General features: G+C 42.4%; 4 protein-coding genes and 1 non-coding gene across 9 annotated transcripts; 2 read left to right on the top strand and 3 right to left on the bottom strand.

Moving 5' to 3' along the window:
* Window positions 1-44,255: 44,255 nt before the first annotated feature.
* LOC124544707 (gastrula zinc finger protein XlCGF48.2-like) lies at window positions 44,256-133,964 on the bottom strand. Its single transcript, XM_047123352.1, has 4 exons — window positions 133,039-133,964; window positions 109,187-109,431; window positions 76,018-76,284; window positions 44,256-44,704 (listed from the first exon to the last, which is right to left on the bottom strand). Exons 1-4 carry the CDS (start codon window positions 133,592-133,594, stop codon window positions 44,372-44,374), a joined length of 1,401 nt encoding a protein of 466 aa, XP_046979308.1. The 5' UTR covers window positions 133,595-133,964; the 3' UTR covers window positions 44,256-44,371.
* Window positions 133,965-134,243: 279 nt separating this feature from the next.
* On the top strand, window positions 134,244-214,226 carry LOC124544885. 2 transcript variants are annotated; one of them, XM_047123615.1, is made up of 4 exons: window positions 134,244-134,352; window positions 186,058-186,922; window positions 187,059-187,221; window positions 213,111-214,226. In XM_047123615.1, exons 1-4 carry the CDS (start codon window positions 134,288-134,290, stop codon window positions 213,941-213,943), a joined length of 1,926 nt encoding a protein of 641 aa, XP_046979571.1. In that variant the 5' UTR covers window positions 134,244-134,287; the 3' UTR covers window positions 213,944-214,226. The 2 variants fall into 2 exon arrangements, with proteins under 2 accessions (XP_046979571.1, XP_046979570.1); XM_047123614.1 differs by having other exon boundaries at window positions 134,247-134,427.
* Window positions 214,227-292,970: 78,744 nt separating this feature from the next.
* On the bottom strand, window positions 292,971-791,407 carry LOC124544634 (putative fatty acyl-CoA reductase CG5065). 3 transcript variants are annotated; one of them, XM_047123241.1, is made up of 11 exons: window positions 791,238-791,407; window positions 529,679-529,715; window positions 362,058-362,195; window positions 341,733-342,033; window positions 337,411-337,659; window positions 332,432-332,577; window positions 312,876-312,985; window positions 308,341-308,533; window positions 307,838-308,077; window positions 301,653-301,910; window positions 292,971-296,161 (listed from the first exon to the last, which is right to left on the bottom strand). In XM_047123241.1, the coding sequence occupies exons 4-11, from the start codon at window positions 342,018-342,020 to the stop codon at window positions 296,014-296,016; spliced, it is 1,632 nt and encodes a 543-aa protein (XP_046979197.1). In that variant the 5' UTR covers window positions 342,021-342,033; window positions 362,058-362,195; window positions 529,679-529,715; window positions 791,238-791,407; the 3' UTR covers window positions 292,971-296,013. The 3 variants fall into 3 exon arrangements, with proteins under 3 accessions (XP_046979197.1, XP_046979199.1, XP_046979198.1); XM_047123243.1 differs by lacking the exon at window positions 529,679-529,715; XM_047123242.1 differs by lacking the exons at window positions 529,679-529,715; window positions 791,238-791,407 and adding an exon at window positions 429,031-429,277.
* On the top strand, window positions 619,384-619,458 carry Trnat-ugu. Its single transcript has one exon. It is a non-coding gene; the product is annotated as a tRNA-Thr (tRNA).
* Window positions 791,408-823,054: 31,647 nt separating the features above from the next.
* LOC124544760 (putative fatty acyl-CoA reductase CG5065) lies at window positions 823,055-1,025,317 on the bottom strand. Of its 2 annotated transcripts, none has more exons than XM_047123436.1 (9): window positions 1,025,248-1,025,317; window positions 900,720-900,930; window positions 897,862-898,110; window positions 893,741-893,886; window positions 886,422-886,531; window positions 878,288-878,480; window positions 868,001-868,240; window positions 856,693-856,950; window positions 823,055-824,781 (listed from the first exon to the last, which is right to left on the bottom strand). In XM_047123436.1, exons 2-9 carry the CDS (start codon window positions 900,918-900,920, stop codon window positions 824,622-824,624), a joined length of 1,557 nt encoding a protein of 518 aa, XP_046979392.1. In that variant the 5' UTR covers window positions 900,921-900,930; window positions 1,025,248-1,025,317; the 3' UTR covers window positions 823,055-824,621. The 2 variants fall into 2 exon arrangements, with proteins under 2 accessions (XP_046979392.1, XP_046979391.1); XM_047123435.1 differs by lacking the exon at window positions 1,025,248-1,025,317 and adding an exon at window positions 919,850-919,884.
* Between the last annotated feature and the right edge of the window lie 128,116 nt (window positions 1,025,318-1,153,433).

Consider the following 1,153,433-nt stretch of genomic DNA (forward strand, 5'->3'; position numbering starts at 1 on the left):
GACTTTCTGGACACTGAAGGGTTTGAAAAAAGGCATTGGTCAGATGATTGCCATAGATCTGGAGACAATTATTCGGATATTCAAAAAGATGGGTTCTTTTGATGTGCAACCTGGTAGAGGGAGGAACTGAATTGATTTGATGTCAGTGGAAGCAGTGGCCACAGCAATGCAGGAGATGTGTGGCTGTGTGCAAACATGTAGTGCACAGATAATTGCCCAAAAATTGGACATAACCCATGAGCATGGTGCGTAAAATCCTACGAAACATCCATTCAAAATTACCCATATGCACGATTTGCTTCCTGTTGACCTGCCATCAAGAGAGACCTTTGCTTTAGATTTTCTTGCTCGCTTGGAAGTGGACAATGATTGGCCGTGAAAGATTTTGTGGACAGACGAAGCCCACTTCCACTGACAGGATGTCAGTACACAGAATTGTCGAATGTGGGCAATGGAAAATCCACACGCAAATCAACCAGTACCATTTCATCCTGAAAAGGTCAGTGTGTGGTGCGGGTTTATGGCATCGTTTATCATAGGGCCATGTTTTTTCGAAGAAACAGGTGCTTCCAGTCCTGTTACCTGTACCGTCACTGGTAAGTGCTATGAGTGCCTATTGCACAACCACGTCATTCCAGCTCTCCAACAGCATGGATGTGTGGATGGGATTATTTTTATGCAAGATGACGCACCTCTGCACGTTTCAAATCCAGTTAAGCAGCTGCTGAAGTGAAATGCTATTGCAGAAATGCTAGCAATATCAGCCACCATTTCCCTACAGCTTGGTCATCCCAATCACCTGATCTTAATCCGTGTGACTTCTGGCTGTGGGGCTATCTGGAAGATGATGTGTGCAGTGTCCCAATTGCAAACTTAGCTGCACTGAAGGCACGCATTACACAACACATTCTGAATGTGACCCCGGAAACACTTCGATGAGTTGTGAAACATGCTGTTTCTTGATTTCAAGTTTTTGCAGAAAACGGTGGGCAGCATATTGAACATGTTTTGCACCAGTCACACGGAAATTAATAATCCGACTTGATTTTGATTGATGCTTTTCATGCGGTTTTTGGCCTCTTCAATGAAGATTAGGTAATGAAATTCATTTGGAATACGGTACAGAAAATGTATAGGAGTAATTGTGGGAAGTGACACATGGTAGATAATGATATTACAATTAAAAACCAACATGATTGATGCTTTTTATGTGGTTTTTGGCCTCACGACAATTAAAAACTGATGAGAGTGATGATTTTTATGTGGTTTTTGGCCTCAGGACAATTACAAACAGATTTTTCCCATCTGATGTGATATGACCTTGCCGTGGTGGATGGGCTTATGTAACTAACAGTATAACACCTGTACACCTATGCACACAGAGTAGTACAGTTTAACATCAAACGTACACCTTAGGCATTGTTGTATGATTCATTTGTCATTTGTAGTTGACCACTATTAAACTATGATGCTTACAGTGCCATCTGTTCCTACATTTTGTAACTATTTATTTTTCTTCTGCTATACATTTTCCCCCTTCTCCGATAATATTCTGCTGCAATTTGATGTCATTCTGACCAGTGGTGTTATTTCTACAGCAGTTTGAAAATTTAATTATAATCACCCTGTATTTTCAACGACAAATGGCCAAGGTAGATTATAGAGCAACTACAAATGACAATTTTTAGATCTGGCAGTCTGAATTGTTAAACAAGTGGTGTGTCCTAACAGAGCAGTCATACAATAACTGTGAAACATCCATCCCCTTCAGTGAAGATTAGGTAATGAAATTCATTTAGAGTACAGTACAGAAAATGTATGGGAGTAATTGTGGGAAGTGACACATGGTAGATAATGATCTTACAAAATACTTTGCTGTTAAGTATATGCCTACAGGAGTTTGACAGTTTTTCTTATTCAAGTGATTGATAATTCAAACAAAAATGATAAGAAATAGTTGTTAACATCAAATGTAATATTGCAGGAAAAGAGAAATGTGCTTAATTCAGGGATAAGTTGTTATAAGTTCTGGAACTGAAACTGTAACTAGTAAGTCCAGGAATCAAATGCATATAATATGCACAAAATTAAAACCAGAAAACAATGAAGCAAAAATAATCTCGTATATTATTAATTATTAAACAAAATCTATGACACAAAATGAGATGGAGTTACATGAATTTGGCTGAGAGAACTATGATAACGAAAGCTTTGTGTACAAATTTCGGTGAACTGTTTGTAGCATTGATAGAAAGCACAGGGATTAAAAATAAACAGTTTTGATTAAAATTCACTGGGTCTTCTCAGGCAGGCACCACAGGCATAGGTTTTTTCAAAGTATCAAGCAGAGGATTATAAAGAACGTTTTTTTTAAATAATTATAATTCTTGTGTTTATGAGGCTACCTAAGAGGGTATTTAACTTATTTGATAACTTCACAAGACCCATTTTGAGCTATCTTGGCAGTCAGTCAATGACTTTAGGGGAGTTATCAATAAAAGCTGCAACTCATTTGTGGCCCAGTTTGAAACTATTAAATGTGTCTCAGGTCTCATATGACCTGTCACTTCATTGGCAACTAGTTCTGTCTATTGTCTGGGTTTCAATTCCTGTTTTGGTATTAATAAAACAAATGACGGCATGTGGAAGTGAGAATTCTCAGTTTCTTGAGCTACCTCATTTTGTTCCAAAGGGGAATGGTAAGTTGTATGTTAAAGCAGTGTTGGTAAATAGTGTTTCTTTCACAAACAAGAAAATTTTACAAATTATGCAGGGATTTTTAAGCTAAAAGTAATAAATAATTGTATAGATACATATAAACACATGAAATGGTTTAGTGATAGTGTCCTCAGTGAACAACAGCCACAAGAAATGGTGCCATAAGTGTTGAACAGAAGAAAATATTATCTTCTGACAATCAGGAGATCCTGGTGGTTCAGTGCTGTGTTGCAGGGGTCATTGGTATTTCTTGGCAATAATAGCAAGATGAAAACAGTACTGTCAGATAGTATAAAATTTCCTACCATTACTGGTGCACTTAAAATGGTCTAGAGAAAATGTCAAAATTTTTAATATGGCTGACTGCAGCAATTGTATGTAGATTTTCAGTACACAGTCAACTGTTTGCATAAGTTTAATGTAAAAAACCTGGAAAAGGTTTCAATACTACTATGGATATCTTCTTCAGAAGGAAAGTCACCTACTTTAAACAGATTTTATATGTTTATTTAATAAATGTGTAAAACACTTAATATTTGACAACACTGAAAAGAAGTACTTGGAATAAAACTGGTACTTAACATGATGAGCTAAGAGCTAAAGTCAGACAGTAGAAAATATGGAATAAAGTTGTCCGTGGAAACAATAAAAATTGTTACACAGGTAGAGCTTCTTAAAGAGCAAAATGCTATACATTTCCTAATGGTATGAATGCAGTTGGTTATATATGAAAATGTAGGCAGAGGAAAAATACATCACCAGAAAAACACCTACCAGTACTTAACACACAAGCGACTTCCAACTCAGTGCAGTGGTTAACTAGTATTACTGTAAACCTGCCAAGAATGATGTATGATCAAAGGGTATGGAGAAATCTATACATATATGGACTTAACGGCCAGCAGTAGTGCAAATCTTGCTCATGGATTTGCATTATGACTTGTCTGAATACTGATTTGTTGCAGTTCTCCATGTTGTCGTAGACAAGTCTCGTAGCCTCTACGTAACTACTGCAACCTACATCAATATGAACCTGCATACTATAGTCGATCTTTGCCCCTCTCCCCAACAAGCTTCCCTCCATCACCAAATTGAGTGCTCCTTGGTGCCACAGGATGGTCTTAAGAATTGAAACCTCCTTTTAGCAAGTTGTACCCTGAATATCTTTCCTCTCCAACTCAGTTCAGCACCTCTTCATTGATTGTCCTGTATACTCATTTTTTAACAGTATTCTTCTGTAACACTAGATTTCAAAAGCGTCTATAGTCTTCTTGTCCATATCATTTATCATCCATGTTTCACTTCCTTAAAAGGTTAACCTGTAAATACTTTAAGAAAAGTGCTCTGCATTTTATATCCTCTCTACTTGTGTCATCTTCTGTTGGTCTGCTCCTCAAATAGCAAACCTTGTTTACTACCTTTAGTGTAAATTTCCTAAGCTAATTTCCTCAGCATCACCTTATTCACCTACATTCCATTACCCTTATTTTATTTTTGTTCATGCTCATCATGTAGTATCTTTTTAGACCCACTAGGCATTATATTCATCTGTTCTTAAAAGTCCTTTGCTACCTCAGAGAGGATTACATTGTCATTAGCAAACATCTAGGTTAAAAAGGAAGAGCAGGTCACTTAGCAAACATCTAGATTAAAAAGGAAGAGCAGGTCACTCAGACTCCAGGATGAGACAGACTTACCTGTACTGAGGTTGAGATTGTTCTACCCTCATCCTCATGACAGATGGAACTTCCTCAACCTGGGGTTTCAATGACCTGCCCTACCCTCTTTTTAACCTTCCCCTTCTGGCCAGCAATTGTTTCATGATTTATTACGTAATGCAGTCTCTGTTTATGTGGGAGAGTACCCATTTGTAATACATCCACATCTACATCGATACTCCACGATCTGCACTGTGGCGTGTGGTGGAAGGTACCCCATACCTCTACTAGTCATCTCCTTTCCAGTTCCACTTGCAAATAGAAGAAGGGAAAAATGATTGTCTATATGCCTCCATATGAGCCCTGATTTCTTTTATCTTCGTGGTCTTTACGCACAATGTACATTAGTGGCAGCAGAATGATTCTGCAATCAGCTTCAAATGATGGTTCTCTAAAATTTCCCAGCAGTTTCCCTACAAAAGAATGTTGCTTTCCTTCCAGGGATTCCCATTTGAGTTCCTAAATCATCTTCATAACACTTGTGTGTTGTTTAAACCTATAAATCTAGCAGCCTGCTAATTGCTTAAATGTTTTTCTTTAATCCGACCTGATACGGACACCAAACACTCAAACAGCGCTCAAGAGTAGGTCACACCAGTGTGCTACGTGTGGTCTCCTGTACAGGTAGAATTCTCCCAATAAACCAAAGCCGATCATTCACCTTTCCTACCACAATCCTCACATGCTTGTTCTATTTCATATCATTTTGCAATGTTACACTCAGATATTTAAACGACATGACTGTGTGAAGCAGGACACTACTAATCCTGTATCCGAATATTGCGGGTTTGTATTTCCCACTCAGCTGCATTAACTTACATTTTTCTACATTTAGAGCTAACTGCTATTCATCACACCAACTAGAAATTTTGTCTAAGTCATCTTGTACCCTCCTACAATCACTCAACTTCAACACCCTACTGTTAGCGGTGCAGATTTAATAAGAGTGAAAAGCTAAGTGCACTTTAAGTAATGAGGTGGGATGGGGGACAGTAAAAAGTAGACAAGTCAGAAAATGAAAGATGTAGAAAACTGAAGTGAAGTGAAGAAAGTAGTAGTTACTGTGAATAAATGCTGAAATGGAAGGAATCAACATAAATTAAGGCCAGGTGGGTGGTAAGAACTAAGGACATGTTGCAGTGCTAGTTCCCACCTGCGGAGTTGTGAGAAACTGGTGTCTGGGGGAAGAACCCAGATGGCGCATGTGGTGGAACAGGCACTGAGGTCTTGACTGTCTTGTTGTATAGTGTGTTCTGCAACAGGATATTGTGTGTTGCCTGTATACACCGTCTGCCGATGACCATTCATCCCGAGTGATAACCAAGCAGTAGTCACGCCAATGTAAAAGGCTGAACAGTGTTTACGTAAAAGCTGGTAAACAATATATGCCATTTCACAGGTGGCTCTCCCTTTGTTAGTATATGTTTTGCCAGTTGCAGGGCTGGAATAGGTGGTGGTAGGAGGGTGCATAGGACAAGTCTTGCACCAGGGATGATCACAGCGGTAGGAGCCATAGGGCAGGGAGATGGATGCAGAAGGAGCATATGGTCTGACAAGGAAATAGTGGAGATTGGTAGGGTGACAAAAAGTTATTCTAGGTGGTGGCCAAAATCTCAGACAGAATGGATCTCATTTCAGGGTATGATTTTAGGAAGTCATGGGGCCTTGTCAAAGTAGCTGATTGATATATTCAAGACCAAGATAACACTGGGCGACAAGTGGTGTGCTCCAAAGTTGTCTTTTTTTTAAAAAAAAGGCATTGGCAGTGCCAGGAATGGATGTGACGGACTGGGAAATCTGCTTTTGAAGTAGGTTGTTGGAATAACTGCATCCAGTGAAGGGTGAAGTGAGACTGGTGGTGTATTGCTGTAAAGAGTCTGCATCCAAACAAATATGTTGCTTTGAATGCCAAGGCTGTATGGGAGGGAACATTTGACATGAAAAGGATGGCAGCTGTCTAAAAGTAAGTACTGTCGGTTGTTAGTGGGTTTGATGTGGATGGAGGTGTGTAATTAGCCTTCAATTAGGATGAGATCAACATCAACGGAACTGGCATGGGATTTGGAATAGGAGCATGTGAAATTTAATTGGGAGAAGATATTTAGATATTGCACGAATTTTAACAGGTTAGCCTCACCGTGATTCGATAAAGTCATAAATGTGTCTAAACCAAACCAAGGGCCAAAGACATGGATCCCAGGAAAGCCCTCTCCAATTGACCATGAAAAGGTTGGAATAGGAAGGAGCCATCCTTGTTCCCATGACCTTACCCCTGATCTGTTTGTATGTCTGTCCCTCAAAGGTGAAGTAATTGTTGGTAAGTATAAAGTTGATTAAGGTGAGCAAGAAGAATGTCATAGACTTGGAATCAGGTGAGCGTTGACTGAGGAAATGCTCAGCACCGTATAGACAATGTACTGTGTGTGGGGGATGTTGGTATAGAGGTAGATGGTGTCAATGGTGACAAGCAAGGTGTGTGGTGAGAATGGGATGGGCATAGATTTCAGATGATCTAGGAAATGGTAGGCATCTTTAATACACGAGGGAAGTCTTTGTACTATGGGTTGCAGGTATTGATCAACTAAGGCAGATATACATTCAGTGGCTGCTTTGAAGCCAGCAACTATAGAAGGACCATGATGATTGGGTTTGTAGATCTTAGGAAGAAGGTAAAAGGTGGAGGTTCTTGGTTTGGGCAGGGTAAGAAATTCTGGGGATTGAGATGTAAGTCCTTGTGAGGGGCCTGAGGCTTTTAGGAGGGACTGCAGGTCAGTTTAAATCACAGGGATGGGATCTTGGTGGCAGATGTTATATGTAGACCTGTCGAACAGCTAGTGTAGACCTTCACTAACATAATCCTGGTGGTCAAGTACCACAGTGGTAGCTTCTTTGTTTGCTGGGAGGATAATAATGGCATCATCAGCTTTTTGGGAACATAGAGCCTGGAGTTCTGCAGAGGACAGATTAGGGTCATGTTGTAGGGACCTGAGGAAAGGCTGTGAAGTAATTTTGGATGTGAGGAATTCTTGGAAGGCTTCTAAGGGATGATTTTGAGGTAGTGGCAGTGGATCGAGTTGGGATCATAGAACTGTTCAAGGGAGGGTTCAATGTCAGGTTTGCTGTTGGAAAGGTTTTGGGACTGGGTTGCAAAGTGATATTTCCAGTTCACATTACGTGTAAAGGAAAGTAGGTCCTTCACCAAAGCACAGTTAAATGCAAGTTTAGGGCTGAAAGTGAGACCCTTGGATAATTCAGGGAGGAGATTGTTTTGGGCGGGAGGTTGAGAACACTGTACTATTGTGACTGGTTCTTGTGATTATGAGTTATTACTGGTCTGGGAGGAAGTGGTGCAGGCTGAAGGATGTTAAGGAGGTTGGTGATGTTCAGTTTGTAGGAGAGGAGTGGTGGTTGATAAGGTGGTTATTTGAGGAACTGTAGAGGTACAGGAAGAGAAACATCACTGTTGAAGTAGTTTAGGAAAATGTGGAATAGCTTTTTGAGGTGAAGTCTGGCATATTGTTGTTGTCAGAGGTTGGCTTGTGATATCATCCAGGGAAATATGAGAGGCAGATAATCCGCAGGATCTTGAAGAAGGAGAGCAGTCCGGTGGGGTAGAAATTGCCAGATGAGGCATATACTAGGGTTGTTTTTTAAGTAAGGGCCGTTCGCGCGTATAGTCCCGTAGTTCGCACGGACGCCGCAACAAGCCACCGCGCCACTTGCCGGCATCCTTCCCGTTCACACTGGTGCAAGTTGCAGCTCTGTAGCTGACGTGTACGCATCGCTGTGCTACTTTATAATGTTTATGATTACTGAATCGCCCGTCGCGTGTGAGATACGGCCAGTGATACGTTTTTTGACCGCAAGAAGCCTATCAGCTGTAGAAATTCATCGTCAATTAACAGAAGTTTATGGCTTGAATGCAATGAGTGAAGGTAAAGTGCATCAATGGGTTAGAGAGTTTAAAAATGTCCGTCAAAATGTCCATGGCGAAGAACGCTCAGGCCGGCCCTCTGTGATCACTGATGATTTGGTGGCTGCAGTTGAAACAAAGATTCGTGAGGACAGACAATTCACAATCCACAAGTTTCAAGATCGGTTTTGTACAAAATTGTGTCTGAAAACCTAAACTTTAAGAAACTTTGTTCTCGGTGGGTACCCAGAGTCCTCACAGAGTGACCACAAAGGGAAGAGATTTGCCACTTCATTGGACTTTTTGATTTGTTACGAGGAAGAAGGGGATGACATGTTGAGTCAAATTGTCACTGGAGATGAAACTTGGGTATCCCATATCACTCCCGAAAGCAAGCGACAATCGATGGAATGGCGACACACAACCTCACCCTTCAAGGTCAAAGCCAAACAGACGCTGTCAAAGCGCAAGATTATGGCAACTGTGTTCTGGGACCGGCGCGGTGTTTTGCTAGTGGACTTTATGCCACGAGGAACGACAATCAACTCAGATACCTACTGTGCAACTCTGAAGAAGCTCCGCAGAGCAATTCAAAACAAAAGGCGCGGCATGCTGACAAAAGGAGTTTTGCTCCTGCACGATAACGCTAGGCCTCACAGCTCTCGAAAGACTCGGGATTTGATTGGTTCTTTTGGCTGGGAAGTTTTGGACCATGCGCCATGCAGCCCCGACCTTGCTCCAAGCGATTTTCACCTTTTCTGGTACCTGAAACACCATCTTGGCGGGCAGCGCTTCAATGACGACGATGAAGTGAAAGCGGCCGTGAACTCTTGGCTGTCGGAGCAGGCGGCCGAATTCTTTGAAGAGGGAATTAAAAACTTAGTTGTACGGTATGACAAGTGCTTAAATAAACAAGGCAACTATATAGAAAAATAGGTAAAAGCGTGTAGAATCAGAAAATAAAAGTTTTTTTTACAAAAGTATTTGTATCTTTTTCTTAAAATAAAAACGGCCCTTACTTAAAAAACAACCCTCGTAGGTCACAGATTAGTCGGGTAAGTGTAAGAGATTGCCCCTTTGATTCATGGAATCTCTAAATACCTTCTCCAAATTAAATGTCACATGGTGCTATTCCGAATCCCATGCCAGTTCCCTTGCTGTTGATCACATCCTCACCGAAAGCCAGCTATACATTTCCATCCACACCAGATCCACTAACAAACAACAGTACTTACATTTTGAAAGTTGCCATCCCTTCCATGTCAAATGTTCCCTCCCATACAGCCTTGGCATTTGAAGCAAACGTATTTGTTTGGATGCAGACTCTTTACAGCAATACACCACCAGTCTCACTTCACCCTTCACTAGGTGCAATTATCCCAACAGCCTAGTCCAAAAGTAGATTTCCCAGGACATCATATCCAATCCTGGTACTGTTGATCCCTCAAAAAAACAACTTCAGAGAACACCACTTGTCACCCTGTATTATCCTGGTCTTGAATGTATCAATCAGCTACTTTGACAAGGCCACGATTTCTTAAAATCCTGCCCTGAAATATGATCCATTCTGTCTGAGATTTTGCCCACCATATCTAGAATAACCCTTTGTCACCCTTCCAATCTCTGCAATATCTTTGTCAAATCCTATGGCTCCTAACCCTGTGACAGTCCCCCATGCAAGACTTGCACTATGCACTCTCCTGCCACCACCTGTTCTAGCCCTGTAACTGGCAAAACACTTATCAGAGGGAGAGCCACTTGTGAAACGACACATGTTGTATACCAGCTGGTATGTAAACACTGTTCAGCGTTTTACATCCGCATGACTACCACCCATTTATCACTCAGGATGAATGGGCATATGCAGAGAGTGTATACAGACAACACACAATATTCTGTTGCAGAACACGCTATAGAACATGACAGTCATGACCTCGTTGCCTGTTTCACCACACTTGCCATCTGGATTCCTCCCCCAGACACCAATTTCTCAGAACTCAGGTAAGCTGCCAGGTTTTCAAATCTTGTCAGGTGCAGTCCCCATCAATGTCTTTCCTTCTCATCAATGTCTTCCCTTCTCATCATCTAACCCGGGGTGACTTTTCTAAACTGTACCCCTTTCCCTAAACCTCTTCAGTCCTTTTCCTTCAACCCTCTTCCTTCCCTTTCAACTCTTCCGCCAGAAGGAGCCACAGGCTGCAAAAACTTGTGAAAGTTAAATCATTTTGTGTGTGTGTTTCCCTGCTGCCACTTGGTGAGTAGATCTTTTTTATCTGTCCATTTACATTATATTATCAATATCTGATTATTTTCATTAGTGTATCTGTATTGTTGGTGATGATCTTAGAACAATTAAAATCGCAAGTGTTCTAAGACACTTAAAAAAAATCATATTGTTGAACTTCTGTGACTTAATTTTCGTCATATTTCTGAGCTTTGTAAATGTAATATAATGTTACAGGATGTCCATCAGACAAAATTTTTTTACAATGAATGCATGCCCTTTTTTGTCTTGGACAGACTTGACATATTCCACTGGGTTCTTCAGTCTCTGAAACTTCAGTTTCATTGGTAAATAGTTATAACTTGCTGTTGAGGATAAAGCAGATTTTGCATTGTACTCCTACACACAATTTGTGACCTTATTAGCTTCAGGGCTAGCATTTTCAGGTATTGTCTCCTAATAATAATCACATTTGTATTTACTTTTGATATTATTTGACTATTTATGCCAGTAATATTTAAAATAAAAAAAAATAATCTCAGTGGCCAACTGTATTCTACTCACGCCACAGAATATTCTTCTTTCAGATGACGCACGACATCAACACCTCGTTTTGTTAATATGTGATGATTTCAGGTTTTGCGTGTTTCCCAGTAGCTGGACAAATCTGGTCATTGTCGTGGAGCATACTAATTAAAACCATAACTTTCTTTCTTTTCTTTCTGTGATATATAGAAAACCAGAACCTTGTCTACATGAAAACCGAAGAGACTATTGGGTTTTGGTCTTTTTCTAATATCTAGGAACAATGGAGGGATTTCTTTTTTATTCTTGCTGAGAGTAAAAAATAAAGTTGTTCGTTTGTTCCTCAATTCGTCAACCAGTGGAATGGAGTTAAATAATTATCAGTCTTTATATTTCTACCAGTACACAATACATCTTGAGACAAATGATTGATGACAACAGATGCAGTGTTATCGGATTTGTATCAGCCATTTGGCTGCTTCTGATTACTGTTCCATTTTGGTTGTGGCCGCCATGTTAACTGTCTGTGTAACTTTCAATATTATTGGCTCTAACAGATGCTACTTCAGCATATTCTAGTCATCTTCGTCCAGCCAAACCAAAATTCTTTCTTCTTGTCCATCCATCTATAAAAAATAGTTTACTCATTTCATATGTACTTGTTGTTGTTGTAGTTGTTGTGGTCTTCAGTCCAAAGACTCGTCTAATGCAGCTCTCCATGCTACTCTACCCTGTGCAAGCCTCATCATCTCCGAGCAACTATTTCTGAATCTGCTTAGTGTCTTCATCTCTTGGTCTCCCTCTATGATTTTTATCCCCCACGTTTCCCTCCAGTACTAAATTTGTGATCCGTTGATGCCTCAGAACGTGTCCTACCAACCAACCCCACCTCCTAGTCAGGTTGTCCCACAAAATTCTTTTTTCTCCAATTCTGTTCAGTACCATGTGATCTACCCATGTAATCTTCTGCATTCTTCTGTAGCAACACATTTCAAAAGCTTCTATTATCTTCTTGTCTAAACTGTTTATTGTCCATGTTTCACTTCCATACATGGCTACACTCCATACAAATACTTTCAGAAAATACTTCATGACACTTAAATCTATACCCATTGTTAACAAATTTCTCTTCTTTAGAAATGCTTTTCTTATCATTGCCGGTCTACATTTTATATCTTGTCTACTTCAACCATCATCAGTTACTTTATCCAAGTAGCAAACCTCATCTACTACTTTGTGTCTCATTTCCTAATCTAATTCCCTCAGCGTCACCTGATTTAAGTCAACTACATTCCAGTATTCTCATTTTGCTTTTGTTAATGTTCATCTTATATCCTCCTTTCACGCCACTGTCCATTCCGTTCAACTGCTCTTCCAAGTCCTTTGCTGTCTCTGACAGAGTTACAGTGTCGTCGGCACAGTTCAAAGATTTTATTTTTTCTCCCTGGTTTTTAATTCCTACTCCAAATTTTCTTTTGTTCCCTTTACTGCTTGCTCAATATACAGATTGAACAATGTCGGAGATAGTCTACAACCCTGTCTCACTCCCTTCTCAACCACTGCTTCCCTTTTGTATCCCATTACTCTTATAACTGCCATCTAATTTCTGTAAAAATTGTGAATAGCCTTTCGTTTCATGTATTTTACCCTTGCCACCTCCAGAATTAGAGAGAGAGTATTCCAGTCAACATTGTCAAAAGCTTTCTCTAAGTCTACAAATGCTGTAAATGTAGTTTGCCTATCCTTAACCTATCCTCTAAGATAAGTCATAGTATCAGTAATGTCTCGCATGTTCCTACATTTCTGTGGAATCCAAGCTGATCTTCCCCAAGGTCAGCTTCTACCAGCTTTCCTATTCATCTGTAAAGAATTTTTGTTAGTATTTTTCAATTGTGACTTATTAAATTGACTTAGCCATCATAAATAATTAAAAAACCACAAAAAACAAGAGCAGTACACACAAAATGACATTTAAAAAATATGACCTGCGAAATATTTACTTAGGTCGACACCTGTGCGATTAACTATGAGGGCTTTCCAGAAAGTAACAGACATTGTGAAATAAAAAATTAACAATATGGAAAAATCAAATTTTGTTTTATACATTTTCAAGGCACACTCCTAAGCTATTTTCCTAAATAATAGCCATTGAATATGAAGCACTTATCATACTGCAGCACAAATTTCTCAATACCATCTCTGTAGGAATTTGCTGCCTGCAGTTGCAAATGCTGGTTATACTGGCATGCAGTTTAGTGTCAATATCAAAGTGTTGTGTAGCAAGCCATGCCTTCATTGCTGTGAAGAGATGGTAGTTGCTCAACACCAAATCTGGGCTGTTTGGTGGGTGATCAAACACCTCCCATTCAAAACACCATAGGTGCTGTTCGGTACAATTGGACAGACATTTTCGTGGAAAAACAAAACTTTTGAGCTAATTTTTTCCTCAACATTTGTTTTATGTCGCCTACCTTAACTTTGTCAATGTTTAACAATACCTCTTTAAGTTTACTGTTCTGCCATGTTCAAGGAAATCAATGAGAATCACTTCCAAATCAATGAGAATCACTCCCTTAGGAGTCCCTTAACATAGTAGCCTTGATCTTTCTTGTTGACAATGTTTGCAATCTCTTCCTTGGTTTCTGGGGAGAATTTGTATGTCCCCATTCCATCGACTGCTCTTTCGTTCACAACTTCCATGCTTCCCACCAAGTCTCATACCCAGTTATGATATGATTGATAACTTTGTTGCCATTTTCCTAATGATCTTCAAGGAAGGTCAGTGCTGCAGCCTGTCTTTGTTTTTTTGTGGTCTTCCTTTAGCATTTTGGGAACCCATCTATCACAAAATTTGTAATAACCAAGCTTCTCCACCACAATCTCATACACCAAACTCCATGAAATCTGGGGAAAATATTGTGAGAGTTCCATTACCATGAAATGACGATTTTCATGAATTTTGTCATTGATTTTCATCACCAGTTTTTCAGTTACAAGGCTAAGTCTACTACTCCAGTCCTCATCGTGAAAATGTTTGTACAGCAATTTTTTTAAATCAGTGCACCATTGCCTCACTCGGCAATATTTCGTTATTCCTTTTTGATACACACCACAAATTTCAGTTGGTTTGCACTTTTCTGCCAACAAAAACTTAATCGCAGAATACACTTCACAAGTGGTAGGATTTTCTGTTGCATATCACATTTTAACACATCACAGAAAGCAAAGTAGCAGAGACACAGACCACATGCTGCAACCACTGTGTACAGTACATAGAAACATTATGGCATCAAGATGGTAGCTGTAGCCCCGCCCACTGTCACGATGACTGGCCCATGAGGTGACGTATAATACAAGCTACTGAGTGAACAAGAAGCATGTAGGCATTGTTGACAAAATGCCAACTGTTTTAAAATTTCTGTGAGCAAAATGCTCACAGCACGAGTGCTCATGGGTTAATGCTTTGTCCTGTATCAAGACATCAGTCAGTAGCAGCTGGCTGACCACACTAATGTGACATCTATGTTCATTGTATCAGTCTTGCACAGTGTGACACATCTGGACAGTGTACAGTTTGGCCTCAGTGAGTTTACCCTTTGTGCAATGCTTGTGGCAGTACACTACTTAACTGATAAAAATGATTTTGATAACTTCCCAAATGTAACAAAACTGACATTGTAATGAAATAAATATTATCGCAGAAAAATAACAAAGACTGTAATCAATTAATATGATCTGCAAATGTAATTGCAATCTCTGTTCCTTTTACAAAAGGATCGCTCTCTCTTCCCTTTTGTTTCTGCCTAGTATAAGAAGCCATTTTGTGATGAGGCATGAAAACGTATAAGTTTCGTGTAATATTTAGCTTAAATATAATCAAATATTACTTTAAAGTATTGCTAATGTTTTACTGTAACAGATCCTACATTCATGAAGTGAGTGACTTAAATGCTTTATGCAAATTTTATAGGGGAACATTGGTGCAAAGGTCAGCGCCATTGTTCTAAATGATGATGGCCCAGAGTTGTAATAAATATATTAGTATTCACTATTGTTGACAAATACAAATAAATGTAAATGTAGGAGATTACTCTTGATTAGTGGTTCTTCCTTTGAAACAGTAAAAGTAATCAGTTTTTCCAATATTGAATCATAATTGAGTAAAGTGACATTAAGTAAATTTTTTTGATCCCAGCTTAACAAAATTGCGAAAATCTCCTTAGCGTTGCATTTTCATAAAAGTAATTAAATGATTATCAAAGGTTAATTTCTGTAACAAACTATATTTCGAATTTTGTGTGTTGGTGGCCCCTTTCAATATGAAAACATCATGTTGGCCAACTAACTGCGAGAAGTACCACAACTGAGTCACTGACGTAAATAATTTTCCAGTTGTGAAGCAGCCAGAATAACACTGACTCCAACTTCTCATAACATATAAATACCAATACACAAAAAGCAGAAAGGTGGAAGGAGTATATAGAGGGTCTATACAAGGGCGATGTACTTGAGGACAATATTATGGAAATGGAAGAGGATGTAGATGAAGATGAAATGGGAGATACGATACTGCGTGAAGAGTTTGACAGAGCACTGAAAGACCTGAGTCGAAACAAGGCCCCCGGAGTAGACAACATTCCATTGGAACTACTGACGGCCTTGGGAGAGCCAGTCCTGACAAAACTGTACCATCTGGTGAGCAAGATGTACGAGACAGGCGAAATGCCCTCAGACTTCAAGAAGAATATAATAATTCCAATCCCAAAGAAAGCAGGTGTTGACAGATGTGAATTACCGAACTATCAGTTTAATAAGTCACAGCTGCAAAATACTAACACGAATTATTTACAGACGAATGGAAAAACTGGTAGAAGCCGACCTCGGGGAAGATCAGTTTGGATTCTGTAGAAAAGTTGGAACACGCGAGGCAATACTGACCTTACGACTTATCTTAGAAGAAAGATTAAGGAAAGGCAAACCTATGTTTCTAGCATTTGTAGACATAGAGAAAGCCTTTTACAATGTTGACTGGAATACTCTCTTTCAAATTCTAAAGGTGGCGGGGGTAAAATACAGGGAGCGAAAGGCTATTTACAATTTGTACAGAAACCAGATGGCAGTTATAAGAGTCGAGGGCCATGAAAGGGAAGCAGTGGTTGGGAAGGGAGTGAGACAGGGTTGTAGCCTCTCCCCAATGTTATTCAATCTGTATATTGAGCAAGCAGTAAAGGAAACAAAAGAAAAATTTGGAGTAGGTATTAAAATCCTGGGAGAAGAAATAAAAACTTTGAGGTTCGCCGATGACATTGTAATTCTGTCAGGGACAGCAAAGGACTTGGAAGAGCAGTTGAACGGAATGGACAGTGTCTTGAAAGGAGGATATAAGTTGAACGTCAACAAAAGCAAAACAAGGATAATGGAATGTAGTCGAATTAAGTCGGGTGATGTTGAGGGAATTAGATTAGGAAATGAGACACTTAAAGTAGTAAATGAGTTTTGCTACTTGGGGAGCAAAATAACCGATGATGGTCGAAGTAGAGAGGATATAAAATGTAGACTGGCAATGGCAAGGAAAGCGTTTTTGAAGAAGAGAAATTTGTTAACATCGAGTATAGATTTAAGTGTCAGGAAGCCGTTTCTGAAAGTATTTGCATGGAGTGTAGCCATGTATGGAAGTGAAACATGGACAATAAATAGTTTGGACAAGAAGAGAATAGAAGCTTTCGAAATGTGGTGCTACAGAAGAATGTTGAAGATTAGGTGGGTAGATCACGTAACTAATGAGAAGGTATTGAATAGGATTGGGGAGAAGAGAAGTTTGTGGCACAACTTGGCTAGAAGAAGGGATCGGTTGGTAGGACATGTCCTGAGGCATCAAGGGATCACAAATTTAGCATTGGAGGGCAGTGTGGAGGGTAAAAATCGTAGAGGGAGGCCAAGAGATGAATACACTAAGCAGATTCAGAAGGATGCAGGTTGCAGTAGGTACTGGGAGATTAAGGAGCTTGCACATGATAGATTAGCATGGAGAGCTGCATCAAACCAGTCTCAGGACTGAAGACCACAACAACAACACATAAAAAGAATCACTACATTCTGTCAGAAACAGCCATGAGGTAGCTCCGTATTAGGACTGCTAAGAAGAGAGAAGCAGTGAGGGGAGGTAAGCATTGTCTCTTCCCCACAGTACTGGCATTGTAGCCGTATTTTGTGCTGATACAAAAGTGAGGGTGACAAACTTGGAAATACTGTCTGCTTAAATGATATGTGTATCAGAAAGGAAATCACTTTGTTTCTTGACATATTCAAGGAAGATAATTTTACCTATAAATTATGTGTTATTCATTTATTGAAAACAATGAAAAATGGAAGTAGGTTATCCATTACAATCAATGAATTTAATGAAATGTATTGAGAATATGCTGGCCAGTTGCTCACGTCCTTCATTAAAGCACACCCTCTTGGCTTCTCTGCGTTCGCAGTTACTTTTATCTACAAAAATGAATTCAAAACAAAAGAAAGATCATGGATATTAGAATGCAGTGAAATGTACAAAAATCATTATTAACACTGTGGCATGTTAGTATAGGTGAATTTAAAAATTGGAAAAGTAAGACGATTCTGCTGCTCACCAAAAACATAAAAAAGATATTATAATTATTAATCTCATTCAACCTCAATTTTCTCAATGCATTTCGTGAGTGAATTTTTGATGCTCATTATACCACTTTTTCATTCATCTTTTTTCCTTCTGCAAGAAAGAAAATATATGAATTCCCATGGCATCAGCATCTTGATCATTCAAAATTCTAATCAGACTTAATATTTCACATTTTTATTGAGCAGTCAAGAATATTACTGTACAGTAATATTGCCAATATTACTGTACAGTAATATTGCCAATGCTCAGAGATGAATATATTTCAACTAGTGTCGAATTTCTTTGCTACTGTCAGGACCATGATGGACAAACTGTGTTATTTCCCACACTGACATGGAAACTCTGGTACCAAGTGCTGCGGGTTTCGAATCTGTGCCAGACGACATGGACTTCGATTACCACTAGAGGTCTCTGCAGCCAACATGGCATAAGCCGCGGCTGCGCGTGCTGCAGGCCCGCGTATAATGTGAGGGCGCCACAATGGAGCACGTGGTCCCAGCGGCCAGTAGCGACGTACCCTATCATGTATTTATTCGCATGAGTCTATTGACATCTTTCCTACAGACAGCGCATTTACTTTGCTTGTTTCCGTGTATGAGTGGATGTTGTTGATTCGTAAGGTTTTTCGCTTGTGACCCTGTTGCTTCTTGCGTGTTGTTGTTCGTAGGGTCTTGCTCGGTCGTCAGTCGTTGTTCGTGTCCATCCTTTCCCGTTGTCCATTTTGTTTAATCGCGGGCCGCTCATGTTCGGTCCCGCCACACTTTCGTTCTCGGTAACAGGACCTTGTATATACAACAGAACCTTGTATATACAGGTAGTACTGGTCTTCTTAGACCTAGATTATCCTTTACAGAACTTAACATAATTTACATTCTTGACAGACGATGGAAGACACATTGTATTCAGTATTTTTTGAAGAGCCAGCTAATCTTGAAGTATACTCTGACAAAATCTAAATCCACACAAATACTCTGCAAGCCACCATGTGGTGCATGGTGGAGGATACCATGTGCCATTACTAGTCATTTACTTCCCTTTTACATTCGCAAATAGAGCGAGGGAAAAGTGACTCTCTGTACGAGTCCTAAATTCTCCTATCTTAGTTGTCCTTATGTGAAATGTACATTGGTGGCGGTAGAATCATTCTGCAGTCAGCTAATGCCAGTTGTCTAAATTTTCTTAATAGTGTTCCACAAGAAGAATGTCACCTTCCCTCCAGGGGTTCCTATTTGAGTTCATGAAGCACCTTCGTAATACTTGCATATTGACTGATAAAAAAATGTAGCGCAGTGCTTCTGAATTGTGAATTGTTTCAATGTCTTCCTTTAATCTGATCTCAAGGGGATCCCTAACACTCAAGCAGTAACCAAGAATGGGTCACACTAGTGTTCTATACATGGTCTCCTTAACAGAACCACCACACGTTCCTAAAATTCTCCCAATAAACTGAAGTCAACCATTCACCTTCCCTACTACCATCCTGAACAGCTTGTTCCATTTCATATTGCTTAGCAACTTACTATTTAATTGACGTGACTATCGTGAGCAGTATGCTACTAATGCTGTATTCAAGCATTATGAAGTCGTTTTTCCTACCCACCAGCATTAACATGAATTTTTCTGCAGTTAGAGCAAGCTGCCATTTGATACACAAACTAGAAATTTTGTCTAAGTCATCTTGTATTCTCGTAGTCACTCAACAATGATACCTTCTTGTGAACTACAGTGTCATCAGCAAACAGCTGCAGGTTGCTGCTCACTCTGTCGGATCGCTTATGTATATAAAGGATAAGAACAGTCCTGTCACACTTTCCTGGGGCACTTCTGACAATACACTTATCTCTGATGAACACTCACAATCAAAGACAATATACAGGGTTTCATTACCTGAGAAGTATTCAAGCCACTCACATATCTGGGAACCTATTCCGTATGCTCATACCTTCATTATCAGTCTGCAGTGGGGCAACATGTCACATGTTTTTCAGATATCTAGGAATGTGGAATCTGCCTGTTGTCCTTCGTCTATGGTTTGTAGGTTATCATGAGAAAAGGGCAAGATGAATTTCGCATATGCCGTGCTTTCTACTTATGTCTCAAGGAGATTTATAAGAAGGTGGGAAAATCATGCTAGTGGACTTCTCCCTGTCTCCTGGCTAGTATTGAGGTTTAATGCCTGCTAGTCGAAATGCTTGGCAAATCTACTTATTGGAGTCACTTTGGCAGCACTAAAGTATTGTCAAACACAGACAAACAAATTCAACTAGATCACACCAATGGGATATTGACGCCAGGATGACAAAGCTGGGCTCCAACACTTTGTCTATTTGCATAAACTGGGGTCTGAGGCTTGCAGTGGGTTTTCCTGTGATGTGCATGTAGCGTCTGGAATGTTTCTTCAGCATGTGACATTGGATATCAATGTCCCCTACAATGGCATTATAGCCTTGTATCTTGGCACTTGGGTTTTCAAGCAAACCAACTTATAAATTGGTGAGCCAAAACAACTAGCCACAGTCACACCTTAAGATGAGAAACAGTCACTCTGTAGAAACATTGTGCAGTTTCTAACACCACCATCTGGCACAACGCCTGAGAGCCTTCCGCTTGGTGTAACCAACCCCCACCACTCCTTCTGGGTTTAGAGCTATCAGTCAGATATCACTTACTTGCATTCTCCAAGTCTATTCTTTCAAAGAAATTGCTATTGGCTAGTTAGTGGTGTTCAAGACACTCAGTCGTGTGTGACATATAGCTACTGAAAAAACTGACGTTTCACAACTGCCGTGCCACAGAGCTTGATATAATCTATGGCAATTTCTGTAAGTAATAGGTATAAATGTAGCATAGCCTATTGTTTAGCAGAAAAAATTGATACCACCATTAAAGGTGATATTTCCCAAGTCCTTTATGCTGTTTTGTGAAATATTGAGTTATTTGGCCACTGACATGTATCAAAATTATCTGTTCTATGTATTAAACTCAGTTCCAGAGAAAACACACTCCCATCCACCCTCTGCTTCATTCATCCCTTATGTAACAGTTATTTCACCAGGAAACAGATAAACAATATATGTTTCATTTGACAGTAGTTCATAATTGTAGTTTAATTCTTTACAAGCGCCCCCATTCATAAATTTTCAACACTTGCAGACAAGTGCTTGTTTAATTCTTTACAAGTGTCCTCATTCACAAATTTTCAACACTTGCAAACAAGCACTGCAACAAGTACTATAAATATTACTGATTTTTTGACCAACATATAGTGTGAACACATTAATTTACAGGATTAGTGACATACTCAGAGAAACAATGTGCCATGGCCACATGTATTGTGAAACACTGTGTAGTAGTATTGTGACCCAATCTGAATCACACTATTAGGCTATAGTAGGTTAGAAATAGCTAGTGCACTATACAGGATGTACATGAAGTCCAGAAACACTTTCAATTATTTATTGCACAAGAACTAAACATTGTACAGATGGTATACATATTGCATTTTGAAGAGAAACTCTGAAAGGCTTTTTTTGCAAACATTTGGTATGCGAACCATGAGTGACCCAGCAGACGTCAATATGGTAATCGAATTCTTGCCATTACCAGTCCCACCATGGCATCATCGACTGTGGCAGTCGCTTCCCATATTCTCTCCCCGAGCTCTGCTACATCACGTGGTAGAGGCAGTACATACACCAGATCATTAAAGTGTCCCCACAGAAAAAAATCACACGGAGTGAGATCTGGTGATTGGGGAGGCCATTTCATGAAACAGCTGTCCACCTCTGTAGCACAGATGATCCATCGATGCAGCAGCTCTGTGTTCAGGTACCACAAACTTCTCTATCAAAATTGGGTGGAGCCCCATCCTGCTGAGAGATGAATGGAGAGTCCGATTGCATTTGAGGTATCGGCCATTGCTGCAACATGTCCCAGTAGGAATATCCAGTGACAGTGCTCTCGGTGAAGAAGAATGGCCCGAACAGTTTTCAACGTGACAAAGCACAAAACACATTTACCATTCGGGAATCACGCTCAAATTCATTGCATTCGTATGGATGCTTTGTATCCCAGATTCGACAATTAAGCCTGTTCACTTTCCCAATAGTATGAAAAGTGGCTTCGTCACTAAAAATTAAGCAATCAACAATGCCATCCCCATCCTCATTCAATTGTTGCAACTGTTGCTTGTCTTTGTCGTTGTCATTGAGCTTCTGCACTAGCTCCAATTTGAATGGCTTCATCGACAGCTTCTGTCGCAGGACTTTCCACACTGTCATTGGAGCCATTTTGAGTTCATAGGATGCATGACACACTGATTTCTTTGTGCTCCTTATGAATGTCTCTTGTATGTACTCCACGTTCACTTCACTCGCACTGGGACATCCACTTCTCTTTGCCCTGCACAAGCAACCCATCGTAACGAATTTGTTGTGCCAGTGGTATAACAAATTTGTTGTGCCAGTGGTAAATGGCCTTGCTTGTTGGTGGCTTCTTAAAGTACTGGGTTTTAAACATCTGTTGAAGAGGTGTAGCACACTTGATTTTGTCTAACTCCAATACACAGAAAGCTCGCTCCACACCTGAACTCACTATGTTAGCGACTAGAACTGACTATCGGCAAATTACCAAACTACTCTGTGGCAGTATACATGAAAAAAACTTTCAGGTTTTCTCGTCAAAATGACACATGTTTGATATCTGTACAATGTTTGGTTCTTGTGCAATAAGTAATTGAAAGTGTTCCCAGACTTTATGTACACCCTGTATATCAGTTCATGCTTAAAATTTGGAACTGAGGATATTTTTTGTCATGGTATTTACATTGATTGATTTATTCTTTAACAAGCAAAATTACATTGGAGAACAGTCAGGTCTTAAATTACATAATGAAATAAAATGCGGGTATTATGTATTCTTCTTAAAATGACCTCGAGGACAGGTGTCAGACATTATTCAAAATGATAACCTTGAACTTGCTTACATTCATTACACTGTTTTAGTAGTGATTGTTGGAATCTTTGAAATACTCAAGTTTCATGTGAAATTTGTTAAAATAACGTAATTCTGATTAGAATCTATTTGATGTTAAGTAGATTACTGTACATAACACTTTACCCACCAAAGTAGAGAAAGAAATTTAGGTGCCTGGCATCAGGTGATAAGACTAATGAAGCAACAGGTTAATCTTTCCTGAATGAATCTTTCACTCTACAGCACAGTGAAAGGTTCATTCCGGAAACTAATGCCTGGCTGTGGCAGAGCTATTTTCCATAATTTCCTTTTTCTTAGGAGTGCTAGTATAGGAAGGTATGCATATCTTCTGTAGGATTAGGAAAGAAGAGAAGAGATGCTGACATGATTGTAGTGGGGAGACTGCTTATGGGTTAGGCTCAGAAAGCTCAGTTGTAAAAGCTTTGCCCATGATAAGTTAAGGAATGTATTTGAGTACAGGAGTGTAAGTTTCTGGTCCTACTTTCCTTAGACACCACTTACCACTGATGCTGTTCAGAAGTGTGAATTGGGAATGAAAGTAAAATATGTTGTCAGTTTGTTTAATGTTAACAATGTACACTCCTGGAAATTGAAATAAGAACACCGTGAATTCATTGTCCCAGGAAGGGGAAACTTTATTGACACATTCCTGGGGTCAGATACATCACATGATCACACTGACAGAACCACAGGCACATAGACACAGGCAACAGAGCATGCACAATGTCGGCACTAGTACAGTGTATATCCACCTTTCGCAGCAATGCAGGCTGCTATTCTCCCATGGAGACGATCGTAGAGATGCTGGATGTAGTCCTGTGGAACGGCTTGCCATGCCATTTCCACCTGGCGCCTCAGTTGGACCAGCGTTCGTGCTGGACGTGCAGACCGCGTGAGACGACGCTTCATCCAGTCCCAAACATGCTCAATGGGGGACAGATCCGGAGATCTTGCTGGCCAGGGTAGTTGACTTACACCTTCTAGAGCACGTTGGGTGGCACGGGATACATGCGGACGTGCATTGTCCTGTTGGAACAGCAAGTTCCCTTGCCGGTCTAGGAATGGTAGAACGATGGGTTCGATGACGGTTTGGATGTACCGTGCACTATTCAGTGTCCCCTCGACAATCACCAGTGGTGTACGGCCAGTGTAGGAGATCGCTCCCCACACTATGATGCCGGGTGTTGGCCCTGTGTGCCTCGGTCGTATGCAGTCCTGATTGTGGCGCTCACCTGCACGGCGCCAAACATGCATACGACCATCATTGGCACCAAGGCAGAAGCGACTCTCATCGCTGAAGACAACACGTCTCCATTCGTCCCTCCATTCACGCCTGTCGCGACACCACTGGAGGCGGGCTGCACGATGTTGGGGCGTGAGCGGAAGACGGCCTAACTGTGTGCGGGACCGTAGCCCAGCTTCATGGAGACGGTTGCGAATGGTCCTCGCCGATACCCCAGGAGCAACAGTGTCCCTAATTTGCTGGGAAGTGGCGGTGCGGTCCCCTACGGCACTGCGTAGGATCCTACGGTCTTGGCGTGCATCCGTGCGTCGCTGCGGTCCGGTCCCAGGTCGACGGGCACGTGCACCTTCCGCCGACCACTGGCGACAACATCGATGTACTGTGGAGACCTCACGCCCCACGTGTTGAGCAATTCGGCGGTACGTCCACCCGGCCTCCCGCATGCCCACTATACGCCCTCGCTCAAAGTCCGTCAACTGCACATACGGTTCACGTCCACGCTGTCGCGGCATGCTACCAGTGTTAAAGACTGCGATGGAGCTCCGTATGCCATGGCAAACTGGCTGACACTGACGGCGGCGGTGCACAAATGCTGCGCAGCTAGCGCCATTCGACGGCCAACACCGCGGTTCCCGGTGTGTCCGCTGTGCCGTGCGTGTGATCATTGCTTGTACAGCCCTCTCGCAGTGTCCGGAGCAAGTATGGTGGGTCTGACACACCGGTGTCAATGTGTTCTTTTTTCCATTTCCAGGAGTGTATAAAAGAATCAACAGAAAAAGTATATTAACAATTTCATTGACAGTAATCCAAACAGAAGTGACATATTTCTTATATCTTTAGCTTTTTTAATCTTGATAAAAAATTCTTTCATCATTGAAATGAAAAGGTGGTAAACAGCCATAAAAAATTCTTTCATCATTGAAATGAAAAGGTAGTAAACAGTCATTGGAAAGGTCAATTTGTGAAGGAAGCCACTACAAATCTTACAGAGAAAAACTTCAAAGAATTTGCTGAGCATAAATTGGTCCTGTAGTATTTCATATACTGAAGATCGTCACAAATATCCCATTTTAGTTTTCCTATTTTGGCCCAGGTGAAATACATATAATACTGAAGACTGATTTTTCTCGTGTATTTTATGAATTTGTTTTGCACGTATTTTTATGTAATTTATGCATTTTCACATGTTTTTATCAACCACCACGTATCCTTGCTCCTTCAGTCTGCACCAATACAGAAGAGCTGCCTTATCTCTTGCCACAATCAAGTCCCACATTCTGTTCCTGCATTGTTGCCTAGCTCGTAGAATTCCCCCAAATGGCATGCCATCCAATTACCCATCTTTGGCTGCAACCCCTCTTTCCACAATGACCTCTATTTGATCAAATTCCACCAGTCCATAGCCCTCACCAACCTAGCCCTAAAACACCACATAAATCAGGCCCAAACCTTCTTGCAATACCTCTTCTTTATTCGTAAAATTCTCCTGTTCTGCAATCCAAAATTTCTGCATCCCATTTCTCATACTAAAACACTTACCATCCAGGAACTAGAGCAGCACACACAATGCCACCTCAAAAAACTCCAAACTGTTAAGCTCCTACTCTCACCTTTGACTATCACTGTTCATCACCTCTACAACAGCCTCCATAATCCACATTTCCTCATAGCCAAAAAATCTTGGCTCACAGACTACTACATTTGTCACGTATCCGAGAACTCCTTCTCACTACCATTCAGATTCCCGAGCCCAAAGAGACCCAAAACATTATTGTGAACCTTTCCTCCAAAAGCCTTAGTCCCATAAAAGTATCATTCCTTTCCAAAGGCCTTACATTCTGTCCCACTCCCAAATTCAATCATGCTGGAGTTGTTAACAATCTTCTCTCCTTCTCCAGGTCCCTACAGTGGAAACACTTTTTTGCCACCAACGCTGTCAATCAGACTCAACACAAAACTAATATTGTACCCTGCCTGTTGCAGTTCATTCCTCCATCCAACTGTGATCCATCCCCACTGCCACGAAATCACTCTACAGTAACATTCCATGGGTCCTAACCTCAGACCTTGCTTCATCATCATTTCCCCAATTCCTCAAAATGGAAACTAACCTTACATATGCAGAAAGAACCGCCACCACTTAAAAAATAATCCTGACCTTATAAGCCTACCTGTCCACAGACTCCACTGCTGTGGTCTCGAACCAAAGTGATTACCTGGCTGAGGGACTCGGCCAGCTTTCAGATTTGTCTGCCTACAAGTCATGCCACAGTGACCCCATTCCAGAAATCCATCAGGATCCCCAGTCTCTCCTTAGGTCCATCACAGAACCTCTCTCTCTCTCTCTCTCTCTCTCTCTCTCTCTCTCTCTCTCTCTCTCTCTCTCCCTCCCCCCCCCCCCCCTCCCCCTCCCCCTTGGCACTCCCTGCAATCCTCCCTTCTACATTCTTCCTAAAACCCATAAACCTAATTTCCTTCACAGACTATCCATAGTTCCTGTTCCTTTCCCTATGTAATCACCCACAATTACTTCACCATTGAAGGCATCACCTACAAACAAATTTGTGGTACAGCAATGGGCACCTGCATGACACCACCCTATTCATGTGCTACCTAGAGGAATCCTACCTAACCACCCAGAGTGCTTAACACCTCAACTGGTTCAAATTCGTTGATGACATCTTCATGATCTGGACTGAGGGAGAGAGCACCTTGTCTACATATCTCCAGAACCTTGACATCTCCTCCATTTGCTTGACCTGGTCATCCTCAACCCAAAAAGCCACTTTCCTCGACGTTGTTCTTCATCTCGGAGATGGCCACATCAGTACCTCTGTCCACATCAAACCTACCAACCACCAGCAATTACCTCCACTTCGATGGCTGCCACCAATTCCATACAAAAAGTCCCTTCCATACAGCCTTGCCACACATGGCTGTTGCATATGTATTGGTGAACAGTCCCTCTCCAAATATACAGACTGAAATTACCCTTCCAACTTTGTACAGAAACAGATTTCCTGTGCTTTGTCTCTCCAGTCCCCCACCACCTCCCACATTCTCACCATCCAGCCGGGAAGGAACATTCCCCTCATGATTCTGTACCACCCATGACTGAAGCTACTGATCACATTCTGCACCAGGGTTTTGACAGCCCCTCCTCTTGTCCTGGTATGAGGAATATTCTATCCACTTTCCTCCTCACCCTTCCTACAGTGGTATTTCACCACCCACCAAAGCTACACATTATTCTTGTCCTCCCTACTCCACCCCTGCTTCCAAACCCTTGCCTCATTGCTATATCTGTGCAATAGACATTGATGCAAGACCTGTCCCATACATCCTCCTACCAACACCTACTCTAGTCCAGTCACAGGCATCCCGTATCCCATCAAAGGCAGGGCTACCTGTGAAAGCAGCCATGTGACCCACAAGTTCACCTTAACCACTGTGCTGCTTTCTACATGGGCATGAAAACTAACAAACTACCTGTCTGTATAAATGGCTGCCAACAAAATGTGACAAAAGACGGCTGGTCCACTCAGTTGCTGAACATGCTGACTGACACTATGTGCTTCACAGCCTGCACCATCTGGATTCTTCCTACCAACATCAGCTTTTCTGAATTGGACAGGTAAGAACTCTCCCAACATTGTACCCTACGTTCCCATAACCCTTCTGGTCTCAACCTTCGCTACTCACTGCCCTCCACTAACCTATCCGCTTCCCTGCTCCCACTCTAGCACTTCACATCCTTCTATTCTGCCAATGTGGCCACTAGTATTTTCCCCTTTGTCTCCTCTTCCTTACTTCACCTAGCAGGCCTGCCCTGTTCCCGACACAACCCTGCATGCACCCATTAGCAGCACTACACACTCCCCCACTCTTGCTGTGCTATCTCACCCTCTCCCCACCCCATTCCTCCTACTCATTGACCCCACCACCCATAATAGATTGATGCCCAACAGTGGCCGTATACAGTGATCATGCTTATGTGAGTTGTGAATGTGTGTGTACTCAATTCACAAAGAGGGCCATTTTGCTGAAAGCTTAAATGTGTAGTAGCCTTTTTTGTGCTGTCTGTGACTTTTTTCCTCTATATGGTGAATAGCAATTTATCCTTTTCATATTATTGTTGTTATTCCATCCTAGACTTCCCTTGTTTGATTAAACCTAGAAAATAGATGTATTGATCAAGTACCTCACTTGCAATATCTTGACTGTGACATAATATATGACATTCATGTCGAACTTGGTGAAAAACTGAAAAAGCACCAGGCCATTTGTGCAACAGTCTAGACATTGTTATCTACGAAAACCAGAAAAAAAACAGAGATTTTATAAAGTGATGTGTTTGCTATCTTCGTTTTACAGCTCGGAGACATGGGGGATGAGTGCTAAACTTATCAATATGATGTAGATATCAGAAATGAGGGCCTGAGATCAGTGAAAAGCTGAACAAGGTGGGATGGACTTAAAAATGGCAATATGTGGAGAAAACCTAATATTTTTGAAACTACAGATAGAGTCTAAAAAAAGAAAAAAAAAAAAAGAAAAAAAAAAAAAGAGGAAGGAAAGATGGCTCTCAACAACTGAATGAAGGAAGACCACAAAAAGTTTTATCATAGACTGAATGGCAAAAGAGACATTGGAAGAGCAAGGAAATGTTTGCAATAACTTCCTCTGTGACCTGAACATAAGAATCGTCTACTCTGTCCCCCCCCCCCCCCCCCCCCCCCCCAATGGCCACTGTTGTTTATTCACTTAAAACATATAATAACTGACATTTCAACATTATTGCTTGATTTGATTTGAAAAGACCAGTTATCCAATTAACTGCAGTTCGTGTGACTAAGAAGTTCATTATAGAGAATTTGAGTTGCAGGCAGGCACATCAAAAAGACCATCAAATAATTAAGCTTTTGACAAAGAGGCCTCCTCCAAGTTAGCAACATAAAACTCTCTCTCTCTCTCTCTCTCTCTCTCTCTCTCTCTCTCTCTCTCTCTGACTGTCAAGGCCAGACAGTGGTCGTGTGTGAACTGTAGTTGCGTCTCTCTCTCTCTCTCTCTCTCTCTCTCTCTCTCTCTCTCCCTCTCCATCTCTGTCATTATTCCATCCTGGATTTCTGATTATTTCATTATAGAAAAGGTACATTCCATTTACAAATGACAAAATATTCATTCATTGTGGGAATAGACTAAAGTTTGATTACAGGTATCATTAACATAAAATTATTACGCAATTTGCACTTTTTTAAAAAAGTTTTTTTATATAGAGACAGACGAAACTATTTAGCATGTTGACTCTGCTGCACCGCTGCTGGCCACATGGCAGTCAATGTGTTAGACACTAGCAAAACTATTTCCAATCAGTCACGTTAATTTGGAAACACTGACATGACCAAACAAGGAAACTATAATTTATTTTTAACATGTACAGAAAAACAAAACTAACTATATGATTTACTCAGATGCTGACTGAGGAAAAAATTACTATCATAATTACAGAGAGCATTGAAGCCTGTTCTGTGATCTACATTGTTAAAAAAAATATATTTTTTATGTTTAGGCTACAAACTACATCATCTACCTAGAACTACTGCAGATATGACGAAAGCAAAAAGATGAACTGTCGATTTCTTCTAAGTGTGACTAACAGTTATGCACAAGATGCGACGAGAATTTTAGCTCGTGAAAATAAGAATTACTATGACGATCCTACCTCTAATGTGCTAAGTGTTTCAAACTGTATTTCAGTGCTAATTAGAACAATTCTGAATAGGTTTCTGTTTAAAGTGAAATACACAGAACTCAATATATTCACAGTTTTCAGATAGCTCTGTCCCAGACCATGGGCATAGGATGTAATTTGCTATTTCATGGCTACAGCAACCAATATACACATTTATGTCTTTTATTACATGGTAGGTGCTGTTTCACAACAAGAAACAGACTTTATTAAAATCAGCTCTTTTCTGGGCAACACACATTCTTGTTGGATTTAGTGCTTCCCCCCCCCACCCCTCCCCCCCCCACCCCCCCTCCCCCAAATTATATTCCTTTGGCACATAGTAGAAGTTGTATATAACATTGCATACTTATTGCTCTGTTAATTGTATTGCTGTTGTTTTTATCTTTTCGTGTTATGGGTGTTTCTTATTGTTTGATCTTATATAGCGTACGCTGAGGTAGACAAAAGTCATGGTATAGAAGGAAACATTCCATGTGGGAAAAATATATCTAAAAACAAAGATGATGTAACTTACCAAACGAAAGCGTTGGTATGTTGATAGACACACACAAACAAACACAAACACACACACAAAATTCAAGTTTTCGCAACCCACGGCTGCTTCATCAGGAAAGAGGGAAGGAGAGGGAAAGACAAAAGGATGTGGGTTTTAAGGGAGAGGGTAAGGAGTCATTCCAATCCCTGGAGCGGAAAGACTTACCTTAGGGGGAAAAAAGGACAGGTATACACTCGCACACACAAACATATCCATCCCCACATATACAGACACAAGCAGACATATCATGCTTGTGTCTGTATATATATATATCAGTAGTACTATGTGCACAAGGTATTAAAAGGGCAGTGCATTGGCGGAACTGTCATTTGTACTCAGCTATCATTTTCACATAAATCACCTGAGTCCAAATGACATGGCCACATGATGGGAATTAACAGACTTTGAATGCAGAATGGTAGTTGGAGCTAGACGCTTGGGACACTCCATTTCAGAAATTGTTAGGGAATTCAGTATTCCAAGATTCACTGTGTCAAGAGTCTGCTGAGAATGCCAAATTTCATGCATTACCTCTCACAACTTCTTACAGCACAACATCGTCTCTCCTGGGCTCATGACCACATTGGTCGGACCCTAGACGACTGGAAAACCGTGACTTGGTCAGATGAGTCCCAGTTGCAGTTGGTAAGAGCTGATGATAGGGCTAGAGTGTGTCACAGACCTCAAGAAGACATGGACCCAAGTAGTCAATGAGGCACTGTCCAAGCTATTGGTAGCTCCATAATGGTGTGGACTGTGTTTACATCGAATGGACTGGGTCCTCTGGTCCAACTGAATTGATTGTTGACTGGAAATGGTTATGTTCAGCTACTTGGAGACCATTTGCAGCTATTCGTTGGACTTCATTTTCCCAAACAGTGATGGAATTTTTATGAATCATAATGTGTATGTTACTGGGCCACAATTGTTCATGATTGGTTCAAAGAACATTTTGGACAATTCGAGCAAATGGTTTGGCTATCGAGACTGCCTGACATGAATCCCCAAGAACATTTATGAGACATAACCAAGAGGTCAGTTCATGCACAAAATCCTGCATCGGCAACACTTTCGCAATTATGGACGGCTGTAGAGGCAGCATAGCTCAGTATTTCTGCAGGGGACTTCCAACGACTTGAGTCCATACCACGTTGAGTTAGTGCACTATGCTGGGTAAAAGATCATCTGACATGATATTAGGTGGTATCCTATGACTTTCACCACCTCGGTGTATGCTCAAGAACGGTTTTCTATGTGAGTGGGATTGAGGTGCATGGCTACAACATTGTGCTATAACTTATTCACATTTATTTAGACCAGGCTTTGTTTTGCTTTTTACTATGCTTAGTTAGCCTTATGAATGCAGATGCTCAAGAACGGTTTTCTATGTGAGTGGGATTGAGGTGCATGGCTACAACATTGTGCTATAACTTATTCACATTTATTTAGACCAGGCTTTGTTTTGCTTTTTACTATGCTTAGTTAGCCTTATGAATGCAGAAGTGTCGTAACCATATAATTAATAGGGTATATTGCCAAAAATATGGATTGTGGCTTGGAATACTTTGTGCATCACCTCTGACTTGCGTAGTGGCCTGTGTATCACCAGTCACACTCAGTATTTTTTCCAGAGAGCCAGGTGCAACTAAAGTTTCTAGTGACATGTAGTGATGTTATTTAGCTTGGGTTTAGCATGTAGTTTGTTGTGCTCATACTGCTGTCATCAGGCATATAATATATATGTGTGTGTGTCAATATTGTTGACAGTATTGAAGTAGGTGGTGTTCTGAGCCATAGAACTGTATTATGAGAAAAATTTGGTTTTAGAAACATATGTTGACATCAGTTAATGGCTTGTGAAATGTATGAGATTGGTCTCTTGTGTGTTCTACCCCATGGCTCTTAAAGTTCTGTCAATGTTCTGGCTGTTCACGTGACAGCCAAAAAATACTGTCTTCTGGATAGTGTTTCTGAATAATATTTAATGCAAGTTATGGCTGTTGTGCTGTTTTTATACAAAGTAAAATTCAAATTTGTAAGAATTATTTGAGAAAAACACAGGTTTTAAAACTAATGCAATCTCATTTATTTGCAGCATTAATGCAATGGCTACAAAGACTTAAATAATATTCATATATTAGTCATATTTTTCACCTTCCATAATTCATTTCTTGTGTATTGCCCTGAAACGAATTTTGGTGGTCCACAAGGACAATACATACACACAATTCTTAATATCACTACTACTAATCATATTTTAAAATATAGCTTTCACACAATGCATAAAAATAAATAGTTTCAGTACATTATTTTTTCTAATTCAAGTACACATTTCCATAAAGGCACGACATTCTGCAGAGGCCTGCGTAGGACTTAAGATGTAAACAATAGTTAGGAAAGTAGAGCCACATCTGCACCACAATACAAAAAACTGTTCACAGTCTGAGGAGATACACACACACACACACACACACACACACACACACACCTGTATGTGTGTATGTTCTTACATATATGCACATAAATACATACTTATGCATTATATGAATCATAGGACACACACACACCTGTATGTGTGTATGCTCTTACATATATGCACATAAATACATACTTATGCATTATATGAATCATAGGATTCTTTCAAGCTTCATTTTGACAGCTGTTTGTCCGAAATCAACAATGAAATAATAGGACTGTCAAAGGAGCAAAAATCAAAGAAAGGTACATAAATTTATGCTGCTACAACAGCATCACACTTCACTTTGGACTAGTACTCTAGCAATAACCAATGGACCGTTACGTTTTGGTACATGCAATATCACAGACAAAATTCCTGCATTCATATGAATAAAAACATAATTTTGAGTTTTTATTTAGACAAAGCAGCCAATGCAAATTATGAGTGGATACATGAAAAGCAGAAACAATGCTGAACCTCACACACCCATAAATACATATAAATAAAAAATTACTTGTATGTACAAATATTTTAAGTTTCAAAAATATTATCTAGAGTAAGATGTTTGGTTAATTTTTTAAAAACTATACTGCTTATTTTTGCCCAGCAGTACATCGTCACTAAGATGCACAGACTGAAAATGTTGAAGCATCCAATGTGCAGATGAAGCTACAATAAGTTTCTGATACAGTTTCTGTGCAAAAATAAATGTAATTCATTTTGTTTTTATTTAGGTTAGGTAATGTACATGAAAGAGCTTTGCCAGCCTATTCTGACCTCACTTTTAGTGATGTTGATAATTGGTTAACATAATGGCTCCCATCGCCAATTTGTCCAAGGTGTGCGCAATGATTTTAAAAATATACAAAAGTTAACTGTTATCCGTATCACGCTCAGAATTCTTAAAAATTGTCTGGGTTAAAGTCAGACTGGCACCCAGGTTAATGCCTAGTTCCAGAAGGCTTTTGACACAGTCGTGTACTTTTTCCAAAGGGAAAAAATACAAGTTTACAGAATATCAGATGAGCTGTGTGACTGGACTGATGAGTTCCTAGCAAACAGAAAACAGTGTGCCATTCTTGAAGGAGAGAAATCTTTGAATTAAACATAGTTTTGGGTACATGACATCGGAAAGATATAGGATCATTAATTTTCATAGTACCTAATGGATAAAATTCTATGAGACTTTTTATGAATGGTGCTGTTTTATACAAAAAAGTCACAGTGCTAGAAAACTGTCACAAAATATAGGAAGACCTGCAGAGGATCAACACTTGGTGCAGGTATTGGCAGTTGACCCCAATATAAACAAGTGTAATGTATTGTGCATAAATATGCAGAGAGGCCTATCATTTTATGCAGAACAATTACTGAAAGCAGTCACATTGATAAAATATCTAGGAGTATGTATACAGAGTGACTTAAAAGTGGAGTGACCACATAAAACTGATTGCAGGTAAGGCAGATTGCTAGATTGAGATTCACTGGAAGACTCATCTGGACATGTAGTCGAGCACCTATAAAGGAGGAAGCTCACAAAGCCCTCATCTGAAGGAACTTTAACACCTCTCATCAGTCGGAGATCTGTACTGGATAGGACTGGAAAAGAAAGTAAAGAAGATCCAGTAAAGAGTTTAGTTACAGGGTTGTTTAGTAAGCAGAAAAGCATCATTGAGATGCTCGGGCAACTCCAAGAGAGGCATTGTGCATCACGGTGTAGTTTGATGTTAACATCCTGTGATCGTACATTCTTGGAAGAGTCAACCAATATATTGCTTCATCCTACAAGTATCTTATGAAAAGACCATAAAGGTAAAATTTTAGGGATTTAAGCTCACGCAGAGAGTTACTAAAAATTGTCCTTTCAGTGGAACCATTTGCGACTGGAAAATGAAAGAGAGAAGGATAGTGATACTTTGTATCATCCACTGCCCACCAGAAGACGGATTGTGGAGCACAGATGTAGAAGTATATGTAGACACAGTTCATACAGACTAGGAATACTACCTTAAACACAAAATGACTGTCTCGTAAATTTTTTTCATTATACATTTCAAACCCAGGGCACACAAGTGATATCACTATCAAGCTTGCATTAATATCAAGTCGTCATTAGAGGATCTGTTTAAAAGGAAGGAAAAGGGGGGTAGTAACATACTAGGGATCATAAGCTGCAAATCCCTACATATAAAAACACATATTGTAATACGCTGTACAGTAACTTGACCACTGAAAAGGTCTGGAAAAGCGCTCTCTACGTAAATATACCTTCTCTCCAATTGTTGTAACTCGATGCTGAAGTTGGCTGTGGAAGAATATAGAGCTGGTAACTCTTGCACTGCCAACGTAAGATTAAGAATACTTACACTGTAAAATACAATGTGTGATAAAGACCACTTGAAATGAAAACTTGTAAAAAAATTACTTAACTAATGGTGTTACATAAACCAGACACACATTCTCGCCTGTGGGTGCAATTAGTAAACTAGTATCTGGCAGCTGCAAGTGCATGATAAACAACTGGTATGAAAGAACTGATAAAACAAGCTACCATTAGACAGATGTGAGCTGGCAGAAAACAAGGAGAAGAGGCATCATCGACACACAAGAAAATACTTCGAAAAAGGCTTTGTTACAGTAATAGTTTCGTTCATTAAATAAGTGATGTGGGTACTTTTTATAAAATTAGTAAAAACTTCAAGCTCTTGAAATTTATGCAAATGGCATTTCTAAACATATCATCTGATGACTTGATAATAAGTCAAAACAGCAATAATACTAATTGTATGAATCAAGTCTGAAATATATAATAAAAAATGTAATTCAGCTCTGAGTTTATCAATACTTCCTTTCATTGCTACATTTAAATGTCTAGAAATGTAAAACTGTGCACTTCACAAAATGAAAAAATGTAGTATCCTATGACTATAATATCAATGAGCCACTGCTGGATTTGGCCAGCTCATACAAATACCTGGGTGCAAGATTTTGTAGGGATGATCACATAGGCTCAGTTGTGGTTGAAGGATGTTGCAGATTTTAGTTTATTGGCAGAATATTGGGGGAAGTGCAAGCAGTTCACAAAGGAGATTGCTTACAAATCACTCATGTGACCCATTCTAGACTATTGCTCATGTGTTTGGGACCTGTACCAAATATGATTAACAGGGAATACTGAATGTATACAGAGAAGGACAGCATGATTGGCCACAGGTTTGTTTGATCCATGGGAGAGTATCAAGGTAATGCTGAAGAAACTGAACTGAGAGACTCTTGAAGACAGACATATGATTAGAAAGTCTACTATTGGGATGGGATGAAGAGGTTTGTATGGGCACATGATGGCAAGGTCTTCAGCACCCGTATTTTTTATTATGTGGAAAGAAATACTATATGGATAAAAACTACCAACCTCCCACTGGTGTGGAGGTGGGGGTGACAATGGTGCGATGGATAGGGAAGGTGAGTTGGAGATCGATAGAGGGAGGGAGGGAAAGAAGAAGCGGGGAAGAAAAGATGAAGTGAGACAGAGGAGACAGAGGGAGAGAAGGAGGCAGAGGGAAAGGGTGAGGGGCGGGGGGGGGGGGGGGGGGGGGGGGAGAAGATGGACGGAGACATGGGGTATGGATACAGGGTTGAGTAGGAGATGGTTAGAGAGAGGGGAGAATAGAACATAAAGAGGAGGGAGGAGATGGACTAATAGAAGACTGGAATAAATAAATATCAGGGAAAAGCTGGTTTTGTTAACTAGTTGCAAATAAAAATACCTGGGAAGATGGAAAACCAATAAGAGTCCTTGGTTTTGATGAGAAAATGATGATGGTCCATTTTTCTTTCTTTTCTTAGAATAGAATCTTTTAGCTATGGATTGTGTGACTGGTTGGTGATTTTCCTTTGTTTTATTATTGAATTCAATGAAAGGTCTGTTGATTTGATAATTGTTAGTGAAGCTGTGTTACTAACATCTGTAGTCACAATGTGTGAAGATTGCTGTAAAAATGGATTAAGATACAAGTCCATAACTGGCTCAGAATGCTAAGAAGAAGCAAAAGCACAATAAATTATCGGCCATAAAAAAAAAAGAATTATGGGACAAACACATGAAACAGGTGAGGACTATAGAGTCCAATGCCTCACCTGAATGTGATGCACAGAGGATATATTTAAGTGGTTTTGTTGAAATGAAACTTATACAGAGAAGGCATCCTTGAAAAAGTCCTAGCAAAGCTCTTCTTCATGATCATACATACACACACAAAGGAAGAATGAAGAAAGATAATACTATGAGGGAAATTCCTGTTTGTTATAAAGCTTCCCTGGCACTTCATGGGATATTGCCTAGAATTTTGTAGACTATCCACGAAAAGTTAAAAGAATGTTTCAGAGTTGTATCATACGGAAGGGCAAGCACAAAAATCGGCCTCTTGCTTTGAGCAATGACATAAGAAATACAACTGATGAGCACATTCAGTCACTCCAAGGCTGCAGTTGTACTATTCTTTGAAACTTACCTTCCAGAAGATCTCAATAGAAAGAAGCTCCAATCATATGCACATAGATAAATACCCCAACAGTCAGGTGTCTTATGACACATATTTGTGAATTTTTTAATGTGCAATAAAATATTTCATTTGGGTATCCCCAATCAATCAGTGTGATACCATGAATGCATAAGGGGTTCAAATACAAGAACGACTGGCTTGTTTAGAAACAATATGAATGATCCCGTATTTAAAGAATAACTGACTAAGAAATTGAAAAGGCTCAAAGCAGACAAGGAACTTCATTTAAGGACAGCCCACATGTTTAATGATAAGAAATGTCTCCACAGGCGACAATGTGCTAAAAGCAAAGAAGAAGATGCTATTGCAATGTATTTTCAAAGGAATGTGCCAGTCCCAAATATAGCAAGTAACACGGTATACAACAAACATCAGCTGATGGTACATTTGTTTAGCTGATGGTACATTTGTTTAACATCCACGTTTTAGCATCGGGGAGTCAACATTTTATTGTTATGATGAGACTGTAGCAAAGAAAGGTGCAGATGAAGTTGTATCGATACTTCACCATTTTATATTTCATATTCTTTCACCTGATGTAAAACAACTGTACATATTCTGCGATTCATGTGCTGGACAAAATAAGAACTTTCCTGTTTTCAGATACATTCATTACATTGTGACAATTTGCCAGTGCCTTGAAAAAGTTATGATGATATTTCCAGAAAGAGGGCACTCCTACCTAGAGTGTGACAAAAATATGGGGTTCACATCAAAAACTGCTCACACGGAGTTACTATAAGACAGGTGTGACATCATACGTCACAGTTGCTTAAAACCACATCCATTTCAAGTTGTGGAATGCGATCAGTCACTGTTTCTACAGTGGACATCATTCTTTTTATTTAACAGATTGTACAAAAGGAGATCACCTGTACCTTCGAGACCACTTAAGGAAGTAAAGGTAGAGGCTAATCAGCCATGCATTATGTCACTGAGGTCTGAAACAGTTTGTGGGATACAGTGATAATCATAAAGGTGCACAAGAAGAGTTCATCAAATCTCTCAGAACAAAATTTCTCACTACTGGGAACAGTCCACTTGATGGACTTGCCCATTCTGCTCCTAAAATGGAAAGATTTGCAGGTATGTCTAATGAATATTTTATAGACTTTTAGTAACTACTGCTACTACTACTACTACTACTACTAATGCAACGATAAACTCTACAAACTTTCTTTGTAATGGCTTTCAGGAACTGTCCGCACTTCTCGCAAAAGAAGAATCAAGTCCTTTATAAGAAGTTTCAGCACTAGGGGTGAATGAGAGACTTAAATTGTGGTGTTATGTGTCAGTGTTAAATTGAGGTCCTGTGTTTTAAAGACGTATGAGTTCAGTGGTGTTAACTGGAGTAAAATGTGAAAGTTACGTGTAAACGAATTGGAGTAGATTCATCATTCTTCCTGCTTTGGTTGGTCACTGACATCACATTGTCGCATTTTCTCCATTGTTATGGGTCAGACATTCCTGAAACTTTTTCACAACATTGTTAGAACCCTGAGGTTTGCTTACTGCTAATACTGCCTTCTTATTATGTCGATCATGGGTAACAAAGCATTTCAAACTTAAAAATTCAAATATCTCACTAATATTAAAATGTGACATTCATCATTATTCCCCCCAGGTCTTTCATATCCAAATCTCTAAAAATCACTTGAAGGAAATTGCTAAACGATTTTTAACACAACTCTTATGGGCTACTAAATTTTTCCTTGCTGTTTTACTTTTCGATGTACTTTCCTATGAATCCAAGTTTGTAAATAAGTATGCTAATGCTTGTATGGTGAAATGAAATATTTCCTCATTGAAGTAGTGAAGTTGGCTTAGTCAGGGCGATACAATATTGTCAGAGAGTGCAGTGAACTGGCAACTGCATTATCTGGAAGTGCAAGTGTGCCAGCAGTTGAGTACAGTGCAGAGGAGAAAGCAGAGTCTTGAGAGACAGTTGAGTCAACCGAGGCTCTTCTGTTGAGAAATGGTTGTAACACAGTGGTGCCGAAGTATGTAATGGTTCGGTGACTAATTTGGTGTGGACAGGTGAAGTATATGGCATTAAATGGGCACAGTATAATTGCTGCAAGAGGATGCAAATCAACATGAAGAGTATTGTGGGCCCAATTTCATTTGTTAAGGAGTTACAAGATGAAGAGCCTGTGTCACACATTGTCAACAAACCATGACTTACATTGCACTGACATCATCTTAACCTGAAATGAGATCCAGATAATTACTTGGTCGGACTTGTATATGGCTAGCCAGCATCAAAGTTCATTTTGTGTTTGAATAATACTGAATTATACAAAAGTGTTGACCTTCAATTTTAACTAAGACAAAATACATAAGCAGGATCCATCCTATCCATTGTTGATGATGCGAGAGTCCTGATGACTACCGCAGTGTTTTATGAAAGAAATAATAGCAATTAAAATTTCAATTATTTGCAAAAACTACAATAAACTGAAGCGCTCAGGTCTAGTAAACAGTAATTTTAAAGACAGCACTTAACAGAGCAAGATTCAGTAAAAGACATTTTTTGTGTATTTTTCATGGATAAATAAGTTTTCTGTCTTATGCAACTGCAATTAGACAGGAATGCTTGTGGAAGTCATGAGCAAATAATAGTAGTAATTGCACAAAAGATTAGCAATAATTGTTAATGAATAGTAATAGTAACAAAAGTAAGAGTTGCATGAAACCAATAGGTCAGTTACATCATATCACAAACTTAGCCATTCTTTTAAAACTGAAATTCTGACTTCGCAAATTATGTAACAGTAACTCACAGGTAAGTGATTATTGAATGACATTATATCATAACAATAATTTTCAAGTTAAATAACAGCATTCAGTAATGAATAAACATAAATAATGTTTGAGTAAAATTAGACAGTAAGCAATACAGTGAGTGACATCACAAAATTTTTGCATTTACGTAACCATTTTCTACTGATGGGATTCTGTTGTTCTTTGATTATTACTAATTAATTTATGTCTACCTCGATAGCTGAGTGGTCAACGCGGTAGTCTGTCACGCCAAGGGGCCCAGGTTTGATTCCTGGTTGGGTCGGATATTTTCTTCGCTCAGGGACTGGGTTTTGTGTTGTCCTCATTGTCACTCCATCATCATCAGTAGAAGGCAATGGGAAACCACCACTGGAATCATTTTCCTAGACGCTCATGCGGTGGACCTCTCTGACAAGACTTCCCCCATGATAAGACCTGCCGTAAGGCAGTGTGGGGAAAAAATTCATTTACATGAGTTGCTAATTAACTGAAAGGTATTTGTTCACTGTGACATATTGATTTGAAATCACGCTAGAGCAATACTTATCAATTTTGTGCTATTTTCGCCTTGCAACAAAACCAGTATTCTTATGTAAGCTTCTAAGTATTAACAAACAGTATTTTTTAAAAAAAACTAATTTTAGCAACATAGTGAGCTGGCAACCATTAATTGTCACTGATTCATTAATTAAATTTATAATATTTTCAAAATTTAATTCCATCCAGCCCAGTTTTATACTCATTTACTTTAACAGAGTTTTACTTTCTTGTTGCCATTGTTGGGAGTACTGAGCATTGGCAATTCAGTTATAATTGCACCTACATTTCGTTTATTCTTTTGAGTAGATGCCTTTCCTGCACAACAGGGAACTTTAGGTACATGTTTCATTTAAGTCCTAACTAACTGGAAGAGTAGGGGGAGGCTATAATTTTCTGAATGAAGATAAGGAAATTTGTATTTCAGTATATGCCAAAACTGAATGAGTGCAATGCTTGTAAGGACTTAACTACTGATATGACAAAAAATGCTAATGAGACAAAAGTACACCACGGAAGGGTAGGGACATGTGTATGCAGCTTAGTGAGTCACCATTTCATCACTCCTGTAATGTCACATCTAATAACCATATTCCTAAACCGTATAATTTGCTAGAACTCATGTTCTACCTTCATGGATATAAATCAAAATGAAGACAGAAGCTTATTGTACTAATATCTGCACAGTGGAAAAAATTGTTCAATCCAAAATACAATTAGGACGTCAACATACCATCGCAGGATGTACACTTTCGATAATCTTCAACTTATAATAACTTTTGTTCACATGGGATGCACATCTTACAACTACAATGACAGTAATGATAGGAATGAAATGTTTGTACTACCGTTCATGCTTAGGACCATGACTAATATAATCTTCCTGATTAGTGATGATTTTCCCTAAATTGTCCTATACATTGTCATCTGCCTCTTTATATTACATCAATTGTTTCTCTGCACACCCACCTGCTCTGCTGGACATAATTCTCATCATGATGATCCTATATTACCGCCAGATGAACACAGACTTATATTACATGATACTACTAAAAATGTCATTTTAGATTATGCAAAAGCTTTAGAGGCTTTTTGTATGTGCAGCAGCTTACTGCAAATATTTTAATCATAAACATTTCACAAATACTAAAATATCTAAAACAATGGTTCAGCCTACAATGAATACAACTAGTGTGTCATTCTGCACATACATAGACTCAAATTTCATATTAGCATAAATACTATATATATTCTTTCAAATATAAAATGGCTGCATATTACACACAGTACTATTTGTAAGTTGCAGGACATACTGTTTGAATATAATTTCTGCCTATAAAAATAATTTTCTCATTTTGATTCTCAAGAGAGCAAATCGGCTAACATTTTATTTTGAGTCACCTTTGTGCCATTATATTATTAGTTGATATGCAACACATGGCTATGGTTTTCTCCTTTCTAACTTGGGAATAATTGTACAAGATTTATGTTTTCTTAAACATTTCATTAAGTTACACAAAAAATTATGTTAGAACCAATACAGTAACAAAACAAATAATCTCCCTGCTGCCTTTTAATTATGTCAGTTATTTTCATGACTGTAGTGGCACTACGGCTCCCTCATACCTAAATTTATTCTTACACACCAGAATATGTCAATTCTACCATTCAAACACATCTGCTGCTTTTTGATTCAAAATGTGGTCTAACAATGAAATCTAATACAAATTTTAAGAAAGGCTAGAGGTATAAAAGATAAACTATGGGCAAGTAATGACAGAATAGTTAATAATACAATTTAAAAGAAATAATCAGCATTAATTATTACATTCTTCAATGTACTACAATACACTTAAATCCAACCTGACATTAGGTGTGCACTACCGTATTTTTTGTACTTTTGCTCCCTGGGGATTTCCAAACCCATCATTGAGGAATTTTGCCCTGTAAGTATCAAATAAATAGAGAAACACTCACGTTAAAAACTACCAATATGAAACTTTCGATATATAAAGGTAAAGAAAAATGGCCCATATTGGTTGGTTGTAACAATATACAGCCATAAAATCGGGTCTATAACATAACTGCAGCAATGTGCTAACATTGTGTGCAGTTTTCCTTGATGCTTGTGCTCTCTAATTCTGAACTGGTACAAACAGGAAAAATTTTGTATTTATTTTTATGTCAGTGCCAACTTTAGAAATCAAATAATACTGTGTATGATCCACTGTAGTAACCACTTTTGAATACTGTGTTTTATTAAGTTGATAAGTAATTAGTGGCAAGAAGTATAATCACTACTTTATTTGTGAATGTACGTGGCGGTATGCCATACCAATATCTCCGATGAAAAAATGGCATTAAAATAACATTTTAAAATGTTTAAATTAAACAAAAACTCCCCTCCCCCAGAAGGTCGCAGTAATAGTTTTTTTTAAAAAAAAAAAAAAAAACAAACCAAGCACTGAGTACAATTAATAAACATGCCATTACATTCAACAATGCCAGGAGTGTGGGTCGGGGATGTTTGTTTCCTCTTAAACTATTTCTTTCCTCACAGCAGTCTGATCCTCTGTATCACCAAGCAGGGCTTCTATCACCTAAAATCAACCAAGAAAAACTATGCACACTGTCTTATTAGTTACCTGCATCTTGTATAAATTAGATAGCTTCTCTTTGAAAAGTTACACCTTCCAACTCTGAATGGTAACTTTATCTCCAATATTCCTATACCCCATCCCCCATAATTTATTTGTATGCTTTTGACAACCATTCTACCCAGGTCATAGCTCATTTGCCATACACCTCCGTCCACCGTCACAAAACCTAACAGGTATCCCTAACCAAATTTTTCCTACTGTGGCATGCTATTTTAATTCATTTAATTTCCTGCATATACCTCCCACTCAAATTCTGCCTCCTTTATAATCTCTCGTTCTATCCTACTTCTTTATACACTTATAAGTGATTCCAGCTTGGTCCTTCCTGGTGGTTAACTAACAACAGCTACTTTCTGGTCAAGTTATCATATCTACTCCAATTATTATTTAGTGCCTATTACATCACCTGTCATGTTTGATTCTATCTCCTGTAAAGGAAAGTGTCTTAAGACATACTTTTCTCACTAACAACTTCTAAAGCTCTTCACATTCAACCAGTTCACCATATATCCCAAACAGCTAATATTAGGTCCAAAATCAAGTCTTCAGGGCATAGGAACACATACTTCTGTGTAGTAGATTACAATTTTTACTACTGATGACTAAAAGCATTCAAGCTAATTGCATTTAGCTCTGAAACTGTTATTTACAGGTTTCTCAATTATGTTTTACAGAAATGTTGTAACGTATGAAATATGATTTAAAACACATTTTCTGCAAATTACAAATAAAAATATTGTGGTGCATACAACCTGTTTTTGTCATATGGAAAGCGCCATACTTGGCCACAGATCAAGAAATCACAATGATACTGCATCTTCTGTGCTCATATTTTCAAATTAAAAAAAAAAAATAATAAAAGGCTAATTCGGTTTAAAATTACGATCCACTAAATGACTACCTAATAAGGAATGACAATAAACATCCCCTTCTCTGTAAAGTAGAAAATGTAAAGCATCAGTGTGTGTCTTTTATATGCTATAAATTACTGTTGGGTTGAGGAAACAATGAGAGTCCCACCAACAGAGATGATGTCAGTTAAAATGATTAGATGGTGACAAATAAATGTGCAAAAAAACAAGCACATTAATGTGGAACAGGACCCACTGCTTCTACAACACCACTTCCACTGGTCGAATGATTTCGCATACGACGAGCTATATGTGTTTGTGCATGTTTATGTAGGTGATCCTTACGACTGAAACGCTTTCCACATTCAGAACACGCATGCTCTTTGTCCCCAGAATGAATGACAATATGTCGTGTGAGATGCTCATTTCTCTTGAAACCTTTAAGACAAATGCTACATACAAATGGTCGCTCATCACTGTGACCTCTTTTATGCTGGTCCAAGTGTTCTTTGCGTTTTAGGCATGCTCCACACACATTGCAAACAAAGCGTCGCTCAGCACGGTGACCCTGTATTAGAAAGATACACATTAGCATGACTGCCAAGACAAATATTCTTTCACAGTTCTTATTTCATCAAAAATTAAAATACTGCTCAAAGAGGTTACAATAATTTTACATCATTATTTAATCGAACTCAAAAGAAACCATATAACTTCTTGCATACAAAAGTTAAAATAATTTTATGTATAATGACAACCTTAATTATATACAAATTTTTTTCAAAGTTTAGCACAAATTGTCTAAAGTAAATACATAATTCTGCTAATTTCTTTTATCTACTGAGCCTTAAGATCGTCCTTGTTAATTAAAAACGTAGGTCAACACATATTTCACTTGTATCCGATGTAGTTCTCTTTAAATGTAAGCCCTATTCTGGCCCTCTAATTTCTAAGTCTCCACTTTTTTCTAGTCCATTCCTTTCATGCATAATTTCCTTGTGATAAACGCCAGAAGCCATATTTGTATAAACTACCATTATCATTGATGTTTCATTAACAGATAACTGCTCTGTGAAAAGGGTTACTAATGGTTTATCATATTGTCGCAGAAGAAGCTGAGTAACACAGTGGTGTAGTGGTTCTGATACTAAACTGTTGCACGGAGGGTCGTGAGTTCAAAGCTCACCCGGACTGTACAATTTTAATTTCTATATTCGGTTCGAGTCCATTCTAGAAGTATCCAAAAATGTCAAGAATCATTGTGCTGGAATGTTCTATAGCTGTATCTATACTGTATGTGTTCTGGTCGGAGGCAGTTCGCTCTGCGCTCTTGTATGTTCAAGTGCTGGATAAACCTTTGTTTAAGTGAAGTTAGTATTTGTCATCCATCTAGTTACACCTCCTTCTATGTGACATTATTCTGGTGGAGGCACCGGGTATTGGAATTTGTGATAGCACACATTATCAATGACACCGTGGCTCCCATCAGACCAAGACAGAGCTGACATTTACGTGGGGAGAAGGCCGAGTTTGAGCCATATTCAACAGATAGCAATCTATAGGAGACAGAAGAGGAAGAGGCCATTACGATGACAGCAACGGTGTGCCACCACATGAGACATCCTTCTGGGTTCTCTGGTGACGATGGCCAAGATCCAAACAAGTGCCTGAAGGTATACAAGTGTATAGCCAAATTTAACAAATGGGATGACACCGTGTGTTTGGCTAATGTATTTTTCTACTTGGAGAGCACTGCCAAGCAATAGTATGCGAACAACGAGGAGAAGTTCACAAGCTGGGAAGTATTCCAGGTGGAACTGCGCAAGTATTACGGCGACACACAACACAAGTGCAAGGCTGCAGATAAATTAAAGCGCAGGGCACAGCGTCCAGGAGAAACTACAGCATCCTACATTCAGGATGTCTTGGAGCTGTGTAAAATAGTGGATCCTAAAATGAAGGAGGAAGATAAGGTTGCACATCGCATGAAGGGTGTTGCTGAGGATATGTATCAAGCCCTACTCCTGAAGGAGGTTTCAACACCAGACGGCTTCATAAAATGGTGCCAGTATGTCGAGATAATGCATCAAAAAAGAATTACATGCAAGAAGTTTGAACGGCTTCCAAATGTCATATTGATGTCTGTGATGGAGGAAGAAACTGATTTCACAAGTGTTCTTCATCAGATAGTGAGAGAGGAAGTTCAGAAGGCACTTGGATTGCATGGCATGCAAAAAACTGAGACGCTCCAAGAGGTCATACGGGGGGAAGTGGAACAGACATTGAACCCAATCTCTCGGCCTTCATTTCCCTTTAGAAAGGTGAAAAAGTCGCGACCCAGGCGGAGTTACGTTCCTACAATGCCACATGAGGAACCTGTATGGGCATTAAGGACGACTGACATATGAAGGACCCAGGATAACCAACCAGTATGTTTCCACAGTGGACGACTGGGACATGTGGTGCGCTATTGTTGAGAAAGGCAGTGGATATTTGATGACGCCCGCCAACTCCAGGATGACAAAGATGAACAAGAAGATGTGGGTGGAGAACAACGTAGGTCACCATCGCCGCAAGCTAGCCACTGGAGAGGACACTCCCCAACACACCGATCAAGGTCTCCATTGCTGTTTAGAAGCTCCAGCTGATCACCTAGCTGCCGCAACCTAGAAAACTAAAGGAGGTGAGGCCGCCGAAGAGAAAAATCCTCCGCCGTCAATCACTACAAAAATGATAGGAAACTATGTCGATATCCTCATGGATGGCTGACCAGCCCAAGCTCTTGTGAACTCTGGACCATCATATTCAGTCATTTCAGAGAAGTACTGTCACCAGTTGCAGAAAACCGTATTTGTCGACAACAAAACATCTCTGCTGAAGGTGGCTAATGGGAAATATGTAAAACCTACAGGAAGATGTACCACTCATGTGCGTATATGTGGCCATACACAGCCCTTAGAATTCATCATCTTACAAGAGTGTAGTCATGATGTCATTCTCGGATGGGACTTTTTGAAAGCTTCTCAGGCAATTATAGATTGTGGTCACTTGAAGATTATGCTAGATGAGATGAGACACAGTGAACAGGAAGATGCGCATCCGAGTGTGTGGAGATTATGTGTGCTGGATGAAGTGATCATTCCTGCTGTCAGCACTAGAAAGATAACTGTCACGGGCCATCCCAGCATCAATCCATGGATCTTGTAGTGGAATGTAAGAGAAGCATACCACTGAAGAATAATTTGGTCATCCTGGCCTCTGTCATCTCGTTTGAAAACGGATTCAGTGAACTGTGGATAGTTAACTGCCACCGAGAACCGCAGATTCTTCCAGGACGCATGTGTCTAGCTAACGCTGAGCCGTTAATTGAAGAACAGAAACCTCCCATACTGAGTCTGTGGGCGAAATTAGCGCTACCACTAGAAGACAAGATCTTCTAGCTCAACTATCACCAGACCTCACTAAGGAACAAGAGAAGAAGCTACTTGCCATTCTTCAAGAGTTTTCTGAATGCTTCAATCCACAGGTAAAGAGCAAATTAGACAAATTGACGGTGAAGCAGCGGATTAGCACTGGAGACCATCAACCAATAAGCCAGTGAGCGTACCATGCGTCAGCAACGGAACGTCGAGTAATACGTGACAAGGTAGAGAAAATGATGAAGAATGACATCACTCAGCCTTCGCAGAGCCCATGGACGTCACCAGTGGTCCTCATCAGGAAGAAGGATGGCAGTTGGCACTTTTGTGTTGATTACAGGAAGCTTAATAAGACAATTAAAAAGGACATTTACCCCCTTCCACAAATTGACAATATACTAGATTGTCTGAAGGGGGCTAAGTTTTTCTCAACCATGGACATGTACTCGGGATACTGGCAAATCGAAGTAGATGAGGCTGATTGTGAGAAAACTGCATTCATCACCCCTGAGGGCCTGCATGAGTTTAAGGTAATGCCGTTGGGTTTGTGTAATGTACCAGCAACTTTTGAATGGATGATGGATAATTTTCTACGTCACCTGAAGTGGGGAATGTGTCTTTGTTATTTAGACGACATTATAGTGTTCTCAGAGATGTTTGATGAACATATAAAAAGACTGAGGGCCATTCTTAAGTGTCTTCAACAAGGCAGACTGAAACTTAATCCAAGAAAGTGTCTCTTTGGAGCAAAAGAAATCAAAATACTTGGTCACCTTGTGTCAAAAAACGGTGTGTGGCCACACCCAGAAAAGGTGAGACCTACAACGGAATTTCCTATTCCTAAAAGTATTAGAAATGTGAGAATCTTCCTTGGATTATGTTCTTATTATCGTCGTTTTATCAAATACTTTTGTATTAAAGCCAGGCCACTCCAGAAGTTGTTAAAGGCCGATGCTAAATTTATCTGGGGTGGTGCTCAACAAGATTCTTTTGATGTGCTGTGAAAAGCTCTGATGACTGACCCTGACTTGGTCTTTATGATGAGAGAGCACCTACAGAACTACACACAGATGCCAGTGGGCATGGGATCAGTGCTGTTCTGATGCAAATTTCAGATGGAAACGAGAAGGTTAACGCCATGCTTTTGGACACTTACAAAGGCTGAGAGAAACTACTCAACTATAGAAACAGAGTGTCTTGCTGTGATCTCGGCCATGTGCAAATTTCGACAGAATCTCTATGGAAGGCCATTCACAGTTGTTACAGACCATCATTCACTTTGTTGGTTGACAGGTCTTAAGGATCCAACAGGACGACTTGCCAGGTGGGCACTACGTCTTCAAGAGTATGACATTACCATAGTATACAAAAGTGGAAGAAAACACTAAGGTGCCGACTGTCTCTCAAGAAACCCTGTGCAAGACCATCAAGACTTTGATGAAGATAGTGACTGTCTCGCTGCACTCTAGGATCTCTCTGCTGAGCAGAAGAAGGATGCCAAGATATCTCAAATTATGCGTGCCTTAAATCGGTCAGAGGATGTGAAAGGACAATTTAAGGTAGTTAATGGATTACTTTACAAGAAAAACTTTGATCCATTTGAAAAGAGGTGGCTACCAGTGATTCCTAAACACATGCGCTTAGATGTTCTACAGAAATTCCATGACACACCTGAGGCCAGACATTTAGGATTTATTAAGACATACAATAGGATCTGCAAGAGATTTTTCTGGCCAGGTTTATTTAGAGTATCACATTTGGGGAAGTGGAAAAAATGGTCAATAGATTGCAGTGCAATAAAGCGGCTGGGGTGGATGAAATTAAGTCGGAACTCATCAAATACAGTGGAATGTCAGGTCTTAAATGGCTACACAGGATAATTGAAATGGCCTGGGAGTCGGGACAGGTTCCATCAGGCTGGACAAAAGCAGTAATCACACCAATCTTTAAACATGGAAACAGAAAAGATTGTAACAACTACAGAGGTATCTCTTTAATCAGCGTTGTGGGTAAAATCTTCTCAGGTATTGTTGAAAGGATAGTGCGAGTATTAGTTGAGGACCAATTGGATGAAAATCAGTGTGGGTTTAGGCCTCTTAGAGGTTGTCAGGACCAGATCTTTAGCTTACGGCAAATAATGGAGAAGTGTTATGAGTGGAACAGGGAATTGTATCTATGCTTTATAGATCTAGAAAAGGCATATGACCGGGTTCCTAGGAGGAAGTTATTGTCTGTTCTACAAGATTATGGAATAGGAGGCAAACTTTTGCAAGCAATTAAAGGTCTTTACATGGATAGTCAGGCAGCAGTTAGAGTTGACAGTAAATTGAGTTCATGGTTCAGAGTAGTTTCAGGGGTAAGACAAGGCTGCAACCTGTCTCCACTGTTGTTCATATTATTTATGGATCATATGTTGAAAACAATAGACTGGCTGGGTGAGATTAAGATATGTGAACACAAAATAAGCAGTCTTGCATATGCGGATGACTTAGTTGTGATGGCAGATTCGATTGAAAGTTTGCAAAGTAATATTTCAGAGCTAGATCAGAAATGTAAGGACTATGGTATGAAGATTAGCATCTCCAAAACGAAAGTAATGTCAGTGGGAAAGAAATATAAATGGATTGAGTGCCAAATAGGAGGAACAAAGTTAGAACAGGTGGACGGTTTCAAGCACTTAGGATGCATATTCTCACAGGATGGCAACATAGTGAAAGAACTGGAAGCGAGGTGTAGCAAAGCTAATGCAGTGAGCGCTCAGCTACGATCTACTCTCTTCTGCAAGAAGGAAGTCAGTACCAAGACTAAGTTATCTGTGCACCGTTCAATCTTTCGACCAACTTTGTTGTACGGGAGCGAAAGCTGGGTGGATTTAGGTTACCTTATCAACAAGGTTGAGGTTACGGATATGAAAGTAGCTAGGATGATTGCAGGTACTAGTAGATGGGAACAATGGCAGGAGGGTGTCCACAATGAGGAAATCAAAGAAAAACTAGGAATGAACTCTATAGATGTAGCAGTCAGGGCGAACAGGCTTAGATGGTGGGGTCATGTTGCACACATGGGAGAAGCAAGGTTACCCAAGAGACTCATGGATTCAGCAGTAGAGGGTAGGAGGAGTCAGGGCAGACCGAGGAGAAGGTACCTGGATTCGGTTAAGAATGATTTTGAAGTAATAGGTTTAACATCAGAAGAGGCTCCAATGTTAGCACTGAATAGGGGATCATGGAGGAACTGTATAAGGGGGGCTATGCTCCAGACTGAACGCTGAACGGCATAATCAGTCTTAAATGATGATGATGATGATGATGATGATGATGATGGTTTATTTAGGAGTGTCCGTCACTATGTGTCGCACTGTCGAGAGTGCCAGAGGAGAAAAGTAGTTCCTCAAAAATCACCTGGCCAACTCATACCAATTCCACCAGCCGAAATGCCTTTCCAGCATGTTGGGATTGACTTCCTCGGACGATTTTCAACGTCTGCTAGTGGCAATAGATGGATTACTGTTTGCACTGATTATCTGAAACGATATGCCATTACAAAAGCCGTGAAAACAGCCAAAGCATTCGAGGTAGCCAAATTCATCGTAGAAGACATTGTATTAAAACACGGTGACCTGAGGTTGTTAATTATGGATCGAGGGAAAGTTTTTCAATTGAATTTTGTGACAGAGATAAACCGTCGGTGCAACATTACCTATCACATGACGAGTGCCTACCATCCGCAAACTAACGGGCTTACTGAGTGCCTTAATAACACCTTGGCTGACATGCTATCAATGTTCGTCAACTTTGAGCAGAGCAACTGGGTCACCTTTCGTGACGTTTGCCTACAACACCGCCAAACAAGACACCACAGGATTTATGCCATTTTTCCTGGTGCATGGGCGTGAGGCGACTGTGACGATGGACACTGTGTTTAGTTACATCCTGATGATGTGGACGATGACTACATCAGCCAGGTGTTAACCAGAACTGAGGAAGCTTGGCAGTTAGCTCAACTCCGCAAGCTGCAGACTCAAGTAAATGATCACTGAAGGTATGATGCGAGCCACCGCCCTGTTGTCTACCAGCCTGGTGACCTTGTCTGGATCTTCACTCCTGCTTGGAAGGTTCGTCTCTCTGAAAAGCTCCTCAGGCGCTACTTTGGACCTTATAAGGTTGTAAGACAGTTGTTTGATGCTACTTATGAAGCTGAAGATTTCGACCCAGAAACAACATGATGAAAGATCAGAGATACGGTCCACGTCCTTTGAATGAATCCCTGTAAGGATCCTGCAACCCAGGGTAAATTCGAAGCTCCAGCGACAGGCAACAACCAAAAAGGCGATGAAGGGCATAGCGGCAAAAGAAGTTCTAAGAAGATCACCGCCAGCGCGAGCATCAGTCATCGGGAGTTGAAGTATGCAGGACCGATGACTCGTTTCTGGACTAGGAGGATGTAACACCGAGATGCTGTTCTCTTAAGGAGAGAGCAATGTCGCAGAAAAAGCTGAGTAACACAGTGGTGTAGTGGTTATGATACTAAACTGTTGCATGGAGGGTCATGAATTCAAAACTCACCTGCACTGTACAATTTTAATTTCTATATTCAGTTCTATATTCAGTTCTACAAGTATCCACAAATGTCAAGAATCAGTGTACTGGAATGTTCTGTAGCTGTATACATACTGTATGTGCCCTGGCCGGAGGCAGTTTGCTCTGCACTATTGTATGTGCAAGTGATGAATAAACCTTTTGTAGGGAAGCAGCCTACTCACGCTGTAGTAAATTCACATCAGTTTCCATTGTGTGCCAGCCAGTCTGCTGTAACTCTGTAACTAGCTCTGACGTCATAAATATTGCGCAATACCTTAAAAATCAAGCAAATGACCTAAAACTTTTCTAGCATGTCAGAAATAATACTAAATTAATGTGTGTTGAATATCATTTCGATAACTTCAGTCATTTTCGAAATTTGGACGTTTTTCTGAAAAAATCATTGGCGCAACAGAAAAGAGCTAGAGACTTCAAAATTTATATTTAGATTCATCTTTCATAATGATTTAATAAAAACAGTACTTTGGATTTCACATATTAAGATTTTAGTGGAAATTCATGATTTTGTGGTTTTCGTCTCAAAACTGAAGGAAGCAAGATAGATTAAGTAGGCTAGTACATAAGGCTAGGATGTTTAGATTTAAATAGGTTGGAGGTCCGCTATGACTATGAGGATGTGAAAAGTTTCTTTTGAATACCTATAAAATTATAGCGATAGCGGATCTCAAAAGGGCCAGTTCAGAGCTCATCTACTGCGTACAGTGTAATTTAATTAATTCTCTCGCCCAGAATATTTAACTTAGCCACGTCAAAATTTTATTATCAATACTTACCTGCGTGCTGAATGCACGTTTAAATTAAGAGCTTCTTCGGCCATCAGCAAAAGAAGCTATAAATTATTATGTAACTTGAAGTGGTGCGTTACTAGCCCAGCGGCTAGTCGAGAGAGCCGAAAAGATCAGGCGTTCCCTTCGCCGTCCGCACCGCGGCTTTATATATAGGGACGCTACGCGAGAAAGGAAGGCCCCAGTTCTCTCCAGACGCTGAATGACACACCATCTGTGTCGGGAGCCGCGTCGGATCAGTGTCACTGCTACAAACAGCCTCGGGTGCCGTATTAAGTTACTAGAGATACGCGGAACCATGAAAACATTTTATGTGAAGTGTTAATTCTGGAATGATTTTCATTATCTAGCTTCAGTTTGCGTATTGTCGTATTTTCACGTGCCGTCGCGGGACAGACATTCTACCAAATATTTAGCGTGGCGTTTGATGAAACATTTTCATCAAATTATGGCGAGCATTCTTTTTAACATTTAATTCGGACATTTATAGTTGCATCAGCGCATTAGACTCTGAATTGCTCTGTTAATTAGGTTGTAGGGATACTTGTGTTTTTTATCAGTGAATTTCAGAATATACTCAACTATTTTGGAAAACCATTTTTGATTAGAAATCCCGGACAATCTCCTAATTCCTCAGAGCTTTAAGTTGCAGCTATAATTGTATCTCAAATGAAGTGGGCACTAGGATCTCTATTACTGGTTCCATGTTTTATTAAATCACTTTCTGGGTGCCAAAAAGTAAATAGAGAGCCAGTGTTGAGAACGGCGAAAGACAGCATTAACAACATTCTAAAAGCCAGAAACTGATTCAACTTGCAAGCATTTATACAGTAAAAGATTATTCAACAAACTCACTCGCCGCCCCACACTTTGTTAAGTGAAGTTAAGTGTTCGTCATTCATCTAGTTACACCTTCTTCTACGTGAAAATATCATGTTTTCATTTGCAAGTATGTTTCAAAACATTGTACACTCTACTACAAATCATTGTACACACTACTACAGAGGGAAAGACTCCTTGTCACCATTTGTCACCATGGAAGATGGGAGCCACACCCGGGTCGCCTGGACACGGGCGTCTGACACCAGAGAGCCAACATAGCAAGAAGAAGGAGTGTGCCACTGATGTCAGAGTCTTCACCTACTGACGGGCCACCCGCTTGCTGCCAAGGACTGATGTCTGCATCACTGGCAGCTGACGCAAGTACCGCCCTGCTGGTTCGTAGACCAACTGCCGCTGACCGTTGCCAACCAGCAATGCTGGAGTGGGGTATGTCTGCCTCTTACAGACAACAGAGAAATGTTGTAATTAAAAGTAATAAATTGTTTTCTCAACCACCAGTCTGTCAGTGGATCTACTGGTCCACCACTCAGCCTCAGCCTTGAACAGCCAGGTACTACAGAGTGGTGCGTCCCCCGACAGAGTGGTGTCAGGAGAACTGACATAGTGGCCAACAGACATCAGAAGGTGTTCCAACCCCCGCAGCAAGATGTCCATGCTGCAGTCTACAGTACCTTCATTGTGGGGTGAACAAAACTGTTGTTTGTGTTTTATGACGTGTGGGATTGAGAATTGAGGGTCATCGTAACTTCAATGTTATTTTTGTGTGGCCAGAAGAACTTGTGGATGTTTCTCAATTCAGGGGTAATTGTAGGGGTCAGTGGTTAGAACATGTGGTATGTACACCATGTAAATAATTTTCTTGGGCATTCTGCCCCTTGTGCTGGGTCTGTGGCAGATGTCTGTTTTATGTGTGATAGTTATGGCCATATAGTGAGACAATGCAGGGAGTCCAAGTGGCTCATGAATAGACATAAAATATAAGTACTGTAGTGTTGATGATTACAGATTCTTTTGTTGTTATTATTGGGTTTATAAAATCTCAGTAGAGGTAGTGCAATGGTGGAATCTGTTGTGGAAGCTGTACAATTGCTAGTTAATGAAGTAGCACAATTCAGAGCACAAAATAAGTTTGTAAATAATGAGTTTACAGTGATGAATGAGGAGTTGGGATTACTAAGATCACACGAGTTTAGAATTAAATTCAGCTGCTGCAAACCTTGTCATTCCTTTTTATGGTAGGGCATCCGAGAATATATATTGTCATTTGCTGATAGAGGAGGTTTATTGGGTGAGTGGTTGTTGCGGGTAATGAGGCTGCACCTTTCAGGAGAAGCAAACTCCTTTGTGTGATGCATGAAGCAGTAGATAAGACAGAAAGTTTTGAGCAACTAAAACAAGGATTAATATGAAGGCACAAGAAGTAAGACAGCATGCAGTTTCTTCATGAGACCCCTGCCGTTGGTGGGGAGGCTTGCGTGCCTCAGCGACACAAATAGCCATACCATAGATGCAACCACAATGGAGGCATATTTGTTGAGAGGCCAGACAAATGTGTGGTTCCTGAAGAGGGGCAGCAGCCTTTTGAGTAGTTGCAGAGGCAACAGTCTGGTTGATTGACTGATCTGGCCCTGTAACATCAACCAAAACAGCCTTGCTGTGCTGGTACTATGAATGGCTGAAAGCAAGGGGAAACTACAGTTGTAATTTTTCCCAAAGTCATGGAGATCTACTGTATGGTTACATAATGATGGCACCCCCTTGGATAAAATATTCCAGAGGTAAACTAGACCCCCATTCAGATCTTTGGGCAGGGACTATGAATGTCGTTATCCAGAGAAACAAAATTCGGGTTCTATGGTTCGGAGTGTGGAATGTCAGATCCCTTACCTGGGCATGTAGGTTAGAAAATTTAATAAGGAAAATGGATAGGTTAAAGTTAGATATAGTTCAGTGGCAGGAGGAACAAGACTTATGGTCAGCTGAATACAGGGTTATATAAACAAAATCAAATAGGGATAATGCAGGAGTAGGTTCAATAATGAATAAGAAAATAAGACCACAGATAAGCTACTTTGAACAGCATAGTGAACAGATTAGTGTAGCCAAGATAGACACAAAGCCCACACCCACCACAATAGCACAAATTTATATGCCAACTAGCTTTGCATATGATTAAGAGATTGAAGAAATGTATATGAGATAAAAAAAATTATTCAGATCGTTAAGAGAGATGAAAATTCAATGGTCATGGGGAGTGGAATCCAAATTCTCAGGCCCTAGAGCTTCGTTTCAATTTAGCTGTTTTGCAATGCCATTGACACTGTAATTTGTATCACTCATCTTTGTAATGGTGCAAAAAGTATATTGTACTTCTGTATCTTTGTCAGTACAGGAACATTTGAAATAGGAGTTCAGTATATCTGCTTTTGCTTTTCACTCTCAATTTCACTTCCGTGAGTGACTGGACACTAACTTCCATGCTACTGATAACTTTTACATGTGAGCAGAATTTCTTTGGGTTTTGTGAGAGATTTTCCACAAGTTCTGCTTCAGCAGTCATTGGAAGCTTTACACGTTGCCATCTCGACAGCCAAATATTTTTCATTCAGCATCTCTCTATCTATGGCTATACGCTTTGTTTTACATCTATTATGCAGAAGTCACGATTTCTTTCAAAGTTTCTTTACAGTGGCTATATACCATGGAGAGTATCTCTGATCATGAACTGTTCTGTTAAGTAAAGATCTATCCAGTGTATGGTCAAATATTTTTTTAAACTTGAGCCACAGTTCTTCAACATGCTCCTGCATTAAGGTAAATATTTTGACATCCTCTCTGAGATGTATCATGACTGCCTCTTTATCTAGTTTACTCAACATTTAAATCTTTCTACTTGTCATAGCAGCCCTCTGTACTTTATTTAATCATACTTATTACAACTGCTTTACAACCACTGATGCCAGTTTCAATGTAGGCATTCTCAAAGAGTTTAGATCTAGTTGTTGCCATTAGGTCTAATATATCTCCAGCATCATGAGTGGGTTTCCGAACTACCAGTTCTCGGTAGTTTTCAGGGAATGCATTTCATAATGTTTCACGAGATGTCCTGTCACACCAACCACTTAATAGCTGTAATTTTCCCAAGTGATTGTTGGATGGTTAATGTCTCCTCCTATAATGACAGTATGACGGGGGAAAATACATACAAGAGAACTGAGGTTTTCTCTAAAGTTTTTCTTTATATCCGGGGGTGAGTCTGGTAGTCTACAGGAAAATTTAATTGTAAGTTTAATGACAATATTATGAAAAGGATACAATCCTACTCACCACATAGACACAGACACAACAAAAAGACTGCTAAACAAGTAAGCTTTTGGCCAGAAGGCCTTCATCTGAAGCAGATAACACACACACACACACACACACACACACACACACACACACACACACGTGCGCGTGGGGGGAGAGGAGTGGAAAAGGAAAGACATAAAAAAGACTGTGAGTGTATTGGTGGAACAGAAGGCTCTGTAATGCTGGAGTGGGAACAGGGGAGGGGATAGGCGGGTCAAGGACAGTGACTAACATAAGGTTGAGGCCAGGTGGTTTAAGGGAGCATAGGACATATTTCAGGGAGAGATCCTACCTTCACAATTTAGAAAAGCTGCTGTTGGTAGGAGGGATCCAGATGGCACTGTCGGTGAAAAAGTCACTGAAGTGAAGAACATTTTGTTGGGCAATGCAATCAGCAACTGTGTGGTCCAGCTATTACTTGGCCACAGTTTGTTGGTTGGGCATTCACGTCGACAGACAAATTGTTGGTTTTCATGTCCACATAGAATGCAGCACAGTGGTTTCAGCTAAGCTTGTAGATCACATGACTGGTTTCATAGGTAGCCCTGCCTATGATGAGATGGGTGATGCTTGTGACTGAACTGGAGTAGGTGGTGGTGGGAGGGTGTGTGGGACAGATCTTGCATCTAAGTCTGTTACAGCAATATGACCCATGAGGCAATGGGTTAGGAGCAGAGGTGGAGCAGGGATGGACGAGGATATTGTGTGGGTTCAGCAGGCAATGGGATACCACTATGAGAGGGGTGGGAAGGACAGGGCACAACAAGAGATAGTCAAAACCCTGGTGGATATTGCAATTACAAATTTATGCTCACCCTTGATACTGAGTCTTGCCTCCACCTTTGTAACTCTTCAACAGTTGGCAGCATTGGTACGAGGCATGTACTGGCTTGTTCCATAGCCTCTTCTCTACAGCTTCAGTTGGTGGGAAGCCTTAGCTTTGAATGGTTGTGTTGTTACAGTGTAACATATGGAACCCTGCGCAGACATTCAGTCAATGCAATTTAAGCAACGTGCAGTCACTGAACTCTTGACAGCAGAAGGTGTCACCCCAAAGGAGATTCATCAGAGAGTGAAAGCAGTTTATGGTTATTGTGTTGATGTGAGTACTGTACTTCATTGGGTGAGTAAGTTTAAAGATGTTGAGGCGGGAACATCTGACCCAGGTCACAAACAAAGAGTTGGACGTCCTGTGACAGCAACCTCCAAGTTTCACAAGCAAAATGTTGACAGACTGATTCAGGATGATCGTCGTATCACTTAGAGAGAAACTGCAAGAACAATCAACATATCACAAGAACATGTGGGTCAGATTATTGCTTTGCTTGGCTATTGTAAGATCTGTGTACGATGGGTACCCCAGATGCTGACTCCTGAAATGAAAGCTTGCTGACTTGAAATTTGCCAGGAACTCCTCTTGTGTTACAAGAATGAAGGGGACACTTTTCTCCATTCAATTGTGACAGGAGATGAAACATAGGTACACCATTACAATCCGGTGATGAAATGTTAGTCTATGGAATATCGACAAAAAGACTCACCTCAGAAAAAGTAATTCAAGACGCAGCCCTCAGCTGGAAAAATCATGGCCACAGTGTTCTGGGACACAGATGGTGTTATCCATGTTGATTTCCTTGATCATGGAAAACAATAAATTCAGAGTGTTACATCACAATGCTGTGAACTCTGGAACGATGGCTAACAAGGGTCCAAAAGGAAAAGGGAAATGTTTTCCTGCAGCATGACATTGCCAAACCACACACTTCACATGGCACCACAGCAGAACTTCAGAGACTGAATCTCACCACCACACGGCATCCTCCATACAGTCCAGATTTAGCACCGTTTGACTTCCAGATGTTCCTGATAATGAAAGACAATCTGCGAGAACATCATTATGCTTCTGATGAAGACGCTGAGAGAACTGTGAGACTGTGGTTGCAGAAATAGAGTGTCAACTTCTTCCTTGATGGCTTTAGAACCTGCATTCCCCATTTGCCTATCTTACCAAGGTCGCTTAGATTGACAGGCTGTCAATTTCAAGTTTTAGCTTCAATGTGCAAGTTGCTTAAGTTGCATCAAAAAGATGTGCACTAGGCATCCGAACAACCCCAGAATGAATCTCCTGGCCAGTAATTCTACATGAACATCTAATTTTTTTTCAAGTTTTAACCACCTAGTATGATATGAACTCCACTGATTTTTAGGACTGATGCAAACACCTGGAGTTTGTTGTGAACACTAAGATTTTAATCATTTCAACAGTGGGCACCATCTTTGAATTCTATGCTAATATTTCAGCATCTCTTGCAGCTATCATTAATTGGAATGGATGGAGAGTCATCTAATTTAAAATAAATTGTACTTTGTTCCCTCAGTGGCTGTCAGAATAGCCTGTTCAACATGTCGAATGGGATCTCAATGCACCCATGCAGAGTGCACACTATGAACTGCCGATGATTGACAGACTCCTATCTTTTGCATTTGCTTCCCCTTCATATGTGACACAGCAGATTTCTCAACAGATGAATTGTGTCTCATAGGCTCAGGTTCAGTTTCAGTGGAGAACAGCACATCAGACTCACTGGTTAGGAGGATGGGTGTCTTCAACATTCGAACAGGCCCTGAAGGTCCAATGGTACCGATCAGCCACCATGTCATCCTCAGTCCTTAGGTGTCACCGAGTTCTCCTTGGTCCCTGCTTCCTCTGTACAGGATCTCTAGACATACCAATAACATGCCATTCACAGTCAAGTGGACTGGTGGTGATAGATCCTGTACTTCCTGCAGATGAGACAGTATCCATTGGAAATTGTGGTACTTGAGTTACCTTCAGTATCTCTGGTGCAAATCTCTTGGTATTTCCCCCAACATGCCCTTTCGAAGCAGCTTGAAAGTCGCCAGAGTAACTTCCAGCTGCTTACAAACAGCAACAAACTAATACTGTGCCCAGGAACAGCAATCACAGTGGGGCTTCATTCTTAATGGTGCAATGTTTATCTGAGCACTAAATAATGCAATGAAAAGAAAAGATGGCTACTCACCATAAAGATGACACACTGGGTTGCAGACAGATATGATGGAGAGAATGTTACATATAAGCTTTCCATCAAGTCCTTCTTCAGAAAAGAGAAACGCACTAACATTCACACAAGCAAGCACACCTCTAATGCAGTGTGTGTTTCTCTTTTCTGAAGCCTTTGGCCAAAAGCTTATATGTAACAGTCTTTTCATTGTGCCCATCTGCAACTCAATGTGTTGATACTATTTCAATTTAAAAATTTCTTATGCAACAAGTATTGCAAGTTCTCTTTTAGATCTGAAGCTACAACAGCCAAGAAATTGGTTTGTGTAATTAATGAAAGGAAAACTTGGGGTAAAATTTACAGATTTTTCAAAGAGTCAATAAGATTCCAGGCCAAAGATGTGTGGAGATCTCTCCCCAATTGACAACATCTGGAGCATTATGGGCAGGCCACTACTACCAGCTACTCTTCAGGAGGTCATCCAACAGCTGTATCAATCAATGCCAAACCAAATAATTGCAGGGATAAGGGCTAGAGGTGCATCAATGTGTTACAGACTTGCTCTCAAGCAAATCCTCCAATTTTTCTGGAATCATAATCATTTTGTTTCTCTCTACAAGTACATCACACCTACTGATTTCCATCCCACTTGGATAATTCCTTCATTGTGCATAATTTTTTCGTCTTAAGAGTGTTAGTTTGTGGGGTGAACTATTGCCGATAAGTCCCTGTGTGGACTTGGAAACACTCTAACTTTATCCGCATGGTCTTTTTGTGAGATATACATAGAATGAAGGATATACTGGTTGACTCTTCTAGGACCGTACACTCTTGGAATTTTAGCAGTAGACCATACTGTGATGCAGAATGCCTCTCTTATAGCATCTGCATGATGCTTTCATACTTACTGAATCAACCTTTAATGAAATGTGCTGCTATTCTTTTTTGAATCTTCACTATTTCCTCTCTTAATCCTGTCTCATGAGGATCGCAAACTGACGAGTACACTCAAGTGTTGATTGAACAAGTGTTTTGTAAGCCACTGCCTTTGTTGGTGGACTACATTTACTGAGGATGCTTCCAATGAATCTCGCACTCTGGCATATACCTGACCTGAGAATAATTTTATGTGGTCATTCAACTTTAAATCACTGAGTATGTGAACTCCCAAGATATTTTATGGATGTAACTGCTTCCGGTGATTTCTCTGCAAATGTATAATCATACAATGAAGGTTTTTTTTATCTATTTATTTGCAATAAATTACATTTTTTTTATGTTGAAGGTCAATTTCCACTCGCCGCACTGAGTGTCGATCATCTGCATCTCTTTCTGCATTTTATTACAATTTTCTAGCATTGTGACTTCTCTGTATAAGACAGCATCATCCATGAAGAGCATCAGGGAACTTGGAACTTCCAATGTTATCATTAGGTCAAACATAAACACACACACACACACACACACACACACACACACACACACACACACACACCGATGGGATACCTCCTAACATTGTGTCGGACTTCCTTTTGCCTGGTGTAGTGCAGCAACTCATGTGTCATTGACCCAACAAGATGTTGGAAGTCCACTGCAGAAATATTGAGCCATGCTGCTTTTATAACTGCCCATAACTGCAAAAGCGTTGCTGGTACAGGATTTTGTGCACAAGCTGATCTCTCGATTATGTCCCATAAATGTTCAATGGGATTCATGTTGAGCGATCTGGGAGGCCAAACCATTCACTGAAATTGTCCACAATGTTCATCACACCTAACATGAACAACTGTGGCCTGGTGGCATCCAAAAAAATTCAATCATTGCTTGGTAACATGAAGTCCATGAGTGGGTGCAAATGGTCTCCAAGTAGCCAAATATAAGATTGGTTCAGTTGGACCAGACGACCCAGGCCATTCCATGTAAACACAGCCCACACCATTATGGAGCCACCGCCAGCTTGCACAATGCCTTGTTGACAACTTGGGTCCATGGCTTCATGGGATCTGTGCCACACTCAAACCCTACCATCAGCTCTTACCAACTCATGACTCATCAGACCAGGCCACAGTTTTCCAGTCGTCTAGCATCCAACCGATATGGTCACAAGCCTAGGACAGGCTCTGCAGTCGATGTCGTGCTGTTAGCACTTGCGATGGACGACTGCCGCCATGGCCCATTAATGCCAAATTTCGTCACACTGTCATAACAGATACATCACACACACACACACACACACACACACATTTGTCTTACTACTACCTTCCTTACATGCTGATTCCATTTCATACTGCATTGCAACATTACCCCTTGATATTTAATTGACATGACTGTATCAAGCATCATAGGATTGTTTTTCCTACCTACCTGCATTAACTTAAATTTTTATACATTTACAGCAAGCTGCCACTCGTCACACCAAGTATAAATTCTGTTTAAGTCATTTCTACAGTCAGTCAACAATAACACTTCCTTGTACATTACACTGTCATCAGTTAACAGTTGCAAATTGCTGCTCACCTGATACATCAGATCACTGATGTATACCGAGAAGAAGAGTGGTCCTATCATACTTCCCTGGGGCGCTACTGACAATAGCCTTGTCTCTGATGAGCACTCGCCGTCAGGACAACACACTAGGTTTTATTATTTAAGAAGTCCGAGGCACTTTCATATCTGGGAACCTATTTCGTATGCTTGTACTTTCATTACCAGTGCAGTGAGACCCTGTGTCAAATGCTTTCCGGAAACTTAGGAATATGGAATCTGCCTCTTGCCCTTCATTCATGGTTTGCAGGGTATTGTGTGAGAAAAGGACAAGCTGAGTGGCATGAGCAATGTTTCCTAAATCTGTGCTGATTTGTGTGCTGAATCTTTTCTGCTTTATTATATTCAAACTTAATATCTTCAAGAATTCTACAGTATACTGATGTTACAGATATTGCCCTGAAATTTTGCAGGTCCTTTCTTTTACTCTTCTCTTATATGCAAGAACCACCTTTTCCAGTTGCTTGGGAATTTGCACTGGATGAAAGATTCACAATAAATGCAAGCTAACTAAGGGGCCAATGCTCTAGAGTGCTCCTTGTAAAACCGAACTGGAATTCTGTCTGGACCTGGCAATTTATTTGTTTCAACTCATTAAGTTGCTTCTTCCATACAGGAGTCTGTGTGACAGTCAAATAATGATATGTCTGTATGATCCTCTGCAAGAATAATTTTTAAACATGAAGTTTAAAACCTCAGCTTTCCTTTTGCTGTCTTCTATTGCTGCACCAAACTGGTCAATGACTAACTGGACAGAAGCCTTCAGCTTGCTAAGCGGTTTTATGTAGGACCAGAATTTTGTTAGGTTCTCAGTAAGATCCTTTACTACATTAATGTACGGTTTACAAATTGATCTTTTTACAGACACATGAATTTCTACTAACTTTTCCTTCTCGACATTTCAAAGTTCTTTTTTGACCCATGACAGCAAAAATCTCTGCTTCCTCAACATTTTCTGAATTCTGTTGTACAACCATGGTAGATTTTTTCCACCTTAATCCATTTACCGAGAATGTTATTTCTCCAGAGTATGATTTACAATCACTTTAACCTTTGCCCGTAATTCCCCTATGTTCATCATACTGGAAGTAAATGATGTTCCTTCACTGTCTAAGTAGGATGTGAACAACTGTTTATCTGTTCTTTCCAGTATAAATACACTCCTAGCCTTCTTGATGAATTTATTAACTATAAAAATAACCAACATCAGTATGATGATGTCACAATCACTAAACCCTGTCTCTATACTGATCCTGTCAGCAAGGTCAAGTCTGTCTTTAGATACACGGTCTAACATATTTCCATTTCATGTGGGTTGTTGAAATAGCTACTCAAGACAATTTTCGGAAAACAGGTTCAGAACTGCTTCTCAAGACTGTTCTGTCCATGTCACCTACAAAGAATCGATAGACGTCCCAGTCTATGCTTAGACAGTTTGAAGTTACCACCAACTAATATTGCATGGCTAGGATGTTTCTTCACTAAGAAGTTAGGCTTTCTTTGTATGATTCTATAAGTGTTACAGAGGAATTAGGTGGCTGGTAAAAATATTAAATGATTGACTTAAGTTCACCTAAGCCAGTTAATTGTGACCAGATAACTTCACCATTACACTCAATTGCAATCTCAATAGAGACAATATTTTTGTTGGCCACAATGAACAATATACTTCTGCTTTATACAAGACAAATATCTTGTGAGATAATTTCTTTTCATTACTTCTGAAGCACGCTCATACACTAGTCTTCCCCATTCTCTATACAGCCTTTGTTTGTCCCATATTTTATTTCCATTCTGTGTTATCACTCTCTCTGCACTCCATTCGATGGTTGTGTCCCTAATTCAGGAAACTTGTTACAAAATTAATATTAATAGCTGTTAGGGAGTGACTAAAGAGTTCTAGGCATTCAGACAATTGGATTTTTGGTTTACAGCTTATTTGGAGTGGATCACGGAAGATTTAAGGGAAAGGGGTTGTAGGATACCAAGTGAATAGAGTTGAAACAGAAATCACTGATAGTTCTCATAAGAAAAATCTGCAGTTATTGTCACACCAGTAGTGATGTTTCACAGTGGCTCTTACAAAATATGAAAATACAAAATAAAGAGACTGTGACACAAAAATATATCAATGTTTTTATTAGTGAGGTGACTGACTTCTAATCTGTGACCAGATTGAAGGAAATGCAGATTATGATCGGAGAAACGAAATACTATTATATCCACTGAAGAAGACGAAATGTGTCTGGAACATATAGTTTGCAACAAGGTTTCTTGATTCATAAGACAAATATTTTATTTTTGATTTCCTTGTTTCATGTTTCCCCTTTTATTTCCTTCACAGACAACCCACACTTTTTTTCCCCCCCCCCCCCCTCCAATTATCTGCCTTTATTTTCTATTTGTTTTCCTTTTTTTAGCACCATCTGTAGCATATTTATTACCAACAGCTCATTATCTATAGTACTTTGGGATCTTAATCTAAATTTTTTGGTTACTGTTATTACTGAATTCTCTGAACTTTATCTCTCTCCAGCTTTAGAAAGTGGAGAAAGATTCATTTCCTTACAACCATTACACCAACTTGTGGTGACTACATTCCAGTTGGGACAGTTTCGCACCAATGGTCAGGGAGCTTAGGAGATGCAGTTCAATGTGTTACGAGTGGCCAAAGGTGATAGTTGAGGTAGAGTTTAGAGGCAGAAAAAGTTAATATTGTTGATGTTATGTGAACTATTGTGAATACAGGATGTGTTTGTGCACATATGGGGGAAGGTTTGTGAATTTGTAAGTGAAGAATCAAAAATTGTAAGTAAGAAAGAAAAAAAACTCCGGAGTAATATGAGAGTGGCAGGCAGTGATGCTGCATGGTAACTTGGAAATTGTGAGGCATGTTGTCGACATAATAGGATACCGGAAGAAGTCATATAACTTACTGATGGAGCTAGAGCAACAGTTAAATCTTTCTGAAAGTAAATTACATGGTGAACCTTTTCATTGTGGCTAGACAGAATGAGTGATGTGAGACTGATTGGGGGCCACATACTTGTTCCAAGAACAAAAAGCTGTGTTAAAACTGAGTGTCTTTTATCATTCTAGTATTGTTGTTGAGCATGGTTCCCTATGTATGTAGGAAGCTGTGCATTGGTCAGTAAAACTCAACAGTCACCAATGCATGTAATGTAAACACCTCTCCTTTCTTTTGTCCGATTACTGCTAAAAAACTGAGTGAACTGTCATTAAGAGAATAAATTTAACAATAAATAAGAGGGGGTTTATATGTGGCGCATGTGAAAAGGTTGTAATCTTTAGTGAAGAAGTAATCATGGACAATGAATAAAGACAAATATGCCACAAAAGTGAACTGGAACAATATACGAGGTATGTTCAAAAAATTCCCGAACTTTGTCCACAAAATTTTTCTGTGCCTATCTTTTACTTAATGTGCATGGTTTCCCTCAAAATATTCTACTCCATAATTGATACACAGCTCCCAGTGTCATTTCAACTTCCGGAAACAGTCTTAGTACGTCTCTTGCCAGATTGCACGAAGTGCTGCCTGCGAATTTACTTTTCTCTCTTCTATCATTACAAATCCTCATCCTTTCAATGTGGTTTTCAACTTTAGAAACAAGGAAAAAAAGTCTGCAGGGGCCAGGTCAGGAGATTACAGAGGATGAGGCAGTACAGTGATTTCATTTTCTGTGCTGTAGCCATGCACCATCAGGGATGAATGTGTGGGTGCATTATTGTCATGTAAGAGCTATGAATTGCCTTGCCACATTTCAGACCATTTCCTTCTCACATTTTCTTGCAGGCATCACAACATGTCCAGATAATACCATCAGTTATCAGTTTGTCCCTGTGGCATGAATTCATGAAGAACTATTCCTTCAAAGTCAAAGAAAAGTATCAGCATGGCTTTGACATGTGACCTGACCTGATGAGTTTTTCTAGGTCTTTGAGAACATTTCCCGACCCATTGTGTAGATTGAACCTTAGTCTCAACATCATAACCATAGACCCACGTCTCATCACCAGCTGTGATTCTCTTAAGGAACAACTCGTTCTCATTTGCACGATCCAAAAGCTCTTCACAGATTGCAAGGTGAAGGTCCTGGCAGCAACATGATGCATTCCATTATGCTATGTCAGGATTTCGACATGATCCAACTGACATGCTGCATTCTTCTGCAATATCTTGGACAGTCAGTCTTTGACTGGCATGCTCGATTTCATTGATGTAACTGACATGAGCACCATTGGTAGACATCAAGGGGCATACTAAACAAGGGTCAGCTTTAACTTCTGTCCAGCCATTTTTAAATCATGTGAACCATTTGTAACACTGAGCACAGCTTAATCACTTATCGCCATAGGTTTCCTGCATCATTTGGTGTGTCTCTGTGCATCGAAATTTGCAAATTGTGTGACACATCTTTCTACTCACACACCACTGAACAATAACTAACAGACAATACAACAGTGAAACTTCCAGCAGTTACACCTTAAACACAGGTATGTGCAGGGATGCCAACTGATTTCGCTCCAACACACCACTGGTGCAAAATTACAAACGTTCCGTTTTTTTTATTTTAACAGACCTCAAACATGAACAGTATAACTGTAAATACGTGAGGAGTATTTTCACAGCATTTGGATGTATGCAAGAATGAACAGTTGCAGAACGTTCACATCTGCAATATTATGCAACCATGGCCGTAACAAGGTAAGTGTGGCATATGATTAGGTCAATGTTGTAGTATTCCATGGCACTGTATTGATGCTAATAGTGCGAACAACGTAGTGCAAGTATCAAAAACAATATTGTGTGGCTAATCTATTGCGCTGTGTTAGGATTATTTTTTATGTTGTGTCGTAAAAAATACAAGATGGATGACAAACATAAGGTGGCTAATATGACAAGCATAGACATAGCGTAAGTAGAGGATACAAAGGAAAATATGTTGGTAGATTCAGATTACATGGAATATAGCAAAACTGATGTAATTCTAAAGCCTAAACAGGAAACAGAAAGGGACCAACCACTGGCAGTAGATTTTCCTAGTGTGATGTGATTACTTTCACAGAATCCAAACATTTGCACGAAGTAATAAAAAAGCATAGAGAAGGGTCAAGGTAATCTTGCTAATAAATCTAAAAATATCAAGAAGATTTTGTTGTTAGACCCAAAGAAAGTAAAAATAGTACAGATGGACAGTTAAAGGAAATGCAGAATAAAATAATTTAGCAGATCAAAGGGGAAAGGCAAGTTCTTACTCAACGTTATGAAGGCGTAGTTAATAAAGCCCCTGGAAAAAAATAAAAATAAAAAAAAATCTCAGACCCATCTGGGAATTAAATTAGGCCTCTGTGGTTAGCAATTTTCCATGCTGACCACACAGCTGCCGAGGTGGACATCCCAATTCTTGATTTGAACGGGCAGGAAAGTGGTCATGAAATGAGGAAAGCTTTTGATGCTGGTGACCGAAATTACTGAGCTGATGAGAAAAGCAGCTGAGGTGTGACCTTCAGCAAAAGCAGCACGCTGAGCCAGACTAGTCAACTCAGATGCAACCTGAAAGGGTATGAAGGTTACCTCCTTAAACAAATACATGTATCAGCCCGCCGTGGGTGTGCAGCTGTGACATAAGCAATGGTGGGCAAATGTAGATGTGTTTCCCTCATAGCATGCTGTTAAACAGATTCAAACCTAAGGAGATGTACCCTGCAACATTCATTACAACTTTTAGAGGTGTCTTGCCACCGGCATGCACCAAAGCTGAGAATATCTCGTATGTTGTTAAACACTTGAATGGAGATGCATATGACAGGGGAATCCAACAAGATAAAAGAAAAATGATGTGTGCTGAATTTGAAGCAAGCTTTTCCACAAAGTACTGGTTGAAGCACACAGGCTTTCATTATAGATGGGTTGTACAATAAAATAAGGTCACAAGAAGCTGATGGAACACTAACAGAATTCTTGGGAAAGGAAGTAGGTAAGAACTGGCACTTAGATAAACCCCATGAAGAGTAGGATGTCATCAATTAGGTTGTAAGGCATCTTCTTTCTGAGATACAATAGCACGTAGCAGAAAATTTTATCGAAACAGCTGATCAGAAGGCAAATTTGCAGAGAGACAGAGAATGAACATAGAAGAGAAAACTACAGAACTTTTAGAGATTCACTGCAGCAAGTTAACAATAATAGTGAGCCAGAACGAAATTGGCATAGAGATAACAACATACTGATGTAAAGGAAGACACAAAGACTGCAATGGAATCATCAACCACTATTTCAAGGAAGAAGATTCAATGACAGTCAGTATGGTTTTTTTTTTCTTTTTCTTCAGTGGAGAGAAAATAACTTATCAAATTTGGAGCATGAACTATTTGATGAACGAAGGCCCCCAAACCAACAGAAACAAGAAATACATGAAGTGTCAGAAAATGAGCTGTAGTTTGCAACAGGACTCTGTTCAGAACTTTGCAAAAAGGGTCATTGTTTTCAAACAGCTACAACACTGCAAATTATTCAACAGAGACTGGAGACAACAACAGAAATGAGTCACTGTGATTAAAGCAGAAGGTCTAAGTGATGAAAAGGAAGAATTACTTTATGAAGAAGAAAGAACAGTTAAGCAGGAAGCCATTACCCATATTGTTGAAGAAAATGTGTGTGGAAAAGAAACTTGTATTCTTTGGATTATAGAAGTCAAGTGATAGCAGTTTGAAAGAATTTCTATGATAAATCTTTGAAGAAAGACACAGACATTCCTGACTTACCAGATGGTGGAGTCAAGACTGTGGGAGCTACAGAAGGGCAAAGTAAGCCTCTCAAGAAGAAAACATTACTGGAAGCTGAAGCTGGAGAGTCTACATATAATGTTAATGTGAAAGCGAATCTGCAGCTTTGTGAGTATTAGAGCCGCCAATTTGATGTCAGAGCATGTAGTAAGTTTGAATATTGGTAGTGAAGCCATGAAAATAAATAATGAAACTACTAAAGAGACAATCCTGTTTAATAGAAAGATGAGTACTATGAAAGATGCTAACTTTGCCACAATATGTGAAGTAAGGATAGATGAGCTGCAAATTACTGACAAGACAAAATATGTGAAGGGATCAGAGTACAAAATCATTCAGATGATGTTTTGTTAAATAAGACAATAAATTGTTAACAAAATCAGTAGGAGATGATGTAAAAGATAAATTATGTAATATGCTGTTCAAGTATGAAAATCTGTTTTTCGATGTCACTGGGCAATATTAAAGGACCACCATATAGGATAAAGATCAGATCACATAAAACTTCTTTCTATTGCTGTCCATACCCTACACCACAAGTAAAGAAAGCTGTAGAAAAGGAACAGCAGGAGATGTTGTCTGTAGGTATAATAGAATGGATGATCAGTGCAGTAGCTGCGACAAAAACAGTGACAATGATTAATGTTTGTTTTGTAGTGAACTGATTCATGAATGCTAACCACAACAATATCGCACTCTAAAATTATTGTGTTTAGTTTTAAGTAGCAATACCTAGGCCAAGTGTCAAAAAAATGGCTTTATGCCTAATAGTGGCTCTGAGCACTATGGGACTTTACATCTATGGTCATCAGTCCCCTAGAACTTAGAACTACTTAAACCTAACTAACCTAAGGACATCACACAACACCCAGTCATCACGAGGCAGAGAAAATCCCTGACCCCGCCGGGAATCGAACCTGGGAACCTGGGCGCGGGAAGCGAGAACGCTACCGCACGACCACGAGCTGCGGACGCCTAATAGTGGCTGATAACAATAATGGGTGTAACACTTTTGTCTGACTAACTTTCCCCTGAGTGAGCTGTATGGTGAGAATCAATGCTGAGGCCAGACCCAATTGTTGCATGTATGGCGACAAATGACTTCATTTATGAGAGTAGTTGACCAGAGCTGTAACGGCTATGGCGCACATGCAGCGAAGTGTACGAGACCAATGACCAGTGGGGAACAATGTCATTGCACTGAGGAAGCCAGCTGGTGAGACAACAGCCGAGCATTTGCAGGAGAGATACTCAGGTTTGATGCAACAATTAGCAAAAGTGTTTGTGCTGTGCTTTTAAAAGCTCACTTAAGAGACTAAAAGACAAAATATCGTATTAAGTGAGAGTTCATAGAGTCACTTATATGTAGACGTGTGTTTCCTTTCAGCAAACACTCAAAAAATTGCTGTATCGAATAAATTTTTCTCTCTTGCAATTATGATGTTCTGTTTTGGATTATTACTTCATCATCAAACAGTTTAGAGACTAGCCAACAAAAGAAATGGTTACTATAAAGAATAAATTTCATACATTTTGTTTCGTACAGGGTGGTTATAATTAAATTTTTGCTATTTGAGAGGGCCACCATGAAAAATGAGTGACTGTATGGCAATGAAATTTTGTGGAAGTATTTGTAAGGACATGCTGAAAAGAAATAATAAACAAACCATTGAAAAAAACACATTTTAATTCCCAATGAGAGTGTGCATTTGTTAAATGCACACCATGTTTACATTCCAGGTTACAAACATTGCTCAATGTGGTGACAACTTGCATCCACGACAGCCTGGAATCCCACTAGAGATTCCATTTCACAATCATTTGCAGCACTTTTTGAACAGTGGACAATAGATTGTTCAGCTGTCATGACACAGCTTGTTCACAGCTTGAAGATCACACATTGTATACAGCATTCTCAGTCACTGCAACAACAATGTCTTCAAAAATTTGTGGTGCAACAGGCCATCAGCCTTTCACAGGAACAGTTTCCAAATCACCAGTTAATTCAAACTTCTGAATCAAGTTCTTCAAACACAGTGCAGAAGAGAGACCTCTCTAACGCAAATCCTGTAGTGCACAATCTGAACATCATTCCTACAAATTTACAAATCTTTAAGATAATGCAGCGGGTCAGCAACCGTATATGTATAGAAAATAAACAAATTTTTCAGCCTTCAGGTGCAAGGTAATTTTTACTCGTTTACCTAGGTTTCGATTCCAATAATGGAATCTTCTTCAGAACCTGGCCGGCGTAGCTCCGTCTACGTTCGCCTTAATGGTTTTAATCTTGACAGACATAATCTTATGATTATGCGTCTTTATTGTTTTAATTTTTAATCTGTGACATGACCAGTGTTTGGCTCTCAAAATAATTTAATTTTTTGTAAGTATCGCGATTTCTTTATTATTCAATCATTAGACTGATGATGCATTTCAGTGAGTAATATATGTCCGTATGTGGTTTAATTTATAGGTTCTGAAGAAGATTCCATTACTGGAATTGAAACCTAGGTAAACGAGTAAAAATTAACTTGCAACTGAAGGCTGAAAAAATTGTTTATTTTCCATTCCTACAAAGCTTGGTACTCATAGAGTAACTAGTTTTCTGTCTACACCGGCTCATGTAGCAAAAGTTTAATTATAATCACCCTGTATATAAATGCCAAGGTTCTACCGAATTAGCATAGTTTATTTGATGTCTGATTCGAAAAAGGGGTTCTTAGAGGGATACGTTTTCATTATTATTCAAATTGCTAATTCAAAGGTTCTGAAAAAGGATTTTCACTTAAGGGGGAACTTATTTAAAATTTTTAAATGTCATATTTGTCTACTTGTGTCTTGTGTATCTTGTCAATATTAATACAAGTGTTGGTATATCTACATTTTGTGGAATGTAACTACGATTTTGTAACATTCATACAGGGGCGATTGCAAGGAGAGGGGAGAGGGGGGGCGCGGTGGCCTTGTGGGCTATAGCCCCCCTCCCCCCCCCCCCCCAGTTGGAGTATCGTATTACACTGGATAAAATGACTTTAGAAATCAACGAATATATTACTCCAACAGATTCAATCTTTTTTTTATAATTATGTAGTAATATAGGTTGCAATGTATTTCAAACACATTTTAACAAAAGAATAAGAGTGTCAAATAACTTACAGTCTAACCTAATAAATATCATTTATCTTAAAATGGGTGTCTAATTATTTATTAATACACATTTTTTACCCTGAACTCCAAAACAGTTACCACAAACTACTTAAAGCAACACCAAATTTTACCAATTTGTCGGTGGAGGACCCCAACTCTCCTTTCACTAAGTGATATTCCTTTCCCCAACCCCCTTCTCCCCCCTCTCCCCCCCATTAGCCCCCACCTTGACCGACTTCTAGAATTGCCCCTGCATTCATGGACATTTCATATTTTAACAACTTAGTGATTTACATGTGAACCTTTTGATGAATGAATCTGTTTTTGCTTGAGTATAGAAAGTACCTAACTAGACATACTTAAATCAGTACCGTGCTTAAATTTGACTGGTATTGTGTTTTGATGGCTTATTGTTTGCTTCTATAAAAAAGTAATTCAAGCCAAACTATTTAATATTTATATAAAATACTGTAGTATGAAAGAGCTGGAGTGCACTGTTGCTGAAAAGATTGTGATAGTTTAAAGCCATGAGTGAGGGTTTAGCCAGAAATTTTAGGTTGAGGGGATGGATTTTCTGAGGATTTAAGTTTTATTATTTTGTCAAAAATTTACAATTTTGTGAAAAAATGAAGGTTTGGGGTGAAAGGGTATCATTATTGATGGCAGTACTAATAACTGATAATAATGATCTACCTCTGGTGACTACTATATATTTGGCTTTCTAGAAGACTCCAGATGGGCAGTTTCGAGACAATGGTCAGTGAGTATCCTATTAGACTGTGTGCACTTGGGAGATACTGGAGAGGCAGTTCAGTGGGTTATGAGTGGCCAAAGTTGAGGAGCAAGGTGTGGTGAAAAAATTAGTATCATTGGGGAAATACTAGTTTGACTGAAATTATTGTGAATATAGGATGTATTTACGTACATGTGGATGCAGTTTTATTAATATATAAGTCAAGCATCAAAAGTTATAAGTACTAAAAGAGGAGAACAGAATAATACTTGAGTGACAGTCATTGATGCTGCATGGAAACTTGAATACTGGAAAGATGAGCATCAACGAAATTGGATATAAGTGATATAACACCGAGGCAGTACAGGAACAGTTAAATCTATCTGAATGTAAATTATACAGTGAATATTTCCATTGCAGCTAGACAAAATGGGTGATGTGAGGACTAGAGACCACATTTTTTTTTTTCAACGATAAAGAAGCTGTGTTAAAATAGAGTGACTTATCATTCTAGAACTGTTGTTAAGCATAGATCCCTACATACACAGCAGCTGCACATATGTCAGTTTTCGTACACAGTAAAATTCAACAGCCACCTAGGTATTTGATGTAAACAAATTCAATTGCTGCTAAAAATTGAGCTACCTGTTATTAACAGAATAAATATAAGAACAGATTCTGGGGGGTTTACATACTGCTAACACATTTCTGACAGTATTCCTGAGTGCACGTGTTCTGAGCTGTGACTACCACACTACCTGCAGAATAAAGATAGTTTCCCTACAGCATAAATTCTGGTTTGAACTGAAAACAGTCATGAGAATGTGTGACAACATAGGTAAATAGATGAGTACATGTGGTGATCACATACTCCAAGATCTAAAAATCTCACTCTCACCTAAGAAAGTGTTGTAGTGTTCAAACCAACATCTACGCTTTTTCCTGCTTTACTGATAAAGGTCTATCGTCAATACTAACTGCAGTTACTGTTGTATGGAATAGTGATTTATAAAAGCTGTTTCATTTGTTCAAGTAAGTGATGATTTGTTTCTCTACTTCACTTATGCTCTTCCTTGTGGGGGTATTGAACTCCAAAGTGTGTGTGGTTGAACGAATGAGCAGTGTTGCTGCAACCAGTCCACCTTCTATTGCCTTTAAAGCTGAGTATTGGGATAGAGGATTCTGTCATGAAACTGCATAGCCCTCAAATTACCCACAATAGCAATAAGAAGCAACGAACATCCAGCCCAAAAAATGGCTGACCAACCTTTAAGTTAAACATGTGGAACTACATGACAGAGACATGCACTGGTACGTGAATGTCTCCATATTCTTCTATGATGATCATCAGGTTACAGACAAATCCTGCACTCACTGGTGAAGAGGACCTGACACCATTAATCAAGGATCCATTTCAGGGGTTCCTTGCCAAACTGCTTTGCACACAATTGTGCTAGAGGATTTGTTCTGTTGTTTGTAATTGATGTCTAGGTGTCAAATTGATTATGTAAAGAGAGATGCACACTGTCTTTGTCAACAGTAGTCCCTTTGTTACCTCCACAAATGAAATGCAGACACTGGTTGGAGTTGTTGACCACAGGCAACAACTACAAGGTAGGTTTTCAAAAAATCTCATAACAGCAGCCAAATGTTCAAAAGACGTCGCTGAGGTGTACAACAGTTCAGAGGGAAAGTTCCCATGCTGGCAATATTCCTTATCATAAAGTGACAATGCGTACGTGGTGTAAGCTTAGAACGACTCTTAAGACATAATGACAAACTGAATGTGTACACAAGCAACTATGTCCCATTCATTGTTGGAGACAATGCATGCTCTTCTGAAGGGTATTGAGAATGCAGGACTACTTTTATCTTCATTACACAGGTGGATGCTTATGCAAGTAGCAATAGTGGAAATATGCCACTATATTTTCTACAAAGAAACATTTAACAAAGTGATGATCATGATATTCTCATTCCAATAATTACTTTCTTGCACATCAATCAGTCTTAGTTTTGTAATGAAATTAAGAGTTGAAAGCTGCGAACCATAAGAAAAGTTTAAAAAGCTATGGTTGTCAAAACCAGAAGTTTTATTTGAGACAACCTCATACAAAAATGAAATTTAATAAATAACATCACTGTACAACTTTTTAACATGGAAGTTGTAATTTGTTAAAGTAATGTTTATGAGTACTAATTGCAAAAATATAAAGATGATCATTTCTTTGTTAAAAGTCCATTTAGATTTCTTCAGATATCAGAATGAGAAATATGTACTAAAAAGGCCCAGGATTCTGTACCACACAAGCTGTGAATAACCCAGATCTCTAAGTGGTGAACTTCAAAGATGTAAATCAAAATATCAACATTATTCCACAGTTTTTGTTCCTGATATATGAGTAAAATTTTTCAACGATGATTAGAGTGAGAATTACATCAGAACTTATAAGTCTATTAACTCCAGTTTTGAACATAAGCCCTACTGATTATGTTTTCCAACTTTATAACATTCTTAACTAATAGAAACATGGGCATTTACATAAAAAACTTACATTCTTGCCTCATGAAGGAGCAAGAAATCAACGAGCATAATGGAATTATTAATATCCATTACTTTACCTGCATATGAACATCAAGTTGGTTCCGATCAGGGAGGACAGTCTGGCATTCTGGGCAAGAGAAGAGTGTCGATCCATCTGCAGCTGTGATAAGCCGTACTTCTCCTAGGCGCCCTCTAGACCGCTTACTGTTTCCATTATTAACAGCACTGGGTGACGTCCCATTTTCCATGACTTCATCAGTTTGGTAACTCAGGAAGTGCTGAAATGGCATTGCTAAAGGCTGCAATGGTTGCAACCTTGACAAATAATCCGCCATTGCAGTACCCTGAAATGTGAACGATATTTTAAAAAGCACGAGCATATGTATGTAGCTATGTACACAAATCCTGCTCTTTTGTTACAGCTAGAAAATGGTTTCTACTTAAAAGTTATTCCTTGATTTGGAAAATGAGAAAACAAACTCTTTACAAGTGCTACATTCTAATCAGTAAGAATATTGCAGTCAGTGCTATGTACTTTTTTGAGACATAAGAGTTTAGGAAACTTGAACAAATTATGGATAAAGTGATGTAAAATTTAAGTAGCAGTGAATAGGAGCAAGAGAAGGATGTTTAAGAACATAAAACCTTTAACAGGAGAAGCAGAATGGCTAATATGTATAAGAAAAATAGTCAACTTGTTGGTTCATAGACAGGAGGTTATTAAAACCATCATGGTTGAAGGGCTTATGGAAGAAGAAACCAGGCAGCAAAATGAAAAGTCTGCTTTTTAGCATAAGGCTAACAATTTCATGAAGTCCATGATAACAAATGTTATTACTGATGCTGTTTACAACAAAATAATGGCAAGGCAACAGTTAGTGATGCAGAATTTAAAGCAGAGAGTTTGAATCCAGTTAAAGAGACCAGCTGTTTAAGATTTTCACTGATACAACTTGTACAGCAAGACTGAAAAGTTTGTGGAATGAGTTAAATAATGGCCTTCTATCCAGGAATTAAGATGTCATGTTGATATAGCTTCTTTGGCTAGTAATCAAAATGACCAGGGGTTTGGGTTTGATTCTCAATACTGCTTATATGTTGAACAAAAATCATCAGCAATGGTGGCCAAAGACTTCTGGTGTACGGCGTCACCCTCAATCCACAAATGGCCTTGTTAAAGATGGCACAGGAATGGACAGAGGTCTGGGAGCACCACCTTTCCCCTGAGGATGGAAACTGATCCCAAGAAAAAGCAAATCAGCGATGATCAGTGACATGTGGATGCAGATATGTGTGGCCTGTAACCAGGGGAAAAAAGAGGCATGACTATCCTTCCATTGACAAAAGATTCCAAATTACTCTCTGGTTTGGATCTCTGGAAGGGAACTGCCAAGGGAAAGGTGACAATGAGAAAAAGGCTAAACAACAACAAAAGGGTAACATCCTATGACTCATATGTGGAATATCAGAAGTCAGGATGTGGTAGGGAAGTGGGAAAATATGAAAAAGGAAATGCAAATCCTCAGCTTAGATATAATGGAGGTCAGTGACGTGAAATGGAAAGAAAGTAATGGTTTCAATCACTATGGAAATAAGTGGGATACCCAGGTACAGAGTAATGGTGATATGTGTTTAAAGCTCTTTAAGGCTGTAGATACTACACTACTGAAAACCAAAGTAGTTCAATTGAAGATGAATGGACATGTGTCTCACGGAAAAGTCCCCAGGTGTGGGTTGACTTTTTGAATCAAAATGTCAGTATAAATTCGAAAACTGAATAAATCACGGAATAATGTAGATAGAGAGGTACAAACTGACACACATGCTTGGAATGATATGGGGTTTTATTAGAACCAAAAAAATACAAACATTCAAAAAATGTCCGACAGGTGGCGCTTCATCTGATCAGAATAGCAATAATTAGCATAACAAAGTAAGACAAAGCAAAGATGATGTTCTTTACAGGAACTGCTCAATATGTCCACCATCATTCCTCAACAATAGCTGTAGTCGAGGAATAATGTTGTGAACAGCACTGTAAAGCATGTCCGGAGTTATGGTGAGGCATTGGCGTCGGATGTTGTCTTTCAGCATCCCTAGAGATGTCGGTCGATCACGATACACTTGCGACTTCAGGTAAACCCAAAGCCAATAATCGCACGGACTGAGGTCTGGGGACCTTGGGAGGCCAAGCATGATGATGAAAGTGGCGGCTGAGCACACGATCATCACCAAACGACGCGTACAAGAGATATTTTTTTTTTGTTTTGTTCTAATACAACCCCATGTCATTCCAAGCATGTGTGTCAATTTTTACCTCTCTATCTACATTATTCCATGGTTTATTAAGTTATCAAATTTATCCTGACTCCTTGATCACCCGGTACAATGATATATGTTAAGATAGCATGTATCACACCCTGCAGCCATTTGTGAGTAATAGAATGAAAGGAAAAAAAAATGTTCCTGAATATCATGTCATGCTCTAGGCTTTAAAATAGTAATGTTACACAAACTGGTCATGTAGCCTAATGGTTACAGTATGATTCTCACATGCAAAAGGTGTGAATTCGAAGTCATTTTTAAACCCTTATTGAAATGACTTAGATTTTTAGTTTTATTCTTGTAATTGGTTGAAATGTGATTTTTTCTATTTGTATTTCTTTGCCACATCACTTTAATCACAGCACTAATTTTTTCAACTGCTCTCTTTTTCTCCATATCATTCTTTTTACACTCAGAATCTTTGTGAATGTGAATTTATTTGTTTATCTAACATTATCGCATTCTGGTCAGAGCTCCCAGTGGTAGTAGTCACGTGTGCATGACGTGCACTTATTGTGTGAATGTGTGTGTGTGTGTGTGTGTGTGTGTGTGTGTGTGTGTTTTCTTTGCTGAAGAAGACATTGGCCAAAAGCTATAATGGTAACAGTCTTTTTGTTGCGCCTGTCAGCAACTCAGCAAGTCTATCCTTTTCCTAAAATTGTTGTTATCATTATGTTCAAATACCTGGAAATGTTGAAAAGCAAAAGATGAAATTTCATTATACTGACTGTGCAATGGTGTCAAGACTGTATTTTTCATTACAAGACGTACATACAACCATTTAAAACATAAATTGTAATTGCACTATGGACACAATCCTGCAGGAGAAGATTTAAACAAAAGAAGGAATTATAGGTGAAACATAATTCAAGCAAAATGAGGAACAGAACTAATGAATGCAATATCATGGATGAAAATATAGGATGATAAAAATGGAAGAAATTAAATTAAAGTTAATACATAAAGATAATTAAAATCACATGAACAAAGAATCCAAGTGGGAAAAGATTTATAGGAAGAATAATGAGAGCAAATGAAAAGTTAATATAAAGATTAAAATGACATGATAAAAAATATTAGATTTAAAGCAGTTAACTGAATAAAAATCATGATCAAAGTCATTTCAATAAAAATTTAAAAATAAAAAATTTCAGAGCAGCTGGCCAATTTCAAACCCACAGCCTTTTGCATGCGAGGTCTGTACTTCAACCATTACACTATGCAAACAGTCCATGTAACATTCCTTTTTGAAAATGTTAGACCATCGCACAAAATTCTTTTTGTCAGAGGCCACCAGGATGAATGGCAGCAGGGCATGAAGCCTGGGATGTTAGCCTACATCATGGTAAAAATGGTTTCAAAAAGTTGACAGCACTGTCGGGGGCCCCACCCTGAAATGGGCAATTACAGAAGTTGGACAGACAGATATAGAAACAAGGAACGTAACTGCAAAGAAACCTGGGTAACAGAAGAAATACTTCAATTCAAAGGCACTCTAGACCTGGGGGTACGGAGTACTATTAACATTTTGGAAGACAAATTGTGACTTGCAAGTAGTCATAAAAAAGTTCCAGCTCCAACCCTGTTAAAAACCTGCATAATACCGACTTTAAATCAACCACCTGATTACACTATGTTACTTCCTTTCGCTGAGAGCTGGTGGGAAGTGGGAGAAGGGTGGTGTGGTCCCCAGGCACCTGGGTTTGGGCACCCATGCTTCAATTGATCAATGGAAGGAAGTACAAAAATTCTCAGACAAAGACAGGAATATGTAACTATCAGTCACTCAGGAGTTAAATAAATAGGAAGTGCAGAAAAGCTAAATTGAAATGGTTGCAGGATAAATGTTGAAAAAATAAATAAAAAGGGTCCTTGGGAGGGCAAACTCAGCATATAGAAAAGTCAAATCAGCCCTCAGTGAAATTACAAGCAAAGGAGTCAAGATTAAGAGTGCAAGAGGAAATTCACTGACAAATGCAGAGGAAAGAGTGGATAGGTGGAAAGAGTACACTAAAGGCCTCTACAAGGGGAAGGAACTGTCCAATAATGTGATAGAAAAAGGGAAAATGGGAGATCAAATGATGTAAAAGACACAGATAACATTCCTTCACTATTAAAGTTGGTTTGCAATATCCGTGGGACTGGTGATACACAACCAGACTTTTGCAAAAATATCATCCCCACAATCCCAAAGATAGCAAGGACAAATAAGAGCGAAAACTATCTTACAATCAGCTTAACAATTCAGGCATCAAATTTGCTGATAAGTGTGATACATACAAAAATGAAAAAGAAAGTTGATGATCTGTTATGTGACAGTCAGTTTGCCAATAAAAAGGTAAAAGCACTAGAAAAGCAGTTTTCGCATTTTAATTGATAATGGAATCAAATCTTTGGCAAATAAGACATTTTCATAGGACTTGTCAACCCAGAAACCCGTCTGACAACGTAAAATGGTGCAAAATGTTCATAATTCTCAGGAAAACACATGTACGCTAAAGGAAAAGAGAGGTAATACGTAATATACACATGAACCAAATAGCAGCAATAAGAATTAAAGATCATGAACAAACTGCTCACATTAAAAAAGGTATAAGACAGGGCAGTCTTTCATCCTTACTGTTCAAAATATACATCAAAGAAGCAATGACAGAAAGAAAGGAAAGGTTCAGGAGTGGGATTAAAACTCATGGTGAAAGGATAATAATGATAAGATTTGTTGATGACACAGCTATCCTCAGCAAAAGTGGAGCAGAATTACAGAACCTGTTGAATTAAATACTGACTGAGGATAAACTAAAGAAAGATAAAAGTAATGATGAGTATCAGAAATGGGGTTAGTGATAAATTTAAATTCAAAATTAGTGGCCATGAAGTAGATGAAGTCAAGAATTCTGCTGCCTTGAAAGCAAAACAAAATATGATGGACTACGTGACGACATAAAAAGCTGACTAACACAGGCAAAAAGGGCATTCCTGGACAAAATAAGTCTACCAGTATCAAACATCAGTCACAATTTCTCAGACTGTTGTACGAAAGTGAATCATGACCTGTGGGAAAACTGGAAAAGAAGAGAATTGAAGCATTAGAGGTGTGGTGCTATGTTGTAAATTAGGTAGACTTATAAGAAAAGAGGAGGTTCTCTGCAGAATCTGTGAGGAAAGGAACATACGGAGAACAATGACATAAAGAAGGGACAAGATGATAGGACATGTGTTAAGACATCAGGAAATCCTTTCCATGGTAGTAGACAGAGCCATAAAAAACTGTACGGGAAGACAAAGTTTGAAATATATTCAACAAATAATTGAGGCTGCTGGGTTAAGTGCTACTTTGAAATGAAGAGGTCGGCACAAGAGAAGAAGTTGTGATGGGTTGCCAGAAAATCAAGAGAGAGAGGGGAAAAAAAGTAGGAATGAAAATTCTTTCCCCCAGCTTATACTAATTAGCAAAGTGTAACATATTTTGCAAAGCATATTTGAAACTTTACAGTCTAGATGGGGTTATTAACTAAAAATGACAGTAATACATTTCATGAATTAACTACTGAACTATAGCCGACTGCTGTGTGAAACACAGACACAATGAACAGAATATAGCTTTTACGCAAGCCTTCAAGCTCTTACTCTTTCTCTACCACACACTCACACACAACTACACAGACACCCAACACTCACCCGTACAGGTGCTAGCATATCTGTGTCTGTGTGGTTGTATGCATGCATGTGCATGTGAATGTGTGTACTTTTGCTTGAGCAACAACTCAAACACTAGTGTAAAGATGTATTGTATTCTGTTGAGTGTTTCTATGAACTACACATTAGTCAGCTATAGGCGAGTGGTTGCCTTTCCTTTATTTTATTTATTATTCCATCCAAGAATTTCTGTTGTTGTTATCTGTTCAACTACGTATGCTTGACAGAAACTTTGTCAGGAACACAAAACAGGAACCCTTAATGGCATTAGAAAATGCTTTATTTGAATACTGTCATCAATAACTGGCAAAGAAATAAGATTAGTGGACATTTGGCATGTTCCACTAGAATGTAGAAATTTGTTTTCAGTGCTGAACACTCAAGATAGGAATTACAATAGTTATTTCAAGTAATCAGTAAAAGTGTAGTAGCTTAGAATCAATAATGAAATAACACTACATGGAACATGTGGAACACTGTAGAAAGCAAACCTAGAACCAATTCAATCAAATGGAATCATTGACATAAATGTCAGTGATACTCCCTCATTACTACATCTGTATAACAAGAAACAAGATAACTGCAAAATTAATTAAGTGTGCAAGCTCTTTCGAAAAATGAAATATGTGAGAACCTTATTTACGGAAAAGCATAGAGAAAGAACAGCCAATCCATGTAAATAGATGCCAACTGATGTTTGTGGAATTTCTGATAAATCCTTTTAGAAGAAAGTACAGTTACTTGCCTTTAAAGACAGTTTCATGAAATTCCATTAATGTTATCTCACGAGGGAAAAGTCAGAAGATAAAGTTATGTTGAAAAATGTTCTTTAACATTCAGAAGCATTTATACATGTTGTGGTCTTCAGTCCAGAGACTGGTTTGATGCAGCTCTCAATGCTACTCCATCCTGTGCAAGCTTCTTCATCTCCAAATAACAACTGCAACCTACATCCTTCTGAATCTGCTTAGTGTATTCATCTCTTGATCTCCCTCTACGATTTTTATCCTCCACGCTTCCCTCCATCACTAAATTGGTGATCCCTTGATGCTGCAGAACTTGTCCTACTAATCGATCCCTTCTTCTAGTCAAGTTGTGCCACAAATTCCTCTTCTCCACATTTCTATTCAGTACCCCGTCATTAGTTACGTGATCTACCCATATAATTTAGACATACAACTAAAGTAATGCTCAGTGACAATAGCAATAAATTTGACAATTAAGAGGGTTACAAAATACTAAACAAAGAAATATATAACACCAAACATGATCAATTATTGACAATATAATGTAAATGTGTTCTAAGCAAAGAAGGGAAAGCAGAAAGGTGGAAGGAGTATATACAGGGTCTATACAAGGGCGATGTACTTGAGGACAATATTATGGAAATGGAAGAGGATGTAGATGAAGATGAAATGGGAGATATGATACTGCGTGAAGAGTTTGACAGAGCACTGAAAGACCTGAGTCGAAACAAGGCCCCCGGAGTAGACAACATTCCATTGGAACTACGGACGGTCTTGGGAGAGCCAGTCCTGACAAAACTCTACCATCTGCTGAGCAAGATGTATGAAACAGGTGAAATACCCGCAGACTTCAAGAAGAATATAATAATTCCAATCCCAAAGAAAGCAGGTGTTGACAGATGTGAAAATTACCGAACTATCAATTTAATAAGTCACAGCTGCAAAATACTAACACGAATTCTTTACAGACGAATGGAAAAACTAGTAGAAGCCAACCTCGGGGAAGATCAGTTTGGATTCCGAAGAAACACAGGAACACGTGAGGCAATACTCACCTTATGACTAATCTTAGAAGAAAGATTAAGGAAAGGCAAACCTACGTTTCTAGCGTTTGTAGACTTAGAGAAAGCTTTTGACAATGTTGACTGGAATACTCTCTATCAAATTCTAAAGGTGGCAGGGGTAAAATACAGGGAGCGAAAGGCTATTTACAATTTGTACAGAAACCAGATGGCAGTTATAAGAGTCGAGGGACATGAAAGGGGAGCAGTGGTTGGGAAGGGAGTAAGACAGGGTTGTAGCCTCTCCCCGACATTGTTCAATCTGTATATTGAGCAAGCAGTAAAGGAAACAAAAGAAAAATTTGGAGTAGGTATTAAAATTCATGGAGAAGAAATAAAAACTTTGAGGTTCGCCGATGACATTGTAATTCTGTCAGAGACAGCAAAGGACTTGGAAGAGCAGTTGAATGGAATGGACAGTGTCTTGAAAGGAGGATATAAGATGAACATCAACAAAAGCAAAACAAGGATAATGGAATGTAATCTAATTAAGTCGGGTGATGCTGAGGGAATTAGATTAGGAAATGAGACACTTAAAGTAGTAAAGAAGTATTGCTATTTGGGGAGCAAAATAACTGATGATGGTCGAAGTAGAGAGGATATAAAATGAAGACTGGCAATGGCAAGGAAGGCGCTTCTGAAGAAGAGAAATTTGTTAACATCGAGTATAGATTTAAGTGTCAGGAAGTCATTTCTGAAAGTATTTGTATGGAGTGTAGCCATGTATGGAAGTGAAACATGGACGATAAATAGTTTGGACAAGAAGAGAATAGAAGCTTTTGAAATGTGGTGCTACAGAAGAATGCTGAAGATTAGATGGGTAGATCACATAACTAATGAGGAAGTATTGAATAGGATTGGGGAGAAGAGAAGTTTGTGGCACAACTTGACTAGAAGAAGGGATTGGTTGGTAGGACATGTTCTGAGGCATCAAGGGATCACCAATTTAGTATTGGAGGACAGCGTGGGGGGTAAAAATCGTAGAGGAAGACCAAGAGATGAATACACTAAGCAGATTCAGAAGGATGTAGGTTGCAGTAGGTACTGGGAGATGAAGGAGCTTGCACAGGATAGAGTAGCATGGAGAGCTGCATCAAACCAGTCTCAGAACTGAAGACCACAACAACAACAACAATGTAAATGTATTAAAAAAAGATGCTGTGACTTACCAAACGGGAAAGTGCTGGTAGACAGACACAATAAAAAACACACAAACACACACACAAATATCAAGCTTTCGTAACCCACGGTTGCTTCATCAGGAAAGAGGGAAGGAGAGGGAAAAACGAAAGGATGTGGGTTATAAGGGAGAGGGTAAGGAGTCATTCCAATCCCGGAAGCAGAAAGACTTACCTTAGGGGGAAAAAGGGACAGGTATACACTCACGCACACGCACACACACACACACACACACACACACACACACACACACACACATATCCATCTGCACATATACAGACATAAGCAGACATATGTAAAGGCAAAGAGTTTGGGCAGAAATGTCAGTCGAGGTGGAAGTACAGAGGCAAAGATGTTGTTGAGTGACAAGTGATGTACAAGGGGTGGCAACTTGAAATTAGCGGAGGTTGAGGCCAAGTGGGTAACGGGAAGAGAGGATATATTGATGGGCAAGTCCCCATCTCCGGAGTTCTGATAGGTTGGTGTCAGTGGGAAGTATCCAGATAACCCGGACGGTGTAACACTGTGCTGGCCATGCACTAAGGCATGTTTAGCCACAGGGAGATCCTCATTACCAACAAACACTGTCTGCCTGTGTCCATTCATGCGAATTTATTCACTCAGGCATGTCTGGCATTTGGCATTACCCCCAAAGGCCTCACACTTAAAGTTCTCTAAATTCTAGTCAACACAATCTGAAACCACAACACCCCAATTCAGGTAGATAACCTTTCCTCCAAACCTCTCTCCCAATCTGATACCTCCGTCCTATCCAAAGGCCTCACCTTCAGCCCCACTCCCAGATTCAACCAAACAGCCCTCATCAAAGATTTACTGGCCTACACTCGTAGTCTCTGCTGGAAATATCACTTAGCCATGAAGAAAAATAATCCTAATCCTACTCCCAATGCTCCAACTCCCCAAGACACTATCCAAATTGAACCCTGCCTGGAACAGTTCCGTCCTCCATCACAGTGGGTCCCACCTCCTCTTCCTCAAAATCGCCCTCTCCAAACCTTCCAGGAATTTCTCACTTCCAGCCTTGCCTCTCAATCTTTCTTGAAAAATCTTAATCCTACTCCCAACATCAACACAGCTGAAGCCCAGGCTACCCGTGATCTGAAATCTGACCGATCCATCGTTATTCTTCTGGCTGACAAGGGTTCCACAACCATGGTACTTGATCATCAGGAGTATGTGGCTGAGGGACTGTGTCAGCGTTCAGACAACACTACATACAAAGTTTGCCAAGGTAATCCCATTCCTGATGTCTAGGCGGAGCTTCAAGGAATCCTCAGAACCTTAGGGCCCTACAAAACCTTTCACCTGACTTCATCAACCTCCTGACCCCCACTGACACCCCGCACCCCTACCTTCTACCTACTTCCTAAAATTCACAAACCCAAACATCCCGGTCGCCCCATTGTAGCTGGCTACCAAGCCCCCACAGAACGTATCTCTGCCTATGTAGATCAACACCTTCAACCCATTACAGGCAGTTTCCCATCCTTCATCAAAGACACCAACCACTTTCTCGAAAGCCTGGAATCCTTACCCAATCTGTTACCCCCGGAAAACATCCTTGTAGCCATTGATGCCACTTCCCTATACACAAATATCCCGCACGTCCAGGACCTCACTGCGATGGAGCACTTCCTTTCACGCCGATCACCTGCCACCCTACCTAAAACCTCTTTCCTCATTACCTTAGCCAGCTTCATCCTAACTCACAACTTCTTCGCTTTTGAAGGTCAGACATACCAACAATTAAAGGGAACAGCCATGGGTACCAGGGTGGCCCCCTCGTAAGCCAACCTATTTATGAGTCACTTAGAGGAAGCCTTCTTGGTTACCCAGGCCTGCCAACCCAAAGTTTGGTACAGTTTTATTGATAACATCTTCATGATCTGGACTCACAGTGAAGAATACCTCCAGAATTTCCTCTCCAACCTCAACTCCTTTGGTTCCTTCAGATTCACCTGGTCCTACTCCAAATCCCATGTCACTTTCCTCAACGTTGACCTCCATCTGTCCAATGGCCAGCTTCACACATCCGTCCACATCAAACCCACCAACAAGCAACAGTACCTCCATTAAGACAGCTGCCATCCATTCCATATCAAACAGTCCCTTCCCTACAGCTTAAGTCTTCGTGGCAAACGAATCAGCTCCATTCCTGAATCCCTGAACCATTACACCAACAACCTGAAAACAGCTTTCACATCCCGCAACTACTCTCCCGACATGGTACAGAAGCAAATAGCAAGAGCCACTTCCTCATCCCCTCAAACCCAGAACCTCTCACAGAAGAACCCCAAAAGTGCCCCACTTGTGACCGGATACTTTCCAGGACTGGATCAGACTCTGAATGTGGCTCTCCAGCAGGGATACGACTTCCTCAAATCCTGCTCTGAAATGAGATACATCCTTCATGAAATCCTCCCCACCTCACTAACAGTGTCTTTCCGCCGTCCACCTAACCTTCGTAACCTCTTGGTTCATCCCTATTAAATCCCCAAACCACCTTCCCTACCTTCTGGCTCCTACCCTTGTAACCGCCCCCAGTGTAAAACCTGTCCCATGCATCCTCCCACCATCACCTACTCCAGTCCTGTGACCCGGAAGGTGTCACGATCACAGGCAGAGCCATGTGTGAAAGCACCCACGTGATTTACCAACTGACCTGCCTACACTGTGACGCTTTCTATGTGGGAATGACCAGCAACAAACTGTCCATTCGCGTGAATGGACACAGGCAGACAGTGTTTGTTGGTAATGAGGATCAGCCTGTAGCTCAACATGCCTTGGTGCACGGCCAGCACATCTTGGCACGGTGTTACACCGTCCGGGTTATCTGGATACTTCCCACTGACACCAACCTATCAGAACTCTGGAGATAGGAACTTGCCCTTCAATATATTCTCTCTTCCCGTTACCCACCAGGCCTCAATCTCCACTAATTTCAAGTTGCCACCGCTCGTACCTCACCTGTCATTCAACAACATCTTTGCCTCTGTACTTCCACCTCGACTGACATCTCTGCCCAACCTCTTTGTATTTACATACGTCTGCCCGTGTCTGTATATATATGTGTGTGTGTGTGGGGGGGGGGGGGGGGGGGGGGGGGGGCGCGCGCGCGCGCGCGCCTGTGTATAGCTGTCCCTTTTTCCCCCTAAGGTAAGTCTTTTCGCTCGCGGGATTGGAATGACTCCTTACCCTCTCCCTTAAAACCCACATCCTTTCGTCTTTCTCTCTCCTTCCCTCTTTCCAGATGAACCAACCGTGGGTTGCGAAAGCTTGATATTTGTGTGTGTGTTTGTGTGTTTTTTATTGTGTCTATCTACCAGCATTTTCTCATTTGGTAAGTCACAGCATCTTTTTTTAATATATTTTTCACATGTAGAATGTTTCTTTCTATTATATTCATATTATGTAAATGGATAGATAAAAAATCTACTCACCAAGCGGTGGCAGAGGAACGCACACACACATAAGGGTTTAGCTTTCACAAGCTTTTGAAGCCAGTGGCTTTCACTTCTGCACGAGAGTTGATAGGGAACAAAGAGGGGAGGAAAAGGACTGGGGAGGTATGGGAAAAGGGGTACAGTTCAGAAAAGTCACACAGAATCCTGAGTCAGGGGAGACTTAGAGGATGAGATAAGCAGGAAAGACTGATTGTTGGGGGCTGCACCAGACGAGATTTGAAAACATGAGCTTAAAGATGAGAGATAGGGTAATATGCAAGACAGAGATTACTACTAAAACATCATGCACAAGTTAATAAGAGGGAAAAGCTAAGTGCATTGTATGTAACAGAGGTGGGAGGGGGAATGGTGAAAAATAGACAGGTCAGAAAATGAAAGATGCAGAAAACTAATTGTTGTTGTTGTGGTCTTCAGTCCTGAGACTGGTTTGATGCAGCCCTCCATGCTACTCTATCCTGTGCAAGCTTCTTCATCTCCCAGTACTTACCGCAGCCCACATCCTTCTGAATCTGCTTAGTGTACTCATCTCTTGGTCTCCCTCTACGATTTTTACCTTCCATGCTGCCCTGCAGTACTAAATTGGTGATCCCTTGATGCCTCAGAACATGTCCTACCAACTGATCCCTTCTTCTAGTCAAGTTGTGCCACAAACTCCTCTTCTCCCCAATTCTATTCAATACCTCCTCATTAGTTATGTGATCTACCCATCTAATCTTCAGCATTCTTCTGTAGCACCACATTTCGAAAGCTTCCATTCTCTTCTTGTCTAAACTATTTATCGTCCATGTTTCACTTCCATACATGGCTACACTCCATAAAAATACTTTCAGAAACGACTTCCTAGCATTTAAATCAATACTCGATGTTAACAAATTTCTCTTCTTCAGAAACGCTTTCCTTGCCATTGCCAGTCTACATTTTATATCCTCTCTACTTCGACCATCATCAGTTATTTTGCTCCCCAAATAGCAAAACTCCTTTACTACTTTAAGTGTCTCATTTCCTAATCTAATTCCTTCAGCATCACCCGACTTAATTCGACTACATTCCATTATCCTTGGTTTGCTTTTGTTGATGTTCATCTTATATCCTCCTTCCAAGACACTGTCCATTCCTTTCAACTGCTCTTCCAAGTCCTCTGCTGTTTCTGACAGAATTACAATGTCATCGGCAAACCTCAAAGTTTTTATTACTTCTCCATGGATTTTAATACCTACTCCGAACTTTTCTTTCGTTTCCTTTACTGCTTGCTCAATATACAGATTGAATAGCATCGGGGAGAGGCTACAACCCTGTCTCACTCCCTTCCCAACCACTGCTTCCCTTTCATGTCCCTCGACTCTTATAACTGCCATCTGCTTTCTGTACAAATTGTAAATAGCTTTTCGCTCCCTATATGGAGCGGAATATGGAGTGGAAAATGGTAGTCACTGTGAAGAAATGCTGAGAGAGAAAAAATTAACATAAATTAAGGGCAAGTGAGTGGTGAGAAGCAAGGACATGTTGTAGTGCTAATTCCCACCCGTGGAATTCTGAGAAACTGGTGTCTGAGGGAAGAACCCAGATGGCATGTGTGGTGAAACAGGCACTGAGGTCAAGATTGTCATGTTGTACAACATGCTCTGCAACAAGATATTGTATGTTGCCTGTATACATCCTCTGCCTGTGTCCACTCATTCTGACTGGTAGACATGCCAATGTAAAAGGCCGAACAGTGTTTACATAACAGCTGGTACATGACGTATCATTTCACAGGTGGCTCTTTCTTTGATAAATATGTTTTGCCAGTTACTGGGCTGGAATAGGTGGTGGTAGAAGAGTGCACGGGACAAGTCTTGCAGTGGGGTTGGTGACACGGTAGGGAGATGGGTGCAGAAGGAGCACAGATAGGGTCTGACAAGGATATTGTAGTAACTGGGAGGGTGACCAAAAAACTATTCTACACTACTGGCCATTAAAATTGCTACGCCATGAAGATGACGTGCTACAGACGCGAAATTTAACCGACAGGAAGAAGATGCTGTGCTATGCAAATGATTAGCTTTTCAGAGCATTCACACAAGGTTGGCACCGGTGGCGACACCTACAACGTGCTGACATGAGGAAAGTTTCCAACCGATTTCTCATACACAAACAGCAGTTGACCGGCGTTGCCTGGTGAAACGTTGTTGTGATGCCTCGTGTAAGGAGGAGAAATGCGTACCATCATGTTTCCGACTTTGATAATGGTGGATTTGTAGCCTATCATGATTGAGGTTTATCGTATCGTGACATTGCTGCTTGCGTTAGTTGAGATCCATTGACTGTTAGCAGAATATGTAACCAGTGGGTTCAGGAGGGTAATACGGAACGCCGTGCTGGATCCCAAAGGCCTCGTATCACTAGCTGTCGAGATGACACGCATCTTATCCACATGGCTGTAATGGATCATGCAGCCATGTCTCACTCCCTGAGTCAACAGATGGGGTCATTTGCAAGGCAACAACCATCTGCATGAACAGTTCGATGACATTTGCAGCAGCATGGACTATCAGCTCGGAGACCATGGCTGCGGTTACTCTTGACGCTGCATCACAGACAGGAGCGCCTGCGACGGTGTACTCAATGACGAACCTGGGTACACGAATGGCAAAACGTAATTTTTTCGGATGAATCCAGGTTCTGTTTACAGCATCATGATGGTTGCATCCGTGTTTGGTGACATCGCGGTGAACACACATTGGAAGCGTGTATTCGTCATTGCCATACTGGCGTATCATCCGGTGTGATGGTATGGAGTGCCCTTGGTTACACGTCTCGGTCACATCTTGTTCCCATTGACTGCACTTTGAACAGTGGACATTACATTTCAGATGTGTTACGACCTGTGGCTCTACCCTTCATTCGGTCCCTGCGAAACCCTACATTTCAGCAGGATAATGCATGACCACATGTTGCAGGTCCTGTACAGACCTTTCTGGATACAGAAAATGTTCGACTGCTGCCTTGGCCAGCACATTCTCCAGATCTCTCACCAATTGAAAATGTCTGGTCAATGGTGGGCGAGCAACTGGCTCGTCACAATAGGCCAGTCACTACTCGTGATGAACTGTGGTATCATGTTGAAGCTGCATGGGCAGATGTACCTGTACACGCCATCCAAGCTCTGTTTGACTCAATGCCCAGGCGTATCAAGGCCGTTGTTACGGCCAGAGTTGGTTGTTCTGGGTACTGACTTCTCAGAATCTATGCACCCAAATTGCATGAAAATTAATCACATGTCAGTTCTAGTATAATATGTTTGTCCAATGAATACCCATTTATCATCTGCATATCTTCTTGTTGTAGCAATTTTAATGGCCAGTAGTGTAGGTCTGGTGGGCAAAATCTCAGACAGAATCTCATTTTAGGGGATGATTTTAGGAAGTCATGGCACTAACGAAGTAGCTGATTAATACATTCAAGACCAGGATAATACTGGGTGACAAGTGGTGTGGACTGAAGTTGTTTTTTGGAGGGATCAGAAGTACCGGGATTGGATGTGGTGGCCCGGGAAATCTGCTTTTGAACTAGGTTGTTGGGATAATTACGTCCAGTGACGGGTGAAGTGAGAGTGTGGTGTATTGCTATAAAGAGTCTGCATCTGAACAAATACATTTGCTTCAACTGACAAGGTTGTATGAGAGGGAACGTTTAACATGAAAGGGATGGCAACTGTCAAAATGTAAGTACTGTTGTTTTTTAGAGATGTTTGATGTGGACGAAAGTGTGTGGCTGGCCTTCAGTGAAGATGAGATCAACATCAAGGAAAGTTGCATGGGATTCGGAATAGGACCATATGAAATTTAATTGAGAGAAGGTATTTAGTGATTCCAGGAATTTTAACAGATCAGCCTCACCATGTGTATATACGGCAAAGATGTCATCAATGTAGCTAAACCAAACCACGGGCTGAAGGCTTTTGGATCCCAGGAAAGCCCCTCCAAGCAACCCATGAAAATGCTGGAACAGGAAGGAGCCATCCTGGTTCCCATGGCTGTACCCCTGATCTGTTTGTATGTCTGCCTCTCAAAAGGGAAGTAATTGGAATGTATAAAGTTGATTAAGGTGAGCAAGAAGGATGTCATAGGTTTGGAATAAGGTGGGTATTGACTGAGGAAATGTCCAGTAGCACACAGACCATGTACATGGGGGATGTTGGTACAGGGGGAGAAACAAAACAAAGGTAGAATAATCCAAAGACTGAAAATTCACACTTTGACAGAAAGGCAGCAGCGGGCATGTGAAATGTGTAAAATAATTACAATGCCTAGAAATTTCAAATATTCAAAGAAAGAAGTCAATTTCTCAGAAGCAATGTGGGCAAAACTGGTAGTAGTTTCAGTATATAGTGAATCAAACTGACAAATTGTCTGTTGAAAATGATAGTCCAAATTAACTTTATAGGCAAGGAACAAGAACAAGAATAAGACATATATTACAGGATCTATGTGATATACCATAGTTATATTTCAGTTAAAAGGTGTAGTAAAATGGAGAAAAAGACAGTCAAAGGATATTTAGTAGAGTACAATCGAGATGAAAACTATAAAATATGAATAAAAGAAGAAAGTAAAATCATTCTTTGCAGAGATGTAACCTTTTAGGAAACAAGGTAAATATGATGATTACGTGGGATTGCCATTATATGATGCCAAGCACAAAAATCTCAGAACATTTTCAAAATAGGGAGAGGAAGAAACTTTTGAAGACTTTTCTTAAACCACTTTATGGGCAACTAAGAGATTCTCAAGATTAAAGAAACCATTACAGCTAAATGATTTTACCATGCTGCTAAAAATGTGTTAAACATAGGATTTTGAACACTAACACAAATTCAGTATCAACTGGAAAAAGCCTGTGGACATTGAAATGAAGTCACTGAAAGAAAATCAGACTTGAGAGTTGATTGGTTTACCAAATGGAGCAAAAGCCACACCTTGTGAATGAGTTTTTTTGAACAAATTTTAAATTAGGCGGTAGTGCTGGGAAGTATAAGGCATCTCTTGTCATTAAAGGACGTACTCAGTGTCATGGCACTGAATACACAAGACATTTAGTGTAGCAGCTAATTAATGCACTTTTCACTCAATGTTCAGTGCTGGTGCAGCTGAGAAAATGTGCATGCAGTCTGATGTATCTACTGCATTTCTGTACAGGATACTACAAGAAATGCTGAGTCACAGAAACACACAACAAAAAGACTGTCAGAAAATTAGCTTTCAGCCAACAAGGCCTCTGTCAAAAATAGACAACACACATACACACACACACACACACACACACACACACACACACACAAAGGTAATTCACACACACATGACCACATCCAGACAGCTGGAGCCGGATTTTTGACAAAGGCCTTGTTGGCCGAAAGCTAAGTTTCTGACAGCCTTTTTGTTGTGCCTTTCTGCGACTCAGCGTCTCCGCTATATGGTGAGTAGCAACTATTCTTTTCATAATACTGTTACTTTGTCTGCAGTCTCAAACAAAGTTTGTCCAAACAAGCTCCAAAACATTGCAGCATTTCATGTTTTTCTGTTATCAACAGTGTTTACAGCATGTGAATCAGAACCATTCTTGCACATTAATAACATTTATGAGAGAAAGCTTATTGTTACTCTTATGTTGATGATGGACTAGTTATCTATAGATCAACAAGATGATAAAAAAGTTAATTTTGAGGCAATTTCAAAGACAGCATCATACTATTCCAGTTTTGAAACTCAACTTTTTGAGGATGGTGCAATAAAAATAAGTCAGAAAGCATATGCAATAAATTTACTGAAATGGAAGTCTTGAGGAATGCAAACTTGTTGTGTCACATATGTTAAAAGAACCAGATTTAGAAAAAAAAAGTCATTGGAACAGATAAAAGTGATCCCCCTTATCACCATGAAGTAGGAGCTAAGATATATCTGATGACTGGAACAAGACTAATTTTGCCTGTAGTGTAATTTTTCAGGATTGCATGAGTCTGATTAATAATTAATGGTCCAAATACTAGCAGTAAAATATTAAGGTGCTATAGTAAGCAGACCCCCCCCCCCACCCCATGAACCATGGACCTTGCCGTTGGTGGAGAGGCTTGCAAGCCTCCGCAATACAGATAGCCACACTGTAGGTGCAACCACAACGGAGGGGTATCTGTTGAGAGGCCAGACAAACGTGTGGTTCCTGAAGAGGGGCAGCAGCCTTTTCAGTAGTTGCAAGGGCAACAGTCTGGATGATTGACTGATCTGGCCTTGTAACAATAACCAAAACGGCCTTGCTGTGCTGGTACTGCGAACGGCTGAAAGCAAGGGGAAATTACAGCCGTAATTTTTCCCGAGGGCATGCAGCTTTACTGTATGATTAAATGATGATGGCGTCCTCTTGGGTAAAATATTCCGGAGGTAAAATAGTCCCCAATTCGGATCTCCGGGCGGGGACTACTCAAGAGGATGTCGTTATCAGGAGAAAGAAAACTGGCGTTCTACGGATCGGAGCGTGGAATGTCAGATCCCTTAATCGGGCAGGTAGGTTAGAAAATTTAAAAAGGGAAATGGATAGGTTAAAATTAGATATAGCGGGAATTAGTGCAGTTCGGTGGCAGGAGGAACAAGACTTCTGGTCAGGTGAATACAGGGTTATAAACACAAAATCAAATAGGGGTAATGCAGGAGTAGGTTTAATAATGAATAGGAAAATAGGAATGCGGGTAAGCTACTACAAACAGCATAGTGAACGCTTTATTGTGGCCAAGATAGATACGAAGCCCACACCTATCACAGTAGTACAAGTTTATATGCCAACTAGCTCTGCAGATGACGAAGAAATTGAAGAAATGTATGATGAAATAAAAGAAATTACTCAGATAGTGAAGGGAGACGAAAATTTAATAGTCATGGGTGACTGGAATTCGAGTGTAGGAAAAGGGAGAGAAGGAAACGTAGTAGGTGAATATGGATTGAGGCTAAGAAATGAAAGAGGAAGCCACCTGGTAGAATTTTGCACAGAGCACAACATAATCTTAGCTAACACTTGGTTTAAGAATCATGAAAGAAGGTTGTATACATGGAAGAATCCTGGAGATACTAAAAGGTATCAGATAGATTATATAATGGTAAGACAGAGATCTAGGAACCAGGTTTTAAATTGTAAGATATTTCCAGGGGCAGATGTGGACTCTGACCACAATCTATTGGTTATGAACTGTAGATTAAAACTGAAGAAATTGCAAAAAGGTGGGAATTTAAGGAGATGGGACCTGGATAAACTGACTAAACCAGAGGTTGTACAGAGTTTCAGGGAGAGCATAAGGGAACAATTGACAGGAATGGGGGTAAGAAATACAGTAGAAGAAGAATGGGTAGCTTTGAGGGATGAAGTAGTGAAGGCAGCAGAGGATCAAGTAGGTAAAAAGACGAGGGCTAGTAGAAATATTGAATTTAATTGATGAAAGGAGAAAATATAAAAATGCAGTAAATGAAGCAGGCAAAAAGGAATACAAACGTCTCAAAAATGAGATTGACAGGAAGTGCAAAATGGCTAAGCAGCGATGGCTAGAGGACAAATGTAAGGATGTAGAGGCTTATCTCACTAGGGGTAAGATAGATACTGCCTACAAGAAAATTAAAGAGACCTTTGGAGATAAGAGAATGACTTGTATGAATATCAAGAGCTCAGATGGAAACCCAGTTCTAAGCAAAGAAGGGAAAGCAGAAAGGTGGAAGGAGTATATAGAGGGTCTATACAAGGGCGATGTACTTGAGGACAATATTATGGAAATGGAAGAGGATGTAGATGAAGATGAAATGGGAGATACGATACTGCGTGAAGACTTTGACAGAGCACTGAAAGACCTGAGTCGAAACAAGGCTCCCGGAGTAGACAACATTCCATTGGAACTACTGACGGCCTTGGGAGAGCCAGTCCTGACAAAACTCTACCATCTAGTGAGCAAGATATATGAAACAGGTGAAATACCCTCAGACTTCAAGAAGAATATAATAATTCCAATCCCAAAGAAAGCAGATGTTGACAGATGTGAAAATTACCGAACTATCAGTTTAATAAGTCACAGCTGCAAAATACTAACACGAATTCTTTACAGACGAATGGAAAAACTAGTAGAAGCCAACCTCGGGGAAGATCAGTTTGGATTCCGTAGAAACACTGGAACATGTGAGGCAATACTGACCTTACGACTTATCTTAGAAGAAAGATTAAGGAAAGGCAAACTTATGTTTTTAGCATTTGTAGACTTGGAGAAAGCTTTTGACAATGTTGACTGGAATACTCTCAACCAAATTCTAATGGTGGCAGGGGTAAAATACAGGGAGCAAAAGGCTATTTACAATTTGTACAGAAACCAGATGGCAGTTATAAGAGTCGAGGGACATGAAAGGGGAGCAGTGGTTGGGAAGGGAGTAAGACAGGGTTGTAGCCTCTCCCCGATGTTGTTCAATCTGTATATTGAGCAAGCAGTAAAGGAAACAAAAGAAAAATTCGGAGTAGGTATTAAAATCCATGGAGAAGAAATAAAAACTTTGAGGTTCGCCGATGACATTGTAATTCTATCAGAGACAGCAAAGGACTTGGAAGAGCAGTTGAATGGAATGGACAGTGTCTTGAAAGGAGGATATAAGATGAACATCAACAAAAGCAAAACAAGGATAATGGAATGTAGTCGAATTAAGTCGGGTGATGCTGAGGGAATTAGATTAGGAAATGAGACACTTAAAGTAGTTAAGGAGTTTTGCTATTTGGGGAGCAAAATAACTGATGATGGTCGAAGTAGAGAGGATATAAAATGTAGACTGGCAATGGCAAGGAAAGCGTTTCTGAAGAAGAGAAATTTGTTAACATCGAGTATAGATTTAAGTGTCAGGAAGTCATTTCTGAAAGTATTTGTATGGAGTGTAGCCATGTATGGAAGTGAAACACGGACGATAAATAGTTTGGACAAGAAGAGAATAGAAGCTTTCGAAATGTGGTGCTACAGAAGAATGCTGAAGATTAGATGGGTAGATCACATAACTAATGAGGAAGTATTGAATAGGACTGGGGAGAAGAGAAGTTTGTGGCACAACTTGACCAGAAGAAGGGATCGGTTGGTAGGACATGTCCTGAGGCATCAAGGGATCACCAATTTAGTATTGGAGGGCAGCATGGAGGGTAAAAATCGTAGAGGGAGACCAAGAGATGAATACACTAAGCAGATTCAGAAGGGTGTAGGTTGCAGTAGGTACTGGGAGATGAAGAAGCTTGCACAGGATAGAGTAGCATGGAGAGCTGCATCAAACCAGTCTCAGGACTGAAGACCACAACAACAACAGTAAGCAGATGACAACTATATTATGAAAACATATTACGAAAAAAATAGACTAATGCTCACCACATAGTGGAGGCATTGGGTCAAAGACAGGTAGAACTGAATAGACTGCTGTACATTTAGCTTTTGGACAAAAAAAAAATACTTCTTAGAAAACACCAATCTTAAATGTTTTGCAGTCTTTCCATTGGGCCTGTCAGTGACTCCTCTATGTGGTGAGTAGGTGGTAAGTTCCTATGGGACCAAACTGCTGAGGTCATTGGTCCCTGGTGACTAGCAAACTATACCTCTTGATAATATAATGTAACTGGATGGATAAAAAGTCTACTCACCAAGTGGCAGCAGGTGAACACACATATAAAAAATGTTTTACGTATGCAAGTTTTCAGAGCCAGTGGCTCCTCTTCTGGCAGTATGGTTGAAGGGGAAGGATTAGGGGTGAAGGAAAAGGACTGCAGTGGTTTAGAAAAAGTGGTAGAGTTTGGAAAAGTCACCCGGAACTCCAGGTCAGGGGAGAATTACTGGAATGGCGCTATTCCATCCCGAACTTTGGTGTACAATGACTGGCCACTCAACACCAGGAATTGTCACTGCACATACTGGTAGCATTATTTCATGGCGAAGTATATCTAAACCCGAAGAAAAGGGCACTGAACGTTCAATAAATTTCAACACAGGATCAATTACTGGCCATCATGACACAATATCTGACAAGACTAACCAAGAGAGTAAGTATAGTAGTAAAGTAAAGTAGAATGTAAGTACACACACACACACACACACACACACACACACACACACACACACACACACAAACACACACCTACCTGTGCCCTACATTGTGCCAGCTCCAATTCACCAACTGTGTGTCCAGCTGACACAATGTAGGGCCACAGATGTGCCTGTGCATGTGTGTGTTTTGTGTGTAACTCATACTGTAGCTCCACAAGGGATTTATTCCAAAAGCTAGCAAGTTTTCTTTCTATTTTACAAGTGCCTTTCAATGACTCAACACTTCTGCTATACAGTGAATGGTCTCATTTACTCCTTAACTATTTACACGAGACCAAGAGTTATTTTTAAGTGGTAAAATTGGACTTAGTTAAAGGAACGATTTAATTTCACTTTAAATAAATAAAGGAAAGTGTTAGAGTTATACTGGCTTTCTAATTTAAAAAAATTACTCCTTGCTTTGACAAAAACTCTTTACAAGTAGTATGATTTAATACTCTCTGAAGTTAGTAGAAGTAGTGCAATTGTTTATGCAATTCTTATAACAGTGCTGCCTTATTTGCTCAAATAAAATTCTTTAAAGGAACTTTATCATCTTTACGAATTATAAGAACTCGTATCTACAAGGTCAGCAAAAATTCTGTTGGATCAAGCCACAAATAAAACTAGTGCAACCACATATATATAAATCATAATTTCTCCGCCTTGTCAATGCATATTATACACCAGGCCTGTTCACCGATCTGCTTGTGAGAGCTGGTTCGTACTCACATGTCAGTAGTCAGCAACTGTCTGGCTCATCGTGAGTAACAGTTGAGGAAAGGTGGGTACGGGAGTAGGAATCAGAACAAAAAGCTCATCAAGAAAAACTATTGCCAATGAGTCTATTCTACAGCAGCTTATGTTAGCTCTACGAAGATTACATTGATACAAAATGACAATAAAATTAAACTTACATTTCATTTTATTGACGAGACAAAAAATATGGGGCCTCTAAGTATGAACGTGGTATTTCTTATGACTTATGCAGCCACACGATGAACGTCATTTTTGGGTGAAGTTTAAATTGACAACTTGTATTTTGTGACTATTTTATTCACACATTAAATAAACATATAAACACAGGATGTCAATTAACATTACTTATTTTACTTTTCATTAAAACAGTGATGTCTGGTGCCAGTTTCTGAGCACTGCTAATCTCGGGATAAGATTTTAAATTGCAGTCTGTGAGTTAGCTTCTGTAGATTTCATTCTCTTCACTGCAGGCAAAAAACTGCTTGCACAAGTATGTAGGTCTAAACATCAATGTAATCATAGCTGCGTATTTGTGAAGTCATGGAAATTTATGTTGAGGAATATTTTTATACGAGTTTACAAGAATTACTTTCTTATGAAATTCAGCACCATGCAACTAACTGTCACACTATATGTTTATAATTGCTAACTGTAGCTAGATATTCTGCTCTGATGTCTTTTAAATTGATGTTGGTGTGTCTGACTTATGCTTTGCAGTTCCTAACACAGTCGTAATGCTGCCTTTCATTGATTTAAAAAGAGCTACTCTCCACTTTTAAGCACAGGGGCCATTAAACATATAAGCTTGTGCCTAAGACACAGTGAATTTAACACATGGTCATTCCTCCAAAGACACTGCACATTTTGCACTTCCCCTGCACTACATAATGATGCACGACAGCTCCATTTTACTGCACATGTTCACTATTCAGGAGGCAAGCAAGCATGAATATTTGTGTTAGTCTAGATGTCCTCTTAACAGACTTGTTATACGTGATCCTTTCTTTTAAAACCAAGTACACACTAAATATACAGAAACTGCCAATAATGACCATACAAATGCACCTGGATGAATACAGGAACGGGAATTTCTTATCTTTCTGTTACTGCACTAGGCTTATATGGTGCCACTGAGATGTATTACAAGTATGAAAAATTCCCACATTCTTGCTATTGCCTTCAGCTCTTAATAGCAAAATTGGGAGAGGCAGGGCTATTGAACAGAAACTTATAAATGAAAACCACATAAAGGTAAAAATTGTATAGTACAGAATACAGAGCGCAAAGCTTTCTAACAGATTAAATCAGAGTGCCACACTAGGGAAGACATTAAGATCTCTGTCTCTCCTGACTGGGCATAACGTTTTACCCTGTCAAAACAGTTCATTGTAGCATACATTTCACTGCTGAATAAATATTTCTTTCTCGTAGAAATGATTGTAGAATATTCACATTTTTGTGCTTTAAGATATAAATGAACTGAAGGTTGGCTCCCAGCTACAGCTGTGAAACAGTGAAATAAGTTGACACGCAATGTCTCCTAAATATGTGTGTGTGTGTGTGTGTGTGTGTTTTCATGAAATGTTTGTATAGTGTGAAAAACATCCCCTTACCTTATGAGAACTTCTGCGTGCATGGTGAAAAGCAGCAACTTGCTTTGAAGTTGGAGGTGTTTTTGAGGTGCACTACATTTAATAATTAAAAGTTATTCAGTTTCACAAATTTGTTCATATCCTACATTTTTTAAAGTAGTCTGCACTTTTTCTTTTACTACTTCACCTTCTCTTCCTGAGACTTAATTTAGAGATGGTGGCTTGTAACACAGTAAAGCACAAGAAGTATCTGGTCATTTATTTCATATTCTGGTTGCCATTACATCTATGGAGACGTAGCTAAATCAGCTATTCTGACTGCCATTAGTTTTAGGAAGATGTAGATAAATCATCTATATCTCTCTAGAGGTAATGACAGACAGAATATGAGGTAAATGAACAGATATATAGAAAAGTTTCATATCTACTACCGTGTTTTTGTACACAACTTAGACAAAGCTCTTCGAGGCAGTACTTTGTGATCAAGTGTATTTACAAAGCATCTAAAACAACTTCATTATGGTTTTATTGAGTCATTAATTTTTTCCTTCCCTTCTTATACAGTAATGAAAGTGTTATTGTTCACTCATAACACATTTCCACTTTACAGTTATGTAACTACTGATGTCACCGAACTGTGATTACCAACTTACATAATGTGTGATTTTATTGGTAGTGTGGTATATATTGTCACTGATTACGATAATTTTGGATAGCGTCTCATGATGATGCTAGCATGAGGCTGAAAATAGCAAAAATAAAGAACATTTAATTAAAATTGCAATTAGGACTCATTATACTGTATATTAAGTTAAGAAACTGAGCCCATAAACATGCAGACAGAATGGTCCCTTTAATAACTGGCAGAGTTCAGAAACTGAATTATTCCTTTCAAATGGGTGCTACAGACAAGGTCTACTAGTCTGTTGGTATTAGGATATAACAGTTATGTGGAAAGGATGACAGACTAAATCTTGTATATGATCTTGCAAGGAAAGAAGGTTAATTTTTTATGTTCCTCATTTTAACAAAGCAGTTTAGCACACATTACATAACTTGTTTTCACCATGATTTTCATTACCTTTTAATGCTTATGAATGGTTTTTATTTTACCTCTCTTCTCATCACATATTTACTGCGTAGGTATCTCACCAGTTTTCCATTCCATATTCAACTCTATATACTTGCTCACTAATTAAGTACATAAGTGCAGCAAAACATCTTCTAAGTTGGTGGCAGTGATCATGAGGGAAGAGTGTGGGTGAAAACTGGTGCTGACACATAGCCTACTCCTCACGAACAGCACCAAGGAGGCTAACAATCTTAACTTTCCCATCTGACAGACAGATCACCATCAACAGTGTCACATGCCATCACTTCATGAGACACTGAGGAGAGGTTAGATATTTAAATCAGCACACTGGCACAGAGTCTGGTGATCAGGAACTTTACATTACCATCTCTTCTCCCTTTTGCTGGCAAAATACTGGCATTGAAAATTTTTTCCATTACCAGAATTTCAACCGGCTCACCCTTGGGTCAAGCACCACCACACAAGAATGCATTAGCGACATTGCCACACAGGTGGGTACATAGTTTTGATTGTGTCCATAAATAAAAATCTTTTAACAATCACAGCAAACACAGTCATCTCCATATGATGTGGTGTACTTTATGAAACTACAGATAACCTTTGCTTTATGAACAAAGTCAAGAATTATAAGGCTCTCATTTTAAAACAGAATTTCAGTAAATTGTACCTACAGTTGTATAAACAGTGAATCAGTGTAGATCCAAGTATAGAATGGATAATTGCTAAGATACATATGTAGTAAATGTGTGATGAAGGGAGGTAAAAATGAACAGGAAATATCTCTATGGGCAAGGTTAATAGGCTATTAAAGCATTTGTACAGTTATTGGTGCATTGGTTAAGATATTCACTGTCTGAGGAATTTTTCTGTCAATTAAGCATTACCTACAGAAAGTGGACATGTTGATGCTAGGGGAACCACATATGTCAAAAAGACAGAGATTAACTTTGTGGAGGTTTACTTAAGGTCTGTGTAATGACCAAGATCAAGAGGTATTCTTCTGGAAGATGTAAACAGCTCCTCCTCAAATGTGAGTGCAGAGGAAACTATGTCCAAAATGAGCCAGTTCTGATATTCCAAAATATTTTTCCATGTACTCAATAACATATTAACATATAACCAAGTTACCTCATTATCTGATTTACCTACATGTTTAATTGAGAAATTCAGAACTTGGGACATAAATGATATGAGTTATGATGAGGAGTGGTAACAGAGGTTATGGATAGACTTTCATCAGGGTATTAAGAAGTTTAAGATTAGATTAGATTAATACTTGTTCCATAGATCATGAATACGACACTTTGTAATGATGTGGAACATGTCAGGTTAATAAAAGATGTCTGTACAAGATAATACATTACACAAAATATTGCATGACACTAATGTTTAAGTTGTTGTTGTTGCTGTTTCCCCCCCCCCCCCCCCCCCCCCTTAATTCTGCCAATGAGTAGAAGGAGTTGTCATCGAGAAATTCTTTTAATTTATTTTTAAATGTTAGTTGGCTATCTGTCAGGCTTTTGATGCTGTTTGGTAGGTGACCAAAGACTTTTGTGGCAGCATAATTTACCCCTTTCTGTGCCAAAGTCAGATTTAACCCTGCATAGTGAAGATCAACCTTTCTCCTGGTGTTATAGCTATGCACACTGCTATTACTTTTGAACTGGGTTGGATTATTAACAACAAATTTCATAAGTGAATATATATACTGTGAGGTTACTGTGAGGATCCCTAGATCCTTAAATAGATGTCTGCAGGATGACCGTGGGTGGGCTCCAGCAATTATTCTGATTACACATTTTTGAGCAATGAATACTTTTCTACTCAATGATGAATTACCCCAGAATATGATGCCATACAAAAGCAGTGATTGAAAGTAGGCATAGTAAGCTAATTTACTGAGATTCTTATCACCAAAATTTGCAATAACCCTAATAGCATACGTAGCTGAACGCAGACCTTTCAGCAGACCATCAATGTGTTGCTTCCAGTTTAACCTCTCATCAATGGACACACCTAAAAATTTTGAAAATTCTACCTTAGCTACAGACTTCTGTTCAAAGTCTATATTTATTACTGGAGTTGTGCCATATACTGTACGGAACTGTATATACTGTGTTTTATCAAAATTTAAAGAGAGTCCGTTTGCTGAGAACCACTTAATAATTTTGTGAAAAACATCATTTACAATTACATCACTTAGTTCTTGGTTTTTGGATGTTACTACTATACTTGTATCATCAGCAAAAAGAACTAACTTTGCATCTTTATCAATGTGGAATGGTAAGTCATTAATGTATATCAAGAACAGTAAAGGACCTAAGACCGAACCCTGTGGGACCCTGTACCTGATAGAGCCCCCCCCCAGTTTGAGGAATCAGCTGACTGTGTGGCAATATGTACTGAAACATGGAACAAAGGTTGAAAGTGTTATTTCTCCTGTATCATCTGGACCCTCCTATCCACAGGGACATCACTACATTTAAAAATAAAGACTTCTCTCAAAATGTATGCTATCATCTCATACCATACCTGTCTTCCAAGTGCCCATCTTCCATCTCAGTCTCCTATAACCATTGTTTTAACCTACCACCAGGAGGTTTATGCTGTTTCTCTACTCCTTCCATGCATATCCCTCTACTTCTTTGCTCCTCCTCTCCTTTTCCTGACAAAATATGTTATTTTTTCTCTTACTCCTTATACATCTTGAACTTTCAGTCCATCTCATTGCCACAGGCCCACTCTAGTTCTATTTTAAATACACAAATAGTTTCTCCTCCTTTTCCTTAAATCTGCCCCCTTTGTTCTTTCTTGTCATATTTTGTGTAATGTCTTGACTCTCAACCCCGCCCCCACCCTCAAAAAAACACCATTGTCCTTCTCCTCCATTCAGCCTTCTCATCTGACCTATAATGTCTCTTCTTCCTCGTTTTGACCCCTTTGTTAACACAGTTTCCCCTAACACAAACCTATGCATTTCCATTAGGCCTTAATTATAGAAATTTCAATAATCATCACTGGTATTACCATGTTTCCATAAATTCTCAAAGTTCCCTCATCAAGTTCTTTGTATTCTGTCCAGAAGTAGAAGTGGAAGTAGAAGTTTGTCTCATAACATACAATTTCAAGCCATTGACTTAAGGTACAGAAGACTCATCAAAACACCAAAAACTGGTTTACAATTTTCCTTATAATACCAGTAATATAATATACAGTTCTGAATAATTACTTAACTAAGCAGTTAATAATTTTCCTTAAAAAGTAACAGACTTTTAACATTAACAGTGCTAAGTGCTTGCTCTCTCCTGCTCAAATTTTCAGGTTGTCATTTATGAATTCTTCTACTGAATAGTAACTTTTCTGCACTAGTTTTTCATATAAGGATTTATTCAGTGTTTCTAAATTTATGCTGAGCAATTCTCTTCCTTTCACTTTTTTATAAATTTTCATACCCATATAATGTGGAGTTTGAGCATAAAGTTTCAAACGGTGGGTGGCCAGCATAAAATTATTTTGCTTTCTGGTATTGTAATCATGTTGAAAATGATTTGCTACAAATAAATCAGGGTTACTGAGTACAAAGATAATCAGCTCATATATGTATAGTGAGGGAACACTTAATATCAACAGGAGTGGGCGACATGATTTTCTTCGCCCTACATTGTGCATATTTCTAATGATGGTTTTCTTAAGTTTTAGTGTTCGACACATATGATTCGAGTTACCCCAAAATACAATTCCATCCCTTATTACTGACTCAAAGCAGATGTAATATACTACTTTTCTTATGCCCATATTGGTAGCATTGTACAATATTCTCATTGCAACTACTAGGCTATTTAATTTATTTGGAAGGTACTGTATACGTGATCCCCATGATAGATTTTTATCTAGTTGCATTCCTAGGAATTTCACACAGCTAGCTTCCTGCAAATCCTGGTTTCTGTGTCTGACCTGAATATAATTTAATTTTGCTTGTTTTGTTTTAAACTGCATTAACTGAGTCTTTTCCATGTTTAACTTTAACCCATTTAAATCAAACCAGGTATCTAATTTTTCTAAAGTATTTAGAGCAGTTTGTGGAATTTGATCAGTACTGTTACTTTCAATGATTAAAGATGTGTCACTTGCAAATAAAACTGTGACACCCAATATTAAGTGGCAGGTAATTTATGTGAAACAAAAACAGTATGGGACGCAAGACAGAACCTTGGGGTACTCCATGTGAAATGGTTTTCCATTTCAAAGTATAAGTTCCTCTCTCTCATGTTATAACCACTCTTTGTCTTCAGCTGGTTAGATAGGACTTAAACCATTCTAATACTGTGCCCCTAATTCCATACTTTTCCAGTTTACAGTGTAGCAGGGAGTGATTCACACTATCAAAGGCTTTTTATAGGATACAAAAAATTCCTGTGGCATGCAGTGAGTTGTCTAGAGATGAACTAATTTTATCAACAAAATTATTTACAGCAGATACTGTGGTTTTGCCTGATTGAAACCCATACTGATTTTTTGAGATTATTTTAAATTTTTCTACGAAATTTTGAATTTGTATGGTGACTACCTTTTCACATATTTTTGATAGTGATGGAAGAAGAGAGACTGGGCGACAGTTTCCCATATGTTCTTTTGTGCCTTTTTTGAATAGTGGCTTAACTACTGCGTACTTCAGTGTGTTTGGAAAATAACCTTCTTGAAGGGACTGGTTAACTGTTGTAGCTAGTGGCTGTGCAATTATTTTAGGGACTGTTTTTAACACTTTTGTTGGTATCCCATCCCATCCTGCTGATGTTTTACATTTTAGTGATAGGATCACATTTTCTATATCTTTTACAGTATTTTTGGAAAAGTACTGAAAAATTCACCATCAAACTGCTCACTGTTGAAGAAATTTACTTTGTCTGGGTACTCTGCTACATTGACATTAGATTTGTTTAAATTTATAAAAAATTCATTAAATAATTCAAAAATCTGAGCAGGTTTTACAATAGTTTTATCCTCTATATTGATTTCAGAAATATCATGGCCTCTATCTGTGGCACCTGTTTCAGCTTTGATCACTGACCATAATGCTTGTGATTTGTTTTCACTATCCAATATAAATCTATTATTTGCCAGTTCTTTAGCTGCCTTTACAACATTTTTAAACATATTTTTGTAATCTTTTACATGGGCAACAAAATCAGGACATTTGCTATGTTTTAGTTCCCTATGTAGCTGTCTTTTTCTTGCACTTGAAATTTTTATTCCTTCAGTAATCCACTTTACTTTATTTCCTACATTTTTATGATGTACAGTAAGGGGAAAAGTTACATTAAAAACGTGTAGGCCAAGAAAGTAGCACAATTTTCAGAGCATGAAATACTATGATCTATAGCCCACTCCACCTTGTTTAATCTATGATAGAATAAGTTCATATTTTCTTTGCTGAACTGGCATTTGGTGTAGGTTTTTTTTCGAGCAAGGTTCTATTGTTTCTGGCAACTCCATAAACAGAGCACAAGGATCAGAAAATTCTAAATTTGAATCATATCAATGAATTTTGTTGAGTTATTGGCTTCACTTGCTAGATCTATGTTGAAATCAGTAGTTATTATGACTATTTTCTTGGTTTCTTTTTGAAGTTTTTGCAATAGACAGTGGAATTTCAAAAAAAGGTTTTATTATTTCTGTGCCTGGAATTCTATACACAGATAAGATTACAATATTTTGCCCTAACTCCAAGCAGCAGCTTTCAAATATACATTCTTCATTAAGGGAACTGAAATCGAGTCTTGCTATATATTCCACTGATCTTTCCACAAGTATGCACGATCCTCCTCAAGTTAAATTATTCCTACAAAAGCTGCTGGTAACATAAAAATTATCAATGTTATTTAAGATTTTGATACTATTCTTTGTAAGCCAGTGTTCATTCAAGCATACAACCTTGATATTTGGTATTTCTGACAAAATGATTTTCAAGTCATTAAGTTTTGTTTCTCTGCCATTTGTGTAGTTTGAACTTAACCCATTTATGTTCAATTGCATTACGAACGTGTTGTTACTTTTTTGAATATTCCAAATGGCATCTGTTTTGAAATGCTGTTTGTGTATTTTCGTTTCAACTTCATTATCACTTTTTACACTCCCATCTCAGCATACTAGTTTCCCTTATTAAGTATGATCTTACTGATACCACTATACATATTGCACAATGTTGCCGACCCTAACCTGTTTAGATGCAGTCCATCTTGTCCTACACATTAATCATTGATAAATTTATTCGAATCCACGATTTATGTCTCTGTGATTAATTAGTTTCATACGAAGTGTAAATCTATCAGTGCAACTTAGACTTTTTGCTCTCTTGAGCAACTTCTCTGACACATCCTTCTGTTTGTTTAAACTTTCTTTCCATCCTTCATGTGGCGCACTTCTCTTGATAAGTAATCTGACTAAACAGTCATTCTTTCCCCATTCCCTTGCAATTGAAGTATTTTTGTGGTGAAAACTTTAAATACAGCATCACTTGTATGCTTGACTAGATTTAATGAGTGCACTCTTTCTTTCTATCTACAATGACAATCCCACATTTATTGCAAGTTATGGAGCTTTCACTGGGGGATAAAAAATAAAAACAGTTCAAGGTGTTTCACAACAACTATAAATATAATGGAAATTTTTAGCAGGCAAGTTCACTCACAGGCTTTACCATTTAACCAAAGTTGTAACAATAATGATACTACATTAATTTGTGCTGACAATTCTAGAAGGAAAGGTATACAAATGTAGTCACTGGGCTAGTTCCTAAAGTGAAACATCTCTTTTGTTTCTAATGTATACTCTTATATATTTCCAATGTAAACTCATATATTTCCAATAGACAAAACATGGGAAAATACAGTCCAATTGCTTCTACATGCACTAAGATTCCCATACTTGATGAATACCCACATAGGAACTTGTAAATGTGACATCTATCACAAATTTCTAGGGCCAACTATTGTTAATGCTCTCATGATAGCCAACATTGTAAAGAAAACAGGTGAATTAATTCATGTAAAATTAGTCATAAAACCAACTAATTATAAGAAATTTTCTAAATTACTAGAGTTCAATCAATGTCAAAACAGTTTCGAGAACTCTTTCAAATGGCAAAAAATAGTTATAATGACCTATCAATACGTTAGTCACTCCATCCTATGCAGTAGGATACTAACCTGTTGTTCCAGGTGCATTTGCTGGCACTCTGCTAACATTTCTTTGTGTAAATCAGATTTGCTATCATCTGTGTCACCACTGTCTTCTTCTTCTTCATCATCATCTTCTTCTTCTTCATCAACATCATCGTCAACACCACCATTGATTTGATGTCTATTTCCTTTTACTGATTCTACTGCTGTACCTTTTATTTGTCCATTTTGGGGTTCAGCACATGTATGATTGCCGAGTTCCTTCGACTTGTCTGAAAAAGTAAATAAAAAGCCTGCATTTTTGTGACAGCAAAATGTCAGAGAGTACTGTAACTTTATTTTGAAAGTCAAATTTAATATTATAATTGGACTTTGAGCTAGGCATTGAGTCCAAAAAAATTGCTAATACATCTAAAGGGGCAATATGGGTTGTGCTTTATAGATAATGGAATAGGTATAAAGTCACATCGAACTTGGTTTGCTATTCTTTGCACAAATGAAATTATAATGATACCTCACCCAATACATTTCCCAACATCTTCACATGTTCCTGTCACATCCAATTGCCTCTGCCTCTGCAAAGTCTCCCAGCAATTTCTAATCTTACATCATCTTGTTTCCACCATTATATTCTTTTGCAAACAAGGAAATCTAATTTGATACTTCATTCCTTCATTACCAGTTTTGTCTGCTGATAAAAGACCCAACTACCTGTATTGTAAACAGTGATAATTACTCAAGATCCATCTTCTGGCACATATTTAATTTCCTATCAACAGCATTAACTTTAGTGGCATCCAAAGACTCAGGCTGGTCTCCCAACTATCATTCAAAATACCATGCTAATGTCTGGGATATCATGTACAACTACCTTAGAACAGTTCTTCCTTTTGGAAAGCTGTCTTCCATATTCTATTTCCACTGGAATTATCTGTTACCAATATCTTTAACATCTACAGAGCCTGTTTATATAGCTTAATGCACAGCAAGCTATCTTGCAAGACAATAAGAAAGACAGACCCGGATTGAATTCGAACTGAAGATTAGCAACCATTGGCATGATACACAATCTAGCCTTAGTGTAGATTTTAGACAGTTTCCCACACTAGTTTTGACAGAATCTAGGCTGGTATACAACCTTGACTCAGAAAATAGTTCCCTCCCCTAGCTGAGAACTGTACTGACTGGATAGGCATTGTGCCACAAGGTTAGACTAAATACAAAATGTAGAACTGTGTGAGGTATCCCTGGACAATTCGGCTGCAGTGAACCACATTCAGCCTTCCTGTGACTGTCTCACCACGACTTGACCACCAGTAAATAAACGCTAGAGACTAAAATCAAATAAAAATGAAGCACATCCAAATTCAGAGATGGTATTGGCAGTTTGAAGAAATAAGATATTCATTCAAAGGGAACAGTGCCAGCTGGCCATATGCATCAGCATAAAAAGTTGAAAGAATCCATGTTTTGTTTGAACATAGTCCAACGAAATCAATGTACAAAGACAGTATTGGGCTAGATGTGCCACAGTGATTTAGTGTGTCCTCAAAAGGATGCTTAGAATGGATCCATGCATACAATGGCGCCCATACCTATGGTTAAGGGAACGCCACCCCCCTCCCCCTTAGTTCTCTGGGAAAGGAAAAAATATATTATATTAAGGTGTTTTTCTTTCAAGAAAACAATTTAAAAGTCAGTATCACATAGTTCTAACATGGTAAGATCTGAAAAAAAAAATTTATAGCTCCCGTCCCCCCGCCCAGAAACTATCATATGGGCACCCTTGCACACACAATTCAAATTTTACTATGTCAAATATATTGATTATGCTATAGCAATGGTGAAAGCAATGGAGAAAGAAATATCTGTTGCATGCTTAATTTTTAGCAATGAGGCAACATTACACCAAGTAGCAAGGTTAACAAGCATGAAATTCGAAAATATGGCAAAGAAAAATCTTTGCCTATAACTCAATGTCTAGATGACTCACTGGAAGGTAATGTAATCTGTGTGACATCAGCACAAAAATTGTGTGATCCATTTTTCTTCTTTGAGCTAAGGGTTTCAAAAATCAGTTACCTGCCTGCCACAGCTTGATATGGGTTCTACAGATTACATCTGTCAACAAGATGGGGCACACCCATATTCTTCCAAACAGTTGGATCGGTCATACTGGACATGATGATGCTGTGTACTGATCTCAGTCAGTTAGATCTCTTGACACCCGTCAGTTTCTTTTTATAGAGTTGTATAAAAGACTTTATGTATGTACCTCTCTTGCTGAAAACAATTCCATAACTCAAAATGCAAATTTCTAAATGAACTGGCATCAAAGAGTTTGCGTGTGCTTCAAAATATACGGAGTGAAATGAAGTAAGGCTTAAAAATTGTCTACCTGACCAAGGAGAGTCGTACTGGAACCTTAAAACTGCAGAATTTTTAAAAAAATTTCTTGTACGTTCTCTGTGATTCTTATTGAAGTATCACACCACATTACAAGTTTTATCCATTTGAAACTGCTATATTCCTTCGAATTGCCCTGTATTTTCAATGGCAGTTTGTGGCAGACAAATTTAATCTGCAAAGAATTCAAACTTGGAAAAAACCACCAAACTGAACAAAAATTAGTTGAGTTCAGGCTATTCTTCCCACTAGTATCACTGCTACCCTCACATCAGAATACGAAAATATCACAGTAACTGACAGTCATCATTCCCTTTAAGAGAATGTAAACTGCATTACACAGCAAACACAATAATGATGTCTCCCACAACAGAGTTTGAACAAAGGAGGACAATACAGAAATTAAAAAATAAGAAGCCAGACAGGCATAGATGCAGCACTCTCTGTTCTCGAAGTGTGCACAGACAGCATACAAACCCATTAACAAACATAATAACTGAGTCCTTTTGTTCATCACAAATGAAAGAAAGGTACAATCCTTTTAGCCATGTAAAATTTGGTATTTAAAGTAGGAGAAGTACAATATTGGCAAATACAGTGTTTGCAAAAGTGGTGCTTTAAGCTATTGACAAGGACGACTGTGTCACAGATATATTCTTAGACTTGTCCCAAGCTTTTGATGCTGCTGACCATAAAATAATACTAAAATAAAACTAAACAAACTAGAAGCACTAGCATAATGGAATTTTAAGCTCTGTTCTCATAATTGTAGAAAAAAATAACGAATTAATGAGAGTCTGTCTTTTTGCAAAAACATAATTTTTATTCTGTTAAATACCCAGAAGCAGTAGCTGTAAGACAAATAGGAAAAATAGTGGTTCCTATCGTACCTGGAATATGGTGTCAAAAATCAGAGATAGTTCACAAGTCTGATGATCATAAATTTATAGTAAAACAATTGTCAGACAGAAACATACAAACATAGTCATTCCTCGGGGTAGTATATCGGGTACAAATCTGTTCCCAATACATATCATTGACTTTCCTGCCAGTATTATGAAAAGTATAGATTGCTACTCACCACGTGCTGGAGATGTTGAGATGCAGATAGGCACAACAAAAAGATTGTTAAACAAAACCGAAAATTTACGTTCCTAGCTTTCGGAACAAATGTTCCTTCATCAGGGAGGAGAGAGGGGAAAGAAAGGGAAGAAGGGAAATTAGATTCAGTTACTCACAACCCAGGTTATGAAGCAACAGGGAAAGGAAAACAGGGAGGGTAGCAAGGATGGAGGCATGGTTGTCAGAGGGAAGCCAAAGATACTCTACTGTAAGTACTGTGCCAGCTTCAAACCAAAGAGGATGCATACAGAAGTAAAGAGGTGTATAGTATAAAGATAAACACAACTATGTAAGATGAAAAGATGTGTGAATGGCTAAAGAGGAAAGGGAAAGAGGTGAAGACTGAAGAGTAAATGGGAGTGAGGTTGTTTAACGTAGGTTCAGTCCCGGGGGATGGCGGGATGAAAGGATGTGTTGGAGTGCAAGTTCCCATCTCCGCAGTTCAGAGGGATTGGTGTTGGGTGGGAGAAGCCAAATGGCACACACATACAGTGTAGCAGGTTCCTAGGTCCCTAGAATTATGCTGGAGGGCATGCTCGGCTACTGGGTATTGGACATCTCCTAGGCGGACAGTTCGTCTGTGTCCGTTCATGCACTCAGCCAGTTTATTTGTTGTCATACCGATGTAAAGGGCTGTGCAGTGCAGGCATGTCAGTTGATAAATGACGTGTAGTTTCACATGTGGCCCTGCCTTGAGTTGTGTATGTTTTACCAGTAACGGGGCTGGAGTAGGTGGTTGTGGGGGGATGCATGGGGCAGGTTTTGCAGCGGGGTCGGTTACAGGGGTAGGAACCGCTGGGAAGAGAAGGTAGTCTGGGAATATTGTAGGGTTTAACAAGGATGTTACGGAGGTTAGGGGGGCGACGATAGGCAACTCTGGGTGGTGTGGGGAGAATTTTGTCAAGGGATGATCTCATTTCGGGGGTTGACTTGAGAAAGTCATACTCCACACGGTCAAGTACGACAGTTGTGGAGCCTTTATCCGCCGGGAGGATGACAATAGAGCGGTCTATTTTCAGCTCTTTAATGGCACGGGATTCAGCTGGGGTGATGTTGGGGGTTGTCAGGATGTTCTTCAAGAAGGACTGGGAGGCAACACTGGATGTGAGGAATTCCTGAAATGTCTGCAAGGGATGGTTTTGGGGGAGGGTAGGAGGATCCCTTTGAGAACGCGGTCGGAACTGTTCTAGACAGGTTTCAACACTGGGTCTAGTATTTGGGGGCTGTGTTTGGGTAGTGAAGTGATATTTCCAGTTGAGGTTCCGGGTGAATGAGAGGAGATCTTTAACCAGGGCAGTGTGGTTAAATTTAGGTGTGGGGCTAAAGGTTAAGCCTTTTGATAGAACAGATGTCTCTGGAGGAGAGAGGGATCTGGATGAGAGGTTTAGAACTGAATTGGGACTGGTGATATGTGGCATTTGACTGTGGTTATAGTTGAGATTTGGTCTGTGTGGGGTATGTGCTGGGATGGGGAGATTGAGTAGGGTGGCTAGGCTAGGTTTGTTGCTATGAGGCTTATCACACTTACCAACTTCATCCTCACCCATAATTACTTCACTTTTGAAGGCCAGACCTGCAAACAAATCAGGGGAACGGCCATGGGAACCAGGATGGCTCCGTCCTATGCCAACCTCTTCATGGGCCGCATGGAGGAGGCTTTCCTGAAGACCCAATAGCTGCTTCCCCTGGCCTGGTATAGGTTTATAGATGACATCTTTGTGGCCTGGACTCATGGTGAAGAAACACTCCTTAATTTCCCCATAACCTCAACTCCTTTTCGAATCTGAATTTCACCTGGTCCTTCTCCAAAACCCAAGCCACCTTCCTGGATGTTGACCTTCATCTTGTTGAAGCTCACATCCACACTTCTGTCCATATCAAACCCACAAACAAACAACAGTACCTTCACTTTGATAGCTGCCATCCATTCCACATCAAACGCTCCCTTCCCTACAGCCTAGGTTTCGTGGCAAACGTATCTGCTCCAGTGACGAATCCCTCAACAATTACACCAATAACCTAACCAGTGCTTTCCTCTCCCGCAACTATCCTGCAGACCTTGTCCACAAACAGATCTCCCGAGCAATACATTCCTCCCCGTCCAACAACAATGTTCCTATCCCCAGACCACACAGAAGCATCCCCCTTGTCACCCAATATTATCCTGGCCTCGAAAACATCAACAAATTACTCCGCCAGGGATATGACTTTCTCAAGTCAACCCCCGAAATGAGATCATCCCTTGACAAAATTCTCCCCACACCACCCAGAGTTGCCTTTCGTCGCCCCCCCCCCCCCCCCCCCTAACCTCCGTAACATCCTTGTTACCCTACAATATTCCCAGACTACCTTCTCTACCCAGCAGTTCCTACCCCTGTAACGGACCCCGCTGCAAAACCTGCCCCATGCATCCCCCCACAACCACCTACTCCAGCCCCGCTACTGGTAAAACATAACAACTCAAGGCAGGGCCACGTGTGAAACTACACATGTCATTTATCAACTGACATGCCTGCACTGCACAGCCTTTTACATCGGTATGACAACAACTAAACTGGCTGAGTGCATGAACGGACACAGACGAACTGTCCGCCTAGGAGATGTCCAATACCCAGTAGCAGAGCATGCCCTCCAGCATAATTCTAGGGACCTAGGAACCTGCTACACTGTATGTGCCATTTGGCTTCTCCCACCCAACACCAGTCCCTCTGAACTGCGGAGATGGGACCTTGCACTCCAACACATCCTTTCATCCCGCCATCCCCCTGGACTGAACCTACGTTAAACAACCTCACTCCCATTTACTCTTCAGTCTTCTCCTCTTTCCCTTTCCTCTTTAGCCATTCATGCATCTTTTCATCCTACATAGTTGTGTTTATCTTTATACTATATACCTCTTTACTTCTGTATGCATCCTCTTTGGTTTGAAGCTGGCACAGTACTTACAGTAGAATATCTTTGGCTTCCCTCTGACAACCATGCCTCCATCCTTGCTACCCTCCCTGTTTTCCTTTCCCTGTTGCTTCATAACCTGGGTTGTGAGTAACTGAATCTACTTTCCCTTCTTCCCTTTCTTTCCCCTCTCTCCTCCCTGATGAAGGAACATTTGTTCCGAAAGCTAGGAACGTAAATTTTTGGTTCTGTTTTTTGTGTATCTATTGGCTGTACTGAGCTGAGGTAAGTACTGGCCAGCCCCTCTATCTCTTTGTTAGTATTTGTTTCACATCTTTATATGAGATTTTCCATTGATCATTTAGATTGTTAAACAAGTAAGATATCAGCCAAAAGGCATTTTTCCAAATTAGACAACACACACACACACACACACACACACACACACACACACACACACACACACACACACCCTTATATTCATGCATGTTGTCTGGAAGCTTACTTGTTTAACAGTCTTTTTGTTGTGCCTATCTGCAACTCAACATCTCCACTATATGATGAGTAGCATTCTATCCTTTTCATAATATTCATGCATGTTGTCTGGAAGCTTACTTGTTTAAAAGTCTTTTTGTTGTGCCTATCTGCAACTCAACATCTCCACTATATGATGAGTAGCTTTCTATCCTTTTCATAATATTGTCATTATTCCATCCTAGATTTTCCATTGCTTCACTTTCCTGACAGTATTTGACATTAAGTAAAAGTTCTGGTGACAGCAACATTAGAGTCACTGATAGTACACCAGAACTCCTAAAACAGGAGGAAAATTAAACCTTCATGTATTTTTACAATTGTGCAGAATGTAATACATTAACAGGGAACATAAAGAAAAAATATAGCGTGCACTTCAGCAGGGAAAAAAAATTCTGTCGTCACATTAAGTATAGATGATAAACCTATAAATAGTGTAACAAACACAAAGTTTTTAGAGATGAACGCTTACTGTCAGTTAACATAAAATGAACACACAAAGATACTAGCAGAAAGAATGGGAGCATGTTATACTGTTACGACTCTATAATCGGTTCATAAGAGTTATTTCTTGTGCTAACTATACTATTCCTACATATGTTCAATTAAATGTCTACATCTACATCCATAACCCACAAATCACAGTTAAGAACATGGCAGGGGGTATTTCCTCTATAACAGTTATTATGGCTTCTTTTTTGTCCATTTACATATAGAGTACAAGAAGAATGATTGCTTAATGGTCTCTGTGCGCACCATAATTAGTCTAATCTTGTCCTCATGATTCCTACAGGAGCTGTACATTGCTTGAAACTGGCAATGGAAATTTTGTAAATAGGCTTTCTTGGGATAGTTTGGGTTTATCTTCAAGCTTTTGTCATTTCAGTTTCTTCAGAATTTCCATGTCATTCTCTCATGGATCATACACCTGTGAATATTCATGCTGCTGTTCTCTCTATGCATTCAATTATTCCTGTATGACAAGGGTCCCACACACTTGAACGATACTCCACACACAGTGGCCCACGTGTTTTGCAAGCAATCTTCTTTGCAGATTGATTGCATCCCCTAGTATTCTAAAAATTAGCTAAAGTCTATCAATTTAATAAGTCACAGCTGCAAAATACTAATGTAAATTCTTTGCAAACGAATGGAAAAACTGGTAGAAGTCGAACTTGGGGAAGATAAGTTTGGATTCCGTAGAAATGTTGGAACACGTTTGGCAATAATGACACTATGACTTATCTTAGAAGAAAGATTAAGGAAAGGCAAACCTATGTTTCTAGCATTTGTAAACTTAGAGAAAGCTTTTGACAATGTTGACTGGAATACTCTTTTTTAAATTCTGAAGGTGGCAGGAGTAAAATACAGGGAGCGAAAAGCTATTTACAATTTGTACAGAAAGCAGATGGCAGTTACAAGAGTTGAGGGGCATGAAAGAAGGGAAGTAGTGGTTGGGAAGGGAGTGAGACAGGGTTGTAGCCTCTCCCTGATGCTATTCAATCTGTATATTGAGCAACCAGTAAAGGAAACAAAAGAAAAGTTCGAAGTAGGTATTAAAATCCATGGAGAAGAAATAAAAACTTTGAGGTTCGCAGATGACATTGTAATTCTGTCAGAGACAGCGATGGACTTGGAAGAGCAGTTGAACAGAATGGACAGTGTCTTGAAAGGAGGGTCTAAGATGAACATCAACAAAAGCAAACGAGGATAATGGAATGTAGTCGAATTAAGTCGGGTGATGCTGAGGGAATTAGATTAGGAAATGAGACACTTAAAGTAGTAAAGGAGTTTTGCTATTTGGGGAGCAAAATAACTGATGGTGGTCGAAGTAGAGAGGGTATAAAAAGTAGACTGGCAATGGCAAGGAAAGTGTTTCTGAAGAAGAGAAATTTATTAACATCGAGTATTGATTTAAGTGTCAGGAAGTCGTTTCTGAAAGTATTTGTATGGAGTGTAGTCATGTAGGGCAGTGAAACATGGACGATAAATAGTTTAGACAAGAAGAGAATAGAAGCTTTCGAAATGTGGTGCTACAGAAGAATGCTGAAGATTAGATGGGTAGATCACATAACTAATGAGGAGGTATTGAATAGAATTGGGGAAAAGAGGAGTTTGTGGCACAACTTGACTAGAAGAAGGAATCGGTCTGTAGGACATGTTCTGAGGCATCAAGGGAACACCAATTTAGTACTGGAGGGCAGTGTGAAGGGTAAAAATCATAGAGGGAGACCAAGAGATGAATACACTAAGCAGATTCAGAAGGATGTAGGTTGCAGTAGGTACTGGGAGATGAAGAAGATTGCACAGGACAGAGTAGCATGAAGAGCTGCATCAAACCAGTCTCAGGACTGAAGGCCACAACAACAACAACAACAACAACAAGCAGATGAGAAACATTTATACATTACATCTATTCGAGAAGGTGGCTAAAACATACTTCATCAGTGATGCTTACTAAAAATTAAAGATTACTTAGAGAACTTGGAAAAGCAGTTAATAGGAAAAGCGGTCAACTACAACACCCTGTCACATTACGATACATGTTATATTGTTGTCGTTGTGGTCTTCAGTCCTGAGACTGGTTTGATGCAGCTCTCCACGCTACTCTATCCTGTGCAAGCTTCTTCATCTCCCAGTACCTACTGCAACCTACATCCTTCTGAATCTGTTTAGTGTATTCATCTCTTGGTCTCCCTCTATGATTTTTACCTTCCATGCTGCCCTCCAATGCTGAATTGGTGTTCCCTTGATGCCTCAGAACATGTCCTACCAACCGAACCCTTCTTCTAGTCAAGTTGTGCCACAAACTCCTCTTCTCCCCAATTCTATTCAATACCTCCTCATTAGTTATGTGATCTACCCATCTAATCTTCAGCATTCTTCTGTAGCACCACATTTCGAAAGCTTCTATTCTCTTCTTGTCCAAACTATTTATCGTCCATGTTTCACTTCCATACATGGCTACACTCCATACAAATACTTTCAGAAATGGCTTCCTGACACTTAAATCTATACTCGATGTTAACAAATTTCTCTTCTTCAGAAACGCTTTCCTTCCCATTGCGTCTACATTTTATATCCCCTCTACTTTGACCATCATCAGTTATTTTGCTCACCAAATACCAAAACCCATTTACTACTTTAAGCATCTCATTTCCTAATCTAATTCCCACAGCATCACTCAATTTCGTTCGACTACATTCCATTATCCTCGTTTTGCTTTTCTTGATGTTCATCTTATATTCTGCTTTCAAGACACTGTCCATTCTGTTCAGCTGCTATTCCAAGTGCTTTGCTGTCTCTGACAGAAGTACAACGTCATCGGCGAACCTCAAAGTTTTTATTTCTTATCTATGGATTTTAATTCCTACTACAAATTTTTCTTTTGTTTCCTTTACTGCTTGCTCAATATACAGATTGAATAACATCGGGGAGAGGCTACAACCCAGTCTCACTCCCTTCCCAACCACTGCTTCCCTTTCATGCCCCTCGACTCATATAACTGCCATCTGGTTTCTGTACAAATTGTAAATAGCCTTTCGCTCCCTGTATTTTAACCCTGCCACCTTTAGAATTTGCCTTTCCTTAATCTATTTTCTAAGATAGGTCGTACGGTCAGTATTGCTTCACATGTTTCAACATTTCTATGGAATCCAAACTGATCTTCCCCGAGGTCGGCTTCTATCAGTTTTTCCATTCGTCTGTAAAGAATTCGTGTTAGCATTTTGCAGCCGTGGCTTATTAAACTGATAGTTCGGTAATTCACATCTGTCAATACCTGCTTTCTTTGGGATTGGAATTATAATATTCTTCTTGAAGTCTGAGGGAATTTCGCCTGTCTCACACACCTTGCTCACCAGATGGTAGAGTTCTGTCAGGACTGGCTCTCCCAAGGCTGTCAGTAGCTCTAATGGAATGTTGTCTACTCCAGGGGCCTTGTTTCGACTTACGTCTTTCAGTGCTCTGTCAAAATCTTCACACATTATAATATCTCCCATTTCATCTTCATCTACATCCTCTTCCATTTCCATAAGATTGTCCTCAAGAACATCGCCCCTGTATAGACCCTCTATATACTCTTCCCACCTTTCTGGTTTCCCTTCTTTGCTTAGAACTGAGTTTCCATCTGAGCTCTTGATATTCATGCAAGTGGTTCTCTTATCTCCAAAGGTCTCTCTAATTTTCTTGTAGGCAGTATCTATCTTACCCCTAGTGAGATAAGCCTCTACATCCTTACATTTGTCCTCTAGCCATCGCTGCTTAGCCATTTTGCACTTCCTTTCGATCTCATTTTTGAGACATTTGGATTCCTTTTTGCCTGCTTCACTTACTGCATTTTTTTTATTTCTCCTTTCAGCAATTAAATTCAGTATCTCTTCTGTTACCCAAGGATTTCTACTAGCCCTCGTCTTTTTACCTACTTGATCCTCTGCTGCCTTCACTATTTCATTCCTCAAAGCTACCCATTCTTCTTCTACTGTATTTCTTTCCCCCATTCCTGCCAATTGTTCCCCTATGCTCTCCCTGAAACACTGTACAACCTCTGGTTTTTTCGGTTTATCCAGGTCCCATCTCCTTAAATTCCCACCTTTTTGCAGTTTCTTCAGTTTTCATCTACAGTTCATAACCAATAAATTGTGGTCAGAGTCCACATCTGCCCCTAGAAATGTCTTACAATTTAAAACCTGGTTACTAAAGCTCTGTCTTACCATTATATAATCTATCTGAGCCCTTCCAGTATCTCCAGGCTTCTTCCATGCATACAACCTTCTTTTATGATTCTCGAACCAAGTCTTAGCTATGAGTAAGTTATGCTCTGTGCAAAATTCTACCAGGCGGCTTCCTCTTTCATTTCTTAGCCCCAATCCATATTCACCTACTACGTTTCATTCTCTTCCTTTTCCTACTGTTGAGTTCCAGTCACCCGTGACTATTAAATTTTCGTCTCCCTTCACTATCTGAATAATTTCTTTTATCTCATCATACATTTCATCAATCTCTTCGTCATCTGCGGAGCTAGTTGGCATTTAAACTTGTACTACTGTGGTAGGCTGTGGAATCTGTAGCTGTGATACACATTATGTAAACTATTTAATTGGATAGACAAAAAACCTACTGACCAAGTGGTGGCAGAACAGACACATAAAAGATGGTTGTAATTGGCAAGCTTTTGGAGCCAGTGACTCCTTCATGTAGAAGGGCTGTAGTGGAAGGAAGAAGGGTGAAGGAAAAGGACTGGAGATGTCTAGGAAAATGAGCAGATTTCAGGGAAGTCGCCCAGAGCTGCAGGTCAGGGGAGACTTATCGTAGGGGATGAGAAGGAAAGATTGATTGTTGGGGACTGCATCGGACGAGATTTGAAAACCTGAGAGCTTAAAGGTGGAAGGCAGGGTAATATGCAGACATAGATTACCTTTTAAACAGCATGAGTTAATAAGAGTGAAAAGCTAAGTGAACTGTACATAACAGAGATGGGAGAGGGGCGGTGGAAAATAGACGGAAAAGACAATGAAACATGTAGAAAACTAAAACGGAGTGAAGAAAGGAGTAGTTACAGTGAAGAAATGTTGAGACCTAAGAAATTAATGTAAATTAAGGCCAGGTGGGTGGCGAGGACAAAGGACATGTTGTAGTGCTAGTTCCCACCTGCGGAGTTCTGAGAAACTGGTGTCTGGGGGAAGAATGCAGATGGTGCATGTGGTGAAACAGTTGCGAGGTCACGTTTGTCACATTGTAAAGCATGCTCTGCAACAGGATATTGCGAGTTGCCAGTATACACTCTCTTCCTATGCCCATTCATCCTAACTGATAATTTGGTGCTAGTATTTAAACACTTGTAGTATGCAAGCACTTCTACATCAGCACAATTATCAGCGAATTATCAATTAGGATGAATGGGAATAGGCAGAGATGTATACTGGCAACCGGCAATATCCAATGTCCTGGCAAATGAAGCCACAGGTAAATAAAATGGGAATAAGTGCCGAAAAATTATACATGTAAAAATGGTTTCTTCTACTGTATTTCTTTCCCTCATTCTTGACAATCGTTCTCTAATGCTCTCCCTGAAGCCCTCTACAACCTCTGGTTCTTTCAGTGCTAGTTCCCAACTGCGGAGTTCTGAGAAACTGGTGTCTGGGGGAAGAATCCAGATGGTGAATGTGGTGAAACAGGTGCGAGGTGGGGAGGAGGAGGATATTAGTGTTTAACGTCCCGTCGACAACGAGGTCATTAGAGACGGAGCGCAAGCTCGTGTTAGGGAAGGATGGGGAAGGAAATCGGCCGTGCACTTTTAAAGGAACCATCCCGGCATTTGCCTGAAGCGATTTAGGGAAATCACGGAAAACCTAAATCAGGATGGCCGGAGACGGGATTGAACCGTCGTCCTCCCGAATGCGAGTCCAGTGTGCTAACCACTGCGCCACCTCGCTCGGTAGGTGCGAGGTCACAAATGTCATGCTGTAAAGCATTCTCTGCAACAGGATATTGAGAGTTGCCAGTATACACCTTCTTCCTATGCCCATTCATCCTAACTGATAATTTGGTGGCAGTATGTAAACACTGGTAGTATGCGAGCACTGTTCAGCCTTCTACATCAAGACAAAATGGACAAATATACAAAAGTTTAATGCAAAATTAATAAGAGACATACAAGGCAGTAACACAGGGTATGGAAAAATGTATAACACACTGTCTGTGGGGATTGCACAGACAAAAAGCTACACATCTAGTATACTCTGGCAAAAACAGAAACCAGCTTGGTTATCAATTAACATCTGAAGCATGCATCCATGAGATAAAAAGTAATGTGAACAAAAATAAAGGAGTGAAGAATAAAATAGATATTGCATATATAGGATAACAATTAACTGATAACAATAAAACCCTTGGCATCCTCCACCTACAACCTAAAGGACATATCCTCAACCTTCTAGAAGAAAGAGATATCCCTTACGGTCTTAATCATAATCCTGACTCTACATTAAATGAGTAAACCACACTCAAACACACAACTATTCTAAGTAATTATGAGTTACTTAATCAACATAATGATGCACTCATGCCTATGTCTTTCAAGCTTCCGTAATCTCCAGTATTATAGAAGTAGTTACGACAATGATACTTCCGCTCTTTACACATTTATATTTTAACCCAATGCCTCTTGTTCCTCTGTTATCTCTAATGTACCGGAATCTTATTTTATCATGCAATATGTAAAAGAAATTTTTTTTATTAGGTTTGTATTTGTATCTAATCTCGGTTGTCTTAGTTTGTTCCCTGTTTTATTTATTTGCCACCTGCTCATGCACTTTTCTGTTTTGTGCTTATTTTATGATCCTGCAAGGGTGATATCTATAATTTTTGTTCACATTGTGTTTTATCTGCTGAACACAGGCTTCAGATGTTTTGCCACTCTCCACCAGATGCGTATCTTTTTGGCTACACAGTCAATACAAAGTTTTCCTTATTTTCTCATGTATTTAGATCTTACATAGGTCTGCTATGCTCAGCTGGTAAGCCATCAAGCTGCATCATTTAATTTCTTGTCTGTCGTATTTACGCATAAATGTGCATGCTCATCTTATTTATTTTCTATGTTGTATTTTATTTGTGTCCCTCCCCATACCTTACATTTCTGTTACACTCCCATGTGTCGCATGGACATGATTTTGATCCCACGTGATTGACTGGTCCACCCACCAGATTTCCACGACTTAACAAATTAAGTGAGTAGTGCCATTAATCACAGCTTTACCTGTGTTGTCATGTAACTCTGGACTAGTTGTACAATGAAGACATTATTTACAAATGAAGCAGATTTTTAATTCAGTTAATAAGATCCTCAGTTGCAGATGTGAACAAATACTTCATTTCTGTTGCTTACAGCTTGAGGTTATCAGGTTCAGTGAACAGTGCAATAGAATATCTGAAACTAGTCTTTAAAAATACCTTCAGTAAAATGGAAATGACACTCATGTCTCCCAAAGAAGTAGCGTCCATAATAAAATCCTTAAAATCTAAGTATTCTAGTTGGTATGATAACATATCAATGAAGTTAATCAAAGAGTGCTCATGCTAGTTGAGTTCTGTCTTAAGTTATTTTTGTAATCAATCTCTTGTCAGCAGAACATTTCCAGACTGGCTAAAGCCCCTTTATAAGAAGGGGGATAAAGACATACCATCAAACTATCGACCAATTTCACTTTTGACGGTTTTTTCAAAAATATTTGAAAATGTTCAATTCAGGCATCTCCTTAATCATCTGACTGCAAATCTACATCTACATCTACATTTATACTCCACAAGCCACCCATCGGTGTGTGGCGGAGGGCACTTTACGTGCCACTGTCATTACCTCCCTTTCCTGTTCCAGTTTCGTATGGTTCGCGGGAAGAACGACTGTCTGAAAGCCTCCGTGCACATTCGAATCTCTCTAATTCTACATTCGTGATCTCCTCGGGAGGTATAAGTAGGAGGAAGCAATATATTTGATACCTCATCCAGAAACGCACCCGCTCGAAACCTGGCGAGCAAGCTACACTGCGATGCAGAGCGCCTCTCTTGCAGAGTCTGCCATTTGAGTTTGCTAAACATCTCCGTAATGCTATCATGGTTACCAAATAACCCTGTGACGAAATGCGTCACTCTTCTTTGGATCTTTATCTCCTCCGTCGACCCGATCTGGTACGGATCCCACACTGATGAGCAATACTGAAGTATAGATCGAATGAGTGTTTTATAAGCCACCTCCTTTGTTGATGGACTACATTTTCTAAGGACTCTCCCAATGAATCTCAACCTGGTACCCGCCTTACCAACAATTAATTTTATGTGATCATTCCACTTCAAATCGTTCCGCATGCATACTCCCAGATATTTTACAGAAGTAACTGCTACCAGTGTTTGTTCCGCTATCATATAATCATACAATAAAGGATTCTTCTTTTTATGTATTCGCAATACATTACATTTATCTATGTTAAGGGTCAGTTGCCACTCCCTGCACCAAGTGCCTATCCGCTGCAGATCTTCCTGCATTTCGCTACAATTTTCTAATGCTGCAACTTCTCTATATACTAAAGCATCATCCGCGAAAAGCCGCATGGAACTTCCGACACTATATAATATATTGTTCAAGTCTAACTGCAAATAATATATTATTCAAGGCACAGTTTGGGTTTCTTAAGGGTTCTGATATAGAGAAAACTATTTACACTTACAGTGAGTATGTGCTTAATTTGTTACGTAATAAATTAGAGGCTACTGGCATTTTCTGTGACCTGTCAAAAAGCCTTTGACTGTATGAACCACAGCATTCTCTTAAGTAAATTTCCGAAACCCAAAATCATATTCTCCAAAGTCATTTTAAGTTGTTCTATTCTTCTCTAAAAAATTTGTGTCAGTATTTTGCAAGTATGAGTTATTTAACTGATCGTTCAAAAATATTCACACCTTTCAGCACCTGTCTACATCTACATCTGTATCTACATAGACACTCTGCAAGCCGGTGCATGGTGCATGGTGAAGGGTGCAAACAGAGTGAGGGAAAAAACAACTGTCTGTATGCCTCAGTATGAGCCCAATTTCTCATATCTTGTCTTCAGGGTCCTTGCATGTGATATATGTTGGTGGCAGTAGAATCGTTCAGTGGTCAGCTTCTCTGAATTTTCTCAATAGTGTTTCTCAAAAAGATGCTGCCCTCTCACCAGGGGTTCCCATTTGAGTTCCCAAAGCATCTCTGTAACACTTACATGTTGTTCGAACCTAACAGTAACAAATCTGGCAGCCCACTTCTGAACTGCTGCGATGTCTTCCTTCAATCTGACCTGGTACAGACTCGAAACACTCAAGCATTACTCAAGAATAGATCGCACTAGTGTCCTATATACGTAATTATTTGCAGGTGAACCACTCTTTTCTAAAATTCTCCCAATAAACCAAAGTTGACCATTTGCCTTCCCTACCAGTTTTCACATGCTTGTTCCACCTAATATTGCTTTGCAATGTTATGCCCAGATATTTAAACGACTTGACTGTGTCAAGTAGGACACTAGTAATACTGTATCAGAGCATTGCAGGTCTGTTCTTCCTCCTCATCCACATTAACTTATATTTTTCCACGTTTATGGCTAGCTACCATTCATCACACCAATTGGAAATTTTGTCTAAGTCGTCTTGTACCTTCTATCTTCTTCATAAATTAGATTACTACAATGTTCTTAATGTTTGAGGGTATTTTGTTTATCTCGTATATCTTATACACCTGTTGGAATGGTTCTACATCTACATGAATGTTCAGCAACTCTCTGTGAAGCACATGGCACGTTTCTTCAGCACCTTGTGACACTCTCCCATGGTTAAACAAACTTGTGACCAACAAAATTCTCTCGGGATTCCAGCCACATTATGTGGTTCAAAATCAACAAGCTTTCGGCCGAGTGTTCCTTAGCCACTGTCAAGAGGTGACAGCTGAAGGATTGCTGTTGCCATCCTTGTATGGTCGCACTGCCTTCAGTGACATCACTGGTGCTCGATCCAGTGCCACATATGGTAAAGTTTTCATTAACCAAACAATGGAACATCCAGGATGGAATGTAACAATATTTTTATTACAAATTTGCAGCGCTCAGTTCAACCTTCAAATGGCCAGGTTCCAAGTAGTGCTTAACTGGAGGCCCCCATCTTTATTGAGGATGTTTTCAGAAATTTTTATCTTGATCACTTCTTTTATGATGTTCTGCCAAAAACCATTAGTCTACAAAATATCAGATGTCTAAGCAAATGCAATACAGAGTATGTTTTCTAGAGTATCTTCCGCTAGTGCTCATTTCTCAGGATACCTGAGGCAAAAACACCTCTCATGTTCTATATGGCACAGTTCAATAGTACATACAGTCTGTCTGACATAAAACTGTCCACACCCACACAGTATCTTATATACTCCTGGTGTTTTTAGACAATTTTGTGTGGATAATTATATGTTGGACAGACTATACTTACTACTGAACAATGCTATCCAGAAAACAAGAGATGTTTTTGCTCATGGTATCCTGCGACATCAGTAGTAGTGGAACATGCTGAAGAAAACAGGCACTGTATTGCATTTGCCAAGACATCTGTTAATACACAGACTATTAGTTTATGGGACAGCATTATAAAAAAAGTGACTGAGATAAAAATTCCTGATAACATCCTTAATAAAGATGGTGGACTGCAGCTAAGCACAGTTTGGAACCCAGCCATCGGAACGTAGAAGTGGGGGCGGCATGTGTGAAACAACATTACCATTTATGGCTTTGGAGCAAACACCAGTGATGTCACTGAAGGTAGCGTGGCTGTATAAGGGTGACATGAGCAACTGTTCAACAGTCACCACTTCACAGTGGCCGAGGAGTGCTCGGCCAAACGCTCGTGGATTTCAAACCATTTGATGCAGTTCAAAGCCCAAGTGAATTTTATCATTATACATCACTGTGAAACTATGTATTTGTATAACCTTTGACTATTTGTACTGTACTTCAGTGTATAGGTTCAATATTGTCTTTTAGTCCTACTTGGTAAGGGACTCATCTACTTGAGCAATGTTCTAAGATGGGTGGCACAAGTCACTTGTAAGCAATCTCTCATGTAGAATGGCTGCAATTCCCTAATATTCTATCATCAAACTGAAGTCTGCCACCTGCTTTACCCATGTCAGAGCCTATGTAATAGTTCCATTTCACAACCGTACAAACTGGTACATACAGGTATATGAACGAGTTGACTGTTTCCAGCTGTGACTCACTGATACTGCAGTCAGAAGATAAAATTTTTTTTTCCATTTTATGAAGTGTGCAATTTTACATTTTTTAACATACAGGGTATGTTTGCTATTTTTTTTCATTTTATGAAGTGTACAATTTTACATTTTTGAACATACGGTTTGCAATCTTTGTCCCACTTTTAAATCTTGTTCAGATCTGATTAAATATTTATGTAGCTTTTTTCACAATAAGTCATTACAGATAACTACATCTCTGACTAATGTTTAAGGTTGCCGTTTTTGTCTGCCAGGTCATGGTCATTAATATACAACATGAACAGCAAGGGTCCCACCTAACATCCCTGGGGCACACCCAAAGTTACTTCTACGTCTGTTACTGACTCTTCATGCTATGCTACTGGCCATTAAAATTGCTACACCACAAAGATGACGTGCTACAGATGTGAAATTTAACCAACAGGAAGAAGATGCTGTGATATGCAAATGATTAGCTTTTCAGAGCATTCACACAAGGTTGGTGCTGGTGGCGACACCTACAACGTGCTGACATGAGGAAAATTTCCAACCGATTTCTCATATACAAACAGCAGTTGACCGGCATTGCCTGGTGAAACACTGTTGTGATGCCTCATGTAAGGAGGAGAAATGGGTACCATCACGTTTCCGACTTTGATAAAGGTCAGATTGCAGCCTATCGTGATTGCAGTTTATCGTATCGCGACATTGCTACTCGCGTTGGTCGAGATCCAATGACTGTTAGCAGAATATGGAATCGGTGGGTTCAGGAGGGTAATACGGAACGCCGTGCTGGATCCCGACGGCCTCGTAACACTAGCAGTCAAGATCGTGCAGCCACGTCTCGATCCCTGAGTCAACAGATGGGGACATTTGCAAGACAACAATCATCTGCACGAACAGTTCGATGACATTTGGAGAAGCATGGACTATCAGCTCAGAGACCATGGCTGCGGTTACCCTTGACGCTGCAACACAGACAGGAGTGCCTGCCATGTTGTACTCAATGATGAACCTGGGTGCATGAATGGCAAAACGTCATTTTTTTTTTTTTTTTTTTCGTTTGAATCCAGGTTCTGTTTACAGCATCATGATAGTCGCACCTGTGTTTGGCGACATTCGTCATCGCCATACTGGGGTATCACCCGGCATGATGGCATGGGGTGCCATTGGTTACACGTCTCGGTCACCTCTTATTCCCATTGACAGCACTTTGAACAGTGGACATTACATTTCAGATGTGTTATGACCTGTGGCTCTACCCTTCATTCGGTCCCTGTGAAACCCTACATTTCAGCAGGATAATGCATGACCGCATGTTGCAGGTCCTGTACAGACCTCTCTGGATACAGAAAATGTTCGACTGCTGCCGTGGCCAGCACATTCTCCAGATCTCTCACCAGCTGAAAATGTCTGGTCAATGGTGGCCGAGCAACTGACTCGTCACAATACGCCAGTCACTACTCTTGATGAACTGTGGTATCATGTTGAAGCTGCATGGGCAGCTGTACCTGTACACGCCATCCAAACTCTGTTTGACTCAATGCCCAGGCGTATCAAGGCCATTATTATGGCCAGAGGTGGTTGTTCTGGGTACTGATTTCTCACGATCTATGCACCCAAATTGAGTGAAAATGTTATCACATGTCAGTTCTAGTATAATATATTTGTCCAATGAATACCCGTTTATCATCTGCATTTCTTCTTGGTGTAGCAATTTTAATGGCCAGTAGTGTAGATAACATGCTTTGTTCTACATACCGAAAAGTCCTGAATCCAGACACAAATATCAGTTGATATGCCATACAACTGTACTTTTGATAATAAGTGAAGATGTGATACTGAGTCAAATGCTTTTTGGAAATTGAGACATGCTGCATCTACCTCTTCATCTTGCTCGAAAGGTTTCAGAATGCCATGGGTGATACGTATGAGATGGATTTCAAGAGATCAATGTTATTGGAATCCATGCTGTTTGGCATGGAGGAGGCCATTCTGTTAGACATACCTTATAATGTCTGAGATCTGAATAAGTTCCAAGATTATATGACAAATAGTTGTCTGCTACCATTTTAATTAGTTTAGATTAAATTTAGTTTTGTTCCATAGATCCAAGAATCAGATGATTCTCATGGCTGTGGAACATGTCAGAAAGCATAACATAAAAAACATAGAATGTTTGAATGTAATACTCATTTCCCTGGCCATTTTTCAGGAGACTGTCCAGAAGGAGACTGTCAAGATATGTGAATGCATTACAGTAAAATGGAACTTCTACTATTTACAAAATGAATACATTGTCAGAATGAAACATAGTTATGCACTTTTAATAACTTTATCATACACAAAGTATGTAATCTTGACTGTTGTGACCAAGTGCTGTCAAAACTGAAAACTAACAGGCATTTTTACTTAAGCTGTTATAACATTCCCTGTTAAGATCCATCTAGAGAGTAGAAGGAGCTGTCCACCAAAAGGTCTTTCAAATTCTGACTAAACTGTGCTTTATCTGAAACCAAGTTTTTAATGGTTGCTGGCAATTTATTGAAAATGTGTGTTCCCGAATACTGGACCCCTTTTCAGACCAGGTAAGTGACTTCTGGTCTTTATGTACATTGATCTTAATCCTCGTATTGATACTATGTATTGAGCTATTAGTTGGAAACAGAGACATATTATCTGCAACAAATTTCATTAAGGAATAAATATACTGAGAAGCCATGGTTAGATTACCAAATTCCTTGTCTTTGCACTATAAAAACTTTTGCTAAGTTTGACGAGTTATCTGAAAATATGATCCCATATGACACAATAGAATGAAAGTAAGAAAAGTATGCAAGTGTATTTTTATTTATAACGCCCACATCCGACATCAGTGGTATTGCAAATACAGAATTGTTTAGGAGCCTCAGCAGTTCTATGACATGCCCTCCCCCAACTGACATAGTTGTTGAGGTGTAATCTCTTCCTGTAGACGGGTGTGACCTGTTTTTCCTTTCAACTACTGGCCATGATTTTCTGTTTGGGGGATCAACTGTAGATTGTGGTTAAAAGAGAGGCCAACTCAGCCACAAGTTCAGTATAGAATCTAACAGGGATTCCATTGCACCCTGGAATTTTGTTGAGTTTTAGTAATTTCAGCTGCTTATCAAAACCACTGACACTAATATTTATATCAATTAATTTAACATTGGTGAGAGAATTAAATCTGGGCAAAATACCTGGATTTTCATTTGTAAATGAAAATTTTAAAACAGAGTTCAGCATTACTGCTTTTGCTTTACTAAAGTAAATTTCAGTAATTTTGTCACAGTTGGCTCTCCCAAGGACCTCAGTAATTTTGAGGGAACATGGTGTACTCTAGCAGCCTTGTTCCAACTTAGATCTCCCATTCTGTCAAATTCTTCTCACAGTCTCATATCTCCCAACTCATCTCTGTTTCTTTAGTATTGTCTTGACGTTCAAGGGAAACGAGGCTAAGACTTGGAAGGATGAAGGACTAACGTTCTTTATATGATTACATTTTCTGTTTTCGTTTGTAACTGTTTTCACTGTGCTATTACAATTCCGGCTTATGTGACACTGTAAATTATAAGATTCAATGTCATATTACAGCATGTCCATGTAGACCTGTGTCACCCATAGTAAGGTCTGCTGTTCTACTGCATTGGCCAGTGTAAGTGCGAGTTTTAGGAATGTAAGCACATGGTGAAGCGCTTCTCTTTCTCCAGCTCAGAAACAAAACATACACACTGTTAGAATTACATTATTGGCAGACAGATATTGTATACTCCCCTGCCTCCCACCTGCAGGTGAACAGCATCTATCCAGTCACTTGCTGCTCTGTCTGGTGTAGCAATAAAAGATAGTCCCTCGTTAACTGAAAGCTGAAGTTTTAATTTTCATGTTTAAAAGTCATTCATGCAAGATGATCACACAGACAAAGCCTACCACCATTTGACCACTGCACAGACTCCCATATGGAGAACATAAAAATGGGCATCACTGGCATAGGCAAGCAACTAAAAGGGTTAAAAACCAATAAGTCACCATGTTCAGATGGAATCACAATTCGGGTTTACAGAGAGTACTCTACAGCATTGGCCCTTATTTAGCTCAAATTTATTGCAGATCTCTCACGCAACACAAATTCCCAGAGACTGAAAAAAAAGTGCAGCTAACTCCTGGATATAAGAAAGGTAAAAGAATGGCCCCGCAAAATTACTGATCCATATCCTTAACATCCATATGCTGCAGTATCCTTGAACATTGTCTAAGTGTGAATACAATAACTTTGCTCAACACAGTAAGGCTTCTGTGGACAAATCGGCACACATTTAGAAAGTATCACTCATGCCGAACTCAGCTTTCCTTTTCTCATGACATCCTGCAAACCATGAATGAAGGGCAATAGTTAAACTCTATATTCCTAGATTAAAGGAAAGTGTTTGACATTATGCCCCACTGCAGGCTTTTAACCAAGATCCAAGCAAATGCAATTGCTTCCCAGCTATGTGAGTCGCTCAAAGACTTCTTTAGTAACAGAACCCAATATTTTGTCCTCCACAGCTTGTGTTCATCAGGGACAAGGGTGCTGTTAGGAGTCCCCAGGGAAGTGTGTAGGAAAGAACAATCTGATGGATAGTGTGAGTAGCAGTTTACTGATAACTTAGATACAATTTCTATTCGATGTGTTGAGTGCAGAAAAATGAAAGTTATTGCAGATTGGTAGGAAAAGCAATCATGTAATGGTGTGCTGCTTAAACAATCATGTCGACTAAATATCTAGGTGCAACACAGCAAAGCAATATGAAATGGGATGAGCGTGTAAGGATGATTGTAGGGAAGGCTTCAGTTTATTAGGAGAGATTTAGAATGGTGTAGCTCACCTACAAAGAATATCACATATAAGTTACAACACTTATGCAACCCACTCTTGGGTACTGCTTGAGTGTTTGGGATCCACACCAGGTAGGACTAAAAGCAGGCATTGAAGCAATTCAGAGGCGTACAGCTAGATTTGTTACCAATAGTTTCAATCAACATGTGGGGGTAAAATCTATTTATGTCGCCCAAACCAAGCCGACTTTCACCAAAGGAGTTTTGTAGCAATTCACGTAGACCTTGAACAGTAATTACTCACCTGGAACATGAACTGGTCCTATTTTCGGCATTGCTTGTAGCTCTGACTCCTCTGTCATTGTTGAGGCATTCTGCATGATCTTGACTGGCCAAACTCCAGTTGCTGGAGCTGCCACAAATGTTCGCCCTGCAGGTTGAAATGTCAAAAGTGTTGTTGGTGCCCCACTTGTTACTGCCGCTGGGTATGGGATGTTGATTGCTGCAAGAGCTCCTCTATCACCCAGTTGTTGCTGCATTACAGTCGGGATGTCCCCCATATTCACAAGTGCAGTACCACCGTTGCTGTATTTCTGTGATGGCAACAGATGCTCTGAGTGGTTGGACTCAGAACACATTCCTGGTGGCTGCTGAATGTTCGCTGCACCTGCAGGCATTGACTCAACTGATGTACTAGAACTCCCTCCATAAGACAAACTTGATCCGTTTGTGGGATGAATAAAAACAGGCTCAACTTGAGGGTTAGAGACGTGCATGGCTGCATTGCAGTGGAGCTGTTCAGTCTCGAGTTTGGGTTGCTGCTGTATCACAGGCTGAGTAGTAAAACTTGAAATACTCATTTCGAAATGTGTGGAATAGATGGTTAAAAATCGTCGAATTTGTTAGTTGGTCACAAGAAATAGAATGCGCAAAAACGTTAATGTTAATAAATTGTTTTGAAGATGGGAAACTCGTACACCGGTTCACATTAGTCTTGAGAAAGTTTATGTTTTCTGTTAGAGCGTCTAATGTGATCTTTTTTCGTTTGCTATACATTCAGGAACAAAGACTGATCCAGTTCTCGAATATATGTATTTTTAAGCTTAACATTAATTTCGATAATATTGATTGAAAAATATAGGTATGAGTCCGCTTCTAATGCTGGTGAAAATAGAACCTCTGCACTGGAACTTCTTAGAATAAATCACACACTTCGCAAGTTTGTAAACACTTTCCACAATAAACACAGCATTTCCGATAGCGTATTGTTTCTTTTTGCAATGGCGGATTATCCATGGTTACCAATAGGATCGCATGTAAAATTCGTCTTCAAAAATTCTTTATAGAAAATATACACTGTCGATTAAATATACAGTCAGTTTGTATTTCAATAAATATTTTCTGCATAATTTACTGTGAGCTATGTTTATTTGAATAGAGAAGTTTCACTTGTAACTCGTTTGTGTGATGTATGCTCAGTGGCTGCATGTTACCTAATCTGTGTGCGTTCCGAGATTTTAAAAACCGAATCGGACAGCCACCAGGAACTGTGAATGAATTGTAAAGTTATGAAGTATAATATTAGCCCACGCATGGAGCATTTGCGAAGGAAGAATCGGTACTTACTGCAGCAATTAGAAACTAATTCGGAATTGCTAGAAAAACGATTAAAAGCTCTTCGCCAGGAAGCAAGGTTCGGGAAAGATAGTTGTCAGTTTTTCTGTTTTAACTTAATTGTGTCATTAACTTTGAGCAACGATTTATAATAATTTTGATCTGTGTGATGTCTATGCCGTTGTTGTTGTATCGTTAAAAAGAAAACACTTATTTTTGTCTTCGCCAACTCCTTTTAAAGCTCTCCCAGTATAAGGGGAGTATACTTTCTTCACGATTAACTTGAGATCTTATCGTCCTTTTCAATAGCGCCATCTACTTTCGGCGATGGAATTTTGAAATGTAGCAGTATAATTTTGCTTTCACAAATTTCATTAGATACACCATATGATTGTACTTATGACAAGCGTTGGTGAGATACTGAGTCAAATGCTTTTCGGAAATCAAGAAACAGTACATCTACCTGGTTGTCTTGATCCAATGTTTTCAGTATGTCATGTGAAAAGAGTGCAAGTTGGGTTTCATGTGATTGATGTTTACGAAAACCATGCCGGTTGGCATTTAGGAGATCATTCTGTTAAAGATATTTGAGCTCAGAATTATGTTCTAATATTCTACAATGTCAAGGATATTGGACAGTATTTTGTGGATCAGTTTTACTACCCTTCTTGTAGATGGGTGTGACTTGTGCCTTTTTCCAAGAACTGGGCATGGATTTTTGTTCGAGGGATCTATGATAGATTATAGTGAGAAGAGGAGATAACTCAGTCACAAATTCAGTATAGAATATGACAGGGATTCCATCAGGGCAGTTCTCCTGGGGTTTTCTTTGTAAAGGAACATTTGAAAATCATAACAAAGATTTTGAGTGGGGATGTGTATCACTCTTGGCCAACTGTAGGATCCCACTTATATCTTCCAACCAAATCTTAACCTTGAGCTAACAGTCTGTACTAGAAACTGGTTTGGGCCTCATTTCAATACTGGAGGTGCACATATTGTCAAAATGCAGACAGTTTATACTTTTTCCCCCTCGTCTAGAATTCTAATTGGTGTTATGTACTGCAGAGTGATGATATTATTTTATGTGCTTCCATTTTAGTTAAGATGGCAAATCCTATCCAGTCTGGGGCATTACTCTTCTGTAGAGTTTAGTGATGCACGAGCTACCACTACACTCCATAAGAATCTCAACATCTACATCTATATGTACATAGATACTCCGCAAGTCACCATACGGTTCATGGTGGACGGTACAGCGAAGAACGACTGCCTATATACATCCACATGAGCCCTAATTTCTCATATCTTTGTGATCCTTATGCACAGTACATGTTGATGGCAGTAGAATCACTTGGTAGTCAACTTCAAAAGTCCATTCTCGAAATTGTCTCAATAGTGTTTCTTGAAAAGAACATCATCTTCCACCCAGGGATTCCCATTTGAACTCCCAAAGCATCTCCATTACAATTACATGTTGTTCAAACCTAATGGTTACAAATCTAGCAGCCTGCCTCAGAATTCCTTCAATCTCTTCCCTCAATCCTATGCGGCACGTATCCCAAACACTTGAGCGGTACTCGAGAACTGATCGCACCAGCATCCTGTATGTGGTCACCTTTACAGGTGAACCACTCTTTCCTAAGTTTCTCGTAATGTAACCATTCGCTTTCCCTATCACAGTTCTCACATGCCCATTCCACTTCATATCACTTTGCAATGTTATGCCCAGATATTTAAGTGACTTGACTTTTTCAAGCAGGACACTAGTAATACTGTATCCGAACATTACAGATATGTTCTTCCTACTCATCCACATTAATTTACATTTTTCCACATTTAGGGCTAGCTGCCATTCATCACACCAACTGGAAATTTTGTCTAAGTCATCTTGTATCTTCCTACAGTCACTCAACCTTGACACCTTACCACACACCACAGCATCATCAGCAAATAACCGCAGATTGCTGCCCACCCTGTCCACCAAATCATTTTTGTGTATAGAGAACAACACCTTCCCTGGGGCACTCCAGGTGGTTCCCTTGTCTCTGATTAACTCTCGCTGTTGAGGACAGCGTACTGGGTTCTATCACCTAAGAAGTCTTCGAGCCACCCACATATCTGTGAACTTGTTCCATATGCTCATACCTTCGTTAACAACGTGCAATTGGACATCGTGTCAAGTGCTTTCTATAACTCTAGAAATATGGAATCTCCCTGTTGCCATTCATCCATAGTTCTCAGTATGTCCTGTGAGAAAAGGGCAGGCTGAGTTTTGCATGACCGATACCTTCTAAAACCATGCTGATTCGTGGGCATAAGCTTCTCTGTCTCAAGAAAGTTTATTATATTCAAACTGAGCATATGTTCAAGGATTCTGCAGCAAACAGAATTTAGGGACACTGATCTGTAATTTTGTGGGTCTGTTCGGTTACTCTTCTGGCATATTGGCGTTACATGCCCTTTCTTCCATTTGCTCAGGACTTTATTCTGGTGGGAGATTCACAATAAATGCAAGCTAGGTAAGGGCCATGCCATAGAGCACTTTTTGTTAGGCTAAATTGAACTGGGATTCCATCTGGACCTGGTGATTTATTTGCTTTCAAATCTTTCAGCTATTTCTATGTACCAGGTATGCTTATTAGTATGTCATCCGTACAGGCGTCTGTCAGATTGTCAAATGATTGTATGTTTGTACGATTCTCCTGTGTGAATGGTTTCTCGACTGTCGAATTTATAACGTTTGGCTTTTGTTTTAATATCTTCAACTCCCACATCAGACTGGTCAACAAGGGACTGAAGCCTGACCTGCTTAGTGATTTTACGTAAGACCAGAATTTTCTTGGGTTCTTTGACAGATCTTTTGCTCAGATGTGACGGTGGTAGTATTTGCATACTCATGCATAGATCTTTTCACAGACGGATAATCTCTAGTAACCTTCACTTTTTGTCATTTGTGTGTTCGCAACAGCCTCTGTTTCTTCAGCATCTGCCAAATTTCATTATTAAACCATGGTGGGTCTTTTCCATCCTTTATGTGCTTACCTAACTCTCCAGACCATAATTTACAATCTGCTTAAACTTTGCCCATAGTTCCTCTTCATCCATCTTACTGTAACTAAGTGGTGCCAGCTCACTGTCTGAGATGCTAATAACTACTTATCAGCTGTATGTAGCAGACACTCTCTTGTAGCCTTCTTGACTAATTTATTAACTTTAACAATCATAGTTGCCATACCAGCATCATGATCACTAATCTGTTTCTATACTAACATTGTTGATAAGGTCCAGCCCCTATGAAGCTACATGGTCTAAGATATTTCCATTGTGTGTGGGCTGCTGAGCTAGCTGCTCAAGACAATGTCCAGAAAATGTGTTGAAAAGTATTTTGCACATCTGTCTGTCAGTACCCCTGTGATGAATCTATAGACATCCCAGTCTGTACTTGGCAAGTTAGTCGCCTCCAACTAATATTTCATGACCTTGGTATTTAAGTGCTACTGACTGTAGACTTTCTTTGAATGACTTCAGAACTGTCACAGCAGAATCGGCTGGCCAGTAAAAACATTCAACAATTAATTTGGTTTCAGCTACACCTGTCATACATGACCATATGACTTCACTCAACTTCAACCTCAATAGAGAGAATATTTTTGCCAACTGCAATGAACACTCCCCCTCATATGGCCTCTAATGTCTTTCCGATATATGTTCCATTACTCGTTAAATATCTCAGAGCGTTCCACTTTTGGTTTCACCTATCTCTTGGTTCCAAGAATAAATTGAGTGTGAGAACTTTCCAGGAGGGCAGTAAATTCAGGAGCTTTATTATGAATACTTCAACAGTTTACTGATAAAATGGTGCAGTCCAAGTCTCTTTATTCTGATCACTGTTTGTCTTACCCTGCTGCATATCCACTGGTGAGTGTTCATCAGAGCACCTCAAACTACTGCTTAGCCTCAAAAACCTTCATGTGCACTCCACAGGTACTCTGCTACCTGAATAGCTGCTTATTTTGTGTAGTGCACATGGTGATCTATCTGGGGGAATCCTACAAATCACCACACAATAACACATGTCTAGAAATCTGCAGCCAAGACTGTCACAGAGTTGACAAAGCTTTTGGTTGAGACTCTCCGCTTGGCTCCAAACCAAAGGACCGTGATCAACTCTGGGAACGATGGTGCAAATTGCAAGCATGCCATGCACAAGGCCAGCAGTCTTCACCACCTCTGCCAGTCGCCTATACAAACTGATAATCACCTCAGAACCAATGTGAAAGGCTTCGTTGGTGCCAACATGAGTCACAACATGCAGATGACTGTACCCTGCATGCCCGATAATGACAGGCAAGGCCGCCTCCACATCTTGGATGAGGCCCTCTGGCAGACTTACTGAGTAGACGTTGGCTTTCTGTTGAGGCCTGAACACTATCCCCCTAAGGGCCTTCAGAACATGTCTAACATTGGAGTTCCCAGCTCCATGTCACTTGTAAACCCCTCCCTCTGCGTGCCTGCTTGGACACTGCTGAAGGAGCAGCCACCTGTCCACTCACAGGTGAATGGTGAATGGGTGAGGCCAGGTGGCCAGTCTCCACATTGGCCCTCTGCCTCGAGTGCTACACACCCTGCTGTGAGGGCAGATACACCGCATCAGGTTCACTAGAAGGTGCCTCGGAAGCAGAGCCCATGTGCAAAACAAATAATATCTGAGGTATCCCATGCGAAGCGCCAGATTCTTTGCCACTGCTGCACCCCGAGGCAGCAGCCTGAGGGTGACTGACCATAGCCAAAACTGTCTTCAGCTGTTTGCGAATTGTGGCCAGTGTCTCCTGCATATATACACAGCATGCACACATTCTAGCCATCCTAACAAGAGTAACTGCTGAAGTGAACTATGAAAGCAGACAATTCTAGATAAGCAACTTACTACCCTCCTGATGTGTCACCAGTGGATGCTGATGCATTAATGAGCTACATACCTGGCAGTTCAGTAACTATTGCACTATGGACTGAATGAATTTACACTTACAAAAACACGATATTAAACTCCTTGAACAGAAAAACACGCATAACATTTAATAAATACACTATGAGGAAAACACAAAAAAAGATAAAAACTCAACTTGCTGCTCTGTAGTTGTGCTCATATTCATATATCGACCAAGAGCTGAAGCCTGACTGGTACAGAGATTAATTTTTCACTGGGACCTAATATTGCAAACAGGTGAGAGGCAAGGGATCCACTTCACACGTGCTATATATTGAGGCAACCAGATAACAAGGTAGACACTGGCACATTCATCCTCACTTTTGAGAGGGATTCACTTATGGATAAGGTCAGAATTATGTATTGTTGCTGCAGTGTGAAGCAGTATTTCCCATCCCTGATGCCATGTTTTAAATGGCAGTGTTTTGGTTCTATGCCATCCTGGTGTACATACAATCTGATTTTTAGAGATTGTGGCCAGCCCCTTCATGAAAATTAACGGTGTACACTACCACCTCTCTTTGTAAATTTCAGGAACAGACACCCTTACTGATCCCCGAAATGTGCTAAACTACTCAAGCAAAGCAAAATCCAGGAATTGAAGGTCACAGATATTTCCCCATATTTTGAAACTTGGAAAAATATGATCATTTGTAAACAGTGATAATGATATGATTTCCCTCTCTCCCTCCTCCCCCCCCCCCCCCTTTCCAATATCAACATCTGGTACTCGCACAGATAAATTCGTTCATGGGGGTGATAGGCCCTCCCCTCTCGCTCCTGTGGCACAATCTTTGGGAACCACTTCCCTTCCCCAGACAGACAAGCAGCTTCCTCATCTGATGTATACCAATGATAAAGCTCCCTCTTTGGAACTCTCTCCCAGGAAATGCGCAAATCAGAGCCCAGCATCAGCCAGTGGTTGAAGGAGCAGTGGGCTATGAGACCCAGAGCTGCCAACTCTTCTTCCATTCCTACAGCCCTCACAGGAATCTTGACTGCAAAAGATTGTGAAAGAGAAGAAGAAATCTCCAGAGAAGGCTTATATGAAGGTTACAGATATCTCCTCATTGTCAGTCTTGGAACCAATTTTCATTGATGTGTTTCCATCCCACCAGTGACTGACATTGATCCTGGGGCATGACCTGTCCTCCTGATCCCTCCACGCCTAACCAGGACACCCTCAGCATGATAATCCAATGAAACTGCAATAGATATTACTGTCACCTGCCGGAACAACAACTAATTTTGTCTTGTTTTATAATTTGTGTTGCTTTCCAAAAACACACTTCACTCCCAACCATTCAAGGTTACTGCATGATCTGTCTGAATTGTACTGGCCCTGGGAGAGCATGTGGGGGTGTCTGTACATCGGTTCACACAGATGGCATCAGCAAGTTGATTCCCCTCCATACCACGTTGGAAACATGTGAGTGCAAAAGATCATCAGCGATCACAATTTGTAATATTTATTTGCCTATAGGCAGGGTATTTATTGCCTTGCATGACCATCTTGACTCAACACCTCTTCCGCTTTTCACCTACTTGAGAATTTCAGAGTGCAAACTCCTTTTCGAGAATCAACAATTTGTCTGGCACAGGCTTTCTGATTTACCAGCTTCTTTCAGATCTTGGTATGTCTCTCTCTCCAATGACAGAACTGCTACCCAGCTCAGTGCCACCCATGGCACTTTCTCAGCTATCCACCAAGGTTGAGAAAACCTGGGTAATTCTTAAAAACCCACCCCTATGGGTTAAATTGTGTTTTTATGGGTTTTATGGTTTTTGTAATTTTTTCAGTGTGACAGTTAAGTAGTTAGATTTAAATTCATATGATTAATTTATTCATAATGCTAATCAATTCTTGCAATTAATTACTTTATTCTAAAGATGTAGAAATTGCAACAGAGTATTTTGAAGAAAGCCTGGCTAATGTTAGCAAAACTGTTGATAATACTATAATTTATGATGTCACTCATCTGCTCTGACAGTTATCAGAATTTTGTAGAGTCCTTGACCTCCTTGAGACAGACAGCACAAATATTGCATAAGTTGTCGAACTATGGAATTATGTTGTAGAAAGTCCTGATATGGGACTTACAAGAACATAATAAAAACACAAAAGGAACAATCATTAGAACCCTTTCACTACCTTACTAATGTTAGACTGAAGATTCAGAGGGAGAAAATTAAATGCTGGAAAAGAAGAAAGTGCAAAAAACTGGCTCGTACAGAGTGGACTGCAAGCTTTATGTCTTTTAGGATTGTTGATTCTGGTTATTTTCCTGCTGCTATATTTTCTGATGTGATTGTAATGCAGTTATATCCACACACATGGTGAAAGTTAATGGAGCTGAAAATATCAAAAAAGGAAACTTATCCAGCTGGATTTATTACTTTTGTGAAAAGCCTCATTTCTTGCCCTGTCAGTACTGCATCAACTGAGGGAGCAGACTAGTTAGTGTAGATCTATAAATTTCTGTTTGCTTCCAAAAACATCAAAATTGTAGTTTACAGTCAGTAAGATCCTACATTAAGTTAAAGCTTTTTTTGGATGTTAAATGTCATTTAACTGTCTTTATTATATTGTAATAAAAGTTCAACCACAATATTAATTAAATTTTTATCATTAAATGTAATTGGGTTTTACTGAGTTTTTTTCCCATCAGTTTAAATTACAACCACTGTGCTATCAGCTTTACAGTTGCTTCCCCTATCTTGTGGCTTCACAACTATAGTACTACACAATTATCTCTGCCAGTGACCACTTTCTGGAGATCCTGTCACTTACATTTCACTGCCTGACAGACCAGTTAATGCTTTGGACTCTTCAGACCCAATGATGGTTATATACCTCTATTGTCAACTTCACCCCCTCTCTGTCAGATGGCATCTGTGGGGAAAGGTGTGGGAGACCCATCACTGGTACTGTAGTTCTCTTTTGTATGGGCATCCACTGCTGCCGGCTGATGCCATAGTGGACCAAAGATATTGCAACAGCTATTTAGGATTGTTGAAGGCCCCTACAATGTCTCAAGTACAATCCTTCTTGTACCATCCTCATCACTTCTAAATGGCTTCACTCTAAGGCTCACAATCTAATTACACACAGTGAGAAGGAATTATGGGAGTGTTAAGGCAGCTCCTTGAAAACATACGCCTCATCATCTCAAGTGTTGGATAAGCTCCTTAACCTTATAAGTCACCAAAGATCAAAACTGTTCTGGATACCTTCGTTCAGAGTTGTGTTTGTACCAAATTGTCGTTTTTTGTGGAACACCTTCCAACTTTTGTTAGTGTCCCCTCTTTCAAGTGTATAAATGACAAAGACATCTCCATATCCTTCAATCCCTGCTATGCCAAATTATATAATGAACCTTCCACGAACAGGAAACTCCTTCAGGCTCTTGATTCATCACGATTCGGCCTCAGGCTCTGATTTGGTTCATAATCAGATGATTCAATGTCTGACTGCTACTCAAAGACTGCATCTCTTCAGGGTCTTCAGCCACATTTGGGTAGAAGGTGTTTTTCGATTACAGTTAGGGGATAGTGTCATTGTCTCAGTCCTTAGCCACACAAACCCAGTGACTATTGACAGCTACCAGTTATTGGAAACAGCAACCCTATAGGCTCCTTCTTAAACACCAGCACAGCATTGCAATTTTTTTTCCCTCCTACATAAGGCACACTTCACCACTTGGTGCCAAACATTTTACTTCCTCTCCATGACTGGAACTTTTGAGGCTTCCTATGGATTTTTGTCAGTTTTCATTCCACCAGCAGATCCATCCCCTCCTGACTATTAGGCCACTGCAGCCTGCCATTAGTGGGCTAGCCTGCAAACCCTCTGCAGTCTGTCAGCCCATCGTGACACAGGGCTGGCCCGGCCACACTGTAGCTTGCTGGCCTTGACCAGATACAGCCCGCAACATTCAGCCCCGTGTGCCATGTTTGCAACTGCACTGCAGCACTCATTGTATGTTGAAGTGTCAGAAAAGTTTCATATAACCTACCCAAACATCTAGGATAAACTAAAGTTGCAAGAGCCATTTTGCTATAGTGTAAGAAGTACTCATATTCTCATATTTTCATATGAGAGATTTAATGATTTAAAGCAAAAAATATATCAATTGAAAACATAGCTATCACAGAATACATCATGTAGGTAACAGTCTTAAGAAGCAGGAAGCTTTTGTTTGTTGTAAGCTCTCTATATCAGATTCAGGCTGAAAATTCAAATAAAGAAATAAAAATAAATAATATTTATTCATCCTGTACTTAAATTTTTGGTGAGAACCGTACCAAATAAGTGTGACCACTAAAACTGACAATGGCCTGGAGAGCAGTGTGCTGACCACATGCCCCTCTATATCTGCAATCCATTGACGTCTGTTGGCCGAGGATGATACGCCAGTCGGTCAGTACCACTGAGCCTGCTTCAGACACCTGTTCGGATGGAAAGTTACCAAACAATAGTGTATAAGTAGAATGTCATTCACTTTTTAAGCACTTATTGTACATCAATTAAATATCTAGGCATAATGTTGCAGAGACATTAAATGTGATGATCATGTAAGGATTGTAGTAGAAAAGTGAATGGTCAACTTCAGTTTATTGGGAGAATTTTAGGAAAATGTGGTTGATCTCTAAAGGAGATCACGTATAGCATATAAGTGCAACTCATTCTTGAGTATGGCTCGTAAGTTTGGGATCCTGACCAGGTTGAATTAAAAGAAGACATTGAAGCAATTCAGAGGCAAGCTGCTAGATTTGTTACCTGTAGTTTCAATCAACATGCAGATATTACAGAGCTGCTTCAGGAACTGAAATTGGAACCACCTCAAGGGAAGACATTCTTTTTTAGGAACACTATTGAGCAAATTTAGAGAACCAGGATTTGAAGCTGACTACAGAATGATTCTGCAACCACCTATGTACATTTCTGTTAAGGACCATAAAGATAAGATCAGAGAAATTATGGTGGCGTATAGACAATTACGTTCCCTGCACTCTGTTTGCGAGTGAACAGGAAAGGGAATGACTAGTAGTGGTACAAGGAACCCTCTGCCATGTACCATATGAGGTGTGTTCAAAAAGAAACCAAACTTCTGCTGAATCAGCTTTATTGCTTATTGTACAACATTTTAAGCACTGTCCCCTTTAAAATAGTCCCCTCTACTGGCAGTACACCGCTCCCATCATTTCATCCCGTATTGGAACGCCTTCTGGAACACATTTTGTGGAACGGTCTTCAGGATTCACTTCACATTGTCCTGTATCTCCTCTATGCTTTGGAAGGAGGTTCTGCTTACCAAACAGCACAGCAGACATAGCCCTTTAACACGTGGCGTCCTCCTCCAGTGGGAGGATCCACCACTTGTGAAGTTTGTGCTGTGCCACTTTCAGTTCAGCATATTGTGGCAACATATGTCCTATATACTGATATTAGGGCAGCACTCAGTCTCGCTGGAGATCTGCCCACCATCCTCGCAGATACCGTGGGGTGTATTTTTCCCTCTTTTCCTGCTGACGTATATTTTGTAGGGTTTGTGGTTGGCCTTATACCAGCACTAGCAGGAAGTTGGGTCCCTGGCCGATATAACTGGGCAATATTTTGCCGACCCTAACACATCACCAGATGAAAGTAGTATTACCTTTATCCTCTCTTCTCAGAGCAGCTGTTTGGTGGTCTGGATCCTTCCATGCCACCTCCCTATTGATCCAACTTCAGTGAAGATTCCTGGAATGCTTCCGCAAGTTCTCTCTGCTGCACTACTAAATAAATAGCCACACTTGTCACAAACAGGGGCATATTTTGCCCAACATTTTCACTATTTCCTTTAACAACACAATAAACTATTGCTACGGTAATACCACTCTTGAGTACATTCAAAAACGTCCATACATGCATACTTTAGGACCTGAGAGAGCAACCCAGATAAACAACTACTGCTGTTCAATTGTGCATTATGCACTTGTTGGTGTGTTGTTTACTCCATGGCTCGGACTCAGGCACTTGCTGTACCATGACACAAATGACTCCCAGATGATCAGTGGTTGTAATACCAATTTTACTGATCCCCTTCTCGCCGGCTTCACCACTGCTCCACATTCACTGCATACAAGAAAGGAAATTTATTCCATTTATTCACGAGCATCTCTTGTCGATGGCTTTCCAGTGGTGTGTTGGGATGTTTGCAAATATCCCGAAACACTACATATCCCACCACTCAGACAAGAGATCTCGTGCTTAAGTCTATAGTTAAATATACATTTTTACTAACAGTTCTGTTATTATTATTATTATTATTATTATTATTATCATCATCATCATCATTATTATATTATCATCCAACTCTTAAATCTTAAAGCTGCCTTTACGTAATCTCTCCAACATAACTTTTTATAATCGTTAATTATCAATCATGACTAAGTTCACTTAATTACTTAACTACGTTGTTCCTGTTTGGCAGATTCATTCATTTTCTTGATACTTGTAATATTATTTCTCATATATTATTACTTTCTGTAATACTATGGCTAGCTGTTCTAGATCACCCGAAGTATCTGAGGACATGCATAGTGATACAAACATATTACTTGTCATTAATTTTGTTCTTAAGTTCCTTTTAATTTGTGATCCTCTTGACCTCGTAACCATTTAACCATTTTCGTTTTTGATTTAAGACAATTTTACGATCTATCTACTGGATACTTGTGAGGCATTTATTCTGATATGCTTAGACATCATAATATTATTCGTCTTTAAATAGGTAAAGGAATATTAACCTTCTTTGCATATGTAGCTCATCTTTCATAATTTTACTTATTATAAACTTTCTGAGTTTCCATTGTATTGACATCTAAGTCTTCTCTTTTTAGAGAACTTAACTTCTTTAATATCCCACCTTCCAAGAGTGTGGACTTGTATTGCAAAGCCTTTGTGCGCAATAATGTGGAGGTGTAAATTCTCTCCACTACTGCACTCAGTTCTTTTCACCTCTTTGCTATAAACCATTTGGAAAAACCTTTTATTATTCATTACCAATTTTAAGAATAATCTATGGATTATCCTTTTAGCAAAACTTATTCCCCCTTCCACCAAAGACCACTTTTGCATCTTAGTACAGTAAAATATATCTATTTTATTCAGTGTGGTAGTGCCTGCACAGTATAGGCCAGCCTATTTCAGATACATTTATATCTTTCATTGCTTTTTCTTGTACTTTATCCCATATTACTCTGAAGTTCCCTTTTGATTTCCATGTCTGCACTCTATTTCAGGTGTTAAGTCTTTTGCTTACTACCTTCTCCATATCTTAGCTCATCTATTGACACTACATGCCTAAGTATTCTTAACACTTTGCCATCCGGCAACACCACAGTGGTGTCGTGTGCGAAATAGTGGTCAATGGCCGGTGACACCACAGTGGTGTCAAGTGCATAGTATCGCTCAGCGGCCGGCGACACCTCAGTGGTGTCATAAACATAGTATCGCGCAGTGGCCGGTGACAGCATTTTAGTATCTTTTTCATTCTGTTGGTGTTTTGTTTAGGTAACAATAAGTTACACACGTCAACAAGTTTTTTGTTTTTATAAGTACTTGTGCACTTCCATCATGGCAGACAAAAGGAACAATCCAAAAGTGAATCAGAATCGTCGGAAGATAGTGAAATACGTCCAAGAAGAATCCAGCAAGCGCTACAGTTGCCAACTAATTTGGATGAATCAGACAAAGAAGACAGACTATGGTTTCCTGAGGACCAATAATAAATTTGGAGGATCTCCGGGTCCACACATATTTCCCAAAGATGCACAGAGCGTCATGGATATCGTAGAATTATATAATGGAAACAATCTATTTGAATATATCGGCAACAAAACCCACAAGTATTACAGTCGAAATTGCAATAGAAGGAAACTGGATAAAAAAAAATGCCAAATTTGTCGACATTACGGGACCTGAACTTAGGAGATGATTTGGACTTGCTATCCTTATGGGAATTGTAAAAAAAAAAAAAGCAAGGATCGATGATTGCTGGTCAACAAATCCATTGATAGACACACCGATATTTTGCAAAACGAAGTCCCGCAACCGATTCAGACAAATATTATAATTTTTACATTTTTCCGACAATTGCAATAAACCCGATAATGCCGACCACCTTTTCAAAGTGCAATTCGTAATTGATTATTTTTCCAAAATGTTTAAAGAAATGTTTAATCTAAATCAAAACATCTCAGTTGATGAAGGAATGATACTGTGATGTGGAAAGTTAAATTTTATAGTTTACAATCTGTCAAAAATTACGAAATACGGCAAACTCATTCGGATGCTGTGTGATTCGAGTGCAGGATACATTTCCTCATTCAAGATATATTCCAGCACTCAACAACCTTTAGCAAAAACAGTGATGGAACTATTGACACCTTCTTATGGAAAGTGGCATCACCTCTATATGGGTAATTATTATAACAGTGTAAAACTTGCAGAGAGTTTACTTGAAGAGGAAATGAGAGTTTGTGGAATGATATGGCAAAATAGAGGATTTCCGGAAAAAATAAAGCGCGCAAAAGTCAATGTGTTTGTAACTTGTCATCAACAGAAAGGTGACAAGCAGCCGGTGACAAGCCAAGACCCTTTCTGTCTGCACTGTGCTGTCGTCGATTCAGATGCGCACCACCTGACATGTGCTTTGATAGGTAGATACTGGGATCTTGTACACATGCTGGTGCTCCTATTGCGATGACAGCCAGAGTCTGTCATGCTGGACGAACTCCTACACCCACATACCACTTACTTTCCCACTACAAGAACGAACACTATCAACTGGCTGAAGGACATGGTGCTGTATTACATTTGCAAGCCGCTCCCGAAAATGCTGTGGACTTGTGGGTCCACCTGACGACGACTCATGAGGCGTTCCGCACCCATTGTACCGCACACGACTATCGAACTATTTAGGCGCATTATTCGAGGATCCTCCTGCCATTGGGGCATTCCGAGTACTAGAAGTATCAAACCCCTTTCCTTTCCTTGGCGCTGGGAGAGCGAGAACGGGATATTGAGGAAAAAATAGTAATCCAAATTAGTGCTGCCGGCGCCAAGCGAATAAATTTGTATGAGAAGCGCTGACGGCAAACTGTTAATTGCACTCTATTACGAAATACGGCAAACTCATTCGGATGCTGTGTGATTCGAGTACAGGATACATTTCCTCATTCAAGGTATATTCCAGCACTCAACAACCTTTAGCAAAAACAGTGATGGAACTATTGACACCTTCTTATGGAAAGTGGCATCACCTCTACATGGGTAATTATTATAACAGTGTAAAACTTTTCTTAAAACGCAAGCTCCAGCTAGATTACCAATTTAAAAAATTACTGTTTCTACTGCCATCTTCTATTAATCCATTTTCTGTGCCTGTACCCTTTCATTCTATTTGTCATCCTATTGTTATAGTCACATCAAATACTGTTTGGTATTTGGTTGCCTGTCTTCTCTCCCCCTCCTAACACACACACACACACACACACACACACACACACACACACACAAAATAAATATTTATATTCAAGTGTGTGTGTGTGTGTGTGTGTGTGTGTGTGTGTGTGTGTGTGTGTGTGTGTGTGTGTATATATATATATATATATATCAATATAATGGAAGGAAACATTCCACGTGGGAAAAATTATATATAAAAAAAAGATGAGGTGACTTACCGAACAAAAGCGCTGGCAGGTCGATAGACACACAAACAAACACAAACACACACACAAAATTCAAGCTTTCGCAACAAACTGTTGCCTCATCAGGAAAGAGGGAAGGAGAGGGGAAGACGAAAGGAAGTGGGTTTTAAGGGAGAGGGTAAGGAGTCATTCCAACCCCGGGAGCGGAAAGACTTACCTTAGGGGGAAAAAAGGACAGGTATACACTCGCACACACGCACATATCCATCCACACATACAGTTAAAATGGTAAAACTTTATCATATGTTTTATACATGTCCTTATTCTAAAATAGCCATAACCTTTATGTATAAACCAAATTAAATCATTTTGTGCACACTCAGGTATACACAATTTCCAGTATGATGTATTTGTATTCTCTCTCCAAAACAACACTTGATCACTGTCCAAAGTTTGTCCTCTGTGGGCAGTAACTCATTTTTCTCATACTTTTACATTTTAAGATTTAACTCTTCTTCGTCTTTCATCCCTTGCCTGATTTTATTAGCTAACACGAGTACTTTGCCTTTCGTATAGCTTATTTTCATAAAATTTATATTAAAAATCGTTCCTGGTCCAGTAGTTCTCTGATAATTACTCATTCCAAATGGCAATTGTGATAAAGCATCTGGTATGCAATTTAATGTTTCCTTGATGGATACTATTTGTATCTGAAACTGTTGTAAAAACAATATCCACCTCATGAGCCTCCTATGTAATAAACGACTTTCCATTAAGAATGTCAGTGCTTGGTGATCTTTATAAATAATTATATGTTAACCCCAAATCAGTGTTTCAAATTTCTTTAAGCTCCATACCACAGCAAGTAATTCTTTCTCCGTTGCTGTATAATTCAGCTCATGTATGTCTAGGCTGTGACTAGTGAAAGCAATGGTTTTATGTTCTCCCTCTTCTGGGTCCCATTTCCCTTGAAATACTTCTGCTGCTATACCATATTCTGATGCATCTGTTGCGATGCCAAATGGTTCATGGAGACTTGGATGGTTTAAAATAGGAGCACTGACTAGGGTATCCTTTACTTCCTGGAATGCCTTTTCTGCATTTTCATCCCATATCCATTTCACCTATTGCTTTAATAGCAATAGTAGGTGTTTATTATTCATGACTTGTCCTTGTATATACCGTCTATAATATCCCACTAATCCTAAAAAGGAACGTAACTGTTTCACATTCTGTGGATGTGGACAGTCTTTAATCGCTCTAATGTGTTATAGATCTGGCTTAATTCCTCTTATTCCTACGAGATGTCCAAAGAATTCCAGTTCCTCTCACCCAAAATTTGATTTAGCAAGCTTAATAGCTATTCCATTGGTATAGAATTTCTCTAGTGCTCTTGCAAGTAAATCACAATGTTCCTCCCAGGTTTCTGAGACAATCAGTATATCATCTACACACATAAATGCATCTTGTAACGAATTTCTCCCTAATGTTTGATCTAATGCTCTTGTAAACACTGATACTGATGTGTTTAACTGGTAAGACTTTACGTCATATAGGAATGCAGTGTAAGGTCTAGATTCTTTAGCTAATTTCACCTGCCAGTACCCACTGTCGGATCCATGGAACTAAAATAATTTGCTTTTGCAAAATGAGCAAGTGGTTCGTCTATGCATATGGGACGATTCAAGGTTCTCGCGTCTAGTACTAGATGCACACCTCCTGTTGTCATTCTGACAACTAACACTGGATTGTTGTATAGCTTGTACTTCTTTCTATAACATTATTATCTAGCGTTTTATCTGTTTCTTCCTGTACTTCCTGTTTTACGTTGATAGGTACAGGGTAAGGTCTATAGAAAAAAAGGTTCCTTGCTTTTGATTTTAAAACTACGCACACAATCTCCTATATTCCCTGGTTTGTCTCAAAATACATCTGAATATGTGCATAATATTCCATATAGCTCTTCCTTTTGAGTAAGGGTTAACAGTTCAGATTTGTAAGCCTTTGCGTACAAATCAGCTTTATTTGCAGTTTGTTGCAGATTATTATATCCATCTCCATTGAACTCATATTCGCTATTAACCGTAAATTATTAGTCCCATTTAGTCCTTGACATCGATCTATCTTAAACAAGATCTCTTTATTATTGTTGTCTAGATTGCACATAAAAGAACCACTTTGAAAGTCTATTACCACTGCATATTTCATTAACCAATCTACTACTTATAATACTTGCATATTAATTTTAGGGACAATTGACATGGTTTGTTCAAACACCAGTTGATCTATTTCAGATGTAATCCTTGTTTCCCATTTCACTACATTGCTCTTAGTACCTGTAATACCTACAATAAGTACTCCCGTAACAGGTAACTTAGGAAATTCCTTTATTCTTCCACTTAATAGCCATTCCTCTGAAATTATTCTTACTATGCTTCCTGAATCAATCTAAATTTCCACTCCTTTATTTCCTACTCTTCCAATTACAGTTGGTCTGCCTTGCACTTTTTCTAGATTTTCTTCTTCCGCTAATAACCAATCGTTAATAGGTGATATTTTACTATAAACGATCATTTTACTTATATGTGGGCCGAGTATTGTTCTGTGACATCCTGGATTCTGGCTCTTGACCCAGGATTGTTCTCGTTTTCCGTCACTAAGACCGGATACAGGTTGGAACTTACTTCAACAGTATTCTGATTTGCCCCTGTGTCATTATTTCATTGTATATTTATTTGTTGGTTTTGAGGTGTAAACACCTGAGAGTTGTGTTATCAGTCTGAATTCTTCCCCTCTAGGGTTATTGTGATTTAGACCATTATCCCTGCTGTGAACAGTTTCATTACTGCTTACTCTACAATAATTGGATTCCTTCGTCTGTGGTAAGGAGTTTGGAAATGATTTGTTATTCCTGTATTTCGGTCATTCACTGAATAATTTTCATTTCTTTCATTATTCAGTGTGTGTAAACCTTCAATAAACGTTAATAACTCATTCACAGTTTTCCGCCCTCTACACAATATTCCTTCTCTAGCGTGGTATGGTAAACGTCTAATGAGTGCTTTTACTAAGAGCATTTCATCTATTGGATCATCTAAGTTCTTTGATTTTGTCAAATGCCATTCTATGTACTTCTTATACGTGCCCCATGAATCATTGTATGGAGTAGGTACTAATAACTTTAAGATTAATTTTTCCCGAGTTCTTGAATACCAGTACTTCCCCTTAAAGCTCTCCTCAAAATCTTTCCAAGACACAAATTCTTCTGCATGAGCATTTCCCCATTATGCCATGTCTCTCATCAAATATCCTAATGTGAAATCTGTTTTCTTTAAGTCATCCAAATTTTTAGGTAAAGATCTGGCAAAAACTTGTAAAAAAATAAATTGGGTGTACATCACGATCTGGTTTATACTTTGGAAATTGCTTTGCTAAATTAAACCCGTTACCTATAGATATACCCTCTATTACATCTTTAGTTACGCCTGTCATCGTTTCAGGTTTACTATTTTCTAATTTCTGTTTACTATCGTCTATTTCTTTCCATATTCTATCAAGTTCTTGTTTACTGTTAATTGTACCTTCCCTAGAAGTGATTTTGTCATTATTTATTTCTATTTTGTCTTTTACTACTTTTTCTGTGAATAATTGTTAATGTTTTTCCAAATGTTTTATAGCATCAGGTGTTCCTGTTACAGCATTTTCCTCTGTGGATGTGATATGCTTATTTGTGTCTGAAATACTAGCTCGTACCGCTTGGAATTGGGAATTCACATTAACAACCCAACTGTGGACAGGCTATGTAGATAATCAATGTACACTTTCCTGTAAATGATCTGTTAACACTTGTTTAGCTACTTGTTGTACCTCTATTGGCACTGATTCTCATAATTCATTAACTCTATAATTTATTTCCATTATTTTAATGTTTTGATCATTAATTTGTGTGTTAAAGTTAGATTCTAAGTTGGCTTTAACCTCTTGTATTTTGTGATTGAGTATGTCATAGACTGATTCAGTAACTTGTTCCTTAATGGACTCAACTGTTCTGCTCTCCATCCTTCCCTATCCTTCTCTGCTTGTTCTTTAATTATACCTTCTAGTATCGCCTTATCCTTCTCTGATTGTTCTGTAATTATACCTTTTAGCGTTAATCTTAACTCCTCGTTTTGCATTGCCATCTGTCTTGTGATCGGCATACACTATTTTTTACCAATTGAAAATATTAATATTGAACCCTATACTCACAGAAATGTGTCTACTTTTTTAAATGTTCATGGCACGCCCTTCTGCGGAACTGTGAATTGCTGCTGGTTGTAGAACAGTCGAAGCCAGCACTGAAGTTGAAGCTGACGTCTGCTCTCATGCTGCGCATTGCTGCTGACTGGACAATACAGCACCCCGTACTCGTGTAACTTCTCGCCGCTCTGCGTTGATAGCTCCCACTGGATCGACATCTGCAGTATGCGTTATCCCATTGAAAGGATTTTGTTAAGTTTTGAACTAATTCCATGCACTCACTGCTTGTAATATTGGTGCACTTTCTGCTGCCACTGTCTTCTTTTTTTCTGCTTCAGATATCCAACAGTAAATTATAGTTTCCATTCATTATGTATTTACTAATCTTTCTCAGACAATTCATTCAAAAGAAGCTCTGAATTATTTTTGATTTCTAGTTACATGCATTGTAAGGCACTGTTGTTGTTCGCTGGTTGCCAGGGGCAACTTCTCTTGTCTTCTATTCTTTGGAGTCATAATTCTGACTCGAATCAATTTTCTGCACTTACTTGCTGGTGCATTGTCTGTTTGCATTTTCCAGGGTCACCACATGGCGTATATTTTTCCCTCTTCTCCTGCTGATGTATGTTTTGTAGGGTTTGTGGTGGGTCTGATACCAGCGCTAGTGGGAAGTTGCGTCGCTGGCCAATATAACTGGGTTGTAATACCATTTTTACTGATCCCCTTCTCGCCGGCTCTTCCACTGCTCCACATTCACTGCATAAAAGAAAGGAAAACACACAGTTTCCTTTTCCCACTACATTTGTCCTTATTGAATTTATTCACAAGCATCTCTTGTCGATGGCTTTTCAATGGCGTGTTGGAATGTTTACAAATATTCCGAAACACTACAACCAACTCCAATGTTACAAGAGTGGTGAAATTTTGTGAACTGTCAGGCCTCATTCCTAAATTGGTGGAGAAGGAAGGCAAACTTAAATACATTATAAATGGCTCTGCATGTGGGGACAGGCTTTGTCCTCACCCATGACATTAGCTTGCTGACTTTTCGTCTGGGCACTGATGACCTTGATGTCGAGTGCCCCTCACCTCAAATAATAATAATAATAATAATAATCTATGGTTTGAAACGATGTCCTTTCAACATGTTTTTCAGTTTGGGAAACAGGAAAAAGGCTGCTGGTGGTAGGTCTGGAGAACACAGTGGATGGGGCACAATGAGAATGTGACGCGTGAGTTGGTGCATTGCCATGATGCAACATCCAAGTCTGGTTTTCCCACACTTCAGGCCTCTTCCTGCACACAGCATTCCTCATGTGCATTAGGATTACCATCTGACCACGTTTCACAAATTTGTGATGGATTTTTTGCAGTCAAAAAACACAATCACCACCACCTTGATCTTTGACCAAATCATGCTTGCTTTTTTTGGATGACGTGACCACTTTGCCCATCCATTGTGATGACTGCATCTTCGTTTCAGCATCATAGCCGTGCACCCATGTCTCATCGCTGGTTATGATGTTTTTAAGGAAGTTTTCACTGTCAATAGCAGGAAGCAGCTCCTCATACATTTCAACACAGGTCTGTTTCTGATCTTCAGTCGACAAACGTGGTATGAATTTTGCACTGATACAGTGCATCTCACGTTTTTCACTCAAAATTTGCCCGGACAGTTGAACGGCGATTTTCGTGAATCGAAGCACGAACACATGCACATGGCCATCATCTGTTGATGTTGAAGGATGTCCAGACTGGGAATAGTCACAGACTGACGTTCTACCCTGTTGGAAATGTGTAAACCACTTGTAGCACTGTGTGCGACTCATACAGTCCTCCCCGTATGCTTGGCTAAGCATTTGAAATGTCTCTGTGAAAGTTTTGCCAAGTTTGTAGCAGAATTAAACACACACACACACACACACACGCATTGTTCTTCAAGCTCCTTCATTGTACTAATCTGACGAGTAGGTTGTACATGTGCTTACTTCAGTGGCTGTGGTTTGCTTGCTAATTTTCTAAGTGACATGAGGCAAATGGGAGTTTGTTGTCTAAACCTGCCACTAGGTGTGCTCAGCAGTCACAGTGCACTCTCTCTGCTGATTTGCACACTATTTCAAAAGTTCGGTTTCTTTTTGAACACACCTCGTATGGTGACTCGCAAAGTATGTATGTAGATGTAAATGTTGAAGAGCTGAACATGATTTCCTGAAAGTTAAATGTTTTTTCTACCTTCCCAAGAAGTCAGTAAAGTGCTGTTTCGCATGATTTGCCTGATTGAGTTTCATGTTGGTTTTTGTGTAGAGGAAAATCGGTTAACCTCCTTTCCCTAACATGCACGTTAACCACTCATTGAAATGTCTTTGAAAGAAATGGACTGATTGGCCTTATATCCTTAGCCACAGCATGATCAATTCTCCCTGGCTTTGGAATGAAAACCACCTCCACTGTCCACACATTAGGAATGACTCCAGCAGTGAAATTGGAGTCCGATTAACCGTTGTTCTGCTTGTTGCAGCAGAGCCAAAAAGATGCCATCTGGACCTGGTGATTTGAACGATTGAAACTTTTCCATCACCCACTGAATTTTCTTAAAATCCACACAGTTCGTGACAGATTCCAAGGTCCCCCATTGGTTAACTGTGCCTCATGAGGGCTGAATCTCTGTCTATATCTTCTGCCAGAGTGCATTGGGGTAGTGAGTCTTGTGAGGCACTTCTAGCATCTCATGCACTGACCTAATATAATCGCCATCATCCCTCCATAGTCTGCCTCCTGGAATTCCCCAGCAGTTACACGTTCCACCTGTTCACAGATTATCTTCTAGAATGATTATTTGACTTGCTTAAAAGGAATATTGTAGACATCTTGAGGTGTTGGATATCAGTGCCATCCGTCCACAATATTTCGAGAACATGATTCACTATCTTCAGGTGCTATCTGTGACTGCTAGTTGAGTGAGTATCTACAACAACTGACTTCCCCCATCCAATGTTGGTTCTGGATGTTCTGTCTGTGGTCTGTTCCAACTAGAAGTGTCCTGAGACATTTCATCTTTGGTTTGCTGCACCTGGCCAGAAGCTGATGTTCTGTCTTTGGTCCAGTGCACATGACAGCGAATTGGGGTTCCGTTCTTGGAACAGCGCACCTGGTGCTGTGTCTGGGGTTTGTTCCCCTGTCTACATTCTCAGTTCTTCTTTTTGTTGGATTCTGCTACTGCCAACTTTGTTTTCAGCAGCGGCAATGGAGGTCCCAGTCTTTTCTGATTTGGTACCCAGTGTCACAATTTGAGGTTTTCCACCACCTTTACCTCTATTGACTCTATCATAAAATGTTATGTTTCTGTGCGAGAACCATTGTTTTTTCACATGTCATGGAGTGATTACTGGGATATGTGAAAGTGCCTGGGCTTATGAAAACCAGGAATTTGATATATGCAGGGTGATTATAATTGACGTTTCAGTTTCAAAATGCTGAAAAAAAGAACCACTGCTCCAAGTGATGTCAAATTTGAACAGAATATTACGTAAGGAGGGGAAATATTGTGGATAAAAAAGACTTTAATAAAAATTTTCCCACTGGGTGATGCTGTAAGTGTTGTAATGTAAATGGATTTGGCTACAAATGACAGAAGAATCACAATATGATGGCTGTGGTGTGAGTTGCACATGAAACAAAACAGTACTTTGCATTGTGCATGACCACACAAGTTTGGCACTCGACTGTTGGGGCACTGTTAGTTAGGTAAGCCCGCCCACCACAGTAAAGTTGTACTACATCAGATGGGGAAAACTGGTTAATTGTCCTGAGGCTGAAAACCACATAACAAGCAACAGTGATATCAGATTTTAATTGCTCTGAGGCCAAAAACTGTAAAAAAAAGACAACAATGAAGTCGATATTTAGTTGTCCTGAGGCCAAAAGCTGCATGAAAAGCAACAATGAAATCAATGAGATTGGTACAAGACATGTTCAGTATGCTATCCACCATTTTCTGCAACAAATTGAAATCAAGAAATAGCATGTTCCACAGCAGATCAAAGTGCCTCAGGGGTCACATTCAGAATGTATTGCACAGTCCAATTCATTGCAAGCATGAAATTCTAGAGCAAACATTTGTCTTACTGGCAGGTCAGCATGAAGCAACTCCAGAACATGGCTAATTCTGTATGGATAGAAGTGCATGATGTTTCTTAGACTTTTATGCACAGTGCTCACAGGCATGTCCAAAATTCGGAAAATTCCCTGTGCACTGCATGTTTGCACACCATCCCTAGACCCATTCTGCAATGCTGTGGCCACATCTGCTGCTGATATTGAATCAGGTGTTCTCCACCCTCTGGCTTATTGCACTTCAAAAGAAACTGCCTTTTGAAGTTTAGTAATCATTTTCTCCAGATCCTTGGAAGACATTGGACCAACACTGTTTTTCATACCGTTGAGTGTCCGGTACTTCTGCAGAGATAGTGGCACACAGTCACTGTTCCTGTGGCAGAGCTTTACCAGCAGTGTGCAATTCTGCATTGAGACACTCGGGTGGAGTGTCTCCGATGTGAACTGAAGAACAGCCGTGTACTCCGCATTTTTTTTTTCTTTGCATGTTCTGCCACTAATAGTGTCCTATAGTGGTTAGATTTTCGTTAAATTTTTTGGTTCCATAACATTTCCCCATTCTTTGATAATATCTGGTCAAATTTGATGTCATTCTGAACAGTGCTTTTTTTACAGCATTTTTAAACTAGAACCTTAATTGTAATCACCCTGCATTTTGCCACTTTGGCATGTCATAAATTGGCCAGCTTGGACTGTAGACATCAGATGCCAAGAACATTGGAAACATGCCCAGGTAGACAGACAACTAGATCAGCCGTCACCAAGCACTGTCTGGAACTTAAACATTCCGTTAACTGTAAAAAAAAAAGTGAGGATTCTGGCACATACACATTTTAATGTGAATGAGATGGCCCAAGTGAGAGTACTTATCCTTTTCATCTTTGGAGATACCTACTTTTTCATGGGGTTAATCTCCACAAACAAAAGCAAAGCTCTCATAGGGGTCCTGTGTATTGGTAGGACCTGTACAACTTTCCAGTCTTTAGGTATTAATCTTTCATAGAGTGAGTGGTTGTTAATGATTGCTAAAAATGGAGATATTTCATCTATGTGTGCTGAAAGGAACCTAATTGTTATACAGTCTGGATGGGAAGAGGTGCCATTATTAAGTGACCTAAGTTGCTTCATTACGCTGACAGTATCTACCTCCAAATTACTCATGTTGCCAGCTGTTCTTGATTTGAATTCTGAAACACTTACTTTGTTGTTGAAGGAATTTTGGAAAATTGCGTTTAATAACTCTGCTTTATAGTTGCACCATAGTTGATAACACCACCACTGTCATCACACAATGACATACTGATTGTACTGTGCCACTGGTTTACTTAACAAACAACCAGAACCTTTGTGGATTTTCTGCCAGATTTCAGGACAAGAGTGACATTGTGGAAGCTAGTAAAAGCATCTCGCATTGAAATCTGCACTATGTTTCATGCATCCGATAACTGTTGCCAATATTGGAGATTTTATGTTCTTTTAAATTGGGCAATCCCCTGTGGGTCTGGGGGTTAAAATAGGCCCGAGGTATTCCTGCCTGTTGTAAGAGGCGACTAAAAGGAGTCTCACATGTTTCGGCCTTAATGCGATGGTCTCCTGTCGGGTTTGACCTCCATTCTTCCAGATTTTTCCTAAGGGCGAGCCAATTGGGGAAGGGTGCCTTGCATGGTGCATCATGTCAATCATGCCTTGAGATCTTAAGCCCACTTTCTCGTCGTGGCATTGCAATCCCACTCATCATCTTCCATCTCTTAGGCGAGAGCACCTTCCTGGGTTTTCTCCATCCACTATGCAGTGTCGTTTTCTGCGCCGTCAATGAGAATGGACTTCTTCGCACCTCATATCCAGTGTGGTAGCCCATCTGGGGCCGCCATTTACCCACTTGGTTGTAGCCCCCTGACCACACAGGGATCGCTCTGCCGATGCCTGCGCAATTAACTCCCCATATATGGCAAGGAGTAGATGCCCATCACCATGGAGCATTGGCCTGCCAGTTGGCCTTTGCTGCGGCTGGATGGCGCCCATGGGGCCCCTGGTCGGAGTGGGTGGGATCGGGGCAGATGACACGCAATGAAGCGTACCACGTCATCACTTGCTGGTGATCAAACACTAGCGTCACTAAGCGTTCCAAGTCTCACTACAATTCAAGGAAGTAAGACCCTAAATTATTGCCCTCCCACACCATGGGAGGAACGCCAGACAAAGGATGGCAGTGTACCTTATTCGCCCCGGTACCTCATATGTACGAGTGCTAATGGGGACTCCTTTGTTTCAATGAAGCCTCAGTTTTTTGTAGAGCATTTAGAAAACAAGTTTGGGGAGGTGGAAGGCTTGTCCAAAATGCGCTCTGGGTCAGTTTTGATGAAAACAGCATCCTCTGCACAGTCACGGGCATTACTCACTTGTGGCAAATTTGGGGATGTTTCTGTTACCATCACACCCCATAAGAGCTTAAATATGGTCCAGGGTATTATATTACACAGGGACCTTCCTTTCCAGTCTGATGACAATCTGCGTGTCAAATTTAGAGTGGTGAGGTGTTCATTTTGTCCGGCGCATCCAATGGGGCTCAAGGGATAATCAGGTTGCCACTGGTACCTTCATCTTGGCCTTCGAGGGTGACACGTTGCCCGAGAAGGTCAAGGTGATGGTTTACCACTGTGATGGTGAGCCATATATCCCTCCTCCCATGCGATGCTTTAAGTGCTGGGAGTTCGGCCATATGTCTTCCCACTGTACTTCCAGCCCCAACTGTCGAGATTGTGGACGTCCATCGCATCCCAATACTCCATGCGCCCCGTCTACCATCTATGTCAACTGCAGGATTTTTCAGAAAGAGAGGAAAATCATGGAATATAAGACCCTGGACTGAATGACCTACACTGAAGCTATGAGGAAAATTGAGCACCTACATCCTGTGACTGAGACCACCTCATAAGCCGCCGCTATGAGAATAGTTGTTGCCCCATCAGCTCCTCGAATTCCTGTTGCCTCTCAGAACAATGAGACTACACCTGCCCCCTTGATGGTGGGGGGGGGGGGAGGGGGTGGTACTTCCCTCCCTGTTGCTCCCACACCACCTACTTCGGGAGCAACACTCCCCCTTCAGTCCCCACTTCTGAGCCAGAGAAGCGTAAGTCTTCTTCAGCTCCTCTCACTAGGAAGGGGTCCCTTGGGTCACTCCCTTCCCAGGTTTCTGCTAGTGGGAAAGATGACACCCGCCAGTGGCTGAAGAGCCCAAAAGCAGCAGGTCATAGGGCTTCACGCCCATCCTGAGTCCCGGAGACTAATTCAGTGAAGTCCTCCCAGCCAGGGAAACCCGAGGAACAGCACAAAAAATCAAAAAAGAAAACCCTCAAGAACAAGGAACTTGTGGTGGCATCCACACCACCGCTACCTACAAGCTCTGCGTCTGAAGATGGGTTGGAGATTCTGGCATCTGCTGAGGACCGGGATCTCGCTGGACCCTCGGACACAATGGATATAGACTGCTCAGGCAATAAGTTGTTGGCAGCAGGTGACTGAGGTGTAAACTGCTTCATTGAATGTTCCATGCCTTCCCAGTCTCACGATGATGTCATCCTTCAGTGGAATTGAGGCATTTTTTCCACTGCCTGGCTGAGCTACTGCAACTGTTAAGCTTTACACCTGCTTTCTGCATTGCCCTCCAGGAAACCTGGTTCCCGGCAATGCAGCCCCTGCCCTCCACAGTTATAAGGGATATTACAGGAACTGTAGCGACTATAATCAAGTGTCTGTTGGAGTTTGCACTTATGTCCTAAACTCAGTCTGTAGTGAAACTGTGCCCCTTCAAACCCGTCTTGAAGCTGTGGGTTTCAGAATAAGTACGATGCAGGAAATAACTGTCTTCAATGTATATCTCCCTCCAGATAGTGCAGCACCCCTGAATGTGTTAGCTGCACTGATTGCACTTTCCTACTTTTGGGAGATTTTAATGCCCATAACCCCTTGTGGGGTGAAACAGTGCTTACCGGACGAGGCAGATATGTCGAAACTTTACTGTCTCAGTTCGACCTCTGCCTCTTAAATGCTGGGTCCGCTACACATTTCATTGTGGCTCGAGGTACTTACTCGTCCATTGATTTATCAATTTGCAGCCCAGGACTTCTCCCATCTATCCACTGGAGAGCGCATGATGGCCTGTGTGGTAGTGATCACTTCCCCATCCTCCTGTCAGTGCCCTGTTAGGCCCGCGGATGCTTGCCCAGATGGGCTTTAAACAAGGTGCACTGGTAAACTTTCACCTTTGCTGTCACCATTGACTCTCCCCCACATGGTAACATCAATGTGCTGGTTGAGCAGGTGACTACCACAATCGTTTCTGCGGCAGAAAGTGCAGTCCCACACTCTTTAGGGTGCCCTTGGCAAAAGACAATCCCTTGGTGGTCGCCGGAAGTCGCTGAGGCAATTGCAGAGCGTCGGTGAGCTCTACAGCGACATAAGCAGCACCCTTCCCTAGAGCATCTGATAGCCTTTAAGTGGCTCTGTGCCCTTGTACACCAGCTTATAAAATGACAGAAACAGGAGTGTTGGGTGAGGTATATTCGACCATTGGGTGCCATACGTCACCTTCCCAAGTCTCGACGAAGATCAGACATCTTTTTGGGTACCAAACCCCAACAGGTGTCCCTGGTGTTACCATCAATGGTGTGCTATGTACCAACACAAACGCCATTGTCGAGCACTTTGCTGAGCACTATGCTCGAGCCTCTGCATTGGAGAACTACCCCCAGCCTTTCGCACCCTCAAACGGTGGATGGAAAGGAAAGTCCTGTCGTTCACTACATGCCCCGCTTATGGAGTGGGAGCTCCTCAGTGCACTTGCACATTGCTCCTGGTCTGGATTGGATCCACGGTCAGATGATTAAACATCTTTCATCTGGATACAAGTGCCATCTCCTCATCCTTTTCATCCAGATCTGGTGCAATGGCGTCTTTTCATCGCAATGGCGGGAGAGCACCATTGTTCTGAAGCTCAAACCGGGTTAAAACCTGCTTCATGTGGATAGCTATCGGCCCATCAGCCTCATCAACGTTTTTTATAAGCTGCAGGAGCGTATGGTGTGTCGGCAGTTGGGTTGGGTCTTGGAGTCACGTGGCCTACTGGCTCCATGTCAGGGCAGATTCCGCCAGGGGCGCTCTACCACTGATAATTTTGTGTCCCTTGAGTCTGCCTCTGAACAGCCTTTTCCAGATGCCAACACCTTGTTGCCATCCACGCAAAGCATATGATACCACCTGGCAATATCAAATCCTTGCCACATTATACAGGTGGGGTCTCGGAAGCCTATTCTCGATTTTTATCCAGAATTTCCTATTGCTCCGTACTTTCTGTGTCCAAGTTGGTGCCTCCCATAGTTCCCACCCATATTCAGGAGAAGAGGGTCCCGCAGGGCTCTGTATTGAGTGTATCAATGTTTTTAGTGGCTGTTAACGGTCTAGCAACAGCTGTAGGGCTGTACGTCTCTGTATGCAGACGACTTCTGCATTTTGTACTACTCCACCAGTACTGGTGTTACTGAGCGGCGCCTACTGGGAGCCATCCACAAGGCGAAGTCATGGGCTCTCGCCCATGGCTTCCAGTTTTCAGCCAATTGAGTCGTGTGTCATGCACTTCTGTCAGCATCGTACTGTTAATCCAGAACCAGAACTTTACCGTCATGACGATCCACTCACTGTAGTGGCGACATATCAATTCTTAGAACTTGTTTTCAATGCCCGATTGGCTTGGCTTCCTCACCTCCGCCAGTTTAAGTGGAAGTGCTGGCAGCACCTCACTGCCCTCTGCTGCTTGAGCAACACTAACTGGGATGCAAATTGCTCTAAGCTGCTGCAGCTCTACAATGCCCTTGTTCAAGCCTGCCTTGACTATGGGAGTCTGGTTTATGGTTTGGCGGCGCCCTCAGCATTGCATGTACTCGATCCAGTTCACCACTGCAGCGTTCACCTAGCGATGCGAGCTTTTAGATGGAGTCTGGTTACCAGTGTCCTGATGGAGGCTGGAGTCCCTCTATTGCAGATCCACTGTGCAGAACAGCTCACCATTTACGTTGCACACATTCATAGTTCTGAGCATCCCAATTATCAACTCCTTTTTCCACCTGTGACAGTTCATTCCGACATCGGCAGCCTAGGTCAGGGCTAACGATTGCGGTTCGCATGTGATCCCTTCTGTCTGAACTGGAGTTCTTCCCTTTACCACCTCCCATCCAGGTCCGTCCACATACACCTCCATTGTGTACACCTAGGCTGCAGATTTGTCTAGACTTTTCGCATGACCCTAAGGACTTAGTTACTCCTGCCACCCTGTGCTGTCACTTCCTCTTGATTCTTGATGTGCTCCAGGGCTCTGAAGTGTTTTGCTCGATGGCTGATGGTCAAGCTGGCTTCGCCTATGTCTGCAGACGCCATTTTGAATGGCAGTCCTTGCCCAATGGCTGCAGTGTATTACAGCAGAGCTGTGGCCATCTCTCACGCACTTCAGTATATCCGTTCCTGCCCCGGGGAATTGTTTTTTCTGTGTACTGACTCCTTGAGCAGCCTACAAGCTATCGACCAGTGCTACCCTCGCCATCCTTTGGTAGCATCCATCCAGGAGTCCATCTATGCCCTGGACCGGTCTCGTCGTTCAGTGGTGTTTGTGTGGACCCCAGAACAGGTCGGCATCCCAGGTAACGAACTTGCCAACAGGCTGGCCAAACAGGCTACGCGGAAACCGATTCTGGAGATGGGCATCTATGAACCTGACCTGCGTTCTGACTTACGCCATAGGGTTTTTCGGCTTAGGGAGACGGAATGGCGTAACAGTACACACAGCAAACTACGTGTTAAGGAGACTATGAATGTGTGGAAGTCTTCCATGCGGGCATCTCGCAGGGAATCAGTTGCCCTCTGCCGTCTCCACATTGGCCACGTTTGGGTGACCCATGGTGACCTCCTGCGCAATGAAGACCCACCTGAATGCTGGTGCGGCGTTCAGTTGACAGTTGCCCATATTCTGGTGTACTGTCCCACTTTGACTGCCCAGTGACGAAATCTTGGGTTACCAGACTCATTGCTGCTAATTTTATCTTACAATGCCTCATCGGCTGATTTAGTTTTACGTTTTATTCATGAGGGTGGGTTTTATCATTTGATCTAAGTTTTAATGCATGTCCTTTGTCCCTCTGTGTCCTCCACCCTAGTGCTTTTAAGGTGGAGACTTTAATGTGTTGCAGAGTGGCTGGCTTCTCCTTTTTATTCTCATGGTCAGCCAGCCATTGTAATCTGTTTTGTTGTTTTAATCTCTTCATCACATTTCTGTGGTTTTATTGACCCTTTTTGTCCATTTACATGTATGTTGCCCTTCATCGTTCTTCTGGTTTTTCCTTTCATTCTGTTTTGAGTTGTCAGTCTCATTTGTTTTATTCTCACCCTTGTGGCATTGTTTTATTCGGAACAAGGGACTGATGACCTCATAGTTTGGTCCCTTTCCCCCTCTTTTAATCCAGCCAGTCCGACCAAAATGGCTAATGTGAATATTTGTGAGCGAATAATTGCTCTCTTTGAAGATGGTGTTAGTGCATCTGAGGCAGGACATCATTATGGTCTTGATGTTTCCACAGCAAGGAGATGGATTAGACAGTTTGGAGATAATGGTGAGGTAGTGAGACATCCAATAGCCTGGAAGACCACGAGTCTCTACACGGAGACAAGAAGAAGAATCGGGCAGGATGGCCCAGAGTGCTCCTTCGTCATTCATCCGGAAACTATAGAGAGTTTCACATTTGCTGGGCTTGTCAAGAACTGCTCTCAGGAGATTAAAGGACCAGGGAATCAAGTCCAGTCATGATCTTATCAAAGAACTGTTATTTGACAAACACGCTATGGATAGACTAGCAATTGTGAGTTCCTGAGAAGATGTCAAGTGGAGGAAAGTTATTTTCTCCAAAAAGTGCACAATTGAATCCATGAGCAGAAGTCCCACTCTTGTTTACCGCACAGATGGGCAACGATATGACATGCACTTCGTGGCCACAGGGCCAGAGGCGGATGCATAAGTGTGAAATGTTGAGGCTGGATGTCTTACATGGGTCCAGGAACTCTGGAATATATCCAGGGTGAGTTCAGTTCAGCGTTCTATGAACAATTCCTTGAAAATGTAATCATCCCTGTGAAAATGTAATCATCCTTAGAGCTCGACTTTGGTATCACGAAGGATGTCTTGCTTAGCTACATGATAATCATCCATCACGCATCAACGTAAGGATTCAGAGCTGGTTTCAAACGAGGGAGAATATTATTCAATGCCTTCTGTGGCCTCCAAATTCACCTGACCTCAATCCCATCTCATGTTAAAAAGACTCTGCGGGACACCTGGGCCAACCCTCCTCCGGGTACTGTGAAAGCGCTATGGGATTTGGTCCATCCTTCATGGGAGAGAAATATCATCTATGAGGACTTATTCCATAGATTTGTCAGTTCTATGCCTTGAAGCATCCAAGCTGTTCTTGATGCCAATGGCATGTGGACAAAATACGGAAGCTATACGTAGCCTACCCTTCATTTTATTTTATTTCATTTTTCTCTAAAAGACCTACATAGTTATTAGGTCAACAGTATTAATTTCAAAGTACAAATCTACTTGTTAGTGTATTATTTGTATTTTTATGAGAGTACAGGTGAATATCATTCTCCAAGGATGATTTTTATTTTTATGAGAGGTCAAGTGAATATCACCCTTAAAGGATAATTATTTTTATTGTTATGGGAGGTCAGTTAAATATTACCTTCCAAGGAAGATCTTTTTAGACATCAAATCACAAACCATAATCAGTTACTCACTGACGAGAATATTGAAAAAAGAAAATACAATAAAGTAAATAAAGCATGAAACAGTTGCAGTGTGATAAAAAAAAGGCTGTGGTGAGATTTCACCAGTCACATACTACAGCTGCCAATAGAATATGCTGACACACTGCCAAGGAACTACCAATCTCCTTTTCTTTTTAGGGTAACAGTTGAATAGGCCTACTGCAGTTGAAGAGTGAATATTAAACTGATAACAGCAGATAATGGAAGGCACATTTACTTGCTCATGTAAAGCATGTGTAAGGACTTAGAAAAATATACCAGTCACTGATATGTTTCTCTTAGTTGAAAACTATGGACACACCAGGTGGAGGTCAAAGTAACTACAAATAAATACATCCATTTTCAATATTTTTTTTCTATGACCATTTGTCTGTTTGTTTAATGATAAGATTATTATCACAAGGAATCTTTTGAAAGAATGTGACACCTGTAAAAGCCTGCAACTGCACAATGTGTAGCGAATTAAGGTTTAAAATATTACTTGCAATGTTCTGGGGGGAAAAAAATAATAATAAAAAAAAACAGTAGATAAATGAATGTATCAGCTAAGCACTTATTTTCACTCATCTCAATCAAGGCATAACCTTTTTTCTCAGCGGAATGTATTTTGTGCTCATATTTTTGTCATTTAGAATATGTTTATGGTACTTCTTGCATCTTTGAGGTGTTGACATATGTGTCATTGTGTCAATTTTGGCTGACTTGGTCCCACTTGGACTTCTACAGATATGTTGACTCTGCTGTCATTTGCAAAATTTTTGCAAGGAACTGTGTCCATTGCAGTCTGCAAGTCCCAAGAAAAATTTATGGGATTCATTTTTCTGTTTTTGATATTTGCTTTGGTCAAGTTGTTTTATAACATCTCGCGATGCACAATCTTCTATTTTTATAAATAACTGTTTTTTTCCATAAAAAAAGTCAGATAGTCTTACTGTTTGTTGGTTTTCTCCATGAACATTCTCTTTTTTTGGCTCTTCTTCATACTCTATTTTACTGTCAAATTCATGATCAGGTATTTCTGTTTCATCGTCTTGTCACCAATCTTGGCCGCATCTTGAAAAGAATCTGATGTATCCAATAAGTCAGCAGTCTTCACTCACTAGTAATAACTCCAAAACTTATCATTCAAACTTCACTCCATTCTGTCTAAAGCAATTTGTGATGACAAATAAGAAAAGTAATAACTTTTTGGCGTAGATTTCAACGTCATCTGGCACGTGTCTGTGTAGTCACTGGTTAGTGTGCGCCTGTGCAGTACAAAAGCTCAGCTGGTATTAATATTGCATAGAAGCAGAGTGGCAACTATTGTGACTGACAATTCACAATTTTTCACAAACACAACTTTTATTGATGTAAGTTATAAGGTTGATGACTGAACAACAAACGAAAGGTAACAATAATGATGCCAGTAAAAGCCTCCTAAGTGAGGCAAACAAAAGTTAACTTCTGATTTTCCACAAAGGTTCGTGGTAACACACACACACACACACACACACACACACACACTATAGAGTCCAATTCAGAGACGAAGATGTAATCTTCAGCGGTCGAAGTACACAAGGTCAGGTTTTGGCGCAGTGATACTTCCTGCAGGCCATGGCTCGAGCTCCCCATGCAGGAAGTAGTGCTCGGAATGTCTGTTTCCATTATCTTGTATGTAAATAGCCAGTGTTTACCATGGTGCCTTTGGTATGCCTTAGGCATAGACAACCTCGTCCTCTGTGGTGTAATATGGGTTGCTGGCCCTCGGGGGCAACCTTGGCTCTGGCATAACAGTAACGTTTCAGTACGAATGGAATTGTAAACAAAAGTGTAATGCATCGGGTAATAAACTACCCCACAAATGTAGTTAAGGGTTAAGACTTGTTAGCCCTCCGGTATTTTGAGTTACAAGCATGTTCACAGTGTTCATACATTACCATTCAGTGACTGCTGTAGCTCCTGTTAGATTGTGTCCACATTAAACCAGACCAGCTGAAACAATACCAACTGAAAGAACACTATGAATGTTGGTTCTGTTTGTTTAGTGGTATTACATAAACAACTGTAACGATAGTTGTCACTTTATCAACAAGATTCTTTATCCGACATGGATAAAAACTCTGTGGGTGTACTGTTTCTGTATAACTCGAAGCATACCATTTCCATCAACTTTGTAGGCTTGTCAATGGACTCTGCTATCATATTGGACCAAGCCACACAGTTCCAGCTGACAAGTTCGAGATGTCCTGCTTCCTATTTCCTTCACCCAAAACTGCACCATCTCTCACACCATGCAAATCATGCTTATGACAGTTATTAGTGTATTTTCCCAAAGGTTAATTTGGATAACTTTAACAGTTATACACACATCAAAAAAAAGTTTTGCATCACCCTGGTTCCCAGAAATCCTAAAGATAGACATTGACTATTGGTATTGTATCACAGACACAGATCCTTTGACTGTTCTGAGATGTCACTAAATCCTCCCAAAGATGTAAACAGCCACATATGAGCAGTGCCGATTAGACAGAGGGGGTCCGACAGCCAAACAGTTCCAGTCATTCCACCAGGAAGGAGGTACACTGCTTATGCTCATGTTGTCTGTAGTTCAAGCATGCCTAGACAGTCAATACCGCAGTTTGATTGCGTCTGCATTGTTACTTTGTGCCAGGAAGGGCTCTCTACAAGGGAAGTGTCCAGGAGTCTTGGAGTGCACATGGAGGAGATACAGAGAGACGGGAACAGTCAATGACATGCCTCGCTCAGGCCACCCAAGGGCTATTACTGCAATGGATGACCGCTACCTACGGAGAATGGCTCGGAGGAACCCTGACAGCAATGCCACCATGATGACTAATGCTTTTCGTGCAGCCACAGGACATCGTGTTAAGACTCAAACCTGTGCGCAACAGGCTGCATGATGCGCAACTTCACTCCCAACAACCATGGTGAGATCCAGTTTTGCAACCACGACACCATGCAGCGTAGTGCAGATGGGCCTAATAACATGCCAAATGGACCACTCGGGACTGGCATCACATTCTCTTCACCAATGAGTGTCACATATGCCTTCAACCAGACAATCGTCGGAGACTTGTTTGGAGGCAACCCAGTCCAGCTGAATGCCTTAGACACACTGTCCAGTGAGTGCAGCAAGGTGGAGGTTCCCTCCTGTTTTGGAGTGGCATTATGTGGGGCTGACGTATGCCACTGGTGGTCATGGAAGGCGCTGTAACGGTTATATGATACAGGAATGCCATCCTCCGACTGATAGTGCAACCGTATCGGCAGCACATTGGCGAGGCATTTGTCTTCATGGACGACAGTTTGCAACCCCATCATACACATCTTGTATGACTTCCTTCAGAATAATGCTTAGCTAGAGTAAGCAGCATGTTCTCCATGCATGCACCCTATCGAATATGCCTGGTGCAGCAGCCACCAGAAAGATTGCGGGAGGCGCACATCGGCACGGTGCGTCACAGACAGTAGTTGCTGCAAGTCAGTCCCGTCCACCAGAGGGCACGCGAGAATTCAGCCGCGCCCTCTGCCGGCGGAACAACAACAACTCAGGCAGCACGGGGCATGCCCAGTCAGTTTTACATCGGGCATGCCTAGCAGACAGTTCCCGGTCTACACTATGTGAAGTGCGACGGACAACGTGAATTGTGTTAATACACCTGGGATTGATTGAAAAGGGCTGTTTATGGACGACGTGACTCACCAACCACTCTGAGGGATCTACGCCGAATCACCGTTGATGTGTGGGATAATCCGGACCAACAGTGTCTTGATGAACTTGTGGATAGTATGCCATGGCAAATACAGGCATGCATCAATGCAGGAGGACGTGCTATTGGGTATTTGAGGTACCAGTGTGTACAGCAATCTGGACCTCCACCTCTGAAGGTCTCGCTGTATAGTGGTACAACATGCAGTGTATGGTTTTCATGAGCAATCAAAAGGGCGGAAATCATGTTTATGTTGTTCTCTATTCCAATTTTCTGTACAGGTTCCGGAACTGAGGTGATGCAAAACTTTGTTTGATGTGTGTATTTCACAGACAGTTACATATTGTGCTACATGCAAGTGCTTCACATAGAGACAACAAATAAAATGAAATATTCATTGGATCATCACAACTTATTTCTGATACAGAATGCCAAACAAACATGTGATAACAGTTTATTATAAGAAAACCAAAGAAAATGCCTAATTTTTGATGATCAGTAATTTGAATTTCTTCTTAATATTGTCCAAGACAGTGACACTGTGAGCCAGCTTAAACTCCATTTCAGAATGATGGGTGAGTCGCAGATAGGAACAACAAAAAGACTGTCACCCCCCTGGGGGTTCGGGGATTAGAATAGGCCCGAGGTATTCCTGCCTGTCGTAAGAGGCAACTAAAAGGAGTCCTTCCCCCTCATGGGGGTAGTTAGCGCCTGCGTCCAGAGACGGACGGTTCCACGACCTATATTTGCGGTCATTTTGGTTTTTCACTTCTTCTCGTTTCTTCCTTCCTTTGGTTGGTTCCTGTCTTTGTTCTTCTCCATCTCACTGTCTTCCGTACTCTTTCCCTTGCCTTCTTGTCCTTGCCTTCTTGTCCTTGCCTTCTTGTCCTTGCCTTCTTGTCCTTGCCTTCTTGTCCTTGCCTTCTTGTCCTTGCCTTCTGTGGTCTCCGCCTCGGCGTTTGAGACAGTCTGTCCCCTCTCTCCCTCCTTTTTCCTCTTCTTCCTTCCTCCCTGTGCGCGCCTGAAGGCCGACCCACACGTTCGCACGCGTAGCCGGTGACGGGGTAACGCGTAATTCCCCACCCTGGGTAGACAAGTAAGGCACGCACGTACCCCCTGGTAAAGGCCAGGCCTGGGGAGGGGTGATTGCCTGAGCTGATACCTTCTGACCATGCCGATTGGTCCCTCCGTCTGTTTCTTGGGAGGTGTGACCTGAGGTGTAAACATTCACCTAAGGCGGGAGTGCCCTCTGAGAGGGTCCCCACAAGGAAGGAGCGCACCATCAGAGACGCTGGCAATCATGGGGGATTCCTCCGCAATGGATTTCTCTTCTTCTTCTCTCTTGACGTCTGCCCATAAACGGAAACTTGACCAGCCACCAGTGACAAAAGTACTACCGCCTGCCCCACAGTTCCTCGTAGTTTCTCGATCTGAGGACGGCAAGGATTTTTCCTCTGTCAACCCTTTCGTTATCCAGAAGGGTGTAGATGCCATAGCCGGCTCTGTCAAGTTGTGTACCAGGTTGCGTAATGGTACCTTGTTACTAGAAACTGAGAGCGCCTTTCAGGCACAAAAACTGCTTCGGGCCACACTCCTGTACACATTCCCTGTCCGGGTGGAGGCTCACCGCACTTTGAATTTGTCTCGTGGTGTGGTATACACTCGATCACTTGACGGATTGACTGACGAAGAGATTCAGTCTTTCCTCGCTGAGCAGGGCGTGATGGCTGTCCATAGGGTCATGAAAAAGGTCAACAATGACCTTGTACCAACCCGGACACTTTTCTTGACCTTTGATAATGTTCAGCTGCAGTCGCGTATCAAAGCGGGCTGCGAGGTTATTTCTGTTCGCCCCTATGTCCCGACACCTACGCGACACCATGCAGCATCCTCCCGCGACTGTCCTATCTACAAGGAAGAACGCTGTATCCAAGAAATTCGGGTCAAAGAGAAAGTGTCCACCTCGGCTGCTCGGAAGCTATTTGCTAGTAGGAAGCCCACGCTGCTCCCAGCGGGAAAATACAGTACTGTCCTCGCCTCTCCTCGGACTACCAGGGAGGTGGCGACGCAGACATGCGATCTGACCTTCAGCACCATGGTCGTCCGTTCAGCCAGTGCTAAGATCGCACGGTCGATGTCTCCTCTTCCTCCCGTCACACCTCAGACACAAGCACCTTCTTCAGCTTCTGCCAAGACGAAGACCCAGAAGTCAGATGCACGGGCCTTCAAGAAGGAACCATCCCGTGCAGACTTCCTACGTACCTCGAACTCCCAGCCGTCGACCAGTACTTCCACTAAACGACCTTCCAAGAAGGCTCATAGGAAGCACAGTTCTCCTTCTCCGCCACGGCGCATTTCTTCTCCTGCGCCACTCAGCGGTTGCCGCCCCAGGCCGTCATCCGTTTCGCCTGGCTGCACCGCTGGTAGCCGAACATCTGGCTGTTCACCTGCAGAGGAAGCTCCCCCTCCCGGCCATCTTAACAAGATGGCCGATGAACCTATAGATCCAATGGACGATGACTGTCCGGCTACTGATAGCGGCGGCAGTGCTCGCTCAAAGCCAGTCCCTCAGCGGCCTTCGAGGTGACCCCTTCTTTCCTCTTCCTTTTCTTCTCACGATGGCACTTATTCACTGGAATATTCGCAGCATTCACTCCAACCGAGAGGACTTGAAGTTGCTGCTCCGCTTGCATCGTCCGCTCGTTGTAGCCCTCCAGGAAACGAAGCTACACCCATGCGATCAAATTGCCTTGGCACGCTACACCTCTGTGCGTTTTGATCTACCCCCTGTGGTAGGTATTCCGGCTCATGGAGGGGTTATGTTGCTGGTCCGGGATGATATTTACTACGATCCCATCACATTGCACACCGGCCTGCAGGCAGTTGCCGTCCGAATTACTCTCCCCACTTTTACATTTTCCATTTGTACCGTTTACACTCCATCGTCATCTGCCGTTACCAGGGCAGACATGATGCAAATTATTGCTCAGCTACCTGCACCATTTTTGTTAACTGGAGACTTCAATGCCCACCATCCCCTTTGGGGCTCTCCAGCATCCTGCCCGAGGGGCTCCCTGTTAGCAGACCTTTTCAACCAGCTCAATCTTTTCTGCCTCAATACTGGCGCCACCACTTTTCTTTCGGACACATTTCACACCTATTCCCATTTAGACCTCTCTATATGTACTACCCAACTTGCACGCCGGTTTGAGTGGATGCACTTTCTGATACATATTCGAGCGACCACTTCCCATGTGTTATCCATCTCCTGCATCATACCCCCTCTCTGTGCTCAACTAGTTGGAACATCTCCAAAGCAGACTGGGGGCTCTTCTCTTCCAGGATCAAACCTTCACAAGCTGTGATAGTCAGGTAGCACACCTCACGGAAGTCATTCTCACTGCTGCTGAATATTCCATCCCTCACACAACTTCTTCTCCACGTTGCGTACCGGTCCCCTGGTGGACCGCAGCATGTAGAGACGCTTTACGTGCTCGTCGACGTGCTTTACGCACCTTTAAACGCCACCCTACAGTGTCGAATTGTATCAATTATAAACGATTACGTGCGCAGTGCCGTCGTATTATTAAAGAAAGCAAGAAAGCCAGCTGGGCTGCTTTCACAAGCACCTTCAACAGTTTTACTCCTTCTTCTGTTGTCTGGGGTAGCCTGCGCCGGCTATCTGGCACTGAGGTCCACTCACCAGTTTCTGGCTTGACGGTCGCGAATGACGTCCTTGTGGCCCCTGAGGATATCTCCAATGCCTTCGGCCGCTTTTTCGCAGAGGTTTCGAGTTCCGCTCATTAACACCCTGCCTTCCTCCCCCAAAAACAGGCAGAGGAGGCTAGGCCACCTAACTTCCGCTCCTCGAATCGTGAAAGTTATAATGCCCCTTTCACCATGCGGGAACTCGAAAATGCACTTGCCCGGTCATGGTCCTCCGCTCCAGGGCCTGATTCTATTCATATTCAGATGCTGAAGACCCTTTCTCCTGCGGGTAAAGGTTTCCTTCTTCGTACTTATAATCGCATCTGGATTGAGGGACATGTTCCCGCATGCTGGCGTGAGTCTATTGTTGTACCGATTCCTAAGCCGGGGAAGGACAAGCACTTGCCTTCCAGTTATCGACCCATCTCGCTTACCAGCTGTGTCTGTAAGGTGATGGAGCGAATGGTTAACTCTCGTTTGGTTTGGCTGCTCGAATCTCGACGCCTACTTACCAATGTACAATGTGGATTTTGTAGGCGCCGCTCTGCTGTTGACCATCTGGTTACCTTGTCGACCTTCATTATGAAAAACTTCTTCCGGAAGCGCCCGACCGCGGCTGTGTTTTTTGATTTGGAGAAGGGTTACGACACCTGTTGGAGGGCGGGTATTCTCCGCACCATGCATACATGGGGCCTTTGCGGTCGCCTCCCTTTTTTTATTCATTCCTTTTTAATGGATTGACAGTTCAGGGTACGTGTGGGTTCTGTCCTGTCAGACACCTTTCGCCTGGAGAATGGGGTGCCACAGGGCTCAGTTTTGAGCGTCGCTCTCTTCGCCATAGCGATCAATCCAATAATGGATTGCCTCCCAGCTGATGTATCAGGCTCCCTTTTCGTGGACGATTTTACCATCTGTTGCAGCGCGCAGCGTACATGTTTCCTGGAGCGCTGTCTTCAGCGTTCTCTTGACCATCTTTACTCCTGGAGTGTCACCAATGGCTTCCGTTTTTCTGCCAAGAAGACGGTCTGTATTAACTTCTGGCGCTACAAAGAGTTTCTCTCACCGTCCTGACGACTCGGTCCCGTTGCTCTCCCATCCGTGGAGACGACAAAATTTTTAGGTCTTACATTTGACAGGAAACTTAGCTGGTCTCCACATGTGTCTTATTTGGCTGCCCGTTGTACCCGTTCTCTAAATGTCCTCCGTGTTCTCAGTGGTATGTTGTGGGGAGCGGATCGAACCATCCTACTTCGCCTATATCGGTCGATCGTCTGCTCCAAGCTGGATTATGGGAGCTTCGTATACTCCTCTGCACGGCCGTCCATCTTACGCCACCTCAACTCCATACAACATAGGGGTTTACGTCTTGCGATCAGAGCGTTTTATACTAGTCCCATCGAGAGTCTTCATGCTGAAGCCGGTGAATTGCCACTCACCTACCGGCGCGATATACTGCTTTTTCGGTATGCCTGTTGGCTACTGTCAATGGCCGACCACCCGTCTTATCGTTCCTTTTTTGACGACTCTCTCGACTGTCAATACGGGTTGTATGTTTCTGCTCTGCTACCCCCTGGAGTTCGCTTTTGTCGCCTCCTTCAACACCTTGATTTTTCACTCCCTGCAACCTTTCGAGTGGGCGAGAGCCACACGCCACCTTGGCTCCAGGCTCAGGTTCACGTTCACCTTGACCTCAGCTCGCTCCCAAAGGAGGTCACCCCCGGTTCGGTATACCACTCCCGTTTTGTCGAACTTCGTTCGAAGTTCATTAATATGACCTTCATTTATACAGCTGGCTCTAAGACCAATGACAGGGTCGCGTGTTCTTGTATTGTCGGGGCACAAAGTTTCAAATACTGGCTCCATGGCCATTGTTCGGTCTTCACAGCTGAGCTCTTTGCCCTCTACCAGGCTGTTCTTTACATCTGCCGCCACCGACATTCTGCTATGTCATCTGCTCCGATTCCCTGAGCGCCATCCAGAGCCTCAGTGCTCCGTATCCGGTTCACCCTTTCGTGCACAGGATCCAACGCTCTCTTCAGCAGCTGGTGGACGACGGTTCTCTGGTTAGCTTTATGTGGGTTCCTGGCCATGTCGGTATCCCTGGGAACGAAGCTGCAGATGCCGCGGCCAAGACTGCGGTCCTCCAGCCTCAGACAGCTTCTTGTTGTGTCCCTTCATCAGATTGTAGCAGGGTCATTTGTCGGCACTTTTTATCGCTGTGGCATGCCGATTTGGCTGCACTTACGGACAACAAGCTTCGGGCCTTGAAACCTCTTCCCGCGGCTTGGACGTCCTCTTCACGCCCTTCTCGGCGGGAGGAGGTAGTTTTGGCCTGGTTGCGAATTGGACACTGCCGGTTCAGCCATCGCCATCTGCTGACGGCTGTGCTGGCGCTGTTCTGCCCATGTGGGCAATTGCTGACGGTCCGCCACATTTTAACATCCTGTCCGGATTTTAATACACTGCGTCTTGATCTTGGCCTGCCATGTACTCTAGATGCCATTTTAGCGGATGACCCAGGAGCAGCTGCTTGCGTTCTTCGTTTTATCAACTTGACAAACCTGTCTAAGATGGACAAAGTGTGCCGTACACACACACACACACACACACACACACACACACACACGCACACACAGAGGGCTCGCGACTCTTTGGTGGGTTTGTGCTTGGCTGCCACAGGGCCCCAGCCTTTGCAGCATTTTTCCCTTCTGTGCTGCATGTCTGTCGTAGCCTTTTGCTATTCTTTTTCCCCTCCATTGGGTAACATGTCTGGGGTGTTATTGGGAATGCATTGTCTGTCTATGATGTAAGAACACTCTCACCATTGTTTTTCGCTCCCATTTCCTTACTTTGTTTCCCTTCCCCTCTCGTTCCTCTGCTTTGGCATTTGAGGTTCCTCTTTCTCTTCTTCTTCCTCCCTTTGCACTCCTGAAGGCCAGCCTACACGTCTGATGTGTAACAGGTGACTGCGTAACCCAGCCCCGGGTCGACAGGTAGGGTTCGCATGTACCCCGTTACAGGCCAAGCCCAGGGAGGGGCAATTGCCTGAGTTACAACATTCCCATATTGCCGATTGGTCCTTCTGTCAGGTGTTGTGAACAATCACCTAAGGCGGGTGCGCCCCCTTGTGAAAGGGGCCCCCAGTTGGAAGGAGTGTGCTATCGAAGACACTGGCAATCATGGGGTACTCTCTCGCAAGGAGTCAATCATCTTCACAATTAGTGTCTACGAAATGTAAATGTAATAAGACCAATGATTCAGAGACCCTTCCTGCTGCACCACAGTTCCTTGTGGTCTCACACACTGAAGATGGTCATTCCTTCGCCACAGTAAATCTATTTATTATTCAGAAAGATGTTGATGCAATTGCTGGCCCTGTGAAATCCTGCTCTCGTTTACAGAATGGCACTCTGCTTTTGGAGACTACTTCTGATTCTCAAGCACAGCTACTGCTTGTCAATGGCTACCCTGTTCATGTCGAGGCCCATAGAACTCTGAATTCTTTCCATGGTGTTGTTTGCACAAGGCTGCTCGACTGTGTAACCAAGGCTGAAATCCAGTATTACCTCTCTGATCAGGGTGTCATTGCCGTCCACTGGGTAATGAAAATGGTAGATTCCTCCTTAGTGCCCACCCGCACTCTTTTTCACACCTTTGATAGAGTGGTGCTTCCGTCCAAGATCAAAGCAGGCAATGAAATTATCACAGTCCGGCCGTACATTCCGAACCCGATGCGCTGCTACAAGTGTCATCATTTCAACCACACTAGAACGTCTTGTTGATATGTGACGTTCGCCTGCTCTATTTCTTTGCTTGTTGTCCTCAATGTCGACGTACTGCATTGCTATACTAGCTGAAAAATGGGGGATGGAAGTCGAACACGGACTACTTTAAAAGATTTAGCCAACAGGTGCACATTTGCGTTTCGCTGTTGTTTACTTTAACTGTTCACAAGCCTCCATATACACATTTAATATGGCCTGTGCACTATTGTTTAACTTTTGACAAGCGTCGTTAATAGTTTGCAGGTGAACATCCACATACTGCTACACTAGTTAACTATTGAACATCTACGAGCAGTAAAAACCTAACCACACAGTTCACAAGTCCTGCAGAATATTGCGGTACATGTTGAACAAACACTGTCATTGTTTTAACACATGGGATAGCAAAAAAGCTAGCTGGGTTTCATGCACTAGTTCTTTTAACAGTTCCACCTCTTCCTCTTTCGTGTGGGCCAGCTTCTGACAGCTCTCTGGGACCAAGATCCATTCGCCAGTTTCCGGCCTGACAGTAGCAGACGATTTTATCGTGGACCCTATTGCTATTTCCAACATCTTGGGCTGCCATTTTGTGGAAGTTTCGAGATCTTTCCACTATCACCCTACCTTCCTCCATCAGAAACGAGTGGAGGAGGCTCAGATGATACTATTCTCTTCTCAAAATTGTGAGTGCTACAGTGCTGCCTTTACTATGAGGGAGCAGGTCATGCTCTCAGTTCATCCCGATCCTCCACCCCACGGCCAGATGCTGTCCACATTCAGATGTTCCAGCACCTTTCTCTTGCAGGCAAGCACTTTCTGATTAACATGTACAACTGCATCAGGGCAGAGGGCACATTTCCCAGACTTTGGTGTGAAACCACCATCATACCCATACCTAAGCCTGGTAAGGATACAAACCTTCCTTCTAGTTATGGCCCCATCTCTCTCACCAACTGCATTTACAAAGTGATAAAATGTATGATTCATGCCCGGCTGGTCTGGTGACTCGAGTGACGCAATTTACTAACGAATGCACAATGTGGATTCCGAGCACGGCGTTCAGCAGTTGACCACCTAATTATTTAGTCCACCCATGTCATGAATGGTTTTCTGTGGAAATCCCAGATTGTGGTCATGTTTTTCGATTTGTAGAAGGCCTACGACAACTGCTGGAGGACTGGTATCCTTCATGCTCTCTACACGTGTGGCTTCCGTGGCCACCTACCCTGTTTTCTTGAGGAATTGTTAAAGGACAGAGTTTTCAAGGTGCATGTAGGTGCTGCCTTGTCGGACACCTTTATCCAGGAATACGATGTGTCTCAGGGTTCCATTTTGAGCGTCACCCTCTTTGCTGTCGCCATTAACCCTATAATGGCCTGTCTCCTGCTGGGCATTTCCAGCTCCCTTTTTGTTGACGATTTTGTCACCTATTGCAGTTCTCCACGGACCTGTCTCACTGAGTGGTGTCTTTAGCGTTGTCTTGACCGTCTTTACTCTTGGAGCGTCGACAGTGGCTTTCGTTTTTCCACTGACAAAACTGTCTGTATGAATTTCTCGCAGTGCAAATGGTTTCTCCCACCTTCTATTCATCTTGGGCCTGTTGCCCTACTGTTCATTGAAACTACAAAATTCCTGGGGCTCATGCTTGATAGGAAACACTTTTGGTCCTCCCACGTGTCTTACCTGGCAACCCGCTGTACGCAGTTCTTCAGTGTCCTACATGTCGTCAATGGTACGTCCTGGGGTGCTGATCGAACCACCCTCCTCCATTTGTACAGGTCCCTTGTCCACTCGAAACTGAACTATGGGTGCTTTGTTTATGCATCCCTCTTATGCTGTCTCAACACTATCCACCATCTTAGCATCCATTTGCCACTAGTGCCTTTGACACTAGCCCAGTTGAGAGTCTGTATGCTGAAGCTGCTGGACTACCACTTTCCTACTGCCGTGACTTTCTCCTCAGCAGGTATGCATGCCATTTGTCTGCCATGCATGGCCACCTATCCTATGCCTCCTTCGTTGATGATTCCCTTGATTGCCAATATGGGGTGCTTCCCTCTTCTCTGTTACCTCCTGGAGTCCGCTTTTGGCACTTGCTATGGCGGCTTAACTTCACACTTCCTGCAACTTTCCCAATGGGTGTGAATTGTTCACCACCTTGGCGTCCTGAAGCAACCCATGTTAACCTTCGCCTTCATTCGCTTCCTAAGGACACTACTCCAGCCTCGCTCTATCGTATTCAGTTTCACGACCTTCGCATGGAACTTCACAATAGTACCTTTGTGTACACTGATGGCTCTTGGACTGACCGTGGGGTTGGGTGTGCCTTCGTCATTGGCACCTGTGTTTTTTGATATCGGCTTCCGGCACACTGCTCAGTATTTACAGCCAAGCTCTTCGCCCTGTATCAAGCCACGGAGTGCATTCTGCAAAACACAGATTTTTCAGTTGTGTCCTCTGCTCGGACTCTCTCAGCACCCTTCAAAGTCTATGTGCACTGTACACCGCCCATCTCTTAGTGCAGCAGCTCCAGGAAAACTGTCACTTGCTCAGTCTTGGTGGAGCCACTGTGATGTTTATCTGGGTTCCTGATCATGTTGGTCTGCCAGGAAACAAGGCTGCTGATGCTGCTGCCAAGGCTGCAGTCCTCGTACCTCAGCCCACTAGTTCTTATATTCCCTCTGACGATCTCTGTGTTTCTGTCTGTCAAGAGGTGTCCCTTTGACATCGCCAATGGTCCTTCCTTCAAGGGAATAAGCTCTGGCTTATTAAGCCTCTCCCAGCGGCTTGGACGGCCTCCTCTCAGCCCTGGCGGGAGGAGGTCATTTTAACTGGGCTGCGTATTGGGCACTGCCTTTTTAGCTATCATCAATTGATGAGTGGCACTACTGCACCACTTTGTGCACCATTTTTTAACCGTTTACGTTCCCGCTTGGGTTTGCCGTCTTGAGTTATCGGCCATTTTAGCAAATGAAACGCGGGTTGTTGACCACATTTTACTTTTTATCCGCCAAACCAATATGACAAAGGCCATTTAATATTTAATTTTGGACCTCCATTTCTGTATGGTGTCGCTTTTAGCCCTTTCTCCATGTCCCTGTTTTTAGCTGTCTTCTCTAATGTCACTTGGGACTGATGTTTTAACTCTTCTGTCTTCGTGTTCTATACTTTTGACTTTAATATAATAGAGGGAAACATTCCTTTAGATACGTACTTTTGACTTTGACGTGTATGACCCCAGTTGTTTTTTGTGCCCTAAAGCAGAACAAAATCTCTCTCTCTCTCTCTCTCTCTCTCTCTCTCTCTCTCTCTCATGCACACACACACACACACACACACACACACAGACACACACACAGACACACACACACACGTGTGGGAGTGTACAGGGGTGAGGTGGAGAGAAGGTAGGGCAGCTAGTTGCACATGGGAGATTCGACGGATGGGAGGGGAAGGGGGGGGGGGGAGGTTAGTGGAAAAGGAAAAAAGCTGAGGGTGTGTTGGTGAAATAGAGGGCTGTGTAGTGCTGGAATGGGAACAGGAAAGGGACTAGATGGGTAAGGACAATGACTAATAAAGCTTGAGACTAGGAGTGTTACGTGAACGTAGGATATATTGCAGGGAGAGTTTCCATCTCACAAATCTGGAAAGCTAATGTTGGTGGGAAGGATCCAGATGGCACAGGCTGTGAAGCACTTATTGAAATGAAGAATGTTGTGTTGGACGGCATTCTCAGCAATGGGGTCGGCGGCTATTCATGTGGACAGATGGCTTGTTGGTTATCATGCCCACACTGAATGCAGCACAGTGGTTACAGCGTAGCTTGCAGATCACATACTGGTTTCACAGGTAGCTCTGCCTTTGATGGGATAGGTGATGTTAGTGACGGACTGCAGTAGGTGGTGTTGGGATGATGTATGGAACAGATCTTGCATCTGGGTCTATTACAGGCGGCCGAATCCTGAAGGGGATATCCCGGCCAATAAATGCCATATGATCATTTCATTTTACATGGATATGAGCCATGAGGCAAGGAGTTGGGAAAGGGGTTTTTGTAGGGATGGACAAGGATATTGTGTAGGTTCGGTGGGTGGTGGAATACCACTGTGGGAGGATTTAGTACATTTAGAGGGGGACTACTTGTCACTACAGAGGTGATGGCCATGGGTGGCTAGGATCTATGGAAGGGACTTCTAAGTATGGAATGAGTGGCGACTTTCGAAGTGGAAGTATTGCTAGAGGTTGGTAGATTTGATATGGACAGAGGTACTGATGTAGCCATCTTTAAGGTGGAGGTCAGCATTGAGGAAGGGTGGCTTGTTGGGTTGAGTAGGACGAGGTAAAGTGAATGGGGGAGAAGGTGTTGTGGTTTGGGAGGAATGTGGATGTCTATTTTCGACAGTCCTTGTTGGTCGAAAGCTCACTTTCCAATAGTCTTTTTGTTGTGCCTATCTGCAACTCAACACACACACTATATGGTGAACAAATATCCTTTTCATAATATTGTGACATTTCATCCTGGATTTTCCATTGTTTGATTTAATGTGGAAGGAAAAAAAAACAAACAAAAAACCAGATAGGTGAAATGACAGTATACAGGAAAGATTTGATGATGCCAGCGGTGTTGATTTGTTGCCAAACAAAGGTGTAGGGACTGTTACAGACAATTAAAACTTCACTTTCTGTGAAATTACCCTATTATGACTCTCCTGACTAGAAGACATAGCTTACTCTGTCACATAATTGGATTTGTGGGAGGGGGGACCAGATCGCCAGACACTAGTTTTGGGAGACCGCTCATCAGCTGTGATCTAGAGACTAGCTGACAGCACATTTATCTATACTTCTCCTTAAATAATTTTTCAACTCTGGCATCAATACTGCTTTCAGTGTCTCAGTTTTACCACTCCTACATAATTTCATAATACGATCAAATTTCTGGCAGATGTCACTAACTTCAGATGAGCTGCTTATTGAGTGATGACATTACTGTTTAATCCCTCAGTGCTCAACCAGCCTACCAACTCACACTTAAATGTTGAAATTATGCATGTTGACACTGTTCCTACTTAACAGGTGGTGCAGGCAGAGGCTAAAAATGCCCCACCTTCTAGTATCCTTACTGCCATACCTAGGTACCCCTAAAACCATCATCCAGTGGAACTGTATTGGTCATTTTCACCACCTAGCAGAACTCTGACACCTACTTTACTTTTACCAACAATATCTATAGCCCTCAAGGAAACTTGATTCTTTGCAACATATAGCTTTACCTTATGTAATCTCAGTGCCTACTTCAAAAATACAGTTGGCTCTGAATGAGCTTCAGGTGGTGTCTTCACATTGGTGCTTGTGGAGACCTTTATTGGTCAAGTTCTGCTCAGTATAGTGCTGCAGGCTGTATCTGTTCACATACAGGCTGACAACTATTGAACTATATGAAGAAAAACATACAATAGTTACAAACCATGACATGTACACACTTTATTCAACATGTAAATGTCACTACAGATATTCAGATTTTGGTTATGATATGTTCAATGTGCCTGCCATCATTGGCGATGATGTGCTGCAGACAAATAGCGAAATTCTGTGTGACGTGTTGAAGTGTCGGAATGTCGATGCTGTCGATGACCTCCTTGAATGGCTGTTTTCAGCTCAGCACTGATTTTAGGGTTATTGCTGTACACCTTGTCTTTAATATAGCCCCACAGAAAGGAGTTGCATATGTTCAGATCCAGAGAATATGGTGGTCAATTGAGGTCCATGCCAGTGGCCTCTTGGTACCCCAAAGCCAGAATGTGGTCCCCAAAGAGCTCCTCCAGGACATCAAACACTCTCATGTTTCGATGGTGTTGAGCTCCATCTTGCATGAACCACATCTTGTCGAATTCAGGGTCACTTTGGATAATAGGGGTGAAATCATCTTCCAAAACCTTCATGTACCATTCAGTAGTCACTGTGCCATCAAGGAATATCGCACCAATTATTCTGTGACTGGACGTTTCACACCACACAGTCACCTATTGAGAGACTTCTAAATCGCAAAATGCATATTCTTAGTCCCCCAAATGCACCAATTTTGTTTATGATGAGCCCATCCAAATGAAAGTGGGCTTTGTCGTGAAACCAAACTGTACTGCGCATACTAATTCCCATCATGCCACGTGGGCAACCATGCATTTTGAACATCCTAACGCAGAAATTATGACAATTTTACTTCATACAGTTCAATAATTGTCACCCTGTACATACAACTATGGATTTTACTCTCTGAGACGCCTATCTCCCTCTGGACAGGGAACCGACAGCAGAGATAACTAACATGATCCATCAGCTACCTTTACTTTTTCTCCTCGTGAGTGGTTTCAAGGCCCACAACCCATTGTGAGAAAGAGTCATAAGACACTAAATTGAGGTGCCCTAATTGAACAATTAATCAAAGACCTTGACCTATGTTTGCTAAACAGCGACACCCCATCTCATTTTGGTGTGGTACATGGAACATATACAGCCACAATTCTCTTGATTTGTACCCCCAGCTGCCTCTCCTCAATCAGATGGTGGAAACAGTATGATCTGCAACCATTCTTATTTGCTGTAACCCTCCCACATTGATACCCAACCAAACACCATCAGTAATGGGTCTTCGAGAGAGCTGATGGGCATATTTTCAATGCCACCCTGTCATCCAAAGCTGTTCTACAAGGGGATATCACAGACTTAATACAGGATATAGGACACAGGACACAGCTACTTTAGTATTAAAAGCACTGACTAGGTAATTCCCCTTTTCTCGGGAACATCTCATTGGAAACTATTTAGATGATGGAAACATGAAATTGCTTAGGCAAACAAACATCAAAGTTGGGTGCTCCAACATGAGAATCGTCGTCAGTGGGAAAACTTCTTTACCTTTAAAAGGCTGTACACGTGGCTCACTGCCTTATGACCCACCAAAAGTAAGGAGGTTGGGAAAGGTATGCTGCTATCATAAGGAGCCATACCTCTTTTTCACAGATGTGGACCAATATTATCTGTTGTCACCAGCTAACAACAGTATTTCCAGTTTCCTCGAAGATGGCAACATCCATTCTGACTGTACTGTTATCATAGAATACTATGCAGCACACTACCCTTAAGCATCTGCATCCGGCAACTACCCTTCATCGTTCCATAAAGGCGACAGATTGGTATAAGATAAGAACCTGCCTTTCACTACGCAATGTTCGGAACCATTTAACACTCATTTCAGTGAAAAAGAACTCCTCAACACTCTACTTTATGTAGCAATAAGATCCACAATTTGTCTAATTTCACTCTTTCTTCTTTTCTGTTATAATTGTTTTTCGGCTTTTGGATTTCTACGACCTCTCTGCAAAACCTAGCATAGCAACAATTGGATCTTGATAAAATCGTAGTATTCGATGAAAATAAGTGTCCTTGCTTTATTTGCTACTACTGATTTATCTCTGTTTCTCAGGCAATAATTGTGCTAGTGTTCCTTAAGCCAAATATTTATACATTATTTTATAGTTCTTATGTACACATGACCATGTGCCTTAGACCATAGGCAGTTTCAAGGCCCAAAACCCGTTGTGAGAAGGTGGTACGACATCTGAAGTGCTCTGAGTGAATAATCACAGATCTTGACCTATGTTTATTAAACAATGGCACTCCAACTAATTCTAGAGTGTAGAACATAACACAGCCATCATTCTCCAAATTCTACCCAGCCACCTCCCCTCAATCCAGTGGTGCTTACACAATAATTGCTTTGTGTGTGTGTGTGTGTGTGTGTGTGTGTGTGTGTGTGTGTGTGTTTTTTTTACTGTCCGGAAATAGTACTGTCAGATGAGAGCGATTTTGAAAACCATAGCTGTTATGTCAGAAACATTGTTACTCATAAATGTTCACAAAAGCTGCCAATGTAAACTACCACATTCCAGTAAATTGGGGGGAGGCTGAAATTAAGGCTTAGATTATCAAAGGGAAAAAAGGGTCTTATGACCTCAAAGGTTCAGTCTCTTTCAATCCCCGTCCCCCTTTCTACTGCATCCACTTTCAACATTTAAAAAAAAATCGTCATAACACACTTTGGATTTGCAGACTCACCACCATGTTATCAATTTAATTTAAGCATCTACAATAACAAAATTATATATAATGTGGAGCACAAAAAGGGTTGCTATGTGTAAAATATGGCAACAGTGCAAGCGACATTAAACTTATGGTTCAGTAGCAATTGGAAATTATTGTTAAAGATCAAAAGAAGATTTCTTTGTTTGCAGATAAGAGTGTTTTTTTAAGTTTCTGTGGAAACTGCTTGCTTGCTTTGCTTGGTATGTGGGGAGGGGCAGGGGTGATGCTTGCATTCCCAACCATTTATCAAGAAACATACAATTTAATGTGGAAACTAAACCAAGGAACAACGGAATAATACATTTTAAAGAGAAATAATATAAATAATTTGTGTGTATTGTAATGTTATGCCTATATTAAAAAAAATAGTTCTTCCAGTACTCCCAGAAAAGTATAGTCACTCATATTTATTTTCATATGTATTGCTTAGTTTTCCTATTATTCTTCTTAAATTATTTCTTATCAACTTACAGAACACCTAGACCATTGGAGAGGGTAAAACATTTATCAAGTGCCTCTCCCAATAGGCGGAAATATGATGCATGGAAAACTAGAAATAACTCAAAAAATATTGCTTGTGTCCTTGGTATGTCCAGAGAGCAACACACTGAAGGAAGTTCAGATGAAGATTTTACTCATGTAAGAAAGCAGGGAGCAAACAAGTCACATGTTGCCAAATATGCAACACCACCATCAGCTAAGAAAATTAGGCGACCTGTGCTTATTGTCTCATCATATAAGAAAAAGAAATTATGTCAGTCACATGGGCGAAGCCCCAAAAAACACAAGAAACAGTCAGGCAGTGCCAAGAAAAGAGTGTTTAAACCTTGTCCTGAGTGTTACTGTCCAGGAATAGTTCTGTCAGATGAGAGTGATTCTGAAAACCATAACTGTTACATCAGAAACATTTTTACTCATAAATGTTCTAAAAGCTGTCGATGTAAAATACCACATTCCAGTAGATTAGAGGCAACGAATGTTGGAATGAACCACCCCAAGAAATCCTATGGGAGAAGAGTCCAAAAAGGCAAATCAGTTACAGATAAAGATCTTCAGTCATTGTTAAGTGCTAGAGATATGATAAATTATTCTCCTCAATCAATTTTCCTACGTAGGCTGCGGCGTCAATCACAGTCTATTAGAAATGTGCTGTTTAAAGACACTGCAACCCAAACAAAGAAAGGTGGCATTGTACACAGTGCAGAAACTTCAGATGAGGATGGAAGTAGTTCTCAAGAGAATATAATTAAACACGATGTTAAATTAAAGAAATGCAAGTGCAGGAATAAATCTGAACAGTTGAGTGCTGGTTGTGGATTAGAAACACCCTTAAGAAAGGTAAGTGATTTGCAAATATTTTATATTTCAGTAGTTTCCATGGAAGTTAGTGAGTCATTTGACTGTAACTGGTAAATGATACAGCTATATGTTCAAGGAATTAAAATTAATTTTTTCATTCAAATAATGTTTGCAGGAGCATCCAGATACTGTTAGTAAAAGGGTAAAAGTTCATAATTATGGGGACCAGCTACGCATTAAAGATCTTGGCAAGTATCGCCGGATGCATTGGTTTGACTGCCATGCAGAAACCCCTGATTTTTATGCACGAAATCCACGATTGGCCTTCAATCATAATTGTGAGTGTGGTAATTATGTATTTTTTAAAATAAGAACTAGTGGTTTTTTTAAAAAATAAGATCTGTTACTTTCCACAGCATTGTAATACAGTATTTCCACATTTGCCCTCAAAATATTATGTTTCATTTCCTGACAGTCCTTTAAGGCATTACATCTTAACCAATGAAAACACTGGTGTAAAACTTTAGAGACTTGAGAGGCACATCAAGGTGTCATCTGCAGAAGAGTCCACAACTTGCTTCTTCATTTGAACCTTGAACGTGCAGACAACCTGTTCCGCCTCGCCATTAGATTGGGAGTGGAGCAGCAGTCGTGTAACGAATGTCTTGATGGGCACAGAAATCACGGAAGGTCTGAGAGACAAACTGTGGACATTAATCTGCCACAATCATGTAAGAAAATCGTTAAATTAAATAAAAATTTCTCTCTTTTTGGAGAGGGCCTGAATTGTAAACACAGTTGATGTGGAAGGACAATGGATAACGTACAGAAATGTTGAGGAAGCATAGACAACCAACAACCAGTAAGAATTTAGGAAGAGACTCAAAAAATCAACAGACACACACCCACAGATGCTGTGGTGCAGGTCACAGACTGCGTGTGTTGTTCGCAGTGCTGCTTATTGTGTAGCACACTCACAAGGGGAGGCCGCCAGTTGTGAAATTCAGATTCGATTCATACTGCGCATAATAAAACCTCATGGCCAGAGGTGTAATGTGGCAATGCACCAAGATGCACTTCTCAGCCGTTGTCGAGAAAATCGACAGTTAAAAGCAACCATTGCGGTGAAATACTCTCTACGATTAATAATTTTCTACAGCGTCGTGGCGCAGCGGTAAGCGCTCGGGTTTGTAATCCGAAGGTCGCCGGATCGAATCTCACGCCATGCAACCTTTTCTTTTAGTATTTGTTTTTTGTAATTCAAATGTGTGTGTGTATAAAAACAAAGATGATGTGACTTACCCTGGCAGGTTGATAGATACACAAACATACACACAAAATTCATCATCTTTGTTTTTAGATATATTTTTCCCACGTGGAATGTTTCCCTCTATTGTGCGTGTGCGCGTGCCCGTGCCCGTGCGTGTTTGTTGAAACTGTAACTTAAGATTAACACGGGCTTGATGGTGTTTTTGTATCCAGAAAGTAACAATGTTGAAGTTTTCAATCGCGCACTATCTATCCTCTAATATAGCACTTAAACTAAAACCAAAACCTTCAAGGCAACCTGTAGAAACGTGTAATGTACTGGTTCTACTACAGCTCTCCAGCAGAGAAACATTGGGTTCTAACAGGGCAGATGTGTGGACTGGACTACAGAAGAAGAACTGGTTTCTGTGGGAGGAACAGATAACCGCAGCATCATATGCCAAATTAAGATTTTCGTAAATCACTTAATGGCAGATGGTGGGATGGTTCATTTGAAAGGGCACCGAGCAAGGTGGTGCAGTGGTTAGCACACTGAACTCGTGTTAAGGAGAATGACGATTCAAACCACGTCTGACCATCCAGGTTTAGATTTCCCGTGATTTCCCTAAATTGCTCGAGGCAAATGCGAGAATGGTGCCTGTGAAAGGGCATGGCCGATTTCCTTCCACATCCTTGACACAACCTGAGCTTGTGCTTGTCTTTAGTTACCTCAATGTTGACAGGACATTAAACCCAATCTTCCTCCATTTTCTTGGAAAGGGCACAGTCAGTCATCTTCCCCCATCCTTCCCCACCCTGAGCTTGTGCTTCATCTCTAATGACTTCGGCAGCATTAGGGCCTAATTTCCTTTCGTTTCTCCTCCTCTGCCTCCTTGGTTGAAGAAAATAAAAAAAGCTTCAGATAATTGTAATTCATGTCTGTTGTTAAGTGTTAACCACACCCTGAATCCCGAAGACCCAGCCAAATGTAAATAAATTTAGTTACTGTTGTTATTTATCAATGCTTATACTAAGTTGCCTCTAATTTAAGTAGTAAACAACACACACAGAGTTAATTGTCAACTAAGTGCATGGCACCCTCCATGGATGCCACCCACACTACAACAGTCAACTCCTCAGCAGACTTTTTATTAATGCCTAGAAGAAACAGTAGATCCCTCAGTTGTAAGATCAAAAACCTCCAAGGCAATGCCACAGCATGAGCACTCTGAGGGAGTTATGCAAGAGTGTTCCTACTAACGGACTGGGTTACAGTCAGACCATTTGTCAGGTGTTGCAGCAATGCCAACTGCTTGATGTTCATGACAGTGATGATGTGCTAGGTGAGTTCAGTGGTGGCAGCTCCAGACATGGACTAGAGGCAAGTTGGAAATGAGTGTCAGTGTCCATCAAAGTCTCTAATCGAGGTGGTGTACTGCAGTGGTAAGGAACTGGCCTCACATTTGGGAGTGCTGGAGTTCAAATCCCCATCCAGCCAGTCAGTTTTGAGTTTTCAGTGGTTTCCTTAAATCACTTAAAGAAAATGCCGGGATTGTTCCTTTGAGAAGGATATGAGTTAATTCCTTCCTCATCTTCCTCTAATCTGAGCTAGTGCCCTGTCTCTACTGACCACATAATTCAATAGGACATTAGAGTTTAATCTACCTTCAATTTTCTCATCTGGGTCCACCGCTATCGAATCATCTGTTTAGCCCATTCCGATGGCTGTGATCGGGCTGATTAAGGACAAAGCTCCTACTGCTGCTGTTGAGTTTCTGGCAGCGGCAGTTGCATAGAGAAAATTGGGGAGGCAGAGGAGCTACGGTACCAGACGGTCATCTTAGGGTAGCAAGACTGCAGCTATTTTTTACCTTGAGTAATACAGCCATGACGGCAAACATGTCGCTGCTGACAAGTGCTCAGTGCCTACAGTCCATCTTGCACGTGAAGAAGGTATGCAGTGAGACTAGGTTGCTCTTGCGAAAGAGAGGCTGCTGCAGTGGCAGATCCCGTGGATGTGCCTGCAGCAAGTCAAGGAGTGTGTAATGTCAGTGATCTAAAACATCTGAGCTCATCGGAGCTGTAACATGGAACAGACAGTGTCCAGTAACACACTAATCAGGCTTCTTCTAATGTTGCACATTGTGTAATTTGTGTATCTGAGGCTTAAAAAGATTATTAGTGTCTAATCTACTGCTCAATTTTCTACAGGATGAAATGGAATAGTAATCAGATGGACGTGTGTACTGCACTTGCATGAAGAGGTAAACGAGTCTTCTTTGAACTGAGAACTGTTGTTTTGCATAAGGTTGTAGAATGCTCCTTTAGTGACAAATAGTGCTACTTCCATAGCTAATGCAAAGGGAAGCTTGATAAAGTGTTGATGGCTGCAAGCCACCAGCAGTTCAAGAATAGACTTAAATACCCAATATAAATACAGTCCAAAGGATGCTTCTGTGGTACAGGCTGAGAAATGCTGAGAGGACATGACCTGATCTTGTCCACATGCCAGTCGTGCACCAGCTGCTCTGTCAGCATCTATCTGGATCAAATGACCAACACCTTCATTCTGTTCATCTGCATAAGAATTGAGCAGTTGCAGCATTGAAGGGGTTCTGAAATGACTGTTGATAAGCTGCAGATTTCTTAGTGAGGAGAAGAATGCTGCACAAAGTATAAGGTGGTGATAATGAGAGAAGGTAAACTCCTGTGCCTCTGGAGTGTAGATTTGAAGACAATCAAGGTAGATGTGCTGATGTATTTGTCAAATGTGTAGAAGACGGCATATTGTTTCATTGCCTGGGTGATCTTATGAAAGGTAGGTGTGACTTTCTACAGTGTTGAGCAAAATCTCATAAGTCTGGAATGGACAGTTTTGTGTTCATTGCTTAAAAGGTCAGGGTTGACACTACATACAGAATGTGACTAGACAGATAGCAGGAGCTGTGCGAAGGGGTTGGGTGCTTCTTTAGTTTAGAGGCTCTTTGGGAAACTACACTCTAAAAGTGCACAGGACACACACATGAAGGTAGATCTAGAAACAATTTGTGTTGTAGTTGTAAATCGTCGTAGCTGTGTTGGGAAAGAACCAGAATTCCAAGTGCTAATAGAAAACACTGAATCTCAAATTGTCATCAGCACAGAAAGCTGGTTAAAGCCGGAAATAAACTCAACGAAAATTTTTATGAAGGACTTAACTCTTTTTCAGAAACGATAGATTAAATACAGTTGTTAGTGGAGTGTTTATTGCTGTCGGAAGTAGTTTACCTTTTACATAAATTGAAGTAGGTAGTCCCTGTGAGTTAGCATTGGTAGAAGTTATAGTTGACAACTGGAATAAGTAATGTTTTATTTCACAAAACCCCTGACTCAGATGGTACATTTGTTGAGCAGTTAAAAGAAAACTTGAGTCTTATTTCGAATACGTACCCCACTACAATTATAGTTGGTGACAACTTCAATCTTCCTTCGACATGTTGGGAAAAATGTGTGTTAAAGGCCAGTAGTAGGCACAAAAGTCACTCAAAATTGTACTGAATGCTTTCTCAGAAAATTGTTTTGAACATTTAGTTCAGGAGCCCACTTGAAGTGTAAACAGTTGCAAAAATATACAAATAATCCTTAAGAAATTGGGAACATCATGATGAATACAGGGACTAGTGACCACAGGGTTGTTGTAGAGACCGAATACTATAACATTAAAATCAAACAATTATAAATGCAAACTACATCTGTATAGCCGGCCGCGGTGGTCTAGCGGTTCTAGGCGCTCAGTCCGGAGCCGCGCGACGGCTACGGTCGCAGGTTCAAATCCTGCCTCGGGCATGGATGTGTGTGATGCCCTTAGGTTAGTTAGGTTTAAGTAGTTCTAAGTTCTAGGGGACTGATGACCATAGATGTTTAGTCCCATAGTGCTCAGAGCCATTTGAACCATTTGTATAAAAAAGAAGATATAAATTTGCTTGATGCTTTTCTAAAAGGTGATCTCCACTCCTTCCTATTTGACTGTGTAAGCATAAAGGAGATGTGGTTTGAATTCAAAAAAGTATATCAGTGGCAGTTGAGAGATATGCACCATATAAATTAATAAGTGATGATACTGATCCCCCGTTGTGCACAAAACAGGTTAGAAAACTGTTGCAGAAGCAATGGAAAAAGAATGCCAGATTTAAGAGAATGCAAAATCCCCAAGACTGGCGAAGTTTTACAGAAGCTCAAAATTTAGCCTGAGCTCAAGTGTGAGATGCTTTTAATATATTCCACAATGGAACCCTGTCTTATTATCTGGCAGAAAATCCAGACAGATTCTGGTCATATATAAAGTGCAAGGTCTGTTCAAAAAATTCTGGAACTTTGTCCATAAAATAATTCTGTGTATTCCATTTACTTATTGTGCATGATCTCCTTCGAGATTATTGTGTTTTGCCTACTTTCCGAATATGGGGTGCCTAGGAAACCTTCTTTCTCAGGTTGCTAGACAACAATTCAAGCAATTGGTATTGATGAATTTTTATTACAGAAAGATAATGACAATACTTAACTTTGAGAATTTAAAATGGTGTGTCATAAGCAATAGGCGACAGACAAAATAAGAAAATCTCTTCTGTATACACAACTCCTAATACAAGCAAAACAATGCAGTTCCTAAGTCACTGCTATAGAGCTCGTATAACAGCTAGTCTTCAACTGTGCCACATCTAGGTGGCGCAGTGCTTATGTTCTTTTCACCTAGAGGCCACTGCTGTCTTGGTGTTGTCCTAGAGAAGGGTCGGTCAGTGTACTATTGGCTGACATCTTCTTCACAGCCCTCTCTGCTCTACCATTCCTGACCATCATGCCTGCACTTGACTATTACGCGAGAACAGAAATATTCTCCTCCACAACTGATAAATCGCTCCCAATGCAGATTCCACTTCCGGAAGCTGTCTTGGTATGCCTCTTGCTGGATGGTACGAAGTGCCATCTGTGGATTGTCTTTTATCTCATCTATCATTGGAAATCTTTGTCCTTTCAATGGGCCAGGTCTGGAGAGTATGGAAGATGAGGCAGCACAGTAATTACTTTTTTTTATTTGCATTACTCAAGCACAACAGGGACAAGTTATTGTGATTCGAGAGCGATGAATTGTCTCCCCACATTTCAGGCCATTTTCTTCTCACATTTTCTTGCAGGCATCACAACACGTCCTGATAGTACCATTGATTAACAGTTTGCCCCTGTGGCACAAATTCATGAAGAACAATTCCTTCAAAGTCAAAAAAAAAACTATCAACATCTCTTTGACATTTGACCTGACCTTGAAATGTGGCAAGGTGCTGTGCACGAATGACCACGCTTCAGATAAGCAATAATTTTAAGAACTTCATTTGATAGCTAAGAATATGAGGTGGCTTCAGAAAGAAACCCGGTTGTTGTATGGGCAATGAAACTAAAGGTGTAGCCTTTTTAATTGAGTGAGTGCTGCTTAGACTGCAGCGGTATAGCAGAGAGGCGGATGGCCAGAGCGGAGGTAGCATGCCGGAGGGTTATGATAAGAGCCGAGTCAGGCGTGGTAGGCCAGCACAGTGAATTGTGAGAACATGAAGGCAGAAGGACACAGAAAAGCCAGGAGTAGCTTAGAAATATGACACAGTATCCACAGGTGAACACCCCTTGGGATGGAGAAGGTGGCCTGGTCTGACCAGAGGCTGCTGAAGGGTAAAAAAGTAGTTCATTTGAAAAAAAAACTTTAAATTAGAGCAGAGGCCCGAGTAAAATTTGCAGAAGAGTGTAAATCAAAAGTGCATATCTGCAGAAAGCGACAGGGGAAGTATAAGGTAAAATGTGTCTATTTTAAGGGAAAAGATGGTGGCTGATGTCACATGTTGTTTAGTGGGGGAGAAGGGCGCACAGCACGCCACTGTTGGGGACTCACTGTTCGACTGGGGAGCAGCACAGATGGCCAGCAGCTGCGCTCACGCAGGATTACAAACTAAGCTTTGCTTTTTGGCTAAGTCTGAATAAGATGGTGGCAAAGTAATGTTCGCATGGGTGGTGAAGTTATTTAGACCGTGAATGAATGTTTATCTTAATATGTGACAATTACTGAGGCATAGATGCAAATAGTTAATTGAGCAAAGCTTATTGCATTCGACAACATGAACACGGTAAGTCAGCTGCTGTGCTCACTCCTGCTATTGCAATTGTTTTCTGCCAATGATCATTATTACCAATTGGTTATGATCCTGTTTATTTTTGTGTGGGGTATCAAGTGTAAGTAAAGACTGAGTTCTGTGGCATCCAGTAATACAAGATCCTGGCCCGATGCATTAAAAGACCCTCATGGCAGCTGAGTGAATTGTATTAATATGATCACAATTGGGATTAAATTGATTGAGACAGCAACCAAATGCAATCGGTTTCCAACAGTGGTCTTGAACCCACTTAGAGGGGCATATCTGTCTGACCTATAAGTGGCAGGATTCTGGTGTGTAAACTATGATTTTGCAATTTGTTTGTAATAAATTGTATCAAAGGATTTTGAGGCCAACATGTCTCTAGAATGTAATTGCTTTTAGAAGATCTGTGTTGCAATATTTAGTAGCACCAAAATTCCTCTCCAAAACCTTAGTTCTACATACAGGGTGTTTCAAAGATGACCGGTATATTTGAAACGGCAATAAAAACTAAACGAGCAGCGATAGAAATACACCGTTTGTTGCAATATGCTTGGGACAACAGTACATTTTCAGGCGGACAAACTTTCGAAATTACAGTAGTTACAATTTTCAACAACAGATGGCGCTGCAAGTGATGTGAAAGATATAGAAGACAACGCAGTCTGTGGGTGCGCCATTCTGTACATCGTCTTTCTGCTGTAAGCGTGTGCTGTTCACAACGTGCAAGTGTGCTGTAGACAACATGGTTTATTCCTTAGAACAGAGGAGTTTTCTGGTGTTGGAATTCCACCGGCTAGAACACAGTGTTGTTGCAACAAGACGAAGTTTTCAACGGAGGTTTAATGTAACCAAAGGACCGAAAAGCGATACAATAAAGGATCTGTTTGAAAAATTTCAATGGACTGGGAACGTGATGGATGAACGTGCTGGAAAGGTAGGGCGACCGCGTATTGCAACCACAGAGGGCAACGCGCAGCTAGTGTAGCAGGTGATCCAACAGCGGCCTCGGGTTTCCGTTCGTCGTGTTGCAGCTGCGGTGCAAATGACGCCAACGTCCACGTATCGTCTCATGCACCAGAGTTTACACCTCTATCCATACAAAATTCAAACGCGGCAACCCCTCAGCGCCGCTACCATTGCTGCACGAGAGACATTCGTTAACGATATAGTGCACAGGATTGATGACGGCGATATGCATGTGGGCAGCATTTGGTTTACTGACGAAGCTTATTTTTACCTGGACGGCTTCGTCAATAAACAGAACTGGCGCATATGGGGAACCGAAAAGCCTGGTCTGGGCCGCCATTTCTTCCAAAGGAATCATTGGCCCATTTTTCAGATCCGAAACGATTACTGCATCACGCTATCTGGACATTCTTCGTGAATTTGTGGCGGTACAAACTGCCTTAGATGACACTGCGAACACCTCGTGGTTTATGCAAGATGGTGCCCGGCCACATCGCACAGCCGACGTCTTTAATTTCCTGAATGAATATTTCGATGATCGTGTGATTGCTTTGGGCTATCCGAAACATACAGGAGGCGGCGTGGATTGGCCTCCCTATTCGCCAGACATGAACCCCTGTGACTTCTTACTGTGGGGACACTTGAAAGACCTGGTGTACCGCCAGAATCCAGAAACAATTGAACAGCTGAAGCAGTACATCTGATCTGCATGTGAAGCCATTCCGCCAGACACGTTGTCAAAGGTTTCGGGTAATTTCATTCAGAGGCTACGCCATATTATTGCTACGCATGGTGGATATGTGGAAAATATCGTACTATAGTTTCCCAGACCGCAGCGCCATCTGTTGTTGAAAATTGTAACTACTGTAATTTTGAAAGTTTGTCTGCCTGAAAATGTACTGTTGTCCCAAGCATATTGCAACAAACGGTGTATTTCTATCGCTGCTCGTTTAGTTTTTATTGCCGTTTCAAATATACCGGTCATTTTTGAAACACCCTGTATTTGCTAAGTCCACAACCCACAGGGTGCCAAATGACGTACGAGCAGCTGAACTGCAGTTAAGGGCAGGTAAGATTACAGGTTAAGAAAGTGCGGAGGCTGACTACACTGCTGCCACACAGGTAAGGCACAAAGAGGACCTGCCACGCACCCCTGTAAATCTACCACTTACTGTACCAGACAGTTCAAAGGGCCCATAAGTTATAAGTTTGGGTTTGTCATTCTGCAGAGGGGATGTTACAAAGCGGTAAATCATCCTAGAGGAGGTTGCAATCTGACGAGCTTCTTTGGTCTTGGAGAACCTTTCCCGACCCACTGTGAAGATTGAACCTTGGTCTCAGCAGCATATCCATGTCCCATTCATCACCAGTTATGAATCTCTTAAGGAACATGTTGTTCTCATTTGTGCGATCCAAAAGCTCTTCACAGATTGCAAGGTGAAAGTCTTTCTGGTCTTGACTTGTGAGCCGTGGGACGAACTTTGCAGCAACACGATGCACTCAAAGTTGCTGTGTCAGGGTTTCGTGACATGAAATGTTACATTCTTCGGTAGTCTCTCAGATAGTCAGTCTTCGATTGGCACGTACAATTGTGTTGATGTTCTTGACATGAGCACCGTTGGTAGACGTCAAAGGGTATACTGAATGTGGGTCATCTTTAACTTCCATCCGGCCATTTTTAAACTGTGTGAACCATTCATAACTCAGAGTATGGCTTAAGCACTTACCACCGTAGGCTTCCTGCATCATTTTGTTTGTCTCTGTAAAGGTTTTCTTGAGCTTCATGCAAAATTTAATGCAGATGCGTTGCTCCTCTAATTCTGCCATCTCAAAATTTGCAAACTGTGTGACACAACGTTCTACTCAGTACAGCACTGTACAGTAACTAAATAACATACAACAATGCAATTTCCAGTAGTTACTCATTAAGCACAGGATGCGCAGGGATGCCAGCAGCATTTTGCTCCAACACACCACTGGCATGAAATTACGAATGTTCCAGAATTTTTTGAACAGACCTCGTACATCAGCAGCTTCACTGTGAGGGAACAATGGTGATGTCACTGACTACATTGCCACTAAAGCAAAGTTACTAAACAATGTTTTCTAAAACTCCTTCTACAAAGAAGACAAAGTAAATATTCGAGACTGTGAACCTAGACCAACTGCCAACATGAGTAACTTAGAAGTAGATATCCTCAGTGTAGGAAAGCAGCTTAAATCACTCACTGAAACAAGGCCTCTGTATTAGATTTTATACCAGTCAGGTTCCTCTCAGACTATGCTGATACAATAGCTCCATACTTAGCAATCATATAAACTGCTCTCTCGTCAAAAGATCTATACCTAAAGACTGGAAAGTTTCACAAGTCATGCCAATACCCAAGAAAGGAAATAGGTTTAATCCAGTGAATTACAGACCCATATCACTAACGCCAGTTTGTAGTAAGATTTTGAAATATATAATGTGTTCAAACATTATGAATTACCTCAAAGAAAATGATTTATTGACAAATAGTTAGCACAGATACAGAAAATATCATTCTTGTGAAACACAACTAGCTCTTTATTCTCATGAAGTAATGAGTGCTATCAAGAGGGGGTGTCAGATTGATTCCATATTTTTAAATATCCAGAAGGCTTCCAACACTGTTCCTCATGATTTACTTCGAATCAAATTGCACGTGTGACCGGATTATGAGTTCCTGTCAGGAAGGTCTCAGTTTTTAGTAATTTGTGTAAAGTCGCCGAGTGAAGCAGAAGTAATATCAGGTGTTCCCCAAGGAAGTGTTATATGGCCTCTGCTGTTCCTGATCTACATAAATGATTTAGGAGGTAATCTGAGCAGCCCTATTGTATTGTTTGCAGATGATGCTGTCATTTACCATCTGGTAAAGTCATCAGATGATTTAGAAAAGATATTCATATAGTGTGCAAAGTGACAGTTGACTCTAAATAATAAAAAGTGTGATGTCATCCACATGGATACTAAAAGAAATCCACTAGGTTTCGGTTACTTGGTAAACCACATAAGTCTAAAAGCTGTGAATTATACTGAATGCTTAGCAATTATTTTGAATAACTTAAGCTGGAATGATCACATAGATACTCTTTTGGGGAAGGCAAACCAAATACTGTGATTTATTGGCAGAACACTTAGAAAGTGCAACATGTCTACTAGAGAGACTGTTTACACCATGATTGTCTGTCCTCTTCTGGAGTTTTGCTGTGCAGTGTGGGATCCGCATCATGTGGAACTGATGGAAGTCATCGAAAAAGTTCAAAGAGGGGCAGCTCGTTTTGTATTATTGCAAAATAGGGGAGAGTGTGCCAAGGCATCATACATTAATTGGGGTGGCAGTCATTAAAACAAAGGCATTTTTTGTTGTGGCAGGATCTTCTCTTGAAATTTTAACCACTAACTTTCTCTTCTGATTCTGAAAATATTCTGTGGACGCCCATATATAAAGGGAGACATGATCATCATGATAAAATAAGAGAAATTAGACCTCTCATGGAAAGAGTGAAGGCTTGTTTTTTTCCTGCGCATCGTTTGAGAGTGAAACAGTAGAGAAATAACTTGGTGGTGGTTCACTGAACCCTGTGTCAGCCGTTTAATTTTGAATTGCAGAGTAATCATGTAGATGTCGATGGAGATGTAGATATAAATGTAAATGTTCGGGGATGGTGGCAATGGACAGGCAAATAGAAAATTAAGGACATAGTAATAGGCCAAGGAGAAACAACCAAAGAGTGTTAAAAATTTTAAAATGAGACAAATGTAAAGTCGCTTGACTGTGGGAATGTAAATGCCACCTATAGGGGGAAAAAAGGGGGAGGAGATGTTTGAACTTAAACAGTTCTGGTGGAAAACCAGTACTGATTAAGGAGAGAAAGACAGAAAAGTGGAAATAAAATGTAGAATGGCTATGTAAAGGAAATAAAATTTGACATTATTGTGAAAAAGGAAGAGAAAGTTGAAGATAAGATGGGATGTGCTACTGTTATAAGAAGAGCATAATAAGATTGTTTTTACCTGCACAGCTATTTCTAACCCTTCAAATAGGTGTGTTAATACTGCAGACATAAAACAAGTCAGAAAACTGAAACTGAAAGAGCTAAGTAAAATAAAAGGCACCTAGGGTTGTGACCACATTTAAAATTATTGAAATCCTTCGGAGAACTGTGACAAAACTGTTCCACATCGAATGTGGATATATGAAGCATGTGAAAAGTCATACTTCAAGAAGCATATAATAAACTCAGTAACAAACAATACAAATGTAACTACTGAACCATCAGTTTAAAAATTCGTGATTGCAAAGTACTGACACTGATTAGTTACAAAAGGATGAAATGATTGCTAGACGATGACCTGAGGGAAGGGCATTTTAGTTTCTGCAGAAATATAGGGATAAGGAAAGCAATACTGAAGCTCTATCTTATCTTAGAAAACAGACAACTCCACATCAGCATTTGTAGATTTAGAAAGAAACAGTTGAGAATAATGACTGGAATACACTCTTTGGTATTGCAAAGTTATCAGTGACAAAATACAGGACATGAAAGTAAAGCAGTAATTGAAAAGGAAGTGAAATGGAGCAGTAGATCTCTATATCTATCTCTATTTACTGTACACTGAGGAAACAGTAAAGGCAAACAAGAGAAGTCTGGTAAAGAAATAAAAATTCAGGGAGAAGGAAAAAAGCTTTGACATCTTGAGATTTGCCAGTGACATTGTAATTGTGTCTGAAATGGTAAGACACAGGATCAGTTTGAATAAAATGATAGTGTCTCAAAAACTGATTATAAGATGAACGTCGTCAAAGATAAGATAAGAATAATGGTGAGTGTAGGCAAACTAAATCAGGTGTTGTTGAAGGAATCAGGCAGTGAAACACTAAAGTTAGTTGATGAGTTTTGCTATTTGAGAGCAGAAAATTATGAATGACTGAAGTAAAGAGGATATAAAATTTAGACTGGTATAAGCAAGAAAAACTTTTCTGAAAAAGAGAAATATTTTGACTTCTAATAGAAACTGAAGTGTTAGGAAGCCATTTATGAAAGTATTTGTCTGGGCTATAGCTTTACTTGGTAGTGAAACACCAAGGATAAACAATACTGATAAGAAGAGAAAAGAAGTTTCTGAAAATTAATGCCACTTAAGATTAACTGGGTAGATAGAGTAAGAGATATTGGATCAGATTGGAGAGAAGAGAGATTTATGGGACAATTTGACTAGAAGAAGGGATAGATAGAAGGCTGATAGGACACATTCTGAGGCAGCAAGAATAGTTAATTTAGCTATGGAGAGAAGTGTGAGATGGCTGATAAAATTTTTTCAGGCGAATCAGGCAGGTTTAAGTGGATGTAGGTTGCAGTAGCTATGCAGAGATGAAGGTATTTGCACAGGAAAGACTAGTACAGAGAATGGAATCATATTGGAGACCACAATGCAGCTTGTTCATAATTATCAATATTTTGTTTTTAGTTCTTAATTAAAAACTTTTCTTAAGTCACTCTTCGCTCTCCTCAAGAATCTCTTCTCTGCTGCTTGTATTTTACTGTCGTCATTGTTTTTATGTATCCAACTTTCACTACAACACAACAGCAATTAATCACCATAGTTTATAATATTTGATTTTGTAACTTTTCAGGTTTTGTGGGTGATAGTTCTTTTTGTTATTCCCCACATTGCTAGAAATGTACACTAATGAGCCGAAACATTATGACTATCTGCTTAATAGCTTGTGTGTCAATTGTTGAAATGAAATACATCACTGATTGTGCATATCAGGGATCCGATAGTTTGTTGGTAGGTTTGTGGAGGTGTGTGGAATTAGATGTCTATGCACAGGTCATGTAATTCATGTAAATGATGGGCAGCTGATATGCGTATGCAGCAATGACACCCAATAGTGACCCAAATAGATTTCATAGGATTCACATCAGGCGAATTAGGTCACTGAAACATCAACAAGAGTTCACTATAATGCTTCTCAGAACAGTGTAGCATGGTTATGGCTCTGAAACACAGACAATTATACTGCTGAAAGACGACATCACCATCAGGGAAGACATATAAAGAATGAAGGGATCCAGGTGGTTCACAGCTGTCAGCGTGTCTTTGAATACTACCACCGGTCCCATGCAAGCACAGGAGAATGTCTCCCACAGGATAATACTGCTCCCACCAGCCTGTGTCCATGATGTGCTGCATGTTTTTAGTTGCCATTTACTTCGATGACAGCATTTGTGGAGAGGAACAGCGACCTAGTATTAAAAAAAATGTGATTCACCTGAAGAGCCAACATATTTCCACTGATCGACAGTAGAATTCCAATGGTCCCATGCCCACTGCAATCGTAATTGACAGTGTCATTGAGTCAACATGTGAATGTGTAGAGGTGGTCTGCTGCGGAGCTCCATAATCAACAATGTACGATGAACGGTGTGCTCCAAAACATTTGTGCATGCACCAGCATAGAGGCCACAGATCACCATCTGTCCTACTTTACAGAGCAGACAAGCCTCCAAACCCCACATTCTGTGAAAAGGCCTGGACACCCAGCCATTTAGTGCCTAGTGGTAGTTTCACAGTACTTCTACCTCTTTTCATAGATGCAGTTTTGAAATACTCATTCACAATCTCTGCATAATAATAATCTGCTCTTTGTCAAAGTCACTTATCTCGGTGGATTTCCCTGTTTGCAGCCCGTATCTTTGCTAGGGTGATCCCATGTCCGTTTCTGCCCCATTTATATACTTTTGTTACTGCATCACATGCCCGCAGTACCACCAAGCAGCATCCAGGGTCACGGTGGGCAGAGGTCATAATGTTTTGGTTTATCAGCGAATGCAGTTTTGCATCTCTTTCATTATGATAGTTCTGACAGTTGGCTGACTCTAAAACTACATGTTGAGTACATCAGCAAGAGTTTGGGTTTAAGTTTAAATACTAACACTTTCACTTCAAATATGGTACCAAACAAACAATAATGTTCAGAATTAAAGATTCAGCTTTTAGGTCTCCTCAGTCAGGATTAGAGCTAGTGAAATCAACAAACATGACTCTTCCTTTTGAGACAGTGACCCACGCACCATAATAATGTGTGTGTAATTTGTAGCTCTGCAAAAATTGCAGCTGTGCAGAAACTGCATAATTGGGTGTGCTAAAATGTTGCAAAATGTGTCACAGATTACATCATGATAGGTCACTGATATTGGCAAATAACCTCAGCTTCTACACAAATTAATATTAATGAGAACAACAAAACACTTTCATTGTAACTGATGTTCAAGATTATAAATTGCCTGGAAGTAAGATAACCCGATTATTGTGTACCTGATTGAATTGCAGGAATGACTGTAGTGTCCACAACAATGCTGCAGTAACAATACTGATCGTTTTTGTTATTGTGTCTAAAAAAGTTTATGGCCTATCAATGTCACTTAAGTGAATCTTCATTGCAACTCAAACATATAGAATAGTGTTCAGTCCCATTGTGGGATGTGCACGCTACAATGAATAAATGTGCCGCCCAGGTATCCCCCCCCCCCCCCCCCCCCCCCAAAAGTAGGATTTTATTACATGGTACCGTAAACAAGTACAACAGAAAACAGTTTCTGAGGTAATACTACTAAAGACTGTCCTGATCTGATAAGGATTGACACCAAGCACAATGATAGTTTCTTGAATGTACAAGCCACACCTTAATGCTAGTGTAGCAAATGAGTTAAGAACACTGTCCGCCTGCACAAAGACTCAGCAGTTTGGACATGGTATGCAAGGTTGTACCCTCAGACTGGTCTGCACTGCACTCTGACTAATTGAATTGTGATTGTGGGACCACTTGTGCAGTCAGGCAAGGGGAGTGTCATGTATGAGAATGCATCCATGATGACCAACAAGGAGTGTGGTGGTAATGGAACAGGAACTGTGGAAAGGCAATGAAGGAAGTGAACAGTGTCTTGAATGTTGGATGACAGGTAATGGGCAATAGTTCGGAGGTTTGCTCAACAAAGACAGTGGTTCATTCTGTGGGAGTATTGTACACAGCCAGAAGGGGGATGAGCAGTAGGGTTGGGTTTGTGGTGTTGACCTAAGTCTTTGAGGTGCTGCTGGAGGTCCAGTTCAGCAGCTTCTGTTAGACTTCTGGGGTGGGATCATGGTTGTAAGGTTTAATTAATGAGCAGCATTCTATGTGCATGACAAGTAACTAACTGTCTGTTCACATGAATGACCACTGTCAACTGTGGCAAGCTACAGTCTTCAGCGTCCAGTTAGCAAAACATGGTGTGCACCACAACACGAATGATTTCAACAACTGCTTCACTACACATGCCATTTGGATACTCCTTTCCAGCACAAGTTTCTCTGAACTATGCAAGTAAAAATGGAAATGTCGTGTGGCTAGGGCCTCCCGTCGGGTAGACCGTTCGCCTGGTGCAGGTCTTTCGATTTGACGCCACTTCGGCGACCTGCGCGTCGATGGGGATGAAATGATGATGATTAGGACAACACAACACCCAGTCCCTGAGCGGAGAAAATTTCCGACCCAGCCGGGAATCGAACCCGGGCCCTTAGGATTGACAGTCTGTCACGCTGACCACTCAGCTACCGGGGCGGACAAACTATGCAAGTGAGTTGCTATTGCGTGTTTCTAAGTATCACACATCAGACAGCTATAGGCGAGTAGTTACCTTTCCTTTCCTTTCCTTTCCTTTCCTTTCCTTTCCTTTATTTTACTTATTATGCAATCTGGGAATTTTCATTGTTAACTAAGATGTTTCATAGTCAGCTGAGATTTTTCTTCTTTGAAATAATTTGCATCACTCAGTCTTGAGAATTATTTTAGCAGATTGTCTGGTCCGAGATCCGGAATTTAGCTTTTTGGTGCACAGAGTTGTGACAGGTCGGTATTACATACCTATTAACAGTAAACAAGTACATTATTTAAAGACAAGTGTCGCACTTGTGTTGAAATTCCAATTCCAATACCAATACTGCCAAAATACACAAAAGTGGTATTTACCACCTTCATCACTTTGATAAGTCGTGGTTGCAAAATACTAATGGAAAGAGTTGTAGAAGCCATCCTTGAGGAAGATCAGTTTGCATTCTGGAGAAATGAAGAATGTGCAAGGCAATATTGATACTAAGACTTAAAAGCTAATTTGATAAAGGCGAACCTACATTTATAAACGTAAAGAAAACATATGCCAATGTTGACTGGAATACTCTTTTTGAAATTCTGAAGTTATTAGGAATGTTCATAAAAAAGGCACTGCAAAGAAATCAACAACTTAAACAGAAACCAGAATGCAGCTCCAGCATACGAAGGGCATTCAATTGAGTAATACAGCATTTATTTTAATCCATACATTGAATAAGCTGTAAAAGAAACCAAGTAGAAATTTGCAAAAATAATTAAAGTTCAGAGAGAAAAAATAAACACTTTAAGGTTTGGTGGTGGTGGCGTTGTAATTCTGTCAGAGATAGCAAAGAACTTGGTAGAACCGTTGAACAGAATGGATTGCGTCTCAAAATGAGGTTCTAAGATGAATATCAAAAAAGTTAAAACTATGTAATCATAAGCAGTTGAATTAAATCAGGCAATGCTGAGGGAATTGGATTAGGAAATGGTAATGTGCTTCTCTCCTGCACAAAATATATTAGCAAGCTATACAAATTGCTCGATGATCCAGCGTACAGTAAATTAAAAAGTGATCTGAAGGGTAGGATCCAGAGAAAGACTTTGGAACTCATTAGGAAGAGCTCGATTCCAGTGCAAATCACTAATGGTTTGTGTCAATTGGCTGCAGTTCCTCCTAGAATATATGACCTACCCAAGATCCATAAGAGTTGGGTGCCTCTCCGTCCCATTGTAAATAACATAGGATAACTTACTTATTTTGTTGCCAAATATCTGACATAACTATTGAGACCACTCATGGGCAAATGTGACCATCATATTTGAAATGCTTAAGATTTCATAGGTCGCCTGAAAACTCTTAGCAATTGTGGGATCTCTTACTAAGTTTTGATTTCTCTCTCTCTCTCTCTCTCTCTCTCTCTCTCTCTCTCTCTCTCTCTCTCTCTCTTCCCCCCCCCCCCCCCCCCCATCTCTCTCTCTCTCTCTCTCTCTCTCTCTCTCTCTCTCTTCCCCCCCCCCCCCCCCAATCTCTCTCTCTCTCTCTCTCTCTCTCTCCTCAGTCCCTTCTCTTTTTTTTTTTTACAAAGGTGCCCTTGTAGTGCTCTTTATAGCTCATTAGCAACAAGTTTGTGGAGGACATGGTGGCATTATTTAAACACATGCTTACTTCAACGTACTTACTGGTTATTTCATGACCAATATTTTGAACAAGTGGACAGAGTCACCATGGGAAGCCCTCTGTCTCCTGTGGTGGCCAATTATTTTATGGAGGACTTCAAAGAAAAAGCACGACTATCAGCCACTCTGACTCTCTCGCTCTCTCGTTTTCTGCGGTATGTCGATGATACATTTGTGATGTGGCTACATGGACTTGATACTCTACGTACGTTTCTTCAGCATTTAAATTCACCCCATCTGAATATAAACTTCACAGTGGAAGTGCAAAAAGCTGGTACTTCATCTTTTCTTGATGTTTTAGTACGAAGGAAAGCAGATGGAACCTTGGAACACAGTGTCTGCTGCAAGTCAACACATACAGAATCTATATTTGCAGGCCACAAGCTGCCATCGTCCTGCACAATGCTGTAGTGAATTACTTCAGTCTTTTAAAGAATTTGAATGTTATCCAAAAACTTCCTAATACACTGTCAAGAAACTACGAGGGCTTTTGACGGCTTTAAAATTACTTACTAGTGTTGGCAAAGATGTCTCCATGATAAGAGTAAAGGAATTGGATCCTACATGAAGGCGATGAGCTACGTCAGGGTATTTCAACTTGAGTGGGCAAGGATGGGCTAACTGATGCACAGGCAGTCCTACAGCTGGTCCATAGCATACTTGATTCTAGTGCACTGGCAGAACGCACATGATTGTACTACACTGGCAGAGCACATGTGAGCAGGGTTGGCTTAGCAGCTTCCTCATGCACAGAATGTATGCAGTAGGCAGGTAGCATATTGTTCGTCCATGTCAAGTTGACATTTTGCATCGTGGCTGTCGGGAATGGCAGGAGGTGGGATTAGGACTGCTGAGGGGGGAGAGGTGAAGTGAATGCAACATTGGCTGCTTGCTGCACTGCTGGTGCCATTATCCTTAACAATGTGTACAATAATACTTTGCATCTAGGTGCAGATTAATGGTGGCAGCGCTCTGAGATAGATATCTTTCAGCTAGTGCTGATTTTCTCCACTTCTGGTAGCTCCTGTAACATTGTCACATTATTGTGGACAAGCATAACTTGGCAACAAAACATGGTGGGCACACAGGATGTTCCTTCATTGGAATTGCCTCCACTTTCCCAACTGCAATCCAGGCTCATGCTCAATTTGAACATCAGCTTGCAGTAACATAGCTAGAAAAAAGAAAAATTTTGCACTTACTGCATAGACACTGACATACGATGCAGCAATTAGTCATACCAGCATGAGAGTGAGTTACGTTGTCTGAAGTAGATTGACTGGGAACAGGAGATACTCTCTCTACAGACGGTAAAATGAGGTGATTCTTCACTACATGTACATTAGCAGTGCCAACATGAATGTTCTTACTATTTGCATCTTGTTTAAATATGAAAGTTGTTTGCAATTTGAAATGTATTATGTTCATAAATAGAAAGAAACATTCCACATGGGAAAAATATATTAAAAAACAAAGATGCTGTGACTTACCAAACGAGAAAGCGCTGGTAGATACACACACACACACACACACACACACACACACACACACACACACACGAATTTCTAGCTTTCGCAACCCACGGTTGCTTCATCAGGAAAGAGGGAAGGAGAGGGAAAGGCGAAAGGATATATAAAAAAATAAAGAGGTTGTGACTTCCAGGCGGGCGGGCGCTGGCGGATGGACACAATGAGGGGGGGCGAACGCGCGCACACACACACACACACACACACACACACACACACACACACACACACACGTACGTCGGCCCACGGTTGCTTCATCGGGGGGGGGGGGAGTCGTTCCATTCCCGGGGGCGGGGGGCCTGCCATGGGGAGGGGGAGGGACGGGTATACACACGCGTGCGTGTCCATCTGCACATGTGCAGACACAGGCGGACATATGTAAGGGCAAGGCCTTTACATATGTCTGCCTGTGTCTGTATATGTGCGGATGGATATGTGTGTTCGTGCGAGTGTATACCTGTCCCTTTTTCCCCCCTAAGGTAAGTCTTACCGCTCCCGGGATTGGAATGACTCCTTACCCTCTCCCTTAAAACCCACAACCTTTCGTCTTTCCCTCTCCTTCACTCTTTCCTGATGAAGCAACCGTGGGTTGCGAAAGCTTGAAATTTGTGTGTGTGTTTGTGTGTTTTTTATTGTGTCTATCTACCAGCGCTTTCTCGTTTGGTAAGTCACAGCATATCTTCCTTTCCATATATTGTACTCTAATGAATTGTAAACATAAGAGGAATCGTATCGTTATGCTGAGTGGTCTGTTAAATCCACACTTATTTACAATATAGGGTAATTTTAATATTGGTTAAGAATTTTAGACTTGTATGATAACACCCATAAAAGTGACGGATATTTTCCACCATTTTATATTATCATTTTTTGTATTGCATTAGGCTTTTTGAGGTAGTTTCCTCCGAAACATGCACCAGTAGGGCTCAGACTTGCTGGACAAGATTGATATGTTTTTCTGTTTAGTCATAAAATGTACCTGACCAGAGAGTTTGTTAACTGTACACAACCAACTTACTCCATTTTATGGTATATTATATGACGATGCTATACAAGCCCAATGTTTTTAACTTGTGGCTCTTGGCTGCTTAATGTAAGTTGAATCTGTGATTTTATTTCATTTTAACATGGTATAAGATATAGTATTTCCATAGATCTGAAAATACTTGTGTTAATCAAGTGGAACATGTCAAAATAAAGGAGAGTTACATGTGACTTAAGGCTGCTCTACAGTTTTAATTTTCAGCAGTTTCTGTACCTCGTGCAAGGCAATGCCTGTGCTCACTAAATAAAATTATATTCTGATTAAAATTAGTTGTGTAGTGCTGCAGCTTGCATATTATACAGATGTTCAGTACAAGCTGCTACTTAAATTTTGCAGTTTGCTAAGTTATGTATGTGAATCTAAGTTGTACTCATTAACCTGGAGCACGAGAACTCGTATAGATAATGCAAAAACAACGATTGTTGTGGCACCATTTTTATATGATATTTTTAATTTTGTTATGTAAATTGTGCTTGGCTACTTGACATTATTTTACAGGCTTGTATATGGACCCAATGATAAAGTAAACAGAGCTTTCATGGTATGATAAACAGAGCTTTCATGGTATGATAAACAGAGCTTTTATTAAAAGTTCTTACATGTGTCTTTCTGATCACTGTCAGATTGTAATCACAATTTCCTGAACAGCACTTTATTCATTTATCAAAGTATTATTATTTCTTTCCTTTCTCAGACGTTATGTCTGGTTAAAAATGGAAAGTGACGCAGACCTTGATCAAGTGTGACTTCCTTTTAACTGTACGGTATATGTTACACTGCATTTAGGAACTTTCGGGTAATTGAACATGTATCAATAATTACAGATTTCTGTAGTTGTATATATACGTTTGGATGTAGCTGTATTGCGTTGATGTACTGGTGGATATTGTGTGGTATGACTCCTGTAGTTGATAGTATAATTGGTATAATGTCAACTTTATCCTGATGCCACATGTCCTTGACTTCCTCAGCCAGTTGGATGTATTTTTCAATTTTTTCTCCTGTTTTCTTCTGTATATTTGTCGTATTGGGTATGGATATTTTGATTAGTTGTGTTAATTTCTTCTTTTTATTGGTGAGTGTGATGTCAGATTTGTTATGTGGTGTTGTTTTATCTGTTATAATGGTTCTGTTCCAGTATAATTTGTATTCATCATTCTCCAGTACATTTTGTGGTGCATACTTGTATGTGGGAACGTGTTGTTTTATTAGTTTATGTTGTATGGCAAGTTGTTGATGTATTATTTTTGCTACATTGTCATGTCTTCTGGTGTATTCTGTATTTGCTAGTATTGTACATCCGCTTGTGATGTGATCTACTGTTTCTATTTGTTGTTTGCAAAGTCTGCATTTATCTGTTGTGGTATTGGGATCTTTAATAATATGCTTGCTGTAATATCTGGTGTTTAATGTTTGATCCTGTATTGCAATCATGAATCCTTCCGTCTCACTGTATATATTGCCTTTTCTTAGCCATGTGTTGGATGCGTCTTGATCGATGTGTGGCTGTGTTAGATGATACGTGTGCTTGCCATGTAGTGTTTTCTTTTTCCAATTTAGTTTCTTTGTATCTGTTGATGTTATGTGATCTAAAGGGTTGTAGAAGTGGTTATGAAATTGCAATGGTGTAGCCGATGTATTTATATGAGTGAGTGCGTTGTGTATTTTGCTAGTTTCTGCTCGTTCTATAAAGAATTTTCTTAAATTGTCTACCTGGCCATAATGTAGGTTTTTATGTCGATAAATCCCCTTCCTCCTTCCTTTCTGCTTAATGTGAATCTTTCTGTTGCTGAATGTATGTGATGTATACTATATTTGTGGCATTGTGATCGTGTGAGTGTATTGAGTGCTTCTAGGTCTGTGTTACTCCATTTCACTACTCCAAATGAGTAGGTCAATATTGGTATAGCATAAGTATTTATAGCTTTTGTCTTGTTTCTTGCTGTCAATTCTGTTTTCAGTGTTTTTGTTAGTCTTTGTCTATATTTTTCTTTTAGTTCTTCTTTAATATTTGTGTTATCTATTCCTATTTTTTGCCAGTATCCTAGATATTTATAGGCATCTGTTTTTTCCATTGCTTCTATGCAGTCGCTATTGTTATCCAATATGTAATCTTCTTGTTTAGTGTGTTTTCCCTTGACTATGCTATTTTTCTTACATTTGTCTGTTCCGAAAGCCATATTTATATCATTGCTGAATACTTCTGTTACCTTTAGTAATTGGTTGAGTTGTTGATTTGTTGCTGCCAGTAGTTTTAGATCGTCCATGTATAGCAAATGTGTGATTTTGTGTTGGTATGTTCCAGTAATATTATATCCATAATTTGTATTATTTAGCATGTTGGATAGTGGGTTCAGAGCAAGACAGAACCAGAAAAGACTTAATGAGTCTCCTTGGTATATTCCACACTTAATCCATATTGCCTGTGATGTGATATTATTTGAACTTGTTTGGATATTAAGTGTGGTTTTCCAATTTTTCATTACTATGTTTAGGAACTGTATCAATTTAGGATCTACTTTGTATATTTCCAATATCTGTAGTAACCGTGAGTGGGGTACACTATCAAAAGCTTTTTGGTAATCAATGTATGCATAGTGTAGCGACCTTTGTTTAGTTTTAGCTTGATTATTCACCTCTGCATCTATTATCAGTTGCTCGTTACATCCTCGTGCTCCTTTGCAGCAGCCTTTTTGTTCTTCATTTATAATTTTGTTCTGTGTTGTATGTGTCATTAATTTCTGTGTAATGACTGAAGTCAATACTTTGTATATTGTTGGTAGGCACGTTATGGGGCGATATTTTGCTGGGTTTGCTGTGTCTGCTTGATCTTTAGGTTTCAGATAAGTTATTCCATGTGTAAGTGTGTCAGGGACTGTGTATGGGTCTGCAATGTAACTGTTAAATAATTTAGTTAGATGTGAATGTGTTGAGGTGAACTTCTTTAGCCAGAAATTTGCTATTTTATCTTTTCCAGGGGCTTTCCAATTGTGCGTAGAATTAATTGCTCGGTTGACTTCATGTTGCAAAATTGTCACTTCAGGCATAGGTCTGTTTCTGCTTGTATCCACCGTGCATGTCTGTTATGTAGTACCGGGTTTGACCATATGTTGCTCCAGAAGTGTTCCATGTCTGTTACGTTTGGTGGATTGTCTGTTTTAATGTGTGTGTTATCTATTGTCTGGTAAAATTTCTTTTGGTTTGTGTTGAATGTTTGGTTTTGTTTCCTTTTATTTTCACTTTTTTTGCATCTTCTAAGTCATTTGGCCAATGCTTGTAATTTCTGCTTCTTTTCATCTAATTGCTCTATCACTTCTTGTTGTGAGATTTTACCTAAACTTTTTCGTTTTTTGTCTGATATTTCATTTCTTATAAATTGTGTTAGCTGTCCGATGTCTTTTCTCAGTTTTTCTATTCTTATCTGTAGCCTGTGTTGCCATGCTGGTTTTGTGTGTTTCTTCTGTGTGTTTCTTCTGTGTGTTTCTTCTGTGTGTTTCTTCTGTGTGTTTTTTCTGTGTGTGTGTTGGTTCTGATCTCTGCCTAGTGTGTATATTTAGTGTAGTGAGTGCTCCTATATAAACCAGTAGTTGTTACTCTTCTATAGTTGTATTTTCATTTATTTTGTTGTGTATGATTGTGTTGATAGTTGTTACTCTTCTATAGTTGTATTTTCATTTATTTTGTTGTGTATGATTGTGTTGATAGTTGTTACTCTTCTATAGTTGTATTTTCATTTATTTTGTTGTGTATGATTGTGTTGATAGTTGTTATTGTTGCTTCGACGTGGGGGTTATTTGGGGGTACATGCAAGAATGGTCTAATGTCTGTATTTGTGTCTTTGTATTCTATATATGTCAGCTGAAATTTTTCTTCTATATGTAATGTGTGTGTCACTTCGCGTTCTATTTGTGCTTGTTCTGGTGGCTGTCTTAAGTTTTCGTTTTCCTCTGATTGTTTAATTGATGTGTGTTGTTCTTTGTTTGTTTGCTCTGGGATGTTTGAGTCCGTTACTGCATTTTCTTCTTCTTCTGATTGCACATTATTTTGTTCCAGTATTTGTTGTACTTGTTGTTTGATGTTTTCTAATTCTGACTGGGGTATCCTGTTATTTTTGATTACTACACGGATCTGATCAGCTAGTCGTTGTTCTGTTAAAAATTTTAATTCTGGGTATCTGGTAGTAAGTGTTGTGTATACTTGTGATCTGTATCCTGTTGTGTTGGTTCCTAAGTTTGTTGCTTGGTAATAACAGAACAAGAGGTGCTGGTTAACTTCATCTGAGCATCTCATCCTCTGTCTTTGTTTTCCTTCTAGGGTGGTTGCGGGAAGCATATCCTGCAAAACACCTCTATTTGGATTTAAATCATTTTCCGTGTGGCTAGCAGTGTCGTTACCATTGTGGACGGGCATAGGGATCAAATATCGTCCCCGACCATGACAGCGCTTGTCCGAGGCTTCATTAGTTCTGTCCTGAGCCAACTAATTACACTAAAAGGGGGGTTAGCCCTATTAGTGGTTTGTTCTTTTCATCGCCTTTTACGACTGGCAGAACATACCGAAGGCCTATTCTTTTCCCCGAGACTCCACGGGGTTTATTATTATTATTATTATTATTTGCACTCACCTTTTTATTTTGTATTTTTTGTAGATTCTCTGTAACATAGCTTTCCCATGCTGCTGCTGCTACTTTATTCTTGAGGCAGCTGTTTTGTCTGTTGTATCAAAGTTTTGAGTTTGATTGTCAAGTGAGATCTTCTCTAAATCAGAAATCAAAGTTTATTAACAGATGACTGTGTTAATCGCGTACTTTAAAATATGTTGTTGATGTTGGCACAGAACATGTTTGCTTAAGAAGAGTATATTAAGAACTAAGAGAAAATGTTATATTTTCTTTAAAATAATCATTGAACTTAATTCTTCGGTTCACTAAATAATTTTCTTTTTATACAGGTGTTCATCGCTTTGTTGTGAACAGCCGCTACAGGGCAAAGCCAGTCCTAGAAGATCATGAAGGTCACAGTAGATGTGAAATATGCTTGCTATCAGAGCCACCCCAACCACCAGCTGCAGAGGACTTTTTCAGTTATAAAAAACCAATTATTACATCACCTGTCCTATTTACAGAAAGTAATAGCTGTGGTTTTACATCACGCCAAAATAATGACAAAGAAGGTGAGAAAGACTATGGGGAAGTGGATTACATCACGCCAAGCAACTTGTATAGTGAAGCATATGGGGGAGAAAATAAAATAAATAGTGCTAAGGAAGAGACAGAACAGACAAAAAACGCAGGCCAGGGGAATGAGTCTCGACTTCGTGGTGGAATGGACATGGATATTGCTAGTGGACAAGTGGATGTAAATTTTGCAAGGAGGAAAAAGATGCCCAGCCATTCTAAATCTGCAAAAGGTGTTGGAGACTGTGACAAATCTCTTAAAACTCTGTTGGGGAGTGTCAGTGCTGGTAAAACTAGTTCTAAATGTGCATCATTTTTTAACAGGCCAGTTGAAAAAAATTGTATGCATGCTTCTCACAAAGAGCAGAAGTGTCCTATGGTTAGGTTGGACAAAGTGCAATCACAAGAACCAAAATTAAATAAGTCCATAGTTTCTGTGACTGTACCACTTACCAATGCTGGGAGTAAACGTTTAGGTCCATTTCCTCCAAAATCAAGGGTTTTTGCAGATCCAGTAACAATTGGTTCAGGACCACCAGTACATGTTGTGAGGCCACCTGCACCAGTTAACTCATTGGCACTTAGATATCAGAAAGGAGTGTGCTGAGATATGTGCTGCTGCTGTGTATAATAGTATTTGATATAGTATAACAGACATTATAAATCTTTCTTATTAAGTGTATTGGCACTAACTAAATAGGCCATTTTTATTATACAAATCAAATTTTTGTGCAAACATTTTACATCGTCAAGAAATTATGATAAGTCAGGAAAGTGTATTTTGTCTGTAAAATTTTTTAAAGAAATTGTACTCTTCATTTGTATTATATTTCAGCCATTAGTGCAATGGCATTCTACTAATTGTGGATAAATATTACATATTATTTAAATAATGTAATTACTTGTCAAAATGTTTTTCAAACATTCAATTTTCTATACTATGGACGTAAGCAGTACTGCAAAACATTGAAAAATTCATCCAATACAACAGTCTTCTATATACTTTGACTGTTATTCACTAATTTACTAAAGATTTTGCAGCAGTTTCAGTTTTTAATAAAACAGCATTATTATTTCCATTGTAACAATGTTGACATTGTTCCACCGTAGCTGTTGTAGAATAATTCAAACAAAATGCAACATAAGTAGTGCAGAAGTGCCACAATCAAGCAGTGTTAACTGGAAGCAAATTAACCTATTGAGTGTAGATGGGGATTTCTATGGATTCATTGCAGATGGTAAGGACAGACAGTCTTGTGAAACAGTTCTGAACACATTTTCTGAAAACTGTCTTTTGAATAGAGACACACAATGGAAATATTTTAGACCTAATAGCTACAAACAGGCCTGACCTTACCGGCAGTGTCAGTATAAAGATGGTTTAATGATCATGATATCGCCATAACAATAGTTCTTTTATCACCATAATTGTTTTTTTACTCCAGTTTCCTGGGTGTGGTGTAAAAGTGCTTGCCATCTCCTTCTGTCTTTATCCATCTTCTGTTACAGTACAGCTTCCCATTTGTGTCCTTTCTCCTCCATATCTGATCTTACAGTCTGTATCCAGCCTTTCCTTGGTCTTCCCAATGGTCTTTTCCTGCAAGGTTCAGGTTGAAATACTTTTTGGCAGGTCTTTTGCTATGTCTTTTGCTATTCATTCTCATTATGTGCCCATACCTCTGAAGCCTGCATTTTTTTTTTATGACACAGGTAACAGGATCTTCAGTACCTGTTATTCCATTCACCACATTCCTGATTTTGTCCTTTCTAGTTATTTGATTCATAGTTCTAATGAATCTCATTTCTGCTGCCTGAATTCTGCTGAAGGCTTTGTTTAGTAGGATCTGTGTATCTAAACCATATGTAGGCATTGGTACAAAATGAATGTGGTACACGGTCACTTTTGCTTTTTGTGGCATTTGATCATCCCAGAGAAGATTTCTGATTAGACTGAAAATTGGATGCTTTCTGTATCCTGCTGAGTACTTCCTGGTGATGGCTTTTGTGATCGAAATGCGAAAAAGATTCTACGTTGACTCCTCCTAGATATGTATTTGAGGTTGTTCCTTGTCTGTTGATGCTCATTTTTACTATCTTTGTTTTGTTTATTTGTAGTCCGAAATTTTTTAATGTGGTGTTCCAGTCATTAAGTTGCTTCTGCACTTCAGCTTCTCTCTCCCCAAGCTATCAAATCATCAGCAAAAACGAGTGCATTTGGTTCGCTGTCTATTTCTTGATAACTTTTATGATCTTGTCCATTACTACTATAAACAGGAGGGGCGATAGACACTTCCTTGTTGGACACCTCTTTGTTTCAGACCATTCTGATCATTTGTTGCATATCTGGACACAGCTGTAACACTTTGGGTATAGCATCTTGACTTAATCAGTTAGGTACCTTGGCACCTTTAGGTCGTTCAGACATTCCCATATCTCATGTCAACTAATACAATCACAGGATTTCTTCCATATTCCCAGTACTTCTCTGTCAGCATTCATACTGCAAAAATAAGATCCATAGTGCCTTGGTCTTTCCTGAATCCATGTTGTTCATCCTCAAGCAAAGGTTCTATTATCTTTCCAAGTCTCATTTCTACGATCTTTTCTGACTGCTTTAGGGTATGTGACAGCAGCATGATGCCTCTGTAATTTCCAAATTTTTGTCTGTTGCCCTTTTTGAGCAGAGGGGGAATGATCTCCTTTACTCCAAACTTGTGGGTGTTTGTTTTCTTCACAAATCACTCTGTATAGCCAATTTAAGCATATATTCCAGCTTCCTTGTTCATATCTGATCTGAGATCATCAAACCTTGTCGACTTTACACTACACAAATGCTCTTTAATGCTGTTTCTACCTCATACCATATTAACAGGTGTCTGTTGATTTGGACTTCATTAATTACTCTATAGTTGTTGATGGTTGTGGTGTTACCATCTCCATTTAACAGCATGTTGAAGTACTTTTTCATTTCAACCCCAACCTCTTCATTTGTTCATATTAAGTTATTGTCATCTGTTTCCAGTGCAAGGATGTTTACAGATTCATTTCGTTAACCCTTTAGTACGTTGTATAGTAATTTCCTACTTCCCCGACAGTCTTCCTCTATCCTTGTAGTAAAGTCCTCCCAGCACTTTTCCTTTTCTTTCTGGATCAGTCTTTTTACAACTAGTTTCTTTCTCTGGTATTCCTGTGCATGATGCTTATTCATTTTGGCTGTCATCTGTTTTTGTTTCTCATGATCTAATTTTCTTTCAGTATGTTCCTATCTTTTTCTGTTGTCTTCACCTGATCTTTCCCTAAGATGTTTCCTTCTCTTATGATGTGGCACTCATTTTTTCCGTCTACTCCACCTTTCTCAGTTTTGGGTAATTTGGCTGTTATTCTTGCTTCATAGGTTCTTTTCTTTTCCATGCCTTCAACAGCCAAGTCTTAATCCTTGGCATTCTGTTTTGTTTAAATTTTGGCATTTGAACATTTTAGGTCAGCAATTAATAGCCAGTGGTCGCCATCTAGGCCTCACTGAGTATGACTTTAACATCTTTAACGTACGACCACTTTTTCTATCTGTAATGATGAAGTCCATTTTAGCCTGTAACTCGCCCTTCCAGCTATATCCCATTACAGGTAAGTTGTTTTGCACACAGAAATCAATTAGGTTATCTCCTTCTCTGTTATTTTTTCTTAAAGTTCATTAAGAAAAATGCTCTTTCTGCTCCATGGTACATCCTGTCTGTGATGCATATACTTGCAAAACAGCACGCTGTTTATTACCAGCCCTTAGTCTCATCTGAATGATCCTGTCACTCACGTATTTGACATATGTCTGTATTTCTATATCTTTATGGAGGGTGAGGCTGGCTCCATGTTTTAAGTCACTGTTGTTACTACTCCAGTACAGCAGACATCTGTTTCTCAGTGATTTCTTCCCACAGTTTTATTACTAGTTCTTCACATTTGTTGGTGAGAATGAGGATATTGAGTGTACCAATTTTCAGTCATTTCTTTTTGGGAGGGTTTTGGGTCTTTCGGTATCTTCAATGAGCAACAGGCATTTTTTCCTCATTAGTTCAAGTAGTATTAGAAGAACTGTCACGTATTTTGTTTAATTCATTCTTCCATCTGAGGCTTGGTTTAGGTATGAAAGCGGTATATATTTGCTCAGCAGTTGACAAAGCCTAACACAGATGAGGATTTTCTTTCAGGGTTTATTCCCTTAGGCTTTGAAGGCCCCTCTTCTCCACGAGGCAGTAGTGTCCTCTTCTAATTATCCCCAGGGAGTATGGGTTGCCTCATCAGCCATTCTGAAAGTCTCCTCTGCCAAAGGTGCCATTAAGGTTTTCGCCCATAACCATGGGCATGGCTTCCACATTATGCCCCTTGACACTGGGACCCTGCCTGAACTTAGACATCATTTCACACCGGCCTACTCATGTGGATGATGCCCAACACTGCAGTGTGGATGCACTACACAAGAATTACCCTAGTGGATGATTGGGAAGGTGGTCCTATCTTCCTTGAGCTGCATTAATGGTTCTGTAGAATGCCACCAACCTAAGGTTGTGGTTACTGAAATTAATAAATCCATCAAGAAGACTAGGAGAGATTTTATTCAGGAAAGAGCAAATTAGCAGCCGTTCGCATTGTTCTTAATTCCAGTATGATGGCCATAGAAAAAGTATGGGCAATGTTTAAACTGATTTTAAAACCTTCTGTGGAGAAATATGTGCCAAATAAGTGGATTAGTGGAAAAGATCCAACATGGTTTCAGAACAAAATTCAGACAATACTGAAGAATGAGAGATTGTTGCATTCTAGGTTCAAAAAATAACGCAGAAATGTCATCAGGGGAAAGTTGGTAAACATTTGTGTGTCTATAAAAAGACTGATTCGCGAAGCAGACAACTTCCACCGCATATACTAGGGAAGGATCTCATTGAGAAACCAAGAAAATTAAGGACCTAAGTAAAATTTTCTCAGTGGATTTGAAGGTTTCAATTCAGTCACTCATTGACCAGTCTGGTTTGGCAACAGAATATACCCAAAGTAAATTTGGAGTTTTAATTTTCACATTCAAAATATCATCCACGTAGGAGGAGCATTAATTTTCACATTGAAAATATCATTCATGCAGGAGGATCGTACGTACATGCTACCATTGGACTATTATACAGACTCTTGTATGGAAGAGACAGAAATAGGCATTGCTGCCATTGAGAAGCAACTGAATGAAAGAGTTGAAAACAAATAAGTAACGAGGTCAGGATGGAATTTAAGTTTGGTTTTATAAAGATTATTCTTCGCCATGGGCCACTTACGTAGCTTGCACTTGCACAAATCTTACGCCAAGTGCAAAGTCCCAACTGACTGGAAGAAAAGCAAAGGTGCCTCATGTATATAACAAGGATAAAAGAACTATCTGACAAAATTAGAGACTAATATCCTTAACATCCATTTGCTGCAGAATCCTTGAACACATTCTCATTTTGAATATAAAGCATTTCCTTGAGTCAGAAACGCTTCTGTCCACAAATAAGCGTAGTTTTAGAAAGCATTAGTCATACAGAACTCAGCTTGATCTTTTCTCACAGGAGATCCTGCTGCAAACCATGGATGACGGGCAACAGGAGGCAGATTCCATATTGCTAGATTTCCAAAAAGCGTATGACATGATGCCCCACTGCAAACTTAAGGAAGGTATGAGAATATAGAATAGGTTCCCAGATATGTGAGTGACTTGAAGACTTCCTAAGTAATAGAAACCGGTACATTTGCTTCGACCGTGGGCGGTCGTCGGAGATAAGGGTACTGTTAGGAGTGGCCAGGGAAGAGTGATAGGACCACTTTTATTGTCTGCATACATAAATGGCCTGGAGGGAAGGATGAGCACCAATTTATAGCTCTTTGCTGATGAAACTGCGGTCTATGGAAAGGTGTCATCGGTGAATGGCTCTAGGAGTATAAAAATGTTTTCGACAAAATTTCTAGTCGGTGCGATGAGTGGTAGCTTGCCCTAAATGTAGAAAAATGGGAGTTAATGCAGGTGAGTAGGAAAAAGAACCCTCTAATGTTTGGATATAGCATGAGGAGGGTGCAGTTTAACTCAGTCACATCGATTAAATCTATGCGCAATGTTGCAAAGTGATATGAAATGGAATGAGCACATCAGATTGTTAGTAGGTAAGGTGAATGCTCAGCTTTGTTTTATTGGGAGAATTTTGGGAAAATGTAGCTCATACATCAAGGAGGCAGCATTATAGAATGGTAGTATAACCCATTCTTGAGTACTGTTAGTGCTTGGGTTCACCACCAGGTCGAATTAAAGGAAAACATCAGAATGATTCTGTGATGTGCTGCTTGATTTGTTATCGGTAGGTTCAATCAGCACACACATATAATGGAGACACTTCATGAACTCAAATGGGAGTTCCTGGAGAAAGATGATGCTCTTTCGGCAAGGCACTGTTGTGGAAATTTAGAGAAACAGCATTTGAGACCAGCTGCAGAACGATTCTACTGCTGCCAATAAATGTTTTGTGTAAAGTCCATGAGGATAAAAATTGAGAAATTGAGGCTTGTACGGAGGCTTCTCATCAATCATTTACCCTCGCTCTATTTGCGAGAGGAACAGGAAAGGAAATAACTAGTAATGCTACAAGGTATCCTCTGCCATGCACTGTATGATGGTTTGTGGAGCATGTATGCATGTGCAGATGAAGATATTTTTAAGGTAAAAGTTAGCACACCTAACAACTGGATGACAGATCATGCATGGAGTGGAACACTTCATAACAAAACCCACTTGGTTCACTTCAAACAGTTGGATGCCTGTCCACAGTCCTCACCATTAGTGCTTTGTTTTACTAAATCTCACTATTAAAAGACAGTACTTTGCACACATTCAAATTTGCATTTGCATTATCACTTTGGTCAAATGATTTTACAATTTGAAGAGCATAACTGTGCATTTCCTTGTTTGTGTTAAATTAATTTTGTAATGTATAAAGACACTGTGAAACAAAATTATGAGCAGTTTCTCACAAATAAGTACAATTTAGAAACAACAATGGCTAACCTGAACAAAATAAGAAGCCTTCATTCCTACTCCTACTTCTAACTCGTAAGTGTTGAAGAAGAGCAGGAGTGATTGCGTGACTCTTGTTGTGCCGAAGCAGTCCTTGTTCCTTTACGAGCTGCTTTATTCACAAATAGTTTTCATCAAGAAGAATAAATAAAAGAACCCTAAAATCCTTCTTATAATTGTAACAGTGGCTTCCTCAGTTGCACAGGTGCTGCAGAACCATATGTTTGCCACCCAAAGCCATCAAACAGTGCAGGAAATTCCAGCTCAGTTCAAAATCTCCCACTACGTTCAACCATCCCTGTCTATAATTTGGAGGCTGTTGTTAAACTTAAAAGAAACTCAAAAACAAAACTAAAGACTTCAGACAAAAAAAAAAATCTATCCCCACCACACCCAAAAAAAAGGCTGCCATGCACTAACAAAAACATACTACTGAAAATGGAAAGAAATGTGTTATCCCGTAAGTGCTTCCATTCCATATTCCTCTACAGTGTTAAATATTCAAATATTCTTGGACTCTTGACTGTAAGATTTAAACATCAAATAAGTGTTTTGCTTTTCAGAGAAAGACACATTCAGCAGTCAACAACTTGGCTTGATATAGTTTTCCAGAGATTTGAACAGAACTTGGATTGTGATAGATTTTTATACTTGAACTATAACTTCAAACTGAGGTAACTATTCCCATAGCAAGAATTCAAAGTGTCAGAGCTAATCTTGTCGCTAGTGGTATAGTGTCTTTGTATTTTTCTTTACTATCAGTGGTCCAAAAGAATGAAGTATTGCCTTGAAATCATGAACGAATACAATTATGAAACAGAATACTCCTTGCCATCATTCTGTCTCACAGGGTTCACACGTGTTTCACAAAAGGTATTAATTAGCCCAGTGTTGCACTTCTTTCTGTGATTTCATCCTTGCTTCAAAATATACTGCTGTGGTGACAGTTGCTTCTAGCAATGTGGACAGCTTGATCACTGGAACAGTGAGTGTAGTTCTATCTACGTGTAAATGAAGTGACACATATTGAACAATACGGATGGAGCTACACACATGCCTGGCAAACTAGGACATGGCAAACAAGTGCAAGGCACACAAGTGTAAATGCATATTTAGGAGAGTAAACCATGATAGGACTATTCTACCTGGTTTGGAAGATAAATGTGACAGGTAAACTCTCTCCTACTTCAAGAAGAATGTAATAATTCCAGTTACAAAGAAGCATGTGTAATTATTACCATACCATCATTTTAGTAATTCAAGGTGGTAAAATGGCATGAGTTATTTGCAAATTAATGGAGAATTTTGTGGAAGATAACCTTTGGGAAGTTCAGTTTGGATTTCCAGAGAAATGTAGAAATATGCAAGGCAATACTGACCGTAAGACTGGACTTAGAAAATGAGTTAAAGAAAGGCAATTTTACATTTAAAGCATTTGTAGATCTCAAATGAGTGACAATGTTGACTGGAACACACTCTTTGAAATTATGAAGATAGCAAGGATAAAATACAAGGAGCCAAAGTGATCTACCACTTCTACAGGAACCAGACTGTAGTTGTAAGAGCCAAAGATTATGAAAAGGAGACCGTTGAGAAGGGACTGAGGCAAGTCTGTTGTCTCTTCTTGATGTTATTCAATGTGTACATGAGCAAGCAATAATGAAAGCCAAGAAGCAGCTTGGAAAAGGAATTAAAGTCCAGGGAGAAGAAACAAAAACTTAGAATGTTTGCTGACAAACAACACTGTAATTCTGTCATAGGTGCAGTTGTGGGGAGTGGATAGTGTCTTAAAAATATGTTTTAAGGAGCACATCAACAAGAGTAAAACAAGGCTAAAGTAATGCAGTTGAATTAAATCGGGGATGCTAAGGAAATTGGATACGGAAATGAAACACAAAAAGTAGCAGATTAATTTTACTATTTTGGCAGCAAAATAATTGATGAAGTGGTGAAGGTATAGGGGGAAAAAATACATCAAATTTATGTGACTATGTAGACTTTCCCAGCGTATTTATATATAAAATTCTTGTCGGGTTTCCAGCCAGATCAAACTGCCATCTGAGCACAATATTTCAGCGGTCCACCTGGCCGCTATCATCAGGTGAGAAAAGCTATGCTGCTCTCGGCAATAACTGTTTCCATTCACAAATGACTGCACCTTTATATGCATCGGAAGTACAAACATGCCTGTGGTAGATACAGTACGCATGCGCTCCATCATTCCTGCTGCCTCCTGGTGCAAAAAGAGTTGCAGTGCCTCCGGTGGTGAATGCTTAAATGTTAAACTGTAGAGCCTCCTATAACTGGCTGGATAAGTCAGATCAAAAGTTGGAGGAAAGCAAGGTCATCCCACTTCCAATACAATACTTATAAATGCTCAGTCATGTTAAGACTTGTGGCTGAGGAGAGCATTTAAACTTAGATTGAGTATTCACAAATATTTCATACCAATTTACAAATTGTTAATTACTGATGAACTTTCAAGGAACTGTGTGGCGGATATCGATCTTGGTGAAGTGTATTCTCTCTGATTTTCAGAGATCTTTGGACCAGTCAGATGTTAACTTGTCTTTTAAGTCATGTTTCTCTTGTACCAATTTTGTGTACACTGTCTTTTGTCATAGACATAATTAACCACAGTGGTGACCCTGACATGATTTGAAAACACAACCTGGATCACTCATTTTGGGTGCCTCGCTTCTCTCAGGACTGATCAGGGCTGCCAGTTTGAGTCTCAGTTATTTACTTGCCTCTGTGCCTCATGCAGTGTGGCCAAATTTCACCACTGCTTATGATGCACAAAGCAATTGCCTCACCAAATGATGGCACAGAACACTGAAAATGGCTTTAATGTCCCATGGTGGCCTCTGGTCCAAGGTTTTACGATGTGTCTTTCTGAGCATCCGTTCAGTCCACTAAGACAATTTTGATGCCTCTTTTGCTGAACTACTTATATGATGAGCCTGTGGTCATCTCAGCTGAGTTCATCAAGGATACCCCCTCCCCCCTTTCATCTGACAACCTACCTGCTCCTGTTAAGCATGTTCATTCTCACATAGGCAATCTTTGCACTCCTCCCCCAAGGCCCCACACTCAACCTAGCTTGTTCATCCATTGACTATATTCAAATTTATGATGCTCATGATGGCACAGTCCAAACAGCACTCTGACTGCCTTATATGGGCACATGTGAGGTCCTCAGCAGTTGTGGTCTAAATGTGATAGGGGTACTCCTGAATGGCAAACTTCAGACAGTATCTCTGCAGATGAGACACTGCTTGCAGATGTCATTCCATGTCTAGCAGGGTCTGTCAAATAACGCTCTTCACCCATGTCCACCGCCCCTTAGTCTAACCCTTCATCAATGTGTCTTCAAGATGACCTTTCCCCCAGCTTCCTGCCTCCTGTTACTTGCACCAATCATCAGCTGTTCCTTCCGACCTGGCACTATATCATCTTGCACTTATCTGCTGTCCCTCGAGCAATGACTCACCTCCCCTTCATTTGTCCGCTGCGCTCCCCATTCCAAGAGGAGGGGGGAAAGGCTCTGTGGTGGATATTGACCTCAGTGAAGTGTGCGCTCTCTGACTTTCCAGAGTCTTTGGACCAGTCGCTTTGTTAACTCGTCTGTGAACTCATGTTTCTTCCTTATTTACTGATTTTGTGCATAGCGTTTAGTATTAAAAATTAATCATATATGATTACAAGACATGTTTTCAGTGTTTATCCAGTGGTGTGTGTTTGTGTGTGTGTGTGTGTGTGTGTGTGTGTGTGTGTGTGTGTGTGTGTGCAAGAAAGTAAAATCGCGCCCTTTTTTTGTTGTTGTTTGCAGTATCATAATGAAGGAACAAGCTGATGTTGAGAGTAGATGTAGCACAGTGGGCCATTTGCATGTTGAATGATATGATGAAATAGAGCAATGAATGTAAACCACCACTTTTCCTAGAAGTCATATTTTTTCAAATGCTGTTGATTTTGATTTCAACTAATTTTTTATCAACAGACCAGAAGAAACAAGGCATTGAATCAATCTTTGATAGTATATTGCAGCTTATATACATAAATAATACAGCTCTTTGATTAGTTAGTTACATGTTCTGTTGATCATTTGCACAATTTTTAACAAAATGATGTCTACTGAGTCAGTTTACAGGCTACATGTTTATGTAAGCTACATGCTGTCCATGTACAGGTTACTCTGTTGCAATCTGGTTTAAATTTAATTAGAACAAACACATTAGTCTTTAATATTACTCTCATGTGGATATTGATATGCTTGACTTTATTATTATTATTATTATTATTATTATTATTAATTCTCGTATGCTATCAATCTGCAACAGATGTATGTATTTATAATGTAGGAAAAGACAGATTGCTACTCAGTCACACACACACACACACACACACACACACACACACACAGGCATCCCGGCCCGAGATTCTGGAGTTGGCAGTCGTGTGTATGAGGTGTGCTTGCTTGTGTGTGTGTCTCTCTTAATGATGAAGGCTGTAGCGAAAAGCTATATGTGAGTGCCTTTTAATTGTTTCTGTCTGCAACTTGATGTGTCTTCTTTATGGTAAGTAGCAATCTGTCTTTTCGTACATTGTTAATGTCCCTACTTGGAGTTTCCACTGTTTGATAGATGCCTATATTTGGAATGGATATAATTGTCTAGAACAAATGTTTTTAGGATTTAAATTTGCTTTGCTATCTGTCAGACATCTTACACTGCCTGGCATCTTACACTGTTGGGCAAATGATCAAAGATTTTTGTGGCTTCATTTGAATTTCTTCTTGGGTCACTGACATCTTTAGTAATGAGTAACGCACATAATTTTTTCTTCCAGTCATGTTGCTGTAGACATCACTGTTCTCAAATTTTGATGAACTATCTTTGTCATCATCTGGGATTAGGCATTTGCATGTTCTGTAAAATTCATGTACATTATTAAACGTTGACCTGTTGCTGTTCCTATTCAGATTGGAGTTCAGAATTTTCTTGAGTAGTATTCTATTCATGTTTCCTCCAACACTATTCAGTTGTTTCCTCATTCTTTTCCATCAGTCTCCTGACTGACTTTATGCGGCCCATCACAAATTCCTGTCCTGTGTCAGCCTTTTCATTTCAGAGTAGCAATTGCAACCTGTGTCCACAATCATTTGCTAGATGTATTCCAATCTCTGTCTTCCTTTACAGTTTTTAGCCCCTATAGCTTCCTCTAGTACCGTGGAAGTTATTTCCTGTTGTCTTAACGTACGTCCTATTGACCCGTCTCTTCTTTTCAGCATTTTCCACACATTCCTTTTCTCTCTGATTCTGTGGAGAACTTCTGTGTTACTTACCTTATTAGTCCACATGATTTTGAACATTCAAATGCTTCAGTTCTCTTCTGTTTCAGTTTTCCTACAGTCCATGTTTCACTACCATGCAATGCTGTGCTCCAAACATATACTCTCAGAAATTTCTCCCTCGAATTAAGGCCTCTGTTTGATACTAGTAGACTTCTCTTGTCAAGGAATGTCCTTTTTTCCAATGCTAGTCTGCTTTCTGTGTCCTTCTTGCCCTACCCATCATGGGTTGTTTTGCTGTCTACGTAGCAGAATTCCTTAACTTCATCTAATTTGTAATCCCCAATTCTGATGTTAAATTTCTCACTGTTCTGATTTCTGCAGCTTCTCATTACATTTGTCTTTCTTTGATTTACTGTCAGTCAGTGTTTTGTACTCATTAAACTGTTCATTCCATTCAACAGATCCTGTAATTCTTCTTCACTTTCACTGAGAGTAGCAATGTTGTCATCGATATCCCTTCACGTCATATTTTAATCCCACTCTTGAACCTTTCTTTTATTTCCATCATTGCTTCTTTGATGTATAGATTGAACAGTAGGCACAAGAGATACATCCTTGTCTTATACTCTTTTTTTTAAATCCAAGCACTTCATTCTTGGTCTTCCAATCTTATTGCTCCCTTTTAGTTCTTGTACAAATTGTATATTACCCATTCATTCCCTACAGCTTATCTCTATATTTCCCAGAATTTTGAACATCCTGTACCATTTAACATTGTCGAATACTTTTTCCAGGTTGACAATTCCAATAAATGTCTTTGGATTTTTGTTCAGTCATGCTCCCATTATCAACCACAACATCAGGACTGCCTCTCTGGTGCCTTTACCTTTCCTGAAGCTGAACTGATTGTTATTTTACAGATCCTCAATTTTCTTTTCCATTCTTCTGTATATTATTCTTGCCAGCAACTTGTATGCCTGAGCTACCAGCTGATTGTGCAATAATTATCACACTTGTTGGCTCTTGCTATCTTGAGAATTGTGTGGATGATGGTTTTCTGAAATTCTGATCATATATCACCAGTCATATATTCTAGACACCAATGTGGATAGTCATTTTGTTGCCATTTCCTCCAATGATTTTAGAAAGTCCAATAAAATGTACCTATTCCTTATCTCTTATTTGCTCTTAAGTCATTCAAAGCTCTTTTAAACTCTGATTCTAATACAGGGTCCCTGAGCTCTTCCCTGTTGACTCTCATTTCTTCTTCTATCATATCATCAAATAAGTCCTCCCTATCATAGGACCTTCAGCGTATTCTTTCCACCTATCTGATCTCTCCTCAGCATTTTTCTACGTATCCGATCTCTTCTCTGTTTTTAACAGTGAAATTCCCATTGCACTCTTTAAAGTTACTCTCCTTGCTTTTAATTTCATCAGGGTTTTTTTTTTTTTTTTTACTTTTCTGTATGCTGAGTCAGGCCTTTCTTATTAACAGCACATATACTCAACTCATTCTGAACATTTCCATTTTTAATGAAATCCTTCATTGTGCAGCCGTTCACTTTCCTCAAGAATCCCATATTTGCTGTTTGTATTTTACTTTCATACTTTTTATTTCTCAAACTCTTGCTTCCATACAATAGTAACGGTATCACTACAGTTCTTTAAAATTTAATTTTTGTATATTTTCAAGTTTTGTAGTTAACTGTTGCACTTGTAAATGAAAAGCTGCACAGATTTCAGGTAATATCATAATCACAGTCATAATCATTACATATCTCGCAGCCCAGATATATAAAATCTGACTCCTTTTCAATTATGTTGTTGTTAGTCATTATTTTTGACCTTACTTTATGTTTATATTGAAAGTTCTTAACGTTACTTACATAATGAAATTTTAATATTGGATGTTTCATTGCTAGGCTCTCTCAGGCCAGGGCAGGCCACAGTTTCAGGTATGAGGCTCTGCTGTGGCTGTCAACACACTGAGCATGTAACTACTCCTGGATCAAAATAACATAGTGACTGACAACTAGGTGTTTATTGGATAGCTATCACAGCAATAACTAATCAGAGCACTAATTTAGTCACTCTTCTGGCTCTTTTCACAGTTGATGTATCGATCTGTGTCTCGGTCACCAGTGTGCTGCACACAACAAATACAGTCTGTAACATTTGACACACAGTTCAAATCTGTGAAACTTATTCCACTGCAAAGAATGCTTTAGTTGTCATGTAATGAAATTGAAAAATATTTTATTGTCATTCATGGCACCTTTACAGCACAATGGTTCACTGATGGTATTCTACTCCATGTTTTATTGCCCTTCACTGTAAGCCACCCTCGGCTTATGTTTCAGCAAGGTAATGCCTTCCCACACATGATGAGAGTTTCTACTGCCTGTCTTTATGCTTGCCAAACCATACTTTGGCTGGCAGGGTCGCTGGATCTTTCCCCAATTGAGAACATGTCGAGCATTATGGGCAGGACCCTCCAGCCAGCTAAGGATTTTGATGTTCTAACACGCGATTTGGACAGAATTTAGCATGATATCCCTCAGGAGGATGTTCAACAACTTTGTCAATTAATGTCAAGCTGAATAACTGCTTGCACAAGGGCTATAGGTGTACCAACACATTACTAACTTGCTCAATTTGTGAACCTCTTTCTCTTGAATAAATCATCCAGTTGTTCTGAAATTGTAATCATTTGTTTTTCTTTACATGTACATCACATCTACCAATTTCCATGCCATTTGAATAATTGCTTCATGGTGCATTGTGTTTTGAGTGTATTTTCAGCTGAATTGGTTAACACAGTTTATAATATGCCTGTTGCTGTCATGCAAAAGATATTCACATAATGACTTCAATGAGTGAACTACGTATTATGTACTCTTAATCTATTTAAAAATATTCAAAATAATTATTTTTACTCAATCTTTCATTTAGTAGTTTAAATTTTTTTCAGATGATGTGTTGTCACATTCAAACTGTAGCAGTTTTCAGTTGTAGAAGCAATGATATAAAAATTATTTTTTGTTCCTTTTCTAGCAGGACTTACTTTGATTTAGGGAAAATTTATTTATTTCTTGGGCAGAGTCTTTAATTTTAATGTTGTTTTGCCTCAGATTTGGACAATATGCGTAGTTCAGTGATATTTACAATGGAAGGCAGTTACCGATCATCATTTGGAACTATTTATCTTTGCATAAAATGGAATGTTGATATATGCCTTCAAGTTTTGCTACAAGAACGCTGTTTTACTGTGAAATGTCATATTCATAATATCCTTGGAACAGTGAGTCCAACCGTCACATCTCTAATGTACCTGTAAATAAATGACAATATATGTTGCATATTGTAGAGGAGTTTATTAGCACCAAAGACTGTATTTTAATTCTTTTGGTAATAGAGTTAAGTTATCATATTGCCAAATGGAGAAATATTTGTGTGTTTGAGTATTTCTCATATATATATATATATATATATATATATATATATATATATATATATATATATATATATATATTTGTTTTCAGAATAAATGAAATTCATGAGTCTTTTTAAGGTCCTCTTTAACAAATCAGACCACCCTCTCCCACCTTTTATACAATCTCACACACACACACACACACACACACACACACACACACACAGAGAGAGAGAGAGAGAGAGAGAGAGAGAGAGAGAGAGAGAGAGAGAGAGAGAGAGAGACTGTGACTGCTATCTCTCGCACCTCTGACCAGAATGCAAATCTCACATGGAATGAAAGCAGCAATCAGAATTAACATGGGGAAGAGGTAGCAGGGCACAGGGAGGGATGGGGGCGGGGAGGGGGGGGGGGGTGAGGAGAAAGGGAGAGAAAAACACTGTCTGGTGGTGGAGCATGGAGCACTGAACAGATAAACTCCTTTTTGCAAACTGTCCGAGACGTAGGCTGCGCTTGCGCTTGGCCAGATGATTTCCTGGTGAATGTACGTTGCCTTAAATTGTCAGGTGACGCCCATACCTATATTGAATTAGTGCACACTCCTAGGGACACTATCTCTTTTGCCACATTAGATGCTGAGTTGAAAGAAAGGTTTTTGGAATGATGCGACGCGCGCTATTACAGGGATAAGTTATCCGCCAGAAACAAGGAGAGGACGTAGAAGCATTTGCTGACCAAATCTGCACTGTGGCTTGCCACACTTGCATGCTGGGTTCTGGTCTCGCATGTAACGAAGTGTTAATTGAGTAAGCAGAAGCCCATTCGATTGATGAATTTATACATACGACCCGTACGTGGGAGGGGAGGTCAAAATAGCGTCACCTGCCTCATTGCGTGATGCCACTTGCAATGATGCGAGAGGAGGTAGCACATTTTGTTGCTAGTTCGGCGTGCCTGGACAAACAGCCGCATCCAGTTTTCAAATACGAGCAGGCATGCCAACGATGTCAAAAGGCAGGTCATGCTGCCACACAGTGCCATGCACCTTATTGCTCTGTGTGGAATCATATGGCACATGAGTGAAAACTGCCTGCAGAACTCAGGAAACAGGTGCCCCTCGTATAACCAGCAGAGGGAACAATTCACCAACAATCAAACCCAACCCCGAAGACAATCGGGAAACTGTCGAGGGGCAAGTCACGCCTCCAGACTGTGCCCCCTGTAAAATTTATGCATCCAGTCCGCTACAGTGTCGTAAATGAGGTGGCGAGTATCCTCCTCCAGGGTAAAATTAGAGGAAAGAGGGTAAGAGTACTTATTGACATGGGAGCACAAATGAGGGCATGGGGATAAACAAGTGTTAAAACCAACCCGTCACCACATTAATGGTCTGAGTGATGAGATAATCGTACCCGCTGGGTATCGTCAAGTTAAGCTGAAATCGTAGCCAGCTACTACCCTTTTGACATAGGTGTACTTTGGAAATGAAGGCAAGATTTCAATGTCATCCTGGGGAGTGATTTTCTTCACCACTACCAGAGTGTAGTCGATTACAGAATGCAAGCCGTCCGTGTCGGTGAGGAAACCCACCATTTTGGCGGCTCCCATGTCAATCTGTCACAATGAATTTGTGAAACACGGCCGCTTCCACAGGTTCCTTCCACATGAACATGGGCGTTACGTACAACTACCTCTGTTAGAATCAGTGGTGGCACGGGACAAATTCTTTGGCTTGGGGTCAAATCCTGCAAACTGCCAAGAATAGCTGTATTGGTGGATCCTCTCTGTCAAAACGATGTCCTCAACAGATTACAAGTCCATGTTAAATACAGTTTAACAATAGCAGAAATCCAGGGGAAGAAATTTTATGTTCCTGTCTGTTTGGAGAATTTTGAAAGAAAGGAGGTAGAGAATCCTAGTGGTACCATTATAGCTAACGGCCACGAGATTGAAAAAGACTACCCTGTACAAGAGAAGCCAAAATCTAACCAAAAACACTGGCTCCCGGGACGTAACATATGTCATATCACTCCCGTGCTCAAAGACAAATTTAAGGATAAGTTAGCTCATCTGCCTGTGGCTGACCAAAATAAATTGTACTCAGTCTGGGAAGAACACTCCTGTTTATTTGAGGAAAGGCATTATCTGCTGACTACTGACCTCGTTTACCATGAAATTCCCACCGGAGATGCAAGGCCCATTGCACAGAAACTGTATAGAATTCTGTACCACCTCCAGCCTGTTGTGGAAAAAACTATCCAACAACAGCTAGAAGCAGGGATAATACAACCCTCCGCCAGTCCCTGGTCATCCCCAATCATTGTGGTCCCCATCAATGGGGAGATGATGTACCATCTTTGCATCGATATGAGAGCAGTAAATAAGGTAACGACTCCAGATATTTACCCTCTCCCCCGTATCGACAAGACACTAGACAGGTTAGGAATTTGTAAATACTTCACTACCCTGGATAGGAAGAGTGGGTACCACCAAATACCGATTACACCACAGGACAGGCGAAAAACAGCGTCTGTAGTTCCTTCTGGTCTATATGAATTTCTGAGAATGCCATTCGGGTTGCGCGACATGCCAGCTGCTTTCCAAAGGTTTGCCAACCTATTAGTTAGAGGACTGAAACCCACAATGTGCCTAGTCTATCTAGATGATATTCTTGTTTTTTCCAGGACCATAGATGAGCATGTTACCCAGTTAAGAAATGTCTAGACTAAGAAGTGCCAATTTAAGCTTAAAAATAGAAAAAAATGTTTCTTTGCTGAGAGTTAAGTGCAGTACCTTGGGCACATTATTAGTGCTGATGGAGTAAAACCCGACCCCCGAGTAAAACCCGACCCCCGTCTAATTGAAGCAGTTAGAACCTTCCCTTCCCCTAAGAATGTAAAAGAATTGCAAAGCTTTCTGGGACTCGGCAATTACTATAGGCGTTTTGTAAAGGACTATGCCACAATAGCTAAACCTCTTACCCACCTGTTGAAAAAAAAAAAAGGTACCCTATCAATGGACCACTGAGTGCGAATCTGCCGTGCAGCATCTTAGAGATGTTCTAACCAGTTCCCCCTTGTTGATCTATCCCAGTTTCGAAAAACCATTCATTCTCTCATGTGATGCATCCAACTTTGCTGTAGGAGCTGTTCTGAGTCAAATTATTGACGGTGAGGAAAGACCAATTGATTACGCATCCCGTCAACTGAACCAGGCAGAAATTAACTACAATACGACAGAGAAAGAATTACTGGCACTAATGTTCGGAGGTAACTACCTTAGGTGCTACCTTTATGGGAGAAAATTTACAATAGTAACAGATCATGCAGCACTGCAATGGCTATTAAATTTAAAAAATCCTAGCAGTCGTCTCACTCACTGAGACCTGAAATTGAGTGAGTATGATTACCAAGTACAACACAAAGCTGGAAGATTGCACCAGAATGCTGACGCACTTAGTAGAAAGGTGAGAGTAGCTCAAATAGGCGATGTACTAGTTGATGAATTAAGACTCCCCAGAAAATGATGCAAAATGTTGCCAGTATCGCACCCATCCAGATTTTGTTACAGAGGGCGGAATTTTATATCGTAAGACCCCCTGGATAAACGTGTAGTAATACCAAAGGATTTGCAATCAAGAATTATTGCCCAGTGCCATAAGAGCATCCAAGCTTGCCACAGTGGACGATGAGCCATAAACGGCCGCATTTCCGCGAAATATTGGTGGGACAACAACAGATGGCGAAATGTTGCTAAGTACATAAAAAATTGCCTACCATGTGCCCAAAGAGCATCACCCCCACGAATCAAAATTCTCATACAATCTCTTCCCGAGGCATCAAAACCTTTTCAGTTCGTTGCTTTATTTCCTATTCTTTTCTACTCACTACTATCTTTTACTCACGACTACAGTATGGGGGCAGCAAGGAACACTCTTGCTCCCATTTCTAGCTTAAGCATAGTATTCCCCAGGAGGTTGCTGCTCGGGGCCAACAGGAGGGGTCGACCCAAGTCGCGCAAAAAGTCCTTTTCTAAATGCTACCCATAGCGATAAACCAATAAAGATAATTACTAAAGGGGTACACACGGAACTAGGAATAACTACACGACTGAGATACTGGTGGTGGTACCAATCCGTGATGTGCGCAGTGGCACAATCTAGCGTAATCTGCCCCAACTCTTTGTTTACCAGGTCGGTTAAAGACTGGACCAGCTGGGAATGTGAGTGAGTGGGGAGAGATGGCCAATTGTCAGGTGACGGTAGTACCATCGTTTGCTCTGGTAAATACCACAGAAGAGGAGGGAGTCGCACATCTTGGGCATAGGATAAGTGTGCAAACACTTCCTCGGTGGGGGTACTGATATCGCAGTGAGAGCTATTAAATAGTAAACTGCTACCCTTAAGTAGCACACGGTAGGGCTGAGTTTCTCGAAGGTATTCGTAACATATGATCATGATTGTTACGGAGTAGGGTACAGTGTATGGAATGCTACCCAAAAGGAAAGGTACGGCTCTCCTTTAGATGTAAGCAACAAAATATGTGTGTGAAGTGCTCCACCAGTGTTAACCCCTTCCCCCACCCCCTTGTGATTTGTGCATCGCCCCTTCTGGAACCCCCACTTATATGCTTCGGCAGGAGTTGCAGTGTGTCACAGCGCGCTGCTGCCTGCCATGGTCGGTGACCTCCGCTGCTGCTACCGCCAACAGCTGATCGCCAGAACCAGAACGCTACTCGCAGCATCCCACACCACCACTGCACCATCCGCCGTCGTCCAAATTTTGTCAAGCAAGCATTAATCACCTAATTATTGTCATTTTTTAATACAAATCTAACACGAATAATCAAGATGTATTGTTAAAATTATGTAAGGCCGTCTTTTGCAGGAGCCTCTTAGTAACTGTCAATCTACCATCCCCCCATGCCTCACTCCTGTGGAGGGGAGAAGGATGTACAGTGAGGGCTGATACTGAATGGATTTATTAGTGTAAAGTTTGATTTTTATTATTTCACTTGATGTCTGCCTGTGCCTTCTGCCTGGCGGAAAGTTGCAGCATCTCAGTCACGTTGCCCCGAACTATAAACATCCTGCCACTCTTGTTCATTAATGATGATTAAAAAACTCTCTGTTGCAATTGGATTAGCATTTGTAATTATATATAACATTTGTTTGAGTACAAAAACCTTTTAGTGTTAACGTACGTGTATCATGGTCTGATAGCCCATTTACCCTTTTACTAACAGAATATCCATGTAGTAATGAAAATGTAGTCCAAGCTTTGCACCCACATGTGAGAGATGGTATAACAGTAGCCTGGTAGAGGTAGAGCTTGGTCTTAATGCTCATGTTATTGTTATCAAAGACCCTTACCCATAGACGACCAAAAGCTGTGCTGGCACATTTGGGGCGATATTGTATTTCAGCATTAATATTTGCATTTGCTGAAAAACGGCTGCCAAGGTATGGAAAGTATCCTCTGTTTTGCAGAACTTTGCCTTGGGCTGTGATTTTTTTTATTTATTTATGTTTTTTTATTTATTTATTTATTTTTATTTTGGGGTGTGGGCAGGGGCTAAGGCAATAGAGTTGGGTGCAAATTGAGGTAGGATGTGTGCCATCTGGTTGTTAAGACTTAGACCAATACTCATATATACTTTATCAAATATGTTTAAGATAGCTTGCAGAACTTCTTCTGAATTGGAAAGGACGACATTATCATCTCCATATTGCAGTTCAATGATGACTGTAGTGAATACTTTAGTCTTGATCCATAGTCTACTGAGACTGAACAAACCACTAACAGCTCTGTATTCTATTTCTATGCCCTTTGGCAGCTTCCCATTGACAAGATGAAGTATAGTTCCAACAAATACTGAAAATGAAGTGGGAGCTATCGCACAACTTTGCTTCACAACCATAGTGATTTTGAAATTATCTCCAGGGTCATTGTTGACAAGAACTACGCCATTCATGTTATCATGCAGTAGTCTAAGAATGTCAATGCACTTCACAGGACAGCCTATTTTAACTAAGATCTTCCATAAAGGTATCTCCCTTGACTGAGTCAAAAGCCTTGAAGAGATCTATGAATGCATTGTACAGAGGATGTTGTTCTGTACATTTCTGATGCATTTGTCTGGCACAGAAAATCATATCTGTGGTACTGCAATTAGATTAAAATCCACACTGTGATTCAAGTAAACAAACTTCAGTGAGAGGTGTCAGGCAGTTGGACAGAATTTGAACAAATCTTTTTCCAGCAGCAGATAGAAGGGGTGTGCACAGTAGTTACCATAGTCGGTTCAGTCGCCTTTTTTTGGAGATGGTGACTATCAATGCATCTCTGAAATGAGGAGGAATGGCTTTACTGCTCCATATTTTGATAAGGAGAATTAGTATACTTTCAGTGACGACATGTCCACCTTTCTTGAAAAATTCAGCAGTGTTTCTTTCTGATCCAGCAGCTTTGTCATTTTTGAGTTGTTTTTTAAATAGCTACCTCAACTTCTTGTAGTGAAGGGACTTCACCAAGATGAGGTTTTGTAGGTTATTGCAGAACTATGGCAAATATTGTTTCATTGATATCTGGGTCTTTATTCAAGAGTTCTTGGAAATGGTCCCTCCATATTGTGTTAAAGGAGTTGTCCTTCAGGAAGGTAGAGCTATCCCTAGATTCAAGTGGGTTTAGACCTTGAGTTAAGGGGTCATATATAGCTTCTGTCATGCTGAAAGAAGTTGGAGTGTTGTTAGTTTCTGCTAGATGTTTGCATTTCTTGAGATATCATCATCCACCATTTGCTTTTCAGAGAATGAGTTTTCTCTGCACTTCTACCTTTGCTTCTTGATAGTCTCTTTTTTTGGTGATTGGCTTAGGATTGCTCTCCCAAGCCTGGTGTGCCTTTCTCTTTTTGTTTAGTAGTGCCTGAATTTCTTGGTCATTTTTGTCAAATCAGTCTTGGTATTTGATCTTGCAGTACCCAACTGATTCTTCAGCAGCTGACATTATTGCAGCATTCAGTGCTCCCCCTCCCCCCCCCCCCCCCCCCCCCAAATGTTCTTCAGTGCTTTCAGGATGTTTACCCAGTAGCCTTTCCTTTAAGAGTTTCTGGAATTTTTCTTTATTGCTACTATCCTTAAAATGGTCCACATTCAATTTAGATCTTGCAGGGTTTCTTTGTTTCCTTCATTGTGAGTAAATGTGAAGGATCATCACATACTATCAGTCAGTGGTCCATTCAGCAGTCATCAGAACTTGTCATTGATTTTGTGATAATGACATCACATTGGTCTCCGTGTGCACAATTACGTAAAAATTTATGTGGCAGTATTTTGACTGTGTATGTTCCCATAAGGTTTAAAACTTATCCTTCTGCATGAAGATGTTATTAGTGATAACTAAGTTGTGTGCTGAGCATTTTATGAGCATAAGAGTTCCATTAGAATTGCAGTTCCATACCCCCTCTTTTCCAGTTACCTTTGGTCATAGTGTTGAGTCGCTGCCAGCTTGTACACTGAAGCCTCCCAAGAGACTGATCTTGTCAGTTTGGGTTATTCTTGTTAGAAGCATTTCAAGTTGGTAGTAGAAGGCTTCCTTCTCATTTTCACAAGTAAGGGTCAGAATGTATGCACTGGTAACTGTAATGCACAGGTTATTGGTGAGTTTGAGGCATAAGCTCAAGAGTCTTTCACTTATGCCAGAAGATAATTCATCAAGGTGAGCAATAAGTTTGTTTGTGATAGCAAAGTCAACACTATGAATTTCTTTCCATATATATTTTGATATTCCAAACATGCTGCAGCCTTCATCCATCTTTCCAACCAGAGAGGAAAGTTTGGTTGTCCCTGTGTCTGGTCTGCTGTTGAGGGCTTCAGGACCCCCTATCAGCTCATCTGCCTTCCTAGGAACCCATTGGTGTAGTAGAGGGGCTCTTTATACCAAGAGTATATCAAGAATTTTCTGTCAGGGTTTACTCCTTTAGCCTTCAAGGATCCTTCCTCATCCTAAAAGACAATGGGTTCCATCCATATTAGCCCAAGAAAGATAGGTTGCCTCTTCTGCAAGCTCTGCAGTTCTGAATTCCACATTCCCTGTGTTTGCTGCCATTGAAGTCTTCACCATATCCTGGCAAGGGACCGTCATGAGGTACTATCACCCAGGCCAAGTGAACCAAGGTTTTTTTAATGAGGTGTTACTCCTTCCTCTCCTCCTTTCTCAGCTGTCTATGCTCCATCATTTGCAAATGGGCATTAAAAGTTTGTTCCATGGGTTGTCAAGCTATGCATGTTTCGCAGGTCGCTATGGGTACTAAATAAATTTTATGGGCTATTTCACTGTACATCAAGGAATAGTCAAACTGATAAAGGAGGGAAGTGTGGGGGGAGGAGGGGGGGGGGGGGGGCACAGCTGTTTAGATGTAGCTTGCAGTAGTTTTCAGAAATGAAGAGGCCTTGTAAAGGATAGACTCACATTGAGAGCTGTGTTGACCCAGTATTTGCACTGAGGATAACGACTACTACTACTACAGCGTGTTGACTTTAAGGCAGCAGAGTGTAGAGGGAGCAGCAGTGTGTGGGGGTTTCCAGATAGGCTGAAGCGGGTCGAGGAACTGTACGGAGAGGAGGGGGGAGGGGGGGCAAGCCATGCCTGGCCTGTGCAGTGCTGGCACCATAAACTGCACATTATGCTTCTGCAACAGCAGAAGTCTCACATACGAGTAAAAATCACTTTAAATGTTGTTTGTAAATGAACATCATTAAAAAACATTCTAACTGCAGCAATTAAGATAATTTATCAAAAGGAAGGGGAACAGTATGAAATAGAAATAAAATATACAACACACTGAGTGGCAGTTTTTCATGTTTATTTCAAACCATTTGCTCATTTGCTTCCACTGTCATGATATTCCCTTTATGTCTTTGATTCTCCCTCACTTCTGATGTGGCTGTATTAAAGATAATTTCATCAACAATGGGACTGTACTGTAATATCAGTGTATTTTGAAATAATATAGTAACCAGCTGTGTTTTCATATGAAGCAATATGGCAGTAATGATAGGTACAATACAAAGCACTTTGGACAAAATAAAGGGCTTCTTCAAAGTGATATCTAACAAAAGATCTAAAATTGAGACTCATCTTTTCTTAAGAGGCATTTCCAGCGATTCGCCAGGATGATTTTTTGTAATTGTTTGAACCTCCCAATGCTTTGCATGCTTTGTCCTGTGTATGCCTATATGGCAGTTCTCACAGAAGATCTGTAAATGGATTGGATCAATTCTTACCAGCAATTTGCCAGGATGATTTTTAGTAACTGTTTGAACCTCCCAATGTTTTGCATGCTTTGTCCTGTGTAGGTCCATGTAGCATTTCTCACAGAAGATTTGTAAATGGATTGGATCAATTTTTTCCACTCCCTTTCCATTTTGCAGCATCTAATTGCATTCAATACAATTTTGTGAGCATCACTATATAGCACTGATTTATTATGGGTGACTCCTGAGATGGCCAGGAATTGTCTTATCACTTGTTTTGATAACATACTGCAAATAAAAAAGACTCAAAAAATTAAATGCAAAACAATAACAAAAACAGGCAACAATAAGTACCACACACAATACGGTCAGCTACCTAATGTTGGCTGCAGACAAAAAAAAAACAAATGACTGCCGACTGGACCCTTCTGACATCTGCCAACTTCTACTGATTCTGGACTAGGGAGCAGTCTGCCAACTGAAAGTTAACAAACTGTACAACAACAACAACATTTCACTGTTAATGTTGGAAGGTGGTAGCTCATCACACATAGCTGCAGGTGAGGCTGGATATTTAAGCCTTTGTGACAGAATGAGTCCCTCTTGGTGTACAGCATCAGAGGCTTGTAGATGAGACAACCAAGCAGACCTGTATATCTTGCAGTCACGATCATGTTGGGACCATACAAGGGTTATATGAAACTGAAACAGACTTCTTGGCTGCTCCCAAAGTCTTTTGATGGACATGCTGTGGTCGCTTTGAGCAACTGTGTTTTTAACAAGTTGACTGCTGCACATGTAGTGATGTATGTTTCATCAGCATGCCAAGCAAGGCCATGACATCAAGAATAAAAGCTTTGTAGGCGGCAGCACCTGGCAGTCAATGTGCTAAGCTGTTTCAGCTGTAGCAACCATTTAAAGTTATTGTTAAAAACTGTGTCCACACCTCTTGTGGCTATCATTCCAAACCAGGAAGCTTAACAAAACAATACAACACACTACACAATAATACCACACAAAACACACACAATACACAGAACACACACAACAAAAACCCACATACATTCATTTTTCAGAGATAAGTGTGAAACTATTGTTTTCAGTCTCTCAATTATTAATTAAAACTGTTAATTGGTTTCAGGGAGGAAATGAGGAGCATAAAACAAAATCATCATCCAGCATTCCTGGAAACCAAATACACGGAGCTGCATGAGAATTATGATGCCTTCTGCCTCCAAGTAGTATTGCATCCTTTCTTAAGACTGAATAAAATGCCCGTTATGTCATACACCGGGAAACCATTCATACAGCCACTTACAGCTTGATCAGGTTACCGACAGTGAAATGGTGTTTCCTTAATCAAAGTGGCTGACTGGATTCTAAGGGCCAGCCAAGACAGTGGTTAGTAACCCATTGCGATGTCTTTCCCAGGCAGCTAGTGGGTGAAATACTACAAAAGTTACTCTGAGATTCCAGATTTGAGGAGGAGACTTAAAATACTTTCTTCATGAAGTAGGAAATCATCCTTTTCATGTATAAAGTTAAAAAGAATGTGGAGGATTTCCATAGAATTTTTATTGTGACACCACATGCTGTAGTGTTTTTTTTTTCTGACTTCCCATGTGCTGCAGACCAGTGCAAATCCAATTGTCACATTAAGAAAGCCAGTTGTAGACATTTTGTCTGCTTGTGTCTGTGTATGTGTGGATGGATATGTGTGTGTGTGTGAGTGTATACCTGTCCTTTTTTCCCCCTAAGGTAAGTCTTTCCGCTCCCGGGATTGGAATGACTCCTTACCCTCTCCCTTAAAACCCATATCCTTTTGTCTTTCCTTCTCCTTCCCTCTTTCCTGACGAGGCAACCATTGGTTGCGAAAGCTAGAATTTTGTGTGTATGTTTGTGTTTGTTTGTGTGTCTATCGACCTGCCAGCGCTTTTGTTTGGTAAGTTTCATCATCTTTCTTTTTAGATATATTTTTCCCACGTGGAATGTTTCCCTCTATTATATTCATAATAGAAAACAAAGTGTGTCATTACGTAACACTTCAGTGGTAGGGCGTCAGACATCATCTGACTGGGAAGAAATTACATGTGGTGTTCCCCCAAGGTTCCATCCTAGGTCCACTGCTCTTTCTTGTGTATATCAATGACCTTTCATCTTTTACATTTCCAAATGCCAAGTTTGTCTTATTTGCAGATAATACAAACATTGCAATAAATAGTAAATCAAACATCAATTTAGAAAGGGCAGCTAATCAAATTTTTATCGACATTAATAAGTGGTTCATAGCCAGTTCACTGTCATTTTTCCAAGAGGTTAGCATAGTATTCTCCAGAAATTGTTTTGCCCAGTGGTGAGATAATCATAAAACAGAATCCCCTTTGCGTCCCAAAACACTGATGCTATGATCTTTCCTGCCGAAGGAATTGTCTTTGCTTTCTTTGGTGGTGGAGAATCAGTGTGTTTCAACTGCTTTGACTTTTGTTTTGTCTCTGGGGTATAGTAGTGCACCCAAGTTTCATCTGTGGTCACAAACCAGCACAAAAAATATTGTTCGTTTCTCCTAAAACAGGCCAAACATTGTTCCGATATGTCCGTTCTCATGCATTTTTGATCCAGCACCAAGAGTTGCAGCACCCATCTTTCAGATAATTTTGTCATTTGTAATTCTTCAGTTGAAATGTGATATACTCTTTTAGATGACATTTGGCAAGCATGAGCAATTTCATACACTTTCAATAGGCAATCCTCCATGACCATGTTGTGCACTTTTGCAATGATTTATGGAGTAGTGACATATCTTGGCCGACCACTGCACGGATCATCATCTAAGCTCTCCCAACCAAATTTAAATTCATTTGTCCACTTGGAAACAGTTGAATATGAAGGAGCAGAGGCCCCCAGTGTACTCTGGAAATCGGCATGAATGTCCTTTGCTTTCATACCTTTCTTTACAAAGTACTTAGCCACCGCTCGAATCTTGATTTTTTTTTTTTTTTTTCCATCTATGGAAATCACTACATTGGAAAACAACAGAGCCATGTCACTGCCACAGCTCTCTTCCAAGAACACTGATGTGGCATGTGTTTACAGGCAACAGTTCAATGAATATTCTGTGAGCAACTCGTTGCACTAGCCCTGACTTCTCGTGGTGATTCTGAGAACTTTTCGAACCACCCTCGTACTAGCAAATTCCACCAACTTGAGTATGAGAAAAATTGCGTATCATAGTTATTTTGAATCTGTCAGTAGATATGGGATAATTCACTTGGGAAGTTCAAGTAGCGTATCTTGAATACTGAAACTGCAAAAGAAAATCGTCTGATACATGTGTACTGCACAGCAAACAGACTCTTGCCACCAATTATTTCGGAAACTGCAAATCCTAACTATTCTCTCTATGTACATGTATGACATAATCTTCCTACACAGCAGAGAAAAATTATTTGATGAGAATCGTTTTAACCGTACATATAACACAAGAAATAAAAATAATTTTATGCTACCAACACACCAGTTGGCATTATAGGCACGGACTCCACAGTATATAGGGCTGACAATATACTACAAGTTAATGAGCAAAAACATATTTAATAAGAAGCCAGAAATTTTAAAAATGAGGCTACAGCAGATTCTGTGGGAGAAATGCTACTATTCAACAGAAGAATTCATAGGGGATGAAATGATCATTTGAGCAAGGGGTAATTAATTGTTATATTTTATTGTATGTATGTATGTATAACAAAGTGTATTATTATTATTATTATTATTATTATTATTATTATTATTATTATGCTGTCTGTTAACATCAGCTGTTCTTTGTATGTGGTGTAATTTTACCACAATTTGACGTGTCTCCTGTACCTGAATCAAATGATTTAGATTAAGTACATTATGAGACAAATAAACTACAGTTCACAAAAAAAAAATCACAATAAGCCTTTTATTGGTTATATAGTGGCATCTCTTGCCTCTTTAGCTGCCTGGAAAACTTCAGCACAATGTGTCAGTAGTGTGGTGGATCATATAGCTGAAGTTATCCACCTGATCCAGGACTCTGTCTCTAAATTCAAACACAGCTTAGTTTGCTTGAAAGTGTCCAGTCTGACTTGTTGAACCACCTTCTGAGCAGCTTTCTTACTACTGGCATAGGCGATATATTAATCATATACGGTTGATGTTCCTGAGGCATGTTGAGTCTTGCCTTTATCTACGGTGATGATACAGGCTGGAGGAATGAATTAATTTGAGAGCTTCAACAAAACTTATGCGAGTTTAGAATGGGGAACAGCAATGGGCTGAGGCGTGGATTGGAATCTGTATCAGGTAGGGAGATCTGTTAGGGCAGTTCGTGCAGCTGTGGTAGCTGAAGTGCCAGTGTGGTGCAAAGATTAGTGCATCTGCCAAGTAGGCAGCAGACCTGGGTTCGAAGCCTGGCACTGGTACAAATTTAATTCATTGCTTCAGCCTACACCATTATCGTTACTTACTGCCATTGCATTGTGCCAAATCAGGAAGCTGTCATTGGAGTACAGATTAGCAATCACTTCTTGTTGATCAGAATATCTGAGAGCAAGAGATGGTGACAACATCAACAACAGAGACAAACCTGTAGCTGATACTTACCTGCTTTGCTTCATGTTTGGAAGACCTAAATTTTATGTCAACAAGAGACTCAACAGCTCTACCCCTGATGCTGCAGAACACAATAGCATGTGGTATTCAATAGAGAGAAGGAAGATGTGATTTAACATCCTGTCAACAAGGTCATTAGAGATGGAGTATAAGCTTGCATAAAACAAGGAAAGGAAATAAAATCACCAGTGTTCTATACAAAGAAACTATTCCAGACACCTTAGAAGCCACATAAAACTTAAATCTGCATAATTAGAATTAGATATATATTAAAATCACCACATATTGATTTGTTCATGAGTGTACAAAAGGATGATAATACAGTTATCTTCTTAGGAGCTTATGCTGTTGTAGCCATTACTAGCAGGCTAGTGGTTGCAGTTAGAGCTAGTGGAATGATATGCATCATCTACAAAATGGCTATATCTCCTTCAGCCCTCTTTCCACTAACAGTGTCTTTACCTTGGAGTCCAAGCATAAGTACAAAGGTTTATCCTGTGTTAGAAATCCAATGTCTTTAACTTGCAACTTGAACCTTTTTTATATGTTCCACTATAAAATCGGATTCATATTACCAATGAGATTATGTTATGTCTTTCCCAAGATCTTTCCACCAGAGTGGCGATAATGTGATGGTTGTGGAACGTACTGGCTCAGTCAGGCAGACTTTGATGTTTCAATATCAGCATTCAGATCAATCTCCGGTCTGTCACTCAGGCATTTGCAACAGGGTCTCATGGTTTTTGACGCCTTCTCCTTGCAGTTTTCTGTATCACCAGTTTCTCCTTCAATGGAAATGGTGTCAATTTGGTTACTGGATAGAACTTTTGATGATGCTCAGACTGTCTGAAGGGATGGACTTTGAACTAGTCTGCATTGGGCAATCATATGTGAGGTTTCTCTTTTTTGAGATTTTGAATTTCAAGAAATACATTCATTTTCTGTAGAAGATGTGGATATTTTTCTCCTCACACACATAAGAGATGCAAATGACATTAGATGTCTTTCCATTATAAACTGAATATGAATTGAAAGAAGGAAAAACTAATTGTATGTCTTTTTTTTGCATATTTAAAATGTCTGATACAGATGGAAAGGAAAAGTGAAAGACACACCAATTAATCATTTGCTTAGCAGCAAAATGATGACAACACTACCCAACCACAGTGGACTGGTAAAGGAAGAGATCAAAGATTAATTTTAGTGCATGTTTCGAAATGGCATGCAGTTACAATTAGCATGTAAAAAATTAAGATCTTAGATTCAGAATAATATCTATGATGAAATGTATTTAGGGATCATTAACATTCCAGTTTCCCCCTTTTTTGTTGGAAGAGCTCAATAGCTAATGACATGCACGTCTTGTTAGAGGAAATATTTATTGTTGAAGATTAATGTTAATTGTAATGTCAGAGCGGCTCTGCACAGTTTAATAAAACTATGTCATAAAAATAATGTAATTAATATTACACTGCAATTGTTTTACATAGTTTGTTTTTAATAATCTTCTGCTTGCATTATGCATGGTCCAGACACATTAATGTGACCGCTGATTATGTTTGACATCAATGCGCAATAACTACTCACAGATTTCAGCTGACAGCACTAGTAGTGGAGAGTATATAAAGCTGTAACGTAGCAAGTTATTACGAAATAACAATCGATGCAGTAAGGCACGCAGCTATGTAGCATGGTGGCTTCAGCATGGCTATGTTTTTTCTTCCCTCTGACTCACAGTGCAGCTGACATTACCAGCTGTGAGAACGGCCTCAAGTAACATTCAGTCAGTACACAAATTCATACCCCCTATGAATCTAAATAAACTATAGTAATTATCATCCAATTTTGTTCAAACTTGGTATGCAAACTTTTGTTATTAAGGAAGGGATCCTTTCAAAATTTCAGATATTTATCTATTATAGTTAGAGATATTGAGAAAATTACTTAAATACACTAAAACCAACAATTATGTTTCAAAACTCAGTTAGGAACAATAACTAAATGTCTTTTATTATCATCTGAAGTCATAACGAAGCTTGCAGTATATAAAATCACTTAATTGGAATTTTCTTTTCAAAACTTTACTTACTCTACATTATGTAGTATAAAAATCATTCAAAATTATAATTTGCTTATTATTTTCTGGTGTGAATACATGGGAATGAATGAGAGACTGTATGCAGGACATAGGTTAAAACTTAAGTCATTTTATGTAAAACCTTATAAAATTGAACCGTGGGAAAATTGCGTTGCAACCACAATGCTGATGACATATGTCGATGTGTGCTTGCTTTTGTAAGAGAGCAGTCCAGAATAAAAGTCTGAAGTGTAAAAAGTTCCTATATTAATTTAAAAAATATCTTGCATTTTGTTCTATTTTATTAAACAATATATTAGAAATTGAAATTGTAATGACATAAATGACATAAATGACTATCTGATTAGCGGTTGGCTAAGACAATTTTTGTTGTGAGAATGATCTGGAAGGATCATTCTGATTGGTCATTCAGATCAATAGCCAATCAGAACTAAGCAGTTCCTGCATGCAGATAGTTAGATAGGCAGAGAGGAGACGAGCATCGAGAGAGTCGCTCGCCAACCTGCTTTGGGGTAACCCCATGCTAGATGTCTCCGTGAAATAGAACAAGGGTAACAATATGTAAAATGAAGAACTAGAGAGTTCATAAAGTTTAGAACCTGTCATGACTAAAACGGCTTAAGTTACGAACATTTTGATGAAAGTGTGATATTTCTGAATTAATTACTTGAAGTTTTATGAGTGTGTGAAATTTTTGGTCATAGTGGCAATTCTGAGTGGCATATTCTGTGTTCTTTATGGAATACTTTGGCGAGCACATCTAACACAGAAGACCACTGAAACAACCAAATGTTCAACTTTCTAATAGTGGTGGGTGTTAGATAGGAAAATTAATCGAGTCGGACTTGCAGGAATTCTGGCTGCTTTTTCATGTGAAATATGTTGTAGAGACGGTCAACTTGGAATGAATACAGAATTTGCATTATTAAATACAGACTCGATAGCCATTTCATGTGCTTTCTTATGAATAAAAAGACATTAATAGAATTTTCAAATGCTTACTACAATTAAAAGTGCATTCTCGTACTGCCCAAAATTTGTGAAAATTAACTTACAGGAACTGATTTGGAACTTGAGTTACGTGGCCTCTGTGTGGTAGGTATTAGGTAGTGGTTTTATCAATGCTGCTTTACACTGCCTAGCGTGTATCTACTACTGCAGAGTGAGAGGACTTTAGAAGGAAGAAATATAGAGGTAGGTGAACAGTTCAATGAAAATGACAGAGAGAGTAAGGAGACGAAAGAATGAACGACTGAACCCGTGCCACTGCAAAGCATGTTGGGGGATGTGGAAAACAGTGCAGTCGTCATCATAATGTGGAAGAGAGTGATTTATTTGACATCCAAAAGGGCATGAGCCACGCGTTATCAAAATGTTGTATATTGTTTGCATGCCAGCATGGCTAAAGTATAACATGAATGGCAAAATGGTGCTATCCAAAACTGGCACCAAGGCAATTGTAGTGCATCACATACTGTAAATTATAGGAGTGTATGACGGCTATGGAGATCTATACTGGCTAATAAACATGCAACTGTTGAGCAACTGACCATCCATATGAGCCAAGGATCTACAAATAGTGTCTCCTCAATGACCATTTAGTGAATGTTGATGTGTAAAGGCCTCCACACCAATGCCTGGCTCATGCATCCATGCTGACTGCTGTTCATCAGTGACCAAGCCTGGGATTTGCATGACAAGAACACAAACAAGAACATCCACTGAGGCAACAGATGGCCTTTCAGATAAATCATATTTTATGCCCCATCGGACAGATGGCCATTGGTGTGAAATGACTGAAAGTAAAACCTCTGTAACCAGGAGGGAGTATTATGCCCTGCACAATGTTTTGGTGGCATTTTATGGGTGATATCATCATTCTGGAGGTCACAATGGATAAACACAAGTATACATCTATACCTGGGGGCCACGTCCACATCTACATACAGTTCACAGTGTATGTGCATTGTTCAAAGAGCACCAGGATCCATTTATCAAACTCCCCTGGTGCCCACCAACCCCTCCCCCCCCCCCCCCCAACCCCTCCAGATTTAAACCCAATTTAGAATCTGTGGGACCACCTTGACCTGGCTGTTCGCACCATGGATCATCAGCCATGTAACTTAGTGTAGCTGGCCACGACACTGGAGTTCGTATGACTCTACACCCCATCGGTACCTCCCAGAACCTCACTAGCTCTCTTTGTGCAGGTCCGCACTGGAAAAGGTGGTTATGCATGCTTTTGATAGGTGGTCATATTAATGTGGCTGGATCATGTATTTTTTTGAATGTACAAATGATGAGGGCTTAGTTTTCCCTCTGCCTCATAATTAGAAAAATTACTACTTGCTTCTTCATTATGTCACAGTGGTAGTCATATTTTATATGATGACTTTTTTCAGGACTGAGATTATAGTTCTTTCTGGTGGAAGTGTGAAGAAGTGTCCAATCTGCAGGCTCATTAGAACTTCATATTCCAATATAGTGAGAGTTCAACGCCATATGTAGCACTTTTTTTTTTTAAATTATTGAGTCATGGCAGTGTACATTGAGACATTGCAGCGTCACATCGCAGGCTAGTGCACATGATGACAATTATCACTTACAGGGATTGGTCTACCTTTTTCCAGCAACAAGTAAGTTGAATGTTAAGTGCTAATGAAAGGAACAGAATTAGTCACACTGGAATATGGCTCGTGGAAGTGGTGGTTGAAATACACAGTTATTGAAGTTGGATACTTACTGGATGTGTTCTTGTCTTAAGCAGAACATTCCCTAATCTGTACACAGCGAAACTCCTATTTTGCCATTTCGTGAAGTCCAGACTTAAAAAACGCAAAACTGAGGAAAATGCAGAATTGAGGAAAATATTAAAACTCCCAAAAAAACAAGCAAAAACACATGTAATTGGCATATATGATTAAAAATTGCAATCCTCTCCATTACTTTGTATAAAATCTTTCTAAGTGAAGTAAATTAAATGTACAATACAATGTTTATACAATAATTTGCAGTAATAAATTTCATCATTTCTTAAAAAATGGCAGATGTGTAACAGCAAGTAAAAATTAATCAAAGAACTGCAGTCGGTATCTGGGTACAAGGTAATCAAGCCATTTTCCAGCATGCTACAATCACAAATTATATGTCTAAAACATGCGTTTGTGAGAGCTCATCCTTTGTGCTCACCCAGAAAAAAGTAAAATTTGATGAACATGTTGAATTAAACCAAAAACACAGCAGCTAAGTGGTTAAACTATAAGCATAAATGCAGACAACTGCTTAATGACAAACTTTGTAACCATTGCTATTATTGTATAATACTTTTCTTAAAAGATGCACTTCGTATACTCACCACCATTAAATGTGTTATTTTAAGCTTGACGAGAGAAACAGAGACATGAAAAAATGAGTTTACTTCCCTAACTGATGTTACAAGATGATTAGAAGTCTGCTCTCTGAATTTCTGTACACTGTATAAAATGTAAATCTGTAAGAAAGCTCAGGTGCTACAGTTTCACTTCATGCCCTTTATCACTGCTACCAATATTTACACCGAGCGAGGTGGCTCAGTGGTTAGACACTGGACTCGCATTCAGGAGGACGACTGTTCAATCCCGCGTCCGGCCATCCTGATTTAGGTTTTCCGTGATTTCCCTAAATCACTCCAGGCAAATGCCGGGATGGTTCCTCTGAAAGGGCATGGCCGACTTCCTTCCCCATCCTTCCCTAATCCGATGAGACCGATGACCACGCTGTCTGGTCTCCTTCCCCAAAAACAACCAACCAACAACCAACCAATCTTTACAATCTACATTGTGTGGTGTATGTGGTGCAAAGCATATACGTGAGTGGTATATGTAGTAGTTACAACTGTATTGTGTTAGATTTGAAAATGAAAGTCTTTAAAATGTGCCATCACAAAACCCTTGTTCTATTTCCATGTGACATCTCTGTCACAGCACATCATCTGCACAAAAAGTGTATTTTCAGCACTTCAGAAAATGATTTCACCCCTACCTGCACTCCCATCTTTGAAGGAACATGCCCCTTCTCCACACATCCAGTAGGCCAGCTCATTTTATGTATGCTAATGTGGTGTGGTGGCTGCACTGGCTAGTGGGTGACTTAACAAGTCACCAGCCAATAAGAGTTCACTATCCAAAACTGGGCAACATTTCCTTGATTACGACTGAGCATATTCTTCAAGATTCAGTGTCTGAATTTAAAAGGTTGATGATTGACACTGTTACTGAATACAGTACATTGGAAATACATGCAAAAAGAAACTGACAAAGGCTGTGGCCAAAAGCTTTATGTGAGTGTCTTTTGATCATGTCCGTTTGTGACTTGACGTGTATTCTTTATGGTAAATAACAATCTGTCTTTCCCTTTATTGTTGATATTCCTACCTGGCGTTTCCTTTGTTTGATTCGATAGACTGAGTTATAAGTGCCACAAGAAAAGGTGGGGCTGGTCCCCTTCATCAAGTATTGGCTCGGTCATGAACACTTCATGTCGACTCTTGTTTTTCCATCACTGCTGCAACCTAGAAGTAGTTGTACCATTAGTGTATGGTGAAGCTAAATGTTGTGAGTTTTGTTGGTAACACCAATTGTGGATCACATCAGCATTTCCTCTTTCATGTCTCTCCTCTCCACAATGACCTAAAATACTCCCTTAACTCCACCACCACCTGTGGTGCGAACCATCTGCCTTTTGTGCCACTTATAACTCATTCAGTCACATCAAATGTCAATAGGAATAAAATGAGAAGAAGTCAAGTGGACATTGAGTAAGATTTAGAATTGAGGTAAATCTTATTAGGAAGAAATGTAAAATTGGGGAATCTTTAGCATTGATCTTATGGACTTTTTACAGGGCTTACAAATTTATGATGCAGAATCATGAAAAATGTAAAATCAGAGAATGTAAAATCGAAGTTCCACTGTATTTCTTTAAAAGCATAATGGTTATTTGCATAGACAATACTATACTAAATGTGCAAAGAGCAGTTTGGTAGACATTTAAAAGCCACCACGTAAAAAGCCACTTAACTAAAAATTTTGTTTTATGCCTCATTCAGGATGTGTGTGTGCAAATACAGATTAGTTGTATCACTTAAAATAACATCCGCTTCATTGAATGTTTATCATATCTTTCACATTCTATCATAAAGATTTCTTTTATTTGCTTTACAGGTCAGTGTATCTGGATGACAGGTTTTTGGAATCCAATTGTTATTCATGTAAACTCATAAAATTACAATTCACAGCCAAGCCTGGGAACACAGAGTAAGCTATTGTGGATGAGCATTTACAAGCAGTGCATTGGATGGATAATTTAGAGCCCTTGCTCCATACAACAAAGAGACCCTATTGTTACATGACTCAACAGTGGCAGAGAATTGAACACCAATATGAGTGCAGGTATCTCATCGAGCTCCCTTTTAAGTCTGTTACTCTTTCAGCTTCCTCTGCAGCTTACTCATTACATCACTGCAGAAGGAAACACTATTGTAAGAAATGAGGATTTGTGCAGTTCTTTCATTAATGCATTATAAGGCTTTATTTTTATAAAATAGTGGCACCTTTTGAAATGATCATCGTGTCTTTCGAGTATTATTATTATTATTATTATTATTATTATTACTATTATAATTATTATTCTAAAGTCCTCTTTGCTAACTGAATGTTCTGTTCCCATGTAGTACACCCATCTCATTGGGAGCAATAACAGTTTATGAATTAAGAAATGTTGTACTGAAACACCATGTTCAAAAATTACATTAAAGATACTGCAAAAACTGTGAATCAAGAAGGTGAGATTGCTCATAATGCTGACCATTGTAATAAGGTGTTGGGATAGGTGCTGCATTTTGTTGAACTGCAGCATCCTGTCAATACAATGAGGACAAAATGTGTTCTACTGTTAGCCAGTTTTACATTACTATGAGAACATATACCAGGCAAGATGCTTTACTCGGATGCACACACTCTGCTAACCTGTTACCTGCAACCTGCCTCAAGTCTCTTGGCCAGCACATGGGAGTGAGTAGATGGAAACACCTTTGCAGCCAATGCTGTGTGCAGAAAGCTGCTGCAATACAATGCGGTGCACCAAGTTCCAGTAACTACCTGTGTATCATCTGCAGAATGTCAGTAATCACAATTCGAAGACCATTGCCAATTTGACAGAAAATGAACTGGGTGAAGTGATAACATAGGCACTGTCAAAAATTCAAAACTTTGTCCAAGTTAAAATATAATTATCTAAATGTGAGATGATCGGTGCCTCCAAGCGAGCAATTCATAGGGTCCCCTATAATACCACTGAAGGAATAAGGTGACAAATATGTAGAGTTTTTAATAAAATTAAATGTGAAGACATACATTGGTAAAGGGGGGTTGAAAAACTGTGCACGGCTTTAGCCCCTTTGGTTTGGAATTGAAACACGAATTTGGTACCAGATGATAGCTTGATATTTTGTTATGAAACTGTGCGCATATCACACATTCCCTACGGTTTTATCTATTTTTAATCTCAGGTAGACTATGAGGTAGCAGAAGCGTGACCAGGTTTCATATCTGTGAAGTTATGTGCCGACAGGATGTAATTTTTGTTTCTCCAGCAAGTCTATGAAATGACATCTACTTCTATACTCTGCAAACCACTGTGAGGTTGTAATGTTCCCCCAAGTGTTAGTGGATTTCGTGACTGTGTTTTCACACAGTAGTGCTGAGATGATTTAATCACTGTGTAGTGTCCCTTTTGCAATATTCACCCTTATTGAGGTGAAACATAATAAAAATGACTGTATGTGACTCAAAATGAGCTGCAAACATCGATTTATCTGCGAAAGATAATAACACTAACTGTAAAAATATACAATATAGATCGATAGATGCAAAAAAGACATAATTTTTAGTGTATGAGATTATAATGTGTAAGTAATTAAAAGAAGTATTATTATCTTTGTAAGAGTATAAAATACAATGCAATGCTCATTCTTCTGTCTAGTCTGTTTTGTTCTGTTCGTTCTGGTGTTAGCTGGAATAAGGTACGAGAGCTATTGTGCTGCACTAGCATTTGTTTCTGTCGTAAGGTAATTGCAAATATTTAATGGTGTAAACTGTGTCCTAGTAAGAATATATTAGTATAAAGTGATCTCCGTGTGTTATTTCAAGAACCTACGCCACATTTATCTTATGAAAAGAATATTTAATGAAAATTATTTAGCGTGTTTCCAGCTGCTGCAGAGCGAGTAACAGTGATCTCTGACTGTTAACAATTAGCCGCCATTAGGCGGTGCATTTAAAAATATTTTTTCACAGCACAATGTCTGATAGCTGGAGCAGAGGAAATTATGTTAAAATATTTAGTGAGATTAATTGAAGGAATCCAGTGAAATAATTTTATTCAAACTTGTCTATTTTCTGTGATAGTAATAATTTCAGAGCTCAGTAATACTACGCTATTGCATTTACAGTAATTTGTAGGGAGCCTGGCGCTCGGTAAAACCAGATACAATACATAATTGGCAACCTATGAAATTCATTATTTTGCTTATTATATCTCTTTTGTATTTTTTTTTTTTTTTTAAGCTAAACGTAAAAACTAACTTCACTAAAAATCAGTAACAGATCATGGTAAATCAAAGGACAAACAAATTTACTAGGAGAGTGTTTCCTCTAAATAAATAGTTACATTATTTTTTAAGAGATATAATAACTGCTTAACAGGCTCTGTGATTACAATGAAGTTAATATCTCTGTAATTGTATTATCTATGTAATTTTAAGTGAACAAGGACCGGCAAGGTTTTGTTCTCTCTCTTCATGGTCAGCCGTTGTCTGATATGGTCGATAAAAATTATTGCTTGCTCAATGTTATCTAGAGGTTTTGTTATTTGTGCTCATTTTGCATAATAATAGCTATTTAATTTCATTGTGTTTGTTATTACGACTAATCATACCTTTCTTCCTCAGCTTTTTTAGTGAATTTGATAATCAGATGTGGCTTACTTTGTATGGGGATGCCTGTTAGTGAATGATTGCATATTAATGGCACCAATCAGTGCAATACATTTTATTTGCTTTCAGAATAGAACCTGAATCTCAAGTTTCACGTTTCACAAAGCAAAGTCCGATAGCTTTTAGGCATAAATCATGTCCCAAAATTACATTTGCCTACAGACAATCCCAGTAGAGGACCCTAGCTGAGAATAAAAAAAAGAAGCATGATGCTGGTATTTAAATTCCAATTTCAATATTTAAAAAATACTTTTACATTATTTTTCAAGTACGTAATTTTTCTTGCACCCCCCCATGAACCATGGACCTTGCTGTTGGTGGGGAGGCTTGCATGCCTCAGCGACACAGATAGCCATACCATAGGTGCAAGCACAACGGAGGGGTATCTGTTGAGAGGCCAGACAAACATGTGGTTCCTGAAGAGGAGCAGCAGCCTTTTCAGTAGTTGCAGGGGCAACAGTCTGGATGATTGACTGATCTGGCCCTGTAACACTAACCAAAACGGCCTTGCTGTTGTGGTACTGCAAACTGCCGAAAGCAGTCATTTTTCCCGAGGGCATGCAGCTTTACTGTATGATTAAATGATGATGGCGTCCTCTTTGGTAAAATATTCCGGAGGTAAAATAGTCCCCCAATTGGATCTCCGGGTGAGGACTACTCAGGAGGATATTGTTATCAGGAGAAAGAAAACTGGCGTTCTACGGATCGGAGCGTGGAATGTCAGATCCCTTAATCGAGCAGGTAGGTTAGAAAATTTAAAAAGGGAAATGGATAGGTTACAGTTATATGTAGTGGGAATTAGTGAAGTTCGGTGGCAGGAGGAACAAGACTTCTGGTCTGATGACTCCAGGGTTATAATTACAAAATCAAATAGGGGTAATGCAGGTGTAGGTTTAATATTGAATTAAAAAAATGGGAGTGTGGGTAAACTACTACAAACAGCTTAGTGAATGCATTATTGTGGCCAAGATAGACATGAAGCCCACGCCTACTACAGTAGTACAAGTTTATATACCAACTAACTCTGTAGATGATGAAGAAATTGATGAAATGTATGATGAGATAAAAGAAATTACTCGGGTAGTGAAGGGAGATGAAAATTTAATAGTCATGGGTGACTGGAATTCGACAGTAGGAAAAGGAAGAGAAGGAAACGTAGTAGGTGAATATGGATTGGGGCTAAGAAATGAAAGAGGGAGCTGCCTGGTAGAATTTTGCACAGAGCATAACTTGATCATAGCTAACACTTGGTTCAAGAATCATGAAAGAAGGTTGTATACATGGTAGAACCCTGGAGATACTAGAAGGTTTCAGATAGATTATATAATGGTAAGACAGAGATTTAGGAACCAGGTTTTAAATTGGAACACATTTCCAGGGGCAGATGTGGACTCTGACCACAATCTATTGGTTATGACCTGTAGATTAAAGCTGAAGAAACTGCAAAATGCTGGGAATTTAAGGAGATGGGACGTGGATAAACTGAAAGAACCAGAGGTTGTACAGAGTTTCAGGGAGAGCATAAGGGAACAATTGACAGGAATGGAGAAAATAAATACAGTAGAAGAAGAATGGGTAGCTTTGAGGAATGAAATAGTGAAGGCAGCAGAGGATCAAGTAGGTAAAAAGACGAGGGCTAGTAGAAATCCTTGGGTAACAGAAGGTATACTGAATTTAATTGATGAAAGGAGAAAATATAAAAATGCAGTAAATGAAGCAGGCAAAAAGGAATACAAACGTCTTAAAAATGAGATCGACAGGAAGTGCTAAATGGCTAAGCAGGGATGGCTAGAGGACAAATGTAAGGATGTAGAGGCTTATCTCACGAGGGGTAAGATAGATACTGCCTACAGGAAAATTAAAGAGACCTTTGGAGAAAAGAGAACCACTTGCACGAATATCAGAAGCTCAGATGGAAACCCAGTTCTAAGCAAAGAAGGGAAACCAGAAGGGTGGAAGGGGTATATAGAGGGTCAATACAGAGCTGATGTTCTTGAGGACAATATTATGGAAATGGAAGAGGATGTAGACGAAGATGAAATGGGATATATGATACTGCGTGAAGAGTTTGACAGAGAACTGAAAGACCTAAGTCGAAACAAGGCCCCTGGAGTAGACAACATTCCATTAGAACTACTGACAGCCTTGGGAGAGCCAGTCCTGACAAAACTCTACCAACAGGTGAGCAAGATGTATGAGACAGGTGAAATTCCCTCAGGCTTCAAGAAGAATATAATAATTACAATCCCAAAGAAAGCAAGTGTTGACAAATGTCAAAATTACCGAACTATCAGTTTAATAAGCCACAGCTGCAAAATACTTACACGAATTCTTTACAGACGAATGGAAAAACTGGTAGAAGCCGACCTCCAGGAAGATCAGTTTGGATGTTGGAACACCTGAGGCAATACTGACCCTACGACTTATCTTAGAAGAAAGATTAAGGAAAAGCAAACCTATGTTTCTAGCATTTGTAGACTTAGAGAAAGCTTTTGACAATGTTGACTGGAATACTCTCTTTCAAATTCTGAAGGTGGCATGGGTAAAATACAATTAGCGAAAGGCTATTTACAATTTGTACAGAAAGCAGATGGCAGTTATAAGAGTCGAGGGACATGAAAGTGAAGCAGTGGTTCTGAAGGGAGTGAGACAGGGTTGTAGCCTCTCCCCGATGCTATTCAATCTGTATATTGAGCAAGCAGTAAAGGAAACAAAAGAAAAGTTCGGAGTAGGTATTATAATCCATGGAGCATAAATAAAAACTTTGAGGTTCGCCGATGACATTGTAATTCTGTCAGAGACAGCAAGCGACTTGAAAGAGCAGTTGAACATCAACAAAAGCAAAACGAGGATAATGGAATGTAGTCGAATTAAGTCGGGTGATGCTGAGGGAATTAGATTAGGAAATAAGACACTTAAAGTAGTAAAGGAGTTTTGCTATTTGGGGAGCAAAATAACTGATGATGGTCGAAGTAGAGAGGATATAAAATGTAGACTGGCAATGGCAAGGTAAGCATTTCTGAAGAAGAGAAATTTTTTAACATCGAGAATAGATTTAAGTGTCAGGAAATCGTTTCTGAAAGTATTTGTATGGAGTGTAGCCATGTATGGAAGTGAAACATGGACGATAAATAGTTTAGACAAGAAGAGAATAGAAGCTTTCGAAATGTGGTGCTACAGAAGAATGCTGAAGATTAGATGGGTAGATCACGTAACTAATGAGGAGGTATTGAATAGAATTGGGGAGAAGAGGAGTTTGTGGCACAAATTGACTAGAAGAAGGGATCAGTTGGTAGGACATGTTCTGAGGCATCAAGGGATCACCAGTTTAGTACTGGAGGGCAGCATGAAGGGTAAAAATCGTAGTGGGAGACCAAGAGATGAATACGCTAAGCAGATTCAGAAGGATGTAGGCTGCGGTAGGTACTGGGAGATGAAGAAGCTTGCACAGGATAGAGTAGCATGAAGAGCTGCTTCAAACCAGTCTCAGGACTGAAGACCACAACAACAACAACAACAACAATTTTTCTTTATTTAATTGAAGATTCAGTTAGCCAAAGCCAGAATAACATAAAATTAAATAATAATTTGAAAACCGAATAATAAAAAATAAATAATTATTTTAAAATCACCATTAAAAATGGCAGTCACGATAGGACCTATTTATGTATGTACATTTGTATGTATATGTATTACTGTAATTTTGGTATAAAAAAAATTGTATATTTCTGTTACATGAAAAACCACTGTAACGAGATACGAGACAATTTCTACAAGCCAGGTAATATGAGATTGGAGCATGATCCTTAAAAGAAGAAACCACGACTCGAGACGTTGCTGAAGCGCAGTAAGGAAGGAGGTAAGGACATTACTGTTTTCCTTTGACTTGGTGTGTAAAGTCAGTTAAGGAATGTTAAATTCCAGGGGAAAGAAAAGTTGCTCACAAAGCTTGCAAATTTTTTGTCAAATTTTGCAAAATGAAATGTCAGCAAGTTGGCCGCTTTCTAGAATGACTGAGAATCGTCGCTAGAGTGTTTTATCATAAATTGCTACACATATTTATTAAATTCAGTGAGACATATTTTTTAAATTCATAGGCAAAGTTGGAATAAACTTTAAAATGGCTACACTGCCCGGAGTAGAGTCAGACGTAGACAGCGACGAGCAAAATATGGCAAGTCACAAAACTCAGAGTAACGAATTAATGGCGGGTGAAAATGCACCTATGGCTGAACATACTGAAGAACCCACCCAGAGTGAATCAGTACCTACTAAGTTCACAGAACTGTTCACAGTTTTCAAAGAACAGATGCAAGATTTACATTGCGTTGTTCATGAACAAAATGCACACTTAATAGATGTTCAGAAAAATGTAATAGACAGTTTAGATGTGAAACTAAAAAATGTGACTAACAGTTTAGACACAAAACTTCAAAATCAGACTGACAGTTTAAATAGAAAATTTCAAACTGTGGCCACTGAAATTAAAAATAATATAACCACATTAGCGAATGAAAATTTGAATGCCATAGCCCATCAGATACAAGAAAATGTTGCCACACATATTCATGACGACCTTAATAGAAAATTCAGTAAAATTGAAACTAACTTCAAAAATATTAGTGATGAATTTAACGAAATGCGAAAAACATACAAGCTCTTGACCGAAGCTGTCAATGATGTAACCAAGCAGGTCGCACAAGTTAATGCAGCACAAAGTACATTAGAAAATTATGTGTAGCAAATAGTTACACAGGTACAGAAGTACTGAACAAGAGAAATCTGTAGAAGTGAAGTTTGTAGAGAAAGGCAATCAGTTTACTCTTGACTTTGTAAACTGGTTGAACATTAAGGATAACCAATTTCAAGAATGTTTATGGAATGAACTGCCTGTAACTGTAAAGAAAGCGACACATGAAACTTTGTCTGCAGCAAACATGTTAGGTGAAAACACTGAACAGGTATCTGAATGGAAACAGACACTTACACAAGAAGTAGACACATTAAAGAAGGAGCTTGCAGCAATTAAAAAAACGCAGCAGGTGAGTCTGATTGGCTTGTCAATAAGTTGCCAGAGATGCAGACCGTGACATCTCGAGCAGCGACATCAATCAGCTTTCGGCAACAATGCCTAGTCTGCAACCTGTTCACATAGCTTGTGAACAGGGGGTGGCCAGTGCTCTTTCTAACATACTTGTGGAAGAGAGTTTACTAAAATACAGACAATTCCAAAGTTTTACACCAGATCGCAAAATACCACACCCTGTTATTTTTATCAATAGCTTACTTGGTATACTACCAAAATCATGGAATGATAAACAGAAAATACAGTTTGTTACTACCTATATTCAAGGTGATGAAGCCTTATGGGCAAGTGAAGTAATTAATTATTGCCATACTTATGAGGAATTCAAGAAAGCTTTTCCAAATAAGTATTGGTCAGCAAAAACACAAGAACATTTAAGGTGTGAGGTGTATAATCCCGAGATGTATGATAGTGAAGCAGGTACATTGAATAAATATTTTGAGAAGTATATAAATAAGACGAAATATTGGGATGAACCAATGCCCAAACAAGAAGTCATATGGCTTTTAAAATTAAAATTACCAGTCTGAATAAAAGAAAAACTACTTCATGTGCCAGATTCAGATGTAGAACTTTTCATGTCAATGCTTGATTGTATTGACCTGTTGCATGAAGAAGTGAAACTGAGTGGGGGCAGTAATGCTCAAGTATCAAACAACAACAGTAATAACTATTTCCAATATCACAATAAAACTGGTAATGGTCACTAAAATGGGAATAGTTCGCCTCAGTCTTACAATGGTAATAATAACCTAGGACAAAGGGATGGAAGAAATTCTCCTCCTTTTAATAAGAGACATAGGCAATTCAACAGATATCATCCAGGGTACAGTAATTACAATAGTAATAACAATAATCAGCCAAACCACTGGCAACCAATACTGCAGCAGTCAAACAGTAATCGGCATCCTATTACAGGAACCAATACACAATCAGCTGGTGCTTCTGCACCATCGAACAATACCACTGAATACAATAGTTCTGGACAAACCTGGAGACAACAGCCACCAGTAAGAATTGTAAAAGTGGTGGGCAACACTACGCCCAGCACTTCAGCGGCGTTAAACTAAATGCGAGCTCATACAGCCCTCTTATGGCAGTCGCAGAAGAAAGGGGGAGCAAATGTTGTGAGAACTTGTATTTAATAACATATAATCAGGGCAAAAATCTGAATGATGAACTTTCCAAAGAAAACCATTTGTGTAAACTAACCAAAAAGGAAACAATCCAAGCTGCATTTCACACAGTAATAGGTGGAATACCAACCACAGTTACTGTCGACACTGCTGCTGCTACAAATTGTATGGTTTTAGAATTCTATAATAAGATTTGTGAACTTCAGACACCATATACGCTGCCTGCACACAATTGTAGGATCATTGGTGTGTTTGGAAATAAATCAAACGGAGTACGTATGCAGACTCATGTATTAGTTGAGGCAGGTAACGGAGCTATAGAGAGCACATTCCTGGTTTGTGAAGGTTTATCAGTGAGCTGCATATGGGGAGTAGATTTCTTTCAAGAAAGATATGCAGTAATTGACCTTTCTTGTGGCAAATGTGTATTAAAAGTGAATGGGAAGGGGATAGCCCTACCACTCATTAAAAGTAAGCTGGTTCACAGTAAGTTATGTCAAGGAGTCCGAATCAAATACATAAAACCAAGTGTAATTATATGTGACAATCTATTTCCTATGCAGCCAGATCAATCACAGCCCAGTCAACAGCAATATGATGTACAGTCTTGCTGACAAGAAATACAAAGCAAAGTCTATGAATCAGTTTATTTAAACACTGTACAACAAAACGGACTGACTGACCTTTTAAACAAATATATATCTGTTTTTGATGAAAAGCCCAGTATAATTAAAGGATATGTGGATACAATGCAAGTGAAGCCTCACGAAACATTTTGCCAATCTACCTGTTCTGTCCCATGAGCCAACAGAGGAGCTGTATCAAATGAAATCCATCACATGTTACAACAAGATATAAAGAAATATTTTACTGAGTGAAAATTTCCTAGAGTGGATGGACCTATGTAAATATTATATGAATTTGTAAATGTGTTAGTATGTAAGACATTTCACAGTGTACATAGTAGTCTTAAGACAAATTTATTTTCTTCTTGTGCATAAGTAGATCTTAAGTAAACCTTTTGCTGAACAACAATCTTTCACATTAGTAGTAGAAGTTCAGGAATAATCTTTTAAGTAAAGTCATTTCATTAATACTATGAAGAGAAAAGTAACAAGAAACTTATTTTGTTGTTATCTTAGTAATATTTGCATGGACGCAATTATTCCATTTCTTTTGCTATGCGATTCTAAGTAAAGAAACAAAGGCAGGAGTCATACAGGTGATAAAGTTTTTCTATCAGTAGATTTTAAATTTTCTACAATTGCAATGATTTGTAGTATAAAATAATTTTCTGTTTATGCCTAACATGTAGTTTGCAAACATAAACAGCAGGCTACTGTGGATTGTGTTTTTAAAGTGAAGTGAAGTGATAAAACTATTGAGATTTTACTGTGATAGTAGTGAAATGGCAACATTATGCCATAAGTAGATTCGTATTCTGCAGTAAGTCTCATGACTAATTTCAATGGTACACACCAGTTTGTGAGAGGTAAAAACAGTCAGTGATGTCCTTAGCTCCAGTAGTAATGACTAAATTTGCATTACATACTGAAGAAACACTGTAAAGCTAGGCTTCACTACCACAAACAGCCACACAACAAAATTAATGTTGCGAAGAATTATAAGGCAAAAAGTTAGAAAGCTATAGAACATAAACACTATGTAAATCATACAGTTAGTACCTACAACATAGTACATAAACTGTGGGATTTTTCTTTGACCACATTTGTAAGTAACATGACACATACCAACAGGAGAAAATGGTAAGTTGTCAATGGAAAACAGAATTTTTCTTGATTTAATTGAAGATTCAATTAGCCAAAGCCAGAATAATATAAAATTAAATAATAATTTCAAAACCAAATAATAAAAAAATAAAATAAATAATAATTTAAAATCACCATTAAAAGGTGCATGGCAGAGGGTACATCCCATTGGCTGGTTATATTAAATTCCTCTGTTAGTCCTATGGTGCGAGTCCCACACACCATATTCTAGAACTGGACACATGCGTGATTTGTCAGCAATCTCCTTTGTAGACTGACTGCACTTCCTCAGAATTCTACCAATAAACCAAAGTCTGCCACCTGCTTTACCCATGACTGAACCTATGTGATCATTTCATTTCATGTCCCTACAAAGTGTTACACTCAGATGTTTATATGAGTTGGCTGATTCCAACAGTGACTCACTGATTTTATAGTCATAGGATACTATGTTTTTTTCATTTAGTGATGTGCAAAATTTTACATTTCTGAACATATAGAGCAAATTGCATATCTCTGCACCACACTGAAACCTTATCAAGATCTGACTGATATTTATGCAGCTTCTTTCAGGTAATACTTCATCATCGATAGCTCATCATCTGCAGAAAGCCCAATTTTACCGTTTATATTGTCTGCAGGGTCATTAATATATTATACAGACCGCAAAGATCCCATCACAGTTCCCAGTGGCACACCCAAAGCTACTTCTACATCTGATGATGACTCTTCATCCAAGATAACATTCTGTGTCCTCCCTACCAAAAAGTCCTCAATCCAGTCACAAATTTCACTTAGTAATCCATATGAACATACTTTTGACGATAAGCGTAGGTGTGGTACGGAATCAAATGCCTTTCAGAAATCAAGAAATACTGCAGCTACCTGGTTGCCTTGTTCCAAAGCTTTTAGTATGTCATGTGAGAAAAGTGCAAGTCGGATTTCACATGATTGATGATTTTGAAATCCATGTTGGTTGCCATTGAGGAGATAATTGTGTTCAAGATACCTCATTATGCTTGAGCTGAGAATATTTTCTAAGATTCTACAACAAAGCGATGTCAAAGATATTGACGGTAGTTTTGTGGATTACTTCGACTGCCCTTTTTGTAGGCCGGTGTGTCCTGTGCTTTTCTCCAAGAACTGGGTACAGTTTTTTATTTGAGGGATCTACATTTGACTATACTTAGAAAAGGGGCTAACTCAGCTGAAAATTCAGTATAGAATCTGACAAGGACTTCATCAGGGCGTGGAGCTTTGTTCAATTTTAGCAATTTCAGCTGTTTCTCAACACCACTGACCCTAATACTTATTTCACTCATCTTTTCAGTGGTAAGAGGATTAAATTGCAGAAATTCTCCTGGGTTTTCCTTTGTAAAGGAACATTTGAAAATTAAGTTAAGCATTTCATCTTTTGCTTTGATACCGTCAATTTCAGTTCTTGTCTCATTTGCTAGGGACTGGACACTAGCATTGGTGCCACTAACAGCCTTTAAAATATGTACAACCACGATATCTTTGGGTTCTGTGGAAGACTGTTTGACTGTATCATGCTATGGTAGTCATTGAAGGCATCTTGCATTGCTCTCTTGACTGCGAAATATATTTCATTCAGCGTCTCTCTATCTATAGCCCTACGCTTTGTTTTACACCCATTATGCAGTAATCTCTCTTTCTTTAGAAGTTTCTTTAAAGTGACTGTGTTGCTTGCTTAGCTGGGTGGTAAAGTGCATGCCTCCCATGTAAGCAGGCCCGGGTTTGAATCCTGACCATCTTAGAGATTTTTTCCACTCATATGGAAGGTGTTGTATTGTCCTCATCATCATTTCATCCTCATCACTGGCGTGCAAGTTGTCCAATGTGGCATTGAATAAAATAAGACTTGCACTTGGCGGCCAAACTTCCCTGAATGGGGCCTCCTGACCAACAATGCCATACACTCATTTCATTCCCATTTATAGTGACTGTATACCATGGAGGTTCCCTCCCACTATGAGCTGTTCTACTGGATAGATATCTATCCAGTGCATAATCAACTATTCTTTTAAACCTGAGCCAGAGTTCCTCCTGATGCTCCTGCCCTATGGTCAAAGTTTCAAGCTCCTCATTGAGATTTGACACTACTGATTTTTTATCTAGTTTACTGAACATATATATCTTTCTGCTTGTTTTAGTTGTACTTTGTAGTATGGTAATCACTGTTGCCACAAACGCATCATGGTCACTTATACTAGTTTTGATGTGAACATCCTCATAGACATCAGGTCTATTTGTTTGCCATTAGATCCAATATATTTCCATCATGAGCAGGGTTCCTAACTATATGTTCTAAGTAGTTTTCAGAGAAGGCATTTATTAATGATCCATATAAATGACATAGGAGACCATGTGAACAGCCTTCTTAGATTGTTTGCAGATGATGCTGTCATTTACAGTCATTTAAACTCATCAGAAGATCAAAACAAATTTCAAAATGACTTAGATATCTGTATGGTGTGAAAAGCTGCAATTGATTACAGATAATGGAAAGTGTGAGTGTGTGTGTGTGTGTGTCTGTAATCCATTAAATTTTCGCTATGCTACACATCATGTGAATCTAAAGGCTCAATTCCACTAAGTATCTAATGACAACTTGAACTGGAACCAACACACAGAAATTGTTGTGGGGAAGGTAAATGGAAATGAGCGTTTGGTGTCATTGGTCGGGAGGCCCCTTGAGGGGCAGGTCCGACTGCCGTGGTGCAGGTCTTATTAAATTTGATGCCACATTGGGTGACCTGCATGCTGGATGGGGATGAAATGATGATGAAGACAACACAACACCCAGTCCCTGAGCAGAGAAAATTCCCCGACCCAGCCAGGAATTGAACCCGGGCCCGTAGGACGGCAATCCGTCACGCTGACCACTCAGCTATCGGAGCGGTTTGTGGGGAAGGTGAAACAAAGACTGTGTTTCATTGGCAGAATGTTTAGAAGATGCAACAAATCTACTAAATGGACTGTCTACACTCCACATCTATCCTCTCCTACAATACTGCTGAGCAGTATGGAGGTCTTAGGTTGGTTGGTTGTTTGGGGGAAGGAGACCAGACAGCGAGGTCATCGGTCTCATCGGATTAGGGAAGGAAGTAGGCCGTGTCCTTTGAAAGGAACCATCCTGGCATTTGCCTTTAGCGATTTAGGGAAATCACGGAAAACCTAAATCAGGATGGCCGGACATGGGATTGAACCGTCGTCCTCCCGAATGCGAGTCCAGTGTCTAACCACTGTGCCACCTCGCTCGGTATGGAGGTCTTACCAGACAGGATTGACAGAGTACATCAAAGAAGGGAAGCTCATTTTGTGTTATTGTGAAATACGGGAGAGTGTGTCATGGGTATATAATATGCAAGTTTAGGTGGCATTCATTAAAACAAAGACATTTATGGCAGGATCTTTTCAAAAAATTTCAATCACCAGCTTTCACATCTGACTGTGAAAATATTTTGTAGACTCTCACCTACGTGGGGAAAAATTACTATCATAATAAAATAACAAAAATCAGACCTCACACTGAAAGATTTAAGCGTTCATTTTTCTTATGTGTTATTTGAGAGTGGAATAGTCAAGAAATAGTTTTAAAGTGATCAGTGAACCTTCCTCCAAGCACTTGGATATGAATTTCAGAGTAGTGATGTAAATGTAGATGTATGAAAGGTAGCCTGGAGGAAAAAGGAGCAGCAACAGCATGCACCTGGGTGGAATTTGTGAAGGTTTTTCAGTGCTATGACCAACCTTGGCTTAACACAACTTTTGACTGTGTTAAAGGACTGAGTGGATTGCTTTTGACTGTAAACAAGTCTCATATCTGTGCTGTACTTATTGCTGCAATTTGGAGGTGAGGATACATAAATCATGGTATGCACCTGAATAGGTGGGGGAGAAACAGTGAGGGGGGGCAGGCACACAGGCAGAATCCCTGTGATTAGCAGAGTCAGAGGGTGCATTTTTTAATTTAGTGTCAGGTTATACAGACAGAATTTAAAGAAATTAGAACAGAACAGGACCATAACAAAAGTAACTGTTTCCAGACAAGTAAAACTAGTTTGTTTCATCAACACATAAGGGGGCTGAAAAACAAGTCGGATGAGCTTCTTCTAGAAGATGTGGAATATTCTGAAGTGATGGATGTTCTGTCCCTCACTGTACACCATGTAACCACAGATATAGAAAAGTTAGGTATCATGTATCATAGACTTGTGTCATTACAACATGAGTAAAAATTTGATACACACAAAAAACATTGAAAGAGGCTGTTTTAGCCCAGATCAGAAACTAGAAGCATGTAATTTTGAGCTGTTACTGCAGTAAAGTTCTCATATAATTATAATAGCCTACAGATACCCTCCAGGAAACTGTCAAATGTTTATGAGAAATCTGGATGCTTTGGTGAGCTACCTGCCAGACATGAAGAAACAATTATAAGTTTGTAGAGGTTTCAGTGTATATTCCTTTGAGATACTGACAGAAAAAATGAATTGGTATCAGTATTTGGGTGTTTCATTCTGATTTCAGTAAGTAATTTTCCAACATGCTTGTAGCAAGATAGCTGGACCAGATTGATAACATTTTTATAGACTGTGCTCCGTCCAAAACAATTAATGTTTACCCAGCTGTTAATGGACTATTTTAACATGATGATCAATTAATAAAAGTAAACTTTGGAGTGCCTTAGACCTCAGAGATATGTACATATAAAGCCCTGAGCTTTATTCATGAGAAGAGACTACAGTTTTTTAAAAATAAGTTAGAAGAGGTGGTATGGAATGAAGTATATATAGAAAGACTTGCTAATGTGAAATTCATTATATTCCATAGTAAACTTATTTCAATATTTGAAAGCAGCTTTCCTAGAAAGTAATCCAGAAAGTCCATTTAAAAAGAAAAGTAGGTCATGTGTTGGTAAAGGGACTGAAACCACAAGTAAGGGGACAGCAGTTTACATAAAGGCTACAGTAAGTCAAGATCCAATGTTACCTGTGTTAAAAAAAATACTGTAATATTTTAAATAAAGTCTTTAAAGTGTTGAGAAATATGCACATCCTAACAAATTAATAATTCTGATAATAAGATTAAAACTATATGAGATATTGTGAAACAAGACATAGGACAATCAGTCAGTGTACAAGATACTTTAACAGTTAAACTAGATGACGATTTTGTGAACGATAATTCATACGCTGTGGGTATTTTTGACAAACACTTTCTACATGCAGCAGCAAATACATTATTAAATGGTTCAGTTTTAGCAGCAAGATAATCGGGGGTGCCCACAGAGGTGGTCCAGATTGGATAGTTGCCCCTTGTAAGAAATCATTTAGTTTATGAGTATGAAAATGAGCCTGTGATCACTAAAATACCTTGAATATATAGATAATTTTATGTAAAAATGATATGAGACATTTGTGAAGTCAATTATGAAATGAACTAGAGCAATAAAAAATTAACTAATTAAATTGTTAAAAAAGTTAATTAATCTAAAATACCAATGTTCTTCTTCAAGAAATGTCATTCTTTAAAAATGTACCAAGTTGTTCTATAATGATTTTGGAGCTGTTGCAGCATATGACAGTCAGCATGCAGAGAGTCTCAGAAAATATTTTTCAGAAATAAAGAAATTCAGCCTTCAGTTGGGCAAGGTAAAATTTTATTAGTTTACCTAGGTTTTGATGCCAATAATGGTATATTCTTCATAACCTATAAATTTACTCATACGGTCATATGTTACACAATGAAATACATCATCAATCTAATGATTTCGTAATAAAGAAAATTGTGGTAATTACAAAAATTAAATTATTTTGAGGGCCAAACATTGGCCACATCACAGTATAAAATTAAAACAGAATAAGGATGCATAATCAAAAGATTATGTCTGTCAAACTAAAAACATTAAAAACAAATATAGATGGAGCTACACTGGCCAGAAATAAGTGTCACACGTAAGCAACAAGAAAACTAGGTGTCGCGAACCGTTCCGGAGTGAGGCTCAGCCAGCGGCCAAGCGCATGCATGAGCGCAAGCACTAGAGACAAGCTGTCTCAGAATTACTTAGAGCAAATGTAAATTATAAACAAATTGTGATGGGAAGCAGTCCTACAAATGGATAAACCTACCTATTGGTACAGCACATTAAACAATTTACCTGAGAACTAGCAACAAAGTCAGGGCATGAAAATTTACATTCAAATATTATAATAAGAGGGCGAAGCCCCACTACAGTAACTAATAAATTAGTATGGGACACACGAGCATGTGAAGCATAAAATATCATGAATATAAAACAGTCAAATTAAGAAAAACCTTAGCAACTAGGTGTCATTACCAGTATAATAGAAAATACATAGAGACCCAATGTACAAGCGCACTATAATAAAGGGACAAAGCAGATAGGAAACAGCATCAGCCATTCGAAGCAGACTGTGGGTCAACTCCACTGGAGTAAATGTTGAAATCCTTAGAAATAATTTCTATTTTTTAGTTGCAGCTGATCATTAAGTAAATTTTCTCTATCAATAATAAGACGTTAAAAAAAAACTCCGTCAAAAATTCAGTATACCTGGCCAACAAACTCAAAACTTTAGCTTGTTCTGACATCACAAAACTAGTATCATTTAATATTAAAAGTTTGTATACTAATGTACCTGTTCAGCAGACAATGGACGTTATAGAAACCAATTTGTGATACCATAAAAAATTATCTGTCCCCGAGATTGATGAACTAATGGTTCTGTTACGCACCACCCTCAAATACAATTACTTCTCTTTTAATAAAAAATTATATTCACAACCCTGTATTTGTATGGGCAGCCCGTTAGCTGGTATCATGTCAGAGATTTTTATAAACTCAATGGAGCAGATGTTTTTTCAGAATTATCCAGACTTGGCAAATAATGTAGTTTTCTATGCGAGATATGCAGATGACTTGCTGTTTGTGTTTGAAGGTCGCCATGAAGACCTAGAACTGTTATTTACCACTTTCAATAACCTCCATGAAAAAATCAGCTTCACACAAGAAAATGAGACAGTTGATAGAACCTTAGACTATCTTGATCTGAACATCCATTATTGGCACAACTGATTCCACCCATCCTCAGGCCCATAAAATGGCCTTCTTTCACTCAAGTATTCATCGAGCCCTTTCCATTCAGCTTTCGCCAGTCAATTTACAGAACGAATTAAAGGTCCTCGAAAACATCGCTCAGAATAATGGTTATAATCCCAGTACAGTGAGACAGTTGTTTAACAAAAAAACACGAAAGAAAAATACCACCCTTTCCAGTTCAGGTACGCACAATCAAGACCAGGCAACGAAATACATATCAGTTCTCTTTATAGGTAATGTATCCTATAAGGTAGGTCGTGTATTAAAAAAGCTAGGGTGTAAAGTTTCATACTCTACCATGAACCACCTTAAAAAGAATTTAGTCCATTCTCTTCATAAAGATACTGAGATAAATCATCTCTGTTAGGTGTGTATAAGATCACTTGTGCTGAATGTCCCTGTTATTACATTGGGCAGACAGGAAGGGCTCTGTCTGTTGGGTTTAATGAGCATCTGCCAACTAAAATTGGTGATGGAACATGAGGATCTACATTTGCTGAACATCTTGTCCAAATGCCCCATGCTCCCAAGCCTCTAAAAGATGCAGAACTTCTGCATAATGAAGTCAAAGGATGTAAATTAGACAGCCTTGAAGAATTTCAAATTTTTGAACCTCTTATTATTCATAGAGAAAATGTACTTAATTATCAGCTGCAACTAAAAAATAGAAATTATTTCTAAGGATTTCAACATTTACTCCAATGGAGTTGACCCATAGTCTGCTTTGAAAGGCCGATGCTGTTTCCTATCTGCTTTGTCTCTTTATTATAGTGCAATTGTACATTGTGTGTCTATGTATTTTGTATTATACTGGTAATGATACCTAGTTGCTAAGGTTTTTCTTAATTTGCCTATTTTATGTTCAAGATACTTTATGCTTTGCATTCTTGTGTGTCCCATACTAATTTATTAGCTACTGTAGTGGGGCTTTGACCTCTTATTATAATATTTGAATGTAAATTTTCATGCCCTGACTTTGTAGCTAGTTCTCAGGTAAATTGTTTAATGTACTGTACCAATATGTAGGTTTGTCCATTTGTAGGACTGCTTCCCATCACAATTTGTTTATAATTTACATTTGCTTTAAGTAATTTTGAGACAGCTTGTCTCGAGCACTTGTACTTGTGCTTGTGCTTGCACTTGTGCATGCACTTGGCCGCTGGGTGAGCCTCGCCGTGGAACTGCTCGCGACGCCTAGTTTCCTTGTTGCTTATGTGTGACTCTTATTCCTGGCTGGTGTAGCTCTGTCTACGTTTCTTTTTAATGTTTTTAGGTTTGACAGACATACTCTTATGACTATGCGTCTTTATTGTTTTAATTTTACTCTGTGACGTGGCCAACGTTTGGCGCTCAAAATAATTTAAATTTTGTAAGTACCACGATTTTCTTTATTACAAAATCATTAGACTGATGATGTATTTCAATGTGTAAAATATGTCCATATGGATCAATTTATAGGTTCTAAAGAAGATATCATTACTGGCATCGAAACCTGGGTAAACTAAAAAAAATTTACCTTGCAACTGAAGGCTGCATTTCTTAATTTCTGGACAATTCACGGTTGCTGAAGTGATGCACTATGTTAAAGATTTATAAATATTTTTCAACCAACTTTGATTCCAACAGGAACCATTGTGCACAGCAACCGTAGATTGAAAGGAAGAAGAGGTGCACAGCAGTCAGCTGCAATTCTGTTAGCTTTTATTAGGCATGCAAATTTAGATTTCAGCTATAAATAGGCATCTTCAGTGCTAAAGTACAAAGAAAAATTACAGGATCAAAATAAATTTACTTTACATAGAACAATAAGAAACACCATGTTATCCAATAGCAGCTACCCACTCTTGTCAACATACCATTTTCATTACAATTCAACAGATTCACAGCAGTTTACATCACCATATGTTCTTACAGGTGTATAGGCAGGACACTGATCTGGTTGTTTACAGCAAGTACGACACCCTTAATTTACACAACATAGTATATGTAATGCCCTCTATGTTAGAAATTAACAAACAGAGTTTTGTTCCAATACAGTAGTTTAAAAAGCCTTTTTATATAATATCTAAAATCAAAAAGCCTGTTCGCATTTCATTCTGAAATATTCAACAAAAGCCAAATTACAACTTACTCTCTTGTATCTTACTGGTTCAGCAATTCAACAAAATCTATGCAAAGGATCGTTAATCGGTTCACATACTATCTTATACAAAATTATTATACCACTTTAGAAATAAAAAACAAATTAAAAAGATCTGAACCTCATCTTGATAAAATACTGTTACATACAAACTGAAATTCATCAGAAGCTAAAGCCTAGCACAGTCACTCATATCATAGTGGTTATGTGATTCACTAAATATTTAATATGAAAGAAATAAAGTCCTAACAAACAATTTTTATGAAGGCCTGTTAATATCATAGCAAAATAATCAAGATAAAAATTACAAGGCTGATTTAACCAGACACATTTAATAAAACATACAAATGACCTCTATTGACAAAAAAGTTCATACATAAATGTATTGTCTTAGTTGCAACTGCTTTGCACTGTTTGCAGAACGATGAGCTAACAAACTGCCATTATAGCTATCCTTCAGATTAAAACTGAATAGTAATTTACTTGTTTCATGGTAAAATAGACATCACATTGGATAGTACCAACAAAGTGGAAGAAAACATGGTCCTCTAATACTAATAAATTATGTTTTCACATACTATCATGCCAAGTGTTGTCTTTTCAAAGGCATGCTGAAATTCCCATATCAGCTCCCTCCTGGGTCACGACATCTCTTCCCACAAAGCAGAAAATCATCGAGGAGCTCCCAAAATTGGCTGCTCCTTACCAATGCCTGCTAATCAAGCAAGTCGATCCCAGATGATCTCAAATGGCAGTATATCTCCGTCTCCTCTAGAAAGTCCATGAACCTGCCTTTCTCAGCCTTGTGCAATAACTTGATATCTAACCTCAGAGTGGGTAGGGTGTGTCCCCTCTCAACCAGGTGGGTAGCGAAGTTTGATCTCTCAACTATATTCCACCTATCCAAAGCTACATGCTCACCAAACCTGATCTCAAGTCTTCTACCTGTCTGTCCCACATAACAGGCGTCACAGTTTGGACATTAGATTCTGTACACACTCGATTTGTTGTGTATGTTTCTTGTATCAACAACATTAAGCCGAAATATGCACAATACTGTTTGTAGTTGAGAAGGAAACCTTTATGTTTTGTTTTTTGAAAACCAATGCCATTTTAGAACTAAAAGTGCCAAAGTACAGCAAGCAAATGTATTTGTTATCTGCATCTTCCACTTTGTTGCTATTTCTCTTACATTTTGGTATTTTTTTACAATCTTTTTGTAAATTTTATCTTTGTATTGATGGGGTATTTGTTTGCCCTGTCAACATGTTGAATAGTGCCTAATTCTTTTTCATGTTCAGCTGGAGAGAGTGGGATCTTAAGAAGACATTTAATATAAAAGGAAAGAAAGCATTCTTATGTTGATTCAGGAGATTTGAATGGTAGTCAGTAATAATATTAGTATAAGTATTTTTTCTGTAAATTCTGAATCCATCCTTCCCATCATCGTTTCTGATGTTTAAGTTCAAGGAGTTAATGGAACCACTGGTTTCCATTTTGCAGGTGAATTTCATTTTTTGATGTAACCCATTGAACCTTTAGTACTAAAATAGAACCAGTTTTCAAAAAACAAAAAAAATGAAGGTTTTCTGTTCAACCACAAATGGCCTTGGAGATATTTTGGCTAATGGGGTTGATAAAAGAAACATACACCATGAATAGAATGTGTACAGAATAGAATTTGCAGACTGTGATGCCTGTTATATGGGACAGATAGGTAGAAGAATTGAGGTCAGGTTTGGTGAGCATGTAGCTTTGGATAGGTGGGATATAGTTGAGAGATCAAAATTTGCTGCTCACCTGGTTGCGAGTGGACACACCCCACCTTCTCTGAGGTTGGATATCAAGTTATTGCACAAGGCTGAGAAAGGCAGATTCATGGACTTCCTAGAGGAGATGAAGATATACTGCCATCTGAGATCATCTGTGATCGACTAGCTGAATGAGCAGGTATTGATGAAGAGCAGCTAATTTTGGGAGCTCTTCAACGATCTTCTGCTTCATGGCAAGAAAAGTTGCGACCCAGGAGGGAGTTGATATGGGAATTTCAGCATGCCTTTAAAAAGACAACACCTGGCATGATAGTATGTGAAAACATAATTTATTAGTATTAGAGGATCATGTTTTCTTCCACTTTGTTGGTACTATCCAATGTGATGTCTATTTTACTGTGAAACAAGTAAATTACTATTCAGTTTTAGTCTGAAGGATAGGTATAATGGCAGTTTGAGAGATCATCTTTCTGCAAACAGTGCAAAGTAGTTGCAACTAAGACAGTACATTTATGTATGAACTTTTTTGTCAATAGAGGTCATTTGTATGTTTTATTAAATGTGTTTGGTTAAATCAGCCTTGTCATTTGTATCTTCTTATTTTACTATGATGTTAACAGGTCTTCATAAAAATTGTTTGTTAGGACTTTATTTCTTTCATATTAAATATTTAGTGAATCACATAAAAACTATGATATGAGTGATTGTACTAGGTTTTAGTTTCTGATGAATTTCGGTTTCTATGTAACAGTATTTTATCAAGATGATCTTCAACACATCTTTTTAATTTGTTAATTTTTATTTCTAAAGTGATGTAATAATTTTGTACAACATAGTTATGTGACCCCATAATGATCCTTTGCATAGGTTTGGATGGATTGCTCCACCAGTAAGACATAATAAAGTACATTGGAATTCAGCATTTCTTGAATGTTTCAAAGTGAGATGCAAATATACTTTTTGATTTTTAGATATTATATAAAAAAGCTTTTTGAACCACTGTGTTGGAACAAAACTCAGTTAGTTAATTTGTGACATAGAGGGCGTTACTTATACTACATGACGTAAACAACCGCCTCGGTGTCTTTCTGCCTATACACTGTAAGAAGTGCCATGACTGTTGATTTGTAACAAAAATGGTACGTTTACAAGAGGGTAGCTGCTATTGGATAACATGGTGTTTACTTATTATTCTGTGTAAAGTAAATTAATTTTGATCTTGTAATTTTTCCTTGTATTTTAGCACTGAAGATGGATATTTATAGCCCAAGTCTAGATTTCTAAAACACAATAAAAAATATGTTTCATCATTTACTGAAACAACTGACATACACTCATTAATATTTTCTTATAGTTTTAAAAACGAATCCAAATAACGAAACATGAATATCTTTATTTCACAAATGGATCTTACATTTGATACAATATCTATATTTTTTTAATACCCGTAACTGGTACAAATTAACAACACTAAGTGATGCGATAATGATAGTAAGCAGATAAACCATCAATTTATTTTCAGCATGTAGCAGTGAATTCTTAAGCAACATTGTAGCATTTTACTTTGAGGTATGAGCACTGTTCATTCTTGAAAACATTAAAAGAATGAATTGTTGTGTTATAAAGGGACATGAAACATAAACATTTAAATATTCAGTAAAATCTTAAAAACTGAACTCCAGAAAACCGTACTATGTTGATCTACCGCTGTGTCATACTCTGGCACGGTCATGTTATGAATATGCCGTATGGTGGGGCATGCAGTCAGCATGTCACTCTTCCAGCTATTTTAATTTTTTCAGATCTTATAGCTGCTAATGCTCACACTCACTTCGCATCATGAGGTTGAGTGTACCCTGTAACAGTTTTCACACCAAAGAAAAATCACTGGTACACATCAGGGTTTGATGCTCTGACCAATCAGCTACAGAGGCAGGCCAAGTGTTGCATCATTCTTGAAAACTCAAGTACAGTGGATTACCTGTATGGCAAAAAGTGCAAACTTATATTTACATTTCTGTAGCCAGAATGGTCTACCTCTACAGCTGAGGTCCCTAACGCATGATTGTGCAGTGGTGCTTGACTCTGAGGTAAACAAACTGGCACAAATACTGGTGGTAGAAAATTTCCACGGCTGGTCTATGGCTGAAAGGGGGAACAGAGGTGGTGGCATAAGGTTTCTGACCACCAGTCTTTGTGCCAGTGTCCTGGATTAAATTCGAAACTTCTCTGCTGTATCTTATAAAGTGAGAGCATGTGACAGTGTCGATGGTGACCTGTCCGTCAAATGGGTCGATAAGGTTGGTAGCCCCCTTGGCTCTCTCCGTGAGGAGTAAGCTATTTGTAGGAACCGAGTTTCAGCCTCTCCCTTCCTTTCAGCCACAAGAACACAAACCAAAAACTATACTGAAAAAGCAATCATCACAGCCACCAGCATGATACAGATGCATTCCTGGCACTTCATGAGTTTGAGGAAAGCGATGGCAAACCACCTGCACTAGGACATTGCTTAGAACAGCAATGGGTTTGTGCACCTTGTCCACTATGCTCTGCCCATGAATACTGGACTATTTTGACTCTGATAGACATAATATTCAGGATTTTAGTATTTGTGAACAATGTTGTAACTCATAAATACAGAATGGCAACATGTCAACAAACTCTGAGCATTACTAATAAGCTATAATAAAATGAAATGAAGCTGCCAGGCACATGAGTGACAAAACTACTACAACTGTACATTGTCCAATTATGTAGAATGTCCGTGATTATTATTATTATTTTCGATTATTCCCATTTAACAGAGCGTTTGAACTTGAATTCCTTTATGATTGTTTATGTTTTTCTGAGCCCAAATTTTCTTCATGTGTTCACTGTGTTGTTTCTTTCGCTCAGCTGTCCATTTGCATCCTGGTCTCTTCTGTGCTGTGGTGTCAAATTTATGTTTTTTGATGATGTTCCTGAATTCAGTTCTATTTTCTGCATCGTTTACTGTTATGTGTGCTTGTCTGAGGTCCTCTTCAACTTCTTTTATCCATTTTGTTTTTCCCCTGCCTGAGTTGATGACTTTAAGAATTCGCTTTGAAATTCTGTTTTCATTCATCCTCTGGATATGTCCATAGAACTGCATTCTTCTTTTCCTTATTGTATCCGTAATCTTGTCTGTGTATTTATATAATTCTGATGTTGCTCTCTTCTTCCAGATTCCTTGCTCTTGTATCGGGCCGAGAATTTTCCTTTCTTGTTTCTCTATTTCTTTGATTTTAGTTTGCCCACCTATTTGTGTTGTTTCAGATGCCTACAGTGCCTCCGGAAGTACGACACTGTTGTAGTGCCTCAATTTTGCGTTGATGGATATGGACTTTTTGTTGTAATAGTTCCACGTGAGTTTATATGCTTTCTGTAGTTTTTTTATTCTTTCCTCATTGGCCTTTAGGTTGATCCCTGATGGCTGGATGATTTCTCCCAGGTACTTAAAATGTGGTACTTGTACGATTTTCCCATGGGTTGTCACAATAGGCAATTTCTCTTGTGGCACTCTTTCTATGTACTGGGTTTTCTCATATGAGATTTGCAGGCCTGTTCTTTGTGCAATTTCGTGTAACTTGTCTATGGCGTTAGTGGCTTCTTTTCTATTATTTGTGAGGATTGCAAGGTCATCTGCAAAAGCTAAACACTTCACATTGAATCTATTATCTTTTCTAATGCCAATTTGGATTCCTTTGACTTCTTTTTCCCATGTCCTGATAATTTTTTCAAGAATGATATTAAAGAGTAATGGTGAAAGTCCGTCACCCTGTCGCACTCCAGTTTGGATTTTAAATGGTTCCGAGATATCCCCCATAAATTTAACCTTGGAGACTGTGTCAGTTAATGTTTCCCGAATGATTGCTCTTGTCTTTCTGTCAATGCTGAATTCTTCCAGCGTCTTGCAGAGCACTACTCTGTCTATTGAGTCGTAGGCCTTTTTAAAAAGTAACCACTGTGTTTCGGGTGTTTCTCATCTGGAGAATCATTTTCAGATTCCAGATCTGCTCTATGCACGATTGTCCCTTGCGAAAACCAGCCTGGTATTCTCCTATTTGTGGGTCAGCTTGTTCTTCTAATCTATTCATGAGAACTTTCGATAGGATTTTATGTGTGACCGGTATGAGTGAGATACCCCTGTAATTATTTGGTTCAGTTTTGTCCCCTTTTTTGTGGAGTGGATGGATGAGTGCGCATTTCCATTCAGAAGGGATTGGTTCTGTTTCCCAAATGTTTAATATGATTTTGTGAATTTTTCCTGTTAATCTTTCATCATTTAGTTTCCATAGTTCTGCAATAATTCCATCGTCTCCTGGGGCTCTATTGTTTTTCAGTGTCTTGATAATTTCTACTATTTCGTTGATGGTTGGCAGTTTAGCGTCAGGATTTGGTGTAGACGTCTCGTAGTGAATATCCTCTGTAGGTCTTTCGCAGTTGAGAAGTTTGTTGAAATAGTCTGCAAGGATTTGGCAGTTATTCTTCGTGTTAGTTTCTAGTGAACCATCCGGTTTCTTGAAACTAAGATTGGGTGGCTGGTATCCTGCAATACGTTCTTTAAACGTCTTATAAAAATTCCTGGTGTTGTTCTTCTTAAAGTCTTGTTCTATCTCATCTAGTCACCGTTTGTCATAATTTCTTTTTTCCCTCCGAATAGTTTTCGATGTTTGTTTTCGGATTACTAGAAATTGTTGCCATTTTTCTGATGTTTTTTGACTATTGAAGTTTTTCCAGGCATTGGTCCTTTGTTCTATTGCTTGGTCACATATTATATTCCACCACCTGTGTTTTCTCCTTCTCGGAGGTTGACCCAATTTCATCGTTGATTTGAGGACGTCCACAAGTTCTGTCCAGTTTGTGGTGTTTGTCTGACTAATTTCCTGTAAGATGTTTTCCTTGTTGAGTTTTATGTATTCGGGGTCTGGTCTCAGCACTTTGTTTAGTTTTGGCTTTTTTCTATTGGGTTGTAATCTGGTCTTTATCTGTAGAAGATGGTGGTCTGAGTCAAAAAATCCTCTTCTCGTTTTCACATTCAGAATTTCTGCTGTGTTACTCTTGGAGATGGCCACATGGTCTATCCGGAATTCACCCAACATTGTGTTGGGCGACTTCCAAGTATACAGTTTCTTGTTGGGTTTTTTGAGTTGTGTTGACATAATAACGAGGCCGAAATTTTTGCACAAGCTTATCAATCTTTCCCCATTCTTGCTAGTTCTCTTGTGAGAATGTCCGTGATGATATTTGTCTTGGAAATTTTGCTGTCCTAGGGATAAAGAAATTACCCTCCCAATTCCCCCGTGACTAGATGCGTAAATTTTGGTAACTCTCATGTGGTTATCAGTGTAACAAAACAGCTGGACAACAAAATACTCTCACCTAAGCATACTCCTTCAGAATATAATATATATATATATATCTCTTGGTTCATCCCTATGAAATCCCCAAACCACCTTCCCTACCCTCTGGCTCCTACCCTTGTAACAGCCCCCGGTGTAAGACCTGTCCCATGCACCCCCCACCAACACCTACTCCAGTCCTGTAAACCGGAAGGTGTACACGATCAAAGGCAGAGCCATGTGTGAAAGCACCCACACGATTTACCAACTGACATGCCTACACTGTGAAGCCTTCTATGTGGGAATGACCAGCAACAAACTGTTCATTCACATGAACGGACACATGCAGACAGTGTTTGTTGGTAATGAGGATCACCCTGTGGCTAAACATGCCTTGGTGCACGGCCAGCACATCTTGGCACAGTGTTACACCGTCCAGGTTATCTGGATACTTCCCACTGACACCAACCCATCAGAACTCTGGAGATGGGAACTTGCCCTTCAATATATTCTCTCTTCCCGTTACCCACCAGGCCTCAACCTCCGCTAATTTCAAGTTGCCGCCGCTCGTACCTCACCTGTCATTCAACAACATCTTCGCTTCTGTACTTCCGCCTTGACTGACATCTCTGCCCAACCTCTTTGGATTTTCATATGTCTGCCTGTGTGTGTGTGTGTGTGTGTGTGTGTGTGTGTGTGTGTGTGTGGGTAAGTCTTTCCGCTCCCGGGATTGGAATGACTCCTTACCCTCTCCCTTAAAACCCACATCCTTTCGTCTTTCCCTCTCCTTCCCTCTTTCCAGATGAAGCAACCTTGGGTTACGAAAGCTTGAAATTTGTGTGTGTGTTTTTTATTGTCTCTATCAACATACCAACGCTTTTTTTTGGTAAGTTACAGCATCTTTGATAATATATATATTTCATGGAGATGAGATGCTCCAGCCAGGTTAAGGCAGTGTAACTCAAGGCACCAGTAGAGAGAGAGACACGAGCTGTATGAGGGGAGTTGGGGTTCTGCGCGGAATGGAATGGAGGGTGCTGCCTGACGTAAGAAGACAATGCTTGGTTTCCATGGCTATGGTGGATATGTTTATTTTGGGCCATGGCTGGAGATATCAGAACTGTGGCAGCCATGACTGAGGCTAGTGCATATCATTACAGTAGCTACCATTCGAAATGGCTGAACACTGAACCATTAGTAGGACACTGCCGTAGCTGTCACCGATTGACATTAACAGTGAGCAACTTTATATATGAAGACAGTAACTGTTCTCGAAAGAACAGAATACTTTTGATGACCGTGCAGCTTTTCCCTGGAATAAATGACGACTAACTGAAACCCTCAGCTGCCGACAGGTGTTGTTGATATACCTCAATGTGGACAGCTGAAAATGTGTGCCCCGACCGGGACTCAAACCCGGGATCTCCTGCTTACATGGCAGTCGCTCTATCCACCTGAACCACTGAGGACACAGATGAATAGCGTGACTGCAGGGACTTATCCCTTGCACGCTTCTCTTGGTGAACTTCAAGTGTTTATGTGGATTGTAACTTACTACCATGGGTGCCTAGTGCCTAATTGTGGGATGGTGACTAGATTGTTAGCTTTAGCAAACACCTTACCTTAACACAGCTGTCAGTATATGTTATTCATTAAACAATGTAAAGCAGTTAGCAGCCAAAAGTTTAGTTGCTTTGGTGTTTGCAATTTATCTGCTTGCTAGCGTCATGTGACCTGCCTTCTTTCGAACTTTTGCTTTGACTCATTAAGCTGTTTATTGCCAACAGTTATGTATTATTTGATCTATGAATTATATAATTACAATTTGCAAATTTTGGGTCATTACTAAGCTAATTTTTATAGTGTAAAAGAAAGTGTAATTAAATTCTGCATTTGATTGGTAATGTGGAACAGAGTTGTCCCTGGCCATTGAAACTATAAGCTTTAAAATTTCTGTCTTCAAGATTGGTTGATAAGCTTGAAGGCAACACATGTCATCCATGCACTGCATTCTAATATTGATTTATCTTACAGGTTAAAACATCATTGCTCTTTCTGTCAATTAATTGTTATCTCTATCACTTATTTCAGTTAAGACAACTTGTTTGTGTGTCTAGTCTCACCGTTCATTTATTGAGTTTTTGTCTAGTGGTTAATGTGCTTATTTCATGACGGATTCGTGCCATTGATGGCGACCACTATTGATTCAAATTGAGGCATCTTTACTCAACTATGCTTATTATCAAAAGTTTGATCACATGGGGTATAAAGTGAAATTTGTGATTGGATTGAGAGGACTTCTTGGTAGGGAGAACACCGTGTGTTATCTTGAATGGAGAGTCATTGTCAGATATAGAAGTAACTTCGGGTGTACCCCAGGGAAATGTGTTGGGACCCCTGCTGTTCACCTTGTATATTAATGTTCTTACAGATGTTAATAACAAAATCAGGCTTTTTGCAGATGATGCAGTATCTATAATGAAGCACTGCCTGAAAAAAGCTGCACAAATATTCAGTCAGCTCTTGATAAGATTTAAAGTGGGGCAGAGGCTGGCAATTTGCTTTCAATGTTCAGAAATGTAAATCTGTGCACTTCACAAAATGAAAAAAAAAAAAAAAAAAAACAACATAGTATCTTATGAGTACAATACAATGAGTCACTGTTGGAATAGACCAACTCATACAAATACCTGGGAGTAAAGCTCCATAGGGACATGAACTGGAATGATCACATAGGCTCAGTCTTGGGAAAAACAGGTTTATTGGTAGAATACTGGGAAAGTGCAATCCATGTCTTAAAAGGAGATTGCTTACAAATCACTTGTGCAACCCATCCTAGAATATTGCTCAAGTGTATGGGATCCATACCACATAAAACTAAAAGGGTTTATTGAACGTATACACAGGAGGGAAGCATGATACCCTCTGCCATGTAACACATGGTGGTTTGTATAGTACTGATGTAGATGTAATGTAAAACTATCTTTCATTTATCTGCTTTTGCTATACCTGAGTTAGGTTAATTTTTATCTTTTGGTCACGAAGCATAAGCGTTATTTTCTTCTTCTACTGCTTCGAAAAGTTTCTGTAGGTACTGATGTGTGTGACAGTTTATTCTGGCACCACTAGTAGTAGTGTGTGTGTTCTTTGAGGTGAAGGTTAATGGCCTTCCACTTTTTCACTGCTGCCTGGCACAGTATTCTCATGTAACTGTTCTTGTTAAAGGCCAACTTGTCTGAACTTACTCATGAATTCTAGTAATTGCTTCAAATTGCTTGTGTGTTTGGTGACAGTTGGACAGCTGTAATAAATTCTCAATTGATTCAAACAGTTGTGTATGTCTTGTAATGTCTATATTGCCAAAGTTTTGGTTGATTAAATTGCGTTATCATTTTGGTAAATGCCTCAATAAAATTTTATTATTTACATCTTGTGAAAGTTACCTATTGGGTTTTTGGAAATAAAGTTTGTTTAACTTGATTAAGACTTTACTGGCCCAGCACCTTACCACTCTCCCACCCTGTCCCTACTGCTTCAAATGGTTAGCAACTGTTAGGTGCTGATTCAAAGTAGCATAATGTGTTATATTTCTTTTCATTTGCTGAAGGGGTGTTAACTTTTAGTGTGTGGCCGTTGATCGGCATGTGCCAGTAAAGTAGGTCATTGTCATTGGAACTACTAGCAACCTTAGTGAGCTAACAGTGGGTGGTGCTCGTTGAGTAAGTGTTGTACAACGGCCTTCATTTCATTAATTTCATAGCATGAACGTGTCTTTACTGCAAAGTAGCAATCTATCTTTTCCTACATTGTTAATTTCAGGAGTGAAGTAGATGATTAAAGAGAACATTTCAATGGGACTGATTGTCAATAGATCCATCAGTTTATTCTAAAGCAGCTGAAGGTGCACTTTATACATTGTGTGCTTTCCCACCCACGTATCACGCAGGGCAAACAAAAATCATGGTGCAAACATAAGTCGTCTTTTCACCATGTCAGGAAGTTTCAGGAAGCTGAAAAAATGTGTATGAATTCCAAAAGGCACAAAGATGCAGCAGAAAAGTCAATTTTGTTAACAGTATGAAAAATGAAAACCAGAGTGTAGATTGTACACTGTGGAAGAATTCAACGAGAATCCTGCAAAATTCATACAAATGAATCACTAAGCTGAAATCAGTTGTTTCTTGCACACTGCTTTGGGAATTACACAACTTCCCTTTAAGAGGAAACACAAATTCAAATACAGTTCTTGATAATTTATTACAGTTTAAAGAGTCAGATGGCAATACACTGCAGAAACATTTTGAAAGTGCCCCTCAAAAATGCCACTTAGTTTTCTCACATACCCCAAATAATTTAGATTCTGAAACAAACTGCACAGCCTTGTGTCATGCATTATCTTGGAGGTTGTACACAAGTGGGAACATGATGTAACTTCCACATAAATTGATTTTAAAAGCAATGTTACAGCATGTGGTAGTGGTTCAAAAGTGCAAAATGTTGAAGATGTTATCCATCTGAAAATTGTAATGGAAGGAAAATAATTAATTGAGAGAAAGGGCTTACAACAGCATCAACAGGAAATGACAAATGGGAGGAAAACACAAAATCTGGGGATGTAAAAACAAGCATTACTATGAGGGGCATTCAATAATTAATGTAAAATATTTTTCTCTGAAAACAGGTTGGTTTTATTCAGGATTCAAGTACACCATATTATCCCTCACTCTTTTGGCTACAAAACCCTATTCAAGGCTACGGCCTTAGCCACCTTACTGGTAGGGTCTGAGTCTCAATGGTACCACTACTGTACTGGTCGACATTGGAGCCAACATCTTTCTGCATCAATAACCTCCCCATCATTCCAGTACTGCTTATAAAGGAGTGCTGCCTTCATTGGGCCAGATAGATTAAGTCTGAAGGTGCGAGATCCAGGTTATAGGGCGGATGGGGAAGAAGAGTCCAAAGAAGTTATGTGAGCTCCCCTGTGGTGTGCAGAATTGCGCAAGACCTTGCATTGTCATTTACATTTTTGTGGTAATGAACACACTGAAGTCATTTCTTCAATTTCCTGAGGATAGCACAAAATGTTCAGAGTTGATTGTTGTATTATGCAGGAGGTCGTCAAAAAGAATTGTTCCTTCAGAATCCCAAATGATTATCACCATGACGTTACTGGCTGAGGATTGTAAAGGGACACCCTCCTCTACCATTACTTTTCTTCAACAGAAATTATCAATACCAAAAATACTTTCTACCTTTTAAACAGGTTAATATTATCTCGGCTGTTCAACTAAAATAATTTCATATGATTTTTACAAGATGTAGTATATTTCAAGCTGTAGTCCATAAAATGAAACCACTTTATTTGCGTTGAATATACAGTTAAAATTACTTTTCTTTTAGAAACATTTGAAAATTATGAAATATTCAGCACATTTAAAATTCCTATTATTAACTGTGCAATCTGACAATATTTGTTATGTTTACTTCTGGATTCATTTATAAAATAATAATATAAACTGGTGAAGATTCATTTGTCAAGAAAATTTGTAAACTCTTTGCAGTATTGTTAGTACCGCAGAACAGTAGTAGTGGGTGTGCCTCTGATGTGATTAGATGCGTTTTTATGTTTGCCAATAACAATGTGATTTTAGATTTTGACGTGGAAATTGGAAAGAGGGTGATATAGAAAAATGTGGAAGAATAAAAATTACAGAAACAGAAATTACTTCACAGGCAATTCTTTCAAAAGTTATTGTGTCAATTAGAAACATGAGAACCCATAATATCAAAAAATTTCAGCTTCAAGAATCAACCCCTAGACGCGAAGAACTGGAGACAACTACGAGAAAAGAAGATAAGTTCAAAAGTTTACCATACCATAAATCTTACTCCTCTTGAAGCTTATTAAAAGTGTTTATTATGAAGTCAGTGACAATCAACAAATGAGGGAGGGGCAGATTATGGAGTGCAGCTTTGAACTTTTTCTCAGAGGAAAGGTGGTGTGCCACCACTCCATGCATTGATGTTTTGTTTCCGGTTTGAAATAATGAACCCATTCTTCATACCTGTGATGATGATAGACAAAAAATTGTAACTAACAGCCTTGTAATATGCAAGCAATTCTCCACAGTTGGTCCTCTGTTGCTCTTAATGGTCTTCTGTTAGGTGGCGAGGATCCCAGCTGGCACGCATCTTTGAGTACCCCAATTGGTGGACAAGTGTGTCAGCACTACCAACAGAGGCGTCCACTTGAGCAAGGTGTTTGTTTGTGATCCATTGATCACTTCAAATGAATGTGTCTGCACATCCCAACATTGCAGGAGTCACAACTGTATATGGCTCGTCAGCACATGGGAAATTGGTCAGGTTTGCTGACGTGGTTGCAATGATGATAGACATCTCATCAAAAGACTCGTCATGCTTTTGTTCACTGCCAAGTCTCTGTAGACATTCTGCAAGTGCCTAAGAACATCTGTGATGCTTTAGTTTTCTGCCAAAAGAAACTCAATGACAACACTCTGCTTGGAATGTATCTCCATTCCAGACACCTTTTTGAATCCTATGTATAGTGCTGCCACCTATCGGAGCTTCAAGAAACTGTAAGGGCTGAAGCGAGAAATTGCACAATTGAACTGACCAAGGGGAAAAAAAAGTATCACATTACTTATTGAATGCCCCTCGTACAATTACACTGTTAGCTTGTTTATGTATATAACATTGACCAGATCCACCGTAGTGACCAATAGCAGAAAATAAAGAAAAGATAACAATGTCCTAAAAATTTCTAAATCACATGTAGGCATAAATGGTTTTGCCCTACCGACTTGACATCTCTGGAGCGCCCATGAAGAGAATATATTAAAAATGCCGTTCCAAGAAACTTTATGCAACTAAAAGGAGCAACACATTATTAAAATTAATAGAATTATGGAAATTCTAAGGAACAAAAGCCTTTATCATTATGATTGAATTTCCATGTTTTGAAGAAGTTGTTCTAACTTAATAAGTAATGCTCTTACTGATATATTTAACACATCACTGGCACAGCGAACTTTTCCATATTAAAATATGGAATTGTTAAACTGCTTTAGAAGAAAGGTGACAAGATATACTTAAATAATCATGGATAATTTTCCTTGCTGACATCTTTTTCCAAATATTTGATAAACAATGTATTTAAGGGTAGCCTTACATTTAAACAGAAACAATTATATTACTGTTTAGATTAAAGAAGGGTTGCATTTATGCATTCTCTTACTAAGTATTACAATATTTAAATAATAAAATATTGACATCTGGTATTTTTTTTATCTTTCCAAGGTATCTGATTGTGTAGATCATACAAAAACAGGATGCAATAATAGGAGACATGAACATAGACTCCAATTTCCTTAATGTAAATTATCTTATGTATTTCAACTTGTTACATTGCTGTAACCACATCCAAGTTAAATTCGTTACCAGCCAGAATAACACCTGACTCACAATCTTGCATTGACGTTGTTGTTAAAAATTTAAATAGGGAATAGTCAGCGGTAAGAACCACTGAAAACTATGTCTAGGACCATACTGCTCTCTCCATAGAGATTAATATACACCACAAAATAGTTCTGCATAGTGACTCTTTCAGTTGAAAAAGTGAAACTGACCATAATAAACTTACGGAGTACCTTGTACACAGAGATAGCAGAATATGTACAAATCTGATGATAATAATGAAAACTGAGGCCATTTACATGAAATATTTAAATACAGTTTTAATTGGTCATATTCAATATTAAAAAAAAGAGGAAATCTAACTACACAAAGAATATTAAAATTCCCCAAAAATCCACAAATTAAAGAAAAATATGGAATACCTATATGTGCTGTTCGGAGATACAAAATTGCAGAACTCCCTACAGAAGTAAAAAAGCACCAGAAAAATACACGGAAGTCCTAGAGACTCTAAAAGTACACTATTATGTTGAACAGATCCAGTAAAGTTAGTAAAACAGTTTGGAATACAATAGACAAAGAATGTGAACATAACGAGAATCCAAGTTGTTGTAATATGGCACTAGAAGAAAATGGAATGTTGGTGAGTGATCCGAAAACAGCAAGTGAGGCCTTCATAAAACAGTTTAGTAAGCATACAAATAAAAAATTGAACAAATACTAAAAAAACTTATTTAAAATGAGCAACTCGTTTTTCCTAATGAGTGTAATAGAACATGAGACCCTAAAAATAATCTCAAAATAAAAACCATCTACTGGCTTGGGTGACATATCCTCTATATTACTTAAGGAATGCAAAAATGAATTAATAAAACCAATAACACATTTACTAAACAATTCGACTGGACAGGGAACCATTCCTGGTCTTTTAAAAATTGCTGAGATATGACCAGCGTATAAAATGGGAGCAATCACCGACATGAATAATTACGAGCCAAATTCATTAACTTCAACACTTGTCAGGTTTTTCTTGTATGGAAAAAGACCTAGAGGGCACCCAAGAACACTCTGGAAAATGGGAGTGAGAATATCTGTGGAAAGGAGAGGTGTGACCTGGCACTAAATGGAGGAAGAAAAGTGGTGGGAGGACAGCCAATTGGAGAGGACTCGTCAGCACCCAGACCCAGCAGTAGCTAGAGCGGGATCCAGATACAACAACAAAAACAGCTTTTAAGGTGGTTTGAAAGAGTAATTCTAGATGAAATTGAATATTTCTTCTGTAAATACACCCTATTAAACAACTTGCAGCATGGGTTCTAAAAGGGTGATCCACAATAACAGAAGTAGCACCTTCTTTCCATGAACTGCTAAACAGACTCAATCAAGGAAACAATGTCATTGGAACTTTTCTAGATTTGTCTAAGGCCTTTGATTCTGTGCATTCAGTAATATTAGATGAATTAAAAACTTACAGTACAAGAGGAAAAGCACTAAACTTTGTAAGTTGGTATCTCCGAAATAGAAGATAGTGTACTAAATTATGTTATAAGAATAAAAGTAAAATCCTAGCAGTAAAATCAACTACAAAACTACCTGTGAAGTCCCCAGGGAAGTATTTGTGGGGGCAATCTTGTTTCTTGTATATATTAGTGACATAACACAGATGCAAAACTCGAAGCTAGTGAACTATGCTGATGATACATTACTAGCTGGGGACACACTGAACCACTAGTATTACATAGGAGTAAGGCAAACTCTGACCAATCACAGAATATCTAACAATAAATAAACTTACTCTGAATAAGGACAAGCCTGTTGTCATGAGGTTCTCCTTAAATTATATCCAGTCTCATACTGAACCAATGTCTACATTTGAAAAAATTGATAAAAATAAGTTTTTAGGCACTGTGATTGATCAACATCTTACATGGAAAGAGCATACCAGTTACACCTGTAAAAATATTAGCTGCAACATTTACTTACTGAAATATCTCTCAAATGTGACAACTCCTCCTGCCCTTAAATAAGTGTACTACAGATTAATCCACTCACATCTGCAATAAGGGACTGAAATTTGAGATGGTACACTCAGTCTACATGGGTAGGATATCCAGGCTTCAAAAGAGAGCAGTTACGATAATTGCTAATACAAGCAAACACGAGTCATGTAGGGACTACTTCAAAAATTATAATTTACTGACTGTGTATTTATTTTATGCCCTTAAAAATATTGTTGTTGTTGTTGTCTTCAATCTTGAGACTGGTTTGATGTAGCTCTCCATGCTACTCTATCCTGTGCAAGCTGCTTCATCTCCCAGTACTTACTGCAACCTACATCCTTCTGAATTTGCTTAGTGTATTCATCTCTTGGTCTCCCTCTACGATTTTTACTCTCCACGCTGCCCTCCAATGCTAAATTTGTGATCCCTTGATGCCTCAGAACATGTCCTACCAACCGGTCCCTTCTTCTTGTCAATTCCTCTTCTCCCCAATTCTATCCAATACCTCCTCATTAGTTATGTGATCTACCCATCTAATCTTCAACATTCTTCTGTAGCACCACATTTCGAAATCTTCTATTCTCTTCTTGTCCAGATTATTTATCGTCCATGTTTCACTTTCATACATGGTTACACTCCATACAAATACTTTCAGAAATGACTTCCTGACACTTAAATCTATACTCGATGTTAACAAATTTCTCTTTTTCAGCAACGCTTTCCTTACCATTGCCATTCTACATTTTATATCTCTTCTACTTCGACCACCATCAGTTATTTTGCTCCCCAAATAGCAAAACTCCTTTACTAGATAAGTGTCTCATTTCCTAATCTAATTCCTTCAGCATCACCCGACTTAATTCGACTACATTCCATTATCCTCGTTTTGCTTTTGTTGATGTTCATCTTACACCCTCCTTTCGAGACACTGCCCATTCCATTCAGCTGCTCCTCCAGGTCCTTTGCTGTCTCTGACAGAATTACAATGTCATCGGCGAACCTCAAAGTTTTTATTTCTTCTCCATGGATTTTAATACCTACTCCAAATTTTTCTTTTGTTTCCTTTACTGCTTGCTCAATATACAGATTGAATAACATCGGGGAGAGGCTACAACCCTGTCTCACTCCCTTCCCAACCACTGCTTCCCTTTCATGCCCCTCGACTCTCATAACTGCCATCTGGTTTCTGTACAAATTGTAAATAGCCTTTCGCTCCCTGTATTTTACCCCTGCCACCTTCAGAATTTGAAAGAGAGTATTCCAGTCAACATTGTCAAAAGCTTTCTCTAAGTCTACAGATGCTAGAAACGTAGGTTTGCCTTTCCTTAATCTTTCTTCTAAGATAAGTCATAAGATTAGTATTGCCTCACGTGTTCCAACATTTCTACAGAATCCAAACTGATCTTCCCCGAGGTCGGCTTCTACCAGTTTTTCCATTCGTCTGTAAAGAATTCGCGTTAGTATTTTGCAGCTATGACTTATTAAACTGATTGTTCAGTAATTTTCACATCTGTCAATACCTGCTTTCTTTGGGATTGGAATTATGATATTCTTCTTGAAGTCTGAGGGTATTTCGCCTGTCTCATACATCTTGCTCACCAGATGGTAGAGTTTTGTCAGGACTGGCTCTCCCAAGGCCGTCAGTAGTCCTAATGGAATGTTGTCTACTCCCGGGGCCTTGTTTCGACTCAGGTCTTTCAGTGCTCTGTCAAACTCTTCATGCAGTATCGTATCTCCCATTTCATCTTCATCTACAGCCTCTTCCATTTCCATAATATTGTCCTCAAGTACATCGCCCTTGTATAGACCCTCTATATACTCCTTCCATCTTTCTGTTTTCCCTTCTTTGCTTAGAACTGGGTTTCCATCTGAGCTCTTGATATTCATACAAGTCGTTCTCTTATCTCCAAAGGTCTCTTTAATTTTCTTGTAGGCAGTATCTATCTTACCCCTAGTGAGATAAGCCTCTACATCCTTACATTTGTCCTCTAGCCATCGCTGCTTAACCATTTTGCACTTCCTGTCAATCTCATTTTTGAGACGTTTGTATTCCTTTTTGCCTGCTTCATTTACTGCATTTTTGTATTTTCTCCTTTCATCAATTGAATTCAGCAGCTCTTCTGTTACCCAAGGATTTCTATTATCCCTCATCTTTTTACCTACTTGATCGTCTGCTGCCTTCACTACTTCAGTTTTAATCTACAGTTCATAACCAATAGATTGTGGTCAGAGTCCACATCTGCCCCTGGAAATGTCTTACAATTTAAAACCTGGTTCCTAAATCTCTGTCTTACCATTATGTAATCTATCGGACACCTTCTAGTATGTCCGGGATTCTTCTATGTATACAACTTAAAAATATTATGTTTGTAAAAAGAGACTGGTGAACTAGGCATACTGGAAAGAGACATTCACAATTACAACACACAACCCAGATGTGATTATCGTAGGATACTAACTGGTGAGAGGGCTACAGATCATAGTCCAACTGAAACTGGATGAAAATGCTATAATATTTTGCCAAATGATATTATGCAACCAAGCAAAAGTCTTTTTAAGAGAGAAACTGAAACAGTTGTTAATTGAAGGATGTCTATGCTCAAAAATTTCTGAGCTCCATTATTGACAGTTCTACTTTTGTACACTGCATTATACCAATGGTGGTGGAAGTTTATGTAATAACATGTGATGTGCTACTTATTGTATATACATATTCATTATATGTATGGCATGATGAAGATGACGATGATGTAAATGTACCAAAAATGGCAGTGTCCAAGATCAGAATTACTGTGGACAAATAATATTATTATTGTTACATTCTTAGAAAAACTTATTTTTCTGGCTTTACACACAACTGGCTTGAATCATACTAAATGCACAGACCTAACAGCTGTACTGCATAATTCAAACAATGTGGAAGAAGAGAAAATTATAGTGGCTGGGGAGAGATTACAAAGGGAGTCTCATGGTGTTCAATTTTGGATCCACTCCCATCCCTTGTATATGTAAATGATGTACCACATAACATTGAACACATACTTTTTGTAGACAATACCAGTGTAATAATAAGTCCCATCAGAAAGAAAGCAACAGAAGAGATTGTTAACAATGTTTTTTTAAAGAATTATTATGTGGTTCTCTAAAAATGGACACTCTTTAAATTTTTAGAAAACATGCTACATTCAGTTCTGTACATCAAAGAATGACATACCAACAATTGACATAACACATCAACAGTAGTCTGTAAACAGGGCAGAATACTCCAAACTTTTGGTTTACATATTGATGACAGCTGTAACTGGAAGCAGCAGCATTTTACTGAGCTGTTCAAACAATTAAGTTCAGCTGCTTTTGCTCTTAGTAACATTGCTTGTCTTGAGAACAAACAGCTCAAGCTCCTGACTTATTTTCCGTATTTCCACTCAGTAATATTGGATGGAATAACTTTCTTTGGTAGCTCATCACTTAGAAAGTTTTGATTAAGTAAGAATAATGTGTGGTGTTCACTCATATCTCTCGTGTAGGCACTTCTTCAAGGAGCTGGGGACTTTAACTGCACTATCACAATACGTATGTTCATTAATGAAGTTCATTGTAAATAGGGACATCCATACCTACAACACTATAGAAAAAAAACCTTTATTACCCATTGTTAAGGCTGTCTGTGGCCCAGAAAGGGGTTCAATATGCAGCAACAAAAAAATTTTTGATCACTTTCTCAATAATGCAAAATGTGTGGCAGATAGCTAAAACAAGTTTTAAGTCTAAACTAAAATAATTTGTCCTCGAGAACTACTCCTATTCCATGGATGAATTTTTATTTAAAAACTAGTAAACTGAAAAAAAGGACCCCAGCTTTCAAATGTAGTTGCATAAGCAGGACTAAAAATATGTACATTAATGTAACAACTATCATGTACACACATCATGTGAACTGATTCATTCCACATCATTTCTATAGGAGAATTGGTCAAATGCGTATGCAAGATGTAACAAACTAAAAATACTGCTGGATATTGTTTAGCTATGGGACAAGGTCCTTCATCAGAAGGTGCGCACGTGCACACACACACACACACACACACACGCACACACACACACACACACACCGCGCTCGGAGGTGACAGTGGGCATGTGCAAGTTAAATAATATCCAACTGTCTACTTTAAATGTTCCCATCTGCAGATCAACCCCTTCTCTACACAGTAAGTAGTAATCTATTCTAATGTTGATAAATTCTACGAACAAACTGACTGACTGCTATGTCATCTCCTGTAACTTCATGAATCATTAACCTGTATATTTAGCACTTTAAGGAAAGAGTTCTCCGGAAACTGTGCATCTGATATCAGAATTTACCAACAGGTATGTGGGGAACTGTCATGGTTTGGTCACATGATAAAGAAAATCTGTAGAAATTTCTGCATCACCTCAGGAGGTTTATAGGGCACCTTCAGGTATATCATGGATGTAAAATAAAATGGATGTCTACTTCTCCCTGAAATCTTGATAATGACAGAAACCAGATGGTACACTGGGAAATTCCACCTACAAGAAGAAAACATACATAGGTCTAGATCTAAGTGCTGCAAGTTCCTGCCATCCAGTTAAGTGCAATACTGTGCTCACCACCTTTGTACAAAGTATTTGAGTCATTTGCAACAAGAAAAGCCTGCTTGCCAAGTTACAACATTCAGAGAAAACCTTCTGTAAGAAGAGTTACTCTGAAAAGCAAATACATGTGTTTTCCAGATTAATAATAATAATAATAATAATAATATAGAAAAGAAGAAGAAACCAGAACAAAAAAAGTGTCTGACATTTCTTCCGCACGCAGAACTGCACACTGCCAAAATGAGATGCCAGAGAAATGGTACAAAATTCGTATTCCTTTCACTCAATATGCCACACACTGAACACACAATGGGCACCATCAGAAATTAGCTGGAGATATGAATGCCTGGAATTTACAGAACTGAATGCCAGTGCAGCATGTAACCCACTGGCCATATATAGTACCATATGTCACAGTGCTGTGTGGAGCACTTAACAAGTATTCACCTCTGATAAGACTAGTCTTCAGGGCACTGCACAGTATAAACTAAGGAGATATGTTGCATTTTGAATGGTCATAGTTTTCGTGCCATGTCAGTGGACTCTGGGAGTCTCTTCGAAGAAGCAGTGGAAGTACGAGTGCGTAATGATATCAACTGGATACAGTTTTCAATTAAGTTCTGCATGGGACAGTATGTTAGTGTGAATTCATCAAGAATGCTTCAGTTAGAGCTGTGAAGGCAGTATAGGCAACACCCAGACCCTCCAACTCAGGTTAGGATATACCCTGCTGAGGAAACTGTGGTCCAGCAGTTTAAAAAAGAAAAAAAAATCAAACTCCCATGAGAACACAAACACTTCCCCTGAAGAATGACTAGTAGGAACCTTGTTGAAGGATTGTTTTAATATGACACTGCCACTTGTCTGATCTCTTGAGAAGACTTTATCAATGAGCACATGATATTTTGTAACAAAACACTTCTGCATGAAACAGTAACGGCAATGGCAATGGAAGGAGCTGGAGGGGCGAGGTGGGTCGAGAGGGAGCAATAGAAGGGCTGGAGGGGTGTGGGGGGGGGGGGGGGGCAGAGAGCAATAGAAGGGGTGGGGGGTGGGGGGTAGAGAGAGAGAGAGAGAGAGAGATTTGCAGCTATATTTTTAACTGCTGCAATAATTTCCACAGTTTTATCTTTTGTGGTGTATGTTGGAGACAATGTAAATGAAAACAGGATAAAAAACAGAATTTGTGAAGTCCTAGTTAATGAGGCCACAAACATAGCATTCTGTTATCAGTACTGATACATACATGAATTCTGTCACCACTAGCATTACAACTCCTGGATGCTGTTATACAATATCTACAATGAAGAAACATTTATGGGTTTGGATAAAGCAAACAATTTCGTGTTCTGCAAATTAGACACAAATTTATTGTTCCCAGGTTTACATGACATGAGTCTGTGGGTGACAGCTCTTGATCACTCATTAGCAGATCACAGACTGTAGGCCTAATGCATAATACCCTGACCAGCACACTACTTAAAAAATCTTTCTTGCTGAGGAGATTTGAATTTGCTCATATATTCTCAGTATTCAGATCTGTCACCACACTAGTAAAATTACAATTACAGAAGCAATGACATTTCATAATGTTCTACAATCCTGTGTCATAGTGTTCAGTTAATAAAAAGTAAATCTAATTGCAAGAGATTTGGGCTGTACACATATAAAGGATTTTTTCACTGTAAAAGAAAAACAGACCTTCTAAGAAAGGGCTGCTTTGTGTTCTTTGCTCTGTTGACAGTTTTACTGTCTGACCTGAGGACTGTCATTTCAGGGTGGAAAAATTATCAGAGTAAAATTAAAATCTGCAGATTCAAAAATGTCATGCAATAATTCACATTAAATAAGTTAAATGCTTTTGAAATATTACAGCACGAGATGCACTGACCTTACATCATTTACAGCTGCACTAGAAAAAATATGGAATTCACCTACATGCTGGAAGTATATGTCAATAAAATGAAGGAAAATATAAAATTATGAATGCATTTCCTTGAGGTATGAAAACCACAGAAATGGCCCAATAATAAAATATACAACTTATTAACTATCCTGTATAAAATTGGCAATTATATTAAAAGTTGATTTTAAATGAATAAATACAAATTGTGCAATAACACTGATTTATTCAGGTTTCTGACCAAATAGTAGAATAGTTCAGAAACAAGCCAACTCTCACACAATTTTAAGAAAAGTTTTTGTTTTAATTGGTTCCTAACAAAGTAAATATTTGGCTGCCGAAGGAAAAATTTCATATATTAGCTATTTATCTCAAGATATTCTTCCTTCAGTGTTCTCTGTTCATTCATAATTAGTGCAGCAGAATGTTTTTATGTAATGTATTAAATGCATCAACCTGTTATTTTTGGAACTGTGCACTAATGAGGGCTGTTCTCCAAAAATAAACTACCTTGACAACAGAAATAACGGTGCAAGTAAAAAAAAATGTATTAAAAATTTACTGCACTTGTTCCTTCTTAATGAAAAATGAAATAAGCATTGCAATGAGTCTCTCTTTTATTCTTTATGAAGCAGATATAGCAATCACACGTTCAAGTGCCCATCTTCAGCTACATACCATTCACTGTAAAATAAGAATGCTACAATATATTACTAATTATCAAATTAAAGTTTATTTGAGCCACTGTTATTGAGGCTGCATAATATATGCTGGAACATAATAAACATGAGCAATATTCAATGGTATGGACAAAACAGACATATCATGTCACCATATTGTAACTTTCACATTTTAATTTTTAAGCAACATCTCTATATTTGCATTTCTGTTTACCAAGAGTTTTACATATTACAACATATGACTGCAACATACTTTTAACAAAGAACACCACCAATTTGATCCATAAACACTATCGTTTTATGAAATTTACACTTTGTTCAGCAGCAAGTATGAAGTAGCTTTGAAATCCAAAAGTTAGCGTAGCACAGCTTTCTTAGAACTTTACAGGCTTCCTTGTGATTCCATTACTATCCCACACAATACACTGTTTGGGTGCAAGTAATATTCAAGAGCATTACAAAAGATTTTAAAGTTTACGGGTACACATGTTTATTGAGTTTCACTCACCATCTGGGATATTGCACAAATTAGGAAACAATGGCTCAATATTAATAAGGCAGATTAGAGAAACTGTGTGCAAATTTAAGTATACACACTATGACTCCAGTGATGACTTAAAAAAAAAAAGGCATGCATGTGTAGACCTACTGCTTCACCTAGCATACAATGCTTATTACAGCGGTAGGTTCTGGGAACTTTTGATTATACACACTGTGTGTGTGTGTGTGTGTGTGTGTGAGAGAGAGAGAGAGAGAGAGAGAGAGAGAGAGAGAGAGAGAGTTGAGTTGTGTTGTGTTCGCAGACAGAAAAAAAAATCTACCAGAGCCAAATGGCATATAAAGAGAGAACTAAAAAAACGGGGGAAATAAACGTACTTCTAGTAAATTCAGCATAAATGCACTGTTAAATTTGCAACAGAAAAAACATGTTTAAAATCCATCTTAAAATGACACATAATTTGCTTACTATAAACAAGTGACTCAGCCATAACTTATTCCCACAATTAAATTACAATACAAAAATACAGTGCAGTTTTTATCACAGAGTAGAGTAATAACCTGCATATCATCTTCTTGCACTCCATCTTTATTTACAAACAGTGGGCAAAAAAATGGACACAAATTCTTCACTTTATTGGGAACTGCCTTTAAACATTTTTCTGCTTATTAATAAGCTGTAAACAAAGACTAGTTTCCATTATATAAAAAACTTCAGAAACTATACAGGAAAGACATTGTTGATATAAATATCTTATTCAAACTGCCCTCAACATACTAGTTTAAGATACACTAAGCTGGTTATTCTGTATTCAGTATGTCCAAAATCAACTCTTTCACAGAACAGCACAGCAAGTCTCCAAACATCTTGCACGGCTCAGAAACGTGAAGTAGACAACTGCAAAGCACTGCTTTTCACTCACACAAAACAGCACAAAATTGTGTAATGTAATAACCAAAGTGACAAGCAACTAAAAGAAGGACCAATGAGTTTTCAGAGACAATACTACAATTAGAGGTAAACCGAGCTGTGCAAAATGAGTTTCCAATCTTTGAGATAACTTCACTTGTCTGTGGTAGTAGTCCATCATCACACCATTTTCATAATGCACAAAAAAAAAACTTTAACAGTAACAACCACGGGCCAAAGTAGCAGTAGCCAGAAAGAACACAGTTTCACAATGACGTGGTGCTGCCTATCCATAACTGGCAGTTTCCTCACTCCAGAAGCCCAAAATGGAAATGAAATGAGCATTCTCTTTCCATTGATTAACAAATTCACAGGCAAGTTCTGTCCAAACCTCATACATATGGTACCATGCGAGACAGGCGCAGAATGAAGTCGAGAATGAAGAACCATGCACGACGAGCTGTCTGGGATCGCATCATCAACATCCTCCATATCACCAGTACTGCCAAAAGCTGTGTCACTCGATGAATCCAGAACATCCTGTAAACATGAGAGTTGGTTAACTACTTGACATAAGTCTAACGAAGGGAAGGGCGAAACTAACTAGAATTCAGTTCCTGTCTGTTGAAGTGCATTACTTAAGGTGCCTCCATTACACACTATTTTTGATCTATTGACCTACCTCATTTATGGGGAAGTGCCAATCAAGTTGAAGTTTTTTTTTTTTTTTTTTTTTTTTTTTTTGTTTTTTTTTGTAAAAACTGTTTCACATGTTCAGGGATTTTGCAGTTTTGGACACAACAGAATGTGCTAACAAAGTTTTGATCACAAAATCACTATGAGCAATGAGACATGATATATAACTGAAATTCTTACACCAAGAAGTAAATAAACCAGTTGGAGACAAGATCACCACTATATACAAGTAAGAACCAATATGAAATAAATGTTTCATATTCATGAAGGCGTTAGTCCATAATGAATTTGTTACCCCTGGGTAACACAGTTAATCAGCATTCCTACCTTCATATGCTGAAAGACTGAACAAGACACTGAGAAAAAACAGACGATGTTGTTACTGACTAAAGACTAGATCCTTCACCGTAACAGCACTAAACATCAAATAATACTGAATGTGGGGCAGTTTTGTTTTGCAGCCTTCCTACTCAATGCTTTAACCCCCTTCTCTAAAATTAACTGATGTATAAGACAAGTGCTTCCAGAATATACAACATGTGAAGCAAAAGTGGCCAACATAACAGCATTTAAAAACACAAATACTTCAGTCTATTTGATGCTTCTGCATCAATGATAGTTGGTCAACTGATTCAAAGGAGTGTTTAGGAGAAGCACCTAGTAGGAGATTGCATCACTAATACCCCCATTGAAAGTAATGATAACATCAGACACTTCAGTGGTTAGTAAAGAAAGGAATAGACAGGAACTGTAAAATTACAAGAAAGAAGATTCTACAAAGTAATGGAAGAAAGTGCTTTTTGGTGTATCATTTTTCTTCATTAAAATGTAATTATTTGTATGTACAAGTTTATCTACAGCCCACCTAACATGCATGCCTGGTCACTTCAGCAGAACAATGCTGTGTTGAACTTCAGAGGAACTCAAGAAAATGAAGACTGGGACACACAACTAAGATTTACAATCCAATCATCATCATCATCATCATCATCTCTAGAGAAGGAACACAACTGAATAACATACAAAGTCATATAACACAAAGTGATATACACAGTATACAATTTTAATTCATTAATTCATTCATCTGTTTTCACTCCATATGTATCTTGTCAGTACTTAATGTAGAACCAAAATCAGAGTTTTCAGATATTTAAGAGATTGGATTCTTTTGTTGCTACCCAAGAGTATTTCTGTATCATTAAAGCTCTCTTCATTATATATGTGAAAATATAATTCACACATTATTTGCAATCACACAAGTATTCACAAGAAAGCATACCTCACACACATGATCACTATCTCCATCTTCTCCACCCAGAATGCAGCTATTGTGTTGAATAAATGCTGCAATGTGGAATGGGGCAGGGAAGGGGGAAGGATAGCAGGGTACGGGTGGCGGAGAGAGGACTGCTCTCTGGCAGACTCGGTGACTAGAGGACTAGATGATGACTAGAGGACTAGATGATGGCAGAACAAGGCTGCCAGACACAGCTTCAGCTTCTGGAAAGCTGTGAGGGAAAGGGGGGGGGGGAGGAGCAGAAAAGAAAAGGTGCAGAGAACAGGAATGGGTTGATGAGTGTGAAGGGCTGATGAGTGCGCTGGCCGAGAGGGGTGCACAATGAGGGTGAGGGGACAAGAATCAAGGGGAAGTGATTGGATAGATAGAGCGGAAACTGTTGGGTGGATGTTGACGCCAGGATAATTTTGAGAGCACAGAATGTGTTTTAAGGCTAACTCCCATCTGTACAGTTCAGAAACAATGGTGATGGAGGGGAGGCTCCAGATGGCCCACATTGTCAAGCAGCATGTTCCCCTGCATGTTGTGCTGTAGGGCAGTCTGCTTTGCTCTCAGCCACAGCTTGGCAGTGGCCATTCATCCTGGTGGACAATTGGTCAGTATTCATACCAATATAAAGAGTTGTGCAATGATTTCAGCATAGCTGGTATATGGCATTCCTGCCTCTGATGTGACAGGATAAGCTTGTGAGAAGACTGGGATAGGAAATGCTCCATAACATGTTAGTCCATCCTCCTGTCACTCCCAATCCAAGCCCCTTGCCACAGGAATCATATTCCTGTGGACAACTCGGGCACTAGACCTGCCCAATACACCAAGTCACAGTCCAGTCACAGGTTTATCCATTAGAGGCTGGGCCACCAATGGGAGCAGCCACATCATATGCCAGCTCTGCTGCAGTCATTGCACAGCTTGTTATACAGGGTGTTACAAAAAGATACGGCCAAACTTTCAGGAAACATTCCTCACACACAAAGAAAGAAAATATGTTATGTGGACATATGTCCAAAAAACGCTTACTTTCTATGTTAGAGCTCATTTTATTACTTCTCTTCAAATCACATTAATCATGGAATGGAAACACACAGCAACAGAACGTACCAGCGTGACTTCAAACACTTTGTTACAGGAAATGTTCAAAATGTCCTCCGTTAGCGAGGATACATGCACCCACCCTCCATCGCATGGAATCCCTGATGCGCTGATGCAGCCCTGGAGAATGGCGTACTGTATCACAGCCGTCCACAACACGAGCACGAAGAGTCTCTACATTTCGTACCGGGGTTGCGTAGAAAAGAGCTTTCAAATGCCCCCATAAATGAAAGTCAAGAGGGTTCAGGTCAGGAGAGCGTGGAGGCCATGGAATTGGTCCGCCTCTACCAATCCATCGGTCACCGAATCTGTTGTTGAGAAGCGTACGAACACTTTGACTGAAATGTACAGGAGCTCCATCGTGCATGAACCACATGTTGTGTCGTACTTGTAAAGGCACATGTTCTAGCAGCACAGGTAGAGTGTCCTGTATGAAATCATGATAACGTGCTCCATTGAGCATAGGTGGAAGAACATGGGGCCCAATCAAGACATCGCCAACAATGCCTGCCCAAACGTTCACAGAAAATCTGTGTTGATGACGTGATTGCACAATTGCGTGCGGATTCTCATCAGCCCACACATGTTGATTGTGAAAATTTACAATTTGATCACGTTGGAATGAAGCCTCATCCATAAAGAGAACATTTGCACTGAAATGAGGATTGACACATTGTTGGATGAACCATTCGCAGAAGTGTACCCGTGGAGGCCAATCAGCTGCTGATAGTGCCTGCACACGCTGTACATGGTACGGAAACAACTGGTTCTCCCGTAGCACTCTCCATACAGTGACGTGGTCAACATTACCTTGTACAGCAGCAACTTCTCTGACGCTGACATTAGGGTTATCGTCAACTGCACGAAGAATTGCCTCATCCATTGCAGGTGTCCTCGTCGTTCTAGGTCTTCCCCAGTCGCGATTCATAGGCTGGAATGTTCCGTGCTCCCTAAGAAGCCGATCAATTGCTTCGAACGTCTTCCTGTCGGGACACCTTCATTCTGGAAATCTGTCTCAATACAAACATACCGCGCCACGGCTATTGCCCCGTGCTAATCCATACATCAAATGGGCATCTGCCAACTCCGCATTTGTAAACATTGCACTGACTGCAAAACCACTTTCGTGATTAACACTAACCTGTTGATGCTACGTACTGATGTGCTTGATGCTAGTACTGTAGAGCAATGAATCGCATGTCAACACAAGCACTGAAGTCAACATTACCTTCCTTCAATTGGGCCAACTGGCGGTGAATCGAGGAAGTACAGTACATACTGACGAAACTAAAATGAGCTCTAACATGGAAATTAAGCATTTCCAGACACGTGTCCACATAACATCTTTTCTTTGTTTGTGTGTGAGGAATGTTTCCTGAAAGTTTGGCCGTACCTTTTTGTAACACCCTGTAATATTATGATGACCAACCAGATGTCCTCAGGATGAAAGGCCACCACGGTCCAAGCTGTGGCCAAGAGCAGAGTAGACCACCCTGTGGCGCAACATGTAGCTGTTCATGACATGCTTGATATCAATGATTGCTTCACAACCCGGGCCACATGGATCCTCCCCCCCACCACCAGCTTTTCTGACCTGTGCAGATGGGAATTATCCCTGTAACACATTCACTGGTACCAAAATTATCCTGGTCTCAACCTAAGGCAACATACTGTGCCCACACCCTCCCTCCACCCAACAGCTTCTGTCCCCTCAGTATGATTACCTCCTCCCACTTCACATCCCCTCACTTTCCTTGTTCACTGCTCTCTGTCAATGCATCCACCAGTCTTCTTCCCTTCACTGCTCCTCTCCTTTTCTGCTCCCCATCTCTCCTCCCCTCCCTCCCCCAAAGCCTCCCCATGCAGTGCCTGACAGCATTATCCTGTTGTCGTCTAGTTTGTGCATGCTCCATCAGATAGTGCCAACTTCTCTGCAACCCCCTGTCGCCCATCCCTCCTATCCATACCCTGCACATTGCCAAAGCCTGTTTTCACTTGCTACTTCTTCTAAAATACTAAGCAAGAAATTAATATTTTGAAAGCAAAGGCAGTATCATTTCAACTTTCCTTCTTCTAAATGACGGAACTGGCTGTATGTACTGTTAATACCACTTTACATTGTTCACATAATGTTGCATTATGATTTGTAGGTGTTCAAAATGGCATAATGCCAAAATTGCAATAGTAAAATAAAACGCTAACATCTGAAAGCAAGACAGCATCATTTACAAAATTTGTAGAAGCTGTGGATCCATATTACAAGAAAGTAGTTTTACTTCTGTTTAGAGCATATAATCTCTCCTGTATAAAACATGCAAATAGTACATTAACTTCACAAGGTATATCTTTAAGGCTGGCGTTCAGTGTGCCATTTGAGAATGTGAGGATATGCTTTAATCAAACAATGGAAAATCCAGGATGGAATGTAACAATATTATCAGAAGGAAAGTTGCTATTCACCATACAGTGAAGATGCCGAGTCGCAGATAGGCACAACAAAAAGGGCGCAAGCGTGCGCCTTCGTCAAGTGTGTGTGTGTGTGTGTGTGTGTGTGTGTGTGTGTGTGTGTGTGTTGTTGTTGTTGTCGTCTTGTTGACAAAGGCCCACGGCCGAAAGCTTTAATTCTGAGAGTCTTTTTGTTGTGCCTATCTGTGACTCAGCATGTCCGCTGTATGGAGAGTAGGAACTTTCCTTCTCATAATATTGTTACATTCCATTGAGGATATACTTTCATACACATTATGAACTACAACATATAATGAATACAGAACACACAAAATGAGCAACTATTGGATGAAAAAATAAAAAAATGTAATAATAATAATAATAATAATAATAATAATAATGATGATGATGATGATGATGAATCAAGAGGGGAGGATATGTGTTAAAATATCACTGTAATACAAGTTTCTAAAATTAGCAAGTGCACAAATTAGCATTCACCTTTGGAGTTTCCTTCGTGCTGAAGGCAGGTCATCAGGGCGTTCCTTGAAGATGAAGTGGCGTATGCCAAGCACATAACTTTCAACATATGATGACCAGTCAATCTGCTGCACATCAAATGGAAATATCTTTCGGTCCTCAGCACTTAAAACACTGAAAAGCTGACGAACATTATCATCCTTGAACTGCCACTGCTGGGTTGAGAAGTATTCTAAGCAACATGCTGCCTTGTCTAGCTTTTCTTGGGTTCGTACCATTCTGAAAAGAGGAAGATCAGAAATTTGTACCATGCTTTGCTGATCACAAAGTACAGACCAATAGATACTGTACTACGCAACATTCGACAACATAGTCTGATGTATATAGTTTACCACTAATTACATGATTATAGCAAATACTCTGAGCAAAGGCATCCAGTCACAATCCTGTGACAGTGTTCATCATCAAACATCATTTTCTATTAACGTATGACTAACTACAGCAGATGCACAAAGAATTAAAATAAAAGTAGGAATGGTTTTATTTTTATGGTGGATACAAGTTTATTAACCTATTCCCAAATATTGCAATGTTGAGCCAGAATAAAAATATTCTAAATGAGCTAACACAGCATGTGGTCAGTCAGTTCAGTTATGCATATGATCAGTTTGACTGGGGAAGGGGAGATGCATTGGATGGTTAGAAAAGGTATCCAAACAGAGGGTGGATAAAGGGAGGGGCAGAGGGGACAGGGGGAAGTAGACGAGGTATCAACGGAAGGGAGAGAGGAAAGTAGACGAGGTACCGATGGAAGGGAGACAGGAGGGATTGACAAGACAGGGGGAGGGGAGGGAAGAGTACACAAGTGACCGACGGGAGGACCAACGCCGCCACGGCTGACGAGAGGACCAATGCCGCCGCGGCCGACGGAAGGTGGGGTGTTTAGAGTGAGGACGGACCTGACATGGAGGGAGGGAAGAGAGTAAAGAGGGAAACAACAGGTGGATGGATAATGTAAGGAAGGAAGCAAGAGGTGGAGTGATGGAGTAAACAGGTCTTCCAGAATTTGGACATACCTCCATTTTGATATAAATTCCTTTATCAGGCTATATGGATTCATTTATTCTTTTATAGTACACACATATATTCACAAAGTACATGGCTGTTGATAAAACAATGAAATGATAATTAAATGGACATCCTAGCTGCAAACAGGCGTTGATACACTTCATTGGGGACATGTTGAAAATGTGTGCCCTGACCGGGATTCGAACCCGGGATCTCCTGCTTACATGGCACACGCTCTATCCATCTGAGCCACCGAGGTCACAGAGGATAGTGCACCTGCAGGGCCTTATCCCTTGCATGCTCCCCGTGAGATTCACATTCCCAAAATGTCCACACCACTACATTCGTAGTGCGCCTAATATTTGTTTGCCCATCATACTCATTACTCATGGCAGATTAATCTACCAAGTACCGTATGAGTTTGGGCATAGCGTGTGCGTTCGCACAAGAAGGTCAATGGCTGGGAAGCCATATTTTAACTATATAGGAAGGTAGAATCTGAAGCATATCAATGCCTGTTTGCAGCTAGGGTGCCCATTTAATTATCATCTCATTCTAACAAAAGCTGCACAGTCATCAATGGTAACTGTTCTTTCCGGAACAGATACTACCTTACTTTATAGTTGTTAAAACACTTGCTAAGCTGTAAAATATAAAACTTGGGAGACAGCTTTTTCTTTTTAAAGGAAACATATGACGAGTACAGCTAATAAGTTAATTATTCAATCAGACCAACTTTAATGTCAGTTGGTAGTGTGCACGAGTGCAACGCATCCTAAATTTTTCAACTTTCAGACCATGAAAGCACATGCTGCAGAAGTCAAACACTTATACCTACATCTACAATTTTAAAATTGTGTTCTGCTTTTCTCATTGTATGCAGTTTGTAAAAGCAGTACATTTCTACCTGAATATGCATGTACACCCCCCTCACCCCCCCCCCCATGAACCATGGACCTTGCCGTTGGTGGGGAGGCTTGCGTGCCTCAGTGATACAGATAGCCGTACCGTAGGTGCAACCACAACGGAGGGGTATCTATTGAGAGACCAGACAAACGCGTGGTTCCTGAAGAGGGGCAGCAGCCGTTTCAGTAGTTGCAGGGGCAACAGTCTGGATGATTGACTGATCTGGCCTTGTAACACTAACCAAAATGGCCTTGCCGTGCTGGTGCTATGAACGGTTGAAAGCAAGGGGAAGCTACAGCCGTAATTTTTCCCAAGGGCATGCAGCTTTACTGTATGGTCAAATGATGATGGCATCCTCTTGGGTAAAATATTGCGGAGGTAAAATAGTCCCCCATTCGGATCTCTGGGCAGGGACTACTCAGGAGGACGTCGTTATCAGGAGAAAGGAAACTGGCGTTCTGCGGATCGGAGCGTGGAATGTCAGATCCCTTAATCGAGCAGGTAGGTTAGAAAATTTAAAAAAGGAAATGGATGGGTTAAAGTTAGATGTAGTGGGAATTAGTGAAGATTACGAAATGAGACACTTAAAGTAGTAAAGGAGTTTTGCTATTTGGGGAGCAAAAAGCTGATGATGGTCAAAGCAGAGAGGATATAAAGTGTAGACTGGCAATGGCAAGGAAAGCGTTTCTGAAGAAGAGAAATTTGTTAACATCGAGTATAGAGTTAAATGTCATGAAGTCGTTTCGGAACATATTTATATGGAGTGTAGCCATGTATGGATGTGAAACATGGACGATAAATAGTTTAGACAAGAAGAGAATAGAAGGTTTCGAAATGTGGTGCTACAGAAGAATACTGAAGATTAGATGGGTAGATCGCATAACTAATGAGGAGGTATTGAATAGAATTGGGGAGAAGACGAGCTCGAGGCACAACTTGACTAGAAGAAGGGATCTGTTGGTAGGACATGTTCTGAGACATCGAGGGATCACCAATTTAGTATTGGAGGGCAGAGTGGAGGGTAAAAATCGTAGAGGGAGACCAAGAGATGAATACATTAAACAGATTCAGAAGGATGTAGGCTGCAGTAGGTACTGGGAGATGAAGAAGCTTGCACAGGATAGAGTAGCATGGAGAGCTGCATCAAACCAGTCTCAGGACTGAATGCCACAACAACAACAACAACAACAACAGTGAAGTTCGGTGGCAGGAGGAACAAGACTTTTGGTCAGGTGAATACAGGGTTATAAATACAAAATCAAATAAGGGTAATGCAGGAATAGGTTTAATAGTGAATAGGAAAATAGGAATGTGGGTAAGCTACTATAAACAGCATAGTGAACGCATTATTGTGGCCAAGATAGACACGAAGCCCACGCCTACTACAGTAGTACAAGTTTATATGCCAACTAGCTCCGCAGACGATGAAGAAATTGATGAAATGTATGATGAGATAAAAGAAATTATTCTGATAGTGAAGGGAGACGAAAATTTAATAGTCATGGGTGACTGGAATTCGAGTGTAGGAAAAGGGAGAGAAGGAAACATAGTAGGTGAATATGGATTGGGGGACAGAAATGAAAGAGGAAGCCGCCTGGTAGAATTTTGCACAGAGCACAACATAATCATAACTAACACTTGGTTTAAGAATCATGAAAGAAGGTTGTATACATGGAAGAACCCTGGAGATACTAAAAGGTATCAGATAGATTATATAATGGTAAGACAGAGCTTTAGTAACCAGGTTTTAAATTGTAAGACATTTCTAGGGGCAGATGTGGACTCTGACCACAATCTATTGGTCATGAACTGTAGATGAAAACTGAAGAAACTGCAAAAAGGTGGGAATTTAAGGAGATGGGACCTGGATAAACCGAAAGAATCAGAGGTTGTACAGAGTTTCAGGGAGAGTGTAAGGGAACAATTGACAGGAATGGGGGAAATAAATACAGTAGAAGAAGAATGGGTAGCTTTGAGAGATGAAATGGTGAAGGTAGCAGAGGATCAAGTAGGTAAAAAGACGAGGGCTATTAGAAATCCTTGGGTAACAGAAGAGATATTGAATTTAATTGATGAAAGGGGAAAGTAAAAAATGCAGTATATGAAACAGGTAAAAAGGAATACAAATGTCTCAAAAATGAGATCGACAGGAAGTGCAAAATGGCTAAGCAGGGATGGCTAGTGCACAAATGTAAGGATGTAGAGATGCATATCACTAGGGGGTAAGATAGATACTGCCTACAGGAAAATTATGGAGACCTTTGGAGAAAAGAGAACCACTTGTATGAATATCAAGAGCTCAGGTGGAAACCCAGTTCTAAGGAAAGAAGGGAAGGCAGAAAGGTGGAAGGAGTATATAGAGGGTCTATACAAGGGCGATGTTCTTGAGGACAATATTATGGAAATGGAGGAGGATGTTGATGACGATGAAATGGGAGATATGATACTGCGTGAAGAGTTTGACAGAGAACTGAAAGACCTAAGTCGAAACAAGGCCCCGGGAATAGACAACATTCCATTAGAAATACTGACAGCCTTGGGAGAGCCAGGCCTCACGAAACTTTACCATCCCAAAGAAAGGAGGTGTTGACAGATGTGAAAATTACCTAACTATCAGTTTAATAAGCCACGGCTGTAAAATACTAACATGAATTCTTTACAGATGAATGGAAAAACTGGTAGAAGCCGACCTCCAGGAAGATCAGTTCGGATTCCGTAGAAATGGTGGAACACGTGAGGCAATACTGACTCTACGACTTGTCTTAGAAAATAGATTAAGGAAAGGCAAACCTACATTTCTAGCATCTGTAGACTTAGAGAAAGCTTTTGACAATGTTGACTGGAATACTCTCTTTCAAATTCTGAAGGTGGCAGGGATAAAATACAGGGACCAAAGGCTATATACAATTAGTACAGAAACCATATGGCAGTTATAAGAGTCGAGGGGCATGAAAGGGAAGCAGTGGTTGGGAAGGGAGTGAGACAGGGTTGTAGCCTCTCCCCGATGTTGTTCAATCTGTATATTCAGCAAGCAGTAAAGGAAACAAAAGAAAAATTCAGAGTAGGAATTAAAATCCACAGAGAAGAAATAAAAACTTTGAGGTTCGCCGGTGACATTGTAATTCTGTCAGAGACAGCAAAGGACTTGGAAGAGCAGTTGAACAGAATGGACAGTGTCTTGAAAGGAAGATATAAGACGAACATCAACAAAAGCAAAACAAGGATAATGGAATGTAGTCGAATTATGTCGGGTGATGCTGAAGGAATTAGATTAGGAAATGAGACACTTAAAGTAGTAAAGGAGTTTTGCTATTTGGGGAGCAAAATAACTGATGACGGTCGAAATAGAGAGGATATAAAATGTAGACTGGCAATGGCAAGGAAAGCGTTTCTGAAGAAGAGAAATGTATTAACATTGAGTATAGATTTAAGTGTCAGGAAGTCATTTCTGAAAGTATTTGTATGGAGTGTAGCCATGTATGAAGGGAAACATGGACAATAACTAGTTTGGACAAGAAGAGAATAGAAGCTTTCGAAATGTGGTGCTACAGGAGAACGCTGAAGATTAGATGGGTTGATCACATAACTAATGAGGAGGTGTTGAATAGAATTAGAGAGAAGAGGAGTTTGTGGCACAACTTTACTACAAGAAGGGATCGGTTGGTAGGGCACATTCTGAGACATCAAGGGATCACCAATTTAGTATTGGAGGGCGGCGTGGAAGTTAAAAATTGTAGCGGGAGATCAAGAGATGAATACACTAAACAGATTCAGAAGGATGTAGGTTGAAGTAGGTATTAGGAGATGAAGAAGTTTGCACAGGATAGAGTAGCATGGAGAGCTGCATCAAACCAGTCTCTGGACTGAAGACCACAACAACAGCATGTGTGTATCTGTATTTAGCTGTCAGCTTTTGAGTTACTGTACTAAAATTCAGCCTGATACTTAAAATGAAAAAGCCAATAGATGAGAGTTTTTTCAAAATTAAAATCGCATGAACTGACATGACATACAAATAAAAATTGATTCTCAAAAGGAAGGAAACTCAGTTTAATGTTCCTGCATAGGAGTCACAGTAGCTTCTGGTGATAGGATGCAACAGAAATGCTGTACAAGTAGTAACCTATTGAAGCAAAACTCTGTACTTTGTATTAACGTAAAACACTTTCATTAGAGTATTCTTTTCTAAATAAAATCAACAAAATTTTAAATTTAATAACAAGAAAACTTACAATGGCTTCTTTCCAGATACCCGTCTAGCAAAATCCATGGCATATGCAGGTAACACATGAAGTGTCCAACGAAAAATGGCATTAACAACATGATGCGTATGGCAGGTGCCATCTGGATACCACAAGACATCATTCACAGGATGTGAACGCATGTACAGGAAGCACAAGTCAACAAAGCGTTTCCATGTAATTGGCTGTTTCTGCCCAGTGCAGCAGTTGTATACAGCAATGCCATCAGGCCTGAAAAATTATAGTTGAACATCGTTACATTTCAACTCTTCAAATGTTACAGTTAGTTCCACATGTATGCCTACAAAAATCATGTTCTAAGATGAGGTTTACATACATCTGGCTCAGTGATCTCCAGTTTAAAACATTTGTGTCTCACTTACATTTCTTTTTGACAAAGATCTATAATATAACAGAATATAATCAGAATTTTTGAAAATTTGGAAGTTGTGAAATGAATAGATTTTAATAAAGCAAAGGAGAACTACTTTTACCTTACAGATGCTGTCCTCCATGCTGCGCATATCATCAAATTAATAACGACATCCACAGGTACCAAGTCAGCAACTTTGTCATTGGAACACATCATTGTGCGGAAGAAACCTTTACCAGCAGCAGCTATTAATCCTGTAGGTCCATTCAAGTTATCCACCCAACCTGCTAGCGGCTCACGCAGAGCTGACAGCACTATGGAAAAGACGAAAAAATGTGTCTCCTATCACTCATGAACTGACTGCTAGTGAATATGTTTGCCACTGCTATAATTAATATGAAACAAAAACTGTAATTTACTGGAAACTACAGTAAATTCCGATTAATGTTTCTTGTTCTTTAGAGGATATTTTGAACATGTGACGTGAACAAGTGTACCATCTCTCATGATTAAAATACACTTTTAGATCAGTATAAACAAATGGTCATTCACTAATCCTTGAACTAACTAGAAACCTACAGATGATACACCTGAATTTAGTATATGAATGACAAAAAAGAGAAAGGATAAGTAATTCCTATAAATGACCAAGATTTCCCACAAACCAGAATTATTACTTTGCCAGTATAGGTTAGAACTGCTTCTTGCCCACAATATGCATATCATTCAAAGTTTACAAAAAGTAATTCTGAAAATCCACAGTGTCTCAGTAATGTTCAAAATGTCACCATGAGTGATGGGTAGTCCCCTGCTGAAGACAACAATTTTCAAAAATGTCTTTTTTGCTAAGCCAAATAATTTTGTTGTGTTATTTTGGTGCTTAGGCAATCATTCCAACACACACAAATAATCACTGCAAACTAGCACACAACAGGACCAATTTTCAAATCCCCACTCTTGACAATAATATAAAGATGGACCCATTTATTATGGAGCCAGAAATAGCAAAAATTTTTGGAGGATTGTGACATTCCATTTTATGAGAGCCTAAGTACCATAGTCCTACCAGAAATGATGATTTGGCAGTTAAATTAATAGTGGCAGAGTTCATTCTTGCCTACATGAGATCGGTACAAAACAGAAAAAATGAAAATGTTTAGATTCTTGACTGGATGAAGATAAGACGTCAGTTCTGGTGTTCATAAACCTTGTTGAAACAAACTGTTGGGCAAGAGCCTTTAAGCTACATCAACTGCCTAAGAATGATGTCACAAGAACTCATCAGTCTTCTTAACAGAGTTCAAAATGCACTCAAAAATTAAAATACGGAATGTGAGAATCATTATCTTCAACACTGAAACTGCAGATCACATTGCATTTATTTTGGCACGTGTCTATTCTCATTTGCCTCTTAGAATATCCATATCACACTGCAAACTCCACAGCCTAAGTTCGTTCCAGATACTTGTGATGCTTCCGTATTTTTCCAATTTTTGCACATGAAAGTTTTTTACTTCATAACATATTAAATTCTGGACTTTCACCATTAACTCCACATTTTATTCTTTGGCTAACTTCTGTATTTGCAAAGCTGTGCTTTTAACAAAGCTGGCTATTTGGTCAGTATCTTCAGTGGCTTCATACTGATGTAAGAGCACTTTCTACAGACAGGGATCTTCATTGATGTTGGATGTCTTCTTATTTCTTCCTGAATGTATTTTGGTCAATAAATATGACACTGTCAATCCACCAACATTCGTATCACTAAGAACTGTCTCAACTGCAATACTGCATCACACTTTCTTCTTGTAATACTTACTTTACCTTACTTTTTTGTGTCCGGAGATTTGTTTCAAAGCCTTTCAGCCCAATGTTGGGCCAAGTCCAGTGTTTCTCTCTTCTCAAGCCATAGTTTGTCAAGGGTTCACCTTGTGGGGCAGATGGAACACTGTATTTCTGGTCTTATTGCCCCTTCTTTCTTGTAATAAATATCATTAATGTCCCACAAACCCCATGCATACCGTAACTACCCAGAAGCCAACTATGTTCTGTTTCCCTCTTCATGCTGCATTTCTTAAATCGGTGCCAAACCAGTAATCACATACAGCTGACAGCTGTGTGTTCTAAAAGTTGGAAAGTTATAACTTTCAAAACTGCGCACTGTGCATTCACAGTGGCTACCAGTACCATTTTGAAACTTAGTTTCGTAATGTAGTGTCTCCATGTAAAAGGACCTTAGAGGTGCAATGGTGGCTGCTGTCAAGGACTCTTCCAAACCTATGCAAAGTTCTTTCCAGGAAATGGACTGACTTAACAGAGCTCTCATATCAGCTCACAGAGAGCATGCCTTGTCACTACTAAGCATGTTAGTTTTGTTGTTGCATGAGAGACTTTCTAGTTTTGCTTTTGCAATATACATTCTCATTTTGAGAAGTTCCCTGATTAGTTGTTCAGGACACTGTTTTACTTCAAACTTCTTGTGATTAAGAGTTACATTGATCCTTAACACTCTTAACATCCTGTAGAAGTAATGTGCTCTTGTTTTTTGATTATGCTCAACTTTCAAACACTGGTGCAAAAACAGTTTTCATAATCTGCATATTCTTGTAATATCGCAAATATTTTACTCTTAAGTCTAGATGCTAAATAATGAGCATAAACATATCATGTGTGGTTTCATGGGTAAGTAAGTAAGCAAGCAAGCAAGCACCTGACTACAAATAAAAAGATCTGGGTTTAATCTGCAGGCAATTTTAGCTTTTTTCTGTTGCTTATTGTTTATTTCACCTCTAGCTGTAATTCAGTAATGTGAAAACTGTCAGGTTATGCCATGACTGCCGGCCGAAGTGGCCGTGCGGTTAAAGGCGCTGCAGTCTGGAACCGCAAGGCCGCTACGGTCGCAGGTTCGAATCCTGCCTCGGGCATGGATGTTTGTGATGTCCTTAGGTTAGTTAGGTTTAACTAGTTCTAAGTTCTAGGGGACTAATGACCTCAGCAGTTGAGTCCCATAGTGCTCAGAGCCATTTGAACCATTATGCCATGACTCAGAGTGAACACTGAATTGTACATTCCCCTATGACTACTTATGTAAGTCAGTTCAAAGATCAAAAGAATGTAAGGGCATACAATCCCTAATGCCATGCCCAGCACAGCACTTTGGTACTGAAAGCAACCTTTGAGTCTAGGACTCCTTTACCTTAACCCTTTCATACAGGATGGCACATACTAGTTCCTTCCTCCTTTTACAGTGTGTCCCTCTGCTGGAGCACAGGAAACACTCTGGCTGTGGTAATTCAACATATCCCCACCACAGATGGCAGTTAAAGACAGACTGATGTACCCCTGTGTTGTTTATTATGTCATTAAAGTTTGCAAGTCCTACTGATGTGAAAGGACACTTATGGGGGATTTTGAGTGTCATAATCTATTTCCACAAATGCTCCTAAGTAATTCACCTGAACAGATATGATGATTATATCCCGACAGGGCCCAAAGTCACACTCATGTTTTGCACATAAATATATGTATGACAACGCATGACCTTGTTTTTAGTTGTTTGGTAACATTCTCCCTAAATTTGAAATCTTTTGGTATAGCATTTCACAGTTTTTCTTTAAAATGCTTATAATCATGTAAAATATTGTTTAACAATTTTAAGTTTATATGTATAGCATTTTTTATAACACCGACTACTTATTATTCCTAGTTTCATAATTTTAAATTGCAGGTTTGTACTGTAATTCCGAGTCTCTGTTCACAGACATGAGATAGAAAACCAATGGGTTATAAACGTAAAATCCAAATCCAAGTAGCGTACCAATTCAAACTAAACCATACAGAATAGTGACATTGTACACTGCACACTGGTCTGACTGATTGCTGTTTCATCCCTGACCATGGTCCCACTTAATGGAAAGTACAGAAATGACAGGTAGTTAAAACAATGTTCTTTTGACTCAGAACTTACTTCATGCAACATCTGAACTATTACTAATACTACTACTACTACTACTACTACTACTAGACTGAGTGGACCTCATTATAATGAAAAATCCATATTTTTCACTAGAAATCTACACCAAACCCTCTGTGGGTGTTCAACAACACAACAGATACAACACAAGGTGTGTGTATAATATAAAACAAACTCTATGAAGCATTTTTGTAACTTGTTTACTTCACAAAAATTGTGTACACTGATGCTACAATGGTGTAGGGAAAATTTCAAATGAGGATGTAGCACTATTCTTTATTAACCAACAAAATTTATGGAAAAAATTTCTAACTTTGCAATCTCTAAAAAATCACCCTGTTAAGGTGAATTGTTACTTGCTTGATATCAGAAAAAGAGAAGGACAAAATTTGGTTTTGAAAAAACTCAACTTTATACACATTTATGCCTTACAATAATTTCATGGCAAAATGTAGAGGGTATTGACTAGTGGGCCATATTTCACGTGCTAACATACGAAGAGAGGATAGAAAGCTGTGAGAAAGTCAAATACATATACAAAACAAATAAATGGTGCTGTCACCCAAGAACATAATCAATGGTTAATTTTAGAATACAGCTGGGCAGAAATCATTTTGGAATATCAAATTTTAAAGAAATATGTCATGCCGAAACTTATTTATAGAGAACAGAAGTGAACTCACCAATGGAAGGTCTAACTATGGCCACAGGAAGATTCCCACATTCTGTAAGTAACATACTTTCTGCAAGAGCCTTTGTAAAAGTGTATGTGTTTGGACGGTTGCCTATCAGTCTGAAAAATTGGAAAAAAAGCCATATTGTTAAAGATGTCACTGCATGTTCATATTAACTACACAACAGTTAAGAAAGTCTATCTGATGTACTGACAAAGACCACTTCTTTTACAAATTGTACCTTGTATCATTAAGAAATTTTTGCTCTTCTGTGCTATTAAGTGAATAGCCTGGTCTTTGCTATTGAGATGCTGGTGCTGAAAAAGATTCTAAACATAAGTAAAGATATCAATACAAATAAGGAAAATTGTGGGACTGTCATATCTCACAGCACTTTCCTCCTAGGTTTTCTTGCTTCCGTTTTATGATATGGAAAAAAAAAAATATTACACCACTGCCTCAGATACATCGGAGAGAAGTCAACGACTCTTCCGTATTTAGTATGCCTGCTTTTATGAAGAGTCTTATTCGATGTTTTCACATTTTTGTGGCCTCTGTAGAGTGATTAATGAAATTCAAGGACACTAGTTTTTCCCCTTCAATACTGAATGCCGCTTGGTGCCATGCTGCTGGTCTGCACCTGAGCTGCTACACTGCCATTTACCTATCCCTGTTTGCAGTGTATGTAATATGGTTGGTCTCTTTATACAGTATAAGATGAGGACTTTGATGTGGAATAATCAGCAGTATTACCAATAACAGTGATGCAGTCAGCCACTTCTTTGATGCTGCATTTCTGTGAAAATACTGCTAATTTCTTACACAGCATTCAGTTTGGGCTTTTCAATGCCTGTGATTTCTAATGTTTTGAATGAGCCCTTTTTAGGGTACTTTTTCTGTAATACCAGGTTGTGGAATAACAGAGCAGAAATAATTTATAGGAAAGAACTCCATCCTGGAAAGCACAGATTGTAAAAAAATTAAGATACCAGTACTTTTAGATCCTTTAACCAACAGTTAAAAAGCATCACAAACAGCAAATATACGAGCTCATATTACTGCAAGAAACTGAATAGGTATTTCCACAGATGTGTTATATATAAGAGACCATCATTTGGAAGTCACACAAACTGATCAGATACTTTATACCACATATACACAAAAACAAAGTTTCAGTTCTTCTTCTTCTTCTTCTTCTTCTTCTTCTTCTTCAGTCCAGAGACTGTTTTGCTGCCACTCTCCATGCTACTCTATCCTGTGAAAGCTGCTTCATCTCTGAGTAACTACTGCAACCTACATCCTTCTGAATCCGCTTGGTGTATTCATCTCTTGGTTTCACTCTACGATTTTTATCCTCCACCCTTCCCTCCAGTACTAAACTGATGATCCCTTGATAACTCAGAATATGTCCTAACAACCAATCTCTTCTTCTAGTCAAATTTTGTTATTAGTTCCTCTTCTCCCCAATCTATTCAGTACCTCCTCATTAGTTATGTGATCTATCCATCTAATGTTCAGCACTCTTCTGTAGCACCACATTTCAAAATTTCTATTCTCTTCTTGTCTAAACTATTTATTGTCCATGTTTCATTTACAGAAATGGCTACACTCAATACAAATACTTCTAGAAAAGACTTCTTTCCTGACACTTTTTTTTTAACTATGGGACTTAACTTCTAAGGTCATCAGTCCCCTAGAACTTAGAACTACTTAAACCTAACTAACCTAAGGACATCACACACATCCATGCCCGAGGCAGGATTCGAACCTGCGACTGTAGCAGTCACGCGGTTCCAGATTGTAGCGCCTTTAACCGCTTGGCCACACCGGCCAGCTCCTGACACTTAAATCTATACTCGACATAAAGAAATTTCTGTTCTTCAGAAATTTTTTCCTTGCCATAGCCATTCTACATTTTATATCGTCTCTGTTTTGACCATCATCAGTTATTTTTCTCCCCAAATAACAAAACTCCTCTACTACTGTAAGTGTCACAGTCCCTAATCTAATTCCCTCAGCTTCACCCGATTTAATTCAATCACATTCCATTATCCTCATTTTGCTTTTGTTGATGTTCACCTTATATCCTCCTCGCAAGACACTGTCCATTCCATTCAACTGCTCTTTCAGGTGCTTTGCTGTCTCTGACAGAATTACAATGTCATCAGCAAACCTCAAAGTTTTTATTTCTTCTCCATAGATTTTAATTCCTACTCCAAATTTTTCTTTTGTTTCCTTTACTGCTTGCTCAGTATACAGATTGAATAACATCTGGGATAGACTACATCCCTGTATCACTCCCTTTTCAACCACTGCTTCCCTTTCATGCCCCTCAACTCTTACAACTGCCATATGGTTTCCATACAAATTGTAAATAGCCTTTTGCTCCCTGCATTTTACCCCTGCCATCTTCAGAATTTTAAAGAGAATATTCCAGTCAAGATTGTCAAAAGCTTTCTCTATGTCTACAACGCTAGAAATGTAGGTTTGCCTTTCCTCATCCCATATTCTAAGATAAGTCGTACGGTCAGTATTGCCTCACGTGTTTCAACATTTCTACAGAATTCAAACTTATCTTCCCCAAGTTAAGCTCCTACCAGTTTTTCCATTTGTCTGTAAAGAATTTGTGTTAGTATTTTGCAACCGTGACTTATTAAGATGATAGTTCAGTAATACTCACACATGTCAGCACCTGATTTCTTTGGGACTGGAATTATTATATTCTTCTTGAAGTCTGAAGGTATTTTGCCTGTTCCTTGCTCACCACATGGTAGAGTTTTGTCATGGTTGGCTCTTCCAAGACTATCAGTAGTTCTAATGGAATGTTGTCGATTCGTGGGGCCTTATTTCGACTTGGATCTTTCAGAGCTCTGTAAAATTTTTCATGCAGTATCGTATTTCCCATTTCATCTTCATCTACGTCCTCTTCCATTTCCATAATATTGCTCTCAAGTACATCTCCCTTGCACAGAACCTCCACATACTCCTTCCACCTTTCTGCTTTCCCTTCTTTGCTTAGAACTGGGTTTCCATCTGTGCTCTTGATATTCATACAAGTGGTTCCCTTTTCTGCAAAGGTCTCTCTAATTTTCCTGTAGATAGTGTCTTTCTTACCCCTAGTGATACATGCCTCTACATCCTTACATTTGTCCTCTAGCCATCCCTGCTTAGCCATTTTCCTGTCGATCCCATTTTTGATACATTTGTATTCCTTTTGCCTGCTTCATTTACTGCATTTTTATATTTTCTCCGTTCATAATTAAACCCAGTATTTCTTCTGTTACCCAAGGATTTCTACTAGCCCTCATCTTTTTACCTACTTGATCCTCTGCTGCCTTCACTATTTCATCTACCAAAGCTACCCATTCTTCTTTTATTGTACTTCTTTCCCCTGTTCTTGTCAATCATTCCCTAATGCTCTCTCTGAAACTCTCTACCACCTCTGGTTCTTTCAGTTTATCAAGGTCCCATCTCCTTAAATTAGTACCTTTTTGCTGTTTATTTAGTTTTAATCTACAGTTCATAACCAATAAATTGTGGTCAGAGTCCACATCTGCTCCTGGAAATGTCTTACAGTTTAAAACCTGGTTCCTGAACCTCTGTCTTACCATTATATAATCTATCTGAAACCTCCCAATGTCTCCAGGCCTCTTCCATGTATAAAACCTTCTTTCATGATTCTTAAATCAAGTGTTCGCTATGATTAGGTTATGCTCTGTGCAAAATTCTAGCAGTCGGCTTCCCCTATCATACCCGGCCCGATTGCTGAGTGGTCAGTGTGACGGAGTGCCGTCCTATGGGCCGGGGTTGGATTCCCGGCTGGGTCAGGGATTTTCTCTGCTCAGGGACTGGGTGTTGTGTTGTCTTCATCATCATTTCATCCCCACCCGGCACACAGGCTGCCCTTTGTGGTGTTGAATGTAATAAGACCTGCACCAACGTGGCCGGACCTGCCCCGTAAGGGGCCTCCCAGCCAATGACGCCAAACACTCATTTCCATTCCCCTATCACTCCTTACCCCCCAGTTCATATTCATCTACTACTTTTCCTTCTCTTCCTTTTTATACACCAGTCCCCTGTGACTATCAAATTTTTGTCTCCCTTAACTATCTGAATAATTTCTTTTATCACATCATAAGTTTCTTCAATCTCTTCATCATCTGCAAAGCTTGTTGGCACATAAGCTTCTACCTGTGGTAGGTGTGGGCTTTGTGTCTATCATGGCTACAATAATGCATTCACTATGCTGAATACTATATTTCCGTAATATATCTAGAGATATAAAAGCACAGAACAACTTGATAACACCTTTTGAGGTACCTTTGTTATCAGTCAATGAGTCAAGATATATTTCATGAAACATTGGAATATACTCACCATAATGATGACCTGTTGAGTTGCAGACAGGCACATAGAAAAGATTCTTACACATTATAGCTTTAGGCCAAAGCCTAAAGCAGCTTTGACTGGTTGGAGCTACCGGTGGTAGCAGACGTTCATGTTTGTGTGAATGTGTGTGTGTTTTCTTTGCTGAAGAAGGCACTGGCCAAGCTATAATATGTGAAAGTCTTTTTTGTTGTGTGTGTGTGCAACTCAGTGGGTCATCTTTACAGAGAGTAGCTATCTATCCTTTTCCTAATATTGTTGATATTCCAACCTGGATTTTCCATTGTTAGATTAGAATGTACAGTAGCAATACTCATTTATAAATGTGGAGATATGCAAGTTACCTTTAATTATAATCCTATTCCTCTCCTTTCTGAACTCTCTCTCTCTCTCTCTCTCTCTCTCTCTCTCTCTCTCTCTCTCTCTCTTTTTGAGAAGCTAACTTACAACAGCTCACTTTGACTTCTGTTGAGAATTTTCTACAAAGAAAGCAATTTATGATCTAATGAACACTACACTGTGTTGTTTGCTGATAATACAAGTATAGTGATAAATACCCAACCACATCCGTACCAGGCACTGCCTGAAGAACATTTGAATAGCCATACAACTGGTTTGCAGTAAACTACTGAAATCTTGACATTACAAAAACCAACTACACAATTCCAGACAAATAGAAAACGGATTGCAGGTAGCAAAAAAAAAGACATCAATGGGCACACACTAAATGACAATGTGTGTAAAATTCCTTAATATCCTAATGTATAACAAACTGAGGCAATACCAGCACACTGATAAATTAGGCTGAAGTTTAGTTCAACCTGTTTTGTATTTACAAAAGGTTTCTAGTTGTGTAGACCTACAAATGGTTTTACTGCGATTCTTTCACTCAAAACTCCTATAGCACAATCTTCTGGGCCAATGCACCTGATGTCAAGAAAGTATTTATTCCACAGAACTAAGGAATTTCATAATGGACAATCTGCAGAAACTTGGCACACTTATGCCAATACCTTCACTTTCTAATTTCACATTTTGAAAATAATGTGGGTGAATTTATAACCAACTGTAAAATTCACAATCAACAGCTACGAAGAAAACAAAATTCCATACGGATTATGCATACCTGTATAGCGCCTAGAAAAAGACTCATATTTGGTACTGAATTTTGTAACATACTGCTGACAAACATCTGATAGGAGATTGAAAATTCCAGGTGTTGGGTGGAGGGAGGGGGTGTTGGGGGGAGGGGGAGGGGGGAGGAAAGAGAGTAGAAGAGTACCTTATTGTACGGAGACATAACTGTCTAGCCAGTGTGAACCTACAGGAGACCAAAGTCTTAGTACTGCCTATAGAAACACTTAGAGCATAAAATATAAATACTAACCTACACATCACTTACTTTTCTTCTATAACATGAGCTTCCCCCTCCAAATTTCTCTTGTTTTATTGCAAGCACTTATATTTGAGTTGATATGTAAAATAATTTTCTGTTCTCATATCCCATCCTTATTTACCTTACACTTCTGGAAATGTCACATAATTTTACATTATTGTGAAAGGTTTTCTTTAAGCCTGCAAAATGTCAGAACATATTTGGTTTCTTTTCTTGTGCATCTTCTTTTTGTTGTTATGTGTATGGTCAGAACTATTTCTAGCCTTTCTTTACATTTACTGAGGCAGTTGGTCTAAATAGCTTACTAGGATAAGAAGTGTGAGATAACAGGTATATCACATCATATCTTTAACTTTTGTCTGCTTGTATTAACTTGGGAAATATGAAGATAAAGCTTTTCTGAAAATTTCACAGCACGTCATGATTACGGCAGGGACTTATAAGAGTTGGAGGTGATCCTGTAGCTCACATATTGTATAATGGAAACAACACTGCTGCTAGTGTTTTTGGAATGTCATAAATAGCTTCAAAATAAGAAAGGATAATTTCATTAATGACTTCATAATAAACCACAATGCCAGTATAGAATGCCAACAGCATGTACTCTTACATCACCTCAACTGGTAGAAATGAAATAAAAAGCATAGTAGATACATCATTTCTGATATACATAGACCATTCAAGAAGTTGCGAGACTTATTTTATTTCTGGTGTCAGCAAAGTAACTATGGTGGCAGTTTGAAATAACAACTGCAAACAACAAATGGGCATTCAACGAATCAGTTGGAAAAGACAGAGTTAAGTTGCACAATAAGTTAAACATTGTCGTCTTACAAATTGCAACATCTCTAAATCGAGTGTTCAAGGCATCCAGAGTGATTTCAAGGACAGAAAAGTGTGTGCATTTTTTTTTTCTCTGATTCACTTGACTCCCAAATAAAAACAGTGACATGTGGACTCTTGCAATGACTTGATAAAAATTTGAAATGTGGACAATTCCTTTTTGGAAAAAAAGCATAAAGGGGAAATAGTCTTGGTGTTACAAATAAGGACCTACAACAAAATGGTAAGCTGCAGAAATTAATGCTTTGATGACATACCCAACATTCAAGCCAATGCGATGTGCAAATTGGACAACATCCAAAAGAATACTTTTCTGATGGTTTCATATGGTTGTAAGAATGATGTTTGTGTGGTTCTCAAGAAGAGTGTGGGGGGGGGGGGGGGGTGGACGATGATGGCTATGTAGAACAATTTTGAAGCTTTTTGAACTGATGGGATATATTTCCACTGCAATTAACAGTATATTAATGTCAGGAAGTTTTTCAGACACATTGGAAATAACCTAGGTAACTCCAGTTTTCAAGAAAGATTAGGGTTGGTCAGGGGGGGGGGGGGGGAGGGGAGGGGGAAGAAACCTGACAACAAGGTCATCAGTCCTTCCATCCAGGAATGGTGCATAGAAAGAGAAGAGACATCCACGAATGTTTTCTAATCTAGTCATGAGCTTCATAACAGTGACACAGAGAAGTAGAAATCATCATGGACATCTTTTGTGGTGTCAATTACAAAAGTAAGACGAAGGGGATAGGGGAGTCAGCAGGAGAGCATCCTCAGGGCTCTGCATCAGGGAATGTCCCATCTGCAGCTGCCCCACCACCCCTGATCCATTACAGCCAAGAGCATCCACTATTCAAAAGAGTATGATACCCAGAACAGAAAATTGGGTGTAGCAGAAAGGAGACTGACTGAATCTAAAAGTGATTAAAACAGAGTAAAAGAGGGTTGAAAGAGTGGCCTGGTCAAAGAGGTAGAGTCAGGGATTGTTCAAACCTAGTACACAGGGTATAAGGGGTCCGTAGGCCCTTACTATAAGTTTTGCGACAGCACAGGTCGACAGGACAAACAATCGATAGTGTGTGTAGGGTTGCGAGAGCGAGAGCGAGTGTTGAGAGAGATAGTAGAGTGGGACCCGGGCTGCGGGCCGGGCCGTGGGGCGGCCGGTGGCTGTAATGCAAGGCCGTACCGACAAAGGGGGTGGCCATCGCCGCGGTTTAACCCCTTTTGTGTTAGAAATATACGGGAAAGTGGAAAAGTATAATTAATAGAGTGATCAGTGATATTTTTGTGCCGATATTTGTAATTACGCGTCTACCGCGCCGGCATCATTGGATAGCAGTGTTGGATTATAGTGTTGGATTACAATGGTTGAAATTGCGTGTGACGATAATGATTAACAAAAGGGCCTGTGCTGAGATTAGCCGTTATTAATTCTGTACGACGAAGGCAGTGGCTGTCTCCTTACTTTGTGTTTCTGTGATGAAATACAGGTCGTTGATTAATGAAGCTGTGTTGTTGTTGTTCTTGCCGCCAGACATTTTATTATTACAGCATTCGAGAAGGACAAAATGGAATGTAACAACTCCGTAGCAGTCCAATCCGATTGCCAGCCCCATTAGGTACACGGTCACATTAGTTATTATCTATTTGGGCTGCTATCAGATCCCGATCGAGCGGGATAAGTCAGTAAGATTAAACCGGAGAGTTACAAGTTGGAGACGCCCCATCCCCAATTACACTGGCCCTGCTCCAGAGGTACACTGAAATCTTAAACCAGTTCCATGGAAAACTGTAAGCCAGTTCAACAATCCACGAATCATCCAATAATAATACATCTGCCAATATTAGAGGCAATGAATCTGGAAGTGCATACTTAGCACAGAGGACCAAAAGGAGGAGGAATCCCACCAAGATATAAGTAACTGTTTGTAAGACTCCACAACCACAATGTGGGTGTGGCGTGTTACACAAAAGGAAACCATCGGTTAACCTGGTAACATCGATGTGGAGACAACATAGGACTACGGATTCCCTCTGGTGGAAATGGAAGGAAGCATACCATGCTGCAGTAGTCTCCTTGATTGTGTGGTGATTATTACGTGGGGCAATAGCCTACCAGACGTCGTTCCATTTCCTAGAGAGAACTTTGATGCCATGGCTAATAATGAGATATAATTTTTTTCTTTTCTTTTACTACCTTGTACTCCATGGACATATTGCCGATGACGTAGAATATTTTTCATTTGGTTATACAGTGTAGAACATGAAGTGTGTGTTTATTTTATTTTTATTTATTTATATACTTGTTCCATAGATCTGTACATGTGAGCAAGTCACTCAGATGTGGAACGTGTCAATATACACAATAAAATATATAGAATAAAGACATTGTTATAGTATTAATATCAGTGCACAAAAGTCATACTTATTAGCTTAAAAACTAGTCAACATAAATGTGAAGATAGCAGTTTCATATTTAGGGCATTATTGCATTTATTTTAACCTTGAACAGTAATCAAAACTTCCCACTTTGGGTTTAAAAGTGACCCAAAAATGGAAATGAGAAGAACAGGAATTTTTACATTAGGGCATTATTACATTAGTTTAACAGTAAACAGTGTCAAAAAATTTAAAAACCTCTTTCCAATCTGGGTTTTACTTATTTCTCTGAAAGAATTCCTCTAGTGAATAAAGTGAGGTCTCAAGTAAATAATTTTTCAAGCTACGTTTAAATACTGATGTACTACTCCTTATACTTTTGATGCTGTTGGGTAGGGAACTGAAAATTTTCGTTCCAGCGTACTTTACCCCTTTCTGAATAAGTGTCAAGTTCTTTAACTCACAGTGGAAATCCTCTTTTCTTCTGGTGTTATGTTCATGATGTAGGCAATTCGTTTCATACAGAGTGGGGTTATTTATTATGAAGCACATCAGTGAAGATATGTACTGAGATGTTGCTGTCAGTATTTCAAGTCGTTTAAAAAGATTTTGACATGAGGTTTGTGGGGGTACACCACAAATGATTCTTATTGCTCTTTTTTGTGCTGTGAGGATTTTCTTTGCGGCAGGTGTATTGCCCCAGAAGATGATGCCATAACACATGACTGAATGAAAATAGCCAAAGTAAGCTGACTTTGAGATGGTAATGTCATTGAAGCGTGACAAAATTCGTAAAGCAAATGTTGCCGACGTCAGCCGTTTTAGTGTTTGTAGAACGTGATGTTCCCAGTTCAGCCTACTGTAAACATATACGCCTAGGAATTTTGATAAGTACACTTGCTTTATCATCTGATCATTCTGTGTGATAACTATTTCTTTTGGGTTTTTGTGGGTTGTCTGGAACTGGATAAAATTGGTTTTTTTCAGGTTTATTGAAAGGGAGTTAATACTAAACCAACCCATAACTTCTTTAAGGATATCATTGACCTCGGATCCTAAGTCAGTAGTTGACACATTATCCACCACAATGCTCGTATCACCAGCGAACATTGTAAATTTACACTGCTTATTGATGGATAAAGGCAGGTCATTAACATATATGAGGAACAGCAAGGGCCCAAGCACTGATCCCTGTGGCACTCCATGCTGCACAATTCCCCGCTCAGAGTCCACTATATATTGTGATACACTATCTGAAACATCTAGAATAATCTTCTGCTTCCTATTTTCGAGGTACGATTTTAACCAGTTCCCTACAGGTCCTGTAATTCCATAATGACAGGCCTTCTTGAAGAGTATCTGGTGATCTACACAGTCGAATGCCTTTGATAAGTCGCATAAGACACCAATTGGCAGCCTCTTGCTGTTTATAGACTCTAGAACATCATTTGTGAATGAGAAAATTGCGTTATCTATTGAAACTCCCTTTTGAAAACCAAACTGCTGACTGTTAATGATGTTCAGGTCACCAAGGTGTGCCACAATCCTGTTGTACATAGCTTTTTCTAGGACTTTTGAAAATGTTGTTAATAGAGAGATAGGGCGATAGTTTGACACATTTGTAGCATCCCCTGCTTTGTACAGGGGCCTGACAACAGAGTATTTCATTCTGTCTGGAAATACTCCTTGTTGCATGGATGTGTTGCAGATGTGAGACAAAACTTTGGCCACTTCACTACAGCAAGCCTTCAACAGCTTGCTTGAAATATCGTCGATACCAGCAGAATGTATGATTTTTTTGATTTCATTGGCAGTAATGGGAAGCAGACTTATTTGACTGAAAGGTTCTGGAAAATTATTTTTCATTATACAGGCAGCTTTATCTACAGAACCATGGCAACCTATCTGTGTTGGGACAGTTAAAAAATGTTGGTTAAAGATTTCAGCAATTTCCTCACTATTAGTTATCTCTGAGTTGTCAACAGTTAAAACAATATTTTTGTCTTTGGTGTAGTTTACAGTCCCTGTTTCTCTCTTTATCACATTCCAGATTGTTTTAATTTTATTTTCAGAATTAGTAATTTCAGATGCTATACTCATACTTTTAGAGTTTTTAATTACTTTGGCAAGAATTTTACAGTAGAGTTTATAATGTTTTAGCTGGGCAGGGTTGTTAGAAGTCTTTGATGCCCTTAGTGAGCCATGGTTTTTTTGCAGACCTAGCAGGATGGACTCTGTATGACTTTTTTGGAAATACACTTTCAAAGGTACCTGCTATCTCATTTGTGAATAAATTGTGTTTTGAATTAGCAGTTTCTGCTAGATAAACAGGTGTACAGTCAGTATGCTGAATACATGATCTGAACATTTGAATAGCTTCCTCACTTATTTTCCTTACTGTTTTCCATCTAAGTGAGGTGTCACTCCGAGGAATTCCCAAGCTGTTGAAAGTAACTCGTTGTCCGTCATGGTCAGACAGACCATTTATAACCATTTCAATATTAATATGGTTGACTTTACTCTGATCAACAAAAACGTTATCAATAAGAGTACTGGAGGAGGTTGTGGTTCTGGTGGGCGAGCTAACCACGGTAACAAGGTTGTACGTGCCCATGAGATTTTCAAACTCCACCTTGCAGGGAGAATTAACCAAGAAATCTATGTTAAAATCCCCAACAACTACCATGCCCCTATTTTTTCTACTTAAGTACAACAAAAGAGTATCTAATTGTTTAACAAACACTTTAAAATTACCAGATGGTGCCCTGTAAACTGCCACAACTGTTAATCTGGAGACAGTGTCTGGCACCTCTATAGCACATACTTCAAAATGTAGCTCAAAGCAGAATCTTTGTACATCTATTGCCGTGAACAAGACATTGTTTTTTACATATACAGCTACTCCTCCTTTGTCCATATAGTTCCTGCAATAAGACGTTGCCAAAACATAGTTGGGAATAGGGACCACTTCAATACCAGCAGTGATGTGGTGTTCTGTTAGACACAGAATGTGGGCACTGTTTATACCTTTTGTGTCTTCTATATTTGCTGTGAACTGATCCAGCTTGCAGTATAGGCCTGATGAAACACTGTTAACTTTTGTTTGTCTTTAATTGTATTGCTGTTTGAGTGAACTTTCGTTTGTGTATTAATTACTTGTTGCAGATTTTTGTTACTGGACCAAATCCTGCTAGAGTTGGCCCAGCTCACTAGTTTCCCTCGTTAGTTAGGGCTATGACTGGTCTGCTTTCATGGTCGTTATTGTTTAGGCCTATTATTTCATGAAAAGCTTTTCCAATGTCTGCTGCTAGTTTATTTTTGCCAAACTGATTTAGATGTAGTCCATGCTTTGTGAAGCAGTGTCTCTCATACCTGTCAGTATCCAGCAGTGTCACATTCGTAAACTTAGTGCAAAAGTGTTTCAGTTTACTATTCGTTAGGCGAATTTCTCTGTTCACACAAGACCAGTCTGCCAGGTCATATCTCGTGGGCACAGTTGTTAGTATTATGTTTGTATGCTGTAATAACTGCAGCAATACGAGAAGCTTTTTAATGAAAGTGCTGGCCTCGTTGCAATAAACATCGTTTGCTCCTGCAATTATCGCAACACAGTCTTTTTCCGTGAATTTAGCACATTCTGTGTGTATGTCTTCTACCACATTCACGAATTTTGCTCCTGGTTTAACAATTGCTGATATACACGAACCATCTTGAGCAGAGTTCGACATGCATGTCAAAATTTTGCGAGCATGACTGTCTCCAAATATTTTTACGTTATTTTTGCATTGTGTTTGTTTACGTAGGCGATTGGAACTTTTTCTTACGCAACCACGAGTATTTTGTGTACACGTGTTGCCGTCTACTACAATTTTAGGTGCACTGTTTTTGTTATTTGAATTATCACTGTTTATCAAGCACTGAACTTTGTCCACTGTTGAGGCTTCTTTATTCACTTGTGGGTTTCCTTTTTTGTATATAAATGTGGCGTCGTCGACGGTTACGTTTTCACGACGTACATAACACCGATCTACACACACTGTCGAAGCACATTGCTGTGCTATTTTCTGTACGAGTTCCTTATGTAAAGACTTGGATTTTGTTTCTGGGGATCTTTCAAATAGCTTTATTAAATGTATTGTGTGAAACAGAAAGCAATAGGCAGAAGTGTTTTAAGAACTGTGGAGCGAGAGAGGTATCGGCAGTTGTCGGGTCGAACAGTGTGGAACAGACCAGAGGGTTGGTGTGAAAGCATGGTGATATGGAAGCAAGTACTGACTACTGTGTGTAGCAATGGTGTGTGTTTAATGCAATATTAATACCTGACGTGTTTGTGCTGGACCGGTTAGGAATTTAACTTTATGATGGATATTCTAAAAGGACATTGTATTACGCAAACGCTGTTGGTATTTGCAGAATGATGCCTGTGGTGGTGACAAGGCACTCGTGAACAGACAGTATTGTCATCGTTTTAGAACTGAACTGCATTACATAAACTGAATTTAATATTGCTCGTTTTCTTGACTACGATATATGATGTGTGCTAAAACACTAACTGCCAATGTGGAAACTGAACTGTGTTGCTACGTAAGTGACTGTATTCGCAGGAATAGTATTATTGTGAACCATGAATATTAATAGTAGATGGACTGTCTAGCTTCACAATTGGTGAAGTATAATTTAAACACATCATGTGGACCGTGCCCAACTGTCGTGTGTGAAAGTTGCAGTTGCATTAATACGACCTTCAGGTGCTGCATAAGCAGTTACTTTCTTCTGGCCTACGACAAATGGATGCTACGCCACTTATTACCACTGACAGCCCAAACAAGATGTAAGGAAAGAGGACAGTTTAATGCCAAGGACACGACTGGATAAACTTCATTCATATCAGCAACTTCAAACTGCTTCTACCGCCATCACCACTTTACCCAGGCACAGAACAGCTAACACCTAAAAACATTCCACTCTTCGAGAAACACAATTGTAACCAATTTTATTCCTTTATGCTTCGTAATAGACTATCTCTCAATATTTCTCTCTATAAATAAAAGTAGTGTATTGTAAAGACTGTTCACCTTCCTTCAGTGATTGCTGACCCCACCCTAACAGTAGTTATTGCCATCATTTATTTGTTTCTGTTCTTCATAGTATTTGCATTAGTCGTTGCATGCGTTGTATGCGTCTTTTGGAAGGGCCTGCTTTGATGTGTATCTGCAGTAATTTAGACAGGAGAATTTGTGTGTTGCACTGCAAAACGTGGCTAAACATGTGATTTGAAGCATCTGCCATTGACATTATTTACACCAACCAATTACAAAGAACTAGCTTATTCACCATTGATTCAACTTAGCATATTGGAGGGAATTTTGAATCTGACAGTTGTTAAAGTACACAATCTTTGTTTACATGCCACTTAATGTCATATTCCCATTAATTCATGTTTAGGTGCAAATTTATCTGGGTTAGTTACTTTTAAGCAAAATTACAGTACACTGTATCATTATTTATCAAATTAGCTTCAGATTGTTTTACTGTTTTCCGCTATCAAAGGATTTTATTATCAGGAGTTTAACAGGATTCGGAAACTCCTCATATAGAGGTGTGCTTTTGACATTTCCGGAAGTAAAACAGGTTCGTGGGGTTTACACAATATTAATTTTCTTCCTGCAGTTTTTCTTTAAACATTTTCTGATTACAAATTCATGGTCACAGTAACTCTCCAGGAACTGTTTTCTTCACAGAACACATCTCATCTGCACCTTCAAATCCACACCTGGTGTCAGCAAAGCAAACAGGCAAACAGAGAGCAAGTAGGTGCTCCTCTAGCCAAACGATTGGCCAGTTCCTCCCCAGGATACCCACATGACTTGAGACCCAGAGAAAGACAACTGAGCAGGCAGTATAATGAAGGCCAGTGAGAAGATCATGAATAGCAGAGACCGAAAGGTGGCAAGAATAGCAACGGTCAATAGACGGGAGATTGCCCACTGAGTCAGCACATATTAAAAAATGGTCAGGGGAAGTCTGTTTACTAAAATGTAGACGCTGTTAATAGCTGTCAGCTCTGCTGTAAGTACAATGCCATAGTTTTATGGCCTTTGATGTAAAAGATGGGACCATACTGGAACTCTAAGAAATGGACCTAACAGATACCTAGAGGTCATGGCAATGACCAAGACTTTACGACCTGGAAGAGATCGGCCCTAATCTGTGGCCTAGGAACCATTCAAGGATGAGTGTCTGAGAAAACATGGTGAGCACAATTCAGGAAGGGGAGATGGAGATCTTGGCAGAGGGAAGGGAGGCACATTCCAACTGCTAGTTTCACCGGAGGTATCAGGAAAACACCCCTCATGTGTAGAGAGAATAGGAAACACTGTATGATCAGAGAATTGTTGAATTTTGATTGTATACATGACCAAGAGCTTGTACTGTTGAATCTGAAGGGGCAGGATCCCCACTTCAACAAGAACACTGTCTACAGGACTAGTCTGAACGGCTCCAATGGCCAGATGCACTCTTGATGGGGGACTGGGCCTAACAGTTTTCAAGTTGAAGGTGCCACCAAGTCATAAACCTGGGAATTATAGTCCAGTCAGGTTGAAACCAGGACCTGGTAAGTACAGATAAGAGTAGCATGATCTGCACCTCAAGCTGGGTGAGCAAAGATATGGAGAGCAGCTTCTGCATGAAGATAGCCTTCAGGAAATGAATGTGGGCACCATTTAACCAAAAAGGAGGCCAGAGAAATGGGACTATGCTACAATATTCAGGTGCTGCATACCTAACTAGAGTTCCTGGTCAAGATGGACCATGGTACGATGGCAGAAATGCATGGCATGTGTTTTTGTAGGAGAGAACTGGAAACTGTGTGGAAGAGTGCATGCGGAAGCCTGCCGAATGGTACCTTAGGTCTACCATTCAGCACAGACCCGAGAGTGGGGGCTGTACCAAATGCAAAACTCATCAACATGCAACCCAGTGGTGACCAGCAGCCCAATAGAGGTCACTAACCCATAATGGCGATGAGGAAGACAGAGGCCTGTGGGACGACTTTCTCTTGGACTCATGGGGAGACTGAAGTGCTGAGTAACTCTGAACAACCAGTGGGATAAAAACTGATGAATAAAAATTTGTAGCGGACCTAAAAAGCCGTAGTCATGGAGAGTGAGTAAAAAGTGATGGCTCCAAGCAGTGTTATACAGCTTGTACAGTCGAAAAATATTGTGACAAGGTATTGGCATTTATAAAAAACATGTCAGATTGTCGTTTCCAATCTAAGCAGATAGTTGGCTGTGGATGTCCCTCCCGGAAACCACAATGACAGGGGGATAAAAGGTCCTAAGATTCAAGAAACCAGCATAATCTGTGGACAGCCAACCTTTCAAGCAGTGCATAGGGTACGTTGGTTGGGCTAATCAACTGGCTGCTGTGGAGACATGTCAGGTTCTTGCCTGCTTAAGAATTCAATAACTGTGCTTTCTCTCCACTGCAAGGGGAAGGCACCTTTAAGCCAGTGGTGGATGAAGACCCTGAGGACATGTTGCCTTTGGTGAACATTCAGGTGCTGCATCATACGACTGAACTGAATCAGGGCCTGGGGATGTATCATCGGCAGAGGCAAGAATCTGAAGTGAAAGGTTTGTTATAGGATTCAGCTTGGTGGGGAGTGAAACATAAGGAGATGGCTTCAACTTGTTACTTTTGTAGTAGAAAGGTAGCTGGATAGGAAGAGGATACTATTACCGTTACAAAGTGCGTCACAAGGTGTTCCACAAGAACCAATAAATCAGTACAAAGACCAATATGTGGGACAAGACCCAGAACAACTTTGAATGTTGGTGGCCTGTAAGACCATGGAGCTTGATCTACACCCAAGAGTAAGAGGCACACATCCACAGAGAGGAGATGTAGTGCTCCCAGCATTAGTTCTTACTGCATTAGATTGAAAAGTTACCCCTAATGTGCAGTCTCTTTAAAGTGATAAGGTTGGTTTAGGAAGGATGTCATTTGAATCAATGTGGGGCTCAGCGGTTATCCTAGAACAGCTATTGCATTGTCTTTGGTCTACCATGGCATTCGTCAACTGTGAGGGAGAGAATTAGAAAGGGGAGTAGCAGTTCCAGTGGTGTGGATCATCATGTCTGAAATGCCTTGCACAACCTCATGAAGATAATCCAACATAGAGATGGCAAATGTGACAACAAAGATATAAAAGGCCAGTTGGCTTGGTGAAGTGCCCAATGTTGTATTTGGTCAGTCTGGCAGTAGTAAGGAAATGACAGAACAACCAGAAAGTGATCACTGTCCCAATGTCACTGTGTAATGACCACTGTAGAGAAGCTACAAGATTACGGGAAGAGATCATCAATTAGAAGGCCCCTACCATATGAAGCAGCACTCACCCACATGGAGTGGTGTGTGCTGAAGTCCCCAAACAGGAAAAAAGGGGGAAAAGTTGTTAGATTAATGTGGTCAACTCACTGTAAGTATATGGTCTGCCTGAAGGTAGGTGAACATTGCAAATTATAATTGCTGAGCTTGTTTGCACCCACACCCCTATTGCCTCCAATGAGATACGAATGAGAATCCATTCACCGACGACATCTGTACGAACCAGAGTACAGATCCCTCCAGATGACTTCTCGGGACCAGCAGACTTGTGACAGAACACTCGATAACTGTGGAGCATTAGAAAAAATGGCCACCAATGGAGTGCATTTACTGTAGAGCAATACAAATCACAGAAGAGGAGACAATAAGGTGTTGTGGTTCTGGCAGGTGACAGCAGTGCCATTACAGTTCCTCTGAATGGCCATGTGGCTAGTGTCCAAGCTAGGCATGAAGTCGCCAGGAGGGCTGGACACGGTGCAGGATCAATGCTTGTCACCAGTGAGGATGGAACCACAACCACAAACATCTGCTCAGAATCCAACTGCATGGAGGGAGGGGGATATGGCACCTCCAGGAGCAATGGAGGAGCCTTTTCCCAGTTCTTCTTCTTCTTCTTCTCCTTCTCTTCCTTCATACCCTTTGGTGGGTACAGTTTGTTTAAGGGGCTATTCATACTGAGCGCAAGGACAGATGAAGAGTGGACTGCCCTGGGATTGTTTGATGTCAGGCCTTTGACTGGTGGTTGCCTCCTGAGAGGGAGCCCTGCCAAAGGTAGATGCCAAAGAAGAATACTTCTACGGTCGTGTGCGGGAATTGTTTCCCGGAGAAGCTGCTGTGGGAATCATGGGTGTGGAGATTGGTGGGAGATGGGAGATATGGTTTGAGGAAGACCAAGATGGGGGTGGGGGGAGGGGTCAGAGTCATGATGATAGTGTAATTAATTGTCAAATCCAACAGGATGTAGGTGTTAATATTTCTTCTGTGCCTCAGTATATGATTGAAAATCAATAGATTTCTGTTACTGGAGCATCTGATCTTTTTTGAAAACTGGTGAACATGGATGGTGATGTTCTGCACAGTTGCCACATAAATGTGGATGTTCACAAGGACATCTTCATGGCATGATTGTTGACAGCTGCCATATTTTGGACCCGCAGTGCATGGGATAACGTATGCCTGAGGCCCAAACATCTGAAGAACTTCATAGGTGGTGGGATGCATAGTTTTGCAACATACCTGTACACCATGATCTTAACCTTCTCTGAGAGGACACTCCCTCCAAAGGTTAAGATAAAGGTATCTGTATCCATACAATTATCCTTGGGCTCTTTTTGTACACAGCTGGTAAAATGTATGCCTCACCTCTGGAGATTAGACCACAGTTTCTGATCTGTTTGGAGTGCAAGATCTTTGAGGAAGATGAGTCCTTGGATCATGTTCAAAGTTTTGTGTGGGGTGATGGTCACAAGTGTGTCACCTAGATGATCACTTCCCTGCTGAGCTGTAGACTGGGCAGCAGAGGAAGATTTAATTAATAATAACCCATTTTGCATTTTCCTCAGTCTCCACTTCCTCAAGTTTGTCTTCAATGTTTTTGACAAAAAATAATGGTTTCATTGCAGTAAAAGTATCCCCTTCAGTCATGGTACAGACCAAGTATTGGGCGACATATTTTGCTCTTAGACATATGGCTTGTCCCTCTTCCCAAAGAGTGGCTGGAGGGAGGGGGGGGGGGGGGGGGGGACATCATGGGGCCATATTTCTCTGCAATATAATAATCTTGCTCAACTGAAGAAACTGCTCGGACCTTGTGGCTGTCAGCGGGAGAGAGTTTAATTTGCTTCATGTGTAAACCTTCCACTATGGCACCACCCAGTCCAAATGAGGGCTCTTTCCACAGGTACTACCCAGCCACATTTGGCCAGTAAATTGTTGTCTGGAACCCCTTCCAGCTCATGCACTAACAGTGCGATTCCCATGTGGTCAGGAGGGCTTCCACCACACAGGTACTTAAACAAATGGCACCTGCAGTATTCTGTACATTCAGCAGTCATAACAAAAATATTTTAAATAAAGTGACTTTTCAGCTGAGCTACTATTCTCTCTTAACTAAATGGTTTTAAGATTGATATCTGCATATTATTAATAGAAAATAGTGCCAAAGTCTTACTTTGGTGTTAGGGCATCAATGAGATCATCATCCATCCATTCCATGCATTGGATTATCTTGTCAGGATCGTAGGGTGGAGGATATATCACTTCATTCACTTCCTCTCTATCACAATTGCAATACGCTGTTGACACATGGATTAGTGCCTGAAAAAAGGAAAATTTATTATATTAAGAGGTTACTTAAACATTTGAAATTCAACGTAATTTCAAGAACTAGTCAAAACAGTACATATAAATGTAACATAACAAATACCCACTATAACAAGAGAAGAAGTTTTATTTCCCATAAAATGGATCAGTTCCCTAACTGTTACAGATAATCATGGCAAACACACTTATTTCTGACTGAAGTAATTGTTGGTTACAACTTGGTCTTTTCTTTTGTTTTAAGGTTATTACAAAATACAAGAATCAAACTGAGAAATAGACTAAACTCAAAAATTTAATATTATGCCTTGCAATTTATTTTTATAAATTTAATGACTTCAGCTACAAAAACATCTACCATCCATAGTTTACAAGCATCTGTACAGTGTGTTTACTGGAGAGGGGGAAGATTGAATGTGTGAAAAGCTTCAATTATCTGCGTAGCACCGTATCACACGATGGAAGTTCCAAACTAGAAGTCTTAAATACAATAACAAAAGGATCTAGCTTCTTCCATCAAGTACGAAATCTAATCTGGGACAAGGAAGTCCCCCAAAGAGCCAAACAGACCATGTATAAAACTTATCTCCTGCGAATCATGATGTATAGTCTAGAGGCCTGCGTCATAAATTAGAAGAGAATCAAATACAAGCATGTGAAATGAAATTCCTTAGGTCAGCACTACAAAAAACTAGGAGAGAGAGAGTCAGGAATGATTATGTAAGGAGAGACCTGCAGGTGCCATCAACTATAGAGGAGAGAATGAGTGCATTGAGATTGAAGTGGTTCAGTCATGTGAAGCGAATGCACCTGACTCAAACTTCACGCTAGTATTTGGAGATGGAGGTACCAGGAAGATGACCAATTGGGTGGCCTAGAAAGAGATGGACAGGCCAGGTTAAGGAAGATCTCAAAAGGAGAGGAGTAACATGGGACGTAGTGGACAGGGAAAAGCTATACCAGGGCACAAACCAATGGAGACATATTGTTCACAAAGTTCCTACCCGGCTCGCCAGAAGGAAATGATGATGATGATGATGATGATGATGATGTACAGTGTGTTTACCATGGTGCACCAGAATCATTTTGTCCCTCTGCGAATTGTGTGTGGGAAGGAAGACTGCTGGTAATCTCTGTATATGCCCTAAATTCTTTAATTCTGTCCTCACAGTCATTACATGAATTACATCTACATCTACCACATGACCGCTCTGAAATTTACAATTAAATGCCTAGCAGGGGGTTTATTGAACTAGATTCAAGCTAATTTTGTACCATTTCACTCTCAATCAGCTAGAAGAAAAAAAACTTAAATCTTTATGTGTGATACAGATCCCACACCACATACCAATACCCCAGGAGAGGGCAGACAAGCATAGTGTAAGCAGCTTCTTTAATACACCTGTTACATTTTCTAAGTGTTCTGCCAATAAATTGCAGTCTTTGGTTTACTTTCCCTACAATGTTACCTATATGATCGTTCCAATTTAAGTTATTCATAACTGTAATACCTAAGTATTTAATTGGATTTAAAGCCTTTAGATTTGTGTGGTTTATCCTGTACCTGAAATTTAGTGGATTCCTTTTGCTACTCATATGTATGGTTTTGCACTTTTCATTATTTAGAGTCAATTGCCACTTTCTGAATCATAAAATATCTTATCTAAATCATTTTGCAATTGGTTATACTCATATGATGAGTCCACAAGATGGTAAATGACAGTATCATTTGCAAACAAACTAAGAGAGCACCTCAGATTATCTCTTAAATTGTTTTTGTATATCAGGAACAGGAGAGGGTCTGTAACACTTCCTTGGGCAACGCCAGATATTACTTCTGTTTCACTCAAAGACTTTCCATCAGCTATTTTGTACTGTGACTTTTCTGACAGGAAATCACAAATCCAGTTTCACAACTGAGACAGTACTCCAGAGGCACACAGTTTGATTAGAAGTTGCTTGTCAGGAATTGTGTCAAAAGCCTTCTGGAAATCTAAAAGTTATTCTGAAGTCAGTAAAAGTTACTCATGTTGCAACTGTTCTCAATTTCAATCCTGGAATATTTACTTCATCTTCTTTTGTGAAGGAATTTTGGAAAACTGTGTTTAGTAACTCTGTTTTATTGAGGCTGTCATCAATAACATCACCATTGTTATTGTGCAGTGAAGGCATTGACTGCATCATGACACTGGTGTACTTTACATACGACCAGAATCTCTTTGGGCCTTTTGTCAGATTTCGAATGAGTGTTTCCTTGTGGAAATTATTAAGAGCATCTTGCATTTAACTTCATGATAAATTAGACTGGTACAGTGTTTTAACACTCTTTTCCTGGAATGTCACGTCACAAGGTACGAGCGCCCCTCTGATTGTTACAAATCTTTGACCACATCTTGCCTATGCTGCATTCTGGCAGTCAAATCAACAGAAGGTGCTGATTATTTGCTTAAGTCCGTTTTCATTCATTTGGGTTGTTTCCTTTTTTATTTTATCATTTTTATATTCTGTGATCTACGTAAACTTGCTTTTATGTATATAATTATATTTTTAAGCAAAATTCACCACAAGAACGCATCAGGATTATTGTCACTTAACTACACTGAAACACCAAAGAAACTGGTATAGACATAAGTATTCAAATATGGAGATATGTAAACAGGCAGAATGCAGTGCTATTGTTGGCAATGCCTATATAAGACAACAAGCGTCTGGCACAGTTGTTAGATCGGTTACTGCTGCTACAATGGCAGGTTATCAACATTGAAGCGAGTTTGAACATGGTGTTATAGTTGGTGCACGATCAACGGGTTACAGCATCTCCAAGGTAGCGATGAAGTGGGAATTTTCCCATGTGACCATTTCACAAGAGTATCGTGAATATCAGGTATCTGGTAAAACATCAAATCTCTGACATCGTTGCGGCTGGAAAAAGATCATGCAAGAATGGGACCAACGACGGCTGAAGAGAATTGTTCAACATGACAGAAGTGCAACCCTTCTGCAAATTGCTCCAGATTTCAGTGCTGGGCCATCAACAAGAATCAGCATGCGAACCATTCAACGAAACATCATGGATATGGGTGGTCGGAGTGCAATGGCCACTTGTGTACCCTTGATGACTGCACAACACAAAGCTTTATGCCTCACCTTGGCCCGTCATTGGACTGTTGATGATTGGAAACATTTTGCCTGGTGAGACGAGTCTCATTTCAAACTGTATCAAGTGGATGGACATGTTTGGGTATGGAGACACCTTCATGAATCCATGGAACCTGCATGTCAGCAGGGGACTCTCAAAGCTGGTGGAGGTTCTGTAATGGTGTGGGACATGTGCAGTTGGATTGATGTGGGACCCCTGATATATCTAGATATGACCCCGACAGGTGACAAGTACGTAAGCATCACCTGCATCCATTCATGTTCATTGTGCATTCCGACGGACTTGGGCAATTCCAGCAGGACAATGCGACACCTCAGAATTGCTACAGAGTGGCTCCAGGAACACTTCCCAGACATGAATATTATTGAGCATATCTGGGGTGCCTTGCAATGTGCTGTTCAGAACAGACCTCCACCCATCCACACTCTTATGGGTTTATGGACAGCCCTGCAGCATTCATGTGTCAATTCCCTCCAGCACTACTTCAGACATTAGTCAAGTCCAAGCCACATAATGTTGCGGCACTTCTGCATGCTCACAGGGGCTCTACACGATGTTAGGCAGGTGTACCAGTTCCTTTGGCTTTTCATTGTTTTTTCTTTTTAGCAATTTATTGTATTTTATTAATTTTGTTGACTTATACACCTGGTAAGCCACTACAGACTTTAACAAGTGTATTTTTCTTTTTATTCTATATCATACAACATTTTATACATGTGTAATGATGTTAAGCTAATTGTGCATTTATCTTCTAACAGTGCCACTATGTCTCCATTACATTAGGACATGTTTTCAAAACAGGTAGGTGCATAATTTTCACATGTATGTCAGTAATACTTTTCTTTATGGCCTATTTTATTACCTTAAGCTTTACCACTCATTGTATTTGTGTGTTTCCCATGTCTGCTGCAGATCTGAATATGGTCACTGCTGACCAAAACCGATAGTTCGAGTACCCGACAAGTTTATGATAATAGATGGAAATAAATAAATTTTCTTCACTTTTTGGATCGCTGTTCTACTTGCAACCATGCCACAGCTTCTGTACTCTGAAGTATTTGGCCAGTGCTGCTCCTGAGGAGCAGGATAATAAGGAGTACCTATGAGGAGCATCTAATGACAATGTTTGATGTACCTTTTACACTTATTGTTACCCAAATTATTTTGGATTCAGAACCTGTAAAAAGCTCACTAGACATTATTGTGTAATTTACAATTATAAAACATGCCACCACCACCACCACCACCACCACATACAAACTTCCTTGTTTCATAATTAACAAAATCACACATACACTTAATATCACAATGTATTGATTTAGTAACTTTCTTTTTCTCCAAGAAAATACATGGATATGTAGTACAAGTAAAAGTTTAATGTCCAGAAAATGAAAAATCTTTTAGAGCTATGTGGACAAAGAAGACATAAAGGCTATAACAAACTCCATTTCATAACAGTATATGACAATTAAAATATTGGTTACTCATAATAAAATTTAACACTGCCAAACTGGAGCTGAAGTAATGGCTTTATTAGCAATGGATTGTGTGTGCTCCTCAATTATATGTACCAATTATATCAATTAAAAAAAACACACACACACACACACACACACACACACACACACACACACACACACACACACTTCACTGTGAATGATAATTTTTACCTCAAGGCCCAGCATACGATGACACAGCTCGACAAGGCGCTTTGTGCCTAGCATGTTAATAGTAACAGAGAGCTTCAGGGCTTCATCAAACTTCACTGTAGCGGCTGAATGGAAGACAACAGAAACAGTGCGGATCAGCAGGTTCTGGTCAGACTGGCTAATTCCTAGTTCAGGTTCTGTAACATCCCCTTGAATTGGCACAATTTTGTTCAGCTCTTGCGGACGCTCTTTCCTCAGGCGATCGAATAGCTGAAATTATTAACAGATATCATTAGCTACAAATGTAAATATCATTCTCTCTCTCTCTCTCTCTCTCTCTCTCTCTCTCTCTCTCTCTCTCTAAAAATGACAATTTTTTAAAATATAAACAGTTTGTATAATTCCTGCACATTCAGGTACGAATTCTGGTGGGAGACAACTTCTGTCATTTACATTTCAACTACAAGTCCTGGCAGCATCATTCTACCTCCAAAATTATGAGATGTTTAAGACATTTGTTAGTCATATAAGGTTAGATATTTGTATGAAATTTACACACTGCCATTTTATAGTCTAAAGTGAAATACACTATGAAAGTAGTAAAAGTTTTACACAGAATGCCACGATTAACAGTTTCAGCTGCAGTTTTATGCACACTGAATGTGTAAGTTACATTCAACTTAGCGGAGACCTAGAGTTTGCAGAATGCTACAAACTGACACATTTCATCACTTTTGCTGATGGAAGGATGCTAATGCATCTCAGATGCGCAGAATCAACCAACTGTTTTTCCATGTGAAACTTTGATGATCTGGAAGTGTCAGCATTTGGTACCACAGAATTAGATGGTCAGAAAGATGAGGGGGAACTGGAAGAATCTTCAACATTAGACATAAAGACCAAACACAATGAACAATGGCCAATAACTCCACAATTGGTTTACAATTTAAAGCGCTTGAGTCACACTGGGATAAATATTTACAATAATTTAGACAATCACCATGAGGTTAAAAAGAGAAACCTAATGAATCAGTATCTTTATATGTTCTGCTTTCTGCTGTGTTAATTGTAGCTGTCGTTAAACATGATGACAACATTGAACTGTTGAAATGTGACAAGGAATGCAATAATAATAGTAACTCATAGTGTCTTACTTTTTACAACAAAATACTCTACAGCACGGAAACAGCTGGGAGCACAAAAACCCATGTAAAGATAATAAATCTATCACTTCCCTCTAAATATCAATGATATTTTGGGTTGAGTTTCACTCTGCATTCCAAAGTCATCCACACTTGCTTATTTGTTGCAGATACAGATTGTGAAGTGGATGCTTACCATCTTCCTACGACATCGAACACGTGTAGCACTTTCAGTCACATTTCCTACTGGTTATGGGCTTTAATGTTTGTTACAACAAATATTCAATTGAGTCAGTTGTCAAGACCTTAGGTGGCATGCCATTTACATCAATTACAAAAGTTTTGTCATTAGATTAAACCACTGTCTTTGGTTCATCCACATTGCAGTGGTTTTTGGATATCATCATGGCATTTGAAAACTTACTCGAACAATTGGAGTTTCAGAGAAACAAGAAGAATTGAACATGCAGTTCTCTTTCTAGTAGTGTGCATAATAACTCGCCTCACAGATATTGCACTAAATTTGGCACTTTAGTGACAGAGCTCATTGTATTGGCAAGGGATTCAATGGGAAATTCATTGTTTGACTGTAGACTGCTTTGGCCATTGTTAAGCTGAGGTCCTCCCTAAATGCTATTCCCAAATCCACTAAACCAACAGGTTATGTCCTAACCCAGTTTTCACATGGATGACTTTCAAGATGTAGTGTAGATGCCTGTGTAGTTGTTACATCAGTCTGTCTGATGCAAGATGATTGGCAGTTGTACATACCAGGTATTCAACTTCAATGCTGCCTTGGGTGGAACATCCTTTGAATAAATATAACTAGTTGCTTTTATGTGGGTAAGTAATTTGGGTAGCACAAGAAATGATTGTTTTCTGTCATGAAATATATATCTTATTTGACAGTGGACTCATATAGGAACAAATGTACCAGCTTTATGTTGGCAGGGAATGCGCAGATGAACAAAATTCTTGCAACCATCTTACATATTCGGCCAGAAAAAAGGTTTTTTAACCAATTACATTACTCACTTTTACAATTGTGAAGTGATGGGGTGCCACGCTGGCAGAAGCCCGCTATTATGAATGGACGTATGCGCAACACTGAACGGTTGTAACATAGCTTTTTATTTGACTGTTGTACTTTAAAGCATTATAGTAATACATCTGCTGAATTGATAATGCATGCCTTCAGCTCATTATTTTGCTCCTGAAAATGAACAAGAGCTCGTAATAGATCTTTGACACTACTGGATTAATATAGGAGAGTAAATCCAGTGGTACAGTCTGCTTGCCATCACAATGGTTCTTGTTGCTTGTGAACTGTGCAGTACAATACTAATTCTGTAAGCTGATGTGCTGAGCACTGCCAGGCCTTTGACAGAAAATTAATTTCACTGTGGTCCTGTGACGAATTCGAACTGCCAGCCTTCAGGCATATGCAAGAAACGTTTATTGGCTGTGTAAGAAGAGGTTAGTTTGCGAGTGTACGTAGGCCAAATCACTTGAGTGAGTGCCACCTGTTGGATAAAAAATTCCAAAGGCATCCACATTGTGGTGAGTGCAATTAGTAGTGTGGCTCCTGCAGCAGTTGCGGAACTGTCGTCCATTACAGCAAGGGACTCTCTGAGATGGGGACATCATTTTTCAACCTAGAGGAAGTAGTGTTTGCTGCATCTATTCATTGCAATAAATATACAGATTTTGGGCATTTTAAAAAGTCGCTAATTGACACTGGCAATACTAGGTAGTCAGGGACCAATCTGCACTGGAAGTTTGTTAATCTTAAAACCCAATGCAACTTGTGACATGTACAAATCTGCAAGGAACTTCCACTCTTTCCTTTGGTGGTAGTATTCCTTGTGCATTCACGACTCTCAGGAATTGCATCTGTGTACCTCAAATTGGCAATACAAGGTATGTGTTGTCAAAAACTGTTGAGTATCTGCTGTAGGTGACTAAGGTACCAGACATCCATAGCTGACACATGTGGATCATTAATGCGTAGACAGCAGAAATCGAATTCTTGACTGATTTTGTCAATGATCCACTGGAGTGTTTGTATGGCACAGCACAGCCCAAATGGCATTCCCAGAAACAGGATGCTTCCTCTGCTCATCGGGTTCCTGGGGCGTGGAACCACAATCAGTGCACAGCGCTACGAAAACATTCCGCAGAAATTGCAAAGTGCCCTGCGTCAAAACGCCCAGGAATGCTGTCAGAGGTAATCATCCTGTTGCACGATAATGCCTGCCCCCTCGCCGACAATCGGACAAAGGCTACGCTTCAGCAATTTGGTTGGGAACACTGCAACGTCCTCCGTACAGCCAAAATCCTAAACCTCTTTCACGACCTGCAGAAAGGCACACGTGGACGTCAGTTTCAGTCTAACGAGGAAGTGCAAGAGTGGATGAGGTTGTGGATCTTCTTGATGGAATAATTTTCCCTCAGCCGTATGTATTGTAGAAGTTTATTTTATTTTATGAACTTCTATGTGCTACCAGTTTCGGCATTACATTGAGGCATCTTCAGGCCCCACTCGTCATAGTCGTAAAATCGCTATACACGGAAGGAGCCATCTAACTGGATCCGTGAATCAAATCGTCCTGCAACAGCTCTTGGTGGCCAGGCGACACAGACTGACACTGCCTGAATATGGCATCAATGTAATGCCGAAACTGGTAGCACATAGAAGTTCATAAAATAAAATAAACTTCTACAATACATATGGCTGTTGGTAAATTATTGCATCAAGAAGTTCATGCCAGCCGTTGTCCCACGATCCATAATGGATCAACGAAGAAGGTTGTGGATCAGTCAGCAGCCGATCACATTCTACTTAATAGGAATTGAGTGTCTTATGTCCCAGTGGGATAAGTGTCTGAATGTTTGTTGTGATTACTTGTGAACAGAACCATTCCATGATCCCTTGCTACACTGAATACCAAACACACATTAGATTCCATGATCCATTTGACTGCCTCTCAGATACTGAATAATCCGTTGCAGTTTTTCGGGTTTAAATATCGCAGCTTGTCACTGTAAGTAAATTTACGCTTATAGTTACGACCCGCATGTTGTTGTGCATTTTGTTTTTGCCGCTACAGTACGCCACGTTCGGCAACATGGTTACTGGGGACCGCGAATTGCCAACAAATCGTATGACAACTGTAATATAGGAGAGATGGTAATACTCACCGGTCCGCTGAGGAGCTCTGCGATCCGCGCCTGCACGTCATGGCCGCGCTTGGGCCGGACCAGCAGGTAGATGGTCTTGATGCCGGGACACGCCCACAGCAGTTTCTCAACGAGCACCTTGCCCATAAAACCCGTGCCGCCTGTGACCAGCACCGACCGCTCGCTGAAGAACTGCGACACCGACACTGACGTCGACGCCGACGCCGGCGTCGGCAGCGCAACACTGACACCCCCGCTGCTGCCGCTGCCGCCGCCGCCGCCCCCGCCTCCTCCGCCCCCGTCCGCCATCTCGCCTGCTACACTGAATACCAAACACACATTAGACCTTCCAAGTTTTTGGAAGAAGTTGATCACATTCTTTCAACAGCTACATCTACGTTTGGGACTGGCAAATTTTTAAAAATATCGGTATATGTTGCACGTAAATTGAAGACGATGAGGAGGGAAGGGATGGGAAGGGATTACTGATGTCAGCTGGATCGGGACATTATGCGGAATCAACGGCAACGAGCGAAAATGTGTACCTGACTAGGATTCGAACCTGGGATCTCCTACTTGCTAGGCAGATGCGTTAACCACTGAGCCATCTGGGGACACAGTGTTGTCGCAACTGCGCGGACTGTCTCGGCACGCCTCATGATCGACCCACACTCCCATCGAGAGCCACCAATCCCCAGTCCTTGTCCATTTTCTTCATGTTCGCTACTCAGATTTCCACAGGAGGTCGCACGTACTAAGCATCTACACTAAAGATCATATATGTTGTATCGATATTTTTAAAAGGTGTCGATATTATCGAGCCAAAAATACTTTTCAAATAGCGATATTTTTGGCCCATTCCCAGGTTTGAGAAGTCTCGGGACCATACAAACTTCACACAACAGGAACGTATTTTCCATTAAATACCAGTGCAGTAATGCGTGTGATTTTGTGCCAAGTCTACTTCAGTTTTACAGTGCGTCTATCAGACGCATGGCTGATGACATACGGAAGTTTGGGCCTGGCCATCAGTCGTGGACGAATAACCAAATGCGCTCGCGATACGTGGGAAATCCGGTTCGTGTCCCGGTACGCCACAAATTTTAACTATCGTCATTCCATTCTACAGCTGTTGGAAGCCCTTATTCCCAATTGCGAATTCATTTGCTGTGTTTCGTAACGGCTGTGGTTGCCGCAGTGCCTGTTCCGTAGGACTGGCATACATGCCCAAAGGAACTTTGCATCGTGATCAGAATAAGACAGGCACTCCAATATCGTATCGTATCTTTTCTTGATCCAGAAACTTGGGACGTACGGAGAGCGCACACTCTGCCTCATAGTTGGGAGCAGCGAGTAGTAATTTCCACCATTCTCAATACAATGCTGCCACCAAACGTGTTCATTTTGCACCTCGTTGCTAACATTTGCAGTGGTAGAAATGACACACGGAAGTTGCAAACTTTCATGAATATGCAGTGTAGATACATTCATGTTGATCATTTGTAATACTGAATATGAAATTAAATTGAGCCCATTGTAAGACACTTACAGTAAGAGTAGCTAGAATGGGAAAGAAGTCTGCCAGTGAGAACTACAGCGCCGATGAGTCAAGACAAGATAGACAATAAAGATTATTACTTTCGATGCTGAATATTTAACACCCATTAATCGAATGTCGATCATTTAGGCGCAGGAGATATATATATCGATATAATCACGAAAAAACATGTATATTTTATCATATGGTTATTTTTTTGCTCGTCCCTAATCTACATCTGCAAATACACTGTGTAGTGTACAGCAGAAGGGTACTTGGCGTGCCACCACATGTTAAGATTTCTTCACGTTGAAATCGCGTATGGAGCGCAGGAAGAATTACTGCTTAAATAATGCTTCCGTAATTAGTCTAATCCCACCTGCATGGGCTCTGCGGGAACGATATGCAGGGTGCCGAGGACTATTTCTAGATTTTTGGCTTAATATTGGGTTTTGAAATTTTGTAAATAGGCTTTCGCGAGATTACTGGCATCTATACTTCAGAGCCAAGCAATTTAGTCCCCCCCCCCCCGCCCAAACAATTTCCGTGACACACTCCCATGAGAAACATACATCTGTGGCAATTCGTACCGCCCTTCTTTGTCTGTGTTCAGTTTTCCCGGTCAGTTTTATTTGGTTTGGGTCCTACACATTTGAGTAATGTCCTTGGATGGGACGGAGCCTGTGCGATCATTCCATTTACATCCATACAAACTTTTAGTTTTTGATTCATGAATTCCAGGATGAATGTGAGAAACGCAGAAGTTGGGAGAGGTCGTTCTGTTTGAGCTACGGTGCGAAAGGTGGCAACTGATCCTCAATAATGAGTGTGAGGTCATCCACATGAGACTAATAGGTATCTTGTAAATTTCGGTTACTCAATGAATCACACAAATCCAAATGTTGCCAATTCAAGTAAATACCTATGGATAACAATTACAAACAACTTAAATTGGAATGATCACGTAGATAATGTTGTGGAGAAGGTGAACCAAAGACTACGTTTTATTGCCAGAATGTTTAAAAGACGCAACAAATCTATTTAAGAGACTCGCTACATTAGGCTTGTCCTTAATCTGCTACAGTATTGCTGTGCAGCATGGGATCCGTACCAGATAAGATTGACGAAGGACATCTAGGAAGTTAAAAGAAGGGCAGCTCGTTTTGTATTACGCCAAGTAGGGGAGAACTTGTCGCGAATATGATATGCGAATTTGGGTGGCAATCCTTGAAACAAAGGCTCTTTTTGTTTCGGCGACATCTTTTCACGAAATTTTAATCTCCAGCTTTCTCCCCCAAACTCGAAAATATTTTATTAATACCCACCAACACAGGGAGAAATGATAATTGTAATAAAGTAAGAGAAATAAGAGCTCGCATGGGAATTTTTAAGTGTCCGTTCCTCCCACGCAACGTTCGAGACTGGAACGATAGAGGAAAAGAATGAAAGTGGTTCGATGAACCGTCTGCCAGACACTTAAGTGACAACCGCAGAGTAATCATGTAGATCAAGATACAGACCTCATTACGTTTGAGCTCATAATATACTTTAGGATTCTACAACAGAGAGACGTTAATAAATTTTGGGAGGGGGTATTTTTGCGAATAGTTTCTGCTACCCTTCTTGCAGACGGGAGTATCTGGGCTTTCTTCGAATCACTAGGCACAGTATTTTGTTCAAGCTAGCTACCGTATTTTCATCTAGCAGTGTAGCAAGAACTAACTACGCGGGAGTTTGTAATATTGTAACATCGCTACTGAATCCAAATTCGGAAAATGTATAAAACAGTGTACCATTAAAAAGCGATACAGACTGGAGAGAGATGGTCTATGCATAAGCTGAGCGACGCATTGTCTTCTCTGACCAGAGAAGTCAGTGGTATGACAAGACAGACAGTGAAGTGGGAACGTGAACGAATGTACTGGGGTGTCTCCTCCACGTGAAAGGGTACAATATCAGCATGTGTGATCGAAGCTATATTCCGCAAGACACCATACAGTATGGGGCTGAGTGTGCTAATGATAACCCCCTCCTCCTCCTCCTGCCCCCGCCCCCGCGAATGTTAAGTGGCAACAATGACTGTGACTAAGTCTCCGAATGAGCACGAATTTCTCTCGTTTTCCCCCTGCTGGTATTTCGTGGGATGTATGTGGGAGGATTATAACATGTCACCCGACTTTTCTTAGAACAAACGCTCTCGGATTTTAAACGACAAACTTCTCCGTAATCCAAAGGGTCTCTTGCAGCGTCCGCCACTGACCCACTCGATGAAGCCGTCGCGCTTACTCACCGATCCCATGACGAAACGTACATCTCCTCATTCGACCTTCCCTATCTCGTCCTTTAATCTAACCTGGTAAATATTCCAGACTGATGAGCAACAATGAAGACTCAGTCGACGAATGTTTCATAAGCCATTTCTTTCGTGGATCAATTACCGGTTCCGGCAGTTACTGGCTTTATTCTTAGCTTTCCAGATGGTTATAATGTCAACTTCCGCCGTATGCAGCAGCCCCTGCATTAAAATACATTATTTGAATGTTGAGGCAGCTACTCACATCGATGCAGTTAACGCTTTATGAAAAATATCTGAAGATGGGCGATGACTGCCGGATACAGAGAGTGTAATACAAGGAGTGTTTTTAAAGGAAGTTATTTTTAGAAATTCCTCCACTGCAGCGACGTGATCGCCATTTTGTGCATGCCCGCTGCGTGCCGCACTCCGTTGGCAAGCCACAGAGTCATTCGCCGTATTGACGTTTATTTGGGAGTATTTGAAATGCCTCCTCCGATTGAGAATCCAACCGAATGTGAAATACGCGCTTTGATTCGTTTTCTTAGTGCTAAAGGAGTGAAAACGGCTAATAGGTGCTGAATCTTTTTACAGAAACATGCCTACCCTTATATTCTACGTTAAGGTTGCTGCGAACGGTTATTTCTAGGTTTTTTTTTTTTTTTTTTGCTGTAACTGCTCTCGGTGATTTATCGCTAATAGCGTAATCGAGCATTAGTGGATTCTTCACCTAGTTATGGGTTGTACGTTACATTTATTTACGTCCAGGGTAAAATGCCACTCCCTGCTCCAATCGTCGATTCGTCCACGAATAGCCTTACACAGACATCGACTGTTTATCAATTCCATTTTATTTTTATTCGGTTTACTACGACGTCTTTGGCTGTGGAGCCGTCTCAGGTAAAATGTTTAAGCCGCAGCTACCTACGTTTTGGATTATACTGATTTTCAAGGTTGGGCTTGAAAGCTGTAGCCATGATTTCCGTTCATTACAAACAGTACTACACAGCCAAACCACTCACTCTTGTGAGGGAAATAAAAATAAAATGGATATGATAAACATCCGATACCGGTAACATATTTCTTTCAAGAAGTTTATTGGGCCATGAACCTCGTTGCAACTAGATTATTTCAAGGACGTAACGTGGATGTAAGATTTTGGTGACTCGGCTTTAGGCTTGACAAAAACGCACGATCCGCGCACGCATATCGAATATGAACTAACGTCGATTGATGACTAATTCGGAACGTCGGTTAACTGTTGTTGTCAAACAAAATGTCATAGAAGAAAGATTTCCGACACATATTAGATGCCTGTTTAACAGTTCGGGACTATGCTATAGTATATGCTAACGAGATTTGACAAATCTGAACGTCAGAAGGATTGCGTCTAAGTTCATATCATATCACCACTTGCTGTTCAGGAAAATGAAGCACCGCCGCTTGTAAGCCTGCACGGATTCATAAAAACACCTTTTGGAGAATACACCCATTTTTCGAAGCTTGTCACTGATGATTAAAGTCGCATTATCGTTATACTCCCAAACTAGGCAGTTCTCGCCTTCTATACGGCAGAAAAAAAATCTTTACAAATGAAGATCATTAGGTCATTGCTGATTGGCTTCTTAGATACTGCCATAATTTTTCACAAGGATTTCGTTTCTCTTGGTCACTCAACAAATAGAGTTAATCAGCGAAGGAATTTCAGGGAGGACTTTAATTGTGACTGGAGAAAGGAGTACGGCATGACTGACTGGAATGCTTCACCGAGTCAAGAAATAATGTCATGTGTACCACTTCCCTCCTTTTCTTGCGATGTTTCTTGCTAAAAGTACGACTTCATAATTTGATAAAGGATATCTTGCTGTACACTATGAGCGGCGCTTCTGAGGTATTTATTTGCTGGATTAGTATTCAGACATACTGCCCATCATCAGTGGTTTCTGTACAGAGAACAAACAGACAAATTCGTGCATATAGCTGTTTGTAGCACAAGAACATTTTGTATACACTACAGTAGAAGCAGAGTATTGCATACATGCTGTGCACGGCTACACCAAGTTCGTGTCTGTCTGGTAAAAAATTGTAATGATCGTTAAGAATGTGGATCTAGAAGATATGGAGCCACGTAAATACTTGAAATCTAATACCCCTGCAAGTAATCATGACTGAGGCCCACCCGGTTAGCCGTGTGGTCTAATGCACTGCTTTCCGGGCGGGAAGGGGTGCCGGTCCTCGGCACGATTCCTCCCGGAGGATTAATGTGGAGGTCCGGTGTGCCGGCCAGTCTGTGGATGGTTTTTAAGGCGGTTTTCCATCTGCCTCGGCGAATGCGGACTGGTTCCCCTTATTCCGCCTCAGTTACACTATGTCGGCAATTGCTGCCCAAACACTGTCTCCACGCACGCGTACGCCATAATTACTCTACCACGCAAACATTGGGGTTACACTCGTCTGGTGAGAGACGTTCCCGGCGGGGTCCACTGGGGGCCGAACCGCACAATAACCCTGAGTTCGGTGCTGGGCGGCGGTGGGGTGAGTGGACTGCTGTAGCCTGATGCGGGGTTGTGTACCACTGCAGGCTACGGCGGGAACGAGGCCTCTGCGTCGTTTCTAGGTCTCCAGTTCCATACAATACAACCATGCCTGCAAGTCCACGACGATGTCCATTATGAACCTTACCTTTCCAGTATGCAGGTCGTCGTATCTACATGTCGTGATTGATCCACTAGCTGTAGTGTTTCGATTATATTTTAAATATTCGCGGGTTTCTACTTTTCGCTGGCCGGTGTGGCCGAGCGGTTATAGGCGCTTCAGTCTGGAACCGCGCGACCGCTACGGTCGCAGGTTCGAATCCTGCCTCGGGCATGGATGTGTGTGATGTCATTAGGTTAGTTAGGTTTAGGTAGTTTGTTATTCAATCTGTATATTGAGCAAGCAGTAAAGGAAACAAAAGAAAAATTCGGAGTAGGTATAAAAATTCATGGAGAAGAAGTAAAAACTTTGAGGTTTGCCGATGACATTGTAATTCTGTCAGAGACAGCAAAGGACTTGGAAGAGCAGTTGAACGGAATGGACAGTGTCTTGAAAGGAGGATATAAGATGAACATCAACAAAAGCAAAACGAGGATAATGGAATGTAGTCAAATTAAATCGGGTGATGCTGAGGGGATTAGGTTAGGAAATGAGACACTTAAAGTAGTAAAGGAGTTTTGCTATTTAGGGAGTAAAATAACTGATGATGGTCGAAGTAGAGAGGATATAAAATGTAGACTGGCAATGGCAAGGAAATCGTTTCTGAAGAAGAGAAATTTTTTAAAATCGAGTATAGATTTAAGTGTCAGGAAGTCGTTTCTGAAAGTATTTGTATGGAGTGTAGCCATGTATGGAAGTGAAACATGGACGATAACCAGTTTGGACAAGAAGAGAATAGAAGCTTTCGAAATGTGGTGCTACAGAAGAATGCTGAAGATAAGGTGGGTAGATCACGTAACTAATGAGGAGGTATTGAATAGGATTGGGGAGAAGAGAAGTTTGTGGCACAACTTGACTAGAAGAAGGGATCGGTTGGTAGGACATGTTTTGAGGCATCAAGGGATCACAAATTTAGCATTGGAGGGCAGCGTGGAGGGTAAAAATCGTAGAGGGAGACCAAGAGATGAATACACTAAGCAGATTCAGAAGGATGTAGGTTGCAGTAGGTACTGGGAGATGAAGAAGCTTGCACAGGATAGAGTAGCATGGAGAGCTGCATCAAACCAGTCTCAGGACTGAAGACCACAACAACAACAACAACAACAACAACAAGTTCTAGGGGACTGATGACCTCAGATGTTAAGTCCCATAGTGATCAGAGCCATTTTTTTCTACGTTTTCAAGAGTAATGTCATTTTTAACAACCATAAAGATTTTATACTTGATAGACAAGTAGTCTAGTGTAGACGTCCACAGTGTGCATGTAACATTATGTTCTTCTTTAGTGCAGGCGTATACAGAATGTTCCTGTGTTATTGACTTCGATATGCAGGCGTTTGTCTGTCCTCTGTATCAAATGCCACTGGTGATGTGCTGTATGTCCGAACACAATTGAAGTGCAGTTTATGATGTGCAATAGTGTCCATCAAATACATACAAGTTGCGGAACACCAAACATACAAGATTTTCACAAGACGTCCGTAGTTTCTAGTCCACCATTTACGAGAGCGCAAATTTTAGGAGCTAAGATTTGAGAGTGTTTAGGAGATTGAAGCAAGATGCTTAACACGCTGTGTGTGTGTGTGTGTGTGTGCGAGAGAGAGAGAGAGAGAGAGAGAGAGAGAGAGAGAGAGAGAGAGATGGATGGATGGATGGATGGATGGATGGATGATGATGATGATATTAATTTAAAAATGAGTTGCTGAAAGGTCACGCGAAAGGTTGTCCGACCTGAAGCTGACCCTTGTACGCCCCCTGAATGATGCGACGTTTGGCGTGAATGTAGACACGGTATTTGAGCAGCCCTTCACAGAGAGGTGTGCTATGAACGCTGCAGCACGTCGCACGCTTATTTACGAGGGTTGTCCTGAAAGTAAGTTCCGATCGGTCGCGAAATGCAAATCACCGGGAAAATCCGATAAAGCTTTGCACAAATGTGTTGGGCAGTGTCTCTAGTATGCCCGTTGATCGTGTCGCGTCGCTCTTATCAGTTTTGAGTGAACAGTGAGTACGTAAATATGCATAGGGAACAGCGTCTCCCGCCAAGTATGAGGGCCTGGTTCGAGATTTCGCCTGTGTCATGCAGCCCACATAACACAACTGTCGAGCAGTTCCTTCTTCATGCCAATTCTCGGACGCACACTGCAGGGACAATAAGACGCTGCTGCAGCGTTTCCGATGAGAAGTGTTTGATCACCGACAATACAGTCCGTAATTGGCTCCCCCCGTGTCTCATCCCTGCCCACAGGAATCGCTGGCTATGAAAACAAAATTTTTCCACAGACAACGAGCTGCAGACCGGTGCAGATAACTGGCCGAAAGCACAGGCGGCTGCTTTCTATGACGCGGATGTTGGGAAGTTGCTACAACACTACGACAACACTCGAAGTTGGTTCAAATGGTTCTGAGCACTATGGGACTCAACTGCTGAGGTCATTAGTCCCCTAGAACTTAGAACTAGTTAAACCTAACTAACCTAAGGACATCACAAACATCCATGCCCGAGGCAGGATTCGAACCTGCGACCGTAGCGGTCTTGCGGTTCCAGACTGCAGCGCCTTTAACCGCACGGCCACTTCGGCCGGCCTCGAAGTTGGAGCGGCGACTATGTAGAGAAGTAGGTGGAAGTTGTACCTAATTGTTGCATATAAAACGTTTCTGGTTTTCAGTGTGGTTTACATTTCGCGACCGATCGGAACTTACTTTCTGGACAACCCTCGTATTTTGTATTTTGAACGTGGGATGATAACCAGTGGAAACTCATCAAAGTGTATCTGGGATGAAATAAGAATTGAGGTTTCGGAGGTCAATAGTGTCTAGGGTAGATCTTCAATACAGGAGAGACAAGGTTTCAACACGCGTAGGCCGCGAACAGGACGATAAGTGTTTGACGAACAGACTTCCACAGAGCCTAAGTGGGCGATCGACGGTTTACTGGGAATCAGATAGCTGGCGAATTGAAAGTGGGTCGTTGTCATGAACTCTTTTCTAGCAGGACTGTGCCTAAACAAATGCACCGGACAGGCTTCAGCATTCGACGAGCAACTCTTGTCTCTTTGCTGGCATCTAGACATAGAGCACCACGACTTGGCATGGGCCCGTGCTACCGTCGCTGGAATATGGAACAGTGGTGGCGCGTAGAAAAGGCCGATGAAACCCAATTTCAATAGTAATCGAGCTGATGGGAATGTAGAGTGCGTATGCCTGACGAAGCTGCCAAGGTTATGTCCAGGCTCAGTTATGGCTTGGGCTGTCTCATTCGCAATCACTCCCCATTGTCCGGCCGCCGAGATCCATCATTATGTGCACGTTACGTGAACATTCTTGTGCACCATCGGCATTCCTTTCTGGCATTAGAGCACCTCAATGAAAATGTAATGTTTCAAAAGGAAGCGTGATGTGTCATCGCTCTTTGGTTGCATAAACTGCAACCAATAAGATTTCTTTACGAAGGCATCTTCTTATGCGTACTCCACATGTCCTTGTTGGTCTTTTCTTCGTTGTGATTGGAAAAAATTCTGGTAAATGCCCGGCTATTTGCTACTCGCTTTTGGTGTTCGAGGTAGGTGTCCAAATGATGACCCTTATTGTAAAGAGAATACGGCCATTGCTCTGCTGGACTAATCACCCTGTCCTACTGGTAGCTGTGCAACTGGCAATCGCTCCTATCTCTTCATATTCTTGTTTTAATCCATGACAACATGATTTTTCGAAGTGCTATTCCTTCTTAAAACGTATCGTCGCAGAAAGCGCTGGCCATCGCGTCCCTCCTGGGCAGTCTGTTTCACCATCTGCTGATTTCTGTATGCCTTTACGCGTTAGCCTTGTTTCAGTTTTTCATTTTTCTTGTATTCTGGGAACACCTCTGTTTCGGCGCCTTGTGCCGACAAGGTCTGTGTTCTCATTCGTTAGTTTGTCCTAAATTTGGACTACTGTACCAGTTGTCGATGTAAATACAATAATCCTTTCGAGGCAAATCATGAGCAAGCTCCAAAACAAATCGAGTTTTTTTTTGTTTTGTTTTTGAGGAAATGCAGTTCCAACAGGCTGTATTTTTAATTTATACTTTATTAAACACTATTAATTTCGAGCGTGGCTCATTCTCAGGGGCATCTAAAAACATTACACGCCGTAACTGAGTGAAAGTTAAAATACAAAAGCCTCGACAAATGCATTTACGAGACCATAAATAGTTGTTTGGTAGGTGTGCTCTGTGGTTATATAGCGTGAGGTTTTGTCTTCTCGTTTTTATAGGTTATACTGTGGCTTTTGAACTGTGTTATTGCTGTAGTTCTTACAACCATTGCTACGCTGTGCATTTTATATTTCACATCGTGCACTCGGACGACTCTCCTAGTCATGACTTAGACGCACAGTCTAATACTTTCTGTCTGATGAGTATGATACATCGACGTCTGTGGTCGGTAATCACTGTTTTTGAGAAAAAACTGAATGCCATGCAGTAGTATAGGCTTTTATGTTTTGACTTCATTCAATTAGGCTTTGTTACGTTTTTAAATACAGCTGAGAATGCATCGTGCTGGAAGCTAGTAGTGCTCCATAAAGCACAGTTTTAAAATAAAGCCTGGTACAACCATTACTTTCTTAAGATTTATAGAGGCTGCGGTGCCCAGCCAGGAGAATTTGAAGTTAGTTCCTCTTCGGGATAATAACTGCCGTAATTTGTGTCCCTTCCAGCACAGCCAACGAAACACTTGAAACTGGCTGAGAATACATTAACTTGAATGATGGGAGATGCTATCTAGTGGTGGTAGGATTAACCAGGACCGAAACTTCTCATGCTGCGGACGTATACGGACGTACATACACGTCGAACCCACTGAGAACGCACAGGCCATTGACGGATATATCCGTCATGCCCACATGAAGGAATAAGTAGCACATTTTCCTTATCAAAAATTAATCAATTATTTGTGACCCAAATTTCCTCGAAGTTTGTTAGTGATGTTTTGGAGTGCATCAGATTTTGATTCACTTTCATTTCATTTTATGGCAGTTTAATTCAGGATTTAAACTTAATCATGAGACTTTTCGCGAAGACGCAAGAACTAAGGAAAACATTCTTTTCAGGGGGAAAACAAGAGTTTAGCGTTGCCAGGGATACGGTGCCCTGCCGCTCTATTGCACCCGTCGCGGTCAATAAGAACGCAGGCAGCCAGCATGTGGCCAATATAGGGATCCAGGTTGCTGTGCTTCCTCACCGTGACGTCGGCAGCAAACGTGTCCTAGACGCGACACCGAGGACGATAAAAAGTGCGGTAACTTCGGCGAGTTTCGCTTTGGCGTTCAAATACAGACAAATACACATTGCTCCCAGAGCTTAACACTAGACGAAGTGATTTCATTTAGGGGGTTGGCGGTAATGTTTTCGCAATATTAGAAACTGAAGTTCCTCTTATTTTGATCCGTCATCAAACGTGCAAAACTTTACCTAGCTCTGATGGAACACAGATTTTGGTTAGATGGAACACAACCAAAGAGACTTCCTTTTTCATGAATTACAGAACCTCTTATTGCAACGATAAGGGGGCATATATAATGTTTTCAGTTTGTTCGTCAGGAGCGTAAGCAAACTTAGCGGCGTGCTGCTCGTCATCAAGCCAGATAATAGGCTATGGCCTTTACAAAAAAATTGGCTCTGAGCACTATGGGACTAAACTTCTGAGGTCATCAGTCCTCTAGAACTTAGAACTACTTAAACTTAACTAACCTAAGGACATCACACACATCCTCGCCCGAGGCAGGATTCGAACTTGCGACCGTAGCGGTCGCGCGGTTCCAGACTGTAGCGCCTAGAACCGCTCGGCCACACGGGCCGGCTATGGCCTTTACACCTCCCACAGAAGCTGTCATGGTCTTTAAAGTGGTTATTCTCATTGTAATCCGATTTTTAACTAAATGTTCCGTAGATCTTAATGTAGATTCACCATTCTTGATCCTCCCTTCCTGCGTCGACCTTCCGCATACAACACTCTCTCCCCCAAAGTTTTCCTTGCCCTAGTTTTCGAGGCTCAAATACGTTCCTGTTGTGAACGAAACTCCATTTTCTCAGTTATTTCTGACACCCGGATAGATTCTCGTCTTTAGCTGGACGATTTTTCAGAGCAATAGGTCTACTCTGTTTTCTTCGGTGGAATCTGGAGCAGCAAGAATTATGCTTTGCTATTGAATAAGTCGTTAACACTGTTTTGAAATGTCTTATACCATTCTGAAATGCTTTAATTTGTTATGAAGTGTAAACTAAGCGAAAAGTCGTATAAAATTCGTAAGAAATGTTGTGAAATCTCTGAAAAATCCCTTTTCATTGTTTTCGGAATATTCGCTGAAACTTTTAGAAAGAGCAATTTTTATGCGCTCTGTTTTTTGGTTGTTTCCGGCGCCAAGAGTACCTTTAGAAGTTTTATACAGTTACAAAGAATAAACGAGCACGTCATTGTGTTTTGCGAGGGAATTTGGAAAGAGGGGTAGTTTCTACCTTTTGATCAGATGTAGACAGTAGTAATTTTTCTCTTATTTTGATCAACAAGTGTGCATATTTCATCAAAATCGGAATAAAAACGTGGATATCCTATAAAACAATAAACCCGCAGATGCTCTTTATATACGCAACAAATGGGCTACCTAAGTACCAGACAGTTCAACTGAAAACTGACGAACTAAATCTTTCATATAATCGAAACAGTAACTATTATTAACACAGCAACTAGACTTCCTGACAGTTATACAGGATATTTATCGTAACGAAAACGTGCACAGTTGCGAGAAAGACAAGCCTAAGGACACCTCGCCAAGCTGATCAGCTTTTTCATCCTCTTCGCTAAGGCGTCGTTTTAAGGCTGTGCACATTTGGTCGGCACATCGTATCCAAGTGTTAATGCCAGCATGTAAACCGAATTCGCCAGTTCCTCTTTAAACACCTACTTAATTTTTCTCTCGACGCTACGAAGGTCGCAGTCCAGTACTGCTACCGAAAGGGTTGAAAACGAAGATTTTTGTGGCTGGGGACTGGTCATCCTGGAGATGGGATTGGTGCGGCGTGTGACATAACACACTGCGGGCAGTCAGCTACAGAAGCAGATACTACTTTACTAATGTAGGAGACTACGGTACAGGGATGTCGAGTGTGACACATGGAACTTTTCTGAGTCGGTCTTGCAGGCGTGCACGTATAACCTAAGAAAGCGGGACATAAGAGTTCGAGTCCCGGTCCGGTACAAATTTTCATGTCACTGACAGACAGAAAATCTACACCTAATACGGCTAGCTGATGCAAGCCATTCGCATTCAGCGAATTTATTTCCATCTAATTTCTAATATACACACATGGTGTGTCCCATTTATATGAGGGTAATCCCAAAAGTAAGGTCTCCTATTTTTTTATAAGCACATAGACGAGGTGAAAGAAGAGGTTCATAACTTTCTAAACAGCATGGCGGCGAGCTGGTATGACATGGGCAGGCAAAAACTGACACAGCGTCTACAAAAATGCGTGACAGAAATGGTGATTATGTCGAAAAATAGCTAAATGTTCAAGCTGTAAACTGATGTAAACCATTGTAGAAATAAACAGGTCTATGTACTTATAAAAAAATAGGAGACCTTACTTTTGTGATTACCCTCCTAATATAGGAAACGTATAACGCAAATGCTGACTAATGCAATTTATTTAGCGACCGGTTTCAGTCAGGACCATGTTCACGGAAGTCAAATATGCAATTATAAACCCACCTTACATATCTTACATTATACATACATCATTCGAATCATACATTATTGGTAATTCTTTACATATTTACTTCAGACTTTCGCACGATACTGTAATAAAATATGGACTAGCCACAGACTACATACTTTTCAAATATATGGAGTATGTAATATAAGATACAATAGGCAAACGTTGTTAGCAAACAAATTTTTGCACAATACTCTAACAAACATTCAGACGGACATAGGCTATATGTTTCTTTAAACAACAATGTAAGATTTTCTGTTAAAACTTACAGTGAGAATACACAACAATGTGCTCTTTCGTTTTATTCCCTACAGTCGGTTTTAACAGAAAACAGGAAAGTTGCGTATATGGCTTACCAGCTTATGATTAGAATACTACTATGGAAATTAATCATCCGAAACTTTGTAATCCTACATGTTTGCGGATTAAAAGTATGCGGAATACTGTCGTTGAAGCTACTATCCTCAAATCCAGCAGCTAGAGAGGTTTCTCTCATATACCATACACCAATGACCCCAACAGATTTACCTGTTCATTTTGATGGACTTAATTTCCAATCAAGGTTTCCTTTGCTACACCAATGAACAAGGCTCAATGACAGAAATAAGGGGAGGAAGGAGGAGAACGACACGGGGGATGAGGGGGTGGGCAAGAACGACAGAGAGGGGGGGGGGGGGCGAGAACGACAGAGAGAGGGGGGGGGGGGGGGAGATGGAGAAAGGGAGAGGGAGGAGGAGATGGACAGAGAGGGAGAGGACACAGATTAAGATGTACATTCAGTTCCCATACATATTTAGCAATTGCAAAGCACTGCCGAGTTCGCAAGGACAATGTATAGCTGAAATCAAATTTTGATGGATCGTGTTAGTTGACGCCGTTGTTCTAGGAAGACAATGTTCATTTAACACCTTGCTATGCTCTGAACAGACCACTTCATGAAATTCAATACATTTGTTATAAGCTCAGTGTTTTCATGCTCCGGACTTTGTTCATACTCCGCCCATATCCAACAATTTGAACCACCCTATAATTGCCCTCACTATAGGTGCCAGGTGCATATAAGCTGTTTCCATGTTACATCTTTAGAGACGTTCCTTTACTGTTTTCCAATGTATATAATTAATCCATATAGTAGTCCAATGAAATACCACTAACACTGTACGAAAAACCACAAAATACCGTGGTGTGTGAGCCGACAATTGTTATCAAGCTCCCGTATCTGTTTCCTCCTCAAATATGTACGAAGGGTTCACTGAGCGCGGCACGCAGCTGCTGGCAATTTGCCGCTTGCGGCGCGTTTGGCCAGGTGCCCGACGCATTCCGTTTGCTTCAACGGGGCCGCCGTGACACTTTACGACTAAGGACGCGATGACCAGCCGGTTAGCAACCAAGGTCGTTCTCCTTAGACTGTCCAGAAGTTCGAGGTCCTTGCCAGATGCAAACTGCCTTGAATAAATCTGGGGATGACACGGGCGAACAGAATGACGCGTATGTAAATGAGTTTCCTGTTCATTATATTCCCATGAACCTTAATCAGGCATTACACGAGTGAACTGTTTGGAAACAATGGCCGATCGTATCTCTGAAGCCTGTGCCATTTTAGCGTTGGAGTTTGCACGCATGTGCTGATGCACTTCAACTGTTTTAATACTACGTGTGTACTTTCTCTTGAGCATTCGACGCCTTGGCTCTCAATCGCCGCTGGGATTCAGTCCCCAGTTTGTCAACCTTGTCGATCAAACGATACAGTTTTGCAGTCATCGTAGGGAATAGCGATTAGTGCTAGGGGTGTCTTTGTGGCGGTGAGTGATAAGCCATCTTGTCGGCGCCATCAGAGTTCCCTCATAAAAATAAGGTTGATATTTGCCGTGAGGCAAGGGAAACGCTCGTACAAGTGTAATTATGCAAGCTGATTTCATATTTTTAGATTTCGAGAAAGCTTCTGACATCGTTCCTCACCATCGACTTCTAATTGTGTGTCTACACAGCCTGTCAGATAGGTCACAGTTCGCAGTAATCGACGGAAAGTCACCGAGTAAACTAAAAATGATATATGGCCTTTCCCAAGGAAATGATTAAGGTTCAAATGGCTCTGAGCACTATGGGACTTAACTTCTGAGGTCATCAGTCCCCTAGAACTTAGAACTATTTAAACCTAACTAACCTAAGAACATCACACACATCCATGCCCGGGGCAGGATTCGAACCTGCGACCGTAGCGGTCGCGCGGTTCCAGACCGAAGCGCCTAGAACCGCTCGGCCACACCGGCCGGCGAAATGATTAAGTCCCTCTGCTGTACCTAATCTATATAAACGATTTAGGCGGCCATCTGAGCACCCCTCTTTGATTATTTGCAGACAATTCTGTCCTTTAACGTTTAGTAAATTCATCAGATCAAAACTACACGCAAAATGATGTAGACAAGATATCTGTATGATGCGAAAAGTGGTTACACGATAAATCACACAAATCTAAAAGATATCAATTCAACTAAATACCTAGGAATTACAATTACGCAAAACTTTAAATGGAGAGATCACATAGATAATGTTGTGGAGGAGGCAAACCAAAGATCGTTTTACTGACAGAACACTCAGAAGATGTAACAGGTCTACTACAGAAACTGCTTGCACTACGCTTGTCCCTCCCCTTCTGGTGCATTGCTGCGTGATATATGATTCGTACCAGACAGGACGGAGAACATCGAAAAAGCTCAAAGAAGGGCACCTCGTTTTGTGTGATCGCGAAATAGGAGAGAGGGTGCCGTGAATATGATACATTATTTGGGGTGGCAAGCGTTGAAACAAAGGCGTTCTTCGTTGTGACGAGATATTATCACGAAATTTCAATCTCCAACGTCCTCCTCGAATGCGAAAAAATTTTTTTACACCCACTGACATAGGGAGAAATGATCACCGTGATAAAATAAGAGAAATCAGAGCTCGTACGGAAAGATTCAAGTGTTAAATTTTTCCCATGTGGCGTTCGAGAATGGGACGGTAGAGAAATAGTGTAAAGGTGCTTCGATGAACACACTGCCAGGCCAGTAAATGTAAACTGCCGAGCAGTCATGTAAGTGCAAGTGTAAATCACAATAGTTGGGCCGCTGCATGAGGGTAATTGTTCTAGCTCCAGAATGAGATCTTCACTCTGCAGCGGAGTGTGTGCTGATATGAAACTTCCTGGCAGATTAAAACTGTGTGCCGGACCGAGACTCGAACTCGGGACCTTTGCCTTTCGCGGGCAAGTGCTCTACCAATTAAGCTACCCAAGCACGACTCACACCCCGTCCACACAGCTTGCTCGCGAAAGGCAAAGGTCCCGAGTTCGAGTCTCGGTCCGGCACACAGTTTTAATCTGCCAGGAAGTTTCTATTGTTCAAGCAATTCTCTCGACATCGGCGCTACAGAAAAATATCGCCCACAGTGGACTTCTTCAATAGCACCAATTTGTAGTTTGGACTACATGTAGGCAACACAATCTACTGTTACACTTGCGGTTGGATAGCTGGTGTGACCGCTCCTACCGCATGTGCAGCGCGTCCCACTTAAACCTCGTCCACTGGAGAAACCAAACCTGCGTGGAACGGGAAAAGGAAGGAAGATCTGTGGCGACGAGTTTATCACAAAACTGATCACAAACTCAGACTGTAAAATGGCACTGAAATAATTCAGCCGTGACCTTTTAAAAGGAATCATCCTATCATTGACCTTAAGTGAGTTAGAGAAATCACGGTAGCCATAAAACTGGACAGCCTACGGGAATTTAAATTCCGCTGCCACCAACAGGAATCCAGTGCGTTTAACACTGTGCCACTTCGCTCCGTTCCGTAAAACGAAATACAAACTGCGATCAAGTCAGACGTTTGTGGTGACGATGGAACAAGTGTCACTCGCAACTCAGCTATAAGGAAGCCAGAGGAGCTTCTATCGGAGCGCGAAAGACTGACTGAAAAGTGGGATACCAGCTGCCTTATTCTGTCTTCCTCAGCTTCTTCAAAAACTTTCGCAGAAATATTGGCACCGGAGCATATTTGCGCTCTTTTTAACATGCACCTCATCTCTGACCCCCACTAGCTACCCCATCTGTAACTCATTCACACATGTTAGTCCATCGCTCTCAGTCGCTCACACCCATCCACTCCTACTTGCCCATTCTCTCTCGCTTATTCGGCTCAACTCATTGACATTATATCTTTGTCGCTCTTCAACTATCACTGTCTCCTGTCTCAAAGCCACAGCCGCGTTCGTTCTGTCCTACTATTACTGTATCTTCTCACTGTCACTGTCTCCCTCTTGCTCTCTCTTACTGCTACTATCTCATTCATTCCCTCACTCTGCTGCCGTTTTTTCTCACTGTCATTATCTCTCTCTTCCTCGCTGTCATCGTCATAGACTCTCTCTCTCTCTCTCTCTCTCTCTCTCTCTCTCTCTCTCTCTCTCTCTCTCATTTTCACTGGCTCCCACCCACCTTCATTTTCACTTTCTCCTGCTCTTTATCCCTCTCCCATTGGTACTGTCTCCTTCACTCTTTTCCTAGCACTTTTCTGTCACTATCAGCTATGTTACACTGCCACTGTGTCCCACTCTTCTTCACACTCCAATTGTCTCCTTTGTTATTTCTGTAACACAACCGCCATCTACTGCCTTCCAGTATTTATTACTTCTCCGTCTCCTCCTCTCCCAGCACAAAAATGCGTGGCTATGTTCAAATGCCAAAAATTTTGTGAAAATTTTACAGGTGCTGAGGAAGGCACAATGAGGCAGCTGGTATCCCATATTTTTAGTCAGTGCCTTTCAATTTTAGGTGTATACGTAGGGTAAGTTTGAACCTCTGTATGTGGGAAAGGGATAAAGATATCCAGAAAATTTTCAAGGCTGTGCGAGATCGGCATCTTAGGAATATATAGTAAAAATTTCAGTCAGTTTCTGTGCATGGTCGTCTTGGAATCCGCACCTGGGATTTGGTCTGCCACTGACGGCAAAAATTGCGAGAAACGCTTTTTTGTTTTCTTAGGAACCGCCCACAAACTAATTCCGCCTTCGTAAGTCCCATCAAGCCCACTGTAGACTACATCAAACGCAAAAAGAACCAACCGATTTGTTCCATTTGCCTAAGAGAAGGAAGTGTGTAATATTAATATTGTTCAAATGGCCCTGCGCACTATGGGACTTAACATCTGAGGTCATCAGTCCCCTAGAACTTAGAACTACTAAAAGCTAACTAACCTAAGGACATCACACACATCCATGCCCGAGGCAGGATTCGAACCTGCGACCGTAGCGGTCGCGCGGTTCCAGACTGAAGCGCCTAGAACCGCTCGGCCGCACCGACCGGTGTTGTCGAAACTGTGAAGATGTTAAGCTCTTATATACTGAAGGCGGTAATCCTGTCCACTTTTTTGATGTATAATGAACAGTTGCTGCCAGGTTCAAGTGGCCTCCCGGCCAATGACGCCAAACGCTCATTTCCATTTTTTTCTAGGCTGACATGTCACAAAAATGACGCTTATATCGTCAAGTAAAAAGAATTGGTAATTTTGAACAGGCCAGTCCAGTAAATCCGTCAGATTTTCCCTAATCAAGATCCACTGAACCCTGCTTTAAATAGGCGATCAAATATCAAACCGTTACCATTGATACAGAAGTAGGTCATTGAAACAATAGGTTTGTATAGTCATTTATAGAATGCCTTACCATTTAGTGGTAATAATTCCTTAGCTCTAAACGGGAGTTAGCGGTTTTAAATGCTTCCCACATGTCAGCTTGAAATGGCGTCGTAAATGGTCGACAGAGGATCCCTGGAACTCTTACGAAATATTTCTGGCAGAGTTACCGAACTTGTGGAACCCTAAAGCCATCTCCCTCAGTTCTCTCCGTTGACAGATTCTGGCAGAAAACACGCAGTGGAGTTGTCGCGTTGTGCCTGTACTCACAGACTCTCCCACGCACAGTCTGCACCGCTCGCGCTTTCGTCGTGACGCCAGTGCCTGGACGTTTTGAGCTACAGCGCACCTAATTACGGGCCCTTCTTCCTGCCTGTCACGTTGGCGAGTAGCGCGCGCATACCTGTTGCGTTGCTCGGGGTGAAGTCGCGTTGTCGCAGTTGTGGCATTAGCTGCGCGTTCGTCGCAGCTGTTCCGGGCTCGCTGCCTCCTGCTATATATCACTTCCGAGCGGCTGTTTGTACTTCATGATTCCCCCAACCTGCAACAAGACAATATGCGCTATGTGAAGTTACTGCTTACTCGAACTATAAAATACCCCAGAGGGCACAAGCTAAGCCACAGTGCGAGCATTTAGTTGGGTTGGGTTGTTTTTGGGGAAGGAGACCAGACAGTGAGGTAATCGGTCTCATCGGATTAGGGAAGGACGGGGAAGGATGTCGGCCGTGCCCTTTCAAAGGAACCATCCCGGCATATGCCTGGAGCGATTTAGGGAAATCACGGAAAACCTAAATCAGGATGGCCGGACGCGGGATTGAACCGTCGTCCTCCCGAATGCGAGTCCAGTGTCTACCCACTGCGCCACCTCGCTCGGTGCGAGCATTTAGTAAGAAGCTCCATAGATAACGTGAGCCACGCTTTCGGTACTTTTCAAGCCTAAGGATATGCGTAGCAGTGAGAATCGGGCGAGTTCTGTATAAAGCATATTATTTATTACAATATTTTCAACATTTCTAGCAGGACAAGTCACACTATCTTTCAGCTCGTGTTTGGGCGCTGCCATACAGCCATCCATCCATCCATCACAATAGGCCCTTTCATATTTTTAGACCTGTCTATAAATACACTCCAGCCAGGACGTCACCCTAACCTAAACTAAACTGAACTCCGTGCGAACAGGTCTAGAAAGGGCCAACAGTATTGATCGACTTCCTTGTCATCCTCAACCGATAAGCATCACTTGATGCGGATATGGAGGAGCACATGTGGGCAGAACACTGCTTTCCCGGCCAGTGTCAGGTTTCGTGATCCGAGCCGCTACTCCTCAATCAAGTAGCTCCTCAACCGGCCTCACAGGGGCAGAGTGCACCCCGCTTGCCAACAGCGGCCGGCAGACCAGGACGGTCACCCATCCAAGTGATAGCTAGCCAAGCCCAACAGCGTTTAACTTCGGGTGATCTGACAGGAATCGGTGTCCCCCTGCGACATGGCCGTTGGCTAAGACCTCACCCTCCTCCTATCAATTCTGACATAGTTGATTATCGCTTAGTATCCAGATGCGTCACATTTTAAGAAAGACGAGAGGCATCTACTGCCCCGCACCCCCACCCCCGGCCCTCCAACCTCTCAACGAAAATACTGTTGTTTCTGTCTACAAACTTACAAGGTAACACGTGTCTATGCTCGCTGTGTGTGGGTTTGTCCACCATCTTAATCTTGGTGTCGTCTCGTCTAGTTCCTAGACACAATAGGATGACATTAGAACAAATAAGCCCTCGGTCACAAATATTAAGTCAAAATTGACCAGGTTTCGACGCTACTATGAGCGTCGTCTTCAGAATTAAACTAACTGTTCTAAAACATAATAGGTATATAAGACATTAATAAACTAAAGTGTGTACTGACTGGAAAGAGGTGCAGTACTTACAAGTCACATTCTAAAAAAAATCTAAGCCGGAAAGGCGACGTCATGAAAAGTTGTGAATAAGATAAGATGGCGAGCCGCTAAGGGCTGCTCGTACCTGAGTGAACACGGGTTGCAACAAAACTCGTAGTAGCGTCGAAACCTAGTCAATTTTGGCTTAATATTTGTGACCGAGGGCTTATTTGTTCTAATATAATTCTGACACGGCCACTGAACCTTAGCAGCTATGTTCAAAGTTTTACAATAGGATGATTTCCGCTTCACCGCGGATGCGTGTCTAAACTTGGAAAATTTTCACTTACATGAAGCCTGGCTAAAGATGAAAATCAAATTTAACGACAGTATAAGATTTCTCAACAGACGGCCCGTGTTTGAAGCTTTACATTCTAAACTGACGTCTAGCACTTTTAATCCGCAAAGTCAAACAGAAATCTATTCAGAAAATATTATGTACGTGGACTGCGGAATAATTAATCACATGCTTTCCGCAAGTACAGTTACAATGAAAGGCGAGCATTTTTTATTAATAATACTACCTAATTACCAAGCGTTCGCCATTCATCAAAATTTTGTAGAACACAAAGGAATGGGAAAAATAGTTGTTGCAATTCTAGTCATCGTAGACGGTTTAACAAGAGTTCTAAGTCAAAGTTTAGTGAAATAGAAGAAAGATATCTCGTTAGGGTTACTAAATCAGCCCAGCGACCAAAATACCGTCCATTTTCGGTTATTTTTACACGATACTGACTTCCTACACCGGATCGGATAGCCAGGCTTGTCAGCACGCCGCCGACGGCATTCATGCAGGCGCGCGGCCTCTGATCGAATTTGCCAGGTGGATTAACGGCGACAGCAGGCGAATCCGGCAGCCAGGATGTGGTTTTTAGAACGTTTCCCCACATCTGTTTAGATGAACACCGGGCTGGTACCCACGCCTCGCTTCAGATACGCGATACACTAACAGTTAGAAAATTTTCGAATGTATCATACTACCAGCGGACAGCTGGGGAGAGGGAGAGGAGAGAGAAAGGGGGTAAAAGGGTGGCGAAAGGAAGGGCGCACACTGACATTAACGATGTCAAGTCTGGTAATAACCATGCCGACTCGATGTAGAAAGAACAAGAGAAGATACTGATTTCCCATTCCTCCCTGAACCTGGGAGTGCATGGAGGAAAGATGGTTCACGTTCGCCGTCCCGTCTTCGTCGATGTCATCAGGGGACTGAACAGAAAATCAGACGGGGTCGGGTAAGGGAAACCATGGTAGCACCCAACAAACGATTTGGCAAAGCCTAAATGAGGATATTACGTTATTAACGTTACATTACATCTGTCTGTTTAGAACAGAATAAAACCAATTACTTCATGTCATACATATTTTGCCTTTATTCTTTGAACGGCACCATGAGTGCACTGGAGTATGAACATACAAGTTTCAGCTGAAAAGTGCGGTGAATGGTCTCCGAAACTAAAGGAAACAAAAGTTACACATAAAATACCTTTACTGGTCTTCAATGTAATCAGCATTAGCTACAACACATTTGTGGCATCCGTTGTGAAGTTGTTGGAAACGGTCAGCAAACGCTTCTGTTGGAATCGCACTAAGTACCGTGGTCACGCGCGGTCGAATACCCGCAACGTCTGTGAATGCACGTGAACAATAGTGCTCACACTGTCTTATCTTCGATCCCTTTGCTCTCATTCTAATGTCACCTGCCAAGATTCAGCAAGCATTCGTTGCATTCTTTCGTTGTTGCTGAGGTTGTACGTGTTGCCTCGAACGTGACTCATCCTCGACACCGTCCTTCCCGTATTAAGGCGTTTAAACCACCCAAACACACACATTTTGCTCACTGCTTCAACATCGTACCCTTGCACTAACATTCGATGAGTCTCCCTAAATTCAAGTGAAACAGGTTAACGCATTGCTCCATTTTGTGCTCTGTTTCGCAATGACACGAGTTCGATGGATGCTTGAGGCTATCTTTGCGAATGAGAGCAGAAGAGTTGAAGATAAGCAAAGACAGTGTAAGCATCCTTGTTCACGAACATTAGCAGACGTTGCGGATATCCAACAACGCGTGGCCGAGGAGCTTCGAACGATTCCACAAGAAGTGTTTGCTGACAGGCCACTAGAGGTATTTACTTTTCAATTCTTGTTTCCATTATTTGGGTTTGACCATTCACCGAACTTTGCAGACGCTCGCTATAGTTATGTGTATACTATTTTGTTTTACGTACTAGGAGAGTAGATTGACAAGTCCACTCAGTTTTCATGCACGAATGGAACATTTTTGCTGTACCTTCATGGTTGGTAAGCTTGTTAACTCCAAGGATCATATAATGAATTTCAACAATGTTGACTGCTATCTGCACTGGTCAGTGTGTCGACTGTGTTTTAAAACGAAGGAAACCGAGTTTCGTGCAGTTATTAAACATTTTCATTTGATGGGTAGCACTGCCGCAAAAATCGAAAATGAATTGGATGAAGTTCATGCGGACTCTGCACCACCATTAAAGACCATTTATTTTTCGATTAATGAATTTAAACGTGGTCGGACAAGAACCGAAGACGAAGGGCGCTAAAGGCGTCCAACTGAGGTCACCACTAAGGAAACCATTGACAAAATCCATGGTATGGTAAAGCAAGACCGCTGAATAAAAATGCGTGAGTTTGCCGAGGCTGTAGACAGATCAACCGAGTGAGTGCTTAATATCCCTCACGCAGTACCGGCTATGAAGAAGCAGTGATCGAGGTTGGTGCCGCGATTGCTTAGTCGATCAAAAGCGCATCCTCCATAACATTTCAACACAATCTCTAGCGATGTTTAATCGCAATCTGCAAGACGTTTTGCGTCGAATTGTGACTTTTGATGAAACCTGGATCCATCATTACACGCCAAAGTGAAAACGGCAGTCAAATCAGTGGACAAAGGCAGGTGAAAGTGCACCGAAGAAAGCAATGACCATTTTGTCAGCATCTAAGGTAACGACACTGTTTTTTTTTTGGGATTCCCACGAAATAATCGTCATAGATTACTTGAAAAAAGGCAGAACCGTAACTCGACTCTATTATGCTTCATTGCTGGATCGTTTGAAACTTGCATTGGCTGAAAAAAAAAAAGACTAAAGTTGGCACGCAAAAAATTGCTCTTTCACCAGGATAATGCACCATCCCACACATCAGCGATAACAATGGCGAAAGTGTATGAAATGGGCGCTCATCCACCGTATTATTCAGACTTAGCGCCAAGAGACTTCTTCCTGATCCCTAACTTGAAACTTTGGCTTTCTGGGAAGAAATTTTCATCAAATGAGGAAGTTATAGTCGCACTCAACGAATATTTTGCAGTTTGACAGAACCTATTTTTTCAATGGGATGAAAAAGGTGGAGGATCGCTGAACCAAGTGTATATCCATCAAAGGAAACTATGTCGAAAAGTAAGGTGAGTTGTATACGAAACAAACACTGTTTCTTTCTTTTTTTCCCACACTAACTAAACCATCTTCGTACATACTGTATTACAGCGGTCCTCGATCGACTGGATTAGGCAGGCAGTATTGTTGGAGAGCGTTGTCTTAGCATACTGTGTTCGTAAAACATTTTATACTCGGTAACTACAAATCTTTACTTTGAATTAGGGCGTACAGTAATTGTCCTCCGACAAGGCAACCAATGTGGGCTGATTTCAAGGAAACTACAGTACCTATCTCGCGGTTTTAAAAGCAAAATCGACGGTAAGAGCATATAGCTAAGAGATCCGTTCACAGGCACAGCAGAGGACAGCTGGTGAATGAACCGCAGCGGCTGGCCTCCGCGCCGCCCTTTGTGAGCTTATGTAATCGGTTCTTTGGCGCCACGCGCTGAGTCTCTTCCACTATCTCCAGGTCTGGCAGTGGTGTCTCTGTGCTGACGTGTGTGAATGAAACATAACACGTAGGCGCTGTTCGAAGTCAAAGTCAAGTTCCTTCTTGTAGAATCAACGATCCTCGATTGTTTTACAGTGGAGGAAAGTGATTCTGGTTTCCATCAAGAAAGCATTTTAAGAGATCTTCGATTCGTGATTATTGGGGGGGGGGGGGGTAGGGGGGGGAGGGTCAAAAAGAAGGAGAATGTCTAGGAGTTACGAATTTACACCAGCTTATCAACTGTGCACATTCGCCAATGGTTCCCAGTCGATTCAGCTGTTGATTGGATGTGAGACTACCAATACAAAGGTTCGTGTTTCAGCCTCATTTCCAGTACACTGTCAGGTAGCGTGGGTTGAAACACTTTCATTGTTTTGTGCATGGAAGATACATAGCGCCGCATGACATGCTGAGTGAGGCAGGTCGGAGGAGAGAAAGGAACATCACTTCTGATTAAATCATTTACTTTCTTGGTCCAGCATGTTTATAGTCTGCTTTCTAGAACTACGATAGATGTCATTACGGACTACTATTAATGTAAAGAACATAGTGCAACTTTATACAATTATGCCACGATTCATAGTCTGATTAATTGTCTCATGTGTAAATTCGATAAAACACACACCTACATAAGAACTTTTTATCATATATTTCAACCACAGGTCACTCATATGGTACCATTACTGGTTTCGACATATTACCAAATTATCAACAGATCTGTAAAGAAAAAAAAAAGAAAAATTATAAACCAAACTAACTCTTATACCCAACTGTACACACTTGAATGAGTTACAAAATAACTCGCCAAATCTACATTGAAGTACGAACAGTTATTTATAGAGATTAGTCTGAATTGTAATTTAGTTTCCTAGTCTTTTACTATCGCCCTTTTTCTTTTTTGAAAGAGATATTTCCATGGTGACATGGTAATAAATAGTGATATCGTTTGATTCACCTGAAGCTGAAATATATAATAATAAAATTTTACATGACGGTCACGGAGTTTTCCTCATGCAGTACGGATGTAGTCTGTGTATGTAAGAACTGTTGGAGAAACAACAAAACCTAATATGTTTCAAACCCCTGCACATAAAAACGGGATTTTCCGTTGCTCATTCTCCGGGTGCTGTAGGTAATAAAAACGCAGGGTCGTGTGTTCCGGATAGCCCTTAGTCTAGGCTCAAATGGCTCTGGGCACTATGGGACTTAACATCTGTGGTCATCAGTCCCCTAGAACTTAGAACTACTTAAACCTAACTAACCTAAGGACATCACACACATCCATGCCTGAGGCAGGATTCGAACCTGCGACCGTAGCAGTCGCGCGGTTCCGGACTGAGCGCCTAGAACCACGAGACCACCGCGGCCGGCCCTTGGTCTAGGGACCACTTGCATACCCAACAGAAGGCTCGCTTCAGTGTCACTGTCCTACAGTACTAGGTCGAAGTATGAATATTACACTCTTCTTCCTGCTTAGCCAAATAGAGTAAATCGGCTCGTTCTTTTTGCATTTGATATAAGCGGAGAGCTTGACAGGACTTATGGAGGCACCATTGGTTCATGGGCGGTTCCTCGGAAAACCCATAAAAAAGGGTTTTTTACTATATTTTGGCCATCACCAGCGGACCAAAACCCAGCCGACGATTCCGAGATGGCTAGGCACAACAAATGATTGAATTTTTTTTACGATGTATTTTTAAGATCCTGATTCCGAAGAACCTTGAAAATATTCTTGGTATCTTTAACCAGATACAGAGGTTCAAAGTCACCGTACTTTTGACGTGAAATTACGCACGAAAAATTGACTGACTAAAATGTGGGACACCAGTGCCTCATTCTGCCTTACTCAGCACTTCCAAAAAGTTTCGTAGAAGTATTGTCATGTGAACATATTCGCGCTTTTTTATGCTATAGAGAAGGAGACAGAGGTAGTGGCAAAGAGATGGAAAAGTAATAAATACTGGAAGATGGCGGACAGTGGTTGTGTTATAGAAAGAACGAAGAAGAGCATGGTAGTGTGTGTGTGTGTGTGTGTGTGTGTGTGTGAGAGAGAGAGAGAGAGAGAGAGAGAGAGAGAGAGAGAGAGAGACAGTGACCGTAGAACATAGTTGATAGTGACAGAACAGTGCTAGGAAAAGAGTGAAGGAGACAGTGCCCGGGGCCCGAGGGGGGGGGGGGGGGGGGAGGAAGACAAAGGCAAGGAAAAAGTGGAAGAGGGTGAAAGACAATTATAATAAGAGACAGAGTATATTACGATGAAAACGAACAAGAGAGAGAGAGAGAGAGAGAGGATATAGCAGCAGTAGGAAGGAAGGAAGGAATAAGATGCTAGCAGCAAGAGGCAGACAACGAAAGTGAGAGGAGACTGTAATAGCAGGGCAGAACGAAGGGTACTGTTGCTGTGACACAGGAGACAATGGCAGAGAGACACAAAGAGAGAATGACAGTGAATTGGGCTAACAGAGTGTGAGATTGGGCAACTGGGAGTGGTTAAGTATGAGGGACTAGTGGATACGAGTTACAGTAAGGGAGCTTGTGGAAGTGAGGGGAGATTTGCATGTTAGAAAGAGTGCGAATATGTTTGCATGTCAAAAATTTTTAGAGGTGCTGAGGAAGGTAGAATGAGCATGCTGGTACCCAACTTTCCAGTCAGTCTTTTACATAAGCAGCAACATAATCTCTTTTCTTTTTGCTCCGGTAGGTGCATTTTTCCGCTGATTACTAAACACTCCATAAAAATGAAAACGAAAGAAAACATAGAAGAGGTTTAATAGCGCAAAATAAACAACGGCAGTATTTGTGGCAGAGCTACGAATTGATAATTTCTTGTCGGTCTAGCTACGCAACAGGTACGTGACACACATACTGTAGTTGCCTGATTTATTAATAACGTCTCTTCTGGTATTTAGCCAAGTTAACGATCCCTGTTTCTCACACTATTTCGAGACTCAAGTGTCGCTTTCTCGAGAGCTGAGACACTAGCGTGGTTTTATGTCTGCTCAACTGCCTGCTTACAAGCATCGAACACCAATGCTCAACAGACTACGTAAAACTGTACGCAAAAATCTATTGTCATTTCTGCTGGGAATTACACACATTGACCAACATGGATACCAATATAGCGTTCGTTATGAGATCTTCATTATCGTAAAGGACAACTTCCTGTATTGGTCCGTAGCTGAAACAGCATTCATTTTGGAAACAGCAGTTCCACAGCCGCATCTCTCTTTATTATTGCATATTTCGCAACAGATTAGTGCTGCGACTTCTAAACTAACAGGGAAGAAAGAAATAGTAGCAAAAAAATGTAACTATGAAACTTATTTCCAGAAATATACTTCATATATTTATTTCAGGTTGATAGCGCATCTCATTTTGCAACGTACTCACAGAATAAGGGAAACAGGCGTCTTTTATAACGTTCACCAGTATAAAAAGGCAATGCATAGTCAGACAGGTAAAACGTGCTTTAGGTCCCGTTTGCCACAATATCTAATCGGTGCAGAGTTACGAAGTCACAGAATTATGAGATTATTCTGCTAGAACCGTGCCTACGGAAATCCTGTGCCTGTTGATAAGTGCTGTCCTCTTACCTGAATAGCAATATTGATCGTGACTCATTGTATCTAAAGCTCGTTAATCTAAGATTATTAAATACTGAAAACGATAAGGAAACATTTCTGCCTAAGTCTTCGTAATTTTACGAGTAGTTCTATCTGTTTCACATGGAGATACATACGTAAGCATGTTTTTCCCACACGTCTTCTGAGCCCATTTCCCGTAGCAATCTACGGAGATGTAGTGTAAAGTAAGAAATTCAAATACAATAATGCTGCTTTCTTTAAAAAATTAAAGAAGTTACACACTACCAATTTAAATACACTCCTGGAAATGGAAAAAAGAACACATTGACACCGGTGTGTCAGACCCACCATACTTGCTCCGGACACTGCGAGAGGGCTGTACAAGCAATGATCACACGCACGGGACAGCGGACACACCAGGAACCGCGGTGTTGGCCGTCGAATGGCGCTAGCTGCGCACCATTTGTGCACCGCCGTCGTCAGTGTCAGCCAGTTTGCCGTGGCATACGGAGCTCCATCGCAGTCTTTAACACTGGTAGCATGCCGCGACAGCGTGGACGTGAACCGTATGTGCAGTTGACGGACTTTGAGGACGTATAGTGGGCATGCGGGAGGCCGGGTGGACGTACCACCGAATTGCTCAACACGTGGGGCGTGAGGTCTCCACAGTACATCGATGTTGTCGCCAGTGGTCGGCGGAAGGTGCACGTGCCCGTCGACCTGGGACCGGACCGCAGTGACGCACGGATGCACGCCAAGACCGTAGGATCCTACGCAGTGCCGTAGGGGTCCGCACCGCCACTTCCCAGCAAATTAGGGACACTGTTGCTCCTGGGGTATCGGCGAGGACCATTCGCAACCGTCTCCATGAAGCTGGGCTACGGTCCCGCACACCGTTAGGCCGTCTTCCGCTCACGCCCCAACATCGTGCAGCCCGCCTCCAGTGGTGTCGCGACAGGCGTGAATGGAGGGACGAATGGAGACGTGTCGTCTTCAGCGATGAGAGTCGCTTCTGCCTTGGTGCCAATGATGGTCGTATGCGTGTTTGGCGCCGTGTAGGTGAGCGCCACAATCAGGACTGCATACGACCGAGGCACACAGGGCCAACACCCGGCATCATGGTGTGGGGAGCGATCTCCTACACTGGCCGTACACCACTGGTGATCGTCGAGGGGACACTGAATAGTGCACAGTACATCCAAACCGTCATCGAACCCATCGTTCTACCATTCCTAGACCGGCAAGGGAACTTGCTGTTCCAACAGGACAATGCACGTCCGCATGTATCCCGTGCCACCCAACGTGCTCTAGACGGTGTAACTCAACTACCCTGGCCAGCAAGATCTCCGGATCTGTCCCCCATTGAGCATGTTTGGGACTGGATGAAGCGTCGTCTCACGCGGTCTGCACGTCCAGCACGAACGCTGGTCCAACTGAGGCGCCAGGTGGAAATGGCATGGCAAGCCGTTCCACAGGACTACATCCAGCATCTCTACGATCGTCTCCATGGGAGAATAGCAGCCTGCATTGCTGCGAAAGGTGGATATACACTGTACTAGTGCCGACACTGTGCATGCTCTGTTGCCTGTGTCTATGTGCCTGTGGTTCTGTCAGTGTGATCATGTGATGTATCTGACCCCAGGAATGTGTCAATAAAGTTTCCCCTTCCTGGGACAATGAATTCACGGTGTTCTTATTTCAATTTCCAGGAGTGTATATACAAATGTTTCTCTTATTAACTTATATTCCAGGAACAACAAAAAAATTCGCTCGAAACAGTTGCTCCGAATACCATCTTCACCACAGGAAAACGTGTGAACCATCATATAGCCTCAATTTTTTTTATAATGATTCTAACTGTGCTATCGACAGTTTTGATTCTTTACCTGCCCGTCTTAAAAAGTAAGATTACGTAATATCAATCACATAGACCAGGTTAACTTGTTGGTTGACAAATGTGAGCAAGTTTTCATTAGCTGCCCTTCTGCCTTTCGATTAAAGCGTGACTATACAGAAGTGGGTTTGTAGTGTTGCTCGGTATGAAAAATCAAGGCTGCGCGCACTCCTGTGTGTGTGTGAGAGAGAGAGAGAGAGAGAGAGAGAGAGAGAGAGAGAGAGAGAGAGAGACTCATAAAAAAACGAGAATTAATCTAGTGCCGTTAAGCAAAGCGGAAGAAAAAACATATCTATTACATAGTCAGTGCCCGCGACCGCGAAGTGCTACACGCAACACCCACTCCAAATGTGCCGCTGAGGAGCTAATCGAGAATTTATCGTCAAATGGAAACTAGCACTTTCCTTCACATCCTAGAAGTCTATCACATTCGCTGCAGCTGTATTGCTTCATGCAATTATGTGAAGAAACGATAGTGTTTTCGAGGAACAGGCTTGCTTTCTCTCAGTTGCTTCGATGCAAACCTCTATTTTTGTTGTACCCAAGCTGCTCCTTCGTATGCGAACCTCGCAGTTTGATATGCGTAGACACTAAGGAAATTTGTCAACTGCACTCCCACTAGGTAAATATAAAACGCTTTTAATTTCTCATATGTGAGTGATAATGGCGAGCCATTAACTGTTAACAAACAGACTGCATTCGGAATCAAGAGACGACTAAAAGATTTTAACTGATTTTTGTTTCCCCCTAATTGCTGCGTTCCCGTCTTCATACAGCAAAATATCACTGAGACGTCTTGTGTCAGTTATAAGATTGAGGCTAACTTTTTCACTTTGTACCTGCCCGTGCAACTAATAACTTAGTTGCCCCAGGTTAACAGCTACTGGCCTAGTACAGGAATAAACGCGATTCATGAACACCATCGTCTTTATCTCAGATGGACGTGATGGTATGGCATCAAGAAATGTCAAATCTAGCGTGAACGAGTTAGCAAACTTGCGTGAAAAACGAAAATAGCGGCGGGGTGTGGAGTAAGGGAGAGGGGAAATTCGTAATCATTAAATACCACCACATGAATATTCAGGTCACTCGCGCAGCAAAACTTCAGCACAACATTTTAATTTATTACTTCTTTACTAAAGACTCTATATGCAACACATTTTGCAGATAGTGTCCGGTTATTATACCACTGAATATACCTGCAAAATTGTATCACTGTATGACACACAGTTCAGGAGATACGTCACAAAAAGAAATTGAGATGCGTGAAAAACTAGCTTTTGCTTATCTTGGCGTATGACACCGTAACGTTGCTAGATTTCAGACCACAACCCATTATTCAGACTTTACCTTAACACTTTTCTTTCGAGAGTACAGTGTGACATTATAGAGATTACTTAAGCGTCGTGAATGCGGAGTACTGGCAGAAACCTAAAATTTTCTATTCATTTATTGATCATTCGACACCTCTAATTCGTGTTGTTCCGACATTTTTTTCTTTTTCAATCACTGTAGCGCACACGTCAGTGATACGGTCAACAAGTGAAGAGGTAATCACATTAGGACACACCCATCTCGGCAAACATTCGCTATCTTACGCCGCACGGGAGATTAGAAAGTTCCAAAGACTACATTTCGGCGAAATTCTATCATAAAAAATAAGAGACGACACTTTTCACATGTGTTGTATGGCAGCTTCTCAGTGCATTTTTCAGTTAGTGGAACCAGCGAGATAGTTCTATTCACCAGATTATTACGTTCGCGAAGGGCTAAAAACTAAAATTAACTGCATCTAGTTGGGTGGCAGAGGTGACCAGAGATAGACAACGCGTTATTGAAATTTGCAATTTGTGAAGCTCCTTCTCTTGAATAAATCATCCAATTTTTCCCAAAATTGTTGTCATTTGTTTGTCCGTACATGTACATCACATCCACCTATTTCCGTCCCATTCGGATAATTCCTTCGTAATGCGTCTTTTTGTTTATCTTAGAGAGTTATAAAAATAACTTACTTGAATGTGAGGCAGAACGAGCCGAAACGTTTAGCCAGTTTTATCATATTCATAATTCTTTAGGCCGATATTCTTTAGCAAAATGGCTTCCTTTCATTATAACTGTAAGACAAATGTACACTTAGCACTAAAATCAATCTGATTTCAGATCTCGTGACGTATAAAAATCATGTACGTGTTACTTGTACAATAATTTTTTGACTGGAGAAAAGTTCACCATCGACTTTGAGGCTTGAAATAACTTGCTTTGGTTGGAATGCAGATGTAACTAGAATTGAAAGTTCAGGTAAGTACGTTGACGCAAGCAAAAAAATTAGTGACGCAGCATGCTCCTCGAATTGTATAGGTTTTTTGTCTTTTGTTAAAAGTAAAATGGCACACATCGATTTTTAAATTTGCGTACTGTTAGTAGGTCTTATATGTAACTAAAATACCTCCCAAATATTATATTTGATTTGTTCCAATACTACAAATCACGAGTGGCAGTATATCTCTAGGAATGTGACAATGAAGGCGTTAAGACTGCAACTCTCTGTCTTTTGAATATTAGAAATCATCATAAAAAATACACACACGCACGCACCCCCCCCCCCCCCCCCACACACACACACACACACAAACAAACACAAATATGCATAATATTCACACTATTTTGACCTGGTAAAATGGAAGTTTGTGGAAATAAATGTTCTAACAGGTGTTGCAATTCAGAAATACATTAATATTTATCCCTTCAATATATTTCAGTTCGGCTCAGTGGCAGGCATCGCAAGGTCTAGACAGAAGTGGAATATACGAATCCTGATGGCGGTAGAAAGTTTTAGCTAATTAACATTTGGCTGGCCGGCGAGTAGGAGCTGTGTGTTACAACTATTGATCAACGAACTATATATGAATGTATTTGGTTATTTTGTGTGCCTCTCCACAATATCTAACAGGAACATTAACTTTTAACGGTGATCCGACTCTTTGGTGAAGACTTCAAATTCGGATGTTTCGCCCGCATCTCGTGGTCGTGCGGTAGCGTTCTCGCTTCCCACGCCCGGGTTCCCGGGTTCGATTCCCGGCGGGGTCAGGGATTTTCTCTGCCTCGTGATGGCTGGGTGTTGTGTGATGTCCTTAGGTTAGTTAGGTTTAAGTAGTTCTAAGTTCTAGGGGACTGATGACCATAGATGTTAAGTTCCATAGTGCTCAGAGCCATTTTTTTCGGATGTTTCCTTGAAGTTATCGAGAGGAATGAAATATGTGTAGGCACCGGGGTTTCACTTTATTCCTCTGTTACCAACACGGCGATCACTGAACTCTCCACGAACTCATTGCAACCACGAAGAATTCAACAATGAAGAGGTACATTTATACACATAAAATTCTCACTTTACGAAGAAGAGGAGCCAGAGACCTGAACCATCCTTGTGAATACTTTATAAAATGTCAACTGGGCATCTACTGGATGAAAGTAATTAGAATTCGTTCGTTATTCACCAGTAAGTTTCAAGGATGAAGTTCTACGAAGAATAAAATGGGTTTCGTAAAGTTCAAACTACTTTCTTTGTGCGTGCACTCCTAGAAATTACGACATGAACGTGACCAAACAGATTGCTCGTTTCCTAGGAGCAAAAGATTCTCTACTTGCGTTTACACTTTCGCGTCGGGCGGAGATTTCACAAACGGGGACGGAGCAGAAACTCTGTCGCGAAACAGAGCCATTGATAGGGCGAGAAGCAGTGCACCTGCGTTATCTGGCATGCGATAACAACAGAGGTAACGCCAGTTACATCACTGCGGCACAGATTATTTATCTGTACACCGTGTCTCCGGTGCCGGGGACGCACGCTTTTACAGCCAGCTAGCGGCTAAATCCTCCGACCCGCGGCACTTTATGGGCAGCACAGGAGTAGTGATACTTCAGAATATAGCTTTCTAATTGCACTTAACTTAGTGAAGAGCATATACTTTCTGTCCATCATTATTTCGGGTACACCGTGAAAATACTGCACTAATAAATTTGAGTATCTCTGTCGACGACAGCGAATACGTATAATGATGAAGAAAAAAACATGTCCAGTTGTATAAAAAAGATTGATATTAAATAACCAAGATTTTTGGTTTCAGGGCTAGAGGATAACGAGTATAAGAAACTTGGTTTTTGTTCGTAGTATAACCAAGTAATTTAGGCTTTCCGGGATATTTTGTCCTCCTCCTCTAGACTGTTGCTAGTACTTACGTAGGTCTGAAGTCAACTTTGAGCTAGTCTCCAAGGGTAGTAAGCTATTGCAGTGGGTACTTGATGCCGCGAATTAAGACTTCTGAAGTGTACTTGTCTTGTTATCTTTGACCTTCGCTGTATTTACACTGCGTTCGTATGACATAACGGTTGCACCTGGTAACCATTTATTTTTCAATTTGCTTCTTTCCTTTCTGCTGAGATGTCCTGAGCTACAAATGTTAGTTTTATAGTGCATATTTTTTAATTGACTTCCTTAATAGTCCAAGCTTAACGCATATTCGATCACTGAAGAATGTTCTAAATTCGGTTATCTGTATCATCTCACATTTAGCAAAACGGTTTAAAAAAAAAAGCCCCGTAATTCTGACGGCATTTTTCCCGCTTGATACCGAACCAGCGACCACCTCCCCCTCCCCCCCCCCCCCCCCCAATTCTTTAAACAATCTAACTTACAGTATGAAACAGCTTCAAACGTCTGATTACAAATGAACTGATGTGTTAAATATTTGACGTTGAACATGAAACGAGAGAAAATTTAGAAAGGTTTCAAATTACGTTAAAACTTTGTTGGATTCGCTAATTGTTCTCATTAAGAAAATTCTGGATGAAATAGTCTGGGTAATTTGCGCTCTGTTTCAAGCAAAAGCTAATTTTTCAAACATCTCCATGTTTATAACATCATCCCCCTGAAATGTGTGTCGTACAACGATATAATTTTGCAGGTACATTCAGTGGTATAAGTGGATACTGTCTGCACAATGTGTTGCGAGTAGAGTCAACAGTAAGGAAGCAATAAATTACAACGTCGTGCTGAAGTTTTACTGCGCGGGTGGGCAACCGGTGGCCCGCGACCTGATCCAGCCCGTGTTTGGTTTCAATCCGGCTCGCGGAAGAAATTCGTCGGCGAGCGAGATAGGCGCTGCAGAATTTTGCAACTATTGTAAACGTCGTAAGGAAACAATGTGCATGACGCGTAAATAAATGTACACATCTGAAGATGGTCTGAACATAAAACGTATGTACTCACAAAAACGTGTGTTTTGAGGCATCATTTCTTGGCGTGGGGTGTGGGGAAAGGGGTGCCATTAAAACAGATGTGTTAACTCATAAAAATTTAACATCAGAACGCTGTAGTTTTGGTTTCATGCGCTAAGAGCGTTGATGTCGCTCCACCTGACGTTGTGGCGCGTGAGGGTTGGGTTGGGTTGTTTGGGGGAAGAGACCAAACTGCGAGGTCATCGGTCTCATCGGATTAGGGAAGGACGGGGAAGGAAGCCGGCCGTGCCCTTTCAGAGGAACCATCCCGGCATTTGCCTGGAGCGATATAGGGAAATCACGGAAAACCTAAATCAGGATGGCCGGACGCGGGATTGAACCGTCGTCCTCCCGAATGCGAGTCCAGTGTGCTAACCACTGCGCCACCTCGCTCGGTGTGGCACGTGAGATTCAGTATGTGAATCGTACCCACGGGTAATCAAATGTTGCTTATGCCTATTTTACTGCATGAACAACGAAGTTGTGATAAGCGATAAACTTACTTTCCTTCATCATTTTGTGGTGGGTGGAAGTCAGCGAGAAAAAGTTTCGTAAAGGTTTGAAATTGTGTGTTAACTTCGGGGAAAGTCGTTACGTGCTCTAATTCTCAACTACTGCAGGAATACAATTTGTAACACTTGTCTTACCGTTTGGAACCTTTAACGTAAGATCATAGCTCTTAATTTTGGTCAGTAATTATATGAAATACTGAAAATAAAATTATTACCCCATAAACCCATTACGTAGACAACCTGCAACTTGGACCGAGTGACCGTGCACCACGTTAGTCGTTTGGTAATATAAGAGGGGCATTCTATAGGTAATCCAAGGCTTTTTTTTTTTTTTTGGGAAGGTTGGTTTTATTCAGGATTACAGTACACATTATTCCCCGCTGTCTTGGCTACAAACCCTTACTTTTCAACGTAATCTCTGTTCAATGCGATGGCCTAACGCCACCCTACTGGAAGGGCCTGCATGCCAACATGGTATCACTCTACTGGTCGAAGACGGAGACAGCATCTTGCTGTATCAAGAACCTCCCTACCAACGCATTGCTTCCCGCCGAGTGTATCCTTCATTGGGCCAAGTAGATGGAAGTTGGTAGGTGCGAGATTCAGGCTGTAGGGTGGATGAGGAAGAACAGCCCAGTGAAGTTTTGGAAGCTTCTCTCCGGTGCGCAATCTGGTGTGAGGCCTAGTGTTGTCATGGAGAAGTTCGTTTGCATTTTAGTGGCGACGAAGACGCTGAAGTCGTTTCTTCACGCTCCAGAGTTGCCGGTGTCACAGCTTTGTGCACCTTGCCAGCACACGGGGAATCTGACAGGTTTGCGGACCTTGTTGCAATGATGACAGTCGCCACTGTCAGCGCCTATGAATATCTCCGATGCTCTGGTTTTCCGCCATAAGATACTAAATGACAGCTCTCTGCTTGGACGCACCTCTGTTACAGACGCCATTTTCATGCCTACCTGCACCGCTGTCACCGACCGCAACTTCATGAAAGTATAGAGTCTGAAGCGTAAGTAATCGACGACGTCCCGTAATAAATTCCTCATTTTTCAGCCGAAACTGACCGAGAACAAAATGTGTTGCATTACTTATTGAAGGTACCTCGTAGATACGATCCAGACGACGTATGCGATTTTTGCCTTTCGCAAGCAAGACGGTGCACACTGGGTTTTCGTTTGCCATGGCCAATGTTCAAACACTTGTCCGATCATACTGTTTTCGATTTCCCGGGATTTCATTGAATCACTCCAGGCGAATTCAAGGGTAGTTCCGTTGATGGATGTACTCCCTTTTTCCTATCCGCTTAATAGGTCAGGAGTCCACTAGACACAGGAGGCGGCTACACGGGTAGTGGGGGCTGTGCGGAAAGGACTGGGCGGTTTTTTTGGTTAGATGGTCTCAGGGAACCACAGAAAGGGCGCCCGTCTAAAATGGGGCAGGTAAAACACAGTAAGGTAGTTTTAGAAAATCGGTATTGTAGTAGTAAATTGTCGTAGCTGTGTTGGGAAAGAACCACAGCTCCAAGCTCCAATAGAAAGCACTGACACTCAAATAGTTATAGGTACAGAAAGCTGGCTAAAGCCGAAAATAAGTTCAGCCGAATTTTTTTTCAAACGCTCTAACAGTGTTCAGAAAGGATAGATTAAATACAGTTGGTGGTGGAGTATTTATTGCTATCAGAAGTAGTTTACCTTTTAGTGAAATTGAATTAGATAGTTCCTGCGAAATAGTATGGGTAGAGGTTATACCTGTCAATCGGACTAAACTATTAATTGGATAATTTTGCCGACCCATCGACTCAGAAGTTTTAGGTGCTGAACAGTTCAAAGAAAAATTGAGTCTCATTTCAAATAGGTACCCCTCTCATACAATTAGGGTCGGTGGCGGGTTCAATTTACCCTCGATATGCTGGAAAAATTATACGATTAAAGCCGGCAGCTGGCATAAAACGTCATCAGAAATTGTACTGAATGCTTTCTTAGAAAATTATTTTCAACAATTAATTCATGAGCACTCGAAGAGCAAATCGTTGCGAAAGCATACTTGACCTCTTAGCAACACACAATCCTAGACAAATAGTGAGTATCGTGACGAATACAGGGATTAACGACCAAAAGACAGTTGCTGCTAGGCTGAATACCGTAATACATACAACCATCAAAAAGAAACGCGAACTACATCTATTTAAAAAAATCTGATAAAAACGCTCTTACCGTCTTTTTAAAAGACGGTCTTCACTCCTTCCGATCTGATCACATAAGCGTAGGAAAGTTGTGGAATGATTTCAAAGAGATAGTATCGACAGCAATTGAGAGATATATACCACATAAATTAAAAAGTAATGGTACTGATCCCCCACGGTACACAAAACGGGTCGCTGTTGTAGAAGCAGCGAAAAAGCATGCTAAATTTAAAAGAACGCAAAATCCCAAAGACTGGCAAAGTTTTGCAGAAGTTCGAAATATAGCGCGTACTTCAATGCGAGATGCTTTTAATAATTTCCACAACGAAACTGTCTCTGAATCTGGCAGAAAACCCAAAGACATTCTGGTCATACATGAAGCACACCAGTGGTAAGACGTAATCAATAACTTCACTGCGCGATAACAACGGTGAAGTCACTGATGACAGTGCCACTAAAGCAGAGTAATTAAACACGGATTTCCGAAACTCTTTCACCAAAGAAGACGAAAAAAATATTCCCGAAGTCCAATCAAGAACAACTGCCAAGATGAGGAACATAGAAGCAGATATCCTCTATGTAACAAAGCAGCTTGAATCAATAAAGCCAAGACCACCGGTCCAAACTGTATACCGGTCAGGTACCTTTCAGAGTATGCTGATGCGATAGCTCCATATTTAGCAATCAACCGCTCCTCACAGAAAGATCAGTACCTGAAGACTGAAAAATTACTCAAGCCACACCAATACTCAAAAAGGGTAATAGGAGTAATCCGCTGAATTACAGGCCCATATCACTAACGTCGATTGCAGTAGGGTTTTGGAACATGTACTATGTTCGAACATTATGTATTACCTTCAAGAAAACTACTTATCGACTCAGCGCGGATTCAGAAAATATCGTTCTTGTGAAACACAATTAGCTCTTTATACTCATGAAGTAATGAGTGCTATCGACAGGGGATTTCAAATTGATCCCATATTTTTAGATTTACAGAATACTTTCGACAGTGTTCCTCACAAGCGTTTTCTAACCAAACTGTCTGCCTATGGAATATCGCCTCAGTTGTGCGACTGGAGTCGTGATTTCCTGTCAGAATGGTCCCGGTTGTAGTAAAAGAGGGGAAGTCATTGAGTAAAAACAGAAGTAATATCCCACGTTCCCCAAGTAAATGTTTTGGCCATCTATTGTTCCTGATCTATATTAACGACATAGGAGACAATCTGAGTAGCGGTCTTAGATTCTTTGCAGATGATGCTGTCATTTAGCATCTTGTAAAGTAATCTAAATCGATGTGCAATTCGTTTTGGTCATCTGATAAGATATCTGTATGGCTGGAAAAGTGGCAATTGACCCTGAATAAAGTAAAGTGTGAAGTTATTCACATGAGTACTAAATGAAATCCACTAAATTCCGATTACACCATAAGACACACAAATCTGAAGGCTGTAAATTCATCTAAATACTTATGGATTACAATTACAAACATCATAAATTGGAACGATCACACAGATAATGTTGTGGGTAGAGCAAACCAAGACTGCGATTCATATGCAGAACACTTAGAAGGTGCAACAGGTCTACTAAAGAGACTGCTTAGACAACGCTTGTCCGTCCTATTCTGGAGTATTGTTGTGCGGTGTGGGATCCGCATCAGATGGGACTGACGGATGACATCGAAAAAGTACAAAGAAGGTCAGCTCGTTTTGTATTATTGCTAAGTAGGGGATATAGTGCCACTGACATGATACGTGAATTGGAGTGGCAATCATTAAAACAGGATTTTTCATTGTGACGGGATCTTCTCATGAAATTTAAATCACCAGTTTTCTCCTCCAATTGCGAACACATTCTGTTGGCACCCACCTACATAGGGAGAAATGATCATCACGATAAAATAAGAGAAATTGGGGCTCGCACGGAAAAATTTAAGTGCTCGTTTTTCCCATGTGCCGTTCGAGAATGGAACAGTAGAGACAACTTGAATGTGTTTCATTGAACCCTCTGCCAGTCACTTTATTGTGAATAGCAGAGCAATCACGTAGGTGTAGATGCAAACAAGGTACTGCCATTAATGAAACGTATAGTAAAACATGTCACGAGAATGTACCATGTAGGGGTTGCCGATGGAAGCCTAGCTATGGGCAACACTAACTTAAAAATGTAAGAATATATGCTCCGCAGTTTTAAGAATTCATAAGTTTTTATAGGTTGTCTGGTCCGTAACGTCTCGTCGATTCTACCTACCGGATAACTACTTGAGAGAATGGCCGTATCTGAGTTACTAGTTTGTTTTAACGTGCTGTGTTTAACTTCAAGGGCAAAAGCTTACGTACACACGTGAAGACGGTATTGTGTTGTGCGAGACATCACGAGCTGCAAGTCGCGTAAAATTTATCACGGTTACGGCCGAGTGAGTAGCACGTGGTTAACGCAATACGGTCGCACTCGCGAAAAGTGATGTTGAAAACTCGCCCGGCCATCCTCATTTTGCTTTTCCGTGCTTTTCCTAAATCTATTAGGGCAAATGGTGGCAGGGGCCGGCCGTTGTGGCCGAGCCGTTCTAGGCGCTTCAGTCCGGAATCGCGCTGCTACTACGGTCGCAGGTTCGAATCCTGCCTCGGGCATGGATGTGTGTGATGTCCTTAGGTTGGTTAGGTTTAAGTAGTTCTAAGTCTAGGGTACTTATGACCTCAGATGTTAAGTCCCATAGTGCTTAGAGCCATTTGAACCATTTGGTGGCAGGGGGGGGGGGGGGGTTACTTTGAAAAGGACATGGCCAACTTTGTCCCCCATTTTCTCCAATAGGAGCCCATACTTAGTCTCTAATAACCTGTTATCGACGTGACAAACTAATTTTTTTCTTCCATATTACGCTTACGGACGAGACACGCACTAGCCTGTCCCCTACGTCAGCAGAGACTCGCGGGAGAAGTGATGATTTTTCGCTGTGCGATCTCACTGAAACTTCCTGTCAGATTAACATTTTGTGCCGGTCGGGGACTCGAGCACGAAACTTTACATTTTGTGGGAAATGCTCTTACTAACCGAGATAGCCAGGCACGACCCACGACCTTCCTTCACAGTCTCTTTTCTATTGGTACCTATCCCCTAAGTTTCAATATTTGGACGTTCCCCTGTATTTTATTTAATTTGGTGGCGGTTAGTGTTTAACGTCCCGTCGACAACGAGGTCATTAGAGACGGAGCGCATGCTCGGGTTAGGGAAGGATTGGGAAGGAAATCGGCCGTGCCCTTTCAAAGGAACCATCCCGGCATTTGCCTGAAACGATTTAGGGAAATCACGGAAAACCTAAATCAGGATGGCTGGAGACGGGATTGAACCGTCGTCCTCCCGAATACGAGTCCAGTGTGCTAACCACTGCGCCACCTCGCTCGGTTTTATTTAATTTATTTAAGGTATATACAGTGAGGTCAGGTCACATTACCGCGACCCTTTGCGAGGGTAGCCATTTTTGTCCTTAATGAGTTTGCCGCCGTCCGGTAAGTTTTTGATGTTAGAAAGTTTGAAACATAATACTGTGCCACACCGAACTGAAGTAGCGTTTCATTAAAACGGATTAGGCTATACCTGAAAATATTTACCTTTTATCGTACGTGTTACCAAAACTGTAATGAACAATGTTTCAGAAAAAATAATTGCACTAAATATTCGCACCAAAATTTTAGTTTGTTCAGTGTGAACCTTTAGACTGTATTTCCCATCTATATGACATTTCAAAAACTGGTTTGAACTGGAACTGAATGTTGTGTTTCAGGCAATGGAATATCATGCCATCTATTCTGTGTCACTTTGAAATAAGCTCACAGATCCAGTAATCTATCTGGAAAAAAATTAGATATATATTTCTTCTTTTGAAGGATTTAATAAACTCAGTCCCATTAGTAGGAAGACTTTGGGCAATAGTTCACAATCACAAGTTCGCAGGTGCGAGTCTTTGATTCTTGCCTTACTTCATGTGGTAGCCACCCGTGTGTCATTGTGTAGAATGATTTGTAAGTGTTCTAAAGACCCTTGAGGGAAATGACAGGACTTATGAACGCGACCTCACAGCTTCAATATGTTGGTAGCTGTCTACTGATTTACGAACTTTTCAGCATCCTGTGCTGGAGCAGCAAACCTAGGAGAAACGCTACGGCGGGCAATAGCTTGAGCATCGCCTAAGAAAGGCTACGATACGAGTTCGAGTCCTGATCCCACCAGGAAGTTTCCCACTAACGAAAACTCAGCTCCACAATCAAAGACTCGGTTTGGGATTTTGATAGTACGCTTCAACGACTTAACACAGTTGTATTTCTGTATCTTTCTATATGGGTAGTCAAGCCGATCCCATAGCACAGAAGTCGGAGTTACATCAGGCAGAAGATCCAGACAGAGCTGGTTAATTCAAGAAACGTCACGCGTGTCAGCGGCAGACAGCAGGCGATAGCAGCGCAAAAGATTTGTTAACGATATCTCTTGCAGGTGCGTCACGTTTCCTGTGTTCTCTCTTCATAATCCACTGTCTGCCGACGTCACTGATAACGTTCTTCTGCAAATCCCCTACGAAACTGTTACACCTTCGTGGCTTCAGTGTGATATTTTTGGCGGTGTAAAAGACTCTTTAGCTCACTTATACTATCTGTATTTAATGTCAGCTTATAAAAGAGTCAGCTTTAACTTCTACGTAGTTTTATCCCTGTACTTCATTGTACCATTTTCACAAAATTGTAGCTGTCAGGTACTACTGACAGTTTTGTTCAAACGACTACTAATAATTGTCCTTTCACAGCGCGAGTAAACCCTAAATAATAACCATTTCGTCTCACATTCGAAAGATTTACCTGTTACAACATACGTGGCAGGACCTGGATCTTAACCCTTTCGTGGGCAAAATTATTGAGCAGTTTTTTTTAATGAATGGAGAGCAGATAGTAGCTAACAGATAGGTATATTTATCATACAGAATATCAAATTTGCTCCAACTGTGAAAGTGAGGTCACACAACAAGGTGGGAAGTATTCTTCCCACTGCCCTTCCTTGGAGTTAAATGACAAAAACAACTTTTTCAGTATATGTCATATTTATTTGATAAATTTACTTCTCTTGTTACAATGATTGTACACAGTTACGTGCCATGAAATTTTCTGAAACATGGGTCTATGCAATATGTACAAACACAGCGAGTGCTCTTTTCCGCAGCTTTGGTACTACAATGACGGCACATCCAGTAGGTTTCTCCTAAAATGGGTTGATGCTCCCCTACAACCACATGACGAAAATCATCAGGTACTTTACCCCTTTTTGCCAGAGAGACAGGTTTTTGTCCACGCCTTTTTTGGGATGAGAAGCCAGCGATCAATTGTATGGCTAGATGGATCCTGTATGTGAGCTGATCATGCTGTCCACTATCTCTTTTACTTCTTTTCCACAGGATAAAACTGTTCACTGCAGCACCGACCACCAGGAAATAAAATATTCTGTGCCACCATTTTACAGAACGTCTGCCAATAGCATATCTTTCTCGTAACTGATCAAAGTTATCGACACCACCCATTATTTTCTTGTATTCTGCCACAATTTCAGGACAAGAAATCTCTGTACTAGTGCCATCCATATGTTTTTCCTTTTCACCGTGTCTGTTTCTCATGGGTCATGAACTGAGGACAGGAAAGTGACTGGACGGTTATCCATCCATTTTACTGCAGAAATGGCTCCTTTTGTTTCAAAGTGGAATTCTCCTCGTTCCAATTTTACGTTTTTCTTCATAAATTGGGAAATCAAAAGTATTTACCTTGAGGAAAAAATCACAAAATGTCACGCAAAGAGCACTGAAAGGTTGAAGAGCAACACTCAGCTATACAATGCCTCTGCGCGAAGGTACAGCAAAAACGGCGGGAACTTCCGATTGGAATGAATGGTTCAAATGGCTCTGAGCACTATGAGACTTAACTTCTGTGGTCATCAGTCCCCTAGAACTTAGAACTACTTAAACCTAACTAACCTAAGGACATCACACACATCCATGCCCGAGGCAGGATTTGAACCTGCGACCGTAGCAGTCGCGCGGTTCCAGACTGAGCGCCTAGAACCGCTAGACCACCGCGGCCGGCTTCCGATTGGAAGTAGTACCCTACACTGTTCACTAGGTGGTAACACCGTACAGAGGTGGGAACTGTGAATCCCACGGGACTAGGAGCGAGTTCACTGTAGTGGGAAGCATGTTTCCCATGGCTCACGAAAGGGTTAAAGCTGTTGATTCACTTGGATATAATAGTAATACTTTCCGCGACTGTTAAAGGCTGTATAATCTTCAACGTTAATTTCATTGCAAATGTCTATCTTTTAGACGACATATCACCATGTTGTTACGTGTCGTGAAAGTAGCCCTACTTTCACCGCCTTTCCGAGAGTATACTACTACACTGACGAAAAAAGAAAAATGGCGTCACCGAGATGGAGTTGTGCGACATAGACGAAAGTTGGTAGGCATGTTTCTACATCTGAAAGATGACGTATATTCAGATTTCGCGGCACTCTTTTAAGAGTGTCGCTAGTAGCGCCACTATGAGGATCCAAATCAGATTTGCTTTAAATACAACACGCTGTAACTTTCGTTACGTTAGTTACCTTGGAGATTGGACGTGGTGATTTGAAATTAGTCAAGAATACCTTCAGGGCGGCAAAGACGCCATTATCAAGGCCCCACTGAATTTGAACGAGGTCATATAATAAGGACTACGAGGGACTGGATGTTCCTTCCGCGAAATTGCAGAAAGATTTGGTAGCAATTGTAGCCACTGTACAAGATTGCTGGCAGCGGTGGTCAGGAGACTGTTCGGTCGCAAGATGACCGGCTTATAGACGGCCACGTGGTACTACAGAGGGAGAATACCATCGTGTTCGGCGTATGGGTCTTGCGCACCGTACTGCATCTACAGCAGCAATTTGAGAAGCAGTCGACACCACAGTGACGCAAAGAACTGTTACAAACCAGTTACTTCAAGGACAACACCGAGCCAGCTGCCCTATAGAGTTTATTCCACCGCCACTTGCGACTTCAGTGGCGTCAAGCTGGAGTTCATTGGAGGGCAAGGTGGAGGTTTGTTCTGTTTTTTGATGAAACTGGTTCTGCCTCACGTGTTGGTTAGGAGGCGGCCAGGTGAGCTCCTGCATCCGACCTGTCTGCGGTCTAGACACACTGGACCTGCGACTGGAGTTATAGTCTGGAGTGCGTTTACTTGTGACAGCAAAAGTACTCTCGTGGTTACCAAACGCACCATGACTGGTAATTTGTTAGCAAATCTGGTGATTCGACCTGTTGTGCTGCCATTCATGAACGGCATCCCAAGGGGTGTTTTACAACAGGATTACACTCGCCCACATACCGCTGTTGCAACCCAGCATGCCCTACAGGGTGTCGACATGTTGCCCTGGCCTCCTCAATCACCAGATCTGTGTCCAGTGGAGCACATATGGAACATCATCGGACGGCAACTCCACCGTCATCCACAACCAGCATTAACCACCCCTATATTGACCAATCAAGTGCAACAGGCATGGAACACGATCTCACAAACTGACATCCGGCACCTGCATAATGCAATGAATTCAAGTTTGCTTATCTGCATTCAAGATTCTGGGCATTACGCCGGTTATTGACGTTAACACCATTTCACATTTACAATGGCTTGTCTCGCGCGTTCAATAACCTGTGATCCTGCAATGTTAATCACTTAAATATGTAATCCAGCCAAATGTATTCCCGAAATTTCATTACCCTACATCAATTGTTTCTTGTTATCGGGATCTCTCTCTCCGTCAGTGTATAAGACTCTTCGAGTGCGTACAAATAAGTGAGTAACAGGTAATGCACAGAGTATTATTTTAATAAAGAACTGACAAAGACCCAATATGTAGTAGTTCTAGCTCTCGAATAACCAGATTTTCGCTGGATAACTGGCGTCTTAACTTCAGTGTTTACTAGTTCATGTCTATCAACATTTCTGTGACGTTCTCCCGTGAGTCAAACAAACCTGTAAACATTGCGATGGGTCGGTAAAAATGGTAGCCCCACAACTGAAGGATGATGCTTTTATATTCGAGGATTGACTGAACTTGTACTTTACAAAGACTGTGGAAGCGCACCTTCTCCGTGTGAAGAACTAAGTGCTTGCCCTGGTGCTAAAAAAAAAAAAAAAAAAAAAAAAAAAAAAAAAAAAAAAAAAAAAAAAAAAAAAAAAAAAAAAAGTTCAAATGGCTCTGAGCACTACGGGACTTAACTGCTATGGTCATCAGTCCCATAGAACTTAGAACTACTTAAACCTAACCAACCTAAGGACATCACACACATCCATGCCCGAGGCAGGATTCGAACCTGCGACCGTAGCGGTCACGCGGCTCCAGACTGTAGCGCCTAGAACCGCTCGGCCACTCCGGCCGGCTGGTGCTAGAAGACATGCACACCACAATCGAGGAGGTTGTGTATAAAAAGTGAAAACTCAGTTGTGAATTAGCTTTCACTTTCCGCTACATTTTGAACATGACGAACATCGTCGTCCACTGTGTTCCACGACTGCTCACACACATGTACCAAGCACGCCGAAACGAGGGAGCAGCGGACATGTTTGCAGCTGTGCAGCCCATCCCAGATTGTTCATACAGCCGCGTAATCACCATAGACGAGTGCATTACTATGAGGCCGAGACAAAGAAACAAAGCAACCAGTGCAAATGTGTGGATTTAACCGCCGAAAAAGAAAATCCAAGTATCATCGGGCAAGAAGATGATGAGTGCTTTTTACGTTTGCCATGGTGTGATACTAACAGATTCTGTTCGTAAGTGGGCAAATCCCCACAGGAGCATACCATCGGAATTTCACGATGAGGTTGCACGAGGATGTCAAAGAAGCGTCTCGAGGCGTCGTCCAAGAGGACTTTTTGCTTTTGTACAACGCTCCAGTTGATTTATCACAGGAAACAGATACGCAACTTATTTCTTTGGGCTCTCAAATTTTGCTCTACCCTTGTACTCGGTTGACATGGCACCCAGTGCCTCCCGCTTTCTCTTCTCACGAGGAGAACACGGCAAGTCCCATTATCCGATTTCCCAGAAAGTTCGTTCGGTGGAGGAGGAGTCAAAGTAAACGAACAAATGTCTCGGCTTATCCGAAAATACTTGACAGTTTCTGAGGAAACGATAGTGAAAGTTTTCGACGTAATTTAGATACCATTCAGCACGCGTTAATCTTAGCCGGTATGGTGGTGCAGTAGATAGCGTCACGGCCTCTTACTTTTGCGCCCCGTGTTCGAAACCGTATTATTTATTTATTTTCGTTTATCTACACATGTCCGTAAAAGGTTACTGCAGGGATGTTTCTTATTAAGATAGGGGATACAAGGCCGTTATATCAACTGTAAAATTACAGTTGGGTTTCGCAAGGACTGTCACATTTATTATGTAATACATGTGTACATGGTATTTTTAAATTCTCAGATTCTTATATTTCTTTCTTAAATCAATTCCTATATTTATATGTATATTTTATTGCTATGTTTACTCTTTAGGAATATTTGGAGGATTCCCTTGGCAGATACCGATCGTAGGAACATTCGAGACAGAGAAATTCGGATCAGCACAACACTCGTTCGAAGGCAGGTTAGCCACCGTGACAGTTCTTCGTATGAATCTCACTCGGAAAAGAGAGGTCGTTAACAATGCTGAAGATTTCACGCATTGGCAATAATTTCACGGCAAACCACACATAACGGATCACTTTACCAAATGTGCGCTTGCAATTAATTATGAATCACGACACACTACGGGAATTTCACAGATAACAACTTTAAAAAAAAGTCATTTACTTTTCTAAAAATTCACTCACGAGATTTGCATTAGTAGATCAATAACAAAAACGTTATTTCAATACACAATGCAAAACAATCTTGTAGTAATCTTTTACGGACATGGGCAGATTGACGAAAAACAATAATAGCAATAATCCGAGCCGCACGGGATTGGCCGAGCGGTCTGAGTCGCTGCAGCCATGGACTGTGCGGCTGGTCCCGGCGGAGGTTCGAGTCCTCCCTCGGGCACGGGTGTGTGTGTGTTTGTCCTTAGGTTATGTAGCGTGTAAGCTTAGGGACTGATGACCTTAGCAGTTAAGTCCCATAAGATTAAAAAAAAAAAATCCTATCTCGAGCACGGGCCGCAAAATTGTGAATCCGCGACGCTGGTCACTGTGCTATCGCTGAGGATGGACTATTTACACGCTAAATAGCAAAAAGTACCTCCACATTATGACGGTCGTTTCCTCTGAAACAATCGAGTACCTACGGATAAAACGAGACACGTGTTAGTTTATTTTGACTCCTCTACCACTGGGGAAATCTCCTGGAAATCAGTTTACGGCACTTGCCATGTTCGCCTCGCAGGATGAAGAAGCAATTGCGTGGCAGGCATTTACAGAATGACGAGATTATTTTCGAGGTGAAACGTTTACTCGTCAGCCAATATGCTCACTTCTACAACCAAAGTCTACGCCGAGTCATCCGTCGTCGGGAAAAACGTGTTGCACTGAATAGTGAATACGTAGAGAGGAACAACACCACCACCAAGTTTCGTGGTCGCAGCCTGATATTTTCAAGATGATAAATAAAAGACCTTACGACAATCTCTCGTATTGTCACGAAGTATCCTTTGTGATGCAATGTTATCACGGATGGTACTTTGTAGCAATGCTAGGGATGGTCATAAAGCTTCACTATCACCTGAAGAAGAAGAAAAAAGTAAATAAATAAATAAATCAAGCTGCAACCACGAAACTTGGTGGTGGTGGTGTCATTCCTCTCTACATATTTGCGAAGAATGTATTATGTAGATGTAAGTGTTTTTGTATCAGCAATTCGTGAAGGTTTGTAGCCTCTGTGGCTAGCTTGTGGGAGAACTGAGCGGCAGCGAGCGAGCACCAATGTATGCGCGCCTCTGAGGCTAGTGGACGCGGCGGCACGCGCTTCCGGCGACAGTGGAGAAGCTGGCCGCGTGACCCGGTCACTGCCACTGGCAGTGGCCCACTTCTGCGGCTAGCGGTACCGCAGCTTCACGGGCCTGCCTTGGCCGTGGCCAACTTTCACAACGACCCCACCGTTCAACATCTTCCCGTTGGCTGCGCACTGTACCGCCTCGGGTTCGAAGTGATTGCACTAGGACGTCTACAATGCGCTGCTTACAGCTCTCAGCGGTACGAAATTGCATAGTCAAACAGACATCTACATCTATATTTATACTCCGCAAGCCACCCGGCGGGGTGGCGGAGGGCACTTTACGTGCCACTGTCATTACCTCCCTTTCCTGTTCCAGACGCGTATGGTTCGCGGGAAGAACGACTGCCGGAAAGCCTCCGTGCGCGCTCGAATCTCTCTAATTTTACATTCGTGACCTCCTCGGGAGGTATAAGTAGGGGGGAAGCAATATATTCGATACCTCATCCAGAAACGCTCCCTCTCGAAACCTGGACAGCAAGCTACACGGCGATGCAGAGCGCCTCTCTTACAGAGTCTGCCACTTGAGTTTGCTAAACATGTCCGTAATGCTATCACGCTTACCAAATACCCCTGTGACGAAACGTGCCGCTCTTCTTTGGATCCTCTATCTCCTCTGTCAACCCGACCTGATACGGATCCCACACTTATGAGCAATACTCAAGTATAGGTCGAACGAATGTTTTGTAAGCCACCTCCTTTGTTGATGGACTACATTTTCTAAGGACTCTCTCAATCAATCTCAACCTGGCACCCGCCTTACCAACAATTAATTTTATATGATCATTCCACTTCAAATCGTTCCGTACGCATACTCCCAGATATTTTACAGAAGCAACTGCTACCAGTGTTTGTTCTGCTATCATATAATCACACAATAAAGGATCCTTCTTTCTATGTATTCGCAATGCATTACATTTGTCTATGTTAAGGGTCAGTTGCCACTCTCTGCACCAAGTGCCTATCTGCTGCAGATCTTCCTGCACTTCGCTGCAATTTTCTAATGCTGCAACTTCTCTGTATCCTACAATCTTCCGCGAAAAGCCGCATGGAACTTCCGACATTACCTACTAGGTCATTTGCCGCGCGGGATTGGCCGAGCGGGCTAAGGTGCTGCAGTCATGGACTGTGCGGCTGGTCCCGGTGGTGGTTCGAGTCCTCCCTCGGGCATGGGTGTGTGTGTGTTTGTCCTTACGATAATTTAGGTTAAGTAGTGTGTAAGCTTAGGGACTGATGACCTTAGCAGTTAAGTCCCACAAGATTTAAAAAAAAAAAAAAAAAAAAAAAAAAACCTATCTCGAGCACGGGCCGCGACGCTGGTCACTGTGCTATCGCACACATTTGAACATTTTTTTACTAGGTCATTTATATTTATTGCGAAAAGCAATGGTCTCATAACACTCCCCTGTGGCACGCCAGAGGTTACTTCAACGCCTGTATACGCCTCTCCATTGAGAACAACATGCTGTGTTTTGTTTGCTAAAAACTCTTCAATCCAGCCACACAGCTGGTCTGATATTCCGTAGGCTCTTACTTTGTTTATCAGGCGACAGAGCGGAACTGTATCGAACGCCTTCCGGAAGCCTCAAAAATAAATGTTTTTCTTTGTTTATCCTACACCATCAGTGGGCTTCACTTTTATTCTGCTCTTGAATGTAAGTAAATTTTGTAAGAAACTAATGGCAAGTTGATGTAGTTTCGTAATGCAGTCAACTGAAGGAAAGAAGAAATTGCTTAAGGCGGAATCTTCGAAGTACATTTTTGTCCTGGGACACACGCATGACAATACGAGCTCTGTTAAAGAAAATCAACGCAAGAAATACAGAAACAGAAAAAAGCAATGCACTCCTCCAATTTGAATGAAACTGTTTCATCAATAAATGGAACATTTACAAACGTTCAAGTATCTGACAGTTCGGTGCTAAATACATACCACCTTGTGTCACAAAAGTAGTCTTATTTCACATATTAGGTATTCTGCCTTAAGGTAAACTAATTTTGTTGGCGTGTTAAACAGAGGTCAAAAAATGGCGTCATAGCCGGTTTAAATGTCTAAGCAAATCATCAGATGATCTGAATATGTTCAACAGTGCTGAAGTGCTTCAGGTTGGCTTGACCTGCGTGGTGGCTTGTTATACACGCATCAAAAAAAGTTTTGCATCATCTCGGTTCCGAGAGTTCCGAAACCTGTACAGAAAATTGGAATAAAGATCAACATAAACATCATTTCCGCCCTTTTTATTGCTCATGAAAACCACACATTGCATATTGTATCACCATGCAGCGAGACTTTCAGAGGTGGTGGTCAATATTGCTGTACACACCAGTACCTCTAATACCCAGTAGCACGTCCTCTTGCACTGATGCATGCCTGTATTCGTCGTGGCATCCTCTTACATTGATGCATGCCTGTCTTCGTCGTGGCATACTATCCACAAGTTCATCAAGGCACTATTGGTCCAGATTGTCCCACTCTTCAACGATGATTCGGCGTAGATACCTCACAGTGGTTGGTGGGTCACGTAGTCCATTAACAGCCATTTTCAATCCATCTGGATAACATGCTGGCCACTCTAGTCGAGCGATGTCGTTTGTCCTGAAGGAAGTCATTCACAAGATGTGCACGACGTAGGCACATGAGGACTAATAGGCGCTGCTCACGCATGCTTGTTTACATCTTTGGGCGGGTTTACTGGCATCTCTAAACAGTCAAAGAGACTGTGTCTGTGATACAGTATGTATCCATGAGGACTAATGTCTTGCCAATATGGTTGCACTATCTGTCGAAGAATGGCGTTCACATATCGTACAGCCGTCGGTCCCACATAATGCCACCCCAAAACAGCAGGGAACCTCCACCTTGTTACACACGCTGGACAGTGTGTCTAAGGTGTTCAGCCTGACGCTTGCCTGCAAACACGTCTCCGACGATTGTCTGGTTGAAGGCATATGCGACATTCATCGGTGAAGAGAACGTGATGTCTATCCTGAGCGGTGCGTTCGGCATGTTGCTGGACCCGTCTGTACCGCACTGAATGATGTCGTGGTTGCAAAGATGGACTTTGCCATGGACGTCGGGAGTGAAGTTGCCGATCATGCAGCCTATGGCGCACAGTTTGAGTCGTAACACGGCGTACTGAGGCTGCACGAAAAGCATTATTAAACATGGTGGCGTCGCTGTCAGGGTTCCTCCAAGCCATCATCCTAGGTAGCGGTCTCCACTTCAGTAGTAGCTCCTGGGCGGCCTGAGCGAGGCATCTCATCAACAGTTCCTGTCTCTCCGTACTTCCTCCTTGTCCGAACAACATCGTTTTGGTTTACTTCGAGACGCCTGGACACTTCCCTTGTTGAGAGCCCTTCCTGGAACAAGTAACAATGCGAAGCGATCGAACCGCGCTATTGACCGTCTAGGCATGGTTGAACTACAGACAACACGAGCCGTGTACCTCCTTCCTGGTGGAATGACTGGTACTGATCGGCTGTCGGACCCTCTCCGTCTAATAGGCGCTGCTCACGCATGCTTGTTTACATCTTTGGGCGGGTTTACTGGCATCTCTGAACAGTCAAAGAGACTGTGTCTGTGATACAGTATCCACAGTCAAAGCCTATGTTCAGGAGTTCTGGGAACTGGGGTGATGCAAAACTTTTTTTGATGTGTGTACTTCACCTCATGCACCAAAACACTAAAATAGGTTGCCATCTGAAAAATACTTAATGTTGCTTACTGAATATTCGGTCGCCGATAAGTAGTATTAATCAGGGTCCAGCTAGTCTGTGCCCTGAATCTGTGTGCCTTCTTCCTCCAACTTGGCTCAGACTTCACCTCCTTACAGGTTGCACATAAAGCTCCTGAAAACTAACTTCTCGTTCTCATTCACTCCATCCAATAAGTGAGATTCAATTCACCTTCTTACATTACCATCAAAATTACAACTCAATAGCCGACCGGAGTGGCCGAGCGGTTCTAGGCGCTGCAGTCTGGAACCGCGCGACTGCTACGATCGCAGGTTCGAATCCTACCTCGGGCATGGATGTGTGTGATGTCCTTAGGTTAGTTAGGTTTAACTAGTTCTAAGTTCTAGGGGACTGATGACCTCAGAAGTTAAGTCCCATAGTGCTCAGAGCCATTTGAACAACTCAATACATGGTAAATAAGGATCGCTCTTTTCACACATCACGTGCTCAGCCCTGTACCTGGTACATCGTCTATTCGGAGAAATCCATGTCCACCATCGTCAACTGCCTTGCGCAACAACGTGTTGATAAACGGTGTCGCCGTCGACCACTGCGAATTTTAACAGTGGCTCATCGGCCGCAGTGAAGCAGATCTCTAGTCAGTTCAGCGCTGAACAACAACAATAGTGGTCATCAGCAACAACCACCTCTATTTAGGGTATAGGAGTCTCCGTCCCAGAAGTGTAATTCTGTTCACGGCAAGCCAAGAGACAAATATGTTACTGCGAGCGCAAGAACATTGCCATTGGGCGCTTGAAGTGTAGGAAAAAGGCACGCCGACGGCAAATTACAAGTACGTCGAAAACGACATGAATCTCAGGATCCCGCTTGCAAATAGCGTACTGGACAGGCAGGTGACAGAAGTCTTCTCGTGTGACGAATGCTTAGAATGGACGAAGTGAGGCGATATAAGCCGATGTGCTTCACAATCGAACGAGACAGTAACCTACAGTCGGAGTGTATACTTTCGTCGATTTCTCCTGCAGCACACCAAACGGGACTTAACAGCTGAGAAAAATTAAACAAGACCATCGATTACAAACTGCGCGAGAATGGTACGAGGAACAGTCCACGAAGATGCTGACTGCTGGCTTGCTAGTTTCCCGACTGCTTATGGCTTTCGTCCCTCGTTCTCAATAAAGCATGAGCAACGGAGTTCTTTGTGAATTATGGGCCGTCATCAGTTGATATTCCGCAGTGTATCATTCTCCGCTCTTTTACTCTCACAGAACTGTGTTAATTTTCCAAGGAGGAAGTAGTAAACTATCTTCTATAAAGCCACTAGTAGGTGTGTGAGGGTTCCTAAGGGACTAGCCTCCGACGAGAGGGCTGCACAATCCGTGACATGGCACCTCTAACCGCGCGACCACTCCGCGCGGCCCGCTAGAAGGATTGACCTCTGAAGCAAAACGAAAATTATACTGTATTGACCGACCAAGTGCAGCAGGAAAGGAACTCCATCCCACAAACTGACATTCAACACCTGTAAAACACAGTGCCTGCACGTTTGCATGCTTGCATTCAACATCCTGGCGGTTACAATGGTTATTAATGTACCAGCATTTCACATTTGCAATGGCTTATCTAGAGCTTATATTAACCTGTGATCTTGCAAAATTGTTCACTTAAATGTTAGATAGACGAATGAACTCTCGAAATTTCGTTACTCTACAGTGATTACTTTTTGGTGCTGCGAGTTTTTTCCGTCACTGTATTTTCCAGAGAAACAATGACTAAACAATATACAACATACACAACGTAACTCAAAAAAAGTTTTATCCACTGAAGACACAACACTTAACATTGTTCCAGAATGAGATTTTCACTCTGCAGCGGAGTGTGCGCTGATATGAAACTTCCTGGCAGATTAAAACTGTGTGCCCGACCGAGACTCGAACTCGGGACCTTTGCCTTTCGCGGGCAAGTGCTCTACCAACTGAGCTACCGAAGCACGACTCACGCCCGGTCCTCACAGCTTTACTTCTGCCAGTATCTCGTCTCCTACCTTCCAAACTTTACAGAAGCTCTCATGCGAATCTTGCAAGAAAGGCAAAGGTCCCGAGTTCGAGTCTCGGTCGGGCACACAGTTTTAATCTTCCAGGAAGTTTCTTAACATTGTTGTCGGAATACTTGTATGCAGCAAGCGGAATATCGAGCTTGCAGGTTACCGGTGCTGCTTCTTCGAACAAAAAAAATTATATATATATATATATATATATATATATATATATATATATATATAAAAAAAATCACAATATTCTATACTACGTTTAAGATAAAAAAATAAAAAATTAAATCACAATATTTTGCATTATGTTTATGATAAGAATTTCTGGTTGTGAAGACGTAGATGAAAATATCGGAGAGTGGTTCAATAGCGATGTCTGTGGAAAAGGATTTGAGCAGCTAAGTGACGGGACTATCATTAACAACGTGTTTTTGGTAGACGAAGAAAGCGAAAGGATTGTGGAACCCGGCACTCAATTACCATTATCTCTTATTGGTCTATGAAGGACAAAATTTGTTTGCCTATACTGATATTTTGACTGTGTAAAAACGAGAACAGTCGTCAGGGAATAAATCAACGAACAATAGAAACAAAAAATATCGGGCCGTTATTTTCCGAAAGTGAACTGAAAGCAAGTAATACTAAATACAGTATGCTTAAAGCATAATTTTGCATATACTTTTTGTTTCCAACGAATAACGCGTAAGTAGAACAGCGGATGGAGGGAAGTGACATGTACCACGATTTTATATACAGTATATCGCAGTTACCGATAAAAACATGTACTTAGGATTATCCGTGTTTGTCGGTTATTCGGGCTCTCTCGAGCTTGTATTGAAGACAGATAAACGGGACCTTGGAGTATGTAATTTCTGTTCGATGTCTCTTACTCCAGCGAGAAATCAGAAAGCTGGCCGCTGGCATGTGCCACGCATGCTAGCCGGTGCAGGATGTGACAGCCGACAGCTCCGTCACCTGTCCTAGCGACACGGTTTCATCGAGCCAACAGAAAGCGATATGCTACGTGTCATGTTAATAACATGACACAGTATTTAACACAAGCATGCAGTGAACCGTTTGAAATACCCTGAGGTGAGGTGACAAAAGTCGGCCTAGCGCAGCAACTCTACGTGCGTGACTCAAAGTTCCTGCAGAAATACTGAGCCAACCTGTCTGCTTCTATAGTCGTCCATAATTATGAAAGTGTTGCCGGTGCAGGATTTTGTGCAAAAACTGGCCACTCAATTACGTCCCGTAAATGTTCGAAGGGATTCATGTCGGGCGACCTGCGTGGCAAAATCAGTCGCTCGATTTATCCACAATGCTCTTCGAACAAAACGCGAACAGTTGTGGCCCTGTGACACGGCGCAGTGTCATGCATAAAAATCCCGTCGTTGTTTGAGAAAATTACGTCCATGACTGGCTGCAAATGGTCTCCAAATAGCCGAACATAGACGTTTCCAATCAATGATTGGTTCATTTGGACCAGAGGACCTAGATCGTTCCATGTAAATAGAGCCCACACCTTTATGGAGCTACTAACAGCTTGCACAGTGCCTAGTTGACAACTTGGTTCCATGGCTCCGTGAGGTTTGCGCCGCACTCTAACATTACCATCAGCTCGTAACAACTGAAACGTGAAACCGGGACACGGTTTTCCAATTGCCTAAGGTCCAACCTATATGATTACAAGCCCAGGAGAGGGCTCTTTAATGCCAAATTTCGCCGCACTGTCCTAAAAGAAACGTTCGTCGTATGTCTGACAGTGATTTCTGCGGTTATTTCACGCAATGTTGCTTGTATGTTAGTACTTACGTCTCTACGAAAAGCCGCTGCTCTCGGTCGTTATGGCTGTCGGCCACTACGTTGTCCGTGGTAATGGGTAATGCCTGGAATGTGATATTCTCGGCACACTCTTGATACTGGATCGGGGAATACTGTATCCAGTAACGATTTCCGAAATGGAATGTCCCTTGCGTGTTGCTCGAACTACCATTCCGCGTTCAAAGTCTGCCAATTGCCGTCTTGCGGCCATAATCGCCTTTTCACATGAACCATCTGAGTACAAATGACAGATTCGCTAACGCATTTTGTACGCGATACTGCCGCTATCTGCATATGTGCATATCGTTATCCCATGACTTTCGCCGTCTCAGTATATCAGTTACAAGCATCTTATTCTCTGCATGACTACCGCAACCTTCATCCACTGAAGCCTACTTACTGTACAGTCAAGTTTAGTCCGCCCCCGGGTTCGATTCCCGGCGGGGTCAGGGATTTTCTCTGCCTCGTGATGACTGGGTGTTGTGTGCTGTCCTTAGGTTAGTTAGGTTTAAGTAGTTTTAAGTTCTAGGGGACTGATGACCATAGATGTTAACTCCCATAGTGCTCAGAGCCATTTGAACCATTTAGTCCGCCCCACTTCCATTTAATTACTGAATTAATATTTATTTGCGGCTCTGGATGTGCACTATCAAACTATCCCTCCTTTTATTCGAGTTGTTTCATAAATTCTTTCTCCCCATTTCGATGCAGTGCCTCTTGGTGAGTAACTATTTACTCACCCATTCTCTGACATTCTTCTGTACCATCAGATTAAAGTATCCCCCGTGTGCAAAGTAACGGAGGTCATTTTATAATCTTTCAGCGGGAACGGTAATTTCAGAGTTTTTTTTCCTTCAATTAAGTACGCAAAGTAGTACTTAAGGGGTCCGCCGGATCTTTCTAGGGGGTCCGCGGACACCTTTCACCAAATCGTGTAAAATAATGAGTGAAATTATTGAATAAAAATGGGAAAATCAAATTCATCACTATTTTTTTTCGTGTGAAAAACGTGTGTACTTCACGTCGTATCCCCAAGCAGCCTTTGCGGTTCCTAAGTAAGAACGTATACATAGTTTAGTGTCGGAGAATGCGGCTTCTCTAATCGACTGTTTAGCAACAATAGGGGGTCGTTTGTGCGCTGGCTCACGGCGCTAGATGCGCTGAAACATACGCATGCGCGGAGCGAACTTCGTCGACCAATCACATCTCTCGCTGGCACGTATGCGGCCCCAGGCATCATTAAATGTTAAACTTGACTTGTCAGTGCACTACCTGTTTCATAAGTCGATTTTTGACCAGTTTATTACTTCTAACATGGATCGGTGCCTGAAGTCAGGATCATTGAAGAAGGCTGCAGTTTCTCCATCGTCTTCACAACAAGGGAAGTTTCCAGTTGAAATGAATGAGGAGGGAGGACGACCAAAGGAAGACTTTACATACATTTGAACATTTTTCTTCGGATTTCACGAAAAAGCACACACACACACACAGACACACACACACACACACACACACACACACACACACACACACACACACACACACGACTGTTACGAAATATGCATGCTACTTACACAACATTAGCCAAACAGTCGAGGTGAACAGACCATAAGCGGCAGCTTGTCAACAGCGAACACTTTGGACGTGACGTTGATTGCTCTTGGAGGAAGAAAGCTCCATCGTGTGAAATTTCAATTACCAAGTAATTTCAATCAGGCTATAGTGTGTTGAACAAAGAGTAGATCCACTAGTAAGTGTCTGTATACCGTGGGAATTCAAATTGGATCGTTAATTTCAAATTGTTTTCATTCATCTCTAAACCAAAGACTATTGATACATCGGGGGGGGGGGTCATTGGGAACATGGCACCTCTCTTAAGCTATCCATTTTAGAGCTCGTATTTGCTGGCATTTTTCTTGTTATTGTCCATATTACCTCCTCCAAAAATACAGAAAACATTAAGCTTCCAGTAAAATATATGTATTTCACAATAACACAAGCAAGTGCTCATAGCTATTTTGGTAAGCATTTTAGAGCCCATGTTTACTAGGCTTTTATTTCATTTTTTGGTCCAAGCAACCACTTCTGAAAGTTGCCTACGCTACAATCCCACCAACAACAGTACCGGTACAAGTATTCCACTGTCAGAGGTATCAGAATGATTTTCGCTTATAACTTTCGATTGAGTCGTTTCCGGATCCGGATCCCTTATCTCAAATTCATACACTTGTCCTTCGCCATCACCCCTGAAAGTTTGCAACATTATTATGGAAGCACCCTATATTACTACAGAAGTGAAGCAAGTGGGAGAACACCAGCGAGAACTTCTGGTTTTTTCTCTTCTCATTAAATCAGGACAGATTTATAAACGTTACTGAAGTTTTTATTGCGTCTACGAATGACTTGCGCCGACGCTAAAAACGATTAAAGCGACACTTCACTTCATGCTTTCAGCAAGAAATACGATTCAACGAGGTACAAGGGATAAAAAGTTCAAGTTAGCGGTGCGACTAAATCCTAGTTTTGCCCAGTATCAATGGATAATTGTGAAATACTCTTTTTTCTAATTTTCTACCTGTGGTTATTACGCAAGTGTAGATCACAGTTGAATAGTTTCGCTTTCTCAACAAACTTTCAAACCCCAGACGCTCCTTTCTCCTCTTTAAGGAATACATATTGGTCCTTTTTGTCACCACTTCTGCAAAAATCAATCTGACCTCGTTCCGGCAGAGATAAAAAATCGTACAACAAGAAAACTCTGTCGCGTCACATATCCTGTTCTATTCGAAACACTTTATAGGGTTATTACAAATGATTGAAGCGATTTCACAGCTCTACAATAACTTTATTATTTGAGATATTTTCGCAATGCTTTGCACACACATACAAAAACTCAAAAAAATTTTTTAGGCATTCACAAATGTTCGATATGTGCCCCTTTCGTGATTCGGCAGACATCAAGCCGATAATCAAGTTCCTCCCACACTCGGCGCAGCATGTCCCCATCAATGAGTTCGAAAGCATCGTTGATGCGAGCTCGCAGTTCTGGCACGTTTCTTGGTAGAGGAGGTTTAAACACTGAATCTTTCACATAACCCCACAGAAAGAAATCGCATGGGGTTAAGTCGGGAGATCGTGAAACTTGCCCGCACGCGTTCAACCGTTTCTTCGCTCACTGCAGGCCGACCCGTTGATTTCCCCTTACAGAGGCATCCAGTAGCTTTAAACTGCGCATACCATCGCCGAATGGAGTTGGATCTTTGTTGAACGTTGTCCTGAAGTGTCGTTGCACTGTCATGACTGACTGATGTGAGTGCATTTCAAGCACGACATACGCTTTCTCGGCTCCTGTCGCCATTTTGTCTCACTGCGCTCTCGCGGCAGAAACCTGAAGTGCGGCTTCGGCCGAACAAAACTTTATGAGTTTTTCTACGTATCTGTAGTGTGTCGTGACCATATCTCAATGAATGGAGCTACAGTGAATTTATGAAATCGCTTCAATCATTTGTAATAGCCCTGTATATGTCGTTGAAACAACAGCTCACGAGCCGGGCACGAAATGCAGGGCCTGCACTTCCTGTCACATAGCATATTGAACATTTCTTCCAAACAGCACAGCAGCTGACGTCCGTTAGTGCATCGACGTCGAGCGCCAGCCACCTCGCATTCCGCGAACAGGGGACATAAAGCAACCCTCAATGCAGTTCACGTAGAGTGATTCATGTCCACCGCCACGGACGCCGTTATAACTGTTGCGGAACACTTCTCCGAATTGCGATCCAATAACGTCATGCGTACTGTCACAGTTACAGCTATAAAATTAATGAATAAATTGAAGCGCACTTCAAATTTCGCAAGTATCTCCAAAATACAACTTGCCAGCTATGCAACATATCCTTATTGATATATTTTTAGATGATAAGCCGTCTGGATATCGGTTCTAAAGAGAAACTAATATGCCTTTATGAAATAACAGAACAGTCGCATAATTTGTAACGATGTGTTTGATGTAGATGCTGGTAGGGGCATTCACGATCAATCTGCAAATGTGCACCACATCGCTATCAGTTGTGATGTGACAGAGCACTTGACAAGGTCCTACATCAGATAACTATGCTAAATTAACAAAAATAAGCTTAGATTCTTGTGTATTTTATTTCTGCAAGTAAAGCACTGAATATTATTTTAATAAAGAACTGAAAATTTTCTTATGTCTAATAGCTTCTATAACATTAAGAAATGTATAAATTATTCACATACGTCTATCACTTTCTTGTAACATGTTTCTATTATTCAGTCATTAGACTGTATTTGGCGCAGTCGGCTACGGAACAACTTGTTAAGCAAGCCTGGTATTGAACAATACCGATAGTGAGAGTGGCAAATATATATTACAGTACGTATAAAGGGTGCCCCAAGAGGAACGGTCAGGACATGGTTCAAATGGCTCTGAGCACTATGGGACTCAACTGCTGAGGTCATTAGTCCCCTAGAACTTAGAACTAGTTAAACCTAACTAACTTAAGGACATCACAAACATCCATGCCCGAGGCAGGATTCGAACCTGCGACCGTAGCGGTCTTGCGGTTCCAGACTGCAGCGCCTTTAACCGCACGGCCACTTCGGCCGGCGGTCAGGACATGACAAACGATCATTTGAAGCAAAAAAGTTTAGTAAACAACGGCTCTAAAATGTATACCTTGACTTTTTTTGTTCTGAATGATCGTTCCTGCCATATGCGTGAATACTGACCACTCCTGCTGGGACACACTACACAGGAAAGGATTAGAATATAAGGTACTATTTTTATATGATGTTTTCATGTGATGTTATCTTTGGAAAGACTGTTTTCGTTTTTAGAATTTTACATTCATATAGATCCTCTGTAAATCACTCAAGGGCATGGATGAGGGTACTCGCCACTGCAACACATTAGGGTTTCTTCCCGTTCTATTCACGTGTGGAGCGCGGAAAAAAAACTCCTAAATATCTTTGCGCGCGTAGTAATTAGTGTACTCTTCTCTATACAGTCTCTACAGGGGCAGTATGGGTTGCAGCATATTCTTCGAATCCTCAATACTGGCTCCAGTAAAAGTAGACTTTCGCGGAATATTTTACGTCTAAATAGTGATAGGTCGGTAAAAAGGGTGGCGTTACAGCTGAAGGACCTACTGGGCGTATAAATCACGAACGTTGTGGAAGCTGTAGAAAAAGAGCAGGAGCTTAACAGTATCAAATTTTTAGTACTGCTTATACACTTCGCATGGCTGCTAGTATTGAGTCGACAGCGGAACGAGTAAGCGCTTCATTTCATAAGCGCAAGGTCTCTGGATTAAATATGCCAATATTTTTCTCATTGCCATGTAATTTTAACATCAGGTTTATTATAACTGTGCAGATTATCATCATTTACTAACACATTTATTATGAGGAGCAGCCAAATAAACTCCATCCTGGATGCTCTTTCGTTAGACTGGCGATTCTCATCCTGTAATCCAATGGAACACAATTGTTGTCCATTTCGTCTGGCTCTTTTCGGACTCGTAATCGTGTGGTGGTGGTGGTGGTGGTGGTGGTGAAGCGATTTCTTCAGTTTCTTCAACCAGACCTTATTTGTCAATTCCTTGGTGGGCAATTAGTTCGTCTTCTAACACGAATTCTTTCACCGCTATCATTTCAGATATGTTGCAAAATATTTCTTCTCCAATTTTCATGTGTTCTGCAGAAGGACTATAAGAGATGAGATTGTTTTGGAGAAAGTTTTTCGGTGTATACGAGCACCGTTTTTAAACGCACTTTTGAAATTTCACAGTAAAGCGATTCCACTTCACAATCTGTTTATCTTCTCTTGCTCTACCTCGGGGTCTAACATACGAATGAACGTTGTCCTCTACACCAACGGAAGATCGTTTTGCACATGCAGCTATTTCTCGCGGGTCAAATCTACCAGCAGGAATACAGTGAAAATGGGCTCAAGGTGAGACGAAACGTACCTGCCGGAATACGGTTAATATGGGAAACTACTCGTACTTCCAAAATTGTAGAGGAAAATTCTATTTTTCTGGGTAAAGAATTTGAAAGTAATAATGATTCATTAGATATTGATAATTTCCACATCATAATAAATATGTTGTTAGAATTACGCGAGAATGAAAAAAGGTGCTTGCAGCGAGATTCGATTCAGAGACCTCATGCTTAAGTTACTAAGCGCTTACTCGCTCTGCTGTGGTCTCCTTGAGTACTAGCGACCATACGCAATACATTAGCACGCCTAAAATTTTCAAACTCGATTTTCTCGAAAACGCTCGAGAGTTGCATCTTCCCATTCACTTATGTTGAAGTCCTAGTCGTGCTACACACACACACACACACACACACACTGTCAATATGAATCAAATTGGTCAGGGGAAGTTCGTAAACTGCCTTTGAAAGGAACAGGCCCATTACTGCAGAATTTTTTCGGACGTTTCCGTTGCTTACTTTTAATTTAGAACCCATCCACTACGCGTGCACAGTGTCTTATACTGTACGATGGAAAATCCCAGTGGTAGGTTCCACTGACTCCCGACATAAACTCTTACCAGGTTGTTGTGTACCTTGAATACTGCGACTGCGAACAGAGACAGTGATACCTGTGAGATTGTTCCACAAGGGACTTTACAAACTGTCTTCCTCAGATTTTTTTTATGCTTGCAGGATTTGATGTACAGTGCTCCGACATCAAGTGCCTCAAGGGGCACGACGCAGTCATCATGAAAACTAGGAAACAATGCTTTCGAACATTAAGATAATTTCCGGTCACTTAACTACGAAACAATCAGAGCTTTATTAATAGAGTTGCCGGTAGCTCAGCGCTTAGAGGAAAAGTCTAGAATCTCAATGATAGCAACTTTTATTTAAATTTCATATTTATTAATAAATAAGAACGTTACTTAAAAACAATCATAATTTTTAATAAACGTAACATCTTTCTATTTTTAGTAATTAATCGACTGAAAATACGAGTATTCCCAATGAATTAAAATTTAGAACGAAAATGGGAAACATCAGACTAAAACGATTCTTCAAAGACTCTAAATTCCATGTAGGGAACAGCTTCGAACGTTGGATTATTTTACAAATAAGTTACTGTGTTAAATATTTGACTTTAAGCATGTAAGCGAGAACAATTTTAGAAAAAAATTGAAATTTGTTGCAAGTCGCTAAGTGCTCTCGTGCTCTTATACCGGACGAATTTAGTCTGAGTGTTTGCATGCCGTTAGTTACGCTGGCTCAAGATAGACACACCATTTCCACGTGTAACACTTGTTTTATTGTATTACAAATTTAACGTAGGATTACATCTCTTAATGAGTAGATTACGGCGGCATTTTAAATTTTTAAGTAAGATCAATAGCTATGCGAAATATTGAAAATCAAATATTTGTCGCCCTGGAAGGCGTTAGACACACAACCGGCAACTGTCAATGTGCGGAATAGCGGTTTAGTAATACACATACGTTCTTATTTCTAGAGATTGAGCGGTAATATTAATGTATATAACTTTTCATTTCCCAATATGACATTTCGCATGTATACCAAATTTTAATTTTTTCAGGTGATAAGTAATTAAAAATAGAAATGTTATCTTTATGAAGAAAATTGAAGAGAGAGAGAGAGAGAGAGAGAGAGAGAGAGAGAAGAGAGAGAGAGAGAGAGAGAGAGTTCTCTTTGTCAGATGAATTCCGGCGCAGTGCATTGACAAATGCTGCACACCACAGATTCTGCTCTGAGCGCAGCTGTTTTAGGACAGTTCATGATAAGGTATCGTGCAAACGAAGCCGACATACTCTCTAGAAGTTCATATAATATAGAGATCCACTGTGTACCTCACTAGATCATATGGAGTCCAAAATAACACTTTCGCACGAAATATGAAGCACAACAACAATAATTTTAATGTTTCCTTTTGAGAAAATCATATGATATTGGAGAAAACAGATCGTAGCTTACTACAAGACGAATTATGAAACAATGCACTATGCTCCTATAAACATCTTTTCACCCTTCCAACGTAGCAAAAAGTTAATCACGTGGACCAGATGAGACCTACCAAACAAGAACGCAGACATTCGGAACCTTCAAGTGCCGGGTGTGCTTTATAACACGCAGCAGTATTGGTTATTATCCTCAGCGACATGTCGTCTTGCTATTTCCTTAAATGATGAAATGCATAGCACCGTGATAACATGGTTCGACAAGTGAGCGTCAAACTTTTTGGCAGAGCGATCAGGAAAGCAGGCGTACCACATCACGAAAAATGTTGTCATTGCAACGGTGATAATGTTGAAACGTAACATACATATGAATGTAATATCCACACGTAAGCCCTTCCTGATAGCCACACAATGTTATTGGTAAAACATTCTCTTAAAATTGCTGCCTGTAACAGATGACTTTAAATCCAGGTCAGTGGGACAAATTTCTCGTATTGGCATGTTAAGACGGACAGAATGGGATAGCAGTAGTAATCGTTGGCAGTTACAATGCAAAACGGGCAATGGAAGCCAATCGGGCAAAGGGAACAACAGTCTAGGGCCCACCGAGAGTTTCTTTGAGGAGCTCACTCGATATCAAGTGCTCATCTCCGCAGCAACTGCGGGAACACGATGCAATCGAGCCTAGCGACAATCCCTAAATTTTACTGTGAAATACCTCGGGAATCCTTCGAAAGAAAGAGCTGGTCGAACGAGCTATTAACCTCTTTACTAGGGAAAAATTATGTTGGTTACTGACTATACAAGTTGGCCGTTGTCCTACAGAAAAAACAACGCACACTGACAAAATGCAACCAAGATTGTACAACGTGAAACTGACGATACGAGCGTGGGGAGAAGGAAAGACGGAATGCCCAGCTGGCTTTTATTTGTCTCTAAAGGCTGTCGATGAATGCAGAGGGCAATGCACGCACTGATGATCGTGGGAGCAGTGCTGAAGTATTCACTCCTCAGACAGTGTAGCTTACAAAACAATAGCCCGTTACAAGAGCAATTAGAAGTTTGCTGCCGACATATTTCCGTTATCGTCTGACCTAGCAGTCATTTGCACACACAAATATGCCCTTCAGTTGGGGGGGGGGGGGGGGGGAGGAAGGGGAGGATATAAAGAATGCACTTCCATGGGAACACGCGAACAACGGAGAAAACAATACTCATCGACGAGCTTTCTGTTTCTATACTTTTGAATGCGCCGGGAACTGGCAATATTCAGTAGTAGAGCCAAGGAAATCTCTTCGTCAGTCTATACAATCGACAAGTCATTCTCGATATTCCCCAAGTAGTATACTTCTGCGACGTAATGTTACTGAGTGTCATTAAAGAATGTTTTTCAAACTATTGACACATCCTACTTCTTGTATGGCTAACGCACATATCCATAAATTTCTTATACCATTAAAATTTTATGCGCACAGGGACTAGACTCGGACACTTGCCTTTTGTGGACAATGATTTTTACCGATTACGCTAACCTCTTCCCTGGGAAACAAGTATATCTGGCCCCGACTGAAGATATGCCTTACACCCTACGACAGTCAATAACCTCTGTAGCTTCCCAAATCCCACGAAAGCTGAGCTGGCACTATTCGGAGGAACCCTATCAGAGAGAATGGACTAGTCACAGCCAAAAAGTTCTTTGCTATCAACTCATTCTTAGTGCGCGGAAATAAGGTCACTTTAAGTACATTCTATCCTCAATGCTCATGTGCAATATTTTACGGCACATGAACATAATTCGATATATCTCAAACAGGACAAGACAAAGAAACAACAATAACTGTAACTGACGAACCTGCAATGTCGCGCCAGATCATAGGATTTCTCCCACCCGGTTACATGTCTAAAACGAATATGTAGTTTAAATATGAAACAGAGAAGAATACAGCATTGTAAGATAGAAGCAAGATAGAATGGAAAATGACAAAATGGTTCAAATGGCTCTGAGCATTATGGGACTAAACATCTGAGGTGATCAGTCCCCTAGAACTTAGAACTACTTAAACCTAACTAACCTAAGAACATCACACACACATCCATGCCCGAGGTAGGATTCGAACCTGCGACCGTAGCGTTCTCGCGGTTCCAGACTGAAGTGCCTAGAACCGCTCGGCCACACCGGCCGGCGGAAAATGACAGATCCAGGAGGGAATTACTACCCTTTATAGCCTTTACTTTACTTTGTAGATAGTTATTTACCTGACAAACTCCTAGTTGCTAGTAAACAGGAAATGAAGGAACCATTAACAAAAATACTTTGAACATTTCACTTTAATAGTGAAATGCAGTCTTGACGAATACAATACTTGGACCGGAGAGAGATAGAGAGAGAGAGAGAGAGAGAGAGAGAGAGAGAGAGAGAGAGAGAGAGAGAGAGAGCTGTTTGCATGCGGCTTCGCCCACGCACACGGATGTCACATATGTTGTACACATCTCCTCCTTCCCCTACCCTCTCTGTTCATGCCTCTAACCCTGTCATCCTCATCCTCCACCCCTCCCTCTCTCCTCCTCATCCTCCACCCCTCCCTCACTCCTTATCTTCATCCTCTACCCCTCTCTCCATCGTCCTCATTCCCCTCCTTCTTCACCCATCTCCCCCAACCACCAGTTCCATTACAGCTGCCTACATTTCCACCCTCTGCCTATCTCGCTTCTCCTCCTCCACCTCCTCCCTCTTCCTTTCCCACCTACCTGCCACCTTTCTCCACACTATCTTCCACCTGCCTCCTACATCTCCCGCCTCTCTCTGTCCATCTCTTCCTCCATCCTGTCCATCTTCTGCTGCCGCTATCTGCCCATCTCGTCCATCTCCATTAGTGTCTTGCACAGAGGCAATGTAGGACTCGCATATCTGCACTCAAAGTTCAAAGCTCATATTCTGAGGATGGGAATGACCAAGGTTTCTGGGCCACTTCCAGTTCAAAAGTGGCACACGAACCATTCTATAGCACCTCACATTATGGCTATGCACTAAAAACTCCTGTGGATATAACGTGCAATTAACAGACCATTTCTTTGACACATGACACTGTGGTAGTTCTGCCTCGACACTGAACAGTTGTGTTTGCTAATAGTATAGTTATGTGAAAATATTTTACTTAACCTAAAAGTCGAATTAAGGATGAATGAAATTTCAGTTGCCACAGCAAATCCTCATGTGTCTGAAGTGTTCCTTCTTCCTCCACTCGCTCTTTCACTACACAGGGGATTTTAGGGGGGGGGGGGGGGAGGAGGAAGTCAGAGTAGGTTTACACTTAAGATATGATTAACAAATACCTTTTTATCCGCGGGTAGCCCTTTCGCAACGACCATTTTTCAAGAGTGAGAGGTCAGTTTCCGAGCCATTGCCGTAACCCAACAGCTGATAATTATTTATTATGAGGTCTCTCACACTTTGCTCCATGATATTGGAACTTAATACTCGCCTAGGTGGTGTAGTGAATAAAATCTCTGCAGGCATTTAAGAGGATGAAGATGATGCTGCGCGGTGGGACACATGTCGACAGACGTCATGTCCCGGCACTGACTGATAAATGGCATCCCTGTCACTACTGCGACGGGAGAGATGAAGAAACAGCTAGGAAAGGGCGCAAGCGTCTGAGGTCCGGCTTGGCTTCCGTGAACAAACCAACCGCAGACCGTGATTGATCCTTACTACACTTGCCTCCCGCATACAGATTTTGTTGCTGCTGTAATGAAAAAAGTTCAACGAAAATGGTCACCGATGTGGGAGGTCTCACAACAGCCTAAATGAAGACTTTCTGCCGCAATACAGCCGAGTATCCCGCGAAAAACCTGATCTCCCAAATCAAGCTAACCAGACGTCATAACTCTACTATAACGTGCATCCGGCTGGGTCACGGCTGTTATCCTTCACATCTTTAGAGGATAAAATTCCACCCAACTGAGAATACAGATCTCAAACATGTGATACTAGGGTGTGCACACAATGACAGACAATGCCACACGGTTTTTAAGGCCTTGATCAGAGCACGAATTTCATAACTTATGTCTGTGACGGACCTGTTTCGACAGCTGACCACAACGGACATGTCAGTATTGCATGATTTATGCAAGAAGCGGGTATCCAGTTATGTGTCAGACACAAGAGTTACAGCATACGAAGTTGTGATACATGGATTGTATTGAGTGTGAGAGTCTACAAAGTGTACCATGAATGTTACCTGGGATTAATGTAATTTCTAATGCCTATGCTGTATATATGGTATTGTATATCAAATCTGTGGTTACTCACTTCTCTGCATAAATTGTAATTGCCAAACGCTAATAAATTTAAAAACAAGCGCAGTCGAACTGCGATCCATCACAACGTAACTCTGACCGGCTTCGCGACTAAATTTAAATTTCACGTTTCAGATTGGCACAACCAGGAACTATCCACCCACTGCGCTTATTTTATTCAAATGAGCATCCTGTGTATTTTGACAAATCCAACGCAATAATTACTGCAAAAAATCTCTCAACTCCTTGACTTTTCCGAGAACACAAAGTATCAGCCAATATTAAAGTACAGATGATGAAGATTTCTAATAATCCGTTGAACAGTAGCTGGAAGTAATTGCGCTCCGTACTTTAATGTGAAACATTATGTTAATAGTCGTCCAATATATCACAAGAGAGGGTGACTTTAGCTCAGGATCTGTGCATAACACCCGGCACGGTGAAATGCTCATTTCGAAAGCATCAGCCCAAACACCCCACTTGGGTTAATACACATTTCATAGGAGCAGCCAACAATACGTGAAATAAATGTTGAAAATTTACAGTCAAGATCACTATTTATTAATCATAGGTCGACTACTACAATCCACAAATGAAACAGGGTCAGATGTAATTAAAAACTGGCATCCTACGCAAAGACATGTCCCTCCCTGATAGGGGAAAGTGTTACTGACTGTCATTAATGACTGCAGCGACATTTTTGTAAGAAATATGCTTGTAAAGGACAAAACATTAAAGCAATGCATAGGCAGTATCACCAAGATATTACGACAAAGATCCATCGAGTGATCACGGGCGCGAGAAAAATTACACCGACAGGGATTCGAATACTCCCCTACACGAAATCCCACCCATCGGTCATTTCTTCTAGTCTGCACTTACGAAACTAAGTCGATCCCCCTCAACCCTCCATATTCAGCAATAATAATGATTCCTCTTCTGCAATGAAAGAGTCGCTGAGTGGAATATATTTCACAGCGTGAACGAGGTGATTGCTACGGAGAGTTTTTCCCAGCCAAACGACAGTTTTTCCCAGCCAAATGAAACACGTTTATACAATATTGCTCACTGTTTAGGAGTTGCATTATTTTATTTTTACGACCTTCATACATTTCAAAGTTCACTATTTTGCAGCAATCAAGTCACCAAACAACAGTTAAAACAATTACGAGGTCAGGGAATAAATATTAAGAGATAATTATCACTGAATGCTGATACCCAAGTAAATGCTCGAATTTAGATTTGAAATCATAACAAACTCTAGCTCTTAAAACTGCAAAAGCACGAAGTCAGCATATACACTGAGGGATACCACTTAATATCGTGCAGGATCTCATTTTGTTCGGCATAGCGCAGCACCTCGACGTGGCATGGGCTCAACATCTCGTTGGAAGTTCCCTTCAGAAATATTGAGTCATGCTGCCCCTGTAGGAGTCCATAATTGAGAAGTGTTGCCGCAGAATTTTGTGCACGAACTGACCTCTCCATTACGTCTCATAAATGTTCCATGTGATCCACGTCGGGCGATCTAATTGTTCAGAATGTTCTTCAAACCAATCGAGAAAAACTGTGGCCCAGTGACATGGTGCATTGTGTTCCATAAAAATTCCATCGTTGTTTGGGAACAAGAAGTCCATGAATGGCTGCAAATGGTCTAGAAGTAGTTCAGTTGGATCAAAAGACCAGTCCGTTTCATGTAAACACCGCACACGCTATTATGGGACCACTACCAGCTTGCACAGAGCCTTGTTGACAACTTGGGTCCATGACTTCGTGGAGTCTGCGCCACACTCTAACCCTACCACAAGATTGCACCAACTGAAATCGGGACTCATCTGCCCACTCCACGGTTTTCCAGTCGTCTAGGGTCCAACCGATATGGCCACGAGCCCAGGGGAGGCGCTGCAGGCGATGTCTTGCTGGTACCAAAGGCAATCGTGTCGTTCGACTCCTGCCAAAGCCCATTAATACCAAATTTCTGCCCACTGTCCTATCGTATGCGTTCTTCGTATGTCCCACATTGATTTCTGCGGTTATTTCACGCAGTGTTGCCTGCCTGTTAGCAATGACGACTCTACGCAAACGCCGCTGCACTCGATCGTTAAGTGAAGAATGACGACCACTGCGTCGTCCGTGGTGAGAGGTAATGCCTTCAATCTGGTATTCTCGGCACACTCTTGGCCCTGTGGATCTCGAAATACCGAACTCCCTTACGATTTCCGAAATGGAGTGTCCCATGCATCTCGCACCAACTAACATTCCGGGTTCAAGGTCTTAATTTCCGTCGTTCAACCATAATCACGTCGGACACCTTTTCACACGAATCACCAGAAAACAAATGATAGTGCACCCTTTTGTGCCTTGTGTATGCGATACTACCACCATCTGTATAAGTGCATATCGCTATCCCATGAAATGTCACCTCTGTGTAACAAATGTCTAAATCACATGAACATTAATACCTGCTTGGATAAGTAAATTATCAGCATTTCAGTTTAATCACACAAACTAGTTACGAATGACGCCATATACATTCTGTAGTATGTTACTCCTCCAGAAAACGCATTTGAATGTTTGTTGTTTGTGAGAAGACTATCATGCCTTGTGTAAGAACGAGAAATGTCTATTACCACGTGTCGGAATTCGAGAGCGAAAGGATCGTGCCCTATTGAGACTGTGGGGTTATCATTCAGCGATACTGTTGCTCGCGTCGGCCAGATTCCCACGACTGCCACGCGACGGGTTCAGGAGAGCCCTACTCAACGCCATGCAAGATCTCAATGGCCACAAGTGACTAGTGCCCGAAAGACACACAACGTTCACTCGGCCGTCCACAATCGTAAGGCCAAAGTACATACCTTTAGTGAGGAAAGGTCTCGTTTGCAGCAAGATAAGTGTCCACTAGGGCAGTGTGACGAGGTGTGGCGGATCACTACCTGTCAGCATGGCGACCTTTGTTGCGGCTTCACATGATGTGGCGAAAGTGAAAGTCATGCCCACAGTGTGGCGGTCAACGAAAACACTGGACATAGTATTGGCATTACATCTATCCAGACGAGTCCCAATTTTGCGATGGACGTGTCCCTTCTTGGAGAGATCGAAAGTTGCTGGATTTCATTTGTAATCGCCGTACATGTCCAGCACGTGGCATCATGGTATGGTATGCCGTGGGATACGCAACACCACCACCTCTGGTTCGCATAGTCGGTAATGAAGACAGTAGCCATTACATTTTTGACGTGTTAAAGGTAGTGGCTGTGCCCAAACTTTGAGATCTGTTCACGTTATCTTTTAACAAGATAACATAAGACCGCACGTTGCCCGTGCTGTTCAGGTCACCCTCGATACAGGTGAAATCTGACTTTTCTCTGCCAACAAGTTCCCTAGAGCTCTATTACTGACAAGATTTAGTCATGGGTTGTCGAGATTGGCAAACCACCACTCGGCAGCCACTACGATTGACTTAGCTTGCAGTTGAAGCAGCATCCAGTCAAGTTCCCGTACCTGTCATCGAAGCTCAATCCGACTATGCCAGCCGGATTAGAGCTGGTGTTTCTGCTAGAGGTGAAGCTCCGTGTACGAAATTTCGCACCCTGTACATGCCTACATCACCTACGAATTAAATAATCTATTCTTGCGACTATACAGTATACGCACAATAAATAAAATTTCATTATTTGCAATCATTTCTCGTGTTGCAATTGTAGTGGACAGCAGCGTAATGTTGCATACATACGGAAACTTTCGCAAGGAGATTACGATTTACAGTTTACTGAAAGGTTGCCTTACATCATATTCAAGTTTAATTTTTGCAAATGGTACGCAGACTCTGCCCTGGCATGTGCCAAACTTAATGCAGGTTACCCTATCCAATATACTCTTAACGTTTTAGTAGGGACAGTACTATGGTCAACCATTATTTACAATTTGGTGACTCTTCTCTATCAGTAACTGCGATCTCCGGTTAGTTCAACCAATTCAGTAGACAGACTGGAGGACATCTTGCAGTAGTCTCCACGTCAGAAGTGTTTCCTGTTGTACGGCAGAACACCGACTAACCTAGAGACAGAAAGGTTAGTATTCACATTTTCGTCTATACATTCCTTCACCTTCCAGAATTAGCCCGGTCAACTTGTTTCTGATTAAGCTGAACTGGGCAACAGTAGTGAGCGCGTGTTCGGTTGTCGTGCAGCCCTCCCAGACTTCAAATCGGCTTTTCGCCAAAGTCGCTTCTCGTTTGCCCTCAAAAGCTGATTGGCTCCGTGGTAGTTCTTCGACCAACGAAAAATCATTGGGTTCTCCGTCAGCTAGAATCGCTGTCCACCCAGAACAAAGAACTAGGAACTCTGACGCATTTAAGAAAGTGATGATTAGGAAATCCAAAAATGAAGGACGTGAACTGCCAAGCCAGGGACTACACTTTTCGCCTCAGTTGGGTGACTAGATTCGTTATTTCCTGTTAGAAAGGTCACAGCCTGTAGTTACTGACGCGAAGTCATTTAATAAAACCAAATTTATATATAGCGTTCAATAGGAGGTGTTACAGGCTTTCTGCTGCTCTTAAGCTATATAAACAATTTAGGAGAGAATCTGGGAGGCACTGTTAAGATTTTATGCAGATAATTCTGTCGTTTATCGTCTACTAAAGTCATCAGAAGATCAAAACGAATTAAAAAATGATTCAGACAAGATAAATGTACGCTGCGAAAGATAGTAATTGACCCTAACCAAAATTTTGAGATCCTTCACATGAGTACTAAAAAAAATGCGTTGAAGTTCGGTTACACTATAAATCATAAAAATTTAAAAGTAGTCTATTAGATACCTAGGGATTAAAATTACAAAAAATTTAAACTGGAACCATCAAACAGAAAGCTTTGCTTTTTATTGGCAGAACACTTAGACGGTATGACAAATACTCTCCATTGCCTAAAGTAATACGCAGCTCGTCGTCTAGGGGCTAGCGTTGTTGCCTCTGGATCACGGGGTTCCTGGTTCGATTCACGGCCGGGTTGCGGATTTTCTCTGCCCGGGGACTGGGTGTTGGTGTCATCATCTTCATCATCATCATTTCTGAGAGTGACTAGATTGGATTGTGAAAAATGGACTGTGTAAAAATTAGGACGTTGTACGGGCGCTGATGACCGCGCAGTTGAGCGCCCCACAAACCTATCATCATCGCCTGAAGTATGATTTTCTATCCTCTTCTAGAGTACAGATGCGCGTTATGAGATCCTTACTCGTAGGATTGACGACGGACATCGATAAAGCTCAAAGAAGGGCAGTTCGTTTTGGTTGGGGTTGTTTGGGGGAACAGACCGAACAGCGAGGTCATCGGTCTCATCGGATTAGGTAAAGAAATCTTCCGTGCCCTTTCAAGGGAACCATCCCGGCATTTGCCTCAAGCGATTTAGGGAAATCACGGAAAACCTAAATCAGAATGGCCGGACGCAGACTTGAACCGTCGTCCTCCCGAACACGAGTCCAGTGTGCTAACCACTGCGCGGAATTATCGCGGAATAGAAAGGCGGGGGGAGGGGAGGAGGAGTCGCGGATATAATATGCGAGTTGGGGTGGAAATCATTAAAATAAAGGCGTATTTCTTTCCGGCGAGATCATTTCACGTAATTCCTTCACCAGCTTTCTTCTCAGAATGCCAAAATACACTCCTGGAAATTGAAATAAGAACACCGTGAATTCATTGTCCCAGGAAGGGGAAACTTTATTGACACATTCCTGGGGTCAGATACATCACATGATCACACCGACAGAACCACAGGCACATAGACACAGGCAACAGAGCATGCACAATGTCGGCACTAGTACAGTGTATATCCACCTTTCGCAGCAATGCAGGCTGCTATTCTCCCATGGAGACGATCGTAGAGATGCTGGATGTAGTCCTGTGGAACGGCTTGCCATGCCATTTCCACCTGGCGCCTCAGTTGGACCAGCGTTCGTGCTGGACGTGCAGACCGCGTGAGACGACGCTTCATCCAGTCCCAAACATGCTCAATGGGGGACAGATCCGGAGATCTTGCTGGCCAGGGTAGTTGACTTACACCTTCTAGAGCACGTTGGGTGGCACGGGATACATGCGGACGTGCATTGTCCTGTTGGAACAGCAAGTTCCCTTGCCGGTCTAGGAATGGTAGAACGATGGGTTCGATGACGGTTTCGATGTACCGTGCACTATTCAGTGTCCCCTCGACGATCACCAGTGGTGTACGGCCAGTGTAGGAGATCGCTCCCCACACCATGATGCCGGGTGTTGGCCCTGTGTGCCTCGGTCGTATGCAGTCCTGATTGTGGCGCTCACCTGCACGGCGCCAAACACGCATACGACCATCATTGGCACCAAGGCAGAAGCGACTCTCATCGCTGAAGACGACACGTCTCCATTCGTCCCTCCATTCACGCCTGTCGCGACACCACTGGAGGCGGGCTGCACGATGTTGGGGCGTGAGCGGAAGACGGCCTAACGGTGTGCGGGACCGTAGCCCAGCTTCATGGAGACGGTTGCGAATGGTCCTCGCCGATACCCCAGGAGCAACAGTGTCCCTAATTTGCTTGGGAAGTGGCGGTGCGGTCCCCTACGGCACTGCGTAGGATCCTACGGTCTTGGCGTGCATCCGTGCGTCGCTGCGGTCCGGTCCCAGGTCGACGGGCACGTGCACCTTCCGCCGACCACTGGCGACAACATCGATGTACTGTGGAGACCTCACGGCCCACGTGTTGAGCAATTCGGCGGTACGTCCACCCGGCCTCCCGCATGCCCACTATACGCCCTCGCTCAAAGTCCGTCAACTGCACATACGGTTCACGTCCACGCTGTCGCGGCATGCTACCAGTGTTAAAGACTGCGATGGAGCTCCGTATGCCACGGCAAACTGGCTGACTTTTTTTTTTTTTTTTTTTTTTTTTTTTTGTGGTTTTAGGGCGCACAACTTCAATGGTCATTAGCGCCCTGACTACTCTAAGAATGCACCGCGAGGCACAAGTTGACCACAACAACTAAAAGGGAAAACACGATAAAAGACAGACTGACAGGCATAGGATTAAAAAACAGCATCATCAAATGTCCTTAGCGAGGTTTGTCAAATTGATAAAACGAAGAACACGAGCAGCTGCTCGTGGGTCATCCGCTATAATGGCATCGAAAGTATTTGGCAGGTTAAGATTGAGGCGCAGTGTGTTAAGATCTGGACAGGACATTAAAATGTGTCTAACCGTCAGCAAGTGCCCACATGGGCAGAACGGCGCCGGCGCAGCCGTCAGCAGATGGCGATGGCTGAACCGGCAGTGTCCAATTCTTAACCGGGCTAAAACGACCTCCTCCCGCCGAGAAGGGCGTGAGGAGGACGTCCAAGCCACGGGAAGAGGTTTTAAGGCCCGAAGCTTGTTGTCGGTAAGTGCAGCCCAATCGGCATGCCACAGCGATAAGATGCGCCGACAAATGACCCTGCTAAAATCGGACGAAGGGACACAACAAGAAGCTGTCCGAGGCTGGAGGACCGCAGCCTTGGCCGCGGCATCTGCAGCTTCGTTCCCAGGGATACCGACATGGCCAGGAACCCACATAAAGCTAACTGGAGAACCGACGTCCACAAGCTGCTGAAGAGAGCGTTGGATCCGGTGTACGAAAGGGTGAACCGGGTACGGATCACTGAGGCTCTGGATGGCGCTCAGGGAATCTGAGCAGATGACATAGGAAGAATGTCGGTGGCGGCAGATGCAAAGAACAGCCTGGTAGAGGGCAAAGAGCTCAGCTGTGAAGACCGAACAATGGCCATGGAGCCGGTATTTGAAACTTTGTGCCTCGACAATAAAGGAACACCCGACCCCGTCATTGGTCTTAGAGCCATCTGTATAAATGAAAGTCATGTTGATGAACTTCGAACGAAGTTCCAAAAAACGGGAGTGGCAGACCGAACCGGGGGTGACCTCTTTTGGGAGCGAGCTGAGGTCAAGGTGAACGCGGACCTGAGCCTGGAGCCAAGGTGGCGTGCGGCTCTCGCCCACTCGAAAGGTTGCAGGGAGTGAAAAATTAAGGCGCTGAAGGAGGCGACGAAAGCGAACTCCAGGGGGTAGGAGGACAGAGACATACAACCCGTATTGACGGTCAAGAGAGTCGTCAAAAAAGGAACGATAAGACGGACGGTCGGGCATTGACAGTAGCCGACAGGCATACCGACAAAGCAGTATATCGCGCCGGTAGGTGAGTGGCAATTCGCCAGCGTCAGCATGAAGACACACTACGGGACTGGTATAAAATGCTCCGATCGCAAGTCGTAAACCCCGATGTTGTATGGAGTTGAGGCGGCGTAAGATGGATGGCCGTGCAGAGGAGTATACGAAGCTCCCATAATCCAGCTTGGAGCGGACGATCGACCGATATAGACGAAGTAGGACGGTTCGATCCGCTCCCCACGACATACCACTGAGAACACGGAGGACATTTAAAGAACGGGTACAACGGGCGGCCAAATATGACACATGTGGAGACCAGCTAAGTTTCCTGTCAAATGTAAGGCCTAAAAATTTGGTTGTCTCCACGATTGGGAGAGCAACGGGACCGAGTCGTAAGGACGGTGGGAGAAACTCTTTGTAGCGCCAGAAGTTAATACAGATCTTCTTCTCGGCAGAAAAACGGAAGCCATTGGCGACACTCCAGGAGTAAAGACGGTCAAGAGAACGCTGAAGACAGCGCTCCAGGACACGTGTACACTGCGCGCTGCAATAGATGGTAAAATCGTCCACGAAAAGGGAGCCTGATATATCAGCTGGGAGGCAATCCATTATTGGATTGATCGCGATGGCGAAGAGAGCGACGCTCAAAACTGAGCCCTGTGGCACCCCATTCTCCTGGCGAAAGGTGTCGGACAGGACAGAATCCACACGTACCCTGAACTGTCGATCCATTAAAAAGGAACGAATAAAAAGAGGGAGGCGACCGCGAAGGCCCCATGTATGCATGGTGCGGAGAATGCCCGCCCTCCAACAGGTGTCGTAAGCCTTCTCCAAATCAAAGAACACAGCCGCGGTCGGGCGCTTCCGCAAGAATTTATTCATAATGAAGGTCGACAAGGTAACCAGATGGTCAACAGCAGAGCGGCGCCTACGAAATCCACATTGTACATTGGTAAGTAGGCGTCGAGACTCGAGCAGCCAAACCAATCGAGAGTTAACCATTCCCTCCATCACTTTACAGACACAGCTGGTAAGCGAGATAGGTCGATAACTGGAAGGCAAGTGCTTGTCCTTCCCCGGCTTAGGAATCGGGACAACAATAGACTCGCGCCAGCATGCGGGAACATGTCCCTCAATCCAGATGCGATTGTATGTACGAAGAAGAAAACCTTTACCCGCAGGAGAAAGGTTCTTCAGCATCTGAATATGAATAGAATCTGGCCCTGGAGCGGAGGACCGTGATCGGCCAAGTGCGTTTTCGAGTTCCCGCATGGTGAAAGGGGCATTATAACTTTCACGATTCGAGGAGCGGAAGTTAGGTGGCCTAGCCTCCTCTGTCTGTTTGCGGGGGAGGAAGGCAGGGTGGTAATGAGCGGAGCTCGAAACCTCTGCGAAAAAGCGGCCGAAGGCATTGGAGACAGCCTCAGGGGCCACAAGGACGTCATTCGCGACATTCAAGCCAGAAACTGGTGAGTGGACCTTAGTGCCAGATAGCCGGCGCAGGCTACCCCAGACAACAGAAGAAGGAGTAAAACTGTTGAAGGTGCTTGTGAAAGCAGCCCAGCTGGCTTTCTTGCTTTCTTTGATAATACGACGACACTGAGCACGTAATCGTTTATAATTGATACAATTCGCCACTGTAGGGTGGCGTTTAAATGTGCGTAAAGCACGTCGACGAGCACGTAAAGCGTCTCTACATGCTGCGGTCCACCAGGGGACCGGTACGCGACGTGGAGAAGGAGGGTGAGGGATGGAATATTCAGCAGCAGCGAGAATGACTTCCGTGAGGTGTGCGACCTGACGATCGCAGCTTGTAAAGGTTTGATCCTGAAAGGTCGCCCTGGAAGAGAAGAGCCCCCAGTCTGCCTTGGAGATGGTCCAATTAGAGAAGCACGGAGAGGGGGTATGCTGCAGGAGATGGATAACACACGGGAAGTGGTCGCTCGAATATGTATCAGAAAGTGCATACCACTCAAACCGGCGTGCAAGTTGGGGAGTACATATAGAGAGGTCTAAATGGGAATAGGTGTGAGATGTGTCCGAAAGAAAAGTAGGGGCGCCAGTATTGAGGCAGACAAGATCGAGCTGGTTGAAAAGGTCTGCTAACAAGGAGCCCCTCGGGCAGGATGCTGGAGAGCCCCAAAGGGGATGGTGGGCATTGAAGTCTCCAGTTAACAAAAATGGTGCAGGTAGCTGAGCAATAAGTTGCATCACGTCTGCCCTGGTAACGGCAGATGACGATGGAGTGTAAACGGTACAAAAAGAAAACGTAAAAGTGGGGAGAGTAATGCGGATGGCAACTGCCTGCAGGCCGGTGTGCAACGTGATGGGATCGTAGTAAATATCATCCCGGACCAGCAACATAACCCCTCCATGAGCTGGGATACCTACCACAGGGGGTAGGTCAAAACGCACAGAGGTGTAGTGTGCCATTGGGTCTATAGGGTCATCGGCCATCTCGGGAGGATGGCCGGGAGGGGGAGCTTCCTCCGCCGGTGAACGGCCAGATGTACGGCTACCAGCGGTGCGGCCAGGCGAAACGGATGACGGCCTGGGGCGGCAACCGCTGGATGGCGCAGGAGAAGAAATGCGCCGTGGCGGAGAAGGAGAACTGTGCTTCCTATGCGCCTTTTTGGAAGGACGTTGAGTGGAAGTACCGGTCGAAGGCTGGGAGGTCGAGGTACGGAGGAAGTCTGCACGGGATGGTTCCTTCTTGAAGGCTCGTGCATCTGACTTCGATGTCTTCATCTTAGCAGAAGCTGAGGAAGAGGCTGGTGTCTGTGGGGTGATGGGAGGAAGAGGAGACGTCGACCGCGCGATCTTAGCACTGGCCGAACGGACGACCGTGGTGCTGAAGGTCAGATCGCATGTCTGGGTTGCTACCTCCCGGGTAGTCCGAGGAGAGGCGAGGACAGTACTGTATTTCCCCGCTGGGAGCAGCGTGGGCTTCCTACTAGCCAATAGCTTGCGAGCAGCCGAGGTGGACACTTTCTCTTTGACCAGAATTTCTTGGATACAGCGTTCTTCCTTATAGACAGGACAGTCGCGGGAGGATGCGGCATGGTCACCCTGACAGTTCACACAACGAGGAGACGGAGGTGGACAGTCACCCTCATGGGCATCCCTGCCACAAGTGACACATTTAGCCGCATTGGAACAAGACTGTCGAGTGTGATTGAAACGCTGACACTGGTAGCAGCGCGTAGGTGTCGGGACATAGGGGCGAACAGAAATAACCTCGTAGCCCGCCTTGATGCGCGATGGCAGCTTAACACTATCGAAGGTCAAGAAAAGTGTCCGGGTCGGTACAAGGTCATTGTTGACCTTTTTCATGACCCTATGGACAGCCGTCACGCACTGCTCAGCGAGGAAAGATTGAAGCTCCTCGTCAGTCAATCCGTCGAGGGAGCTAGTATAGACTACACCACGAGACGAATTCAAAGTTCGGTGGGCCTCCACCCGGACAGGGAACGTGTACAGGAGGGTGGCCCGAAGCAGTTTTTGTGCCTGAAAGGCACTCTCAGTTTCTAGTAATAAGGTGCCGTTACGCAACCTGGTACAAGATTTGACAGATCCGGCTATGGCATCTACGCCCTTCTGAATAACAAAAGGGTTGACAGAGGAAAAATTCTTTCCATCCTCAGATCGAGAAACTACGAGGAACTGTGGGGCAGGCGGTAGTACTTTTGTCACTGTTGGCTGGTCACGTTTCCGTTTTTGGGTCGAAGTCGAGAGAGATGGAGTAGAATCCATTGCGGAGGAATCCCCCATGATTGCCAGCGTCTCCGATGGCGCGCTCCTTCCTTGTGGGGACCCTCTCAGAGGGCACTCCCGCCTTAGGTGAATGTTTACACCTCAGGTCACACCTCCCGAGAAACAGACGGAGGGACCAATCGGCATGGTCAGAAGGTATCAGCTCAGGCAATCACCCCTCCCCGGGCCTGGCCTTTACCAGGGGGTACGCGCGTGCCTTACATGTCTACCCAGGGCGGGGACTTACGCGTTACCCCGTCACCGGCTACGCGTGCGAACGCGTGGGTCGGCCTTCAGGCACGCACAGGGAGGAAGGAAGAAGAGGAAAAAGAAGAGAGAGAGGGAGAAAGAGGACAGACTGTCTCAAACGCCGAGGCGGAGACCAGAGAAGGCAAGGAGAAGAAGGCAATGAGAAGGCAAGGAGAAAAAGGCAATGAGAAGGCAAGGAGAAAAAGGCAATGAGAAGGCAAGGAGAAAAAGGCAATGAGAAGGCAAGGAGAAAAAGGCAATGAGAAGGCAAGGAGAAAAAGGCAATGAGAAGGCAAGGAGAAAAAGGCAATGAGAAGGCATGGAGAAAAAGGCAATGAGAAGGCAAGGAGAAAAAGGCAATGAGAAGGCATGGAGAAAAAGGCAATGAGAAGGCAAGGAGAAGTCAAGGGAAAGAGTAAGGAAGACAGTGAGGTGGAGAAGAGCAAAGAAAGGAACCAACAAAAGGAAGGAAGAAACGAGAAGTGAAAAACCAAAAAGACCACGATTATAGGTCGTGGAACCGTCCGTCTCCGGACGCAGGCGCTAACTACCCTCGTGAGGGGGATGGACTCCTTTTAGTCGCCTCTTACGACAGGCAGGAATACCGCGGGCCTATTCGAATCCCCGGACCCGCAGGGGGGTGGCTGACACTGACGGCGGCAGTGCACAAATGCTGCGCAGCTAGCTCCATTCGACGGCCAACACCGCGGTTCCTGGTGTGTCCGCTGTGCCGTGCGTGTGATCATTGCTTGTACAGCCCTCTCGCAGTGTACGGAGCAAGTATGGTGGGTCTGACACACCGGTGTCAATGTGTTCTTTTTTCCATTTCCAGGAGTGTATTTTGCTGACTACTACCTACAAATGGAATAATGATCATCGTTATAATATAGGGGGAAATGAGAGCTCACACAGGAAGATTTAAGTGTTCATTTTCCCCCACGTGCTGTTGGAGAGTGTAAAGGTCGACAAATAGTCTGAAAGGGGTTCTAATAAACCTTTACCCAACAATTAACTGTGAATTGCAGAGTAATCATGTAGGTGTAACATGTCCTCATTACCAACTAGGTGCAGTCTTGAAGATTGTGATATTCTGATATGGTGCTTCTTCGCGCTGGAAAACGATTCAGGTGTCCGTGCCCAATTTACAGGAATATCAACAGGATTCAGTTTCTGTTTAGCAGCAAGGAACTACTTCATGGACAATAACTTTCTTTTATTAAACTCAGCTTATTATCTCTCACTCCTCTTCCTTCCAGAGACATCTGACTGCACCAAACGGCGAGGTGATGACGTACAGTAACGCAGGTACTGAAAAGAGAGAGAGGATCTGCGAAGAGTTTACGAGCAGCCAAGAAAACAAGAGCTGCAAGAATACTTTTCTGTGGCTCCACAACCATTGCGGCACCGAGCACAAAAAGCTTGCTCATAACCACGTTGTGATGGCAGCAAGGGCCTGCAGACTACTGACACAGGAGGCGTTTTCCGGGCCGAAATGGCGCCCGGCTGGCTTTGTCGGAGGCTTTCCAACTCCTGATAAGACATGCCGTTGCTATGTTAGGTAAGCTGAATCAGTGTCTCCAGGTGAAACAAGGTTAAAGCACTCTGAACTGACTCACATGCGAATCCCTTATTCCATTTACTGTCAGTGGTAAATGCGTTATTATGTAGGTATCGGTACCTCTTCGCAGTGTCAGGGTTCCAAAATTAGTCTTGTTACATCTGGCTGATTCAGGATTTGTTGCAGTAGCTTGGAATTAATCCACTGTATCTCAAGTACTTTGTTTACGAAATATTAACAGCCAAATGTCTGTGCCTGTCTAGTACAAAGGTCGTACTAATTGTGGAATTCATCACAATAATGAAGGCAAAAGAGGCTATCAGTTTCCAGACGCGGATTACTGTTATAGACAGTGATAAGATAGGAGAAAAGGTTAGACCTTAATGATCAATGGTCAGCGAGGTCATTTGAAACCGAACAGCTCTGATGAGATGCTAACTGGAGTAAAACCTGCCGCTGGGTAGGTGGTTTATGGAAACTACGACAACCTATATCTACGGAATTTGAATACCTTTCCTCCAAAATACGAGTCTACTGTCTTAACTACTGCCTGACACAGCTCGGTATGGGCGGGCCAAGTTCTGCACCCACTATTACAAAATCAACTTAGCTAAAAATCCCATATATACAATTATTGCGGTTGCCTTGGAAGACTTAACACATACCTCTCCTCGCTATGCAAGTCATTTCATCTCTACGTAACTACTACAGCCTACACGCAGGTGAATCTGCTTACTGCAGTCAAGCCTTGTCTCTCTCACACTTTTCCTCTCAAATTGACTATTCTGTGAAGCCTCAAGTTACCCTATCAACCGACTTCTTTTCTATAATCAACTTGTGTCATAAATTTCATCTCTTCCCAATTCTATTCAGTACCTAGATATCCGATCTACAAATTTTATCTTCTGCTACTCGGTATTTCGAAAGCTTCCCTTTTCTTCCTGTCTGTAAGGTTATCGTCAATGTTTCACTTCAGTACAAGGCTAAATTCCACACAAATATCTTCAGAAAATATTTCCTACCACTTAAACTTACATTCTATGATAAACTTCTAATTTTCTAAACTATTTTCCTTGCCTTTGTGTCTGCATTTCACAGACACACTACTTTGTCCACCGACAGTTATTTTGCTACCCAAATAGCAAAACTCATCGACAACTTTTAACGACTTATTTCCGAATCTGATTCCCTCCGCATCGCCTCGTTTAATTCGACTACATTCCATTATTCTTGTTTTACTTGTGTTGAAATCCATTTTTTCACCTCTTTTCAAGACACTGCTCATTCCCTCTGACGATTACAACATCTTCCGCAAACCTCAGAGTTTTTGTGTCTGCCGGCCGCGGTGGCCAAGCAGTTCTAGGCGCTTCATTTAGTTAGGTTTACGTAGTTCTAAGTTCTAGGGGACTGATGACCTCAGATGTTAAGTCCCATAGTGCTCAGAGCCATTTCAACCATTTTTTTATGTCTTCTCGCTGAACATTACTTCTTTTATCAAATTTCTCCTCTGTTTCTAGATTTTAAACATGGCTGCAACATCAACTGTTGAAATTCTTCACGATAAAGGATGAAGGTATATTTATATGTACCGAAACCTTGGTCAAGAATTTTAATAAATTTTTATCCTTAAACTGTTTTGGCTGTCATCCTTTCTCCTCTGTTTCATTTACTGCTTGCTCAAAGTGAAAATTGAATATGCTACAGTCTTGTCAAATTATCTCCTTGCCTGTCATGTGTTTCGACACATACTCGTTTAACCGCAGGCCGGTCTCTCTAAAAAATTTCCCCTCCCTTTATTTTCTCCCTGCTACCTTATCAATATCAACGAGTGACATACCTGTACACTACTTCAATTATCTTCTACAGTCCAGTCCAAATCTCACGCAAGCCAGTTCGGCCTGAGATGGTCCACACAAAGCCTGTTGATAAAATGCCCACTATAACCAATGTAAAGATTCGCTGGTGACATTGCTATACTCAGTGAAAGTGAAGAAGAATTACAGGATGTGCTGAATGGAATGAACAGTCTAATGAGTACAGAATACAGACAGAATAAATCGAAGAAAGACGAAAATAACGGGAAGCAGCAGAAATGAGTACAACGAGCAAAACGAGCAACTTATCGTAATTGGTGATGACGAAGTAGGTGGAGTTAAGGAATTCTGCTGTCTAGGCAGCAAAATAACCAATGAGGAACGGGGAAAGGAGCACAGAAAGCAGACTAGCACTGGCCACGTATGGAGCACAACATAGTATGGTAGTGAGACATGGACTTTGGAAAAACCGGAACAAAAAGAGAAACATTTGAGATGTGGTGCTACAGAAGAATGTTGAAAATTAGATGGACTGATAAGGAATGAGGAGCTTCTTCGTAGAACCGGCGAGGAAAGGAATATCCAGAAAAGACTGACAAGAAGAAGGGACAGGATGACAGGAAATGTGTTAAGACATCAGGGAATAACTTCAATGGTACTATACGGAGATGTAGAAAGTAAAAACTGTAGAGGAAGACAGAGATCGGGATAAATGGCTCACATGTCTCGGAGCACTATGGGACTTAACTTCTGAGGTCATCAGTCCCCTAGAACTTAGAACTACTTAAACCTAACTAACCTAAGGACATCACACGCACCCATGCCCGAGGCAGGATTCGAACCTGCGACCGTAGCGGTCGCGCGGTTCCACACTGTAGCGCCTAGAACCGCTCGGCCACCCCAGCCGGCAGAGATCGGGATACATCCACCAAATAATTGAGGATGCAGGTTTGCAACTGTTGCTCTGAGATATAACGGTTTGCACAGGAAAGTAACGTCCAGTCAGGAACAGAGGATATTGGAAAGAACAGAATCTCTGACCACCGACGGATGGGAAATGAACTGGGCGTGGTTTTCTTTACTCAACTGGAAACGCAACCACCTTGAGCTAGTTAGTTCACAGAAAACCAAAATCGGGTTGGCAGGACGTGGATTAGAAACACGTCCCTACCGAATATGTGCCCAGTGTATTGACCACAGCATCACCTCGCTTCGTTATTATGGAATGAAGCTACTGATGACTGAGCCATCCATCGGATAGTACCGTTCAGACTGACAGCTCCATTCCTGCGCGACCCTCAGGAACACCACACGCGCACTCAGATTATTTCCTACGATAATTTGGCTATGCAATGGGAACAGTCCACTTGTGTAACGGTGTCTTTCATGTTTGGCGGTCGAACTGCCCCTTGGGGTATCCCACGCAACAATGCAAAGACAGAAAAGTGGGCACCATTATCTTAAGAAGTAACAACGTCACACATATAATCCAAATATTTATACATACAAAACTGTACATATGGCAATCATGAACGAAAAACAAATACTTCATTATGTTAAATGCAAGGACTAGTATGTGAATATGCATTACTGGAACAGATATTTTCGCGGTACTTAAAGCATCTGTAACTGCACCTTAAAATCATGTACACTTACCTGAAATTCTAAAATGCACTGCCTCCGACGTAGAAAAATCTACTTCACAAATTTGACAACAGATGGTCTGTATGCAGTTTACGGGCCACGTTCACTGTAACTGAATATATCGCCGGGTAGTTGGAGAATTCTTTGACTGTACGAGACGACTGCCGTGCTGGGTCAAGTCGGTAGCACCACAGCACAGTGACCGGAACTAACGGGCCACGCCGCAGGAAGGTGTGCGTCCGCCTATGCACGAAAGGCGTCCAGCCGGCGACTGAACGCCGTTGCGAGCGACGGCGTGGGCAAAGTGGCGCGCTGCGCGTGAGTCACCACGTGGGTGGAGCCGACGCTCGGCGCGTTCCGGTGCCGTCCGAAGACGTCCGAAGACGTCCGAAGCGCAGCGTCGTGGAGGCGCGGCCACGCGCTTCCTCGCGGCCTTTGACAGTCTTCCGCTCGCATCTGCCCCGCTGTATTCAACTCATTTTACCGCAAGCTCCACACAACTTTCAACGCTTTTGGTGTGGATGAACGAACGCACTGCCGCTCGCGATTCCGGGATGTAAAATTTCGCCTGCACATTTAGCTATCTTTATACAAGATTTAACAAACATACTAAATAATTAGTTTAACAAGCAAACATCACCAACGTGAGCTCATATTCTGACGAGGGAAAAAAAACATACACGCACACTTGTAAGATATCAGTCCCAGCAATTGCTCTGGCCGGTCGGTGTGGCCGTGCGGTTCTAGGCGCTTCAGTCTGGAACCGCGTGACCGCTACGGTCGCAGGTTCGAATCCTGCCTCGGGCATGGTTGTGTGTGATGTCCTTAGGTTAGTTAGGTTTAAGTAGTTCTAAGTTCTAGAGGACTGATGACCACAGATGTTGAGTCCCATAGTACTCAGAGCCATTTTGAACCAGTTATTGCTCTCACGCGAAAATTTGGGCTAATAATTCTGATGCTACGCTGTTATGATCTTCTGAACGTATAGCTTTTAAATTTGTGATCAGACCGGTTGTCACTCGCTCCATCCCACTGGAGTTGCTTACTGCCCCAGCACGAAGTACTGTACACCGGAGTGCGTAAGAGGTTTGTGAACTGCTGTTTTGACACTGGTAACACGCTTTGTTAAAGTGCACTGTTTCTAACCTGCAACTGGTAACAGATCTCTCTGCTTCGAACATTTTTATGTTGTAACTGACAAATGAATGAAACGAATGAGTGCGTCATTAAAGAAGTAGCGCAGCACTGTATAATTGTTAACAATGCCGTTGTACGTTATTTTCTTTGGCTTGTAAAGCTGACTCTGTCAATGTGAATTATATTTGCAGGAGATGTGCCATTATTCATCGTGATTGGCATGATTAAATTTTATATCTAGAATTATTAGCTTTATTTCATAGTAATTCCTCACTTGCTTAGGTCTATCCAATTTCATTTTGAGGTGTATATTAATAAGAGAAAATTTTAAAAAGTTTATATATACACACACACACACACACACACACACACACACAGTGAGTCACCTGACATTACCGCTGGATATATTTCGTAAACCACATGAAATACTGACGAATCGATTCCACAGACCGAACGTGAGGAGAGGGGCTAGTGTAATTGGTTAATACAAACCATAAAAAAATGCACGGAAGTATGCTTTTTAACACAAACCTACGTTTTTTTAAATGGAACCCCGTTAGTTTTGTTAGCACATCTGAACATATAATCATATACGTAATCAGTGCCGTTTGTTGCATTGTAAAATGTTAATTATATCCGGAGATATTGTAACCTAAAATTGACGCTTGAGTACCACTCCTCCGCTGTTCGATAGCGTGTATCGGAGAGCACCGAATTACGTAGGGATCCAAAGGGAACGGTGATGGACCTTAGGTACAGAAGAGACTGGAACAGCACATTACGTCCACATGCTGACACCTTTTTACTGGTCTTTTTCACTGACGTACATGTACTTTACCATGAGGGGTGAGGTACACGTTCGACGGGCGTTTCATAGGACGTGGAGGACGTACAAATTGGCCAGCCCGTTCTCCTGATCTTACTCCTCTGGACTTCTTTCTGTGGGGTACGTTAAAGGAGAATGTGTACCGTGATGTGCCTACAACCCCAGAGGATATGAAACAACGTATTGTGGCAGCCTGCGGCGACATTACACCAGATGTACTGCGGCGTGTACGACATTCATTACGCCAGAGATTGCAATTGTATGCAGCAAATGATGTCCACCACATTGAACATCTATTGGCCTGACATGTCGGGACACACACTATTCCACTCCGTAACTGAAAACGGAAACCACGTGTGTACGTGTACCTCACCCCTCATGGTAATGTACATGTGCGTCAGTGAAAAAGACCGATAAAAAGGTGTTAGCATGTGGACGAAATGTGCTGTTCCAGTTTCTTCTATACCTAAGGTCCATCACCGTTCCCTTTGGATCCCTACGTAATTCGGTGCTCTCCAATACACACGATCGAACAGCGGAGGAGTGGTACTCAAACGTCAACTTTAGGTTACAATATCTCCGGATGTAATTAACATTTTACAATGCAACAAACGGCACTGATTACGTATTTGTTTATATGTTCAGATGTGCTAACAAAACTAACGGGGTTCCATTTAAAAAAAAACGTAGGTTTGTGTTAAAAAACATACTTCCGTGCATTTTTTTATGGTTTGTATTAAACAATTACACTAGCCCCTCTCCTCACGTTCGGTCTGTGCAATCGATTCGTCAGTATTTGATGTGGTTTATGAAATATATCCAGCGGTAACGTTAGGTGACTCACCCTATATATATATATATATATATATATATATATATATATATATATATATATATGTGTGTGTGTGTGTGTGTGTGTGTGTAAGAGAGGCCACCTTTCACCTTTCCCTTCCTCAGTTTAATAAGTCACAGCTGCAAAATACTAACACGAATTCTTGACAGACGAATGGAAAAACTAGTAGAAGCCAACCTCGGGGAAGATCAGTTTGGATTTCGTAGAAACACTGGAACACGTGAGGCAATACTGACCTTACGACTTATCTTAGAAGAAAGATTAAGGAAAGGCAAACCTACGTTTCTAGCACTTGTAGACTTAGAGAAAGCTTTTGACAATGTTGACTGGAATACTCTCTTTCAAATTCTAAAGGTGGCAGGGGTAAAATACAGGGAGCGTAAGGCTATTTACAATTTGTACAGAAACCAGATGGCAGTTATAAGATTTGAGGGACATGAAAGGGAAGCAGTGGTTGGGAAGGGAGTAAGACAGGGTTGTAGCCTCTCCCCGATGTTGTTCAATCTGTATATTGAGCAAGCAGTAAAGGAAACAAAAGAAAAATTCGGAGTAGGTATTAAAATTCATGGAGAAGAAATAAAAACTTTGAGGTTCGCCGATGACATTGTAATTCTGTTAGAGACAGCAAAGGACTTGGAAGAGCAGTTGAATGGAATGGTCCGGAACCGTGCGACTGCTACGGTCGCAGGTTCGAATCCTGCCTCGGGGATGGATGTGTGTGATGTCCTTAGGTTAGTTAGGTTTAAGTAGTTCTAAGTTCTAGGGGACTGATGACCACAGCAGTTGAGTCCCATAGTGCTCAGAGCCATGAATGGAATGGACAGTGAATTGAAAGGAGGATATAAGATGAACATCAACAAAAGCAAAACAAGGATAATGGAATGTAGTCTAATTAAGTCGGGTGATGCTGAGGGAATTAGATCAGGAAATGAGGCACTTAAAGTAGTAAAGGAGTTTTGCTATTTGGGGAGCAAAATAACTGATGATGGTCGAAGTAGAGAGGATGTAAAACGTAGGCTGGCAATGGCAAGGAAAGCGTTTCTGAAGAAGAGAAATTTGTTAACATCCAGTATTGATTTAAGTGTCAGGAAGTCATTTCTGAAAGTATTCGTATGGAGTGTAGCCATGTATGGAAGTGAAACATGGACGATAAATAGTTTGGACAAGAAGAGAATAGAAGCTTTCGAAATGTGGTGCTACAGAAGAATGCTGAAGATTAGATGGGTAGATCACATAACTAATGAGGAAGTATTAAATAGGATTGGGGAGAAGAGAAGTTTGTGGCACAACTTGACCAGAAGAAGGGATCGGTTGGTAGGACATGTTCTGAGGCATCAAGGGATCACCAATTTAGTATTGGAAAGCAGCGTGGAGGGTAAAAATCGTAGAGGGAGACCAAGAGATCAATACACTAAGCAGATTCAGAAGGATGTAGGTTGCAGTAGGTACTGGGAGATGAAAAAGCTTGCACAGGATAGAGTAGCATGGAGAGCTGCATCAAACCAGTCACAGGACTGAAGACCACAACAACAACAACATTCCTCTTCCCTCACCTTCAAAATCTCGTGAATAGGAGATCTGGTTGTCATTCCTTCATGCAGTGCTTTGAGCTCGGATATTAGGCGGCTGCAGTGGTGCGGAGCGAGTGACTAACAACCGGTGCGCGCCAAAGTTTAAAAGCTGAACATTCAGAAGGTGGTAACTGCATACTACAGGGTGTTCAAAAAGTATCTCCGCAGTGCCGTATGATTGTTAGCCGCGGATGATTGTTCGCCTGCCTGGGTTACTTCCCTACAAGTGGACTCTCCCAACATTCCACTGTTTCGTTTATCTCAGTGAGTGTCAGTAGTATCGCTTAATGTTAAAATCTGAAAGTAAAAATGAATAATCAATACATTAATAACTTGTATTTCACTGAGTTTCATTTCGGTATATTCACTACGGCATACGGCACGCACGGCTAACAATCACACGGCACTGCGGAGAGACTTTTTGAACATCCCGTATAAGTATTATCACCCAAATTTTCGCGCTGATATAATGCAAGTGTATTTTTCTCTCGTTAAAATATGAGGTCAAGTTGGTGATGTTTCCTTGTAAGATATGAAACGGCGAATTAAAAACATCCAGTCAGCCATGACACTGGAGGAAACTCACGAAGGAATATTAGATGTTGGGCCATAAAAGGTCTAGAACAGAACATACTGACAGACAACCATTCTTACAGCTTTTACATGTGGCCATCAGGCCATCAAAACAGTACAATAGTAAATGGACAGTAGAGTTGGGCAACACGATTCTTTTTCCCGATTCGATTCCTACGATTCAATCTCACATTGCGAATCGATTCCTACGATTCGTTCACGATTCTTTCACGATTCATTCTAGTCTTACTCACAGATGGCAGGACATGTCTGAAATTGTCAATGGGGTTAGAATCGAACTGTATCATAAGATATGCCAGAAATTGTTTATTTATGAGGAAACATGCATATGACGTTACAAGTGTGATTCTCGATTTATACGTGTAATAACTTAATTGATGAAAGGTCACGTTTGATTTGATTGCATCTATTGTTTTATTTCAGTATTCCAGGAAAGAGGAGTCGATTTGTGCGAAAGGCGATGCAAAATTAAGTGGTATGCCAATCTGGCTGTGTCGCTTGAACGTATGCAACTACTAACGTCTGTTTTATAGTAACAAAATCTAGCAGTGAAGCAGACGTGGTTTGGCTCATATCATCCTATGTTTCTCTGTGCTAAGATGTCTTTCCAAGTCCACATCACCCTTGTAATTCATAAAGCAGCTGACAGCCCTCCCACACAACAAATTTAGCTTAACTTTCATTTCTTCTAAATACAAAGCATAGTTATTTTGCTTTTAATTTGTCAAAGAACTTTTACGTGAGAAGACGACATACTTCTAAACAGTAGGATTCAATCGTATACAGCGACATTACTTCACTAAAATTTAATATGAATCTGAACACGATAACATTCGAAAACTCGAACTTGACATTAATTAAAAAGCTTTTGTTTAACGACGGTATTACACGGCGATCCGCCAAGAAAGGTGTTGGTTAGAGAGCCTATATTCTCTCTAATAAGGCTTGACTGCCATCTGGCGGTCGTTATCATTCGGCACGACTCGGCATGATTCAGAAGTTGCCTTCGAAGCATAGCATACTAAGAATCGATGAATCGTTGGAACTTGGAATCGTCACGACGATTCGTCCGTATCACGATTCGATTCTTACGATTCTTTATTTAGAGTCGTTCAAATGAACGATTCACTCACGAATCGCCACAACTCTACTGGACAGTAGGAAGAAACACGCACAAAGGAGGTAATGCTCGTGGGCTGCTTACAACTGATACAAGATACAAGGTAAATCATACGTTCAGAACGAAAGAAAATGTGTGAAGAGGATACAGATGTTTCACTTCATGGAAAATTCTCATTTCTTGGTTACTAGGAAGAAACAACAAATTTCATACAGAAACAATGCGAATTAGACACATCCACACTACGACAGAAGCAACAGAGGTAGTTACAGGAACCTATCTGGGAAGTAAAATCACGTTAAAAAACAAAGAAGTTATTCGGATATTCCCACGAGATATTTATGGAAACCAAATCGCGATAACCAACGGTTTTCATCACATCACCGAATTTAAGCGTTGTCGGTGTCGGCTGGCACTTGGGGTGGGAGATCTTCTTCGTCTGCCGAGGGCTGTTGGCGAATTGCGTGCACTCAACCCTTGTGAAGCCGACTGAGGAGGTGACGACTCTGGTCACGGAACACGACAACGGCCGTGAAAGCGGTTTGCTGACCACATGCCCCTCCATATTTGCATTCACTGACGCCTACGGGCTGAGGATGACACGACGGTCGATCGGTTCCGGTGGGCATTCCAAGGCCTGTTCGCACGGAGTTTCAGGATAGAGTGAACACTGTTCCACCAGAATACAGCACAGGTGGATACTTACAAGATTCCTCAATTGCGTGTGTGTGTGTGTGCGTGTGTGTGTGTGTGTGTGTGTGTGTGTGTGTGTGTGTGTGTGTGTGGTGGCCGAACATTATTATGGTAGTACCCTCATGTGTGAATACATTTTTACAAGGAGACTTCAGTACTTATGCTTTCTGTCTGCTATTTTCAGTTTCAGCACCAGGCTGATCCTACAGATATGTAACTACAGATATGTAATGGAAAGTGGATCCGTCAACGGATTTTTCATACTCTATGTGATCAAAAGTATCCGGATACCACCAAAAACATACGCTTTTAACATTAGGTGAATTTTGCTGTCACCTACTGCTAGCTACTCCATACCAGCGACCTCAGTAATCATTAGACATCGTGAGAGAGCAGAATGAGGCGCTCCATGGAATTCACGGACTTCGAACGTAAACAGCTGATTGAGTGTCATTTGTATCATACGTCTGTACGCAAGATTGCCACACTCCCAAACATCCCTAGGTCCACTGTTTCCGATGTGATAGTGAAGTGGAAACGTGAAGGGACACGTACAGCGCAAAAGCTTACAGGCCGACCTCGTCTGTTGACTGACAGAGACCGCCGACAGTTGCAGAGGATCGTAATGTGTAATTGGCAGACATCTATCCAAACCATCACACAGGAATTCCACACTGCATCAAGATACACTTCAAGTACTATGACAGGCGGCAGGTAAGAAAACTTGGATTTCATGGCCGAACGGCTGCTCATAAGCCACACATCACGCCAGTAAATGCCAAACGACACCTCGCTAGGTGTAAGGAGCGTAAACATTGGACGACTGAACAGTAGAAAAACGTTGTGTGGAGCGACGAATCACGAAACACAATGTGGCAATCCGATGGCAGGGTGTGTGTATGGCGAATGCCCGGTGAACGTCATCTGCCAGCGTGTGTAGTGCCGACAGTAAAATTCGGAGGTGATGGTGTTGTTATGGTGTGGTCGTATTTTTCATGAAGGGGGCTTGCACCCCTTGTTGTTTTGCTTGGCACTATCACAGCACAGGCCTACATTGATGTTTAATGCACCTTCTTGCTTCCCACTGTTGAAGAGCAATTCGATGATAGCGACTGCATCTTCCAACACGATCGAGCACCTGTTGATAATGCACAGCCTGTGGCGGAGTGGTTACACGACAATAACATCCCTGTAATGGAATGGCCTGCACAGTCTTGACCTGAATCCTATAGAACACCTCTGGGATGTTTTGGAACGCTGACAACGTGCCAGGCCTCACCGACCGACATAGATACCTCTCCTCAGTGCAGCACTCCGTGAAGAATTGGCTGCTATTCCCTAAGAAACCTTCCAGCACCTGATTGAACGTATGCCTGCGAGAGTGGAAGCTGTCATCAAGGGTAAAGGTGGAGAAACATCATATTGAAATCCAGCATTACCGATGGAGGGCGCCATTAACTTGTAAGTCATTTTCAGCCAGGTGCCCGGATACTTTTGATCACACAGTGTATGAGCCCCCGAGCCTTTCGGCTCTGGTAACGCTCGTCCTTTATTAGTATAACAATCGGTAATCCCTATTCCACTTTGCAGATAGCCAGCGTTTGTAACCAGAGGGTTTAAAATTATTTCTTTAGTGTGTGATCAATCTAGCTATTTGTTGAAGGAATTTATCAAAGAGTGTATTCAACAATACTCCTCAAAACAAATTGTGCTTATCGTGTACGTAGTGTTTTCAATCGATACTGGGCAAATTAAAGTCATCATCTACTACGACCTCGTGGTATCTCGATGCTATAGAGTTTACGTTATCTGTGAATGACTACGACCGTTGAGTACGAACATGGTAGCCGGTAGAAATATCAAATTATTAATCTATTTCACCGACCACAGTTAGTCTTGTCCATATAAGTTCGCAATCTGATTCACTATCGATCTAGCCAAAGCAAATGTTTCTGCTTCTTGTTGTAAATCCTCTACCTCCTAGGGAGTCCAATCTGTCTTTCTAATATACTCTCTACTTGCTGGGAATATGTCTCTACACTATACTTCGGATGTCAACCAACTCTGAGCATCTGCTATGATGTGAGAGCGACTGCATTTTAGAAGGCATGTGAATCGTAGGACTTTGCTGACCCGCTCCGGTTGTTAACTACTAATATTTTAAGATTTTCATTGCGTATTTGTTTACAGGTCTACTGCAGCTTTCGGTTCACTCTTGATGTCACAGAACGGACGAAGTCTCAGGTTTAAACGAACACCCGAAACCAAACCAGGTAACCCTGATCAGACGTCGGAATTACAATTGTGCTAAGACCTCGTGAGTGTGGTTAGCTGTCTTCACCATTTCCGCCAGTCTCCTCCTCGAAGGACCGAGAATGATCTCTGATCCCAGGCGACAAACGACGTGAGCGACAACGAGCAGCTGGCCGCATCCAGTGTCCCCACTGCTGCCGGGATGGTCTCTTGCACCTGGAAGACGATTTCTCCGGGGATACACACCGAGTGACGCTATTTCACTACAAGGAAGCATAATGCGCCTAACATTGCAACCATGGAGCTACAAATAACCGCCTCCTCCTCATTCTCATCTGTGGCTGCGTGGGTTTCCAAAGAGGAGAGAATGCTACTCGAGCAGGAGTTACGGTATTAAAACAAACAAGATAACCAGAACAGTTACACTTCTTTTCTTACGAGATTAAGAGTATGAAATACATGGATACAATAATTACGTGTGCCAATAAAACATTAAATAGTAATATTGTTACTGCCAGACAGGCATAATTACCTTTGATGCAAAATGTTAAGAATGTACGGTGCAACACATTGGGAGAGGCGAAGAAAATGTTTCAAATGGCTCTGAGCACTATGCGACACTAACTAACCTAAGGACATCACACACATCCACGCCCGAGGCAGGATTCGAACCTGCGACCGTAGCGGTCGCTCGGAGAGGCGAAGACATTGGAAAAAAAAGACAAAAGACAATTGAGGAACCGCAGGAAGCGTTGTAACACTGAACAGTCGTATTAAGGAAAACGTTCCACGTCCGTCCGTGCCAACTCCCAAATACGTCGCAGGGCATTTATTCCTATGTTTTTCAGTTTTAGGAAGAAAAAGGACACCGAAGATGGTCCTATAGGATCTCAACATTCGCTCAGAGTAGCTAAGTCACTATAAGAATTACTTCTTGCTTCTCTAACTTTATAGAACTAACAAAGCTATATGGTAGGAAAAAAATTATTAGTATATTCAACACAGTGTGTTGGTCATTTGCACGTTTACTAACAAATGTTGCAAGCATAAAAAAGAACAGTATTGATACAAACATCGTTACTATCTACAGCGCAGGACATCGACTTTCTTATTATGGCATGTTATTGAGATTTGACACTCATGTGACAACTAATGTCCATTACAGCATACAAAATGTCCTTTTGGTAGCTCTGTCGTCTTATTGGCTAAATAGCAACTTCACATACGATTCCTGTTTAGTCGCAGGAATTGTGTGATTCTCATTGTGCAACTGTTCAGGTACGGTGCACGAGGACAGAGAAATTTAAGCCTTACTCTCATTCTACGTACCGATGGCAACAAATGGCTGCCCAAGTCTAAGAGTGGACGATACCGTCTCCAGCTGGATTAAGTATTATTATACTTCGAGATGTTCAAAGGTGTCGTTCGTCATATGATTGCTACAAATAAAAATCCATTCAAACAAGGTGTTCCGGTTCGGAATTTCACTAGAAGACAGTCCATGTTAAGAAAACTCACGATCTACGAACATTTCTCGTTCACCAAATTTTCATTTGTCAGCTGAATACCACCACGCGGGGTTTGCATTTTTTTCCTTTTCTCTTTTCCATCGTTTTCTGATATCATTGCAAGGTCGGCAGGAAATGAATTTTTGGGTATTGTGGATAAGGCGGGAACACCTTTGTATATATACAAAAACTTTATACTCTGCCTGCCACTACACAGTGCTTGGCGGACAGTACTCCGTATCGATGTGGACGACTTTTTGTCCTATTCCATTCGTGTACGGAGCTAGAAGAAAACGTATGTATGTCTGGCTCCTAAACGTCCTTCCTTTAAATGGAGCCGTAATCTCTCTGTGTATTCTCGTGGTCACTACGCGCGTTAGACAAGTACGATAGTGGCAGTACAATCATCCTGAATATTTTATCTCTAATTACGTCCAACATGATCTCGAGAATAACAGTAATTTTCTTCCAAAGTTACACTTCAGTTGTTTGAGTATCATCTTTACACTTCAGCATGGAGTGCAAAGGGTGGTGGTTGTTGTTGTTGTTGTTGTTGTTGTTTTCAGTCCTGAGACTGGTTTGATGCACCTCTCCATGCTACCCTATCCTGTGCAAGCTTCTACATCTCCCAGTACCTACTGCAACCTACGTCCTTCTGAATCTGCTTAGTGTATTCATCTCTTGGTCTCCCTCTACGATTTTTACCCTCCACGCTGCCCTCCAATGCTAAATTGGTGATCCCTTGATGCCTCAGAACATGTCCTACCAACCGATCCCTTCTTCTAGTCAAGTTGTGCCACAAACTTCTCTTCTCCCCAATCCTATTTAATACTTCCTCATTAGTTACGTGATCTACTCATCTAATCTTCAGCATTCTTCTGTAGCACCACACTCCGAAAGCTTCTATTCTCTTCTTGTCCAAACTATTATCGTCCATGTTTCACTTCCATACATGGCTACACTCCATACAAATACTTTCAGAAACGACTTCCTGGCGCTTAAATCTATACTCGATGTTAACAAATTTCTCTTCTTCAGAAATGCTTTCCTTGCCATTGCCAGTCTACATTTTATATCCTCTCTACTTCGACCATCATCAGTTCTTTTGCTCCCCAAATAGCAAAACTCCTTTACTACTTTAAGTGTCTCATTTCCTAATCCAATTCCCTCAGCATCACCCGACTTAATTCGACTACATTCCATTATCCTTGTTTTGCTTTTGTTGATTTTCATCTTATGTCCTCCTTCCAAGACACTATCAGTTCCGTTCAACTGCTCTTCCAAGTCCTTTGCTGTCTCTGACAGAATTACAATGTCATCGGCGAACCTTAAAGTTTTTATTTCTTCTCCATGGATTGTAATAACTACTCCGAATTTTTCTTTTGTTTCCTTTACTGATTGCTCAATATACAGACTGAACAACATCGGGGAGAGGCTACAACCCTGTCTCAGTCCCTTCCCAACCACTGCTTTCCTTTCATGCCCCTCGACTCCTATAACTGCCATCTGGTTTCTGCACAAATTGTAAATAGCTTTTCGCTCCCTGTATTTTACCTCTACCACCTTCAGAATTTGAATGAGAATATTCCAGTCAACATTGTCAAAATCTTTCTCTAAGTCTACAAATGCTAGGAACATAGGTTTGCCTTTCCTTAATCTAGCTTCTACGATAAGTCGTAGAGTCAGTATTGCCTCACGTGTTCCAATATTTCTACGGAATCCAAACTGATCTTCCCCGAGGTCGGCTTCTACTAGTTTTTCCATTCGTCTGTAAAGAATTCGTGTTAGTATTTTGCAGCCGTGACTTATTAAACTGATAGTTCGGTAAACATCTGTCAACGCCTGCTTTCTTTGGGATTGTAATTATTGCATTCTTCTTGAAGGGTTTTATGCCTCTAGAAACGCGCCTCAGGATTCTGAATTCGTTCCCCATCTGCTGCAATATTTACTTGATACGGACTCTTACCGCAAAAGACTTGTCACATTCCCAACAATTTTGTCTTCCTTCGATTTTCCTACTGCTGATTCGAAGGCTCGACAAATTTCTCATCATTATCCCTAGATATTTAGATGTGAGAGAGTTTTAAGAGCTGAGCTCCAATATTATAATCTCTTTAGTATGTGGAATTTCTTACACTGACCAATTTGCAGTGAGCTGTTACTCGGTACAAAAAGTGGAAATTCTGTCTAAATTGCTTTGCATCTCCTTATGATGACCAGCAACGGTGTTTTCCTGCAGACAACAGCATCGTAAGCATATATCTTGATAGTACAGCAGATCGGACAATAATTTAGATGTGCTGAGCTCTTAAAGAGGAGCGCTTATGCCTTATTGGGTACCAATCGATTTAGCCATCAAACATTCGTTCCGAACATTCACCATCCTAATGGGCACATTTTGTCCCCTTAGTTAAGCTGACTGTGCGGTACAATAAATAGCACCTTACGGAAATCATGGATAATCGGAACTACCTGTTAAACAGCATCTAATATCATATCGTCTGTGAAACGAAGACGTGAGTTTCCCGTCAGTTTTTTTTCTCCTGAAACCACACAAATTCTTTAAGATCAATCTGTTTTGTCCAGGGAAGTCATGATGTTCTAACATAGAATCACGCAACAAACTGACAGAAGCAACAATGATGTACCATATGTGTGTACGTTCTTTTACTAAATTAATTAATGGGCGTGGCCTGCGCTCTTAACCAGTGACGACGTAGTATTTACCGAGCAAAAGATTGTCGGCAGGTATGAGGTATGGAGGGGGTTATTTTCGCAGCGCATTCAATGTGGAATCTAGTAGAAATCCAATCAGTAGCCACATTGGAGGAGGAAACATGCAGGCAACACACAACCTGTTACGTAATGTATGTAAAGTCTTCAGTCTGCCGACCACATTTGGAACATGTTTGCTAGACAAATTAGTTTCTTCGTTATCAGTGCTGACGTTAAGTACAGCAAGGTACCTCTAAGAGACTCAACCCTACGTTTAGAGCCCTTTATACTTACAAGACACTTTTCTTGTAATTTTCTACTCGAACCTGTGTGAAACATCAGTTTGCGCTGAGCTGCAAGGGAAGGCTCGCGTGTGGGCAGGGGAGGGGTTCAGCGACTGGATGCGCAGATCGTGTCCACGCCGGCTGCTACTGCACACAGCCGGCTGCTACTGGTGCCGACTGCGAGCACTTGCCATTCGAAACCGGTAGTGACGGTACTTAACGGGAAAAAAATACATCCCGCATGCTGCCTAACTGGCCTCTGAAATGTGGCGAGGGCCACGCGTTCCTAGAGCCTTGCCTGACACGGTAACGCGCAGCCACACAAGGTGTCCCGAATTTGTAACAGTACAGGAGACTCCAGAAGTTCAGTGTCCCACTTTACACTGCTAGTATCGCGTACACAAGGTATAAAAGGGCAGTGCATTGCAAGAACTGTCATTTGTTCTCAAATGATTCATCTGAAAAGGTTTCCCACAGGATTACGGCCGCACGACGGGAGAACAGACTTTGAGCGCGGAACGCTAGTTGGAGCTGGATGCATAGGACATTGCATTTCGGAAGTCGTTAGGGAATTCAATAGTGCGAGATCCACACGGCCAAGAGTGTGCCGAGAGTACCAAGTTTCAGGGATTACCTCTCATCACGAACGGCGCAGTGGCCGACTGCTTCACTTAACGACCGAGAACAGCGGCCTTTGCGTAGAATTGTCAGTGTTAACAGACACGTAACACTGCGGAAAATAGCCGCAGAAACCAATGTGGGACGTGCGACGAACGTATCCGTTACGACAGTGCGTTAATGCGCTATGGCAACAGACGACCGACGCGAGTGCCTTTGCTAACACCACGATATCGCCTCCAGCGCCTCTCGTGACCGTATCGGTTGGACCCTGCATGACTGGAAAACCGTGGCCCAGTCCGATGCAACCAGATTTCAATTGGCGTGGTGCAGACCCCACAAAGCCAAAGACCCAAGATGTAAACAAGGCACAATGCAAGGTGATGGTGGGTCCCTAACGGTGTGGGATGTGTTTACAACGTTTGTACTGGGTCCTCTGATCCAACTAAACCGATCATTGACCACTTGCAGCCATTTATGGACTTCCTGTTCCCAGACAAGGATGGAACTTTTGTTGATGACAATGCGCTCCGTTTTGAGAAAAATAAGTTTTTCACGCATCTCAATGTTTATGACGCCGTATCTCCTGAACTGAGTGTTGTGCAACAACATAATTTTTCAGATACAGTCATTTGTATATGTAGATTCCGTCTGCAAAATGTGTTGCGAAAAGTGTTAGAAGTAAAGAAGCAATAAATTAAAACGCCATATCTGATGCAGTTTTACTGCAGGAACAGCGAAAATGTAGTAAGCAATAAACTTTTTCCTTTCACAAAAAATACTTCGTAAAGTTTTCAAACTACGAGTAAAGTTTGCTAAAAGGTGCCAAAATGCCCTCATTCTCAAATATTGGATGAATATATGGTAAACTATGCGCCGTGAGTCACACTGTGTCTCAAGACATAATACTTACGTGTTGAAGCTTTAACAAAAGATTATAGTTCTTTATGAGTAGATTATGGCAACATTTTAAATTCGGTCGATAACTGAAATAAATATTGAAAATCAAATTTTTGTTGCTCTCTGTATGCCGGGGATAGTCTTGAAAGACGACGTCGATTTTGATGCGATGACGGCGTAAGCTACCTGAGGGATAGTAGATGTACTGACAATGGTTTCAACGTCGTCCGCCAATAGATAGTGCAGTGACAAAGCTACACCAGAGCGCCATACGTGTTTACCCTACAATAGGGAATGTTCACGGCCAGTGGTGCAGACAAGTGAAGCAAGCGGGCAACTATGCCACAGAGACGCACCTGTGCTTCTTACAGCCAACTGAGCAATTTTGAAAGCGGTCAAATTGTAGCCTTCCGAGTTGCGGGATGTTCCTTTCGGAGAATTGCCACACAAGCTGGATGTGCTGCGTCAGTTATCAACAATGCTGATATCAGTGGTCACATGAACATTTTTTAAATCTTTGAGCGCACAAAAACTTCACAGCCCCACATATTATACCTTTGTACCTGACGATTGCGTAACGTCGGAAACAGCTTTGTAAAATATTAATATTGTAGAATACCACATAATTGTCAGTAAAAACGGACCCTTATATGACCATCTGTTTTCTGTCTGTCTGTTAAAAACCCTTTTCTTCAGCAACGGATGGACGTATTCCGTTAAAATTTGTACCGTATACTGTGCCCCCTTGGTGGTGCAAAAAATCGAAACTCTAAGTCAATGCGGTCAAAAAGATACGAACATTTATGTAACATATTTCGATAGTCGCAAAAATCACTCACCCAAACCTACAGGATATTTTCCCGTTTGTCTAGAATCACGAAATGAGTCATGAAGCAAGGTGGGTATAAGTAGAGGAACGAACACGAAATTTGTTAATTTATGATTATATCACACGAAAAAATATTTATTTTGTCATTTGTTATCCGACGTGAGACTTTAAATTTAAACACTCAGTAGTTCTCCATTCATGTTGACTGGGTCGCAGTGGTAAAAAGTCAAACGTCAGGCAAGGAATGACTTCATTGCTAATTTGACGCATTTCGGGATTTATCAATCACCTCAAATGTCCAGGAGTGATTGCTGCATGTAGATAAGGCGTTTCAAGCTGCATGTGAAAGAAACATTCACAGATTAGTTAAACACCATATCCATATACAATAATGGCTCCTGGATTTCTGGTGGTCGATGAATTCTGAGATGCCTCATATGAGCAATAAAGTCATTCCTTGCCTGATGTTTGACTTTTACCATTGCGACCCAGTCAGCATGAATGGAGAACTACTGCTTGTTATACTAATGATTGCCTTCCTCCTACAGCATGACTTCATGTCACATTTATATTACTGAAATTAAACCATCACCGATAATCGTGGAATTCCTGGGAGCGGTATCTTGGCAGTGTCGGTGTCGATAACAGGCAAAAATGGTCGCGATTTTCTATTCCCGGAATGGATGAACGATCAACATACTTAATTTAGTTTGAACAGAACCCTCAGTGCGTGAATCCTACTCGCAGCTAACCATTTTTTCCGTTCATTATCTATCACTAATAATAATGTCATGTGACCTTATTCCATGTGAAACATCTGAAATGTCTGAGATTAGATTCAGGAAGTAAGATTACTGACTACGCATCGATAAGTGGAAGCCAATGGCTGTTCTATTCCTATCGCTTATAACACTATTTTTAGTGGTGTAAATTACTCCTAGACGCTGTATTTGGCACGCAATGTCGTCATTGGCATCTGAGACCGGTAGAGGCATAATGTTCCTTACGTGGCTCTCTGGTAATCGGCAGTGCTGCACACAGCGCGCTTCAGGCCATCCATGCCTGCGTATCTGGGGCAGAGTGTTTCTCCGCCATCCCAGACGGCCCAAGTCGCGTCTCACTTCGTTACCGCTGGCTCCCGTTAGGGGCCAGTCGCCATGTAGACCGAAAGCGACCACTGCTGACTGCGGCCCAACTCCCTCACTCCGCGCAGCAGCATGGTATTGTCGTTTGGCCTGCGATGTGTTGTAGTTCGTGTCGCAAAAACATACAACTTAAGATTATAATCAATCGCGTGAACAAATCAGAATGTCGCAACCAGTTTCGACCAGCTGGTGGTCTTCAGGCTACGGATAGCTGTTATCGCCGAAATAAAAATTTTCTGTTATATCCTTTTTCCACGCCAGTTGAACTTGACTGTTAAAACCACTCAAAATAACCGGTTTCTAAAATAACCTATTTGCGGTTTTTTATTACTATTATGTCCTGTAAAAAACCTAGAAATCTAACAGACTGAAAAATTCTGACTCAGTTTCAAGATACAAGAATGACAATATTAAACAGACAAATAAAAGAAAACTTAGTCCGTCCACCGCTCGGTGTTTTTCCCGAAAAGTGATAAGTCGTTACATTACAAAAAAATTACCAATATTATCCTACAGACTAATTTTTTGAAACTCTGCTCTAGAATTATGTTGTAATCTGTGACCATACCACTATTTAAGCATGACGAGTAGTCAGTACTAAAGGGTGAAAACTGAGGAACTGAAGAACAGTTTTTCGTGTTAATTTGTCCGTTTTGAAGGGATACGACCAGATAAAGGCTCATTAGACATAGCCAGCAGATTAGCTACTTATTATTTTTATTGTTTACTGAGAATTAACTGTTGTTAATTTTTAAATTTATTACTGTTACCATAATTTCCTTCCTCTTATTATTTCATAGAAATGGCAGACAAATCTTTAATCTTTTAAAGCATTGTATTTCACTGCTAGTTCAATTCGCAAAAATATTTCCAGACTAGAATTGGTGCCACAGTGCAATACAATGTATGTCCGGTGACGACAGCGAGAAACTGCCGCGTAGATCAATTGGGGGGGGGGGGTGAGGTTTCCACACTGTACGTACCCACGTGCCTCAAGTCACTTCACGCGGCAAAAAGGACATTGTCTCCGCAAGGCTGTGCCAGTTCTTAAGTTACGAGTTTGTTGTTCGCTTCTGAAGGCATGTTATTAAAATGGCACTGATCGCTTTTCTGATTTTCTATAGTAACGCAATATTTCAAACCAATGCAAATTTTAAGAATAAAAACTGCTTCTATTTTTTAAAACTGTTTGTTTAAAAACTAAAAATGTTTGCACTGCTGCTATAGCTAATTGATATTTCGGTTTCCACACTCTGTTATTAGTAAAAAATTAAGAAACACCGATTATTCAGAAATAAAATACCGATATTGGTCTTAAACGGTTGATTTTCTCCATCCCTATTTCATACTGTCAATGGATAAAAAGACAAAGAAGCAGTATCAAATCTTAACACCCGCTACACAACTATCTACATAATGTGATTAAGATAATACCTACAGGTACACGCTGCAAGCGGAGACGTACCGTTTCCGTTGCGTTATCAGCGATACCAAGTCTCAGCAAGTAGAGGTCGCACTTTTCTGAATACAAACATGGGTGAACAGACAAAGAGAAAATTTCACTCTCTCTATAAAATCTGGACTTCCCTCTATTATTTCCTCTAACATTACTGACAACAGAACGGGAACGTAACGTGCCGCTAACACTAGGTGCTTTTAGGAACTGTTTTATTCTTTCCTACCATTCCATATCTAAATCTACAGTTAACAAAAAAGGGACAGATCACTTTCGCCTAAAAAAATACAAACATCGCTTCTTCATTTTCTTGTAATAAGCGTGCCATTCTTATTTTAGAAAAAAGCTTAAATCCTGTAGCAATTGTTTCAGTTATGCTGTTCATTTTCGCCAATTTACATCTAACACTAGTTCAAACAAAACATAACATAGCGTAAAGAAAACGTCTGCAACAACTACAAATAATTTCTCTCGTTAAAAAGGCATGTTCCTGCGGATACAAGATTTTCATTGCTATAATCGGCCTTTTTATCATCATTGTTAATTTCTTATCTAATGTCGATAATTTGAAGGACTTACTGACAATGGCTAAGCTATACATCGACATTCGTAAAACCTCTTAATTTTTTTTAAAATTTCAGATCGATACAGGATTTAGTTACGAATGTAACGCTATTGAGATATGACACTACTATTGTTTGAATATTTGTGATGTAAACAGGACGCCTGGACACACTTTTTGGCATTCAATCACCTTTTGAAGAGACACACTACTTTCGATTTGTAGAATTTCGTTGAAGTCTTGATTCGGTCAGCGATGACTTTCTTAAAGATCAATCTATATCAGCTGTTGGAACTTCTGGCAGATTAAAACTGTGTACCGGATCCGACTCGAATCTGGGACCTTTGCCTTTCGCTGCACAGTGCTCACGGACTGAGTTACCCAAGCACGAATCACGACCAGCCCTCACAGCCTTGCTGTGTATAAGCCGTTTCGCCGTTGTATCCTTTCTTCCAGGAGTGCAAGTCCCGCAATCTATGCGGGAAACCATCTCCAAAATTTGGAAAATAGGAGATGAGTTATTAGCGGAAGTGGAGCTATCCATATGGTTTGTTAGTCGTGCTTATATAGCGCACTGTACCACGAAAGGCAAAAGTGACAAGTTGGCCGGCCGTGGTGGCCGAGCGGTTCTAGGCGCTACAGTCTGGAACCGCGCGACCGCTACGTTCGCAGGTTAGAATCCGAATCCTGCCTCGGGTATGGATGTGTGTGATGCCCTTAGGTTAGTTTGGTTTAAGTAGTTCTAAGTTCTAGGGGACTGATGACCTCAGAAGTTAGGTCCCATAGTGCTCAGAGCTATTTGAACCATTTTTGACAAGTTGGGAGTCCTGTTCCGGCCTACAGTTTTAATGTACAAGCAATTTTCAAATCAGCGCACCTTCAGTTCCAGAGTGAAATTTCATTCTGTAAACCAGTCGTATCCAAAACTATCGATACTGGGCGCAACATGGTTGAAGAGGATCTGCTTGTGATTTACCGGGAAAGGGTGGCTCCCTTAAGGGTATGTAAGCTTGGAGACATTCTGCATGAACACAATACTTTGAGAAAGTATGTCCCCGATTAATTGCGCACAATTTGACCAAAGCCCAAAGTAGGCTGTGTTAGCTGGCGCAAGGAAATACCAAATAATTCGACAGACGAAAAATGCGAAATCCATACATAACATCGTAACAAGAGCCGAAAATTGACTATATTCGTACAAGTCTGAAACCAAACGCAATCCACTCAAAATGGCTCTGAGCACTATGGGACTCAACTGCTGAGGTCATTAGTCCCCTAGAACTTAGAACTAGTTAAACCTAACTAACCTAAGGACATCACAAACATCCATGCCCGAGGCAGGATTCGAACCTGCGACCGTAGCGGTCTGGCGGTTCCAGACTGCAGCGCCTTTAACCGCACGGCCACTTCGGCCGGCTAAACGCAATCCACTGTTTGGGTGCTCCACGATGGGCCGATATCAGTGATAGTGGTTTCGTTCGAGAAGCCATTCCAAGAAAACGATGGTTTATTTCTTGGTTACACTAAAAATGAGATTCTTCAGCTTCTCCCGGCGTACTTTATCACGAAATGGCCCACGGGCGAACGGACGGATGTCACTTTCTAACAGGCACAATATTTCGGCAAGTGATAACGTGGCTCGTAGCAGCCAACGTCGAAAATGAGTGCTATTTCGAGCAGACGGAAGGAGTAGCCATGGGGAGTTGACTATCACTAGTTGTCACCAACATGTACATGGAACAGTTCGGGGAGGAAGCTCTGGAATCAGCCCACTTGTTCACTTGTTCATATGGCCACATGGAAGAGACATGCCAAATGATTTCCTCACACATCTCAGTTCCACATCAGTTACACCACGGAAGTCAAAGCGGATGGAGAGTTTCCTTTTCTGGGTGTCCTGGTAGAGAGAAGAGCGGACGGCACGTTGGACCACAGAGTGACCTATACATGAACGCAGACAGTTGCCACCACACAGTATAAGGGAATTGGATGCTTAAAACAATGACGCAAAGGGCTCGCTGCCTCTCAGACAATGAATGTCTCAGCCAAGAACTTTATCATAACAGGACGGTGTTGCAGAAGAGCGACTAAAAGGAATGGCAAATTCGGAGATCCCTGCGTCGTATACCTACTGTACAACTGGTGGAAACAGAAGATGAATCACAGGAAGAGGCGGCAATTGCTTTTATTCCTTTTTTTAGCGCATTAGCCGGAAAGATAGGGCGCATTTTCCGGAAACACAAAGTGAAGAAAGTCGTCCACTCACCAGCTAAAACACGAGCACTGCTCGGTAGTATCAAAGACGACCTCTGACTACAGAAATTCTGACCAATGTGCCAATACATATATAGGTCAGATGGTGTGTACTAAGTTCGTTGCCAAGAACACCAACGAAACACCAGAATGCAGCAGCCTAACAAGTCGGCAGTCGCAGAGCATAGTCTGCTGGAATTACACTGGATGGATCACGACCATACTAAGGTTCTGACACTGAGGTCTAACTTCTGGGGCCGTGTCATAAAATAATCTATAGAGATTCAAATAAGAAAACAGCAGATCAGTCATGATAGTAGCTGCATCTTTAGTAAGGCCTGGAACCGCAATTACTCTGATTTGGAAGATGAAGGAGATATCCTACAACGAACTGACTAGGTGCCACCAGCACACATACCTGAGCACGAACCCACGGCAGAGAAACAAGGTGGCGGAAGGACTGGGGGAGGTCATCATGGGCGCAGACAGTGAATAGCGCGGCAATATCGGTTGGATGCGGTGGGTGGGTGGGGACATAAGAGAAAAGCGCTGCGCCTACCCTAAGCGGTCAGTGCATCAGCGCACCTGAGGACGATAACGTGGTCGCATGTGGAAGTCTTATGCCTTTTCGAGACTGAGGTACCAATCATTCACCCGTTTACAATTTTGTACATTAGAAATTTTGTGATAACTACTTTGAAGGATCGAAAAGTTGATACAATAATTGGTTTGCCGTAAGTCAGCGATGAAACCAAGCAGAATATATGCAAACATTACACCATTCTTCATTATGACGCAGTACGCCAGACAATTGATTATCTCAAGAACAAAAATCTGCTTAATGTCTTACTGCCAATATTCACCTGACTTATCGCCTAATGACATCTTTTCGTTCCCGTATGTCGCAGAGAACAATGTGTGGAACTGATTATCGTCACCTCAAGATGATGCTGAATCATTCCAAAATCTGTTCTTATTAAGGTACCAACGTCACAGTGGGGGGGAAAGTTTCCTCAATTAGTTTGGACGCGTGCAAAACAGTACATATGTATATTTTGAAGTACCTCTGAACCCAATGTAAAACCTAACTGGACTAAGATAATTGGATTGAAAGTCGATGTAGCGTGACAGTTGGCAATTTTCTACATCGAATAAGAAGCCGGTTTAAGTGGTGATATTGCTAAAGCTACATCTACATCAATACTCTGTAAGCCAATTGACGAAATGTGGCGATGTGTACTTCTGGTACCACTAACTAATGGCCCCTTTCCTGTTCCTCTGGCGAATGACGCGTGGGAATACTGACTGTTGGTAAATTATTCATGTGTGATGTCCGGAAAGTTTAGAAGACTTGTTGTTCTGAACTGTGTCCTGGTGACACTACCAGAAGCAAGGGGGGTAAATGGTGAGACTGTTCGTATTTTGAGCGTTGAGTTAAACGGACCAAACTGCGAGGTCATCAGTCCCTTCATCTTATACGTTATAGAATCCGAATAATCCTCAGACGAAGGATACAAAAAGTATAGTCTGGTAAGACCAACTGAATCCAAGATCCAATAAGACGGAGATAGAAACAAGGAGAAGTAGGAGAGGAGTGAGAGAGAGTAAGATGGGTGAGCTGCACTGCCCACAATGCAATTCGAAGTACCTGGAGCTTGGTGTGTGGTGAGAAATACACCCTCTGCATCCGACTTGCACTACCTCATCCTCCATTACCACAAGCAAACGAGCAGTACAGACAAGAGCACAAAATTTTTGAAAATACAAAACATTAAAAAATGCAAATATAAAAGAGTATGGGGAATAAAAAGATGAGAAGCGCAGGACTCGTGCCACGACAGACCTCTGACCAATGGCCACTGTGGGTTTCCCGGGAGAAAGCAGCCACCAAGGGGTGCCCCCTCCAATCCATCAGGCAGTCAATGAGGCCAAAGTTCCCCAACTCACAGAGACGAACAGAAACCACCTTCGCGGGTGAAATGTAAAACCAGGTCAGCGCTTTGGTTTCATTTACTAGCACCAGAGTTGCGTATCAGGAAGTTTAAAATGTTGCCGCAAAAAAGTCAAATTTACGCAGTCTAGTAGGATGTGGAACGCAATCTGGCAGGCATCACATCGACAGTAAGGTGGTTTTTCACATCGGAAATGTGGTCTTGGGTCAGCAAAGTGTGGCCAATGCATAGCTGACAAATGACAATCGGTTCGCTGTGAAAGGCCACATGGTCGCAATCTCCTTTATTGCCCTCGGTCTGTTTGGGGAGTCCAGAGCTTACCATTCTGAATTCCAGACTTCCAAGAATTGATGGTATAGCGTAGATCGTAGGTCCAGTTCTGGGACCTTCATTTCCAAGTTTGGTATCCAGGTTGCCAAATTTGTCAACCAGTAAAGGGGTCCAAACAAAGGCGACCGACCGATCAGCTTGATGGAGCTCAGAAAGAAGATCCTGGATAATTGTGACTAATAACTGACGAGGGTAACACTGTTCTATAGCCTGAAGGCTGCTCAGGGACTCACTGCAGATTAGAATCATCTTGCCAGTGCAAGAACGAGCATGGCTTAGGATTTGTTTTATGGGCAACAATTCAGCAGAGGACACTGCACCCATTCGACAGGGAGCTTAGTTCACTGCACCATGCGTGTGTGTATGCAAAGCTGGTTTGTCCATCGACTGTTGAGCCATCTGTGTGAAGCACTCCTGCACCCGGAAATGCATCGAGAAAAGCCAGGAACACACAGTGGAAAACAATGGGGTCAACTGAATCTCTCATTCCAAAGGATAAATCCAGATCCGAGGACAGAACACACGCCATGGAGGAAGGAGGGGGAGGGGGTGGAGGTACATGACTGCTCCCTGAGACGAGGCGACCGTGGGGGAAGTTGGAGCTAAGAGCAGATTTGTAGTCGGAGTTGTAACTCCAATTCACAATCTGTTGTGGGAGGTGGATCTCCCTTCTAGGAAAAAGGACACGGTACTTCAGATTCTTACGGGAGCTGAGAGTGTGTATCATAACTGAGTAGCTGCTGTTGGTGCCTGGTCTATAGGAGGGACCCCAGCCTCTGTGAATAAGCTGTCCCCAGGGCTAGTTCGAAAGGCTCCTGTTGGAAGTCTGACGCCACAGTGCTGTATCGGGTCCAGTTGCCACAATGCTGAGGGTTATGCCAGACTGAATGCCCGACTCCCATAATCAAGACTCCCATCCCATAATCAAGACTCCCATCCCATAGTCAAGACTCCCATCCCATAATCAAGACTCCCATCCCATAATCAAGACTCCCACCCCACAATCAAGAATCCCACAATCAAGAATCCCACAATCAAGAATCCCACAATCAAGAATCCCACAATCAAGACTTCCACAATCAAGACTCCCATAATCAAGGCAAGACAGGATCAGGGCTTTGTAAAGCTGCAGAAAGGTAGTGCATTCTCCACCCCAATTGATGTTACTGAGGCAGTGAAATGTATTAAGTTGTAGTCAGCACTTTTGCTTAAGTTGGCGAAGATGCCACTTCAAATGGCCATCAAAGACCAGTCCCACAGAGCTTTAAGTCTCCACCACATTGAGTAACTAGTCACCCAGGTACAGGTCTTACTGTGGATGAACAGTACAACCTTGGCAAAAGTGCAGGGGGATTAATATTACAGATGGTAAAATCCTGAAATCTCCTCACCCAAACAGCCACAGCCTCCAAACTTGTATCAAGACACTCAAGTTTGCTACATACAGAGTCTAGAACATATGAGCAAACTCCACCCCACACCCTATCATAGACACTGTGATTCTTAAAATATCCCTGGTAGCTACAAAGGGTTGGGGTCTGCACTGCAGGGGCCACTGGAATCTTCATCTTCGAATTATTTTTATCTTTCTTCTTCTTACTGGGGTTTAGATGGCTCGAGGGCTTCCCTGAAGCAGTTTGTTGTGTTGCAGAAGATCGCAAAGCCCCATGACCAGGAGCATGTGGCTCCTTCAACCACTGGCTGGTATCAGGTTGCATACCAGCAAAAACTTTGGAGGGGAGTGTCCCAAGGGATCCCTTGCTGCCATGAGAAAGCAGATGGTGGTGATCCATCTCCAGTTGGGGGGGGGGGGGGGGGGAAGAGATCGGTGTTCTTGGCAGGTAGGAAACCATTGCTCCCAATGTGGGGGTGGAGGAAGCAGCAGGAGGAGAACCCCCAACCATCAGGGGCAGGCATGGTAGAGTGGCCCTGAGGGCACACTGTAGGAGTCGTAATGGCCAAGAATACTGCCATCAGAGAGGGTGACATCATCATAGCTGTAGCATACATCATTTTCATGCATGAAGAATGTAGATGCTTTCACTTTTTCTTGGCCTCTTGGTATGTTAGTTTATCCATAGCTTTATATTACTATCTTTTTTCTCACACAGAAAGACGGTGCCTCTGGTGGCCAGAGAAAGTGGTGCTCTCCACGGTTGATGCAGAGGGGCACAAGGAACATTCATGTGCAACAGTCGTCCACAATCCCGAGAGAATGGGCTAGCATTGCAATGAGAAGATATGTCCTCGAACACCATAAAGTTGAAAAACCCCACGGGGTTTGGGGGGGGGGGGGGGGGGCGGATATGCAGTTTCATGTCACGTCGGAATACCATCACCGTGGCATTTTCTAGCAATGAATCGTCCTCAAAGGCCAAGATGAAGGGTCTGCTAGCAACCTTATTGTCCTTTGTCTTCCTATGCACACGAAGGACAATGATGAGGTTTTAATCAAAACTGACTCACTCTTCAAAATCATCCTCAATGTGTTGAATGAGTTCAGTATCTGACAGCAGCATGAAAGGTCGAAAACCGACTTGTTAAGGAATGAGCATTCCTTCGATTATTCTGTTAATACGGATAAGAAGACGTTCTAAGACAGCGGCACAATAGTGACAATGGATGAAAGCTTTCAGGGTCGCTTGGAACCTTGGCAGACACAAACAATGCAACCACTTCAGTTTTCCTCCAGAATCTGGGAATGTGAAGCTTAGCTATGCGCTCATTCATCGACTTAAGGAGCCATTGCAGTGTGGTCTTACTGAACTTAATGATCTGTTCTGCTATGACGTCATCGATACCAGGAGCTTTATTCAGTTCCAAAGTGGAGATCGCAGATTCCATTTCACTGAAGGACAGGAGCTCTCTGAGGAAATGGTTTTCCGATCTTGGGTTCGTTCCAGTTTTTCCCAAGTACTCTAGTTTTTAGCCATGCCATTCATGAGTAATTGAGCTGCAGTCTGATCTTCCGTTACTGGCACCTGCATTAGTTCTCTTGCACAGAAACATGGATGTAGTGTCACACTGTATGGAGAATTAGAACTGTAGGTAGTTACTCTCGAAGTAGTTTAATGCTGTGTAACAAACGAACAGGGTGACACTAACACAACGTCCGCCCCAACAGCTGAGTGGTCAGCGCCACCGACTGTCATGCCAAGGGGCCCCGGTTCAATTCCCGGGTGGGTCGGAGATTTTCTCCACTCACGGACTGGGTGTTCTATCGTCTGCATCATCATCATCATCATCATCATCATCATCATCATCATCATCATCATCGACACGCAAGTCGTCGAGGTGGCGTCAGTTCAAAAGACTTGCACCAGGCGGCAAGTCTAGCCGGCGTGAGGCCCTAGCAACACGACATTTCCATTTACTTTAACACAATTTTGTGCTATATAAGTTACTGTTCATCTGATGGAAATGCACAGTGTGTTTTTTGGCATCCAAAACTGATGCGACTTTTCAGTTACCTTGCAAAGGGTAAACACCATGTGGTAAATGACACAAATGTTTTCTGGACGAACTGCATGAAAATACGTGAGAGACATGAGTGAATTTTAAGAGAAAAAATATTTTACAGAAAAATGCACCCACCCACAAACGTGCTTTGGCGATGGGGAAACTGAAATATTTTAAGTACAAACTGTTGGAACATTTAGCCTGTTCACCACTTTGACACTATGATGTCTACATACTCCAATATACAAAGAAATTTCTAGCTGGAAAAAATTGCAAAATATGTTTATATTGCATACCTTGCAGAACAGCATTTCAATTATGAAATTTACTCACTGGGGAAAAGTTTTAGAAATTCTGTTTACCTAAAAGCTGACTAACATGAAGAAAAGTGCATTTTCAAACAAAAATATGCAGGTATACTGCCAATCGAGATGGAGTGTTTTCTTTTTAAGAACACCACGTACCTCACACGTAATTATGCACATAGATCCTTTTTAATATCAATATGTCAAGTAGTCAAGCACATTTTTTTGCAGAACAGTTTAGACAAAAATAGAACAGAAGCTTTCGAAATGCGGTGCTACAGAAGGATGCTGGAAATTAGGTGGGTGGATCACGTAACTAATGAGGAAGTACTGAATAGAATTGAGAAGAAAAGAAATTTGTGGCACAACTTAACCAAAAGAAGGAATCGGTTGATAGGACACATTCTGATACATTAAGGGATCGCCAATTTACTACTCGAGGGAAATGAGGAGGGTAACTATCGTAAAAGGAGACCAAAGAGATGAATACAGCAAGCAGATTCAGAAGGATGTAGGTTGCACTAGTTATTTGGAGATGAAGTTCGCAGAGGATACAGTAGCATAAAGAGGTGCATCAAACCAGTTTTCAGACTTAAGACCACAAAAACAACAATGCACTCTGCAAAAAGTCTGTAGTGTAATGAGGCCACCTGTATGAGGTAAAATTTTAAATTAGTTAATGAAACTCTTCTATAGTTTGATTAGTAAGATTACGTTTGTAGTATAGGTAGAACGAGCAAATAACTTATAAAAGCAAATATTTCGTGAAAACAATGTTTACTGGGAAACCAAATTCTATCAGGGTTAAGTTTGTTATAGTCAGTTTGATGGAAAATCAAGGCAAGCAGGATTTTATTGCAGAGATTCCTTAGAGCGACAGCATCCTTTACTCGTTGTTATAAACAAACTCTGACGTTTACCGACCTGGAGGACGTTCTTATTTCTCAAGAGTATTACTTACGTAAATGGCGTGGGATACTGACGTTAATGGAGGTATAACCTTGGATGTTACAGACAATTCAAGAATTAATTATTCCCACACGGGTTGTCGAGTGAATGTTGCTTGTACCGGAATGCGGACTTTTTCACTACGCAACGTCTGTGATGCAGACATTTATTTTCATTGCGACAAAGCGCCTGCGTGGGTAACAAGTTGTTGCAAATTTATGTAGGCTTTATTTCAATTCTGTATTTAATTTGCAGTAAGAGACAGGTCAGGAAACTGTTGCAGAAGCAACGAAAATGCGTGTCAGGTTTAAAAGAATGTAAAATCGGCAAGACTGGCGATGTTTTCCAGTAGCTCGAAATTTAGCTCAGACTTCAATTCGAGATGCTTCTAATGGTGTACTCAACGAAATAATCTGATTCGTAATACGACAGATAATCTAAAGAGATTCTGGTCGTACGTAAAGTACACCGGTGGCAATACGCATACTGGATCAAATCGACACTACACACACACACACACACACACACACACACACACACACACACACACACACACACACACACACGCTATTCAGTTACAGACATATGTAAACAGCCAGAATACGGCGCCGTGGTCGGCAACGCCTACGTAAGACAAGTGTCACGCACAGTTGTTAGATCGGTTACTGCTGCTACAATGGCAGGTTACCAAGATTGAAGTGAGTTTGAACATGGTGTTATAGTCGGCGCACGAGCGATGGGACGCAGCATCTCTGATGTAGAGATGAAGTGGGGATTTTCCTATACGACCATTTCACGAGTGCACAGTCAATATCAGGAATCCGGCAAAAAAAATAAAAAAAAATTAAAAAAAAATTAAAAAATTCAAATATCCGATATCGCTGCAAGAACAGCACCAACGACGACTGACGAGAATCTTTCAACGTAACAGAAGTGCAACCCTTCCGCAAATTGTTGCAGATTTCAATGCTGGGCTATCAACAAGTGTCAGCGTGCGAAACATTCAACGAAACGTCATCGATATGGGCTTTAGGAGCCGAAAATCAACTCGTGTACCCTTGACTGCACGACACAAAATTTTACCTCGCCTGGGACCGTCATCACAGACATTGGAATGTTGAGGACGGGAAACATGATGCCTGATCGGACGAGTCTCGTTTCACATTGTATCGAGCGGATGGACGTGTACGGGTATGGAGACAGCCTCATGAATCCATGGACCCTGCATGTCAGCAGAGGATTGTTCAAGTTGATGGAGGCTCTGTAATGGTGTGGGACGCGATCAGTTTGAGTGATATGAGACCGCTGATACGTCTAGATACGACTCTGACAGGTGACACGTACGTAAGCACCCTGTCTGATCACCCAGCATCAATTCATGTCCACTGTGCATCGCGACGGACAATGTGACACCCCACATCTCCAGAATTGCTACACAGTGGCTCCAGGAACACTCTTCTGAGTTTAAACACTTCCGCTGGCCACCAAACTCCAGAGACATGAATATTGTTGAGTATATCTGCGATGCCTTGCAATGTTCTGTTCAGAAGACATCTCCACCCCCTCGTACTCTTATGGATTTATGGACAGCCCTTCAGGGTTCATGGTGTCAGTTCTCTCCACCACTACTTCAGACATCAGCCGAGTCCATGTCACGTCGTGTTGCGGCACTTCTGCGTGCTCGCGTGGGCCCTACACGATGTTAGGCAGATGTATTAGTTTCTTTGGCTCTTTTTCAGTATATACAGGGTATTACAAAAAGGTACGGTCAAACTTTCAGGAAACATTCCTCACACACAAAGAAAGAAAATACGTTATGTGGACATGTGTCCGGAAACGCTTACTTTCCATGTTAGAGTTCATTTTATTCCTTCTCTTCAAATCACATAATCATGGAATGGAAACACACAGCAACAGAACGTACCAGCGTGACATCAAACACTTTGTTACAGGAAATGTTCAAAATGTCCTCCGTTAGCGAGGATACATGCATCCACCCTCCGTCGCATGGGATCCCTGATGCGCTGATGCAGCCCTGGAGAATGGCGTATTGTATCACAGCCGTCCACAATACGAGCACGAAGAGTCTCTACATTTGGTACCGGGGTTGCGTAGGCAAGAGCTTTCAAATACCCCCATAAATAAAAGTCTAGAGGGTTGACGTCAGGAGAGCGTGGAGGCCATGAAATTGGTCCGCCTCTACCAATCCATCGGTCACCGAATCTGTTGTTGAGAAGCGTACGACCACTTCGACTGAAATGTGCAGGAGCTCCATCGTGCATGAACCACATGTTATGTCGTACTTGTAAAGGCACATGTTCTAGCAGCACAGGTAGAGTATCCAGTATGAAATCATGATAACGTGCTCCATTGAGCGTAGGTGCAAGAACATGGGGCCCAATCAAGACATCACCAACAATGCCTGCCCAAACGTTCACAGAAAATCTGTGTTGATGACGTGATTGCACAATTGCGTGCGGATTATCGTCAGCCCACAATTTGATCACACTGGAATGAAGCCTCATCCGTAAAGAGAACATTTGCACTGAAATGAGGATTGACACATTGTTGGATGAATCATTCGCAGAAGTGTATCCGTGGAGGCCAATCAGCTTCTGATAGTGCCTGCTCACGCTGTACATGGCACGGAAACAACTGGTTCTCCCGTAGCACTCTCCATACAGTGACGTGGTCACCGTTACCTTGTACAGCAGCAACTTCTCTGACCCTGACATTAGAGTTATCGTCAACTGCACGAAGAATTGCCTTGTCCATTGTAGGTGTCCTCGTCGATCAAGGTCTTCCCCAGTCGCGAGTCATAGGCTGGAATGTTCCGTGCTCCCTAAGACGCCGATCAATTGCTTCGAACGTCTTCCTGTCGGGACACCTTCGTTCTGGAAATCTGTCTCGATACAAACGTACCGCGCCACGGCTATTGCCCCGTGCTAATCCATACATCAAATGGGCATCTGCCAACTCCGCATTTGTAAACATTGCAAAGACTGCAAAACCACGTTCGTGATGAACACTAACTTGTTGATGCTACGTACTGATGTGCTTGATGATAGTGCTGTAGAGCAATGAGTCGCATGTCAACACAAGCACCGAAGTCAACATTACCTTCCTTCAATTGGGCCAACTGGCGGTGAATCGAGGAAGTACAGTACATACAGACGAAACTAAAATGATCTCTAACATGGAAATTAAGCGTTTCCGGACACATGTCCACATAACATCCTTTCTTTATTTGTGTGTGAGGAATGTTTCCTGAAAGTTTGGCCGTACCTTTTTGTAACACCATATATATATATATATATATATATATATATATATATATATATATATATATATATATATATATATATATGTGTGTGTGTGTGTGTGTGTGTGTGTGTGTGTGTGTGTTTGCGGTGAAACATCGATTTGGTCCAGCAGCCTTTATGAATTAAGACACAAAGGAATTACAGACATCGACAAGCTCGAACTCTTACGGGAATCGGCGAAATCCCGCGACTAATGAAAATAACGGACAAGGGGCACTACATTAGTAGTGTGAGGGTAAGTTGAAAATTTGTCTGGATGGCTCAGTCGTCAGATCATCTGCCTATTAAGCAGGAGACTCGGGTTCGAATTCCTGTCCGGCAGAAATTTTCAACTTTCCCCATTTATTTCAATCAATGCTCGCTCGCAGCCATTGTCTGTAATTCCTTTGTATCTTAACACATTCAATATTTTCACTGCATGATAGCGATGATAACGTTACCGATGATAGCGCCACTAAAGCGGAGTCACTAAACACCGTTTTCAAATATTCGTTCACCAAAGAAGACGAACTAAGTATTCCAGAATACGATTCGAGAATTGTTGCCGAGACAGATACTTAGAAGTAGACATCCTCGGTGTAGCGAAGCAAGTTAAGTGAATAAAGGCAAGTCTTCCGATGCAGGTTATATACTATGTAGATTCAGAGTATGCTGATACGGTAACTCCATGCTTAGCAGTCACATATAACCACTCGCTCGACACGACGAAAGATCCGTACCTAAGTAGTGACAAATTGCACAGGTCAGACTAATACATAAGAAAGTAAAGACGTAATCCGCTGAATTACAGACACTATCACTGACGCCTATCTGCAGTAAGATTTTGGAACATATACTGCGTTCGAACTTTATGAAAGACCTTGAAGAAAACTATCTATTGACACATTTCAGCACGGATTCTGGAAATATCGTTCTTGTGAAACGCAAATGAGAACAGCTCTCTTCGACTGTTTGCAGATAACGCTGTAGTTTGCCGTGTAGTAAAGTCTTCAGAAGATCAAAGCTAATTACAATATGATTTAGACATGAATTTGTTCGCTGAGAAAAGTGGAAATTGATCCTGAACAATATATAGGGTGAGCTGAGGTCCGCCGGCCGGTGTGACCGAGAGGTTGTAGGCGCTTCAGTCTGGAACCGCGCGATCGCTACGGTCGCAGGTTCGAATCCTGCCTCGGGCATGGATGTTTGTGATGTCTTTAGGTTAGTTAGGTTCAAGTAGTTCTAAGTTCTAGGGGACTGATGACCTCAGATGTTAAGTCCCATAGTGCTCAGAACCACTTGAACCATTTTGAGCTAAGGATGGAGGGGAAAGAGATGGTGAAAGTTTGTGTCGGCATATGGCGTACTCCTCCCGAATAGAACCAAAGGGTCCGCCGACCTTACTTCTCCATCCGACGGACTGGTCACTATCAACAGTGTCGCATGCCATCCTTCATGAGACGCTTCGGAGAGGACTGGAACTTAACTAAGGTTCAAGATGGTTCAAATGGCTCTGAGCACTATGGGACTTAACTGCGGAGGTCATCAGTCCCCTAGAACTTAGAACTACTTAAACCTAACTAATCTAAGGACGTCACACACATCCATGCCCGAGGCAGGATTCGAACCTGCGACCGTAGCGGTCGCGTGGCTCCAGACTGTAGCGCCTAGAACCGCTCGGCTACCCCGGCCGGCCTTAACTAAGGATACGAGCGCAAAAGTGAGGTGACGAAGAGCTGTACACCAAGTCCCCTTATCGGCCAGTGTTAGCTATGAAGATTTCTTCCGACACCAATATTTGAACGGTCTCGGGATCGAGCGTGACCGCACATGTGTCCGTCCATTAGCGATCTCGGCTATCCTTTGTTAAAGTAAACTGTTTCTATGTGCTAAAATACAATGAACCACAGTGTAACACAATTGTGTATTAATACATCCTTCGAATTATTTACATTAAGCAATGAATTAAAAACAAAAATACACTAACGAAAAAAATTCCTTCCATCAAGGAGGAGTTGTGTGTGATAAACAGAAGTTGGTACACGTTTTTCTACGCCTTCAGAAAACGTCTATTCAAATTTTGCGCCAGTCGCATAAAAGTGGAACTAGCAGCGCTACTATGAAGGTTCAAATCAGGTTTGCTTTAAATACACGCTTTAACGGTCGTAAAAGTTAATTACCTTTGAACTGGACGTGGTGAGTTGATGTTGATCAAGAATGCCCTTAAGACGACGAAGATGGCGAATTTGAATGAGGTCGTGTAACAGGGCTATGAGGCGCTGCATGTTACTTCCGCGGTACAGCTGAATGTCTTGGCAGGAATGCACATGACTGTTGGCATCGGTGATCACAGGAAGGTACGGTCGCAAGAAGACCGGAATCCGGAGGGCCACGCACTACCGAGCGGAAGACTGTCGTCGTTCGGCTGTGGTGCATCATACTGTTTCTGCAGTAGCAATGTTATCAGCAGTTGGGACCACAGTGACACAACGAAGTGTTTCTTCAAGGACAGCTCCGAGTCTAACGCCCGGTAGCGTGCATTCCACTGACCCCAAACCACCGCTCGTTGCGACTTCAGTGTTGTCAAAAGAGGCCTCATTTGAGGGAGGAATAAAGGTCTGTTGTGTTTTCTGACAAAAGCAGAAATTATTGCATCACTTCATAGCAGGTAATGCAGGCTGTGACGTTAGCCACGTCCTACGTAAGCGACAGAAGCAACCGACAGCGCGCGACAGCTTCACGCGACAAAACACAACCGCAGGTACTGTTACGGAAGTGTCCTAGGTAGCGACATGTGTGTCGCGGTCTGTCTCCCGCTGCAACTGGCGACGTTTGAATTCAAACGTGTTTGAATCTTGTCGCTGCAGCACGCGCGACAGAGGGCGACAGCCACGCGTCTTCTCGGCAAAGCAGTGGAGTGGACGGGACGGCAGCTATGAAACACTTATTCGATTTTAAGAAAGCTATTTGGTGAAAAAATTTGGTTCTTCCTCGTCTTATAGCTTGATATCTTTAAACGATAAAGGTCTGAATTTATTTTCGTTATTCGTCATAGTTACTGTGCTGCACGAAATTGAGTACATGGATGCACGAAATTTTTAAGAATTCGCAGAGGTAAAAATCACATCGCGTAGACTTTCCATATAGTTCATTTAAGGCCATACATTATTGCGTATGAAATGTAACCAATATATCTAAATTTTATTTAAAGTTGAGACCGGAGTGATATCTCTCTTCATTCTTGAGATATTAGTTATATCCGCGGATGGGTCGCTCGCGGCGCGTCCGAACCTTTCCTGCGCTTCGGAAATCAAGTGGTCGTAAAAATCGTCGTATCTCATAAAAGGTTCAAGATATCGAAAGGACGATTTTTGGAAAACACTCGATGCGTTTTTGTAAATGCGCGAGTGGAGAGAAAACAAGACTCCCTACAAATTACACCATGAGGTTGTCCGAATTTTCATAGCCAAACAAAGGGAGAGAGATACAGGAAACGGGGTACCAATGTGGCCAGCATGAGGTCTAGTTTTGCAGGAAAATATTTAACTGCTTGAAAGTCATCAGGGTAATTAACGAAAACTTAATGAGTTGAGGAAAAATTGAAATACTTACGAAAAGCTGCTGCTAAGCTATGTAAATGAAGCGTAAAAAATTTCATCTGTTCAAGGCCTAGCTATTTTCCACATGAAAAGATACATTGGTGCGGTATGTAAATGTCAAAAAGGCTTCCTTCGAATCAAGTGCGTTAGGAAGGTAAACGAGGAGTCAGGAAGATCATGCGTTCTGAATAAGACTTGAAAATAAAAAATGAAAGATATGAGTCAAATATTTTATGAAATGATTTGAGTAAAAGAAATAAGTAGATCAGAGAAACGTTCTACGTGCCTCTGAATGATGCTCGAAATCATTAACAGAGAATAAGGTGCACCAAGCGATTCCCTAACATCCGATCGGGGGCTGAAGGAGTATCTATTCGGTGAAACAAGGGTGCGATTTCATTGATGTGGTGGAACATACTAAGACACAGAGTAATTCTCAGTGGTCAATAGCCTAAATTATCGTTTCCGCCTGCGAGAGCGCAGCATTGTAAATCACAGCATTGGATTGTTAGCGTTCTGTGATTTTTAACAAACTTGTGTATTCCGTGACTTTACTAATGATTTTTTTCCGATAGTAGATTTGACTTCGGAAGGGCCGTGCACTATTGTTAAAAAAGAAGAGACAGCCGCTATTGCTGCGAGATATAAGAAAATATTAGTTTCTGTCAATATACGGTCTTGTAAGAAGTTGAATATATATTATAATAGTTGCGCACGGAGAAGAACGCTGTTACGAAATAATAATTACCTTAAAAGGTAAAATTTTTCTCATTTCTGAAGTGAATATTATGCTCATCTTTCCTCTTCTAGTAATTATGATGCAAAGGGCAAGCAAGAGGAAGACTTAGGATTTTGAATGTTAGGTAGTAATGAGTGTTCCCTGTTTAATAACACAATATTTTTAAATGAACAGAATCTCTTCGGTGAAAAAAGAAGATTTGTGAACCTGCCCTACCGATACAGACTATCATAGTTGTTCAGAATCGCATTCGTCTGACTTGCTTTTCAATAACAGCAACAAAAATAGTGCAGAGCTACATTACGACGCAGAGCTTGAGAAGCTGTTTCTCACGCTGGCTGTTAAGAAGAACGTTAACATTGGGTGCGCTCGATTGCACTCCGGAGATGCCACGCTTACTGCAAAATTAATAATTTACTCTTTTTCAGCCAAGAAGACAGTAATTAAGATCCACAGCACTAAATATTTTATTTTTGATGAAAAGGTCAATTTCAGTTTTCATATTCAAAAGTAACACCAAAGGACAGATTTATTTAAATCATTTAACGCTAGGAAGGAAAGAGGACCTGGTAAGAGTAGGGAACAGTAGTTATAATTAATTTTGCAGCGGAAAAAGTTTCGAGGCTGCCTGTCTGTTCTTTTTGCTCTTATCACAAATATTAAATTTTTCTAGTGGCCACGGGAGGGTCATTACAACACACTAGACCTACACCTGGAGTTATGGTCTGGGTTGCGATTTCGTATGTCAGCAGGAGCGCTCTTACGGTTAACCCACACATTCTGATTGCAAGTTCGTATATCAATGTGGCGTTTCGAACTGTTGTACTGCTATTCATGAACGGCATTCAAGAGGGGTTTTTCAACAGAATAACGCTCGGCCACATTGCAGTTGCAATCCAACATGCTCTACGTAGTGTCGACATGTTGCTTCGGCCTCCTACATCACCAGAACTGTGTCTAATCGAGCACGTATGGGACGTTAACTTCAACGTCATCCACCAAACAGTACGGAAGGACCAAGGGCAACAGGCATTGAACTCCGTCCCACAAACTGACACCTGGCACATGCACATCTTCATGCTTGCTTTTAACATTCTGGCGGTTACACCAGTTAATAAAATAGCAGCATTTCACATTTGCGACGGCTTTTCTGGCGCTCACATTAACCTGAGAACGTGCAACGGGAATCGTATACATTTTTTTTCGTCAGTCTACTGACTGGTTTGATGCGGCCCGCCATGAATTCCTTTCCTGTGCTAACCTCTTCATCTCAGTAGCACTTGCAACCTACGTCCTCAATTATTTGCTTGACGTATTCCAATCTCTGTCTTCCTCTAGAGCTTTTGCCCTCTACAGCTCCCTCTAGTACCATGGAAGTCATTCCCTCATGTATTAGCAGATGTCCTATCATCCTGTCCCTTCTCCTTATCAGTGTTTTCCACGTATTGCTTTCCTTTCCGATTATATTACGTAGACAAATTAATTGCCGAAATTTCATTGTTCTACATTAGTTATTACTTGGTGCTAGTATTTTATTTTCCGTCAATGTAGGTGACAACATCTGTCTACATTTTGAATCCAGAACTATTTTTAACAATAAATTCGTTCCATAATGAATTTTCACTTTGCAGCCGAGTATGCGAAGATTTGAAACCTGCTGTTAAATTACAACTGTGTGGCAGATGGGGACTCGAACATGGGACTGGAGCTTTTTTTGAGCAAGTGCTCTACCTAGCGCGCTGTGCAAACAAGACTCACGACCCGTTCTCAGAGCTTTACTTTCGCCAGTACCTCACCTCTCGTCTTCCATGCTTTGCAGAATTTCTCCTGCATACCTCGTGGAGATAACACTCCCGGGATATCGCGGAGAAATGGCTTAGCCTCAGCCTAGGAGGTTGTTTCCAGAACGAACTACCTTTCCTCTGCAATGGAGCGTGCGCTGTTTTGCAACGAAGTTTCAAAACAACGCACTCTCAACTGCTGATTGAAACTTGACTGTGGTAACAATCCACGTGGCTGAGGCTACACAATCTTTTGGCAACAGATTCTCTTCCAGTACTGATAGTCCCGCTAGGTACGCAGGAGAACTTCTGTGAACGTACGAAATCACACCTCTGCCACGAAAAGTGTCTTACACGTTTAGGCCAGGCTGACGAAGGGCAGGGCAGCCAAAGTTTTGTGACTCATAGATGTAAATACAAGAACGCAAATTGAGGGGCACGTCAGAGAAGCACAGTGCCTGCTTCCGCCTTCGCCGCGGAGTGTCCGGGACACAAGATTACTGCGCGAGCGCCACGAAGCTGGCGGCCGGCATAACAGACCCTGCTCCAGCGGCGTGGGAACGGTCGGATTGTTGGCCCATTGTCCGCTGGCTGCAAATCCTTTCCAGCTACTTATCGCGCAATCTCAGCAGTCTGAGCTGAAAATGAAGGACAATATAACTGAAGCAATTCGACCGTACATGGTTTGTTTGTTGTTGTGGTCTTCGCCGGCCGGGTGGCCGAGCGGTTCTAGGCGCTACAGTCTGGAGCCGCGCGACCGCTTCGGTCGCAGGTTCGAGTCCTGCCTCGGGCATGGATGTGTGCGATGTCCTTAGGTTAGTTAGGTTCAAGTAGTTCTAAGTTCTAGGGGACTGATGACCTCAGAAGTTAAGTCCCATAGTGCTCAGAGCCATTTGAAACATTTGTTGTGGTCTTCAGTCCTGAGACTGGTTTGATGCAGCTCTCCATGCTACTCTATCCTGTGCAAGGTTCTTCATCTCCCAGTACCTACTGCAACCTACATCCTTCTGAATCTGTTTAGGGCATTCCTCTCTTGTTCTCCCTCTACGATTTTTACCCTCCACGCTGCCCTCCAATACTAAATTGGTGATCCCTTGATGCCTCAGAATATGCCCTACCAACCGGCCCCTTCTTCTTGTCAAGTTGTGCCACAAACTCCTCTTCTCCCCAATTCTATGCAATACCTCCTCGTTAGTTATGTGATCGACCCATCTCGTGCGGTAGCGTTCTCGCTTCCCACGCCCGGGTACCCGGGTTCGATTCCCGGCGGGGTCAGGGATTTTCTCTGCCTCGTGATGGCTGGGTGTTGTGTGCTGTCCTTAGGTTAGTTAGGTTTAAGTAGTTCTAAGTTCTAGGGGACTGATGACCATCGATGTTAAGTCCCATAGTGCTCAGAGCCATTTGAACCATTTGATTTTTGATCGACCCATCTAATCTTCAGCATTATTCTGTAGCACCACATTTCGAAAGCTTCTATTCTCTTCTTGTCTAAACTATTTATCGTCCATGTTTCACTTCCATACATGGCTACACTCCATACAAATACTTTCAGAAATGACTTCCTGACACATAAATCTATACTCGATGTTAACAAATTTCTCTTCATCAGAAACGCTTTCCTTGCGATTGCCAGTCTACATTTTATATCCTCTCTACTTCGATCATCATCAGTTATTTTGCTCCCCAAATAGCAAAACTCATTTACTACTTTAAGCGTCTCATTTCCTAGTCCAATACCCTCTGCATCACCCGATTTAATTCGACTACATTCCATTATCCTAGTTTTGATTTTGTTGATGTTCATCTTATATCCTCCTTTCAAGGCACGGCCCATTCCGTTCAGCTGCTCTTCCAGGTCCTTTGCTGTGTCTGACAGAATTACAATGCCATCGGCAAACCTCAAAGTTTTTATTTCTTCTCCATGGATTTTAATTCCTACTCCAAATTTTTTCTTTTGTTTCCTTTACTGCTTGCTCAATATACAGATTGAATAACATCGAGGATAGGCTACAATCCTGTCTCACTCCCTTCCAAACCACTGCTTCATTTTTATGCCCCGCGAGTCTTATAACTACCATCTGGTTTCTGTGTAAATTGTAAATAGCCTTTCCCTCCATGTATTTTGCCCTGCCACCTTCAGAATTTGAAAGAGAGTATTCCAGTCAAAATTGTCTAAAGCTTTCTCCAAGTTTACAAATGCTAGAAACGTAGGTTTACCTTTCCTTAATCTATTTTCTAAGATAAGTCGTTGGGTCAGTATTGCCTCACGTGTTCCTTGGTTTTGTATGATACCAATAATTGTGACTACATAAAAATTAAATTAAAACAAGAAATTTGGGATGCTACCGCGAAAGATCTGAATACACAGTGGGGTGACAAAAGCCATGTGATATCTCCTAATATCGTGTCTCATCTCCTTTTGCCCGGCGTAGCGCAGCAACTCGACGTGTCATGGACTCAACAAGTCGTTGGAAGTCCCCTGCAGAAATATTGAGCCATGCTGCCTCTATAGGCGTCCATAATTGCGAAAGTGTTGCCGCAGGATTTTGTGCAGGAAGTAGCCTCTCGATTGCGTCCCATAGATGTTTAATTGGATCCACGTCTAGCGATCTCGGTGGCCAAATCAATCGCACGAAGTGCCCAGAATGTTCTTCGAACCAATCGCGAACAATAATTATTGTGGCCCGGTAACATTGCACATTGTCGTCCATAAGAATTCCGTCGCTGTTTGGGGACGTGAAGTCCCTGAACGGCTGCAAATGGTCTCCAAGTAGCCGAACATATCCAGGACCCGGTCCATTCAATATAAATACAGTCCACGACCAGCCTGCGTAGTGTCCTGTTGATAACTTGGGTGCATGGCTTCGTGTGATCTGCGACACACTCTGACCCTACCATCAGTTCTTACCAACTGAAATCAAGACTCGTCTGGCCAGGCCACGGAATGCCAATCACCTAGGGTCCAACTGACATGGTCAAGATCCCAGAAAAGACGCTCAGGTGATGTCAGGTTGATAGCAAAGGCACTAACGTCGGTCGTCTGCTGCCCCAGCGCATTAACGGCAGATTTCGTGGCATTGTCCTAGCAATCTTATAATTAAATGTTACCCTGAGACATTTAAGATCGACACAGACGAAATTAATTAAAATTTGTGCTGCGACCAGGACTCGAACCCGAGTCTTCTTGTTTGCTAGGCAGAAATGCTAACCATTACACTACCACAGCACGTTGGTCAACATTGCTACACGAACTAAATGAATGAATGAAAAGTGAATTGAAGTTTGTGTTGGGGAGGGCACTAAGCTTAGGTATTTCGTGCAGCAATGTTGACCGTCGTGCTGTGGTAGTGTAATGGGTTCGAGTCCTGACCGCAGCACAAATTTTAATTCATTTCGTTTGCTTCGATCATTGTCCTAACAGTTTTCGTCGTACGTCCAACATTGATTTCTGCTGTTTTTTCACGCAGTGATGCTTGTCTGTTAGCACTGACAACTCTGCGCAAACGCCGCTGCTCTCAGTTGTTAAGTGAAGGCAGTACAAATGACAGTTCCTCCAGTGTACTGTTCTTTTATCGATACCACTGCCATCCATACATATGCACATCGCTGTACCATGACTTTTGTCACCTCAGCCTACATAATAAGTATCACGCTTTATTACTTTTGTTTAGTTCAAATTTATCATGTTAAACATCAAAGAAAGAGTAACGACAACTTTTTTAAATTTCTGTCGAAATAATGGTAATTGTTTCTCAAGTATTTTTCTTTTGAAGCACTGTCTGCTTGCCAAGGCACACATTCAACTGCCTTCAAGTAGTGTAAACTTCTCCCTTACAACGAAAGCACTTACGGCACTCCTATTGTTTTGGATCAATGGAAGCAGTCGATTATTGGGCAACACTGCATCATCATCATCATCATCATCATCATGTCCATTGCTATTAACATTAAGATTAGTTCTGAAGTAGTGGTGTAGCAGACACGCCAACTAAACACAATGATAACACTGTCAATTTTAATGTCAAATAGTTTTCCGATAACGAGAATCGTGACGCTAGTATTCCAAAGGAGCATTCAGCTACTTGCCTGATTGTTCTGATTGTTGCCAGCATCATATTTAAAGTACCAGGGAAGCAGGTTGCTAGCCTTACTTGCCCCGAGTCCCATTGGGTTTTACCCCTAACGGCTGAGGGACTAACCGGTGGATTTGGTAGTCTTTGCCGTATGAGCACAAAGGTGACCACGCCTCAGAATATGTCCGAGATGCCCGGCCTTATTCCAAAGTAACTGGTATCCCGACTGTCGGGACCACTTACTTGGCCACTCATACGTTGCCCGTGGTTCATGAACTAGGACATGACTACAGGAACCCACACCATGAACCACAGCTACTTGCCTGGCTCACGAAATTCTGTAGCTGAAAACTTTGTATTCATAATTATCTGTAACGCTTCTGTTTAGGTATGGTCTCATTAAATTGTCATTGAAGCTGTACACTATTCAGTAGCCAAAATCATTTGCCCAACAACATGAAGTGTCTGGCAGGTAGCAGATAAAGTTTTAAATCTAGCTTAAAATCATTTCTTTTGGACAACTTTTGTTCCATGGACGAGTTTCTGTTTCAGAACTGGTAAAAAAAAAAAAAATATTGTACCTCTAAATGTAGTTGCATGTGTAGAACTTAAAATTTCAGTAATATTATTATTAACACTATTCATATATATATATATATATATATATATATATATATATATATATATATATATAGTAATCTGACTTGTTCCATATCATATCAATAAAATAATCGTGAATATGATCTACGGAACACGACATAACTAAACTGTCTAATAAAGGAAAGGCCTTATCTGCCACATAGACGTACGGGAGCCGTTTTTCAGAATCAGACAGTGGAGGTACATGTAAACTGGTTCTTTAACTTCTTAGCCAACGAACTACTTGAAAAGATATTCCCATGACTAAATATTTTCATTGACAACACTTTGTCAACAAGACACTGTGCAAGGTGGCGGTGCTACACAATGGTGTGGGCTGTGATTAAATGGAATGGATTGGGCCCTTTGGTCCAACTGAACCGATCAATGACTGGAGCTGGCTATGTTCGGCTACTTGGAGGCCATCTGCAGCCATTTATAGACTTCACGTTCCCAAACACGTCACAGGGCCACAACTGTTCGCGATTAGTTTCAAGAAAATTCTGGACAATTCGAGCGAAGATTTGGCCACCCAGATCGCCCGACATGAATCCCACGGAAATTTATGGGACATAATCGAGGGGTTAGTTCGTGCGCAAAATCCTGCATGAGCAACACTTCCGCAATTATGGACGGCTATAAAGGAAGGATGGCTCAATATTTCGGTAGGAGACTTCCAGCGACTTTCTGAGTCCATGCCACGTCGAGTCGCTGCACTACGTTGGGCAAAGGCAGGTCAGACACGATATTACGTGGTATCCCATGACTTTTGTCACCTCACTATATACAGGCTGCAGAAAAGAAAACTGATAAGGTCAGGAAAGGGTGGGGCGGTTGAAGCTAAGCAAACTTTCAATTCCTATCCATGGCTCGTTACGTTGGAAGCGATTTTTCTGTGACCTTTACAGAGAAGGTCACAATGAATGTTAAATCGTTATGAAGTTACAAATTATTATAGTTCAGATGCCGAAGTCAATTAGTTTAAGGAACTGTGACAGAGTTGCACACAGCTGACAAAGCAAGTGTTACAAAACTGGAGATCCAATTAAGGAAATGAAGCAATGACAATTTCAAAAAGAAATTCAATTTTTATTGCCATATATGACAAACCAAAACTGGGCCAGTTATCAGGAAAGCGATGACATATAATAAAGTGGTCTCTCAAAATGACAACGAATGTGAAACTATTTGAAGTATTGATAGTTAAGGAGAAGTTACATCTCAAATTGAAGGTCTGCAGATTTGGGCATCTCCTCATTAATCAAGCATCGATGTTATAAAGATTAGCCAAAGAAAATGAAGAAACTATGTTTCCAAGACTATACAACATTCCACTGCGCAGCGTGCATAGAGCAAATAAAGGAAAGGGCCGTTGAACGTAAAAAAGAGTCAAGACTCAAAATCTGCCAATGACACACTACCATTTCTTCACGCCGATGTACCAAGCTACTAAAACTATGCCAATAACAAGTCAACATTTCACCAGAGGTAAAATATTTGAAGTGGTTTCGCAAGCTGCGGCATCTCTTCTAGGAATTCGCAGCTTCCAGCACAAGAGCTCGAACCACGCCGAAACTACGACGCTGCAAGTGCTACATAATCATCATACTAGTCGAAAGCCAGCGGTATGTCTTTGACAGGTCTCAGTGGACGTGCCTTTAATTACAGGTGCTGGACCTTACTCTCAACTCGTGAATACTAACAACAATTTTCCCAATTTTCCGAATTAATCTATGGAACATTTGTTTATTTCTTTACTTTGTAAGAATTTCAATACAACTTATATGAACAATAGAGTTTTTCTTCTCTTCTAGTCGGTTTTTTGGGCATTAAAGCCATTAGAAAATATAGATTTCCACGCAAGCTCGTGAATATAGTGGAATTCACTGCGGTCAGCACGTAAGTAATTCGTGAACTGTTTATCAGAAAACTGTGGTGAGAAAGCGAAATCGCCATGAATATTTCTCTCGTTCGTGTATCCTCTTTTCCATTCTGACATCCTCTGTTTTTATGTGATTATATATCATCAGCATGTCTTTTTCACCATCAGAATCCGACTCTGAACCAAGATCCATGAGTTCAGCCACACCTTCACAAGGAAAGACTGTGCCCTGGGTAAACAGGGAAAAATTTCGCACCAATGGCTGAACTGCCTCGCACTTTTCGCACACAGTGTGTTGCGAAGTATTTCCTTCGTTTCGCTGTTCTGCGCTGCCTTGACCCGCTCTTCGTCGGCTGCGCCCCGCTGTGCGCCTGTACCTTTGCGATCACTCGGATCCTTGAATGAATTTTACTTTGTATCGGAGAGTGCGCTGAGATGAAACTTCCCGGCAGATTAAAACCCAGTCGGTAAGGCACTTGTCCGGTCCGCGAAAGGCCACAGTACCGAGTTCGAGCCTCGGTTCGGCACACAGTTCTAATCTAACTAGAAGTTTCAGGTCAGATCCCTGCTTGCATTTGGGCCTCAGAGCAACGAAGGTTTGTGCATGAAGATGAAAAGGCTCTGCTAACGCGCTTTAGTAATCTTATCACCAATCTTCTGCTACTACATATTTCGTCAGGACCTAGTCTTAACTCACTGTGGTTGGCATGTGACGTCTTATTGCTGTCTCTAGCCGGCTGGTATCAAGCGTCAGACACCATTGTTCCTTCTGTAACCGGCTAGTCTACTTCGCAGATGAGATCGACTTATGCTGTACGTTCGGTGTAAGATATTACTTTCTGTAGTAGATACACTTGCGAGAATGGGAACATCGACGGTTGAACTTCGATCAACACACTAATAGTTATCGAGATGGATACTGGGTTCCAGGAAAAGGTTTTAATTTGAAGTCTGAAGTCGGACAACATATGACAAAAATTTATGAACAGTTTTCTGGTTTCTTCCCTTTACTTTTACTGTGAAGCCTTTCTTCTTGCCAAATTTCTTAATTCTACATCAACGGGAAGCACCCTAGATGTTTTAATCATTGAATTTCCGAGTACGAAAATATATGACAAAAATGGCTGCATCTTGATTGCACTGACTTAGAAGCGTCAAAGTGATGACTCTTCAAAAAATGATATCTTTTTCTGCTGAGAACTTTACACTTCGGTGCGAGATTAAATAAAATGTTTCTTCTTCTCCTACCTAGTAATAATAATAATAATAATAATAATAAACCCCGTGGAGGCCCGGGAAAAGAATAGGTCTCCGGTATGTTCTGCCAGTCGTAAAAGGCGACGAAAAGAACAAACCACTAATAGGGCTAACCCCCCTTATAGTGTGATTAGTTGGTTCAGGACAGAACTAAAGAAGCCTCGGACAAGCGCCGTCATGGTCGGGGACGACGTTTGAACACTATGCCCGCCCACAATGGTAACGACACTGCTAGCCAACTGGAAAATGATTTAAATCCAAATAGAGGTGTTTTGCAGTATATGCTTCCTGCAACCACCCTAGAAGGAAAACAAAGACAGAGGATGAGATGGTCAGATGAAGTTAATCGACACCTCATGTTCTGTTATTACCAAGCAACAAACCTAGGAACCAACACAACTGGATACAGATCACAAGTATACACAACATTTATTATCAGATACCCAGAATTAAAATTTTTAACAGAACAACGACTAGCTGATCAGATCCGTGTAATAATCAAAAATAACAGGATACCCCAGTCAGAATTAGAAAACATCAAATAAGAAGTACAACAAATACTGGAACAAAATAATGTGAAATCAGAAGAAGAAAATACAGTAATGGACTCAAAAATCCCAGAGCAAACAAACAAAGAACAACACGCATCAATTAAACAATCAGAGGAAAACGAAATCTTAAGACAGCCACCAGAACAAGCACAAATAGAACACGAAGTGACACACATGTTAGATATAGAAGAGAAATTTCAGCTGACATATATAGAATACAAAGACACAAATACGGACATTAGACCATTCTTGCATAGACCCCCAAATAACCCACAAGTCGAAACAACAATAACAACTATCAACACAATCATACACAACAAAATAAATGAAAACACAACTATGGAAGAGTTACAACTACTGGTTTATATAGGAGCACTCACTACACTAAATGTACACACTAGGCAGAGATCAGAACCAACACACACACAGAAGAAACCCACAAAACCAGCATGGCAACGCAGGCTACAGATCAGAATAGAAAAACTGAGAAAAGACATCGGACAGCTAACACAATTTATAGGAAATGAAACGTCAGAAAAAAACCGAAAAAGGTAAGGTAAAATCTCAACAACAAGAAGCGATAGAGCAATTAGATGAAAAGAAGCAGAAATTACAATCATTGGCCAAACGACTTAGAAGATACAAAACAAGTGAAAATAGAAGGAAACAAAACCAAACATTCAACACAAACCAAAAGAAATTTTACCAGACAATAGATAACACACACATTAAAACAGACAATCCACCAAAGATAACAGACATGGAACACTTCTGGAGCAACATATAGTCAAACCCGGAACAACATAACAGACATGCACAGTGGATACAAGCAGAAACAGATACATACAAGATGATACCACCTATGCCTGAAGTGATAATTTTGCAACATGAAGTCACCCGAGCAATTAATTCTACGCACAATTGGAAAGCCCCTGGAAAAGATAAAATAGCATATTTCTGGCTAAAGAAGTTCACCTCAACACATTCACATCTAACTAAATTATTTAACAGTTACATTGCAGACCCATACACAGTCCCTGATACACTTACACATGGAATAACTTATCTGAAACCTAAAGATCAAGCAGACACAGCAAACCCAGCTAAATATCGCCAGATAACATGCCTACCAACAATATACAAAATATTAACTTCAGTCATTACACAGAAATTAATGACACATACAACACAGAACAAAATTATAAGTGAAGAACAAAAAGGCTGTTGCAAAGGGACACGAGGATGTAAAGAGCAACTGACAATAGATGCAGAGGTGATATATCAAGCTAAAACTAAACAAAGGACGCTACACTACGCATACATTGATTACCAAACAGCTTTTGATAGTGTACCCCACTCATGGTTACTACAAATATTGGAAATATACAAAGTAGATCCTAAATTGATACAGTTCCTAAACATAGTAATGAAAAATTGGAAAACCTCACATAATATCCAAACAAATTCAAATAATATCACATCACAGCCAATACAGATTAAGTGTGGAATATACCAAGGTGACTCATTAAGTCCTTTCTGGTTCTGCCTTGCTCTGAACCCACTATCCAACATGCTAAATAATACAAATTATGGATATAATATTACTGGAACATACCAACACAAAATCACACATTTGCTATACATGGATGACCTAAAACTACTGGCAGCAACAAATCAACAACTCAACCAATTACTAAAGATAACAGAAGTATTCAGCAATGATATAAATATGGCTTTTGGAACAGACAAATGTAAGAAAAATAGCATAGTCAAGGGAAAACACACTAAACAGGAAGATTACATATTGGATAACCACAGCGACTGCATAGAAGCGATGGAAAAAACAGATGCCTATAAATATCTAGGATACAGACAAAAAATAGGAATAGATGATACAAATATTAAAGAAGAACTAAAAGAAAAATATAGACAAAGACTAACAAAAATACTGAAAACAGAATTGACAGCAAGAAACAAGACAAAAGCTATACATACTTATGCTATACCAATATTGACCTACTCATTTGGAGTAGTGAAATGGAGTAACACAGACCTAGAAGCACTCAATACACTCACACGATCACAATGCCACAAATATAGTATACATCACATACATTCAGCAACAGAAAGATTCACATTAAGCAGAAAGGAAGGAGGGAGGGGATTCATCGAAATAAAAAACCTACATTATGGACAGGTAGACAATTTAAGAAAATTCTTTATAGAACGAGCAGAAACTAGCAAAATACACAAAGCAATCACTCATATAAATACATCGGCTACACCACTGCAATTGCATAACCACTTCTACAACCCTTTAGATCACATAACATCAACAGATATGAAGAAAGTAAATTGGAAAAAGAAAACACTACATGGTAAGCAACCGTATCATCAAACACAGCCACACATCGACCAAGACGCATCCAACACATGGCTAAGAAAAGGCAATATATACAGTGAGACGGAAGGATTCATGATTGCAATACAGGATCAAACATTAAACACCAGATATTACAGCAAGCATATTATTAAAGATCCCAATACCACAACACATAAATGCAGACTTTGCAAACAACAAATAGAAACAGTAGATCACATCACAAGTGGATGTACAATACTAGCAAATACAGAATACCCCAGAAGACATGACAATGTAGCAAAAATAATACATCAACAACTTGCCATACAACATAAACTAATAAAACAACACGTTCCCACATACAAGTATGCACCACAAAATGTACTGGAGAATGATTAATACAAATTATACTGGAACAGGACCATTATAACAGATAAAACAACACCACATAACAAACCTGACATCATACTCACCAATAAAAAGAAGAAATTGACACAACTAATCGAAATATCCATACCTAATACAACAAATATACAGAAGAAAACAGGAGAAAAAATTGAAAAATACATCCAACTGGCTGAGGAAGTCAAGGACATGTGGCATCAGGATAAAGTTGACATTATACCGATTATACTATCAACTACAGGAGTCAAAATGGTTCAAATGGCTCTGAGCACTATGGGACTTAACATCTGTGGTCATCAGTCCCCTAGAACTTAGAACTACTTAAACCTAACTAACCTAAGGACATCACACACATCCATGCCCGAGGCAGGATTCGAACCTGCGACCGTAGCAGTCGCGCGGTTCCGGACTGAGCGCCTTAACCGCGAGACCACCGCGGCCGGCTACAGGAGTCATATCACACAATATCCACCAGTACATCAATGCAATAGAGCTACATCCAAATGTATATATACAACAACAGAAATCCGTTATTATTGATACGTGTTCAATAACCCGAAAGTTCCTAAATACAATGTAACATATACCGTACAGTTAAAAGGAAGTCACACTTGATCAAGGTCCGCGTCACTTTCCATTTTTAACCAGACGTAAGGTCTGAGAAAGGAAAGAAGATAATAATAATATTTTGGCCGCATACTTTTCGGCCACCTTAGAGTGAGCTGATACACAAACTACACTACTCATTACGTCGTTGCAAACCACGGATATACAAGCGCCAGAGACTTTGATCGGCAACAGACTCTATGCGTAATTGCAATCTCTGGCTAAGCGGGCGATCCAAGCTATCGTCAATCATTATGAGCTTCTATAGTTAAAGGGACTTTTCGAAGCAAACGAGCATTTTCCGCAACACATATTAAGGAGCTACAAATAAAATCTAAAGTGGATATAAGGAATAAGGAAGGAACAGATTTAAATACATTGCTTTTCTGTTATATACGAGAAACCTTTAGTTAAAAGTTGATCGAATCATCACCAAAGTTAAAGTAATTTTTCGACATCCATCGAAGAAATCAGTAGTTCTGGATTCCGTCAGAGATGACTTTATTCTCCGCATGGCTGGGGTTTACAGGAGCCCCTCCAAGTGTGGCCTCTCGTACATCGAGCAGACAACTTGTACACTCCATGAAAAATGTATGGAACGCCATAGGTACACCAGGCTCTTGCAGCCCAATAAATCAGCTGGGGCAGAACACTGAATCGGCACGGGTACTGTATGCCAGTTGTCGCCAAAATTTTTTGCTCATCAGCCAATGCCGACATTGTGGGGCGGCACTTTGGGCCGCATATGTACCGATCTTTATATTATATATTAGTATATTGCCAGCACGCCACAGACTAGATGTAGTAAGGGGCAGTGGTGGGTGACTTAAGTTGGCCAGCACTTCTTGTTGACTGTTTCCTGTTTCTGGTTACGGAAGAAGTGTTGCTCTGTTGTCTGTGCAAGCGAATCATTTAACTGATTAACAACCGTAATTGTACATATATTTAAATGCATTATGCAGTATGAGACATCATCAGAATCAATCGCTTCCTGTTTGGCTTCTTTACACCACTGTTGTACAGGCACTATGAACCACATGAGCACAGCAATATGATGCACTCGCAAATAATATGATAGTTATAATCTTCTGAAGAAGGGCACTAAGTACCTGAAATCGTGTAAGGAAATAAAATTTCTTTTATGCAACTGGTTGCTGATTATTTCGACACACGATCACAAAGTTTTAGGCTACTAACTAATGTGAATGTCACTTTTCTTCTACGCACCGCGTTACTTTACATTAGCCTTCATTTCTCTGTAGGCCTATATTCCTTCTATAGTTGACATGCAAGAATGTCGCCGGCGGCCGTTAAATACTGATCGCTACATGTCGGCGGAATTCAGAACACTTCCTGTTGACTGTGGCCTGTTTTAGTTTTCTGCAAATATCAGCGATCAAACCTATCTAACACTGTAGTAGCAAGTGAAGCTTTTGATTTACTACATCTGCGAACTACCTTGACTATTAATAATATTTGTGCTTTTATTTAAATGTACTATTGAATATGAGACACCAACACTAAAACTTGCTAAGCGATGTAAATGTCACTTTTCGTCCACTCACTGCGTTGTAACAGCTATAATTAATTTAATGTGCATTGCTACAAATATATACCGCATTTGAAGATGACCATCTCCGTAATGCGCGTTCATGAATCCACGTTACTTCCACAATAGCAGCTAATCGGTATGAGTCGCAAATAATAAAACATTCCCTGTATCACATCCTCTAATACCGCAATGGTTGAGCTACACTCCTGGAAACTGAAATAAGAACACCGTGAATTCATTGTCCCAGGAAGGGGAAAATTTATTGACACATTCCTGGGGTCAGATACATCACATGATCACACTGACAGAACCACAGGCACATAGACACAGGCAACAGAGCATGCACAATGTCGGCACTAGTACAGTGTATATCCACCTTTCGCAGCAATGCAGGCTGCTATTCTCCCATGGAGACGATCGTAGAGATGCTGGATGTAGTCCTGTGGAACGGCTTGCCATGCCATTTCCACCTGGCGCCTCAGTTGGACCAGCGTTCGTGCTGGACGTGCAGACCACGTGAGACGACGCTTCATCCAGTCCCAAACATGCTCAATGGGGGACAGATCCGGAGATCTTGCTGGCCAGGGTAGTTGACTTACACCTTCTAGAGCACGTTGGGTGGCACGGGATACATGCGGACGTGCATTGTCCTGTTGGAACAGCAAGTTCCCTTGCCGGTCTAGGAATGGTAGAACGATGGGTTCGATGACGGTTTGGATGTACCGTGCACTATTCAGTGTCCCCTCGACGATCACCAGTGGTGTACGGCCAGTGTAGGAGATCGCTCCCCACACCATGATGCCGGGTGTTGGCCCTGTGTGCCTCGGTCGTATGCAGTCCTGATTGTGGCGCTCACCTGCACGGCGCCAAACACGCATACGACCATCATTGGCACCAAGGCAGAAGCGACTCTCATCGCTGAAGACGACACGTCTACATTCGTCCCTCCATTCACGCCTGTCGCGACACCACTGGAGGCGGGCTGCACGATGTTGGGGCGTGAGCGGAAGACGGCCTAACGGCGTGCGGGACCGTAGCCCAGCTTCATGGAGACGGTTGCGAATGGTCCTCGCCGATACCCCAGGAGCAACAGTGTCCCTAATTTGCTGGGAAGTGGCGGTGCGGTCCCCTACGGAACTGCGTAGGATCCTACGGTCTTGGCGTGCATCCGTGCGTACTGTGGAGACCTCACGCCCCACGTGTTGAGCAATTCGGCGGTACGTCCACCCGGCCTCCAGCATGCCCACTATACGCCCTCGCTCAAAGTCCGTCAACTGCACATACGGTTCACGTCCAAGCTGTCGCGGCATGCTACCAGGCGATGGAGCTCCGTATGCCACGGCAAACTGGCTGACACAAATGCTGCACGGCTAGCGCCATTCGACGGCCAACACCGCGGTTCCTGGTGTGTCCGCTGTGCCGTGCGTGTGATCATTGCTTGTACAGCCCTCTCGCAGTGTCCGGAGCAAGTATGGTGGGTCTGACACACCGGTGTCAATGTGTTCTTTTTTCCATTTCCAGGAGTGTATTTACCCCGCTACCCCTGAGGCAAGTAGCCAACTTAATTCCGCTCACGGACGGTTTCACCAAAGTGAATTAATATTAAGCACATCTGGAATTATTTCTGTCTCTGTGAGTATTTTTGTTTATTACTGCCGGCCGCTAGTGGCCGTGCGGTTCTAGGCACTTCAGTCTGGAATCGCGTGACCGTCACGGTCGCAGGTTCGAATCCTGTCTCGGGCATGGATGTGTGTGATGTCCTTAGGTTAGTTAGGTTTAAGTCGTTCTAAGTAAGTCTAGGGGACTGATGACCTCAGATGTTAAGTCCCATAGTGCTCAGAGCCATTTGAACCATTTTTTTGTTTCTTACTGAGCAGGAAATAACACACTTTCGAAGCTCTTAATGTTAGTTGACGTCTCTGCATTCAGCTGTTAGTTCCTAGATGCATATTGTTATAAAATATGACAGAGAACCGCGGGCCGCACCAATACTTGATATGGTCCGCGGATGGCAGTTTGAGCACCACTGATCTTTAAGGTACGAAAACTTCGAAATTCTAGCGTCGACGTAACCTTTTTGGAACTCTGTGGTGAAAGAAGCAGTTTAAATTCATTTAGCGAAGAATTGAATGAACAGAGACAGCGGTTTCAACCTGGATAAACTGTGGAATGCGTTTTTTTTAAATAAACTCTGAAAGACATCGCTACAGTGCAGCTAATGATGATACATAGGACAGCTGAGAATGGATCGTCCGCCGACCCACAGATTCATTTTGAGTCTGAAACGACGAAATGGGTAGTGTACTCGTCGCTCTAGTCAGTCTGCTGACTCTGAAGATGGCCGCAAGAAATGCTGCCGAAATATTAGAAGAGAAACAGTTTATACGACTGCACTCTCAAAATTTAAAGGATCAATTATTACACCTTGAAAACATCAGGGTGCACATGTTAACAGATGATTAATGAATATGATACGTTCTTTGTTTGTTGTTTGACATGTAATGTTCTATTTGTGATGATTAAATTAAAAAAGTATGAGAACGCTTCGAAAATGAGTGTGCTAAAACTACAGGTAGTAATAGACAGGCATTAAATATATTAAATTTTAAATTTGTGATGATATCCCATGCTGTGGAACCAAACTGCTGACGTCATCGGTCCCTAGGCTTACACACTACCTAATCTAACTACCTTAGCGGTCGCCTTTTAATTCGACGATCCGAGCACATCTCACGGCCAGACCCGAACTTCCCTATGTCGTCAAGCATGCGTCTGCAACCTGTACACGTACAACCATTTTGTATGTTTCCGTGCACGAGGGTGAGTCAAATGAAAATCCTAAATTTGTAATAACAAATCGAAATTTCGCGCCGTTATCCTGTAAGTTGGTAAGCATGCTACAAACAGCGTGCAGAATGGCCTGTAGGTGGCAGCATAGCGCAGATACACACATACCGTCGCAGTACCAATATAAAGATGGCCGCCTCACTTGCGACTTGCACCAGGGAAGAACAGCGTTCTGTTATTCGGCTTTTGCGTAGTGAAGGTGTGAAACCTATTGAAATTCATCGACGAATGAAGGTTCAGTACGGTATGCATGTTTGTCACAGCAGCAAGTCTACGAATGGAGTAGGAAGTTCGCAAATGGTGTGACTTCAGTGGAAGATGCTCCTCGTCCAGGTCACGCACAACGAGTTGTGACTCCACAGAACATTGCAGCAGTTGAAGCCATAGTGAAGGAAAACCGCCGTGTGACACTGAATGACATTGCAGCATGTTTACAGATCAGTCATGGGTCAGCACACCACATTGTGCATGATGTGCTCCAGTTTCACGAAGTGTCTGCAAGATGGGTGCCACGGCAGCTGACTCCTGAAATGAGATAACGACGCGTTGATGCTTGTGAAGAACTTCTTCGGCGCTTTGAACGAGAATGCGATGGCTTCCTTGCAAAAATCGTTACTGGAGACGAAACCTGGGTTCACTTCCACCAATCGAAAACGAAGAGAGCGAGCAAGGAATGGCGCCATTCCTCATCACCAAAACCAAAGAGGTTTCGAACAGAACCATCAGCAGGGAAGATTATGCTGACCCTGTTTTGGGACGAAAAAGGCGCCATTTTGGAGCATTACATGCCTACAGGGAGCACTGTCACCGGTGCATCATACACAGATCTCCTAAAAAATCATCTGCGGCCTGCAATCAAAGCAAAGCGACGTGGATTGCCGTCAGAAGGTGTCCTTTTGCAACATAAAGATGCAAGGCCCCACACTGCCCGTACAACAGTTGCAACAATCACAGACCAGCATTTTGAGTGTCTTCCTCATCCACCATACTCAGGAGACCTTGCCCCATGTGATTTCCATATGTTTGGACCACTCAAAGACGCAATGGGAGGAAAGAAGTTCCGTTCTGATGAAGAGGTACGCCACACGGTGCATGAGTTGTTGCGCGGACTACCAAAAGAATTTTATCTAATGGAATTTATGCACTTTGTAAGCGCTGGAGAACTTGCATCGAGCGTGGGGGAGATTATGTTGAAAAGTGGTACAGCTTTGTACCACTTCTGCACGATAAATAATATTTAAAAAAATATTTAAGGTTTTCATTTGACTCACCCTCGTACTTTAGAGTCGCCTGCCCGGTGTGAGCGGATAAATACGATATCGGAGTTATTACGAATTACGATAGGAAGTTTCTTTGGACATGCATGCATCGTATTTCGGAATAACACGGACACTGTAATACCTTATTGTAATAGGTAAGGCAACTGAAGTCTCTGCAGAACATGACGGGCCGCCCATGTATCGGGCTCCCGCGGCGACAGACCTGCCCGCGAGCCGCCTACCTGACGGCCCTCGAGACAAGCCCTCGATATACACCGACGGTAAAAGAAAATCCCAATACCAAGCAGGAGTTGTGCGACATAAACGAAAGTTGGCAGGCGTATTTCTTCATCTGAAAGATGACGTCTATTCACATTTCACGCCAGTCGCATAAGAGTGGCGTTAGCAGTGCCACTAAGAGGATGTAAATCAGGTTTGCTTCAAATACAGACTGTAACGGTCGTGAAAGTTAGTTACCTTCGAGATTGGACGTGGCGAGCTGACGTTAGTGAAGAATGCATTACGTGAGAGACTGTCGGCACACAAACATTACGAAAATGGAATGCATCTGTAAAGGAAATCGCATACAAGACAGTAATGCAACCAATTCTAGAGCGTTGATCAGTCATTATCAAGAAGGTATGACAACACACCTCGAACGGATTCAGACTCGCGCTGTTAGAATCATAACAGGCCGGTATAATCCATACGAAAGTGTAACACAAATGCCCAGGGAACTTAAATGATAATCTTTGGAAGAAAGACGATATAGATTTCCTGAAACCCTGTTTGATGAGTTTAGAGAACGTGTATTCGAGGAAGATGACGCGACCATTCTAATGCCACGATCTTTTATTTCGTGTAGGGGTCATGAGAATAAGAGGGCCATATAGACTGTAATTTTTTCCTCGCTAAATACGCCAATCGAGTACGATAGTAATTCGATAATATTGACACGATATACTCCATCACATACACTACTGGCCATTAAAATTGCTACACCACGAAGATGACGTGCTACAGACGCGAAATTTAACCGACCGGAAGAAGATGCTGTGATATGCAAATGATGAGCTTTTCAGAGCATTCACACAAGGTTGGCGCCGGTGGCGACACCTACAACGTGCTGACATGAGAAAAGTTTCCAACCGATTTCTCATACACAATCAGCAGTTGACCGGCGCTGCCTGGTGAAACGTCGTTGTGATGCCTCGTGTTAGGAGGAGAAATGCGTACCATCACGTTTCCGACTTTGATAAAGGTCGGATTGCAGCCTACCGCGATTGAGGTTTATCGTATCACGACATTGTTGCTCGCGTTGGTCGCGATCCAATGACTGTTAGCAGAATATGGAATCGGTGGGTTCAGTAGGATAATACAGAACGCTGTGCTGGATCCCAACGGCCTCGTATCACTAGCAGTCGAGATGTTAGGCATCTTATCCGCATGGCTGTAACGGACCGTGCAGCCACGTCTCGATCCCTGAGTCAACAGATGGGGACGTTTGCAAGACAACAACCATGTGCACGAACAGTTCGACGACTTTTGCAGCAGCATGGACTATCAGCTCGGAGACCATGGCTGCGGTTACCCTTGACGCAGCATCAAAGACAGGAGCGCCTGCGATGGTGTACTCAACGACGAAGCTGGGTGCACGAATGGCAAAACGTCATTTTTTCGGATGAATCGAGGTTCTGTTTACACCATCATGATGGTCGCATCCGTGTTTGGCGACATCGTGGTGAACGCACATTGGAAACTTGTATTCGTCATCGCCATACTGGCATATCACCTGGCGTGATGATATGGGGTGCCATTGGTTACACGTCTCTGTGACTTCTTGTTTGCATTGGCGGCACTTTGAACAGTGGACGTTACATTTCAGATGTGTTACGACCCGTGGCTCTACCCTTCATTCGATCCCTGCGAAACCCTACATTTCAGCAGGATAATGCACGACCGCATGTTGCAGGACCTGTACGGGCCTTTCTGGATACAGAAAATGTCTACTGCTGCCCTGGCCATCACATTCTCCAGATGTTTCACCAATTGAAAACGTCTGGTCAATGGTGGCCGAGCAACTGGCTAGTCACAATACGTCAGTCACTACTCTTGATGAACTGTGGTATCGTGTTGAAGCTGCATGGGCAGATGTACCTGTACACGCGATCCAAGCCCTGTTCGACTCAATGCCCAGGCGTATCAAGGCCGTTATTACGGCCAGAGGTGGTTGTTCTGGGTACTGATTTCTCAGGGTCTATGCACCCAATTTGCGTGAAAATATAATCACATGTCAGTTCTAGTATAATATATTTGTCCAATGAATACCCGTTTATCATCTGCATTTCTTTTTGGTGTAGCAATGTTAATGGCCAATAGTGTATACACTGGTGTAGGCGCGAGATCTTGCTCCCGAGCTAATTGCACGTTGTTTGCTTCAAATTAATGCAGGTGCATCTTATTTCAGTCTCAGTCAAGAAACCATTCTTTTGCGTGCATTAAAAATGTGGCCTACGTAGCTCGTGGCGAACCCTGACGTGAATGCAGTGGCAGAGGCGAAAGCCTTGGACCGAACCAACGTTCAGGACTGCCAAGAAAGTCGACTCCGCCAGGAGCTACCAGATTACTCAAGATGCGTTGCACGTCTGCGAGGCATCTGTCCAGACAAGTCTGGGCAGCCTTCCAGATTCCATTTGATGAATCTCGGTTAAATCTTCTAAGGTTCGTAACGTCGTGCGTCGTTTAGTCTGTATCCGTGGCTGCGATGGCAAGGCTGCCGGAAACCACGTGAGATGCTGCGTTCGATCCATGGACCTACCAGCGGTTTTTTTCCCCTTCCTACGTGGGAGGGGATAGAGAATGGTCCTTGTGAGGATCTATTTCCAGGAGAGTTACCTCTGTTTCGAAATCCGAAACTAATGACAAGGAGAGCACTATGGTCGTCCAGGGAATCTCTCTCCCTCTCTCACAAACTCATTAGAATCATCACGGTACTTCCCTGCACTTGTCAGCGTAGTCAAGGTACACAGTAACAGCATGAAGAAAACCTGCAGCAGATGGTACGACAATGAGACATTTAGTTCCACATAGTGTGAAGACATATACTCGTAAATTATTAGAACTTACAGTTATAGCCTGTGGGAGACTTTGAGTAATGTCTCGCGAACAACATGTTATTCTTTTACTGGCAGTTTCCGTGATGGTCCAAATTTCAGGTATGGTGGAGATTTATCAACTGCAGATAGGGAAACCCAGTCGCGAAACACACACACAAGTTATAAGGGACAACGAGAATATTCCAAAATTACTGTTGTTCAGCTGATGAATTACACAAACACAGCCTGCGCAATGTACTAATTCCACAACAGCCGTTTGAAGTGGTGTACCTCAGATTCACACAGTTGTAACAACACCGCAGAAACATCTGTTGTAACCATTCGAAAACCCTCGGCGTTGTTCGTACACGGTCAAGGCACAGAGATTTCTTGCAAGGAGATCAAGTTAAGATCGCCACACTTCTCGTATACACGTCTTTCCATAAGGTTATGTCCCTTCCCTCTCCGAAAAACCTCTCCCTCTTCTCCCAACCAACTAAGAACAAAAATCATGCTGGGAGAGGGGTCAAGCAAAAGGAAACGAGCTGCTCACAAAGTAAGACCACTTCTTCTCTCCAATGGAACGTCCAACTTAGGTGGGATCCTTTCATGGAGAGGTACCACATTGGATGGATTTACGGGCTTCACCTTCGTTGGTAATCACAATACTGTTAAGACCCAGGGAAAGGGTACTGCCGCCATCTGCGAAAGTTTTCAACAGGCGCATTTGGTGCAGACTCCCATTTCCGCCGCGATAAACCCTGTTCACATAGAGCTACTCTTGTAGATGAATTAATCACGATTAAAAATATCGATCACATGGAGCGGCCAACGAGGCCTCTACCTTAATCCTGTAGGGCATACACTGAGGAGATGGAAGGCTGCACAGCAGCTGGAACTCTTCTACACTTTCGCTAAGCTGTTTCAGAATTATGAAGCAGTTCTCTGGAACGACTTCATAGAGAGCCTTCCACATCGTCACCAGACGTATAGTATAGCTGTTACTAACTGTATTATTGTTTTCGAAGTGGTTTTCCGTTTTGATACTGTTTTAAATGTATTTCTTCGGTCTAAGAACTTTACGAACTACGTTCTTGATACACCATTGCATTTAAGTGCCTTGCAATTATCTCACTTTGTGCAGTAAATCCTTCGATACCTTTTTCAGCAAGTACGTTGTTTTTATTTCTTATGATGTTTGACGCAAGAACACCAGAGACGCGAGATGGCCAAGGGAGTCAGATTCAAGTACCCTTGTTCCCTTAACATGTTGCTCAAACACACTCACACTCTCACTCACTTTGTTAGACAGGCCGACGTAGACCTATCAGCTTCAACTCAATATTCTGTGTCCTATCGGTGGGTTCTCAACACGTCTCTCCCTGAGCATGCGAATGTGTCAAAGATTTGTTCTAGACGTACGTAGGCAGCTTCTGTGAAAAGAAAATACTAAAAATAAAAGCGTACTTGATTTGCTCTATGTTAAGGAGCGGCTACTAAGTATCCTTCAAACAACAGAACAGCGACGGACAATAAATTTACTCGTATATGCTCTGATATTTAGTGCCTCATGGCGACGAAATCCTCTGCGCGCTGAATAAATTTCCTAGGCCGTCCAAGCACTTGACAACCAAGTCCTTTCAGACAACCCGCACTTCTCCCAATATTCACCGTATTAAACAAAACCTACCATTTTCTTTCGTCACAATTAAATGTACCTAATCCATTCTGGAAACATCCCCTAACACTTCCCGCCTTTTTTTATTAAACTCGCCGTATTCAAGAATTTTATGTCGGTTAGTATTTGATTAAAAAAGTTATTTTGTTTAAGATGTGAAACAAATACATACTATACAATTTTTTAGAAAATGGAATTTCCACCCAAAAAGCTCTGAGGCAGACAGCTGAAATTTTTACCACGTTTTTATTAGGTCATTATCTTATCTGTGTTTGTTACGTACTAACCGATGAGGGACATAGACTAAACATTCAACATAGATCAGAACTGGATGACAAGACACTATCAAATCACTTCCTTGTCTGGTGAGTGGCGGAGGGTACTCCGCCTACCACTGCCGTTTCCCATTTTTCCTGTTGCAGTCGCGACTGGTTCGCGGGAAGAACGATTGCTGTAAGCCTTCGTCTGAGCTCTGATCTCTGTAATTTTTACTTTCACGGTCTTTTCGTGTGATATACATAAGAGGAAGCGATATACTGATTGACTCAGCTGAAGGGAAACTGGAATGAACCTGAAATTTATTACACATGCCTCTTTCGTATTCTCATCAAAATGTTTAAAATCGATTGAAAAATATGGTACACCCTAAACTATAGATCAGAAAATAATTATTGAAATAAAAATCAAGTTTTAATATACCACGTTTTTAAATCGGACTAAAACGTATAAATTAATTTCTCCTGCCCTATACAGATTATGATAGCTATGAAAATACTTGTAAGGTTTAAAACGAAAGACGTGGGAACCTTGCAATACGTAATAGATGCATGGATACTTCGCCTTCTTGCTATTATCTCATGCATGTGCCCCACGTTTTCCGTTCTAAATCTTACAAGTATTTTCATAGCTATTAAAAATTCACAGTAAATTTTCAGGTCTACTGAACGGGCTTAGGAATCTGTAACAAACGCACTCGCGTCGGTCATGTGCTGTCATGGACCATTAACGCCAAATTTCGCCACGCTGTTCTGATGGAGCCGGCCGCTGTGACGGAGCGGTTCTAGGCGCTTCAGTACGGAACGGCGCTGCTGCTACGCTCGCAGGTTCGAATCCTGCCTCGGGCATGGATAAACGTGATGTCCTTAGGTCAGTTAGGTTTAAGTAGTTCTAAGTCTAGGCGACTGATGACTTCAGATGTTAAGTCCCATAGTGTTCAGAACCATTTGAACTTCAAAAGAAAGGAGCAGTATCGTAGGTGCAACCATATCGGATGGGTATCTGTGGGGAGGCTAGACGAACATGGTTCTTAAAGAGAAGCAGTAGTTGCAGGGGCAACAGTCTGAACTATTAACAGATCTGGCCTTTAATAATAGTCTACATGGTCTTCATGTCCGCGGTCAAATGGTTAGCGCCGCTGCTTCTAGATCACGCTGTCCCGGGTTAGATTCCCAACCGGGTCATATTTTATCTGCCCAGAGACTGGGTGCTGTTTTATCATCAAGATCATAATCTTAGACGCCCAAGTCGTCAAAGACTTCCATTAGGCGGTTGAACAACTCCAGATGCCGTCTGCCGGCCTATAATGCCACATGATAATGTCATTTCATGGTCTTGATATCTTGGTACAGCAAAAGGCCGACTGCAAAGTGAAACTACAGCGTCCGAGAACATGCAGTTCTGTTGTATTATTTGATATCTTCGTGGGTAAAATAGTTCCTTTGCTTATCTCCGGGAACTACTCAGGAGTATGCTGTGATTAGAGAGAGAGAGAGAGAGAGAGAGAGAGAGAGAGAGAGAGAGAGAGAGAGAGAGAGAGAGAGAGAGAGAGATCTGGCATTCTCTAACCCTTACCGTGGAATGTTAGTTCCATTAATCGTGTTAGTGCATTAGAGAATGTAAAAAGAGAAATTGATACGTTGATGTTAGATACATTGTAATGAAGTGCAGTGGCAGGAGGAACATGACTTCTTGTCAGGTGTTTACAGGGACATCAACACAATCGAATAGGGGTAATGCAGGAGTAGGGCTGATGAACAGAGGCCAAAGAGACAAACCCACATTATAACCATTGTAGATTTAGGAATAGCTTTTGACATTGTGAAGAATACACTCTCTGAAATTCTGAAATTTTCAGGAGGTAAAATTTGGCCTTCGTTCCATATCTTCAACTAGTACAGAAAGCAAAGTCCATTTGCAAGGAAGTCAGTAATTGGGACATAAGAGGGTTCGTCGCCAATGGCTCACATTATTAAATCTGTATAGAAAAGAAGAAAGGGAAACAAAGACGTCATTTTGAAAGGTAACTGAAGTTCAGAGGAAAGCAAAAACATCTTTAAATCACAATATCATTGGAAAATCTACGGAACTTCGAACAAAAGTTGAATGGAACAGGAAATGTACAAAAAAGGGATTGTAAGATGAACGTTAGCAAAAGTAAAACTGTACTAATGGAGTGTAGCTACACTAAATCAGATCGCTGGTAAGGATTTAAATTAGAAAATGAGATATTGAAAGTAGTAGATTGGGTTTGCAAAAGGGGGTAAGTCAAGATTTGCGAAGCAAAGAGGATATAAAATGCGAACTGGCAGTAGCAAGAGAAACGTTTCTGAAGAACAGAAATTCGTTAACATTAAATATAAATGTAAATGTCAGGAAGTCCTCCTGTTAGTGTTGAGTGTAGCCTTACATGGGAGTTAAACATGGAACAGCACAAACAAGAAAACAAATTTTGAAATGAGGACTTAGAGAATAATGTTGAAGATTATATGGGTACTTCGGGTAACTAAAAAAGAGATACTGCCTCTAATCATATAGGGAAGAAATATACAGTACAACTTGAGAGAGAAGGGATGACTGATAGCATACAGCCAGAAGCATCAAGGAATAGGTAATTCCCTAATGAAGGGGAATGAGTGTGGCCGGGGCGATAGGGAGTGAAATTTACTACAGTAAGCGGGTTCAAAGTCGATGTACGAGGTGCATTCAAGTTCTAAGGCCTCCGATTTTTTTTCTAATTAACTACTCACCCGAAATCGATGAAACTGGCGTTACTTCTCGACGTAATCGCCCTGCAAACATACACATTTTTAACAACGCTGACGCCATGATTCCATGGCAGCGGCGAAGGCTTCTTTAGGAGTCTGTTTTGACCACTGGAAAATCGCTGAGGCAATAGCAGCACAGCTGGTGAATGTGCGGCCACGGAGAGTGTCTTTCATTGTTGGAAAAAGCCAAAAGTCACTAGGAGCCAGGTCGGGTGGGTAGGGAGCATGAGGAATCACTTCAAAGTTGTTATCACGAAGAAACTGTTGCGTAACGATAGCTCGATGTGCGGGTGCGTTGTCTTGGTGAAACAGCACACGCGCAGCCCTTCCCGGACGTTTTTGTTGCAGTGCAGGAAGGAATTTGTTCATCAAAACATTTTCGTAGGATGCACCTGTTACCGTAGTGCCCTTTGGAATGCAACGAGTAAGGATTACGCCCTCGCTGTCCCAGAACATGGACACCATCATTTTTTCAGCACTGGTGGTTACCCGAGATTTTTTTGGTGGCGGTGAATCTGTGTGCTTCCATTGAGCTGACTGGCGCTTTGTTTCTGGATTGAAAAATGGCATCCATGTCTCATCCACTGTCACAACCGACGAAAAGAAAGTCCCATTCATGCTGTCGTTGTGCGTTAACATTGCTTGGCAACATGCCACACGGGCAGCTATGTGGTCGTCCATCAGCATTCGTGGCACCCACCTGGATGACACTTTTCGCATTTTCAGGTTGTCATGCAGGATTGTGTGCACAGAACCCACAGAAATGCCAACTCTGGAAGCGATCTGTTCAACAGCCATTCGGCGATCCCACAAAACAATTCTCTCCACTTTCTCGATCATGTCGTCAGACCAGCTTGTGCGAGCCCGAGGTTGTTTCGGTTTGTTGTCACACGATGTTCTGCCTTCATTAAACTGTCGCACCCACTAACGCACTACCGACACCTCCATAACTCCGTCACCAATTGTCTCCTTCAACTGTCGATGAATTTCAATTGGTTTCACACCACACAAATTCAGAAAACGAATGATTGCACGCTGTTCAGGTAAGGAAAACTTCGCCATTTTAAGTATTTAAAACAGTTCTCATTCTCGCCGCTGGCGGTAAAATTCCATCTGCCTTACGGTGCTGCCATCTCTGGGACGTATTGACAATGAATGCGGCCTCATTTTTAAAACAATGCGCATGTTTCTATCTCTTTCCAGTCCGGAGAAAAAGAATCGGAGGCCTTAGAACTTGAATGCACCTCGTAGAGTGCAGTAGTCAAAGAGATGAGGCTGTTGCATTGGTCAGACTAGTGCGCAGAGCTGTAGCAAACCAGTCTTCGGACGACGACAATTACAAGGAGGTATTAGGAAGTAAAATATTCTGAAGAATACGAGGTCTGTTCAAAAAATTCCGGAAATTTGTCCACAAAAGTTGTCTACGTTTACCTTTTACTTATTGTGAAAAGTCTTATTCGAAACTTTCTCCCCGCAATTGATACACCGCTCCCAACGCCATTTCCACTTCCCGAAGCAGTCTTGGTACGCCTCTTGCTGGATCGCACCAAACACCGTCTGTGAATTTTCTTTTATCTGGTCTACCTGCCTATCTCCGTCCTTTCAACGCAGTTTTCAACTTTGGAAATAAAGAAAGTCTGCAGGGGCCTGGTCTGGAGAGTACAGAGGACGAGAGAGCACAGTGATTAGGTTTTCTGTGCAATAGTCACGCGCCAAGAGGCATGAATGTATGGGTGCGTTACCGTGATAGAAGAGTCATGAATTGCGTCGCCACATTTCAGGCCGTTTCCTTCTTACATTTTCTCGCAGGTGTCGCAACACGGCCCGATTGTACTATCGACTAACAGTTTGTCCCTGTTATACGAATTCATGATGAACTAACCCTTCAAAGTGAAAGAAAGCTACCAGCATGGCTCTGACTTTTGACCTTGTTTTGCTCTTTGAGAACCTTTCCCGACCCACCGTGCACACTGAACCTTGGTCTCAACATCATAACCGTAACATCATCGAGTAAAACTGAAGTGGTATCAGGTGTTCCCCAGGGAAGCGTCCTGGGACCTCTGCTGTTCCTGATCTGTATAAATGACCTGGGTGACAATCTGAGCAGTTCTCTTAGATTGTTCGCAGATGATGCTGTAATTTACCGTCTAGTAAGGTCATATCAAACACCAGTATCAGTTGCAAAGCGACTTAAAAAAAATGGCTCTGAGCACTATGGGACTTAACATCTATGGTCATCAGTCCCCTAGAACTTAGAACTACTTAAACCTAACTAACCTAAGGACATCACACAACACCCAGTCATCACGAGGCAGAGAAAATCCCTGACCCCGCCGGGAATCGAACCCGGGAACCCGGGCGCGGGAAGCGAGAACGCTACCGCACGACCACGAGCTGCGGACGCAAAGCGATTTAGAAAAGATTGCTGTATGGTGTGGCAGGTGGCAGTTGACGCTAAATAACGAAAAGTGTGAGGTGATCCACATCAGTTACAAAAGAAATCCGTTGGAATCCGATTACTCTATAAATAGTACAATTCTCAAGGCTGTCAATTCAACTAAGTACCTGGGTGTTAAAATTACGAACAACTTCAGTTGGAAAGACCACATAGATAACATTGTGGGGAAGGCGAGCCAAAGGTTGCGTTTCATTGGCAGGACACTTAGAAGATGCAACAAGTCCACTAATGATACAGCTTACACTACACTCGTTCGTCCTCTGTTAGAATATTGCTGCGCGGTGTGGGATCCGTACCAGGTGGGATTGACGGAGGACATCGAAAGGGTGCAAAAAAGGGCAGCTCGTTTTGTATTATCACGTAATAGGGGAGAGAGTGTGGCAGATGAGATACGCGAGTTGGGAGGCAAGTCATTAAAGCAAAGACGTTTTCCGTCGCGGCGAATCTATTTACGAAATTTCAGTCACCAACTTTCTCTTCCGAATGCGAAAATATTTCGTTGAGCCCAACCTACATAGGTAGGAATGATCATCAAAATAAGATAAGAGAAATCAGAGCTCGAACAGAAAGGTTTAGGTGGTCGTTTTTCCCGTGCGCTGTTCGGGAGTGGAATGGTAGAGAGATAGTATGATTGTGGTTCGACGAACCCTCTGCCAAGCACTTAAATGTGAATTGCGGAGTAATCATGTAGATGTAGATGTAGACTCATGTCTCAACATCAGTTATGATTCTCTTAAAGAACATCTCGTTCTTATTTGCGCGACCCAAAAGCTCTTCACGGACTGTGAGGCGAACGTCTTTCTGGTCTTGACTCATGAGCCGTGGGACGAACTTGGCGGCAACACGATGCATTCCAAGATGCTGTGTCAGGACTTCACGACATGTTCCAACTGAAATGTTACGTTCTCGCAGTCAGCCAGCCTTCGATTGGCACGCACAATTTCGTTGACGTTCCTGACATGAGCATCGTCGGTAGGCGTCGAAGAGCGTCCTGAACCAGGGTCATCTAACCACCGTCCGGCTATTTTAAACCGTGTGAACCACCATTGAGCACAACTTAAGCACTCATCACTATAGGCTTCCTGCGTCGTTTGGTGTGCGTCTGTACAGGTTTTCTTCTTCCACGCAAAATATACTGCAGACACGTTGCTCCTTTAAGTGTGCCCTATCTAAATTCACAAACTGTGCAACACAACGTCCTACCCAATACAGCACTGAAAAATAACAGACATACAACAATGAAAGTTTCGGCAGCCACACTTTCAACACAGGCATTGTGCAGGGATGTCAACCGCACTTCGCTTCAACACACCACTGGCGCGAAATTACGAATGTTCCGGAATTTTTTGAACAGACCTCGTACACAAAGTTTGAACTCCGAGTGTAAAAAAAGGAAGTTGATGTGTGCATGAGAAATAAAGGCTGGAGCTTACATGTGGTAGATTCCACATGGAGAACAGTCTGATACTCGGCAAGAGTGGGGATGGGAACCGATCATAGCCTTATTACAGAAGCCACGTCTTGATAAATTTCAAGAATCCGCGGCAAAGCTAGATCTAGACGGCTTGACTGAGACATAACTCCACTTTTCAAGAGTCCAGCTTCTCTAAAGCTGCGCTATTGCTATGAGTACATGAGAGGAATACACGGTAAACCAGAACTAACTTTCAGAGGATGTTCAGGAATACCTTGTGAGTATTTTGGTATAAGAGACCCATCGCATGCGGTGGCTCGTTACAGTGTTATTGCATTTCGTTTGGTTTATATCCCCAAGTGGCTTAGTACTTCTATTGCTCTTAAAATGGTGCACAACAGAGCAAATGTCGACGATATGTTATTTTTCTTGTTTGGAAACAAAGTTGTTTGATTCCCTCAGGTACTTGCTGTAACAACAGTAACGCCCACTTCAATTCGTTTTTCCGGCAGTGTTAGTTGTACGTTAACAGTGATACACACCAGTACGGATAGCTGTGGTGGTGATGAATAGCCCCCGTGCGTTGGTTCTCTGCAAGCAGTGGAACAACGGCACAAGGAGCCATGCTGAGCTGTTCCTACCAAGGCGGGACCTCAATACAGTACTTTTGCATCTGCACATATGCGCCTACGAGAAACAACATCCTTTCGTGTTAGAATGATTGCATTGTACAGACATTTTCATTGGATGAAGTTATTTTCACAGAAACAAAGGTGACTGGGGTAACAAACCGAGCCAGTCGCGGTGACCGAGCGGTTCTAGGCGCTTCAGTCCGGAACCGCGCGACTGCTACGGTCGCAGGTTCGAATCCTACCTCGGGCATGGATGTGTGTGATGTCGTTAGGTTAGTTAGGTTTAAGTAGTTCTAAGTTCTAGGGGACTGATGACCTAAGATGTTAAGTCCCATAGTGCTCAGAGCCATTTGAACCATTTTGAACAAACCGAATAAATCATAAATACATTAGTACCCAGTAATTATACGCTGTGGACTGTGCGCCCATTGTACCAAAATACTCTGAAGGTAACCCTGAACGGCCTCGAAGTTTTTCGGTGGAGTTCTGGTTCACCCTGTATTTATTGAAACTGAAGTACATTACGTATGCTTTTAATGTAGCAACTCGCTATGCGCCTTTTTTTGAAACCTTAGTCAATGCTCAACCTCACGATAATAGAAAGCATTTTGTTGGACTGCCGCACCTTGAAACAGAAGCACTGTGTTCTACGTACCTCTGGGGACCGTCGACGACGCAGTATCAAAGTGCAGAACGAGCCTTGGTGCTTCTCGGTCTTACCCTCCCGTGAATGAGGCGAGTAACCAGTGTTCGCGCAGTTCTCCTAAATATTTTTTTCCCGACCGGAAATCTCGTTGTCAGCATTCTCAGAAACCGAAGCGACTGTGGACAGAAGTTGTGAACGACGTTATTAGCTTTTATTCTTAACGCTCTGGTCGCTAACACTGCGTTCGGGTTCACCGCGAGAGCAACTTGCATTTAACAGTACCAATCTAAGACTGCTGCTTTTTTTCCTTCAAGCAATTTTCGCAGCAGCACCGGTACAATATGAACATTAAACAGACATTTAGTTATACTGCTATCGTTACTCTAATGCGTTGAGTAACTGATCGGAAATATTTTATTTAAAACACACACACACACACACACACACACACACGTTGAGTAACTGATCGGAAATATTTTATTTAAAACACACACACACACACACACACACACACACACACACACACACACACAGAGAGAGAGAGAGAGAGAGAGAGAGAGAGAGAGAGAGAGAGATATCAATATATTCTCCTTCCGTATGAGGATGGATACGATCTCCAAGTAATCGTGACACTTGCAGCTGGACAATAAACCAGCGATAGTTTAGTTAATAAGGGTCTGCGTCATGTAAGTTGTACTCATGTGTTTTGTACTGCTTGATGCCTGAAAATGAGCACCAGTGACTTGAAAAGCATCGCAAATACATCAGTTACAAAGTCATAACCCACAAACAATGGGAGTGGTTGCGGTATAAAGACATAAGTTTTGAACCTGCGTTATGCAATATGAAACAGGATGCGTGTCTCTACAGTGCAGCACCTGCTGCTACTCACACACATATAGAAGTTCGGTACTCTAGGCACGCGAGTCATATTAGGATTAGGACGACATTGTGTAAAGTGTTTTCCTAGCACCCAACGATTACAAGGAAAGAGTCTCTTATGATTACCTTCCGTCGTTAATAGTTATCAGTACACCAATTCATTCCTGAAATCATGCATTAGCGGGAATCCATGAAAAGGCACTTTTAATTGAGTTCCCCGAGAATCACTCCCACTGAGTAGGAACAAAATCTGTATTTTAGACCACGTGTATCGATTCTGTATCTAGTTTGCTTTATTAATCCACGAAAGAAACTGATATACATAAGGCTTTCGTCCTCTGAAGGAAGAACAGAAGTCGAATGAAAATTCCTTAGATTAGTTTTACATTTTGTTAAAACAGATATTTAATAATATAAACTAAGTTGCTGTAAATTTTCCCCAGAACAAAAATTCAGTGAATACAAGGTAGGAGGTCATATGTAAGTCTTATTCATTAACTGAATATACCGAAGTGAAGTTCGTCAGTAAATGGATTTATTCCTGCCAATGAGAAAGCAGAAACAAACTTTTTGTAGAACTTAGGTACCAAGCAATACTTGTGACAAATAGGACAGCTTTACAATCTTCGGGTACTGACTGTACTAGGATGGTGCAATGGTTTGGTACGTGGAGTAAAATTCCGTGGCATGGGGTACAGATACAGTCAGGCCATCGAGAACATAGTTTCCCCGTACATCTATTACGGGAAATTTCAAGGTTCCCCCGGTAAATCTATTAGGCCGAATTTCTGGACGTTTCCCTTGAAAAGGACATGGCCGATATCTTTACACATCCTTGTTAAATTAGCACTCGTGCCCTGTTATAATCGTATAATCCAATCTGTTGCGATATAAGTTCAGAAATTTTCGAGAAATTAGTTCAAGAGCTGCATTACGATCAGAACCTTTATTAATTGCATTGTAGTTAGCAAATTCTTTTATGTTTTACGATAGATACATGACTCTCTTTAATAGTTAATTTAGCAATTCGTAGCGGAATTCCATAGATTTGTGTTCAAGTAGATATAAAGCACCTGTGTCCAATATTAATGGTCTATACATCTTTTAATGCATGACCCCAATTTGTATAACAAGTGGAAGTGTTACTCAGGGTCCCGTGATAAGGAAGCGAATGCACGTCTACGAGGCGAGAACATAGAATTTTGAGTTTCCCAAAAATGGTTCTCGTTCTGATCCCTATTGCTGCCGTCACGAGTCAAAACGCAACGAAAACCGAGGTGGTGTTCTCGGTTGTGCTTTTCGAGTTCTCGGCGTTGGTCCTCGAGAACGTACGCCAGCCCGATTAGATGGGAAAGTCTTGAGTGTCCAACTGCTGAGTACCAACACACGAGGGCTCACATGGTGCCGATCACACGTCACACGACGGTAACATGCGAATTGCTACAACTAAACGATTGACTGCTAATATGGAAACTATTTGAGAATCCGTTCCAATCAGTACCCTGAATTTTCTGGCTCTCACAAATCATCCAGGGGAATTTAGGGTGGTTTCTTTAGAGAGGGCCGTTACTGGTGACCCCAGTAGGTCAAGCACCTTTCGAGGGCAAAGAATTTAAATGAGCAGCCATTATCACAGTAAGCCTGATTAGACATTCGTAGCCCGTGAGACTAGGCAGATAATACGGCCCTACTGTTACAAACACATTAGCCTTGATTGCAGAAGTGGGCCACAAATTGCAACGTGTACTGCATACTTTCCTATGTGACCGTACGTTGCAGAAGATGGCGAATTTTTGTTCTGGGTGTGACCTACCGCATCTTGGCAGAGCAGCTTGGAAAGTGTGAACGTCTCTAAGTCGATCAATCCGTGAATCTACGCAGAAATCTGCACGAATTAACATCATTCTGAAATCAATAAGTAGTCGCACACTCTAAACTAAGGATATTATATGTTTAAATACAGTTCTCATGTATAGATGGCTACATTTGAAAAGAACATCCATCGTAAACACATGCTCGTAATTACCAAGGAGATACGCTTGCATTCCGAAGAATGAATGATTTATAAAATGATTACAAGTTTTTTTTTTTTATTTACAGAAGTATGCTCTTTTCTGGAGTAACACAAAGCAGGCAAGCGTACTTTCGGCAAAGTTACGTTTTTAAATGTACAGTATTAAGCGGAAGGTGAGGGGGCGGAGGGGTAGGGAGGGGAGTTGGGGGAAGGGGGGGGAGTTGGGGGAAGGTGGGGGGGGGGGGGGGAGGGACGGCGGCTCCGTCACTAAGGCTTACAAGTATTATTAATTGTCACTTGCGTGAAAATATCTTCTAAGTCACCGGAAATTTACACAGGAGACTATTTAATCCTTTTATAACAGTTGTCATAAAGAGCTTACGTCAGCTCTTCAGTCTTCCGCCCTTAACGATGCTTTGAAGAGCCACGTAATCTTGAAGCAGTACGGCTGAACTACCAATGCTGCCATCGCTCACCATGGGAGAAGACAATACCATTTTCGCAAGTGTCAACGCTATGTTGCCAGGGAAGCGTAACATCCACAATGGTGTTAAACGCCCACAGTGTATTTAGTGAAGTCACGGCGCTGTTCGATTACGGTATCAAAACGATAAGGATAAGAAACAATCACGTTTTGACAAGATTACAGAGAAATGAGATTAAAGAAATGTTTCTTAGAGTCAGGAGAAAAGCTGAAAGAAAAACTTTGAATCGAGTTCCACTATCACGTCAGACGACTGGGTATGCCAGCGAAAAAACGGCTGATGTTATACAAAAGTACTAGTCTTGACCATTCACTGCAACTTGCAGGCGGGCATCGCCCTGGTGCAATACGGATCCAGGAATGAGGTGGAGGAAGAGTTTCCTCGTATGGGCTTACTTTTTAGCGAGTGTAACCTAACCATTCGGGAAAAGATTTGTTGAGCCCAGAAATGGCTAAGTGGAAAGTTCACGAACAGGTACAGAAATGTTATTAATATTAATGCATCTGTGCTTTTCTTACGCTGGTGCACATCGCACAATTATTTAATAGCGAGTTTGACCTACGAGATAGTTTTGTTTACAGATCTTTTTAATGTAAGCTTAATGTTTGTTCAAGCAGATGAAATGAAATACCACATTGTTACAAAACTTTAATTTGGACGGTTTATTGCGAAATTTAATTCAACAAAGTTAATAACGGTTGACTTTTCTCTTTCAACACTTCAGAGATGAGCGGAGTCAACAGCTTACAAATGATCGGATCAAATGTTTTTCTTTTGAAGCAATGATTATCAAAACTGAAACCACAGACAAAAAATTTATTATGTGCGTATCTAGGGTACTGGTTTTTATGTTCATGGGTACCCTGCTTCGCGTTCATTCACCCCAGTTCGGAATTTTGTGTATCACAGTTTGGTGAAAATGTCCCAACACTACATTACTTGTTAAGATTAATGGGATGTCAATTACAGATCCAAGGTACTGGGTTCAATGTTCGACAGGTCCTAAGATAATTTCTGTCACCACTTTTTTCACAACTCACAGTTATATGTAAATGTGGAAAATGCTAAGTTCACCATGGTTCAGGGTCAACACTTAATTAAATGTCTCCCGATAACTAACTGTTTAAGGCAGTTGAGAGAGGCTTGAAAAGGAAATGGCATTGATCTCCAATAGGGCCATATCTAGTAAATGTTTGCTGCGTTCAAACCAATTTCCTATCGAGGACAGCTAAACTTCTACATAATATTCTTATTTTTTCTTCTACTTCTACTACTTGTTTTCCATAGCGTTTTTATCATCTGGTACGAGGCCCGCATTTATGGCAAATTTTATTTTATTATTTAATTTTGTGACCGGATTCCCTTCTTGACGCCACATTTGTCGAGGTAACCTAAGGGAGGGAAGTCGAGTGCGTCATTTCCCTGAATCTTGTAAATTTTGTTCTGTTTGTGTGTCGTTTTCTCTGAGGTGCAAGTTGGGAGACATGTCCAGCATTTGCCTGAATGAGCGAAAGACAACGCCTAAAGACCGCAATGAGACAGGCCGGCATACCAGTCTAGGTCGTTAATCCGTCGCGCCGATTCAATCCGGATTTCGCAAGCCAACGCTTTACGTATGGGAGCGGATCCTGAACTTTACGATAATACATAAAAATATTAATAACAATTGAAAGCTAAGTAAAAAGTTAAAATAGTTAAACAAGTTAAAATTAAAACAAAGGTGAAATTGAACTTTCTATCATTTAATATTCTTCATGTTTATTAAAGGGGTTAGGAAAGCAAAGAATGAGAAAAAGGTGGAACATATAAAGCTTGTGTGCGCGTTTTGGATTATGGTGCTATACGCACGGTTATAATTTCTATCTGATAATACGTATTACTCTTTACAGATACAATGTAAAAACTGTGTCTCGACGTCTCAGGTTAGACGTCCCACACACACTGACGTACCCGTTGAAACAGAAAGGTCGACTCCTTGAAACCGCTATTAACTTTGGTTAAATTAAAATTTGCAGTAAACCGTGCTTGTGTGTGTGATACAAGTCACAGTTTCACTGGGGTTGACGTCGCAGAGGGCTAAGAGATCGCTCATGTGAGCCTGCAGCATCAGAGGACACACAGTACGGGTCGTAGGACTGAGAGGGCAGTGTGGGACATATTTTGATTCATCTGCTGGGTTTCGTCCAGCTTGTGAGGATATCCTACAGCAGGATAGCTCCCTGCTTCACGTGAACTCGTAAACCTCTCTGCCCGCACTGTCAGTACTATGATCAGGCGATGACCCACGGAGAGGTATTCCGAAGTACGAACATGGAAAGTGTCAATGATCTAATTGTGAACAATTACTTTACTGAATTAGACGTTTCAGTCATTGAAGGTCTCTTTTTAACTTTTTCCGTTGGTGTTTTCACATACTACACATGAATATTTTAGCTTCATCTGCTGCTTTGCATCAGCCCATTTGCTTGTACTGTGTTCGCTATTGTGACAGTTTTAGTGAACTTATTTTAATAACATTCACTCCGTTCAGTGGTTTTGTCGCTTTAATAGTATGTGGTGGTATAGCATATACTGTTACTATATTTTGCAGTGTATATCTTAGTCAGAAGATTTTACAGTCGCCGGCCGGTGTGACCGAGCGGTTCTACGCGCTTCAGTCTGGAACCGCGCAACCACTAAGGTCACAGGTTCGAATCCTGCCTCAGGCATGGATGTGTATGATGTCCTTAGATTAATTAGGTTTACGTAGTTCTAAGTTCTAGGGGACTGATGACCTCAGATGTTGAGTCCCGTAGTGCTTAGAGCCATTTGAACCACTTTTTTATTTTTTTATTTTTTACAGATAACTGTAAGCGGCACTAGTATGTTCTAATTCAGCTTAGAGAGCACCTTGTAACGAAAGTTCAGAATCTCTACGCCGCTATAACAAGAGCGGAATCTCTGCCAATCTTCTCTTAAACACAGGCCATGTAATGAGTTGGATGAGCGCTTATCTTTGAAACCAGTAGTTATTTATAAGTATAGTCTTCGCAAAAAGGACGCCATTAGAGGTATGGAGGGAAACCGAAGAGTCCTTTTCTTGTTAGGCTCATTACAAGTTTCGCCTCCCACTATTGTAACTGTCCTATGCAGCGCTCATAAAGGGCTTGGTCAAGGAAAATATTAATGAATTTTTATAGTAGCCAATAATTTGATCTTAACTATTCTATTATGCGTGATGTGATAACACCATGATGGTGCGAGCGACCAAATGGACCAGTCCACCCCCCCGCTGTCGATTCTTTTCGTGAGTTACTTTTCTGAAAGAGCATCTAGTTGAGCAAGCTGCACTGGAGCAGCCTTGGAATATCTACCTAAAGTCGTGAAAGAAAACAACGGGCTGGATAATAGGAGCGGCACACAGTGCCTATTAGCGAGGATGCGACACATGGGTCTGTCCAAATATGTGTCTGAAGAGGACCGCACGTGAACGTCTGCTAGTTATTTACTGTCTCACACTTCCCTCGACCATCATTCAGCTAACGTACTGACGTGGTTTCCCGCAGACTTGTCAGCTTCGATTGGCAGTGTGGCGCGAATTATGTCATGATATGACGGGTAAAGTTAGTCATAGGAGGAAGATTTGCTAACGACAATCCCTGAAAGGTATAATGAACTCCATCAGCTATTCGCTAGAAACACAAGAATTGGCGCGAGGGAAAGAAATCGGTCAGTGAATTGTGAACAGTTGCTTCTGATGGATTTATTGACATTTGCGAATGTGATTAAAACACTTGAATGCATACGTTAAAAGCCCACTTAAATGAAGGTGCTAATGCAGGTTTACATACATCTTGAAAAGTGTAGAATAATGTAAAAAATAATCTATCATAAGTACAAAGGATCGTGATTATAAAGACTGAAATGTCAAAAGAATCATTGCAGACTTTAAATTTATGCTACCTATGCTACACGCTACAGGCCACTTAACAGATCATCTTATACATGGCGGAAAAAACAGACTACAGTGCCCAATTAAAGCAGAAAACCACCAACAACACTTACTTACAGAAACCATTATACTTTGTATTCTTTTTCATTTAATTTTTTTGTTCTATAATTCTTTATACTTGTATTTTTTTGTAAAGTTCAGCCTTTCCTTTCACTAAAATTTTAGTTTTCATGTTTCTGTGTACTGTAATGAAGTGTATACATTATTATTACAGTTCCGATTCAATGAGACACTTTTAATTTAATACCCATATGTTCCAACAGTGTCATTAGGTTACCATAATGCTATATGGGAAATAAAAGTTATTTGCGTTTCCATTGTCCTCAAAATTGGAATCTTCGCGTACTAGAGGTAGGAACAACAGACCATGAGCTGCTACTTTTCAATATATATGTCCTCAATTTTTATTTTTGTCTCTTTTAAATATCACACTGTAGTAAGCATATGCTAAATATAGGTGTGTGAAGATTATTTTTAACATGTTTAAAAAGCCCTACTTAAGGCATTTCGACTAATGTCCTGCATATGCTACGACATAAGAACACGCACTTTGTTAAGTATTTAGTTTTCAAAGTTTATTTTTCTTGCGCACTGCGTCTGTGGTCTAAAAAGACGAAAACCAGTTTGTAACCAACAAGTGCCAGTGGAATAAATTGTGTGTTTTTCAGCTCATGAACATTACGACTTGCCTTTTAAGAAACAATTATCCAATTTATCAATGGCTGAAAATTTTGTCCAATAAATTGTGATTTCCTCTATATCTACAAGAATCGCACTGGTAGTTCTGGTTCCTAATTGTTTACTGCAGCATCTCACCTGAGGTGTCACAGATTCCGCCTTCAGTTCATTGTTTTACGTCGTCTAGTGTCCTCGTTTAAGAAACGAATTTTCGCTAGTGCCGGAAAACAGTTAATTCACGCACTAACACGCCATAAAAGAAACCGATTTTTGAGGTTACTGAATGACCATGTCGGCAATAGCTTACAGCCTCATATCCCCAGCGCCGCCATGGTTCAAATTGCTCTGTGCACTATGGGACTTAACATCTGAGGTCATTAGTCCCCTAAAACTTAGAAGTACTTAAACCTAACTAACCTTAGGACATCACACACATCCATGCCCGAGGCAGAATTCGAACCTGCGACCGTAGCGGTCGTGCGGTTCCAGACTGAAGCGCCTAGAACCGCTCGGTCACAGAGACCGGCAGCGCCGCCATGCACATACGGTTGCCACAAGGTTATTTCAAAAGTATTTTCAGGAGGAGGTGCCCTATAGCTCCTGTGTAAGAAATCTTATTACCGTCTTGAGCTGCTGGCAAAATACTTTATTTACACAACAGGTTTAAGTCGTTGGAATTATTTGCCCTTGAAACTGAGCGTGTTCCGTCTGTTACGCCGTATATGTTTAGACAATTTTTCTAGGCGTACAATGCATCTTTCTATACGGCTTGTCTCATCAAACTAACTACGATGGAAGCAGTATACGAGGTCTGTTCAAAAAATTCTGGAAAATGCTTAATTTCGCGCTAGTGGTGTGTTGCAGCGAAATGCGATTGGCATCTCTGCGCACGCCTGTGTTTAATGTGTAACTGTTGTACGTATCTTAGTTACTCGTCCGTGCTGTATTGAGTAGAACGCTGTGTCGCACAGTTTGCGAATTTCGAGATGGCAGAGTTCGAACAGCAGCGCGTTTGTAGTAAACTTTGCGTGAAACTTAGGAAAACATTTACAGAGACACGCCAAATGATGCAGAAAGCCTATGGTGATAAGTGCTTAAGCCGTACTCAGTTTATATATGGTTCAGACGGTTTAAAAATGGCCGACCGGAAGTTAAAGATGACCTTCGTTCAGGACGCTCCTCGACGTCTACCGACGACACTCATGTCAGGAACGTCGACGAAATTATGCGTGCCGTTCAAGACTGACTCTCCGAGAGATTTCAGAAGAATGTAACATTTCAGTTCAATCATATCATGAAATCCTGTCACAGCTTCTTGGAATGCATCGTGTTGCCGCCAAGTTCGTCCCACGACTCATGAGTTAAGACCAGAAAGATCTTCGCCTCGCAATCTGTGACGAGCTTTTGGATCGCGCAGATGAGAGCGAGATGTTCCTTAAGAGAATCATAACTGGTGATGAGACGTGGGTCTACGGTTACGATGTTGAGACCAAGGTTCAGTCCTCACAATGAGTCGGGAAAGGTTCTCCAAGAGAAAAAAAAAAAAAAAAAGATCGCCAGGTCAGGTCAAATGTCAAAGCCATGCTGGTAGCTTTCTTTGACTTTGAAGGATTAGTTCATCATGAATTCGCGCTACAGGAACAAACTGTTAATCGAAGATACTATCGGGACGCCTGCATCAAAATGTGGGAAGGGAACGGTCGGAAATGTGCCGAGACAATCCATGACTCTTGCATCACGGAAACGCACCCGCATATTCATGCTTGTTGGTGCGTGACTTAAAGACTGTGCTGCGTCATCCTCCGTACTCTCGTTACCTAGTCCCTGCGGACTTCTTTTTTATTCCCAAAGTTAAAAATTCCATTGAATGGATGAAGATTTGCAAAGATAGAAGGGATAAAAGAGAATTCCCAGACGGCGCTGGAGCGGTGTAACAATTTTGGAGGAGAGACGCCTTGACTTGCGCCATCGGGTGGTGGGTTTCCGAAAGAACCAGAGCTCCACGCCCTAGTAGAAAGCGCTGAAGCTCAAATAGTTATAGGTGTACGGAAAGCTGGCTACAGCCGGAAATAGGTCCAAAAATGGTTCAAATGGCTCTGAACACTATGGGACTTAACTTCTGATGTCATCAGTCCCCTTGAACTTAGAACTACTTAAACCTAACTAACCTAAGGACATCACACACATCCATGCCAGAGACAGGATTCGAACCTGCGACCGTAGCGCTCGCGCGGTTCCAGACTGCAGCGCCTAGAACCGCTCGGCCAGTCCGAAATAGGTTCATCCGAAATTTTTTCAAACGACTTAACAGTGTTCCGAAGGATAGATTAAATACAGTTGGTGGTGGGGTATTTATTGCTGTCAGAAGTGGTTTACCTTGTAGTGAAATTGAAGTAGATAGTTCCTGGGAAATAGTATGGGTAGAGGTAATACTTGACAATCGGACTAAACTGTTAACTGGATCGTTTTACCGAACCCCCCCCCCCCCCCCCCCCGACTCAGTAGATATAGTGAAAGGTGGCTACACTGAGTCACAGCGCCAGAGACTGCGCCGAAGGTTATTATTCCGCCGCCTCCACTGATGCAGTAGTAGTTCAGAGGTTGCCGTGGGCTGTACTTGTTGAGAGGATGTCGCGAGAAGTACTAGTTCAGAGGATGTAGAGTGCAGTTGTTGTTCTGTTGGGCGAGCGAGTAGATGCTGTTCGGTTGGTGTAATGTATAGATGGAAGATGTTGCAATGATCACAGTGTATTTTTCGTCAATATATATTGAGGTAAAAAAAAATTATTTCACATTTCTTTAATGACAATGCCTCTTGGTCACAGGTTCAGTCAGCAAAGCATCTGGCTCGTGTTCATGTATTAGACTTGTAATTCTGGTTTCTATGAGCAATTATAGTATTTATGGTTTTCAATTAGTTAATTGTAAATAGTGTTTAAAATATCTTGTCGTATTGAGGAAGAACCGTGCCAGATACATGTACGTTGAATCACACTACCACACACAGAACAGTTACACTTGTGCTTTGTTGTTTCGTAGCTTTTATAGTTGCAGGGGACTTAATTAATCGATTGTGTTAACGCAAATTTCTTGTCATTCTTTATTGTTATTTTATGCAATCAGATTACGTAGTAATACTACTAATGGCCAACCGGTAAGTCTCGTAACCGGACACACAGCAACTATAATTATTGCATTTTAATTAAGCCTCCATGCAATAGTTATATAGCTGCTGAATAGTTCGAAGAAAACATGAGTCATTTCAAATAGGTACCCCACTCATACAATTATAGTCGGTGGCGACTTCAATCTACCCTCGATATGCTGGAAAAATTATACATTTAAAGCCGGCGGCAGGCATAAAACGTCATCCGAAATTGTACTGAATGCTTTCTCAGAAAATTATTTTCAACAATTAGTTCATGAGCCCGCTCTAAGCGTGAATGGTTGCAAAAGCATACTTGGCCTCTCAGTAACAAATAATCCTGGACAAATATGGAGTATCATGGCGAATATAGGGATTAGCGATCACAAGGCAGTTGCTGTTAGGGTGAATACCGTGACACCCACAACTATCAAAAAGAAACGCAAAGTACATTTATTTAAAAAAGCTGCTAAAAATGCCCTTAATGCTTTTTAAGAAACAGTCTCCACTCCTTCCGATCTGATCACGTAAGCGTAGAAAAAATGTGGAATGATTTCAAAGAGATAGTATCGACGGCAGATAAGAGATATATACCACATAAATTAATAAGTGGCGTTACTGATCCCCCATGGTACACAAAACGAGTCAAATCGCTGTTGCACAAGCAACGAAAAAAGCTTACCAAATTTAAAAGAACGCAAAATCTCCAGGAGAGGCAATGTTTTGCAGAAATTCGAAATATATAGCGCGTACTTCAATACGAGATACTTTTAATAACTTCCACAACGAAACTCTGTCTCGGAATCTGGCAGAAAATCCAAAGCCATTCTGGTCATACATAAAGTACATCAGTGGCAAGACGCAATCAGTACTACCTTCACTGGACGATAACAACGGTGAAGTCACTGATGACAGTGCCACTAAAGCAGAGTTATTAAACATGCTTTCCCGAAACTCCTTCACCAACGAAGACGAAGTTAATATTCCTGAATTCAAATCAAGAACAACTGCCAAGATGAGAAACACAGAAGTAGATATCTTCGGTGTAGAAAACTGCGTGCGTATGGAATATCGCCTTAGTTTTGCGACTGGATTCGTGATGTCCTGTCAGAAACGTCACAGTTCGTAGTAATAGACGGAAAGTTGTCGAGTAAAACAGAAATAATATCCGGCGTTCCCCAAGGAAGTGTTTTAGGCCCTCTATTAATTGATCTATATTAACGACATAGGAGACAATCTCAGTAGCCGTCTTAGAGTTTTTGCAGATGATGCTGTCATTTACCGTCTTGTAAAGTCATCAGATGACGAAAACGAATTGCAAAAACGGTTTAGGTAAGATATCTGTATGGTGCGAAAAGAGGCAATTGACCCTGAATATAGAAAAGTGTGAACTTATTCACATGAGTACTAAAAGAAATATACTAAATTTCGGTTACGCGATAAGTCACACAAATCTGAAGGCTGTAAATTTAGCTAAATCCTTAGGTATTACAATCACATAGATGATGTAGGTAGAGCAAATCGAAGACTGCGATTCATTGGCAGAACACTTAGAAGGTGCAACAGGTCTACTAAAGAGACTGCTTACACAAAACTCGTCCGCGCTATTCTGGAGTATTGCTGTGCTGTGTGGGATCCGCATCCGGTGGGACTAACTGATGACATCGAAAAAGTTCAAAGAAGGGCGGCTCGTTTTGTAGTATCGCGAAATGGGAGAGATAGTGCCACAGACATGATACGTGAATTGGAGTGGCAATCATAAAAACAAAGGCGTTTTTCTTTACGACGGGATTTTCTCTTAAAATTTCAATTACCAGTTTTCTCCTCCGATTGCGAAAACATTCTGTTGGCACCTACCTACTTAGGGAGAAATGATCATCACGACAAAATAAATCAGGGCTCGCACAGAAAAATTTAAGTGCTCGTTTTTATCGCGCGCCGTTCGAGAGTGGCACGGTAGGGACAGCCTGAAGGTGTTTCATTGAACCCTCTGCCAGACAATTGTGAATAGCAGAGTAATCACGTAGATGTATTTCGAAGGAGACTATGTACAATAAGTAAAAGGTAAGCGTAGAAAAATGTTGTGAACTAAGTTACGGAATTTTTTGAACAGCCCTCGTACATGTCAATGTGAATATAACTCGTTTCACTCTAGTGCCTATGAGTACAAATAAACCATTACTTCTATGCATTTTATTTTCTGTCACCACATCTATTAGCTGCAACATATACAACACCTGTTTTGACTTTCACATTTCCTTACCGTCGTAGACGACGCACATCTTGAGATTCTAGTCACTATTGATGTATGTGGACGTCTAAGGCCATCTTTGGCTCTGTTAGTAAACAGTGATCGGCGGTTCAGTTGCCTCTGAAGTATGGATCTGTTCCCAGCGTTAACGCCGATTACGGTTTTAACATGAATGAGTGCACACCCTAGCACAGTTTTTTTACAGATTGAGACGTAAATTTTATTACGATATGATAACAGGTAACTCTGTACAAATGAACCATTTACGTATGTATGATATGTGACTTTCGCAATAAATCGCATCACTGTGTTACGGTATACTTTTATTTTCAGTGTATTATTCAAGGTTTTATCATCTGACGATAACGATTTTATCTTTCGTACAAAGTGATGCTACGAATACCTTTATATCAGTACATGACATTCCATTTAGTGTGTGTCGTTAACATTTACATTGGTTAACAGATTGTACAATTTAAGCTTTTAATGTTACATATGTGTTATTTTATTTGGTATACAGTAACCTGATAATTATCAGAAGACAGAACTGGTTTTACAAATAAAATATTTAACCAGCAGCTCAAGGCGGTAATATTACAGTTTTAAAATATTTCAAAACTTTCCGTATTGTTCTGTAGCTGAGCGAATGTTCGACCGAAGGAAGGAGGGAAGAAAATTTTTTACATATACGACGAGGTAATTAAAGCCTGAAAACAAAGCCATGGAGGATCAGCCGTGGACGTTCCAATAGAATCTTTCCACCATTCATCTTAATGGATTACGGAAACCACAGGAAACCTATACACGGATTGTCAGACGGGGTTTGAGTTCCACTCCTCTTGAATACGAATCTATTGTATTAGCCACTACTCTACCTCGCCCGGTTTACGTCCAGTTTGAGAACATTTCTGATCAAACAGCGAACCGTGAAAGAAATAGTATTTATTGTGGATATGGCAGACTCGATATTCTGTACAGAACGAGTCTTATTAACGTTTAAAAACCTTTGAAGCGACGTAGGTGACGCCAAGACGACACGAAAGTTAATACAAGCCACTCGGGAAGTACTTCAGAAGTGGATGAGAAATGTTGAACATGTGACGTCAACAGATAACATACCTCGCCGAATGTGCAGTGGTTGAATCTCAGTCCGTCACACTGGTCATCCCAACACTAGTCAATTATTCACGTCTGTGTGGCTTGGGCCCACGTGTGTGACTTTTGCGTACGGGGGCTCATGGTTCGATTCTTGCAGCTGGCAGGCAGTATTTTTTTTTTTTTTTTTTTTTTTGCAATGCCTTAGACGATTGTGCGTTTACATTGAGGTAAGATTTTTTTATAGTATCTACCTGTCTCGCAGTTTCCTTCTGTCTAGATTAGATTAGTACTTGTTCCATAGATAATGAATACGACATTTCGTAATGATGTGGAACGTGTCAGGTTAATAAAAGGTGTCTATACAACATATTACATTACACAAAATATTACATGACAATTTTTTTTGTGGGGGTGGGGAAATTACCCACTTACTATATCCAAAAATTCATCTAATGAGTAGCAGGAGTTGCCATTCAGAAATTCTTTTAATTTCCTTTAAAATGCGAAATGGCTATCTGTCAGACTTTTGATGCTATTAGGTTAGTGATCAAAGACTTTTGTGGCAGCTCTTCTGAGTCAAAGTTAGATCTAACCCTGAGTAGTGAAGATCATCCTTTCTTCTAGTGTTCTAGCCACGTACACTGCTATTACTTTTGAATTCGTTCGGATTGTTAATAACAAATTTCATAAGTGGAGATATATATAGTGAGGCTACAGTGAAGATCCCTAGCTCTTTAAATAAGTGTCTGCAGGATGATCTTGGGTGAGCTCCAGCAATTTTTCTGATTACACGCTTTTGTGCAATGAACACTTTTTTACTCAATGATGAGTTACCTCAGAATATGATGCCATACGAAAGCAAAGAATGAAAATAGGCGTGGTAAGCTAATTTACTGATATGTATATCGCCAAAATTTGCAATGACCCTAATAGCATAAGTAGCTGAACTCAAACGTTTAAGCAGATCTTCAGTGTGTTTTTTCCAGTTCAACCGCTCATCAATGCATACACCTAGAAATTTTGAATATTCTACCTTAGTTACCGATTTCTGATCGAAGTCTATATTTATTAATGGTGTCATTCCATTTACTGTGTGGAACTGTATATACTGTGTTTTGTCAAAGTTTAATGAGAGCCCATTTGCAGAGAACCACTTAATGATTTTCTGAAAAACATCGTTTACAATTTCATCAGTTAATTCTTGCCTGCTGGGTGTGATAGCTATACCTGTATCGTCGGCGAAAAGTACCAGCTTTACATCTTCGTGAATATAAAATGTTGTTGTTGTTGTTGTTGTTGTTGTTGTCTTTAGTCCCGAGACTGGTTTGATGCAGCTCTCCATACTACTCTATCCTGTGCAAGCTTCTTCATCTCCCAGAACCTTCTGCAGCCTACATCCTTCTGAATCTGCTTAGTGTATTCATCTCTTGGTCTCCCTCTACGATTTTTACCCTCTACGCTGCCCTCTAGTACTAAATTAGTGATCCCCTGATGTCTCAGAACATGTCCTACCAACCGATCCCTTCTTCTAGTCAAGTTGTGCCACAAACTCCTCTTCTCCCCAATTCTACTCAATACCTCCTCATTAGTTATGTGTTCTGCCCATCTAATCTTCAGCATTCTTCTGTAGCACCACATTTCGAAAGCTTCTATTCTATTCTAGTCTAAACTATTTATCGTCCATGTTTCACTTCCATACATGGTCACATTCCATACAAATACTTTCAGAAACGACTTCCTGACACTTAAATCAATACTCGATGTTAACAAATTTCTCTTCTACAGAAACGCTTTCCTTGCCATTGACAGTCTACATTTTATATCCTCTCTACTTCGGCCATCATCAGTTATTTTGCTGCACAAATAGAACTTATTTACAACTTTAAGTGTTTCGTTTCCTAATCAAATTCCCTCAGCATCGCCTAATTTGATTCGACTACATTCAAGCATCCTCGCTTTGCTTTTTTTATGTTCATCTTCTATTCTGCTTTCAAGACGCCGTCAAACTGCTTTTAAAGTCCTTTGCTGTCTCTGAGGTTTGCCGATAACATTGTAATTCTGTCAGAGTTTTTATTTCTTGTCCCTGAACTTTAAGCCCTACTCCAAATTTTTCTTTGGTTTCCTTTACTGCTTGTTCAATGTACATATTGAATAACAGCAGGGATAGGCTACAATCCTGTCTCACTCCCTTCTGGACCATTGCTTTCATTATTTGCCCCTCGATTCTTGTAACTCATTTGGTTTCTGTACAAATTGTAAATAGCCTACCGCTCCCTGTATTTCCCCTTCCACCTTTAAAATTTGAATGATACTATTCCAGTCAACATTGTCAAAATTTTTCTCTAAGTCTATAAACGCTATTATCGTAGGTTTGCCTTTCTTTAATGTATCTTCTAAGATAAGACGTAGGGTCAGTATTGCCTCGCATGTGCCTACATGTCTCAGGAACCCAAACTTATCTTCCCCCAAGGGCGGCTTCTACCAGTTTTTCCATCCTTCTGGAAAGGATTCGTGTTAGTATTTTGCTGCTGCGACTTATGAAACTGATAGTTCGATAATCTTCACTACTGTGATTATTATATTATTCTTGAAGTATGAGGGTATTTCGCCTGTCTCATACATCTTGCTCACCAGATGGAAGAGTTTTGCAATGGCTGGCTCTCCAAAGACTGTCAGTAGCTCTGACGGAATGTTATCTACTCCCGTGGTCTTCCTCCGACTTAAGTCTTTCAGTGTTTTGTCGAATTCTTCACGCAGTATCTTATCTCCCTTCTCATCTTCCTCTACATCCTCTTCCATTTCCATAATGTTGCCCTGAAGTACATCTCCCTTGTACAGACCCTCCTATATACTCCTTCCAACTTTCTGCTTTCCCTTCTTTGCTTAGGATTTGTTTTCCATCCGAGTTCTTGATATACATACAGGTGGCTCTCTTTTCTCCAAAGGTCTCTAATTTTCCTGTAGGCGGCATCTGTCTTTCCCCTTGGGATATATGCTTCTAAATCCTTACATTTGTCCTGCAGCCATTCCTACTTAGCCTTTTTGCACTTCCTATCAATCTCATTTTTTTATGCGTGAATTCCCTTTCGCCTGCTTCATTTACAACATTTTTATGTTTTCTCCTTTGATCAATTAAGTTCTGTGTCTTGTGTTACCAATGGATTTCTACTAGCCCTCCTCTCTTTACCTACTTCATCCTCTGCTGCTTTCACTATTAGTTATCCATACTACTTCTACTGTATTCTTTTCCCTCGTTTTTGCCTAATGCTCCCTCAAACACTCTACAACCTCTGGTTCTTTCCATTTATCCAGATCCCATCTCCTTAAATTCATGTCGTACTTCAATTTTAATCTACAGTTCATAACCAATAAAATGTAATCTGAGTCCACATCTGTTCCTGGAAGTGTTTTACAATTTAAAACCTGGTTCCGAAATCTCTGTCTCAACATTATACACTGAAGCGCCAAAGAAACTGGTATAGGCATGCGTATTCAAATACAGAGATATGTATTGTTTATTGTATCGACAGGTTCAACTATCCTGTTTCTCAGCTCTTTAAGAGTAGCTGCCACAGGTGGGACAGAGACTGTCTTATGTAGCCCCAAGAAATAGTTCGTGGAGTCTGGTGACATGGGAGGCCAAAAGCAATAAACAAGATCTTGTTGTGCACCTTTCCCAATCCAACGTTGTGGGATGTTGTTAAGATAAAGCCGTGTCTCAAGGTAAAGTGAGGCGGGGCGCCGTCATCCATAAAAATGCAGCTACTGGAATCTTCGCGAAGTTGAGGAATAAACAGTTCTGCAGCATGTCCAGGTACAACATACCCATCACAGTTTCCTCCGCAAAAATGAAAGGTCCATAAACACTGTGAACAGAAATGGCAGAAAACACGTTCAGTTTCGGCGAGTCTTTTTCACGTTCGACGACTACGCCAGGATTTTGTGACCCTCCAAATTCTTACATTTTGGCTGTGAACTTAACCCGATGGATGAATCGTCAATTCGCCCGTAAAGATGAGTCGTTCGGGAAGATGACCTCTGTTACATCCTAGAGAACTGAAATGCGAAATTTGTGTACCTTCTGCTCTAATCGCCGGGAGGCAGTCATCAGATAACTGCAACTTGTAAGGCTCCATACACAAGCGTCGTTTCAGAACACGTCACACCGTTGTTTAAGGGAGTTGAAGTTCCTGGCCTGCCCGTCTTTTAGATTTCCGAGGACTTCGTGTGAATGCATTTCGGATAAGCTCGACATTTTCATCAGACGTGCAAGACGTCCAGTGCTCTTCCCTTCGGATATGCAACCACCCCCCAAGAATTTAGTATACCAGTCACAAATCTGCTTGTGCGGAGGCAACTTCTTGCTGAATCGAAGGCGGAATGCACGTTGCACTTGAAAAATGGATTGACTTCACGCAAATTCCAGCACACAAAATGATTTCTCTTGTGGTGTAGTCGCCATGTTGCTACAAACAATAGGGGAGCTGTGTAGAACCGTCGAATTTTCCTCAACGGAGTGACACGCGCAATGTGTTTCTTTTATAGTTTGCCGGTAATAAACAAGCGATAGTTGTGCTTTCTTTTTTTAATCACCTAGTACAAATGGCTCATGTCTCACGCGACCCACGGCAAAAACTCTATTTTACACACTTGGCCATCTGGAGCTCCCACTTCTTTCGCTTTATTTTCTGGTCAAGCCCTTAACATATCATAAATCTGGACGAAGTAGGTGATACGATTAGGCGCGATCCCCTTGTGAGGTGAAGAGGATGAGAGGATTTCGTTTCGGGCGGCATCTAACCAGTCAGAAGACTGATGGCACTGACACACACACACACACACACACACACACACACACACAATCTCACACACACACACACACACACACACACACACACACAATTCATGTATGTGAGAAGTTATTGTCACTGTATAGAAATGCGGGATCATGCGCAGCGGACCTACATTTGGTGCCGAGAAGGTAACATATTGCGTATAAATAAGCTGGAAGATCAATTATTATTCAATTACACGATTGTCTATCAATCAGTGGAAACTAACAACAATAAAAATATACCAGTATCCCTACGAAGCGATAATCTGGGAAGTCAATGTAAAGTAGCTATAACAACAAAAGATGCCAGGACGAGATTCATTGGAAGAAACAAGACCATGTATTTTACCCGCGAGAGAAGTGGCTTACAAGACTCTTTCGATCGATTCTCGACTGTTATTTTTCTGGAAAACTTAACGGATAGGACAAACCGAGTAGATAGAAAGAGCTAATCAAACTCCACTGGTAGCCGCTGCAAGACCAGCGTTATACACCGGACAGAGGATTACTGTTATATTCAGCCGGCCGAAGTGGCCGTGCGGTTAAAGGCGCTGCAGTCTGGAACCGCAAGACCGCTACGGTCGCAGGTTCGAATCCTGCCTCGGGCATGGATGTTTGTGATGTCCTTAGGTTAGTTAGGTTTAACTAGTTCTAAGTTCTAGGGGACTAATGACCTCAGCAGTTGAGTCCCATAGTGCTCAGAGCCATTTGAACCATTTGTTATATTCAGTGAGCGTACTTTCCACCAAGAGTCCTGCAATACATTACATCCCTCCACAAATATTTGGCGTAATATCAGAGAAATTCGAATTCCGGGAAATCTTACCGACTGCTGTTCTTTCCACGACGCATTCGCACATAGAAATAACAGTTTACCCGAAATATTCTCCGCCACACACCGTAGGGCGTAGTATATAGCCATGAACGATCTACCCCCCCCCCTCCTCCTCCTCCAGAAGCGATGTGGATGACACTGAGACACGTAATTTCATATAAGAAACATGGGGGCCGCAAATTTCGTGAAATACCCGAAGAGTGGATATGAATGTTCAACATGTGACGTGACATCCAAAATACAGAGGGTTTTTCGAGAGCGTGCATGAAGGGATAACTGTGCGATGTGCAATACTTTAATTCAAACAAACGGTGCAAATTTCGACCACCTTTCGTAAAAGCGATCTGTTGTAAACGTAGAAGTTGCGAAATTATTGTTCTCTCTGTCATCAAGGAAAACCTGTTCTTATTTTGTGTTTCTTTCCTTTTGTTCCTTCTTTTTTTATTCACTGACGTTATCTAGTAAATAAGGAAAACATACGTCCTTTACTGGTAACGACGCAGTTCGGAATCTTGCACAGAGCTACTTGTGACTTAATACGGCAGGTTTTTGCTGTGCTATACTTTGCAATAAACCAGCGAAGACCGTGAGACGAGTAAATGAATTAATAAATCAGAACTGCAATGTAAGCACGCAACTGTCGCACTCAATGAAGGAAAAAAAAAAGTATACTGATTGCCAGACGCAAGACTAACACTGAGCCCCGTACGTAGAAGTCGCGCACGTAGGCCGGAATCCACACCGACTTGAATACTTTACTTGGATTGGGATGATCAGACCGACAGCCTCAACCGCTGCACGTTCGGCGAGGTACGTCATCTGGTGACGTCACATGTTCAAATCTGTCATCCCTTTTGTAGTATTTATCGACATTTGCAACCCCATATGTATTATATTAAAATACTTGTCTCAGCTTCATCTACGTCGCTTCGGGTGTTTTTAAACGTGAATGCGAATCACTCTGTTGATGTTGACTCCTCTTAAAGCGATTTGTGCACGGGTAACTCGTCACCTTGAGGCGATTTAAAGGATGACAGTTCTACATACATTGTGAAGGCAGAAAATACGATACGAAACTAGCGGAAACTACTGTTATCAGAAGAAGAGTAGCACGTTGTGGAGGTGGTGGTAGTTGTACACGATGGCGATGTAATACGTCCGCTAGGACATCACAGTTACCACCGTTTACAAAATCACTGCAAAGCGACTGCACATGCCGTAGAGGCGGATTCTTGGGGCTTTTAAATTCGCAATAAGTAGCACACATACATCTGCTTCTCAAGCAGCAAAGCAACTTGTTACAAAAAGAATAGAAAGTTAAAAAGGATGTTAACAAAATATACATCAGTTTCCTTGAGAAATGAGTGACAAAATTTCAAGCATAACTTCAAGTGCTGTAATCAAACAGTACTGACAGAAGAAAATTGTGCCGCCTACGGACAACAAAAATTGTAACGCAGCAAGACCCATACGATTTAGCATTTTTAAGTGGCTTTCGGTAATTACTGTAAAACATAATGGCACAACACTTTGCCGCCCAGACTTACAATCAGTTTCTTTCTAATCTTTGACCTATTCGCGTGATGTTTTATCTCTCCGTCTGCAATACACGAAGTGATAAGTGATAAAGTTACAACACTGTTTTCTTGGGCCAACTGTTAACGTTTGGAGGATCTTACAAGGTGACCTTAAGAACTGCCCTGCTTTAACTTTCTTGATACTTAACAGGATGTGACGAATGGCGCCGGACATCGAATTCCTGAAGCAATACTACGAATTCTCAAAACCAGACGACAAAATCGCAGTTGGAGATTTGATAGTTTCTAAGCGCTGTTAAGTATGAAACACTTATTTTTAACGAAATCGTCCGCAGCTCAGAAAGTAGTGTAATCAGATTGTAATCGAATTCGCTGGTTCGAATCTTGTTAGAAGCATACTTTCTTTGAACTCATTTTTAAATTCTGTGTTTATTAAAAAACAGAAACGATAATTAACAAATACTGAATCATTATTATTTAATAAAAATAACTTTTTTAATTGCTGGTTGTACGAAAATAAATTATAATTTGATACATACACGAGAAATGTCATTCTGTTAAAAGAAAAAAAATTATTCGCTTCAATAAAGCTGTTGTTTCTAAAAAAAAATTGATTTTTCTGTTTGATGTTTGGCACTTTTGTACTGAACTTCAATTTATCGTTAATACTCGAATTGTCAAGCGAATAGTAATTAAAAATTTCCTGCTCTAAAAAATTACATTTCCATACTTAACATTTCCATTTTTAAATAAATAGGCAAATAAAAAATTATAAAAAAATGTTACTAGCGAGTGTTGAACAAGCGACGTCATAATTACAATCCGCTTACGTTGCGCACTGAGCTACTGATGAATTGTATTAATAAACTTCAAGTGTTTCGTACTTAACAGCACTCTGAAATCATGAAATCTTGCAAAACGATTAGTTCTGTTTGTTTTTCCAATCTCACCGCACTGCATTACAATATTTATGAAACTAAGGTCTGCGTACTGACCCTCAAATTCCTCTAAGTATGCAGAAAACTGGAGAGGGACACTTGTTAATAGTATTGATTAGTTTTTTTACTACGGTAAACACTGTATAAACGCTTTACGTGCACAGTATTTAACATCATTCGCGCCTCCCCCCCCCCCCCCCCCCTACCCCTGTATGTGTGTGTGTGTGTTTTAAACATGTTTGGTGCTTAACGCCAAATGTACGAGCTGAGGACTTTATTCTCGAATCAGAAACATACAAATTTACAGTTGTCATACACATCAATAAATACATACACACAAATTGTATTTATATTACATGTGCCCAGTACTTTGCAACCTCCAAGGCGCTTGGAGTGGCTTGCCCGAGATCAATCTTCGTGCAGGATGTAGGGCACAAAAGACACTGGAGCACGTGGCTTGTGGTTTGTTCTTCTCCACAATCACAGGACGTATCTTCTGTTATGAAGCCCCATCTCTTCAGGTTGTCTCTGGATCGTCCAACTCCTGATCGTAATCTGTTTAAAGATTTCCACACCAGCCAGCTCTCGTTGTGCCCAGGTGGTAGTTCTTCAGCTTCTGGCGTCTGCAAGTGAGGCGTCGACTTCTTCCATAACTCCAGCCTTGCCTTCTCTGGTCAAATGGTGAGCTTCTCGGATGTTCTCAGGAAGCTCTTTCGCCATCTCAGCCTTTGCTGTGGTGGATTATGCCCGTGCAGTGGATGGGCACTGTCCTCTTCCACTTTCAGTCTCCCCTTGTTGGCAGCCATTGTTCTGCGTATCCATGGTGGCGCTATTCTAGCCAGGCAGTTGGGGTAGGTCTTAAGCAACTTGTGATCAACCTGCAGTTTCGTTGAGAGCAATGTCTACTTGTCTGGCATGAGATGACCTGTACCAGACTGGAGAAGCATATTCAGCAGTAGAAAAGCACAGTGCCATTGCAGAACTGCAAATAGTTTGTGGATGTGATCCCCACTGTGTCCCCGCTAGTTTGCGAATTAGGTTGTTTCGAGCGGAGATTTTCATTTTGGTGTTCTTGCAGTGAGTTTTGAATGTCAGAGTTCTGTCGAGAGTGACTCCCAAGTATTTAGGTGCGTGATGATGCTGGAGTTGGATGCCTGACCATGCAATATGTAGCTCACGATTAGCTTCCCTGTTCCTTAAATGGAAGGCACACACTTGTGTCTTCGAAGGGTTTGGTCTGACTTGGTTCCGATTGTAGTAGCTTGACAGTGTTCTAAGTGCTGTTGTCAGGTTTCTTTCCACTCCTTCAAAGCATGAGCTCTGTGTAGCAAGGGCTATGTCATCTGCATATAAGAATCTCCTTGTGCCTGGGGTCAATGGCTGGTCGTTGATATAGATGTTGAAAAGAAGTGGAGCCAAGACGCTTCCCTGAGGTAGACCATTTTTCTGCGCTCTCCAGCGACTGCGTTATCCTTGAAATTCAACAAAAAACCTGCGGTTTTAGAGGAGGGTGCTGAGTAGTCTAACGAGGTGGGCGTTGTTGATCTTATTGTATAGTTTTGCATGGAGTAACCGATGATGGATAGTATCGTACGCTGCTGTGAGATCCACGAAGACCACGCCCGTTACTTGACGGGTTTCAAAACCATCCTCTATAAACTGAGTGAAATTCAGAAGTTGCCCTGTGCGGCTTCTATTTGGTCGAAATCCTGCTTGTTCGGCTATGAGGCGAAGGTCTATTACTGGTAGGATTCTATTCAGAATCATACGTTCGAACAGTTTATAAAGGTGACTCAAAAGGCTAACTGAGGACTGAAAGTATTCGTATAGTAACAAAAAGACATCGTATTTTTAGATCCAGTTTACCTCGTAGCTTTCTACTCGAGCTGCCTTACTTCTGACAATGCTTTGCGCAAGTGAAAAATATTTATTAAATTGTGTTTCGGATACCATATTGAATTAATTATTAATTTCTCGATTTATAGGAAGGCTAGTGTACAACTGCTCCAATACGACAATGCATAGTACAACACAGTCATGCCCAAACAAGGTTTCGGTTCCATCACTACTTTATTAGGAGAGTAAACAACAATCACGTGGCTCTTAAGGTTTCAACGGACGGAGTATTTGCCGCTGATGGAAAACCAAGCTTGAGCACTGGTGAAGTAATGTGTTTTAATACGATAAGACGGCTTCAACACATGCATGATTTCTGCAGGAGCTATATTTTCTTGTCTCAGCTCACAGTCTCCGTCTAGACTACGAGCAGCATTTAAGGAAGTAAACGCGATACATTAATACGGTTCAGTCCCCCTCCCCCCCTCCCCTTAAGTGTGTATCCTCTTAGAGCAGTGGTTCCCAGCCTTACTTAGACCATCGCCCCAGAGTGCAATCCGATCGATATTAGCTAGTACCCCCCGCTCCATCGATCCCTCTCCACCCGCCACCATCAGTGTTAGCACTTAAATTTTAGAAAGAAAAAGAATTTTCTTCGGAAAAGTTTATTTTTAAAATGATGAAAGATATATGATATTAACAGTTTGTACATGTCTAATTAAACCACAAACTTGTTCTAACATCTTTTTTTTGGAGAATGATGAAGCAACTGTCAGTGAATCTCGAGTGGTACCTACGACGACTCCTCAGAAAAGGAAGCTAACTATCCATATTGAGAGTAGAGGCTTGTTGCAGAAACTGATTTCTCTGCAGCCCTCTTCTCCTTATCGACACGTGCTTCACACACAAGCTAGCATCGTCAGTTAAAATCAACCAATTTAAAATGTGTGCGCTAAAGATGCTGTTTGTAAATTATATGATTGCTATACTCCTTACTTCTGATCTGGCAGAAATTGGGAGACTTCAGACTGCAAATGCTTTATTTCCGACCACTGCTGCTGCTGCTACTAGAATGAGATTTTCACTCTCCAGCGGAGTGTGCGTTGATATGAAACTTCCTGGCAGATTAAAACTGTGTGCCGGACCAAGACTCGAACTCAGGACCTTTACCTTTCGTGGGCTGTACCATCTGAGCTATCCAACCACGACTCACGCCCCGTCCTCACAGCTTTACTTCTGCCAGTACCTCGTCTCCTACTTTCCAAACTTCATAGAAGCTCTCCTGCGAAGCTTGCAGAACTATCACTCCTGGAAGAAAGGATATTGCGGAAACATGGCTTAGCCACAGCCTGGGGGAGGTTTCCAGAATGAGATTTTCACTCTGCAGGAAGTTTCATATCAGCGCACACTCCACTGGAGAGTGAAAATCTCATTCTGGAAGCATCCCCCAGGTTGTGGCTAAGCCATGTCTACGCCATATCCTTTCTTCCAGGAGTGCTAGTTCTGCGAGGTTCGCAGAAGAGCTTCTGTGAAGTTTGGAGGGTAGGAGAAAAGGTACTGGCAGAACTGAAGCTGTTAGGCACGGGTCGTGAGTCGTGCTTGGGTAGCTCAGATGGTAGAGCACTTGCCCACGAAAGGCAGAGGTCCTGGGTTCGAGTCTCGGTCCGGCACACAGTTTTAATCTCTCAGGAAGTTCTACTACTACTACTACTACTACTACTAATAATAATAATAACAATAATAATAACAATAATAATGTGTGAGCCGTACAGTAGTATACTTGTAGTTACTGTTGTGTTGTGCTGTCAGTTGCGAAGGAAATACGCACGCAAGCAATTTCTGATCCATTGTGAGATCTACTTAATACTCGAAAATGGCGTATTCATGAGATATTTTTGCGTATGAGACATATGTGTGTCAATTTTAGCGCCACAGATGCGCGATACAAGGTACAAAGAATGTGTATAGTGAGTGGACTATGCGGAGACGACGTTCACAATTCTTTACAGAAGCTGTAACCTCCACCACACAGGTTCACATCTTAATACAAGTACTGTATTTAAAAATAAATGTTTTACAGTATTACGAACCGACCGATACACAATCGAATCGTTTTCTTTTTAATCCCTCAGAAAATTTCACTGTAACGTTCAGGGTTAATTACCCCCGGGTTAGGAACCACTGCCTTAGAGGAATGGTCACTGTGTTTAGCAAAGTTATGGGCGGATGGACAATGGCTGTACTCTATCGTCTGGAGTGATTCTGCCTAGGTGAAAAAGTGATGTTCCCGTCGAACAGCAATCCATGCTGCCCGCTTCATCTAAAGCTTCTCCTGACCTTTGCTACTTGCGAGCAACAGGTGTCGCTGTCTGATAACTACGGCTGTAAGACGTAACTTCGCTCTTAGCCTAAACACTGGCAACAGAGATCGCTTATCACCATCACGCTCTCTCGCCAATGGGCACCTAATTCACTGAAATGAGAGTATTTGGAGATCTTCGGTGATATACTGGGTACATGATTTTAATAGATGGAAATCTTGTTTTACCTGCGACACCCATTTGCCCCTGACGCAATCAGTAATACTAACGTCACTGAATTATTTTGTAGTAAACAAACAGTTTGAAAAGGCAGGTATTGACAACATCTCAGCTTGTATTACTATCATTCACGCGTTCATCGAAAAAAAAAAAAAAAGGTTCTATCTGCTGCCAGTCTCCACTTCACCTGAATGCTTCACATCAAATTACTGCTATTATCATTTCTTGGAACTACGGTGAAAGCTACACTGCGAACCAAAAATTGTTAAGACAAGACCAAAATAGCAAACTGGCGGCTGGTTCAATCCGCAGTGTACCGTTTTACTTGTAAGAGCTTTAAAACATGAAATTGACTGAAGTATTTACGAGGACCCAACGGTACCAGTAAATACACAGTTTCTCAAACCGATGCGACACCTCGAAGTCATGTCATCGAAAACTCATTTCTTTCACGCGACTCAGTCTATACGTAATTTTCAATTAGCACACCCATTTGATTACAGATTATCTTCAGATGTGAACTTTGCACGAATCATGTTGAAAGTCTGAAGTAATCGGCACACCGCGATAAATCTCTTATGCAACGAGTGACTGTTCAAAATATGCGTAGGCCGGACGACATGGGTACTCAGAAAAACTGACACTTATTTTAACACCTGTATCAATTATAATAGATAAACTTTAGAAGTAAGAAAACTGAAGGAAGTCAGGCATGTTCACCGGAAGTCTAAGAAGTATACAGAAGCTACATTTCGGAGAATACCCACTTCAGAGAATGTTATCATATGACAACATTCGACATTTACGTAAATGATAAGCTTGAGAAAGATAAATCGTAAAAGTTAAAAGTCATTCTAAGACTCAAGCTCACCGGTGAAGCCATCGCTGAAAATGCAAGACAGAGCGGCGATGCTCGGCTGTGAGGTATAATGTTCAGTTCTTGCAAAGGGAGAAATTTTCATCACTAGTGCGTGGCCAGCACAGGGAGAAATGTGGTTGCCAACAGCCTACGGTTATAATAATATTCACTAATAACGACATTTGAACGCTGAATCTCTCCGTAGTGTCACACGAAAGTAGAGTATATGGTAATGCGTATGAAACACAACGTAAAAAATTGAGTGAGATTGAGAATGTATGACGGGCCAGGGGATGCTTTTTAGTTTTTTCCGGACTTAACGCATCAAATAAGCTCAGGTCATAAACAAGACTTAAAAAGGGTCACATTCTAGAGAAACCACCAATGGTTCATAAAGTTAGTTGACATACAGGAGTCTGAACGGGTAGTGGGTGGATAAAACTTTAGCGAAGAGTGACAATGAACACTGACCGTTAGTCAAAAAGCAATCAACATAGTGCAAAGGTAAAATGAACAACCTAAACGACCTGCTTCATTAGAGGCCTTTCGGTAAGAGTTTTTAAGAAAGTAGACCTCCTTCGCCATGTCTACAGCATGGGCTAAATCTGACAAAACCTTTGATAGCTTAGATGACAAACGAACATTAAAATGTAATTAGTTAAAAAGTTGACACTGGTTCAGAAAGTGGTGTATAGTCAGCAGTTCGTTACAATGACAGTAAAGTGGTGCGGGATCGTGGGCTTGACAAATGACGATGGTTCAAAAGACAGTACCCAGTACGAAATTTAGTAAAAATTATCTCCTAGCCATGAGATGGGCGACACGAAGTCGCCCAAGCCGTTAAGAAGAGTTTTAATTTTGCTGAGCATATTTCTACGGATAGCCCAATGGTAAAAGGACTGCTCAAGGAAAGTTAGAATTTCATGTTCCAGTATTCTTTGTACCAATTTTTAATTTCCCATTTCAGACGCATATGACACTACCTGCGAACTGTCCGGTAGACAAAGGCGTTTAGCTCGATGGCTTCCTACGTCATATTCTAGAGGAGTAACCTCAATAACGGCAGCTCTTCCCTTCCTTCCAAACCCTAATCGTTTGTAACAGCTCAAACGAAGCATTATCCAACTCAAGCAACCACCACCACCATTTAAGTACACTAAGGTGACAAAAGTCATGGGATACCTCCTAATAATCGCATCGGACCTCCTTGTCCGGTGTTGTGCACCAACTCGATGAGGCATGGACTCAACAAGTCGTTAGAAGTCTCCTGCAGATGTACTGAGCCATGTTGGCCCTATAGCCGTCCATAACTGCGAAAGTTTTGCTGGCACAGAATTTTGTGCAGGAACTGACCTCTATATTACGTCCCATAAATGTTTGATGACACTCATGTGGGGCAACCTCGGTGACCAAATCATTCGCTTGAACTGTCCGGAATGTTCTTCAAACCAATCGCAAACAACTGCGGCCCCACGACATGTGAACGGCCTATTGTCGCCCATAAAAATTCCATCGTTGTTTTGGAACATGAAGTCCACGAATAGCTGCAAATGGTCTCCAAGTAGCCGAACATAAGCAACTCCAGTCAGTGAACGATTCAGTTGGATCAGAGGACCCAGTCCATTCCATGTGAACAGAGCTCACACCATTATGGAGCCACCACCAGCTTGCACAGTGCCTTGTTGGCAACTTGGGTCCGTGGCTTCGTGGGGTCTGCGTCACATTCTAACCCTACAATCAGTTCTTACCAACTGACATCGGGACTCATCTGACTAAACCACTGTTATCATGTCGTCTAGGATCCAACCGGTATGATCAAGAGCCCAGGAGAGATGCTGCAGGCGATATCGTGCTGTTAGCAAAGGCACTCGCGTCGATCGTGTGCTGCCTTAATCCATTAACGCCAAATTTCGCCGCACTATCCAGACGGATACGTTCGTCGTACGTCCCACATTAACTCCTGCGGTTATTTCACGCAGTGTTGCTTGTCTGTTAACACCGACAACTCTCAACTTCACGCAAACGCCGCTGCTCTCGGTCGTTAAGTGAAGGTCGACGGTCACTGCGTTGTGCGTGGTGAGAGGCAATGCCTGAAGAGTGGTATTCTCGGCACACGCATGACACTATGGATCATGGAATACTGAATTCTCTAACGAATTCCGAAATGCAATGTCGTATGCATCTACCAATCTACCGCCAACTAGCGTTCCACAATCAAAGGCTGTTAATTTCCGTCGTGCGGCCTTAATCCTGTCGGAAACCTTTTCAGATTAATGACCTGCGTACAAATGACAGCCCCGCCAAAGCGCAGCCCTCGTGGATGCTATACCACCGCCATTTTTGTGTGTAGATATAGCTATCCCATGACTTATCACCACAGTGCATGTCTATACGCACTGTTTGAATTTGGCGTTAAATCTGCCAAGAATTCTAAATTATCTTTTTCTGATTGTTAACCGGACACGGCAATTTTTGTTTTATGGGCATTAGACCGTGGTCCTAGGCATATTTCTCTGCCGAGCATGTTAAAGACTGGAGACATTAGAGGCTATAACCACTTAGAAAAGAGTTACAATCTGGAACGAACTACACAGGCCGAACTGTTTACATGTATCCACGCAATGATCTGTTCATGGCATCATCAGCCAGCTGCCTAAGACAGCTGAGTCGTGTCTGCTTGTCTCCTGTAGCTTTTATTGAGAAAGAGTTAGTGCTGAATAAAGCAAACGGCGCCAAGTCCCACAACTTCTCTAATTTCAATCCTCCTTTTCTGTTTAAATTGTTTTAGTGCTTCTGAATTTCTATGGCCTCTAAACATCCTAGCATAGTTATGATTGGATCCTGTCATAACAACAGTATGGCCGGCCGCGGTGGCCAAGCGGTTCTAGGCGCTTCAGTCCGGAACCGCGCGACTGCTACGGTCGCAGGTTCGAATCCTGCCTCGGGCATGGATGTGTGTTGTGTGATGTCCTTAGGTTAGTTAGGTTTAAGTAGTTCAAAGTTTTAGGGGACTGATGACCTCAGATGATAAGTCCCATAGTGGTCAGAACTATTTTTTGAACAACAGTATTGGAGAAACGATTTTTGTGGTTCCCAGTCCCGGCGCTACTGTTGATTTATCAGTGTTGCCGAGCCGACAATTCCTCTTTTTTTTTCTTAAGGCGGGTGTTATGATTCTTTTCGTAGTTAGAACGCCCACCTGACCGCATATGGAAGGAATTTTATATACGTCTGCTGTGGCAACAGGCAGGCGTATGTCCTTTGCTGTGTTGAAAGATTCACGCACCTTTCTTGTTACTTTAAACACCGTTAATACTGTCTGAGTACTCCACTGATGCGATCTGTAACTGTTTTTACGAAAGGGAGCAAAACTTTTCCTATAGTTGGTTCATTTCATTATAACAACAGGTCTTTTATGCCGTAGTGCTTTATTTACCTGTTTAACAGTGTGGCCTTTTCTTCTGTCGGCAGTTTTTAAATGCTTGGAGCTAAAGTTACACTGGTTGACAGATTCTTTTAGCCCGCTCCACCAACGTTCCGATCACTCCTCTTTTCTGCTTCAGACTGTGATTGGAATTTCTTTGACGGTATGTATCCGGGTGAGTGGGCTTTCTGTACACTTTGTACTATAAAGTTCCGACGGGTTTTGTAAGTTTCTGTACATACAAAAATTAAATCTGACATTGTTTCTGTTTTTGATTTTACATTAGAATTAATATCACTCAGAAAATTAATAAAGCGTCTCAATTCAGCTAAGTTTGCACTACGCAATATTACTGCTACAGGTGGTTTAAAAATGAAGGAACTTTATTTTGCTCACTTCCATTCACTTATGGGTTACGTAACTTTTTTTTGTGAAACGCAACATGCAGGAGCATTATTCTCGAAACACAGAAGCGTGTTGTAATCATTATATCTGGTACTAGCTTTAGGACAATTTGCAGAGACCTCTTAACAAAATTTTATGTCCTGATAAATACTTAGGACCGAATAACTTTGGGAAGACTGCAACCGCTTCTCATTAGTACAGGAAAGAAAGGCATATACGAAGGTTAAAAGCTGGACTCAACATCAGACATGTTGTCGAATACGACTGGATTACAGAACTTACATAGGACAACTCCCCGTAATCCACTGAACTCTTATATTCATTCACTGGAACACTTAAATCTTTTAATTTATTTTATAATTAGCTTTGTACTACAATAGTCATTCGTAGTGTAAAGTCACGTCACTGTATTGCCCTTTAATAAAATAGACGTGCTGGACTTCATTCTACGAGCTAAAGATCGATAGACTGCAAGTAATGTAATGCGATGCTCCTGTTCTTAATATGCTGACGCGCACAAGACACTCAAACTTTAGCTACTAAATGAAATTCCATATATTAGGCCACTGGTGAAACTTCCTGGTAGATTAAAGCTGTGTGTCGGACGGGACTCTTAACACAGAACTTGGCGTTCGACAAGATTCTGGGTTTGAATCTCGGTCCGGTACTGCCAAGAAATTTCAAAACAGCGCACAATCTGCTACTGAGTGAAAGATTAGTCAGGTGAATGATAATCAACCTTTTTGCAGAAACAAGTACGTTGAAGGGTACTCACTTCCCGGTTAACTCGTCCTTCGCAAGTAGCCGCTCTCCTGCAAACAAACACATCAATTACGCACGGGATAAATCCAACACGCATGTAGAGCAATATGAAGGCTCATTTGCACATGTAATTGTAAATTCAATCAAAAATGTAAAAAAAGAGCTGTAGTGAGCACGCACTTCATTTTCAACAAAAACCCGCCAAATTTAAAAGGATGCAAAATTTCCAAATTGGCATTCTTCTACAGAAGCTCGAAATTTAGCACGGGCTTCAGTGCGAGACGCCTATAACAGTTTCCACAACGAAAGTTTGTCTCGAAACCTGGCAGAAAATCCAAAGAGATTCTGGTCGTATGTGAAGTATGCTAGCGCCAAGACACAATCAGTGCCTTCTCTGCGCGATAGCAATGGAGATACTATCGACGACTGTGCCTTCAAAACAGAGTTACTAAACACAGCCTTCCGAAATGGCATCACGAAAGAAGACGAAATAAATACTGTCACGTAGAGGAAGGTGTAAGTAAATGAATGACGAACACTAACTTCACTTAAAGGTTTATTCGGCACTTGCACATACAAGAGTGCGAAACGAACTGCCTCCGGCCAGAAAACATACGGTATATGTACAACTACAGAACATTCCAGTACAATGATTCTTGCCATTTGTGGATACTTCTAAAATGTACTCGAACCGAATATAGAAATTAAAATTTTACGGTTCAAGTGAGTTTTGAACTCACGACCTTCCATGCAACAGTGTAGTACCATAACCATTACACTCGGCGACTGTGCTACTCAGCTTCTGCTGCGACAATATTCAAGAATTCGAATCAAGAACAGCTGCCAACAGGTGTAACGTAGAAGTGGATATCCTCGGGTTAGTGAAGCAATTCAAATCATTTAATAAAAGCAAGTCTGCTGGTCCACACTGTATACCAAGTAGGTTCCTTTGAGAGTATGCTGATTCAATAGCTCCATACTTAACCATCATATACAACCGTTCGCTCGACGTAAGATCCGTACCCAAAGACTGGGAAGTTGGACAGGTCATACCAATATTCAAGAAAGGTAGTAGGATGGGTTGGGTTGTTTGGGGAAGGAGACCAGACAGCGAGGTCATCGGTCTCATCGGATTAGGGAAGGATGGGGAAGGAAGTTGGCCGTGCCCTTTCAGAGGAACCATCCCGGCATTTGCCTGGAGTGATTGAGGGAAATCACGGAAAACCTAAATCAGGATGGCCGGACGCGGGATTGAACAGTCATCCTCCCGAATGCGAGTTCAGTGTCTAACCACTGCGCCAGCTCGCTCGAAAGGTAGTAGGAGTCAACGTCGATATGCAACAGGATTTTAGAACATATATTGAGTTCTAACATTATGAATTACCTCGAAGAAAACCGTATATTGACACACAGTCAACACGGATTTAGAGCCGGCCGAAGTGGCCGTGCGGTTAAAGGCGCTGCAGTCTGGAACCGCAAGACCGCTACGGTCGCAGGTTCGAATCCTGCCTCGGGCATGGATGTTTGGGATGTCCTTAGGTTAGTTAGGTTTAACTAGTTCTAAGTTCTAGGGGACTAATGACCTCAGCAGTTGAGTCCCATAGTGCTCAGAGCCATTTGAACGGATTTAGAAAACATCGTTCTTGTGAGACACAACTACCTCTTTACTCGCACGAAGTGTTGAGTGCTATTGACAAGGAAGTTCAAATTGATTCCGTATTTCTGGCTTTGTGGATGGCTTTTGACACTGTACCTCACAAGCTGCTTGAAGTGAAATTGCGTGTCTATGGAATATCGTCTCAGGTATGTGACTGGATTTGTTATTTCCTGTCAGAGAGGTCACAGTTCGTAGTAATTGACAGAAAGTCATCGAGTAAAACGAAAGTGTTTTCTGGCGTTCCCCGAGGTAGTGTTATAGGCCCTATATAAACGATTTGGGAGACAATCTGAGCAGCCGTCTTAGGTTGTTTGCTGATGACGCTATCGTTTATCGACCAGTAAAGTCATCAGAAGATCAAAACAAACTGCAAAACTATTTAGAAAATATATATGTACGGTGCGAAATTTGGCAATTGAACCTAAATAACGAAAAGTGTGAGGTCATCCACACGAGTGCTAAAAGGAATCCGATATACCTCGATTACACGATAAACTAGTCAAATATAAATGCCGTAAATTCAACTAAATACCTAGGAATTACAATTACTAATAACTTAAATTGGAAGAAACACACAGAAAAAGTTGTTGAGAAGGATAACCAAAGACTGCGCTTTATTGGCAGGACACTTAGGAAATGTAGCAGATCTACTAAGGAGACTACCTACACTACGCTTGTCCGTCATGTTTTGGAATACCGCTGCGCGGTGTAGGATCCTTAGCAGATAGGACTGACGGAGTACATTGAAAAAGTTGAAGGAATGACAGCATTTTGTATTATCGCGAAATAGGGGAGACAGTGTCACTTACATGACACAATGATTTGGGATGGACATCATTAAAATAAAGGCGTTTTTCAATGCGCAGAAATCTTCTCACGAAATTCCAATCACCAACTTTATCCTCCGAAAGAGAAAATATTTTGTTGACGGCGACCTACATACGGAGAAACGTTCATCATGATGAAATAAGGGAAATCAGAGTTGGTAAGGAAAGATATAGGTATTAGTTATTACCGCGCGCTGTAGGGTACTGGAATAATAGAGAATTGTGAAGGTGGTTCAATGAATCCTCTGCCAGGCATTTAAGTGATATGCAGGGTATTCATGTAGATGCAGACGTAGGTGTATGACTATTTGCTCTACTTGAAATTATGCAATCCACAGCAAAATTAGAGTGACTGTGTAAATTAATACTGCACAACGCAGCACGCCGAGAGCTTAATTCGGATTACAATTATTACAGCTGCGGCATTTCTCCAGTGCAGCAAGATTAAACACCGCTGACGAATATATTATCAAACAACGTTTGAGATAGTGGATCAACCCAATGACACGATATTTACGCTTCCCTCGTAGTAAGTGTGATGCCAATAACAAAACATCGAAGGGAAAAATCCAACGGTACATTCTTCGGTTTCGAGCCATCGTACTATGTAATTTCGTTCTTTCTACTCAATAATGTTTCGGAAGTCCAACTGGCCGTTGTTTAGTGCAACGCACGTTTTCGACGACTCATCTGCAGATGTTTCCGACGTACCCAGGTGAAATGGGGTGATAACAAGCTACGATGAACTACTCTACTAAATGCAGTTCTTCACAATGAACATAAAACTTATTTCAGGCTTACATACGAATGAAAACAACATAATGCAATGCAAACGCCTTTACTATTGTGCCAGAGGCAGTTCATGTCTGTAAATCAAATCTACAATGAAAGTATTCCTTTAAAAAGCACATTTAAATATGGACATGTTCTCATTTGCATGAACCATTTGGACGTGTTCGGCTTTGAATGATTTTTAAAAGCAAATCTTGTTTACTGAAGACAACAAACATCCTACTGTATAATGCTTGTTATACTACATCATATTACATATTTTTCACAATTTAGTATGAGGTATCATAAAAGAAATTATAAATCGACATCTCTAACATTGATATGCAGGGCTTTACCGAAAGTTGTGATCCTATTGTTGCTTCACAATTACTTAAAAAATTTCGAATTATCATAACAGAACACAGTGATTTAACAATGGCATTATTTATAATTAGGATCGTTCTTTGAGGTAACTGTTATATTTAAACATACAAACCAGAAGTATCTTCTGAACAATCACAAGCAATTTCCTCTACCTCTGTGGTGAGCAACATGGGTGTACCGTCAATGACTGAGGTATACCAACTTTAGTAATCTCGATTTTGTCAGTGTTCTCCGTAAATAGTTTACAATAAACCGTCAACTTCTTATTTCTTGTCATATGAAACTGGATAGCCGAGAAGTACTTCAGCACGGGGTTAAGGAAAGAGTTTTGTAATGGTCCATTCGCGTTTCTTTTTTAAGACTGCCGGTCTCATACATCTTGCTGGGACCTCTAGAATCCAGTTGCCTCCATATCGGTGAGAGAGTTTCCCATAGCTTCGTCCTTTGATATTGAAATTAGTTTCATTTCACTTATGTGATCTAAATTCCAATTGCATTTGGATAATAATTTCACATCTCTCACTCTCCAGTCTTCACCAAGGTTCTTACTTCACCCACAGACTGGTACAACTCATTATATTCCACTTTTCTTACAATTGTTGGACTTTTCCGTAGAAGTTTCTCTACTGTGCCGAAAATACAGTCAGCAGGTAAGTACCTGTGCCCTCTTAATAATAATTATTAGTACTATGCAATGTTATTACGAGGGAGCACAAAAGCGCAAACTGATGCTAACAGCTCTTCTGGGGGAGAACTTCTGACCGAGACTGGAATTCGTGTTTGCTCTGAACCATGTACACTTTGTGATCGAAAGTATCCGGACACCCCCAAAAATATACGTTTTTCATATTAGGTGCATTGTGCTGCCACCTACTGCCAGGTACTCCATATCAGCAGCCGCAGTAGTCATTAGACATCGTGAGAGAGCAGAAGGGAGCACTCGCGGAACTCACGGACTTCGGACTTGGCTAGGTGATAGGGTGTAGCTTGTGTCATACGTCTGTACGCGAGATTTCCACACTCCTAAACATCCCTAGGTCCACTGTTTCCGATGTGATAGTGAAGTGGAAACGTGAAGGGACACGTGCAGCATAAAAGCGTACAGGCCGACCTCGTCTGTGGACTGACAGAGACCGCCGACAGTTGAAGAGAGTCGTAATGTGTAATAGGCAGACATCTATCCGGACCATCACACAGGAATTCCAGACTGCATCAGGATCCAGTGCAAGTACTATGACAGTTAGGCGGGAGGTGAGAAGACTTGGATTTCATGGTCGAGCGGATGCTCATAAGCTACACATCACGCCGGTAAGTGGCAAACAACGCTTCGGTTGGTGTAAGGAGCGTAAACATTGAGCGATTGAACAATGTAAAAACGTTGTGTGTAGAGGCGAATCACGGTACACAATGTGGCGATCCGACGGCAGGGTGTGGGTATGGCGAATGCCCGCCGAGCACCATCTGCCAGCGTGTGTAGTGCCAACAGTAAAACTCGGAGGTGGTGGTGGTATGATGTGGTTGTGTTTTTGATGGAGATTGGCTTGAACTCCTTGTCGTTTTGCATGGGTCTATCACAGCACAGACCTACATTAATGTTTTAAAGCACTTTCTTGCTTCCCACTGTTGAAGAGCAATTCGGGGATGCCGATTGCATCTTTCAACAGGACGGAGCACCTGTTCATAATACACGGCCTGTGTCGGAGTGGTTCAGGACAAGATCCCTGTAATGGACTGGCCTGCACAGAGTCCTGACCTGAATGCTATAGGACGCCTTTGGGATGTTTTGGAACGCCGACTTGGTGCCAAGCCTCACCAACCGGCATCGATACCTCTCCTCGAGAAGCACTCCGTGAAGAATGGACTGCCATTCCCCAAGAAACCTTCTAGCACCTGATTGAACGTATGTCTGCGAGAGTGGAAGCTGTTATCAAGGCTAAGGGTGGGCCAACACCATATTGAATTCCAGAATTACCGATGGAGGGCGCCATTAACTTGTAAGTTATTTTCAGCCGGGTGTCCGAATACTTTTGGTCATATAGCTTATCATGGCACACGTTCGATTTCACTTAAATTGCGCGAATTATTTGGCGTCTGCTTATCCTAAATATACCATTCTATTCCGCACCCCTTTTTTTATATATACTGCGGACATCTTCGCCTTTGCGTGTCACCATCTCAGATATCGTCTGTGGTAATGAACGACGACGTGCTACTCTCCCGAAACAGGGTGTGTTCAGTATGACTGGAAAATTTCAAGATTTACTTCATTCTTTCTGTCTCACTGCATTACTATTTTAAATTTCGTATTATCTGTGAAGAAGATCACTGAAGCGAACTCTCACGTTTTCTCGGCGCAATTGATTAATAGCGTGCTTCTCAGTGTCCTCCTGAGTTGTTGTTTGCACAATTTTTCGACGACCTGCCCAGCGGTCGTATTCAGCTGCTCCAAGTTCTACAGGTTGTGAGTACTCTCTGCCTGGATTCCAACCAGACTGAAGTATTGTTGGTCTCACGCCACTATTTACAGCTGAGCTCGATTCCCGACGCCCATTACGCCTCTGATGCTCTTTTGGTTTTTACAACTCGCATTGATATTCCGTGAAACGCAAATTCTCTCAGGGTTTACCAACTCTGATGGACGTGACAAGCCGGTGAGTTTTTAATAAATTGAATACAGGCCCGCCAGCGTTATTTAAATTGAAACCACCGTTCGTGTTTGTTACCTTTACTGACGCCTTAAGGAAAACAACTAGTCGCACACTCGAATGAACTCTATTAAGATTAATGAAGGCGAGATGTGGACAAACCTCATTTCTCCACATGTATCAGCTCCTTAATAACTATGCTTGAAGGAAATTTTCGGGTAAAACAAAGAAACTTTCACAGTAGAAAATAGAACAACACATTCTAGCGGTAAGAAAAGGCAAAATTATCAAGGAAGAAAGATAGCAGCAATAAGAGAATGGTTGTGCACAGGCTTAGGATTTTTTTATGTTCTTTCATTTCGACTTCGATCTACTTTGGACCACGCGAAACATTTGGTTTGTTAGTCTTCTTCGCTTCCCAGAATCTCTTCATTCTTTCACTGAGGTTCCTCCTCTGTTTTCCACTGTTCAAATGACGCTGGTCCTTGTACTTGGCTTTTCCTGCAACCCCCTGAATCTGTCAAACTTCGATCGAAATACATTGTCCTAAGTATCTTACTGCATATCCTTTCTTATTTCTTCGCCCCATTTTGGGGTCGTCTTTAGTTTGGTAAAGATTTTTTTGTCAACCTGCATTAGTCATTTTGAAGAAATGCCCATAAAACTTCAGCCTTCTCCTGCATACAATGTCTCTGATCTTCTTCACATGTTTATGTGGCTCTTTTCCCTAGTTTTCAATGCACAATCATTTCTTTTTTTTCGGCACAAAAATCATCCTTAAAATTGTTCTTTCCTTCTCAAGTAATTCCAATTTTTTTTGTTTTATTATCACAACGTTATGATGTCCAACATCACGGGTAGCAGGAAGCAGGAAGCGAACTTTCAGCAGACATCTTGTTGCTGGGCAAGGAGGGTGGCCTGGACGCTCCGTTACTTTATGCAAACAGAGGGCTCTAAAACACACAAGATGAGCAACACGAAATGAGTAAACTAATAAACATTTATCAGCTTTATGTACAGAAGTAACACTCAGCTTTGAGCGCTGACAGGTGTCAAGCTTGGTATTCTAAACCTAACGTGCTGAACTATCCTAACACACTGAAATTATTTTCAAACAGTTTGAAGTACATAAAAGTCACCATCCGATCCGTCCGATTGTGAACAGTATGAACAGTGCATATCGTAAGTTGGCAAGGTTTCTTCAAGATAAAATACAAAAATCCTTTATTTTTCGAAATAATTATTCTTCCGTAAATAGTCAAAATCTACTCAGTAAAATCAAAGGTCTGCAGTGTGATATTAAATTTATTTTATTAAATATTACGGATCTATACACTAAATTACCAGTCCAAACAACCACTGACATTGCTGAAAAAAATAAAGAAAGTACTTTTAAAAAAGGCATTTCTGATGAGCAAGTAACTGACCTAATTCGTCTGCTAAGGATAGTAGTAAAATACAACTATTTTGCTTTCAATGGCGAACTATAGCGCAGTGAAATTGGGGAGGCACTGCTGCTGAAGGGCCAATCCAGTGTTTTGCGCCTCCTTCTAATGAAATTCCACGGCTGTTTCGGGAGGATATGCACCACGAGGGCAACGCCGTACCAACGCGACGCCCGTCTCTCTCCCCCCCCCCCCTCCCCCCTCTCCACCATCCCGCCATAATCAATCTACTATCCTTCTTCAGAGCAAAACGAGATATTAAAAAAATATGTCGGCCCCTCTACTTTGAATGCGCGTTTTAACTGAAATGTGTGCGTGACTTGGTGGCGTACTAACTTAGTTTCAGCCAAAAAAAGAACAGATTTGAAGTTTGACCACTGACCACATTTTTCTGGTTTTTAGTCACTTTTGGAGCGCGTATTGCCTGTGTCTTTTTGTAACAATCTACCTTTAAGTAACTTACTCTTGCCGCAAGTTTGAACCGCTCGTACAGCTGAAAGTGCAGGACGCTAGCTTACAGGACGGGAATACGAGCAAGGCCGGATTTGAATTTTTGGCTGGAACACTGGCCAACCCAACAGTGGTCTCCAAGCGATTCTCCACGAACATTTGCGCAAATGCTTGGGCTGGTCTTCACTCGCTGCCTCAGAAGATACAAAGACGGTTTAAACACTCAGAACAAAACATACACGATTCACAAACAAATATCGCACATAACATCCCTCCTCTAAGTTAACTGACGACCATGGCAACAGTAAGGGCGTCTGGACACTAAGTGCAATAAAAATAAATCATGAAAACATTGGACTCCACGGAAAACCTAGGTGGGAAGGGGAGAGATGTTTTGGGAACACACACACACACACACACACACACACACACACACACACACACAGAGAGAGAGAGAGAGAGAGAGAGAGAGAGAGAGAGAGAGAGAGAGAGAGTCAGTAACAAGTTCGAATGCGCAAACATGCATTTTCATAACCGCAGAAATGAGCTAACGAGTTCGAACAGATTGTCTAATTACCAAAATATCCACTCAAACTCAGTCCTAATATAACGTAAGTATGCTGCTTTTATTTGTCAAACCAACAGACAACCCATCAAATACGGTAAAGTTTTAGGCCAATTGAATCAGTGAAGTGCAATGAGACCCCAAAATCTCTGGGAGTCTTTCTAGATCGAAGACTAATACTCTGTTATCACTTCAGTAACATTGCAAGACAACTCCTAGAGGTAGTTTACGCTGTCAAGCACCTGTCGGAAATGCCTCTGGAAACGTATATCCACGCTTTGAGGAAGTTCACTTGCTCCTTTTCTCTTTCTGGACTCTTATTCATCACTAGGCTACAGGAAGCACGTATTGTATAGATTTGGCAGGCGTAAAAATAAAGCTTCGAATTTCATCAGTGAGACCATATTGTCAACTGCTGTTAAATGGCTTCCAGTGTTCTCCAATTTTGCGCACCACACTTCCGCAGGAGGACATACAGGGGTTGGACAAAAATATAAGAACACCGCAAGAGGCTTGCTTGAACGTAGATGCAGATGGCAGCTAAGTCCGCAGGTAGCGCTGTTCTATCTGACGACGAACGGCATCTGTGCAATGTCCTCAGTACGTTGAAAGTGTCACTCGTGGTCAGAGGAGTGTTCTGTCCCGTTGTGAGTAAATTTTGTAGGAGCTAAGTGAATTGGAAAGTGCGCAAACTGATGTTGCAGGTATAGTGTTTCAAGAAGCATCATATCGAGGATTTATACTCATACAGCGAAGGCGGAAGAAAAAACACAGTCCGCCCAATGCTGGACGAAAGTATGTGTTGAGTCAAAGTGACACGCGGTCATTGACGATAGATGCAAAAGTCACTGCGAAACTGAATGCTGCAATTGCGAATCCTATGAGCTCCAAAACAAAACGAAGGGAATCGCGAGGCGAACTGGAATTCTAAAACCACTCATCAGTGACGCAAATACCCGCAACAGAAAAACATGGTGCCCACGCCATAAAACGTGGGCTATGGAACAATGCAAGAATGTTATTTAGCCGGACGAGCGTTGTTTCACATTGTTCCCAACTTCTAATCGAGTTTACGTTCCAAGAGTTTAACACGGCGGGGTTTCGATCATCATTTTGGCAGCCTTACTGTGATATTCCATGGGCCCCATAGTTACTCTGCAAAGTCGCATTACTGCCAAGGCTTATGTGACCATTTTGGCTGACCATGTCAACCCCATTGTACAATATTTGTTCCCAAATGGTGATGCCGTGTTCAATGACGACAGGCCGCTGTTCACACAGCACGCATCATCCCGAATTAGTTTTATGAGCACGAAGATGAATGCCTCATTTCCCCTGGATACCACAGTCAAAAATGGCTCTGAGCACTATGGGACTTAACTTCTAAGGTCATCAGTCCCCTACAACTTAGAACTACTTCATCCTAACTAATCTAAGGGTATCACACACATCCATGCCCGAGGCTGGAATCGAACCTGGAACCGTAGCGGTCGCGCGGTTCCAGACTGTAGCGCCTAGAACCGCTCGGCCATCCAGGCCGGCTATTTCTAACACTTGATAACATTAACAGGATTGTAAGAAGTGTTTATGACAACATTTTTGTGTGATTTTCTTTTTGTTGATGTTGCCGATGTAATTTTGGAATAAAAGTGTGTATTTTGACATTAAAATCATGCCGCAAAGTTATTATTTGACAATTTTATACCTCAAATCCAGGTTTACAGATCCATTCTGTAGCTGAGTTGCATCTTGCCAAGGTTCTGTCAGAAATAAGAACAGAATGTTATCGTAGTTAACTGGTGAATCATACTTAGACGTCAAGCCATTTGACTGAGTTGGTGTGTCGGACCAGCCGCATGTGCCTAGTATGATTAGCATCAGTAGACCACTGTTCAGCTTTTGTAATTAGTCTGATAACTGCATCAAGCTCGGGCACCCCATCAGCCTGAGGCGACAGTTGCGTATATAACACGCACTTCCGCATAAGCAATGTTTCATGTTCAAAACAGGTAAATCTGAATTTCTATATGGTGCAATTTCTTCGAAACTACTAATCGAATTTTGAGGAGTGAAATGGCGTTGAATTCGTCTCTTTAGAACTACGATATTAGCAGCAGATATTACTATATTATCATTCGAAAAATCGTTGTTGACGGTATCTCTGTACTTAATATACCCCAAAAGAGACTAAGTGATTTAATGAGGACGTTTTCACAATTCATTTGGTGAAAACGGAATCACCGTATCTTAGAAAGGTTCATGAAACTGCTGAGTAACTGCTTAGCTGGATCAACTGTATACTCGGCAAGTCATCGTGTAGTGCATTGCGGAGGGTACTCCTTACCAATATTAGTCGCTGTCCGACCTACCCCATTCGCGCACTGAGCATGGGAAAAGTGACCGTATGCGAGTAGTATACCTCTGCAAGCGCCCTCTCTCATTATATGCTAGTGATTCCCACCGCAAGATATTCGGCTGTAGCGAGAGAATGGAGCCGTCGACCACTGGTTCTCTAAATTTACCTACTAGCGTTTCGCGAAAGGTACGTCGTCTTTCTTCCAAGGATTCCCACTTTGTTGCCTGAGCATTTCTGCTACACTTTCTTAAGGACCATTCCGTACTTTTACGTGCCTAACAACACGTTTCTGAACTGTTTAATGTCTATTGTCATGCCTACTTGATAAGGGCTGTGAAACACCAGAACACTACTTTAGAATTGGTCGCACTAACTTCTTGTATGCAATTCCCAGATACCTGCCAATAAACTGAAGGAATTCTTTCGCCTTTCTAAAAACTAATTATAGGTGAGTGTCCTATTTCTTAACATTTGTTGGTATTATTCGAAAACTTTTAATACTTACAAGATGCGACGTGCTCACAATGTTCGTTACGAATTTTGTAATCAGATACTATCGGGTTCATTCTCTTTGTTACAGGCATTACCTTGAATTTACCGACATTTAAAGAGAGCTGCCATTCATTTGGGGATAATTGTGGACCATCACTTAGACTGCACTGAACTCCAACTGCAGTCTATAAGGTGGTTTCAGAATCATTTCATTCACTACAGAAATACAAGGTGTTCGAAAATCCCGCTACAAACTTCTAGGTGTTGTAGAGGGAAGTAGGTATATACTATTTTGAATAGGAACGTACTGTTTCCGTTCTACGACAGAGGAAAATCTGCTGGCACGGGTTCCGGCCGCTGCACTAGAAATCGAAGAGAGGCCAGGTGGGGTGGAGTGTGTGTACCAGAACATGCTTCGTAGATACCATTTGTGATGCAAGCTATTTCGATCACATCACGCCTGCCTATGAACAATTATCATGGCTCCGTGTCGATAAGCTAGAAATCATCATACCCGGTGTTTGCTGTGTCGTCTTTTCAACCCTTACACTTCTTCCTATATATCTTCAACCCTTACACTACTATCTGAAAAACAGAGCAGAAACATTCGTTTTAACGAAGTAAAATCCTCTCTGTTCCGCTACACAACACTGCCATACTATTCATTTTCTGTATCAGGAACCCCACTTTGGAACAATCTTCCCTAAAATATTAGAGAAATTTAAATTGTTTCAAATTTCAAAAGACAGCTAATGGCCCACCCTCTATTAAATTAGCTATCTTCTTGCAGCTCACTCTCGTCAATCATACCTCCCCCTTCACTTTTCCTCCACTTGTCTAGGCAATTCTCTAGCTAAATTCGCTTCTTTCCTAGCAGCCACAGTCATTTTAATTTCAGTCCTCTCCTAATTCACTATTCCTTCCACTTTTAATACAAAACAAGGCTTCAAAAGTGCCAAACTAATCATTATCATTCTTAATTCCTCCATTTATTATTATTATTCATATCAACTCTTATTTTTATTAATAATGCGAATTATTGTTGAAAAAATTGAAATTTGTTGTAAGGTCTTATGGGATCAAACTGCTGAGGTCATCGGTCCCTAAGCCTACACACTACTTTAACTTAAACTAACCTAAACTAATTTACGCTGAAGACAACACACACACACCCAGGCCCGAGGGGGGACTCGAACCTCCGACGGGGGGAGTCGCGTGGACCGTGACAAGGCGCCCGACACCGCTCGGCTAACCCGCGCGGCGAATTATTATTATTGTGCTTGTTACGTAGTATTTTTTGTATGTGTTGTTCCTGCTCAGATTTGAGAAAGTGCCTTAAGGGAAATGCTCGTGAAAATGACCATAAATCTGAAAAAATTTCTTAGTCTTTAGAAATGAGCATTTCACGCTGATTACAAAAATGTATAGCATATGGGCATTTTCATTTTCCGTTCGTTCTAAAATTGAGGTTGTACGTAATGTTGCACAGGGGCCACGCCCATCTGTCAGTTTGAAGTGCGTCAGAATACTTGATTCTTTATTTTGTTCTTCCGTTTTTTCCATCGTTAGTTACGAATCGTTAACACAGCAGTATTCTAAAAGGCACTGACTCCCGGAACCGAAGTACAGGCATGTCTAGAAGGCTATGGTTCGAACGTAAACAAAGATTTGAGAATATATGATTTCGGAATTTCATACGCGTGTAGTTTTGTACTTCTTGTGTGTTGTTTTGTTTTGTTTCTGTGTGTGGGTTTCCTGTGATACAAATGCGGAGAGTAAAGAAATTTAGCCTCAAACGAAAGTTTCGCGGGAACCAGTTCCAAACAGCCGAATAATACACATCAGTTGCTTCAAAAGTCGCCCGCGGAAACTGTGTCTACAGGCAGTGCTTCTAGACGTAAACTTCCGCTTTCTGAATGTAATAAGAACAAGACTAGTAGTACTGTGAGCAGCAATAACGACGGAAATGTTATTGTGAACCTAAATATGCTGTCAAGACTTTTGAAGAGTGCTGTGAAATGTAAGTTCTGAATTGTGAAGATAGAATTGACGTTTCTGAGGACATTTCAGCAAGGAAGGGTCTTTCAAGACGGTCAGTGATTGCCTGTACGTGTAAGATGCACAGTGATACTATGACATCGCCAGTAACTGATAGTCGAATTTACAGTATAAATATTCAACTTGCTTATGCAATGCGATGTATTGGAAGGGGAATGAGAGCTGCACAGACTTTTAGTGCAGTGATGGATTTGCCTCCACCTCCACCGAGGTTTGACAGACGCAATAAATTAATACATAACGCTTTATATGGTGTATGTGAACATTCAGTGAAAAGAGCAGCAGAGGAAGTAGTAGCCTTGTCTGAGAATACAGACATTGTAGTAGCATTTGATGGATCTTGTCAGAAGAGAAGTCATACTCCTGTGACTGGGGTTGTAACTGTCACATTTATTGAAACTGGTAAGATACTAGATTATAAATGTCTACCAAAGTCACTGCCAGGGTTGTTCAAGTAAATTTATTGACACCCATGTTTATGCAAAGAACTTTGATGGCCCAAGTGGAAACATGGAAACAAAAGGAGTTCTAAACAATTTTAGAAGATCAGAGGTCAGTCGTGGTGTGAGGAATGTAGGCGACCTTGGGGATGGAGACTGTAAAGAACACACTACTGTTGTTAATGACAGACCATATGGGGACACACTGATAGAAAAGTCTGACTCTGTTAGGCATGTACAAAAAAGAATGGGAGCTCGGCTGAGAAAATTATGTAAAGACTTCAGTGGAAAAAACTGTCAGACGGAAAACACATGTGTTCCAGGTCGTCTTACAAAAAGTGAAATTGATTCTTTGACTCAATATTATGGACAAGAAATAAGGAGAAATGTAGGAGAACTGGAGAACATGAGACGAGCTGTTTGGGCAACATGGTTTCACAGAGTGTCAACAGATGAAACCCCACAGCATGGTGTGTGTCCAAAAGGGGAAGATTCGTGGTGCAAGTACTGGATGAGCAATGCTACAGGCATACTATGTACCCACAAGCATTCCTTGCCACTTGCTGTAATGGAGGCAATTAGGCCTATATATAGGCATCTAGCAAATAAAAATCTACTTAGGAAATGTATGCATGGTCTGTCTAAGAATGCACATGAAAGCTTCAGCAGCTGTATATCTGAGAGAATACCCAAAACTGTATTTGTTGGGCTGACAGTGCTGAAGATTGGTGTAATGGATGTAGAAATAACATTCGATGATGGCGCAATTGAAAGGATCAATCTCATGAAGAAATTTAACATCTAGAAGCGAAGGAATATGGCTTCAGCTCTAACTGCTATTGATAAGCGGCAGGTAACAGAAGCAGGGACAGCTGCAGAAGCTGCTACCAAGGAGTGAAGGGTAAAGAAGAGAATGAAGAGAAAGAGTATGGAGGATAAGGAAACAGGAGGACACATGGAGTATGCAGCTGGAATGTTCTAAACGAGCACAGTGGTAAGTTAATAAATCTGTAAATCTTCTTTTGCTATCTACCGAAAACTTGAATTTTCATAATTCAGGTACACTTTTCTCCTAAATGACGGAAGTTAAACTCACAAAAATTGGTACAGATATTTAGAATGACCTCCTCTAACTCGCTTGCCTACTACTTCCTGAAAAATTTATAGCTAGATGATGATGTCGATGATATTTGAGCTACATTTTTAAATATTTTTGTTGTAGTAAAATAAATTACTTGTCTTTTTCACTGATCACAATCAGGGAAGGAAATTGGAGGCGTAAAACACTTAAGTGAATGTTGTCTATACTCTCTTTTTCCAAGCTGTGCAGTTAGTGGTTCCAAAGAAACTGGTACCGCAGTCGAAGTGTTCGTTGTTGTCTGTACCAAAATACAACAAACATCTCAATGATTTTTTGGAAAATGCTTTGACTAATTGTGTGGAAATATTCTGAGCTATTTCTCATTTATAGATTAGTTGCACTATGAGGGTGAAGGTGATGCTAAAAATGCAGCCAGTTCAGGGGCGTGTCCCTATAAAGCCGTGAAGTGGTCAGGTTAAAAAAACCAAGAATTAAATAAATAAATCGGGTGCATAAGTTTCCCAATTTTATTGAAGACCTAATACATTTCCTCATTTACGAGTCTTTAACTCTTTTTTTTCTCTCTCTCTCTTCGTCAAGAATCATTTCGAACGTTGCCAGACAGACAATGTTTCCAGAGGCCACTGAGTGCTGACGGACTCTGGAGGTACTGAAAGGAGGAGAGGCGGAGGAAGATATGCATCACTGCTGGAGCCCATAAAATCTCCCCCACTTCAATGAAATACCTTTCTCTGTTACACATTCACTGCATGGCGGACAGTACGTCTGCAATAGTAGCTGCCGTACAAGGCCTAACAGGGATAGAGCTACTACGGTGCGCCGGCTCAGGCCGAAGTTCCAGGGGGGTGCCCCGCATGATTCTAGTAACAGAATGCATCAGCGGCCCGCGATGCAATCGGGTATAGCGGTACAGCGCAACCACGGGAACTTATCCCCGCCGGCCTACATACTAGTGGAGGCTGGCGCTTTCTCCAGTGGTGGATCCCCGCAGCGCAGCACGCTCTTTGTGGCTAACGATGTTGTTCCAATTACTGGCATCGCAATTCCTGCAGAGGCAGCGCATTCGCTCAGTGATGCAGTTCGGTTCACTTCAATTTGCTCTGCCCTGATTCAGCGGCGAATTGTGGGCCACTTTGTTAGTTTCCACGGACCTGCCATCATTACAGCCCCTTTCCCAAACGCAGAATCAACGTTAGTACGCTAGTGCAAAAGCAAATGCTTTTATACTACACATGCTGCTACGTACTTTCAGCATTAAATGAACTATTAAACACGTCGGTGAAGTAATAAGAAAGCTCGAATTACTCACTCTGAAACAACCACTACCTCATGAACTATTTTCAATCCATTGCAAGTAACTACTTCAAACAGAAACTGGCTGCTTAATGTACATAACAATGCAGCGTCCAGGAGAGCTAATTCCTTTTTTCCTGTTGCTGGCAACCACATTAAATGAACTTATTTCGTATGCGCACGGCGGCATTAATTTTAACATTTTTTCCTTCCTTGTCAAAAATGGTTCAAATGGCTCTGAGCACTATGGAACTTAACAGCTATGGTCATCAGTCCCCTAGAACTTAGAACTACTTAAACCTAACTAACCTAAGGACATCACACAACACCCAGTCATCACGAGGCAGAGAAAATCCCTGACCCCGCCGGGAATCGAACCCGGGAACCCGGGCGTGGGAAGCGAGAACGCTACCGCACGACCACGAGCTGCGGAGCTTCCTTGTCGCCAACTAGAATACGGAACACTTTCACCAACCAGAGAGCTGTGAATTAGGGGGACTTTGTACATTATCAGCCGGCCGGAGTGGCCGTTCGGTTCTAGGCGCTACAGTCTGGAACCGAGCGACCGCTACGGTCGCAGGTTCGAGTCCTGCCTCGGGCATGGATGTGTGTGATGTCCTTCGGTTAGTTAGGTTTAATTATTTCTAAGTTCTAGGCGACTGATGACCTCAGAAGTTAAGCCGCATAGTGCTCAGAGCCATTTGAACCATTTGAACCATTTTTTGTACATTATCTTGTCTAGCATTACAAGGATTTAAATCCTATGTTTGACACAATTTTTATTGTTTATACATGTTTTCACAATTCCTTGCTAGTATAGCATTCGCCTTGAAGATGACGTTCGTAATTTAAAAAGTGCGTCACTACCCAATCCTACACGAAAGAGAAGGATCAGTCCATTCCATTGTAATGCCTTAATTTTCGAGTTAGCGTGACATTTGAAACCAGACTGTTACTAAAATTTGTTTTCTTTTATCCAGTCGATTTGGAAACTAATATAACAACACATACAGTGATAATAAACATAGATAAAATCATTAGCGAATTTGGTGATAAAGCAAAATTGGCAAACATAATTCGTGAAGCTATAACAAATACGATGTGCAAAGCTAAATTTATGGGAGAAGTATCTCTGCTATTTGAAATTAAAACTGGCAATAGGCAAGAGGACCTTTACTGTTTAAAAGCATTTTAGAAAATAAATATAACGCTCTGGAATTTGGAGCTAAAAAACAATCACAAAATTGAACCAATAATTCTGGTAAGGAAAACAAATGAAATTAAGATAAGACCTTCGCAGACGAGATCAGAAACCTGACATAAGCTGTTACTAAAATAGTCTGAAAAAAAAACAGTGATTAGAACTGGCCTCAAAATTTCAGCTGAAAATACAAAAATCTGAAAGCACAAAATCCATGTCAAAAAAAAAAAATCATCAAAATGCATAGAAACACAAATAGGTACAATACAGCGAGTTAATAAATTTAGCCGTCCAGTGTGCCCGAGCGGTTCTAGGCGCTTCAGTTCGCAGGTTCGAATCCTCTCTTGGGCATGGATGTGTGTGACGTCCTTAGGTTAGTTAGGTTTAAGTAGTTCCAAGTTCTATGGGACTGATGATCTCAGATGTTAAGTCCCATAGGGCTTAGAGCTATTTGAACCATTTTTTTAATAAATTTAAATATCTCAGAGAAACTATAGAGCAGAATGGAGCGGAAAAATTACAGTAGATGTAACTGCTAATAAAATAAGAGAGCATATGGTTCGACAAAAGATAACTACAACAAGAAGTCCATCCCCAGAGAACACACACTATTCTACAGTTACACGGTCAGAATGTTTATATGGCTCTGAATGTTTAACGATGAACTATACGCTCGACACAATAGAGATACTTATTAGACTGATTATTAGAAAAATAACGGGTGCACTACAAACTAAAGATGCTAGAAAACAACTTGATGATACACGGGGTCGCAAAGAAGTGTGAATCCGATTGGACGTGAATGTATACATATAGCCATAGCCCGTGACGCGCACATCACGTGTACGGCCGCCACGTATCCATATTGGTTCAGAGCGCAGAGCGCTCTGTGTCAGTGAGAATGTAGCAGTGTAAAGGGGACGACGGTACTCACAGTGGAACAGTGGGTGTTCATTGTGGAAATTTACGTGACAACAACGTCGTGGAAATGGTGTGGTCAGTTGTTTGCTGAGAAGTTTAATGGTGTCAGAGTGCCAGCAAAGAGTGCCATGCGTAGCTTTATCCAAAAATGGCGTCAGACAGGATTTGTTTTGAACTAGTCAAAAACATTCCGAAACGTGCCCGCACAGCAGAAAATGAGGCTGCAGTTCACCAGAAAATGCTTGAGAGTCCTACCAAATCAACTCGACGCCTGTCGCAAGAGACTGGCATATCACGTCTATCACGTGGATGAATACTCCAGCCGGACCTGCACATTCATCGCTACCTAATGTCTGTTGTTCATGCATTAAAACCAGCAGATGCTCCTCAGTGCCTCCAGTTTTGTGAGTGGCTGTTACTGAGATAACAATGAACGGTTTGGACTTGGATCTCTTCTGTATGTCTGATGAAGCCTGGTTATGTCAACTCACAGAATCACAGGTAGTGGGCAGCGCAGAATCCGCATAGCTTCCACGAAACACCGTTAGATGGGCAGAAGGTTGGCGTTTGGAGGTGCAGTGTCTGCACGCCGCATTATGGGTCCCATCTTCTTTCATCAGATGCTGACTTCGCCGCGTCACGTTGCCAACATTTTGAAACCGTTAGTGGCAGCAGTAACGGAGGAGGAAAATATCAACAGTTACTACCGAAAGGATGGAGCAACTGCCCAAACAGTAGGCCGAATTTTGGAGCACATTTACACAATCTTCACGCCTGACACAGCTATTAGCAGAGGTTAGTCTGGTCGCGGCCCTAGATCGCCACCAATGTCGGCTGGCCTGTCAGTGAGCGATTATTTTGTGTGGGGAGCCCTCTGGTCCAAAATGTATCAGAACAACCCTCACAGTCTTTAAGACCTGCAGCAGAACATTTCGGCTGAGACTGCAGCAATTCCAGCAGTTCAGCTTCGATCCGCCTTCAGCAACTTGCTGACCAGGGGCCGGAAATGCCAAGAGCTGAATGGGGGTCACTTTCAACATCTGCTATAGTCAGGGCAGTACTGTATTTCCTTTCCTCTGCTGCGTTTCTTTGTACCCTAGAATTCTTCTCTGGGCCGCTTAGTTGCCCCATCCTGTACTTTTGGAACGTTATTTACCATTTCTTATCTTGCTGTACGTATGTTTGTACTGTTTACAATACTAGTGTAACACGCAAAAATACCTAATTCTGCTTGTTTACTAAACTGATGGTTATTAACTTAAATGAGAAACATTAGTTGACTTTGGAATGAGCCTTGTGGAATCCCATAAGTGATTTCTTGTCAATCACAAGAATTTCCGCGATTTACATTGGTTGAATTATTGAGAGCAGCTTGATGCATTCTTTTGATTAGATGTAACATTACCCATTGGTTGGTTATATCATGAATTTCATAAAATCTCACAAGGGGAAGCCAAGATATTGGGGTCAAAGATTTACTTCACACTCTGTACACCTCTAGAAGGCCATTACAAACAACATAATGTGCAAGTGTTAAGGCGTACTTCTCTGGCATTTCTGAGAAAACCGCAAGAGAAGTTTTACGCATCTATTATGTAACTGATGTATCTGTGCGTAGGTGCTGCACTTCAAGAGTTCGTGGTGGTCAATTGATAGCGTTCGAGCTTCGTAAAACGAACGTGTATGAGGCGACGGTTCGACTCCCGCTCACACTTTAGTTTTTGTAGTACAAGTGTAAAATCTGTGACATTCAAAAAATTGCAACTTCCCGATTCGTTCTTGCTACTCGTACATCAGCAACGTCTCATCGCTGAGCATGTTAACTGCCAAACGGGGCCTGCCTGTGTGTCTGCAGCTCTAAGCATCGAGGTGTAAAGTAGTTCCGTGTACCTTACCTGATTGTACATAGTAAAAGGGATTTCGTAAATCACGACAGGCATACATACATTTTCAGGAAAACTCATTGCGTTTCTTCATTTACTTGTCGGTTGTTATAAATATGTTTGTTCTAATAATCCCAATAATTAAATTTAATTAAAAATAGTAAGCATTCAAATAACATGAAATTCACTAAAACTTCATGCAAATACGCGAGGTTTTTTTAACTAAATCACCTCTCAAATGTCATATAAAGTAAATAATATGAACAGTGATGGAAAAAATATTAAAAATTAAATTTGAGCAGGAGACGAACCATCGCCTCACACACGTTCGTCTTACGGAACTCTAACGCTAACCACTTCACCATCGTGAACTCAAACTTTCAGCTCCTACACACAGATACATCCGTTACATAATAGACGAGTAATACACAGTGTTTATAAATGAATATCGGGGTTTTAACGATTTATAATATTATATTAAACTTCAAGTTACAAATCATATGTCAAATGAAAGAGCAACTCAAAACAGTTGTGTTTGGCACCAGTGCGCTTGTGCAGCGCGCAATGTTTCCGCCGCAATCCGCTAGACAGCGGTAGCAGCGAAGATGGCGACTAGTGAACAGAAAGCGTGCCCTTCACGTTCACCTCTCCTAACGCCATGCGATTTTTTCCTTTGGGGCTTCGTCAAGGATCGTGTGTACGTGCCTCCGCTACCAGCAGACCTCCCTGAATTAAGAAACCGAATTGAAGCAGCTGTTGCTACAATCACTGAAGACACACTCATCAACGTTTGGGAAGAACTCCGCTACAGACTTTGTGTGTGCTGTGTGACAAATGGTGCTCACTTTGAACATTTACAAGGTTCTTGATAAAACTGTTTGAGTTGCTCTTTCATTTGACATATCATTTATAACTGTAAGTTTAATATAATAAAATATTGTAAAGCGTTAAAACCCCGATATTCATTTTTAAACACCCTATACTGCTCTTGCGATTTTCTCGAAACTGTCACGGTAGTGCACCTGACAACTTGCACATTTTGTTGTTTTAATGGCCTACTGAAAGTATACCCCTTGTCAGCAGTTTATCTAGGAGAATATTGTGGTTCACACTGTCAAATGCCTCTGTACCTTTCAATCTAAATTTTAATTTATTACAAGACACTTTTGAAGTAACCTAGCAGACACTTTCTGATTCAACATGATGTCGCTTGACAATATCCGTATCTTTTCTTATCAATAATTGCTTATCATTCATTTTACCCATATGATCACTATCAGACATCATTGTGCGATTTAAAATTTAGCTTTTTAGAAATTATGCCTAAGATCTTAAACATTTATAGAAAGTCAGAGCCTACTTTTATTGGGACTGAGATCAAATTTTTGGGGAGAATTTTCCTTGAGTTAATTCCACTAAACTTGATATGAAAGTAATACCACTCTTGTTTGACAGTTTTTAAATAAGGTCTTTAGAAAGAACTGAGCAGTCTATCGAAACAGGAGGTCAGCTAAAGCGATACTGACAAGTTCCACGTAACAGACGATGTTTCTGTATAAATAAGAATTAAAATATGAACAAGGATACGCCGTTTACTTTTGAAATGCATTGTTTTTATGAAGTCTGATGACAGACTCGTACTGGGGGTCAGCGGGGGGGGGGGGGGGCGGGGGGGGGGGGAGGGGGGGTGGAAGAGGGGGGGGGGAGAGGTCGGCGGCGAGAGATTAGTTACTGATAGGGGTAATCGTCAGGGAGAAAATGGTATGAAACGTGTGCTACATGTGTTGCGTCAGTAGTTTCGTATGTCAACGACTTAATGGTGGCAACACTATTAGCCATTCTTGAATTTTAACCCTGTTGTTGTTCATGTGTTTTTAATGCAAGTGTAAAATAAACATTAAGTAAAGTTTCTCTTGTCATTAATTGGCAAAATAACATTAGATGTCAAGAACCCGTGGACCTGCATCTCTGGACAAAAATGCTGGCACAAAAAATACACAAACATCCATGGAATTTGTGGACATCGGGATCTGCAAATGCGTATTCATGGCGTCTCGTTTATTTGCCAAAAATAAACACGTATGTACATCACAAACCCATCAACCACATCTGTAAACACTCCAGCTAAGTGTCTTCTCAGATGTCTTCCCAATTTCTGTATTAATTTTTTGTTTGTTAACAAATGACTTTCAGTTCTGATTGTTTTTTCGGCCATTGCGATTGTTATTTTAACGTGTATCAGACTCCCGTTGCCATAGGTTATTGCACTGGATTAGTATTTGTTTACTTGCTTCAGAAATTTATTTAAGATCTTCACATCTGATTTGAGTTGTCTGTCCACAAATAATTGTGGGCGTTGGAAATAAGTGCTTCTCTGAGATGAAACTGACACAAAAGAGGATGCTGTAGCAGATAACATCAGACCCGTCTGTAGACTGATGACACAAAAACATCACAAAAGAACAAAAACTTTACAGTAGAACGCAAGTGCTCTGTGAAGCGTTACTTCCTGACAGAAAATACTCTAACGCGGTTCATGTTCGCTGTAGGTTTCTCCTGGACTGCGCCTGCTCACGGCTGTGTAGTACACCCAGCACACTTCTGCGTTCAGCCGGTCACCTAACTGCCAGGCGTAAGCAGCACACATTCAGAAATTTAAATTTCTGGCTGACGAACACAGTCAGCTCTCCCGCTCATTACCTCGACAGTAACGACTTGCTTGCGAAATATTTTATTTAGCATAGAAATTACAAACAATAGCGCCACAACAAAAATCTTTCATGAACCGAAATACTCATCCTCCAACGATCTACAAATCTATCACTACTATTTTAAAATAAGTTTCGATGTTATCGATGTTTGCGTCAAGCCGTATGCATAATACGAAGCAGCCAACAATAAACTGCCTCACATTTCGCGTCAACACCTACAATAGACCCAGTTTATTAACTAAATTAAGGGGAATCCTCTCGCGCCACAGTGATTTTGCATCTGAAGCACCGTATACTGGTAGATCTTCTCACCAGAGGAGTAATGAATGGAAGAGAGCAGAGCCTAACAGATTTTTTAACAGCAGTTTATCAAACCCTAAATAGAACATGCCCCCTACGACTGTAGTCTGTTCCGCAAACCACAACTTATCACTAGCTGTCAGCAACTCTTTCTTCCACGGATAAACGAAGCTGTGCCTCAACAGCGAGGTCACTCCATGGACAAGGATGTCACACTGTCACCGTATGGATCATGTCACCCACATTTCTTTGTGAACGCACCAACTCATAAATGCAGTGGGTTCTTTGCTTCAATGTACCCCAATATCCGAAACGATAAGCACAATAAAAAAGAAAAGGAAACTGCAGTAGAAAAGTTGGAGCCACCATTGTGTATGAATATTACCATAACAAAAATAGCAGTTCTTAACTGACACTAGATCAAACGTTCACGTAAAATAACCTACTAGAGTTCCATCTCTCCACAGCGTTACTAAATGAATCGTCTGGGGCAGGGATACACAGAACGCGACCCGCGAGGCGCCTCATTCTTTTAACAATTCAGATCCAATTTTTCGCTTAGTGAAGGAAAAAACCGAGCCAAACATTAAGTAATTACCATATCGTGGTGTATCACGTTTCAGATTGTCTCAATAATGTATCATTAAAGATGCTCTAAGGAAAAAAAATCTCAACACAAAAAAATAACTAATGTAAAGTGATCAAATTACGATGATTATTTTGTGTAGGTAACAAGTCTCCTACATTAACTGCCGTGATTAGCAACTGTAATAAAAGTCTTATAGAGGCCAGACGCGTTTCGATTTAAAATAGAACATCTTTAGTGGTCAAGTTTTTTGTTGTTTTTCAATTCTTCTGCGTCTTCCACGTGTATGTGTCGAGTATTTGCATCTGCACACAACACTTTCACTACACTTTACACATTTACACTTCTCTGCACTGTCAATTTACGTCGGAAAATATAAACACTAAAATATAATCGATAGCACATACCTCCACCACTATCAAAACAAACACAACACGAACGCATTCCGCAGTAGCAAAAGAAACCACGCAAAATGACGAGAGGACAGTGGACAGAAGTGAAAATGTGTTACGTGCAGTGGAAGTACTGTGAGCAAATGCAAATACTCAACACTTACACGGGAAAGACGACAAAGACTGGAATAAACAACAAAAAACCTGACCACCGAAGATGCTTTATTTTGAGGAGAAACACGTCTGGTCTGAATAAGACTTATTACAGCTGCTAAAGACGACAACTAACCCGTACAACTTGTAAATGTACAACTGTGGAAAAAACAAGGTCAGGCTCGTTACTGTCCTTCGAGCAACTGATTTGTTACAGTTCGTTGTGTCACCGCAGTGCCAACTGCTGCTCAAATTGCTACTGCAGATGCAGTACTACGCGCCAGAGCCATACAACGAACACGACGGTCTTCCCTCTCGTTAGTGCCACGTGACCATCCGTAGCCCATTTTGTTGCGACCGTATTATCTAAGGGCCACCGCTGCCAGCAATCATGTAAAATGCCTACATTGCTGCCAAGTCTTTCTACAATATTGCAGAAGAAACACACAGCTCTCGTAGCCCTGTTACACGACCTTGTTCAGTGACGTGTTGATAATGGCGTCTTTTTCGCTTTACAGGCATTCTTGACTAACATCAACCCACCACGTTCAATCGCAAAGGTAACTAACGCACATGACCGTTACAGTGTGTATTTAAAGCAAACCAGACTTTTATTCCCATAATTGCGCCACTAGAGCCACTCTTGGGCGACAGACGCGAAATTTTAAGAGACCTCTTTCAGATGTAGAAACACGCTTGCCAACTTTCGTTTATGTCGCATAGCTCCTGCTTGGTTTTGAGATTTTGCAGCACTTACTTTATTCACAGTGACGATTTGCGGCCCGCGGGTCTAGCAAGTATGTCCACCCCTGGTCCAGGGTATCAGGGTATTACCAAGTAAGTGGTAGTCTTGCAACGCTTGCACAGCATAGAATTTGTTTTGAAAGATGTTACTTTCGTATATACTATAGATTTTCTCGCAACAGTGTCAAATCACTATTGGCCAATTTCGGCTACCTAAAAATAATGGAAAGGGAGCATATATTCTGTTTTTAAGAGACTTTTGTTTCTTAACTCTGTCTTGTAATTTATAGTTCCCTAAGATATTTTTAAGGACGAGCTTCAGAACAGAGAAAAATTTACTCTAACTTTATATTGCCAATGGAATTGCAATTGTCATAGGACTCACGCCAGTGTCTTAAAAAGGCCTTACAACATAATGAACGAAAATAAAACAAGAGTGATGGAGTATGGTTTATTTACTTCAGATTATGCTGAGGGAATGAAATTAAAAAAAAAAAGCATAATAAAAAGTAACGGTACGAACAGAGTTTGTGGAATAGAGACAAAATATTTTAACATCAAATGTAAATTTAAGTTTTACGAAGTCAAGTCTGAAAGTGTATGTATTGAGTAACTTTGTACAGAAGTGAAACGCGGACGATAAGCAGTTCAGAGAAACACAGAGCAGAAGCTTTTGATATGTTGTCCTAGAGAAGATCTGGGGGAACAATAAATATACGGCAGAACTTGACTAAAAGAATAAATCAGTTGAATAACACATCCTAAGGCTTCAAGTAATCACCAGTTTGGCTCTGAGCACTATGGGACTTAACTTCTGAGGTCATCAGTCCCCTAGAACTTGGAACTACTTAAACCTAACTAACCTACGTACATCACACACATCCATGCCCGAGGCAGGATTCGATCCTGCGACCGTAGCGGTCGCGCGGTTCCAGACTGTAGCGCCTAGAACTGCTCGGCCACCCTGGCCGGCAATCACCAGTTTCCTAATGGAGGAAAGGATGAGGGGGTGAACGTTGTAGGCGAGGCCCAAGGCTCAAATACAGGAAGAATGTTCACATGGATTTAGGTTTCAGTAGTTATGCAGTGATGGAGATGCCTGCGTAGGATAGACTAGCATGGAGGGCTGCATCAGACGGGCCTTCGGACCCAACAGCAGCAAATGTTACAGTAACATCCCAACACCAAGAGCCGTGGTCGACTCGAGTCGATCTTGTAACATCGAAGAGCTTTCATTGGGCCTTGAGGCGCTGTTCCTTACTCACCGAGAAGAGCAGTAAGGTGGTCGGGAGAAACTAAAGCACCTGCCGGGACTGCACGAGGAAGAGTACACGACTGTCCAGTTCTGTCCTGCGAGAGTCAGGGCGCGAGCAGATAGACACGGCAACGCATATATGGCCAGTACTTTGGCTGTGGAGTTCTGCATAGGAAATTTTCTGCTGAAGACGTCCTTGAGGGTCTCGAGTCCATCGTTTAGTCTGTATAAGGGTGCCGTCAAACGAGATGCTTTGAGCGGCACCGGTTGAACTGCACCACGGTCGTTACTTACGGTGAAGATTTCTGCTTAAAGGGTATAACAGTGTAAGCCAGCGATTCCTAGTTAACTCCTGGTCGTTCTCACATTATCGTGACCTAACTACTGGTGTCAGCATTTGCTGACCTGCCCAGTGTCTATGAGCCTTTACGTTTGTTCCTTTTTTGTACTGCTTGAATCGAACGTAGAGATTAAGATTTGTATTGGAATTTTATCGTATGTGCGCTGTTTTTTGAAACTTACTACTTGAGAGTTGTCGTAAAAAAAAAAAATCACTCAACATTAAATCCTCACACTGTGCCAGGTCATCCTGGAATTTATACTCAGTGCATGTGAATTCGAGTCACTTAAAGTTTGAGATAAGTATTATAGATTTCATGCACGTTTAATCTTTAAAGCATATTTTACTAGTAGTGCAGCTGACATAAAGGAAAAAAGAAAATATTATTGTATTGTTAAAAAATAAGTAACTTATGTCTTTCAATTTTAGTAGTGTTCTAAATTCCCTTGTAATACGTTTCGGGGTTAAAATAAAAGTTTCGTAGACATTAAAGATTTTATTCTAGGTAACACGACCTTAACACTTCCAAGCAACCTAAGCTTTTGTTTTCTTGTTGCTGTTGCGGTCTTCAGTCCTGAGACTGGTTTGATGCAGCTCTCCATGCTACTCTATCCTGTGCAAGTTTCTTCATCTCCCAGTACCTACTGCAACCTACATCCTTCTGAATCTGTTTAGTGTATTCATCTCTTGGTCTCCCTCTACAATTTTTACCCTCCACGCTGCCTCCAATGTTAAATTTGTGATCCCTTGATGCCTCAGAACATGTCCTAACAACCGGTCCCTTCTTCTCGTTAAGTTGTGCCACAAACTCCTCTTCTCCCCAATTCTATTCAATACCTCCTCATTAGTTATGTGATCTACCCATCTAATCTTCAGCATTCTTCTGTAGCACCACATTGCGAAAGCTTCTATTCTCTTCCTGTCCAAACTATTTATCGTCCATGTTTCACTTCCATACATGGCTACACTCCATACAAATACTTTCAGAAATGACTTCCTGACACTTAAATCTATACTCGATGTTAACAAATTTCTCTTCTTCAGAAACGCTTTCCTTGCCATTGCCAGTCTACATTTTACATCGTCTCTACTTCGACCATCATCAGTTATTTTGCTCCCCAAATAGCAAAATTCCTTTACTACTTTGAGTCATTTCCTAATCTAATTCCCTCAGCATCACCCGACTTAATTCGACTACATTCCATTATCCTCGTTTTGCTTTTGTTGATGTTCATCTCATATCCTCCTTTCAAGACCCTAGCCATTCCGTTCAACTGCTCTTCCAAGTCGTTTGCTGTCTCTGACAGAATTACAATGTCATCGACGAACCTCAAAGTTTTTATTTCTTCTCCATGGATTTTAATACCTACTCCGAATTTTTCTTTTGTTTCCTTTACTGCTTGCTCAATATACAGATTGAATAACATTGGGGCGAGGCTACAACCCTGTCTCACTCCCTTCGAAACCACTGCTTCCCTTTCATGCCCCTCGACTCTTATAACTGCCATCTGGTTTCTGTACAAATTGCAAATAGCCTTTCGCTCCCTGTATTTTACCCCTGCCACCTTCAGAATTTGAAAGAGAGTATTCCAGTCAACATTGTCAAAAGCTTTCTCTAAGTCTACAAATGCTAGAAACGTAGGTTTGCCTTTCCTTAATCTTTCTTCGAAGATAAGTCGTAAGGTCAGTATTGCCTCACGTGTTCCAATATTTCTACGGAATCCAAACTGATCTTCCCCGAGGTCGGCTTCTACCAGCTTTTCCATTCGTCTGTAAAGAATTCGCGTTAGTATTTTGCAGCTGTGACTTATTAAACTGATAGTTCGGTAATTTTCACATCTGTCAACACCTGCTTTCTTTGGGATTGGAATTATTATATTCTTCTTGAAGTCTGAGGGTATTTCGCCTGTTTCATACATCTTGCTCACCAGATGGTAGACTTTTGTCAGGACTGGCTCTCCCAAGGCCGGCATTAGTTCTAATGGAATGTTGTCTACTCCCGGGGCCTTGTTTCGGCTCAGGTCTTTCAGTGCTCTGTCAAACTCTTCACGCAGTATCGTATCTCCCATTTCATCTTCATCTACATTCTCTTCCATTTCTATAATATTGTCCTCAAGTACATCGCCCTTGTATAGACCCTCTATATACTCCTTCCACCTTTCTGCTTTCCCTTCTTTGGCTAGGACTGGGTTTCCATCTGAGTTCTTGATATTCATACAAGTGGTTCTCTTTTCTCCAAAGGTCTCTTTAATTTTCCTGTAGGCAGTATCTATGTTACCCCTAGTGAGATAAGCCTCTATATCCTTACATTTGTCCTCTAGCCATCCCTGCTTAGCCATTTAGCACTTCCTGTCGGTCTCATTTTTGAGACGTTTGTATTCCTTTTTGCCTGCTTCATTTACTGCGTTTTTATGTTTCCTCCTTTCTTCAATTTGTTTTACTTGCTCTAAATAATCAATTAAACGGGCTCAATTAAAATTATAGTTTTAATCGTGAAAAGTCAGATTACTCCTGCGTTCTATTTCAATCTGCATATTTGTTTGAGAACTGCAAGCGTGACAAGTCTCTTCCGACTCTCAATTTCTTAAGCAGGCATCTAAAGACTAGGCGCTGTTGGCGGGACGTGCCAAACACTGGCCGGGCAGCCGGGCATATTTACACCATATGCCAATCCTCTTGGCACGGGAGCCAAGGGCTTGCCAGCACGGTGATTTAGCCAGAGCTCACTAACGACCGCTCGCGGCAGTGTATATTAACCTACATTCTGAGCAGCGACGGTTGCATTGCTGGGAGTTCATTTTGCCACCAGTGTTTCCAGAGTTCTTTGGATAGACGTTATCACTCGCATCCTTAATGTCTATTGTAATGACAATGCGGGAGGCAAACAGCAATGCGGAACACACTACATATTATGGCCAACTGCGAACATGCAGTACATCCAACGAATTAGACTACATTAGGAAATAAATTACCGATCACGAACAACGATATTATATCCCCTCTTGTGACACTGAACACAAAAACGGAAAAAAATTCTGCACCACGGAGGAATTGAGAGACGTAAAAGAAAGTTGGTAGGCGCGTTTCTACATCTGAAAGATGAGGTCTATTAAAATTTTGCGCCAGAGGCGCTAGTAAGCCACTATGAGGACGCAAATCAGATTTGCTTTAAATACACACTTCAACGGTCGTGAGCGTTAGTTACCTTTGAGATTAGACGTGGTGAGTTGATCTTAGCGAAGAGTGCCTCTAAGGCAACACAGACGTCATTATCAACACCTCACTGAGTTTGGGCGAGGTCGTGTAATAAGTAATAAGGCTACGAGAGCTGGATGTTCCTTCTGCGATATTGCAGAAACATTTGGCAGGAATGTAACCACTTATACGTGGACTGCTGGCAGCAGTGGTCACGAGAATACAAGGTCGTAAGAAGACCAGACTCCGGACAGCCACGTGGCAGTACCCAGAGGGAAGACCATCGTGTTCGGTGTGTGGCACCGGCGCATCACACTGGCATCTGCAGCAGCAGTTTGAGCAGCAGCTGGCACCACAGTGACACAACGAATTGTTACAAACCTGTCGCTTCAAGGACAGCTCCCAACCAGATGGCCTGTAGTGTGCATTCCACAGAGCCCTAACTCATTTGCGACTTCAGTGGTGTCAAGTGAGAACTAACTGGGGGGTGTGCAGGGTGGAGGTCTGTTGTGTTTTCTGATGCAAGCTGGTTTCGCCTTGTTGCCAGTGATGGCCATGTGTTGGTTAGGGGAAGGCCAGTTGAGGGCTGCGACCAGCCTGTCTGCATGCTAAGACGCACTGTACCTACACCTGGAGTTATGCTCTCGGCTGCGACTTCGTATGACAGCAACAGCGTTCTTTTCACTATCTCACGCACCCTGACTAAATTTGTTCGTCAATCTGGTGATTCAGCTTTCCAGGGTCTGTTTTCCTATAGGATAACGCTCGCCCACATACCGCTAATTTAATCCAACTTGCTCTGCAGAGTGTCGGCATGTTGTCTTGGCCTGCTCCATCACCAGATCTGTCTCCAACGGGACACGTACGGAATATCGTCGGACGACAACTGCAGCGTCATCCACAAACAGCATTAACCACCCCTGTATTGACCGACCAAGTGCAACTGGCATGCAACTCTGTGCCACAAACTAGCATCCGGCACCTGTACAACACAATTAATGCACGTTTGCATGCTTGTATTCAACATTACGGCGGTTACACCAGTTATTAATGCACCGGCATTTCACATTTACAATGGCTTATCTCGCACTTACGTTAACCTATGATCTTGAAATGTTACTCAATTATGTTACCTAGACAATGTATTCCCGAAATTTCATTACTCTACATTAATTATTTTTTGTGTTGCGAATTTTTCCCGTCAGTGTGCATCACCGACCACGAGCAACGAGCAACAACACTACATCCGACAGAATAAGTTCGAATGACCCAGAATACATCCTTCATTCTAAATAACTATTACAAAGTTACTTTTATAATCTTGTGCGGTAAATAATACCTGTATGGTTTTCTACAAAAAACCTGTTCTGATTCTTGCCGCTTAGGTCTTTTTTCAGCAGTTTTTCAAACCGCATTACATTCACTTGACCTTACCACACGTTTCTGAAAATTACTGCTAGCAGTCGAAATAATTAACCGAAGAAGCCGATAAAGAAAAATACATACAATTTCAAACGCAAAATTACAGAACATCACACTACAGTTAGTTCAAGAAATAATGTCACTTAGCTGCTAGTGGTCATCGATATACATCAATGAGCAAAGTTCATAATTTTTGACAGACCAGGATTCGAACTCAGGTCTTCTGCTCATTAGGTAGATGCTCTGACCACTTTTTTTTTTTTTTTAAACAGGAATAAAGTAAATGACAATCCTAGTCACGGGCAGGAGTGAAAATGAAGTTATCATCTGCATTACAATCCCTGCAGCACGCGGTGTCGCATCATAAATCTGGCAGAAAGCCATATAATCTTGACCATTTCTGCCAGTGTGGGCGGTATGTATTTCTCCTGCGTCGACCATTCGAAGGACCATTATCTGAGGCGGTTTCGGTGGTTACCATCGTTGTGTTTTTTTTTTTCACGTTAACGTAATCCAGTCATAATTGGCGCCAACAGGTAGGGGCCAGTTTTCTTCTCAGTGTGCTATATGCCAATATAATTGAACCGTGCAGTACTGTTTCTAGTCGTTCTGCTGCAGGAGTCTTCTCAGTTCTGGGACACCCCAGCTGTCGGGCGGATTGTGAAAAACACTTCCTAAAAAATTGGAAAAGTAAGTCCTGTATTTCGTATGATTCCGTATGAGCTCCTGTTGTTCTTGTAAATACATCCAATAATCCATCACGGACTTATTATCGTACGAATACAAATATTTCGTCGCATGTCCAGCGATCCAATTGACCGCATACGTCTTTTGTTTGGGAAAAAAGGTCTTGTCCGGTAGAAAAAGTACATCTGATGTGATTTCTGTGTAGTTAGTGCGCCGAAGGAAGGCCAGTATTCGACGCGTCAGCATACAGACGTCACTCGCTGCGCCACACACTAAACCATGTTCTTCCGTTGCTAACAGTCCACAGTTTGTGCAAAGAGGAGAATCGACCATATGAATTGTATGTAATCGACTCCTGGTCACAAGTTTACGGTTTATAAGAATGTACCACATCGATCTCGCTGCTGTTGACAGTAATGGAGTATGCACTGCACACCAAATGTGGTTCCACGTTCTCGACGGGTATTTGAATTCCATTATGGTGCGGCCATGGTGATCCATCAAGCATCTATAGATCTCCCGAGTCGCGGGTATTCTCGTCGAAGGTACTTTCAGACGAACATAACTGTAATCAACAAGAAATGAGGCAATGTGTGCAAGAAAAGGCGAAATATTGCCCACCGCAATAGGGGGTTCGTACGAAGGCGGAACAAGTACTTCTATCAGAGCTGACGTTATGGTATGCTTTCTTTGTTGCCAATTTCGTATCATCGCTCGCATGTAAAGCGCCAGAGCTTTGTTTCGGACGTTTGTGAGGTTGAGGCCACCGTTCCGGAACTGTAGCGTTAACGTATCATATTTGATCTTAAATAAAATCCCAGTACTAACATAGTAACCAAAGGCAGCCATGAGGCGGTCGGCAGTACCCTTTGGTATTGGTAGGATCTGCGCTAAATGGGGCAGTCGTGACGCTATGTGTACGTTGGTGAATGCCACACGTTGGATCATGTCAAAGGCTCTCAGTGAGTTGTTGCGTATCATCAGACGAACATTCTGCAGAAGCCGCCGAGAACTCGCCGCCGTTGACCGCCGTAGTGAACGGGTAAATGTAATCCCCAGACATCTCAGTGATTCCACCGTCTGAAACGGTCCCGGTACGTCTTCCAGACCCCGTCCAATGTGCATAATTTTGGATTTCGCCATGTTAACGACACTGCCTGCCGCCGTCCCGTAACAGTCTAGATGTTCAACAGCCTGACGCACTTCATGTCCTGATCTGACAAGAAGGATCAGGTCGTCCGCATATGCGCGACAAACGAAAGAGTTCTCATTAAGCGCTATCCCAGTAACTGAGCGCCTCATAACACACATCAGCGGCTCAAGCGCTATCGCAAACAGCATTATGGAGAGTGGGCACCCTTGTCGGACTGAGCTGTTAATAGGAATCGAGCCGCTTCCCGACGTTTACAATCACCTTCGATGTAGCCCCTCGTATTAGCCTCATAACGATGGAGATGAAAACAGGTGGAATCGCCATTCGGCTCATGACTGACGCCAAGAAGTCATGGTTGATCCTGTCGAACGCACGATCGAAGTCCACAGATATCATCGCTGCTCGCATTTTACACGTTTTCGCAAGGGCGATAACGTCACGGTATTCACTTAACGCCGAGGAGATGTTGCTTCGCACCCCTAGGCAAGCCTGATCAGGGGATATTGTCCTGGATATCGCCAGCTTGAGACGAGACGCTAGTAGTCGTGCAAAGATTTTATAATTTTATAGTCGGTGTTTAGCATAGTGAGAGGCCGATATTGATTAGCACTGCGAATCCCCGCCATCTTCGGGATGGGAAGAAGAAAGCCCGTCACAAAATCCGACGGTAGGCGCACGTCCGGACGCATCGCCTCATTGTACGTCGACACCAACTGTGGCATCATCATGTCCACGAATCCTCGATAAAACTCTAGCGTAATCCCATCTGGCCCTGGTGATTTATGGGCCGCTCTTTTTGTGAGAGCCACCTTTATATCGTCTTCTGTGAGTGGCTCCATAAGCGCTGCATTATCCGTCTCTGTCAGTGTCGTTTGCAGATGTTGCAGTATCTCTTCCCCCACAAGACGGTCCGTCGGTGTACCGGCATAGAGGTGGCGGAAATGCTCTAAAAATTCATTTGCAATGTCCTGTTATGTTGTCAGTTGACGACCATCTAAACCGTGGAGCACTGTTACCAATGCCCGGCGGTAACGTTTATGCTCCCGCGACACATGGTGCATCAAGGTGCGTTCCCCAGTGATGGTGTCGAGACATTTTGCCCGTATTGGGATGCCACCCAGTCGTCGTCGCGTGATCGATAGGATTTGTGCCTTGACACGATGAACTTCCGCATGATGTTCTGCAGACGGCACCTGGAAGGACAGCTCACGAAGCATGGTGTAATAATAATCAAGAGTGTCTCTTTGCCATCTCGTCTTATCCCTACCATACTGTATGAGAGCTCTCCTCATTGGCGGCTTAGTACACTCGAGCCACCATTGAAGCACGGAGGTATATGTTGGTAGACTGCGTTGACATGTGGCCCACACCTCCTCGACTCTCTGACGACATTCGGGGTCCGCCAAAAGTGACGAATTGAGCTTCCTTGTCCCGCGGCTTCTCCACACACTTTGCCTAGGGAGTGATATGGTACAAATGTAAGCCAGATGATCAGTAAATGCCGCAGGCCATCGTTCCGCGTCGACCACCTTATCCTGTAGGCCAACCGAAACATATATTCGATCGAGTCTGCTCGCCGAGTGACTGGTATAAAAAGTATATCCCTCACGGTTCCTATGAATCATGTCCCAGGTGTCGCGTAACTTCAGATCCCGGCATAGCACATGCAATTCACGACAGGTATTGAAATGTGGAGTCTGGTCTTCTTGGGCTAAAACACAATTGAAGTCACCGCCTATAATGAAATGATCTAATCTGCCGGTAAATAAGGGCACAATCTCTTCCGAATAATATCTCGCACGCGCCCGTCTGTTGTCTGTGCCGGAAGGGGCATAAACATTGAGAATGCGAATTCCATTAACAGTTAACGCCAGTCCTCGTGCCGAAGGTAGATAAGTCAGATCGCGAACCGGAATCCCGTCCCGGACCAATATCCCCGTTCCACTGTCGTTGTTCAAGTGCGGTGAGGTGTAGCAGATGTATCCATGGACGTCCTGGAACTCAGGAATGTAAATTTCCTGCACCATCAGTATATCCACATCCGACGCGTATATCATGTCCATAAACAACTGCTGTTTCACGGGCGATCTAATGGTATTTACATTCACTGTCCCTATTCTGTATGCCTGGGGTCGAGTAGCTGTCATCTCCACATGATGTTAAAATGATAAAGTTTCACCGTATCGATAGTCCCTTTGCACATCCGCAGAGGGTCGCCCGACGGACGTGTCCCTGCGGCATTAGGTTTCTTGAGATGCGGACGGATGCGAGTCCCCACCAGTAGAATGGTCCGCATCAGTGATTTCGTCGTGCTGCTCATACCAGCTGATATTCTTGGGGTGCTCCTAATTTTCCTGTGCGGCATTGATGTGTGACATCTGTTGTTCTTTCGCAGCTTTAGACTCCACCACAGAAGGGATAGCAGGCCCCTGAGCGGATGCGTCGTCTGAACGACATGACATCTTTTCACTGTCCGAGTTCATATGGTCTGCGACATCCGAAGCTTGTGGTTCCAAATCAGACAGGTCCATAGTGTTAGACTCATCTGGGCTCCCAAGAAGAGAAGGGAGCGTCTCCGCAGAGTTTAGTCGGCGCTTCTTGCGGCGCTTTGGCGAGGCTGTTTGCGGGCCATAACCTCGGCCTCTGGTGTTGGCGAATCTTGCATCACCTGCGTTCTCGCCGCCGCCACAACGCCCTGGGGCCGTTCCACTTCAGCTTCCATGCCTGTTGTGATGCTGTCATCCTCTTTCTGCACCACCTGTAATGTCTGGGATTGGAGGTTGGTCGCAGCCATTCCTTCTTCAGTGGGGTCCGAAGGCGCCTCAATCAACTGCGGCGTCGGTTCGATAGTGCGTTCCGACCTCGGCGTCACCTCCCCGCGAAGCGCTGCCACTTAAGTCATCGGCAGTGACGTTGGTGTAGTCGGATTCTGGAGGTCTCCGCTGGGGAGTTGCACGAGCCCCCTCTGCATACACGCAGATCGAAGATGTCCTTCACGACCACACCCGGAGCATGTCCGGGGCTGTCCATCATAGATGATAATAGCTCGACAGCCGCCGATGTTGATGTACGATGGCACATGTTTCGTAAGGGCAATTCGCACCTGTCGGACACCATTCAGCACTGGATACGTGCTTAAACTTGCCCAACGTTCGGCCGTATGACTGATAACTCTGCCATATGGCTGGAGCGATTCAGTGACCAATGATTCTGGTACCTCGAAAGGCAGCTCGAAGACTCGAATCGTACGCACGCCCAGGCCCGAATGAGCGACTAAAACTTCTCCAATATGACCATCGGAGTGTCGGAACTGGAATCCTCGTTTGGCGGCTTCAATGATCCTATCGCATGCTGCGTCGTCAATCATCTTTACGTAAAGAGTGCTGCTCACGATTTATAAATGAATTCCAATAATCTCCGTGTAATTAAGTTGCACTTCGTCCCTCAAGAAACGTTCGATTTCGAAAGCCTTCGGTCGTCCATACTCGTTACAGAACATGAACTGTATTGTGGTTTTTCGGAAATTGTGTGCCATTGCGTTCGATTCAAACAGTAACACACGCGAGTGACGACGGTGTAAACACCGCTTCTTCCGCGACCGTTCGCAGCCAGGACGTAAACAAGCCCGAGCTGCTCCACGGCTAAAGGCGGACTGACCACTAAGCCATCCCGACACGATGATCATCGCAACTGCACGGATTATTTTGGCACGCCTCCCTTTACAACCAAATTCTCAACTTAACCACACATTTCTGACTGTCCATGATCCTCATTACTCATGGCGTTTCGTCCATTCCCGTAAGAGTTCGAGCCTGTTGTGCATCTACACTAATGGAGTTATTGGCAGCCTCGCCTTAATTATATGTATGGTGTCTGTTCTTCCGGACATGTCCGCTAGAACAGACACCACATATATAAAAAGTATATGTTTAAACAACTTACTGGAATATATCCGGGTGTCTTGTTCGACAATTGTCGAATACATCAGCCTGGTACGTTCCCGGAAGATGTTTTAACATTAACATTGGTAAACTGGAGTTTCACATTAAAAGGTAGGTTTTTGGTTGTAGATTATTGCACAAGGTCATAGATTGTTCAAAATGTTTCAGGATTGTCAAAAAGAGGTAAACAGATCCTAAGTGGAAGATATGGTACCACCAAGTAAATCTAAGATGCTTTCCTACAGGTAAAAGGAATAGATTGTGCTACATTTTTGAGGATAATTTATCTTCCCTCGTCTAATAACCAATATATTATAATGAACCACACTTAAGCACCTGGATTATCGAAACATTTCAGACTATTTCTCTACAGTTTCACTCTCGAAAAGCGCGTGGAAAAATTGAACACTTACATCTTTCCGTACGAGCTCCGATTTAATTTATTACGAAGATCATTTCATCTTATGTAGGATGGGATCAATGACGTATTTTTGCATGCACAGGAGGAAGTTGGTAATCGAAACTTCGCGAAAACGTACCCGGACGACAGCCACTGCACAAGCTCCGACAACACACAGGACACTTCGTAGCTTGTGTTGTCAGCTGCTACGATTTTTTTATGTTGGTAACTTTCGGAGCCAACACTTTCTTGGATTCATTTACGAGGGGCATTGTCTGTTGCTTGACACAGGCCGATAGGGACATATTTTAATGAGTAAAGTGATGACAGTTCGTGATTTTAGCACGGACCGGACATTCATCATTGATGGTTTTTATCAATTGAGGAGGGCTGAGAACTTTGCCTAGCAACGCGGCATTCTGTAACTCCCTATACCATATTAACCAGCATTCATACGCATCAGAAGACGCAACTTTAAAGTTGGGAAACCGGTTGAGTGGGTCTTTAATCGGCTTAAATAAATACAGCTACAGCGGACAATTGGACTTTTCGCTCAATTTTATATTTTAACAGTTTTAACACCTGTATTTATAAATATGCTGTACTGTATGAATTGTTAATCAATTATGTATTCATGAAAACAACTCGCCGCAACGAACAACATCTTTGTTTTAATGATTGCAACCCCAAATCGCTTATCATATCCGTAACTCTCTCCGCTATTTCGTGATAGTAAAAAAACGGCCTTTTACCATCTCCTCCATCAGTCCTATTCGGTAACGGATTCCTTTTAGTACTCATGTGGATGAACTCTCACTTTTCCTTATAAGAGTCACCTGCCACATATCACACCATACAGATATCTTGTCTAAATCATTCTGCAATTGTTTCGATCTTCTGGTGACCTTACTATACGGTAAATAAAAGCCTCACCTGCAGACAATCTGAGAGGGCTGCTTAGATTCTCTCCTAAATCGTCTGCGCAAATCAAGAACAGCAGAGGGCCCAGAACGCTTCCTTGGGGAACGCCAGGTATCACTTATGTTTTACTCCATGACTTTCCGTTTATTACTACGAATTGTCACCTTCCTGACAGGAAATAACGAATCCAGTCGCAGAACTGGGACTTTACGCCACAGGCGCTTAACTTCAATTGGAGCCTCTTGTGAGGAATTGTGTCAAAATCCTTCCGGAAATCTAGAAATATGGAAGCATTCTGAGATCCCCCATCAGCAGTACTTATCATTTCGTGTGAATGAAATGTTTCCTTGAGTGAGCGGCTGTAAATGACTGCTAAGTATGGAGCAACTGTGTCAGCATACTATGAAAGAAACCTAACTGAAATACTATCTGGATCGGAAGGCTTGCCTTCATTAAGTGATTCAAGCTGCTTGGCTACACCGAGGATATCTTCTTCTAAGTATTCCTGTTGGCAGCTGGTATAGATTCGAATTCCGGAATAATTTGTCTTCTGTGGCGGAAAAATTTCGGAAACGTTACTAAAATAATACAATTACTCTCCAATTCACAACTAAGTGCCTGATAGAGGTTTCACCGATCCACCTACAAGCTACGTCTTTATTGTTCCACTCTCTAACAGTGCACGAGAGAAACGAACACTTAATTCTTTCCGTGCGAGCTCTGATTTCTCTTCTTTTATTGTAACGCTCATTTCTCCCTATGTAGGTACGCAAACACTGGTAAAGTAGGTGACTGAAATTTCATGAGAAGATCCTGCCGCAAAGAAAAATGTCTTTGTTTTAATAATTGCTAGCACAATTCGCGTATCATATCCGTGGCACGCTCTCCTCTATTTCGCGATACTACAAAACGAGCTGCCGTCTTTGAACTTTTTCGATGTTCTCCGTCAATCCTATCTCATGAGGCGTCCACACCGCACAGCGATATTCAGAAGAGGGCGGACAAGCGTAATGTAAGCAGTCTCTTTAGTAGACCTGTTGCGTTTTCTATCTGTTCTGCCAACAAATCGCAGTCTTTGGTTTGCTTTCCACACAACGTTTTCTGTATAGTTGTTCCAATTTAAGTTACTCGTAATTCCTAAGTATTTAGGCTACACGTTCAGCGCATTTCAAGAACGTGTTGAGTAACTTTTGTTATATCCAGCAGCTGTTAGTGAGAGATTACTGAACGACATGTACACTTTCATGATCGAATCTTCGACATTGTACTCGAATGTCAGGGACGTGCAATGTACAATAAACATTCGGTGTATCTAGACGACTTCAGCTTCTGAAGTTGTTCTTATTGCTGGAGTGTTATTGTTACCAGAATAAAGAGCCGCCTTGTCTGATTACGAAGACCGCTGCCTTTGACAACGTTCGTATCTTGACTGGTTCGTCAGAACAAATGACGAACGTTTAGGACCTTTACAGTTACACGCTAAAAAGCGAAATAACTATCTGTGTCTCAGGGTTTGAGCGAGAGAGCTGCGACAGAAGATAGGGGGTAGCTAAGTGGATTGCTCTGTTCTTGCCACTTAACGGCAAGCACTTTCGACCTCTGGTGTTTGCTCTCCCTCCTCCTCCCCCCTCGCTATCTGACGCGAGCACGAACCATCCAATCATCGCTCATCTTCCCACATAATATCACCGTGATCTCTAACTCGTAACAAAGTTTCTGCTAGTTTCTATACATCCCTAAGTTTTCCCTAGGTTCAATTAAATGCAGTTTGCAGGTCGTTAATTACACAGGCAAGAAAGGGATTTTTGATATCAATACTCTTTATGTGATAAATCATCTTTGGTTTTCTCAGTAGTCATTCTCAATGCTGATACACTTCGTCCAATGAGATTTTAACTCATTTATTCAATTCATATTGTACGATTCGATCAGAATAGCGGAAGACCATTTCCATGCGAAAAGTGTACACAAGTTGTATAACTTCATTCAGAAGTTATTCTTTTGTCATTCGTACAAGTGCCATATAAGCTTTACAGGGAAGGAGGGATTAAATAAAACACTGTAAACATCTTCCCTACTGATACGGGTACAAATGGTAAAGTGTCCTTCAGTGCACCGTATCCCGACTGACAATGTATCCAAGTGAATGCTATAGTGGACTGACACTGTTTCTCTGGCATTAGTTAAAAACACAAGCGTAAGAAACAATATGATTCCTTTTGTTCAGCAACAGTTTAATCATGTGCTTTTGTGGACACTGAATTCATACTCGGCCTCAGTTTTTCCTATTGTGTACGGTCAGTTTCTTTTATCGACTATAGTTTCGTAGTTAAAAAGTTATTAACATAATGGATACAATATAAATATAATTCTAATCCTTTTCATCGATGAAGAACTTGGAAATAAACATCCTCCGTGGATGATACCCCAAAACCTCCCCGATCTCACTCGCAGCAACTTCGTATTCGAAGTTGGGATCCAACAACAGTTTTCGAATGTCAGAAGCAAAGAAAGGTGACTGCTGTCGACATTTCTCTTGTCAGAGAAGGAAAACTATCACATTCTGCCATGGACGAGGGAAAGTAACGAAAGGCGATTTTATAATGGAAACAACCTGGTATATGTAAGGCGTATTAGAGAAACTAGATAAAATCTAACTGGGTGCCTATGCGAGTATATGAATCCTATCCTACTACCGAATACAAGATCGGTGTCTTAACCACAGCGCGACCTCGTTCATCATATTCTTCAATTCTTTTAATACCAGCTGCACTTCGCTCATGATCAGCAGCTGGCACACATTTGCCGTTGTAGACTTCCGAAAACTTCACAGTTTTAATTACAGCCGGTAAACGAATTTGCAAATACGGCACACTGGGTTCAACATTTGTAAGGAAAAGTGCAGGCAACATAGCAAATTCAACACTAAAGAAATCTACTAACTGTCATTTCTATTAACTCTAGTGTGTTTATACATTTTATGATTTACTATGCATTAAATTTGTCCATGTATCTAGCTAAATGCAGTGATAGCACACATAGGAGAAGGTACTATTTTACAGGTCAAGAAGCTAAGCCTGATTTGAGTACCTAGCCACTCAGTTTAGCAAGGTACTTGCAACAAATAAGGAAGTCATATCAGCCAGAGGGCAATTCTCACGTTGCGGCTGATAATGGAAATAAGACTAAAGAAAAATCGAGACACGTTCATAGGGTTTGTCGACCTGGAAAAAGCGTTCGACAATGTAAAATGTTCCAAAATGTTCGAAATTCTGAGAAAAATTGGGGTAAGTTAGAGGGAAGAAAGGGTAACATACATTGTGTGCAAGATCCAAGAGGGAACAATAAGAGTGGAAGACCAAGAACGAAGTGTTCGGATTAAATAGGGTGTACGATAGGGATCTAGTCTTTCACCTCTTCTGTTAAATGCATACATCGAAGAAGCAATGACGGAAATAAAAGAAATGTTCAACAGTGGGATTAAAATTGAAGGTGAAGAATATCACTGATAAGATTCGCTGATGAATTTGCTATCCTTAATTAAAGTGAAGGAAATTACAGCATCTGCTGAATGGAATGAACGGTTTAATAAATACAGAATATTGACAGAATAAATCGAAAAAATAAAGTAACGAGAAGTAGAAGAAATGAGAAAAGCGAGAAACTTAACATCAGGATTGGTTATCATGAAGTAGATGAAGTTAAGGAATTCTGCTACTTAGGCAGCAAAATAAACCATGACGGATGCAGCAACGAGGCCATCAAAAGCAGACTAGCAATGGCAAAAAGGGCATTCATAGCCACGATAAGTCTACTAGTATCAAACATTGGTCTTAATTATAGGAAAAAATTTCTGAAAATGTACGTATAGAGCACAGCATTGTATGGCTGTGTGAGACATGGACTGTAGGAAAAATATGAACGGAAGAGAATACAAGCATTTGAGGTGTGGTGCTACAGAAGAATTTTGAAAATTAGGTGGACTGATAAGGTAAAGAATGAGGTGGTTCTCCGCAGAATCTGCGAGGCGAGGACTATATGGAAAACATTGACAAGAAGGAATAGGGTGGTAGGACATCAATTAAGACGTCACGGAACAACTTTCATGGTACTAGAAGGAACTGTAGAGGGCAAAAAACAATGAGAAAGATAGAGACTGGACATCCAGCAAATAACTGAGGACGTAGGTTGCAAGTGCTGCTCTGAGATAAAGAGGTTGGCACAGGAGAGCAATGCGTGGAGAGGCGCACCAAACCGGTCAGAGGACTGATTACTCAAAAAAATCAAGGAAACACGAGACATTCATCTTCTTCAAAAAGCATTTGAGTTTGTGGCTTGGTGGCTGAGTGAGTGTCAGACTACAATGATAAGTCGTTCAGAGGATTTTTCTGTCACTACTTTCAGTTCCACTAATCATAATGTGTACCTGAGAAATCTCCGTGTAACTGGCTGGGTAAGTGAGTTGAAACATCGTAGCCACTTCCAAAAAACAGAACTGTTGAAACAATTATCAACATTTGTACTTGGCACACCCTTCCAAACGATATGTGCAATGAATGACTACCTCCGGCCAGAGTGGCCGAGCGGTTCTAGGCGCTTCAGTCCGAAACCGCGCGACTGCTACGAATCCTGCCTCGGGCATGGATGTGTGTGATGTCCTTAGGTTAGTTAGGTTTAAGTAGTTCTGAGTTCTAGGAGACTGATGACTTCAGATGTTAAGTCCCATAGTCATTTTTGAATGACTACCGCTAACCCCCTAATAAGCCGTTTTCTTTATCGCCGAAGTTATTACTTCCTCTCATATACACCCTATGAAATATGTTGCCCGACTCTTCTTGGAACTTACGCACTGTGAATTTATGCAGTGAACTACTTCGTGACGCACAACGCCTATCTTACAGCGGCTACCACTGGAGTTTGATGAGCATATCTTATAGCTCTCACACTTGTTACACGGACCTGTGGCAAAAAGGGGACCCCTCTTCTTTGTATCCTTCTCTATTAACCCGACCTGGTAAGGTATTCAGACTAACAAGAAATATTCAAGAATCGAACAAGTGTTCTGTAAGCCATTTCTGTCATGCATAAACTGGCTATCCTGAGGAGTGAATACCAGCTTGGTATCAGATTTTTCTGCAAACAGCTTTATGTGATCTTAAGTCCCTCCAGATGGTTGCTTCTACGTATTTTACAGCTGTTACTGAACCATGGACCTTGCCGTTGGTGGGGAGGCTTGCGTGCCTCTACGATACAGATAGCCGTACCGTAGGTGCAACCACAACGGAGGGGTATCTGTTGAGAGGTCAGACAAACGTGTGGTTCCTGAAGAGGGGCAGCACCCTTTTCAGTAGTTGCAGGGGCAACAGTCTGGATGATTGCCTGATCTGGCCCTGTAACACTAACCAAAACGGCCTTGCTGTTTTGGTACTGCGAACGGCTGAAAGCAACGGGAAACTACAGCCGTAATTTTTCCCGAGGGCATGCAGCTTTACTGTATGAGTAAATGATGATGGCGTCCTCTTGGGTAAAATATTCCGGAGGTAAAATAGTCTACCATTTGGATCTCCGGGCGGGGACTACTCAAAAGGACGTCTTTATCAAGAGAAAGAAAACTGGCGTTCTACGGATCGGAGCGTGGAATGTCAGATCCCTTAATCGGGCAAGTTGGTTAGAAAATATAAAAAAGGGAAATGGATACGTTAAAGTTAGATATAGTGGGAATTAGTGTAGTTCGGTGGCACGAGGAACAAGACTTTTGGTCAGCCGAATACAGGGTTATAAATACAAAATCAAATAGGGGGAATGCAGGAGTAGGTTTAATAATGAATAAAACAATAGGAATGCGGGTAAGCTTCCACAAACAGCACAGCGAACACATTGTTGTGGCCAAGATAGACACGAAGCCCATGCCTACTACAGTAGTACAAGTTTATATGCCAACTAGCTCTGCAGATGATGAAGAAATTGATGAAATGTATGATGAGATAAAAGAAATTATTCAGGTAGTGAAGGGAGACGAAAATTTAATAGTCACGGGTGACTGGAATTCGATATTAGGAAAAGGAAGAGAAGGAAACGTAGTAGGTGAATATGGATTGGGGCTAAGAAATGAAAGAGGAAGCCGCCTGGTAGGATTTTGCACAGAGCATAACTTAATCATAGCTAACACTTGGTTCAAGAATCATGAAAGAAGGTTGTATACATGGAAGAACCCTGGAGATTCTAAAAGGTTTCAGATAGATTATATAATGGTAAGACAGAGATTTAGGAATTAGGTTTTAACTTGGAACACATTTCCAGGGGCAGATGTGGACTCTGACCACAATCTATTGGTTATGAACTGTAGATCAAAACTGAAGAAACTGCAAAAAGGTGGGAACTTAAGGAGATGGGACCTGGATAAACTGAAAGAACCAGAGGTTGTACAGAGTTTCAGGGAGAGCATAAGGGAACAATTGACAGGAATGAGGGAAAGAAACACAGTAGAAGAAGAATGGGTAGCTTTGAGGAATGAAATAGTGAAGGCAGCAGAGGATCAAGTAGGTAAAAAGACGAGGGCTAGTAGAAATCCTTGGGTAACAGAAGAGATACTGAATTTAATTGATGAAAGGAGAAAATACAAAAATGCAGTAAGTGAAGCAGGCAAAATGGAATACAAACATCTCAAAAATGAGATCAACAGGAAATGCAAAATGGCTAAGCAGGGATTGCCAGAGGACAAATTTAAGGATGTAGAGGCTTATCTCACGAGGGGTAAGATAGCTACTGCCTACAGGAAAATTAAAGAGACCTTTGGAGAAAAGAGAACCACTTGCACGAATATCAAGAGCTCAGATGGAAACCCAGTTCTCAGCAAAGAAGGGAAAACAGAAAGATGGAAGGAGTATATAGAGGGTCTATACAGGGGCGATGTTCTTGAGGACAATATTATGGAAATGGAAGAGGAGGTAGATGAAGATGAAATGGGAGATATGATACTGCGTGAAGAGTCTGACAGAGCACTGAAAGACCTAAGTCGAAACAAGGCCCCGGGAGTAGACAACATTCCATTAGAACTACTGACAGCCTTTGGAGAGCCAGTACTGACAAAACTGTACCATCTGATGCGTAAGATGTATGAGACAGGCGAAATTCCCTCAGACTTCAAGAAGAATGTAGTAATTCCAATCCCAAAGAAAGTAGGTGTTGACAGATGTGAAAAATACCGAACTATCAGTTTAATAAGTCACAGATGCAAAATACTAACGCGAATTATTTACAGACGAAAGGAAAAACTGGTAGAAGCCGACCTCGGGGAAGATCAGTTTGGATTCCGTAGAAATGTTGGAACACGTGAGGCAATACTGACCTTACGACGTATCTTAGAAGAAAGATTAAGGAAAGGCAAACCTACGCTTTTAGCATTTGTACACTTAGAGAAAGCTTTCGACAATGTTGACTGGAATACTCTCTTTCAAATTCTGAAGGTGGCAGGGGTAAAATACAGGGAGCGAAAGGCTATTTACAATTTGTACAGAAACCAGATGGTGCCCGCATCTCGTGGTCGTGCGGTAGCGTTCTAGCTTCCCACACCCGGGTTCCCGGGTTCGATTCCCGGCGGGGTCAGGGATTTTCTCTGCCTCGTGATGGCTGGGTGTTGTGTGCTGTCCTTAGGTTAGTTATGTTTAAGTAGTTCTAAGTTCTAGGGGACTGATGACCATAGCTGTTAAGTCCCACAGTGCTCAGAGCCATTTAGAAACCAGATGGCAGTTATAAGAGTCGAGGGGCATGAAAGGGAAGCAGCGGTTGGGAAGGGAGTGAGACAGGGTTGTAGCCTCTCCCCGATGCTATTCAATCTGCATATTTAGCAAGCAGTAAAGGAAACAAAAGAAAAGTTCGGAGTAGGTATTAAAATCCAAGGAGAAGAAATAAAAACTTTGAGGTTTGCCGATGACATTGTAATTCTGTCAGAGACAGCAAAGGACTTGGAAGAGCAGTTGAACGGAATGGACAGTGTCTTGAAAGGAGGGTATAAGATGAACATCAACAAAAGCAAAACGAGGATAATGGAATGTAGTCGAATTAAGTCGGGTGATGCTGAGGGAATTAGATTAGGAAATGAGACACTTAAAGTAGTAAAGGAGTTTTGCTATTTGGGGAGCAAAATAACTGATGATGGTCGAAGTAGAGAGGATATAAAATGTAGACTGGCAATGGCAAGGAAAGCGTTTCTGAAGAAGAGAAATTTGTTAACATCGAGTATTGATTTAAGTGCCAGGAAGTCGTTTCTGAAAGTATTTGTATGGAGTGTGGCCATGTATGGAAGTGAAACATGGACGATAAATAGTTTAGACAAGAAGAGAATAGAAGCTTTCGAAATGTGGTGCTACAGAAGAATGCTGAAGATTAGATGGGTAGATCACATAACTAATTAGGAGGTATTGAATAGAATTGGGGAGAAGAGTTTGTGGCACAACTTGACTAGAAAAAGGGATCAGTTGGTAGGACATGTTCTGAGGCATCAAGGGATCACCAATTTGGTACTGGAGGGCAGCGTGGAGGGTAAAAATCGTAGAGGGAGACCAAGAGATGAATACACTAAACAGATTCAGAAGGATGTAGGCTGCAGTAGATACTGGGAGATGAAGAAACTTTCACAGGATAGAGTAGCATGGAGAGCTGCATCAAGCCAGTCTCAGGACTGAAGACCACAACAACAAAAATAACTGTTTCTGTTAGTGAGTCATCAGCAGAGTAATCTAACTATAATGGATCTCTTCGTCTACTTCTGCGCAATAAGTTACATTTATTCAAGTTCGCTGGCCGGCGTGGCCGAGCGGTTCTAGGTGCTACAGTCTGGATCCGCGCGACCGCTACGGTCGCTGGTTCGAATCCTGCTTCGGGCATAGATTTTTGTGATGTCCTAGGTTACTTAGGTTTAAGTAGTTCTAAGTTCTAGGGGACTGATTACCTCAGAAGTTAAGTCCCATAGTGCTCAGAGCCATTTGAACCATTTTTATTTACGTTCATTGTCAAGAGTCAGTTCACTGACTAGTCGTCAGTACTCTGCTGGTCTTTGTACAGTGTGTATCATAGAAAATCACTTGATTTCAAAACTCCATGTTTATTAATAAAAATATAATATAAACGTGGGATACTTCGGAAAATACAAAATCTTAAAATTCTCAGCTATGCTATTACGAGCATGTGTTCCATGTGTCCACCAGCAGAAGTTTTTCACTTCTAAGTCATGAGATGAACACAATTTCCTCCACAGAAATCACATGGCGACATGTCTGGCGATCTTGGAAGCCACAGATGCAGGGCATTGTTCAGGGGTCCTGTGGGCCCTGTCCAGCGTTGAGGCAGAGTGTCACTGAGAAACTGATGTACGTTGATGTGCCGGCGTGATGGAGTTCCATCCTGTTGGAAAATGAATTTATCGGAGTCGTCCTGAAGTTGTAAAAAAAAAAAATTAAAAAAAGGGAGTTCAGCAGAATTTGAAGACAGCTCATTCTGATCGTCGTGTTTTCACAATAAAGAAGGGACTCTACACTTATTCACGAGAAATGGGACAAAAAAGTTCATTTTAGGCGAGTCTCTTTCGTGCTCAGTAATGTCATGATGGTTGTAAAGTTCCCATTTGTGCACGTTAGGTCGGTCTGCTTTACCGCTAACATGGAATTTTGCTTCATCACTGAAAATTAACCATAGTAAAAATTTATCATGGGTTGGTTGGTTTCTTTGGAGTGAAAGGGACTAAGCTGCAAAGTTATCAGTCCCTTCACCCATTAAGTGGCAAACCAGGAGTAGTCGTCAAAGGCAGGAGGCGAAAAGCAAATCCTGGAAAGCCTACAAGTAAATAAGACAATAAAAAACAGATAAAGTCCACAAGAAAGACAGCACAGGCAGGTCGTGTCGTTAAAAGATCAGTCAAGACAAGGAATAAAAACCAAGAAACGAAAAAGAATAAAGAGAATAAAAAGGTGGAAAAGGCAGAGCTCAGGCCGGGCCGCCCATAAGGGCCGCCAAGTGGACCGTGGTGGTGTGGGGCGGGGGGGGGGGGGGGAGGGGGACAGCTGGGGAGGGATCCCCACTAACCCCATAGGTAGTAAATGACGCCAAAAAGCCCTACCTTACAGGGATGAATATAAACCACCTTTGCAGGCGAAATGTAACACCACGTCAGCTGGGTTGGTGTCATCTGCTAGCACCAGAGGCAGCGTGTCAGAAAAATTAAGATGCCGCCTCTGTGAGTAAGTGGGCCACCGTCAGACGGGCTCCACATCGTCACTGGTGGTGATCCTCACGTCTGAGAATGTGGTTATGGGGCAACCAAGTGTGGCTAATGCGGAGTCTACAGAGGACGGTGGATTCCCTGCAAGAAGCATGCAGGGAACACTGCCATATTGCCCAGGCTCCTTAAATGTCCTCAGTTTATTTGTGGAGATCAGAGCAGACCATTCTGAGTCCCAAAATTCTAGCAATCGGTGGCGTATAAACAATCAGAGGCCTGGTTCTCGAACCCCCACTTCCAGAATCGGCATCCTGGTGGTCAGCTTGACCAACCGATCAGCTAGACCATTAACTGAAATCCCAACATGACCGGAAGTCCAAAAGAAAACGTCTGGCCGACCAACTTGATGGAGCTTAGAGGCAAGATCCTGGGTAACCAGTGGGTGAGGAGAGTAGCACTGGTTTATAGCCTAAAGGCTGCTACGGGAGTCACTACAGTTTACGATACTCTTCACAGAACAATGACGAACATGACTAAGGACTAATTTAAGCGCCATCAGTTCAGCGGTGCACCGTAGACATCTATGAATACAACTTCCGAACCGCAATATTCACAAGAAGAGGCGGCGAAAAATCGTGGACTCTACGGAATCTTTTGGACCAAAAGAGACTTCGAGTTAAATCGGAGGTCGGTGTACAAGCCATGGGGGCAGATGCGATGTCTCTCTGACCAGAGATACTAGAGGCATGCAGGAATTGTGGACCTAGTTCAGGGTCACTTCTGTGGGACGTGCAGCTCCGTTATAGGGCAAAAGGACATTCATGGAAGCTACAAACGTATATAGCACAATTCAGCACCTGTTGTTGGCGCCTGAGAGAGAATGCACAGACTCTAGCCTCGTCTAGTAGGCTGTTCACAGGTCTAGTTCCGGAAGATTCCGGTCGCTAGTCACACCTCACAATAATGAATGCGGTGTCGTACCCGCAATGCTGAGGGTGATGCTGAACCATACGCAAGACTTTCATAGTCAAGATCGGACTGAATCAGGGCTTTGTAGAGGCGCAAAAGGGTAGAGCGATCTGCACCCCAGCTCATGTTACCGATGCAGCAAAGTATACTGACGAGTCACTAGCACTTTTCCTTAAAACGGCAAAGGTGGGGAAGCCACATCACCTGGGGATCTAAAACTAGTCCCAGAAAGTGGTGCGTCTCAACCACAAGAAGTAAGTGATCATCTAGGTAAATTTCTGGGTGTGGGTGGGCAGTACGACGCCGACAGAAGTGCATGACGCGACTCTTGGCGGCTGAAAACCGAAAGCCGTGGGTGAGAGTCCATGACTGCGCCTTTTGTATGGCGCCCTGTAGGCGACGCTCAGCAACAACCATACTAGCGGAACAATAATAAAAGCAAAAATCGTCAGCATATAAGGAGCCCGATAACGAAGACCCCACAGGCACCGGTAGACCACTGTTGGTCACCAGAAAGAGGTGGACAGTCAGTACAGAGCCCTGCGGGACCCTGTTGTCTTGGTTATGGGGGTTACTTAGTAAAGTGCCCACTTTAACCTGAATGTATGGTGTGACAAAGTTCTTGACAAAAATCGATAGTGGACTCCGGAGACCCCACTCATGTATCGTAGTAAGGATGTGGTGACACCATGTCATGCCATAAGTAGGTCGAAAAAGACAGCGATGTGCAAAGGCTGTCTGGGTGGCGGACTCCTGGTGAACCAAATTATCAGCAGGGGAGCGGACTTCGCGAAAACCGTCCTGAGATGCGGTCAGAAGACTCAGACTCAAGGAGCCAACACCTGCCATCTACGTGTTCGAGCAACTTGCAGAGAACAACAGTAAGGCTGATTGGGCGATAACTGTCCGTCTTGAGGGGGTTCTTACCCGGTTTCAGTACCGAAACTATCTCGCTTTCTCGCTTCTGAGATGGGAACTGACCCTTGATCCATATCCGATTAAAGAGGGCAAGGATATGCTGCTGACAATCTACTGCGAGATGTTACTGCACTTGGTCGTGGATGCGGTCTGGTTCTGGGGCCGTTTCAGGGTAATGCCCTACGGTACTGGAGAGTTCCCATTCACTTAGTGGAGCTTTATATGGTTCCAGGTGGTGTGTAGTAAAAGGTAAGCGCATTCGCTCCACTCGCTGTTTTATGAGCCGAAAGGGGGATGGTAGTTCTCAGAGGCAGAAGCGCGAGCGTAATGCTCAGCACAACGTTCGCCGGCAGCAACTGGATCAGTATAGACGACACTGTCTAAGAAAAAACCTGCTGCACCTGCAGGGGGGCTGCAAGCTGTAGAGTAGTCTGGTATTTGCCCATACCCGTACGTGACCCAACGGCGGAAGCGTACCGTCCCAGGATTTTTGCTTTCGTCGTCTTATGACGTAGCGAACGTGGGCACGGAGCTGTTTAAGGCAATGATGTGGCCCAGTGAAGGGTGCCACTTATGGCGACGGAGAGCCCGCCTACGATCTCTAATGGCTGCAGCAATCTCTGGGGTCTAGCAGGGTACAGTCTTCCGACCGGTGGATGCCGAGGAAGATTGGCTGCCAAAAGAATGACTGCCGTTGTATGCTGAACAGGTGCATCGATACTGCCTTACGATGGTGGGCTAAGGACGACAGCAGAGGTGAACCCACCTGGGCGAGCTTCCAGGGGGAGCAACGCTGAGGGAGGGACAGGAAGATCGGAAAGTGGTAAAATGTATCGTCTTCCATGTCCTCTAGCAGAGCACTGCTGAAGTCAACCAGTTTCCTTTTATCACCAACCCGAAGAGCTTTCACTAATAATAGTCAGTTTGTTTATAGACCAACCGACGACGTAACATTGCCAGTTCTCTGCTTGCGTGGCGAGTAGACTTTCGTGAACTCCGCTCAAACGTTTGTCGAATTCTTTGCACCATGTCATCAGAAGTGCGAGGTCGACCTGTACTCTTACCTTCGCACACGCATCCTGTCTCTTCAGACTGGAGATACCAACGACGAATATTTTTGGGTACAGGCGGATCAATGCCAAAACGCCGACGAAAGGCACGGTCGATGGCAATCATTGCCTTACCATTTGCAAACTGCAGCACACAAAATGCCTTTTGGGTAGGCGCCATCTTATTTCTGACCGACTGCAAACTGGCAAGGCCCCTGATGGACATCTTACTGCGATCTTTTGAAACTCTAGGCCACGCCAATTCAAACTATACTTGTTTGCTTGGTAGCACATACCATGTTTCATAATTATTATCGTCCAAATTAAGGTCATTCTTTTTTAAACACCCTGTACATTTCGCCACAGTTTTATGGCGTTGCAGCTTTCCCATAGTCAACGAAATTATCAGCTACGTTTGTCATATATACGATTATCCTAAACTCGACGGACTGCATTTCAGGGGTTGCTCAGGAATACGTTCTGATTATTTTGGTGTAAGAGACTCCTTTTTAACCGTGGTTTGTTGCAGAGTAATCCGAATCGCCCTGACAGCATTACTTCCGCCAGAATCTCATCTCCTACCTTCTAAACTTCACCGACGTTCTTCTGAGTACGCTGCGGGACTAGGGCTCCTGAAAGAAAGGATATTGCGGAGACAAGGCGAAGCCGCAGTCTGGGGAATATTTCCAGAATGAAATTTTCTCTCTGAAGCGGAGTGTGGGCTGATTTGATTTCCAGGTTGGAGTTCCCGGCCGGCACACCGTTTTAACTTGCCAAAAAGTTTCAAATCAGGGCACACTCCGCTGCAGAGTGAAAATTCATTCTTGTTCGTAAACAAACTTGTTCCATTTACCCACAGTATCTTGTTGGCAATAGTGACGCCCACTTTACTCTTCGCCCTCAAGCTTGCATTCAGTATTGCTCGGTTTTCTCCCGTATTTGTTTTACTGACGTTGTTCGTCGTGAGTTACCAATGATAATTAGCAATATGAATAGATTTACTGATTAATAGTATGGGTTACTGAATCCAGTTAGCCGGCCGAAGTGGCCGTGCGGTTAAAGGCGCTGCAGTCTGGAACCGCAAGACCGCTACGGTCGCAGGTTCGAATCCTGCCTCGGGCATGGATGTTTGTGATGTCCTTAGGTTAGTTAGGTTTAACTAGTTCTAAGTTCTAGGGGACTAATGACCTCAGCAGTTGAGTCCCATAGTGCTCAGAGCCATTTGAACCATTTGAATCCAGTTCGACGCGCAGGTCGCCGAAGTGGCGTCAAATCGAAAGACCTGCACCAGACGAACGGTCTACCCGACGGGAGGCCCTAGCCACACGACATTTCCATTTATTTACTGAATCCAGTGGAAGGGCGACACAACGACTCGATGCTGAGCTGTTCCCGCAATATCGACGACCTCATCATTGTACTTCTGCATCTGAGGGTTACTGTATTACTCTGTGTGTGGCGTTGTAGGTTTCTGTGATTGCCTATTTTTCAATTTTGTGAATATTTTCACAGAAAAGCAGGCAGTTGGGTAACAAACAGAATAAATAATATTTACATTATTATTATTCTGTGACGAGCCACCGGAGGCGACGGATAGCTTATACCACAGAACTCACTAAACATCCCTGAACAGGCTTAGGAATTTTGTTGGCAGAGTTCCGGTTCTCCCTATACAGGATGACTCTCCGTGATGATATAAACATTCAAAGATGATGGAGAAGGGTAAACGTATCGATATAGAGTGTGGGACCTTCGTCGGCAAACAACTGAGTCGACAGTTATAATCTAAACTCCTCCTGATACCTCTGACAATGGAATACAGCACCGGAACTGTTGTTTCTAAGACTGAAGGGTAGACAGTTTTCTGGTGCGGTAATATTGACCAAATCAAGGAAAAAATGTCTAGTAAACATGGGCTCTAAAATTCATACTTGTTCAATAGAAGAGATGTGTCTATAGTAGAAAAGAATAACAGGTGCTCATAGCTCTTAAGGTATGCACTTTAGCCGCGCGGGCTGGTCCCGGCGGAGGTCCGAGTCTTCCCTCGGCCATAGGTGTGTATGTGTGTGTTTGTCCTTAGGATAATTTAGGTTAAGTAGTGTGTACGCTTAGGGACTGATGACCTCAGCAGTTAAGTCCCATAACATTTCACACACATTTGAACACTTTAATGACCATGTTTACTGGACACGTTTTTCTTGTCTTGGCCTATACTGCCATCTCTGAAAGTTTCCTATCCTGCAATCTTAGCAGCAACAATACCGGTACATATCAGAACAATTTTCGCTTTTAACTTTCGACTATGTAGTTTCCGGACCAGGGTCTCCTACCTTAAAATTCACACACTCATCCTTCTCCATCGTCCCTGAAAGTGTGTAACATCACAGAATGACCCTGTATATGGAAAAATTTAACGGCTATCTAACGCTACATTCGGGTACCTCAGAAGCTATATTTTCATTTGTCGAATTCGTCTCGTTCTCAATGAGGTTCTGAGTTCTATCGCTAGGAAACCCTGACCCAGTGAAGAATTTGGTTCGATACTCTCAAAGCTCGTATTTTATTCACCAAACGACAGTACGAAACTCTATCGAATACAATATTGCTGTTTTTTGATTTACTGGAGCAATGGTCCAAAGTATAATTCTCTGCCTGAGGGAAGGGGGGGGGGGGCGCAACTGCCCCTCTACAACCTCCAGAGTATACGTCGGCGCGATACTGCGACTTAGGCAGCGGTCTGATGACGTCAAATGGTTCAAATGGCTCTGAGCACTATGGGACTTAACTTCTAAGGTCATCAGTCCCCGAGAACTTAGAACTACTTAAACCTAACTAACCGAAGGACATCACACACATCCATGCCCGAGGCAGGACTCGAACCTGCGACCGTAGCGGTCGCGCGGTTCCAGACTGTAGCGCCTAGAGCCGCTCGGCCACCACGGCCGGCGATGACGTCAAGAACGGACCGTTTCGTGGATACATACGAACAGTTCGGCTTGCTAAGCTTGATTTGAATCTGTAACCGCTCTCCGAGTCGTAGTATGTGATGACGTCTCCAGCAGTGGAAGACGAAACGTTACGCTTTGGACCATGGCCTTATGCCCGTAAACTAAATGTCGGCAATATCGCAAATACTGGCTGTGGAAGCCCACACTGTATGTGTCGAATGCCTTCCGGCCTGCGAGGAACACATCATCTAGCTCGTCGTTCTCTCCGGCGGTCTGGTTATTATGGACGACCCTTCGTGCTGACGACAACTTTACTCTCCAGTGTCATTTTTGCCTGGGAGACGATATGCGTTCTCTGCATTTCTCCACGAATCATTTCTACTCCTGACTTTCGTGATCTATTCCATTTTTCTCAGCCCCGTCGCTTCCGTATTCCCATTTACACAATCTTTCAATATAGTCTGTGGCGTTACTCAGCCCTTTCTGCACTTCAGGTATCCTTAGAGTGTCACCCTTGGTAGTCTTCCCTCTTGCGAGCGATAATTAGGCGTCCTGGACACGCAAATTTTTAATTTTTTCTTCATCATTTATTCAGTATCGGCTTGTTTTTATTTATTTATTTTTTTTTAATATTGTGACTGGGTGTCCCTCATGGGGCAAAATATTTTCCTTAATGTTTTTCTTTTGGAGACTAGCAGTTTTTGATAATGTTTTCCTTAATGTAAATGTTTCAGGGCCACACAGAGCTAACAGGAGAATTGCACTGTGGTATAGTCTGATTTTAGAACTTCTCGACCCTGCTCTATTGCACAGCACGTCTCTTTCGCACAAATATGCGCTATTTGCCGCTGCAACCCTTGACTTAATCTCAGTTCCCATTCCATTCTGCTCACTAAAATGCTTCGCAAAACTGAAATGTCTTTTCTTTTAAAAGTTACTTCATGAACTGTCGATGTTGAATCACTGGGTGCCTTATTGACAACCAGTGGCGGTCGATTATGCGCTAATGTGCTATGTAACGCTACAAACATCACACTACAATTATGCCGTTTCTCTTTGAATGCGACCCGGAAATCGCAGTAAAGTTACGCCACCTGTCTTGGAATGCGTGCTGGTATGCAAAAAGAACGGACAAAAACCTATTTTGTAGCACTCTTTTTGCAATAAATAGAAACCAGTGACGAGTGCTGAAATGGTCGTCAGCAGCACTACGATCAACTCTGAGAAGGGACGCAGTTGCCTGTTTCCGACTGTGCTTAGATTCCACGTCATCCCTTCCGGCACTACGAATGCTGACGTTGCTTCCCCACCAGGGCTGTATTTTTCCCTGAAACTGCGTTTAGGAGCCGTTGTAACGGCGCCGTGACTGAGTGGTCTATCACAAGGACTGGTAATTAGTCAACTCGGGTTCGATTCGTGCTTTACAAACTTTTTCCACTTTATTTTATTTTATTCCCCACAATATTAAATTACTGATTATGAAACTTAAATACACTACTAGCCATTAAAATTGCTACACCACGAAAATGACGTGCTACAGACGCGAAATTTAACCGACAGGAAGAAGATGCTGCGATGTGCAAATGATTAGCTTTTCAGAGCATTCACACAACGTTGGCGCCGGTGGCGACACCTACAACTTGCTGACATGAGGAAAGTTTCCTACCGATTTCTCGTACACAAACAGCAGTTGACCGGCTTTCCTGGTGAAAAGTTGTTGTGAGGCCTCGTGACGGGAGGAGAAATGCGTACCATCACGTTTCCAACTTTGATAGAGGTCGGATTGTAGCCTATCGCGATTGCGGTTTATCGTATCGCGTGCGACATTGCCGCTCTCGTTGGTCGAGATCCAATGACTGTTAGCAGACTATGGAATCGGTGGGTTCAGGAGGGTAATACGGAACGCCATGCTGGATCTCAACGGCCTCTTATCACTAGCAGTCGAGATGACAGGCATCTTATCCGCATGGCTGAGTCAACAGATGTTGCAAGACAACAACCATCTGGACGAACAATTCGACGACGTTTGCAGCAGCATGGACTATCAGCTCGGAGACCATGGCTGCGGTCATCCTTGACGCTGCATCACAGACAGGAGCGCCTGCGATGGTGTACTCAACGACGAACCTGGGTGCACGAATGGCAAAACGTCATTTTTTAGGATGAATCCAGGTTCTGTGTACAGTATCATGATGGTCGCTTCCGTGTTTGGCGACATCGCGGTGAACGCACATTGGAAGCTTGTATTCGTCATCGCCATACTGGCGTATCACTCGGCGTGATGGTATGGGGTGCTACTGGTTACACGTCTCGGTCACCTCTTGTTCGCATTGACGACACTTTGAACAGTGGACGTTACATTTCAGATGTGTTACGACCCGTGGCTCTACACTTCATTCGATCCCTGCGAAACCCTACATTTCAGCAGGATAATGCACGACCGCACGTTGCAGGTCCTGTACGGGTCTTTCTGGATACAGAAAATGTTCGACTGCTGCCCTGACCAGCACATTCTCCAGATCCCTCACCAATTGAAAACGTCTGGTCAATGGTGGCCGAGCAACTGGCTCTTCGCAATCAGTCAGTACTCTTGATGAACTGTGGTATCGTGTTGAAGCTGCATGGGCAGCTGTTCCTGTACACGCCATCCAAGCTCTGTTTGACTCAATGCCCAGGCGTGTCAAGGTCGTTATTACGGCCAGAGGTGGTTGTTCTGGGTACTGATTTCTCAGGATCTATGCACCCAAATTGCGTGAAAATGCAATCACATGTCACTTCTAGTATAATATATTTGTCCATTGAATACCCGCTTATTATCTGCATTTATTCTGGGTGTAGCAATTTTAATGGCCAGTAGTGTATATTTAAACACAAATACATTTATTATTATTACTTATTAAATATTAAATATATTTAAATGCATAAAATTAATACATTCAACTCACGATAGCTACTCTTGTACGTGAACAGGCTATAGGCCACCACATTGTAAAATTTTGCACGAGCCACCACTGCTCACGATGATGCGCTCAGTTTTTTCCCACTTTAATTTGTAACCCTGCTTTCCTTAGAGTATTTCCGTAAAAACTGTTTATGAGCTGCAAGTCCTGTTTCCTATCACGTTTTAAAACAATATCGTCCACATATGCAAGCCGATTTATTGTGTTATTACCCAGTCTTATTCGAGTTGGGTTTAATTTTTGGTATTCCTTGTCTACCTGACCTAAAACTGAATTCAACAATATTGGAGAAATGGGTCTCCTCATATAAGACCGGACCTGATTTCAAAGCATCATCAGACAAGAAAAATCATGTATCTGCATCTCCAAACCTCTACACCCAAAATATAGCACTTGACCGAGAATTTTAAAAGGAAGCGATTGCATTCAGGGCCATTAAGTTGCAGAGGAAGAAAGGGGCTGAAGCCTGCCAACTCGGCGGTGTGAAAACGCGGGGCGGCACTTCGCTTTTTGTACTGCAACCGACTAGAGAAGGCGTCACGCGAGGGCCTGCCCGGTGCGCGGCCAGCGCGGCTTATCTCGGTCGCTCGCCCGCGACAGCCTGCTGCCAGTTGCCCGCCGCCGCCGGGCTGGCCCGCTCCTCGCTGTGACGTCACGCGCCGCCGGCACACCGATCCATACGCGCTCGGCTCCCGTCGCCACCGCGCTCGGCCCGTCTCGGGCAGACGTCTGCCGAGCCGCCGCCGCCACGTGTGACTGGGTCGGGCACGCCCTCTTCACGCGTGCGCGCTTTCGTTACGCTACTCGTGCTCGCCTGCCCGCGTCATGACCTCGACCCCGTGCCAACTGTGTCGCTTAATTATGTATTCTGTGAACTGGTATCCCTTTTGCCGCGATTCCGACGTGAGTGGATTTTACACTCACAGTGAAATTCGTATTGCTTTTGGGTCGCTCTCCCTATCCACGCGGTAGAATTCTGTTGCCAAAGCTTACCGAGTTTATCAGGCATTGTTACGGGTCTAGTGAAAACGCACTACACTGTGCCTGATCAGCTTGTTTATTTATCTATTTATTTATTTTTTGCGCGACCGATCCTAGCTTCCGACACCGGTATCGGTTGGGTTTTAATGCCTCATTACTGACTGGGGAAGCATACAACCATCGGGTTACCAATTTTCCTCATATTTCACATAGCTGTAGTACATACTTCTTGCTGCAATGCTGGTCTTGGTCTTCAGTCCGAAGAATGGTTTGATGCAGCTCTCGATAATACTCTATCCTGTGCAATTCTCCATCTCCGAATAACTATTGCAATCCATATTCTTTTGAACCTGCTTGCCGTACTTATCTCTTGGTCTCCCCTACAATCTTTATCCCCCGCCCCCAACACTTCACTCCAATATTAAATTAGGATAACTTCGTGTCTCTAGTCATGGTTACCACAGATTTCTTTTTTTCCCCCAAATCTATCCAGTACCACCTCATTAGTTACGTGATGTGCCCATCTAATTTTCATCATTCTTCTGTGGCACTGTATTTCAAAAGCTTCTTTTCTCTTCTTAACTTTTTACTGTCCACGTTTCATTTTCGCATACGGTTACACTACGGATGAATAATCTCAGAAAAGATTTCCTGACGCTTAAATCTATACCCGATGTTAACAAAATTCTCTTCTTCAGAAACGCTTTTATTGCCACTGGCAGCCTACATTTTATATCCTCTACTTCGACCACCATCAGCTACTTTACTGCCCAAATAGTGAAACTTATCTACTACTTTTAGTGTGTCGTTTCGTAATCTCATTCCCTCAGCATCACCTAATTTAATTCGACTACATTTCGTTATTGTTGTTTTGCTTTTGTTGATGTTCATCTTATATCCTCCTTTCAAGACACTGTCACTCCGTTGCCCTTTCAAGTCCTTTCGTGTGTCTCTCAGTATTACGTCACTGGCAAACCTCAAGGTTTAAATTTCTTCTCCCTGAAGTGTAACACCCCTTCAAAATTTCTCCTTGATTTCCTTCACAGCTTGCTCAATTTACAGATTGAATAACACCGGGTTACGCTACAACCCGGTCTCTCTCACTCCTCCTCAGCCACTGCATCCCTTTCATGCCCTTCAAAGTCTTAACTGCCGTCTGATTTCTGTACAAGTTGTAAACAGCCTTCGCTCCCTGTATTTTACCCCTGAACCTACAAAATTTCAAAGAGAGTATTCCAGTACACGTTGTCAAAAGCTTTCACTAAAATTACTAAATCTATAAAAGTCGGTTTGCCTTTCCTTAACATCTCTTCTAAGTCAAGTCATTGCGTCAGTAGTTCCTGGAATGGTCCTAATTTCTCTGGAATCCAAACTGATCTTCGCCGAGGTCGGCTTCTGCCAGTTTTTCCATTCTTCTGTAAGATATTCGTATTAGTAGTTTGCAACCATGAGTTATTAAACTGATCGTTTGGTAAAACTCACGCATGTCAGCACCTGCTTTCTTTGGAATTGGAATTATGACGTTCTTCTTGAAGCCTGAGGATACGTCGCCTGTCTCCTATATTTTAAACGCGAGGTGGAATAGTTTTGTCATGGCTGGCTCTCGCGAGGATATCAGTAATTTGGGGGGAATGTCAACTACTGCAGGGGCTTGTTTCGATTTACGTCTTTTAATGCTCCATCAGATTCTCCTCGCTGTATCATATCTCTCGTATTCATCTACGTCCTCTTCTCTTGCTATAAAATTGCCCTCATGGTCATTTCCCTTGTATAGCCCCTGTATATACTACTCTCAGGAATTTGAGGAGCCGGCCGATGTGGCCGAGCGGTTCTAGGCGCTTCAGTCTGGAACCGTGCGACCGCTACGGTCGCAGGTTCGAATCCTGCCTCGGGCATGGATGTGTGTGATGTCCTTAGGTTATTTAGGTTTAAGTAGTTCTAAGTTCTAGGGGATTGATGACCTCAGATGTTACGTCCCATAGTGCTCAGAGCCATTTGAACCATTTTTTTTTTAATTTGAGGCGCCAGATGTCATGCTGCGGCGTTAGCGCAACTGGCTCAGGTGACAGAATAGAAAAAAAATGGCCTGTAGTACGCTGGGGTTTCGTAATTGTTATTTTTCCCTATCCTTTCGCCAAATACTTGTATCGCTAGAACGAATCATGCTTCTCCTGAAAGGTCCAACGATAATAATGATGACCCTAGCGTACATTCGTGGCGAGGTATATTCAAGATAGAATAAGAACTCGTGACGAAATGATCTCTTATTTATCAATACATTCAGATGTGTATCGCAGTGAAATGAAACCAGGCTATACGTTTGTAATATAAAGTACATAATATTTTTGACACGCACATGAAGCATCAATAAATAAACGATAATTTCATGACTATTCCTCAATACGCCATCACTACGACTATTATTGCAGTTATACAAGTGTTTGGCAGAAGGTTACAAAGAGGTAAGAAAACGTCGAGGTTAAAGCACTACAGCCAGAACTCTCACCCGCCGCCTTAGCGGGTTGCGCCATTGTTGCTGCTCGACTACTGTTGTTCGCATATTGCACAGAACAGTCTTTGAACCTAGATATCTAGAGGATACGTGAGAAGAGCATCCTACCAGATCAAAACTACAATCGTGCGAAAGACGAGAAAAATCTGTGACCCTCTGAGTGCTTGCTTCCCTTTGAAGTTTATTTTACGAAATAGCAGAAATCAACATTAGAAACAGGTTTCATAACGATATGGTCATTAGGAAAGGAGCACAACCTCTGTTTGAATAGGATAGGAGAAAGAACAGACCATGCTGTTATTCAAAGGAACTAGCCCAGCATTTACGTTATGCGATTCTGGGAAACAGCAGAAAACCTAAATCTGGACGGCTGTTCGGGGAACTCTAGTCCTCCAGAATGCTGCCTATAATGCAAGTGAGTTTGTCTTTCTTTACATCGTTTCACTAAACCAGCCATGAAGCAGAGGCTTCAGTGCTGCGGGATGAGTCAAATTATATTAAATGGTATAAGAATAACTGCAGGTAACTTGCGTGCATTATACAAACGGCCTGTGACAGCTATTGACCACTTACATTGAGAACTATGCAAATTACTTCTTAACTATTTTGTTACTATATACAGGATGTTCCAGGAGTAACTGTCAGTGTTCAGGGATGTAACAGAAACGATCATTGGAAGCAAAAAGTCTAGTAAACATGACCTCTAAAACGCATATTTTAAATAGGTAAAAGTACTATTTCATCTTCCTATTGTGAAACACATCCCTCCTCCTGAACAGTGCTCACAGCTCTTAACGTAAACATTTTAGAGCCCATGTTTCCTATTTTTTCTTTCTTTCGAAAGATCGTTCCTCTCACATCTCTGAATACCGACCATTTCTTCTGGGACATCCTGTATTCTAGCAGGAAGGCAGGTACTTTGAAAAAACTCCTGCTCCTCCGCTACACCACTTAACTACTGTATCTACCGAAAATTTGATACTAAGCGTTCATCTGACTACTTACAACGCTTTCAACTATCTGTGTACTGCTAAAGTTAACACCTGTTTAATAAGTTCGAGAAGTGAAGTGTTACTTCAAATTAATTTCGCAACTGTCTGGCGACAACCTGTTAAAACCTTCTGCACCACAATTAAAAGGCGTATTATAGGAAAAAGGCCGTTCGATAGTGAAATACATTTATTAGTTGCAAAAAGCTTTTGTTAGGTAACCTACCAACTTCACGTCATTTCCCTTCATTTCCAAGCACTTTTCGTAACATTGCATAGTTTCTTGCAATATCTCTATTTTCTGCCTCCAACGGTATTACGAAACAAACCAGTAACTTTGAAACAACTTTATTACTAGCGAGTAAATGCAACCTACCGTTATGTAGACCACAGATCATAACAGTTCGTCTTGTCTCCTGGGCGTGCCATTCCGATCTCCATCGAGGACCTTTCAATGGCTACTATTAAAGGTTCGACACCAATGTCTACTCTTTCTTTCATTTCTCATTCAGGCCCACAAACCACGCGCACAGGTCTTGATAAATATAAACCCAAAAATATAAGTGTAGCACTCATTTTGTAATGACAAGTGGCAAGCTATTATTTGGTTTCGCTCAGAGCCAGACTACCACAGCAACAAAACAATGACTTTTGTGGTTTAGTAAACTATCAATGGATGATGCTTTCGTGCTTTACCAGCTACCAATATTTAAATATAAGCAAAAGGCCCTTACTTCTCAAATCATCATCATCATCATCATCATCATCATCATCATCTTGGACAGTTTCCAGCCACTGGCTCAAATGCACCTCGTAAAACTATTTTATATCTTAGAAAGTGACGCATAATCTGTAGTCTCCTTTCGCTTTCATTATTTTTTCACATTTAATATCATTCGTTCTATTTATATTTTCGACCTGCCGGTACTGAATCATGAATGCATGGACTTAGAAAAAACTGCAAAAACTAATATCCGAAGTTAGAAAATATGATGAGACGAATGAATAACCAGGCAATCGGTTCAAATTGAAAAATAAAAGGAAATTCCTTTCCAGCGACATCAGAGATCAGTCATTTCCGTCAGTCTTACAGATATAACGCCACTGTTCGGAAAATCATTCAAATTTAGCCTCAAGGAACAAGTGAAACCAGCATTATTATTATTATTATTATTATTATTATTATTATTATTAACCTGTCTTAAAGTAGTGTTATAAGACCAATTACAAATGCCAACGGTTCTTAAGATAGGAAGTTAACAGTAACGTTGCGTCGACGACAAGATCGTTAGAGTCGGTGGATATGCTCCAACTGGACCAGGGATTAACAAAGAAATCGCCTGTTTCCTTTTTAGAAATCAATCCTGACATTCGCCCTACGCGATTTATTGAAAGCGCAGGAAACACATCCTGTAAGTACGAAGCACAGCAATACAGCAACGAAAGCATGAGCTTTCAACTTTTATGACAATGATGTTCCGCAGTGGCTCAGTATTAGATAAAAATCAGGCAACATTATGAGAAACAATCTCGAAGACTACTGGTAGGCTGACGACCAGTTCGTTTACATCACCAAGGTTACGCGAGTCATTTTAGTTGTCTAGCACATCGCGACAGTCAAGAGACCAGTACTGGCTTCCCCTGACATGTATACAGCCCAAACTGCACTGGCAAAGGCGGGTATGCCTAAGCGTAAGGCTGAGACGCATGCTGGAAAGTGCACATGCTGGTGGACTTTCACGACCAGTTGCATACAGGTTAGCAAACAACTGATGCGCCAACAATGCAGAGAATGCACTTTCAACGAGCCACATTCAGACCAGGCAAGGCACCACGGGACACATACGTACTCAGTCCTTGTTTACACACACACACGTAACTTTCGCGCAGCGTCTGAGTGTCAAATAACACAGCTAGACGAAACTTGGACCATACATGGAAATGCTACAGTATCGCACAGAAGGTGACTGAAAGAAATACGCAATGAGACGGACAGAAATGACACTTCTATCCAAAGACAAGAATTACACAGAAGTCGCCGCAATTTATGGTGGTTCCCTGAACATTAAAAAATATGAGACATGGTTCTTAACCCCTTGCCGCACCATTTAGTTCGACGAAATCTGTGGCCAAGCGGCTGGAGACGGCGCGTGCTAACCGGCCCAGCGTGATGTGCGAGAAAATCGCAATACAAGCCGACATCGGATACCTGTTATGTAGCTATGGGCTTATTTGTTTCACACGATACCGCTCTTGCGGATATCAACACAAAAAAATGGCTCTGAACACTATGGGACTTAACTTCTGAGGTCATCAGTCCCCTAGAACTTAGAACTACTTAAACCTAACTAACCTAAGGACATCACACACATCCATGCCCGAGGCAGGATTCGAACCTGCGACCGTAGCGGTCGCTCGGTTCCAGACTGTAGCGCCTAGAACCGCTCGGCCACTCAGGCCGGCACGGATATCAACACTAATTTAATTCTTGTTCCTCACATATAATATTTCAAACAATACATTTTTTTACATAAACACTATTTTAATGTACTCGTAAATTATAATCTAGGGCGTGTTCCAGTGTGACTTCTTCAGAAGGAACGCCCGAAAGTAGATATTGTCAACAAAAGATTGAATTACAATAATAAATGATCCCTTTTAACGAATTACTAAGGGGAAAATTCCTACAACTTAGAAGTAAACCTACCGAAGGTATACACCTTGATTTTTATCAGCTTTGAATAAGTTCTAGTACAGACCAAAATAAGAAAGGCGTAATTTTTAAATCTGCCCATACGGCAGTTAGATGGTGAAACATGCCATTGAAAAAAAATCATTTCTCAATTAATACCTTCGATACGGTAACATACTTTAAAAAACTACAGATAAAATTACAATTGTTTTTAATGCAGGTAGCAACGGTTCACCCACATTTATCGCAGGAATCTGTTTTTTTTTTTTAAGTTCCTTCCTCACACTATTTTGCTTTTCATTTGGACATTATTGTAATGACAAAACGCATAGCATGGTTAATACCAAATTCAATCATATACGATGAAGTGATGTTCAAAGAAATATCTCTATATCGCTGTACATGCTCACGAGGTGTCCTCTTCAATGCCAGTACATCATGGGCTATTTAATAAGTCTTTCCCAGAAAAATATATTATAAATATATACTGATGTGTTTCTTTATTTTCAGAAGGCATATGAATGCATCGACCGAGAGGAATTAATGAATATTTTGGAAGACTTTGGGGTGGATGACACCTGAAGAAAGCTGATCAAACGAACTCTCAGTAACACAGCGTCAAAAATAAAATATATGGGTGAGATTTCAGAACCCTTTACAATCAGAACGGGAGTAAGACAAGGAGATGGACTTTCCCCACTTCTTTTCAACTGCGTCTTGGGGAAGGTCATTCGAGAGTGGAGAAAGTTGTTAGCCCAAGAAAAAACACATGAAGAGCGGTTCAGACTTGGTCATAAAAACTGATTGGCCTTTGCGGATGAACTGGCCATTTTTTGCTAACAACGGAGTCAGCAGTCAACAAGATCAATAGGCTGTCAGAAATTGCCGACAATGGATTAGAAGAAGCAGCAATTAATGTCAGGATGGGGAAGTTAGACCATGCATACCAAAAGACAAAGAATGCTTATAACAAAAAGTGTGTGCGTACAGGGGCCAAGTTTCGACATGATAATAGTGTTGTAAAACCTGAGGGCTTATATGCATGCGAAACTTTGACCATGAATAGCCAAGGTCAAGTTGAGCGCCTGGAAAAGCGAGAGTGTAGGATATTAAGGGAAATCCTAGGTAATAGATGGGTTGATGGACAATGGCGAATGAGAGCAAATGAGGACTTGTACAGCAAGACAGAACCTATCACAGCACCCATTAAGAAGAGACGATTGTTATTTTACGGTCATCTCATGAGGATGGATGGTGACCGACTAACAAAAAGAACATGGAGTTTCATCCAATTTAAGAAAACAAGGCCGAGACGGTTCGAAAAAATGTAAAAAGATCTTAGGCAAATTGGTATCTCAGAGAAATCCTGACAGGAACAAATTTAGAACATTGGTGAACAATTACCAAGGTTTTAAAATGACATCAACGTCCAAAAGACGAAGAGGACCTTTGTCTGAAGAGCATAAACAGGCACTTCTTGGTGGGCTCAAAAGATACCGGCAGGAAGTAAAAGCTGGAACTAGAACAAGACTACACACTGAAATGAAATTGGTTGTTACCATGCAGTCCATAGAGTCTCAACTCGATAAAAAAAATGTATATATTGCTTTTGATTTTATGGCATATAAAATATCTTGTATTCGCGTTTTTTTTTTTTTTTTTTTTTACATTGGGTACTTTTTATTTTCAACCTTTAATTTTGTTGTATTTGAAATCATTTGTACCTTATTGTTGTAAGATTGCTATAAATCTGTGAAATAATGAGGATGTGCGGAACTGTTTAGTTCAAAAAAATGCTGAATGGGAGGGGATTTCGAAAAATGACTTCTTTGACAAACATGGGTACACCATCGTTTACATTAAAAACCACAGAACATTTATCAAGTTACCTTCCATTAGGAACGTGGGTGCACCGAATGACTGATGTGGCTTTCAAATGATAGAGCTCAGCAATCAGTCGTCGTCCCCTTTCTGGTTTTATTAGGCAAATCTAGATTTCGGCTAGAGCCTAGCCATTATCAGTGCACTATTTCCATGGTATCAGTGCATGTCCCAGTACGTCAGTCCCCCGTTGTTCGGGCTTCTGTCACGTTTCGTTAAACAGTCCTGAACGAACTGTGACAGAAGCCCGACAACGGGGGACTGACGTACTGGGACATGCATTGATACCACGAAAATAGTGCACTGATAATGGCTAGGCTCTAGCCGAAATCTAGATTTGCCTAATAAAACCAGAAAGAGAAGGACGACTGATTGCTGTGCTCTATCATTTGTTAGAACTTTTGTTCGAAGTTTTCTATATATCGTCATCGTTTCAACGATATTCATCCAGAAATATTAAACTCATTTTTTCAGTGGCAGATCAGGAGTTCACATTCTGGGTGTTCACAAATTTTTAGATTCAGATAATATGAGACTGAGATTAATAGCATCTGCTGCATGACAGTTATGCTTATCAACATATTTACACAACTAGAGCCATAGCGAATAATAACAGCAATACTAACAATAATATTAATAATATGTATAACTTGCCTGAAAACAGAATTTTTTTGTGGGATTCTGTTGTTTTGTTCATTATTAAGTACGATTAAGGGCAAGCACGAAATAATGTTTAAGCTTTCGCTACTCTCCGTTTCGCATTTTTGTTTAAGTGGGCGTTTTGTGCTTTTTATTCTTTCGAACAAATTTACAAGAGCCCCAATACACGTTTCAGTTAACGAATTAACTTCCGGGCTGAAAATCAGACATTCTTACGTTGCACCCACACAGCAACCTGCGCTTATTATACACTTCTATGTTAAATGTTCGCTTGTAGTCAATCGTATTTGATTTCGTCACTTTCTCAATCTACGTATCTGGTCTGAGAGGCCCTAGTTCCTTTGCGCCTACTTTTCCTGAAATTTTCTTTTCTGTTAGCATTTAAAACAGATTCAACAGAGTTCATGCTGACACTGCACAGAAAAGCCGACTCCTGCACAGTACACAACCAACTCCAAACAAAAACTGCCGTTTGTGGAAATGATTAAATTCGAGTAGTACTGTCTACATTCCATTGGAACTACTGACGGCCTTGTGAGAGCCAGTCCTGACAAAACTCTACCATCTGGTGAGCAAGATGTATGAGACAGGCGAAATACCCTCAGACCTCAAGAAGAATATAATAATTCCAATCCCAAAGAAAGCAGGTGTTGACATATGTGAAAATTACCGAACTATCAGTTTAATAAGTCACAGCTGCAAAAGTACTACCGCGAATTCTTTACAGACGAATGGAAAAACTGGTAGAAGCCGACCTCGGGGAAGATCAGTTTGGATTCCGTAGAAATGATGGGAACACGTGAGGCAATACTGACCCTACGACTTATCTTAGAAAATAGATTAAGGAAAGGCAAACCTAAGTTTCTAGCATTTGTAGACTTAGAGAAAGCTTCTGACAATGTTGACTGGAATACTCTCTTTCAAATTCTAAAGGTGGCAGGGGTAAAATACAGGGAGCGAAAGGCTATTTACAATTTGTACAGAAACCAGATGGCAGTTACGAGAGTCGAGGGACATGAAAGGGAAGCAGCGGTTGGGAAGGGAGTGAGACAGGGTTGTAGCCTCTCCCCAATGTTATTCAATCTGTATATTGAGCAAGCAGTAAAGGAAACAAAAGAAAAATTCGGAGTAGGTATTGAAATCCATGGAGAAGAAATAAAAACTTTGAGGTTCGCCGATGACATTGCAATTCTGTCAGAGACAGCAAAGGACCCGGAAGAGCAGTTGAGCGGAATGGACAGTGTCTTGAAAGGAGGATATGGGATGAACATCAACAAAAGCAAAACGAGGATAATGGAATGTAGGCGAATTAAGTCGGGTCATGCTGAGCGAATTAGATTAGGAAATGAGACACTTAAAGTAGTAAAGGAGTTTTGCTATTTGGGGAGCAAAATAACTGATGATGGTCGAAGTAGAGAGGATATAAAATGCAGACTGGTAATGGCAAGGAAAGCGTTTCTGAAGAAGAGAAATTTGTTAACATCGAGTATAGATTTAAGTGCCAGGAAGTAGTTTCTGAAAGTATTTGTATGGGGTGTAGCCATGTATGGAAGTGAAACGTGGACTATAAATAGTTTGGACAAGAAGAGGATAGAAGCTTTCGAAATGTGGTGCTACAGAAGAATGCTGAAGATTAGATGGGTAGATCACATAACTAATGAGGAAGTATTGAATAGAATTGGGGAGAAAAGGAGATTGTGGCACAACTTGACAAGAAGAAGGGACCGGTTTGTAGGACATGTTCTGAGGCATCAACGGATCACAAATTTAACATTGGAGGGCAGCGTGGAGGGTAAAAATCGTAGAGGGAGACCAAGAGATGAATACACTAAGCAGATTCAGAAGGATGTAGGTTGCAGTAAGTACTGGGAGATGATGAAGCTTGCACAGGATAGAGTAGCATGGAGAGCTGCATCATACCAGTCTCAGGACTGAAGACCACAACAGCAACAACAACAACAAAAACAACTGTCTACCAAGATGGTCGCTTTACTAGAATACAAATGAAGCACTGGGAACTAAAAGAGCCAAAAGCACACCGTCTTCGATCCCACATTTAAGGGAATATCAGAGAAACCAGTGAGACAACATTACGTTAATGTTCATATATACAATGTGGGCCTACAGCACAGACAAATCTGACCCACCATAAGATCAACAAATATCAGGAGCATGAATAAATGCCAGAGTCTCATAGTCGATGATGATGCGCTTTTCGGTTCTCAGCGCCTCTAATGGGTTGTTGTATGATAAAATTCAAAACTTAATATACTGTATCTCATTCAGAATTCCACAAAATAGGTTTTTCTATCAGTATAACTATAACATATACTGATGTTCAATCTAATTCTAGTATATAGTGATTGAATTGGCATATCCGACGAGTGTGCTATCGTTCAGCCAGATTTACGCCAAGAAAACGGAGATATAATCTGTTGCAGTGTGCTATCAACTGGTGCCATGACGTAAATATGTAGTTTAATGATAAGGGCTAGCAGTGCACAACGCGAAAGTGCACCTTGTGTATCAAATCCGCATGTATTTGACATGTAAGGCAATTACGTCACACGAGCTGCGCCCAACTGAAGGTGTGCTCGCGATTCTGATGCCAAAGTTTCACGTAGTTTAGAGGAGTAGCAATTTAGCATAGCGCAAAAGATTTAGTGCCGTGTATTTCAGGTTACATCTGCATTACATTTAACAGCATTCAAAGAAATATAACCAACAAATTCGCAAAGTGTCAAAAGTTACGGTGTTCACATGCTCGTGTGCTCTTACACAACAGCTGCCGTGTCTCTCTTGCTTTGCTCTACACTTTTACTGAAATCCGACAAAAAATCGAAATGCGTCCGTTGGGTAGGTTTACTTGTTAGTAGCCCTGCTTGGCACAATTGTTTTGAAATCAATGTGGTAGAGCGAAACAATTACGTACATGTGTTCCCATATCGTTTCACTTCGTCCTTCGTGTTTTATGCACATTCCGAGTCGGATCGATATGAATCGAATGAACCCAATATTGCTCCTGGAGTCTTAATAAGCGTTTCGTAGTGTAGTCAACACATATTTTCTTTCTCTTATCGAATATTTTTATAGATAATGCACGTATTGAACATAGACACATCCGACATTAAAAAAATAAGTGTTACGCTACCATCCTTCCCCCAGAGTGTGACTCGTAATGTTTACGTTTAGATCCGTTTGTTTCCACGAGTGTGACTCGTGGTATTATGTGGATGGTAGTGCACGCTCTGCAACGTGCTCCCACGCTGGTCTCATGGTCGGTGGATTCTCGTGGCAGGGCATCCATTCCCTCACTAGTGCGGTTGACAATTGCTGGATACGTGCTCGATGGGATTTAAGTCGGGAGAACGGATGGACCAGCCCATTCGCCGAATATCCTCTCGTGCCATGAGCTCTTCCACCTAAGCCGTTCGATGCCGTCGAGCATTGTCATCAATAATAATGAAGTCAGGCCCAAATGCAGCCCCGAAAAGACACACACGGCGAAGGATTATAGTGTCACAATAACGTTGATCGTTGAGTGTTCAAAGATTTGAAGGTCATTCCCTCCCTCCCCCCCCCCCCCCCCTGCAAAATTATGCCTCCCCACAGCGTATCACCTGGACCGACAAAACGATCATGTTCGATAATATCCCAGAATGCATTGCTTGTTCTCACACTTTGCCATTAGGTTAAGTCCAGCACTATCTAAAATGCAACGATATGTCTTCTGCCTGACGAAGGTTGCTTTGAAGAATATTTCTAACTTTAATTATAGCCGGTGATCACTATGTTTACTTACTCAACAAACAACTGAAATACGTGCAGGTAACTGCAAGCACATACCCGAACGCTTTATGTTTGTTTGAGAACATAAATTTCCCCATTTACGATTTATAAAAGCTTACTTTCAAAAAATGAAGACATCATCTCAAAAGACTTCGCCCACTGTTAGGTGAAGTAAATTTCAAAAATTCTGAAAATAATTTGATTTGGCATTCATCAAAGGCTCTGCGGACAATTTTATGCAATGGAAAGGAGCAATACTTAGACAACAATAAATTGTGGTATACTTGCTCTAAGTACACGTAATTGGTAAGGAAATTGTTTTGAGTATAGTCAAGTACCTAACTGTGTGTTTCGTATAGACCGTAAGTCCAAGTTCCACTTGATAATGAGACAGAGTTCCCAAAACCTGTAGTCGAATTAAATATCTAATGCGTCTGAGGTGGTTTTAATGGAACACTTGATGCTGCTAATCTATTCTGGTGCCGTACTTCGCAACATTTCAACAGTAAGGGTTCTTTGGCGAGAAAAATCCACGAATAATTTCTGTTGAATTAGAACTATGAGATGGAGTTTGATTCTAACATGGACACCCACCACTAGCGTTCAGTTGTTTTCCCAGTGACAATGAGACCATGCGACCATCAGTTTTAACTTTTTATATTCGGAAATCGGTCATCAATTTCCAAAGCAATTCGATCCAACTGTCAAGATTTCAATTATATACAACGAGCTGACAATTTCTATAAATAAATGGAAATATCCTGACTGATACATCATCGCCCATGTCAAACCGCTACGGATACAAACTTGAAATTTCAAGATGGCGGATGAAAATTTTTTGGAAATATTTTGCTATGAAGGCAATTTTTGACGCTAGAACTACGAAAAATGGTATTTGGTTTCTCAGTCAGATGCAAAGCATTTTTGGAAGTTTCACCCCTATAGCGGTGAAACAGAGGGTTAAAGTTTTTCTGAAAATAAACCATTCTTAAAATTCTACTACAGTATTTTTGAAGCCATATTTGCGAATATTTATATTTGCCCTCCCTGTTAGAAATAAAAAATTGTGTATTTCAGTGTTTTTGGAGATTCAAACACCAAGGGGGTGAACTAGAGCCTGAATGATTTACTGACTCATCACTGCCCAGCCTAAACCACTAAGGATAGGAACTTGATATTCGGGGAGGGCGTTGACCTTATGTACTGTAGGAATCGTTTAATACGGCATTGCTCTAAAAATGGTTCAAATGGCTCTGAGCACTATGGGACTCAACTGCTGAGGTCATTAGTCCCCTAGAACTTAGAACTAGTTAAACCTAACTAACCTAAGGACATCACAAACACCCATGTCCGAGGCAGGATTCGAACCTGCGACCGTAGCGGTCTTGCGGTTCCAGACTGTAGCGCTTTTAACCGCACGGCCACTTCGGCCGGCACGGCATTGCTCTAAATTACACCCTTAAAGGGGTGAAATTGGGCATGAAAGGTTTTCTTAAAAATATGTCGCTATTAAGATAATTTTTAAGATAGAACTATGAAAATTGGTACCCGGTTTCTTGGCCAAAAATAAAGAAATTCATGTTTCAGAATTTCTGGAAAATCAACCACTAAGGTGATGAAATAGTGGCTGAAATATTTTTTTGAAAATAAACCATTATTAAAGTTCTACTAAAGCGTTTTAATCTACGTCCATGAAACCTGGTATTTGGCCTCTAAAGAAATGTATGTTAGGGAATGATAGTTTCTATGCGAGTATTACCACAAGAACTCAAGATGCAGAATTAACAAAGACCTCCGACTTTAGCTACCAGAATCGTTTTTTGGTACATTCGAAAAAGACCATGCTTCTGCGGCCTTAATTAACGTGAAAGATTTAGAAGGTGTTGCAATTTGTGAACAACACAAAAATTCGGCTAAAGAAAAACGAAAAAGAAAACTGTGCTGACTATACATTCTATGTGAGCGAAGGAGCTGGCGCTAAGCTAGTATCGTTATAAACGATTCCAGAGCTAGAGTGGTTGAGGCGTGGGCGTTACTGAATGAGGGCGCCGCAGACCACGTGGTGAGGCCGGCGGGAGAGCGGGTGGAGAGCCCGCCTGCAAGCGGCACAGAGCGGCGCCTTCGGATGCTCGCTAACTCGATTACTTCAGACAGGAAGCCACGCAAGCCGCTGTTCGCAGCCCGTTGCCGCCACACGCCTTTGCGGCGGCTCTTAGCACGCCTCGTTACCACTATTTGTGTCACTCAGAAACCGTGTGTCCCGTGTAGACCGCCTTGTCTGGGTCTGTGTGTCCGCGTGCAACGGATGGACACACAAGCGCACACTATCCGAATCACTTGCACAAATACTACCAGCTTTTTGAAACAAATAACGCACGTATCAAATGCACACTATGCAGATACATTTGCGCTTCATATTATAACCTAATACACAGGGTGGTCCACTGATCGTAACCGAGCCAAATATCTCACGAAGTAAGCATCAAACGAAAAAACTACAAAGAACGAAACTTGTCTAGCTTCAAGGGGGAAACCAGATGGCGTTATGGTTGGCCCGCGAGATGGCGCTGCAATAGGTCAAACGGATATCATCTGCGTTTTCTTAAATAGGAACCCCCATTTTTTATTACATATTCGTGTAGTACGTAAAGAAATATGAATGTTTTAGTTGGACCACTTTTTCGCTTTGTGATAGATGGCGGTGTAATAGTCACAAAAATATGGCTCACAATTTTAGACGAATCGTTGGTAACAGGTAGGTTCTTTAAATTAAAATACAGAACGTAGGTATGTTTGAACATTTTATTTCGGTTGTTCCATTGTGAAACATGTACCTTCGTGGACATATCATCTTTGAGAACGCATATTGTTACAGCGTGATTACCTATAAATACCACATTAATGCAATAAATGCTCAAAATGATGTCCGTCAACCTCAATGCATTTGGCAATACGTGTAACGACATTCCCCTCAACAGCGAGTAGTTCGCCTTCCGTAATGTTTGCACATGCATTGACAATGCGCTGACGCATGTTGTCAGGCGTTGTCGGTGGATCACGATAGCAAATATCCTTCAACTTTCCCCATAGAAAGAAATGCGGGGACGTCAGATCCGGTGAACGTGCGGGCCATGGTATGGTGCTTCGACGACCAGTCCACCAGTCATGAAATATGCTATTCAGTACCGCTTCAACCGCACGCGAGCTATGTGCCGGACATCCGTCAAGTGCATCGCTATTCTGTCATGCAGTGAAACATCTTGTAGTAACATCGGTAGAACATTACGTAGGAAATCAGCATACATTGCACCATTTAAATTGCTATTGATAAAATGGGGACCAATTATACTTCCTCCCATAATGCAGCGCCATACATTAACCCGGCAAGGTTGCTGATGTTCCACTTGTCGCAGCCATCGTGGATTTTCTGTTGCCCAATAGTGCGTATTATGCCGGTTTATGTTACCGCTGTTGGTGAATGACGCTTCGTCGCTAAATAGAACGCGTGCAAACAATCTGTCATCGTCCCGTAATTTCTCTTGTGCCCAGTGGCAGAACTGTACACGACGTTCAAAGTCGTCGCCATGCAATTCCTGGTGCATAGAAAGACGGTACGGGTGCAATCGATGTTGATGTAGCATTCTCAACACCGACGTTTTTGAGATTCCCGACTCTCGCGGAATTTGTCTGCTACTGATGTGCGGATTAGCCGCGACAGCAGCTAAAACACCTACTTGGGCATCATCATTTGTTGCAGGTCGTGGTTGACGTTTCACATGTGGCTGAACACTTTCTGTGTCCTTAAATAACATAACTATCCGGCGAACGGTCTGGACACTTGGATTATGTCGTCCAGAATACCGAGCAGCATACATAGCACACGCCCGTTGGGCATTTTGATCACAATAGCCATACAACACGATATCGACCTTTCCCGCAATTGGTAAATGGTCCATTTTAACACATGTAATGTATCACGAAGCAAATACCGTCCGCACTGGCGGAATGTTATAAAACGTACTTATACCTTTGTGATTATTACAGCGCCATCTATCACAAAGCGAAAAAAGTGGTCCAACTAAAATATTCATATTTCTTTTCGTACTACACGAATATGTAATAAAAAATGAGGGTTCCTATTTAAAAAAACACAGTCGATATCCGTTTGACCTATGGCAGCGCCATCTAGCGGGCCAACCATAGCGCCATCTGGTTTCCCCCTTGAAGCAAGACAAGTTTTGGTTCTTTGTAGTTTTTTCGTTTGATGCTTATTTCGTGAGATATTTGGCCCGGTCACTATCAATGGACCACCCTGTACAGGGTGAGTTAGAAGTCTCCGTACTCTGTTTAGTATCAAATGATGTTATGCAGGTTGGTAGCAACGTAATTTCTTATCAGTTCTTGGAATCTGTTGTTGGAACTCATGTTTTCACGCAGACGAAATCGAGTTTTAGTTTTGTAGGTCATAGTTGCACTACTGAGGAGCACTCAGTAACAAGTGTATGGGTGCACGAACAACACACGGGGCAGACAATGAGGTGGATTATGAGAGCATTCCGAGAAAGATTTAATAAGGCTCCGCGACGAAAGGCAAGACTTCTGGATTGGGAAATACGTGCTTCTGCTTTTGGCACTGTTGAAGACAGGCCGCGGAGAGGGAGGAAGAAGACAGGAGAACATGTGCCGGAGTCTTCGCTTCGAATAAACAAGTCGACACGTTAATATGCTCCGGAACTCCGTATATCGAGAACAACAATGCCAGATCACATAAAAAAAAGACCTTTAAGGTCAGACCTTTTCGACCGAAGTTCATAAACGACTTTTCTGGTGAAAAACGGAATTAGTGGATTTTACCAGGCCTTGCTTTGTTAACTTAATTCCCAAACGCATTTTCAGAAGAATGTGCCATTTATTGCAGCTCATTGCTAGAAATATTGTCGTTTCGGCCCAAGAAAATTCCCATTACACAGTGGAGTTAGAAGGGTATTCTCCTCACGTAATGGGATGGGCAGTGACATCACATTATCTGCTTGGGTAGTACTTTCTTGAAGGGACACTTATCTCGTCTGTCATTGTAAACCTTGACCCTTTCAACGGGAAGAGGGGCAAGGTCTGGAGAGCACGGAAGACGAAGCAGCACAGTGATTTTGTTTTTCGTGCAACAGTTAAGCACCAATAGGGATGAATGCGCGTGTGCGTTATCGTGATGTAAGAACCACGAATTATCTCGCCACATTTCAGGCCGTTCCATTCTCACATTTTCTCGCTGAAAGTTACATTCTTCCGCAATCTCTCGGACAGTAAGTCTTCAACGGCACGCACAATTCCACTGACGTTCCTGACATGAGCGTCGTCGGTAGACGTCGAAGGGCGTCCTGAACGCGAGTCATCTTTAACTTCCGTCCGTCCATTTTTAAACCGTGTCAACTATCCGTAACAACGAGTACGGCTTAAGCACTCAGCACCGTAGACTTCCAGCATCATTTGGTTTGTATCTGTAAATGTTTTCTTGAGTTTCACCAGAATTTACTGCAGTCGCGTTGCTCCTTTAAATCTGGCATCTCGAAATTCGCAAACTTTGCAACACAACGTTCTACTCAATACAGTACTGAACAATAACTAACAAAATTACGACAATGAAACTTCCAGCAGTTACACATTAAACGCAAGAATGTACAGGGATGCCAACCGCATTTCGCTCCAACGAAGCATTGGCGCGAAATGACGAATGTTCTGGAATTTTTTGAACAGACCTCCTATAATGTTTTAGAATTCCTATTACAGGCTTCTTGGCCTTGTAGAGGTGACTTAGTAGACAAATTTTCGATAACGAACCCATGTCTAGGAACGTACCGTTCGCACATAAAATAAATTTGAAGGGTATCATTTCAAATATCCCGCTTCACAGTAATGAGGATGAGAAAACGGCGCCGCCGTGGGTCCCTATTGTAATTTTTACATCCCGTACCATTTTCGTTCGACTACAATAATGGCTGCAAGAAACAGCTACGTTCGCTTCTAGGAAGGTTGACTGTGGTGTTCCACGGACGCGCTGCACTCTTGATTCTGAAGAGGACAGCCTTCGTCACGTAAAAGAGAAACCCACGGCGAATACTACGAACAATGCCCATGCCAAAGGGTAGCTGACAAGTCAGGGCTCACTGACTCCGCTGCGTGCGAACCGTCAAGAGGGAAATTTGAAAGTGATACGATCTTCAAACGTATTTTATATCCATACGATACGTTTCCAGAAATGGGTTCCTTATGAAACCTTTATCTACTAAGAAACACCCAGAAGCCGGTAAGAGGAATTGTTAAACACCCTGTACAGCCACTTTCTTAATACCAGCACCGTCTGGTAGCGAATGGAAATATGCAGCTTAAGTCTTTATAAACTAGACGCTTTATGTGGAGTGGATCTTTACGAATTCATTTCATGCTTCCGATAACTAGTTGGTAACAATTTCAAGAGAGTAAGTATCAGAACTACACTTTTTTCTGGTTTAATGAATATTTAAATGTGTCTAATCGCCTGTAACTGTACAGCCAGGATTTGATGCAGTGCAGGGAAGGAAAAACAGTCCTACCACAAAACAAAACTTGCGCCTTGAAAATGAATGTTCGAGCAGACACGATGACAGTTAATGCCTACAGCTTCCCATAGCGACGACATGGGAGTTTAACAGAAAAAAGAAGCACCCTCATGCCAATATTATCTTTAGAACGTTAAGGAAGCTCAATCTCCTACACTTTCTTCTTATTGCTGAAACAAATTTATTTCCCTCCCTCCCTCTCTCCCTCTTCCCTCTCCCCCTCATTTACTGGCTTTCGGGTCGTAACCATCAGTCATCTTAACTTGGGAAAGGTTATGACAATATTAAGATACAGACCAGACAACGCAACACCCAGTCCCCGAGCGGAGAAAATTTCCGACCCGGCCGGGAATCGAACCCGGGCCCCTTCGGTTAGCAGGCTGCTGCGCTGACCCCGCAAACGCCGAGACAGACTTCATTCAAAATTCATTCATTTAATAGGCTCGTATCCCTCACATGTTTTTAGCTATCGTGTGTGTGAACGTGTATAATGAAATATATTATTTTTGACATGGAAGTTGGATGTTGTCGCACTCTGGTAAAACATGTACATCACTTTTCTTTAAAATTCTGTCTCAGAACGTTACTAATAGGAAGTATGCTGCCCATATCAAACATGGAAAGCAAAACGACCAAACTTTTTTAAATGTTGACAAGATTTCAGCTAACAAACTCAATCAATAAAATAACTATAAGAATATCTGCACTAATCATTTATACAGAAATTTACATTCGATCAAAAACTAGACAAAGATAATTGACTCTACCTCTTGAAATAACCTATCTTTGAAGCACACTTGTGGAACAGCATATTTTATGAATATACAGGTGTAGTTACCTATACAGGTGTCTTATCTGCTTTGATAACGGGCACAGAATTGCTTTCACGTAGCATTTAACTCCAATATAAGAGGAATAAAAGAACGTTGTCTCATTTGAACTGCAGACGCCAGCCATGTTTAACATGCCATGTGCGGCAACACTGCAGCTAAAATTTCTCCAGTAATGATCACAACCTTTCCTCTCACAGAGGTCGCCGCTTCTACAAGTTCCAGGGCATCCGCAGTAACAGAGCTCTTACGATTTCCGTGTTGCTGGACTAGCTCGGAAGATTGCAAACAGGTTAAACTGGCTAGCAGGCTCTCGACTGCGAGTGCAAGTACTTTGTAATCTGTGGATAACAGACACACATTAGCTTGCATTAGTCTTCGTTCTATGTACAAATGCTTTGACGTCATTTACTGACAGAAAAGGTATCAATAAAAAATAAAGAATAAAGGAAAAAAAGGGAATTACTATCAAGGACATAGGCTGACCATGACAACCTGATATAACGGAATTTAGTCTCTGCTGCAGTGTGACAAAAGAGGGCCGACACACCATTCTTTCTACGTGACGTCTTGTCTGAGCGATGAACTGTACAATTAGTGGAGCAACTGCCTAGTTCTGGCGGGCCGCTCGCCTGCGCGTAAGAGGCTTCTTTTGTGAGAGTAAAGAGGGGACTTATGCCTGTAATTTTAGGCCCCTTGCTGTTCACACACTCTTGTCTCCAGCCACCTGAACCTCAGGCTCTTGCCATCATCTAGAATCGTGCCGAACTTTAGAGTACAGAACAAACTTCATATACGAATCGTGTGAATTCAAGCGTTGTCTTCATAGAAAAACTGACGTTTTTGGAGCCAGACGCGACTCAGAGTGTATGCAAGAAAATGAATAACCTTCCATCCTCTTTTCGAAAGAATTAAAAGAAGGGTAAAAAAAATCATTGAGATCAAGAGTGGGGAGATTACGTTCCGAGTCTCCCATACTTCAACGAACTGTTGGAATCACAGAAAAAAACTGAGTTTCTCCTTTTTCTGTCACTCAGTATCACTTTATCGTCATAAATAATTCCCGGAAAGCCATAACAGAGAACGGAACTGAGGGGGAAATGAAGGTAGTCTACACAACATTTTGTCGTGGAATTTCAGTGACCTTTGAACACAAGCGTCGCATAGTTCTCTCGACCCACAATATATGTACCAGTATACGGAATGACACCCAATGCTCAGCAGCGCCGCTCCATTGTAATCTAAAGCTAAACCCATTTGGGTTTGGGTGTAAGATTTGTTTCTCCCATTACGGAGTGATCTCACTTTCACCTCTGCCAGTAATCTACGTAAAAAAACGTCAAGTTGCACCTTGTTTCGTGTTGCATGCTAAACTCTTAGCCCCCTGTGGCAGCCTGTTTTGACGTTGGAACTAGGCTGGGGCATGTCATCCCCAATTGGAGGTTGAAATGGCTCTAAGCAATGGGGCTTAACATCAGAGGTCATCAGTCCCCTAGAATTAGAACTACTTAAACCTAATTAACCTAAGGACATCACACACATCCATGCCCGAGGCAGGATTCGAACCTGCGTCCGCAGCAAGCGTGCGGTCCCAGACTGAAGCGCCTAGAACCGCTCGGCCATAGCGGCCGGCTCCAATTGGAGGATGTTCCGTAAATACACTGTGGCGTACTAACAAATCTTCGAGATGAAACTGTTTTTCATCTTTGTGCGCTTTTAATACTCACATTGAACATCTACTCCATATGGAGATTAGGCAGATCGAGAATTATGCGTATAGGATACATTTAGTATCACTGGAATTTGGTCGACAAAGGCGTAATTCCTAAACACAAAGGTGCGTCAACCTCCGGCTTTATAACAGAAACATCCCTGCAGTATTTCCCCGAGTTATGTCATGTGACACTGTTGATGGTGATCCGTCCACCGAGTGGAAAAGTCAAGGTAAAAGTGTTTAGATTAGAATATGTGAAACAGATTACTGAGTGTTTCAGTTTTACTACATATCCAGAGATGGGTATATTGTAACCCTAAACCGAGATCGCCAGACGAGGATTTCAACTCAGTTGCTATCGAATGCTAGTAACTGACAATGTAGCTTCCAAGAAAAATTTGATTCATAACAACACTGTGCGAGTGCTAAGAGTTCTAATGCATTCATTGGCTGTAGATGGCGGGTTGCACGAGAACTCTGTATTGCCGAACGGCACGTGATTTCTCGTTTTGTTAGTTTGATAAAGAACTATTAACGACCTCCACGCAGGCCTCGTCATTTCACTCTTGTAAAGAATATATACAGGTACATTTACATGCATTTATACAAACACTTATTGGTATCTCAGACTCTGGAAGGACTTAATCGCTCACGAGTAATATACTATACTTTAAAATATCCACAAAAAATAAATTTATATAAATTCTTCATTAAATTCAAGAAGTCCAATTTGCTGGAAAAACAAATACGGTGTGCTTAACCAACGCGCCACCTCGCTCGGCGAAAATACTCAACTTATGATGTGCCCGACAGAAATGCTATAAAACCTTATAACTATTGCATAAAGGCGCATTTGTCTTCTTTCTTGCTAGATTGCTGTAGCACTCACTCTCGGTTTGGACATGAAATATACAATCGGTGCCAACTTTCGCCGAGCAGCGCTACATATTCGACTACTACAGATATCGCTTTTATCCTTTACTCATGTCTCAGCACCTCAAGACACATCAAGATTCATGTTAATAGCAGATCTGCATCATTTCTGGACATTTAATTGCATATTTAGAAGATGGAAAGTACTGAGAGCTTCGGGTTTGCAGCTTCCCAAACGCGAAGGACGTCATTTTCAACCGAATCATTCCATTTTAAACATGTAACACACTAACGTCTTCAAAATTATTCTCGTTTTAAATGTATACCTAGTAATTACTGAGGCGTTCCTAAATGAGGGGGTGAAAGTCACAAAAACGGCAGTAACTTGGAAAGAAACTAAGAAACTGATAGGTATGTGGAGTATTTTATTACTACAGCTCTGCTGCTCAGTACTATATATACAAACAAGCGCTGGTGTAATGCATTTGTATCATGTGTAGAGAGCAGAAAACAGCACGGCTGAGAGTAGGATGGTAGCTGATGGTGCGAAAGTAAGAGAAGGCATCTGACAACCACTTGGTCCAATACCGCAGACACATTCTGTGGGCTAACAACCATTCGCAGAGTCTATGGCAGACTGGATGCAAGTAAAATTCCGGGAAGGGTAGCTGTTGGTTAACTGTTCAAATGGTTCAAATGGCTCTGAGCACTATGGGACTTAACATCTATGGTCATCAGTCCCCTAGAACTTAGAACTACTTAAACCTAACTAACTTAAGGACATCACACAACACCCAGTCATCACGAGGCAGAGAAAATCCCTGACCCCGCCGGGAATTGAACCCGGGAACCCGGGCGCGGGAAGCGAGAACGCTACCGCACGACCACGAGCTGCGGACTGGTTAACTGTTCTGCGTTCTCTTGTTCACAGGCTACGACATCAATTACTAAATACAGGTTTGGTAATTACGAGATTCAAGCACTAACAGCGTATGGCACACCGCGCTTCAGTGACGGGTATTTAATGTCACAAACTGGAAGGAATTGGATCGCTCTCGCTGAAACCACTGAGCGGGTCTTACCATGAAGAACAATAAGCAGAAGGCTGCATTACGTCATAAAGCCGGAGGAGGACACTATGTAACGAGGGCTATTCGGAAACTCAGGTCCGATCGGTCGCGAAATGGAAATCAATGTGAAAAGCAAAAATGTTTTATTTGCAACAGTTAGCTACACCTTCCAGCCACTTCTCTACATAGTCGCCGCTCCGACTTAACAATTGTCGAAGCCTTGTACCAAATTTCCAGTTCCCTCGTCATAGAAGGCAGCCGCCTGTCTTTTTCGCCAATAGTCTACGCTGGTCTTAAGCTCGTTGACTACGCCAAAATGTTATCTTTATTGCCAGCCATTCATGTGAGCAGAGATGAAACTCTAGGGGAACCAATTACGGGCTTTATCGCGGGTGATCAAACAATTCCCGTCGAAAACGCTGCAGGAGCATCGTCATTGCCGCTGCAGAGTGCGGTCGAAAATTGTGATGACGAAGGAAACGCATGACAGTTGCGTTGTATGAACTGTATGAAATCAGGCGAAATATCTCAGCAGGCGCTCATATCTCTCGCGAGACACTATTTACCCAGATATATTTACGTGCTCACTATGTGCTCAGAACTGAAGAGAGTGACGTGACGCGACCGACGGGCATACTAAAGAAACTACCTAGCATATCTGTGTAAAGCTTCATCGGATCTTCACTGTGGTTTCCATTTCATGTCCGATCGCACGTTACTTTCCTAATAGTCTTCGTATACAGTTCACCCCTCAACACAGAAAGGTTATTCGATATGCACATCAGTGCTTAATGAGGACTGCAGAGCAATGTGAACTAGTCTCTCCATAGCCGAGTTCCGGTAAGGTACATTAAAAATTTTGTATCTGTCGATGAGGAGGAACAAGTTATCACAGAAACATCCCTGAAAATGCTTTAGTAGGATTCAGTGGCTGTAACAAGATGGGCGCACTGAGCTCCATGTCTTACAGCCGATAACTGACTGAAGAACTACGGATATGATTTTCTTGATATTTAAGAACTTCCTTAGCCGTGAACAACAGGAGAATATAGCTCCATGTTAGGTGGAGACGCTGAACACAAACACGAATATCTTTAAACGCCAATAAATTCAGCGCCTGGGGTATCTAACAAACATGTATGCTAGATCTCTTAAAGGTCGCGGTCCTCCTCTCCAGACCCTTGTCGCTGTCAGAAAATCAGTGCACTTGAAATGATAACCAGTTCCTATGAACACTACACCAACATAGAAAAACCACCATAGTCACATTTGTGTGATCTCTCACAAAAATAAGTTTTCACGTTTTAAAAATGAACATACGTTCTTTGTTTGGAATTATGTTTAATGTTTTATTCGTGTCACATGTGATCTTTCAGGCAAAGCTCCGTAACGTTGGACTTCCAACTTTTTGAGCAATCGTTATTTCTTTGAGATTTTTTTCGGTTTCTTTGGATAACATAGTACATCTACATCTACATCCATACTCCGCAAGCCACCTGACGGTGTGTGGCGGGGGGTGCTTTGAGTACCTCTATCGGTTCTCCCTTCTTTTCCAGTCTCGTATTGTACGTGGAAAGAAAGATTGTCGGTATGTTTCTGTGTGGGCTCTAATCTCTCTGATTTTATCCTCATGGTCTCTTCGCTAGATATAGGTAGGAGGGAGCAATATACTGGTTGACTCCTCGGTGAAGGTATACTATCGAAACTTCAACGAAAGCCCGTATCGAGCTACAGAGCGTCTCTCCCGCAGAGTCTTCCACTGGAGTTTATCATCTCCGTAACGCTTTCGCGATTACTAAATGATCCTGTAACGAAGCGCGCTGCTCCCCATTGGATCTTTTCTATCTCTTCTATCAACCCTGGTACGGATCCCACACCGGTGAGCAGTATTCAAGCAGTGGGCGAACAAGTGTACTGTAACCTACTTCCCTTGTTTTCGGATTGCATTTCCTCAGGATTCTTCGAATGAATCTCAGTCTGGCATCCGCTTTACCGACGATTAATTTTATATGGTCATTCCATTTTAAATCACTCCGAATGCCTACTCCCAGATAATTTATGGAATTAACTGCTTCCAGTTGCTAACCTGCTATATTGTAGCTAAATGATAAAGGATCTTTCTATGTATTCGCAGCACATTACACTTGTCTACATTGAGATTCAATTGCCATTCCCTGCACCAAGCGTCAATTCGTTGCAGATCCTCCTGCATTTCAGTACAATTTTCCATTGTTACGACCTCTCGATACACCACAGCATCATCCGCAAAAAGCCTCAGTGAACTTCCGACGTTATCCACAAGGTCATTTATATATATTGTGAATAGCAACGGTCCTACTACACTCCCCTGCGGCACACCTGAAATCACTCTTACTTCGGAAGACTTCTCTCCATTGAGAATGACATGCTGCGCTCTGTTATCTAGGAAATCTTCAATCCAATCACACAATTGGTCTGATAGTCCATATGCTCTTACTTTGTTGATTAAACGACTGTGGGGAACTGTGTCAAGCGCCTTGCGGAAGTCCTTTTTACTGTCATAGAATCTGACTTAGGCGTTCTTGTTATGATTCGTATTATTCTGGAGTTTACTGCCCCTTCTTGTTTGCATTTCCTGCTCCCACAGAACGCTCTACCTCACTCATAACCGAGTTCGTAAGCACTGCAAAGCTGAAAAGCGGCTTTGAGCTGGCCCGGCGGGTAGGGGGAACAGCTCTTGCAACCCAGTTGCCTAGCAGAGGCGAGGCGAATGAACGCTTCTCACGACACTGCGGGTATATTGAACCGCGTGGGCCACCAGCCCAGGCCGAGGCCCGGCAAACGGCCAGCGTGCGTCGCAAGCCCCAGGCACGACATCGTATCCACGTTAATCACACTGGCGTGTCGCTATAACCTACCACACGTCACGATGATCCAATAAATATTTTTTGAGGAAGTTTTAAAAGAGAGAAGGGGAGGCGGGGAGGGGCAGAGAGAAAGAAAGAAAGAAAGAGAGAGAGAGAGAGAGAGAGAGAGAGAGAATCCACATCAGAGTTTCACGCCCCATCTATAACTACAGAGGTACGGCACAAGCTAAGGTCTACAATGATAGGATAAGGAATCGGCTGTGCCTCGTGTTTACAGGAACATCCGAGCATTTCCCTGATGGTTATTAAGGGAACTAAAAACCTAAATCAGAATGACTGGAAGTGAATCTTAACGTCGAGGGGGAAGGAAGGAGAAGAGCTGGAGAATAGGTGGAGCTGGAGAAGGACGGTGAAGAGGTGGAGGGAGAATAGGCGGAGCTGGAGAAAGGGCGAAAGGTAGAGGTACAGGAAGGGTACAGGAAGAGGAGGAGGAAGAGGTACACGTAGAGCAGGAGAGAGAGGAAGAGGAAGAAAAAGATGAAGAGAAAGATGTAAAGGAAGAAGGAGAAGAAGATGTACACAAGAAATGACAGAGCTCCCAGTTTAAAAGATTTTAACGTCCCGTTGATGTAATGGCACTTATGAATAGAGCACTAAGTTCACTGAATGCCGATAGGGATGCATTAGCCGTTGTCTTGTTGCTGGAACCCATTCATAAATTTCCTGAAGCAATTCGGAAAAAAAAGCAACACGGAAAACGGAAATTGCATGGATGAGGATGTGCACGTTCTGCTGGTCAGAATAAGAGTATCGTGCCACCATCAGTGCGGTACTTTGTCCAATCTTACACGTGATTCGAACACAATTTTGCATTAAATCATGATGATATAGAAATCGTTTCTTTCATGCTATAGTATGATATTACATCAGACAGTAGCGAGTGGAGGATGCTGTGGGGGAGGTAGTGTGGTGACCTAATGTGGAATCCAAGGACTTGCTGTTTGGCCCATAGAGATATTCAGTGCTATTTTAACCGCCAGGTTATGTCGCATGCTGACCACAAACTAACAACACACTCGTATCCAGAATGAGATTTTCACTCTGCAGCGGAGTGTGCGCTGATATGAAACTTACTGGCAGATTAAAACTGTGTGCCCGACCGAGACTCGAACTCGGGACCTTTGCCTTTCGCGGGCAAGTGCTCTACCAACTGAGCTACCGAAGTACGACTCACGACCGGTATTCACAGCTTTACTTCTGCCAGTACCTCGTCTCCTACCTTCCAAACTTTACAGAAGCTCTCCTGCGGACCTAGCAGAACTAGCACTCCTGAAAGAAAGGATATTGCGGAGACATGGCTTAGCCACAGCCTGGGGGATGTAAAGCTGTGAGTACCGGGCGTGAGTCGTGCTTCGGTAGCTCAGTTGGTAGAGCACTTGCCCGCGAAAGGCAAAGGTCCCGAGTTCGAGTCTCGGTCGGGCACACAGTTTTAATCTGCCAGGAAGTTTCATATCAGCGCACACTCCGCTGCAGAGTGAAAATCTCATTCTGGAAACATCCCACAGGCTGTGGCTAAGCCATGTCTCCGCAATATCCTTTCTTTCAGGAGTGCTAGTTCTGCTAGGTTCGCAGGAGAGCTTCTGTAAAGTTTGGAAGGTAGGAGACGAGGTATTGGCAGAAGTAAACCTGTGAGTACCGGGCGTGAGTCGTGCTTCGGTAGCTCAGTTGGTAGAGCACTTGCCCGCGAAAGGCAAAGGTCCCGAGTTCGAGTCTCGGTTGGGCACACAGTTTTAATCTGCCAGGAAGTTTCAACACACTCGTATGACACACACCGTGGTCCAAGCTTTTCCGAGAGACGTCTCTTCGCCACTTGGTTAGTCAACGTTTATATCCCCGATTGAAGCAGCTTCTCAGCGTGGTTAAGCTGATCTCATTCCATATATTTTCACAAAATAAAAAGTTGGGTTGGTCATCGGGATTCGATCCATTACGAGACAAAAGCAACGAAGTCACCACTACCCCACAGAAGCGAGCTCACAAAAATTAATAATACTGTAACACAAGCTTAAAGCATTACTGTCACCGGTGTACTCTTTTCACTAGTATCCAATCTAAAAAAAATTCCCTGAGATTTTTCTTTCGTTTCACCTTTTTTCGGACGCGCCTGACAACTATCTCACATGAGTCTCATTTACGGGTAAATGAACTTTTCATGGACGTAATCACAGACCTGTATCCCTGGCTCACCATTAGTATACTAACCTGTATATGATACAAGAGAAGTCGAACTTTAGTGCTGTCATCAAGTAAATGTGCAAGCTGGAGTGCTTCATCGACAAAACGAAGCAATCAGCTAAAAGCACACACACACATACAACAAACTGAGAGCTCTCCAACTCTATTGTCGCTATTATTTGGGACAAAAGTTACGCTTTCTACTTTCAGATGAGGAAATTGGTATTTAATGGCTCTGACTGATCAACGAGACCGCTGAAATCCACATCTAGCTTAAGTGTAGAATGGAACGCTCCGCCGGGCACACTTTGAAGCGGGCTACTCGAAAATTGCCAACGGCTTTCATATTTGAACAAAGTCACTTCTAGACAGGCAGTTAGGGAGCAGAATACACCTGAAAAATACGATCCCCTGATTATGAAAGTAAATTTTAGCTGCAAAGCGAAAGAATTACGTTTTCGTGACAGTTCGTGAAAAACCACACGCACTTTGTCATTCCAGCATTCATGCCGCACCCGACTCTGCAGTCCACGCAACACTGACGTGACTGACTGTGCTGCAGTCCAAGTTGCAGTATGCAACTCTCCGAGCGTATTAAAACCATGGCACATTGGTTCCTCTCACGCCCAACGGATTTCTGCAGTTTTTCAAATCACAGCTCGTTCAAATCTGGAATTCTTGGTGCTCCGCAGCTTGCAGGCATTTTCAATACATCGTGAGCTGCACTAGAAATGTTTATTTGCCAGAACCGGTTTTCAGGCTTAGAGTCCATCATCAGCGGCATCTCATAGAGAGGAACAGACAGTTATATTTACATCCATTTTTACAAAATGACAACTGTGTATATAGTAGCAGTGACATAAGTCTACTTACAAGGGGAGGCCGCCAATTGTGAAATTCAGATTCGATTCATACTGCGCATAATAAAAGCTCATGGCCAGAGGTATAATGTGGCAAAGCACCAAGATGCACTTCTCAGCCGTTGTCGAGAAAATCGACAGTTAAAAGAAACCGTTGCGGTGAAATACTCTCTACGATTACTAATTTTCTACACCGTCGTGGTGCAGCGGTAAGCGGTCGGATTCGTAATCTGAAAGTCGCCGGATCGATTCTCGCGCCATGTTACCTTTTTTTTTAGTATTTGTTTTTTGTAATTCAAATATATATATATATATATATATATATATATATATATATATATATATATATATATATATATATAATTCCCGGCAATCAGTTGCAACAATTATGCACATAATAAGTTGCTGAAAGTCGTTTGTCGTGGAAAAACTGGCGACTTCGAACATCATTATGTTTTCCGCAAACAAAGTTGTATTTCACAAATGTTATTAATTATCTTCATAATGTTAACCACGTATAGTTAACGGAAGACGTAGAAACGATATTCCGAAACGAATACGTATAGCGTAAGTCAAACGTTCGAATTAGAATAGAGACCCCACGGACACAAACTTGCTGTGGCAGGTATGAAATATAAACTCCGTTACTCGCTCGTTACACTTTAAGGACAGATGTTGAATTTGCCGACACGAGCCGCCGCATAACAGCGTAGTTGCCTGCTAACTTCGAAAGAAGGTAGATGCGGTCCCTAGCGCAACTTATAACATCGTCGAAAATCAGTGCGGACGGGAGAGCTTTGGTACACCCTGTTAAACAAACGGAAAAATGGAGGCGGTACAATTGGAGAGCGATCCGCCTTCACCAACATGCATAAGCAATTCATTAATAGTTTATATATATACATATATATATATATTTGAATTACAAAAAACTAATAATAAAAGATTCGAACCGGCGACCTTCGAATTATCTTGGTGCTTTGCCACATTACACCTCTGGCCATGAGCTTTTATTATGCGCAGTATGAATCGAATCTGAATTTCACAATTGGCGGCCTCCCCTTGTTAGAATATGTACCTCCGTAACAGTGACTTGCGCTTCAGATAATATGATAGGATCTGCAATATGTACGTAACTGCTGCCAATCTTTGGCAGTGACAATTCTTGATAACTTATATGGTGTCTGTTCTTTCGGGCATGTCCGAAAGAACAGACACCAAATCCATATAAATATATAGTTCTGGCAATACCGGCCATGACCTTCTGTGCGGATGCACACATATTACCCGAACTCTTACGGGACTCGGTAAGAATGCCTTCCAGTAGTAATGAGTGTGTTGGGGTGGGACACTACGAATGTAGTGTGTGGACATACAAGGTGATAATGTGGGTCTCGCGGGAGGAGTGCGTGAGACAGTCCCCGCAGTCGCACTATCCTCTGTGCCCTCGGTGGCTCAGATGGATAGAGCGTCTGCCATGTAAGCAGGAGATCTCGGGTTCGAGTCCCGGTCGGGGCATACCTGTCCCAGTTGATATATATCAACGTCCGTCAGCAGCTGAAGGTATTAATGGAATTCTAATTTCATTCTGGATAACGTCGACGTAACTGTCACAGACTAAAAATGAAACTGAGAGGAAAGAGAGTCTAGGTTACCTTTTGTTATTTCTAAGATCATAATTAGATATATCTGTGACATGCCTTCATATACGTACTCTACCTTCACATCCCAATTATTGAAAAAACAGTAGTTTACTTATACCAAGGTATGTCACATATATAAGTATGATCTTAGAAATAACAAAAGACATGTAATGTAGCCTTTTTGACCTGTCTGTTCCATGTTTACTCTGTAAGACAGTTACGTCAAATGTTATCAAAAACTGTCACTGCCTAAGATTTGACAGCAGTAACGTATACGAAAAATTCAATACTCTGTTACTGGACAGATTTCAGATCATATCATTAACTTACGCGCATGTCACTGCTACACAGATATAGAATGTAGACATATTACTGCTACTATATGTACGGTTATCATCGTGTAGAAATCTACGTACATACAATTGTTTGTTCCTCTGTATCAGATGCCACTGATAATGGGCTGTAAACCCGAAAACGGGTTGTGGCAAATAAACATTTCTAGTGCGGTTCATGGTGTATAGAAACGTCCTTTAATAAAAAGCTCTTTCATCAACAATTATGTAGTTTTTTTCCAGGCATCGAGTGTTCGCAACTTTTTCTCCATCGCCAGCCCAAATAACAGAACGTATACCGGTATCGTCACCGTTCTTACGGTTATGAAATCTATCAACGATCAATATTTGCAGCTTAACCTTGCACTTAAGATCGAACCGATGCCCTTGATTCAGGAGTCAGTCTGTGGTTATTTAATATTTTTTGTGGTATTCAAAAAAGTTAAAAACCTCTCTCACATCGGCCTGATTTAGCTTCACTGATCAGGATAGTAAAAACATGCGTATGTTAAGGGAATTTTCATTCACAAAGCAGGCTTATCACATTCACACAGTTCAGTTCAATACTGTTCTATCCTGATTAAATTGAGCTTAACTTAAATTCCATAAGGCAGTGAAGCAATTTCGAAGTCTCGGTGCGACGAAAATTGTCAGTCGATCTCCTGAAAACATTTGTAATAATTATTAACTTTCGGTGATCACATGGGGAAGACGGGAGATCTGCTGGTAAGACCGTGTTAGCCTATTTATTTGAAGAAACTGGATATCTTGAGCATACAAAACGGCAGGTTCGTCCAGTGTAAATCAGACGTTCCCCACTGATCCCGTGCAACACAGCGTAGTAAGCAGACACTGTCAACAATAATCAGTTAAATAATACGCGAACACACTTACTTTTGTTTAGTTCATGTATTAAATTCCTTCACATACAGAACCTCATCAACATGGCAACTAGCTCAACAATACATACATATACATCCTCCTCCTTTCACGGCTAATCGGCAAGCATTGCCTCATTCTTTTCATAAGAGAAAACAGATAGCAGAGAAGCTATTCCATGGAGTAAATGGACGCTCCAAGGAATAATAGGGCTTGAAACTACTTTGCATTGATAATCATCGTATATTGAAGTTTAGGAAACGCTAAGATAAGAAGAGATATTTCGAGATATGTACTGAGTTATATAATTTATAAAATTTCTGAAAATATCGCGGAGAGAGCGCTGCAAGAGACATTACAGTTAGTATTTGATAAAACTGGTTGCTCTTGTTGATCAGCTATCAAGTCTCAGTTTGGTGACTATCTTCCATTTATCTCAACGGACGATATGAACACACTAGGCGAAAGTAATGTGCGTTGGGCTATTAACAAGCCTCAGGCGGAGACAGACGGAAGGGTACCGGAAAACCTGGTTTCGTACGTAACGTTACGAGTATGTAGGCGAGGCAATCAGACGCCTAGAACTGATTCACGGTAAGGTGAATTTATTTGCGCAGCTGTGCGGCCCTACTGCCGAGAGTACTTCGTGGCCGGACGAGGGCATCACACGGCCATCCCTGGAAGAAATGATTCAAATGGCTCTGAGCATTATGGGACTTAAATTCTGAGGTCATCAGTCCCCTAGAACTTAGAACTACTTAAACGTAACTAACCTACGGACATCACACACATCCATGCCCGAGGCAGGATTCGAACCTGCGACCGTAGAGGTCACGCGGTTCCAGAATGTAGCGCCTAGAACCACTCGACCACCCAGGCCGCCGCCCCTAGAAGAGCTCAGGTGCAGAGCGAATGAGCGCGTCGCCGGAGACGGGTAGATCACACAGTTGGGAATTTGGACGGCTGATGCTCGCATTGCTTTTGTGCAGAATATGCTTCAGGAAATGGTGGTGTCAGCCAATCTTAAAGATGGCCAAGTTACAGCTCTTTGAGATTTGATAATAACTCACATCAAATATTAATGCAATCTGAATACATTTGCGATCTCAGAAAGATGAGGCGCATCCAGTGAGACAACGATATCTCAATATCTTTAAAACTACAGAAGTCAATATCTCACAACGAATAAACATTTTTACAATGACCACTGTGAACCAACAACTTTTAATTGCTTCATGCAATTCATGAATAGTTTACTATTGTACCGTTAACTTTATTTAAATTTTGGATGCAAGTACCATAAAAAACTATGCTAATTTAAAAGTGGTCAATCGCATGTGTTATCGGAATCCAAAACTGAAAAGAGAATCAAAATAGGCTTTTGTCCAGAAGGCATAAATAATTGTTTAAACGATATCTAGTGACAATATCTTGTTATTCATTATGACCAACCTTGCCCAAGAATACTGGTGTATTTACTTATGGACAAACCTTTCTTTATTACTACTGAAAGGTATCTGAGTGTGACAATGTTTATAACATTTCTTTATTTAAATATTGATGTAATATATTAGTTTAGTCCGCGAAGCGTTCACGTGAGTCAAATCATGTTTGTAAAGCTTGAGAACTATGTATTTTGGATGGGGATGGCCTTCAGCCAATGAGAATTGGACTGTGGTGGAATACTGTTGGAGTCAAGTGAAAACTGGGACTTTTCCAGTGGAGAAATCAAGAACGCGATTCTGGACATTTTATGTCGAGTTTGGGAAGGAGACAGACATGTCTGTAATAACGAAATATATTCGATCATGCAGGTGTTTGATCTTAGGCGGTGAACGGCTGCTACCACACTCTAACTTCTAAAGGGATTTTACACTACTGGCTATTAAAATGGCTACACCACGAAGATGACGTGCTACAGACGCGAAATTTAACCGACAGGAAGGAGATGCTCTGATATGCAAATGATTAGCTTTTCAGAGCATTCACATAAGATTGGCGCCGGTGGCGACACCTACAACGTGCTGACATGAGGAAAGTTTCCAACCGATTTCTCATACACAAACAGCAGTTGACCGGCGTTGTCTGGTGAAATGTTGTTGTGATGCCTCGTGTAAGGAGGAGAAATGCGTACCATCACGTTTCCGACTTTGATAAAGGTCGGATTGTAGCCTATCGCGATTGCGGTTTATCGTATCGCGACATTGCTGCTCGCGTTTGGTCGAGATCCAATGATTGTTAGCAGAATATGGAATCGGTGGGTTCAGGAGGGTAATATGGAACGCCGTGCTGGATCCCAACGGCCTCGTATCACTAGCAGTCGAGATGACAGGCATCCTATCCGCAAGGCTGTAACGAATCGTGCAGCCACGTCTCGATCCCTGAGTCAACAGATGGGGACGCTTACAAGACAACAACCATCTGCACGAAAAGTTCGACGACGTTTGCAGCTGCATGGACTATCAGCTCGGAGATCATGACTGCGGTTACCCTTCAAGCTCCATCACAGACAGGAGCGCCTTTTTCGGATGAATCCAGGTTCTGTTTACAGCATCATGATGGTCGCATCCGTGTTTGGCGTCATCGCGGTGAACGCACATTGGAAGCTTGTATTCGTCATCGCCATACTGGCATATCACCTGGCGTGATGATATGGAGTGCCATTGGTTACACGTCTCTGTGACTTCTTGTTCGCATTGACGGCACTTTGAACAGTGGACGTGACATTTCAGATGTGTTACGACCCGTGGCTCTACCCTTCATTCGATCCCAGCGAAACCCTACATTTCAGCAGGATAATGCACGACCGCATGTTGCATGTCCTGTATTAGCCTTTCTTGATACAGAAAATGTTCGGGCTGCTGCTCTGGCCAGCACATTCTCCAGATTTCTCACCAATTGAATACGTCTGGTCAATGGTAGCCGAGCAACTGGCTCGTCACAATACGCCAGTCACTACTCTTGACGAACTGTGGTATCGTGTTGAAGCTACATGGGTCGCTGTACCTGTACACGCCATCCAAGATCTGTTTGACTCAATGCCCAGGCGTATCAAGGTCTTTATTACGGCCAGAGGTGGTTGTTCTGGGTACTGATTTCTCAGGATCTATGCACCCAAATTGCGTGAAAATGGAATCACATGTCAGTTCTCGCATAATCTATTTGTCCAATGAATACCTGTTTATTATCTGCATTTCTTCTTTGTGTAGCAATTTTAATGGCCAGTAGTGTATATTTCGATATGGCTGCATGTGCTCGACAGTAGGACTCAAATTTTGCCGCTTGATTTACGGAACCGAGAATAGAGACATTATGAGTTACTATTCCTTGTTTGCTCTCAACGTAACTTTACTGCAATTAATAAGGGTGTTTTCTATTTGTATTTTAATTGTATATCATAGGACTACTTCCCATTTTTTCGGATGTCCTTTATTGAATAAACATTATTCAACATAGTTCTCTGTCGTCTGCCTTGTTATTAAATTATTCATTTATCTTTTATCTTATATTTCTGCATATTTTAGTAATTCGTAATTCTAGTAATGCTACTTGACTGCAGGATCATGGCAACATGTTATTATCTGGAGGGAATTAACTGCAGGGCATGAAAGCAGACTTGCGTGGCTTGAGCCTATGATTACATAGCGCTAGTCTGTTTAACAAAGCCGTGCATAGCCCCAATACCTAAAGTACGAGTAACCGCAGGCAGAGATACAACTGGTCTGCTCGTATTGAGATGCTGTTTAGGAAGAACAACTACGCACAGCAGTAAAAGTTAGGTACAGTCGCACGAAGCAGGTTGGCATTGAAGTAAGCGTCATGATTGAGTCATCGGCAAACTGAGTGTAGATTCCTGTTTTCCCCATGTGGGACATGGGTTGCACAGCGGCAGTTTCGCGTCACCAACACTTCCCACAATTTAGACGCGAACGTTAACAGCGAAAAACTGCCGCGTACTTACCATGAGCTTACCATGACACCTGCTGTAAGGGGCAATAGACAACAGTAGATGACCACCCCTTCCACGACACTGACCTATAGTATCTAGTTTTTCAAATTGCGACATTATGTCATGCAGATAAAGAAGTCCTGACGAAATTTAATGGACCCTGAACCGATCTCTACAACCGTGGCTGAAACATGTGTTTTATTCAGCGACAGTTTCTTTTACAATATGATACGCTGAAGTCTAGATAAGCGCAAGTGGCGTACTTTGTTTCGTGCAGCAGTGTTGTCAGCGCTCGATGTGAGGTATGATAGGAACTAAACGGAGCGTGTTATAATCTGCTCTACACAACAGCCAGTGAAAGAACAGCGGCGGACGACCTATTTCGAACCAAGAACTAACCAATATTGTCACATTCGCACGTTAGTATACCCCAAACGCCTACGTCTGAACATGTTGTTGTTACGGTCTTCAGTCCAGAGACTGGTTTGATGCAGCTCTCCATGCTACTCTACCCTGTGCAAGCTTCATAATCTCCCAGTACCTACTGCAACCTACGTCCTTCTGAATCTGCTTAGTGTGTACGTCTCTTGGTCTACCTCTACGATTTTTACCCTCCACGTTTCCCTCCAGTACTAAACCGCTGATCCCTTGGTGCCTCAGAACGTGTCCTACTATCCAGTCCCTTCTTTTAGTCAGTTTGTACCACAGATTTCTTTTCTCCCCAATTCTGTTCGGTACCTCCTCATTAGTTATGTGATCTACCCACGTAATCTTCAGCATTCCTCTGTAGCAACACGTTTTAAAAGCTTCTATTCTGTTCTTGATAAACCATTTACTGACCATGTTTCACTTCCATACATGGCTACACTCCACACAAATCCTTCCAGAACAGATTTCCTGATACTTATACTCGTTGTTAACAAATTTCTCTTCTTCAGAAACGCTTTACTTATCATTGCCAGTCCACATTTTATATCTCGTCTAGTTCAACCGTCATCAGTTAGTTTACTACCCAAATAGCAAAACTCATCCACTACTTTGTGTCTCATTTCCTCACCTGATTTAAGTCATCTGTATTCCATTATCCTCGTTTTGCTTTTGTTGATGTTCATCTTATATCCTCCTTTCAAGATACTGTCCATTCCGTTCAACTGCTCTTCCAAGTCCGTTGCTGTCTCTGATAGAATCACAATGTCGTCGGCACACCTAAAGGTTTTTTTTTCTTCTCCCTGGTTTTTAATTCCTACACCAAATTTTTCTTTTGTTTCTTTTACTGCTTACTAAATATACAGATTGAATAACATCGGGGATAGGTTTCAACCCTGTCTCACCCACTTGTCAACCACTGCTTTCCTTTCACGCCCGCCGGCCGAAGTGGCCGTGCGGTTAAAGGCGCTGCAGTCTGGAACCGCAAGACCGCTGCGGTCGCAGGTTCGAATCCTGCCTCGGGCATGGATGTTTGTGATGTCCTTAGGTTAGTTAGGTTTAACTAGTTCTAAGTTCTAGGGGACTAATGACCTCAGCAGTTGAGTCCCATAGTGCTCAGAGCCATTTGAACCATTTTTGAACCTTTCACGCCCCTACACTCTTATAACGGCCATCTGGTTTCTGTACAAATTGTAAACAGCCTTTTGCTCCCTGTGTTTTACTCCTGCCATATTCAGCATTTTTAAGAGAGTATTCGAGTCAACACTGCCGAAACCTTTCTCCAAGTCTACAAATGCTAGAAAAGAGGTTTGCCTTTCCTTAATCTATCTTCTACGATAATTCGTAGGGTCAGTATTGCCTCGCTTGTTCCAACATTTCTACAGAACCCAAACTGATCTTCCCCAAGTTCGGCTCCTACCAGTATTTCCATTCTTCTGTGAAAAATTAGTGTTAGTATTTTGCAGCCATGACTTACTAAACTAGTAGTTCGGTAATTTTCACACCTGTCGACACCTGCATTCTTTGGGATTAGATGGTTGGTTTGTTTGTGGTTGTTGAAGGGACCAGACTGCAAAGGCCATCGGTCCCTTTTTCCACGTTCATGTAACACCCACAAGGAACAAAAACAAGCAACGGAGATGACAAGGGATGACACAGAACAAGAAAGACGTAGACAAAGACCAGAAAAGAGAAATTAAAAACACACAGAGTGTTACAGTGGTTGGCCGACCATGAAAACAAAGTAAGGAAAAGCCAACCACCAAGACACACACTATAAGCCCAATCTAAAACCGAAGGCCAAATGCCAAGGTCAACACAAAAGAAAGAGACAAACCCTGAGATCGAGCGATAAAAGCCCCCTGCACGAATAAAACTCAAAACTAAGCCTGCCATGGCAGCGTCATCCGTTAAAAGTGCAGGGTGCATATCAGGCAGGGCAAACGTCTGCCTGAGCGCAGTTAAAAGCGGACAGTCCAACAAAAAGTGGACCACTGTCAATGTCGAACCACAGCGACAGAGAGGTGGGTCCCCGCGGCGCTAAAATAACCGTGTGTCATCCAGGTGTGGCCAATGCGCAGCCGGCAGAGTACAACAGAGTCCTTGCGAGAGGCCCGCAAGGAGCAGCGCCACACACCGGTAGTCTCCTTGACGATCCGAAGTTTGTTGGGTGAAGGCAGAGTGCGCCATTCATCGCCCCAGGTACCAAGGACCTTCTGTCGCAAAACTGAACGGAGATCACACTCCGAAAGGCCAATCTCCAAAGCCGGTGCATCGACAGCCTGTTTGGCCAGTGTGTCAACACGTTCATTACCCAAGATGCCGACATGACCTAGGGTCTACACAAAAACCACGGAGCGGCCGCAACGAACAAGAGTATGGATGGACTTCTGGATGGCCATCACCAGACGAGAGCCAGGAAAACACTGGTCGATAGCTCGTAAATCACTCACGCAGTCACTATAGACAACGAAGGACTCACCTGAGCAGGAGCGGATACACTAGAGGGCGCGAGAGATGGCGACCAGCTCGGCAGTGAAAACACTGCTGCCAGCCGACAATGGGCGTTGTTCAGAATGATCCCCAAGAGCAAGAGCATAACCAACTCTTCCAGCAACCATCGAACCGTCGGTATAGACCACGTCAGAGCTGCGAAATGCGGGAAGGATGGAAAGAAAGCGGCGGCGGAGGGCCTCAGGAGGGACTGAGTCCTTCGGGCCCTGTGCCTAATCCAGCCGAAGGCAAGGGCAGGGCACAGAACACCGGGGGTATACGTATATGGGCCCGGAAAAGAGGTGGGAGAGGGAAAACCTCAAGCCCAGAGAGAAGAGTCCGAACGCGAACCGCGATCGTACACCCTGACCGGGGCTACTGTTCTAGAAGATGAACGACCGAGTTGGGGAACAGTTTGGGATTGACGTCTGAGGGTATTTCGCCTGTCTCATACATCTTGCTCACCAGATGGTACAGTTTTGTCATGGCTGGCTCTCCCAAGGCTATCAGTAGCTCTAGCGGAATGTTGTCTATTCATGGAGCCTGTTTTGACTTAGGTCTTTCAGTGCTCTGTCAAATTCTTCACGCAGTATCATACCTCACATCTCTTCATCTTCGTCCTCTTCCACTTCAATAATATTGCCCTCTTTCCATCTTTCTGCTTTCCTGTCTTTGCTTAGGACAGGTTTTCCATCTGAGCTTTTGATATTCATACAGGTAGTTCTCTTTTCTCCAAAGGTCTCTTAATTTTCCTGTAGGCAGTATCTATCTTATCTGTAGTGATATATACTTCTACCTCCTTACATCTGTCCTCTAGCCATCCTTGCTTAGCCATTTTGCACTTCTGTTGATCTCATTTTTGAGATGTTTGTATTCCTTTTCGCCTGCTTCATTTACTGCATTTTTATATTTGCTCGTTTCATCAATTAAATTCAATATCTATTCTGTTACCCAAGGATTTCTACCAGTCCCACTGGGGCCTTCACTATTCACCTCTCAAAGCTACCCATTCTTCTTCTACTGCATTTCTTTCCCTTGTATTTGTCAATCGTCCCCTAATGCTCTCTCTGGAACTTTCTACACTCTCTGGTTCTTTCAGTTTATCCACGTCCCATCTCCTTAAATTCTTACCTTTTTGAAGTTTCTTCAGTTTTTATCTACGGTTCATAAACAATAAATTGTCATCAGAATCCACATATGCCGCTGGAGATGTCTTACAATTTAACACCTGGTTCCTAAATCTCTGTCTTGCCATAATATAGTCTGTCTGAAATCTTCCAGTGTCTCCAGGCCTATTCCACGTATATAACCATCTTTCTAAACACATTCCGAAGAAAGACGCCAACATTTTGACAACGAAGTTTATCAACATTTAAGTTCTGCTGCTAGATCCCAACTTAACCACAGCCTCGAAATTCGTGACATAACAGGAAAACACAGTTAACTGACGAAAAAATACATCATTTTTTTGCGAGTGAAACTTTTACATTCCAAACTATCACAGACCTCTGGCTACGCTACAGGTCAGTCTGCCACCCCAAATATGTCTTTTAGCTTTCATATTCGATACGAAGAAAATCATGAATCAACAGCCAACAAAAGAATGATTTCAGTGTCGGCGCTATAACTACTGGGTGCTTATAATTTAGCTACTTGAGGAGGCTCCTACGAAAAACGAGTGATGGTAGGTAAATGCAACTACTTGAAAACATTTTTAAGGACGTGCGGAAGAGAAATAACGAATAAACCATTGAAAGAAACACATTTTAATTTTCACATCATTGGGTAACATTTGTTAGTGGTGTACGATAAGTACGTTCCGGGTTACAAACGTTGCTCAATGTAACGACCATATGCATCGACGACAGCCCGGAACCGTACTAGAGGTACCATTTCATAATTGTTCGCAGCACTTTTCGAAAGGTGGACCATGAAATGTTCAGTAGTCGTGCACAGCTCGTGTACTGCTTGAAGATCGCACATTGTGTCCCGCGTTCTTAGCCAAGACAACATTAACTTCAACAATTTGCGGCGGAATTGACCGCCCGTCTTCTCCAGGAGCAATCCCCAAATCTCCAGTTAATTCGAGCTTCCGCATCATGTTCTTCAACCCCGGTGCGGAAGGACGACCTGTCCGGATTCATTTAGCTTGTCGACACTCGCAAAGAACAGCAATATTGCTGTTGTTTTGATAAAACAGCTTTACGAGTAAAGCCCACCTCACCTTGTCCAGAATCATATTGACCGTTGCGTTTCAAACCAACATCGTGGTGCGAGTGCCGGCGCCTAACAGCAAATCATGACACGAACACTACCTAACGACGGAAATCCTGCGGCGCACAGTCTGGTCATTATTTCTATAAATTTGGGTACTGATATGGTAATTAGTTTTTCGTCTATACTATCTCAAGTTTAGCTATAACCACTTTGTAATTACCTCTTTCCCCGCCTCTCATTAGTTCAAATGGTTCAAATGGCTCTGAGCACTATGGGACTTAACATCTGAGGTCATCAGTCCGCTAGAAATTTGAACTACTTAAACCTAACTAACCTAAGACATCTAACACATCCATGCTCGAGGCAGGATTCGAACCTGCGACCGTAGCGGTCGCGCGGTTCCGGACTGAAGCGCCTAGAACCGCTCGGCCTCTCATTAGTTACGTCGAAGTATCAACACAATGTCTACGTGAAATTGACGCGTTGTCAACCTACAGGGGTTGAGCAAAAGTTATGGAAGCAACACGACAAATGCTTGCTTGAACATAAACGCAGATTCTAGTCAAGCCCGCAAATTGCTCTGTTTCATTTTACCTCGAGCGGCACCTGTGCAATGACCTCAATACGCTGTAAGCGTCAGTCGTGGCCAGTATAGTGTTCTGTGTCGTTGTGAGTGCATTATATCGGAGTTGTTGGAACGTGGGTAAATTGTTGGCGCTCGTATGGTGGGTGCTTCCGTAACAAAGGTAGCTGAAGTGTTTGGTGTTTCAAGAGATACCGAATACACGGAAAGTGGAACAACCATGCGCTAAGTCACAATGAGGATGAAAGTGTGTGTTGAGTCATCATGAGGAACGGTCATTGGAAAGGGCCGAGACGAAAAGAAAAGTAATGACAGCTGCAAAATTCACTACAGAGCTGAATCTTGCAATTGCGGACCTTGTCAGCACCAAAACAACACTAAAGGAGGTCCATAGCCAAAAAATTGCAGGGCAAGTTGGAATTCCAATCCACTGATCAGTTATGCAAATGCCCTTAGCAGGAAAACGTGGTGCCGATGCCATAAAACCTCGACAATGGCCGAACGAAATAATATATTTTGGTCGTACGAGTCCCATTTCACACTATATCCAACTTCTGACCGAGTTCACGTCTGGCGTACGCCGTCCCAAGCGTGCGATGCCGATTGCTTGCTGCAAGAGTGAAACATGGTGGGGGTTTCGGGATGATTTGGGTAGCCAAATCGCGGCATTCCTCACGCCCCACGGTCGCATTACTGCCGAGGATTGTATGACCACTTCGGCTGGTCAGGCCCATACCATGATACAATGTTTGTTCCCCCAACGGCTCGCATCGTTCAGGACTGGTTTTGTGAGCACGAGGATGAATGGTCTCGTCTCCCCTGGTCATCACAGTCTACCTGTCTCAATATTACTGAGCCTTTGTGGTCTACCTTGGAGAGAGAAACGCGTGGTCGCTATCCACCTCCATTATCGTTGCCTGAGCTTGCAACTGTTTTACATGAAGGTATAAGACTCCCTTGAAAACCACGCAGTACCAATATTTATCAATTCTGAGACACCTGTAAGCTTTTTTGAATGCTTTTATTTTCCTACACCATATTAGGGTCCGGTAGCCCATGTCCACGCCGTGTCCGTGCCGAGACACGTCCGGGTATAGACCGTCACACAGAGGTCCAAATAAATATACCATTAAAATCAATGTAGCGGTCCAAACATGGTCCGGCCGTGTTCGAGAAGCGTTAGCGAGCCGAGAGCGTGCCGGGCGGAATTTGTTCTGTTTAATTTTCACGTGACGGTAGAATCGTTTTGTAGGCCGTACAAATGTGTACGACTTGTGTACAAGAAATGGATGTGGAAAGACTAATAGAAGATGTCCGTAAGTTTCCTGTGCTTTACGAACAAACAAATGAAAAATACCGGAATGCCGAGTAAAAAGTCTGCAGATGCTGCGTTTGTTGTACGAGACCAACTACATAACTTGTTAAATTCTCCACAGCCGAGTGCGGAATAGCAAAACACGTCGTCATGGCGATGACAAAGGAAAAGCTCTTTATTTGCAAAACAATACTATTTTTTTTGCAGAGTATGGAGTAAAATTGCAACAGATTTGAAAGCCAAAGTTCAGATTTAAATTTTATTATTATTATTATTATTATTATTATTATTATTATTATTATTATTACAAAATTAATCAATACAAAGATTAATTAATAACATATTGTATTCCTGTCATCCTCCGCCAAGCCTCTTTATCCAGCGCTTCTTCCTTGCTGATGCTGCGATGTTCCATCACTCCATTTATGTGGTCTGTTCAAGAACGTCGTTGTCTTCTGCGCTTACGTCTGCCGGGTGGTTTCCATTCATAAACCACCGTTGGCCACCGATCTCGAATTCACATCATTTGTCCGTGCCATTTTAATGATTTTCTTTCAATTCTATCGATCACTGTATCATTTGCCTTCATTCTAGCTCTTACTTCATCATTAGTTTTCCTTTCGATTCTTGATATTCTGGCACTCCTACGCAAATAATGCGTTTCCACAGTTATTAGTCTTCTTTTGAGATCCGCATTTAAGATCCATAGTTCTGATCCATAGCATAGCACTGATTCGACCATTTGCTTACCTACTCTTTTTTTACTGCTGTTGGAAGTATTCTTATTCCAGCAAAAATAATTCATACATCCTAACACTTTTCTGCTTTGCTGTATTCTATATTTTAGTTCTGTATGGCCCAATTCCTTTTTATCAGTATGTGCCCAGAGATATTTAAATTTCTCTACCGGTCTCATAACTGCGTTTTCATTGATGTGTACTTCAAATTTAGCATCACAATTCTCCACCAGATAGACTACTTCGTTTTTATTACTCATTTGTAGTCCCCATCTGTTGTTTTCCGGCCGGCCGAAGTGGCCGTGCGGTTAAAGGCGCTGCAGTCTGGAACCGCAAGACCGCTACGGTCGCAGGTTCGAATTCTGCCTCGGGCATGGATGTTTGTGATGTCCTTAGGTTAGTTAGGTTTAACTAGTTCTAAGTTCTAGGGGACTAATGACCTCAGCAGTTGAGTCCCATAGTGCTCAGAGCCATTTGAACCATTTTTTGTTGTTTTCCTGATATAATCGTCGTATCATGAACTCAAGGTCATAATAATCTTGTCCTATAATAAATATCTTCCTGGTATTAAAATTTAAATTTGTAAGAGCCTGCAAATTTAAATTTTAATACCAGAAAGATATTTACTTATTTTTTATTTTGCAAACAAATAGGATCTTTTGCTTTGTCATAGTGATATCGCCAAGGCGACGTGTTTTTGCCACTACACACTTCCTTGTGGAGAATTCGGTTTTTTTAGTTAGTTTCGTAAAGCAAATGGAGCATCTGCTAGTCTCCCAAGAAGTCGAGGTAGGTTTCGAAGATTTGATGCTCCTTCGGATCATTTTGTTTATCTTCTGTTTACTCTTTTTAGAAAATACCTTTGCAAAAATAAAGAACAGTCACTTTGCCTCAACTTTGGTTCTAATTTGTTTAAAAGTTGGTAGGTGTGCTGCGCCATCTTAAAATATTCATAAAACTTCGTCTCATCACTCATGAGATAAGGAAATATTGTTCGGAACTCTCCCTGTACTGGTCTTGTTTTCCCCTTGCTTTCTTTCTTTTTCTTCTAAAAATTAGGGAAAATAGTTACAACCTTCAAAAATAGAAACACAGGCCACCACTTCCAAGTCACTACAACGAAGTACAGAAGCGCGGACCACCCTCGGTTCTTGTGGAAGCCAGAACAGACGTCACTCTTCCCGCGCTCGCTCCTGGTACGGCCCGAATACATGTGACCGGACCTTTACGCATGGTAATGTGTTATTTGGATTCAAATGTTTTTGTCCACATTATGTATCTCTCTACTGTAACAAAGTGTTCGTGAAAATTCCATCACATCAAACCATTTCTCTAACCGCGAGTTCGGTAACCACACACGACATAGCTTAAACTTTTGGAGAAACTTGTAGAGTTTGTGTATTATTGCGTATGTTTAGCGACCAGGATGTTGTTTTGGTAAGGAACTCTGGATGTGTATTTATAGAATATTCCGTCTGTTCTTGGAGGAACTCACAAATATTAATAGCTTAAACACCAAATATTAATGTTCCACAATAACATTTATTAAATAAGTCATTATGAACAGGCTTTCCGCTTCTTAGTCCATCATCAAATAACTTAATACTAAACAGATAGTCCACACAACTTCAACGAGAATTCATAGCTGTACAAAGATTGTTGTGCTAAGATGCTTATTAGCCAATGGTGAGAGGAATAATAACTGGCTTCTACTTTAATAAGAGGGAGTATTCGAACAGTGTTTGGTCATTAAGGACCAGATCAGGGTTCTGACTGATGTTTATTAATGGCCAGAATTTCAAGTAATGTTAGTTGGCTAAATGGCTCTGAGCACTACGCGACTTAACTTCTGAGGTCATTAGTCGCCTAGAACTTAGAACTAATTAAACCTAACCATCCTAAGGACATCACACACATCCATGGCCGAGGCAGGATTCGAACCTGCGACCGTAGCGGTCGCTCGGCTCCAGACTGTAGCGCCTAGAACCGCACGGCCATTCCGGCCGGCGTAATGTTAGTTTTCTCCCTTTAGTTCCTTTATGGAGGACATCACACTCCACATCATATGAATGACATTCATTCGGAGCAAGTTCGGCAAAGGTGGACTCTTTCCTTTTCGTCTCCAGCTCCTTTCATGCTCAGTCAGCCTAGTAGTTATAGCCCTACCTGATTGACTTACATACAATTTGTCATAGAGATTGCAGCAAATTCTATAAATACTACTCTGTTCTAAATGTGGAATCATGTTTTTACTATTGAACAGAAGGCGGGCAACAGTATTCCTGGTGTAAAAAGGCTAGAGTATGTTTTCTGGATTTTAGATTCCTGGAAACTATGAATGAATGTCATTCATATGATGTGAAATGTGATGTTCTCCATAAACGAACTGAAGGCAGGAAACTAACATTACTTGAAATTCTAGCCATTAATAAACACCAATCAAAGAATCCTCGGCTGGTCCTTAATGACCAAACACACTTTCATTACTCACCCCTATTTAAGTAGCAGACAGTTATAATTCCTCTCACCATTACATAATAAACTTGTTATAACAGTTCCACACCTACATTCTATATTCAACATCTACATACATACTCCGCAATCCACCATACGGTGCGTGGCGGAGGGTACCTCGTACCACAACTAGCATCTTCTCTCCCTTTTCCACTCCCAAACAGAACGAGGGAAAAATGACTGCCTATATTATATGCCTCTATACGAGCCCTAATCTCTCTTATCTTATCTTTCTGGTCTTTCCGCGAAATGTAAGTTGGCGGCAGTAAAATTGTACTGCGGTCAGCCTCAAACGCTGGTTCTCTAAATTTCCTCAGTAGCGATTCACGAAAAGAACGCCTCCTTTCCTCTAGAGACTCCCACTCGAGTTCCTGAAGCACTTCCGTAACACTCGCGTGATGATCAAACCTACCAGTAACAAATATAGCAGCCCGCCTCTGAATTGCTTCTATGTCCTCCTCGATCCGACCTGACAGGGATCCCAAACGCTCGAGCAGCACTCAAGAATAGGTCGTATTAGTGTTTTATAAGCGGTCTCCTTTACAGATGAACCCATCTTCCCAAAATTCTACCAATGAACCGAAGACGATTATCCGCCTTCCCCACAACTGCCATTACATGCTTGTCCCACTTCATATCGCTCTGCAATGTTACGCCCAAATATTTAATCGACGTGACTGTGTCAAGCGCTACACTACTAATGGAGTATTCAAACATTACGGGATTCTTTTTCCTATTCATCTGCATTAATTTACATGCATCTATATTTAGAGTTAGCTGCCATTCTTTACACCAATCACAAATCCTGTCCAAGTCATCTCGTATCCCCCTACAATCACTCGACGGCGACACCTTCCCGTACACCACAGCATCATCAGCAAACAGCCGCACATTGCTATCCACCCCATCCAAAAGATCATTTATGTAGATAGAAAACAACAGCGGACCTTCCACACTTCCCTGGGGCACTCCAGATGATATTCCATAGATTCCATAGACTTCTTTCTCCCCCTCCCTTTATTCGATCTGTTCGTCACATTCACCATGTTGACCCCATATGACATAGCAGCCTGTGCCATTGCTCACTTGTAGAACATTTTTGACTTATACATTCACACAGTTTTAATATTTGAATATGCTGTAATGTACGATTTATTTGTCCAGTCTCTCTACGTATTACATTATTCTTGTGTTTTATACCATTATAGTCCTAAAATGTCACATCTTTGTAAAGAAATCTTTGTGCAGCTGTGACTTCTCGCTAAATTGCGTGGACTATCTGCTTAGTATTAATTTATCTGACGATGGTTTTTGTAAGCTAAAATTCGTTTCATTACGAAGGAAAGCGTTTCTGAAGAAGAGAAATTTGTTAACATCGAGTATACATATGGAGTGTAGCCATGTATGGAATTGAAACATGGACGATAACTAGTTTGGACAAGAAGAGAATAGAAGCTTTCGAGATGTGGTGCTACAGAAGAATGCTGAAGATTAGATGGGTAGATCACATAACTAATGTGGAGGTACTGAATAGGATTGGGGAGGAGTTTGTGGCACAACTTTACTAGAAGAAGGGATCGGTTGGTAGGACATATTCTGAGACATCAAGGGATCACCAATTTAGTATTGGAAGGCAGCGTGGATGGTAAAAATAGTAGAGGGAGACCAAGAGATGAATATACTAAGCAGATTCAGAGGGATGTAGGCTTCAGTACGTACTGGGAGATGAAGAAGCTTGCACAGGATAGAATAGCGTGGAGAGCTGCATCAAACCAGTCTCAGGGGTGAAGACCACAACAACGAAGTGTTAAATAAATATTATTGTGGAACATTAATATTTCGTATTCAAGGTATGAACAGGATGTGTACTTTGGCACCATCCTTTTTACGGCCGCTCAAAGGCAGCATCTGTGGGCGAGACTGGCGGCTCGCGTGGCTGGCCGGGCCGTCGCGTGCCAGCGACTCATTCGCCCCCCCCCCCCCCCCCCCCCCCCCCCGCTGCTGTTAAACGGCTGCCACGCCACGCCGGCGCCGACACAGCCGCCCACGGCGCCGCTTTGTAACGACGCCTCAAACGCGCGCACCCTCGCCGCTGACAGCTCACACACATTATCGCTCGCGTGGGTTGTCGCAGCAACCCCAACGGAACAGAGAAAGAATGCCACCACACAAACATTACGTACAACCTAGTGCTTCCCAAAGTTCTTGTGGTCCCGTAACACAGCAAGGGAAAAACCTAACGGTTAAAACAGATACCGGTACTTTAGTTCCGAACAACAGGCATTTTTCGGTACTTTTTTGGGCCTCGGCTGTACAGTAGAATCTCGAATATCCGCGGTAATTGAGAACTAATCTAATTATGCGCATGACCCGCAATTAAAGTACACAGTCACGTATTAGCGTTGTTGGGGAACAAAAATTAATTACAATATCGTAATTAAGATCACTTAACTAATGTTTATAATAATTCTTCTCTGATCATGATACTAAGACGGGGTACAAAAAAAAAAAAAACACCATCATGTTTATGACACAGTCATAACCGGTGTTGGCCATACAATGACCCTCTTCAGATTCTAAAGGCGGCATACACTGAATACAGGTTCATGCGTTGTCAAGCGGTTATGACTGTGTCAAACATGTGATTGTGTCTATAGAAAAAAGAAAAAAAACACGCACTCCATAGACAAAATGTCGTTTTTCTCAAAATGCTTTTATCTGCTTGTAGCTCTTGAAAACGGACAAATTAACATGAAAAACTGAGTTCTTGACCGTTCAGCACTGACTATTCGTAACGCCAAAATAGTGATATGATCCCAATTACAACATTATTTTTAGCAGAGTTTCAAAAAATTAGAATCAACAGGAAAATGCTGGTGATTTCTTGTAGCATTCAACCACTTAATCACTTTTCAACAAAAGCAGCGAACGATGGACGTACTAGGTTTTCTTTTATTTGCCTACGTGATTTAGCCGGCCGGGGTGACCGAGCGGTTCTAGGCGCTACAGTCTGGAACCGCGCGACCGCTACGGTCGCAGGTTCGAATCCTGCCTCGGACATGGATGTTTGTGTCCTTAGGTTAGTTAGGTTTAGTTAGTTTTAAGTTCTAAGGGACTGATGACCTCAGAAGTTAAGTCCCATAGTGCTCAGAGCCATTTGAACCTACGTGATTTAATGCTTCGAATCCGTGTATCCTGAATATAAGAGGGTCAAAATTTTCAATGTTTGATTTAAACATTTATTACAGGAAATAAAAGTATCAGAAACTGATTATTTTGAGCTTTTTTACCAGTCAGGTTAAATTGAAGTCGAAGAAAAGCGATATGACGAAAAACACGTTGTTTCAGCGATAACCGAAATCCTTAATACAGCGACAACTGAAGAAACGAATCCATAGGTATTCTGTGTAATTGGATTTGAGTTAAGAATAAAGTAACACGCAGACTACTGCTTTACTGCCGGAAGACGAGGTGGCCCTCCTTTCTACTGTATGTCGTATGGCGTGAATGGATGGGAGATACAGGTGGGCAATTACAGCCACCTAATTGCAAAGGTTTTCCCTACCACACGCGCCCGCACGCACGTTTCCGTCGGTAAGTGTGAAAGCTGTGTATGTTAAGTCTATCTGTTAAGTGTTTGTGACTAAGGATCAGAGCCCAGTGTCATATTCGTATAGGATGACGATGGCGATAGAAGGGAGAGGGGGAAACCTGGTGCCGGTACACAGCCTAATCCTCTTGAACCAGACTAAGAGGGCTCCGAGCTCAAAGTCCCCATCCGACGGACGGCTAATCATGAAGTGTCACATGTCCTCACATCATGAGGCACCGCGGAGAGGTTTGGAATTTAAACCAGGACATTGGCTCAACGACCCCCCCTCCACTTTCTGATCAATTACTTGCAGTGAAAATTTTATCCACCACTAAAAATTCGAGCTGGTTTACCTGTGAGTCGAGCGCTACTGCACATTCGTGTGTTAACGACGTAGGCTACGGAAGCGGGACTCCACCGTTTATCACACCATAAGCCGAAATGGATACACATTCCTTACTCAGCGTTATTAACTAGGCATTTGCATAGGTCACGAGTGCGTACAAATATCGATTATCGAGGTCGAAGCGCCGAGAGCTCTGTCAGTGACGTTTAGTTCTTCGCCTATAGGAGTTATGGTAGAAACCAGTGGTGGTGGTGGTGGTGGTGGTAGTAGTAGCAGTCGAGCGTGTAACCTTTGGCGCGAACAGAACCTCAACAATAGCTATCGTTACAGTAACTGGTGAGACAGTATTTTCTGTTAGGAGTTAATACAACAGTTGTGTGAATAGTACACCGGGTGGTTAGAAGTAGTCTGGGAAGCTAAGAAGGGTGTTCCATAGTAGGTTGTCCTGAGAAAGAATTGGTAACGGCCAACGTTAACAATTATTTCTGAGCACAACCTAACCTGCAACAATCTTTCAAGCTTTTCAGACTATTTCTGACCACCATGAATAAACCAAAGTTATGGCAGTGTTTGCGTCTGCCGCTCCGGTCGTTATTGGACTGCAATTGCGACTGGATGACAGCCTTATGTATGTATGTATGTACGTATGTATCTATCAGAATGGCAACTGACAAAACCGTATTTAAATTCCAGCGTGTCTCAGTTTTTGTGTCTAAAGCCGCGTTTACAGGGGCCATATTTCACGGCAATATTTGACCGCAGTTGCGTTGCTTTCAACATTACTGCAGGGCAATATGTATATCTGCCCTTGTCTGTAAATTTCCCTCTCGCTCTCATCTTTGTTTCCTACTTCTCTCTCCGAAAGCGTTGCAGTCACGTGTGCATGTAGCCACCTGTTTTGTTAGTAGTCTGTTGTAGAGAGTTTGTTGTGTACAGCAGTAGAGAAGTGAACAAACGAGAAAACCTAATGAATTTCGTAAATGCGATTCATCTACGGCAAGATCTACGGCACGTCGAAAGTAATGTATCGCTTGACAAGCTGTTGGCGATGAGGCTGAAATCACGCTTGACTGTTGTGACGTAATCGCGTGTGTCTCCGTCTGCTGGTGAGCAAAAAAATAAATTATAAACAAAAATTGATTCTTATTTAAACCTCATCTTTATGAAATTCTTTAGTCCTACTAAAGCGTTTCAGACTTCTGGTATCAAAGTTATTGACGAAAACTGCACTTTCAAGAAGTACATTATACTTCTGTGCCAATTAACAGTAGCTAAGAACCGGTAGGTGACCAGAAATCGGGTTGCAGCTGGTACAGTCTCTCCTATTTGTATCGGTTTTGGCGATTCTTGGGTCAATTGCTTGTTCGAGGTTAACGAAATCTTGTTTCAACATTCTGATAAAGTTCTGGAAAAGGTATGCATCCAACATCGGTTAACGAGCTAAATTAGCTAAAACATATCGCTTAGTTAAAAAAGAATGTAACCACAAAGCCCGATTCCTCTGGCCATTTCTAAATTCATTCTCTGTGGTGTGTAGAAGCTGGAGAGCAGCATTCACTTCCACTAGCTCACGTTTGTTCGTTTTGTGACGATAGTGAGGCTTTGTTTACACACTTCTGTACCGGAAATTTATTGCCATAAAAATTTCTGGGCAATAGTGGCCAGTTTCCTTGTACTACATGTGGCTCCAATTCGCCTGTATGTAATGTTGCCGGACAATAGTGTCGGGATATATTGTCAGGGCAATGCAATTTTATGGACCGTTTAAACATACCTTAAAAGGAATATATTGGATTATATTGAAAACTCAACGATGACTACAACGAAACCTAAAATTTAATTCAAAAATAATGTGCCAAGCCAGTTATACCTATCAAGCCGCTCGGTCTGTTGCGCCTTGCAACGGTTCGCGCGGCGCCCCCCCCATCGGAGGTTAGAGTCCTCCCTCGGGCGTGTGTGTGTGTGTGTGTGTGTGTGTGTGTGTGTGTGTGTGTGTGTGTGTGATGACCTTAGCGTAAGTCAGTTTAAGTTGGATTCAGGGGCTCCGGAACGCCCTATACTTGCAATGTTAAAATAACGCTTATAAATTACATCTTTCCTCACAAAGTATTTGAGGTAGGAAGTTGAACTTTTTACAGATTATTTATTGGAATATGGGCTACAACTTAACACAGGGATTTTACAAAATTTTAGTTCAGTCATTAAAGATGATTTTTTTTTCAATTGTAATGAAAATTCACAACATTTTTTGCAATTTTTTATTTATATATTCAAAAATATACAGTTTTTTGGAAAAAGGCTGTGTTAAATTATGCAGAAGGTACTGTGTAACATTTACTGAAAGTTTGAAACAAATATGTTTGGAAGATCCTTAGAAAACATGTAATTAGTATGAGAAAATAAAAGTTTTGGGAATCGAGCGACAAAGATTGGATTAACTTTTTAGTGCATTCCAGGTCCATAGGACGGATTATCTTCATCCTCTGCAAACTCCTCCTCCAGCTTCCTCTTGTTCCTCCTCCTGTTTACTCTTGCTTGTATTTCTAGACTCTTTACAGCCCTGTCTGCAGCCCGAAGGCGTTCCTTGTCTAAAGCAAGCATCGCTCGTTGTTGTGTTCGTAGATTTTGCTACCATTTTCTTCAGTTGCAGTTACTGTAACACTGTTCCAAAAGGTGGTCATGTATGAACACTTATCACATTTCAGTTGTATTTCACTAGCAAGTCCTGCGTGCTTTATTATGGAGAGTTCCAGACCAACTTCACTACAATGAATACATCTTACACAGTTTGAAAAAAATTCCTTTGAGAACCGACATATCAAATATTTCATTCACATCCGATTCGCCCATAAAACATTCATAGTTTTCACTCATTGAACCAAGCTTCTTCTGTGAGGTATTTTCTTTCCTACTTTGATTGCTATGGGCAGGTGTACTTGAGAGGTTAGGTTCACTCACTTGGTTATCGTCTTTATTGTTTACAATAATAACACATACCTTTGGCTTTCCAACATTTCTCCCTTTCTTAAAAGCCTTCAGAGGATTTCTAATAACTTTACTTTTACTCATTATTATACTTCAACAAAACAGAGACTCAAGAAACAGAATTAATTACGAATATTTTCGAGATAACGACAGAATAAATAAACATGAAACAATCGACAATCACACCAGTGATATATATTGAACCATCACAGGGTAGCCACAACACATACTTTATCTCACATCACTAAAATGTACCTGATGAACACGGATGTTATTATTAATACCATTTGACAGCAGTTTAACAGCGCCACAGTGGGTCACGCCCATGTAGAACACATTTCAAAAAAAATTTAAAAATAGTTGTAGTCTTCGGAATTGAATAAATTATATATCTATTAAAAGGTAATAGTCTGCAGATTCAGGAAACGCAAAAAAGTAAAAATTGAACTTTTAATGATTTTGAGCCTTTCCGGAGCCCCTTAAGTAATGTGTAAGCCTAGGGACCGATGACCTCAGCAGTTTGGTCCCATAGGAACTTACCTCGAATTTTCAATTTTCAAATACTTATCCACTAGCTACGGTCACAAACTAAGTTTGCCGGCCGAAGTGGCCGTGCGGTTAAAGGCGCTGCAGTCTGGAACCGCAAGACCGCTACGGTCGCGGGTTCGAATCCTGCCTCGGGCATGGATGTCTGTGATGTCCTTAGGTTAGTTAGGTTTAACTAGTTCTAAGTTCTAGGGGACTAATGACCTCAGCAGTTGAGTCCCATAGTGCTCAGAGCCATTTGAACCATTTTTTTAAACTAAGTTTAGGCTGCCTCCATACTGCAATGAACAGTTTCGGTGGTCAAGAATCGGGAGTGTTTACAACCCCATTTCATATGAAAAATGTTATTCTCCTCTTTTTCTGCAGGATGACCACACCACATGCGAAGGCTGTAAAGAACAACTTTAACCCTAGAACACTACAGCTGGGAAAATGTTACACTGCCACTGAACCATCGTGAAGTTTACTCCTCCATTCTTTATTCAAAGGCAGTCATAATCTGTAGGTTATTCATTAGTTAATTTCAATTATTATATCTCGAATAGTATGTTAAGTACAAAATTAAGTACAAAATATCCTATTTTATACTCTACCGCAATCGTAAATTACACTAGGGTTTAGTAATCTATTGTTAATATGTATACGTACTTCTGTTAAATATATTTTTTTGTAGATTGCCACCGTAGCCTTAAGACGAGGTTGGTACCTCGAAACCTGTTGGTTTATTAAATAATTAAAAAAAACTGTGACTGGTAACGATCCGATCTCTGAAAAACTTTTTCATACTCGTTGGTATATTTTGAGAGGAATAAGGTGAGTGCCAGAATCGAGTTTCTCTCTCTTCCTTTGCAATAAGTAATACCAAATTACATCCCAAAAAATATCAGCCCAGTTCAAAGAAACTGTTAAGCAGTTCTTAATGCAGAGCATACAAATATATGAGAACGATAATGTGCAGAGATACGAATTGTGACGATTGTATAGACCCAGTCGGAGATAAAGAGAACTGCAAGTTGCGCGACGCGGATAGAAAACTGAGAAACTGCAGTTAGTCTATGAAAGAGACTACATGCAAACACTTTAACAGTATTCAGCTTAGAGCCGTTAAAGTATGTGGACCCATATATGCTTGGACTAATAGAGGATGTCTAGCGTATACAATAGGAGGGGAGAGGGAGATGGGGTGAGGGGGACGGGCAGAGAGAGAGAGAGAGAGAGAGAGAGAGAGAGAGAGAGAGGGGGGGGGGGGCGCTACACACTTTAAGAAAAACGCAGTGAAATTCACGAAAGCCCGCAAGATTCATCTTTCAGAGCAGAAGCTTCTAATATTCTTTAGCTCGTGCAAGTAACAGCCCGCAGAGAGGCGTACAATCCGTAATTGAATGGTCAGCGCGATTGTCTAAAATACAGAGTATCCGGGTTTGATCCCGGTACTGCCAAGGTATGTTTCCTCGGTGAGGGGACTGGAACGGAGTGCATAGAGTCTCGCGGTGCCAACTGAGGAGCTACTTCACTGAGTAGTAGTGGCTCCAGGTCACGAAAACGTGACAACAGCCGGGAGAGCGGTGTGCTGAACCCCACGCCTCTCTATACCACATCCAATGACGCTCCTGGCGGAGGGAGACACGGCCCCTTCGGTCGATACCAATGGATCCAGTAGGGCCTGTGAACGGAGTTGCAGAGGCGTACAAGCAGTTTACTTCCCACGCTGTACCTGTGTATGTGAAAGGAATAAACCGAAATAAGTGGTACGATAATATACAGGGTGATTCATATTAACGTTTAAAAAAAACCAAAGCCACGTAGCTAAAGGTGAGACAAATAACTTGATGTAAGACACAAAGGGATGCAAATTTCGGGAAATACCTCAAAAGCGGATGACAACTGTTGAACATGTGATGTCACCAGATGACGTTCCTTGCCACACCCCTGCAGAGGTTGACTTGTCGATCCTTCCCTCGCCGATAGGTGAGTGTCGCACATCGCTCTATTAGGTTACTCTTTTTTCGAACACCTTTTTGCTGCACTATGTTTAGTTAAATGTCTCAATTTCATCTACGTCGCTTGGGAGTTTTTTAAATGTTAATAAGAGTCACCCTGCATAATTTCGAAAAATTGGTATTTAATAGTCATCTTCCCACATACCCTCACAATTCCCTCAGTCTGATCTCACAAGAGACTTCTACAGTCGACGTCAAAATAATCGATAACGAGTTGGACCGAGCTCAATTAACGTATGTGCTGAAGCATATTCACGGTCGGCGTAATGAACGATACATACACAGTTTATCGAGCTTACAGGTAGCGGCCCAGAAGGACTGCATCTCATCACTGACGCTTTGCTTGGCACTGCGCCCAGACTCTTCTATGTCTGGATTTCCTCCGGTTGTCGATTTTTATTTACTCAATACCAGTACCAACGTAGGAAGAACACCAGACCTCTCAAGATATTCGCTGCAACTTCAGAGGTGGCATGTAGACCTGTGTGACAAGGGTCCAGCAGCCCGATGAGTTCTGTATACGTCAACACGAATCAATGCCAAGGGGTCGTAATGTTCGTTTTCCTATCATATTAACAGACGTGTGTGAATTTAGCCAACCTACATTTTAACTATGATCAGGAGTTTTCCCATTCAAGGAAGATAATGTAGACCAATTCAACGAATATCACTTGGTCAGTTCAAGGAAGAAGATGGCCAGACCATGAATATGCGAATGCCACACCCTAATTTTATCTGCTCTTTGAGTAATATGTATGACGTAACGTGGAAACGCAAAGTAGATTTAATAAAGAGCAACACAGACAGGGAGATGTGTTCAACTGTTTCGATATAAGAAATTTACGTGTCAGGTCGATGACACTATCTGCCGAATAAGAATACTCATTCAGCAGAAAGTAGACTGCGACAGAAAATCTAAAGGCTAGCGACCAGCATATTCGTTAGCTCATGGGACACGTTTCAAGAGAATGTTTCATAAGAGCACATAGTAAGGGAACGACACAACATTTGACAGCCTGTTAAATGAAAATAGCAGAACAAGGAGAATGCATTAGGTCATTACGCACGAAGCCTTGCATCATAGCCACACGCTAGCTCCCTTCAAATACTCCAGCTCTCATCATAAATTTATCATTGGGATCGATGGCATTCATAGTAATAGCACTCTATTCCATGATTACGATACTATAGTGAATCTATGTCGCAGATACTCCAGCACAGTCTATGAATTAGCCGTAGATGTACTCAAGATGTCGGCCTTCACCTGATGTACTCCACTACTGGCCATTACAATTGCTACACCACGAAGATGACGTGCTACACTCGCGAAATTTAACCGACAGGAAGAAAATGCGGTGATATGCAAATGATTAGCATTTAAGAGCATTCACATAAGGTTGGCGCTGGTGGCGACACCTAGAACGTGCTGACATGAGGAAAGTTTCCAACCGATTTCTCATACACAAACAGCAGTTGACCGGCGTTGCCTTGTGAAACGTTGTTGTGACGCCTCGTGTAAGGAGGAGAAATGCGTACCATCACGTTTCCGACTTTGATAAAGGTCAGATTGTAGCCTATCGCGATTGCATTTTATCGTATCGCGACATTGCTGCTCGCGTTGGTCGAGATCCAATGACTGTTAGCAGAATATGGAATCGGTGGGTTCAGGAGGGTAATACGGAACGCCGTGCTGGATCCCAACGGCCTCGTATCACTAGCAGTCGAGATGTCAGGCATCTTATCCGCATGGCTGTAACGGATCGTGCAGCCACGTCTCGATCCCTGAGTCAACAGATGGGGACGTTTGCAAGACAATAACCATCTGCACGAACAGTTCGACGACGTTTGCAGCAGCATGGACTATCATGGCTGCGGTTACCCTTGACGCTGCATCACAGACAAGAGCGCCTGCGATGGTGTACTCAACGACGAACCTGGGTGCACGAATGGCAAAACGTCATGTTTTCGGATTAATCCAGGTTCTGTTTACAGCATCATGATGGTCGCATCCGTGTTTGGCGACATCACGGTGAACGCACATTGGAAGCGTGTATTCGTCATCGCCATACTGGCGTATCACCCGACGTGATGGTATGCGGTGCCATTGGTTACACGTCTCGGTCACCTCTTGTTCGCATTGACGGCACTTTGAACAGTGGACGTTACATTTCAGATGTGTTACGACCCGTGGCTCTACCGTTCATTCGATCCCTGTTAAACCCTACATTTCAGCAGGATAATGCACGACCGCATGTTGCAGGTCCTGTACGGGCCTTTCTGGATACAGAAAATGTTCGACTGCTGCCCTGGCCAGCACATTCTCCAGATCTCTCACCAATTGAAAACGTTTGGTCAGTGGTGGCCGAGCAACTGGCTCGTCACAATACGCCAGTCACTACTCTTGATGAACTGTGGTATCGTGTTGAAGCTGCATGGGCAGCTGTACCTGTACACGCCATCCAAGCTCTGTTTGACTCAATGCCCAGGCGTATCAAGCCCGATATTACGGCCAGAGGTGGTTGTTCTGGGTACTGATTTCTCAGGATCTATGCAGCCAAATTGAGTGAAAATGTATCACATGTCAGTTCTAGTATAATATATTTGTCCAATGAATAGCCGTTTATCATCTGCACTTCTTCTTGGTTTAGTAATTTTAATGGCCAGTAGTGTACATGCTGCTCGCGGCCTACCATCTACTGGTGGAGGAGCTGTCTGCTGACACCACCACCTTGCAGAGTGCTGTCAAGACCAGACTTGAACGCAAAAGCTAGCAACAGGACCCCGTGTGGTCACCGTTCCTGTTCAACACTCAGGCTCCTTAGGGTGCTGACACCTACCAAGGTAGGGAGGACAGCAACCGACCATACGACTACTGACACCAGCTACATCGCGGATGCTTCATCAAGGGTCATCGTAGAATTCGGAGTGAGACCGACTACATTCCAGCAGCCAACCCGAAACGGCCGCTCCTGTTGGCCGGCAGTCCGTCACGGCGCCACGGTTGCTGATATCTCCAGGGAGCTATCGCTAAGGTGACTAACGGATGTCAGAATCAATCACGTAACTGCATAGAAATAAATTTAATTTCATTATTAATTATTGGACAAATACTTCTATTAATTCTAGAATCAGCAGTTCGAGCAACAGCCGAGGCTGGTGCGATAGAACGACGACTTGTAAACATTGTGAATAAATAACTGAACTCTAACAGCGTTTTACTATCTTCGTCGATGCTTCACAGATTCCCAACAGTTGTCCTGGCTTCACGCGCAGGTGTTTCCGCTCGGTACTCTGTAGCACAACCCACCTCACAGTGCCACGACAGTTAACACAATGTGTTCGATAAGACTGTAAATTCAACTAAATACTTATGGATTACAATTACAAATAACCTAAATTTGAACGATCACATAGATAATATTGTGGGTAGAGCAAACCAAAGACTGCGGTTCATTGGCAGAGCACTTAGAAGGTGCAACAGGTCTACTAAAGAAATTGCTTACACCACGCTTGTCCGCACTATTCTGGAGTATTGCTGCGCGGTGTGGGATCCGCATCAGATGGGACTGACGGATGACATCGAAAAAATACAAACAAGGGCAGTTCGTTTTTTATTATCGCAAAGTAGGGGAGATAGTGCCACAGACACGTTACGTGATTTGGAGTGGCAATTATTAAAACAAAGGCGTTTTTCGTTGCGACGGGACCTTCTCATGAAATTTCAATCACCAGTTTTCACCTCCGATTGCGAAAACATTCTGTTGGCATTCACCTAAATAGGGAGAAATGATCATCACGATAAAATAAGAGAAGTCAGGGCTCGCACAGAAAAATTTCAGTGCTCGTTTTTCCGGCGTGCTGTTCGAGACTGGGACGGTAGAGAGACAGCTTGAAGGTGGTTAATTGAACCTTGTGCCAGGCACTTTATTGTGAAAAGCAGAGCAATCTCGTAGATGTAGATATGGGAAATTTGTGTAATAAAAAAGCAATTTAACAAAAAAAAGTAAGTTTTATTTTTCACCCTTTAAAGTAATTACTCTCGTCTTACAGGCAACAAAATGGGCATGCAGCGACGGTAACTTTTTAGCAAAACCAGTTGTTATCTGATACTGCGTTGAATGTCTTTCATTGTGGAGCCCATAGCTGAGCTTTTTGCCCCGAGGATCAGACAGACCAGGAAAACTACTGGTACGATACTACGTTTAAATAGAGTGGGTAGCCAAAGCAGTACCCGATTTCAGCCAGAATCTGCGAAAATTCAATTGCCGTTTGCGAGCGAGCGGTGTCGTACGTTGGAAACTAATCACAGGGTCGCGAAAAAAATTCGGGTCTAAAACCTTCACTGCGCAGCAGTAATCGATCCATGACATCTCTGCACAAGAGTCTATTGAGCGTCTGCCCTCGGGCCACGCGCAGCGCGTTGAAAGAACGCGATGAGGGTTGCATTCTCTCTGAATTGTTTCGTACGCGACTTCTTTTTTCGCGGAAAATTTGATCCCACGCACTGTCATAGGTTTTGGGGGGATGGGCTTACCCTTAACGCCTGTTTCGCTGACTGTGACAATGTTTTCCATAAAGCCTGCTAATTGTTTTTAAATGAAAGGAAGGCTACAAATTAACGACCCGTCGAAGAACAAGTAATCTGAAACGGAACAATATTTGGAAATTAATAAGGGGTAAAAAAAATTGGTCGTAGTTTTGAATGGAACATTCCAGCTAATGCCTCTGGTGATTCTGAGATACGGCATGGGACCTACATCACAATAGCAGGACGGAAACAGAACCCCGAGTCCCCAGAACCGTTGTTTTCAATTGATCGATAGCTAATTCAGAACAGTTTTTCCAAGCAAAAAATCTGTAACCGGACCCCCCCCCCCCCCCCATATGAGCTCTGATGGTGTAGACGTTTTTGACACGTTGTCCCCATTCTGAAACCGATACTTTACCGTGGCGTGGTGCTTTTCTCTCGTTATAGGAAGAACATCGACACCACGTTCACGAAATAACAATACTGATGAGAAAGTATCAAGCAGTGACAGAGATTGCGTAACTTTACTGATGATGATCGTGGCATGTCAAAGAGGAAGAGAGCATTAACTCTCAAAACCTTGTACTAACTGCCCTATTTGCTAATGCGCGGCGCCGGGTATTTAAGTAATGAGTACATTCCCTTTCATTTTTGTGAAATACATAAAGACATAACGGAACCCTTCATTCTCCACAAAATCCCATAAAACTGTCACGCTGACAGCGTAGCAAATTTATCGGCCCACGATTTGTGGGCCAAGTTGTTGATATCTCCACCACCACCCACCATCATTATCGCTTTTTGTGTATTGTGCTACGCTTGGTTCCCCTATTATGTGGTTGTGGCTATATGGAGACAATGTCTGAATTGGTTGCCATCAGAAAGTGCCACGTGGTTACTAGATGATTATGATGATGATCATCATCATCTCTCTCCTTTAGGGACCAATGACCTCAGCAGTTTGGTCCCATAAGATCTTACCAAAAATTTCCAAATTTCTCTCTCCTTCGCTTCAATGCATTTTTCAAATGGCTCGGAGCACTATGGGACTCAACATCTGAGGTCATCAGTCCCCTAGAACTTAGAACTACTTAAACCTAACTAACCTAAGGACATCACACACATCCATGCCCGAGGCAGGATTCGAACCTGCGACCGTAGCAGTCGCGCGGTTTCGGACTGCGCGCCTAGAACTGCTAGACCACCGCGGCCGGCAATGCATTTTCCAAGAGGGAAAAATTCGAAAGTAAAACGTTCTTGACCCTTTAAGAATGTTCTCAAGCGATAATAAATGCTTTTACAATGTTTTACAATATTCTCGAATGTTCTAGAATACAACATGGTATCTGAACATATCTCACACTCCAGCAAAATCGTCCGAACCAATGAGTTGTGGAACGTAGTAAAGGCAAATGGACAGTTCGTTCAAAAAGTGTCCCGCTTGTGGAGAGAAACTACGCAAAGAAAGTTCAAATGGTTCAAATGGCTCTGAGCACTATGGGACTCAACTGCTGTGGTCATAAGTCCCCTAGAACTTAGAACTACTTAAACCTAACTAACCTAAGGACATCACTCACATCCATGCCCGAGGCAGGATTCGAACCTGCGACCGTAGCGGTCGTGCGGTTCCAGACTGTAGCGCCTTTAACCGCTCGGCCACTCCGGCCGGCTGCAAAGAAAGTATAATTACTGTGTGAGCGAACAATTTTAGGAACAAAACAGACATAGCTCAACAAACAAAGCAACGAATACAGAATAGGATACAAGAGGAAGAAAAAATATTTAAATTCACTGACACAATAATGAAGATGAAAGTGTTAACTTCCCAGCAGAATTACTAAGTTCATTCAATGTTCTCGGCTTGCCGTCGCAAAATAGAAGCTTCTAAGCAGCACAGAAACGGAAAATTAAACCGAAAAGAAAGATAGGTTAGTATTCGTATCATGGATTCCACTCATTTTAACTAACATAACCACATTGTTTTAAAAGGCACAAATTGTATTAATTTGAGCGTACAATAACTATCAATTAAGTACAATGGCAAATATCCCAGTGCTGCAGAGTGAATTTAAAAGAACTGTGTTCTCGCATGGAAAATTATACGAAGTGTGTTTCCGTGCTGGACAACAACAAAGCTTGCTCGTCTTTGTATCCGTAAGCAAAACACCAAATATCGCGTATAAGAATATAATTTGAATAAGTTTGATGCTATACAAATGAGACGACTATGTAGCCATTTTTCACCAATTCAGAAAACAAATGAAAAATAAGATCAAGCGAAGCACGCCTTTTTCAGGTAGTTGGCACAGTTATATTTTTGGAGGTTGTGCTGGACTACTGATGTTATGAAACAACTAATATGCCACTATCTCGCAAGAACAGTTTTAATCCCCTATTTAATGCATCACGAAACAGTTCCTCTCGAAATTAATAAGAAATTTAGATTCGTTATACTATTCATAAGAAAACATTGAATTATACGTACAGCACTGTGACATTTTTGCTGTCATAATTTTTCTTTCTTTTTCTCCCACATGTACTGAAACAGACTACCGGAAGACTACTTGCTAACACAATAAAAAACGTATAACCATCTATTACATGCATCACGAAGGCTTATCATTAATATTACGATATCTTTGAACAGATGGGATATGTGCGGCGCCGGCCGAAGTGGCCGAGCGGTTCTAGGCGCTACGATCTGGAACCGCGCGACCGCTACGTCGCAGGTTCGAATCCTGCCTCGGGCATGGATGTGTGTGATGTCCTTAGGTTAGTTAGGTTTAAGTAGTTCTAAGTTCTAGGGGACTGAACCATTTGAACCATTTGATATGTGCGCCACTTGGACTTGCACATCAGGTTGCAGTGTTTAAACTTGTGCCTTCAGTACTATTTTTGAGCAAAATAACGTTATTTCATTTTAAAACATTGCAATTACGGTGAACCTTCCTGGCAAATCAAGTTGTGTTGCAGAACGAGATACTTGCATTTGGTAGGCAACGCTATACCATTGTAATCCGACTCAGTGCTTCATCGCACGCTTTAATTTCGAATCCGTGTCTTTCTCCTGTTCCAGTTGTAGAGAAGGTTCGGATCTACAAACATTACTTGAGTCATGAACTGTGGAATTTCACTGAAACTAGTGATCGCGCGTCACCTGAGTGACGTGTCAGAACACACAGGCACAGATCTATTATTATATTTTCGATATTATTTCAAGTATCTGACGGTCACACACATTTACTATATGACATTCTACACGTTTCCTCATGCAAGTGAAGAGATTACTGTTAAATACGAAACAAGCAGGAAGACAAGAGTAAACGTCGTTATTTTATTTAATGGTAAAGTAAGACGATGAACACTATTACATGGACTTTTTACTCTCTGCAGTATTTGTTTCAAATTACACGCGCAGAAAAAAAAAGATATTTTAGCTTTCTGACATTTATCCTTCCCCTGGTCTACGATGATTAGACATTTGGAGATTGACTGCATGGGTGTGGGGTTTGAGAAAATTATTGGAAGATCATTTAAGCAGATTAGAAGAGTGGGCCGCGTACCGAGTGCGTAGAACGACACATTGGACTTTTATTGGCGAGGAGTGGTTTGCAAACTTCCGTCCGTTCAGCGACATGTGCATCTACATACTCCTACATACTACCCAACTACCAATATGAAGTGCATAGCGGAGAGTACTTCACATCGTTTCCTGTCTTTCGCTGTCGTGTTCCACTTGAAAATGGGGAGAGGGGAAAACATTCTGCCTGGATGTATTTGAACGAGACCTAAAATTTGACCGAGCGAGGTGGCGCAGTGGTTTGACACTGGACTCGCATTCGGAAGGACAACGGTTCAATCCCGCGTCCGGCCATCCTGATTTAGGTTTTCCGTGATTTCCCTAAATCATTCCAGGCAAATGCCGGGATGGCTCCTCTGAAAGGGCACGGCCGATTTCCTTCCCCATCCTTCCCTAATCCGATGAGACCGATGACCACGCTGTCTGGTCTCCTTCCCCAAACCAACCAACCAACCAACCAACCAACCAACCAACCTAAAATTTGTTTCTTCACCTTACGAAGATGTCTTAGAAGCGTTCTGCGGTCTGTCACTGGTTGCCTAAGCCAGCGTACTGCAAGCAGCAGAATGGTCCGGTATACATGTAGGGAACAACTCGAGATGGTGTTTGTGTACGGCCAGGCAGATGGGAAAGGTCGAGACAACTCGGCTACACCAAAACAAGTACCCTCACAGACACCAACCGTATCAGACAACATTTCAAGCCCTTTTTGGGCGTTAGGTCTTTCCAGGCAGACGAACGTGCAGGGTGGCGGCGGGCTGTGAGTGCACCATATTTGGAGGACCGGGTTCTACAGGATATTGAGACGAACCCTAGTACAAGCTACATGCAAGCGGCCCGCCAACATGGTGCAAGCTAAAGTATGATTATCTGTACCCTGTATGACAACTGCTATTATCCCTATCACCTGGAATCCGGTGGAGGCCACTCTGAACATTTATTGCGACCTGGATGTGATGCAGCTCTGTAATGTGTACCCGAATCTTTTGTTGTCTTTGCACGCACACCGTCCGACAATTGTTCATAAGATCCTTTTTTCCTACATTTCCGGTCAGGAATCCATCCCTCATATCAGTCCATTACGTTATCCTACTGCAGTTGCGTAACTTTTTTTTTACATGCCCTACAGACAAAAATCCAACTAATAAGGAGAGGTACCCACCGGTGGAATCAAGTTTTTGAACCCATCTACACTGTGATGTAGGTTAAGGTTCTAGGTACCACATCCTTCAGCCATTGACCTTGGTGAGCCCTCGTTTGCGAGAAATTGACGAAAAAATTTTGGAATTTCATGTGATACTCTTCAGCTTTAAAAAAGTATTTTTACACTGAGCGACTACGTAGCGCAATGGTTAAGCTTTAGTCCTTATGTACAAAAGGTTACATGTTCAAATCCTGTCAGGGACTATTAATTTTATTTTTATTTTTCAGTCTTTATCGAAATGACTTCGATCATTATTTCTATTCCTTTCACAGATTTTGATCACCACAGTGACTTTTTCATTTGCTTTAATTTTTCTGCTGTCATTCTTTTTCCATTTGGAATATTTGAGAATTGAATTTCATTATTTTATTTGTCTATTATAAATTTAAATACTTGAAAATGACGATCTATCAGTTAAAAAAAAAAAAGAAAAAAGAAAAAGAAAAAAAAGACGAAGTAATCTGTAATGACTGCGCAATGCTGTCAGAAACATGTTTTCCATTACGAGATGTACATTTTCTGGGTGGCAATAATCATACATTCATATAAAAGGCAACTACTTATTCTACTATGAACAAAATAACGCAGAAGACGATTTAAAAGAAGGAAACGATTTATAAGTAAAGATAATTCAGGGAAAATAGTATAGAAATAATTAACGCAATAAGATGGACGAAATTGTAGGACGATAAAACAGAGCAAGTTATACTGAAATTAACAGATGTAAATAATTAAAATCACACGAACAGAGATTCCACTTGGAAAAAGAATCAGAGGAAAGAAAAAAAGAGCAAATGAAAATTTAGTACTGTGATAAAAGTGTGACAATGAAATACAAATAAAACAGAGTTATATTTCGAATAACTAATCGAACACAAAATTTTCACCGTCATTTCAATAAAGGTTTGAAAATGAAAATATCAGTGTAACATTACTTTTTTTATAACTGTAGAGCATCAGGCGAAATTCCGTTGAGTACTAGCAAACGAGGGCCCGCCCGCGTGAATGGCTGCAGGATGTGATACTTGGGTCCTTAATCTACATTACTATATAGACGGCTTCAAAAAGTTGATCCCACAGCTAGGGACCTCTCCTAAGAAATTTCTGACCGGTGTAACATCTGTGACGAATTGCATTTGCCGCGCATATACCTAACCTGCGCAGACCAATGAAACTATACACAGGTTTCACATTAAATTTCCGAACTTTGTCGCGTATGCCTCGCAAATAAGTAGCGTGAAGTACTGTGAGTGTATAGCCAAGGTTATAAGTTGCTCAAAGTGTGCCAGTAAATGAGTAACCCAACGTGAGCAGGGACGCTAGACAGGAGGGGGAACTGTGTTTCTGTGATAAGGGTAGTGTGAGCTACGTGACCATCAGCTTAGAAGCTTCTGAAAGGGCCGAGGTCAAGAGGACAGCGGGGGAGATTCAGATTCAGATCTCAGTCTTCCTCAAACGCAGAACCTGCTTTACTCTGCCCCCGGGACGGACCTTATTTTCTCGTGACACAGGGTACATACAGGATAGCACAACACAGTCAATGTGTTAGTGCCTCGTAGGATTCGACAGCAGTTTCCAGTCCTACTTCGTTGTTCAGTCTCAATTATTATTCAGAGTTCCTCGTCCTTTTCCCCGCCGAGTTTCCTTATCTGAAAATATTCCAGCTCGTATTCTCAAGAGAGAGGGTCAGCTCCCATCCTGATATGCTTGCAGGACAGAACTTGCGCATTACATTATGCACGCTTTCCTTGAACTTTATGCACACTGTAAGAAGATTTTCTGGGAGGTTGCTGAAATCGATTGAGTTTGTCGGTATTGACTGCTTTCCGACTGCTGTCACATTTCAGTAGCAGACAACGTTGTTTACTAACAAGGAGAGTGGGCTCTGCCGGCCAAAGTGGCCGTGCGGTTAAAGGCGCTGCAGTCTGGAACCGCAAGACCGCTACGGTCGCAGGTTCGAATCCTGCCTCGGGCATGGATGTTTGTGATGTCCTTAGGTTAGTTAGGTTTAACTAGTTCTAAGTTCTAGGGGACTAATGACCTCAGCAGTTGAGTCCCATAGTGCTCAGAGCCATTTTTTAGAGTGGGCTCTACTTCGTAAAACCATCTACACTGTTACGTAAGTTAAGATCACAGGTATCATACTCTGCAGCCATTCACCCTGGTTACGAAAAAAATTGGAATTTTGTGTGACACGCAACAGCGTTAAAAAAGGTACAGTAAGTTGTGTGGTATTATGGCTATGATTGTAGCGTCACATGCAGGAGGTTGTGGCATTCGAATCTCGCCAGTTGCCGTAATTTTTTTATTTTTAAATCTTTATCGACATGACTTTGATAATCATTTTTATTCACTCAACTGATTTAAATGTACTTTTTTTATTTCCATTCCTTTGTCACATCATTTTATTCATATCAACATTTTCAAGTGCTCTCGTTCTTTTTTCACTTGAAATCTTTGTTCATGTGTTTTTAATTAATTTTAGGTATTAATTTCGATTTAATTTCTTTTGTTTTATCACCCCGTTTTTTTTGTTCACACAATTGCGTTCATTATATCTTTTTCCTCATTTCCTTTGGGTTTCGTTATACTTGTAAACCCTTCTTTCATTCAAGTCCTCATCTGCGTTATTTTTTCATAGTGCAATAAGTATTTGGCTTATGTTTTAAATGTTTGCATGATGATTACCATGCAAAAAAATTTGTAGATCTGGTAACGAAAATACGTTTTTTACATCACTGCATAATCAACATGAATAAATTATATGGTCCTTTGTTTAACTGATAGACCAGAATTTTCAAATAACTGAAAATATTACAATAGATACAGTTACATTCATATTCACAAAAATTCCGACTGGAAAAGGAATGATATAAAGAAAAAATGAAAAAATTCGTGGGATGATTAAAATAATGTGACAAAGGAACAGAAGTAAAAAGTTGCATTTAAACCAATTAACTGAATAAAAATAATGACGAAAGTCATTTCGAGAAAGATTAAAAAATATTATTCCCCATGATGAGAATCGAACCCGCATCCTATTCCATGTGACGCGATTATCCACTACACCGCACAGCCACATTACATAATTCTTCTTTTTTTTTTTTAGCGGTATTGAGCACCATACAAAATTCGGAGTTTTTTTTTTTTTTTCGTCAGTTACTCGCACGGAAGGCCAATGAGGGTGAATCGCTGCAGGATATGATACCTGGGATCTTAACCTACATCACCAGATACTGTATTTGATTTCAAAAACTCTATCCCACCGCCGGGGACCTCTCCTTTTAAGGGGGGGGGGGGGGGGGGTTAGGACGTCAAACGGGCCAACTTGGAGCAGGAGAGGCGCCACAGGACATTTTAATGTCTACTCTGTATACTTTTAGAAGTAAATTCATAAAACTTTGTCAGCATGACCAGGGAGGATTCAGGATTGACACTCATAGCAGTGAAAGGTCAAAAATAACAAACAATTTTCTTTTACTTGTGGAATTTCATCATTGTTTCCCTTACTTGGCTGCATTTGTTGCTATAGGTACACTTTTCTTCATAAGTAAGAGAGATTCTTCGATGAATTTTGCACAGCATACAAACCATAACAACAGGTGTATGAAGCTATAGAATTTTCCGAATCTACTGAAAACTATGGTAAAAACTGAGATAATTAACTATAAAATTTGAGTTTTTTCGAAATACGAAATTTAAAATGTAAGAGCTCATTCATTTTTTCGTAAACTAAGTAAACTCTAGAGTTTCATACACCTGCAAGTATGGTGTGTATGCTGTGCAAAATTCCTCGAAGAATCTCTTTCACTTATGAAGAAAAGTGTACCAATAGCGACAAATGCAGCTAATGAAAAGTGAAAAAATGATGAAATGTCACATGTAAAAACAAATTATTTTGTTATGTTTTTTACCTTCCACGGCTATGAATGTGAATCCTGAATCCTTCCTGCTCATGCTGACAAAGTTTTATGAATTTACTTGTGAAAGTATAGACAGTGGAAATTAAAGTGTCCTGTGGTGCCTCTCCTGCTCCAAGTCGGCCCGTTTGACGTCCTACCCCCCTTAAATGTAATACGCCAATATACAAGACAATTACACATAATTCAGCACTAGTTAATTCTGCGTGTCCCTTTTGCTTTCGTGGACGTAGAGTCGTAGACGCATTAAAACAGAGTCGTTTGCTAGCTGAAGTTGGAAGTGATAAGAAAATGGTGAATACTAGTCGAGTTGGTTCGAGTTCTATCGATCCTGTAATTCGCAACAGAACTGCCACGACGCCGAGGACATTACACGGCGCGAGTAGTACAGCTCGCGGACGCGACCAGTGAGCCGACGTGGCGACAGGTCAGCTACCGGAGGGAGAGTCCATGAAGTGGCGGCGGCGGCGGCGGCTACAGCGGCGGCGCCTGTCGTCCCAACAGCAGCAGCCCGATCGATAGCTGCGGCTGCGCACGCACACGCACTACCACTACCACGCGCTTCCCCCCACGGCGTCAAATTGGCCGCCACGGCTCCACAGGCCTCCTTCCGGCCGGGGGTGGGGGCTGTCGGGGCATTATACGGCGCGCTAAACGACTCACGCCTGGCCACGTGTTCACTGCGTTTGCCAGTCTCTCGTGACGACGCACAGTGGGCCAACTCGTTTCGAAACCTCCACGTAGCAGAAAAATGAATACACTACTGGCCATTAAAATTGCTACACCACGAAGATGACGTGCTACAGACGCGAAATTTAACCGACAGGAAGAACATGCTGTGATATACAAATGATTAGCTTTTCAGAACATTGACACAAGGTTGGCGCCGGTGCCGACACCTACAACGTGCTGACATGAGGAAAGATTCCAACCGATTTATCATACACAAACAGCAGTTAACCGGCGTTGCCTGGTGAAACGTTATTGTGATGCCTCGTGTAAGGAGGAGAAATGCGTACCATCACGTTTCCGACTTTGATAAAGGTCGGAATGTAGCCTATCGCGATTGCGGTTTATCGTATCGCGACATTGCTGCTCGCATTGGTCGATATCCATTGGCTGTTAGCAGAACATGGAATCTGTGGGTTCAGGTGGGTAATACGTAACGCCGTGCTGGATCCCAACGGCCTCGTATCAGTAGCAGTCGAGAAGAAAGTCATCTGATCCGCATGGCTGTAACGAATCGTGCAGCCACGTCTCGAACCCTGAGTCAACAGATGGGTACGTTTGCAAGACAATAACCATCTGCACAAACAGTTCTACGACGTTTGCAGCAGCATGGACTATCAGCTCTGAGACCATGGCTGCGGTTACCCTTGACGCTGCATCACAGACAGGAGCGCCTGCGATGGTGTACTCAACGACGAACCTGGGTGCACGAATGGCAAAACGTCATTTTTTCGCATGAATCCAGGTTCTGTTTACAGGATCATTATGGTCGCATCCGTGTTTGGCGACATCGCGGTGAACGCACATTGGAAGCGTGTATTCGTCATCGCCATACTGGCGTATCACCCGGCGTGACGGTATGGGGTGCCATTGGTTACACGTCTCGGTCACCTCTTGTTCGCACTGACGGCACTTTGAACAGCGTACGTTACAGTTCAGATGTGTTACGACCGGTGGCTCTACACTTCATTCGATCCCTGCGAAACCCTACATTTCAGCAGGATAACGCACGACTGCATGTTGCAGGTCCTGTACGGGCCTTTCTGGATACAGAAAATGTTCGACTGCTGCCCTGGCCAGCACATTCTCCAGATCTCTCGCCAATTGAAAACGTCTGGTCAATGGTGGCCGAGCAGCTGGCTCGTCACAATACGCCAGTCACTACTCTTGATGAACTGTGGTATCGTGTTGAAGCTGCATGGGCAGCTGTACCTGTACACGCCATCCAAGCTCTGTTTGACTCAATGCCCAGGCGTTTCAAAGCCGTTATTACGGCCGGAAGTGGTTGTTCTGGGTACTGATTTCTCAGGATCTATGCACTCAAATTGCGTGAAAATGTAATCACATGTCAGTTCTAGTATAATATATTTGTCCACTGAATATCCGTTTATCATCTGCACTACTTCTTCGTGTAGAAATTTTAATGGCCAGCAGTGTATAAAATCTGACGAAGTACTTATATGGTTTTTGGCGTCGCTCATTACGAATCCGACGTCAGGATTACAAAATTCAAATTCTACAGGAAATTGCGAATATGAACCACCATCAGTTGTGCGCTGGAATGAAGACAATCAAAATTTGAAACGGACCGGGACTCGAACCGGAATTTCCCGCTTAGAACGAGCGGTCACTTTAATCACAGCGAGACCCAAACTTCCATATGTAGTCAACCATGTGTCGACAACCTGCACTCGTGCGTTAAATGCACTCCCGGTCTTGTCCGAAGGAACATGGCACCGTACTTCTTCAAACACAGACACTGTTATTTCGTTAGAAAAAAAAATTGTGGATTCGAGGTTGCTGATAACGAATTAGAAGTCGGAATGCCCTTCTTTATATTTTTTACTCGATATTTTACAGTTTCCAAACAAAATCGTAGTCACATTTGGCGCTTGCGGCATTATCGCTACAACGCACGAAGTGTTACAACGAACAATAACACGAACACGGATCGTACTTGCTACAAATTTAAATGATCCGTCGAGCCACTATTTACTGGCTACGTCAATTCAGTCGTGTTTCGCTTCAGCCTGATTCTACCCCATCCAAAATTTCGACAAAATTAATCGCAATCGGTTTTCATCGAGAGCAGTCAGCTGAAAAGGACTGCCTTAGACAATTTTGACTGTATAGCCGGGACTCGACTGTTACTACTTGCTGGCCATACATACATCTCGCAGAAAGTCGAATGTTTGCTTATGTGTGCAGATTTTCGCATAGGAAGTAGCTGCTGAAACAGAAATCATTCACAGTGTTTATCGCAGAATTATCCACAATACATTGTTTATCGATTAATTTTCGATTCAGTAATTAAGCAATTGTTTAGTTGGTTGTTAATCTATTAATTACAGTACTTTATTGCACTGTAGATTTCACAATACTGCGCATTAATATACAATAATTTCCAAAATTTTAGGCATTACTGCAAAGAATTGTGCATTACTACAAAATAATAGTCTACCGTACCGCACTGCCGCACGGTGGAAACATTATGAACATCTACAAAAGACGCGTAAATCATTTTACATAAGTGCAGCCATGCAGAGGAAATTTTATAGCCAACGATTTCGGACTATATTGGTACTAGTTCAGTTTTAAGGCTATATACGTCATTAGAGCGGTTAAAAATAACATAAACGTACCTTTTGGAGTGCTACCCATGTTATTTTTCCAACGACTGTGCAGGGTGTTCAATACGATATTCAAGCAATATTTGAAAAGTTTGTCGTCGCCCGATTCACTGTTTTACCGGCAACTGTTACGGCACGTATCCCATCGACTTCATACTAGAATACCACCGCAGCACTGGACGTTCCAAGAGCTCACCATCGGACGCATGACAAACCTCCCATACGATAAACATTTTCTTCCCATACTTTTGCGAGAGCGTGTGGAGTTAACTGCATCCACAGCTGTTACTACGCGGAGTCTTTTTTCACCTGAAATTGCTGGAAGGGAACGTGTGTGCGCATCACACACACACACACACACACACACACACACACACACACACACACAATATATTATACAGGGTCTTACAAAAAGGTACGGCCAAACTTTCAGGAAACATTCTTCACACACAAAGAAAGAAAATATGTTATGTGGACAAGTGTCCGGAAACGCTTACTTTCCATGTTAGAGCTCATTTTATTACTTCTCTTCAAATCACATTAATCATGGAATGGAAACACACAGAAACAGAACGTACCAGCGTGACTTCAAACACTTTGTTACAGGAAATGTTCAAAATGTCCTCCGTTGGCGAGGATACATGCATCCACCCTCCGTCGCATGGAATCCCTGATGCGCTGATGCAGCCCTGGAGAATGGCGTATTGTATCACAGCCGTCCACAATACGAGCACGAAGAGTCTCTACATTTGGTACCGGGGTTGCGTAGACAAGAGCTTTCAAATGCCCCCATAAATGAAAGTCAAGAGGGTTGAGGTCAGGAGAGCGTGGAGGCCATGGAATTGGTCCGCCTCTACCAATCCATCGGTCACCGAATCTGTTGTTGAGAAGCGTACGAACACTTCGACTGAAATGTGCAGGAGCTCCATCGTGCACGAACCACATGTTGTGTCGTACTTGTAAAGGCACATGTTCTAGCAGCACAGGTAGAGTGTCCCGTATGAAATCATGATAACGTGCTCCATTGAGCGTAGATGGAAGAACATGGGGCCCAATCAAGGCATCGCCAACAATGCCTGCCCAAACGTTCACAAAAAATCTGTGTTGATGACGTGATTGCACAATTGCGTGCGGATTCTCGTCAGCCCACACATGTTGATTGTGAAAATTTACAATTTGATCACGTTGGAATGAAGCCTCATCCGTGAAGAGAACATTTGCACTGAAATGAGGATTGACACATTGTTGGATGAACCATTCGCAGAAGTGTCCCCTTGGAGGCCAATCAGCTGCTGATAGTGCCTGCACACGCTGTACATGGTACGGAAACAACTGGTTCTCCCGTAGCACTCTCCATACAGCGACGTGGTCAACGTTACCTTGTACAGCAGCAACTTCTCTGACGCTGACATTAGGGTTATCGTCAACTGCACGAAGAATTGCCTAGTCCATTGCAGGTGTCCTCGTCGTTCTAGGTCTTCCCCAGTCGCGTGTCATAGGCTGGAATGTTCCGTGCTCCCTAAGACGCCGATCAATTGCTTCGAACGTCTTCCTATCGGGACACCTTCGTTCTGGAAATCTGTCTCGATACAAACGTACCGCGCCACGGCTATTGCCCCGTGCTAATCCATAGATCAAATGGGCATCTGCCAACTCCGCATTTGTAAACATTGCACTGACTGCAAAACCACGTTCGTGATGAACACTAACCTGTTGGTGCTACGTACTGATGTGCTTGATGCTAGTACTGTAAAGCAATGAGTCGCATGTCAACACAAGCACCGAAGTCAACATTACCTTCCTTCAGTTGGGCCAATTGGCGGTGAATCGAGAAAGTACAGTACATACTGACGAAACTAAAATGAGCTCTAAACATGGAAATTAAGCGTTTCCGGACACATGTCCACATAACATCTTTTCTTAATTTGTGTGCGAGGAATGTTTCCTGAAAGTTTGGCCGTGCCTTTTTGTAACACCTTGTATATACGTTCTCCCATTTATCTTGACCACCCTAAATAACTGTTTGTCTGCGTACAAATTACAAAATGTTTCAAGCAAATGTTCTTTAGCCATCAGGGGGACAACAATCAGCATGATTGCCTTCGTTGCAGCTTTGTTTTTTTACCAAGATATAAACAGCGGTATGACTTTTTTAAATGGCACCCTCTATTTTTTATTCGGTAATTCATTTCCTCTCCTAAAGACCTATTTTAAAATGCATTACAGTGTACCATTCACTGAAACACAACGTAATTAATTACGTAACACAACACTGACTGAGCCCAGGATCACAAAACTCGTCCACTTGCTGGAGTTGTCAGGAAACAAATGAAAACCAAGTTAAAACATAACACAAAATTGACTGACCCTCCTGTACCATTGCTCAGGAGTATAACATTCAAAGGTGCTCAAAGGGGTGACCCTGCACAACGATACACTGGTGCACTCGTTGAATGAATTATTTACTGCTTCTAGTGTTGCCTGCTGAAGAGAATTACAAGCAAGCACGATACGTTCCTGCATGTCCTCTGGAGTTGTTCGAATATCGCGATAGACGACGTCTTTAATGCATCCCCAAAGAAAAAAGTTCAGAGGATTTAAATCAGGAGTCCTAGCAGGCCAAGTAACTGTTCCTCCTCGACCAATCCATCTGGCAGGATACCTTCGGTTCAGAACAAGACGTGCACGCAAGGCATTATGTGCTGGACATCCATCGTGTTGATACCACATAAGCATTCTGGTTCTTAGCGGCACTTCATCCAGAAGTGGGAGAAGAATTCGTCTGAGGAAGTTGGCTTACGCTGTGCTGTTTGGACTACCACTGATGAAATAGGGGCCAATTATTGTAGCACCAAGCATCCCACACCAGACGTTAACTCTCCATTGACGCTGATGTTCCACCTACGCCATCGTGTGTTGTAGCTGGACCAATAATGCATGTTCCTTGTATTTACCTGTCCTTTGTTTGAGAAGGAACATTCATCCGTAAAAAGAACATTGGAGAAGAAGTTCGGGTTGGCGAGGATTTGCTACTGTGTCCACTGACAGAACGGTACACGATTCTGGAAATTATTCCCATGTAATTCTTGATACAGGTGTACATAGTAAGGATGGAACCGGTGACGTGTAAGAATACGATGTACACTGGTTTTAGGGATGCCAATCTCCTGTTCAAGCTGTCGTGTGTTCACATGTGGATTCACAGCAATGGAAGCGAGAACAGTAACTTTGGCAGCTTCGTCTGTGCGAGTGCTAAGACAATTGCGTTGTCGTGGATTGAAACTTCCAGTTTCCTGAAGCGTCGCAACAAGACGAGGAAACATCCGTCGGGAAGGTGGGGTCTTGTCAGGATATCGCTCTCTGTACAGTTCCGCTGCCTGCATTGCATTTCGCCTTCAACAACAACAACAACAACAACAACAATAAAAGAAACGTTATTCGATGCAGTTTGTAGGAAGGACAGCCTTTACTGTATGCCTGCTCTACACAACAGTATTTAAAAGGACTTAACTACTGTACTTAATGTACCCATACATAAGAAAACAGTAATGCAATGTCTGTTTTGCTAACATACATTCCCCACAGATGATTATCGTTTCTACCTTCTCTTCGTTGGTGTACATTCTACTCACACAACTCTTAAACTGACGATGGTTGACGGAATGACGGGTGTGCATTCTACTTATATTTACATTTGTCCTCTGTCAACGTCAGTACGTGGATGTGTTCCATTACCCCGAGTACCTGCACCAAGCGCTGGGAGCTTCAACGTCAGTGTTGTGTTATGTAATTAATAATGTTGTGTTCCAGTGAATGGTGCACTGTGATACATTTTTGAATAGGTCTTTAGGAGAGGAAATGAATTACCGAACAAAAAATACAGGGTGCCATTTAAAAGAGTCATACCGCTGTTCATATCTTTGTAAAAAAACAAAGCTACAACGAAGGCAATCATGCTGATTGATGTCCCCCTAACGGCTAAAGAACATTTGCTTGAAATATTTTGTAATTCGCATCTGGAAAAACAGTTACTTAGGGTGGTCAAGATAAATAGGACCCCTTGTGTATGTATGTGTAGTTAAATATGACTTACTAAGTTTAGGTAACTACGTTTCCCATCTGAGGAAATCGGAGTTTTTGGGAAAGCAAGCGTAGTAACGTAAATTCTATCACAGGAGTTACTTTCGAGTGGGTCCCGACTGGTATGCCGAAGCACGTAAGAATCGATGGGTCAGAGGATCTAGTCCCTATGAAACGATTTGTGACTGTGGGCTAATACTAGGGTGAGTCAAATGAAAACCTTGAACTTGTAAAAACAACTCGAAATTTCGCGCCGTTATCTTCTAAGTCGGAAGCGTGCTACAAACAGCGTGTAGAATGGTCTGTAGGTGGCAGCATAGTGCAGAAGCACACACACCGTCGCAGTATCAGTATAAAGATGGCCGCCCCACTTGCGACTTGCACGAGGGAAGAACAGCGTTCTGTTATTCGGTTTTTGCGTAGTGAAGGTGTGAAACCTATTTAAATTCACCGACGAATGAAGGTTCAGTACGGTGATAGCATGTTTACAGATTAGTCATGGGTCAGCACACCACATTGTGCATGATGTGCTCCAGTTTCACAAAGTGTCAGAGAGGTGGGTGCCACGGCAGCTGACTCCTGAAATGAGAGAACGACTTGTTGATGCTTGTGAAGAACTTCTCCATCGCTTTGAACGAGAAGGTGATGGCTTCCTTTCAAGAATCGTTACTGGGGACGAAACATGGGTTCACTTCCACCAACCGGAAACGAAGAGAGCGAACAAGGAATGGCGCCATTCCTTATCACCAAAACCAAAGAAGTTTCGAGCAGAACCGTCAGCAGTGAATGCTATGCTGACTCTTTTGGGAAGAAGGCGTCATTTTGGTGCATTACATGCCTAGGGGGACCACTGTCACCAGTGCATCATACACAGATCTCCTAAAAAATCATCTTCGGCCTGCAATCAAATCAAAGCGACGTGGATTGCTGTCAGCGTGTGTCCTTTTGCAACATGACAATGCGAGGCCCCACACTGCCCCCACAACAGTTGCAACAATCACAGACCTGCGTTTTGAGTGTCTTCCTCATGCATCATACTCACCAGATCTCACTCCGAATGATTTCCATATGTTTGGACCACTCAAAGACGCAATGGGAGGAAAGAAGTTCCGTTCTGATGAAGAGGTATGCCACGCGGTGCATGAGTACTTGCGCGGACTACCAAAAGAATTTTTTTCTAAAGGAATTTATGCACTTTGTAAGCGCTGGAGGACTTCCATTGAGCGTGGGGGAGATTATGTTGAGAAGTGATACAGCTTTGTACCACTTCTGCACAATAAATAATATTTAAAAAAATATTTAAGGTTTTCATTTGACTCACCCCCGAACTTCAGAGAAATTTTGTGAGATGCTCCATGGAACTACATGCATGACGGTTTTACTCCGTTCGACGCATGGAAGTTCTTCTGAACGATCACGTCGACTCACGAGGTGCTACCTGCTGGAGAGCACTTGAGGGCTACCTCAAGGAGCGCCTTTTAGTTAAACCTGAGACCCTCGCCAAGGGCGGAGACACGTAGGACCACGATGCGACCCTGGACTCGATCGAAGACCGTGCACAGCGTACCATTACAGAGCGTCCTTCCCAAAAGCTCTTGCCGGAAGTAGTCTTATGCAGATAACGCGCATGCTAACATGTGGCTTACGAGGTTCTGTGCTTACACATTAGGCGGAGCTACATGTACAACATAATCTGTGTCGCCAGATGCTACGCATTATAGCTGCAGCGCATAAAATCGTTGAACTTTTTATCATGGTGGATCACCAGACTCAACTATTGTGAAATGCTATCGAACTTAATTTTTCGTACACTTTTAGACTTACGGCTGTTCGCGGCTGCACAGTAGCCAGCCCCAGACGCGTGAGGATGGCAGTTCCTATGACAAGCAGTCTCCAAGAGTGTTCTGTGAAAAATCAATATTTATTGACTAGAAAGTTAATCTTTAGGTTATAAACTATGAACAGACTTTCAGGACGTATTGCTACGGCCATAAACATGGTTTGCATGGTGCGTTACTAAAGCGGCATGAAGTTCGACCAGAAGGCAGAAGATTACTCGCTGGTTTACGAATCGGCTTGTCAGTGATGTGTAGGTTCGACAGATCCCAGCTCATATCTATAGACATTTACGCATCATTAACTGTCACTGGATGTACGTCTACAGTCTAATATCCATTCACACAATCTGCGTAAAAAGAGACTACCGTTACTATTTTGTACGTATTTTAATTCATTAAATTTTGTTGTAATGAGGAGGTACTGAATAGAATTGGGGAGAAGAGGAGTTTGTGGCACAACTTAACTATAAGAAGGGATCTGTTGGTAGGGCATATTCTGAGGCATCAAGGGACCGCCAATTTAGTATTAGAGGACAGCGTGGAGGGTAAAAATCGTAGAGGGAGACCAAGAGATGAATACACTAAATAGATTCAGAAGCATGAAGGTTGCAGTACGTACTGGGAGATGAAGCTTGCACAGGATAGAGTAGCATGGAGAGCTGCATCAAACCAGTCTCAAGACTGAAGACCACAACAACAAACACATTTTGTTGTTGTGATATTTGCAACATTTACAAGTATGTAACGAACGTGTGTACACTAATTATTTAATAAACGGTCCAAGAAATCACAATACTCGGCATTTTTTCTTTACTCTTACTAGTACTCATACTATTGCAATACACTATCAAGCGTTCAGTTTTATTAAATTTACGAATGGTAATGCCTAAATCTGTTGTTTCCAAATCGAACCATAGTACCCTTTTAACAAAATTCTCTACATCGTCAACAGGTCGTGATACAAATGACGCCAATGTTAGCTGTGAAACATTTGGCAAAAATAGCCCAGAAATCTGAAAAATATGACCCGATGTCTAATGGTATATCAGACAAATATCCGCCCAATTTATGTGCTAAGTACAAGACAACAGATGTCAAACTGCGATGTTTCGGTAATCTTAACTGTCTAGGTAGTAAGAGTAAAATCGAGTTTCCATCTGTACCACCTTTTTCACATCGTCAACTATAAGCGAGAAATGGTATAGACTTAAGACAATGGACTTTAATTCGGAAAAAGTGGTTCGCCGGAGGAAAAAGTCGAGATAGTATCCCTGAAAGGACACACCGAACATCGTTCCCCATCCTTTTAGAACCAGAGTTTGTGCTCAGTTTCTGACGTCCTCATCGCTGACGACATGTCTTTTTTTCGTAGTCATAAATGCGGCAAAGCACAAACCTACCATCTGCATATAGAGACCGGTCACAGGAACAGCAAGTGTAAATAAAATGGTCCTGTAAACCAGTTTGTACACTCCGTCGAAGGACATAGGTAAACCTTTGTTGAGTCTACGTTATGTGTGGGTAGGATTACATGTCTGCGGTCGCACCGAAGTTAATGTTCCCCTCCTCATTATTTTCCAAAATATGGCATTATCTCACAGAATTTAGTAATGGCTGTTGATACAAACCGGAAATTTGTTTCCTGTTACGTTACCAAACAGACAATTGTTGCTACCACCGCGAAACCACCATGTACAGAAAAAGCATTATATGCAATTTTAAGTATATTGTAATTTCTTTTATTTAAATTCTTTACGCATTCGACTTGCTTAGTGCTGACCGTCTTTTCCAGTCTTCCACGGACTTATTTTCTCACATATTAGCAATACATTTCGCAATTAATTTTTACCATATTTTGACAGCACCACACCATAATGGCTTCATCCTTTGCCGGTTTCCGATGGTCCACGTTTCACGTCCACATAGTGGTGTGCTCCAGACGTACACTTTCTAGAACTTTTTTCCATGTCACTATGTGATACCAGTAGATCTCTTTTGTAGAAGAAACGTTTTCGTCGCCTGCGCCAATATATTTCTGATTTCTTTCTTGCTTCGGACTTCTATAACTTTGCGTCGTAGATACGAGAATAATTCAACTTTTCCCACAACTGTGTAAATAGCTACAGGTACAAAAGTGACTTCCGCAAGGTCACCGTAAAATATTTGGCTACTTACATATCACATTGTCAGCATGTGTACATACGCCCTAGTAATCTTTATTTCGGATGAAATGTTTGAAATTCAGGCGTGAACGAGTACATTACATACCACGGACCAACAAGCCGGCCAAGGCTTGCCAAGCAGCACTAAGAGTATATTTGTGTTTTTCTACCTGCAGCCAAGATACACACTCGCACTAAAAATTACGAAGTACGCACAGCGGTTCTCCAATGTCAAGCAACAGATATATTTTTGTTGTATAAGAAGGAGAGCTGCTGGATCTTTGACATTCCCTAGTATTTTTCCTTTGTTGGAGAACACAGTCATAATACTCGTATACCCTTTAAATGAAATCAATATCGCCATCTGCCAATTTTTTATTATTTATTTTACAATCGTGATTTCGGTTGTAAAGCCATTTTCAAGTGCAAGGAGAAGACCGAAACCAATAAAACGTACGAGTACAAAATGCACGGAATATGATAATATTTTATGAGCAATTTAAGCAGCATTACTTACAATGCCCGTAGATATCAGACACGTCCGAACGACATATCTTCGAAATATTACACGCCATATGTGAACATACATAATAGTCGTCTCATCGTAAGACCGGGTGCGAATTAAAAACAGGGATTACAGCTAGCCAGCCGCTGTGGCTGAGCGGTTCTAGGCGCTTCAGTCCGGAACCGCGCTGTTGCTACGGTCGCAGGTTCGAATCCTGCCTCGGGCACAGAAGTGTGTGATGGCCTTAGGTTAGTTAGGTTTAAGTAGTTTTAAGTCTAGGGGACTGATGATCTCCGATGTTAAATCCCATAGTGATTGGAGCCATTTGAACAATTTGATTACAGCTAACACTACACACGCCAGATACAACTGAACGCTCTGTGCTGTGACAGTGCTGTGGTAAGCGCGAACCGTGGCCAGACATCAACTAACACATATTCGTCTGCACTACTACAAAAACTATTATTCACGTAAGAACCGCTGTATCAGGTACATAATTTTTGGAGTTACAGCATCACATTAAGGAAGAGGGGCATGTTGTTTATTCCGCCTTGCGTTTGGCACACACTGATAAATACAGAACTTACCAGCATTTATCAGAAACTCAACCCATAAAAGACGTCCTTAATGTTCAAATACGATCTTTCTGAAATGAACAGATCGTGGCCCAGAAACAATACACCTATGTCATGGTATAAAATCCTGAGCCATTCCGATCTGTTTAACATTTAAGCGAGAACACGCACGTAGCAAAACAATAAAATATACAGTGGTATTACAGTCACCTCCACAAATCAGTGCTGACGTCGATACACATGATGAATTTGTGCGTCCTCTCTCTAAAATATGTTTACCGGAGCAGTGGGTTGGCGCCCCGTAATGTTGAAACTATGTAAGCTAATTCTGAACGACACTACTTCTAGGAAATGTGGGAGAACATATTCATATTGGAGGAATGTTCTGCACAGGACTTCGTTCTATTTATCTAAAAGTACATAAGATTTGGCCACTTAATGGTTGACAATAACAGCCAGTACATTCAAAGCAAACTTTTATTGAACGTATCGACAGACCAGTGGCTGTACGTTTACGTAATACTTACATGCCAAATGTGCTTTTGAACATGCTCCTCTTATAAACATGGATATGTTTATGAACATGAAAGCACGTTGATGTAGAAACCAATCAGCAAGCCACACTCGAGAAATCTGTTGGCTGCACCTACTGTGGATGATACAGTTCCGATATTTGTTCACGTAAGATTCTCACATAAGTTTTTGGATTGTCTTCACAGCTCTTAAAACGTGCCGACTACTATGACACGACTGTTACCAACAGGGTGTAACACTGTCTTCCAGACCGGGAATTCAGGCGAACGGAACACGGTCAGTATCTTCCGAACTAATATAGATGCAGTTTCTCGTAAGCCCCCAATGTATGTACAAGTGTAAAAATATTGTGATGGAGTTGCCATCGCTGTGGAAACAGTTCAGCACAGCGTCTTTGTGCCGCACTTTCACTGCGTACAATGAACCCATACACGAGGTGCATATCGGCCACCTCGTACCAGCAGACCCATCCGTACTGTTGTATATCACTCACTGTTAACGTACAACATGCCGGGAAAACAAAACCGAGCACTACTGATGTAGTATCATAAAACTTATCTTTTGTCCTATACTGATTAACTAGCTTTCGCCGCGCGGTAGTCGGCGCCTTGTCACGGTTCGCGCGACTCCCCCCCTCCCTCCCCCCCCCCCCCCTTCGGAGGTTCGTGTCCCCCGTGTGTGTGTGTGTGTGTGTGTGTGTGTGTGTGTGTGTGTGTGTGTGCGCGCGCGCGCCATAGGACCTTACCACAAATTTCCAAATTACAACCAGAGTTCAGTAAATAAAATGTACAGGGTGTTTATAAATAAATATCGGGGTTTTAACGCTTTATAATATTTATTACATTAAACTTACAGTTATAAATTATATGTCAAATGAAAGAGCAACTCAAACAGTTTTACCGAGAACCTTATAAATGTTCAATGTGAGCGACTGGTTGAACTTCACGGTACCCAAGCGCTGGACAGGCCGCAAGGAGCCCAATGACAGGGCTTGCTTTGCATGGCCTCCGCAGTCAGTTTGGTGATCAGCGTCTTTGAGCCTAGCTGCTGGACGCTCTGCGGCTACGCGGCCGAGTACAGATCCTGTGGCTGATCGTCATCCGCCGGAAGCGCTGAGTGCCACAGAGCGTGCCGCGTTACTTCCTGCGACACGGTGCTAGTGCTGGTTTGCGTCACCTCTTCAGCAAACATCGACTTGCGCTGCAAAATATCTACACTCGCCGAAACGATTACGGGATCTGTCGAGATATCCTGATGCAGCCTGTACGAGAGGGTGAGGGAGGCGGCTAATTTTGGTGCCCGATACCGTCCAATGTATGTGCTCAATATTATTACAGGAACAAGACTGGGTCCACCCATCTACACATTTGTAAACTATGCAAGCGACTAACAAAACGGAGACCGCAACTGCGGTCGTTATTCGGCGGTATTGGGTACTCGTGCTCACTCAGACTCGAGTGACGCTGATTTTTGTTCTCCCGCAATGTGTTGCACTGTGAATCGTAGTCAGTAGGAAAGCAGATGGTCACTCACAGAACTAGACAGCAAATTTTACGGAAGTGCTTCGAAATTTCATGACAATGGATGTGCTTTAAAGCAACTGTAAATAATAGAAGATTATGAGAGGTCGTCCACGAGCAGGCACCATCAGCCGATCGATAACTCTGGCTCTGGCCATCGAATTATGCTGCAGACTGCAACATAGTTGGAGCGCGTCTTGAAAGTAGCACACGAACGCAGAGCAGAAGCAGGAATTATTCGTGGTCACCGTCGTGAAGGTGAACTCTAAGCACGTACTACCACGATGTGCTTTTTTTTATTTTAGGGCCCAAAACATCTAAGGTCCTAGGCGCCCAGTATAGAATCATAGAATGCTGGGACCGTTTCGAGGTCCAATACAGAAAGGGAGGAAAAACTAATCTAAAACATCAAGACGTCACGGAAGAGTATCTAAAGGACGTCGACAAGACACCGGAGTCACCAAGTAGAAATCAAATCTCTTTTGTCATATTACTGATTTTAAAAAAAAACTTAAAACGCGACCCACAGCTCGCACATGCGTTAAATTGTCCGGCAAAGCAGGCGGCAGCCCGACCCTGAGACGTAAGTGGCTAAAATCGGGGCAGACAATCAGTAAATGTCTGACTGTTAATGGCTGGCTACAGAAGGGGCAGCTGGGTGCAGGGTCGTCACTCAACAAGTGGCGGTGACTAAAGCGGCAGTGCTCCATTCACAACCGAGCTAACATTACTTCCTCACGGCGAGACGGCCGGGAGGAAGTCGACCAGGCTGTTTGGAGAGGTTTGACTACTCGGAGTTTGTTCTCATGAAGGGAGCACCAATGGTCATGCCAAAGTGACGTGATACGCCGATAGAGAAAAGTACGAATATCTTGCGAGGGAACAGAGTAAGAGGCGGGCCGACGGAGATGGATGCGGCCTTGGCTGCAGCATCGGCAGCGTCATTCCCTGGCACACCAACATGGCCAGGAACCCACATGAACATCACCTGGGCTCCCCCATCCGGGAACAAACGCACGCAGTCCTGGATCCGCTGAACGAAGGGGTGGACTGGACCTGAATCAACCAGCCTCTGAAGGGCACTGAGGGAGTCACAGAGCAGATCACGCAGCGAGTGAGCTGGTGCCTCCGGACGTACTGAACAGCCTGATTGAGGGCAAAAAGCTCTGCGGTAAAAATTGTGCACTGGTCGAGAAGCCGGTATTGAAACTTATCGTCCCCGACGACAAAAGCACAGCCAACACCGTGGGCGGACTTGGAACGATCAGTGTACAAAAATATGCTATCGGCAAGTTGAGAGCGAAGACCACGATGTGCTCAAAAATGGTTCAAATGGCTCTAAGCACTATGGGACTCAACATCAGAGGTCATCAGTTCCCTAGAACTTAGAACTGCTTAAACCTAACAAACCTAAGTTCATCACACACATCCATGACCAAGGCAGGATTCGAACCTGCGACCGTAGTGGTCGCGCGGTTCCAGACTGAAGCGCCTACAACCGCTCTGCCACGGCGGCCGGCCCTTTGCATACAATGTGCAAGGTTGAGCGACATTTCCTTGCGATGTGGAAAGTTGAAAAGTAGGGTGTTTTATGATGTTATGCATCTGGTGAAACAACGACGGTATGGTGTTCTACGATTGCTTCCCCAAGGTGTATTATCACTGCTGACACTTACTGTCAAAAACTAAGACGTCTTGCAGACGCAATCCAAGAACGACTACCAGGAAAAGAGCGTGAAAAGATGCTACTCCGTCCGCGTTGTGCTAGATTGACCAAAAAAAAAAATTATAAAGGAGTTGGGTTGGGAATTTATTCCACACTCACCTTATTCACTTCATCTTGCGCCTCAGATTTTCACCTTTTCCGCTCTCCAACAACCTTCAAGCAACTTCCTTCCCAGCGAAAGGGCTCCGAACATGGGTCCACATGTTCTTCGCATCAAAATCAAGTGATTTCTACTGTCGCGGAATCTAAAAGTTATGCCACCGTTGGCAACCTGTTGTGAATAGTGAAGGAGAATATATTATATTGATGACTAAAGTCTCTGAAACTTATGGAAAAAACGCTACGAACTTATGCACCAACACAAGTTTCTTCTTTGAGAAGTCTATTTAGTGTGAAGCCACACGACTGGCGTAATCACATCTAAGGAGAGCGTAGCACACACAACAACCACTCATTTGTCGGAAAACGTGTCAATACAGTGAAATCTCATCAATGGAAAGCGAACAACAGACAAACCTGTGCGACCGCATGTCTGAAGATGGTTCAAATGGCTCTGAGCCCTATGGGACTTAACTGCTGTGGTCATCAGTCCCCTAGAACTTAGAAGTACTTAAACCTAACTAACCTAAGGACATCACACACATCCATGCCCGAGGCAGGATTCGAACCTGCGACCGTAGCGGTCACGCGGCTCCAGACTGTAGCGTCTAGAACCGCACGGCCACTACGGCCGGCCCATGTCTGAAGAAGTTCGATAAATAACGTATAGGGATACGTATCGTGTCTTTTTTTTCACGGTGGTTGTACTGATTATCATTCCCATGGAAGTCAGTTGGTGGATAAATTAGTGGTCCTGGACTTCAGTCCTATGAAATACTTTTTGAGACTGTCGGATGGCAAAATTTTCCTCTGCAATGACGCTGAATCCATTTCCTGCAGCAGTGTTGGATGTCAAGAGGCGTAGTAATACACATCAGCGAAAGGGGAATCTGTCCAAAACTCTCTTGCCACACACAGTGACTCATTACCCTCCAGAACGGTTTCGCACTTTGAGTGTACCATACGACACATGAGCTACTTGTTGGTTCGTCAAACCACACTGCCGTGTACTTTACAGAAAGCAGATATTATGTACACATCTATGAACTGTAAAGACAGTTATAGTAACCCAATTATTATGAAACTTTGGCCTTTTTTAATGATAATAACGATAATATTAATTTCACTTTAATATTTAACTTTTGAAATACATATGGCCTGAAACACAGAATTTATGATTTTCCATAATAAATGACTTGCGAACACGCTAATGTTTTATGTAAGTCAGCGAAGAATTTAAGTTAAGTACATCATTAAATAACCAAGTAAACAGAAATTTGGGTAAATGTCTAAAATTTAGGTATTACTTTCAGTTTCTGACAGCAACTTTTACTTTATCTGTTGGATTGTCTGAGTGACTGAGGGGATGAATGTGGCATGCATGTGAATTACGAATTGTTGAAATTGTTGAACATTAATGGCGAGTTACCGTAGAAAACATTTTACAACCTTGATGTGAATGACATATGTGGGCCGGCCGGGGTGGCCGAGCGGTTCTAGGCGCTACAATATCAAACAGTGCGACCGCTATGGTCGCAGGTTCGAATCCTGCTTCGGGCATGGTTGTGTGTGAAGTCCTTAGGTTAGTTAGGTTTAAGTAGGTCTAAGTTCTAGGGGACTGATGACCTCAGAAGTTAAGTCCCGTAGTGCTCAGAGCCATTTGAACCATTTGATTACAGCTAACACTACACACGCCAGATATGGTGAGTGTGAAGTAATCAGCTTTCGGTGCTATAGTACAGCAATGTTTATTTCAGTCCTGCAGATGAGTAAAGAGGGATTATTTTTATTGCTTTTTGGTATTTATTAGTTTGGATTTTTGTGTAAACTGATTCTGGAACTGAGATTGATCAAAAGACAGAGATTGTCGTGTTGTATGAAATGAAGAAGGAAGCGAGTGGCTACTGTATTATACGGGAAATCAAAGAGGATTTCTTTCATGCGTTTTGATACCGCTACGGTAACTCGACGGACGAGTCGTGGCTAGCTTTGGTGATGCGAGTTCATGTTCCCTGGAGCTCTAGTCAATTTTTTAAGATTGTACAAGATTTTTATGAAGAATTCGGTTAATCTGCGAAAATTTGATTAGTTGTCGACGACGCCTACAGAATTTCTAATGTTTTAGTGAAAAGTGAAACTTCCTTTAGAAGGATGAAAGTTCCGTGTGGCGTGCTTTACAGTCGTAACTGTGATCTTTCCGGTTCCAAAAACTTGATGAATGATGATCTGAACGAGCATCCGAAACCATTAAGCATCGTATGGTTTTCCAAGCTGCTTATTAACTCATGAAAAGTCTGGTTGTTTAGATAATAAGTCGTAAGTTCAAATCTACGAGATATAGTATATTTTGTTTCACACTCTGGATGGAGCTTTAAGTATGTCCACTTGCGCATGACTTAATTATTACAAACGGACTATAATCGTACTTTTGTTTCTGAAACAGGTGCATTCAGTAAGTAATGAAACACTTTTCTTCTGGAAACAGGTAGGTTTACTCAGGATTCCAATACACCATAGTATTCCCCACTCTTGACTACAAAACCCTATTTTTTCAACATAATCTCCGTTAATGCGACGACCTTACGCCACCTTACTGGGAGAGCCTGTATGCTCCACATGGTATCACTTTATTGGTCGATGTCGGGGCCCATGTTTTGCTGCCTCAATAACGTCCCCATCATCCAAGTACTGCTTCCTGCAGAGTGCAGAAGTCGGAACTTGCGAGATCCGAGCGCAGGGTGGATGAGAATATGCGCGGACTTGTGTGAGGCCTTGCGTTATCATGGAGGAGACGTTCGTTTGCATCTTCGTGGCGACGAACACGCTGTATTGGTTTCTTCAGTTTCCTGACGGTGCCGGCCGATGTGGCTGAGTGGTTCTAGGCGCTTCAGTCTGGAACCGCGCGACCGCTACGGTCGCAGGTTCGAATCCTGCCTCGGGTATGGATGTGTGTGATGTCCTTTGGTTAGTTAGGTTTAAGTAGTTCTAAGTTCTAGCGGACTGATGACCTCAGATGTTAAGTCCCATAGTGCTCAGAGCCATTTGAACCATTTTTTCCTGACGGTAACACAATACAGCTCAGCGTTGCTCCATGAGAGAGGACGTCAAACAGAATAATGCCTTCAGAGTACCAGAGGACCGTCGCCATGACATAACCGTCTGAGGGTGCAGCTTTGAACTTTTACTTCAGAGGAGAGGGTGTGCGGTGCCACTACATGGACTGCCGTTTTGTTTCGAGTTAGAAGTGATGAACCCTTGTTTCATCGCCTGTGACGATGTTCAACAAAAAATTGTCACGATTAGCCTCGTAACGCGCAAGCAGTTTTGCACAGACGGTTCTTTGTTGCTCTTTATGGTCTTCTGTTAGACGGAGAGCACACAACTTTGATTACAACTGCTGGAAAACCATGTCAGCACTACCAACGGAGACGTCCATTTGATCAGCGAGGTATTTGTGATCCGTCGATCACCTCTAATGAGAGCGTCCGCACTATCCAACATTGCAGTAGCCACAGCTGTGCGCGGCCGGCCAGTACGCTGGAGAACGGACAGGTTTCCGCGACCTTGTTGCACAGACGCCTCGCCCAGCCACTCACGTCTCACCGCGCGTTTGTTGCTGCAAGGTCTCCGTAGACATCCTGCAAGCGCCTATGAATATGTGCGATGCTTTGGTTTTCCGCAAAAAGAAACTCCATGAGAGCTCTCTGCTTGGAATGCACTCCTTTTACACTCGCCATTAAGGAGGCTACATAGAGCGCCGACAGGTAACGGAACTTCACGGAATTATACCGGCTAAAGCGGGAATGTTTCGGGATGATCCACAACAAATTCCGCATTTTTTTCAATCAAAGTTGCCCGAGAAAAAAAATTTCTGCGTTATACTTACCAACACACCTCGTCTTTTACTCGAAAATCTTTATTTAGTAGTTACAGCCAGACCTAATGCAATAAACGAAATTTACAGGGATAAGGCAGTTAAGTCTATCCACTCTGTTGACACGTATACTGCAGCTAGTTATAATTTCACTCAATTGAAGAACATTATACGTCACTTCAGGACAGGCTGTGCTTCTGAAGAAGTCACCAGGGTAATTACAACATTAACAGAAAACGCACGAGATCGCGCCACATCAGCTAGTCATCATTACGTATCTTATTTCGCGACTAATGATGGCTGAATACAATAAAAGCGCTCCATTTCAAGTGTTATATTTCAGAGAATAATTATAGAGCAATTTGATAAGCATAATCCAGCAATTTCTAGTATATTAACATAATCTTCCGTCGGTTCTTGGTGGAACAACATTATAATAAATGAAAAGCACCAGTTTGCTTTCGTTCTACAATATTATTTTTATTGCTAACCGGCTTTCGGCTTACAAGGCCATCTTCAGACATTTACTGAGTATTATCACCAAAGAAGTTAAATGTTAGCAGAACAACATAGGAAGAGAAGTAACACATCGAGACTGAAGTAGAAACATACAGTAAGTAATATCTTTGCAATGAAAAAGTAAAAACTGAACAGTACATAAACAACAATGGAGTTGACAGGAAAACCTTTAGCACAAAATAGGAATAGCATGCCTACATAACAGTTTCTATTAATAAACAAAACTAATAAAATAAGATAGACAAGGCTGCATCAAGAGGTACGAAACATGGAGAGTGATACACAACCATTTAAAAAAGAAGAGACAGTTGTCAGTGTAAATACAGAGTACAGAAGGAACTTAAGCAATATCAATAAGATAAACAGAAATTAATAAATGCAGGAAAATGGAGGTGTTTGAGGGAACCTACAGTTTGAGAGTGTAGTGGTACTGCATTTTAACATTAACATTATAATCAAAGCAGTGGCTGTGTACCAGTTTTCATTAAATAAATGAGCAAAGTAAAAGTATGAACAGTATTTGATGAGACAACTACAAGGGGAGTTAAACATGGACAGTAATACAAGTACAATTTAAAAGGAAACCCTCAACTATTGAAACTACAGCCTATGTGGAATACAAAGACAACTGCAACAAATAAAACAACTTAATGAATACAGGAAAATTGGAATATGTAGGAAGAGAGAGTGTGGGAAGTAATGAACAACAAAGATGATTATATGAAGTTTAGGAGAGGGGAAATGTTGAGTTGTGTCTGGTCATTTAGGATGAGATCTGGACTGTGAGCAAGATGTTTGTTAATTTCCAGGGCTTCCAGCAGGTTGAGTTTATGGCCTTTGTTTGCTAAGTGAAGTACATGGGACACTGGCTGGTAGTTGTGACCCTCACTCAGTACATGCTCAGCAAATGCAGAGTCTGAATTATGCATCCTCCAGCTGCGTTCGTGTTCAGCCAGCCTAGTTGATATGTGTGTGCCTGACTGACCAATGTAAAATTTGTCACAATCAGAACAGGTGATTTTGTATACCCCACTGTTGGCTGATAACTGGATCTTGTCTTTGCTATTAAAAACACACTGGGCTGTCGTGTTCCACACATAGTAGGAAACCCTATACTTGCAGGATTTCAGTGCTTTGGCTACAATCTGTGATACCTGACCTAGAAATGGTAGTGTACACCATTTCTTGCAGACAGTGGATGGGGAAGCAGGTGGGGCATAGAGGAGGGGTATAATTTTCCGTTTTTGTTTCCTGTGCAAGATGTGGTCAATAAGAGCTGGATTGTAGCCATTGGCTGTGGCAATAAATTCTATTGTATCTAACTCTGCTTTACAATCATCTCTGGACATGGGGATAGATATGAGACGGTGTACCATTGAGTGGAAAGCTGCATGTTTGTGAGCTATGGGGTGTTGTGAGCAAGAAGGTATTACTGTGTCTGTAGTAGTTGTTTTTCTGTAAATTTTGAAACAATGTGCGTGTACTGATGTCAATGGTGAGATCTAAGAAGTTTATGGATTTGTTGCCAATTTCCATAGTGAACTAGATATTTTTATGTTGACTGTTTAGGTTCTTCAAGATAGTGTTGAGTTGTCTTGCAGTACCAGTCCACATACACAGGACGTCATCTACATATCTAAACCAGTATTTGATGTTTGCACTCAAAGGTTCTGTTTTTAGAAAATTTTGCTCAAAATGGTCCATAAATATTTCAGCCAACAGTGGACTCAGACGGAAAGGGTATCCTGCTATGAATGTCAGAGTGAAACAAAAATTTGTCTCTGCATGATACGTGACGTCGCACAAGAACACTTAATTGTGTTGAATTCTGTCGCTCTTTCGAAAGCAAATCTGCAAGTGTGACGGTTACGCATATTCTTGATCACCTCGTCTTTTTCACACCCTAGAAGTGATCGTACGATCCACGACAAGGACAGCCTTCGTCAGTCTGAGATGGGAATTGCTCTAGCTATTCGATTCATGTGTGCTGACTTGTAAAACTAACACCTACATTATTCTCTCTTTAGCGACAGCAGCGTCAGCAGATGGCCTGCGAACTCTCTAGTTATTCGTCACGAGTAGACCGAACTGAATGGAAGCATTCCTAATTAGTTCCCTGAAATACAGGGTGACCAAAACTTATCTTTACCACTTAAGACTTCAATAACTTTAAAACTGGACTAGATATTAACAAATGGTTTTCAATATGTGATAAGATAACTCAGTTCTTTTTTTAACCCTCCAGGTGATGCAATTTTTGAAGCGGATGTGAACTTTAAAACCTGATAAAATGTGGACGCCACAGGAGAAACCTCAGTACGTGGCCTGCTTCATACAGATGACGTCCGATATCCAAGTACAGCGAAAGTTTCGAACACGGTGTGGAAGGCAACCACCGTCCCGACCAACTATTCAGGATTGGCACACGTCATTTATGGAAATAGGTAGTGTTCTAGAAACGGTGCGTACGGCGGCCAGAGAGTTGGAAATGAGACGATCAACAGTGCACAATGTCTTGCATAACATGTTACGGTTATATCCTTGCAAGGTGCAGCTGCTTTAGCGATAGGTAGATTGGACGAGATGGTCCAATTCGATGGCCGCCACGATCCCCTGGGCTCACACCAGTATACTTCTTTCTGTGCGGTTTTGCAAAGAATCTGGTGTACCGAACCACGGTGAGAGACCTATAGGACTCGAGTGCAAGCAGATGCAATGGATTTGAACACGTTACCGTGGAGATGTTGAATTGTACGTGTAAAGAAAAGGAATTCCGACTAGACATCATCGGTGCCACTAAGGGTGCACACACCGATGTGTGTGAACGAGGAAACATACCTTTATGAGTTGTCACATGCTGAAAACAATTCGAAAAAGATTCTGCTTCTATAACTGAACAATAAATTCTATTCTGATGATCCTATGGTGTCGATGCAGTTCTTATAGTATTTCTGCATACTGCTAATACTTTCCGATGTCAATAACATGTCGGTGGGCAGCACAATTGTAGAGTGAAAAATCAATAACCGACTAAGTGCCAATACACTGATTCCAAGTTTTTACAAAAATATTTTAACGAAAAACTTCAAAATTTTTTTACTTATTGTCTACAGTAAGTCACTTATTTCTCCAGCAAAAGTTTCTTTAAGTTCCCTTCTTTTTATCAATGAAAATATTTCATCCTAAAAAACGCAGAACATGTTACATGCGATACCGGTATCGGCAAAAACTAGGTAAGCATTTATCAGTTTTTTAATAATAAAGTTTTTAGATACACTATCCTGTGATTACACTATTTTTATTCCTACTTTACTGTTTTGGTGCACAAAACACAATTTTAAATGATTAATTGTTCGAAAATGTTATATTATCTACTTTCAAATACGGCCTCATCTGTTGCAGATTCTTTTTTTTATTCAGCTGAAATTGGTTTTTACATTGTTGTAACGGTAAAATGAAGTTCTTTATTATGTCCGTGGTAACCTTTTCTTGAAAATCGTGTAGGCGCTCCTGTCTTAAAGTTCACTGAACATTGTTCTCGTCTCGACATTACGAGGTGCATTTTTTTTTTCACTTGAATCCAAGTAAATTTGGATACATTTACTGTTGTGTTAATATGGCTATTGGCTGCCTCCTTTTTTTTTTTTTTTTTTTTTTTAAGAGGTTCTCAGGCTAGAGCACGGTAACCACAAATGGACTGTTAGGTGCCACATTCTCAGTAAGTTTTACTAGGTCATTAGATACTTGGCGGCATGGATGTGTGTGATGTCCTTAGGTTTAAGTAGTTCTAAGTTCTAGGGGACTGATGACCTCAGAAGTTAAGACCCATAGCGCTCAGAGCCATTTGAACCATTTTTAAATACTTGTCACTCTGACATTCTTCCAGCCTCCTACATCTTTCAATCTAGGCAAAATATCTTCCACACTCTCCAAACAACTGCATTGCTTTCTGGCTCTTAACCGGCCTTAGCCTCAACAGTGGGCCGACACATACCGCTCATGCTATCTTCCGGGGCTCGTATACACTACTAGAAATGAACTTGGTTTTTTTAGTCTTACTACAAAAATAGCACTTAGCCCTTTACTGATTTCCACTCTATATCCCAAATGCACAGACGGTGTTGCTGCGAAAGAGTTTTCTATGTGGGACTGACCTCTGTGTGAAGTTCACACTGATGCGAAGGCTTGACATGGAAGGCTTTAACACCAATGAATGACAAAAATTTTATGTTAAAAGACTCTTCCATCGGTTCTTGGTAGAGCAACATTAAGACAGAAATTTTGTTTACTATTACTAAGGGTTCTCAAAGTGCGAAATGCATTAAATCTCTTGGTCATCGGTTTTTAATGACATCTGTCTAGAGACATAAACTGGGAAGGACAGTGCTTGAGCTTTAAATCTGTGAGTTGTATGAACAATAAGTGTAATGCTGTAATAGCAAAATGTTAATTCAGTATCCACACTTATGTGTTTCCTCAGTCTACTGCAACAGACGCGAAATTAACAGGGGCGGTAACAGTAAAATTGTAACCAACAAGGCAGGGCTTCTATCCGAACAGCCGGCCGGTGTGGCCGTGCGGTTCTAGGCGCTGCAGTCTGGAGCCGTGCGAGCACTACGGTCGCAGGTTCGAATCCTGCCTCAGGCATGGATGTGTGTGACGTCCATAGGTTAGTTAGGTTTAAGTAGTTCTAAGTTCTAGGGGACTGATGACCACAGCAGTTAAGTCCCATAGTGCTCAGAGCCATTTTTTTCTATCCGAACATTGCTCAAAAAGAAACTAGTAACGCGAGGGGCTGGACGTCTTTGCAAATAATAAATTCAGTAGTCTTTTTGTTTAGCACAAATCTGCGACATGGCTCGACTGTAGTAGGATAGTATCTAAAGAATGTGCCCATTTGCATCTTGAGTCGACAGTAATTCTCCAGCTATTTTCAACTCAAAGTAGAGTGTTGCTTCGGTCAAGCATGTATTACTTTGTAGCACAGCAGGATAGAATCCGGACTAACAATTTAATACAAATAACTTTGTGGCAGTGGTGAAGGGTAATCTGGATTACGACGTAAATAGAGGAACATTATAAGAGTTTAATGTATCGTTGATAACTAACATTGCAGACTGAAGTATATAGCAAGTATATAAACCAGGCATGGCGACCTCTGGTGACCTGCGGTCCTTAATGACATACTTAGTTGAGCTCGTGGGCCATTTCGTCATGTGGCTACGCGACAGCACCGTTCCTAATGCATAAAGACGAAACTACACCGTCCGTGACAATGTTTATGGGGTAATCCACCGATATGAATGGCACCTCTTCTCCGAAAAGACACGGCGACAACTTATGCCTAAAAATATGCATTTTTGAGAGTACATAACATTCATTTTATGTTCAACTATCTTCAGATTTATTTACGCCTCTTGATCGTTGTTTATTTGCTTAAGATGTATGACAATAGCTGTCTTGCAAACGTTCGTTGCAAAAATCGGTAGCGCCTCGCCCTTACTCCCACAAACTTCTGCGGGCCGCTGGTTGCCCACCAGCGATCTAAATGAGCAACAGCGCGACTCTGCCAGTACGATACAATGCTGCTATCAAATTTGTGTTATTCTGCATCCTCAGCGAAACATTTTGCAAAAGGAATCACAAAAAAATTTTCACCTAATTTTATGGACGAAAACGATCTAGCTCAAATGTGAATCATCACACGACTAAGTTATAGTACAAAAATACTACACTTAAGTGTTTACAATGAAATGAATTTGTTTTACCCCATTGTTTTGGTTCTTAGAAAATTTATTTTTTCTGATTTTAGTATTTTTCTAATTATTTTTGAATATCCTGCCTGGATACGTTAACAACAGAAACTGATTTTTTTTAACCCTCTGGAAGTGTCGTGGTACAGTTGCCTTCTATTAGTCATAAGTTGTCTGATTTATATTGGAGTGTTTTTAAATTCCATTTCAAGAACCAAAAAAGCCAAAGCAATAAGGTAAAAAATTATGTAATGTTTTTGTAATGCAAATCAGTAAACACCTTGTAACGTTCTATTTTTGTACCAATACTCTCAGTCCTATGACTAGCCACCTTTGAGCTAGACCAAATCAGATGATTGTCATTTTTAAACGCAAAAAATTAGAACCTATTTAAACCATTTGAAACATTTTTTTGTTCCACTAAAGGCAAATGATATGTGTAGACCTTGGGGACGCTCGGTTTTCCGATATTCGAGATTTTTTTCAATAAAATAACAAACGAATTACGAAACTGTCTTTAGACCTTTATAGTACACCCTTAATATTGTATCATGTATTTTTTTAAGTAAAAATACTTGCATCCAGAGGACACTAACAACATCGACGAAAGGCCTTCGTATAGTGCGCGGGCGATTGGTGAGAGCTCTGAAAGTCAGAATTTACATCCTAGAAACTGCGTTGTTGTTGGGAGGTCTGAACGCCTCAATTTTCAGCCTAGAACAAAATTTCAGGAACTACTGATACTGTGTGACGTAGTACGTACGGATATCTAAAAAATGTTTTTGATAAAATGGCGGCACACTGAAATAGAAGTCATTTTTTCGACATGAAGTCGTTACAAAAACGTACACCAAAAATCGAAATTAAAAATATCGCAAAAATCTATGAACTAACGCAGAAAAAACGCCGAGTCAGAAGTTACAAAAAGGTATAATTAATTGCATGTATATTTCATGACTTACAGCTCTCGCCAACTTTAAAAATGTTGTTAAAAAAAAAAAACAAGCGTTTTAAGTTTCCACTTGGGTTTTATAATACTGAAATTGAATAAACTTTTAATCGACAATGCCGGCACTGTACAGTTGGCATTTTCGCTTATATCAAACAGAAATTTTGTTTATCGATTAACTGGCTTCCATTTACCAATCCAGGCGTTTTTTGCACGATTGGGATTACTTTTCCAGTCTGTAGTATCCGTATAAATGTTCCCGGGTTCGATTCCCGGCGGGGTCAGGGACTCTTCCTGCCTCGTGATGACTGGGTGTTGTGTGATGTCCTTAGGTTAGTTGGGTTTAAGTAGTTCTAAGTTCTAGGGGACTGATGACCATAGGTGTTAAGTCCCATAGTGCTCAGAGCCATTTGAACCATTTATCCGTATAAATACATTTGTCATTTTAAAGCTCTCACGTTTTACTTCGTATAAAAAACAAGCGAAATGACAAGATAAGCAGACATGAGACAAGCTCATGCTTTCAGACTGCTTACCATAAACGAATCATCTTACGAAAACTAATATTGTTGTGAATAATGTTTCATATATGTGATGCGTGTTCTTTCAGATCTGTCCGAATCCTGGTCGGGCACAATTTTCGGTTTGCCCCATATCAATAACTCGGTGCCCACTGGCAGCTAATGTCTTTAATTCATTTGTGCCTTGAATAATATTTTAACTGATACCAATGCCCTATGTGATACTATTTGAAACTGAATGGATCCCTATTCCTTATAATTAAATGTCTCCCTGACACATTTAAGTCTCTTCGTTATCTACGATAATGATCGAAGCAGAAGAAATGAGTACTTGCCGCAGCACAAATTTTAATTCATTTCTTCTGCTTCGTCGGCGAGCTGAGCATGACATCCCACGCCTCGCTGAGTTGGTAGCCATAGCCAGCGTCCCTGTTTATCAGATAATACGGCAACTTCACTTCAATCACCTCCTTACGGGGAGGGGGGAGGGGCGAGGGTACGAGAAAACACAGGGCACATGTAAGCTAAGGAAACTTTTACAGCCGGCCAGTGTGGCCGTGCGGTTCTAGGCGCTACAGTCTGTAACCGCGTGACCGCTACGGTCGCAGATTCGAATCCTGCCTCGGGCATGGATGTGTGTGATGTCCTTAGGTTAGTTAGGTTTAAGTAGTTCTAAGTTCTAGGGGACTGATGACCACAGAAGTTAAGTCCCATAGTGCTCAGAGCCATTTTGAAACTTTTACTGTTTGAGAGATAATTGAACCAAACTTTGCACATGTCATTACGTTTTCATATATAATCGGTATTTTTTTTCAATTTTCTTGTCAAATAATTTTATCGGGACGATGATGCATACTTGAACAACACATTCTATCACATGGGGAAAATTTTCTCAAAGATTACTGTACTTATCACTTTCAAAATTTGGTAGCTTGTTAATAATTAGATAAACAAATTTGTGTATCAGTCTTCGTAATATCAGTCTTAGAACTCTCGCGACAATTATTTATGTTTATGATACATAGTAAGTTTAGTTCCACAAACATTTAAATAAATTTGACAGTAATTCAACTGGAAAATTTTGTACCACAAGAGGTTGTGTTACAGTATGTACAAAGTTTTTAGCAAACTGCACCTCTTTATCTCCAATGATTCGCCCGAAAATTATCCTTGCATACTGAATTATAAAAGTCACGAGAAATGCAATAAAAAGATTTTATTAGAATTTGTGCCAGAAACAAGTACCTTAATGTTTGCCTTAACCATACATTTGGTTATTTTGGTGTTCCTCTTTTTTTTCTAATCCGATCCTTCCGGTGTATAGTTTTGGTAACATCCTTCCCAGACATTTCATAACTAGGAATAAAAATATCATCAGTCTCCTTCAATAGGTTTTCAGTGAAGTAACCCGCATCAAATACTAGTCTCGTAAGGGTCCTGATTCTTCCAGTGTTACCGTCACTGAGCAACAGATAAGCACCATACGAGGAAATTTTAACAATAGTTGTTGTTGTTGTCTTCAGTCCTGAGACTGGTTTGATGCAGCTCTTCATGCTACTCTATCCTGTGGAAGCTGCTTCATCTCCCAGTACTTACTGCAACCTACATCCTTCTGAGTCTGCTTAGTGTATTCATCTCTTGGTCTCCCTCTACGATTTTTACCCTCCACGCTGCCCTCCAATACTAAATTGGTGATCCCTTGATGCCTCAGAACATGTCCTACCAACCGATCCCTTCTTCTAGTCAAGTCGTGCCACAAACTCCTCTTCTCCCCTAAGTGTCTCATTTCCTAATTCATTCCCTCAGCAGCACCCGACTTAATTCGACTACATTCCATTACACTCGTTTTGATTTTGTTGCTGTTCATCTTATATCCTCCTTTCAAGACACTGTCCATTCCTTTCAACTGCTCTTCCAAGTCATTTGCTGTCTCTGACAGAAATACAATGTCATCGGCGAACCTCAAAGTTTTTACTTCTTCTCCATGAATTTTAATACCTACTCCGAATTTTTCTTTTGTTTCCTTTACTGCTTGCTCAATATACAGATTTAATAACATCGGGGACAGGCTACAACCCTGTCTCAGTCCCTTCCGACCCGCTGCTTCCCTTTCATACCCCTCGACTCTTATAATTGCCATCTGGTTTCTGTACAAATTGTAAATAGCCTTTCGCTCGCTGTATTTTACCCCTGCCACCTTTAGAATTTGAAAGAGAGTATTCCAGTCAACATTGTCAGAAGCTTTCTCTAAGTCTACAAATGCTAGAAATGTAGGTTTGCCTTAACAATAGTAGACGAGTGAAATGTTGTTTATGGACGTCTCTTCTAAATGTGGTTATTAAAGATTTCGTTCGGGTTTTATGTTCCACTAGTGTGCATTTCTTTAAAAAAATTAATCGCATCGTACATGGGTTCACAGCTTTCTATACTCTACAGGTGTCTTCTCTGATAGCAGTAAATAATACAATATCGCAAACAGTGACAGAATCGCGTAGAAAAGGCGGCGTGGCACAACGCATTGGCTGAACAGGATAGTTGTACATCGTTTATAGCGCGAATTAACCTCTGAAAATTGGAGGAAACATTTCTAACATACAACAGAACTTAATGATATTGTCCTCGAACCTTTAAGTCTCGGACAGAGTTTTTGTCAGATACGGACATCCGGCTAAAAACCCGGAAAGACTTAAATGAAGCACTACACAACGTACCAAAATAATTACTTTATATCTGAAAGGATTATTAGTTAATAGATAACTGGAGCATCATTAGCAGCACATTAATAAGAAATATGAAACGACAATCAGCAGGAACATAGAATAGCATTTTTGGAAAAACAGTTTCATCGGGAGGGAAAAAAAGAAAGACTCCACAGTATAGTAATCTTATGAACGTAAGGGACACGATAAACCAGAAGGAAACAGAACACGATTAGTATTGTCGAATGTAGAATTTATGTGAAGCTACTTCTCGATAATGAGAATCACAGTAATCTTAGAAATATTACCAATGAATAGGAACAGTCTATGCTTCTCAACCAATAGGCTCAGCCTATGTTTCGAAATAAATGTGACACTCCGAAGGAGAGAGTGCACTATTTTGAAACTTTGTGTGAGATTAAAACAGTCTGCCGCTACGGGACAAGTTCATTTGTGGGCAATGCTCTAACCAACGGGTGGGCAACCGGCACCCGCGGACCGCATCCGCCCTCGATTTGTTTCAATCCGCCACGGATGAAAGCTTGAGGATGAAATTCTGGATGAACATAAAATGAGCGTATAATTTGCTGGCGTGGCATGTCGCAATTGGCGTCTCATTAATTCGTTACCCCCATTAACACTAACGTCATGGACGCTATAGTTTTGACGTTATAAGCTAGGAGCGCTACTGTCGCGTCACGTGACGTGACGAGGTGGTCCGCGCGCCTAACGTAAGTATGTTAATCAGAACCCCGGGCTACCAAAGGTTGCATACGGCTGCTCTAACCGATGGAACTATCCATGCAAAACCCGAAAACTGTCCTCACAGCTTCGGCTCTGGCCGTATCCCTCCAAGCTCCCCTGCCTATCTCGCTGAACTGCGAGGGATGTTCGACGAAGGCCGGCCGGAGTGGCCGTGCACTTTTAGGCGCTACGGTCTGGAACCGAGCGACCGCTACGGTCGCAGGTTCGAATCCTGCCTCGGGCATGTATGTGTGTGATGTCCTTAGGTTAGTTAGGTTTAATTAGTTCTAAGTTCTAGGCGACTGATGACCTCAGAAGTTAAGTCTCATAGTGCTCAGAGCCATTTTTTGTTCGACGAAGACTGGCACTATCGCTCATAAAACAATTTGTTGGAAAACATCACGCATACAGACTTCAGTCCCCCTCAAAATACTCCCTCCCTCCCCCCCCCCCCCCCCAAAAAAAATGCCCAAACAAGGAGCCAAATCGAGATTATAAGGCGGATAGGGTACCTTACAGATGCGTTTTTGTACCAGGAACTGGATACCAGCATTAGCAACATTTGGCCTGGCATTGTTGTGATGAAGCTTCCGTTGTCCGATGAGGTTCCTTTGTTTTTCGGGGGATGTAATCCGTTACCAATTGCTTCAGGACGTTCTTATAATAATCTGCATTGACTGTAGTGTGTCTGAACTCTGTGAGTGCACACCATCCCCCGTTAATAAAAAAGTGATGACTGCTGCCTTACTCGCTGACTTCTGCACTCGCGCTTTTTGTGGTGGGGGCTGACGATGTTATTCTGTGCTGCTTCGTTTCATCAGCAGTGGCGATGTTTCATTTCTTTCTGTTTTGTTTTAGGGCGTGGGACGATGTTTTGCTACCCATGTCAGCAACACACAGTTTCCAATAGGGGCACACATCGAGGCGATCCTGCATTTACTGTTGAGTAAGCTGTCCCGGTATCTATCGCGTACAAACCTAGACATCTGCAAATGTTTTTTGAAAATTATGTGAGTGCTCGTAATTGATCTCCCAAGGATGTGCACAAACTGTTTCACAGACGCGAGTCATCAAAAATAATGACCCTGCTGCGCTAATTGTTTCTGTTATGGCAGTAACAGATGTATCTGTTCAGCATTTTCCCGGCCTTCTTTGAAACCATGATGCCATTAGTAAAGTGCTCGACGACATATTTCAGAGTCCTCGTAACATTCACTCACATCGTTGTAGATTTCGGTAGCGTTTTTCTTCGAGAGAACACAAAACTTTATCGCACAACGCTGTTCACAAAAGTCAACCATGGCAATGAACAGCGTCGCTCTCAAAGGTTGTCAACACTCAACTGACATGGCTTTCGCTGTGAAATTTGCACTGACTTTAAGATTACAGTGCTTAGCTCAACGGTGCGAGGACAATGTCACGCGCAGGCACATACGAAAGGAAAAAAAAAAAAAAAAAAACTGCCAGTCTTTATTGAACATCCCTTTTAGTACTCTTGGAAGAAAGGATATCGCACAGATGCTTCTGACCGTTCCAGCACAGATTTTCACCCTTAAGAGTGAGTATCAATACCCTGGACGAAGCTTACACTCAATTTGAGCCAGTTTAGCACTGCTACCTGTCGGTATGTTAGCCACACAACACCTACTCAATGCGATGAGCTGCATTTCTGTGACTTTGTAAGCGCTTTAGACTGCAATATACCGGGTGATCAAAAAGTCAGTATAAATTTGAAAATTGAATAAATCACGGAATAATGTTGATAGAGAGGTACAAATTGACACACATGCTTGGAATGACATGGGGTTTTATTAGAACCAAAAATGTACAAAAGTTCAAAAAATGTCCGACAGATTGCGCTTCATCTGATCAGAATAGCAATAATTAGCATGACAAAGTAAGACAAAGCAAAGATGATGTTCTTTACAGGAAATGCTCAATATGTCCACCATCATTCCTCAACTATAGCTGTAGTCGAGGAATAATGTTGTGAACAGCACTGTAAAGCATGTCCGGAGTTATGGTGAGGCATTGGCGGTCTCATGTTGTCTTTCAGCATCCCTAGAGATGTCGGTCGATCACGATACACTTGCGACTTCAGGTAACCCCAAAGCCAATAATCGCACTGACTGAGGTCTGGGGACCTGGGAGGCCAAGTATGACGAAAGTGGCGGCTGAGCACACAATCATCACCAAAGGACGTGAGCAAGAGATCTTTCACGCGTCTAGCAACATGGGGTGGAGCGACATCCTGCATAAACATCGTACGTTCTAGCAGGTGTTTATCAGCCGGGCTGGGGATGATGCGATTCTGTAACATATCGGCGTACCTCTCACCCGTCACGGTAGCAGTTACAAAATCAGACTCACGCATTTCCTTGAAGAAAAAAGGCCCCATAACGGTAGATGTCGTAAATCCAACCCAAACCGTGACTTTCTCGTCGTGCAATGGAGTTTCCACGACAGTTCTAGGATTTTCGGTAGCCCAAATTCTGCAGTTGTGGGCGTTGACACAGCCTCCGAGCGTGAAATGAGCTTCGTCGGTCCACAACACGTTACTCAACCAATCGCCATCTCACGCCATCTTTTGAAACGCCCACACCGCAAATGCCCTCCGCTTCACTAAATCGCCAGGTAATAGTTCATGATGCCGATGGATTTTGTACGGATAGCATCGGAAGGTACGCCTAAGTGCCAACCAAACAGTAGTGTTTGGAATGCCGGTGCGACGTGCGACTGCACGAGCGCTGACGTCCCCGTGCATAGACGAACCCGCTACAGTCTCCATTTCTTCCTGAACTGTCTCAGCAGCATTACGCCTCGTGCTCGGTCGGCCACCACGGGGTCTATCGTCTAAAGAACCCGTGGCTGCGAACTTCGAAATCATTCTCGCCACAGCTGCATTTGTCAACGGACCTTTACCCGTTCGAATCCCCTTCCTATGGCGATAGGATCGTAACGCTGAACTAGCGCATTCCCAATTATGATAATACAGCTTCACTAAAAGCGCCTTTTCAGGTAGCGTCAACATGCTGCGACTGCTGGCGCATCTGATTCTCTCTTTTTTTTTTTCCTTTATTGTATTTCAATTCCCCATCGGGGCGGGCTGGCAGCAGCATATGCGCTGCTCTTCAGCCGAAAGACATAGAACAAAACAATAGAAGACATTTAAAAACAGCAAAGGAGAGAAGAAGGCGAACATAGATATAAAAAAGGGAGAACATCATGGAAGGCAATAGACAAAAAAAAACGGGGTGACTGTAAAATGGAGATAAAAAACTGTTTAAAAGTAGCACACACAAAGAGCCTCACACTGCGACGATTAAAAGAACACAAAGCACAGTATGACTGGAGCATAAAGGTGTTGACGGATGGCATAGCACACAACGTAACACTGACGGCGAACCCCAAGGCAGTACACAATTAAAATCACACCTCTTGACGCACACGAGAAACAGCACTAAGCACAACACTGATGTGGCACACTGATGATGATCAATACAGAGGATCTGCCAGGTTCAAGGAGATGAGGGAGACCTGAAGAAGGGAGGGAGGGGAAGAGATGGGGGAGGGGAATGGGGGGCGCGCGGAAGAGGGCCAGGTAGGGAGGGATGTGGGAAGGAGAGAGGCAAGTATGGGGTGCAGGGTCTCAGGGGAGGGGTGGATGGAGGAAAATCCGCTCTGGGAGAAGGAGGAAAGAGGAGAAGGGGGCCCTGGGGAGGGGGGGGGGGGGGGAACAAGGCCGGGTTATAGTTGGAAGGAAGGGTATATGTCACGGCGAAGTTCGTCATCCGGGAGGGGGAGGCGTTGGAAATTGCCCTGATGAAGGAGATGGAGGGTGTGGAGGTGGAGAGAGGGAGGGATACAGCGATAGAGGCGCGGCAACGGGCGAGGGGTGGAGAGGAAGGAGGAAACCAGAGGGTGGGGGGGATCAACCCTGCGAACAATGTAAAGGATGCGGAGATGTTGGAGGAACAAGAGGAGGTGGGGGAAGGGGATCAGTTCATACAGGAGCCGTGTGGGGGAAGGAAGGCGGATACGGAAGGCAAGGCGGAGCGCATGGCGTTCAAGGATTTGGAGGGCCTTGTAAAAGCGGGTGGGGGCGGAGATCCAGGCGACGCTGGCATAACAGAGGATAGGACGGATGAGGAATTTGTAGGTGTGGAGGATGGTATAAGGATGCAATCCCCATGTCCGGCCGGACAGGAGTTTCAGCAGGCGGAGGTGGGAATGGGCTTTCTGCTGGATGGTCAGGAGATGAGGGGTCCAGGTGAGGTGTCGGTCAAGGGTGAGGCCAAGGTATTTCAGGGTGGGGGTGAGTTGGATAGGACGACCATAAAGGGTGAGGTAGAAATCATGGAGGCGAAAGGAGCGAGTGGTGCGGCCTATGATGATTGCCTGGGTTTTGGAGGGGTTGAGACGGAGGAGCCACTGGTTACACCAAGTGGTGAACTGGTTAAGGTGGGTTTGGAGGGTACGTTGAGACCGTTGAAGGGTAGGATAGAGAGCCAGGAAGGCGGTGTCATCAGCATATTGGAGAAGGTGGACTGGTGGGGGTGGCTTGGGCATATCAGCTGTATACAAGAGATAAAGGAGAGGGGAGAGGACAGAACCCTGGGGGACGCCAGCCGTGGGATAAAAGACACGGGAGTTGGTGTTGTGGAGGGTGACATAGGAAGGACGGTGCGAGAGGAAGGAAGCGACCAGACGGACAAAATTGATAGGCAGGGCGTAGGTTTGGAGTTTAAAGAGGAGACCGGGATGCCATACACGGTCATAGGCATTTTGGAGGTCAAGGGAAACAAAAATGGCGGAGCGACGGGAGTTGAGCTGGAGGGCTGATTCTCTCTCATTACAGCTCCTTTTATACACGATTGTCATGCGCAGTCACTGACATTTTGCTGTCCAGCGCCATCTGTCGGACATTTTCTGAACTTTTTTTTCTAATAAAACCCCATGACATTCCAAGCATGTGTGTCAATTTTTACCTCGCTATCTACATTATTCCGTGGTTTATTAAGTTTTCAAATTTATACTGACTTTTTCATCACCCGGTACTTATCGTTGTGAAATCAAACGTCATTCGAACGAACACGCATTTCCACCGCACAGCTACACTCCTTACAGGTTCTACAGTTGCCGACACACTTCCCCGTGCGGGACAATGTGGAATATTATTCGAAACGTCTTGTGTCACGTGGAGGGCGCGCTGAGGCAGGCCTGGCCCCACTTATACTCAGGCCTTTGAGCTCTGTCTATTTATTGCGAGTTGCTAGTGTGCTAATGACGTAATTACTTCAGTGGCCTTCATTAGCGAATAACAATGAATTCAGCTGTGAATGCCATTTACGATTTCCCCAGAACAGAGTCATTCCCCACGACATGGAAGTCGAGTTAGCTCATTTCTTGTAAATTCGACTTCTGAGGTTAGTCACAAATTCGTGTTCTAGAAAATCTGGGCACAAAGAACGGAAAGCCAACCTCTTAACAGTCCAGGTTGCGCATAAAATTGTATCAACAACTGAGCTTTACACCCGCGAGCACACCAATCAGCAACAGTGCAGCTGTACTCCTCATGCCAGCCACATCAGACTAATTGAAGTATGTTTGAAGAACAGCACAAATTAGAACGGGTTTTGTCATTTTCAAATAGCAGAAATTGCTGCAAGTGCACCAATTCTCATACGGAAAAAATATTCTAAACTTTGTGCAGTCTTAACTGTAATCTTAGGACTATTTTGCTTTTTCCGTCAACAACTATTCATGAAAGAGATTAGTGAGACACAGTTAGAGGGAATATAGCTATTTTCACGTCATCTTTGAATCTAATGAATGTGACTATAAAAGGGGTCTGTTGCTTCCACAACGAACTACAGTCGGTGTAGCTCACTTTACTGAACAACGTATTATCTGAAGTATACAGGGTTGTGTGTATCCGCATCTATATTCCACCAACTTAATAAATGACATTCAAACGTAAGAATATTATACAATTCACCCATTTCTGACCGAATACTACGTAACATGCAACAAGGATTTTTCAGTTCTCTCGTTCACTCTGGAAATCAAGGGACATAACGGTCGCTGTTCATCTTTAACGGATACCCCGATCAACTTTTGAAGCTAGTAAGCTACGTGTCAACCCCTCAATAATTCTTCCTTGTACACCTGCGGGGCGGAACGGCGATTATCGCAGGTAATTTGCTTAACAGGAAACATAACTTTGAGTTATCATGTTGATTTGCCACGTTCGCAGTTTCATAATCGCGGAAAAAGTGAAACAGTATTTACGAAAACAAGCACTGCGACTTATTGGCCGGCAGCGCCGTCGAGCTTACGCTAGAGAAACAGGGTTGGCAAGAGTACGGTGGTACACATAGTCTAACATACAGTCAGGACACTTCTGCTCATTACTGTTATAGAATACGATAGCAGCGCTCCAAGCGGACAGTTAGCTATACTTTTGTATACAGAACCGGATGAGTGCGAATCGTATCGTTTACATTGATTGCCAACATACTTTTTTAAGGACGGGGGAGTATGCAATGCAATTAGTAAAGGTAATAATAGAAAAATGTCACGACATTTGTCTTTCTCTGGTTTTCTAAGGGCCCTCAGAAGTATTACACGGTACACTGACAGTTTATTTACGATGCTCCTGTAATCTGCAGGCATTCACTTAAGAGCGTCGTCTTTTTTTAAGAACAAAAAATGGTTAGTACGCAGTCGAAGGCCTGATCTTTTGCAAAAAGACGTATCTACGTAACAATGTGAAGTTTTGTTCGCTACAATTGCAGCCAAATCAGTGAATGTAGAACACAGGAAACTTATAAGGATGCAATACCTACATTACTTAAAGAATCAAAGAAATCACTATAACTGAAAGTGGAGATAAAATTCACACAAACGTGACGAACGTCATAAGCAATAAAAGACTTTCTCCGCACAGAAGAAACCAATTTCGCAAGTGCTGCTAAATCTGCACCACGAACGGCAAGAGTCTTCAACGAAGTCGTCTTTTGGGAAAAAAAGTAACTTCACAAAAATATTCTGTATTGGAAAGTCTAGTGAGCTGTAAAAATATATGAAGCCGTAAATCCGTAGACTAAATGCAAAGTTGTTATGTATCAAGGAAAATGCCTATCGTAATAAGAACAGATAGCAGCAGAAATGCACGCTTATCATGCATGAAATATTGTGTTTACATTTTCTTGCTTTTAACAAAGTACGCTGAAACTATACACAAATTCGAAAGTATTTCTTCACGAATATGTTTTAGCTTACTGATTCAGAGATTCTGCTCTTTTTCCATTTATTTCGCTAACATTCCCGTTTCTTGATTACTTACTAATGCTTGTGCCACAAAAATATGTTATGTTTCATAAATCACGTAACTGAAATAAACTATCTTATGGCTGGCTTTTTCGCCACTAGGTGCGCTAGTGTCGCGACTGTCTGTCAGATTGTGATTTATTCACAAAAACTGTATGAATCTACATTTATACAGATGCCACACCTGGTCGAAAAATTCTAATGTCTATTTGTAATTAAGTCGTCTTGTTCACACGTGATGGCTCCTTTACAAAGGCACATTTTAACAATAAATAAAATGGATTGAACAAATTTTCTCAGAGTTTTTGGTAAAAACAGAACACTTATAGGATCACTTTGTTGTCCGTCTGTTACGGCCTCATTTTCCCAGGAACAGGTAGAGGCGCCAAGTTTAAATTTGTGTCACATACGGACCCCTGCCAGTGTAAAAAAAATGCAAACTTCTAAGTCAATTAATCAAAAGATACTGCCATTTATGTCACATAACCACACCCCGCCACCTCCCGTTCAGAGCGCAAGTCCAACTCGTTAATTCCACGCCTCCTTTCTCCTTCGCATTGTCAATAAATGTAATGACACTAACAGTGAGCTGCAGCGCAGCAGCTCCGTGCGAAGGCATTTTCCAGGATAACTGTCGTTTTTCCACGAACTACGGTTGGACACACAATTCAAAACAGTGTGCACTGGAGACATCAAGGGGAAGAACCCATCTCTACCGCCCCTCGAACTGAAGGAAAGGAATTTAGTTTCTTTTAACTCCTCTCCCACCCCCCACCCCGTCCTCCCATGACACCTTTCCCCCAATATTTGCTCTGCGTGAATTGTGTTTACACAGTGGCATGTGATTCACGTTTTATTGTACTTTAGTAACATTACCATCCACATTCTGTTCACAATGGCATCACAAAACTTTGTACGTGAGTTGCGACATTTCATAATATCGGGAGGGTAAATTTTGCTATCTGGGTATTGTAATCATCGTAACGACAAGAGCAATCACATTCTCAGGCAGTCAAGCCACCTTTTAAAGTTTTTCTACAACGGGTGCATTACTTTCGTCTGAGATAAAAGCTGCTCCACAAAGGCGTTGGGAATTCAACATCACATGGTCTGCCGCATCGACATATTTGACTGACTGCAAGGAAAAGCTTTTTATTTTTTCCTTGAAGCTCAGCCATTGTTCACCACTGGTTTGATTAAAAATAACTGACTTCAGCAAAAAGGTGAACGTTCCAAATCACTCGACAGTGATAGTAGTAAAGAAATATTTTAGTAAATAGGGCGCATCAACTGATCTTCAAACCCGAGAAGTGACTTTTCAGAATCATTTTGCTTGGAAACAGATGACGCATAAAACCAGAGTGCTGACAAAATTAACGTATCCGTTATCGGTTGGTTGATGATTGAAGGGACCAAACTACGAGGTCATCAGTTCCTTTTTCCTCGAACAGACAGGTCTACATGACTGTACATCAGAGGCAGCCTACGGCGGGAAAACCATCGGAAGAAAACCCCAAGACCTATCAAAGACCAACGAAGGCGAGATAAGAGAGAAAAAAGAAGGAAGGAAGGAAGACACAAGAGGAAAGCCAGGCAATGTGCCCCATGCAGGGAGCAGCAGAGTCCAATGAGGGAACATACATCTTCCCCCCCCCCCCTACCACCCCGCCACTTATCAGAGCATCCGTTATTGGAGAAACATTAAGGGGCGGTTGAACTGCCTGATGAGTAGATAACCATTATATCATGTTTCAACACAAAACTGAATGTGGGGAATGAGTTCTTAGACACCAGGTAGAATAATCCGACTACTTTAAGACGATATTGCTTTTATGGGCAACCTGTAACAGGAAAATTATTATTTCGATACCTGTTTCATTTACAGAAGCTCCATTGATATTCGTTAGAAGTTGAAGTACAGATAGCTGAAGAAAACGACAGTCTTACTTTGTTACCAATTTCAGAACGCGATTCCACTGCCTCTAGCGCTGCATTCTTTCAAGTTTATTGAAACTAGAAGTTCATCCAAGCGAAGCAGGGAGTGCGGAACAGACACGCAACGAAGTGCGCTGCCTCGTTTCAGGTAGGCGACAGGTAACAATTGGATTACTGCAAACACAAGTCGGCGCAAGGAATTCAGTCACGCGACGAAGGCTCTTGTCGCAGTACGCACTGCAGAGGTTTGTTGATGCGGCTAATTCAGGCGAGAATACTGTGAGTACAGTGCGATTTTTAATCGTTGTGGAACGAAAGACACAACATCTCTTCTCAGTAATGAAACTATTGTATCGTTTACTCTCATAACTTCCGTTTATGGTCCATAGTAGTTCTTGAGACGCTAAATCACATTAGCAGAAGAAAAACTAATCGGTTCTCATGATATTCAAAATAAAATAGAACTAATTTATGAGCAGAGAAGGCGAGCGAAATACGTGTCGCCCTCTTATCAAGTTCGTTTTGAGAGCTTCTGAACACAAACTGATTCCGAACACAGATTTTCAAATCTGTTCCCCTGTACTCATCGGCTGTATCCTTTCTATAAATTGAAATATTGTATATTTTATGTTTTGAGGATATAACGATACCAGTTTTTCACAGGCTGAATATCTAACCACCACAAAAATTTGTATGTTGCAGTTCTGTAAATTATGCAGACGGCAGGAAGAGATGAGAGTAAGCTGTCAGCATTTTACTATGTCATCACGTGACAGTCACTGAACACCCACTGCAGTTATTTAGAAAGTTGTCAACTACGTAAACAATAGTCTCTAGAATCTTAAGTCGCCACTGTTACACCAATTAATCTTCAGTAAAAATTCCAACTGGTATCAACTGGAGTTTGCCTGAACAAATTTAGGGAATTCCACGGTGTCTTTAACATGGGAGAACGGACCAGGGTTTAAAACGAGATCCCTTCGATTGAGATTCCAATTTTAGCGAATGTAATACCACATCCAACCTCTTCTTCTTATTTTATCTGTCGAAGGTACACACACTTGAGTATAGGACTGTGGTGGGAGGAAGATTCCTGAAAGAAAAGTTCTTTTGCATCTTTTATTCATACAGGATAACGTTCACCACTATCAATGAGATCGTGTAGTAGTTAGGTTATCAGACTCGTATATGGTATGCGTAAAAATAAAATTCCACCAAGAGATTGTCGGAATCGTTCCTTTGACTTAGCGAGGTCAATTTTCTTCCGCACTATTCTCGAGCTACAGGCACACGGCCCCTCTGTCTACGGATTATTATCATCTGTGCTCTCTGCTACAGTACGTACTTGGCAATAACCTGCTGCAGCCAGAGATGCGCAAACTGTTCTCTCTTATTCGCGTTTTACTGCAAGACACTGCGCATAACCCAGAACACAATTCTTTTTAAGAACTCGTCTCCTTCTTTGTAGCGCCGCAGTTCTTTCTCTTGTGTCAAACTCCATTACCATCCTTTATAAGCACGAATGTCTTATAACCTGCAGTAAAAGAATAAATTTAAAAAATTAGAATGCAGACTTATGGAATTGTCCTTGCTGAGGATTAAGCCTTTTGCTCACAGCGATAACATTACCATGAATTACAGAAAGCTATTCTCAGACAGAGCAGTTTTGTTAAAACGAAATCAAATATATTCTGAGGCGAGGCAGTAATAATCTAACGAATAGAGAAACGCAATAAGCATTAGCTAAAGACTTCTAGTGTTTAACCGATACCATCAAATGCTTTACAGCACATAAATGAGATATTTCTTAAAGAGGCTAGAGAAGTTGCCGACCTGCTTTATGCAAAATCGCTTAACCGAAATATTAATAGTTGTAACCAAGCAAACAACGTTACAGAGAAGTAATACTGAATACTGTCGAACCACGATAAAGCTCTAAAGAAAGTACCGTCAGTATTGGCGGATATGATACGTTTGCATAATCTATAAGAATATAGCTATGTTGAATGAGCTATGCTGAATCGCTCAGTTCCAGAATATCTACTTCCGAAGAACACTTCTAAGGCGACAGTGGTAACGGCAAAAAAGATAATTGGCGTATTTCTTATTTTAATAAAGGCCCCAAGAAGGTATTGAAAATTCGAAGCAAAGGAGTACCTACGGAAAAGTTAGAAGACACACCAGAAGAAGTTTCAAACATACACGCATCAGTACATCTTCTGTGATAAGAAAGATTGTACATACAATTTCCATTTATATCCAGTGTGGTGTTATCCTAAACTCCAACGAAACCTTCGCAACTGAGGTACAGCTCTGAGATTAATTCACTTTCCAGTACTTTATTATCAAAATTATTATTTAGTAATTTTCACACATTTGATGCCTGATGAGCATCAATATTAAGTTCCCGCCGAGAAGAAACCAATGTAAATAGTAAGAAACATTGTGATTGTTTACAGAAAATTTATATATATACAATACCTCCATAATGAAAGTCACAGAAAACTGTCAGTAACGAAAATGATTATTCAATGCAATGAATATCTTATAAGAGCGGAGTCCATTATGACATAACTATGTCATTATACATCCCAATACTATAGTACGACCAGAATCAGCTAGGAGATGGGAGTACAACAAATACGATAGCAATACAAGAATCAGCTAGGAGATGGAAGTAAAATCATCATTTACGGTGATTTAGACAAGGTCTCTTTGGGAGACACGATCAAAACGCATTCGCGACAAGGCAGGGCTCAGAAATGTAGGCCTATTTACTTCGTACCTATTATCAAGGTCGTACAATGTCCGCGTAGTCCCCCCCTTCGACGCTTCGTCGCTGGAACATGTTTATTAAAATAACGCTGTCACCGTATTTAGAAAGTGGACATTGACCTTATAAGAAAGTCAGCTGTTAGCGTTTTCTGTTTACAGGAAGTATTACTAATATGTCCGACTTGCGTTTGTCTGCTCAAAGTAATGGAAAGTTATAATTTTATTGCTTCCTATCATCGTACACGTAGAGATGTTTTAAGATCTACATCCTGAAGCCTTTCCCCTCCGTCCCAATAACACACTAGGACCACCAGTGCAGCCTTCCATGGACGTGTTTAGCCCCCCCCCCCCCCCTTCTGGGTTTGAGATATCTTGTCTTTAAGTGCACGAATAAGGCGAAATTATAATACGTGGGACAGAGATAGTTTTAATTAAATATGGTATTCCTTTTTTTTTTTTTGCAGTTGCAATCCTTCACTTTAAGCGTAATGGAACTGCTTTCGAGCGTGCAATATTCTATCACCGTACACAGACGCCATTGTTTAGCCTGTGGGAATTTTCATATGCGCATATTAATGCGAAGTGCACTGGTGTATGCACGGACAATGTCCGGCCTTCAACTTCGTGACAATGGCAGTCCTGTTCCTTAGAGCAGTGGTCGTGACCCACGTTCGAAACAGTATTTGAGCAGGTCGCCGTTCTGAGCAGTATGTTCTAACAACATGCATCTGGCAGCAGCCGAATCCAAAAACGCCAACTAACGTTCATAGCTTCTGAAGAGAGTAGTTTTCCTGCTCCGTCACAAACAAAAATACTTACGAACACAGTAATATTTTAAGATGTGGTTAATTTTAATTGACGTTGATGAAATCGACAGTGAGCTATGTAAAATCGGTCGCTTACCTCAGGGACAGAGCGGTAAGTGGCGCGATCAGTGCATGGTTAGAAGACACGTTTCACTGTCTGCTAATGCTGACAACTCACCGAGGTGAGGGACTCGTACCAATAAGCTGCTATGGTATAAGTTTTGAGACGGAAGTAACAGGGATTCGGAATGCGCGTTAGGGACGATCATCTTCAAATGTTATACACAGATGTAGCAAAGAATGTGAAATTATATTAAGGCTATCGTAATACGACGCCATGAGTTGACTCAGATAAAGGACTTAACACACTGGACCATAAGCCAGATCTCGAGCTACTCAGCACACATCAGCTGATCATTGAAGATACATTATTATACACACGCATATAGTAAAGTCGCACAACACCGTTTTCATATTTTTAATCTCACTCTCTCTCTTTAATTGTAATGTTAATAGCTCTAATTTATGTATGTTGTAACAGTGATCATAACACTGATAAGATGTCTTTGCACTGAAGACCACAACAATAAAGTATTTGATGCAGCTCTCCATACTACTCTATCCTGTGCAAGCCTCTTCATCTTCGAGTAACTACTGCAACCTACAACCCTCTGAATATGCTTACTATAGTTATCTCTTGGTCCCCCTCTACGATTTTTGCCCCCCTCCCCCCCCCCCCCACACGCTTCTAGTCAGGTTGTCACGAATTCATCTTCTCCCCAATTCTATTCACAACCTCCACCAATCCTCAGCATTCTTCTGTAGCACCACATTTCAAAAGCTTCTATTCTCTTCTTGTCTAATCTGTTAATAGTACACGTTTCACTTCCGTACATGGCTACACTCTCCATACAAATACTTTCAGAAAGGACTTTCTGACACTTGAATCTATACTCGCTGTTAACATATTTCTCTTTTTCAGATATGCTTTTCTTCCCGTTGCCTATCTACATTTTATATCCTCCCTAATTCGACCATCATCAGTTATTTTGCTTCCCAAATAGTAAAACCTGTTTTTAATTGGATTACATCCCATTATCCCCGTTTTGCTTTTGTTGATGTTCATCTTATATCATCCTTTCAAGATACTACCCATTCCGTTCAACTGCTCTTTCAAGTCCTCTGACAGAATTACAATGTCATCGGCAAATCTCAAAGTTTTTATTTCTTCTCCCTGGACTTAAATTCCTACTCCAAATTTTTCTTTTCTTCCCTTTAAGATACAGTAATAATATTTTTGTAACAATTTTTTGACGTATGTATTTGGAAAACTAGGTATATAATCCTTTTACTTTTATGGATTTTATATACTTGAAAAATTAATAGAATGTATAACTACTCACACTGTATTGCGAAGACATGATCTTGTAAAAAACTGCTGCCATCTGGTGGCGCATTTGAACAGGCTGTATTCCGTTGATAGCGCCATAACAGTTTCCTTTCAGATGTCAACAAGGACACATGAGAATATTTTATACACGCCTTACGTGTTTTATGTATAACTACTGTGCGTTGTTTGCTCATCTGTTCTTTTATTTTATGACGAGAGACAGTACTATGGAATATCGCCATAAGGTATGTTTACTTTGAATTTTTATTTTATGCTGGTTTGACATTAGAAATTTCCCTAATTGTAGCTTTATATACATGAAGTTGTGTCCCATTAATGTGAGCAGTCGACGAAATGGACTGGCCCTGTAATTTTTTTTTTCCTATACAGATGATCTGAAGATGGCGATTTAATTTCGCTCAAACTAGTAATCACTGTATTTTCGTGCGATGTCAGCGAATAAATTTCTGTAAAGAAGAACAAACATGTTAGATTATGAGTTCGCCTCCAATATAGCTGACAATGCCAGGTAATCACAATGACATTCAAAACATTTAGTAAATATTTGTAATCGTCGCTCATCTTGCATAATGCATTTAATTACAAGTACAATAACTGTTATTAATCAAGTAATTATCCGCTCACACAGACACAACACCACTTCGACAGGTTATTCCAGTGTAACAACGTTGCGGTTGCTGAGAGTGGCAGCAATCTGAAACAGAACAGTGGATAGAAAATGTTCCGAATAGTGTAGACTTTTAACGATCAATAGTTGGGGGCCAGCGGCCCACTTATCACGCCCTCGTTACACGTAGTATATTTGGGGTTCATAATGTACGAATTTACGTCCGTTAAGAATTAATAATATCAGTACATATGCGACCCGAGGTGCCGCCTACAGTGTCAGTATTGGCTCATGAGCAAAATAAGTTTGACGACCACTGCCTTAGAATGTATGACAGTAAGAAGCGTGGCAATACTTCGCTGTCCTTGACCAACCTGTCGACAGATATCAGATGGTTCTGTGCACTATGGGACTTAACATCTGAGGCCATCGGTCCCCTAGAACTTAGAACTACTTAAACCTAACGAAGGACATCACACACATCCATGCCCGTGGCAGGATTCGAACCTGCGACCGTAGCAGTCGCGCGGTTCCAGACTGATGCGCCTAGAACCGCCCGGCTACCGCGGCCGGCTGACATATCATCATCAAACAACAGAAAGAAGCACAGCTATCCAGATGTATATTAGTTTCACATGGATAGATTCTGCCACTGGTCGTTCACCGTACATTCGTCTCTAATTCGACCTAGCAGTCTCGTCTCGCTATCACAGCACTAAATGCTATCCAACTCTGCATTCTGGAGCAGATGACGCGGGCGTCATACAGCGGAAATTACACGCACACGCACACGCACTCACGCATTCAGGATTTAACGGCCTATCGACGACATGACTGAGCACAAACTTCGATTGTGAACAGATGTGGATCTAAGGGAGGACGGGGAAAGGAGGGGGGGGGGGGTATAGTGCGGGTCACCGACCTCCTCCCCTTCCGCAATTGTTTTTTAAAAGAAGTGTTTATATTTTTACATACATCTATTTCCATATTTCAGAGGAAATGAAATAATCGTATGGCAAACCCTTCTTAGTTGACGCCACTTCGGCGACTTGCGAGTCAATGATGATGAAGAACACACAGTCATCACGAGGCAGAGAAAATCCCTGACCCCGCCGGGAATTGCCCGTGCGCGGAAAGCGAGAACGCTACCGCAAGACCATGAGCTGCGGACTACTTTCAGAGAATATAGAGGCATGAAACTAAGTATCTCAAATGGCAAGGAAATCTGTAACTTAGAAGCGACGTTTAATTGCTGTTATCATTCCAGCCCGGCAAAATTGCCCATTCGTGGCTTGACCGTTCCTGCGGCCAACAACAAATTCAACACGGTTCGCGATTCCACAGGCATAACCGCCAAACCACAAAATGTTAAGGAAGGGAAAACAGAAAGGTAAAGACCTTCCACTGAGAAGAAAATAACAAAAATTTCTTCCCGAAAGTAGCCCGAAGCGACTTAAAGAAACAGCAGCATTACATGGTGTTCATCTTCTCTACAGGTATTAGGCAGGAATTGCCTATTACGGCACCCATCTCTGTCGCGGACTTCCTCTGACTCTTCTCCTATGGCACTTATAATTTCTTGCCTTTAAGGGAAGTCTCTCACTCGCCATTGTTTGTAGATGTTCATTCCATTTTCTTCTGTAATCTCGAATTTTATCATTGAGGTTAAAGATTTGCAGTTCTTCTCTAAGATCTTGATTTCTTAGCCTGTCTTTTCTTGTGCAACCTTTAACACCTCTAAGGAATTTCATTTCTTGTGCCTGAATCCGGCTTTCTTGGTTCTTGGTAATCACCCATGTCTCACTTCATAGAGCAGTGTGGGAACTAAAACAGTTTTGTAAAATTAAATTTTAGTATTTTTCTTGGTTCTGTTATTTACGTTTCTGTTGATTGTTCCATATACCTGACTGAATTTGCTAAGCTTAATTTCAGAACCTCTGCTGCAGCCATATGTCATTTCACATCCGAGGTACATGAAATGGTTTACTTGCTCTAAAATCTTCTGATCTATCACTATTTTGGTTCTGATTGGTTCTTTCCCCATGAAGGCCGTTGACTTAGTTTTTTCTTTTGAAATTTCCATGTTAAATTTTGGACTTATTTGTTTTAGAAAGTATATTCCTTTCTGAAGGTCATCTTCCTTATCTGCTAGGATCACTGCATCATCAGCATACAGTAAATTATTTAAAAGTATGTTCCCATCTAGGTAGACGCCTTTCTGAAATTCTGATTTCCATAATGTATTATTTCACTAGTACAGTCTTTCAAGATTAGCCCCATGAAATCAGTTCGGAAGGCTAGTCGTTAATTACCAATCCCAGTGCCGTCTAAGCTGAGACTTAAGTGGAAGCTAACAACTACGTCCTTATCGTTCGCAACAGTTACAAGCTCTAAAGCCAACACACTACAGTTAACGTGAAAACTTTGCAAACGAAATGTTGGTGCATGACGAAGATTTTTCTGGATGAACACTTCATGTAAGCGAAAATGTGAACACAAGCAATGTGGGCATCGAGGGTCAGCAAATCCCCACAAGATAAAGCAGTTGCAACGAGTCTGCCCCAAACTGAATATTTCTTGGGCAGTACCGGCGAAACTTTTACGGGCCTTTCATTTCTCTGTTAGTAGTGTTTCTTATGTTGATGTGCTAGAACTCTGGCTCTTTCCTCAGTAGGAAGAAAGCTGAACCACAGAACTTTACTAGGCAGTAATATGGAGCGCCGCCTCACTGGCGTAACTCAGTATGCGAATGGTTAAACACCGTTGTATCCGACCGCTGGATTGGCCTCAAGGGCCGCATGACTGCTTGTTTCGCATGGCCTGCACGTTCACCCAATCCGACGCCTTGCAACTTTTACCTATGGTGGCCCATAAGGGATCGTGTGTGTGCTTCCGCTAACAGCTGATCTACTCGATTTAAGAAACAGGATTAAAGCAGTTGTTGCAACAATTATTCCAGACACACTGATCAAGATTTGGAAGACTTCGCCTATCGATTGTGTCCCGTATGACGAATGGTGCTCATATTGAACACTCACATGAAAAAGTGGTTGAACTGTTCTTTCATTTTATGTATTATTTATAACTGCAAGTTGAGTGTAATAAATGCTACAAAGCCTTAATACCCGTATATTCATTTTGAAACACCCTGTACTTCATTTACGAGATCGTTTAGTCATAGTATACGTACCAGTGTTTGCAATTTCCGTACCTAGTGAAATAATGGTAAGGGAACACTTTGATATTGTTGTGTTAATTTTTTGGTTAAAGTTGTGAGTTTTTATTGCTATTATATTTTTTATATTAATTATATGAATGTATTTTCGGACATGTGGATTTCGAATGCAACATTTTTGGGAGGTGTAATTTCTCTATTGTGCTAATGCAGTATACTGTCAGTTGTTGCAAGGAAATTATTATATGCCAATATTTTTATATTTATATACTTATGTGGATATGGTGTCTGTTCCGAAGGAGCAGACACCATTGATGACCGGCAGCCGTCTAGAATGACGTTAGAATTGTATATTATACCTTCAGCTGCTGACGGGCCTTGATATATATTTTAAATGAAGTACACGGTGTTTCAAAATGAATACACGGGATTTAAGGCTTTCAAAAATGGTTCAAATGGCTCTGAGCACTATGGGACTCAACTGCTGTGGTCATAAGTCCCCTAGAACTTAGAACTACTTAAACCTAACTAACCTAAGGACAGCACACAACACCCAGCCATCACGAGGCAGAGAAAATCCCTGACCCCGCCGGGAATCGAACCCGGGAACCCGGGCGTGGGAAGCGAGAACGCTACCGCACGACCACGAGATGCGGGCATTTAAGGCTTTGTAGCATTTATTACATTCAACCATGTAAGCAGAAGATCCCGGGTTCGAGTCCCGGTAGGGGCACATATTTTCACCTGTCCCCGCTGATATATATCAACGCCCGTCAGCAGCTGAAGGTATTAATATAGAACTCTAATTTTTATATTTTATTTATTTATTTTTAATATGGGACTTAACTTCTAAGGTCATCAGTCCCCTAGAACTTAGAACTACTTAAACCTAACTAACATAAGGACATCACAAACATCCATGCCCGAGGCAGGATTCGAACCTGCGACCGTAGCGGTCGCGCGGTTCCAGACTGTAGCGCCTTTAACCGCTTTTTTTTTTGTTTTTTTTTTTTTGTTTGAGTTGGACCAAAAACCTCTCGTTCCGCTGCTGCTCACGCTAACCACGGGACCATTTTTTTTTCATTAACAATTTTTTTTTTTCCAAAGCCAAACTCAAATTTCTTTTTCCTTTAAGAACAAATTGTGAGGAATAAATGAGGAAAAGGTTTTTTTTCCAAAAGAAAACAGACTCCAATTCTACTGGTGTCTCCGTCCAGTAAACAAAAATGAGTCTCCTTCGTCTTGTTGGCGAAGTATCAATCTTTTGGAACAAAAAAAAGTTTCTGAAAGCCAAAATCAAATTTCTTTTTCCTTTAAGAACAAATTATGAGGAATAAATAAGGAAAAGCTTTTTAAGTCGTCGTGCGACTTGTAGTTAAAGTCCAGTTCTTACAGGAGCTCCTGAAGTGTATCCGCCTACAGCATGCCAGCTCGTCCAAACGTGTCTTCTCATGGCGTAGGCGTGGGTTCTGGGTAGCAGATCTATTCAGTTCGGTTCGGTTTATACAGTTTTCAGCTTCTCAGGGCTCGGACGTTCCAGCTACTAGGTGGATCATCGAAATTGCTCCGTAAGAATTTGGAAAAATATTGTTTATAGCGTGGGTTGCGTATCAGGACGCAGTGTCGTTCGTTGAGATAAGTCCAATATCGTAGCGTAGACTTGTCGCCAGAAGTAAAAAGATAGCGGATCGTGTGGCCACTGATCCAATTCACAGAGTTAGTTTTGGCGGAGGGGTAGAAAGTCTTATCGGGATACAAAAGCATGTCGACGTCGATCTGAGCCGGTGTCTGCCGAGTAAGAAATGCCAAAATTCGCCGCGCAAGTGTCCAGACGTCTAGCGCTGTGCCACAGTGGAACCGGTGGACATCCGTGTCATCCACTCCACAGTGGGTGCTGAGGGATGAATCGGCGAGATGGATGCGGTGCAGACAATCTCGGTTAACTTGTTTGCCATTCACGGTGATGTACCACGCTGATTGAACGTCTGATTCGAGAAAACGCGCATGGATCGCCTTCCATATGTGTCACCACACGTACTGTGGATACTTACGTTCGATGGGGTTGGACGGGCGGCACTGTTTTAACAATTCGGAGACTGTTTTCGTGAGGTAGAAACGTGTAAGTGGTAAGGACCGGTAGATATAACTGAACTCCAGGAAAAATCGTTGGATGTAATAAAAGGGGGTTGGAATGGTCGATACCAGTACTGGGGCGGACAAGGAGGCCGGTGCAAAGTTGTGAAGCAGGAGGCTAGTAAGGCTCTGCGGGCAACGATGCCAAAGTTTTAGTTGGGAGCTGACGTATAGTGCCTTGACACGAGTCGGCACGTGGATGAGTCCCACCCCGCCACGATCTCGTGGCAGTGCAAGGGATTCATACTGCACCTTGAATAACATCCCCGAGCTGACGAAGGAGCCGAAAGCCATCAACAGTCGTCGCGCCAGGAGATTTGGGACTGGTAGTACTTGAGCCACGTGTGGTATTCGGGAAGCATGATACATGTTCACGTATTGCGCGGGTTTGGATAACGTCGAGAGCTCGTAGCCGGTGATCTGCGAGATTTGCTCTGATTGTCTGTAGCAAGCGTCTACCATTGATAGTCGCTGAGCGGCGCAGGTCTGCTGTGGAATCAAGTCCAAGACACCGTATGGTGGCGGCGACACTAAGGGGGGCAGCGCATCTCTCCGGCAAGCCCTCACCAATGAGCAGGACCTTGGATTTTGACACGTTGAGGCAGCTCCCCGACGCTTCTCCGTAAGTCGCCACCCATGTCAGTGCTGCTCGTACTTCATCTTCACTGCGCAGATATAGTACTATGTCGTCTGCGTAGGCTGTACAACAAAAACGGTGGCCTTGCACAGCCATGCCTTCCAAACGTTGGCGCATGCCCTGGAGCAGGGGTTCCAAGGCGAAAGGATACAAAATCGTGGAAAGAGGGCATCCTCTGTGACCAGTGCTGCAGAATGCGGTACGGCCGCGTAGAGCCCGGCAAAATGAGCATGGAGAGCACGACCGATGCTTTGTTGGGTGTCGTGCCGGCGCCCTTCCACATCAGTGAGAACTTGGATCAGAGCTCGTCGTCGTCGTCGTCGTTGTCTTTCCTGAAGGAGGTGGTACATCGACGGACGTTCTTGAGGGATTCGATTAGAAGCTCGAGAACGGACTACAGTGCCTTCCAAGTTACGCCGCATGATCAAAGAGATCTGCGCCTTCGTGCGATGGACTATCGACTGCCGGGCTGGCGAGAAAGGCATCGTCGTACAGTCACGTAGAATGGTGTAGTAGAAGTGCAGGGTATTAGTTTGCCACGCCTTTAATTCCTTCCCATAACTCGTCAGAGTCTTCCTGAGGGTCGGCTTTGCACAGGAGAGCCACCATGATAAGGTGGAATCATAGGCTTCTCGACGATGGTGGCAGCGTGCCCAAGCTTCTTCGACCATACGGCGACAGTCTGAGGAGGTCAGGTGAGCGATATTGAGTATCCACAGACCACGACTATGCCACACTTGCTGTCGGGCGAGCGTGACGTCACAGAGGTACGCATCATGGTCTGAAAAGGCCAAGGGCCGGACTTCCGCATGATGTGTGCCATCAGCAAGGGAGCGGGTAACGTAGATGCGATCTATGCGGCTTGACGAGTGAGAGGTGTAGAATGTATAGCCCGGTTGAATTCCGTGGAGCTTCTTCCATGTGTCAACAAGTCGGAGACGGTCGATGACCACTGAGAGAGATGCACAAGGGGAATGTCGCGGGAGTTGGTCCGCGGGCTCTTGTGTCGAGTTAAAATCCCCACCGAGTACCAAATCGTCCTGCGGACCGGTGAAGAGGGGTGTGACGCTTTCGGCTAAAAATGTTTGTCGGTCATGACGGCGGCCAGTGCCGGACGGAGCGTAGATATTAATAATACGCACGCCGAACAGTGTAAGGGCCATACCTCGCGCAGTGGGGAGGTAGATGACGTCCTCTGCAGGGAGTCCGTCGTGTAGCAGGATGGCGACGCCGCTACCGGTATCGGATGCGGGGGAAACATGGGCGTTGTACCCGGTGGGAACTAGGAAGTCAGCCACAAACACCTCTTGTAAGAGTGCTATATCCACATCCGCAGAGTAAATAGTGTCTCTGAACATGGCCAGTTTATGGGGGGCACGAATGGTGGCAAGATTCATCGTGGCGATACGATATTGCTGCGTACGGCCACCCTCAGTATTTGCAGAACGTGCGGTAGATGTAGCCGGCAGGTAGAGACCCGCCGGTGGTCCCGCCGTGGTGATAATTACTGGCGGGGCGCCAGCCCCAGTGTCGCCGAGGTAGACTCCTGTGCAGACACGCTGGGAGTCTGTTCCACTTCTTCTTCAACGTCATCGGCCCAGGAAGCTGACGACGTGGACATGTGACGGTCACGTACTTCCGGAACGGGTGTTGTGGATTCCGCAACATGAGTGGCAGGGGGACCGCCGTCATCATTCGTTGACAACGGCGAGGACACGTCCCTGGCTGGGAGAGTAGGCGTCACAGGAGGGGCGCCTGTTGCTGCCACATCGCGCGACTGGACGCAATGTGGGAGATCACCGTCAGACATCAGGTCGACATCTCGTGGGGCCGTCTGAGAAAGGGCGTCATCGGAAGGCGTTCGTCGTCGTTTCCTGTGTTTGCGAGGCGACCGCTGTTTTCTGATGTGGCCTTCTGAATCAGAATGTGGTCGCCCGTCGTCTGACGCCGAACTCGTCTGGACAAAGGCAGACGTCGGCACGACACCGAAGTCGACGTCCATGGTTCCAACAGGAACATCGGTTTCGGTCTGCAAACCGGACGGTCCTGAAGCGAGCACTGGAGGCGACGCCGTGCTTGTGTCCTCGGCGCGTTGTGCTGCGGCGAGTGGCGTTGACGATGCTGCTGGCGCAATCGAGATTGGTACGACGGGGTCTTGTGCAACCTTGGCGTAGGTGATGGGTAAGGACGTGACCGTCGAAGCCTGGGTCTCTTCACGTAACGGCGTCTGTATTAAACGGCGGTGTAAGCATTCGGAACGTACATGTCCCTCCTGGCCACATCCTGCGCACGTTCGTGGCTGTCCATCATACATGACGATGGCCCTCACACCGCCAATCAGCAGGTATGATGGGACATGTTTCGTCAGCTCAATTTTTATTTGCCGGACGCCATTTAATACGGGGTAGGCCGTAAATGTTTGCCACTTCTCCGCGACGTGACCCAAGACGGTGCTATATGGTTGGAAAGCGGGAATGACCACATCCTGAGGCACCTCGAACGGAAGCTCAAACACCCGCAATGTCCGGAGACCGAATCCAGCATGGGCGACCGTCACAGCACCCATATGTCCATCAGAGTGTTTAAATTTCAGTCCGGTGGCATGACGGTGAATTATGTCATTGCAAATTTCCTACGTCGACATATTGATGTAGACAACACTTCCAGTGATGGAAAAATGTATGTCGATTACGTCCTGGGGGTTCAAACGTAGTTCCTCACGTGGGAACTGCTCGACTTCGAAAGCTCTGGGTCGTGGATGTTCGGCCTGAAACGTTACTTTGATCGTTGCACGGCGGTACGAGTGCGCCATGGTGTACGTTAGTACTGGACTCGATAGACACAAACACCGCGACGCGGAAGTAAACACCACCGAGAGCGGCTCCGCACGCTAGCACGGCTGAGAGCCGACTGACCGCTTGGCCACCACGGCCGGCTATATTTTATTGTACTTAAGTGTTTATAATACGTTTTATAATATTTATTCATATTTTTACTTAAGGAAGTTTGCAGGCAAAAATTTAAATTTTTGACCTTTTACAAAAAAAGTCTTACAATATTCTTTATTCCCTGCAAAAAATGGCATACAAATTATCTTTGAGCGACGTTCAGAAGTATTTTATTTTTAATTTTATTATGTTACTTGCTTATCTCAAACTACATAATTCCAGAGGTGCATCTCTATATGTGGATATCCTGGAAGCTGTCATATAGAAGGCTGTGATTTCACCAATCGATAGAAAAGACAGGCTGAACATGTGTAAAGGAGGACGGTCACATGCTCAGAAATTGAAAACAAACCTTCTCACCACGACAAGGTCAGCAGGTAAGCCAACGAGGCGTGGACTGACTGATAACACAATAGATAAATTTCACTGTAATGAAATGGCCATCGGGAATGGCGAAAATGATTTAGAAAGTATGAAGAAAGCAATCTGGGCCTCATGCGTGCACAAACACGCAACTGACAGAAAACCGATACGTTCACTTTGCCCACCTGGACCTGAAACATGATGTAAATTCCGAAAGCTTTAGTTTTCAGGAGTGCGTTTTGAACACAGGAACTCTATCCTGAAGCTGTTGAAGTCATCAATCCAGTTCACAGGGACCTCGCTCACCTAGAGTCCCGGAAGTGGGCGGACTCATAATCCCAATGAGTCTTTCAGTAATATCAACTGGACAAGTACCCAAAAATGTGTTTGTAGGATTGAATACACTGAAAAGGGGAGATAGTAGTACTTTATTAACATTTAATAGTGGAAATATGGGGAGAAAGAGTTCTAATCCAGCTTAGCATCGCCACAGTCTATCATGCTGTAAAGGGGTTGAAATTATTAGAAAAATTGAGACTTGCGAAAGCATAGTGTGCAGCCGTGTTCACCACCAAGGAAGAGAGGTCATCCACAAGGAAGATGGACGTTGATAAAGATGATGCGGACTATGCTGGAGAGTTTTCATCATTTTAAACTTTAAATGTGATTTTGTCAAAATGACTTTTTCAACACCTTATGTACCAACATATCAAAAACTGCGAGTATTTGCGACAGCTGCATAGAATTTTGTACATCCTACACCTACTGGAGCACAATCATGGTAGTGGTTTTAATAGGTAAGCATCTAAGGGTTACATGTACAAATATTCATGGTAAAAATTGCATAATTATAAAAAATTCTATCTCTGATTTTTTGTATCTTCTCTTAATTTTGCTTCAGTAGACTTAAATAACAACGATAAGTTACCCGTAAATATATTAGATTGTTATCTTCATTGGTCCCAGACATAAACGTACATAAACTTGGGTTATTTAACATTGACCACAGGGGCCCTACAAACTCCCCTTAGAATCATACACATCTGTGGTATGTAAGAAGTGCGGTGAGTGCAAGTTACGAAGTGTTTCCCGAGTGGTTTGTCACCAGTAGTGTCAGAGTAATGAGTCTTTTGTCTGTCCGAAATAACAGACACCACTAACTCATACTATTGATTCGCCTCGATAGGCAACGGATCCATAAACTTCAGTGAGGATGCACATTTACGTTAGATCTCCATCGGGAATCTAAAATTAACGAGCATGGATGACATGCTAGTCCCTAGGTGGGATTGTGAGTCCGCCGGGAGCGTGCCTAGATAGTTCGCGCATTTGCGATAAAAACTGTGCCCGAGTGGCTCAGTGGTTAACGCAGCTGCCCAGTAAGCACGAGACCCCAGGTTTTAGTCTCGATCCAACACACTGTTTCACTCGTCGCCGCTGATACCGTACAAAGTCCTGATGTAGCTGATACCATCAGTTCTTTCCATTCCTTTCCTTTCTCCCGCCTCCCCCTTTCAATTTACACAATAGCGGGTCTTTTCGTCTATTTATGAGCAATATGTTATATTTAATTACGTTCAGGGTCAACTGCCTGTTCCTGCACTAATCATCGATCCTCCGCACAGCTTCCTGCAGTCTTAAACGGCGTTTCGACCTTCCTTCAGACAACTGCATGACCTGCGAACATCCTCATGGAGCTTTCGACGTTATCAAATGCATCATTTATACTGCAAACGGTAACTGCTCTATAACATTCCCTTGATGTACACCTCATAATAAACCTAAAACTTTGCTTCTGCCGTTTTTGTTCTCTAAGGTTGAGGCTTTACTGTGAAAAGCTTACAAAAAATACGATTCCAAATATTGGCCACCGCTGGCAACTCCTTTCCCCCATCTTTCGGACAACATATGAATCCCGCGACGGAAGAACTGAACACCTTGCAGTTGTTCGTATTATCGGAAGTGCTGGTCGGCCAGGCCGTGTGCCACTGATTGAAAAAGATGGTATTCAGAAGGAGCAGTGTCCTGGGGTAGGATTTGCCGTTTCAAAGTTTCCAAATAGTTTTTGACGGGTTTTGCGACGTGGGCTCGACCACTGTCATGTTGCAAAATCACCTTTTCATGTATATGGCTATATTGTGGCCGTTTGTCAGTGCTAGGCTCAAACGCATCAATCTCTTTCGAGAACTATCTCCTGTTATTACTTCTGCCGTTTTCAGTAGCTCTGAAAATCTCTCTTCCACCGCCATGTCGGTCTTTGTCGTCAACATCACCGTTCTTGAAACATGGAAACCATTCTCTGCACGTTCTTCCGCTAATAGGTGCCTTATCATAGGTCCTACGCAGCATTTTGTAAGTCTCAGCTGCAGATTTCTTCACGTTTAACCAGAAAATTATATATTCTCGCAAATTACGAGAATCTGGCTCGGAAGCTGACATATTCAATTCGAAAATAACTTTATGATGCAATCACAAATCTACTAATATTTTGATGGCGTTATGTTAACAAATGTCTAAGCGTATTGGATGACACGATCTATCATTTGCACCACCACTTGCCGTTACTATCATCTACTGGAAAACGGCGGAAGAAAAGTGCAGATCTAAAATAACACTAATAAGAAAGCACCACGAAAGAATTATCCAAATGGGACAGAAATCGGTAAGTAAGATGTACATATACAGACAAACAAATGATTACAATTTCAGAAAAACTTGGATGCTTTATTCAAGAGAAAGACTTCATAAATTGAGCAAATCAGTAATGCGTTGGTCCACTTCTGGCCCTTATGCCAGCAGTTATTTGGCTTGGCACTGATTGGTAAGAGAGTTGTTGGATGTCCTCCTGAGGATATCGCGCCAAATTATGTCCTATTGCCGCGTTATATCGTCAATATACCGAGCCCATAATGCTGAAACGTTCTGAACTGGGGAGAGATCTGCCATCTTACTGGCCAAGGTAGGGTTTGGGATGAACGAAAACAAGCAGCAGAAACTCTGTTTGCGGGTGGGCATCATCTTGCTGAAATGTAAGCCCAGGTTAGCTTGCCGTGAAGGGCAATAAAACGGGACGTAAAATGTCGTCTACCTACCACTGTGCTGTAAGGGTGCTGCTTATGGCAACCAATTGGTTCCTGCTATGAAAAGAAATGACGCCCCAAACCATCACTCCTGGTTGTCCAGCCGTATGGTGGGCGACGGTCAGGTTCGTATCCCACCACTGTCCGGGGCGTCTCCAGACACTTCTTCACTAGTCACCGGGCCTCAGTTTGAAGTGGGACTCATCAGTGAACAGAATTGTACTCCTGCCCTAGTGATTGCAGGCCGAAGGTGTGTCTTGAGACGCCCCAGACAGCGGTGTGATACTACAGCGACTATCGCCCGCCATACGGCCTGACAACTAGGAGTGATAGTTTGGTGTGCCATTTCATTTCACAGCACGACCCCTTTGGTTATCACCGGCACTCTTATAGCATAGCTGTACATCGACGATATTCTACGACCCGCTTTGTTACCTTTCATGGTAAGCCACGTCCGCCCCGATAGTTGAGTGGTCAGGGTGACGGATTGCCGTCCAACGGGCCCGGGTTCGGTTCCCGGCTGGGGCGGGGATTTTCTCCGCTCAGGGACTGAGTGTTGTGCTGTCTTCATCATTATTTCATCCCCATCCGGCGTGCAGGTACCCAATGTGGCGTCGAATGTAATAAGACCTGCACCAAGGCGGCCGGACCTGGCCCGCAAGGGGCCTCCCGGCTAATGACGCCATATGCTCATTTCCATTTTCCATGGTAAGTCATTCTGGACTTACATTTTCAAGCCATCTTGGGATTTTGACGATCTAACGCGGTAATTGGACAGAATTTGCCACGATATCCCTCAGGTGGACATCGGACAACTATAAACCAATTCCAAACCGAATAACTCCTTGGATAAGGGCCAGATGTGGACCTACGCTCTACAGACCTGCACAATTCGTGGAACTGTTTCTCTCGAATAATTCATCTAATTTTTGTGAAACTGTAATCATTTCCAGAATGAGATTTTCACTCTGCAACGGAGTGTGCGCTGATATGAAATTTCCTGTCAGATTAAAACTGTGTGCCGGACCGAGACTCGAGCTCGGGACTTTTGCCTATCACGGGCAAGTGCTCTACCATCTGAGCTACCGAAGCACGACTCCCGACCCGTCCTCACAGCTTCAATTCTGCCAGTACCTCGTCTCGCACCTTCCAAACTTCACAGAAGCTCTTCTGCGAACCTTGCAGAACTAGCACTACTGAAAGAAAGAAGAACTTCTGTGATGTTTGGAAGGTAGGAGAAGAGGTACTGGCAGAATTGAAGCTGTGAGGACGGGTCCTGAGTCGTGCTTAGGTAGCTCAGATGGTAGAGCACTTGCCCGCGAAAGGCAAAGGTCCCGAGTCCGAGTCTCGGTCCGGCACACAGTTTTAATCTGCCAGGAAGTTTCATTGTAATCATTTGTTTGTCTGTATATGTACATCAGATTTATCGATTTCCATCCCATTCTGTTCATTCCTTCGTGGTGCGCCTTTTTTTTGTCTTTGAGTACATATTCCGCCTTTGTAGTTAAGTGGTCTGGCTGCTATGCAGGAGACCCCGTTCGATTCCCGGTATTGTCGGATATTTTCCTTGGTGTGAGGACTGGACCGGGGTGAACACAACCTAGCGGGAGCTAACTGATTTAGAAGTAGTGGCTTCAAGGTCAATAAAGCCGCCAACGGCCGGCAGAGGAGTGCACTGACCTCTCGCCTCTCGCCTCTCCACACCGCATACGGCATTTGATGACACCACTAAGGATGATACGGCGGCCCATTAGAGCCACAAGGCGGAGGTTTGCTTTGCTTACTATGTATCCGTGTGTAAACATAATAACAAGTACACTCATGACAAATATTTTTATAGACAGCCGTCGAATAAGTCACATTCTGCACTGCACTAGGTTTACAATTTTCAATTACTTTTGAATATATCGTGGGAGCAGACAGTGATCAATGTTATTACTAATAGTTACTATTAAAAATCAGTCTTGATCACAAATTTATTTTATTCTGGTAACCGGTTTCGACCACGCCTGTGGTCATATTCAGACCTACAAGTCAAATACAACGTCTGATCAGAGGGCTACATACATTGAAGAAAATTATATAAAACTACAAAGTTATAAAACTATGAATTACCAAAATGCTGTATGAGCAGTAGCCTTCTTCTGGTGGTAAATCACTGCTAGATAGAGCACTTTTGACAGAATGATATAATCGCTAACCAACGGGTTAAAAGTCACATAACTTAAAAATTTCGTAATTAAAAGAACAATGACAAGAACGAAAAAGAGAAAAACATGGAACTTAGCTGGTTCAACAGCTATTGTTAAATAAAGTATGTAAAAATATTAAACATATGAGATAAACAAAAATCGTTTCGACAGTACATGGGTTGCCCTCTCTGGGCTTGTTGTTGGGAAGCTATTGGTTGCCATTATAAGTATAGACGCCATTCCAGTTTTACATAATTTTCTTCAATGTATGTAGCCCTCTGATCAGACGTTGTATTTGACTTTTAGGTCTGAAGATGATCACAGGCGTGGTCGCAACCGGTTACTAGAATAAAAAAAATTGTGATCAAGACTGATTTTTATAGTATCTATTACAATTTTCAGGTCGCATAAATACTATTTTCATTGAAAACTTGTGTTACACTGAAATATGAAAGAGGTGTACGAAACATAGCACAGAAGCGCACATATGTTGTAATATGACTGGTGCAGATCGCTTCTCGAATATAAGTTCAATCACATTTTATTTCATAAACAAAGTGGGCAGTAATGACTTGTGAGGTGGCTGAAGGGTTCTCACGCGAAACTGCGAATTCAGAGATAGCCGTAGCCTACCGTGCAGTTGCAGTAAGAAGGCTTTAAGTTCGGTGGGATCCTGGAGTGATTCAAAGGCCCTACTCGGCATATTATGAAATTGTTAATCCCTGACGCATGGCTGTATCGGTTTCTTAGCTCCCGAGTGCCTACTTGTGATATATCAAATATTTATTCGGGAGGGGGGGGGGGGGAGGGAGGGAATGGGTGTCAACAAGAATCCTGTCTTTCCGTTCAATATACGTGAAGAATTTAGCTCAAATTCAACAATATTTCTGTTTGGGTAATCCAGTGTATTGCCTCCTCTTCTAGGCATTATGTGCTACGTCCTCCAATAGTGGAAGACCATCCAAAATCGCTACCAACTAAGTAAATTGTTTACGCGTATATGGACACCGGAACAGAGGAAACTTGTAGAGCCCCCTCTATTTTCATGCTTGCTCACATTTAAATTCGTCACATTGGCTATAAGTTTTCTGCCGCCCCTCCAAACGGAGCTCCGGTTCAGAGTATAAAACGCATTCTTATCATTCAATTCCTGGGAGTCGTCCCACGCTAAGTTCACTGGGTTATTTCCCGAATTTACGTGAAAACGTGAGTTGTAGAGATGAATTCTTCACTTCTTGTTCTTTCAGTCTTCCTAACGAAGTTCCGAATTATTAGCTTCGATTTTTCATGTTAATTTTCAGTGTTTCTGTTTTCCAAGAATAACATTAGACTATCATTCCATGCGGTTTTTAAATTTTAATAAAAGTTTAATAACTTGTGAAACAGACTTCCATTTACAAACCCAACTTTCCGTAATTAGATGATCCTTATTTAATGAATATAGTTAGGAATGCACTAAGGTGGTGTTTGAATGTGGTATGTAGTGGCCAAATTACTTATGGAATGTTTCGTAACATGCAAAGCTGTTTAATGCGGTGACGAGTGGGTAGCGTACGCACGATTCTATTTGAGAGCCCAACCCATTACTAATGCAGATTAGTTTCAATTCGTTATGCTAAAGAAATACTGAATTTCTTTTTGAACAGAAATTCTGTGCACGCTTACCGGAGAGCAACAGGACTTGAGGACGATACACTTACTTCAACAGTCACCCGTAATGTACACGCAGACGTTACTTGCCAGGCAGTTTACGCACATGCATGTTGGAGCACTGGGCACGTATGCAGATGTAGGCACACGAGCAGGCCAGAGAACTCGACGCCACCCACGCACGTGCGTGCCGCCAAGTGGCGGCGCGTCCTACAGAAGCCAGACAGGCTGTGGGATGGCGACGGTGACGTCACCGCTTCCGCCAGCGTTCCTTGAGAGCTTCGCCGCGAGTGAGAGGGCGCTCGGCGCTCAGCTACAAGGACGAGCGCAGAGGCGTGCGTCGGCGCGGTATTCGCAACACCAACTCTTGGAGACAATGCTTAGCATGGTTTCACGCTTATATCACGAACATTGCACAACCATCTGCGTAGAACACAAGGAAGATTCGCGTCGAATTTGACGTCGTTAGAGACTGAGTACTAACATTGAGAGATCGATATTTGGGAAGGAGGAGGGGGGGGGGGGGGGGAAGGGGCAGTAGGAAGTGGTATATCCAACAATTCGCTTACGTGATCAATCAGGGAATCCTCGAAAATCATAATTACGAAGGCTGGACACATTTCTCCTAAATAAGAGTCAGATTTGAATTACGGTTAGTGGGCATAAACACGCGGTATGGGACAAAATGGCTCTGAGCACTATGGGACTTAACTTCTGAGGCCATCAGTCCCCTAGAACTTAGAACTACTTTAACCTAAGGACACCACACACATCCATGCCCGAGGCAAGATTCGAACCTGCGACCGTAGCGGTCGCGCGGTTCCAGACTGTAGCGCCTAGAACCGCTCGGCCATACCGGCCGGCCGGTATGAGACAAAGACTTGCTAAAAGACATAAATATCTTATGTAATATTATTTCTGTGTATTCAGACATATACGTCGCCAAACGGGACGTTTTGCCGACCGACAAGGTGATCGGAATTGTGAAATGTATTCGTCTTTTGCCGTTACTGACAACTAGCGTACGTAGCGAACGCCACTCGTCCCGATTCTGGGAAACTTCTCATGAGAGGACGAAACTTTGAATACTTACAATCATTCATTCCTAAAAAAATCGTATTCATAGTTAAACACTTTAAAGACGACAAAAAAGATCAAAAATAAGAATGTGAAATGGACACGAGTGTTACCCTGTACGTCTCTACAGAATGAAAGGTTGGTTGGTTGTTTGGGGGAAGAGACCAGACAGCGAGGTCATCGGTCTCATCGGAATAGGGAAGGATGGGAAAGGAAGTCGGCTGTGTCCTTTCAAAGGAACCATCCCGGCATTTGCCCGGAGCGATTTAGGGAAGTCACGGAAAACCTAAATCAGGATGGCCGCACGCGGGATTGAACCGTCGTCCTCCCGAATGCGAGTCCAGTGTGCTAACCACTGCTCCACCTCGCTCAGTCAGAATGAAAGTTCTGACCATTCTACACTACGAAGTCAGTAGACCGAACTGTGTAAGGCAGTATTCTCAAAGTTTCGTCCTCTCATGAGAAGTTTCCCATAATCGGGACGCGTGGCGTTCGCTGCGTACGCTAATTGTCAATAACGGCAAACGACGAATAAATTTGAGAATACCCGGCAGCCAAAAATCTAAGTCCGCAATGCAAGATACAGTCAAGAGACGGACATTCATCTCTAAATTTCCAGATGAGAAGATACCGAGCCACAGTAATCGCAATATTTGTGACTACTCCGTTAATTATGAATGGCAAACCCCACAAAATTTATTCAGGTGCCAATTATTTGTAGTGATAATATGTAATTAAGAAGTAGGTGTATCGAAAATTCATTGTTAATATAAAAAAAGGATATGGAATACTCGTAAATATATTTAATAACAATGTAATTGGCTAAACAGCTGCGCAGCCCGAGGCCACATAAATAGGAAAAAAATATTGAGAAACGTGGCTGTAGTACAGTTATAAGGTTTATAATTCAAGCAGCAGCCAGCCCCAACTATGGTTTACAAAAGTTCATTTCACTCAAATCATTAAATGTTTCAAATTTATTACAAATCTAGCTTCGGATGACTCTTACAGTTTTCCTTTCTTTTATGCTGGGATCTCGTTTTGTACTCGTTACTGGCGTGATGCACTATGACAAAACATTTTTCGATCGTAGTTCGGTAAAGTTGAGACTTTTTGACCTTCACAGACACACTCATCAAATGATATTCACGTTCATAAAACATGAAATGTGTCGAAAACTTACGCAGAGGATGTTTCTGTACGAGAATTCGTCCTGTATTTGAGGTATGCGTTATAAAATTAAAACATTTTTGCACATGCAATATACCAGTGATGTTTAATCCCCGGTGAACTGCTAGAACACACACAATTTTGTATTTTATGGCAACACGCACATGCTCAACATTTACAAAACTTGGGATACCTACACATCAGTAACGAAAATCATCTTTGAAAATATTGTTCCGCCCATTTATAGTACTGAACCACTAACCGGGAACACGGTCATCCAACTTCAGTTGCGGATTGCCTATCAAATGAATTTCAGGAGCAACGAAAATTTAATGTTCCATATTACTATATAATTACTGACCCAATTTAAAAATTTCACGTGCTGTCAGTCATTTGTTAAAGGGTATAATACTGTAAACCTTTAACAAAATATGGAAATTTGTGGTAAGGACTATGGGACCAAACTGCTGAGGTCATCGGTCCCTAGGCATACACACTAATTAAACTAACTTACGCTAAGGACAACACACACACACACACACACACACACACACACACACACACACACACACACACACACACACATGCCCGAGGGAGGACTCGAACCTCCGACGGGGGAAGCCGCACGAACCGTGACAAGAGGCCTCAAACCGCACTGCTACCCCGCGCGGCAAACCTTTAACACACTAAGACAAATATTACGGTAGAAACTATTTATATGTCTTAAGGTAGCGTAGCTCATGATGTGCAAGTAACGCAGATTACATTCATCCAGTATTTGAGAACGAGAGTACTTCGTGATTTCGAACCAACTTTACACACAATTACAAACCTTTACGCAACAGTCTCGCTGACGTTCCCCCACACAATGAGGAAAGGAAAAAATCTGACTGCTTATATTCACTGCTCTCGCAGTAAAACTTCAGCATCAGGCGTAACGTTTTTCTTTATTACTTCTTTGCTACTAACTATTCGCAACACATTTTATAGACAGTATCGACATATACCACTAAGTGTGTCTGCAAGACTGTATCTATGTACGACACGTAGTTCAGGAGATATGACTTCATAAATAATGAGACGCGTGAAAAACTAGCTTCTGCTTGAAACGGGGCGGAAACTACAGTGTGTTTCAAAAAGGACTTTACAACTTGAAAAATTCATATAAATTAATTCATAGTACCTACAGAGGTGATTGTAGTGTCAATTAGTAGGGAAGTACACCAATTTTTGTCTTGCGTAGTTTGCTAGTGCCAAATCGCACCATAAGGCCCGCTAGCGGTAGTTGCGTTAAAGATGGCTGCCTTCAATGGACCCAAATGTGCTAGCTGCGTGTTTCGGTTTCAAGAATTGAAGTCGGCGACAACTGATTAGCGTAATTTCCGTGCCAAGTACGCTGAACATCCATCTAGTAGGCCTCGGTAAGACATGGGAAATCATCAGGTCGTCCAAGCACGTCTGACGCCGTCGTTGAGCGAGTGAAAACTTTTGTCAACAAAAAAATGGTTCAAATGGCTCTGAGCACTATGGGACTCAACGTTTTGTCAACAGCCCTACGAAATCGACCCGGCGTGCATCTCGCTGGCTGGCTGACGTCCGGGATTTTCTCAGTGGACGCTTTCCAGGTCAATGGATTGGCGAGTGTTGGGGGCCATGCAACTGGCCGTGATGGGCCAATTGCATGGCCCCCACGTTCCCCAGACCTGACACCATTCGATTTTTTTAAATGGGGATTCATCCAGGATATCGTGTTCGTACCTGCTGGGCCGGCTTCTCTACCTGAACTTAGAGCAAGAATTTACGCTACCACTGATTAAGTTACACCTGCAATGCTACAGCCAGTATGGGAAGAAATTTATTTCAGATGGGATATGTGCAGGATAACCAAAGGAAGCCACATACAACATCTTTAGTTTAAGACAAACAGCTTTGTGTGTTTCCCTACAAAATAACACTAAACTCAGCTCTATATCTTCTTTCAATAAATGTATATGAATTTTTAAAGTTGGAAAGTCCTTTTTAAACTTTCTGTACTCATGTCGTATTTCAAAACGAGGGCACTTAGCGACTAAGAACAAACTTTAAACAATTTCAAACATTTTCTTAGCTTTTTCTCGCTTAATATCAAATATTTAATAGAAAGCAACGATGCTGCCACCAGACAGGATTACAGTTTGGCTTTACCTATAGAAAACTGAACATATATGTTTCCTGTTTACATGTATGTCTAACTGCATTGAGGCTGGCAGCCGGCCGGGATGGCCGAGCGTTTCTAGGCGCTACAGTCTGGAGCCGCGCGACCACTACGGTCGCAGGTTCGAATCCTGCCTCGGGCATGGCTGTGTGTGATAAGTTCTAGGGGACTGATGATCTCAAAAGTTAAGTCCAATAGTGCTCAGAGCCATTTTGAGACTGGACAAAGAAAGGCTGTTCGTCACAACTCTGAAGCGAATACAGCTGACAGTAGAATGAAGCCACTTAGGAAAATATGTTTAAACGCCTCTGTAATTAATCTAATCTTGTCCACACGATCCTTGTGGGAGAGATATGTAGAGGGTTTGTGAGGCATTTCTCCTCACACTTTATCCTATGTGCAGGCAGAATTTGCATACGAGATTGTCTTGGTTTATTTACTTACCGATTCGGTATCTGCTTGTCGAATTTCGACCCGTATTGCGCGCTGGTTACATGAGTGGTTGGGGGATATCTTGGAGTAACGTAAGTCACCCACCGCTTTGTACCTAATCTAACATCTCTTTCTTGTAGTAGTTTTCCCCTTAAAAGCATCTAGTCTCGACCAGAGTAATTCCGTTTCGCTGGGCCGATAACAGACAGAACTTATGCGCGTTCTGGGAGAGTTTCCTAGCATTTAGAGTGCAGCGTGTCACGCTAGCGGGCCGCTTTCACTGTCGGGCAAACATTTTGAAGATTATCCTCCTGGTTCAGCTTCCGCGGACAGTGAACAGTGAAACAGAAGGCCGGTGCCCTCAACAGCAGAGCGGGAAACCGCTGGTGGAAGGGATGACAACTAATTAGTAAATTTACGGTGGAGTCCTCAGCTGTCCACTTGCAGTCATCCTGCTGTGTGTGATCTCCAGACACGTTTCCTCAAGCAGAATATGTAGCCACTCTTGCTTCTGCAAATTTCCAATCTTTGCACATCCAGTAGGAACGCTGTGCGACGCCCAACAAAATTTCTAGAATTCCCGACAAACAAGTCTGGATGAGGGAACGGAGCAGCACTTTTTCCGTTTCCATATACATGTACCTCACTGGTGGATACATCTAACTGTATGGGGAGGGGGGAGGGGTTAGTGAAAGGACGTCGAGATCCCTGATTGGAAGAGCACTTAGGCCCCTTCTGGGATTAGACAGAAGAAACTGTGCCGGATCCTTTCCGATGTCTGACGCAAGGCTATCAAAACAGAGAGGCATTCTGATTCGAAATTTTACTTGGTGATTCTACTCTGGACTACGTGCCCGTACGTGTGTGAAATCTTATGGGACTTAACTGCTAAAGTCTTCAGTCCCTAAGCTTACACACTACTTAACCTAAGCCGGCCGAAGTGGCCGAGCGGTTCTAGGCGCTACAGTCTGGAACCGCGCGACCGCTACGGTCGCAGGTTCGAATCCTGCCTAGAGCATGGATGTGTGTGATGTCCTTAGGTTAGTTAGGTTTAAGTAGTTCTAAGTTCTAGGGGACTGATGACCACTGCAGTTAAGTCCCATAGTGCTCAGAGCCATTTTGAACTTAACCTAAATTATCTTAAGGACAAACACACACACCCATGTCCGAGGGAGGACTTGAACCTCCGCCGCTACCAGCCGCACAGTCCATGACTGCAGCGCCTTAGAACGCTCGGCTAATCCCGCGCGGCGCCCGTACGTGTTTTTCTTGACTTTGCTCCCCTGAAAAGTCTTTGAAGTTTCACTTTGGAACTTACATGCATCCGCGACCAGTAATCAGAGGATGAGATCCGCGATTCGCAGTCACATCAGATCGGCTCAGTCCAGCAACAGTTAGCAACGGTCGCAGTTCGGTGCACCGCGACTTCCGCAACCTCCTCGACGGCAGTCACGGTAAGACCACATTTGCAATGCGCAGTTCCGACTTCTGAAATCGCGATACATTGAGGGAAGAGGAGTTCATTCCTGGTCCCTATTTTTAGTCTTCCCAACTCGATCTAAGCGCTTACGCACTGGCGTGGAGGTCTATCGGCGATTTAATTCTTGCTTCAAATGTGATCTTTTCTGTAACCACTTAAGTTTTTGTTTCGCTGACGCTCATCCTCCTAGTGTTTATTCTTTCGGATTCGCTCTTTATTCATTGATCTGTTGTGTGCTCTGTTCGATTTCATACTCCTTTTTTGTGTAATTGCATACTTTAGCAATCACGGTTGAAAGTGTTATTGGTGTTCTTGATATATCTGGGCACCATCGTAATCTAATGAGTATTCAATTTGAATTACGTAAATTCTCGTTGTTTGTGTCCTATGCAATTTTGCGCATGGTTTGAATAATTATTATTTCATTACATCAAACTATCCTTCAGAAACCATCACAGTAAATTATCCGATTCAAATTCCTAGGTCCTACAAACCACACGCAACAGGCGAGGGCGTTGACGAGTTCAGAAAATCATCATTTCCCACACATCCAACAAGAAGGTGAGTCAGTCGTGTTTAGGGCCGGTATCAAGTACGGATGTACGTCCTCCAGAAAGCTGGAATAAGTTGAACGGAGCAGCCTGTTGTACGTGCTGACACAAATCTGATTGAGCATGCTTGGGATCAGTTGATATTGCGGCGAGTCTTCGCACGAATTGTTCTCTTACTGGTTGTGGCCACCGTCTAAAGACGAGACTCGCGTGAGCAGGAACGTCCCTATCACTTCAGGACAGCACACCAAGGAGGATCCAACCTATTACTACGAACGGGATGAAGCAACACGCTACTGAATGTTACTCAGCAGCAAATATTAAAATATTGAGTTGTACAAATATATGCAGTTTCGAACAGACTGCCCTCATTTTGCTTGTTGGTTTGTCTAACTCACAACGACAGTTTTCTTTTCATACTGCTTGTTCTTTCATTCTCTGCTCCGCTTGAATCTAGCCCCACAATATAATAATGCGCACATATGCATGTGCTGCAAAGCTGTTTCTCTCGTTATGCTGTAAACATGCAGGCTGTAAGGAAATCGCAGAAATTATGTCTATACGAATTGATTTTCCTAAGAAAATTAAGCAACGTTAAGTATAGAAAGCAAAAATTTAATGTAAAATTAAAGGAGCCATTCTGAAATTCATAATTAACAGAAAGTAATCTTTTAAGCTACTTTTAAAAATAAATAATTAAGTCTGAAATTATGTTTGGCCTTGGATCGTGGCAATGAGTAACTAAACGTTGGACCCTAAATACCTAGACGTAGATCATAATAACAAGGTGATTGTCAGTTAGCTACCAGACTTTTAGCATTGCAACAATCAATTATAGAACGAACTTTCACACACCTATTTTGTCCACCGTTCGCGTATCGCTCAACTCCTCAGGTGTCAGATGTCAGCGTGTGATTAAAAAAAGGTTTCCTTAACAACATTCTCGCTGTCGGTTTCTACGAGGTCCAACAGAACGCAAATTCATCAGCCGTGACATTTTTCATTACACATATGAAACGGTTTCACACCTCTTAAGCTATTTTATTTTATCACAAAATTCTTTTGTTTTCACAATACAAAACGTGTGATGTGCATCTATAAACTTTGTGAACGTTTATGTTTTTCCGACCAAGTATGTTAGTGCTTCTATTTTTTCTTCACGAAGTAAAAACTCATTTTTCTTGAAAATACGAGATTTTAGTCTTTTGTTTTCGTTATGACTGGCTAGAATTCTTTTGAAAATTACTCTCTCATATGAAAGACCAAAACTAGAGACTTGTAATATATTTCTACGAAATTTTACTAACATCTGAAATTATCACTACCTGGAAACGCTGTTAGACGGTGCGATTACCCTGACATGCCTGTTTTCGTGACGGCCACTATATACTAAAGCTGCCCATAATAAGACAAACACCCTGTTTATCAAATCCAGTACTGCACTTTAACGGGCAGCTTGTGAATGTATCCTGAACGAAAACGCTCAGCTGTTGCTTCAGCATCCACATTGTATGCGCAGACGAACGTAAATCGACATCGCCTCCACGCCTCCCCCTCCCACCCCCGCTGGTCTACTGTCAGTCAGTTTATTATTTTTTTTTATCGAGTATAGAATCAGTTGGATGATCCTAGTCCAATGTCCTAAGTGATTAGTCTAGAAGAAAGCTATAGTACAAATAGGACCCCCAAGTATCCAACAGAAGAAAAAAGATCTCTTGACCTGTCGGTGTCTCACCTGTATAACCAAAGTTGTGCTCTGGAGGGCCTGTTAACTCCAAGGAAGTAAAGTGTCACGCCAGTTGTTGCGCTGATTATCTTATCGTTTCTTGCTTCCGGGCAGAAATTTCGCAGTATAGACGTGTTACTAGCAAATTTCGAAAGCAAACGATTCCGGAGAAACTCAACTTAGAAAGTTTCAAGAAACGCTTTAAATGATGACTCTAGGACATCGGGGCATTTTACCGACGACCGACATCGGCCAAAGACGGCCGATCCTTTCGAAAGAGTACACCAGAACGAGCGCGGTCTCAGTACAAGAGATCTCAACGTCCGAAACTACAAACTTCGGACCACGGTGGGTAGAATTTTTTCTTTGGTCGAATCGGGAGACGTTCCCACAAGCAAAACACGAACTGCGAGAAACTTTATAAGTTTAGTACCAGAAAGAAGGAGTTTCTAGCATCCTGAGGGCGAGAAATACTATTACAGAGGTAGTTCTCTGAATATGAGGTGTAAAATCGCTATTTTACTGAAAACCACAATTTCAAATAACTTCACAATTTAATATAATTAACTGAACGTTTCCTTGTAATACATTACGCATTGTTGTTGCTGTGGTCTTCAGTCCTGAGACTGGTTTGATGCAGCTCTCCATGCTACTCTATCCTGTGCAAGCTTCTTCATCTCCCAGTACCTACTGCAACCTACATCCTTCTGAATCTGCTTAGTGTATTGATCTCTTGGTCTCCCTCTACGATTTTTACCCTCCACGCTGCCCTCCAATGCTAAATTTGTGATCCCTTGATGCCTCAAAACATGTCCTACCAACCGATCCCTTCTTCTAGTCAAGTTGTGCCACAAACTTCTCTTCTCCCCAATCCTATTCAATACCTCCTCATTAGTTACGTGATCTACCCACCTTATCTTCAGCATTCTTCTGTAGCACCACATTTCGAAAGCTTCTATTCTCTTCTTGTCCAAACTGGTTATCGTCCATGTTTCACTTCCATACATGGCTACACTCCATACAAATACTTTCAGAAACGACTTCCTGACACTTAAATCTATACTCGATGTTAACAAATTTCTCTTCTTCAGAAACGATTTCCTTGCCATTGCCAGTCTACATTTTATATCCTCTCTACTTCGACCATCTTCAGTTATTTTACTCCCTAAATAGCAAAACTCCTTTACTACTTTAAGTGTCTCATTTCCTAATCTAATCCCCTCAGCATCACCCGATTTAATTTGACTACATTCCATTATCCTCGTTTTGCTTTTGTTGATGTTCATCTTATATCCTCCTTTCAGGACACTGTCCATTCCGTTCAACTGCTCTTCCAAGTCCTTTGCTGTCTCTGACAGAATTACAATGTCATCGGCGAACCTCAAAGTTTTTACTTCTTCTCCATGAATTTTAATACCTACTCCGAATTTTTCTTTTGTTTCCTTTACTGCTTGCTCAATATACAGATTGAACAACATCGGGGAGAGGCTACAACCCTGTCTTACTCCCTTCCCAACCACTGCTTCCCTTTCATGTCCCTCGACTCTTATAACTGCCATCTGGTTTCTGTACAAATTGTAAATAGCCTTTCGCTCCCTGTATTTTACCCCTGCCACCTTTAGAATTTGAAAGAGAGTATTCCAGTCAACATTGTCAAAAGCTTTCTCTAAGTCTACAAATGCTAGAAACGTAGGTTTGCCTTTTCTTAATCTTTCTTCTAAGATAAGTCTTAAGGTTAGTATTGCCTCACGTGTTCCAACATTTCTACGGAATCCAAACTGATCTTCCCCGAGGTCCGCTTCTACCAGTTTTTCCATTCGTCTATAAATAATTCGCGTTAGTATTTTGCAGCTGTGACTTATTAAACTGATAGTTCGGTGATTTTCACATCTGTCAACACCTGCTTTCTTTGGTATTGGAATTATTATATTCTTCTTGAAGTCTGTGGGTATTTCGCCTGTCTCATACATCTTGCTCACCAGATGGTAGAGTTTTGTCATGACTGGCTCTCCAAAGGCCATTAGTAGTTCTAATGGAATGTTGTCTACTCCCGGGGCCTTGTTTCGACTCAGGTCTTTCAGTGCTCTGTCAAACTCTTCACGCAGTATCTTATCTCCCATTTCATCTTCATCTACATCCTCTTCCATTTCCATAATATTGTCCTCAAGTACATCGCCCTTGTATAAACCCTCTATATACTCCTTCCACCTTTCTGCCTTCCCTTCTTTGCTTAGAACTGGGTTGCCATCTGAGCTCTTGATATTCATACAAGTGGTTCTCTTCTCTCCAAAGGTCTCTTTAATTTTCCTGTAGGCAGTATCTATCTTACCCCTAGTGAGACAAGCCTCTACATCCTTACATTTGTCCTCTAGCCATCCCTGCTTAGCCATTTTGCACTTTCGGTCGATCTCATTTTTGAGACGTTTGTATTCCCTTTTGCCTGCTTCATTTACTGCATTTTTATATTTTCTCCTTTCATCAATTAAATTCAATATTTCTTCTGTTACCCAAGGATTTCTATAAGCCCTCGTCTTTTTACCTACTTGATCCTCTGCTGCCTTCACTACTTCATCCCTCAGAGCTACCCATTCTTCTTCTACTGTATTTCTTTCCCCCATTCCTGTCAATTGTTCCCTTATGCTCTCCCTGAAACTCTCTACAACCTCTGGTTCTTTCAGTTTATCCAGGTCCCATCTCCTTAAATTCCCACCTTTTTGCAGTTTCTTCAGTTTCAATCTGCAGTTCATAACCAATAGATTGTGGTCAGAATCCACATCTGCCCCTGGAAATGTCTTACAATTTAAAACCTGGTTCCTAAATCTCTGTCTTACCATTATATAATCTATCTGTTACCTATTAGTATCTCCAGGATTCTTCCAGGTATACAACCTTCTTTTATGATTCTTGAACCAAGTGTTAGCTATGATTAAGTTATGCTCTGTGCAAAATTCTACAAGGCGGCTTCCTCTTTCATTTCTTCCCCCCAATCCATATTCACCTACTATGTTTCCTTCTCTCCCTTCTCCCACTGACGAATTCCAGTCACCCATGAGTATTAAATTTTCGTCTCCCTTCACTACCTGAATAATTTCTTTTATCTCGTCATATATTTCATCAATTTCTTCATCATCTGCAGAGCTAGTTGGCATATAAACTTGTACTACTGTAGTAGGCATGGGCTTTGTGTCTATCTTGGCCACAATAATGCGTTCACTATGCTGTTTGTAGTAGCTAACCCGCACTCCTATTTTTTTATTCATTATTAAACCTACTCCTGCATTACCCCTATTTGATTTTGTATTGATAACCCTGTAATCACCTGACCAAAAGTCTTGTTCCTCCTGCCACCGAACTTCACTAATTCCCACTATATCTAACTTTAACCTATCCATTTCCCTTTTTAAATTTTCTAACCGACCTGCCCGATTAAGGGATCTGACATTCCACGCTCCGATCCGTAGAATGCCAGTTTTCTTTCTCCTGATAACGACGTCCTCTTGAGTAGTCCCCGCCCGGAGATCCGAATGGGGGACTATTTTACCTCCGGAATATTTTACCCAAGAGGACGCCATCATCATTTAATCATACAGTAAAGCTGCATGTCCTCGGGAAAAATTACGGCTGTAGTTTCCCCTTGCTTTCAGCCGTTCGCAGTACCAGCACAGCAAGGCCGTTTTGGTTAATGTTACAAGGCCAGATCAGTCGATCATCCAGACTGTTGCCCTTGCAACTACTGAAAAGGCTGCTGCCCCTCTTCAGGAACCACACGTTTGTCTGGCCTCTCATTACGCATGTTCTGTGGTTTTCAATCAATTTCAGCCCCCCTTCTGTACTTTATGCAACGTGTCATGCGCAACACAGGCAAATCTGTATCTAAAATTTTAAGCATAGATTAGATTAGATTTACTTTCATTCCAATTGATCCGTAGTGAGGAGGTCCTCCAGGATGTGGAACATGTCAGAAAAACAACAATACATGACAAATATTTAAACTAAAACAAATAAGCTAATGTACCATTCCACAGGTCCCAAGTGGAATGATCGTCATTTTTTAATGAACACTAAGAGTCATTTTACAAATACTATTGCACTGAATTTAAAATAAAAAAGTTTTATATTTATTTATAAGGTAAGAAACATGTAATACAACTACTGTAATACTTATTTACAATGAACACATTACTGCACTGAAATGGTGCAGAAGTTAGATTATACTTACACACACACACACACACACACACACACACACACACACAAATTTTCAGTGAACACATTACTGCACTGAAATTGTGCAGAAGTTATGTTGTACTTATATACAAATCAGTTGGTTTTCCTCAGAAATTCATCAATGGAGTAGAAGGAGTTGGCCACCAATAAATCCTTTAGGCTTCTCTTAAACTGAATTTCATTGGTTGTTAAGCTTTTTATGGCTGCTGGCAAGTTATTGAAAATGTGTGTTCCTGAATAATGCACACCTTTTTGTACAAGACTAAGTGACTTTAAATCCTTGTGAAGATTATTCTTATTTCTAGTATTGATTCCATGAATTGAGCTGTTGGTTTGAAAAAGTGATATATTTTTAATGACAAATTTCATTAAGGAATAAATATATTGGGAAGCTGTAGTTAGTATCCCTAGTTCCCTAAACAGGCTTCTGCAGGATGTTCTTGAGTTCACACCACATATAATTCTTACTGCACGTTTTTGTGCCCGGAAAACTTTAGCTTGGCTTGATGAATTACCCCAGAAAATAATCCCATATGACATTATGGAATGAAAGTAAGCATAGTATGCCAGCTTTTTCATTTTTATATCCCCTATGTCTGACAAAATTCGCATTGCAAACAGAGATTTGTTAAGACGCTTCAGCAGTTCTGTGGTGTGCTCCTCCCAGTTGAATTTATTATCAAGCTGTAATATATTATAACTTCAAACAATTGTGTGTTCAAATGAGAAAAGTGGGGTATATCAATTTTGATGCTTAAAGTTACTGTAGAGGCTCTTCTTTGGGTTGTGTTTGTGTCTGTGTTTCCACTGTTCAGTGCTTTAGGTATTCAGAGTATGTTATTCTAAAATTTAAGATTGTCTTCCACAGATCGGCTGGATGATCAGTCACCGAAGATTCATTGACTTAAGTTTTGCTGAATTAATTTCAAGTTAACCATAGTTTGTAATAGTGATTCTCAACGTCAGCACAGTCACCTCTAGTACAAACAAAACGTGCATTTCATATATTCGTAAAACTTGCATGGTTATACCGATAAATGAGGAAAGAGTGTACAGCACTCGCCAGAGATCAGAAATGAGCCCCGTATACTCGCTTTAAACTCGCCAGCCAGTCCTGTGACGTCATCGCCGAAATTGCCGTCTCCATATGCTCTGAGACCAGTCGCCAGTCTCTGGCGTTGCCAATTTAATTGAGAATTCGTCACTTGATTCTGGCGTCGAATACAAGTAGCCTATACCCCCTCCGAAAAGAGAGCGAGTACAGGAATTCGCAAGCACAACGGAACCTCGCTGGCATTCCCGCTACATACGCAACTGTTGGGCATGACGATTATTATATACCAATATAATGACTGATCTGTTAATAGTGAATATTGTTCTGTTTATACATCCAGTATATTCACATAGTATATCTGGTATATCATTGTTTTTAAGACTACTGTAAATTCTATTCAGTGAATGCAATAATTACTTTTATAGATACACAGTCTCGACACATTGCTGAGGCGGTGACGACACTAGAAGAAACTGGGCACAGTTACTTAGTGTGTTCTCTAAATGGTGGTTAACTCTTAAAATAAATTTACAGCAGTCTTAGACAAAGTTACAGAAATAAACGCTAAGCTACACATCTCGCTATTAGCCCACAATGCAAGTTGCTATGACAGAACAATACATCTGCATCTACAGGGATACTCTGCAAATCACATTCAAGTGCCTGGGAGAGGTTTCATCGAACCACCTTCACAATTCTCTATTATTCCAATCTCGCATAGCGCGCGGAAAGAATGAACACCTATATCTTTCCGTACGAGCTCTGATTTCCTTTATTTTATCGTGGTGATCGTTTCTCCCTATCTAGGTCGGTGTCAATAAAATATTTTGCATTCTAAAGAGAAAGTGGGTGATTTGAATTTCGTGAGAAGATTCCGTTGCAACGAAAAACGCCTTTCTTTTAATGATGTCCACCCTAAATCATTTCTTTGACACTCTCTCCCATATTTTGTGATAACAAAAAACGTTCTGCCTTTGAACTTTTTCGATGCACTCCGTCAGTCCTATCTGGTAAGGATCCCACACCGCGCAACAGTATTCTAAAAGAGGACGGACAAGCATAGTGTAGGCAGTCTCCTTAGTAGATCTGTTAAATTTTCTGAGTGTCCTGTCACTAAAACGCAGTCTTTGGTTAGCCTTCCCCAAAACATTTTCTATGTTTCCTTCCAATTTAAGCTGTTCGTAATTTTAATACCTAGGTAATTTGTTGAATTTAGATTAGACTGATTTATCGTGTAACCGAAGTTTAACGAATTCCTTTTAGCACTCATGTGGATGACCTCACTTTTCGTTATTTAGGGTCAACTGCCACTTTTCGCACCATTCAGATATCTTTTCTAAATCGTTTTGCAGTTTGTTTTGATCTTCTGATGACTTTATTAGTCGATAAACGACAGCGTCATCTGAAAACAACCAAAGACGGCTGCTCAGATTGTCTCCCAAATCGTTTATATTGATAAGGAATAGGAAAGGGCCTATTACACTACCTTGGGGAACGCCAGAAATCACTTCCGTTTTACTCGATGACTTTCCGTCAATTACTACGAACTGTCACCTCTATGACAGGACATTCACAAATCGAGTCACATAACTGAGACGATATTCCATAAGCACGCAATGCCATTCTTTTTGGTCGCGAGGACATAACACTGACGTTCCTCTGCGGGACAGAAGTTTTCTCATGATGGACTTGCAATAAACAAGAATAAAAACATTTTGTTGGCACTGAACGAACTTCGATTACTTTTCGTGAGAAGCGTGGATTATAACATGGATATTTTCGTAGAACTAACTGTTGCTCTTACGGAACAAATTTGTAACTGCATATACTGCATCAATTTTCGCCTTACACTACTCACAGCCTCACAAAACAAAGCTTCCTTAGGTATCATCTCATCCCGACAGCCTGTCGCGGATGTAAAAGCAGCGTCTTGAGTTCAACTGTATGCAAACCTCAACATTCGACTAGTACTCACTTCGTTTCTGAGCTCTAGTACTCGACGCTTTCTTTTCGAGACGGATATGCACGGGTTGGACAAAAATACAGAAGTACCAAAAGCACACCATTACCATGCCCAATACGATTAAGAAAACCGTTGGCATTCAAAGCAGCTTCCAGTCGTCCCAGAAGGGATAAGTAAAAGTCCTGCGTGCTTTTCAAGGGAATCCTATACTATTCTTCCTGCAAAATTGTGGTAAGTATTGGTAACTATGACGGAGGTGGTTCTTCTATCCAAAGTACACAACAATAGCTCACAATTTTGAGATCTGGTGAATGGTGACCAGGAGAGCTGCGACAGTTCATCCTCGTGTTCACAAAACTAGTCATGAACGCTGTGAAGTGTGTTAGCAGGGGTCCTATCGTCTTGGTATACAGCACCACGACTGGGAAACAAACATCGTACAATGAGATGGACCTGATCACCCAAAATGGTAACACAATCCCTGGCAGTCATGCGATCTTACAGACTAACCATGGGGCCATGGAGTACCACGATATGGCTGCCAGAATCACCTAACCCCTGACAAGTTTCACTCTTGGCATATGAACTCGACCAGGAGCTGGAAACTGTGTGAAACAAGATTCTTCCAATCAAATAACTTTCTTCCATTGCTCCACAGTCCAGATGTAATAACTTTGGCACCACGAATTTCTGTTACGGACATTTGCATCACTGATGAGTGATTTTGAAATCCCAGCTCACCCTGCATTTAGCCGGCCGAAGTGGCCGTGCGGTTCTAGGCGCTGCAGTCTGGAACCGCGAGACCGCTACGGTCGCAGGTTCGAATCCTGCCTCGGGCATTGATGTGTGTGATGTCCTTAGGTTAGTTCGGTTTAACCAGTTCTAAGTTCTAGGGGACTAATGACCTCAGAAGTTGAGTCCCACAGTGCACAGAGCCATTTGAACCATTCACCCTGCATTTCCCTGCTTATAAAACTCCCGTCGCATTTTGGTGCTGACAAGATTTGCGAGTGCGATATTCAGTTCCGCAGTGACTTGCAGTTGTCTTACTCTTCGTGTTCATCATAATGCCATTTAATGTTCAATTGTCACGTCACACAATACACACTTTCGTTCACGTAGTGACTAAGCGGATTATGACTTTCTGGATTCTCCACATGCGGTATAAACATTCGATACGGTGCCTCATGAAACACCGAACACTCCTTTTACCCTGGTTACAGAAGCACCAACAATTAGCGCAATCTCAAATTCACTTAGCTCCGACATAATGCACTCACAGCTACACAGAACACTCATTTGCACGACTGATGCTTGCAACATACTGAGAACGGCTTGCAGGTGTCATTTGTGGTTAAATACAACAGCATAGCCTGCATGCTCATCTTTTTCTTTCTTTCTTTCTCACTGGTCATACCGGACTCGAGAGTCCATTACCGCAGCAACGTATTTTCGCCATCTGTCCCTGTCTTGGGATATTTCCTTCCATTCACCTTCAATACCTAGGCTCCTCAAATCAGCCTTCACATTGTCTTCCCATCTACGCCTCGGTCTCCCCACAGGACGTTTTCCCTCTAAGTGCCCTACGAGTACTCTGCGCGCTGCCCTGCCCTCATCCATTAGAGCTACGTGACCCACCCATCGCAGCCTACATGATTTAATAATACTGATTATGTCAGGGCTTGAATAGAGTTCGTGAACCTCTTCGTCATGCAGTTTTCGCCACTCTCCGCTAATGTCATTCCTTTTAGCTCCGAAAATTTTCCTCAAAAATTTTGTTTTCAAATACTCGAAACGGCTTTTCATTTTGCACAGTGAGAGGCCAGGTCTCACACCAATACAGCATAACTGGTAGAATAATAGTTCTGTATATTCTAATCTTTAAATTCCTAGACAATATCCGCGATGAAAGTAATCTATTTAGTGAGAAGTAGCACGCATTTCCCGCCCGTAATCTCTTTCTCGAAGTGATGTCCACGCCTAGATACTTAAACGCGTTCACTTTTTCAAACTGCTTGTCTCCAACTCTTAACATTTCCTGATCTACTGCTGTTGGCATTTTAGTAGTAACCAGGTATTTAGTTTTGTCTTCACTTATCCTCACAAGGGAACCTCCCCATTGCACCGCCCTCAGATTTAGTTATAAGTTGGCACAGTGGATAGGCCTTGAAAAACTGAATACAGATCAATCGAGAAAACAGGAAGAAGGTGTGTGGAACTATGAAAAAATAAGTAAAATATACAATTTGAGTAGTCCATATGCAAGATAGGCAACATTAAGGATAGGGTGATCTCAGGAGCGTATGGTCCCGTGGTTAGCGTGAGCAGCTACGGAACGAGAGGTCATTGGTTCAAGTCCTGCCTCCAGTGAAAAGTTTAATATTTTATTTTCAGTTTATGTTGTTGTTGTGGTCTTCAGTCCTGAGACTGGTTTGATGCAGCTCTCCATGCTACTCTATCCTGCGCAAGCTTCTTCATCTTCCAGTACCTACTGCAACCTACATCCTTCTGAATCTGCTTAGTGTATTGAGCTCTTGGTCTCCCTCTACGATTTTTACCCTCCCCGCTGCCCTCCAATGCTAAATTTGTGATCCCTTGATGCCTCAAAACATGTCCTACCAACCGATCCCTTCTTCTAGTCAAGTTGTGCCACAAACTTCTCTTCTCCCCAATCCTATTCAATACCTCCTCATTAGTTACGTGATCTACCCACCTTATCTTCAGCATTCTTCTGTAGCACCACATTTCGAAAGCTTCTATTCCCTTCTTGTCCAAACTGGTTATCGTCCATGTTTCACATCCACACGTGGCTACACTCCATACAAATACTTTCAGAAATGACTTCCTGACACTTAAATCTATACTCGATGTTAACAAATTTCTCTTCTTCAGAAAATCTTTCCTTGCCATTGCCAGTCTACATTTTATATCCTCTCTACTTCGACCATCATCAGTTATTTTACTCCCTAAATAGCAAAACTCCTTTACTACTTTAAGTGTCTCATTTCCTAATCTAATTCCCTCGCATCACTCGACTTAATTCGACTACATTCCATTATTCTCGTTTTGCTTTTGTTGATGTTCATCTTATATCCTCCTTTCAAGACACTGCCCATTCCGTTCAACTGCTCTTCCAAGTCCTTTGCTGTCTCTGACAGAATTACAATGTCATCGGCGAACCTCAAAGTTTTTATTTCTTCTCCCTGGATTTTAATACCTACTCCGAATTTTTCTTTTGTTTTCTTTACTGCTTGCTCAATATACAGATTGAATAACATCGGGGAGAGGCTACAACCCTGTCTCACTCCCTTCCCAACCGCTGCTTCCCTTTCATGCCCCTCGACTCTTATAACTGCCATCTGGTTTCTGTACAAATTGTAAATAGCCTTTCGCTCCCTGCATTTTACCCCTGCCACCTTCAGAATTTGAAAGAGAGTATTCCAGTTAACGTTGTCAAAAGCTTTCTCTAAGTGTACAAATGCTAGAAACGTAGGTTTGCCTTTTCTTAATCTTTCTTCTAAGATAAGTCGCAAGGTTAGTATTGCCTCACGTGTTCCAACATTTCTACGGAATCCAAACTGATCTTCCCCGAGGTCCGCTTCTACCAGTTTTTCCATTCGTCTGTAAGGAATTCGCGTTAGTATTTTGCAGCTGTGACTTATTAAACTGATAGTTCGGTAATTTTCACATCTGTCAACACCTGCTTTCTTTGGGATTGGAATTATTATATTCTTCTTGAAGTCTGTGGGTATTTCGCCTGTCTCATACATCTTGCTCACCAGATGGTAGAGTTTTGTCATGACTGGCTCTCCCAAGGCCATCAGTAGTTCTAATGGAATGTTGTCTACTCCCGGGGCCTTGTTTCGACTCAGGTCTTTCAGTGCTCTGTCAAACTCTTCTCGCAGTATCGTGTCTCCCATTTCATCTTCATCTACATCCTCTTCCATTTCCATAACATTGTCCTCAAGTACATCGCCCTTGTGTAGACCCTCTATATACTCCTTCCACCTTTCTGCCTTCCCTTCTTTGCTTAGAACTGGGTTTCCATCTGAGCTCTTGATATTCACACAAGTGGTTATCTTCTCTCCAAAGGTCTCTTTAATTTTCCTGTAGGCAGTATCTATCTTACCCCTAGTGAGATAAGCCTCTACATCCTTACATTTGTCCTCTAGCCATCCCTGCTTAGCCATTTTGCACTTCCTGTCGATCTCATTTTTGAGACGTTTGTATTCCTTTTTGCCTGCTCCATTTACTGCATTTTTATATTTTCTCCTTTCATCAATTAAATTCACTATTTCTTCTGTTACCCAAGGGTTTCTATTAGCCCTCGTCTTTTTACCTACTTGATCCTCTGCTGCCTTCACTACTTCATCCCTCAGAGCTACCAATTCTTCTTCTACTGTATTTCTTTCCCCCATTCCTGTCAATTGTTCCCTTATGCTCTCCCTGAAACTCTCTACAACCTCTGGTTCTTTCAGTTTATCCAGGTCCCATCTCCTTAAATTCCCACCTTTTTGCAGTTTCTTCAGTTTCAATCTGCAGTTCATAACCAATAGATTGTGGTCAGAATCCACATCTGCCCCTGGAAATGTCTTACAATTTAAAACCTGGTTCCTAAATCTCTGTCTTACCATTATATAATCTATCTGATACCTTTTAGTATCTCCAGGATTCTTCCAGGTATACAACCTTCTTTTATGATTCTTGAACCAAGTGTTAGCTATGATTAAATTATGCTCTGTGCAAAATTCTACAAGGTGGCTTCCTCTTTCATTTCTTCCCCCCAATCCATATTCACCTACTATGTTTCCTTCTCTCCCTTTTCCTACTGACGAATTCCAGTCACCCATGAGTATTAAATTTTCGTCTCCCTTCACTACCTGAATAATTTCTTTTATCTCGTCATACATTTCATCAATTTCTTCATCATCTGCAGAGCTAGTTGGCATATAAACTTGTACTACTGTAGTAGGCATGGGCTTTGTGTCTATCTTGGCCACAATAATGCGTTCACTATGCTGTTTGTAGTAGCTAACCCGCACTCCTATTTTTTTATTCATTATTAAACCTACTCCTGCATTACCCCTATTTGATTTTGTATTTATAACCCTGTAATCACCTGACCAAAAGTCTTGTTCCTCCTGCCACCGAACTTCACTAATTCCCACTATACCTAACTTTAACCTATCCATTTCCCTTTTTAAATTTTCTAACCTACCTGCCCGATTAAGGGATCTGACATTCCACGCTCCGATCCGTAGAATGCCAGTTTTCTTTCTCCTGATAACGACGTCCTCTTGAGTAGTCCCCGCCCGGAGATCCGAATTGGGGACTATTTTACCTCCGGAATATTTTACCCAAGTGGACGCCATCATCATTTAATCATACAGTAAAGCTGCATGTCCTCGGGAAAAATTACGGCTGTAGTTTCCCCTTGCTTTCAGCAGTTCGCAGTACCAGCACAGCAAGGCCGTTTTGGTTAATGTTACAAGGCCAGATCAGTCAATTATCCAGACTGTTGCCCCTGCAACTACTGAAAAGGCTGCTGCCCCTCTTCAGGAACCACATGTTTGTCTGGCCTCTCAACAGATACCCCTCCGTTGTGGTTGCACCTACGGTACGGCCATCTGTATCGCTGAGGCACGCAAGCCTCCCCACCAACGGCAAGGTCCATGGTTCATGGGGGAAGTCAGTTTATGTGACAGACTCTTATGTTTTCATCAATTTTTTTGGAGTGATTATCACATCCACAAGAAAATCTAAATCGGGCAAGGTAGAAGAATCTTTTTACCCATTTGCCAAGTGTACAAGTTAGGTGGGTCGACAACATATTCCTGTCATGTGACGCACATGCCTTCACCAGTGTCGTATAGAATATATCAGACGTGTTTTCCTGTGGAGGAATCGGTTGACCTATGACCTTGCGATCAAATGTTTTCGGTTCCCATTGGAGAGGCACGTCCTTTAGTCTACTAATCGCACGGTTTTGCGGTGCGGTCGCAAAACACAGAAACTAAACTTATTACAGTGAACAGAGATTTCAATGAACGAACGGAGAGATCATAACTTTGCGAAAATAAGAAATTAAAATTTTAACTCGAGGGCGGACTTGAACAGTTGACCTTTCGTTCCACAGCTTCTCACGCTAACCACGGGACCACGGCGCTTGTGAACTCAGATTATCCTAGATGTTGCCTATCTTGCACATAGACAACTCAGTTAGTATATTTTGCTTATTTTTTCATAGTTCCATACAACTTCTTCCTGTTTTCTCGATTGATTTGTGTTCAGTTTTTCAACGCCTATCCATTGTGCCAACTTATAACTAAATCTGAGGGGGGTGCGATGGGGAGGTTCCCTTGTCAGACCTACATCTTCACTAGCCTTGATTAACGCATTCGCATTTGCTGTTACAGATTCTTTCCTATCGCCAATGATTTTTAGATCATCTGCATACCCTAATATCTTAATATTTCCATTTAACTCCACACCCTCTGAGTTACCTGCTGCCATTCGTACAATATATTCTAAAACTAAATTAAAAAGTAGCGGAGAAAGGGCATCTCCCTGCTTAAGTCCGTTCTTTATTACAAATTCTTCTGACTCCAATTTCCCCACGCGTACTCTACCTTTTGTGTTTTTCAAACTCGCTTCTGTAAGTCTAACATACTTCTATGGCATTCCAAGTTCCAAAATAATTCTGTACAATTTTGATTGCAATACTGAGTCATATGCTTTTGTAAAATCTATGAAAGGATTATGAACTGGTTTATTGTATTCACATTTCTTTTCCAAAATTTGACGCAGGGTGAATATTTGGTCTATAGTTGATCTGTTCCTTGGTAATCCCGCACAATTTCATCTGCATATGGTGTAAGCCTGCTTAGCAGAATATTCGAGATAATTTTGGAACATACTGGTAATAGCGGTATCCCTCTGTAATTACTACAACCCATTTTGTCGCCCTTCTTAAAAATTGGGATCAGAATCGACTCCTGCCACTCTTCAGGTATCATCTCTGAGTTCCATACTTTATTTATCACTTTGTGAACTACTTCCACCAATTTCTGTCCCCCATTTTGAACTAATTCTGCAGTTACGCAATCTGATCCTGGTGCTTTATGGTTTTTCAATTTGTTAATTGCATCTCTTACTTTATTTAGCGTTGGCTCAGGTATCTGGGGTTCTGCTGTATGTACACTCCTGGAAATGGAAAAAAGAACACATTGACACCGGTGTGTCAGACCCACCATACTTGCTCCGGACACTGCGAGAGGGCTGTACAAGCAATGATCACACGCACGGCACAGCGGACACACCAGGAACCGCGGTGTTGGCCGTCGAATGGCGCTAGCTGCGCAGCATTTGTGCACCGCCGCCGTCAGTGTCAGCCAGTTTGCCGTGGCATACGGAGCTCCATCGCCTGGTAGCATGCCGCGACAGCGTGGACGTGAACCGTATGTGCAGTTGACGGACTTTGAGCGAGGGCGTATAGTGGGCATGCGGGAGGCCGGGTGGAAGTACCGCCGAATTGCTCAACACGTGGGGCGTGAGGTCTCCACAGTACATCGATGTTGTCGCCAGTGGTCGGCGGAAGGTGCACGTGCCCGTCGACCTGGGACCGGACCGCAGCGACGCACGGATGCACGCCAAGACCGTAGGATCCTACGCAGTGCCGTAGGGGACCGCACCGCCACTTCCCAGCAAATTAGGGACACTGTTGCTCCTGGGGTATCGGCGAGGACCATTCGCAACCGTCTCCATGAAGCTGGGCTACGGTCCCGCACACCGTTAGGCCGTCTTCCGCTCACGCCCCAACATCGTGCAGCCCGCCTCCAGTGGTGTCGCGACAGGCGTGAATGGAGGGACGAATGGAGACGTGTCGTCTTCAGCGATGAGAGTCGCTTCTGCCTTGGTGCCAATGATGGTCGTATGCGTGTTTGGCGCCGTGCAGGTGAGCGCCACAATCAGGACTGCATACGACCGAGGCACACAGGGCCAACACCCGGCATCATGGTGTGGGGAGCGATCTCCTACACTGGCCGTACACCACTGGTGATCGTCGAGGGGACACTGAATAGTGCACGGTACATCCAAACCGTCATCGAACCCATCGTTCTACCATTCCTAGACCGGCAAGGGAACTTGCTGTTCCAACAGGACAATGCACGTCCGCATGTATCCCGTGCCACCCAACGTGCTCTAGAAGGTGTAAGTCAACTACCCTGGCCAGCAAGATCTCCGGATCTGTCCCCCATTGAGCATGTTTGGGACTGGATGAAGCGTCGTCTCACGCGGTCTGCATGTCCAGCACGAACGCTGGTCCAACTGAGGCGCCAGGTGGAAATGGCATGGCAAGCCGTTCCACAGGACTACATCCAGCATCTCTACGATCGTCTCCATGGGAGAATAGCAGCCTGCATTGCTGCGAAAGGTGGATATACACTGTACTAGTGCCGACATTGTGCATGCTCTGTTGCCTGTGTCTATGTGCCTGTGGTTCTGTCAGTGTGATCATGTGATGTATCTGACCCCAGGAATGTGTCAATAAAGTTTCCCCTTCCTGGGACAATGAATTCACGGTGTTCTTATTTCGATTTCCAGGAGTGTATATAATCGCAGAATCGATGCGCAAAGTAGTACAGTACTACTACTATTCCATGAGCGCATCATTACTCTTTGTAATATTCTCTCTGGTGTGTTGAGAGGACTTCTAGGATCTTCTCCGTGCCGAATAGCCGCATTGAATAATTGTGATTTTGCTATCGAGATTACTGGAAGAAAGAAATTGAAAATATATTGTATGCTACTCAAGAAAATATACACGAGCATTTACATCAAAGGTGCGTAAGGAATTTCATTATATATGTATTCTGTAATTGGAAATTTGCACGGAGGTGTCGATTCGTTGGTAATCAGAAGGGAACTTCCGATGAATTGGAAACGAACCTTCAATTATTAGGTCCAAGAGCTCCATTATTTCATCGGATAATTAAACTCTATCAAAGCAAACTTTCCGCTCGATCTGAGGTTTCCAGACTGACTACGCAACGCAAGAAAACCAAGGCATTTTATTTACACAGGATTGCAGATCGTTTCGAATTATCGAGACTGCGGACAAGGAGAGTCATCGTACGATTCTGATTAAACAAGTAAAGCTTGATTATAACTTTCTTGAGCGACTGTGATGACTGTGATATGGGTGCTTATGAATGAGGTCATTAATAAAATACTAATAACTAACTTTCCTCCTCACCAGCAACCAGTATAAACACAATATTAATTAAAATTATATTTACACTGCCAAGGGCCCATAGATCTTAATGTGTGACAAATTTGAACTTTTTACGCCTACCCGTTTCTGAGAAAAAGGGTTCTTAACAGTCGGACGGACAAATGGCAAGAAAGCTATCCTCTAAGGGTTCCGGTTTTACAGATTGAGCCACGGAATCCTATAATGAAACGTAAGACGCACGGAAGAAAGAAAAACTCCGGAAGAACATGAAAGTATATTGGAAACGTATTGAACAACAAATAAATAGACGCATTTCTAGATCGTCAATACGAAATTAAAAAATGGCTCTGAGCACTATAGGACTTAACATCTATGGTCATGAGTCCCCTAGAACTTAGAACTACTTAAACCTAACTAACCTAAGGACATCACACAACACCCAGCCATCACGAGGCAGAGAAAATCCCTGACCCCGCCGGGAATCGAACCCGGGAACCCGGGCGTGGGAAGCGAGAACGCTACCGCACGACCACGAGATGCGGGCACGAAATTAAAATTAATGTCACTGAACTGATAAGGACACCTTGGCAGAGGACTAGGCAGTAAGTGAGCAACTCATTTAGCACCCTGGATTATAGCCTGGAACATTTGAAGGTTATATAGGTGGACGGAGATTCGCTGCTTAATGGGAGCTTCAGAAAGCTATTACATTGGTTACACAGGAAGCATTCAGGAAAATCCTAGAAAGATGAGATAAATTAGTTGCTGTGCGGTTGCAGCCCATGTAAGAATTAGAGCTCCAATGTATTTCCGGTCGCTTGATTTATGTTAACAGGATAACGCTGTGCTTAAGCGCAGAGCGACCTGTAGGCACGGGGAAACATAAATCAGATAGTATCGCGGAGCTGAAGCGCCTTATGCAGTTGGTGTGAAAAGAAGGAATGGAGGGGGGCGAGGCTGAATGCAGAAGAGGAAGAATGAGAGAAGTTGCGCGGCAGAGCAGCGTACGTCGCCGGCGGCTATGGTGCGGAATGCGTAGATACGCGGTTGGAGATGAGCCCGGGTCGCAGCGCGGCGCCTGCTGCAGCTGCCTGGCAACCGCCCAAGTCGACCTATCGCCAGTCGATACGCAGCCACTGCGGGTTTTCCAGCGCGAGCGATGCAGCCAGCCGTACAACTACTCGGCGGCGTCGTGACTGCGTTTGCGGCATGCACGCTCCGCTGGGGGCTCCTCCATCTACGTCTGTATTCTGAAAATCATGGAAGTGCACGGCAGAGAGTAATTCCCACTGTAACGCGTATTAAGGTTCCTCCCTGGTCCAATTGTGTAAAGAGCCTGGGAAGCATGACTACCCCAATGTATCTGCACGCGCTGTAATCAGTGCAATCTTGTCTTCGAGGCCCACACGGAAGCGGTAGTTACGGGGCTTTAGTACACGGAATGGGAAAAGAACAACCTGGTAAGTTCAGAGCAACGTATGGGGACTTGGAATCTAAGATTTTCCGGATAACTATAGGTCGGAAATATACCGCTGTAGAGCTACGGTCATAAAACGATAGCCAGACAGCGAAGAGTGCGTAGAAGTTTGTCTTTTAAGAGAACGTGGGATAAGTTCTAGCGTACTACTCCGCCCGTCAGCTTTGACGCGTAACGTCATGTCGAACCCAAGGGTATTTCATATACAGACAAGATTTGAAAACGACAACGATTATTCGTATAAAAAAAAAAAAAAAAAAAAAAAAAAAAAAAAAAAAAAAAAAAAAAAAAACCAACCCGAATATACCACAGTATCAAAAGGTAATACACAAATATATTGCATATTACTATCATAGATCACGCGAGTAACTAACACGAATTATGTCGCACACAAAATCGATAAATTACGACAGAAAGAAAAGGAAATGTGCATACTTCAAATAAATTAGAATCATAGTTTAAGCGAATGACAGCTGTAGATAACCTTGAACGTCTACTATAATACTCGCTATCGTAAACTCATGACAAGATTTTAAACATGGCTGCAGCAGCAACTGTTAAAATTCTTCACAATAAAGGATGGCAGCCAAAAACAGTTGCAGGATAGAATTTTTTTATTAAAATTCTTGACCAAGGTTTCGGTACATATAAATATACCTTCATCAGAAGTACACTTCCTGAATAGAAAGACACATTCATTAGAAAAGCCATATCAACGAAAGTGAGAAACAAAAGCTTAAATAACGGTGAAATTGCTAAAGTAATACAGGCACACAATCTTTAGTACTTACTAAAATTACATCATGCACTGGAGAATAATGAAACAATTATGCCAAAAGGCGTCGTCAGTAATTAAAATATCATCTCCATTTGTACAACATGTGTAATGGGTACAGGATCAAAGCGAACTGTTTAACAATGTTACTTCGCCTATGAACTGAATCTACCTTAGTGCCTTCACACTCGTGTCTCAACAGTTCATAGGCGAAGTAACATTGTTAAACAGTTCGCTTTGATCCTGTACCCATTACACATGTTGTACAAATGGAGATGATATTTTAATTACTGACGACGCCTTTTGGCATAATTGTTTCATTATTCTCCAGTGCATGATGTAATTTTAGTAAGTACTAAAGATTGTGTGCCTGTATTACTTTAGCAATTTCACCGTTATTTAAGCTTCTGTTTCTCACTTTCGTTGATATGGCTTTTCTAATGAATGTGTCTTTCTATTCAGGAAGTGTACTTCTGATGAAGGTATATTTATATGTACCGAAACCTTGGTCAAGAATTTTAATAAAAAAATTCTATCCTGCAACTGTTTTTGGCTGCCATCCTTTATTGTGAAGTAAACTCATGACATTATTAGTAAGAAATACTGCGATTCACTAAATGCTGAATATGAAGGGACTTCCGCGGGAAAGTGGTATTTTTGGGCGGGGACGAATTAAAATCTAACAGCAACCGCAAAACTGAATAAATCTAATGTTATAAATGAGAAAGTAACTCGTCTTACGTTAACACGACTAAACCGCTGAAGCGATTTCGATGAAATTCTGTATGGAGATCACGTGAACCGTGAGGAAGAACGTACGCTACTCTAGAAAATAAAAAAACTAATATACAGCTACGTCAATAGCGCGATGCGTAGATACACACCCATCCGCACGCACTGCTTTGCAATGACACTGTGGGTGCAGATGCGTCCTGCGTTGGGCAGTTGAAGACGCAGAGAGGAGTGAAACGCTTATCCGAACTGGCAAATACCTGAGGGCAACTGGCGTTATTGCACTTACAATAGCTCACTTACTCACCATCACTCACCTTCAACAGAACTACTGATGTGCGAGCACAGCCGCCAGGAATAGGTAGTAATAACATTATAACGCAAAATAGCGGGAAATCAAGACAGAAATCCTAAAAAATCTCATTATACACGCAACGAAAATTCACAAAAGTAGAGAAATATGGACTCGACAGCTACAAATCGCCTTCATGGGTCAATTCTAGTTGCAGATTTCATGGTTTGTTATTTTTCACATTTTTGTAGCACATTTGTACAATTCTTTCCTTTAGGATTTTCATTTCTGGTATCGCTCTATGTCCTCATAGATTCCTGCCCAATCTCACCCTTGAAAATCTTGTCACATTCGGAAGAAACAGCCAAATACAAAGTGAATCGCGTAAAACTTGCGCCGCAAATACCGCATTATCGGAAAGTGCTATTGACGTGCGGTTTTCACAGAATGGATTGATAGTCACGGGCACGTATTATTACGCAGGTTGTAAAGTCCTACGCCTATAAAGTATTTTTGTGCAAACACACACTTTTCAAATGGTACAATGCCTATTGACATTGCCAAACTAAAGTAGGGTAAATTAGAATGTCACTGGTGTTTGTTGCAGGATTCTACTGCGAGTAGTTTACGAGATGTCGTATTTTCAAAAGTTCGCAACTGACATTTGTATGACACCTGTAGTAGTACACATTAAAGAGCGATACAGGTGTATACACTAGTCATGTGGATTCTGATCAATAAGGAGACAACTGATCATCCCAGGTTGTGTTCCAAATGACCATCGGCAGCGGCAATACACGCTTCCAGTTTGGTATGGAACGACTGCTGCACACGTGCTAGCATTTCGGCGGAGAAGTCCGAGCAGGCTGCAGTAATACGTCGCTGCATATCATCGGGTGTAGTTGGTTTGTCCTCGTAGACGGCGTCTTTCAGCTTTCTCCACAGAAAAAGTCTACAGGTGTCAAATGCAGGGAACGGAGCTGACAAAGTACGGATTCCCTGTGTCCAGTTCAACGATCTGGAAGCAATTCGTGAGGACATGCTGTAGTACTTCGTGCACTATGGGCTGTACAGTCATCATGTTGGTACCACTGACTGCTTAGTCTGCAGACGAACGTCATTTAGCATCCGTGGAAGGTGGTCATTTAAGAGGCTGCAATACTTGTGCGCGTTCAGTGTTCTGTCTATAAAAAACGGGGCTATGAGATGGTGGTTCACTATCCCACGCCACATGTTTACGCTCTATGGACGCTGGACGTTCGACGTGACGGAACCAAGGGGGACTGTCAACACACCAATAGTGTGTCTCGACAGTTTACCTGGGCACGAACGGTAAATGTAGCTTCATCACTAAACAAGATACGTGATACATCTGGAGTGTCCTGTCTTAATGCCCATGTACTGAAGTTAACACCATTCTCATAATCGTTTCCATGCAGATTTTGATCGAGAGAGATGTGACTAACCTATGTCAATGGTGAATGCGTAGGACACTTGCCTGACTCATGCCACTTCCTGTGACTGTGCGGCAGCTAACGTGCGGATCAACTGCAACAGCAGCACGAACATTAATTTCCCCCTCTTCTGTAGTCACTTGTTTCTTTCTGTGACCTTCATGTAACTGGTTGACTTGCCACATACACCGTACAAGAACGGACTGCGTTCTTCCTACACTCTCCATTCACCACGAGAAAGTCGGCTTTTTCTGCATTTGTCAATCCCATTGTCCACTCACGACGTACTGTTTGGACGATCACCCACTAACTACCAAGTGCAATGCACTCAAGGAACGCACAAGCACACTATAAGTAAGCAACCATAACATCGTACCTAGCAACTATGCATGTTGAATGGCAGTAACAAGTGACAGTGTGGAATTTTTTTAAAATACGATATCTCGAAAACGACTGTCACTAGAAGCCTGTAACAAAGACGACTGACATTCTAGTTTACCACACTTTTGGTTTGGTAATGTCAATAGGCACTGACCCAGTTAAAACGTGTATGTTTGCACAAAAAAAAACACTTTGTAAGTATTATTGGCTAACAATACGAGCCCCTGGGTACCAATCCACTGTTTGAAAACCGCGAATGAACAACGCTATCCATTTCCGCAATATTTGCAGTGCAAGTTTTAGGGGATTCACCCTGTATATGTGAGATCCAAGATGATTAATATGACTGCTGCTCGTTTCATTCACAGCACTTTAAGCTGTGTTCTTTGGCTCCTGATAACCACGCCCTCGGAAATTGACATGTAATTCCTCGACTTTTTTATGCACATTGTCTAATCCTGATGCGACAAGAGTGGTTTAAGCACTATGATACAAGTACCACTACCTGTTTTTCCTGGATCTGAGGGTGGCAACACATATTGCCGAAGCCAGTAATTGTGTTAACATAGCGATACTGGCAAATAAATAAATTGGTTTTCGCCTCCTGCACTGACTGATCGTCATGTGAGGTAACCATAATAAGTAAAAGTAACGTGTTATGCGTAAATAGGAGAAAGTATCGGATATCTTTTGATCGCCGATCATGCACCCAGTCCTCGGAATACGTCATAACCTTCAAGTACCTCGGATTATCTGTCCGGGCCGATTTAATGGCGACTGGCAACAGGCGTGGGGAATGCAGATACCAGGCTGAGGTAAAGGAAAGTGTGGTTCACAAACTAAAGAAGTCACTTACAAAATCCTTGTACCAGTAATTATTGCTCGTCGTTACCCTTAATAATAAGATATTTCGAAGGAGGTATCGACGTCAGCCGCAACTTGGCACTGAAATAATTCAACGGTGAAAGCCGAAAATTTGTGTCGGACCGGGTCTCCTAACTCGTATGTCCAGTTTTAATCGCGGCTATCCGAGTATGCTTACTGTCCAACCCAAATTCTCAACTTATTACCCACTACTATGTAACGATCCTGTCCATTTACCTAATTTGTTCGCAGCGTCTCCTGCATTCTCGCTTGAGGGTCGGACCCTACTGTGCATCCGCACTGAGCTGCCAAGTTTACAGATACACCATATATATGTGAATTCTGTTCTGGCGGGTAGCCGAAGTGGTTAATGCGAGCGCTAGCGTAAAGCAAAAATCCACCTTAGAGTCGCGGTCCGTCACAAATTTTCAACTTTCGCCATTGAATTATTTCAATTCCCAATTGCGGCTGCCGTCGGCACCGCCTTCGAAATATTGTTAATTACGGCCGTTGTACCAAAAACAGTGGTGACTTTGCTCGGACACGTCCCAAAACAAACGCCACACACGCACTTATCAGTAAGTAGTACAGCACTTTCTTAAAGCAGGCTGGTTTTATTCAGGATTCTAATACACCACATTGTTCCCCACTCTTTGGACTACAAATCGCTATTTTTCAACTTACTTCCGTTGAATGCGACGGCCTTACGCCACCTTACTGGGAAGGCCTGTATGCCTGCATGGTCGACGTCCTTCATTGAGCCAAACAGATGGAAGTCGGAAGGTGCGAGATCAGGGCTGTAGGGTGGATGAGGAAGCACAGTCCAATGAAGTTTTGTGAGCTGCTCTCCGTGTACAGATTTGTGTGAGGCCTTCCGTGACATGGAGAAGGAGAAGTTCGTTTGCTTTCGTAGATAACCTCCAATGAGAGGAGCCGCACGTTCCAACGTTGCAGGAGTTCAAATGGCTCTGAGCACTATGGGACTTAACATCTGAGGTGATGACTCCCTTAGAACTTAGAACTACTTAAACCTAACTAACCCAGTAGATAGTGTCGGAAGTTGCATGCGGCTTTTCGCGGATGATGTAGTAGTATACAGAGAAGTTGCAGCATTACAATATTGCAGCGAAATGCAGGAAGATCTGCAGCGGATAGGCACTTGGTGCAGGGAGTGGCAACTGACCCTTAACATAGACAAATGTAATGTATTGCGAATACATAGAAAGAAGGATCCTTTATTGTATGATTATATGATAGCGGAACAAACACTGGTAGCAGTTACTTCTGTAAAATATCTGGGAGTATGCGTGCGGAACGATTTGAAGTGGAATGATCATATAAAGTTAATTGTTGGTAAGGCGGGTACCAGGTTGAGATTCATTAGGAGAGTCCTTAGAAAATGTAGTCCATCAACAAAGGAGGTGGCTTACAAAACACTCGTTCGACCTATACTTGAGTATTGCTCATCAGTGTGGGATCCGTGCCAGATAGGTTTGACGGAGGAGATAGAGAAGATCCAAAGAAGAGCGGCGCGTTTCGTCACTGGGTTATTTGGTAACCGTGATAGCGTTACGGAGATGTTTAATAAACTCAAGTGGCAGACTCTGCAAGAGAGGCGCTCTGCATCGCGATATAGCTTGCTGTCCAGGTTTCCAGAGGGTGCGTTTCTGGATGAGGTATCGAATATATTGCTTCCCCCTACTTATACCTCCCGAGGAGGTCACGAATGTAAATTTAGAGAGATTCGAGCGCGCACGGAGGCTTTCTGGCAGTCGTTCTTCCCGCGAACCATACGCGACTGGAACAGGAAAGGGAGGTAATGACAGTGGCACGTAAAGTGCCCTCCGCCACACACCGTTGGGTGGCTAGCGGAGTGTAAATGTAGATGAACCTAAGGACGTCACACACAGACATGGCCGAGGCAGGATTGGAACCTGTGACCGTAGCGGCAGCGCGGTACCTGACTGAAGCGCCTAGAACCGCACGGCCACCACAGCCACCGTTGCAGGAGTCACAGTCGTTTGCGGCCGGCCGGCACGCGGGAGATCGGACACGCTTGCGCAGACTTTTTGTGATGGCGACAAACAACTCGCCCAACGACTCAGCGTCCTTTTGTTCACTACCAGGCCCTCGTAGACACTCTGCAAGTGAACACGAATATCTGTGATGCTGTGGTTCTCCGCCAAAAGAAACTCAGTGACGGTTCTCTGCTTGCAACGCACCTCCGTTACAGACGCCATTCTGAAGGCTACATCTACATGATTACTCTGCAATTCACATTTAAGTGCTTGGCAGAGGGTTCATCGAACCACAATCATACTATCTCTATACCAGTCCACTCCCGAACAGCGCGCGGGAAAGACGAACACCTAAACCTTTCTGTTCGAGCTCTGATTTCTCTTACTTCATTTTGATGATCATTACTACCTATGTAGGCTGGGCTCAACAAAATATTTTCGCATTCAGAAGAGAAAGTTGGTGACTGAAATTTCGTAAATAGATCTCGCCGCGACGAAAAACGTCTTTGCTTTAATGACTTCCATCCCAACTCGCGTATCATATCTGCCACACCCTCTCCCCTATTACGTGATAATACAAAACGAGCTGCCCATTTTTGCACCCTCTCGATGTCCTCCGTCAATCCCACCTGGTAAGGATCCCACACCGTGCAGCAATATTCTAACACAGGACGAACGAGTGTAGTGTAAGCTGTCTCTTTAGTGGACTTGTTGCATCTTCCAAGTGTCCTGCCAATGAAACGCAACCTTTGGCTCGCCTTCCCCACAATATTATCTATGTGGTCTTTCCAACTGAAGTTGTTTGTAATTTTAACACCCAGGTACTTAGTTGAATTGACAGCCTTGAGAATTGTACTACTTATCGAGTAATCGAATTCCAACGGATTTATTTTGGAACTCATGTGGATCACCTCACACTTTTCGTTATTTAGCGTCAACTGCCACCTGCCACACCATACAGCAATCTTTTCTAAATCGCTTTGCAACTGATACTGGTCTTCGGATGACCTTCCTAGACGGTAAATTACAGCATCATCTGCGAACAACCTAAAAGAACTGCTCAGAATGTCACCCAGGTCATTTACATAGATCAGGAACAGCAGAGGTCCCAGGACGCTTCCCTGTGGAACACCTGATTTCACTTCAGTTTTACTCGATGATTTACCGTCTATTACTACGAACTGCGACCTTCCTGACAGGAAATCACGAATCCAGTCGCACAACTGCGACGATACCCCATAGGCCCGCAGCTTGATTAGAAGTCGCTTGTGAGGAACGGCGTCAAAAGCTTTCCGGAAATCTAGAAATACGGAATCAACTTGGGATCCCCTGTCGATAGCGGCCATTACTTCGTGCGAACAAAGATCTAGCTGCGTTGCACAAGAACGATGTTTTCTGAAACCATGCTGATTACGTATCAATAGATCGTTCCCTTCGAGGTGATTCATAATGTTTGAATACAGTATATGCTCCAAAACCCTACTGCAAACGTCAATGATATAGGTTCGATGGATTACTCCTACTACCCTTCTTAAACACTGGTGCGACTTGCGCAATTTTCCAATCTGTAGGTACAGATCTACCGGTGAGCGAGCGGTTGTATACGATTGCTAAGTAGGGAGCTATTGTATCAGCGTAATCTGAAAGGAACCTAATCGGTATACAATCTGGACCTGAAGACTTGCCCGTATCACGCGATTTGAGTTGCTTCGCAAATTCGGAAAACTGCGTTCAATAACTCCGCTTTAGCGGCACAATCATCGGTAACAGTACCATCGGCACTGCGCAGCGAAGGTATTGACTGCTTCTTGCCGCTTGTGTACTTTACATGCGACCAGAATTTCTTCGGATTTTCTACCAAATTTCGAGAAAATGTTTCGTTGTGGAACCTATTAAAGGCATCTCTCATTGAAGTCCGTGCCAAATTTCGCGCGTCTGTAAATTTTAGCCAAATCTTCGGGATTTCGCGTTCTTCTGAACTTTGCATGCTTTTTCCGTTGCCTCTGCAACAGCGTTCGGACCTGTTTTGTGTACCATGGGGGATCAGTTCCATCTCTTACCAATTTATGAGGTACGAATCTCTCAATTGCTGTTGCTACTATATCTTTGAATTTGAGCCACATCTCGTCTACATTTGCATAGTCAGTTCGGAAGGAATGGAGATTGTCTCTTAGGAAGGCTTCTAGTGACACTTTATCCGCTTTTTTAAATAAAATTATTTTGCGTTTGTTTCTGGTGGATTTGGAAGAAACGGTATTGAGCCTAGCTACAACGACCTTGTGATCACTAATCCATGTATCAGTCATGATGCTCTCTATTAGCTCTGGATTGTTTGTGGCTAAGAGGTCAAGTGTGTTTTCGCAATCATTTCGTTCGTGGACTAACTGCTCGAAATAGTTTTCGGAGAAAACATTTAGGACAATCTCGGAAGATGTTTTCTGCCTACCATTGGTAGGGAAGGTTGAAGTCCCCACCAACTATAACCGTATGAGTGGGGTATTTATTTGTTACGAGACTCAAATTTTCTCCGAATTGTTCAGCAACTGTATCATCGGAGTCTGGGGGTCGGTAGAAGGAGCCAATTATTAACTTAGTTCGGCTGTTAAGTATAACCTCCACCCATACCAATTCGCACAGAGTATCTACTTTGACTTCACTACAAGATAAACGACTACTAACAGATACAAACACTCGTCCACCAATTCTGCCTAATCTATCTTTCCTGAACACCGTCTGAGACTTCGTAAAAATTTCTGCAGAATTTATTTCAGGCTTTAGCCAGCTTTCTGTACCTATAACGATTTCAGCTTCTGTGCTTTCTATTAGCGCTTGAAGCTCAGGGACTTTCCCAGCACAACTACAACATTTTACAACTACAATTCCGACTGTTCCCCGATCCAAGCACGTCCTGTATTTGCCATGCACCCTTTGAGACTGCAGCCCACCCCGTACTTTCCCGAGGCCTTCTAACCTAAAAAACCGCCCAGTCCACGCCACACAGCCTCCGCTACCCGTGTAGCCGCCAGCTGAGTGTAGTGAACCCAAAGAATCAGTTTGGAAGTGGGGTACTAAAATACTAAGGAATGACAGGCTCGTTTGAAGTTCGCCAAAGATGTGGATACTGCGGTAAGGAATACCACAGTAGGCTGTCCAGTTGAAGAGGAATGGATGTCTATAAAAACAGCAACCACAGAGGTTGATAAGTCAAACACAGTTACTGGGAAGGTAACTACAAAGAAACACTGAAACAAATGTTTTAACTGATCGACGAAAGAACGAAGTACAAAAATTTTCAGGAAGAGACAGGAATACAGCAATATAAAACATTCAAGAATGAGATAGTAAGTATAGGGAAGCCACGGTTACCCTCAATGAATGGAATGAACAGTCTAATGAGTACGGATAATAGAGTGTAAACCGAAGAAAGACTACAGTAACGAGAAGTAGCAAAAATTGGAATAGCGAGAAACTTACCAAAATTGATCATCAACAAGTAGAAGTTAAGATATGTTGCTACCTCGGAAGCAAAATAATCCACGAGGACGAAGCAAGGACAGCATGGAGAAGGAGAGCAGAACAGGCAAAGAGGGCATTCCTCGCCAAAAGAAATCTACTAGTCTCAAACATATGTCTTATTTGAGGAAGAAATTTCTGAGAATAGCATTGTATGGTATAGTAATGAATAATGGACTGTAGGGAAACCGGAAGATTCGAACAGTCTGAGACGCGATGCTTCAGAAGAGTGCTGAAAATTAGGTGGACTGATGAGGTAAGGAGTGAAGAGGTTCTTCGAATCGGCGACGAATGGAACATATTGAAAGCACCGACGAGAAAAGGGGACAGGATGATAGGACACGTGTTAAGACACCAGGGAATAGTTTCCAAGGGACTAGAGGATACTGTAGAGGAAGACAGATTGGAGTACTGTACATCCAACAAATATTTGAGGACGTAGGGCTCAAGTCCTACTATGAGATGAAGTGGTCGGTACAGGAGAGGAATTCGTGGCGGGCCGCATGGCACCAGTCAGAAGATTGATGATAAAAGAAAAATGTGGAGGAGAGGGTGGTTATTTCTTGAATTCCTCCAAGTTACTGAAACAAGTAATCCCGTGTCTTCGACAACTAGTTAAAAACTATAATCTGTTGTGAACACCTCCGTGGACATACAACAGACGACTATATGGTTTTTTGGGGTAGTACCAGCAATATCGATGCAGCAAGAAGCAGTTTGTCAAGAAAACATATGCAGTTTACAGAAAAGTGCATCACACGCTTTCCTCAAGACTTGTACCGCCTAAATTATTTGTTTCTCATTACAACGTATTCAGTTAAGGATCCTCTGCCATATGTAGAATATTGAGCCTAAACGCTTAGGACTCCCTTGATGGTAGAAATACCGTTACACCAGCAAGACACGATCCACGTAAACTTGTCCCGGATGTTCCCGTTGAAAATACTTGCGGTAAACAAGTCTGGAAAACAACTATCTCTCTGCAGAGACCCACAAACACAGGATTGTCGCGTTGGGAAAGATGTGTAAAACAGTCACACGGGCAAAAATTTTTTCCCTGCTGTTTGCGCGAGTCGTGTACACGGTCTCCCACTTTGCATTTTAGGAACGGGGATAATCTCAGATTTCCGCCGGTGACAAATGCTGAAGTAAAACTTCAGAAGTGGGACATCATTCTCGAAGCAAAATGTGTTTTGCTGTAATGTTAAGAGGGGGGTTGCTCCTTATATCGCAGCGGCATGAATGCGGGGGCAAGATAAAAAAAAAGCACCTGCCTAGCTGTTGAACACTGTTTCAGGTCGATAATATACTTAATCTTCGACGCATACCCATTTTCGAAAATCAAAAGCTTGATTCTGTGATTGACGTTTGCGGTTGCGTTTTAGGCAACACTTCCGTAGAAATGAAGTTATAGGAAAAATTATTTTTCCACGAAAGAATAGGCAAGCTGAAGTTCTTTCAAGTGGCTGACGGTAATTTTACAAATTACATAACTTTATAAATGCTTGGAAGAGCAAATGTGCATGCCCAAATGTTAACAGCATAAACGTCAACCTATGGCAAATAGACAAACGACAGTGGCCGCGCGGGATTAGCCGAGCGGTCTTCGGCGCTGCAGTCATGGACTGTGCGGCTGGTGCCGGCGGAGGTTCGAGTCCTCCCTCTGGCATAGGTGTGTGTGTTTGTTCTTAGGATAATTTAGGTTAAGTAGTGTGTAAGCTTAGGGACTGATGACCTTAGCAGTTAAGTCCCATAAGATTTCACACACATTTTTTTGAACAAACGACAGTGACTATAGCTACACGATGGAGGAGGAGGAGGAGAGGGCGGAAGTGATCACACAGCAACATTACAGCCAACTTATTCTGAACTCATCAACAGGTCTGTATTTGTAATTTCCGTAGATAGCGTTGCCACAACATAAACAAAGTATTGCGTAACAGGAATACAGCTGCTTATCCTGAAGGAAGTTTTCAACTTGGATATAAAAAAAGCATCTTGTCGCTAAAACTATTCAACTCTTGTGAAAGCCTACTGAACACGGTATGGACATTTTGTTTTCTCTGTATTTAAGGATGTGTTAGGAGACAGAAAACTCTTGTGTGTTCAGTGAATTAATTAATGCGAACGTTTTTTTCCCCTCCAGCAAGACATGTCGTCAACTATAAATACCAAAGAAAGAATCCAGTCCAGAGTCGAGGAAGGTCAAAGGTCAACACGAACTTCGTCAGTTAACACCCTTATGGACCTAGTGACTTTTCTAGCCTAAAGGTATTTACCTGCTTGAATGTATTTGCTACAAAATTGACATCCAGGAATTATACAAGGGCGATCAAAAAGTTACCGTTCGAAGACCGTACAGCCGAGAACCGGTTTGCCAATCAGGCAGAATCGCCGTGAGCACTGAATCATCCCACCGATGCACCAGATTGAAGATACCGTTTTGGTAAAACGCCGTGTCCTGCTGCCTGAAGAGGTCTGTAACAGCCTTCCGCACATCCTCGTCAGACAGGAATCCTTGACCCTTTTTTAATGGACCGGAGGTGAGATAATCGCATGGGGACAGATCAGACTACAAGGCGGGTGCTCGATGGCGTAATGGATGAGGCTGGCCTTCCAGATCGACCAGCGTCTTGTGTTGAATTTTGATCAGCACGGAACTCGGCGTACCACTCCACAACGGTGGTTTTTGACAGATATGCTGCCCAATACACAGCCTTCACTCGCCGATAGATATCTACGGTGTTCATCCTTCGGCAGGCAAGAAAAGAACAACAAACTTTGGTCCTGTTCGAACGTATCTGGTAATAACTTCGCCCGCCTACATGTCGGTGCTTCCACATCCGCATCGGAGTCGCGTAACATTGCATATTTGCTGCAGCGACCCCTTCAAACGGAAACTTTTTGATGTACTTTACAGTATGGGATGTAAACGATACGGACAACCTTCAATTTATTTAGATATTACGGCTGTTTCTATGATCGCGAGATAATTTTACAGTTATCTTGTGGAAATAACTTGCAGCGGTGTTAGCTAGGCTAAACAGCTGCAGTCTGTAGGGGTCTACGCTGATGATAAAGCCAGCGTCTCAGAAACCAAGACAATTCCTTCCTCCTGTTGAGCCATTGTCATTTGGTTTGGAAAGTGATATTCATTTCTTCTACTTTTCTTAGCAAAACAAACAAAAATCTAAAGATGCCAAAATGAGATTAACCACAATTAACACGAGATACGTTCACTAAATTTTCAAGCACAATATTGTGGGTCTAACCGTCTAAGTGCCCGAAGAAGTTTTTGTCTACGGTAAAGTCAGCCAATGGACTGAAATCGCCCATCCAGCCACTAGTTTGCCATACTGGTACCGAAACAGAAGACAACAAAGTGATGATCGAAGCACAGAATTCTCGTCTGAAGCAGGTCCACTGGAGAACTTCCATTGTCGCACGGAAGCAGAAATGAGGAGCAACTATAGTCAGACGATAAGGGATCGGCCATTGGACCTATAGAGGTGCTCTTTGATTTTTTGCCTGTGTTTATTATGTTTTAGCGGTAGTTTATATTAGTTATCTGGAACAAGGGAGATTCCCATATGATCAGGGAAAGTAACAGGTGGTTGGAGATTTTAAGACTTAATATCTATATTACTGAAACCAATTTCGTGTAGAACTATAGAGCGCTGATTATGCCCGTGTGTGACATTCTTTAGATCAATCAACTCTTCTGCGGGAATCCATATATATTATTGTACCAAATGCTGTGCGATGCCCAGCTTGTTACTGTCGTTAATGATAACAAGAAGGCTGTATACAGGATGAACCAGAGCTCCAACAACAAACTTTCAGAGGTGGTAGTATGGTCCAAAACAACAGCAAAGTCTAGTCTCTAAAATGCATACCGTAGTAAGAGTTATGAGCACTTTTTCATCTTCGGTAACGTGCAACATCTCCTTTACTGAATAACTGCTCATAGCTCTCAGGGTACGCATTTTAGAGTTTACCAGACATTAGTTACTCGTTTTTGTCCATAGTACCGCCTCTGAAACTTTGTCGGTGGAGTTATCTTACTACCTGAAAAGCTTTAATGCAGTTCTCCTTTGCCTCTGAATAAATAAAACACTTAGCTGATGAATACATGACTATAAATATAGTCGTTGGAAGACTACTTAGCAAAAAGAACTCTGATATGACTCTTCAGAACTCTGTTCATCGAGCACATAACAGCATCAGCATCAAAAATTTAAATGGTTCTCTGCAGGCAGGTCCAATTGTTGCGAAGTGCAGGAAGACCTGAAGGATAGATTCGTGATCGAAGTACTGCCAAATGATTATCAACATAATAAAAGAATTCAATTTGCGTAAATAAGCGACGAGACAGTTCAACTACACTATCACGCAGCATTCACTGGACTAAGTTACGTCCGTCAAGCATCAAAGAGTACACATCCACATCAATAAATGGTGGATTCCGTATAAAGATAGTTCTTAAAAAGGCAACATTTGTCATTCAGAGCCAGGCAGGATTATATCTACGACACTCCGCACTAACTGAAGCGTGAAGTACCACCATCATTTCACCCTTTTCCTATTTTATTCGCAAGTGGTACACAGGAGGAACCACTGTCGGAAGAGGAGGAGGAGGATATTAGTGTTTAACGTCCCGTCGACAACGAGGTCATTAGAGACGGAGCTCGGGTGAGGGAAGGATGGGGAAGGAAATCGGCCGTGCCCTTTCAAAGGAACCATCCCGGCATTTGCCTGAAGCGATTTAGGGAAATCACGGAAAACCTAAATCAGGATGGCCGGAGACGGGATTGAACCGTCGTCGGAAGAGGCAGTGGTGGCTTGTGCAGAACTTTATCGGTGTTCTACAATGTGGTAGCCTATCGCCTTTGGACTTACACATGATCATAACTAAATTTAATGTATTAATTTTATGTAAATAAAATGAACTGTTTAAATATATTTAAATTTTAAAATTAATCGCTTTCTACTGGAAGAAATAAAATAAAATGAAAAAGAAATTACGGTAGCAGTGAGAATATAACCAGAGCCAGTGAAATGCCAGTCAGTGCAATGACCACAAGGGCACGGCGCCGTTATGTCAACCGCTCCTCAAGATTCTCTCGCACTCTTCGCTCGTCTAATACGTTACACGCACTTTCAAAGAAAAATACTGACCTTGTGCAGCAAACAACGTAGAACTCCTAGTGCCGGAAGGGATGACGTGACATCACAGTATGCGCAGTCGAAAACTGACGGCTGCGTCCCTTCTCCGAGATCATCGTAGTGCGGCTGACAATTTCAGCACTCCACAATGGGTTCTAATTATCGTGGAAAGAACTCTACAAAACATGTGCTCATCCGCTTTGTTTCCATACCAGCACTCATTCGAAGAGGAATGAAGTAATTTTAGTGCGATATTTGCAGTGTGCTGTAGCACATTAGCACATAAAGGTGCGTTTACACGGGCTCTGTTTTAAGGTAACGTGTGGCCGCGACAGGGTTGCCGTCAACATCCTGCAATATGGCTGCAATGCACGACAATATCGCGGTGGTCCAGCGATATTGCTGGTTGAGCAGACTGTTGCAGAATTGCCAAAGAGTGGCTGAGGTCTTGTCTACCAACGGTAGAGAATATTTAGTATGGCCTAGTCTTACACACCTCTGTCGTTGCATATAAATGCTACACTCACTCTCAGCCTTGCTTCCTCTTTCCCACGCCGATAGCACTGCAGTGCCAAGTCATGTACTTTGTGAAACAATATTGTTTCACTTCAATTCGAAAGACGGCGCGTGTGCTTAGAAGCACTCGGTTTGTTTGTTGTTTATAAGAACGTAGAAGTGGGCAAACGAGACAACCATGATGTACACAAGAGCTATGGAACATACAACGTGATCTATACTGTATACTACTGTAAGAAGACCAGTTTTTGTTTAACATTGTTACGGAAAATCTCTAAAGTTGAGAGATTTACTTCAAATTCAATGAAATACTTTTATAAACATTCAGACAGTCATAGGCTACCTATCTTTTGAAATACGTAACATATAAACATGCATAAGGTGGTCAGAAATAGCGTGAAAAGCGTGGTAGGGTGTCGCAGGATAGGTTGTGTTAACAAAAAAATTCGACACGTTACGCCGCTTCCCCGCTAGTTAGCACTGAAGCTATCCAATGAGGCCTTGGCGCGCGCAAATTCAAGCGGCCCAACAGAGACGACGTCGCCAAACATGTCCTTCATTTGGTTTCCTAAAACCTAACAAAATAGCGATACAAAAGTTGGACATGGGACGTTGGTAAGGATCGAACCCGTGTCAAAGGGTAAGCAGTCTCGTGCGCTATCATCTAAGCTATGACAACAACTGGCACTAATATTGTACACGGCGAGCCGCTTGAAATTTCGCCGGCAACGGCCTGACTGGCAGACTAACTTCAATGCTAAGTGACTCAAACGGCGCAACGCATCAAATTTTTCTCTTAGCAATTATTTTTCGTCACAAGCTACCCCCGCAACACCCTTACAAGCGGTATAGAGTATTTCTTATCACCCTGTATATAATACTGTTTATTAAACAAACGTTGGTAGTAGGAACCTTGAAAATTTATTGTCCAATTTTTACAGGACACTAATAAATATTTAGACGTCATAGGCTGTATATTGTATTGAACAACAATGTACAGGTTTTCTGTTACACGTGACTGCGAGAAAGGAAACGACGGGCTGTGAAAATGTGAAGTTTAGTTTTTTTCCTCGCAGTCAGTTGTAACTACGATAGCATAGCATTTAAGCCACTAGATAAAATTTTTCTCCCATATATATTCTCTCCCCTGATACACAGGTTTAAACAAAAATTTGTATACAACAATGAGCTATTCTGTTTTCTTCCTTGCAGATGGTATTTATTGCTTATCGGCCTATTATTAGAATAATAATTACGGAATAGGAATCGTCCGAAACTTTGTAATCCTACCCGTATACAGATTAAAACTATTCGAAATACTCTCATTCAGTAGCTGGAGATGTCTCAGAGCCAATTTACCCCCTATTTTAAGTGACTTCAATTGCCAATCATGGTTTCGTTTGCAATGACAATAAACAAGGCCAAGGTTAGAGAGGGGGAGAAGAAAAGATGAACTGAGGGGTTGGGAGAAATGTAACAGAATGCACCAGCAACTCTTTCTGACAGGAGGTATTCAGTATGCCCTCCGTGGGCATTGGTGCATGTATGAACCCGCCTTCGTATTGAAACTCGGATGCGCTGAGTATTCCTGGAGCATTGCGTATTGTTTCGGAGCCTTCCATAATACGGCCACGAACTCTGGACATATTGTAAAGGGTTTCCATTAGGGTTCCCACCTGTCCCGTACTGCACGGGACATCCCGCATTTGAGGTGAAAATTTTGCGTTCCATTTTATGAAATGCCCTCCCGTAAAAACTAGCGTTTGTCAATTTTGTCTCCAAATAATTTAAAATTATATTTGATTTGAACGCCGTTGAAGTTCAAAGTAGCTCCAGTATTTTTTTTAATATTTGGGGCCTCAGAAGAAGGAAATCTCGTGATGTCTCGCCATTCCTTGGTAAAGCTGAGTATGCTGGGTTATATATCTCGTCTTCTGTGGCGCACTTCCGTAGTCTTCCCTTCCAGTTTCCCACGTAATTTTTCACGCTGTTTGAGACATTCTACGCAAATTGTGAAGCTATCAAAGCTTATCGAAGACATCCGTGTTAAGATGTCAGCTTCTGATGAAAATTCAATCAATACAGCTCGTACGAAGAAACTTAAACGAATAACGTCCTATCAAAATAGCTGGGAGTCGTCATCACACGTGAGTGAAACAATGCTGTAAAGTCCGATGTTCCATCTGTGCGCGCGAATTCTCTGCATCTCATCTTAGGCGAAATGCTTGAACTGAAACCCATATAGGAAGTATAACATCACAAAATAAAACGAAAAATCTGGATTCGTATTTTTCTAATCAAGTGTCCTCGAACACAGCAAGATGAAGTGACTGCATCAGAACAAACTACCGTGTTTCACACTGCAAAACATAACCACAGTTACGCCAGCATGAATTGCTCTAATAAACTGTTGCCTCATTTTTTGGTATTCCAATTTTGCTAACATTGTTTCGTATGGGATTACGAAGAGAGAAAGTTTGGTGCATGATATATCGGCTCCAAAGTCTCTAAACGGTGTTGTGATCGAACTTGTTTCTAAAAACTGTTTCTTTTCAATTGCAATAGATGCCAGCAATAAAAGTAATCGCAAAATGTCTCTCTCTGTGTGAGGTACTGTACAAAAGAAGTTGCTGCACTTTTATGAACGTGCCAACGAAACCTCAAGTTCAATTCATGAGTGCGTCATTAAGGCAGTTAGTGAAAGTAGCCTCCCTTTAGACAAGGTTACTGCTTGAACTGCAGACAACGGTGACATCAATTACGGTAGGCACAATTCTGTTTCTAAGCTGCTTCATGATGAACATAGCAGAATTTTGAAATGAAATTGCTCAGCTTATGTTGTCCATAATACAATCATGCATGCAACTGATTGCCTTGACAGACATAGAAAACGTTATTCTGAAAATACAGTGTCATTTTTCCACGTCTGCGAAGCGCCACGAAGATGCGAAGAAGTTTTGTAGATGCTGATTAGGTAAAGACTGAGACACGTTATAACTCGCTGGGTTTCTCTATATCGTGATGTGGAAAGATTAATCCACAACTGGCTTGCCATCACATGCTAGTTCAGATCACGGGTAGAGGACTATTCCAAATGTCTGAAGAAGTACTTTGGATACAGAAGATAAGCTTAAGGATCTATTTCCAGACATCTATTTACTATTCTTCAGCAATATAGCTAAGATTTTTGTTCAGTGCCTTAAGATCTTAGGAAGAGACACTATTTCTATTACTGAATCTTATGACGAAATGTACTTACCAAATAGAAAACTGGAACAAAGGAAAAAAGCCTAGGTAAGAATGCCATGGAAGCTCTTCCCCCTTCAGAAAGAACCAAGCTGGAGGGTGGTTTTAAGCAGTTCTATCAAGGAGCCTTAAACTACGTTCAAAAATCGTAGGATGTTGCAGCGAAGCTACAATTTTCTGGTTTAAACAGAAGCATAGATTCTTCCCTGGAAGCTGGTGTGAAATCCCTCCAATTAACTGAAATAATTGATATGAAGAGTTTCGTCTCGGGAACAACAGAAGATGTCTCAAACAAGCCGTTGTCAGTGATTACAAGACATGACGGACAACAGAAATTAACAAAATTAGAAAAAAACTTGTTTTTTTCCATGAGCGTTCCTGGGTCAAATGCATTTGTTGAACTCATTGCCGCGCGGGGTAGCCGCGCGGTCTGACCATGGTTCGTGTGGCTTCCACGTCGGAGGTTAGAGTCCTCCCTCGGGCATGGGTGTGTGTCTTGTCCTTAGCGTAAATTAGTTTAAGTTAGATTAAGTAGTGTGTAAGCCTAGGGACCGATGACCTCAGCAATTTGGTCCCATAGGAACTTACTACCACCACTTGAGCGCAATTTCTCCTGAATGCCTAACAAATAGTCAGACAGCAGAAAGAGGTTCAGTAGATACTACTAATTAAACATGACCGTGTTTTGTTGAGAGTTCTGTCGAATGGTACAGTTAGACAATGCAATTTTGAAGTCAGCTAGATGGAGTATTATCTGCATGTTGTGTCGTACCTGATGCACTGTACTGTGTGTCCTGTTAAAAGGGTGTAAGTTTCTTTTGCGTATTTCAGTAATTATCTCATTCTGTTAATGAAACCAATTATAATGTAACTGAATTCCGAGATTTTATGAACTGTCCCTTATTTTTGTGAAAAATCCCATATTTTTAGATTAATGTCCCTTTTTTCTTATTAAAAAAAGTGGCAATTCTAGCTTCGATATACGAGAGCTTTCAAATGCACCCGCAAATAAAAGTCCAGTGAGTTTAGGTCCGGAGAGCGTGGGGGCCAGACAGTTGGTCCATCTCTACCTATGCACATGTCACCGAATCTGTTATTTAGAAGCCGATGGACATTAATTTCCATCGTGCATGAAACATATGTTTTGTCACACGGATAACGGCATCTCCGCTAACAGATCAGTTACAACATTCTCTATGAAATTATGATAACTTTGCCCGTTGAGCCTGGGTGGAAGAAACTGAGGCCCTACCAAACAAGTCAGCAACAACGCCGGCCCAAACACTGACAGAAAATCTTTGTTGATGACTTGCTTCCAACAGTTGCGTGAGGATTGACGTCTGCCCGTACATGTCGATTGTGAAAATTCACAATCTGATATCGTCGAAACGACCCCTATCAGTGAGCAGCACCGTCGCACTAAAATTAGGGTTGACACTTTGTTGAATAATTCATTCGCAGAAGAGTACCCATGCAGGGAAATCAGCTGCTAATAGTGCCTGAAAACGCTGTAGACGGTATGGATACAGTTTGTCCTCATAACACTCGCCATAAAGTCTTGTCGTCAATATTCAATGTTGCATCTACATGTCTCGTACGGACGTAAGCATCGTCGTCAACTTCATGAAGAATTGCCGCCTCCCGTGGCTGTGTCACCGGCCTTCTAAACTTCCGCCGGTCGCAAGTATCAGGCTTAAATACCACATGTTCCCTAATTCGACGATCAATGGCTTTAAACGTTTTCCTATCGGGGAACCTTCGTCCTGGAACTCCCTCCCGATACAAAAGTTGAATGCGAGCGCCATTGCCGTCAGATAATCCATACATCAAATGCGAATCTTTCATCTCAGCATTTGTGTACAGTGCAACTGCATGAGCCAAGTCAGCGATTAATCCACGTAGTAACAAGTGTGCTTGCAACACCGTGTTGATCACTGGGAACTCTTGACGTTACCTGTAACCGAGCAATGACATACGTCTGAGGGGCCAGCACATCATTGGAACTCTACACTGTGTTCCTCGAGCCATTCCAACACATTCGTGGCCTTGTGACATGGTGCAGTATATTGTTAAAAAATGCCACAGCCGTCGGGAAACATGATCGTCACGTGGTCTGCAGCCAGCGTACGATACTCTTTGGCCGTCATGGTGCCTTGGACGAGCTCCAATGGACCCATGGATGCCCATGTGAATGTTCTCCAGAACGTAATGCATCCACCGCCACCTCGTCTCCGCCCCGCAGTACAAGTGCAAGGAGTTATTTCCCTGGAAGACGACAGATTCGCGCTCTCTCATCGGCATGATGAAGAAGGTATCGCAAGTCATCAGACCATGCAACGCTCTGCCACTGCGCCAACGTCCAGTGTTGATGGTCACGTTCCCATTTCGGTCATAGTTGCCGGTGTCGTGGTGTTGACATTGGAGGAGGAGGAGGAGGAGATTAGTGTTTAACGTCCCGTCGACAACGAGGTCATTAGAGACGAAGCACAAGCTCGGGTGAGGGAAGGATGGGGAAGGAAAATCGGCCGTGCCCTTTCAAAGGAACCATCCCGGCATTTGCCTGAAGCGATCTAGGGAAATCACGGAAAACCTAAATCAGGATGGCCGGAATTGACATTGGCACATGCATGGTTCGTTGGCTGCGGAGGCCCATCGTTAGGAGTGTTCGGTACCCTGTATGTTCAGACACACTTTCACTCTGTCCAGCATTCCAGTCTGATGTCAATACTGCCACAATTCGCCGACTGTACTGTTTTGCTAGTCGGCCCAGCCTACGACGTCCGACATCTGTCATGAGGGGTGGCCGACCAACACCAGTACGTCAGGAGGTGGTTTCACCATGGTTTCGCCACGTGTCGAAGACGCTCACATCATCAGTCCTCGAACACCCGACAAGTCGTGCATTTTCGAAAAGCTCTTGCAGAGTCTCCAGACCATCACAATCTGCCCTCTGTCAAACTCAGATAGATGGCGAGCCTTCCCCATTCTACACAAGGACAGCATGCTCACTGATACTACATGCACCGTGCATGTATCTGACCAGCAGTCATTCCTCGCCAGGTGGCGCTGCTGTCGCCAGGACGGGTTTATATCTTTGGAAGGTCGGTGGTCATAATGTTCTGAATGATTGAATCTTATGACGAAATATGTTTATTAAAGAGAAAACTGGAACAAAGGAAAGAAGACCAGTTCTTCGTAATTGCGGTTAAGAATGCCATGGAAGCTCTATCTCCTTCAGAAAGAACCAAGCTAGAGAGAAGTTTTATGCATTTCTATCAAGAAGCTTTAAACTACCTCTCACGAAAGAGAGAGAAATTCCAGTACATTTTTAGCAATTGTGAGACAAGCTAGGTTCGCTAGTTTGCTTATGCAAAGATCACAACTTGAGAAACGACATTCCTGTTGCTGCCGTTGCAACAGTGAGCAACAATTGTATTCTATGTAGGTTCTTGAGACTTCTTCATAACGAGTTTTTCTGTGTTCATGGGCACCAACTTGCCAACTATCCCTTTCCTTTGATTATGGCCTTTCTGTATATTACTTTTCACATCTCATAACTATAGTCGAAGCTGTATAGTATTCATGAAATACATCGTCCTCTCAAGGTATGGGCGAACCACAAGTAAAAGTAAATTGAAAGTGGAGGGGGCAGAAAGGAAAGGAAGATCTCCTGCTTACTATGCTGTTGCGTTACCCACTACGCGACCTGGACACAGTGTTTATCGCAACTGCGCGGACTGTCTCGGCACGCCTCTCGACCGACCCACACTCCCACAGAGCGCCACCTATCCGCAGTCCATGCCCATGCCCAAGCCCTCCATACTCACTGCTTGTAGATTCCCACAGGAGGTCAGGCGTAATCACGCATCCGCACTGAAGAAGGTGGATTCGTTGCCCATCGAGGCGAATCAATCACATGAATGCATGGTGTCTGTTCTTCCGGATATATCCGTCCGACAGAAAAGACACCACGCATTCATATAACCACAATTAAAACGACATTTGATTAGTATTTGAAAGTACTTTAACGAACTTCTTAAATCTTTGGTTGATACCAGGAGACACATGGGCGAGAAGTGCACTGTGAGTAAGCATATCAAACATCAGTATGAATCATCAATAGCCAAAAACTGAAAGATGATTGACAATCTGATTGCAAACTAGTTTACAGCTATTCTCACTGGTATTTGTCTTACCAATCCACAGACCATTTGCTTTTACGATATATTCAGAACTATGTTTCAACACCCTGGAAAAGAAGCATCGGTTCACGAGTTAAAAGTTTCGGAAGCAGTTCGCTTACCCATCCCTAAAGACTGATATTCCTTTCTCTAACTAACTTGTTTTCTCGTGGAATGCAATTGCTGGAGAGCCTCACTGTCTTCCGGCATCAGCCTGTATCGTTCACTTCGCGACCACAGAGTTTTGGCCCGGAAATGTACTGCTGCAGATATTGCGGGCAATGTTGCCATATAAGTGGCTGTAATATTGTGTTGTCAGGCAATATAGTTGTTGGAAAAAGGCAGTTTTTGCGGGCCGTGTAAACGAATTTGAAGCTTCCGCATTAATTCCAGTTCCATAGATTTTGTCGTCGAGATCATTTCGTGAGATGTGTATGGGAGAAAATAATATTTGGTACGACTCTTACTGGATCATATGCGCTTGGAACTTCAACAGTAAATCTCTGTGATTCACAACGCCGCTCTTTTCATGTCTGCCATTGCGGTCTGTAGAGTAGTGTATCTTCACAACTAGTTTCGCCTACTATACGATCCCGTGGCGAAAGGCGCCCTCTTTGTTGGAACTTCTCTACCTCGAAACTGATGTGGTAAGGGTCTCATTACAACAAGCAACATTCAAGATTCGGTCAAAGATGTAATCTGTTAGTTACTTTTTTGTGGACAAATAATTTCTCAAGACACTCCCCGTAAATCCCAGCCAGGTATCTGCTTTTACTATAACTACGTTTCACTTAGATCGTTTGGAATGGTCTGTTCCACGTTTCTATGACTGTTACTATTTCCAGCGATTTTCCTTCACTACCGTAACCGAACAGAAGTTGTTGTTTTCGCCTAATCATGATACGTTAACATTTATTTATTTTCAACACAAACTGCCAATCCCTGCATCGCTTCTCCGCTGGCCTTCCTGAGAGCGAGCGAGCGACGTTGGGAGGGCTGGATTCAAATTCATTATTGCTTTGTTAAGATGGCGCTGGAGCGTGACGAGAATGCTCACTATCCCCGGTAAGAAACTAGGGGAAAGGACGCTGATCACTTCAAAATATCGGCTTAAAATTCCTTGCTGTATCAATTGAGCAAGATACTACTCCCTCACCCACACATTTCTCGTAATAATGCTGACCGTAAACTTATTCCAATTTTAAACTACGTTCGGATGTAACTACTGGTAGGACTACTACTCACGCACCACAAGCAAACTGAATAGGAAGAAGGAAAAATAATGCGTTTGTATAATGACATGCTAGTAAATATCAGGACGTCAACAGCAAAATTTCGTGATTCAGTCATACACCAAACTTTTTAAAACGCCACACCAGCGGAAAAGTAACAAGCAACTGCCTTCTGAAAACCCTTACTGCGTTATAAGAAGATATACTGATTTCATGCAGCAATTCCAATTTCCGTCATTAGACACATTACTTCATTTTTATTAGCGAAGCGACAATAACCACCACGTCTTTAAACATGAGATGTGAGTTACAACTGCAAACCATCCTTTCATAACGAATGCCCCAGACCGGATACACTATGAACTGAAGGTTGCAGCAGAAACATGAGTATCTGTAACACTAGGGACCGGAAATCTAACAAACTGCATACCTTTAAAATAATAATAATAACAATAATACTAATAATATACAGGTAACAATGACAAACTGCGAGGAACAGTATTTTGGTATCGTATACGTGACAAAAGCTGCGAAACTTCTCTCCCTATTTAACATATGTCTAACGTACTGTATTGTATTTTAACCGGGGGCCTAGAAACGACGGAGAGGCTCCGCCCCCGCCACAGCCGCAGTGGTCCACTTCACCCCTCCGCCGCCCCACACCGAACCACTCTTTCAGGGTTATTGTGCGGTTCAGCCCTCCGTGGACGTTTGCGTGGTAGAGTAATGGTGGTGTACGCGTACGTGGAGAACTTGTTTGCGCAGCAATCGCCGACATAGTGTAGCTGAGGCGGAATACGGGGAATCAGCCCGCATTCGCCGAGGCAGATGGAAAATCACCTAAAAACTATCCACAGACTGGCCACCTCACCGGACCTCGACAAGTTCGCCAGGCGGATTCGTCTCGGAGACCAGGCGCTCCTTCCCAATCCGGAAAGCCGTGCGTTAGTTCGCACGGCTAACAGGGCGGGCTGTCTAACTATTAATAAACATTTGAATTCTTTATTATGCGCTATATTTTGACCGTCTAACTGAGGGAGTAACCGAAAAGTGAACGAAATAACTAAGTTTTGGCTTCCGGCTAGGTGAGCATAAAATCGCATAAACAGCCCAAGAATACCGACCTATTTTGAGACTCTGTTATCTCTATTCTTCAGCACGTATTCTTCGCCCTTTCCCACCCCCTTCGCCTTTTAGACACGAAGGCACGAGTGATACTGCGCTAACGGTTCTCTTTGCTCAAGCAATTTTTCTGTGAACACCAATGTCAGCCCGTCTCTAAAAACCCGCCGTCGACGGGACGTAGACCCCAAATCTTCCTTCCATTCTCAATGTCAGACGTGAGTTACAAGGCATTACTTGAGAGATTAAACCTCCCGCCGGAGGTTCGAGTCCTCCCTAGGGCATGAGTCTGTGTGTTGTTCGTAGTATAAGTTAGTTTAAGTAGTGTCTTAGACTAGGGACCGATGACCTCAGCAGTTTGGTTCCTTAGAAATTCACACACACACATGAACCTTTTTGACAGATTAAAATCTAGTCCATCTAAAATGTAAACACAGTTATCGTGGAGGAAAAGCTCAGGGACGTTAATGCAGGCTGTGGATGACGCTGGAGTTGTCGACCGATGATGTTCCACAAGTGCTCGATTGGAGACAGATCTGATGACCGTACACGCCGAGACAACATGTCGACAATCTGAAGAGATCTGTAGAGCATGTTGGGTTACAATGGCGGTATGTGGTTGAGTGTAATCCTGTTGGAAAACACCACCTGGAATGCTGTTCACAAATGGCCTCAACAGATCGTATCATCACACTGATGACAAATTTACGGTTTACAGTCGGGCTGCGCAGAATAATCACGAGAGTGCTCCTCCTGTCACACGAAACCGCACCGCAGACCGTAACTGCAACAGGAGATCCATTGTATCTAGGCTGCAGACAGGTTGGTTACAGGCGCTCGCCTGGCCTCCTCCTAACCAACACATGGCCATCACTGGCACCGAGGCAGAACCAGCTTTCATCAGAAAACAAAACAGACGTCCCACTCCGCCCTCCAGTGAGGTCTTACCTGACACCTCCGAAATAACAAACGGCGGTGGTTTGGGGTCAGTGGAAATGCATGCTACAGGGCATCTGATTCAGAGGTGTCCTTGAAGTAACCGATTTGTAACAGTTCGTCATGTCATCGTGGTGAGAACTGCTAATCTAATTGCTGTTGCAGGCGCAGTACGATGCGCCACAGCCAAACACCAAACACGATCCTATCGGTAGCGTCACGTAGCCGTCCAGGGTCCGTCTTTTGCGACCGTAGCTACATTCTCGTGACAACCGCTGCCAGCAACTATGTACAGTGGCTACATTTTTTCTACACTACTGGCCATTAAAATTGCTACACCACGAAGATAACGTGCTACAGACGCAAAATTAACCGACAGGAAGAAGATGCTGTGATATGCAAATGATTAGCTTTTCAGAGCATTCACACAAGGTTGGCGCCGGTGGCGACACCTACAACGTACTGACATGAGGAAAGTTTCCAACCGATTTCTCATACGCAAACAGCAGTTGATCGGCGTTGCCTGGTGAAACGTTGTTGTGATGCCTCGTGTAAGGAGGAGGAAAGCGTACCATCACGTTTCTGACTTTGATAAAGGTCGGATTGTAGCCTATCGCGATTGAGGTTTATCGTATCGCGACATTATTGCTCGCGTTCACCGAGATCCAATGACTGTTAGCAGAATATGGAATCGGTGGGTTCAGGAGGGTAATATGGAACGCTGGCCTCGATCCCAACGGCCTCGTATCACTAGCAGTCGAGATGACAGGCATCTTATCCGCATAGCTGTAACGGATCGTGCAGCCAGTTCTCGATCCCTGATCAACAGATGGGGACGTCTGCAAGACAACAACCATCTGCACGAACAGTTCGACGACGTTTGCAGCAGCATGGACACAGACAGGAGCGCCTGCGATGGCGTACTCTACGAGGAACCTGGGTGCACGAATGGCAAAACGTCATTTTTTCGGATGAATCCAGGTTCTGTTTACAGCATCATGATGGTCGCATCCGTGTTTGGCGACATCGCGGTGAACGCACATTGGAAGAGTGTATTCGTCATCGGCATACTGGCGTATCACCCAGTGTGATGGTATGGGGTGCCATTGGTTACACGTCTTGGTCACCTCTTGTTCGCATTGGCGGCACTTTGAACAGTGGACGTTATACGTATTTACCCGTGGCTCTACCCTTCATTCGATCCCTGCGAAACCCTACACTTCAGCAGGATAATGCACGACCGCATGTTGCAGGTCCTATACGGGCCTTTCTAAATACAGAAAATGGTCGACTGCTGCTCTGTTCAACACATTCTCCAGATCTCTCACCAACTGAAAATGTCTAGTCAGTGGTGGCCGAGCAACTGGCTCGTCACAATACGCCAGTCACTACTCTAGATGAACTGTGGTATCGTATTGAAGCTACATGGGCAGCTGTACCTGTACAAGCCATCCAAGCTCTATTTGGCTCAATGCCCAGGCATATCAAGGCCGTTATTACGGCCAGAGGTGGTTGTTCTGGGTACTGATTTCTCAGGATCTATGCACCCAAATTGCGTGAAAATGTAATCACATGCCAGTTCTAGTATAATATATTTGTCCAATGAATACCCGTTTATCATCTGCATTTCTTCTTGGTGTAGCAATTTTAATGGTCAGTGGTGTAAGTGTTTCTTCACTATCGCGGAAGGTTCATCCAGCATCAGGTATCACTATTGCCCCATCTCCTTCAAACTTGGTGAGCTGTTGATAATGGTGTCTTCGTCGTCTTAAAGGCATTCTCGACAAACATCAACTCATTATGTTCAATCTCAACGATAACTTACGCTCCATATCGTTGTAACGAGTATTTAAAAAAGCAAACCTGATTTGTGTAATATCTTCACTATACACTAAAGAGCCAAAGAAACCCGTACACCTGCCTAATATCGTATAGGCCCCCATGAGCACGCAGATGTGCCGCAACACGACGTGACATGGACTTGACTAATGTCTGAAGTAGTGCTGGAGGGAACTGACACCATGAATCCTGCAGGGCTGTCCATAAATCCGTAAGATTACGTGGGGGGTGGAGTTCCCTTCTGAACCGGACGTTGGAAGGCATTCCCATTAATGTTCATGTCTGGGGAGTTCGGTGGTCAGCGGAAGTGTTTAAAGTGTTTAAACTCAGAAGAGTGTTCCTGGAGCCACTTTGTAGCAATTCTAGACACGTGGGGTGTCGCATTGCCCTGCTGGAATTGCCCATATCCGTTGGAATCCACAATGGACATTAATGGATGCAAGTGATCAGACAGGACGCTTACATACGTGTCACCTATCAGAGTCGTGTCTAGGCTTAGTTGAGGTCCCATATCACTACAACTGCACACACCCCACACCATTACAGAGCCTCCACCAGCTTGAACAGTCCCCTGCTGACATGCAGGGTCCATGGATTCATGGTGTCTCCATACCCGTACACGTCAATCTGCTCGATACAATTTTAAACGAGGTTCGTCCGACCAGGCAACATGCTTCCAGACATCAACAGTCCAATGTCGGTGTTGACGGCCCTAGGCGTGGTGTAAAGCTATGTGTCGTGCAGCCATCAAGAGTACACGAGTGGACCTTCGGCTCCGACAGCCCATGTCGATGTTTCGTTGAATGGTTCGCAACGCTGACACTCGTTGATGGCCCAGCACTGAAACCTGCAGCAATTTGAGGAAGGGCAGAGGGTTGCACTTCTGTCAGTTTGAACGATTCTCCTCAATCGTCGTCGGTCCAGTTCTTGCAGGATCTTTTTCCGACCGCAGCGATATCGGATGTTTGATGTTTTACCGGATTCCTGATATTCACGGTGGACTCGTAAAATGGTCGTACGGGAAAATCCCCCCACTTCATCGCTTCCTCGAAAATACTGTGTCCCGTCGCTCGTGCGCCGACTATAACACCACGTTCAGACTATCTCACATCTTGATAACTGCCATTGTAATAGCTATAACCGATCAACAACTGCGCAGTCACTTGTTGTCTTATACAGCCGTTGCCGATCGCAGTGTTTTATTCTGCCTGTATACATGTATCTGTATTTAAATGCGCATGCCTACACCAGTTTCTACGGCGCTTCAGTGTATAACGCGTTGTGGTGCCAATCACCCGTCCTCACCAACTAGCCCTTCTGATGACTGATTTCCATTTCACTTCAGTCCGTGTCAGAAGGTGGTAGGATTCGCAATACGTACGGGCGTTCCAGAGATCTTGGAGCTCTTCAACTGGTACGTAGAACGTCTGTGCATTATCGGAATATCTGGGTTTAATGTACCTATTTTGCCAGATAATCGTTGCAGAGCAGCTGAAAAGCTTTCAACAGACGTGGATCTCGTCACACCTAGATGCACAGAGTCGAGGCCCAAGTGAAAAATCATCTAGTTTTTGACACAGAGAGAGAGAGAGAGAGAGAGAGAGAGAGAGAGAGAGAGAGAGCGACAAGGCTGAATTTCAAGTTTTTCCCAGGGCTCGGTAGCTCAGATTACGAACTGAGTGGTCTTGGATTCGAAACCAACTCAGTTTAGGAGTTTCAGATGTCACGTATCACTTCTTTCGCATCTGAAAACGTTTGTTCATGTGGAAAAATACCGAGCAGCGCCATGGTTCAGAGTCCACGTTGCTACAGGTCCCCCTTTGACTAGCTGGGTGAGTCATTTCAGAAGTCACGGGAAGCCGAAGACATACCACCTCGAATAGGACCATGCCTAGTAAACCAAATGTGTTCAAACCTACCTTCGGGTTTATGTAATATTTACTATGTTTATTACTTGTAGCAAAACGTAGGTTAGGAACTCTAGTGTCTCTAACAGGAGTATGCGTAATGTCTGCTTTGCGACAGTTGCGATATGGGAACGTGCGTTATCATGAAGCACGTTACGTGGTTACAATAGACTCCGTATGGCCGTCCAAATTTAGATTTTCCGTAGTCTTCCAAAACAACTTCATGAGACTGACAAGATGGTTACGCTTGATAAGCCAACGAAAAATTTTCTCTCACAAGTCTGTGTCTTCTTTCTCTAATGACCATGCCGTTCTGAGGAGGTTTAAGCTTTAAACTCTTCTGAGCCAGCACATGGGGAATGTGTGTATGACAGCAACTTCAAAAATCCAAGAACAGAGGCAAGGTTCTGAGTGACGTACATCGTGTATCGAAGTGCATACGTGGGAAAGTCACTGAGCAGATATTGTTATTGCAGAGGAGACAAATTGTATATGATGACTAGGCATAACAGTATGTTACTGAAGAAATCAGAAATCACGGATGCAAAGACTAGTCAGAGCATCGAGTAACTTCGCTACGAGAATAGCAACTGACAGTTCTAAACTCCGTTCACCGTCCTTCCGAAAATGCCGTGTATCAAAATACACTAATAATGATCTATAATACGTGTCTTGTACGAGTATTTCCTTACAGATCTACATTTTGGTAATTTCCTGTAATATCGTACTAGATCACAGACACTGTCCCTACTGTGGAGCAAGTTAAAATTAATATATTAAGGAACGACCGAAAAGTTCCTTTCGAAGACCGTACAGTCCAGAATCGGCACGCCAATCAGGCATATTCGTCGTGAGCATTAAGGCAATCATCTGCACATGTTTGAAGATACCCATTTGGTAAAACACCGTGTCCTTTTCGTCCGACAGGAATCTTCGACCCTTCTAGGCCTTTTTTTTTTTTCTTCAGGGAACGAAGGCATGATAATGCATGGGGAGATATCAGGACTGTCTCCGCAGTGGTTAGCATACTGTACGCTCATTCTGGAGGACGACGGTACAAACCAGCATCCAGCCATTCAGATTTAGGTTCTCCGTGATTTCACTAAATCGCTCTAGGCAAATGCAAGGATGGTTCCATTCAAAGGGCACAATCGATTTCCTTCCCAATAGTTGACACAATACAAGCCTGTGCTCCGTCTCTGATGACCTCGACGTCGGCGGGGCGTTAAACCCAGTCTTCCTAACTTCCTTTTTTAGAGTGTATCCCGCTTGAGATCGCGTAACTTCTGCTTTACGAAATTCGCGATATGAAAGCGTCTTGTGTCGAATCGCGACCAACACGGAACTTCGCACAACATTCCACAACGGTGGTTTTGGGCAGCCAGGCTGCCCCATGTACATTCTTCATTACCCGATGAATGTCTATCGGTGTTTGTTTCTCGCCAGCCAAGAAAACAACAACAGAATGTTGGTCTTGTTTGGACGCATTTGGTAATAACGTCGCCATAGTTCACGTTTCTGCATTTCCCCCACGCACTTCGGAAAGACCCGACTGGCACACTAATCGCTTACCTACACGTCAGTGCTTACAAAGCCGCATCCGAGCCGCGCTACGTTGCGCTGCAGCAACGTCCTCAACCGGAAACTTTTTTGTCATCTCTAATGAATATATCACCAGTGATTTGTGATGCATCGTACGCTCCGCTATAGACTAGTAGGTCAACTACACTGGTGTGCGAAACTCATGGATGAAAGTAAAAAATGGCTCAAATGGCTCTGAGCACTATGGGACTTAACATCCATGGTCATCAGTCCCCTAGAACTTAGAACTAATTAAACCTAACTAACCTAAGGACATCACACAACACCCAGCCATCACGAGGCAGAGAAAATCCCTGACCCCGCCGGGAATCGAACCCGGGAACCCGGGCGTGGGAAGCGAGAACGCTACCGCACGACCACGAGATGCGGGCGGATGAAAGTAACTTTCGCATAATGTGTCAGTGCTGAATAACATAGCTCGATGAAACTTGGGCCATACATAGAACTGCTACAGTACAGTACAGAAGGTAACAAAAATAAGCAACTAGACGAACAGAAATGACACTTTTATTCAAAGACAATAATTACATTGAAGTCACAAACATTCGTTATAGTCCCCTGGACATTACCAACAGTGGGACATGGTTCTGAATTGCGTGCATGATCACCACGGCTGGCCACAAGATTGGTAAGGAGTTCTTGCGCTAGGGCATTCCACTCCTCCAACACGCGCGGTTGACAACTGCTGGATGTGTGATGATGCATGTGGACGGGCAGCAGGACATCTCCCCAACACATCCCACACGTGGTTGATGGGATTTAAGTCGGAGGAACGGGCAGGCCATCCCACTCCCCATACATCCTTTCACTGCAAGAACTATTCCGCTTGCGCAGTTCGATCCGGACGCGCATTTGTCATCTATAAAAATGAAAGAGCCCAATGCACCTCTGAAAAGAGGCACGTGGGGAACGAGTACAGTGTCACAATAACATTGTCCGCCGAGTGTACCTCGTTCAAAGATTTGGAGGTCAGTACCCCCATGTAACATTGTGTCTCCCGACACCGTAACAAATGGTCCAACAAAACGATCATGTTAGACAATGGTACTGATTGCATTACGCATTCTCACCTCTCGCCATACAAGGTGGAAAGTATTTAAACCGACAAACTCTGGGAGGTTGTAGGGGACAAAAAACAAATATTTCCCCTAATGTCATTATTTCCTATGAGTATTTTTTAAACCGCTGGAGGCCGTATTACGCTCTTCAGTTGTTAGAGGTCGTATTACGATCTTCAGTCGTGGTCAACTGCTGTCCACCAGTGTAGTAGTGCATTGTCTCTGTTTACTAGTGGAGCGATACACCTGGAGTGAGTACACTGATATGGTTGGTGCGTACTACGTAGCGCACCACAACGGACGAGCGCCACAGCGGGTTTATCAACAATACCCTAATCGCCGTATCCCGCATCATACGACCCTTGCTGCTGTGTACCAACGTCTGCGTGAGACTGCGTCATTTAGCAGATTACCTGGACAGAGACGCCGTCGCACGGTAAGAACGCTGGAATTTGAGGAAGCTGCCTTGCAACATGTGGGGCGGGAGCCTTCAATCAGCATTCGTAAAATTGTACGAAACATGGGGGCGAATCAGACGAACGTAATAACAGTCCTTGGAGAGCAATTGTTACGTCCACTTCACTTACAGCGTGCCCACAACCTGGAACCAGTTGATTATCCACCCAGAGCACAGTTTTCGCAGTGGTACCTGGAACAGTGTGAAATGCATTCTACATTTCCATTCTCTGTGTTGTTTACCGATGAAGCAACGTTCGGGCGTGATGGAGTCTTCAACATCCACAATTCACATGTTTGGAGTGGGGATAACCCACATGCCACAGTTATCAGCGCTCATCAAGTGCGGTCCTTCGTTAATATGTGGGTCGGTGTTACTGGGGACTGTTTAATTGGGCCGTATCTGCTACCTAGGCCATTAAATGACAGGCACTATTACAATTTCCTCGCCAGAGCATTGCCAGAATTTCTGGAAGATGTCCCGCTCCCTACAAGACAACGCATGTGGTTCCAACATGACGGGGCGCCGGCACATTTCAGCCGTCGTGTGCGTCGATTCCTGGACCGACGGTTCCCAGAAACGTGGATTGGCAGAGGTAGTCCTGTACCATGGCCTGCACGATCCCCAGATATGTCCCCTCTGAACTTTTTGTGTGGGGAGAGATGCGCAACCTTGTTTCTGCAACTCCTGTTGCATCAGAAGAGGATCTGGTTGCCCGGATAGTAGCAGCAGCAGGAACAATTCACGATTCTCCTGGGGCTTTAGCCCGTGTCAGACAGAACATGATCGGACGGTGTAACCTTTGTTTACGTGCCAATGGAGGCATTTTAGAAAATCTACTGTAATTGAAACTGGGTTGTGTTAATCTGTTGTTTCTTGGTCATAAAAAAATGGAAAAGTGTTTGTTGGTTTAATTGATTTGCCGCCAGAAAAATCTACCTGTACTGGTTTAAATACTCCTCATAGGAAAAAATGACATTAGGGAAAAATATTTGTTTTGATGTCCCCTACAACCTCCCAGAGTTTGTCGGTTTAAATACTTTTCACACTGTATAAGGGTACGTCTAGCATTGTCGAATATGATTGTTCGGCGAATGGAGTGGCCCGGGACCCCATGATCCAGGGGCAGCAACGCTAGCCACTAGACCACGAGTTGGTACGGTGCCAGTGATGGCCATGTGTTGGTTTGGAGGAGGCCAGTTGAGGGCCTCCAACCAATCTGTTTATGTGGTAAACATTCTGCACCTAGATCTGGGGTGCGATTTCGTATGGCAGCTGGACGATTCTCCTGGTAATCCCATGCATCCTGATTGTCGATGTGTATATCAATCTGTTGATTCTATCTGTTGTGCTGCCATTCATTCATGAGCAGCATTCCTGGGGGTGTTTTCCAAAAGTATAACGCTCGCTCACATAACGCTGTTGTAACTTACCACGCTCTATAGATGGCCGATATGTTGCCTTGGCCTGGTCGATCACCAGATCTGTCTTCAATCGAGCACGTATGGAACCTTATCGAACGACAACTTTAGCGGCATCCACAATCAGCATTAACCGCCCCTGTACTGACCAAGTGCGACAGACGTGGAAAACCCACCAAGTGACATCTGGCATCTGTAAATCATAATGCATGTACGTTTGTATGCTTCCATTCAGCATTCTGACGGTTACAACGGTTATTAATGTACCAGCGTTTCACATTTGCGTTAGCTAGTTTATCTAGCGCTCAGATTAACCTGTGAACTTGCAACGTCTATCACTTCAATATATTACCCAGACAAACGTATTCCTGAAGTTATATTACTCTACATGAACTATTTTTTGAAGTTGCGATTTTTTTCCTTCAGTGTACTTTCCTGTAGTGGTCGTTACGCGACACGTATGTGGGAGGAAGTAGCATGTGGCTCAACTTCTCGGAACATAAACTTTCAGGATTGTAATAGCAATCATCCCTGTGATAGGTTTCTTTAAACCTGATGACCTAATGTGCGTGGTGGGGGTTGAGGATGGAAGTTTTAGATGGACCGGCGGCCTTTGTCGTGTGCACATTTGGTTTGCATGAGGCATCTGGGACATCACACAACGCGTAAGCCAGTTTTCTAGCGATTATCGTCGCTAACTATTGACGCAGTGGTTCAAATATAGTTTCCCCAGTGACCATCTCTGATATTTTTCAGTACCACGATGGTTTGACATTAGTTATACTACGTCTCGCGATGCGAAAAATTAATGCGACTACACGAAAAAACCTTAGCGCCGTAAAGTAGAGAGGGCGGTAATTCTCGGCCTTTGGCAATGATTCTTCCATTCTGCAGTGGATGATGCGCGGTAATAAAGCCTACTGCCAGTCCCAACATTTAACTGGGCCGTGAAGTGCGATGGGACGGCTCATGTAACATTGTTACCCACGCTTTTAGTGTGCAAGAAAATTCCTTAAAGTGTACATTTAACGGCTAAGAGAAAGTTTTATACAGGAAACTAGTTCAGCAAGGTCTACAGAGGAGCTTCTGTTGAATTTCATTGCTAAAAGTTTTGAGCCGACACGCGCGTAACTCAGTTGTTTTAATCTGCAGTGTAAGTTTTAGCGTCTGGTTATCAGCGAAATATTACATAATCTTCATTAAGCGAAGAGTTTAAAAACTGGTGAAGCGTCCTATGGTTAGCACAACAAGTAAAGTAACAGCTTTCACGTACAATGATGCCATTCAGTCTAAGATCGCCGTCTGTGGAGCAGATGTCATCTCCAACAGCTTAAGATGGCAAAGATATAAGATTAAAAACCTTCCCAAAGGTATATTATACCAATCACAAAACTCTCAAATGGAAAGCAGCGAAAGAGAACCAGATGAATTTATATGTGGTAACAAGGAAAAATGATGAAGCTTACGCAAAACTCTAAGATGCTTGTCTAATGAGTAAAAGATTGAAATATATTAGACATGGTTGTACAAGGAAAGATGTTCTAGCAGTAACGATAGTTAAAATTTCATAGAATCACACTATGTGGAAGAACATGTCATGCATACGCCGGAACAAGCTGGTGAAACTGGATGGAGCTGTTTCGGATTTTAATACTAAAGAAGGCAGCGGACGAGGAGTAGGAGGAGGAGGATAAGAAGAAGAAGAGTGTTCAAATCTGAGAGGATCAAATAGCCTTTTCTACAAACTGGAGTTACGCCATCTGTCAAGCAACACGAAGTCTTTCATTGCACTGCAGATATATCAAATGAACAATGTTCTATGTTTGGGCCTCGAACTAACTAAAAACGTCTGCATTCCCTACAAATTAGAACATTTTAGAGGGCCACGAAGCGACCTAAACAACTATCCCTGTTAGAAAATAAGCACATTTTGAACTGAAGCGTTTCGATTATCGAAGTATTCACACCCCAAGTGATAAAGGCTGCATGGCTAAATTCGTCCAGGATGAGAAAACTCGACAAGGCTTCCGAGACTAAGCAGAGACTTATTAATGAATCCATTCGTCTTGGCACGGCTCGCTGGCTTTCCAAAGTGGGAGTCTGGATCAAGAGTTTGTTCATCGCAGGAAAGATGAAAGCTCCAAAAATAACACGTGCGCTCTTTTCCAGAACAAGCAGTTCAAGTGAAGCTACTCTTTTGACTTCATTCTCATCTGCTAATTGAGTTTGTGTTGACATTTCTTGCTAGGTTCGATAGCTTAAGAATAAATGCTCACGACAACTTATTTCCTCGGAGAGGTTAAGCAGTATTCAAATCTACAACTGATATCAGCTGGTTTACTTATCACAATTCGGGCAGATTCAGACTGACTACCGAAATAAGACTAACGTGGACACCAGCGTGCCGCGGGCAGTACTTGTTGAGTAGAACAACCGAGCACGACCTAACGCAAACTTACTGCTGACATGGAATGCATCTACCCAACAGGTCCCAATTTTTCTCATTTTCCGCAAGATTTCAATACGAATTTAGATGTAACAAATGCTTCTCTTGCACAGTGCGCTTCTCCAGCGTTTACGAGAAATCGAGTTTTAAAATTTTACGAACCTTTATACACTGCTGGCCATTAAAATTGCTACACCACGAAGATGACGTGCTACAGAAGCGAAATCAAACCGACAGGAAGACGATGCTGTGATATGCAAATGATTAGCTATTCAGAGCATTCTCACAAGGTTGGCGCCGGTGACGACCCCTACAACGTGCTGACACGAGGAAAGTTTCCAACCGATTTCTCATACACAAACAGCAGTTGACCGTCGTTGCCTGGTGAAACGTTGTTGTGATGCCTCGTGTAAGGAGGAGAAATGCGTACCATCACGTTTCCGACTTTGATAAAGGTCAGATTGTAGCCTATCGCGATTGCGGTTTATCGTATCGCGACATTGCTGCTCGCGTTGGTCGAGATCCAATGACTGTTAGCAGAATATGGAATCGGTGGGTTCATGAGGGTAATAAGGAACGCCGTGCTGGATCCCAACGGCCTTGTATCACCAGCAGTCGAGATGACAGGCATCTTATCCGCATGGCTGTAACGGATCGTGCAGCCACGTCTCGATCCCCGAGTCAACAGATGGGGACGTTTGCAAGACAACAACAATCTGCACGAACAGTTCGACGACGTTTGCAGCAGCATGGACACAGACAGAAGCGCCTGCGATGGTGTACTCAACAACGAACCTGGGTGCACGAAAGGCAAAACGTCATTTTTTCGGATGAATCCAGGTTCTGTTTACAGCATCATGATGGTCGCATCCGTGTTTGGCGACATCGCGGTGAACACATTGGAAGCGTGTATTCGTCATCGCCATACAGGCGTATCACCCGGCGTGATGGTATGGGGTGCCACTGGTTACACGTTTCGGTCACCTCTTGTTCGCATTGACGGCACTTTGAACAGTGGACGTCACATTTCAGATGAGTTACGATCCGTGGCTCTGCCCTTCATTCGATCCCTGCGAAACCTTACATTTCAGCATTATAATGCAGGACCGCATGTTGCAGGTCCTGTAGGGGCCTTTCTGGATACAGTAAATGTTCGACTGCTGCCCTGGTCAGCACATTCTCCAGATCTCTCACCAATTGAAAACGTCTGGTTAATGGTGGCCGAGCAACTGGCTCGTCGCAATACGCCAGTCACTATCCTTGATGAACTGTGGTATCGTGTTGAAGCTGCATGGACAGCTGTACCTGTACACGCCATCCAAGCTCTGTTTGACCCAATGCCCAGGCGTATCAAGGCCTATAATTTTGGTCAGAGGTGGTTATTCTGGGTACTGATTTCTCAGGATCTATGCACCCAAATTGCGTGAAAATGTAATCACATGTCAGTTCTAGTATAATATATTTGTCCAATGAATACCCCTTTATCATCTGCATTTCTTCTTGGTGTAGCAATTTTAATGGCCAGTAGTCTAATATCGCAGCGCCCTTATTGCAACCAGCCTAAGGCGTTTTCAACTCTCGTGTGCTAAAATTAGACAGAATTAACAATTATTTGCGAAAACGTCTGGATCTACATATAAAAAAAGAAAAAGAAAACGTTCGAATGTCGAATGGAGTAAAGTCTGTTAATCAACCTGTCCCCGTAACTCCCTTGACTTTGCACGATTGGAGAAAAATAGTTGTTTTATTGGTATCCCTGCCCGAAGCTGACGAAAAGCACTGCTGTCGGTACTGCACCGTATTGTTTAACTTGTGAATCCATGACTAATGTGAGCGGCGTTCAGGGCTACGCTGCTGAGAACCTGAATTCCGTCCACCGACAGGGCAAACAATGACAAAGATAATGAGTTCTTTTATTAGTCGCTTTATGGAGGCCTCGCCTTGGAAAGCAACCCAACCTGAGTAGGAGAAATGTGCTTTCGTTATGGCAGTGCCAAAGACATGCCGCGTAGTAGACGTAACAAAATTACGGAACCATGAGAGCACACGCGTCCTCTAAGGAAAAGCAGGATTTCTCGGTGAATTTCACTGATGAAAGCACCTCTAATTATCAGCTAGATTATGACGTATTGTCGGAACGTTTCACGAGTTTCCTACTCAGTATCTCAAGCCGAAGTCACGTGAGCTACAGTCGCTCAATCAGTTTAGCAGTCTCCAAAGAAATCCATTCATAAAAGAGCAGCTGAAATTCAAGTACCGCGGTTAACAATATATGTGCAGATTAAAAATTGTTTTTAAAATGAAAGGATTTAGACTGATGTTCCAGAACGCATTACCAGACGACATGGAGCCGTGAATTGCAATATGCTTTGCTTTGTTGGCTGCAGTTCCACATGCCTCCTCGCGGAAGCGGTATTTTCCGAAGAATGTCTCATCGCAGTTCGGACGGGAAGAATGTTTGCTGATCAAACTAAAACCACAATTACATGCAAGAGCTGAAGAAGTGCCCTTCTCACGATATGACCTGGACTCTTTTTTTATACAGGATACGTGAACAGAAATTCTTATTTGGACATGTTGCAAACGTTAGTATCTCAGCTAGAAGGCTAGGGAATCATGTATCATGCGTGGATAGATACGTCGATAGAAATTCTTGTTTGTACATGTTGCAAACATGGTTAACACGTCAGCTAGAAGGATAGTAATCGTGTACCACGCGTGGATACAGGAGATAAAGCACGTTTTGCGATTCAGGTGTGTGGGTTACTTGATGAATAATTACGAAGCTGCTAGATTAAACTGGTTTAGCAACGTCTCCAGTCTTACTCAAAAGACCCAAACGATTCCCGGACCTTACTACTCCATACAAAATATTATTGGGAATAATGAAGTCCCACGCGGCTCAACGTCGGTACAACAGTAACGAAGAAGCCTTTCTAAATAACTCTTGAGATGCTCTGCAAGATTCAAAGGCTGACATGAAGCGACATAAATCTCTTATGAAACACACGATGGTGCACATACAGATACGCTGGACACATAAGGTATTTTATATTATGTAAGTACCGGTACTCTGATATATAATAAACTGCTTCGACTGAAAGGCTAAGAGCGGTTCTCTAAGGTTGTATACCGAAGTGACAAAAGTCGTGGGATACCTCAAGGAGTGTTCGCCCACCTTTCTCCCGGCGTAGTGCAGCAACTCTACGTGATATGGACTCAACAAATCGTTGGAAGCCCTCTGCAGAAACATTGAGCCTTCTTGTCTCTACAGCCGTCCAAAATTACGGAAGTGTTACCGGTTTACGAACTGACCCCTCGATTATGCCCCGTAAACGTTCGATGGGATTCGTGTAGGCGATCTGGGTGGGCAAACTATTCGCTATTATGGCGCATTGTCATCCATAAAAATTCCATGGCAAGTGGTCTCCTAGTAGACGAGCATAGCCATTTCCAGTCAAAGATCGGTCCAGTTCGACTAGAGGACAAAGTCCATTACATGTAAACACAGCCTACACCATTATGGAGACACCACCAGTTTGCACAGTGCTTTGTAGACAACCTGCGTCCATGATGTCATGGGATCTGCGCCGCACTAACCCTACCACCAGCTTTTTCCAACTGAATTTGGGACTCATGTGACCGGGCCACGGTTTACCGGTCGTTTAGGGTCCAACCGATCTGGTCACGAGACCAGTAGAGGCGCTGCAAGCGACGTCGTGCAGACAGCAAAATCACTCGCGTCGCTCGTCTGCTGCCATAGCCATTTCATTTCAAATTTCGCCGCACTGTCCTAAGAGACACGTTCGTCGTACGTTCCACATTGATTTCTGTGGTTATTTCAGGAAGTGTTGCTTGTCTTTTAGCACTAACAACTCTCGGCACACGCTTGACACTGGATCTCTGAGTACTGAATTCGCCAACGATCTCCGAAAAAGAATTTCTCATGCGTCTATCTCTAACTACCATTGCGTGTTCAAAGTTTTAATTCCTGTCGTGCGGCCATAACCACGTCAGGGCACTTTTCACATAAATCACCCCAGTACAAATTACAGCTCTGCCAATGCACTGCCCTTTCATAGCTTGTGTACGCGATTCTGTAGCCATCTGTATATGTGCATATCGTTATCCCATAACTTTATTTACCTCAGTGTAAATACGCTATATCAACGTTCACATCCATTACACCAGTACATCGATAAATTTTGCCAACATTCAGCGAACAAAGTTAATTTATTTGGTTGCAATCATTACAATAACCAAATCTTAAGGCAATTCTACGCCTCAGTTTAAACAGATATTCACATCGCCTCTAGATTTCCAACCCAATAGTGAGTTGATTAGTCACACTGATTATCAATGTGATTTCCCACTGCACGTGAACTGACATTGAGACTGCACAAAACATGAAGCAGAAAATTTCATTCACTTACTGCTTAAATGCGGAAAGCTCAGGAGGGGACATGATTAAAATTAAATCAAGTTCAGTTTTTTCGGTAATTTAGGTTTCATATTTTTATATTCTTTTAGTATCCTTGACTTAAAAAAAATAACTGTAAGCTAACGGCTTTACATATACTGTAAATAGAATAATTCATTATAAAATACGAAAATATCATTATGACTATGTTGCGATTGCGTATTTCAATTCATTTTTGCGGAGTATTCAACTTCACGGGACGTGCTATGGTGATCACTTCCAAATGACTCATTGTACAACAATATGGCAGTATCGTGCAGCAGCCCCATAGAGATCTCCCGCATAATACGAGGCAGTGTGTTTTGAGAATTCAGTATATCTAAAGAAATTATAGTGCCGCCATTGTTACTCTTTAAAAAAAATAGCTTTGCGTCCTTAGATTTACAATAATTATCTGCACGATATGGGGATTGGGGATAGCGATACCGAAGGCTGGGGTTTTTGCCTACAATAATTCTCAACGGAAACGTCCCATTTTTCAATGAAGACGCAGCAAGACCATTTCAAGTCCCTTCAAAATCGAAATGAAAAACCCGTTACTAGTATACACAGTCTCTGTAAACTAAGCATTTCGTATCTCTTTCATTCATTTGACCATTTTCAAACAAGCATTATTAAGAACACCGCCGAGACCACTTGCAGAATTAATCGGTGACGCTTAACATATTTCGCTTGAAATGCCTTGTTGGGTATCAATCTCGTAACCGTACCGTATTATTGGCAGAGCCAAGAATTTTCGTATGTTCATTGCCAACAAATCGGTCAATCGAGTCAAAGGACACACAAAACTGAATACTGATTAGAAACCTGCATGCTTTTAAAGGTTAGGTCCTGGGTCCGTTCGGCTTTCCGGCGTGCTGTTATGTACGTTTTATTTTACTAGAAAGAGATGGGACGGTAGCAGGGCGACGGCGGTGGTGGGAAAAGAGGGTAGGTAGGCTATAGTTAAACTACATCTCTCGGAGCACACAGTCGATGAAACAATCTTCAAGGGACAGACGACACAGTTCCCCATGTTGGTCGATAACCGAACACCGCCGATGGGTCGCCACGCTGCAGACAGCGGATTGTACTCGTAAAACCAAATGAAAAAGAACAAAAAATCTGTTCAGCAATTCTACTACTGAGCTGCAAACATTTCCGAAACAGTGAGAAAGAAGGCTGTTCCTCGCAGCGCGGCTAAATTTAGTTCGCTGCCCGATTTGGCTGGCGGTATACATTAATGCATAGACAGTTTATAATGCTACCTTTCTGTCCTGGCTATAATGCGTATCCTCTAACCAGTAACGTGCCTGATTATAAGGCACGTTTTTAGAACATGAATATTTCTCGACTTTTACTCTACAAGTGTTACAACGCCAGTTACAAGACAGCCGATAGGTTCTGCTTTAGATATGACCTGTCATTGTATATACCATATTATTCGCCATTCCATAACGGAGAAATTCTGATCTGCTGATTTGAGTAATGAGGTGCCTCAGTGAAAGTGCGTTTTTCTTTGCTACAACACACTCAAGTAGTCTTAACTGATATTCATTGCAGAAGAGATGAGTAAGATGTAAGAGAGGGCCTGAAGGCCCTAATCTTGCCAGGTAAAATAAATGCATAAATAAATAAATAAAACCTATGCGTATTATGATTAGCCTGTATTCCCTAGACAATTTAATCTCGAGACTGGTTACAAGGTTACATTTATCCGGAACCTCTCTTTCATCATTAAAACTTGAACAACGGTTGACGGAAAAACTAACGTGTTCTTACTTTCGACAACTACCGTGCCAGTCAAGCATTTGAGTGTTCGTTATTAATTGGACATACGCCGCATGCACAGATCGCAGAAAAATAACACCTACTTGTGTTCGTTCCCAATGTTATTTTGCGTACTGCATTACGGCACGAATCCACAAGTTTACTTTAAGGAGAGCGGAACACGCAGTAAAAACAAAAGCTAAACCTAATATTGGGCAAAGTTATCACTTTGCCACATGTCAAAATGAATAATGAAAGTAAAATAGTAAGTCACATTTACTGCAAAAAACTTAAAAAATCGCATCGACAGTCAATTTTTCAGCATAATGTAGTGAACTCCAATTGAAGCTTGAGGCTTCTGTAACAATGTCGTAGCCAGAGAGACACGATGAATATTCTACTTCATTATCTTTATCTCTGGTCTTGAGTACCGCGTAGCTACAATGCAACTGTCAGAATAAGCGAAACAAAATGAGTTTTATAAAAACTATTCTATCTAATTCGATAGAGCTACTGTTCCCGTTTCAAAATTTGCCAAGCAGGTTTAAAAGTAACTGTCAACAGAAAGAAACAGCTATTCAATTAGCTGACGGAAAACAAGTTTAAATCTTGCTATGGAGTTCAGGTTTCCTTATTTCGCCTTGTTCAATCACGTACACTGTATTTACTTCCAAGAATGAAACTGTTCCTACTCCTTTCATTAATAAAAATAGGTACCAGTACGATCCATGTAGTTAAAATTTGTATGTCGTAACAGTGCATTTTGTAAATGACATTTCCTGATAGAAAGGCTATCAAAAATGGGCGTGCCTTTGCCGCAAATATGCAGAGCTGTGGTACCGGTACCTACAAACAAAATACAAGCAAAACCCTAGCATATGACGAAAGTTGGTGCAGTGGTTAGGTTTTTCCCAACGTAGATTTTTTGTTACACATTTTAACACAGAGAGATCTGATGAACTACCGCAGAGAATTTTGAAAAGCCGGATGCACAGCCGCAAGATACTCAAAATTAATGTCAAGTAGAGACTTACGATTTGCGGTTCCGTCTTATTATGCATACAAAACTCCTTAAGTCTGCAGTCTAATTAACACTGGTATCACAGAAGCGCTATAACACACAACAAATCAATGAGAAGTCCCTAAATCCAAACTGCACCAAACCACTGTCAGCCATGTTTCGCACTCTCTGAGACAACCACACATCGCGCTGCGTTGGGATCAATTTTCCCGGAACATCCAAAGAAAGTAATGCTTACAGCTCTCCAAGGATATCCGAGCACCAGTCAATGTTTTGCTACACCCTCGAATTATTTTTCACCGCTATATTTGAATATATAGAATTACAGTACATTGGAAGCTTTATATAAAAACTGAAATAGTGATATAAAAAGCTTTTGAGTCGGCGTGGTCTAAATAAAGCACATCTGTACACCCTTGTCACCTATCTTAACGGACGCAAATGCTTCAAACTTTGACCGCTAGATGTCACAACCAATCTGCGGGCGCCAACGACACTGCCGCGTTCTGGTCGGCCTCTCGTGGCAGGTCCTTGAACTACCATGCGTTGACACTAGTTGGAGCCAGATTTAAATCGGGAGAGCTGCATAGCCAAGGTAAAAAATGAACTTATAGTGAGTATTATCTATTACGTGACCAATAATTTCGGTTTGTTTGAGTGTAATGAATGAAATTGGCATTGTGCGAAGTAATAGCAAAAGAAAATATTTTTTAGCGATAATTTAACTTCCGAAACGTAGCAGTACGGCTATTTTTGTGTTGCTGATGCGTTTTGTGAAGTCAGTGTCGATGTAATAGAACCGTCATAAATCATTATCTTTCCTTGTGAATGAATGAAGATGATTTCGGTACTTTAACGACAACATTTAGTAAAATTTATGAAACAATAATTTTAGTGTAAGCGAAGTATTAATACCTTCAACCAGTAGAGGATGGAGTTAAACAATGGCCACGCGAAAAATTACGCTCTTTCCTGAAACATTTCTGAAAGGGGATGGAAATTTTCTGCTATAATCATTAATATTTGCATGGTATCGTGTCATATGTCGCCGATAATAGCAGTCTACATCATCTCTTCTAATATAAAGTATGTAAAAGTGAATTTAGCTTCGAAAAATTTGCAAGCTTAAGTACTACACAATTATTATCAGCAGATCACATTTTCAACGTTCTTTGTGCATTAAAGTGGTCTGGAGCCCACAGATTTTGTGATATAAATTTCTTATGCGGACTCATCGCTTTGTAGCCCGCGTTGTTTAACTCTCTTCTAATTGATATCGACGATATTTGTAACACTACGGTACCCTGTTTGGTACTAAGCATCATGAATGTAAAAAAAGAAAAAAACGAAAACCAACTGTTTTCTGATCACTGGGCTTCCTAGTTCTGAAACGATAGGCGTTGGAAGACTTCGGACCGCTGGTGTTCTGTGTCTGACAACAGGCACTGCCATTGCAGATGTAACAGTACTATTTGCAGCGTTGTAGTAGCCACTGCAAAAGCCAGTGCATTCGGGTTAGTCTGTAGTACTTTGTTGCGAAATGCGTGTTTAAGTAATACTGGATACATCGTGGAAGCCACCAACTAATCCTCGGAGAGACTCTGTTAACAAAAGTTATGAAGCAAGAAAAATAATTAACCATGGCGCTGAATGTTGCATTTCGAGAGGTGATCCGAAAATTGCAGCAAATAAGCTGAGTTACTTAAACGAACATGCCACTAAGTGTCTTTCAAGAAACATTTAATAGTTAGTTACGTGTATGTGTTTTCTACTTCCGTTATTGATGCTTTGAGATTAAAAATGCACGTAGCTGTTGCACAAGTACTGTGTTCCCTCCCACCTGTGTTTTGCTCCCCACGGCAAACAAGGCAACCAGAAACAAGCTCGGCAGTCTTCGGCTGTTCGCACGGGGAGCGACTGAAGAGGAGGGCAACGAGCAGGCGGTTTACATCGGCAACTGGTTGCCGAATACCTGGCAACGCAGTTCCGCACACGGGGCCACTCCGAACCGAGAAACTGCAGTTGCCGTATGCGAGCCTGGAGAAGAGGGAGTACTGTTTGTCGCACTAGACTATCTTTCAGTTACAATCGGCATGTCGAGCGAAGATTCAAGCCCAGAGGAAGATGTGGTTGTCTATTATTGTTACAAACGAATAAGAAAACGAAGAAAATTCTGAATTCATTCGTACATTCAAAGAAATGCAAACTGCAGGCTGTTCGTAGCAGCCAGAAGCTGTAACAGCTAAGATTCGAATTTCATAGCTTTTTAGAGAACGATTAAATAATTGATTTCTTCTGCATAACACATCGTTACTTCTGTTTTGAAAATCCAAATATCTTGAGAGGTACGTACATGGAAATGAGATGGTGACAGTTTGTGCTCGTTAACTCATATGTATGTGATCATCATTGTATTTACACATACCGGAGATTTGTGGCTTTTCACTGTTCGTTTCCGCTTGACAGTGTAAGCTCACAGAACAACAAAGACCCACTACTCACGCGAAAAAGTATTGTCGCTATGACACAATTTTTGTACATTTGCTTTCATTGACACACAGTTAATTTCACGTTAAACGATAGGTATACAGTACACTACACATGTCATATGAAATTCTTTTCCTACTTCACACCCTGCTTTTCCATCAAATCTGTCCTGCAGCAACCTGGAAGTTTGTAGTTGTTTATAATGTTCACCGTACAAAGCTAATTTTTACAACCCGCTCATTCATCTTCAGACTAAACCGATGTAGAATTGGAACACAGAGGTGTACACATTCCGCTTTCAACGTGCCCGTGATTGCCTGTTAGCCAGGCAGGGACGTTGTCAGCAGTACTCCCAATCCAAGGTGCGCCCAACCCACGCTGGCTAAAGGCATCTTGCTTGCCTGCCCGCCTTCCCACGGTGCTATGTTACGCTTGTGCACGCTTTCAGCATAGTGTTACGAGTGTGGTTCGAACGTTTTTTACCCAAGTATCGCAAGACGATGCGCAATATACTGTATACATTCATTTTGAGTCATAGTAGCCCAAAAAATTGTGGATTTTATTTATCTTTTATTTTCGTTTACGGCATATTTCGGGCTTATTTCTTTACTTCGATTGAACGCTTTTCTCTGCAACTTCATCCTCTTTCGACTAATACTAGCCATTCTCAGTTCGAACCATCGCAAGGTTACCATTAATACATGTTTCCTATAAGAAGCAGACCCATCTCTGAAAGCTGACAACCTTTGCATTAAGAACCTGAAGACGTCTATTATAGTGGAACGCTAACTAAAGTATGGTTTTGGAAGTCTCTTTTCTATAACTTTAATGTGTTTCAGCCAAATATAAACCCAGTTATAACAATTTTAATTACATTTTCTGGGATATGTATTGCGGGTTCGCTGAATTTAGTGGCCAAAATAGTTAATATTTTCAGCTTCTATTCTTATCGAAGCTCACTCTGAATTCCCCAACATATCAGCAAAAACGAAGTTCGTTTCTTCAAATCACGTTAATCTGAAAAGTAGATACGTGTCTGAAAGAAGGAACTTTTCTTCCATACTCAGCTCTCTTCGCACTACGCTGTGTACCACCAGAATGGGGTTTATAATATCCACTGAGCTGTATATTTTTCCTACTTGAGCATTTTTGGCCCTATATTTTTCAATCACTCCTTAACCAGTGCCATATATCTAGAGATTTTTGACACTTCCTTTACACAATTAACAGATGCAGAGAAGCTGTACGCAGCATTCCAGCAAGATGGAGCAACCGCTCACACATCCAACCAAAGTATGGCCACCGTCACCAACGTGGCCCCTGAAGACAGAGTTGTCAGAAGAGGCCTCTGGCCCCCAAGGTCTCTGAACTTAACATGCTGTGCTTTTTACTTGTGGCAACGGCCTTGCCGCAGTAGTGGATGCACCGGCTCCCGTTAGATCACCGAAGTTAAGCGCTGTCGGGCGTGGTCGGCGCTTGGATGGGTGACCATCCAGGCCGCCATGCGCTGTTGCCATTTTTCGGGGCGCACTCAGCCTTGTGATGCCAATTGAGGAGCTACTCGACCGAATAGTAGCGGCTTCGGTCAAGAATACCATCATAACGACCGGGAGAGCAGTATGCTGACCCACACATCCCTCCTATCTTCATCCTCCATGAGGATGACACGGCGGTCGGATGGTCCCGGTAGGTCACTCGTGGCCTGAAGACGGAATGCTTTTTACTTGTGGGACTTACTACGAAGCTAACTGTATGCTGACAATCCTCGCTCAATAGACTATCTTAAACAGAACATTACTAGAGAAATTAACAAAGCCAAACCTGCAGAGAGAACAGCTTGTTGCCATCTCACAAAGTCAGAGGTTCCTGGATGCTCATGGCCACCACTTACAGCACATTTTATTAACACGTAACTACATTTTTCTAACGTTACCATTATCTATTCTTTTCCAGTTAGTTCATTATTACTTGTATCTCGGGCTTGAAGCGTACTGGTTTTACGGACAGGTTTTATATGGGACACACTGTATTTGTCGATCTTTTCCGGGCCGCTCTGGTCCTTTGTTCAGAATCGGTAGATGTTGGCAGGCTTCACACCGCTAACGTTGTGCGTCCGGCCACTTCCATCCGTACATACAGTGTTTGTACAAAAATATGGAAATACCAGTCTCACAATGCCATGCCGAGTACGGTGTAGGAAAGCCGATGCCATTCAAAACAGCTTCCAGTCACCTCGGAATGGATAAATGTAGGTACTGTATGGTTTTTAAGGAAATCTTATAGCCTTCTTCCTGCAAAATAGTGACAAGTTCAGGTAACAGTGCTGGACGTAGATAGCGAGCACGCACCCTTCTCTCCAAAGCAGACCACAAAGGCTAAATACACAACTGGCCATTAAAATTGCTACACCAAGAAGAAACGCAGATGATAAACGGGTATTCATTGGACAAATATATTGTACTAGAACTGACATTTGATTGCATTTTCACTAAATTTGGGTGCATATATCCTGAGAAATCAGTACCCAGAACAACCAGCTCTAGCCGTAATAACGCCCTTGATACGTCTGGGCATTTAGTCAAATAGAGCTTGGACGGCGTGTACACGTACAGCTGCCCATGCAGCTTGCACACAATACCGCATTTCGTCAAGAGTAGTGACTGGCGTATTGTGACGAGCCAGTTGCTCGGCCACCATTGACCAGACGTTTTCAATTGGTGAGAGATCTAGAGAATGTGCTGGCCAGGGCGGCAGTCGAACATTTTCTGTATCCAGGAAGGCCCGCACAGGACCTGCAACATGCGATAGTGCATTATCCTGCTGAAATGTAGGGTTACGCAGGGATCGAATGAAGGGTAGAGCCACGGGTCGTAACACATCTGAAATGTAACGTCCACTGTTCAAAGTGCCGTCAGTGCGAACAAGAGGCGACCGAGTCGTGTAATCAATGGCACCCCATACCATCACGAGGGTGGTACGCCAGTATGGCGATGACGAATACACGCCTCCAATGTGCGTTCACCGCGATGACGCCAACCATGGATGCGACCATCATGATGCTGTAAACAGAACCTGGATTCATCCGAAAAAATGACGTTTTCCCATTCGTGCACCCAGGTTCGTCGTTGAGTACATCATTGCAGGCGCTCCTGTCTGTGATGCAGCGTCAAGGGTAACCGCAGCCATGGTCTCAGAGCTGATAGTTCATGCTGCTGCAAACGTCGTCGAACTGTTCGTGCAGATGGTTGTTGTCTTGCAAACGTCCCCATATGTTGACTCAGGGATCGAGACGTGGCTGCACGATCCGTTACAGCCATGCGGATATGATGCCTGTCATCTCGACTGCTAGTGATACAAGGCCGTTGGGATCCAGCAGGGCGTTCCGTATTACCCTCCTGAACCCACCGATTCCATATTCTGCTAACAGTCATTGGATCTCGATGAACGCGACCAACAATGTCGCGATACGATAAACCGAAATCGCGATAGGCTACACTCCGACCTTTATCAAAGTCGGAAACGTGATGTTACGCATTTTTCCTCCTTACACGAGGCATCACGACAACGTTTCACCAGGCAACGCCGGTCAACTGCTGTTTGTGTATGAGAAATCGGTTGGAAACTTTCCTCATGTCAGCACGTTGTAGGTGTCGCCACAGGCACCAACCTTGTGTGAATGCTCTGACAAGCTTATCATTTGCATATGACAGCATCTTCTTCCTGTCGGTTAAATTTCGCGTCTGTAGAACATCATCTTCGCGGTGTAGCAATTTTAATGTCCAGTAGTATAATATTGAGATCTGGTGATTGTGTTGGCCAGGAGAGACGCGACAGTATATCTTCATGCTCACAAAAGCAGTCCTGGACGATGCAATCTGTGCCGTCTTGAAACACAGCATCACTACTGGGAGACAAATGGTTCAAATGGCTCTGAGCACTATGGGACTTAACATCTTAGGTCATCAGTCCCCTAGAACTTAGAACTACTTAAACCTAACTAACCTAAGGACATCACACACATCCATGCCCGAGGCAGGATTCGAACCTGCGACCGTAGCAGTCCCGCGGTTCCGGACTGCAGCGCCTAGAACCGCACGGCCACCGCGGCTGGCACTGGGAGACAAACGCTGTACCATGGAACAGACCTGTTTAGCCAAAACCATTACGTAATCCCTGGCAGTAATGCGACCTTGTACAGTAACTATGGTGCTCATGGAATACCACGTTATGGCTGCCCAAATCATCACCAAAGGCCCGCCATGATTCACTATTGGGACTAAACTCCTCCAGTTGCTCCATAATCCAGGTTTATAACTTCAGCACCACATTTTTCGGGTACAGGCATTTACGTCAGTGATGAGTGGTTCTGGAATTCAGTTCACTCCGCAGTTCCCTGCTTATATAGCTCCCTTCGTCTTGTTTTGGTGCCGACGGGGGAATACCAATGGGACATTCACTTCTGCGGTGACTTTTGAAGCTGTCATCTTCTGATTTTTCGTCACAATGTTCTTCAGTTACCGTCCGCGTTGTGACACAGAGCACGATGTTTCTCAGCTTTCCGTGCATACGGTAAAAATAGTCGAGACGGTGCCTCTTGCAACACCAAACACTTCGGCTACCTTGGTTTCGGAAGCTCCCACCATTCGAGCAGCAACAATTTGCCCACGTTCGAATTCATACAGGCCCGACATAATGCCCTCACAACTACGGAGCACGATGTTCTGACCGCGACTGACGCCTGCAACGTATCGAGGACGTTGCACAGGCGCTGTACATGGCCCAATACAACAGCGCAACCTGCGGTCCTGACTGGGGTCTGCATTTCTATTGGAGCATGCATTTATAGCGCTGTTTCTATATATCTGTCCAACTCCTGTGTCTAACGATAACAATACTCTCAAGGCAAGCTTGCCTCAGCTAGAACAGTAACAAGAGTGTGACTAATTACACAGACTCCCTAAAGACAAGGAAAACCACATATAAGATCATCATAAACACCAATAGAACGTAAAAAAAGGTCATCTACGACCAAGTGGAGAGGAATTTCCAGAGGAAGAACACCAGAGACTTTTATCGAACTATCAAATTGCAGCATGCTCTTTCCCTAGTCAACGCAGACACTTCTCCTCCAAAGACCACATAGCAGCATGAAACTTAATAATCAGGATTACACGGCAGTGACAGTGGCCGTCACAAAAGCAGGCAGATCAAGGTCTTCTCGCCGTCTTGCGGTATTTCCATTTGGTGATAGTTTCAAATGTCAGTAAAAATCCCGAAAACTGTCACACATTTAAATTTTTAGTCTAAAGTAACGGCAATTCTTTCCGAAAGAAAATTATTGCCAGTCGTCACGATGAAAAAGAGAACAAGAAATTTTCAAGCAATTCTTTTTTTGTAAAGTTTAGCTGTGGAACAGCTAAAAGCACTAATATATTTGGACTCGAAAATGTATGAACATTCTCAAAGTTTATAGATGCAGCCAATGTATGTTTTATCGTGAACACATAAATCTACTTCGAGGAAAAAATAAATAAAATAGCGTAAGAGGTGTGAAATTGTTTCACCTATGTAACGAGAAATGTCATCGCTGATGAATGTGCATTCTGTTGGTCCTGTGGCACACATTGGAGCCTGTCTTCTGGGTTTCGAGGTAATTATTGGGTCATTCCAGCGATTAGCAGCGAAGGTTGAGAATAGCAGCCTTGCTCCCGGAGATTCATCGGAGCTAACAATCGGCAGCATTGTCCGAGAACAATTCGTGGCCTCCTAGTTCTGAGTCGAGTGTAAGGCTTGAGCTCCGAAGATTTTGTGACAAGCAAGGTTATAACCAGTACAGTTGCACCATAGGGTTAAGAGTTGTAGGGTCCCCCTAAATGGGGTGACGAGTATACTATACATCAAAGACTGTTTTTAATTTTTTAAAAAAATTTTTTTAGGCGGCCCTCCGTCCAATCCAGGTACCTGTAGGAAAGCCAGAAGTATCAGTGTAAGATCCAAAGAGCCCTCCACCCCCCCCCCCCCACCTTGCAGATGGGAGTATTAAAATCCTAGTGGTTAAATGTCGAAGCTTTCGCAACAAAGTGCCAGAGTTTGAAGGGCACCTGGTAAAGCCGGCCGGAGTGGCCAAGCGGTTAAAGGCGCTACAGTCTGGAACCGCACGACCACTACGGTCGCAGGTTCGAATCCTGCCTCGGGCATGGCTGTGTGTGATGTCCTTAGGTTAGTTAGGTTTAGGTAGTTCTAAGTTCTAGGGGACTTATGACCACAGCAGTTGAGTCCCATAGTGCTCAGAGCCATTTTGAACCACCTGGTAAACAATGAAGCTCACGTAGCACTAGGCACAGAAAAACTGAAGCTGCACTTCAGATTGTTTGGCAAGACCCAGTATCAAGAGTGGGAACAGAGTTATAAGACGATTCTTCTGTCGTCCTGATGTGACCGAAAACTTAAGAGAAAACCTCAATTCGCGTGCACGTAAGCTCCCCAATCATAATGTAATCATTGGAAGACACTTTAATCATCCAACAATAAATTGGGATGATTGTACTCGTAGATTTGTTAGTGGCGGGCATGAGAAGACATCCTGTGAAACATTACTAATTGCCTTCTCTGTAAACCGCCTAGAACAGATAGTTTTTACGCAACTCATGATGCAAGTAGATCTAATGACAACACGCAGACCTGACCTCTTCGGGGATGTGCACACCGACACGTATCAGTGACCATAAGGCAAGCCGGCCGATGTGGCCGAGCGGTTCTAGGCGCTTCAGTCTGGAACCGCGTGACCGCTACGGTCGCAGGTTCGAATCCTGCCTCGGGCATGGATGTGTGTGATGTCCTTAGGTTAGTTAGGTTTACGTAGTTCTAAGTTCTAGGGGACTGATGACCTCAGATGTTAAGTCCCATAGTGCTCAGAGCCATTTTTGAACCATAAGACAATTGTAGCAATAATGTATACCAAAGTACAAAAGGTAATTAAAACGAATAGAAAGATTTATTTATTCAGCAAAGTAGACAAAGATGCAGTAGCGTCAAATCTCAGTTAGGAAATTTTAACTTTTATCTCAGGACAGGAGCATGTAAAAAACTATCGCACAAGTTTAAAAGCATAGTTGACCAGGAAATGGATAGATATGTACCCAGTAGAACATTTCATGATGTGAGATCATCCACCGTATACAGTCGCTGTAAGGAAGCTTCTAAAGAAATAGAGACTACTGCGTAATACGTATAAAACAAAGCATAGGACTGTAGATAGAGAGATGCTGAATGAAACGAGCGTGGCAGTCAGGAGAACAATGCGTGAAGTCTTCACTGATTACCTTAGTAGATTATTGTGAAAGATCATTCACCAAACCCAGAGAAACTCTGGTCGTATGTCTAGGCTGTTAGAGGAACCAAAGTTAGCGTCTAATCGCTGATGGACAAGACAGAACTGAAATTGAGAGCAGAAAAGCAAAAGCAGAGATGCTTAACTCTGTTTTCAAACATTTATTCAGTAAGGAAAAGCCATGATTATTGCCCCAGTTTAATTCTCGTACCACTGAAAAGATGAATGAAATAGATATTAGTGTCAATAGATATATAAGTGTCAATGACTCTTCCACGCCAACAAGCAAAAATTCCGAAAACACAGAACACGTGCAACCTAACTCGCACTTTTTTCACTTTACATCCTGAAAGCCACGGATCAAAGCATTCAGGTAGGTGCAGTATTTCTCGATTTCCGAAAAGCATTTGGCGCAGTACCACACCACCGCTTATTAACAAAAGTACGATCGTATGGGATATCAGGCGAAATTTGTGACTGGATTTAGGATTTCACGCGGCCCATCCCACCGGCGATTCGAATCCTCCCTCGTACATGGATGTGTGTTTTCCTTAGAGTAAGTTAGTTTAAGTAGTGTGTAAGTCTAGGGACCTTCGCAATTCACACACATTTGAACATTTGAACACTTCTCTCTTCCTGTGTGGAGAGGATACTAACCATCTCCTCTTCTTCAGCCATATCGTAGCACTGAAGATCGCCATCAACAAAATCGAGTTCATCACAAACATCAGAGATGCACCCATTACGATACCACTGGGTAACACACTTGTACGGAAGAGTAACTCCGTCAAATACACCAGGAAAGGTAGGGAGCGAGCAACTGGAAGTGGACCTGTCAATAAAAACCCATTTACCCAACAAAAAACGAAATTATTTTATTTAACCCTTGGTCAGTACTGCTCTCTACATATAGTAATAAAATTTACGCAAGTTTATTGCTGTCAGGTTTAACACAACTACGCGAAACCAGTCACAATTTAACACGCAATGTTTTATAGCATTCTGGCAAGGGAGCTATAACCATTATAATGGAAAACACGAGAGCCAGACAGCTCTGCAACTATAGCAAATGTCAGTTAAGGTCAGTCTTCCACCGATCATCCATGGAAACATACAAGTCATTCTGCTGTGGTACGCAGGAAAGCTGAAAGCGTTTTGTTTTAAATTGTTTCTCAATGGATTAATTATTTTTTGGTGCTCAGCTCTCGGTGCAGTGAACAAAGTAAACATATATTTTTTAAAAATGTGACAAAGTCATTATAGAGGAATGAAATTATTTTCAATAGAATTATTAAAAGAACTTAAAACAGCTGGTAGGTCGCACATACAAAAATAGCCTAGCGATCTATCGTCACAAGCCTTTAAAAATGTATCACGGAAGAGAAAGATGAGAATTCTCAATACCTATTATGCAGTGGAACAATCGGCTATGGAGGACTTTATAACACCATGCAGAAACAATTTAAATACGCTGCTGGCCACCGTAAATGCAACACCAAGAAAGACAAGAGGTATCACAACAAAATTTATTTTGTAGATAACATGTTGACCAAGTATCAAATGATTACGTTTACAGACGTCTGTGACATGTGGTTCCTGCCAGAATCAGTAGCCAGAGTAGCCGCCATTGTTGGAGATCACCGCTGCCACACGTCTCGGCGTTGAGTCAAAGATACGTTGGATGTGTTCCTGGGGTACAGCAGCCCAAGCAGCTTCCACACGTTGCCAAAGATCATCTGGTGTGGAAGCTGGGGATGTAATCTGGGTCACTCGTTGAGCAACCATGGACCACATGTTTTCTATCGGCGAAAGATCCGGAGAGCGAGCCGGCCAGGGAAGCACTTCAATCTGGTCATTGACGAAGAACCTTTGGACAATGCGTGCCACGTGTGGTCGCGCATTATCCTGTTGAAATATGGCTGTGGCCGAGCCCTGAAGGTAAGGAAGGACAACTGGCTCCAGCACCTCGGATATGTAGCGCCGGCTATTTAAAGTACCGGCAATGCGTACTAGAGGCGTGCGAGAGTAATATCCAATACCGCCCCATACCACAATACCCGGTGCAAGACCAGTGTGGCGGTGCATAATGCAGCTGTCCAGCATCCTCTCTCCACGGTGTCTCCACACTCGAATCCGACCATCGTGGTGCTGCAGACAGAAGCGTGCCTCGTCAGTAAAGACAACGTCATTCCATTCTGCCGTCCACATCCGTCTGTCATCACACCATTGGCGACGGAGACGTCTGTGGTTCTGCGTCAATGGTAGACGAAGCAATGGACGTCTTGCGGACAGACCACTCTGCTGTAAACGGCGTCGAATGGTACGCGCAGACACTGGATGATGCGTTACAGACGCAATGTGCTGTGCTATGGTTCGGGATGTCACTGAGCGATCCGCCACTGCCATGCGCACAATTTGCCTATCAGCACGTGCAGTGGTGCACCGAGGTGAATGCGATCGACCACGTCGGTCCGTCGTACCCTCCTGCATCCAACGGTCACATATCCGCATTACAGTTGTTTGGTTTCGTCCAACAAGACTAGCGATTTCTCTGTATGATAATTCACAATCTCGGTAAGCCACTATCCTTCCTCTGTCGAACTCGGATACTTGATCAAACGATGTTCGCTGTTGTCTACGAGGCATAACTGATCGTCTTGTGAAACAACCACAAGGTAAACACACGTGCCGAACGTACACTCGTCGAAATTGCCAAGCCTTAAATGGCGCTATGAGGTGGCGCCACAGGCGCGCGTGATGTGCATCTGCGCTGAAATTCTAATCCATTGCATATCTCATCGCTGCAAACCCATCGTGTAAATTTCACTTGATTCGGATGCTTCCTTCAGGGTGTTGCATTTACGGTGGCCAGCAGTGTATTTATATCACAATGAAAGAGCGTAAATTTACAAAGATTGACTCGCAACATTTACTTCGCAACGAAAAAGCAAAAAATTACAACGACTGACACACGATTTATACGGGGTTCATTGTCTTGTATATCAAGAAACACTTTGGCTAAATCTACAGGCATGGAGGGCGTGATGAAATTGATGGTACGAATAGAAAATTTTCTGATGTCATACGCATTGTTACACAGGTGAATGAAACAGTTTTTGACGGAATTGAACGATGAGTATGGAGACTATGTACATTACTGCAAAGTACGCTGGTTAAGTCAAGGGGCATGCCAGGAACGATTTTTTCATTTAAAACCTGGTATTGTTGAATTTATGAAGGAAAAAGAAACCAGCAGCAGAATTGCAGAACTCGCATTTAAATTGACCTGACTGCCCACAATAAGACTTGGTTCGAAACAGGATCAAGAACAACTTATTTCTGATCTGATGGGGATGCATTTAAAAAGAAAATTGCGTTGCGGAGGGGACAAATTCTGACAAAAAAATACAGTCCATTTCCCTAAGATCACGGGCGTTAAAGTAAACATGAATTTAAAGAATTCGTTGTGGCGTGGAAAGAATTACAAGGATAGTTTCCTAAACGTTTTGAGGACACTGGCAATCTTACATCTGTTTCTGAGCAGTTTTCTAGACCTTTTGTTGCTTCAGTTGGAGCTAAGAGATCTCAAAAAAGCTAAGAGATCTAAAAAAAAAAAAACAAAAAAAAATTGTGTGAAATCTTATGGGACTTAACTGCCAAGGTCATCAGTCCCTAAGCTTACACACTACGTAACCTACCGAGCGAGGTGGCGCAGTGGTTAGCACACTGGACTCGCATTCGGGAGGACGACGGTTCAATCCCGTCTCCGGCCATCCTGATTTAGGTTTTCCGTGATTTCCCTAAATCGTTTCAGGCGAATGCCGAGATGGTTCCTTTGAATGGGCACGGCCGATTTCCTTCCCAATCCTTCCCTAACCCGAGCTTGCGCTCCGTCTCTAATGACCTCGTTGTCGACGGGACGTTAAACACTAACCACCACCACCACTACGTAACCTAAATTATCGTAAGGACAAACACACACACCCATGTCCGAGAGAGGACTCGAACCTCCGCCGGGACCAGCCGTAAGAGATCTGCAATCCCGTTTAAAAGACAAATTCTTTTACGTTACAACCGTGCAGGAGTCCTGCGTTGTATTCCTTGGGAAGAGCTTTCACGACTCCATGATGAGGTTGCGAACCTGATACAATATTTAGATTAAGATATGTGCGTGAAAGGATTTTTTCGATTATGAAACTCAATAAGTCACTAATACATGGCAGCCTGTGTGACGAAAATACGCGAAATTGTGTGCATCTGTCCATAAGTCGACAGTTTATATGAGATAAAAATTTTATTATGTCTTCGGCGCGCCAAAAATAACTAAAAATTTCGAAAATTTGTTTTGTTTGTGATCTACATTGTTGAGAAATATGAAGTCAAGTCTCATGCAAGCTATTCCATCTTACTTGCACAACTACATTGCCATCTAAATGCTACGTGTTCGCAATTTCCCCCCTTCCCCCAACAATCACCCAGCTTCGACAGCGTGGCGTAGCGGTGAGGTAAGTGTGCATCTAGACGCCATGATTCTGCAGGCCTGCAAGAGCACTGCACGCGTCCAGAATTCTTGGCGTACATACCCTACAGATGGATAACAAGACATCATGCTATACTATTGCTCCTCATCTCCTATTCCTTTGTGTCGCTCATCTCAAGCCAACTGTGGCTCCCTTGGTATCATTTTGCAACTTTTATTTTTAACTGACACTTGATCGCATACGGAACTTGTATTGAATACTAGTGTACTTCTTCCTCTCGATTTCAGTGATTGATACTCTTTTTCCTGTTTCTATTTAAATGTTCAATGCAGAATGCATTTCAGTTGATGAGTCAAACCCTGTCTTATCCCACGGTTATGACTAGAGTATGGTCCTTCTTGTTCACCTATAATCACTAGAAGCTTTCATTACCTGATGCTCAAACTGAATGTTTGACTCGTGCCCTTAAGTAGGATTGAGTCAGATGCTTCAAATTCAACTCGGTACAGCATTGCCTTCTGTGGATTCCATTCGTTAGTTGAAGCGATGGGCAGGCGAGGTGTACCATCACGAATTTCTCTGAGAACATTTGGAAAAACTATGACACGTTGGCGTTTTGCAGGAATCGAGGCGAATGCCACCTATGCAATCTCGGGAAGCCACACAGGATGCAGTTTGTTGGTAGGCAACAGGATCCTTTCGGAACTGGATATGGATACCACGAGAGGGCGGCTGCAGTTCTAGATCTGGTCGCTTCTCATTGCCCTGTCTGACAAGGTCTTGACGCCAATGTGCAACGGAGCAGCATTACATTAACTTTTTCTTTACGCACGCACCATCGGCGGGTATACAGGGTGGTCCATTGATCGTGACCGGGCCAAATATCTCACGAAATAAGCGTCAAACGAAAAAACTACAAAGAACGAAACTTTTCTAGCTAGAAGGGGGAAACCTGATGGCACTATGGTTGGCCCGCTAGATGGCGCTGCCATAGGTCAAACGGATTTCAACTGCGTTCGTGTAGTACATAAAGAAATATTAATGTTTTAGTTGGACCACTTTTTTCGCTTTGTGATAGATGGAGCTGTAATTGTCACAAACATATGGCTCACAATTTTAGACGAACAGTTGGTAACAGGTAGGTTTTTTAAATTAAAATACAGAACGTAGGTACGTTTGAACATTTTATTTCGGTTGTTCCACTGCGATACATGTACCTTTGTGAACTTATCATTTCTGAGAACGCAAGCTGTTACAGCGTGATTACCTGCAAGTACCACATTAATGCTATAAATGCTCAAAATGATGTCCGTCAACCTCAATGCATTTGACAATACGTGTAACGACATTCCTCTCAACAGCGTGTAGTTCGCCTTCCGTAATGTTCGCACATGCATTGACAATCCGCTGAGGCATGTTGTCAGGCGTTGTCGGCGGATCACGATGGCAAATATCCTTCAACTTTCGCCACAGAAAGAAATCCGGGGACGTCAGATGCGGTGAACGTGCGGGCCATGGTATGCTTCGACGGCCAATCCACCTGTCATGAAATATGCTATTTAATACCGCTTCAACCGCACGCGAGCTATGTGCCGGACATCTATCGCCATTCTGTCATGCAGTGAAACATCTTGTAGTAACATCGGTAGAACATTACGTAGGAAATGAGCATACATTGCACCATTTGTAAGTAGGCTGTTTATGTTTTCTCAGGCTGTTTATGTTTTCTCTATGTAAGTAGGCTGTTTATGTTTTCTTATTGGCAACGTTACGTAGCGCTCAATATGAAAATCACTGGCTGTGCTGTGTGCAGTCTGTGGCTAGTTTGCATTGTTGTCTGCCATTGTAGTGTTGGGCAGCGGCAGCTGGAGGTGAACAGCGCGTAGCGTTGCGCAGTTGGAGGTGAGCCGCCAGCAGTGGTGGATGTGGGGAGAGAGATGGCGGAGTTTTGTAATTTGTCATGAACTGATATATATATTATGACTTGTGATGATATTAAGGTAAATACATTGTTTGTTCTCTATTAATATCTTTCATTTGCTAACTATCCCTATCAGTAGTTAGTGCCTTCAGTAGTTTGAATCTTTTATTTAGCTGGCAGTAGTGGCGCTCGCTGTATTGCAGTAGCTTGAGCAGCGAAGATTTTTGTGAGGTAAGTGATTTGTGAAAGGTATAGTTAAATGTTAGTCAGGGCCATTGTTTTGTAGGGAATTTTGAAAGTCAGATTGCGTTGCGCTAAAAATATTGTGTGTCAGTTTAAGGACAGTCGTGTATAAAATGTTCAAAGGGGAAGTTTCACATTTAGATTGCCATCGATAAAATGGGGGCCAATTATCCTTCCTCCCTTAATGCAGCGCCATACATTAACCCAACCAAGGTCGCTGATGTTCCACTTGTCTCAGCCATCGTGGATTTTCCGTTGCCCAATAGTGCATATTATGCCGGTTGACGTTACCGCTGTTGGTAAACGACGCTTCGTCGCTAAATACACTCCTGGAAATGGAAAAAAGAACACATTGACACCGGTGTGTCAGACCCACCATACTTGCTCCGGACACTGCGAGAGGGCCGTACAAGCATTGATCACACGCACGGCACAGCGGACACACCAGGAACCGCGGTGTTGGCCGTCGAATGGCGCTAGCTGCGCAGCATTTGTGCACCGCCGCCGTCAGTGTCAGCCAGTTCACCGTGGCATACGGAGCTCCTTCGCAGTCTTTAACACTGGTAGCATGCCGCGACAGCGTGGACGTGAACCGTATGTGCAGTTGAAGGACTTTGAGCGAGGGCGTATAGTGGGCATGCGGGAGGCCAGGTGGACGTACCGCCGAATTGCTCAACACGTGGGGCGTGAGGTCTCCACAGTACATCGATGTTGTCGCCAGTGGTCGGCGGAAGGTGCACGTGCCCGTCGACCTGGGACCGGACCGCAGCGACGCACGGATGCACACCAAGACCGTAGGATCCTACGCAGTGCCGTAGGGGACCGCACCGCCACTTCCCAGCAAATTAGGGACACTGTTGCTCCTGGGGTATCGGCGAGGACCATTCGCAACCGTCTCCATGAAGCTGGGCTACAGTCCCGCACACCGTTAGGCCGTCTTCCGCCCACGCCCCAACATCGTGCAGCCCGCCTCCAGTGGTGTCGCGACAGGCGTGAATGGAGGGACGAATGGAGACGTGTCGTCTTCAGCGATGAGAGTCGCTTCTGCCTTGGTGCCAATGATGGTCGTATGCGTGTTTGGCGCCGTGCAGGTGAGCGCCACAATCAGGACTGCATACGACCGAGGCACACAGGGCCAACACCCGGCATCATGGTGTGGGGAGCGATCTCCTGTACAGGCCGTACACCACTGGTGATCGTCGAGGGGACACTGAATAGTGCACGGTACATCCAAACCGTCATCGAACCCATCGTTCTACCATTCCTAGACCGGCAAGGGAACTTGCTGTTCCAACAGGACAATGCACGTCCGCATGTATCCCGTGCCACCCAACGTGCTCTAGAAGGTGTAAGTCAACTACCCTGGCCAGCAAGATCTCCGGATCTGTCCCCCATTGAGCATGTTTGGGACTGGATGAAGCGTCGTCTCACGCGGTCTGCACGTCCAGCACGAACGCTGGTCCAACTGAGGCGCCAGGTGGAAATGGCATGGCAAGCCGCTCCACAGGACTACATCCAGCATCTCTACGATCGTCTCCATGGGAGAATAGCAGCCTGCATTGCTGCGAAAGGTGGACATACACTGTACTAGTGCCGACATTGTGCATGCTCTGTTGCCTGTGTCTATGTGCCTGTGGTTCTGTCAGTGTGATCATGTGATGTATCTGACCCCAGGAATGTGTCAATAAAGTTTCCCCTTCCTGGGACAATGAATTCACGGTGTTCTTATTTCAATTTCCAGGAGTGTAGAATGCGTGCAAAAAATCTGTCATCGTCCCCTAATTTCTCTTGTGCCCATTGGCAAAACTGTACGCGATGTTCAAAGTCGTCGCCATGCAATTCCTGGTGCATAGAAATATGGTACGGGTGCAATCGATGTTGATGTAGCATTCTCAACACCGACGTTTTTGTGATTCCCGATTCTCGCGCAATTTGTCTGCTACTGATGTGCGGATTAGCCGCGACAGCAGCTAAAACACCTACTTGGAGATCATCACTTGTTGCAGGTCGTGGTTGACGTTTCACATGTGGCTGAAGACTTCCCGTTTCCTTAAATAACGTAACTATCCGGCGAACGGTGCGGACACTTGGATGATGTTGTCCAGGATACCGAGCAGCATACATAGCACACGCTCGTTGGGTACTTCGATCACAATAGCCATACATCAACACGATATCGACCTTTTCCGCAATTGGTAAACGGTCCATTTTAATACGAGTAGTGTATCACGAAGCAAATACCGTCCGCACTGGCGGAATGTTACGTGACACCACGTACTTATACGTTTGTGACTATTATAGCGCCATCTATCACAAAGCGAAAAAAGTGGTCCAACTAATACATTCATATTTCTTTACGTACTACACGAATATGTAATAAAGATGGGGGTTCCTATTTTAAAAAAACGCAGTTGATATCCGTTTGACCTAAGGCAGCGCCATCTAGCGGGCCAACCATAGCTCCATCTAGTTTCCCCCTTCAAGCTAGACGAGTTTCGTTCTTTGTAGTTTTTTCGTTTGACGCTTATTTCGTGAGATATTTGGCCCGGTCACTATCAATGGACCACCCTGTATAAATGGTTTAGAGTTGCAGTTCTCTTTGACAGGTAGACTGGCTGTCAAAGTGTCGTTCGTAATTAGTGTTGTTACCAGACCTGGTAGGGTACATAAGTGGTATGAACAGCATCAGATGTGGGATCATTGTGAAGGACATACAGATGCCGCACACTAGTGTGAGACAGCGTTGTTGGTACTTGACAGAGTTTGAAAGCTGCTTCATTGTTTGTCTCCAGTTGGGTAGCTGGTCGAATCGTGCAGTACCCATATTTGCAGGCATTTGGAAATTGCAATGGTCCAATGTTGGACTGCATGGGAACGTGATGGAATGCACAAGCATAGTCAAGGTTCCGGTTGACCACATCTGACCACCACAAGGGGTGACCCAGGAACATCATGAACCTCTCACATTTGCATCTTTCATCCGAGAACAAGTCAATGGACTCCTTGGAACATTCTGTCTCATCTCGCTCCATTGTTCAGAGACTAGCAGCAGCCGGATTAGGGAATTACCAGCTCGTGAACCGGCTACTATTTACACAAATGGACGCATTTAGAGTGGTGCCATGACCGGACGGCATGGGATGCTGATGACTGGCGTTGTATTGTGTTCAGTGATGAAACAAGGTTCAGTACTGTGCCATCATCTGCGAGTGCGGCGGCTACATGGGAAGAGGTTCCATTCTTTCTATGCTTTGAAGAGGCACAGTGGTGTTATTTCTGGTGCCATCATGCGGGAATCCATTAAGCATGATTTCAAGTAATGGCTGGCTGAAGGGACTCAGATGGTCTAACGGTACGTTATGGACATCCTGCCTCCTCAGGTGACAATATCATGGTGGCATTTTTCAACAGGACAATGCTCCTCTGCATGTGTCTCAATGAACTGTCTGAGTGAACCAGAGATACTCCTATGGCTAGCAAGATCCTTAGATCTGTCCCAGACAGAAAATGTGTGCGATCACCTCGGACATCAACTCCATGCCAGTGTCAGTACCCAGAATGTCAATGGCACGTTACAACAGTTGTGAGCCAGCTTGCCACAGGAGGGGATACAACGGATGTGTGACACCCTCCCGAACCGAAGCAGTAGATGCATCCACGTTTGAAGGCGTCCAACGCCTTACTGATAAGTGGGCTCATACTGGCAAGTTCTTTACAGATCTGATTAGATTTTGTAATAACTCAAATAACATCACTTACGCCATCAACCTATGAAGTTTCTGTTAGTTTCCACCTTCCCTTTTGGGAGCTTCACTTTTCTTGTCAGGCAATGGATATCTTATTTTCAGGCTCAGGACGTCAGTCAGCAGGAGTAAGCTGTTTATGATGAAGCGTTACGCCACAGAAAATTCGTTCCACAATGACCAGTTAATACGCCAGAGGCTCGAAAGACTTACATGCGGCGTTTACGCTGGGAAAGCCTACGAACACATCATTAGGTTCATTATATAGCGGTTGAAATTTTCATCTCGGACCTTGTCTTTTAAAACGATCAGACACAATTAAGGCGAACACTTGCAACACGTATTGGAGGAACGTCAGTCGAAAAGTAGCAGCCGAGGTGAGGCAGCTGCAGCGGGCTGAGTACTGGTCAGTACCAGTGTCAGCGACTGATAAACTGCTCATCTCATGGTCGCAACCTGTGGCTACGAACTGAATGCATCCTCTGTGTGGGGCGACCTAGTGGTAAGATAACGGACTGGGGTTCCGGAGGAAGACCATATCACCATATATATCCAGATTTTGGTTTGCCGTGATGTCGAGGCAAATACGAGGAAGATGGCCTTGAAAACGAAACGGTCGATCCCTTTCAGAATCCTTCCTCAATCCGAGATTTTACCTAATCTACCATGACCTCTTCGCCCACGAGACGTTAAATCTCATTCTTCCTTACTGTCGAATACAGCTTCACTCGATACAAGACAAGGTACTGTAGCGAGTGAACCAAGTTTAGGGCGTGGACGTCGCAGGTACATTCGTGAACTGAAGGAATAGCATTCTGATTTAGGGTTTCCTGCAGCTTCCCTAAATCACTTTAGGCGAATGCCGTTTCGTTTCGTTAACACGACATGACAGATACTTCCCCATCCACCCCCAATAGGAGAAGGGCTCTGTTCAAAGTGATATGGACGGAGACGAAACGTCAAACTATGTTCTCAATACCATTACGTGAACTGAAGTGCATACTGTCCCTCTGCTCGTTTGTTTTTTGCAGAAGAAACTAAGAGAGATACACCACCGCAACGGAATAAACTACTCTGGATGTTATTTACTTTACAAAGGGCCAGCTGGAGTGGCCGAGCGGTTCTAGGCGCTACAGTCTGAAACCGCGAGACCGCTACGATCGCAGGTTCGAATCCTGCCTCGGGCATGGATGTGTGTGATGTCCTTAGGTTAGTTAGGTTTAAGTAGTTCTAAGTTCTAGGGGACTGATGACCTCAGCAGTTAAGTCCCATAGTGCTCAAAGCCATTTGAACCATTTTACAAAGGAAAAGAATCATACGGTTAAATATCAACAAAAAACACGTCGCCTTTGTTTCAGGAACGTTTCTTACGTCACAACTGGTTTACTTATAAATGAATATCTTCAGGAGACCTGCACTTCAACAAGACAAAGTTTAGGCTAAAGCCACTAAGATTTACACATTAAACAGGCTGCCCGTATTAAGAGTAGTCACTCGCTTTTTATCTGGTGTTTCGATAAATATTTTCAATTTCGCATTTGCAGTACGTAGCTTGAGTCAGCTCAAATACAGATCATGCTGTCTATCATGTGACGCCCAGCGTCGAAGGAAAGCGCTGGTTTGCTTCCCATTAGAAACAAAACGATTTTTAAAGCGGAATTTTACGCGCCCATTGGATAAAGTGGTCCCAAATTACCACGAATTCATTTTATCGATATGTGTTAAGAGGAACATTAAAAGACGATGAATAGCCAGAACAGCGCTGCTGCAAGGAGGTAGCTGTCAGTCTCGCTAGCCCTTCTACATAGTCCAGGTGCTGTTGAGCCAACGCGGATCAGGGTAGCACACGAGTCTCTGCTGATGCACTGTTATTCTTCATGTTTTACTGTCCCTGTCAGTACATATCGATAAAACGGATTTCGGACTAGACTAATTTGGGAGCGCTCTAACGACTGAGCATGTAAAATTTCGCTTTAAAAATTGCTTTGTTTGTAAGGGAAACATATCGATACTTTCCGTCGACGCTGGGCATATCATGAAAGAAGTGGTTTGTTTGGGCTGACTCTAGCTTGCAGAAAATGAAATTGCAGATATCTGCAGAAACACCAGAGAAAATGCACCTGGCCGGCCTGTGTGGCCGAGCGGTTCTAGGCACTTCAGTCCGGAACCGCGCTGCTGCTACGGTCGCAGATTCGAATCCTGCCTCCGGTATGGATGTATGTGATGTCCTTACGTAAGTTAGGTTTAAGTAGTTCTAAGTCTAGCGGACTGATGACCTCAGGTGTTAAGTCCCATAGTGCTCAAAGCCACTTGAACCAAAATGCACCTGACGATTCATAGGGGGGGGGGGGGGGGGTAACCGGTATAACGTACATTGATAAGCCAAAACATTATGACCACTGCCCACCGCGACTTTGGATGCCGCCTGGTGCCGTTGCCGGCACGTGAAGCGGTAACAAAAATATAAGCGGAGGAGACAAGGACGGGGCATCACTATAGCGACGATATGGGCTGTAAATGGGCAGTCCATTGAGATAAGCGACTTCGACAATGCGCAGATCATTATTACGCAGAGCCTGTGAATGAGTTTCTCGAAAACGGCGAAGCTCATCGAATGTTCACGTGCTACTGTCGTGAGCATCTACGGGAAGAGGTAGGACAGTGAAACTACCAGTGGGCGCTAAATGGTTGGGCGTCCACTCTCTTCACAGAACCTGCGGTTTGGAAGCCTGTCTGCTCTGTAAAGTAGGACAGATGGTGATCTGTGACATCTCTGCCGAAAAAGGAAAATACTGGTGCACGCACAAGTGTTTCTGAGCACGCCGTTCATCTACATTGTTGAACATGGAGTTAAGTAGCAGACCACCCCTAAGTGTTCAAATGTTGACCCAACTACATCATCAATTGCGATTGCAGATGGCATCAGACCATAGTCATTCGACCGTCGATCGATGGAAATGTGTCGGCTCTTCAGTTGAATCATATTTTTGCTACACTAAGTCGCTGGTCGTCTCCACAAACGCCGTTACCGAGGTGAACAGCGGCTCAAAATGCGCAGCGCACCACGGACACAGGCTGGCGGGAGCAGTATTATGAGAGACATTCATCTGCGCTTGCATGGGACCTGTGTTAGTAATCTAACACACGGTGACAGCTGCGATCTACCTCATCCCTTCATGCTTTATGTCTTCCCCGATGGCGATGTCATCTATCAGCAATATAATGATCCGCTTTTTCCCTTAGATGACCTCAGTGGTTCGAAAAAAATGGCTCTAAGCACTATTGGACTTAACGTCTGGGGTCATCAGTCCCCTAGACTTAGAACTACTTAAACCTAACTAACCTAAGGACATCACACACACCCATGTCCGAGGCAGGATTCGAACCTGCAACCGCAGCAGCAGCGTGGTTCCGGCCTGAAGCGCCTAGAACCGCTCGGCCACAGCAGCCGGCTCAGTGGTTCGATCTAGTTCGCTGAATGAGTAGATTAACAGATTATGTCGTTACTGTTTTTCCATTTTCTAATGGTTGACATGCCGTTATCAGTATCGCCTTACTCGATGTATGGCGGCCTTTATATTTTTCGGGCGAACTTACGTAGTTAATCGTTGTTTCAACGAATATTTTAGGCTAATATAATATACGTTTGCTGCATTGAGTAGATGATCTGTGATCACAAGATTGTCCACATTTGTTCACATTAGAACGATATAATACAGTATGTTGTGTTGTTCTCTTTCTGATGATTATCTATGTCACCTTACATCGAGTGACGTCTATTTATTCTACATTTGTACATGGGGCTATAGTCGCATAGTAGATCTAAGTCGTTATCCACATATACGGTTCTTTACATGCGCAACACTTTGTTAATCGCATTATTCAAGTAATACGATTGTTTATCTTGTTCTGTCATTTTTACCTGAACTCTGTCAATTTTGGATTTGTGCATTCAGTAATGTAGCGTCATCTGTTGGAAGTAACATACACTACTGGTCATTAAAATTCCTACACCACGAAGATGACGTGCTACAGACGCGAAATGTAACCGACAGGAATTAGATGCTGTGATATGCAAATGATTAGCTTTTTAGAGCATTCACACAAGGTTGGCGCCGGTGGCGACACCTACAACGTGCTGACATGAGGAAAGTTTCCAACCGACTTCTCATACACAAACAGCAGTTGACCAGCGTTACTTGGTGAAACGTTGTTGTGATGCCTCGTGTAAGGAGGAAAAGTGCGTACCATCAAGTTTCCGACTTTGATAAAGGTCGGATTGTAGCCTATCGCCGGCCGGTGTGGCCGTGCGGTTCTAAGCGCGTCAGTTTGGACCGCGTGACCGCTACGGTCGCAGGTTCGAATCCTGCCTCGGGCATGGATGTGTGTGATGTCCTTAGGTTAGATAGGTTTAAGTAGTTCTAAGTTCTAGGGGACTGATGACCTCAGTAGTTAAGTCCCATAGTGCTCAGAGCCATTTTGTAGCCTATCGCGATTGCGGTTTATCGTACCGCGATATTCCTGCTCGCGTTGGTCGAGATCCAATGACTGTTAGCAGAATATGGAATCGGTGGGTTCAGGAGTGTAACACGGAACGCCGTGCTGGATCCCAACGGCCACGTATCACTAACAGTCGAGATGACAGGCATGTTATTCACATGGCTGTAACGGATCGTGCAGCCACGCCTCGATCCCTGAGTCAACAGTTGGGGACGTTTGCAAGACAACAACCATCTGCACGAACAGTTCGAAGCCGTTTGCAGCAGCATGGACTATCAGCTCGGAGACAATGGCTGCGGTTACCCTTGACGCTCCATCACAGACAGGGGCGCCTGCGATGGCGTACTCAACGACGAACCTGGGTACACGAATGGCAAAACGTAATTTTTTCGGATGAATCCAGGTTCTGTTTACAGCATCATGATGGTCGCATCCGTGTTTGGCGACATCGCGGTGAACGCACATTGCAAGCGTGTATTCGTCATCGGCATACTGGCGTATCACCCAGTGTGATGGTATGGGGTGCCATTGGTTACACGTCTCGGTCACCTCTTGTTCGCATTGACGGCGCTTTGAACAGTGGACGTTACATTTCAGATGTGTTACGACCCGTGGCTTTGCCCTTCATTCGATCCCTGCGAAACCCTACATTTCACCAGGATAATGCAGGACCGCATGTTGCAGGTCCTGTACGGGCCTTTCTGGATACAGAAAATGTTCGACTGCTGCCCTGGCCAGCACATTCTCCAGATCTCTCACCAATTGAAAACGTCTGGTCAATGGTGGCCAAGCAACTGGCTCGTCACAATACGACAGTCACTACTCTTGATGAACTGTGGTATCGTGTTGAAGCTGCATGGGCAGCTGTACCTGTACACGCCATCCAAGGTCTGTTTGACTCTAAGCCCAGGCGTATCAAGGGCGTTATTACGGCCAGAGGTGGTTGTTCTGGGTACTGATTTCTCAGGATCTATCCACCCAAATTGCGTGAAAATGTAATCACATGTCAGGCCTAGTATAATATATTTGTCCAATGAATACCCGTTTATCATCTGCATTTCTTCTTGGTGTAGCAATTTTAATGGCCAGTAGTGTAAATGTCCCTTTTGATGCACCTGTGGTTCGTATGTAGAACGGCAGATGGCCATTGATACCACTACTCGGTTTAGTCATTATGACAAATAAGTTTCATTTCCTAAATTTGTATGAATGGAATCGTATTTTTAGCGAGTTTATCTCTTCTTACAATTTTGACGATCGTAATTTTGACGTATATATTTAATTAGTTATTATCATCTGACAAACACTGCTTCAGACATTTTCACTTGTTTGATTATTTAAATTTGTATTATCAGTTACCTTCACTATAATTTTTTAAAATGTGATATAGTCCTTATTGCTTGTATTTCACATTACTTCAATATTTTACGTAGGGGGCTCTTATTGAAACGTGGCGCCACCTCATGTTGTCTTGTTGTAGTGTTGACGTATGATGTGTCACTTCATAACAGAAATCTGCCAGGAACAGTACTTCTACTTGTGGCATGTATCGGTTAGAAAAATGGTATGTTGTGACTGAATTTTAATTTCAGACATCTGTATATGTTGTAATTGATGTAACTATGTTTTATTCTCAATTTTTTTCGTTTGTTAAAGCAGTTGTTGATTATGCCCTGTCTCTTGAATTTGTTTTAGCATCGATGATGACTGATATCAGTTGAAATCGATTTGCAACAAGATAAATAAATTATGTTTCCGCGATTGGTTGCTACATTCTTTATAATTTTATAATGATCCTTATCTCAGAACCAGAACCGAGTTACAGTGGTGTGAGGACCGTTATAGTGAACTCACGTTCATGCCTCGGCCACCAAATTTGCTTTACGGAAATCCTATCGAACCCATCTGGGCCGCTATCAGGCGCCACCACCGTGTACGCAAATCATCGGCCCGTTATTTACGCGAATTAAATGACCCGTGCCTAGACATCTAATGCCACCTATCTCCACAATCCTACCAACAAACTGTCTGATGCCTGATACGCAAAGCCAGTGATGTATGTCGTTCAAAAGACGGAAAACAAGGTATTAAGCAGGTAGTCATAATGTTTTGGCTCACCAATGTGCACATAATATACTCGTATGGTGAGACCTTAGTGTTTCCTGGTCTATACAATTTTCAGATAACTCACTGGAATGCCGTGGATGACATTTGTCGTCGACGTTACCCGTCTATTTTTCCGTAAGTTGTTTTTACTCGTAAGCTATATAACTCACGCCGAAAGTTCAACAACAGTCTTCATAACTAATTTTCTCAAATTGGCAGAAATGTGCCGGTGTTCTAGCCCAAAAAATGTCTACACGCCATATACAACGCTAAAATGCACATTCTGGAATACGGCGAGCACACTGGAACAATTCGCCGCCGCTTGACATAAGCACAGCCAACAGTACATGCAGGGAACGTTACATGTTGCGTTATATTCAGATTACCTGATATACTGCACTGTCCACGTTAGGCTGCTCAACGAAAGAAGTAAACATGTAAACATACCGTTCGGCGTCTTTCGAGTGCAACATATCGATGGTAGAATACCACAACCGTTTCAGACAAAGAAAATGTCCATTAATGCGAGAGTGTAACCTAATAAATACGTACAGATACATGTTGTTTTTGGAGGGGGTCTGCCTTGAGCAAAACATGATTTTTTTTAATTTTCTCCTATTACCCAGAAACGTTTCACTAACGTTTCAGCGTCATCAGTGTGTTTTTATTTTCTTTCTATTAAACAGAAAAAAATGCTCTTTACTACTTGTACACATATCAATATGGATTTATAAGTAAGTATTTTGAAAATAAAAAAATAAAAAGTTTTACACATACATACCTTGTTACCACATGCTGTGGTTTTCCTGGTTTCCTATGTTTTGCGTTATATTTGCTTTCCTTTTACAGTCTGTCATCTACAATAACATAGAACTTAATGTAGAAAAGTTATTTACTTCGAAATTTTATGACTCAGAATGTTTTGCTTAGGCCGAACATCACTTAGTTTCCTATGGAAGATTTGTGTGTGTGTGTGTGTGTGTGTGTGTGTGTGTGTGTGTGTGTGTGTGTTTGTGGCTGTGTTGACAATATATTTCACTTATTCTTTCTGGTTTCTCCATTACTTTCACTGTGAAAAACTGCACTATGTAACTTTCACTGTCAGTGTTTACAAACTGCGAAAAATTAGCGGAAATTGGAACAGCTGAATGTGTTCTGGGCGGGAGCTTTGAATCGTTATGAGGTGAATCTCTATTGTGTGTGTGTCTTTGTGTAGCTGAAGGTTTGAGGGTTTTGTTTAATTATTTAGTTTCGTGTGTGTCGGTGTGTATAAAGGTTGATTTTGTTTGGTTGGTTTATATGGGGGAGGAAACCAAACAGCAAGATCATCAGTTCCATCGGAGGGAGACTAGGGAAGGATGGGGAAGGAAGTCGGCCGTCCCTTTTCAAAGGAACCATCCCGGCATTCACCTTAAGCCATTTAGGGAAATCACGGAAAACCTAAATCGGGATGGCCAGACTCGGGTTTAAACCGTCATCCTTCCGAATGCGAGTCCAGTGTGCTAACCAGTGCGCCAGCTCGATGGGTGGTTGATCTTGTCTGTTAGTTCTTTGAGCGCAGAGAATCAGTGTACTATCCACTGCGCCACATCGCTCTGTGGTTGATCTTGTCTGATGGTTCTTTGAGGGCAGAGAACCGAACGAGGTAATGGTCAACTCGGAAGTGTATTGTGCTCCCCTCAGGAAACTGAAGAAACGATTTCAGCCTCTTCACCGATACAAAAAATGCAAACGAACTTCTTCTTTTCCATGGCAACGCGAGGCATCACTGACGTCTGGGCACCCGGTAGGAGCTCACAAAACTTCTTTGGACTGTTCTTCGTCATCCAGCTCGGATCTCGCACCTTCTGTCTTTCACCTGTTTGGTCCAATGAAGGACGCACTCCGCGGGAAGCAGTACGTGGATGGTAGGAAGACTATCGATGTAGTAAGACCTTAGCTCCAGAGTAGTCCAGCAGAGTGGTAACATGCGGACATAGAGGCACTCCCAGTAAGGTGACGTAAGGCCGTCTCATTGAACGGAGATTATGTTGAAAAATAGTGTTTTGCGGCCAAGAGAGTAGAGGACAACATGACTTATTAGAATCGTAAGTAAAACCAACCGGCTTTCGGAAAAAAATGTGGTGCATTACTTACTGAACTCCGCTCGTACTTGTAGAAGCTTTTGAAATGTGGTAGTATAAAAGAACATAGAGCAGACTGCGTAATAAATAAAGAGGTACTGGATCTAATTGGGAAGAAAAGAAATTTATGACACAACTTGACTATAAGAAAGGACTACATTGATAGGGCACATTCTGAGTCATCAAGAAATTGTCAGTCTGCTATTGGATGGAAGTGTGGGTATTAAAAACTGTAGAGGGAGGCGAAGGGATGAGACAGTAAACAAGCTCAAATGAATGTGGGTTGCAGTAGTTATTCGGAGAAGAAGATGCGCGCACAGTGCAGATTGGCGTGGAGAGCTGCATCAAACCAGTCTTCGGACTGCAAATCAAAACAACATACACAACCTAAAAATCACAATTCAGGAATCTATGAGAAGTCAGATTTCAGAAGTAAGCTAAGGGACAACATTTTCTGGAATTAAAGCAAAATACAAATTTTGTAACCAAAAGTTTGAACACTTGAAGATAGGCTGTAATCCTGAGACATTTGTGTACTTAAGGCGGTTCAAATGGCTCTGAGCACTATGGGACTCAACTGCTGTGGTCATAAGTCCCCTAGAACTTAGAACTACTTAAACCTAACTAACCTAAGGACAGCACACAACACCCAGCCATCACGAGGCAGAGAAAATCTCTGACCCCGCCGGGAATCGAACCCGGGAACCCGGGCGTGGGAAGCGAGAACGCTACCGCACGACCACGAGATGCGGGCACTTAAGGCGGCACATGTCATCATTGTGAGCAGGGCTAGGTTATATGACTTCCGTTACTTCCATTCTTTCCTAATTTCACGTTATAAATTATATGAATGTTTCTTATTTGATATGCAATGAGGTGACAGAAGCTATGGAATCGCAATATGTACTTACACAGATGGCGGTGATATTGCGTACGCAGGGTATAAAAAGGCAGTGCATTGGGGGAGCTGTCATTTGTACGTACGTGATTCATCTGAAAAGGTTTTTGAGGTGAGTAAGGCCGCACGTTGAGGATTAACACTCTCTGAAAGCGGAATGGTAGTTGGAGCTAGTCACATGGGACTTCCATTTGGGAAATCGATGGGGAATTCAATATTTCGAGATCCACTGCGTCAAGAGTGTGCCGAGAATACCAAATGTAATGCATTACCTCTCCCACGGACAACACAGTGGCCGACGGCGTTCACTTAACGACCGAGAGCAGCGGCGTTTGCATACAGTTGTTAGTGCTAGCAGAAAAACAACACTGTGTGATATATCCGAGGAAATCAAAGTGAGACTTGCGAGAACGCACCCGTTAAGACAGTGCCGCCATATTTGGCGTTAATGGTCTATGGCAGCAGTTCAAAAATGGCTCTGAGCACTATGGGACTTAACTTCTGAGGTCATCAGTCCCCTAGAACTTAGAACTACTTAAACCTAACTAACCTAAGGACATCACACACATCCATGCCCGAGGCAGGATTCGAACCTGCGACCACAGCGGTCGCGCGGTTGCAGACTGTAGCGCCTAGAACCGCTCGGCCACTCCGGCCGGCATGGCAGCAGTGATCGATGCGAGTGCCTTGCTAATTGCACGAGATCGCCTGCAGAGCCTTTCCTGGGCTTGTGACCATGCCGGTTGTACTCTAGACGACTGGAAGACGATGGGCTAGTTGGATGAGTTCCTACTTCTGTTGTAAGAGCCGATGGTATGGTTCGAGTGTGGCGAAGACACCATGAAACCATGGACCCAAATTGTCAACAAGGTACTGTGTGCATGCTGATGGTGGCTCCACATGTTGTGGGTCATATTTACATGTGAATGGACTGGGTCCCCTGGTACAAAGGAACCGGTCTTTGCGCGGAAATGGCTATGCTCGGCTACTTGGAGACAATATGCAGCCACTCATGAACTTTAGGTTCCCAGTCAAGGATGGATTTTTTATGGATGACATTGCGCCATGTCACTGGGCCACAACTGTTCGCGATTTGTATGAAGAACATTCTGGACAAGTCGATCGAGCGATTTGGCCACCCAGATCACCGACATGAATCCTATCGAACATTTATGGGACATAATGGGAGAGAGGTCAGTTCGTGCACAAGTCCTGCACCGGTAACACTTTCGTAATTATGGGTGTCTGTGGAGACAGCGTGGCTCAATATTTCTGCAGGAAGCTTCCAACGATTTATTGAGTCCATGCCTTGCCGAGTTGCTGCACTACGCGGATCGAAAGGAGGTCCTACACATTAGGAGGTATCCCATGACTTTTGTCACAGTGTAAATGCAGCTTACAGAAATATTCATGGACTTGTGAACCTCGCTATCTGCGACATATCTGTATATATAAAAAGGAACTAGAATTACAATAAAGTACAGGGGACAGAAGTGGATGGTTGTCAAACTTCAAAGATTCATCGTTTGATTCCTCGTCGTTCCTACGCCTTCTTCTATCACTTATTGCCTCTTTGACATCTGACGATCGTTCGTGTGGGGGAAAGTTTGACTAAAAGAAGTTAGGTTTCTATGCTACAACGTAGATCCACCTAAAATCGGTTGAGCAAATCAGTTCGTAAGTTGGAGAAAGGTAACACAGTACCACCTTCAGTTACACTATGGCTATTAAAGAACTCTGGCGGTTATTTGTTAAAGAACATCAGAAATGAGTCTAATAGCGTGTCACCAAACAATACTTTCCATTCAAAATATCTTCAAAATGCCTGTAGCGCTTCCGATTGTGAGCTTTCTCTCCATTGCTGGAGGTACTTTTGAGGAGTCTGACAATTCCAGTGCTCCAGCTGTTTCTTTTAAGCTGTAAAGTGTTATTCACAAAACAAACAGGTGTTACATTGACAGAACCCAACAAGTAAGTTTTTACAATATATATCGTTTTATTAAACGTGGATACAAATTTAAGTTACATTTTTTTTCTTAACATAGTTAGCATTACTTACAATAGGTACAATAAAAACATCTTATACAAAATATAAAACATGTGTTTGTAAATAACATCGAAACGATTTCTACGTAGTCCTTTTGAATATATAGAGAGGCGATGACACTGAATTAAGCCAACAGTGCCAAAAACAATCCACGCCCCCATACAAAATCCATAATGCAGCTCTTAGACTGCAATAAGACTTCTTCACTCTATGAAAACACGTGTTACGATTGCAGCGTTGGTTACTGTGTCCAGTGAGAGGGAGACATTCATCTGCTTGGAGTTGCATGACTGCTGATCCTGATATGCGTCTTTAAGCAAGAAAGGCGTTCAGGAAAAAATATGAATGGAAAATACCGTTGTGAACGTTGGCTGTTTAAGTCTCGTACGACGTCTGAAATGGCCATATGAAGATGGGTTTTCTGCTGACAGTTTCTGCTCATTGCTGACAGAAAAAAGAACCACAGAAAGTTAAACAGCTGTCGTCAGTGAAATTTTTTCTGAAGTGCGGATGTCCGTTATGTGTATTATAATATTGAGAATTATACTGTGAATAAAAGATCACCTTAGGCACTGCATGTCAACGTTCCAGTTCCAATAAAACAAGTTCGCGTGCTCGCACTTGTAACATGTGAACTCTCACGGCCAGTATCTTCCGAAATATTTGAAAAAATGAAAATGATTGTTCCACAAAAACACGGGAAAACTGCCGGATATCAGTAACGTCCTGCCACGATATTTCGGCACTCACCTGAAGATGGCCAGAAGACTCTGCGCCGAAATATCGTGGCAGGACGTTACCGATATCCAGCAGTTCTCCCGTGTTTTTATGGAACAATCAGTACGCCGGGAAAGCTTTAAACATCACAATGAAAATGATATTTGAAAGAAGGCAGTTACTTGTGTAGTGCTAGGATTTAACATTTTTATTCCCTATGCCATGTGACTATAGGTGTGTAACAGTTGTTATCAGAGCCTATCTTTATGATATCATCTGTGTTTACTATTGTGTCTACATTCGTGCGATCTGAAACTCCTCGCTTGTCAGATGGTCAAACAAGCCTGGTCAAAATCATAAAGTAGCAAAAAGTAGCACATTAGTAAAATGGATTTTAAGATGTTTCAATTTTTTTGGTAGATTGTTTCTGATGTATCGCTCTAATTATTTTTAAAATGTGTGGGAATTTTATGAATATAGGATGAAGAGTAGCTGTGAATGTCTCGTCTCATATTGTGTATCTGGCAATGTTACAATTGCTCATTGATGTTGGAGGTGGTAGTGTGAAGTTTAACGTACTTAACCGGAACCTCACGGGCTCACATTGGCACCAGTACCACAAATAAGGCGAACAATCTCTCAGGAACGCAAACGTTGTCCGCAGAAGTCCCGAAGTGTGAGTCGGGAGCCGCTCTCAACGGCCAGACTGTCCTCTGTCTCCGACAATTTCGCGAGGCGGGCGGCAGAGGGCATTGGAGGGGCGACGGTGAGGCGCGCGGCCGATAGATGGCACGCGAGTGGTCACTGGTGCCGGACGACGACGGGCACGGCCTGAGCGAGGCGAAGCACGAGCGCGAACGCCATTCGCCACAACTGGCGCGCCGCCTCGGACCGCATCATGAGCACCCGCCACAGCAGCACGAACAGCGCCACCTGCGTCGCGCGATGGACCCAGTACATCCTGCACACACAGACACACACGTGTTACACTGTGAGCACAAACAAGGAAGATAAGCGTTGGAAACTTTTTCTGCTTCATTCACATTTATTAACAGAAGTAGACCCTCAGGAAGGGAGCATGCTGTCGAAAGTCCCGAAATCAGTCAAGCCTATGTTTTATTGGAAGGGACAAGATAATTTCCGAAAAACGATAACGCGAAAAATGTCTGGAAATAAGCGGTTTTTAGAGAAATAACGCGAAATCTACGATTTTTACGAAATATCGCAATATGTTTGATTCTGCCATATAAAAATGTTATAAACCTCAGGGCCGCAGTTTACTAATACTCGTAACTGATAAGTTACTGAATGTTAAAACAGCGTATTGACTTCTAAGCTCCAGAAGGCTTAGGTTTGCGCACGGTTTTAAACGGATAGTTCATTTTCCGCCTAAAGTACTTCGATGTGGTGACAAAAATAGCACAATAGTATGCAAAACTAACGAGCCATTTGGCAAAAAAGCACAGAATTTAGAGAAAACAATACTGAATTTTACAGAAAACATGAATTGGAAAAAATACCGAATTTGTGCAAAAATGATAATCGAATTTGGCAAAAACTAACACAGAATTTGGATAAAAAGTAACGTCGAGTTTTCCAAATAAGTGACATCAAATTTGGCAAAAAGATAACATCGAATTTGGCGAAAAAATCCACCGAATATGGCAAACAATGGCACCACATACGGCAAAAAATAACGCCGAATTTGACTAAAAAGTATCTGTAAACTTGCTAAAAAATAAAATCGAATTTGCCTAGAAAGGAATGTCTAATTTGGCAAAAATAACACCCAACCAAGCAAAAATGTACATCGAACTTGGGAAAAAATAACAATAAATTTGGCAAAAAATAACATCATATTTGGCAAAAAGTAAGGCAAAAACGTAATACCGACTTTGGCAGAAAATAAAACCGAATTTAATAGAAAATAACGCCAAATTTAGCAAAAACAACACCGTATTTGGGAAAAATTACACTGCATTTTGACATTACAGAGTTTATATTTGCATTTGTGCAGAGCCTCGTTATTCAAATTCTACGCCCGACAAAGGATTCTATCCTCGAGATACAACTATGCACGCATGGTACATATCCTCTCAGCCAACCCGTGTGTCACAGCACACAGAGCGATACTGTGTTAGAGAAAAAATGCATGCTAGTACGGTTTCCAAACTAGCTGAAGTTCTCTCTTTTGCGCATTACGTTTCAGCGACAGAGTCAGCCGTCTCTTTATTTGTAAGTGACCTCACGTATGCTACCAGTCTGGGTGGAGCCCCATACAAAAACCGTATTTAAAACCATAGCTGGTGGCACCCAATGAAGACAACTAGAAGGGTCTTAGAAATACTGTGCACAAAAAGGGAATAATCAGCTTGGTTGGAAATTACTATTAAATGCGATTGCAGGCTCTCTCGGCGTATTTCAGCTACGAAATCTTCACGGGTTGTCAGCCGAGTGGCGTCGTCTTCTAGTCGCAACGTTTCAATGGATTGTGTACCCGTCATCTTCAGGTGAAGATCCATTGAAACGTTGCGACTAGACGACAATGCATGCTAGTTCTCTGCGTTGCACTGGAATGCGTTTACAGCTGCGCTGCACTGAAATTTAGTTTTCAACACAGGAATAGTATTACCTTGAAAAATCAGAAGACCTTCAACGACAGACAAGTACAAGAAAGATCGACTTTGAAAAAAGAAGGGAGACATTTAAGCTGGTAATGAACGCAATACACGACATCATTATAGGGTGTCCGAAATAAGATGAACTGCCCGAATATTTAACAAAAAAATTCGTGATGTTGAAGAAAGCTCCTGGACAGGTCACTGCACGCAAAGGGAAAATGTTTAACTTCTGTTCTTTGGGGCCGGCAGTGCAAAATATGTCTTTTAATGACATGATTATTATGAATAATAATCAGCTACACTACTATGTAAATTGTTTATATTTTATATCACTCACGATGAGCCTATTTCGGCATATTGCCATCGTCACGTGCTCTTACATGTAACATCGTTGCTGTCATATCCTGTCTTTTTAGAGTTATTACTTTCTCCTAAGTGTAAAATCTGGTTGGGATGTCAAAGACTCTAATACTACTTACTGACGCATGGCACCTATTTTAATTAGAACCCAAGTCCTCTCTATGAACAAGCATTATGACACTTAAATGTTTTACAGAAACAGTTTGTGATACTCTAAACGTTACAATCTGATTTACCCCAGAGAAGTGTGGTAGGACCGTTACTGTTTATAGTGTCTGTAAATGATGATCTAGAAAATGTCTGGAGCTATGTAAGGCTATTCGCAGATGATGAGGTTGTCGATAAGAAAATAGCAACGCCAGAAGACAATATTTGCAGCGTGACCTGTAGAGGATTGAAGAATGGCGCAGGCTCTGACAGTTCACCGTGAACGTAAATAAATGTGACATTTTGCGCAGACATAGGAGAAGAAGTCCACTATTGTACAATTACATCTTTGATGAGAAACTGCCGGAAACCGTAAAATATCTAGGAGTAACTATTCAGAGCGTCCTTATGTGTAATGATGGCACACAAAAGAAATAGAAGAAAAAGCAGATGTCAGACTGAGATACATAGGAAGAATCTTAAAGAAATGAAAGTCATCCACTAAAGAAGTGGCTTACAAGGCGCCTGTTCTACAGATTCTTTATTATTGTTTATAAACCCGGGACACTTACCAGGTAGGACTGATAGAAAAGGTTGAGAGGGTCCAACGAGGAACGACGCGTTTTCGTCTCGGAACCGTTTAGTAGACGCGACTGCGTTACAGAGATGCCCAACAACATTCAACGGCAGACGCTAGAAGAAAGGCGTTGTGCATCGCAGGGAGGTTTCCTACTAAAATTTGGAGAGAATATTTCCGGACAAGAGTCGGACAACATATTACTTCCTCTCACATACGTCTCGCGAAATGACCACAAGGAGAAAATTCGAGAAATTGGAGTTAATGCAGACGCTTACCGACAATCATTCTTTTCTAGCGTCACTCGCAAGTAGAAAAGGGAAGACGGATCAGATAATGGTACCAGAAATACCCTCCACCACACATCGTCAAGTGGCTAGCGAAGTACTGATCTAGATGTTTTCAGCTCTATCGATATCACGTAGTACGTACCAACTGCATACCGAACGAAAGATTTAAAGTTACTGTAGAATTTTCCCATCGGCTGTCTATTGCAGTTACAGAAGCTCTTTGTAATGTTACGGGAATTCTGATTAGCCTCGAAGTAGACGCTCCCCCTGACGCAAACACGTGACCTGAAGGACGCGCTGCGCACGAGTCAGGGGCGCCGCCTCCCAGTGCTTGCCTTGCGCAAGCTGCCACATTCGCAGAATAGCCTGACTGGGGCGCCGCTGCAGCTATTGTCGAGTCAGTTCTCGCTTACGGCGCGACACTCGAGACGGCCATGTGTGAGATCCGTCTGGACGGGCGGTTGTGAAAGTGTTTACTAACAGCGCGCCGCGCAAGGTGACTGGTGCGCAAGCAGAGCAGATCGACAGTGTTCGAGACATGACTCAGCGCGCAGTCGATCGGAGATTCAGTATCTCAGTCGATGTTATCGGATAACAGTAGTTGAGTCGTGCTAGACCATATATCGTCAAAATACCGAGAGGTTTAGAACACAAGATGTCCATTTGTTAGTCTATGTAATTTACACTATCTTGTGAAAAACATCCCGATATCCGTATTTAAACACGGAACTGACCAGCAGATGTCATGAGAAGCGGATCCGCCAGTATAAAAGGAGGCGGAGATACTGAGTCGTCAGCGGGGAAGCAGCCATAGCAGAATGCAAAGATCAGGAAAGCTCAGCGACTTCGAAAGTGGACTAGTCACTGAATGTCACCTAAGTAACAAATACGTCACGGACCCTTCACAACCCTTCTAAAGGGGTCTGTTGATGATGTGACTATTGAGCCGTGCGTGGCTCGTGTTCCCACCATAATGTATTTTACACCCTGGTTTTAACCTACTTCCACCTCACTACGTTAATTTAAATTACTACTGACACTGAGTTGCTGCTTTGCCAGACAGTGACTGGCGCTATCAGCGCGTATCGATATATCCCCTCTCGTAGTATCTTTGCTCGACTGCTGTTACTTCCCGGTCGTTGTCTGTCGTAAGCGAGTTCGGGTCTGCCAGTCAGTTGGAGCGCGTCTGGAGCGCAGTCCGGACCTGCCAATCGGGAAGTTGTAATGTGGCACTAGTGTAGTCGGGTTGGAGCAGTGAGGTCTGTGTCGACACGGCTCGCCCGACCATTGCCCCCACGCATCACTAGAGCCGGGCCACGGTCTTGGTGGATCGTCGGTCGGTCGTCCTACCGGACGACGCGTTTTGGCTCGCCGATCGTTCATGAGTCGGCTGTGTGTGTGTGCATCGACTCCCGACTTGTCTTCGTGCGTGCTTAGTTACTATTGGGTATCGTTCAGGTCTTCGGGCAAGTGTTTGTCAGATTGTGTGTGTAGTTGCCGTTATTTCCTTTGGCAAGTTATTTTAAAAGTTGTCGGCGTACTGCCTCTGACAGGTCGGTCGTCACGTCGGGCGACGGGTAACTGGTTCTCCGAGCGCTTCTGGGCCCCTTCAATCACCATCCTGTGGAACTTGGGTCGATCCCTTCCTGGTGCAGGGATGTCTCTTAGCCAGTGAGCGTGTTTCCTCTGCATGGTTGGGTCCGAGCCAGTATTTCCGCCGTCGTGTGTCTGGAAGTGAGTGGGAGACGCACCAACAGTGCAGTCGCCACGGAGCAGCAGTCGCTGACGGACCAGCGGGTCGTCGGTCGGTTGCTGCGGACCAGGGAAGTTATCTCCGCACAGTGCAATCGGCTGGGTCCGTTGGCGGTCCCTGCGCAGTGTCGGAGCGTGTGTGGAGCTGTCTGATCGCTACGAGCTTCGTGATTCATCGACCCAGGACATCAAAGTTGAGTAGTGGTTTCAACTACCCAAGCCACGTGCATTCATGTTGTGTGGTTCGTTTCGGTGGTTCGCTGTTGGGGAGGTTTTCCTGTGAGCAACACCGAGTGTTTCTATTGCTGAAATTTAGCCGCCATGCGGTGGAATTAACTATACTGGTTGACTACAATTCAAGTGTACCAGCAGAATTTTCTGCATTGTGGCCGTTAGTGTTCTGGTTACCTGCCCTGGCCACTAACGTAATTTCAGGCAGCGTCCATTCCTCACCTGTTGTCGCTGCCCGACATGGTGTGTAGTTTTCACAGCTAATACATATTTTATTGTGGATAATCACGTTCCTAACCTTTTGTGTTTGAGTTCTCAGGTACTGATTGGTGTCGGTCGGTCCGTAGTTAACCCCTGGTTGGGTTCCGACGGATTAAGTGTAGTTGGGCTCACCACCTGTCTCACCCAAGTGAACGAGGGCAGACCGGCCTCCCTGGAGGCTTCTGAGTACCGTTTCCTTTACTGTTTTCTCACCGGTTTTTAATTGTCTGTTTATAACCTATCACAGCCGCTTGGAACCTTATTCTTAAAACTACCATTTAAGCAAAACTTTGCGGCCTTCTGCCTTTGAAAGGTTATGCTAATTTATTTTAAAATCATCAAAATTTTATTGTGGGCCTTCGGCCTTTGTATTGCGTCTTGTTTATGTTTGTCTATCCACTTTTGTCTTGAGGCTTTCAGCCTAGCTGTAACAAAAACATGTTTTAATTGTGTGGTTGTTGTTGTGGTCATCAGTCCTGAGACTGCTTTGATGCAGCTCTCCTTGCTACTCTATCCTGTGCAAGCTGCTTCATCTCATAGCATGTACTGCAGCCTACATCCTTCTGAATCTGCTTAGTGTATTCATACCTAGGTCTCCCTCTACGATTTTTACCCTCCACGCTGCCCTCCAATACTAAATTGGAGACCGAGCGAGGTGGCGCAGTGGTTAGACACTGGACTCGCATTCGGGAGGACGACGGTTCAATCCCGCGTCCGGCCATCCTGATTTAGGTTTTCCGTGATTTCCCTAAATCGCTCCAGGCAAATGCCGGGATGGTTCCTTTCAAAGGGCACGGCCGACTTCCTTCCCCGTCCTTCCCTAATCCGATGAGACCGATGACCTCGCTGTCTGGTCTCCTTCCCCAAAAACAACCAATACTAAATTGGTAATCCCTTGATGCCTCAGAACATGTCCTACCAACCGATTCCTTCTTCTAGTCAAGTTGTGCCACAAACTTCTCTTCTCACCAATTCTATTCAATACCTCCTCATTAGTTTTGTGATCCACCCATCTAATCTTAAGCATTCTTCTGTAGCACCACATTTCGAAAGCTTCTATTGTCTTCTTGTCCAAACTATTTACCGTCCATGTTTCTCTTCCATACATGGCTGCACTCCATACAAATACTTTCAGAAACGACTTCCTGACAAATCTATGCTCGATGTTAACAAATTTCTCTTCTTCAGAAACGCTTTCCTTGCTATTGCCAGTCTACATTTTATATCCTCTCTACTTCGACCATCATCAGTTATTTTGCTCCCCAAATAGCAAAACTCCGTTACTACTTTAAGTGTCTCATTTCCTAATCTAATTCCCTCAGCATCACCAGATTTAATTCGACTACATTCCATTATCCTCGTTTTACTTTTGTTGATGTTCATCTTATATCCTCCTTTCAAGACACTGTCCATTCCGTTCAGCTACTCTTCCAAGTATTTTAATCATATTATTTGCTATTTTAACTGCATTTTTTATCTTGTTGATTTTTAAAATTTCTTGTTTGAAGGCCTTCAGCCGTGAAAGAATTGCATTTTGGAAACTCGTAGTTGTAAAAGTTCGGCTATGTGCCGCTTTGGTTGTAAATGTGTTATTAAATTACAATAAATCAAAATTTTAAGGTGAAACTGACCCAAACCTTATTTGGCCCTTTCCACAATCCTAATCACCTGTTCTGCCCTGCGGGTTTAGCGGGCGTTTCAGCTATGAAGGGGGAACACAAAGGAACAACCTCAGCTAAACTAAGATCAGCCAGATCTCTTGTGCAGATGGACAGGGAGCTTCGATCATTGAGGAAGGTGGCTATAAAAAAAATTGCACGAAACAGGCGGAAGGGATCGCTTGTGAGTTCTACTAGATGTCCAGTTAGCACAATGATCGTGGGTAGGGAGCAGAAAGAATGAAGAACGGTGATGGAGCAGCTAATCATAAGCCACACATTTCTCCTGTCAGTTCTTAATCGACGCTTGAGGAGGCGTGAAGACTGGTGGATACGGAAAAACCTCCTATGTGCCAGACAGGAACGTATAAAATACGATGACGCTGACGCGCGTGCTGCGTAGGAAAGTACAACTATTCGATAACACGATTCATTCGAGCCGACTGACGAAAGAAACGAACGAACAGCGTACGGACTGAGTGGCGGGGGCGGCGCGGGTGGCAGTGCGGGAGGCCCCTCAAGGGGGGTGGGTGAGGGGGCGAGGCGCGTGCCCCGCGCGCGTCCATATGTTTCCGCCACTCGAGTGACGCCAATGGACAGTGGATGACCGGAAACGAGTGATGAATAACGTTATCCCCTGTGGCTATCAGATGGAACATTTTGGGTTTGGCTAATACGTAAATGTTACCTGACATAATGTGTGCCGGCCGGTGTGGCCGAGCGGCTCTAGGCGCTTCAGTCTGGAACTGCGCGACCGCTACGGTCGCAGTTTCGAATCCTGCCTCGGGCATGGATGTGTGTGATGTCCTTAGGTTAGTTAGGTTTAAGTAGTTCTAAGTTCTAGGGGACTTATGATCACAGCAGTTGAGTCCCATAGTGCTCAGAGCCATTTGAACATAATGTGTGATGTCAACGGTCAAGTACGGAGGAGGTGGTTTTCATGGTTACGCTGTAGTCCCTTCATTGTGCTTAGGAAAGCGCTAAATGTGGAGGACAAGAACACATTTGGAAGCATAGTGCACTGCGTACAGTAGAGAAACAGTGCGGGAACGATGATTGAAATGCGTGTGAAATCTTATGGGACTTAACTGCTAAGGTCATCAGTCCCTAATCTTACACACTACTTAACCTAAATTTTCCTAAAGACAAACACACACACCCATGCCCGAGGGAGGACTCGAACTTCCGCCGGGACCAGCCGCACAGTCCATGACCGCAGCGTCTGAGACCGCTCGGCTAATCCCGCGCGGCAACGATGATTGTTTGTACCAGAATAGCAGTGCACTCCGTCATCTACATCTACAAGATTACTCTGCGATTCACAATTAAGTGCCTGGCTGAGGGTTCATCGGACCACCTTTAAGCTATTTCGCTACCGTTGCAGTCTCGAACGGCGCGAGGGAAAAACGAGAGCATAAATCTTACCGTGCGAGCTCTGATTACTCTTATTTTATCATGATGATCATTTCTCCCTATGCAGGTGGGCACCAAAAGAATATTTTCGCAATCGGACGTGAAGGTCTGTGATTGAAATTTCACGAGAAGGTCATGTCGCAACGGAAAAAGCTTTTGTTTTAATGATTGCCCCCCCCCCTCCCCCCCCCCCCCCCCCCAATTCACGTATCATGTCCGTGGCTCTCTCTCCCCTATTCCGCGATAAGACCAAAAGAGCTACCTTCCTTTGAACATTTTAATGTCCTCCGTCAGTGCCATCCGATGCGGATCCCACACCGCACGTGAGTACTCCAGAAGAGGGCGAACAGGCGTAGTGTAAGCAGTCTGTTTAGTGGACCCGTTACATTCTCTAAGAGTTCTGCCAATAAATCGCAGTCTTTGGTTTGTTTTCTCCACAATATTATCTATGTGATCGTTCCAATTTAAATTATTCGTAACTGTAATCCCTAAGTATTTTAATTGATTCTACAGTGTTTAGATTTGTTGATTTATCGTGTAACCACAAATTCAGTGGTTTTCTTTTAAGTACTGATGTGGATGACTTCACACTTTTCATTATTTAGAGTCGATTGCCACTTTTGGCACAATGCAAATATCTTGTCCAAAACATTTTGCGATTCAATTGATCATCTGATGACTTTGCAGAACGGTAAATGACAGCATCATCTACAAACATCCATCAGATTGCCTCCTATGTCATTTATGTAGATTAGGAGCAGCTGGGGCCTATAGCACTTCCTTGGGGAGCACCAGATATTACTTCTGTTTTACTCGATGACTTTCTGTTAGTTTCTACGAACTGTGACCTTTCTAGTAAGAACTCACGAATCAACTTGCGCAACTGAGGCAATACCCTATACGCACGGATTTTGATTACAAGAAGCTTTTGAGGAAAGGTGTCAAAAGTCTTCTGGAAATCTAAAATTAATTTGACATCCCTTGTCGATAGCATTCATTCTTCGTTAGAATAAAGAACTAGTTATGTTTCTCAAGAACGATATTTTCTGAATCCGTGCTGACTATTTGTCAATAAATCGTTTTTTTTCGAGGTAATACATAATGGTCGAACACAGCATATCGACATTTCTGATGTCGGTCCGTAATTCAGCAGATTACCCGTATTTCCTTTCTTGGGTTTTGGTGTGACATGTGCAATTTTCCAGTCTTTAGGTAAGAATCATTCGACGAGCGAGCTGTTTTATGTGATTGTTAAGAGTGGAGCTATTGTGTCAGCATACTGTGAAAGGAACCTGACTAGTACGCAGTCTGGACCTGAGGCTTTACCTTTATTAAGGGGTTTAAGCTGCTTCGCTACATTGTGGGTAGCTCCTTGAAAGTTACTAATGTTGGCAGCTGTTCTTGATTTAACAGCATCTGTGAGGCAATGGTTTGTGCGCAATAATGTTCCTGAAGTGCACATGCCTACTCTGAGTCTCGACCTGATCCCAGTGGACAAAGGATGAGTTAGAACGTCGACTTCACTCCAGACCCCAGCGTCCAAAATTAATACCTTCTCTGATTTCGGCTTTTGAAGAAGGATGGGCTACAACTTCTCCACAGACATTGAGACACAGCATTGAAAGTGTCAATAACAGAGTTCACGCCTTCATAATGGCGAAGGATGGACGCTCCCAATTTTAATGTCCACTAGTAGGTGTCCCGATACTTTTGATCAGGTGGTGTATTATTTACTTTTGCCGTACAAATGAAAACAGTCAATCTAAAACAGGAATGAATATTAGGGTCTAACATCCCATCTACGACGCTTTCATTATAGACAGAGACATGTTCGGGATGGGGAAGGAAAACAACCGTGACCTTTCCAAACGGATCATTCCGGAATTGCCTTAATTTATTTACAGAATCCTCGGAAAACGTAAAACGTAAGTATGGATGACCGGGCGGAAATTTGATCCACCTTCCACCAGTATTTTCGTCCATTGTCTCACAGCTGCTCCACCTCGCTTACTAAAACAGTCATTGCGTTAATTACTCCTGTGGCCTGACACAGATCGACTGGAATCATACTGCGTGGAATGGTAGAAAGTGGTTTCGATAATACGGAGGATACCAAAGGACAAAGGTAACGCCACGGCTCTTCGTTCATGGGACGTTTATGTGGACAAAATGGGTAATTTACTTAAGGACTCGACTTACCGAACGTTGCAGAACAATCCCACTGAAGGAATAAACCGGAAGACACTTTCGCTTTTGAGAAAGAGATCGTTTTCGGTAAACGTGCCTCAGAAAATTTCGTCCTAATGCTGCCGTTCCACCGAGATTATACAGTGTGCCAAACATCCACAACTAAGGGGTACTGCTATGATCCATAGACAGTAATTTGGGTGCGCCCACGTGCAATTTGGCGAAATATCTAGTATCCCACCCACCGCGAACTATCAGAACCATATTTCAAAGTTTTTTATCCAGCGCTTGAAGTCTTTACGTCTTGGTCCCTTGGATTTGCTTATGAAATTTGATGTACTGTCTTTTTTTTAACCGGGTTCTTCTTGAATAGTTCTTGATCCTAGTTCGTGAAAAACTGCATATGGAAATGACGAGCTTTGACATAATGTGCTGACGTCGGCATGTTTTTAGGGTTCTGTACCTCACTTTGTTGTTCGTCTGTCTACCCGCCTGCTAAGACCTCTTTTTCTCAAGAACGGATAGAGGTATCAAGCTGAAATTTATATAAAATGCTAAGATATTCGCTCTCTTTGCGCGCTAAAAAATTTAAGCTTCCAGTTCAATGCAATCAAAAGGTACGGTCATTTATGTGGCATATCTAGCACTCATCAGAACCTGTAGCTGGACTACCTACACACATAATTAAATTTTTACGGAACCCTCAGAGCGAGTGACCTACTTGGACTTGTCCAGTTTTTTATTTAATAATGATTAGTATTCTGCGAACAAAATGACTGAGTGGCTATGGGCAGTCCACTATCCACGAAGGTTGCCAACTTATTTATGCAGGGCTCTGAGGATGGCTTCTTTTAAAACCTACCTATTTGGGGGGGGGGGGGGGGGGGGGGAGAGGGGGACGTCAACGATACAGTCGTGGTGTGCCCAGGTGGACTAGACGCTGTCAACCATTTCTTTTTAGCTGCCTTCAGCCCAGCATCACGGTTATAATGGAAGTGTAATGGGATGAAAAATTTCCTTTTCTGGACGTACTGGTCTGCAGGAAGGGTGATGGGACTCTGGGACACTGTGCTTGTAGAAAACCAACGCATATGAACCGATACAAAAATGCGATGAGTCCTGAGGGCAATAGTAAGGAGTCCTTGGGCCATGGAAACGTTGACACAAGAACCAGAACGCCTTAAGCTTGTGTTCGAGCACAATTTATGGATGACAGATCCACCATGCCTTAGAGTTTGTATCTTCAACAGAACCAGTAGAAGACATGTACAGGATTAAAAACCCGTCAACATTTGAAAAATTGATACTTCACAGAATAATGTAGTTAGAGAGGTAAAAATTGACACAAATGCCTGAAATTACATGGGGCTTTATTTAAACAAAAAATGCACTAAAGAGCAGCAGATGGCGCTTCATAAGATACAAAAGCAGTAGTTAGCATAACAACTGAATTCTAGGAAAGACGATGTTCTTTATAACAAATGCTCAACATGTCGATCGTCCTTCCTCAACAATACCTGTAGACGAGGGGCAATGTACTGTACAGCACATCAGTAGCTACTGCGAGAAACTGATAACTGCCGTCGGGTGTTGTCTTTTAGCGCCTCTAATGAAGTCGGACAATCGCGGTAGACATCAGGCAAACCCACAACTAATAATCACACGGATTGAGGCCTGGGGACCTGTGAGGCCAAGCATGGCGGAAGTGGCGGCTCAGCCCGCGATCCTCACCTGTTGATTTTCAAATGGCTCTGAGCACTATGCGACTTAACTTCTGAGGTCATCAGTCGCCTAGAACTTAGAACTACTTAAACCTAACTAACCTAAGGACGTCACACACATCCATGCCCGAGGCAGGATTCGAGCCTGCGACCGTAGCGGTCGCTCGGCTCCAGACTGTAGGGCCTAGAACCGCACGGCCACTCCGGCCGGCTTGTTGATTTTCGCAAGAGATCTTTCACACATGTAGCATTATGGGGTGGAGCGCCATCCTCCACAAAAGTCGTACCTTCCAGCAGGTATTTATCAACCGTCCTATGGACGATGCGATTCTGTTACACATAGGCGTACCTCGCACCCGTCACGCTGACAATTTGAAAAGCAGCACCCTGCATTTCCTCGTAGGAAACGTGTCCGATCACAACTGATGTGACATATTCACAACATACCGTTACATTCTCGTCATATAGTGGGGTTTCCATGATAGTTCTAGGATTTTCGTTAGTCCAAATTCTGTAGTTGTGGGTGTTAACAGACCTTCAGAGTGTGAAATGGACTTCGTTGGTCCACAAAAATTTAGACAACCACTCGTCATCTTCCCACATTTTTTGATGGACCCACACCGCAAAGATCTTCGCGGCCACAAAAACTATAGCTGACGGTTCATAATGAAGCTGGATTTTTTGCGGACAGGATTGGAGTGTACCCCTCAGTGCTCTCCAAACAGTAGTGCGTAGAATGCCGGTGCGACGTGCTTCTTCACGAGCACTTACTTCACCACGCGAAAATGAACCCGCTAACGCCTCCATTCCTTACTGAACTGCCTGAGCAGCAGTGGCACTAGTGTCTGTGGCCCAGTAGGTTCTCATCACCTAAACAACCCGTGGCTTCGAACTTACAGATCAATTTCTTCACACAGACTTTATCACAGGACCTTTACCCGTTCGAATACCCTTCTTATGGCTACAGGATAATAAAGCTGCAGTAGCGGATTCTGCGTTCTCAAAGTGAAGCTTCACAGCTTGCCTTTTCTGGTGAAGTCAACATGCCGCAACTGTTGGTGCTTCTGATTCCCTCTCTCACTATAGATCATTTTGTACACGATTCTCATGCGACGTCAATGACGCGTTGTTGTCCAGCGCCATCTGTTACTGGTTTTTGCACTCGTTTTTGGTTTCAATAAAACCGCATGTCATTTCAAGCAAGTGTGTCAAGATTTACCTCTCTAACTACATTATTCTGTGAATTAGTGTATTTTCGGATGTTAAAGGACTTTTGGGTTTCCCTGTACATCTGTTGCTTTCCTGCCATATAACTGGAAGCATATCTTCAACGATAGGAATGATTTTAAAATATACACACTTCAACGAATGTTTGGAATATCATAGAGCTTACCACAAGGACTTCTTATAGTACACCAGTTGAGGTTTGTGCAATACTTTACTAACAAAATAAACATAATTACTTCTGAAAACGAGAACGACTTTGGTTAGTTACAAGAAATCATTACGAAACAAAGCAGGCTCTCTCCTAAGTGTACATCTTGAAAAGAAAAACGGTGAAAATCTTTCTATCATGATTATGATTAGCAGTCTTTAGTAGTGAGTACGTCCTCCCCGCACACGGATGAGTTCTTCCACTCTGTGAGGCATGCTCTGGATGAGACCATCAAGTTTATCTTGTGGTATGAGGTCCCACCCGTCAATGGCAGCTTCAGCGAGGTCTTATAGATTGAAGCTTCCTGGCAGATCAAAACTCGAACTAGGGACATTTGTTTTTCGCGGGCAAGTGCTCTACCACTGAGCTACCCAAGCACCATTCACGACCCGTCCTCAAAATTTTACTTCCGCCAGTGCTTCATCTCCTACCTTCCAAACTTGAGGACGGGTCGTGAGTCGTGCTTGGGTAGCTCAGTGGTAGAGCACTTGCCCGCGAAAGGCAAAGGTACCGAGTTCGAGTCTCGGCCCTGGCACACAGTTTTGATCTGCCAGGAAGTTTCATATCAGCGCGCAGTCCGCTGCAGAGTAAAAATTTCGTTCCAGTCTTGAAGATTGTCAGGTCCATTCGGACTCTGTGCAATGGCCACATTGCACAGGTCCCACGCGTGCTCAATTGCATTCATGTCTGGGGACTGTGTTAATCAATGCATTCGGTTGATTGCATCTTTGAAGACACCGAGACACTGCAAGAGTACTGTGCGGTACTGCATTGTCATGGACTAGGATGAAGTTGTCAGCGACGTCACGTCCGTAGGGCCTTTCAATCGTTTGTAGGACCTCTTGGAGATGTCAGGACCAGTCAAATTACCGTAGATGGGAATTAGAGGGGTCCGCCGTCCCATCATTATTGCCTCCCAGAACATTATACTTTCTCCTGCAAACGGACGGACTTCAAAATCGTATCGGCGTTCCTGGTTCCGTCTAGCGCTTCTCCACACCCTAACACGCCTAGCGTCCGGTCGCAAAGCAATCCTGGTCTCATCAGCAAACATGACATTATTCCATTCTGCAACGGTCCAATGTTGATGTGCAAGAGCACAGCTCCTTCGACTGCATCGGTTCCGTTGGTTCAGTTCAAAACTTCTCATTGGTCTTCTCGAATGATGACCACTGTGCTGCAATCCTCTACTCACTGTTTTTGGTCTGAGGAGACCGGGAGAAGTCATTTCCAATATTTCTGGCAGTTGATGTTGGGCGTCCGTGAGCCGACAGTTGGAGGAAACGATCCTTCGTTGGTGTTGTCGTACGAAAACGACCACTGCGAGGTCTATCGGTCACATTTACCTTGTCTCTGTACTTTCTCCACACCTTAGACACACCACTTTGAGTGACATACAACCCATCGGCAACATCTTGCCGTCTATGATCTGATGAAAATAAAGTCACTATTCTGGCTCTATAGAAGTGCTGTATACCTCTACGTGACATGTTACTGCAGTGCTGAACACAAACTGAACGAGGCTGTTGTTGATACTGGACTGCTCGCCGTGTTCCGCTGCGGCAGCAGTACGTTTACATGACTGGGAAACAGCCAAAAAGCATGGCAGTAGCAAACCCGTCCAGTATATGGGCTCAAACTGGATAATGCATGAAGTGCATGGATCAATGAGACCTCTGGTATCGTAGACCACTTATTACGAGAATATTCAAAACTTTTGTCGAGGAACGAATATTAGATGTCTGTTCTGTCCAGCAGCCAAGATTAAAACTCTCCTTGGCTTTCTCTTGGATCTAGCACCAAAGAAGTCCGGCATTTACTGGATTCTTTGCCGCTGTGTCAAAACGTGGCCAGACGATTCGCATTGTTCACAAAAGATGTGTTCAAGATCACCACACCATAGTCACTAGAATCTAAAGACCCTGCGGTGGCAGAGCACTTACTAACCAAGTGACACAGACTGACGTATGGCGAGGTGCTAGATCAGTGGTCGTCAAACTTCTTTGCTCAAAAGCCAGCACTGACATTGTGAGGCGGGACTGTGGGCCTCGTATGTACCGATCTCCATATTAATTAAAAATGGTTCAAATGGCTCTGAGCACTATAGGACTTAACATGTGAGGTCATCAGTCCTCAAGAACTTAGAACTACTTAAACCTAACGAACCTAAGGACATCACACACATCCTTGCCCGAGTAAGGATTCGAACCTGCGACCGTAGCAGCAGCGCGGTTCCGGACTGACATATTAATTAGTAAGCTATATAAATTAGTATATTATGAGCCCCCAACACACTAGTTACAGTAAGGGAGCCGGAAGTTGGTCGTCTGCCCCCAATTCATCGATCGGAACACTTCGTGTCGGCTGTTCTGTTTCAAATTGCCGCATCCGTCAGCGTCTCGGAAGCCGTAACTCTGTAATTTCCTGAAACTTCCTGGCAAATTAAAACTGTGTGCCGGACCGAGACTCGAAATCGGGACCTTTGCCTTTCGCGGGAAAGTGTCGTGAGTCGTGCTTGGGTAGGTCATATGGTAGAGCACTTGCCCGTGAAAGACAAAGGTCCCGAGTTCGAATCTCTATCCGGCACACAGTTTTAATCTGCCAGGAAGTTTCATATCAGCGCACACTCCGCTGCAGAGTGAAAATTTCATTCTGGCTGTAATTGCCTGACGAAATGTTGTTTTCCCTGTGTGCTCAGATGATTAATTCATAACAGTAATTGTAACTATATTTAAATGTATTATGCAGCATCAGACATAATCAATTCTTTTTTGGAGATCACCGTCTCTATAATGTACATTAACGAATCCATGTTTCTTCTGTGTCAAAATGTATCTGAATGGTACGAAGATGTTTTTAAAAATATCAGGAATCCGATATGTCGATATTTAAAAAATATAATTATCGGATTCGATTTATCGTTAAAAGTATAGACATATTGATGTATCGACTGAAAAATTATTGACTTATCTGCCCATTAAAATATCCGCTGAACATTGTAAATAATTCTACCGGTTTTAGAAATGTATATTTAAGTATTGATTTATTTTTAGATATTCTGTACATCAACAAGCTAGCAGCCTGCCTCTTCCCACCCCCCAGCCCCCCTTAGAGCAACAATTGAAAGGAAAACCATGCACGTTCACGCTTAGGCAGAACCGCTTTGGTAACTGCATGTACGAGTAAGTGGCACAATAAAAGGTCCGATTGATCGGTCGACGGTTTTGTCATATATCGGGTTTGTCCGGAATACTTCATGTCGTCTTCCCTGTTTTCTCATTTCTGCCAACGTCAGCGAGCTAGCAGCTGTAGTGTCAAAATTGCGTGCTGAAGCTAAACGTTGCAGTTTCTGTTGGTAGCGCCGAGCGCAGATTACATCAGCATTTCCCCCTCACTCGTCACTGCCCACCGCAAAGACCAGTCTCGTCATTCAAAGTTTTGTTCACAAATTCAGCAACTGTTGTTGAAGAACGCCGATGTGATGAAATAGCACACTAGTTGCGTTACAAATTGTTTTTTAACGCACAGGTGTGCTATTTCTTCACATTGGAAATCCTGTTATTCCATTCATCCCCTGTTCCTGTGCAATTGGATTTCTTCTTTTGTGCCACATGTACTTGCTTCACACAGTCAAAGAGAAAGACTGAACGTGATGAAAGCTCCGTGCTACTACAGTTTCAAAAGAACAACTTCAAATATTTGCCAAAAATTGTGAAAAAATAATATACAATAAAAATTTCAGCATTCGATATTGATATATCGTGTGAAAAATGTCAGCGTCAAATATCAATAGCTACTTAAAGAAATATCGATATATCAATACTTTATGAACAGCCCTAGTACGAAGCTCCCTTGACCGTGAGATGTCAGTACTGAAAGTCAAACAGTGAGACATTCCCCCTCTCACACCCTTTAACCCCGCAGCGGTCGCGTTTCTTACAACTCTGCCCCCGACATATGCGGCCAGCTTTGCTCAATTCATGACCGAATTCAGCAACGACAAGTAAAATTAATCATATATGAAAATTCTGCTGCCCCTGTAACTATTTTTGTTTGTTCTCGACAGCAAAGCTACACTCTTGGTTCAAATGGCTCTGAGCACTATGGGACTTAACTTCTGAGGTCATCAGTCCCCTAGAACTTAGAACTACTTAAACCTAACTAACCTAAGGACATCACACACATCCATGTCCGAGGCAGGACTCGAACCTGCGACCGTAGTGGTCGCGCGGTTCCAGACTGTAGCGCCTAGAACCGCTCGGCCACTTCGGCCGGCGCTACACTCTTAAGAAGCTGTTAACACTGGTTGACGTTCTTGGACTCAGCTGTTAGTTGCTTGATGATTGTTAGTATAAAGTATGGCTGAGAACCGCGGGCTGCACGAATACTTGATTCGGGCCGCTCTTTCACTAGACAGTTGAAGTGTTGGGGTGCTGGGTATCCTGCCTGATATCGGCGTTGTCCAGGCACGGTATTTCGACAACGTGACTCGTTAGCTTCATCATACCCGACACCTCAAGATCTCAACAGTTTGCCGGAGAGTCTGAAGAATTACACTAAAATAGATAGCTGGTCCTGCGTCTCGCATTTGTCTCTGCGTGTTAAAGGAAGCGATTGAAATTGGGCTAGCGGATAGTTTTACAAACAGCGACAAGGGCTATCCTGTAAATAAAAAGTGGAGTCTTGTTTTATCTGATTAAAAAAAACTGTTTTTGACTTTCCCGGCTTGGGCACACACGCTATAGTGATTCATCGTTTCTGTCAGCTTTCACCACGGGAGCTACGTCACGTTATGGGCCACCAGTGACAATTTCTTTCGCAGGTTCTTTGATTCTCTGTTACAGATGAAACCGTTACCGTAGACGGCAGTTGTTGGTAATTTAAGGTAGGTTGACAACCTCTGCATAAAATTTCGGGGGTTGCAGAAAGATACGAGGGTTGGAAATTTAATAGTGGCAACTATTTATTCACAGCTCGTAGAAAATAGATACGTGTTTCAAAGTTTTTCTGACCTTCAAAGTAGTCACCAGCATTGCGTATAACCCGTTGCCAGCGATGTGGACGTCGTAGGATACTCTTAGCAGTGCCAGTTGTGTTGACAGTTCGAGCGGCTCGGTCCATTGCCGGACGAATTTGTAGCAGTTTTGAAGCGAATAGCGTGAAGTCAGGGGAGTGCAGTAGATGGTACAGCACTTACCTGCCCCATCAGTCAAACAAATTAGTAACAGCTTGCACTCTACGTGCTTGAGGTATTGGCCTACAAAATGATAGTCAGGTCCTGCAGAAAGTGTCATCATTTCTGTCGTAGGTTGTGTTCCAAAAATGAACAGCATAGAGACAGAAGCGATGACATTTTCTGCAGGATCTGACCATCATTTTGTAGGTCAATGCTCAAGCACGTACAGTGCAAGCTGTTACTGATTTGTTTGACTGATGGGGCTGCAAGTGCTGTACCATCTACTGCACTCCCCTCACTTAAGCCCTCGTGAGTTCAACTCAATTTCTAAAAAAAAGGATACACTTCACGGCATTCGCTTCAGAACTGCTACAAATTCGTCGGGCAATAGACCGCGCCGCTCGAATTGTCAACACAACTGGCGCTGCTAAGAGTATCCTTCGACTTCCACATCGCTGGCAACGGGTTAAACACAACGCTGGTGACTACTTTTAAGGTCAGTAAAGCTTTGAAACACGTATCTATTTTGTACGAGCTGTAAATAAATTCTTGCCACTATTAAAGTTCCAATCCTCGTATTGGTCAGAAGTTACTTTCCAAACACATGAGGTGTCAAAACAAGCAAATACCTCAAGGATGCATGCAATGCATAATAACAGATGTGGATAAACAAGACCTGTTGAGTGAGTGAGTGAATACGAATGAATTCCGGTAAGATTTAGTAAGCAGCGTTCGCACCCGAGGACGACGGCCAGACGCACCACTGAAATATTTTGTCAAGACGACTGTTTGATTCGGTTACAGACTCTGTAAGACTATAATCGAGATCCCATATCGTTTGATTGCTCCATCGGCTATCAGTCACAACAGTCAAGTATCTAGGAGCACCCGTCTGAGCTATGGGTGGCACTTCAATCTAGCAACGGGCAGGCAGACATGTACCAGACACAGGTTTACTGGTAGAATCCTTACAAACTGCAATTTAGCGACGAAAGTGATGGCTTACTCTCGTTCCATCTGTTCCTAAATACTATTCGTCGATCTGCGACCACTGTCAAGTTCAGTTGACAGGAGAGAGATCTAAGCTTTCTTTTCTCTTTCTTGCGGAGGGTTTTCTTGGTATTTTAAGCCCTTTTTGTTTCTGCCATCTTGTCATTTTGCTCCCCAACACGTCCACTACTTTCAGTGTCTCATTTGCTAATCTAGTTTCCTCAGCATCACCTGATTTAATTTTACTACATTGCATTACTTTTTCTTGTTTTCGTTCATACTTATTTTATAATCTCTTTGCAAGACACGTCCATTCCGTTCAACTAATCTTTCAATTGTTTCGCATTCTCCGACTAAAGAACATTGTCACTGGGAAAAATAACGATTTTATTTTCATCCCTATGAATTTTAATCCCCTTTCCCAATTTGTCTTTGGTTTCCTTTACCATTTGTTCAGTGTATAGACTGAATAACCAGGTGGATAGGCTAAAACCATTTCCCACTCCCTTATTAACTATTGGACTCATATTCTTCGATTCTTACAACTACATAATGTTTTCGGTTGTAGATAACCTTTCGCTCTCTGCATTTTACGACTGCAACCTTAAGAATTTCAAAGAGTGTATTCCAAGACACAATGAACATCACCGTGAAATTCTGGTGTTTCCAGAGTGGTACCGACAGTCCTGCCTGCTTAACAACCACGAATCCAACAGGAAAGTGGAGTATATGATTCTGGTACACTGCACAATGTACACATTAAGGTACGAGGGGCGTTCAGTAAGTAATGCAACACATTTTTTTCTCGGAAAGTTCTCTAAAAAATGCAGAATTTGCTATGGGACATCGTGCCATTTTCCTGCTTTAGTCCCCTATAGTTCCACAGAGTACCAGTACGTGGCATCACTATACATAGCCTTCAAAATGGCGTCAGTAACGGAGATGCGTTCCAAGCAGAGAGCCTTCATTGGGTATCTTTTGGTAGAAAACCAGAGCATCGCAGATATTCACAGGCGCTTGCGATTATCTACGAAGATTTGGCAGTTGAGCAAAAGCACGGTGAGTCACTGGGCGAGGCGTCCGTCATGATCGCAATAAGGTAGCGCAAACCTTTCTCATCTCAGCTGTGACTCCTGGAATGTTGGATCCTGCGGACAGCCTTATTCGAGGTGATCGACGAACCACAACCAAACACTTCGCTGCTCAACTGGACGTCTCAGTTGGTAGTGCGGACGCACTCGTCCACCACTTGGGTGTCTGTCCGCTGGGTTCCGCGCTGCCTAACGTAACAGCAACGAAGGACCGTCTGTGCGAAGTTGCTTGAGCACTACCAGGCTGATCGTGATATTTTTCTTATCAAACATCGTCACAGGCGGTGAAACATGGATTCATCACTTCTTCTTCTTCTTTCTTGGCTCTGCAGCACATGATGAGCCTTGGCCTCTTCTACAATTTCCTTCCATCTCTCTCGGTCCTTTGCCAATACTCTCCAGTTTCTATACCCGATCTTCCTAAGATCTTCGATTACTCCACCTTCCCATCTGGCTCTTGGTCGACCACGTCCTCTCTGCCCCCCTGGCACTCCTTGTAATATTCTTTTTGGTACTTCTGTATCATTCATGCGAGCCACATATCCCACCCACCTCAGTCTGAATGATTTCACTATCCTCCTGATGGGTTGGTCTTTGTATATCGTATACAACTCATGGTTGTATCTCCTCCTCCATCTTCCTCTTTCACAGATTGGGCCGATAATTCGTCTAAGAACCTTTCTGCCAAATGCATCCAGTGTTTCAATATCTTTAGTTGTTAATGTCCAGACTTCAGAGGCATATGTAAGCACTGGTCGTATAAGTGATTTATACGTAGTTAATTTCGTGGTACGAGTTAGGAGCCTTGAGGATAGAAGTCTTGTCAGAGCAAAATAGGCTCTGTTGGCCAGTATTAATCTCTGCTTAATTTCAAAGGAGGTATCATTTAGATGTGTAACTGTCGAGCCCAGATACTTGAAATGTTCAACTCTCTCAAATGTATAATTGCCCATTGTTATTGCATTTGGCATATTTTCTCTATGTGCTTTTCCAGCTGACATATATTTTGTTTTTTGTTCATTAATAATTAACTCCATGTTCCTACTGGCCTGTTAAAGAGCTGTAAATGTCTCTTCCATTGCTTTTTGGGTTCTTGCAATTATATTTATGTAATCTGCGTAGGCCAGTATCTGCACCGATTTATAGAAGATCGTTCCTCTGTTCAGAAGGTTTGTGTTTCTCATCACCTTCTCACTGAAAACGAAACGCCAATCCATGGAGTTGCGCCACACCATCTCTCCTCCGAAGAAAAAGTTTAAAGGCGTACACTCAGCAGGTAAAGTTTGGCGACGGTCTTCTGGGATTTTGAAAGGGTTATTTTGTTTGATGTTCTCCCTCCTGGGGCTAGGATCAACTCTGTAGTGTATTCTAGTGTCCTTAGGATATGGAAGAAACGACAGCAACGTGTTCGCTGCCACAAAAGTGCAAACGAAATTCTTCTCCATGACAAAGCAAAGCCTCACGCAAATCTGCGCGCCCGAGAGGAGCTCACAAAACTTCGTTGGACTGTTCTTCCACGTCCACCGTACAGCCCGGATCTCGCACCTTCCGACTTCCATCTCTTTGGCCAATGAAGGACCCACTCCGCGAGAAGCAGTACGTGGATGACGGGGAAGCTACTTATGCAGCAAGGCTTTGGTTCCGACGTCGACCGTACGGGTATGCACGCTCTCCCAGTAATGTAGCGTAAGGCCGTCGCATTGAAGAGATTATGTTGAAAAATAGGGAATTGTACCCAAAAGAGTAGGGAATGATATGATGTATTGGAATCCTGAATAAAACTAACCTGCTTTCAGAGAAAATGTGTTGCATTACTTATTGAACGCCACTCGCAGCTTACGGAGTATAGATTGAGTTATGGACGTAGGAACGATTTCTTGCGAGCGCCTGTTTTTTTAGAAGCCGATATGTGGTAGCAGTATGAAAAACAAGAGCATGAAAGTCAAATGCACGTCGAGATTCGTGAACAATGATCATATTGTTAAGATACACACATATATCATTCTCTCGAAAGCGGAGCGAATCTCCAAAAAAATTCAGTAAATCATGCGAAATATTCAGTATGCTGCTATTCGCGTGTCGCCAATGACTTTCTTGATAGCAGTGGGCGGAATAGATTATTGCTGCGCTCATTTCAATGTTATTAGGGAAGGACGTGTACCGCCTGTTTTATTCATGTTGCATCTGCGATTAAAGCTAACACCGAACGGGAAGTTCGTCCTGTCAGGAGCGTGCCTTTGATCCTGACAACATGGGTAGAAGCAGTGACATAAACAGTATTTGAGAATATAAAATGGAACGTCTCATAGTTTCATTTGCAGTCAAAGCAAACGACAGACCTCGGTTCAATGATAGCGAAACACCAGTGAAACAGAATGATTAGAAAACGCACTAACGATATTTTAGAAAATTCAGCTGAATAAAATTTGTTTTGCAGGATGATGAATTGGAAACAAAATGCACAAAGTGAGTCATCTTTCTGAGTCGTACTTGTCAGTACATAGCATTTTGGGTCCCTGCATGCTATCTGATGCGAACCCCACCGAAATCCGCAAACGACACACTACCCTGGCAATTACAGCCGAAAACAATGGCAAGGATCGCATTACAACTCCGAAGCAATCTCGTACCACTGAACATGGTGTGCCAGTGCACCAATGATCTCACATCAAACTTAAGACAGCTACAAATTCATCTAAAAACATTCAACAGCCTAGATCGCATAAAATATCTCTTTATTTGAGACAGCCGGTTTCCATAGACTGTGCTTTCATTTTTAGGTCTGTAACAAAATGCATATACATGGAATATGTCTCACAACATGAGGTAAGACGTAACATTTAAGATAAAAGTTTTAGTTTAGTATTAGAAAAACCGGAAACAGAACTGTATATTTACAGACCATAAAATTCTATTTGTTCTGAAAACGTTTCACTTTAAGATGAACGTCACGTCAAGTTGTCATATGGATAACAATCAGCACGTTATAAAAGGTTTATCATAATTAAAATATTTAAAAACGTAAATCATGTCCAAAATATATCGCTCATAGATGATTGTTACATCACAAAAACACAATACACAGCAGCACATCTGTTTACATAAGCCGGACAGAGTCTAAAAGAATTCAGAATTACCTAGATTATATTCAGCCATAATTTAAGGAAGAGAGTACTTGGTGACGCCCAACAAATGTTACGCATAATTTCAAAGTTTTTCCAAAATTTCACTCTCTGTCAGAGTCGTCCATGAAGAAATGATGCTTTTATAAGCCACCTAAGCTCCACCCTAGACCACACCTAACGCAAAGCAACCAATTTTCCTCGGTTGGAGGAAGAGTGCAATGTTTAAATTTAGAACCTGTACTGTAGCATAGCTATAGTATGCCTGTTCTTCCGATACGTATACAAATTGTCACTGGATCAAGGGATACTCAAAGCACTTGATCCCTTATCTCTGTGATTAATAGAACCCAGGACATGACCCCCTGAAAAACGCATTTTCGTGCGCAGCATTTTGGAGCATACTGGTACCGTGTTCGAGAGTACTGGATGTACCTGCGGGATTATATCGTTGAACGACACGTACCTAAGGAGACATGATGCCCATGAACATTGACATGCGTGTAAAACTAGCCTTTCTTAAACGGAGCGCAGTTTACCCAGACTACACTCATCCTAAACTAATAAAACCAACATAATTAGCGTTTTGCGTCTTCGACCATAACGCGTTTACATATTTAACGTCAAACATTTAACACATTAACTGATTTGTAATCAGATGTTTTAAGCTGTTTTACACAGGAGAGTTCGATTCTTCAAGTAATCATGGGTGGGGCCGGGGGGGGGGGGGGAGACGACGAGGACGACGACGACTGATTCGATTGAAAGTATAGTAGTTTAGCTCCTAATGCCAGCCGAAAGTGTGTGTGTATGTGTGTGTGCGCCATTGGACCGGTTTCAACCAAACTTCCCACACGCCCCTTAACACACACTAGACCGATTTCGACCAGACTTGGTACACACGTCCCTTGCTGCCAGGCAACGATCACTTTGAGTGTAAAAACACCTACCTATCATAGTTAAGGAGATATAACGTCAGCCGCGCGGGTTTAGCCGAGCGGTCTCAGGCGCTGTAGTCATGGACTGTGCGGCTGGTCCCGGCGGAGGTTCGAGTCCTCCCTCGGGCATGGGTGTGTGTGTTTGTCCTTGGGATAATTTAGGTTAAGTAGTGTGTAAGCTTAGGGACTGATGACCTTAGCAGTTAAGTCCCATAAGATTTCACACACATTTGAACATTTTTAAGATATAACGTCATAAACAGTGAGATGCGTCAAAAACTGAGGCATCATGCGTGACGTTTAAATTTATTACTTCTGTGCTACTCGTTCTATTCGCAGTAAATTTGTCAGAAGTATCCACATATGCCACTGAATGTACCTGCACAAAATATATCATTGTACGGTACATAGTTCAAGAGACATGACATCATAAATACCGAAATGCGGGAAAAAATGCCGCGACATGCAGAAAAATTAACACATTTATTCTTTACTTCTGAAACCCTACTACTACCAAGTCAACTTAAGGAAACCCCTGATACCTGGCAGCGCTTTTGACAGCTTTCAACTGCGAAGCGCAAAGGACTGTAGGCGTAAACAATAGCCGTCAATGGTGTTATGAAGAGGATTCAAAAATGGTTCAAATGGTTCTGAGCACTATGGGACTTAACATCTTAGGTCATCAGTCCCCTAGAACTTAGAACTACTTAAACCTAACAAACCTAAGGACATCACACACATCCATGCCCGAGGCAGGATTCGAACCTGCGACCGTAGCGGTCGCGCAGTTCCAGACTGTAGCGCCTAGAACCGCTCGGCCACCCTGGCCGGCTGAAGAGGATTGCCACACAGATGTTAATAAAATGTTTTGTAGAATCGCGAAACAGCTGCGCCCAGATGCCAGGACTTGTTTCTAGAAATAAAGTTTGTAATGAAGTTCTCATTTAAATAAACATTACAGAGAATTCGTTTTTTGCATAGCATATCTTTTGATTTGCATACTGTACTAACAAATTTGTACATATGCATATTTCTTTGTATGACTGTTTCATAATTTTAAATGTATTTTTACGAAATATGGAAATGAAATGTTTTGCGTATTACACTACAAACACGGATCATTTTTTGTTTTGTTTTTGTTTCCAATAGAAAATTGGAAAAATGAAAACCAGCGCAATACCAGGTTTTTCAGCTAGTTTTAAATTTAAATGACGGAAGTATTACATCTGAAAACAAAGAGAGACCGAAACGACACTCCCGTTACCATTCTCGAGCGCTACCGCTTTTTTCATCTTTATATATTTTACGAAACGAACCCAGGCCACCAATGCTGTACCGAGCGACGTGGCGCAGTGGTTAGCACACTGGACTCGCATTCGGGAGGACGACGGTTCAATCCCGTCTCCAGCCATCCTGATTTAGGTTTTCCGTGATTTCCCTAAATCGCTTCAGGCAAATGCCGGGATGGTTCCTTTGAAAGGGCACGGCCAATTTCCTTCCCAATCCTTCCCTAACCCGAGCATGAGCTCCGTCTCTAATGACCTCGTTGTCGACGGGACGTTAACCACTAACCACCACCACCACCACCAATGCTGTAATGACCGAACGACAAAATAGGCAGTGAATTACAGAATTAAAGACGCTCGGAAAATTTCAAAGTCGATTTTGTCGAGAACTTTAGAGTTGCATCGAACTTCTTTGTGGGACTGATATTTGAGTTCTAAGTGTCACACAGTATAAAAATACAAAAAATCACAAAAATCTGATTGAATGCGTTCTCCTTGTGAATGAAGTATTATTGTTTTTGTGGCTTGGCATCTCACCAGTCTCAGCTTCTCGTTTGCTAACGTAAATGATCCACGGATGAGTAAATAATTAACAAAGGGACCATCAAATCTGCTAATGACGGATTTTGATGAGGCTTAGGTACAACGTAGAGGGAGCTCTCCTGAATACCTGGCTAGCGGCTTTTCATGCTGTTTGATGACGGTAGTGAATTTGCCCTTGATTACTCAGCGCACTATACTTCCGGAGGGATCTTCTTTCAGCTGTCCCTCTGTACAAGCTCTTCCTTCATCCATTTCACTGCGCTCTTTTGACACACACTGGAACACAACTGATGCTAGCGACTAAAGCCAGTTGGCGCTTTATAGCGACTGGGAATTCCGTAACGGCAGAAGGGACTACAGAAAGTGGAGTCTAGTCTAGGAAATGCAGAAAGCGACGTTGTCAAAATATTTGGAATTTTAACTACGAACCACAAACGGAAAACACATTTGAAGAAAGTGTACTGTTATAGTTGATTTATTAACGAAATTACTATGGCGAAAACAATTGTTTCTGGATAATTTTGCATGACGTATATTATTTAATGATATCTTGTATGATGAAACTGAAAAAAAAAAGATATACACGGGGCATTATTTGAAGTCGTACCTCCTGCGTGGTAGCTCTGAACTTTAAAGACAGCGCTACACTTGTTTGGTAGAATCGTGATTAACGTTAGAGGTATAGAATGAGATGACAAGAGTCACGGGATAGGGATGTGCACATATAGAGATACCACTAGTATCGCGTACGCATTGCGTAAAAGGGCAGTGCATTGGTGGAGCTGCCATTTGTAGTCACCGGATTCATGTAAAAGGCATTCTGACGCGATTATCACCGCACGACTCGAATTAACAGACTTTGAACGCGGGATGGGAGGTGGAGTTAGGCGCATGGGAATACAATTTCGGAAATAGTTAGGGAGTTCAATATTCCGAGATCCACAGTGTCGAGAGTGTGCCGAGAATACCCAACCATTACCTCCCACCACGGACAACGCAGCGGCCGACGTCCTTCAACTGTACAAATGTGTGTGAATTCCTAAGGGACCAAACTGCTGAGGTCATCGGTTCCTAGTCCGCCCCCGGTAGTTGAGTGGTGCCGCAACGCTAGCTCAGCGTGTTCGGTCAGAGGGTTTAGCTACCCTCTGTAATAAAAAACTGAGTGAACGGATCAACGAACAACCTGAACGAGTGTCATTAGACGTCCGCCACGAACAAAGTCGACGAACAATATAGAACAAAATGAGTAAGTGGTCAGCGCGACAGTATGACAATCCTAAGAGCCCGGGTTCGATTACCGGCTGGGTTGCAGATTTTCTCCGCTCAGGGACTGGGTGTTGTGTTGTCCTAATCATCCTCATTTCATCCTCATCGACGCGCAAGTCGCCGAAGTGGTGTGAAATCGAAAGACGCACCCGACGGACGGTCTACCCGACGGGAAGCTCTAGTGACAAGACTTTTTTTTTTTTTTTACATTGGTCCCTAAGTTTACACACTACTTAAACTAACTTATGCTGAGAACAACACACACACCCATGCCCAAGGGAGGACTCGAACCTCCGGCGGGAGGGGCCACGCAGTTCGTGACATAGCGCCGACGGCCTACATCAAACCACCGAGAGCAGTGGCGTCTGCACAGAGTTGTCAGTGCTGACAGACAGTCAATAATGCGTGAAATAACCACAATGTGGGATGTACGACGAACGTATCCGTTAGGACAGTGCACCGAATTTTGATGTTAATTGGCTTTATCAGCAGATGACCGACGCGAGTACCTTTCCTAACTTCACGACATTGACTGCAGCACCTCCCCTGGAAAACCGCGGCCTTCTGAGTCCAGGTTTCAGTTGGTAAGAATTAATGGCTGGGTTCGAGTGCGGCGCGGACCCCATGCAGCCATGGACCCAAGTTGTTAACAAGACACTGTATTACCTGGTGGTGACTCCGTAATTGTGTGGGCTGTGTTTACATGGAATATACTTGGTCCTCTGGGCCAACAGAACCGATCGTTGACTGGAAATGTTTATGTTCAGCTCCTCTGAGACCATTTGCAGCCATTCTTGGACTTCACGTTCCCAGTGACGATGGAATTTTTATGTATAACAATTCGCCAAGTCAGCGGGCCACAATTGTTCGCGATTGGTTTGAGGAACATTCTGGACAATTTGAGCGAATGATTTGGTCACTCAGATCGTCCGACATGAGTGCCATTCAACATTTATGGGATATAACTGAGAGGTCAGTTCGTACATAAAATACTTTCGCAATTATGGACGCTATAGAGGCAGCATAGCTCAGTATTTCTACAGGGGACTTGTTGAGTCCGTGTCTGGTCGAGTTGCTGCACTACGCCGGTCAAAAAGAGGTGCGACGAGATAGGAGGTATACTATGACTTTTATCCCTCAGTCAACGAGGTACGAATAAAATTTCGACATCGATGTTCTCCGAAACTAGGGACAGGAGCGTGAAAATCCGCTATCCATTTACTCAGGACATATCGCTCTACAAAATATCAAAGACAAACATCAAAATCCGTGATTAATAGGACTGATGGTCGCCTTACCATATTTGACGGACAGTAAGATGCTACAGACTTTAACATGTACCTTAATTTTTAAGCAATTTTTTTTAAAGAAATAACGTTTTATAATTTTTACTATTAGATTACAAAGCCAGACTCAAAAAACATTCTTAGTTTAAAATCCCTGAAAATTGCCATCTGAGCTTCCTTCTTCTTTTTCTTCTTACTCTCAATTGTCATCGTTTTCCTCTTCATATATAAGATGGTGTTCACTGCCATCGAGAGCGTTACTTATGCCGCACTTCTTGAAAGATTTAACAATAACGTCTTCTCTTACTCTAGACCACGACTGTTCAGTCCACTGACAGACGTGTTTGATTGTAGGACGTTTTAAAGCTCCCCTCGGCATTTATTCATGTTGGATTTTGTCCATCATCCATTTGTTTTACACTCCTGGAAATGGAAAAAAGAACACATTGACACCGGTGTGTCAGACCCACCATACTTGCTCCGGACACTGCGAGAGGGCTGTACAAGCAATGATCACACGCACGGCACAGCGGACACACCAGGAACCGCGGTGTTGGCCGTCGAATGGCGCTAGCTGCGCAGCATTTGTGCACCGCCGCCGTCAGTGTCAGCCAGTTTGCCGTGGCATACGGAGCTCCATCGCAGTCTTTAACACTGGTAGCATGCCGCGACAGCGTGGACGTGAACCGTATGTGCAGTTGACGGACTTTGAGCGAGGGCGTATAGTGGGCATGCGGGAGGCCGGGTGGACGTACCGCCGAATTGCTCAACACGTGGGGCGTGAGGTCTCCACAGTACATCGATGTTGTCGCCAGTGGTCGGCGGAAGGGGCACGTGCCCGTCGACCTGGGACCGGATCGCAGCGACGCACGGATGCACGCCAAGACCGTAGGATCCTACGCAGTGCCGTAGGGGACCGCACCGCCACTTCCCAGCAAATTAGGGACACTGTTGCTCCTGGGGTATCGGCGAGGACCATTCGCAACCGTCTCCATGAAGCTGGGCTACGGTCCCGCACACCGTGAGGCCGTCTTCCGCTCACGCCCCAACATCGTGCAGCCCGCCTCCAGCGGGTTCGCGACAGGCGTGAATGGAGGGACGAATGGAGACGTGTCGTCTTCAGCGATGAGAGTCGCTTCTGCCTTGGTGCCAATGATTGTCGTATGCGTGTTTGGCGCCGTGCAGGTGAGCGCCACAATCAGGACTGCATACGACCGAGGCACACAGGGCCAACACCCGGCATCATGGTGTGGGGAGCGATCTCCTACACTGGCCGTACACCACTGGTGATCGTCGAGGGGACACTGAATAGTGCACGGTACATCCAAACCGTCATCGAACCCATCGTTCTACCATTCCTAGACCGGCAAGGGAACTTGCTGTTCCAACAGGACAATGCACGTCCGCATGTATCCCGTGCCACCCAACGTGCTCTAGAAGGTGTAAGTCAACTACCCTGGCCAGCAAGATCTCCGGATCTGTCCCCCATTGAGCATGTTTGGGACTGGATGAAGCGTCGTCTCACGCGGTCTGCACGTCCAGCACGAACGCTGGTCCAACTGAGGCGCCAGTTGGAAATGGCATGGCAAGCCGTTCCACAGGACTACATCCAGCATCTCTACGATCGTCTCCATGGGAGAATAGCAGCCTGCATTGCTGCGAAAGGTGGATATACACTGTACTAGTGCCGACATTGTGCATGCTCTGTTGCCTGTGTCTATGTGCCTGTGGTTCTGTCAGTGTGATCATGTGATGTATCTGACCCCAGGAATGTGTCAATAAAGTTTCCCCTTCCTGGGACAATGAATTCACGGTGTTCTTATTTCAATTTCCAGGAGTGTATTTATCGTCCATGTTTCACTTCCATACATGGCTACACTCCATACAAATACTTTCAGAAACGACTTCCCGACACTTAAATCTATACTCGATGTTAACAAATTTCTCTTCTTCAGAAACGCTTTCCTCGCCATTGCCAGTCTACATTTTATATCCTCTCTACTTCGACCATCACGAGTTATTTTGCTCCCCAAATAGCAAAACTCCGTTACTACTTTAAGTGTCTCATTTCCTAATCTAATTCCCTCAGCATCACCCGACTTAATTCGACTACATTCCATTATCCTCGTTTTGCTTTTGTTGATGTTCATGTTATATCCTCCTTTCAAGACACTATCCATTCCGTACAACTGCTCTTCAAGCCCTTTGCTGTCTCTGACAGAATTACAATGTCATCGGCGAACCTCAACGTTTTTATTTTTTATCCATGGACTTTAATACCTACTCCGAATTTTTCTTTTGTTTCCTACCGGCTTGCTCAATATAGAGATTGAATAACATCGGGGACAGGCTACAACCCTGTCTCACTCCCTTCCCAACCGCTGCTTCCCTTTCATGTCCCTCGACTCTTATAACTGCCATCTGCTTTCTGTACAAATTGTAAATAGCTAACTTGAACCAAGTGTTAGCTTAGAGCGTCTTATAGTCCGTAAAATACGGTAAGTGTTTTGTGGGTACGCACCTCCTGAGGTGGCTGCGGGCTGTGGGGAAGGTGCTGGGGTCTTCCTTGAGGATGAAGCGGCGGGTGCCCAGCACGTACTGCTCGAAGTAGTGGCGCCAGTCGACGGCGGACACGTCGAAGGCGAAGTTGGTGGCGTCGGCGCCGCGCAGCTTGCCCAGCAGCTGGCGCACGTTCTCGCACGAGAAGCGCCACTCGCGCGTCGTGAAGTACTCCAGGCACGAGACGGCGCGCGACAGCTTCTTCTGCACGCGCACCATGCTGCAACAGACCGATAGCCGTCACGCTCTGACGCCGGACCTCACTGGTGAACGGGGTCACAACCAGTTCGCTTCCCTGTGTTCCTAATCGGGTAGCCGTGTGTGGTGTTCGTACTGTAAGACCTTCGGTACACACACCATCAGATTATTTGAATTGTCGCTCTAACGAAGTAGGCGAGTGTCAGCAATATGTCTCGTGGTCTTTATCTTCTGCCGTTAGGTCAGACGATAGAAATGCCACTAGCACGCTTGGAGTAGCAGATTGACGGTGGCCAACTTCAAACAGAGCTTGATTAATTTTCACACACATTTATTAAAATAATAACAAGCACAAAAATTACTTAACTTGTTTCTGGATCCTATTTACAATTGACATTCTGAAGTTCCTTTGGTATTGGTGCGTTAATCTTATTCTCACATATATCTCTGATACTTGACAAAAGTATCTTCATGGCTATGTACAGGAATATGGTAATCTTATTAGGCGCAGACTGAAACTTGACTATCGACTGGTACAGACAAATGCAGACTGACTGATCGGAGGTCTGTACACTCGTTATAATACCTCGTGCGTTCATGTATCGCTGCGCGAGTGTGATCCGCGAGGAGAAAAGGTTCTACGTTAGCAGCAATTTCATTGGCTGCGTTACATATTAATACGCGGATCGGCGGAAGCAGAATTTGGTCCGTCTCTATGGCATCTCATAGTGCAGAGACGGACGAGCGCCGCGACTGCGCTGTTGTGCTTAGTGGGGCGCGTTCTAGTGGGAAAGTTGTGTACGTGCTGACTACGCGGAACTATGTACACAACACCGTGTATATTATTCTCCTGTTTACAGCAGGGTGCATGCACTAGGGATTGGGCAACGAAATACTGGGTGCAGCTACGCACGGGAGTTCAGTGTGGACTGTAATTATCGTATGGCAGCGAAACTTGGTAGATATACTTTTGCATTAATGTGAAGCCGATTTACGCTGGTAAAAAAATTAGTTCCACCTTCGGCCACCAGGTGAAAATCTGGCGTCATACAACATCTCGTAGACGTCTCCGGTGTTCATATTGAACAAATTGTGTAAGTGACGGTAATAATAATATCAGCATTATGCTTTTCTCACTTGCTTGGCCTTTTCTATTCATGTCCTGTTCTTAATGTATTACATATGGAAACATTTCTGCATTTTTTCTTGCTTTCACAGCGCCAGACTTGTACGTGGTGGCTAAAATTGAAACTGATTTTTTTCCAGTGTAATTCGATTCTGCATTACCACATTAGAAAATCTACCAAGTTTCGCTGCCATACGATAATTACAGCCCTCAATGGACATCAGTGAGTAGCTGCACTTTAATTATAACCACCAATCTATATTCGATATAATCGCGTTTCGCTGTACCGAATATCGATATAGACAATTAATCGAATTTGAAATATCGACATTTCGACATATTGGTGCCAGTTATACAGTTTTAAAATGCATGTTAATTATAACTGCACATGTTATTTTAAGCTTTGAGGAGTGAGTTTTATGACTTAATAAAAAGTCAAGAAAAGCCAGACTTAATTATATATTATTTTACATATAAAGAGAAAAAATTAGGAAAAAATTAAAAAAAGTTATACTGCGCATACGAAAAAATAGACAGGTAAAATCACTCAAAACAGAGATGAAAAGGTGATTGTTAAAAGGTACCTAAGTCCTATTTGTCACTTTTTGAGATAATTGCATTTTCGCTATCTATAGGGATTTACGCACGTTTGAGTGTCAAAAAGTACGTCTGTCAAGCTTTATTTGTACGTGTTACAGGCAAGGTTTTTACTGAAGTGAATGTCCAAAGGTACCTACGTCAGTAATTATGGTCCCTTTTAACACTCAAATGTTGATAACACTGCAAAATTTATGAGACATGGATGTATAAGCTCATTTCCTGTGTACAAAACGCGCTGTGCATCTGATACAGGCTTCACATATTTGCCATCTGAACTGTCCGTCAAAAAAATGTATGAGTTGAATAATATAAAATGCCCTGGTATAAATACGAAGTATGAGTATTTTAATACATATTTCAAAGACAGTTTTAAGTTCGGAAACCACAAATTGACGCCTGTTGCTTTTATGAGGAAGAGAAGATGCGAATACGTGATCCTCGCTTAAAAGATACTGCAAAAAGACTCGTGATTAATGATGCACATCAGGCGAGCTGAACGGTTCACGTCTGCTCTTAATGAAACGACTAAAAAAGAGCACAGTAAATGAAAACACCTTATGCCCTGTATTTGACGCTATACAAAACAAAATGTAAGTTTACCAGAGACTTCTGTTCAGGAAATTCATTACTTGAGGGTTATCACAGTGAACGTTTTTCGTATTTTCAACACTAAAACAGATTTAGCCCATTACATCTACCATGAAAGTCAGGCCCATAAAGGACCCGATGAAGCTACTTCGTTCCCGTTGGACTACACTAAAAACAATGTACCCGAGAGAGTTGCCGAATTATACCTGTTTCCAGATAATTTTCCTAGCTAAACAAGAACCATGCACTGTCTAGAGTTTTGTCTAGCCCTAACTGATACATGCAAGTTTAAAACGATTAAACATTTTTTCCCCTTTACGTGGACATTCATGCAATCCATGCGACAGAAAATTCAGGGTAATAAAACGTTCCACTTGGAAACGTCACTGTTTCTACGCTCCAAGTGAATTCTGTGAGTTTATAGCTAATGCTGAGAAAAAATATACTGCGGCAGTTATGCGGGTCGAGACCGACATAATCATCGGTGTTCTACTTGGTGGCCTACTTATTACAAGAAGTCGTCAATCTCTCTCTTGAAATCAGACACCTGCCAAGAAATGAAAGAGCCCATTTTAGTATTTCCAAGTATCATTATTTTTCAGTTCTCTCACGAACACAAAGGTATTGTAAAAACGATTGAATACATATGTCATACATGACCTGGGGGTTTCAAAGACTTAATACATTTATCTTCAAGAAAACTAATGAAGTATCTTCACCTAGTCAAGAAGCTTATCTACAACGAAAAAAATCTATCAAAAGTTACGAAACTGAAGACTTAAAGAAAATTAACCTGTACATTGTAAAAAAAAAAAAAAAAAAAAACAGAAAGGCTTTGACGATCAACTTTTACAGTGGTCAGTAGCTTCTGTTTCTCTCAATGATAATGCATAAGGTTCAGAAAAACAAGCCTTTATAATGTAATAATATTCATTAAACATTAAAGATTTGTGGCTCCAATATGAGCTAACAGATCGTACTCATTATTTAATAAAAACCTGCATTATTTGAAGAAAAACCACACTTTAAATTTTATTGAATGTTAAAGGGTACCTAAATCAACAAGATAAAATAATTTTTGTCCGACTTCCTACTAGGTATTAAGTGTGGAAATGTGTACCTAATTGTAGGGCTATGTGTATATTTTAATATGTAAGTTTACCAAAAGACTATTAAGTAAACACACAGGGGAAAAAGTTTGTTTTGCTTTTCTCAAAACTATGAGAAAGTGACTTTGGTGCTTTTTAACATTCACTCTTTCAGATAACATGAATGAAAAAATTATCAGTTCCAAAACTTATTGACTGAAGAACTTAAAAAAATTAATTTGTTGGTATGTGCTGCTTTTAATGTAATTCTCCGGCCAGAAATCACTTCACCACCTTTTGAAAGTAGCCTTTCTTCTGGAATGAAGCCCATACAACAAATAAATAATTCCTAGCTGTCTGATACGTACAGGAATAATATTGAGCTTTTTCCCTCTAGATCGTGAATGAGTTATCCCGTAACCGTCCAGGGTTGGCATTTGTAAATATATTGATAATTAGGGGTGCATAAGGTTGCATGGGTGTACTAATATCCAAATCTTTGAACATGGTGCATTCAATGGCGAACATTATTGTACACTGTACTCCTGCACATGCATCATCTCAGCTGTGCATTCAACCCTGACTTCATATTTAATGAATGAACTTTATTGTAGTATCCGATGAATGGATTCACATGAAGTCTTCACAGTTCTGCACTTACGTTAGTGTGTTGTCTGATTTCTGTTAGGTCAATTATTTGTGACAGGCACTGAGAAACACAGTCTACCAGTAATAGCATATATACAGCCTAGACATATACCTGTCGCCTTTCATGAAAACACAAGGTTATTCATCTATTATAGTGGGATCTTCAGCACTATCATTACAAACCAGAGCTCAACCATTACCATACGGTCTGGTCAGTTGCTGAAACGTAGAAGTATCTGAAAAACTTTTCAGAAATTTCTAGAAAACAGATACATCACGTCAAAAGATTAATTATTAATTATAATCTTTAAAACAAGTAGTTATGTCCGCAAGTGATAACGATGTATATGCCTTATATTCCTGCTGTGTGTAATTGGAGAATTGATAGTGGTCATGAAGATTGAAACATTTTACAATGCATCAACATTCAAACTTGTTCTTTTTTCTTCTGTAATTTATAATCTAAGAATGAATAAAATGAAAAGATTCGGAGGTAACTCATCTGTTCCAGATGAGTGTTATTTTTTAGCATCGGCAAATGAAGCCTATATAATAGGAAAGAATGTTAGGTAGTAATCCGAAATTATGACTTGCTCCAAGTCACGGTAGTGTGCTCGACAGTTTTCGAATGGTGAGAGATGGTTTGTTGAACGTTATGTCTAGATGTATAAATGATAATGTCAATGGCTCTGACGTACTGAACTGGGGAGAACCGCCACTAGTTACAATTCTAGAGAATACGAGTCAAAGATAACGTTGAAGGTAACTACATGCCAATAATCGTTCTGTTCAGTGATGTGTGAGCAGATAACGCCCTCAGCGATCGCAATGTTGCTACTTGTGTGGAAAGAACCCTGCTAGACATCTTGTACTTTCAGCATTTCCTACGATTTGTTTGTTAGATAAAAACCATTGTCACCAAATGTGATATAGTTAGTTCAGCCCATCGAAAATGGTTATCTACAGGAGTAAACAACAATGTGACTGGTCAGCGTTCTGGCAGCTGACCAATCGTTAGCTTCAAACAGTAGAGAGTTCATTGGCATGCATCAAAAGTAAGTTTTCTTACGACAGGAAATGATTGCTTTTCCGGAATTCTGGCGCACAGATAGAAGAGAATTAAATTTTTGGGCCTGAAAAGAACTAAATTATCTTCTTAGTGAATTGAAACTGCTAATAAATAATTTTTTAAAAATCAGTAATTTTTTACTTACAACGTTTACCACTAAGTCGTTTTTAATACAAATGTTTGTGTTTGTTTACGCATATTGGTTAATTAATGTAGGTATAGGTTACTTCGAATGTAGATGAATATAATCCACTCTTCTTAACGGACAAATTGTAAGCCTGATTGCAGGCATGTGGAATGTGAGGAATATCGAAGGGATTGCGTGCGTTGAGGCGCTAGAACAGCAGTAGAGAGCCTCTGAGTTGACTGGGAGTCTGCCACTGTACAGGTACATTTTTGAAGTGCTCAGCAGATGCGCGCAGGGGAACCAACGGTGTTGCTGAACTGGGGGAGGGGGGGGGGCATTAGTGTAACTCTTTGCCGCTATATTCATGCATTTGTCAGTGTTACTCCTCAGTGTGATCTCATCACAGCAGGGTGTTCAAAGGTTCAATGGCTCTGAGCACTATGCGACTTAACTTCTGAGGTCATCAGTCGCCTAGAACTTAGAACTAATTAAACCTAACTAACCTAAGGACATCACACACATCCATGCCCGAGGCAGGATTTGAACCTGCGACCGTAGCGGTCGCTCGGTTCCAGACTGTAGCTCCCAGGACCGCACGGCCACTCCAGCCGGCCAGCAGGGTGTGAAACAGGAGGATTGAAAAAGCATGAACACCGTTTGCTGCTTCGGATCACGTTCAGATGTCGTCGAATGGTTTTGAATGGTTCAGTGATTCTAACCTGTACACGACAGCACACACTCCAAAGGAGTCAGATCGCTTTCGATGGGGTTGCTGGTTCACGATGTCCTTAGAGAAAGACTGAACCTTCCTGGGAGGGTGTGTCACCAGTTCCGAACGTTGTCGAGGATGCCGTCCTGCTACTCATAGCACTGCGAACTGTCGTTTTCGTCTGAGAAATGTGTGGGAATCAACTCCGCAAGGGAACGGGTGGTTTCACTGACGCTGTTTATGCCACCTCCTGAGAGCTTTTCATGAGGATTCTGAGCGGCGGTGTGACTGGAATGCTTTCCTCGGCCACCCGGAGGAAGACCGCAGTATTTCAACGCTGGGTGTCGCCGTTCTGACCTCTGTCGCAGAGGCGGCGAAAGAAGGGGTGAAATGTGTGTTAGAGGAAGTGTGCCGAAGTTGCTCTCATGTGACACACCTGCTGGCACGTTGGGCAGAATTGCGGTGAAATGTGGTGCCAATGTGACATCTCTAAGCCACCTTACACCTCACATGAACTTCTGAGTTGTAGCCTTTCTTTCGCATCTGTCGGCACCCTGCTTTTTGAAGCGTCGCCAAGTCGTTAGCTCGCAGGGCGACTTCCTTTCGCAGCATTATAGAAGAAGATTGTCGGCACGCTTGTGCCAAATATCAAACTTCCGCATCGCAATGGGAAACATGTGCGGGGTTTCAACAAGGCGATCCTCCAATTGTGTTGTGCAGTGTAGATGCGCCTTCTTCGTAGTTTCTCCATATCGTTTAAGGGTTATCCCGGAATGTAGACACTGAATTACGTACCTTGTCACTATGACAAAACCGGATGTTACTGGATTCGTATTCTAATTCGTAATGGCTCAAATCATGACAACGATATTCTGATTTAAGTTTTTTGTGATTTCCATAAATAGCCATAGATAAATGCTGCGATTGTTTCTTTGAAAATGTCACGGTGGATTTCCTTTCCCATCCTTCCCCAATCTAAAAATGGTTCAAATGGCTCTGAGCACTATGGGACTTAACTTGTGAGGTCATCAGTCCCCTAACTAACCTAAGGACATCACACACATCCATGCCCGTGGCAGGATTCGAACCTGCGACCGTAGTGGTCGCGCGGTTCCAGGCTGTAGCGCCTAGAACCGCTCGGCCATCCCGGCCTGCTCCCCAGTCTAATATTCTGGTCTTCTCTAAAGACCAAAAGTCTTCGACGGAAGTTAGTCCCTAATTCACAGAGTCTAGGCATACTGACTTAGGGAAACATAGTGCCTGTATTGTGAAAAATTCCATCTGTGTGATGTGGGGCTGGAGACTAAAGCAGTGCGCCTGTTGTGTGAAAGTTTGTGATTGCCCGAGTGTGGGACCTACGAGGTGTTTAACAATGTACACGGAAGTTGTCACTGGATAGCGACATGCATATATTCAGATGACGGTACTGTCGCATACACAAGGTAAGAAATGGTAGTGGATTGGGGGAGCTGTCATTTGTACGCAGGTGATTCATGGGAAAAGGCTTCCGACGTGACTATAGACGCGCGACGGTAAGTAACAGACTTTGACGCAGAATGGTAATTGGAGCTAGAAGCATGGGTCATTTCATTTCGGAAATCGTTAGGGAATTCAATATTCCGAGATGCGCATTGTCAAGACTGTGTCGAGAATACCAGATTTCAGGCACTACCTCTCACCACGAACAACGTAGTGGCCGACGGCCGTCAATTAACCACCGAGAGCAGGGGCGGTTGCGTAGAGTTGCCAGTGCTAACAAACAAGCAGCACTGCGTGAAATATCCGCAGAAATCAGCGTGGGGCTACGACGAACGTTCCGTTAGCGCAGGGCAGTGAAATGTGACTTTAATGGGCAATGTCAGCAGACGGCCGATGCGAGTGGCTTTGCTAACAGCATGACATCGGCTGCAGCTGCTCTCCTGGGCTCGTTACGAAATTGGTTGGCCTCTAGAGACTGGAAAACGGTGGTCTGGTCAGAGGGGCCTCGATTTGAGCTGGTAGGAGCTGGTGGTAGGGTTCAGTGTGTCGGAGACCCAACCCAGCCATGGACCCAAACTGTCAACAAGGCACTGTGAAAGCTGCTGGCGGCTCCTTAATCGTGTGGGCTGAGTTTATTAGGAATGGACTGGGTCCTCTGGTCCAACTGGACCTAGATTGACTGAAGATGGTTATTTTCGGCTAGTTGGAGACCATTTGCAGCCATTTATGGACTTCATGTTCCCATACATTGCACCATGTTACCAGGCCACAACTGTTTGCGAATGGTTTACGAACTTTCTGGACAATTCGAACGAATGATTTAGCCGCCCATATCGTCCGACATGAATCCCATCTAACATTCATGGGGGATAATCGAGAGGTCATTTTGTGCAGAAAATCCTGTCCATGCCACTTCGAGTCGCTGCACTACACTGGGAAAAAGGAGGTCCTACACGGTTTTAGGACGTATGAAGTCATAGGACTTTTGTCACCTCAGTGTACGTCAAGTATTCCTGCAGGATGTAGTGTTGGTCAGAACTAGAAGAAAAGCTCCAATAACGGTATGTCCGGAAACAAAAGTATGTTCACAATAGGGGCCAGTCTGTCCTCTCATTCCTATGTGTCTATTATGTCGAGGAGACATTATAGTCAGTGGTGCATGTGGTTACCACGCGTAAAGGGACATCTTTCATTGATTTTTGGCAGTGAATTAGGCACCGTTTCATGTACATATGCCTCCATTGGGACTGTGTCACATACATTAGCCACATGCACCTGCAAAGGCTGTAGATTGTAGATGGGTTTGGCTTTACCAATGCCTTTAATTATCGCCATAGCCGGAAATCCAACAAATTTAAGTCCGGTTATGTTACCGGACCTTGTCGACCAAGCCATCACTCACGGAACGTTGCGGAGAGGTATTGTCGCACGATTCGTAGAAAATGGCGTGGTGTCTCATCCTGCATAACTCACAGTCGTCTTTCTGCAAGATCAGCGTTCTCCAGTGGCGTTGGTAATTCGTCTAGCAACCTACTGCAACAGTTAGAGAGAGCTTACACCACAGAATATTACACATTACTCGTCACAAGTAAAACGGCCCATATCTCAACACGTATTGCATTCCAGACATATAATTATCGGAACTTTTCTTTCAGTTTTGACCAATACTAGTTCCTGTAGGGGAATACAATTCTTCCCACCGGAATGGGGACTGATTTTATATTTGCGTAACAACTAATGTCATCTGTGAACGGATGCACGAATTAACTAGCGTTGTATTTCGACTACCTTCCGTTTTAAATTTAACAGATCTGGCATCACATACTGCTCATAACAACCGAAATAATTAATATGATTTGAACTTAGGTCGTTAAAATGGACTGGAACAAAGTGCGAACATTAAGTTTTGTTTTAAATCGGGTAAAAGTGCCAATAACAGTTTTGATCTCGTACGGTCTGTTTATGATAGTGAAGTAATGATTGTAAAAACGTTTTTAAGTGGTACGCAAGGTTTCGTGATGGGAGAGACAGCACTGTAGATGGTCTACGTCGAAGTGCATCATTGACAGTTACAGTCGAAGAAAATGTTCCAAACGTGGCTGAAATTCTTTGAAATGATCGTTGTACATCTGCCAGATTAATTGAGGAGCTCACTGGAACCTCTAAAACAACTATGCGAGGCATTCTAAATAAAAATTTCCCACTAAAAAGAAGATCTGTTGTCGTTTTGCGCCCCATTCACTCACTGACGATCAAAAGGATTACAGAGCGGAACACAGCGGAGATATGAAAAGATCAGCCGTCATGGACCGAAACTTCATGTCTTACGTCGTAACGGGGCCGACGAGAAATACGGGCCCCGCAACAAACTTGTGAGGTCACAGTAGCCAACTAGTCCGCCACACTAAACAAATGTTCGGCTCCATGCTGGGTCCATTGGAAATCAAAACTGAATTGAAAATGTACCCACTAAAGGTCTTAACATCGTCGTGTGCTATCGAGAGCTTGAACGCATTTAAACGCACACTCAAGAGTTGTGTGAAATCCTATGGGACTTAACTGCTAAGGTCATCAATCCCTAAGCTTACACACTACTTAACCTAAATTATCCTAAGGACAAACACACACACCCATGCCCGAGGGAGGACCCGAACCTCCGCCAGGACTAGCCGCACAGTCCATGACTGCAGCGCCTTAGAGCGCTCGGCTAATCCCGCGTGGCCAAGAATTATTAAACTCGGCTGAAGCAGTTACTCGCTCCCTGTCGGAGATACTACCTGTCTGTTTTCAATCGTTTGTGGGCGAGGATTCTTCGAGTTCGACGTGAATATCGGTATCAAGAGTGTGCCTGCTTAGCTGGGTGGTAACGTGCTCGCCTCCCAAAGAAGCGGGTTCGGGTTCGATTCCCGGCCGGCAAGGAGATTTTCTCCACACTGGGATGGGTGTTGTGTTGTCCTCATCATCATTTCATCCTCATCACCGGCGCGCAAGTCGCCCAATGTGGCGTCGAATGAAATAAGACTTGCACTTGGCGGCCGCACTTCCCCGACTAGGGGAATACCGGCCAACGATGTCATACGCTCATTTCCATTTTTCTTACCGGAATGAAGGAATATGGTATTTGCTGCAGGACACTGCACCAGTGTACAAAAGCAAGGTCGTACCTGATTTCTTGGCTCAAAACTGTATCGTGCTGCTTGAGCGCCCTCCTTGTTCACCTGACTTGTCTCCATGTGAGTTCTGTTTAGTTCCAAAACTGAAAATATCACTGAAAGGGAAGCGTTTGGACACGATTTCAGGTATCCAGAAGGCTACGATCATTGAACTGTAGGCAATTCCAAAAGTTGAGTGTCAGATTTGTTTCGAACAATTTTTCCAAAACATTCAGATGTTCATTGACTCACCTGAAGCATAGTTTGAATAAAAACTCATGTAAACTAAATATAAACAACGTCTTGCATTTTTTTTCACTGCAGTCACCTTTCTTGTGAGGCGGACTGTGTATGTTCCCGTGGTTTAAAGGCAATACTTGTTTTCAAGTAACGAACGACGTTATTCTTGCGGCTAACCATTGCTAACTGTATACGATGTAAAAGAAGAAATGACAAGTGAGAGGCGGAGGGAGGCTTTATACTCACATGGGCTTCTTCCCGGAGAGGCGTGCTGCGATGTCGAGCACGTAGGCGGGTAGCAAGTGGAAGGCGAACACGCAGAAGTTGTTGACGAGCCTGGAGCTCTTGAAGCTGCCGCCGGGGTACCAGAGCACGTCGCTGAACGGGTTCTTCAGCAGGTTCTCGTGGCCGATCTCCTCGACGTCTCGCCACCGGATCGGGTTCGCGCTGCCCGAGGTGCAGTTGTAGACCAGGATGCTGTTTGGCCTGCGCACAGCACAAGGGACCGTCACAGGACAAGTACTACATCTTCTACATTGAGATTCGTTCCAGTTCGTATCAGATACCGAGAACTGAGAGTTATTCAATCTACAGTCTAATAATGCGACTAGTGTTTCCTTCCGCAACCATTCTTTTTCAGTTGCTACTTCAAATATGTTCATCTTGTACACTCTGGAAAAAAAATGCAACATCCTCAAGGACTGTGATCAATGGCACCTGGGTATAATATGTGCATACGAGGTGTGTGAGAAAAACAATAAGACTGACAACACTGCGAACGATCTGGCGACGCTGTGTTGTTCTAATTGTGTATATCGGTATGTTCATGCCTTCCAGATGCTCAGTCCGAGCTTCAGCTCCGCACAGCCATCACGTGATTTTTGAGTGCGCCATCCGTGAAGTTGTGTTATTTATGTGTGTGACGAAAATGGAACAGTGGAATTTGGAGCAGAGTTATGCTATCAGGTTTTGTGTTAAACTCGGGAAATCCGCGAATGTGACTTCTGAAAAGTTGAAACATGCCTATGAGGAACATCTTTTATCAAGAGCACAAGTTTTTCGTTGGCACAAATAATTTTTGGAAGGGCGAGAACGCTGTGAAGATGAACTTCGCCCAGTAGACATTCAACTTCAAAAACCAGCGAAAACATAGAAAGTGTGCATGATCTTGTGAAGCCAGACCGATGTTTAAATAATACGGCTGATAGGTGAGCTGTTAACCACTTTCACCGTACATCAGATTTGACCATGAATGGATCAGTCGTGTGATCCTGGATTTTTGAATGCGATCCTGGGACAAAGTAGCAAAGTGAGGGGTGGAACACTGAGACATCTCCCCGACCGAAAAAAGCTCGAATGAGGAAATCAAATATTAGAACAATGCTGATTTACTTTTTGACAGTAGGCGTAGTGTGCACGAAGAATTCGTTCCTCCAGTACACACCGCCAACCAAGTGTTTCACAAAGATGTTCTTGAAAGGTTCAGGAAAAGTGTAAATCGACGGAGGTCGGACGTTGCTGACAAGTGGATGCTCCATCGTGACATTGTCCCATGTCACATGGCCACTTCCATCATGGAATTTTTGGCCTCTGAAGGCATTCCTGTTGTTCTGCATCTCGCCTATTCATCTGGCCTGTGTGCTTGTGGCTTTTTTCTACATCTACATCTACATCTATACTCCGCGAGCCACCTTACGGTGTGTGGCGGAGGGTACTTATTGTACCACTATCTGATCCCCCCTTCCCTGTTCCATTCACGAATTGTGCGTGGGAAGAACGACTGCTTGTAAGTCTCCGTATTTGCTCTAATTTCTCGGATCTTTTCGTTGTGGTCATTACGCGAGATATATGTGGGCGGTAGTAATATGTTGCCCATCTCTTCCCGGAATGTGCTCTCTCGTAATTTCGATAATAAACCTCTCCGTATTGCGTAACGCCTTTCTTGAAGTGTCCGCCACTGGAGCTTGTTCAGCATCTCCGTAACGCTCTCGCGCTGACTAAATGTCCCCATGACGAATCGCGCTGCTTTTCGCTGGATCATGTCTATCTCTTCTATTAATCCAACCTGGTAAGGGTCCCATACTGATGAGCAATACTCAAGAATCGGACGAACAAGTGTTTTGTAAGCTACTTCTTTCGTCGATGAGTCACATTTTCTTAGAATTCTTCCTATGAATCTCAACCTGGCGCCTGCTTTTCCCACTATTTGTTTTATGTGATCATTCCACTTCAGATCGCTCCGGATAGTAACTCTTAAGTATTTTACGGTCGTTACCGCTTCCAATGATTTACCACCTATGGCATAATCGTACTGGAATGGATTTCTGTCCCTATGTATGCGCATTATATTACATTTATCTACGTTTAGGGAAAGCTGCCAGCTGTCGCACCATGCATTAATCCTCTGCAGGTCCTCCTGGAGTACGTACGAGTCTTCTGATGTTGCTACTTTCTTGTAGACAACCGTGTCATCTGCAAATAGCCTCACGGAACTACCGATGTTGTCAACTAAGTCATTTATGTATATTGTAAACAATAAAGGTCCTATCACGCTTCCCTGCGGTACTCCCGAAATTACCTCTACATCTGCAGATTTTGAACCGTTAAGAATGACATGTTGTGTTCTTTCTTCTAGGAAATCCTGAATCCAATCACAAACCTGGTCCGATATTCCGTAAGCTCGTATTTTTTTCACTAAACGTAAGTGCGGAACCGTATCAAATGCCTTCCTGAAGTCCAGGAATACGGCATCAATCTGCTCGCCAGTGTCTACGGCACTGTGAATTTCTTGGGCAAATAGGGCGAGCTGAGTTTCACATGATCTCTGTTTGCGGAATCCATGTTGGTTATGATGAAGGAGATTTGTATTATCTAAGAACGTCATAATACGAGAACACAAAACATGTTCCATTATTCTACAACAGATTGACGTAAGCGAAATAGGCCTATAATTATTCGCATCTGATTTATGACCCTTCTTGAAAATGGGAACGACCTGCGCTTTCTTCCAGTCGCTAGGTACTTTACGTTCTTCCAGCGATCTACGATAAATTGCTGATAGAAAGGGGGCAAGTTCTTTAGCATAATCACTGTAGAATCTTAAGGGTATCTCGTCTGGTCCGGATGCTTTTCCGCTACTAAATGATAGCAGTTGTTTTTCAATTCCGATATCGTTTATTTCAATATTTTCCATTTTGGCGTCCGTGCGACGGCTGAAGTCAGGGACCGTGTTACGATTTTCCGCAGTGAAACAGTTTCGGAACACTGAATTCAGTATTTCTGCCTTTCTTCGGTCGTCCTCTGTTTCGGTGCCATCGTGGTCAACGAGTGACTGAATAGGGGATTTAGATCCGCTTACCGATTTTACATATGACCATTTTCTTTTCCCGAAATTGGAAAAATGCCTTAAAAGGACGTCATTTTGCGACTCTGGAGAACATTGAAAAGAAAATGGCCGACATGTTAAAGGCCCTACCACCTACAGCCTTTCAGCGCTGCTACTAAGATTGGGAACAACGACTCCGCCCGTGTATAGCTGGGAAGAGAACTACTTTGAATAGGACAATATTGTTCTTTGAAAAAAATAAAAACTTTGATAGGTAAGAAATCAGCCTCACTCCTTTTCTCACACACCTCGTACCAAGTGGTGTTAATGACTCTTCTGTCACGGTTATTGGCCATCGGATTGCACTCAGGAGGCTTATCCGTGCGCCCCCTGTGCAGAGTTTAGAGGCGAACAGTGCTTGCAGCATTCATTCTAGGGTACGACGACGAGTACGTATTCCTGTTGAACAACTTCAGCCATTTGAGCAGCGTCGCATTGCAGGTCTGCAAGAAGCTGGAGGACATATCGCTGGACTGCTGTACATGTATCGATGGTGTGTCGCTGCCTTCAGCAATGGTTTTTGGATCATTCTCATGCCCATACACTATGTTCTGGACATCCCTGTAGTATAGACGCGTTGTCCGAGGCCTCCAAAAATCACCCAGGGATGAAATCTGGGCACATGTTGCACCTGACCTGTCACCAAGGACTACTGGAAACCGTCGGCTTGCAGCAGGACTAACGTCACACGTTCCTGTGGCCAGGTTATCACTGCTACCACAAGACCGTCAAGCACAGTTACTCTGATGTCCTGAAAGAGTTAACCGGAGAGCGGAATGATGCTCTGTTGTCTTCAGTGATCAGAGAAGCTTTTCTCTGTACGCGAATAATGGACATATAAGTCTATTGCGATAATCTCATGAGCGGCTTATTCTGGAGTGTATTCACCTACGACACACACGTCTCAGTGAAGGCCTCATAGTGTGGGGGCCCATCAGTTACAACTCGTGATCACATTTGATGTTTTTGTAAAGTAAAGTAACCGCGGCCCGCTACATTGCAAAAGTAGTTCCCGTGCTACAGCCATTTCTTCGACAGTACATTGATGTGGTTTTTCAGCAGGACAATGCACGTCCACATACGGTTGCCGCGACACAACTTAATGGTCAACAACAACGGCACTGGCCAGTAAGACTATTCGATCTTTCTCCAACTGAACAGGTATGGGACATGGTGAAGCGGGAACTTATTCGCTCTCCAGAGCCAGCAAGAACCATTCCCGAACTGCAACAGAAGGTGCAAGATGCTTGGTACAACTTGTCGCATTCGGCACCTATCCTTTGCATGCGAGAATACACGCCTACGTTGCCGTAACTGTCCACTGACAAGACTGTTTGGGCACCTTATACTGTGACGTCTGTTTTATTTGCTCTGAATTTGTTGTTTTACTCTCCTACAATGATGAACTACCTGTCACTGTGCTTGTCAATAAAATGAACTTGTGCTTTAGGATGCTCCATTTTTGTTTCAACAGTGAAGATAATAATAAATATTATCCGTCTTTTGAAAATAAATTATTGTTTTTGTTTTCGTGACACAAGATTCACATAATCGTAGCAGGCACCTTCAGTGATCTACAAAGAAATGGGAGGTAACTGAGGAGTGGAAATGTCATACGTTCTAAGTGCCAAATCTCATATTTGTCAAAATGAAAAAAAAAACAATATATTTCCTCCTACGTATAACTTACTCGTATCCAAAAAAACTGTGAAGGTATTCTGATACCACAGAGTTGCGTTGCTTATTTCATAACTGCAAAAAACAATGATACAAATTAGGAAATAAATAATTTATTAAAAACGTTCTAGGTGTCATACTAGTGGCCTGACTGATTCTAAGTGCCAATCAGAAAGTTTTTGTTTCATGCTCCCCCCATGAACCATGGACCTTGCCGTTGGTGGGGAGGCTTGCGTGCCTCAACGATACAGATAGCCGTACCGTAGGTGCAACCACAATGGAGGGGTATCTGTTGAGAGGCCAGACAAACCTGTGGTTCCTGAAGAGGGGCAGCAGCCTTTTCAGTAGTTGCAAGGGCAACAGTCTGGATGATTGACTGATCTGGCCTTGTAACACTAACCAAAACGGCCTTGCTATTGTGGTACTGCGAACGGCTGAAAGCAAAGGGAAACTACAGCCGTAATTTTTCTCGAGGGCATGCAGATTTACTGTATGGTTAAATGATGATGGCGACCTCTTGGGTAAAATATTCAGGAGGTAAAATAGTCCCACATTCGGATCTCCGGGTGGGGACTACTCAAGAGGACGTCGTTATCAGGAAAAAGAAAACTGGCATTCTACGGATCGGAGCGTGGAATGTCAGATCCCTTAATCGGGCAGGTAGGTTAGAAAATTTAAAAAGGGAAATGGATAGGTTAAAGTTAGATATAGTGGGAATTAGTGCAGTTCGGTGGCAGGAGGTTCAAAAAATGGTTCAAATGGCTCTGAGCACTATGGGACTCAACTGCTGTGGTCATCAGTCCCCTAGAACTTAGAACTACTTAAACCTAACTAACCTAAGGACATCACACACATCCATGCCCGAGGCAGGATTCGAACCTGCGACCGTAGCAATCGCACGGTTCCGGACTGCGCGCCTAGAACCGCGAGACCACCGCGGCCGGCCGGCAGGAGGAACAAGACTTCTGGTCAGGTGAATACAGGCTTATAAATACAAAATCAAATAGGGGTAATGCAGGAGTAGGTTTAATAATGAATAAAAAACAGGAGTGCGGGTTAGATACTACAAACAGCATAGTGAACGTATTATAGTGGCCAAGATAGACACGAAGCCCATGCCTACTACAGTAGTACAAGTTTATATGCCAACTAGCTCTGCAGATGAAGAAATTGAAGAAATGTATGATGAGATAAAAGAAATTATTCAGGTAGTGAAGGGAGACGAAAATTTAATAGTCATGGGTGACTGGAATTCGACAGTAGGAAAAGGGAGAGAAGGAAACATAGTAGGTGAATGTGGATTGGGGCTAAGAAATGAAAGAGGAAGCCGTCTGGTAGAATTTTGCACAGAGCATAACTTAATCATAGCTAACACTTGGTTCAAGAATTATAAAAGAAGGTTGTATGCATGGAAGATTCCTGGAGATACTAAAAGGTATCAGATAGATTATATAATGGTAAGACAGAGATTTAGGAACCAGGTTTTAAATTGTAGGACATTTCCAGGGGCAGATGTGGACTCTGACCACAATCTATTGGTTATGAACTGTAGATTAAAACTGAAGAAATTGCAAAAAGGTGGGAATTTAAGGAGATGGGACCTGGATAAACTGACTAAACCAGAGGTTGTACAGAGTTTCAGGGACAGCATAAGAGAACAATTGACAGGAATGGGGGAAAGAAATACAGTAGAAGAAGAATGGGTAGCTTTGAGGAATGAAATAGTGAAGGCAGCAGAGGATCAAGTAGGTAAAAAGACGAGAGCTAGTAGAAATCCTTGGGTAACAGAAGAGATACTGAATTTAATTGATGAAAGGAGAAAATATGAAAATGCAGTAAATGAAGCAGGCAAAAAGGGAATACAAACGTCTCAAAAATGAGATCGACAGGAAGTGCAAAATGGCTAAGCAGGGATGGCTAGAGGACAAATGTAAGGATGTAGAGGCGCATATCACTAGGGGTAAGATAGATACAGCCTACAGGAAAATTAAAGAGACCTTTGGAGAAAAGAGAGCCACTTGTATGAACATCAAGAGCTCAGATGGAAACCCAGTTCTAAGCAAAGAGGGGAAAGCAGAAAGGTGGAAGGAGTATATAGAGGGTCTACACAAGGGCGATGTACTTGAGGACAATGTTATGGAAATGGAAGAGGATGTAGATGAAGATGAAATGGGAGATACGATACTGCGAGAAGAGTTTGACAGAGCACTGAAAGACCTGAGTCAAAACAAGGCCCCGGGAGTAGACAACATTCCATTAGAACTACTGACGGCCTTGGGAGAGCCAGTCCTGACAAAACTCTATCATCTGGTGAGCAAGATGTATGAGACAGGCGACATACCCTCAGACATCAAGAAGAATATAATAATTCCAATCCCAAAGAAAGCAGGTGTTGACAGATGTGAAAATTACCGAACTATCAGTTTAATAAGCCACAGCTGCAAAATACTAACGCGAATTATTTACAGACGAATGGAAAAACTGGGGGAAGATCAGTTTGGATACCGTAGAAATGTTGGAACACGTGAGGCAATACTGACCTTACGACTTATCTTAGAAGAAAGATTAAGGAAAGGCAAACCTACGTTTCTAGCATTTGTAGACTTGGAGAAAGCTTTTGACAATGTTGACTGGAATACTCTCTTCCAAATTCTAAAGGTGGCAGGGGTAAAATACAGGGAGTGAAAGGCTATTTACAATTTGTACAGAAACCAGATGGCAGTTACGAGAGTCGAGGGACATGAAAGAGAAGCAGTGGTTGGGAAGGGAGTGAGACAGGGTTGTAGCATATCGCCGATGTTATTCAATCTGTATATTGAGCAAGCAGTAAAGGAAACAAAAGAAAAATTCGGAGTAGGTATTAAAATCCAGGGAGAAGAAATAAAATCTTTGAGGTTCGCCGATGACATTGTAATTCTTTCAGAGACAGCAAAGAACTTGGAATAGCAGTTGAACGGAATGGACAGTGTCTTGAAAGGAGGATATAAGATGAACATCAACAAAAGTAAAACGAGGATAATGGAATGTAGTCGAATTAAGTCGGATGATGCTGAGGGAATTAGATTAGGAAATGAGACACTTAAATTAATAAAGGAGTTCTGCTATTTGGGGAACAAAATAACTGATGATGGTCGAAGTAGAGAGGATATAAAATGTAGACTGGCAATGGAAAGGAAAGCGTTTCTGAAGAAGAGAAATTTGTTAACATCGAGTATAGATTTAAGTGTCAGGAAGTCGTTTCTGAAAGTATTTGTATGGAGTGTAGCCATGTATGGAAGTGAAACATGGACAATAAATAGTTTGGACAAGAAGAGAATAGAAGCTTTCGAAATGTGGTGCTACAGAAAAATGTTGAAGATTAGGTGGGTAGATCACGTAACTAATGACGAGGTATTGAATAGGATTGGGGAGAAAAGTTTGTGGCACAACTTGTCAAGAAGAAGGGATCGGTTGGTAGGACATTTCCTGAGACATCAAGGATCACAAATTTAGTATTGGAGGGCAGCGTGGAGGATAGAAATCGTAGAGGGAGACCTAGAGATGAATACACTAAGCAGATTCAGAAGGATGTAGGTTGCAGTAGGTACTGGGAGATGAAGGAGCTTGCACAGGATAGAGTAGCATGGAGAGCTGCATCAAACCAGTCTCAGGACTGAAAACCACAAAAAAAGGTCATTAATACTGAGACACTATGTAAACTTAAGGCAAAAATCTGTCTTACCTCAGTCTATTCTTCGGATCACGTGTTTCAAATTTTAATGTGGAACTCCATACGCTGTAGAGGAATAACTAGGAACATTGTCAACATGTCTTTCTATTTTGTAAGCGATGGATGTGGCTGGTCTTGTGAAGCACACCATACATCATCCGATTTTTAATTCTCATGTTTCAGAGCAACAATTTTCAATAGCTATTTAATACGGATGAGTATTAAATTCTTTGATCATACTGCATTTGGAGATTTCACGACTAGACTGAGAACAATGTTTCAGCAGCATCTTTAAAATCAAAGAAGCCTGTTGTATGCGGTGGAATTACGCGAAATGGGTTCACAGGTTTAGCTGCCTCAATAATTTAGTTTCAGTCTGGCGGAACAACGACTTGGCCCTCGAACTCCAAAGGGAGGCACTGCCTAGTGCAAAGACCATGCGCCATCTAGTGATGAATATCTGAAACGTTTTCTCTATGATTTCGTACTTAGGAATGGTTTATGGACACCCGACACCACGGAACTGAAAATTCGTTTTGTGAAAAAAAATGTCACTTAGACCGTTTAAATTTACACTCTTCATCTGTTTAACAATAAATAGTTGTATGCTTTCGTGCGTTGCGACCTGTGCTGTTACGCATACTCGCTAACTGGATTCGGCACTTCCGAGTGCTCTCTGGGTCCCTACACGGCATTAGGTACGTGTACCAGTTTGTTTGGCTCTTCAGTGTAAAAATGTAACATAATGATTTACCGACGGTTAATTCCTTCATAATATAAGAGTGCTCTCTCAGGACTGAGCTGTTATCGTCGATAATTTATACAAATTAAACATGAAATATGCTTGTTTTAAAATTTGCAGCATGTCGTTTTAAGGCATTGAAAAAACATCACAAACACGTCACCACTATAATTAAATGTCGTTTAATAATGTCTCGACTATATAAGCCCTCAATAGAGACGATGTGGGTTCGCACCCTGTCACATGCAAGTTTTTTTTCATGTTAGCGTTGTTAACACGTTCTGGGACTTTGTTATGAATATTCGATATTATTTACATTCTCTGATTTGAGAACGAAGGATGAAGTAAACAGTAGAGACCCATTGACTGAAGAAAACCAGAAAGACCAAGACAAAAATGGATTAGCCGGCCGTGGTGGCCGAGCGGTTCTAGGCACTTCAGTCTGCTGCAGTCGCAGGTTCGAATCCTGCCTCGGGCATGGATGTGTGTGATGTCCGTAGGTTAGTTAGGTTTAAGTAGTTCTAAGTCTATGGGACTGATGACCTCAGATGTTAAGACCCATAATGCTTAGAGCCATTTCAACCAATTTTTTGAACAAAAATGGATTGAGGCCGGATCAGGCCGAAGAGGCTAATCCCTAAAGGGATGACGTTGCTGATTTGAGGTAGGCCTGTACCCCGTCAGATCACCGAAGTTAAGCGCTATCGGGTTGGGCTAGTACTTGGATGGGTGACCGTCCGGTCTGCCGAGCGCTGTTGGCAAGCTGGGTGCACTCAGTCCCTGTGAGGCAAATTGAGGAGCTACTTGATTGAAAATTAGCGGCTCCGGTCTGACATATTGCCGTGAGAGCGGGGTGCTGACCTCATACCTCTCCGTATCCGAATCCAGTGACACCTGTGGGCTGAGGATGACACTGCGGCGGGCCAGCACCGTTGGGCCCTCATAGTCTGTTAAGTTTTAGTTTCTTATGAAAACCACCGCAGTGCCAGGCGCTGAGGCCGACCGGCGGGCGTGCGTTACCTCTGCGTGGCGGTGTACCAGGCGACGGCGATGAGCAGGTTGATGGCGACGTCGACGGGCACCAGGTCGGCCACCATGTCGCGGTGGCACAGGATGGTGCGCAGCACGCCCTTGCCCGCGCCCGCCAGCAGGCCCGTCGGCCCGTTCAGGTTGTCCACCCAGCCGGGGATCGGCTCCTTCCACGCCGCCGTCACTGCGCACACAAGCACCGACAACACACCTCAGCGATAGCCCTCTCTGAAAATGTCGAAAAACTGATTTTTTTTCGCTCAAACTATTCCCTTTGATGTCCACTTTATTGTAGTGTTCATCCCAAGTTCGCCAGTAACCGCATTATCGAGTTAAGAGTCCGCGCAGGATACGGTCGCCGATACGCAGTGACCAGTTTTCCTTTGTTCGGAAGGGGAGGCCGACATCGGCCGGTCGGCGACGATATAATCGAGGCGCGCACTCTGCAGTCATTCTCAGACGATTTTACAGAAACAATTTGGTAAAAAAAAAAATTTGTTTGCGTTGCTTATACACTACTGGCCATTAAAATTGCTACACCAAGAAGAAATGCAGATGACAAACGGGTATTCATTGGACAAATATATTATGCTAGAACTGACATGTGATTACATTTTCACGCAGTTTGGATACATAGATCCTGAGGAATCAGTACCCAGAACAACCACCTCTGGCTGTAAAAAAGGCTTGGTTCGCCTGGGCATTGAGTCAAACAGACCTTGGATGGCGCGTACAGGTACAGCTGCCCATGCAACTTCAACTCGATACCACAGTTCATCAAGAGTAGTGACTGTCGTATTGTGACGAGCCAGCTGCTCGGCCACCATTGACCAGATATTTTCAATTGGTGAGAGATCTGGAGAATGTGCTGACCAGGGCAGCAGTCGAACATTTTATGTATCCAGAAAGGCCTGTACAGGACCTGCAACAGGCGGTCGTGCGTTATCTTGTTGAAATGTAGGGTTTCGCAGGGATCGAATGAAGGGTAGAGCCACGGGTCGTAACACATCTGAAATGTAACGTCCACTGTTCAAAGTGCCGTCAATGCGAACAATAGGTGACAGAGACGTGTAACCAATGACACCCCATACCATCACGCCGGGTGATACGCCAGTATGGCGATGACGAATACACGCTTCCAATGTGCGTTCACCGCGATGTCGCCAAACACGGATGCGACCATCATGATGCTGTAAACAGAACCTGGATTAATCCGAAAAAATGTCTGTGATGCGGCGTTAAGGGTAACTGCAGCCATGGTCTCCGATCTGATAGTCCATGCTGCTGCAAACGTCGTCGAACTGTTCATGCAGATGGTTGTTGTCTTGCAAACGTCCCCCATCTGTTGACTCAGGGATCGAGGCGTGGCTGCACGATCCGTTACAGCCATGCGGATAAGATGCCTGTTATCTCGACTGCTACTGATACGAGCCCGTTGGGATCCAGAACGGCGTTCCGTGTTACCCCCCTGAACCCACCGATTCCATATTCTGCTAACAGTCATTGGATCTCGACCAATGCGAGCGGCAATGTCGCGATACGATAAACCCCAATCGCGATAGGCTACAATCCGACCTTTATGAAAGTCGGAAACGTGATGGTACGCATTTCTCCTCCTTACACGAGGCATCACAACAACGTTTCACCTGTCAATGCCGGTCAACTGCTGTTTGTGTATGAGAAATCGCTTGGAAACTTTCCTCATGTCAACACGTTGTAGATGTCGCCACCGGCGGCAACCTTGTGTTGATGCTCTGAAAAGCTAATCATTTGCATATCACAGCATCTTCTTCCTGTCGGTTAAATTTCGCGTTTCTAGCACGTCATCTTCGTGGTGTAGCAATTTTAATGGCCAGTAGTGTAGCTTTTATGTCAGCTACGTGACGACATGACCGTAATTTCGTTAGTGGTCATAGTTACTGTCATGTTTCCGTTTAAGTAAGACACTACACGAAATGCGAAAAAGATCGATTTTGCTGCATAAGAAATTTAGTTAACATGTATGTATTAAACCGGGGACCTAGAAACGACTTAGAGGCTTCGTCCCGCCGTAGCCCTCAGTCATTTACAACCCCACAACAGGCCACAGCAGTCCACCCACCCTACCGCCGCCCCACACCGAACCCAAGGTTATTGTGCGGTTCATTCCCCTCTCCCCCTCCCTTCCCCCCTCCCCCGGGAACGTCTCATATCAGATGAGTGTAACCCCAAATGTTTGTGTGGTAGAGTAATTATGGTGTACGCGTGCGAGGAGACAGTGTTTGCGCAGCAATCGGCGACATATTGTAACTGAGGCGGAATAAAGGGAACCAGCCTGGATTCGCCGAGGCAGATGGAAAAACGCCTTAAAAATCATCCACAGGCTGGCCGGCATCCCGGACCTCGACACTAATCCGCCGGGCGGATTCGTGCCGGGGACCGCACACCTACCCGCTAGGGAAGCAGCGCGTTAGAGCGAGCGGCTAGCCGGACAGGATAGTTAACATACTCAACTTCTCTTTAGACTTCGGTGAAGGTCTCTATCTGCCACCAGTCTCGAGAAAACTGATGTGACGTAGCACACTCATTTGCGATTCCGTGCGCCAGCGAGCAATCAGAATCCACAACACTCTTGTCATGTACTTCCATAAATGGTTTGAGATATCGTAATGAGATTTTGACAAATGATAGCCCACAAAGAGGAGAGTGTTTTCCCATATGATTATTATATTGTCTACCATGTTAAACCACTAATTTCATACTTTTTCAACGGAAGAACGTAATTTTTAAGGACTATCGAGAGCTGGTGAAACGAGAAATGATGTGGGTTTTGGAACAAAAGAAGCGAAGACATTACCCGTTTTGCACTCTGTGACCCGATTTGTGAAAAAGCGTCTCCGAAAACCATTCACAATGGGAGAAAAAAATAGTCGACACCATGAACAATGTTGCAACACACGATTTCAACGACGTTGTTACAGGGATTACGGGGAAAAAAAGCTGCCAAAGAGAACGGCAGGACCGCCGTGGCCGCGAAGATGGTTGGAGGAGGACCTACTTTTGGATCTGAAGGGATTACTATATAGCTGAGTGGAGATATGTTCAGCTTATCTATAAAAATGTAACCCGAGTCTAAACGCGTTTTCTCGAAATTATATTTTTCAATTTGACAGTACATTTGATATTGATTCGCACTTGATGACGACATTCTAAACTTAATTTTCCGTCTGCTTACGTATCCAGTTTGCAATATTTTCAAAGCTATTTTCGGTGCGTGCTTTCGTCTCGATATTGTATGCGAAGAAAATGACATATTTCGAAAACAAACATTATGTTGGAAAATGACTTATACAAAATTAATTTGTTAGATCCAAAAATAGGGCTTCGGCAATTCCCGCCGATGACCAGTGCTCCGGTTGCAAGGGGTTCTTCCGCCTGGTGCAGCGGTTACAGGGAGCGTCCGATGTTGAAACAAAAATGAGTTCTTAAAGATAAAAGTGTAGTGAATAAAATTATAAGATCCGTTTAAACATTACCTTTTATTTCACTTGAAAAATTGACGAAAATCCCCTATCTTGCATGCGTTCAAGTAGGACTACGCCCTTCGTTCCGTTTTCAAATGTTTCTTTCCAAAGGGAAACCCAGGACCCAATTTAATCCTTGTTCCACTGAAAAGATGAGTGAAATAGATATTAGGGTCAGGGGTGTTGAGTGACAGCTTAAATTGTTAAAACTGAACATAGCTACAAGTGCCGATGCAATAGCTATTAGATTCTTTACTGAATTTGTGGCTGTGTCAGCCCCCCCTTTTAATTGTAAGGGCGATCAAAAAGTTTCCGTTCGAATGCCGTACAATCTCCGAGGGTAATCGTCGACCCTTGAAGGTCTTTTTTAAGGCACCGAAGGCGTGATACTCGCATGGAGAGAGACCAGGACTATAGGACGTGTGCTCTAATGCCTCCTATTTGTCCGTAAAAACAGAAGAGGCAAGCACTCGGTGAAAAAACCTTTATAAAGTACATAGAATGAACACTGTAAAAACAACGAAGGGGTGTAGGACTCACTAAAACATCTATAACATTCTGAGGTAAAACGAAAATGAATTCGTCAAACACAGGTACAAAGTATCTGGTCTACATTACCTGATGACATTTGAGCGCAAACTGATCCACTGTACACATCGAAGTACTTTGTATTACGTACAAAGGCCGCCAGATGGCGGTACTATACGGCGTTTATGAAAATTATATGTTCTGAAATGCCGAAGTACTGACACAACGACTGATAGAATGTAGTTTTAAATCACAAATTATGTTATACTATATCTAATACTCACTCAGTTTATTATCTAACAGATATCCATCTAGTACAAGGAGATTGGCGAAAATTATCACCGCAAGATGTCGCCAATGCATAGAAAGTTAATTGAAGCAAGTGAACATAAAGCTGTTCAATAAAATAATAAATTACAACATATGCGTAGTTTAATGTCCAGAATTCCATGTGTAAAAGCGTTGAAATCGGGATACTGGTATTCCAACGATAAGAAAAAACAAAATTTACAGAGGTACACGCTAAATGCTAGGAAGGGTATTTTGCACGTGCCGGTTTTGCAGAGATAATCATCAGTACATAAAATAATATACAACATGCAGTACATACTAGTAGAAGAACAGGAATACAACAGACGAGTGTGTATTTAATATACAGCTCAAGATAAATAGTGAAAAATTAGCATTTGCCAAATCTTGTTGTAACGCATAAAATGCAAATTACTGTTCAAAGATGATGAGGTATAGTACACTATGAGCGGACCATTAAAAATCTAGCGGACTTGTGTAATAATATTCCACTTATGATAGAACCAGTAGTACACAAGAAACCAGCGTGCCATCATGTTTAAGTCTGGGAGGTGGCACGAAGGAAGGTGTTAAAACTTTTTAAATTTATTTTTAATATTTCTAGGCTGTTGTGCACAACACATAATAAATTATGTTACTGTTGTCTTACGGCAAGATAACCCTGAAAATATGGGTGTTTTATATCATATTAAGTGATAGGTGCAATACCAAAAACATGCTTGCTGCGTAATAGCAAGCGAACCAAGAATAATACGGTAGTTAAACCACCGAAATGTCCCATAAATGCTTCCAAATACATTAATGATTCGTCATAATGCTGCAATTTTTCTGAAAGCGCCTATGGGTTATTGCAGTGGTTTAACTGCCGTATTTTTCGCGGGTCGCTTGCTAATGCGCAAGGAGCGTGTTTTTGGCATTGCACCTGTTAGTTAATATGATCTGCAGCAATCATATTTGCACGATTACCTTGCCGTAAGACAACGACCAGTTTACTTATTGGTGATATGGACAACATGCTGAAATAAATAGTTCTGATGACGGCTACAATTAGACGAAACTGGCAGTCCTGCAAAACTTTTAGTTGTGGTTGAAGCTCTGTAAAAATAAAACGGTGGAAGTTAATAATAAGATCATTGACGTAACGGACAAGATGTTTTCCAGTAATATGAGTGTTATTCCGTCATTTGCGACAGTAATAGTCTTATTTGGAACAGACATGTTTCGCTTTTTATTTAAACCACCTTTGGTGATCACGGTAACAATTGTGGTTTTGCTTACAAGTCTGTTAAACGAGATCATAAAAAACTCCCATGTTTAAAATTACATTTACTTCTCAGGTTTTTTGACTGCGATTTATTTCAGTGTTTTCTTCTAGACACAGGTATTAGATTGTTTTTAGCGTACTGCATTGACACACAATACTTTATCATTTTGACGTTATTAACAATCCACATTCATCTCGTTTTCTTTGTTTTCTAGCGCACAGAATGCGATTGCCTTTTGTTTACTTTTGTAGCTGTGCAAGCGTCTGTTGTCCATGGAAGTCTCTCTCTCCCTCTCTCTCTCGCCCTCCCTCTTCTTGCTGAGAGTCATCAGACGCATTCCGCATTTCCTCTGGTAGGAGGGACATCTTATATGTACACTGCCCAGTCACACTACATGAACAAACTTGCTGCGAGACCTTCAAGAAGAGAGTCAATGAGGTTCTACAGTAGGGATATGGAATCATGCCGACTCTAGTGCCGTAGCCAGCTGCTGTAGGTTTCTCGGTTGAGGATCCATGGCGCAAACTGCCCGATCGAGGAGATCCCACAGATTCTCGACTAGGTTTAAAGTCGGGGAGTTTGGTGGTGAGCGGAGTATGGTGAACTCATCCTGGTGCTCTTCGAACCACTCACGTACATTGTGAGCCATGTGACATGATGCGTTGTCCTGTTGGTAGATGTCATCGTGTCGAGGATAAACAAACTCCATTTACGGGGTGGAGATGGTACCCAAGGACAGATGCATAATTGTGTTGAAGCAGTGTCCCTTTCAAAATAACGAGATCACCCAGGAAATGCCACTAAAGCATTCCTCCGGTCTGGAACCTTCCGACGATTGTTGCAGAGTGTTTGCTTTCAGATGTTGCACGCCGTACACACCAATGACTATCTGTCCACTGGAGCACAAAACGTGATTTATCTGGAAAGGCCACCGGTCGTCACTAACTATACATCCAGTTGCGGTATCGGTGTGCGAACTCCAGCCTTCGTCGCTGACGCGCAGCAGTGAACATGGGAGCATGAACAAGGCGCTGCTGTGGAGACCCGTACGCAGAATCATTTGCTGAACGGTCGTTGAGGAGACACTGCTGGTAGCGCCTTGGTTGGTCTGGGCGCCAGTCGCTTATCAGTTGCACGTCTATTCTCCTGTACACACCCACACATCACCTCTGTCATCTATGGCCCGTGGTGTACAACAATTGCCCTAGGCGCCGTTTTAGGATAGTGTCGTTTTGCCGCGCACGGTATACTTTAATCGTGGCAGCGTGTGAACAGTTTACAAACCTGGCCGTATCGAATATGCCTCCACCCTTGACCCGAAATCCAATGATCATGCCGCTTTGGACGCCAGGTAAATCTCTCCGTTTCCACACTACGACAACGACTGGATTGTTTTCCGCATCCTCCGACACGCTTCATATACCCTTCACTGCTACTACCGCAACCTGCTGTCTGTGATTGATTATTGCACGTTGACGTCGAACATAGCTGGTGGTCACAATAACATGGCTGGACTGTGTATGTTATTTGGTTTGTGTGTGCATACACAAACACACACACACACACACACACACACACACACACAAAAAAACACATAGAGAGAGAGAGAGAGAGAGAGGGGGGGGGGGAGGGTAAATTGGATACATAGAAACACATATATGGATATCAGGCGCTGTTACAGCAACAAAAGCGAAAGAAAAGACGTTTGCATTCCGAGCGATGAAAACAGGGGAACTTAAATAAGGTGAATAGATAATAACATGAAAATCAGAAAATGTAGTGTGACAGTGCGTTGCAGTGTGCTAAAAAGTGTAATGCCTATGAGTAGAAGAACACTTGTAATTGAGGTTGCTGCTATTGTCTTCAGTCCAAGGAATGGTTTGATGCTGTTCACCGTAGTATTCTATCTTGTGCAAGCTTCTTCGTCTCCGAGTAACTACCGCAACCTATATCCCTCTAAATCTGCTTGCTGTATTTATCTCTTGGTCTCCCTAAACGTTGTTTCCCCCTCCCCCGCCCCACACACACTTCCCTCCAATACTAAATTAATGATCCGTTGATGTCTCAGAATGTGTCCTATCAACCGATCCCGTCTTCTAGTCAAGTTGTGACACAAATTTCTTTTCTCTCCAATTCTGTTCAGTACCTCCTCATTAATTGCTAATCAGGAACTGAAGTAGAAGCAATAAAAGTGGGACCAGTGAAAGTATTTCTAAACATGGGCACTGTTTATTATCTCGTTAAATCGATTTGTAAGCAAAATCGCAATTGTTGTTGTGACCATTTATGACACTTTAATTAAAAGTGAAACGCATGTGACCGGCATAAGACATTATTACAGGCGCTGAAGATCAAGTAGCTCCCTTATTACTTGTGAAACTGCTAATACAGAAGTGAAGAACAGAAAAAGTCAACGTATAAGATGTCCTACTTCGTGAATTTCGAGTACCACTGAAGCCCACGGCTGAGGCCCTGCGCTCGATGCCTGGCGGCCATGTTGTGACGTAGGCTGTGACTCACCAATGGAGGGCCGGACGATGGCGACGGGCAGGCCGCCGCTCTGCTCCACCAGCATGTGCTCCGCCAGCGCCTTGGTGAAGGTGTACGTGTTGGGCCGGTTGCCGATGATCCTGCGCACACGGCAACGCTTCGTTAGCCCACACATCTCCCGATCTGCGCACACTCACCGGTAGTGGCGAAGGAAATGCAACTGTCTCTTACACACTAGCCAAGTGCACAGGACAGCGAATGGGATGTGGGTGGATGGAAGAGGTGCTTCCGTCAGGCACGACAGGGAGCTAAATACAGTGACATTCTCTGTATCTATTACAGGCAACCATTCACACTGAGTCAATCTACAAAGGGTGTAGTTTTATCATATGCCAGTTGCCTAAGCGAGAGCGATGGGTGGCCAGAAGTCATAAGATTTTAGAGAAGATTACACGGCGCATGCATACGAATAGAGAGAGGCAGAGGCAGACACAAGTTACAGGAGAGACAAGGGCAGATGTCCTAACGCCGTCTCCTCTGGAGGAGATGCTAAGTACTGGGTAGTGAAATTGCAGATACACATAGAGGTCCATTGTGGGGTTTAATTGTCATATGGCAGCGAAACTTGGTACATATGCTAATGCTTTAACACAGAACCGATTCAAGTTTGAAAGTAAATTAATTCGACTTTTAGCCACCAGGTGAAAATCTGGCGCTGTGAATGCAAGAAAGACACATATATACAGGGGGGTGCATCGATCGTGACCGGGCCAAATATCTCACGAAATAAGCATCAAACGAAAAAACTACAAAGGACGAAACTTGTCTAGCTTAAAGGGGGAATCCAGATGCGCTATGGTTGGCCCGCTAGATGGCGCTGCCATAGGTCAAACGGATATCAACTGGTTTTTTTTTTAAAAACTAGGAACCCCATTTTTATTACATATTCGTGTAGTACGTAAAGAAATATGAATGTTTTAGTTGGACCACTTTTTTCGCTTTGTGATAGATGGCGCTGTAATAGTCACAAACGTATGGCTCACAATTTTAGACGAACAGTTGGTAACAGGTAGGTTTTTTAAATTAAAATACAGAACGTAAGTACGTTTGAACATTTTATTTCGGTTGTTCCAATGTTGTACATGTACCGTTGTGAACTTATCATTTCTGAGAACGCATGCTGGTACAGGGTGATTACCTGTAAATACCACATTAATGCAATAAATGCTCAAAATGGTGCCCGTCAACCTCAATGCATTTGGCAATATGTGTAACGACATCGCTCTCAACAGCGAGTAGTTCACCTTCCGTAATGTTCGCACATGCATTGACAATGTGCTGACGCATGTCGTCAGACGTTGTCGGTGGATCACAATAGCAAATATCCATCAGTTTTCCGCACAGAAAGAAATCCGGGGACGTCAGATCCGGTGAACGTGCGGCCCATGGTATGGTGCTTCGACGACCAATCCACCTATAATGAAATATGCTATTCAGTACCACTTCAACCGCATGCGAGCTATATGCCAGACATCCATGATGTTGGAAGTACATCGCCATTGTGTCACGCAGTGAAACATCTTGTAGTAACATCGGTAGAACATTACATAGGAAATCAGTATACATTGCACCATTTAGATTGCCATCGATAAAATTGGGGCAAATTATCCTTCCTCCCATAATGCCGCACCATACATTAACCCGCCAAGGTCGCTGATGTTCCACTTGTCGTAGCCATCTTGGATTTTCCGTTGCCCAATAGTGCATATTATGCCGGTTTACGTTACCGCTGTTGGTGAATGACGCTTCGTCGCTAAATAGAACGTGTGCAAAAAATCTGTCATCGTCCCGTAATTTCTCTTGTGCACAGCGGCAGAACTGTACACGATGTTCAAAGTCGTCGCCATGCAATTCCTGGTGCATAGAAATATGGTACGGGTGCAATCGATGTTGATGCAGCATTCTCAACACCGACGTTTTTGAGATTCCCGATTCTCGCGCAGTTTGTCTGCTGCTGATGTGCGGATTAGCCGCGACAGCAGCTAAAACACCTACTTGGGCATCATCATTTGTTGCAGGTCGTGGTTGACGTTTCACATGTGGCTGAACACTTTCTGTTTCCTTAAATAACGTAACTATCCGGCGAACGGTCCGGACACTTGGATGATGTCGTCCAGGATACCGAGCAGCATACATAGCACACGCCCGTTGGGAATATTGATCACAATAGCCATACATCAACACGATATTGACCTTTTCAGCAATTGTTAACGGTTCATTTTAACAAGAAGCAAATACCGTGCGCATTGGAGGAATGTTACGTGATACCACGTACTTACACGTTTGTGACTATTAAAGTGCCATCTATCACAAAGCGAAAAAAGTGGTCCAACTAACATTCCTATTTCTTTACGTACTACACAAATATGTAATAAAAAATAGGGGTTCCTATTTAAAAAGACGCAGTTGATATCCGTTTGACCTATGGCAGCGCCATCTAGCGGGCCGACCATAGCGCCATCTGGTTTCACCTTTCAAGCTAGACGAGTTTCATTCTTTGTTGTTTTTTCGTCTGACGCTTCTTTCGTGAGATATTTGGCCCGGTCGCTATCAATGGACCACCCTGTATATATATATTTCCATACTCAGTTGAATGGGAATGGGGCACGGACAGAGAAGGTCAAACAAATGAAAAGGCATAATGATGATTTTTATTATTAACCATCTTGGACGAAACGAGTGGTTTTCCACAGAGTTGCGCTGTTTGAAAGCAGGAATCAGATGCTGTACGAGAAGGTCTTGATAACGCGCAGATATCACAGTACACCTGACAGACCCTCTGGATGTATTCTCTTCTGAGGAACGGACCAAGAATGAAGGTGCTTGTGATTCCACACCACACAGTAACACAGCGAGTGCAATGGCTCTTTGTGCGAAATACGTCATTTAATAGTACCCCATATTCGGCAGTTATGTGTATTCACTGCACCCTCTAGTGTAAAATGGGCATTGTCACTCCATAGACTCTTGCCCGGCCACACATCATCAATTTCGATTCATGCCAGAAGCAAAAGAGCAAATTCAGAACGTTGCTGCAGATCATGAGGTTTCAGTTGCTACACTGTCTGAATCTTGTACGGGTACCAATGTAATATAGAGTGCAAAGCTTTCTTTACTGTTGGCCATGGGATGGATAACTCTCGTAACATTGCACAAGCACTAGCATTACCTGGGGCAGTTACAGCAACAGCAACGTCGACAATAACATCCACTGGGATGCCACCCCGAACTCACCAATGTTTCATTATCATCTTCTGTAAACCATATAATGACATTTGGACCTCTCTTCAGACCTTTCAGTCGGCGATACTATCTCAATGGAGCACCGCAACGGCTGGCGTTCACAGTGCATGGCCCCTTCGCGATAGCCGTGCTGTTCACTCACTATATGGCTTGTCAAATGACAGCATGAATGTCATGCCGTCATACAAACAGTGTACAGCGCCAGATTTGCACCTGGTGTTAAAAAATTGGAACTAATTTTTTCCAGCATATATAGGTTCTGCATTAACGCATTAGCGTATCTACCACGTTTCGCTGCCATACGATAATTACAGCCCCCACTGGGTTTCATAGAGTAACTGCACTTTATGTACTACCACCCAGTATAAAGAAGGCGACATTCATAATGCTTCTACAGTTACGGGAGATGTGATACGCCCTCTCTCACATGCCTTCTGATTGGTTTCTGAAAGAATACTGGGCTGTCTACGTCTACATTTGCACCTACATCCATACTCTGCAAAACACTGTAAGTGGATGGCTGCGGGTACTCCCCTCTGCGCCAGTTGTGGAGCGCGGGGAGAATGATTGCTTAACCACCTCTTTAAGTAGCCTAATCATGTTTGCGCGATCTCTATGGGAGCGGTGCGTAGGGGCTCTGGTATATTAAGAGATTCCTCAATTAAAGTTGGTTCTTGAAGCTTACGAAGTAATCTCTCACGGAATGGTTTGCGTCTGTCTTCAAGCTTCCACCACTTCATTTCTTTCGTCTGGGCATTACACACTCTAGCAGTAATCTAAGACGGGTTGCCCGAGTGCTTTACAAGCATTTTCCTTTGTAGACTGTATGCATTTCTCCAGTTTTCTAGCAATAAACCGGCGTCTGCCACCTGCTTTACCTAAGACTGAGCCTATGTGATCGATCCGTTTCATATCCCAACATGTTGTTACACTCAGATATTTGTGTCAATTGACCGGCTCGAACTGTGACGTATTCATATTGTAATCAAGAGAATATGACGTTTTTTCGTTTTGTGAAGTGCACAGTTTTACATTTATGAATGCTTAAAGCAAGTTGCCAGTCTTTGCACCACTTTCAAAATTGATCAAGATCTCTCTGAACATTTGTTCAGCTTTTTTCCTGACAGTACTTCATTATTGATACATCCACAACTACACCATACTGCTTAAGTGACCTGACAGTGTCTGGTGGCGGGTATATCTGGTACCACTAACTCCCCTGCCCCTCCCCTCCCCCCCTGAACGATGACCTCGTTGTCTGGTCTCCTTCCCGAAACAACCCCCCCCCCCCCCCATCCTACCTCGTGGATGGGCGGACGAGGGCGGTGGTGTCTTTCTGTGAACACTGAGCATCGTTCCGGCTAGGGCAGCGAACGACACTTGGCTTCACAGTGCTAGGGAACACGGTGCAGCTGGGACTGAAGGCTTCGTTAATGTGGCTTGTTTTCAGGTACGACAGCCAGAGGAGAGCGTGTGTGGTTTGATCAGTGTTGGCTAGTAGTGCATGCAACTGAGTCACAACTGGCCTCCTTAGGCCGCCTATTAAACACAACGAGGCCATTGGTGGATCTACTGTATTCAGTCGAAAAAATTCTAATTCGTCGATGTGTGTATAGTAAGATTTTATTTGCAATTGCTGCTGTATTTAGTGTCTTACAGGTCTTATCTTCTGCATGAAGCAGAATGTACATATGGTAGATTTTACTGGGGGTTTTGTCTCTCATGTATTGCCTGTATAATAGGAAGTAATGTGTTGCTTTTGGTTGGATGGAATTTAAGATTTACTGTGTGTTGTTATTTGTGTCTGCTAATTCACGCCCCTTTTACCAAAACGCTGAATGAGTTAAGAGGGGCTGATTTATTTGTGGTCTGTCCTGTTGTCATTTTGCTACCTTAATCTGTGCCTCATTTATTGTAAAGCTGATAGATTCCAGTGGCGCAATTTAAGTAAATGCGTATTATCTTGTATAAGGCCTTAAGTGATGTTTTGTTAATTGGTTGTGTCTTCTTCTGTATACGCTGTGGGTAGTGTATGCTTATTAAAGGTTTCATTAAGTGTTTACATACACACAACGTCCAGCCACGTTCCACTGTCACTGCTTCTTGCGCCAGAGTTTATTAGTGTTCTTCTACAGTTACTTAACTTTGTTATTTATTTAACCTGATCAGATTAGGGTCTTGGCCCTCCCTTACCTTAAGCTCTCTCTTACATCAGACCATGCTTTCACACATGCTGTATATTTTCATCTTATTTACCTGATGCATAACAATAATTTTAATATGACAAATAGTTATAAACGAGTGTTAATAGAATGAAAGTGATTTGAATGTACCGGGTGATCAAATAGTCAGTATAAATTTGAAAACCGAATAAATCACGGAATAATGTAGATAGAGAGGTACAAATTGACACACATGCTTGGAATGACATGGGGTTTTATTAGAACCAAAAAAACACAAACGTTCAAAAAATGTCCGATAGATGGCGCTTCATCTGATCAGATCAGCAATAATTAGCATAACAAAGTAAGACAAAGCAAAAATGATGTTCTTTACAGGAAATCCTCAATATGTCCACCATCATTCCTCGACTATAGCTGTAGTCGAGGAATAATGTTATAAACAGCACTGTAAAGCATGTCCGGAGTTATGGTGAAGCACTGGCGTCGGATGTTGTCTTTCAGCATCCCTAGAGATATCGATCACGATACACTTGCGACTTCAGGTAACCCCAAAGCCAATAATCGCACGGACTGAGGTCTGGGGACCTGGGAGGCCAAGCATGACGAAAGTGGCGGCTGAGCACACGATCATCACCAAACGACGCGCGCAAGAGATCTTTCACGCGTCTAGCAATATGGGGTGTTTTTTTTTTTTTTGTTCTAATAACACCTCATCTCGTTCCAAGCATGTGTGTCAATTTTTACCTCTCAATCTACATCATTCCGTGGTTTATTAAGTTTTCAAATTTATACTGACATTTTGATCATCCGGTATGTAGGGACAATGTAAATAAATAGTATTGAGAACTAATATAGATAGCTAATACGAGCAGTACTTCTACTACTGCTGCTGCTACTGTCATTAACAGTAATAATATAAAATAGATAGTGGCAGATACAAATAATATTTATACGTGTATAGAAACGATATAGCAAGTTAATAGGAAGGGAAATATAGGTAGACTGCACGAGCTAAGAATATTGAGAAATGAAGATATTTTTGGAAAGAAGGATGTAAAGGGGTAACTAGTGCGTACAAGGACAATGATATTATCATTGCTTCAGAAGATATGTCATATCTTTTGAAGTAGGATATCTTACTCAGTTCTCTAATGCAATGAGGGAGCGCATCCCAGAGTCGGATTCCTGCTACTGGAAAGAACTTCGAGAAAGCAACTGAGTGATGGAGCACGACACAAAGGAATTTGGTCTGTTGGCAAAGGGTGTTTCTGCCTTGTTCTTGAGACAAGAGCGTTAAGATCGAGGAGAGGTATGATGGACAGTGTACGTTGATAGGATAACAGAGGAGATAGACTGAATGAAAATCACTGCGCTTGTCTGTACGCAGCCAGAATCGAACGTCGCAGATACAATATATGAAGGGCTTATTTCAATAGTGGTACAAGTCCATTTTTGTTCATTGTGAGATACAGAGTCCTAAAGTTAAATGAGCGCTGAAAAATCTGCAGTTGAGATACCAGAAATATCCAAACATATGGCTTCTTGCTAGATATGAATCTTTCTTTCTGTTTGTTTGGATCATTAATTGCAGAAGTATTATAGGCAGAAAAGTGGAGGTAATGGACTTGTACCACTATTGAAATAAGCCCTTCATATGGAACACAGGCGTTCGTAACTAATTCCAGGTGCAGTGAGCTTTTCTGAGAAAGACCATGCCGGATAACATCGCTGTAATCAACAACTGGAAGCTTTTAAGATGACGCCACGCAATGGCTGCAACTTGTTTAACACTGTAGCATTGACGGTGCAATGGACAAATGCAGTTATAGCGAAATAAGGCGGGAGGTGCGCAGCGGTACTGACTTGGGCGTGATTGCGTCCAGCAGGTCCTCGTCCATCCACTCGACGCACTCGACGATCTTCTCGGGATCTGCGGGCGGTGGGTACACCATCTCCGACACCTCGCTGCGGTCACAGTTGCAGTACGCAGTCGACACGTGCACCAGCGCCTGCAACATGACGCCCGTCTAGCGTCTCAACAACGCCGCCACTTCCACGTCATCACTCCTGGAAACGGTGGGGTGTTTCCCTACGGTGATTGTGCGGCGTCTGGCCACTGCGAAGCGGCAACAATGCACAGGCACCTGCCTCCGTAGGCGAGGTCGCCAACACGCTGATAACACAAGCGGCTGCCTTTGCAGTGACGCCGTGACTGGGAAGCGTGGAATACTGACGAATGGCGTCGCGTTGTGTTCACCAGTGAATGGTGGTTCAACACTACCCCGGACAGCCATCGTCGGCGACTACACTGGCCACCCTGGCAAAGGTCTCGTTCATCCAACGTCTTGGAGGGTAACCGCATAGTTAAGTCCTGTTATGGTGCGGAGAGTCATCGGCTACATCAGGTATTGGCTGGTAGTGACTGAGGGAATTCTGGTGATACAAAGGTACATCACGGGCATCTTGTGTCCTTGTGCGTTACCTCTCACGCGACAGTACTGTGGTGTCATTTACCAGCAGGACAATACTCTCCACACATGGACCGTGTGTCTATGAATTGTCTCTGTGATGCTGAGGTACTCCCGCGGCCAGGAAGCTCCCCCGATCTGTGCCTGCTGGAATATGTGTAAGACCAACTGGGACGTCAACTCCTTCCCAGTATCAAGGATACACAGGTCATGGCTTTGTTAAACCCTCCCCAAGCGAATCAGTGCGTGCATGCAGACCAGAGGGAGTGCACTGCCGTACTGATAAGTTGACTCCTACTGCCAAGTTCTTCGTAAATCTGACTCGACATTGTAATCATTGAAACAATATCACATTCCCTCTGAACCCGTGAAGTTTCATTTCGGTTGCTCCTCCCCTTTTTGGCACATTACTTTTTTGGCCAAGGAGTGTATCTTGCATTACCACTTCTGATACTGTGTAACGTTCTTGTATTAGAGTCAAACAATAATATCCATTGCTAAAGAAATTGTGTGATACTATACACCGTGATTCAACTGCCCCTAGCGATGTCGTTTTATGTACCCACAACGTTACACTTCGCCTCCAAAAACCAGGCGCGAGATTTTCATATTCTCTCGTTCGCTACTCGTAAGTTATTAGCTCTACAGAAAAAAAAAATGTCAGGACATTTTTGTAGGAAATTCAATTTACTTAGATTTTGTACTTGGATAAGTTTTGGCTGGGCCATGGTTTCCAAGTTATTCAAGACAAACGTACGAAAGTGACCTTCAAACTCACGTCCACTCCTACACGCATACCTCGTAAGTCAGGCTTTCTAATACTGTTCGTGACGCTCCGTCCTACCACTGCACAAAAATTTACGACTTCAACAACTATTCCCGATATTCGATCACATTTAGTCTCTATCGCTTGGACTATTACGCCGCCACCATAATCAACTATTTCCTTAACATTACTGATTTAAAAGTGCCTGTGAGGGCAATGAAATAAAAACGGTATTTGTAAACATTACGCTAAAGCTAATGACGTTGACAATGCGATCCAAACTTAAGCCTTACTAGTTTCATAGTCAGAAGGCTTGAGCAATACAACGATGTAATTGTTCATTTTACGCTGCTAAAATCCACAAAAGATCTAGGTAAAGTTTACAAAGAGGTCAGTTTCATAATTTGTAATTCCCCAGCTAAGACGGCGACGTAATGAGGTCAATCAGTAAAGACCAAAACGTTCGAATGTGGTGCAGTCGCAAATTTTTGTACAGTGGTAGAAATATGCTAGAAATACTGAGCAGTGGAGGTTGAGTGTGGAAGTGGTGGTGGGGGAGGGAGGGGGGAGTAACTAGAAAACTTTGGCCGCTGGCGAAAACGCACTACATCAGATTTCCTACAAAAACGTCCTGTTCAATTTTGCTCTAGGACAAATAGTTTGCGAGTAGCGAGTGAGAGATGAAAATCTTGCGCGTGGCTTTTGTGAAGGCCAGACCTAACACTCCGGGTTGTATAAAGCGACAGGGGTACGACAGCTGAATCACCCTATATGAAAAGCTCTGTAATTATCAACAGGCAGACGCTCTAGCACAGGGATCCCCAAACTACACTCCTGGAAATTGTAATAAGAACACCGTGAATTCATTGTCCCAGGAAGGGGAAACTTTATTGACACATCCCTGGAGTCAGATACATCACATGATCACACTGACAGAACCACAGGCACATAGACACAGGCAACCGAGCATGCACAATGTCGGCACTAGTACAGTGTATGTCCACCTTTCGCAGCAATGCAGGCTGCTATTCTCCCATGGAGACGATCGTAGAGATGCTGGATGTAGTCCCGTGGAACGGCTTGCCATGCCATTTCCACCTGGCGCCTCAGTTGGACCAGCGTTCGTGCTGGACGTGCAGACCGCGTGAGACGACGCTTCATCCAGTCCCAAACATGCTCAATGGGGGACAGATCCGGAGATCTTGCTGGCCAGGGTAGTTGACTTACACCTTCTAGAGCACGTTGGGTGACACGGGATACATGCGGACGTGCATTGTCCTGTTGGAACAGCAAGTTCCCTTGCCGGTCTAGGAATGATAGAACGATGGGTTCGATGACGGTTTGGATGTACCGTGCACTATTCAGTGTCCCCTCGACGATCACCAGTGGTGTACGGCCAGTGTAGGAGATCGCTCCCCACACCATGATGCCGGGTGTTGGCCCTGTGTGCCTCGGTCGTATGCAGTCCTGATTGTGGCGCTCACCTGCACGGCGCCAAACACGCATACGACCATCATTGGCACCAAGGCAGAAGCGACTCTCATCGCTGAAGACGACACGTCTCCATTCGTCCCTCCATTCACGCCTGTCGCGACACCACTGGAGGCGGGCTGCACGATGTTGGGGCGTGAGCGGAAGACGACCTAACGGTGTGCGGGACCGTAGCCCAGCTTCATGGAGACGGTTGCGAATGGTCCTCGCCGATACCCCAGGAGCAACAGTGTCCCTAATTTGCTGGGAAGTGGCGGTGCGGTCCCCTACGGCACTGCGTAGGATCCTACGGTCTTGGCGTGCATCCGTGCGTCGCTGCGGTCCGGTCCCAGGTCGACGGGCACGTGCACCTTCCGCCGACCACTGGCGACAACATCGATGTACTGTGGAGACCTCACGCCCCACGTGTTGAGCAATTCGGCGGTACGTCCACCCGGCCTCCCGCATGCCCACTATACGCCCTCGCTCAAAGTCCGTCAACTGCACATACGGTTCACGTCCACGCTGTCGCGGCATGCTACCAGTGTTAAAGACTGCGATGGAGCTCCGTATGCCACTGTAAACTGGCTGACACTGACGGCGGCGGTGCACAAATGCTGCGCAGCTAGCGCCATTCGACGGCCAACACCGCTGTTCCTGGTGTGTCCGCTGTGCCGTGCGTGTGATCATTGCTTGTACAGCCCTCTCGCAGTGTCCGGAGCAAGTATGGTGGGTCTGACACACCGGTGTCAATGTGTTCTTTTTTCCATTTCCAGGAGTGTATTTTGGACAAGTGACCCCTTTTCCAAAATGAACTGTTACCTCAGACCCCCATGGCCAAATTACCTACTTTTAAGAGTAACCCCCTTATTCATAATGGTCCTGCTACAGAGTGTTATTTTTCATTCTGACTTAGGTCAATGGAAGAAGACAGAGTGAGAATTATCAATGCTTTAAGTTAGCAGACTATTATGAATAAGGGGGCCTATCTTTAGTTTTTTCCTACCTTGAAAGTTTTAAATAAAAACTTGTGTTAGTTTAATAGGGGTCGATTTTTAGACCTCGTCGACCTCCAAAATCAGCTTTGGTTTATGTCGACCCCTAGGAAACCGATATCGACCCCAAGGGGTCGATATCGACCACTTTGGGAATCCCTGCTCTAGCAGATCATTTATTGTCAAAGTGATTGTCCGCACGAATATGCCACAGGAAACAACTCGAATGAGACAGGAACTTGTAGTGGAGATTTGCACTCGTAGAAGTTTAAACGAGGGACTCACCTCGAGCTTGTCCATCTTGTGGCAGAGTTGGACTAGGCGCTTGGTGCCGACGATGTTCATGGCGACGGACAGCTTGAGCTTCTCGTCGAACTTGACGGTGGCGGCCGAGTGGAAGACGACGGAGACGTTGTCGGCGAGGATCTTCTGGTCGGTGGCGCTGAGTCCGAGGTGAGGGCTCGTGATGTCGCCGCACACCGGCACCAGCTTGTTCAGCGCGTCCGGGCGCTCGCGCCGCAGCTGGTCGAACAGCTGTGGGCACCACAACACGGCGGTGAGACTCGGAGATTACACTGTCAGTAGCAGGTATCCAGAGGGCGTGTCTAAGATCGTCTTTGATTTGGTCGTAGACACATATGCCGTGGGATAGCGGTATGCGCAGATGTTGACGGCGGTAGTATCATGTATAAAAGGGCAGTGCATTGACGGAACTGTAATTTGTACGCAGGTGATCCATGTGAAAAGGCTCCGGACGTGATTATGGTCCCAAGATGGGAATTAACATACCTCGAACACGGAATGGTAGTTGGAACCAGATGTATGGCACATTTCATTTGGGAAATCATTAGGAAATTCAGTATTTCGAGATCTGCAGCGAGAATGGAGTGCCGAGGAAACCAACTTACAGGCAACACAGTGACCGACGGCCTTCACTTAACGGCCAGGAGCAGCAGTGTTGGCATAGAGTTGTCAGTGGCATCAGACAAGCAACACTGCGTGAAATAACTGCAGAAATCAATGTGGGGCCTACTACGAACGAATCCGTTAGGACAGTGGGGCGAAATATGGAGTTAGTTGGCTATGGCAGCAGACCAACGCGACTCTCTTTGCTAACAGTACGACATCGCCTGCAGCGCCTCTCGTGGTCTCGTGACCATGTCGTTTGGACCCTAGACGTCTGGTAAACCGTGGCCTGGTGTAATGGTACTTGAATTACGTAGCCATTACGGCACCTCACCTCAACCTCTCGATACAACAATATTCTACTGTGTTTCTGTAAAATAGTTAACATATTTTTATAAAGAAAGTAATGTAATAAACATATGTTTTATTACGAATGCCACACAAAACGAAAAATGAGCAAAGAAAATCTCTGCCTCCACAAAACTCTCTGGCGAAAACAACAGCCACACTCTTCGGTTTGTTTATATTTTGTTAAGTATGTGGGAGTCGCTATCGGTGGAAAAGTGCCTGTTTCACTTGATATTTAACGATGCTGGAAACCATACATAGTGTGTTTCAGAGCAGTGTTTGCAACAAGAATAAAAACAGTGAGTAATACCATCAAATTAATCTTGCAATTTTAATATTCTTCCCACATACGGTGCTCACTTTTTCGTCTCCATATTTTCCACAGATGCAAGACCACCACAATACTCCAAACTAAATTGCCTCATCTGATGATGAATCGCCAGGCGATTCGAAACCGGTTATGAATAAATAAAACTTGAAGAAAAAACGGCTATTGGTTGCAGTAATTCCTGAAACCTTCATCCATATATATTTTATGCTTCATAGAAAAGCTCATGGAACATGCAACTTTATTTAAAAATTTGCCACACCTGGGAATCGAACCCATGCCACCAAAGTTGTTTGCGAGCATACTGCCACACAGCCACGCAGCCCATTGGAAAAAAAATTGCTCTAGAGTAATGAGAGTTGCATCAGTTGCTTTGGTGGATTGATATTTGAGTTCTGAACTTCGCTCACCATAAATATAAAAACATACGAAATTCCTATTGCTGTGTGGTCTCCACGTGAGCTGTACTCACTCACTGTGCGTGGATGTATTCGCACTTGCGATTACGGACAACTTTCAGCTGTATAATGGAATGACGACACTGAAAATTTGTTCCCGACCGGAACTCGAACCTGGATTTTCCACCAGTTACGAGCGGTCGCCTTAACAACTTCGGCTATCCGAGCATACTTCACGACCAGACCCTAACTTCGTTGTCCGTGTGTCCTCTACCTGCGCCGGTACATTCGCAGCTGTAGTGGCCGCAGTGCCTGTCCCTTTTGCCATGCATGCACTTGTGATGGTTCTTTATTTACGTGACCATTGCGGCACTCCAACGCCAGTTCTCGATACCAATAATATCGTACTACTTTTCTGCGAAGTAACAGACACATTTTTGTGACAATATTCACATCTGGTTTTGTTAATGTATAGATACTCCGTTGTATCGATATATTACAGTGATATGGTTCTTGTGTGTAATCATGTGTGTGAGACTGTCATAATCTTTGACTTACTTGTAACCGTTTTGGGACGAATGCGCACAGGGCAGACTTTGTTTCACTTTGCAGAAGTTAAGTTGTTTTCTCGCTTTGTAAAAGAACAATCAAGTCTTGTGTTTGGTTAAAGTGGAAATTAAATATATGAAGGTTGATACAAAACTGTTTTCTTGATGATGTGACAATTAAGAAGAAGTATATGTGAATTTACAAGAAGTTTAATAAAAATGTTGATCGTGAACACCAAGTCAAAAATTATTTCTACCATACCATTGTTCTGATTTGGGATTGTTTGATCATTAAGAATTTCCTGAAAAACGCGTTTGTTAGGTCTTCAAATATTGCTAAAATACAGATCTGGACCTTCTAGCAGTCAAAGTGGAATCACCCCAGAATCAACAAGATGAGCCATAACAACTTCGACGAAATCTACGTGGGAATCCATTCAAGATAAGTGCCAAAATTAATGACTTTTTTTTACAGTGACTTCATTATTTCTTTTCTGACGATACCATCCACAGTCAATAACTGTTTTGTTGCCCGATAAAGCTGCTTGAGCAACATTATTAATCTGATTTCTAACCTACTTTGCAAGTGGCACTGCAGTATCGCACAATACTCACGGTGGCATTGAGCAGCTCGTCGAGTCGCGTGCGGACGTCAGTCCCGCGCTTTGGCCGCATCAGCAGGTAGATGGTGCTGATCTCGGGGCAGGAGCGCAGCAGCTTCTCCACCAGCACCTTGCCCATGAAGCCGGTGGCGCCCGTCACCAAGAGATGCCGTCCGCGGAAGAAATCCGGGATGGCGCCCGCCGCCTCGCTCATATTGCCGGACCTGCAACGAGGACAACAGAAACACCCGTCACAACACTGCCCTAGACGCAGGAGCAATGCTGCTACGCATAGAATATTCTATTCGTGATGGCTGTGGAATTATTTGTTCATAGCTGAAATCGCTTCGCAATGGTACACTGTCCAGTCAATTAATGTGACCACCTGTCAAAAGCCTGAATAACCATTTTTTTTCAGCGCGGACTCCTGTGTGATGCGCAGGAAGAGTCGGTGAGGTTCTGGAAGGTACCGACAGGAACTGGAGACCCCAGTACCATGGCCAGTTTCGCTATGTGTTTCGGCTGAGGATCCATGGCGCGAACAACCCGACAGACGTGGTCCCACAGGTTCTCGATTGGGTTTAAATATGGGAAGTTTGGTGGCCAGGAGAACACTTTAAACTCATTCTGGAGATATTCGAATCAAGTATGTCCACTCCGAGCTGTCATACGTTGCATTGTCCTGCTGGTAGATGCCAACACTCCGAGGAAAAACAAACTGAATGGTCGCGAAGGATATATGAAGGGCTTATTCCAATAGTGGTACAAGTCCATTTTTGTTCATCTTGAGATACAGAATCCTAAAGTTAAACGAGCGCTGAAAAATCTGCAGTTGAGGTACCAGAAATATTAAAGCATATGGCTTCTTGCTAGAGATGAACATTTCTTTCTGTTTGTTTTGATCATTGATTTCAGAAGCATTATAGGCAGAAAAGTGGAGGTAATGGACTTGTACCACTATTGAAATAAGCCCTTCATGTACATACTTGTGTTGATCCACAGTACCTTTAAAAATGATGGATCACTCAGGGAATGCCAAGGAAACGTTTCCCGCAACACAACGCTTCCTCCTCCGACCTGGAACATTCCGACAACACTGGACTCGCATTCGGGAGGACGACTGTTCAATCCCGTGTCCGGCCATCCTGATTTAGGTTTTCCGTGATTTCTGTGAATCTCTCCAGGCAAATGTCGGGATGGTTCCTCCGAAAGGGCACGGCCGACTTCCTTTCCTAATCCGATGAGACCGATGACCTCGTTGTCTGGCCCCCTCCCCCCCCCCCCCCCCAAAACAACCCCAACCCAACCCCCATTCCGACAACTGTTGCAAGCTGTTTGCTTTCAGACATTTCACGCCAGACGCAGAACCTCCCACCCATCCGATGGAGCATAAAACGTGATTCATCTGTAAAGTTCCCTCTCATCACTCAGCAGACGTACAGTTGCGATAGTGGCGTGCAAATTCCAGCCTTCGTTGTTGATGAACAGCAGTCAGCATGGGTGCATGAACGAGACGACTGATGTGGAGGCTCATACGCAGAGACTTTGGCTAGACGGTCGTTGAGCAGGTTCTGTCGGTAGCCCCTCGGTTCATCTCGGCCTTTAGTTGCTCAACAATTGCATATCTGTTCCCCAATACACATCTCCGCAGCAGTCGCACACCTCTGTCTTTGATTATACCCTTATAATGTTCACAGTTTATCAAATGGCTCTTAGCACTTAACATCTGAGGCCTCAGTCCCTAGACTTAGAACTACTTAAACATAACTAACCTAAGGACATCACACACATCCATGCCCGAGGCAGGATTCGAACCTACGACCGCTCTGTCACAGCGGCCGGCTCACAGTTTATCGATTCTGATGTAATAGATTAATGAAACACTGTTTACGTAATCTGAGATATTGCATCTCTTCTCAGTTCTCTTTCTTCAATTGAATTTGAGCTGCTACTGACGCATGTTCACGTATCATTACATTTCACTTCAGTTGTTTTTTCCTGCCTTCTGTTCTCTGTCGGTAACTTTTACACTGTTCGCGAATATTACTTAATGTATTCATTCCTTTCCACCTCATTATACATAATCTTATTCTATGTAATCTCTTCCCCTGTGTTGTATTTGGTTTTTCCTACGTCATGTTGCTGCCAAAGGACAAAATAGTTTTCGCAGCGTGTTTTTCAGCTCAGTGTGTTTCCTCGGTATTTTGCTCGTGAAATCATTCCCTTGTATCAGATATTTATCTTGCGTCTCCATAGGGAATTTGAGTACGAGTAAGCGACAAGTGTCGCTTACGTAAAGCAAATCGTAAACGAGTCGTTTGAAATCACCCGAGGACGATTTCTGCAAACACGCCGGAACTTCAGGATATCGCTGTGCTGACATACGTGGAATCCACACGAGTTCTGCGGAGCTACCACCTGCGTCTTTTCTCTGGTCTGTCGGAAAGGAAATATCCCTTCCTTCGACAGAATGTTGGCATGCTAAGGTCTGTCCATTGTCGGAGATAGATAATGGTGCGCGTTATTTTGTATTGTGTTGCTATCATTCTGTAGTCGTTTGATCATGTCGCGAGAACACCACAACCGTTTATTTAAATTACAACAACTCCGCTTTCAAAACTGTGCCCTGCTGGATGGACGTAGATGCGTGGCCATACACGTGAGGTTGTAGTTACGTGTGTTCATCTTCAGGTACACATCACGGGGTTCTATAGATCACCCAACGTCTTCTTAAGCTGCATGTTCCTCGCGCCACAGAAGATCAAGCTCTGACGTAGTTCCGTTTCCGAAGTGTAGTTGCAGCTGTTTGACTGTAGGAAAATACGGGTCTGCTTTTCAGTAAAGAGCACGTAAATTTGTTTTAAGTGTTGCCGGTTATATATTTAGTATAGCAGCTACACTAGCAAACTATGAAAATGTAAATGTGATGAAATAACTGTTTGTTGACTATATCGACCACGATAACAACCAAAACGACAATGAAAAATAGCTGTGTATATTTTATCGCTAGCCGGACGCTGTGGCCGAGCGGTTCTAGGCGCTTCAGTCTGGTACCGCGCTGCTGCTACGGTCGCAGGTTCAAATCCTGCCTCGGACATGGATGTGCGTGATGTCCTTAGTTTAGTCAGGTTTAAGTAGTTCTAAGTCTAGGGGTTTGATGACCTCAGATGTTAAGTCCCATAGTGCTCAGGGCCATTTGAACCATTTTATCACTGTTTTTAGCCCGAACTGTTAGCGACGCTGGGAAGGGGAAGAGGAAGGAGGGAGGAGCGGAGCATGTTTCGTTTAAGCGTGGTTTCAGTCTGTTGTATGCTTTGTTCTGTTCGTGCGCTGGAAGAACATGTTAATGGAGTGAAGTCAGTGAATGTGGTCATTGTAATTTCTGTGATTCAATGTACATCGCAAATGCGTAAATAGTGTTGACAATTTTTGCTACATTTCCGGACAAGCTACAATGAAATCGCAAAGGAGGTCAACAACGCCGTATATTAGGAAGGCGTACAGACTGTACTTTGGCTATTAAATCGGGGACCTGGACAAGCTCTGGGCTGCTCAGGTATGTTGCGCATCTTATGCCTCGAGTATTCATTCGTGGCGAAGTGGCCGAGCGGTTCTAGGTGCTGCAGTCTGGAACTGAACGACCGCTACGATCGCAGGTTCGAATCCTCCCTCGGACATGGATGTGTGTGATGTCCTTATGTTAGTTAGGTTTAAGTAGTTCTAAGTTCAGGGGGCTGATGATCTCAGATGTTAAGTCCCGTAGTGCTCAGAGCCATTTGAACCATTCATTCGTGGTTAAATCGCAAAAGATCTTGCTTGGGCTCTGCTATACCCGTTATCTGGCGAGAATCATCAAACCACGTGATTGATTGTTACTTCTGTATCGCACTTCGATTAACACATGGTATTTCAAAGAAGAAAAAGTCTTCCGTGACATGTCGTAATATACCGTATGACACGCGACCAATGCCTCACGAAGACGGGCTGCCTGTTCCTCTTCCACCTGACTGTGATAGTGACTTCAGGCGGGAGTGAAACTAGTGCTGCACCATCACCTTCAAAACTGACGGATTGCCGTCCTAGTGGCCCGGGTTCGATTCCCAGCTGGGTCGGGGATTTTCTCCGCTCAGGGACGGGGTGTTGTGTTGTCTTCAACATCATTTCGTCCCCATCCGGCGCACAGGTCGCCCAATGTGGCGTCGAATGTAATAAGACCTGCACCAAGGCGGCTGGACCTGACCCGCAAGGGGCCTCCCAGCCAATGACGCCAAACGCTCATTTCCATTTCCATTCAAAACGCAGTTCTTCGAAAGATTCTGAGATTATGTGTAACGACGAGTGTAAAGAGATTGACTAAATAACACAGCGTGAACTTAACGACCTAATGAGAGGTCTGAAATTGCCGAAAGGTGAAGCAGAACTGTTGGAGTCAAGACTTCAACAGTGGGATTGTCTTGATAATACGACAAATGTGACTGCGTTCCGTAACAGCCATATGCCATGCCTTCCATTTTTCGAAAGCGAAAAGAACTTTGTATTTCAAAGTGATGTACAGGGACTAATGGCAGCTATGGGTATTAAGTAGAAAAGTAATCAGCGGAGGTTGTTCATCGACTCCTCAGATGTAAGTCCCAAGTGTGTGCTGCTATATAATGATAACGTGTTACCATCGATTCCGACTGGGTATGCACCTTACATGAAAGAAACATATGGTAACATGAAACAATCGTTATTCCGATTGAACAGTGACGAGTTTAAATGACAAATTCCCGAGAATCTGAAAGTCATAGGCGTATTACTTGGGCTACAAACCGACTACACCAAATTCTGTTGCTTCTTAGGCTTCTGGGATAGCCGCGCCATGTACCTCATTATTAAAAGAAAGATTGACCTAACCGTCAATCACTTGAACCTGGATCTCATAATTTTGTGCAAGAAGCACTTGCCGAATCCAAGAACGTAATTCTCCCTGCTGTTCATATAAAGTTGGGCCTAATGCAAAACTTCGTTGGGGCCAAGGACAAAACTGGGGAAGCATTTCGTTATTTACGCGAGAAATTTCCACTTCTTAGTGAGGTGAATATAGAAAAGGGGTTTACGTGGGTCCCCAGATACAAACATGAGCATTTCAACATCATCCCGACAGGTGACGAAAAATTAGCTTGGGATGCCTTTGTTCGAGTGTCAAAAACTTTTCAGGAAATAAGAGGGCAGAAAACGATAAGGCTCTTGCGGCAAATCTTCTGCACTGCTACGGTATACTGGGGTGCAATCTGTCCTTAAAGTTACATTTGCTAGATTTCTACTTGGACTTCTTTCCTGACATACTCGTATATGTTGTTGTAGCCGACGAGCACGGAGAACGCTTCCACAAGCAAATTTCAGATATGGAAATGAGATACAAGGGAAAGTGGCGTACGTCAATGCTAGCCGATTACTGCCGGACACTAATCAGGGAATCACCATCAGAAAACTACAAAAGCAAGGCAGAGCGTTTGCGCTTGTAGTTTCCTTCCTCCGAGGGGTAACACCAACGTAAATACACGCATAAGCTTATACAGGCAATAACGTGAAATTTTCATAACTTCAAAACGAGAGCTAATCTTGCATTTTCATTAGTTTTTTCGTTATTAGCACGCACGAAAACATGATGATCAGTTGCTTTCCTGGATGTTCTGGAAAACTACTAGAGATACATGTTTGGGACATATTTTATTAGATTCACCAGACCAATAACAACAAAATAAATGGAAATCGTGCTTTACTTTAACCTCGTGCAGTTTTGCGATGGCTTCATATTAGCGAAGTTGCTAAATTTCAGGCAAAATCTTTTATTAGCCGTAGCTACGTAACCAAACATTTGCGGACCTATGTTTATCTGAACTTTTCTCTTCAGTTTTACTTGTAGAATAACATATTAACATATTTGCATATCGTCGTGAAGCACCCTGTATTTGCAGCTGACAACTAAATTTTATTCTGTAGAACACTTTGTATTTGTTTGCTACTGTAAAAAATTATCTTTGTGTTACATTTTCGACTTAAATATTGTTTTACACAGAGTTTAGTTTTACCCGTCTCTGACGTGTGGTCTATAAGCGCGCTCTATTTTCTAAAGGAAGAAGAGGTCTGGAACTCCGTAGCATTTGCCTTGCACTGCACTACAGGTAACATAATTGTCTTGTTCTACTCCAGTTACTGTATAGATTCTTACGATGATATGGATTGAAAAGTACTCTTGTAAGGTCTTCGAAATGTCGCGTGACCTAATGAAGAAACCAATTATTCACTTCACAAACTGTATCCATCGGTTGGCTTCGGTGCGCGAAACGGTAAAACTTTCCGTAGAACGTGAAGTCCAATTCAGTTCCACCACGCGCCTGGTGACAATTGGATTAGCAGCTGAACGCGGCCTGGGTTTCCCAATAACGCCGACTTCTAAAGACATCTGGCGCTGGCCGTGCCAGTTTTATTAGTACCGACCACTTCACGGTCACTGCGCTCAGATCATTCACAATCGCATTCCGACAAATCGCACTGTGTTACATGAAGTGAAATTTACTTGAAACTAGCGACCAATCCGGGCTTCGCACGGGACAGCTGGACGATTTTTAAATCATGTACAGAAACCACCGTCTTGGATCAGTCTGTCTGTTTGTGAGGACCATACCAAAATCCCTTTAGCAGCTCCTGAGATTACTCTTCCCATATTGACAGAAGAGGCAGGGGACTTTAATTAATCATGTTGTTGTTATGGTCTTCAGTCCGAAAAGTGGTTTGATGCAGCCCTCCACGCTACTCTACCGTGTACAAGCTTCTCAATGTCCGAATAACTACTACAACCCATATCCTTTTGTACCTGGTTGCTGTCTCCATCTCCTAGTCCTCCCAAACTTTTCTCCAGTACCAAACTGACGATACCTCGCTGTCCCAGAACGTGTCCTGTCAACCGATCCCTTCTTTTAGTCAAGTTTTGGCATAAATTTCTTTTCTGCCCAATTCTATTCAATATCCCCTCATATGATCCATCCATATAATTTCAGCATTCTTCTGTAGCACCACATTTCAAAAGCCTCTTTTCTCCTCTTGTGTGAACTGTTCATCGTCCACGTTTCACTTCCATACAAGGCTGCATTCCAGGCAACTATCTTCAGAAAACACTTCCTAACACTTCTATCTATATTCGATGACAGCAAATTTCTCTCCTTCAGAAAAGCTTTTCTTGGCATTCTCAGTGTACATTTTATGTCCTACCTACTTCGGGTACCATCAGTTATTTTACTGCCCAAATAGCAAAACTCATCTACAACTTTTAGAATATGGTTTCCTAATGTAATCCCCCCAGCATCGCCTAATTTAATTCGACTACATCTCTTTACCGTTGTTTTGCTTTTGTTGATGTTCATCTTGTATCCTCCTTCCATGACCCCTCCATTCTGTTCAACTGCTCTTACCAGTTCGTTACTGTCTCAAACATAATTACAATGTCATCGGCAAACCTCAAAACATTTATTTCTTCTCCCTGAACTTCAATTTCTTCAATAGTTTTTTCTTCTGTTTCCTTTACTGCTTGCTCAATGTACAAATCGAATAACGTCGTGGATAGGCTACAACCTTGTCTCATTCCCTTCTCAATCACTGCTTCCCTTTCATGACCTTCGGCTCTTATAAATACCGTCAGGTTTCATTACAAATTGTAAATAGCCTTCCGCTCGCTGTATTTTACCCCTGCTACCTTCAAAATTTGAAAGAATGTATTCCAGTCGACATTGTCAAAATCTTTCTCTAAGTCTACAAATGCTAAAAACATAGGATAGCATTTCCTTAACGCATCTACTAAGTCAAGCCGTGTTCCTACATTTCCCCGGATTCAAGCTGATCTTCCCCTAGTTCTCATTAAAAATGGAACTCCTTCAGCTGTACTTAAGATTTCATATTTATTTGGTTACTAGTTTCGACGTTGCGCCAACGCCATCTTCAGGCCAGTACACTTTGATGATATCAATTGTGTGTGCTGAGTACTAGAAATCCGCGGTGAGACCAATACGTGCTCCACATGGATGGCGGGCAGTAACTAGTTACGCTCGTTTTCGCTTCTTTAGGATTTTGTTTGTCTGTTAGATTTGGGCTTCTCTTGAATTTTTGATGAAGCTCACTTAGTGTACATAGCAGTTTTCTAACACGGTTATTAAGCCATAGTGGATCTTTTCCATACCTTAAGACCTTGCTCGGAACATGCTTGTCAAAGACATATTGAACGTGGCTTTTGAATTTTTTTCATTTGTAGTCCACATCTTAGCGCTCTGCACTGAATATTTGTTGTAACTACTCATATACACTGCAATTTGTGTCCTGTCACTGTCGTTAAGGAAAAATATTTTCCTACGTTTCTTTCCACTCTGCACCTCAAGCTAATGCCACACTAGGCTATTTTATCCTCTGAAGGTCAACGATTTTTGTCGCGCCGGAAATGGAACTTCATGTTGCAAACGCTAGGTTCCACACTGGGCTGTAATTGTCGCTCCGTTAATTTTTCGCGCCCGACTGTCGCTGTCGAGTGGGCCCGGGCCTGTTCTCGGCGCGGCAATAATCTCGAAATAAACGACATTTTGTCTATGGAGTGCGTGATTGTTTCTCTTGTAAAATTTTTTTGTCTATTTATAGACACAATCACATTTTTATGACACAGTCATAACCGGTTTCGGCCATACAATGACCATCTTCAGATGCTAAAGGCGGCATACACTGAACACAGGTTCATGCGGCAATAATCGTCGGCTTCCCTGCCACACTGGGCTGTTATTATCGCCAGTCGAGCAGCAGCCACAAGGATACTGCAATCAGTTCTGTTTCGTCTGTGTGTGGCAATGTCCGAAAACTCTGTAAATGTCGTGCCAGTAGATCATTTGGACAGTGAACTGATAATAATTGATATGCCTGTCTCTACACCATAAAATCAAAAGATTATAAAGATCGTCTGCTGAAGACACAAGCATGGACGAAGGTGTGTGCAGATGTTGTTGGGGTTGAGAAGAGGAACTCGTTTTCACTGCATGCACAAAATGCAGTAGTTAAGATGATAGGCGTTCATACATCTACATCTACATCCATACTCCGCAAGCCACCTGACGGTGTGTGGCAGAGGGTATCCTAAGTACCTCTATCGGTTCTCCCTTCTATTCCAGTCTCGTATTGTTCGTGGAAAGAAGGATTGTCGGTATGCTTCTGTGTGGGCTCTAATCTCTCTGATTTTATCCTCATGGTCTCTTCGCGAGATATACGTAGGAGGGAGCAATATACTGCTTGACTCTTCGGTGAAGGTATGTTCTCGAAACTTTATCAAAAGCCCGTACCGAGCTACTCAGCGTCTCTCCTGCAGAGTCTTCCACTGGAGTTTATCTATCATCTCCGTAACGCTTTCTCGATTACTAAATGATCCTGTAACGAAGCGCGCTGCTCTCCGTTGGATCTTCTCTATCTCTTCTATCAACCCTATCTGGTACGGATCCCACACTGCTGAACAGTATTCAAGCAATGGCCGAACAAGCGTACTGTAACCTACTTCCTTCGTTTTCGGATTGCATTTCCTTAGGATTCTTCTGGTACGGATCCCACACTGCTGAGCAGTATTCAAGCAATGGCCGAACAAGCGTATTGTAACCTACTTCCTCCGTTTTTGGATTACATTTTCTTAGGATTCTTCCAATGAATCTCAGTCTGGCATCTGCTTTACCGACGATCGACTTTATATGATCATTCCATTTTAAATCACTTCTAATGCGTACTCCCAGATAATTTATGGAATTAACTGCTTCCAGTTGCTGTCCTGCTATTTTGTAGCTAAATGATAAGGGATCTATCTTTCTATGTACTCGCAGCACATTACACTTGTCTACATTGTGATTCAATTGCCATTCCGTGCCATTCTGCGCTGCAGATCCTCCTGCATTTCAGTACAATTTTCCATTGTTACAACCTCTCGATACACCACAGCATCATCTGCAAAAAGCCTCAATGAACTTCTGATGTCATCCACAAGGTCATTTATGTATATTGTGAATAGCAACGGTCCTATGACACTACCGTGCGGCACACCTGAGATCACTATTACTTCGGAAGGCTTCTCTCCATTGAGAATGACATGCTGCGTTCTGTTATCTAGGAACTCCTCAATCCAATAACACAATTGGTCTGATAGTCCATATGCTCTTACTTTGTTCATTAAATGACTGTGGGGAACTGTATCGAACGCCTTGTAGAAGTCAAGAAACACGGCATCTACCTGTGAACCCGTGTCTATGGCCCTCTGAGTCTCGTGGACGAATAGCGTGAGCTGGGTTTCACACGACCGTCTTTTTCGAACCCCATGCTGATTCCTACAGAGTAGATTTCTAGTCTCCAGAAAAGTCATTATACTCGAACATAATACGTGTTCCAAAATTCTACAACTGATCGACGGGTCTATAGTCTAGGTCTATAGTTCTGCACATCTGTTCGACGTCCCTTCTTGAAAACGGGGATGACCTGTGCCCTTTTCCAATCCTTTGGAACGCTACGCTCTTCTAGAAACCTACGGTACACCGCTGCAAGAAGGGGGGCAAGTTCTTTGGGGGATGACCTGTGCCCTTTTCCAATCCTTTGGAATGCTACGCTCTTCTAGAAACCTACGGTACACCGCTGCAAGAAGGGGGGCAAGTTCTTTGGCGTACTCTGTGTAAAATCGAACTGGTATCCCATCAGGTCTAGCGGCCTTTCCTCTTTTGAGCGATTTTAATTGTTTCTCTATCCCTCTGTCGTCTATTTCGATATCTACAGTGCAGTCTTCCTCTGTGAAACAGCTTTGGAAAAAGACGTTTAGTATTTCGGCTGTCATCCTCTGTTTCAGTACCATTTTGGTCACAGAGTGTCTGGGCATTTTGTTTTGATCCACCTACCGCTTTGACATAAGACCAAAATTTCTTAGGATTGTATATAGGTGCATGCAAAGTTTCATGCATGACAATCGGCCTAACTTTCGCCTAGACAAATACTAACTCAGTAATTTAATTTTTATTTTTCCATCTTTCTCTGATAGTTTGACATGCATACAAACCTGTTGCTCCAAGATAATTTAATTAATTGTGTTGAAACTTTGCATGATTTACTATAATGTTTTTAGAGGTATTTTCAGACTATTTTCAATATTTTAAAAAAAGTCAGAAAAATAAATACTCTGAATTTGTACAATTTTTTCTTAGTAATATCTTACTCCAATATTACCAAAGGTAAAAAAAAAGACAGTTATGAGGATACCGACTCACACACATTTGCACAGTACAAAGTGGCATGTGGGTTTTTTCAAAATGTTTCTTTTTATTTCAGGACCTCAGGAGATATGAATGATGCCTCTATTGTTGAGGATGATGAAGGGAAAAGCATCATGAAGACAGTGCACCGCCACCTAACACTTCTGCTAAGCCTTCCACTGCTAAAGCAAATAAAAGGAAACTTCAGGACCCATTTGAAAGAGAGTTGATAAGAGTTTCGACACATAGTTCAACTTGTGCTGTACCACAAAAGGATCCTGATGAGTTGTTCTTTACATCTCTTTTGCATTACTTAAAAGAAATGACTAGACATTCAAATAAAAACATTACACGGCCCCTCCCGCCGGAGGTTCGAGTCCTCCCTCTGGCATGGGTGTGTGTGTTGTTCTTAGCATAAGTTAGTTTAAGTAGTGTGTAGGTCTAGGAACCGATGACCTCAGCAGTTTGGTCCCATAGGAATTCCCACACATTTGAACATTTGAAAAACATTACAGTTAACAAAATCTTACAGCCGAAAGGCTGTAGGGAGCAGCAGTGACTCCTTCATAAATACTGTGCTGTCAGGTTCGTCGACATCGACAAGCCCTACACCTGAGAGTCCAATCACTTATTTTTCACCAGTTACTGGACTGCCGGATGAAGACTCGATCTTGTCATTTGAAGAATATTATAAGTGATTAGGCAGCTGACATGAACTAGTAATGTATACTCTTTCATTGTAACCTAGTTTATGTTAACGTTATGTTAAGTGTGTGTTCATGTCCTTAAATTATTTACTCTATTTAATTAAAAGTGTACCTCAATGTTACTGCAAGTTTTTCTTCCGCACCAACACAGTCACATAAATTGGTATCCTTCTTTTGTAAGTTAGTATCTATATTCGAGAACAGTAAGTCGAAAGATGCTACGGACATGTGGTAATAATCAAAGGATTTCTCCGGTTAACTTCTAAGTTTCTTGTGTAACAACACAAACTTTCCTTCACTTCGACGATTCATAATATTTGGATGAATCCGCCATTTTCGTTAGCGGTTACGCTTTCTGCAATGCCGAACTTCATATAATGCTACTGCAGCTTAATATTTCAATTTTGAATGACAGGTCATCATGCATGGTGTCTCTCGTGGCTAGTTGCAACACAACTTCAGGAGACCCCGATTTTTGTCGCTAGTGCGGCACCCAGTTTCGTCGGAACGACTTCATCCACCGCGATTATAATCTAGGCGACTATTTCAGCCAAGATTATTGTCGAGAGGACAAAATCGCCTAGTGTGGCATTAGCCTCAGTCGGTAAAAACGTACCTCTTATATGATCACTTTGCAGTCTGTCTGTCTGTCTGTCTGTCCGACTGTTAAGAACCCTTTTCTCAGGAACGGATGGACATGTCAGGTTCAAATTTGTCGATAACTAACGTATATGGTCTTTTGGCAGTGCAAAAAGTATAATCTTTTAAGTCAATGTAATCAAAAGATACGGCCATTTATGTCACATATATTGATACTGGCAAGTTCACTCATCTAAAGGTGTACGGTACTTCCCATTCACCAAGAGTCATGAAATTTGGCAGGAAGCAAGGCTCCAAAGTAGAAGAAAAAACAGAAAATGGTTAATTTGTAATTATAACATCGGAAGTGTCATATCTTTTGTCACTTCGTGGCAGATTAAAACTGTGTGTCGGACCGGACGCGAACTCACGAGTTCGACTGTCGGTCCGGCACACAGTTTTAATCTGCCAGGAAGTTTCATATCAGCGCACACTCCGCTGCAGGGTGAACATTTCATTCTGAAAACATTTCACAGTTGTGGCTAAGCCATGTCTCCGCAATATCCTTTCTTCCAGAAGTGCTAGTACTGCAAGGTTCGCAGGAGAGCTGCTGTGAAGTTTGGAAGGTAGGAGACGAAGTACTGCCGGACTTAAGGCTGTTGGGACGCGTCTTGAGTGGTGCTTGGATAGCTCAGTCGGTAGAGCACTTGCCCGCGGAAGATAAAGGTCCCGAGTTCGAGTCTTGGCCCGGCACACAGTTTTAATCTGCCAGTAAGTTTCATATCAGTGCACACACCGCTGCAGAGTGAAAATTTCACTGTATAAATATCTTTCGTCATTTGTTATCCGAGTTCAAAATTAAAATTAAAACGTTGCCGACAGTCTTAATTCCCGGGATCAGTATGATGCCAGTATCAATGTCGATAGCAGGAAAAAAATCGTCGAGAATCTCCATTCCCCCATGGATAACCTGTCAGTGTACAAAACTAAGTTTGTACGGAACGCTCAGTGCGCGGGCTGTACTCACACTTACTAAATTTTTTTATTCGGCACTGCAGGCTTCTACCAGTATTTGTGTCCTTGGCGATTTTTATTTTATGGGCATTTGGCCATGGTCCAACGCTAGAGACCTCCTCAGACGCTATAACGGCCCAGAAAGTAGTTATAAGCAAGCTCAACAAGCTGTCCTTTTTATGTGCATCTACGGAACAGCAAATAAAGCAAACAGCACCGACTCTTCCAAACAAAAAGTTCCGTCCGGGCGACTCTGCGGTCTTACGCAATAAACTGACATCAGCGAACCGGTCGTTGCTTTGATACATATAAACTGTTCGCCTTGCTGAGTTTGTTGAAGACTGTAACTGCTTTCGGAGTACTTGTAGGCTCTGATGATGTCTCCAGCATTGGAAAACGAAACGTTACGCGGAGAAATAGGCTTCGGACCACGGCCTAATGCCCAAAAAGCAAGTTTTATTTATTGATTCATTGTCCATCAGAGCATCAGACGCAAAATCTTCTTTTTACCCTTTCGTTGTGTTGGATTACTTGGCGCACCAAGAGTCTCCCTCTAGTAACTGAAGACAAGAAACAATAAAAAAAAAAAATGGTTCAAATGGCTCTGAGCACTATGGGACTTGACATCTATGGTCATCAGTCCCCTAGAACTTAGAACTACTTAAACCTAACTAACCTAAGGATAGCACACAACACCCAGTCATCACGAGGCAGAGAAAATCCCTGACCCCGCCGGGAATCGAACCCGGGAACCCGGGCGTGGGAAGCGAGAACGCTACCGCACGACCACGAGATGCGGACAAGAAACAATAGTCTCTGTGCCAGAGAAAAGTAGATCTTATGGAACTATTGCTCACCACAGTCCAATCCGTATCATGTCAAGATTCTGTTTCATACATCTCCAATTTTTACCCTACTTCTTCTTCTTTGTCTCCTTCTTCTTCCCCTCGTTCTCCTGCCATTCTTCGTCCGTCCTCTTGCTTCTCTTCCATCTTTTCCCCTTCCTCATTTCTTTCGCCTCTTGCAAAAACACGGCTCCACGGAAACGGCGCGATGTCCAGAGCACGAAGCCGACCTGCAACCTCTTTCCTGGCTGCAATACATAATACAGTTGCGCCGGTATGTTCGTTTTCTCTGCTTCGGGCCAGGAAACTGCAGCTTTATGACTCTCTTAATAACTCATGTATCAAGCTATACCGTGATGGACGAAAGTGCGGTAGTAAGCCAGGAACAGTAACTTCTGCTGATTGAGTAGTTTTAAGATCCTTTCTGCGGCAGAGAGAGAAAAACTTTGGCAGTCGCGGGTCCTATCGTTTGCTTGCCGTATTCCGAGGGAAAAGAGGCACCCTCGATTTAGTCTGAGAAAGGGGTGATTTGGTTGTACAGTTACTTCTAGAATTTTGGTGCTAATTTTCCACCAACAATGATTTGTCTTCAGTAGCACTTAAATCAGTGGAGGTTATATAGTGTAACGCATAGTTTAATGGTTTTGTTTGGCGATTTATGGTTTTGGAATATTTCTGAAAAGTGTTAGTTCATATGCTATCGCGAAAAAATACGTTTTAAACTCAGTGTTAAAGGAGTTTTAATAATTTAGATTACTGATCAGTATGATCGTTTTGTCTAATGATGTCAATGGCGGCCGTGCATTCTAACGTTCGCCAGTAACTCTCCACTAACCGTTCCTTAAAGAAACGAGCTCCAAAATATGAAACGTAACTCAATGCCAATGACGTCAGAGCTTCTGAGGTATATGATCGCATGAGGATATAAGTTTACAGGTACATTCAATGGCATATGTGGATAATGTCTGCAAAATGTTTTGCAAATAGAGTTAGTAGTGAAGATGTAACAAAATTAAACGTCATGCTTGATGCTGAAATTTTACTTCACGAATAGCGAAAGTGTAATAAGTGATTAACTTTTTCAGTCTGGAACCGTGCGACCGCTACGGTCGCAGGTTCGAATCCTGCCTCGGGTATGCATGTGTGTGATGTCCTTAGGTTAGTTAGGTTTAAGTAGTTCTAAGTTCTATGGGACTGATGATCTCAGATGTTAAGTCCCGTAGTGCTCAGAGCAATTTGATTAACTTTTTTCCTTCCGTTATTTTGTGTGAGGTGTCTGCAAGAAAAATATTCGAAATTGTTTGAAATTATATGCAAAGGTTGTTGGAAGTTACTAAGTGCTCTCATTCTCAAATACTGGGCGAATATAGTGTGGAATTTGCGGGCCTACAGTCTCACTGCCTTAAGTCTTATACAAAGTTTTTAGCTCCAGTACTCGATTTTATTGTGTTTCACCTTTGTCGTAAGATTATACCTCGTAATTAGCAGATTTACACAGCATTTTAAATGTATAAATTTGGTCAATTACTATATGAAATACTAGCTTAGCGCTCGCTGTTTCGCTTGCATTAACGTAGTAACTACAACAAAAATAACTTTATATACGTACATTAGGCCTGAATAATTAGTGTATTAAAGAGCCGCTTCGTTTTCTATGCTGAGCTGACAAAGCCGATTTGTCATGGTGTCTGTTAATTAGCTTCCTTTGGTTTAGTTCACAAACTGCAACACCTACACTTTTCACGCTGATTGAGGAAATAGACATACGGTATTTTCTGAATGTACTTCTGACCAAAAAGACATTCTGATAGCTGGAGTCGGAAGTTTTCGTTAATCCTGCCTTTTGAGTTCAAATGGTGATATTTCCGTAGAAACTTTCATCCCCTAATACATATTTCTTTATTTTTAACCGAGGAGTCAGATATCAATTTTCATAGATTTAGCTTTAAAATGTTTTCAAATAACGAAACATTTTCATAAAAGTGTTCATCCTCTGTTTCACTCCCTTAGCGGTTGAATTTCCAGAAACACGAGTTGTTTTATTTCTAGCCGAGGGGTCAAATACTAATTTTCATAGCCTTAGCTTTAAAAATGCTGTAGTAATTATTTAATAATGATTTATTAAAAAAAACTTTCACCTACTATTTCACCCCAGTAGGGGTTAAATTTCCAAACATTCTGAAATTCCAGTTTCTTTATTTCTGCCTAAGAAACGAAATACCATTTTTCTTAGTTCCAGTTTCAAAATTGGCTCAATAGCGACATATTTTGAAAAATCTTTCGTCTCGTGTTTCACCCCCTCCGGGGTGGAATTTAGAAAAATCCCTTCTTAAGCGATGCTTACGGTATAAGATCAATACCCTCTCGAAATTAATGTTTGTATCAGCGGTTTGGGTTAGGCGATGATGATTCAGTCAACCGGGACATTTCCTTTTATATAACATAGAGAGAAAAATAATTTTTTTGCCCTGGGTGTCGTTGGATAGGCAACCAACTTTTGGGATCTTGTTCCCGTGTGTCCATATCAGTCGTTTAGTGTTTTTGTAATATAGGTTCCCTTTACAGAGTAACATTTTTCGTTTCTTATTTGGTTGCCGTTCGATTAAAACCCATCGTAACCACGAGGAAGAAGGATACCTTTCTTAAAGTGAATGAACACGCACGCAGATAGGGTTCATATGAACGTACAGATCAGTCATCCCAATCTGGTGGAGTCGATAATCAAAATTTTAGAGTTGAAAAGTTCAGTACACCAGTCACTTCGTAAATTCCCATTTTCTCTTGCAGATAGAATAATTACTGACACAACAGATGACTAAATTTTAATAGAAAAATGTACCACTTAAAAATTTACAATCGCATTGACAGACACTTAGGCTCAGCTGGAGAAACGATAGATGCATAATACTATGCTTTTAGCGTCTGACCCGCGTAACTCAACTGCGATGTACGAGTATATCCGACAAGCACTCAGGTTTCTGCAAGGGAGATTCTAAGTACTGGATGCCAAAACGAACTACTTTAGATAACGAAAGCACAGATGGGAACAACTTAGTTATTTGTTTAGAGACCGTACTTCTTTGATGTTAGTAGCGCCTGAGAGATAGACCTGCTTACACGAGAGTCGCTGCAAATTGGCTAACCCACTTGATTCTTTCCATAGCACAGTGGTAGTACCCTATTTATCAATCAATTACAACGCAGATCATCACTTTTTGTTATCGACGAACATTTTTATTTAGTGTCAACTTGGAACTGCTTATCCGGCAAGAAATTTCAGACGTGCAACTTGTCTTTGGTGCCGCACGACACATTTAACGTCAGCCCATAATAGTTTACGAAGATTGCTCATTCTGGAGCAACCAACGTCTGCTGCGACACAAAGAAAACTGCGAGAAAATGGCGGTATGACACTAGAAGGTGGCGAACGATACCTACTTCTTGATTCGGTAAGCAAGTTCTCCAGACTATGAACAGGACCCAGCATGTTGAACACGAAGTTCTTCGCACGTTGACAGAATAATTAGAACCAGTTGCACCCTAGCTGCCTGCAAGAACAGCGCCACAGAAGCTTTTCCTCTCACTTGTCAGATAACAGTTTTCTCAGTTCTGATTGCAAATGTGTCTGAATAAGTATTTTTTACGCAATTAATACTGTTTATTTAGTAGACAAGACGCTAGACAAGGATATTATAACAGTAACAGGCATGTTTCGACGGAAGATACTCTCCTGTGCCATTAAGCATCGGTTTAATGCGAACGTTTGGGCAAGGCAATGTACACGATTATCTGATTATCCGGTATACGCTTCCAACCAGACTGACTAAAGATAACTGCTTGATTCTTCTGTAACATGTACTACTACCAAAAGCCACAGATATTATAAAAATGGATGTATGTATGTTCCACGTCTCCTCCTATACCACTGGACCGATTCCAAACAAAGCTGATACACATATCCGTGACTGTCTGGCAACAATCGCTGTGGGGATAAGAACCACCTACCTATCGTAGTTCAGCATAAATGACTTCATAAACACTAAGATGCGCAACCAATAGGAAATTGGCAAAATCAACATCCGGACAGTGCCGAGTTTGTCAGCTAGTACGTTAATATAATAACGTTCGAGACGACCTGAGGGCACCATTTGATGAGACGATGCTTCGAAGAGAATAACTTGTTTGACGGCCAGCCAAAATTTCCACGCGTGTCTCCACTGTAGACTCGTGCAAAGAAACTCATGTATTCTAAACATGTGGAGACCTTGTTAACGTTTCACAAGCTTCCAAAATTGTCATTTAAATGCCACGAATTTCTGTTGAAATCTGTCAGTCCTGACTCAGCAGAAGCACTTTCTGTTTGAATGCCGAAGACGTAAATGAGCCATTGCTGTTGTTGCAATGCGTCAATGATGTAAAGTGCTACAAATCTTATAGCTAGCGAAATTATTTCAATTTCTTCTAATACTTTCGACTTCAGATTAAAAAAAAAGGTAAATCGCCACCTCCACTTTCTTATCTCAAACAGTTCATTTTCTTGTAGTTTACGACCTAACGTTCGTATCGATGCTTTCTTCGTCATTCCGTATGCTTTGGACCTTACCCAGGGAACGGAGGATGGGGTTCGTCGATTGGTTGTGTGTTATTGTACAAAATCGTTTTCAAAACGGGCGAAATTGACGTACCGATAAGTATTTCAAACTTGTAACTTACCTGTCTGACACTGACGGAGTGCACTCTGAATCCATCACGAGCGGAACGTGAACTGGCGGAGCCTATGTGTACTCGCAATTTATACATCACCCGCGGGTGGGGGGAAGTCTCTAGCACCAGTGACGTCACCTCCTGCGCCGCGCGGGACCAATTACCTGCAGCCGCGCCGTTACTTTTTTTTTTTTTTTTAGGCGCCCTAAGCTAACATACATTTGTCGCCGTCATCGTATTCGATGCCGTCGCCACGTTTGTGTTCAAAGAAGGCGCCAGTAAAAGAGGAGTACGATAGGTTTTTTTGGTGATTCTTGGTGTCGCCCGTGCCACGTTACTGTCGCAAAATTTCCTCCATCGACACAAAGAGCTAGGCTTCTACTAGGATGGAAACACTTTCATCCACGTAGTATTGGGTTGGTGCATGCGTTCGTAGCGTTTATCCATAAGTGTAACAAACACAACAGAGACTTAAGCAGTGAGTTTTATCCTTCATTATTTACAACAGTCTACCAACGCTGGGGTAAGTTTTCGAATCCGCTACTGTAGATATCACGTCGTTTTTAGGCGAAGAACTCGTCGAGCCGTGCTCGAAGCGCATTTTCATCAGGTTGTTCGATAGAGAGTGTAAAAGGTGAAAACCTGAAGGCACAAGATCAGGTGAATAAGGTGGGTGCGGAATGACTTCCCAACCCAACTCCTATATAATCTTTCTTGTTAGTGTAGCAGAATGTGGGCGGGCGTTATTGTCGAGTAGCATAATTTCACACAGTCTTCCTCGTCGTTGTTCCTGGACTGCGACCGCAAAGCGTCTCGGTTACTGACAATAAATATCGGCGGTGATAGTTACACCTCGGGGAAGCAATTCGTAGCATACTTCACCGTCGCTGTTCCACTAGAAGCATAACACTATGTTTTGTGTATGTGGCAGTTATAAGAGTCGAGGAGCATGAAAGGGAAGCAGTGGTTGGGAAGGGAGTGAGACAGGGCTGTAGCCTGTCCCCGATGCTATTCAATCTGTATATTGAGCAAGCAGTAAAGGAAACAAAAGAAAAATTCGGAGTAGGTCTTAAAATCCACGGAGAAGAAATAAAAACTTTGAGGTTCGCCGATGACATTGTAATTCTGTCAGAGACAGCAAAGGACTTGGAAGAGCAGTTGAACGGAATGGACAGTGTCTTGAAAGGAGGATATAAGACGAACATCAACAAAAGCAAAACTAGGATAATGGAATGTAGTCGAATTAACTCGGGTGATGCTGAGGGAATTAGATTAGGAAATGAGACACTTGAAGTAGTAAAGGAGTTTTGCTATTTGGGGAGCAAAATAACTGATGATGGTTGAAGTAGAAAAGATATAAAATGTAGACTGGCAATGGCAAGGAAAGCGTTTCTGAAGAAGAGAAATTTGTTAACATCGAGCATTGATTTAAGTGTCAGGAAGTCGTTTCTGAAAGTATTTGTATGGAGTGTAGCCATGTATGGAAGTGAAACATGGACGATAATAGTTTGGACAAGAAGAGAATAGAAGCTTTCGAAATGTGGTGCTACAGAAGAATGTTGAAGATTAGGTGGGTAGATCACGTAACTAATGACGAGGTATTGAATAGGATTGGGGAGAAAAGTTTGTGGCACAACTTGACTAGGAGAAGGGATAGGTTGGCAGGACATGTTCTGAGACATCGAGGGATCACCGATTTAGCATTGGAGGGCAGCGTGGAGGGTAAAAATCGTAGAGGGAGACCAAGAGATGAATACACTAAGCAGATTCAGAAGGATGTAGGTTGCAGTAAGTACTGGGAGATGAAGAAGCTTGCACAGGATAGGATAGCATGGAGAGCTGCATCAAACCAGTCTCAGGACTTAAGACCACAACAACAACAACATTTGTACGGGGAGTTGCTGCTTTGTTTGAGCTCAACCATTCCTTTCTTTTCCTTATGTTAACATTAAGACACCATTTCTCTTTACCAGTAATGAAACAAGATAGGAATAGTTGGTGTTGTTCACGAGCCAATTAATGACGAGCAAGCAGAGATGCAAATATGTTCACTCGCAGATTTTTGTGATTTTGGCTTAGAGCATGCTTTACCTACATACCTGATTTTTTAATCTTCCCTACTAAATGCAAATGTCGCACGATCGTGGGATAAATAAATAAATGTCGTGTGACTAGGGCCTTCCGTCGGGTAGTCCCTTCGCAGGGTGCAAGTCTTTCGATTTGTCGCCATTTCGGCGACTTGTGCGTCGTTGGGGATGAAATGATGATAATTAGGACAACACAACACCCAGTCCCTGACCGGAGAAAATCTTCGACCCAGCCGGGAATCGAAGCCCGGCCCTTAGGACTGACAATCTGTCGCGCTGACCAGACAGCTACCGGGGGCGGACATCGTGGGATGATCACAGTTCATGACATCTGCCAGTTCTGAAGTACAGTGACGTGGATCATTGTGGATTAATGCGTTGAAACGATCATCATCAAAACCCGATTGTCTTCCTGAACGTGGAGATTCACTAATTATAAAACGATTCTCCTTAAGATGAAAAAACCATTTTCTTGCCGTGCTGTGTCCAATGTTGTTATCCCTATACATGGCGCAAATGTTTCTGGCCGCTGTTACTCCTCTATTGAGCTCAAATGGTAGAATATGTCGCAAATGTTCATATTTATCTACTTACCTCTCCTTTTTCTAGCGTCTACGGGTTCACTCACTTCCTTCAAATGACAAAAAAACAATATGCAAACTCAAATAGCAAAATTAAACTGCAAATAAAATGAAAATCGAAAAATAAACCAATAGCAACCAAAATAACATTTTGCAAAACAAAAACGCTACCGACTTGTGTACCAACCTAATAATTGCATGTTACACCTTGAGAAACTGTAAGCAGGCTGTTTAGATTTTTGTGTTGGTATCGTCACCTAGCGCTCAGTATGAAAATCACTGGCTGTGCTGTGTGCAGTCTGTGGCTGGTTGGCATTGTTGGAATATTCGCCATTGTAGTGTTGGGCAGTTGGATGTGAACAGCGCGTAGCGTTGCGCATTTGGAGGTGAACCGCCAGCAGTGGTGGATGTGGGGAGAGATATGGCAGAATTTAAAGAGCGGACGATCTGGACGTGTGTCCGCCAGATAGAGTAAATTTGTTATACCGGATATCATGAACTGATATATATATATATGATGACTTTTGAACATTATTAAGGTAAATACATTGCTTGTTCTCTACCAAAATCTTTCATTTGCTGACTATGCCTATCAGTAGTTAGTGCCTTCAGTAGTTAGAATCTTTTATTTAGCTGGCAGTATTGGCGCTCGCTGTATTGCAGTAGTTCGAGTAACGAAGATTTTTGTGAGGTAAGTGATTCATGAAACTTATAGGTTATTGTTAGTCAGGGCCATTCTTTTTTTGGGATTGTTGAAAGTCAGATTGCGTTGCGCTAAAAATATTGTGTGTCAGTTTAGTGTTGATCAGAATAAGTAAAGAGAGTAATGTCTGAGTACGTTCAGTTTTGCTCAGCTGTTTGAAAAGCAAATAACATAAGAGGTTTTCCAGCACAGTAATTCATTAATATTTCAAAGGGGACGTTTCAAAACCTTACAAGAGCTGGAAATCGTCACTTCTGAAGATACACAAGAAATATAATCTGTTCTTATTTCATGGAAGTTACCAGTTCTCAAAGTTCTCCAGTCTCACGAAGCAGCCTGTGGTATAAATACATTTCTGGACTTTCCATTGTCTCAGTGGAGCATCCTGTCTGTAAGAGACTGAAAATTGTATAGCGATGTTCAATTTGAAGCGGCAATAATTCAGTGGTGAGGAACTTTTAGTGATAGAAACAGACACCGTATGACAAATATAACTGACCAATATAGTCCTCACATAACGTGCTGCATACCTTGGTTGTACACTTGGCGTGCTGAAAGTGGAGTGAAGATGCCTTTGTCTTCCCCTGACAAGAGAATGACGCACCAGATGTGTAACTCGTCGCGAGGATGACTGTGCTCGTGCTTCATAGTTTTGCGCATTTGCGTTCCACTGAGTGATTATAAACCCACATCAAACTCCGCCAAGTCACCCGATGGTGTGTGGCGGAGGGTGCTTGTGGTACCACTAACTGATCCCTCCTACCCAGTCGCGAACGGCGCGTGGGAAGAATGTTTGTCGGTAAGCCTCTGTATTGGCTCCAATTTCTTGTCGTGCTCGTTACGCGTGATGTGTGTGGGAGGAAATAATGTATTGCCAGCATAACCCTGGAAAGCGCTCCCTCGAAATTTCAATGGTAAACATCTTCGTGATGCACAATGCCTCTCTTCGTACGTCTGCCAGCAGGCTTTGTTGGGCGTCTCGCACCGACTAAATGATCCCGTGAAGAAACGCGCCGCTCTTCGTTGGATCTTTCCCATCTCTTAATCCTACCTGGTAAGGGTTTCAGGTTGACGAACAATACTCTAGAATCGGCCGAACAAGCGCCTTATAAGCTTTCCTGGATGAATTACGTTTCTTTAAGATTCTTCCAATGAACCTCTGTATGGTATCTGCGTTTCCTACTGTTTGTTTTATGGTGTCATTTCACTTAAGGTCGCTCCGGATAGTTACTCCTAGATACTTCACGGTAATACTGTTTGCAGCAATTTCTCACCAGTAGATTAGTTGTACAGTAATTAATTTCTTTTCCTATGTACGCGCAATATGTCACATTTATTTACGTTCAGGGTCAACTGCCAGAGCCTGCACCATTCGTCAAACCTCTGCAGGTCATTCTACATATTGACACTGTCTTCTGGCGTTGCTACTCTGTTGTAGACAACCGCATCACCTGTGAACAGCCTTAGAGAGCATCCGGCGCTTTCTTCTAGATAATTTATATACATTATAAACAGTAATGGTCTTATCACACTGACTCAGCACTTCGGGAATTACGTTTACGTCTAATGATTTTGTTCCAGTAGGAGGCGACTTTTTAATTTCTGTCTGAAAGGAAGTATTGAATTCAGTCGCAAATCTGGCCCGATATTCGATAAGCTAGTAATTTTCACTAAACGATAGGGCCTACCTGGAGCCAAGGAACAGGGCATCAACCTGAGCGCCGTTTTCGACAGCGATATGGATCTCATAGAAGAACAGCGCGAGAAGAGTTTCGGAAGACATCTGTCTACGAATTACATGTTGTTTTTCATAGAGGATGTTTTCGTTCTCCAAAAACTCACAATTACTGAGCATAAAACGGATTCCATAATTTTACACAGAGTCAACGTTATATGTCCATAACAGTGTGTATCTGTCCCACGGGCCTTCTTGGAAACGAGAATGGCCTGCACTTTTTTCCAGTCGTCAGGTACCCTTCGTTGCTCCAGCGACCTACAATAAACTGCTGCTAGAAGAGGAGCAACCTACTTCGTATAATCTTTATAGAATCTTATAGGTATCTCGTCTGCTCCTAACGCCTTTCCACTACTATGCGACTGTAGTGGTTTTTCTATTCCGTGGTTCGTACGATAGTCCGCGGTGAAATGGTTTGGGAAGACCGAATTCTGTTAATACAGTTTTCGCAGAAGTTATGTGTTGTATACCTAAGGTGCATATCGGAAGTCAATGTTTATTTTTTTTTCTTTTTCTTCGTAGATCTCTTCTGCAGTAAAATTATTACTGACTCTCGTAGTTGAAGAGAATTTACCGTGATTTCGATTGATGAACTTACCTATTTTTCGCGTGCTTTAAGCACCATGTTCCTTTTTTTAATGTAGCTTACGCAGATTAGGGTCCACCGCTTTAATTCCTATGAGGCTTCGCACTGTCACTTGTGTATTTGACAACTACTCTATCCGTAAATCATTTATCTACCGAGAGTGATTTTGTATAAGTAATTGGGGACTGTTGGAAATAATATCTATAAGAACGATGAAGGCACAAAAGTGTCAAAGTGACACTGACACAGTTATCATGGTGTTGCTGTTGACACAGCGGACTTCGTCTTACGCGAAGGAAGTGAAGCTTGAATTATTTTGACGAGCTGTTCCCCACCTGATGTCTGCTGGACGTACCTGGTGAGGTGTCAATGCGTTTATTACATGGATCTCACATTTGAAAGACGCCGGTTAAAGTCCCTGTCCTACACTCTTATTTAGAATCGTCAGAGGATTTTCATAAATCCATCCAGGAGAACTCTATGATGATGGTTTTAATGAGCATGGTCGATTTTTTTTTCACACGTTTCCATCGAACTGGTTTGCGCCAACATAACATTCAGCTGTAACTTGAGGAGGAATCTCCGTCTGATGGATCACAACCAGAAATGCTTGACGCATTCATCCCAATGAAGACTAATCACTGTTACCTCCCTCATATGAGGAAACTTGAAATGGAGTAAGTAAATTAATTATTACAATAATGGAAGTGATACTGGGAGACCCACATCTGCAGAAGAAGTTAAAAGAAAAAGAAAAATATAAAAATAGAGAAGAGAAAGCTGGAAGTGTAATGACTATGGGAAAGAGACACTGGTTTGATGTTGGAAAGAAGAAAGAGAGTTGAAAACTGCTGAAATGAAAGCTGCACCAGTAACAAGAGGAACACCTTGAATGTTGCATGATTTGCCATCAAATGCACCTTACTAGGTGATCTGATCCACAAGTGTACGGTATAGAAGTTGGAAAAATATTGAGATTTATGCACAGGTACAGAAAGAGGTGAAAATCAGATAAACGGAAGTTACTGAATGATGGTAGTTACATGAAATGCGAGAAGAGACACTGAGCAGTCCAATGTCTAAGAAAGCGATGAAGAATGTGTGACACTCAGCCCATTGCTTGTTCGCATCCATAAGAACTGAGCGTAAGGGGCCTTAACAGGATGAAACAACTGAGAGGTATATATATCAGGCAGTCAAATGAAAATGGAACATCCACCACAACGGGACCATGGAATGGTTCCATTCAAAAGTAATCAAAGCACGCGTCAAGACATTTATCCCACTGGGAGACGAAACGATTAATTCGTGTTTCGTAGAATACGATCAGCTGCTGACGGATCCACAATCGAACCCACTCTTGCACTTCCTTGTCCGACTGAAACCGACGTCCACCCATGTCTTTGTTCAAGTCGCCAAAGAAGTGAAAATAAAACAGTGGAAGATCCGGACAGTACGGAGGATGTTGCAGTGTTTCCTAACCATATCGCGCTAGTGTAGCCTTCGACCAATTGGCAGTGTGGGGACGGGCGTTATTGTGCAACAGGAAGCTTCCTCTGCTCATCGAGTTCCTGGTGCGTGGAGCCACAGTCAATGGGCAGTGCTATGAAGACACCTTGCAGAAACTGCGACACGGCATCAAGTTAAAACACCCAGGAATGCTGTCGGGCGGAATCATCCTGTTGTATGATAACATCCGCCACCATACTGCCCATCGGACGAAGGCTGCACTTCACTTGGGAAACAGTGTTACATTCTCCGTATAGCCTACTCTTTCGGCGTGTGACTTTCACGTCTTTGGCGACCTGAACAAAGACATTCGTGGTCATCTGTTTCGGTCGGACGAGGAAATGCAGGAGTGAATTCGGTTGTGGATGCACCGACAACCGACTGCGCTCTATGAAACTGTAATTGATCGTCTCGTCGTCCAGTGGGATAAATGTCTTAATGCGTACGATGATTATTTTTGAAAGGAACCATTCCACTGTCTCGTTGTGGTCGATGATCGGTTTACAATAGACTGCCCCTTCTACGTATCTTACGCAACCATTTATGTGTACTTCAAGTCGTCTGAAGTTTTCTCAGAGTTTGTGGCGTGTTGAATTATATCCCAGAAGTAGAGACTCGACAAGACTAACAACGGACTAGTTTTTGTTTTATTTCAAGTGGATTTTTTAAAAATATATCTTTGAACTGCAACAGATGTTTCTTGTGTTATGTGACAGTTTACGAATATCTGATCCCTATAATCCAAATGTCTATCATTAAATCCTTGAAGAAGCTGTCTTAGAATATTTATCAGCAGTTAAATATGAAGGGCTTATTTCAATAGTGGTACAAGTCCATTTTTGTTCATTCTGAGATGCAGAGTCCTAAAGTTAAATGAGCGCCGAAAAATCTACAGTTGAGATACTACAAATAGTCAAGTACATATACTTGAATATTTCTGGTATGTCAACTGCAGATTTTTCAGCGCTCATTTAACTTGAGGACTCTGCATCTCAGAATGAACAAAAATGGACTTGTACCACTATTGAAATAAGCCCTTCATATGTAGTGGTGACTAGATCCTAGTGTACACACATTATTCAAATACCATGTAGCAAGGCTATGATCAAAAGTTTTATTCTGAGAACAGCTCAACTTCAAAAACTAAACCTCCAGTTCAGAACATACCACTGTCGACACCCTGAAATCACTCCGAGAGTGATATTGTAGTGCACCCCAATGTCGGTAATCTCTCGACTCATTTAGCAGCGTTATATGCTTCGATACTTCTTGAGCTAAGTCCTTGACCAAGTTCTTACGCAAACATTTCGACGAATGGGGAGTTACGATGACGTCATTGTTAGCTAATTATTACACTTAGATATGTGAAAGTACGTCTGTTCGCATACATATGGACGTAAACATAGTGGAACCACTAGTTTTGGCCATAAGTTTACATGAGATTACAGCAACGATGTGTTTCTGAACACGCTCTTAACCCTTTATTTGGTAATATCTTAAAATTTTAAGAAATGATTATTTCATAGTCTATTTGAGTAGATGGGCGCTTCCCAGTGTGATGAAGTGTGTTTATAAATTTATTTTTGTTTACTTCAAAAAGAAAGTTGGATGTTGTTTCAAGCAATTAAGTATTTCCAGTGCCAAAGTATTAATTAAATTTTTATGGAAATGTTCCTGTGTATTATTTATAAAAACGAACTTACAGAACGAGCTTGAAACTCTTTCGTCATTCGTGATAAATGAAAAAAAATCACTGTTCTCTTGACACCTGGCTTATGTGTAGGATAATGCCAACGGACATGTTGCCAAGACTGTTTCGGCTATGCTGCAGAAGTTTACCTGGAAAGCCGTTACACATCTTCCATACAGTCCTAGTCTCTTCCCATGCGATTTCCATATTTTTGGAGTCCTGAAGAGTGACGTTCGTGGCCAACGATTTGCTTAGGACGAAGAGGTGCAACCTGGGTACAATCACGGTTCCGTAGGCAACTGCAAACCTAAATCAATATGTTCGGACTGAGATCTGCGCGTCTGTCTACCGTGTACGCGACCAGTGTCTCGATTGTTGGGAAAAAAATAAATGAAGAGTTTTACATTCTGTTGACTAGGCCATAAAGAGGGAGCACAAGTTCGAATTGGGGAAGGAACTCGGACGTGCCCTTGTCAAACGAACCATCCCGGCACTTGCCTTAAGAAATTTAGGGGAATCACGGAAAAACCTGCATCTGGATGGCCGGAAGGGGATTTGAACCATCGTCCTCTCAAATGAGAGCTCAGTGTGCTAAACATTACACCACTTCGCTCGGTCCCTCTGCTGTCGGCAAAAGAGAAAGAACCTAGAGGAACAGCTGCATTAGACTATGTAAGTACTTCTGTTGAACTCCACACAAAAAAGATGGCTGTGAGCTCATGAAAACCACAAAGAGAAAATATTTCATTTTCGGATGAGCTAAACAAGAAAATATTGTTCGTGTAACGGAAAAGCAGAACTTAGCAGTAAAGCTTGCTTAAGACTTACCTCCCAGAACGGCTTCACCAGAATGAAGATAAGCAGAAGACTTGTGACACTATTTAAATGAAAATTAATTCGTATCGAAGTAATATTACCGTTATCTATGGCTCGTAAAAGCTTTGTGGGATGAAAATTAAAATAGATATCGATTTAGTTAACACGCAGCTGAGGGTGCCATGTAAATAACGACCCAGGAGACATAGAAACTGAAGAGGAAGCATAATGGCAAAAGTCTTTGGAAGCGGTGGTCTTTGACGAGGTAGCAGGTTGTGGATTCGCACTCTTAGCTGATACCCGTTTTGCTTAAAACCTGTTACAAATACGCATTGCATTACATCCTCAGCTTCTTTGCTATGAATTTCCGTAATGTGTAGATATGAACATTGGCGTCTGCCAAATACGCACTTATAAATGCATGCTCGTTCTTTCAATGCTGGGACACTAGAGCAAACGAGTTGTGAAATGCATATTCACATGGAAATGGAACTGCAAAGTTCAGCTCTTTAAATTACACAATTAGACGTATTGGTTACGAAGATACTAGAAATTTCTTTAAGAATGCTGCATTAAATGCAGTGTCACTCACTGCTTGTAACGCTGTAATCTCAATGTGAAATTTAGACAGCGGTCTTTAGGAAATAGGTGGGTTGATCGTGAAAGACCGAAAGTACGTATGAACAGATTTACATAACATATGAAGTGTCCCCCTTCTTTGTCAAAATACCAAATAAGTAATTTGTAGCATAGATGGTGGGCATGTTTCAGGCCTGTAATACTTTTCTGCACCCTCTTTAAAGAACATCGCATACATTCTGGAGCACACATACTACATAGAACATTTTCTGCAACATGAAAATGCATTGCCGTTACTTTGAAAACTGCTTAATGTGCTCGGCACAGGTTTTAAAGAGCGGTTGAGCCTTGCTTTGTTGAAAATTAGTACCTCGATTTTCCGTCACTGGAAGATTTTGAGACCATAGTCGCAGCCTTCATTTCTGGAAAATTCGTCCTGTTCTTCACAAGATCAGAAAAATAAAACGATGTAGTTATTCGTTGAAAGCCAGTTCACATGTCCCAGAATGAATAATTCCATTACATTAATTTATTTTTCCTCGTAGATCCTGAAATGTGTGTGTGTGTGTGTGTGTGTGTGTGTGTGTGTGTGTGTGTGTGTGAGAGAGAGAGAGAGAGAGAGAGAGAGAGAGAGAGAGAGAGAGAGAGAGAGAGAGAGAGAGAGGGGGGGGGGAGTGGGATACAGAGAGGGGAAGAACAACAAGATGTAAACACTGATTAAAAGTTAAGAGTCTCGCGAAATAATCAAACATGAAACAAGCCTTAATTTAGCATGTATCGAATCTTTGAAGTAAGTGTCGGACTTCGTCTCTTCATTTAGATTATGTGCAAATGATCGACCGTCCTGTTCAGAGTGTACAACATAGTCCTTTACTCTGAGGACTTGTAATATTAATTTACCTATAAGGGGACAGAAATAACGGTAAGAACGAAGGATTTAATATGTCGTCTATAGCACTACTATTGATGATGAAGCGCCAACTCAGTTGAACAAAAATGGAAAAGAAAATCTAATGTCTTGAAGTCGTTTAGGGAAATTGTGGTAAACTTTAATCTGGGAGGCTGGACGGTGACTTAAATCTCTTCCCAATTAGAAGAATAGGGTTTTAGCCATCCTACCACATCACTCGGTGAAAGTAGATGCAAACTGTATTGTAACTACGATATTAATTTTCTCTGTTCACTTAATTTTAAATTTGGCAACCGTGATAGGATGCAAAGTTATTCTAACACTCCTGTGTAGCCACAGTGTAGTCAAACACTGGAATTAAACCCGTTTTTCCTGAATAAAATCCTCAATATTCGTTAGACTAAGGCAAGGAGAATCGAATGAGTGACAAGAAATGTGATGAAGGCGGTGATCTCAGTGGAGTGGGTAGTTTCTGCAGCTGTTGACTGCTAGTGCAGTTTGGAAAGCGTCTGCAGGAAGGTCCCTCCAACTGGTTGTCAAAACTTTTAAGTGGTGGGCTCTGCAGTCCAACTTCTGCTCCCTCCTTCTCCCCCCATCCACCCCTCTACATCCCCATCCCACCACTCAGACTTGGGAATTCCTCCCGGCGCTTTATAACACTGCGTTTCTGCAGTCGCCTGCCAGTATCAGAATTAAATTACGACAATCACTTTCCCATAAATTATTTTAGTTAGAAATTTCGTGTCGAAACGAAATTGACTCTTTTCTGATAAGATTTAAATAACTAAGCTACTTCACTTACAATCATAAAAGGAAAGACGGTTAGGGTTTAACGTCCCGTAGACGGCTACATCATTAGAAATAGAGTACAATCTCGGATTATGGAAGAATGAGGAAGGAAATCGACCATGTCATTTCAAAGGAACTACTGCGGCATTCACCTTAAGCGGCGAATCACCGTGAACCAAACCCGAACCACCGTCCTCGCAAATGCGAATTAAGTGCCTTATTAGTGCGGAAGCGAGCTAGTCGAGAAGCTCTTTGCTTTAGCAGTACCACTGTATGAGACTTACGACGTTTGGAGATAGAAAATGGGATCTGTGTGGAGGAAACAAGAAATAGAATAGCTGTGCGCAAAAGTGCTTTGGAAAATCCGAAAAGTTTGCTGACAGTAAAAAGAAATCCCGTAGAACTAAAATAGAGATTCGCAAAGTGTTACTATTATACGGTAGTATTGTATGACAGCGAATTGTGGTCAGATTAAAAGAAAGAGGAAAAAACCTTTGATTGGCTTAAAATGTGTTTGTGGAGAAAAATGCTGAAAGTGAAATGGATTCACAGAATGACGAATGAATAAATACTCCCAACAACATGAGTGGAAAGAAAACTAGAGAAAGTGTTAAGAAGGAGGAAAACATCTTGGCTGGGACATATACAGCGAAGAAACTGTCTGCTAAAAACAGTCGTTAAAATGAAGAGTGCAGAGAAGATAGAGACATGGAGAGCAGAAGAAATAAATCCTGGATGACATTAAAAAAGAAGAAAATTTTCAGTAGATTAAGGAAGGAGCAAATTGCACAGGAAAATGGGGAGCGTCCAGTCGATACCAGCTCTAAAATGGTTCAAATGGTTCTGAGCACTATGGGACTCAACTGCTGAGGTCATTAGTCCCCTAGAACTTAGAACTAGTTAAACCTGACTAACCTAAGGACATCACACACATCCATGCCCGAGGCAGGATTCGAACCTGCGACCGTAGCGGTCTCGCGGTTCCAGCCTGGAGCGCCTAGAACGCACGGCCACTTCGGCCGGCTACCAGTTCTAAGACAAGTATTCCAAATTATTACAGATATGGACGGAATGCCTCGACACTACTGATCTGGTGCGTAAATAGTCTGACGTTTGAAATATGGTTGTGCCAACGTATGTTTGAACTGCCAGAGCTGGATCGTGTGACCAATGTCATGCCATTTCCCAGTGTATGGTATTAATAGTTGTAGACACAAGATTTTCTTCTTCTTATTCTTCTTCTTCTTATTGTGGGGGTCCTACAGCTGTCGCCGCAACCCGCATATTTGTTGCCAATCGTCTCGATCTCTGCATCTTTCTCAACCATTTCTAGTCCTCTTCTCTCCATGTTTTAGTATACCACTTAGTGACACTTCCTCTTCTTCTTCTACTTCCAGGAGGTTATCATGAAAGTACTCTCTTGGGCCATCTGTCTTCATCCATTCTTTCGAAGGGCCCAAACCATCCCAGCTGTCTTTCTTCTATTGTATCCGTAATACCGTGATGAGACCGTGTCCTTTCTCTTATTTCCTCATTTCTTAATTGGTAAAGTCAGGAAGTTTTGTATGCTCTAAGTCTCTTGTTATGTCTTTCTGTGAGTTCCCAGCACTCATTCGCATAGCTTGTTATTGGTTCCACGAAGGATTTGTACAAATGTAATTTAGGGGGGAGCGTTGATGAAAAATACACACTATCTCGAAAATGCACGAATCCATAGTTTTGGAGATAAGGCAATGAAATTTTGTACCACGCTTTACAGGAAAGTAACACATTTACATATAAAATCCTTTTATAAAATTTCAAATTTCATTCAAAAAAATTCAATTTTTTTAACGAAATTTGAAATTTTATTTTCAAAAAATAATGTATGTTCCTTTTTCTCAGAAAGTATTCAAGAGATTTCTACAAAAATTTCTCTGTTTCATCTCTTTATATGTTGTAAGCTTATCTCATGAGATTTTTGAAATAGGTCAAATAGGAGAATTTTCATAATTTTTTTATTATAATTCCACAAGTACAATTTTAAATTCATGCAAAATTCCACGCACTTTGCCCAATATCTCAGCTTGCAATCAGAATTTCAAAATTTGCTCTTGAGACAGCGTCTATTAGGTTTACAGAAATATGGGTGCAAAATTTAATAATTCTAGCATTTATAGCATCTGAGGAAAAGGTACATAAACTTTAAAAATCAAGCTTTTCAGGAAACGCAATTTGAAATTCAACGTAACTTTTTTCCTTATGTCACTTCTTTAGAGGCACCACATTTGTACTGTCGGTCGTCTTTCCCTTCAAGGCTTCTCTTCTGGTTTATTGTTGTCTGTCTTCTTTCCTTTACCAGGTCTTAAGCTGACTTTTCAGCTGCAGAGACGTGCTGTAAATTTATTTTTCTCAGGATTTTCCTATCTTGAAGCCCATTCTTTCTAATACCTTCGTCCTCCCGACATTCCCAGTATTAAATACAATAACTGCTTCATAAGTTGCAATTCTGACAGCTGTAGCAGATGCAAATGTGTTTTTAGGGCATCGTTTACATACGAGAGAATTTAGAGACTCATTTGGATTTTGGGTTTTGCCATGAACACACTTTTTGAGAAGTGCAGGGTCGTCCATAAACCTATAAGTGGGCTTGACAAGATCCAAGATGCAGTTTGGAAGCCTCTCCTTGTGAATGTAGGGGTTGTTACCCCTCTGAGCTTGGCGTACCAGGGAGGCCGTGTCACACTTTTAATTAATGTTCAGGCGTTTCTCGGATGCTATTTCAACATTGAAACTTTGGGAACTTATTGTCCATGAGTTGTACTAACAGATAAAAAATAAATCGAAAATTGACATTTTTTTGTCAGTTTCATCAACGTCCCCCCCTCAACCTCATTTCTGAGGACCAAAGTACAGATTTTCTGCGTAAAGGTGTTTGATGAAAGCGAGTGAGTCTCAGGTATGGAACGGAAAGTTACGACGTATGAGACGTATCTTCTTACTGAAAAGTCAGTTTACTGCCAACATAAGAAGTTCGAATTAACAAGCGCTTAATCTTGGTGAACAGGAGCTCGACAGGAAGTCTGAGCAAGAGGACGGAGAACGGAAGGAGGCAGTTTAGTGCCACTTCGACTTCGAGGGTAACGAAGATGGAGAACTAATGGGACTTGTTTAGTATAAGTAATTATCTGTGAGTTCTTAGGACACATTCAAGGGGTCATCCCAGGCCATTTAACCGAAATAAATGAACCAATCGGATTCAGCTTAACGTCTCATCTAAAATGTAGACAATACAGAAGTGAAATATACCAACCAAATTAATGTACTCTCTGGGACGAAATACCCACGATGACTTTATAAAAGCACCTTGACACTCGCTACAAGTAATTTACGGGAACCTTGACAAATTTTAAACATGGTAATTGGTTGGAGAATAATCATATGATCCTTCTGAACAGGAGTCCACTGTATTAAGCACTACGGCGCCCTGCTAGATGGAGAATTTCAGTACGAATCTGAGAAGAAACAGCACCGAGTGTCCCAAAAACTTCAAAGCCTCTCAGTTAGCAACGGATCAATTCCAACTGCAGCAAATGCATTTGCTGTATGAAGACAAGAGGGTAAATCATCTAGAGTTTGTCAGTTGCAACGACTGACGGAAGTGCACGATGAGTTCACGGGAAGTTTAGTTTTTAGCGACAAATCGGTATTTGAATTTGTAGTTCCGCGACCAGGGACGAGACTATAATCGGAAATCTATGGAAAAAGCTAGATTGTTGTACATTCGGAAGACTTCTTCTAATTACCATTAAATAAGAAAAGCTTAAAAACTTCTCTTCACAATTACATGTACATAACGTACGTAGTTACTGCCTAACACATACGTAGTTATTGCCAGACTTATATTTATATGATATCTCTATAACCGTGCTGTTAGTGTCGAATAGGGGTACAGTTTTCGTTTGTCGCTTCCTTGAAAAGTGTTGAAGTGATATTTCTTAGGTACATCACAAGGAGATTTCTCCTATTGTTTTGCTGCACATATCTTTACACATGCAAATTTCTATTTGTACTCGGCGAGGCGATAATGTGAGGCGTAGGGACCATGTGTTTTCTGACGCTCGGCGGTTTGTCACCTCTCTCACTGTCGCTTTGTTAACAGTTTTCTGTTTGCAGTCTATTATTTTCAACTCCACAGGTGGGGCATATACAAGCACACAAAATACAGAGAAGACCTGATCTCCAAATTTGTTTCCTGAAATTATAATTTAAGGCTGCTCCTGATATTTACACAAAATTCCTTGAAAGACTAATCTTAGAAATGCATGCAAAAACCATTTGGAGCAACGATCTTCTGTAACAAGAAGATGATTAAAAATCATTTCATAGGCGCGAATTTGGTCTAGGTTTTGTTTACATTTCCGTATACTATACGTTACGTTGTTATTTCAATAAAGTACTATTTGTGTTGTTAGTGTCTTAGTACATGCTAACCATTTGACTCTCTAGTAAGTAGCCAAAGTGAAAAAGTTCGGAAATAAGTGAATAGTTCGTGTAGCGAAGGCTCAGTTCTTTGTTTACTTTTGTTTCATCACATAAACAATAGAGATTTAAAGGTTTAGTATCCGAACATTAGGCCTAAACTTTCTAAGAAAGTTAATAGATTAATAGAGTAGTCTAGGAAGTTATTCTTGTTTAATTGGTTTGCCATGAGTGAGAAGTGTATGACTTGCCGTAGGGTTGTCAGTTCTGGGGTGTGCTGTGAGGGTTGTTGTAATTTCTTTCGTAAGGCTGACTGTAGTGACGTGGGAAATGGGGAAATTAACAAGGCTCATATATTTTGTACGATTTTCTAAGGAGATAGGAAGATGACGGAGGAGTAGATTTTTGCCCTGCAGCTGGAACTAAATAAGGCGAAACAAGATCTCGAGAGGTTAAGGGGGGGAGAAGGGAAAAGAGAAGTGAGAAATGAAAACAGTTGATAGAAGAAATAGGAACATGACTTTATCAGACAGTTTTGTGGTTAATGTGGAAAATAAATTTAAATCCGTTGTCACAGTTGGAAACTGACGAACCACAAGTATATGTAGTAGTAGACAGGACACAATAAACCTTCAAAAAGTGTTTGAGAAGTAAGATGTCAGAAAAAAGTTGTGAAAAAAATGAAAGTTTTGTTGTTAGGTAGTTCACACAGTAGAGATGTTGACCAACTGTTGCATAATGAACTAGGGTCATGTTACCAGATCACAAGTTTTTTAAAACCTAGTGAGGATCTGGACCAGCTGGTAGAATATATAGGTTCACTGTGAAAAGACTTCACAAAGGAAGATACCATGGTAATAGTGGGTGCAGCAGGCAACAGCATAGACAGGGTCCCTAACAGAGGGTGACCTGATGAAGATAGCATCAGCAACGACACATACTGATGTTGGGCTTGTGTCTGTTCTGAGGAGCCATGGCCGGTCTTATTTAAACTCTTCTGCTAGGAGTATTCATTTAGAGATGGAACGGCTGCTTGGATCAGGTACGGGTCTCATACTGGTGTGGCTCCTGTTGACTATCTAGTATACTAGGCATGGCTTTCACCTCAACAGGAAAAGGAAGGGAAACATGTCTGGGCTAATAGCAGATATTTTAAGGGGGGGGGGGGCGCTGTGGCTGAGCGGTTCTAGGCGCTTCAGTCCGGAACCGCGCTCTTGCTACGATCGCAGATTCGAATCGTGCCTCGGGCATGGACGTGTGTGATGTCCTTAGGTTAGTTAGGTTTAAGTAGGTCTAAGTTCTAGGGGACTGCTGACCTCAGATGTTCAGTCTCATAGTGCTTAGAGCCATTTGAACCATTTTGAAAAGGGGGGGGGGGAATATCACATGCGGTAAAGTACCAGTTGTTACAAGTGACAGAAAAGCATTTTAGGGTAGGGAGGGTAGAAACAATAGATGTCCAGAGACAGGTTGAAAATGACATTCACACTGATGAAACAGGCAGCCAGAAAGCAAATTTTAATACCCACAATTCATTAAAACACCCCTAATTGAAACTACAGGTGTTCAGAAATTGACAGAAAAATTAGGTCTTTTTTTCTGAGTCAGCAGTCTTCTGACTGGTTTTATGCGGCCTGCCACGAATTCCTGTCCTGTGCCAACCTCTTCATATCAGAGTAGCATTTGCAACCTATGTCTCTAACTATTTGCTGAATATATTCCAATTTCTGTCTTCTTTTATAGTTTTTGCCATCTTCAGCTCCCTCTAGTACCATGGAAGTCATTCCCTAATATCTTAACAGATGTCCTATCATCCTGTCCCTTCTCCTCGTCAGCGTTTTTCACATATTCATTTCCCCTTCGATTCTGCGCAGAACCTTTTTATTCCTTACCTAAACAGTCCACCCAATTTTCAGCATTCGTCTGTAGCACCACATCTCAAATGCTTCGAACCTCTTCTGTTCCGGTTTTCCCACAGCCCATGTTTCACTATTATGCAATGCTGTACTACAAATGTACATTCTCAGAACTTTTTTCCTCAAATTAAGGCCTATAATTAGATACTAGTAGATTTCTCTTGGCCAGAAATGTCCTTTTTTCCAGTGCTAATCTGCTTTTGATATCCTCCTTGCTCCGTCCGTCATTGGTTGTTTTGCTGCATAGGTAGTAGAATTCCTTAATTTCATCTATTTTGTGACCACCAATCCTGATGTTTAGTTTCTCGCTGTTCTCATTTCTGCTACTTCTCATTACTTTCGTCTTTCTTCGATTTACTCTCAATCCATATTCTGTACTCATTAGGCTATTCATTCCATTCACCGGTTCATGTAATTCTCCTTCACTTTCACTTAGGATGATAATGTTAACAGCGAATGTTACTATTGATATTCTTTCACCATGAATTTTAATTCGATTCCTGAACCTTTCTTTTATTTCCATCATTGTTTCTTCGATGTACAGATTGAACAGTAGGGGGGAAAGACTGCATACATCCCTGTCTTACACACTTTTTAATCCGAGCACTTCCTTCTTGGTCGTTCACTCTTATTATTCCCTCTTGGATCTTGTATATATTGTATATTACCCATCTCTCCCTGTAGCTTACCCCTATTTTTCTCGGAATTTCGAACATTTTGCACCATTTTACATTGTCGAACGCTTTTCCCAGGTCGACTAATTCTATGAGTGTGGCTTGATTTTTCTTTAGTCTTGCTTCCATTATCAGCCGCAACGTCAGAATTGTCTCTCTGGTGCCTTTATCTTTCCTAAAGGCGAACTGAGCGTCATCTAACACATTAGGTATATACGGTTGTAATTAGCCAGCGTACAAAATCGGTTATTCTTACTACATTAGAATATCCGAGAACTGAGAGGCAAGCTTAATGAGTGTGCTGAAGAATTAGGCTTGAGAAAACCAGTTGATATAATCTACCTCTCTGAACATCATGTAACCACTGGTATAGATATGTTAAATGTTACAGGATTTAAGTTAGTCTCTTACTTCTGTAGAGAAAACATGGAGAAAGGAGGAGTTGTCACGTTTGTCAAAAACTATTTTAATTTCAAGAATATTGATATTAACAAATTTTTCTCAGAAAATCACTTAGAAGCTTGTACAACAGAAGTAGTAATTCATAAGTCATTCTTAATATCAAGTACTCTTATGTACACATCATCTTCAGGAAACTTTAACCTTTCCATAAAAAATCTGGAAGCTCTGTTGTCTCATCTCACAGTAAAAAACGAGGAAATAATGGTTGCTGGTGATTTTAATGTGGATTTATTGAAAAGCTTGGTCAGTGAACAATTATTGCAATCAGTAACATTGCCATTCAATTTAACTCCAATTCTGAGACTGCTATTGATAATATCTTTGAAGACAAATCTAGGGAACAAGTCATATCACAAAACCATTAGTAAATGGACTATATGATCCTGACTTGCAGCGTATTATGCTAAATGTTGAAGCTTGTCAGGATATAACATCTACTTATAGGAGGGTAATAAACCAGACAAAAATTTGGAATTTTAGGAGATTACTGAACGATACGAACTGGATAGATGTTTACTATACTTCAGACTCAAATGGAAAATACAAAGCATTCATTAATAAAGTTATTTTCTCATTTGAAGATTGTTTTCTCCTAAAGATAACTAAAATCAAACAGAAGTATAAAAATAAGACGTGGATTACACAAGCAATGAAGGTGTCATATGGGACAAAAAGGAAACTGTGTCTACTATCTAGGAACAGCTCTGACGTTGTCATTGTATTCTAACCATTGCTTCTAAGTATATTTCTCCTTAATGAACTTTGTTGGAAATAATATGTTTCTATTTCCAACCAATAACTCAATACATAGTGTCTACTAGGACATACATAATGTATACTAGGAATAAGAACAACCTACATAAAGACCTACAATCACTTACTTGGTCCTAAAAGGGGTCCCATATTCAGGAACACACATTTTCAATAAATTGCCAGCAACCATTAAAATTTGGTTTCAGATGAAGCACAGTATAAACAGAGGCTGGAAGACCTATTGGTAATTCGGGAGGACGACGGTTCAATCCCGCGTCCGGCCATCCTGATTTAGGTTTTCCGTGATTTCCCTAAATCGCTTCAGGCAAATGCCGGGATGGATCGTTAGAAAGGGCACGGCCGATTTCCTTCCCCATCCTTCCGTAATCCGAGCTTGTGCTCCGTCTCTAATTACCTCGTTGTCGACGGGACGTTAAACAGTAATCTCCTCCTCCTCCACCTATTGGTAGGCAACTCCTTCTATTCTACAGATGAACATCTCAACAGGGACTGTTAGACCAGCTTAAGTAAAAATGTCTGTTAGATTTCAGTTTTGACAGCACTTGGTCACGACAATCAAGATTAGGTATACTGTATATGATAAATTTATTAAAAGTTCTTGACTATGCTTCGTTCTGACAGAGTGTTAATACAGTAAATTTTATCAGTTCCAGTTTACTGCAATGTATTCACATATCTTGCCAATCTCCTGACAAATGACCGGGAAAGTGAGTATCATATTCAAATGTTCTATGTTGTTTATGTTATAGTTTCTGACATATTCCACATCTATGAGAATCATCTCACTTTTGGGACTATGGAACGAACACTGATTTAATCTAATGTAAAAAGCAGAAACCTTCAGGAAAGTACAAAAGTAACAGAATAATGGCATTGCGGGCAGTAGTACTAACATTACTTTGGTCTTTTCTTTGAGATCTTGAGCTCTGGTTTTTCGCCCAGGAGACTGATTTGTACGGTCGCTTCTTCTGTGATTTCTGATTACACCGCAACGTTATTAAGAACAGCTTCGCAGTTCACTTTCAACTCTCCTGACTTTCTTTCTAGACTCAGTTTTCTTTCCTTAATTGTCATGTTCCGAGTTCCAAATTCTCACGGTCTTCTACAGGACGCAACCCAAGTGATGATAGTCAACCTCATATCTTACTCCCGTCTGAATTTCTAACGGTTGTGAGATTTACAACTTTAAGATAACTCTGGAGGTTGTGTTTCTGAGTGCCTGGTTGTAATGCCTAGCTTGGTTTCCATTCTTAAGTCTCTGATGACCCACTCCATCTCTTTCCACTAGCCGGCCGGAGTGGGCGTGCGGTTCTAGCCGCTACAGTCTGGAGCCGAGCGACCGCTACGGTCGCAGGTTCGAATCGTGCCTCGGGCATGGATGTGTGTGATGTCCTTAGTTAGGTTTAATTATTTCTAAGATCTAGGCGACTGATGACCTCAGAAGATAAGTCGCATAGTGCTCAGAGCCATTTGAACCATTCTTTCCACTAACTCGGAGAGTTTTTAAAGACAGTGAACAAGAGTACAATATTTTTGACTTTCACCATTCTTCCCGATTCGGAAGCCGGATTTTCGACTTCATCCGTGGTATTCACATCGTATTTATTATTATCTTCAATTTTTGTAATTAAATCACTGTTTTAATTTCTATGTTACGCTGTATCCTTGGTAACAGTACTGCAGCACTGCCGTGCTTCGAAACAATTATGCATCATCTGATAATTCCGATATTGGTGGCAGACAGGATGCAAAGATGCGCAACGAGTGGACATTCTGTTAGACATTGCAGACAGTTTCACAACTCAAGCCAAGACACTAGTGGCCGATCTAGTGATGGATCTACACTCTACCACATACTCTCATGGGTCAATGCGCAGCGATTTACATACCTTAGACTGTCAGGATCCGAGATGGGTCGAACGTTGTGACCTAATTTGTGGCTCCTCGAGGGATTTTCTTGATAGGAGTGCACCGAATGTTTATGTGAAGTACAACGCATGCTTATGAAATATAGTGATGTGTTTTATTTAGGGTATTATCGACCAGTACGTAGGTGGCAACAAGATGGTAAGGAGGGTGAAGAAGCGCAACCCTTCCCACATGTAGGAGTACAAAGTTTTTATTCATTTCGGAATTCTCATACATTTCTACAAATGAGTAGATAGTCATCATTTATCTGGGATATAATAAATTTTTGTGTCATTTATAAAATTAAGTCGTTATGGCTTGATATTTCTCGAATCTGACCAAATTATTTATATAAAAATGGTAATTTTAGAGCCTTTCCCTCCACTTTCCGCCCCTCCTGACCCCTCCCCGGAAAAATTTCTACGGACACCCATGGATGAGTAAGAAAAGACACGAAAACGACGATATTCTGTGTCGGGACATCATTATTCTCGCATAACACCAAGACCGGGATAATGCTGCCATCTAGCGGACAGATTACTAGCAATAGCGGCACACTTTTATATCCACAAGGCAATAAGAAGTTTGGGAATAGGCCCAGGGGGATCGGTGTACAAACTGATGCTCATGATGTGGATGGCTCCGGTTAAGGTTTCCCTCCAAGGTCCATGTCTATATCTGTACGCCGCAAACCACGATGCCTTGTTTTGCAGAGGTTACATAGTATCCCTACTGTCTTACATGATGCATTTGTGAATGTTACGCGAAAAGAAAGACTGGCATTACCCCTCTCTACAACCGGGATATCGCTGCTTGTAGCGTCGTTGGCACTGTGTGAGGTACACTGTGTGATCAAAAGTATCCGGACACCCCCAAAAACACACGTTTTTCATATTAGGTGCATTGTACTCCCACCTACTGCCAGCTACTCCATATCAGCGACCTCAGTAATCATTAGACATCGTGAGAGAGCAGAATGGGGCGTTCCGCGGAACTCACGGACTTCGAACATGGTCAGGTGATTGGGTGTCACTTTTGTCATACGTGTGTACGCGAAATTTCCACCTTCCTAAACACCCTAGGTCCGGTGTTTCCGATGTGATGGTGAAGTGGAAACGTGAAGGGACACGTACAGCACAAAAGCGTACAGGCCGACCTCGTCTGTTGACTGACAGAGACCGCCGACAGTTGAAGAGGGTCGTAATGTGTAATAGGCAGACATCTATCCAGACCATCACACAGGAATTCCAAACTGCATCAGGATCCACTAAAAGTACTACGACAGTTAGGTGGGAGATGAGAAAACTTGGATTTCATGGTCGAGCGGGTGCTCGTAAGCCACACATCACGCCACTAAATGCAAAACGACGCCTCGCTTGCTGTAAGGAGCGTAAACATTAGACGATTGAACAGTGGAAAAACGTTGTGTGGAGTGACGAATGACGGTACACAATGTGGCGATACGATGGCATGCTGTGTGTATGGCGAATGCCTGGTGAACGTCATCTGCCAGCGTGATTAGTGGCAACAGTAAAATTCGGAGGCGGTAGTGTTACGGTGTAGTCGTGTTTTTCATGGAAGGGGCTTACACCCCTTATAGTTTTGCGTGGCACTATCACAGCACAGGCCTACATTGATGTTTTAAGCACCTTCTTGCTTCCCACTGTTGAAGGAGCAATTCGGGGAAGGCGATTGCATCTTTCAACACGATCGAGCACCTGCGTTGTCCGTGGTGAGAGGTAACGCCTGAAATGTGGTATTCTCTGCACGCTCTTGACTGTGTGGATGTCGGAATACTGAATTCCGTAACTATTTACGAAATGGAATGTCCCATGCGTCCAGCTCATTCAACAATTTCACGTTCAGAGTCTGTTAATTCTTATCGTGCGGTCATAATCACGTCGGAAACCATCCCACATAAATTACCCGAGTACCAATAACAGCTCCGCCAATGCACTGCCCTTTTTTGTGAGTACGCGATACTATCGCCATCTGTGTATCTGTATATCGGTGTACCATGGCTATTGTCACCTCACTGTATATCCCTTGCATAACACTTGTCGGGGACAACCGAAGTTGTTATCCATCTTCCGACTACAGATGTAAGTAAACCTATGACAAGCGCACTAAGATCTCCGGTTCCTTGTTTTAGCTGCTATTTAGTTGGTGTACAGGGGACGAATGAAGCTGAAATTTGTAAAACTTGGGACTGTGACGAGGAATGTAGCAAGGGCACTCCACTTCCATAATGGACTACGAGAGCAACAACACAGTTAGGATTTGTAGGAAAAGAACCTGCAACGCAATGAAAAAGCACTGGAAGACCTCGCGGAAGAAGTTGCGACGTCCGCCACATGAAAGCATTTTTCAATTCAGACAATCTCACGTCAGAAACGTGTATCTGAGAATAATGCAATGTCGTCGTGACCAGGACGAGCACGTCACATCCGTGTGATGCCCACCTTAATGATCTAAACAGGTGCTAACAACCTAGTGAGAAAAGCAGGCAAAACAAACATTGGTGTTAGTGGTCTCTACGTCATCTTCAGAAGGCAGAGGGATCCTGTACATTCTTTAAAATCTGCTTGTTGACATGACTTGTGCATGTTTGCCGCGAAAGGCGATGGGGCACCTGTGTTGATGTGTGCTTTTGAAGCAGCTGCTGACGCAGTTTACACAAAAAATGACGGCGATAACGTGCGCATCGTTAGCACCGTGTCACGCTGAGCTGCTCCGATCCTGGTCAGACTGACGTTTTCAGGCAATTTTCTTAGAAACCCGGTTAACTGTAGCGGAAAATTCGGCTGGTACTCGGAAATGCACTGTACGAGATTTTCTGCCAACTCCTTCGACAAAGTTTGTTTTTATTTACGTAAGTTGTTTGTGCGTTCCGTAGACCTGGACGTTAAACGTAACCCGCGATACACCAGCTTTCGACAGACTGAGGCGAGGCAAACTCGGATAGATTCCGCGCAGTTTACTGACGACAGCTGCTCCGATAAACCCGTCAGCCTGAATGCCACTCTTACGTGCTTTTCCACGCTCGCTTGGACTGGTTATCATCTGTCTCAAAAAATACGAAACATGTATAACTGAAGCACTGTAAAACATCGAACAAAAGCTTACATTGTTCACCGATAGGTGACGCTCACGACTGCCCTTGCTTAAATTAACGCTAGACTGCAGCGACTGTCAGCGTATCATACCTTAAAATCAAATGAAAAATAGATTTGCCAAATCATGAAAAACAGTGGACGCCTTGTGACTTGATAAACGCTGTAAGAGAAAGAAGTTATGTTTTCTGTGTTTTACATCGAACAACAATGTTCAGTCGTCGTTTGTGTTTCTGGCGTCTCTACACAAATGGCATAATGGCTCTGACTTGCTTTTGCCGTCGGAGAATTCAGTTTTTTTATCTTCAGCTTTTGGCAGTTTTTATGAAAAGTTTGCTTCGGCGACTAATAAATATTCTCTTCAGCCACGGAAGCTCAATGGATTCCTCATTCACTTAGAAAGGCTGAACTGCCACAGGAGGAAAAATGGTCACTGCACTACACTGCCGGAAGAAAAAGCAACACCCTCGAGGATAAGGTAATTTTATTGGCAAGTGAGATGACGGGCATTTCATCAATGTAGGAGTATACGAAAATAAATTCGGAGGAAATGAAGCACACAAGTCACAATGAAGGGAGTCCAAAAAGTCGCATCAATGCTCTGGTAGCAACCAAAACGTGCGCGTTCAGTTGACGAAAGAATTGCTGATTTTACAAAATGTAACAGATCTACTAGAAAGACTGTCTCACTACGCTTGTCCGTCCTGTTTCGGAGTACTGCTGCGCGGTATAGAATCCTTACTGGATACGATTAACCGAACGTCTAGAAAGTTCAAAGAAGAGCAGCAAGTTTTGTATTATTCCGAAACAGGTGAGAGAATATCACGGACATGATGCACAAAGGCGTTTTTCGTTGCGACAGAATCTTCTCACGAAACTTCAATCACCAATTTTCTCCTCCGAATGCGCAAATATGTTTTTGACGCCGACCTACGAGAGTTGAAACTTAAATGGTGGCAACTACTTATTCACAACCGATACAGAACAGTTACATGTTTGCACCTGATACTGTCCTTCAAAGTAATCACCAGCGTTGTGTAGAACCCGTTGCCAGCTATGTGGAAGGCGTAGTATACCATTAGCAGAGCCTGTTATGTAGATGGTGCGAATGGAGCGGTCTACTGCCCGTCGAATCTCTGGAACACTTCTGAAGTGAATTCCACGAAGTGGTTCTTTCATCTTCGGAATCAAATCAAAGTCACAAGGACTTAAGTCCGGGGAATATGGTGGATGGTACAGAACTTCCCAAACCCATCGACCGAACAGAGCAGCCACAGCTTGCGCTGTATGCGCCCGCGCATTGTCGTGCAAAATGATGGGTGGGTTGCGCAGAAAGTGTCGCCGCTTCTTTCGCAAAGCTGGTCGTAGATGATCGTGACTTTGATTGCGTTTGGCAAGCACGAAGACAAGAAGTAGAAACTCTCGGCACGCGCGGGTGGGCGTTATCTTGTTGAAGTGTAAGCCCAGAATGGCTTGCCACGGAAACCAGCAAAACGGGACGTAGAATATCGTCGACGTACCGCTGTGCTGTAAGGGTGCTGTAGATGAGAACCAAAGGGAACCTGCTATGAAAGGAAATGGCTCCACAGACTGACACTTCTGGCTGTCGGGCCTTAAGGCGGGCGACAGTCAGGCGTATAGGGCGTCTACAGACAAATGGTTCAAATGGCTCTGAGCACTATGGGACTTAACATCTGAGGTCATCAGTCCCCTAGGACTTAGAACTACTGAAACCTAACTAACCTAAAGACATTACACACATCCATGCCCGAGGCAGGATTCGAACCTGCGACCGTAGCAGCAGCGCGGTTCCGGACTGAAGCGCCTAGAACCGCTCGGCCTCAGAGGCCGGCCGTCTACAGACATGACTTCGGCTTGGAATCTCACTGGCTGAAGTAGAATTGTCTTCAGTGATGAGTTCCTTTTCGAACTGAGCCCCGATGGCCAGCGAAGCCGTGTCCGAAGACGCCGTGGACAGCGAAGGCATACTAAACTGTCGCTCGTCATACGGCCCGACAACCAGGACTGATAGTAGGAGGTGCCATTTCTTTTCATAACACGATCCCGTTGGTTGTCATGCGCTGCACCCTTACACCATTGCGGTACACCGAGCTAGGTGGCGTAGTGGTAACACACTGGCCTCGCATTCGGGAGGACGACGGTTCATACCCGAGTCCAGCCCTCCAAATTTAGGTTTTCTGTGATTTCCCTAAATCGCTTCAGGTAAATGCCGGGATGGTTCCTTTCAAAGGACACGGCCGACTTCCTTCTCCATCCTTTCCTAACCCGAGCTTGTGCTCCGTCTCTAATGACCTCGTTGTCGACGCGATCGTAAACACTAATGTCCTCCTCCACCATTGCGATACGTCGATGATGTTTTACGCCCCGCACCAAGCAATAATTTTCCGACTGGGTCGGAAATCGGTAGATGTGGTGTACATGAACGGACAAACAGATGATAATTTCATAAAAAATGGATGGTTTATTCAAGAGAAAGAGATTCACAAATTTAACTAGTCCACCTCTGGTCCTTATGCAAGCAGTTATTCGGCTGGGCGTTGACTGACAGAGTTCTTGGAATTCCTCCTGTGGACTATCGTGCCAAATTCTGTCCAAACGGCGCGTTAGATCGTTGGAATCCGGCGCTGGTTGGACGGCACTGCACATAATGCTCCAAACGTTCTCCACTGGGGAGAGATCCAGTGACCTTGCTTGAGAAAGTTGGTTTGGAAAAGAACGAAGACAAGCAGTAGAAACTCGTCGTGTTCGTGCAAGCATTATCTTGCTGAAATGTAAGCCCAAGGCGGCTCGCCACGAAGGACAACTATGAAAGACAAAGAGTTACCCACAGTGACGCTGTCAGATTGCTCACAAATATTGTTCACAGCAGTACCTCCGGTGGGTTCATTACAACTTATCTGAACTAAGTTTGAGAAGGACATCTTACACCTATTCAGACATGTGCTTACCTCAACTTACTTTTTACTTAATGAACAATATTTTAAGCAAACTGACGGTGTTGGTTGGGGTAGCCCTCTGTCTACCATAGTAGCTAACCTTGTTATGGAAGACTTCGAAGAAAAAGCATTTCAGTCAGCGGGACCTTTGTAGTATGGCAACATCGAGCAGCAACGCTTCCTGCATATCTGGAACACCTTAACTTCCTCCATCCGAGCAATTCATTCACCATGGAAGAGGAGAAAAAAGGAGACCTCCCGTTCTTAGATGTCATGGTCCGCAGAAAAGAAGATGGTTCCTTAGGTCACAGCGCGTTTCGTAAACTGACTCACAATGACCTGTACCTACGAGCTACGAGCTGCCATCACTCATCTCAACGCAGTGATGTATTACGGACTCCTGTTCATAGGGCTAGAGTTATCTCAGATGCAGGGACCTTATCAGCAGAACTTAGCCATTTTCGCTCTGTGTTTGTACAACACCGGTATTTGGACAAACAGATCCGTAATGCATTTCAACCTGCACGCAATAATGCTCAAGAACAGCCAGAAGAACCGGAGAATTCAACGAGAATGGTTTTTCTGACCTATGTTGGTCGCGAGTCCTTTAAGATTGACAGGCTGTTCAAGAAACATAAAGGAAAATGTTGTCTTCTGACCTCGCCGGCCGAGGTGGCCGAGCGGTTGTAGGCGCTTCAGTCCGGAACCACGCCACTACTACTGTCGCAGGTTCGAATCCTGCCTCGGGCATGGATGTGTGTGATGTCCTTAGGTTAGTTAGGTTTAAGTAGTTCTAAGTCTAGGGGACTGATGACCTCAGATGTTAAGTCCCATAGTGCTTAGAGCCATTTGAAGCATTTTTTTTCTTCCGCCCTCCAACGTGAACGCAAACTATGCTGGGTTCTGTTAAAGACAACCTAGGTCTAAGGAGACCAGGGATATATAAAAACCCACCCCAGTGTGGGAAAACATACATTGCCCAGAAGTGTCGCACTGTCAAGGATAGACGCTCTGAACACAGTCGCCACACTAGACTGGGTCAGCCAATAAAGTCTGCTGCGGCTCAACACTGTATTGACACGGGACAGAGCATGAACTACGGAGAGACAACGATCCTCTTGTCCGCTTCCACTTATTGGGACTCCATCATTAAAGAAGCAGTCGCTGTACGCATAAGTAATGACCTAATCAACAGAGACACGGAATTTCAACTCAGCAAGTCATGGGACCAGCAATGGCAGTACAAAGGCATCGTCGGCTGCAGACAAACGAATCCGAGTCAACACAGACGGAGAATCGCAGTCCGCACACTTAAACTGGGCGCCAACACCCAGCCCGCGCGCGCGCTGGGCAGCGATTTGCGACCGCGCTTTTTCCTGCGTCGTGAATGCCAAGACCGCGGCCCGTTTCTCCGGCAGGGAGTGTTAGATGTTGCCGTGCTCTAGGATTCATCTACGATGACGTTATAACCACATCCCTTGGCGCCTGCACTTTTCTAGCGAGTCGGCGTGTATACTGGCAAACCAATGCAGCAACACGTCAGTAAGCACATGAAGATGACGACTAGCTGTCTCTTTGAAATATTGTTCAGCTTCCACAACATTATCCAACGCGACGCTCGTGAACCAGTGAAGCAAAAGTTTTCTTGTTTTTCATATCTGCATTTGGTATGTCCTCTCTATCTCCTTCTCGTCAGTTATTTTTCTCATCAAACGAAAAAACTCGTCTAATACTTTGAGTGCCTCATTTCTTAATCAGCATCAGACGATTTAAATGAAATACATTAATTATTAATTCGACTGCATCCCCTTACCTTAACCCTGGAAGTGTACGCCAGGGCCAGTCTGACCCAGGAGTTTTTTTGTTTATTACTGCGCATGCGCCACCAGACAAACACAGCCCGCTGCCACCAATATAAGTTCAGTGTTAAGTGAGACCTACTAGAGGACGGACGTTCGAAGCTGTGAAACATTGTTGTTTAATTAATTTGTCAAAAGTATTTTTGAAGAATAACTGTGACCCTGGAGTACACACTGTGCAACCACTGTGTCGCTGAGTGTGAAGTACACTTACGTGCAAATGGCATGTATAAATGACATTTTACTAACGAAGTTGTTATATGGGAAACATTGTTATTGTTGTTGTTGTGGTCTTCAGTCCTGAGACTGGTTTGATGCAGCTCTCCATGATACTCTATCCTGTGCAAGCTTCTTCATCTCCCAATACGTACTACAGCCTACATTCTTCTGAATCTGTTTAGTGTATTTATCTCTTGGTTCCCCTCTACGATTTTTACCCTCCACGCTGCCCTCCAATACTAAATTGGTGATCCCTTGATGCCTCAGAACATGTCCTACCAACCGATCCCTTCTTCTTGTCAAGTTGTGCCACAAACTCCTCTTCTCCCCAATCCTATTCAATACTTCCTCATTAGTTACGTGATCTACCCATCTAATCTTCAGCATTCTTCTGTAGCACCACATTTCAAAGGCTTCTATTCTCTTCTTGTCCAAACTATTTATCGTCCATGTTTCACTTCCATACATGGACTCCATACAAATACTTTCAGAAACGACTCCCTGACATTTAAATCAATACTCGATGTTAACAAATTTCTCTTTTTCAGAAACGCTTTCCTTGCCATTGCCAGTCTACATTTTATATCCTCTCTACTTCGACCATCATCAGTTATTTTGCTCCCCAAATAGCAAAACTCATTTACTACTTTAAGTGTCTCATTTCCTAATCTAATTCCCTCAGCATCACCCGACTTAATTCGACTACATTCCATTAACCTCGTTTTGCTTTTGTTGATGTCCATCTTATATCCTCCTTTCAAGACAGTGTCCATTCCGTTCAACTGCTCTTCCAAGTCCTTTGCTGTCTCTGACAGAATTACAATGTCTTCGGCGAACCTCAACGTTTTTATTTCTTCTCCATGGAGTTTAATACCTACTCCGAATTTTTCTTTTGTTTCCTTTACTGCTTGCTCAATATACAGATTGAATAACATTGGGGAGAGGCTACAACCCTGTCTCACTCCCTTCCCAACCACTGCTTCCCTTTCATGGCCCTCGACTCTTATAACTGCCATCTGGTTTCTGTACAAATTGTAAATAGCCTTTCGCTCCCTGTATTTTACCCCTGCCACCTTCAGAATTTGAAAGAGATTATTCCAGTTAACATTGTCAAAAGCTTTCTCCAAGCCTACAAATGCTAGAAACGTAGGTTTGCCTTTTCTTAATTTAGCTTCTAAGATAAGTCGTAGTGTCAGTATTGCCTCACGTGTTCCCATATTTCTACGGAATCCAAACTGATCTTCCCCGAGGTTGTGAAAGTAACTTAAGTGATTTTTCTGATGAAAGTACTTCTGAAGCTGACGCCCCTGCTGCAGTTATGGACACTGCCGAAACTGATCGGTCTCCCGAATCTTCAGACCGCGATGAGAAAAATATAGTCATCCACGATAAGAATGCTCATTGTTGGAACACAGCTGTCCCTAATAGAAGAGGCTGGCCAGTTGTCGATAGCATCGCAGTCCGCATTCCAAGAGTGTGGAAATAATGAATGAATGGATTTGTTAAGAACTGAGAACATCTAAAAAAATCGTGTAATACTCGTATGTGCATTTCATTACATTCATTTCATTACATACTTGTATGTTCACCTAACTAAACTGCAAGTAAAATCTTTCGATCCAGATCACTTTCAAGTTTCATCATTGAAAAGCACCCATGACAGTTTTTTATTTGTCTCGAATTTTGGATGCATTAATACCCAATATTGGCTGAATAAGTCCATACTTAAAATATTCTATCTTCTGGCAATTTATCCATTAAATATTTGAGGCTCACTGTGACACTGGTGTACAGTTTTTGTGACAGTTTCAGAGGTATACACTACTAGGAATAATGCATTTATTTCTTCTACCTAAACTTTAATCCCCTTTCCGGATATCTCTTCGGTTTCTTTCACATCTTGCTGAATGTACAGACTGAATAACATGTAAGATAGGCTTTAAACCTGTCTGACACACCTGTCAGTAACTTCCTCCATTTTACGCATTTTTACATGTAGAACAGTAGTCTGCCTTCTGTACAAGTTGCAGATAAATTGTCACTGTAAAAGCTTTTCCCAAATCTACAAATGCTATAAGCGTAGGTCTGCCTTTTTGAAATCTACTTTCTAAGATAAATGCAAGGGGTGGCATTTCCTCTTCTGTTCCTACAGTTCTCCGGAAACCAACTGATCTTCGAACTCAGCTTTTGTCAGTCTTTCCATTCGTCTGTAAAAATTCGCGTTAGTATTTTGGAACCATAAACTGTTAAATCGATGGTTGAGTAATATTCAGAGCTGTCAGCACACGTCTTTCTTTGGAATGCGGACCATTAGATTCTCCTCACATACCTTGCGTACCGGATTGGACAGATTTGTCCTGCTTAGTCCTCGCAAGCATGTAAATAATTGCGAGTGAATGTCGTCTACTCCGGAAGCCTTGTTTCTGCTCAGATCTGTCAACGCTGTATCAAATTCATGTGGCAGTATCGTACTACGCATCTAACCTTCATCCAATTCTTTCCTTTCCATTACATCGTCTTCATTTTTTTTTATTTTGTATCCCTTCGACATACCTGTTTCACTTTCCAGCTTTATCGTCTTTGCTTATTACCGACTTACTAACCGACCTCTTGAAATCTATACAGGTGCTTCTGCTTTCACCAATGGTCTCTTTAATTTTACAATAGCGGCATCTATCTTTCATAGTCATGCGTGTTTGTGAAGCTTTGAATTTTTCCTGTAGCCATTTCTGCTTCACTCTTTAGCACTATATGTCAGTTTCATTTTTAGTTAAATTCAGTGTCTCGTGTGTTATCCAAGGACTGGATACAACACTAGTTCTTTTCCAGCTGCCTTCACTACGTCTTCTCTCAAAATTAACCATTTGTCTTTTGCTGTGTTTCTTGCCCCTGTTTCCGTCAATAGTTGCCTAATGCTTCCTTCGAAACTCTCAACTACCTCTAGTTCTCTTCAGCTTACCCAGGTCCCATCTTATTTTCCTACTTCTCTGGAATTTCTTCAGCTCTAATCAGCAGTTCATAACCAATAAATTGTGGCTGTATTCAGTCCTCTCCCTGTATATGTTATTCTGTCTAAAATGTGATTCCCAAATTTCTGTCTTACTATTATATACTCTTTTTTGAGCAGGTGGCGCTACATACCTTGCAAATATTTGAGGGAAATCATATTTAACAATCAGCAAGAGCTGCAGATGTAGTACTCACCACCGATTTGGAATCAACCCACCATCATCAGGTAACACAAAATAATTTACATCACCATGTATGGTAATGTTCTTATTGTGGCATAAAAATAAGCAAATAAATAGATCTGGTATGTTACAGAAAGTACCACCAGTAGTAAAATGCATTAACACAGTCGACAGTAAAACGAATTAATACAGTTAAATAATCGTAGAACACTGTCTATAGCTAGGTTCCATCCCATCTGTGGAGTGGACTTTGGGTAGTATGCTTTCCATGTTCGGCCTTTACGAGTTTGTTGCGGGGGTGCTCGGAGAATCCACGTAAAATGGTTTCACTGATCGTATGTATCATATGACTTTTTTAAGGTTCTTACGCGATGTAATAGAAATGTGGACGGTTATGCAAAATACTCCGAGCCTGCGTCGTAGCTGACGCAAGCTTAGCGCGAATCAGGCGATACTTGACACCGTGCATCCGAACGGCAGGCTGACGTTGCACAGTCTTTCGCGTATCGGTGCGACGTACAGTGTAAACACGGATGCGTTGAGACCGTGTTCAAAGTGCTACGGGGCAAATAAACTCCAAATGCAAAGTGGAGATCGTCAGTGCAGGGTAATCTTTACAATTCTACCAGCACATGTTTCTGAGAGAGAGGGAGGGAGAGGGAAAGAGAGAGAGAGAGAGAGAGAGAGAGAGAGAGAGAGAGATGTAAATATCGTAAAATGGTCATGCACGGTCTAACAGAAGCAACGATGATGACGCAGATAACAACCGAGTGAGAAGTTGTGAAGGGTCAACATTGCTACCAGTTGGAGATTACGTCATAAGGTACAGTAGTACCGAGAGGAACGAATTTATTGATGGAAAAAACCATAAGGTACACAGTCCTATGAAGAGAATCAAGAACCATGCTTTACTGACACTGAGGATGATTTAATTATTTGAATATGTTTATTAAAACTATTTAATTGTTATTTTAAAACTAGTTTGCAGTATTAACACAAGGATACAATAGCAGCATCCAAAAAATAAACCAATGCCATATGTAAGAAGCAGGGATGTTGTGTCTAGCAGAAAGAACGCTGTTTGTCTGTAATAATTAGTTTCTGATTTGTAGGAACACTTAATTACTCTTGTTATTCTCCTCGCGTAGTAAACATGTTTTGAAAATTTGGCTTATGTGTCTACCGTTGATTGTAAGTGTGTCTTTCGGCGGATCTTGTCTTCGTAAAATCTCGTGTAACATCTAACAAGTTTTACAGTTGGATGAGGCATGAAGCGAAAAACAGTTTACACAGCTTGAAACTCACTTAGAAGGCCAAGCTCGCAAACTGCACACAGGTTTATACGTAACTGTGGCGTATCATGTCAAGAGAAATACGTCTTAAGGTGCGCCGACCTAGCTTCGAATCCACCCGGCTGATTAACGGCGAGGGTCGGTGTGCCGGCCAACCTGGATGTGGTTATTAGGCGATTTCCCACATCCCGCTAGGTGAATGCTGGGGTGGTACCCACGTCCCGCCTAAGATAAACGTTACGCAAAAATTTACAATACTTTCTCACACTTGCACACAGAATTTACCTTTGACCCAGATAGCTGGGGTACACTGATTCCGTTCGGGTGGTCGAGGGGGGGGGGGGCAGGGAGGGGGGGGGGGTGAGTAGGAGACTGATGAAGTGAGACGTTTAGTCTCCTTAAACCTATACTTAGCAGCACGTAACAGCAACCATTGTATTAATGACACTTTTTTATTTAGTAGTCTACGATTGCCAAATTCTTTAGACTTATGGAGTGCATTAGCTCATAAATTGATGTAGTGATAGATCTACGGCTAGCTTGTTTGTAAATTTGAAAAAGATGAAATATGGAAAAATGACGATATCAGGCTGCTAAATAAAAATTGTTCATGGTAATTATCAGTCTCTACTTATTTTCGCTCTTATGGATTCTCATTATCTGCTTACTGATGGAACAGGGTTACATTACCTCACAACATCCTTCAACTAGGTTTATGGGCTGTCAAAAGCAGTCACGATATGGTGTAGGGATGACGGTTGTAGCAGAAACAATCAGTTTTGGTTTCTATCGGTTCTTGTCGTCTCTAGTTCAACCTAACTGTTAAAACTGCTCAAAATAACCGGTTTGTGAAGTAACCGATTTTCTGTTTTTTTATTGTCGTTACTTCAACTAATAAACGCGGACTTCGAACAAAGATTGAAAAATTCTAGTGAGGGTGTAGGAACCGGAGGTCACAGTCGATATGGGGCTGAGGCTGCGGCAGAAATTGCCTTCAGAAAGGACAGGTAAGGTGAAGGAGACGGGCGCCGCGACAGCGAGAGCGAAATGTGACAAGTAGTTGATGTCGTCCCTGGATGGTGTCAATTTTTCACTTCGAAGGGGACAGTTACTACTCCGAGTTTATTGCAGACTTTCTTTTCCAAGGAACATTGTGCCGCAAGTGAGCTGTTCCTCCTTTGGTTTTAATCTTTTAAACCAAATGGAGCATCGTATTTCGTTGCTACCGAATTCCATATAATACTTCCAAACTATATGTGGCACCATTCTGAAATATAACCGATATCCAACGACGACAGCAAGAAACTACAGTATAGTTCGTATGGGGGCAAAATTAAGGAAAGAACGTTAAGATTCAACGTACAGACGACAAAGAGGTCATTACAGACAGAGCACAAGCTCTGAATGTTTTAAGGATGGTGAAAGAAATCGACCATGTCTTTTCAAAGGAATGATCATGGAATTTGCCTGGAGCGACTTAGGAGAGTCGCTGAACACCTATATCTGGATGTATTGACGCAGATTTGAGCAGTCGCCCTCCAGAATGCGAGGCCGATGTGCTAACTGCTGCGACACCACGCCACGCGGCAACAGGTGCATTACCGTCACTGCAATGCTGCACCGATTGTTACGTGTTTGTTGCTAATTTCTATCTTCAGACGTTGTTATTAAAATATAGGTACTGCTGCATTCCCCGATTTCTATAATAATCGAATACTTCAAAGCAATATGGTGGCCGAGCGGTTCTAGGCGCTACAGTCTGGAACCGTGCTACCGCTACGGTCGCAGGTTCGAATCCTACCTCGGGCATGGATGTGTGTGATGTCCTTAGGTTAGTTAGGTTAAAGTAGTTCTAAGTTCTAGGGGACTGATGACCTCAGAAGTTAAGTCCCATAGTGCTCAGAGCCATTTTTGAACTTCAAAGCAATGGAAATTCGACAAATAAACATTACTCGTTTTTAAAAAAGAAATTTTATTTCAAAACCAAAAGTTTTACCACTGCTCTTATGGCAGATTGACTTACCGGTTTTTTACACGGTTATCAATAAAAAATGGAAAAACCTGTTATATCCGAGACCAAACAAATACCGAAAAATGCCGGTTATTCAGAACTAAAATACCGGTATCGGTTTTACCGGTCGCTTTTTCCCATTACTACTACGATGTCTGTTATATTTTACCGGTCGCTTTTACCCATTACTACTACGATGTCTATTATACTAATGAGAAAACAATTTTCTGAAAATAAACTGTACAACAGGTAAGGAGAAGCAGGAGATTAGTTGTTTAACGTCCCGTCGATAACGAGGCCACTAGAGACGGAGCGCAAGCTCAGATTGGGGAAGGATGGAAAAGGAGAGCGGCCGTACCCTTTCAAAGGAACCACCCCAGTAGTTGTGTGAAGCGATTTAGGGAAATCACAGAAAACCTAAATCAGGATGGCCGGACGCGGGTTCGAACCGTCATCCTCCCGAACGCGAGTCCAGTGTGCTAGCCACTGCGCCACCTCGCTCGGTCACAATAGGTAAGTAAAAACCTCAACGAGATGAGCAATTCATTCAAGTACTTCGGATTTTCGCACTATTATTGAACCCCCTCGGTTAAGATCAGAAATGGCTCTGAGCACTATGGGACGTAACTTCTGAGGTCATCAGTCCCCTAGAACTACTTAAAGCTAACTAACCTAAGGACATCACACACATACATGCAAGAGGCAGGATTCGAACCTGCCACCGTAGCGGTCGCGCGGTTCCAGACTGTAGCGCCTAGAACCGCTCACCGGCCGAAATGGCCGTGCGGTTAAAGGCGCTGCAGTCTGAAACCGCAAGACCGCTACGGTCGCAGGTTCGAATCCTGCCTCGAGCATGGATGTTTGTGCTGTCCTTAGGTTAGTTAGGTTTAACTAGTTCTAAGTTCTAGGGGACTAATGACCTTAGCAGTTGAGTTCCATAGTGCTCAGAGCCATTTGAACCATTTTTTTGAACCGCTCGGCCACTACAACAGGCCCGTTAAGATCAGAAACATTAACCAAGTATGCAAGCATTCTATCTTCATCAGTACAAGAGTGGCAAGAGTGCAGATTTTATTGTGTTATTTCGTTTAAGAAACATATTTTAAACAAGAAAATCGACAAGGGAGCTTTATAAGCAAGTCGTGAGCGAAACTAAACACGGTATCACAGGAAGAGCGGTCAGTATTCACAGAAACGATTATTCGACGCAAAAAACGTCTAGTAAACACGCGCTCTATAGCGCATATCTTAAAGAAATATGAGCACTTGTCCATCTTCGCTACTGTGAAGCACTTCTCTTCTACTGAACAAGTGCATATACTCGTAGCTGTTAAGGTATGTATTTTAAAGCCCATGTGTGCTAGACTTTATTGTGCCCGGAATGGTCGTTCCTGCCATATCCCTGATTACTGACCACTGACTCTCTCTCCTGGGACACTGTGTAGAGCCGAGCAATGCGTATGGTTCACCACTTTGTATCAGATTCCCAAAGTGACGGTAAAGCCGTGTGGTATTACGCTACGAGTGATTACGTCAGGTGCCCAGCACTTTTCAAAGTGGGTCAGGATGCATTGCTACATTCGTGTTGTGACACTGCACTGTCACGTGCATTACGACATAGCTGGGATTCGCGCTTCCGTTTCTTTCATAGCAGCCAAGGACAGACGGAAGTAAAACAAACCAGGGACATTCCGTAAGTGGTGCTGAGTATGGGTGAACTGGAACACACTCAAACATTCTTTTACTAGGGTTTGTTTGATTGTGCGTCACTTTAGGGGACGTACATTTCTCACAAGAGCCATTTTTTAAAGTTTTTAACCTGCCCCTTCCCCTTGATGAGATTTTCTCTTTTTGTGAGGTTTACCCCATAATCGGGCAAAAACACGTAAAAATTAAATCTTTCTGTTTCAAACATTGAGACATTTCAATAAAACATGTTTTATTTAGAAAGTATATTAAGGAGTGTTTTTACATGTGATTAAAACACTTAATTTTAAACATGCTAATCCTTAGTGTGTGCATTGTGTGTGTGTGTGTGTGTGTGTGTGTGTGTGTGTGTATTAAACTGGGGACCTAGAAACGACGGAGAGGCTTCGTCCCCGCCGTAGCCCTCAGTGGTACACAACAGACCACAGCAGTCTACCCATCCCACCGCCGCCCCACACCGAACCCAGGGTTATTGTGCCGTTCGGTCCCCAGTGGACCCCCCGGGAACGTCTCACACCAGACAAGGTTAACTCCAATGTTTGGGTGGTACAATAAGTATGGTGTAAGCGTACCTGGAAACAGTGTTTGTGCAGCAATTGCCGACATAGTGTAACTGAGGCGGAATAGGGGAACCAGCCCGGAATCCAGTCGCCGAGGTAGATGGAAAACCGCCTTAAAACCATCCCCAGGCTGGCCGGCACACCGGACCTCGACGCTAATCCGCCGGGCGGATTCGTGCTGGGGACCGGCACGCCTTCCCGCTCGGTAAGCAGCGAGTTTAGACCGTGCGGCTTTCTGGGCGGGCAATTCTGAGTATTATTCGTTTGGACAGACAGACAGAGACACGGTCAAAACGATTGCACGACAATAGTGTTCAATGATTTGATGGATTCCAAAAAAACTGTGATTTTATTGATATACACTCCTGGAAATTGAAATAAGAACACCGTGAATTCATTGTCCCAGGAAGGGGAAACTTTATTGACACATTCCTGGGGTCAGATACATCACATGATCACACTGACAGAACCACAGGCACGTAGACACAGGCAACAGAGCATGCACAATGTCGGCACTAGTACAGTGTATATCCACCTTTCGCAGCAGTGCAGGCTGCTATTCTCCCATGGAGACGATCGTAGAGATGCTGGATGTAGTCCTGTGGAACGGCTTGCAATGCCATTTCCACCTGGCGCCTCAGTTGGACCAGCGTTCGTGCTGGACGTGCAGACCGCGTGAGACGACGCTTCATCCAGTCCCAAACATGCTCAATGGGGGACAGATCCGGAGATCTTGCTGGCCAGGGTAGTTGACTTACACCTTCTAGAGCACGTTGGGTGGCACGGGATACATGCGGACGTGCATTGTCCTGTTGGAATAGCAAGTTCCCTTGCCGGTCTAGGAATGGTAGAACGATGGGTTCGATGACGGTTTGGATGTACCGTGCACTATTCAGTGTCCCCTCGACGATCACCAGTGGTGTACGGCCAGTGTAGGAGATCGCTCCCCACACCATGATGCCGGGTGTTGGCCCTGTGTGCCTCGGTCGTATGCAGTCCTGATTGTGGCGCTCACCTGCACGGCGCCAAACACGCATACGACCATCATTGGCACCAAGGCAGAAGCGACTCTCATCGCTGAACACGACACGTCTCCATTCGTCCCTCCATTCACGCCTGTCACGACACCACTGGAGGCGGGCTGCACGATGTTGGGGCGTGAGCGGAAGACGGCCTAACGGTGTGCGGGACCGTAGCCCAGCTTCATGGAGACGGTTGCGAATGGTCCTCGCCGATACCCCAGGAGCAACAGTGTCCCTAATTTGCTGGGAAGTGGCGGTGCGGTCCCCTACGGCACTGCGTAGGATCCTACGGTCTTGGCGTGCATCCGTGCGTCGCTGCGGTCCGGTCCCAGGTCGACGGGCACGTGCACCTTCCGCCGACCACTGGCGACAACATCGATGTACTGTGGAGACCTCACGCCCCACGTGTTGAGCAATTCGGCGGTACGTCCACCCGGCCTCCCGCATGCCCACTATACGCCCTCGCTCAAAGTCCGTCAACTGCACATACGGTTCACGTCCACGCTGTCGCGGCATGCTACCAGTGTTAAAGACTGCGATGGAGCTCCGTATGCCACGGCAAACTGGCTGACACTGACGGCGGCGGTGCACAAATACTGCGCAGCTAGCGCCATTCGACGGCCAACACCGCGGTTCCTGGTGTGTCCGCTGTGCCGTGCGTGTGATCATTGCTTGTACAGCCCTCTCGCAGTGTCCGCAGCAAGTATGGTGGGTTTGACACACCGGTGTCAATGTGTTCTTTTTTCCATTTCCAGGAGTGTATTATACAGGGTTTTAGGATATTCCCATTACAAACTTCTAGCACTTGTATACATAGTGAGTACATAATATTTTGAATAGGAACCCGTGGCCTGCAACGCATCGTTTCCGTTCTACGACAGTTTCAGTTGAGATGTGTAACGGGTCGACATCTGCTGAGGGAAGGAGAAAACAGCCGGCCGGAGTAGCCGAGCGGTTAAAGGCGCTACAGTCTGGAACCGCACGACCGCTACGGTCGCAGGTTCGAATCCTGCCTCGGGCATTGATGTGTGTGATGTCCTTAGGTTAATTTGGTTTAAGTATTTCTAAGTTCTAGGGGACTTATGACCACAGCAGTTGAGTCCCATACTGCTCAGAGCCATTTTTGAAAGGAGAAAAGTCTCAGAGTTGCTTCTCCCGGTATGCAGCAAGGTGGACTGGATGAAGAGAACAACATCAGACGGTCACCTGGCACCACTGAATGTGCTTATGCTGCACCACTGTATTTCTCATGTGAGGATCGGAGACGTCTCAAGAGACAATATTGTGACAGATGGATAGGCCGAGGTAGTCCGACCGAGTGGCCGTCGCGAACGCCGGCTTCAACTCCTATGAACTACTTCTTGTGTGGTCGTGTGCAAAGTTAAATTTACGAGACTCCTGAAGAGACCGCGGAAGATCTGCTGGGAAGAATTCTGGCCGCTGCACCAGGTGGGATAGAGAGTGTGTACCAGAGGTGGTCGCCACACCGAGTCGCTGTTGTAATGCATCTGTACTGTTTTGTACGTACAGACGTACAGTAAGCTGGATTCTTTTGTTTTTTGGGAGATACTATAAACAAGCAGTGTGTAAGTATTAATACGAACAAATGTGCTTCAGAGATAAATTAATGTTTCGTTATGTTTCCTTTTGGAAAAAAAAAGTTCAAATGTGTGTGAAATCTTATGGGACTTAACTGCTAAGGTCATCAGTCCCTAAGCTTACACACTACTTAACCTAAATTATCCTAAGGACAAACACACACACACCCATGCCCAAGGGAGGACTCGAACCTCCGCCGGGATCAGCGGCACAGTCCATGACTGCAGCACGTTAGACCGCTCGGCTAATCCCGTGAGGCTTTCCTTTTGAATTTCTATCTAATAACTGAACTGCATCACGCCTAATTGAATTCATCAAGCAGAAGCGGATGAGTTAAACATCTGAACTGAAACTGTCGTAGAACGGAAACGGTACGTTTCCAGACATGGGTTCCTGTCCAAAATATTACGAACTCACTCGCCTCCACAAGTTCCAAAAGTTTGTAACGGGAATTTCCGAACACCCGGCATACATCAAATGTCACTGAACATTTACTTGCTTTACAGATGAAAGACAAAATTGTTTGTACCTTCCTTTGAACGATATGATTACGTTGCTTTTCAATCTCTTCATTCATATTATAGCTAACGGAATTCTTGTCGCGAACTCAGCTTAGCTTCCTTCCACAAACGATTAACTTATTCCTCGCACGCGTATTTCGACTTGTCAGCATGCCGCTTAATGTATGCCCTGTAAAAGTTTTTTATTAAAATTCATGTTGAACACAATAATATCGGCTCATCTAAGTTGCAGAAAATCATTACTTACTCACTGACTGAGACAGGGAGCTTCCCAAATGAAACGTGACATTTGTGAGGCACTTTTATCGAATCGGGGAGTACCAGGTATGTATTCGCGTAAAGGATTCAGTTCGGTTCGAAGAGGTCATAAAGACTGGTGGGTACTAATATTGTCTATGCTCGCAATTAATTTTACTAAACAAAATGTTATCCATTACAATAGTGTATATTCTCTGACTTAAAAAGTTGACGTGAGAGTTTTATTGGCCCCCTTTTACATGATATTTGGTGAGATTTTGCCGGACCCTCCCCTATTTTGAGCTCACGTAATTAATGGACGTCCCCCTATCTGATGTTGGTGGTGACCAATACTCAAGCGAAGAGTATCGTTCTGAATGATCGATAATCAAGTGTAAGTACTAAGTTATGCCGTCTCGATTAATTATTGGTGACAAAATTACGAATTTTAGGAACAGTGAAAAGTATACACGTAGTATAAAGTAATGCACGTGGTTTGGTATTTGTAAATGACACTAGCTATTATACCAAAACTACATTATCGCAAAAGGCGGCGCAGTGGTAAGATTTTTTTTTTTTATGGGCATGATCGATTTTCTTCGTTATCTTTCCACAGTCCAAGGTATTAACACGCCTCTAACGTCATGGTCGTCGACGGTATGTTAAAGCCCAATCTTTCTCCTCTCCTTTGTAATCAATGAAAAGGGAGACTACGAGATTTGTTAACATGCTTAGGGTCAGTGTGCTACCGTTTGACTACGTCGAAATTGAGCTAACAATTCGACTGTGAGTGGCTAATTTAGATATCTTTAATGTACTATTTTTGACGAAAAGGAGTGAAATACACTTACGAACGAAATCGCTCCGAGTACTATGGGACTTAACTTCTAAGGTCATCAGTCCCCTAGAACTCAGAACTACTTAAACCTAACCAACCTAAGGACATCACACACATCCATGCCCGACGCAGGATTCGAACCTGCGACCGTAGCGGTCACGCGGTTCCAGACTGTAGCGCCTAGAACCGCACGGCCACTCCGGCCGGCAATACACTTACGGACCCATACACTATGAGCACTGTACACCGCGAGACTGAACACTAACTACCAAGCGAGGTGGCGCAGTGGTTAGCACACTGGACTCGCATTCGGCAGGACAACAGTTCAAACCCGCTGATTTAGATTTTCTGTGATTTCCCTAAATCATTTCAGGCAAATTCCGGGATGGTTCCTTTAAAAGGGCACGGCCGACTTCCTTCTCCATCCTTTCCTAATCCGATGGGACCGATGACCTCGCTGTTTGGTACCCTCCCTTAAATAACCAGCCATGATCACCAACTGGTAGCATTGTGGGCACTTGACGTGGCAGGGAAAGTATATAAGTAGACCAAAGAGGAATGGACAATGCGACGATACGGGCCCCAAATGGAGTATCCCATTATCATAAGGGACTTTGACAATGTGAATGACGTAAGGCATTGTTGGCTGGCATGTCCCACGGGGTTGGTTGAGCCGGCTGTCGTAAGGGGTGGTCTTCTTCCACACACATTGGCCACTTCCCTTGCGGATGTGTGAGTTGTGTCGTACGTATATTTGTGGAGTGTAAGTAAGTGTAATGGAAGCACAATAGTGTTGTGTTTTGTTTGTGTTGTATGATGAAGTCATCAACTTGTCCACATTAAGTGCCGCGCGGGATTTGCCGAGCGGTCTTAGGCGCTGCAGTCATGGACTGTGCGGCTGGTCCCGGCGGAGGTTCGAGTCCTCCCGCGGGCATGGGTGTGTGTGTTTGTCTTTAGGATAATTTAGGTTAAATAGTGTGTAAGCTTAGGGACTGATGACCTTAGCAGTTAAGTCCCATAAGATTTCACACACATTTGCACATTTTGAACATCCACATTAAGTCTCGCTGTCGCCGCGCCCGTCTCCTTCACCTTCGCAGTCTTTGCTGCAGCCAATGAGACCGATTTCTGCCGCAGCGTCAACCCCATATCGACTGTGACCTCCAGTTCCTACACCCTCATAGAATTTTTCAATCTTTGCTCGAAGTCCGCGATTATTACTGGAAGCAACGACAATAAGAAAACAGAAAATCGGCTATTTCACAAACCAGTTATTTTGCGCAGTTTTAACAGTTAGGTTAAACTGGAGACGAATAGAACAGGTAGAACCGAAGATCAATTACAAGGCCAGAGAAGAACATCTGGACGACGTCATATGGTTTAAATACTGAGGACTAATATTAAGAAGTCATACGAAAGGGGATGATCTGTTATAGGTGCGGTTATGGAAAACGGATTTGTTGCAAGGTTTCAGGGAAAGCTATGTAAAAAAAGTATTAAGTACGCTACCACGAGTAAATTTATAATTTGTGGTCCTTACCAAGTAAGAATGACAACAGAAAGCGGCTGATCCCGGCGGAGGTTCGAGTCCTCCCTCGGGCATGGGTGTGTGTGTTTGCCCTTAGGATAATTTAGGTTACGTAGTGTGTAAGCTTAGGGACTGATGACCATAGCAGTTAAGTCCCATAAGATTTCACACACATTTGAACATTTTTTTGACAACAGAAAGCGAAAGAATTCAGAGATGGACTACTATCATTATAACAGTTCGGTATAGACGTAGCCCATACGGCTGTGTCACAGTGATTTTCGGGGAATTTTTGTGGGAATCTTCGGTAGAAAGATACTGATAATTGTGGTTTGTGGGGCGCTCAACATCGTGGTCATTAGCGCCCGTACAAGTTCTAATCATCCCACTTCCAGTCTCGCCACTACCGCGAATAATGATGGAGACAACGCAAACACCCAGACCCTGGACAGAGAAATTCCCCGACCCGGTCGGGAAACGAACCGGGGACCTCGTGATCCCGAGGCAGCAACGCTATCCACTACACCACGAGCTGCGGGCGAGAAAGGTAGGTTTTGTCGTGAAAGCATCTTTAGCAAAGGCCGTGCTGCAGTACTGCCGTTACCGTAAAGTATTACCACGAGCAGGGATCATGAGATGAGAGACAAGGTCGCATGCAGAGACATGCTGATAATTTCTCTCGTTAAATGTTCGACGTAAATGGGAAAGAAAATAGCTAATGTAAAGAATTATACGATGGTCCACGCTGTATATATTTACATGTTCTAGGCGTTTCAGTCCGGAGCCGCGCTGCTGCTACGGTCGCAGGTTCGAATTCTGCCTCGGGCATGGATGTGTGTGATGTCCTTAGGTTAGTTAGGTTTAAGTAGTTCTAAGTTCTAGGGGACTGATGACCTCAGATGTTAAGTCCCATAGTGCTCACAGCCAGTTTTTGAACGTGGGCTGTAGAGATAATGAGCTACGAGGTGTCTTGTTGAAGTAACTTTCCTGGTCTACACAGTTTGCAACGGCCAATGAACATTTATCACCCTACTCTGACTGCATTTATAGTCGATCTGTTTCGCAATAGACTCACAGAAGATCGATTCATCATCTTCTATTATCATAATACTGCTCATAAAAACAATGAAATTTTCCCGCGCTCTTGGTGTAAGAGATTTTGTTTCTGATGTGAAAGTGAGAAAATGGGTGAAACGTTCACCTATCGAGTGCGGAAAACCTCATGAAAGTCAACTTAAGGCCAGACGGCGTACCAGCAGAGACTAGTTAATAAGGCATAAGGATTAGGTTCTGCTTCGGTTCACCTTGCGTTTCGCAATCTGACACTCTGCGCATTATACTGTACGGGCAGCCGATTCAGACCGTCCTTTATTAGGAAGGAACGGCCCGCAACAGTTTCGCTTCAGGGTTGCATCACGGCGGTGACGTCTCGCTGCGGTTCTCCAAGAAAAGCAATGGGGGGTTGTTTTAGCAGGCAAACACGCGCCCGGAACTTTCCACGTAGGCCGGTGTTTGTTTTGCCTCGCCCGGTACGGCGCCTCGGAGTGTGTAATGTGGTCAGCACGCGCCACGGCGATGTGTCGAGCAGCGCCTCTTGCCTAACGTAACCTTAGGCCTGTCTCCTCCCAGGGAAGGTAGGGTCGGAAGGCTGTGCTCGACCAACAGACAGAAAATACACACTGTCCAAGATTCAGAATTAGGTACAAGCTTCATACATCGAAAAGACATTTTACCTTACCTCCGGGCAACGCCAACGTGTCCTAATTCCGGTTACCAGTATACAGAAAAAACTTCAGCAGACGAAGCTTGTCACTTTCAGACAAAACACGAACACCGGAGTAGAACAACTAGTGAAAACCTGCATTGCTGATAATTTTCCGGAGTCTTTTCAGATATATACTGACCACTCCAAAACCCTAGTTAATGGCACAGTGGGCTGCGCGCTTCTAAGTCCAGGCACAACTTACAAGGAACTGAGTTCACTTTCGAGTAAAACTTTAAATTTTTTTTGTAGAATCCATAGCTGCACTCGCAGCTTTAAATTACTTGTAGAACTTCACCGTAAAAAACATTTTGATCTTACCGGATTGTAAAGGCTTCTTCAAAATGGTTCAAATGGCTCTGAGCACTATGGGACTCAACTGCTGTGGTCATTAGTCCCCTAGAACTTAGAACTACTTAAACCTAACTAACCTAAGGACATCACACACACCCATGCCCGAGGCAGGATTCGAACCTGCGACCGTAGCAGCAGCGCGGCTCCGGACTGGAGCGCCTAGAACCGCACGGCCGCCACGGCCGGCTAAAGGCTTCTTCCAAGATATGCAGATACCACACCTTACCAAGAAAACTTACCCGCTGCAATGGACGTTACGAAAGCTACCAACGAAATCTAAAATCTCGTAAGGAAGTTAAAATTTATGTTGACCAAAGGACACATTAATATTAAATGTAATGAAATAGTCAATGACTGTTTTTATTAATATCTTATTACTGCCATTAGACCTGAAGGGCTACATTATACTGAAGAACAAGGCGCCAATGGGAACAAGAACATCAATCACTGATACGCAGAAAAGGGAAATATTAAGGACAAATACAGGAAAACGTTCTGTCGAAACCCTGGTTACAAGCAGTTAAGGCGACTAAAAAGTTTTTAAGTTACATAATTCGAAAATTTACTCATGGGTCATTCTCCGGCCATCTGCACCAAATATACGTCTGCGAATGTTTATTGTGTATGGGAGGGAATAACAACAGCAGTTATCAATCAATTGTTTTGAATGTAAACTTCGTGTAATTTGATTTCATAGAACAGTTAACCAGATCTCATCAACCGTTACCAATATAGCACCTCTCGTTTGTAAAAATAATAAATCTATTCATTTTAAAATCAATTACAAAATTTTTAAGTAATTGTAACATTACCCCGTAAAATCCTAGAAAATTCCAAAACACTGAGAGACGGCTCAATGGGATTCAGGCAAAAATATAAAAAAAAAATCTCTCTTCTCTGCGGCAGTTCTCCATGACAGCGGACAGGCTGCTGACAAGACGCTCACTCTTCACACGATACTCTGTGATCCTTGGATACTTTGCAGTCAGTCTACAAAATACATCCGATTTCCAGCGCTTATGCCGTGTTGCACTACATCAGTAGTAGTATAGAGGGATATCCTACCTGTTGTGACAGTCCTTGTACATCTGACCTGTACAATCCACTCACTGATGAAACCTGTGGTGTCAGCGGTATCCATGCGTACACCAATTACACAAATATAATGTAGCACGACCATCATGTAAAGTTCTAAGCCGAGGGCATCTCAAACTTAACTACCAAATCACTAGTGCAAACGTAACATTACGGCTCTACTTGTCCAAAGATTAGATGTAACAATTTATGGGGATATGAACTGGAATGATCAAATGGGTTAAATTGTGAGTGGAAGAGGTGACTTACTTCGATTTGTTATTCGAATACATCTGTATTTATATGACTACTCTGCAATTCACACGTAAGTGTCTGGCAGAGGGTTCACTGAACCACCTTCAAGCTATTTGTCTACCGTTCCATTCTCAAACAGCAAGCTTGAAAAACGAACACTTATATCCTTCCGTGCTAGCTCTGATCTCTTTTATTTTACTAAGATGACCAGTTTTCGCTTTGCAGGTGGGCGTCAACAAAATATAATCGCATTCGAAGGAGAAAGGCTGGTAACTGAAATTTCTTGAGAAGACTGCGTCACAAGGAAGAACACCTTCGTTTTAAAGATTGACATCACAATGGCCGCATCCTATCCATGACACTTTGGGCCATATTTCGCAATAACAGAAAACGGGCTGCCCTTTTTTGATGTCCTATTTCAATCCTATCTCATACAGTTCCCATACCGCACTGCAGTACTTTAGAAGAGGACGGACAAGCGTAGTGTTGGTAGACTCTTTAGTAGACCTGTTTCATGTTGTAATAATTTGCCAGTAAAACGCAGTCGGTTCGCTTCTCCCATAGCATTATCTGTTTTCCAATTTAAATTATACACTTGAAGATAAACACCAACTGTCTCGCGAAATGAAAGTTTACTTACAAAGATTCAAGAACCATCTTTATTTAAGGTATCTATGGTGTCACCGCCAGACACCACACTTGCTAGGTGGTAGCCTTTAAATCGGCCGCGGTCCGTTAGTATACGTCGGACCCGCGTGTCGCCACTATCAGTGATTGCAGACCGAACGCCGCCACACGGCAGGTCTAGTCTAGAGAGACTCTCTAGCACTCGCCCCAGTTGTACAGCCGACTTTGCTAGCCATGGTTCACTGTCAACATACGCTCTCATTTGCAGAGACGACAGTTTAGTATAGCCTTCAGCTACGTCATTTGCTACGACCCAGCAAGGCGCCATATTCAGTTACTATAATTACTTCAAGAATGTATTCTGAACAGATAATATTGTGAATCATGTACCGCCAAGAGCGACGTTCATCATTAATGGATTAAAGTTAAGTATCAAACTAATTACGTCCGCTTTCTGAATTCTCATTCCTTGTCATGTTCCAGACCTCACATCAGTATAGTTCTTCCCTACTCACGCCATCCTGCGTGAGCTAAAACGCGTGCATTTCGGCCTCCACTCGTAACACGGTGTTGGCTCTTCTGCTAACACAAAAGTATACTCTACATATCGGTCCCGTATGGCACGAGAAGGCAAGATTTGTCTAATCCGCCGAGTGCAGAGGCATTTAAGCAAGCCTTCTTCCCGTGCTCAAAGAAAAGGAAAGAAACACAGCATGTGGTACAATGAGAAGTGCCGTCCACCATACACTTCGCAGTGTGGGCGTAGACAGAGGTGTAACTATTCAGTGGTGTTGAGAAATGAATGAATAGTGTAACACCAGCTTTTTACATTAATGTTTGTCTAGTGTGTGCAGTGACTGGTGTTCAGAAACGAACGGACAGTGCAGAACGTCCTTTTTACCTTCTGAAATAACTTTTCTGTAAGGACGTGTAACGAAGGGAGGTAGGTCATTTAGGTGCGTTTACACCTCACACTCTTCTCTGGAAAATGCATGCCGAGTGTCGGACAGAAAATCGTTTTGAATGTTTACATATTGACAGAATCCAGTATTAATTTGTGTCATGGATATGTACCTGACAGTTCCCGAAATGCCAAAATTTCCAATATATATTTAAGGACTGCGTATGCACGAGGGGCGTTCAATTAGAAATGCGACACCTTTTTTGAAAGCATGTTGGTTTTATTGAGGATTCCAATACGTCGTATTATACCCCAATACCTTGGGTACAAAACCCTATTTTCCAACATAATCTCCATTCAATGTGACGGTCTTACACCACCTTACAGTGCGGGCCTGTATTCCAGTATGGTACCACTCTACTCGTCGATTTCGGAAGCAACGTCTCGCTGTCTCAATAACCTCCCTATCACACACCTACTGCTTCCCACGGATCATATCCTTATTAGGCCAAACAGATGGAAGTCGGAAGGTGCGAGATCCGGGCTGTAGGGTGGCTGAGGAATAACAGTTCAATGCAGTTTTGCGAGCTCGTCTCTGGTGCGCAGATTTGTATGAGGGGTCGTCATGGAGAAGGAGAAGTCCGATTGCGTTTTTGTGCCGATTAACACCATGACGTCATTTCTTCAATCTCCTGAGGGGAGCACAATAAGCTTCAGAGGTGATCGTTGCACCGTGGGAGAAGGAATCAAACGGAATAACCCCTCCAGATTTCCTGAAGAGCGTCGCCATGGCTTTACCGGCTAAGGGTACGACATCAAACTTTTGATTCGGGGGAGAGGTAGTGTGGTTCCACTCCAGGCATTGCCGTTTTGTTTCCGATTCGAAGTGATGAACCCACGTTTCATCACCTGTGACGATGATAGATAAAAAATTGTCACGATCAGGCTCGTAAGGCGCAAGCAATTCCGCACATATGTTGGTTTGTTGCTCTTTATGGTCTTCCCTTACGCGACGTGGAACATAGCGGGCACACACCTCAATTGGTGGACGAGTGTGTCAGCACTACCAACACAGACGTCCAGATGAGCAGTTAGGTGTTCGATTGTGAGCCCTCGGTCACCTCGGATGAGAGTGTCCTCACGTTCCAACATTGCAGGCCGGCCGGCACTCGGGAGATCGTACAGGTTTTCACGACCTTGTTGCGATGATGACAAACACCTCTCCTCGCCCAGCGATTCACCGTGCTTTTGTTCGTCGCTAGGTCTCCGTAGACGTTCTACAAGTCCCTATGGATATGTGCGATGCTCTGGTTTTCTGCAAAAAGAATCTTAGCTCTTTGGTTGGAACTCACCTCCATTACAGATGCCATTTTGAAGTCTAGGTATAGCGCTGCCACCTGTCGGAACTTCGTGAAACTGTAGGGGCTGAATCAGGAATATTCCACGATACCCCACAGTATATCATCAAGTTTTACTTACAAATGTTGAACGTGGCTATATTTTGAAATACAGCAAATGTCTCGTCTCTAATCAGTTTCCTGTCAAATTCTATAAAGCAACTCGCAATGTGTGGTGGCATCTGCTTGTGTTATCCTTTGTCAGAGCTCGTCGACGTTTCCCGGAAGAGGAGGAACAAACAGTCTGTCTTTAATGAAACCCAATACACATAAGTCCATTGGCTCCTCTCATCTGTCCAGTCCCCCCCCCCCCCCCCCCATCTGCCCTTGGCTGTGGTGTGTCATCTTCGTGCCGACTTTTTAGTGCAGTGTTTCCAGTGAGTGTTAAGTGTTGTTCGTCTTTTTCCAAAGTGTTGCGAATGGGAATCGTACTTTCGCTGGGTGTGAATTTTATATCTTTTGCGAACAGAAACCCACTGTCGCCTTTTTTTAATTGTCTGTCTACTATTTTACCTGCCAGCTTCCTGTGTGTTTTATTAGCATCGCCAACCCTTTGTTTTATGTTTTAACTTTCCACAATTTTCCGCCGTTTTATAATTCAAGTCACCGTTTTATCGCCTGCTTTTATTGTTTCTTATCTTCTTCTTATGTTTTAAAAATTCTGTAGGCTGAAGAGCGGCGTACTAAGCTGCTGTCAGCCCGCCCCCTTCGGGGGAATCGAAATTCAATAAGGGAAAAAAAACAGTCCATTGGCGTTACATCAGATGACCTTGATGGCCAGGATGTTATTCCACCACGTCCAGTGCAATTCTGCACATTCCTTGGGGCCGTGCGGGGTAGCCGCGTGGTCTAGAACGCCTTGCCACGATTCACGCTCCCTCCCGTCGGAATTTCGAGTCCTCCCTCTGACATGGTTGTGTGTGTTGTCCTTAGCGTAAGTTAGCTTACGTTAGATTAAGTAGGAACTTATCACAAATTTCCAAATTTTCCATTCCTACGATGCCACACCATCTTGCTGGAAAACAAATTCTGGCCACGAAAGCCTTAACAATTTTGAACAAATTCTGTGCCTACATCCTACTGTAACTGAGGCATTCGATAATTTTCAGACATTTCTATGTAAGGTATGTCAGTTGCAGCTGACTAGCTAAGAAAAAAAGGACCGCAAATCTTGTTACAGCTTACAGCACAAATAACATTTACCTTACGTTCGATTATGTGACGTGGTTTCTGCTCACCCCATATCCGATCATTTTTTCCTGAAATGTGTCTGAACTGTAGTAGCGGATATGGGTTCATGAAACTACAAAAAATACTGCGCACGCGCGCTATGCGACTCCATGATGACTGTTGGAATAACTCATTCACGCATGCCACCTAGCGGGAACTAACAGTGTTAGGCCGGAATAAAACTTGAAGCTATACCGCATTCAGTGCTGTATCAGTCATTTCTGTATGTTATTTATCCTTTTCACAATTAAAGTTTACTTTTGTATAGCTAATTTATAAACACCCTGTATTTATTTGTTTTATAGTAAAATAAGACCTACAATTTCCAATTTAAAAATAGCAACAAATAACAAGTCAATATTACAGATTCTACTTGACGCTCGTTCACAAATCTATATGAGTGTTAGACATCCAGTTAATAGCATCAAGTGTAACTTCCAGGATTCATTCCACTTCTCACGTCACCTTCTCTGTGAGCAAATTTGGATTATGTGGCCAACGGTTCGTTCTGTCACTCCACTGTCACATTCACGCCTAATGACGATATTTACTGTATCCGTAGTTCTGGCGTGTCCTGGTCGAATCCTATTTATATGTCACCAAATCTTACTCGACAACTGCGAATTCTGGAGATGGTATGGGGATATCTTCGTAGCGTTTCCTGTGGATGTCTTTGTTCGACTTACAGTTCTCTTGCTAGAAGAAAGGGTTGATGCGGTAACAGGTCTGTGAGGTTTCAGGCGGGAGGCGTAGAGCATTATCCAGTATGACATCGCTCTAGAGTATTCTTTGGAGTATGGGAGGATGGAGCCTGTTAGGGCGACCTGTTACCGTATCAAGGAGTCGAGCTAAGATGTTGATGAAAATTTCATCATCATTAGAAAAATGAAACAAAAAATGAGCGCCATCATTTCTTCAAATACCGATGTAACTTGTTGTCAGAAAAAGAGGTACTGGCAACTTTATTCTCAGAAGCAGAGATATAATAATTGCTATGTTGTTGAATGTAAGACGTCTAATTCTGTAGTGATATGAAGCTGATGTTCTTTAAGTGCCTTACAGTAGTCTGGAGTGCAGAAAAATGGAGGTTAGAGGTCGAAGCATGAACAGAATGCTACGACTCGTCAACGTCTCATGCAAATATTGCTACAGTGTAGCAGATGTTTTGGATATAACGCAGAAAATGAGCGTATCATGTTGTGACAGGTTAGAATTATCAGGACTAGTGACGCGTCCTTTGGGCTCAGCTGTGTGGACAAGCATACAAAGTACTCTAGAACAGAGGGAAGCGAGCAACCGTGGATCTAAGTACTGTGAGAGGTATAATGCTACTGACTGAACTCTGCTCAGTAATTTTCTGACTTAAAACTCCAGTCACATAACTAAGTTTATTGTGTATTCTTGGAAAAACCGCGTCGTATTGTTTTCGCTCTGGTGTTCAACAACAAAAGTTGCAAAAGGAGCAGCCATACTTCATAAAATATAGATCGTTATAAAGGATGATAGGACGTTAAATTCCAGGAGGTAATGTTTACTGTTCATTCAGGCGCTACTGCTATTAATTAATATTCACTCATTGTATTTCAACCTGGTTGAACTACGAAAACTTTTCTGAGAGTAATACTTGTGAAATCGTTTGTTTCACCAGACGTGGAATTTGAATACTTCATTACAACACGAAGTCACGTGCGGTAAGAAAACAGAACAGAAACTACACTGTTAGTTCTGTGAGACTCGTTTACATCTAATACAATCAAGACATTACTTGCCAGCAGATAACTGGTTCTAAAGTGTTGCAATCATTTTCGATGAGGTAGAGATTTGCCAACTAAGCAGTAGGCCTAATTAGGAACAATGCTGAGGAATTTCTTTGGTCCAGAATGCCGAATGTCATCAGAAGTCAACTAATTCATAATCCCTTTGCCAGAAGCGGAGAACTTGGAACAGAAGTTTGTTCTGTCGTCTGAAGTTTGACTGCGAAACACGAAATTCCATTTACTCTGCTAACTGGAATTGCAGTTGTACTCATCGCAGACGAAGCCGAAATAGCACGTTCGTAATTTTCACTGCATTCAGAATCCGGTTTGTGAGACACTGAGGACAGGAGACATAAATCTTTGTACATTCGTTCACTGACCGAGCTAATGACTTTATAAATATAAAAAAGGAAATCTACGAGTAAAAGAAATTTAGGAAACTGGGACACTATAGTTTCTACAAGCGATGCTGTGTCCAACATAAAGATGACGTGACGAATGTAAGGATTAATGCTGAGTGTATTTTCTATTGAATGAAAGTTGGAATACAATGAAATAAGTATGAGGCGTCATTACTCTCTAGATGATTTATTACTTGACGACTACAACCGTGTGTGTGTGTTTTAGTCGGTTACAGGTGCTCAACAACGAAGTTACCAGGGTCATACGATATTAACGGAAATGAACTTGGTAAAAAAGGAGAAAATGCGAGAGAAGAGGTAAACTGCAATCTGAGATAAAATCGCACTCACTCCTTCACAGTCTCACCCATGATCACCTGCACAATCGCAATAGCTCATACCATGGAACATTGCGTTAAATAATTCAGAGATTTTAAACCTGTCGAGTGATACTAAATAAAAGAAGAGGAAAAGTAAAACACATTCGCCCGCCCGGTTAGCCGATCGGTCTAACGCACGGCTTTCCGGAGCGGGAAGGAGCGCCTGGTCCCCGGCACGAATCCGCCCGGCGGACTTGTGTCGAGGTCCGGTGATGGTTGGTTGGTTGGTTTGGGGAAGGAGACAAGACAGCGAGGTCATCGGTCTCATCGGATTAGGGAAGGACGGGGAAGGAAGTCGGCCGTGCCCTTTGAAAGGAACCATCCCGGCATTTGCCTGGAGCGATTTAGGGAAATCACGGAAAACCTAAATCAGGATGGCCGGACGCGGGATTGAACCGTCGTCCTCCCGAATGCGAGGTCCGGTGAGCCGGCCAGTCTGTGGATGGGTTTTAGGCGGTTTTGCATCTGCCTCGGCGAATGCGGGCTGGTTCCCCTTACTCCGCCTCAGCTACACTATGTCAGCGATTGCTGCGCTAACAAGTTCTCCACGTACACGTACACCACCATTACTCTACCACGCAAACATAGGGTTACACTCGTCTGACGTGAGACGTTCCCTGGGGGGGGGGGGGGGGGGGGGGGGGTCCACCGGGGGCCGAACCGCACAATAACCCTGGGTTCGATGTGGGACGGCGGAGGGGTGAAGTGGACTGCGGTAGTCGTCGTGGGGTTGTGGACCACTGCGGCTGCGGCAGGGACGGAGCCTCTCCGTCGTTTCTAGGTTCCCGGTTAACATACAACATACAAAACACATTCACAGGAATATGTCGCTGGCTGACCACTTACAAAAAAATACGGATGTGACAGCCACCCTGATAACACATTAATTTGTCGCCCTGAAATTTTAGGCAAAGAGTCGGACAGTTCATAAAATCTTTAAAGTCGTGTCACATTCGTCTGATCATTAGTTAAAATAGAGGGCAAATCTGTTGGCAAATGAGCTGCCGCCCTTTGAACTGAAAACAAAACACAGTCTAGTAAAATGTGGGGCCCTGTGATCTGTACGCCACAAGCACCACATATTACAGGGTCCTCTCGCCGAAGGCAAAAGAACTGAACACTAAGCGATTCATCTTCATCCTTGGTAACTGTCCTATAAAAAAAAAGTGCAAAAATCTTCACTTTCTCCGCCCTCTGTAGATTCCAAAACCAAAGGCTCTCCCACATGGATCAAGAGGAACAGCATGTCAGTCGGCAATGATTGTCTATACGCTTTCTGACTGGCTGGACGGCTCAGATTTGTAGATCCCACCCTTCTAGCTGATTAAAAGTGTTTCATCAAGTACGTTGCATTTCAAAGCGTGCTCTCATGGGACACGAACATTCTCAAGGCTAAACCTGATTTCTCATGCGCAAGACGTCGTACCTCGCCATGTATAATTCACTACTCTTTGAAATTCACCAGTAAGCAATCTTAGCGCACGAATTTGCAATTCACGGACGTTTTACTGTTGCTTCTTGCACTTTACTCAAGAGTGCTCTTTTAATGGCAGTTTCTTAGATTACGGGCAGCAACCGTGCAACAGTGATTTTTTGCTGCAAGTTGTGTGTACGTGCGAAAAATAACGAAGGGCGCTAAAAAATGCACGCTGTAATTAATCTCGTCTCTGTAGTCCCTACGGGAGCGATACTGAGGGAGTTTTTAGTACAGTCCTAGTTTCCTCACTAAATACAGGTTTTTGAAAATTTTGTAGCTAGGCTTTCGTGGAATGGTTGGCGTCTGTTTTCAAGCGCCCGTCGGTTGAAATTACTCAGCATTTCCGTGGCACTCTCTTCTGTCAAACATATACGATCCCATAAAAAGTATCTAGAAAAGTGTTAGTGGACATTAACGTAGGGTTTGTCGGTCCTTCGCCTTTATGACTGCGTGAACTTTGCTAGGGATGCTTTCAATGAGGTGTCTGAATATTTGCGGAGGAATGGTTGTCCACTTTTCCTCAAGAGCCGAAAACGGCGACGGTACTGACGTTGGAGGCTGGTGTCTGGAGCACAGTCGACCTTCCTACTCATCCGAAAGGTATTCTGTTGGGTTCAGATCGGGACTCCGGGCACGCCAGTCCATTTCAGGAATGTTGTTGTTGTTGTGGTCTTCAGTCCTGAGACTGGTTTGATGCAGCTCTCCATGCTACTCTATCCTGTGCAAGCTTCTTCATCCCCCAGTACTTACTGCAGCCTACATCCTTCTGAATCTGCTTAGTGTATTCATCTCTTGGTCTCCCTCTACGATTTTTACCCTCCAGGCTGTCCTCCAGTACTAAATTGGTGATCCCTCGATTTCTCAGAACATGTCCTACCAACCGATCCCTTCTTCTAGTCAAGTTGTGCCACAAGCTCCTCTTCTCCCCAATTCTATTCAATACCTCCTCATTAGTTCTGTGATCTACCCAGCTAATCTTCAGCATTCTTCTGTAGCACCACATTTCGAAAGCTTCTGTTCTCTTCTTGTCTAAACTATTTATCGTCCACGTTTCACTTCCATACATGGCTACACTCCACACAAATACTTTCAGAAACCACTTCCTAACATTTAAATCTATACTCGATGTTAACAAATTTTTCTTCTTCAGAAACGCTTTCCTTCCCATTGCCATTCTACATTTTATATCCTCTCTACTTCGAGCATCATCAGTTATTTTGCTCCCCAAATAGCAAAACTCCTTTACTACTTTAAGTGTCTCATTTCCTAATCTAATTCCCTCAGCATCACCCGACTTAATTTGACTACATTCCATTATCCTCGTTTTGCTTATGTTGATGTTCATCTTATACCCTCCTTTCAAGACACTGTCCATTCCGTTCAGCTGCTCTTCCATGTCCTTTGCTGTCCACAAACCATTGTTACACATATACTACTTTATGATAGGGTGTTTTCTCATGCTGATCCATTAATCGTCTCAGAAGTGTTCCTCTACTGTACGCAATACTTAATGCTATACAATGTGTTCATATTCTTCCGCATGGGCAACGTGGTAACCACACCCCAATCACGAAACCCCCCAAACTGTAATATCACCTCCTCCGTACCCTGCTCTTGCCACTACTCATTGATGGCAGGTAACGTTCTCGAGCTGTTCTCTCAAACTCTCTCATTGGACAGCCACATGGTATAGCATGAGTCATCACTCCAAATCACTCGTTGTCAGTCATCCACTGACCAATGTCGTCGCTCTTTACTCCACGTCAGCCGTCAATTAGCTTTGGCTACTGAAGTATGTGGCTTATGAGGAGCTGCTTGACCAGTGTGCTCCTTTTTTAAACTCTATATGCACAGTCACTGCGCTAGTCGATCTGTTGTACCGCTTTGTAACTCACGAGTGTTTCTTTCCGCTGGTTTCATGCGACTTTTTATACCATCGTCCGTCGTGTTCGACGGTCCCCGTGCGTCAATACGTGAGGTCTGTCTGGTAATGGTTCATCTGTGGCTGTTCCTTCGCGTTTCCATTTCACAATTACGTCAGTGACAATCGACTTGGGCAGCTTTAGAAGGGACGAAAAGTCGCTGATGCATTTGTAGCTCCGGTGACATCCAATGACTAGTCCACGTTCGAAGTCTCCTGATCGATCTGTTCAGTTGTTACTGCTTCACTACTGACAACAAAAAATTCCCCTCCTTTTTATATTGGCTGGTCCGCCTCTCGTGACATCCACTGGTCAGTTCCGCATTACACAGAGGTGTTCGGACACCTCTGATTGGATAGTGTACCTGCAATCATTCTTGCTACAGTTTGCCGGAAAAGTCTTGGTGACAATCTTATGGGATTGTGATGGCGTCATTCTCGTGAATGTGATGCCAAAAGGGTCATCCATCAATTCAGAGGCATACGTGAAGACTCTGAGTAAACTCAAGAACCATTTCCAAAGCGTTCGATCGGACAAAAATCCAGCAGAAACCTTGGTTCAACACGATAACGCACGCCCACGCACAAACTCGAGAACCCGGGGACACATCGACAAACTGGGTTCGACATCATTGCCTCATTCACACTACAGTCCCGACCTGGCATTCTGGGACTTCCATCTCTTTGGGCCACTTAAAAATTCTCTATGGCAACACACTTCGAAGAAGACGAGAGTGTCAGGCATGCAGTGAAAACATGGCTACGCCTACAGGACAAGAGCTTTTACCAGCAGGGAATACATGCTCTTTCACAACGTTGGCGTACGGCCATAGGACGCCATGGAGACTACGTAGAAAAGTAGGACATGGACAAGACATGTTGATGTACATTGTCACCAAATTCTGACTCTTAACAATACAAATGTACTGAGAAAAAAAAGTGTGGGGCATTACTTATTGAACGACCCTCGTAAATCACAGACGCCAGCAGACTCTGAGACGAGGCCCAAACATGAGTCTATCCAGGCCTCACGCCGGGACAGCAGTTGCAAAGAGGTGTTGTATGGCTGCTTTCACAACAACTTCGGAATGCAGAAAAACACTGGAACAATGTGAAATCGTGAGAAAGACGCCAATTCCCGAGTCACACACCAGTCCACGCAAGGTAAAGAATTTCGACAGTGCTCTGGGAGAAGCGGTCATGAAACGTATGTAAGGTACACAAGCGGCAAGAAGCAGTCAATACCTTCGCTGCGCAGTGCCAATGGTGCTGTTACCGACGACTGTGCCGCTAAAGCGGAGTTATTGAACGCAGTTTTCCGAAATTCCTTCACCAGGGAAGACGAATGGACTAGTCCAGAATTTGAAACACGAACAGCTGCTAGCATGAGTTTCTTAGAAGTAGATACCTTAGGGGTTGCAAAGCAACTCAGATCGCTTGATACGGGCAAGTCTTCAGGTCCAGATTGTATACCGATTAGGTTCCTTTCAGATTCCGCTGATACAATAGCTCCCTACTTAGCAATCATATACAGCCGCTCGCTCACCGATAGATCTGCACCTACAGACTGGAAAATTGCGCAGGTCGCACCAGTGTTTAAGAAGGGTAGTAGGAGTAATCCATCGAACTACAGACCTATATCATTGACGTCGGTTTGCAGTAGGGTTTTGGAGCATATACTGTATTCAAACATTATGAATCACCTCGTTGGGAACAGTCTATTGATACGTAATCAGCATGGTTTCAGAAAACATCGTTCTTGTGCAATGCAGATAGCTCTTTATTCGCACGAAGTAATGGCCGCTATCGACAGGGGATCTCAAGTTGATTCCGTATTTCTAGATTTCCGGAAAGCTTTTGACACCGTTCCTCACAAGCAACTTTTAATCAAGCTGCGGGCCTATGGGGTATCGTCTCAGTTGTGCGACTGGATTTGTGATTTCCTGTCAGGAAGGTCGCAGTTCGTAGTAATAGACGGCAAATCATCGAGTAAAACTGAAGTGATATCAGGTGTTCCCCAGGGAAGCGTCCTGGGACCTCTGCTGTTCCTGATCTATATAAATGACCTGGGTGACGATCTGAGCAGTTCTCTTAGGTTGTTCGCAGACGATGCTGTAATTTACCGTCTAGTAAGGTCATCCGAAGACCAGTATCAGTTGCAAAGCGATTTAGAAAAGATTGCTGTATGGTGTGGCAGGTGGCAGTTGACGCTAAATAACGAAAAGTGTGAGGGGATCCACATGAGTTCCAAAATAAATCCGTTGGAATTCGATTACTCGATAAATAGTACCATTCTCAAGGCCGTCAATTCAACTAAGTACCTGGGTGTAAAAATTAGGAACAACTTCAGTTGGAAAGACCACATAGATAATATTGTGGGGAAGGCGAGCCAAAGGTTGCGTTTCATTGGCAGGACACTTAGAAGATGCAACAAGTCCACTAAAGAGACAGCTTACACTACGCTCGTTCGTCCTCTGTTAGAGTATTGCTGCGCGGTGTGGGATCCTTACCAGGTGGGATTGACGCAGGACATCGAAAGGGTGCGAAAAGGGCAGCTCGTTTTGTATTATCACGTAATAGGGAAGAGAGTGTGGCAGATATGATACGCGAGTTGGGATGGAAGTCATTAAAGCAAAGACGTTTTTCGTCGCGGCGAGATCTATTTTCGAAATTTCAGGCACCAACTTTCTCTTCCGAATGCGAAAATATTTTGTTGAGCCCAACCTACATAGGTAGGAATGATCATCAAAATAAAATAAGAGAAATCAGAGCTCGAACAGAAAGGTTTAGGAGTTCGTTTTTAGCGCGCGCTGTTCGGGAGTGGAATGGCAGGGAGATAGTATGAATGTGGTTCGATGAACCCTCAGCCAAGCACTTAAATGTGAATATCAGAGTAATCATGTAGATGTAGATGTAGATGTAGATTGACTCTGGAGAATAACTGGCAACATTATGTAATGTTGTAGATGTAGATGTAGATTGACTCTGGAGAATAACTGGCAACATTATGTACTGCGCGGTGTGGGATCCTTACCAGGTGGGATTGACGCAGGACATCGAAAGGGTGCGAAAAGGGCAGCTCGTTTTGTATTATCACGTAATAGGGAAGAGAGTGTGGCAGATATGATACGCGAGTTGGGATGGAAGTCATTAAAGCAAAGACGTTTTTCGTCGCGGCGAGATCTATTTTCGAAATTTCAGGCACCAACTTTCTCTTCCGAATGCGAAAATATTTTGTTGAGCCCAACCTACATAGGTAGGAATGATCATCAAAATAAAATAAGAGAAATCAGAGCTCGAACAGAAAGGTTTAGGAGTTCGTTTTTAGCGCGCGCTGTTCGGGAGTGGAATGGCAGGGAGATAGTATGAATGTGGTTCGATGAACCCTCAGCCAAGCACTTAAATGTGAATATCAGAGTAATCATGTAGATGTAGATGTAGATGTAGATTGACTCTGGAGAATAACTGGCAACATTATGTAATGTTGTAGATGTAGATGTAGATTGACTCTGGAGAATAACTGGCAACATTATGTACTGCGCGGTGTGGGATCCTTACCAGGTGGGATTGACGGAGGACATCGAAAGGGTGCGAAAAGGGCAGCTCGTTTTGTATTATCACGTAATAGGGAAGAGAGTGTGGCAGATATGATACGCGAGTTGGGATGGAAGTCATTAAAGCAAAGACGTTTTTCGTCGCGGCGAGATCTATTTTCGAAATTTCAGACACCAACTTTCTCTTCTGAATGCGAAAATATTTTGTTGAGCCCAACCTACATAGGTAGGAATGATCATCAAAATAAAATAAGAGAAATCAGAGCTCGAACAGAAAGGTTTAGGAGTTCGTTTTTAGCGCGCGCTGTTCGGGAGTGGAATGGCAGGGAGATAGTATGAATGTGGTTCGATGAACCCTCAGCCAAGCACTTAAATGTGAATATCAGAGTAATCATGTAGATGTAGATGTAGATGTAGATTGACTCTGGAGAATAACTGGCAACATTATGTAATGTTGTAGATGTAGATGTAGATTGACTCTGGAGAATAACTGGCAACATTATGTACTGCGCGGTGTGGGATCCTTACCAGGTGGGATTGACGGAGGACATCGAAAGGGTGCGAAAAGGGCAGCTCGTTTTGTATTATCACGTAATAGGGAAGAGAGTGTGGCAGATATGATACGCGAGTTGGGATGGAAGTCATTAAAGCAAAGACGTTTTTCGTCGCGGCGAGATCTATTTTCGAAATTTCAGACACCAACTTTCTCTTCTGAATGCGAAAATATTTTGTTGAGCCCAACCTACATAGGTAGGAATGATCATCAAAATAAAATAAGAGAAATCAGAGCTCGAACAGAAAGGTTTAGGAGTTCGTTTTTAGCGCGCGCTGTTCGGGAGTGGAATGGCAGGGAGATAGTATGAATGTGGTTCGATGAACCCTCAGCCAAGCACTTAAATGTGAATATCAGAGTAATCATGTAGATGTAGATGTAGATGTAGATTGACTCTGGAGAATAACTGGCAACATTATGTAAATCGTCAGTGTGTTCACAGCATCCGAGACGCGAAACAGTTTCATTGTTCTGAAAGATATTAGAAATTTAGTGCCTGTGTCCCTGTGGATAGTAAGGTTATAAAAATATGATAATCAATACTATATGTCCCACTTGAGACTACTCGTTGAGGTTAAAATAGATTAAAAATATATATCATCTGTCTTTAACATATCAGAAGACAATTGACCAACCGATCTGCTCCATTTGCCGAATCTGCAACAAGACTGTAACATTCAAACTTTGACTGTATACTGTAGGACAGTTACAGTAACACAATCCTTCTGTTTTATACGAGTATACAAATGGTCCCTAGCCCAAGGGCTATCAACAACACTTGTCCCTACCTTTCTGTCTCCAACAGAACATGAGGTATGAGCTCCAGTAAAGGCGTACCGATATGAGGCATGATGCACTAAAATCCAGCCTAGATCTAGTGCTAAAATCAATAGCGATATTAGCAGCAATAGTAATAAATGGTGATAGATATCCAGTATAGAGGAATACAGCTCGGAAGTGGTTGCTTACAAAGCTCAGAATTCAGGTAGGACTTTAAACATTAAAAGGATAACCTCAGAAATAGATAGATGAAGTGTGATGTAGAAAGATGCTTCATATTGACCGAGCTACTGTAATCAAATATATATAGATGGTAATATGATGGCGTGTATGGGTGTACCATAGTGTAAGGAATGTTAAGTAAGCAATGAAACGTCTCACAGCAACGAAATGGTTGCAAGTGGTTTCGAGCATGTAACTCCTCTAGTGAATGCGTGAGCCATAGCATAATAAAAAAATGACAAACGAAACTTTACGCACTGTTCTGTATACTTGAAATTACCTGAAAAATTTGGGTTTAACAAAAAATTGTAACCAAGTCTTTGAGCATAGCCAGGGAAGATTTCTTTGCAATTCGTGGTGCTTTGTATTTGTATTGTATTGTGCTGTATGGAACTGGGGACCTAGAAACGACGGAGAGGCTTCGTCCCCGCCGTAGCCCTCAGAGGTACACAACCCCACAACAGGCTACAGCAGTTCACTCACCCTAAGGTTATTGTGCGGTTCGGCCCCAAAGGGGGCGTCTCACACCAGACGACAGGCGAGTGTAACCCCAAATGTTAGCGTGGTAGCGTAATTATGGTGTACGTGTTCGTGGAGCAAGTGTTAGCGCAGCAATCGTCGACATAGTGTAACTGAGGCGGAATAAGGGGAGCCAGCGCGCGTTCGCCGAGGCAGATGGAAAACCGCATTAAAAACCATCCACATGCTGGCCGGCACATCGGACCTCGACACTAATCCGACGGGCGGATTCGTGCCGGGGACTTGCACGCCTTCGCGCCCGGAAAGCAGTACGTTAGACCGCACGGCGGTGTTTTGTATGTTTTTCATATAATGAATAAGAGGCCCGCTTGTTAATTGTTTGATACAGGGAAGGTTTATACAGTTTGTGGCTATGTCGAACTACATAGCTGGGCTTATAAGTCTTTCTTAGGGGGGCGGGTTTGGTTTATTTTGTCTATGTAATTAGTGTAGTTTACTCGTAACTGTTTAGTTTTCTGGTAAAATGGCGTAGCGCATGCACTCGCGGTAACCGAAGAAAGTTGAGTTAACGTAAAAGTACACGACAGCTCTATGAAGCCAGAAAAGCAAATGATTTACACGATTTCTGGGTACTTAGTTCAAACACGTATCGAAATGTAGGAATGGTGTACAACTGATGTAATCAGAAATCATTGCTACATCTCAAATTTAAGAAACTAACTGGAGTAATACCAAAAATCTAAACGTTCGATAAAGGTGCTCAGTGACAGTTTCATAGCAAGCTTTAATGAATATGGTGTATAAAATATTTAATTACTATTAGCTATCCAGGAGCGCTGATATTAATAGTCTGAAATATAAGGAAAAGTTTTAGAATGAACCCTCGTGAATGAGTACTTAGTACAAATAGATCATGTTCATGATTTAATGTTTTATTTCTTTGAAGTTTAAGGAAATGAACATGTGGTGGAACTAAGGGTTTACTATTTTAATTCGATTATACAAATAGTTTTCGGCAATGCTATTTTTATTTTGTTGTGACAGTTACACGTTGAAGGCATCATTTGTCTGAATTCATGTACGGCGAAGTGATGTGCTGAATAACGTTTGTAGTAACGACTTATAATGACGACCAAACATGCAATTAATTGTTATTAGTTGATTTACTACGACTGAACACGTATATTGCTTGGAGATTTCGTATTATCTATGCAAGTAACTGAGTGCGGATGAACGTAGAGTTTCTGCAAGACGGCCGGCCGGTGTGGCCGTGCGGTTCTAGGCGCTTCAGTCTGGAACCGCGTGACCGCTACGGTCGCAGGTTCGAATCCTGCCTGGGGCATGGATGTGTGTGATGTCCTTAGGTTATTTTGGTTTGAGTAGTTGTAGGTTCTAGGGGACTGATGACCTCAGATGTTAAGTCCCATAGTGCTCAGAGCCATTTGAACCTTTTTTTCTGCAAGACGGGGCGACGCTAGCAGTGCGGTCATGCCTTGCGGCCCTTACTGTGCCGATTACTCCGTACAGCTGCGTCTGTGCCTGCTCTGCTCTGAAGTCTGATAGACTGTTGGCTTTGAGCTATCTGTAAATTTGTTAAATTTTTATGTAATTACTAAATCATAACGGCAGACTTATTGAATGAGATGTTCTGAGATTGTATGAGATGGAAGAATATATAAGGGGCGATCAAAAAGTTTCCGTTTGTGGGCGTTGCTGTACCGTGTATGTAATGTAGCGCGACTCCGATGGGGGTACATAAGCACCGACAGGTAGGCGAGGAATTAATGTGGCATTCGTATCTTACCGACGAAACGTGCGCTGCGTGAGAAAACGTGAACCATGGCGACGATATTACCAAGTGAGTCCGGACAGAACCGACGTGCTGTTACTCTTTTGTTGACTGCCGAAGTACAAACAGTTAGACATCCATCGGAGAACGAAGAATATGTATAGGCAGCGTGTCTGTCGAAAACCGCCATTGTGAACTGGTGCACCAGGGGTGCTCCTGCTTCATAATGACGCACGTCCCCACACCCACATCGCAAATATCGGAAAACCAGGAGTTATCCGACTCAAGTGTGAGACACTCGAGCGCCTCCCCCCCCCCCCCCCTCCCCCCTATAGTCCTAATCTCTCCTCATGCGATTATCACGCCTTCGGTCCTTTAAAAAAGACCTTGATTAATCAACGGTTCCTGTTCGACAAGGATGTGCAGCAGACATTTACGGACATACTGCTGCAGCAGGACACGGTCTTTTACCAAACGTGTATCTTCACACTGCTGCATCGGTTGGATGATTGCCTCAATGCTGACTGCGATGTTGCTTGATTGGCATATCGATTCTGCACTGTTCGGCCTTCGAACGAATAGTTTTTGATCCTCTCTTATACAGGATGTAATTGGTATACACGTACATATATCTGCTGGTGACTGAGGACGGTGTACTGAACAAGGTTACGTCAGTATTTACACTCATGCTCATAAATTAAGGATAATGCTGGTACATGGTGAAACAAGGCTCTGGTGGACGGTTTGCGGGTTTAAACCACTTCGGGGTATGACGATGCGCTGCATTTGACCTGCGACCGTCGGACGGTGGTGTTGGCAGCAGTCTACATATGCAGAGGTGTGTTGGTGCAGGTCAGAGTACGGTGAAGCGAGTAAGTGCGCAGACGTTTTCAGGCGTGCTAATGGTGACTGTGTGTTGAAAATGGCTCAAAGAACACATATTGATGTCGTTATGAGGGGTAGCAGACTAGGGCTACTGGAGGCTGGTCAAACACAGCAGGTCGTAGCACAGGCCCTCCGTGTGCCACAAAGTGTGATCTCAAGATTATGGCAACGATTCCAGCAGGCAGGAAACGTGTCCAGGCGCTACAGTACGGGACGTCCACAGAGTACAACACCACAAGAAGATCGATATCTCACCATCAGTGCCCGCAGATGACCACGGAGTATTTCAGGTAGCCTTGCTCGGGACTTTACCGCAGCCACTGGAACAGTTGTCTCCAGACACACAGTCTACTGACGACTGAACAGACATGGTTTATTCGCCGGAAACCTGCAAGGTACATTCCACTGATCCCTGGTCACAGGAGAGCCCGTAAATCCTGATGCCAAGAACACAGAACATGGTCATTGGAACAGTGGTCCCAGGTTACGTTCACGGACGAGTCTAGGTATAGTCTGAACAGTGATTCTCGCAGGGTTTTCATCTGGCGTGAACCAGCAAACAGATATCAGCCCCTTAAACTCCTTGAACGGGACGTGTATGGAGGTCGTGGCTGATGGTGTAGGGTGGGACTATGACTGGTGCACGTACACACCTGCATGTCTTTGACAGAAGAACCGTAACAGGTCAGGTGTATCGGGGCTTCATGTTGCATCAGTATGTCCGCCTTTCCAGGGGTGCAGTGGGCCTCACCTTCCTCTTGATGGATGATAACGCACGGCCCCATCGAGCTGCCACTGTGGAGGAGTACCTTGAAACAGAAGATATCAGGCGAATGGAGTGGCCTGCCTGTTCTCCAGAGCTAAACCCCATCGAGCACGTCTGGGATGCTTTCGGTCGACGTATCGCTGCACGTCGTCAAACCCCTAGGACAATTCAGGAGCTCCGACAGCCACTGGTTCAAGAATGGGAGGCTATATCCCAGCAGCTGCTCGACCACCTGATCCAGAGTATGCCAACCCGTTGTGCGGTCTGTATACGTGTGCATGGTGATCATATCCCATATTGATTTGGGGTACATGCGCAGGAAACAGTGGCGTTCTGTGGCACATGTGTTTCGGGACGGTTTCCTCACTTATCACCAATACTGTGATCTTAAAAATCTGTGTCGTGTGTGTTCCCTATGTGCCTATGCTACTAGCGCCAGTTGTGTGTAGTGCCACGTTGTGTGGCATCACATTCTGCAATCATCCTTAATTTATGAGCATGAGTGTACGTCATTTGCAGGTCTGTAATTGTAGCTACTACAAGTCCTATGTGTTTAGGTTGAGTAGTACCTCCAAGTACCTGTGGCAAGAGCGTGCCATTAATAGTTATTTTCCCGTGGGCAGCAAGTCAGGTGTTGAAGTGTGGACGCATGGACTCAAAACGGTTAGTCTATACTGAAAGGTGTGGTCCACTTTCGAGGAGAACACGGAAAAAGCCATAACACGAATTCCCAGAAACTTCGCTCAGTGGGAGAGGGGTCCAAACAAGTGAATCCATCTCTTTGCTTATCCATAGGCAATCTAAAAAAGACGGTCAAAGTTTTAAAGTTTTTTTTTTTTGCAGGTACTGCAAGTGCCTTTTACCGCACTGTAGCGTCAGCTGAAGAAGTGGCACGGGGGTTAGCCTCGCGACTTCTTAATTTTGCACGCCGTGTTAGAAACACAATTTGGGTAAGGTGGTATAGTTTCGATATAGGTAGAGTGCCGATCAACGTAAGGTTTCGCGCCATTTTCCAGTTTCGTAGTGGTGGTAGCACTTGCTTTGTGTGCGTTGCAGTGCAGAAGGTTTCTGCAGCTCCTTCTGTCTTTTCCCTCAATACACCACTTCGTGCTACAGAGGTATAAACGTTTTTTGTTCACAGGTAAGTGAAGTTACTTAGTTTTCTGCGCTCTTATAAACTGACTAGTTTCCATGTGTTTGTAAATTCTATATTAGTGAGGTTAGAGACTTTTTTTTTTGCTCCTGTGTGTTCTGAGGCATCTATTGAGGAAGACTGTGTACATGTGCCGTCATCTGTTGGCACATTTCAGTACTATTTAGTCATGATTTCACCCTTGCCAAAGCAAACGCTAATTTTTTTCTCTTAGATTCTCCGAAAACGACCAGAAAAGAAAAAATCCACAATAAATGGGGTCCAACTGCCTTACATTAGGCAATAAAGATTGTAATGGGTGGACATTTGAGCCTTCGAGATGCATCAGCAGTATAGGACATTCCTTTAAACATTGTAAAGTTACCTCCTGGTTCCACTACGGAGATGGATGAATCGAGGTACATTAATGAAGAACTGTTCATGATCTGGCTTCGACACTTCAAGAAATGCTGAACAGTAGGTAGTATTACAGTTCTTATTATTGACAACCATAGCAGCCATACCAGCTTGAATGTTGTAGCGTACTGTCGGGAATATGGGATAAAACTTCTGGGATTGGCTCCACGCAGTACCTATGTACTGCAGCCATTAGACAGAACTTTTTTCAAGTGTCTAAAGTCTCGATACCACGGAAATGAAAGTGAGTGGATTGATTCATCGTAACACCAACGAAAGTGTTACAAAACAAAGATCCTGTACTATTTTCTGTGATGCCTGGAGCAAAACTGCATCTTTTGGGTGTGCAGCCAAGGGGTTCCAGTGCACAGGAATAATGCACTTTTGCAAAGACGTTGTTGCCGAGCAGAAATTTGTACCTGCAACGTTATTCGAAGCTCCTGCTCCTTCAACCCCCACCAATCAGGATATTGCCAGTATTCTGGCGAAGGGCACATATCTTTTAAAGATGTGAGTGAAGAGCACGGTAAATCCGTAACAGCAGCATCCAGTACCTTTTCTCAACACGATGCTGTCAAAGATATTTTGCCCACTCCAGGGAAGAAAGTATCGTCTCGGAAAAGGAAAACATGACGTCAATTCGATTCACTTCAGATGAAAACCTGGAAAAGCTTCGCAGTAAGAAAAATCTTTTTCAACCGGGAACACAGAGAGAAGTAAACAAATGCAGAAAGTACAATAAACAGAACTATAGGTCTATGAGTAATGATGAAAGAAGTATTAAAAGCTTCAAATCGCCAGAAAACAACGCGAATTATTGTGGATTTTGTTTCTTGAATTATTATAGTACTGAATCTTAGGCAAAGGACGACTGAATTCGCTGCCAAAATCAGTGATCTCGATTTCTAGATATACACTGCTCCCCTCCTTCCCCCCAAATGCTACACCAGCAGCTACATTAAAAAATTAAAAAACAATGGACAAGGTCCAGAATGAGATTTTCACTCTGCAGCGGAGTGTGCGCTGATATGAAATTTCCTGGCAGATTAAAACTGTGTGCCGGACCGAGACTCGAACTCGGGAGTCCCGAGTTCGAGTCTCGGTCCGGCACACAGTTTTAATCTGCCAGGAAGTTTCAATGGACAAGGTGTTCTAGTTTAAGACTGTTTATTTTTAAGTAACATTTCTCTATGTATGTGTTAAAGCTTGAAAATGAACAGAACACGGTCGAAACGCGTTGCATTATGTTAGATTAAGCATAAAATAAAAGTGACTGGTAACAGAAACTTTAAATAAATAATTATCCCACACAGTCACGGTCCACAAACTTAGCCATTATGACTGAAAATAATAATGATAATGTTACCTATGACACTGCCACTAAACATGTGTTTCCGAAATTCCTTCACCAAAGAAGACGGAGAAGTATTCCAGAATTAGAAACTAGACCATCTGCCAACGTAAGTAACTTACCAGTAGATATCTTCGGAGTAGCGAAGAAGGTTCAACCACTTAATAAAGGTAAGTCTTCCGATCCAGACTGCTTATCAGTTAGGTTCCTTTCAGAGCATGCTGATATGATAGCTCCACACTCAGCAATCATATACAACCTCTCGCTCGACGTAAGATCCATATCTAAACATTGGAAAATTGCACAGGTCATACCAGTGCTTAATAAAGAAAATAGCAATAATCCGCTGAACTACTGGCTAATAGCCGGCCGGAGTGGCCGTGCGGTTCTAGGCGCTACAGTCTGGAACCGAGCGACCGCTACGGTCGCAGGTTCGAATCCTGCCTCGGGCATGGATGTGTGTGATGTCCTTAGGTTAGTTAGGTTTAAGTAGTTCTAAGTTCTAGGCGACTGATGACCTCCGAAGTTAAGTCGCATAGTGCTCAGAGCCATTTGAACCACTGGCTAATATCACTGACTTCGATCTGCGGTAGCTTTTTGGAACATAGAGTACTGTGTTCGAGCATAATGAACTGCTTCGAAGAAAATGACCTTTTTACACATAGCCAGCACGGATTCAGAAAATATCATTCTTGTGAAACGCAGTTAGCTCTTTATGCACCCGAAGTACTAAGTGCTATCGACAGATGATCTCGAATTGATTCCATACTTTTATATTGCTAGAGGTTTTTTACACTGTTCCTCATAAGCTACTTCTAGCCAAATTACGTGTCTTTGAAGTATCATCTCAGTTGTGAACTTGGATTCGTGATTTCCTGCCACGAAGGTCTCATTTGGTAGTAATAAAAGGAAAGTTCCAGAATGAGATTTTCACTCTGCAGCGGAGTGTGCGCTGATATGAAACTTCCTGGCAGATTAAAACTGTGTGCCCGACCGAGACTCGAACTCGGGACCCGAGTTCGAGTCTCGGTCGGGCACACAGTTTTAATCTGCCAGGAAGTTTCAAAGGGAAAGTTGTTGAGTAAAACAGAACTGATATCTGGCCTTCGCTGTTGCTAATCTATTTTTATTTATTTATTGGGTCTTGGTTCCATGACCATACTGACAGCCATAATTCGAAAGCTTTAAAAAACGACTTGGAGACAATCTGAGCAGCCCTCTTAGATTGTTTACCGCCTAGTGAAGTCATCTGAGGATCAAAACCAATTGCAAGATGATTTAGACAAGACATATTTATTGTGCGAATAGTGGCAATTGACTCTAAAGAACGAAAAGTGTGACATCATTCACATGAGCGGTAAAAAGAATCGGTTAAATTTTCGTTACACGATAAATCACACAATGTAATGGCCTCAGTTCAGGGAGTACACTTACAAACAACAAAAACTGAAGTGATTTCATAGAAATGTGGGGATGCTGAACGAAATGGTGCGTTTCATTGGCAGAACAGTTAGAAGATGGAACAAATCGACTAAAGTAGGCCGCGCGGGATTAGCCGAGCGGTCTTAGGCGCTGCAGTCATGGACTGTGCGGCTGACAAACAATTTAAGTTGGGGTCATATTGACCCCTCTGGTACCCAGTGCAAAAATTATGAATGAATTTTAATGTGTTGTAGATATAAAAAGGAATGAAGCATCATTGGATACAATTTACTCAGACGGAGAAGTTCATAAATTTTGAAAATAATAGTTCTGAAAACGGGAAATATATATTTCCAATGTGCTCAGGACGTCATATTGACACCAGTGGCACTAGGAGGGTTAAATAATATGCAGGATTGGGTAATCTACATCTTCATCTACGTGGCTACTCTGCAAATCACACTTAAGTGTCTGGCAGAGGTTTCATGGAATCACCTTTATAGTAATTCTCCGTGATTCCACTCTCGAACACCTTTATCTTTCGGTGCGAGCTCTGATTTCCGCTACTTTATTATGATGACCATTTCTCCCTATGTAGGGCGGTGTCAACAAAATATTTTCACATTCGAAGGACAAAGTTGGTGATTGAAACTTCGTGAGAAGACCCGCCGCAATGAGAAATGCCTTTGTTTTATTGATGTCCATCCCAAATCCTGTATCATGTCCGTGACACTCCCTCCCTGCTTCTCGACAACACTAAAAATGCTGTCCCTTTTCGAACTTCTCTATGCATTCAGTTAATCTCACCTGGTAAGGATCCCACACCGCGCAGCAGTATTCCAAAAGAAGCCGGCCGGAGTGGCCGAGCGGTTCTAGGCGCTACAGTCTGGAACCGCGCGACCGCTACGGTCGCAGGTTCGAATCCTGCCTCGGGCATGGATGTGTGTGATGTCCTTAGGTTGGTTAGGTTTAAGTAGTTCTAAGTTCTAGGGGACTGATGACCTCAGAAGTTAAGTCCCATAGTGCTCAGAGCCATTTTTTTTTAATTCCAAAAGAGGACGGACAAGCGCAGTGTCGGCAGTCTCTTTAATAGAGGTGTTGTATCTTCTAAGTGTTCTGCCAACAAAACGCAGTGTTTGCTTCGCAGTCCCCACGATATTTTCTGCGTTCTTTCGAATGGAAGGTGTTCGTAATTGTAATTCCTAGGTATTAGGGCCTTTACATTTGATTGATTTATCGTCTAAGGGAAGTTTAACGAATTCCTTTTAGTACTCATGTGGATGACCTCACAACTGTCATTATTTAGGCTATATCTGGAATAGGACTGTTGATAGCCGGTCATGGTGACCGAGCGGTTCTAGGCGCTGCAGTCCGGAACTGCGAGACTGCTACGGTCGCAGGTTCGAATCCTGCTTCGGGCATGGATGTGTGTGATGTCATTAGGTTAGTTAGGTTCAAGTAGTTCAGAGTTCTAGGGGACTAATGACATCAGATGTTAAGTCTCATAGTGCTCGGAGCCATTTGAGCCATTTGAACCATTTGTCTTTTGATATTTAAAAAAAAAATTGGGAATCCGATACGTCTATATATTGAAAAATGTATCATTACAGACCTGCGATATGTCGAAAAAAGTATCGGAAAAAATATCGACGTATCAGTCTATAGAAATATCGGCTGTACATTGTAAATATACTGGCATTTTTTGTGCCGTATATTTAAGTACCGATTTATTATAAGTAATTCTGTACATCAACAAGCTAACAGTCTGCTTATCCGCTTTAGAGCAGGAACTGAAAAGAAAACGAAGCACGTTCACGCTTGGCAATGCCTACTTTGCTAGCAATGGCAACAGCGTGTAGGTGGCGCAATTAGAAGGTGCCCGATGGGTCCGTCGTTCGGTTCGTCACATATTGGATTTGTGCGAAACACTTTGTGCCGACTTCCCTGCCAAGGCCAGCGACCTAGCACCTGTAATGTTAAAATTATATGGAGGAGCTGAACGTTGCAGTTTCTGCAGGGATCGCCGAGCGGCGACTACGTCGGCATGTCCTTTCAAACGTCTCAGTCCACAGTAAACCAATTTCGTCATTTAGATTTTGTTCATCATTGTTAGCAACTGTTGAAGAATGCCGACGTGAAGAAATAGCATGGTAGCTGCGATTTTTCTTTTTTAAGCGCAACTGGTAAGACTTCTCCACACAGTGAAAATAAAATTATGTTTACTACAATTTCTAAAAAGCAACTCAAAGTAGTTACCGAAATATGTAAAAAAATATAATATAAAAATATCAGCTCTCGATATTTCCATCATTGTATCCATAAATCGATACTTTCTAGTAAAGCGTCAATATACTGACATTTTCTCAGCAGCCCTAATGTGGAGTAGGTAAATGTCTCAGTCCATCATAGAAATTGTAGTTTTGTACGAGCAGAGAAGATAACGAAAACGACGCAAGTCGGCAGGCGACCGAAGCAAGTGGCGGCGCCGGTGTCCAGGAAGCGCGCCGCATTCCGGCCCTGACGGCCGGCCGGGCCACTGTGCTCTTCCGCGGGCGCGCCGCTGCCGGCAGCTGTGACGCAAGGTTGCGTAAGCCGCGAGCGGCCAGCGAGAAAGCAGCCGAGTAGCTTTCTCCGGCGGCCGTGGCGTAACCCCGGGGCCCGCGCCCGTGCCCGTGCCCAACTTCCTGCGCAAGAAGCGACGGCGAAGGCGGCAGCCGCGGCGGCGGCGGCGAAGGCGCGTCTGCAAGGACGCCGCCGCGGCCTGCATACGCCAGCGCCAGCCAGCACGTGCCGGCACAGAAACGACCTGGCCGCTAATTCCCAGCGAGGGACCCGCCGGGGCAGCTCGCAGGCGGCGCAACAGCTCCGCACCGGGTGTACGCTACGCTCTTGTCCACCGCTACCACGGCAAACTGCACCACTTAGCGCCCTGCACGAGAGTGATGATAGGAATGACCTCAGGCTCTACGAAGAGATAGTCGAGGAAATTTTTTTATCGGTACTTATCATTCTTATTCGAAAGATTTTTACATTCCCCCACTGGGCGAGCTGACAGTGACCAAACAGGGGCTCTTCAGCCTTTACATTGCGCTACACAGAGAGTCACAGGAGAATGTTCCGTATTCAGGAGCAAGGCAGGTATTATCATTCGAAACAACGAAATCTAGAAGACACGGCCTCTGAAATGCGTACCTTGAGAGCTATTAGCACTTCTTCATCTTCGATACTGTGAAACAAATCTATGCTAATCTAAGCTCCTGCTTTCGGAATTTTGATAGGCGGCAGTGTAGATGTAAACAAGGGAAAAGGAAGTCCTGTAAACATGTAATTTCAAGAGATCTAGCTAGTAAGTATTTTAGCATTTAAAAAGGTTTTCGCACCAAATTGTTTGTCTACGGTGCATTTGGATGGGATGTGGAGAATCAGTCGGATATTCTTCTGAGTTAGGATAGAGGTCAGCTTGAAAATTTCGTGTATAGTGTGCAGTGCTCAGGATGATTGGTCGTGATCCGCCTTGCTCATCTTAGCGGTGTCAAAAATGGTTCAAATAGCTCTGAGCACTGTGGGATTTAACATCTGAGGTCATCAGTCCCCTAGAAATTAGAACTACTTAAACCTAACTAACCTAAGGACATCACATCCACGCCCGAGGCAGGATTCGAACCTGCGACCGTAGCGGTTGCGTGGTTCCAGACTGAAGCGCCTAGAACCGCTCGGCCACACCGGCCGGCTTACCGGTGTCGTGTGCTTTCTTCAGAATAAAAGATGTGTTGCGTTGTACGGCTGTAATCGAAACCTCAGCTAACACTATTGGATAACGCGAACATCAGATCCACGACAAACTCTGTTGTCAGCTTTTACACTTGGCCAACGTAGTTAAATGCTCAACGTCACCAGTAGCACCCTTCGAGATGGCACAGTGGTAACATACTGGATTCACATTATAGAGGGTCAAATCCGAGTCTAGCCATCCAAAATTAAATTTTCCGCCTTTCGTTTTAATCGGTTACGGCTAATGTTTCTTTCAGAATCGACATGGCCTGTATCTTCCTCCATTTCTTCGCCGGCCAGAGTGGCCTGCGGTTGTAGGCGCTACAGTCTGGAACCGCGCGACCGCTACGGTCGCTGGTTCCAATCCTGCCTCGGGCATGGATGTGTGTGATGTCCTTAGGTTAGTTAGGTTTAATTAGTTCTAAGTTCTAGGCGGCTGATGACCTCAGAAGTTAAGTCGCATAGTGCTCAGAGCCATTTGAACCGTTTGAACCTCCCTTTCTTCCGTAATCCGAGCCTGTGCTTCACCGCTAATGACTAGATATTAAACAATGATTTCCCTCTCTTTTTCCTTGCACTAAGTATTACTCATTAAGGTAAGTCGCCTAAGGTCAGAGGGACGAGGATTGGAAAAGTCTGTTTTATTTTAATCAGCATCGTCCTTCATATCGTTTAGTAACCCTTCTCATCTTGGAGATGGACACCCGCAACTCCTGTTACAGCTTGATTAAATAGCATTGTCAGTATTTATTGTCACCATCAATTTCAACATATGGGCAATTCTCGAATGATCAGTAATTAGTTACCACAACAGGGGTAGGCTGTAAATCCGTGAGTGCTCGGGTTATACTTCACTTTGGTTTCGTGCCATTGGAGCTGCGTTTAATCAGATTATAACTGATTGCTGATGACGTTAATATTTCGTAAATCCAGCAAATAATTGAGGACGTAGGTTGCAGGTGCTGCTCTGATATGAAGAAGTTGGCACAGGAGGGGAATTCGTGGCGAGCCGCATCAAACCAGTCAAAAAAAAAGAGTATCGAGCCACATGCGTCAATGACCGTGTGCGGTCCTTTTACGAGTCCTTTAATATCTATTGAAATTCACAAGAATTGCCAAACAAGAATAATATAAAACATATTAGCGAGTTTGTCCACAGATTTCAAAACAGCTGCAATTCACTGTCACGTGAACTGTAGGAGATCCTAGTGCATGGCCTGCCAAAATGCAGGTCGTTCAACTTCAGTAGATGACGAGGAAAAAGTTCACGTACTACAGCAGTGATTCCCAACCTGGGGGCAATGATCCCATGAAAGACAAAATGAAATTTTTTGAGTTGTAAAAACTAAACGATTCGACTCTGTTTCAGACAGGAAACTAAATTATTTTAGAAAGATCGTTACTATTATCACAATTTTGTAAGATTGTAATACTGATTACTTAAGTTATCAATAATTAATTTTTCTCAAAAAGCAGCATTAATGCAATGGAGGTTACAGTCTCAATGTTGCAATGCAGTTGCAATGAAGGCTCACATAGTCCAGCCACTACACACATATGTTATGCTTTGTCCAGTACATCGCCCATGATAAGAGTGAGATACATACGTAACAAATGCTAAGTAACTTAAGAAAATCACTTCTCCAGGTCGTAGATAGTACCTGCAGTGGTCCATAAATTGCTTCATTACTCGCTTCGAAACAGATAAATGAATTAATTGACAGGGCTACACAGCAGTAACTACTTAAGGGCTACACAGTATCATTATTATTATTTTTATTGCCATTAGTGACTCTGGTCAGACACCAAGTATTAGCAGCCTGGAGTCTTCCAATTTCTGCCAGTTCAAAAATAAGGAGTGCAGCAATCAAGTGACTTACGAGCAGTAAGTATCGTCTACACATTTTAACTTGGTTCATTTTAAATGGGGTTGCTGTGTGCTGGCCAAGCAAGTGCCGCAATGGAGAGGAGTAGTGCAGGTTACGTACATTTTGTAACACGCGTCTGTCCTCCCACTGTGGATAGTACTTATCAGAGAACGGGTTGTGAGTAACACTTGCTATGCACCACGAATTCCTTCGTCATTCATTGTTACACACACATACACACACACACACACACACACACACACACACACACACACGCGCGCGCGCGCACACTCACGCATACACAGACACACAAACTAAATATCATTCGTCCTTTATCTTTCAAAAATAAAGGTGTTCCAAGAGGTGTCTTTCATTGTACACTTTGGTTAGGTGCTAAAGTTGATGATAATGTGGAGGAGAAGGGGGGGGGAGGGACAGACGAAAGTGGGGGGGGGGGGAGGAGGTGTAGTACTAGCTAATGTCTAATTCCACTCTGGGATAATGGTCTAAGAAAGGTTAGGAACCACTGTACTACGGTCTATATGTCGTTCATGGTCATCGATATGCGAAACAGTTTGATGAGGGTTGAGAGGTTATGACGACATCAACTAGCACCTACCATCAAGCTAAGCACATCAACTGGTAGGATAGCAGGAAACAACAGTCTGTCTGCAATATCATGGACAATAACAAAGAAAGAAAAATCACATATATAGACAGCAGAGATGGAGTTCATGAGATGTATAAGGAGCTGTAATAAAATGGATGAAATAATAAAAAAAAAATTTCAGTTAATGACAGGATAGAAGAGAATAGGAGGAAATGGAACGATCATGTTCAAAAAATGGTAGAAAATAGATTGCAGAAAAATAAAGAATTAACGGCCGATTGGAAAGAGAGAACTCGGTAGACCTCGTAAGGGGTGGATGGATGATAGAGACCAGAACAGGTGGCTACAACAACTAATCCTTGAAGGAGGTGGTGGTGATGATGATTGTGATGAGTAGTATCGTGCAAAACTTCTGTTTGGTTTGTACTGGACTACTGCTCAAGTGAGTGGAATCTTCATCACATCGCACAGACAGATAACATATAACGTTCTCGAAGAAACGAGGTGTAGAAAATGATCACAGGTTGGCTAGGATGACAAAAGAAACGCCGGCCGGAGTGGCGCTTCAGTTTGGAACCGCGCGACCGCTACGGTCGCAGGTTCGAATCCTGCCTCGGGCATGGATGTGTGTGATGTCCTCAGGCTATTTAGGTTTAAGTAGTTCTAAGTTCTAGGGGACTGATGACCTCCGATGTTAAATCTCATAGTGCTCAGGGCCATTTGAACCATTTTGAACAAGAGAAACAGAAAAATCTTAACTGGAAGAGAATCGAAGGATGCTGCTAAAACTCCATGAACCGGCTTTCAGGACGAACGAAAAATAATTAGAGTAATAGCACTTCGCACAGAGCTGTATATCCAATAATTCTTCTAACCCTTCATTTTTGAATGGAAGTGGAATATAAACAAACGGATCGATAAAAAGTACCCCCTGCGACGCAATTTGTAGTGATCGGCCGAGCAGGTAGAGGTGTGAATGCTCGTAAAGTCACTGTACTATTATATTTGCTATGCAGCATAGGTATCCTCTCGGAATGGATAGCTGTCCCCATTGGCAATGCAGTTTCTGTTCCATATGACATTAACCAGCAAGGTATGAAATGGTTCAGCAGTAATACTGGTCTAGTTCACAGCTTTCATGTCAAGTTATGTAACATCTACAAGGTCTAAGGATAGCAAGATAACAGCATGCACCACCAACTCGATATAAAATTATTAATTCCTTGTATCTAGTTAAGCAACTTGACGAGTTGCATGGTCCAATCGCTCTGTCGGAACAGTTCTAATCGAACTTTATTATATTGTTGAATGAATGAGGTCAATTTCATCTACTGCTGATCTCTTCTGTAGCAACGTGCGACGGATGATGCACCCCAAACTACTTGTGCCCACCCCGACGTTGTAATCTAGTGCTGGACACGCAACACATCGTAGTTTTTTCGGATTTGCAGAAAGGGCAAGTGTCTAATGTCCGCACTCTTGCAAGAGGCATGTAGTCACAAAGCCGTGTCTGCTAAACATTTTACCCTTCATTTGTCCAGTTTCGATTCGTACTAATGACGGTAGCACGGAAACACCTCGCCGTTTCCTTGACACCGTGCCCGTCACGTAAGCTATACGTTTTCGTTCTCGTGGCTAGTACATGCACTGGCTGTATCCAGGCTTTCTTGTATATTTGGTACATCGACGTTTTGAAACGCTGCTTAGTCAGTCGTCTAGGTATGAGAAGTAAACAGCTGTTGTATCCCTCTGTTCGTTGCGTGACGTTACATGGTGTCAGCATCGACCACCGGCCGTGTCCTCCAACGCCTGGCCTACTTTCCAGGGGCACGACAGACCTACTGACTTCCCTCTCTAGCCAGTTTCTCTTCCTTTCCTTCTCGGAAGCGACCGAAGGCGTGTCCACTCTGAAAAAAGTGTGGAGTCTTTCACTGGGAAAACAGGGAGTGGCGTGCTTACTTTTACTTAACAGATGGCAGCGAAACGAGTGTTACTGTCATTTTGGCGCCACAAAAATTAACAATTAATACCCTTATCTTTTTCTAGTCGTTAAATGTAGAGCTGTAAAGAGAAGTGAGCATGGAAAGGAGAATAACAAACTCCTTGTACATTCACATGACAGCAGGTGAATGTAATCAAATTTAATCAAACAACCTCTCACAAACACTACATGTAAAGTGACGTTCGTCAACGAAATTTAGCAACCATTCGAAATCAGGAATTAAGCTGAAGACGGACTGTAACCCGTGATGCTTAACGAATGGGAAAAGCACTACAAGACCCACATCCAACAAAACTAGAACAAGAAATAAAGGAATTAACTTCTTTTCGCAAATGGCACAGCGATCTTTTCTAGAGATAATTTCATCCTCGATTGAAATAAATCTTATTGGAAAAATTGCTGAGAAAAATGGTGTACAGTTATTCACATCTAAAACGAAACATGTGACTCACAGTTAGATGCCCCGAAGTCCTCGGAAATAGTCTTGAAGGATGAACAAAGTTAGGAAATTCATATGTCTTGGAGAAATCATAGAAAGAGATGGATTAAAAAAGAAACAAATGACATTAGAGTCTGAAAGATTGAGATTGCATACCTAACTATCCAATGACTTCTACAATAAAAAATCAATCTCTGTAATCACTAAAATCAGGTATTATTCCACTGTAATGAGTTGCCGAGCACTCCACGCAGCAGAATGCATCTCTTTATCCAAAATGGAAGAAATGGAGAGAATGTGCGAAGAAGAGAGAAAAGTCCTTAGAAAAATACTCAGGCCGAGAGATGAATATGGGAAATAGATACTCGGGAGCAACAAAGAAAAACGTAGGATACTCCCAGCACCTTTCAGACCTATTCGGAAAAAAAGAGCCACTGTTTTCCACATACAGGGTGTATCATAATTAATGACGTAAATGCATACAGTTGAAAGTACTCGATATTAGAAGCAAGATGGTCTCAGTAATCATAGGGTCGAAAATGCATACCTTAAGAGGTACGAGCAATTTTTCATCTTCGATACTGTGAAACAAATCTCTTCTACTGCAAGCTCTTTGCTTTCCCTATTTTGGGAACTGGTAGTATGGACCGAACCTAGAAAAGAAGTCCAGTAAACATATGCTCTAAAACGCATACCTTAAAAGTTACGAGCACTTGATCATTAGAAGACTTGTGTTTCAAAGTAGCAAAGATGAACAAGTGCTCATAGCTCTTAAGGAATGCATTTTAGAGCACATGTTTACTGCACTTTTTTTTCTTGTTTTGGATCATACTACCAGTTCCCAAAATATGTTAAGCAAAGAACTTGCAGTAGAAGAGGTTTGCTTCACAGTATCGAAGATGAAAAATTGCTCGTAGCTCTTAAGGTATCCATTTTTGACCCCATGTTTACTCAGACTTTTTTATTTCTAATATTGTTTACTTTCAACTGTATGCGTTTACGCCATTAATTATGATACACCCTGTATAAAAACAATGAGGGAAAGCACACGAACTAAACTAACATTCTAATATTTCGACAATGAAAAGAACTACAATAAGAAGCTCAATGAAACTCAGAAATACCTACTAAAAATGAATATATATATGAAGAAAATATCATCAACAGAGAACACTTGAGAACTTAAGTTAAAGGCTGGCGAGAGAAATAAAAACAGCAAATGCAGAAGAAACCTCAACGAGGAACAAAGTAAACAGCAAAGTGAAATAACGAAAAAATATCTTTTAGGATTTATAGCTTTCAAAAATTTTTGGAAAATCATTATCTGTCACAGTAGCTCTGTGCTAATTATCATGTTTGGACGCATGAGCTGTATTTAATGTTGTTATTTACGCTTGAAGATGGTCTGTTGCTGGACGGAAAGTGGTAGTTGAACAGAGGTATATATAGCTATTGCGCCAAATTACGATTTTTTGAAAAAAAATCGGGAAGAAAGAAAAAAGAAACATCATTGGAAGTAAAAACCAAAAGTAATTGTTGTACGTGACACCTCGTTGGCCAGATCGGACAAAGAAAGACCATGTTCTTGCTGGAATGGTGTCACAAAGAGGCCAAAGCTGTTTCATTCCTTCCTCGTTTAAAACTAAACAAGAGCTTTCTCTCGGCCGGCCTCGACAATGGCGATCCCGTCTTGTCTGTCATTTATGCAGCAGAGTTTAATCTTTCGTCGACAGTGAGTACCATAGTAACAGTGACTACCGTTGAGACACTTCCTTCCGTAAATCAAGGATGGTAACTATATTTAACCGAGTAGTCAGGTAAGAAATCAAACTAATGATTTGACTCAAATGAAGGCCTGTCACAGGAATTTTTTTGGAAAAGACTGACAGTACTCTCGAGAGTAGAAATCGAATATGCAGTTTTATCGCTAGCTATTTTGCGAATATCCATGTAAATTGTGTAATATACCAGATCACAACACATCAACAGAACTGAATGATTTCAATGTGGGACTCGTAAAGGAAACTGTAAAATACACTGACAGAAAACATCGCAACACCAAAGGATAATTAATGTAGAGTAATGAAATTTCATGGATGCATTTGTCTAGATAACATATTTAAGTGATTAACAGTGCAAGATCACAGCTTAATGCAAGCGCGAGATAAGCCATTACAAATGCGAAATGCTGGTAGATTAACAACTGAAGTGCCCGGCAGCATGTTAAATGCAAGTTTGCAAACGTGCATGCATTGTGTTGTACAGGTGTCGGATGTCAGTTCGTGGGATAGAGTGCCATGCATGTTGCACTTGGTCAGTCAATAAAGGGATGGTTATTGCTGTTCGTGGATGATGCTGGAGTTGTCGTCCGATGAGGTCTCATATGTGCTCGATTGCATACAGATCTGGTGATCGAGAAGGCTAAGTCAATATGTCGACACTCGGTAGACAACGGCGGTATGTGGCTGAGTGTTATCCTGTTGGAAAACACCCCCTGGGATGCTGTTCATGAATGGCAGCACAGCACGTCGGATCAGCAGATTGTGGTACAGATTTCCAGTCAGTGTGCTTAGGATAACATCGAGAGTGCTCCTGCTATCATACGAAATCGCACCTCAGACCACAACTCCAGGTGTAGGTCCAATGTAGGTCCATGCAGAGAGGTTAGTTACAGGCTCTCAACTGGTCTCCTTCTGACCAACACACGGGCATCATTGGTACCGACACAGAACCAACTTTCATCAAAAAACACAACAGACCTTGACGCTGCCCTCCAATGAGCTCTCGCTTGACACCGCTGTAACCGCATGTGGCAGTGGTTTGGGGTCAGTAGAATGCACGCTACAGTGCGTGTGGTTCGGGGCTGTCCCTGAAGTAACCCATTTGTAACAGTTCGTTGTGTGACTGTGGCGTCAACTGCTGGTCAGGCTGCTGCAGATGATGTACGATGCGTCAGGGCCATGAACCGAACACGATGGTTTCTCCTGTTGGTAATGCCACTTGGCCGGCATGAGCCCAGTCATCTTGCGACTGTACATTGTCGCGACCACCGCTGCCTACAATGATGTTCAGTGGCTACATCCTTGTCATGTCTTTCTGCAGTGTCGTTGCTGCTCGTAACGCTTTACACGATCTCTTTCAAATTCAATAACTTATTGATAATGGCATCTTCGTCGTCTTAAAGGCATTTTTGACGAACATCAACTCTCCATGTCCAGTCTCAAAGGTAACTAGCGCTCACGACCGTTACAGCATGTATTTAAACCAAACCTGATTAGCATGCTCTCTGCGTGGCCACTAGCGCTGCTGGCATTCCAGTGGCACGTAATTTGAATAAACATCATCTTGCAGATGTAGAAACACGCCTACCAACTTTCGTTTACATCGCACAACTTCTTCTTGGTGTTGCGATGAACTTCGAGACCTTCTCCTGTAATGTCAAGAATGCTAGTGTCGTTCATAACGTTTTACACCACGTATGGAGTTCCAAGTAAGGCACTGAGCGGCTGAATTTGTTTTCCAACTCAGTGGCCGACCATAGACTGACATGAACGTATCACGCAACAGCAGGAACGTTTGCAGGTCACTGAACTGATTTAACCACGCAGAACATATTCGCTGGATATACTTGTAGTTCCAAAGTGCCGCTTGATATTTTCCAGTACTTCTACATCTACATCTACATCTACATCCATACTCCGCAAGCCACCTGACGGTGTGTGGCGGAGGATACCTTGAGTACCTCTATCGGTTCTCCTTTCTGTTCCAGTCTCGTATTGTTCGTGGAAAGAAGGATTGTCGGTATGCCTCTGTCTGACTCTAATCTCTCTGATTTTATCCTCATGGTCTCTTCGCGAGATATACGTAGGAGGGAGCAATATACTGCTTGACTCCTCGGCCGGCCACCCGGCTTTAGGTTTTCCGTGATTTCCCTAAATCGCTCCAGGCAAATGCCGGGATGGTTCCTTTCAAAGGGCACGGCCGACTTCCTTCCCCGTCCTTCCCTAATCCGATGAGACCGATGACCTCGCTGTCTGGTCTCCTTCCCCAAACAACCCAACCCCAACCCCAACTCCTCGGTGAAGGTATGTTCTCGAAACTTCAACAAAAGTCCGTACCGAGCTACTGAGCGTCTCTCCTGCAGAGTCTTCCACTGGAGTTTATCTATCATCTCCGTAACGCTTTCGCGATTACTAAATGATCCTGTAACGAAGCGCGCTGCTCTCCGTTGGATCTTCTCTATCTCTTCTATCAACCCTATCTGGTACGGATCCCATACTGCTGAACAGTATTCAAGCAGTGGGCGAACAAGCGTACTGTAACCTACTTCCTTTGTTTTCGGATTGCATTTCCTTAGGATTCTTCCAATGAATCTCAGTCTGGCATCTGCTTTACCGACGATCAACTTTATATGATCATTCCATTTTAAATCACTCCTAATGCCCACTCCCAGATAATTTATGGAATTAACTGCTTCCAGTTGCTGACCTGCTACAACGTAGCTAAATGATAAGGGATCTTTCTTTCTTTGTATTCGCAGCACATTACACTTGCCTACATTGAGATTCAATTGCCATTCCCTGCACCATGCGTCAATTCGCTGCAGATCCCCCTGCATTTCGTACAATTTTCCGTTGTTACAACCTCTCGATATACCACAGCATCAAATCTTCTGATCTCAATAGGTGCTGTTTCGTCATACTCATGTTCTAACGCTTTCGAAAGAAAGAACCAGCGTAGATTTGGAAAGAACGCTCTCGAGAATGACAACTGGATGAGAGATGGTGTCGACAGCTGCTTCAACAATGACAAACATCAACAAATCCTCTCCTTCCATCATGGTACGACAATGACGTTTCTATACAGTGGAGCACAAAGTCGTCACCGTCGTTCGTGAACCAACAATGCGACGCATATTTAGAGACGAATTATGAAGACATTTTCGTATTTTTCTGGATGGATGACGACTTTCTCGCCAGCAAGTGGCCTGGAAGGCTTCCGTGGAAATGCGAAGGGAGCTGGATATTTGGGCTGGCAGTCCATTCATAGCGTCGGCAGGTGTGCCAGGACTCCGCTCGCGTGACGCAAAGCCCCGCGGTGTGCGTCGCGCCGGAATGCGTGGCCACGCATTGCGTGCCGCGCTCTGGCAACAAACACGCTGCTCTCGCAATGCAACGGCACCCGCTCCGTTCTGGCCTTCCTAACCCTCGCAAGGGCTCCTTCTGCGACCTCGACAGGTGCTGGGTGGCGTCTTGACTGCGCGAGCGGCTCCTTCTCGTCTTACAGCCAGCAGCACTCTGTTTCGAGATTCCTGCTGGTGCTTGTAGGGACGCGGTACCGAATGAAAAGCGTCGAAACTTCAGCAATGAGTAGTAGACACTGCCCTGCAAAATTTAAGGACGAGGTGGATAAAGTAACACAACATATTAACAAATCGGTGGAAATGAACGGAAGCGAGGGAACATATTACAACAGGTCTCCCAGTCGTGCACAGAAAGCTGGGCGTCACACTTTGTGAGGTCAGTGAGACAGTAGCATCAAACGGGGCTGGTCTCACAACACGAGGAAGTTGAAGGAACGGGAGAAGTTACATGTACTGCACTGGTGTTCTTGACTACAATATGTAAAAACTAAACTAAAAGTAAACTCCTCCCGAACAGGCCATGAAGGCCCAATTGCAGCGATCGGCCGCCGTGTCATCCTCATCCCAAAGGCATCACTGGATGCGGATATGGAGGGGCATGTGGTCAGCACACCGCTCTCCCGGTCGTATGTCAGTTCCCGTGACCGGAGCCGCTACTTCTGAATCAAGTAGCCCCTCAGTTTGGCTCACAAGGGCTGAGTGCACCCCGCTTGTCAACAGCGCTTGGCAGACCGGATGTTCACCCATCCAAGTGCTAGCCCAACCCGACAGCGCTTAACTTCGGTGATCTGACGGGAACTGGTGTTACCACTGCGGCAAGGCCGTAAGCACTACAATATGCCCCAGGGAAAAATCATAGGGAAACTGGAAGAAGATCGAAGTGGGACTAGTATAGTCTAGGAGTTGTTATACCCAACAGCACTGTTTCACGTGCAAGGGTAGTGTTCCGAATCACACTTCTGCTGCCCGAACGAGAGGACGTGCTCGGCCACAGTCTGCTACGGCAGCAAATTATTGCTACAGCGTGCAACAGGCAAGAAGTAACCCACATCAACCAAGAGTGTAATTCCAACCAAATTGACCAGGACTGAAGGACGCACAGTCTCGCGCTCCTCACTGGCACAGCGACTTCATGGGGTGGTCACTTTCCCCGACACCCGTACGTCAGCATAGAGACTAGAACAGCGAGGAGAGGCATCGCGTGTTCTTGTCAAACGAGAGCAGATTCAGGCTGAGTAGTGATTCCGGAGGTACCCGCTTATGAAGAGAGATGGTTCAAATGGCTCTGAGCACTATGGTAGGTAACATCTGAGGTCATCAGTCAGTCCCCTAGCCTTAGAACAACTAAAACCTAACTAACCTTAGGACGTCACACACATCCATGCCCGGGGCAGGACTGGAACTTGCGACCGTAGCAGCAGCGCGGTTCCGGACTGAAGCGCCTGGCACCGCTCGACAACAGCGGCCGGCTGAAGAGAGATGAAAACACATAATGCACCCAGGAACATCGTCGAACATGATCGTTTTGGTAGTCCAAATGTTAAGGTGTGGGAGTCATAATACGGCACGGGCTCACTGATATCCAACTCTTTGAACACAGTACAGTCATCGGCCAACGTTATTATGATACTGTACTACTTCCCCATTTTTATTTTTATGAATAACAAGGCGCCACCACGTCGAATAGCTAAGGCGGATGAGCTCTTGGAACGAGAGGATATTCGGCGAATGGGCTGGCTTGCCCATTCTCCCGGCTCAAATCCCATCGAGCACGTCTGGGTGCGTTGGGGATACGTGCTACAGTACGTCCACATGCAGCAGTTGTTAACCGCGCTGGTGGAAGTGTGGAACGCCCTGCTACAAGAACTCCTAATCAACCTTGTGGCCAGGATGGGCGCGCGTTGCAGAGCATGCACTGCTGTCCATGTTGATCACACATTGTATTAAGGGCCATGTCCGGCCATCTGTAATGTCCAGGGACCATCATAAGTCGCGGTGACTTCAGTGTAATTGTTGTCTTTGTATAAAAGTGTCATTTTTGTTGATCTCCTTGCGTATTTACTTCAGCTGCCTTCTGCAGTATACTTCAGTAGCTCTTTCTACATATGATCCAAGTTTCATCGATTATTTTAGTTGGCAATGATACATCACGCGAAAGTTACTTTAGTCCTTAAGATTTGCACACCAGTGCAGGAAGAAAAGTGTCTCACTTATAGAGGTGTCGTACCTTGAGATATCGATACTTATCGTCGATAAAAATATTAGAGTAAATAAATGTAAATGTCATGTGACTGCCGGACGTAGTGGCCGAATGGTTCTAGGCGCTACAGTCTGGAACCGCGCGATCGCTAGGGTCGCAGGTTCGAATCCTGCCTCGGGCATGGATGTGTGTGATGTCCTTAGGTTAGTTAGGTTTAAGTAGTTCTAAGTTCTAGGGGACTGATTACCTCAGAAGTTAAGTCCCATAGTGCTCAGAGCCATTTGAACCATTTTTGTCATGTGACTAGAACCTCCCGTCTGGTAGACCGTTCGCCGTGTGCAAGTCTCTCCATTTGACGCCACTTCGGCGACTTGCACATAGATGGGGATGAAATGATGATGATTAAGACAACGCAACACCCAGTCCCAGAGCGGAGAAAATCTCTGACGCAGCCGGGAATCGAACCCGGGCCCTTAGGATTGACATTCTGTCGCACTGACATTTCGTTGTGTTTGGTGGTTGCGGACGTCACATGACATCCGTTATAGTTCGTTTGTTGATCCTTCCACTCAGTTTTTTTATTACAGAAGTCAACCAGCTCGCTGACCGCACACGCTGAGCTACCGTGTCGGCTGACTTTAGTCTCTTCATCTCTGTTTCTAAAATCTATTAGAGAGAGATTTCGGTTTGCACAGATTTTAAATACGTAGATTAATATGCTATCTGATCAAAAGTATCCGTACACTTCTGTGTAATGCGGTATTGAACAACAGATGTTACCACAGGCGAACCCGCCAGTATAAAAGGGAACAAATAAGCAAGATTAGGGTTTAACGTCTCGTCGACAATGAGATATTTAGAACCGGAGGACAAGCTCGGATTAAGAATGGATGCGGAATGAAATCGATCGTGATGTTCAAAGGACCCTTCCCGGCATTTGCATGGAGCGATTTAGGGAAATCACCGAAAACCTAAATCAGAACGGACGTACGCGGATTTGAACCGTCGTCCTACGACGTCTGCAGGGCTAACCAGTGCCCTATCTCGATCGGTGACTGACAAATCCATCTGGGGAATTTCAGCCCTTCTAAAGCTATCCAGGTCTATTGTTGGTGACGTGATTGTGTACTGGAAACGTGAAGGAATAGCGACAGCTAAATCAAGACTCCTGTATACCACCTGTTCTGATGGAATGAAAAAAAAATGGCTCTAAGCACTATGGGTCTTAACATCAGAGGTCATCAGTCCCCTAGACTTAGAACTACTTAAACCTAACCAACCTAAGGACATCACACACATCCATGCCCAAGGCAGGATTCGAACGTGCTACCGTAGCAGCCGTGTGGTTCCGGAATGAAACCCATAGAACCGCTCGGCCACGGCGGCCGGCTGTGATGGAATGATCTGAGAACATTTGGCGGGAGGGGGTACTGCGCGCAGTAGAGGAACAGTTCGGAGACGATGATTGTTTCCGTCAGCTCGACAATGCATCTTGTCATAAAGCATTATCTGCCGCGGCAGTGGTTTGTGGACAACAATGTTCCTGAAATGGATTGGTCTGCTCAGAGTCCGACTTGAACCCAATGGAAAATCTTTGGAATCAGTCAATCAGACATCGCTGCATACCCCAGCGTCCAACATCATTACTACCTACTATGGTTTCGACTCTTGACAATAATGGGCTGCCACTTCCCCACCAGAGATTCAGACAACAGGTATATATACTCCCACTATGCTCAGTTAGTTAATGACAGCAATAAGCTCTACATTTAAATCGCTAGTCAGTTCTGCCTTATAGAAGAACGTATGATGTGTGACGTGAACAGGTGCATTAAAATTAAAAGTTGTCGTATTTATTTCAGATGTAGGAAGTGGGGAAACAATCAGATTTTTTTGCAGCGGTGGATCAGTTATATTTTCCATAAAATAACTTCATCAACAAAACGTCACTGAATGTCCAAACAGGACCGAGAAAAGAACTAGTTGTTACACAGAGTTCTCAGTAACTTACTCGAAGAGTTATCATGTACTAATTTCCTTAAATGAGCTGTCCTGAATTTCATCAATGTAGTCCATCTTATATGTATCGTATAATAAATTATGAGCACTAACGTAATAAATTGTGTAACATTTGGAAACCGTTCGCACACTTTCACATGGATAGCAATAGACGCATACAGGTGTCGTGCACGAATTCCTTTCAGCTGGAGGGGGGGAGGGGTGTAGGGGGGAGGGAGAGGTGGCTAAAGGGGTGGAGACAGGAAGGGTAACAGGCTACCTGTTACCACTAACATTGCCAACGCCAGGAAAAAGGACTGTAATAATTTTCGTGAGCGACGTCGATAAAAGAACCTTATTAGTTGTGTAAAAGATGTATAGGCCTTTGTTTGTATAGCTCCTTGGTCAAAGGATGAGTTTTCTTTTTTTTATTGTTGAGCATTTAATTGAAGCAGCCAAGGAAATTGCTAGAGACAGATTGCTAAATTAACTGGACAGAGAGTATTGGTAATGACTTCGTACTAAATTCATTATATTGCATGTAACGTTCCTATTGCGGAAGCTAAAGTACTAAGCTTGTAGTGTGCCGGTGGATTCCTCACATTGATTAAATATCCGAGCGCAGCCTTAGGAAATTGTATGACGTGAAACGAACAGAAAATCGTTAGTGCCGAGGACAAATGGTCGATTTAGACTTACCGAGAGAACGTTGGAAAGACACGTGCCGAGGAAACTACGTACACTAACTTCATGTGACCTAGTTTTATGTATGTAATGCAGTACAGATACGTGTTACGATGGTGAGTCAAATGAAAACCTTAAATTTGTAATTACAAATCGAAATTTCTCGCCGTTATCCTGTAAGTTGGTAAGCGTGTTACAAACAGCGTGCAGAATGGCTTGTGGGTGGCAGCACAGTGCAGATGCACACATACCGTTGCAGTATCAGTAAAAGATGGCCGCCCCACTTGCGACTTGCACCAGGGAAGAACAGCGTTCTGTTATTCGGTTTTTGAGTAGTGAAGGTGTGAAACCTATTGAAATTCATCGACGAATGAAGGTTCAGTACGATGATGCATGTTTGTCACAGCAGCAAGTCTACGAATGGAGTAGGAAGTTCGCAAATGGTGTGACTTCAGTGGAAGATGCTCCTCGTCCGAGTCAGGCACAACGAGTTGTGATTCCACAGAACATTGCAGCAGTTGAAGCCATAGTGAAGGAAAATCGCCGAGTGACACTGAATGACATTGCAGCATGTTTACAGATTAGTCATGGGTCAGCACACCACATTGTGCATGATGTGCTCCAGTTTCACAAAGTGTCTGCAAGATGGGTGCCACGGCAGCTGACTCCTCAAATGAGAGAACGACGTGTTGATGCTTGTGAAGAACTTCTTCGGCGCTTTGAACGAGAATGTGGTGGCTTCCTTGCAAGAATCGTTACTGGGGACGAAACCTGAGTTCACTGCCACCAACTGGATGCGAGCAAGAAATGGCGCCATTCCTCATCACCAAAACCAAAGAAGTTTCCAACAGAACCAACCAGGGAAGGTTATGCTGATTCTCTTTTGGGACGAAAAAGGCGTCATTTTGGAGCATTACAAGCCTAGAGGGACCACTGTCACCAGTGCATCAGATCTCCTAAAAAATCATCTGCGGCCTGCAATCAAATCAAAGCGACGTGGACTGCTGTCAGTAGGTGTCCTTTTGCAACATAAAAAATGCAAGGCCCCACACTGCCCGTACAACAGTTGCAACAATCAGAGACCTGCACTTTGAGTGTCTTCCCCATCCACCGTACTCACCAGACCATATCCCAATTGATTTCCATATGTTTGGACCACTCAAAGACGCAATGGGAGGAAAGAAGTTATGATGAAGAGGTACGCCACGCGGTGCATGAGTGGTTGCGCGGACTAAAGGAATTCATGCGCTTTGTAAGCGCTGGTGGGCTTGCATTAAGCGGGGGGGGGGGGGGGGGGGGGAGATTATGTTGAAAAGTGATACAGCTTTGTACCGCTTCTGCACAATAAATAATATTTAAAAAAATATTTAAGGTTTTCATTTGACTCACCATCGTAGTAGCGAGGGCTATTTCCTCAGTATGCTCTCTGTATCTTAAAACAAAATTTGTAGCAGTCTGATATCATCGAAAGATAGGGCAGTTGCCATAAATAATCTTATAAATTCCATATTTCTAATGACCAGCTAGTTGATTTGGTATGTACAGCGTGGTAATAACTAAACTTTCGGCACTTGAGAAGGCCCCATCTAAAATGAGTTATCTTAGGAGAATGGCGCTATGTGGAAACATTTGTAAGGACATGATGAAGAGAAATAACGAATAACTATTGAAAGAAACACGTTTTAATTTCCACATGAGAGGGTAACATTTGTTAACTGCGTACCAAGTTTACTTTCCAGGCTACAAACGTTGCTCAGTGTGACAACCATCTGGTTCCACCACAGCGTGGAAATTTGTAAGGGTACCGTTTCGCACTTGTTCGCAGCACTTTTTGAACGGTGGACCACGGTATGTTCAATTGCCTGAGAGGGCCTCCTTGAAAAGCGAGTGATCGTTGGGCCAATGAAACTTAGCCGAATCATTTGTAAAGAGATACGGAAGAGTAATAACGAATAAACCACTGAAAGAAAAATATTTCAGTTTCCACATGAGGTGGAAACAATTGTTAATTGTGTACCATGTTTACACGCCGGGTTACAAAAATTGGTTAATGTGACAACCATCCGCATCCATGACAGCCTGTAAGTTTTTACCGATACCATTTCACAGTTACTCGCAGCACTTTCGAACCGTGGACCAAGGAATGTTCAGCTGTCGTGACACAGCTAGTACATGTACAGTATTCTTATCCATGGCAACAGTAGCTTCCTCAACATATTGTAGCTCAACTGGGCGTCGGCCTCTCCCAGGAGCAATTCCCAAATTGCCAGTTAATTCGAACTGCCGATACATATTCTTCGATCACTGTGCGGAAGGAGGACCTCTTCGTACCCCTTTAATGCGTCAATACTCTCGAAGAGCAGCAGAATTATGGCTGTTGTTTTGATAAAACAGCTTTACGCAAAAAGCTCAGCTCACCTTGTACTTACTCATGTTGGCTTCTGCAACTGCAGTGCACACTGATGCTTAACGTTCCAACGCTACGTCGCAGTACCAGTTCCTACGCCTAATGGCAAATCGTGACACTAACACTACCAACAACGCAAACCTTGCAGCACACATCCTGAACATCATTCCTATAAAGCTGGGTACCCATATGGTAAGTAGGTTTCCACCTGCACTGGCTCAAGTAGCTGAGTTTATTTTTATCCGCCCTGTGTTCAAAAATGTTCAAATGAATGTGAAATCTTATGGGACTTAACTGCTATGGCCATCAGTCCCTAAGCTTACACACTACTTAACCTAAATTATCCTAAGGACAAACACACAGACCCATGCCTGAGGGAGGACTCGAACCTCCGCCGGGACCAGCCGCACAGTCCATGACTGCAGCGCCTTAGACCGCCCTGTGTTATGATGCAATGTACACTGCAGTAACACCGAAGCGGTGCAATTTCTGACATGAGTTTTTTACTTAGTTTTCACTACAGGTTTTCAAAGGCACTTAACAAGTATTTTATGCACTGGCGTATATTTCTGAGCCGTTTAATGTCTGTCCAGCTGTCGGTCAAGGTGAAACCTATTTGTGATTGCTTCTTGGAAAGTGTGTTGATCTGCTTGGGCATTGAGGATTGGCGATATAAATATTCCAGGAGGAAAGATCAAGAATATGCCAGTTCAGGTAATTTTATCGTACCTACTGGCAACTGGTCGCACTTCAAATTGACCGTAAAAGACAGGGAAAGGAGGAGAAGGATAGTACAAGAAAGGCGCACCGATTGAACTCTTAGACTGTATGAAATACTGTTTCAGGATAAGCTCGATTTAGCAAAAACATTGTAAATGAAAGTTGCGATCTATTCATTTTCATTACTTATATCGACATTGCAATTAAAATTTACTTCGGGATTCCATTAAAATAATATATAGTTAATTTTATAGAGGCCCCCTACAACATCTCACAACATGCGAAACAATGCAATTCTAAGAAGTTGCTGACGCTGAAATGTGACTTCGTAGTCTACGGGTAGCGCGTTAGACTCTCCCGCTGAAGGGCGCCGGTTCCATCCCATTTACCGAGCGGCATAGCACAATGGTTAGCACACTGGACTCGCATTCGGGAGGACGACGGTTCAGACTCGCGTCAGCCATCCCGATTTAGGTTTTCCATGATTTCCCTAAGACAATTACGGCAATTGCAAGGGGGGTTCCTTCGAAAGGGCGCGGCCGACTTCTTTCTCCTTCCTTCCCTAATCCGAGCTTGTGCTCCGTCTCTAAAGACCTCGTTGTTGGCGGGGCGTTAAACACTAATATCCTCCCCTTCCTCCTCGGGAACTTTTCCTCGTTCCTGTCACTCCAGGACGGCCCCAGGTCCCCTCAGCGTGCTATCAGAATGAGTGCCGGGGATTCTTGACGGGAGCGAAAGGCGGCCGGAACTATCGGCTTACCACCCTTCCCCTACTAGTGCCGCGGCGAAATTTTTTTAATTTGGTTAGTTTCATTAGAAATCAGGGGCGTATGCTTTAGATTCTGTTTATAGAACGTTAAGTAGGATGGCTTTTTAGGTGCCTTTTGACACAGAGAATTTTCAGGTGCATTTTATTGTGTGTAAACATAAACACAGGATTGTGCATTTGTCTTTTGTGGCCTGTCTTACAGTTACTTTTGGATATGATATGCAAACAATGCAGACACTGACACTGCATGTTGCAGTCGTGAGTTTTTAACGTACTATTTTCGTTTATTCGTTCATATAGTTAACTGCTGTTTTATTGTATATGTTGTTTCATGCTTGCGGAGGTAACAATGTAATAAAAATACTGAAAGCAAATCACAAATACCTGCTTCTAAAGTTACGGGAGTAGGATCCTAAATGTCGCAGCACATAAACGCTATAGTGAATGAGACTGTTTTTGTACTTACGTATATGCATCTCAGCCGTGGAGAATGACTGTGGATAATATTAAAAAGATACTTTCGTATAGTGTAAGCCAGTACATTATTGATTTTAAGTAGTGAAATTTTTCACTTAGTCTGTTCAGTTCTTTAATTTTAGCTGAGTTTTATTTCTTTTTTGTGACAGCCTGGCATAGTTTCAAAATTAATGTTATTTGACAATTCAAAATTACGTTTCGGCCTGAGTTATTACTAAGTGGCTTCCAGAAGTAACTTTTTCCTCTGGTTAACAGAAAATTCTCGAAGTTCAGTTCTTAGAGAGTATTGTGATGTCACCGATAATTTAAATACAGCATGTCCGGGCTAGAGGTACACAAAATCATTTGATGGTATTTGAGTATCTGTTTATAAGTTTATTTGTCTAACACTGTGCACAGGAGCGCATACCTTTTCGTGGACGTTGGTTCAGTTTGAAAGATTCTCTATTCTCGCCACATGTTCATAAGCGAGACATGTATTATGTCCTTTGGTGCGTCATAGGTCCGTTGCGTCAAATCTACGAGATCTGGAACTCTCGTTCTGTAAACAGTGCCCTTTATAAATCCCCGTGCACTGAAATCCAGTGGGCCAGATTGGGAGACGGAGGAGGCGAGGCAGTGGGACCCCGCATTCCGGTTCAACGCTCAGGAAACGTCTGATGGAGAAATGTGGTGCCTTTCCATGATACTGGAGAGTGGGGGGCACCATCCTGTTGCAAAATGACGTCGGGAGGCATTAGGCATCTGTAGAAGTACGTAGTTCGCCAACATGTCAAAGTAGGTGTGCCATTTCATCGGTGCACAGGCGACATGCGACTTAGCGCTGTTCCTGAAATGGAGGGGATCACATCCTGGAATGTGTCTCTATCGACTGCCTTTTTAACCATACTAAAATGTGGAGTTCTTTCGTTATATGGATTTGTGTGTGTGCACTTCTAGCTCCGACACGCTGTGTATTCACTGAGATTTTGATATACTATGCCTGCACGTCTTTGTTCGTTTAGTCCTTGCTTTTTGGCGTATGTTCTTCGCATATTTTTGTCTTTCATATCTAGTTAGTTTGCAAGCTGTGTGTCAGGACGTTAGCTTGGAAGCAAGCTGTATTAAGCCACTTTGCACAAGGCCTCGTAATGACTTCATTAACCAGAATCCAACCACGGCGTTCCAAATTCCATATGGCGTACTACATCGTCTCCTTTGTATGACAGAATTGATCTTCTTCTGGATTTCTGGAGCATTTGATTTAGCAATCACCTGGCGTTTTCCTTGAAAAAAATTCATTGTGTTCTGTATCTAGCAATTTTTCTTCACCGGTTGACAGACTGTTATGTTGGACGTGATGCGTAGTCTGGCACACGTCTCTGAAGGCGACGTCGCTATCAACAACTCTTCGCAAATTATATGTGCAGTGTCTTCGTAGCTCCCCTCCCCCCATCCCCCTCCCCCTCCGCTGCCGCCCCCGCGCTCACAGTTGGGGAGCACCGGGTAGGGGACGACCCCCGTCGTGTATCTTGACACGAGACGAAGTGCTTATCGACTTGTTACCTATGAACGCTGTCCGCAGATGGGAAGCACGCGTGGGACGGCGTGCAGAATTTGTTTACAACATTATTCTGGTTTTCTTCGACCGTGTGGTCGTCTTCTAAGCAATATAACTGCAGCAGTTTCCATTCTCTTATATGTTCTTGGTTGTTTTGAGTTCTCCCGTGTGATGGAAGACGGACGTATTAAGTAAATATACTTAACTTTTATTTCATGCCGATGTGGTTTCTTTTATTTCAACTGTTTGCAATATCTTCTCTGTAACAGAAACAACTTGTATTAAAATTATTTCGCGATTTTTGGAGCTGAAGGGAGAAAATAAAAATAAAATGTTAAAAAGGAGGGGGCAGTTCAGGAACGGGGAGAAATCGTAGTTAGGCCTCGGGTTTCAGATACGATTTTATGCACTGTATATAGACTGAAGCAGCGAGTGAGAATTTGTACCAAGGCCGGGAATCGCGTGCCAGGATAATCTGTGGAGTTTTGAAAACCACTGTACCAACGTGGATTAGTGGGTGACGCACCTGCCTAGCAAGCAGGAGACCCAGGTTCTATTCGCGGCCTTGGTACAAACTTTTCACTAGATGCTTCAGTCTACATACACAAAAAAGACCTCCCTAATCGGTTGATCGATTCCGCTCATCCATTTCATTCATACATATTTTTGATCACAGGTCATATCATTTCCTAAAGTTTGAAATGTAATGTTATGGGAAACACGTGTATTTGCATGACCTTGTATTCAATTTACGGTGGTATTTACCTGTTTACTAATTGTAATTATCACAAATACAAAAGTTCCCTAACGCACGCCTATGTGGTGGCGCTCCATTTGGAGGTAAGCTGGTTCGTATCCTGGCGGTGGATGAAAATTTCGCTACAAGTATTAACCGGCAGGGAGAGGAAAGGTGGTGCTGCAAAGTTCCTGATCGCCAATCTTTGCGCCAACGTCCGGGATTAAATTCCGAACCTCTCCGCTGTACCTCATTAAGTGAGGGCATGTGACACTGTTGAATTTTCTTCGGCGCCCCTTTGGTGCTGTTTGAAAGGAGTATGCTATTTTCCGGCACTAGGTTACACTCTCTCCGTTCTCTAATCATCATCACACAACTCATATATAACACTATACTACACACAAATCCATTACAGTTTTACCTACGCTCTACAAATGCACATACTACACGACAGGATATGTGCGAACATGTCTTCAAGGAAAGGGACCAATAAGTGCGGAGGAAGAACACATTTTCCGACCGGCAACATATCCCGTGGGATATCCCAGCCAACAATGTCATACGGCATTTATATTTAGCGTAACATAGTACCTCACCTAACGATAAGACCTACATTTGTCCAAGAAAGCTAAGCGCAGCGGAGTTTGTGGCACTGGACGACTTGTGTCCTTTGTCCAGTCCCCTCGGCTGGCGTCTCGCGCTGCAGCGTGGCGAGCAGACCCTGACCGTGACGCAGCCTAAGCTGCTGGAGAACCGGAGGCTCCAGCGTGGTCGTGACCGCCGCAACCGGCTCCAGCCTCCAGCCGTATCGAGGCCGCAGCCTGACTCAGCTCACTTTCTATTGGCGCTCGGAAAATTGCAAGTGCCGACTTCTCTTCGCATAGTTACTGGGCAGTCCCCCCTGAGCATGTTTTCTGGACAAATAAAACGGCAATTTCCAAGACGTGTTGCCTATCGAACGCGCGGGTCCGAACGATATGTATCGACAGCGAGACTCTCGTGGCGGCAAATATGGATATCGTTTATTTTGGTGACTAGAGCGACGACAAAAGACGAACGTTAATTACAAAGGAAACTAGTAATTTCGCTTACTTTGTTTGTCAGCCACGTGTTCTTCAAGGACTATACCGCGGGTTGTATACGCCGCCGGAAGCAGTCCTTGTGCTCCGTAACCGTGCTATACTCTAAATATGTCTCTGAGGAATATTGCGAGAGTCTCAGGAGGTTCAATTTTCCTACGCAGCCGCAGATTGTGGAAATACAAGTGCGGGAATAGATACAGTTGGTCCCTGTCTTCCGGTCAGCTCTCTCTTTTAATCGACAATTTGACAGGTTTGCACAAGCGCTCTATATTCTCTGTGCGGACGGATGGATCGTCTGAAGAGACAAATTGCACACAATGATTTACAAATTCGTATTGGGATTCTTATTTCTTCAAGGTGCTGTAGGGCGTAAAGCCGTCTGTTGTAGCTTTGGTCCCTGGTAAAATGAAGTGCTTTGTGAGAGACAATAATGTTTTCTTGCCCGTCTAATGTACTCTAACTATGAAGCACTAACGTGACCCCCTTTCAGCCCCTCCGAAGATCCATATATCTTCAATCTCATTTTTAATTGTCTTTCTTTCTTGTATTTCCGAGTGGTTGTATGTGATCATCCGATTCCAACTCTCTTGTTTTGCACACCAATATTAACACTGTCATTCATGATCATCATGTAGCAGGCTTCTCGAAAGAATCTGTAGTACTCACAAACGATGTTTGTCCATAACTCAGTTTCGGAAACGCTCGCTTGTAGCTGTAGTCTCTCACCCAACACGAGAATAGAATAATACTATTTTCGATGATCAACATAAATTTATCGAACGATGTGATTTTCGTTATCGATGTCCTTTTCCGACACGCCGCACATTTATAATTGAAATGGGAAATCAGCATCGTCATTTGGCAGCAATCCGTATTCCCAACACAAATCCAAACAAGACTGCACTTAACACAATATAGAATTTAAGTTTCGCCAGGTGAGAGTATCGAGACTCGAGACTATACTCATTCCTATTCACAACGCTGAACGTTTCACGGTGTTTCCTTAGCACCGCACTACACACTTCCCATATCTCACGCCACGATAGCCGTGCATTTGATGTATTTCGTCGTTCGATATACATAGTTCAGGACCCGCGCGTTAGATACGCGGCACTTCTTTGAAATTACCAATAAATCTGTCAGAGAAACTATTCTCAACTTAGATTAAATAACCAAAGGATGAATAAAAGAAAATAGGATACTTTCAGGACGATCGTTCACTAAAACGAATCATCCTACTGCGTTATCTTGATAAAAGTGCGTAATCTTTAAAATCTTGAAAAGCACAAAGAACAGATTGCTCTTTTTGGTTTCAATATCGACATGGAATTTGTATAAAGAAACACGAAATTGATAAAAATGAACGAAGACCGTCTTTCACTAATGAAAGAAGCTCGCTGTTCCAAGTTTGGCTGCGTCATGTCGTACAGTTAGTCACATTACGTAACTTATTCTACTTTACATGTGGCAAGGAGCTGCCGTGCTAGTCTCTTCGATTTCTTTCTGTCGAGTGCTCTGTTTGACAACTGGTTGTTGATGTTCGCCCTAGCTGTGCCCTCTCGGATGTTATCTCGCCACTTCTCGTTCAGTCTACTGTCCCGCACAATGCTGTTCTAGGTAGTTTATTCTCCGTCATTCTTGCAAAATGATCAACTCAGTTCACTCTTCTCTTCTTTAGCTCATCGACAATGTTACGGTGTTTCTACACCTCTCCTACTTCTCCATTTTTTTCTCATCCCGTATTAAATGTTATTTTCGTCATATACAGTTCCTAAAATTTTACTTAGCATTTTTGTTTCGCGTATTAACAGTTTTTCTTCACCTTTGCTTTCTAAGTATTTATGCTTCACATCCGTATAGTGTTGCCGGTATAATAGTCAACTAATAGAAACGGATTTTGATGATAGTACTACGTGATCTCTTCTTTACAATTTTTATGAAACTAAAATGTGTATCGTTTGCTGTTGCTAGAAGGGCATCTCTTTCTATATCCGTTCTATTGTTGTTACTAAGAAGACTCCATAAGTATTCATACTTGAAGCGGTCAACTATATCGAAAGTGAATCCATCTAGAGCTAAAAGTGCATCACTTACCTTATGATTTTATTACTTATGACCAGCTATTATATCTTTACTTAATATGTAATTCTGTTTCCTCAGGTACTTTTTATTATTTTACGTCATACTGATTAGTTATGTTTGGTGCTATTTATTAATACTACATCACCTCTGTATGCAAGTCTCTAAGACGAGGTTAAACACAATAGTCTAAATACACTTGAAGGAAATAACGATGTTGGTTAATGACAGAGGACTGGGACATTTTAAACAAACCTTAAATGTCGTTGACTAAGGTGAATTACAAAGAGCATAGAGCCAGCTCTAAATTCAACATACATCTTAATGTGCTTGCATCTGCTGTGTCCTCCAGAAGAGACGAGACACAGTCATACTTAGAGAGGGCGCCACACAGCGGAGCCAGGCTCCAGAAAAACACGACGTAGTTGTGGTCAAACACCACACATGATGCACACAACCAGGTTCGCACACAGAATTATTTTTCTGGGGGAGGGGAGGGGGCAAAGCTAATTTTACCTAGTGTGACTTTTTATATTATAATATAAATACGGATTCGCTTAAGCCTTTTGACAAATCAGACAAGCAGATATGAGTTGATTTTCTGTTTTCATATACGCGCTAATAGCTTACATTTTCTCGAAACTACTGGATAAATGTTTAATTTACTGCAGTGTTCCTCAAGTATTGTACGCAGTAGAAAAACAAATACCTCGAGAAATTCAAGGAAACTAACAGAATGTTACAAAGTAAAATCAGGTCATCGAGGGGATATGTTCTGTTCCGAAATTGCCCAGATGCAGCCACACAGCACCTAAGTTTTTCCTTGTATGGTTGAATATGGCGCTGAGATGGAGACAAAAGAAGCTTATTAGCTCAGACCCGTCCTTGGGTGTTAAGCAAATACAGATTTAGTAATGTTATGAAACTGTTCACCACTTACTCTGCCTTAGGAGAGTTGAAGCCTCATATAGTTTTGTGAATCTTCTTCTGCTGTTTTTCATCATCTTCCTTACACCTAAAGCTCTTTTCACTTGACTTTCAGTCACAATCAAGAATGACTAATATTCAGAAAGCATTTAGGTAGTAGAAAATTTCCATTGTGTCTAGTATAAATCCAAACATTTCGGGGATGGGGCGTGGGAGTTCAAAAAATGGTTCAAATGGCTGTAAGCACTATGGGACTTAACTTCTGAGGTCATCAGTCGCTTAGAACTTAGAACTACTTAAACTTAACTAACCTAAGGACATCACACACATCCATGCCCGAGGCAGGATTCGAACCTGCGACCGTAGCAGTCGCGCGGTTCCGGACTGAAGCGCCTAGAACGGTGTGGGAGTACCGACCCCTGCCCCGCCCACCCTTCCCCCTGCATGTGGGCCTGCACACAACACGGACTTCTTCATACTTCCGCATAATGTCACACAAATAGTTCCCACGTGGACATTAATCCGCCAAATGCGGATGTAAGCAGATGTACAGGTTCTCTCAAACAGTGTCAATGGTTAGTTCCACAGTATCAACTTCGTGCCTCAGGACCTACCTACAATTGGCGCTCAGAAGGGTTCAACTAGATATTTTACTAGTTACATTAGTCATCGTTCACTGTATTCAGGATCAGACCAGTGGTCAATAACAGATCAGTGCAAGTTAACATTTAACTACATTGCCTTACATCATCCTCACACCCCATTTACGTAATGTTAACTTTACTTAATAAAGGACTGTAAATCGTTCCTAGCATATGTTGTCATTATTTGGGCGGGGTTAGCCTAAACCTGTTTGACCTTGTGACGAGGCTCTATACTTGCTGGGTGAAAGCGAGCCACTTCAATTACAGCAACTACTCCTCCTACCACACTTACTGGGTGATCAAAAAGTCAGTATAAATTTGAAAACGTAATAAACGACGGAATAATGTAGATAGAGAGGTAAAAATTGACACACATGCTTCGAATGACATGGGTTTTTATTAGAACCACGCCATATTGCTAGACGCGTGAAAGATCTCTTGCGCGCGTCCTTTGGTGATGATTGTGTGCTCAGCCGCCACTTTCGTCATGCTTGGCTTCCCAGGTCCCCAGACCTCAGTCAGTGGGATTATTGACTTTGGGGTTACCTGAAGTCGCAAGTGTATCGTGATCGACCGACATCTCTAGGGATGCTGAAAGACAACATCCTACGCCAATGGCTCACCATAACTCCGGACATGCTTTACACTGCTGTTCACAACATTATTCCTCGACTACAGCAATTCTTGAGGAATGATGGTGGACATATTGAGCATTTCCGGTAAAGAACATCATCTTTGCTTTCTCTTACTTTGTTATGCTAATTATTGCTATTCTGATCAGATGAAGCGCTATCTGTCGGACATTTTTTGAACTTTTTTTTTTTTTGGTTCTTATAAAATCCCATGTCATCCCAAGCATGTGTGTCACTTTGCACCTCTCTATCTACATTATTCCGTGATTTATTCAGTTTTCAAATTTATACTGACTTTCTGATCACCCGGTATGTTTGACACCAGGAGTATTTCGCGAATGTAACAGTATTCATATTTGAAAGTATTTTTCTCAAAGTTAAATACAAAACTAGGAAGTCTCCAAATAAACCTTGCATCGCTACAGGTATGATCGTACAAAAAAAGTCCAAAAAGTAGCTGGAATGACTAAAATGCGTAAGTTCTCGAATGTAGCAGCGTAAGACATTCCCCATCTTTAGAGGGAAAGATGGCAGACTGTATACACTTGTCTCAAATGTTGACACAGAATTCATTAAGAGGGTTATAAAACTTGAGACATTACGTCAAATATTGCTAAGTGATGTTGTTTAATTTTGTCACATTTGGGCCTGGGAGAAAGGCTTTGCATATTTGGCACAGGGAAGGCGCATTCCTGGTGTGGTGTCAGAGTCCTGTTGTAAGCAGAAGACAGACAGTGAACCTCATTAGGAGAGGCGAGCTTCCCCAGAGAGATGGGCAGTTTTCACGGAAGCGAGGCTGCAGCTTGCTTTGTGCTTTTGGGCTAGCCGTGGGCTGGGGATGCTGTGCCGCCACTGCCATCCCCAGATAATAACTGAGTACGACGTTTATAGCATTCCTGCACAAACATCGAACGTCGAGACACAGCGTCACTGCTAGGTCAGTGTGAGACAGACAGTGCTTTCACTCCAAAATTTTGGTCACCCAATCGAAATGAGTCACCCTGCCGCCATTCTTGTCGCTAAGAGGTCCACGAATTAAGGAGACGCTGCTCTAGGCCAGTACGAATCTCGAATTCATTAATGTGCGTTTTTTATGAAAAAGGGAGGAAGGTTTTGCTGTGTTTCCCTGTTTTTTTTTTCATGAAATAAGCAATACTCTCGTCTTTCCATTGGCAATAGCAATGAGTCGTCCCCTCCATATAGAGTTTTTTGAAAGTAGAGAGTTGAGGAAGGAGAAGTAAGTTACGTGGCATTCGTGTTCTGGACACCGTCGACTGGTCTCCTAGTCGCCATCTGGTACTGAGGGGCGCACGTTATGCAAATATTGCGGAAATAAACCAGCACGATTCGTCCTCTGAGCAGCTCCCTACTTATTTGTTCTGGCACGAAACTTGAGTTGCCCATATGATTATAATTTGTGCTTTCTGTCTCATTAGTGATGGACTCGCAAGCTGTCAAGATAAGGATAACTTGTTGCGCTTTTTCCATGCAGTGTGCCATATGAGTTGATACGTCTTCACAGTGTTAGCGTCATTTTTGTGTGAATTCGATACATACTTTTGGAAAACTTTGCTATCTCTTAACTACTAGTGTATAGTGGTTCAAATGGCTCTGAGCACTATGGGACTCAACTGCTGTGGTCATAAGTCCCCTAGAACTTAGAACTACTTAAACCTAACTAACCTAAGGACAGCACACAACACCCAGCCATCACGAGGCAGAGAAAATCCCTGACCCCGCCGGGAATCGAACCCGGGAACCCGGGCGTGGGAAGCGAGAACGCTACCGCACGACCACGAGATGCGGGCTTGTGTATAGTGCCCAATAATTATAACAAATAAATATTCATTATACTCAGACTTGATTTAAATTACAATATCATTTAAATTGTCCTACAACTAGGAGGCCCACTGATATTTTGAACATGGATGCACTTCAGTAACGGTTACAGAATAGCAAGTGAAACAGACAGCCAACCATTGCATTGTATACAAGTTTCTTGTCCTTTTGAGGAAGACGGGTTTAAACCTGTTGAAACGATGGTAAAGGTTAATTGAAAACCACCATTTATTGCAACTGGTTGGCTGTCTATTTCATCTGCTAGACCTGCTGATAATAAATAGGACCTGTTGCACCCCTAAGCTTGCTAGTCTCATCGTGACGGCGTTACGGTTATACACAGTCACCAAACTTATGGCTCTTTCTCTTATTATTCAGTGAAGGTAACGAGCATTGCACTCACTCGTCTTGTTTGCTTATAAATCTATTTATTGACTAGGGAGAGCTGTGTTAGTTTCTCCTAGAATTATAAGTTAATTGTGTCATGACTATATGGCTAACGACCTCACAGTACTCGGATGTAATAAGGAATAACATTTTATAGCAATATCATATCATAAACTATACATATGGGGCCCAGCCTTGTATGGAAATGGAACGTATTTTTTCATCAATGAAATGCGCTTCCCCTTGTATGTAACGACGGTCTCGTAAACTGACATACGACCGCGAGAGCGGTGAGCTGACCCCACGCATCTCCATCTCCGCATCCTGTGACACCTCTCGGCTTAGGATGACACGGCGGCAGGTCGGTACCGTTGGACCTTCATGACCTGTTCGGGCAGAGTTTAGCTTTTTGCATGCAACGATGCTTGACTGTATCAAGAGGCCTGTTAATTTCCGTATTGGCTTTCTATGCTCTAGGTTTCCACTTATCCGATCACATTTAAGCGCTCATTGTCACTCTGGGTTCTCTAGATTTCATTAAAAAAATCTGAAACCACGTTAATGTTTGCATATGAGGCTCGCTTGAGGATCAGAGTGGACGGGATGGAACGACAGTACTGCTCACTCTTGCAGTCATGTTCAGCACAGGACTACTGATTACACGGTGATGATGTCTGCCAACTTCACGGCTTCATACGAGGCGGCGATGATTTAAAATCCGGAGCCACCTACCTGTGACACGTGTGTCTGCAGCTGAGTCCTCCAGCACCGGTGCTGTTGTCAGCGGCCGCTCTCCAGCAGGTCCTGCAGAAACAAAAGTCCAGGAGTCAGATGTGAAAGTAGCATGTCTAATCAGTTTAGAATCAGTTTGTACAACAATCAGTACTTATCACTGTGAGTTACTTTTTTTCTTAAATTTAATTTTAAACTTACTCTGAAACCTGTATCAATTTATTAGGAAACAGAAACTAAACTATTTCCTTTTATTAGGTAGTAGCAGAGAAATCCAGTGTTGTCCAGGTATTCATTTATATCTGTACGTCCACGTCCGTACCAGCCTTGTGCTTAATGTTCATGACGTGATATATCCTGTATTATGTGCCAGGCAATGTTATAATTTTGTAGGTACATTTAGCGGTGTATGTGGATACTGTTTGCAACATGTATTGTGAATGGAGCTCGTTGCACACAAATAATAAACTGAAAAGTCATGCACGATGCGGCAGTGAAACACGCATCTCACTGTTTACGGCGCCATATCTCCTGAACTACGTATCGTACTGTGACATGACTTTGCAGTTTCAGTCAGTGCTATGCATGTATACCGTCTTCAAAATGTGTCGCGAATACTGTTAGTAGTAAAGAAGTAATAAGTTATAACGTAATGCCTAATGCGGTACGCTTACTGCATGAACAGCGGAAAAGTAATGAGAATTTTGTAGTGGTTGTCAACGAGAGAAAATTTCGCAAAGGTTTGAAATTATTTGAAAAGTTTGTTGCAAGTCGCTAAATGCTCTCACTCTCAAATACTGGGTAAATAATGTCTGAGAATGCGCTTCATTTTCAACATACACCCCTTTGACACATAGGTGGTTCTTGCCCCCACAGCTACTGTTGCCTGACTGTAAGGTATATGGGTACTAAGTTTGGTTGAAATTGGTCCAATAGCTTAGGAGGAGATGTGGAACCTGCATTCACACACAAAAACACACACAAACACACACACACACACACACACACACACACACACACACACACACACACATATACATACGTACATCCGTTTTTGTAGTATGTATGGATTTGTCAGCATACAGTAGGGTGGAGGTGGGAGAGGTAGCAGTTTCGTCAGCAGTGCATGTATTGGATCATTAGTGAATGGGCGAACTGTCTCTTCGCAGATGAATTCCGTTGTTAGCTCCCAAGATCAAATTTTCGTCTCGAGGGAAAATGGCGTCCGGTACAGCAACAGAAACATCGCGCAAAGTGACCAATTTGGTTTTTTGGCGGTTCTGGTGCGGAGAGGCACATTTTGGTTGTAATATCTGACACTGTCGGATACAAGAGATAACAGCGATCAATATCACTTGTTAAAAATATTAATAATCGTGATTACACTAAAAATAAAATTACGATTTGCTGATTACCGATTGAAGTTGACTAATAACCACTCTCACATCATAATTACTACAGAGTCAGTATCTATGTGCAATGTTGGCCTCAACACCATCGTTACTATGTGTAACTCAGGTCATGCTTACTAAAGAACCCGTCCTTAAGTAAGTTACAGTATTATTACTAACTCGTCAATAGTAAACAAGTTGACCAACATCACAACAGTTTTCAGGCTGATTCTGGTCGCAAATTCTTATGGGACTGGGGAGGGATGGTGTTCGGTATAGCAACATGAAGATCGTGGAAAGAGTCCAACTTAGTGGCGTGATTCTGCTGCAAAGATGTGTAGTTTGTTCAGGCATAAGGACCTTCACTCCTCAGCTGGTGCACAATGAACTTGCTTTACACAGACGAATTCCGCTACAGTTACGTATTCCCCCAGGGGAAAACTAGTAGTTTGTAGAATAATAGGAAAATAGCGGAAAGAAAGCAGATAGGTGATGCAGAGGGAGAAGTATATTTTGGTTCAGTGTGTGGAGCATCACACCTCAGTTGATCGTGGGAGGTTCAAATGGTTCTGAGCACTATGGGACTTAACTTCTGAGGTCATCAGTCCCCTAGAACTTAGAACTACTTAAACCTAACTAACCTAAGGACATCACACACATCCATGCCCGAGGCAGGATTCGAACCTGCGACCGTAGCGGTCGCGCGGTTCCAGACTGTAGCGCCTAAGACCGCTTGACCACTCCGGACGGCGATCGTGGGAGGGATAATGTTTATACCCAGAGGAACAGAGATGGGGCATTACAAACAGACGCCCGAGAACTGCATACAAACAGGCTCGAATCCCCAACAAGAAGATAAGTTTGTCAAACAGAATTATCGCATAAATACCCTGCACAAAGTATAAGCATTAACATGTTGTTAATCAGAATAATCAGACAGGAATTTAAACTTCACTGTTCTCCCGCTGCGTGTCCATCTCGTTAAGACTGCACCACCTCGAAAACTAGTGAAAGTGAGAATTTACTTTTTCTAATATCAGTTTTTTTACCATGAAAACTGTGACGAGAGTTGAAGCTACACCTCCGGTCAGAGATGTGACTGAAACACAGGCACGTTCCGTCTTCCTTCCTGGGACGAATGCCCTTGTGGCATAAACTGTTCTTCATCCACTTTACAGTCCGTCCAAGTGTATGATTTGTGACTCAGTTGCTGCAGTGTGCGGTCACAGCTGTTGATAGATATAGCCAGAGCGCTCGACACAATACCAAGTAGCTGTCTGCTATGACACTCATTTAAGATCATTTGACATCGTGCTCTTCGTTTTTGTGCGCGTATGGCTATGCGTTCCATCTACAGTTCGGAAATTTTGTGCAACTGAAAACAGTAAGTACAACGAATATTGATTTATTATCCTGTTTTAATAGCCAGTGGAAACACCGGGTCCCGTCAGATCACCGAAGTTAAGCGCTGTCGGGCTTGGTTAACACTTGGATAGGTGACCATCCGGTCTACCGAGCGCTATTGACGAGCGGGGTGCACTCAGCTCTTGTGAGGAAAACTGAGCAGCTACTTGGCTGAGAAGTAGCGGCTTCGGTCTCGGAAACTGACATACTGCAGGGAGAGCGGTGTGCTGATCACATGTCCCTCCATATCCGCATCCAATGGCGCCAGTGGGCTGAGGATGACACGGCGGCCGGTCGGTACCCCTTGTGCCCTGACGGTCTGTTCGGGCAGATTTTACGTTTTGCCCTATATTAATAATGGTTTTGATTGTAAAATAACATTTGCTGCTGCCACTCACGATTTTTCTTTGTTTATTTTCCTCATGATGCATTTAGGGAGAATTTCGCATTATAAAGTGGGTTTTTCGGGAACTATAACATCCGTAGGCTTTATATTTGCGAGGCATCAACTGCGGGAAATATATAAAAAATATGTATAGTAAAAAATCGCGACTGGCTGCAACAAATGTTCTTTTACAAGAAACAGAGTCTTTACTAAACTACGACACTAAATCACTTTTATTTGTACTTTCTGCTTTGACCAATGACCGTATTTATCGAGTAGCATGTATGAACTAGTGAATGAATGACAGGTTCTCTAGGGAAAAGTCCATGATCTGAAGATTACCGGTGATGATCGGAACGGGTCAGTTGTGAAAGGATAATACTGTTCCGGAAAAAAAAAAAAAAAAAAAAAAAAAAAAAAAAAAAAAAAAAAAAAAAACTAACATGAATCAACCCTGTTGACTAATTTATGGTGGATATTCTACATTTACTAATGAAGTTAATGTTGTGACGTACAAAATTACTGTCGATATTATAAATCCTCAGAGCACTTTATGATCAGTACAATGCTGACATTGTCGCACAACCAGTAACAGTAATTTACCCACACACTAGTCGATAGGTCCGCGTATAAAAGGAAATAAACGTGTTTACTAATGTAGAAACAAACTGTCAATAGGAAGAGGCTTTTCAGATGGAAACTAGGCTCGTGTAATTGTGTTTGGCTGTTATAATGGTTACTGGACTCTCTTTACACCTGATACTGTAGCAAATAGTCATGACAGAAGAGAACTTGAAACATGCGATACGTCCATAGGAAAACAACGGCGTGTGCTACGACGGTAGGATTCAGGCTGCAAAGTCAAGGCAACGACTTGAGGTTTGTGACAACCCTGAGTCGACCTCTTGTGGAGTCTTCCTGTGTGTATAGATGTGTTAGCGCCTTTGTATTTGCTGTCTCTGTGTGTTCGGAATATGCGACACGCGAAACCTCGAAACCGCGAAACCGCTCGTTTACAGTTTGTCCGGGCTGTTTGCATAATTTTACAGTGTGTGTGCGTGCCTGCGTACGCGCAAGCGCGCGCGCGCGTGTATGTGTGTGTGTGTGTGTGTGTGTGCGAGCACTCGAGCGCGTCTTCGCGTGACTGATGTAACGGCTTTTTGTGGTCGCATTTTACTTCCTCGACAGCATGTTTTACATATAAAACTATTGTACTTATCAAAATTCTAAGAACGCTGAGAATTATTGTTACCAACTTCACTACCCATATATCAGAAGCAAATCGAGTGTGACCACGTTCCAGGTCGATGGCTTCCGCGTTTCGTAAACGAACCAATTTACTGTGCTGCTCAAAATATGTGCCTGTATGAACCTAAGACGTAAATGGGCATTAACAACTGCTCAAGATAAGTGTATACACATATAGAAGACGAGGAACATTTTCATTTATTCTCCTCAATGTTGTTGTATATTGGTATATCTAATAATAAACGTACCGTTCACAAATCAATAACTTCGTTCCTCTCTGTTTTCTTTAGCTAGTTTCAGGTGTGTCTTTACATTTACTACAGTTCATGACTTGTTTCTCAGACCTCTCTGGTATTAAAAAGCTCTTTGTCCTCAAGTTATTAATGTGGTCTGGAGTCCGTCCACCAGTGGTAACCGAGTGAACGTTATTCAACCCTTCGGTAAACTCTGTGAATAGTTTAGCTTGGCATCCACACTGTTATATGAACTTTTATTCATATACTGAGAAGAGTTGCCCAAAAACGTTGGGTTTGCAGGTGTCAGCACTGGAGGTTGTAAAATATTGTCTACGTTGCGCATGCGGATCACAGCACCTCATTTAATGCTCGAACCAGGTTTGGACCTAATTTATCGGATGCGACTGAATAGATGAAAGACGCACTGAAGCGAACACGATAAAGTGTGATCCAAATATTCATAGAGGATTTCAAGACAACACCGGCCGAAGCAATGTGTGTGATCCTGGAGTATGACTGACCGACAGAACTATATGACATTGGCCTGAACAGTCAAGATTCTGGAGGAGTTCGTTTAGGGTTATTTTCTTAGTATTTTGGTATAAGGCGACGGTGGTCCTCGGTCGCTTGTTACAGTGGAATAATATGATTATGAATTACTCGGTTTGTTCCCCCAATAACATTTTTTCCTATGAGTATGCCTTTACAACTATTAAAAAGCCTGTAGTATGTAATTATTATAACATGGCGGAATTCGGTCTCTGGTGGGTACGATTGCAGGCCTACTGAGCAAATACACTCTTAAGGGGAAAAGAAAATGCACCACGAAGGAATTAACCGAATGGGGCGGAAAGGTAGATGTGATTGACATGTACAGACAAACAAATGATTACAACTGCAGAAAAATTGGATAATTTGTTCAAGAGATAGAGCTTCACAAATTGACGAAGTAAGTAACGCACTGATCCACCTCTAGCATTTATGCAAGTAGTTATTCGGCTTGTCATTGACAGTCTCATATCCTGAGGAATATCGTGCCAAATTCTGTCCAAATGGAGCGTTACACCAAAATCCCGAGGTTATTGGAGAGCCCTGCCCATAATGCTCCGGACGTTCTGGGTTGTGGAGAGATCCGGTAACCTTGCTGACCAAGGTAGAGATAACTCTTCGACGTCAAAGGGAGCAATATCAGCCTGTCAGTTGGTTCGAACAGGGCAGGTTGAATGGACTCAGGGAAACAGAGACATTGCAACTGGCACAGGGCATGAAGCTACGATAGTGATGCACGTGTGGACACAGTGGACAGAGGGGGATCATTATACAGCAACGAGCGGGTAGTGGAATAGACTTTGTGATCACATCACAGGATGGTTCCCTCTTATCCGCATAGCCGTAACCCAAAAATCAGCTTCGTGCACAGTGTTGGCTCGACGTTGGACTATGGCAACGAATGTGGACGTGTCTGTCTCGATGGTTTGACACCATCTACTGAGGGATGTACTAGGGCCACGCAAGGTACCGTGTCGGTTTCCAGTGACCAAAAACCATCATTGCTTCAGACTGCACTGGAAGTATGGACGCCGTCACTGGCTGCTGAATGGCAAAGTGGAGGAGTGTTTCCGGACGAGTTCCATGTCCACTTGACCTACAATTAAGGACCTGTGCGTATTAGACACTACCTTGGTGAACGCAATCGGGCAGAGTGCATTGTAGAGTGGAATAGCGGTCAGACGCTTAGTGTGATGTTCCGGGGCGCCATTGGATATAAGTTGAGATTTCGCTCCCTAGCTATTGAAGGCAGTGTGAACAGCAACCGCTACATCCGAGAGGTTTTAGAAGGAAAGAAGGAAAACTGGATTTAACGCCTCGTTGACATCGAGGTCATTAGAGACGGAGCACAAGCTCTGATTGTGTCAAGGATGGGGAAGGAAATCGGACGTGCCCTTTCAAAGAAACTATCCCAGCATTCCTGAAGCGGTTAAGGTAAATCAAGTAAAACCTAAATGTGGAAGGTCGAACGCGGGTTTGAGCCGTCGTCCTCCCGTATACGAGTCCAGTGTGCTAACCACTACACCACCACGATCGGTGGAGGTTTTAGAACCTTGAGCACTGCCCCTTCTGGTGGCAACTCGACATGGCATATTCCAGCTGGAAAACGCCCAGCGGCGAGGAATCTGCAAGCCTTCTTCGAAGAACGAGGGGTACCGCTACTTCCCTAGCCTCTACGTTTGCCTGGCATCACCCTTGGAACATTCTGGGATATGGTCGGTTGCCAACATGTTCTTCTGCTCCTAAAGCAATCACTGTCGGTGCCTTGTGGACGCGCCCACCAATCGCATGGCAGTGCATTCCCCAGTAACGTGTGCAGGTACTTACTGATTCTCATCGTCAAAGCGCATGTGTAGTTCTGTAATTCTAATCGTTTGTGTATCGTCATGTTACTAATCAACAGTATAAATTTCATTGTAATCACATGACTTCTTCCTGGTGTTGCAGTTCTCACAAAAAGTAGTGTGTATGCCGCGATGTGACCATGGCCATAATATTTGATCTTACGATGAGGTTTACCGGCAAGAAAGGCGGAAAAGATAAGCACACGTGAAGTAATCTTCACAGTATACCATAAGGTAGTTTGCGGAATGTAGCTGCAAATGTATATCGCCCGAATTTTTTTGGAAATTTTGGAAAACATAGTCAGTGATTTTAAAATTTGTTAAAATTGCGATCAAGACTGTTTTAAATTTTAATATAGAGCCCGAAACGATTTAAACTACTGAAGGCGTAAATGAAATTTGTGTGTCTCTGCAGGTTTTCGTGGGGGTTGCGAAACTATGATTCTGACGAAAAGTAAGTCATTCCGATAATTACAAGACACACAACCGTCTCCGGATGATCAAAATGACGTGTTCCATAGTCAAGGACTGCTTGTTGACTAAATCTTATCCTTCTTTCTGTTTTTTTTTCTTTCTTTTTTTCCTACAAACTCGATGTTTCGGCCGCTCTGCTGAGATCTTATTTATGAGTTCGCTGATGTGCTACGGAGGTTCTAATTTCATTCAACGTAAATGAGGATGCCCGAATAGCAGTGTCATCGCAACTCCTGCTAAACACTAGTCCAGTAGAGTTTCCTCGGCGTCAAGTCGATCGATATGCGCAATTACTGTTCCAACGGTTAATGCACTGTACGCCGCTAACACACCCGTCACTGTCAGAAATATTTATCAGCTCCTGAGTGCTACCCGGTTACCTCTGAACGGCACATTAGCACGTCAGTGTTGTTTAAAGACTTCGACTACAGGGACTGGATCAGGGATACAAAGTTTCGCTTTTGTTTGGTCAACTTTGCGACATGTAAGCGTCATTTTGATAGACAGCTCCGTCAATTCAAACAATAATGCGTCCTACCAACTATCTTTGCACAGTGCTTTACATTTACGTTGACGGTCAACTGTCAATCATCCGCTATTCTTCCTGGATTTAGCTACAGTTTTCTGCCGCTGCGACATCCTATACTGAAAGGACAGAGAGAGCTTCCTGCTTTATCCAACAGATCATTTATATAGGTTGTATCACAATTAATACCGTGACCGACATGGGTGAAATAACAGGAGCAAGAACGGCCCAGTAAACATGGATCCGCAAACAACTCATTTGCGAGTTATAGGGGCTGGACAAAAATGTAGAAACCACGCGGTAAATGGATGATTGAACATAAGTGCAGGTGCGAGCCAGCCTGCAGGCTGTGCTGTTTTATTTGGCCACGAATAGCAACCGCGCGATTTTCTCCGTACGTTGCAAGTGACAGTCGTTTTCAGAACTTTGTAGTTACGAGTGCATTTCGTCAGAGTGTCGTGACTTTCAACGTGTGTAAATTGTTGCTGCTCATATGGTGGGGTCTGCCGCAACCAAGGCAACCCAAGAGTTTGGTTTTTTCAAGGGGCACCAAAAATCGAAGGTTTATACGCAAACAGGGAAAGCCGAAAAACATCGTCCGCTAAGCCACAACGAGGACTCAATTGTTTGTTGAGGGATCGTGACAGTCATTGAAGAGGATTGGGAGGAAAAATAAAGAGGACGGCAGATGCATATGTCACTGGAGAACTGAATGTCGAACGCATGAACCCTGTCAGCACCAAACCAACACGAAGGGAGCTCCGTAAGGTGGGAACTGAAGGTGGAGCTGGAGTCTGAAAACCACATATCATATCAGTGATGCAAAGGCGTGTAACAGAAAAACGTGCTGCCGAAGCCACAAAACTTAGACTACGGAGAATGGAAGAAACAATATTGTGGAAAGTAAAGTTACTACTCACCAAATAGCGGAGATGCTGAGTCGCAGATAGGCACAACAAAAATACTGTCACAAATAATAGCTTTCGACCAGTAGACGAAAATTTGTATAAAATCAATAGTAAAGTACAAAATAAGTCATTCAAATTCTAGAAGACTGTGGCCGAAAGCTATTATTTGTGACAGTCTTTTTGTCACGCCTATCTGCGACTCAGCATCTCCGCTATACGGTGAGTAGCAACTTCCTTTTCACAATATTGTTACATTCCATTCCGGATGATCTATTGTTTGAGAATGGAAGAAAGTAATTTGGTCGGATGAGTCTCTTTTCACAGAGTTGCCAACATCTGGCCGAGTTTACGCCCCAAGAGTGAAACGTGGCTGGCCTCTTCTGATGAAATGGGCTCCAACGGCACTTTGAAAGATCGCATGCTGCCAAGGATTATGTGACCTTTTCGGCTGATCCACCACATGAGAGACAGCTTGTTCCCGAGTGCTGATGCTGCACTCCAGGACGACAGAGCCCTGTTCACACGTCTCGCGTCGTCCAAGAGTGGTTCTATGAACACGAGGATGAATTGCCGCTTCTCCCCTGGCCACTACAGTTATTAAGCCTATGTGGTCTTCTTTGGGTGCGTGATGGCTACCCATCTATGTCACCGTTCCACGAAGTCGCCACTATTTTGATGGTAGAATGGTACAAAATTCGTTTGGAAACCATAAGAAAACTGTATTTATCTATTCCGAGGCCACTAGAAGATATTTTGAGTGACAAAGGTTTTTCTACACAGTTTTAAACATACAAGCTTTACGATTTAGTCCCTATCTAACTGAGCTCAAATTTCACCTATGACTCATGGCAGACGCGTAACGGGGGAACAGCACATTTTTCTTGCTGATGTACGACGACATATTCGTTGCACAAATCTGTGACACTGCTTAAATGTAGGTAGAGAACAGCCTTTCTTCACCGTGGCACTAGGAATTTGGAAATTTGTGGTAATATCTTACGGGACCAAACTGCTGAGGTCATCGGTCCCCAAGCTTACACACTACTTAACCTAATTTAAGCTAACTTACGCTACGGACACCACACACACCCATACCCTAGGGAGGACTCGAACCTCCGACGGGGCCGAGCGGCGCGAACCGCGACAAAACACCTCAGACAGCGTGGCTACCCCGCGTGGCGTGGCACTAGGTGGTGGCGGGTGACGAAACCAGCAGCTTGCCGCTTTTTACCCCAGGAACAAACCCCCGGTACTAATTTTACAACAGGCTGAGTGGATCTTGGGCCTTCATGTAGGGTCTGGAACGAGGAAAAATCTCTGCTATCCGAGGCCGAACCTAGGGCCTCCAGCGACGGAATCTACTGCCCCACCCGTTATATGACCACCGCCGCATGAGACAACGTGGTAACGTGACAATATTGCCCAAGATGGACTGATGGAGCGGGGCCTGTACATTTCCCTTCAAGATTACCTGACCTCAGTCTTCTCGATTTTTCTGCCCGGGGCCATTTCAGAGGTGAAACGCACAGTGCTACCGTTGGTGAAGCTGCAAAATTGGAGCTAGGAACTGTACAGTCTTGTCAAGACTTACGAGATGATCCAGGGGCATTTGAAAGAACTCGTAAGTTACTGCTGAGACAAGTGCAGTGATGTATCCAAATGTGAGGGTGACACCTAGAACACATCCTTTCATAGGTGCGAGTGTACAGTAAATTTAACATGTAACGTACTGAAACAGTGTTATATTTATTATTAAGGTAAGTCGTGCGTGAAATTTAAGTTCAGTTAGATGGGGGCTTAATATGAAAGTTTACATTTTCAAAGCTTTTTTTTAGATGATTCAGCAACATGTATCACGTCATTGAATGACATTGAGTGTTTTTCCGTTTTCTGTTGGATACTGATTTTGCTAGCTCGTCGTTTACATACGACGAGTCTCGTTTCAGCAATTTGCAATTTTCAAATAATCCTTGGGTATACAATATACTGTTTTTCGTATAAAATTATAAAAATATAGGTTTAATGTCTTACATCTATTTCGGTAGGTATTTACGTTTTACGTGTCACTGTGTAATGCCTTGGAGTGTCTGTTGAAGTTTGGCAGAACTTAACTTACGTTCGTTTGGTACCACAATCCACTCCAGTGACATATATACGTTTACAATGAATTTGTAATTCATATTCGCGGAATTTCAATGATAACAGCCATATTCAGAGACGAAAGTGAAAATGGCGTCCGCAACAGTAACACTATACAAACGACAGTACAGTCAGAGGAAGCAAAAATCCCAATTTTCTCAAACACCAGAATTTATAAACTCTCGTACGACGATTTTTAATCAATTTTGCATCGAACAGTCACGTAGGTACTTCTCAGTTAGATTTAAAGAACACACGCGAAATTGTAAAAGTAGTCACTCCATATTTTACATACACTTACGCAAGCATAAACACAAGGCACAAGAAATAGAAAATTCAATGAAAATTCTATGTATGAAATGTTTTCACAGTTGTGAATACGAACAACCACCTGCTGTATTGAATTTGTACCGGATCGGGATGCGAAACCGGATTTTCCACTTTACGCGAGCGGTCGCTTTAACCACTTTGGCTATACTGCACGGCCACTGCCAGCTCCAAACTTCCATACGTCGTCATTCGTGCATCATAAACCGCACTCGTACACACATTATGTAATTCCCTTACAGCGGAGGATATTTTAATTGAAGTCGCTGCATAATGTCAGCGGATAAATAGGGTATTGGCGGCGAGTCGTTAGAGACAGCCAAAGCGATTAAGCGGCCGCTCGCGTGAAGCATAAAATCCGATTTCGGGTCCTGTCATACACAAATTTTCACTGTCGTCATTCTCTTATACAGCTCATGGCTGTTTGTATTCGTAACTGCGGACGGCTTTAGTCCCCGCAGTGCCTTTTTGTTTGGACACGCATACATGTTCGAAGGACCACTGCATTATTCTTACTAACAACACAGACACTGCAAGATCGTGAGATGCTATATCATGTACCAAAAGGAGCCACACTGAATATCTTGGAGGAATTCGAGATTTATATCCTCAGAGACTAACGTTCAGTCAAAATTCTCAATGAACAGACAGATCTAAAGCACAAGCAATATGTAGAAAACTTAACTGACTTTCTCAAAGAAAAAGGATACATTTCAGCGCCTCACGACGACAAGAAATAAATCAAAACAGGAGAACTTTCAACACAAACTATATCTTTGCTTAATACGTGATGTCATAAAATAACACTGTCTTTTTATATCACTGAAATTCCACGAATATTAATTATAAGTGCATTGAAAAGATATATCTTTGATTGGGTTGGATTGTGCTCCCCCACGAAAAGTGCACACCATTCAATATAGAGTTCTGACAAACTTCACGAAAACTGAGATGTACAACACTTCAGACACTTCAAAACACTATATTGTGACACATAAAAGGTAAATATCTTACAATATTGACGTAAGCCATCCAACTTATATTTTTTATAATTTTATACAAAAAATATATATTGTACATTGCAATATTAATTGTACATAGCAAATAGCTGAAGTGAGTTTTGCCGTACATAAACAACGACCTAATAAAATCAGTGTGCAGTAGAAAACAGAAAAATACTTGTTATTTCGTTTACATTTCGAATACATTTGTACTACCACGCATGGGAAATTATCTATCAAACGGATCGTTTACGAACCGATGTGTACTGGAAGGTTTATGCTTGTATTATAATATAGTGTCGCCCGTGTCAGTTGTTGTGGACTTCAGTCCTGAGACTGGTTTGATGCAGCTCTCCATGCTACTCTATCCTGTGCAAGCTGCTTCATCTCCCAGTATGTACTTCAACCTACATGCTTCTGAATCTGCTTAGTGGATTGATATCTTGGTCTCCCTCTACGATTTTTACCCTCCACGCTGCCCTCCAATACTAAATTGCTGATCCCTTGATGACTCGAAACATGTCCTACCAACCGATCCCTTTCACTACTTATTTTGATAGGCCCTGTGTATACGTGGTGACTCCTATTCCATCCTTGTCTCAGCATGCGCGCTGTTTCTGATGACCTCGACGTCCGCGAGACGTCACCTCCTCGTTACTTGCTTCGCGCTTTCCATCTCTCGCGGAAGAGCAATTGCGGAAAAGTGTGTCAGCGGTGCAGGGCTTAGAACCGGCCGCAACTGAGACAAGTACGCGTGCGTCAGCCTTCTCGGAGGAGCAAGGTGAAAGCTAGACAGGTCAAGGTAGGGCGCGCTGCCGGGAGCCGTAGGAAAGCCGAGGCTATGAGGTGACGAACGAGCGCGCGGGGTTACTGGCACCTCACACCGCCTCTCGCTGACAATGCCCACCGTGTCGGATCAAAGTCGGCTGTGTGACAGTAGGCTGAATATGAGCTGCGCGTTTGAAAGACACAGTCGTGACATGACAAAAGAAACTACGGCCTGTCATTTTATGGAGAATAAACACTATTCCCGTACTCTTTTTCTTCCAGTCCCTCTTATGATGGTGGATTTTCAACGTAGAAGCCGTTTATATGCATGTTCGGATTTACTACGGGAGCAAGGAAATAAGAAAATAGGCAGTGGAGTAAACTAGAATGGAAAACAAAATTATGGCTGTAAAGAAAATCAACCAGAGGAGGAGGGACATAGTGCTCAGAGCCAAGATAAGAGAAGACCTACACGAATTTGTGTAGACGACATCAGAAAACATGAAAGACCAACATGGGTGCATGTAGCTGATTAGAAATCTAGAGGAGAATTTTATCCAAATTTCATGTGAAATTGCAGATGTTGCTGATGACGACGACTAGCAAATATATAAATATGTTGCATTATCTGTATGGGGATGTGATGTTACAACTCTCTAGCAGAATTGCATCAATCGTTGTTTCTGTTTTTCTTTTGCTTTGTTGTACCTTCGGCTTCCCCAGCAAGGCAGAATCGCAGTGATTTATCCGGTTCTAGTATGTGCGAAAATGGGCAGAGTGATACAAATGAAGCCGGAAGAGATACTCGGGCGCTCCACATCCTGGACAGGGGGAAACTCGGTGTTTTGCAAATGAGCCGGCAGGTGTGTTCGCTGGCGATTAGGTCACGCCCTGCGCAGCTGCAGACAGCCTGTCGTGAGGTGCTTCTCACGTAGAGCTCTGGCTGGGGTGGAGTGCATAGAAATGAACACCAGCCAATGTTGTTACTGAAGGCGTCAGGCGCCAGCCGGAAATTGGAAGTCTGTGAGCGCGCACATATTGTCCAGTGTACCCCTGCCCTCTTGTCCCAAAGTGGTTCTCTCAGACAATGGTGGATGAAAGTAAATTGGGCTTGAGCGATTATTGCATTCCGCTACAGCTCTGTTATTTACAAAGAGACGCTTGTCCAGTTAAAGCGCCTTTTCATGTGAATAGATACTGGAACACGGTAACACAGCTGTGCGTGTCACTGCGTGATGGTTCCTACAGGGGGTGCCCTCATTATACCTACTACGTGAATACGTATAACGTGTACCATTGTGGTGAGTGCCAATACTGAGTTATGTTTCTGTGGATGATGGTTAGGAAGTGAAGAAAGTAAGGGAAGTGGTGAAAAAAATGTTCAAACGTGTGTCAAATCTTATGGGACTTAACTGCTAAGGTCATTAGTCCCTAAGCTTACACACTACTTAACCTAAATTACCCTAAGGACAAACACACACACCATGCCCGAGGGAGGACTCGAACCTCCGCCGGGACCAGCCGCACAGTCTAAGACTACAGCGCCTCAGACATCTCGCCTAATCCCACGCTGCCAAGGGAAGTGTTGAAGCCAAGGGCCAGCACAAAGCCTACTCCTCTCGATTAGCCGCAAAGGGGCTTTTAGGCTTAACGTCCCCCTCCAACGACCGGATCACTACTACATGTGTTGTATATCCTTACTCCTTCTCCGGAGAGCATTGCGTTGTAGCGTTGTTAGGCTTAACGTTTGGCAACCAGGCGCTTTTATGCAAACCCTCCGCTGCTGTTTCCGGCCAAATACTGGTGATGAAAATGTTATCTGTCCGAATCGGTTACCTTTTCCAATAAAAGAACACTATAACTGAGGATGTAGTTCCTGCAACGATTATTTTCGTACACAACACAGTATGGAATTAATGAACGCCACATCATAAAGGAAAATGGTGACAGCCATGTGAGCAGTCAACATACTAATGATTAAAAAGAAAAAAAAAAGAACTGATATACGAATGGCTTTTTGCAAACACCATGAACCACCACAATCCATTCATAAACAACAACAATTATGTGTTGAGGGTAAAGAATGTAAACAACTCGCAACACCTGGCGACTTGCGTATTATGACGTCAATCCATAACAAGGACTTAGGTTCTAGAAGCGTATTCTTCTTATCTCTCCTAGCGTAGTCAAAATCAGTGACTCCAATTTGGTTTTTGTTTCGCAGTGCTGGGGAAAAATATTATTTGTGGGAACCTTTAGGGAAACAGAAATATTGGGGAAATTTTTGGGGAAGAAAACTCTGTATTGGGGAAATTGGGCAAGTGTTTTACCTTCAGAGCCTTACCACTAATGCCACTTTTGATATGTTAGTGCAAACAACACATACTTGTTTTTGTACATATTTACAAGGCGTCACTCTCTTCAAATCAGTCGATACTTCTTTCCTTTTGAGAGCATATCGCGGTGATACATCTACGTGATGTCACTATGACGTGTACAGGACAAGTTTGCACTATGTGATAAAAAGTATCCGGACACCTGGCTGAAAATGACTTACAAGTTCGTGGCGCCCTCCATCGGTAATGCTGGAATTCAATATGGTGTTGGCCCATCCTTAGCCTTGATGACAGCTTCCACTCTCACAGGCATACGTTCAGTCAGATGATGGAAGGTTTCTTGGAATTAAGACAGCCCATTCTTCACGGAGTGCTGCACTGAGGAGAGGTATCGATGTCGATCGGTGAGGCCTGGCAGGAAGTCAGCGTCCCAAAACATCCCAAAGGTGTTCTATAAGATTCAGGTCAGGACTCTGTGCAGGTCAGTCCATTATAGGGATGTTACTGTCGTACAACCACTCCGCCAGAGGTCGTGCAATACGAACAGATGCTCGATCATGTTGAAAGGTGCAATCGCCATTCCAGAATTGCTCTTCAACAGAGGGAAGCAAGAAGGTGCTTAAAAGATCAATGTGGGTCTGTGTTGTGATAGTGCCACGCAAAACAACAAGGGGTACAAGCCCCCTCCATGAAAAACACGACCACACCATAACACCATCGCCTCCGAATTTTACTGTTGGCACTACACATGCTGGAAGATGACGTTCACCAGGCATTCGCTATATCCACATCCTGCCATCGTATGGCCACATTGTGTACGTTTTTCCACTGTTCAGTCGTCCAATGTTTACGCTCCTTACACCAAACGAAGCGTTGTTTGGCATTTACCAACGTGGTGTGTGGCTTATGAGCAGCCGCTCGACCATGAAATCCAAGTTTTCACACCTCCCGCCTAACTGTCGTAGTACTTGCAGTGGATCCTGATGCAGTTTGGATTTCCTGAGCGATGGTCAGGATAGATGTCTGCCTTTTACACATTACGACCCTCTTCAACTGTCGGCGGTCTCTGTCAGTCAACAGAGGAGGTCGGCCTGTACGCTATTGTACTGTATGTGTCCCTTCACGTTTCTACTTCAATATCATATGGGAAACAGTGGACATAGGGATGTTTAGGAGTGTGAAAATTTCGAGTACTGACGTATGACACAAGTGACACCCAATCATCTGACCACGTTCGAAGTCCGTGAGTTCAGCGGAGCACCATATTCTGCTCTCTCACGATGTTTCATGACTACTGAGATCGTTGATATGGTCTAGCTGGCAGCAGGTGGCAGTGCAATGCACCTAAGATGAAAAACGTATGTTTTTGGGAGTGTCCGGATACTTTTGATCACATAATGTAAATCTTCTGAAAGTCTGTCGACCTTCGTGGTCGTATCGAGTTCTGAAGAGGCGCCATACTGGATTTCGTTACTTCAGTTGCAGTTTGTAATTGTGTGTTTCGTATTATAACGTATGTGCTATGAATATACACTGAAGCGCCAAAAAGAATTGGTATAGGCATGCGTATCCAAATACAGAGATATGTAAAGAGGCATAATACGGCGCCACAGGCGGCAACGCCTATATAATACAAGAAGTGTCTGGTGCAGTTATTAGATCGGTTAATGCTGCTACAATAGCAGGTTATCAAGATTTAAGCGAGTTTGAAAGTGGTGTTTTAATCGGCGCACGACCGATGGGACACGGAATCTCCGAGAGAGCGATGAAGAGGAGATTTTCCCGTACGACCATTTCACGAGTGTACCGTGGAGATACGGAATCCGGTCAAACTTCAAATCTCCGACATGGCTGCGACCGGAAAAAGATCCTACAAGAACCGGACCAACGACGACTGAAGAGATTCGTTGAACGTGACAGAATAGCAAACCTTCCGCAAATTGTCGCAGATTTCAATGCTGGGCCATTAACAACTGTCAGTGTCCAAACCATTCAACGAAACATCATCAATATGGGCTTAAAGAGCTGAAGGTCCACCCGTTTACCCTTGATGACTGCAGGACACAAAGCTTTACGCCTTGCCTGGACTCGTCAACGCCGTCATTCGGCTGTTGATGATTGGAAACATATTGCCTGGTCGGAGGAGTCTCGTTTCAGATTGTATCTGGCGAATGGACGTGTACGGGCATGGAGACAACATCATGAATCCATGAACCCCGAAAGTCACCAGGGAACTGTTGAAACTAGTGGAGGCTCTGTAATAGTGTGGGGCACATGCAGTTGGAGTGATATGGCACCCCTGATGCGTCTAGATACGACTCTGACAGGTGACACGTATGTCAGCATCCTGTCTGCTTACCTGCATCCATTCACGTCCAATGTGCATTCCGACGGACTTGGGCAATACCAGCAGGACAATGTGACACCTCACACGTCCAGAACTGCTAGAGAGTGGCTCCAGGAACACTCTTGTGGGTTTAAACATTTCCGCTGGGCACCAAACTCCCCAGATATGAGCATTATTGAGCATATCTGGGGTGCCTTGCAACGTGTTGTTCAGAAGAGATCTGCACCCTCTCGTACTCCTGCGGATTTATGGACAGCCCTGTACGATCCATGGTGTCAGTTCCTTCCACGACTATTTCAAACATTAGTCGAGTCCATGTCACAACGTGTTGCGGTGCTTCTCTGTGCTCACGGGGGCCCTACACCATAATATGAAGGTGTACCAGTTTCTTTGGCTTTTCAGTTTACTATTTCAAATACTGATGTTATCTATCTTCGGTATTGGTATGATTTGTTGTCAGTGAATATAAGATCGGTGGCAAGAGCCTTCAGCAGGTGTAAGTAAAACACATAGACACGGGCCGGCCGCGGTGGCCGTGCGGTTCTAGGCGCTCCAGTCCGGAGCCGCGCTGCTGCTACGGTCGCAGGTTCGAATCCTGCCTCGGGCATGGGTGTGTGTGATGTCCTTAGGTTAGTTAGGTTTAAGTAGTTCTACGTTCTAGGGGACTAATGACCACAGCAGTTGAGTCCCATAGTGCTCAGAGTCATTTGAACATAGACACGGATTTTAAGTTTTCACAGTAGCGTGGCGGACAGAGGTGACAAGTTGCGAAGTGAGATATAGATGGCGTGCTAACGGTAACAATGAGAAAAGGGTGAAGATAAAACATATGGAGCCTCCAGAACAGGTTTTTTATTTTCCTGGCAGGCTGGTCAGTTACGATTTATTGTGGCGAGAAAAAAGTGACGTGTTTGAAACCGTTATCATTACATGCAAGTCGTCGCTAAGGTTACTGAATTTCACTCTGTCATTTAGTATCGATTAAGTAGCTGTTAAATACAACTGTGGAATTTTCTAATAGACTACAATATTGCAAAAGGAAAGGAAGGGAGATTAAAGGATGACGTCTTGCCGAGCATGAGGTTAATACAGAAGAAGTAAATGTTCGGGTAGCACAAGGAAGTCGTGCCTTCTTCAAAGAAGCCAGCCCATTATTAGCCTTAAGTGATTTACCATTGTGATTTAGAAAAACCGTAGAGTACCTAAATCCAAATGGCTGGGCGACGATTTGAACTCCGCAAGCGAATGTAGAGTCTCAGTCATCACAAGATTACGAGCAAATGTTGGTAATCAAATGAGACAATAAAGTGCTTGGCCTGTCAGGCCAAAAGCCATGGGAATCGATCGTCGCCTGCTGATGCATATGCTGTGCGATCCTCCTAGAAATGTCTTACTGATGTCCCACACTGAAAGAGACGGCGATCTGAATCGCAGAAAACAACCGATTGTTCCGTGTTGCTCTGCACAAGTGGCCTGACATCAGTTCGTCAGAACTTGAGGTCGCGCTGTGGTGTGGCTTATACTTGTAGAAACATTGTTTCTGCGACATTGCAAGACGATCATAGATATTGTATACCTCGGAAACACGAGATATTGTGTATAATGTCCGATATGATGCGACCCACGGTCATTATGCCACATTCAAAATCGTTTATTTCGCGTCATGTTGCCCCCCCTCCCCCCGCCCCTCCCCACCACATGACTGTCACAAGTTGCTCAGGTATCGTGTATCGTTTCTATCCACTACCCAAACGCTGCTTCTAGCCGCAAAGATGGGAAATTTTAGTGACAGAGGAGAAATCACAAAGGGAGTCCTGCAGGTTTCAATTTTGGGTCCACTCCCGTTCCTTATATTGTTCATGTGAATATTCTTCCACTTAACATTCAACAAGCAAAACTGGTACTTTTTGCAGACGATACTATTGTTATAATAAATTCCATTAGAGAGAAAGCAACAGAAGAGATTGTTAATGATGTTTTTCAAAGAATCATTAAAATAGTTCACTGAAAAATGGACTCTCCCTTAATTTTGAGAAAACACACTCTATTAAGTTCTGTACATCAAATAGAATAATACCAACAATTTATGTAGCACATGAATAGGAGTCAGTAAAGAGGATGGAATGGTCCAAAGTTTTGGGTACACATGTTGATGATATCTTGAACTGGACGAAGCGTGTTACTGAGTTTCTCAAATAGTTAAGTTCAGCTACTTTTTCTCTTCGTATAATTGCTTGTCTTGGAAACAAACGAATCGACCGCCAGACATATTTTGCACCTTTCTACTCAGTAACGTCTTATGGAATAATTCTCTTGCGTAACTCATCACTTAGGAAGAAAGTACTGATTGTACAAAACCGAGCAGGAAGGGTAATATGCGATGTTCACCCACGGTCGTCATGTAGGTACCACTTCAAGCAGTTAGGGATTTTAGCTGGATCATCATAATACATATATTAGTTGTTGAAATACGTCGTAAATAATCCATCAAATTTGAGAAGAATAGTGATGTGCGTACCTACTTTACTAGAAGGAAAAAATAACCTGTATTACCAATTTTTCAAGCTGTCACTGGCTCAGATAGAAAAGTTCAGTATGCAGCTACAAAAATGTTTGATTTTCCCCTATAATATAAAACGTTTTAAATGTAGAAAAGTAAGTTTTATGTGTAGCCCAAAATCATTTCTGTTGAAGAACTCCTTGTATTCCGTGGACGAATTTCTATCTAAAAACTGGTAAAAGTGCAATTTTAAGTGTAGTTGTATGAGTAAGACTGAAAAATAGTGTGTTCAATAATGTTAACACTAATCATTTATTCGTGTTCTATAACCTGGCTCGTTGCAGATAATTTCGATAGAAAAATCATTCAAATGATACACGGAATTTTAAGTGGCTAACAACATTCGGGCGTCACATATGGTACGTCTTAAAATGGTACAGTGCTTCCCGTGATTTTTAACTACACAGCTTAAAACTTACTTTATTGAACTCGACATCCTAGATCCGAGCGCTAATACTCGATTTACGTATAACTGGCAAATAAGTGTTCAAATGTGTGTGAAATCTTATGGGACTTAACTGCTAAGGTCATCACTCCCTAAGCTTACACACTACTTAACCTAAATTATCCTAAGGACAAACACACACACCCATGCCCGAGGGAGGACTCGAACTTCCGCCGGGATCAGCCACACAGTCCATGACTGCAGCGCACCAGACCGCTCGGCTAATCCCGTGCGGCAAATAAGTGTTGATCCTACCCTTAAGAATCCAAATAAAAATGCAGAGCAGACCTAAATACATTCTGAGCATACCTAGCGAAATAGCCGACGCTGATTCGAGCTCTTAGGTCCCGGAGATCCCTTACTATTGTTTTGCACCACCGTGATTTAGTGTACTCCCAAGGGAAGAATGTCAAGGATGTCAAATCAGGTGAACACGATGGCCGCAGTCATTCTGAGTCTCTGTCCATTCATCTGCCGACGAATTTTCGGTTAAGGTAAACCCTTACTGTAGGAGCAAGATGAAGGGCGCTCCATCCTAGTAGAACACAACGGTGTCAGCAATGCCTTCTTGCTGAAGCTGTGGTTTCAGGGATCACTCCAGCACATGCAGGTAAATGTCTTCTGCAAATGTCTCTTCTGCAAGAATGACTAGCTCGTAAACTGACACTTTGTGAATCCAAGCTACATACGACTTCTAGTGTGTCTCTTTGCCATTCAGTGGTAGCATGAGGTAGCTCATTACCCCATATGCGGCCGTTATCCGTGTTAACATTTGTGCAGACATGAAATTTGGCCTCATAAGTAAACAACATATGAGCCACGAGGTGTTCATTGTGTCAGCTACTATCAGACCGTAAGACGCAACCTGCGAGCTGTGTAATCTTTGTGGCACCTGAATGTAGTACGCATAAAGCTTAAAGTGTAAAACTTTCAAAATCGTTGATGCTGGCACGTCTAAATCGTTGCTTAGACGAAGAGTGGATGCATTTGAACTTCTTTCGACTGCTTTTCTGAATCACTGAACACTCTCTTGTGTTACAGGAGGTCCATCGAAGCGCCATTCGTCAAGAGCGTTTCCGGTTCCTACGAAATTTTTTTGCAAGTAAACGGATGTTTTCTGTTGTTAGTACAGACTTCTGAAATTTTCGAGTAAACTCCTGTTGCACCTCCAGGTAAGATTAACCACACAATCGCGTCGTGACAACAGCCACACGATCTTCCATCGTAAACATTCTTCTTGGTTATCGTAAAGAAAACGCCCCCATATCACAAAAGTGTATTGTAATTATGTGTTATGTAAATGCAACCATTGTATCTTAGAAATGTATCGAGACTTTATGATCACCTGCTGCTTAAGTAACTCTTAAAGAGACACATCTCGACGAAACAAAAATTCCTACGATATTTATTTGCCGGCCGGAGTGGCCGTGCGGTTCTAGGCGCTGCAGTCTGGAGCCGAGCGACCGCTACGGTCGCAGGTTCGAATGCTTCCTCGGTCATGGATGTGCCTGTTGTCCTTAGGTTAGTTAGGTTTAATTAGTTCTAAGTTCTTGGCGACTGATGACCTCAGAAGTTAAGTCGCATAGTGCTCAGAGCCATTTTGATATTTATTTATTGCTGAATATCACTTCAGTACGCACAGTCCTTCAGCTAAGACAAATCGTGAGTTACAAAAAATGCAGAGTGTTTAAAGAAAAGTATCACATTACTACAGGAAGTAGTATTAGCTAAAACAAGGAACAAAGTTCCTATAATGATCTGCATGGAAACTAAAATCTTTCACTACAGACAGTGCTACATGCGTTTAACACGCTTTCTAACCCATTATTCGTCCCTTATTCGCAATGAGTCACGCACTCTTTCAAATGCACCTGGTTCCATTCGGATTTCGTCACATACACCGGTCATACATTCCTGTAACGTCTGAACATTGTCGGTGGGTTGGGCATACACCATATCCTCTGAATGTCGCCATAGACGGAAATACAATGGATTCAAGCCCGGTGAAGGGGAAGGCCATGCTACCGCACCTACCGCGAAGAACCCGCCGCCTACGAAACACTCAGTGACGTAATGTTCAAGATCCGTAGAAAATGGGCTGGTTTCCCGTCGTGCATACACCACAGTCGTTGTGTTTCTGCGAGGGCAACTTTCTCCAATAGTGGTGGTAATTCATCGCGCGTAAGTCGATGATACACAGCGCCTTTAATCTGGTAAAATTTATGGCCCCCGGAACTTTTACCGGCCATTCCTGCCCATACATTGTTACTGAGGCGATCCCGATGCCTCACTTCTACAATAGAGGATTTGCATCTACATGCCCATGAATATTGTGATAACTTACTATGCTCTATACAGATTACTCGTCACAAATAAAATGGCTCAAATCTCAAGAGATATTGCTTACCGGACATATAAGTATAGGAAGTAATCTTCTATTGTGTTGGTGCGTAACTTCTTAGCGTTTTTCCATAAGTTTAGTAAACACAACTGATACACGTAACAGAGACTTTAATCATCAGTAACATAGTCTCCTTCAGTATTTACAACTGTTTGATACCGCTATGCCGGCCGTTGTGGCTGAGCGGTACTAGGCGCTTCAGTCTGGAACCGCGCGACCGCTACGGTCGCAGGTTCGAATCCTGCCTCGGGCATGGATGTGTGCGATGTCCTTAGGTTAGTTAGGTTTAAGTAGTTCTAAGTTCTAGGGGACTGATGACCTCAGATGTTGAGTCCCATAGTGCTCAGAGCCATTTGATGCCGCTATTGTTGAAAGCACGTGGATTTGAGGCGAAGGACTCGTCCAGCCATTTCCGGAGCGCATTTTCACCCGAAAAGGACGTTCCATGGAGGTTGTCCGATAGAGAGCGAGAAAGGTGAAAATCTGAGGGCGCAAAATCAGATGAAGAAGCTGGGAGCGGAATGACTCCCCAACGCAACTCCTGTTTAGTTTTTCTGTCAGTCTAGCAGACGCGGGCGGGTCTTATCGTGGAGTGACGTCACTTCACGCAGTCTTCCTTGTCGTTGTTCCTGGATTGCGTCTGCAAGACCTCTCAGTTGTTTACAATAAATGTCAGCAACGATGCTTACACCTCGGGAAAGCAATTCGCAGTGCACCACACCGACGTTGTTGCACGAGATTCAGAACATTATTTTTTGTCTTAGTACATCCATATTTAAATTGGATGACGATGGGAAATCAGCTGGTATAATTTTTATTAAAAATGAAAGTTCTCCAGCTGTACATAAGATTTCATATTTACTTGGCTACTACTATCGACGTTGCGTCAACGCCATCTTCTGGCCCGTACACTTTGATGATATCAATTGTGTGTGGCTGAGTATTAGAAGTCTGCGGTGAGACCAATACGTGATACGTATTGGTCCCACTGCGGACGTCTAGTACTCAGCCACACACAACTGATATCATCAAAGTGTACGGGCTTGAAGATGGCACTGACGCAACGTCGAAACTACTAGCCAAATAAATATGAAATCTTAAAGTACAGCTGGAGGAGTTTCATTTTTAATTAAAAAAATATTTCTTGTGGATGCGCGCAGATGTTTGTACGGGTAGTTCCTGCTTTGTTTGGACTCAACCGTTTCTTTCTTTTCGTTATCGTAGCAGGAAGACACCATTTCTCGTCACCAGTAACGATACAGAACAGGAATGGTCGGTGTCGTTCACGAACCAATTACCGACGAGCAAGCAGAGATGCATATATGCCGGCCGGAGTGTCCGAGCGGTTCTAGGCGCTTCAGTCTGGAACCGCGTGACCGTTACGGTCGCAGGTTCGAATCCTGCCTCGGGCATGGACGTGTGTGATGTCCTTAAGTTAGTTAGGTTTAAGTAGTTCTAAGTTCTAGGAGACTGATGACCTCAGATGTTAAGTCCCATTGTGCTCAGAGCTATTTGAAACATTTCATGGACATTTGGCCAACCCCTAATTTTTGTGGTTTTAGCTTAGAGCATGCAGTACCCATACATCCTATTTTTAAACATTACCCATTGCATGCAAATCTCGCACGATGGTGTAATGAACACATTTCATCACATATGCCCATTCTCGATTACACTCACGTGAGGTATTGCGGCCGGCCGAAGTGGCCGTGCGGTTAAAGGCGCTGCAGTCTGGAACTGCGCGACCGCTACGGTCGCAGGCTCGAATCCTGCCTCGGGCATGGATGTTTGTGATGTCCTTAGGTTAGTTACGTTTAACTAGTTCTAAGTTCTGGGGGACTAATGACCTCAGTAGTTGAGTCCCATAGTGCTCAGAGCCATTTGAACCATTTGAAGTATTGCGGATTAATGAGTTTAAACGATCTTCATCACACCCCGAAGGTCTTCCTGAACGTGTACAGTCACTAGTGTCAAAAAATGTTCATCTACATAGATGCTGCGCAAGCCACCGTGGTGCGTGGCGGAGGGTACCCTATACCACTACTAGTCATTTCCTTTACTGTTCCACTCGCAAATAGAGCGAGGGAAAAGTGGCTGTCTATATGCCTCGCTTTCAGACCTAATTTCACGTATCTTATTTTCGTGGTCCTTACGCGCAATGTATGTTGGCGACAGTAGAATCGCTCGGCAGCCGGCTTCAATTGCTCGTTCTCTAAATTTTCTGTTGTGTTTCTCGAAAAGAACGTCGCGTTTTCTCCAGGGACTCCCAGTGAAATTCCCGTAGCATCTCCGAACACTTTAGAGTTGTTCGAAACTACCGGTAACAAACCTATCAGCCCGCCTCTGAATTGCTTCGATGTCTTCCTTTAATCCGCCCCTGCACGGATCCCATACACTCGAGGAGTACTCAAGAATGCCGGCCGGGGTGGCCGAGGGGTTCTAGGTGCTACAGTCTGGAACTGCGCGACCGCTACGGTCGCAGGTTCGAATCCTGCCTCGGGTATGGATGTGTGTGATGTCCTTAGGTTAGTTAGGTTTAAGTAGTTCTAAGTTCTAGGGGACTGATGACCCTAGAAGTTAAGTCCCATAGTGCTCAGAGCCAGTACTCATGAATAGTGTCCTGTATAAGGTCTCCTTTACAGATGAACCACAATCTCTTAGAATTCTCGCAATAAAGCGAAGTCGATCATTCGCCTTCCCTACCACAATCCTCACATGCTAGCTCCATTTCACATCGCTTTGCAACGTTGCGTCCAGGCATTTAAACCACGTGACTGTGTCAAGCAGGACACTACTGATGCTGTGTCCGAACATTATGGGTTTGTTTTCCCTATTCATTCGCATTGACTTACATTTTTCCACGTTTAGAGCTAGTTGCCATTCATCGCACCAACTAGAAATTTTGTCTAAGTCATCTTGTATCTTCCTACAGTCACTCAGCTTCGGCACCTTACCGTGCACCACGGCACCGTCAGCAAACAACCGCAGATTGCTGCCCATCCTGTCCACCAAGCCATTTATGTATAACGAGAACAACAGCGGTCCTATCACACTTCCCTGGGGTACTCCTGACGGTATTCCTTTGTCTGATCCTCCTTGAAACGAGAAAAACATTTTCTTGCCGTGCTCTGCCCGATGGGATTAATCCCGTACACGGCGCAAATGTTTCCAGCTCTCTTCGCTACTGTCGCCCCTCTGTTGAATTCAAACAGCGAATACGTCGGAAATGTTCCGTTTTCTCCACTTCGTATCCATTTTGTAACTTCCACAGCTCCACTCATTATCTCCAAATGATAATATGTTAACTCAAATAGCAACAGTGAGCAACCAGTAAAAAATAGCTATCGATGAATAAACACAAAGCAATCGGAATATAACATGCAAAACAAAAACGTTACCAACTTATGCACCAATCTAATCGTTTTGAACAAACTACCTCCCGTCGGCATACGTGAAATTTTTCAGAACACGCTGTATAGAATGAAATGGGTAACTTGCCAGGTTGTAATGAATGATAAGTATATTATTTTACAAGCTGCGCCATGGTCGAACAGTGATCCAGAAAGTGTAGAATAAATTTCTTTATTTCCCTCTATGATCAGAGACTTGTTAGGTCCTCACATTACCGGTTTAGGTCAGCAACGACCTTCTTCAGACCTGTCTTAAAAACATGTCCTAATATAATGGAATCATAGCGGCATCGTCAAAAGCTGATATTGTGTTTTACTTCTGACGATGCCACTATGGTTCCATTATACATTAGGACATGTTTTTAAAACAGATCTAAAGCTGGTAATTGCTGACCGAAACCGGTAGTCTGAGGACTATAGAAGTTTGTGATTATAGACGGAAAGAAAGAAACATTGAAAGGTGGATACACTGAGCCACAGCGCCAGAGATTGCGCCAAAGAGTATTATTCAGCCGCCTCCACTGGCAGTGCTTGTCGAGAAGTCGTAGTAGGCAGTTCTTGTCGAGAATTCGTGGTGGAGAGTGCTTGTTGAGATGTAGCAGTGGTGAGTCGTTGTTGAGAAGTTCCCATGGAGAGTGCTTGTTCAGAACTTGTAGTATTATTTTGATGGGCTAGACACCAGATGTTGTTGGATTGGGGATGCTGTAATTTGCTTTTCGTCAATATATATGAACGTAAAAAAATTCCTTTTTTTAAATTTATTTCAATGTCTTAAACAATAATGCCTCTTGGTCACAGGTTCAGTCAACAAAGCATCTGGCTCGTGTTCTTGTATTAGACTGTATTTCTGGTTTCTATGAGCATTTATAGTATTTCTGGTTTTTTTTAATTACTTCAGTATAAATGGTATTTAAAATATCTTGTCGTATTGAGGAAGAACCGTGCCAGATGTGTACGTTGAATCACACTTCCACACACAGAACAGCGACACTTGTGCCTTGTTGTTTCGTAGGTTTTATAGTTGCTGGGGACTTAATTAATTAATTGTGTTAACGGAAATTTCCTTTCATTCTTTGTTGTTATTCTAAGCAGTCAGATTGCGTACTATTACTGGTCAGGGCCAACCGGTTACGAGACTGCGTAACCGGACAGACAGCTACTAAATCTAAAAATTAAAATTATTTGCGTTATATTTAATTAAGCCCCCATGCACGTGGCGACCGCTGCTTCGGATCGTCCCTCGGAATTCTTCTGATTGTAAAAATGGCAGACAGTAGTATTGTTGTAGTAATTTGTAGTTTAGTAATTGTAGTCTATATTGCATGTGTAGATTTGGTAATTGTCATTCTTCTAATGGTATTTTTTGCGGAATTTAATTTTTGTTGTCTTGTATACGGATTGACAATTTTGTGCAATTATGAAGATTTCAACTGTTCGTTAATCGTGTTTGAGGGAAGCATTTCGTGTGAATGATATTGTTGGTGACAAAGCGTCATTGTGTGTAATTTTCATATAGTGACGAGTTTTGTATGTTTTGTAAATGATTACGCGATCGATGAAAAAGGCAAAAATGATGAATAGTGAGAATGACGAAATTGTTAACATGGCGAACTCGCCAACACAGGAGAACAGGATGGTGAATAATGGAGTTGAAAACAATTTAATAAGCAGGGAAAATAGTCCGGAACCAATTCAAAATTTTTCACGATCAAATAAATTTTCAGAATACGAGATTAACGACAGAAGACTCTGGAATAGTATCGAACACAGATAGCTTTATGGCTATGCCGAAGTAAGTTAGTTTTGCGGGAAATGTTAGGGGCGAAATGAATTTCGAACCAGTTAATATGGAGCAGTTGATGGGTGCTATATTAAATTTGGGATCACGAATGGAAACACGGTTAGACTCACAAATAGGAACAATTAAAACTGAGATAGGAACAATTAAAACTGAGATGGAAGCAATGGCAACATGGTTAAGCTCACGAATAGGGACATGTTTCAAAAACATGAAAGATGAATCAAAGAAAGAAATTAGAGAAGTAGTACAACCGATTTTGAATGCTCACAATAATAGCTTAATTTCAATAGAAATTAGACAAGAGGAACAGGACAGAGAACAGGAAGAAAGAGATCGCGTGATTGTACAAAAATTGTCAGAGTTAAATTTACAATGTGCACACGATAAGGAAGAAATATTTGAGAGAATCGAGGAATCCGTACCAAATGACAGAATAAATAACCTAACACAACAATATGAACAGTTAACTACTAAATGTGACAATACCGAAACCCGAGTCGCGACTCTTACGGAAGACGTAAATAGACAGAAAGAAAAAATGGTGACTCATCGGAAAGAGTTGAGGAGATTTCAGATAAACTGACAAGTCTTAGTTTAAATGGGGACAGAGATTCAGATGATACGGCTCCATTGCCATTTGTAGAAACCAAAGAGTACCAGAGCATTAATAAACCTGTTGAAAATCAGGGAAAATTTAATGAACGCGTTAAAAGGGAATTTGAGGCATTACGAAAGTAAGTCAATCAAATTGAAGGCGAAATCGTAGGAAAAGACAGCAGAAGAAATTTAGAATCGCAGATAGCAGAGGGGTTTGAAGAAAGTAATTTATTTCATTTACGAGAAGCAACAAGAGAGCGCCTGGCGCGCGAACTTGACAATAATTGGCGTTCGGACTGGGACAGACGCGGTAGGTCTTTGTCGCCACGAGGAGAAAACTTTGACTATAAACACTTCTTAACTGATCGGAAATTTAAGATCTTTCGCAATTCTAAGAACGACATACATCCATGTTCATGGTTAGATCAATTTATGTACGCACTTCCACCAAATTGGCCACTAAGTCACAAACTGGAATTTATGTGCGGCTATTAATGTCCTCAGGGGATTCACTACACTAAGTGAATATGTGCCGTAGCGTGCACAGGGCCCCGAGCTGTAGTAGTGCTATTTCCCTTTTAGTTTTCTGCACTGCTGCCTACTCTTTTACTATTCTTTGCATCTATCAAAACAACTCTTCTACTATCAATCTATCTAGAGAGTCGGTAAAGAATAACTGGATATGACTATTTTACCCAAAAGAGATTTCGGAAATTACTGTTTGGACTTTTCATTCGTAGTTTAAACGATATTTTACCTGTGTATCTTCGTGACAATATTACTTCATATGTTGACGATATTCTTATTGCTAAACGTTCTTGGCGTGAGCATAACAAAATTTTGGATTCATTATTATGTATTATTGCAAGAGTTGGCATTACAGTGAACTTGGAGAAATCTGAATTTGGTCGTTCTCAGGTGAAATTTCTTGGTCATATTATTTCTACAGAAGGTATTCTTCCTGATCCAGAGAAACTAGACGCTATTCGTAGTTATGCTGTTCCTACCACAAAACGTGATGTTCGTAGTTTCCTTGGTGTCTGTAATTTTCTTAGACGCTTTGTTAGATTGGACAATTTGGCCACACCTCGTTTTTGCGAACTATCTGGAAAATTCTTTTTAAATGAAAGTCGGTTGACAACTCTGTTTGGTTAGTTTGTATTCCTGATGAGTGGGTCAATAAATTGATTTGGTATATACATTTCAGTTATGCGCACTTTGGTCCCAGAAAATGCTTTCATAAATTACGAGAAAATTGCTACTTCAGTAACATGGAAAACCGTATTCGATCTGTTCTTGCCAAATGCAAATTATGTCAAAAGGCTAAGCCGCCAACTATTTCTCACAGAGCACCATTGTTTCCTATCATTCCAGCGAAATTAAAGGACATGGCTGCAGTCGATTTGTTCGGTCCAGTGGTTCGTTCTACTAATGGTTTTGCGTACATTTTGGTAGCACTGGAATTGACATCAAAATATGTGTGTTTTACACCTTTACGCAAAGCAACAGCTCGTTCAGTATCTAATGCTTTCATCAAACATTTTCTTAAAGGAGTGGATCATGTTGATAAGGTTATATCAGATAATGGATCACAGTTTCGCTCTAAAATTTGGCTTCGTACTCTACGGCGTCGTAAAATTAAACCAATTTTCATTTCACTTTTTCACCCTCAATCTAATGCTTCAGAGAGATGGATGAAGGAAATCAATAAATTGTGTTGACTTTATTGTCATCAGAATCACAGATCGTGGGAGCAGTATCTTCATATTTTTCAAAACATTCTGAATGAACTCCCTAATGATTCAACTGTTCCACCGTGTTCCGGCGGCGGCACATACTCAAAGCAACAGTCAAGTCTGCGCGGCGCACGAGGCAGTCGTTGACCGCAAACAATTGCTTCCTACGTCACGCGTACCTACAACTGATCGAGCGCTCAGTGCGAATGCACTGACAGCCGTAAAGAAATAAACAGTCGAATTTCTCCGATTAAATTCAGTATAAAGCTATAGTGACTTGATAAATTATGTTTTAACGTTCAGTATTTTTCAGGATACGGTTGTATAAAATATTTAAGAACTTCAGGTAAATTCTGCGTGTGTCCGACGTTAAGAGAACTTGCTATCGAGAAAATTTCAGGAAGAATGTAATTTCTAAGAAGAAACTAATAAACTAAAAGGTAACTATTAATTGAGTTTATTTTTCAGGTAACATATTTCCGCTTAGGTACGTACTTTAGACGTAATTTGTTGCTCGCGATTACGTGATTTATACTTTGTGCTAAATTTCATGTTCTATGAATTTACTTGTGAAGCGACGTGCTTGCGTACATTAACTGATTTTGACAATGATTGATTAATGAACAGGGTTGTTAATTATGTACCAGTATATTATGCATCGCTTGGCTGCACTGCTTTTTTACTGATGTCACATTTTTTTAATTATGTGCCTGCTGTGCTTATTTATTTAAATTATAATTGTCACCTGATTAATTGTGCTGATATGGTTATGTATGTAAGTTATACTTTGCGATTTATCTGCTTGCGCCTTCATGTTTACTTCTTAAGATTACATATGAACATTTATTTGCTTATGCTGATATGATGCTAATGACCTGTTTATTATGTAAGATATATATTTGCTGCTTTGCGTGTGGATTGCATATTTACACATTTCTTTTTTGTTGTCATAACTACTCTTTAATTTGGTATATAGAAATGCTGATATACTGTGCACGAACATAGAGTTTAGGTGACACTATGGTATTAATTATAGATTGTTTGCTTGGCAGAGCTTCGTTGTAGGAATTGTGCTGCATCCACTTGTTGACATTCTGTTCTCCACTGGTATATTTACTCGCTATTGCATGTTTTGCTTACGCTCAGTGCCTTATATTTTAAGATAAGAAAATGAACTGCTATAATTCTACGAACGACATTGGTACAAGAAACTTCATTGAAGTCACATGAGCTGGAGGTTTTATGGAAGCTGTATAAATTTATGCTAATAGAAAGGAAGCTAGCGACATGAAATACCAACACTAGGTTTAGATCATTGACAGTTATTACACTGCATTCTTCGTGAGCAATTGAAATAGCAAGTGACACTTGACACAAGAAATACTCCACATGTTTGCTTCTGTTTTGCCATGTTTCTTGAAGTGGTGCACACACTGTGAATTATTATTATCATTAACACTCCGTACTCGTACTTACTTACTGAGAGTTATTCAAACTAAAGGCTGTTAGAGGCCATGAATGCATTTCCTTTATTTTATGATGGACAAAGTAACTAAAATGTATTTTATAATTCATAATGAGTAGAAGATTTGGCTCAGGTGGACTGCACAGAGGTTGTGTGTGGACATTGTGTCTTCGGATTGCATGGGATGATGAATTGATGTTTGCACTGGGATTTTATCTGTACTTGTTCGAGGGGACTGACTAGAGGAAAGAGTTGTTACGGAAGTGAAATGATATTGGCGATAAGGTTTATATGTGTCGACGTATTGAAGAGGTATTATTGAGGTATTGAGATTGTGTGAAGTTGATGATTATTGGAGTTTTGGTGGACAAGAGGTAAGGTAAATGATATTGATGATAAGGTTTATATGTATCGACGTAAGAGGTATTATTGAAGTATTAAGATTATGTGATGCTGATGATTATTGGAGTTTTGGTGAAAAAGAGGTAAAGTAAGTGAGGAGCATATTCTTTTGTTGATTTGTATGGAACAAGTAGGATGAAGATGGCAGACTAGAACACTCAAGTGGAAGGAAGATTGTCGACACACACACTTTGTTAAATCACTAAGCAGTATATACTTTTTTTTGGAGAGAGGAAGTATTTGCATATCTTGGTACACTGACAGTTGTTCAGCAACCGTACATTTGATTTGGCTTGGCAAACATTGGTCTTGACATGATGACTATGACGTTGACTAACTATTATTGACTGTTACACACTGTTGCCACTACTACTTGATACACAAGTTGAACATAAAATTTTGGACGGAATTGCATTTACACAGTTAGCACTATTCAATTACACAGTAGTACTTAATGTGGATGAAAGATGAGTGAGTGTGTTTTGTGTGTTTCCATTTCCTAATCCCAAATAATTGGTACCGACCTATCTCCTAAATATTATTTTACTTGTTTGTTGTGGCTTGCACTGACACCCATAAATATTATAGGTTTACTGATATTTGTGTATTTGTAATATTTAATATGACGATTATCTGATATCATTTGTGTGTTTATTATATTTTGTATGTTTAGTGTAAGAGCATTGATAATTATTTTGTAAAAGCAATTGTGTGTGCCTTCAAACTTGTTGGTGTCTGCACCTGTTCAACATTACTGGGTGCCACTGATGGACTGCTTCTACTGAAATAATGTCACTTGTTGGTGTCTGCACCTGCTCAACATTACTGGGTGCCACTGATGGACTGCTTCTACTGAAATAATGTCACTTGTTGGTCTCTGCACCTGTTCAACATTGCTGGGTGCCACGGATAGAACTGCTTCTACTAAAATGTCACTTGTTGGTGTCTGCACCTGCTCAACATTACTGGGTGCCACTGATGGACTGCTTCTACTGAAATGATGTCACTTGTTGGTGTCTGCACCTGCCCAACATTGCTGGGTGCCACTGATGGAACTGTTTCTACTGACCTAATGTCACTTGTTGGTATTTGCACCTGTTCAACATTACTGGGTGCCACTGTTAGAACTGTTTCTACTGAAATAATGTCACTCGTTGGTGTTTGCACCTGTTGACCATTGCTGGGTGTTACTGCTGGAACTGTCAACTACTTGTTTATTGATATATTGAAAGGGTTTTATGTGAATATTTGTAAGAACTGATTTTTAGTGTGTTTACTGTTTATAAGATGTTATGAGACTCTTACCTACACCTATTTGACATTGCTGGTGCCATTGATTGAATAATACTTGTGTAAACTATTATGTAAAATCACATGTATGAAAGCATTTGTATGCCTTACTGTATTTTATATATTAGATTATGGAATGGTCAGTGCAAAGCCAAAATTTTAGCTAGTTATGTGATATTTAATTATTAATATTATCTTTTATTTTTGTTTGTATTTTTTGGACGAATTTGGTGGTATTTTCACCACCAATGCTGGCAAAAATACCATCGAATTCTGACCCGTGGAGGAGGGGCATATGAAAGGTGGCTACACTGAGCCACAGCGCCAGAGATTGCGCCAAAGAGTATTATTCAGCCGCCTCCACTGGCAGTGCTTGTCGAGAAGTCGTAGTAGGCAGTTCTTGTCGAGAATTCGTGGTGGAGAGTGCTTGTTGAGATGTAGCAGTGGTGAGTCGTTGTTGAGAAGTTCCCATGGAGAGTGCTTGTTCAGAACTTGTAGTATTGTTTTGATGGGCTAGACACCAGATGTTGTTGGATTGGGGATGCTGTAATGTGCTTTTCGTCAAAATATATGAAGGTAAAAAAATTCCTTTTTTTATTTATTTCAATGTCTTAAACAATAATGCCTCTCGGTCACAGGTTCAGTCAACAAAGCATCTGGCTCGTGTTCTTGTATTAGACTGTATTTCTGGTTTCTATGAGCATTTATAGTATTCCTGGGTTTTTTTAATTACTTCAGTATAAATGGTATTTAAAATATCTTGTCGTATTGAGGAAGAACCGTGCCAGATGTGTACGTTGAATCACACTTCCACACACAGAACAGCGACACTTGTGCCTTGTTGTTTCGTAGGTTTTATAGTTGCTGGGGACTTAATTAATTAATTGTGTTAACGGAAATTTCCTTTCAATCTTTGTTGTTATTCTAAGCAGTCAGATTGCGTACTAATACTGGTCAGAGCCAACCGGTTACGAGACTGCGTAACCGGACAGACAGCTACTAAAAAAATAAAAAGTATTTGCATTCATATTATTAATTAAGCCCCCATGCAACATACAGAGGGGTCCAAAAAAATGTATCCACTGTTTAAAAGTCCATAACTGGCAAACTAATTGACGGAGTTGTCTCATCTTTGGTAGTGTAATAGTTTGTAGTTCCGGCAATCGCCACAAAAGCGTTGTATTGCGTTGTTTTGTTTTGTCAGATGACAGTCACCAGGTAGTGTTTTGTTCTTAGTTACACCTAGTTACTCGAGTAAACATGGCTGGTTCAAAATGGTTCAAATGGCTCTGAGCACTATGGGACTTAACATCTATGGTCATCAGTCCCATAGAACTTAGAACTACTTAAACCTAACTAACCTAAGGACATCACACAACACCCACCCATCACGAGGCAGAGAAAATCCCTGATCCCGCCGGGAATCGAACCCGGGAACCCGGGCGTGGGAAGCGAGAACGCTACCGCACGACCACGAGATGCGGCAAACATGGTTGGTGCAAGGCTTACATTCAATGAAAGGAAGTCAGTTTTGAAGTGGTATTTTAATTACGAAAGTATTAATGAGGTTCAACGGTAATGCGAAATGAGTATCAAACAGAGCCACTGACACGTTTAACGATTCGTCGCATTCGAGACAAATTTGTAGCCGAAGGCTGTGTTAAAGCTCTACACAAACAACGATCTGGACGACCTGTAACAGTAATAAGTCCATCTAACTGCCGTCGTGTGTTACAACAATTCACTCGCTCACCACAGAAGTCTGTGAGACAGTGCGCCCGTGAAACTGGAGTGAGTCGCTCAAGTATTCGGCGAATTTTGAAGACAGCGAAATGGAAGTGCTACATCTTACGACTGCTACTCGCAATGAACGAGAACGACCCAGGTCGCAGAAAGGAGTACTGCGAGTCGTTTACTAACATGGTGCGCAACGATGAAGAGTTTGCAGAGATGATTGTGTGGTCTGATGAGGCACAGTTCAAACTCAATGGTACAGTAAATCGCCACAATTGCATCTACTGGGCCACCGAAAATCCGAACGTCCATGTAGACAAAGCCGTGAATTTGCCAGGACTGAATGTGCGGTGTGGGTTGTCTTACCGGGGCTTGATTGGGCCATTCTTCTTTGACGGCAGAGTTACCGGTGTGGTTGTAAGTAGATTTTTATGTTGGTAACACCACGAAGCGCTCTGTATGAAAATCACTGGCTGTGCTGTGTGCAGTCTGTGGCTGGTTGGCATTGTTGAAATATTCGTTATTGTAGTGTTGGGCAGTTGGATGTGAACAGCGTGTAGCGTTGCGCAGTTGGAGGTGAGCCGCGAGCAGTGGTGGATGTGGGGAGAGAGATGGCAGAACCTTGAGAGCGTACGATCGGGACGTGTGTCCGTCAGAAAAACGAAATTTGTAATACTGTATATCATGAACTGATATACATATGATGATTTTTGAACATTATTAAGATAAATACATTGTTTGTTCTCTATCAGAATCTTTCATTTGCTAACTATGCCTATCAGTAGTTAGTGCCTTCAGTAGTTAGAATCTTTTATTTAGCTGGCAGTATTGGCGCTCGCTGTACTGCAGTAGTTAGAGTAACGAAGATTTTTGTGAGGGAAGCGATTCATGAAAGGTATAGGTTATTGTTAGTCAGGGCCATTCTTGTAGGGATTATTGAAAGTCAGATTGCGTTGCGCTAAAAATATTGTGTGTCAGTTTAGTGTTAATCAAAGTAAGTAAAGAGAGAAATGTCTGAGTACGTTCAGTTTTGCTCAGCTGTTTGAAAATCAAATAACGTAAGGGGTTTAACAGCATAGAAATTCACTAATTTTTCTAAGGGGATGTTGCAAGGTGTACCTTCAGAAGCTTCAGACTTCCATTTCATCTGCCATCCGAGACTTGTATGGAGACGGAAGAGTTTCCTTTCAACAAGATGGTGCCCCAGCCTACTACCAAAATCGTGTTAGGGCGTATCTCGACGAAAATCTACTAGGAAGATGGATAGGCCGTAGAGGTGCTGTGGAGTATCCACCACGTTACCCAGACCAAACTCCTCTGGACTCTTACCCGTGGAGAACACTAAAGGACGTCGTTTATCGACAAAAGCCACGCACATTGGATGAACTTCGAGAATCGATCTTACATTCATGTGCAAATATCCAACTGAACACGTTGCAGTCAGTAGTTCGTGCTGCAGTTCGGCGGCATAGTTTGTGTGTGATTGTTACTGGTGACCATTTCGAATACCAACAGTGATATCTTTAAGTTGGACTTTGAGCTACACTTTCACCAAAATGAGACAACCCCGTCAGCTAGTTCGCAAGTTATGGACTTTTAAACAGTGGATACATTTTTTTGGACCCCTCTGTATTCTAAATTATTTTAGCGAGGATGTTGATTATTTAAGCAAGGTTATCGCAGAGAGATAGGGGTGGACGAGAAGTGGGACGAGGCGGGAGCACAAGATCGGAGTGAGCTGCGAAAACAGAAGCTGGGTGTGTTGCAGCACAGCGCGACACGGGCAGAATGCGTGTGCTCACCTCGCTGTTAGCAGCAGACTCACGTGCCGTTGGCGTCACCGGTGCAACACGCGTGAAAGCGCGGCATCCGTACCGGAGAGGCAGAGCCAGCCAGCTGCGCGGTGGACACCATTACCCACAGCACCTGTTCCGTGGCGCTCGCGGCGCACGGCGAGTCAAGGAACTCAGCTACACGTGGGTCTAGTACATCGCGGCCCTTGAGCATTTACGAAACAACGTGCGTGTGATCTTTGAACTGTTTGAGTGCGACCGCTGGGATGCGTCCGAGAAAAGTTGTATACCGACAGCCTCATCTACCCCGATTACTCCTCAAGATATGTAATGGCGATCCAAACACGTTGACACGACTCGGAACAATGTGCTCTTCGAGACGTTCAGCTATCGCCTACAGTAGTTCAGATATGAGTTTCATACACCCCAGATGATCTGAACGTATCGAAATTTATATAGATGGATCTAATACCCAAAACTGAATAAGGTGTGCCACCTACTGAAGCTTACGATACGTTTGCTCTTCCTCAGGGAATCTCCATATAGACAGCTGAGGATTTGGCTGTTAAGAAGCTATAATCTTCAAGTGGAGGCTATCAGTCCTGTCATGTCCTGAGCATCTTCCTTCATCTGTTTGTATGTTCATCCATTTACGAGTATGATGTCGCCCAACATTCGAATTCTCTTCCTACAGCTTCTTCCCAAACCTTCTACTTTTCCCTCTATAATTCTTTGTTGCAGGCAATTTCTACGCACTATAGTTCCAACTAAGATTTTTCTTTCTTATTACTTCCAATAATCTTCTTTCTTTCCCTATTTTCTTCATTATTCCTCCATTATGAAGTACGCGGATCCAAATCAACCCAAGCATTCTTGTCCACAACCACACTTTAAAAAAGTCTAAATAGTCTTCTTCTGCATTATTAACTGTCCATGGTTCACTGGTGTATAATACTACACTTCAGACATAACATTTAGCAAATCTTTTTCTCAGCTCCTCTGAAATTCTTCTAGCTGTTAGTAACTGCTTCACCTCTTCAATTGTTCTTTTTCCCGTAGCTATCTTCCTCCTTATTTCTTCGGTACATTTTCCGTTTCATGTCAGTAAAATTCCCAGGTACAGAAAGATTTCACTTCTTTCATCATTTTCCGTCTGCGAATACGGCGCTTACGTCTCGCTTATTTTCATCATTTTTGTCTCTACTGTTTTTATCTTCCTTGCATACTTCTCGCCCTCGTCTTGCAGTACGGTTGAACAACACCTGCAGCTCCTCTCCTGATTCCATCAGCACTGCTTGATCATCCGTGTATTTTATAGCTTTTATCCTTTCTTCTCCAATTACAACGCCTCTTTTGTCCTCTATGGCCTTAGCTACCAGTTCTTCTCTATATATGTTGAAAAGCTTGGGTGCAGTGAGCATCCTTGACTTACAACCGTTTCACTGCTCATCTCTCCTGTCTCCTCGTTCGCTACTCTGTATCTTCCTGCTTTGTGTTCATCTCCTTTATTAACCTTCTATTTTTCCAGTCAGCATCAACATATTTTAAAATTCTCGGCAGTATGCTCCAGATTACTTTATGGAATGCCTTCTCCCAGTCGCCAAAACACATCCTTGTTCATTTATATCAGTCTTTCTACAGATGTCCTACTGAATTTCTTGTTCTTTTACCCTTTCTAAGCTCGAACTATTTTCCCCTAGTATTTTCTTCAATTTTCTTTTCAATTCTCCGTTGTATGACTTTGTAACATGACTGACTAATGGTTCTTTCATTTTTTTGCGTCGCACTTTTTAGGGAAAGGTACTAGTATGGTATTAAGTAGGTCTTGCGGCCAATGTAAAACGCGGAAAATAAAAGATTGAACAATTGTTAGTGCTTTTACATTGTAGAAGAACCATACAACAGATGGAACATCGCAATAACTTTAGTCAAGCAAAAAATAATAAATATATTAAATGAAATATGGATTGTCAAAGCTAAGCATCTAAATGTTGATTTGATACGGATTGAGGCTCCTGTTGGACCTAATAGAACGAAAGAAGATTGTCAAACTGCTAAATGAAAAGAGCATTATCGCAGATATCGACTTCAATGTGGACAAAGACGGAAGTGATGAAGAGTATTAGAAAGGAGACTCGCTAATTGCTAAGAATGGGACGACACAGAAGAAGAAAGGATTCCATCATGCTGGAAGATGACACGTCATGAGCGAAGCAAGGAAGATACCAAATACAGGTCTTCGGTGGCTAAGTCAGTTTCCTTCGACAATATAGCTCTACTGGTGCAAAATATTGACATGGAACTGAGGAAGACTTCTTGGAAACACTACTCACGTACCCAGAATGAAATTTTTGCTCTGCGGAGGATTATGCCCCGATATGAAACTTCCTGGTACATTAAAACTGTGCCATATCGAGATTCTAAATCGAGACCTTTGCCTCTCGCGGCTAAGTGCTCTACCAAGTGAACTATCCAAGCACGACTCACACCCCGTCCTCATAGCTTTCCTTCCGCCGGTACCTCGTCTTCTACCTTCCAAACTTCACAGAAGTTCTCCTGCGAAACTAGCAACTAAGATGAGGGGAAAGGACAAGGTAAAAAAGAAGTCTGTGCCAAGATTTTGGGAAAAATAAGTGACGGAGTAGTGGGGTAGGTGCTAAGGCAGCAGAGAACAGTCCACAGAAGACGGTTACTTAGGAAGAAGAGATAAACATTGTGTCTGGGATATTGGGTGTAGTGAATGTACTGCTGTAGGAGATTAGCACTAGGCGGGAAGAAAGGGAGACTGGTGACATTTTATATGGACGCATACACAAAAAAGTGAAGCACCCTGAAGATACAGCCTGAGGTCAATATAACTTCGTACACGTACACACGATCGGCGGGCATGTAAGTGATTGTTGTTGTTGTGGTCTTCAGTCCAGAGACTGGTTTGATGCAGCTCTCCATGTAACTATCTTGTGCAAGCGTCTTCATCTCCGAGTAACTACTGTAACCTACATCCTTCTTAATCTGATTAGTGTATTCGTACCTTGGCCTCCCTCTACGATTTTTACCCTCCGTGCTTCCTTCCAATACCAAACTGATGATCCCTTGATGCCTCAGAACGTGTCCTGCCAGCCGATCCCTTCTTCTAGTCACATTGTGCCACAAATTCCTCTTCTCCCCGATTCTATTCAGTACCTCCTCATTAGTTACGTGATCTACCCATCTAATCTTCAGCATTCTTCTGTAGCACCACATTTCAAAAGCTTCTATTCTCTTCTTGTCTAAACTACGTATCGTCCATGTTTCACTTCCATACATGGTTACACTCCATACAAATACTTTTAGAAAAGACTTCTTGACACTTAAAATTATAGTCGATGTTAACAAATTTCTCTTCTTCAGAAGCGCTTTCCATTGCCAGTCTACACTTTATATCCTCTCTACATCCACCATCATCATTTATTTTGCTCTCCAAATAGCAAGACTCATCTACTACTTTAAGTGTCTCATTTCCTAATCTAATTCGCTCAGCATCACATGATTTAATTCGACTACATTCCGTTACACTCGTTTTGCTTTTGTTGATGCTTATCTTATATCCTCCTTTCAAGACACTGCACATTCTGTTCAACTGCTCTTCCAGGTCCTTTGCTGTCTCTGACAGAATTACAATGTCATCTGCAAACCTCAAATTTTTTATTTCTTCTCCATGGATTTTAATTCCTACTCCAAATTTTTGTTTTGTTTCCTTTACTGCTTGTTCAATATATAGATTGAACAACATCGGGGACATGCTACAACCCTGTCTCACTCCCTTCTGTGCCCCTCGACTCTTGTAACTGCCATTTGGTTCGTGTACAAATTGTAAATTGCATCTTCCTGTTTTTTACCCCTGCCACCTTCAGAATTTGAAAGAGAGTAGATTAGAGTTGCAATTCTCTGTGATAGGCGGAACGGCCGCCAGAGTGCATTAGTGTTGTTCGCTTTTAGTGTTGTTACCAGCCCTGGTAGGTGTGTAAGCGACGCGAGTGCGTCAGATGTTGAATGATCACGGTGAGGAATACGGAGAAGCCACAGACTCGTATGAGACAGCGTTATCAGTACCTGACAGAGTTCGGAAGGGGTCTCATAGAGGATATTCGTATGGCAGGCTGGTCGAATCGAGCAACATGCAGAGCGCCATTCGAATCTGACAAGGGCCCAATATCACACGCTCTTTTCGTCTGAAGCCGGCCTGTGTGGCCGTGCGGTTCTAGGCGCGTCAGTCTGGAACCGCGTGACCGCTACGGTCGCAGGTTCGAATCCTGCCTCGGGCATGGATGTGTGTGATGTCCTTAGGTTAGTTAGGTTTAAGTAGTTCTAAGTTCTAGGGGACTGATGACCACAGATGTTGAGTCCCATAGTGCTCAGAGCCATTTGAACCATCTTGTCGTCTGACCACCGCAAGTTAGGTTTACCGTATTGTACACCGAGCCCAACCGATTATGCATTTGGCCTGCCACCGGAGAACAAGTAATGGAATAGCTGCTGGTAAACCTTTCGGGATGTGAGGTCGTGGTCCAAGAAACTCTTCCGTTCCTGACGTTTCGTCCAGGGCTGCAGCGGACATCCTCAGAGGCGGTTCTCCGCTGCGTCTTGCCGACTGACCGGTCGGACGTCCGAGAGCGACATAAATACAGTAGGAAAGGGGGCGTGGTCAAAGTAACACGTGATGAGCAGAGATAATCCTTGTCAGAAATAAAACTTAACTACCGATTGTCGCCTTGTCAAAGATAAAACTGTGTAGTGATTCTGCAGAGCTACTGTCCATATGTCGCTAAGTTTCATTACCTCCTCTTTCATATTATCTCTAACATGGATTACCTCTGCTAATCACGTGTTACTTTGACCACGCCCACCCCCCTCCTCTCCTACAGTATTTACGTCACTTTCGGGCGTCCGACCGGTCAGTCGGCAAGACTCAGCGGAGGAGCGCCTCTGAGGATGTCCAGTGCAGTCCTTGACGAAACGTCAGGAACAGAAGAGTTTCTTGGATCACGACCTCACATCCCGAAAGGCATACCAGAAGCTATGTCATCCGCTTGTGAAAGTCTTCATTCTATGAAGTAATGGAATCTCTACAACGCTCTGTGTCATCCCGTACCATTGGTCAGAGACTAGCAGAAGCCGGAGCAGGGAATTACTGTTACACGCGTACGCTGCCATTAACACCACATCACAATGAGCTGCATTTGGAGTGGTGCTGTTAGTGGGAAAACATGGACTGCTGATGAATGACGCCGTATTGTGTTCAGCGATGAATCGCGTTTCTGCACTGCTGCTCAATTACAGTCGTTGGGGAGTATGACTGCAATCTGAGGAGGGATCCCGCTTTCCCCGTTTTTTGAAGTGGCATTGTGGTGTTACTTCTGGCGGCATGGCTTGGGGATCCATATATGTTCCTACTGTCTTTATTGCAGCCGCTAATGTGTACGTACATACGTGTGTGTGCGTGAGTCAGAGAGGGAAACGTAAAGTGTATCGGGGCGCGGTGCTCGGCGTGCAGACGGCCCGCCGCCGGATGTCGCAACTGCGGGCGTCGTGCCTGCGCCGGGACAGCCCCAGTACGTGCCGAGGGTCGTGCAACACCCGGACGCTCACTTCGCCGAAATCACTCGTCTCTCGACCCCTCGAGTTTTTCACCGAAGCGCGCTCACCTCCTGTCTAAGCCGGCAGCGTACTGACCAGCCAGGAAGAGCTTTATCGTAACTGGCAGAAAAAAATGCAACAGCCTCAAGGACTACGTTTAGTTGCAAAAAGACATATTACACTAAGTGATCAAAAGTATTCGGACACCTGTTGAAAATGACTTACAAGTTCGTGGCGCCCTCCATCGGTAATGCTGGAATTCAATATGGTGTTGCCCCATCATCAGCCTTGATGACAGCTTCCACTCTCGCAGGCATACTGTCAATCAGGTGATGGAAGGATTCTTGGGGAATGGCAGCCCATTCTTCACGGAGTGCTGCACTGAGGAGAGGTATCGATGTCGGTCGGTGAGGCCTGGCACGAAGTCGGCGATCAAATATATCCCAAAGGTGTTCTATAGGATTCAGGTCAGGACTCTGTGCAGGCCAGTCCATTACAGGGATGTTTTTGTCGTATAACCACTCCACCACAGGCCGTGATGAAAGATGCAATCGCCATCCCCGAATTGCTCCTCAACAATGGGAAGCAAGAAGGTGCTTAAAACATCAGTGTAGGCCTGTGCTGTGGTAGTGCCACGCTAAACAACAAGGGGTGCAAGCCCTCTCCATGAAAAAAGAGACACCACACCATAACAGCACCGCCTCTGAATTTTACTGTTAACACTACACACACTGGCAGATGACGTTCACCGGGCATTCGCCATACCCTCACTCTGCCATAGGATCGCCACATTGTGATTCGTTGCTCCACACAACGTTTTTCCACTGTTCAATCGTCCAATGTTTAAGCTCCTTACACCAAGTGAGGCGTCGTTTGGCATTTACCGGAGTGATGTGTGGCTTATGAGCAGCCGCTCGACCATGAGAACCAAGTTTTCTCACCTCCCGCCTAACCGTCATAGTACTTGCAGTGGATTCTGATGCAGTTTGGAATTCCTGTGTGATGGTCTGGATAGATGTCTGCCTATTACACATTACGACCCTCTTCAACTGTCGGTGGTCTCTGTCAGTCAACAGTCGAGGTCGGCCTATACGCTTTTGTGCTGTACGTGTACCTTCACGTTTCCACTTCACGATCACATCGGAAACAGTGGACCTAGGGATGTTTAAGAGTGTAGAAATCTCGCGTGCAGACGTATGACACAAGTGACATCCAATCAGCTGACCACGTTCGTAGTCCGTGAGTTCCTCGGAGCGCCCCATTCTGCTGTCTCACGATGTGTAATGAATACTGAGGCCGCCGATATGGAGTACCTGGCAGTAGGTGGCGGCACAATGCACCTTATATGAACAACGTATGGTTTTGGGGCTTCGAATGGTTCAAATGGCTCTGAGCACTATGAGACTTAACATCTGAGGTCATTAGTCCCCTAGAACTTAGAACTATTTAAACCTAACTAACCTAAGGACATGACACACATCCATGGCCGAGGCAGGATTCGAACCTGTGACTGTAGCGGTAGTGCGGTTTTAGACTGAAGCGCCTAGAACCGCTCGGCCACCACGGCCGGATTTTTGGGGGTGTCCGGATACTTTTGATCACATAGTGTATGTGCATACTGAGGGGTTGTAGTGCTAGTGATTCATTTGTGAGAGTCATCGGCGAGCAGACGGCGCTCAGGAAGCCTGTACGTGCACCCTGTCTTGTGACTGTGCAAGCAGTTGCTGTGCTGAGTTTAGAGGTGAACACTGTTTCCATCATTCATTCTAGGGACAACCGTGCCCCACCTACTAGTACGTACTCCTGCTGAACAGTTTTAGGTTTTTGAACGGGATGGCACTGTGGGCCTGCGAGAAGCTGGATAGACGTATCGATGGACTGCTGCACATGTTGTACACAATGTATCGGTTTTGTGTCGCTGCTGTCACCAGTGATCTCTGGAACATTCCCACTACTGTAAACGAGGTTCTGGCTGTCCGCATAATACAGACACACGTCAAGATCGGCGCAGCGGTGGCCGGCTGAATATGATCCAGGGACGCAACCCGGCCACATGTTGTACCTGTTGTTCATCAGGGGCCATTGGGAACAGTCTGCATACAGCAGGATTAAGATCAAGCTTGTCTCTGGCCGAGATATGACTGACACTACGACATCGCCAAGCGCGGCTACTCTGGTGTCGTGAAAGACGTCATTGGAAAGTGGAAAGGCATTCTGTTGCCTTCAGTGATGAGAGTAGGTTCTGCCTGTATGCGAGTGACGGACGTACACGTTTATGGCATGGAGCTGGTGAGCTGCCTATTCCGGTGTGCTTACGCCCACGACACACAGGTCCCCCCTCCACTCCCCTTAGCAAACGTCATGGTGTCTGGAAGCCTTCAGTCAGTTACCACTCGTGGTCACATTGTGCGGGGTAAAGTATCCAGTGCCCGCTACATTGCATAGATCATTATCCCAGTGCTATTGCATTTCTTCGACAGGAAGGTAATGTGCTTTTTCAGCAGGAAAATGCAGATCCACATACGCCTGATGCGACGCAACAAGCTCTTCATGCTATACAGGAACTGCCTTGGCCAGCAATATCGCTAGACGTCCCGCCAACTGAACATGTATGTGACACGATGAAGCGGGAACTTACTGGCTATCCAGAGCCTCCAAGAACCATCGCAGAATTGTATTGTATTGTATGTTAACTGGGTTTCTAGAAACGACGGAGAGGCTCCGACCCCGCTGCAGCCGCAATAGTCCACAACCCCACGATGACTACCGCAGTCCACTTCACCCCTCCGCCGCCCACACCGAACCCAGGGTTATTGTGCGGTTCGACCGCCAGTGGACCCCCAGGAAACGTCTCACACCAGACGAGTGCAACGCCCTATGTTTGCGTGGTAGAGTAACGGTGGTGTACGCGTACGTGGAGAACTTGTTTGCGCAGCAATCGCCGACATAGTGTAACTGAGGTGGAAGAAGGAGAACCAGCCCGTATTCGCCGAGGCAAATGGAAAACCGCCTAAAAACCATCCACAGACTGGCCGGTTCACCGGACCTCGACACAAGTCCGCCGGGCGGATTCGTGCCGGGGACCAGACGCTCCTTCCCGCCCGGAAATCGCGGAATTACTACAAGACGCGCAAGAAGCTTAGGACAGTCTATCACAGAATGCCATTCAACACATTTATGATCGTTCGCATGCGGGAATACACGCCTACGTTGGCACCAGAAGGTGGGTATCCTGTGTATGGATGCGACTGTGCAGGCCGCTGTGGCCAAGCGGTTCTAGGCCCTTCAGTCGGGAACCGCGCTGCTACTCCGGTCGCAGCTTCGAATCCTGCCTCGGGCATGGATGTATATGGTGTCCTTAGGTTAGTTAGGTTTAAGTAGTTCTAAGTCTAGGGGACTGATGACCTCATGTGTTAAAAGTCGGATAGTGCTTAGAGCCATTTGATGCGACTGTTTAGGCATCCTTTGCTGTGACGTATGTTTCTTTTGGACTGAATTTGGTATCATATACTCCTACAATGATGAACTACATGTACTATCAGTTGTCAATAAAACGAAGTTGTCCTTGCGGGTGCTGCATTTTTTTCCAGCGGTGTAGATTTAAACGAAACCAAAGTCTTGTACATAAGTGAGAACTGAACGAAACCAAATTAAGTGTAAGGGGAGCATAGCGTGAAGCATCCAATGAATTCGAAAATAAAATTTTGCCAACCGTTCTAACTGAAAATCATAAAAAGTTTTGATCTTACATATAGTCCGTAAGTGGATAGAAATAATCTATACAGTTATTCAGCACTCTTAATTGCGCCGTAACGGAAGACAAGGGGACTGCCGAAGTACTGAATTCAGTATTCCAAACTTGTTTCACCGCGAAAGATCGTGATTTACTTCCTGCTTTCAAGTCATGGCACGAATGTCTGAATGACAGATATTCGGATAGTTTATCGCGGAATACGAAAGCAAATAAAATCGTTCGATAGTGGAAAGGCAATTGGACAGGATGAAGTGCCTAGAAGATCGTACAGAGATTATGCGAAAGAACGTGTTCCCCTTTCAACAATATGTTTCACAGGTTGTTAGAGCAACGAAGGTATCTTGTTCCGGGGTATCGTCAAGCGCCAGCACGAAGGCGAAGATCGCAGGAGCAAAGAAGCCGTTGAGACATCAGCCAAAAGCCCGCTGACAAAGACCGCACCACGACAGGTGCGCTCTCTAGCCGAAGAGAATATAAGCGCCGTTCCTTCCAGACCGGAACCCGCAGACGAGAACAGAATTAGCACAGTTGGGTTGGGTTGTTTTTGGGAAGGGGACCAGACAGCGAGGTCATCGGTCTCATCGGATTAGGGAAAGACGGGGAAGGAAGTCGGCCGTGCCCTTTGAAAGGAACCATCCCGGCATTTGCCCGGAGCGATTTAGGGAAATCACGGGAAACCCAAATCAGGATGGCCGGACGCGGGATTGAACCGTCGTCCTCCCGAATGCGAGTCCAGTGTCTACCCACTGCGTATTAGCACAATATTAGCACAGTTCTAGCAGAGAGCACTACGACAGCAGTGACGTGTGATCCATATCAATTGCTTACATGGACCTTGTATACAGCAAAGGACTCTAACTGTTTGCGTGCCGCCCATCGCTTGCTACACTTTCCTATAAATACAAAGTTCGGTATTGTCAATCTGCTTTAATGAAACGAACTATTAATGTGATTTGCTTGAATTGTTGTATAGCATTCCGAGAAAGCAGCATCCTTTAGGCTTCCTATACGAGACGAGCGGGCAGGACCCCACATATCTAGCGACTGGAAAAAAAGTCACAGGTCATTTCCCTTTTCAAGAAGGGTCGCCGAACTGATACACATAATTATAGGCCTATATCATTGACGAAAATCTGCTGTAGAATCGTGGAACACGTTCTGTGCTCACGCATTAGGACTTTACTGGAGAAAGAAAATATTCTGCATAAAAACCAACATCTATTTCGTAAACAGAGGTCTTTCGAGAAACAACACACTTTCTCCGTCCACTAAATCTAGAGCATCATAAAGAAAGGCTCCCTGACTTACGGAAGACGTTCGATACATTTCCCCAGTGCCGTTTAGCGAACGAGGTACGAGCCTACCGAGTGTCGGACCAAATTTATGACTAGAGCAAGGACATGACTCAATACGTATGCGACTGCAGTCTTTCTCGGCGTATTCCACTGATGAATTCTTCTCGGGTTATCAGCCGAGTGGTGGCGTCGTCTTGTCCCAATGTTTCAATGAGTTTCGTACCCATCATCTGACTTCGCCAGAAGATGATGGGTACGAAACTCATTGAAACTTTGCGACAAGACGACGCCACCACTCGGCTGATAACCCGTGAAGAATTCATCAATGACTCAATACGTTTTTCATAATGGAATGAAATCGACAGATGTGGAGGTAATTACTGGAGAACCCCAATGAACAATTGTGGGGCCGCTACTGTTTACGATACGTTTAAATGAGCTAGTGGATGACAGCGGAAGCCGTGTGATGCTTTCTGCAGACGATACCGTTTTCCACAGCAAGGCTGTAGCGAAACTCAGTCATCTGTAGAGTATAGACGATTGGCACAGGAAATGGCAGTTGACCCCGAACGTAAACAAATGTAACATGTTGGGCGTAAATAGGTGAAGAGGTCCATTGCTTTCCAATTACGTTATTAATGAAAAGTCGGTGGAAAAGTAAACAACCGTAAAATACCTAGGAGTAACTGTCCGAAGCGACCTATAATATATTTAAGGCTATTAATTGGGAGAATCTTACGGAAACGTAATTCATTCACTAAAGGGATGGCTTACAAAAGACTTCTTTGACCGATTGCTGAGTATTGTTCATCAGCCAGGGACTCTTACCAGGTAAAATTAGAAGAGGTTAAGGAGATCCAACGAAGAACGGCACATTTCGTCACATGTTTGTCTGGTAATCCTGAGAGCGCGGTTGAGAATCACGATGGAAATGGAAATGAGCATTTGGCATCATTGACCGGGAGGTTCCTTACGGGGCATGTCCGGCCGCCTTGGTGCAGGTATTTTTACATTCGACTCCACATTGGGCGACCTGTGCGCCGGACGGGGATGAAATGATGATTAAGACACTACAACTCCCAGTTCCTGAGCGGAGAAAATCACCGACCCAGCCGACAAAGAGTTGGGCAACATATTGCTTCCTCCCATTTATGTCTCGTGAAATGACCATGACTAGAAAATGAGAGACATGAGAGCACATAAGGATGTTTATCGACAATTGTTCACCACTCGGAGCATACGCCAATGGAACAGAGACGGGAAAACTGATGTATCAAAAATGTTCAAATGTGTGTGAAATCTTATGGGACTTAACTGCTAAGGTCATCAGTCCCTAAGCTTACACACTACTTAACCTAAATTATCCTAAGGACAAACACACACACCCATGCCCGAGGGAGGATTAGAACCTCCGCCGAGATCAGCCGCAGAGTCAATGACTGCTGCGCCTCAGACCGCTCGGCTAATCCCGCGCGGCAATGATGTACCAGATGTATTCTCCGCCACGTGACGTGACGTTGTTTGCGAGGTATATACAGGTTACAGGTTTAGACAAAAATATTGTAACACCGATAGAAATGGATGCTTGGACATAAATGCAGATGCTAGTCAAGCTTCCAGGCCGTGCTGTTGTATTTGACCACGAAGGGCATTTGTGCAATGTCGTCAACAAGTAGGAAGTGTCAGCCGTGGCCAGAACAGTGTTCTTTGTAGCTGTGAGTGCACTGTGTCGAAGCAAAGTGAATCAGAAGGTGGGCAAATTGCTTGTTCTCGTATGGTGCGTGCTTCCGTAATCAACCTAGGCGAAGTATTTGATGCTTCAAGAGGCAACGTCTAGAAGATTTGCAGCATATACTGGGAAACGGAAAAACATCATCCGGTAGGTTACACCACAGACGAAAGATTGTGTTGAGCGATCGCGACGGACCCTCATTCAAGAACATTGTGACGGAAAGTAAGAGGACGACAGCAGCAAAAGTCACTGCAGAACTGATGCCGCACTCGTGAAGCCTTTCAGCGCCAAAACAACACGAAGGGAGCTCCATAAGCAGCGAACAGTAGGGCGAGCCGTAATTCCAACATCACACGTCATTGATGCTAATGGTCGTAACATAAAATGTGGTGCTGAAGCTATAAAACCACCACTACGCACCAATGGAAGAAACTCATTTGGTCAGATGAGACTTGTTTCACACTGTTTGCAACTACCGACCGACGTACCTCACACGAGTGAAACACGACAGCGCTTCGGTGATGATTAGGGCAGCTATATCGTGGTATTTCATGGTCCCGAAGATTACTCTACAAGGTCGCATTACTGTCAATGATAATTTGACGATTTTGGCTGATCCCATGGTGCCATGTTTCTTCCCCAATGGCGATGCTGTATTCTAAAACGACAGAGTCGCTGTCCGGACAGCTCGCATCGTGCAGGACTGCTTTTGTGAGCACGAGGATGAACTGTTGCTTGTCCCTTGACCACCACAGTCAGTAGATCTCAATCTTTTTCAACTTTTATGGTTTACTTTGGAAAGAAGTGTGTGTGATTGCTATTCACCTCTATCGTGAACTTGCCATTACTTTGCGGGAAGAATGGTATAAGACTCACTTGAAAAGTTCATAATGCTCATACGTATGCATTCTGAGACGACTGGAAGCTTTTGTAGGCACGGGAATGGTTCTGTTTTTGGTGTTTCCACATTTTTGTTCAACCCTTGTACACTCATGTTCGGACAAAAACAGACCACGTTGAACGACCCGAGATAGGACGTTCATACTCACAGGACATCTACATCAGCATGTTTCTGCAGAAATGATTAACATTTGAACCATGTCGGCCCGCGGGTTCAAGGTCAACATCGATATTGCGTCGCAACACCAACCACGGGTAAAATATGCCTGCGGCTCCCGTTGTCGTAGGCCTACACCGAAGATTAAAAAAAAATGCCGTGTGGCTAAGGCCTCCCGTCGGGTAGACCGTTCGCCTGGTGCAAGTCTTTGAGGTTAGCGCCACTTTGGCGATTTGCGTGTCGATGGGGATGAAATGATGATGATAATAACAACACAACACCCAGTCCCTGTGCGGAAAAAAATCTCCAACCCCGCCGGGAATCGAACCCGGGCCGTTAGGTATGACATTCCTTCGCGCTGACCATTTTTTTTTTTTGTCGTTGTTGATCGTTGTGTTTGGTCGTTGCGAACGTCAGTTTGAAAGAGGGCGCATTATTGGCATGAGAGAATGCGAGGCACCTATCCTGGAAATTCTTGCTCGTGTGGGACGAAGTGTTTCGGTAGCACGAGATGGGTCAGGTCACCCCCCACCACCCCCTCCCGAGAACATAGACACTTCATCTGAATGGCACTGCAGGACAGATCTGTGTCTTCGTCGTCTCTGGCGCAACAGTGTAACACAGCGAACACTATCGGGGGTGACAGTCCGTCGCCGTTTATTACGGTATGGGCTACGTGCGCGTTGCCGGCCCTAGTGGCCGAGCGGTTCTAGGCGCTACAGTCTGGAACCGCGCGACCGCTACGGTCGGAGGTTCGAATCCTGCCTCGGGCATGGATGTGAGTGATGTCCTTAGGTTAGTTAGGTTTAAGTAGTTCTACGTTCTAGGGGACTGATGACCTCAGAAGTTAAGTCTCATAGTGCTCAGAGCCATTTGAACCATTTTTTACGTGCGCGTCGTCCACTTCGCCCCCTGTCTTTGACGAATGTGCAGAAACATGCTAGACGGCAATGGTATATGGAACGACGTTACTGCGGACAGGAATGATATCAAACAGTGATTTCAGACGAATGCAGGATCTGTTTGTTTGAAAATGATGGCCGCATTTTGGTTCACTGAAGACTGGTGGCGCGCCATCACAGTGACTGCATTCGCACAAGCATACATCGCCAACTCAAGGCCTTGTGGTGTGGGACGCTATTGGGTACAACCTCAAATCACAGTTGGTGCGTGTCCAGGGTACTGTGAGAGGTGTGACGTACGTGAATGACATCCTGCGACCGCTCTTCATACCCCTCTTGCACAACACGCCACACGCCACACGCCATTTTTCAGCGAGACAACGGACGACCATATGCTGCTGCATGAACACGTGCCTTCTTGGTGTTACAGGATATCAGCCTTTTGCCCTGACCCAACAGGCCACCAGACTTGTAGCCAATCGAACCAATCGAAAATGTGTGGGATATGGTGAAACGACGGATGCAGCGTTGTCACCCATTGCCAACCACCACAGGTGAATTTGGAACGAGGTGAACGCAGCATGGCCGGCTATACAACAGGACATCATTCGCGCCTTATACGCGTCGATGCCATAACGTATGGAACAAGTTATCAGGGCCCATGGCGAGTCCTCTACCTAACAGGCAACAGGACGCATGCTGAACCGACGTGACTGAAATGCTAATCATTTCTGCAGAACACGCGCATGTACATGTCCTGTGAATTAGAACGTCCTATCTCTAGTCGTTCAAGGTGTTCTGTTTTTCTGCACATGAATGCATTTGGGGTGACCTGCCTCAGCTGCCTGAACCTGTGAAAATTCGAAGAAGTATCAGCGGTAACGAGTGCCCAACGGTAGTCTCGAAAGAGAGGTGAGCTGGCAGATTATGGACCAGCACGTTACGGGACCTTGGCCTCGAAATTTGTGGTAGGAGACGGCTGCTGTTTCCCGCTCTCCCGATACTGCGACCTCAGGCAAAATGAGGCCACTGGGGTAAACTATAGTTCTTTCTCGGGTCGCCAGCTGGCACTGTACCTGTCCTCTCAGCTCCAAACCTCTCCCAGAAAAATAGCGTGTGTACCCAGCCGATAGGTGGAAAGCATCAGGGAAGCATAGCATTTCTGTGATATATTACAGGGTAGGATATAAATTTAGATATTAGGAAGTCTTTTCTGAAGGTACTTGTGTAGAGTGCAGTCTAGTACGGAAGTTAAACGTTGACGATAGAAGAGACTAGGAGCTTTCGAAGTAATTGCCGCAGAACAATGCTGAGGATTCGAGGAGTAGACCAAAGAAGTAGTGAAGACTATGTTTATCGGGTAGATAACAACGAATGTGACTAACGCAGGTTGTCCGTATCTGTATGATAAATATAATTTGAGTTGCAACTGAGTAAGAATGGCTGCAAATATTAGCAATGTAACTAATAAACGGTAAACTGAGTAGAAACGAAGCAAAAAAGACGTTTGTGGTACATCTTGACTAAAAAAAGAGATCGCCTGACAGCACATGCTGAAGCATGAGGGGAAATCGTCAGTTTCGCAGTGAAAGGAAGTGTGGGAGTAAAAATTATGGAGGCAGACCAACGCTTGAGTACGCGGTAGTCATTCAGAGATGAAGAGGTTTGCTACAGTGTAGGCTGGCGTTGAAAGCTGCATGAAAACCAGTCTTCGGACCCAAGACACAAGAACAGAATCACAGATCTGAAAAGGAAATAAACAATTATTTTAAACTAGTCTCGACCGACGGTGTTAATTGCTGTTAAACATTTATTTGTAAGGATATGTTAATGCCCAAACTCGTGATACAAGCGTCTGCTTCATGACAAAAGTCATCACATGGAGGTATTAAGGTGCGAACCTAGAGTTGCGCTCTACCAAAGCTACGGGATGGTAGTTTTGCTACACTACATAAACGAGATAATAAACGGCGGGATTACGAGTAGTATAGGTAGCAGTCGTACAAACAGGAAGAGTTTCCTGTTATTACTGAGAAACGCTGAAGTCTTTTTATGGGTAACTGAGGCATGTATAAGTTCGACGAAGTATTGAAGCGATGTCTGCCATATTTGTAATTTGCGTTTTCCTTTTATTTTACTTTTTGTTGAGGAAATGGAGTATTCTATCCCTATGTGGTAAATCTTTACTGTTTTCTTAATTCTTGCTAAAACATCATCCTGTTTCACATTACAAATAAACAATTTTCGAATAAAATCTCTATTACACACTGACAATTTCAATTTTGCTATACATACTGTTTGTTCCGAAGTAACAGGCAGTAGGATAACTACGTACAACAAAACATTCTGTAGCTTACCTAGCTCTTTGTGTATCGTCACGCAGGTTCTAGACGACTCACTGCTTCTGGTTTTTAGTGGATTGCAGTAAGACACTGATCGCATACGTAAAGGGCGCGATCGTTATAAGATAACGCCCGATACGTATGCAACACACCTGACGTACCGGTATTACGGGTTCTACTAGGACATGAGCCGTTCACAGTTTCAGATGGACTTGTAGTTTCGTAAATGTATATCAAGAGAACAGTTTGTTAATTAGTGCATCAAGTGATGTTTTAACAATCACTAACAATTGTAAATCATTAAGCCTCCTGTGGAAAAGAACTGTGTCAAGTTAAGTAAAACTTTTTATCATTTATGTAATATAGCGAACTAATATTCCATGCATCCTAGTTCCTATGTGCCATCTCACCAAGCACTCATAGAACCCACAGTTATGACCAGGCAATTGTAATTTCGTCTGGTCACAACACCTCAACTTTAATTCCTTTGCAAATTTATCCTTCGTTTCGTTTACTACTTCCTCAACGTGCAGACTAAATAACACCGGGGTTGGCTATAAAAATGTCTCACTCCCTTCTCAACTACTGCTTCCCTCTGATGCTTTTCAACTCTTATTATTATAGTCTTATTTCTGTATGAGTTGCAGAAAACTTTTCACTCTTATCCCTATTCCCTTCAAAATTTCAGTGAGTGTATTCCAGACAATATTGTTAAATACTATAAACGAACTACCGAATAAGAAGTAATTATCCATTACCTCAAACGTGAATTCTGAGCGGGCTGTCTGTAGCTGGTCCTTCATTTGGTAACGAAATCAGTCTTGGAAGCACGTGAAGAAACTACTCGTAATGTCCGCATCAACATGTAAAGAGTATTGACAGCCGAACACCGCGTTTTCTACAATTCGACAGCACGTGAGTAGGACAACGACAATTCACATGCATTTTCACATAATGTAGGACCACGTTATAATTCCAGTCCTGCACGCTTTCGTTTCAACAACACTCAAAATATCGTTGATCATCATTGTACGAGGGCGTGCCTAAAAGTAATGCCTCCAATTTTTTAATGTGAAAACTCCTAAAGCCATTTAAATAAAACAAACATTATTAACATTCAACATCTTTATTCTTCATATCTACGTATTTATTTCTCAACTTAGTCACCGTGGCGACGATCACATTTCTACCAACGAGAGACCAATTCGTAGATGTGTTTCACTTTGTTGACGGAGCCACAACTACACCTCTGCTTGCAAGGCCTCATCACTATCAAAGTGAAGTCCTCAAAGGTGTTCTTTAATCCTCGGAGACAGATAAATATCGGATGGGGGCAACTGGGGACTGTATTGAGAATGATCCATGGCAGTGGACCAAAGACGTCATATTATTGCAGATGTCGCAGGGCACGTGAGTGGTGTGCCATTGTCTTACTGAGGGAAAGGGTGTTCCATTTGTGGACGAACTATTCGAATTCTTTCTTTCAGTTTTCTAAGGGCTTCTCACGCACCAACTTACGTAGACATGTTACACTCCGCCATGTTAAACACTACAATTCAGAGCCCTTTAGCGCCAGAGGGTCCAGCTTGGTCAGCGAAGCGGGAAAGTTGACCGTGTACTATCTACAACCTTTAATACCTTAGTAGATGTTAAGAACAGAATAAAAATCAGAGGTAATACTTTTCAGCACGCCCCCGTACGAAAAGACCCTTCCCACTAACGCAGTCATATTATTTCGTTAAGTATGGACGTGTGTCGATGCCTATGGTAAGAGAGTTTACGCCTCTCTAGCTGAACATTTTTGGTATCAGCAGTACTTATACAGCATGGAGTCTTACTGTGAGAACGCCAATAGACGATTTCCTTCAGCGCCCGATAAATTCCAGAAGGAACATTTGTTATCATTCTGATCAGATTTTTACCGTGAACATGTCATATCTCTAGGTTCTTAGAAGCTTATCAACGATTGACGTTGGTATGCTTAAAGGGCGAAGATGGATTGCCTGTTTCGTACGAGGTGCATTCAAGTTCTAAGGCCTCCGATTTTTTTTTCTAATTAACTACTCACCCGAAATCGATGAAACTGGCGTTACTTCTCGACGTAATCGCCCTGCAGACGTACACATTTTTCACAACGCTGACGCCATGATTCCATGGCAGCGGCGAAGGCTTCTTTAGGAGTCTGTTTTGACCACTGGAAAATCGCTGAGGCAATAGCAGCACGGCTGGTGAATGTGCGTCCACGGAGAGTGTCTTTCATTGTTGGAAAAAGCCAAAAGTCACTAGGAGCCAGGTCAGGTGAGTAGGGAGCATGAGGAATCACTTCAAAGTTGTTATCACGAAGAAACTGTTGCTCGATGTGCGGGTGCGTTGTCTTGGTGAAACAGCACACACGCAGCCCTTCCCGGACGTTTTTGTTGCAGTGCAGGAAGGAATTTTTGTTCTTCAAAACATTTTCGTAGGATGCACCTGTTACCGTAGTGCCCTTTGGAACGCAATGGGTAAAGATTATGCCCTCGCTGTCCCAGAACATGGACACCATCATTTTTTCAGCACTGGCGGTTACCCGAAATTTTTTTGGTGGCGGTGAATCTGTGTGCTTCCATTGAGCTGACTGGCGCTTTGTTTCTGGATTGAAAAATGGCATCTACGTCTCATCCATTGTCACAACCGACGAAAAGAAAGTCCCATTCGCGCTGTCGTTGCGCGTCGACATTGCTTGGCAACATGCCACACGGGCAGCCATGTGGTCGTCCGTCAGCATTCGTGGCACCCACCTGGATGACACTTTTCGCATTTTCAGGTCGTCATGCAGGATTGTGTACACAGAACCCACAGAAATGCCAACTCTGGAGGCGATCTGTTCAGCAGTCATTCGGCGATCCCCCAAAACAATTCTCTCCACTTTCTCGATCATGTTATCAGACCGGCTTGTGCGAGCCAGAGGCTGTTTCGGTTTGTTGTCACACGATGCTCTGTCTTCATTAAACTGTCGCACCCACGAATGCACTTTCAACAGATCCATAACTCCATCACCACATGTCTCCTTCAACTGTCGATGAATTTCAATTGGTTTCACACCACGCAAATTCAGAAAACGAATGATTGCATGCTGTTCATGCAAGGAAAACGTCGCCATTTTAAGTATTTAAAACAGTTCTCATTCTCGCCGCTGGCGGTAAAATTCCATCTGCCGTACGGTGCTGCCATCTCTGGGATGTATTGACAATGAATGCGGCCTCATTTTAAAACAATGCACATGTTTCTATCTCTTTCCAGTCCGGAGAAAAAAAATCGGAGGCCTTAGAACTTGAATGCACCTCGTGTATGATTCTCCATATGAAAGAACACGGATGTTATTTTTCTGCTTTTGATGGTCCGTGGACGTGAGAAATTCCTCCATGCAGCAATGAAATCGCGAATCGGCTGTAGCCTTTTCGATCTATCCATATTGGTATCTCACTTAAAGTTATACGGAACCTAACAAGAAACGTAAATGAACGTAGTTTCTTTGCAACACGAGTCATGTTTCGGTTGCTGGTACTCAGTGGTAGACATATTTACCAAGATACAGAATAAGCCGTTGCTGCAAATTCTATTGAAAACTCAACAAACGGGAGTGCTCCGCTGGAAAAGATATACGAAGAGAAGGAAGCGACGCCAGTTACAACTGGAGAGTAGCAGAGGATTCCATAGCGGTTGTAATACAGCCATTGCCAAGCAAAGTGCGCAGAACGGGACGCGTCTGGATATTAAGTGGCCCTGTACTGGATGGAAGAAACATGTGGCAGGAATACGTGGGCAGAATGACACGGTCCAGTAGAAGTCAATGCCATGACTACTGGGGAGGCCAAGGGTTCGTTATCACCGCCCTGCCCACACATTTTCCCACATTTTCCTAAATGTAAACTGACTGTCTCTAAATCGATGTTTAGCGTACAGTTTTAGAAATGTAGGTATAATATTCGCTATCTTCTCTGTTTCCTTTATGAATGACGTGATGTGAAAAGAAAAGTCCCATATATGGTCGTCCTCTATTGTAAATTTACGACCGAGGCCTCTCAAACACTATTTCTGCCTTTCGCATGTCCGTAACGAGTGGCGTCTAAGTCCGTGCAAATATATTAGTCGTTCCCTGTCCTGTTCCACTGGTGAATGTCTCTTTCCAAGCGTTTCATCCAGTCATACGGGGCAGATGTTTTCATTATTTTGATATTTTTCCTTCAATTTTGTAACTGAATGCCCTTCCTGTCTTCCATAGTATGAGGGCAGTATGTACGCACATCTGTCCCTGAACTGCGTAAGCTTTTTGCTATGTGTTATCGTATTTTAATTGTTTGTGTACCTATTTTCTGAGGTGGGACACTGGGAACCATCCCAGCGTTGAAAACCGCGTAAAAACCACGCTCGAGCTGGCCGGTGTCCCAGAGCAAAGGGCGTTAAACTGCCGTCCGGATTCCATCGGGATGTGCCTCACCTTCCTGTTTCGTTAGCTGATGCCCTTGTCTAGTGTTGAATAACGTACCAAAAAGAATACCCCCATATATGGTCTTTAATTATCCCAAACTCAAAACCGAGCTGCATGTATTACTTACTACTGTACATGTTCGAAGCAATGTCATCGTTTTTCCAGCGATTCCCATGAGTGTATGCTGAGAATTCCTATATAATTTTTATGTAAACTGAACCAGTAAATTATACCCTAGCAGCGAAGTTATGAATTCCTCCACTCTCTTTCTGTAGTCCAAAGTCTGGAACAACACTCAAGAGCACGTCGTTCGTGATTCTTGCGTTATGTTGCCCAATGTCAGTAAACAATACAAACAACACTATCATTTGGCTGTCGTAACAAGCATTTTATATTGTTTCGCAGTGTTACCAAGAGAAAATAATAAAACGTCATCTATTTTATAATATAAACAGTCTGCTTGAAGCTATACTTTTATGTATGAAGATCATATGGATTCATCCATGTGAGAGGTATTCAAGGCCTGGATTTTGTGCTCAGTCACTATGGATTTTCTCACAGTTAATCAGTGATGATTTTCGGTAGGTAATCCATGAAAGTACACTGATACAGACCGTTTGATGATATTTACCGAAACCTTTGTGTAAAATAGGAACAAGAGAATTGTATATTGGAGTCGTAAGAAAACTGGGGGAGGATTTACCTTTCGTTAACAATGTTCTCAGACGTTAAATTTTATGATACATAATTCATGTTCAATAGCTGTTAACAAATTCTCTTTAAATCCCCAAGGCATGTGATCTGAAACTGTGATTTGTAGAGAGTGCCAATAATGTATCAAATGAAACGTATCAGAAACGTATTAATATTGTAAGTAGGCTGTTTAGGTTCTTATATTGGTAACGCCACCGCCACGTAGCGCTCTGTATGAAAATCAGTGGCTGTACTGTGTGCAGTCTGTGGCTGGGTGGCATTGTTGGAATTTGCTATTGTAGTGGTGGGCAGTTGGATGTGAACAGCGCGTAGCGTTGCGCAGTTGGAGGTGAGCCGCCAGCAGTGGTGGACGTAGGGAGAGAAATGGCGGAGTTTTGAGAGCGGATGATCTGGACGTGCGTCCATCAGAGACAGTAAATTTGTAAGACTGGATGTCATGAACTGCTATATATATTATGACTTTGGAACACTATTAAGGTAAATACATTGTTTGTTCTCTATCAAAATCTTTCATTTGCTAACTATGCCTATCAGTAGCTAGTGCCTTCGGTGGTTTGAATCTTTTATTTAGCTGGCAGTAGTGGCGCTCGCTATATTTCAGTAGTTCGAGTAACGAAGATTTTTGTGAGGTAAGTGATTCATGAAGGTATAGGTTATTGTTAGTCAGGGCCATTCTTTTGTAGGGATTTTCGAAAAAGTCAGATTGCGTTGCGCTAAAAATATTGTGTATCAGTTTAGTGTTGATCAGAATAGGTAAAGAGCGAAATGTCTGAGTACGTTCAGTTCTGCTCAGCTCTTTGAAAATCAAATAATGTAAGAGGTTTATCAGCACAGTAATTCATAAATTTTTTTTAAGGGGACGTTTCATAATATGTTCCCTCTGTTATGTTGACTGAACGTGTTACAAGTATGTGATAAAATCTTAAAATTAGAACCATATATTTGTACAATATGAATCTTACGTTACTGTACTAGCGTCATTCAATAAGTAATGCCCCACAATCTTTTTCTGAGAACATATTTATTCTTAAGAATTCGAATTTACTGACAATATCAGTCAATATTTCTTGTGCATTTAGTATTCTTTTTCATAGTTTCCATCATAATCTATGGCATTACGCCAGTTTTGTGTTATAGCATTATGCCATGTTGGTAAAATCTCTTGTCCTGGTTAGTGTAGCCATGTTTTCACTGCGTGAATTACGCCCTCATCATCTTCAACGTGTGTCCCATTATCCCAAAAAAGTTCATCACGATTTTTACGGCAGAGGGAGCTGCTTTGAATTTCTCCATTTTAGGTGATTGCGGAAGGTGCCACGCCAGAGATTGTACTTTCATTTCCGCTTAAAGTACTGCACTCATGTTTTGCCACATATAACGATCCATGACAGAAATGGCTTTTCTTTTAATCTTGTGGTCTGTTGTGAGCATTCGTGGAACGCATCTTCAGCACATCTGTGAATTTCCAAGAGTCTCAATCATTCACACGCGCTTAGAGTGCTCACAGATAGTTGATGCGAACGCGGAACTGCACGAATATTGGAATTCGCGCTATTCACCATGTCGGGAACAGTGGGTGATAGGATGTCCTGAGTGTGGCCGATCATGACAAGGGCGCTCCTTCCTGGTGGCAAGGGGAGGGGAGAGGAGGGGGGTGGTGAGCACGTACCCCCTCCATACTTCTACAGAATGGAAGAAATATGGTGTAATCCGGGATTTTTCTTTCAAGAAAATGAGTAAAAAGTGGATATTACATAGGTTTTTAACAGGATAGGAACTGGAACTTTATTATGGCTACTTACAAGTCGCCATTCGTCTTCCAAAACATTAAAAGTACTCCATCCCCCCCAGGTCCAGCCTCTCCCCTACAAACAACCGTACGTGCGCCCTTGGAACATGAAGGTCAGTTTCTGCACTTCCTGACGCTGTAACTATTGGCTCTTCTGGCAACACAACAGTAACTCTCTTCACCAAAAATCCAATTGCAGCACGACGCTTATAACGAGCGTCTTGGGTAGGCGCAACTTGATGGTTCAGCGCCGCTCTGCCATCTGCTAGAATTCTTCGAAACTTTGGACGCACGCTGAAAAAACATCATATCTGAAGCATCTAAAAGGATATTTTCCTGTATTGTATTTGCGTGGCATCGCCGAAAGACAGAGACGATCTGCAGCAGTGGTTTCCAGCCTGGGGGTAATTATCCCGTGAGGGGTAAAATGTAATTTTCTAAGGGGTAAAAATAAACGATTCGATTCAGTTTCAGTCAAGAAACTAAATTATTTTCAGATTATTACTATTATCGAAATTTTGTAAGAATCTAATGCTGATTATATAAGTTGTCAATAATCACTTTTTCTCAGCCGGTCCTGGTGGCCGAGTGGTTCTAGGCGCTACAGTCTGGAGCCGCGCGACCGCTACGGTCGCAGGTTCGAATCCTGCCCCGGGCATGGATGTGTGTGATGTGCTTCGGTTAGTTAGGTTTAAGTAGTTCTAAGTCCTAGGGGACTGATGACCTCAGAAGTTAAGTCCCATAGTGCTCAGAGCCATTTGAACCATTTGAACTTTTTCTCAATTAGTAGCATTAGTGCGGTGGACGTTACAGATTCCTCACATAGTCCACCCACTACACACATATGTTGCGGTATGTCCCGTACATCTCTGATGATAAAAATGAGACACATACGTAACAAATGCTAAGTATCTCAAGAAAATTTCTTCTCCAAGTTGTAGATAGTACCTACAGTAGTCCGGAAATTTCTTCATTACTCGCTTCGAAACAGAGAAACGAATTAATTGACAGCACGACACAGCAGTACCTACGTAACGGCTACTATAGTGTTGTACACAGTATTATTATTATTATTATTATTATTACTATTACTGGCTGTTGTCAGACACAAAACAGTAAGAGCCTGAAGACTTCCAGTTTCTGCCACTTCAGAAGTAAGAAGTAGAGCAATCAAGTGATTTTTGAACAGTAAGTACCATGCACACATTATAGTTTGGTTGATTTTAAATGGGGGTTGCAATGTGCGGGTCAAACAAGTGCTACAATGGAGAGTAGTAATGCAGGAGGAGTATGTTTTGTAACAAGTGACTATCCTCACTGTGGATAGTTAGCTTTGTTATCTGACAAAGAGTTGTGGATAGCACTTGCGATGCACCACGAATTCCTTCGTCATTCGTTCTAACACCCCTGCGCCCTCCCCCCTCCCCTCCCACACACACACACAAACACATATATATATAAAGTACATTTATCTTTCATCATTTTCAAAATAAAAGTGTACCAAGAAAAGTCTTTCATTCCACAGATTAGTTAGATGCTAAAGTTGGTGATAATGTAGGGTAATGGGGGGGGGGGGGGGGGAACAGACGACAGGGGGAGGGGGGAGGACGTGGGTACTAGCTGATGTCTGATTTCATTCAGGGGTAAAGATCTAAGAAAGGTTGGGAAATACTGATCTAGAGTAATATGAAATTCCGAAGTAAAAACTTCAACAGGCAAGATTGCTATTTATAATGTTATTTATGATTACCGGTTTCGGCAAATCTAAGTTGCCCTCATTTGATCTACAAAACATATAGATCGGAAATACAAGCATAATCAGGTTCGATATAATAAGTTCTGAAACATACTTTCACGAATGGATGTATTCAACATACCTTACGCAAATACACTTCAGTAAATCTCCACGATATGTATAATATATCGTGTCAAGTCGTAACACGTCATTCCAGGTACATGAAGACAGTGATACAGCGACATGCCAATAATAAAATAACATTTATATAAAATATAATGCATGTTGCACCAACTGCACAAGCTCATATTCACACAACGTATGAAAGAAGACAGAAGATCACAAGTCAAAGCAAAGATGTTAGAAACTACCACCAGATGACAGTGAAGTAGTAAACATAGATATATATAATCGTCACAAATAAAGCATAGGGAAGAAGTTAAAGTCAAGGAATACACAAAACAATGCAATGTATACATTTTTGTATGTTATTATATCAACTAATTATCCAAACCAGAGTATATTGGAACAAAAAATTCCTTCTTTTTAATTTTTATACAATTTCTTATAGAATTTTTTAACTCTATCTAAAAATTTCTTTACAATTAAAAATCTTATAAAAATGTGAAAGACAGTACTATACATCAATGGTACTAATCTACTGCATATATATTCACAACAGTTATAAGTACAATGTGGAACTTATATCGCCATTAAACAATCTTACAGATCACTCGAGGTCTGGGTGATAAAAATACAGAAACAATAAGCGAAATACTTGAAATGTGTGTGAGTGGATTTTTTTTATACCAGTATACTCTGGTTTGGATTACTAGTTGATAAAATGACGTACAAAACTGTACATATTGCATTGTTTTGTGAACTCCTGCATTTAACTTCTGCCTTATGCTTTGTTAGTGACGATTGTATTTCTGTGTGTCTACCACTGCAACGCTACCCTCTGGTAGTTCCTAACATATTTGATTTTGACTTTGGATCCTTAGTCTTCTTTCATCTGTTGTGTGAATATGAGTTTGTGCAGTCGGTGTGACATGCATGGTATTTTATGTGAATCTTTTTTGTTTTTAGTGTCATGCCGATGCATCACTTTCTTCATGTTTCTGCAGTAACTTGGCACGATATATTGTACTTACGATGGAGATTTATTGAGGTGTATTTGCACAAAGAACGTTGTATACAACTATTTGCGAAAATATGTACCCTATGAGACCCCACGTAGGGGCGGTACACGTGTAAATGGAACAATGTATGTAAAATTTAATAGACGGGCCATCTTCCAAACACAAATGTTGAAATTTTACTTTTTTTCTATTTTATTAGGGAATATATTGTACGTTTCTTCTTCTTTATTAGGGAATACACTGCCTTATGGATGCTTCAACAAATTAATTTACTATTCAAGCAGTTTTTAGTTCTTTATTTTGTTTATTTAAAAATCAACTTCTGATATCTAACTGAAATAGCTTTTCATTTTGCATCTCACAAATTGAGTATTAAGAGCAGTCCACTTTTCCTAGGTTTTGTATTACTATAGAAATACACGCAATTATTCTCGGTACATATCGTGTCCTACTTTTCATTACTGATTTCACTCACAGCAGCATGCAGAAGTAATCGACCTTTGCGTCGTGTGTTGTTCTCTTATTAGCAGAGTTATAGCTGTTGATTGGTATGACGTACACTGCAGCCAACTGCGTTGCAATTCTAAACAGCGACCGCAGTGTCAACTCTGAGTCTGATATTAACAGCCCAGTTGTGTGCATAAACAAATGGTTTTAATATTTTAAATTACATTTGCTGCATTTTAAAGATAGCCACGCAGTGAGAGGAAACAAGGTGTGCAATGAATATCAGCTGTAGCTGATTGCTGTACCCGTCACTGCTTGAAATGAATACAGTCGCTGGGCACAAGTGTTTTCTCTGTGGAATCTAATCGAGCTATAGCTGTTGTCCCCGTTTTACATTCAATTTATATGCAGTACATTATCGACCTTGGACACTTTGAATTGTTTTCATAATATCTTTGTTCGTCTCATTTAGCGTCGTTTGTTTTTCGGTTGGTACGTGATAGCTTCCTACGATACCTATTTTACTGTATTGTATGTTTCCCCCATCGTTTGTGTATGGACAATTTTGTTGGTTCATGTTCCTGTACTTATTATTCATTTTTCTGTGTTGATTTTGTGTGCTATAAGATAATGAAATGTGACAAAATGCGTAGTACGGAAACAAGCTTTACATGGACTCAGAAAATCGCAAGAAGATGGTTGTGCAAAAAGCAAAAATTAATGCTGTTGTAACAAGCCACTCACAATTATGATAACTTATTTTCGTATTTTACTTCCAAAAGAACTTGGTATTTATTTTTTCGGTAATCTTTGTACGAAACGTTCGGGAGAAGTACGTCTCTGCGTGTTTCCAAGCAACTGATCGTGAATTCACTTGAATCGCAGTAACTTGCGGGAGGTACCGGTAAGGATAGGACAAACCAACGGCGAAATGGTCAGCCACTGTCGTCGTAGATACTTCCAGCTATCTTGGAGTTTCCAGTAGTTGTTGATACAATTTGAGCAGTGTCATACTCGTGACCTTCAGTACAAGTTTTCATTTTTGAGATCCTCATCTGTCTGTAAACGACTGCTGCCAACTTTGAGTCAAGAAGCCGACGTCGTTTGGTTTCCAGACTAATTCTTCTCGCTTAGCTCAGGAGAAATCTTTCGGAGGCCAAAACATACGAAAGTATGCCGTAAGGGCCATGTAGGACAATAAGAAGTCATGAATGGTAAACACACAACACTTGCGTAATATTCTACAATATTTATTATTTAACTAACCGGTTTTCAGCTGTTGGCCATCATGAGTACAAAGATAAGTACGTGTGGCCTTGAATTTTGTGAGATCATATCGGTCGGTGTAAAATGTTGATAGCTGACACGTAGTAATGAAGATTCGTATTCAGGACGTGTGGAGTTCGAATCTTCGAAGGGCATAGGTTTCCTAAGGTTTCGCCAAATTACTACAAATGGATGTTGTTATCTCAATTCCTGCCGTGCGGGATTAGCCGAGCGGTCTAGGGCGCTGCAGTCAGGGACTGTGCGGCTGGTCCCGGCGGAAGTTCAGGCCCTCCGTCGGGCGTGGGTGTGTATGTTTTTCCTTAGGATAATTTAGGTTAAGTAGTGCGTACGTTTAGGGACTGATGACCTTACCAGTTAAGTCCCATACGATTTCACACACACACATTTCAATTCCCTTCACGAGCCTGATGTATGTATCCTTCCCCATCATTCAAATGAACTGCTGCTCCGTTTCTGACGACTTTCACATCTGTAATGACGAGACCCCGCTCTGATCATGATAGCCTAAGGGCTTAGTGACCCTACAGCAGTAGAACAATGAGAAAGTACTCCGACCAGCCATAGTATCGTCAAATGTCGCTGTTTCGCATTTCAGGCCATATCTTTTCTAAAGGCAGCATCATACGTTTTATATAGAGTGCAGCAAGTCAATTTTCTCAGCGTTTCGTCAGCCATTTCTAGCTCCAGACAGACCTGAAAAACAGAAATCTTTTTACCCTAAGACGGTGCATTCTGATGGCTGTATTAATTCTAGAAAGAATGAACCGTAGCCGCAGTTGTAGCATGATTTATATTGGTCACCTCAATAGGTACACCACGTTCCAGTTCAAAGTAGTGGGTGATGTTACGTCACAATGCAAGCACCGAGGCCTAGGCAAGCATGGAAAGCGAGAGCGGAGGCAGACTTCGCGGGCGGCCGCGGCGGTTTGTAGCTAACGTTATTAAATTCATTGACGATGACGGGGAGAATTGAGTGAGGGTATTGACGGTAAAGGTTACGTAACGTGCTAGCAAAATGGTTCAAATGGCTCTAAGCACTATGGGACTTAACACAACAGGTCATCAGTCCCCTAGAACTTAGAACTACTTAAACCTAACTAACCTAAGGACATCATACACATCAATGCCCGAGGCAGGATTCGAACCTGTGACCGTAGCGGTCGCGCGGTTCCAGACTGAAGTGCCTAGAACCGCTCGGCCACTGCAGCCGGCTGCTAGCAAAACATTGAGTTTAATAACTCGATTATGTACAAATTATGGCAGGAAGGGACATAACGTTGGGATGAATGGATCTGGTGCATCTACCCCAAAGAAGAAGAAGAAGAAGAGAGAGAACCTTTGTGCACAAATAATTATCACACTGACGATGTGGATAAATGTATTAGGCACCAATTTACACCAGGTTATAAATACAAGAAAATGTTAACTTTGCGTAAACTTCACAGCTTTTGTCGCACAGCTCAAGACTTCAAAGCTAGCAAAGAAGGCCTTGTTTGGCAAGAAGGCCATGATTCGAATTCCTAGAATTTAACAGGCGACATTCACTCTCCCTGAAGGTTATTTGTACGAGGTTTGGAACTATTTATTTACAGCTCCTACAAAGTAGATGCGTGTTTCAAAGTTTTACTGACCCTCGAAAAAGTCACCAGCATTGTGCATAACCCGTTGTCAGCGATGTGGAAGTCGTAGGATACTCTTAGCTGTGCCAGTTGTGTTGACAGTTGGAGCGGCGCGGTCTATTGCCCGACGAATTTGTAGCAGTTCTGAAGCGAATGCCGTGAAGTGTTTCCTAGAGTTCAGAAATCGAGCTGAACTCACGGGGGCTTAAGTCAGGGAGTGCAGTAGGTGGTATAGCACTTAGCAGCCCCATCAGTCAAACAAATCAGTAACAGCTTGCACTGCACGTGCTTGAGCATTGTCCCGCAAAATGATGGTCAGATCCTGCAGAAAGTGTCATCACTTCTGTCTTTAAGCTGCTCGTAGGTTGTGTTCCAAAAATAAACAGCATAGAGACAGAAGTGATGACACTTTCTGCAGGACCTGACCATCATTTTGCAGAACAATTCTCAAGCACATTCAGTGCAAGCTGTTACTGATTTGTTTGACTGATGGGGCTGCTAAGTGCAATACCACCTACTGCACTCCCCTGACTTAAGCCCTCGTGAGTTCAACTCGATTTCTTAACTGAAGGAAACACTTCACGGCATTCGCTTCAGAACTGCTACAAATTCGTCGGGCAATAGACCGCGCCGCTCCAACTGTCAACACAACTGGCACAGCTAAGAGTATCCTACGACTTCCACATCGCTGGCAATGGGGTTATACACAATGCTGGTGACTACTTTGAAAGTCAGTAAAACTTTGAAACACGTATGTATTTTGTACGACCTGCAAAAAATGAAGAATTACTGCAAATAAATAGTTGCCATGATTAAAGTTCCAACCCTCATATTTGTGCATTTTAACCAGATAATGAAAAAAGTTCTCGGTGTGTTTTTCACCAGAGAAATAGATAGGAGTCAAAGACACTACAAGTATCATGGGAGGGAAAACTAATACAGCATTGCCCAACACCAAAATACTTTGCTGTCACGTTAGATAGAGCACTCACATAGGAAACATTGCATGAATACGAAACATAGAGTAGCTGCTTGAAACAACACCACGCATGAAATAGCTGGCACTACATGGGATGCACAACCCAGGACGGTAAGGACTACAGCTAGAGCCTTATGTTACTCAGCTGCGGAGTGCACATACCCTGTGTGGTATAACTCCGAACACGCCGAACAAGTGGATATACCACTCAATGGACCTTGCCGAGTGACCACAAAAAAGGAGTAGCATGTGACAAGAAAAGAATGTCCACCTCCGAGATTGGAATATAGTATAAAGGGAAAAATCACCCTACGGACATATAGAGTAGTGGAACATTTGGAGCTTGTTGGACAGACTAAGTTCCGGAGTTGGAGAAGCATCGTTAATAAACGGCGATTATCAGACGAATCGGTGCTGTGAGATTGTGGACAAGAGCAGGCACTATCCATCTCATAAAGTGTGAACTATGCCCAAGCAGCTGCAGTGTTGAGGAACACGTGAAGGCTATCCCAAATGAGTTAGATGTGGCTAGCTTTTGGTCTAAGATTCCCTAGGTATATGATATGACATGTGACATGTTTGTTCACGCATAGAATGTAGTTTGTTGTTACATACAATATTTTCATGCTTCTAATACGATTAAATAAAGTGTTCAAAGCACGCTTGTACCCTTCTGCTCAAACAAAGTTGTCACTAGCTCTTGTTAGAGAGTCATACTATCTCATTTATCATTTTTGGAATTATATTTTTTTGCCCAAAAAAGAGTGAATAATTTTGTCTTTGGGGTTTGGTTTAAGATGGTATCAGAATGAACGAGTGCGGAGCAGACGACATAGTATCAAATAAAGCAAACTATATTAGATTTTTAGAAAATATCAGTATTAAAACGGACGGTGATATATTTAGACGAAACCTGAATTCATAAATAATGAATATATAATTTCTGACAAAGTGATAACGTGTCCGAGAAGTATTGTCAGCATACAGTGTAGGTCAATGACTAATTGCTGTTGTACGCAGGACCTTCATGTTTAGACATGTAGCATCTGACAGCTCTCCACTTTATGTTAATATATTCGGGACTGCGCCCGAGACTCGCTCGTGCAGTGGCATATCATTTGGCTATGATAAAACGAGTCATTCACAAAAAAAGAATGACCTTCACCCTTATCATCTAAATAACTTGAAAACACCGCTAACTTACACTTGTTTAGAGGTTTGATGATGTCACTGTCATCGGAATTGTCCTCAGAACCATAAAAACATTCATTCATGCAGTCATCCGGATCTCCATTCTCATTAGGAACATCTGAATGATCATCGTCAGCCGGCCGGAGTGGCCGAGCGGTTCTAGGTGCTACAGTCTGGAACCGCGCAACTGCTACGGTGGCAGGTTCGAATCCTGCCTCGGGCATGGATGTATGTGATGTCCTTAGGTTACTTATGTTTAAGTAGTTCTAAGTTCTAGGCGACTGATGACCTCAGATGTTAAGTTCCATAGTGCTCAGAGCCATTTGAACCATTTGAGCCACCACCGTCAAAAACATCCGAAAATATTTAAGATTCATTCATTACCTCCCGTTTTCTGAATAGGACCATCTCTAAACGCAGGAGAAACTTGAAGGCGAAAGTAGTAACTATTTGAAATATCAAAATATAGTCAAAATACTAAATACGCAAAAAGTACATGAAAGGCTATCAAATTTTATAAATGAATACTGGTGTAAACTCTGAAATAGGAGAAGCAGTTCAAATATATCACAGCACACAAAACACTAGTTATCTCGAATCCGTGAGTTACGGATGGCGTGAGAAACACGTGCAAACTCGGGACCTTTCGTAATGTGCTAACTTCAGAGGAACTTGGTGCTGGGCTACGCAACGGCAAATACATCATCGTTTCTTGTTCCTGGACTTAAGGGGAAGGAAATTCTCACCATTTACGGATAAAAAACGGGCCACATGCTATATGGTGCTGCCACCCCTATCAGGTCATCGATTCACTTTGCAGTATAATAATTTATAAACACTAAGATGAAATAGTGGGCTTCGAATCTTCAATAAAACGTGCTAGTGTAGATTTAGAAAAAAGAAGGGTCAGGTACGAGCAGTACTGGCGCCCTGAAGGTTCCGTTGACAGTGGATATACCCAGAGAGTCAGGAATCTCGACGATTTTTACCTGTCAGAAACTTTGATAGTGGAAAGATAGCGGTCCCAGGAGTTCCAGTTATCAAAATATGAGACATAAATGGTGGTATTCTTTGATTGCACTAACTTAGAAACGAAACATTTTTACAGCACCAAGGGACCACAGATCTTAGTGTGTGGTATAAATTTCAACTTGATGCGTCCACTCGTTCCTGAGAATAGAAGTCTTAACAGACGGGTAGACAGTCAGATAAAAAAATGTTTCTCGTGTGGTATAATTACATATTAACACTTTTCGGATTTTTTTTCCTTTATCAGCATGTGAGATCTTTTTGCTTGCCAAATTTCATGATTTCATAAGGTTAATGGGAAGTACTCTACTTGCTTTGTTCAAAGGGTTTGCGAGTATCAAAATGTGTGACATGAATGGCCGTATCTTTTATTTGCATTTCCTTACAAACTTGAGTTGATTACATCGCCAAGGCACCGAACTCCTTAGTATGGGACATAGATATAGAGAGGTTGAAAAATCAGCCAACCAGTTGCAAATAAAGGTTTATTAGCCCTTGACCTAGGTTTCAAAATTTGTAAAAATATCTTTTGAGAACTAGTGGGCTCTGTTATATCATATACCACTACCTCGGAAAAGATATTTTTACAAATTTCGAAACCTAGGTCAAGGGCTAATAAACCTTTATTTGCAACTGGTTGGCGTATTTTTCAACCTCTTCAGATTTACACAGTTGCTGTTTCGCAGCCATGTTTAATATTTTGACATATATATCAGCTTGATAAGCCTACCCTTTAGTGAGAATAAAGGTTTTTTAACAGTCGGACAGACAGATAGACCGACGGACAACGAGGTGCTACTATTTAGGGTTCCGTTTTCACCGACTGAGGTACGGAACTTTAAAAAAGACGAATTAACATAAGACGAGGAAGAGAAGACAGAACATTATCTGACAAGGGGAGGCCACGACGTTTGGAACGCAGATTTACTGCAAACTTCGTACACTCGTAGTACTCCGTGAGTACAACAAAATGTGTAAGCAGTAGCACGTACTTCTCAAGCGTTACTGAGAAAATCGCAAAATAATTTCGCTCTTCAAATATATATCATTTATACCATGGAGCGGCTGTGTGGTGACGGCACGGTAGCTCAGCGTGTTCGATCATAGCGAACGGATCAACGAACAATCTGAACGGGTGACATCGGACGTCCGTCCTGAACAAATACAGCGAACAATATAGAATTTTTTTTTTTTGTGTGGTTGGCGTCAAAGCTGCTGGATCGTGTTCCGTTCGTCAGTTTTTTTTTATTTTCAACAAAGTCGTTTTCTTTACTATTTATATTACAATTGATATGATTATAATGTAATATTCATAACTATCGACTAGTAAACAACCAAACGCATAAAGTAATACTGAAAATGTATCCTTGTCCGTGATTTGAGAAATCCCTTATACCTGGGAGGAGCCCGCAACGACTTGTTACCTCCAAGTTTTGACCGGCACAGACGGCTTTCGAAAGATGTGCAATTAATCGTCGCTTTCGACTTTACAAGTTGCAGGATGGTATTTTTCGTAAAAACATGGAAAAACAAAGTTAAACGGCAGCAGCTGCATTGAATAAATGCTATGTTTCCGCATATGCAAGGTCTTTTCTTGTTTTCCGTGGAAAAACAAACCTCGTTAAGATTTTCAAAACTTCTCTTTCAGACGATAATTTCGAAGCATACCATGCATAACGCAATATTTCCCTAAAAATCGGCACTGATAATTGGTTATGCAGTATCGAGTGTATTTTAATAGCGTCTTCCGAGAAGCAATTTCTCGTTCTCCTTCGATTAAATACGAACAGTTTTGAAGACACGGACAAGCATACATTTTCAGTATCACATTATGCGTTTGGTCATTTACTAGTCGATAGCTACGAATATTATATTATTTGTGATAATAAAAATTAGTAGACTGCCAAATAACATTGTCAATTTAATAAAAGTTTTTTAGGAAACATTTTGTTCTATATTGCTCGTTGAATTTGTTCAGGACGGACGTCCGATGTCACCCGTTCAGTTTGTTCGTTGATCCGTTCGCTCAGTTTTTTTTTTTTGTTAGAAAGGGTTGCTAACGCTCTGATCGAATACGCTGAGCTACCGTGCCGGCAACACACAGCCGCTCCATGGTATAAATGGCCACGTACAGATATATATTTGAAGAGCGAAATTATCTTGCGATTTTCTCAGTAACACTTGAGAAGTACGCGCTACTGCTTACACATTTTGTTGTCCTCATGGAGTACTACGAGTGTACGGAGTTTACAGAAAATCCGCGTTCCAAACGTAGTGGCCTCCCCTTGTGAGCCACAGAGACACGCGAGCGCGGCTTACCTGCGGGACGTGTCACGTGTTGCGGGCCGCAGCCGACGGGAGGCTCGCAGGCGATTGTTGAGGCAGGACGCGCTGCGGGCTGCCTTCGAGAGCACAACTGCGTCGCCGACTGTCGGCCGCGAAGCGCCGTCCGCCGCTGCCGGTGCCCGGGAGGTGGGGGCGGGGGTGGGGGGAGGGGTAGGAAGGCGGCGCCGGGGAGGGGGCGGGCGCGCGGCGCCCGAGGTCAGAGCGCGGTCCCGCTTACCCCGGAGGATCTGCCTCGCTGCTTTCTCAGCACCAATTACCAAACACTCGGTGCCACAGGACAACAGTGTGGTGTGACAGGCCGCTGTTGTTTTGATTCCTCTTCCCGTTCGCTCTCGACTCTTGTCGATCTATTGAGGATTCCACTCGCACAATTACTCGTCAAACGCACGCTCTGTGTGACTTGTCCTCAAATATGGCTCTGAAATTTTTACAATATTTTGACAGAAAAATTTACGCTTTGTAGAACAAAGGATCTTTGAACATATTCTCACTTCGAATTTAATAAATTTTATGAGACCGAGAAGCTTATGTCCACGGATCAGCATGGTATTATACGAGGCCTGTCCAGAAAGTAAGTTACGATTGATCGCGAAAAGGAAACCACAGTGAATATCAGAAATGTTTTATTTGTAACAGTTAGCTACGCCTTCCGGCTACTTCTCTACGTAGTCGCCATTCTGACTTAGACATTTGTCGTCTCGTTGTACCAACTTTTCAATAGCCTCATCATAGAAGGCAGCCGTCAGTGCTTTCCGCCAATTCTCCAAGCTGGCCTACAGCTCGTTGTCTGTGCCAAAATGTTGTCTTCATAGACAGCGGATCATGTGACCAGAGATGAAACTCAGAGGGAGACAATTACGGGCTATATTGTGTGTAATCAAACATTTCCAATTGAAAACGATGCAGGAGCATCTTCATTGCTCCTGCAGAATGCGGCTGAGAATTATCTCGAAGAAGAAACAGCACGACAGATATGTAATGTTGGCTGCATAGCTTCAGGCGAAATTTTTCACCAGGCCCTCGTACTTGGCGGGAGACACTATTTTCTAGACGTCTTTACGCGCTCACTGTGAGCTCAGAAATGAGAAGAGCGACGTGATGCTATCTGGGGTCATACTAGAGACACTACCCAACACATCTGTGCAAAGCTTTATCGGATTTTCATAGTCGTTTCCATTTTGCGACCGATCGGAACTTACTTTGTGGACGCCCCTCGTATCTACATCTACATACATACTCCGCAATTCACCATACGGTGCGTGGCGGAGGGTACCTCGTACCACAACTAGCCTCTTTCTCCCTGTTCCACTCCCAAACAGAACGAGGGAAAAATGAGTGCCTATAGGCCTCTGTACGAGCCCTAATCTCTCTTATCTTATCTTTGTGGTCTTTCCGCGAAATGTAAGTTGGCGGCAGTAAAATTGTACTGCAGTCAGCGTCAAATGTTGGTTCTCTAAATTTCCTCAGTAGCGATTCACGAAAAGAACGCTTCCTTTCCTCCAGAGACTCCCACCCGAGTTCCTGAAGCATTTCCGTAACACTCGCGTGATGATCAAACCTACCAGTAACAAATCTAGCAGCCCGCCTCTGAATTGCTTCTATGTCCTCCCTCAATGCGACCTGATAGGGATCCCAAACGCTCGAGCAGTACTCAAGAATAGGTCGTATTAGTGTTTTATAAGCGGTCTCCTTTACAGATGAACCAAATCTTCCCAAAATTCTACCAATGAACCGAAGACGACTATCCGCCTTCCCCACAACTGCCATTACATGCTTGTCCCACTTCATATCGCTCTGCAATGTTACGCCCAAATATTAAATCGACGTGACTGTGTCAAGCGCTACACTACTAATGGAGTATTCAAACATTACGGGATTCTTTTTCCTACCTTCCCGTACACCACAGCACCATCAGCAAACAGCCGCACATTGCTATCCACCCTATCCAAAAGATCATTTATGTAGATAGAAAACAACAGCGGACCTACCACAGTTCCCTGGGGCACTCCAGATGATACCCTCACCTCCGATGAACACTCGCCATCGAGGACAACGTAATGGGTTCTATTACTTAAGAAGTCTTCGAGCCACTCATATATTTGGGAACCAATCCCATACACCCGTACCTTAGTTAGGAGTCTGCAGTGGGGCACCGAGCCAAACGCTTTCCGGAAGTCTAGGAATATGGCATCCGTCTGAGACCCTTCATCCATGGTTCGCAAGATATGTGAAAAAAGGGCGAGTTGCGTTTCGCAGGAGCGATGCTTTCTAAAGCCGTACTGATCCATGGACACCAACTTCTCTGCCTCAAGGAAATTCATTATATTCGAACTGAGAATATGTTCGAGAATCCTGCAACAAACCGATGTTACGGATATTGGTCTGTAATTTTGAGGATATGTCCTTCCACCCTTCTTATATACAGGCGTCACCTGCGCTTTTTTCCAGTCGCTCCGGACTTTACGTTGGGCAAGAGATTCGCGATAAATGCAAGCTAAGTAAGGAGCCAATGCAGTAGAGTACTCTCTGTAAAACCGAATTGGAATCGCATCAGGACCTGGCGATTTATTTATTTTCAACCCATTCAGCTGCTTCACAACCCCAGGGATATCTATCACTATGTGCGAAACTCAGCCTGCCCTTTTCTCACGTGATATACCGCGGGCTATGGATGAAGGGCAGCAGGCAGATTCTATATTTATCGATTTCCGGATACCGTTTGACACGGTGCTCCATTGCAGGCTGTTAAAGAAGGTACCAGCATATGGAACAGATTCACAGATATGTGAGTGGCTCGAAGACTTCTTGAATTATAGAACCCAGTATGTTTTCCTCGAGTGTTCGTCAGAGACAAGGGTAACGTTAGGAGTGCCCCAGGGAAGTGTGATAGGACCGCTCTAATTCTCTATGTACATAAATGATTTGGCGGTCCGCCCCTGGTAGCTGAGTGGGCAGCGCGACGGAATGTCCTACCTAACGGACTGGGTTCGATTACCGGCTGCGTCGGAGATTTTCTCCGCTCAGAGACTGGGTGTCGCGTTGTCCTTGTCATCATTTTTTTCATTCCCATCGACACGCATGTCACCGAAGTGGCGTCAACTCGAAAGACCCGACGGGAGGCCCTAGTCACACGGCATTTCCATTCCCAATTATTTGGCGGACAGGGTGGCCAGCAATCTGCGATTGTTTACTGATGGTGCTGTGACGTACGGTAAGGTGCCGAAGCTGAGTGACTGTAGGAAGATACAAGACGACTTAGACGAAATTTATAGTTGGTGTGATGAATGGCAACTAGCTCTAAACGTGGAAAAATGTAAGTTAATGCGGATGAGAAGGGAAAACAAACCCATAATGTTCGGACACAGCATCAGTAGCGTCCTGCTTGACACAGTCACGTCGTTTAAATGTCTGAGCGCAACGTTGCAAAGCGATGTGAAATGGAATGAGCATGTGAGGATTGTGGTAGGAAAGGCCAGCGATCGACTTCGCTTTATTGCGAGAATTCTAGGAGATTGTGGTTCATCTGTAAAGGAGACCGCATGTAGGACGCTATTCTTGAGTACTTCTCTAGTGTATGGACCCGTACAGGGGCGGTTTCAAGGAAGACATCGAAGCAGTGCAGATGTGGCCTGCTAGGTTTGTTATCGGTAGGTTCGAATATCACACAAGTGTGTAACGGAGATGTTTCTTCGGGAGCTCATATGGGTATCTCTGGAGGGAAAACGGCGTTTTTTCGGAGAACATTCATGAGAAAATTTAGAGAATCTGCATCTGAAGTGACTGTAGAACGATTCAGTTCCCTGCAAAATAAATTGCAAGTAAGGACCACGAAGATAAGATACCAGAAATTAGGGCTCATACTGAGGCATATAGATAGTCGTTTTTCTTTCGTTCCGTTTGCGAGTGGAACAGGAAAGGATTGACTAGTAAAGGTACGGGGTTCCTTACACCTTGCGCCTTAATGTGGATGGCGGAGTATCGATGTAGATGTAGATGTAGAATTGTTTAGAGAATGACTAATTCCTTTTATTTTTAACAAAATATGTTCAGGAGGACCTGCTAAATAATTCAAATTATTGTAAAAGAGAGATCATTTTTGATCGAGAATAACTCACTGATTGTTCGGCAGGGTTTCGCTTTCGGTCCACTCCTATCTTTATTCACTGCGTCTGCAGCTAATACACATCACGCACAGGATGAACTAACTCCACCGACAAAGTTCGGGTGTTGTTTAGCGATGTTTACTAAATATTTTGTTGCAAGCAATTTATAGTGTTCGTTGACTCGTTACTGAATACTTCCATCTCGTTTGTCTTTTTCCTCACATTCCTCTTTGTACTTATACTATGTTCTGCACTATAAATATCTGCAAAACGGTGCAAATGTCAGCTGTGTCGCAGTGTGTTTTGTTGGGTTCCATTCACCTGTGGTACTCCATGTTGACAACAGTAACGCGCACTTTACCCTTCGTCCTAAGTTTGCATTCTAGAGTGCTCGGTTCTGTCTAGACATTGTTTCTCCGGTAGTGTTAGCTCTACGTTAGTGTGAGACAAAGCTGTATGGACAGGTTTACCGATGGAGTTAGCAGACATGCATCTTGTATACGGTTTCACTGAATGGAATGGAAGTCCGACAGAACTACGTCATGCAGAACTGCTCTCGCAGTGCTGGAAACCACGTCACAATGTTCATTCGTCTTTCGTCTGAAAGTTGTTGTACAGGGTTACGATGAAGTCCCGATAACATTTAAAAAAATCATAACTTGGAAACTATTAGACAGAGAATCGTGATTTGCTTTAAAACCTATGGCAGCTCTCAAATTTTTTTTTCTTACCACCTTTCATGCAGGTTTGTCAAGTTTGTCATAGAGTGCACCTAAATAACGGGCAATGTGTCATTTGGTATGCAGAATACAGATCTGTGACAACGGTACTTGGGAATAACCGACGCTAGCAGAGGAGGCACCACCGGCATAAACAAACGTAATTAGGTGGTTCGAAAGCTTTAAAGAGACAGGGAAAATCAAGATGATCCCATCGTGCCTTCGCACTTTTCCATGTCAAGCCATTAAACTTCTGTTTGCGAGGTTTCGTCAAGGAAGACGTGTATATAACACCAGTCAGTGACGCTCCTATCCTTCATGCACGAATCAATGAAGCGATCAGAACTTTAGTGCTACAATGGTGACCTGTACATGGGCAGAACGCTATATTACCTTGGTGTTCTACAGGCAACGAATCGGGTATGCATTGAAACTCTGGCAAAACAGAAAAAAATAAATGGAACCTGCTAAATGCTTTACAAAAGAGAAAAAACGCGATTCTCTGTCTCTGATAGTTTCATAGTCTGAGGTGTGGGGTTGATCTGTTATTCTGTTATTCTGCGCAACGGATTAATCTGAGATGTACCCTTTACCATGTTGCTCCTGCAAGATGCAATTTCCAGCCCCCACACTACTACAGAAGTCAGACAGACGCTCCTAACGTTCTACAGAGAAATGCCTGAAAAACTTTCAGCAATAAATATCTTCTGGAGCCGTCCGCTGTAAGGAAATGACACAAAAATTCACAAAATTTCTTACGTAACTAGTGGGATACTTGGGTACTGGAGTAGTGCTAGTTAGTGTAACAAAAACATGAAACTAACGAAAATTATTATTTATTTTGCAAAAATTCTGAGAAATCACAATGGCACTTTTAGTTATGAATTGAACAAGTTATATCCTGGTTCTTTTCGGAATATGAAGTTACCTCTCAAGGATAGGATTCGCTAATGAAGTCTCTATACAAAGTTTAACATTGTTATTGACTTGGCAGAATGACTGAGAGGGGCGCCTACTCAACTTGAATAATTATCCTTTAGAATGTTGCTAGGTACGGTCGAGGCTGTCGCGTGTGGAATGCAGTGAAGTGTACTGTTGTGGAGGAAATTTTTGGCTCACAATAGCTGTAGCGCACAATACCGTAAGCTGCGATGACTGCTGTCTGCGCCGCTCGCTGCTGACAAATAAGATAATTCTCGTTCTATCTGGATTGACCTTCGCCAATCAAACTCTCCCTACGCCTTGGTGAAGTCAAGGATTCCTATTCGCCCCTAGTCTAACTATTGGCGTGGTACACCGGTCAGATAACCAGTCCACTGCGATAGCACTCAAAATTCGCTCGCAGGCGTTTAACTATAACTCTGTCTGTTCACACTGTACAATAAGTGTGGCGGCCGACACAGTGAACAACGCTTCATCGCAAGGACTCAATATACAGTAGCACATCGATTCGCTCTCGACAGAGGTGCTCACCCATTGAAGTACTGAGGAGAGACATGTTCCTCGCTCCAAGAGCGACAACGGAACGGCGCCTCTCCACGCCAGACGTGAAGGGGTTTATCTTTCGGTCTCTTCCATTACTCCTTCAGCTCAAGGCGTCAGAAATATCGTCTGCCAATCAGCAATGCTCTTCTAAAACGGAAGAATGACGTTTAGTTTAAGGCGACCAATCTGGAAACCTGTAGCACTGGCGTTTGGCGTTTGCTGTCTCCCTGTGAAAATCTCTGAAACTGCGTTCTATGTGTAAAGAATGCATACGCTGGCCGCTCCCACACAATGCAGCAGAATTTGCTTTTAAGCCGAACACAGGGTTGTTCCCCCTTTCACTTGGGCACACGCTGTCCGCTACAAGGGCGGTCACCGGCCGACATAGGCTGGGTCATCCCCTGAAGGGACTGGCGTCCCGTTGTGCGGTTTCTCTCCCGAACTAAAAGCTTCTGTGACCGTCGTGTCTGGAATGTATGTGTGTACGCCAGCCTTGAGTATTTCAACCACGGTGCGCTTACTTGTTAAATGCTACATGGATTAATACAACATTGACTTTATCTTATCGAGTTTGGGTTCAAATGAAGCGTCTTGATGTGCGGAATATGATTGTGAGGGCGGAATATGTAAGCAATGAAGGTCAGGAGACAACGACGTCTTACAATAGTTACGATTTTTTGAAAATAGAGAGACTTCATGGACACCCTATATTACTCAGTGTTTTGTAATTCTTGGTGACTGCATATTACAAGCTTTTTAACAGAAAAAAATGTATTTTTTGGAGTAAGAAACCGAATAAATCACAATTGCATTTTTACTCTTGAACGAGTCACTGGGTACAAGGTGTGTCTTATATCAAAATACTCAGAGAATATCTCTGAACATCCTCTGAAAATTTGCTGGTGGAGCTTCGGTTCCTCCTGTACCCTGTGTATGCGAATCACTGTGAAGGGTATGGCAGATTGCGCTTACTGTTGTACTAGCGAAAAAGGTTTCTTCCCGCTCCATTCACATGCTGAGCCTCGCAAGAACGATTGCTTGTACGTCATCTGCCAGCTCTTATTTGCCTGATGAAGTCTGCATGACCTGTGCGAGCTAGATAGGAGGCTGAAGAGTACACTATCTGGTCCATGTATCAGGACAACTGTTAGTGGACAATCATATGAGGTATTTTTTTAATTTTATGTTGTAAGACGTCTCGGTTGTATAGCAATTTTCAAGAACATATTTTAATGTGTGATAATCGGATTAATAACCATCACGATACAGGGTACATACTGTATTACTCGATACATTATATCTTGTTTATGATACCTTACATTTACGTAAATATGCAAATGGAAATGAAAAAACAGCTAATGCAGGAAACTTCTTTCTTTAAAGTAATTTATCGTGGCTGTGATCTATGCAGCAGGTGAATTATTTGAACGACTGCCTCGCCGTACTTCGGGCAAACCATGTAGTACTCATAAAATTTTATGACTGTAACCCAAACAATATGTAGTTAATGGGCGCTGATGACCACGCTGTTTAGCGCCCGAAAACCTCAAATCACACACACAATATGTAGTTAAAGTGTTAAACAACGTGCTTGAAAACATCCACACAGCAGTAACGTCCCAAGAACACAAAGTAAAAATAAAATGAAAATGGAAAACATGTAATACATGAAAAGTGCTTTTTTTAAGAAGTTTATCAGAGTTGTGGACCCTGTTGCAACTAAACTAAGATTTTCATTGGACAGAACGAACAAATTAGGAAAACAAAAGAAAAATTAAATCAGGATGGCCGGCCAAAAATGAGCTTTCCTTCTCCTGAATCTGAGGTCGATGTCTCAACAAATGCTCTGTCTCATTCGGTTACGGCAACAATATAATGCTATTGTACTTATGTGGTGCGAGTTAACTTGATAACATGAAATCATAATTGTAGACTGTTCATTTACACACTTGCAAATGACTTTAGGACCGAGACCGTGCTGCCATGCCTATTTACGTTTTCATGGCTCCCATTCTGCCTGCCTGAAAATCAGAGTCGCATTCCCTAATGATGAATGGGATGTTTAGATCAGAAAAATTGGTATTATGCGTGAATTTTCTGTATAAAAAATGTTCAAATGCGTGTGAAATCTTATGGGACTTAACTGCTAAGGTCGTCAGTCCCTCAGCTTACACACTACTTAACCTAAATTATCCTAAGGACAAACACACACACCCATGCCCGAGGGAGGACTCGAACCTCCGCCGGGACCAGCCGCACAGTCCATGACTGCAGCGCCTTTGACCGCTCGGCTAATCCCGCGCGGCTTCTGTAAAAAGCTTTACATTTTGGACGGATGTTATAAAGTGATAGAGGTGTTTTAATTATCTCTTTTTGTACTATTTCCTACTTCGTGTAACCGTTAAGTATGTTCTATGTTTTGGCTGCCTCTAATGTTTTTCTTTTTTTATGTGCACACGAGATTGGTAGGGCAACTCAGGCAGCACAATAAGAACGCAGAATTCTTCAATTTTTTCCTTACAACTAACCAAACTACCAATTTCAATTACTATTATCATGGCCCTTTACCACAGCTTGAAAACTGTATCCTAGTTTTATGCATTTAATTTTCAAGAAAGTATCCCATATTTAAGAACTGAGCGTAGATAAGAATAGCATGTCACCACTGAGCACTGGCTGTTTCGCACTGATGATCCAGTCCTAGCAGAAATACGTTGTTGATTAGGAGTTTCTTGACGTACAGCTGAGTGGTTATGCAATGACCTTCAGAAAAATCCTGACAGCTGATAACCGTCCCCTACCAAAGTTAATATAATGCAGATTATTGTGCTAAATAATTTAGGGAGATTATTATTTGACAAAAGACAAATGTTTAATGGTGTTCCACATGGTTCAATTTAAGGTCCATTATTTTTTTTCGTTTATACTGACATACAACAAGCATTAAGTATTAAGACGGAAGACAAGAGTGGTAGAAAGATGATTTTAAAGGCTATTTTTCCTTTTTATCGAAACAAAAATTTTCAGAGTATAATTGTAAATCATTTATTCATATTCGAAGTTCTTCGCTTCAATGGGTACAACACACCAATGATCAAAAGGCAGTCAACAGAACAGAATTCTTCATATTTTTCGTTGACGTACGGTTTCTGACTTCCACAAATTGCGTAACTGCACAGTGAGAAATCCAAGCCTCTCTACAGTGTGTCAAAGTAGGAGCACCATTAACACTGTTCGTGATTATCTGTCCGTTCGTCGATCCCTTTGATGCGATACGGGAGAAGTAGGATAAGTAACGGCACCTGGGATTATCCCCTCTTTTCTTGTTAGCCCACACCCATCCACAACGACACGAATACGCAAGTACAGAGTCAGGGATTAACTGCTGACTGCTGCCATGCCTGTAATTCTAAAGTCTAGCCAACCACGCTCTGTTTTTAAAACTGTGGGGCACAGACAATTAGGCTGAGTGCAACTCAAGTGTATTCAATTAATGGGGTGTACCCTGCACTTGAGAATGACTAAACAGAAAAATCCGTGCAATAGTGAGCGATATTAACTAAAAGGATGCTGTGCGCTCTTAGGCTTTCCCGGCGAATTAACTGTTTGTACTGTTCTCGGTTCTCCAGCCGGGTGCAGTCGTTTTCAAATCACGATATTTCGACACCTGAAGGTGACGGCAAGGAACGCTGTCGAAATATCGTGGTCTGTAAACGACTGCACCCGGCTGGAGACCCGAGAACAGTACTAAAAGGATGCTGACATTCAAGAGAGTACCAAGGAACGGCGCTCGCCTCATCGTTTCAGTAAAGGAAATCAATGACAACGGTCAATTTATCATCAATGAGTAGGCTGAAATATGGCATGATAGCTGTCAGATGTGTAAAAGATAGAAGCTCCAGCATTTGATGACAATGTTTCTTTCCGTATTCATATTAATCTATCCAATAACAACAGAGGAGAGCTTATCGTAAGTCCGTTGTAAGGTTATCTCGTGCCATGACGTATTTCTTATGCGCGACAGACTAGTTTTCCTGCCTAACGGTCAGTAATTTGGAATTGGAACCTGGTGAACCGCAGGGACACCCAGACATTCGGCACAGTGCACGTCCTACCCTTCAGGTAAGCAAAAGGAAAAGGCTGCGTGCCGAACCGCGTGACCTTGGAAGTGCAGGAGCGATGGCATCCGGTGTGTCGTTTTCACGTCGTCTGGCCGATCCCACCGGCGTTTTGCATTCACTGCGGCTGCCAGTCGCGCGTGAACGGAAAGATGGAAAGACGTTCGTCTAGCCGGGACCAAAAACCTGAGCTACTTCGTTACCGTGTATGTTTCGCAGCTCACTAAAGCGACATATTCTAATAGTGTTGAACGACTGATCACTGACATAATTGCTTGAAATTTTAATTTTGGTCAAAGAATATTCTCAGAGTTTTATACCAGTCCACATACTTATATACCCCGTCACTCCAAACTTTTTTGAGGCTGGATTAATAGAAAACGAGGAATTTTCACAAAAGTCAACAAAAAAATTCACGAAACGTGTTCTATTGAATTGCGTGAACAGTACACTTTGATGATGTCTTACAAAATTATATTTCACAAATAAACTCTAGATACATGATACAACGGTAGAAAAAGATCTGTATCAGCCCGCAGTTGCAAGAAGTAAAAAGAAAATGTGTAAAAATTTTGAATTTTCTCCAAAACTGAACATCTACAAATTAATTCATTGCAACACTATAAGCCTTTCCCATGGAACTCTCAGCTATAGTTTGTTTACATCATCAGCATTTTTGACACTGAAAACATTTTCAGATTTTATTACAGCTGATCGATCAGTTTCGTTGGAACTACGTTACTTTTCTTCACTTCAGAGTGATCAGAAAGTATATTGCATCGACTTTGCAGGTGGCACTATCATTCCTTCTCTTTTTTTAATAGTAACTTTTTCTTTCATTAACCTTGAAATTGTAGATCCTCGTGATAGTGTGATGGTATAATGAATAATAATGAGCGTATGGCATTGGTGGCCGGGAGACCCCTCGCCACTACAGCGACTTGCGAGTGAATGAGTATGACCTCGCCGGGAATCGTACCCGGAACCCTGTGCACGGGAAGCGAGAACGCTACCGCAAGACCACGAGCCGCGGACAGTGTGATGGTAAGATTGTGGTTTCAATTTTTCTCAATTCCTTTTCATTGATATCAAGCAGAAGGCATGCAACTGTGATCCCTGGCTGGGAAGTGGTGAGCTACTTAATCGAAAACTAACAACAATATGTGCCACAAGCAGCGGTTATTCACATTTGTCAAAACTCGTTTCTGTAGACGTTGAGTTCAGAAAAAAATGCACAATTTTGTGTGCATTATTAAATAGACAAATAGTAAATGTTGATGAAATCCGTGTACTGTAGTGGATTCGTCTCGTTTAAAAGAACATGAATACTTATGTGACTAATTTTTTCAAATTTTATAGTTGTTCAGTTTTGTGAAAATGGCCGTCAATAGAGAAACTTAAGACGATGGTTCTAATTTTTCATGTGTTCTACTTGGTCTCCCCACACTTCAGTGCAACGCTCAGAACGTTTCTAGAACTACGTGAAACTACCAGAAAAGTCCGTCTTTGCGATGTTGTTCATCTCATGCGCCACACTGGCTTGAATGTCGATTATGTTTTCAAAGCGTTGACCCATCGCGTAAATTTCTGCTCTTTGTCGTTTTGTGGTTGATTCGTATGACAACACCAAGACTCGTAGCCCGTGATGATTTTTGTACAAAATAATTATCTGCGTTTTATATTTCAATCGATTTGCGGCAGTTGTTCTCAGTCGTCGGTTTTGTTCGGGAGCCAAAGTGTGCGGGACAAACTTTGCACACACTTTCCTTTTCTTCAAAACATTCTAGCGAAAGTCTTAAGCACTTGTGTTAGAGATTTTACTCCATTGTGATTTGTGATACAATAACGTTGACACGCTACGATCGCTCGTCCACTACATAACACTGCCTGCTCACAACTGACTGGTCGAATGCACATCCTTTGCTTACAGTCGTTAAAGCTGACAACGTCGCTTATATACTGAGGTGCCAAAAATCATGGGATGCTGATATGCACATGTACTGATAGCGGCAGTATCGCGTACAGAAGGTATGAAAGGGCAGTGCATTGGCGGAGCTGTCATTCGTACTCACGTGATTCGTGTGAAAAGTTTTCGACGTGATTATGGCCGCACGATGGGCGTTAATAAACTCCGAATGCGGGATAGTAGTTGGAGCTAGACGCATGGGACATTCCACTTCGGAAATCGTTAGGGTCTTCAATGTTCCGAGATCCACAGTATAAAGAATGTGCCGAGAATACCGAATTTCAGGCCTTACCTCTCACCATGGGCAACGCAGTGGCCGACGGCCTTCACGTAACGACCGAGAGCAGCACCGTAGCGCCGTTTGCACCGAGTTGTCAGTGTTAACAGACAAGCTACACTGCGTGAAATAGCCGCAGAAATCAATGTGGAACGTACGACGAAGGTATCCGTTAGGACAGTGGCGCGAAACAAAGCGTTAAAAGGCCGGGGCAGCAGAGGACCGACGCGTGTGCCTTTCCTGACAGCACGACATCACCTGCAGCTCGTGACCATGTCGACTGGACCTTAGACAATTGGAAAACCGTGGTCTGGTGAGATGAGTCCCAAACTCAGCTGGTAAGAGCTGGTGGTAGGGTTCGAGCGTGGCGTAGACCCCACGAAGCCATATACCAAAGTTGTCATCAAAGCAATGTGCAAGCTGGTGGTGGCTCCATAGTGGTGTGGGCCGCGTTTACATGGAATGGATTGGGTACTCTGGTCCAACTGGACCGATAATTGACACGAAATGGTTATGTTCGGCTAAATGGAGACCGTTTGCACCCATTCATGGACTTCATGTTCCCAAATAACACTGGAATTCTTATGGATGACGATGCTTCGTGTCACTTGATCACAATTGTTCAGGATTGGTTTGAAGAACATTCTGGATAATTTGAACGAATGATTTGATCAGTTTGTGCGCTAAATCTTGCGCCAGCAACACTTTCGCAGTAATGGACGGCTATAGAGGCAGCATGGTTCAGTATTTCTGTATGGAATTTCCAACTATTTGTTGCGTCCATGCCATGTCGAGTAGCTGCACTACACCAGGAAAAGGGAGGTACGACACGACGTTAGTAGGTATCCCACAATTTTTTTCACCTATGTGTTCGCCACGACTAAAATCAGTCTCTGAACTTTTTGAATGGACAATGTAGGTACTGTGATGTACATCTGATACAGCGCATTTTGTTTATAAATCTGGTGTTAAATGTACTTTTACTGTTCATGTACACACACACACCATAGTGGGGTGATCGTGGGGGGATGGAGGGGGGAGGGAGGGTTGGGGGGTTCACAGCACTCCTCTAAGCAACGCCAATACATGGTGGAAGACCCTTTGCTCGGATGCAGATTTGAAACCGTCCTGGCATACCCACAAAGAGACGGTCCAAATTGTCGTACTCTGCTCGTTTGTGCGCAGATTACGCAGTCGTTGTCTACATCTACATCTACATTTATACTCCGCAAGCCACCCAACGGTGTGTGGCGGAAGGCACTTTACGTGCCACTCTCTTCCCTGTTTTAGTCGCGTATGGTTCGCGGGAAGAACGACTGCCGGAAAGCCTCCGTGCGCGCTCGAATCTCTCTAATTTTACATTCTTGATCTCCTCGGGAGATATAAGTGGGGGGAAGCAATATATTCGATACCTCATCCAGAAACGCACCCCCTCGAAACCTGGACAGCAAGTTCGCGCGGTTCGGCACGCAGCCTTTGCCTTTTGCTTGCCTGAAGGGTAGACAGTGCACTGTGCTGAATGTGTGTGTATCCCTGCGGTTCACCGGGTTCCACAGCAAGGTACACCGCAATGCAGAACGCCTCTCTTGCAGAGTCTGCCACTTGAGTTGGCTAAAAATCTCCGTCACGCTATCACGCTTACCAAATAATCCTGTGATGAAACGCGCCGCTCTTCTTTGGACCTTCTCTATCTCCTCTGTCAACCCGACCTGGTGCGGATCCCACACTGATGAGCAATACTCAAGTATAGGTCGAACGAGTCCTTTGTTGATAGACTACATTTTCTAAGGACTCTCCCAATGAATCTCAACCTGGCACCCGCCTTACCAACAATTAATTTTATATATCATTCCACATCAAATCGTTCCGCACGCATACTCCCAGATATTTTACAGAAGTAACTGCTACCAGTGTTTGTTCCACTATCATTTAATCATACAATAAAAGATCTTCTTTCTATGTACTTACCTAATAGCATCAAAAGTCTGACGGATAGCCATATAGCATTTAAAAGGAAATTAAAAGAATTTCTTAATGGCAACTCCTTCTACTCATTATATGAATTTTTGGATATAGTAAGTGGGTAATTTCCCCAACCCCACAAAATAAATAAATATTAAGTGTCGTGTAATATTTTGTATAATGTAATATCTTGTACAGACACCTTTTATTAACCTGACACGTTCCACATCATTACGAAGTGTCGTATTCATGATCTATGGAACAAGTACTAATCTAATTTAATCTCTAATCTAATCCAATCTGGGAACGTAGACTCGTTTGAGAATGGTCGTAAGTTCGAAACTAGTCACCGTCAATAAATAAAGGAGGCTTCCTAATGCAACTTATGACGGTAGTCCAACCATTTATTTCATCAAATTTCTCTGTTTCAAAAAAATATTTTCTTGTTATCGCCAGTCTGAATTTCATATTTTTCCCTAATTCGACCATCATCAGTTCTTTTTGTCCCCAAATAGCAAAACTCATCTACTATTTTAGTGTCTCATTTTCTAATCCGATTCCGTTGGAATCACCTGATTTAATTCGACTGCATTCCATCATTACCCATGTTTTACTTTTGTTGATGAGCACATTATAAACTCTTCTGAGGACATTACCAATTCCGTCCATCTAAGTCCTTTGCCGTTTCTGACAGAATTACAGTGTCATCAGAAAACCTCACAGTTTTATTTCTTTTCATTGAACTTTAATTTCTTTGCCAGTGTCTCCTTTATTTGCTTCATAGCTTGGTCAATGAAGAGAGTGAATAACATAAGGGATACACTACAACCCTGGCTCAAACCCTTATCAATTACTGCTTCTTTCTCATGTCCTTCGACTCTTATAAGTACAGTCTGGTTTCTGTACAAGTTGGAAATGGTACTTCGCTTCTTGTATTTTATCCCTCCTGCCTTCAGATTTTCAAAGAATTTCACTGTTCTGTATGGCGAGACGTTAAGAATCTGCTGACTAGATAGACACAATTGCTAAACACGAACTGGAAATTGGTACAGTCGAGGGACAGAGATGTGTTTTTCCCTATTTACCCGAAAGTAAAGTTGTTTTTGAGTGACCCATTCTGAGAGCGTGTCCATTCTTCAATAGTTTCCTGTGGAATATACATACAAAGCCACATCCGAAGAAGCGGAATTTGAGTAGCCACTACAACTCAGATACGAAGTTTGTATTATATGACTGAATACTGCAACTAAACGAACTCTCTCTAAATCATGGGCTGTTACTTCGAGGCCAAAGGTAATTATCTTTTCTAGACACAAGTAGATATATTCAGTGTTTGAAATTTTTCGGTATCACGATTGCAGTCTCCTCAAATGGCAGGAATATTCACGGTCTTGATGGGCAGGATGCAGCAAAACAAGAGTGATAACGGTCAGTTTTTGTTCTTGACACAAAGATGATCGGTTTTCAAGAGGAAATTCCTGCCTAGAAATTCAGCGTTTGGACGCCGAGGCAAGTGAAAGTATGAAAATGAAGGCTTCAAATTTCCATTGGATAGTGTATGGCGTTCCTCACTAGACGATATAAGGGCTACAATGTACCTGTACGTGCATTATATCTTGCGACAGTCCATCATGGCTCATTGTAGTCGGGTGGTTTGTGCTGTGAACAAGCGGAGTAAGATTCTAGAGAGCAGTAGAGTGTGTGCCATTACACAAATGCGGAAGTGTGTCACGTAGATGACAAAGAGCCTGGCAACAGTAAGGCAGCAGCGTAATCATACGTGCTAAGGTTTCCCAACAGAGATTCTCCTCCACATTCCTCGGTGTTAACTACCTCTGACTGGCGACGAAGAGACCCCGAAGACTAGGAACTACCTAATTTCGATTTGTAGCTTTCCCACAGTTGTTGCAGAGTTGCTTGCACACGCCTGGATAGCCACTCGTGCTAACACGCCGCTTCTGGGATTCGGGGAGATCCCCTGGCCCCGGATCGATACGTCCGACGGACCAACAACGAGGACGGTGTGCCAGCGAGTCTGGATGCTGTTTTTAAGCGGATTCTTGCATCCGACCGGGTTGGTATCCCCGTCTCGCGTTGGTTACACGTTTACCGAACATCTAGAAAATGTTCTAACACTTTTACTTGGAATTACAGATGACGCAGTCAGACTGGATGCACAAATCATTCCGTCCGGTTGTTGGTAGCGAGGAGGGGGGGGGGGGGGGGGTCAAATGGTTCAAATGGGTCTGAGCACTATGGGACTCAGCATCTATGGTCATAAGTCCCATAGAACTTAGAGCTAATTATACCTAACTAACCTAAGGACATCACACAACACCCAGTCATCACGAGGCAGAGAAAATCCCTGACCCCGCCGGGAATCGAACCCGGGAACTCGGGCGTGGGAAGCGAGAACGCTACCGCACGACCACGAGCTGTGCGGCCGGGGGGGGGGGGGGTGACATAGAGGGCACTCGGCCACCTTTTACCGATAACATAGCCCCAGCTACAGATTAAGATGCCAACCCAGTGCAGATAGGGGATATGGCGAGGAAAAAGTAAAAGCTGCTTAGTAACTTGCGCTATTTTGTACTTCTTATACTAGGTTGGTGCACAAGATCGTCGCGTTTTTGTTTTGCACTTTGATATTCCGGTTGCTACAGGTTATTTATCTATTGTTCTTTTTTGTTTGCAGTTCATTCTTGCTGTTTTGAGATTACATATCGTCATTTTGTCATTTGGAGATAGAAAGTGGAGCTGTGGACGCAAGAAAATGGAGTGCCACGTGGGGAAATCGGGACATTTCCGACATGTTCTTCTCTTTGAATTCAGTGGAGGTGTGACAGCAGCGGAGGCAGCCAAAAACATTTGTGTCGCGTATGGGGACAACGACATTCGTCAGAGCACGGAAAGAAAATGGTTTTCTCACTTTAATGAGGATCGTTTTGACATTAATGCCGGCACGTTCAGGAAGACTTTCGGGGTTCGATGAAGATCGTTTCAGCACATTAATCCACAATGATGCACGTCAGTATACTCGAGAAATGGCAGAAGTGAATTACTGTCTGCATTCCACCATTGTCCGACGTTTGCATGCAGTGAGGAAAGGTAAAAAATCGGGTACCGCATGCTCTAAGCTAAAATCATAAAAATCAGCGGGTGGTCATATGTGCATCTCTGCTTGCTCGACATCATGGCTCATGAACGACATCGACCATTCCTATCCTGTATCGATGCTGGTAACGAGAAATGGAGTCTTTATGCTAATACAAGAAAAAGAAAGGAATGTTTGAGCCCAAAGAAAGCAGCAACTCTCTGGACAAAGAGCATCCGCAAGAGATAATGTTATGCATCTGGTGGAACGGCGGCCGTGTTGTGTACTACGAATTGCCTCCCAGAGGTGTAACCATCAAAGCTGACATTTATCGTGAACAATTGAGACGTCTTGCAGACACAGTCCAAGAACGACGACCAGGAAAAGTGCTTGAAGTGATGTTACTCCACGATAACGACCGCCCGCATTCAGCAGACTGACAAAAAATACTGTACAGGAGTTGGGTTGGGAAGCCATTCTGCACCCACCTTCTTCATCTGATTTCACCCCTCAGATTTTCAGCTTTTCCGTTGTCGATCGAAAAACGTTCTAGCAACTTTCTTTCCGAATGAAAAATGCGCCCCGAACATGGCTCGACAAGTCCTTCGCCTCAAAACCACGTGACTTCTGCAGTCGCAGAATCGAAAATTTCCCCCGGCGTTGGCAGACTGTTGTAAATAGCGAAGGAGAATATATTATTGATGACTGAAGTCTTCATTATGTGTATCTGTAGCTACGAACTTATACGCCAACATATTATTTCTGCTGTAACATGGAGCTGCCTAAGAACTGCACCAATGCCTCTCTATTTTATATATATATATATATATATATATATATATATATATATATATATATATATATATATATATGTCCCCAAATAGCAAAACTCATCTACTATTTTAGTGTCTCATTTTCTAATCCGATTCCGTTGGAATCACCTGATTTAATTCGACTGCATTCCATCATTACCCATGTTTTACTTTTTTTGATGATCACATTATAAACTCTTCTGAGGACATTACCAATTCCGTCCATCTAAGTCCTTTGCCGTTTCTGACAGAATTACAGTGTCATCAGAAAACCTCACAGTTTTATTTCGTTTCATTGAACTTTAATTTCTTTGCCAGTGTCTCCTTTATTTGCTTCGTAGCTTGGTCAATGAAGAGAGAGAGAACCACATCAAATTATATATATATATATATATATATATATATATATATATATATATATATATATATATATTGTACAGGGTGTTACAAAAAGGTACAACGAAACTTTCAGGAAACATTCCTCACGCACAAAGAAAGAAAATATGTTATGTGGACATGTGTCCGGAAACGCTCACTTTCCATGTGGTGGAGGGTACCTCGTACCACAACTAGCATCTTCTCTCCCTGTTCCACTCCAAAACAGCACGAGGGAAAAATGACTGCCTACACAGGGTGAGTCAGCTAACGTTACCGCTGGATATATTTCGTAAACCACATCAAATACTGACGAACACATTCCACAGACCGAACGTGAGGAGAGGGGCTAGTGTAATTGTTTAATACAAACCATACAAAAATGCACAGAAGTATGTTTTTTAACACAAACCTACGTTTTTTTAAATGGAACCCCGTTAGTTTTGTTAGCACATCTGAACATATAAACAAATACGTAATCAGTGCCGTTTGTTGCATTGTAAAATGTTAATTACATCCGGAGATATTGTAAACTTAAGTTGACGCTTGAGTACCACTCCTCCGCTGTTCGATCGTGAGTATCGGAGAAACTGCAACATACATCGCGTTTCTACAGAATGATCTGCCAACGTTGCTCGAAAATGTCCCACTGGATACGCGTCGACGTATGTGGTATCAGCATGATGGTGCACCTGCACATTCCGCAATTAACAGTAGGCTGACCCTTCACAGGATGTTCGGCGGGCGTTTCATAGGACGTGGAGGACGCATAAATTGGCCAGCCCGTTCTCCTGATCTTACACCTCTGGACTTCTTTCTGTGGGGTACGTTAAAGGAGAATGTGTACCGTGATGTGCCTACAACCCCAGAGGATATGAAACAACGTATTGTGGCAGCCTGCGGCGACATAACACCAGATGTACTGCGGCGTGTACGACATTCATTACGCCAGAGATTGTAATTGTGTGCAGCAAATGATGGCCACCACATTGAACATCTATTGGCCTGACATGTCGGGACACACTCTATTCCACTCCGTAATTGAAAACGGAAACCACGTGTGTACGTGTACCTCACCCCTCATGGTAATGTACATGTGCGTCAGTGAAAAAAACAATAAAAAGGTGTTAGCATGTGGACGTAATGTGCTGTTCCAGTCTCTTCTGTACCTAAGGTCCATCACCGTTCCCTTCGGATCCCTACGTAATTCGGTGCTCTCCGATACACACGATCGAACAGCGGAGGAGTGGTACTCAATCGTCAACTTCAGGTTACAATATCTCCGGATGTAATTAACATTTTACAATGCAACAAACGGCACTGATTACGTATTTGTTTATATGTTCAGATGTGCTAACAAAACTAACGGGGTTCCATTTAAAAAAACGTAGGTTTGTGTTAAAAAACATACTTCCGTGCATTTTTGTATGGTTTGTATTAAACAATTACACTAGCCCCTCTCCTCACGTTCGGTCTGTGAAATCTGTTCGCCAGTATTTGATGTGGTTTACGAAATATATCCAGCGGTAACGTTAGGTGACTCACCCTGTATATATATATAGGGTGTTACAAAAAGGTACGGCCAAACTAGAGCTCATTTTAGTTTCGTCAGTATGTTCTTCCACCTACGCTCAATGGAGCACGTTATCATGATTTCATACGGGATACTCTACCTGTGTTGCTAGAGCATGTGCCTTGACAAGTACGACACAACATGTGGTTCATGCACGATGGAGCTCCTGCACATTTCAGTCGAAGTGTTCGTACGCTTCTCAACAACAGATTCGGTGACCGATGGATTGGTAGAGACGGGCCAATTCCATGGCCTCCACGCTCTCCTGACCTCAACCCTCTTGACTTTCATTTATGGGGGCATTTGAAAGCTCTTGTCTACGCAACCCCGGTACCAAATGTAGAGACTCTTCGTGCTCGTATTCTCCAGAGCTGCATCAGCGCATCAGGGAGTCCATGCGAAGGAGGGTGGATGCATGTATCCTCGCTAACGGAGGACATTTTGAACATTTCCTGTAACAAAGTGAAGTCACGCTGGTACGTTCTGTTGCTGTGTGTTTCCATTCCATGATTAATGTGATTTGAAGAGAAGTAATAAAATGGGCACTAACATGGAAAGTAAGCATTTCCGGACACATGTCCACATAACATATTTTCTTTCTTTGTGTGTGAGGAATGTTTCCTGAAAGTTTGGCCGTACCTTTTTGTAACACCCTTCATCAAGGTGAGATAATTTTATTGAAACTGTTCTGTTGCTTTTCTACGTAGTCGTCACGTTTTCCAAACATTTTTGGTTACATGATACAAGTTTTTCGAGGCCGGTGTTATACCAAGTCGGTCTCTGTGTCCGTCTTGATGAATCTGCGAGCTGCCATCGAAAGAAAACTTCCTGCACTTCTGTCTCTCAAAGTCCTCTTCCAGTGCTCTGCTCGAATGACCCTGGCTGAGATCGGAATATTCAACTGGGAAGTGCTCCGGTGTCCTCCATATTCACTCCATCTTTCCCCAAGTGATTTTTCACATGTTCCCCAACTTATCTTGGAGGTAAACCATTCATTACCGATGAAGAAGTCATGTCAGCAGTGAACAACTGGTTAGGAACACAGGAGCTGACTAGGGATAATACTGGTTTGGAAAAAAACGTGTGTCACGTTATCAAAAATGCTTCGAAAAACGTGGCGACTATGCGGAAAAGTAACAGAAGCAGTGTAAAACCTCAATAAAATTATTTCAATTCTATGTAATGTTTTTTTATAAAACAGGAAAACGTCCTTATTGGACGCTCCACGTACGTTTCCGTCCTATGAAGGATGTAACTGCCTGGTAAGGACCGTCCACGCTCGTATCGGCCATGCTGAGTGTTTTGAGCCGATAGAAAGAGGAACCGTCTACCTGCACTGCTCTAGTGGCGGAAGTGCTCTGAATGTGCCACGCTAACCTGTAGTGTGTTGGCCGTGAAGAGGCGCAACGTCCCAAGCTTCGAGGGAAGTCCAGCCATTACTTGAGGTGGATTACACACGACGACTATAGCGCTGCATAGACCAGCTACCCTTCTCGAAGTTTGTTGTATTATCCGAACAACAGACTATCTAGATACAATATTAAGAACTTTCACAACACATTTGTGTAATAGACAAAGCGTAATGTTCATGTATGATAACCAATTCCGGACACTCCGTATTTTATTAAGTCTAAAATGTTATTTCAATACAGGGTATTTATAAATGAATATCGGGGTTTTAACGCTTTATAATATTTATAATATTAAACTTATAGTTATAAATGACATGTCAAATGAAAGAGCAACTCATGCAGTTTTACCAAGAATCTTATAAATGTTCAATGTGAGCACCATTTGTCACACGGCACACATCAAGTCTATAGCCGAGTTCTTCCCAAATGTTGATAAGTGTGTCTTCAGTGATTGTAGCAACAGCTGCTTCAATCCGGTTTCAGGGAGGTCTGCTGGTAGCGGAGGCACGTACACACGATCCTTGATGAAACCCCAAAGGAAAAAATCGCATGGCGTTAGGTCGGGTGAACGTGGAAGCCATCCAAAGCAAGCCCTGTCATTGTACCCCTTACGGCCTATCCAGCGCTTGAGTAGAGTAAAGTTCAACCAGTCCCGTACTTCGCTATGCCACTGAGGTGGCGCACTGGTGCCAAACACAACTGTTTGAGTTGCTCTTTCATTTGACATATCATTTACAACTGTAAGTTTAATATAATAAATATTACAAAGTGTTAAAACCCCGATATCCATTTATAAACATCCTGTTTATCAATGTATTATGTGTAGGTAAACATGTGATATATTTCTCATGTTCCGGAAAAACATCATCCACAGAATGCCGAAGATGGCACGACTCTGAAAGTGCGAGAACTGTCGCACTATCAGCTTCACAGCCACATCCAAGTTGCTGAGAAGAATAATATACAGAAGAACAGGAAACAAAATCGAAGATGACTTTGAAGACGATCAGTTTGACTTTAGGAAAAGTAAAGGCACCAGAGAGGCTGTTCTGACATTGCAGTTGATAATGGATGCAAGATTGAAGAAAAATCGAGACACGTTCATAAGATTTGTCGACCTGTCAAAATCATTCGACAATGTAAAATGGTGAAAGATGATAGAAAGTCTGAGAAAAATAGAGTTCAGTTATAAGGAGAGACGGGCAATATACTCCTACAATATGTACAAGAGCTAAGAGGGAACAACAAGAGCGGGAGACGAAGAACGAAGTGCTCGGGTTAGAAAGAATTTGAGACAGGGATGTAGTGTTTCGCTCCTACTGTTCAGTCTATACAACGGAGAAGCAATGACGGAAAGAAAAGAAAGGTTAAAGAATGGGATTAAAATTCAAGGTGATACGATATCAATGCTAAGATTCACATTTGACATTGCTATCCTCAGTGAAAGTATAGAAGTATCACAGGAGCTGTTTAATGGAATGTATACTCTAATGAGTCCAAAATACAGACAGAGTAAATGGAAGAAAGACGAAAGTAAATGAGAAGTAGCAGAAATGAGGATAGCGAGAAACATGACATTAGAATTGGAGATCACGAAAGAGATGGAGTTAAGGCATTCTCCTACTTAGACAGCAAAACAACCCATGACGGACTGACCAAGGAGGACATTAAAAGCGCTCTAGTACTGGTTAAGGGCATTCCTGGTCAAGTGAAGTTTGCCAGTATCAAACTTAAGTCTTAATTTGAGGAAGAAATTTCAGAGAATGTACATTTGGAGCACAGCATTGCATGGTAGTGGTACCTGAACAGCAAAGAATTAAAGCATCTGAGATGTGGTGATGCAGAAAAATTTTGAAAAGTTTGTGGACTGATAAGGTAAGGAATGATGTGGCTCTCCACAGAACCGGCGAGGAAAGGAACATACGGAAAACACAGACAAGAACGAAGTTGACGGAATGGTGGATGTATTAAGACATCGGGATAGAGTTTCCGTGGTACTAGAGGCAGCTGTAGAGGATAAAAACTGTAGAGGAAGACAGAGATTGGAATTTATGCTCCAAATAATTGAGGACGTGTGCTGAAACTGCTACTCTGAGGTGAAGAGGTTGTCACGAGAGAGGAATTCGTGGTGGGACGCACCAAACTAGTCAGAAGACTGATGTAAAATATGCTGTATCGCTCTTGTAACATTCAATATTAATTATTTGTCATTCTGTTAATGCGAAGCAGATCAGCACTCCACTAGTAGATAATCATTCACGTTAATTGCTAATACATTCTGTCTGTATCGTTAATCTGAAACAAGCTACCTGTAAAATAACTTAGGGCCACTCATTATAGTATACATGATGTATATTAAGAAAGGAATACAACACCATTCATTTTTAGGGCCATGTATGATGTTTTAAGGCCGACAGTATTAAGTTGATCAACATAACTCATTTCAAAAGTGGCTTCGAGATGCATAAGAAAATTGTAACTTGCTTCGGTTTTATTTCTATCGAAAATTACACATTAAGTAAGCCATATGGCGTATTCTGCGAGGCATTACTGCATCAAAGAAGATAAATATATGAGTGTTCTGAATGTAAATTTTTTTGAAAATAAGGGCGTAGTACCATAATTTGGTGATTCTGAGTTTATTATTGCTTCAGATACTACATTTTTAGCTACACAGACTGACACTGAAGACATATCAGTCCGTCAGTTAGTGTATATTCTATAGGATTTTGAAGAACAGTCTTCTTTTTGTAGGGGCGTCAGTAAAATACACATGCTCTTTTAAAAGTGACGAGGAATCAGTTATGACTTGTGCCTCTTTGAAAATACGGCCTGGAAACAGCACTGACGATGCTTCATAGTATCTAATACTATCTACTCGCACATTTAGATGGCATTACCAGTAATGTTCACATGAAAACAACGTGCTGTGATTGTTTTGACTGTTGTTGTTGTCCCTGTTACCATTCCAGTTAAACGTGCATTGCATTACACGTTGGCAGTAGTGTTTAGCGACTATTTATAATACAATGAGTGCGTCCAAGAGCACACAGCAAGATTATACCGAATTTCGTCTATTCTCAAACAGCTGCTTAGCCGAGAACACGAACCACACATTCAGCAGGTCTCTGTTCTGCCTGACCGATTCTGGGAAATACAACAAAATTCAACATTAATTTCCAGTGCGAGGACACCGTTTTTAACTCTGCGGTAGCGGTTTCGCCGTTATGAAAAGGAAACTAAGGAAAAAGGACAGATTTGGATAACGTCACATAGGTGATTCTTACAGGATAGATACCAGGTAAATTTCTTGTTAGCAGGTTGCAGATACTGAAAAACTAGACTTCAGGTTACGGTGACAGCCATACCACAGGAAGACTAGAATTTCTGAAGAGTCTCAAAGTACTCGAAGACAAGGGAATGTCACATTCTCTACCAGCACTTTTTCACAGTCTGTTTTGGGTCCCACGAAGAAGGGCTGTATTACGTTTCAGACAAAGATCAATGCACTGATTAGTCGCACTTTTCGCCTAGGCCTTGTATTGATTGCCCGTAGGCCAACAATACTTATTCGTATGGAATTACGAACAGTGCAATGAATTAAGACTTTTATTATTCTTGAAATACGCACGAAAAAATGTACAGAAAAAGATTTATAATTCAACGTAATTGTATTTAAAACAATATTGATTTTATGTAAATTAATCTTTGTTCTATGTTAAAAATATTAATAGCTGTGAAACAGTCGACTGATATTATGTAATTACTTATTCTGGTCTTGATCTTGGAGGAGGACAGACCTGAGATACACTGTAAATGTGCTTGCGTTGCATTCTGGCTAAATATATGAGTTTATTTGCTCTTAAAACATTTAGCATCCCATCATGTTAGGAAACTAGTAGCTTATTTTCTCCGAATATCAGAATGCGCAATACAGTGTGAGCCTGTGAATGATTGTTGTCGGCCATTTTCACGGCCGCAACGTCTTATTTGAATATTGCCAATATTAAACAGCACAGAGCAACGGCAATAATTTACAAAATCGGCATTTTAATTATATTACTTAACTTCAGTGTAATTTTAATTTATTTGCAAAGATTAATAGCAGTTTTCATTAAATTCTTGCGGTTGCCGCATAACGGCTATCTTTTGTATTAGCTGCGTAAATTCACAGAAATTAACTTACTCCGAAATGTTCAGTGACAAATACGCCGCACAATAATATTTCTCTAAGCGAACTCATGACATTAAAGCAGTATTAATGTCAATGTAATTGCTATGCAAAGAGAATCTGAGATATTTTATTAACATATGAACTAGTCCAATGCATCACACCGCTCTTTACGTATTTTATATTGCGAGCGTTAAATCTTCAAATAATATTTCAATAAAAAATGTCTGTGTAATTTGGCCGTGATCAGTTGTGTTGTCACTTTAGTGTCTGTGGCGTCATTTGATGTGTAACTATACGTATATGTGCCTACAAATGATACAGTTTAATGAACTGTACATGTACACACAATTAAAGGACACCACTTGACATACAGAACGGAACACAACATACATATTAAAAACAACACAGTCTCAAACGTGATCCATTGTCATTGCCGAAAAAAAAGATCATCCATCACGAAAACTAATTAAATCCAGTACAGTCAACGACAGGCGAAAACCTACGCTTTCAGGGAGAGCTCTGGAAATGGCCTGCAAACAACGACAGCCAAAATGACGAGTGAATGGACTGTCAGGTGTAGAATGATGAGCGTTTTCAGTATCTTTTCCATCTTTTAAGGCATCAGTTTTTCTCCTGTACCATTGTTCGCTGCTGAAGAAAGGCGTGTGGCACGAAACAGGTCTGGCGTATTTGTGAATAACTAACATTATGAGCAATTATAGTCCATTAGTGAAGAGAACGAGGTTCTTCAAATTTATCCAAGCTGTAGAGCACTCAATATACGGCAAAAACATTTAGGTGTTATGTTTTTCTAACGGCAAGGGACGGGAACAAGTCTACATGAAAGGAGGTTCCGAAACGGTGAGTCCGAGAAATTGAGATTCTGTCTTTTGGATGGGCAGGTTGCTGGAGAACCGTGCTTGTGGTCGGGGAATTTCTCTGTGTGCATTCCAAGAACTTCACACGTCATTGTGGCACTGTCGCCTATTCACATAAACAATGCGAGGACATCTAAATTCTAATGGCACAGAGAACGGCCGCAGTCTTCTGCAGCAGGGGAAGAGCTTACGCCCAACCACACGCTTCGCCACCAATTCGTAAGTCTCGATATTCAAGGAACTTTAGAATCAAACCTTTCTACTTGAAATAGTTACAAAATCATAACTCACCTTTGTTACGTTAAATTCCGTGTAGTCAGGTTATCGATGTGTAAGTCACGCTTGGGGCTATGATCTTGAAACGATGCTGATGACAATCAACTTTAATACTGGAGGAACTAAAGGCACAAGTTGATCAATCAATTTTTTTTGATTCATCAGTCTGCTGACTGCTTTGATGTATTCTGCCACTGTTTTCTCCTCTGTGTTAACCTCTTTAACTCAGACTAACACTTGCGGCCTACGTCCTCAATTATTTCATCTACATCTACATCTACGTGATTACCCTGGTATTCACAACAAAGTGCCTGGCAGAGGGTTCAATGAACCACTTTCAAGCTGTCTCTCTACCGTTCACTCTCGAACGGCACGCGGGAAAAACGAGCACTTAAATTTTTCTGTGCGAGCCCTGATTTCTCTTATTTTATCGTGATGATCATTTCTCCCTATGTAGGTGGGTGCCATCAGAATGTTTTCGCAATCGGAGGAGAAAACTAGTGACTGAAATTTCATAAGAAGATCCCGTCGCAACGAAAATTCCTTTGTTTTAATGACTGCCACTTCAGTTCATGTATCATGTCTATGGCACTATCTCCCATACCTCGCGATAATACAAAACGAGCTGCCGTTCGTTGTACCTGTGGTGTCACCGCCTGACACCACACTTGCTAGGTGGTAGCCTTTAAATCGGCCGCGGTCCGTTAGTATACGTCGGACCCGCGTGTCGCCACTATCAGTGATTGCAGACCGAGCGCCGCCACACGGCAGGTCTAGAGAGACTTCCTAGCACTCGCCCCAGTTGTACAACCGACTTTGCTAGCGATGGTTCATTGACAAAATACGCTCTCATTTGCCGAGACGATAGTTAGCATAGCCTTCAGCTACGTCATTTGCTACGACCTAGCAAGGCGCCATTATCAGTTGCTATTAATATTGTGAGTCATATAACGGCCAGACCGACGTTCACCATTAATGGATTAAAGTTAAGTATTCCACCAGCTACGTCCGTTTTTTTCTAAAGTCTACATTCCTTGTCCTGTTCCAGACCTCACGCCAGCCTGCGTGAGCTAAAACGCGTGCCGTTCGGCTTCCTCTAGATTCCTGGGTTGGCTCTCCTGCCAATCCACAACAGTACCCTTTCGATGTCATCCGTCAGTCCCACCTGATGCGGATCCCACACCGCACAGCAGTACTCCAGAATAGGGCGGACAAGCGTGATGTAAGCAGTCTCTTTAGTAGACCTGTTGCACCTTCTAAGTGTTCTGCCAATGAATCGCAGCCTTTGGTTTGCTCTACCCACAATATTATCTATGTGATCGCTACCACTTAGGTTATTTGTAATTGTAATCCCTATGTATTTAGTTGAATTTACAGCCTTCAGATTTGTGTGACTTATCGCATAAACGAAATTTAACGGATTTCTTTTAGTACTCATGTGGATAGCTTCACACTTTTCTTTATTCAGGGTCAATTGCCACTTTTCGAACCAAACAGACATCTTATCTAAATCATTTTGCAAGTTGGTTTGATTATCTGATGACTTTACAAGACGGTAAATGACAGCATCATCTGCAAACGATCTAAGACGGCTACTCAGATTGTCTCCAATGTCGTTAATATAGATCAGGAAAAAAATAGAGGGCCTGTAACACTTCCTTGGGGAACGCTGGATATTACTTCTGTTTTACTCGATGACTTTCCGTCAATTACTAAGAACTGTGCCCTTTCTGACAGGAAATCACGAACCCAGTCGCACAACTGAGGCGATACTCCGTACGCACGCAGTTTGGTTAGAAGACGCTTGTGAGGAACGGTGTCGAAAGCCTTCTGGAAATCTAAAAATATGGAGTCAATTTGACACCCGCTGTCGATAGCACTTATTACATCATGAGTACAAAGTTTCACAAAAACGATATTTTCTGAATCCGTGCTGACTATGTGTCAATAAATCGTTTTCTTCGAGGTAGGTACTTCATAATGTTCGAATACAGTATATGTTCCAAACCCCTACTGCAAATCGACGTTAGTGATATAGGTCAGTAATTCAGCGGATTACTCCTACTTCCCTTTTTGGGTATTGGTGTGACTTGAGCAATTTTCCAGTCATTAGGTACGGATCTTTCTGTGGGCGAGTGGTTGTATATAATTCCTAAATATGGAGCTATTTTATCAGCATACTCTGAGAGGAACCTGACTGCTATAGAATCTGTACCGGAGGCCTTTTTTAAGCTGCTTTGTTACTCCGAGGATATCTACTTCCAAGTTTCTCTTCTTGGCAGTTGTTCTTGATTGGAATTCAGGAACATGTACCTCGTCTTCTTTGATGAAGGAGTTTTGGAAAACCATGTTTAATAACTCAGCTTTAGTGGCACTGTCATCAGTGACTTCACTGTTGTTACCGCGCAGTGAAGGTACTTATTGCGTCTTGCCACTGGTGTGCTTCATGTATTTGTAGGCTATATTCCAATCTCTATCTTCAGTTACATTTTTTCCCCTCTACAACTCCATGTAGTACCACGGACGTTATTCCGTGATGTCGTAATTCATGTCGTACCATCCTGTCCCTTCTTCTTGTCAATGTGTTCCACATGTTCCTTTCCTCGTCGATTCTACGGAGAACCTCTCATTCTTTATCATATCATTCCACCTAATTTTCATCATCCTCCTGTAGCCCAACATCCCAAACGCTTCGATTCACTCCTGTTCTCGTTTTCCCATTGTCCGTGATTCCCTTTCACAGAATGCTGAGCTCGAGATGTACGCTCTCAGAAATTTCTTCCGCTAATTAAAGCCTATTTTGATACCAGTAGACTTCTCTTGGCCCGGAATGTCACCTTTGACTCCACTTGTCTGCTTTTTATGTCCTGCATCCTTTATCCATCATGGGCTATTTTGCTTCCTAGGTAGTGGAATTCCTACTTCGTTATTACCATTTCTGATGTTTAATTTATTGCTGTTCTTATTTCTGCTACATACCACTACCTCAGTCTTTTTGCGATTTCCTCTCAATCCATATTCTGTACTCACTAGACTGTTCATTCCATCCAACCGTTCCCGTAATTCTTCTTTATTTTCACTGAGGATAGCAATGTCATCAGCGGATTTTAACATTGATACCTTTTCACTTTGAATTTGAGCCCCACTCTTGAGCCTCTCTTTTATTTCTGTCTTTACTTCTTCGACGTATAGATTGAAAAGCAGGGGCAAAATACTACATCCCTGTTTTACATTATTTTTAATCCGTGCACTTCAAACTTGATCTTCCAGTCTTATTGTTTCCTCTTGGTTTCTGTACATGTATATTATCGGTCATTCCCTATAGCTTACCCCCATTTTTCTCAGAATTTCGAACACCTTGCACCATTTTACATTGTCGAATGCTTTTCAATGTCGACAAATCCTTTGAACGTGTCTTGATTTTTCTTCAGTCTTTCTTCCAATATCAACCGCAACATCAGAATCACGTCTCTGGTGGCGTTACCTTTCATAAAACTCAACTGATCGTCATCTAACACATGCTCAATTTTCTTTTCCATTCATATGTACATTATTCTTGTCAGCAACTTCGACACATGAGCTGTTAAGCTGATTGTGCTATAATTCTCGCACTAGACGGCTCTTGTAATTTTGGTAACTGTATGGATGATGTTTTTCCGTACGTCTGATAGTATTTCGCCAGTCTTATACATTCTTCAGATCATCACCAATAATTGCTTTGTTGCCACTTCCCGCCTCGCCCTCCCCCAAAATTATGATGAAATGTTACCTATCCCTTCTCCCTTGTACGGTTTTAAGTCTTCCAAAGCTCTTCTAAATTCTGATTCCAACACTGGATCCCATATGGCCTCAATATCGACTCTTGTTTGTTCTTCTATCACGTTATAAGACAAGTCTTCCACTTTATAGAGGCCTTCAATGTACTCTTTCCACCTATCCGGCCTCTACTCTGCATTTAACGGTGGAATTTCTTCCACCTTTGCCTAACATGCGCTGAATGAATGTCATTCATATGATGTGAAATGTGGTGTCCTCCATAAAGGAACTAAAGGGAGAAAACTAACATTACTTGAAATTCTGGCCATTAACAAACACAAGTCAAAAAATCCTGACCTGGTCCTTAATGATCAAACACAGTTCCACGACTCTCCCTTATTAAAGTAGCAATCTGCTACTACTCCTCTCACCATTAGCTAATAAGCTTGTTATAACAGTTCTACACCCACATTACACAGACGTCTTCCTAGCTTGTGTTTCGTTCAGATATAGTCATGAAATGTCACATATCTTTGTACAGTATTCTTTGTACAGCTATGAATGCTCGCTGAAGTTATTTGGACTATCTGTTCAACATTAAGTTATCTGACGATGACCTAAGAAGCCAAAAGCCAGTTCATAACGAAGTAATACATATTGTTATGGAGCATTAATACGTTGTATTCAAGTTATTAATTTGTCTGTGTTCCTCCATGAACCGACAGAATATTCCATAAATTTCTGTTTCGATTTCTTCACATTTTTCATGTACCCATTTCGCCTTAGCTTTCCTGCACCTCCTGTTTATTTCGTTCCTCGGTGACTTGTATTTCTGTTTTCCTGAGTTTCCGTGAGCATTTTTGTGCTTCCTTCTTTCGTTTATCAACTGAAGTATTTCTTCTTTTACCAATGGTCTCTTCGCAATTACCTTTCTTGAACCTATGTTTTTCTCTCCAATTTCTGTAATTGCCCTATCTAGAGATGTACATTCCCCTTCAACTGAATTATCTATTGAGCTATTCCGTATCGCAGTACCTACAGTCTTAAACTTCAAGCGTATCTCTTCATTCCTTAGTACATCCGTATCACACTCAGTTGCGCATTGATTCTTCCTGACTAGTCTCTGAAACTTCAGCCTACTCTGCACCAATACCAAAATGCGATCTGAGTCTATAACAGCTCTTAGGTACGCCTTACAATGCAATATCTCATTTCGGCATCTCTGCTTGACGATGACATTATCTTCCCTTCTCTTATGGCCTTTTCCAAGTACATCTCGTCCTCTTGTGATTCCTGAACAGATTTTTTGCTACTACTATCTGAAATTTACTGTAGAACTAAATAAGACCTCCTTTTTTCTCATTCCCGGTACCAAGCCCTAATTTTCCCGTAACCCTTTCTTCTACTCCTTCCCCCACAATAGCATTCCAATCCCCTATAGCTATTAGATATTCATCCCCCTTTACGTGCTGAATTACCTGTTCAGCATCCTCAAATACTTTCAGTATATCTTCATCCTGATCCTGCGGTGTCGGTATGTGCACCTGAACTATTATTGTCGGTGTTAGTTCGCAGTCGATTCTGATGTGAACAACCGTATCAAGGAACTATTCACAGTACTCACTCTCTGCCCTACGTTCCTATTCATAACGAATCCTACTCCCGTTATACCATTTTCTGCTGCTATTGATATTGCGCTATACTGATCTGACCAGAAATCATTTCCTCTCCATTTCACATCACTGACCGCTATTTATCTATATTGAGCCTTAGCATTTCCCTTTTCAGATTTTATAGCTTCCCTATCACGTTCAAATTTCTAACATTCCACTCCCCGCCTCGTAGGATATTGTGCTTTTGTTGTTTATTCAATCCCATTCTCATAGTCACCTCCCCCTTGGTGGTCCCCTCCCGGACATCCGAATGGGGGACGAGTCTGGAAACTTTTGCAATGGAGAGATCATCATGACAATTTTTCAATTACTGGCCACATGTCCTGTGGATACACATTATATGTCTTTAATACAGTGGTTTCCACTATCTTCTGCATCCTCACGCTGTTGATCATTGCTGATTCTTCCTCCTTTAGGGGCAATTTCCCACCCTAAGGGCAAGATAGTTCCTGAATCCCCGTCCGCTCCACCATCCTCTTTGGCAAGACCGTTCGCAGACTGGTAGTGACTTCTTATGCCGAAAGTCGGCGGCCGCCTTTGTTGATGTTTTTATTTTATTTTTTATTTGTTTACTTATTTACTTTTTTCAAGGTACCACTTCGCAATTCTGGCACCGAGCAACGAGAGACAATGGTAAGGCGGCTCATATATCTGTCCAGCCAACAAGATTTACGTTTACCTTGATATTGGTAAACCGTTTAAAGAAGTTGCTGGACTGGAGCCTTTGGAAGCTCACGGCCGATTTCCTTTCGCATCATTCACTATTCGGATCTTTATCTCCGTCTTTGCTGTCCACGTCGTTGACAGGACGATAAATGAATATCTCCCTTCCTTCCAGTTCGCATAATTCTACCCTGGAGGCTTGGACAGATGCCCTGCTGGAAAATGCCTTGTTCATTGAGAAAGGCATCAGCCATGAAGCGATCCAAATGTCACTGACTTAGTCATTAGCTTACACGGTAAGAACCAAAATTCGGGGGCAAGCCTAGGTAAAAGTCTCTAACACAACAGCCAACGACAAAGAGTGTAGATCCCAAAGTGCACGTATCGTAGAGACGTTCTCTTGGAAGAACCGTCGATGTAATTAATAGGATCAGACAAGTAGTTTGGAGAGCCAGCTGCCATACGTAATATTCAAGTCACGATATTCCTGGGGGAAGTGTACTTTTAATTAACGATGTCATTGTTTCAAGAAGCATGCACGTGGGGTTCACCTGTTATGGTTCTTCTTTTGCATCAACCTTTATTTAATACGACTAGTTTCGATCAATGGTTGATCATCTTCAGATCTATGTAGTTGCATAAGCAATCTGTCGTAATCATGTGAAACTATTCATAAAAGTACTGTGGTATGCAAGACATGACGGGTTGCTGTCGCAACTACGTAGATCTGAGGATGATCAAGTAGTCGTGCAACAAAACAAATACGCAACTAAGAAAGCCCAGTTAAGAACAAAATTTAAATATGAAAACGGTTGCTGAATCTGTCGCGACGAATATGTCGGCAATGCTGAGATAACTGTTAAGCTGGTTTGGCAGAAGACCAGTTAGAGTTTATCCTGTAATACGAATGCGAAGGCGTTCCTTCCAAATACGAAAGGTCAACAGCCGATGAGTGTTCCGTGTACCGTAACGGTTACGTGGACTGTCGCTAATCAGCTTCCTTGTGTTCAGTGGCCACCGCGTTGGGTGCTTCCTGCCCTCTCTATTCGGCAGCAGCGTCCGCGTACCGTTTGGGCACCAGACGCCGGGGCGCCATATCTCTGGCCACGTTGATCACTTAATATTCTTCAGCGAAGACCGTAAGTGGCGTTCGCTGGTTTACTTGGGACTGTTGATAGCGTATAGATAACAAGAACGAAATGCATTGTCATTAAGAAATGAGATTTACGAGAGTTGACCAGAAAGTAATGCACCGGCATTCTTTTCTTCGACAATTCTTTTTTGAACATAATGAGAATTACACACACGAAAGAATGGTATTTTATCTACACACCCCGTTTTTCCACTCAATCTCCAACCCCTTCTATGCTCTGCCTCCAGCCCGAAACAAGGGCATGAATGCTCTGTCGGTACCGATCCTTGTCCTGTTGATGGAGCCAGTGATTCACGGCATGAATCACCTCATCCTCCTCAAAATGTCTTCCACGAATGGCGTCCTTTGATGGCCCAAACATGTCGAAGTCCAAGGGGGCTATGTCAGGTGTGGCAGCCGTGGATGGTTTCCCCGACTACTGCAAATCGTGGAGCTCCGCCGAACAGCCTTCTAATGACCTCACCCTACGTGCCCAGCGACTAACTGTACTGCTGTCGACAGCTCCACAGACTTTGCACAAGCGTTTGTGAATATTCCCCACAGTTTCTTTCTCTGCAGTGAGAAATTCAATGACGGCCCGTTGCTTGTAACATACATCACCTACAGACGGTATTTTGAAACCGTCCTGCAGCTACGTTATCTGTCGGAAATGATGGCCGTAGCACTGTTTTCGGCTGAGAAAAAAAAATGCGGTGCATTACTTTCCGGGCAACCCTCGTACATTCACATAGTTGCTGACGCTTCGGGGGCTTGCTGGCTGAGATGCACTTCTGGATAATGTGCTGCAAATGGCAATGTTTGGTTTCGAGTATTTTCGTGAACGCATTGCTGTGAGTGAAGGTGATAAGATAGAGGCATTTAGTGGGTGGTGAACTTGTTGTCCCCATGTGAGTGACAGATTACCATTAACAACGGTTAGTGACATGCGGCTCGTGTTTGCGTTGCATAGATAACGTCTGCGAGCGCAGACACTCTCTTTCTCTCTCTCTTTCACACACACACACACACACACACACACACACACACACACACATACACTCGCGCGCGCGCACACACACACACACACAAACACGCACAGAGAGAGAGAGCGAGAGAGAGAGAGAGAGACAGAAAGTAAGACAGAGAAACATATATGATGTAGCAAACTTGTCAAACAAATAAAATGATACTCATAATAATTTGGTTTTGAAGTACTAACAGCAACAGCAGTTGAACAAAAAAAGTGCCTGTTATGCAAAGAACTACTCTTTTTAATATCTAAACGAGTTTCGACATATTTGTACTAAGTTGACAAAAGTCATGGTATAGTGATGTGCACATCTACAGATGTAGTATCGCGTACACGAGGCATTAAATGGTAGTGCTTTGGCGGAACTGTCATTTCTACTCAGGTGAGTCGCCCATCATCGTGGCCGAGCGGTTCTAGGCGCTTCAGTCTGGAACCGCGCGACCGCTACGGTCGCAGGTTCGAATCCCGCCTCTGGCATGGATGTGTGTGATGTCCGTAGTTTAGTTAGGTTCAAGTAGTTCTAAGTTCTAGGGGACTGATGACCTCAGAAGTTAAGTCCCATAGTGTTCAGAGCTAATTGAACCATTTGAACTCAGGTGAGTCGTGTGTAAATTTATCCTATTTGATTATCGCCGCACGACGGGAACTAGCACACTTCAAACGCGGAGTGGTTGTTGGAGCTAGACGCATGAGACTTTCCATTACGGAAATCGTTAGGGAATCCAATACTCAGGGATCGACCGTGTCAAGAGCTTGCCGAGAATACCAAATTTCAGGCACTGGCTCTCACTACGGACAACACGGTGACCGAAGGCCTCCACCTAACGACCGAAAGCAGCACCTGTTGCGTAGAGTTGTTAGTGCTAACAGCTAAGCAACACTGAGTGAAATAAACACAGAAATCAGTGGTAGGTACGACGATCGTATCCGTTAGGACAGTGCGGTGAAATATGGCGTTAACTGGCTGTGGCAGCAGACGACCGACGCTAGTTCTTTCGCTAACAGCACAATATCGCCTGCAGCGTCTCTCCTGGGCTCGTGACCGGATAGGTTGTACCCTACACGAGTGGAAAACCATGGCATGGTCAGATGAGTCTCGTATTCAGTTGGTAAGAGCTGATGGTATGGTTCGAGCGTGGCGCAGACTCCATGAAGCCATGGACCCAAGTCGTCAACAAGGCACTGTGGCAGCTAGTGGTGGCTCCGTAACTGTGTGAGTTGTGTGTACATGGAATGTACTCGGTAGTCTGGTCAAACTTAACCGATATATGACTGGCAATGGTTATATTCGTCTAGTTCGAGACCTTTTGAAGCCATTCATGGACTTTATGTCCCCAAACAACGATGGAATTTTTGTGGATGACAATGCGCCATATCACAGGGCCACATTTGTTCGCAATTCGTGTGAAGAACATTCTGGACATTTCTGGCAAATCATTTGCCAACCAGATCGCCAGATATGAATTCCATCGAACATTTATGGGACAAAATCGAGAACTCATTCGCAATTATGGACTATTATAGTGGCAGCATGTCTCAATATTTCTGCGGGGGACTTCCAACGACTTGCTGAGACCACGCTACGTCGATTTTCTGCACTGTGGCGGGCACGATATTAGGACGTATCCCGTGACTTTTGTCACCTCAGTGTAGGTTCCTATTAGCGAATAATTTTATTCAGGTCCTACAGAATCCAACATTCTAGTGAATAAGACTTGAATAAAACGACCCACTGATGAGCTCACAAATGTACCGAAACATTTTGTTTACATAGTAGGTGCACCTGAATTCCCACAATGATGATTTTTATTCGGCCTTAATTTCTTATCGTCAGTGGTTCTGTTTGTAACGAAGGTATCATTTGCTGCTGCCAGTCACAATTTTCCTTTGTTTAATTTCTGCACGACTCGTTTCGGGAAATAAATTATCAAGTGCGTGTTTCGTAAATTTTGAAAGTTGTAGCAATGATGTTTGCGATGTGTGAGCTACCGCATCGTCCTGCTGCCTTAAAAGTAGCCGGTCGCGGTGGCCGTGCGGTTCTAGGCGCTACAGTCTGGAGCCGAGCGACCGCTGCGGTCGCAGGTTCGAATCCTGCCTCGGGCATGGATGTGTGTGATGTCCTTAGGTTAGTTAGGTTTAAGTAGTTATAAGTTCTAGGGGACTGATGACCTAAGATGTTAAGTCCCGTAGTGCTCAGAGCCATTTGAACCATTTGAACCTTAAACGTAGTATAAATACACTCCTGGAAATGGAAAAAAGAACACGTTGACACCGGTGTGTCAGACCCACCATACTTGCCCCGGACACTGCGAGAGGGCTGTACAAGCAATGATCACACGCACGGCACAGCGGACACACCAGGAACCGCGGTGTTGGCCGTCGAATGGCGCTAGCTGCGCAGCATTTGTGCACCGCCGCCGTCAGTGTCAGCCAGTTTGCCGTGGCATACGGAGCTCCATCGCAGTCTTTAACACTGGTAGCATGCCGCGACAGCGTGGACGTGAACCGTATGTGCAGTTGACGGACTTTGAGCGAGGGCGTATAGTGGGCATGCGGGAGGCCGGGTGGACGTACCGCCGAATTGCTCAACACGTGGGGCGTGAGGTCTCCACAGTGCATCGATGTTGTCGCCAGTGGTCTGCGGAAGGTGCACGTGCCCGTCGACCTGGGACCGGACCGCAGCGACGCACGGATGCACGCCAAGACCGTAGGATCCTACGCAGTGCCGTAGGGGACCGCACCGCCACTTCCCAGCAAATTAGGGACACCGTTGCTCCTGGGGTATCGGCGAGGACCATTCGCAACCGTCTCCATGAAGCTGGGCTACGGTCCCGCACACCGTTAGGCCGTCTTCCGCTCACGCCCCAACATCGTGCAGCCCGCCTCCAGTGGTGTAGCGACAGGCGTGAATGGAGGGACGAATGGAGACGTGTCGTCTTCAGCGATGAGAGTCGCTTCTGCCTTGGTGCCAATGATGGTCGTATGCGTGTTTGGCGCCGTGCAGGTGAGCGCCACAATCAGGACTGCATACGACCGAGGCACACAGGGCCAACACCCGGCATCATGGTGTGGGGAGCGATCTCCTACACTGGCCGTACACCACTGGTGATCGTCGAGGGGACACTGAATAGTGCACGGTACATCCAAACCGTCATCGAACCCATCGTTCTACCATTCCTAGACCGGCAAGGGAACTTGCTGTTCCAACAGGACAATGCACGTCCGCATGTATCCCGTGCCACCCAACGTGCTCTAGAAGGTGTAAGTCAACTACCCTGGCCAGCAAGATCTCCGGATCTGTCCCCCATTGAGCATGTTTGGGACTGGATGAAGCGTCGTCTCACGCGGTCTGCACGTCCAGCACGAACGCTGGTCCAACTGAGGCGCCAGGTGGAAATGGCATGGCAAGCCGTTCCACAGGACTACATCCAGCATCTCTACGATCGTCTCCATGGGAGAATAGCAGCCTGCATTGCTGCGAAAGGTGGATATACACTGTACTAGTGCCGACATTGTGCATGCTCTGTTGCCTGTGTCTATGTGCCTGTGGTTCTGTCAGTGTGATCATGTGATGTATCTGACCCCAGGATGTGTCAATAAAGTTTCCCCTTCCTGGGACAATGAATTCACGGTGTTCTTATTTCAATTGCCAGGAGTGTACATGCACCTTTGTAACTAATGACGAAGCATTCTTCACAGACAGTGGTGAATCTGCAAATAACTTTTAATTACGAATTTTTTGTTGTCCTCTTATGCACAAACTCAGCTGTATTATGCATCACTAAGGCCACGTTTACACAATCGACTTTGTTGTCAGTTGCCTACCCGACTCAAATCAGTCTACTGCAGCGCCCCTAGCGTTTTATTCCTGCCTTGAGCAGTCATTTTCGTTTAGAGTTCGCCTGCTGGGAGGTAACGTGCTTGCCTCCCATACACTGGGCTCGGGTTCGATTCCCGGCCGGTTTGGAGATTTTCTCCCCTCGTGAACTGGGTGTTGTGTTGCCCTCATCATCATTTCATACTCATCACCGGCCGCAAGTCGTCCAATGTGGCGCCGTCTGAAATAAGACTTGCACTTGGCGGCCGAATGCGACTGAGACATTTCGGTCAACAAAGCAATAAGATCATTTCATTTCGTTTACCATTCAGCGCCAAAAATGCGTGTTTTGTGAGAGCTGTCTGTTGTGCAACTTGGCATCTGAGTAGTGAAAGTGATGATATGAGACACTACCCTTTTTACGTAGAAATCTAAATATATTAACGAAATGTGCGAAAAAGCAGTGATAGTAGTGTGTGTTAATGACATAAGCAAAATTCGTAGTGGATTTTCTTGTCGAAGTCGTGTGGTAAATTGTCTACACCCGTGATAACTGGAAAGAATAAGAAGTCTAGAATGTACTAAATAGCGCCTTTTTGCTTTACTATTTGTGTCTTCTCTTCTTGCTAGGCACCAAATAACGTTAAAAATTATTTTTCTCGTCAAATAATTCTGACTTTTTCCCTGTTAAAATAATTGTAATTAGAACACCTTCATCTATTTAAGTTCTTATTTATACATAGTGTAGGCTTTTTTCTGTAAAAAGTAAATATGTTTTTACTTTGAGATTTTCGTCTCTCTTGTTGGTGAACACCAGAAAGACCCCGTACGTCCTCTTCAATGTGTCACGAAAACGAAACAAACAACACAATAAAAATTAAGCACGCATGAAAGCACGTCATGTATTTCTATAATAAGAGCGAGCTCGGCCAGAATGGGTTAACTCACAATGTTAGCTTACAGCCCTCTTTTCTGTGCATGCGCATTGTGCAGCATGTTCGGAAATTTAGAACTTCACACTCGGCACAATCTATGGATCATTGTAGTCATTTGAAATAAAACAACTGTCTGTTTTTTTAAGTACTTGCAGAATACATGTTTGATTTATGCTTACGTTTGATTTACGTTAGCTAAATGATCCTTAAAATATGCTCTTCTCCCAAGGGCAACGGAAAACTCGATAGTCACTTCTCCCACGTTTTATGAAGAAGCAGTCTTCCGAATGTTTTCTTTGGAATGAACACTCTCTCTTTGTCGTTTTGAGATCACTTGTAACAATAAAACACTTAACAACAAATTAACCGCGATACAACTCAGACAGAGAAACAGAGAACCACCTTGCCGTAGAGCTTAAACGGAGCTGAGGCGAAGGTCACTAATGGGAACTCAGCAGCGTTATCGCACGATGTTACTGCTTAAACGACGCGATCAGCTGCGATATTAAAAACTTCCCTTATTTAGCTTAACAGCTGGAGCTGAAACATGGATCCATGCAAGAATTTTGAGATAAAATAGATAGTATGACAATATTTCTCTGAAATTCGAAATCCGGGACAAACTGCGGTCCTGAACGTATTTTATTTAATCTGAAACGGGGATGTTCCGGAAAACCGAGACATCTGACAACCCTATCTGTGTATGTGTGTTTTCTGTGTAAGCTGACCTTATGTCTTTGTTGGAGGTTGGTGATTCTAAAATCCAGGATCATGTTCTATTGTGAATTTTATATTTTTGTAGCATCACTATATCAATTTTTCTGGCAGATATAGTTGCCGATCGTCTAGAGAAAGATTTATTTAAAGAAAATAATAGCCTCCAGAGTAAAGTAGTGCATTACTGGAGGTATGTTATGGATACATTGCTGTTATACGATGGCAAAAAAGAGAAGATTTAAGAACTACTTGCACTTTTCAGTTTTCTCTGCAAAAATATAAAATTTACGGTAGAGTATGAGGAAAACAAAAGCATACATATCCTGAATCTTAGAATCATCAAGCTCCAACGAAAGCATAAGGTCAGCGTACACAGAAAACATAACAATAGACATCTCATCATGCCATCCCACCAAACACAAACATGCTGCATTTAGATCCGTGCTACATGGAGCACACTCACTTAACTTAGAAATAAACGCCCTAGATAGAATGGATCCTATAAAATATATTGCCATAAACAGTTGCTGCACAGCGAAAACAGTTGATAATTTAGCCACAGAAATACACAAAAATAAAACTACACTAAGAAAAAGAGAAAATATTTACCAGCATCCCATACCTAGTCTTATCTGGAAAAAATAGCTAACCTATTCTAAAAAAGCAATGTAACAATTTTCTCCACTAGTAATTAGTTAGGACACTTACTAGTCCACCACATTCGAGGGCTATTCAGAAAGAAAGGAACGATAGGTCGCGAAATGGAAACCACAGTGAAAATCAAAACTGTTTTATTTGCAATAGTTAGCTACACCTTCCACCTACTTCTCTACATAGTCCCTGCTCAGACTTAGACATCTGTCGTAGCGTTGTACCAACTTTTCAATTCCCTCGTTATAGAAGGCAGCCGCCAGTGCTTTTTGACAATTTTATACTCTGGACTGCAGCTCGTTGTCTGTGTCAAAATATTCTCTTCATAGCCAGCGGTTCATTTGGCCAGAGATGAACCTCAGGAGTAGACAGTTACAGGCTGTTTTGTGGGTGATCAAACACTTTCCATCGAAAACGCTGCAGGAGCATCTTCATTGCCCCTGCACAGTGCGACCGAGAATTATCGTGTAGAACGAACCGCATGACTTGTGTTATGTGGATTGCATAGCTTCAGGCGAAATCTTTCGTCAGGCCTTCATACTTGGCGGGAGACGCTAATTTCTAGCCATATTTACATTCTGAGCTCAGATCTGAAAAGAGCGACATGATGCGATCGACGGGTGTACTAAACACAGTGCCCAACGCATCTGTGCAAAGCTTCATCAGATTTCCATTTCGCGACCGATCGTTCCTTACTTTCCGAATAACCCTCGTAGAAACAGAGCCCCAAAAGTTCAACAACAGTGGAGTGTATAAAGCATCACTCCCCAGTTGTTCTACATACTACATAGAGAAAACAGGTTGAAATTTTAAAACCCATTTCCAAGAACACATAGATGCTTTCAGGCTCAATCACTTTGAAAAGTCAGTTATTGGAGAGCATACGCTGGAAACCAAACACTTTATCAACAGGATACAAAACCATTTCGTAGTACTACACGATGGAGTCAATGGTAAGATAATAAGTCTGTTACACAGCTGAAAATATTTCTCCATAAAATCAAAAAGCTTGAATATACGTTAAATGAACAGACAGCTCTGACCATAGTTATTTTAGTAACTTATTGAAATTATTTCCTTGAATATGTCAGCTTATTTACTACTCAGATCTCTGACACTATGTGACAGATTTCATAACCTCATATTGAAATACACCTGTGAAGTGTTTTGAAACGTATAAACAAACGTGAGACTTGAGTGACGTCATGTGTGGCAACAGAAAGGATAAACCAACATATGCTGGCATTAAAAGCTAAAAACGTTCTTCGTCTTTTTCTGTACATCTTTCACTGTTTTTTCCACTGGTTCTCTTCATATGTTCCGTCATTTGAAACGCTAAATGCGAAATCTAATATCTAACCTTCTCACGACAGGTTCAAATGGCTCTAAGCACTATGGGACTTAACATCTGAGGTCATCAATCCCCTAGACTCAGAAATACTTTAACCTAACTAACCTAAGGACAGCACACACATCCATGCCCGAGGCAGGATTCGAACCTGAAACCGTAGCAGCAGCGCGATACCGGACTGAAGCGCCTAGAAGCGCTCGGCCACAGCGGTCGGCTCACGACAGCAACATGCTGTATAAGGGGCAGTCAAATGAAAACGGGACAGATGGAATAAAAGTAGGTTAACTCTTAACTATTTCAAAAGTAATCGCTGAAACTGTTGATACATTTATCCGACTGTGAGACAAGACGATTAGTGCCTTCATGGAAAAATGTTTGCGGCTGCCAACGGAAGAATGATTGTACCCAGGCATGCACCTCTTCGTCCGAAGCGGATCGACGACCACGAATATCTTACTTCAGGGCACCAAAAATATGGACATCGTATGGGGTAAAATGGGCACTGTGTAGACGACGTGTAAGGGGTCCCCCGCGAAACTTGTGCAGCGTAGTCGAAACAACCTACATATGGGCCAGCCCACATCCTCCATACAGTCCCAGTCTTTCCCCATGCGCTTTCCATATTTTTGGAGCCCTGAAAAAAGACTATTGGCTTCGGACAAAGAGGTTCACGTCTAGGTACTGTCATGGTTCCGTAGACAACCGAAACGTTTTCCACAAAGCCATTGATCCTCTTGTCTCACCGAGGGATAAATATAGTAACAGTTATCGAGATTACTTTTAATATAATTAACAGTTTACTTACTGTTTTCTATCTGTCTCGTTCTCATTTGACTGCCCTCTACAGAACTCGGGTCACTTCACTCAAGAGCAGAAGTAAATAACGCATCAAGACGAATTGCACCTAACAATGGACCCACAAGGTCCGAAATACATCGTGTAATTCAATAAGAAGCGAAAAAAAGTGGACAAAGGCTTTATTATCCGTAGTTCCAGTATTATATGTAAACAGTTGTCCCCAGCTGCAAGAGGACTACGCGTCTGGGGATAGTAAGTAAAGAAAATTACTGCTTACCGGGAAATCGAACTCATTGCAAACTGTCAAAATTTCGTTAGTCTCATTTTTGAAAGTCTTAGTGATATAGCTAACTGAAATGGCATACGTCTAACGGGGCGCCACTAGGTAATTGACGTAAGGATGTGAGAGGCTAGAAATGAATTCTGACTTAAATGATAATTAACTGAAACCCTCAGCTGCCGACAGGTTTGATGATATAACTCATTGGAGACAGCTGAAAATGTGTGCCCCGACCGGGACTCGAACCCGGGATCCCTGCTTGGATAGCAGACGCTCTATCCATCTTTTTTTTTTAAATCTGATTTTGTTCTATATTGTTCGTTGAATTTGTTCGTGGCGATTTTGTTCTATATTGTTCGTTGAATTTGTTCGTGGCGGACGTCCTATGCCACTCGTTCAGGTTGTTCGTTGATCCGTTTACTCAGTTTTTTATTACAGAGGGTAGCTAAACTCTCTGACCGAACACGCTGAGCTACCGTGCCGGCTGTCATCTGAGCCACCGAGGGCACAGACGAACAGCGCGACTGCAGGGACTTATCCCTTAAACGCTTCTCGTGAGACCCACATTCCCAACTGTCCACAATCTACATACGTAATGTTCCTAATAGATATTTGCCCATCCACTCACTACTCGCGCACACTAACGTGACGATTCCCGTAAGAGTTCGGGCAACCTGTGCGCATTCACACAGACGAAGGTGTGCCGGGTAGCCATTTAACTATATTAAGAACATTACGTATGTAGGTTGTGGACAGTTGGGAATGTGGGTCTCACGGGAAGCATGCAAGGGATAAGTCCCTGCAGTCGCGCTATTCATCTGTGTCCTCGGCGGCTCAGATGGATAGAGCATCTGCTATGTAAGCAGAAGATCCCGGGTTCGAGTGCCGGTCAGGGCACACATTTTCAGCTGTCCCCATCGAGGTATATCAACAACACCTGTGGGCAGCTGAGGGTTTCAATTAATTATCATTTATTTTAGAGAAGCTGCAGGGTCATCAACGGTATCTGTTCTTTCGCGAACAGTTGCTATCTTCATACATAATTCTCACTTAATTGACTTCAGCTGTCCGTCGAAAACTTACGCCAATTAAAATGAAACGGTCTTGGTGTTTTACTATTATAAGAGGTCCTGGGTTGCAGCTTCAAAAGAGAGACTTCTTTACTTTAAATTCATGTATTGCGGGCTCCTTTATGGCGCGAGTGCCTAGCGTGGACAGCCGGAGTATGAACGGGGCCATGGACGAAGAAACGGTTGTACGGAAGGAACAAATTATTAGTTAACTGCCAGAAATTCCCCGAAAGTGGAACGCAATTATTCGCAGATCTGTGTGTGTACGGAAATGCGCGTTTTGCGGAAGTCGGTCAGTGTGCCAGAAGGCAGTGCGTGCTCGCGAAAAGCGTGGAGCGCGGCTAGTGTGCCAACAGGTTGTCGTGCCGGAGCAGGGGCAGGGCAGCGGCTGCGGGGGTGGGCGTGCTGCTGTTCGTGCTCGCGTCCCGCGCACGCCACGCGCAAGCCGTCCACCACACGACACGCGCCGCGCTGGTCGCTAGGGTGCGACGTCTCCAGCACTGCGCCTGCAAGACCGCTCCAGGTACGCCCAACTAAAAACCCACTCCAGGCTTACGAACTGCTACAAAACCACAAGCTTGTACCTACAGTTTTCAGTATTTCGACTGGCTGATGCTATCATTCACCACACGACCACTGCTGGCAACAACGTCACGCACATCTACATCAACATCTACATCTACATGGACACTTTGCAAGTCACATTTAAGTGTCTGGCAGAGGGTTCATCGAACCAACTTCAAAATTCCCTATTATTCCAATACCGTATAGCGCGCGGAAAGAATGAACACCTATATCTTTCCGTACGGGCTCTGATTTCCCTTATTTTATCTTGGTGATCGTTCCTCCCTATGTAAGTCGGTGTCAACAAAATATTTTCGCATTCGGAGGAGTAAGTTGGTGATCGCAATTTCGTGAGAAGATTCCGTCGCAACGAAAAACGCCTTTCTTTTAATGATGTCCATCCCAAATCCTGTATCATTTCTGTGACACTCTCTCCCATATTTCGCGATAATAGAAAACGTGCTGCCTTTCTTTGAACTTTTTCGATGCACTCCGTCAGTTCTATCTGGTAAGGATCCCATACCGCGCAGCAGTATTCTAAAAGAGGACGGACAAGCATAGTGTAGGCAGTGTTCTTAGTAGGTCTGTTACATTTTCCAAGTGTCCTGCCAATAAAACGCAGCCTTTGGTTAGCCTTCCCCGCAACATTTTCTATGGGGTGCATATGACCTGCGGTAGTCGCACGGTGTCGCTGGCAGCAGTCCACATAAGCAAAGGTGTGTTGGTGCATGTCAGAGTGCGGTGCAGCGAGGAAGTGTGCAGACGTTTTCAGACGTCAAATGGTGACTGTGTGTTGAAAATGGCTCAACGAACACATATTGATGACGTTATGAGGGGTGGAATACAGGGGGACTGGAGGCTGGTCAAACAAAGCAGGTCATAGCACGGGCCTTCTGTGGGCCACAAGGTGTGATCTCAAGATTACGGCAACGATTCCAGCAGACAGGAAACCTGTCCAGGCCCTACAGTACGGGACGTCCACAGAGTACAACACCTCAAGAAGACCGATATCTCACCATCAGTGCCCGCAGACGGCGACGGAATACTGCAGGTATCCTTGCTCAGGACCTTACCACAGCCACTGGAACAGTTGTCTCCAGACACACAGTCTACAGTCGACTGAACAGACATGCTATATTCGCCCGGAGACCAGAAAGATGCTTTCCACTGATCCCTGGCCACAAGAGAGCCCGTAAAGCCTGGTGTCAAGAATACAGTACATGGTCATTGGAACAGTGGTCCCAGATTATGTTCACGGACGGGTCCAGGTATAGTCTGAACAGTGATTCTCGCCGGGTTTTCATCTGGAGTGAACCAGGAACCAGATACCAACCCCTTAATGTCCTTGAAATGTATGGAGGTCGAGGTTTGATGGTGTGGGGCGGGATTATGATTGGTGCACATATACCCCTGCATGTCTTTGACGGAGGAACTGTAACAAGTCAGGTGTATCGGGGCGTCATTTTGCACCAGTATGTCCACCTTTTCAGGGATGCAGTGGCTCCCAACTTCCTCCTGATGGATGATAATGCACGGCCCCACCGAGTTTCAATCGAGGAGGAGAACCTTGAAACAGAAGATATCAGGCGAATGGAGTAGACTGCCTGTTCTCCAGACCTAAACCCCATCAAGCACGTCTAGGATGCTGTTCAAACCCCTACGACACTTCAGGAGCTCCGACAGGCACTGGTGCAAGAATGGGAGGCTATCCCCCAGCAGCTGCTCGACTACCTGATCCAGAGTATGCCAACCCGTTGTACGGCCTGTGTGCATGTGCATGGTGATCATATCCCATATTGATGTCGAAGTACATGCGCGGGAAACAGTGGCGTTCTGTAGCAAATGTGTTTCGGGGCGGTCTTCTCAACTTATCACCAATACCGTGGACTTTCAGATCTGTGTCGTGTGTGTTCCCTATGTGCCTATGCTATTAATGCCATTTTTGTGTAGTGCCACGTTGTGTGGCACCACATTCTGCAGTTATCCTTAATTTATGAGCATGAGTGTAGATACATTGGACTTTCGTAATACTAATCCACTGTACATGACTAAATGGAAGTCGGCCGCTGTGGCCGAGCGGTTCTAGGCGCTTCATCCGGAACAGCGCTCCTGCTACGGTCGCAGGTTCTAATCCTGTCTCGGGCATGGATGTGTGTGATGTCGTTAGGTTAGTTAGGTGTAAGTAGTTGTAGGTCTTGGGGACTGATGACCTCAGATGTTAAATCCCATAAAGCTTAGAGCCATTTGAACCATTTGACTAAACGGATAAAATGATAACACGGTTCCTTTGCAGGTTGACTATCTAATGGCTTCCATGGGCAACAAAAATTTGATTTTCAGTGTTTCATATAAATATTGATAGAATTTAAGAATTTAAAATACTGTCCTAATCGACTCATGAAGAAGTGTAATCACACGTTAAACGTTTAAGACAATACGTGAAGTATTAAAGTTAGAAACCGTGTATATGTCTTGACACAACGTAATTCATGGAGCGCTTATTAACCAGACTATATTCATCCAGTATGTGAGAACGAGAGCGCTTAGCAACTTCCAATAAAGTTTACACATAATTTCAAAAATTTTCGAAACATTTTTTTGCCGGTACCCCCCCCCCCCCCCCCCCCCGGAATAATGAAAGGGAAAAGGTTTATCGCTTACTACACTTTCGCTGTCTATGTTGTACAACTTAGGCATGAGGCGCAACGTTTTAATTTATTATATCTTTACTACTAAATGTATTTGCATGTCATTTTGCATTTTATGAACATATACCACTCAATTTACCTGTAAAACTGCGTCACTGTACGGCACATAGACAGTCCAGTCACATTATTGGGACCGCCGCCTATATTCCGTGTCAACGTCCAATAACCACTGAGAGATCGCAGGTGGCAGCACTAGTAGAAGTGGTGGTGGTGGGGGGAGTAGAGACGACAGTACAGTCGTTGTCGCTATACCGAAACAGAGCCATTTATCTGACTACCAAATGGGCATGATCATTGACTTTTGGGCCAAGGGTGAGAGCATTTCCGAAACGGCTAAGTCCGCAAATTGTTCCGTCCCGCTGTGGTTGAAGTATATCGCGCTTGGGAAAATGGCACTGTGCAGAACCGGCGCCGAGGTAACTGCGGTGCACAACAGGCTACAGATGCCAGGGGTGAACGACGGGCACGGGCGATTGAACGTGCAACTGTAGAGTAGCTGACCGCCAGGATGAACCAAGGGGCTACCAAGTGTGTCCAACCGCTCAGCGAACGTTGCTGCGTGGGGAGCCTCTGCAGCAAGCGTCTGGTTCATGCACCCGACCTGACTGCTGCTCATCGGCGACGAAGTCTGGAATTTGCACGCCAGTACCTCAACTGGACGACCACTGAGCGGCGACAGGCGGTCTTTTGAGATGACAGATGGCCGTTGACGTGAACGGAGTGAATCGTCTGAATGCTAACACCCTGCAACAATAGTCGAAAGAGTCCAGGTCAGAGAAAGGAGCGTTATGGTCTGGAGAATGTTTTCGTGGCATACCCTGATTGGTCTTGTCATTGGAAATGGAAATGTCGTGTGGTTAGGGCCTCCCGGCGGGTAGACCGTTCGCCTGGTGCAAGTCTTTCGAGTTGACGCCACTTCGGCGACTTGCGTGTCGATGGGGATGAAATGAAGATCATAAGGACAACACAACACCCAATCCCTGAGAGGAGAAAATCTCTGACCCAGCCGGGAATCGAACCCGGGCCGTTAGGTATGACATTCCGACGCGATGAGCACTCAGCTACCAGGCGCGGACATCTTGTCATTTTGGAAGGCAGAATGGGTCAACACAGTCCACATCTGCAGATACGATGACATAATCATTGAGATTTTACGTACGTTTGAAGCAGAGTTATGCATGGGGGCATGGAAGTTGGATCCGAGGGCGGGGGGAGGGAGGGTGGAGAAGTCACTGGTTTTTATAAAACCACATCGGACAAAAATTAGTCATGCCAGAAGACATCTACATCTACATCTACATTGATACTCCGCAAGCCACCCAACGGTGTGTGGCGGAGGGCACTTTACGTGCCACTGTCATTACCTCCCTTTCCTGTTCCAGTCGCGTATGGTTCGCGGGAAGAACGACTGTCTGAAAGCCTCCGTGCGCGCTCTAATCTCTCTAATTTTACATTCGTGATCTCCACGGGAGGTATAAGTAGGGGGAAGCAATATATTCGATACCTCATCCAGAAACGCACCCTCTCGAAACCTGGCGAGCAAGCTACACCGCGATGCAGAGCGCCTCTCTTGCAGAGTCTGCCACTTGAGTTTATTAAACATCTCCGTAACGCTATCACGGTTACCAAATAACCCGGTGACGAAACGCGCCGCTCTTCTTTGGATCTTTTCTATCTCCTCCGTCAACCCGACCTGGTACGGATCCCACACTGATGAGCAATACTCAAGTATAGGTTGAACGAGTGTTTTGTAAGCCACCTCCTTTGTTGATGGACTACATTTTCTAAGCACTCTCCCAATGAATCTCAACCTGGTACCCGCCTTACCAACAATTAATTTTATATGATCATTCCACATCACGGTAGTATCGTGTAACAACGCTCTTAGCTTTCACAATGACGTCAATTCAGCGAGGAAGAGAGTCCACAAGTTTCTCCTGTTATTCTATATCCATGTAAGGCCTGTCATTGATGATTAGCTGTCGTACAGCTACCAAACATCGAGGGTATTGATTACTATGTTTAACCAGCTGTTTCATAAAGTCACAGACATTTATTCTGGGATTAAAATCGAGTGATACAGCGTTCCAGTCGAGTTGACAGAGCGTGCCTGCATGCTCATCAAGCCATTAACGTATGCGTGCAGTCCTTTGGATATGAATATCATCTTGGAAGAAGGAAATGGTTCAAATGGCTCTGAGCACTATGCGACTTAACTTCTGAGGTCACCTAGAACTTAGAACTAATTAAATCTAACTAACCTAAGGACATCACACACATCCATACCCGAGGCAGGATTCGAACCTGCGACCGTAGCGGTCACGCGGTTCCAGACTGAAGCGTCTTTAACCGCACGGGAAGAAGGAAGCGACTGTATCATACTGATCGTGTAGATGTGTAAGAAAGGGTAACACTTGTTAACCGAAAATGTTCAAATAAACATCCTGGTTCATGACCATGGTAACATGAATAAGTGACCCCAGGTCACGGTACGAAATACACTATAAAACGTCACAGAGCCACGTTCGCCCTGAATAGTCTGCCAGTTAAATGCCTAATTAGGGTGGCGGTCTCGATGCCTTGCGTCGTTATAAAAGACCCATCGGGCCACATTACACGACTCTCGACAACTACTGTTCATTTTCTGCGTTGTTTGGTGCATTGAAGACGTGCGACTACGTATATGCGCCGCTGTGAGCAACGGCATTTTGCGATGTATCTGACTCCAAATGTCCACTCTATGCAGTTATGCACAACTGCACAGCTGTCGGTTGTGATCATTTTTACGACCACTGTCCTTACGCCGTAGATTCAACAGGAATTAAAAAATTTGCTTCAGGCCGTTGAGTCACAAGAAATTATTATATATGCCTCCCCGAATACGGGCCTCCCGGCCAACGTTGCCATACGCTCATTTCCATTATATACGCCGCGTTGTATCAATGCTTGTGGTACATCGTTGTCTGTAGAAATGTTTGGTTACCATCGTAGCTAGTAGACATGTTTGGCTACTCGAATTGATGCACCAACCAATCGGGCAACATTATTCACGCCGGCTGTTGTGACCGAGCGGTTCTAGGCGCTTCAGCACGGAACCGCGCTGTTGCTACGGTCGCAGGTTCGAATCCTGCCTCGGGGATGGATGTGTGTGATGTCCTTAGGTTAGTTAGGTTTAAGTAGTTCTAAGTCTAGGGGACTAATGACCTCAGATGTTAAGTCCCATAGTGCTTAGAGCCATTTGAACCATTATTTACTGTACGATCATCAGGACTTGCAATTTTCCCATTTCTATCACATCTCCACTTCGACCTATGTTAAGGCCCCCGTACACGATCAGACTTATTTGTCAGATTCGCTGTGTATGGTGTAGTGGAGCTCTAGTGGGAATGACTACAAATGCAGATGTAGGATTTATAGCTTCGACACTCTTGCACTGTGTTTAAAGAAGAAGAAGAAGTAGAAGAACACAAGACACTGGTTTAAAATGGGAGGCAAACATACACTTGAAAACCTGTTAAAGGAAATTTTAGACTTGACACCTCTGCTATTTTGGTAACTGACACTGCTATTTTTGTTTTTATTCTTTATCTAATTCCCATAATTGTGGAAACTCGCAATACAGTGACATATTCTGTAATAATCACTTTTTTTCCACTGAACGTTAACGGCGACATACCAACACAAATTACATCCAACAAATAGTCAAATTTTCCGTCAGTCAAAATATCTTTCAAGCACTTCGAACACGAGCTATGTTTGACAAACATGTAAAACAACGTCATACGCGGTCACATATTGGGCGAACCTGGTAAAGGTTGATTAACTAGTTTGACCGTTTACAGAGGCATCTACTACGCTGATTCCATACAACCGACTGGCACATACACACCATGTCACTGCCATAGCTTATTAGCTTATTTTAGCGGTGGAGGGTCACGTGACTGACTGCTACTAGTTCTACGCCATGTACAGCGCTCGAAAACGACCAGTGCACACTGTTAAGGAGTGACTTATAGTCTGTCCAGTGAGTATCATTTTACTGGGCTCTGTGTGTAAGTAGCCACCTCTTTTTCACACTTTCCGACAAATAAACTTCACAAAGAGGAGCTTCATTAAGGTGTTTCCGTTATCACATTAATTTACCGCAGGTAATTAATTATTTTTAATAAATTCGTTTTAACTTATTTGCAGCCTACATATACAATATACAAAGTGTTACAAAAAGGTACGGCCAAACTTTCAGGAAACATTCCTCACACACAAATAAAGAAATGATGTTATGTGGAACTGTCTCCGGAAACGCTTAATTTCCATGTTAGAGCTCATTTCAGTTTCGTCAGTATGTACTGTACTTCCTCGATTCACCGCCAGTTGGCCCAATTGAAGGAAGGTAATGCTGACTTCGGTGCTTGTGTTGACATGCGACTCATTGCTCCACAGTACTAGCATCAAGCACATCAGTACGTAGCATCAACATGTTAGTGTTCATCACTAACGTGGTTTTGCAGTCAGTGCAATGTTTACAAATGCGGCGTCGGCAGATGCCCATTTGATGTATGTATTAGCACGGGGCAATAGCCGTGGCGCGGAACGTTTGTATCGAGACAGATTTCCAGAACGAAGGTGTCCCGACAGGAAGACGTTCGAAGCAATTGATCGGCGTCTTAGGGAGCACGGAACATTCCAGCCTATGACTCGCGACTGGGGAAGACCTAGAACGACGAGGACACCTGCAATGGACGAGGCAATTCTTCGTGCAGTTGACGATAACCCTAATGTCAGCGTCAGAGAAGTTGCTGCTGTACAAGGTAACGTTGACCACGTCACTGTACGGAGAGTGCTACGGGAGAACCAGTTGTTTCCGTACCATGTACAGCGTGTGCAGGCACTATCAGCAGCTGGCCTCCACGGGTACACTTCTGCGAATGGTTCATCCAACAATGTGTCAATCTTCATTTCAGTGCAAATGTTCTCTTTACGGATGAGGCTTCATTCCAACATGATCAAATTGTAAATTTTGACAATCAACATGTATGGGCTGACGAGAATCCGCACGCAATTGTGCAATCACGTCATCAACACAGATTTTCTGTGAACGTTTGGGCAGGAATTGTTGGTGATGTCTTGATTGGGCCCCACGTTCTTCCACCTACTCTCAATGGAGCACGTTATCATGATTTCATACGGGATACTCTACCTGTGCTGCTAGAACATTTTGTTTTACAAGTACGACACAACATGTGGTTCATGCACGATGGAGCTCCTGCACATTTCAGTCGAAGTGTTCGTACGCTTCTCAACAACAGATTCGGTAACCGATGGATTGGTAGAGGCGGACCAATTCCATGGCCCCTTCGCTCTCCTGACCTCAACCCTCTTGACCATTTATGGGGGCATTTGAAAGCTCTTGTCTACGCAACCCCGGTACCAAATGTAGAGACTCTTCGTGCGACCTTTTCTATAATTCCGCCAATGCCACCTCGCATTTCGGATGCAAACCATCTTCAATCGGCGGAAGAGATTTATATCTTAATCAATAAAAGGTTTATACTTGGAACAGGCAAAATACCCTCAGACTTCAAAAAGAATATAATAATTCCAATCCCAAAGAAAGCAGGTGTTGATAGATGTGAAAACTGGCTAAATGGTTCAAATGGCCCTGAGCACTATGGGACTTAACATATGTGGTCATCAGTCCCCTAGAACTTAGAACTACTTAAACCTAACTAACCTAAGGACATCACACACATCCATGCCCGAGGCAGGATTGGAACCTGCGACCGTAGCAGTCGCGCGATTCCGGACTGTGCGCCTAGAACCGCTAGACCACCGCGGCCGAGATGTGAAAATTACCGAACTATCAGTTTAATAAGCCATGGCTGCAAAATACTAACACGTATTCTTTACAGACGAATGGAAAAACTGGTAGAATCCGACCTCGGGGAAGATCAGTTTGGATTCTGTAGAAATGTTGGAACATGCGAGGCAATACTGACCCTACGACTTATCTTAGAAAATAGATTAAGGAAAGGCAAACCTACGCTTCTAGCATTTGTAGACTTAGAGAAAGCTTTTGACAATGTCGACCGGAATACTCTCTTTCAAATTCTGAAGGTGGCAGGGGTAAAAACAGGGAGCGAAAGGCTATTTACAATTTGTACAGAAACCAGATGGCAGTTGTAAGAGTCGAGGGACATGAAAGGGAAGCAGTGGTTGGGCAGGGAGTGAGACAGGGTTGTAGCCTCTCCACGATGTTATTCAATCTGTATATTGAGCAAGCAGTAAAGGAAACAAATGAAAAATTCGGAGTAGGTATTAAAATCCATGGAGAAGAAATAAAAACTTTGAGGTTCACCGATGGCATTGTAATTCTGTCAGAGACAGCAAAGGACTTGGAAGAGCAGTTCAACGGAATGGACAGTGCCTTGAAAGGAGGATATAAGATGAACATCAACAAAAACAAAACGAGGATAGTGGAATGTAGTCGAATTAAGTCTGGTGATGCCGAGGGAATTAGATTAGGAAAAGAGACACTGAAAGTAGTAAAGGAGTTTTACTATTTGGAGAGCAAAATAACTGTAACTGATGATATTAGAAATAGAGAGGATATAAAGTGTGGACTGGCAATCGCAAGGAAAGCGTTTCTGAGCAGGAGAAATTTGTTAACATCGAGTATAGATTTAAGTGTCAGAAAGTCGTTTCTGAAAGTATTTGTATGGAGTGTAGCCATGTATGGAAGTGAAACATGGACGATAAATAGTTTGGACAAGAAGAGAATAGAAGCTTTCGAAATGTAGTGCTACAGAAGAATGTTGAAGATTAGATGGGTAGAGCACATAACTAATGAGGAGGTATT

This window comes from Schistocerca americana, chromosome 8 (assembly GCF_021461395.2).
Source record: "Schistocerca americana isolate TAMUIC-IGC-003095 chromosome 8, iqSchAmer2.1, whole genome shotgun sequence".
NCBI lineage: Eukaryota > Metazoa > Arthropoda > Insecta > Orthoptera > Acrididae > Schistocerca > Schistocerca americana.

What these genes read in the sequence shown, in the direction of transcription:
- LOC124544707 (XM_047123352.1), bottom strand. Translation starts at nt 133,594, where the DNA reads ATGAGTATTTCAAGTTTTACTACTCAGCCTGTGATACAGCAGCAACCC. An exon ending in AGGACCAGTTCATGTTCCAG is followed by an intron (nt 109,432 to 133,038) that starts GTGAGTAATTAC and finishes TTACTTTTTCAG; the next exon opens with ACAAGTCGAAGGAACTCGGC. An exon ending in AAATGCACCTGGAACAACAG is followed by an intron (nt 76,285 to 109,186) that starts GTTAGTATCCTA and finishes TTCACATTTCAG; the next exon opens with GGTACTGCAATGGCGGATTA.
- LOC124544885 (XM_047123614.1), top strand. Translation starts at nt 134,288, where the DNA reads ATGAATTGTAAAGTTATGAAGTATAATATTAGCCCACGCATGGAGCAT. An exon ending in GCTCTTCGCCAGGAAGCAAG is followed by an intron (nt 134,428 to 186,057) that starts GTTCGGGAAAGA and finishes ATCAACTTACAG; the next exon opens with AACACCTAGACCATTGGAGA. An exon ending in TAGAAACACCCTTAAGAAAG is followed by an intron (nt 186,923 to 187,058) that starts GTAAGTGATTTG and finishes TAATGTTTGCAG; the next exon opens with GAGCATCCAGATACTGTTAG.
- LOC124544634 (XM_047123243.1), bottom strand. Translation starts at nt 342,020, where the DNA reads ATGGCGGACGGGGGCGGAGGAGGCGGGGGCGGCGGCGGCGGCAGCGGC. An exon ending in CAGAGCTCCTCAGCGGACCG is followed by an intron (nt 337,660 to 341,732) that starts GTGAGTATTACC and finishes TAATAATTTCAG; the next exon opens with CTATTCGATCGCCTGAGGAA. An exon ending in ATTGATGCCCTAACACCAAA is followed by an intron (nt 312,986 to 332,431) that starts GTAAGACTTTGG and finishes CCAATTTTTCAG; the next exon opens with ACTGATAGGCAACCGTCCAA.
- LOC124544760 (XM_047123435.1), bottom strand. Translation starts at nt 919,884, where the DNA reads ATGGATTCAGAGTGCACTCCGTCAGTGTCAGACAG. An exon ending in ACTCCGTCAGTGTCAGACAG is followed by an intron (nt 900,931 to 919,849) that starts GTAAGTTACAAG and finishes TCCTCGTTGCAG; the next exon opens with GTCCGGCAATATGAGCGAGG. An exon ending in CTGGACGCAATCACGCCCAA is followed by an intron (nt 886,532 to 893,740) that starts GTCAGTACCGCT and finishes CCGTGTGCGCAG; the next exon opens with GATCATCGGCAACCGGCCCA.